Genomic DNA, 896,598 nt, shown 5'->3' with positions numbered 1-896,598 from the left:
CAGTAGCTGTCAGTCCGCTAACAAAATTTCTCGACTTCCACGATAAGCGCTCCGTGGTTCCTGTTCACGTTTACAATAAATTATTTCAATTCGTTTTTCGCGCAAGCCGAAATTCAGTAGCTGTCAGTCCGCTAACAAAATTTCTCGACTTCCACGATAAGCGCTCCGTGGTTCCTGTTCACGTTTACAATAAATTATTTCAATTCGTTTTTCGCGCAAGCCGAAATTCAGTAGCTGTCAGTCCGCTAACAAAATTTCTCGACTTCCACGATAAGCGCTCCGTGGTTCCTGTTCACGTTTACAATAAATTATTTCAATTCGTTTTTCGCGCAAGCCGAAATTCAGTAGCTGTCAGTCCGCTAACAAAATTTCTCGACTTCCACGATAAGCGCTCCGTGGTTCCTGTTCACGTTTACAATAAATTATTTCAATTCGTTTTTCGCGCAAGCCGAAATTCAGTAGCTGTCAGTCCGCTAACAAAATTTCTCGACTTCCACGATAAGCGCTCCGTGGTTCCTGTTCACGTTTACAATAAATTATTTCAATTCGTTTTTCGCGCAAGCCGAAATTCAGTAGCTGTCAGTCCGCTAACAAAATTTCTCGACTTCCACGATAAGCACTCCGTGGTTCCTGTTCACGTTTACAATAAATTATTTCAATTCGTTTTTCGCGCAAGCCGAAATTCAGTAGCTGTCAGTCCGCTAACGAAATTTCTCGACTTCCAGGATAACCGCTCCGTGGTTCCTGGTTCACGTTTACAATAAATTATTTCAATTCGTTTTTCGCGCAAGCCCATATTCGGTAGCTGTCAGTCCGCTAATAAAATTTCTCGACTTCCGGGATAAACGCTCCGTGGTTCCTGGTTCACGTTTACAATAAATTATTTCAATTCGTTTTTCGGACAACCCCAAATTCAATAGCTGTCAGTACGCTAATAAAATTTCTATAACTTTATAATCTTCTCATAATCTTTCTGGTAGATTATATCGATCAAAAAATTATATCAAACCTTACACATTATTTTTGATTTGTTCTCACGCTGAAAATATTTATTAGTATTCGGGGTATAACTCGAGGTGGTTGAAGGTGGTCGGAGGTGGACGAGGAGGAGTACGAGGAGGACGAGGATTTGTGCTGGGTGAGTAAAACACTTTCATAACATTTGATGGCAATTATAATTATATTTCATCTGAAATATTACAAACTTGTCACGTTTACAATAAATTATTTCAATTCATTTTTCGTGCAAGCACATATTCAGTAGCTATGAATAATCTTATACAATTTATTCTATTATCAATTAATTATTCAATATTCTTATAATATTTAATGGCAATTGTAATTATATTTCATCTGAAATATTACAAACTTGTCACGTTTACAATAAATTATTTCAATTCATTTTTCGTGCAAGCACATATTCAGTAGCTATGAATAATCTTGTACAATTTATTATATTATTAATTAATCGATTAAATACATTAATCCTTACACAATATTTTCGATGTCTTCCTATACTAAAAATATTCATTACTATTCCAGGTATTACCCCAGGTGGTCGGAGGTGGACGAGGAGGAGGACGAGCTGGACGAGGAGGAGGACCAGGTGGACCAGGAGGACGACGAGGTGGACGAGGAGGAGGCGGGGTGGGTCGTGGGAGAGGACCTCTCCTCTCCTCAGAGGAGAGGAGGAGGCGGGGTGGGTTGTGGGAGAGGACCTCTCCTCTCCTCAGAGGAGAGGAGGGGGAGGGGCAGGGAAGGGGGAGTGGTGGGCGGGGAGGGGGAAGGGATGGGACGGGAAGGGGCGGGGAGGGCGGCGGGGTGGGGAGGGCTGCGGGGAGGGGGAAGGGAAGGGGAGGGGTGGGTGGCGGGAGGGGGGGCGGGCGGGCGGGAGAGGGAGGGAGGGAGGGCGGGAGGGCGGGAGGGAGAGAGTGGAGGACGGATGTCGATGCGAACCCGTTGGACTTAATAGAGCAGTACACCCCCCCCCCCCCTGCGCCCACCCTCCCTCCCGCCCTCCCTCCCTCCCTCCCTCCCTCCCACCTTCCCTCCCTCCCTCTCCCGCCCGCCCGCCCCCCTCCCGCCACCCACCCCTCCCCTTCCCTTCCCCCTCCCCGCCGCCCACCCCTCCCCGCCGCCCTCCCCGCCCCTTCCCGTCCCATCCCTTCCCCCTTCCCTGCCCCTCCCCCTCCTCTCCTCTGAGGAGAGGAGAGGTCCTCTCCCACAACCCACCCCGCCTCCTCCTCTCCTCTGAGGAGAGGAGAGGTCCTCTCCCACAACCCACCCCGCCTCCTCCTCTCCTCTGAGGAGAGGAGAGGTCCTCTCCCACGACCCACCCCGCCTCCTCCTCGTCCACCTCGTCGTCCTCCTGGTCCACCTGGTCCTCCTCCTCGTCCAGCTCGTCCTCCTCCTCGTCCACCTCCGACCACCTCGGGTAATACCTGGAATAGTAATAAATATTTTTAGTATAGGAAGACATCGAAAATATTGTGTAAGGATTAATGTATTTAATCGATTAATTAATAATATAATAAATTGTACAAGATTATTCATAGCTACTGAATATGTGCTTGCACGAAAAATGAATTGAAATAATTTATTGTAAACGTGACAAGTTTGTAATATTTCAGATGAAATATAATTACAATTGCCATTAAATATTATAAGAACATTAAATAATTAATTGATAATAGAATAAATTGTATAAGATTATTCATAGCTACTGAATATGTGCTTGCACGAAAAATGAATTGAAATAATTTATTGTAAACGTGACAAGTTTGTAATATTTCAGATGAAATATAATTACAATTGCCATTAAATATTATAAGAATATTAAATAATTAATTGATAATAGAATAAATTGTATAAGATTATTCATAGCTACTGAATATGTGCTTGCACGAAAAATGAATTGAAATAATTTATTGTAAACGTGACAAGTTTGTAATATTTCAGATGAAATATAATTACAATTGCCATTAAATATTATAAGAATATTAAATAATTGATTGATAATAGAATAAATTGTATAAGATTATTCATAGCTACTGAATATGTGCTTGCACGAAAAATGAATTGAAATAATTTATTGTAAACGTGACAAGTTTGTAATATTTCAGATGAAATATAATTATAATTGCCATCAAATGTTATAAAAGTGTTTTACTCACCCAGCACAAATCCTCGTCCTCCTCGTACTCCTCCTCGTCCACCTCCGACCACCTTCAACCACCTCGAGTTATACCCCGAATACTAATAAATATTTTCAGCGTGAGAACAAATCAAAAATAATGTGTAAGGTTTGATATAATTTTTTGATCGATATAATCTACCAGAAAGATTATGAGAAGATTATAAAGTTATAGAAATTTTATTAGCGTACTGACAGCTATTGAATTTGGGGTTGTCCGAAAAACGAATTGAAATAATTTATTGTAAACGTGAACAGGAACCACGGAGCGCTTATCGTGGAAGTCGAGAAATTTTGTTAGCGGACTGACAGCTACTGAATTTCGGCTTGCGCGAAAAACGAATTGAAATAATTTATTGTAAACGTGAACAGGAACCACGGAGCGCTTATCGTGGAAGTCGAGAAATTTTGTTAGCGGACTGACAGCTACTGAATTTCGGCTTGCGCGAAAAACGAATTGAAATAATTTATTGTAAACGTGAACAGGAACCACGGAGCGCTTATCGTGGAAGTCGAGAAATTTTGTTAGCGGACTGACAGCTACTGAATTTCGGCTTGCGCGAAAAACGAATTGAAATAATTTATTGTAAACGTGAACAGGAACCACGGAGCGCTTATCGTGGAAGTCGAGAAATTTTGTTAGCGGACTGACAGCTACTGAATTTCGGCTTGCGCGAAAAACGAATTGAAATAATTTATTGTAAACGTGAACAGGAACCACGGAGCGCTTATCGTGGAAGTCGAGAAATTTTGTTAGCGGACTGACAGCTACTGAATTTCGGCTTGCGCGAAAAACGAATTGAAATAATTTATTGTAAACGTGAACAGGAACCACGGAGCGCTTATCGTGGAAGTCGAGAAATTTTGTTAGCGGACTGACAGCTACTGAATTTCGGCTTGCGCGAAAAACGAATTGAAATAATTTATTGTAAACGTGAACAGGAACCACGGAGCGCTTATCGTGGAAGTCGAGAAATTTTGTTAGCGGACTGACAGCTACTGAATTTCGGCTTGCGCGAAAAACGAATTGAAATAATTTATTGTAAACGTGAACAGGAACCACGGAGCGCTTATCGTGGAAGTCGAGAAATTTTGTTAGCGGACTGACAGCTACTGAATTTCGGCTTGCGCGAAAAACGAATTGAAATAATTTATTGTAAACGTGAACAGGAACCACGGAGCGCTTATCGTGGAAGTCGAGAAATTTTGTTAGCGGACTGACAGCTACTGAATTTCGGCTTGCGCGAAAAACGAATTGAAATAATTTATTGTAAACGTGAACAGGAACCACGGAGCGCTTATCGTGGAAGTCGAGAAATTTTGTTAGCGGACTGACAGCTACTGAATTTCGGCTTGCGCGAAAAACGAATTGAAATAATTTATTGTAAACGTGAACAGGAACCACGGAGCGCTTATCGTGGAAGTCGAGAAATTTTGTTAGCGGACTGACAGCTACTGAATTTCGGCTTGCGCGAAAAACGAATTGAAATAATTTGTTGTAAACGTGAACCAGGAACCACGGAGCGCTTATCGTGGAAGTCGAGAAATTTCATTAGCGGACTGACAGCTACTGAATTTCGGCTTGCGCGAAAAACGAATTGAAATAATTTATTGTAAACGTGAACAGGAACCACGGAGCGCTTATCGTGGAAGTCGAGAAATTTTGTTAGCGGACTGACAGCTACTGAATTTTGGCTTGCGCGAAAAACGAATTGAAATAATTTATTGTAAACGTGAACCAGGAACCACGGAGCGCTTATCGTGGAAGTCGAGAAATTTCATTAGCGGACTGACAGCTACTGAATTTCGGCTTGCGCGAAAAACGAATTGAAATAATTTATTGTAAACGTGAACAGGAACCACGGAGCGCTTATCGTGGAAGTCGAGAAATTTTGTTAGCGGACTGACAGCTACTGAATTTCGGCTTGCGCGAAAAACGAATTGAAATAATTTATTGTAAACGTGAACAGGAACCACGGAGCGCTTATCGTGGAAGTCGAGAAATTTTGTTAGCGGACTGACAGCTACTGAATTTCGGCTTGCGCGAAAAACGAATTGAAATAATTTATTGTAAACGTGAACAGGAACCACGGAGCGCTTATCGTGGAAGTCGAGAAATTTTGTTAGCGGACTGACAGCTACTGAATTTCGGCTTGCGCGAAAAACGAATTGAAATAATTTATTGTAGATCCGGGAGGTTGAGAACCCGGTACTCGAAATACGTAGCGGACCCGAAGCGCGGGATCCGAGAGGTTGAGAACCCGGTACTCGAAATTTGCGGAGCGCGACTCTCATCCGTCCGCTCTACTGCGCGGTTGTTTCCAGACTGAGGAATTCGGCTAGCTGATTTTGAATTGGTGACGTCACTTTCTGAACGTCCGACATCCAAACTATGGTTTCGAACTTTGATACTATGTATGATGATGTATGATGTACGATGTGTGATGTATGATGTATGACGATGTATGATGTACGATGTATGATGTATGATGTATGATGATATGATATGATGTATAATGATTTTAGTTTTCACATTTCATACAAGAAATACGCACGAAGATATATCCTTCAGTTAACGGGTCAGCTGATAACGCTGCCGTTCTGCGACAGTTGGATGATGAAAAATTGTGCTCGTATCTTTCAAATGTGTGTCAAAATACACTCGAAGTGTTAAGAAGCTTCGTTCTTTCTCTCCCTATCACCTGTTTAGGTCTTTAAATCACTACGCAGCGTTAAATACTGTGTCACATACGGAGCATCCATTTCATCTCGATCGAAATTAGCGCATCCGTGATGTATTACAGTTACTCTGAATATTTTTGCATCCGAACACTTTTCGAAAAACAATTCTGCTTCTCTACCCAACGTAGATACTTCACTTGCGACTAGCTAAAACAGCGTTTCTATTATATGCCTACGAAAATTCAAGATCCAGAGAGCAAATGAAAAGTTGTTGGAATAATTATGAATATTAATGTTATGGAATACATCGAGCGCGTGTCGACTAGGATCCCATTTTGAAATGAATAATTCTTCTCTTCTCATATTATGGCCGTATTATTGTAGATAACCCAGTTTGTCTTATGACAAATCATAAAATTTATTGTATGCATCACGTCCCTCACGGAAAAAAACCCTAGACCTGGGTGTCAATCCGTACCCTCAATTTTTGTCTCACGGGAATTTAGCATTATCTATGAGTTGTTTTGTTCTCTGCATCGTTATTACATTTGATCCATTATTATTCATAATCTATTTATACATTCTTCTTTTGGATACCTATACTTCAATCAAATCACTTTTTTGCTACGAATTTGGGAAGAAATTCATTTTCATTATTAATTTCATGTATCGCCGACAAGTCGGTAAGTATACACAGGCTGAGTACTGGCATGCGGTTACCATTGCGAAGACTGTTACTGGGAAGGTGAATGCAGCCAGCAGCATGTCGAAATCCGGAACCCTCTGATGTTCTGCAATAAGTTCTCAACTTTACCATTGGAACATCTCAGGGAGCGCAAGCGCACGACGACTTTCGGCTGTTACACCAAAGCCCATTAGGGCAACTGTCTTTATAGTATATATACAGTGTATGCTCTAAGCTCAAATCGCATTTGGCGATATTCTGTACTTCGGTGGTTCGCATCACTGAATTTATACTATGATTTAGTTGGCGCGTCTTAACAGGTATTGTTTCGAGAACATCAACAAACCAAGGAACGAAGAAAGCGGCTAAGTTCGATAGCAGGTTCTGGACGAAAGAGTAACGAACAGACGAATATGGCTCTAATAGTGAGCCTCCGCAATGTGAGTAATAGCATATTATGATGGTTAGTGAATTCCATTCGAATTAGGTTCCCTTTAAAAAACTTTGTGTGATTAGCGATGTTTGAGGTTAAGTGAAGTTAGAAACTCTTCGATTGAACATAGACCACTTTTAAAAGCTATAACTCTCCCCAGGCACTTCCAGGGTTAGAAAAAGCATGCATACAAAGACAAATCCACGTGACACCAGTTGCTGCAAAAGTAGTGGCAGGCAGATATCGAGTAACAACGAAGCGGGACAGGCCACTCACCTATGAGATGGCCAATCCTCCTCACTACATCGCTCACAGGAAGGGGTGGAATTCGTGGAACACTTGTACGGAACTCAGATTTAAGTTTTTATGTGGTTGCGGATTCATTTGATGCTAAATTCATACAAGCTTGAAGTTACTAGTGTGAGCGTAACGAATTATCAAAGAAACAAATAGATCATATGCTACTTTAGAATTAGTTTGCAGGAGTCGTAGGTACAAAGTGAGTATGCTTCTATTTATCGAAACAATAGCTGCAAACTAGCTATTGTTAACATGTACTTCATTGTGTCAATGGTACCAACTTCATGCTCATGAATCGTGTGTAGTAAAATGTTACCCCTGTTCAAAAAACTGTCTCTGAAACTGTCGTGGTAGACAAACGACATTGTAATAGTTTGAAAGAAAGGGACTGAGAATGTCAAACAGTAATATCAGTCTTAACAAGTCAACATTATTTCATTTGCTTCTGTATAATTGTTTTTAATTTTATTTCTTTACCTCTTCCCTCTAGCAAACATGACTGATGGTAACAGACCGGCAGAAACTTTACTTGAAGACGTCTTCATCCGTCGTTTTGTAACAGGAACATGGCATTCATTATTTGTCAGCGAAGTTATTATCAAACGCCAGCATAACATAATTAGAATTGCTGGAATCATTCGAAGAGGCATTGCTACCAGGAAGATGTATTTTCTGATTGGTTACACAGAGGAACTCCTCAGTTATTGGCTCCAATGCCCAATTAAATTAGAGCTTCAAACTGTAGATGACAGGAAAGATGTGATTTTCAAATATATTTAAATAGTATTGTGTATACGGATGAAAATTAATAGAATAAACATGTGTATATAAATGATGAAAAATGGTAAACAGTTTTGACGTTGAATTGAATCGAAATATGCCCGAACACACGTACCTTTTTCACATTGCATAGGTTTTATAAGATTCTCTCTGCAAGATAGGAAAAGCACTTTTATTTGCGTTGTTGAGAAAAATTTCCTATATAAGGTTAAATCTGTATAATTAGACAAATTTGGACAAATCGAATATCAATTGCGTATGTTTAATTTACCGTTTATTTGTTCGATAAATTGTTACATTCGATCATAACGTAAATGCAGTTCATATGCGGTAATTGCATTTATAGAAAATAAAGTACAAGTCACCCCAAAGTGGATTATGTCGACTCTAAAAACAAGTAGAGCTACTCTATTACACATGAATCCACGGATCGATCAGACAAGATCTAATCTCAATTTGTTCTTTTATGTTTTATCTATATTCTCTCTTTTACATGCCTTTACAACTCACATTGCTCAACGTTTGATCAGGTCTCGCGAATTCAGTCGGTTGTATTTTTTGTAAACGGAATTTCTTCATTTCAAGAGTACATATATGTATATGCCATCCAATAGCCAAAGTTTAACCAAAATTTTCTTTAAGTTCAAACGCAGTTTTTTTTCCTTCTAATTATGGCATAAATTTACATTCATTATTATGATTGGGTAAATAAAATTGTGTTTATTCACTCAAATTACAAGTTAGAACAAATATCCGAAAATGTTGGTAAAATACACGGTACGTTAATAGTGGCATATTCCAACCTATGTAATTCTTGTTTTAACATTATGAACAATTCATTAATTGCTACACATTAATTTTGAACTCTTGCCATGAAGAAGCAGTTAGAGATATTGAAGCGAGACCTAATTGAAGAAACAGATCCTCTACTGGCTTATAATATCAGTGAGTAATATGAATCTGGTGAAAACCGTAATTAGTTCATAAAATTATTACGAAATTGCTGTGGAACAATATGCATTCAGAAATTACTGTATTAAAATAATCGTGTTGAAAACGTTGCCCTAGTTTTAAATAATGATCATAATTCATTGAAGTAATTTTGTTGTCAAGTTAAATTTGACGAGCCATGTGATGAATCTATTCATCTATGACAAGTTTCTGAACTTATTTAAGATATCACTTTCATAATTGAAGTAACTAACAATTGATTTAAGTAAATATATCTACCTAATAATATCTAGAATAAAATGCCGTATGCACATTGAAATTGCAGTGATGTATTGGTAAGTGAAAACGAATATACTAAATAGGTTTTATTTCATTTTCAGATCTCGTACTAAAAATGTTGAAACAATTTTGCAAAATTTTCTTTTTCAGCCGTCAATATGCACTCAGTGAAACGAAAAATTTACTCACTATAAAACCACGAAAACTTTGGAACTCTCGTGAAACTGGATTTGATTGCACTTTGTCCAAATGTTTTTGATATCACCTTTATAAATGATCTGTAATTAGTAACTAAGTAAATGCTTTGATTTAAAATAAGGCATAATAAGAATTGGGGCCATGTTAATCAAAAACTTATAACTATAATATAGAGGACTATTATTCTCAGTGTACCAAGGATTCTACTATTAAATGTTGAATTATAAGATTCTCGCGTTTGTTCGGGAATCCAAAGGAGTTACAAATTATTTACAGTAGAGCGATTGTTCTTTTTGCACAAATTGTTTACCAAGAATTTCATTTTCCAGAATAAAAATATTCCCCAACAGATAAAATGAAATACATATCACTGATACCAGTAGCTAGTGCCGGATCTTAGATCCAAAATTTTGTCGACTTGTCATTGAAAGTAGAAAAGTCATAGTAGGTAACTCGCACAACATTCATGGTTGCACATGTGCATTCGAATATTCTCGTATTTATCTAAATGAGAACAGCAATTCATTGATCATCATATTTGGCTAGTATTTGCTGACACACGGTTGATGACACTTTCACAATCAGGCATATCAGCTAACCAATACCTTAAATTTGACAATGTATAAATGATGAGAAATTTTAATACGAGCATTGTTTCATTTTTAACAAACCAGTCAAACATCTCTGAAACTAGGAGCGTTAGCGAAAAAATGTTTTACATAAAATTTTCGTGATTGAAGGAGAGACATGTTATGGCATCATTTACTTCAGTAATTAATACAGAAATCACGTTTGTTTTTTTAGAACAAAAGCTGTAGCGCACATCCGGACAAATTCAAACATATACTTTTGTATATGAGTACTTTTTTACATACTTTAGTTTTCATACTTTCATCTTTCCTTTTTAACTATTATATTATGTTTCTTTTTATAATATCTTGTTTGTGGAATTGAATCGTTCATCTAAATCTGTAAAATGCCAGCTCAAAAATATGCGATATGGTGATGATGTCAGTAGAAAACATGTTCAAAATTATAACATATTTGAACTTGTTTTGACGAGGGACGCACCTTTTGTGCCAAAAAGGAAAAAAAAAACTGGATTCAAATTTCAAAAAATGGACGCTTGGCAGCTATTTCTGAGAAGTTAAAGCATTATCACTGACTGAGTCCATGATGCCATGAAACTTTGGTGTAAAATACTCATCTATACAACGATTCTGGGCTCAGAGATAAACAACTAGTCTGTCCAAAGTGGGACATTCTGTATATTGCTTTTAGCTTATTACTACACAATGCTGTACACAGATTATATTTCAAATATTATTTGAGCCAATGTAATTTATAGATATTTATTGAATAAAAACTTATGCTAAATTTCTACAACAGATTTATTTCTGAATGGATCGTTTTGTTTTACCGCAGAGACTTGTTATTATCGTAGCTAATTGTGAGACTTGAAGGTAGAGAATTTGTTACCTCAAACGAGATAAGCATACGTAAACTAACTTACTAACAAAACAGTCCCTTTCGTGACTAATAATACGTAATTTCAATTCAAAATGTAAAGATGGAATATGACTATTATCGTACCAGCAAAAAAGTAATTGAATTTGTATAGTATATCATAAATCGAATGAAGAAATGCAATTGAATCTTATTGTTGATGTTTAATTGGAAGATTTCGTTACAAAAAATCTGGGTTTTGAAGAAGAATTACTGCTGTTTAGCAACATAGCAAGCAATGAGTGTCAACGTGTCATCAAAAATTGTCAAGTGGCTCACTGATTTCCATTTAGATTTTCGGCTGTATATGATTACGACGTATACAACATCATCCGCGATTTCAGTATAAATTTAGTGCGTGTTCAATACCTGCAGCGTACCGTAAGTGATATTACTATAAAAAAACTTTCAGTTCAAACTTGTCGCTTCATTGGTGAATGCGGTAATTAATGTGCTTAATTTTCTTCATCAATTTCACTTTTTCTAATGTTAGATTTTAAATCTCGATGAAAAGGGATTACATGCGAAACAAACGAAATAAATATTGTGCGAGACCACTCCACTGGAACAAAGAATGGTACTCTTATAGATATGTATGACTCTATAATGTACTTTGGCCAACGTTAAATAATTATCGATCGCTTGAAGCAAAATCGCAATCGACCATGATGGTTCCATTTCTCACGTATATCTCAATATTATCAATAAATCATTAGAAAAGAAGACCGTATCCGAATGTAATCCCATTACATTAGAGATTAAAAGGTACTTAGTAAACTTACTTTATGTAAGGATGATCCAATATTATAATGATATAATAAGTTTTATAAGCTTGGCATAAGTGACATATATCATTCATGAAAACATTGTACATTCAATCAATTTCGTAATCCAGTCGGTTTGTACAAAATCACACTGAATCACACATCGCGCGAACATACATCGATTTTATATAAATGCTTTTTCTTTACAATTTGTTGAATTCGTCTAAAATTTCGGCAAGTTACCGTACGATATACATAATATTTATATATATATATATATATATATGTATACATGTATATATAAATATTATATTATTATATATATTACAATATAATATTTATATATAAATATATACGCGTGTGTGTGTGTTTGTGTGTGTGTGTGTGTGTGTGTGTGTGTAGTTTATGGTAAGTCTACTTATGCATATAATGATTCAGTAAAGTAAAACGACAATTGTTCACCAATTGTTGATAACTATCACTTCGTACTAAGCATTCCATTGTCTTTACAACATAAATTGAAAATCAATCGGTTTCTCAAAATGAAATGAGCCAGTAAAAATGTTTCCTTTTTATAACACATTCACAAAACTCATTGATATTATAAAAAACCGAAGGATCTAATTCAGCACGATTATGTTAAAAGTTTAAATTACTGGTTTATTATACCAGCAGTAGCTCAATTACATGTTTACCGTAATATAGCATGTATTAAAATAATTTGTGATGGAACCGTTGCAGAAATTGAAATAATACGTTACTTGTGCGCCTATAATAACACAGTGCTAAAGTTCTAAGACGACACATTGCAGTTATTGCAATTCAATACGATCTCAAGACTAATTCTGAAACGTATTATGGACTTACTCCTATTTCCAAAATGCCCGAGAGCAAATTGGTTTCTAACATAAGTATACGTACTTCTTACATGTATAATAAAAGGATTTCTGAATTAACAAAAATTTTTCAACGTAAATCAAGAGATTCGCACTGAAAATGAGTGCAAAAAATATTCAAGCAGAGGTCAATCCAATGATATCCGGCCACTCCTCGAAACTTACCGAACTATATTTCAAGTTTATACTGCAGTTAGAATAGGCAACAGTTAAGTTACACGAGTGCCTGGAACTTCAAACTTGACGAAAAAAAGGCTGGTAACAATTAGTGATGGTCGGGTTAGACAAGTTGCCGGATGTAGATGGAATGGCCCTCGTTGTTTTTTTTTAGGTCTTTTCGTAAAAACGTTTCTCTGTCTCCTCGAAATTATTCAATAATAATTGCACATTCCTAAAGAACCTTGATTGTTTGCAGGTTGTACGTTACACTTGACGTAATAATAAGAATAATAGGAATTGAGCTTTTGCACAAGCAGAATTCAGATTTCAGAAAAAAATGAAAAGTGAATACAAATATTTCACGTATGTGTGTAAAATGAAAAAAAGAGAAAAAAAACGGGGGAAGTGAAGCGAAAGAAAAAGAAAGAGATGCAGAAATGTGAAAGTAATTAGAAGATATAATTATTGTTTAGCTTAATTGCACGACTGTTATGAGTTACACTGATCTTCGTGATCTTTGTCATATGAAACACGAGTAGAATGGATAGAAAAGTTTGAATATTTTGGAAAGGAAAAATACATTTCAAATTATGACCTATGTTGAATTTGTTTGAAAAATAATTCTAATTTGTAACATGTCAAGTATCAAATTAGCATATGAAAAATGATTGGGTTTTTCCCTCTTATTTATCAGACTTAAAACAAATCAATTATATATAAATACAGAATGTCCTCCATATCTCAAGTTACTCAAACTATAATGCAATTGCCTACTTTATACAACATTTACTACAATTATTGTGTGGACACAACTAATATTTATGAGCTAATCAAAGTATTTCGCAGTTGATTTTTCTTCATCTTTGAAAAATCCATTGACAATACATAATATAATTAATATTATGTTTGTAGGTGCAACAAAATTTTGCACATTTCCACACTTGGTATATCAATTTTATTAATACATTACTTAACAATGATAATTTTTCCGTTTTCAACGCCCGTTGACAGGAGACGTGAGTTTAACGCGGTGAATAGTTATTACATTGTACAACGTGTGTGTCTGTACTGCATTTATACAATTTGCCATGTTTCTTTTGAAACTTACGTTCAACTTATGGGTATAAAATTTATTTTTTAGATATCAAACCTTTGACCTCAAACCTTCAACCTCTCTTTCTTCAATCTGTATCAAAATTGTTAGCATAGTAACAGTATAACCCGTCTAGTTTTCCCGAATAGATTATTATGGAAGAATTAAGTATTTTGTTCTATAGTTTTGAGCTCCGGTCATTATGGTACGCATTACAACTCAGTGCAATTTTATCTGTACGAACGACAAAGACCCGGATTGAATGCATAAATTGGTCCTACGAATGACAAGGGATTATAATTAATCTGTCACTATGATAATTGTCATGTAAATTTTGAATTGCCAATGCAGAGAAGAAAGGAGTAGGAATAACGAAAGCAACGCTACAGTGACCAAGGCGGTAACATCACGACGCGTCTTCGTATCAAGAAGTTATGAAGTGTATATTCTACTTCAGCAAATTCACGCGACTATTCAAAGGTATTCAACAACGCATAACTAATTCCGCTAAACAGGTTCATTTTCGGAAATCAATTTCTCTTATCTACAACATACAAATCTGTGTACTAGATTTTAACTTGCCATTCTGTTAAATCCAATGTAAGCTGAAGCGATTGAAAAGCACTGTATTTTTAGTAAACATATATACATATATAGGTATATTCAGTTGGTTAATTTGTTGAGACAACGTTTTCGTTCTAGTCGTAACACGTGGGCCCTTTGTCATGTGTCGGAGAGAATGTAAGTGAAAATAATCAAATACACATAGCATATGGTAAATATGTGGATGTTAATCTATCTAAACGTAACGTAATTGAGATTTTTTAAATTGTAAATTGGGTCACCGTCACCACTGCTAAAACTAAAAGTATACCGGTTTCTGCTGTTATAATTATTATTATTATTGTTAATAACATGATTATTATGTTTATCATTAGTAGAAAATATTAAAATCTGTAATAGCATTTAAACTGTGTCTGCAAGGTTTTTGAATTTCTGAAAACAAATCTACCAATTAAAATACTACTGTCTGTTTGCTTCTCTTGGTACGTTCGGACGTAACTAAATGATCAACGCGAAGTAGTTAGAACGGCATGCTATACAATAATTAATGGAACCCAATGATCGCTGGTGAAATGGATATCAACGAAAAATTCAGAAGCACGACGATACGACGATACGATGATACGACCGATACCCGTGGTATGTGAAAACATTATTACATTATATGATTACTTATAAATTACACTTGATACTATTATATTACCTACATTCTTACACGATAACATTATCAATTATCAATATACGTGGCCAATAAGAACAGATTTGTACTTGTACTGAAATTGTTTAAGTCAACTCCAATCACTTCGCACAGCCCGGTACAGCGTGTTTGTTATTATATTTTTTGTTCAACTTTTGTTTTATTTTTTAAAAAATACAATATCTCTCAGTGGATGGCAGCATTCACATCATAAGGTCAGCTCTGGGAGTATGTTGTAATACGATTTAGGAAGATATTGGCATGTTGCTTCTAGTAACTACTAACTCGTTAATTAAATATGTGAAATTGTTCCAATTGTTTTTTTTTTTTTGTTTTTTTTTAAACTTTTTTTTCTTTCTTTTATTTGTTTTTTTTTTTTTTATTTATGTATCGATATCACAGAGGTTTAATCGGAATTATTTGTTTTTTTTCTCACTTATCTTTTTTTGTCTTTTCATTTTTCATTTTTTTTTTTCGCATCTTTTGTAGGAAAATAGGTATCTACATATTATGATGATAATAATAGACATTACGATATCCTTAATAAGGAGAAGTTACTTATTAAAAATGCAATACCACTATACATGAGAACTAAACGCATTACAACATGACTCCGCTAGCCTGGTCGCTATAAAATATTCGTCGACGTTTGTTTTGAATGTGCGGCAATATGGAGTATATATGTATCGTTATATTTTACTATTACAAGTAGAGTAGTTGTCAACTGTGAGTTGTATTGCTAGAGCCAGAATGTAAGAGAAGGAGCGATGAGGATTTCAATTTTATTATCATTAGCGTTAGCATTATTACTATTATTATTATTATTATTAATATTATTATTGTTACTATTACTATTATCAATATTAATATTATTCATTTTTTATTATTGTTACTTGGGCCTAGATCGTAGCAGCTGCTACCTGCGTGAGATCAATCCGTTGCTTGTTCCTACTGTAGGGGTCATTTCTAGCTCCACTAGCAGCGGGAAGTGGTCTGAAATAAATTCCAATTATTGGCGACAGTCTGATGTTAGACAAAACACAGCGAGAACTTATAGATTTTGCTCGGTAGTGATTCAATGTTAAGTTATTCTTGAAAGAGTACTAAAAGTATTACGTACCAGAGGGCACATGGGGATGGGGACATCCAACAACCTTGTGCTCCCTAAACCAATCTGCACTCAACGGACCAAGGAGTCCAAGAGGTACCATGCTTTGTTTGGAGTAAAAAATGTAATCTATAATTCCCTTAAAGTCGAACCTGAAATAAGGATTTGGTGTATTTAGTATAAATATCAACAACTAATGTAACGTTTGTGTTTTGAGATTCAGTGAATACCGATTTTTTCATATTTTTTACCCATTTCACGAAACTGAAATGAACAAAGTAATCACACAATCCGCAAGAAGTATCAGAATTATAATTAAACTTACGTATAGTTTGTGTAAGGCATGATGTCTTCGCTGTAAGCAGATGCAAGCTTAAACGAGTGTGTGAACTCGTTTGGTTTATCGCAACCAGATATTTTTTGCAGACACGATTTGTAGGTAAGATCTTTGAAGTCTCTGTGGTCAGCTGGCACACGTCCGGATGTTAAAAACTCGATAACTCCTGTTTCGTTACAGCAAACAAAATGTGATAGTTTTAATAAGCGACAATCGCAGCAAGACTACTTTGCATTTCATATTAACCTAGTTTGTAGAATTTGTAGAATGTAACATAATAATCAAAAACCATATTACGTTACCTGAATCTGGAAGGGAATTGAAATCTCCGCAAAGCAGTAATTGAACGTTGGACGAATCAGGCTTATGTCCAGGTCTGAATGATTGCCCAGTTTGGTCCAGTATGGATCGCAACTCATTGCTGAGCATCATTGTTTGAATCAGCTTGACGTCACAGTATTCAGGGTCCCAATGAATGTGTGCTGTACAGACCAATATTGGCTGCTGTACGTGTGCTGGATCCGATGGCAAGCCTGTATAATAAAGTGACGGTATTAACAAAATGGTAGAACCATAACAATTTCAAAAGTAATTATACCGTACTTTGCTTTCAAATTTTTATCTAATATGTTTCCTAACAGATATTTTTAAATAATCACGCCTTTAACTGCAGATTTGGCAACTCTTCGTGTCGGTAAGTATGAGCCCAAATTTGTGACAGAAATACTCGACTGGTAGTTTTGCCATTATTAGCTGCACAGAACACCACATTCTACAAGTTCTCGAATAATGATGCTACCCTCTTTGTTTATTAACACTTGAAGTCGAATTTATTTTTATCTATAGCGTAATTCAAATTACTAGCACTAAAATTTCTGCCGACTGACCTGCATTGAAAGTAACATTATTCAGTGGGATCTATATAATAATAATATGAAAATTAAGCGCCAATAAATTATTGAAGTTGTTTTGTTTGAAAAGTGGCAAGTAACTCAAAAATAGTAATAACGGGTTACGTTAATGTTTTATTAGTTATAACTGATCTTCGCAATTGTACAGATGTTTACGCAATTTACTTATATAATCATAACTATTACAGCAAAGTATATTATTTTCAAGTTTCAACATATTTTCAAGAGCTCTGCAACTGAAAACAGTTTCGAGTATTAGGAATAAAACGACTGATTGAATGTAGCCAACATTTTTGCATTGTCATGTTAAATGATTTGTTCGTCTATGGTACACACTTATGTATATATACGTGTGTACCGACACATATTGGCTCGTAGGCAAATCATGGCCAAATCAATTATTACTTCAGCCAGTTACACAAATTCAAATCACAATTTATTACATTGTCGTGATAAATATTTACAATAAAAAAATTATTATATAGGTACGTTATTGCAGTTATAATACATTATTGATTACACACTTCAAGCCAAGGCATTTTTCTCTTCAAGCTCGTTGCTAGAAATACCTTTGACCATAATTTTTATTTCTTCATTTTATTTTCCATTCACATTTACTAAGATTTTGCTTAAAATTATAAATCGTAATAAATAGACGATTTATAATCTACAAGGACCGTTGCAATACATTGTATACTAGTATAATTATTATTTACGATCGTAAATATTGTTGTTGAATCGTGATCTTGAAACCGTGCGTCTTCGATATCCGGCCTCGATTGTTGTGTGTGTGGGCATTACTGACTATACTCAGCCCTGTGTTGTTTCCGTTTCTTGTTCCGTTTTTTTTTTTTTTTTTCCACACTCCGCCGATTCTCTTTTACTTTCATTTTCTGATTTGCTGTTTCGCTCTCTCGAATTTGGCCGACTGTTTCGACTCGCAACTCGTCGAAGAAAAAGAAATCATTCCGCGCCACGTGCCCAATTGTCTGTGATATTATTATACGCTAAGAAGAAGAGTAAATAAATAGAGAGAGAGAAAGAAAGAGAAAGAGAAAAAAAAACCAAAGACGGAGAGATATTTCGATTAAAGTTATTCTTGGATATGAAGGTCACAACTCAAAACACTTTTTATCGTGTTAACGTTTCGGCCCTGGTGGGGGCCCTCCTCAGAACAATTTTATTTAAATATCTGTCACGAACAAAATAAAATAAAATAATATACAAATAGGTTTAACAAAATAAGACATATTGGTGTAAATAATATGCAAAGGTGTTGAAGCAAGTATAAAAGAGGAATTACCTCATATGAGATGACACTTCCAATTACATAAATGCGTGTTGGTAATTGATGAAAAAATAGAACAAAAAAGGCAATAAAGACAAAAACCGAAACACACTGCGTTCGCGAAACGTAACTCCCACGAATTCATAATTATAGTTGGTTTGTTAAAATGAAATAAAATACACAGCCGTTATGGTTAGCCTATTATAATACACAGTAGCCTATTATAATACAAAGGTTCAACGCCAATAATGCTAGCTTGAGAATAATTAAAAGAGTGGTCGAAATCGATGGCATGTCTCGTCAATGCAGTATAATTATCCTCGTGTTCATGGATATTGCGTTTATGTTCGGTTATCCTGGTGTGTAGTTGTCTACTAGTTTGGCCTATGTAAGCCTTGTTGCAATGATTGCAAGGTATTTTGTAAACTACACCCGAGCGATTGCCCAGGGGTAAGGGGTCTTTACCCGAATCAAACATCGAGGATATATCATGTGCACATTTGCCCACAAATTGAATTTTGTATTTGGAGAATGTTCTGTTGAGTGACTCAAACAAACCCGCAACATATGGGATGGAAATATAGCTTTTTTGAAGGGTTTGTGTAGTAGTTGTATCGAAATTGTTGTTAGGGCTGGTAGATGAAAAGATGGAATCATATTTAAACTTTATATGTTTGTTGAGAGATATGGTTGGAGAGATATTTCTTGCGAAATAAGTTTAAGAAAAAAACTTTCAAAATTTTGAGAATGTTGATGCCGGGAGCAGCTGGCCTTGGTGCCGTTGGCGCTGTTGGCGCTCCGGGACCGGAAGAATTGGTATCGGGATTGGGTGCATTGGCCGGAGTAACGCCGCAACAAAAAGACACAACATGGACGAAGCTTGGTCAATTTATCGTTCATTTTGATGTAAATTTTTGTTCGCAACCGTAATTCAATATAAATCTTCGTTGATCTAAAAAATAACTATTAAGGTAAACACTCCGTAGAGGAGTATGCAGGGGTACGCGATCAATGGACGTTGCTTTTCTTCACAGGACATGGCTGCAAAGAGTCTGGATGCTGAGAGAGTGGCCCAAGTTACAGCAAATGCGGCTAGACCCATTCCTATCGGACCTCGCAATGTAGTGAAGATGCTCAACCCAGCCAGACCAACCACAGGTAATATACAATATCCCAAAACGGATGCAACCGATGACAGTGTTATATTCCCGGTGCTGCTCATCAGCGATTGCAAGACATACATCATTAAGCACGACGTTACGGCGAGTCCATAAACATAGCCAAAATGTGCTTTAGATCCAGCAAGCAACAAAAATGCTGCTAGTACCAAACAGAATGCAACCGGACCAGCGAGATCTGAATCTTGAAGGAGGTAGTTTGCATCATCTGTTTGTCCTCGTCTGTGAAATGGGTTCAAAACGGCCAGAGTCTTCTGGATTATGCGGTCAGGGTCTATGCCAAGTTCTTCTAAAAGCGGGGGTTCATCTTCCTCGTCGAATCCAGGCGTTCCTGAGGAAAATGGAAAAGATTGTGCAAACGTAGAAAAGTTAGACAACATTGACTTGTAATAATGCAATTAAAATAATGCAGATACTCTGAATCTAATAAGATTGTAACAATAAAAAAAATTAGTATAAATCTAATATCACATCATATGAGAAAACGTTTTGATGAATAGGAATTCTCGACCTCGTATATAATATATTATAGAGTCTTGGTGATCGGTCAATTAAGAAAACGTATTTTTAGTTAACGTTTCGACCCGGATATGGGCCTTCCTCAGAACGATTTATTTAAAAACTGTCAAAAATAACAAAAAGAATTTTATAATATAAATAATGGTACTAGAAGTAATCAGACATAAATATTGTAGATGTAATACTATTAGAGCTATTAAATATTGTTGATAGTAAGAACCTTATGATTAATTGAGATAAGGATGTTGTTTAGTGTTATTTACCTTTTGAATTAAGTAAGTGGACTAAGATGTAGTCGAATTCACAATTACAATTGGTGGAAACAGTGTTCTTTTGAGTGATGGTAGACTATGTCAATCTTCAAGTTATTTTATATGTGGGAGTTAAAAGTTGGTAGTCATTAATTACAAAGATTAAAGAACTATGTTTCTTCACAGTAAGTATCTCATTGTGTTAAGAGGTTATTGAAGAAGGTCGTTTTAGCAATGAAATTAATTCACAGGTGTCAATGAAGTGGAGGTAGGCTCTTTATAATTAAGTTCTACATGTCCAACGAAATATTCTTGGTTGAACCAAATGAGACAACAGGTGAATAACGACTGATGGGAGAAAACAACGTAATCCAGAGTGAAGGTGAACCTATTATAAACAATTCTACAGAAAAACAATAAATATTTTGTAAGAAAAGTTATGTAGAAAGTACTGTAAATGGGGACAAAATAATTTTTTGTATGTAGTTAAGGTTAAACAATATTTGTTGTGTGGGCAGAGATTAGAGGTTTGTAAATATTGCTTAAATGTTCAACGTCTTGTCTGAGATTAACCGAATTGGTATGACCTACAATGTTGCACATTTCTAATAACAGTCTTCTATAATAATTGTGTTCTTCGCAAAGGATGTTTGTGTTGTTGTAATTAAAAGTGTGTTGTTTATCAATACTATGTTTCGTTAGAGCTGTATGCCGTTCTTCAATCTCATGTATGTTGCGTTGGTGTTCCCTAATTCTAGTGTTGAGATGTCGACCCGTTTGACCTATGTAGACTTGATTGCAGTCATTGCATGGAATTTTATACACGACATTAGATCGTTTGCCTATGGGGATCTTGTCTTTGCCTGTATCAAAAACTAGTTGTAGATCTTTTGAATTTTTTCCAACAAACTTTACATTATATTTGGCGAATAAACGATTAAGTGACTCAAAGAGGCCGGCTACATATGGAATGGGGATATATGTAGTAGCAGGTCTATTGCTATCTTCAGCGGGAGCAGAGTCAATATTATGGTCAAGTATGTTGTTGATGTAGGTGCGTCTCTTATTAATTTGTTGTTGTAATAGGCCATGAGGGTAATCATTCCATCTTAGTACATTGTCCCATCCTTTGTCCTTCAAAATAGGCACCATCTTTAACCTTGTTGACAGAGCTATCAAACTAGCTAGTACAGAGTTCCACGAAAAAATCCTGTCAATCATATACAATGTACTAAGATGGAAGAAACATAGTTCTTTAATGTTTTTAATTAATGACTACCAACTTTTAACTCCCACATATAAAATAACTTGAAGATTGACATAGTCTACCGTCACTCAAAAGAACACTGTTTCCACCAATTGTAATTGTGAATTCGACTACATCTTAGTCCACTTACTTAATTCAAAAGGTAAACAACACTCAAAAAACATCCTTATCTCAATTAATCATAAGGTTCTTACTATCAACAATATTTAATAGCTCTAAGAGTATTACATCTACAATATTTATGTCTGATTACTTCTTGTACCATTATTGATATTATAAAATTCTTTTTGTTATTTTTGACAGTTTTTAAATAAATCGTTCTGAGGAGGGCCCATATCCGGGTTGAAACGTTAACTAAAAATACGTTTTCTTAATTGACCGATCACCAAGATTCTATAATAGATTACATACGAGGTCGAGAATTCCTATTCATCAATATCTATCTTTATTGTTGATAAAAATGGATTTCTGTAATTACAGTACAACAGATTTCTACCAATATTTACTATTGTGCGTTAACTATACTATACTATAAGATTTCATAAATGTTTTTCAGAAAATTTGTGAAAATCTGCTCAGCGAGCAAAATGAGCCTCTGAAAACATAATAATTGGATGAAAAATACCTTAGTTAAGTTATATTGAACGTTACAATTATAAAACCTTTTCTCAAACTATTGATATATTAGCCGTTATTCGAATTTGCTTGGTTCTAATTCCATTCCATATTAGTATGGATGTTGTTTCATTCTTGCTCGCTATCTGAACAAAATAAGTTGCTGTGCACTTTGGAATGTTCTTTTTTTCTTTTCTCACTTCAGATACATCCTTAAATAATCTTTAGATCATTTCTACATTCCATTTTGGAAAACAAGTGCATTCAAATTTGTTGGTCGTCAAAAGAGAAATGTATAATCCGTGCGCTGGGTGCTGGTAAAGTTTGAGTAAAATAGGAAAATAATTACATACCTTTGGCGAAATCATCCTGAGCGTACATGTCACCTCCATAAGCATTTTGAGTCGGATCCAAGTATGGCTTTTGATTGAAACTTGAATAATCGCCTGCTTGTTGCTCGGTGTATGTTTGAAACTCGAATTGTTGGTTAGGTTGGCCGAAGCCTCCCGATGCGTCAAAGTTATATTGTCCTTGGGGTGGTTGGGACCAGTAATCTTCCGGCCCGGCGTAGCCAGACATATTCTCACCGAAAATTTTCGCACCTTATTTCACCCAAATTTTTACACGCGCGCAAGATGAAGAGCAGAGGAATAAATTTATTGACAACACAGCGGAAATTGAGAGTTGGCACGTTGACGTATCATTAGTCTTGAGTGCTGTTATTCCCCGTTGATGCGATATACGTCAGATGACGCTAGCTCGTCTTTTGTCGATAACTTCTCATCGTTTACGTCAAAACTGTTTTACCGACAGCGATAAGTCATCGACGCTTTAAACTTTGGGCCGCAGTAATATTAGTTTTTTATTTTAAAACTAATTATTCGAATAGAAATCAAGCGTGAGTATCATGTGATAGGTGATTATTGTATGCGAAATTGATTTACATCATTCTCAAATATGAGAATCATCCTGTGTACCAGTTGAAGACGAGTATTAATTTTTTTGATAATTCCTTCGAAATTCAGGATTGATGAAACTTTTTTTTGTTAAAATCTTTGAATATATGGACCGAATGTTTGAAAATTTAAAGATAAGATAAATTTTTAGCCTCCTTCGAAAGAAGCCAACAGCGCTGACATTCACTCAGATAGCACCAATCCACGTGCAAATGCAATTTCATTTTTTACACAATCAGACTATATCTCGTTTGAAATTATATTAACATAAAAAAATCATTAAATAGAAATTACTATGGATTGTGAAAAAAGTAATGACGTTTTCTTTGTGTACGTCAATGAGATTTGAATTTGATTTTAATTTGATTCAATAAGACTCTTAAAAATGTTTCAAAATTGTGCAAAAGTTTTAATATTTCAGTGAAAAAATTCGAGGCTGTCCTACGTATACTTCACAACTATTGTGAAGTTTATAACGAACGTGGAAAGGTTATTTCACCGACACGTTAAGGCATTTTAGTTTATTAACGAAAATGCAAGTGTGGTATATTTGAATTAATGTAAGCTCGCTTTCAGTGTGTTCTTTTTTTTTTTTTGTACTTTTCCAGGGATATAAATTATGAAAACGTGATCCTTTTTTTCCACAGCTGCAGATACATATAACGCGGTTAACACCACATGTTGTAAATTGAGTATTTTAGCTCGCGCAGTAAGCCCGTTATTAGAACAGTTTCATTATCGCTGACTCGTCTCGATCGATCGTCAGTTGCAGGTTATTGAGAACATGCAGTTTTTTACCAGACCATTCGTAATACTTGAGTTTTTGGCTGGCTGCCATCAGCTCGCCGTCTTTTTTCCCTCATTTTCAACTTCACGTAGATATAACATAAAACCGAACATCTGGACTTAGCCACGTGATGTGTCATCAAAACGTAATAATCCTCCGTGCTAATCAGACGAATATTCATAACAAGACGCTCTCGGAGCTTTATGTTTTCTGCTATACAAGATTTCGGCGTCTTCCGATATTTTCTACCAAATCATACCTAGATTGAACAAATGTTAGATATCGTGGACGTACAAAATCGGTGAAAATTGGTAAATGGTGATATTGGTTGCCTATCCGTAAGTCACACGTACCGGTACGTAGCAAGACCAAGGTTTTTCTACAAAACTAATTAAACGTCAGCGTACTTTGCGCAAACTCAGCGACAAAACGGTCTCCGTACACAGGATCGCAGACTCCGTTGGTACAGTGCAGGAGGCGACTAAGCGAGATGAAGGGAGGAAGAGGGGTAAGGTGGAAAGAGAGAAATAGGGTAGAGAGGAGCTGAGCTTCTCAGAATTATTACCACCAGGTTTTTCTGTACTCGCATTGATTTTGCGTAATTGGAAGTACCAAGGCGTGGCAAATACAGCACGTATAGCGGCAGCTGAAGGTTTTCAATTTATTATCGAGGTGCTCCGAGCTACGGTATATAACATTTTAATGACAGATTTTTTTGACATAATAGATACTAGTTTTAAAACACTCGCTCGCTAAAGCTTGCTCGGGGTCGGATGCCTAGTGTAACTGGTTTTTGTGCTCGTGCGCTCGCTTACTCGTTGTCAGTGTTTTACCAGACGACATAGTTGTAGGGGAGACTGGGCCACGACGGACTTCCCAAAAAATTCTGGTATTTGCTTCACAGTATACAGAACGAACACTGTTTTTGTGCGTGTGACGCAAACCGAATCTGCCCGTAAGATTTTTTCTATATAATGTTACAAATCACGTACACACGTGCAAGTGAGTATAACGCATTGTGATTTTATGACAACAAATTTCGTGAAAAAATACCACAGAACAATCGGCTAAGTGCTGACAGATTTGAAACACTACGCACAGCAATTTCAGCTCTAATTGAACGACGTTATTGTCATGTATTCCTATTTATACAATGCCAACTACTCACTAATTGCAATTTCTTGATCCTGGTCGTTCGGTTTTTTTCCGATTCAAAATGTTATCTGAAGCATGCATATTGGTTTGATAATACAAAACATGACGTTTTCAATAATCAAACTTGTAAACTTGAAAATTAGTCCGGAAGGTCAAAAGTCATCAGGTCAAGGACCCGGAGCACAGAAACTACGGAGCGCTCGTCCTGGAACTCGAGTTGCACCAGGAAGCGGACCCGGAGCGCAAGATCCAGGAGGTACAGAACCTGGTACTCGAAATCCGCGGAGCGCGATTCTCATACGTTCGCTCTACTACGCGGTTGTTTCCAGAGTGAGGAATTCGGCTAACTGATTTTCGTCGTCAACCATTACTATAGATCGATGAAGTCATGAGAAAAAAATTTTGGGTGACGTCACTAGAAAGTGTTCAGAAGAACATCCGACATCCAAACTTTGGTTTCGAACTTTAATACTACGTATGATGATATGATATATGATGTATGATTTAATGGATATGATGCTCGCATGTACTTTCATCCCGTGTTGGTGCTGAGCGGAATCTCGATCTGAATTTTATACAGGTATAAGTTATACATCATATAAACGACCCTGCAACATTATAGATATCGGAAGACGCCATTTCGTCACAGAAAATATACAGCACTGAGAAAGTTAATTTTAGAGATTCGTTTTACTCGCATTTTTTACATCGAAAGGCGGATTCTTCTTTTTTTTTAGACATTTTTACCTCAATATTCTCTTCGGTTGCAAATTTGCAAGAAAATTTTCAGTTTCAATCTTTCGATTGGATATAAGTCGAAAACGAAAAACGATATTGACAAAATTGAAACATATTTTCTCGCCTTGAATCACAGGTTTATAAGAAAATACAAAGAAGTTATAGCTCTTTGAAATCATCAACTTGTTGCCGAATTTCAAACGGAAAGAAATTATTTTTCGACATGATGTTCAGGTTTTATTTAGTTGTGAAAAATATTCTGGAAAGTTTTGATATTCTCAAAAATCTCAAGCCCAGTAATATTACGTCCAATCACTCGTTACATTTATATCATATTTTAAATTTCAATAAAATCAAATAAAAAAATATATATTGAATTGAATTCAAGTTGACTGATTAAAATTAAAATTTGAGAAATAACAGAAGTGCAATGAGTGATCGGCCCATAACGATACTTGGCTTGAATATCATGGAAAAAAAAGGAAGACTGTTTAGGATATTTCGAGTAAGAAAATAGAACGTAACCATCATGTAAAAAAATATATGTTTTTTGTCTTGATTGAAACAAAATTGTCACTGTGAAGAAAAATAATTTCTACAAATTTTTAAATAAATCCATGATCGAAGACGAAGTAACGTGTTTTGAATTTTGTCGATATATTTTATCGTTCTCGAGTTACATCTATGCGAAATGTTATAATTGAACGGGGAAATTTTTGTGAAAATCTGTGAATTGAGTACAAATTGAGATAAAAATTTTCGAAAAATCAAAATTGTTTTTTTCAACAGGCAAATCAAAGTAAAAAATGGAGCAAATTAAAAATCATACTTGATAGTATTATCGGATTTCACTTGTAAAGGCCCCGTATTTTGTATAATACGTTCTATTTCTATTTCGCACCCTGCGCTTGCGGTGAATTCAGTACCGGCACGAGAAGTTCGAGTTCCGCCGAGGCTTCGAGGCTTCATCCGGGCGAACGAGAGTGCGGAGAACGACCGAAATGGGGGCAGCAAGCCGTTGACGACAGGGCCTCAGAGCGCGAGGGCGATAAATTACGAGGAATCAATATCGTAAATGTAGGTTTGTAAGAAAGCTTTTATCGGCTGGCACGCTTTCACGTACACACACGCATAGGCTCCCATACATACCACGTCTATTATACATATATGTATATATGTATGTAATATATATATATATATTATATGTATTATACATGTATATGAGCGTAAAAAAAAAGCGAAAGAGACGAAAATGGGTAAAAGATGGAAAACTCGAACCCGTCACACCTTTGCGCAAGGCTTCAATTTGTTTAGCTGTATGGATCAGCCTAGTCTATGAAATCGTAGAATGAAACCAATCATAAATTCTATACCAGTCAAAGTATCTGCCCTAATAATATCCTAGAAAGCCTTCGAACAAGGGTCTCTTCTATATCAGTTCAGGACTGCAAGCTAACTTCATATTGGTCACGTGGTGCTGAAGCACATTTTAACGGGCAGTAGCAATATTTTTTCACATTTTTATGTCAGCTCTTATTTACCGGACAACAAAGTAGTGACGAAAAATTATCAATCACACGTGTATTCGTACGGAGATTAAGATACAGGTTTAGTCTGTAATTGTTTTAGACAGTTGATAAGTAAACTGATAAATAGACATTCTCCACGAGAAATTTTGCACTCGGTTATTACAGGGATTCAGATTGTTGTTTGATTGATTTCGTTTGTGGGGATTCGATAGGATATCCAACGATTTTAAAAACAAAACAGGTATTACAGCTAATATATTCAACCAGGAAAAATAAGGAAGTGGCAAGAGATGAAAAAGTCATACACCGATGATCGGTGTGAAAGGAGGAAAAGTTTTCAAAAAAATTGGGTCAAAATATGAAATAAAAGCACGCGGTAAACTCAAGTCTGCTGCAAGTTTAAGGGTAGAGTTGGGTACTGGTATTTGATAAACATAATATCGCGGAAAGTCCGAATTATCGACTGAATATAAATATAAAGAAGTAAAGTACAGCCGCGACTTGAACGCCAGTTCAATATCCTCGACTTCTATATGCTGTTTTGCTACAGGCTGCAGAGGAACTTTGTAAGTAGAGCAAACTCAGTTTGCTCGGTTTTAAACGAGTTAAAATAAACATTCGCTCAAATATTAACTACGGTGATATTCGTGCTCTGTTGCAGTAAATAAGTTAATTTTAACGTTCTTTTGATGCCACGATTCAATAGCCACGGATAATACTGTTGAGCTCTGATGATGAGACATGTTGAAAGATCGATCTGAAGTTTACCATAGTAAAAGTGTCGAGGGATACATTCACAAGTTAAAATGAATACAAACATCTGGTGTCTGTTTACACGTAATTTTCAATTTCAATTTCAATTTGCATTTCGTTAAAATATAATTCCAATTTTGAAAAAAATGAATAAAATTAATTTCCCACGAATTAGGTTCTGAAAATGCAATAAAGCACTCAATGCCCAACAAGAGTATGAAACCAAATCCCAATATTTGTTCGTAAAAGCTGATATACGTACAATATTGATTAAAAAACAGTTTAATTCATTTGAAAAGGGATTGCTATGATGATGCTTGCTATGAGGAGTGTAGGTGATTGAGGCTAATAGTTCGGTCAAAATAGGTTTGAGTTAAAAATATTCGGGATATGGCTGCAGTTTTGTGTATAGGAGTTTTCGACCCTCGGTAACTCAAATCTGAAGTAATTTTTGAGCTGCATAGCCGGCGTTTCGAGAAATTTGCAAAATTTGACGTTTTTTTTGCCTTTTCCTCAAATACTGCTATCGATAGATGAAAAATGACTCGATCATCGGTGTAGAGCGGAAAATTGGACATCGAATTATGTCCTGATATGTTGGAAACGGAGTCGAATTAACAAATTAAGAAAAATGAAATTCTACTTATCGGCGGTATCTGGGAAATTTTGGTAAAATAATTTCTTTTTTTTTTTAACTCGTTAATCCAACTCAGTTTCCGACATATAAAGACATAATTCGTTGTACAATTTTCCGCTATAAACGTTGGTCAGGTCATTTTTAAACTATCGATAGCAGTTTTTGAGGAAAACGCATATGACTTCAGATTTGAGCTCCTGAGCAGCCATATCCTGAATATTTTTAATTCCGACCTATTTTGACCGGACAGTTTATTTCATATCTACAACCCTACACACGCATCGGTATACAACGTATATCTCTGATTAATCGTTTTATCGCGAAGAAAGCGACGAAAGCGACGCCCTTCGAAGTCGTGCATGCGTATAAGGGTTGAGGTGAAAAAGCGACATGGACGAAGGTCTCATCGAGTGACTCGATCTCAGATTTATTACAGTTATCCGATCTGCGTTATACGCGGGGCTTGGATGGGGGAAGAGAGAGAGAGAGGGGGGGAGGGAGAGAGAGAGGGAAGCCCGAGGGAGAAGCGAAGAAGAAGGATAGAGCCGAGGGCTGATTCTGTCCTCCTTTTCCGCTTGCGGCGTTGCATGTCGTATACAAGAGGTGCGTCCTCGTCAATTATCATCGATCGTGAGTTAATTGGCTTGAATTACAGAAATGCGTATGGTTATACGATCATTAAACTAGTACATGTATATGGACGGGTGTGAAAGTCGTTATAATCGATAAAAAATGAAACCGCAATTCCAATTCAAACGGAAATATATAAATTCTGAAATTGAAACCAATAACTCAATAACAATCACGTTATATCTTCAAATGGAACGGATTCATGTATCTAATCAAAACTCTCGCGTGCTGGGCGGCGATTCTACGTAAACTCTGATCAAAGTTACGTCACAACCTCGTAGGGTGTATTAAACGATATATGAGAGCGATTATTATAAGCTCAAGGGAACCCTGCTGGAACTCCTGAACAAGTATATTAAAAAAAAAAAAAAAAAAAAATAAGTAATATACGATCATTTTCAATTTTGTGAAAAATTTACTAATGCCATGATTTTTTGTACATTATTGATGTAACAGTTACGCAGTTTATCCATGGAAAAACTAATATTATGAATAAACTTTGACAAATGTCTTTAGAGTTATCCAGTGAAAGAAAAATTGCTCTAAAGTTTGCCTTGTTCGTGTCTCGCAGGCTTTATTTTTGCAATGGGAACATAAATTGAGATCAGAGAAAGATATGTATTAGTTTTGAATCTTCTGAAAGTTTTTGCACGAAGTAAATACCGAATCGAAATTTTTTTCATGTCTCAAAGCCGGCGAGTCTTCTTGGGTTGTACGGAAAATCGGTGTTTCGAAGTTTTAATCAGAGTCCCCTGTTTTGGAATAGAATTGGAATAACGTTTTTTTTTTCAGCTAGCAAAAAGAGGAGCCTATGAATTGTAACGTACAAGATAAGATTTGTACCGCATGAAGCATGGTCGTACATTACATAATCAGAGGAATTTACATTCGGTGTATTGAAAGTAGATGTAACACGTGGGAAGATTAGGCGGCGGGAGGAACTCTGGTTGCCGAAGGATACAGAGGAGTTTGTGAGAAATACTTGAACATGGACGAAGAAGAAAAAAAAACGAGAAGAAAACAAGAAATGGAATAAAGGAAAAAGAGACAGGAAGAGGCGGGGATAAGAAAATTTATCGCGCAGCATAGCAAAGGACGCGAGAGTCAAAGTTACTTTACTCCCGGGAACGAGAATACAGGCAGTAGATGGTGACGGATCCGACTAGTTAGCGAAGAACAACCGATTTAATGAGCGCTCAGCGGACAAAAGAACAATACCCGTTCCTAACCGTTTCTCTCTATTTTATACTTCGCCTCTGTTGCCAGCTCTTATCTTCACATCTTGAAAGCAAATAGAGCGAGGTGTACGGAAGGAAAGAAAGAAAAGAGAAGAGACGAAAAGCGGAAAGAAAATGCGGAGGCGATTCATCAGGGGTGATAATTTATTCTGCCACGACGAATTCGTGATTCCAGAGAATTTGCAAAGTCGAGAGGTAAGGCTATTACGTTGATGAAATTAAAACATTTGTAAAGTGGTTATTTTCATCGAAATTACAATCGCAGGAAACATGAGTTACCTATTGTTGGAGGAACGAGCCGTCGGCAAATATTACCGGGCGTTGAAAACTGTGATAATCCTGTTACAATCGTGAGCACAAAATGAATTTGCCCCATAAACATTCATTTTATCTCAAGACGAAGTTATAAGGTTGTAATCTCGAGTAGATTGACATTACAATTGATATCTAATTGTCTTAACTGAGATTTGAAAATTTGTTCGTTTGAATAGCACGTTATGAAATATTGTTGTTGTTTCTTATGAAATTGATATTTTTTTTAACGTTGACACACATTTTTCCCCCAACTTTGCACTCATTGTCAAGTTTCGTCGTATACTGTCTTAAGATGTGGTGAAATTACAGACGGTAACGAAATTTTTACATAGTTTACGAACACTTCGAAGGTGTATTTACCTTCTTGGATTCGAGTGGATAATGCGTACAATGAGCCGAACCGATCCTCGAGTTGGATGGATTGGTACACAAGCCTAAAGTAAAACGAAAGCGTGGATAAACTCCGAGGTGTCGGGTGAATATTGAGAAAATTGTTTGCGTGTGAACTGAGCGTGAACGTCACACTGTGAATTCTTTATTTCTGCAGCGCACTGAGGCAATAGGAAAATATGAAAAAAGAGAGAGAGAGAGAGAGAGAGAACGAGAGGGGGGTAAAGGAGGAGAGGACAAGAAATACCGAAAGTGATTTGGTACGAAGGAATGAGTGAAAAGTTTCTCAACTCGCCTCGAGGGCCAAGTAATAAGTTTTCGAGGCTTTTGTTTAAATTTGATGTTTGCTTAATCAATCAACCGGGCATCGACAAGGTTTTGTATTGTTATACGAATAATCGCGCCGTTCGAGCGACGAATAAAAGCGAAATTTGAATTGTTCATTGATTTATATTAGGGGCACAAAGAAAACAATTCTGTCGAGCTGACGCTTCGCGGATCGAGGTGAGCCACTCGAATCGAAAAATGCTGATTCTCGATTATAAAATTCTTGTGTACGAATGTACCTTCGCTTATTGGTTTCGGTATACTGGCAAGAACAATTTAACGCACAAAGCCAAGCCAGCGAGAAGAGTAGCAATGATAATCATTTAAAAACTCACCGTTATCCCAGGCTGCCTCTTTCGTTCTGAGAAGGGCTGCCAAGCCGATGTTGTCCTTCGGCATGACTCTGTTGAGCATGTTGTCCGAACCTTCGGCGTTCGCCATAGCCAATTGGTTGAATTCGACTAGGTGTTCTTTGATTAACACAAACCTGAAAACAATTGAAATATTACCGATGTATACATATTATATAATAATACATTATTGATTTATATGAACCACCATGAACCAATTTGTTTGTAAAAATACTTTTTGTACAAAATAAATCTATTTTTTCTGGAACGAACTGAAATTGAACTTTTTTGTTTTTATACTTTTACAGCGTACGCTGGGATAATTATTAGCAAAGTTTAGGGTAGGCGAATTATCGTTGATAAAGCATGGAAATACCTTTGTAGAGTAATTATTTTCCAAAAATGAAATTCACGTTAAAGTATCACTTAAGAAAAGTGCAGATGCAAGCAGATTGAGAAAGCTGGAGCGGTAAGGATTACCAAAGGAGATGTCTGATCAAAGTAAAGAACAATAGAAATGAAGGATTGACCCGGCGTGGCGAAACCGACTGTAAAACAATTGTCCAGAGAATTGGGTATTATTTTCAAAAAGTCTCCAATCGTAAAAGAAGGAGAGGAGGAGTTGAAAGAGCAAAAGAAATTAATCTGAAAACACATGACTTTTAACGTACGTAGAGTCGGAAAACTTTCCAACATGGAAGGCTACCGTGATTCTATAGTAAAAAAAATGAGGATCGGAGGATGAGATATGGGCCGAAATAAAGTAATAAAAACACTCGATTGAGCCAAGAAAATTATTGCAATTTATTGGCTCGCACGGAAAAAGCCGCCCAGGGCATAAAACCCCCTTATTATCTAGTAATAAAGTCAAGTCAAGAGTGTATGAGGTGTGAGTGTACGATCAATGGTTTTTTCTCGCATACGGAAAGCTGCCGTGAGATTCAGAGGCCTAAAGGCGTGAATCTACGGAGGTTCGATCGATTGGCGAGAACCTACTGTTTTTGATTGGGGAGGAGAGGAGAGGAACAGAGACTCAACTGAAATGATGGGAAAATGAGAATACCTAAGATGATCCGCGCCGATGTTATCGTCACAGTAGACTCGATCAGACTGAGCGTCCGAGTTTCAATTCCCGGTTACTTATCGCCACTCATCCAACGATCAGCGCCATCTTTCGCGATTAACGACGATCTACACAATCGCGTACGAAATGATAAGTTCGATCTAAACAACGTACGAGCAGATTTATAATGTCCAATAATCCGTGCTCGCTGGATATAATTCCGGCGTCACATTGAGTTTGCAATCGGTTCAACTATTTACATTGCTACGTACACGTCTAACCAAATTTCAATCAATTATTGTTAACCATCGTAGCGTGCACCCTTCGCTTTCTCATCCGTTTGTTTTTGAGGTTTCGCAGGCTCTTGTAGGTATATCAAACAAGGTGGATATGGACAGACGAGAGAACCCAATTATCTCGAGACAATGGATATACCTAATCGAGATCGGGATTGACGCAAGCCCTACATTTAACAACTAACGTCAAATTATCAACCACGTAAAACGTCATGAGCTCTATTTAAACATATTCGAATAAGAATCAGGTGAATATGTTTTATCAAAACTTATTATTTATTGGCTACCGCGCATATGAAATCAAAATTTTCTGAGCGATATCGTCAATCAAGTCTTTTTAGACCTTTTAAACTTAGGTACGAATTCACAACGTCTAATTCGACCACTTGCAACTCCACTTAAAATGGACCGGTTTCAAATATCCTTCTTTTCAACTAGAAAGAAAAAGGTACATCGGTATAAAATGCCGGAGGACCAGATTCTTTCTCGATAAAATTACCTTATTTTCAATTCGGCTGGTACGTATTCGCATCTGTGAGTTATTGAAGGGTCAGTACTGAAAGTTGAGAGTTAAGCAGTCGAAATTAAAAAGCTTCCAAAATCCATCACTAAGAAATTGAAGAAGAATTTTCGCTTCATCAAAATATTCTATTCCTATCCATAAAAAATGATGTTTTACAATTTCAGCATAGTCGCACTTTCGAACACGTACTGAACAAAGTTTCAATAATTGAGAAAACAATTGGGTATATTTCATGCCCTATTTCGCTTTAGCACAAATGTTGCAAGATTGAAGGTTCTGCGACAAATATACCAACTCAAGAATTGGCTTCTATATTCCGACCGACATGGGAATGGACTCTCTAAAATATTTACAGTCTCGTTCAGCCCGGATGAGCGGCACCAAAAGCTCGCCACCTCAGATATAATACGCCCGGGTTTATGCTGCGCTTTCGGTGCGGCAGCTCACATAAATTTAAGCAAAGAATTCTGTACCCTTAGTGAAACGACATCTGCAGCAGCTGTACCCCTAAAGGCGACCTTATTAACCATAGTTTCTAGTAACTTCCGCAAGATCGAGCCTTGGCGCTTGTAAAAACATCGCAGTGTGACATCGGTCTGGACTTTATGCGCGTTTTAAACGAAATTACCAGGTATGCATACATCTGATAGGAGAAGAAGTATCTGAAAGAGGTAAGATTTGATTGAATCTTAACTGAAATTACAAAATATTGCTAAAGGAATCCCAAACACCTTCAATAAACTTTCACTTTGTTTGTATTTTGACGACCACGGTTCTTGTGTACTTTTATTGCGTTTAACTGTGGGTGGTAACGTCTGTAGCAGATTTTGATTCTTACCCGATGAAGCACTCAAGAACTGACAAACTGCTCTGTGGAGACAGAAATTTATCGGGAAATCTCTGTGAGGTACGGTCAGCGTTTGCACGTATATTTTATTCCAGTTGCGAAAATGTGTTATTGATAGTTGGAGATTCAGTTGATTATTAATTCCACGAAGTAATTTGTTGAAAGGTCTACTGATTACTGAATGATTTAATCATGAAAAAGCCCAAGTGAAATATAAATTTAGAAATACACGGTATTATCTACATTCGTACGCTTTGACGGCTGGGAAATTCTTTTTCTGAAAAAGCTGTATCCGATGTATATTTTTTTTCATTCGCCTTGGTTACGTGGCGCTTTGATAAGGGCAATGAATAGGGGATGTTTGGCCCGCAGCGCTGCCAATCAATGAAATCCGATAATAGGTAAGCTACAACCTCTGCTCTCGATGGAATTGAGAATTTTTCGAATGGCAAAGATAGCACCGATAGAGGTAAATGGCGCATCTCATTTTACGACTACTTTGAACGCGATAAATGCGAGGAGCGGCGATGCTGAGTGCATTAAAACTGTAGCAGATCAATGTAATTTCGGACTGGCAAACTCCGCAGGTTTGCTTCACTGGTTGTCCTTCGCCAACGTTCAGAGCGTTGCGAGACGAAGGAAAGGAGATAGATAAAAAGGGATTTCGATACATCGATCATTTGGAAAACGTCGAGTCATAAACGCGGAAAATCACCGCGATAAAATGTTTTTTATTTTCTTACGGTATCCGAAGGTTGTAAAATGTACCTACCTAACCTTCTGGAGTAGCTAGATAAACGTCGTTGCTCGACATCGATCTCAAGCACCGATGCGATGCAGGGTTCACGATCTCGGAACGTGTCGACGAAAGTATATTCCTGAATTGCGCATCCACCCTCACGTATACGGTGATCGGCTTGAACCATTTTATTCAAGACCGAAGAAAATTGTTCGCCTCGGGAGGAAACGTGGACCACACTGCGGTGGTTGCATTTCGAATGACATCTATCATGCTCTTGGCATGCATAGATGAGAAATTTAAGTCACCGTATTGAAAAGGAATTCGTCACACATTTCAATGACTAAACAAGTCACCCTTTGTACAGGTGTACACGTATAATGCCACTTTAACGGAAGTGAACTACTTGAAGGTAAAACGTACTTTTACCCTCGAAATTACTCAGGCACAGTTCTGGCACACGGTTTACAATGAACTAGTAACGACATACATTTTTAGGACTTCCATTTTTCCCTAATGTCTCCAGGCTAATCTCTTCTCGAGTGAGTTGCAAAGCTTTTGTTCGGGGCTTTCATAACGCGGTGATAGGGATTGAGTGACATGGTCAACGATTATGTATCTTTGTATACAATAAAATTGTCAGTAAAATTTACAGGTGAATGTGACGATTCGTAGGGCGTTAAATTACACTAGTAATTACAGAGACTAGGTTCAACGCCCGATGAACAAGAGACTCGAACTTTACAACCGAATTTATGAAAGGGCTTGAACCGGATGAGAATGCATTAGTCAAAGCAGCCTTGAGCAATGAGGACGAAACACAAACAGTGTGACTAAATATTAAAATAAGCCACTCCGCGCGAGAGGTGTCGGTAGCGGAAGCAGTAAAAACTCAGTCGGCCGCCACAAATCACCTCGCTAAGCTAACAGCAGCTGTCATAAAAATCTAATCCGCAAGCCGTCGTAAAATAGAGGGGGGCGGATTCGCCCCTCGGCTACGACACTCTTATAACCTCTGATTCTATCTGTTGGCTAGAAGTAAAGTGGCGAGGTAGTCCCCTACTTTCCACTCTTTACATACGACCAGGTCCACCCTGCGTAGCCATCCGAATATCCTCGATAGCGTGACACGTTCCAAAAAACGATTCTGCTTGCCGTATTTCAAGCTTATCAGCTGTATAGGTACCAACCAGTGAAAAGGACTCCGTCGTCACGGAGAAGAACTCATCCCAGTAGGTATATACACCCAAATGGTGCATTCCAGGTCAACTTGACCAACGCCGTATCCTAACGGCCTCGGATTTGATTCATGTTCTTTTACAAATGATTATAAAGATTTTAGGTTTAGTAAGGATAATTTTAATCCATTCTCAATAAGGCTAAGAACTTTATTCGGACTTATTCAGATGGTTTTGGGATATATTTTATTTAGTCGAGACAGTACTGATAGATCACATCGTGGTATCGAACGAATTTTCAACAGAAATATACAAGTACATCAACTATGGACTGCATGATGCAAAAAGGGGAAGGGCTGATTGGGGTTCGACATGGTTAGGGTGAAACGTTAGTAGAGTTGGTACGGAATGCCCGATATATCTATCGACTTTTCTACACGAGCGAAGCAGGCCATTTGTGAGCCGGCACATTCCTGTTCTGTATCTTGTTATCCCGTGAGATGTTAGCTACGATATACAATAATTCCTTCAGGTATATACCCATGCAGTCAGAGTATACTTCTCCTCGTCGACGTCGTCGTTGGTTTAAACCACTCAATGCTCAGCGCCTGCCTCGAAGCCTACGTAAACTTCTGTACGGTCGTTACCATACGTATTGCGTGGATAGTCCTGGTTCATTCTCCGCCAGAAAGCCGCGTATAGTGAAACGCACGAAGTCATCCACCGTCAGTTATTCAGTACACTTGCCAGTTTGCACTCTACGAACCTTCGTCGTTCTTAGTAGCAACATAAGGATGCGCGCTAGAAGGGTCGTTGATTCATTTTTCTTTCACATTCACGTTCTACCCATTAAAGATGAAGATCGAATGAATCAGACGAAAAACAACACCAGACGATAGTTTGATGATCAAACAATTTCCCGGAATTGGAAAAATTCCAGGCTGCGTAAAAGTGGGTCAAGGTTTGATTCAAAAGGTGGAGTTTTAACGAAAGAGGGTTGAAGCTTTTCGTTTATAGCGAACCCTGTATACCAACATACTCCGCCTGGATATTCTCAACTTGGAGTTTAGGACAGGCTTATTCCTACAGAGATAGCTAGAGTGTTTCCCCTTCGATCATTTGAAGCAGGTTTCCACTTGAAGAAATGATTCAGTTTTAACATAATTGATGGAATAAATGGAACAATCAATAGGTCACAAGGGTTCAATCATATCTTAAAACGCCGGTCATTGTAATCATGTGCGAAATATGAGCGAACTGAATTACATGATGGATGCTAATTCATGATACTTCCTGAACATATTCAGACCGGTAGTTTATTTTTAACGTAGCCGAGGTGCTTCCAGTGGTTGCAAGCACGTTGCGTTAAAAAGCGGTTGTTTAATCTTGGAATAACAAGTTGGTGTGGGTTTTTTGTGGGTTGCGGTGGTTACAAGTCCCTGCCAACGATAACAGGGTGTACTATTGCGGACGGAATCTCGACCACGACCACAACCAAGACCGCAATGGGCAGGTAATAAACTCAAAATCAGCGACTAGAGACTCGATGGCGGAAATTGAACGCAAGTAACTTGACTTCGATCGAGGATTCGAGTGGAAGGGCAGAGGTTTTGTCAACCGTTGTATGAGATTGGATCGCCAGCTTAATTGAACCAAGACATTCCATTTCCATGGCCCCTGGGGAGTCCTATCGAGGGTCCTCGACTACAGGGATGAACTCTCCGACTTTTTTCTACTCGGTTATCGAGAAGGTGCTAACAGTCCTCAGACCACGGCTCATCTTGCTCTGATATTACAATGTAGCAAAAGAAATCAATAGAAGTAAACGGCGTTGCCGATTCAGACGAAAGCGATGAGAGGTGAATAGGTGGGTGGACAGAGGTCGATAACCAATTCTTCTCACTTCTCAGTGTATCTCTCAACACAGAGCAGCTGGGAGAAGTTTTTTCACAACGTTCCACTTGATTAAATGGAAAATCTGGTTCAAGTGGATTTCCTGAGTTCATCAATAGCAGAGCAGAAAAGGTTTGTTGTTTGAGATCCAAGAATTTCTACAACCAATTAGGAATCGGGCGTTCATCCCATTTCGTTGATGAATCAATCGCAAACGATCTAATGGTAACGAGTGAATGTGTAATATTATGAAACAATTCCTCGATAATTTTTTCTAACTGATATGCAACGTTACTATTTGCCGTGTAACTTTCCAGAGCATTGCCAGCACTGCATGGTCTCTGACTATTATTTAATCTTAGGTTTTCCTAAATGTTGGGATAAACGGAATTGCCATCACAGCTGTAAACAGGGTTAATCCGGAAGTGGTCGACGTGGCGCTACCTGCTGCCCCCACAACCCATCCACCCTACATATTATAACAAAGTATCCTTATGCTGGAACTCGAGATTTTGTGGGCTTGACGTAGAAGCCAAATACGGCTTGCCTTTTCTCCCTATCCCCGCTCGTCCCTTACGCCCAATCTTCGATGATGTATTACCAGGAGGATATTACTTACTAACGAGTACCATCAACGCTCCCAAAGCTCCAGTTGCGCTGCGCTAGTTTTTTAATCATTCACGTCCAACCACAGGGAAATGGAAACGAGTAACGCGGTTTGAGAACGAATGTGAAAGGCTGAACAAGCTATAGATGTCGCGTTGATTGGGCAATTTTCAAATCCAGTTATACACCATGGAGTAGTAATTGTGACGAGTAACGGAAATATATTGTACATATATAGGTATATAATGTGATAAACACATATATATTCGCTGTCAAAGCTTCACGCCAAAAAGCAATTAAACACATGATGTACTGCCAAGTTTCTCTTTTCATATCGCGCCTACTTTCGTTTGTATTTTATATAATTACGTAGTCATCGGAAGCTGACATGGAAAATCTCGTTAGAGTCGAAAATCGTGATATTTGATTGATTGTAAACTCGGAGAGGGGGAAAGTTTTTCGGGGCTTTAAATGTCGAGTAAATCGTAAGGAGTCACACAGAGAGCCATGAATAGATTCCGAATAAAGTAACGCGATCACGTAGAAGATACACTCTGCAGGTTGAAAGCTTCGAAAGGACCTAAGCCGGGTGAAGGATAAAAAGAACAAATTCACTAATCAAGAGGTAAAATAAATCGACACTTACTTGGCTGTTCGAAAAAAAATTGCGCATCCATCTACGTATTTCCGATCATTTTCCGCCATGGTCTTGGCTCTGGATTTGGGCGAAAAAATTCCATCGTAACCGTCGTGCTTTAACTCTGGTAGAAAGAAGTTGTAGAATTGATCGGTTTCTACCTCCTGTAGGCTTATTATGTCCGCTGCGTAATGACGGATCTCATCCAGGATTCCCTTTTTCCGATATTCCCAGTCCAAGGCCCAACTTGGGCAGTAGCCGTACATCTGCCTCGTTGCGTATTTGTCGCACAGTACGTTGTAACACATCACTGTGAATATACCTGAAACAAGAATCACTCGTCAGATTTGCGTTAGTTGTCAACCGTCCGTTACAGCGGAGCTCCTGCGTTTAATGTATTCTGGCGATTTATCGCCACGCATTTTTCGTTACGCAATGATAGATGGATCCTGAAAATTTTCCCCCATATAAATCGTCCTCGTTTATACACTTTTTTTTTACCAGTTCCACCGGTCAGTTACGATCGTTTTACGGTAATTCGATGTTTTAAGAGTGCAAGTGGATAAAATCCATGTCGGAACAGTACAGTGGACTACAAGGTTGAGTCAGCGATAACATTCCACGATAAAGCTGAAAGTAAAAATGAAAAGGCATCAAAGATGCAAAGCAGGAGGATCGTGAATGGGAACAACTTTTCTGAAGCACCTCTTCAAAAGTATACTTGAGGCTTGAAACTGCGAAGTTCGGGTGCTAAAGGCGAAAGCTCTTTCGTACAATTTGACCTCGAAGTACGGGTGTATCTTCGGTGAAGGTAATGCGGCCGCGGTCAGCATTGCTGGAAAATGTCTCGTGAGATTCCGTAAAACGAGTGACCATTTGCCCGTGTCGATGGTGCAATAAACTTTTGATTTTATACGAAGAGGGGTCAGCGATATCGAGCAAGGTGCCGACTCCTACAAAAGTTAGTAACACTCCGCGTGTTACTTCGGGCAACAAGATGCCAGGGGACAGAAATTAACAAAATTTGCTTTGCACAGCCGTTGGATGTCAATTGCACTCTTGGCAATTAGGATTGTGCCGCGTGCTACGTTCGAGCTAATTTGACTTCACTTCAAAGAAAATAAGGGCGACGGGTTTTTACCGAAAAATGTGCCGAGTATTCGGGGTAACACTTTTATGGTGTAGTTAGTTACGTTTCTGGCACTGACATCGGGAGCGTAATACTCACTTCAGAGAGAATGAGGCGATTACAGATCTTTGTATTGAGCGCAGCCATGCCCAAAGCTGAACGTAATAAGCCGTATAATTTGTTGAACTAAGATTAAGCGGAATACGAAAGCACGAAAGAGGGTGACGAGGGGAAACTGATGGGGATGAGGGCAAGGAGTTTAATCTCACAGAGGACTTGATACAACTTAGGTACCAGCCAGCAGCAGCCAACTATCTTAGCGCTCGAGAAGTTCGCTTCCGTTTTATCACCGTAATGAAATGCCCATTTTAGCTTTTACGACTGCTTCCCATACCGGCTATAGCTATCCGATTCTATTTCCCATTGAGGATTGCCTGACTGACATTGATTGCCTGCAGATTTAAGATGCCAATATCAACTTTGGCCAAAACAACTCTACCTTGGTAGTAATTTACGAGGTAAGTAAAAAACTACTGAATAATAATAATCTATACTGTAATGTATCGAAATAATTAAACTTTGCACGATCGTATTTCTAATACTCAACATAGGAGTAAATGAATTTATGTTTCACAAGAGTGTGGGTAGTGGAAGTGCTTGATTTAAAGGAAAAGAACAACGCTCACAAGTTCGTTTCTATTTTACGAGGAATCTGAAAATCACCTTACACCTTACGCGCAACTTTTAGAATTTGTTTTTCTACTGCTAAAGCTTTAACTTGACCCAATACCTGTCGTAAACCGAATGAAAGCGGCAGACAGTCCAACAATCGAGCAAAATGAATTATGGCCTCGAAAGACGTCGCTTTACAACGGGAAATTGCAAAGGAGGTCTGTCAGGCACAACTTTCACGGGTTTCAATAATGGTATTTCCTTTTTGAAATTGGGACCATATCATTCATTCCTGGGTGTGATTTCGTACTGCGATTTAATAACGTACACTAGAGGGTTCGAATAGGCTGGGACCATTTGATTCAGAATATTTGTAGGATGAGTTTTGATACGACAAAACGATACACTGGTAATGTTAATACTCGTTTCAGATCGACTTTGATTTCAACAACTTGCCACAGCAGTACGAGCAAATGGACAAGGTAGATCGCTTAACAGTGATTTGTCTTCCACAAAGCGTGTGGTGCTCGGATTGACCGAGGGGATCGAGGACTACCACTAGGTACTTTCGAGAGTTGCATAGTGGACGTTTAGGCTTGGGTTACGCTGGGCAGAGCAGTGAGACTGCAACTTCAATTATTCACACCTGCGGTGGTTGGTCATCTCAAACGAGAGCAATGAATACCCGCCTTGGCACTAGTTTTCGTCAGAAATGGTTTCTGAGTTACCGGTGAAGGTTTCATTGCCGCGTGCGATCGTAAAATCTTCGTTATGACGTATTAAAATAAGCGGTGCTGTGAAATTAATCCAAGTCCACAAATTGCGCGATGAAATGACCAGAACCGGTGCCGCAAAGAGACATGGCGATGAAGGTAATTCATTATGTAACCTCCACTAGGAGTTATGGAGAAACCTGCATGTATAACAAAGACTCTATAGGGCGATTGGTGGCTTCAACTTCGGTCGAGTACTCCACTGCTCAAAGGTTCACGGGCTTTAAGCTGCCGGTCACGAACCTTCATCCGTTCAGCAAGGGAATATAATTAAACGATTAATCGAACTCACCTGTCCTACAATCACCAGTCGTTGGATAGTAAAGACTGTAATAATACAGAATGTTACTTAACAAAAAAAAGCTTTTACGTTACCGGTATGTAAATTTGACTCACGAATATATAAATTCATTACCGACACATTGTGATCGACGACGAAGAGGATGAGATATCGTTGTATTCAGTGAATTCTTTTATCGGTTTATCTTTTCAATAATGTATTCCCGGTCATTCTTTCACTCGCTTCTTTCTCTTACCACTGAAATATGCATTTTACCATTTTCTAGCATTTTTTAATTTCACCAAGTTAGCGTGAGATCACCAGTATTACATCGTCCACCACGCGTGCCTCATAGTTTTCGCAACGTAACCGGTATAACGTATTAATTTCGTTCAAAAATAACAATTGATAATTTACTGACTAGTATGCTTCGCGAATTTGATAACGTGATACATTCGCGTCACTATCAACTTAACTTTGAAAGCTACTGTTAACTAACCACCTCTCTCGGTAACTGCGAAATCCAGACTGTGAAACCTTTGTCATTTCGAAGGTGAAATTTATATTAATTTAGTTAAAATTTCAAAGAGTCGAACAATTCAACAAAACAATAATCACCCAAAATTCATTAGTTTGCATTCCGGGAGTTCAGGTGCACATTACGGACCAATCGTCAGAGTCCGCTGCGGTAATCGTAAATACTTTTGTCCCTCCTTTATTTCTATTTTTCGCTCCACTCTGTCTTGGATCATTAGAACTGAAGAACTTGTAACCGACGAAAAGATTTGTTAAGATAAATTCAGTTCGAACTTGTTTTTTCTTCACAGGTTTACGTGTACTCGAGTCTTGTCGAAAGTCGATCTTTAGTGAGGCCTGATTTTGGTAACGGGTGCAGAGACTATACACTTTGAAAACTCGTCTAAAGTATTCTCCGAGACATCTCGTCTAATCTTACACGCGGGTTCCTAAAATACAGACACACGTATAATCGGCATGCAAGGAATACATCGTGCACTTTATGGCAGTTGGATGACCGCGGATAAAATCAGTTGAATGAAACTTGTTGAGTAAGGTGTGAGGACATGTGGACATTCGGAATACATTATCAACAGTGGTTCATTCTAGATCTCAGTTATGTGAGGATATCGGCGGAATAATCATCATGGAGTAAGACCTTAGACCCGAGCGTCCCATTGGTCTTGGGATTAAGGTGTGCGTGCTGGGACAAGTTCCTTCCGAGAAGATTGCCAGTGGCCGACATCAGAGAGGCAATATACGACGGCACATTGAAGGATGTGGACAACTTCACCATTCAGGATGGATCAATGAATGGGCACGCAGAGAGTGGGGGATTATTTCACCCCGGAAGCTTCAATGTGCGCTGACTAAGGCTGGCTGACTGACTGATGGACTGACTCACTGACTGAAAATATTTCCGACGCCCTCTGCGAACCTGCCGCTAGTCGATATTCATCGCGCAAAGCATCCTATTCACATCAGAGTCTCGCTCCGCTATTCATGACGCCACGAACTCTTCTTTCATCTCGCAATCTTTCCACTCTCCTGTCTGGTCACCCTCTCCACTGTCTGGCACCCCCGACACTTTAGAGGATTAGACCGTCAAACATCGATAGCTGAAAAAAGAAGAGGGATAAAAAACGAACGAACCGCAAATCCTCCCTATTCCTCCGTCTTTTTAGGGTCGACGACCAAGTGACAAAGGTTAGAAAACACTTGACGCTGCTCTTACCACCGCGCAAAATACCTTTTCTTAAAATTCATTTATCGAAGGTGCCTGTCTTTCTTGTTTGCCTTCCGATCGACGGTGGACAACAAAAGGGCGGCGACTTGGTATCCCCTGGAAACTTAAGCTCAACGTCTGTTCGAAGCGCTTCATTGGATGTCTTTGTTTCAGTTTTTCCATCGGCTATTATGAGAAAATTGGTGAAAGAACGTTGAACGAAAAACTACACGGTGCGGTGGTTCTCTACAAAGGTCAAAGACGTGCTATTTCCTCTAAACTTCCTCTTCATTTATTTCTCACTCAATGGCCTCGAGCGCCAAAGTGCCCGACCCAAATACTAAGAAGAGATAGCGTTTTATGACACTCACCAAGCTTTAACTTGAGAAATCCTAAGGCGTTAGATTCCGTTAAAATCCTCCTCGGTTTTTATTCACAACTTCCTCCATACTGTAAAAGCTACTTTTTATTGATTTATTTTGTTGGGTTTATTGAATTTCATTTTATTCTTATACCTTTAGTTCTTGTACGAGTTCGTCGACACTTTTTCCCGCTCTCATTACTTCATCGGAAAAATAAAATAACTTGAATTACAAATGACTCAATTCACTTAACCTACATTTGTAACAGCGTTTGCCAATGGTATCTAACTGTGAAGTATATATAAAGCTGCATACACAATATATCAAGGGAATACGGAAATATCCAAATTCATGTAATGAACCATTAAAAGTGTCTTGGTCGACTGATAATTATAATGAGCTTGAATCGATCGGTAGAAAATTTGATTCACGAAGAGAATAATCAGCTTAGGAAAAGGAGCACAAAAAATTTTTCCACCCTCGAAAAATAAGCGTGGTTTTCATTCGAAGAACATAGGGAGGTATAATGGAAAAGGCGTAGAAGAGTTAATACGTTTAGTACGATTCCGATCACAGTGATGTATTGTTTTTCCTCCATAAAATGGCTCATCAATTTCCTCTGCATTAATTCCGTTACTGTTCTGCAAGGCGGATCTTTTTCCCGATCGTATTAATCTTTCATCAATCTTATTTATACACCGTGAGTCAATACGAACCGTTCCAGAAAGAATTTCCCAAGACCAAAAGAACCAAAGACGTTCATTCCTATCACCGTTACAGTTAAAGGAAATATCGCCTTCGTACTTTTAGGCGAAATATATTTAACCAACCAGTCTTTAGTCTCACGCGGACGCAGAATCACCAAGTAACGGAGGTATCGTATATATTTTACCTCGTGAGGTACTGCTTGCTTCAATACCCCTGAACCTTTACGTGCTCCCTTGGGCGGTTCTGGAAAACAATAACAAGGCAAGGAATCATTCTGTGAAATGTATGGCGCAGCAGTTGAGACGGTGAAACGAGTAAGTGCAAGAGCAGGGTTGAACTTTGAATTGGCTTGACCCAGAAATTCAGCAGCTCTCTAGCTCGGTGGAGATTTGGAAGGCGGGCATTTGTGCAGAAGCTGTTTAGCATCTAAGTATATCCAACGAATTTTATGGCTGCTAATTGCAAGTAAGGAATACGGCTATCTGCAATGGGGATGATAAAAAAGGGGAGGAGCCTAAGCAGGTGAATCCCTTTCGTATGATAAGTTCACAGAATTCACTCTAATCCTCTGCATCCACCGTAAATGCGGACTATAACTGCAAGGTACTTAGCAACAGGTGGAAAAGCAATGGTACAACCGTGTTGTACATGCTTATCGAAGACCGAGGGAGGGAGGGAGGGAGAGAGAGGGAGAGAGAGAGAGAGAGACGGAGAGGCTGCAGTCTGGCTTAGCTGGCAATCTGACTTAAACGATGTTCCGGATGAGATGAGGCATATTCTAAGTTTCATTCATTGCTGCGGATGGAATTCCAGAGGTCATCGATGCTCCGACCTGCCTTAAGTCCCGGCACGAAACCAGTTCCATAAACCCAGACAAGTTACCTAATTTACGCACACGCGTTTAATACTCGCCTCCTAGGCTCCAAGTGCAGCTTGTCGGCTTCAATGGACACCTCACCAACGTATGGCTGATGTTTCTTACCCGGCAAACACTTTCCAGTACCTGAATACCCGAGCAATGCAGTATTATAAACTATAATAATTACCTGCTGCTAAGAGCAGTCAACTGCAGACGACAGAACAGCTTTCAGTCACGCTCCCGGCTCTCTGTCACTGTAGTGCATAAACTTAGGTCACGGTAATTACTGCATACCGACTTACTTCGCGAATAAGTCTTGCTAGTTGAAAACTTTTCCAAACTTTCATTGGATTATAGTTATCCATCGTGGAAAAAGATTCACTGCCTTTTGAAGTTTTTAACACTCTTGAACGTTCGTATCCTTCATCCGAATATAACGATGCGAGAGAATTTGCAAAGAGTTGGAAAGTTCTAAGGTGTAGATTTTTGTGACTTATTGTATTGTGGAAACGTGTGCACTTGTTATTTTCAAGAGCTGTTCGAATAATTTCAAACTGTTGGATCTTCAACACGAATATGGAAATCGGGAGGCAAACTGTAAAGTTCTTCGTTTCAAGAATCAGGATAAAAGTTTTGACGCACAAATTATTCGAAGAATTAAGGTTTCGGCAGATTCATACGGTTAACGTTTGATTTTGGTTAAGCTTTGCAAATATTTTCTGTCAGTTATGAAACTGTTGAGATTTTCGTGCTGTAGATGCAGTCTGCACAAAGTGAGATGGCGTGAAAAGGATGACGGTTTCAGCCTACTCTCGGGTATTAATCTATATCCTGTTACGTGACAAGAGAGAATTTATTTCGTCCATCCGTCCACGAGTGTAGTGAGAGTTATTTCGCCTGAAATGAACTTGTCCGGCGGACGCTCAAGTGGAGCTGTAAATTAACACTTCTTCCAGTTACAATTTATCGAGGCACGTTAGAGAAGAAAAATTACAACACAACCGATTAACAAGTATCTCGATATAATTAATGGGAAAATCTATAGATCTACTTCAAGGCGGTGAAACATGTAAAAATTTTAGTTAAAATCTTTTTGTTTTTTTGATACAAAAATTTCACAATTTTTGCTAAACTTTGAAGAATACTCAAATAACGGTATCCTGAAATTATTATCCGAACGAATTTCAGTTCTTGGAGAACTATTTTTTCTTGAACGCATTGAGGCTTAGCAAAGAAATCAGCGACCTCAGTCGCATGGAGAAGCTGACTTACAAAAGGTCTCTGGCATTCGCGATGCTCTTTTTTCGTGCGTACTGAATCTAGGTAACTAATCATAAGCGAACCTGCTGTGGCCCTTGATTCTCTGTTGCCAAGAATATTTATACGTAAATAATTACAAAGAAGAGAAGTTGGCCTGAGAGGAAGAAGACGAGTACTGGGTAAGTAGAGCGGAAAGGCGAGGTTGAGATGGTGGTGAAAATACGCGATTTCCATATCCGTCGAGGGGAGAAGCGTGGGTGGTGAAGATGCTGATGATAAGAAAGTGGGAGAATTGAATGACTCCGGTTTTTCATGTAGGAAAATTGCGCAAGGAAGATCGAGAGGAGAAGAAGAGGAGAGACAGACGGAGGGGAAAGAAGCAGAGGCGGTAGTTGCAAAGCACATTTAACAGCAGTTTGTTTGAGAAGTGAGCACTTACGTAGCAATATATCAGACCGGCTGCCAGAACCCCTGCGCGTATCAATGTTACCTTGGTAGTTCTCGACTGGGCTCCACTCAACCTGACTTTCCTTTCTCTCTCTCTATCTTTCTATCTCTTTATTTCTCACTTGCGCATCGTTCATTCCTCCTTCGAGGGCTCACCTCAGATTCAGCCTCCTTAGCCTGAACCTCGCACTGTCGTACGGACGAGCTAAATTAAACTTAAAGCCAGACAAACTGCGAGGCAAGGATTGAAACCAATAAATAAACGACTTTGGCATCATTCGATACTAAAATCGGCAACAGGAGCGCATGGAAGGCTATAAATTAGCCCTAACCGCCTTTCCTTCGACCCTTCCACACTTGCCGCAACATCCTTTACCTCCGTATCTACACCGGAGTCAACCTGATTCTGACACAGGTAGAGTTGAGCAGTGTCGATATTGAAAGGTGCTGCAAAACAGCTGTAAAAATATACGAAGTACCAACTTCAGGTGATTCAGACTTCAATGGGTGAAAGCAAACATTGCTGAGTCTGTAATTCGAATATCTTCACACCAATTGAGAAAAGGTAACGAATAGAAACTGGACGACCCGATTTCTATTGTGACTTACCGAGTTTCCAAGCTATGTGTCGTAAATCGCCGGCAATGTTTCTTTGAAGCTATCTCGAGAATAATACAGTTCTTCGCCATTTCTAAATTGAAGATATTTCGAACATCATAAGTGCATATAAGTCGGATGAAATTTCTTTTGGTATCTAGGAACACAAATCATTTCTGGTTATATCCTTTAACAAATTACTTGCAGGGTCAGATTTGATTTATTCAGTCTGAATTTAAAGTCATATCAGATGCATAGTTTAAAAGGAATAGACCTTAATAATATAATTTACCTCCATAATAGTGCGTTGCCAGCGATGATTAATGTTATTCGGATGATAAACGATTAGAAATATGGTTCAACTTTTTCGCTTTCAAGATATATGCTCCCTCGATAAGTAATTAATTCTGAACTTGACTAGTTCAAAATGATATTGAGAATTTACAGGCTATATAACCGGTGCCTTCCGATCACGTTCGATAATTTGCAAACAGTTAAGCTTGTAGGATTCACTGCAACGTCGAAATATCTAAGATCTTGATGCGTAAACCGTTGCGGCAATGAAGAGACTCAAGACGCAAAATGGTTCTTAGGAAGCTAGCCAGCAGCTGATAGCCATCGAACAAGCAGTTAAACCGATGGCAGAAACATTGTCCTATCATTACACTGTGTTAACATGAAATAAAAAAAACACTGAACCGAACACGGTGATAACGATACACGCGAAGCAGATGGCTCGCGGCATCTCTCTCGACAGTTCAGTTCCGCTACCAAAAGACTTCTTCCGCTCGTATATTGCGCTCTACAATAGCGTCGTATTGTAAATAATGAACGGCGTAAACTATAATGAAGTGATTTACGTCCACACCACCCTGCGCCGGGTTTACAATAGCTTCTTTTTGGCCAGTAGCGGTCGTTCTACCGCGCCATGCATACCCGCACCCATCGCCATGTGCCCGTTCCTCCCTGCCGTGCTCGTAGAGTGGCATAGTCGACGATGGCCAAGCCCGATGGACCGGCTGTGCAATAAATCTGCCCAGATGCTGCAGTGCTGTGGCGTGGCTTGGCGTGGATGACGTGGACCTTGGAGTTGAGTAACTCGCCAGGCGAAACGGAGAGCTGAGAGCATTGGTCAAGATGGAAGATATTGAGGAAGGCTACGTATCGTTAGAATGCGATACTTGCACCAAGGAAGTTAGCTGGCCAACTTTTGGATCATCGATTAGGAAATCGGTCGCAAGTTGTCTTCGCGAAGAAGGGTAACGTTTGGCACAGGTGTTGCTGGTGGCAAATCGACTAATAAAAACCAGTCGATACTGGAACGAACTTATCAGTGATGAAACTTCGCTATGACCAGTAACCAATGGTTCAGCAATTTCTCAAGGGACATGAAACACTATCGACAGTCACGATTCTTCAAACCCCAGCGTTTGTTCATAATCAGTACGAATTACCGCTCATCGATTTATGTCCGAAGAACACAGTGCAAAAAGTAATCACTTGTAGTAGGGAGTATGATGTGAGCCTGTCGTCTTATCAGTTCAATTCATGTCATCCAGCATGATTGTTGCGGGTAACGAAGGGCGTCTGCGATCGTCAAACCCACAGCGAGTGGTAAGAGGGGCTGACAGTACCTCCTTTGCGGCAATCGGATTCAGAGCCAAGATTACGCCTTGCCCTGGATGATGGCATGAACTAACTAATTGTGAGCCACAGCTTAGAGCCTTAGAATGTAGCGGAGGGGCTCTGACACTTTAATCCCAAGTGATGCAGTGTCACAGTATCTCGAAATTTACGCGTGTATATTCGAGGGTAATTGGTTCGCTGATGCTTCGGGGTGACATCCGAAGTGTTTTCGTTCCATTTCTCGGTTGGAATACTCTCTGCTATTCGGGCGTGATGACGGATCACGGGTATTTTGCACGCGTTTTGATTAGTTTATCGCTGGTGCAAAACAACGAATGACTCGGAACAGGGTTTATCGGTTTCATCAAGATTGTTGTAAAAGCGGATAGGGAGAAAATATGAATGCTTCACACGTAGATCTTTCGCTGTTCACGTGCTATGATGTACATGCTACCTTTAACGCTTCTTAAATTCTTTATCTATTCGTGTGACGTACGGCACTGAAAAAAAATTAGTACAAAATTGATTAGTCAGCCTACACTGTGTTATCCCTGTTTGATGTACGAATTGAAATTCTTCAATATTATGGATATCGTATACGATGTTTTTCGAATCAATATGTATAACAGATTTTTATTTATAAAGAATTTCAATACCTCATATCAGGATCTTATTTGCACCCAAGCGTCTTACCGCACAATATTTTTCGATGGATTTATTTACCGAAAATTCTGCCATGGATTATAATGAGATGTGTTTCGTGTCATTATGCAAACCTTATTAGTGAAATACTTTTTACGAATTCAGGACTAGTCATGTAATTTCGTTTCTTAGAATTTTTAATACTCATTTCTGACACAGTTCTGACTTTCATCTTGCGAAAGGTTTTGCGATGCTCAAAAGGGGCTCATTCAGCTGAGTTGTCATTAGGAGTGACATCAAACTCGCAGCCATTACAAATCGGCTTTCATCGTAATCATTGTTGCAAACTTTATTGTTATATCAGTCATTGTTGCTGTTAGGAATGCATTATAACGACGTCGTATCGGCTGTAATGAGTAACAACTGTCCCTGGGCGGTTATTTGCTGCGTGCGAATGTATAATGCGCTCTTCATTACGGCAATTTTGTACCAAGGACTGCCTTAATAACCCTAATAACCGTAATCAATTATTGTCGTTATAGCAGCACGCTCCATATATCGCATATATAATGTTGTGTCGTAATCCCAAAGAACGAGGATTGCGGTTTGAGGGCCGGCCTTTCCCTTTGCCACGTCCCTCCCTTTCCTCGCTCACTCTCTTTCATCTCCACCGATCTAAAAATTCTAAAAAAATCCACCTTGCAGTGTTGGCAAAACGGTGAAAAAATAAATAAAATAAAAATGTGAAATGAGGAATGTTTACGAGGCCACGCAGGCATTCAACGGCGTAATTACGAACAAGTCAGAAGACATGCTGTTAATGGTAAGGCCATACTCTGCAGCTCACCCGTAACAGAGCTTGCGTATATATACATATATATGTAGTATAAAAGAGGATCAAAGACCAGCTGTTACCCGATAACGAGGCAATTATAAACGTTTCAGAATGATTGTGAAAAAAAAGGAGGAATATTTGATAAAAAAAAAAAGAAAAAATAAGCCGGGTAAAATCGACGCGATGAGGGCATAACCCGGCGGTGTGTGCTCGTCGTGAATTTCTCAGCAGGGTAGTCGGTATGTGCCGAGCTGCGCTCTCCGGTTTTAATTTAAGAGGATTCATATTGTTGAAACAAAATCCCTAATTTCCTGTCGGGGCTGCTGTATGAACTGACAGGGATATTATTCTTTAATATCCTGTTAATCCAATCAACCAGACCGTAACGAGACGGCCACGGTGTATATATCTCTGAACCGAGTAATCCATGCGTGACATTGATTCACGTCTGCGCGAGACCGATGTCAACGTCCAGGTTCACCGCCTGTACGAGGGGGGAATCCTCTCTTGGCTAGGGCCACAGATCGTTCCTAATCCTCCGTTTCCATGACTACCACAAAGTGTTTGAAGCGGTTAATTACTTGCCCAAGCACGTGTCCTCAAGCCCTGAACAGACCGCGCCGAAATACCGATGCAGCGCATCAGCCAGTATTGGCATTCTTCGAACACTTCCCCCCTTCTTGCCTACTCGACAACCTCGACCCACTACTGGAAACGCAAAGCTTGGTAAACGATTTGCGCAAACGTCGGAGCTTTTCACGTGTTAAAATTTCACTTTCGAAGGTAATGCGGTGTAAGAAATTTTCACCGCCCAAATCCAACACTGCACGTAGTTCCATGGAGTTTTGTACTGTTTCGTTTATGGGTTAACGTATCTGGCGCGTTACTCGAGTGGTTGTTACTGACTTTGGAATCTCGGGTGCAACGGTCATCGAAATCTTTTGTAATCTTTTGTGGTTTTCGGAAATCAAATGCAATTGTGCCGAATCATTGAAGTGTCTCGAAATCTGAGAAGTCTTAGAATCCTATACATTACTTGTAAACCCCTGAAATCTCGAAATCTGGTAAGCATGAGATCGACGAGTGATTAACTCCACGATATTACTCTATACAGAATAAAACCTATTCATGTATACATTTTATATATAAAATTGAAGCGGTTTAGGGATGATCAGGGTTTGCATTAACTTAAAAAAAAAAAGACGTTAAATTTTCACATCGGCAAGATATTCCACTGAATACTCTGAGACGTTGAAAATCGAGATTAGAACTGACTGCACATTTTTGTCAATACTGAATCTGCTCTTTGATGCTTTTTATAAACAAACGGAAGTATCGATGTCCGAAAAAGTGGGAGCTATAAAACGAGGCAGCGTTTTACACGCGATTTTATTTGGTCGCGGATCAAATGAAAGGTGAACATTTCGAACGTATCAAGCGCTTTGGTAAGAAGTGCCACATCGAATCGACCGATCGTTTGAATATAGATCAATTTATCAAAGCAGTCTATTGAAACCGACCTTTCGTTTCCGCGCTTGCCGCAAGTGGACGAGCATTGCCTGATTAGTCGATCATTTGCCTGACTGATTGTTAAAATTAACTGTCAGTAAAAGCCGTGTTTGCTACAAAGATTCCTCTTCATTCCTCCAGAATGTATACAGAAAATTTGAACAATTACAAAAACGCAGATTAGTTTGGCTTCTCGACTACCGCGGATATTAGATTTGAAAGAAGAAATGTTTAAAAAATAAATCAACATAGTGTTAAACAGAATGGAATGATAAAAAGTAAAGAGGAGACAAAAATTCGACGGAAAAAAAGTCCGCGCTCTTAAAGGAGCCCATTTAGCCGAACGTCTATTGTGCTCTGGTATTTTGTGCGCGGATCTCTGGTTGGTACGTGTTGGCGGTGGCGGCCGCCGGCGTTTGTTGTTTGCTCATGGCACACAGAACGTCTCGTCGCGTTCCTTTCATATATTTATTTCCAGGAGAGATTTCATTGTGAAGATATAACAGGGAACAAATGTCTCGGTGCTATCATCGAGCGGACCATATTTCATCGAGTCTTTTGCCAGCACGTGGGTGGGTAGAAATTAATGCGCAGAGCAATCCGCATCGTGCCCGCTATACCCGGCTAACTAATTGCTTCCTTACATCGCCATGTCCGCTGTTATACTTACACAATGCGGTGATGTGAAAAATATCGATGAGACGAGACGATAACCTGATTTAAAGCGGATAAAATCGCGACAATTTTGGATCACGAGGGTACAACTTTAGGTGGAAATTCCTTTTTCTGACACCCAACAGTCACGATGCACTTACACGGTGTTTGGAAATGGTAAAGCATCTAGCTGGAGAATAAGTGTAATTTTAGGATTCTAGGTGATAAAGCCAATTTTTCATCGACGTCATAAAAAACGAATGAGCACTTTCCCGTATTACATTACCCGTGGATTATATGTCCATCACGCAGAGGTGGAAAAGTTCTGCAAGTACAATTTTACAGTGTCATCCGATGCCGAGAGAGTGGAGAAATTTAATAAATCGCTCTGCGATATAGTGAAAATGTACGAATTTATGAGCGCAAGTTACGACAAAATATAATTTCCTAGACGAGAAAATTCTTACGTTAATATAGTCCAAGCAAGAATTTTAGCTGTCAAAGCGAAAATTTTCAATGCAATAGCAAAGGTTTTGCAAACATAGCCAAGTAGAGTTCCAATGTTATTTAAACTAGCAAAATTGTAGCAATCGTAACAAATTTTTCTGTACGACTATAGTAACATTAAGATTTTCTGGTCCGGCTCAACTTTTGTCTCATTTACCGTTAAAACAACAGACATAACATTATTACATATGATTATGAATTTTCAAGTTGACCCCAAAAAATGGTTTTGTAGTATTCCATATCAGGAATCTTTGGACAATTTTAACACCGCCATTTTTGACAGTGCAAGACTACAAAATTCGCAGTCACATTTCAGATTCATGAAACTTCACAGTTTGCGTGATTTAGATGGAAGTGAAGCATTCATTTCAGCACTTCAAAAACATTTCAGACGAGTCTGACTGAGATCTTTGGCAGCTCCCTAAATCATAAGATTTCCCGTTATCAGACGGCATTCCCCGGCGTGTTTGATCGTATCTAGGTATTATATAAACGAAGGATGTGTTACTCACAGGTCGGTCGGGTCCTGTTGGGCCTTGTCAAGGGGATCCATGGTCTCTGCGGTGGATGGTTTGCCGTTACTGTAACACAACAAATATAATTTTATGCAAATTATATCCACGCGTCCGCTTGAATGTATGTGTACACGTATTTTATGTATGTTATGCGTGTGTAGTCTGTGCTACACACCCTCCGTAAGGACAGGACAAACACATGTAGATAGTACGGGCATGGGGAGGTAGGTGGGTACCCATGAATACAAAGCAGGGGATTAAAAACTTTAAGTTCAAGTAATGATAACGTTTCAACGACTTCCAATTATCCTTAACGATTTCAACCTCTGGTGAAAATTCTGAAGGTGGAAGTTGCCCGAGTTTAATTGTACGGCTCGATGAACTTTTTATTGTTTTATGATAATGCAGAAGGCTTATCAAATATCGAGTGATGAAAAAGTGATGAGGCTTTAGCTACTGCAAAGATTCATCCACGCCAATGGCTTTCTCGGTACTGAATATCCCACGCGAATCATGTGAAATGCATTGACCGTCTGACAGGCAATCATTAATTTACGAGTGGAGCGAATTTTAAATACAAAGGACGGAGTATAGCTTGCCGAATGATTGGTTGCTCACATTCTTTGTGAGGCAAACCGCTTGCAAGGAATGGGTATAAATCTTAATGCAGTGAATGCGATTATTGCAGAGATAATTAATCTGTCGGGGGAAAATCAAATCGCCAGTACGAAGGATAATTGTCGGATAATCTGATCGTTAGCGTAATGAACCAGATGATATTCTAAATATAAGTACACACATCGTATAATTTGTAACACATGATGATACTAATTTCTTGATTTCACATAAATGTTGGACGCGTTTGATTGAGACTCGATCAAAATTGGTATGTAAAATTCCAACCATTCGTTACGTCAGGAATAAAACGTGTCCAGGTCTGCATGAATTTTTATTCTGCGTGAAATCTGCAGAGACTCGGAGAGTTGGGGAGTGTAAAGCATGCGACAATCCCGTAACTGTTGGTAAAATCTCTGAACTCTGAAACGCGATTCAACTTTGACACAAATGGAGGAACATTAGCGAAGGCAAAGCAGGCGAGGAGGGAAGCGAACGGAACAGCGAGAAATGGCGGGCGTAAAGGTAATCAGAATTAACAATTCGAGGTCCCCCACTGCGAGTCGGGTGAGTCGGAGAAACAGCGTTAGGAGAAGATGGCAGAAGGGTTCGAGGTGGTAGGAAAGTGCCGGTTATACACCAGTTTGACGAAGTTCCCGGGTTGGTTTGCGTTAAACTTGTACCACGAGCCAGTTGGCTGATGTGAGCTATGCTCAATGCAGACATTCTACACCCTGTCGAGTGATTCAGACGCTTGGAGGAATGGATCTCTGGCATTGGAATAAAGGATGTCTAGAAATCCATAAGTGCTCAGTCAGTCGAACTAATGGTGTGATTCATTCTACTGAATGCGTAACGATTGAATTTAGGAACTTAATTATAACACGGTAGATTTTATCGGTGTAACTTTTCGATACTAAGGTTATAAGAATGTTACGTTTAGTAGCTCATAAAAATGTCTGTATATAAGGAATATAGCAATAACCGTGGCGATTAAATGTGGGATTCAGATACTGATGAAGACTAGAACCGTTTGTTCGAATGGTCAAGGACAGTTTTTTCGTTCCTTCGCGCACTGTTCGATAGGATCAGCGATGTCCCAATACAGGAAGATTTTTTTGCAAGTATAACGGAAGTGACAATGCCATTATTGATCTTCACTCCATGAAGGTGAAGTAATCTGAAGCTAAGTGAGCGCCTAGTTATATGCATGAATGTATGTTGGAGTTGGTAGTGAGCTACGGAACGCCACAGAGTTTCCCACAGTCGGGAAGCATTCCCCGGTAATTATTGGCGTTGTGGGCACGGTTATCGGTTCATAGAAGCGGATGCTTACTGGATCGCCTCGCCTCGCTTCATCTTACCTTGACTTTCCTTAACCGCGACCAGCTCACCTAACGTCAACTCGTGCCAAGCTCGTTGCACAGGACAACGCATAATGGTACGAGTTTTACCATCTGAATATATAATAATTGTCATCGCCGTGCGTTCGGTTACGTCGGCAGACATATCATTAGACGCATCTGCCGCTGCAACATCCAACGACATCCTAAACACGAAATAATGTCCTTACTTCGCTGGAAGTGTATGCCTTTAAATACCGAGGGTGAGACCTGAAATTACGTATAAAAGTACAGCATGGGTGCTGGTAGAACTAATGAGCGAGATAAATATGCGGCTTGTTAAGGCTTGAGCTTTATGCTGACGTAATGACCGTAGGATGCAAATGTTCCCGTCCAATCCTTAAAATGTTGAATGTGCTCTCATAAGCCTTGGACATGGGATAAAAATTCTGTTACGTTTACTGTAAGCATGGCGGGGTTATTATTGCTGCTGAAATTGCCGTCAGAATTTTAAATTGTTTGTACTTGAATGAGACTGCGACTGCAAAAAAAAAAAAAAAAAAAATACAATCACTCACACAGTACTACTGAAATGTTATAAATAGTTTTCATTTTTGCTGCAATTGCATCAACTTGCAGCGCAATAAAATTTCAGCAGAAAAATGGGAAATTAGTACGTCTAAACGGGAATGTACCTTACACGATGGTTGCAACCGATTTTACGGTACGATAAGAGATTTGGAGTTTCCGGGAGGGTTCATCTCTGCACGGTTTGGAATTGTTGAGCAGTACTCAAGCAGACGGAACACATGTTCCGAGGAAAGTTACCGAATTTCAGTGGAAATACTGCAGAGGTGAACTCACCGTAAGCTTGTTTGGAACAAAGTTTTAGAGACGTTTCTTCTTGTTTATGCTTTGTAAGTAATTTTCCAATTAAGGATGAAAGTGTTCCGCAATGTATATGTACACAGTTTTTGTATATCGGAATATGGATACTGTCACGAGAGACGTAGCCGAGCAGGATTTTAACGAATGACGAAGGATGATACGAGGAAGTAAAATAAATCAAACTAAACCCCGTGTGTATCGAGTTTCGGAACCGGGCCACGAAACGAGAACGAGGTTAATACGGAAACTAGAGATACTAGGGTGTATTTTAGGTCACGTATCTTATTTCCAACTTCTTTGCGGTCAGTAAAAGTTATCGAAGTCGGAGTGATTAATACCGTCAATATACTATAAGTGAGGATTTTTTTTTCTTATCGGGAATATCTTTGCAGTGTTATCACTCGCCAATTTTTTTTTTTCTAATTTACAGAGTAGCCTGATTCAATTTCGATTCCAGATACTGTTAAATGCACTTGATTTACAATCTCTTTAACTTTGCCTTCAGCTAGACGAAGAAACTGTCCTTTGAAAGCGGCATCATTTCAGTATCGGAGGCCAAAAGACGATGAAAAATTATTCGGAGAGTATTTGCTTCAATACCTATCAGTCCGCACAACTTGTTAGTAAGTAAATGTTTTTTTTTTTTTTTGTTCAATTCGAGCATGCAATTCTCGGCTTGAGAATTGAAATTTAAAAAAAATGTCTGAAAACATCATTTTCATTCGTATTTTGAGCATGCTTATTATCTTGGAAATGATAATTTTGATAAGTATCGCCGAAACTGTTTGTCATTTTGATTATATCATCTGGACGGATCATAACGGACATTGGTCCTGACGTCTTGAGTAGTAAATGCATACATCACTGACATGTTTTATATCACATCAAGATCCACTGTATGCTGAGACGTGAATCGTTTATGTAAAGTATACAAAACCATCGTACGAGTCTCACAATTGATCCGGTAACAGAGAAAAGATAGAGGAATAGATTCGTGCGTGATAAACAAGAGTAAGCTTTCAAGTAACGGAGGCCGGCGTGTGATAAGCACCACAAAACATCCCCGAAGCGTACATCGCACAATTTTCAGTCTCACGAGGAAACCCCGATCTGGTCGAGGCATTAGACGAGAGAAACTTCTTTCCCAAAATCCCCAGGGATCCTCTTGAAAATCCTGAAAGCTATTGACGTCGAGGAGAGGGAGAAAAAAAAGAGGAACAAGAACGTGGAAAACACGCGTGTCTCTTAAAAACTTATATCCATAAAAATGAGGTCTCATCAAGCCGATCGAAGTATTTATAGAATATTCAGTTGAAAACGCTACCCGGAGGACCAAATCGGGTCAGAGTGAGGAAATTAGAACATAATAGACGGTGTTGAAGTTGTATTTTACCAGCGTTGCAGTGAGTTGCCTTCCTGTCGAATTTCGTCGTCATTCGGGCCCTTCTGGCCTTCTTCACGAAGTTGCTGCAGGATGATTGAAGCAGTGCTGTTGCCGCATACCTCGACCCAACTCGTGAGACGGTATTTCGCCGAGATAGATTGAGTGGTTGAGTTCCTGATGAGACGACAGATTGTGCTCACTGCTGAATAATAATGCTCGAGGTTCTCCCGCGCACACATAGACCTGTACCAGAGATTAAGTTGGTAGAGCCAACACCGCGAGGCGTATGTATTGTTGGGCCGCCAAGCTATGCGTCTCTTACCTGGTACCTGCCTTGGTACAGCTCCACCATACCTGTACCTGTATTCACTTACCACCGGCTTGATGTAGCCGTCGTGGGAGGCAACTGATTTAGGTGTGCCTATTTACGGGGATGTATCTTGCATGAGGAAGGTTTTCACCTGTCAGCGCTGAGTCGAATGGAAACAAGGGTTTTGAGTCGGGTTACCTCGCAAGCAATCATGCTTAGGTATATCGCATATGTATCCGAAGTACGGAACGTCGACGGTGCCCGTTTAGCCGAACTGTTTTCGATTAGAAGACAGATTCTCGCGGCAATGATGATGCTCGTCAAATTTTTACTCGCTCTATAGCTTTACGTTGATATAAGCTTTTCGATAACCATGCAGTGACGTGTTTTTGTCACTTTAATGGATTTGGACGGGGGCGATAAAGAATTTTCTTACATTTTCAGGCTTCCGATTTACTTCGGTACCTTGCAACAGCGGCACCAAACCGATCAAAGTCATTTCAGAACGTCGTTTGACGCTACAGTCGACTTGGTTTGTATTAATAACCCTATTGCAAACGACCAGGTGAGTCTTGTTTACTTCGCTGTTGTTCTCAGACATCTATGCTACTTATTCGTTTGGCAAAGACACTGAACATTGATTTTCGCTTAAAATTTTTCGGGTGATAGTGTTTTATCTACGTTCAAGCTATTGTGAGCTTCGAGTCTCGGGAAAGCATTATGCTGATCTTCAATTCGCTTAGAAGGGTACGCATGAGTTAACATGTGAAAACGTAGGGGATTTATGGGAAGCTGTATTCCAGGAGCGAGAGGATTATTCACCCCAAAAACCACTGAAGATGCTTATGAGAGGCACTGTGGCGAAAAAATTGTGCTTTGGTAGATTCTGTTAGTACGATTACAAAAAATTTCACTTTTTGTGTGATTCAAGGTCTGATTATAGTGTTTTTCGAAGTGTTCCAAAAGTTTCACGTTGCTTTGTTTTATCCACTTCAAGTATTGATCGATCGGAATCGTGAAAACCGGATGTTGCCCGGAAGATGCGACGGACAAGGCAGTGAGTGAACCGCAATTTCTTCTAAAAAAAAAAAGAAGAATGCTCAGATGCCGATTTTTTTCATCAACTTCGATGTACTTCGATTATTATTTTACATCGCTTTCTATTGGATGAAATGATGAAAGAAAACAATATGATTGATTGTGCCGAGGTGTGAGTCCATTTCTACAATGTCCCATCAATTTTTATCACGAATTCACGGCCGCTGGTATGCCAAACACCAGGATTCTTTATACGTATGTGTCATACATATATTCATAAATATATATCGCGAAAATATAGAAAAACATTGCTTTCAGTCTGGAATTTAATTTATTGATAAATCGATTTGGCGAAGAAAATTTAGATGAGGGTGCAACAGGAATTTGTTAACGAAGCAGCTTCCCCCTGTCTCTCACACTTGCGTTCTTTCCCTCATTTTTTCTCACGTTTTTCTCTCTTTCCCTCACCGATGCTCGGGTGAACGAGCCCGTAGCGCGTAGGCAGTGAGTTTATTACGCAATTACAATCGCGACTTTAGTAGATGCGGAGACGAAAGTTACGATGGTATCACAGCTAGATACTCCAGGCACATACAAGTAAAACTTGGCCGCTTATACGGGTTTGGCAAAGGTTGTGAGGACGAAGCGTGGTGCTGCACGTCGTCTCATTAGCATGAGTTTGTTACGTAAATATAGTTGGCTGGTTAAATACGAGAATAGAACAATTACCGGTCTGTATAATAGGCACAAAACTCGCGAACGAAGCCGTCGATGAACTGAGGTGCAGGTTGAACTTGGTAGCTGGCTTTCGGCCTCGTGGTCATCGTCGAAATATATAGCGTTGAAACGATCTTTTGATGTACAGTTTCCTCCGAGTTAATTGCAGTCACCCTTATAATTGGTTACCGCCATCTGTCACTAAATAAGTAGGTTAGGTGGTTAGGAAAATTGACAATTTTCATGGAAATTTTGTCCCAGAGGGCGAGAGAACGGAATTAGAGTTGTTGCACACTTAAAAGTGTAATTGACTTCGATAATTAATTCAATTACCCTGAGGGATTTCAGTCAAACATCGGGAGTAAGCCGGAGGGAAGACACAAATCTTTCTCATTTACGAACAATAATTCCAATTAAAAAATCATTTTATACCGCATTAAAACTGTCTAATTGCTTTCTTAACACTATAAATCAAATAACGGGGGGAAAAATTTTACCTCTCGGTGTGAGAACGGACAGCATTGTTCGGTATAACTTTCCGTTACAGTTTATTGATCATACCGCTCGATTGAGGTTAAACATTTTTTACTGTGTATCTTTGTATCAGGGCTGAGCGATTGATCGATTAATCGGAAAACGACGAATCGATTAATTGAAAACACAAACAATTTATGTCTACGATTAATTGGGAATGGATTGTTCTGTTTTTAGATTTTTCTTTATATTAGACGTAAAATTGCCGGTTTTGGCGAAGGAGTCACAAAAATACACAGCATCGTGTGAAATTAAAGACTAAAGAATTAACGTTTAAGGAGAATGGCAATTGGAGAGATCATCCTAATTTAAAAAATGGTTGTTTGATCACTTTCGCACAGAAAAAAATGACTGTTGCATTTACTTCTCTGGGAATTAATGCGTTATTGTTGATAACCTTAATAAAATTTTTGTAACTGGAAACTTCCCCCATGTTAAATTTGTAAGTAAATATAACTGCATACTGAAAAAATTTTAAAACCAAGCTGTGCCAGTCTCTAACAATTTTGTCGGAGATTCTATTAAATTCAACAGCAATTTATTTCTCGTAAATGTATCCAAAATTCAATCTGAATTATCGATCGAATAAAATGAGTGAAAATTGATGTAAATTGGTTCCTTTCAAGTACGTTTCTCGTAAAATCCGCAGAAGAGAGAATGGTTTTGATTCCCATTGGTTCCCTCATTTCTGGGGGGAAAGACACTTGCCTTCTTTCGCACAAAGAGTCTTCAATTTTCGACTCATCTTTTACAGTCTGACTTGGCTAGCTTAGCGAGTATTGCAGAGATTTCTTCCCGCAAGCATAATAAATCGACAATAAATGATTTCCTGCTTCTAATTCTCGAGTAACTCGCTGCCTTTACCGCTCGGAACGTCGAAAGGTGAAGCCCTTAGGCCCTTGAAGGCGCCAGTAAGGCCGGATATTACCCAGAGGTCGACCTTTTCCTGAGTGACGATGGTGTAAATTCTTCGGTCAAGGATCGCTTTTGCGAATTCCTGAAAAGAGAAGATATTGGGTTGCGAAGAAAAGGAAGGGAGAACAAAAATGTAGTACCGAGGGTGGCGCCTGACGATATTCGTGCCAGTCTGGGGCATACTTTATCGGCTAAAAATAATGCCCGCTATACCAAAGTGTTTTACGAGTTCATCTTAAAACAGTTTGCTAGGTTGTTGAAAATTCCTTCCCACACCTCGCAGCTCCAAAAAAGTAGAGCCGCCTTTGGAAATGATTAAGCTCGCTGAAAAGTTTACTGGTTCATTTACGAGTCGAGGGAAGGGGGGGCATTGTGAGTCAAGATTACTTATACACGAGGAGGTGGTGGCCTGCAACCCTCGACCAGCTCCTTGGGAACGTAAATTACTACCACGCAACATCTATTTTCGCGCAGTTGTTGCGCAGGTGCCCCGCAAAGTGGAACTCTTTTTAATTTTCTTTTCCTCCTTATTGTTCCGTTTTCTCTCATATTTTTCATCCGATTTCAGTAAACGATTCAGTTCGGATCGTGACACCGTTTTATTTTCCTTATTTGTAACTTAAACGGAGTTACGTTTGCTTATCGAAGAGAATTATCCACGGTATAATCCGGCCCCGCGACTGCTCGGTTTTTCTGTTCGATTCGTTTTCGTCGATCTCCTTAAAAAGCGTCGTCTGTCTCCTTGTACCAGCTTCGCGGACAATCTAGGTCTCAATTCCCTTCGGACAAATGGTGCTCTGCGTTTTTTTCACAAGACAGACGTAACCCGGCCCTGACCAGTATCTCTCATTCGAAACTTTACGCACGAGTTGTAACGGAAATTAGGTATCGCTGTGAATGACTCGGGACCATCACGTAACCAATTTCAAATACTGCACTTGCTTCGTGTTAACGCGACAAAACGACTATTGTGTGGATTGTTTAACGTCTTAATTATCCTGCCTTATAAGGAAGAAAAATCGAGACTTTCGAAATGTTTCGCTTTTAACCTGACTGCGGAAACACTGGATAATCGATACGCGAGGTCAGCCGAAAACATTTTTGGTTCCGATCGCTCTTTTTGCTCCTAACTCGGGTGATTACGATTTATTTCTTATTATGAGAATTCTCTTTGACAATTCCATTGGGAGAAATATAAAAAAGAAGGTCAAATTCAAGGCGAGGTTACTATTTGCCCATTTTTTTTCGCTCCGAGAATGGAAATGTACCGAAGGGCATTATTAGACACAATATGTACCTGTTAGGTTTTTTTTTTTCATCACAGTAGCCGCAATTATATTTTTTTAAGGAAACAGCTCCAGCTTTTTTCCATAAGAAAGCCAATTTTCGTACACGAATGTGGTTCTTGAACTATTCACCGATGACTTTTGACAACTTTATTTATGTCATTATTCCTGAGTTTATAGAAGTGAAATCAAATTTTTGATATCATGTTTTTCTGTCGAATAGTGTCACATTCGATCAGTTTATGCGGAACATCGCAATAATACGAAATCAAGAAACCCAGGATAATTAATATTTTGAGAATATTATATATTATATAATATTTGTCAATAAAAACTCACTTTCAAGACGCTAAAAAAATAAGGAGCTAATGACAATCGTTGATTGATTTTTTGCAAGTTGTTTACTTGGCTTTACGTTTTTCAAAGCGAGTGATATTCCGTCCTAATAGAGTTTCGATCTCAATTTCAGAGCATCTTCGCAGAGTTGACGCGAAAATTGACTTATAAAAAATTTCCTGATAGATGTATGAAATTATAGGTATATTTTCTATTTTTTTCACCATCAAATCTATACACTTCTTAAAATTCGTAACTTTGTCATAAGATTTTTTTCAATGATTTAGATAATCGTTATATAACATCTTTTAGTTGACGTAATGTTGTTAAAAAAAACTCGTTTCGCTTCCACTGCACTTGTCAATTTATTTCTTTGCTAGATAATTAATTTTCGCGTTAGGTATAATATATGAGTTGAGCGATAAAACTGAAGTAGCAGAGCTGCAGTCGGCCGATCACTCATAAAGTTTTATAACTCTACGACGAGCTTCTTGGATTAGGTAACGCAAATCGTAAGATAAATTCTACCTATCGCAAGCCGAAAGGTACAGATTTTACTCTCTCCGCTATAACATAAATGTCAAATTATTTCTGGTAAGTAAAGATTTTCCCCTTGAACGGAAACGTCTTTCTCTCAAATCCTTCTTATTTTCTTTATTCAACTTGAAGAACTCCTCGAATTTAGTTTCGTCCTCACTTTCCGCTAGCCGAAGCGAGAGATATTGTTCGATCTGACAGAAACATTGTGCCGGCATAGTAAATAAGTAAGCTCCCAAGGATTACATCGTTGTCGTTGCGGTAAGTTAAAAAAATGTAATTTTTTTATTTTGTTCATAAAAAATGATACCACAGTTTGGAATTCCAATTATAAATTGTTCAATATCTATTTGCGATGATGTCCAGCGTGGGCAACAATGCGATTCTCAAATCCTTGGATATTTATTAATTCCGATGGCAAGAACTTACGGAAGAGAGAACGAGATGTGGCAGAGAGGAAGGAGAAAAGAGATGGGGGGGAAAAAAGGAAACTGGAATCATTTGCCGGGAAGACGACGAGATTTCTTCCTGTGTCGCCGACAGTGAGCCAGCGGTCTTGTTCATTTCCAGTGCAGGAGACAAGTCAGCCTCTGGCCAACAAGAAAGAAAAATGATATATATCCCGTCCAACTCGTATATCTCCGGCTTCTCCTCACGTTATTAACTTTCGTCGTTCGCATTACCACTAACTCATAACGATTCAGTTACGCACTCGTAAAGGTGTGCAGTAACCGAGATGCCACGTACCTACGCTATCTCGCAGGAGTAAAGAGAGATAAAGAGCGAAGACTTATTGAAATCCCAGAACACACGCATATTATGTATGTATATTTATGTATGTATATCCGGACGACGATGACTCGGAAAGAGATGCATTTCTCCCGGTAGTATTTCTTCCTCGGGGGCAATAATAGGTCGAGTTAAGTACCGGTTAGTGGCTAAATCGGAAAAGTTCAAGTCGACTCCTCGGGAAGCGGGGCGTGAGGCGGAACTCGGGGATGAGTTTTAAAGTAGGGATATGTTTTAGTTTACTTCAGATGGTAGCGAGAGAGAATGAATCTGTGAAATCTTGATAAACTCGTTTCGAACTTTGTTATTAAACCGGGGTAAACGGAGTTAATTCGAGTCTCGCTCCAGCAGCCATGCAACGTGAAGCTTTCCGAGGACTTACCAGTCATTACGCATAATGTGTAAAGCCCTGGCTGACTCGTGTCGGGGAGTCTCGAGATAGCGACTCGGGTTAGCCGTTTTCTGTAGCTTGAAAGAGGGAGGGAGGGAGAGAACCTCTCGTTCGCTAGTTTGCTGCTTGCGAGGGAATTCTCTCTTATTGTTACCACTGCTGGATAACGTTTTCTTCCCTTCGTGTAACCACGCCGGCGTTATATAATGCACGTGTGTTCCCGTATTCTGGCAACTGCTTAGAGAAACTCACACGTACCTACGAGTCGATTGACTGTCGCATCGCGCTGACAGAAGCTCGCTGAAGAAGGCTGTAATAGCTATGAAGTCCTAGCCTAAGTGAGGGAGACGGGAATTACGAACGTCAGATTCACTTTTCTATTGTCAGTACTCCGTGCTCTCAATATTGAGACATAAATAGAAATTGTCTAATTGTGTTCTCGTTAAAGACGAAAATCGTTTCTTAATTTTCTCAGACGTTTTATAAAGATGACGTTAAGAACATCGAGTTCAGATTCAGATAATCACGTACATGGTCTATTAGATGTTTTGGAACCTTTTCAAAAATACCGTTGCAAATACAGATTCTTCAGATTCCCAAAACTCCTTTTCGAACATTCCAAAGACTATCCTTATCAGTTATTTCCAGAATTCATTTTTAGTTGGCTCATTGCAAGAGATTTCATTTCGGATTAGAAATACCAGGATTGCATCCTTTTATTTTTCTATGATTCTGGTACAAAAGGTTACTGAGTTTATGGACAAGGTTTTTCTTTTTTTTTTTTTAAATTAAGATAATAATCTTCATATTACAATACCGATACTAGTTGTTAGTATTCCGCGTTGTCAAAGTATAATATAAAAATTCTAACAATAAGTTCATACGGCCGAGTATTCAATCTCCTTTTCAAAAATGCCTTTCTCAAACGGTTGGATCCCGTAGGTTCGTTAGCTGGATAAATTTTCGATGACATCCGTTACTCCTTAGAAACTGGGTATCCGGATCAAAGTTCTGAGGCATATTGTTGGAGTGTAAATTTAATGAAGCGCCGGGGGTGAGTCGTTCCTTTCAGTATTTCTCTCGGTCTATGTACCTACCGGTACACAGGGATAAGACCTGGCAGATCCGTCGAGGGTTAGGAAGAAAGGCAAGTGAATGTATTCTCCAAGGAAGCTATGCAACCCACCGACGCAATTGTCCTTTGAGATGACATTCGGGCGTACATTTACCTTGGATCCAAAGTTAGGGGCGGCTCTGATTCCACGCAAACTTCTCTTCCGCGAGATTCTTCAACCCTTGGGGCACGGGGTTAAGCTTTCTGATATTACGAATTCATGCGAGTAAATGATCTCCCTCGGTTGGCTGACTGGCATATCTCAGAGGCTGAACAAACGGGATTTCCCACACCCGCCCTCTGCCGGCGAGATAATCTCGCAACGGATGAATAAAATTACTAGCTCAGGTGAACCGAGTCCCTCAACCCCCAATGTCTCTAGGGGAGCGAGATTTTTCTTGAATTTTTTAAAACAACCCCACCACTTCGCTCCTAGCACCCACACCTGCCAACTTCGTGGCGCAACTTTGGCATTAGTATGCGGCCGGCGACCGGCTCGGATTTATAACACCGAGTATTATACTGAAATATGACGCCAAATACGATTCGCCACTATATTTCTTACTACAGTCTTACCGGCCTGCTTGCTGATACTTTTTTTGCGTTTCCATAACCGCCTTGTACGGAACGCTGAACGGATGGTCTGATACTGGCAACGAATTCGATGGTCAAACAAAAATATCGGTTTTATTGTCTTTGTCCAGAGTGTGGAAAATGGTTTTTGCTGTCGATGGTCCGATTAAATAAAACCGTCATCGGTTGACCTTTTCACCGTTTTCAGGGGAGCCCTTCTGAGAGCAATAAGTTTTATTGAACAATAGTCAGTGTTATACAATAATAAAGAAAAAATAAAAAACAAATAAGATACGGCATAAAGCTAGGAAAAAACTATGTTCTATGCAATTTGAGTGATACTCGCAATATAATACATAGGAAAAAACCTGAGCTATTTAAAACGAAAATATTTGCAGGGCGTTCTACGAATAATAACGTCGGATTTCTACTGATCAATCTCTTTTGAAACCTCTTTTCGTCCTGTTGTTCATTTATGTCTACGTTATATACTCGCGATGGGAAATTGTAAAACTTTGAGATTTTATTAAAATTTGAAGGCGATTTCGGCGTTCAGGTGGTAAAAATTTCACGAGTGATTTAGTATATCTGAGTAGATGAAAAAGAAGAAGAAATATAAATTTTATAGAGTATATTTGAGCTTTCGTGTACTTCTGCACGAAAATTATCCATCTGAACAACTCGGTTCATAAATTTTTAGAGTTCATTACCAACAATCTTCGTCCCTCTGTAATGTAATTTCAAATTATACGAGTACTTCGAAACTTTAGAAATATTTTGAAACCGTTATTCGCAATAACTATCCAAAGAGGATTGGTATTATTAACTCATAAAAAACTGAACATGTGACAAAAAATGAACCTGATTATTTTTCGAGCAATGAGTTGGATACTTATCATACCCAAAATGAAAATGGCGTGCATAATGGTTACGACGAACGAGAACAATGCTGAGTCCGGCGGAGACTAAGGGGCAAACCAATCATTACTAACCCCACATTGTGTCCACTTTGATATTAATATCGGCGAATCCAGGGTGGCCAAGATAAGCTAGAGTACAGAGTACTACGTGATGTATGAGGCAAGGAGTGGAAACTGCCGTCGCCGATTTCAATTCGGCGCCAAACGTCGGTGGTCGAGATTAAATGCCTCAATAAATAAGGAAAGAATAGCAACGGAGTTTGACGGTTTTGGATGTAGGGTTAGGATTTGGTTTCACGTTGACTTCTTAAACATGGCTTCCGTTTATTGCTCGTTATAATCAAATATGAAATTGGGGCAAGGCGGAGTGAGCTTGAAGACCGAGCCAGTACGTCGGATACACGCGGGTAACTTTTGAAATCTTATCTCTTTGATCTCAAAGAAAACCACGTGCGTGGTTGGGCACTGTTTGGGTTGAGTACGATGGAAAATACATTTCAAACAAACAAAGAGACTAAAGCGTTGGAATCGAGATCTGGAGAGCAGATTTCTTACCGCAGGCAATCCATTTTGACTCGTAACAAGAATGGCTGACCGAGAATTTCTTTCCTCAGTTTTACGAAATCCGGTTGAGTATTTCACCAACTGAAATACCTAATACATAAAATGATTAAATAAAAATATTTACAGTGAAAAAAATCAGCTCTCGTAACGGCCACTCACAAAGTCACGATCTCTCAGTGTCATTTATTTTTTTTTTAATTTCCAACCAGCTTTTCAGCTCCGCCTTGAGTCCGGAAGCGCAGTAATTACCATAGGAATTTTATTTATCCTCACTGCAGTTCCATTTTCACCTGGAATTATTAGCACTCCGCGGTCTTTCGTTTTCGTATACCGAGGGGATACGAATCGCAGAGACAATCTCAGTTTTCCACGTGTCTGAAATAAACGTGTCTAGATATTTATTCCTCCTGCAAACCATGTATTCTCATCTATTTTCTTCGGAACATTTTATATCCCAACGTGCAAAGCCGCAATATCTTAGTCCGCTTGTTTTCATCCAAGCTAACTGCATGTCTGTATCAAGTATTACGTACACGTTCAGCAGGGATGCAATATCGCAGCACGAGATACTTTTCTTTGTACTTCTTCACTTTTTTTTACTATTTTTTTTTTGCCTTTCAAACTTTCTTTAAGCCCCTAAATTCCCGGAGAAACTTACCGGGACGTTACATTCTAGTCATTTTATAAATACAGGATATCAGTGGTCTTCTGCGATCATCGTAGCTGATTAATTTCGACAGCTAGAAAAAAGGTTGTTCGCTTTTTCAGTCCGCAATGGATATGTAGTAAAAAGTAAAATGAAAACGAACCACGCAGACGTGTTGATGAATTTGTTATTTTAGCGAAAGATTGATTGCATGATTGGTGTGTTTTACGCGGCAGAATATTTCGGTCCATGCGGTGAAGTTGCGAAAGTTGTTCATTTAGGTAGCATGTACAGTATATAATACCGTGCTTGAAATGCAAATGTATTTATAACGTATATCCAAACTGCTCGCTAGGAACGAAAGTAATATTTAAAATGGAATTAACTCGGCGCGAGCTTCTTGAGCTTTGGCTGCAGCACATGCATCTTGCAGGTGAAATACAAGTAAACCATTCTGGAAAACGCCAGCGAGAATAACGAGGCACCACACTTCGGCAGTGAGCACCGAGTTGAATCAACAATTGCCGAAGATCTCCTACGGACGTTAATTATTATTCTCGCCAATAAATCGTCAGGCCATTGTTCTCGGTGTAACTAATTAGAATTCTCTGCATTTATTGTGCAAATGATTGCTATAAATGAACACGACCTGAAGTTTCATTAATTTATTCGAATGAGCTGGTAGATTTAGTGAAAATTGATCATTGGATCGTGATTTTTTTCATTCGAATCGTGTCTTATATTCTTCATTATTTATTTATTTTATTTTCATTTCAAACTGCATCCCGATTGTGGCTGTCGTTGATTAATTGAGGGAACTAATTTCAGACAGTTTATTTATTAGCGTTACGAATTCAAAGACGCTTGAGTAATCACGTTAATTCCTTTGATCCCACGGAAGGCGTGACGTTGTATAATCACCAGTCGTGAAGAACAACTAATTGAACGAAGAATGAATAAAAGAACTGTAACAAATTTATTGCTGTGTACACTTAATCTCCCCCTATTATTCGTGCGAATTGTTTGAACTGGTGTGCATTTTTGCTGTCAATATCATCGAGACGTGTGTAATAATTGGCGAGATCGACACAACCGGTTTTACTTTGATCACGTGTCAAAGTAACAAGACCATTTTTAACCTCAAGTAGAATTTCTCGAAGACTAATGCGCAGGAAATATTCAACGATTAACGAGGACGCGTCTGTTTCCTCGTACAGTTTATTTTATGTATATTGTAATATGTCAGAAGAATTATCATCGAGAGTGTTTGAAACGATACCAATTAAGATAAACCAGTTTGTGAATGGGTATGAATGACGGGACGGTTCGTCGAATGTGATACGCGTTGGGTTTAAAAAGCAATTTGAGACAGCGAACAATTTGTTAGGGTGATAAATCACGCCAAGTGGCGCGCACATTTGCATCCAAGGACTCAACCTCGACCTTTCGGCCTTTCGTCCTCCATGTTCGGGTGCGTTACACCTTTTTGTTCCATTCTCTTTCGATTACCCCTTCAGTCCGATACGACGTACGCTTGAATTCCTTCGAAATAAGTTTACCATCCTATCTTACGGCCCCACCTTGAGAAAAATCATTTGCTGCCCTTTGTATAGTTTAAGTTAGGTCAAAGAGTCTCTCTTTTTAATTAACGAACATAGTTGCGTTATCTGTAAAGGTATCCTTGTACGTGGAACATCTATGGTGGAATTTCGATCTTGTTTCACAAAGAACCAGTACGGATCAGCTTTGACAAATTATACGCAAATTCAGTCGTAATGTACCTAGAAGAAAACGATTCATCAGGAGTTTTTCATCGAATGTTTCAAGTCGATCTTTATTGAAATAATTTCAACTGTCAAACTGTCTCTCGTTATGTAACGAGAGAATATTTACGATTTTTGTTTAAAGCGTTTCTTGATAGCAACATTTTGTTTTTCAAATTGGTAATCCATTTTTCTGTGCCCAATAATTCCTGTTACCAATTGATGCAGATCTTATGATATATTGTTTTGAAATATCCTTTAAGAAAGGGCGGACACACACCTCGAAGCATGTATGTTAAATAGCACCAGCACACCGCAAGGCGCAGAGAACAACGCTTTTTTGAAATGCGGTGTTTGGCGTGCGGCTCAGAATCAGAGTTGGCGGTTGCGAATTTCACACAACATCCGTGACCTGCCTTCCATGTTTAATACACACCTTGGTGCTTGCGTGCGACGAATACGGGGCCGCGTATGTTTCGCAAACTCTTTCACCCCTCGAGAACAAAACCGCATATACTCCTTCTACTCTATTGCCTGGAATTAAACACCTCCGTTTTAGTAAGCGTCGCGTAATATTATAACAATTCACTCCGGCCTTTTCTTCGGGTACAATGTTGGCAGTTGCAGCTCAACTTCAGACTGACGATGAGGATTTGTCCCCGGTTTAGTGGTCGCGATGGTGTCGAATAACCGCTTTAATTTTCAGGGATACTCGTACAATTTCCGACTTTTAAAACGCGAGTTCCGTAGACGTTTTATTACCATGACCACGCATCGCGAAGTCTTTAAACTTGGGGTTCTTTCTTTATTCGAATCGATATGAACGGAGTCAATTCAGCGCAGCGAAGAGCGAACGATGCGTGTTTGAAATACTGGGAAACGCGGCTGGTCCCTTGGAGATACTTTGTTTCACATGACAAACGATGTCCTCTTCTTCGCTTTGAGTTTCTTATTCAGGGTAGCAGTTCAGTTTCCTTTCGCACGCTCCACCTATTTCCCGTATAAACTTTGGAGGACATTTTTTTCGCAAATAACGTTTGGCCTAAAGGAACCTGAAAGGCATCAGCGGGCCGAATCGAAATCTATTTGGTAACCAAAGTATAGATATACACATATTTTATTGGGTATGAACGAAAATTAAATCGTACGAAATCCATGATTTTCAGATGTTCAAGTTTGGCTGCAATGAAATCGATCTCATAATAATTGAAAATTGATGGTACTTGTGAAAGCCGAATGAAATGTTTGTCGAAAGTTTAACGATCAATAATGTTTCGAAGAATAACGAAATGTCTCTATCCGTTTTGTCGACGTTTTTCTACGTTTTTCATTGATTTGAAATCAGTCAAGAATGTGGACAGATGCTTATCCAGCATTATTCAAAGATGCAGCTACGAGGTATTTCGCTGTTTATAGTTGGCGACAGAAAACACGTGTGCAAAGGATAGTTTTATGCATCCGTACACTTGTGCTTGGAGCGGGAGTGTCAGGTTCTCGACATATTTCTCTCTGTTTCTGCACTCGCGACTCGTTTCATTCGCCACTCAGCACCGCAGCTCCCTTGCATTACAGCGTAACGGCAAAAGCCTTTTCTCCCCACGCGCATACCTGCATTTTTCATACTATTTTCTCATTTTTGCACTCCACCTAGATGCGCACGGCGACTCCTATTTTCCTTATAAAACCGTACCAACCAAGCAATGTTCCACCACTGCCGCAGTGCTACGGTGAATAGGGCTGCACAAAAAATTCCTGTTTCGCATTTTCGAACGATTCAAGCCCACGATTCGCGAAATGGAATTTTCAGCGTTCATTAAAGAAAATTCGCGTGACGAAGCGGCGATAATTTTGTACTTTTCAGGTGCTTCACCGACCAGCCAATTCAGATGCGAATCATTTCTGGAGCCTTCGTGCGGAACATTGACCAGCGGTCCTTGTACGAATTCGGAAAGTCGCCAGCTCTCCTCTTTTGGCCAAGGTTTGAACAGATTTGCGTACCTGGCTCCTTAACTCCTGGTTACACCAACCTTTTAGTGTCCTGTTCTCACTTTGCAGACAAGGTAAGGATCAAGTTCGATCGAAGTGGTTGAATTGTTCGTTGCAGATTATGACGTCGATTCGCGAAAAATCATTGGTCATATGTGTGCCTTTGCAGGGATTTTACACGAAGGTTACTGCGTACAAAAGGCGTTTGCTCTTCTTACGTTTTATAACGTCAAGATTTCATTATAGTCGGATGTTACTTCCGCAGATTGAGGTTTCTAATAAAAATGTGCTAAAATGATATTAGCACATTAATGTTCTTGCATACATCAGCTCCCAATTACCACGCTATCTGTTTACGTAATGATACGATAATTGATTCAAACTCACCCAATAAGGCCGCTGGAAAGCATACGAACCTTGGTCTCAATGATTTATAGGTACGAGTTTTGACCAGGTTCAAGATCGCTGAGCGCTAAATTATATAATAATCATTCAAGTATTGCGCTATAAATTCTTTTCCACAAATCTTGATATACTCACTTTTCGAACGATCAATGAAAAAGCTTGCCAGTAGATTTCTACGCCTATCGCCATCACACGCGTATATCATTGATCCATATTTTTCTTTACGTATTTCCATCCGGCTAACACGGTTTTATTTATTTTTTTTGTTCTTTTATATCGCATACAGATGGTCAACTATCGTTAATAACTTTGAAGACGTCGGGCTTAGCATTCCATTCTGGTATGCGGAGCATTTTAATGAGCGAGGCCAATTTACGCTAGGATAGATGGACGGATATGAAGTCGCCACTTTGTCTTCGAGAGTTTTCCCACAGGTGTGCTATACGCGTACAGTATCGTCCAATAGCGATCAATTATTGAACCGTGGATTTCCAAGGCGGACAACGCGGAAGTGGTATACCTATTCCGCAGAAAAAGGATAGGAAAAACTTTTCAGACGTAAAACCAACTACCTCCGGAAATTTGTCATGTAATTTAGAGATCAAGCTATGCAGACAGTGCCTAGTACATATGCGAATTCATACAAGTTTTTAATGGAACTTGTCGCTTGCAGATTCTTGTTTGCGAAGCTTTCTCATTTTTACTTGGGTTACTGTTGTGCTTCACGTGCTGTGAAAATTAACAGATACGATTTTTAGTAATACTGAAATATCGTAAAATCTGTATTTTTTTTTTAGCTTTTTAGGGCTCGGAATTTCGAAATCAAGACAAAAAAAAAAGTGAAGGATGAAAACCAGATTTAATCACGACCTTCCTTGATAACGGAGAAAAATTTCTTTTTGTGCAATTCAGAACAATTCGTGCATGTTGAAAAGTTAATAAAATACCCCACGTACACAAGGTTCAACAACCATTTTCCATTGCTTTAACAGAGGAAATGAAATGGTAAAAGTTATCATCCGGTAATATTTTCTTACGAGTGGAATGTCAGCGCAACTTCGCGTTTACCCAATGCTGAATAATTTAAAAGCCGTATCGACGTTGATCATTGAGGAGAATTTCATGGCCAGATGCCTCATCGCATTCTTGTTTGAATGTAAAGAAATTGTCGAGAAAAAATGTAAAAATAAAAAGGATAAAAAAATTATTAAAAGTAAAAAGGATGAAAAGTACTAACGACAACTTGTTGTCCCGTGCTCCTTTTGTCTACATATTCTTCAACCCTTTGATTTAATCAATTTTACCAGTGACCATGGTAGATCATTGACTTGTACAATTCCGATGATGCGAAATACCGCGCCTGTATCGGTGTGTGCCAATGTAGGAATACGCGTGAAGCGGAACGTCATCCGGTAGATTAGCCGAAAATCACTTTCAATTATCCGTTCGCTTAGGATATTGCCTCGCTCAGTGCGGAGTAATGGCTAGAGTGGCAAATCAAGCCGCAATCAGAGCCCATCGAAGCGCCAATCGCTCCGATGAAATTGGGTATTTCGATTATACGGACTCTCGTTCACTTTTGCAGTCGGCTCTGTTTGCCGTAGTTGGTCATGTTATTGCACGGATTGAGTGCTGGAATGGAATCCCACTTAGCCCATCAATAGAATGCTATGCGTGCTGTTGTGCCTATATCGAGTATCAGGTATCTGTACGGATACAATTTCTGCGAGGGTGTTTCCCACGTGTGTGTATATGTGTGTGTGTGTGCTGAGCTGCGAAGATGGGATCGATGTTCACGATCACGAGAATGATGCTTGCGTAGAATAGTTCAAAAACGATACGTCGCACGTTATTCCGTTGCGGATTAAAACCACTACGTAACTCGATTTTATTACATAGAATATATTGCTCAGCTCGGCAGATCAAACGGTACACTGTTAAAAATGATTGTGAATTTACTACACGTTTACTGTACAAAAGAGGTGTAAATTTACAAATTCAGTGCAGCAACGTAAATTGCTATACGTTTGCCTGAAATTTACAATCAAAATTTTTCATTTTACTAAAATTTATAAGAAACAACTACAAACTACAACATTTACTACAAACGAACGTATGTCAGTGGAATCAATTTTACTCTCGATCCTTTTTACCCGAATTCCGTGCAAATTTGACAATGCCTCTTCAGTTTTGCAACGTCAGAGTGATTTTGTCAATTGAATTACATTAATCGAAGTATGCTGGTAGAATTATGAAAACGAAGTTAGTAACGTTACTGTAACGATTCATGTTTAGAAGAAATCGTTTCTTCGCACCTTTAGGATGGTCTGAAATTTGGTAAACCACGATAGACAAAAAAAAACATCATCACATGTATTTTGAAAAGTCGAAATCCTTGAATGTCATTCGCAAATTACACAATAATGATTTTTTCCCCTGATGTTCCGTTGCGTTAACGTTACCAACTTCAGCCGTGTATAGAATTTCACATCATTTTCCGCGAACATGCGACAATTCTCATTTTACAGAGTGCAACCCCTGCGCTATTTTTGTGTTATCATATAAGAAATTCAACGTTGTTCGCGAGCCTCTGACTACTTGGCAAATAAAAAGAATTTTTAAAGCAAGGTAATTTTCTAATCAAAAGTTCGAGATCTTCTCAACAAATCGCTGTAAAATTTTCAAAAATAACCTCAGTCTTTTACAATTTCCAGGTTACCGAACGTGACAAAGAGCTTGGAAGACGATCTTACGTTCGATTGAAGATAAAAATAAATATGTAAAAACACAACACACGAGAATTCGTGAAAGGGATCTACCGAACAGGGCATGAGCCGGCCTTTGCCACGTGACGTCTTAATCCCCCGTGATATCGTACCAGGAAATAAACGTGTAGTTCCAATGTCCGCGCGCGTGCATGTGCGTGGGTGTATATCATCTAGGGTACCCGGGTGCAGCAGAGGAGGCGGTGGCCGGGGCGCACGCCATCGTAATCGCAGGCGGCAACGAAATACATCGACTCGAATGTAAATGGGCAAGTAGCAGTGGCGTGTCGCGGGGCCATTAAGTCTTATCGGACGGTTAATAAAATGGCTGGAAGCTCAGGTTATACCGGGCACGAAACGGCAAGATCACACTTACACGACCTCTCATAAATCCTGCGGTTCGGTTGAGTCTCGTCTCGTCTGGTCGGCTCGGGTCTATTTTGGCCTTCCGGTATGTCCGCCGGCCGCATATAGACACTGAGAGAGATTTTTAGTTCCGGTTACCGCTCAGTCCTTAACTATTTTCATTTTTTACCACAATCGAAAAATATAGTTCTAGGTAACTGTTTCAATGAGTTTTTCTAGTTACCGTAACAAATGAAATTTTTCTGAGTGCACCCTGCGGAATTCGCGGCCGGTATACGGACCAGAGGTGTAGGTGTATTACGTATCCGTGCCTCTCGAAAGCAGAGTAATATTGCGGAACAGAAGGTGCGATAAGTTCCTCTGCACTGCGCCATCGTGTCGCAGCAAACTCAAAGCCAGTGCCAACAAACGTCTGGATTTCCAAGGTATGCTCACCCGCATCAGAAGATGCAAGTTGCTGAGAACGTTCTTGAATAATAATACGCGAAATGTTAAGATGGTAGAAACATTGTTATCTGGGTAGATACCTATCTCACATCGTGTCATGTGATAACGTTTCTGGTATCAAAGGTCTTCACTTAGCCTTTGCCAGTTGTTTTAAGTACTAAGAAGTGAATACTTACGATACTGTTGGTATATCAAGTCAGATAACCTGTCGGAAGTTTCAAACAATAATTTAGGTGCTAAATTTCTTGACGATTTTTTACAGAGATGAAGAGTCTTTCATTCGAATGGTACGATTTCTTCAGAAGCTGTTATTCGCGCCAGTATTAATTGGTAATGCTACCGCACGAGATCACGAGTTCCGTCATATCTACGAAGTAAGCAAAAATGGATTGGAGTCAGCTGGTGCTGAGCTAGGAGCGTGAAGATACTGATCCATTTGTAGCCACAGTACGAAAAATGGCTTTGAATTCGCAGGGGTGTAGTTTAGAGCAGAAATTAACGTTTGATAAAAATTGTAAGATCCTCATTTTGTAAGGTATAATACTCGAAGGTAGTCTTTAAATGTTCCTTACGACATTTTAGCCGGTTCACAACTCGGAGTTTTTCCTGTTATAATACCCAACTGGAATCACTATAAGCACCGGGACTCGACTCGACTTGCACCTGATTCAAAATACCATCTGTGAAACGAGAAGATCATTATCCAAAAAAAGAAAAAAAAAAAACTTACCGAGACTTTCATCATCGCATAGACGCACTTAATTATCATAGCTTGGGAGTTTGAATGGATCGAGGGCTTGGTAACTCCTGAATATCCGCTCAAGTTTCAGCAATAAGTACTCGTCATGTACGTAACAAGTCTCGAGCTGTAATATGATTTTAATAGCAATCACACCGGGGTAAATATTAGCATATTGAATTTCATTGCAAAAACCGGACTGGTCTGTTTACTGAAGGCAAAAAGTTCGTAGCTATGGCGTCAGCGGCTGACTACTCCGGGCAGGATCAGCCAGCCAGCGTTTCGTTCATTTGGAGACGTTTTAAACGGTGATTTGCGAGCTCGCAAACCGGCGCGTCAGATGGTCTGGCATACGCTCAACGTAATCTAACGGATAGAGGTCAGTTAAGGTGAAGGTGTAACAAGGCGGAATCCCCGGGTGGTGAGCCAGCCGACTCCGAGAGAACGCGGATGTGTAAGGCTGCGAAGGATCTTGAGGTGAAAAATAATGCGGAAAGCCAACGGTCAGCCTGCACCGATCGCTTCTCTCAACTTCTGCGGAAATTATTCGCTGTTTATGCGGTTTCACAGTTGCTTGTGAAATACGAGGGGGGGAAAAAAAAAAACTTTGAGGTTAAAGCGAAATTGACCTGTTACTTTGTGATTTGTTTAAAACTTTCCTCGCAACTCGGTGTATTTACTGACCGTGAGACTCAAAATATTTCAATTGCCAATTTTTTTTTATTTTTTTTTTCACACCTACAAGCAAATAATCAACCAGACACTTACTGCAGGTAACACTTTTGCCTCTGCACTTGCGAAAGTGCAACTTGCAGGACAACCTGCAGTTACACGAATTGAAGTTCTGTAGATGCTCGATTTTTGTTCCTTCCACGTGTCGCGGAATTTAGTATCGCTATTTTCATTTGCCTTACGTTTTACATTTTCGAATTTTACAGGCTATGTAGAGACTCTCAATTTCAGACTGGAATTCAGATTGTTTTTTCTTTGATATTTGTGATTCAAAAAATTGGCGAATCGAATGTATAATATTGCGAATTGATGGAAACTCAGGTTTCCAGTATCACTGCGTAGCAAAGATTTGGATTCCGATGTAAGGTTCGTGTTGAAAAATTCCAGACTTTTGTCGATGATATTGCGGTATTAGGAGTATAAACGGGGGAAAAGAAAAAGGAGCAATATGTCGTGAAACAGTGAAGTAAATATCGAAAAATTATTCGGATATTAAAATATATTTGAGAGAATAGAGTAAGATGATTGAAATTGTAGGGATTCTTCAGAAAACGCTTGATAAATCGAATTTTTAGGGTAATCTCGAAGATGCACGACTTTGATGGGAACAAACGCAAGGATAATAACGTGCGTTATTCCTCGGGCGAATTAAGGCGAAAGAAAAAAAAAAGGAAGAGGAAAAAAGTACCTAATTTCATAAGTTAAGCAAGCTTATTAATAAATGACAGTACATAATAATGGCCCTGATCTCCGGAATGTGTACGGTAATTGAACCCGGACATGTAGGTGCGAGATATGCATTACGTCAGGTGGGTCAAGAGCTGGCAACCTCTGCAAGGTCGGGGCCAAAGAGAAAGGTTTTAAGGAGTGTACCGAATGTTTGAGCTATGCTTGCATATGGATGAAAAAAAAAAAAAAAAATTCCCGATTCAAAGCGGAGAGATTGCGTCGTTTGCTGTGGGTTGAATTCGCAGCGTGATTCGTTCACTGAAACGATTCGTACTGGGAAAAAATAAACACTGTGAAATGCTCACTTCGAATCGTCGTACCGTGAACACGATGTAGATACGGGATAGAGAACGAAAATCAAATTACTGCAGGCGGTCCAGGGTTTGCTGAATTTGAATATCCCAGTCGTTGAAAAATATCGGAAAAACTAAAGCCGTTGGGGAACTCGGCTCTCTAAACCATTTCTACCGGCATCGGAATTTCTGTGTTTTTTTGATAATAGAAAACTCGGCTGGTGATTGAGATGGAAGCGAGTGTAACAGAATGTTTTCCACGAGTAGGCTGAAAAAATGAAAATTCACCGAGAGTTGTTGTTTGTAAAAACGCACCCCAAATTTTGTCTGAAATGCGATAAAAACTGCAACCGTTACTGAATTGGTGAGCAAATGTATCTTTCAATACGTTAAATCAAGTCCAACTGATTGGAGAGCCTCAATTTTATGTCAAGTAAGAATGACGTCGCATGGGACAAAGAATCAACATCAACGAAACACATGCCTACGATTTGTTCTCCATGGTTCACCAAATCCTTTCCCTCACGATCGTTAGTCAATCGAAATGACAAATGCTGCCGCTGATGGCTGTAGAGGTAGGAATGCGTCGCGTAGTATCGAGGAACCAGTAGTTGAATATTGAAAATTTTGAATTCAAGTCGCGTCCGACGATTCGTCAGGATATTAGATAATGTATTCCGATCGTGTAATGCTGCCGGGTAGTTTACGGCGGTGTACGTAGGTCATATACAAAGAAGACGTGTGTATCCTTTGCTCCGACATGGCGGCGTGGCCTCTGGGGTGCCGTATCGGCTTCCCACAAAGGAGTCCGCGGGGCGAGCCTCTTTCGAGAAAAAGACGTAGGATACGTCTCGGTGGGTTTCCGGTCGCCCTGTGAGTTGCGATCTGCGATGTTCCGGAGTCTCGAGAAATTTTTTGCGCCTGCTACCAAACACTTCGAGTACGGTTTGATTTCCGATCGATCTGTGAACGCGTAGCTCGAGGCTCGCGTCGTTTCTCTTCCGTATCACAAATTCAGCGTCCGTGTTAAAAGACATTCTTTGTTTAGGAGAAAAATAAAACTAAACAGGAAGAAATGGGTAGTAAAAACGACAAACAACGTCCCGCCCGAAGTCCTTGCAAACAACTATAAATCATCCGGTCGTCAAGAGCCCAAGTTATTTGAGGGTTGTTTTTCCTCGTTTCGTGAACGCTCTTGACATGAACATGTATATGTACTTGAAGTTTTGATTTAAAACGGTTCCGATGGTGGAGAAATAAATCATGGCAATTTTTAGTCCTATTATTACAGTTTTGTACTGTTAAATGGCTAACCAAGTTTTATTCACGTAATAAAAATTAGTGGCAACTTAAGTTTTCCATCAATCTTGGTTGAACGAAATTTCAGGTAGCTGCTACTGCTGCCATGACTGACGTGGATTATTTAATAACGCAGTTTTATAAAGATTGTTGCATAAGTGACTCAGTTCTACAATATTTATTGGCGGAATATTACTTCTATCACGCCTAACTAGGTCAGGGACAACTGCGTGAGGTTCAAAAATGTGAAAGACCAAAAAGTCGACGGGACGGATCCCGAAAGTCAAACTAACGACAGTTGAAAACGTAGAAAAACCATAGATACGAAACCATGACTGTAGTAAAATAATAATTGAGGACGCAAAAATGTATAAATTTATACCGAATTTTTTTTTTGAGAATGGCCAAGATTGCGAAGGGCAAAATATTGAATTGCGAAAATACCGAAGAATCAAAAAGTCGACTTTTCAAATGTCAGACTCGAGCCTTTATCGAAAATCTACGACTCCGAATTTATCAATAACGACTGACCAAAGATTTGAAGGGTCGACATCTCGAAACCCGCGAAAAACAGAATGGCCAAAATGCCGAAAGGTTGGATGACGTCGGTATTGCATATATTCTCTGCAACGTCACACGCATCCGATGTTCTACCCCTAATACAGATCCTGACTTCTCTTTGTCTTGTCCTCAAATATAGAAAAGATCGAGAAAGGCAGATGGGTTTCTTTAAAAACGCCACCCTGCAAGTCGACTATTCATTCGCTTTGTCATTTCATCGATTGAACAAAGTTTACACAAGTTTCAAATTGTTTAAAAACGATATTCTTTTCATAGACAATGAACTGTCAATTATCTGACAATAATAAGCAGAGATTGAGAAGTGAGAATTTGTAATTATTTTCGAATGATTGAGTTTTCTAAGTGTTATTTCCCCAAATGCACAGCGTGCGTTGCGCGGTGGGCGCTCGAGTTCGACTGGGGTTGCTCTCCCTCGCGCGCTACTCGCTCGCGTTTCGTTTCTCTTCTGCGCATGCGCGCTGCTCGCTTACTGCTCCGCTTCCCCCCACTCCGCATACGCGGCGCACGGCTTTTCCGTACCAGCACACGTGCATGGCACGAAAGGGTTGCTCGAATTAGATGCAATACCACACATAGGCGACGGGGAGTATCTTTATTTTGACCAAGACAACAATTTATGAGTAATAATAACAAAGAACAAAATTTAATCGTGAACACTGGCAACGAAATCAAAGAAAGAAAAAATACCAAAAAACGAGGACTGGTCACGGGGTCCGCACGGTCGGTGACACTAGGCTTACAGATGAACTAATCTTCTGGTACGCTTCGCAACGGTGACGCAGTTTAAATTTGGCATTGAAAGAAAAAGGTGGAAGTAGGGCGAAATCACAGCTGTGGAAATAATAGGAAGGTGGAGAAAGAGCAATAACAAGGGGACCACTCAAGTCAGGGAGGAGAGTGGACGGCGGGATCTTTGCTTTTTTTTTTTATTTTCGTCGATAAGCACTCAACTGCCAAGAAGGAGTGAAGGGTACAAGGTAGGTAGGTACCTTCTCGACGAAGAATAACAAAGGGAGGCGGGCCACGGCAAGAAGCGAATCTCGCGAAACCATCAACTATGCAAAGTTATATATTCGAAGGAGATAGAAAAGGTTATCCTGTTTGTAATCTGGTCCCGATTATTCATTACCTCTCCCAGAATACTACGGATATATTCAACGATTCTCAACGTTTTTCATTTACTCTTGGCGTACCAGCGGATTGGATTCTCTTTGCAATTGCACGGGCGCTTCTTCTGCGGAGGCAACTTTTCCCTGCAATTAAGGCAGGCAAGTATATAAGTAGGGTGTGGTGAGCAGGGCTAAATAACCGATCTGTAACCTCGAGCGGTCCACGTTTCTTGCTAATTAATTTTATCGCCGACCTCCGGAGCACCAGTTCCATTCTGCATCTCAAGTATACAAAATCCGCTTAAATGAGTCTTGGAGATTAACGGTTATCACGCCGTACTAATTGTACAGGGACACGGAGACGCGGTGGAATTCGCACCAACCTCTCATTCGTAGGGCTCTTTTATAAACGAGGCGAATTCCGTGAGTTGCGTTTATTCGATTAAACAAACAAATTTCCAGGAATGACAGGGAGAAGAAACGACGAAAAAAGAAGGAACGAAATAACCGAAAGTAGTAAAATAAAGTAGATGGTGTGAGGCAGGATAGAAAAAAGCGGGCAAAAGAAGAAGGACGATACCCTCGAGTACTTGAGAAGTAGAATTTTTTTTACATGCAGCATTGTAGATACCTACTTGAAATTCGAGTTCGTATTTTTTCGCAAAAAAATAATCACATTGAACCCAAAATGACGGGATGAGAGGTTATTAAAGGCGCTATTGTTGTTGAAAACTTGCTTCAACCACCGTCATTCGAATACAATGGTCTAGAATGTAGTTCTTCGGCATGCATAAAACATAACTACGTCTGATTTTTTTTTACTTGGCAAACTAAGTCAGATTCCTCAATGACTTGCCTGATCAAATCTCAGGAAAAAAATTTAAAAATCACGTTTTCACTGTCAGTAAAATTAAAATTGTTGAAGTATCTCCGCGAATCTTAGAAGATATTCCAACAAATGATCGAATATCGAAGTTTCATGATCGGGGACTGGAACGAGATAACCATAGAAATGTTTATATTTACAACTACAATTTTTCGATTCTCAACTGTACGAATAGATTAAAGATGTACCAGATAAATTTCCTAGTAATCCCAGTGGCCACATGTCTCCAAAAAAATTTAACCTAATCTTGAGAATACAAAAACCAGTCACGTAATATGTACAATAGAAAGTACAAAATGAAAGCAGTCGTAAAAACCAAAGGATGCGATGCTGTTCGGTCAAGTATCGAGTGTTCCTTTCTAACGAAAGTTAGTCGCACATGTATCAATAATTCTATGTACGTAGCTCCAGTACAGATCAGATGTGAATGAGGTATGAGGTTGCAAGAACCTTTTTTATGCAAATGTGAGAAGAGGTTGGGTTGTAACTTTATCTATTTATCTCTCGATTTCCATAACTGTGCATGAATGGGAATCGGAGAGAAGTGTGAAAAGTACCGCGAAACATTCATATACAGGTATACACATGTAAAATATATTGAAACGTTTGTCCCTGGTAGACAATGAGCTCGGGAATATTTTGCACGGTAATCTGAAAGGCGAGGAAATGGAATCAGCTAGATCATCCTCTGCATCTTTCACCGTGATAGGAAGACGAAGATGACTTTCATAACACATAACACTCGACACAAGTGTTTGAATAAATAATTAGCTACATTCGTTGGACGTGCTCTCCACGCATGCGCCCACATCCTCGGATTCATTTCTCGTACCATTCAATCCGAACCCTATTATGCATTTCAATTTATTCCATTCTGTCCTCTTGGAAATCATCTAGCTATAGAAAACACGATGAACCGATTCCGTAGCGGTATCAACGAGAAACTGTTTCTGTCACTGCCAGTGTATCTTCGTATACATACTTGTATAGTTCAGGTTCCATCGACACGTGTGGATACACCTTATGCCTACTTGATATTACATTGTTACAATATACATCGGAGCCCTACCTCCGAGTCACTCGATACGCCGAGTATTATGTAGGCGGAGTGGGAATATCTTCATATTCGATATTCAAACGCGCATATATTTATACAGTCCATTCCGCCACAGCTTGACCTGCCCCCGACTTCCACTGCCTCAAATCTTCTCTTGTGGGATTTACGCTGAAGGGAGTTGTTAGAAATAGTCTTCGTGAACGTTTACATTCGACTGAGAATTGGTTGGCAGTAATTGCATTGACAAATCAAAAATTCGTAGAGTCACGCGTTTGTTATTCAAATGAAAAAGCGTATGTACTGAAAATTTTCACTACTATACACGAGGCATAGATATTTTCATGACTACCGTTCGTTTGTACAGACAAGTAGAATTGACACGGAATGCCCTATACGTAAGATCACATACTTACAAATGTACTTGCCGAACGACGATGTGAAAGTAGAGCTGGCCATAAAAATAGTTAACAAGGCACTCTAGTGCTTTTCGCATCGTTGTCCAGGCTCAATAGAAGATGGAACAAATATTGACCGGCAACGGGATGTTAAGGGATCAGAATTCAAAGCGTACAATCGCTAACTTTTCCAAAAGTGCGAGAGGACCATCGAGCAACAAATATTGAGGAGGTAGTCTTTCCGGGTAAAGGTACCCAATAATTCATGTGCCTGGCCCACTTCGCCGTCTCAAATGTACGTGATTTATTATGCTTTTTCCCGACACAAGAGGAGACTTTCCTTCGAATAAAAAAAATCATGTTCGCGATCCACGACGGAGACAACGGAGACAATCTGTATCACAGACCTGGCAAATAACGTGATCTGTTCGTATCAATATCTACTATTTCGCCAAACTTTATTTTCCAGACTTATGAAATGACAAAATGTGCGATAGATTTATATCTTGCATACATGGTGTAAGCTGATGGGTATCACTAATAATAAAAATGAGGCGACATATGGTTACGTCGCTGTAACTTCTACACCCGTTTTAACTGCTAATTTAAATTAAATTTTTTTTATCAAGAAATGAGAGGATTGAGGCACGAGAAAATGCTGTGATTGGTAAATGTTAAGGTGTGGTTTAACTCGAGCATTCTTATAAAGAACAATATCACGATTTGTTACCCGCAACAACTTGTGGAGGTATTAAAATTTCCAAATGATTGTCCACCAACCCGCATCTGATTTGCAGAGAGACATTGTAGCTAGCGATCAAAGGAAATATAAACGAGGAGTCAGACTAAAGCTTAGTCGGGAGTGGCCAGAAGACGAACTTGAGCATAGCAGGTATACGTCTCGTTATTTTAATCCGAGCCATCTGACGGACGTATTTCTACGGCGACGCTTTTCATTGTACCGAGAGTATTATACTGCTTCATATCAACGATCGGAGTTGATACCTTATTGCATTAGACTCTACCTACTGTCGCATTCACCGTAAAGAATGATTCTACCTCAACCCTGTAACTTCAGATCCAGTCTATATCACCACCAGGTAGTTGATGGCACTTGGTGTTCTCTATAACTATCCGATGTGGTTGGCATACTTGATGACGCGCATAACATGAGTCGGATACACTAATTAGATACCTTCCAAAACTCCGCGTGACTAATGACGCGTGGGTTCATGTTTGTTTCACGAGATTGCAGTAAAAATGATTAAATTCCCGTGAAAAAAAGAGCACAGAATTGACAGTGCCAGTATTCCTGAATTTATACGGACTGAACCAGTATTTTCACAGTGGGATGCTACTCATCCTGCGATGTATACTAGTTGTTCAAATCTGTGAACTCACGACCGCTATCGACTGAAGTTGCAGCGATGCCTTTTCCATATACGTTTACAAGTCATTAATATTCATAGATGTAGCACTTACTGTCAATGAGTCAAGAATAAATACGTGTCTTCGAAAGAGATGATTTTCGTCGTTTAACTTCATGAATTGGTTAATACCGTGAGGTGTTACCTGATGGAAACTTGATTGGTAAATGAGAATCAAGGTAGGCTCCCTAAACACGATTAAATTTCACGAAACTAGATGTTTTAAAGGTAAGTTAATGGTTCCTCAGCAATTCTTCCATATGTACGAACCTAAACCTGTACCTACGTTACGCCATGTTTGTAGAGACTGTGAATTCACGACAGTTTATCAGTTGCTTCGTTTTGACCCTTTGTGAAAATGTAGTATGTCGTGTATTTACACACAACGAGACATGCCGAGGTATGTATGTATATGTATACGACTCGACTTTGCAATTAACCTACATTTAACCTATACTCCGAGTGCACTGAAGCGGCATGACGGTGTCCAGCTTTCCGTTACCCTCCACACCTCCGTTTGTAGTAGCTCTTGTTCATTGCTCGCCTCGAACTCTGGTTCTTCAAAGCGTGGCTCGTTGTCTCGCTACCACACAAATGCATACGAACACGTGATCCTTATTGGCTTTATGGTATCCTCTCTCATTGATATTGAGTACAAGTTTTTGTGAGATGCTTAATAGCCACACTAAATTGAACGGTCGGTGATCATGAGGTGAGATTGGTTGCTGTACGTAGCAAGATTCGATAACAAGACTTGATCAAAACCTCGTCTTTAGGAGGTATCTAACCAAAGACTGCTGGAAATTCAACTCGGCATTATAGAAGTATCCATCCTCCGTAGAAAATCAAAAAGCCATATTCATCTCGAGAATTTCATATAACTGTGATTATTTTCGTAAATGTTTAGAAGAATGTAACTGTATTCCGCATGTCTGTTCAGAAACAATGGAATTATCGATTGAAATTTCCAAAAACAATCTACCTCTGAGTTTTTTGTAGCTTTGAAGCATCGCGTATCGGAATCGCGAAAGAATGTGAACAGCGTTGAAGTGTCATATAAGTAGGAAATTCTGCAAAGTACTGTACGGTTTTTAGAACTGGGATCATGGACTGTACAGGGTCGTTGACTTGGTCTGGACCAGTTTCATGGAGAGAGGATATCCACGATGTGCAAGAAAAAAACGTTTCAACTTCGCGACGGACAGACGGACTCGCAGTCAACCGACCTAGCTTACGCCCTGACAAACTGGTTCCAGGCGCACTGACTCGTCTTCTCAAGAGGCACCTTGCACCTTAATGCCATGCATTTGCCCCAGTTTGTCAGCAGTCGGTAATTGCGAGCGAATCCGACCGCGTCTGGCTGGTGGAATTAATTAATCGATTACTCGCCAGGAGCTGGTTATGCGCGATTATAATGATCCATCATTGCCTCGACACCAACCATGGCAATTAAAAGTTCCAGTAACTTAATTCAACCACACCGATCAAACTTTGTTATTCGCTTTAATCGTGTGATGCGAAGTAGGTGATCCAGATGTCATCAGGACTAAAATACAGCTTCGGTAACCTCATCAATCTTCGCTGTTCAATGTCTGCCTAGTCGTTAACCACTGATGCAAATGTTTAACCATGATTTTTAGGATTTAAAGTGTATCGTGAGATCGCAGAGAGCTTTTAAAAAGCTCAGGGATTTCATTTGATTTCCGAGAATATCGCTAATTGGACTGAGCAGTTTTCAAATGGGGATATAAATTCGCTCAGCCTGTTACAGACGTTGTTATAAATATATCACGTAATTTCCGTTTTGCGGATTACGTTCATCGTGCATGTATTGTAGGGTTGGGTATGAATAAAGTTTGGCAAGAAGATTTTTATTGACGAGAGTGTTCGTTCACGAATGAAACGACCAACGGGAAAAAGGAAGTGGAGTTCAGAGAGTTCAATGAGAGAAAAAAAACACTCCGTTTTCTATTCGTGAAAGTCACGAAACAAATTACACAATATATAATTGATGGACTTAAAGCACCGTGCTGCTTACGATAAGCTTATAGGACCTGAATTGGAATTCACCGTCGAACCAAGCTGTGGTTGATTATCGACAATTTAATCAATCATCAAAGTTGTCAACTGCGTGACGTAGATAATGAGACCAACGAGAGTAATGAACGAGCTCGTTTGTGTTGTTAGTACGGGAATGGGTGGTTCAAATGTGAACGGCGCAAATGCAATATCCATTAGCACACTTCCAGACGACATCTTTATTCAAAGAGATTTCATAAATTACATATTCCCCCGCCGGTGGTGAAATACATTATTCATTAATGTATTTAATATTATCACCAATCCGCGGAGGTCTGCAGTCTTGGAATTAATGGTCGGGAGTTGTTTGAATTGTATAAACGCGAGAATGACACCGAGAATAGCTATTATATACATTTGGAAGGATGTAGCGCATTGCGGAGAGAAGCTTAGGGAACCAACCGAGAGACGTAGAAAAGGCAAAGCTGGCATGGCCGAGGACGAATTCTCTCACCCTAGTATTATGTCATTTGTTTGACGTCACGGACACAGGTTCATCCATATTTTCCAAAATTATCTCAATAAAGCTGACAAGGCGAATGGTGTCGAGGGGATCGAGGTTATAATACTAAATTCAGCTACAAGCGTCCAGGCAATATACGTTCTTTGCAGAAAATCGGTTTTGTATCAAAGCAGGAAAAAGCATCGGTTGGATGATAGCATCATCACTTCTTTCGCTCCCTCCAATCCTTCAAGTCCACCAGCATGCCCGGACTTTCCGTCTTCCTGTCTTCCTGTCAACGCCGACGATATCGCATTTTGTTAAAACAATGCGAGTGATTCCACATAGGGTAAAAGACAATTTCCCGATAGCCGAGAGTGTTAGGAGTAAAAAATTCTAGAAAATATCTACTTTTTAACAATAGTTTTTTCATTACGTTCTCCTTTTCGGTTCTCCAAGCCCTAACTCTAATTTTCGGTCAAATCGCGTTCATACTCTGATCAAACTAGTCGGAAGTTCACTGCGGATGAAGCGGTTTGGTTACGAGCATCTTTTGTACAACTACCCGAGAAATCAACAATCATCTCCTGCATTGTGCAACGATGCTGTAAATAATTAGCGAAGCACATGCGATATCGTAAAATCTTTTGAACATTGGTCGAAGTGGGACAGGAATGATGTGTTTCACCTTTTCTCTGCTACTTAATGAGGTACGATCGTTTTATCCGTGTTGGAACAACATTAAACTGAATCGATATAAGACAGAATAAACTAAATCCATCAAGCGCAATTTATTTGAGTATTTTATGAATAAGAAAGTAACGATGTCCTACTTATCAAACTATGAGTATTCATATAATGTAACGGGTGGCAATGCTGACACGTTTGAACCAACAATATGAGATTAATGCTAGGCGGATATTCGGTGTAGAATGAGAGCCTGAATGACCCTGTAACCCGCAAACACCTTGGAAGTTATTTGTTCGACACGCGACACTGTGATCGAGGCTGGTAAAGTAATCTAAAGATGGGTAGGCGTATCTGCGTCGGCGGAGGACGACACGATATGGAGATCAGCACCGCTACAGAAATGCGACACGGAATAAAGCAATAATTTGCTCTTTGCACGAAAAAAATTTAATGTGCATATTATACACAAGAGCCAAAAATAATTAGGTCATTGTCGAAAATACAGAAGGCTTAGAAGTAACAATATGACGTCACCCATGCTAAGGGATATCTGTATGTTAGAAAATCAGTGACATTTAATTGCTTGTAACACCGACAATGATCTTTTTTGCAGAAAAAACAAGGCGATATAATTGTTTAGTGTTCCTCTGCGTTAAACAAATATAAAAAAATTATGATTTTTTCCATGCAAACGCCCAATTACAGAATGCAGAATTACAGGATATTAACTGGGTACATATATACGTCAAGGTCAGAATTCTTATGGGGAAGTTTATGACCAACACGCACCAGGGTCATGGAAGTAGAAACATCACGAATCGGCTGTCAGTATCTACGGTCAATGCTATGTACATTTTGTACTAATATTTTTTTAATTCATTGTACAGTCATGACAATCAATTGTTTTGAGCTAAGTCATAGATTAAGAGTCTGCTACAATTTAATTTAGACTTGCAAGATTGTAAAAATGACGTGGAATTATTGCGTGACTCGGAATAATTTGAAAGCGTTTCCGTCGGGAAAAATAATTGCGTTGGCCTACTAAGGGTGTAATGTTTATCCTCATCGTTGCGACTAACTGTTGCAAGATGAAAAGGGGAAAGGTAAGGTGAGCGAAATGAATCTACAGTCAGTTTAATTTCAATAAGCACGTCTGTGTCGTTGCTTTATTTTGTGACGAATGAAAGCCGCTTGCTGGCCAAGGGATTGAGAACAAAACATATATTTGCTTGTGTGCGAAGTATGTGCACGTGACTGTAAAATTGTGTAAGTGGACGTTAACAAGTTTCGCATTGGCATACCTACATATAATAGACATAACGTGTCGTTTTATTTTTTGTAGTCAACACTGATCACTAAGGTGGTTCTTATATGGGGTTGAATAAAAATATTCAAGATGGCGCCTGTTGAATTGGTTCCAAATGGCAAAACAAAAATTCTTTCATTTTCTTAGATTTTTATTTCAATACCCTAGTCTCCTTGTTTGAGCGGAAAGTTTCAAACTATCTCAAAAATATACTCATTCGCTATATTTTGTACTGAATTTTATTTCAAGATTATTCGTAGTCAAAAAATCCATATTTTGGAATATTCTGTGAGATTCATCTTCTTTTCAGTGAAAAATGAAAAATCATAAATGGGGTATTCCATGAGAAACGTGTGCGACATTAATTCGTGTTTTTTCAAGATGACAAATGATCAGATTAAGTAAAAAAAATAACCTGAATATTTACATGTCACCGACTGTGATATAACGTAGCGTTGACATGTGGGTTATTCCATTACAGTGCTGACTAAACGAATTCTAGTATTTTGTTTCAGAGTTTCAAAATTCTTTTTCAGATTATGTTTGATTGATAAACCGATTTTATTCAATGAAAAGACGATGAATCTCACCGAATATTCGAAGTTATTTATTATTTTTTTACCTATGAATAACTGAAATAAAATTCAGTACAAAATATAATGCATGAACATATTTTTGAATAATTTGAAATTTCCCGCTTAAACGGGGAGAATAGGGGAATGAAATAAAAATCTGAAATAATTGAGGAATTTTTTTTCACCATTTGGAATGGATTTGACAGACTCCATCATCATTTTCTTTTTTACCCCATATATGGGGTAACCGTTACGGATCACATTACGAGTCACGATTATGCATATAGGATGCTAAGAAGATCATTGAACTTATTTATAAATTTCACGTCTAATAAATGGTCGATTTGAACTGACATTTCCGCGCCGTTAAAAGGTTAATTTACGTCAACACGCGATATGTTTTATTGCCACAGGTGCATTACTTCAATTACTTCCAAACTATGTGAACCCGTTGAGTTAAACTAATACAGCGGTGAGTAGTGAGTTTTTGTAAAAAAAAATTTCATGGTGTTTAGGGTGATGTGATACCTAATTGATATATGCGAAAGAAGAGAGAAATTCTTTACCATTATTCGAACCCTCTGTGCTGATAGAATATACCAACTGACCCGTGGCAGTTAAAACGCACCGCACGTGAGTTAGAGAATGGCTGTACGAACCTGAAACATAAAAGAAATTGTACGTCAGAATACATGCAAAATTTAATTATTATCGAAGGTGAGAAATTTCGTGTCTATATAGTAATTACGCAGGTTTATTCCGAGAAATAATTATCTTATTACGCAGTTTAGGAAGGTGGGCGTAAATAAAAATTGTATCTTGCCAATTGCGTAACAACCTGAGAGACGCAGCCTGCGGTTGAATACATAAATGACAACGTGCGAGACCTCGACGGAATTCCAAAACTGAACCAAACATCTTTTTGCATACTAAGGATCGGGTAATTGCCGTTTTTACCGCAGAGGTCGAGATCTGAATTCGAGATGTTCGCGTGACGTTCGACGTAAATGAAACGAGAGTTGAAAATGAAAGTAAAGCAATAACGCCTCATCGCTCGAATTCTGTGGCTGTACGTTCGGTATGCAGGTATATCGATTAAATAAACAGCTCTGCAATCACTGACTTACCTGTAAATACGTAAACTTTTGTGGTTGCGTGAACCGTTGATCGGATGCCCTTGATTAACGCGTCAGCAGCACTGCGTGTCGAGTGCGAGCATTAAAAACTACGTAGATTTCACGTAGATTATAGTCGCGCCCATAGTGATAAATACTCGTACCGCTATTATACCTTTCCCACGGTGCAGCAGTTCCTTTTATGTATTCATTAGGATATTGCATATTCATTAACCGGAACATTTTTCTTTCGAAACTCGATCTAGAATGCTGAGAGATTCTTGAGCTACCACTTGAACTTTGCTTTAGGACGATTTCAATGATATTCAGGAATCTAGAAATTCACGCAAATATGGATATAGGTAGGTATAAGATTCCCACTCTGAGTTTCGGTACTCACCTGCAGATCAAGTTTTTGCGATAACAAATCATGGATTTATTACCGTCAGTAAATTACAACCGTGAAAGATCGTGAAAATAATTACCTCGTGACAACGAGTTGCGAAACTGAAAACAACAGCTGTACAAAAAATGTAATGTTCATAAAAGTCCCGACTCATTCTTTAATTCTGCACGATAACTAAACGCTGATTATTATCATTATTCAATTGTGTGCACAAAAATGCTCCGACTGTTAATTCTACAAAAGGTAGTCTGAACGAAGTTATTTTATCTTTCTTTCTTGTTATTTTTTCGTTTGTCTAAAGCGTGATCGCCACTCCTCGGCTGTGCCTCGTTTCTTCAGGATACCCTGTTCTGTAGATGTCTATCGTGAGCGAAAGGATGTCGGTGTAGTTAAATCGATCGAAGATCGAGGTTAGTTTCTCCAGACCGATGCCTGCGGAGTACCTTCACATGCCTATCTCAACACTGGCTCAGTTCCAATCGATTCAATGCAGGAGCAATCCGCTTAGAATTGCGTTGTGTAACCGATTGAGATGGCTGAACCGGATGGTGTGGTAGGTATACCCGTATGGTAATTGTACCCCATAGTCGAGATATACATAAGGGTGCTTATAGAGATGCTTCGAGCTTCTCACTTGTGTCTGAGTACCTTGTTCCATGCATTTTTGTTTTCTCAACCAATGTCTAAGAAATCCTAGAATCGTGAAACCGTACGAAGTGTGGTAAGATGCCGAAAAAGTACTAGAAACATTAAAGGTTTGGTATAACAGGATTGGAAATTCTTAGAAATTAATATGAACCCGGTTCACGAGAGATTTGTTCAATTTGCATAAACATTGGTTGATGTTATATCGTTGGGTTGTGAGATGTTCTTGACGGATATTCATGGATTATTAGTTAGTCAGAGGGAAGGGGGGAGGGGGAGGGGGAGGGGGGGGGGGGGAGAGAGAGAGAGCTCAGTGAACGTCCGGAAATTCGTTACAGGGTATAGTCGAGGAGGGAACATAAGAGCTAAGTGATACCCAGCCCTCAGAGGCGGATGAAACCCTGTTGGGTCTTCGCTCCCTGGCGTTGGGCACTCTCGCTTCGTTACTTGTACTGAATATTAACCATCACGCATAATTAGCACCAAATGAAATTCGATACATGGCGTAACTATCCCTTCGCCTTGTATATCATTGGTGTTAACCTTGTACTGCAAGGCAAAGAAAAGGAAAAACAGATAGAAACTGTAGTAGGTATATGTATATAGGCTCGGTTCTGCGTACAGATCCCGATACCGACATTTTACCGATATTCTTAATGGGTTTACAGCTAAGACACAAACCTTTTTTTCGGGTATGTCCCAACTCTCGTTGGTTTTGTCTATCATCGTAAATATCTTCCGTTTTACGCTCTGCGTTACCTTCGGATAGATTGTCGGAAAAAAGGGTTTGCGTCTGAGTTTCGAGGCGGCTGAAAATGTCGGTAAAATGTCGGTATCGGAATCTGTACGCAAAAGCGACCCTATACACCTACTAACTGTTCTGTGAATTTGTATTTCAAACAATTCGCAATGATCAAAGAAGAAGGGTGTGTACTCATTTCGAAGTACACTCGAGCAAGAACTTATCCTCGAAGTAATTGGTGCGTCCAGTTTACCGAAGCGTAAAATTCACATTTTTTACAAGCGCTAGTGAATCGGCTGACAAAAATTCCGCCACCTAACACGGCTCGTTTTTTTTTCCGCACGTTTTAGAGGCTGAAGGAAGTCGAGGCCGACTAGAGTATAATAGCGTTGTCGCATTCAGATCGTGCGATTAGGATCCTTGCGGGATTGGAACGTTGCGGTGTTACAAGCCCGTTTGCCATGGGAGTTGGCGCGGTCAGTTTGTAGCCGGCAAACGCAGAAAGCGTTAATTTGCATAATGCCAGAGCAATCTCTGCCTGGTACAACAATTCACAAACGACAAATGAATTCGCTTTGACTAATCGTTGAACAACGGCTGCAGCGAGTTCGCTCTTTTCCTTTCTCTTTCTCTTTCTCGGTCGACAGTCATTTCCCAATTCATGATTCAAGATCTCTCATTTATCTCTTCTCTGGTTTCGTCAAGTGGCTCATCCTCCCATCGCATCTTTTCACATTGCGAAATTGGAGAGAATCGCACAAGTGAGTAAGAATTAAATTAAATAAATAACACAGGTTTATCCTGTAATGGGCGAGAAATTAAGGAAGTCGAATTGATGTACATATAATATAAATTAAGGAGGAATGAGCTACGGTTCCAAGAAATACTATCGAAATTTGTTTGCGTGTTCTATGAACGACCAACTCATATAATTACAATTCAAAAAAATTACGGTAAAATTGCATAGGCAACAAAAGTTGAAAAATGATGTTAAGCTCTTCCGGCTGAAATGAAACTGTAAAAATGGAAAAAGACGCAAATACTTAGTGCTGGAACGGCGTAAATTGAATTTCCAAATCATTTAACGAACACCATAATGGCGGCACAGGTCAAAAAACGGATATGAGTGCAATGTTAAAATTCCTTTTACACCCTTATGACAGGAATACCTGATCTTTCGAAGGTTACGCCATTCTGGTCCACCACAGCCTTCGACGCATTGTTTTCTGTTCATAATTTTGTACTGATCGATGGTTTCCGCCGCTGAAACACGCGGCCTTTTCGCTTCGGCTATCGAACGAACTAACCGGTACTCTTAACACCGGAGAAAATCTGTGTAAGGATTCGATTTCGAAGGACGGAGAATCCTTGTCTGCGCGAGGAGTACGAAAGACGTATACACGCGTAAGTAGGCATGGTGAGAAATGAATAAAAACCATGCGATGTTTGCAGATTCAGTATCTACGTGGTATAAATACATAGTAGCGATAGGCTGCGCAGTAAATCCTCTCGGCAAGCTCCGATACGGCACTAGTCTCGTACGTAGGCAGGTAGTAAGGTGATGTACACGTGAATTCATACGGATAAGCACGATAATAATAATAATAATAATAATAACAACAACAACAATAATAATAAGAATAAGACGTGGATGTGTTTGAATAAAAGTCGTATATACCTCGGTCGCCGCCACGTGCGGTCCTCGAACCATGAATGCCCATTAATAATATCAGAGACACTCCGGCAGGGTACGGCCAACTGTAGCCTCTGGACAGTCTCGTCGTGCTATTTATTGCCACGTAATGATTATTTATTAATCTCACGCCATCAACGATATTGCTGTGCGCGCGCGAACGAGCGGCACATCTGTTGGGTCGCTTAAATTCTACGCCTGTCTTTTGCCATCGAGCACTGCCGACGACCATGAGGACAGCTACGACAACTGCGGTTCGTAGTACCCGTAGTAAAAATTCCCCATACAGGACTCGGATGAATCTCGCCTGAGGTCTTCGGTGTGATCTTTTTTCATTCCTTTATCGCATTAGAATTCACCGGCACTGTACGTCAACACCATCTTTGTATAGGTAGAGTTGAAGGAATCGTACGAGTTAGTTATTGGAACTGAATTGAATAACGATATATTTTGGAACTGATACAGTAGTATGAATTCAACGTGGTGTTGAAATTGTAGATTTTTTTTCCTCGGCAATGTATGTTTAAAGTTACGGAATGTAACGCGTTCTGTATGATATTTTTTAATATTTTAAAACCAACTACGTACGCCGGTTATGATTGGTGGGGTTTTTTTTCTTATGGGTGTGACCGAAGTTTTGGTTTATTGGAGCTAGGCTTCATTGTTAGGTAATGGGTCTGGAGTTTTTTCCAGACTTCTTCTTTTCAAGCGTGTTGCATAAGACTAGAAATTATGGGCTAGATAAACGCCAAATGTGATGTGTTTAGTATACATTAGAGCTTATTGTCAGGTTTTAAACTTTCCTTTCAGAAAGGCTAAAAACTACGGCTTGAAAACAATACTCTATACCTATGAGACACTTATCTTATCGTTAGAATATGTATATTATTAACTTATCCGTATAAGTTTATGTCAAAAACGCGACTCATGTAATCTTAAGTACGGTCTCGTATAAATACGAAATTAGTTTACACTTTGAAACATAATTCGTAGAATTTAGTTATTAGAATCGTAGAGCGAAATTTCTTGGGTGTATTAAAGTTTTATGTATCAAATGATGGTTAATCCACTTTGTTAAACCAAGAAGTTGATTGACGAGCGATTTGTTTTTCAACGCGCAAAGGCACGGGTACCCATAATTGTTAGTAGATATTGAATTATTTCTAACGATTGAAAAACCTATAGCAAACAAATCAAGTTGTATCTTGTGCAAAGTCCCAACTAGATATTTGTATAAAAAATTGCTACCACTGCAAGATTCAAACTGCATGTAACTTTATACATGAAGAAAATTGACTATAATAAAACAAATATTCAACAGACTGAAGCGGGGGGAAAAAAATTGTCATTCTTGTATGTTAATTACAACTGTACTCGACGCGGGCTCACTGGTATACAAGAGCGAATATGCAGGAATTATTATTCAAAGGCATTATAATTACGATTTCACTTTCACCGCGTGTATTCAGTATCCAGCTTAAGCCCTCGCGCTGCTTGTTAAAATACCTACCCGTCGTTTGATTGCGACAACAACGCGTAGGATGGTATTTTTGGACATTTTTTCATTCATGAATTCTTGAAGGTAATTGATGCGTAAGCTGCCCCCTCTTGACATCAAAGGAATTCGTTGATTTTAATGAATCATTTTAAATACACTGTACAAATTTATAAGTTAGTCCTTGATTGTAGAAAACCTATCAGAATATACATTTCGTATAATAGATGAAAAAAAAATAAAAATACTCGATGCAATCCGATCGTAATTCAAGTGATACTCGAACGAAGGTTTTACGCTTCCCTGACTCGGTAAATTCATTTCGCACTCAAACACAAAAAGGTATATATATATATACATAGAGTGGTAAGGGATGGAGTTTCAAAGATACGAGTCATTGTACGTATAAGACTGGAGCTTATCGCATGATGGCGGTAATTTTGATCATTGTTTTATATAAGACCTTTGATCTCGTACCTAGAAGGATTGATGATAGAAGACGGTTTTCAGGATACTTGACAAAAAAAAAAAAACAACAACAATAACATAAATTCAAACGCCGTTTGGACAAGCGGACTGTGAATGTGCAGAGGTTCAGAATAATTCACTTCACAATTATTTTCTACAAGAAGCTTGATTTCTTAGATTACACGATCGAATCAGTAAAGATATTTCAATTTTATCACAGATATTTAATTTCTGAAAAATGTGCACCTTTATAGAAATGACTCTTTCGGTGAAAATTTTACTAATTTCTCATCAGTTCACTTGCCGCAGGGTTTCTTCTGTGAAAAGCTAGAAGCTTACGTAAGTGATATCAACCCAACCAATAACGTGCACCGGAAGAGTTATTTTAAATTTCTTCAATCACGAAGAAGACGTGCAAGTAACTAAGCGGAACATTCTACTCGTCCTCTTTCACTTCCTGAGAGTCATCCCACGTTTATATGTTCGCCGCGGTATCGTTGAAACGTATTTTCTGAGACTAGGAAGAAATCGTATAAGTTGAAACGAGATAAGGAAATTGGAAGTCATGTGAGCTGGGCTCTAAATATTATCAACCTACGAAAACATACTTGTAGACTTTGCTGCTAAGATGAAAAGCGAATATTGATCCTGTAGGTTGTCTAACGTCTAGACGTTGAACATTGTAGTACAATTGTTTACGTACCTAATTCATACTCATTTCACAGAGTATTCAAAGAACATCTTCTCAGTCATAAAATGCCTTTTCCGTAAGTGTACGTATTGGGGCTCTAAGAATACTGGCAAACGTTGATCTGTGTCCAAAGGAGTGTAGAATAAGCGAACAATTCGCGTGGCAGAAATTTATACCGATCTCTGATAATTGCTTATTATTTCATTAGTCAGCATTACCCTTTTAAGGTACCCAGAAGAACGAGCAATTTCGAACCATTTCATCAACGAAATTGAAATATCAGCTGTATGACTGTTAGTAATTCGTTTTAATAAAGCAGTCTCGTTTCATTATAAAATCACCCCATGGTAGGGAGATATTTTAAACAAGTCTGTGTAGGTATGGTTGGCGTTTCGACGTTCGTGCGTCGTTACGGCGATACCTTGAGGCGCGTTACGGAACTGAGGCGCAGCGTCTTTGCGCGGGTTTGATTATGCCCTGAGCAGAAAGCCCCTTTCCTCTTGGGCGGGTACGTAAGGTGCTGGAAATTTGTCTCAAGATTTGCATATTATACAAAGGTAATGCGGCTGATACAATTTCTAGGAATCGGTACTTCGGTCCCTTTTATAACAAATTACGAGCAAAATCCCACCACCCGCGGAGCTGGTTTCATTTAAATTAACATCAAATTGGTACTGCCTTTGATACTGGCAAGTGGACTCGTTCCTTCGGTCAAGTCAGGTCAACTTGGGTCAGGTTAAGATTAACGACAGGCAGGACATTAGCTGGTTCACGATGTAGTAATATCAAAGCGTACAGTCTTCATTTGTCATTGCCAGACTGATTGACTATGAAGTCACGTTACCAGATCACTGACGGTCACTGTCAGCTAATAATCCTCGCGCGTCGTCGCTGTGCGCAGAACAAAAAATACGAAGACGTGTGCGTACGCTCAAAGAAATGTCTGTTTCGCATTTCTAAGAGACATTTGTTTATAATAGAGAACTGTGACTTGATACTATCCAACCGCGAAGAAAAATGAGAGTCAAAAATCAAGCATCCGCTATGAGACATACATCAGGCACCGTATGACACAGAGTATCTTTCGCCACGGTGGATCGTCTGTTCAGCGTTGATTGATATGCTTCTTTCACGTAATAAGAAATGTTTCTCACTTCAATGCCGAGATGTATTAGTAAATAGCAGCTGGATTATGCGGATTATTCTGGGATCGCTGGATAACTGCGAACGATTGTTTGTGGGTAAATTTTGGGTGCGTAAAATACGTTCTAATCCAACTCGAAAGGTGATTTTCGGTGAAAACAGGGTACGGCGGAATAAAAATAGTATTGATTTCTACGATGTCTCAGAGAAGAGAAGGTAGGTAAAAAGGACGTGTTTCACGTAAGCTGTGTCCGCAGTTCTGTGTTCGCTGTTGATGTCTTACAGGATGTAGTGGTTAGTGACAAGACCGTATGGTGGAATTCGATTAGCCGGAGGGTTGAAATGGTGAAAGGTAAGAAAAAGAGGGTACAAAAAGAGGGTGGGATATTAGAAAAACTCTGGAAAAGCTACGTGGGGAAAGAAGGCTGCGTTCGTATCTCTAAGCAATCCTTTCAATCCAGTTTCCTGGCTTTAATGCCGCCTCGGAGTCGCAGCCATCTAGATACTTTGGAAGGTTAAGAGTATTTCAAAGCAAAGAAGTGTTATTTTGACATTGGGATTGAATCTAAGAAGGTGGCCGATGTTGACCATCGGAATGAACAGGCTGTGCAGGACCGAATGAAAATGAATCGAATCAAATTATACCTGTATTACGACAAGCCCAGAGAGTTTATCTTGGTTGTACCTACAATCTACATATTGCATGAGCGTTGGGAATTTGATAATAAATGTGTTTGGGAAAAGGCACTGTATTTTTTATCCCTCTCGCACGTGATCTATATCTTTAATTACGCAATGAAAATGAGATCGCGTGAGTCCATTTATCAGATTTGGGTGGTGAAAGAATATGATTCAAGGTACTTCGACTTTTGACAGTTACATTGCACAGTTGCGTCCGTGAGTAATTACAGTTTTCGGCACCACGTTAGTTAATGATGAACGTCGGTAGGTACTGACAAAATTATGTTACGAGTTGTTCGGTGTGCACTTATCGTTTATCTGTCATTACATCCGACAATATTCATGCAGTGCGATGGTACGTCAGAATTATCAAAGCCACGGAGTTGAAATGTCACGACAGCGATGCTGCAGTGCTATAGACTAAAAATTTTGCCGGTTCAGCCGTGTACGAGCATTTAGTTTAATTATCGGACAATGTCCATTACGTAATCTATTAGCGGATATCTACGTTGGACAGGCGATTATTAAGTCAAGTTTTATTTTTAAACGATTGCCTCTTTGAATACTACTTCCACGATCAATGGTGTCATCTTGGCCATTTAACTCATCGGGCAATTATTTTGAAAAAAATTAATCGCTCCGTAATGGGTCGGTGAAGTGAAGAAAGAATTAATTTGCAAAAAAATTAATAAATATAAAATTAATTACAAATGGATGATTCTACAAGTAATATGAAATTGATATTCATGTTTCTGCACAAAGGATGCTGTAGTCAGTATTTATTGAGCGCATTCAATGTCACTTATTTTCACTATTATCAAAGCGTACGCATCACGGATGTGAAAATATCCCAGTTACCATAATTCTACATTCAATACCGAATCCAACTATCCAGAGAAAGCTTTATTTGATGCGAAAATAACGCTAACGTGACGAATAAAATAGTTTTTGGATAGTTTGGTTCAGCATTGCATGTAGAATCGCGCTGACTGCGATATATTCACATCAGAGATGCGTAGGTTTTAATAATCGTCAAAATGAGTGACATTTTATTTAGTCGGTGAAGGCTGACTGCAGGATCCTTTCAAGAGATATAAAACCTATATGAGACATGTACGATTAATTTTAGTTGAAATTGCTTTCGGCGTCAATGATCAAGTTTGAAGCAATCATTGAATGATTCAAAACAAAACGACTGGTCTGCTGCCGTTTTTTGTGAAAAATGAATGGGCAATAATCGAGACGAGAAATTTAAATGAAAATTCTATTGATGTTATTCAGATACATCGAATGAGTACTGATCAGAGAATGTACAGCATTGTATAACTGCGTTATTGGAGAGAAAAAACCAACCGGTCAAAGGGAATCGAATAGTTGGAGGATTTGGTCGTCACGGTAACGTGAAGCCCAGAAGCCTTCCAACTTTTGACGGTATTTTGACCGTTCGGAAATTAACCGGATAGAATTTTACGATTTCCGGTTCTCTCACGTATGTCCTGCTAATATTCTCACAGTTTATAAAGTTTCGGTACATTCAGCTTCCAATAAACGAGAAAAATTTATCTCATAAAAATAGAAAGCCAATTTTTTTAACGAGCAAACTTTGTCGCACTTCGTAGAGGCTACAAAATACAGATGACCGAAACGTATTTCGTGAAAATCAATACGAATGAAACCGCGTGGAATGATACGATCTGCTTGACGAACTTTTTAGCTGCAAAAAATCTCTCATTCAATTCGGTTACGTCAAATTTGGACTAAAAGAGATGTTCCGTCGCAAAACCCTCGCAACATTTAAAAGATAATTTACAACCACACATCTGGTTTCCAAATGTGTTCTACTAACTATCACTGGGTCCTTCAGTTTTCTATACTTACTGCTGTGTTCAACCTTCCAAGTACTTAGCTGCATTTTTTCCTACCACGTCCGTATCCTGGAAAATTTATGACCCTTCTTCTGTCTTTTCTCTACCCTCTCCCAAGCTTTCCTTCAATTTGAAATAAGTGAATTTTCCACCACCCATCAACAGAGCATTCGTCCGTAACCATTTATCAATCCACTCATATATAACAATACAGCAGTCCGAAGTTGATATCAACAATCTATCACGGTACCAACTTATTATTAAATACGTTCCTTATTATTTTTAATTATTATCAATATTAATTCAAACTCAACGAACTGTAATCCTTTCATCAGTATTACAGAAGTTCACGTGACATCCGATGCTGTCGCAAAAAACCGGCAAACGTGAAAAATGGAATTGATAACAACCAGGAAGAAAAGTTGAGAATCATTACCAACGCAGAGTTACGCAATAAAATGTATCAGTAATTATTTCTTGGTGTGAAACGCGGCAAGTTCGTTGTTAGATTGTTACCACGAAATTAATGGCACATAAGTCGCAAAGTGAAGGTGCGTCGTCATAGCGTGTGCTTCGGCACGTGGTCGAGCCGTGACCAGGTGCTTGCGGTGTGGAGGGGCCGTGCAGTGGCCGTGAGACTCACCTCAACACTGTCTCGGCAAGGGCAAGGTCATTAGATTATATAACTGGTTAGTTAGTTAACATACGTAGTTCATCGACGTTAATATACGTATATGCATTGCAGCAAGTCACGCATACTTTTGCTTTAGCAATGAAATGTGCAAATTTTGCGTTTTATCAATGCAAACTGTTTCGTCTGTAATCTTCGACACAGCTTTGAAAATTTAAACCTGAATCGAAGCGACCGGGACGCATCGCTTCGTGCTTGAATTCGCGCTTATACTCGTATTAGCGCGGCGAAACGCGTTACGTAAATCCGCTGGGTTCACGGTCCACGAACTCGTTATCAAGGTTCTGCCACTACGTTTATAATATGTACTGGTCGTTTATATACTAACACGCGTTCTACGGAGGCACGTCCGTTCACATTCCGGGCAAACGACCAGGCAGAAAACGGTTACCCATCATGTATGATACTTGTACTTTCAGCGGTTTTTAGATTTCGAATTATGCTTTACATGGGGATTGAATTTCGCAGTTTACTTTATAATACAAATCACCGTACACTTGACAGTTCCTGAACTTGATGTATTAGGAGCTACTAACAATTTTTTTGATGGTACCAATCTGTGCTTTCACATGTATTGGCAATAATTTTCAACATTGCGAAGTGACACGAAAATTTTTTAATAATTTCTCATACGTTCCGAAACAACCAACTTTATAGTGACTTTTAGTAAATCGGTCTTTGTACGAAGTCTTCGTTCCCTATAGTCTAACTTTGCAGCCGTGCGAAAGCACCTAGATCAGACCTAGTGGTAGGGATTGTAACTTGAAAATGTAAAATGTGACTTGCACCATATCTGGACACCCTGTATATAACACGCAGATACACATGCCAACGTGTACGATCGCGTTACCAGTTTATTTCTTAGTTTATGATGGAAAGCATCCGGCCAGATGAACGACGGCACGAAGCCAGTCAATAATAAAAAGGCAGGACACGTGCGGAGAATAAGGACGAGATGAGGGACGAAGCTTGACCCGTTTGCGCAACGACTCCGAGATGACGTGACAGTTCTATCCCATCCGCTGCGTGACGGAATCTGATATTTTTCGAAAAATAATCGCGCATTTCGGCGTGTCACATGAAGAATAGATTATACGCTCTTTTAAATTGTGAGGATTCGTGCAGCAGAATTACGAGGGTGCTGTAATTTCATCTGCAAACAATCTTTCCCGATTTGAACACATGCTGACGTAAATTATTCGCGAAGACGAATATGGAGTCCTCGAGTGGTTGAGGTTTGTGTCAACAAGGTGAATCAGTACTGTGAATTCATTGTACCCTGATTCGCATACACGGTAAATGTTGCATGTACGTCTCTTTATTGCATTCTCTATTGTTCCGTAGCTGTGGAGAAGAAAAAGCTTGGATTGTTATTGTTGAAGGCCTACACAGCTCATCTATTAACCGATTCGTTTCGACTCATAATTTAAATTACATCCAGATTCAACACACTCCGTACAATTGTGTTCGTCAAGATCATTCTTGTTTTTCCCGTACACGATTGGTTACGGTTTAATCACGCGTACGGTAGATCTTGTTAAACAGACATCGGTGTAGTGGATCAAATATAACGTCAATGATCAGTATTGAGAATTTCGAAGCCCAGCCTTTAAGAGTGGGACTTCAATTTCGTTGAATTGCAAATTTTGCCGTAACAAATGTAGAATGATCGGCGTCGTTTGGATAAAGAAGTGAAAGTGGAGTACGCCGCGGGAATTCACGAGGAGGAAACTCGTTAATATTCCGGAATCGAAGAAATGCCTTAATCGATGATTTCATACAAGATAAGAATTCCCATTTTGTGGACCTACAGATTTTTTACTGTGAATATTTGGAGTACGACATGACATGCCATAATAGAAGTCCATTGGTATGAAGCGACACGAAGTTGAAGCGTCTGTGGAAGTAAACGAGTCGTAGGGAAAATGGCACTTGAGAATATCAGGTTCAAGGTTGTCACGATCGGGCGAACCTCTGAGTTACCGTCTGCGAAACCATGTTATAGGATAGCAACTCGCGTTATACCGGTTTGCCAGTGACTATCTTGATCAAAGCGTCGAGGTATCGCTCGGACACCGTGCTGTGCGCCCTCAGAAGCGGCTTAATCAGCTATTGTGCGAACTACTTCCAACCAGTGGCGACCAGTCGTGGGTACAAAAGACATTCTCTCACTCCCTGTCTCGCCGTCTCTTACTATCAGCGTCTTGCAGTCTCATTTAACTCGACCGCAAACCTGGTACGTAGATCAGCATCACTATCAACAAATATTATTTCAATACTAAAGGCTGGCCTCGCAACAAAAGCACATGACTAGCATCAGACGCGATGATGCTGATCCTTTTCGCACCGTAAGAGTGTACGCAGTGAACATTGCGTCCCTGCCGTGGAACCAGGAGAATCGTGATGCAGTGATTTACCGTGAATCACTTTATTGACTCAAGCGGAACGGGAGTGTTGCATGTTGCAGAGAAATTGTAATCAGGAATCGGATGAAGGGTGAAAGGGTTTGGTGAACGTGGACAAATGGAGACGTGCAGGATTCACGTACCTAAATCTTGTACGTTGGACGAGCGCACATGGTAAGCCTTTATCCTGTTCGAAAGGGTTTAATCGCAGGATGTTTCATTGAACCAATATTTATTTCCGCGCCATACTTCATACTACATCTCGATGTTTTGTACTCCGATATGACGCACCGACCTGAACGCCATACATTTACTTCTGCGCATAAGCATACTCCGACTGCTGATGGCGATGATTCACTTAAAGCCAAGGCGAGGTTGTCTCGACCCACGAGCTTTAAGTGTCCTTACAGTAAATCTCACGGCAGTAGGAACAAACTAAAAATACTTCATGATCCTTATACCCTTATAAATATAGCGTGGGAATACTGTTTGTTACATACAAGAAGATTCCGTTTCGTTGTAGAAGTTTGAAAGAAGTTATAATCAAATTCTTACATCGTTGCAGATAAAGCCACTGAGGAATCCTGGAATGGATGGATGCCACGGTCGAATAACCATTATCGAACATGTCCACAAGACCATTAAACTATTGCTAAAAGTGAAGTGTCACCAAATTGACAATTTTTATCACGAATGACTATTAAAATTTTTTAGCTACCACTGTTCATGTTGTATATCCATGTATTGAAAATGTTTTTGCATCTGACCGTATGTATACACAAAAAAGGTCACATAGCCGTTTGTTTATCTATAAGAAAAATTAGAACTTGGTGTTGACAAGTAAAAAAACATGAGAAATTTGTGATACAATCTTGGTCCAATTTTTTTTCCTTTGTCACATTGCGAACTCGGATACATAAGTATTGTGCACAAAACGAACGAACGCAAAAATTGTAAGCAGTTAAAAAGGAAACACGGCATAATTTTTTGTACGCGTCCCATATACTGCGGGTATACTTTATATACCATAACTTTTATCGCGACAAGTAAATATAGTATGTGAGATCCCTTCAAACAGTACGAGGGGAATGTATGTGTACAAATTAAAGTAGGCAGGAATACACATATATATATATAGAACAAGATTTGCATTTGATTTATTACTTCCGGGCTTAATCTCCACCGCCACGAGGGTTCTTTTTTTCAATTTTTATCTGTTAAAAATGTAATACCGTGTACATTCTTTTCTATACGAATACGTGTATGTGAGATGCGCCATTGTGGAACAGGGTAGAACCGTACGAAGAGGGGGTCGTGCTTAACGCGTCATAGTGAAGAATGACCCGATTACTGTAACAATGCGAAAAGCCTACTTCGGTCTCTCTCTTTAGCTCCTTCACCATCCACATCTCCCTCGCTTTCTCTCTTTCTCTAGTGTACACTTTCCACTGTTTTCCCGAACGCGGAACGAGCTTTCCAACGTTTGGGACCAGCGCAGCGGCGGACTACGAAAATTATAGCCGTGCAACGGGGCTAGCAAATTACGGTAGGTATATTTTGCATAGCTTAAAACGGCTTAAGTCTTGCTACTCGCTTGTAACCGGGCTACCGTATCCCTTATGCTATGTTACCACAGCTCCTATCCCTGCAGAGGACACATTTTAAACTGGCAAAAATTCAAAAGCTGAAAATATCCGGAAGCCTAGAATTCTGGAGAGTTGGTAGGTATGCCTTTGCGAGTGCGATGTACCAGGTGAATGAGAACATTGAACGAATGCGAATTTCAACTTTCGCACTTTGACGCATGTCTTTTTGAAGGCTTGTACAAAGACATACTCGAACAACAGTTATTTTCTATGATTACTGATAAAATCTCGTGTTAGACAATTACTGTTTATCGTGAGTTTTTTCCCTGTCAACTTTGAAGGTTTTCCCCATTCCAACCCTCGAGCTCTGCGTGAAAAACTAAAATCATTTTTAGCTATTGTTCGATAATTTTCACCACCCTGTAGATCCGCATACTTAAACGCCGGTGAAATCCAGCTGGCACACAACGATCTTCTTAATTCATTCCGGAACATGGGAGAAGGGGAGAGTTTTACCCCGTTAAGGGGAATGAATATCTGCTTCAGCTCGGAAGCGCCAAGTAGTATTCTTCGAAAGTTTGTCGATTCGAATTCAATGAAAGTTATTCACAGCAGGTGGAAGCAAGGGATGGGGGGGACAAGATCCAAACTCAATTTAATTGACTTCTGATTGCCTATTGCCGCTTCATCTATCGATAAAGGATGATTGAGTTTTTCAAACTTAATTCATTTTCAATTACTAACTTTCGCCAGATAACACTCTTGCTGAATTAACACATTGTCAGTGTGATGAACGAATCTGTACCGACTCATTAATTGATCATGCCTAGACGAATCTTAAAGCAGACGAATGACTTGCAACATTAGCGGAAATCAGGTTTCTTGGATGATATGCACTCGAATTTAAAATACATCGTGAGGTAACTTTGCCTTTGGACACATGGATCTTGGACCGTACGAGGGAAAATAACCTTGGCTATGATTGATCACAAAATTCTATTCTCGGAACAACAAAGTCAGTGGCCTCAATCGGTATCTCTATCTGTGAATGTGGTGACATACAGCGCTAGGAAAATCTAGAGCTAGTTACGCATGTGCAGTGTGTCAAAGAGACTGGTAATTGTTGGTAATTGTACACAAGGACGACCCCGATTCTCGCAGAGACGTCCGTCAGTGATTAGCCTTGCCACCGTGAATTTGGTACGGCCGCGGCCGTTGTGATATCGTCCACGTCTCGGCCTTGGAAGTTGATCTTAAAATAATTGGCTTTTTCTTGCTTCACCCCGAACCATATGCCTTTCTTCGGCTGAGAGGACCATTCCAGCGTGTAAGAAAGGGCGTCACGGACGGCCAAGAAGGTCCTGTCCCTCTTGACGTTTTTCGGAATCGAATAACACTCAAGAAAGCAAGGGATATACGAAGATGGAGAAAACAACGGCTCCGAGAGACGTGTACGAATTCAGTGGCAGGCTGTGTGGCCTCCCCTCGGATGTTTCACGTGACAGAAAAAGCCTCGTAGATCCGTTGAAGTAATCGTGATTTCACCGTAGGTGGCTATACTGCATGTGCCCATGATTTACCCGACGTCCATCCACGCTCCAGTAAATGGCGCAAACGTCGAAACAAAAGAGCAACGGTACTCATTCCATCGACATGGAAGGAGTTTCTTTCACGATAATGGTTCCGCGATGACTGTGTGCCTCGAATTTTTATGCTGTCGTAATTGACTGAACCTTCATAGGTAGACTGCACCGGCACGGCGCTCGTCGACGAGCATATTGCATTGTCTTGACGAGGATACTCAACCCACGCTATGGTCTATCGATTTCCTGCATCTACATGATATTACGTGAGACCTTAGCCAATCATATTATCAGACCTAACCCATGCAAGCTGGAAATACGAAAGATGAGAGTTGATCAGAGTGATCAACCGAAAACTGATCGTGGCCAGAAAACATGTTTAAAGATTTTCAGTCAGGAAATACCAGCTATCGAGTCAATCGTCGGGCCTGGAGGCTCTGCCTGCATGGAGTTTCGGACGTGCGATACGCGATCCCTATCGAGGAACGAAGTAATACGATAGTATTGCCGAAGCGTATAATAGAATTCAACGGACCGTTGAACCTCGGATGACTATCCGAGGCACTCCTGATGACGACGGTGTTGTGCTGGAATATGGAAGCCAGCCAGCCTCCAGGGGTTGCTCGTTAGCGTCTAGCCGGCCTCGGTATGATGTACCACCTCTCTGTGCGCCCTGGTGTTCTGGATGTCCGTGCCAGTGTGGCTATACGGGCACGGAACAATGTGCCATAACTCACTACGCCTCACGTGTTCACCGATGCCAGGTTTGGCCGGACTCCCCGAGATCGTGCCGAGGACAATCGCCGTGCTGCCGGACCACACAAACGCGCGTGCCATCCTCTCCTCGCACGCTAGGAGTCAAACACACGGTCATCTCCGAGGGCGGAAAAGAAAACGTGACAGCCAGCACCACCCCAGCTACCACAAATTGCCCGTTGTTCGATGAAACAGTACCTACTCGGTTCCCCAACGTGTCTAATGACAGGTGAAGATGTGACCGGAGGTACCGGCACGTCTGAACTGATCATTTAGATGGACGTAGAAAGGATCCATGGAAGTGCGATGGAGCAACAGCTGCAGGATTAATGCCTCGAGCATGGAATATGCTTACCTGACGATGTATAAGATACCTAGGTAAGAACGTTCAGCGGTATGTGGATGTATCTACATATTCGCTGAGCTATGGGATAGACAGACTCGTAGCCGGTGGTATATTTCTTCACGTGCCGCGTGCGTGAAAGGCGTATCTACATGACGGGAGAGGATTGCGAGAGACCCAAGTCGGTAATAAGTCACGCATAAGAACCTAATGAATTAGTCCTAGGTAGCGTGTTGTACTATTGCCTCCAAGAGCCGAGCAGATATCCGCGGTGCTTTTACCATTAGTATCATTTCAGCTCTCTGGCGCTGCAGCTGCAGTTTGTCGATATTGTCAGCCTGTCGGCCTCGCCTCTTTCCTAAAGTGCCTCACAATTACCTCGAGCATCATCATGCCGGAAGGAGCACTACGCACGTATAATATTATATACCCTACACCTATACACACTGGCTGTTCGTGAAACTGGACGTTTCGCTATAAATTGTCAATTTTTTGAACGATATCTCATGAATCCTAGCACTTAGCAGCCTCCTGTAAACTTCGCCGTTCATAACTGTCTCGGTCTATTTTTCAAGTTACAAGATAAGTTGAACAATTCATGACGAAAACACGTTAGCTACACAGAAAAATTATAGGAACAGAATTTCAACGCTGAACGTAGAACGAAGTAATTCAAGTTTTTCATGCAATGTAACAGTGTGGAATAGTTCTGCGGCAAGTTTCACACAAACTTAAAATCACCATTATGAGTATATGTCTGAAACGTAATCCTGGTTCATTTCCATCGTGAGGAAGGTTTAAGAACCAAGTTATTTAATTATGAAGGCGGTGTATACGTAAGTGCATTGCACCGGGACTATAAATGTCATGTGAACTGTTACTGCTGGGCGAGGAAATCGCTCGAATGCAAATCTGTCTGACAGAAATGCACGCGAAGGCAAGCAGGGCTTTAGCGTTGAAAATATTTCATTCCAACTGACGTTATACACGATCTGTTTCACGTGGAATTAAAACCTTCCAGAGGGCGAGGGGGGGCAGGGAGAGAGAGCGAGAGAAATGAGGGGAGGGGGGTTGGTAACGATTTTCGATAAGCAAAGCTAAAAAAGAAGTCCGATATAAATCCTGACGTATTTAACGTAGTTTATACCGACGGAATATAGTAATTCGAGTAAAAAATTGTTGCTGGCAAAATTGGAAATGGCTGATTCAAATTACACGAATGGGTCACATTACCGAACTCATGTAGGTTCGCTTGGTAGTATCTGGCTTCGCGGAGGGTTCTAGCGGAGTTTTGTAGCAGCGAAAAACATCAAATCGACAAAGACGATCAAAGAAAAACTCATCCCACGGTAACCGTCACATGCTAACAATAAGTCGTTGCCTGCTGAATGGAATGGTAGAGAGAATTAGTAGTACTCTGCTTTGCCGTTGAGATTCCACAGCTTTCATCTCATCAGCCTAGCCACGTGCAACCGAGAAACAAAAATTGCAAAAAGGGAAAAAGGGAGATGGCGAAAGAGAGAGAAGAAAGAGATGCGAAAAGCGTCCGGGACTTTCATCTCAAACCTTTAATCTTTCATATTCAATTTCAGAGAGGTATTAGTTAGCGCTGACGTTAATTTTTTCTGTCAAGTTTCTCACTTTGAGTCATGTATGTAGAGTTTACGATGATGTGATGAACTGACTGGTGCAATAACGCTTATGACAGGCTTACGTACTTCTGTGTCAAAATTCAATCAAGCTGCATTCGTTTCTCACAACGTGACGACGCGTTTCCTTCGTTTAACTAATTACGACGTTATTCAAAATTCGTCAACTTTCAGCATCGCTAAATTGTGCAGATCTTCTCATCACCCTTAGGTTCTTTACATGTTCTACAAGCTGAATTGGATAGCGTTAAGTAATGTCCGTGGTCAATGGTCAAGGAAATGTAGTACACATATATATGTGGTATAATGGATCCAGTGTGCATACAGTATCAGAGACAGTAGCTTGGATAATATAGGAAAGGCCACGATTCCAAATATTTTTTTGCTTCAATTTTTACGGAGGCATTATAAGCTAGTGTGGCCGTGAGTTGTTTCTTCAACCATACCCTCGAATATATTATGTGTTCAACATTTTTCTGACTGAGTAAATCAACAAGTCTATAATAATCATTTATTACTTTGAGATTTTTGAAAGTAAACCAAAGCTTAGTTGGATGATTAGTAACTGAAAGCAGAAACCTGTCTTACTGGTATGTGAATAAATTTCAACACATTACGACTGGCCCCAGACATGCTTTACCTCTACTTGAAGAATGATTAAAGAGGTCAGTCGTCACGGTAATCTCTTCTGGGACGGTCAACGGGCCAAACTTTAGAAAATTCAATCAACGCGAGATGTCCCAATCGTTTTTTATGGAAATCGTAAAACTGCAAACGGAGAGCCAAAAGCCGAAAGGGTGTCCGATGGTGATCGTTACGGTGGATAGGTTATTGTACACCACTACTGCAGTCCCTGCTGCGCGCACGTCCGGATGGCCGAGTAACGAGGATATATCCATGTACATATGACCAGGGTATAGACGGCTGCAGATTGGTAGCGCGGTTCCAGGATTGTACGGTGCATAGTGCATGTCTGGTCCTCGCATCGCATAGGTCGTGTTGTTGGTCGTTGTTATTATTGTTGTTGGGTTTGGTCAGGTGTGTCCGATGAACGCAGTAAATCTGTGAGAGTTACGCGCGTCCATTCGCGAATAAACGCGGTGCAAGAGAGAGATTCATGGCGCAATTCAAGGGGACTTGATATTGTTAGTCAGAGGAATTATATTCCCGTAAATTCGAAGTCAACTGATGTTTGTTTGACTTTTTACCTGGTTTGAAATAGTGCTTACACATGGATCCGAGTTATTTGGATATTCCGACGTCCGAATTACTCGGATCCGTCGGTTACGAAACTTTGAATCGGGATAGTTTGAGTACCTAGTCGAATGGTTCGAGTATCCAGGTAATTTGGATATCTTTACAGACTGAGTATTGTTTGAATATCCGGATAGTGAGTATATTCCAGAATAATTTGTACACAATTTGCAAATAAATTACTTTCCCATTACAAGTATAAGAAATTTAAAAAACAGTTGTGTGTTTTTGCACACAAAGTTATATAAAATTGTAAGTTAGCTGTCAAATTTACACGGTATGTACGGCAACTCCAATTTGCTATACAGAAATTGTATTCTTGCTTTACTTCTGCATAGAAAATCTGCAGTGAATTAGCAACCATTTTCAAGAATATACATACAATAGTAGTTATAAGAAAAAGGTAGCTGTGATACTTGCAGTAGTACAACTATCTTAACAAGAACCCCGCGCGGGAATCCGAACTATTCGTATTATTGTGATGGTTTAAGTATCCAAATAAATCAAGTGCTCCAACTGTTAGAATAGTTCGGATAGTACGGATACCCGGGTACTCGAGTACTTGAACTGTCCGGATAGTCCGGATATCCGAATTCGAATCGTTGGAACCGGTGGATCCGGGTTGTTCGGACAATCCAGATACCCGAAAAAGTGGTACTTCTAGTATGCAAACACGGAATAGTTTAGTCGTGAAACTTCATGTCGGTACCTTTAAGGTTGAACCTTATCGACATCGCGGCAGAGAGCCGACCAAGTGATAGCGGAGAAGTTTCAAAACCCGGGAGTATGTGCGAAGAGAAATTAAACACGGACGATAGATAAACTATAAGTTGAGTATTCGGGAGCACATTGCGCCACAGTAATAAGAGATACTTTACTGAAATGTCATTCCAATTGGAAATACATGGAATGGTAAAAATTTTAATACCGGTTATTACTATTGTTACACGTCACTGGGCCTCCAATCGATTTTGGGAGATGGCAAAGGGTGTAAATAAATGATTAATCGGTAAGAATCTAGGCTTTCTTGACTTCACGATTATAACAAATTCCTCGCTGCGAGTTTTTGAAGAGAGGATAGTTACTTTTAAAGTTTTAAGTATAACAGAGTAACTGTATTTATATTCATATTAGGTATAAATTGTGTTGACTATTGTTGGGCATGGGCTGATTGGTGGATCCACCACGACCCTCAAGCTGAGAAGAGCACGTTGGGTCCTTTTCAAGTGGCCTGTACGAAAAATTTGTGACGCAACAACCCTAGACCCTTTGGAATTTAGTTTGTAACTTCCACATTATGTAAGGTACCGAGTACAAGCTTCTACGTTTACCTAAGCAACCGTTGCATAATTGTTCCAAACTCTTCGAGTAGGAAAGATGTTATTAAATGAAAATTCAAGCACGGAAGTCCGGGTGCGCCAATTGTTCCGAATTGATCGGAATTCATACCTAAAATAATGAATAAAAAAACCTTGGGAGAACGAAAATTGCACAAGAAAAAATTAGACACTGTTCTACCTTCGACCGTTCCAGTTGTACTGGCATCTTGACGAAAATTGACGTTATCTTATCGAAGCTTCTGTTCCGTACAACAGAAGTTCTCATATCGTCATTCAACGTAGTATTACCAACAGGAGAGATAAGAAAATACGAGAATAATTCATCCGCGTTCGCATCTGTATCCGTGTGTGCTAGAGGTTGAAGAGAGATATGATCAAGTATTCTCAGCATTTGAATTGCGAGGCATGTTTGAATGCATATATAGACACTGGAATATGGGTGCTAGGCATTAGTCCTCCAGGCTTTAACCCTGTATTCGGTCATGGGAGGGTTAATGTTTCGCTGTTAAATCCCGTGGGTTCATGGCGCTATTGGAGTTTCAAATGTGTTGTGAAATCGATACAAGCGATCCGTAAGTTGTCATACGACAGCGGGCATTGTCCACCGGGAAATCTTCAGATCCGACATTGCGTACTTTTATTGTTTCAGACGATACAATGAGAATTCTTCCACTCCACTACTATTGTAGCTCTTTAAAAAAATAATCAAGCATTTCCGATCGAACGAACAAAACGACGATCCACGTTCCCACAGCAGGGGAACGGCTCAGTCTTCCGGGGATGAAATATTTCCGTTTCCAGTTGAAAAATGATATGATGACACCGACATATTGATCAAAATAGTGAAAATGAACAGTAGCAGGGTTTTTCAATCAGCTTGTCGTCAACGTTAATAATTTTTACCCAATTGTTTACAGAGGCGAAATATCGACTCTCAGACAGTTGAATAATCGAGCATATCTTCGGGAAACGTGCTCATTTTCTTGCAAGACTGCACAAAATATGGCCAACTTGAATAGAACAAGCGTTCCAGTTATTACGAAACGATATTTATCAATGTTGATCCCGATTTATCAATCCCGTGGTTGAAAAATCATTACATGAACAAATTTCTGTATTCAAAAATATTCTTCTACAGGTTAAAAGTATCCAAATACAATGTTACAAAAACACGATCCTCATCCCTATCTATTGGTCTAATTTTTCAACCTGCAGATTGGGTGTCTCAAAAAGCTCAGTTTGAAGCTCTCAAATATCGCAGGCTTGAAAGTCGACACTTTTTGTGCACACTTGTAGTCTCCGAATATCGGCTGTAATTTCAGGCGAGACTGTGTACCCTACCTGTGTACGTATACCAGAGTCCGTAAGTAAGCTATCGTGTCGTCGAGGGTGTTCGACGTTTTCGCGTACCGAGGTGAACAGGATTAACCCATTACAGGGTACAGTGGATGAAGCTGCGGTACATTCGAGACTTCGAGGTCAGACACTTATGTCGGTATGCCCTCTACATTCGCACGCTGCACGATCGAATTAGATTGAGACTCGTGATCTCGAATACACGACCCAATACTATAACCTGTACGAGGTATTCGCGGTCGAAGAGATGTTGAGGAGTGAAAAAATCAAACCGAAAAGAAATAAATATAAGATAAATGATCGAAGTTGGATTCGGCGACAGAATAAACTAACAGCTGAAACTTCCGAACGCTGGGGCTTCGATAACGTGGTCTTGAAGAAATGAACAATCGATCATATTAGTCTGACAGCTTATACACGGAGAGACTTTTTCTAGGAATATTGTTTGAAATTACTATCAGTTTTTGTAACTTTTGTGAATAGTTCTGGGGATGTATGTGAATTTTTGAAAAAATTTCTAGGTTCTTGTAGTAAGTACCGAAGTTATTTTTTTTTTTATAAGAATGATAGTCTAGATGTTTAGGTTTACTGTTTCGCCTTTGGCTTACCCGGTGAAAATATTATCACATACTGAATGAAATTCGACATTGGACAGGTTTCGTACGATTAAAGATTTTTATAGCTCTCAATTAAGCCCTATATCAATACGATCGATACACGGAGAGCCAAAATATACGACTTCTAATATTTTCAACGCCGTTGAAATCATCAGATCGATTAAGAATTTTCGTTCTTTTCAGGCCAGACTCTTTTTGGTGTATGGATATACAATTAGTGTAAAATGTGGTTGCCAATCAAGAGAATCTCGCTGTTTTGACAAGTGGAATCGGTTCACCCTGTGAGTATATAAGTGACATTAAATGACATAGAAAGTCGTTCGCAAAATTTATGTAAACGTTAGAACTCTATTCGCAAAAGCTGAGCAGCCTTGTTTCCGAAGCTGGTATTTCAAATTTTCTATAAATTTCCGATAGCTCGTACCAGAGGCACACTGCACGATGAAGGTATAGTCAATGCTGTTGACGTGCTGTTTACACGCGGTTCAAATCTATGTGTAATTTTTCTTCTTATATGTAAGTATGTTCGCGAAATTACGATTGAGATCGATTTCTAAAAGGCAACCTCGAACAATGTGCTGAAAATTGATGTGGGTATGGTGGCAAAGTTTTTTAATAAAAATGCAGATCAGTCGGAGCTGAAACACGTCCAATAAAGCCGGCAAGCAAGTCGTATCATGTTGGTAGAGTTAGAACCCGAAAAAAATAAATAAATTAGTAAGTGATACTTGGCGGTCCTTTTTCTAGGCATCAGACATACGTGAAACGATAATGATAGAATTTGATTTATTCCTCGAGGGATTTTTCTATAAAGAACCACTTCCTGTTAGAGTAATAAAAAATTTCAGATGGTACAATGCATCTCGGAATTACTAGCAATTATTGAACTCTCTGCTACGATAGCAATATTATGTCCAAAATAATTTGAAGACTTTAATGTTATACTAAACTTACTATTAGTCGGTGATGTGAAGGGAAGATTGTGATCGTGAAACTTGGTTTATGAATGTTTCGATAGCCGCATAACCTGTGGTAATTGTCGACGTACATAATTCAACGGAGCGGGTTGAATGATTGTTGATTTTTTTTACACGTCTCACCTAACGTTAGTCACATACCCAGTGGATACAGCTGGAACTGAATTTTTCTTACCTGAAACAGAAAAAATATTTTCAGGTTAGAATACTGCTACTGTGGTCTGTCAGTGTCAGCAAATTACTTCTCAGATTTAATTAAAGAACCAGAAAAAAAAGGAGTGCATCGAAAAATTTGTCGAACAGCATGACCATTTGTCAAAGTATTAACCAAACTCTGGGAAACAATGGGCTACATAAGGTTGACCACGAGGCAGACATTGATCGAAGCAAAAGTCACTCCGTGTGTGTGAATGCAAAAATTAAGCAGCTCTCGGATATTACGCTAGCTAGACGTCGCAGTCCTTCACTATATTATAATAATTTACATAGCCTGGTCGTATATACAAGCACATGTGTTGGCGCGTATGATATACATGTATATTAAAGCGCAGCAGACCGTTTCTACTTGATATTTTTCAAATTTTTATTTTCCAAGGTTACGAGCAGTGGAACTGGTTATGTGACTTTGATTTTTATGAACGTATGTATTCACACATCGGTAGGATACGGTTTGTACAAGGAAGAGGCTACGCTCTCCTAGATATTTCGCATCTATTATACAACCAGATAGCCAGTCTTTTTTCCACCTTATTTCCCCGTTTATTCTTGTGTTTTGCTTCGTCTTCGTCATTATTTATCTAATTTCCCGACAGGAAATGCCCGTCAAGTGTCGACCCACGCCAAATTAGCGTCTACAACCGTACGGTCAACATCGCGAGAGGTGAAAAAAGTAGATACAAGCCAAAACCATGTGGATTTAACAACCATGCTTCTCACGTTTATGATGATTTTTCTTCCTACGTTACTTTATCCTCGTGGCGTATGCGATAGGTGTCCTCAATTATATAAGTTGTCAAAACAAAAAACAGGAAAAACAAAAAAAATAAAAAATGCACCAATGAAAATTTTTTGGTGTCGAGCAATGAAACTCGGACAAGTTCTATTTTCGTTTTACAATTCGATACTTGACACAATTTTGTCGACACAAGGTTAAAATTCACTTCAAAACAGTATAGATTTTATTGGAAGGTATAAGGTATAAGCTAAAACACTCAGCCAAGTATTCAGAGACAAATTTTTCAGACATTAATAATTTAACTATAATAATAAATCACATGGTAATGGATGCATAAGGCCGTGCGTGATATGACTACTGATAAATTTTTACTGCGTTGTCAAGGAATATTATAAATTGGGGAAGATTTATAATCAAATTCCGAAAATGTTGACATCTGATGGTTTTTTAAATATAATTTATTCGCTGCTGCGTCGCGAATCATTCGACGTTCAAAAATTGGCTGATCGTAACCGCATATTTATACAATCTGTTTTTTTATCTGAATAATATATAGTTTGATAATCGTTGCTGAACGAAATATGATGAATGTGATCAACCTTATTATGCGGAGTAAACTTATTGGCTATCTCCAGAAGCATTTTTTACTTCCCGACTAAATCGTGACGAGTACAAGAGTGAATAATTTTATTCCTCACACGTACACACAAGCATTGCACAATGATAATTGTACCCTTGGTTACCGTAAGGCGAGGCGTAAAAACGTTAGCTCGTCAAGATAACGGAAAACATGTTAGAAGTTATTACCGAGGGCCCGGTGCGCCTACGTAAGTATTTCAAGCTCAGAGGTCAACGTTATTGGCAAGAAATCTGATTCGCAGCGGCGAAGAAACGTGTTATTACGTAAGCGTACGTGCAAACAATCGAGCCAAGTACAAAGACACATGGCGAAGATCCGGATGAGGATCCTGAAGGAGCAGCGAAACGTGTCCTCGTTTTCATTTCGCATGGCGTTGTTATTACGCCAGGACGCAGTTGTGTAACGCGAGTTCTTCAAACGTAGCTTTCGAGAAAAAATCAGATTTCATCAAAGACAGAAGAAAGGAGGAAGAAGAACGAAACAGGAAATATGGGCGAAAAAAGTGGAAAATCTGTTTTTCGAACTTAGCTTTGGAAAAAAATTCATATTCCAGTAAGGTCCGAAGGAAAGGAGGGAGAAAATGAACGTAAAATGATGGAATTACTCTCCAGTTAATACACTATATATCGCGTTCGTGCGCATGTATGCATAACAAGGATGATCCGCCGCCGCCCCAAGCTAATTGTTCTTTCATTATAAACTCGTTCGCCGTATAACCTTCTCGTTTTGACTCGAGGGTAAATAGCAGGATATAACGAGTCGTTAACCGGTCTCGTTATTGTACAACATATGCACAGGTACCTAGATCATTACTGAACACAATGCCGCAACCACGCAAAGGTTTTCCTTGATAATTTGAATCACTATAATATCTACGGGCTTTGGCTAGCTATTGTTAATAGGGTGACGGTGAAGTTGTTATAGGCACGTGTTTGAAAAGATGAAAACATAAAAGAGACGTTCAAATTTATTGTCTCTTTTACTCTTATACTGACGGACGACACGTTGTCACGTTTATTTTTGGAATAATTTCTGTAAATTGTAACAATAGTACTGATTGGAAAAAAGCTTATTTAAAAATAGTTTTCTTATCTTAAAAATCATCTGTATTGGAAATACAATGTGTTTTTAAAAATTCTTTGGGTATTGTTAAAATTATAAGGGTCAGATTTTAATATCTCGAGTCTTGTTCCAAGTACACACAATTCTTTTCAAGGCGTTAAAGGTTCATAAAGTAACTTGATTAGTAGAACTTTTTCAGGAGTACCGAAGTAGTAAAAAATGGAATCGACATCAAATTCTAGCGGAGTTACAGATTCATCTGACCTTTTTACTCCAAAGTAATTTACTAAAAATGTAGTACTATTCCACTAGATCCCTGCAATATCATATTTACTTATCATTAATTCTATAATTTGTTTTTTTTTTTTTTGTTTTTTTTTTTGGGAAACTATCAAAATTGGCATCGTACGTACCTATAAATTTTTCTATCTGGATGTGAAACTTTTTTTATAAAAGTAGCGAAAATTAGAAAAGACATCTGTAATAAATATACTACTGGATACTTTTTATGAAATCAATTTCAGCTCGAAGAAGTGAAGTTACAGCTGAAATTACTGAGGGAAATTTACAGGAAACAAAAATCTTTGGCATGAACAGTTTCGTAGATACAAAACCATAGTTTTCACGGTATACCGATATGGAATAAAAATGCTTTTTCGATAACGTTGGATTTCAAAATACAGAAAAATTTAGTACGATGTAAAAAATGTCAATCGGAAGTTTAGAGAGAATTTCCCCAGTTTGTGGAGAAAACCGCATTATGTATTTTCGTATTCCTGTAAAGTAAACTGGTAAAATTTTCAACGGATATTCGAGGAATTTTTCAGTAAAAAGTCTAAATGAATATCGGGAGGTCGAGCAAAGTGGAAGAGAGAGAATGATTAAGCCTGCTTCGCGAAGCAAGATAAACAAAAAAATAAAAAACCAATGCGTCGGGTATTACGCATAATTTTTGAGAGACGGTGCTTGGTCCAAGACTGTAGGCAGATGTATCAAGAATTTGCGAAACGTTTAAATTCGCACTTTCATTTATTGCTCCTTGCCGTAACCATACAGAGTATCGAATGACGTGATTTATGACGATTTTGACGATTCATCAAACGTTTAATTATATTCCTGATATTTGTTTACTTTTTTTCACTACGTTTTTATACCGTCGACGAGTGGGTGATGTAATTTACAACCAGCCACACTTGAGATTTGAATTTTAATATCTCGACAAGATTTGTTCCAGCTGACATGACGTAACGTAGTAAAATTATATAAATAAAGTTTAATACGTAATCGTCGATACTGAAGATGAAATTTCCAATGGAAAATAAACAACCACGTAATTTGAGACCATCGCGCGAAGTCATGACGGGGATTTTCAATCGATACGAAACGACATCTTTCGATAATATTTATCCGTACGACCCGACGAATGCAAAACGAAAAATATTAATTTGGCGAAACGGAGTGTGGAAAAAATAGAACTGAATCCGAGCAGTTTTTTCTACTTTCATCTGTGGCCATTTACACAAAGACCCTTTAAAAATTACCAACAAAATTAGAGGAAGTGACCGAGATGTATAATTTTTATTTCTGGGGACGTGAATTAAAAGAATATAGAGATTAGATCGCAGGTTATTTATTAAGATTCTGAAACGGGGAAAAATGTCAGGAAAAAATGTAAACTTCCGCCTGCTCTTGGAAATTTATCATTTATAATTTACCTTTTTCAAAAACGTCCCAACATCTGCTCGATCCGTCGCAAGTATTCCAAATTGGAAGCCTTGGCCATAATCGGCTACTTCCCTACAGTAGCTAATCGTTGCTGTACAAACGAACCTTCCGTGAAGGTATGCGTACGAGTTATTGATCGCTGGCTTCTTTTGACGCTAGCTGATGTAGGCTGTCAAAACTACCTACGTGGGCGGCGGCGTATAGCGGAAGGTAAAATCCGACAATAGATTGTTGTTCGTGGTGACGAGAGATGAATGAGAATCGCGTTGACAACGAATATACCGAGGCTTCGTCGACGTATGGTTGACATTTTCGCACGTGCACCTGTGTGCCCATCAGCCGACGTAACTTCCGGCGTCCCTTCGCTCAACTAATGAAACAAGGCGTCCGTACCTCGCCCCAGTGCCGGACGGCCTTTTCACCTTTCACTTCAGCATTATTCAGGACCTGTCCAAAGCCGCGATATTTCGAGCCAGGCGTAGCCTTACGACCCAAACTGGGATGTAATAGGGCCGAGAACCTCGGCGAAGGGCACCGAGAAAAGGCGTCGGGCACTAAAGATCCTGTCAATTTTCAACGCAGGGGCGAAAAATTGTCTTCCCAGGGCGGATTAACCCCCAGGAAAAAATAATACCCGGGATAATCGCGTTTGCCTTGAAGAAAAACGGACATTTTGGTTGGTGTTCTGACCGTATATCCTCAAAATTACTGAAACATCTCGGATCATACGTATTTCCCACTCATGAATTTTTTTTTTTTTTTTTAGAACAAAGGAGTGTATGTAATACATTGAAGCTTTGAGAACATTTTATACATACATTCAGATAAATATCGTAATTCTTGTGTCAAGTATTTTCTCGGAAAATATGGAAGGTACCAGCTGCCAATCATTGAAGGTCACCATCAGACTGTGTACATATATTTTCCGAGGAAATACTTGAAAAAACTTATGATATTTATTTGAATATATGTATAAAATATTTTCAAAGTTTTAAAAAATTACATACGGTAGATTCCTGTGTAGCAAAAAAAAAAAAATAGAAAAATTCATGAAAATCACTAAAAATCGCATTCCTAAACCTATTTCCCCCCTCAAAGCGGTTTTATAGCCTGAGCAGCATTTGACTTGCATAATCGTATCGTAAAATTGCAAGTATACAGTGTATTTGACATAGTTTTCTGCTTTCTTAATGAGGGATGAATTTGAGCTTTAATAATCGCAACTAGGTTTTTCTCAGATTTCGCATTCGACGAACGTAATCAGCGTATGACATGGCAAAACGGTGGGTGACGAAGGTTCAATCAATCCGCGCATTATTGTTGTGAAGAAAGTAATTTTTTCGGGCTGCTTTCACCTTTTAAGAACGGTATTTCACCGATGTTGAAAAATACGTGTCAAATATTTTCGCACCCTTCGACAGGCTGTCAACTCTGATCAAGATCGTACGAAGAAGGTTTCGCGAGGCTTCGTTGTTAGTAAATCAGAAAAGAAGATACTGCGCCTCTACACAGCCTCAGCAAAAATCACGTTTGACACCATAGATTGTACCCGAATCGAAAGTTGAAGAAGAACCGGGTCATTGCACACAACGGTTTTCTGATTGCTTACAGAAGATCGGACTTGATGAAAACCATTCAAAGTTCTTTTGAACGGATTGTGTGACATCAGCACGAGTCAATTTCACGACGCAGGCGTAAGATTGTCGATTTTTATCTTCATCGATTTATCTCGAGCCTTTGTAGAATTGTCGAGAGAAATACGTGTTTGCACTACGACAGCATATTTCATTCTAGGAACGCGGCCTAACTCGTCGCTTAAATGACAAACTTATCACGTGCGAAATGTAAAACCCTCAGGCCGGTAGCTGGTGGAAAATAATGAACGGTTATTTGCGGTTCACGTAGATAAATACGCCGCTTAATACTTCAACTGTTTTGTAATTAACTAAAAGCAAATTACGCCCCGACGGTTGAAATCGATGCAAATGACTCCCCGATGCCGGCTCGTTGAGAGGCTGAAATCGACCGTTGTATCGCAGGTATTTTCAGCAGGTGTGCGTGCTTGTACGTAGATGAAAGTGCGGCCCGTGTTCAGCACCGGGAAAATGGAATAAAATGAAACAAAGCGAGGCTGTTAATGAGCCTGCCCGCCGCAAAATTCTACACTAGCCAATTCACGAATTGCTGCGCAAGCTGATAATCGCACTTCAACAAAACGAACAGCTTACACTGGTATTTAACCGAACAAAATGCATCCGATTGTGTACAACTTTTCGCAATATCGACGAATAATCGAACGGTTGAAATTACTTTGCAAATATTGTGTTAGCACAGATTCTTTTGTTATTATTATTATTATTATTATTTACACTTTGGCTTTGATATTCTATAGACTCTGCACCGAATTACATCTCTTGAAACAAAGAATTGGAACAAAAGTAAGTCTCACTTGAAGCATGACGACAAAATTTTCATATTCGTGTTTCGTGGTCTGATTAATGTTTTCACCGGATTAGTTAAATAAAAAGAATAAAATTATTGAAACAAGTTCGGAATCATTGGTCCGGAAATTTCATTCGAGTCAGTTTGGCACCTTAATGGTTAGAATAAGTTAGACGTATCCGCAACCACAACATACGGTCAACGGTCAAGTGTCGATAGTATTTCAACAAAAACTATAAAGTATAAATTGTATATATGTGAGTATAATAAATTTCTTTCAGTTGTATCGCGGGCAATAAAGTGCAGGTATCGTTGGTCCCGCGATTAGCAAAGGTCCTTTCTTTGCTCGGAAAGGTTTCGGGGTTGTCGTTTGTAGAGAATCGATTTCTTCGTTCCTCAATTTGCCCCGGGGATTGTAACAAATGCGCAGGGGTTCCCTCCCGCGGGAACGATCAAAATGTATTCACCTTCGCTTTAATCGTGGGGAAATAAAAATCCTACAGTAGTCCGTACAAAGGATCGAAAGTATAAACAGAGCGAAAAATGCCTCGGGCGTTGACTTCGGTTGACCCCGTAATGCAATTCTCTGTCTTACCACAATTCACTCTCATTTCTCGACTACGATGCTTGCCAGCTATAGCTCAGGGTATGCACTGGTATTCAAACTGTTTTGGACACGACTACTGGAGATGGAGTAAAGATCACGTCGCGTGCAAAGAAATGTTACGTCGTAGGTATTATAAATTCGGTCTAGATTGAGTTGACCATTTCACTTGTGCTTAATACACATTTTTAAAAATCTGTACTAGAAGTATTATATATATATATTTATATTTAGTTGAAGCGGTAGATAAAACCGTCAACTTTCATTGGTCTGTAAAATTTTCCAAACGATTTGATTATTATATTAAAGAAACGCGGGGCTATTCACTCATAGATCGGATGACAAGCGATTGCAATGATTTCAAGCGATTTCAAAGTAACTGCTTTCCAAAGTGTTTTGCGATTTGAACAAGTGAATACATGTGTGATTTCATGCTATTTCTAAGGATCTTATACGATTACATGCGATCTCACGATTTCAAGCAATTACAAACGATTACAAGCGATTTTTAAGTGAATTTTGTAAAGAGGTGTGCGAATTCAACAAGTTGTGGTTTTCACTTCGTATTTTTCGTTACGTATAAGTTACAAAGACAACTAAACGATGCTTTACGCGGCACACTTGGCGATCAAATGTTTTATTTCACGGGTAATCACTTTCAGGTTTCCTGAGAAAAATTGTGAATGTGACTTGTACGAAAATCAGTGATGATTATTTTACGGCTCAAGTGAAGGGGAAGGAAGGAATGGTAGCAGGGAAAATACTTTGGATGATTGTGAGACATGTTTTTCTCGCTATCGCAATCATTCTCTATCGCGCTAACCGATACGGAAACGCGTTTCATCGCTGGTATGAATTATATATGAAACATGGCGATCGTATCGGACGCGAAAAAGCGATTCGGTGAATTTATTTTCAATTGCTGATGGTTCGAACGCGCATCGACTATAATCGACTGAGTGAACATACCGACGTAATCGCAATGATCAGCCTATGAAAAATAATATATTTATATGTATATATTGACGGTATCTGCTGGCTTCGATAACAGGTCCAGAAAAGATAAGCAATAATTGGAAATGAGAAGAGTACAACGTACGACACAATCTGTCATTTCCGTAAAATTGAATTTTAGCATCGTATAAGCGATCGTTCGTGAGACTACGCGAATTTGTTTAATACTATAAGTGTAGTGCTTGACAGTGAAGCCAGGTCAAATAGAAGATCCGAAGGTTTTGATCGTTAGTCTCGTTTTCAACGAAGCTTGACGTGCAATCAACTCGACTAACGTAGTTCACAGAATCGTTATTCGTGCTTGGATTCCTGCGTCGATGCTGTTGCACCGCATCAATCTTCACCACACGAGTTCACTATACTTAATCGGGTATCAAAAAATCATGCTTTCGAAGTGTCAAGTCAGGTTGAGTATAATCACTTCACGACCACACCTCTGTGTTCGTAGTTCACCGATTTTCGGTACAAGGATACCCATCGAGTGGTTTCGAGGTATCATCGTATAAATAATAAAACCTCTTTATGCCAGAGAATAACATGTTCCGAAAACAGCTGAGTTACTTTATTTTCAGCTATTACTGAAGCATGATATCAGTGTACTGATTTGATTGGTTTTCGCGTTTCTTATATTTGAGTACCTTTTATAGCTAATTCGTTACAGAATCAATACCGAGATCAAAGTCAATCTTGTAAAAACTTATCGACAACGTGATCACATTGAGTTTTGCCAAATCAGCAGAGATAGATACTAATCTCGAGTATGCGAAAAACTCCGCGAACTTGCTCACTTTAAGATTATAAACATTAGGTAAGCAGTCTTTGAAATAATTTTCAACGGCGGAATTTTTTAGCGACAAGACGCTGACGCAAGAAAGTGTCTTCAATACCCACGAAGATGGTAATTTTTATCTCTAATTTCTAGCTCTTTGACGTTGGGCTTCGCTTAGTAGGTATCTTTTTCGAGAGACACGCGTGTGTGCATACACTCGAAAGAAGAGAATGTTTATGCTTGTATCCGCCCATGTCTCTTTGGCAGTAATGTAAAACGGATCTGCGAACGACGCCAAGAGACGTTGGAACCAGCGAGAAGAAAGTGTCGAGTACTAGGGCGGAGCGTAGGAAGTGCTGTCGGAAAATAGAGCACGAGCGAGTTCGGATAACCCGGAGTAAAACAAACTCGTATATTTTCTTCCGTATGGTCGCTTCCGCCCCATAATTTACCCTTCGACTACAGCAGCTGCTAGCCAATCACGCGGGGTGGTGCTTGCCCTGGAGGCGTATCAAGTTTCAATTTTCAAAATATATCCACCTCCCTATTTTCGGTGGAGTAAACACCCGCTGAAGCTCGTTTACAAGTGATGATGTAATTCTCACGTTTCAAATCTTCGTGTCTTCCGCTTTGTACAAGGGGCATTCCGGTACAACGTGTCGATGAAGAAATCGAAAGCTGAGATTTCAGGTTTGCTTCAGAATTTTTCATGTCGACAAATATAGCCTCGTTTGAATTTTTTTTTTGTATCATTTCTTTTCGAGATAAGATTTAATTTTTTTATATACTTTTCTGATTTTTTTTCAGGATTTAGATGATGGAACAATGGGCGTTTCAGAAATAGTCAATTAAATGCTATCTCAGATATGCGTGGTCAATAGATTGAAGAAAACAGAAATGTGGCTGCGTTTTTCGACAAGCACTTTTGTATGAAAAATTTTAGAGCAAACGTAAAATCCAAACTTTCGATCTTGATCGATACCTCGTGGAATGCTCCACGAACAAATATTCTGAATGATGGTTAAGTATTTGTGCATGGAGTTTTTTTAGATCCTTTGGCCAGTTAAATCAATCGTCCTATATTAGAGTTAAAAAGAATGAAATTTGTGTGTTCCAAGATCCATCAAATCATATCTATCTTTCCAATTCACAGATGATGAAATAATATTCATTTACGAGCTGCATCATAGCTCTAGATGATCTCATCGAATGACGTTATTATCAGTCAGTGTACAATAAGGAGTTTAATAACACGTCCCAATGAAACGTACACGTTGCTACAACGACCGAGTATAAAACTGTTTGTTCCTTGCAGCCTTGATGCATGTCCCCTGACGTATTTCTCGAGATCTGAGCTCCCTCCGTAACGCATATAAGATAAGAAAACTTGCGACGCTTACGAATATGAGACAAGGCTACCCAGTCGCTTGCCAAACACGTATCACATATACCTATACGTACATTGTACATGCCTACACACGTCGGTGTCGGTTGTCGGTGTTATTGCATTTTGCGACAACCTTAGCCAGCGCATGACGCTACTAGGTTTCACGTATAGCACGAATGGGTGGAAAATGTACGGTATGTTTGCCTCCGCGTTTACGCCCGAACAGCAAACAGTGCGTTTTATGACCCAGACAAAATAAAACGTGCCGGAGAGACGTTCGCTTCACGGTGCGAATGTCTGTCTCTCCATCGGACCTTAACGCGTAGGTACGTGGCAATCCTCTGGTCATTCTGCCCGAGTAAACGTAAAACTCGGGATCTCTCGCCTGATCTTTAGTGCATGTGCCAATAAATATCACCGAAGAAACGTGTTTGTTTCCTGACTGAGCTGGCCCGTGCCACTTATACGCAATTGAGAATGAACCCTGAACTTTTATCTGCATATCGCTAAATGCGCAGAGTATTTTTCGTATTGTTGTAGGAAATTTCTTGGAAAAAAAGTAGTCAATGTTACAGTTGATGTTAAGGTATCGGCAGAGGTGAAGCGGATGGAAATTTGGTCCAAGTAGATGTAAAATATGTTGACACAAATGTACACTAGCGGAAAAACTTTTAATTCGAATAGTCACGATGGAACAGAAGCGTTAATTAAAAACCTGAGAATTTTGAGTAGGAAAGCTAGAGCAGCTCGCAATTCTGTATGCCAATAACCACGGTGACACGTATTGATGCACCCTTTGTTGCGAAGCTGAATATCCACTTGAGAGTAGAAAACCGAGACTCTGTACAGTAAGCGTTCGAGTGGATACAAACGTTGGCACTTGTGCACACAGTTGGAAATTATTCGGATCAGGATTCCGCACTCGTCGCAAAGTGGGAAAAAGCTCTTCTTTAGTTGGATTCAAGAGCTTGATGGTAGCAACGAGTGTTCAGTTGAGATTAATTAAAGGGATTACTCGTCTACGAATAAAATGCAATCAGTCTCATTCGATTTTTCGATTTGAATAAAATTCACCGTACCAATTATTGCACTTCAAGGAGTGCGTTCACCTCTGCTTACCACGTTAAACATACACTAGTCCAGTTACACTTTATAGCAATGTACTCGGAGTTTCGGCTGTTTGCAATATCAACTTGACTCAAGCTATTGGTGGTAACCAAGGATTCAATTTCTATTACAACGAAGGCGTCGCAGTGCTACATCCTGAAATCCTGTAGGGTCGTTTGGACATGACGCTGTGAAGGTGGTTGGGAATGTAGCTCGCCACGGTCGTCTCGGATCAAAGATTTGTTCATTTAGCTAAGTGATCCGCAGTACCATCGTATCCCGTGGTCAAACTTGGTACAAACTTTGAAATTCGCTGGAAACTCGACTGCAATCGTGGTCGCGCTTTGGACTGGATTGGAGCATGGTCAGGACTGGTGCGCACTAGGGACGATTACACGGGTCATGGATTCAAGCTACTAGCACATTACTTTGATCACTTGCGCAATACCTGAACGTAATCGGTCCATATTTCCCGATTTTCTCTCACGCATTTTCACTCGTTCTATTTCAATTGATCCGTTAGCGGATATTCAAAACGGAAAAATTCACTGGCATTGGACGCAATGACCACAACTGCTATTTTCATTGAGAGGATAACTTTTCTTGCCAAAAAACGAGTCGTGCTAATCTCTGCGGAAATTGACGGGCAACAAAGTGTTCGGGTGGAAGAGTCACCCTTGCGAGATTCCCTCAGAGATCTACGTACATTCCATTGGTAGGTGCCGTTTTAGAACTGACTTTGCCAGACACGTCAATAGAGGTAGATTACATTCAGTGAACGTCTATACATCCTCTTCGTGGCAGCTCATGCGCGAACTTGATATATGATCCCAATGTATTCATGCGGGTATAACGAGATTAGCAAAGTTGACAAGGGCTCCCCCCGGAGATGCCTCTTTGAGGTGACATTCTCGGTTGAATTCAATTTTTCAGTATCCTCTAGGTTCTGGTAAAAATGCGGAATCAACTCTGAATATCAGCGAAGCAATCGCCCTGTAGAAACGAAATAATATTAGGTACGTGCGTTGACTTGAAGGGGGAATATTCACCTCATGCCTTCCTATTATTCATGATTTCAGCTGAGGATAAAATAAAACGGTACGATTAAGATTCTGCCTTTCAGTATCATTTAGGGAATGGTAAAACTGAATTTCGATCTACTTACACAGCTGATAGGTCTTCAAGCTTCGATTAAAGAATGGTCAGTTATGTTTTTCAATCCTATTAACGACTTTAGTATCGGACCAACACAAATAGTTTAGGCAAAGAAATACAGCGCCAAAGTTTGAAGTCACATATCCGCTGGAGTGCTCAATAAATATGGATTTGCCGGCGAGACTTGTATGAATAGTAAAAATGTCAACGTCACGAATATGGAGAGGTGTATAACGTCATGAAGTAAAGGATAAGAGGAAAAAGAAAAAGAATCTGCCCTTTTGAGGGTTAATGTAATTCAGTGATAATCTCGGTATGCAACTCGGACGTGATGTCGGAAACCTACGTCGTCATTGTTCGAGTATTATATTCAAATTTCATACGTGGGATGCCAGGAACGATGATGCGTCAAGCATACTAATTGCTGGACATTTTCCTCCATGGAAGTATTACTGTGCATCTCGCTGTTCATTGTATCTTGGTAAAAACAAATAAGCAAGAAAAAAGATGAAAAAAGTTTAGGGATACAATATTCACGTGCTTAAAGCGGATGGTTTATAATGACGATCGTTGCAATATGCATGTGTGTTTGTTTTGCATTTGACCAGTTGAAGGGGGTTTGAAAAAAAATATTGAAATTGCCACAGGCAACCCGAAATGATTTTCTATCCCTTTTTGGTGCTTATTCAGGAGGACTAAACGCAAATTTCACGTCCATAATGACGCTGTATCGAAAGTATTTTACTAATTCAAGTATTATTTTACTTTCCCCCTGCATTCCTATAGTTCGTAGGTATGTTTTTTTTTATATTATCAACCGCTTTTGTTTTCATAACTTTCGCTTATTTTCAACGGTCCCTTTACCTCTTAACCTGATTAAAGTCGAATACTCCTACACACTCCAGCCACTTCCCGTCATTTTTCAAGCCAATATCTTCTTAATTTTCAACTGCCGTTGAGCATCGCTGTCGTAAATACGTTCTCCCTCATTGACAACGAATTGTTAAATATTTAGTTTACCGTGACGAGCCGGATTCAAGCTCGTACATCATTTCAATCACACCAAATACATGTTTCTATTCTTTTCTGTTATTACTAAATGATACCATAGGTTGAGCCCAACTATGAATCAGGAGGGATGTCCTAATCATCGTACTCACGACGGTGTAAACATCGGGCGTGTCAGCATAATAAAAATGTCGATTAATTACTTCAAAGTTTGAATCGCCGCCTTGCAAATTACTTGCAATTAGTAGCAAGTTGGCTGGGTTAGAAGGTTGCCGCCAATGTTATGCCACGCACGACTGGTAAACCGTAATGAATGAAACCCATTAACGAAAGTTCACAAGGGTCATGTGTTGCGCAATTAATTCATAGTTTTACTAGTGAGTACAGGCTCATTTGCTCACAAGATCCCGGATCGCTGCTGGTCCGGTATCGATTCGTATCCGGTTCAAAGACGCCGTGGTACTGAAACAGCTGCAAAAATAATGGAACCCTCCCATACGGCACCAAACTGAATGTCGTTAAAGGGGCGTTTAAAATATATCTTATGACCCATTTGTCCATCTCGAAAAGACATCTTCAAGTCCTCAAGACGTTTTTGAGACAAAAAAAAAGAAAAATTTCGTTTCACGACGTTAAACGTCAAGAAACGAGCCCTCAACCATCATTTGGATCACTTTCAGCTTCGTGCCATCTGGATTCTTGCACACGGTTAGTTTGCAACCTTATTCCTGTACGATCGGAAAGACAAGGCATTTATTACGAATAATCTTCCAAGACAAACGACTTAGTTGGTACCGCCTAACTGTGATTTTTGAACACGTTCAAGAGCGACAAAACTGTTGACTTCGCACCTGTCCAAGGTCGACTCAGTGTTGCAAAACCATGGTGATGTATATAACAACACTTATTAAGGTAGATAGAGGGGCAAGAAGTAGGAAGATTTTTGTTGCGGAGTAAGGTAGGGTCTTAGGAAGAAGAGAAAGGGAAGAGTAGTAGCCGGAAAAATAGAGGCAAAAGCGGAGAGACAAGAGGAGACTAATGTATCTAATTTTAAGACAACCTGGTGGAGGTTTGAGCCTTTCGAAGGGCAAGAGGGCAGGGGACGGAAGGATGGAGCAAGACAAACGACTGGGCTCGGACGCGACTGGGATCGTAGAGGTTATAAGGTATCCATCGCACGTACGTCGGATGGGAAACCTCGGCAACTGGGTTGTTGGAGGAATTCTCTGAGTTCTGGCTTGGACGGCGCCATGGGGCGACCGAGGAGATAGACCGGGAGAAGTTCCGTGTTATTGCCGTTCCAAGGAAGTATTGCTTTTTGCGTTAACCGGACGTTTACCCGGTGCACTCAATATTGTGGAACATTCGGTCAGAGCTCGTTATAACCCTTGTGAACAGAATCTTCACGCTCTCCTTGAACACCTCATTTGTGTTTCATTCTCTCGACGTAACACACAAATTTCACGAGCGTTCAGAATAGCCACCATTTGCAGTGCGTTGTTAACAACGAGAAAACGAATCGTTGATCGAAAACGTGTCTTGCATAGTAACGTGTTCAGTATGGAAGATTCATCTCCCTGGATCGGCTTTAACTCCAAATCGGAGAGCTGGCCTGATTTTACAAGATATATAAGAACAATTTCACGTTATGTATTATAATTTTGAAAAATAACAAAATCTGTGAAATCGAAAAGTGGTGTCACTGTTGTGTTCTGATAAAAAGTCGACTAGGTTGGCGAGAATGAGTTTGGGGATATTAGAAAAACGGTGAAGATTGTGTTACTTTTGCAAAAAACTTTGGAGAGACACTATGAAAATAATAATAAAGCTTGACCGTATTTTTATATAAATTATGAAACATGCATCTGTGAACGTCAAGTTATTTCTCATCGATTCGAACGATGACAAAATGTTGAAATTTTGAATTCTAAGGTACTTACAATTACCTCCCAACTACCGATTAGATATTGGATTTTTCACCATTGTATACGTGACAAGTTAGAACATAAATAACAAGAGATACGATACACGTGAAGTATTGATCTAGGGGTTCCGATCCGCACTTGTAGAACTTTCCGCGTACGAAGTGAATAAAACTTGAACGTTACCGAAGGGAGTTGATTGAATAAATAAAACAATTTTTCAATCTCAGCAAGAAACTTCTCCAACTTATCTTGTCAATCGAACGAAATTTGACGGTAAAAACTTTGGCCATTTATATTTATGAAACAAACCACCGGCGACTTCGATTTAATATTCATCGATACGCATGCTAGACAATCTGTCGTTCGGCAGCCACGTTCGGAATAACTAATTAGACGCTCGGCGTCGTTAATAATAAGGCATTAGCCGGGCATTTGCATCGAGAAAGGGATTATAAACCTGCCGTAAGACCGGAGGGAGGATCGGAGGGAGGAGATCCAACGTTGTATCGTTGCTGGGTATGAGTGCGTGTTACGAGTGATTTATTAGCAGTCAATGAGTACGGAGGTACAAAGTACGGCGACAAACGGCTTCCGCGGGGCAAATGACTTGTATACCAGTGTAGAACTGCAAGCGTATGGGCGCTAGTGTACCGACATGTACTTTGGTACAAGGTAGGCGTGTATGGTCCTCGCAACGGACATGCAAAAACGTCCGCTGATGGTTACCAACTCGAGTAAGATGTACGGTACGTGGATGCCGGCGACGAAGAGAAGTTGGAACGGCAAGAAACCCGAGAAGGTTGTAACCACGGGGAGGGTTTTGTCGGGGCATGCTTGGTTCTTCTTGCCGTCGTCGTCTCTCGGAGATAATTTGTACCGCACTTTGGTCCCATCTTTACGGGGATGATCGTCCATTTTCTGACATAACCCAGGACAGGGTTATGCCTTATTTCTCCTGTCTTATTGCGTCGCAACTCCATACCGTAGGGGTATTTTGTCCATGTCGTTTAGTTCGATATTGATTCGATAAAATTTTAACGAAAAAAAGTTATTACAATCATCCCGGAAATGAAATTTCAAGATTTCAATAAAATTCCACATTTTAAAGTTCAGATCATCACCCCTGACCATTTCAGATCATGTTTCAAAAATTTATTATTCATATTATTTCAAGAACAGATCACCGGATATTGTTGTTAATCGGCACTACTCTTCTCAACTTGGAACTGTTGAGATTCTGCACACGATCAGTCCAGCGATTCTCAACTTATTTAAATAACAATATTAAGAAAACAACGTTACGTTTAAAAATGTCTTCGGATCCTGACACGCGTCCGAGAAGAAAATTAACATAGGCTGGCCCATCAAGGTCAGCCGGATCAATCAATTCAGTTTATTCAAAAGGGGTTGTATTACAAATGTTCACTCGCGTGGGAATAATATTCCGAATTTTCTCTGAAGAACAGCAAAGCGAAATACCGTGACAGCGTAACACAGTCTAGGAATCAGATTATTTATTAAAAAATTGAATTACGCTGTTCAAGTAGTAGGTACAACATAAATTGAGGAACAATCTTTTTTGCCTCGCTGATTATTCAGCAGCTACAATACAGTGAGTTCACTTCGGTTAAACTTGGAAGTAATCGGTTGAGACGTGGGCGACAAATGAGACGAAGAAGGCCGCTAGAATTAAATTTATCCTACAACAAGTTGCAGACGGCTATGGACTGAGTAGCGACAAACGAGTTTTAACCAACGAAGAGACTCCTCTTTGTGACTACCCACGCATAATGTAAATCGATCTATGCAGAGTTGGATCATATTTAACGAACGATTTTTTATTTCTACGAATTTTTTCAGAGTACTCATTTTAATTAATACATTATTCACGGCTGGTTATTGAATTTTTAATGATACTCAGCCCCACCTTTTCTGCAAATATAAGCTCCAGTCATTCGTTTATCTTCACCAAATTTAAGTGTCTTATACACACATATTAAGATAAAATCACATGAATGTATAACTTTGTTCGTTAACATTTTTTCTGTCATCTGATCGATAGGTAGAATTCTTACAGTAAAATGAGATTTCAATCAACTTGTTGTCGAATAACTAGAAATAAATTGTACAACTACGCGCGATACAATCGCACAAATTACCCAACGATTATCGGCACGTATCACCAGTTACAGTCTCTCTGAAAGACAAGCTAGGTAATCTATTCGGAAAAATAATGCCCGAGCTTCTGTTTGCTGTCTTGAGGAAACTGAAAAGTTTACGGCACAATGAGGAGAAATTCTAAGCCTGAAGAAGCAAAACCTACGAGAGAATAGATGTTCTTCATTCTTCAATTAGACAACTGCATCTGTATTGCAAACCGTATTTTAGTCGATTTTTGAGACTAGTTTTAAGGAAAATTTTTAGTACGAAAGGGCATCGTTATTTTCATTAAATTTAAGGAGGCTGTTATTGTTGTCGTTATTTTTTATAGCACTTCAAAGCGTTTTCGAGGTATAAGCTTGTAACGCTTTCAGCGTTTTAATGTGTGCACGTATACGGCTCACCTAAAGCGTGTAGAAAATTATTAAACGACTGTTGAAAGCAGTTCAACAACATATGGATGCTACGGCGAAGTATCTCGGTGTATATGCGTGAGCAAAATACGGTATCGTTTCAAGATTTATCGGTAAGGCTAAAGATTTCACAAATGCGATCTGGTACTCATCACCGCAAGGGTAATTGTACTAACAGCTCAAACACTCTTGAATTTATTGTACGCAAATACGTACTTAGAATTACGGGTATGAAAATTTATGGTCGAATCCCTATTACACAGAGAAGCGGTTCTGGATTTGCGTGGAAACTTTCTAGGTACCATATTTTTCAACTGACAATGAGAGAAATTTACATTTAACTATCGTGACAATTTCATGGTGGGACTCACTAGTCGTTGATACCGAACCGTATCACGAAGTGTTCGATTATGAACTTACTTTAAAATAAATACAATTTATACATACCCTTCAAATTTTTAAGTATCTATTTCAAAAACCTCAATGACCATGAATTTTATTGCAGCAGCAGAGTTCTGCATGCAGATATGATTATTTGTAAACGAATGAATGAAATGTCAAACAGAAAAAAAATGCATACGCATATTTGCAGAAAGAATAAAACAAGAATTTTTACAAATATTTGCTCATGTTTTAAAATATTTTAATCAACGCCACTTTTTTGAATTTTCTCAGATATTCCGCATTGAAAAACCGACGAAAAAATTTCAATCGATAACTTTTCAAACGGAGACTTTTCAAAGGTTGCATCATTGAAGTGGAAAAAAAGAACCAAAAGTTCACTGAAACTTCATGTAAAAACAATGCTCGGTGATCGTGGTAAGCTGCTAAACAACAGTTTCAATGCACATCGATTTCGATTAACGTACCTATCGGTCCCCTATTTTCGAACCAAATTTAGCGACGGGGCTTGTCTGTTTATTAGGTTGTTCGGTGTTCCATCAAAGGGTGTCTGCCCTCGTTTCCAGCTCATTCCCCTGCTCTTTTCCTTTCATCAGATTATCTGTTGACTCGCCCAGGCCCGCGGTCTGCAATCGCGATTGCCCCGAAAGTGTGACATGTTGGTCACATCGTCATGACCACATGTCCATGCGTTTAGTGTCCACGAATCCGTAAATCGCAGTCATTACGAAATTCTAAATTCTATTCTTGTGTTTTCGAGACCATTTTCTGTTTTATGTGCTGGACTTGCAGCAGGTTTGAGTAACCCTGTGCGTCTGGACGATTATAGGAATGGCATTGATCTTTATCACGTAGGAAATACCGGTGCCTTTATATTACGTATGAGTGAGGATTTTTTCGGCGAATTGAGAAAATACCGGAGAAATCGTGCTCGATCGAACCACCTGTGAACTGACAAATGGCGTTCGCGCATTTGGCACACCTCGGTAAAAGTAATAAGAGGGATTGTACATTTGTTATTCACCGGGCGTATCCTGATTCTGCATTCCACGTTTTGAGTCGCGCGTGCTCATCCTTACAACCGTAAGGAGTAAAACAATACCGGTAAAGCGAGGCGCCGCTCTTGCAGTTAATTCATTTAGCGTTCAAGTAAATAAGCGCTCGGACGTGTCGCTTTATTTTACATACTATACATATCTAATCTTCACAGTTTTACCAAATAGACAAATTTATCGAGCATTTTAAGGAATGTCAAACTGTGCTCAGGTAACCTCGCCTCGTTAAGCGACGGTACACAACGATGTAGAACGAAATTTTTCGTAATTGGTACCGTAAAAAAAAAAAGAAAAAAAAATAAACACTAATTTTCATTCGATCGGCAATGGAGATGATTGCACGAGGGTGAAATATTGAATTCTCTTCCCAACTTTAAAGAGAGTGCGATTTTCAGGTTTGTGCGAAACAGCGTGACTTGTAACGCGGTGCTATAAAACGCTGATGAATTAACGAGTGATCCGATTTTAAGTGAGGTTAGTGGTCGAGCCTTGGGGCTGACCGCGTTTCGCCTTAGACAGAGCTTATCCGTGAGTACCTAAGGAAGGCTGAGACGAGTTTTTTTTACCTCTCGCTTTAACTGTCTTCCAGCGAGCCATAGTGGATGGCGGTCATTCGACGAGAAGAACTTAGCCGCGTCTCGTCTCTAGTGCACTTTAGAGGCTCTCAGAATGTCCTCTCGACACACGGACTCTACTTACATACTGTACGAGTGATGCTGCTCACACAGCTCTCTTGTCTGGATGCAGGTGAAATGCACGTACCGGCAAACAGCTCGTTAAAAATCTACTTTGGCACGTAAAGTCCGCAGGTAAGAGAGAATAAATGTTGGACCCGAGGGCTGGATGAAGAGACTAACGACCTATCGAATTATCGAGGAAATGGTTCTGATTTGAAGAAGAACCATTTCCCTATATACCTGGTTCGACGTAACAACCTTCCAGCTGGAGGCAAATTATTTCTCGCTAGGTACCAGAGGCTGAAAACTGACGGCTCGGAAGTATTCAATTCACCTCGAACGGGGATCCGAGCAAAACTTCAGATCGAATTTCCACGATGAAAAACAGGAACCTCATATCACTCTGGTAACGGAAATTGACTGCTCGAGAACGATGGTATTGGTGTACTCAGGATCGACGTTCCCCGTCGATCACTCATTTTAACATAACCACCATCAACCGACGACTCCTTCACCCAACCATTGTTGTAAGTCACCGAGATAACGCAACTCACGACGTGACAACAGCATTTGTGATGGAAATTTCACCCGTGTTTCACAGGCCGGGGGTTGCATCTCTTTCTCTCCGAGTCTCTCACTCCACCTTTTGTCCGATACGAAACGAAGTTTATTATTGGTCAATGAATACCCATTCTACATTACCTTATCGGATGATTCGGTACGAACAAACGTTTTGGGATTCAATATGCGTGAAGAGATGATTTTGGTAAACATCGCTGAAAACTTCCTATAGTCTCGTTTCTGGAAACCTTTATAATTTACAATTATACGGTGTGCTTTTTATTGCTATTCAAGATTGGATTATCATCATATCACCACGGCTAGTCCAATTGTTGCTTATTTCATGTTTCGCTCGTTTAACATTGCAGTGAGAGAAACGAGTTATCGTATATTACAAATTCCATTCTCTTCTGTTTTCCATTTGTTCCACATTTCATCTCGGCAGAGACAGGCAACATCTCGACCAGATTTTCCTCCGCGATAGCCGTCGCAGTAGGTAGGTTAGCATCGCGGCCAGTCGGGAGTCCGCAGAGTCTCGGCGTAATATCATGTAAATAAGTTTACTCCAGTCGTAGTTTTGAATATTAAATCTGCGACTCGCGCGGACAGAATTGGATGACGATGAGCGATGGTTTGAATCCTATGCATATCAATCAGGTCTGGCGCGGCACAACCTGTGCGTGAGCCAATGTTCCTCGCCCACAGGTCGTTCGAACGGTGAATGTTAAAAATGACCATCAGATTGCTTTTCCGAAGTTTCACTTCCTCGACTAAGTTTTCTCGCCGAATAGATCTTCCCTTTTGGTTCCCTGCCCTGTCTCCCCAACCTTTTCGGCTTCAATGAAATATGTATTAAACCGCCTTGTTCCAATTTGGTACGAACAGAGTCCAAAAGAATTTACGGTTATGACAATTGTGATTATAAAATGGGTTGCGCTGTTTATCTCAATTATACATATTTCCATGAAAAAACAGGAAGGAACAATTGAGCTTTGAAAGCCAACCTTAAAATTAGATGGCTTCACGCCAACATCAAAGTCAGTTCGGTTTCCCATTATACCCGCCGTACGGGAATTCCTTTTCAGACTTCATAAAGCATGAAATGGCCTTAAAGACTTCGACATGACGAAGATCTGCATTACTTTTCGTCACAATAGGAATACACTTCATTCATGAAATTCCAGCATGTGTTAATTATCAGTCGGTACATACGAAACTAATCAACGTACAGAAAACTCATTTTCACATAAATTCGACTATTATTTTTTTTTTTATATATAGCCAGTCAAAGTTTGGAGTTCATGCCAATGCAGACGATCGCCTTTCACAATTTATCATCATCGTTCGATTGTTAATGCACGAAAAAACGGATATGACAATCATATGCACGAAATAAGAATATCATCGTTAACGCGTTGCCTTTATAGCCGAAAGGAAATCTTTACCATTCAAATCAAACAGTTGAATGACCCTCGTTAATGTAGAATTTTAAAAGTGTCATGCACGCAAGTTCTCGATGGTTAATGATCTATCGTCACGAGACAATTAGTTATATCGAATCTGTTTTTTTTTTTTTAATCTCCGAAAACTCTCGGTTTAAATAGGGACATTGGTAGGTACACGTAACGTCCAGCTGCTCGATGTTTAAGAGCGGCCAGTTTTTACTGCCGTCCTCATTCGTTGAATATGGTAAGACGCAAAGTGCCTTATAATTGAGGCAGGCATTGAACCGAACTTTGTACCGGCATTTTGCCAATTCATGTTCTTCATTAGGGTACATTAGAAATGAACTATGGATCGTAGTAAGTATCGAATGGATTGCAGCCTACATAAATATCCCGTCTATCCCCGTGAGCATTGACCTACACCGCAAGCCTCGGTCTTGTGAACAACTCGGAATGTCTAATGACTCGCCAGTCACTGCCAAGTTTCGGCCAGCTGTATCCTGATGCCATTATTGTTATTTCACGAAAAGGGAGTATGCGAGATGACGCGAGAGTTTTGATTAAAGGCGACTCATCAGACGAGTCAGACTTATTTCTTGGTAGGTGGAAACGGTGGACGTGAAAAAAAAAAAACGAGTGTCCACTGCGGGAAATTGTAATAATTTACCAGAGATAATTTCAGACGAAGAGGATACTGCGGGAAGGAGTTATGGTGAGATCAAAAGGTTGGATATTAGTTTAAGAGTGTCAAGGGAACGCACGAGGTGAAGGTATTTTTCAACGAAAGAGAGAAAGAAAATACGATATAGTTCCTTCCGTCGACGGCTACATTCACGCATATGCGAAATAACAGCGAAATATTCGCCCCGTCGACCCTATCTAAAATTCATACCAACGGATTCAACCTACCACCCTCCCTCCCTCCCACCCTCTCTCTCCCTCCCTCTCGCCCTCTTTTTCCCACTCGCTTTCCCGGCTGGTATTCGCCTTCGGCTATCACTATATCTCTCGATCCCAGCGTTATTAAATCACGTTTCTACGCGTCTGGTTTTAAATTTTCGCTGATCTTTTTCCCTCGCCCCGCTATCACCCAGGAGGAAAGCTTATACCTACCTATGAGAAAGCCCCGGAGTCGTTGCATGAAATCCTGGAGCAAATATAATGAGTTTGATTTAACCTGAAAGAGCACTATATGCGAGCATCAAGAGGTCACGTTTGCTTTTTGACGCCTCTTTTATATCAAGCGTTCCAATTACCCCGAAGAGGCAAATCTCTTTCCCTCCTTGGCCGAGTTCGTCCCTCGTTTATTTCTATCTTGGACAAAATTTACACACTCTCGACAGAGGGGGGAGTGCAAGTTGCGAGACGCTCGTGTGCCAAGATACGCGCGCAAAGGAGACCGAAAAACTAATGCCATCTGCGCAGTGCGGGAGCACCGTAAGTGATTCAAGTGGACAGCGACACCAAGAGGGGACTCGAAATACGTCAGGGAATGATTTACGAGACTAACAAACGACAAAAAGCATCAATTAACGGCTATTAATCGCAGCCTGGGATTCGGCCAATAATTCAATCCAAGCTTGATACATTTACGGTTCCAATTAGCAAGTCTGAATCACACGATGAAAATATATTATTCATAAACCACGGGTGAACCAGATTTCTGTGAAATATCCAACGCGGTTAAACATTTTCTGCCTGTCAATGATTACTGCGGATTTTCAAATTAGGGAACCGGTAATCGGTGATTTTGCCAAAACAGTGTCGACGTTTCCCGGTTTCTATCCTCGAGGGTTACGGTCCATGACTACAAATGCTCGGGTAAAATCACGCCGTTCGATCGGCAGTACAGTTTTACTGCAATATCGTGGCTCGTATCTTGGATGATTTCCCTGATTACGGTCGTGACCCCGTCAAGTTCGTTTAATGCTGAGCTTATACATCCCATCAGTGAGGTCTCGTCGATTTATACGCCGAAGTGTCGATCGTAATCAGTAACATTAGTCGGGCGAAATCCGACATTGGTATACCTTGAGGACGTCGAGTGCTTTCACCGTTGAAACACCGCTTGATTGTATAAATTTGTAAACGACTCACGGCGGGAGATGTGCCATTCGTTCTATGGTATTTTAATTCTCACATCAAGTTCCATCATTTAAACATATTTTTCTCTTCCGTAGTTTATAAAAATATGTGGCAAATATTTCGGTTTCAACTGAATCACAGTTGAATCAGCAATTTCCGGGTGTGATGTTACAAAAAAAAAAAAAAGAGAAAACAGTAACCGAACGAATATTTTTTTTTATTTCCTGACATATTTCTAGCGCAACTGAATTTTTCCAAGACAGACGATTCTACAGATTTTCGGCTGTTGAGTTGTTGAAACGCACAACCGCAGGAGAAAAGTGCAATAAAGAAGAAAATATACACTTCATACAGTTCGATAAAATTTAGTCTTGACGTTAATCGATCGTGAAAAGAAAAATCTTTTTATTCACATCCTGACGCGCCACGTATCCTTATTCCACAAGTTTTATTAAAATAAGAGAATTCAATTCTTAACGGAACATTTCGATTGATAAGATAATAAGAAAAACCTATACGATTTGGTCCGTCACTGAGAACTTTTGAGACTAGATAAAAGTGTTAGTGGCGACGATGGTGTTTTCATCTCTGACCGGATTGATAACATGAATAATTTGAGTACATCCATTTTTCGCGATTTCAGAGTACATAATGTAGAAAACTCAATTGAATTTCATTTTGAAATTTCAAATCAGGGTTGAAATACTCGACGTACTATAATTTTACTAATTTGTTTGTGCATCACATCATTATAGAACACTGTAAAGTTCAACAATGAACCACGCGTGCAGCTGTAACTTATGAAAATCACTTTTACGTTAACTTTTTCATCAATGAGGGGTGTGAAATTGCTGTTCAATCAGTGCAGGTACACGGGTTATTAGTAAGAATAATAATAATAATAACGATAGCAACAACAACAACAACAACAAGAACAACAAAAACAACATTAATCATAATATGTGTCGGTGAAGTCTGAATGTAATTGCGCAGGCATATAAACAATCAGTGAAGCATCGATATTTTTCAACGTTTAAGCAGTCGATCGAAATGTCGACAGCTGCTTGCCATTATTCTCGACGTTAAACGTACTTCCGTGGGTCTGGTAACGTGTGAAATCGAGCGTTGGTTCACGCCTTCAGTCATTTGCGTCGTCGATTTCGCGGTTACCGAGGCAATAGAACCACTCCAAAGTGCCTCATCAAAATGCTAGACATAATAGAAAGTCTGAAGGTTGTCTTCATTTTAAAGCCCAAGATTCTGAAATTCTTTGTTGTAGAGTAACATTTGCTATTCGACGAATATAGTGAAAAGAGTTGCTCGGAGCACCGGATTTATAAGTCGAAAACGTAATCTGTCCAATCTATTGTTTCACTTCAATCAGATGATTCGGACTTTGCTCCTCAAATTCCTGAAAAATTCTGGAAGTGAGCACGGCAGTTTTCTTCCTTTAGACAAGTGGAAATATTTTCGACTCAAAGCAATTACGTAATTCACTTTATTTCGCTCGGTCTGATAAGTATTAGTTGCCTCCGCGAATCTCTTCTTCCTATGATTATTTTTTTCGTAATGACAACAGTGTGGAAAAAATATCGTCGAGTGGAATATTGTATTTGCTTGCGCGAAAAGCTGGTTGGTTGATGTTGACGCGTTGCTTTTGTTTTTGTGAATTAATTAAAAAAGTTAAGAATGCGCATGGTCTGCTAGTCGCACAGTCATCTAACGACAGATTGAGTGAAACAGATAAATGGAATTTGCTTGTTAACTGGCAGCCTCCACGTGCGTTGCACACACAGTTATTATTGTGTTGCTATGTGCTTTTGAAGCTTCGTTACGAAACAACGTTATTACCGTACGAATCATACACGAAACCTCGTTAATAAGGGCTCTAAGGAAATGTGAGAAACAAAAAATTGTTTCAATTAAAGTGATTTTTCATGACAGTAAAAATATAAATATAGATTTTCCATAATCCATGAATGTGCAAAGCTAAGCTGCAACGGACGTTGATACCTTAAACGGATATCTTGTATTCCGAAATACAATGAACTTTTATGAAACTGAATTTTATTTTTATCTTTTCACTTGTAACAAGCAATAAAAAGTTTTGGGAGGCTCAAGTTCCTTTCGCTTGTAAAGAAATTCATTACCATACCCAGTCAAACTGAGTACTTTTGAAGATGGACTTTAATTACCCAACAAGATTCAGGTATGAAGTAGCAGAAGAGTGTCAGTTGTGAATAAAGTACCTTCGGTATGAAACTGAAATAAAATTAATGTCGACCCCGAAGCTGTTCAATTAAAGGATTGTAAAACGATGATCGTATCTTTCACTATAAATTAAGGCTGTGCGCTTAACGAGCCTTATTAATTAATCGATTAATCGGCCCTTTAAATTAATCGTGTTTTCGATCGATCAGCCGGTCGGTCAATTGGAAAAATAATTGATCCAACAACAAGTCTACGATTAATATTAATCGATTAGTCGCACAAGCCTTATGGTACAAATCATTTAATCCACCGTGTCGACGAAATTGTAAGAACAGCTGAGTTTCGTCGTGGTTGTTAACCGATCACAGACGCGCAAAACAGAACAAAGAAATCTGAAAAAACCGAATTCGCGGACAAAAATCGATCAGGCAAGAAAACCCGCGGAGTCTCTAAACCGACAAGCGAGAGTTGTCAACACTGGACTGTGAGACTGCAAATGAATTATGTATTTAGCGTACTAATATTATTCCAATCACATTCGAGTCTGTGCCAAGAGTGTCACCTTTATACGCACACGTCACGTATTATATGCGTATACTTATGACAAATGAGTTGTAATGACAGTTTAGCTCCCCGTACTACACCATAAATACGATCGTTTTGGTTCTTCGGATCCAAGTTGCAGCTACGATTGGTTGGAAAGACAATTGATTGGTCAACAAGGCGCGTTTCGCACTATCAACATATAAATATGTATGCGCACATTATTGCTACATACATTGTTACAGGAGGTTTTTATTGTCAAATCGATTGTCTGTATATACGTATACGACATCGCAGCTGGGAGGGTGGAAGTTTATTGATCGGCGATGAAGAATTGGGTCTACGGTAGAAAGTTCGGCGAATCGTGACATTATTCGGGTGAGTGAATTGTTAAGGGTTCTATCTTCTTGTTGACGGCAAACACAGACAGCGCCGAGAGGCCGCTCAGATTCACCTGGTTGATAACAGAGAAAACGACGCAATAACCGAGTAGCAAAAGGCCGCTGTTTGAACTTTGACCCTGTTGGATGAAAAACAATTTTTTTTGTTTTCCCCATCAAAAGGAAAGAAACAAAGCATCGAGTAAAATGACTCTGAACGTATTCGTTTCGGATGAAAATGTAATAACGTCTGTTTGATGCTAAGAAATATATAATTTATGGAAGCGAGATGCCTGATTTGCCTTACGATTAAAAATTCACATTTCAGTGAGACTCGCTCAGGTTTCGGCGTTGACTGAATTATGTACGACAGGAAGTAAGAAACTTTACATCTATTGCGTAACGACACACCGTGTATCTTCAAGGATAAATATAATAAAGGATAAAAATAAATTGCTGTAATTACTACCAACAATATTATATGCGCTAATGATACTTAATGAAAGAATCAAGCAATACACCTATTGTACGTGTGATGGAAATGAAGTTCAGAAAATTGGAGCAACACAAGCTGAGGTATCAACAAATTGAGATAATGTTTTATAATTAAAACGTTCAAGATTAACAACCTATGGTGTGTTTGAGCCAATTATAATGTTTGCAGAATCATTCCGTTCTCTGTTCAATTGGCTTTTCAATCCGACAACTTTTCTGAAAACCATTCAAGGAATGTTCAGTATATTAATAGATGGAGTATATAAGGATATCAAAATATATTTGTAACGTGCAAATGTAATTGTTGACGAACATCTGTTGTCCTGTACTTATGGAAATTTACTTTTATTCAGTCTAGAGATAATTAATTATGAAATTGGTTTCTGTCGATACTTGAACTTTTTTATGGTAAACAAAATAAGCCCAGAAACATCGGAAGTGTATCGAAAATATCTGAGCCTCAAGCACTTTGAACGATTTCATTGTAAAATCTTTTCTTCTATCGTTGATATTTTATCGTCAGCTTGTGTTCGAATTTGCTTAAATTCATTTCTATTGCATGGCAGAGACGTTTTTTCATTCGTGTTCACTATCCCTGGCTCAAATAACATCAGCGGATATTTTTCAAACTGTTTGCGCTTTTTTTTTCCTAATTTGTTTTAATTTCTGCAATAAAGATACCTTCTGGTAACAAAATGTGAAAACAATTGAAAACAGATTTCTTATCAACTAGTCTAATTTCTGCGATTAGCTATCGCACAAATTTCAATAAAAATTGTAGATTGGCGTATGGAAAACCAGTTTTGCAACGATTTTGCGACAAGGGTTCGAAGAGTATTGTCCTTATTTATTTACAACTCTTATTTGCGATTGGTATCGCGTACGTAAAAAATCACAGTAATCAATTTCACTTCAGTAAGGAACCTCGATTCTTACTTTTTGAAGTTTACTCGAAAACATCAGCTGTGATTGTTTCGCACACTTGCAACACCAGCGGATCTTCTGATGTAATTGCACAGCTTACATATATTTCGAAGCAAGTGTTGAAATATTTTCAAAATTATTGATAAATACCCGACTCAGAACGTCTCCATATGAAAAGTACCGTTCGTTTGCACATCGGTGTGGAAAAACGAACCGAGAAATGCGCTTACGAATAACGTAGCGGGTGCGTGCGGACGGCACAAAAACCGGCCACATGCACGTATGAGCACGACGAATAAAACAGCAGGGAATTCCCCTGTTTGCCGGATAGCCTCAGAGTCTGGTGCCGGTGTTTCACGAATAAACGAAGAGGAAACGAAGGGAGCCAGTCGGCGATGCATGCACTTTGTTGCAGTCGTTGAACCGTGGCACGGCTATCCGCAAGGCTGATAATAAAACTAAATTACGTTCTTTTCCGCAGTCGAGAATGAAAGCCGGCTTGAGGAGTCACGCCAACTATCGTGCGCGAGATATAGCTACGTAAGTGAAGTACTATCAGCGCCCTTATCGCCTTTATTTGATAAATTCATCGCTCGGTTGTTGCGTTGTTTGAAAGTAACAAGAGCGAGCAAACGAGGCTTCCGAGAAGAAAGCTCTGGATCGATACGCTAATTGCTTCCGATTGGTTCACGTGTTTGCCCTCAAAGAAACTCGCACAATGAGCTTCGGGCCTCTGTTGTGTTCCGTTCGTTTTCGAATTTGGTGGGTCGCCGACTCGGAGGCGAAGTTAATCGATGCCGACCCGATGAAGAATCGAGAACACACGGCAAACTAATGCGGCGAACGGTGAAAACGTTCCTTCGGTTGGAAAGGTCACTGGCCGACCTCGGCCGTCTGAGAAGCTCAACTTTTATGGAAACGTTTAAACATTTATGGAATTTCTGAGAAGTTTCGTACGGGCTGTTGGGTCCTTTCAACACGGTGCAACGCAACGTTACTCGGCACAGAATGCACCGTCGGTACCTGCTTCATCCGCTCACAAACACAGGCAGGCGTATTATGTGAGCACCAGAGTAAAGGTGTACCGGGCTCAACGAAAACTGAAAGCTCTAGCCGGGCAAGAGCGACTAATTTATGAAGAGGGGATGGAAATGCATGGGATTCACAAAACCCGGGACCTGCAGCCTCTGGTTAGCTCTCCAGACTCCGAGGGGAATACGAAGATTATTATTTACCACCATGAGAAAGTTTCAGGTTTCAAGTGCCGACGTTTACGAGTTTAATAATTTTTCTGAATTCTTTATTACCGCCGGCTTTACTCGCTTCGCCGTTCTCTGTCTTTCCATTAGTCTGAACGATGCCCTCAAGACTCGCCAGAAGCGAAAGTCTACTGAAAAAGTTGCAATCTGCAGTTCAACGGTGCACTCGAATATATCGTTTGGCTGATTGCTCCTTGCGAGACATGCAGATGTGACGTAGAAAAGTGAATGCGCTCAGTTTCAGTTCCTTTTTAAGTTATATCCGAGATTGGAATGAGAATGACTGTGATCGACGCGCCATGATGAGGAAAAAAGAGAAGATACACTCGGGTGCATCGGTGCATGTGAAACATACGGCTTCGACAGTCGGAGTTAATTTGATTACCACTTCAACAACTGCACGAAAAGGTGGAAACTGTTTTTTGCTAATTTGATATGTGACTATCGAACTATCGGACAAAAATTGCATCATACATTTTTCATTCGTTAGAATTTTTTGATGAAACCTTTACTGATACTCGAAAAGTGAATTTCACACTTCGGACTTTCTCGTCGATTCAACTGACACCGTCTTAGTTAGAACTTTCGACTTTATCAAAAGCAGATCTCTCTGTTTCTGCAGAAAATCTTATATTGTTAGCTCTCTTGTAGCTTATTGTTTTGCCAGTCGCCATTCGTTCACTTATGGCTTGTCGCTGTATTGTCGACATGTAGGAAGGTACGTGATCGCCAAACTGCAAGCTATTAATATCATTACACGAGCTAGCCAAGCCCGGATTCAATTACGCTGTATTGATTTCACAATGAATTTATTAACCAGCTTCGTGCACGCTCCTCAAGCTTAGCGAGCACCGCGCTGGTGGAGCTTGCGAAGTTTCGCTCTTTGTGTTTTGTTCGGTGCGTCCATAAAAGGCGTTATAAATATACACATAAAAGTACTCCAGTTCAGTAGGAAGATAAAGCACTATTTACTGCTCACTCCAGATATACAGAGTTGCATTTCAGATTGTTCCTATAAATCTTGACTTCTTTATTCAAAGCCTTAAAACATCCAAGACGATTTCAACGTTATAAGTAGTAAAGGTGGTATTGATTGAGGCGCGGTTTAGTTTCACTGATGGTAGATCACACTAGGGTACTAGGTTTATAGCTCGTGTACGGTATGCCGAAGCAATGCAGCAAGAGTGTAAGGGAGCATATTTATTGCTGTTGATTGCATTGTAAGTAAGAAAAAAAAATGCTTTTAAATTCTCAACTACGAACAAACATTTCATCGAGCAAAATATAGTTTTACTTTCATTTTCAGGGCGACATATGGTGCAGTTTTGGGAAAAATGATTTCCTAATCTGAGCTTTTAGTGCATGGGTTTTTATAGCCAGCGTAGGACAAAGTTGTATTTGCAACAAACAACTAAGGCAATGAAATCATGACAGACAATCACTCGATGTAAAATATGATACGTATTTCGAGGTATAATGCGTAAAGTATAAAAGAATCTCACCTGTCAACACGCGATTTTTTCGAATGATAAACCAAAGTACAAGCGAATCTATTTAACGAGGTTGAGGACACCGCCTTCAGTCTCTTTGCCCAGCCTGTAGCTGAATAATAGAGATAATGGAACGCCGGTGTGACAACAAAGACATATGTTCTCCTCCCGCATCCTGTTCCGTCAATAAAACACATCCATACAGGTATCATCGGCGTGCGGTTATGCGGATTTCCATCATTTCCGGACCTCGGTAATAGCCATAGACACGTGAACTTGTAGCCGAATGAACAAGCCAGAGTGTGAAGAAGATAGGCAACTCGATTCATGAGTTCGGTTGTATCGCGGGGTTACTAACAAGGTGGGTTTTTCAATCTTCCATGACGATATGTGTAGCTGAAAACAGCGCACGTGGTCCCTTCTCATCTATACATCGAAGCTGCTCGTTCGTTTCGTAACAAAGTAGATTAAGTTAAGTGGATTAGATTATGCGCCGGCAGCGTGGGCCTTCGTCTTCAGCCTTTACTTGCATCGGATTCCTTGCTATGAGCTCGATGATCTGCTTTCGAATTCAACTTGCCCGGATTTCGTTTATCGATTGTCCGCAGCTTTATCGCGATTTTATCTTTGGGGGGTATGGATATTGTTTCATCATCAACTTATCGTGGTATTTCAGAGCCTATCATCTACGCAGCGAACAAATGAGCTTCACGCGATACAAGTTTTTCATTTGCGACACGATTTTCCACGACTCGATATTGGGTGTGGCTTCTCAGAACTTTGAAACAGTATCATCGATGCGGAATTTCAGTAGTATATTAGAATTATCTTAAGAATCGTGGCATAATATGACAGAGAATAAATATAAACTAATGGTACGGCGTACGGTATGTGTATGATTTTTTATTTCATTCTAGTATTGCTTTATTCACTGAAAAGCATGATATCTTTGAAGGGTAAGCATATAAGACTTTATCGCAGGTTGTACTCTGCTTTTTATTCTTTGGCTTGAAAAAAGTCAGGTCTCTTCAAGATCCCCCAATCGGTCGCTGGTCCCGTTTACTCCATTTGTATTCGCGAGATATTTTTCGTGCCCATTGAAATCGGAATTGGTGACTGCAAATGGGCAACCGCATAAACACATGTAGAGGTAAAGGATCATTCCTTATCCAAGTATTGCGATTGTGGTGAAAATGTTTTGGGTGTTTCGTATCATCGGTCATAAGGCCAATGATTTATTGTATCAATACGCATCGCGTTGGTTTATCTTTATGCGAGTATTCCCTCTGTATCGATCCCGGGTAATGTGCATACCGATCCCAGTAGTCGAACCCGATGTCATGGGAACGGAAATAGGCGGCGGGAGGAGACGAGCCAAGTTATCCAGACTATTGTATGAGCGACGAAGAAGCAGTACATTTCCATTACTCAAGGATTTTGGTCTCGTCAATTTTTCCAACGACAGTTTGCAGCCACTCTGACCATCCAACAGTCCAAAAATTACTTCAACCCTTATCGATTTGAATAACTTGAAAAAGTTCTGGAATACTCTTTGACTATTATATCTCAAGCCAAATTAGTTGTCGTTTGCGAAATAAAATTTTAAATATGAAAGAAGAATTGATAAAACAACAAAATACCGGAAAATTGATCGTTCTACTAAAAAAATTATAATTCACTGAGTTTTTAATATTTTGAAGTGATAATTGACTGGGTAACTCTCAAGACACAGATATTTAAGGAAAAATATGGAGGTAACTGCGCGATGAAACAAGAAGTGTTTATTTGAGTGAGTAAAGTCGAATTTTTGGAAAAAGAATGAATTAACAATTTTTATCATATTTCATTATCTATCTTGGATCAAATCAGATTATTTTGGATGTTTTTCATACGGAATTTACGGTGAAGATGCCGTGAGATCATTTTGACCCCGGTGCGCAGCGTAAGGGTTGAAAATCGCATTTGCGTGTAGCCGAAGCTCTTCGTGCAAAAATTGAACTGGGTAATTTGCCGGGACCTAGCCAGAAAATCCGGTTTTTAGTCAGTTCTTGGTCAGGGATTGTGATTAAAACCCGCCCAGAATTGTCACGCTTGTCCGGCCAGATGATCATTATCAATATCAGCTGATTATTATTTAGGGAAATTTAACTAGTTAGCAATTGTTCAGACCCTGTTTAAGCATTAAAGTAAAATAATACCCAACCAGCTGTTGGCTTACACTTGGTTAGGAACTTTAACGAAACAATTGCTCAATCAGTTCCCGGTCAGCGCCCGGTTATGAAGTTGAACAGAATAATTTTACGACTAGCAACCCGCCCAGCAACCTTCTCGTGACAAGGTCAACCCGGGCAATTTTTACATAGGTCACGGTGATTAGTACTGTACGAATATAATTGGTGCTGTTATAAAAGAGAGGGACCAACTAAGTTTAAAGGTTCTGGTTACTGGTTGGAACGTTGACAGGGAATAATTAGCTGATTTTCTTTTAAAATTTCCCTTACAGCCACCTTTGGGTATCCGAATGTGATTAAAATACATCTCAAGAATATTCTACTAATTGGATCACTGGAAGAATAACATCGGCAAGTGAACCAAGAGATCGTCAAGCTGGTAATTGCTTGTAAAATGCCAAGAAATCCTGGTCGGCCAGAGAGAAAATTTCGTTTGAACCAATTCCGACGGCTTAAGATAAGATGAAGGGGCTCTTTAGGCACATTTTCACCGAAAATCCTACAGGAATTTCTGAAATAAACAAGGCAGAATTCCGCCGAACTAAATAACAGGGTAACGAGAATACAAGGTAGAAGAGAACAGAACCGTCTGCACGCTGAGAACCCATAACCGAAGCATTGCATGCAAACTACGTCTTCAATTCTCTGTCCATTGTCATGCAGAAATGAAAGGTTGCAGAACTGGATGAGGGATATGGGCGACCATTGTTCACTGGTTCTAGAATATTGGCTATGAATATTCCAGTTACGTATGCATATTGGTGATCATCCATATTTTCCCCATTTCCCACCGAACGTCCAAGTAATGCTACCCATATAAACATGCCGATTTCTCCGACCGTCGGCGGTAGAATCATAAACAAAAAGAAAAAAAAGAAAAGGTCTAGAGAACGAAAAGCTACATCAATACTTAAGCGTCAAAGTCCCACGGGGCAGGTCCCAGAATGACGAAGAGCCGATTGGCTCACAGATTCTCGATGTACTTAGAGATAAATCTTTTTCAAGGTTGGTCACGAGGTGTCTATAAGTCTGGCTAGGGATTCAGGGGAAAAGGAACGGGATTCATGAAGCTCGAGGGAATCCTCCGCTCCTCGAATCAGGCAGGGAGACTCGATCTTGATTACTTTGGCGACTGGTATACCTACCGTTCTGGTAGTGCCGTTTGCAATTGATTCTTCGAAGAGTGGATAGATCGGGCGATATATGCGGATGCATAAGGTGACGAGCGAGTCATTTTAGCGTGGAATTTCCACGGTTCGGTCGTGGAGGTAGAATTGATTTCGTAATGATCCGCGCTCCGGGCTAGCCGGCCGGTCGGCTAACCCCCAAAGTTCCTCTTGTAGACCGTGGACACGAACGGGCAACGCGATTAAACTACCACGCCTCTAACAAGCCCTCGCTTCGAACTGGAGGCACTCTTCGGCTAAGTGAATTAAACCTACTACGTGGCACAACTACTAGTTGCCGTGGAGATAAGTGGTCGATGGTAGATTTGATCAGCTGAGGAGAACAGAGGGGATCGTTTTCACGCGATGGTTTCAAGGATTCCTCGTGTACGGTACACATATTTATTCGGTTGACAGAAAACTCGACACTTGTGTTTTGTCTGTCACACGTTTATATATTCAGGTGAACTTTATCAGATTACACCTGGAAAATTTAACTGTTAATTGAATACTGACAAGATTTTCTTTCCTATGTTTTTTTTTTTTATTCGCATTTAAACGCTCTCCTCTACAACGGATCTACGAAATTTTTTTTCACGCAAGATAGTATCTCGATATTAAGTTTCCGATCGCATAAGAATACGTTGTATATGAATCGTGAAAGGTCAACACATACCAGTAAAAAATTGTTCGAAACTATTGACCGTGATATGCAAACCCAAAGAAATAGTGCAACAGCCGAAGACTTTGTTTGTTTCAAAACCTAGTTATTGGATGGTCTTACAGCGTTGACGAAAGTGCTACGTTGGAAAAATTATAGGGGTGTGTAAAAAGCGTTTGTCAAGTTGATAAAGCGTAAACAAGGCTTAAGTGTATACGTGTAGAATATAAAAAAAGAAGCCAAGTCAACTGAGAGAATATTGAGCGTGAACCACGTATAACGTGATTGGAAAATCTGACACATCCAGCATCGCATTTGTTCAGCAGAGTGAAAGCTACGTGAAAATGAAAAATACACTGGAAGTAACTATACAAGATACACGAAGACAAAGACAGATAAAATATGTTAAATGACAAGGGGAATCTGAGGAAAATTGAAAACACGCAGCAGGCTTGTCACCGTTTAAACACATTATCCACGCCGCGAGGAGAATGCGATTCTACGAAGAAATGAAAACGGTTGTGGATGGAATAGTGGTGGAAAAAAAGATGTGAATATTAGCGATAGGACGGCTGATCGCCGGAAACCATCTTCCGTTAATTAGTATCTTTAGAAGCGCGTACAAACGAATAGCTCGTAATTTTGCCAAGAGAAATTTCTCTCGAAAATTTTCTCTGCGTACTACAAAGGGAAAAGCATAGATTTTTGTAGGTTATAATTTTTGAAAACGTATTGAATTCTATTAACCTATACGTAAGCTGTAAACCCGTCGAGAGCGGAGAGCTCTTTGTCAAGTTTAATTCTATTCTGTCTATACCATTCAAGGTTTTAATAGAATTTTTAATGGAATGAAATTTCTGGAAAAAGAACGCTCTGCAATGTCTGGTACCGGGATAATAATAACGTAATCCAGGTACGTCGAGAGAGAGAGCATTGAACTTTTACGGAAATCGTGGATTTATTTTCCTGGCTGACTAGACAGTGCAGTTTCTTAAATTCACGAGTTTTCGTAAATCTGCGAGGTTCTCCAGGAACGATTCGTTGATTTGACGATGGAAAATTCACCGAGCAATTAAAACTTGAACTACGAATTACGAGTGTGTCGCTTCGGTATTTCAACCGAACCACACTCGATCACTTATGCAGGAGGTTGGTTAGCCTTATCCCGTAAAAGGCGTAGATGCAGAATACCAGCTCTGGGGAAAAATTAAACCAAGCACCGTTAAAACAAAACATCCCGTTCCGCATGGCAATGATGCGGTTTAGAAGTTGGCCGGTATGCGACTCCCGGAAAGTAACGAATCCGGTAGAAATTATGCAGGCAACGTCGAATCGGAGTAACACTTGTATTCAAGGGAGAAGAGAGAGAGAGAGAGAGCAAGCGTAACTAGTGGACTAATTAAATATTTGATGAGAACAATTTCCATGCAAATTTCGGCAGCACAGTGCTTTCCCTACATTGGAAATGCACCTGGGTATCAGGGCTGGCTGCTGAGTGGTTGCTGATTTGCATTTGAAGAAATAGAAAACGTAAATTTGCTTCTTGTTGGAAGTGTGCAGCTCCAGCTAGCCTTTCGGCTCTCCCTCTCTCTCTCTCTCTCTCTCTCTCTCTCTCTCTGTCTCTTTCTATCTCCTCCCCTTTATTTTCTACTTCCCCTCTCTTTCGCCCCGTTGGCTATCCGCAGCACCACCGCCTTGTGCTCTTTTATCCGTGGAAGATAACGCTTCGGGTGAAAGCCGCGCATCATCCTGTTTATCGAACTTGGCAATTAGATTAACCGAGATGATAGGGAGATAGCGTGGCCGTATACCCTTATAGGTACACAGCTGTACGGAGGATCGCTGCTAGATGCAATCCGTGATTATGACCATGCAAGGTTAAGAATCTACGACAGTAAGGAAGTGCACTTTGCCACCGAAGCTCGCGCCGGTCGTTTCATGTAGGTTGAAAGTCGTTGCCACGGTGGCACTTGCCAGTTCGCGAGAGCCTCCCACGTTGTACAATTCTCCTGTCAGTTAACGCGAGGTTCACGTGAACGTGGAGAGGGAATCCTTGCGGAGGTAGAGCTGGAAGATGGCACGACGCGATAGGGGACGATAGTAAGAAAAATTAATGAAAACACAGGGGCGATAGTTTTTCCCATTCGCGACAAATCAACAAGCTAACAGATTCCAAACAAATGCGGTTAAGGTATGCTCCCAAGGAAACGTTCGATATTGTCTGGCCTGTGAACGGCGCGACTTTCGCAGGCCAGACGCAGATCTGCATGCCAGATTGTCGGATACAGGTACGCTCGATAGCGATCTAGATATTGCCTCCAATCTAATCCAGTTCGGAGAATGGTAGTATATACTGTGATCAACATATCGGATAATTAGTATTCAACAACTTGTATCGCAGTCAGCAATATGCCCCGCGGATAAGGTGCAGCTTTTAGTTTTTCAAAGATATTCACACCGACGACGAAGATCGACCGTTCGGTCACCGGTTCTATCGGTGAATTTCACTACAACCGTCTTTGTTTCGATATCTATCATTACTTGCCGCAACTCTTCTTTGTACCCGATGACGATTATGATCAAAATTCAGGAAAAGGCGTGCCAGAAGAATATATTATTACGAATCGATATATATATATATTTTGACCTACGAGGGCCAAGAAGCAACCCCAAATTAGCCTGATTCCGGTTAGGTTACTTGTATTCAGGGGAGTAGGCATCGAAAAATGTCAAATTTTCTTTTTTTTTTTTGCACTTCGTGTACTACGATCGCTTCCAAACATTCTGAAGAAAGAAAAACTGAAAAATTTGCAAAATTGAGCTGAGCGGAACTGGGAAGCTTTGACGGTTGAAAATGACGTAAAAATTCAATTCGCTTTTATAAGCTACTGAAAATAAATACGCAATTCTTGTTATTTCTAAGTTGTTTGTCACATTTTTATCGATGAAAATTAGTGCTGTGTGTAAAAAAAAAGTATCGATATATTTTGTATAAAATTTTGGCCACCGTTTTTCTAATTTTCATGTTTTTTCAAAAATATTAGTTTCAATCTATAAAGGAACATCTTCTGAAGAGAATGGCACTTGAAAAGTGCCGAAAACTCTAAACCGTTCACTCGGATTGGTGGCAATAAAGGAGCAGCGCATGAGCCGCGTGGTCTTCTTTATCCACCCATATCTCCCTTAAATATTTATATTATTTAAATTGCAGCCGCTGAATCTTATAGCGAAAACTCCGATAAAAATGTTGTAAAAAAGAAAATCCATGTATGTTGTTTCAGTTGTTCGCAAATGCCATTTGAATTTTATCCCATTTTCGGTCTATTTTCCCTGCCGACTCCCCTTAACTAATCTAGGTGTGAGTACGTTAAGTAACAAGCTCCAGATTAACTACGAACAAGATGATAAGACGACACGCTTTATTGTAAACGGTATTAAGCGTTGATCATGTGAGAACAAGTCTAAATGGGACTGATTTGAAACTGTCCAAGGTTAACAAACGGTATTGTTCGTAAAAGTGAGGAACAGTTTGATTCACGATACGTTGAAGATCATCTTTTCCCCGTCCAATATCTTTTTTTGATCCCAAATTATGGGCTCTTACGCTGTCTTAATTCAATAAATTATAATACGATAGCGTTTTGAAACTCGACATCATTGAGCCCTCGATCAATGTCAACATTCCAGCGCGTGGGTTTTGACCGAAGATTACCACGTTCGAACACTTAATGCAACTTTCTATTCTATTATCATACCTCATATACGTAATCGATATCCTGATTCGCGAGATTTATAATTAGCGTTTTCCAAAGTAATCCGGCGTACGGATCCGTTCGTACCATTATACAAAAACAATGCGTTAATATATAACATACCTTCTACTCCCATCTTCTCGTCATCTTTTCCGAGTATCACAACCATCAGTTATTGAGAAAAGTAAACCGGTTTACGTTTTGCGCTTGACAGAGCAAACGTCAAAATACGTAATCCGACTCTTGGCTTCTTAAACAACTTATGAATTCACAAGGAGGTGTACATACAAGTAAGTACAGTTGCTCCAGGGTCTCTACTACCACAAAACAACCTGTTTCACAGGTATAATGCATGATTTGTTCACAGACAGAACGTAAATAAGCTATAAATTACCCAAAAAAAATTTTAATACAATGCCAAGCAATGCTTTAGAACAGAAGTTCCGATTCAGTAGCGGCACCCTCTCAGTACCACAAGTATTTACGAACTAGTCAAAAACGGAAAACAATATTCAAACTAATTTATACCCAAAGGTAATGAAATAAAGTTGCAATAATTGATCGGATATTGGTGTCATTCGAGACTGAAACGCGGTAAGCACAACTTTTTTTTAATCAAGGATAACCGAATAACTCTGGGATCCGCTTACGCGGCTAAGAGTAATCACGTTGAGTACATAACTGGATAGGATCCGAGGTGGACGGATGGCGAGAACTGGCGTAGATATGCGCGGCGTGACATTAGAATAAGCAGGAAAGTCGACCCGGTTCGTTGCGGTGGGACCGATCCGAAGTATGGGACCGAGGGCGGCAGTGACTAGTTGAAATGTCCACCTGAATAATACGGGATGCAAAGCAAGTGTGGCTGACAGATGCGTCCTGTACCGACCAACTGTCCAAAGCCTGGAACTCGTATGGCGCAGTTGTCCCGGACGCATCTGACATTAACAATTTAAATCAGAATGAATAATAGATAATGCCAACTATTCGATAGCCGTAGCCAGAGTCAGCGACGCCGTTTATTCACGTGCCCTGAAGATGCAGCGAGGGACGATCGATTTCGAACGAAATTGTTCGGTGATCGAAGAGGTTTATCGGGTGGAGAAACTTTTTTCGGTGATGACATAAGCCTGGATAGGTTCGAGGACAGGAACAAAACGCTGTTCCGGAATGATATTCAAAGCAGCAGTGAAGCCGTCGTTCGATCTTGAATACCTACCCGTTAGGTTCGTACGGAAACTCGGAGTTACGCAATTCCTTATACCGTGCCGCTCGTCTAATCTCTGAAGAATCGAACACAATGCGTCACTGGCAAAACCTGCCTCCGCTTTACCTCTACGCGACGGAATACGGTTAATATTTATGGAATCGAACACTTGGAAGACGTTTTGAAATTCGAATGGCAAACCCGACGATTTCATCTCCTGCGTCTGATCGCTTCAAAGGTAGCAAAACAAGAACGTGTCACGCTTTGGAAACCTAACTATAATGGAGCACGTTCTCGTGCCTATGTATTATAGGTTAAGCCCATAAACTATTAATCGGTTCACACCACAGTTTCACGCCGCATTATCGAGGTCATCTCAGTTGGTCGCGGGTGGCGCATTAGGCGATATTACATGAGCGAGGCCAGAGTTGAGCAAAATCGTAACACAATCAATCGCTTGGCACCAGACACTCCGCTCTCTCTCCCTCTTTCTCTTCGACTCATTGTCTACGTGAGTTTCATCTACGACCTCTGCAGCTGCAGCTACCTCTTACCTACACGCGCGTGAACCTTTCACACGTAGATAAATGATAAAAAAAAAAAAGAAAGAAAATGTAGCATTGCCTGAGCTTGACAACTGAGTCGAAGTTGGGGCTGTGAATGAAGAGTGGAAAATGTTTCAGGAGAGCTCGAAGCGTCTGTTTTGCAACAGTGCGAAAAATGTGAAAGCCTCAAAAAGAAAGAGATAAAATGAAAAGCTCTGTGTTTTTGCCTAGTCTACTTCCAGCGGAAAGAAGTTTTAATACGCTCTCAGTAACCGGTGCCTAGAGAGATTGCTTCGTAAAAATACCCGAGAAAACACTGCATCCAAGAGACGGCGGCGAAGAAATTTCTCATATCTCCATTCGGATACGCGATGAAACAACCCAGTTGTCATATTGTGTCACGCTGTGATTCCAGTCAAGGCAATTGGCAGCGAGGACGTTTGACCCGCGTACAGTGGCTGGTAGGGAGGCAGGTAGACGTTGGACGCTTACAATTTTCCCAAGTTTATGCAGAGGACTGCAGAGGAGCTGAGAGTGGAGATAAAACGGGATACCAGTCTCCGAAAATGTGAAACCCAGTGGCCTTTGAGTACCACCGGGTTCACCCCGGGTTCGTGGCTGGGTTTGGGACGGCTCTGAACGACCGACACGGGCGATGCGCCGAGTCCGATAGCGCCCGTTATCTGACTCATAAATACTCGCTTATTGCGCGGGAATTTTGTGCCACGTACTGGGATAGAATTTTAATTGAACGTGAATCAACGCGGGTAGCAAAATGACGGTCAGTGGTTTTGGTTCGAGCACCGGTAACTGGGATCAGGTTGCAATCATTCCATAGGTTGTACTGTTCAAGTATTCGCATGTTTTCCACAATTTTTCGTCATTTTATGAAAACGCCAGAACGTTAAAATTGAAACTGCGCCCATGAAAAATCTTTACGGATGAGAAATTGTTCGTTGTTTATTACCCGTCATCGTATTTTCAGATTGCATAGCTCTGAATGGCAAGATACGCAATACTAGGGGAGGATCGGCGATTGGAATTTACCCAATGAATTTTATATACATCAATGTCTGCGTTGCGGAATATCCACGCGATGTATCGTGTTTACTTTTTTCCTCCTACCCCAGACCATCCCTAATTCTTTAATGCTCGTCGAAGTGGAGTTTGAGGCCGTAGGATATAAAAGTAGAGAAGAAAAGTATAAAAGACGCAGTCTTTCGCCCCGAGGTTACACACCCCGCGGATAGAACAGAGCACAGAGTTCAAACACGTTTCTGTCGATCGCAAATTTGCATAAGCCGAACGCGAAGGCGATGGTACGCTGGGTGAAAGGTTCTACCTTATGGAATGAACACGCTTCTTGCACATTCGCACATGCGACGCTGCGGCAGCAAATCGAAACCAAGTAAATCTTGTTCGTTTCGAAACACCGAGAGGAAAATGCTTCGGGAATTTTTTGACCGAGGTCAGAGCAGTTCGTTGCATTGGTACCTACCAAGGTATACCGGAATGATTCTTCGCTATAGCAACGGTAATCTGTAAATAATAAATAAATCTTTGCCAACCGCAATAGGCTCGCTGAAGGATTTATTGCGCAACCAACGTACCTTTTACACGTTACTCCGTCGTTGAATTCGTCTCCTTGAAAAAGCGTAAAATTTTATGCAATCAAAGTCAGAGGTGTTCCGACGGTTTGATATGTCGTACTTTGCGTTCACTATTTATTATCGAATTACGAGGAGCCACAAATTAACGGCTTTGAATTTTTTTCATCTGAAACAGCAGAGCGTTATCAGTGCATAAATTGAATAAATTTTTGGAGGTCTAAAGGAGAAACGAATGTGGCTTACGGACCAGGAAGCACGTAATTGTGAATAGTTGTCGTGGAAAAATGAAAGCCGAAAAAAGTAAGTTTGAAATGCAGCACGTCGAGTTCGAAACAAGTTTTAGTCGAATCAACTTTTACGAAGAATATTCTAAGCGAGAACATAGTCCACGGTATTGTCAAGTCACCGGTTTATCACGATACTCGGTACTCCGTCAAAGTTTGATCCAGGCTAATCGTAAGCAGTTTGAGAAAGTTGAAGGCGGAAACGCGGGCGGCATTTTGATTAGAAAGTGAAGTGTTTGAAATTTGATATTGTTTCACGAGGGAAAACTTAATTCTTTGAATGATCTCTCAGGGCGGTCATCAGAGAATTTGATATCCCTACTAAATTTGTTGGTATTAATATTGTAAAAATACAACGACCCGCAGAGTAAGGATAAATTTCATCAAGGAGCCAGGAAACTGGAAAACTTTTTGACTGATGGTGAAGAAGTTTCCTGATCACCCAAAATACCCTAATCGTCAAACGAATACGACAAAGCTGAACGCGCAAGAATTTCGTTCGCTACGATGAAAATATCAAAGAATCATTGTCCAAAAAGTTGCACGTCCGAACTTAGGCTCGATTAATATGCTTCACATGTTCGTGGCTCACGTCACGTCATGAGGTTTTTTGCCAAAAAATCGGATCAATTATGATCTGGTCTGATTCGATGAAAATGGTAAAAGTTTTGATGACGGTGTTTTACCAATACGGAAGCCACAAGATCCGATTACAATCACGTATCGATAACGTCAACGCATCCCTCAAAAGTCAATTAATCGATTTTAAAACACGCATGCGACGGGATAACGACGTTATATGCCAGTACGTGCTCCGTTGGGCAGCTGTTATTTATTTTTATTCGCTTGAGCGATTTTCCATTTTACAACGAAATAACGCCAAGGCATCCACGTCATGCACAGAATTCTTTCAATCAGTGTCGTCCTGCACGGAGGTTAGCCTCGAATAGAATCTAAAGATCCTATAAAGCGATATTCATTTTGTATATAAATTGATTTTTCTACAGGGATGCGGTTCGGTGCTTGTCAAGAATCGTCTGTTAGTGATGAATTCATCTAACTCCAATATTTGTAAAGGAACCAAAACGAGTACAACTTTAAATTTTCGGCTCTCGGTTTTCAGCTGGTTATGCAATTAGTACGACCAACGTTGTTTTCAAAATTGTTGCTTACACGAACCCCTCTAATGATGATCCCGGCACGTCAAATACTGTAAGTGACCAATTCACTCTACCGAAAATTAAATGACCGTTTAATTATCAAACCACCATCGACTGATGTAATTCCCGGTTGACGAGAAAATAAAATTTTCGCTTTGTTCAGAAACAATATAACTGATCTGGACTAACAGAAGGTTCTTAAGTTAAATTTTTCAATCTCAATTTCAATACAATGAAAAACGAAACCATTGTGGCGCTTTGATCAATTTCCGTGATTTGAATAAACGGTGTTTGTCGTCGACTCAATTTCGTTCGTACCTTAAATCTTTCTCTACAGATGTGTAATTCTTTTCAAACGACCAAAAGCCGAGAGATAGATCGAAACTTGAAAATTCTTGCGGTATATATTGTTGTTGTAATTCTCTGTAATTGTCGGCTATATTGATATGAAAACGGTACTGTGGAAACTGCAAGTCCTCGCGTAGGTGTGATAATTGCACGACTAGAACCCTGACTTGTACTCGTTACAATGGTCGAGCACGAAGGTCTTCCGAGAACTTGATCAGAAAAAGATTACTGATCACTCAACTGGATGGCAAGAAGGCATGAATTGCATACGAGCAGGTTGTTTGGGTGCAAGTATCGATAGTACGTTTGCAGAACGCTGGAGAGCAAATGCTCGCAACTCCTTCCGTGCGATTTAATGAGCCGGAGAATTGAGCTAATTGATTCGAGAGTTTGTTACAGCACGACGCAACGGCGTGAGAAAATGCTCAGAATTAACAGGCTGCAGTTTTCAATTTTTTAGTAAGAAATGCTCTTAACATTATTACAGTACGAATATTTTGTTGCTACTTAATTACCAGTACGCTAGGTTTGTATAATTCCAGCAGATGTAAATAGGAGAAATTTGTAAGCGATATTATTTTTCCCGGTGAGAGTTATTCGTCACTTACCGAGTATTGTTGAATCGTTATGGAAAAGAGCAACGAAAGAGCGTTTACCTGAAAAAAAGAGAAGATTCATGTTAGTTATTAAATTACACGTTAGGCAATATAAAGATTACAACGATTATATTAATACGGTAGATGAAAACTGTTTGTTTATTATTTTTCAACCGATGAAGAACGGGTATAATTTGCAATAACGATAGAAAATACTGGCTTCCGTATTGCGAGGAAATAATGAAAAATAAAGAAGCGCCAGATATCTCAAGATTACGGTTTTAATTGCTTTCAAATGAAGATAAAAAACGAAAAAAAAAAAAAAAATAAAGGAGAGTACGAGACGGTAAAAGTTTGTGTATTCAAGAAGCATTATAAGATGATCAACGGAGGTCAAAGGATCACGCTTATTTCAAATTTCAGTCACGATAAGATAAATTGAAAATGACGAAACGGAAAGTTTGAAAAATTCGAGCGATATTGTATAAGGGGTGGGAGGTTTTCCAACTTACAGGTAATAACGTTTTCAACTCTGACGACATGAAATCATATTCGGTGGACCCGGTTTGGAGTAGTTGTACCTACCAGTCCCTGGAATACATATATTCGGAACCCTTATAAAAAGGTCCCTTGGATATTACTTCAATGCAAACTCACCCTTGCCACACCAAACGACTTTTGTTTTTGACGGGCAACTGGGTTTGACTGGGCCGAGGCAAGTTAGGACGGGTTCCTAACAAACATAAGGGACGAAACAGATAGAGAGGGGAAAAGAAGGGCGAAGAGACAAATAAGAAAGCCGGGTCCCCGTTTTCAGAAAAGATGAGGAAATGTAGATCCTCTTTTTTTTGCTATTCTCCTATACCGGGATGGTGCGAGCCTTCCTTGTATTTCACTTCGTTTTTTCCCCTGGCGGGACTTCTTTTTTTTTTTTTTTAATAATAATTCGCGCAACGCGAAGGCTAACACGCGAGTTTGGTGTAGACTTGCCTGGAACAGAAAGAGGTACCTATGCTTTCGGCTAATGGGCTCGTACCCAGGCCCAAATTAAAGGGGCACGATATCTAAGGCTGATCTACAAAAAAAGGGACCCGCAAGATGGCCCGATTGGTTGAATTTAAAAAGTCATGACAGAAAATTAAATCGACCAAGGTGAAGAAGAATATTTTTATTATAATATTTCTCTTGTGTAATTAAGTTTGGATAAAATAGTATCGTACATTCTGTATTACGATATTGAGTAATTGTGTTTCATATATTTTATTTTTGTTCGCTTTTTAACGCTGGCAAAATCGTCTTTCATATTTTCAAAATCTAAATCACGAGCGATTTCACTCTTTATGCTCGACAGAAACAAACCGTACAAAATCAGCGATTTACGATATTTTGTATACGCGTGTAACAAAGTTCTCGAACTTTATGCAAGAAATTCTTCGGAATCTGATTGCAATGAGACATTGATATTCATGCGATCCTTTATTGGTAAAGATTATGAATTCAAGTACCCGAATTTTTTAAAAATTTGTTTTTGAGAATTGAAAATTAGAAAATTTCGAGGGCCTAAGGTTGCAGCTTTTTCAGCCTTACGGTTAATTCGAGCCTGCTCGTACCTTTTCAAAAGGTCAATTTGCCGTTTCTCCCCAAAAAGTGAAACACTTCATCTCTTCAAATTGGCGCCTAACTCCGGTTTACCAAACTTGATTCTCTCTAGGGGAATACTATGACCTTAGTTTTTTTTTTCTTCACGAGGGGATAAAATTTTTTTTACAGATATCACCAGGCTGTGGAACGTTAAACTTAAAGGTAAGACAAAAAGGTTATAGAAACGACAACTAATCTTTGAGAAAAAGATACTATGGTATTTTCTCATCTATATAATATATACTACAAGTCGACTTGTAATTCATTTCAAGAAACAAAAACTGTTTTGGCTATTTAGAAACTCTGCAATAAAATCATTCGTGTAGATGGAAATTCGTACAATTTTTTTTTTTCAGCGGGGCGTAAAACGTTCGTTCAATACCAGATTTCGGGAAAATATTTCGAACGTACATACGGTGAAAGGTGACCTTTAGGGGCGGCGCATCAATAGCAATAAATTTTTTTATTTACACACGCAATATCTGGAACTGGGAAAGGTTTTAAATTACCCGGTATAATATTTCAGTGAGATTGGGGGAAATTTCACAGTTCCACAAACAGTTGCTGGTATATCAGATCGTTTATTTCTACCATACAGCAACGGGTTCTGAACCCGTGTTGAACCAACTCACCAGCATTTACTTTATGACAAATATAATCCACGCGTATTAACAATAACGAGAACAGTTCTACCGACGATAATAACTGTACGGTGTTTGCGAACATTGAAACAAATAATTACATGAAATAACTGTAAACTGTAATTGTTATGCGATGGTACAATTCCCATCTGAATCATAAGCAGACAAAAAAAAAAAAAGTGCGAGCAAATATTATAGCTTCGTAAAATCGTGTGTATTTGTTGTAGTATGCAAGATAATTTTCAAGTGGAAAGAATTTTATTACCAATTACGAAAATCAAATGTGGCAATAGATATATGAAACAATTAGCACATTTGTTTTTTATCGTTAGTCGTCAACGGCATTCGGTCACGATAATTTTATGAACAGTTTTGTTCAAGTAATATAAACGGTCGTATAAAATGCTGAAAATTTTTTTTTCCCATTTCCAAGAGCCAATTTATAAACTGAATTTAATTCCAAAGATAAGTGTACAAAGATACGCGTTGTCGGAATCAAAAATGAGATTTTACCGATCAGTTTTATAAAATTTGGATGATAAAATATCAGCCCAAACGAACGAGGTTGAAATTCTCCCATCTTCTTACTGCCTAACTAGAGAAGTAAAAAGAAAATAATAATTAAGCCGTAAATACTGATAAGAGAACAAAAAAAAAAAGAAAGAAAAACACCGAAAGTCCAGGATATGCATTATAGAGTACTTGGTCGTTCAATAAAACGCAACAGTTAGATGAGATTTGTTCGGCTATGGAATAAGCGAAAATCATCGAATTACCGTTGAAGTTTCGTGAAAAGTTTCGAACTTGTCACCAAGTCTCGTTGGATATCATCTGGCAATGAAAGGGGTGGGGGTGACGATGGAAGAATGATGGAAGATAAGAGAGAGAGAGGGAGGGAGAGAGCACAAGGGTAGAAAAAATATACAAAGACTTTGCTCCACTTCTGTATGTCTTTTTGTACTTTTCACGTACGTTATCTTATTCCTCGCACACTCTCGGCTCTTTCCCCCTGTCTCTGGGAGTCTGGATCCGGTGTAGATTAAATTTGCATGAAATAAGAAATTGGAGCGTATCGAATTTTGGATAACAAAAGCAGCTTTCGTGATGGAGTAAGAGACACGTGTGTGGCAATAAAGAAAGCACACCTTTAAATCCTGCTTTTGAAATCGATTTTCACTGTAGCCTCTGTGTTTTCCATTTGCATATTATACAATCTCGTTTCCAGTTCGGTATGCCTTTTTTCTTAAAAATTGGAATTTGTTTTATTTTTATTCTTTCGTCAGGTTTTTCTTGAATATCGAAGAGAATTACATACGTTGAAATCAAAAATTCAGCGTATATCCACGGATTTGGTAATAAGACGTTTTTGTACAAATTTGTGCCAGAAAAAAGAAAATTATATTTCTGAAATATTTTCCGTAATACTTGATAAGGTTAACCATTTTTATTGCCCGATTATCTGGAAATTTAAATTTTGCTGTTTAGTAGCAATTTCGAGTAACTTCTCATTGCTTATTATTTACTTTTCAAAATTACTGAGATGAGATAAAATGTACTGAAGTATTTCTCAAACACATCGAAAAGGTCGTTCGGATTATTTTTCTTATTTCTATAAGTACAAACCCCGAAAAATGATGTAGGTACAAAACCCTGACGATAGGTAAAAAATGCATATCCTATGCCTAACGTTGAAAAGTTTGCAAAACCGTGATTACGGCATGTTGTAAGATATTTGCAACTCATTTACAAACTCATGTACCACATAAACAAATAAAAAGAATAATTCGATACATCGAAAAAAACTTTTTTTCCCTTGTGCTGCGAAGATTTTTTTAAAGAGATTACCGTCATTTGAAAATTTGAAGTTCTGATTACACTCCGATTGAACAATGCACGTATCAATAACGATTTTTCCTTTCGATTTTTGTATTCAATTTCAGTCAAAGTAAACGTATATGCCGTGACACCTCTCAAGCTTCAAAGGGCGCCAACGACTAGCGTGTGTCATGGCGTGATAACAAAGGATAAACGCCTAGGAAGGGATGGAAATAAAATAAGATAGGGTGAGAACAGGAACAGAAGGGACGACGAGGGAAAATTAAGGAACGGCAGTCCGAGAGAAGGCGGGATTACGTTTTACGAACGAGCCACGAGGGAGATATACGAGCAATGAAAACAGCTGAGACTTTTTAATTTGTTGCCAACGATAAGATGGCGGAGCGTGTAAGGGAGACGATAGTGAGTGAGGGCGTCGCCCTGCCTCCTCCTCCCCCTCCCCCTCCCTGCCCATCGTCTCTCCATCCATTTCTCCATCTTCTTTATCCAATACCGGAACACAGACTGTATCGTAAATTTTCAACATTCTCTTAAAGCTACTTAACTAGTTGCCTCGGTAGTAAATGCGACTCACGTTGATTACGATGCGATACGATGATCATCCAGAAATGGAAGAATTCGATGAACGTGCCTGGAGCTAACGAATTATCGAAAAGTGCACAACTTCATCGTTTAAATTGCTCAAAATCCCAGATTAAGATATCGTATGCTTTTAACTTTACCGCGTATAACACTCTCATGAAATTAATTATACCGAAATCAAACGCTAATGTTAACATCAACGTTCGAAAGTGATATAATAATATGCGCAATTTTACCGGTTTTCAAGTTACGGCATTTTTTTTTTTAATCCTGGTTACCAAATCCCACGTTCGTAAGAGTTTACGACATCGATTACCATTTATATTCGATGCGATGATGAAGAAAACTCCGGAGCACGGTGTCGAATTAACACCTGGAATACATTCCAGAGTGCGGTAAGCAACGCGGGAACGATTTTAGTGCAAGGCATGATGTTTTGTACACTGATCACTGGCCGAAGTAATTCGATACTTCCTTCTCTTTGCATTGAATGACGCCGGGAAAAGGAGCAGACCGGTCGACGTAATTTGATCGTCGATTACGGAACCACACACTCAATGGGGATAAAAATTGTTTTTGCGTTTGATTTGTAAGAAGTCTTTTGCTCTTCGGCAAAAATTTTATTTCTGTCAACCATTGAAGCTTCACGACGAAGTGTCGGCGATTCAAACGTGCGAGGCATTGATAAGATAGTTTTACTTCGGTAGTACACCACAGTTATCGAAGAGCACAAAGATTTGCAACTGAAACGATGTATAGTTGAAGAGAACAAGTTATTGTAACGAATCATACGATGCAATCGGTTACGTAATTCTCTTTCCCAAAGAATATCTTCGCAACGGACAGACGATATCAACGTGCCTCGAAAATACCAACGCCAAATTGCATCGATTTTGAGAGATGACAAAAGATCATTTGATGAATATCATTGCCGTACCTTGTATTTGGGACACAATCGTTGTATTTTATACAGAATCGTGAATTTTACGAGTATGCATTTGATTTCAAATCGCTGACAATGTTATTGGAATAAGAATTCAGCGAACTCGGAATGAATTTGTGAGAATATTTGAGGTGTACATAAGCAAACATGAGAATATTTGAGGCGTACACATCCCCAGGAAAGGAGGAACCAATAAAAATCAAAACTACCCTCTCTTCTGCTTCGTTGTACATAATGTAAGCACGGCCTTAAACGAAAAAAAAAAAAAAAATGTGAAATCAATTATCCGCAGCAGCCACTATTCTTCATAAATTGTTCATTAAATTTGTCCTGGAATTTAAGCGCTCATTAAACATCGAAATATTAAGAATCCCTTGCGTTAATGCGAATAGTAAAATAGCTACCATTTATAAAAACTAGCAAGTACAATGTGTTCTTATATTTATAAACAAACCAGTGTGCTAGCTAGCCTCTCATACATACACATTACGTTCGCACGCTGAGCTTTTAAGCTAAAGACACGCGGACGGGCGTATTTTAAATGCGATAACGTGCGGGGGATGCATTTTATCGGCGAATACCGCACTTTAGATGATCGCCAGATCCGTAAGCCCTGACGCACGTTCACACACGTGTCGAGATCCCTTGTACTTACCCCTTAACGCGATGGGAAAAAAGTGATGCTCGAATTCCATAAATCATGTTTACGACGAGAGTTCCAGACTCGCTTGTGTAACGTGTATCCCTAGTCGAGGCTTGTATAGGGCTCGTCTTGCTGTATTCTGAGCCGATCGGCACCTGGTACATTAGGCAGTCAGCCATGCTTGCTGGCTGCCAACTTGCAGCGGTGCCGTCTGCACAGCTACATATTATACGTATTTATACCGATACAGGTATTCCCGAGGGACGCGTGTAGGCTGGTGGTAAACGACGAATGCCCGTTTTCACGTTGCAATAACACCGATCCGTCGGGCAGTGTGGGTAATTTCATTGGAAATATACAGGGTATTCCAAGAGCGTGTGCATCGACACTTTCAAAATAGGAGAAATTTAAAGAACGTGTACTCTCGAAACATGATACCTGCACGTTGAATCACTGTGATTGTAACTCGTTGATAAAATATACACTGAGAGAAATTTTCATTTTTTACCGCAATCTAAAAATATAATTAATAAAATGGTTACGTGTACCTCCTTTTTCGTAATTCCAACAATATTCAGTTTTTTTTAACGATACCTGTTTTACTGAATTTTTTGATAGTGTTAGCTTAACAAATAATTTTATCGCTGACATATTCGGCAAAATTTTTAGATCACTAGACTTTTTGTTAAAGAGTGCTTGCAGATTTGTAGATACATTTTTTGATAGAACAATGTGACGAAGAAGAGTTGGAAAAGGAATGAATTAACAGTCTTCCAAACGGGTTAGGGATTTCGTTTAATGGGTGAAATAATGTAGCGAGGAGTAAATTGAAGGTGGCTGAACCAACAAAGGTCGCGTTTCGATACGACGACCATGACGAGCGATTTGTGGTGAGTCGATTTTATGCCCTGAACCGTGGTGATAATCTAACATGCTATTTAGATTTCAATTTCAATTTCCACCTCGGCTGTTTTGCTCGGAAATCACTTGGAAAGGTATTTTTGTAACCCTCACGTTTCGAAAGCATTATAAACAATGCGTTGCGTGACACGGATGGATTTACTTGACGACGAGTATTAGACACGAAGCATTCGACCATCGAACAATCTTAAGAGCTCCACTATCGCCAGAGTATGGAGGGATATGAAGACATCGGAAAGTGCAAACGAAGGACAAACAGGAAAGCGGTGTGTTAACATCGAGCAAATGTTATTACCTCTTTATGCGAAATACATCGACTAAAACATGTGATTAATTAAGTGGCATGAGAAATAATTTAACTGTCATATAGAGATCTCAAGTATCTCGGTCTGCCAACCATATTACTAGACGATGATTGAGGAGCGATTTAAATTTACATTCAGAGTCGATTAACTTGGCGTCGAGTTCGTTTTTGTAGCCGCTCTTAGTTTTATTCAACAAAAAATTTATACAAGCACAACATTTTACGCGTACTCGAAGCAATTAATAAAAGCGTAGCGCACAGGCGTTAAAATGAGGCGAAACCGACGTATGAATACTTTCAATTGGTTTCAGAGAACAATTGTCAGTCTATATACGAGGGTGGAAGACTTGGCTCGAGAAGCGCCGAGTAATTAACGCAAGCCACATGACAATTGTTTCAGCACCTGCGAAATATTCATGAGACTAGTAAAAGTTGAAGTAGCGGCATTTCTGCAATGTGTTAGTTGATAAAATTATCGTTCAGCGGAGGAAAATCGTATAAATAGATATAATAATACGAGCTGATAATCAATACTAACCATTCGAAGTTTTAATATACGCGACATAAATTTTGTACATAAATAAACTCCAATGCGGTTTGTCTGTCTACTTTCAAGTATGAGTTATATTGCATAGTACATTAAAAATTTTACTATTTTCAACGCAGAGTATTCGTGTCAATACCTTGACTTTAATCAATGTAATTTATGTTTTGGAACGCTTGAGGTAGTTCAAGTTCAATGCACACACTAAATAAAAATACAGCAAAACATGGTGAGTTCCCGTACAACAAATTGTTTAATATTTCTCAGTCTCGTCTTTCTGCGATGAACTTTCCGAAAAGTGAACAAGGTGAATTAGTCACAGTTTACAAATCATTTACATATTCCTATTGGAACACAATTATTCCATCAGCATCCGCGATGTGGATGAAGAGAATTAAATTCATACTGCACGGATCAAACTGAGAGAGTCGTTTTTGATGCGGCTAATCGACATATTCCATGACGATATTCTAATGAGTTTTCGAAGCTATCTTGTTGTTTCGTACCTAAGTTACTTTGAGGAGAATAGTTTTTTTTTTTTATTTTGAAAGCATGTACTTGGCACCAAAATAACAGTAATTTGTGTTCAGAGTGGTTACATTAATAGTTTGTCTCCGGGTTTATGCTTGCGGAGTTAGAGATCCGGTTTAAGATCTCTCGACAAGAGAACCGCGGCAACACAATTAGCCTACGGCAGGGAATATCAAAAGTGTGTTTCTAGGCCGTGACGTCACATACTAATATACTAATTACACACGGACTACAGTGGCTGCCATAAGCGTCCAGTCGAAGAGTCAGGATATGTGGAAGGTGCGCATCGTACCCCAATCTTACTTTGAGCAAGCTCTATCACGCTGCCTTGACCTTCGTAAATCGCATGAGACGGTCCATTGGAAGCATTGCGGAAATTACGCATGCATTCGGTCGCGTTTTGAGAAGCAACGATGCTCTGTGAAAGTCCAACTGTGTAGACTCACAAGTAAAGATTGAGCGTATCGGGAGCTTTCTGATAATGATTTTTTTCTATTTCCAAAACAACGGTGCTTCATGCACCCTCATCAAGTGAAAGGGATGAGGAATTTAAGCGCTGAGCCTAATAATCCCGATAATTCCGAGGCTTTGAAATTCATTCATCGGACGTTATCATTTGCCACCAGCAAACGCCAGGAGCAAGTTACACTTAATCCCAACTAATCTCGCGAACAGTTCGAATGGGATGATGAATGTAGGTGATTTTCGAACGTTACAGACTACATACGCCCGGAAAAAATGGAATCACCCTGTCATATTCCTGGTCGTTCATGCTCCCGTACGGTAAGATGCGGTGGGAGGGAAACGAACCTGTGGAAGTTGGTTATCCTCCGACTGTTGTGGAGCAAAAGAGAAGGAAGAGGAAGCGGAGGAGACAGAGAATGTGAGACGAACAAAGAGAGAAGTCCGCTGACCCGTTGGCACAGTTTCTCTCCGAGTCATCACTTCGTGGTAAGCCGGACCTCTCGGGCCTTTCAAGATACACCCTACCGGTCGCGTGAGAGATCCGGAAAGGGAATCAACTCGGTTCACGGTGTATGGTAGCGTTTCGGTTCGTTAATTTTTCCTGGATAACTACGAAGAGAAAGTTTTGTATACCCTGGGAATTTTTTTTTTTTTTTTAAACCTTATTTTTCAAGCTGTATACCTACATGTTTATTCAGTGATCACGCTGGAAACTGAGAGGAGGCGTCATTGACAGTCTGTTCGTTTGATCAATGCGAATGAAAAGGAACGATTCCAAGTTTAAAACGTGCGTTAGATAAATGTGTCCTCTGAACGGTTTGTTTCAATTTTATATTCAATGAAAAATGATTCCTGTTATACTTTGTGCGTTATCATGCACAGAAAAAAAACTATAACACAGACAAAAATGCAGTTTCACGCTATAATTCGACGTGAATCCCACATCTGGTTTATAATATCAACAATATGTATATTTTTAAAGGATTACCATTTTTTTTTTTTATTTTTGCGACGATTACAATTGACAAAACGGTGCAATAGCATGAAAATTATTTTGAAATTGGTCAAATGCACTTTCATCCATTTGTTTATTCGACTGCGTGGAATATCCATCGGGGAAGCACGTTTTATTGGAAGTATTCGAGTTGAACAGCGTTATGCAGAAAGTGAAGGAACGCAGGTTTTCAGCACGCTGCACAGGACACGATATTTCAATACTTGAAAAAATAATTTAACGTAGACATAAAAAGTTCATGGGAAATTCACTTCTTTACTGCATCAGCCTAAAGATTTACTTTTCCCCAATCCCATCCCAAATATGACTTTGAACTCGAAATTCAAAGTATGTCAGCAATTTTTCCAGGAATTCATCTTTGACTAACGTTTACAGTCGCTCGTTCTCTGTTTGTATTTTCAATCATGGTTCGGTAAATGAATACTCGCAATTCATATTGACCAAAAAAACGATGCCAATATGAAAGGACAAAGTTGACTGAACGCGGTGAGACGAGCTGTTTGTCTGAAAAAACGTTGCCGTTGGCAATGTATTTTTAAGAATCGAAAGATGCGTGGAAAAATTGTACCCTTGGACGTTCTTACGACTTTTCGGTACTTCCGAGATAATAAGAATCTGCCGACCGAGAGATTTCCCTGTGGTCAGGTTCCTGTGGGACGTAAAACGTTGTTGGCGTTTCTCGCCCCTGCGGCGAGGCGGCTTGCTTCGTAACACGGTTAATCGTTAATCGTTATCGTTACGGCCAAAGGCGCGTCAAGTTGTGGTATAACGCTGAAAACGACTCAGGCTTGGCCGTGGGGTCGGAACCCGTAAAGGTACTGACGGGAATTAACTTTTAATCATAAATATTACGAGCGTGTCGCCCCGACGATAGGACGGAAATCGGGAGGATGGTTGATGATTTGCGAATAGTTTATATACTGCAGCCTCTCGTTATATGTGCTGTATCTCTGCAGAAGGAGCGTATCGTAAATTCTTTTGTTATTGTCTGTGGAGAGAGAGAGAGAGAGAGAGAGAAAGAGTAATTTCGATGAAGAAAAATAAGCCGCTAACAGAGATTGATAATTTTGCTCATGGGATATTCGCCGCATCATTGCGAGCGGTGGAAGGACGATATATTTTCTGCTGTCGTTAAATATAAGAAAACTGTAGAAGCTTGCGATTATTGAGAACCCTGTTTTTCTGTAATATACATTTATACATCAACAAGGATTTTCGCAGGCTCGATTATCGGTTACTAAAATTGGCCTCAAAGTTGAATTATATTTCAGCTGCTCTAACTGATCAATTGATTTTTTTTTTTTTTTTCACGTGATTTGATATCCAACGAGTCTCTGGAATCAATACAGAGTCGAAACAAAATTAGCTATTTTGTCTAATAGTAGCCATACTGATTTTGCGCTAAATTTCAAATCCACTCGACGAAGTTTGTAAAATGTGATTTGTTTATTTTTCGATATTACAGATATAAAATTATCGGATTTTATTTCACGCCAATTATCGTTACCGAAGAAACAATTTTTATGTTGAACAGATGATAAATATATTTCGACCTCCGAGAATTTTATCATTTGTACGAGTTTCCACGATTTGCGGATATTTTGTTTCATTATAGTTTGCTGAATTTCGAACAACCTTAAAGTTACGAAACAACAATTTTTTCTAAGAACGCACCGTTACGTTGAAATTGAAAAAATTAAACCTCATTCACAATTAGCTCCTTCATCAAGTCTTAAGTAAAGTTATCAAAATTCATTTATCCCTCAAGAGTTTTTTTTTTTTTTTATCGGAAATCAGTGTCATCGGTGGCTACTTGAGTTTTTGACAAAGCTTGATCGATCGAAATTTCAGGTAGTAACATTGGTGGAACCCATAATAGCGGTACGAGGATTTTCGCTTTCCACGACGATAAAGTCGGACCTAACCGTTATTACGTTTAACTGCCTGACACGGGCATCGTTCACAGAGAATGGGATCGTCCAGGGGTTCCTGGGGTCGAAGACCATCGAGAGTTTGACGTAAAACAATGGTTGGCTATAGTGGTATTGATTTTCAATCGAGCAGCGGCGGCTCGGGATGAATGGTCCTGGAATAGTCTGAGAAGTTGGTATATGGGGTGTCGATGATATATTCGGGTGCGAAGATGTCTAGATTATTTTCCATACGTCTTACTATTGTCACGCAGTCCTCGATGAGGGGGGGAGAGCCCAGAGTCTATACGACCGCTATAAATCTCATATCACTAGAGATTTTCATGTGACTCCGAATGACAAAAAAAAAAAAAAAATTCACTCCCATGTGAAAGATGATGAAAGTTGGCAGATACTTCCAAAACGAATCACCCGGACCGTGATTAATTACTGAAAATAAGAGGAAGAATACGGTTAGCTGCTTTCGGATCCAGTCCGCAATCACAGACGCATAACCGCTAAGGCGAATGTAAATTCGATGTGGGATAGTGTAAAGGATGCGAGGAAAATGTGCTTCAAGTGTAACATAAAAAAATTTTTCCTGGAAGATGTGCGAAGAAATGAGAAGAACTTACGTAGACGATAAAAAACGCTTCGAATTTGAAATTCCATTCCAAAGAAATTTTGTATGAATGGAATATGTACCGGAGAAACCGAGAAGTCGTGAAATGGTCGTTTGTTATATGTCTCTAGACTGTCGCAACCCACTTTCAGTGGATGTATAATATTCTCAGTATAACTCATAATGCGGCGCATACACTCGTAAGATGTATAAAAACTTACTTGCAATATCGTCCACGGTTACGACTATGTGACGTAGAAAATTCACTTTAGAGATTAAAAATTAATAGACTGATGTAATTTAAAAGATGGTGTGTAATAATTATTTGTTCAAAAGAATGTCAAATTTTTCAGCGTTCGCACTAATATTAATATCATGGTTTACTGCTTACCGTTGAACTTGAGTTTTGTAAACTACTGTAGTTTAATCAAACGTTTTTGTAACGCGAACCGTAGGCACGACGTTTAAGTACATCATCCTTGTGGATCATTTCAAAACAGCCATTTTAGTAATGCCTGAATGTGATTTCACCGATTTAGCCTTACTCAAATCTCTGTTTTAGCATAATAAAAGCCAGCAGCTTCGACACTATTATATAAGTTTAAGATGTCATAGGAATATCACGTTCTAACACGACGAACTCGGCTTGGAACGCATATCGAAGGTACGAGTGTCGCATGTATCAAGCTATGCGTGCGATTCGGATACCAATTCCATGGATGCGCGTTCACACAGTGATTGATATATGTTATTGGGTTGTATTGGCAGGAGAGAGAAACATCCACATTGGTGCCTGTTTTTGGCCCTTCGGGGAGTTGGGATTTAGGCGATAGAACAGGGTGATAGTTATAACATGACCTGGTCAGCTGCGATACGAGAGTATCAAGACGCTTGTAGAAGGAGCGCAGAAAGGATACGAAAAAACAAGATATATTTATCATGAGATGGTAGAGAGGCAGAAATAGAGGAAGAAAATGGAAGAAAGAAGAGGAAGTCTGTTCAGCGGACAAAGCATCCGACGGATCAGAAACGCCTGCCGTGAACTAGCCTGCATTTTTCTCTTTAAGAAGGGGATCCGCCTTTCCTCTAGGATACTAGCATTTATGATCGAAATCCTATGTCCGAGAAACAGTCAATGATGATAATCGAGTGGTACTATAAAGTGATTCTCAAATGGATTTTTATAGCTTGACTGTATTTAATTACTGATTCATTTTTGTCTGCGGAATTTAAGTGCCATCATTTCGTACTAAGCAAATCGCATTATAAATGCCAAATAATACACTTTTTCTATCGAGTTCTAGAGAAAGCAGAGTTATTTCCTTCCCTATGATCAGTAATTAGGCAAATTTCAATGGACTAGTTCACATGCTTAAATTTCAACTGCATCCACAAGCGAATAGAATTTATTCGAAACACAGGAAGTGCATCACCAATCAATACAGAATTCCGGGTAAACATCCTTCTGCTTCTTAATTTGCATCATCAATATCGAAGAGTTCGTTGTTCGAGGAACATTGATCTCTGCCAGGGTTTTTACATCTCGCGAACATGTGTATGAATGTAGGTATGTACGTATGCAGTATGTATGTTGAATCAACAACTCGCGTGTTATTTTATTATTTTGTTTTTTTCTTCTTCGCAGATCAGCGATCGTGGCTCACAATAAATTAGAAGCAAAGTGAAACATATTGAGTGGAAGATCGAAGATGAATCGATTAGCTCCACTGAGGGGTGAGCAAGGCTGTAAGCTGTCTTATTAATATCGTAAGATATTCTCTACCGTTGAATCGATCAGAAACTCTAGTGCCTCGCTGTCGTTCAAACTGACGCAAAGTGAAATTGATTTATGGTAGACGATTGAGTCGAAGAGCTTCACGCGCAAAGAAGAGCGTAGGCTAGAGGCTCTCTCATGTTTTTTACTTTTCTACCCACAATATCCGCGCTCGATCCCTCCGCCATCGTTTTCCGACTTTGATATGACTTGGCAAACCTGTATCATTTATTCCTCGATAGCAACTTCGCAATAAATTCAAACGAAGATCCATTATCACAACTATATCTACCCACTGTTAGAAGGGATAAGAAATTGAAAAGCTTCTGTCTAGTTTTTGCATCCTCAAATTATCGCACTGTTACCAATGAATCCACTGATTATTGTAAAATGAGACACAGACCCGTAAGCCTTGATTAATTTTCACGTAGTGGAATACTTGCCAGGTGTCCGCATGTAGCTTCCTCAAGATGTTTCAGCCTCTTCAACATCCTGAGGAAATCTATTGGTGAGGGAAAAATCGTGGGAATCTAATGTGTGATTAAGAGCGATCGTCCAGAAGATTGTGTCCGTCAGGAGAAAGATTTGTAATTTAGTGAACCAATTTTGCCAAGAACTGCTGAATTTCAGCTGAGACAGATTTGAGGTACATGACCGAGTGTCTTAACGCGTTGACGGCGGTAAGGTCAGATCTAGGTTACTCGGTCATGCCTTCCCGGTCTGGCTCACTCTTGAGTCACGCGACGACGCGCAAGCAAGCTCAAGTCATGAACAACGGCGAACTCTTCCACGAAGAGGCTCGTTTCACGCTATGTCTACCTTGAGGCGAAGGTAGGCGGGAGGGCATGGAGACCTGGTCAAACGGGCTCCTTGAAACGAAAGTGCCCACGTGATTACTGCCGAATCATTCGACCAACAGATCGGCTTCGAGTTCTGGTTTTACAGGAAATTCAATAACGTGTCCGTGATATTATCCTCGTTTAGAGAAGGTCAGGGAGCTAAATTGCGTTCGACGACTTTCTCCGATAAGCTGAGGAAAGTGCAAGCTCATATTCCACCAGTGATGACTGCTACGTGATATATTCTCAAGTTAGCTAGGTTCAAAACTTGAAGAGAGCACTCTAAAATTGTACAACTGAATAAAGGTTGCTTTTTCTTCTCAAGAATAAAATGAATAGATGTTTTCAAGAGACGTGGAATGTACGACTAATAGATAGACGAATATCCGTAAAAAATCCTATCAGGATCCGTTGGTGGATAGATTTGACGACTGAGAGAATTTTTTCGTATTTCTGAAACACCAAGTGCTGCTTAGGAAGGCAGCAGAGTTGAGGATCGTTGAACGAGACATATTTTACGATAGAGCAGAGATCTTTGAGGATAACGAGATTTGTTGGCAGCTAGAAGGCTTCGCTGGTTCTACACACATACACACACACACACACACACATACGCACGTAACTTATCCTGTATATAAAACCTCGCGGACTAAAGTTGAAGAGTGGCAATAAAGCTAGAATGGTTTCGTCTGTAGGTAAAGATAGCAATGAAAATCAAATTTCTTTCAATTTCTTCATCGTGGTGTATTTTATGTGGATATAGTGTACACGCTGAGTTTATTGCAAATTTAAAATATGGTCAAGATAGGAGTTTTACGTCGGATTCTCTCCATCGGCAACTTTTATACGTTCTTGTTGTATGCTTACGAGTCATAAAATATAGAAAAATATTCATCATTGGTATAAGAAAAAAAAAAAAAAAAATGCCGAAGTATGAAAGTAGGTATCGACGAGCATTATGAAAAATATTACCACTTCCATCGCAGCAACTGTGATACGGATTACACTTTTACCGTGACAAATAGAGAAACGAAAAAAAACTGACATGCGATCGAGTTTCAAACTTTAGTGGTACAACATAAACCTATGTCAAATTTAAAAATTTGCCGAAGCTTTACGTCTCTCGGTGAATTTTATTTTTCATTTTCTCAGTTTTCATTTCTCGTCGAAACAGCCTGCGTTGTACCGCATACATAAACGTTGATGGATGGGAGAATTTTCAGCTACAATCGGACAGTTATCGAACGTCGGGTGACTAATGACAGTAGTAAATATTTTGGAGTATCGAATATTGGATATAATATGTGAAGAAAATAGAAAACTGTAGGAAAGCGATTGAATTCGACACGAAATATATAAAATCAAGATATTTCCAACATATTGTATACAATTGCAACTTATAAGCTTACTTGACCAATTAAAGACTAAATTTTCCCGATCTATCTAGTTGTTGGTTCAGACAAGTCTGATTAGCATGAGACTGTTTCAAGTCGGAAAGTGCACATCAAATCGTTAACTAGAATAGATGACTCCGTTAAATTCTTCCGCCGAATGAATCAATTGGGTCTTGGCAAAGTTTGCCAGCCTCATTCCTCGTCGAAGGCAAGTATATATTGAATTTTAATCGCCAAGCTCACCATCGAAATTATCAAAGCATAGTTAGACCAAGGTTGATCTATCGAGAAGCAATATCTGGATATCGGTAATCCCACCAAGCCAACTGTCTTTGCAAAGGTCGATCCGCGTTGCAGTGGACATCACGAGTTTGGAGCCAATCGAAATAGGCAGGCTGATTCAAGCTTAGGTATCAATTCAGTTTTGACGGGGGACAAGAGAGGACTACAAAAACGAAAACATATGTACACATACGGAAAAACGTATCTCAACGAACATGGCTAGGGTAAGTAGGCAAACGGAGCTGCCAATGTATGTCTAGTAAGTGATTGAAACAAGCCGCCACAGCTGTGGAAGTCATCATCCCACTCAGGTCAGAGAGAATTGAACTATGTGGGCCAAGGGAAGCCGTTGAACTCTCAGTCTGGGTCTGGTTGTCCACAGTTGGTTGAAGACAGCCGCTCACTGCCTTGATGCGAACCCAGTGGGTCGCCAGACTATTTTCATCTTACACTCGGGTTGACAAATTATATTGTATTGCTTCAGAAAGATTGGTCAGTAACATAACAACTCAATAACAAGGACCCCGTGACCCTGAAGTAGATTGCAAAACAGGTACAAATTAACTATTAACGATGGGTTATACTCACGATTTATCAATCGTATAATGAGTAGGTTCAATCCATATCAGTAAGTTTCGCAGAAGTAATGTGAAACCTAGCAGGAATACTAAAATTCGATAGAATAGTGGGTCTGTAATGAAGGATGGCAGGCTTCAAAAAAAAAAAAACCTCGTCATCAGTGAATACTTTAAAGTCTGTTTTGGAACTGTAGTCTCGGTACATTTTGAATAACAGTTCAACCGAATACCTAAAATAGCTATGTGTAAAGAAATTAATATGCTGCAGTAAGTTTATAAGATGATATTTAGGTAAAAATCAAGTAATCCGAACGCAGTGGTATAAACTTGATATCATTGTAACAGAATGTACCATGTCAAACTGTGTATATATAAAATTGGACTCGGTGAAAATTGGCGCGAGCATATTTCATAACCGAAGAAAATAATTAAGTTCGTTCTCGCACGCAAGAAAAGTCTGTTAGATCCGAGTCTTTGAGATGGCATGACGTAGACCGAGCTAAGGGGAATTAAGTCGCTTCAGATCTGTTATTCGTTGGTAATGCAAGCGAAGACTTCATTTAGGGTGTATCGCTGGGCTCTTTTGTAATGTTAATACGAAGGGGATAGCTGAAGCAGGGGCAGGGGAAGAGGCGATACCAGCAGGAGATGATTAGCGATAATGCTGGGATCAGCTTTACGACGTTGGTTATAGAGGAGGGCTAACCTTACCCAACCCATACCAAAACCCCATTCCAACCCTTTGTGGTTCTTGGCCATGCTCATTTATCTCAAACAAAGGACCTCTTAACCCGATCCTGATGAAAAGTTACGTCGACCGAGTACCCTGAACTCCGTCGAGGTGACATTAACGCTACCCTCGTGACTTGAAAATACCAATGAATCGGAATTTACTCTAATAAAAGTGTTGAACACTTACCGATCATAAAATGAGATGACTTCCACCGCCTCATTTCTTCTGACTATTCTCGTAACCCTTTACTAACGGGATTACCGAAAACATGACTTTCGCTAATGGCAATCAAATCCGTGGGAAGCCAATCTCTTCTCTCAGATTCAATCAAAATTCGAATAATGAAGCTAATTGGTTTGCTTCCAATGTCATTAGCCGGCGCGTGCTGAATCTTTCCAAAAGAATTGGTACCCACGAATTTACTGGAAGAGTGAATTGCGATTCTGTAAAACAACCAGTATCGGTGATTGCATTTACACAACCTACTGCACTACGTATCCGTGTTACGAGTCATATTTGGGATTCGTACTGACTTTGGGATTTGCTGTTTTGTGCAAACCTGCACGTCCTGAGAGTAAGTATGAGCTTGTTGCACTACCTTCAGCTGCGTGTTTTAGATCAACTAGGATGAACGCGGAGATGCGCGGAATTTCTTTGAAGCACCACTACAATTATCCATGTAACGTGGAAGACGCATTGTACCATTGCGCGTGAGAGTAGTACAATATGGTGTAAACTCGGTGCTAGACTGATTTGTTTCCAACTGAAATGTACACAACGAGGAGGATAATTAGGAGCTAACAACGACTAGGTATAAAATACGACGATGCGATCTTCAGCTAGTAATTCCTTATAATCCTCACGCGGGTCGAACTTTTTACGCAAGCATCGATACAAATTAGGGGGTTTTAGTTATTTACGATATGTTTTACGGATCTCTTTCAACATACTGATAATCCCTCGTGAACGACTTGGCCGGAAATGTTCTACAATACAGTACATGGTGACCTGATAGAGAGTTCACGAGGATCATGTCGTCAGCAGATTTAACCACTAATTGCCACTGGTATGAAATGACGATCTAATAATCATTTATCTCTATTCGTGCTCATCTTAAAAGAACAAATTGACTGATTTTGTAGTGGAAAAAACAATTCACATGGTAATTTCTGATAAGTAAGTACAATGGCTCTGTATTAGAAAAAGTCAATTCAGAGTTCCAATTTTTCAAGGGTAAAATTACTGGTGTACCTAACTTTTAGTCAATAATTAGTAACATTGGCCTACGGACCGACCAGAAGGTGTAACGATAACTTTCAGTCGATAAAATCCAGTTACCAGCTGTTGTTAAAGAACATTTGCTCTCGGTAAAATGATGTTCTTGGTAACGTTTCACGATTATTATTGAATTGATATCTCATATTCCATTTGATTTCACGGAGGAACAACGTGCGGAAATTGAAAAAATCGCGAATAAAAACGGAGGAATAAAATTCACGGTTTTTAGCGTACACTGGCAATCTAAAATTTAAATTATTCGGGCATTAACGACGTACACTTAAATGAATGAAACATTAAGCGCGTTACGCGTTGTGTACAATAAAAGGTACGAAGGTGCAAGAGATAATTTTCACGAAAATACAGGAACTCGAGGCAGCGTTTTATGCGGATCATTTCGTATAATATATTGTACCTACAATCGCTTGGTGCAAAGAGCCCTCTTTGCACTCTACCGCAACTCATCCCCAGCGAAATTGAACAATTCACACGCAATTATATTCCCGTGTTTTTTATTAAACGTTGAACCTTCCAGCAAACAGCAAGCTATTAAGGCGTCGACGCATTAGAATATTTTAAAAATAATCATTCAAATTTGTAAGCAAAACTATGGCGCTTATTATGAAAAATACTCACGAGCAATGTGTAGTACAATGGTGCATTACACTTATAGAGAAATAGTTAACATACGAAGAGAGTTTGTTCACAGCTTCAATTACAGACTACAACCTTTGCATCTCGCCTGTATCGAAGTAGTTGTGAAAATAAGAGAACTCGTCGATTTTAGGATACAATTATACTTCCATCACGTTTCCCTTGTAGCTTTTCACATACATAGAATCCCATAAAGTTTCCCATATCCCTGTAAATTTTCTAAACAATTAGACACCTCGTTAAATGGAATATTTTCAGCAAGGAGGTAGACGTCTTTGCAAACTCCGATAATTAGCAAGAATGTGATGTGAATAAAGTTAATGCGATAATACCATTAAATAGTTCACGGAAAAGTAAAACTCAGATGTACGTTAATTCACCTTTCTCAATAAAATAGTTTTTCCACTCGGCAAGAACTCGAGTTTCACGAAGTCAATTTTTTTTCTACGGTCCCAATAAACTGCCAAATACCCTATAAAATTTATAGCAAAATCAAAGGTGTCGCATTGAACAAAAAAAATTATTTCTATTTTTTTTTCAACTAAAAATAATCTTTCTGCTGCCATCAAAAATATAACATATATTGAAGAAGATCCGAGAAGATAAAAAAAAAAAAAAAGTGGATCAGTTGGCGGAGACCATCTCACATATATAGGTAGGTGTTAAAAATGTTACGTATGATTTCGACTCCTTGGATAGCGTGAAGCATGGATTTGATCAAGTTTATCGAGCTCTTAAAATTCAATTAAATCAAGGTGGTGTTTTTATCGCCTAACAGGGATGGTATCTAGGGATAGCGATGAAATACCGACAATTGAGGTTAATGGTTGGGAGTTTCTCAACCGCGCTGTTGGTACAGATGGTCGGTAAGTCCAAACGCGGATTGATAAAATAAACGGAAACATTAAAGGTCCTTAATCAATTCTGGCTCGTATAAAGGCACGCCGACTATGGCCTCGTACCACACCATGCTTATGAAGTAATCGATTAGTCGCCGTATCGGTGACGTGGCCTTAATACTGGTATATGGTTCGAGAAACGACGGGGTCGTTGAAAGAAAATGGTATTGGTAATGGAAGGGGCGTATCACGGGAGCAGCCATTCCCGTAACATAAAATCAGACTCGGAGAATTCAAAGATGAAAAGCAGAGCACATTACAGTTTTCTCAATAATACGGTTATCCTAATTACGTTTAAGTACGAATATTGAGAATATTTGGTTTGTCGATATTGCAAGGTCGAGAAATTGGTGTTTCGATTTCTAAAATTCGAAACACATGTCGAAACATATACGACTGACCTTATTCGACTTAATCTTGATTTCAAAAAACAATAATATTTTCATCAATCGAATAAAAAAATTTGCAACTTTAAACTCGAAGAGCCTGAAAAATTGCAATGCATTTTTATGACTGCCACGTGAATTTTGTCGTTGCAAAGAATACTGTAAAATTTGGCAGAACAATATGTTTCATTCAGGATTTACGATACTAAATAACGTTTCACTACGAACGATGCGTGGCATAAAAGAATTGAAGAATAGGATGATACGAAGAGAGAAGAAAATTTTTCTCTCGCTGCCAAAACACCAATTTATGTACACTAAGTCGGTAGGCAGGTGCATCCACCGTTCGAAACCCTTGAAGTAAAGTTATGACCCGTATCCTGCCTTCAGGGGCGGCTTAATTTTCATGCTCCGTTGTGTCCGAAATAACAACGAATAAAAGTAACTTATAACGGAGAAACCGGAATTCCAATACCACGGTTACGTCATCGTTTCGCAAGACGACCGAGCGTTGAAAATAGAATATTGTAAACTACTTAAATTTATAATCTCATTCGTGAATGTTTATCTGCGACAGAGCAGTTAGCAGAGCAAGAACGTTTTCTTCGCGCGTATAAAAAACTCTAAAATAAACTATAAAATGAAACAGCAAAGAAAAATGCTTCCTGAATGCAAAGAAATTTCTCTCATTCTTGAAAATAAATCCAAAAGCCTGATGTTTTTTTATTTACAATTGTTGAACACGGTACAAGGTATCTTTTGTTAGGTTAGGTTACATTATTATTTATTGTGATACCCAATTGATGCAATAAAAAAACGATACTACCTACATCTGGGTATGGTAGTTTAGTCCGTCGGTCGAGTGTCTTTTGTTTTTTGACCCCCACAGATAACTGAAAATCTGGATTTGATCGGGCAATTCTGACAATGGATTCGAATTCAGCATGTCCAAAAACGTACAGGTATGTACGGTGGTCCAGTCCACCGGACAATACACTTGTTTTGTTGTCCGCCTGTGTTATATTATATACGTAAATAGTCATGTGCAAGGGGCGATTTCCCCGTTGAAAGAACGACCCCATTGACTCGCTCTAAGGTATTCCCGGGCGAAAGCGACGGGCTTGTAATAATTCAGAGATACGTGTCCCCGCGAGGCCCACATTTGCCTAAAGACAAGGAACGATAAAAACGCCCCAGGGATGAGCACTGATGGGATGAAGAGACGCAAGCGGAGAGGAAAAGAGACAGAAATGGAGGAAGAGAGGAGGTATACGCGATTGCAGTTTCGCGAGGCGCTGTTTAAGTAACACCTTTCTCGACCCTTTTCATAAAATGTTATGGCAGCACCAGGGCGCTATGGCGGACGGTGTGTTTTTATGAACTCAAACCCGGCTGCCATGCATGCCTACCAATGTGTGTTTCCCGGCAGTTGCGCGATAAGAAAGCGCAAATGGCTAATCTAATGGCCACTGTGAAACGGTAACGACAAATGGCAACAATATCTATTATTGGTAAGCCAACTCGATAAGCCATCTTCTCTTCGGGGCTTAACGACTCTTAAAACTATCGCCGAGTACTTCCCAATGTATTCATCGGGATCATTATCGTATAAACCATCAGGAATACACAGGGCGTTTAATTCCTTGTTGTATTATTGCGTCGCTTCGTTATGCGAATCGGAATGAAAGTATACACGTTACATTTTGAACAAAGTAGGTCCATATGATTGGAATCGTTACATTACTGTTCTAACGATGATACGCACAGTCGATTCCAATACTGCAACAGACTCGTAAACGACTTTACAGATTCAAAAGACTTCGAGAATCTTTCAACAACTTTGCGATGTCATAGAATTTCAAAAACTTCAAAGATGGTTGAAACCTTGATTAGAACTTACTGTACAAATATCGATAATGGTCAAGTGAGAATTGTCTTGAATTCGTAACTATTTCATTGGTTCAAATAGACGACGTAAAAATTGGGTGATGTACACCACGTGGATGCTGAACGATTCAAGGCCACTGTTATCGTCTGCTACCATCTATTTAATCTGCACTACAGTTTACACCGGTGGCCTTAAATCGGTCAGAATATACCTCAGGGGATGTACATATAGTTCTTCATTGGAAAACATCATAAACTGGACGAATGTACGTGAAGAATCCAACACCGAAATAGTTTTATATCGTTAGAACCAGTATAACGAAAAGTATGTTTTCCTGCTGACTGTATTCATAGACTAGAAAATAAATCCTATCTGAGTTTCCATTGGCGAAAACGCGGATACGATTTGCAAAGGCTGAGAAGGTATTCAGCTTCTTTAGTACCTAGACTAACCGTTTATTGAGAAGATGTGAATTGAAAATTGGAGATAAGACTTGTACCCTGAACGGCAAGAGGTTCTCTAAATAAAAAGGGTCCCAATTAGGATAAATGAGCTCATTCCACTGGCACGGTGATTCCATGGAAATCATATTGAGAAGCCACGTCACTATGCATACGTATTCACACGCTCAGGATGGAAATACGAGCATCAAACTCCTTCACCGCTGAACATATAAGTATAAGTCATTCGTTAAAAGTCATTCTAAAAACCGTCTGGCAAAGCTAAACCCGGGTTACATTTACGTCTTCGTCTCGCCGCTTGGCTGAGGCAGACACGGTAAATGTAGAAACGGTATCTCCCCCGCCTTCGCTCATCCCACCAGCCAACCTGATTTCCTGACCCAATGTCGACTCCGTCCACGCCACTGAGACGATGCTGGAGGTTTGAGCCATTCCGAGTTCAGGTCAGTAGCTTCCTCGCTACGATCTAGCTGCGGTATTGACGGATCTGTCGGTTATCTTTTGATTGGGGATACAGTGGGACCAGACTTCGCGACATTTCCATTCGATAGATTGCACAAAACCACGTACATATCCATGGAATTTTTGCAAACTGTAAATTTGTACAGTAGAACGGTTGTTTCGATACACCAAAAAATCTGTACCTACATCTTCATTTGTAAAATGCTTTCACGTACGTTTGCAAAAAACATCCCCTCAGCACGGATTTGCAGAATAGGAATGACGATTCGGCGATGAAAAAGATACACGATAAACTGTCACCGGAACCTAATCACTACACAAAACAACACAATGACAAGTATTGTCGATGCATCGCTTTGTCCATGCACAATTTTAGGAAAAATAATTTTGAAATGAATTAGAACAAAAACAGAAAAAAAAAGAAAAAAAGAACGATATTCGTAATGCTCGGTCCATCCCAACGAACAGAGTCGTCGGAGGAAAATCGAGGGTTGGTAGGTGTTCTTTGCTTTGAATGTACATACATACGACGGAGGTAGTTATTTATGGGAGCAGCAGCCGTCATCCGCGATACCCATTCTGACACACTTTTGCCTCCCTCAACCCTGAGATCGTAATTACGGGTATACGCCGGCAGGAAGTTTCAGCAGTCTGCGGTAATTGCCTTCGAGGCGTCTTCACGTGCGGTGACGGTTGGTATGCCTTGCACCCAGTGACGACGGAGACAACGAACTCTGAGCCAGCCGAGCGAAAATAGGAAGGAAGGAAGGAAGGAAGGAAGTAAGGAAGGCAGGGAGAAGAGTCGTCTCATTCGGACACAGGGAGAAGTCGGTTTACCCGTGGATACCTAACTAGAACCACGAGGGTATCGAGCCCTGGGAGGCTTTGTGCGATACTTTGTTCGCAAAGTTTTAGCAAACTTTGAACGAGGATTTGGTGCAGAATCATGGCGGGCGTTCTTCGCATCCTTCAGAAGCCACTTCCGCTGCCTTTGTCGTATACCTTGAAAGAAGCCTTGTTTATGACGTTTAAACGATGTAATAAGTAAACAGAGGACGACTCTGTGGCGTGGCTGGTGAAAATAGAGTGTGAATTATTCACTCTGGCATGGCTGCTTGTTTCGAAAGCCTTGTAAGCGCTGCCTTCGTGGACCCTGTGTTCGAGATGTTTTCAGCTTAGGAACCGCGACTCACTACCGCTGTGCATGGAAAGAGGATTTCAAAGAGCCGCGGTACTACCGGAACAGTTTCATGCATGGCTGGGTATAGTAATCGCCGACGCTCAGACATATTTAAGCCCGGTCGACCAGCAACTTCTCTCGGAAAGGGGCAAAGAGCGACAGTATATTTCAAAATAGGAAGAAGAAATGAAAAAAAAAAGAAAAAGAAAAAATGACCTCAAAGTGACTCACGTAAGATTTTGCGCGAGTTTGGTGTCGCAAATCATCGTTAGAATTAATCTTGGTAGATTCAACTCTTTGTGTTTGACACGTGTAATGTATAATTCTGAATATAAATCGTTCAACATGTTACAAAAATTTTGCAGAAATAAATGTATTTGCTCGTCATATTATTTTGAATACAAATTGAAGGAAGTAGCTTCGGATTGTCGTATAAAACAACTGTGACATTCGAATGACCGTGTTACGAAGAAAGTGACGGAAGATTACTTTTTATCCGCAGCCAAATTTACACGATAAGTCAAGAATGTTGCGGACATTTACCAATTTGTATAATTGAAAAACTTCTTGCCTTCCGCGTCCCTGTTTTTTTCTGTTTAACTCGAAACAGTTATTCTATAACAAGATGGTAACTGTTTGCGGAAAAAATGTTTCTTCAAGCAAATTAAGTGTTTTGTGGACAAAGGAGAAAGAGACTCGATACCTTGTATATACATCCACTGACAATGAGTACTGATGAAGAAAAATTCGTTGAAAGTTTCCGATAGAATTAAGAACTTGGATGAAATTTTTGTTCACTTTCTTCTTTCCGATGCTCGTTTCTCTTTCCCTTTTTCAATATAAACCGAGTTAATTAATTTTTACGACGCTTCTGTCGATTATCATAATTAGTATACGGAAGTGATTACAACTTTGTAACAGCTCGAATTTATCAACGTATCTACGGATGTGTACGATTTACACCATAAAAGAGCATGACAATTTTAGAAGAAAAGTTTCGTCAGGGATGGTAGTATAATTTGTCCAAAAAATCAGAGGAGCACCTACCTGTTTTGCATTGGAAAGATTTTACAAATTTTCAAATGCAAATGTGAGTATGAACTCAAAAGTAAATCACACGCGTGAGATGCAAAAATGCTAACATAAATATTAATGATCAAAGTCAAGTTCGAGGAATATTTCGAAAAAAAAGGAAAAAAATTGAGTGATTCGAGGTGATTGTATAACGAGTGAAAATAATTTATTGCTCATTCACTTTACGAGACACAAATAGAAGCTTGTCAGCCAGACAGGAGATGTCTCGTCTCGCTTTTAGTGACGGATAACACGGTTCATCGTTCTTATTGTTAGCCGGCGAGTATACCTGGCAATTGTCGAAATGCCATCGTGAACGGATCTACGAACATGTACGAACTTTGGCTATGTACGCCATTTGTATACGGCAGTGCTGAGTTTTGCATAGTTAGAGGTGGCCCAGAAGCAGTATCTTCGTCTCATAAATGTCATCGCCGCTCAAGTATATAGCGGAGCCATCCTCCAATTGTGTCTTACAAGCAATTGCTTTCGGCACCTCAGACCAGGAAGTAGAGACGAACGTATCATCTGTTTAACATTTCTAGCTCTAGTTGTACTCGACTGATTTCCGTGTGGTAGAAATCCAAATTCAATCTATTCACAAAGGTGCTGTTCGGTTTTTTGCTTCTACTTTTGATCAAATCATTCTGTTCTCATCGAAAGATAGGATTCAAAGAAACCCGACTAATACAATTATTATCTATACCGGGAAAGAAAATATTAGAATCCTGTTAATAATACTGTTTTCCAAATGGAACGGTGATTAGAATTTCCCCGATATGTACGTTACGACTGTGTAAAAGGCTATTTGTTTATAAATACATTTTATTACAGTTTTGATTTCGCTAAAATAATGCAACCTGCACATTTTTTACAAAACTGATCACACGGTTACTTCATCCAAATAAATGTAACCAAGATAATACATGACGATTAATTAATAAAATGTTTTTCACGCGAGTCTAGAAAATTGTAGTATCCAAAAAAGAATTGATAATGTATTACACTCGAACAGGTTAAATGGATATTATTATTCGAGAAACATTTGATATGCGGACAGCACAGCTTTGGTACGGAGAATATGTAATTTGTAACAGCGGCGTAAATTGCATCGCAAATCAAACACCACGCGTAAATTATTCAGACGCATAAATGCAAACGGAGGAGCCGAGAAACGGATAATTTTAACGGCGATTTCGCACGCGGTGGATTATTAGCGAGCTGTAAGTCTGTTGATATTTCACGATATATGAGGAAATATCCCCTATTTTATTGTTCGCCGGGCGATCAACAAACGGCGAACTGTAAATATGAATATAATTTTATACTTTTGCCTGTGAACATTAGGCGGAGTAATTCACCTAATACAGATGTAGGTGCCGATGCATGACCGCTAAATCGGAACGACAGCTAATTTCAACTTGGGAATTTGCGCAATCAGTAGAAAATCGAGCTTCTCTAACATCTCTGTAATGAACGCGCGTTTATCCACCTCGTGTATATTATTTAATATTCGCGGAAACTTTAACTTGTTTCTTTTCGTTATTATTGAAGTTTCTTACTTCGACGCTTGCTGCTGTATTTTATGCCACGGCGAAAGGAAATAAAAACAGTCGAGTATACTACCAAAGGAGTTTTTAAAAATTCAATAAACATCAAATATCGTTGCGAAAGACTTCACGTGCTGAATTCAGTAGACCGCAAATGTTCCCCAGAGGGATCTTTACTTGAACGGTGTAGAGGAAAAACCGTCTTCGAGGGAACGAAATAATATCAGAAAATATTACTTTATAAATAGTATCTGTAAAAGATATTTACGAAACCTTCAGTGAGTATCGACGATAAGCAAGATTTTACTTGAGAATTAATTTTACATCACGGCGAGTCGGGATGAAAAATATTTCAAAAAATCGTTCGATGACGTCAGAAATGGAGATTTTCGATATGATGGTTTTATTGGAATGTCTGAACAGTATCCCGGCTTGACAGGGAATAGAAGAAAAAACGTCAAGCAGTGACATCTGTTAGAATATTCTCACCGCGACTGACATAGACAAATATTTATTTCGTGGTTATACTATCAAGCTTTTCAAAGCTAGCCGAATAGTACGATGTATTTTCCACAGTTTTTGCTACTTAGAAGACAAACATTTGGTGGATTGGAAAAAAAAAAAATTTTTTTTCCTAGTATTCCAGAGTTCGGTTCGTGTGTGCAAAACGCCGATGTTGTACACGCGGATGTAGTGACTAATAATGTTGGGAACGTGAACGCGTTTATGCAAACTTAAACACGCGTGTGAAAAGTTGTATAAATCTTTCATAAACTCGCACGTGTTTTACCTCATGAAGTTCAGACATTAAACCGTCGGAGTTCGGTTAGCAAAGGTGGATGTAATTACGATACTGCAAGGTGAGCGTTCGCAAAGGATATTAAAAACAGTACAATCGTACAATCGGACAAAAAGTATTTTAATTTATGTTTTCAAAACGTGTCCAAGTCTAGCCGAGTGGTTATTATTGTACGCAGTTAATAAGGAACGGAAAGCAGTTTCATAATGAATAATTATAATGGCAAAAAGTTTATCTCACGCTGCTTCCGTCGACATGAACAACACGCCCAGAAAAATAGATTAGAAAAACTTTTAGCGTGTGAAATATTTTTTAATGACAATGAGTCAACGTACAGGAAAAATTGACCGCCAATCATCGTGCGTTACAGTTTTTACTATAAACCGTGTTGCGAGGTCAGTATTCTAAGATTACTTCCGTTTTACTAATCGCGTTTACGTTTTCGGTTTATCGAAAAGATTCGAGCAAAATTTCATCATGCCGCCTTGATTTGTTTATAAAATGGAAAATATATGTCGGCGAGAAAAAACCTTCGATCAAGAACTGAAAAATATGTTTATAAAGCTTGTGTAAAAGTTTGAGACTGGTCGCTTGAAATCTCGCTCACCGACTTTGAAAACGTAGTTTTGAGCAAAACGCGATCAAAGTTTCACAAGCACTTTCAAACGCTCCGGGGTGTCTTTGCAAATGTGCGGATAACTTCGAGAATATTTGTCAAATCGACGTGAAATTTTCTGTGCATATACTTGAATATACGTACGTTAAGAAAATGAAATTAGGAAAAAAAAAAAAACATTTTTGAAAAATTTTGACTAGGTACATCCCCTTAAAAATTTCAAATCATACTAGCTAGCCAATAACTTTTTTCTATTCTCCTCGACCGCGTCTTTTTATTAGCTGTATATGATTTATGCACGAGCGTAAGATCGGCTGCGATGCAGATACTCAGCACACTTCTATAATACGGAAGAAATGGAATGAAACAAATACTTAGCGTTTACGTAACGGCATACGGTCGTAAAGAAACATGGTAAAATATATGTTACAAGTACGGTGAGGATTTTTTTTTTTCAACGTCGAAAGAGTATCTTTTACCCAATTGTGATCGTAAACCTATAGCACCGCGGCTCTGTGATTCGGTATCGGTATCGGTTTACTAGATCATTACTTATGCCCCTGGTACAGATATAACCGTCGTACAAAGACTGTGTTTCTCGAGCCTGAGTATCCTGTTGAAATAATAGTTTGCTTAATAAGCGGAGAAGAAATTGTCCGTGTTCTTAAATTGGGAATTACAAACGTATACCCAAGCGGCTGGATTCGAATCAATTCTTTTACTTTTCACCTAGGAATTTTCATTTTGTATCCAAGGTCTAAACCGGCGTTAATCGTTCATTCGAACCTTACCTACCGCAGAATGTTATGCAACTTACAGGTGGACGAGAGAAAAAAAAGTTAGACGGAAAGAGCTCAAAGAATTGAAGAACCGCGGATGGATTGGCCTCGATTTTTTCAGACTAACCGGAAAAATACGGAAAATCCTACCTTTTCCGGGGAGCGAACGGTATAATGCAGAATTGGTTCGTTGCAACGGCTGCCTGCAGGCAGTTACCCCACTCCGACGACGTTACGATTGATTGCCACAGGCGGGAATTCGATGAAACTTTAAATTACATCGTCGAACAATTTTTCCACCTGGCGAGCCAAAACCGTGGAGCTTTCAGTTTGAAGGTACGCCAAACGAACCCTGGCACGGACAGGCGTGAGCAAACAAAGCCGGAAAATAGCCGTGGATTTTAGCGGAAACGGAATTATTTTCCGAGATAGAAGGTGGGTAGACGAGCGATATACGGTTGTTCGTAAAGCTGCGTATTTACACGCTGGTACTTGGCTACTTCATTTCCGTCAAGCCATGGCAGCGTACGGATTTACAATTTGTGGAAAAAAAGAGTATTGAAAATACTGCTTTGCAATGATTCTTCCGAATGGTATATTACAATGAAATGTGTGGAAAGGGTCTTGGAACTGTTGAGATTGTGCAACCAGTTAATGAAACTCGTAAAAGATTATATCTGAATCGTTAAATTTCATGTAGTATTTTTACAGATTCATATTTCCTCTCTACATCAAGTTGATTTTAATTATTTCAACGTGGCTATAGTAGCACGAGGCTGTTTCTTGTCGCGGATCAATCGTTCCAAGGTTGCCTGAAGAAATTTCAACAGCTTTAGGATTATTTCTCTCCTATTCGACTCGATTTTAACAATGGTGGAAGGAAGCGATTCTCGAATATTGTATAATTCACTTGAATAAAAATACAATCAACGGATTCGTATATCATAATAATAATCACATATCGTTACTTGATCTTGATTTCACAGCCGAGTGGCACGTGCACGCGAAGCTTAAAAGATGAATTAATTAACAGCAAGGCTAGTAATGGAGTTGGTACAACGGAACATGCGATAATCTACACTCTAAATCGTTATGAGATATCGAGTATACGCTGCAAAAAAATAAATAAAAAAATAAATAAATTGGGTGCTGAAATCCTGTCGGTGGGTGGAAGCCCGTATGTGTCAAAATAATGATTCATTCAATTATTCAACACCTTAGCAGGTGTCGAGTGCAAAATAAGTTAGGTTGAATCAAATTAGAATCTAAATTACGCGGGTCCGTATATGTGCTACATTTGCACCTTGTTTGACGATCGAATGTCATAAGATATCAAGTTGACGCATAACAGATGAATATAACACAAAGTGTTGAACTAATCTTAATAGGTATCGAGTTCTCTTGGACCTCCACATTTGGACAGCGAAAATCTCGCATCGACAATTGAATTCCAAAAGTATCCTTCTTTTTAGTCTCTCTGTGCCTTTGGAAAAGAGATGCCAGTCATAGGTGAAGTTAAATTGAAGTGAAATAAGACGCGTGAAGTATTCGGAGTGTTGGATTGCGACTAAAACACAGTCCGAATACATCAACACCGATCTTTCCGTAATGCGTGTATAATAAATGTGTAATAAACGGTGGCGAGAAATGTGAAAAACATGTTATACGCGATTATATTTCACCGTTGTCGGTTGGTCATGAAGAATACGAGGAGTGATTAAGAGGACGAGTAAGGTGGAAGGTCGACCAGGGTCAGTAAATGGACAACGAAGTAGCAATTCCCGGTTAAAGTTTTGCGCCTGAGTTGGCCTATTCAGCGAGGCACGTAACAGGCATAAAATGACGAGGGCAATCTCTGGATCGATCTCGTGGCATGGAAAAAGAAGGCACAGAATGGATGAAAAGATGAAATTTGCCTTAACCTACCGTGGGAGCAACCACCGCCTATTTCTCAGCCTCGCACCGACTTGCCTGTTTTGTCATCGTGCGTTATACGCGGCTGCTTTGGAAACAATGCAACGGACCTGGATCCACAACCCTTGCAATTCGCACACAAGCAGCTTCTATAACTCGCGGAACGGCGTAATTACCACCGGCAACACTTCGCGCGGTATCACCTAGAACGCTGCCTGTTCACGGGCAAAAACGAACATGGAAGAAATTCGAGCTTCGCCATTTCCGATTTCCAGACACACTGGGATGAAACTGGCGTTTCATTGGCGTGGCACATGTCCGCAAGAAACTTTCCGATCGATACGTCACTACGTCGTCGCCTGATAGCCCAAGACATCAGGTCTTTAATGTCCGGTCACAGCGGCTGAGAACATTTCCTGGGTTCTTAATACCTCATTGTTCTCAGCGATGTGAACAGATCGCGCTGCTTGTCGAAGATTATATGGCATGGGTTCGACATTCCGCAAGCTTGGTGAAAATATTTGAGGTAATATCTTATCGGAGGGGACGGTGGATTAGTTGAAGCACGTAACTAAAGTGGATTGTGTTGCCAGTGTAAAGTTCAAAGTGGTACACGAATCGAAATTTCCGAGCTTGTTTGAACCCCGCAAGCTTTTATTCCTTTGTAGTTTGGACTCAATGGAACTTCGAAGATGTCAAAAATTCTACATCGAAATCGAGCCTTGAGATCCTTACATTCCAGGCGTACTCGATAGAACCTCAATTCTAAGGAACTCCAGAAAAGAAAACCTCAAAGGATTAAGATTGCTCGGCGGGAAGTAAACGAAGCATTTTATCCTTTCCTGTTCATTGTTCGCAAGGGCTTTCAACTTTCTAAAATAAGTAATAAATCATCGTTCCGTATTTGCGAGCCGTGCCTCAACCCAGTCCTCACATTCACGTTAAAGTTCCAAACAGATTGTCGAGTAAATACGCTACTGCGTAAATTTGCAGGTAGTGTATACATGTGAATATGTGTACTTACGAGACTGAAATTGTTGAAGAGGAAACTACGAGCTCGAGGGCGCGTCGAGTACGCGAATACTTATCAGTGAAGGTTCGAAATTTCGACAGACTTAGGCGCCGGTAAAAGTATCAATACGATTTTGAGGCAAAGCAACGAAGGGTAGAGAGAGAAAATTCAGTTTGTTTTTTTTTTCCCTCCATGCGTTATTTGACGAGCCGTGAAATTTATCGTGGGTTTAAAATGGTCAAATAAAAAACAGTACTTCGACGTAACCCAGTTTTGATATATACTCGCAAGCCAGCACACATCGATTCTTGCTTTGATTACTGTCATCGTTCCGCGTTTGAGCGGTGCTTTCGCTAATACGCTGAGTTTGCACGGGATTTATTATATTTACGGGTTAAAAAATCGATAAAGAATTTAAAAAAAAAAAGAAGATAAAAAGAAAAAATTGCGTAAAAATTGAAATTAAAGGCAACGGTTTCGTTCCGTTAACCGTGAAATTGTATACCACCATTCATACATCAACCAGACGGCTTGAAATTCGAATTCTGTATAGGTCGATTGGAGGTACGCGATGTAATCGTTTACCTTAAAATTTCCACCGCACTGCCGAGAACCGCAACTTTACAACTTTATACGGTGAAATATTCAACCGAATTACGGATATTGGCTGCTGCAGAGGCACTCGTAGATATGTTCGGTCGTACAACGATTCTAAATAATTCAATTCAATCAAACGCAAGGGACCGAAAAGATTGCATCGTTGATTTCTAGGACGGAATGGTGGGTATACGTACGTTGAAATCGCCTTTAACCAAGGAAGCAAAAACTTCGGAGCTGATACACGAAGCACCGGGGAATGATTTGGAGTGGAAAGATATTACCTCGAATATTTGGAATAAAATTTTTGTGTACCTTGATGCGAGCCCGTACGTATTTTGACGGTTACATCAGAGGCCGGTCAACCTCAGTGATATAATAAGAAGAGTTCTGGGTTACAGTTAAGAACTTTATAGTTTTGAAATTTTTTGCAAGTGGTGTCACGGAGAGAATCGGTTCTTTTATTTGTGGCATGAAAATTCGCGTTAAAATTGTGATATTCAACGAATGTTAGCTAATATCATACATGCTGTATTGTGCACCGTAAAAAAAGCACGGTCAGTTATCAAAGTTCATCTGACGTCAGAGAATTCCAAAATCAGATAGCAACAAAGTTAAAATAAAACAAATCCAAGTACCCAAAACCACGCCGTATGAAATTTCACCTTGGCTGAGGTCTACGCGTTAATAACAACCCAGGGGTGGTTTCGGGTGGTTTAAATTGGCCGACTTTGCAGAGATCATAAGCTAGCGGAAGTAATATCCAAGGATGTAATTTGTAGGTCTTAGGTAGGCCGTCGTCGCCGTTTCTGCCCTAGGTAGTTCGGGGTGGTGGTGGTGGTGGTGGTAGATAGACTGGGCTGGTTGCGGGGCACATTTAGCCCCGGCTCAAGGTGTCGGTAGGATACCGAGACGCGGGGGTACGGGTGTATATTCAGTGTGGATCGCGAGTAAAGCAGATATACATCCCGGTTACAGGGTTATGAATAAACTTGCCGAGGCGGTGCGGCGATATTACATTGCGAGGGATTAGCGCTGAGTAATTCAGCGCTATCGCCGTGCGCGCGTTTTCTCATCCCCGTCGGTTCTTCGCCACTCGGCACCCTGGGCACACCTGCGCCGAAGACGTAGGGCCGGAATCGTGGGTGTCAGCACTCCGCCGGGAGCAGCGGCGTCGGGAATGGAAGGGGATGCACCGAGTCACCGGGACGCTCGGCGAAGGCGTCTTGTCTTATGGCTCTTCGACTCGCGAGGCGTCTAACCTGATCCCAGGCTTCGCCCCGAGCTTTCGACCGTAATGAGTCAACTCCGGTTTAATTAGAACAGCGGCGCAGACGTCGAGACGTGGATGCTGCTGCGCCTCGAGTCCCCCGAGCCGGTGACTGACTGGGTCTTGTCGTTTATTGCACCTCTTTCATCAGCGGCTCCCGGCATTCCGTTACCTTATCTTGAAAAAAGAAAATTATCGCCTTCGTCTCAGCCCCGGCGAAATTCCAACCCGTTTTCCTACCCGCGTGCTTTCAAGTACGAAGATCCTGTCGATCGGTGGGCTAAAATAAACGGGGTGACCATTCCGGGGGTCCAACGATCAAGTTTCGACGACGATGATTAAATATGTAACATGTCCAAGTGGGCGACGTTCGTATGTAAACTTTGAGATGAAAATAGTTGAAAATGAATAGGTCACTGCGTTGGGAGAGATAGAGAGAAAATGAGACTTTGTTTTGACAAGGGCCAGATAGGCCACCCATCCACTGGCACAATTAATCGTAACTATTCTTCCAGCTCGGAAAATATCAGACACCGTATGGATGGATACGTTGGGGCAGAGTTGGGGGATCAAGTCAACTCGTTGAGGGTTCGACGCCTGTTATGAGAGCTTTCTACCGCCAACAAATCTCTGATACGTAGGTACGTCCAATACCAATACCCTGCGTCTCGCGGGTGAAATGTTATTTCAGAAAACTATACGGCCCAGAGTTCTATATAAGATACGTTGATAGAAATTGATGTGCAAAAACTGTGCGACCGGATTATCGGAAGGCAAGGATCTGCGGAATAAAAGATTGATGAAATTCGAATTGATATGTAACGCGTCAAATTCCCTGAACATCATTAAACGAACATATTCACGCGCTATTCACGTTACTTTTAAATTTTATCCGCTTTATTCTATACCTATGATATTCCTCATTGACCGAAGCTCAAACTATCAATTATTAACGCAGTGTCGAGAGTGGATATTTTACGGCTGCAATCTGGGCGGTGATTATATAGGCGGCAAGGGCGAAAGGCAGCGGCAGGTCATCATGGTGTCTATATTGGTTATTAGTGTTATTACGCACTTGCACGCACTGCGAGTTTCTTTTTTTCTTTTCTTTTACCTTTTTTTTTTCATCTCTTCCTCTCTTTTTTACGCGCACTTGTGCGGACCCAACTTCGCGAATGGGGGCATGTATGAGGAGGCTGCAGGTACTCTTACGGCGGCCGGATGTAAGTATGTCGTACGTTTCGCATTAGATCCGCGTAATACCGGGACATGAAGCGGAAGGTGAAATCGGCCGTTTAAGAGTAAAATGCATGAAATCGTTAAAATCATGAGGTGAGCGTAAAAGCGACAAAGAAACAAGAACGCCGTGAACGTTACGAAGCTGGAAGCTTCAACAGCGTCGGGATTTGCTTCCGCGCCTTTATGGCGGGAAAGTAGATAATACAGAATCCCCTCGGCAGATCCTGAGACGCTGTTCCCTTAAAAGGTGGAAAGAGAGAGGCCGCGCTTCAGACGAGCGTTATTTCACCAGGCACATGTATCTTGCCGCAAATTTGCAAGGACTTGATTTAGCACACCGGCTGATTGGTGGATCGGAACTTGTACATTTGGCACGAGTGGTAAAGTATTGAAATTCACAAGTTTTTTTTTACTGGTCATTGTTTGTTCGTCAGGATCAAAATTCGCTACAAATGTTCAATGTTTGTATCATTATTCATGATTTGCGGCAGGAAGGAAATTAAACATGATATCATTTTAACGATGCATCGATATCGAATAAACTTCAATTGCAGATTTTTTAGTTCCTAAATGATGAAAATATAAGTACATATAATTCCTAACTGTATATGAATTACGTTAAATCAACCGACATCAAATCATGACACTCGTCTGAATAGAAAATGATTATATTCGTGAATTTATACTGACGATATAAACTGCATTACAATGATTTTCGAACATTTAAATTGACACGAACAAAAATGCACTTCTCACTAAATAAAATAAAAAAATTTAACGTTCTTAGATTCATCGTTCTTTGACGGGATATATTTGAGAAAAATAACACCCACCAAGTTTTAAGCAACAGAAAGGAAAATATCGAAACATTTTTGCTCGTCCGCAAGTTATAGTTGTTACAAATATCTACAAGTCGTCGTCACATTGCATGTTTGTTAATTTTGATTAACCATAACAATTTATTTCCCTTCAAGAGTATTCAGCAGTCAAGAAACGAGCACACCGAGAATTGAAATGTATGAAATTCGGAGCAGACAAAGCAGTGTATTCAGGAAGCTAATCAGTAACTATAACTAAAATTAATAGCTCAATTAAATGTATAACCGTTGTCATTTCGTATCCCAGTACGGCACGTCGGAGGAGGCCTACTATCCGAGCTCGTGAATCATCGGGAGTCTTAATAACCTCGCCACTAATTGAATATTGGCTATTCGGACTCGGGTTATATCTGTATAGATATATGTATACCTGCGGCTATCTTTCGACTGGCTAGCTTGCTTGTTGTCCAACGGCACAAGAAACGTCCAATCGATTCCCGTCCGGCTTGACTTAATGGTCTTGATGTAGGTGGTGCATATTTTATACGCTCTACGTACGACGTATGGTTGCATGCGGTGCATAAGTTGCGTAAGACCGCATATACGTTGCATTTACTTGCATGATGAAGCACGCGTAAATACCGTAAACCGATCGGAAATAATGCACATCTCCGTGTGACTTTCAGTCTCAACTGACCATGAGTCATAGTTTTATTTTCAACGGGACTGATATTTTTTTTTTACTCACATAAATTTTCAAACATATCTACTTCCAAAGCTGAATTCATGAATTTTCTGCTGCGCAAATGGAAGAAACTACTACACTAAAGTGTTTCTTCGGACATTAGGATTCAGCTTTTTTTGTTTTTCAAACAAGTACTTGCGTTACGTTACGTTGGGCGCAATATTTCTTGTAGATTCACGTTGTGTTCGGCAAGTCGACGCGATATTTGAGTTCCTCGCAATTCGTAAGGCTGAATTTTTTAGTCAATGATTGCAGCACTAAATTTATTTTTTACAAGTGAAAATCACGTAAATTTGATAATTGAGAGGTTGTGACAGACACGAAACAACTGGACTAGTCAATTAAACTAAAGCCTATCAATGTGTCGAATCCCTGTGATCGATTCTACGTTTATCTATGTTCAATATCTATGTGTTCATTGTCTACAGGTCGACCAAGCGAAAAATGACTGCGAACGTATTGGTTAGTGAAGTTTTGATCTCGCTTCGAGCGCTCATTTTGGTGGGTATAACAAAATTTTACTCTACGTCCGGATGGATGGAAGGATAAAATAGAAAAAAAAGAAAAAAAAAATGTCACAAGGAAGCCCTTTTCCTCGCTTGGTTTACCCGTGCGGGTTGGCGAGACTGGCGGAAACGATTTCAGCCCTGGTAAACCGAGCAAGAGACGGGCGTCTCAATCCCGCAACGAAAAACAATAAAAACATGGAAATTCAACGACCGTAAAGACCGTTTCACGTCACTTTTATGGTGGCTGAATCGATCTGTATAGTTTTTGCAGCACAGAAATGGTCTAGGAATTGAAATTGGTAATACAATCCTAGCAGGGACCTTACTAGACCTGGTACAGTATCGGATGAAGCACCCTTAACCCTCAAAAGGATCGTAATGCGCGGTGGACGAAAAGAATTAGGGAAACAAAGACACTGAAAACGCTAAATTATTAGTCACAGAGGAGAAGTTATACGAAGATTTTATCATTCATCACTCTGTTACTCGTATGCTTATTTGTCAGATCAGTAATCTGATTAAAGAATACAGGTGAAAAACTTAGGTTTACATTCTAGCCGTTCAGATCGCAGGCAAAAAAGAACATGCCAAATAAAAATGTCAAGCTATAAATGTGACATGTAAACCCATCCTTATATATACAGATACGCACCTGAAAACTTTTCGAGTTACTGGAAAATGTGAAATGCTGCAAGATCACCGTACAGATAAGGTAAGAATGAGGTGTGAGGCCTGATCATTACTAACCTGAAACAGAAAAAAGTAACCGATTAATTACATGACTCATTATTTTTGAGTTGTGAAAGACTTGTTGATTTTGCGACGAGCACAACACGTTGAAAATTTAATGCTTGTGCAACAATAGATTGACGTTAAAGCCTTATTTAAGTAAAAAAACACAGTAAACCGAACAAACTGATTTTGCATTACAGTTACCAAAAAAGGATCGACAATAGCGCAAAATGGTTAGGCGTACCTCGTTTTTCGCAATTCCAACAATATTCAAACGGTTTTCTTTAACGATACCTGTTTTACTGAATTTTTCTAGTTACTGTAACAAATGAAATTTTTCCCAGTGTAGTATAGCGGAACACGCAGCCTATATTATGCGATATTGCCTGAGCAAAGAGCATCGATCGAGCGAATATATGGCCCTTGAAGGTGGAGCGTCTAAGTCTAAGAGATAATCAAATGAAACTTGCTGTCCGGCCAAAGAAGTTTGCGATTACATTGGCTGATCGAAGCGGGGCGAAGACGGATAAGAGGACGGATAAAACGATGCCGTATCAGTTTTTCGGACCATCTCAGTAGGTACGTGAGAGAGGTGGGAACTCTTTCGGATCACCTTTTTCTTTGCTCCACAAGTAGGAGAATTCATATCGATATACTTTTTTATACATACATATATGGTACATATATATTTTATATACATGCATATGTATCTGATAAAATATGACGGTATCGAAATTCTCGCACTCATTCCTATACGTTAAAGAATTTCGGTGCGGCTCGTGCTGTAGGATTATTTCAATGAATAAAGGTCCCCACGTGAATTATGTCGCAGCTACTAGGCGGACTTTTTCACCAGTCCATGGGACGAGCGCGACACGACTGAGAAATGTAATGTGATTACCTGCCGCGTACGTATATCTTGTAACATCCGATCCCCACGTAGGTGGACGTTACTGAAGATAAACTTTTGCCCCGTGGGTTGTAGGGATGAAAAACAGTTTGTACACGTATACAATCTGACAAAATACACGTACAATCTTTCACTACGAGAAATACTGCATACCAACGAAGAGTAAATTTTATTTGTCTGAAATTCGATTAGTCAATTAGACTATTCCGCTATAAAGCAAATATGCAATCATTTTTATTGAAAATATTAAAGAGACCAGGGTAAGCATGAGTCCAAATGAATGATTTCGATGAGTTTAACGAATTTTCATCCAAATTCGTGTTTAAGATCACCTTACGAATTTTGTGTATCTCATGCAAAGTGCCAGCATTCCATAATTCGGATTCTTAAAATAAGGACGAAAATTTTTACAATCAATTTCAAGTACAATCCTTGATGTATTTTTGAACCAAGGTATGGGGTACGTTAGTGACATCCTAAGGATAAGTCACCCACCACTATTTCATTGCGCATACGTTCGTTTGTCCAAGACTCTCTATTCTGTAGGGATATCATTGACTGTACTTCTTACCCTACGTTACATCCGGGAGACCGTTGTCGGGTCTGCTTCTATTCGAGACTGAGCAACTTGATTACGTCTTGCCCAACTGGACGACCATGGGTTCCTAAGCAAGCTGTCCAGGATTGCCAGGGATACTTTTTGCTGTCAGAATGTGCAGTTTACGGCATACATGAGGCCCGCCGGAACTCGACCAACTAATTATCTTTGTAATTGAACCGTGTGCGGCCTACCACGTAACAAAAACCAGGACAAATTCCGTCGCTATTGTGCCGGTGGAAGCAGCCCGGAGTTGTTGCCGAGGATGTAAACCTTTTCTCCTCTACGGGCCTTCCTGTGTACCCTGCGTTCGTGACCATTACGCTTTTATGTCCACTACCCAGGAGCACGGTGGAAAGAAGAAAAAAAAAAAAAAAAAACAACCGACGAAGCGACACCCGTAGCTAAATTGTGTACTGGCCAAAAGAGAATGTTATAATGAAAGAAGAATGGCGCAGTGCCATTTGGCCTCGAACGGATGACTTGAATCGTGTTGGATTAAACTTAGTACGACTCTTTTTTGCAACAATATTATGACTTGGATCATTGAGACAAAGTGGTAGAAATAGTCCACTTCCGTTTGATCTTGCCAATGGTGTTGCTTTATATCGAAGAAAATGCAGCCCGCACTATTTGGTATGTAGAAACGACAATGAGCGTGGCCATGGAATACATGATATAAGGCATCCGCTACAATTATTGGCAGGTAATTTCAGCCGCGGAAAATTTCTTACGTAGATGTTTCTGCGCTCAGGAATGATTGTAACGGTTTGTTGAAACACGACGAGCTTAATCGAGCACTAGTTTCAAGAGCAACGTACCTGGTTAGAGTCATCATTGGTTAGGAGACCAATTGTCTGAAATTCCGAACTGTCGTTGGAGATTAATTGAACACTGCAGAGGCTACGACGATACTGTTCTCGGTTCTGATCGTTTCAGGTCAAGGCGAGGATTAACTACTCGATAAATTGACGCATCTTGAACGACATTATTATTTGAGTGAGGAACAACGATGTGTTACTTGGTAGCGCGGGAACCTTTCTCGAAAGAAATGGTTCCAGCGGAAAGTTCAAAATGATTTTCTCCAAACTTTGAAACAGCTGTGAAATGTTGACCGTTTCAACGTAAAGTTTATAGCTGACTTCAATTATGGCCAACCCCGAGCACGATGTATAAAATGTATTTTTGGCTTGTAGGAAATAAAATTAAATCTTTGATAAACTTATTTCATTTCCCGAGGTGACATTGTATCGTTAGCCATGCCGGTGGTTTACATTGTTGAACTAAGAAGGATGAGCTAAATTTGGTGAGATGATAGTGACGCGGAGTGGGATTGGGGAGGATTGGTCAATTTTATCGTCTAACGGATTTCCATCAAAGATTCGTTCCGTCTGGTCGTATAGGAAAGTGGTGACGAAGAGGCGAGCCAAAGAAAGAGATATCCATTATGCACGTGAAAAGTCGTGCACGTTTTATATATAGAGGCGTGTGCCGGTGTGAAATCACATGTTCCTGATGTAGGACCGAGAGGCACCCGAGGAAAAGTCCGACCAAGGGAAAATGAGATATCGTTTATTCCGACGAAGAGCTTGACGGTAACTTTTTGTGGTATAAATTGAATCCCAGCGCCAATATTCACGACTTCGATCCGTTAACCTCGCGCTTTCACGAGCAACGGATGTTGCCATGCGGTCAAGTTTTACATTCCATTATTTCTTCTCCGTCCGGATAGATTTTTTCGTACATTTAGGGAATCAGACCACAATGACCGAACATAATAACGTATCGTTGACCGTTACGAGCATTCTTGAATTCAAGAACGTGACTATACTGGAATAGTTTGAAACGCACTTGATGGTCAGTAGACTACCATACCCTCTAGCATTACAAGGATTCAATCAAAATTGCTACATATTTCAATTGAAAACTATTCGAACGTACTTTCACACGTAGTTGAAACTGCATTATACTATTCAGTCGGAGAAAATATTGCAAAACTAAGTTGTACTGACTAAAAACCAAGCGAATTAATACACTAACCGCGTGTGTAGTCAAAGTATATAGTATATTTCATTTTGCTATTTCAGTTATTCGTTTTTAATCAACAATTAATCAATATGTATTTAGTTAATTGATATAATAATTAATAATTGAATCAAAATAAGTTATTCAGCGAACGGCGTAACTTTAAGCTTTCGATTACAATAAATATCGAATTGTGCATGAGTCTTTTAAACTTTACTAGAATTCTAAAAAAAAACGGCCATTTTTTTTTTTTATTCAAGCTTAAGAGATAATTACGATTTGACTCGTAAGATTTACGAATGATAAGTATGACCATTTTAGGTAAATAAATAGACATGGCGAAATAGGGCTTCTTACGTTTCGTACGGTAATTTTTCTCACGCTGAACATGGAAAAAGCCAGGTTTGAATAAGGGAATGTGATGGCGATAGTATCGTGGATGTTCTTTCTCCCTCATCTTCTGTTTCTGGTTGTCGTATGTTGTTGACATTCAGACATACAATTTACAATTCTACATTACAACTACGCAGTTCGTTTAATTAGAGCTAAATGTTACCGTCCTGACTGGGACGAAGACCGTGTCCGAGGTTGACTTTTCGCGATTAGTTTTGATATGCGACTGGTGCCGGAGTTAAAATTTCGCAACGTCAAGGGAAAAATTAGCGAAAGACATTGTAATTTTTATAACAGAGAATAATTACAAGAATTATTCAATATTTATTCGCATTTCATTTCTTATTCTTTCACAGAACGATGGCGAATATAAGGATATTTACGGTAACTCTTAAAAAAAGTATACCATAAAACACCATTGTATTTTATCGACCGTGTCCCCATTCTGCCATCAAAAATGTCACGTTATCTTATAATATTTTTTCTCTCAGTGCACGCAAGTGCGAGTGAAAAAAAAATTCGTGTTGCTGTTCAGTTAAAATTCTTTCAATCTTGTTCAAATAAAAGCAGCGACATTCAACAGTACCGAGGTGAGAAAACAGTGGATTGTCTCAGCGTCGAAGAAAAACTACTCATTTGGTTTCGAGAGGCACGTTTATTTCGTTTCTTATCACAATAGTCTGGCGTCTGTTTTTTCAATTAATGGACGGGACGTTTCGTATGAGAATAAATCGTAGCGCAGCTGGCTCTGATCGCGTCTCCACCCCTCGCAGCCCGATCGGTGGTAGGAAAAACCAGCACGTAGGGGGAAAGAAGAGAAATAAAAATAAAAACGATATACATACACGGTGAGTTTTTCAGCAGACCTTTCACGAGAGTTTTTCAATCTACGTATATAAAGTACTGGCATGTAAGCTGTGGGTCAGATATAAAGGTAGAAAATAAAATAAAAGAAAAATCAATTAAACGTCGGCGATGTGAAGGGATGTGTATAATTTTAATTTTCAAAATTAATTCCCGAAATCGCAGCCGTTCCACCGGTTTTCACAGCCCCCTGCGGGCGTATGAATTATTCCAGAATATTCACCTACGGAAAATTAAATATTCTACATTGTCAGTATGGTGATAATTTTTAATATTCGCAAGCTTAAGGCTGCCATGAAATGATATTAATACCTGAAATGAAATGAGGAAGACAAGAAAAAAAAAAAAAATAAAAAAAAAAAAAGAGAACCATTCGTTAAATTTTTAATGCAGAAAATTTCTCCCGTCAACGTACAATACGCGCTATTACATCGCGGTATAATGTAATAGGCAGGCACGCGTTGAAATGTCGGCACGGGAATGGTTTCCGTCTGAATATAGCAGTGCTCTCACGTTTTCGCATCGTCGCACAAAGGTCCTAATGAATGCAACGTGATTCAAGAGTATCTGTATTCAGACGGAAGCCACTTCTATACATAACCACGCTTAACAAAAATGATTCCTCAAATCAGAAACATGTATATACATATATATGTATAAGTAAACGAGAAATGTTTTCACTATCTTTCTTCGAAATATTTTACCATCCATTATTTTTTTGCACCATCGAGGCGAGCAGTGTAAGTGAATTACAACTGCGGATGGTCGTCATGCTTGTTACTAAAACTTCAATGACTCGGAGAAGAGTTTCTAGTCAACTAGTCAAAAACTTTCAATGCGTTTCAAAGACGCATATTCTTGGCCACGTCTCGTCTAAATATTAAAGAAAAAAATCTGGCGTGATCTCGAAGTGGATCTTTCAAGCTTTCGTACCTCCGAAAGTCATTGCTAAGCGGCTTGGCCACCTTCGCAAGTAGTGGGCGCGAAAAGATACATCGAAGAGTTGGGTTGCTATTCAAAAAGAACACTTGCTGTAAAATTGATGGTTTTTCGTGGAAATTAGCGATTGCAGATGGTTAATGCCTTTCCATTAGAGAGTAACGCCGATCCTACTGCATGATCGCGAAACTCATCATGTCTCGACCTTAGGTCCTAAAATTTGAGTATAATACGTGCATTTCGGATAACATTAAGTGACTTGACAAAGAAGCATGAATAAAGAAGATGCATTGAGATGTATCATCGAATGTGAAACGAAATCTACAGATTGAATTCATACCCGTGAAGTTGAGTCGTTGGATACCGGAGCTTTGGTCCGTGGTCGTATTTTTTCCATGGGTAAACTAAGAGACGGACAACCAGTTGTGAGGGAACTTGAATGAATGTACATTTGCCTTCGATCACAAATAACGTGAATATCCCGAATCGGTTAAAGGATTAACGAATTGCTTATTTTATTCTTTTCAAGTATTATGTACCATACGCAACTGGATTACAAGTCGTCTCTTTGCCTTCCAAGACTATAGCACTTGGCGAACCTCAATCACCAGTGAACGATACTTCTGCCGATTCATCGTGAAAGGTAAAAAACTCAAACTGAACGTGGTAAGGCTTTTAGGTGCCTCTGCAAGTTTGTCTGTAAAAATGAGTTGTGAAAGCCGTTTTTTACCACGAGTGTTTGTTTATTTTTATCTCCGTCCATCTTCCATTAAGAGTTTATACATCGATTGGTACTATTGTTCGCCTGTCACTTCCAATTAAGTACACAAAGGGTGTAGGCACACACCTTTTTCTTTCTCTCTTTACATTATATTCCATTCAAACCAACGATTCTTTATCGTCATAAATACGACTATAACGTAACTTTAAAAACGGCAAGTAGACCACACGTTGTGTAAAGTTGTGTATATATATGAAGGGACAAGACACGCCAGCTTTGTAGAAAGAAAACTTGTTCCGTTCACAGAGTTGTACCTGTCTATCTCCTTAACGCACATTACCTTCCAAAAATTCACCACCTCAAGTACCTTCCCATAACCCTCGCAACTTTCCATCTCAAAGTGCGTTTTCCCTTAGTCTGACTTTCAAATCTTCTCCTATCACCCTGCCCTTATAGACATAGCTCTATATATTCTTTTCTTTACCTCTCCCTCATTTCTGCATCCCTGGAATTTTTTCCAATCCTAATCAGCAAGGAACTCATCTTCATACCGTACGCACGCTCTCCGCAAACTGTAACCAAATGTAACTAACTGGCTACACCGTAATTCTAATCCACATAACATCTTGTTTGTTTGTTATTAAAATATAAAGTTGTTAAACATTGCCATCACGGTTAAATTTCCACAAAAAAAAAAACATGTTATTAATTTACGTTGTCGGCCTTCGATTTAGGGACTCGACCGAACAAAACTAGACGCGACAAATCTATCGAACCCAACCGAACGTTGCCCAACATCAACTGGATACAATATCAAACTGAGGCACGTAACAATATAGATATCATGTAATTGGACGTGTCTATGTGCGGTAAAATATATCTGCGGTGTGTCCGAACGGCAAAGAGAACCACGAGGGTTGCGAAACCTCAGATATCGTATAAACCATCTTCAGGAGAGTTAGCTGAAGAGCAATAGGAAATCCATCCATTCGGTTAACAAGGCAATAAGTGTAACGAGGTCGCTGGTCCACTCGGCGATGGTCTCGTTCGGAGTTCTATGGTCTCTTCCTCGGTTAAATCTTACGCAGCTACTACGATTATGCCCATAACTCACTGACCTGGGGCGCGCGCGCACACACACACACATATATATATATATATAGACATATATAGACATAAGACGCGTGCTCCCAGTCTTCGCATGAGAACTCGCGTGCAAAAAGTAGATATTGTCTGAATATGAGTCAGGTGTATGAATTGTAATTTCGTTGGCTAGACTTATCATTTTGCCTTACTCGAGATACTCTTCTATCTCGAATAGCGCACTAAATACGTAGCACTTTATCCTGAAAAATTGATCTCCTGTAAGGTATTCCATTGTATCTGTAAAATTAAAGTCTGTGTTGACGTGCCACATAATCTTGTATTCGAGAAACTATTTTTTCATCGATTAAGCGTGATGACTACGTTTATTATTTCACCTTTGCCCCACTTCTCATTTTTGTTAATGTTACGCTCACAATGATTACTACTAATTCTTATTTCATCAGCTTGTTCTATCTTGTGGATATTCAAAAATAACAATGAACATTAATTAATACAAAGTTTTAAATCAGTCTGCTTTGTTTCGTTTTGACTACAGTTTTTACGTGAAAGTTGGCGAACTTCGTGCGTAAACCAAGCTTACGAATTTTCGACTGCTTGATTAATTTGCAAACTCGATATTTTGGATCAAAGAAATGCCTCTAGAGGTTTTTGTAGAATCCGTGATCCCAAAGTCTGATACTTTCCGTGTCAATCATGTTTTACGTCTGTTTGAACACATTTAACCGTTAACAATAAAGGAGTGAATCTGTACCCAAATTCATTCTCCAAATCCTTATCACATAATAAATAACAACCAAATCCATAACTCCCTACTGTTCCAATCGACATGCGACAGCTGTAGTTTTCATTTATTTACACGAAATCAACTGCCCTACATTAATTCGAAGAAGAGTATACATAGTAACGCTATTCGATACGAGACTTACAACCTCGTAAAATTTAAAAATCCATGTAGTGACCGACCACAAAATAATTCAATACCATGTTTTAAAACATCCGATGCTTCGCAGTGGCATAGAAAATATATGTCGTGAGAAAAACAGTTTCAAAACCTCATCGTAGCGTTTACAAATTGTTAAATCACGAAAGAGACATGCTATTGAATAGCCACCTACTGTGCAGTATAAAACTTTTTACACCTGCTGTGATCTACCTACGTGCCAAGGAGGTAAGGAAACCGTGAGGTAGATTCTGCAGTTCTTCGTCAACGTCAGCATCGCGGTTTCGCACTCAACACTTTCGAAAAATTGAGACCAGTACTTGGCGTGAATAAGTACGTTGACGGCACGTGCGTTCGACTTTTTTTTCATTTCTTTTTTTTTATTGAATCTGCGGAAAATAAGCGTGACACGACGGCCTGGAGGTATACAGAGAGTGCCAAGGAGTCGGACTCTCTTATTGCCTCGTGAATTCGCGAGTATTTACGCTCCGTGGTATCGGCTTGAAAATAATGCATGAAACCAACAAGTTGCATGGACTCGATTTGCTGTATCTAATTTGGTTCATTTACGCGGAACTGCCAGTTAATTACGTGAATTATCATCATCAGTTAGCCAGAATACTAACGATGAGAAGGTTGGACAGGAGATAAGAAATTTTTTTCAAACACATGATTGAAAATTTAGATTTTTACAGCCTGTGGAAGATTCGTAAAGTCGTATCCCATTTCCGAATAGTAAGGTAAAAGGACGCTGGCGCATGCCCACAACTAAAATTCTTATTCTTACACAACAGGGCTATCTTGGCGCATGCGCACTTTAAAAAACTTCATTTTACGCACGGACTTCACGCACCGCCAGTGATATCATTCGGTTGAGTTCAACCTGAAGTTTGCCCGTTGAGATTATGTTTCGTGAAGCCGGGCCTATGCTTCTGGACCTCTTGATTGTCCTTAACATATTTCTTTTGAAATATTACATTACATTCGTTCGCTTCGGAAATCAAAGTACTTCTCTTCACAGGTATTGGAAAAATTAGCGTGTTTACAGCGCTCGCTTAGACTCATACTGCAAACTTTACACTCGTCGGATATCGCGAACTTTTCGCACTTGTATTCCGATGCGTATAAATTAATTCAATTGAAATAGCGATCAGTTCTCAAATTATAAGCAAATCAAATCGAAATCTATACATTGCAATACGATACTTTATACAAATGCTAATATTTTTCCAAGGTAAAATGAATTTTCATTTTATTTGGCGCAAAGTTTAATCCGACTGTTTTTGCTTGGTTATGTTAAAGCAGTGAATCGACCGTACTTTATCAAAAAGTTCAATTATGTAATAAAAATGGCTCTAGCATGTGAAAATACCCAGAAGCTCCTAAGCCGATAGTGTGGGTGCGAGCAAGCGGTTGGTAAATTTATTGCGGGTTTTAAGCCATAGGAAAATTGTAGTCTCAGAACTGCAGTACCTCATGCAGAATATCGTGCGTGGGATATTTCCGTCTCAAACCGTTTGAGTCGGCGCTGTTGAATATTTCAACTTTCGCTTTGCATGATCTTTCTGCGAATTCACTCACCTCACCACATTCTAATCTTCAAACGATTTCAAGCCGTAGATATCTCGATATATATGAACGGGAGCTTAATGTTGGTGGGTAGATGTAAGGAACCTCACCGAATCGGAATAGAAGATGAGAGTGAAGGCTGGTGCATTTCTGTGAGCGTAATATTCCCTAATTTGCTTGTGGAAGGGGGATAATTTGGCTGAGCTGATCCGTAGAGCCAGTGGAGGTGATACGAAGATGGTCTGGCTGACACGTACCGTTACGTAAGCAAAGTTTGCTCAGCAGGATGACACGGGGTTCAGGGAGGACGGAGAGGGATTCACGTTGCAGCGTGATTACGAATTAGGAACGTACCGAGCGTATTTGTCCAGGAAATAGCGTCCGTGTTTGGTAGCTACGTGCAACGATCAGTGTGGGTGTGTCTACGGCTTGTGTAGTGTTATTATAACCAGCGAGCAACCGTTACAAAGCCCGTTCGTATAAACCATATATAAATGGTATTAATCGGCACAATTTGCTTCTAACAAATGCCTTCCAAGCGAATTGAATTATCTCACGGTCGATCAGAATCGATTGATTTGAACTGTATCGTCACGCGGAGCATGATCAACGATGCTCGAAGAAGTAAAACGGCAGGTTCGATTACCCAATCAGCTTCTTCCACTTCTTACAGATTATTGTTTTCCAGTGACCAACGAGAAGAATATTACATTAGAATTGTATGCTAGCGACAAAAAATATACCCGTCGAAAAAGGTCCGGCTCGATTCAACGGTACACGATGACATACGGAAGATATTTGCTTAGAACAGTGCGCAAGTTTTGAGGCTAACACATAGAGGCGTTGCGATGAATAATCCAATTCTTTTTCTACGGTGACGGGTCCTTGGATCGAGATCGTATCCTGAACAGATAGCTACGAACAGCTTATGACATATTACGTGATTCTTAATGATCAAGTACGAGTCCACATATAATTACCTCAGTTCAAATGTCTGACGAGAATTGTTGAAAAAAATACGATTAATTTACATTTTATTGAAAAATTAATTGGGGAATTCGTGGGGAACATGGAGATAACGATCAGATTCAGTTACGACTTTCAAAGAAACACATTTGTTCTGATTTCAAGAGTATATATTCTTTCGCGTGAAAATGTAATGGAGTTACTGTGACGAGTTTGACAGATGCTAACCTCACTTTTGGGACTTCGAAATAGACTAGAATGAACATTGAAGTTTTTTCCCCATCAGTATTTCTAACAAGTATAGGTTTCGACGACGCTAAATTACCATGCCAATGTACATCAAACCAGATCAGCAGACATTTTAGACGTTTATTTTCTGCTCAGCCGCACATTGACCAATTAATTCTACATTAGCAGAATTCGTCTTTGTAACAGCCGTTCGTTCGAAAAGCGAAGAAAATCGGTAGTAGATGTTACACACGCGATTGGTTACGACTTGACGAACACATTGCGAAGTCTCATACGCAATTTAGAGGTACATGTACTTCGGTTGGTAATTAGCCACGTTCGTTATCTTTTCGTTACATCTTCTTGTGCGAGAGTCTTTGAGAATGAAATGAAAATATGAAATGTGACCGATCGCGTTACCTACCTAGAAAAGAACGCTCGAATCAAGGTTCGCGTGTCGTTTCCAAAGGTCTTGAAGAGACGTTACCACTTCTGTCGGGAACTGGGTTGGTTAAGAGAGAAATGTATTTCTTCGCTACCACTATTCACATGAAGAAACAGTGAGGTGCAGAGAAAAAAAATGCAACTGTAATTGCCTCGTTTTTTGACTGGTGATTTCAACTAAACATTTCGGTACCTGTCATTGGCGCATGATGTTTTTTCTCGATTTTCGTACAAAAGAAAGGAATCAAAGATATTGGCAGAACGTGATTTATCGTTTAATGGAATCAGGGCAAACTGTAGTCACCTTCTAATTAGATGCCTGCTCTCAATATTCTTGCCCGATCGTGAGTTCTCGATTATACAGCCTACGGGCTGTGTTCGTGGATCTTTGATCGATCGGTAGAACTGCGAGGTCAGCGCGAGATGTTGTATACCCCTTGGGCAACAAGTGATGACTACATATGCTTAGGTATATCGCATATCCACTCAGTACGGTAAGAAGTGCGGATAGCCAGGCAGCTCAGCACGCAGCCAACTTTGAGCGTCTAATGATTAACATCATCTCGAAACGTGACACGGAACAGAAGCGGAACGGGAGCGGAACAAAAGGAACAGCGGGCGGATATGGCATGTCAAATTGTTCATACTAAATACAAAGGTGAAGTAGAGGACCGGCAGCTCGATTGTGTTGGAATTGGAACCCCAAGAGTCTTGTGAATTGTATGTATATGGTTTTCAGAACTTCAGTAATGAGGGTTAATTATTATAGTAATTAGGGTTAGTGATACTGAGGATATGAGAAATTATGGTTACGGATTTTTTTCAGTAAGCTATTTACCAGACCTGAAAATCTTCACAATAATGCATTAACAATCGCCAATCCGAAGATGAATGCTGTGAATTTGGAATTGAGACTTCGAATATTCTGCACTGCTGATGAGTTTTGTTTTTTCAAATTCTTACTTTCCTCGTAGGAGTTACTCAATTTCACTTTTAAAACAGTTTACGTGTCTCATTAATACAACTAATGTTGATAATAATACTTGTTAAAAATAAAGAGAAACTGTCAAGTAATAGACCAGAGTATATCTCTTCAAAATTATGTGAATTTTAAAAAACTTTTGATACAATACCCAGTGTCTACTTCGTTTTAAAAAATGTAATAAAAAATTAGCAACAAAGTCGAAAGTGATGATTGGCAACTGTGATAATCAAAATACCGTTTAATTACAACAGAATGCACGTTACTGATACAATACTTCGGGTTAAATCCATTCCGGGTACGCGACAAAACCTACGTTGCTGGAACGACTACCTTTAGGATCCGATTTATGGCTATTTCAGTGTTGCAGTGATCCATCGACCATAAGAGAGACGCACATTTGACGCACTGTTGTTGGCCAATATGATCAAATGGTTATAGCTCATGGACAGAACTCATGGCACATCACGTATTCATTGACTCAAGTATCGATCATGTATACTCGGTCAAATACACAGAGACCATATGAATAACGACGGCTGAAAATTTGGTAGTCAATCATAAAATTAACATCTACGTGATCGTTGTCATTTGTACATTCTTGATGAAGGTATGTTTGACCTAGAACGGTTTACCAATTGACCATTTTATCTCTGTTTAAAAAAATCTTCTTCAAGCTGTCACGAGGAAAACCTAATTTTAGTTGATTTTTTTTTCTGGCTGAATTGTGAAGATTGTTTGATTTGGGCAGATGTTGATTATTGAATAATACGTCTGACCCGGAAATTAAGTTGTAGGATAATGTGAAGGTCAGAAAACAAAACAAGTCTTGTTTTTCTTTATAACGTCGTCACGATTTTTAAACCAATTAATTCCGTCGGAAATGTTTTTAGCCAAAGAAACCGTACCGGAGTGAGGCTGACGGCCAAAGAATCCAGGAGAAATTTTATGTCAACCCTTACCACGTTCCGAAGATGACTCCCTGATGAAAAGCTTGGCGCTATAATGGTTTCAATATACTTGCGCCTGCGTTTTAAATGACTGTTGCGTAAACAGCGTTTGGCATAGAAACGAAGGGAGTATTTTTCGTCCACCACCACAAGATACACAAGGACCATGGGCACAAGCTGTTACTTTTTAATTATGAGAGCTGGAGCCCTAATAATGGGGTAGTTTGGCGGATGGCCCATGGGAGCATCCAGAGGCAGCCCCTGCAGTGAGATACCTTCAGGTACCTGGGTGTTCCCCGTTGTCTCCCAGGGTTGAAATATTCAGGTTGCATAAATTAACGAGGGCTGGATTCCTCGGATGAATTATTCCTCGAGGTAAAGTTACCGCCGGTTACGGAACCTGTTTCTCCTACACTTCAAATCTCATCCTTAACGTGATCCTTTCTTCTACCCCTGAGAGACTGGGGGAGTTTTTGCCACGGAATCTCTTCTACCATTCTATACACCGGTGCCTCGTTTACTCGAGGTGATAATAAGCTCCCAAGGTTCACTTTGTATACAAGTTAGTTCAGATTGATCGACGTTCGTTTGCCTTCCAAAGAAAGAACCTCCACTTAAAATGAAGCCACTGGAAATGACACAATGGGTATATACGTACGAGCGACGTTTAACTACATTAGTCAAGGCACTATAGACACTCTCCAAGCTCGCCGGAAATCGAAGCTTATCTCGTCATTCAAATGCTCTGACGCGAATCTACAATCGTCGTCTTTGCAACGGACAATATAGTTGTCAAACGATTATGACACGATACATCTCACAAACTATTCATCTGAATCTAGATTTCCCAATGTACAAGATGACTGTTCTCTTTTTTACCTTAGTAGCCCTTGTACTTAAGGGTTTGGACACTTTCGGGACACTTCAAGTTTCATTGTCAAGTACTCAGATGCCGAATGATATGCGAGGATTTCTTTCTTCGCTACAATTTTAGTTAGCTGTGGAAGCGACTGTGACCTATTTTAATCGATTTGGTTATCTGTGCTCAATCAGAGACAGCCAGATTGATGTTTCCAGAGGGATTTCGGCCGAGGCTTTATTAATATGCGGGACCTCCGCAAGCCTCGAGGCGAAGATTACTACTTACTATGTGGTCTTGAACAGCCTTGTGAGAAGCCGGCGTAAGTATCCAGGGTGTTAGATTCGCCACGGACAAGATTATCGAGTGTAGTGAGATTTGCGGCCTGAAGTGTGACGGCGAGGGCTCTGTCTAGTGCAGGATTAAGATGGCCTGCACGGTTGTTAATGGCGAACAACCGTACAGCGTTTCGTCGTGCGTGACCCCGCGTTGTAGGTATCTAGGTGGGTCATCGTGATTCTCGCTCCCGGATAATTGCTCTACTGCGAACGCGATACTCTACTCTGTCGCTCGTTCAACACAACATATTCCGCCTGCAGACGAGAAACAAGAACAAGAGGCGTTGGCTCAGAGCGAGTAGCGAAACGAAGAACGAAGACTGCCGCACCCTGAAGCCAGAACTTAGACATTGGATGTATCCAGCCGATCACACCTTACATCTTAGATGATGATAAGCATCGCGAATTACGTGCACTCTGACGCGGAACCATAATTACAACTATAAGCATCATCGTCAGAAACACTTGGGATTAGCGTTCGCTTCTAAGATTCGAATCACTCGATGAGTTCATAGTGTTGCACAAGAGAGGTGCTCATGTGTCATTATCACATGATATAATAGGCTAGCCTTAGATGTAGTAAAGGTGTCATTTCCCACTGGTAGTTAAGGAGGGAGAAGATTTGGATGATGATGCTAAGAATTAGCTAGCAAACAGCCATTCGTGGTGAGATTTCATGTCGAAGAAAAATAATATCACCCAACGCTAATACGGAAAAGAATCCTGTGATAAATTAGAATATGCGTAACCTGACACGACTTAACACTGACGGTAAACAGTTGGGAATTCGGGCTGAGAAAGAAAGTGAAGCCATTGATAGGGAGAGACACCAAATGAAAAGCTACTATGCGGATATTGAAATTTCTATCTTTGAATTCATAGATTGCATCCTAGTTTTGTAGGCAATGTAATGCATGTTTGAAAGAATGTATTGAGTTGACAGGAATGACGAATCAAAACATAAAATTGACCACACACAAGATGTGTGGAAAAAGATCAATGAAACATGTAGAGTAGATCAAACGAAATCGTTACTAATCAAACGTAGAATCCTTGATTTATTTGAAATGATAATAGTAATAATAATAATAATCATAACAACAATAACCCATGTTTCATTTACGGAATAATCTCATTTCGCATTCATTATTCCAATTAAATAATTTGCGTATCTAATCACTGATTGTCACAGTACTACTGATTAGTCAACGCCAATTATCCAATCAGGTGATCATAGCTTGAATAGATTGGAATTACAATGGTACTTGCGTAGATAGATGAATATAGATGATAAGGCAATTGTACATCCCGAGTAGTCTACATATCGAATAAAATGCACGCTGAACTTGACGATGAAATACAACGGTTGTACTCGGGAACATTTGTGGTAAAGAAGCCCCAAGTTTGATGATTTTCAATTTCTGTTTTCATTGTTCTTCTTTTTCAATGGCGTCTTGTTGAAAACAATTTACATTGGTTAAGCCAGGCTTGGTGATTATAAATTTAATTAATGCTACGCAACAGTAACGGCTCGCCGTTATTTAAACGTCAGTCGAGGCGGCTGAGTCAACCGTGGGAATCCCGAGGGATGGAGAGAACGAATTTTCCCATCCCAACTTCCATTTTGTGTCGAAAAATCTCAAACTTTAGTCTAAAGCAGTGAGGGACCTTTTCAAGCAGGGGTTAGAAATAAAATTACTTTCTGCAAACCGAAGTGAATGCAATTTCGAGGCAAAAAGATCACGAGGCGATAATCGCAAAGGGAAAGCGGTCGACCGCACCACGTGGGATTAGGCGATGACTCAACGACCCGAAGTTCCGGAAAACGAGAAATGTGGTTCGGCACCGGGTTCGGACTTGGGTCGGTGTCGTTGGACCTTGGGTATTAGGTATTAAGTGAAAATGGAGCGGACTCGGTAGAAAATGGATTCCGGTCAGACCTGTTGGGGCCACGAAGTTATAACTCAGACGTTCGAGGCGGTAAGGAAAGCCGGATGTGCCATCGAGTGGCACAAAGTGATCTTTGCTTCGAGCAGCTGGTACCGTTAGTCTATTTGCACGACGATTGCAATATCAAAGGTGCTTTTGTCAGTTCGGCGGGATATCCGTCCCGCCCACTAGCTGTATAAGAAATTTGAAATTGACTAGTCCGAATACCTGAAAGTTGAAAAAAGATGATCACGCGTGACAAATTGGTTTCCCTTCGGTGTTTGATGGATATATTTGCTCTTCAAGGCGGTAAATTCAGAGATTTTGGGTGGGAAGTGGATGGTCGTAGAATTGTTGAGAAAAAAAAAGTCGTGGAAATCTATCTTTCTCGGGATCTAAACAAAGCGACAAGGTTTTAAAGAAGTGAGCGGTAGACTCGGTGATCGATTCGAAGTCACGAGACTTCGGATATGAACAGGAAAGCGGCTTCGGCCAGACTTAGGATACCAATCCGACTGAGATTACTTATATATATATATATATATGAGTGACGATTTTTGGAAGATTGATGTTATTCTCGAGCCATTGATCGTGGGTCCACCGATGATTTTGTCTTCGCGTTAAAATTGTACTAAAATCTTGCTAAGACCTGAAGAATAGCAGAAGATATTCGAGCTAACGGATGGCTGTACATTTCTTACAGCCATGGAATGAGAAGAAAAGGGTGGAGTTGGGTGTAACGGGACGGAACGAAGAGTGAAGGCGAGTAAAGACACCCTTGCCTTCTTTACGGTTAAGACACCTCCCCTGACGGGAGAGGCTTATCACCCAGTGATTTGGTAAGTGTGCTTCGTGAGCTGTACAAATCGTCGGTAATACGTCAACAATTTTTTACACCTACTTCACCGGTATCCCTTCCACACCCCTGCCAAATCCAACGACTAGATACCTACCATTCTTCCCCCCATCTTCTATATTTCATAAGCTCCTCTCATCCTCCATCACCGCCTCGTTTTCGAAGCAGGACAACGGTCTTTGAAGAAAGACCAGCAGCATCGAACAAAGCCAAGATACGCGAACACGTATAAGTTGCTTTGAAAAACAAAAAAAGAAATCAGAGCTTACATCAAAGGCAGTGCACCGAGTGAAGATGCAAAATAGAAATGCACGTGAAAAATTCTTCTCGGGAATTGTGAGAAAGCGACTACTCGACAACAAATTGTAAAGACTCTCGGAGATGAATCAAGAGGGTGAAATTTTTTCAAAAATGTCTTAGTCGCTGAGAGGAAGGTATTCGGTTGCAAAACCCGCAACAATCACTACTACAGTAGAGTGCTGTTAAGCACACACCTGAAGATGATCAACAACAAACTACGTTCCCGCAGAGAACTCCGTATATCTCAAACCGGACATTCTTCTGGGAGCGAACGAGCGAAGTAGACGTCCGAGCAATTATTCCGTGACTCGATCTGTCAAGGAGGAATGAAATTCTAGGTGTAGGTACACAACGATCGCGGACAATACGTGTATGCGGAAATTCGCACATAGGTATAGGAAACACGTGCCCCGGCAAACTGCCGGTACTCTGTTGATCGTCAGCTGAGAGCACAAGCGGCATTAGATGCGCGGCGTGTCACAGTCGGGCATAACTGTTCAGGAGGAAGCACCGTGCACACACGCACACACACAGAAATCGCACTTGGTGTAAGCTCGTACGGCATGCTCGTATATCCGCAGGTTGGTATATGTATTGGCTGGTAATTACAGGGGGCGATTATACCGTATGAAATTGCCGCCTGGTTGATTGATGGCTTGGGAGGAGGATGGGATTCCGCCACGATTCACAGCGTGCGGCTTGGATTTGTATGGTCGCACCCTCGCCCTCACCTACAGTCACCTTCTGTTGCGCGGTAGATGGCGCGGCGGTAGCGGCGTGCGATCGGCGCAATATTGGCCATAGATCCTTACCTAGGACCATAAACCGAGTCGGATGGTATCTCCGTATCTGTGCCAGGAGTTACAGGAGTGGTTTGAACGAACTGCTACACGAGCCAGGCTCGAGATTGAATTATTTGATTGCCTGGTCGCGAACGCCTCGAGGTATACCCGTGCATTATTTATTATTAGTCGAGAATTACAAGTGGGAACGACGCCGCCACCTCCTCGTGATATCATAGTCGGAGAAGTTTGGCCTTCGAGTAATTTGCCGGGAGCTCGACTCTCTGTATTCGACCGTTTACTCTCGCCGTTATCCTTTTACTGAAATTCCGTTTGAACCCCGAAGTGTAGAGTCCCGAATTTCCTGAATACCGTTGTCGCTCAAACGAATTCAAAGAACATGCTGTGAAGAGGATCGAGAAACGAGCCAGTCTCTTTGACCGCACTGGACGTAAGAAAGAAATGCGCCACAAAACGAGATAAAAATTGGAATATTCGTACATTTCCAGGAGAGTTGAACGTTCGAGACGATACGACACAAAAGCTGGTACAATCCTACGCAATTCGTTGTATCGAACCGAAGTTGACGGAATAAGGAATGTACGCAGAAGAATGTGAATCGTTAAGGTTCGGTACAGAATATTTTCAAAAATTCAATGTAATTCATCAATTTCTTCATTTTACTACAATACGCAGCATCGTTTATAACAACGATATTGTACACGCTTCGCTTGTCTACAGAAATATGTATTTTGGAGGGTAGAGTCGAGCGATGAAGATGAACGAAATTCCCACTGTGTGATTATCGATCATTAGAAATTGAGATTTTACTTAATCCAGTTTATGAAAGAAGAAACACTTGTGCCGATTCAAGTCCAACGCAGGGTTTATCTGCTGATGAACAATTAGCTCATGACTGACTTTTCGCACGTCGTCCGTTGTATTCATCAACTTGGTAAAGTATCATCAGCAATCATCTGTGATAATTTCTGTTTACCGAATCGGTGCATTTTACGAGTTCCGAATTGCCACAATCTATACTTTGAGGTTTAAGACGATGCCTACTAAAGTTTTATCGAATGCGTGTATCATGTGGATTACAACAGCAAAAAGCAATCTCACCGTATCAAACACGGTAATTGTAAGTAGAAAATGAGCAAAAACACACTGCAGAAAGCATAAATCCTTGCCCTTTGTCTGATCCTGTTGATGGAATATAATAAGCTAATGGCTGGTGGCTGGTATGTAGTCGTTATAATTTTTGGCAGTGCACGAGCTTGAGGATCTCGTTGTTTCCGAGAATGGAAAGGATTTGAGCTACTCCGAGTTACCCTTGCGGCATGCCAAAGAAGATCTAGGGAGCTTAAAACTTTTAATTAGCAAGTCAAACCAACGAATTAATGAACAAGTTTGGGATCCGATCGAGTTAGTAATGAAAATAAAGAGCGTCAACTTTTCGCCAAGCAGAGGCCACCGTTCGTTATATTCTTACCATAATTACTTATCCGAATTGAATTTGCTCGAGATGGTTCATTCTTACGACCTTACGTTTCTCTTTTGCTTCATTTGAAAGTTTCACAATCTTCATGGCAAAACAGAGTAAGTATATTTCTAACGGTAAAACAGCCGGTGTTGTCATTAATTTTGATAATATTCAAGCGAAAATATAAGGAATTGAAAAAAAAAAAGTACATCACGATAAAACGAACTCTTCTTTCATCGACACTCCTAGTCTCGTTTCTCGAGTCGGCGTCACGTTTCCCATGAGTATTGAAAATCGACCGAGTTATCCTGTTAGACTGCACATTTGACCTGCCGCAACCGATATATACGGGTTAGTAAACGTACCCGTTTAAGAATCGGGGCGCAGATCTGAGACTAGAGATAAGTTTCCACGATATTATATCGCGATGGTGCACTGGCAGGTTGGTGCGCCGATCATTTTGCCGAGATACCAACTCAACGATAATAATTAATGCGGGATCGAATCCTATAGGAAATTCCAGCTATTGCCACGATTAATTACACATGGTGGAAATCTGAGCTGCTACAAGAATATGATAAATGTAGGTGCTCGTTTCAAACAGGCTTATTTTATGTCTGTGCAATCGGAAATTGGCAGTACCTTAATTGAGAAGCGTAGCCCAATGGTAAACCGTTCGAGAGGAAATCCGTCAGTCCATCCTGGACGTGTAAATTCGATACTGTCGGTACTTGAGTCAAATCTCTTATCAAAAGAATAACAATAAGCATTCCAGATACGAAGGGTTGAGTGCCAGAGTAGCCCAAGCCTTCGCGTAACGTTACAATTAGTTTTCCTCGTGGTGACACTGCGCGTGAAATTAATGACGTTTCTAGAAGCAATGGCCGGTATGGGAAAAAAGATCTAGGACACTCGACCAAAGGGTGCCCTGTGGCCAGCGGCAGACGGACAGACGGTCAAGTTAACGGGATGACAGCCTTCCGACTCGGTTCACTGTCGGGTCGAGCGAGGCGCCATCAGACAAGCGTACGCTAGATATGAGGGATCCATGTGACTTGGCCGAAGCTGACAATGCCACGTCTTATTCGCGGAATGACAGCCAGACGCTGTCGTCTTTCGTTCTGGAAGAACGGCACAGCTCTGGCTAGAAATAAAGTGGAGCTAATCCAAGGAGAAGAATTATTGCGGGTAATAATTTTTTTTGTCCATTTCATACTCCGTGCAGATCGTGAAACACGGAGTTCGTTTAATTCGTGTAAACTATGCAAATTCGTAATTTCATATGAATATACTATTTTGAATAAGCGATCGAATTTTTCGTATCAATGATCGATAATTCGAACACTTGAATGTTTCGTTAAGCTATCATTATTCGCATGATTGGCGCGTACAGTTTACCAGCTATGCAAAAAGGCAGTTTCTCTTTCAGCAATTATTATACATAGCTGGATATGTGAGGATTTTTATGATATTCCTTTACGGATACGATACTTCAATTTCAATCAACTAACCCAACATGGCCGATAGAAATGCTAAAACTGTTCGTGTTCTGTTTTAAAGACCTCGACTTTTAATTGTTACCGTAAGTTCAGCAAATTTTCGTTCATTTTCATTCACTCACTCATATATTATTTTGAATATTATAGTTTTTGCACACAAGATTTCATTTCGCTTGGGCGAAAGAGGTATTAAGATAAGTTCAATTAAAATTTGAGTATCGTTGAACGATGTTTGCAGAAATTAAATGACGTATCTATTAACGACGAAGCGAGTAAAGTTTATTGTGAAAAATGAACAGCACGACGATTCTGAGGGTAAGTTTCGACACCGGCGCATATAAAACTACGCTCCATTTGTCTTGGTCAGAACTTTTTATCCAATATGACTCGGGGGGAATTCTGAGGATGAAAAAAGTGCCGTACGTGTAGAGAAACGGACGGGGTTCGAAAGGAGAAAGAAAATGTGAATAAAGTTTTACCGGCTATTCGGGGCAGTGGTGTTTCAGCCCCTGCATCCTGTTTTCATAAACAGCAATTAACCCCAAGTTCACCAAACATTTGATTTCATTAGTATATTTATTTCCCAAAGGAGCGAACCGAGGCACAACCAGCCGCGTATGGATAATTAAAAAAAGTTGAGGGCAATAATTTTGAAAATTCAAACGAGTTTTCTCCGAGTAAGGGTTCGTAGCTACTTTTCTGAATGAACTTTATCCACGAATTAAAACTACTAGAATCTGTTTACCTCCCTCAGGCTTTGTTTCATTTAACTCAGTCGACGAGTAAAAAGCTCCGCGACTTTTTCCATTCTTGTTTCAATTTGAATTTTTCTTCTTCTTTTTATTTCTCTTCTCTTTTTTCGCTGTCTGAAACTTTTATTCATTCAATATCACAGGGTGAAAGAAACAACTCCGCGCATGATTAATGGCTGGAATTATAACCGATACCGCCATAGAATATCAAGCTCTAACCTCCACTGAATAAAACGACGCCATCTGTATTTCGATTGAACGAACATGATACAACATAGGATAATTTCGTAACCTTAGATCCAAAAATTCAAACCAAATATGTTCCGTAAATTTTCAACAATATAATTCATACGTGTTAAATACTTTAGGGTGATTACAAAACAACATCCCCAAATTTCATATACGATTAAAGAAAATCCTCGCTTGTTAGTTTTTACGTAGAGAAATTCTTCTTTTTTTATAGCGATACGGTTCAAATTAAAATTTTTATCAAATAATTATAACAAATTTGCAGATAATGTCTTGGCAAGTTTTAATTAAGCACAACACCGGGCAGGAGTGCCGAATGGGTCACCTTTTCGTTAGTATAACGTACCTAGCCAAAATGTATTGGTCCAAAAGCATCGGCACGTAAAGAGCCGCGTACCTACTCGCGTTACAGACGCATTTGGCTACCAACGGATCCTTAACCTCTTCACCTCTTCCCGCATCTCTTTCTCCGAAGACTCCTCTCGCCCGTTGTTGAAAATTCACGAAGCCGCAGCCTGCGTCACAGGAATATTCTCCAGCCGTTATGAAAATACGGTATAAAACCTATTCCCATGACCTTTACGAAGAAAACCAACAGGCTGCGTTGCACAAGATCGCAAGCATATCGCGCACGCATTATACCATCGTATTGCCTACCTTTCACCTTGCCGAATGAAATTTTTCGCCACATAATTTTCATTCTCAAGCATAATCGTACTTCGGAACTACTTATTCGAGGATAAGAAAATTTTTCGAACCAATTTAGGCGCGACGTTGTATCGATCATAAATTTTCACGGCATCTAAATTTCGATCATAATCAAATCTCGATCAATCTACGAAAACGAAACATCTCGCTCGGTTTTGCAAGGGTGAGCGATCGTCACATATATACGGGGGAATCGAACAGCGAAGAAAAAGATTTCGAGATAAGGGTAAAAGAAATAAAAATTACAGTCATGTATATGTATATACACGCAGACGATATTGCAGGGAAAACAGGTAAGGCTGGATATTACAGAGGGTTTGAGTAGAAATAAAATCTGCTGCCAAGATTTAATTTGCATTTATATTATAATAATTTCCAGGTACAATGGCAGAGTAATGTAGATAAATACGCGGAAATGTAGTTAACGGTTGTTTTTATTTTTCAAATTGCTTGCGGCCCTCGTCAATTATTCTTCTCATTGCTAAAATTTTATTCTTCATTGCGGATGCCCGAGCAATAAAGCAAACATTGATACCAAAAGTCTCTCTTCGTAATGTCACCGAATTTTTGTCTCGACATTTTTTTTCTCACCAATTCAAGATGGTTTTCAAAGACGATGGAACCGCGATGTCGGCAGGTATGAATTCGCGTATAGATTTTATGCGTTCGGTGTGAAATCAATAACGTCCTCCCCTCCGCTTATCCCCCCACCCCCCACCACCGGTCCATCACGTGAATAATTAAGCTCTCTTCGGCTTGGAAACTCTGTGGGAAAATTTAAAACCTTCAAGGGAGCGAAATTAATCTTTATCCGCTTTGCTCCTTTCACCTCAGAGGACTGAGAAGCACCCAGAGATTAGTTAAAGTATATTTGAACTGGTGAGAGTCAAAATGGTAAGTAGGCTGGGTAATATGAGTCAATGGGTAATCACCGTCGTTAAGATGTCTGTAAAGTTTAAATGCGTAATGAATGAACCGCGCAATATCAAGATAATATTGAAAATCCAACATAAAAATCATGTTATAATATGCATGAGTAACGGAATGATGATGAAACGATGACGTTCGACGAAATTTCATTGATTATAATTGAAAGTAAAATTATAATCAATGGTTGAATTTAGGTACCGATATTATAACACACAGAGTGATCAAAGAACGATTGCAAGGTTTTTTTTGTGACAAATGCGTTTCCTTCGCGTGAAAGAAACGAAAAGCAAAACGTTGATTTTTGAACCGCGCGAGGCAGAGAAAAAAAAAAAAAAAAACGAGAGAGAGAAATAGAGAAACTGAGGATTGGCTTTGAGGCAGATCGTATTTCTCAGCTGCACGATGAGGGAGGGGGGAGAGGGGGGCTGACTATGACGTGTGACTAAAATGGAAAATACGAAAGGGGTGAAGAACGTGGCGCTGGTGAAAATACTCTCTGCACCACGGCAATACGAGTGCTGTTCTCTGTTTAACGGTAAAGCTGCCATGCAGTTCAATAAATTGTGAATTTACTAACAAACCGCAATGTGATACGAACTATACGAATACACATGCAGGCATGGAAAATACACTCTAGCCGTGCTTATGACGTCTGGTAGAGACCAGACTGCACGGGGTTATATCGTATAAAAATACCCCCGCAAGCACGGAACAGAAAATCAACAAGACTTCAGAGAAAAAGCTTTTAAAGGAATAACACTTCAGAGCTTGGAATATATACGGGCTTGTACCTGTAAAAAGTACGTACTTCTTTTGCCCAAGCATTCATCGTTCGGGATTCGCACCCGGCATTTGTCTCCCAGCCAAGATTAAAGAAAATTTTTTTGAAACTCGAACGCGGTGAAAGAGGGAAGAAAAAAAATAAAATAAAAAATGGGGTAAAAATTGACGAGCACAAATAATTTCAACCTGTTTTCCTGTCACTTGACTCATTAGGACCGACGGTTTCTCAAGTTTATTAAAAAACAGCTGCAAGCTCATCAGAAGAGTCAGCACCCTTCTTAAAAAACACCCTGCGGCGAACAACGTTAGACTGGGATATAAGTTTCCCATTACCGTAGGTTGTGCGTCAAATTTTTTCCCCTTGTATAGTATAATAATAACGCGAAAAGAGCGGTTATATATCATAAAGTGTGACACGTTTAGTCTCTAGAGAAGATATATAAGCATTGAAAATACGGGTAGGGTGTAGTGGAAGGGTCGCTACTATATCATGAAGAGCGTGCGTGTAACGCGAATTTGCAAAATAGTAAAACATCGAGGAGTATACAGGGGGTTACAGAATTACGGGTGCTAAACATTTGTATTATTTTGTAGCATCCACCTGCCTATTTTCAAAGTAAGCATTGCCGTAAATTTACGGTGTTGTTTGCCCAAAGAAATTAACGCCCGGTTTACGTCAGACATTTCGGTCGGTGTTTCGACCGTCACTTTCATAGACGTATAAATTTTTTAACGCACAGACGTACCTGTTGAAATGTTCGATAAAGCAGGATCGAAAACTAAAATATTCAATACGCGGTGAAAATTATGTTTAGTTTACAAAAATTTACTTGTAAGAAACGGCGTTGTCTATGTTTTTGTGCCATCCAGAGCTCTTTGTGTCATGAAAGGATTTATTTAAGAAAATCAGAAACGTTAAAAAATTAAAAATAAGAAATAATGAATACTTGAAAATTAGCACGAAATATTGTTGAAATCTTTTGATCGAATAAAAACTTTTCAGTCAAAATTTTGCTGCCCGTGTTAGTTGACGCAATTATTTTCTATCATGTTACTGACTTTATCCTCAGATTTTGTTTTCAGATTATTTCGGTGAAGCAGTGGATCGTCGTTCAATACATTTTATCTGTGCATCGTGTCTTTTCCAGTCTAATTATTAAGAAATGAAACTAAACGAATAAAAATTGTCATCCAAAGTGACACTGAAAGCTTGAAAAATGTCAATTTCTCACAGTAGCTATTTTAATGAGGTATTTCAAGCAGTACGAATGATAAGTGAGGAAATATTGCTAGATCCTCTGTCAAAAAGTGGCTGAGTAATAAGATCACTCCTGTAATCGACACGGAATTTTGCATCTGATTCTAGCTACAACGAGAGAAATTTTTAGTTCCGGTTACCGCTCAGTCCTAGACTGTTTTCATTTTTTACCACCATCGAAAAATATAGTTCTAGATACAAAATGAAAATTAGTTTTGCAGCTGTTACCAGAAAGTCTGGTACCCGTTACTATTCTTTCTCATTACGATCACTGTTACTATATTTTCGCGTAACTGTAAATATATATAAATATATAACAATGAATTGACGTTAAAGCCTTATTTAACGAAAAAAGTAGAGTAAGCCTCATAAACTGATTTTGCGTTGCAATAACCAAAAAAGGATCAACAATAGCGCAAAATGGTTACGCGTACCACGTTTTTCGTAATCCCAACAATATTCAAACAGTTTTTTTAACGATACCTACTTTGCTGAATTTTTCTAGTTACCGTAACAAAATGAAATTTTTCTCAGTGTATAATTGGAGCTGGTATCGAAAATGGTGAAAATGAATAATCGAAGGCTCTGCAAAAGAGAGTGCAATCGATAAAGCTCAACTCCGGCATCCTCTTAAGACCATCGAATGTGTTGAAAAAATGTCGGGTGAAATGTAACAGTGTGAATAAAGTAGGTACGTGGTTCTGTACTATCTAAGACGTGTAAATGGCGGTTCAGGGAAAATCGATCCTCGAAGAAGACTCGGTAAGACGATATGTATACATAAGAGTTAACGCAAGGAAGTCTCTCCCGAACCTGTCAAGTTGTTCACCGGCATAGTACGAATAAAATCCGTAACAGAGAACCGTGGGTAGTGCAGCAGGAGGAAAGTTCTATAGGAGGTACCGCCTTCGTTCTTAAGTGCAATTCGTTTCTGCCGATGCAGCCTCCTTACTCACGTAACGCTCAACAGTCGATACGTTCACCAGTTTCAAGAATTACCATCGATGCGTCAAAGCCGGGGGAGTCGAATTGATTCTCAGGATTATCGAATATAATTCGAAATCAGTGAATTCGGCAGAATTTGACTCAGGGATTTCTAGATTCTAGAAAATAACGTCACTGTTCCATATCCGACATGTGATACTCATATTATTTTATATTTTTACAATTTTTTCAACGTTAATGAGACATCTATTTCATTATCTTCGATTCAATTGATTTCAGTTATTGACCCAACTTTTATTTTTGTCAATTTCGACTGGATGTCCACATCCATTTTTGATCAGCATTACACGAGAAGAGTTCAATCGAATTAGATTTGGTCCAGATTTTATTACAACTACAGGTTACCGGGAAACAAAAGAGAAATAAATTTCTTCGGGAAACTAAAAAGAAAAATAAAGTTTCAACTAAAGGAATAACGTAAAAGTGGATGTCACCTGAGTTGCCGAAGATAGAATCGCACGGCGGTAATAACGATGCAAACTGCGACGTGGGAATAAGTTACCGTGAAATTAATCGTACCCATCGCCAACAGAGTATTGTGAAAAATCACCTTTATAACAGAGAAAGCATTGCGCATAAATAATCCTCCAGCGAGCGAACTCAAGCGGTAGACATTTGTAGAGTAAAACTTTTTCCTTCGTACAACGAGATGAACTATACCACTCCATATTTTCAACTCGATTCCATATGCATGTACATATGGTTCATTCCACAGGTTTGTAATTCTAGAAAGATATTGCAACTGTGTCCGAATCAACTGGTACTGTGGAGGGTCTGAAACCTTCGAGCTTTGACGTCCCGAGTGGCAAAGGCAGGGAGTGACTTGAGAAACAGCAGAAAACCACGTATCGTCGACTAGCGATGTTGTTTGGAGAAAGAAAACTGTGCAATTTACGCTAAGGTAAGGAAGCCAATACCATGAACGATAAGTCGAAAACTGAAGACTCTTCACGCGAAAGAAGACAAGTATACTTCTTCCCCAGGAAAGAGCGAAGCGATAGGAATCAAAACTGCCCTCTCTCCTGCCTCTTTGTAAATGTAAGCAGGGTCTGAGAGCCACTCGATCCTTTAAGCTCAACAATTTCCATCCTATAGCACGAAATCATTCGTTGAATTCACGCGAATAATCGCGCGACGATTTAATAAGAGAAAAGTCGAACCCGGAGCAAGGTTGTAATTTCCTTATGTATTCTCTGAAGAAAATGAAAAAATGACAGAGAATAACGTCGAATGTATTCGAACAAGACCACGCGTTACTTAAGTCGCTAATTTTTTATTATCGCGGTTGGTATCATCACCGTAATTACAGTTGTTCGGTTATCTCGGATTCAATTTGTGCAGCTGTGTTTCAAGAATTATTTACCCCGTGAGAGAGAATTCGGACCTCGAGTCCTAATGCGGGGCTTCTGTATGCCCTTCGTCCACGGTTTTCTACCCGGCTATCCGCATTGTTAGCAGTATGCGCGGGGTTCGGTGATGAAATTACCAGTGCCGAAAATCCACTGCAGGGTTCGCGAAAGCTAGACTACTCCTGCATTATTCACAATTCCGGTCCGACGCAAAATCTGTTTTAGCACTCGTCTGCAAAAACCGACGACGATCCCCTCGCCACCCTCGCAGTCCGGAACTCCGCGTCCCTGCAATATTAGCCCTTAAACTGCTGAATTATGATCCCCTTCAGCCTTAGCAGGATCCTAAATTTACACGCAAATGCGGGATTAAAGCATCGGAAATTTTTCTTCGCCACCCTCGCTTAGCTCGAAACAAGAATTAATATAACGAGCCCACGACTATTGAAAATAAATGTGTTAACTATTCCCCGGAAAGCTTTACTCAAAAATTAATGTCGCAACAATCACGCGATGTTGGCTATCCTCGAACAAATTATATTTCAAAACAACTGACAAGATTCTACCTATTCGCAAACAATTTGCAATATTGTGATTAAAATACCGTCGCAACGACGTGATTTTCTTTTCCTTACGGTCATATAGTACTCTCACTTTTACCGACCGAGCACGCACACCCGTTTTATTCCTGTACATAAATAAACAAACGAACGTAAAAGTTCGAAATTTCGACAGTGCATTGCTTTTTGCTCGGTCGGTAAGTGTTGGAGTGTACTACGTGACCTTAACTCGAAAGTGCATTCATGGATACTTTGTTGGCCAAGTGATTACGCAACGACGAAGCAATCATATCGCCAAGATTCGCCGTAACGAGTTTGAGACAAGTGCGGCTGGCTTCCACTCTCGCTCATCTTGAAACCGGAGATTCGAGAATGGAGAAAACTTCGGTAAGCCCAAGCTCAGTTTCCAACGCAGTAAGCCACCTCGGGAGATCAAAGTTTACGACGTGAGGACCAGGGACTATCTCATAACCGCAGGATAACGAGGACGTGTTTCGTTTCATTGCAGAAGTAAACCGGTCCCACGAAACGTGACTCCGAACAAGTTTACGTTTTTTTCTGTCTTCACTTATTTCCTTTTCGTTGATTTCTTTTTTTTTTCTTACTTTATTTCTTTCGAGTTATCCTTCTCTTTTCTTTAATGAAAACAGTGCGAAGGTACCTAACAATCAACGGGAATTCATACCCGCATCTTCGCTCCGAGTAATTTTACTAAAAGCTCCCTGACTGTGCAGGCGTGAAGGACTGTTGAGCTTTCCCTTCGGTGCGCAATCATGGAAAATACGGGAACTAGATTGTACTAGAATTGGATGTTCCTTGGAAACGGGATGGAAAGAAAAAATTGAATTATTGAATTACAATAATGTTCCACGTCTCGCAATCGTTTACTTTCACTTATTACAACTGTATACTTTAAAATTTCGTGCCGTTGCGCATTATTACTTTTACAATCTACAAATATCCAGAAATTATCGTCAGTCATTAAAATGTGGTAGAATCGTCACGACGCATTTTTGGCAATAGCATTCGCGCTACGATCAAGAATTAAGTGTTTTTTACGAATTCAACTTCGATCGAAAAAGTTGCTCGAAAATGCAGCTTCAAAATAAATTCTAAATACTCACCAACCATTACAGAATGTGATAATTCGGCAGATTGATACAGAAAATGTGAGTTGGCAGCAGAGCGGCGTGGAGGGCGCTTACCTGTAACAATAAAGAACAATGATCAGGGTCAGGAATAGAGCGGCGGATTTCATTTGAAAAGGAAAAAATGTGGATAATTGTTGTGATATAATGGCCGACGGACAAGGGATTCTTTTTACGACAAACTATACTACAATGGCTTACGGAACAATTCGTTACACCACGCGACAGTAAAAATGTACGGTATGCTTCCGACGAAGAATGCGCGGTAGGACACAGACGGGGAATATATCACCGGGAATCTCTTGACGTTTGGAATTCTCCGCTCTTGCATCTAGTTCTGGTACAAATTCGCAATCACGTTGCAGCTTTGTATCAGGCAGAGAAAATCCTCAGCGAGTATTCAATCGCACTGGCGATGAAAAGAACGACTCGTATCGTCATCTTTTACCCAGAAGATGTGCTTTTTGAAATTCAGCGAATAATTATTAAACTTATGACTAAGTTTTATTGAATCGAAAGGAACGTGTCCCGTATATTTTTAATTCAAAATAAAAATCGAAAAACAAAACAGTTTTGAATCAATTGATCAATAAAAAATAAGAGAAAGATATTTCCTCAATATTTTTATTCAATACTTGGCACCTTACTACAGACAATAAACAAATCGTTGGAATTTAATCAATAAGCGGTAGGTATAAAGCCGAATATCAGAATAAAGTCGATGCTGAGTTTGGTCTGTTAAAAATTAATCGGTTTCTCTGGATATCAGAGCGATGAGTCGATATTAAATGAATTTGCTCCAATGAGGCGCCTGAAAAGAGGAACAACAGATATCTAGGATGGAAAAGAAATTATCTATGTAACTTTGTAAGAGTATATATATAGTGGGGTCTGATTTGTGAACAGAAAATCTGAAGAAATAATAGGTTTTTAAATAGGCGGAATAATGTTCAAGGACTTCTTTAGATGGGTTATCAATATTTGCAGAAGGAGTAAAGTGGAACAGGTTAGGTAAATAATCGTGAGAACGGAAATCGCGGACTTACTAAATACTTGGTAATTCTTCGGAACGAGCTGTGTTCTTTTTTTATTTGAATTTTTTTATTTTTCTTGAATTTAAAACCGTGGGATCAGAGGGATAAAAGAAACTTGAAAACCCACCTACGATTCATGTTTACCAATCGAGAGTGATTTCGCCTCTCCAGTATAATTCGAAAAATTTATCCGTTCGTTTCCTCGCATAAAAACTTGCTTCTCCGTTTACTCATCACGTTTCGAGACTTATAATAATACGACATCCGCCAAAGCTTTGCCTTGTTTTTCGCTGTGCTGAAACAGGAAAGCTGGTGTCTACTAGTAATATTTTAACCATTTATTTATTTTCATTTTAACTTTGACGAGATTTTTCAAAAATTACACATTTCTTCGTATTCAGAATTTTCACGAAACAGTCACTGCTGATGAAACGAACTTATTTCCTTCTTTGCGAAATACGATGACATAAAAACGTTGATTTTGGCATAATTATGCTACAGTATAGGCCAGTAAACCGATACAATTAAAGTGGGTTATCAAAAAGTTCCAAACCATACTCCAATTCAGGAAAGATACATTTTTCGTAGGACTAGAAATATCCCAACAATGCAAAAAACATGGCAGGTGAATCAACGATCAAAAATTCAGATCAAAAATTGCGCATATATATAATATAATTTCGTTCTCAAGACATTTTTTATCTCACTGGTACGACCGGATATTTGAACTCTCGTATAGCTTATAAAAATTCACCAGACGAAGCGTCAATTTATAAGTTGAGCCAGGGGAACAAAAAAATTGTTGTCCCTTTTTTCCGTCTCTCTTTTTCTCCTTTTATCACACTTTCTGCAGTTCAATTTGAATATGAAGCAGGGAATCGGCGTTAATTTATCTCGAGAGAGGAGAAGTAAGCATTTTCCGACATAAAAGGGTGCGGATTGGAATATCGCGACTTCTTTCTACTCGTTCCATTTTTCGATTTCATTACTTCGGTTCGATTTCACCGAGGCGAAATCATGTACGATTCGAAGAGCTTCGGATCCCCGATGGGAATAAACACAGATTTTATAATTAAGTATATAAGTCGTCCTGACTTCTACCAGTATCAAACTCCCTCATAACGTTTGAACGAAGCGAACGGTAAAAATGTAACAAAATAGTTGACAGAAAGACGAGAGAGAAGAAATAAACTCATGGAAGTTGCATAGATAATTGTATGTACTCGTTAGAAGTGATATCCATGCATGTCTACTGCAGTGATATTTCCCCAATAAGTCTTGCGGATGACATGAAAGGTATAAAGATAACTAAGTGAGTGGCAATGCGACAGTGATGGAATTTATATTCCAGATGGCATCTAGCCATTTGTTACTCAAATGCGTTAGTCGAATTACAAGACGACCGACCCACTCGCTCGCTCGAAGAACGTTTCGCCTTTTATTCTTTTCTCGTAAGATACATGCAAAGTACTCGGAGTTACGTCACCAGTTATGTTCTTAGCTAAATCTAACCAAAGACGAAGCGAGAGTAGAAAATGAAAAAAAAGGAAGACAAAGTATGAAAACATAGAGGAGAAGACAGGGCAGACCGGCTCTATTTATCACTGACAAGAATTACGTAATCGTTGACACTTTGTTGCGAAGATAGACGTTTCGATATAGATTAGACACGGCGGAGAGTCAGATTCTTGGAATTCAGAATCGTATTTTAACAGGGTCTTGCGAAGTTGGTTCACAATCCGACTCTGAATTTGGTCACGCAAAACACTCCAGCGTGACTGGGATCACATGACAGTCCGATAAAGTAAATTGATGACAAATCTCCGGGGGACGCATTCATTCGGTCTCAAATCTTACAAGTAATACCTACTCGAACGGGATATTATCCACTGTATGCTTAACCGAGATCCAAGCTTGTCATAGTAAACGAAAATTCCCCCCCTCTTTTCTCGAGAGAGCTTCTTTTGTAACGCCAGCCTCGATCAGGGTTTCCATTTGTCATAGAAAGCTGACACGCTCGTCTCTCTGCTATATTCTTTGCGGAAGAGGCGTAGTAACTCGGTTCGTCTTCAATAAGATAAACGGAACTCCCTGAAACATCCTTGTGACGAGCATTACTGCTGACCGATTTTGTCTTTTTCCGAATATCCTCGAGTTAAGTATCCCAGAAATTTGTGCTTCGGCAAAAAAGCTATCGTTCACGGAGCTTCCGATAACATTATCAGTACGCGAATGATATTACTTGGAGAGTAAACAAGTTTTACTTTCATCCTTAGGAAGCTGAACCTGGCACGTAATGGGGATCCAGTCTAGCCAGTTGATGTTATCTTTGGCACACCGCAAGAATCGACTGACTGGCAAGGCTGGAAGTTTGTACGGTTTTTACGATTTTCCGCGTTTCGAGTGTCGAGAAACAGCATTGCCACCACAACCATCTTGTATACCAACGTCCACTAAACCCAAGCATTTCAGGAAACGCGAATAACTCAATATTAGCTGATAAATGGACTGTGCATGCTTCTATTTTCGAGAAAGAAAACGACTTCGCGAACACAATCGAAGATTGTTTCGATAATGGGCATTGTAACTACTTCAGCTTGGCACTTAGAAGAATGTTTGCAAAACCGTTGAAAACAGAGCAACAAGAAGTAATTCCTTCATAATGCAGACAAGACGTTAATCCATCGGACATTTGTTTTCATAAGTCCCGTCATTACCATTTTCATTAATGACCATTGGCTCTGTAGCAACAGTTTGATGAAAAAGTTTTCGCTTTTTATGCCCTTCACTATCCGGTAGCACGATGATAGACGAGCACCTTTACGTCGAAACGGTGAGTGTAAATCTTCAAGCCCAGTTCAAGAGTTGACGCGAAATGCCACCGTCTGCAGGGCAGGAAAGGCATGAAACCTGGTGCTGCAGATATTTATCGTCCGCGTACACGCGACAAGAAAACAAGTGGAACCCTCTGCCTCGTTGCAACAAGAAAATGTCACAACAAGAGTAAGCATTTTATTATTTCCAATTTGACTCGAGAGATTGTTGTGATTGTAAAATGGTTTCGCGAGCACAGTGCAAGTTGATCGATCTAATTTACTAAAATTCGACGAATTTGAAAGAGAAAATAGCGTGATTGATTTTGAGCTCCGTCCGAAAAATTCTCCGATCCTCCGCACGATTTTCAACAGTTTGAACGACTTCCGTTGTATTCTTATGTCCACCTGATCGGCAATTTTTCCGTAAACCTCGATCCATTAGAAAAAAAGGAGCGCTGCACTGCTCAAACCGTGTGTCTAGGATAGGTACACAGAGCTCAAGTGTTGTATATGTGGCAGCTTTAATATTCGTCCCTAAACAAACATCGTGTGCGTTAATACGACATCGAATATTCATGTTTTCTAAATTTATCAAGCCTCGTTAAACACACTTGACCATTCAACGATACGCGGAAGTCTGCGGGGTGGGAATTTGGAATAAATGAAAACACGATGCGGTTGATTCGTTGATGCGATATCCGATGCTGAATTAATGAGGACGATCGCAAGTCCAGTCTAGTCTAGTGACTTTTTACATTCATCGATGATTAGGTATTGCGAATAAATTATTCAAGCTTTTCATCTTTGTGAAAACTGTACGTTTAACGTAAAGCTCAGGACTGCTCTTGGTTATATATAACCATGTTCATGACGTTGTTTTCATCTGAGACGCTAAAGAATAAAGCGGCTATATTCTTTCATCTGAGTTCGCGCGTTAACGGTGTGATATAAAGCTGTGGAAGATTCATCAGCAAGATACCCAGCAGCGAGACAATGACGAAAATATAATTTTGCGAAAGCCGTGAACGATATTATATTGGGCGACGTGAAAATTGCATCTCAACAAGGTCACAGAGCACCAGCAGGATAATCGACTTTGAGCGTCCGCCGTAAACCGAGATGGCCAAGAAGAATCTATAAAGCGGCTTCTACTTTAACAACATTACTGAAAAGATAAAGACGCTGTTTTACGCCCTCGTTGAACCTGGACTGTACGTATTTCCATTGGACAACACGATCATCACTTTTCCGATAGCTACGAAGATCGTAACGTACGACATTTTACTATGGATATTGCTTCGAAGCATAAAATACACGCAATACGCGATCATTCGATGCGGGGGCAGTAGTCGTGGTATGTCTTAATGTTGCTCTCGTAGTGAAACCGAGTGCGAAAGCTTCGCAGCCCGATCAAGCTTTGGAGAAAAATTAGCAAGATACGTAAACGAGGAAGATTTCGATGCAAAAACTGTAAGCTAGGTGACGGGATCTAATTGACATGAAAAAATAATTTACCGGTCAAGCAAGTTTTGCCGTTAATCTGTTCACATCGAGAATTTCACACCAGTATAAACAAATACTTTGCAAGTATAGCAAAATAGCCTTGTTAATTTGGCAAGCCAGTTGGTTAAACTTTCGAAATTTTAGCTGTTTAAACAGGCTCTGCTTACCGTGCCAATATTAGCACTCAAATTTGCTGATTTGGTGAATTGGAGTTGTTCTTACGTTGTGGGAATTTACGGTGTATGCACTGCGCGTTTCACCACACTCGACTAATTCCACCGCCGGTTGATCGGGCTAGTCTAGTGAGAATCGCGTGTTATTTGAATCCTGTAAAGTTGCGAAGAGATAAATCTGGGTAACCACGAAGAGCGGTGTGCCAGGCGTAAGGCTCGGATGATCGAAACCACTGCGATTCGCGAGGTCGGAATCCGGGCCTTTACAGGAAGCGTCCCTCGGGGGGTACGTTTATCCCGAAATTTTTTCCCGCTCGTTTTCACCCCTATTTGTCATTCACAAGCGTGATTATAGATCCTGGGAGCGTATGCAAATTGGAACATTACCATCGTCGAATTTATGGCCACCCTCGGATTTCTTTCTCAAAATAAAACCATATTTCCAATGTAAACGTGACTTACGATCCTTACGGGGAGGATCGCGGAGGGCGCTCTTTATTTCTTCGATGCTCTTCCGACTGTTATCCCTGATTTTCTCACCTCAACTAAGGACACGCGCTTTTGTGTAGGTGGGAAATTAGGAAACTCTACTGTATAGATTCACCTCGGGACTTTGGGATGTGACGAGTTTCACACCGCCAACTTCATCGTTTCGTGACACGTTACTGTTTGCTGTGCGTATCTGCAACGTGTAACAGAAGCGTGTCCCAACGAACGTTTAATAAAACAAACCCAAACTTGCCTGCAAGCTGTCACTGGCTTAATTCAAGTCACTCAAATTTTAAAGCCGCCTAATACACATCCTCACTTCATTTGAGTGACACCTTTAGTTAGACTAAAAGCATGATTACGGAAATGTGTGCGAACACTGCTTTACTAATTGAAGCTAGATACCTCGCATTAATCACGATATTACCGAAAAGCACAAGAAGAAATTTACACATCAAGAGATTTCAAAGCTTACGAGGTTCTACAATTGAGTTTAGTATAAAAAGCGGTGTTTCAATGCATAGCTTTATCGACAACATCTATATCGAAAAGGTTCAAATAGATTGAACAAGGCATAATTGTTCAGTATTTGTCAAGATCTTTTCACAGCTCAAAATATTTATAAAGTGGTTGGGAAGCTCGGTTAAGCGGTACAAGGCGACGCGTATTCTTTGAATCCAATTAAACGATTTCTTGAAAAGAATTTTTTCGAATCTGAATTGATTGCTCCATCAAATGATAGTTCCAACATCAGTGAAAGTTAATTACGAGGAGTTTTGTTAGGGGAAAAAATATTTCGCTTTAAATATATACGGCAATGAAAATTATACGTTAATACCATCTGTGAGTTACGTGCAAAATTCTGAAGCATATAATTGCCCTGAATTCAAAACGTTGAAACTTGGCGTGAATCCGGTAGTTGGCGGAATTTAAAAGAAATGTAGATTTCCGCCTGTGAGCCTTATGCGGACCGTCTTAAGTAGAACGAGTTTTCAAATAAAGTGTACCAAAATGGGAGTGAAATTTTTTCACAGAGCTTGCGGACCTTCCGAATGGATGTATGGATAGAATTCTGTGAGCTTCTAGCGCGAACTACGAGAAGCTTTCTGGTGAATTGTCGCTTACCATATAGTTGTACCAGGACAAAAAGCTCCTTTTTCCGTTGAACCGAGTTTTTCATTCGGAGCAGGTAACCACGGGCATGACGGTGGGGTACTCTTTAGTGCCACGAGTTTCATTTGAACGATAAATCATCATTAAAGCGGTTTACCTCCCATAAACGAGCTTAGCTTTACGACAGACACGCAAAAGACGCCGCGGCGTATTTAACGGCAGACGAACGAGTGATGAATTTTCCTAGACGCGGAGGGAAAATCACCGAGCTTCCAAACGTGTCGGATTCCTTGACCATCACGTTCCAGAAGGTAGGAAAATATCGGACGATGATTCATTCGTCCTGGCACGTTTTATATCCGCGGTTTACAACCCCTGCGAAATTGATCGTTTTGACAAGGCGCAAGTCTGCATGCTTGAAGCTTTGTAACTCCAAGTTCTGTTCCCCTACCGATTCACAGGCGTCTACAGGGTGTGCGTATTACTCTTTGAAATTTTCTTGGCGAACCTACCCGCTTTCCTCTATAACGTTAACGTGACTAGGGTGTAGAATAGCTAGCGGCCTAGGGTTGTTTTATACGTCGAACATCGTCTGGCGGGACGGGAGAAAAAGAGAGAGAGAGAGAAGAGAGAAGGAGGGAAAACGAAAAGAAGGAAAGAGGAAAAACGTACCTCTCGTTCGAGTCCTGCAAGACCGACGAATTCCCAACAGATTCACGCGCGTCATTAACACAGCCACCGGGGCGTTACGTTCCTCGACTTTGGAGTTAACGAATCTCGGCTTTTGCTGCCCATCGCTGGAATCAACGGCTTCTGGCCCAATTTTATTAACCGTTTGTTCGAATTTACCGGCTGCCGGAGTTGCTGGTGAAAAAGTTCCACCGAGGATATTTGATTAAGGAAAATATCCTTTCGACTTATAAACGATATCGTTCCCAGAGGCGGGAGAAAGAATAATTTTTTTAAACAAAAACACAAAACGTAGAAACTTTGACACGGTGTGTTGATTTCTCCTATTTTCTCAGACTATTGGGAAAATTATGTAGAAATAGTGACTTGCCGCTATTATATAAATGAAATTTGACCGTTTCTACTCGTATTTGACGTCCGCAAATTAATACAGACTCGAGAAGCCCCTTTAGATGTTTAAAACACGAGGGAAAAAAACTTGTAAGTGATCCTCCGAGATTCTGAGCAGAATTAATTAAAACTAAATAGAGTGTGCCGAGAGTTTGCAAAGTCCCTAGGGAAGTTCGTTCACTTGAGTCGATAACGAGACTGGCAACTCATAAATGACAAAGTTCTCGGCCATCCGAATTATACCTTGCGGCATGCTAAACACGGCAGACGTATTCTATTCCGAATTCTGTAAACTGAAGGTACGCTGCGCAAGCAATTCGGAATAGTAAAAGGAAGAGAAACCGAATGAAAATCAAAATTGGAATGGTAGAAAACAGGAATCAACTAGAGGGAAAAAAAAAAAAAAAAAAAAAATATAAATGAGCGCAGAAACAAAAAATGATAAAAATTTGTTAATAAATAGAAAATGAGACAGAGAAAGTGGATGAGGGTCACGGATCCCGAGACACAGCTTCCCGAGTCACTGCGAATTTCTCAAGCAAGTCCGAAAGCTCTTAAAGTAGGCTGCTTATCACGGGGCGACAATACGTTTCTCTCAAGGCGTAATACCAGACTAGTTAACCCTTACTTGAGTTAGCTAAAGTGAGTCTTAACAGCTGCTCAAGTAGCTAACCCTCGGAAAGATATGGCTCGCATTTATTGCGTGTGGCTACAGAGAAGGATATGGGTAATATGTATAAATATATATGACTATAAAAAGAAAAAAAAAAAAAAAAAGAAATTGAGCAACAGAAACAACTTCATACGAATCCGAAATTTTTAGTTTTTATGACAAGTAAAAGTTTGTATGTGTACAATATATAAATAAACGATGCGTTGACATATAAATTATGCTTCTCGATGGTTTTGAACTCTTTCTTCGACTTTGCCGGAAAAAAAGAAAACAAAATAAAATAAAGCGTTGCACGTTAAATCAGGAAACAGGAAACCATAACAGTGGCTTTGTTTTTCTGAACGGTGTTTGGCGGTGTGATCGTTCAAATAGGACTTATTGAAACCCCGAAATGTCAGTTTCCAATTCACCCTTATTTTCATAAAAAAAATTATTAAAAAAATGAAAGGAAATAATTCGCAGGTTAAGTAAAGTTTAGTGTTAATACAGAGATATTAATAATTTTAGTGGTCAAAGGCGAGAATTCGAACTACAATAGCACAAGTTTTCCAAGTATAGCCACGTGAGCGTCCTAATGTAGCAAACCAGTCCGTTAAACTCGCAAAATTCTAGCTGTTTCGACAAATTTTTTTCCTGTGTCTATATCGGCACTAAAATTTGCTGGTCCAGCGAATTATTTTTTCCCTGCAATTTTCTATTCGGTAAAATGAAAAAAACATTCCAAACTATTATACAAATGTTCACTCCACGGAGTCCAAGCCCGCTGCTTGGGTTGAGCTTATGCAGTGCCGTTTAATTTTCCAGTGCAGTAGAGAGCGGAGCAGCAGGTTACTTCAGGGGGTGCACCGGGGTAGAGGAAATATAATGATAACGAAAAACAGAAGAAAAAAGTTAAATCAAAAGATAAACGCAGCAGTATAAATGCTATTTCATTAATTGGATTCGTGAGTTAAATTGAAAAATGCATTAAGTAATATGCAAAGCCAGCTCAGCAGCTCGAGCTTCCACAGTCGCGCAGCTGAACCGTTCTAGGATTGAAAAAAAAAAAACCAGAAAAAAAACTAACACATTAATCTACACAGCGGCACATTGGTATATAGAAAAAAAAGTATTCGAACGGGACAGTTTCTTTCATCGAGTACCGTCGCAACCCTCTGGCACTAAAGTTTACAGTAAAAGCTCAACTTTCCGAGCGTAAGAAATGCATTTGGCGTATTTTGCGCACTTGACACCGGCCGGGGAACGCGGCACTCGGCAAAAAAGCTCGAAAAGTCAAAAGCTTCGGACGAAAGCTGGGCGGAGGATTCGCCGTTACAAACTCTCGGCGTTCGCCTGAATCCGCGGCACACCTACGGATGGATTGCCCTTTGCGCACACCGATGCGGGGAATGTCGATTACAGAGTTTGATACACCTTTGGGTTGATACACCTTCTTCGCAGAGTCGTTTACACTCTCGAAGCACAGCTCGTACCGCACGGACGGATTGAGCAACACCCACACTCCCTTGTATCCTTGCGAATTACCAACGGCGCATCTGACCCAGCAATAACCGCCAATTCCAGCAACCTGCTCACCTATCATTTCTACGAGGTTTCAACATTTCAGCTAAAACGCAGACTTTACAACCGACACGGAAACCGGCCCCTCGGTGTGTCTTCCGCCGAAGGCGACGTCCCGACGGGTAAGCGTTGCAAATTTGACCAACGGTAAATGCGTTTTTTTTTAACCCCTCTTCTTCCCTTTTCTCGCCAACAACGTTGATGGTCGATTCGGCGTTTACCGTGCGGCCGAGATTCTGCCGCATCTATCGACACTGCTGATTGCATCGCCTGTTCACTCACGATTGAATGACGTTTAGATGAACGACGTAATGCGTATGGTGCACCATTTCTTGTGTAATCATCGTAGAATTACAAATTCGAGCATTCCATATGGGAATAGATTGTGCAAAGATCCGTGAAACTGCGTAAGAAATTCGTCATCGTGAAATCGAAATAAAGTATAATGAAAAATCGTAATAGTTAGATCCTTCGATCGTACATAAGATCTGATTTTCACGCCGAAAACGCGATACAAATTTTGAATTCGTAAAGTAAAAAAGTCTTACGCGTTAAATTTTAACCATATTGAAGTTAGTTACGTTACCGCAACGATTCATGCTGGGGAAAAACCGTTGTGCGATATTTTTCGAACTTTTTGAAACTCGCTAAGCCGTGATAAAACAAAACAATCATACCTTGCAAATCTTACTTCCTTAAATATTATTGTCAAAATAAGAAAATAGTTGTTTTTCCCCAATGTTTCGTTACAATAACGTTACTAACTTCAGCTTCGTAAATTTGAGCGGAGTTGAATGGTTCGTTCGAATCGTCGTTTGCACAGACTGATTACAATTGTTTTCAATAATTTGCACCACTTGGCTGGAGGCTATTCGACAATGAGAAGAAAATAATTATGCCAACGGTTTGAGAAATTTGTCTTGAGAAATTGTTTAATATTACAAATATTTCACAAATGATGATTAATTCGAGAAGTTCTCTTGTCACGTCGCGAATCTCTATATACTTCGAACCCGTCCATCGCTCTGTCTCAAGTAATTGAAATTCAGACCAGGCGGCGCCATTACCGACAGAGCCCTAATTTGTTGGCATTGAACAAGTACGTGGACGACAGTAGCTGTTGAGTACCTAAATAGATATTATTTATGCATACTGTGAAGTTATTGCTCTGTGTTAATGTCCACAAGCTTGAGTAGACGAATAACTTTTTCTCGTTTCAAATACCGCGTGTTATGCCTACAAATTTGCAATTTTAACACGAGCGAAAAAAATTATTCTACACGAAAATCAATCTGCAGACGCATTTGGTACAAGTTTTTTCGTGGGAACGCAATACTGTGTTGCAAATATCAAAATTGATGAAATAGCTGTTCCAAAATTGGCAAAAAATTTTTTTTCAACAAAATCTACTTATGAATAAGCTATCTCGATTTTAATTTGGTAAATATAATGAAATAATACTTTCTTCTTGGTATTATTAAAATAATTAAGCATGCTCGGGTAGATTCAACTAAATTTCTTTCTACAGTTGACTGAATCGATTCGGTGGATAAAGATTAGTAGAATATACAAAATCGTAGGAGCTACTGATTCATTATCCCTGTCAAATAATACGTTACATTGTAAATCTACAAAAAATTTTGTTAAAGTGACAAAATACTCTCTGTATTGCGTTAAAAATTGAATCAGCCTGCCAATTCACAACGGCATATTTCTCAGTCGTTGTTCGACATAGCGCTTGATTTACCTCTGTTACATGAAATACAATAAAATGATAATTATTTCAATTACAACAATAAAGCCATCGTTTTGAAATCATCACAAAATGATTTCACTGTACAGATCTAATTTTGCAATCGTAACCGAATCTGTAGAATTGTTGCGATAAAAATTTTCTATTTCCGTCTCGTGTGCAAAATAGATTCGATTATATTTTTTGCTTTCACCGACACAACGTTCGCGGTTCGTTGTATATTAGCCCTAAAATTTTTTCACGCTGAAAAAAATCTAGTAATCGAAACTAAACATTTTTCTGTGAATGTCAGAAAAATTGTCTCGAAGCTTACCGTCAATTAGTGGCGATAATTTCCGATAGAATTTCACTCGTCATCCCAAGGGATGATATTTCTACGAAACTAGCGGTACTAGAGAAATCGGGCAGGGCGCAATTAAAATAGGTTCCGATCTCTGGTCCCCTGAACGACGGGACTCATTGAAGTAAATACTCAATTATGTACGCGCCTCCATAACGAACCCTCGCTGGGATTGCCGACGTGACAGCTCGTTAGCAGCGAAGGGATGAATATGGCGGGGTAATTATCTGCCCGTGGAAATCGTCGGCGTAATTCTGGTCACTTTGATCAGCTTGGTCAGTTGTTGGACTTTGCCCGCTTCGGTGATCGTTTTCTCAGTCGTAAATCATGCAAGCGACCGTGCGGCCAAGAGACCGCGCAAGTATTCGACCCCGAACTTATGTGATGAATTCGCATCTCGTCCCGAAGTTAGCGAGATAGATTCAAATTTTTATATTATCAAGTCTGTATACGAGCACTTTTGGTGGAGCGGTGTAAAAAACTGTTTGAAAGAATGACTATTTTTTATGGGTATTAGGATGATGAGTTTTTTTTTTCTCACTCTTACCCTCCCTCAAATGTTCGTGTTTGATGGAAACACGATCCTTCCAAAAGATGAGCTCTCCAGCTCAAGTCTATCCGATCACGCTTAAATTTTGTTTTCTCATTCATTTAGGATGGGAAAATTTCACTTTTCGTCAAAAGTTGAAGTGAAATCAACATTTTCCGACAGTGTGTGTTACTGATAACCTGGCGAACGATCCGAATTACTTATCCCTCCAGACTGTTGATACTCTCCATGGGGCCGATGTCGAGAAAACAACTCAAAACTTGTTCATTGTTATTGGTACAATTTGATACTTATGTCGATTCTCTTGCGCTCGGAAACTTGCCTAATTGGTAGAAAAATAAATTCTTTGGTTGTTGCTGAACAATAGAGAGTTTTTTCTACTTCAGCCAAGCGGAGGGGGGTGGGGGCGATTGTTGCCACGCGAAAACAAACCTGATACAAGTCGGTGGTAAACTTCTTCCTTGCTTTTCGATAAGAAAATATTTATTTGCAATATGTAAATTATTTTCTGTGTTATAAGGCCTGAATGGAAGACACGCTGTTAGAGAAATATTAGTTCCTATGTCCGATACTATTCAACATATTGTTCTTGTTTTGTAATAATTTTATTCATTATTATAACTTTTTATTCAGACGATTTGGAAATGCACGTATTTTCCAGAATAGACTTTCGGAATTCTGTTGGCTCGGAATCGATTTGATCATAGATGAATTGACACGGACTTCAAAATCTTCACGGCTGTGAAAAGTTTTTCACGTGCACGATGAAGACGAACTACCTGAACGTGGTTGGATGAAAAACAACAACAACATTTTCATATTTAAGAAATTCATATTTAAAAAAGTTAAATTACAAGCAGACTGAAAGTGAATATGGCTTCATCGTCTGAGCGAGAAAAAGGGAAAGAAGCAGAAGAATATCAGGTTCTATTACACCATGTTCGTCCCCCAAATTATAAAAGAGCGTATCGCAGAGTAATAATCTTAGAAAACAACTTGATCTATTACACAAGAAACGCCAATACTGATAATAACAATAATAGTGGTAAGAGGAAGAGAGGCTGAGAGGGAAAAATAATGCCAATCAATAACGGCGAGCCTAAAAAGCGTTTGTCGCAAAATATATGATTCTCCAGTTACGCTCCATATTTATGGGAATGGCGTGCGAAGAGGATAAAGTTGTGAATTGTGCCGCTGATGGTTGCGGTAGGTGGGTAGGTAGCTATAATATTGCACAGACGTGTAGGTGGTCTCCGGTTGGCAGGGCAGGCGTTGTGAAAAACGTAAATCTATTACCAATAACAGATTGCCGCGGTAGGCGTAACTTTCCACCGTTGATGGAGGGTGGAAAAATGTGTCGGGGCAACGGCCAGAGCGTGGGGTGTAATTATTGTAAATATAAGAAGGACCGCGGGTAACAGTGAATTATTACATCTGGACGCCTTTGTCGTGACTAGTAATGCCGCAACGGCCGCCGGATCAGCCAACCAGTAATTCATCGCTTACGCCCACCGATCTTGGGTGCACGATGCCACACATATTCACGGAGCATGAGGTTCCATGGCGAAGGTAACGAAGTTAGGAGGCGCGGAACCTAGACGAGCGAGTGAAATTAAACGGACCCCCGATTCGTCAGAGACGACGAAGTCGAGTGGCGTCATCAAGCGATCCAAAATCATGCGATCCAAAGTCATGCTACCCTGTGCTCGACCACGAGGCTTGTGTCACTGATGCGTTATTCGCGTACGTGGATCTGTTTCATTTGGCTTGAATTTAGTAAGTTTGATTACAGCCGAGGTTGTAATCGATTTGCCAAATGATTTGCAGGGGTGGAAGTTTGTGGTTAACGTGAACGATGTTTCGACTATTTCCAATCACGGAAGACTGGCGATTTTGAATTTTTCACGAGCCTAAATATACCCCAGTTTTCGAATTTCTTATGTGGTGGGATTTCGAATAGATTGACATTTTTCAACGGTTGAAAATACGAACCTTTCGATTGGATCAATTGGCGTTATAGGCATGATTAACGAATTGGAGGGAATTTTAAATTGCGAAAGAAATTTTGTTCATTACATCTAGCGATCGATTTAGAATTTATTGTGAAAGTGTAAAGAAAAAAAACTTTTGTCATGTTTTGCAGAAAATCAATAACATTTGACGTTAATTGCCTTGATGTTTTTTGGACTACTATCTAAGGCCAATTTCGATTATCGCTGCAAATAGTTTGAAGAACTCCTAAGCCTTGGAATGTACGTGATTCCATTAGCAGTCTCTTCGTGAAAAGTGTACTGGTATAAAAATTTTCGGGTATTGTATTATTTGGAAATTTAGTTTTTTGAAATTTTGAACTGCCCTCAAATTAGATATTGACGAAAATCGCGAGAAGACTTGATCATTTCCAGAGAAACTGTGAAGATAGGATTATTCACTACGCTTGTCTTTTGTTCTGTTGTTGGTTTGAAATGTATCGAATAAAAAGGTTGAGAAAATTTCGTCAAGTTATCCTAGCACTGTAAAAAAATATATAAATGCGAATGACTGTGTAAAAAGGAGGCATCAATTATGAGGCACTGAGTTGGTATATAACGGCTCGCATAGTTTCACCAAAAGTGGTAGAAAATTATTAGCACGTGACGGAGAAATGAGAAAAGATGAATTGGTACCGTTGTACATCGCGCAGTTACTCTTACTGTTTCAAGCATTGGAAGGTGGCAAAATGAAGTTGGAAGAAATGATTTCAAAAATTACGAAACATCGAATCTTGAGCTAAATTTTCCTTACCATCCAACAAACTTTCGCTGCAGGTTGTACTTGAGTGATTCCTCTGTATTGCGAACTTCAACGTCTTGAAATATCTTTTACAAAGTGATTCTGCACATATTCAACTTCCGTCTGCGTCGTCAATTGCCAACAAAGTTCTAGCGCTTTACACACTGACTCACTTAACGGTCACTTTCTACCTTCCAAATACGAGTTAGTGAACTGCAAAACGATAATTGTACGTATTGGCGATGGTTTTTATTACCACTGAGGTCAGTTCAGTATCGCAAACTTCAATCAGCTAGATCGGTGCACCGGTTGAATTAGTGAATTAAAATGACTGGCCACGACTTTGCAGTGGTGAAAAAGCTACAACTCGTTAGACTGTGTGCAAATTCCAGTCCAACCGTTGGTACAGTGCACAATTATTTTATACCATCACTGACGATACATTCGATCAGTGTATCGATTCCCTTGGTTCAAATCATTACGCATAGGAAAATCAGAACAACGAGTGATTTCGTGATCAGAAAATTTCGCGTAGTAAAAAATGTCGGCATAAGATTATTGCTCACACTAATGCTCCGTCTACAATGTGTAAGATTTAAAAATCATTCGGAAATGACGATGATTAAACCTCACATTAACCTAATGCGTATTCGTACGTGGAAAGACTGAAAGTTTAAGAGCTTAATGCCCATAGCGTACAACGCGAATGCGAATATACATCGACGTAATAACCTATGCCTTTTCCCGTTGCGCGGTACCAACCTACCAGGGATACATACTAATATGCACACTGTAATTTCATCTCCATACTAGGTTGCGAACACGTGTGACCTTATTCGCACCCTGTAGCAAAGAAGTACAAGCGTGTGTTACCTCAGTTACGTAGATCTTGGCTGAACTCAACACGGAGGAAAAACTTGGTTCAGGTAAACCTTTTGCGGCATTGTTTCGGTCGGGTGAACATGTAATTCTACTGGGAAATTCGGTGTCTTCAATCATTATTCTGAAGCCGAGAAATACCCGGCTCTGCAGCTAATGAGACTTTAGTTCTACATGCTCTTAGTGCCCTGAGTTAAACGACCGCTTGAGTGAATGGTGGAAAATTTTAGCTTGGTTTATTAGAGCCTGTTTAGCTACACTCTGAGCTTTACGATACCGACGGAGTCAATTTTTCAAATGTTTTACAATGGCTACTCAAGTGTTTAACATTTACAGCATATTTGTATCGCGGAAATAACGGCGAGAACGAACGGTATTCTACAATAAAAATAGGCATTAATCCAGGCTGAGTTATTTTTTATGTTATACGCTCTTATTGTAGTATCGCATCTGAATAATATGTGATATAAGTTTCGGAATTTTATAGTTTTTCGTTACTTCGGGACAAGAATTTAATCACAGACGAACAAGACTTTGTAACAAAATAATAAAATAAAATACGCACGAGTTTCGTATGTAAATGTTGTTTATATGCACGCGTATGATGATTTAATATTATCACGACGAAGCAAAAAATATCCGATCACTTCAGTTAACGAACTGTAACATTAAATTAGATCCGATTGGAGTAAAATAACGTGTAAAAAATGTATAAAATCAGTTTCCAATGATAAAGAAGTACAAAGGGGAAAGTGTGATTCATTTATGAAAAAACGACTTCACTCTCTTTCTCTTTAAATAAAGATGTATCCCCATGAATTTGTCGACATTTATCGATTAATTGTGAAATATAATGATTGTCCAGGGTCCAAACAATACAAGAAAAAAATGTAGTATTCGATTTCTTATTCGTAAAGTACCTATCACACAGTTTTTTGATTTCATGTTGATAAAATTGGGGTAAAAAAAATGTAACCGTTCCTGCACCCAGGTCCTCAATTCGCTATTTTATAACCCAAAAATGATCAAAAGCTCGAACGGTCGTTAACTTAGTCGGAATCAGTTTCAGTTCTGCTTGTACGGAATAAATTTGCCTTATCCAGTCAGCGAACGTCAAGTTCTGTCCAGCGCATTTTACCAGCAGCGTTTACAGCAACGTTTCGGAAAGAATATTTCGCAGCTAGATGCACAGCGAGAAATCAATATTCAAGAGAAAAAAATTAATTCTATCAAAGTTTATTAGATCCTTGAATTTCAATTTGGAGTTCACCGTGATTACGCCGTTGAATCAAAAATACCGACCATCAACCAGGTTTTGTTGCCTCGTTCCTGGCAAACGAAGAGAAACCTTTGATCTTGAACGTCGGAAGAAAAAAAAAAAAAAAAACGGTATGAAATGAAAATGAGAACCGCTCTGAGAGAGATTCGAATTTAAGTCAAAGTGCCAATTAGAAAACAAAGCACTTTAACCTGTAATTATTTTGTTGTAAATACAATTTTGGAAACTCCGTCAGCGGTAGAATATTTTTCGGGATGTTATCGTACAATTAAGGTGGAAAGATTTAAATCCGTTAGGGTTTACCCTGGGATTTAATACGGGAATTAAAGTATAACCCGACTCCTTGATTTTCTTTCGTACTCCAGATATTTCTTGCCTTTCACGAGAAATAAAAAAAAAAATTGAGTGAGCAGGAGATCGGAGGGAACGATGAAAGAAAGGAAAGAAATGCATTAACCAAATTACGGGATAAACAAAATGCGACGAGACGCGCAAAAATCTCTTTCAAATGGTAAATAAAAATATGACAAAAACGAGAAGCGTCAACCATTTTTCATTACTTTCACCGTTCGCACGAGGCTTTCTCTGTGTTCTTCACTGTCTGGCATTTTGAATAAAACGAATTTCCCGTATTTTAGGCCATCATTCGAATCGCGCGGAAAGTACAAGCATGGATGAATTATGGATTGTATGTACTGTGCGCGTCTAATTTTTGCATTGGTTAACTTGGAAAAATCATTAATCGAAACAGGGATTACTGATAATACGAGTAAAAATGATGAGCAAATATGTTTTCAGAAAATTCAAGGATTTGAATAAACAGAGATTTCCGAATGGCTGTTACTATGCCACCTAGTTCAAGCTACTTTGATATAGCACAGAGCTTTCGATAAACGATGAATAGGCTTCAATGAATCGCGTAACTTTAACTGTAAAATGTAACTCACGTAGTTGAAAAAAATTACCATCCAACGTATCAAAAACAGTAGTAAGTTTCCAGAATCAATTAGATACGCATTCGACCGAATTTAGAGATACAACGTGGATAAATTGTCGTTAAAAATACGTTCACAGTTTCAAAATGTATAGATCTATGAATAAATTCAATCAGGTTGACGGATGTTTAGGTCGAGTCTTTTGATTTAAGGGTAACGATCTATAATTGCAGGTCAATGACGGCCAATAACGAATTATATCACGGTCAAAAATGCAAATGAGGTCAACTGACACCAGTGCCAAGTATTAAATACCATGCAAGCGCTCTTTCTCAATTAAGCTCGAGATAACGATCAAGAGTATCGCGATCACGGAGCACATTGGGTGGTAAGTAACCTGCTACGCAGTGGGGAAGACGTCATACCTGTTTGCCGGAGTCCTCGCATGTCGGTAATTGCCAAAGCAGCGACGGCCAGAGTGGATGTTATCGGGTATTATTCGCCAGAATCCGGCAATTACACCATAATAAACACACACTACACCGTTCACAAGTCACAATATTCTTTCGATCTTCATCACGGTCACGGACAACGCGCGGTAGCGATCACTTTTCACTCTCGTTAACTGCGCACAAGTCCTGCAACTCCCGAATCGCGAAACTATCCGGCTGCGCTGTTATAAAATTATTATGAATTTACTGGACATTTACTGAAGTCAGGTTGCAAATTTGCAAATTCGATACAGCTACGTAAATCACGATGTAATTACAATGAAAATTTTTGATTTTATTAAAATTTACACGAAAAAGACCGAAAAAAAAGAAAAAAAAAGTGATTTGAATTTACCAAATCGTGTAATAAATTTATTGTATTTGTAAATTGGATAAACAGTAATTGTACGATTGACCGATCACCAAGATTCTATAATAGATTATATACGAGGTCGAGAATTCTTATTCATCAATTGTACGATGAATTCGCTGTGCCGTATCCGTATAAAACTTCCGCACTACGCGATTAGCAACCGACAGTATAGGTATCTGATCGTTGCTTACAATCTGCAAAGACACTGTGCTTCGAGTTAGTTTGTTTTGATACGGACAGTTACACTTTCGTTCGAGGTGATTCTGTCCGCTCGCGACAACAGCTCCGGATTGACTGATCGTGAGGACAGGGATTTACACATCGCTCGTAGATCGAATTATCAACGGTTCTGTAGATAAACAGAAGTTATATTTGTTTTCTTTTGAAGCGCAATTCACTACGTCGCACGTAGGTTTATAGATTTCATATCTTACAGACCTCGACTTCAACCCTTAACCCATTACGATGTACAATCTTGATTTACGTTTCTTACGATTTTCTCGAGATATACTGCATATCAAATCATTTTTAATCAGGCATATGAAACAGGGGTAAAATTTTCTGACAAATAGATTGCCGCTATTTGTTTTGCAGGTTTATTTTCACATTGCGAGAAAATTCCAAATTCTGAAACATCTCGAAAACATTTAAAAACCGTCCAAACTGTGTTTCTTTACTCAAATGAAGGCATTTTGAGTCGATATTTTCGTTTTAAAGCGAACGGGTTGATGTAACACGAAAAGTTGAATACGCAATTACAAAAATATTTAGCAAAGATCACGCCGAATCCTACTGCGGTCAATTTGCACGAACTTTGGTTGAAGCCATGATTCAAACGACATATGACACGAGTTTTAAATAACATTCTGCTAATTCACTGTCGAGATTTCGTTTCGTTTACATGACTTTAGATAAGGAGGAAATGTTTTTTTTTTTTATTTGTGTTCCAGAATGTATTGTTTTACAATCTAAATAATTATCAACGTTTCGATGCCTGAAAATTGACTTTTTCATGCGGTAGCTTTCAAGATATCGTCCCGAGAGTAAAATTTCACAAACATTGTACATTCCGTTTTAAATTTTGAAAACGTGAGTTAGAACCAAATATTCAAGTTCTAGACGAAGCGTTTTCGGTTCTTATTACCTATAGCGATACAAAAAAATTATTGGTTCCGATCGATAATTACTTTTTTTTTTTCTTTTCAATTCAACGAATCTCCGTTTTCAGGCCTCTAGAAACCGAAAAACAGGATTTTAGAAAGACGTCAATGATTAACTATCGACACACGAGAACGTAGAGTCAATCGGCTATGGGTTAACAAATGGTTAGCCGTCAATAAATTGTTAGTTTCAATGACCGAAGTAGAATCTCGGAAGGCACGAGCTCGTTTGGAATACGGGCGTCAATAAACTCGATACGCGATTGCTACCAATTAACTTCTCTAACAAGGATAAAAATTTACGATCCGAACACTTTCGCCGCTATATGTATGCAGAAGTCGTACCTGCGGATATCAATTTCACTTCCATATAACAGGTTGTTGGGTTCCGCGCGACATATACAACCACTCGCTATGAATTTATTAATCAACACTCAACAGAAGGTATGCTAACGATGGCCATTCAGTCATTCTTATACACAGCCGGTATCAACAAGCGAGAGTTTTAAATTCATCAATTTTAAATGGGATTTTGTATACGCGACGATAACGACTGCTTTTTTAATTACCTACGCCGGACGCGCTAACGTGTGACGTTTGAATAATTGTGGATAGAAAAAGTGGTACGAATCGGGTATAAAGTTTCGAAATTACATAAAAATAATTGAAGAGAAAAAACGTCGATGTATTACCCAATTTTATGGGTTTTATTGCCACCTTAAATATTTTCACGGTCGTATAATCGACGGATTAGGAATCGTACAACGTATTATGAATATATTTACCCAGTATAAATGTTTGAAGTTTGTGATGTGAAATAAAAACATGATAACGTACATTCGTCGATATTAGACTGTAAAATGTAGAGTAATAAGTGTGATGAAAAATTCAGTTCAAGGTTTATTGTGCAAAATTACGTAATCGAGGTAATAGATATATCGATTAGCGAATTGAAATGGATATGGCTTAGGTCAAGCAAGCATCGACGGAGTTGATTCACTAATGAGAATACCGTCGCGAAAATGGAAGAAAACGAAGAAGAGAGAAAGAGGAAAAATCGTAATTTCAGGTTAACGTCACCGAGGCGGTTCTCTAACCGTGATGAAATAAATGAATTTTTTCGCGCAAGTTCTAGCTAGTGAGATTGATTTTCAGTATTTCATTTATCTCTGAAAGACGATCGCTTTACGATCACGCGAGAATCAACAACGGGATTGATTTGCATTATAACGACAACCCAATTTCCCCAGCAACGAGTTTTTCCCTTCTTACTGTCGATTACGATTTTCTATTTCTATTTGGTCTGTTTTTCACCTTGTCTTTTTACCTTTTCATATTTTCTCGGTCGGTAATGCCAAGCTCCTTGCGTTATACGATAGTAAACGGCTTCGTCGGGGAGGTTATGAATAAAAAGCAGAGCTCATTATTTTCCGGATAACGAGATAAGCTCGGTAGAGGAGAGGCTTTGATTCCAGTTTAGTTCCATTTTCCAGTGGCTGCCGTCCCTCCTCTGTGTCCTCGTGCCACGTATAAACCGCCGAGCTTTACCCCGGCAGCCCCGTCTGTCTCCGTGGCGCAGGATGAGGTGAAGATATAAAATGTCCACCTCGTATATCTCGCACCTACGGGACCGAGCTAGCCGAGTTTTTGTCCCCTATGGTTATGAATCAAGATTAATGACGAAATTCACCATTTTCGTATGATATTCGTATAACCTGTAAAATATACCAATGAAACATTCGCCACTCGACATTTCTATCGGGGTAGGAATATTTTTTCCACCGATATAACGCGAGATAATTTACGTAAATACTCGCTTTTGCTTGAATCTATTGAATCAAGAAACACAGATACGAACGTTTTACCCATCATTATACTGAGTTAATATTTGAAGAGAAAACAAAGAATCCTTCAAATCCAACGAACTCGGGCAGTTCAAGAACTCGCTCGTTATGCAACGTAATTGCCTCTAATTTATGATGTTTTTATACTGTCAGTTTTTCGATACTAGTCTCAAGATTTTATAGAGATTCAAATTTTTTCAGACAACGATATATAATGACCATGTTTATTCCCGACTCAACCATAATGTTCTATTTCTTGACCTAAAAAGCGGGACGAGAGTGGCATATTATTTCCCCGGGAAAAGAGTAGCACTTTATTCCCGCATTTGCAGGAGATATGGCCTTACATTTACCGCAAATTAATTTTGCAGTTTTTCTAGTTTTCACTCTTTCTTTCCCATTTTGAACTACATCTCTCTGCATTATTATAAACTTTCAATAATTTTATAGTTTTCAGACTGATGGATCACACTTACACGTGGAAGGAGAACACTTTAAGTAAATAATGTGAGAAGAGTTGAGTCGGGAATAAAATCCTGTACGTAGCACAGGAATAAAAGTCGATTATACCACTGTTACATAATAAACTATGTCAAACTTACAGGCTAGTTTTATTTCCCAAGGGCACAACGCTAGTTGAACGCTCTTTGACAATTCCCGGATAATTGTCGAGGTATTTATTTGTTCCAGCAGTGTGATTGTATAGCACAGTTTAGCTAATCTCACGTATACGCATGAAAGTTTGTTTTTCTTATCAGCTCACGCGAAGGGGTAATAAAAAGCCTGATTAAATCAAAAATCTCGAGGAGCATAGGATGGGAAAAAAGCATACCGTGGAGGGGAAACGTCTTCCCCTTCATTCCATGCGCAGGGTACTCGCTTCGAGATTAGTTTGAGATAATACAAAATTAGGAGACACTTTACCAGCGTCCGTGTGACGCTGTAGTCACTTTAACGACTCTGCGTCACTAAGCCTCTTCTCTTCCTCTCCTTTGCACCCTTTGTTATGTCCTGCCTCGCCAAAAAGTATCTGTATTCTAGCTTTCTGGCACAACCGAGCATCGCTAACCTGACTTTATTGCCACTTATCTCTCGCCTTACCTCTCAGTGTTAACGGTTACAGACTGCCAACCCAGCCGCGTTGAAGAGACACATGTTTCTTGATATGACTATCATGGATCGTACTAATGGATAGACGTTGGCGAGTAGGAAAATGTACTATCGATATTTGTCATGCGGCGAGGCTTTGGGGGTCTAGAGCTTTGCTCAGTCAATGGTAATGTGTCACGTCTATCAACTCGGCAGACCAAAATTGGTCAAACAATTCGTGAGGCGTATGAAAATCAACCGTTTCAATTGACAACTAGATGCTCCTTGAATTTGCCAGTAATTCAGTTTTTAAAAATAGTCTACTCGCGTAATTGAAGTCATCAGATCACCTACGTGAAACTGTTTTTTTTTTTTTAACTATAATTCGGATAAACCCATCGAAAATATAATTAGTACATCATTTTCATATGTATCACATTTCGTGTGACAAAATTTGGTCTGCTGAGTTAACAGACGTAGCAGTCGATTGATTCATCCTTTCGAAGTGCTGTGAATATTGTTCGAACTTACAACACTGCGAATAAAAATGTAAACTTGGTGAAAATGAGCCACCGCAAAAAGTAATGGAAGAGCTTCTGAAGTTGGTAGAAGCCTTTTTCGAGTCAGGCCAATTGAATTGTGAACTTCAAACAGGAAATTAGAGAAATCCAAAGGAGCAATCAGGCATAAGATGGATCACTTGAAATGAATTTTGATAGAATTGTATTTTTCCGCTCAAGTTTTCACTGTGTAGCCATTATTACGTGCTCCCATTGAAAGTTAAATATACGGAGCATTCAGCGGTAAATCGACCGATTTTGATCTGCGACATTCTAGATTTCATTGATATTTATACAGGCGAATTTTTAATCCCGATCATTTCAAGGTCAGGATTTTTTCTATCAGCTTACGCACTTTCAAAATTTTGGATTGACGATAACTAATGTTTCATAGCATTGAAATTCATTTGAACGACTTTTGACAACATTGAAAGTGGTGGTAGTCAATATTGCTTTATTCGGCATGGAATGGCTTGTACATTTTTGTTGTTGTTTAATAAATGAATGCTGTTCTAATGTCGGTTCAGCTTTTGGATTACGTGATATTTGCATTGGATACTAATTTATTCACCAACCTCTCACCGCTTTGTTCGATAATTATTTAATCCACCGGATCAGGATAATCTATCGCGATATAAAAGCAGCAACTGAAAAAAGGCAGTTCAATAAAATCCGATAGCGCTAGTTAGAGTGTATCTGTCCCATCTTACTGCTGAAAAAGGAGATTTTAATAGCCAATTACATCACGTGTAATCCAATTGCTGAGCATCCGCACCGGACGATGAAAACCATTTTGGTCGTAAAAAGTGATGTCAGTTAGAGGGATAAGAAATTCTAGGAAGCATTCGCTTGTTTTCGAAGTAGCTATAAGGGGAATTTCATAGCTACCTGTAAGGGAAGCGGTGCAGTGGTGCGGATCGTTCAACACACTGCAATTTTTCCTGATCGTGAATTTCTTACTTCGTTGGGTATCATAGAGATTATATAGCTCGTATCTAACGTCGAGGAGAAGGAAAGGATCGAGATAATGGAGGTAGACACAAAGAAGCGCAGTTGTATTCGAGAAAATGTTTTACCCCCGGAATTGTAAAAAGACCACTCTCATATGGCACGTGATGTTGATAAATAGAATTAGACCTCTCAGCTTTCCGTGAGTAGGTATCTCTTTTGTTCGTAACCTGTTTCTTGCCGAAGTCTATCAAGTTGACAAGTTGAAATAATCGAGTTTTCTCGAGCCGGTACTCAAGGCCGTACCGAACAGGTGTGCTTAATTAATAATTCTCGGGACTCACCCGCGATCGAGCAAGTTAAATGAACTTTCAGCTTTCAGCTTTGAAGCTTCATCCTATTAATAACCACGTTTTAATCGATGGAAGTTTTTAAAAAATCTGATTAAATTCAAAGATAACGTAGAAAAGGGATACGAGAATAGCGAATGAAAAAAATAAAACACTTTTTGCCGAAGTCTTGCAACACGAGACAATAATTGAGAATCTGTTGGGTAACAAGCGCACATGAGATTGAACATCAGCGATTACGAATTCATTTCGTTTTCATTTCCAACCAGTGTATCATTTCATGTAACGGGTATTTATATCCTCTCAACTGGAAGAGTGATGTTTTATCTCATCCTTTTGTTTTTTTTGTTTTTTTAAGAAGTACTTATAAGTTAGACGAAAGTGACAAGTTATTCGACTAAAGCAAATTGTCCCCAGGTGTTTGTGATTAAAATAAATTTCTCATTATTTCCGAGTCGAGATCTCCGTTGAATAATTCGGCAAGTCAAGGTAATACGCATACATGTTTCAAATCGATAAATATAATTAGCAACTCGAATACTAGTTTCTAATCAGGTGTTGTTAATACCTCCAGCGTGTTAGAAAACTTACATGCACCAAAGTTTCGCACTGATTTCCCGTGCACTGATTTGTCGTCGAGCTCTAACTCGGTCCAAAGTTTCCACGGTGCAGCGCTGACTGCGTAGGTACAGAGTGCAGAGGTACAAGTTTAATGCAAGGGTACCCCAACGCGATGTTTAACTACTTCACGACGTGTTTATTTGCGGAATAGCTCAGGTTTATTGCTTCAATAATTGGGGTTGATTGGGCGGTCGGTGAACACCTATAACGGGAACCAATCGCAAATGGTCGTATCAGATAATTGGACCGCGCTGCGTATGGCGGATTCAAATTTCGGGATCCCGAAATCACAAGTATCGACTGGGGGTTACCACGGACCATCTGTGATCGTTAGCCGGCCAACAAGCATTGATGGACGAGTCTCGAAAATTCATTTGTGCGCTTGATGTTACATTTATAAACACAATCGCCAGATAGTTGAAAAATAAATCAATTGCGATCGAAAAATTAAACTGAAATCAAACCAACGAATAGCTTTTTGGACCGCATTTTTTTATTAGAATTTGTGACGATTTCCAGAAGCTGACTCAATCACAAAAATTCGAAAAAGCATGGTTACCGTCATGCTGGAAAGATTCGTCAACGTTCCTCGATGCATATTAGCCGAGTGTCAATATCTATTTTCGGTGTAATAAGACCGATGAGCTGATCACCGGTTGCCTCATCGACCGCCAAATATCCAGTTAACTTATTCCGACATCGAAACTGATTGCAAATATATCCAACGAGCAAATAAAGCGACATTGATTGAGTGCGTGAGCGGGGAAACGAAATGTCAGTACTCCACACAAAATGTAGGGCAATTTAGAGCAGTTCGAGCGGAGCTGGTTGAGGGTGAAAAAATAAATGAAGACAACGTTATTCCCATACGCAGGTAAGCAAACATTTTCACATCGATCATATCACACGATGCCCCCTCTTCTCGACGAGGTGAAAATAGAGAACCATCAATTTCTCACGTTGTGCGCGTACAATCAATAGAAAAATGTCTCAAGCTGTGGAAGATGAGATGAGGTATGAAAACAGCTGGTAACAAGGGAAACGCAGATAGTGTCAAGTAAAACGTTAACTATTTTGAAAGTAATCTATCAATTTGTTCCTTACATATGATTGGAAAGCCGATGCGTATGTAGTGCGGGTGAACTGTTGTCTTGACGAATATATAATGGCCGAGTAGACGGCAAAGATATTTTGAAATTTTGAAAAATATATAGCCCCTCTTCCTCGTCGGAGAGTAATCGCGTAGTGAGTGCGAAGCTGCAGTAGAAAATGAACGTTTAATCATGTTCACCGCAATCATGCTGACGCCGGCGAGTTGGGTACATTATATTAAAAAATGACGGATGGTAAGGCAAAAAAGATAACAAGTGTATGAAAGGAATCCGATCGAAGTAAAAATAAATTTAAAAAAAAAAAAAATCATATAAAAAATAGAGTGAAAAAGGAAGAAAAAAAAATATGAAAGGAGAATAAAACAAAATTTCCTCTCTGCATATCGCGGATCGCGTCGAGGCGGCTTGTATTCGCGTGCGAATGGGAAAACGCCGTGCGGAGGTAACCGACCGATATCGTAATACAGAAAATGGAAACGAACTGGGGCAAACTGTGGTGAACGAGGGAGTCTGATTGGACAGATATTTTAGCACGAAATATTGCTCGACGCTGATGACTTTTGCACGCGCACCGCAGTTGGGTTATGGCTCTGAGTCGTCGTTTCAAAGCGATATCCCGCATGTTCTGCGGATTGCTTTATACTTGGCCAACCTCGACGTTATACGAGCAGGCATGTGAGTCTTTATATGCAGGATACACTTTTGTTGGTATAAATGCAAACCTGCAGCGCGCCCTTCTCGGCGACACTTGCATTTTTAAGCCATATTGCTAGCTGCGCGTTAGTTTGGATTTTTTGAGGACTTATATGAACGAGGAAAAACGATTTGTTGACCTGCCGGAAGGAGCGGAAAAATTCGTACGTGAATGAAAATTTCACTTTTGACACACTCGCGGACGGCTAATTGACAACTACTCAGAGGTGGAGGTATTGGTGTGATAATAATGATTAAAAGGAGCTTGCGAAAAATGAGAGAGTGTACCTACGTAGCTTTTTTCGCATTGCTGTGAACCGAAATTTATAGTGCTCGTAATAGGGTCGAATGGAGATATCCACCCTCTTGCGGAGACGGGTTAGAGTTGAGATAAAGAGCTGAAAAAATTAGGGAGTTATTTTTGAATTATTTGGGGGTGAGCCGGTCGAAATTGACAATGAAATTTTTAAGGACCATCTTAATGTGTACATCAGTCTCTTTTCCGTTTCGTAGACTACGTGACTAGGTTCATCGATTATTCGATCTGCTCATAACATCATCGGCCCATCCATGGATTCACTGTAACTGGGATGAACGGAATGTGAAAACGAGCCAAGCCAGAGAGTTCATCTCCTGGGGATTCGAGATCAAAGAGCTCTGTTAGAGTTCCATGTCACATAGACGGTCGGTGAATTCCGACTGCGCGGTTTGGCGATCGGTCGGAAATCCAACCACTAAGTAAGGCTGAGACAGTGGTTAGTCAGTTACACTTTAGCCGCCTGGTTGCAGCTGAAGTGTAACTCGATGACATAGAAATAGAGGGGGGGGGGAATAGAGAGAGAGAAAGGTAAAGCCGGCGCCAGGCAGGTATCCACGGGCCGCAGAATCCGAGTGAAATTCCGAGGTCAAATTTCTCTGGCAGTCAGTGGCAAATAATCCTGCAGGATTGCTGCTGCACTGGTACCAGAGGTAGTGGCGCGAAGTAACAGTTGGTGAAGTAGTTAGCGAATATTTGCTCAGAAGTATGGAGATCGTGGGCAGACAAGAACCGAGGGAAACTTCTCGCTTGAAGCAAATTCGCTCCTCCATGTAGGAACGTATGTCCCTGTCTGGGGCGTGTAGGATCAGTGAGGTAAGGCGGTGTTGTTGAGGTTCCAATTTGGGTGAAACGCGCAAATAACAACTCAATATCCTTCCAAGTAGACCGGATTCATAGTTCACCAATTGCATCAATACGGCAGAAAAAAAAAACCAGTTTTAACGACCATGCATCTCACACTATCTAGTTCCAGTGAAAGGCATGATCTTTTGTGTTGAAAAACATTTAATACTTTGAGCAAGAATGCACTGCTTCAAATGTTTTATTTTCGTTTTATATCAAGACGAACCACCGCATGATAATGAGTCTTAAACGAAAGCAAATCTAAAGAAAATGCTATATACTCGAACCTCAATAGCATCTGAAAGTACCAGTAGTGATACTCATTATACGACGCATGGTCCGAATTGAGTATATAAAATACGAACTGATTGTAAGTCCACAGCACGAATTTTGTCAATGATTCGTTACTCTCGTGAAAAAATGTATTCTCATCGTCTCATAGATAGTGTCACCAGTAACCAAGATATGAGGAAAGTTATCATTTCATGCCTCGTGCCCTTCCGTCTTCTGCTCTCCCTTTTCAAATCCGGTAATACTTGAAAGTGATAAAATTTTTTATGTGTTTACTGCAACCAGCTAAAGATATGATGTGATTTTTTGACTGGACTGTATACAGGAGTCGGTGTGCAAGCAGAATAGTGGCTGATGTTGCATATAGTAGTTTGTATACGTACGTATCCGTGGGCAAGCACATACTCTCAACTAATGCTAGGCAAGCACTTCCGTACCTGAAACAAAAGAAGATAAATCGTATAGTACTGGCTTACGAAACGGCATCAATATTCTCTAACAAACGAACGAACGAAGAGCGCTATGAAGTGCAGTTGCACGACTCTGGGAGGGAACAATGCCTTCAATACGTTTTACAACTACCTCCCTCTCTCTTTGAGCCGCGGCAAATCGCGCGCTGGACTACATCCTGCAGCATGTTCGGTGAAATGAGAAACGATATAGAAAAAAAGTGGAAGCTGACAAAAAAGAAAAGAAGAAAGTCCTGTCTCTCCTGGACCAGACATATTTTTTAAACCTCGTAACGAAACGAGATCGAACTAAATACATAGACAATAGAGAAATCAATACCACCGCCGCTCAGCCAGTTGACAGTGTTCGTTGGAGCACAATGAATACAAACTTTTTACAACTTGAAGAGTGGAAATGATATTTCTAGAGATGCACATAGTAGAGAAATTTACGCCGAGGGAGACAATTGTTCAGAATTACATCTTGAACTTGTGTCGACAAGACCAAGAACAACTTTTCTCTGTTCCTTGTTGCGAACGCCATCCATGACATCCTCATTGTCAGATGATCGCTAAGTAACTAAGTAGTACCCGTTTGACACAAAAAATTTTATTAGCACTGTATTAATAGTCAAAAGTGTGGTTGAAATAGTTCGTAAGTTCGATAGCAACAGAGACTAACACCTTAACGAGCAATTCCAAGACCAATACCATCTGTTTCCTGAACAAATTTGTAACCTTTCCATAAGCAAGGATATATGCTCCTTTGTATTTGTGCTAAGAACGAATTGTAGGCAAAATTCTCCGGTATCATGATTTTGAAAATCTCATTTTGCAAAAGAATGTTATATATTTGGTGATCGTTACTGAGGCAGTCGCTCCGTGTTGTTCAAAGTTTGACGAGATTTGACAATTTGCTGCGAATCTTAACTGTCTACTGAATTCCATTAAAGTAGTTAGGATTGAGTCAAGTACATCTGGAAATTTCCCAGTCGGAAATTCAGACGGCATATCGAATTACACAGATTACAACTACCCCCGTAACAGGGCCACAAGGTCATCTTAGCTTCCTCTTACCAAGGGAGGTCAGCGCCCTTCCACGGTTTTCCAGTGGTCCGTGAATAGATGTATAACACAGATGACCGAGAAATCGAGCAGAATGGACAATACTCGCCCGGCCAGAGCACGGTACACTCGATGGAAGATTAGAGGAACTTGGTGTTTGCCGGTGGAACTGGACAAACTTTCGCAACCCCTTTCGGGCGAGTCTGCCATTTTGGCTATTAACACAGCAGACCTAAGCCTCCATCAGATAAAGGACTGTATATAGCTCGTAATAGTCACGTACACCCTTGTTACGCGAGTATGCCTACACTGCGGGCAAACCTTCATCTGACGTATTACGGTACCTCCTATCGTTTAGCCCAGCTGCACAGACGGGAAGGTAATTTCATGTTTTCAGAAATCCTGCGATAATCTTCTTCCCCCACGATGGGGTGTAATTACAACCACGACACGTCCCGTGAACTGAAAAATGGACCCCTTATTTTCAGAGCAGGACCGTCGGCCTTTGAAACTAGAGAAGTCCGCTGCTGTTCATGTGCAGCATGTTGACTTGAAATTAATTTTGCGTTGAATTGGCACAATTATTCAAGTATCAAGTTCAGGGGATATTGCTGACTAACTCTCGAGGTCAAACATATACGCAAGATCGACCCTGCTGGAACACGTAGTACCAGTGATAAGCAGCGAGGATTGAAAACGCGTTATTTCGGCAACGACGTTGCTGTGCCAGCCGTGTGATGATAAGAAGAACCTGCTTACTAGGATTTTTTTTTTAGTGCGACTTGTAAGCTGTGATTTATGGAGTTTGAATTCTACGTGCAGTTTTTATTCATTCATTTCTATTTGCCTTTTTGGTTCCTTTTCGGCTCTGTCAAGGCTACGGCATTTAGGTGTCCTCTTGTCTCTGACCTATTTGCGTTGAAAAATGCTTGATTCACTCGTTGACAATAAAGTTAAATTCAACAATCCGTGATCAATGTAACCAATCACGGATTGCACTCGAAAATTTCTTTTCCCTCTCTTTCCCTCGGTTTGCTCTCCCACCTTTGATTGCACATTTCTTCTAACAAAATTTGTTTCCTTATTCTGCTTACTGTAAATGATATTGTTATTTTATTATATGAGGCATGATTAGAATTTTAATTTATAATTTAGCAAAACATGTTATTCTTTTACTAGCACTCAACATGCGTATCATTTCTCCAATTGGCCTCGTCTATCTGTGAATGTAGATAATATTTTGTATCGCTTATCCTTAGAGCAATGCTCGTCTATCGTAGTAAAAATATATTTGGATTTAGTTTTAATTTAGTGCTTTTTAAGCCACTAGTACGTAACTCATGTACTTACTATTCTAGAACTGCCTATCTTTTAGCTTGTCTAAGCAATGCTTCGCTTACATCATTTTCTTACCCTCACATACCTGCCGTATCTGAGAATTTTCGCCAGAGTTTTTTTCTATCATTTCTTGTAAAATATTTGCCCCATAGTGAAACTAGGACATTAAATAAATAATCAATCAATCGATGACTTTCGCTTATTCTTCTGGGAACCTTCGAAAGCATTGTACGTTGTGTATAATTGTATCTCATGAAACAGCGAGCACTGTGTCCTCAGTTGTTAAAATGGCGGTAAAAAACGGAGGAGCGGAAAGATACGGAGTGTTAGAAGTGACATAAACTTATAAATATCTCTCCCGTTTTTGCGAGGCTATGATAAATTCGAAATGTTTCTCAGCCATTCCCGAGTACCATGTCACCAAAGGTGATTGAAATTGTGTCGGTACCGTAGACGCTGGAATATGTTCCATTGTGTTCTTCAAGGAGAGGAGGCTGCTCTTGTCTCTACAACGCCTTACAAGTATACTGGCTTTATTACACCGTTATGCTTACAATAACCGCGTTGTTATAACAAATTTAATGCCATTACCATTACCGTCGAATGCTTCGACGCTAGTATAAACAGGCAAGTATAAGTATGCACTTATCTACAGAATTCCATTCTCTTTATGGTATTATTTTCTTCGGAGCGTCGCTTTTCTGTGGGGGATTTGGTGCACGTATTTAAAATGAAATTTATCGTTGAGTAGGTAGGTTTAGGTACTTGGTGTATATTCATATTCATAACGCGCCGAGTAAATGGGATTCTCCGTCCGCCAACGACGAAACGATACGCATACGTGTATACAGTGGCAGATATCGCACTAATCATACGAACCAGCTTTCCTATCTTTGGCTTCCTTCATCTGGGTGACCAGTACCACGTTTTGCTCAACAGTAGGAACTTTATCCAAGCACTCGGGAGTTGATCGAGCTTACAGTCTCTGAAAGCCAGTTGTAACGAATCGATAATCGGAAAACGGCTTTTCAATTCGCGAATGAAGTACCCGATCTATTATCGTTCATAAAAATTTATCGCCCCTTTCACGTCCTCGATTCTTTCCTCTATTTTTTCATTCGTCGACCACAGAAGTACTACGAGTACTCTCACCACTACTGTTGGTCTCTCATTGCTACTAAAGATGAAGGGTTCCGATTGTTTCGAACCGGGATCGAACAAAATCAGGAGCTAATCACCTGTTCATGGTACGAGCACATAACCCACCGTGATTAAACAATTAGATATGGTCGTAAAATAGCCTAGTTGGGTAATTGCTGGATACTCCAGAGGTAAGGCAGGGCGCAGAAGAAGTTTACATGCATACTAAAATTATCCGTTCAATGGAGAACCGTTATGCCGGCATCACCGTCAATCAGTTATCCTTGAAAAATCTGGAACGATCGATAATTCACTCGCTCTATGGTAAACACTGCAGATCGTTTATACCTTATGGTTACGTACATACGTGCGATTTGTTCGCCGTTGGCTGAATAGTGATTACAATATTCTTCGTTATTCGGATCTTGTATTTCAGCAGAAGTTTCTAACCTATATTTATTAGTCAATGATATCGTGTTGGGCTATTGATTATTAACTTGCAATACTGTCTACGTTTCCGATTTTCCTAGGGTGACGGTAATCGGTAGAAATTAATATTTCAGACATCGAAACACTGATTGCTAGGCATTGTTGCGATGCCGTTTTAGAAATAAGTGTAGAACTTGGGGTAATTTATACATACCAGTTAGTGATTATCAGCTATTATAGAAGATTTTATGTTCGTTATAAGGTCCTCGACCTCACAGAATCACGGATGGCATTCCAGTACTGTTGCGTTTGAAAATTATGTCATGTTCTTAATGAGTATCGACCAGGTACTCCACGTGGTTAAAATACTTACAAGCAGGTTCTTGCGCACTGCTAGATAAGGATAAATAAATAAGGTGGAAAAAAAATTTCAATGATGATTTTCGTTCTGCTTGGTATTTCGAAGCATTTGTTCAGGATTTTTGAAGTGTTTCGATAATTTCTTGTCACAGTTAGTTCTTTCAATGACGTCGCTGATAATCATTTACAATTTTTATTGAAATAGTTCTCCTTTTCTATCAAGGTTACCTTTCTGTTTCTAGTGATTTGTGTTATTCAATTCAATGTATAGGCATCAGTCCGTCGCATTGCTTTGGTAATTTGGGTTGAAAGGTTTCCAAACCCCGACGTATTAATTTGATCGTAATGTGCTCAGCTCGCGAGATGCTTTGTATCAACGGTCTGCGGTCAGTTGCTGGATGATATTTACATCTTGCCGAAATTATGCTGAAATGTGTGTTTGCAATGAGGTGATTTCAAGCTGCTTTGACGACTCAGGTCGAAATACGAGGTTCGAATTGTTGTACAGTGCGGGTTTGGCATCCCTGGCTTTTGCCGAAGACCCAGAATGCTCTGCATAACGCAGAATTCTACAGGATGAATCTACTCGACCTTTGGTGCCTGGCGGTTTGGATGAATTCCAAGGGGAAAACCAGGAAAGTTCCAACGTCAGCAAAGATATGTAGCCGATACTTCACCAGCTCTGAATTCACTTCCGCTGCTTGAGACAAAAGCAGTAATTTAGTTACACCTTATCTAGTTGCGCTTCAACTCCGATCGCGATATTCTTTCTTCAGGGTAATAACTTTAAGTGTTCATGAAACAATGCAAGAATTCGGAAATACAATTGCGGTTCTGTCTGGAATGCAACACATAAAATGTGTATTTTATTTTAAAGTGATGAACATATACTCGGCGTAGTCGGTGTATTCCATTTAATCGATAATGGATTTTTTAGAGAGAAAAAAATCCCTTCACCTCTAACCGCAAGAGTAACTTTACAACCATCCTATCTGGTATGTAATAAATAGTTCTGGGTCGGCATGGGATCGATATCCAGTTCTGAGGTAGAAACGAAAAACGACAAATGAATCGGAAACTATCAAAAGAAACCGAAATGAAACCGAGGCACTTAGTGTGTTCGTTAAACCTTGTTAAAATCGGCTAAAGTTATATCCGGTAATCAGTGGCACAGCAGAACGTTCGGCCCGAAAGAAGATCGCTCGTAGAGAAAATGCTGACTTTGACCAAGAATCGTGAACGACACCCGCCTCTCTCTTTTACGGGATGAGTTCCGTAGGTGGTGGAGCTGAGCACACACCAGAGAGGATGGATTTAATTGAAGGGCGGAAAACGCGATTGAGAAGGCCAGGAGGAGACGAGCAGGTCATTCGTCGAGGAGAGTTTCGTGCGACACGTTCGTAGCGAAGAATCAATTCCTGTTATTCCGTCTCCATAAGAGTTCATCAATTTTTTTTTCACCTCTCTCTTTCCCATTGGTCAAAAGCTGTATTCAAATTCCGCTGATCAAGCAGGCGGGAAAGCCTCGGAAACGGACAGACGCAGCGATCGATCCGGGTCGGCGGGTTTGTCTGGATAATAATCAGAGTGCATCCCGCGTGCACGCTGGGTGACGTAATTACATCAGGGCGAAGCATCGCAAACGACGAAGCAGGCGGGGCACGTGGGTAAACCTGGAGCCGGAGGATGAGGTTGATGGAAAAGTCAGTCGGTAGGTAGTGGTGGTGGCTTTGCCAGACGCGTCGTGATGCTTCCCATATCGTATCCAATATATTTCCTAGATAGGATATCGCTTCGTTGAACACCGCGTAACGGGACAAATGCAACGGTAGGGAACCGCGGAGAGCTTTGCCTTTTCGAACCGAACCGCCGCGCCACGCCGCAGCACCTCAAGCAGCAGCCCTGCGGTTTCCGCACCTAGCAATCGACCTACACGGCTCCATGTATTTATACTATGTTTAGTCGCTAACTCGTTATTACCCAGCCTCGAACACATCCCGTGTGGAAATTTGTTTGGCAAGTATCGGACGAGAAGGTTGGGGCCGGGATAGGAAACGATTATGTCTTCCACAATAACATGTCCATATTGTGGTGTTCGATCAAGGTTTCAACCTGTTTTGAACCTAGGGCCTGGCTGAATTTACATTTTCTCATAGGAAAAGAAGAAGGCGGATTCGCTGAGCTACAGCAGAAAAGGTGATAAAACGGAGGGCGAGTTGACAATACCTGGGAATGGAGCGTGGAGCGGATAGATTGTAGCGAGACTATTCATCAGAAAGCGTGAGCGGAGTAAAAGCAGGTATCCTGGCCGGGCGAGGTTGGCGTGGGAGGCGAGCACGTGTCCTGGGCATCATTAGCGCCGGCCCAGACAAGGGCCAGGGCCTTGTTTCACCAAGTGTGCCACGGTAGTGGCTTGGCTTGCCCGTGCGAACGAACGGTTGCCGCCACTTCCTGCATAAACCCGATATCTTCAGATGTCTGAACAATGCGGTTGCACCACGTATGCCTACGTATTATATCAGACGAGTAGTTCGAGACGGGAGAGAGAGGGCGTGGCTTTCTCGAGAGTTGGTTCATCGCGACTAATCACGGTGAGAATCATGCGTATAAAAGCGAATGAAGTTATATTCAGCATGGATGTAGCACTTTGGAGACGAGGACGAATTTAATTTCGATCAATCCGTGAAACAATGACCAGCTCGAACACTGGAACAGATTCTCTACGATAATTTCAAGTGTGACGGATGAAAACTACGTTCTCGAAAAAGACGAAGTACAAGATTAGATAAGTTTTGTGAGAACATGCTGGGAATTTTCTCACTAACTGGCAACATTTTCAGTGATGAATCTACGAGGCAGTTGACTCGGCGATCGTCGTATCTTCACCTCTCGAGAACCACGACTACATTTCATGACCCACGCGCGTTTATTTACGGTGAAATTAGCAACTATGTTGTATTTCAGGAGACCTCGGACTAACAGGATTCGTTATACCGTGCAGTGCAGCTTGAGGGTAGATTGAGGAGAGTAACGTATGCGACGTTGCCGATGTATTTTTTCAAGTAGAAAGCACCGAGTTTCTGACGCCCACTTCGAGCCGTACGAACGCCTGAAGTTCTCCTCAAGCGGACTTCTTCCGCCTACATCTCGGAGGGAATCATCGCCGTCTGGTCTCGCGTTACCAATTATTTTGCACGGCAAACACCCACAAGGGTGTTCCTACTCCGAGGGCGAACTTACGAACCGTGAGGATCCGGTTAATAGGATGAGATGGCGAGGGGGAGGTCCGACTAAAGCGGAGCAATTTTGTTCGCCCATTACAGCGTCCTAAAACACAACACTAGCCAGAGACTTCTTCGCCAATTTACCCTCTTCTTTCGAGTCTCGTCTTGGTCAGTAAGGTGCAAAACGCCTTGTTTGTACATCACCTTTCCACCGCGGAAAGCAGACCGTATCAACTTCAGGGGATCTTGGAATTCTTGGAGGGTAGGGTTCATAACGACAAGGTAAAATAGTTACTATATTCAAATAGCGGATATTCAGACTGCTGGTTCGTTGTTTGGGATTAAGATGACTGGTAAGACGTGGAGAAGGGGGTTATATTCGTAGGCCGCGAAAAAACTTATAATTGTTAGAAAAGCTCGTGCAGTTGTCAGTTAAGAAATAGCTTCATGCTGAATTTAAGCTCCAAAAATGTGTTCATTTAAGTTTAAAATTAGTTATATTAAAGTGTTTAACTGTAGATGGTTGGTCCATGAAAGGGGGAAAAATGAATCGTATCAAATATATTTCAACATAACTTTTATGTAGATGCGTATACCTAAACAGTAAGCTATAGCTATCGAGCTGTTCAACAGCTGGAGTTTGCTTTCTGGAATAATAAACGCTTGATGTGAGAAATACAGAAAGCATTTCATGCGTTAAAAATATAATTCCCTGGAAACGGGGCCAAGACAGAAATAATACTTTCATAATTAAATATTTTGCCAGGTGCAGAATTGCCACATCGATTTCGCTGTAAAAGATTAAATTTTTTCCTTAGAAACAGAAGAGAAAAGAGAAGAAAATTTTACCGTGGATTATGATCAACAAATATCCAAGATTTGAGCTTTGGCAAATGTAACATCGTAGATTCAAAATGACACCAAAAACAGCACTGTAAGTGCTCGGCATCGTTGACCGTGTATTAGAAAAAAAAAAAACACTTTTACGTCACGAAGTTGTATAATTGACACAAATGAACTAAGTTGGCTATCCAATCGCTCGGAAACGTGGCAAACATTGCTGAAAATCAAGTTGGTTTTTCACTGGAGGCCCGAAACTCGAAGTAATTGAACGTAACGACGGGACTTCTTCAATTCATCGCAAACAATGGGAATTTGAAGTGGCCGCCACGGTACAGGAGTTATGCTACCAATTAATTCCTTTCTCTTTGACGCCGGTTTGTATTTGAAACAAGTGACCGTCTCGTTGACCTCCAGAACAATGTCAAAGTGGACTTTCGTTTTCAGACTTTGAAACAAGGTAGCTGTTCGTTGATTTTGTATAATCGTTTTAATTGATCAATAATTACTCCGGCAGAGATTATCAGTAAATGTTTATAAAAGACAATAGACACTGAATTTGAATGAAAGTTGAGAAAACGAGTTTCGTAAAAATTAATATTCTTACGAGACAAAGTCAATAAGACACGAAGCCAGTATATTATAGTTTCAAACCGAATAGAAAACCGTTTTCAAGTGCGAAGAAATCATTGAAACTACCAGCTTGAAAAATTCACTTGGTTTTGAATAACCTTAAATGTTCAGCGGCAAGGCTCGGTCGAAAAGACGTCACAACAAAACAAACCGAGGTTTACAAATTTCCTACAAATTGATGAATGAGTTTTAAAGTTGCTTTTGCTCGATTCAACTATCCACGAGAAGAAAGCAGCTCACGTACTTGTGGTTGATGTTCACGAAATTTATATAGATAAAATAAATGGATGGCGCAAACCGACGATCGAAGATTCTTAGTACATCAACGTTGAGAATGAAGGTCTAGTAAAATCGTTGAACGAGAATCGGAAAGTCAAATGCACTTGATAAGAATATAAAATTAGGCAAGAGGTATAAAACGCTCAGTTTTAGCTCCAGCTATCATTTTTCTGGTAATCAGAAAAATGTTCAATAATTCCTAAGGTGCTACCTCGCCGCCCTTCCGTTTCTGTCTTGTACATTTGTGGGTATATTAGCACCATCGCAAACAATGGGATTATTGATAACTCACACCCCGTCACCTCTGAAAATGGGTGATCCCGACGGATGTGAATACCCTCACAAATACGGTAGCAGACATTTCGGCTGGGCTTACGGTTTGATTGACATACACGCGAATAATGTTTCTCCCCACGTTGACATGCTTGATCCTCTCAATCTCTTCGACACCGCGTCAACTTGCAATTATTTACAGAACCGCCACGTTCGCGATCGCATGCGCGCAGCCTGTATCTTTAACCCTCCTTTCGGTTTGCTAGTTTTTCACCATTCTCCTTCCCTATTTTCTGTCAAATAATAGCGTTCGGTACAACTACTGGCATAAATATTAGTCGTGACATTTGCATTCACCGTATCAACCCCATCGAAAAGTCTGACTGAATAGATAACTGCAGAGGCGAAACGCATTAAGTCCAATGGTTTCCTGTCCAGGATACCCGACTCCTATTGCTAGTTAACAGAGAAAGAAACAATGACAACGAAGGATACAAATTCGAGTCAATCACTGAAAAAGATCTGTATACATTTTGGGGTAACAATGTAAGTTTTTTTTATTTTTATTTTTTTGTATTACGTAAATGTAGACGTTATTGCGGAATGGAGAGTATTTTGCAGGTAACGTGAAAGAAAGAACCTGCCGTTTATTTGTTTGTATAAAACAGGAGCGGAAATCCGGTTCTAGCTGTAATATTTGCTGTTTAACACGGTATCGGCACGTGATCTCACGGTTATTACGATATTGCCGTTATACGATTCGAAGAGTACCAAATCGACCATTTAACAAAAACTCCATAAAACATATTCACATTGTTTGGATACATGAAATATCAAGCTATATTTCGAACTTTATTTTCAAAGCAACGAATGAAGCTTTAGTAAATGGTGATTGACTTATATGGTGCTTTATGATTTTTACAGAGGAAAAAAAAAATGATTTCGACTTTTTAAATATTCACGTCACACGCGCAAAAGTTGAGTTCGTAAGGATCACAAATTAGCAGCTTCGTTCACTTAGTTAAAAATTTGTATTCAATAGACTTGAATTTTTCATTCTTCAAGGGTCGGATATAATTCTCTACTGCAGCACTGATAATTTGTTGAGAATTATAGTATCTTACATCATCCGTCAGTCATTTAGAAACACGGATCTATTCAAACTGAAGAACAGCGAGACGCAATGTATGCAAATCACGCTAGTGACAAATAACGTTCAACACTGAGCAAGACGTTGGTCGAGTGTTTCCGTTATACTTAATGAATCTGCTCGCAATTAGTTATTAAAAAGCAGTTGTGATATCTGGGAATCATTTGCTGAGCGAGACGTTTTATGTTTCTATTTTTTTAATTTGAATTCTTTTATTATCTCCTTTCTATAGGGGAATAACCGCAGAATATCCTCTAGCTTGTTTAATAAAAATAACGAGTATTAAAACATCGTTACGTTTGGCGAGAATTGCTAACACGAAAAACGAAACCGCGTAGGATAAAAGAGAAAAGTTGGCCAGATATAAGCGGGATATTTTTCTCTCATATCACAGGTGGAAAACAGACGAGTAGAGAAAAAATATCCAGTTGATTTCGACAGGCGCGTATTTGTCTCGAAATAAGTATTCGCTAAGTCACCAACATAGCGTCAAGCAGGCTGAGAATAATTGAAAAATAACTCGGGGGTAATGGTGTTGTTTTATTTTCTGCGAAAACGAATGTGCCATCGAAATAAGAAAAGAGCGAAAAAAAGAGGACACGAGAAGGTAAAAACGGTGAAACGGTACATCACTTCTTGTGATACGAGTAGACAATTCAATCTGTGGTTAATGCTATTGTCAACGGTATTCTAGAATCTATTGGTGGATCTCTAAATTATATAGATTCACGTTGTGATGCACGAGAAGAAAGGTATAACGAACATAATGAAGTATACATGCATATATGCATATATATAAGTTTTGAAGTGTAATATTTTGTTGGAAGAACCAATAGATGTCCACAGAGTTTTACCATCGGGGAAAGTGAATCGGATTGATTCTCCGATAATTTGAACGCCAGTTTCATGAACATCAGTCACAGGGTGAATTGTAATTTGTAAAGGGTAACGTGGGCGATAGGCAGCCCCCGTAGGGGTGGCAAACGGGGCCGGCTGTTGATTTTATTGATTGTAAAGAGCTTTTTGGAAGGCCTGATGGAAAAGCTCTTTGTTTCCGAGGTTATTTCATTTGTAACGGTATATTCGGAGTATCGAGAGCAACCATAAATCCTGATCAATGTCGAGGGTACCGGATCGACACTGACAATGAACTGATAATCCCTACAACGAATAGGAATGACAAAACCGAGCGGCGATGCCGGAGATAACATCAATTCATTCGCTCATATTTATCATTGCACTAGCTGTCGCGAATGCGTAGAATATCAACCTCGCCCGGCATTAAATACCAAACGCATTTTTTACCAAGTCACCGTGACACTGACAATAACGATCGCATGCTTGCAAGCACGCGAGCAATTCTATCTCTGAATTCCCCAAGTCAGTATCCGGTGTTCGATTGGTGATTGCAATGCCGATTAATTAGTCGTGCTACGATAGAAATGACGGTGGGTAGCTGACCCGCCTTGGAATACTTGCGATGATTTCATCTGTGGAATCTGAGAGGTCAGAGTTCCGACACGAGTTGGTTAGTCGGATATTAATGCGGTGAATATGGGGGAATGCCGCGAACGAGAATAATTGCAAGTATTTTAATAACGACAGAAGTTTTGCAATGTAAACATTGCGAATATTTCCCTCCCGAGTTGATGCGGTAAACGCGAACTCAATTATTTTCCGACCACAGTTATTCTCACGGCACCTCTTTTTCATTCGCGTCTGAAACCAAAATATATGTTTCGCACAAAATGCGAAACCGGCACGACAGAGAAAACTACAAATGTAGGTATCTGGTAGATTTCGAGGTCTTACAGGAATGTTAAATATGCGTTGAAAATATTTCTTCACTGTTCGCGGTGTAGCTTTGCCGCTGATTAATAGTTCCACGAATAGCGGAACTTCTCAGCATTCCGCCGCAAAATATAAAACCTCACAGTTTGGCTGAAATCTATTAAGTGATAAAATTTTACTGTTCGGTATATCTGAAAAATTGAAATCATGCATTAAATTAAAAACGCTTCGCTATACAGCCGCAAAAGAACTTCACTTGATACAACAAAGCTCTTGGCTGTCGAAAACATTCGTTAGAATAATCGTGTGAAAATTTAATGAATGTAACTTTTCCACTGAACTGTCTGTTAGGGAATAACAAAGAAGCGTGTGGAGTTGCTATCGGTGTTCAGAAGCAAAGTTTTCTCAAACACTGCACGTATAGACCCTGGGGCTACGGTGCCTGAAGAAAAAAAAAGTCAAGTCTAAGGCAGCTTTGCAAACTTGGCCAATTTTGCGGAGGTTTAAAGAAAAGAGTATGATAGATCGGCGTCGACGGTTGCAAAGAATCAACCACGGACACAGGGATTGAGTTTCTTGCCTCGGGATTACTTGTGTGTGTAATATTATACAAAAATGTAATTCAGCACCGAAAGCAGACCGAGGCGCGAACAGGACACTGAATAAAAAAAAAATCGGAATAAAAATTCTTAACTTCTTTGATCGACAGTTATTGATTACACAGTTGATTTAATGCCAGAAGACACTTGAACCAGCGTAATTCTTCCCAACTTAAATGATCGCAAGTCGCTTGAACACATCAAAGAAAAAAGGAGAATATCATTCTTGCTAAAAAATTTTGCTTTCGACGGATAAATACGTGAAAAATACCGTTAATGCCCGACAAGAACAGAAAGCGAAGAGTCTGGACTAACGAGGTTTACCAACAGAAGCAGGGTCGTAGTCAAAGTAAGTACAGTGATCTGAGCGAAAGAAGAGGACAGCTGTGTGGCTCCGTTTCTTAACTGTGTTTTGACAAATCTAACTAGCAGAACAACCCTGCGTTCGAATAACTGTGAACACCGACGGATTTGACTAGAATAATTCACGGTAAGTTATCGAGGTGAGCATTAGATTTACCGGTTGACTATCCGATGCATTGACACCCGGAAAGAGGATCTGGACGACAATGCCCGCCCACCGTGATTGGCGACTTGTTGGAAGTCCGGCGGTGAGAATAAGATACGAAGTACCTAGAGAGGCGACTACAGGGGATGATTTCGCGAAAGCTACAAGTGAAATGATGCCTCAATGGCTGCTCAATGGTATCGAGATGTGTCTTCTTTCCTAGGCGCACGTGTTTCTGATGACGGAAATACGAGCTGCACGTTTTCACTCCGGGGCACGAGGAAAGTGGCTAACGGTAAGCTTTCCGCTACAAGATGACAAAGATCTTCCGCTTCGACGTGTTGTGCCAAATTAGTGCAGCTACGAACAACCAGCTCCTCTTCTTTCTTGCTTCTGTTTCTTTCGATACGCTAACTCACATTTTATTTTATCGACAGGCAATTTTAGACATCGGTTTTGTATCCCGTTTCTCTGCCTTGTTAGGCGTTCATTGGAGAATAGTTTTGTTTGAAACTTTTATTCCATTCTCAATATGTGTCCAAGTTTTCGATAAATTCAATTGCGATGCAGGATCCGAAGCTCGGCAGTTTTCCGTGACACTGATATCAATCGAGAACTTAACAAAAGCTCTTGGAATAAATCAATTTGGTAAACGATGCAAAGCGTTGAGAGGTTGACGCGAGATGAGAGAAGGAATAAGGAGAAAAAAAATGGCGCGCATCTTGCCGGTCCAGACTAATTACCTACGTGCCGTTCATCCCCCCTTAGCCATCTTCACGTTACTGCCTCTACATGTTTCACTTCTGACACGTCGATTATTTTTCTCAGTAGGTAAGAATTCCTTTCTACAGTAGCAATGTAGCGAAATGAAGGAGAGCAAGCCCGGCGTGTTGAACTTACGATGTAATTTTGACGGTATAAGCGAAAATTTTATGCCCCTCGAAATGTCCCTCCTAATTTTCTTCCCTCAGAAGACACGTATTAAAGCCTCTTGAGCCGAGTTCTACGACGTCTCTCGAATTCCGTCCAGCTTATTCAGGAGTTTCTTCGCTCTGACAAATATTAGCGTGTGCAGAGTAAAAAGAAAACCATGGACTCGAGGATTTGCGACTGGGCACAAAGCGTCGTCGGAGATGAGCGAGTGAGTCACAGGTCGACTTTCTACGCAGCATCTATAACTACGACTTGATATAAATTGATCGAATTAATTAACGGGTCTCATTAAGCAGTAAAGTCAAGTTGCCGAAGCCTTGCGGATAAAGGAAGCAGATGGGTGCATAGCACGAGAACGAGAGGACGACGTCTGGGTTTGCCTGGGGACTGAGTGGAGTGAGTGGGGTGGTGGGCGGAGAATGGAATGAGAATCTAACGAGCAGATACACCAATTAAAACTGAGGTACATAATTAAATGACCAAACTGGGCTGAGGTTAATGTAATTACAACAAAATAACGCTGTGCGTTGACCAGTTTCATTAGTAGACGCTTGCTAATGACGCTAACGAACAACAGTAATTGTCAACCGCTTATATCATTGAGATGAATAACCGCTACCCTCTGTTTCAATCAGGTCGGGGTAGTCAGCTTCGGTGCTTTCTACTTCACCACACGAGGTACGAGATTCCTGACGAATGAAAGGAACGGAAAGACACGATCCCAACACAAGATACGAGAATCCGGTTGAGCTTGGAGAATTTCCTATCAAAAGTAAGCAGTAAAATATATATATATATATATATCACGAGTAGCGTAGACATTTTTAATAAATTTTATCGAGATGAGCTTCCAGATATACACGGGAAAGTTCATAAAAGGCAATATACTAAGAGCGGACGGACGGAAAATTGAGATCGTGGAATCGGGAGCGGGGGTTCTAAAAAGTAGGAAGCCATTACAGCTCTCGCGAAGGAAGCGTAAATTATATTTTCCCGTAAACGCTGACCATAAATACTGATAATAAACGAATGTGATGAATCTAGGCTCTAATTTATCGGAGCTCGGGTTAGGCTTGCAGTCACCCCTCATCCCTTCTTCGTGAACTACCCAGAGCTTTCGAGCTATCCCTGGATGTTATTTATCGCGTATAAAAAATTACTCGAACTGCGTCAAGTAGGTGAACGAGAAAACTTTCGGACCTGCTGCGGATAGCATGTAGATGAGCGGTATCGGAATTTGGTGGGTATGTACCATATACCTAGCGGAAGCGGTTGACTACGAGGTGAATATATTTAGTCCAAGCGGTATTTCATACCGTTGGAGCTATACAACCTTTGACTGGTTGCGGAAATTGTGTATTATAATCGTATGTCTGGTATAGAAATATTCCAAATTCTACAATTTTGAAATGATTAACATAAGAACCAAACTGTAATTGAATAAAAATAAAAAGAGGCGGGGCTTTGCTGATTTTTGAAAACAAGTTTTCAAATTAAAAAAATATGTTACGTTAACAGTCGATTTTTAAATCACCTTAATATGATTCACAAGAAGAAGTTTTAACAACATTCTCAAATTTGATTTTCTCCTAGACACTTTATAACGCGTTGTCTCGTAACAGTGTAAAAAAACGCGGTAAGAACTATTTTGTTACGATACACACATCTTGTTCGATACAGCAGAGTACTGGAATAATATTTTTACACATTTGCTCAAAATTTAACGCATCTTTACGGCTACATAAGCATTTTCAAGTTAAGATTTGAATTGTGTTTAAATTGTATTTACCACGCTCGGAAGAAATGTTTAGAAATACTATCGAAAATTTTTTTTTTTTCAAATTTGTTGTCGTACAACATAACTGTTCGAGTATAAGCTATGATTTTCCGAATATTTGTTCATCAAGTTTGTTGTATAGGAGATACAACAGTTTAATAACTATAGTTATCACACCGAACATAATCGGCGCAGGCAGCAGCGGGTAGATTCGTGAATTCATTAGCAAAGTCCGATCGGACAGAATGTTACACATAATGGTAGCGAACGAGCTGAGTATCTCTTGGCTGTTTGCCTGCTATTGCCAAATTAATTTATCTGACAAATACTCGAGGTTCCCTATCTGCGATTACGCTCGATGATTTCTGACCTCGGGAGCGCCGTTACTGCGAGTAGCCCGATACCCCACAAATTTCAATTAGCTACCAGGGAGATGGGAGGACCACTTGGTCCTTTGGCGGGACACCCAAAGGCGTCGCGACACACAGTCGACCAACTATGTTATTATCCGCCTATCGGGCGAGTCGTATACTGCAATTTACTGTAACCCACATACTCCTCCGGGAATATTTGTTTGTATCGTTTAGTATTTGAACTGCGGTTTGCGTTTCAAATATATCTAGATGTGTATTTTCACGGATGTTGAGCATATTGACTCATTTACATTGAATAAATCGCAGATTAAGAGACAAGATTATTTTTTTACATTGAGTCGCGGCGTCACGATTCACAGAATCATTTATTTTCGAAATAACAGTTTCGCGATCATTACGTATTGTACGGTAGGAAAAAGGCACTAGATTATTATTATTCGGATTAAATTTTTCTATTCCCCTTTACAAGCTCTAGACAAATGCAAAATATTGTTTTTCAGTGGCAATGTAGGACATTTTGAAAAAAGTATACTGGAAGAAATTCTTTTTTTCTTAATTCTCACTTAATTTTCAATCTACACCATTTTGCCACGGACTCTACGTAAAATGTCGAAAAGCGAGGGTTGGCTGTGCAAGTGTGGGCGTCGCGAAAGAGAAGAAGGCTCTTCTTAATATTCGCCTGAAAGGCCGTCCATTGACTTTTGAACGTAAGCATCAAAGGAATGCCTTTACGGTATTACAGTGACACGTAAAAAGAGCGGAGGAATCTAAAAAAACAAGCTTGTCTGAAAGTAAGATAATACTTGTTCGTTGGCAATAAATTCAGGTATTCCGCTTATCGCAAGTTCGTTTAAAAGACGAGCCAGTTGGAACAGTGTCACGGTATCACCGTGGCATCTGGGGGATGGGAAAAGGGAGGAAGGATCACGATAAAAACGAAAAGGAGCTAAACTTTCGAAATAACCGAGGGGTAAGATAAATATGTAAAACCATGCATTGCTCTCGAAGGAGTTTTAACGAAAGTTTAACCGCGTAGGTGAGGGTCGTTCCGTGGTACCTTAAACTCCGTTTCTCTTCTCCGATGTTTAACTTACTCTTCAAATGAATAGAGAATCGACAAAATTATAATAAATATTCTACTTTAATCACTAGCTTCCCTCCTCACGTATAAAGTTGGGGTTCGTAACGTTGACGTAAAGATGAATTTTAAAGAGAAATCCGCATTTCACTACATACACACAAGTATCGTTTCATTTTCAGCAAACCGTAGTGAATAGAACGTTTGCCCATTTAGCAAACTCAACTCTCAACTTTCCGCTGTTTTTTCGGAAAGAACAAAAAAAAAAAAATATTAGGGAAATTATTATAATTACCTCGAAAGTAGAAGGTTGAGATTCAACTAAGAGGTTTCAAGGTCTAAGATACCATTTCCGATCATTTTCGAATGAAAGCCGGGATGTGTGTGCGTGCGTGTGATCAATATTTTATGGGTTATTTGGTTTTTAATTTTTATTTGAACAACAATATGAATAATCAGCTTGAAAAACATTCCAGCGAAAAGTTTGTGAGCTAACGCCATAAAGGGCAACCAAATTAACCATTTGTTAACGATGTTTTCTCATGACATACTTGTCTTTCCCATTGTGGAACATTGTAGCTACACTACTGATTACACTTGCAATACGTCTGACCGTTATGGGTTATGCCTACGCTCAGATGCCTGTACTGGCTCAAGAAAAGCAATTAATTATGAAACTGCGTCAGTTGCAGTGATTCTCTGGATGCTTTGAATTCCGTGAAATAAAGGTAATATCTCTATTATACGGTAATTAAATTCTGTGAAGCTTTTAACAGTGTTCTCGAGGATTAAAAAAGAAAATAACTGATGGCGAATGTATGTGGAATGTAATCAATTCCAAACGAGCAATTTGTTTTTTTTTTTATTTCTCAAAATTTTACGATAAGACAAAAATGATTTCATAACGTGAATTGATTGACGTGATTGATATATACATATGTATATATATACAGTGTAGCTACTGAAATATGGCAATTCGAATTGTAATACAATTAGATTAGGAAAAGTTGGGCAAAGGTCTACGGTATAAGTTGGATGAAACAAACTGTACCGCATGGAGCGTGAAGCGATGTTAGCCAACTTCGAATTTATCTCCATTTTCTCCATCCAGTGGGAGTAGAGAAATATAAACAATGGCTGCAATTAAACTGTTGCCGCAAGTTAATTAAGATGGGTTGTTGGAGCATCGGTGCCAGTGGAAAGACGATATAATTAGCCATTTGAAACTTTTAACAAAACGTTCATATCAGATTCATTCGTTTAGCCGCTCAATCCATTCTGGCCAAGTGCTACTTACTAACTATACACCGATCCTCCCACTGTCAGTCAACCGTCGACTCCGCATCTGTTCCCAGTTAAGCCTTCGAGCACATCAGAGAACAAGGGAGACGGACTCAGAGGCGGACAGAGAAATGCTTCAAGCTCGACACTACAAATTTAATTATATCTTCTGTTGCCTATTAAGATAATGGTCCGAGCGCTGTATACAGGCGTAGAACTAGCACCGTTGTTACCTCGTGAACTAGATACTATGTCTGAACGTAGAAAAGTAGGTCTGCAGTGTCGGTACCGCCACGGTATCCCGCGAACGTAACGGCTTCAAATAATTAACTCAAGGGTATACGCCGGAAGGAAGAATGAGAAAGAAAGAGCATAAGGAAACATTTATTATAATTATATCGTTAATGATTCAGTATTATGGAAGCTACATATACTGCCCCACATAAAATACGAATGTGCCTTTGTATACTTCGTGCTAAAGGTCTACTGGAGGGATTCTTCTAAAGTATCGTGTAATCAACCACAAGAAAATGACTGCACTTTATTGGCACTACTGCAGATGTACTCAATTGCATACTCGTAGATCATACGAACTAACTGTGCAGGAGATTGAACGGTGATTCTGTACTACCTTTAATCTATTTCAAATGTTAAAACAGTGGTTGGACATCCAGATATATACATCCAGTTGGGTATATGAGTAGAAAGTGAGGTGACGACATCCTGAAAAATGTCCTGGTATGAGGTTCCTCCAGAACCGTGTCTGTGATGAATCTAGTTAATAAGGCTCGAACAGCATCCGCTTGAACTAGGATTTGTCAAGTCGTAAATGTAAACAAGGTTACGCAGCAATCTGATATTTCTAAGAAAAACTGGTGATTTTCAAATTTAACGATTTATGGAATATATAATGACATGATGGATCGATTCATGAGCTGCTTCTTCATGTTGGGACGTGACACATAGAGGTTGGGTATTAGTGAGGTAAGTATGGCTCAGGTGACGGCCAAAGAGCCGGGGAGAGAAGTGGTTAATTGGAGAACTCAGGCTACTGAGCTCAGCACACTCGCGGGCCGTTAATTACGTTCACATCAAATAAAGTCAAGTAATTAAGCGCAGCGTCTCGAAACAAATGGGCACTTCCGGCCAGAAGCACCGACTCTGTGTTTTATTACGTATGAAAACAATGATTGTGGTGACAGTGATTTTCACCGCCGGAGTGTCGATGCTCCATTTCAGAATGATTTGGAGGCCATTGATTCGGTAAAATATTGTATATAGTAAAATGACGTGTGAACCTCAACCCGTGTAAAATATACGAGTGTCACAGATGCGTACCGCATCCCTATTATTGTCCGTTATGATCGCAGCTGTGTAAATGTGCCACGAAGGAAGCCACAGCCACCCACTGAGAAGCCGTTAGGGTTTTGGAAAGGTCCGAATCGCCATTATTCCCCCAAACGCGCATCGACTATTACGTGTGCTCGATCATTACGTGGTCATTACGCGTGGTAGGAGCAATCGGTCGCTACTGAGTGTAATGCGCTAAAACGGACGGGGCCAGGGGTGCTAACGAAAATCCATTGAACACAAAACGAGTCACGTAAGCATGGGTAACCTTTGCCACATGCAAATACGCGGCGCCATTGTAAGATGAAAGCGAATTTCCTTGATGTTGATCGCTTGCTATCGGATGCTCATGTCTCGTCGATATTCATTCTGATGGAATCAGCTGCACGCGAAGGTCAAGGCGACGTCTTTTACGTCGATGTAATTGGAATGGAAAATGTCGATGGATAAAATTTCCCCACCGTCATTCGCTGACGCGGTGCTTTAAAGTTAGAGAGAGTACTTTATAGTAGAGAGTAATTTATTGCGATATCGTTATTCGTCGCAAGATGTTACTGGGAATGACAAATCAATCAACCGATTTTAAGAAGAGGTTCTCGATGTGAATTAAAAGAGAAATGTATCGAAGTTATTTCAACTCCTGACTCGTAGCATAGGGTTGACTGCATTCCAAACAAAATTTTCTCCCAAAAGAGGGATGGTTTGTGTTTTATAAGTGAGAGATAACTGTTTGAAATGATGAAAACAAGCGTTTTTCCACCGTTTTTTGATCGCTACAAAATTGATAACGTTCGTTAATAGTCGGATCAAATCCATCAAGGGGTGGTGAAAGTGAGTCAGAAAGGGACAAAATAAGCTAGGGGGGAAAACCATGTGCCGCAGAAATGATATCTGTAATATCTGTAAATTCCCATTACTCGCTAAATCTGCGAGTGACACGGTGAAATGGAGGGCGAAGAGTAAGAGCGAGACTCCCTTCTCTGATCGAAACTTAAACAAGATGAAATTTTTGTCAAATCCCTCTGAAAGTCGAGCGAGCAAAGTAATTTGTAAGGATACCATAACTCTGAAGGAACATAAATACCACCGGGTGAGGTATAAATATGCGAAAGACCAAAAAGTCGACGGGACGAAATCCCAAAAATCAAACTACCGACAGTTCAAAACGTAGAAATACCATAAATACAAAAATGTAACTTGTAGAAAACTAAAAATTGAGAACGCAAGAATATATAAATAAATTCACACAGACATTTTTTATTATTTTTTACGAAATGGCCAATATTACGACGAGTCATATATTGAATTATTAAAATATCAAACAAGCATTCGGGAAAACAGTTATTCTACTGGATAATCTATCGAAAATCCCAACTTCGGTACGCTGATAATTCGTTGGTTGAAAAAACGTATCTCAAAAATTTCGGGTTTTCGTCCCGTCGACGTTTGGTCTCTCGGAATTTCGATCCCCACTCCCGCGACCGGCATCGAAGTTACCAGACTTGCATGGTACTTCGCAACCGAAGACAGTCTCTTCAACGCGTCTAGTCGTTGACGGTCCTTTTTGGGCGCATTTCTATCCCACTTGCTCAAGTTTCGTCGTTTGCTGAAGTGGACAGAGAGTAGCCATTGCGCAGGCACGCGCACAAGGAGGAACAGTGTCGAGCACGAGGTCTGGCACCTCTTCGGTGAAAGAGGAATCGTCAAAGACGAACCGAGAGAGATACTTGTGCAAAGTAGGCGTACACGGCCTGTAGTAGGGCGGTTGATGGGTGTCTGGCGGGTCATTTCACTGTTACGGGGCACGTATAACGCGGAATCCCTCGTGTCTCCCTGTTGGAGAACCTCCTCATCGGGAACTCCCAGGTGAGCACGTACGCCCAACTAGAAAAATTCTTCACTCGAGCGTACCTTCGGAGGTGCAGGACGAAAATTGTCTCGTTAGCAGCAGTTCGCCCCGTAGTTTGCAGAACCGCAAGAGAGTCGGGTGGACCTCTTCGCCCGGGAGACTCCTCAGCAGCGTTGTGTTCCATTTATAGTTTCACCAGCCAGTCGGACGGTAGGACGGTTCAATCGTCAGGAGTTAACTGCTGCTCGAATGGTCTGAATTTTATGGCGGGTCTTCGAGCTGGATAAGAGTTCACCGGTAACGGTAGGCCCAAATTCACCGAATGAACGGGATTCCGTTTTTAAGACGCAAACTCATTTGCATATTCTATCCGCGTAGCGCCGTTTGTTATGAATGGTAAAAATAAAAATAAAAAATAAAAAATTAATCGTACCTTCCGCGTTGAAAATAAAAATAACGGATGAAAATGTTTTTAATTTATATAAAGCGCTGTACAAATTCGAGCGTAGGACGGTTCGCTGTTCGGAGTTTCTTAATCTATGCCATTCGTAGAATGGAGCAATTCAGAAAACTGCCAAACTAACGGCGTCTGTACGGTTGGGAAAGTTTGTATGTTCGCCCTGGGCTTGACTGACTGAATGATTTTCTCGTAACTGAATAAGTTCGCATCAGGATACAAGCGACCTCAGTTGACAAATAATTTCAAACGAGAGCGAGTTGCAGCGCGAACATTAGGGAACAAAGTATCATATCACATTCACCTGATGAGTTGAATCTTGCGCCAAGTTGACGCGATGCAAGACGTTATTCAGGTGAATTAAGAACTTCAATCTCAGACAGGTATACAGACATTTTCCTCATCCATAGCAGCTTGACTTCTGGTTTTCCGAATAATTCAACGTTGAATTAACAATGCATTTCATTTACGACAGGGAAACGTTTGATAGTGCTTCATATACGTATACAAATACTATTTGCCAGAATGCTAAAGTATACACAAAATAAGGAACTCGAAGGCTGCCCGTCTTCATTAGTAACACTTAGGCGAAGGGCACAAAAAGCTTGAATGAAAGAAACTCCAGTTAACCTACATACATTACATTCGCCGTTATGCACAAGGAGAAAGAAAAAAGTAATCGTGCCAACAAAGCGCTGACGCATATATGCTTGAGAAAAGGCAGATCAGGGCGACGTAGTTGGAAGAGATGTTTTCGAATTCAGGTTGTGCGATCAGGAAATTGATGTAAAGCATCTGGCTCAAACTACTAGATATTCAGCAGATCATCGATTACGGTGTCACTTTTCGAGGCCGAGCGTGACGTACAATCAAAAGGTATCCAAGGTTTGATCATATCACCCGACATCGACTGATCGAATGCTTTCTATAAAGTATAATACGGTGATTGCGCGAATGCGTTTCATCTATTTTTGTCGAAATAATTTCGTATACGAGAGTTATATACCGAAGGTAATCTGTATATGTGTAAGTACGAACAAGGACAGGGTGTCGGAGGATATCGTAGAGCGACGCGTCACGAGAACGAGCAAACTGAGGGGATGGAAGTTTAGATGCTATCCTGAAATCAACGGTTGACGTTGCTGGAGAGCTTCTGCAGATTAACAAGCCTGGCGGTGTGAATGTGAGGGGTGCGGGGAGAAGAAGCTGTGAGCCAGGAAAGAATCGGTTGGTTTCATTCCATTCCGTTGGTAACCAGCAACCATTAATTGCCCCCAAACGATTCAATTCGATCGAAGAGGACTTTGACGAACTATAGGTTTGAACGGTTTTTATCATCGTTCCTCGTGCAACGGAAACGGAGTTTCAGAAATTGCAAGCTCAGTACGGCTGATACGAATGTGATCGTAACAAAGAGTTCTTCTTGAGATTGCATGATTCGGTAGTAAGTGATAAGTTTTCAACTATGCGTCGGTGTACCTTGTTGCTTTTGAATTGTATATTGGCACATGTAATGTAAAAGGTCAACTGATTAATAAAAATTCAATTTCAATGCTGTGATTGTTTGCTCTTGTAATTCAATTTACAGGTTATAACAGCGGATTACCATCTAGTTTTGCCTTGCAGAGTATCATATTGCCAAACATTTTTCTAGAATTGTGAATTGGCCATCGAAATCTGCCAACAAAAAGGTTCCGAAGTTGTCTTATCAAACTATACCCAACGCTTTCAAAGTTATGGCCTAGCTGTAAAAGAGTGGCGTGTCCAACTTCGGTTTATTTAGAAAAATACCAGCGGTCGCGCGATATCGTTAGGGGCGGAAACGAGCGATTTGAAATGATCAAATAATTCGTTACAATTAGGCGTGCTCCAGAAACATTTCCGTCCTTAACCGAATGCCGTTCTGCTACAGTTACACGAAAGACTGACTCCATCCGGCTCAAACTTGCCCCAAATTTCGAAACCCGGCTCATTAGCGACACGCACGTGCACAGAAGAAAGAGGGAACTTTCCAAGCGCTCAAGGACCGCGAATCGATCGAAGAAACGAAACTGGCAACAAGGTCATCTGTTCGCCAGCTCCAACGACGACAAATGCTAATTCCGCTGCAGCTATTAGGACATGACGAACCACCTCAAACGTTGCCCAGTTAATAGATGTGTGAGTGTGAGCACTTCTCTAAGGCCTCGAGGCAAGGGACACGCATGAAATGAAATGAAACAGCGAAGGTGGCTTCGGAAACATTCCGGAATTCTGATAGCGGAGGTTTGCATCGGCGTCCAAATGACCGTGGACACACGGCGTGAGCCTGCCTATGCTAAAACCGGATTATAGTATCGTCCCGAAGCTCTGGAATACCCGCCGGGCACTATTACCCTGGTCGTTGGTTCCTGGTTCTTGGGGGAGAGGAACAGCGTTCTGATTCGAGCTAAGATAAGAGTAGATATAAGGCATGTTCCTTCGATTGGATTATGGCTAAGCGCGGTATCTTTTCGAAAAAGTGACAAAAAATTAATCGGAACAACGGAATTCATCTGCAGATTACTTGGTCAATGTTTCTACAATTTTTACGCGGGAAAAGAAAGCCGTCGAAGAATTCTGTACGAGAATGTGATTTTTTCGCATCGATGTGCACGACGATATTAACCCTAATTGGTCATTTAGGGTGAATATCACTCTACACGTTTTTCAAACTCTTCGTAGAGTCCTGTATATTATATAGCTGTATCTGCTTAACTTTGCCGACGTTTTACGATATTTAAACAATCAATTTTGATTGGGAAAACTGAGAGAACTTTTTCTACGATCCTCAAGCAATACCCAGATATTTTTTTAAAGAATTTTAGAGTTCATCGTTGAAGCAGGATAGCACTTTTTTGAAGCTGGGGTGAATTTCATCCTATCTGACCGTTATGCGATTCTACCGAAGTGTGCCCAATTAGGGTTACGTATCTTCTTGTTATTTGGTCAAATTTTTGGACTTGGCACTAGCAACACAACAAAGAAGGCAATACATATGCACAGCGGTACGATCGTGAGGGGTGGTCGAGACCTGAAGTGAGTTGAAAAAAAGCGGCCGTCCACCTTTCCGCCAGCCCTCAGCTCTCTGGGTTCAGGTTCCAGTGGGCGAGCCAAGGGCTGCATTTACGTAAGAATCTACTTTGTTTTCCATGTACATCGATATCTTTAAAATAATCATTACAGTCCTGGGGAAAATTTTCGCTGAAGCTGAGTATATGCTCGTTTTTTGAGAACGACACTGCACCCTGGGGAAGAGCAGAAGACGGGCATGCTTGGGCGATTTCATTTTTGACTAGGTCATTATAAGTGGATTAAATTGAGAGATGGTCGTCTCCTCAAGATAATGGGATTACTATAGCCGCGGATAAATTAAATCACTTCTGTTCATCAACGTTTAATAGATTGAAAATGTAAAAAGTTTCTTGCTTTGACGTTTTATTCATATTCTCCGTGATCAGTTAATTTACGACAAACGCCTTACGCACCCGGTGCAATTTAATGTCCTCAACTGGCGGTAACAATTCCATTCGTGAACAAACATTTACAATCATTTCTGTATTGAGCTTCGGTTGATAACAACGTTTATGTGCAGGAAATTTATGCCACGAGTGTAGGCTTCGAGATAACGAGTTCTTACCCAGGAAAGCGACACTTCCAATCAACCAGAAGTGGAAGATAAAATACCGTTAAGAATTACCGCGGCTTTGCACATTTTTCTCGTCACTTGTTGCGACTTTTCAACCAATTACAGTGACGGAATGCTTCGAGCATTTTCAGACTAGCTGCATTACAATGACTTTTTACATTCACATTGTATTCTACCGAATTTACAAAAAGTTTCGATCGATCAAGGTTGATCGAAAACTCGCAGTCTACACTGATACTGAGTTCTGATAATTACTATTGAATAAATGGTTCGGTGCAATGACATGACCATTTCACGTTACCCCAAAGTTAACGAGTTCACATTTATCTCACTGGAATCTGGCGTTGGTGATAACTTGACTCTTCAGTCAAGTTTGATCGATGCGTCGCATCTAAACACCAAAGTTGAATGAATTTACTTAGTTGTTTCTGATCCCAGCTACGCATTCTGGAAATCAACCGCCTTTCCAAACTCTCCGGTTAACACGGATCAACATTTCTTACGTTGAAGGGGGTAAAGATACGATCCTGTTTTCTCAGCCGGAAAATTAACACAGAAAGAGAGTAAGAAAATTTGACTTTCTAGTATCGTGTTGCTTTTTTGGAGTTGGGTTAATTCTCGGCTTCCTCAATAGCCAAGGAGGGTAAAATCTCTGAAAATGCGAGGAAAAGACATTGCGTGTCGACAGATTATGTGTGTCCCGACACTGCGCTCATATTTATTTATGAACAAACGCGTCGCCGGCGACGAGTCCTGGTTAGTATTGCACGACACTTGTCAAAATCTACTCCAAAACCATCGGCTTTGTTTCATATTTTCAATAGATTTATCATCAGGTTTCCAACGTCTTCGCGATATCAGATAATAGTTGGTAGGATAGTAGATAGTTGAGAAGCGACATGTTTCGTCGTGTGAACAATACGATGGTAAAATTTGTACTGTAATTTTCTTAGAAAAAACACAAACCTACTTTTTGACTTTATTATGAATAATATTATTCATTGAAAAATATTGAAAATCGTTTGTTCTATGAAGCTTTATTACAAGTTCAACTTTCAAGCAAATAAAAAATCATAGAGTTTCACCGATGTGTCCCCTTGACCTGATTCCATCGCTGACTCGATCTGATCCTACCTTTGTCAGACTTTGTCTTTCATTATAAGGACAGGTTTACAGGTACTCTGTGATCATCGAGAGTTCTCTTTTTTCCTAGCGAAGAAGCGCGTGGACAGATGGACAGCCAGACAGATGGATAGACAGACAGACTGGCGGACAGGTGCCTGGAAGTGCCTTCAGGTAATGAACTTCAGCGCAAGTGAACTAGATAGGCAGTTGTTACTTGGCAGAGTGCCAGAGAGAAGCAATCCGGTCTTTGTTATTCTGCCTGGTATCTGACCGCTGTTATGTTTGATGAATAAATTGTGAAAACAGATGCATTTGTACGAATATATCCATACGTAAGGTGTTCGGTGATAATATTATCAGGATGTTATTCACAAAAAAGATCTATCACTGCGGTAAAATCGACGTAATTTTAACGAAATTGGTAAGGAAAGAATTTTACTGACATAAAAAATTGTAAATCAGCAACGACTTTGCAGTACCTATGATAAGCTCTGAAAGAATGTGAAGCTAGATTTCTGGAGTGGCACTGAATTTTACTACTTTTGAAAATTGTCAGCCGACAAAATGGAAAATGATTTATTCTGTTTTATTTGCCTCGGAAATAATTTGTCATTAGCGAATTGTAAACGATTGGCTCGTTAATTGATCTCGTTAGTCAGGTTTTGACAATTTCATACAACTAGTAATTGTAGGTAATGGTTTTGTTTTTGTTCTTTGTAGGTTTCAACTGTTCTATCATTCATGTATTTATACTAAGGCTGACAATGGATAATAATTGGTTTCCGCCATAGTTGTCAGACAGAACTGGTGAGGTATTATAGTCGAAGTTACCGTACATGCATAATCACAAGGTGACCTTACGGCGAGTATAATACCTATACGTAAAACCGCAAGGGAAGTGTTTTTAGCGCCGAGAATGTCGCGTTTAAAGGTCAAATTTAATAGAGGCGAATAACTCCTGACCGAGTGATTGACATTTGAGAAAAAAATTACATACGAGTCAAGGTTAGATGATTTTATACACGAGCTGGATAATTTCTTCGTGGAAGGCTTGACGGGGAGTATAACATCAATTTAGTCATGTTTCTCAACGTTCGTAATTAGCGTAATTACGGGGATCACAGATTGACTCTCATATGTGCCTGAAACAGCCAGGGTTTGCATTAGCCTAGTTTCCAGTTTCACTCGCTCTAGTTTAAACGCTCAAAGGTATTAATCCCGCTCTTTGCCGACGATTATTGGATAACTTACCATGAACGAGGCGCTTGCCTCTCGAAATTTGAAAGCTTAGCGCTTCGATAAGATATTTGATATACCCAGCAATCGATAAAATTCGAGATTCTATCTCGTAAAAGCTCAGTCACTGTGACGTAAGGGATCGCTTTCATATATTTAGCAGTTTGATTTTTCTCGGTATTCAGCTTGGAAATTATTCGTATGGAATGCTACAAAAATTAACGTCGCGTGCATCTAAATGTTCCGCGTTACCTGATAATGCAGATTTTCTGAATACAAATCGAGCTATATTTAACTTTGAAATTCATGAAATTGATATTATATTGAATTATCGCGGTGTACATGAGTGTAGAATTTATCATTCACAAAACTTTAAGTAAATTTCAAATTGCACTCGTTGAGCATAAAATTCTACATTTTTTTGATTCGTCGCTATATTTTTAATTGTAGCCATTGGCATGCGTACGCATAAAGATCGACAATTTCGTTTCAGAAATAGGTAATCCCGACTTGCCAAAATGCAATCATAGTTCCATATCGACTTCAATTCTATTTTGGGCATAGTAAGTATTCATTTATCGAGAGAAAAGATGAAGGGTCTCGTTTTCAAAGGATAGGAAAAATCTTCATGGTGAGTTGTAGAATCGTAATGATAAACACAATGGTGATATAATATTGTTGTGTCTCATGTTTCTGATGTATAGTATAAAAGATATACTTTGATACCTTATGGTGTCCTTTAAAATTGGAACAAACTTTTCAAGCAGGGCGATGGTACCTATGGTTGTATCGAATCTCTATAAATCTAAATTCAAAGCAGTGTTATTGCATTTACTGCGAGATATTGAATTTCATTACAGTATGACTTGAAAATTATGCTGATCGCGAGTGAATATTCATACAAATGATAATAAGCTTTATGAAACTGACTATATATGAATAAGTTTTATGAAATTAAGATCAGCTAATTAATAGCATGATTATCATGGTTAATAATACGTTATACGGCGATTGCAATTTTAATTTCACAATTTAACTTCTTACGTTTTTTCAATAAAATACAACTTTGATATTGTTCCATTGTTGCGCCAAAGCGATTGAATATCGGAAAAACAGTTTCAGGTATATGATTTAGATTATAATGATACATAGAAAATCAGGCCACAAGAAGTTGCATAAGTTCAACAAGATTTTCGTGAAAATATATTTCCGCGTGCAAAGTAAATCAGTGAAATCCATAAAACGATGAGGCGAAATACCGTACACAACTTTTTTCGGCATGTAACTTTTGTTCGAGGTTTGTAACAGGTATGGCTTACACGGAATCACAGAATAGTCTTAGAAGTTTAATCCGAATCGATGCTCGGATGTATTGAACCGGTTGAAATTAATGTATAAAACGTCCCTGAGTTCGTTGTGGAGAAAAATTGGAGTTGGCTGGAGCAGGCAAGTGACCTTTGACACCCAACGAGATTTTCGCTCGTAGTTCTCACCGGCTCAGGGTTATCAGTGAAATTTATACTAGCCACCTTTGCATCTTTGCCCGCATATGCAGGCAGGTAGATATTGTCCGGAGTTTACTGGTGGCTCTTACTCAGCCTAAGGCCACCGCAGGGCGTTACGGCTTACCGAACTTGCCCACCACGGCTGGAAACCTAGAATGAACCACTCTCCGCTGTCCGTTAGCAATTATCCGCATTACCTCTGCCACCGAGTTTCACGCGCAGTTCAATCTAGCTTCGAAGACACATCGCTCATGCCTATCGTCGTTCTGCTTTTAAAATCAGCACAGCGAAAAAAACAAAACGCAGAAGGGAAATGATAAGTGGCTGTTTGGTGTAGGAACCGTATCGAGGACATGAGTTTCAAGCGGAAGAATTCGCGTTCGGAGATGCGGGAAAAACACCCTCATTACGGTGGTCGTTAATTTCCCACGTAAACTTGCCGCCCATGGAATCGATAGGTAATGACGAAAAAACCGTCTGAATTATTTCAGATTTTCAGCTTGATTGGAAAATGTGGCAGGATCGATTTGACAAATGAAAAGCGAGGAGTGACCACTTTGAAACCTGTCAATGGCATACAAGTTGTAACGTTTATACCAGAGATGAGCATTTTATGTAAGACAAATATAATCTGTTTAACGTTTTAATGTGATAAGAATACCATCAAATGCACATGTTTGCTCAAAATGTTTCGTTTTTTTTGTTATTCAGAACTTTTCCTCTCTTTCTGATCAAATAAAGTGAATTAAGCAACAGTTTTCGTCTCTTTAACTCGAAAATTGAGACATTTTTTTTTTCTTTTGTACATCGTGAAATATTTTTCAATTCAGGATTGAAAATAATTTTGAATAATTATTGAATTTAAAGTATTGAAAAACAGAATGTTTACAAGGAGAGTCAAAGCTAAAGCGTAGCGAATATTAATTCCGCGTGTTGATCTTCATGCCAGAAAGTGGAAGCATGCAGGGGATTGTCTGATGTTTAGCCATGGATCAGTGGGAATAAACAAGCCATGGCCCCACCCGTATTTATTGTTGGCTAACCTCACATAGACGTGGTGTACCATGGCAAGCAATTAACGTGAGAAACTCCGGGTACAGATAAGCGGGGAAGTTTCTCTGCCGGAAATCTCTCGGTACATTAAGGTGCGTATATGTATGTATAGTGAAAGCTTGATAACTCGCTCCTCCCTAACTCGCCATCTAGGTAGCTCTACCGTCACATGTGTATCGCGTTAAATGTAAGGACACTTACGAACAAGGAATGGCATCGGATTGTGTAACCCATCCGAAGTATTCAACTCAGTTGAAGATAAAAACAGACAAGCATCAAAAATGAACTAGCACTGTTCCGATCATCAGGAATACTTGTTTCACTTTTCATGACTCGAAGTTTACTCCAAATCTTGGTAATTGTAATTGTCAGGTGGACAAAAACTGGATATTTCTACTCGCAATCAGACGCGTAGAGTAGCGAACTCTCTATAATGATTTGATATCGGGCGTTTTACAACCTTATCCGTATCTTGTTGTGGTGCAACGAATCGCCGAAATAGGTTCGACGTAAGGGTTGGTACATCGGGACACAAATCCAAACTTACGGAGGTTTCGGGGCTTCGATAACTGGCGAAACATGCTTGAGACCAACTTGCTCTGATTTCAAGTGTTCCTAATCTGCGTTCAACTTCCCTAATTTATACCGCGTTAAAGCTATTAGCGCCGAAATGGGTGCCGCGCCTACCAAACCACCACCTTGACAAAGTTAATTTCGTCCTCCGCGCTCCTCGCTACGTTTATCTTTGCGAGAGGTGAAACGCAGTGCGACTTGTCGAACCGTCGCGACTTTATCCCCCAGGCGAGAAGAAGTGCGGTCGTTGACATAAAAGTAAAGCTGCAAAACCGGGACGCGCTCTCACCTGAGATAACATGGATCGGGAATCATACCACTGACGAAATGAGGATTGCTTTTGTTCTCCATACCTGAAACAAAGAAACGGAAGTACGTTAGGTGTGTGCCTCAGAGCCGACGGAGTGCGGAGTTCTAATGATACTGAATTGGCGGGAAATTTTCCGTTGTGTCATGATAGATGTCGTAAACCCTAATGGCAGATGTACGCATCGCACGATAATTTGTCAATGCATTGCTATACCCATCAATTGCTTTCTTTATCTCTCTTTCTCACGCTCTATACTCGTTGCGTCATTTCCGATGAAGACATTTGTGTTCAAACGACTAGACCATTGAATTGTACCTAATATTAAATTTCATCACTTGCACAGCTAATCGTTAAGTGATTGTTTAATGGCGGGTAGACGTTTTAGAATCGCTGCATCATATTTTTATCGACGGGAGAAAAGTAATGGAGGAATGGAATCCTTGGTTCAAGAGTTCATCGGACTTCATGAAGCCGTTCTCAGGATCAGGACTCCGTACTAAAGTTGTCAATGTTTCACCGCTTTACGGAATTCCATTAATCACCTCAAAATTATCAACCCAAGGTAGAATCGGCGTGCAATCTCGGTAAATGCCGGTACACTAAAGCTGCAGAGTGTGGGCTAATGGAGTGAATTTCATCAACACTTTTGAGCCCTTCCAAGTCTTTTGTTAACGTTGATACAAGATAGTTCATCGCGTGCGAGTGTAATCTGTTTGTACTGATTGCATCTCGGTGAAACCCCAATTTCGCAGCCCGTACCTTAAAGTATCCGTTTCCCGAACGCTTCCTCAAAAGGTAATTCGGATGGAAAGGATTTAAAAAAAATACGTAGATAGGCAATTTCCACAAACAGAGGTGAATATTATCTCATGAATTTCAAATTTGAAGCGCGTTTTATTCACCCACCGAATGCTCGCTCATCCTGACGATTCAAAATTAGAATCACATCACCGAAATGATGATAAAAGTGTCAGTATTGAACATTGCCGGTGGGTGTATGTAAATACCTACCTCTTCGCATATAACTGAATTCCCGAGTTGCTTGCATCCATGGAATTGTCTAACAATATTTCGACCTCCCCGTACGCCATGAAAAACAACGTCAATATTTATTGAAGTGAAGAAGGAGATATTTAATAATCTCAGCCGACTCACGGCTTGTAGTAATTGAACTCGCGGATAGAAAGAAAATCGTAAATACGTAACGCCCGCGGTCTGCGGCACCATTTCTTCTAATAGTTTCTCACGATACTTCTGACAGCGTTTCCTGTTCAGTTATTCACCAGCAAACAATACGCAATGTTTTAACAGGCTCCGAAATACGTATCTCAACCTATTCCTCTGAATTGGATGGGTTAAGTTGCCCTCGTCTGTGCAACTTCAACTAACACATTTACAGACGTATATGATTCAGGAATTGCAGAAGGAGGATTTGTATTGCTTTCGTAAAAAGATGGAGAAAGAACCATGGAATCAAATAACTTTGCGTATGAGAATTGACTTTTAATCGAGCTAAAGCGTATTCAACGAATGCCTATATCGTGCTTTTTTTTAAATAATACCAATAAACGAAACAATCTGTATCCCCATACTATTTTCAATCAGGTCGATTTGCCTCACCGACACGTGGCACAACCCCCTGCAGGTTATTGCATAATATGTGAATAAATCATAGCATTCGTTGCATTGAATCACGTATTCAAATGCGTCCCTACTTATTTATAAGTCTGGTATATACCACTCGGTTGTAATTACACTTACATTAGCTTATAATAGATATGAAAGAACAGAAACGGGTACGAAGCTGTCTAACTTTGAACTCATATTATATATCTGTTTTTAACCTACGTAAGTATTCTTCGCCACTCGCCTGGGTTCCTAAGAACGCGTGAATGAATGGCGATTAACCGTGATGCAGACATGGTCCGTGATCAATTATTCAAAGAGAAGTACGGATCTTGGTCGGACAGACGGTGTAATTATAGGCACGCTGCAAGTGCTGAATGTAAGGTTGTCACTGGTCAGGTGAAAAGAAGCACCGTGAGTCAGAAGTAGCAGGTAGAAAATACGTACTCCGTACATTTCTTCATTTCCTCCATACGTGTATAGCAGGTATATCGGAATGCCATTTGACCCGTGGCTTTGAATCAGCATCCGAAAGAGGTCAGAGGTCCCACCTTGGATATGCTTCTTCGTGCCACGGCGTCAGTGGAGTAAAAGATTCACGTCGTGTGATACCGGGGCTTTCGAGTATCACGCAAAAGGCGACATGCGAGAAATGCGACGACGACTGCATGGTTCCGTCTCTTATTCAAACCCCATAGCCGGATGTGCCCGAGGTTTGTATATAGCCACTAAACTATCTCCCAATATCCTACCAAGCCAAGATTCTCGGAAATATCTTCGGATAAAAGGACAAAGGAATGCAGACCGAACTCCCCTAAAGGACCGAACGGGAGTAGCTATACAAACTGGCCTGTCGACTATCTACCACTATTCCAGATAGTAAGAAGCGTCCCAATCGACCAAACTATAGAGGTAGATAAGCGATACGGCAAATTGCAATTGAAGATTCTGCACAAACGATAAACGACCACTCGCTATTCTTTTTGCAGGTTTGACCGAGATGTACTTTTTTTCATTCCCAGAGTTCTTTGTGAATTGTAGTCAATGAAGTCAGGTAAGAAATTGAAGCTACGTTGTCTGTGAGTAAGTTGAGATTGCCGATAACACAGAAGGCGCACACATGTTTGTGCATTGTTCACAGTGCAACCGTAACCGTACCTGCGAATATTGCTTTGAAATAATGACAGCCAGTCGGACACCACGCGACATACGACCGTGTGGAAGTACTGTGCAGTTAATATTCACCTGATGAACGGAAATACTCAAACAATAGCGAAACGCAAATGCAGAGTTGAATTTCATTTGCACGAATGGGAACTATGCGCACGCAAAGATAGCTTCACGATTATAAACGTAACGAATTCGCAAAATGTGTACATTGTGATACATGAGAGTTCGGGAATCATTATCTAACCTAAGAGTTTGAAATTCGAGCCAATGTATTCTTTCGGAGTCCTTAAGGTTCCTTTTTCCTTTATAAAAGTAACAGATCAAAGATCTTTTTATTTAAAGCTTTTTTCGTTACAATTTTAAAGGATAAATTGCTAAATATTTCAAAATTGGGGATAACCAGCGGCGGATTTCTGGAAACCCATTGCAATCGAGGTGAAACAAAAAAGAGATTACTTTAAATATTCACGGCTTCTTCGAACTATAAAGTTAATTAACGAAGGTAGGTGTTTTATAAAAAGCAGACGCCACGGAAATGAATAAATGAAAGTCATTGAAGTTGCGGATATAGTCTACGTGATTAGCATTAGCGCAGCAGAAAGCAAAAGTTATTCCCTGAGCTTCGCGAAATAAACAGAATTGTTCGACGACGATTTGCTTCATACCAACAATATTAATTATGCATAAGTAAATTTTTAAAAATTTTCTTTCTAGATTTGATTAATTTATTCACCCAACTCAGTTTTATTATAATCAATTTCGTCGTTGCGGTGAGTGGGCGCTGAATGTTCGGCCGATCATTTTCCGGGGCTTGACTAGACTGACTATGACTACTTGCTGCATTCTCAACAACAACGGCATTATTTTCTAGTACATTCCTCAGTTGAGCACACGCGGCATTCAGAAATCTGGACAAATCTCTTTCAATCTATAAGATTGATTTAAACCATTTTTTCATCCGATTGCATAATTGCGTCGTTGTTACGATGCGGGTGCATTTTCAAGTCGAAATTTCACGCCAACGTTTATTTGAATAGCAATTATTTTTCCCAATCGCGAAACTTGACTAGAAGTTACACACGCAGCTGCGAGATATTGCGAAATTTCGAGGTACGACAGTCCCCGATATAATCGCGAGCCTAGTCTACCATGCCATTGGACAGTGAAGCTTTTGAAGCCACCGCTGAAGTAAATGGTTGTTTGGTTTGGTTTCCATTAACCACCAACCACCACAGAGCGTAGCTGCGCGCGATATTCACTTAATAAGAATTATTGCACCGCACAAAGGTCAAAGTAAGCAATTAATTAACTACTCACTATTCATCACCGCGTTCAGTTTGAGGTGCTTAAATATATTCGATAAACGCTCTGTAAGTAGCCATATACGGAGCATCAAACGTGATTCCTATGAGAGAGCTTTCACTATATACGCAATAAAAGGTTGTTCCACGCTTATTTTATGTCAGTCGAAATGAAAAGTTTCAAGAGCCGAGCCAGTTGTATTAGCAACTGAGATTTTTCTACACGACGCATGCGAGGATTATCATCATCGCTACTTGTTTTCCTAAGTTGAGAGGAGGCTGCTTACACGCAATCGTCGCACCGTTTGAAACTCGAGCTAATTATAATATCAATAGTACATCAGACTAATTAAGGGGGTCCTCTAGTTTCTCGGGTCGAAAAAATCGATTTTTTTTTTTTTTCATAAATCACATCTACAACATGTGTAGAAAATGTGTGCCAAAGGATTTTTCGATATTCGAAGTGGTTCACAAGTTACAGCCCTGGAACGGAGCAGGAGCGCGCGCCGGGCTGCTCCGAAAGCCGAGCGGCGCTGACCATTGTATTGATATCCCTAAATCTAACTGCTACCTGAACCTTTTGTGAATTAGGCCCGAGTAAAGGGGAGCCGAGACCATTGACAGACGCTTTCGAATATTGACTAAGACGCCGTGAAGTTTTAGTTCAGTTTTGCTGTGGCACTTGCGAAGCGTACTATATTTTCTCTTGCGAGTCGCACGTAGCTGATTTTTTGAAAATAATTTTCAAAATGTTCAAGAAAGGAAGTAGAGACGCCCCGGCTCGTTACGATCGACCTAAAAAGCGAAAATTCGCAGGCAACCGACACACTTTTGAACAAGACAAGTCGTTTACATCGGCGTCAGCGACGAAACTTCGTCAAAATAAAAATTTTGAAGTGAGCGTTGAACAGACTGTTTTGTATTGTATTTTGAATTTTGTGAGTGTATTTTCAACCATTTCTTCGGCTGTTATTTGTAAAGAGTGCAAAAGTAAAATTTCTATGGCGTGCAAGTGTGAGAAAGAAAAGAAATAGATTCATGCCCAAAAATCTGGACTTTTGCTCCGAAGCACCTCCATTCTGGGCCAAAAGTGGTTGAAATCGCCACGTTTCTCGCTGTCATAATCTTCAACGAAGGATTCGAACCTATCCTGAAGACCTTGGAAACCATGGGAGTGAAAATCGGCCCACAAGCTAAAGGATATGTTGAACAGCGTGATAGCTCTCGGATCGACCGTTCAGAAAGGCGCACGAGCGATGTTGTAAAACAGGCCCGAATCGCGAAAAGAGAAGACAGAGCAGCTCTGCGTGACTTCGAAGAAGAAGAGGAAGGCCTATTGTATGGTCCAGGCATAGCAGATTGACGGTAAGATGGAATTTTTAGTATAAATCACATGCGCGAACTTTCAAACGCGTTTTTCTCGAAACACCATTTTTGGAAACGGTAACCACGATATTTCAGAAACTATTGCACCGATCTTGTTCAAATTTATACAGCATCTTTAATATGTTATAAGCCAGCGATTGAACTAGAATTATCATGATTGCTTCGATAGTTTTTTTCGTACGAGCGAAAAACTTAAGAAAAAATGAGTAAAAAATAGAATGTAATTTTCAAAAGTGTATAAAAATGTCAATTTTTGTAATTTAAAATTCACTCTAGTTCAATCGCTAGTCTTGAATATGAAGATTAAAATGCCGTTTGGTTTTTTGATTTCAGATAAGCAGAACAGCCGCAATCTTGGTTACCGTCAAGCACCTCTTCTACTTGATGTCTTCCTGTCGGCCACTATAGCTGCTATTCTATTATATATTTTGACTTTAAAAAATTTGTAAAGCTCATTTAAATGTTGATAAAGATTATGCAAAAACAATGAGATTGATTATTTCGATGCTTTGCCCGTAAAAAATTGTTGAAAAAGCCATAAAAAAACAGCCGAGAAACTAGAGGACCCCCTTAACGTCACGTGTCTCCGCCTTCTGCGATCCTGCAGGCTTAGAGTATGCGGTATAGGTATGCCGGTACCTGTGCACACGTCCAACAACTCGGTATTGCAACGCAAATTCAAGATTAATTACCTCGTCTTTTGGTCGACGTTACGCGCCGCGTCATGTTCAGCCAAGCAGCAAACACTGTTCAGTCGTCATCGAATCAGAGGGTCAGATAAGGTGAGGCCCATCGTTTACATCGAGCGTGATCCGACTGGAGATCAAGTCTATCGTTCTATTCGTCACTTTTCTCTGAACCCCCTCACGTCAAGGGGCGCTTTCACCTATGAGTGCAAACATGTGTGTAAATGCATACACATGCACGCGGGTGTCCAAACATCGGAGCGTAAAGTCAGTCGGAGAACCGAGGGGTGTGCGAACTGCCAATCTGTCGGGTGTATTATTATAACTACCCACTACCATCACCGGTACACAATATCGAGGCATCGAAGCCCGGGATACTCTGTTTAGCTTTGACGCGGAATTTCACAGACTCGCGAATGCAGAGGCATGGAGCGACATGAAGGGACCTAATTCGAGATATATACTGATAGGGCTTACACCGAATATGCACTGGTATGGCCGATGTGGCCATTAGTATGGTCGTGACTGGGGCTTATACAGGTATGTACGATACGTACATGGACGTCCGCGAGGTAATATGACGAGCAACGGCGGACCAGGCGGGGTATAACTAATTCGCGGGATGGAAGTTTGTCAGCGGGTGATTATCAGGGTGTTTATAACGTGCGAGAGAATCTATACCGCACGAAACACTCGGGGGATTGGGAAATCAAACCGAAATAGCGTATTCCATCTGACTCGTGTTTCCAATAGAGAATTAGAACGGTAAGGCGGGAGCGTTACGGTGAGTGATTGAACAAATGATGGTAGGCACGCTCTGCAATCAAATGGATCAGAGAGCGATACAGATCCATTAACCACTTTCCCCAAAAGCCCGCAGACTCTCCAAGCTGTTTGATCGCGAACTGACTGACATCGGATGGTGAAGCCTAGTGGATTGAGGTGGAACACTTACCAGCAATAGCAAAAACCAGCGGAAACTTTCATAAAGGAGGTTTGTTACCTGGAGCACAGTTTTAAAGTAGTAGGATCTCGGGTGTAACAATAGATCGAATCATTTTGGGCAAAAGAAAATCAGACTTTACAGGGTTTTTGCTTAATTTCATGACTCGAAATTCTTCATTTTTATTCTGGTATCACAAAGCCAGAAAAAAAAACATAATGGATCACAAATCACGTTTTTTTTCTCATATTGTTCTTTACTTTCACGAGGTAGTTTCGCTTTTGATGATGAGAATACAGCAAAGAAAGCCAAGGAAATCCCTTCGAGGGTTCCTGTGGCAGAATGTGTAAAAGCCACTTGGCAGAGCATATTTATTGAAAAATATTCAATAGATCCATTGATACGATGAACGCAACACTGCTGATTCTATCTCAAATTTCCTCTACACCGATCGGAATTGTCGTCATTCGAAGTGGCGTTAGACAGTGGAGTTGAATTTACTGGGCCACACCGCTCCACGGTTTTCAACCATAGCAGAATATAATGCTCATGTAAATGCGTCCCAGGTAACTGTACTATTATTTACATTTTGCTTTGCATGGTTTAATATTTAAATTAGTATTCAACACTCGGTCTCGGTGCAGATGATCGCCGTGCTCCGTAGTGGTAGGGGTACATCATTCGGTACAGTCGCTCCTACACCCAACAACCCGCCCAGTTTCCTTACATAATGAATACTTTGACTCGACGCGTGGGAGAAAAGTCAAACCGTAATCAGCAGGTATCGAAACGGTTCATATTCAAGTGAGTGGGATCGCCGTTAAGGAGCTCAGAATTTCGGGGTACGGATTGTAAATACATAAATGATATTCAAAACAGTTTCTTGTATCAGTATAATAAAACATTAACAAGTCTGATGAATTCATTATCTGTCTTGGAGCGAACACATTCGCGATATGATGCATGCTTCCAATTTCACCGTAACTGGGGCGGCAATACGTGAATCCAGGTTTATCGCATGGTTGAAGTTCTATTCGGCGTGGAAACGGTATGTTTGAAACGTGATTATGAAATTTGCATAATTATACAGGAACGGAGCTAATGAATGTGGGTGTCCAAGCCATTCTTTTGTATCGTGCTTCAAACGTTGATAATTTTACGCGGATTATTTCACACTGATACTAATATTTCACAAACGAAACGGCAAGTGCTTTATACAGTGATTCGTTCGGTTTCTCAATTCCGCGAGTCAACCGAGGCACGTCACGAAGGTGTGAGCAAGGTAGACGCCAACTGTACCTATATTTTCTTGATATAGAAGTCAGAGAGTGAGCGGAAAACGTGGCTCACTTCGAAAGACGTCCCATTAATTCTCGTTTCTCGCGGTCGCGTAAATTAATTTATTCCACGACTCACCTCGATATTTTACTCCTCGACTTCTCCCCAACTAATTGATTTACGCTTTCGTGCCTGTAGCCACCCGGTGTTAAAAATATTGCCAGTTAAATTTCTCCCGCTTACAACAAAAAAAAAATAAATAAATAAATATATATATTTTCCCGGCCGCACAAACCGCCAATTGACAGGAACTCCTTTAAAACACACGGTCCTCAACAAAATCCTCGTTTGAGATGCAAACTGATTTGTCCCCTCACTCGCTCGCACCCGCTGATCACCTCGATACTGCATAGGGTCATGGAAAAGTGTGCCAACTGCGGTAGAGTCTCGCCTCGCTACGCACGGCGTAACGTTCGCGGAAGCTCTGCAATGCCGTGACGAACGGAATAAAGGCTCTCTCTGTAAGCCGGCATAAGAAGGTAAGCCCCGGTTATCACTAATAATAAATTACCATTACTTACAGGACATTTATTGGCCTCGCGCGCCTCCGGTTCTTCGCGATCGGATTGTTAAGCGTTCGCTGGCACGCAGAGTTTACCCCGAGGATAAAGCTATGCCTCTCAGGATTTTATCAACGGGTGTTTAACGCTGTAGCCTGTATATGCCTAGCCAAGATTGAAAGAAGCTGCATGTGCCGGCGACCGATATTGGTATGACAAAGACTTTTTACCCTGATATAACGGAATGCGCTATTAAAACGAGGAGAGATGGACTATGGAACTGATTACAACACGATCAAGGTCTTGGCGAGTCCTCGACAGCCTCGTTCAGTCTGATAAAATAAATAAAAATAAGATAAAAACTAAGAAAATAGTGAACGGCTGATCTCCACGAGTTATACATTTACGTACGTGTTCGCTCATGAATATCAGTATAGATATCTAAATGTTCCCTGACCCCCGATGATGTTGAAAAAGCGTCTTCATTGATCAGAAACATAACTGGGTGACAAACAATAAAAATAGTCCAAGAAGAGGAGATGGAAAAACTGCTGTATCACATTCGTACGATGGAAGCGATTGGTATAATAGCTGTGAGCAGTGACACGGTGTTTCATATGGGCATTTAAACCTCTCGGTGTTCAACGCACGCAATAAGGTAGGACTGGGAGCTCGTGATGCCTGACAATAAACGGAAGAAATTTGTTCGCAAAGAAAGTTAAGTTCCAACTTCTCGTTGGTCTTTGCAAGATTATTTATTATAACGACTCTCGAAGCAGAGGCTAAGTTTCGTTGGCTTCTGGAAATTGTTGTTTTTGTATCGTTTTTAAAAGTTACTACACAGGGTACAGTATAGCGGTATGCTCGAGCAGTTCGACGATCTCGTGACCTGGAAACAACGGAGGAGTCTGCGAATAATTTGATAAAAGTAGATGAACGCCATTGAGATTCAAGGTAAAGCAACCAGCTTGTATATGACTTTTCCTACCACGTCTGAGTGCAGTACAAAAGAATGGCTCCTGGCAACCGTGACTTTATCAAATTCAGTTTATTACGAGTAAAACTATGAAAGTAAAGACTAAAGATGATTAGATGACCCAGCTGCAGACACGGTTAGTAAATATCGTAATGAAACGATAATGAATTGTGGAAAACAGAATGGCCAAATACGAAGTAAGGAATGAGGAAAAGGTATGAAAAAAGAAATCTCGCAGACTTGACGAGTCGAAACTACACGAACATGAAGATATAGTCTTGAGGTAACCAAGAGAGGAGATTGAAGGAGAGGGCACGACGATGACGTTATTCGGTCGCATGCGGTTCTTTGGAAACCTCGGCATGAAAAATGTACATTCACTTGAACTTTGCCCTCAGGGAAATCGGCGAATGCGGCCACAGCTTTTGCCACGCACAGAGAGTTGTCACGCGAACGTCGTACGGAATCCTCACTCCGACGACGACGACGACTTTTCTTTACCGTACACACGTTCTTTATTGCGTCATGCAAATGGCTTAAAGGATTTCACCTCATTTTGCTTGTTACACGAATAAAACGTGACTTGAAATTCAACAAAAGTAAAAGAAGTTCCAATTATATAGAAAGGTACACAAGATTCACCCTCTTCGGTATGTAAATGGGTGTGTAAATTATAATCCTATAATAATATTAGGCGAGGTAGCAATTTTGCTGGTTTTACTCGAGTTGAGCCTTGTGCCGTTTCTAGAGATTTGAGGCGAAGCCTGTAGAGCTCCGGGCGACGTAAATCACGTTTTGTAGGGTCGCAGAGAAAAGCCTTCCCATCTTGGCGTAAAACAAATACCGTAGAGAAATCCTCGATAAGACAAACGAGGGGGATTTCAAACCGTTGTGATTTCGTATTCACAAATCAGAAATTTAACGGCTACGTGATCTTTGGCCCAGGTGAGCTATCCCGATCTAATCAAACTTTAGGAAGCTGCACTGAATCGGATACCCGGGTATAGACCTATAGGTGGACCGAGGGGGTGGAGAGTCACCGGCTAAGTTGCTACCAGGAGATCAACTTAACGACTCAAAACTAGAAGGTCGGATAAAATATCGCCTCGAGTTCTCAGGTATTCGCTGATATAAAGGAGACTTGGGCAAATGGAACCGTTCAAATACTTCGAGCTAAACGTGATATACAATCTTGAGAGGATTTCAGCGACAATTTTACTCGCTAAATTTACTACATATTCTTAGACATAAATTCTCAAGTTTGCTTAAGTTAAGTTACTATGGTATATATACTATGGTGGTGATATTGATTGAATCAATTCATCTTATTCTGGCTTGTAATAGGGACACTATTTTAAACATGGTTACAAACAATACAAGGAAAACATTTTACGGTATAATTTCAAATTTGAAATTTTCAATTGTACTTTTCTGTAGGAGAGTTTTTTTCTTTTCTTTTTATGAATATTGTTGAAGCTGAATTGATGAGTCTCGAATCTTTCTTTGTATACCAGTATTCGTGTTCCTTCACTTAAATTGGGTCTGTGCGTTCCGTGGCGTAGTTTTTTGTGTTCTTGTAAGTATGGTTCCTCTATATCATGGCCATAAAAAGCTGACAGTAGATAATGCATTTACAGAAATTTTAGAATTCTAGAGTATGCAAGAAATATCTTTACAAAAGCCACATACACAAGCTGCCTATTACGTCCCTATTTACAATTCCTAGTATACCATAGTATACCTATGTTTGAAACTTCGGTGATGATTCTTTTCGTCCGTGAGTCCGTTATTTGCTTGACCTTATTTCGAAATTTTATTCGTGTTTTTCCAATCACTATATACCTTACAGCCTCGTCATTCTTATAAAAGAGGCCGATGTTCGAACCGTGAAAAAATATATCGGATGAAGGGAATGATCGGATAAATCGATGATTAGATTACTCGCAAAAAGCCAATCGATTGGAAATATGTATTGAGCACAAATTACACAGAAGGCAGTCGGACATGGACATGTGATGTTCAATAGCCAGTGACTCGGATCGCAGAAATCACTACTTGTCTCACACTACACAGTCGTTTCCGACTCAAACGCGGACTATTCAAGTACCCAGGAGCTGGCTTCGAGCGCTCCTGTCATCGATAAAGTGGTCGTTGCCTGTCTCGAGCATTTCGAGTTGTTTGGACGGGTGATCAAGAACTGCTTTCATAGATTAATTAAGCCGAGCCGGCATGTAGAAAGGATTATAAGACTGAGTGTAACCGTAAAGTCACGTCAATCGGTTCAAGATCGAACGCGCCACGAGCAGAGAAGGAATCAATCGACGTGGAAATCCAATTTACCATTCATCATTTGATTTTCATCTCATTTGCGGGAAAACCATGAAAAGTCCTTCGTCCGTCATGATGCGGTCTACTTTCGCGCTAGTGTTGAATTACAACCATTATAAATAGAGTAGGTAGTATGGTTCAAGTATAAAGAACTGTTTGAAAGTAACTGTTGGGTTACCTACTAAAACGAAGTGGACATGCGACAGCGTCGAATCATTGTGTTCCGCTGGTGATTTACAGCTCTAGTTTATTTCGTTAGATTCGGCACAAGGCGCCATTGTGTTCAAGTACCCGTGTCAGATGCCGGAATGCCCGAACACCGGTAATCATCAGAGGCGTTTCTTCGTTGATTTTTGATTCGTTATCTTCCAAGGATTTGCGACTGCATTGAAGATCAGGTATTCCTGGTTGAGGGGCAGGCAGGGGGCATTGGATTTAATAGTCGGCATAACTACTCAGTTAGCGAATAACAAGGACGATGTTTGTTTCATTGCTAATTACGCCGTGAACGTTTTATGTGTAACGGGAGACCGTCCGACCGTTTCTGATCACTCCTGCGTCCCAGAAACCGTTTCACCGTATTTCTTTCCACTGTGCCTCACCTCGTACTCTCGGTACTCTGTTATCGGCGTTCGCATTACTCGACAGTCCGTTTGCCTGGTGTGGCCTCACGAACAGTATTTACATTTTGAGCCATATCTTTATGGCCCAGTGAATATGACCACAACACGAATTTTCGATCCGACATCTTTTCGGACACAAGAAAAGGAAATGAACGATAAGCAAAAAACTATCTTCGTAGAAGATGAAAAAATGGTTCAGATGAAGATGGATCACTGAGAGGGGAGATGAAATGAGAGAGGAGGAGAGAGAAAAGGCTGCTCGTAGTGAACCCCGAGACCTCCTTTACGTACGGGTTGTCAATATCGGACGTCGTAAAAGCTCCAACGATCTCGTGCACTTCTGGCCATTGGAATGAGGAGTCTTTTGAAAGAGACCTCGCACTGTGTCCCGTAGTATCCCAGTGAGTCCCAATGGCCAAAGTCCATTCGATCGCGAGGAAACAGCTTTGTACCGGCGTGCAAATACTCAATTGCCGGTCAATTTATACTCCGGAAAAAGGAGAATACTTTGCCATGTTGACGTTTCAGGATACGGCACTTTGGCTTCGATAAGTGAAATTGGAAATACGATCCAGTTGAGCGCCCGCTCACGGTCTATTTCGCGTTTTCTTATATACATATACCCTTCGCACAAGGCAAAGAAGACTTTGATGACTGTCGGAAAAATTTTGCGGGAAGCACATCAAGTAAGGTAAAAGATGGACTTTTTCAGGGCGCCGATAACTGTTAAAAACGGGCAGTTGCGGTTTTCTTCGATAATTACTTCTCGTTGGCAGACGCGGTAATTATACCGTGGGTGCACGAGAGAGCGCGGATTACGTCGAGTTTAACCATTCGGAAAAAAATTCGCGAACATGAACACAAATGCGAGTTCGTTATTGACGCGATCCAAGGTCCAAAGTACTGCGACGCAGTGTGAAAAAAATTCTACCCATCTGAATTGAAAAAAAACCGAATCATCTTCAATGAACTTTCTAACATATGTGTATATAAAAGTTAGATGGCGGAGTCAAAAATAGAGATAGCTAAATTTCCCAAGCGGTATTTTAAAGGGGACAAATTCACCCTCATTTTGCTTTTTTATCAAATTATTAACAATTTTTTTTTTGGACCCACTACGCATTTTTGATTAAAGACCTCGAAAAATAAATGCTTTTCTTATCACAAAAAGCATGGCTTTCTAGGGGTGGATAAATGTGGAGGAGAAAAAATGGATAAGTTTTTTTTTTAATATTTCGCACTAATTTGAGGGGCCGACTATCGAAATTCGATTTAACTATCCTGAAGGACAGGTCTACTGTATAGTCTGTTGCATGTACGTAAAACGTAAATAGCAATACGAGCAAGTATTATTGTTCGCGAAGGTATGTTAGGGGCCTAAGCATTCACTGTGTGTATGAGATTACTATATTTTCGTTTCAGAAATAGTGTCTAAATCTATGAATAAACACAAAGTTAAAATTACAGCGTTTTCGAAATGAGCGTCAAAGACCGCATAAAAGCTTATCTTGTGAACAGTGGTTCTGGATTCGAAGTATAAGTGTAAAGCTCCTGCAGCAATGGCGTGTCGGAACGATAAAATAAACTTTCCCTATAAAAGGATTCCCGCAAATACATACCTACCCCCTTTCTGGCTCATCGGATACAAAAGTAAAGTAAAGCGACGGAGAAGAAGAGACTGGGTCGAAGGAAACACAGGAAAGCAAGTTTTGGAGAGTAATGGAACCGTGTGAAGGGGGAAGAAGAGTCTCTGTGGTAGAAAGCGTGGCAGTGGTGGTGACCCCTGGTTTAAACTTTCATGGCTTTATTACACCTAAGAATTTTACCACCGTTCGATATCCCGGCACCAAGCTGCATGACCGCGTTGTGTTCGACGTCCTGCAACGACATCGAAACGCCTCTCCACCCCAAAAATATTGCCGTGGAATATCAAAGAGGTGGTCCGAGCATCTGGAAAGAAGAAGTGATAGAAATCGATATTCGCCTTTGCCAGGAAAAGACGAGCCTTTTTCCCGACGTGCTCTACATTCGAGACGGAAGCCATCAACTTATCCAGCGGAGACGTTACGGCTCTTCAAATCGCACACATCCATATATGCACTAACATTATATACGACACTGACATCCGCACACATATTTACAACTCAAAGCACAAGATAGGCGCCGATATATAAGTACGGCTCAGCACGTCAACGCGTTCGCGATTCAGAAGAAGAAGAAGAAGAATCCATACATGACCCCATCCGTTTCACAACGTGAACGTTGGAGGAAAGTGAATGTTGGTATTGTATTGAGTGAGATGCGAAGAGTGGAAAAAATTCATCTTGCCGATCGATTATCTCAGAGACCAAAGCCACTCCAGGCTATCCGGGAATTCTTGTCTGTCAAGGGCTAGAAGTGCAAGAACGTGATAAAATAGCTCTTAACATCAATGGGACTGCATTGGCGAAGCAAAAAAAAGCAACAATGATGGCTGGGATGAGGTTGCCGATCAAGGGCCAACATATTTTAAGAATAAGCGGATGGTTTAATTGCTCGTCAAGGAGTAGAGCAGTGACAGTTTCGGGATAGGTATGAGGGGGCGGAAGATTTTGGAGAGCCTTAAAATGCAAGCCCCGGCTTCTTACTTGGTTATGCTGTCAGGTCTGGGGTGGTTCTTTCTGTGGAAAACCTTTTAAAAAGAAAGTACTCGAGTGGCGTTTCGTAAGCTCGTACTTCGCGCCCCAGGAACCTTGAGTGAAAACGGTGTTATCAACCATTGGTAGCAGACAACCTGCGTTTTATGGGGTTTAAACGAAAAGCGGCCGTCACCCGCTACCCGTGTCACCTGTTACCGTTCGGCGTTCCCACGTTTCATTTACTCCGTACTATACAACGCACCTACCAAGATTCATTCGGCTCAAGAATCGATGGACACGCGTCATCGCTTATCCGCCCGATCAAACTGTGAAAGCTTGCCAACAACGCAACTTTGGCTTTCAAATACAAAACGATAGAAGCTCGAAGGATTCGTGCAGGATACAGATCGACGTTTCAACCATTACTCACGCCAGTGACCTAACTCCGAACGAATTAGAAACGTTTCGATTTCCAGTGACATTTATTCAATAAGATTCAAACGTAAGCCGTTTCCGTAAAACACTGGACCGATGCAGGAAAGTGGGAAGAAGCATACATAAAATTTTTCGACTGTATGAATATAATTTCTCGTAGTCTGTGGCTTTAACCCTAGTCACTGACATGAGGTCCGGTTGACCCCATAACCGACTTCCACTTACAGTTTCAACTCATCGTGCTTGAATCAGGGTTGTTTGTGCAAGTGAAATGAAGAATGATTGAAAAAACTTTGAGGTCTCAGAGATCCCATGTATGTATTGCATATTGTTTCACTTTTTTTGCTTCAAGAATTTCTCCCACACCTCCATAGTTTTTTGCTAAAACTGAGATTAGAGTCTATTTCTGAATTGTTAACTTTTGTCTCAGTCATGGTGTGTACAGTAACAACGTTCCGAAGTTGACTGGGGTTTGAGTAACCCCACGTAAGTAATGTGGAAGTTTCCATAGGTGTAAGTGACTAGGGTTAATATTGAATCACCAGATGCGGTACAACTTGAAGCGTCGTGTCAAAACCTCAGAATCCGTATGTTTGCTGATGATGATTTCGATCGAAACCTTCAGGGAATCGACCGTATTATTTAGTATGTGCATAAGTGTCGTGTGGTAAATGAGAAAAATAAATTCATCCAAGTTCAAGTTAACTTTGGTTAGTGAAAAACTGAATCTAGTACGATGGTAAAAAAGTATCTCTAATTGCTTAATATTTGTCATCAAATATCGAGAATAGTCTGAAATTTTAAAAAGGGGAATGTAGCTCTACATGGCGAGACCACGTTTTTTCACAAAGAAACTGTACTTATTCAAATTATTCATTTAAAAAAAATTTTTGAATTTACATAAAGACGTCGCGAAAATTTGTTCTAGTCACTCTGAATTGAATTGAAATTGAATAAACAAGAAGAGTTGCGTAAAGCGGCAACCATGTTTTCGAACACAAAATATCGCTCACGTTATCCGCTCGTCAGAGTTGTAATGTAGCAAAAAATTGACGTGACCAACGCCATTATACGACAGCTTCCGTCGATGTGTTTGTAAAAGCAGATTATCAACAAGGTAGTCAGCGAACCGGAGGATGGTAAAGTGCAGTCCGGTCGTTTGATGCACGATACGTAGAAGACACTGGAAGTGTTTTCTTCGTTTTTCTTTCGACAGACGGGAGGAGAGCCACGGGTGAGCGGCACTATTTCGTACCTGGACCTATACCTATACCTACACCTAAACGAGAGAGCAAGCGAGCAGCCTCCTAACTCAACCTTCATAAATCTCGGCAAGCAGGAACTCTGAATTCCAACTTCTAATGGCAAAGTTATTCTAAGTTTGGTAATACATATTTACGCCGGCCCGCAACGCGCGAGCCTCACTCTATGCAGGGAAATGGATTATACTACCAGATTCTCTTGGCCAATGGGTCCATCCGATTACCCAGAGGATAGTAATCGAAGTATGTGGGGATACCTTGATCGCCGTAAAAATTACGAAGTCATCGGTATGGGCCCACTTCTCCCAAACCTGTGATTTATGTTTCTTTGCCTAATATCGAAACTCGCAAACTTGGTTCACAGAAGTTTCATAGAAAGATGTGGGAAGTTTTGAAACAATCCTGTATTATCTTACAGATTCTATAAAATCGATTCTTTGACAGTTTCCACGTTCAGGGCGTTGAAACTTTTTTTTAACTCACAGAAATAACCTCGTGTTAAATGACGAGATTATATACTCACTAGATGCGAATTGCAATTAAGTGCAGGTGTGGTTAAAATTTAAGATCCCATTATGGCATTGGATTTTCGAGTATCGGAAATACGGTTTTGCCCAGAGCGTTGGCATAGCCAGAACTTCCAATAACGAGAGAGTTTCGAACGGAGCAGGAAACATGAGTCAAGATTTTCATTGTTACGATTTAGCGGCGCATTTTTCCTCTTCGCGGAAGGAAAATGCTGCAATATTACAGAGTTCAAGTTGGTACGATAATTTGACGACAAATAAACAGACGAGTCCACGTTGAAAGTATTGCACAAACCTCTTCGCTGCATCAATGCTGACAGTTCTAAGCGACTGTAGCTGTTATGGAAGACAGGCAAGAGAATCACGTCTTCAACCGGTTGAGAAACTTATAATTATATGTAGAAAATAACAAGCCTAACATTTCGGTAAAAACATTAACGAAAGGCTCGAGGCCTAGTATTGAAGAATGGTGGAATTTTTGTGCTAGAACTACAGTACTTTACAAACAATTACAGATTCAACAGAGTACGATTGTAAAATGGTAAGAAATCGGCGAGGCAATTTCCATGACCCGGAAATGATTCAACAGGTAAACCTACAGTAATTGCAACAAGACGTAACCGATGAATAATAAACGTCATGTTACATAGAGAACGAAAAATGAATATGAATACAAAACTCGTTAATAAGCGGGCATCGTTTTAGTCATTATGCTGATTAAAGTGAAGGGATATTTCAGGCTGCAGTCATAGTTATATCATTCTATTCGCCATTTACCTTGCACCTTTTCTTTATTCGCTAAAATTTTATGCCGAATAAAATTCTGGTACCATCACAGTTGCTTTGTAATTTTGCGATGCGAACGGGTTCGCAAATTTCATCTGTCTACGAGTATCGTGCGTATAATATATTAATTTCATACATCCGCCGAGAGTTCTGGGCTAGCATGGGAACAAACGGTACGTGGTTGCGGGTCTCAAGTGAAAGTGAACGCGGGATGAGTAGCATTCCCGTAACTCGCAAATAGGATCAAGGCACAGAAACGGTGTCAGTGACTTTGTTCAGAGTAACTACGTACAGATGGCCTAACTAGACGGCCATTGAGTATCATTTTTTACGTGTTTACAACGCAAACCTGCTTTTTGAATTTCGCTATTTCAGGCGAAACTTCACCACTTGTTCGTAATATTGGTCACTGTTTGTTGCCAATTATATGCATTACAGCAGCACATGATTTTGACGACAGAAAATGCGGTTTATCCAATTAGCGGAAGAAGACAATTTTTTATCGAATAAATTGAGTAGTATCTCTAACGCACACCAGCACAGTTTCACGTCGATGCAGATTTTGTTCAATGTTTCTGTAGCAATGCTAGTCATTACTTGGGTCACGTATGATGCGGCGCAGAAATAACGAGATCCTGGGTGACGGACTGCAGTAACGAAATAAATCAGCTGTAGTCTGGGTGTTGAAGGAAACAAGCATATTCAATAATCTTGTATAATCAAGGTGATATTTCAACTAACGTGATATTGAGACGAGATGGAACCTAAGGTGTGAGTGAAAAAGGTAGCTTCAACTGTATAGCAGGTCACTTTGGAAATTAACTGTACAGTTGACACGGTATGCATTACCACACAAGTTAGCAAAAACGACAGAATTCAAAGGGCACGTTAATTATATCCTTGCTTTGTGCAAGTGTAAAAACTGAAATAATTCAGACTAATCTGATGCTGTCGGTCGGGAAAATTGGACAACTTCCGGATTCATAGTTCAAACAGCTATTGTAAGAGCTTTTTATAAAGGATTGAAGGCTTTTTTTTTCATAGAGTAATGTTGAAAGTGACCATTTCAAGAAAGAATCCGATCGTGTTTCCGAAGTTATCCAATGCGTTGGCCATCATTGTTACAGGACAGCTTTCGTGGCAGTTGAAAATCCAGTATGATGATGAAATATTCACAATCGCCAACGGCATTGGCCTGATTTCATCGAGATAATGGCCGTGCGCAGTATGTCTACACCCCCAAACAAGGAAGTAAAATATCAAGCGGTGAATGGCTGCGAATGGCGGCGGGTATTATTCGGTTCATGCGCACGGGTAGCTGTGAATCTGACGAGACTTTTCTTGCTTCGTTTCGTCCTTCTCCCTGACTCCTTTTTTTCCTCATTTTTCTTTCCCGAGATTAATGGCTCTCCCGAATTACCACAGCGGGAGAAAGGCTCCTGAGTTAATAGCTTCTATCATTTGGCGTGACCTTTCTACGCGCATACATATTCATTTATAATACTAACAGTAAGTGGATTAGGTGAATATTATCCAAGCGTTTAGTGCACATGAGACATAACTGAAGGGCTCGGAGATACCATGTAAAAATATCTAGGGGATATAGGTACAAGTACGAAACGGAGATGTTATGGACCCGCGACGATCAACGGTAAAACTCGTTACCTCGCAATCTAATGAGCATTTCAAACTCGACTCAATTTTTTCGTGAACGTATACTACCGACAGTAACTGACGGAATCAGGTTGGAAAAGGTTACTAGGGCGGAATGACAAGTCAAAAGTAGTTGCGACCCGGCATCCGTTTCATCCCTCATTTAATTGATCACGCATGTATATCTGTTTGTTTTTTTTCACGACATTGGATATTTTCTATATTCAAGTGCGACGCAACGTTTAATTTCATTTCGTTCTTCACCCTTGTTCAAAAAAACTACCATCGGTTTTCGGACATAACGAATCCACGTCTATCTAGGTTTGGAATAGTTTGTTTGTTGGTTTGTTCCTGCTTTGCCGAACTTTACTTCCGAGTAAAATATTACTCGAGGATGTGTTTTCCGGGTAGCCAGCACCATTGTCATTCCATTCGTAGAGCTCCACGCTACATACACACGGAGTCAAATATTCCTACTGTAGGATCCTCCTCGGGAGTGCTTCGGCGGCTACTCGTTTGCTCGTATGCATAAAACATTCTTACGCTTGAAATAGAAACATTTACTGCGAAGCGATCAGAGTTCACGTACCCACTACACATCTCACGCTACTGTTCTCAGATCTTTCTCAGATCTAGTTCACTCCGGCATTCACGGTACATAATTTTCAACATCGGACTTAAATACTTACATGATGCCATTTCCATAGGGTTTGTTACCAGGTACGTTGACTCGTTTCGAAAAATTAGAAAAGTCTGTTTTTCATTTGATAATCAACTTGCGAGTCATTCATGTAATTTCATATTATGAATAAAACCTAGAAAGCTTGCTCCTGGATAGATTTTTTTCACTTTAACAATAAGAAAACTTAGATAAATCAATGATACAGTGTAGCCACCGTACAGTTAAGAAAATGAAATTTAGAATAATTTATCAAAAGATCTAGGCTAGAAAGTATACAATGAAAACGAGAAAATTTGCCTCAATATATTAACAAAAACGTTATTTTGTAACGATTATTTGAGGTTGCATGCCGATTTCAGGGGGTTACTTGTTACACAACATCAAGTTATAGCATAAACACCAAAGTCTCATTAATTTCACTGAAATAAATTGAATTGCAGAGGCGAAGTGAAACAATCAACTTAAATTAAGCCTGTAATGAAGTATTTGATGAAAAAGCGACCCGCAAGCCTCATGTCCAAATCCATGAGATGATAACCCCCCATCCCGTGCGTGCGCAAGACTGAGTATTCAAATGAGATCCCAAATTATTTATCCGTTGGTCAGTAAGATTAGAAGCAGGCACGATAGACTGATTGTGGCGTTTCGCTGGAGGGAGAAGCCTTTTTCACTACTAATGGACACGGCAGCGAGCCGGAAAAGCTAATCTCACTCTCGAAAGCGGCTTATCGCGTCGTGCGCTGGTACAAGCGTACAGACGCGTGATAATGGCCCCCTCTCTTTGGAGTTTTGCTCGAGAATAGCGATATAAAGCGTCAAAGTAGGGTTGCCAGAGTAGAGCTAGAAAATACGACCGATTGCTGCTCGGATACCGTGCGTGCAGAAGTATACTGGCTGGGCGATATTGAAATTCCTGAGTAAATATTATCAGCAACCCCCACTGTTTTCCGGCGGTAACGAGGATCGTCATTACCCGTCGCTTCTGAATAAGGGTAGCCAGAGCCTCCTTCACTGGCGATGTCTGCCAGATTTTTAATCGGCTTATGCGAAACGTGTCGGATCTCATCGGGTTAATTGAGTTCGGCTAACGAAATCTGTACCTTCGCGCACTTTCCCAAAAACTTCGACTGAAAGGTAGACTGTCAAAAATTTTGACGCATAGTTGGAAATTTGTATCGTTAAAAATTTACAGTTTCGTCAACAAATTTTATGATAAACTTAACTCTCATTTTAGTTTCATTCGCTATGTATCGTCGTTAATTTAACCAAACTCTGTTGGTCAAAATGAAGCGTTGAAGGATAATACAATAATCGTACAACTAACTATATAAATAGTCAAAATATTGACTATTCATAGATGTTCAACTCGACTGTTCGTCATCGTTGAAAGCACATCACATAAATAGTGATTTGTAGAAACATTTTTCCAAAATCTACTTAAAGTTCGAAGTCCGTGGAGCGTGGAGCTACCTATTTCCAAACAGTGCAGTAAAACGACGTTGGCGCATGCGCACAATTGAAATACTATATTTTGCACACTGGGGCTTTCTTTGGCACATGCGCTCTTTCGAATAACTCAATTTTATGCCCTGTATCATCAAGCATAAGTTACTTAACCCAAATTTTACGCACTGTCAGTGGAATTTTCGTTGCTTCTCAAATCAAACTTTCCTTCACAGGTGTTGAAAAAAATTACACGTGTCACATGTGCGACTGGGCGATATCAGACTTGAGTGATTACAGCGTTTGCCTTGATCGTTGCGTGCTGCGTTCAAAGTAGTACTCGAACGATTGCAACTTTCGCCGTCGCGTCGGCTCGTGCCATCAACCTCACACTCGTTGAAAATAGCTCATTTTCCGCACTAGTAATACAGCATAATACTATTATGGTTCGGGCACGTTAATCACGCTTCATCTGACTGCTAAAATCTGTAATCAAGATTTCAGACGTACGTATTATGTGAAACCGTAAATTTAATTCCAATCATTTCGCCTTTATTGTTGCATTTACCATAAATCTAGCGCAGCTACTAATGTTTCTTTATTTGCGATATCTTGTAATCATACTAGTAGCGTTGAACGTCACGATACAAACGCTTGTATTGACAGTAATATTTATTGAGGAAAATTAGATAGTTGAACAGCTACAATAAAGGGGCTGTAAAATTGCCTGATTTTCAAACAGTTAGGTTGGCATGGTAGTTGAAGCGTGTGACTAGCAATGCGAGTGTCCCGGGTTCAAATCGCTCCAAGTGCAGCAGTATTTCATAGATTGAGGATACGTGTTTTATTGATCGACGGTGAACAATAAGTTGTTCGGAACATAATGCGTATCCGGTATATCGCATATCAAGTAAAATTACACGCCATTAACGGTGAAAACTTTTTTTTTCTTGCATATGGTAACAGTAACTACAACGTTCCACTTATGGTTCAGGCATAGCTTCGATCACCATGTTCCCATTTTTCGAGTTACTATATTTTACAATGGAATTCTACATTGTGACGCCTGCTGTACAAATATTGCCAGTCGGTACAGATTTTTTTTTTCAGGTAAACTAGACATCACTTCACAGGTGTAGATATACTGTAAAATAATATTGTCACTGCCGCTGCCATGTAGAAGAATTAAAAGTGGCTTTGGCAACTGTGCGAGGAACACGGAAACCCATGGAATTCCCATAAAAATTCCCACAGGAACATTTCATAAAAATTCCCAACATTCCATGCAGCTCACACAGATATTCCCCATAACGATTCCGAAACCTCATAAAAATACCCAAGTGTCACAGAATGTTTATTTCTGAGAAGAATTGGATTAATGGAAATTTCCTAATAATGATCAAATGAGAACTGGCAATTCCTCGCAGTTCTTTGTCGTAAAAGTTTTTTTGCGACGCCTCAGGTCTGTATATATATCTACATATTTTTTTTTTTTTTTTTGAGACGGGGTGAAACAAGTACCTATCCTGTATTTTGAGTGTTACTGGTTCTTGAAACGACGTGCACGTCCCGCTCGTCCATTTGACTCAAATTTTCAGACCCAAGCTATACACATGACTGAAATACGATTTGAATATGCGACAGGATGACGGTAGTGTCGGCAGAAAACTACGACGGGACAAGCAGGTTGATTATTCAGAGACACGCGTTCGCTAAATTTAGACGTCCCGAGCTTTGCAGAGCAAAACCCCTCGCAAGAAATTCTCGTTCAAATAGATCTGTTGATTCATTCAGCGACCTATTTATTTTATTCAACAGAGCCCGAGAGCACGCTCCGACGATGTACGAGTCGAGATGTCATTAAATCGAACTTCTGGAAATCGATCAGTCAAATTGCAAGGCTTTAGTGGAGCGGAAAACCGTTTTAACGTTTCCCGATATGCACGGATATTCTACCTTCGTATCACCGCGCGGCTTAGAGTTTTGTTCGTATCTCTACACAATATATGGTGGAATTGAGAGAAAATTTTTGAAATATAAACTACCAAAAGCTCGTCTTATTTTACCAATAATCGTTAGCCAAAATAATTTCTTCAAAACTTCCTCATGGATTGGATCGTTATGGTAGGTCGTTTCGAAACTTTTATAGCTTGAATGACGTCAATTTTCAGGCATCTTAATTTCTGAATTACGTTAATTGGAGCAGTTCTTGATAATACAGTGGGACCTTCCTTGTACGAAATAATGAGGCTACTTTTCGGGTAATTGATCTATCGGCAGGAACTCCGTGATGTTATTTTATTTCCAGGCAAACCAAGGATATGGCCGTGAGTTTACGCCTTCAGCTACACCTAATTGGGCGGGGATTTCAGGTAAGAGAACTTTGAGTAAGGGAGTTTCATTTGAATACGAAACCGAACAAATCGTAATTTTCTTCAAAACTTGAAGAAAACATTTTATTTGCTGAAAAAATGTCGGTGAAATCGTAATTTGCAACAGACGCAGATGATGATTGTTGTTGTGCAGAATCGACAGTTTCATGAACAGGTAATTTATGCCTCGTAAGTCTAATTTGCAAGTAACTTTGCGCTGGAGAAACAACCGATGCTTAATTTCTTCGCATACTGAAGAAAAAAGTTTTAAGGCAGCTCCAACTTTCATTTCAAGTAAAACCAATTAGTCCGGTGTGAAACCTTCTTGAAATTGAATGTTGGGTATTTCTACCTTGGAAGCTTTTATTTTTTCTTTTTAACCTGTGACCTAAATCCCAATATTTGGAGTCCCCGGAAAATCATACTCTCGCGATAGCACAAAATTTGGCCAAAACATTTTTCTCGCAGAGATCCCACAGTCAAATATACGAGGATAAACTTTGTTGCGGCACGTGTTCGTGTTACAATAATACGGGACGCTCTTGCATGCGAGTAAACGTGCGCAAGCACTTACGGAAAAACGTGCGAAAGATGCACGGGGCAGTTACAAAGTGTTTGCACAGAGGGGAACCGCAGAGGCTGCGTAAAACTCGGTGTGAACGTGAGGAAATATGCATTCGTTCAGATAGACACGCGGTTGGAACCTGGCGAACTTGAGAGGGGTAACTAAATTGAATGGGCAGATGTACCGGTACCTACAGCTGGGAACTGTTCGGCGAACCGTATAATTGGAAGAAACGAGAAGCCATTACTTTTGTAACAACTTGTAAGAGCAGTGATCTAACGTCTACTTCCCTACCTGTCAGCAATAATTTGAACCCAGCACCGCTCGGCCTATCTCCGCGGCTTTCGAGCAGCAAAATGTATCCGCCGAAGCGGTATACGGAGATCGGATTACCCATCTTTTAACGTTCGCATATAATACAACGTATTAATTTTTATCGTCTTCTCGCGCCGGGGAAACACCGAACCCTCGGCTGCTGCAGCTCGGCTATCCGAGATACCACGGGAACAAAGATAAACAAGTTTGACTCTTGAACCCGGAAGTTGTAACGCCTCTTCGATTCATTCGACCTGCGCTTATCTACGATACCTGGATAGTGGTACGTATAATGCGAAAACAATAGGGTGAATTGCCGGATTCAAAAAAAAAGTTTCTTACTACTAAATCAATTCGTTTCTTATTATTGAAGTATCGTTGGAACGTCGAAGGAATACATCCTTGGTAATATTAAAAAATTTTCGATAGGTGCAGGAACTTTAAAAAATCTTAAACGCATTCTTTCGGAACTTTGAGGTGCTTCCTGCTTCCAAAGGTATAGACAATTGTTATCAAAGCTAGAGCATGAAAGATGTGAAAATAGAGAGGAAACTGTGTCCTCGAAACAATTAGATAATTATCACATTGGAAGGTAAATTGTTTTTTTCCGATAGTTCAATTTGAAGCAAGCTAACGAAGAACGAGTTTAAGTAAGAGACGAAAGGTAAGCAAGGAAACAAAATGTCCAGACCACAGATTCTGCTAAAAGTTCTAGGCGTTAATTGGGGCATTCCACTCGTTAAACTGCTACTATAAACAATTTTAATCGAGGTGAAGAACGATCTAATTGATAAAACTGCACATAAAAAGCTCTATATTTTGGGGCAAGGAAACACCCCCGAAGTTTCGGCAGAATCCGTGATCCGGAAATCTGATACTCTCCTTTCATACTATTCGAAGCTTGGGTGTTGAAAAGCTCTTAACTCAAATTCCAAGAGAGCCCTATTTTCTGATATTCACACAAGAAAGATGTAATCTCGACATGGTTTTTACGTTCTTGGATAATGATTGATCATCTCGAGCAATATACCGGTAGCTAGGATTTTAACTTGTCGTTCGGGATAATCGTATACGGTCGATGGAAGTTGGTCTATTTTAGGGTGGGAGGAATGAGTAACCAACTTTTTCTTGAACCAGCGCTGCATCGCGCCTGAGTTTGTAACAGTTGAAATTGCTTTTCAGTTTTCCATAATTCATGCCAATCTCACCTAAACCGACGCAACGGCATCAATATCGCAAGGAAGTAAGCGGGAATAAAATATAAAAATAGGGATATAGGTATTTACAGGAAAATGTTCAGCACGCCCTGAAGTTTTTCTCATATTACACAAGAATTCTGAATAACTAACAATGAGTAAAAATAAAAGTTGAAAGAAATTATGGGAAATGCGACGGCTTTTGATACGGCGGCGTGGACCGGGGACGATACGGACGATTCACGGAGGCGTGGAAAAGGTACGGAGCCACCTCTTCCAATCTCTAAGGATGGGTATAATAACGCGCCGGTGAACTGTGTAGCCAGTAAAGTAAAACGTTGGCATCATACAAGATTGCAATTAAGCGTGACGGCGCCGGATTTATGAAAACAGCTGGCCTCGATGCGAAGCCCGACACTTCGATCGAGAGACCTTTCGCAGGAAGGAAGAAGAAAGGCTTCGAGCCACCATGACGTCATATCTAACAACTATTCGCCCCTTGAATTATCTCACGATAGACGTTACAGCCACTGGCTGCCTGCCTCCAGTCGATCCATAAACAATCGTGGAACTTGTGGAATTATTCTTCCGTTATCGTCGTATAGAGTGTGGAAATCGGTACAACAATTTGAAATTTTTTTCCAGAATCCGAAACTAAAAATTTTCTGCCTTGAAGACGTTACTACTCGTAATTTCACAGGAAATCATTTGAAGTTTGAATGAAATCACGTGAATTCGTGAAAATTTGGAAGGTACGTATGACGCTTTAACATTTTTATGACTCGGTTTTTATTTATTATTTTTCATTTTTTTTTTTGAGCACGCCAAACAAAACGTACAAGACGAAATTCAGCCAACCCGAGTTTCAGAGACGTTGAGAAAAGATCTGAAGTGAAGCGCCGAAGCTCAAATAGCGGTGAGTCGAGTCGGAGTGATGGGACAAAACATCTTCGAGGAGGGGTGGGAGGCGATAAGTATTCGTAATGCATATTCAATAGCCTGCACAGCCAGAGACACTTCAGCATGAAAAGAAGCGCGATCGAGCCGAGTCGAATTTATGCCCGTCGCTAATTGCGCTGTCTGACAAACTTCCCGGACCGATATCTTTTATCCCATCGGATTCGTTAGTCATCTCCCGCCGTTCAATCCCCCGGAGATATACCACCTGAGTACTTATACAGTCAGATATCAACACTAATCAGATTACAACCGCAGACGATCTGATATAACGGACACAAGCGTCGTAGCGTTACTCAACGCTTGTCGAGATTGGAAACACCTGGAGACTTTGGTTATGGTGGTGCGATTCCGACCACTTCAGACAGATTTTGCAGCTCAGAGTTTCATGTGTTAAAAGCAACTTGAATAACCTTGTTTTAGAATATTTTTTCTTCTTCGTTAGTTGTCCAGTGACTTACAAAGCGTCAGTGGAAATCACTATCGACTCGACTCAAGTATTTTAAATTTATTTCCGTATTCTGAGGTCAGAGGCAAGGTTCAACTTAGAACAATTCCTCTGAGGTGAAACAATTGTATTCTAGCCAGAGAAGTCGGTGAAATTCCTCAACAATTATCTACCGTAATTCGTGTCTACACATGCAAAGACGCACATCATCTGGTAAACAAATAGTCAATTGGACATTGTAGAATCGTCAAATGGCGCTATACGAATAGTGAAATGAACTATTAGCATACTTAAAATTTTCACTAAATTCCAACAGCTCGTCTGAGATTTGATAAACCGCGATGAAAAAAAAAAAAAAAAAAAAACAATATTCTCATATTTTTAAAAGCCAACTTCTTGAAGGTAACTCAGATATCGCACAGTGACGATTTTTGCCCCGATGTTTCGTTGCGTTAACTTTATCAACTTCAGCCTCGTAGTTTCGCCGATTGATCGTGATAGGTATTATTCACGACAAGACTTCGCGGCATGCTCGCAGTCGATAAACGACTTTCCTAATAAAGTCTGCGTACTTTTATTCGGAGAAGCGAAACCCAGGGAGGAGTGGCTTTGCCAGGTCTACCAATACCTATATAAGGATCGGAAATTAACTCGACTCTGGTAGGAAAGCCAGAAAGCATTCGGCACTCTCACTAGCGTAGCTGGTACCGCCCATTTAACCATCTAATGCTGAGTCGAACGAAGGGGGACCGATAAATCGTTGTACGGGGGTTAAGAGGGTGCAAAAAGTCAAGGTTGGTATTTTTAACTCGCTCCATCCTGATCCGAGCCATTCAGCCTCTCCCATCTCGCGTTCGCTGTCTCTTAATATCTCGGAGCCGTTAGCTGCCCCTCGTGCTTATCCCGCGATTCCGCAGGCTAAGGATTTGCGTCGATCCCCGCCTACCGTACCAACAAAACTTACCCCGTGACACGTAATGCGCCCTTCAACGCAAATCCGAACGACTTTAACAACGTGCCACGAGCCGACGTGCTTTTTACTCGGAAAAAAACTTTCGCCTCAACGCTTGGAAATTTTTATTCCATTCAATTCGCAAAGCGAGTCAAACGATCCCTCTGTGAAAAAGTGGTAAATCTTTGTGTTAAAGGCTGCGGCAGTGAGTGAAAATTAAAAGTAAGAGGGTGAACGAGCGTTTCCACAGCAGCTATCGCTCCTTGTGAATTTCGCAGCCCACCCGTCAAAATTGACCTCGAAACGCGAGGCAAGAGGTCATAAAACCCGATTAAAAAACTTTCCCATGTCCCGGTAATAATAATAAAAAGTATATGTTAAAAAATATATTTTGGAATCCAGACGAGGTGAAGTTAAAGTTCTTGGTTACGGAATTCAGAGGCGTAAGTAATCCAGTAGCTTCGAAGCGTCCACTCGCGGTGTGGGTAAAACACATGGTGCAATCTTCTCATCGCTGAACTATTTTTCGACAATCGAGATTCAACACTAAACGTTTTTCATTGCTACGGTTTTGTTTGCAATTGAAGAATAAAAAAAAAAAATGATAAATGTGACCGATAAGTTTGAAAACATAAAAACCACTAATCAATACCTACGTTGTGTCAGTGAGATTTACACGATTGACCGAAAGAGTTACTAATTGAACAATGAAACGAGATAGTGATTTTGGATCATCAGAAAATATCGAATAATACCCTGATGAAAATCGAGCGTACGGAAAATCAAAGAAACCGTAAGAGAAGTTGCATAGAAAAAAATTGTACATTACTTGCAAAATTATTCCTGCCAATTAAAGTTGCCTCATTTTTTCTCGACACTCCGTTATCAATAGGGTACTAAAAAGCAATTGTTTTCATTACAACAGTCATCATAAAATAAAAGCAAAACGAGTATACTCACGATAGCGTTTAAACATTTTTACAATAAAAGGAAATCATCTCAAGAGTTGTAAGAAAATATATTGCAAGTGACTGTATGAAAAAAGGAATAGCGTTTCTTCCCGGTTAATCTGGGCCTGCATAGGTAGTCAGGTCGGTTGGTGGTGTGGCCTGCAGATAAAGAGAGGAGCAGTGGCGACGTAATGCGGAAAGGGTTATTACGATCTGCAGTAAAGATAGAGACGACGGGTAGTGTAAGGACGTCTCGGAGCTACCACAGCGTCGCGTCGTGGGAGCAGACAGCATCCGAACGACGAAGAAGAAGGAGGAGGAGGGAGTTCGCGACCGCAGAATCGTGACGCGAACTCATCAGGCGTGCGAAAATCTGCAAGCAGAAGCCGCGAGGCTTGATCTCGTCGTTTTATGTAGCCGGCCGGTGGCGAATGGGCGCGAGGATCAGAGCGGCACTCTTCTTCTTCCTGGGCTTGGCGGTCCACTCATCTCGCGACAATCGTAAAACCCGAGGTTGGCGGTAGGAATCGCGTCCTTTCGTGCGTCCCTTTGTCGGTGAGAAAGCATTTGGAAAGCATCTCTGTTATCTGGCGGGAAAACGTCGGTTCGTATCCGTGAAGACGGCTATCGGCGCATGTGTTTCAGTCAGGTGCTGGCACGGGCAGGTGAACCTCGAGAACTTCGAGAAGAAGGACGTCGGGAGGACGCGATGGAACGATCCAGGGTTTACTACCGAATAAAATGTTCACCGCTACCGCAGAACGGTGCTTCGGAGCATATTGCCGCAGCATCTTTCGCGTACCATACAGCGGGGATCGTAAACATCAAAAGTGTTATAATTAATTTTTAACTTAACCGTCCGCCGAGTTTTTTTTGCACGAGTGTATGTAACCCGACGCACGGTAGAATTCTTAATATCTGTACAGTGCTTATGAATGTTTCACGACAACTTTTCACCCTTCGTATTATACTTTCGTCCTGTGAACACATCTGGGAAAACTCCTCACCGAAAAAGATTACAAAAATACGACTCTCCGCTCTTGCCTTCTTTGCCACTTTCGCGTTTTTTTACGTATACTTCTGTTTTTGCGACCCGTGGCAACCATAGAAAGTGAAACATGAAATTTACAGAATTTTGCAAGGACAATTTGATATCAGAGTTGCTGAAGTATAATTTTTGCAGATTAATACAATTTGCTCGTGTGTAGTGTACTGAAAAATAACATCCTTTTTTTCAAACAAAGTTAACATTCTTAGATATCAATTCGTCACTTATAGTGTTGAAGTAATAGGACGTGAACTATGCGCGAAATCATAATCATCACAGTTAAGATAACGCCAGGTTCAACAATCTAAAAAACATTCGTTACCTTTAGATCTTGATGGGCTGAATTTGCATTTTCAATGATTCAAATTGATTTAAAATTATTTAACGTATTCAGCAGGTGTTCATAATGTCATAATAATATTTCTTTCGTTTAAAAATTAAAACAAACCTTTCTCCCCCTCATCGCCGTCCGTATAAATTTTTGTAGTGTGAAGAAGATTTTTTTCACTTTTGAAAATTGTCGGCCCAAACAGTCAAACATACTCTCACCTCGCGAGGATTCTATAAAAGAGTTGAAACGAGGTGACGATCATTCGAAGAAAGTGGAAAAGCGAAGGAGGAACAAGCAAGCCGATGTCCACGCCTGTGTCTATGATCGGCGATAAAGTAGACTCTTCGAATCCAGGGATTGGAAGCCGGATGATTTGGGAGCGTTCTCCGTCTCCAGAGAGGAACTAGACTCTAGAATCGAAGGCTGATCCGGGTGGATTGACCCTGGTGTCGGAATCCTTTCGGGGTGAATATAGGCATCGTCGCTGAGGTATATCGCAACCCTCAGGACCCGGGAGCCAGCGGTGCGAGAGCGCCTTGTCGAAGAAACTAGAGAACAGGCGTTGTTCGCAGCCAGAGGGCAACTTGATTTCTCTCGGGGCGGGAATGGCCCTCCGGTATCCTCGTGCTCCTCGTCCTCGCCGCCATTGCACCCCCGACCTCCTCCTCTGCTTCGGAATCTTTCGTTCCACTGCTCTATGGCCTCGGCGCGAGTACCCATGAGAGCCATTCCAGCGTAGATGTAAACCAATTTATCCTCCGCGACAAACTCGCGTTGCTTATTTTTCACAATTCTGACTTAACCTGAATACACAATTTGAATCTCAACTCGGAACTTTCGAGTCGATAGACCCGCTTCGGCAACGCTTCGCAGAACTAATTGGTCTCATGTTTTGTTGAGAATCTAATGAAACTATCGGAGAAAAGAAATTTGTCAATATTTTTAACGATCCAGTCGCTAAGCCTCGAGCTTATTTTGTGCGTTAACGTCATACAGGATGAATCGGTGCAAACGCCGAGAGTATGAGGAGCTTTTTTGATGAGTAGAAGCTGCTCCGTAGCCAATAGGACGAGTGATTTGACAGACCTCGTTAAAGCAGCTTCAACTTTGATATTCAAGTCGATCTTTCCTTCTATTCTCAATTCAATATCAATCAATCCGTTGTATTTAGGCTTCGAGCGTTGACGAAATATATTACATCTCGTTAATACTAACCATCGGTGTATAATTATCAAAACAATTAACTCACTTATACTGGTTACATACAGATATTGCCCGCATGTGACGCTACACATGGTGAGAGTGTCTTTTCATTTTATTTAGCTACGACTAAAAAGAAACTCTGTGGGTCCGGACAGCAGTAGAAACAAAATTCGGTTTGATTTTTATCACATAAATCTTGCATCATTATTTGTGACACCCGGACACGACAGGGCGATAACGTGTAAACTACTGGTGCAAAGCTAGGGTTGACTTAACTTTCGATTCTAGGTACTCTTAAATAATACACAAACGTTTTTAACAGTGCACGGAGTGATAACTCTGAATTGTCCTAATGAGTATGCGTTAAACTTGACATGATTTGATTCGGTTGGAGAAATTTGAATATCTACGTTTCTGGGTACTTTTTCATTCCTTCTATTCAACAAATTTTACATATCCAGTAACACTAGTTAGCTAACGTATAATTTTGTGGGCGAATGTTTGAATAAATGTCAGGAAAATGGGCTATTTTTTGAGACGAAACATTGAATTGCAAGACTGCACTTTCAACCAGACCTTTAACTTGAGAAGTTCTACCCATATTCGTTTCGATAATAAGAAGAAAGTTGCACAATACCAGCTGTCGCAGAAAACGATGATTTTTTTATAATGCTAATTGGATACGGATTAGGATCAAGTAGCTTGATGAAACACTGCAAAATAGGGCGAATCCCTGATGCCTCAATCGAAAAAATTCTCACAACCTGTGGCGCAAAAACCGATCTTCAAATACGGGGAATAAAATAATCATATATTTTCTTTATGTGCATGAATATTCATTTTTCGTTACAGATTTCCGTTAAAACCGTATGAGTTGGCGCATGAAATTGGATCTCGTGTAATGACCGGGGGTTAAAAAATGCGAACGAGGCGCACGAGATACGGGCAAGCTGGAGGCGCGTGCAATAACACCGTTGCACTCACCGCTGCTTGTATCTTCGGAGCGGAATCTCATTTCAAAGAATCATGTACAAGTACCTGTAGGTGTACCTATATCAGGCAGAGGTGTAAGCCGGGAGGATAGCGCTTCATGAACCTGCGGACAACAGGTGGCCGCCTGTCGCTATCCTCCGGACTACCAGATCTATTTGAGATAAGGAAACACGGAGGAGAGTTAATAAATCAAATGTAAAAAATCCTCGCCAGCTCTGCAGGCGACGTTAAAGCCGGATGGAAAATTGCTCGAGCAGCTAACGCTGTAACATGATGGTTGGACTTTAATACGATCGCTGGGGAACGATTGAGTCGATACTCCATTGTTGCCGAGGGACACATTTTTCATTGCTTTGGTTATATCGGTGATTGCATCGGCTATAAGAGCGAACGAATCACTTAGGAAGATGCGGTGTGGCTTAACTCGTGCGTCTATTCCTCGGAGTACAATTCCGATGAAAATTAAATCGACAAGAAACTGACATTGTTGTGCAAATTTTAAGCGAACGCGGTGATCGTTTCCTGGAGGTCAAGGCACGAAAGGGAAATAAGTTGGACGTTACCTGGGCAGGAAAAAGGAGATACAGACATGAGTGTGACAATGATTTTATCAAAAGAAAGCACTAATTGTAAGCGCAAATTTTACACTGACGTTCATTGCTTGCTAATAATAATTCAGGAACCCAGGCAACGTGTGAATTTTTCGATCCAGTCCTTTGTTGTTACGTTTTATATCTTTTTTTTATGCGATGTATACATAGCGATGTGAAATACGTGGGGCGAACAGATACATAGATAATAATATTGAGTAGAAAGTGGCGGAGAAATCGAGAAATAAAAAAATTCCAACTTCAATTCCTGGCTTCCGCGTTTTAACATTTACCTTTTCACCCTCGAACTTTATTACTCCTCCAGCTCGACGAGGGGTCGAATATAAGCTTCGAAGATGGAGGCGCGAGAGGACTTTCTTCTTCAAGATCCTCCACGTCTCCAACCCCCGCTCATTTTCACCCACTGGCATTTCTCGCGGCTCCCGGAAGACCGAGAAATTATCGAACTTCGGAACTCCGAAAGATAAAAAGCGCCTTAACGATAGACTCGTTATTCCGTAACTATTATCGATATAAAAAAAAAAATAATAATTTATTCAACTCGGTAACTAAATATCGGGCGAAGATGGAGCGGTAGAGAGAAACTAGAGGACAGGTGTAACCCGAGCGGAGTTAGGTGAGGCAGCGATTAGGTAACGAGTTACGTGGCCGTCTATCTCAGCCCAACCCAATCCCATGCGAAGTCAACCCAGCCGAAGGCAACTCAACCTGACCTAACATAACCTGAGTCAACCTTACCTAATCTAATAGCTCGAACGTGCGTAGAGCTGGAAACGTTACGTAATCACTACTGCTGTCGTTCTTGGCAACGATAATGAATATTACAGCGAGGAAACACAGTTGCAGCTCGTGTGTACGATACACCCGCAGCTTAAATTAGGGATGTTTCGGCACTGAGAAGAATTTTTAGTTCCGGTTACCTCGTTACCATAGTCCTTGACTATTTTCATTTTTTATCACGATCGAAAAACATTGTTCTAGGTACGAAATGAAAATTAGTTTTCTAGCTGTTACCAAAAAGTCTAGCATCCGTTACTATTCTTTCTCATTACGATCACTGTTGCTATATTTTCTTGTAACTTGCGGTAATTTAATGCCTGTGCAACGATAAACTGACGTTAAAGCCTTATTTAACTAAAAAAAAGTAGAGTAAACCGAACAAAATGATTTTGCGTTGCAATTACCAAAAAAGGATCGACAATAGCGCAAAATGGTTACGCGTACCTCGTTTTTCGTAATTCCAACAATATTCACACACTTTTTTTTTAACGATACCTGTTTTAGTGAAATTTACTAGTCACTGTAACAAATGAAATTTTCCCAGTGGGCGGACTGCAGTGACAGGTTTAAGAATGGGATTAGACGAGAGAATCACATTGTTCTTGATGTCGATGGAACGATTTTTTTCTCTTGTCAACGGTGTAACGAATTTAGTCGAAAATTTAAATTAAAACCTATGTTTGTAGAGCGAATACATGTATGATGTATTTTTTTTTTTTTTTTTACTTCCACACGCAAGAGGCAACATTTTGTTGGGCTGAGGATAATATTCAAGTTATACACCGATCCATTGCATTGGCTCAATGTACGACATACCGGGAAATGGGTTTGGATAAAATTTCCAAACTCAAATCAGCAAAAATACGGCATTCACTCGCAGAGTCGGTTGATTAATCAACCCAACTGAACCGCGAAACGATGTAGGCATAATTTTTCGCGTACTTCCATTCCCTGGCTTAACCATGAAAGGGTGAACCCTACTCTTTCTCTCTACTGATTCGTGTACTCGTACAGATGAAACGAAAACACTCGATAAATTGGCCGCGCAGCTTATAAGCTGGGCGAGTGAGTATTTTCGTTGGTGAAAAGCTCGGAAATTTTTTATTGATCGTAAAACGAATCCCTTGCGTCACTTTTTAATTAGCCGGTCGACGATCATAAGGAGCCCGCGATTCCGCCTTCTTTTTCTCCTCCTTTTGTTCGCCGTTTTTTAGTGGAAAAGGATTTACGATTCGCACCGGGCGGTTTAATCGGCGTGAAACGGAACAGCGGGCACGGGGTTTCCAAAGTTGTTGAACCAGTGAATTTAAAAGGAAAGCTTCGGGTCGGGGGTGGGTATTACGCGAGGCGAAAGGCATCGACGGGAGAAAAGAAGAGAGGAAGAGGGAGCCGGGCGTCGATTAAAAGAGATACGACCACCTCCGCCTTATTTCCAACCATTCGCTTCGCCGGTAGCTGATGGGTTGGGTGTATGAGACTGCACAAAGCGTGGACAATTTAAGAAACATTCGAGGGGTAACCACTCGTGAAATAGTTGGGACAGTCGACTTTGAAATGGTTTGAAATACTTGTGAAATGCTTTTGAAATAGTACGAAATGCTTGTGAAATACGTGATGTTTGGGACATGAATGCTGTTGAATAGTTACCCCCTTGGAAATATTTCTGTGAAATTTTATCGTTGATAAGGCAATTACTATGCAGTAATCACATTGACGGTATGCGATACTTCGCCGAAAGATAAACGTTTACCTTTCCATCGGTGGATTTCCTCTCAAGCATCTAGGATCCTCTACAAAATTCTTGTCTTCGGTAGTGTTATAACAACATTGAAGAAAAACATCACATTGGTCTCTCAACTCGTCCGCAGATAAACGGAGGTCTGATCAAGTGGAAAGATGGAAGAAGAGAAAGAGTAAAACTGGGAATCGATGAAAGAAAACAGAAAAGTGCTATACTGAATTACTTCGGATGGGAAAACAACCAGTTTTACGACGGATAAAAATTTCCTCAAATCGCGCTTTCGTTCCAGTCAAATTTGACGAAAAAAAAGTAATACAATAAAAGTAAAAGTAATTTTTAAGGACAACATTTTTTTGTATGGAAAGATAGGGAGGAGAGGGTTAAAAGTTTTTAAACCATTATTGTCAGTTAAATTTCTCTAGTTCGTACGACTTGGGACACTATCGACATTCCATCTTTGTAAAAATGAGGAAGAAATCTTTCCTAATTTGTACGTAATTGGGATAATTTACATTTCTACCTTTCGCAACTGCCGATCAAAAGTATTTCTTGCTCGATACCTGAGCGTCGTTTGTGAAGACCTCTTTGTTTCCTCGTGAGAAAACCCCGGCTTGTCTGTCACAAAGGAATCATTTCATGAGTCCGGAATTATATTACAGCCTGATCCAGATAAACCTGCAGCAAGCGATATAGCATACCAGCACAACCGACCCCTCTTCGTTTATAAATCACTGAGCTGGCAATACATAATAGATCGACTCTTCTTTTCCTTCGGGATTCCGCCTCCCTCGTGCCACACTCACTCCTCTCAAATCTGGTAACCATCCCGTCAGTTGTAAGCCGTTTTTCTTCCCGCTGAAGCACGTCGACCAGCGTTTGATGTCTGGAGAGGTCCAAAGGGGATCTCAGAATCCGCTGCATCCACGCTGCTATACGCGTATAGCTAACGCCGGTATGTGGGGCATTCCACGATGTTACGATCAAGATCGAGAATTCATGTTTCCGATTAATTCCAATTTTTATCCGGCGAAAGTAATGGCCGAAAAACAGAGCCCTGATTTTTTTCGAATTTCTTCAATAATTCGTACCTATATTAGATATTGATATTTCGAGAGCGTTTGATTTACATGCCCGAGGGTAATTATATCGATAACACTTTTTCGGAGTAGGAATGACTTTGATTGCGGTATTCGACAAGTTCAAAGAACATTCGCGACTGTAACTTGAACATACTGATAAGCAATTTTCATTGCAATCCCTGTGATTTCTACCTACTTCAAAAAAAAAAAATAAAAACGATGTCCATACAAATACCGTTGCGCGTGTAAATCGAATAGGTTTTTTCTTCCCCATGTAGATTCTCAGGTTTCCAAAAGTGTAGTGATCCAAAATTGTATTTCATTAACACTGAATAATTACTGGTCAATCCGAGCCGTATTGCTTTCATAAATTTTCGCGCAAACAGTCTCGACAATGAATTCAAACAACACGCAAATTGCTGGGAATGAAATCAGATGATGATAAGGTCCAGTAAAATACGCGAAAAGTTTATGGTAGTTCGATTTACAGTACCCTATTTTTTTTTTTATCAGGATGAAGCTAGTAACGTTACCGTAACGATGCATGTGTAATAAAAATCGCTACTCCGCATCTCTCGGAATGTACGAGATTTGGTCCACCATTATAAAAAAGCATATTCAATTTTGAAAAACCAACTCCGTGAAAGTCATTTTTAAATTGTTCAATAATGTTGATTTTCTAGCCTGAGGTTTCGTTACGTTTAACGCGACTAACTTCAGACTTGATTGTTTTTTAGAACACCATAGAAAACACAGTGAGATACGGGATTGGCGAAGCGACAACGTGATTGCAGAAATGGGTCAAGCCAATTACAGCTCTGGAAACGCGCGTAGGCACGGAGGAACTGTTGGCGTGTTGTCAGAGCGGCGGTCTCTGCGGAAAATTTAGATACGGACGGGGGCACGCAATCCGATAACACCAACGCCCACAGTTGGCTACCCTGTAAATTCGCTTTCGGAGACCGCACGTGAAAAATAGCTCTCGGCAAATGCGATGTTTGTTTATTTCGAAAATAGTCTCGTCGTTATTCGACTGTATATGGGTGATTGGGAGCCAAGCCCCTGACCTCTCAGATCTGGTCGGCGATTTTTCGTATCATTCTCCTAACGCTAAATAGCAGTAACAATTTTTTACAGATTTTCTTTCAAACACCTTTGAGCGCTTTTTTTTTTTTTTTTGTTCAACATCTCGACGGCAGTGATTGAAACGTCTGAAAAGATTCCCAAGAATTTTGTGTCGGATATAAAAAAATTTGCATTCAACCTGTTTCACGGGTTTTTGAACAAAAATAAGTGGTAAAAGGTGTGAGAAGAATGATACAAAAAAATTGCAGACCAGATCCAAGAGGTCGAGGGTCAGACTCGGGTCGAATTGATATGAAATGCCGTATATATAACCGTTATTGGTACGTTTGGATGGGAGTCACGGTTTTGTTGAACGATTTTCACGGTAAAATTGTTGTTTCCGAAAGCACCTCGCATGATCTTTCACCTCGAATCTGTCGCAACGAGTATACAGAATTATGCAAATTATTTATGCTGCAATTGTGTTGCGTCATGTAGAATGAATTTTGGATACCCATTGTTCAAAAAATGCCATGAATTTCGAAATTCCCGACGTGACGCTTCGGAAGTTCAGGATAAAAAATCGTCAATTTGAAGATCAAATTCTCATAATAATTGCACGAGATATGGTAGATGAGGTGCTTTTTGCAAATGATCATTTACATAATCATATCATAGGTAAATATATAGAAAATTTCTAATCTACTAAAGGCTTTGAAACGAACTTTGATAGAAGGTGAGGCAGCCAACTTATCATACGGGTCTGTTGCCGTATCAGATGCTGAATTATTCACGAAAGATTGCATCAACATCATTTCCGATTATATTCCAAACCTCTCTCATTTGAACCATAAACCAAATGGAATCGAAATTCAGATGCGAATCATAAATCACAATAAAGCCAAAAGATATTGCGTAAACATTACGTATTTACATGTAAAGATGGCGCGAAATCCTGATATATAAATAATATATGAAACGTGCTTCAAATCCCTTATCAAATGTTCATTTCACAGATACTCGTAACGTAAATTCAAGTTCTCGACGCTTCGTAGTAACGTTCAAAATTACAAGTTAACGGGTATATAAAAATCTTTCGATCCAAAGTCATGAGACGCGACTTTTACCAATTATAACATAAGTTTACCAGTTATTAACACGTTTAGACCCAATTATTGAACTTTAAATTATCCAAAATTATAAATTTTGGCACCAATTATGAATTTCTCAATCACACACTGAGAGAAATTTTCATTTCCGGTTACCGCTCAGTCCTTAACTGTTTTCACTTTTTACCACAATCGAAAAATATAGTTCTAGGTACAAAATGAAATTTTTCTCATTGCGGTAGAAATTTATTTTTCGGTAATTTGAAAACCAAGGATCAAACAGATACAACCAAAAAAGGTCAATAATCGGGACACTCACCTTACGTACAATTCTGATCGGAGGTATTATTTTGTCACTCCGATTGCCGTTTCTGGGCGAGTAAGCCAGAAATCGACGAATGTTCCGAACGCTCCAAGATCGCTAATTGATTTACGACCAATTACTACGCGTTGTAACCCTGCAGTGCAGCTGCGGGATTATGCTCCGATCAATTTACGCTGATACAGAATCAAATCTGGGCCTCTAGACGCAACAACGAACTCAGCTGCGGCTCCGGCGAGATCCTTTGGCGGTAATCCTATGATCCCGAGGGACACCTGCTGACCTAGCCTCGGGCCTGGCGGCGGTCGAGCGATTGTCACGCGATACGATGTCTTCCCGCCGTCGTCTCGGTCTGCGAGCGAGGGTTATAAATGTCACCTACCGATAAGTATCGGTATAGGCACCGTAGTGGCTTATTGGTACCCACCACATCGGACGAACGAACGACCTTTCGATATAGCTGCTACTTTCAATGTGATTCTAAATTGCCTTATCAATCACGCGACCCACACCCTCTACTTTCGGATTTATTTCACTGTTCGGGCGTCGAGGCTCATTCTCATGAAAAATTGAACCCAGCTCATTTTGTCTGCTTAAACGAACAGCCAACGTTTCTCCGAGTTGTTCATAGCTGGCGTTAATCTGACGATAGATACTTTGCGTGGAATAAGTTTCACGTTTATAATCGAGGCAACGCTGCTTCTATTGCTCCGCACGACGCTTTAGCGGTATGAGGGTATTTAACCCTCAATGTGAACACTGGGTTTTTTAGAGCACAGTCGTTATCGAAATATCAATTTTTATAAACGATACTTCCAAACTTTTGGGTCTACCAACTTTCGGATAATGTATGTCAACGCTTTAAGAAACTCTGATTTATTGAAAGACCCACTACACTTCGACAAAGTTTACCGACAAAAGATGTAAGAAACAAGTGTTCACACGAAGGGTTAATTGGGGATTATTCGTCGAGTAGAATTTTAGAAAAACCTAACTATGTAATATCTACAAGTTGAATATAACAATTTTGGTTACAAGATTATAGTATTATTATTCGTAGTAGTTTATAAATTTGCATCGTTGTAGTAGTGATGTTGATACTGTCTATTGGTTTCCTTGTTGAATTTTTCAGAGTTCGAAATAGTTGCTTATTAGATATATCGATAATTAGTTGACTTGATAGTTAGTTGGGTTTAGATATTTGAGTGATGCTTGAAATAGTTAGGTAGTTGTTATTGGTTTGAGATCTTGACGGGAACTGACATTTTTGTGACAATGGAAGATAGAATTTGGAAGAGTTTAGGAAGATGTGGAGAATGTAGGAGTTTGCTGATTCGTCGATTTTTCGTATTACGCGATTATAGTGATTGGTGGGAATTTATAATTGTTCAAGAATTTATACCGGAAGTATTGATTGCAGGAGTAGAAAATTCGTAAATAGAAGGGAAGTGGGAGCATGCAAGTATTTTTTAAAGTTAAAGTGGATAATAAAATAGGAAATAACGCTGGAAGTACAGCACTATGCTTCGACGAATCGGTCATTGTTTGATATTATTTTATCGTTTAGGGTCACAATTCAGGACGGTTTTATCTCGCCAGAAGTGGAGCTTTTGCCTGTTATTGACCTGGCTTGATATCTACTTTCCATGGAAATCTTAGCCGTGTGAAAATGTATAGATCAAACTATAGATTAAAAAAGAGACTAATTATATTAATGAAATTGCGTTGATACGCAGAACTGCTTTATTCTTTGCGCGGAAGACAACACCGTTGTAGAGCACTAATTAAAAAATCGAGATAACGTTAGAGTATCGGGAAATTCGGAAAGAAGTGTTACTCGTTCTATCCAGCCAACCGATCGATATTCATCGCAGAATTACAATGCTTGTTATACAAGTCCAGGAACTTGATGAACTTTGTCACAAAGTAACGCCAATACCAAAGTGAAAGTCATTCAACACTTCTATCGTATACTAATTTGTTGAAACAGAATTTAAGATTCTTGGTAAAATAAATATTCATTTGATAAAATGAGAAAGTTTTCCCGATGTACTCGTCTGATGTGATAAATAATTGATTTCTTCTTTGCTCGAACAGAGTTGTGGGGAAAAATACAGTAGTAAGTACGAAGATACCTTCGCGAGTTTATCTTGGTACGAGAGATTTGCAAAGTTTCCAGACCGGCAGTTTCCCTCGATATATGTATAATACTCATACACCGTACAGGAACACGGTGCCTTACCTTGCCTTGCCTACAACACGCACAGTTTGTACAAGTTTTCAAAAGTTATCCACTTGTGTGAGTCTCGCGTTTGAATTTTGGACGTGTGATACTCGGAGAACTTCCAAACGCGGAACACTCTCTTCTGGGCAATAATTTTCACTTTCGAGTATACTCGAGTATGGGGTGATACATCGAGTCCCTGCAGTTCCAGCCTTGCAGCGACGCCGTGAAAGAAGAGCTTGGAGAACGCGGGCATGAAGAAACTACACCATAAATATACGTATGGTCGGAACTTGAACGGGAACATTCTCTGGGCCTGCGGTCCGATGCAGCTTGGTGGATTATCGGGCCCATTACGCGTAGAGCTGGCCGTGTGAATTTATTCGAATTCCCAGCGTAAGATCGAACTTCTCGTTTTCTGTCGGTCTGATTTCTAACGACTTCCAGCACCGGGGAGAGTCGGTTGGCTGACTTGGAGGAGGGAAAACCCTGGATACGTGACCTTTTAAACTCAGCTGCTGTCGCTTTCGCTGTACGTGCGTTTCTCACGCTTAGTCCACGCATCCGCGGTTACCGAAGGATCGATTCGACGCAATTCGCCCACCCTTCGGTCCCTTTCTCTCTTCCTCCTTCATTCCTTCCTTCCTTGCTCGCTTGCTTCACTTGTTGCACGTCAAGGGGGGGCTTTCGCATTACGCAAGATACGATCTGACGCGATTCGCCGACGGTCTGACCGACTGTTAACACCGCCTGCTAACGCCCGGAGTTCGTCACCTGTCGACTACTTCCGGTTCACACTAAACCTTGTCGTTAACAACTCCACGGGCAAATTGCACTACATTGACGGACGCAGTTTGGGAGATAATTAACACTTTCGTTGAAATACGTTGCGAGAAAGATTTTCATCATCATCGTCAAAGAACACGTTTGCACCAACCTAAACTTACTTGTACATTTTATGTCTAGCAGAAATTGAAGCATGTTGAAATCTGACAATGAATAGCTTGTATTCTCGCTTAAATAATCGCATGGCTTACCAATTACCCAAATCCATACTTAACTGGGTGAATATTTCATGGTAAGATTCGATGATTTACCGAGGCATGACATTCATGCATGTTCTACAAGAGTTTTGCAATCCTTGACTGTTTCTGAGATATTTTAAAGATTATTTATGCTAGCCTTGAGCCGATAAATGATGATCCACAAAAGAACTGTCGTTTAGATTACGTACCGTTTGTATGACTTCCGAAACTGATATATGACTTGGGAACGCGATGAATATTGAAAATTCGTATTTGTCGAATTCAAATCACTATGCAGTTCTGTACTGATGGAAAATATTGTCGGAACAGCGTTACATGGCATAGCTGAATAGACTCGATAAATGGCTACCGAATTGATCGCTGAGCGAGACCATTTTTATAACAATTGCTGTTTTGAGTTTCACCTGTCCTTAACACTATTGCCGAAGTCAATAATACGTTTATTTATTGGCAAGTACTACTTGATACATTATTTTCTTGCAAGATCAACTTGAGGTGAGCTTCTCGGAAGTTAATTGAACAAGAGATCGATATCAGGTTAATGTTGGATGTTTAACGGATGTTTAATGGATGATTCAGAATTGATGAATTTTTTATTATCGCGATAAGAGTAACGACGCGCAATTCAGTAGAGAGCGAATATAGCAGACATAGTTGCGATTCATCTGGGTGCAAAATTGCTTCATGAAAAATGGCAGCGAGAGTTGAAATATTCAAATGAATTGCTGAGCGAACTTGCATCACAGAAACAGCGATAAACGAAAAATGAAATGCAAAAGCATTCCCTCGGACGTGCAGGGTATAAAGCTTTTATTTCCTGTAATGAAATCTAACGAAGCGCAATGAAAAATTTCACTGTCGGATTTAAGTTTACGGTGTAAAATCTAATTTCGAAGCAAAACTACGATAAAATATGCTATATTCTGTTTCACCTTGTGCAAAGAAAAGAAATACGGATATATTGTAATCGGATTAAAATGTACTTAAAAATTTCTCACTACCGAAGTTTCTAAACTGCTGACTTTTCCTAAACGAGAAATATAGGGTACGAAATATGAAGTCGTTCATTCGAAGAATAAAAATGCAATGTCATGAAAATACGAGCGGCTGAATTATGAATTTAATGAAAACTCAACGTGTGAAATTAATCAAACAATTTCCTTTGCATGTTTGTAATTTATCATTTCCTGATACTTGAGATGAGTTTAATATATAGCAATGCGCACGCAAGCCAGGAGTAAATATTCTCAGTACATGTTATACCTGAATATTCAAACACGAGGCTGCAATACACTGTGAAAAATATTCGGCTGTGGACTTGAATAAAATACGATTTGGCATCAGTTTAACACTATCTGGTGCTGTTTAACAAAAATTTTTTCGTATGTATGAGTACATAAAAAAATACGCATAGTGGATTTTATAAATCGAAAAGAAACGATAATTTATTGGTAAAACCTCTAGTTGCAACAAATAAATTTTTTAGCATAGAATTTTGCATTCGTCACTTTTTTAAGATATTTGACTACGATCATAGATCTCGTCGATGTCGATACTTATAGGTATACATTAACGTTGAAATCTCGTAGGTTCATCGATAAGTAAAAAATGTTAATTGTGTAAAAATTAACTCAAACTCTGCAGGTTGTTAATGAATTTGAAACATAATTTCTCGACACATTATTCTAATTCAACGACTTGAAACATTACACAAATGGCAATTTGTCGAGAGGACTATGGATAAGCTTACAATTAGCTAATATGAGTAAACAGCCGTGTACGCTCACCTGTGTACCTGCAACAACTTTCACCCAGGATTATTACGCGCGCTTCGGAATGTTACTACCGCAACACGGAGTTCGGTGCCGAGGTAAGGTAACCTTTACGCGATACGGTAGGTATACGGTGTCTACTTGTATTCGTTCGCACGCGATACGCCCACCCACCTAAGGTGAAAAAGTGCTTCTCCAATTTGCAATTACCTTTCCTTCGATCGACGGACGCTGGCAAAGAAGAAGCGGTCGATTCGACAGCAGTTCGTACATGGAAATAACGGAGAACCTCAAATTAGCGACGCGGTATTAAAAGAATAACCGTAAATTATAAGACTATTCGTTAATAAATTCATAAAATACACAGAAGCTTGAGCATATTTTTTTTATTTTCGTACGTGACTTTGAAGTGATATTTTCATAACGTAGTAATATTACGATCGATTATTTGACGTCGAAATAACGAAAAAACACCTTTTTGTTTCAGTTGCAAGAAGAAAAAAAAAAAAAACTAGTTTCCAGAAGGTGACTGAGTTCTCACATAGCATGGTAGACGTAGATTTAAATCTAGAGCCTGAATACTCGAAATTGTGAATTTGTGATTATTGTTCAATCAGTTATTCAACATTTTCATAAAAAGGAATATTTAACGAGCGCTGATTGTTTGAACGATTTTCTGCAGATAATTGAACAGCGTGAAAATGATTATTGTAAATGATGAGTTTGCGCCTTAGAATTACTGGATGAGTGAGATTAAAAAAAGGAGGAGAGAATTGCAGTTTCGTGCGGTTGAGAAAATCCTCGAATTATACTTAAAGAACTTGGAGAGCTGGTAAAGTTTTAATTAACCAGACGAATCCTACTGCGCCCGGCATTCTTCGTTGCATCATTTATTCCGGGTTGGAGATAACGGGGAAAGTAAGATAAGTGAAAATAAGTAAATGAAAAATGAATGAAAACGGAGGAGGTATACGGAGTAATGGTGATTGTTTCTCCTCACCTCGTTGGGGGGTAAAGTTGAATTATTTATAAACTCTCTTCGGTCTGTTGAGTCAACTCTGCACACCACACTCACCGACCTGTGTAGATACTCAAGTTTTTTTAACAGCGTGAAAATACAGAAACTCACCCACGTAGGTACACGCGATGGACAAACACCCAAAGGCTAAACACGTCGCAGGGAAGAAATAGAATTTCCTTAACAGCCTGGATTGAAAATATTTTTTCCTAACCAAAGGCGACACACACATACACACATCGTCGCTTATTCTTATCCAATTCAGTCTCACGAATAAAATTGGAAATAATTTGTGTTTCGTTAAATAATGACTTTTTTTTAAGTTGATTTTACATACAGAATTTATGACAATTGTTTCCTAACATGCGGTGAATAGTGAATTCAATAGACGTGTTCGTATGACAAATTGTCATACGCAAGCTTTTAAGTAGAGCTTATGGAACGTTGAAAAAAAAAAAACAACAAAATAAGAAAATGGTTAGATTATAATATCTTTCGCGACTGGGAGCATTTTTTCTATTCCGCCTTTTTCCCTGTGTCTTTTCCATTTCTTTTCTTATTTTACACTGACAACCCAAGTAATTTGTAGCCAAGGGGTTTTACCCGGTGCGTGATAATAGCCTGTAAATTCCTGAAATTGAATTTCATAAGACCGCGAACTCGGTCACCGACGTTGTTATACTTTTATGCGATAAGAAAATCTTTCAAGCCCGCAATACTCGAATGAATTCCTCATAACGCTACACATAGCTATTGTAACAGCAATAATGATAACAATATTTTTCGCACGGTAGATAAATAATATGTAAGGAAACAGAATTTGCTCTTTTTGATGAAAAGAGAAAGAAAAAAGAGAGAGAGAGAGAGAGTGAAAGGAAAAATCGTATATCACAAAATGATTAGATTCGTCAATTAGTTCGTACCATATACCGTAAGGGCTGAAACAGATGAAAGGAAAACGAAACGGAACAATAATTAATCACACTCAAATTAGTAGCAATATTGATATTTAATTAGTCATGAATCGAGGTACAAGATATGTGAGATGACTCGAAATTGAATCTTCGATGGTATAAAGACTCGCTATTTTTGATGAAAAATTTAAGAAGAGGAATAATTGATTCTGCGTTAGTTACGCCTATTAATCGTGTCCCTATTACGAGAAACTTTTTATGCTTACAATCTGGAGCAACTCTAACAATCACAAATTGCTAATCTTCGATGGTATTGAGAAGACGTTGAACGGATTGATAAGCACGGAAGCGTTGTAGAAGAGATAAAGCAAAGAGGATGAAAAAAGGTAAGAAAATGAAGGAGTGAATATATAAAAGGCATGCCTACCATCCGAGCCGCGTCAGCGCTCTGCATACCAGATGCCCCATCGCTTCGATATACCGGTTATTATAAATGTTTGTTGTATCGATATCAAATTACCCACGTGCTTCGAAGCCCAGCACCGTGAGTGGATAAGCTTTACTTATTTATTTTCACACACGTTACTTTTTTCCCCCCAGCGTTTCGTTCGTTTTTCGTCTTTCTCGTTGTTGTTTTTCATTTGTTCCTTTCTTTTTTCCACTCGGCGTAACAGATGATATAACGTCCACGAGGAGAAGGGACAAGGAAAGAATATAGCTATTCCCCTCGGAGGCCACTGGCATTTTATTTTTCTCTCCTTCTCGTTTCGTTCTTCTTCGTGTCTTGTAGTTACTTTGTCGCGAGCAACCAAGCGGAATGAAAATACCTCTGGAGAGTTGAAGCGACGAGCGATGAAGGAAAACAAACAAGAAAATGAAAAGGGGAAATAATTTTTTTTTCTTTTCTTTTTTTTTTTAACCGATGGCTAATTGATCGAGCGGAATATTTTCGCGATTTTGAAACCTTTAACCGATCTTTAAAGAACACTGGAAGTCCGAAGAGTAAGATGAACCACCTCCCGAGGCGTAATGTCTAAGAGTGATAATGAGAGAATGGATTCGGGAAGTAGTTGAAAAATGAAAACAAACACGGGAGATTCGACGCGGCTGCATGAAGAGTGCTTGAAACGCTTCGACCCAAGAAAAGAAAGTCGGCCAAGAGAACTACCAGGATCTAGGAATACGAGTATTTCTCCTGCACGCGTCGCGTCGTCGCGTCGTCGAGAAGAAGAAGAAGAAGAAGAAGAATGGTGAAGCGGATGGGCGGAGAGAGGGACAGACGCGAGAAAGAACTGCAGCGGTAGGTGGGCAAGTGTATTTAGCTTTCCTTATGCCATAAATCAATATTTGAATAAGCCAAACAGTTATATAGAAAGGAGGCGACCCGACTTCATGGCTACTGCCGCTACTGCTGCCAGTGCACCATGCGGCGTGGCTAAGGAAGAGGGCATTCTACCGTGACGTCTATCCGCAAAAGCTGCGCAAAACTCTCGAGAGTTTCAAAGCTCGCTTGAGGAGCCCACGACTTCCGTGTCGGGTCGTAGCTACGGAGTTTCCAACTTCCAGAATTCAAATTCCCAAGATTCGCCGTCGAACTTGCCCATGTTGGCTTACAGTTACCAGCGTCTTCTTATTCTTGTATGAGCTTACAGAGGATATGATCCCAGGATCGAATTTAAATTGTCTGGATTCAAGAAGCGATACATCGAACTCACACGTGCGCGATGCCTTCCACGATAAAACCGATCAATTTGGTTATGCCGATGTAACCGTTTTGTTCATTTAGCTATCTGAAATTCTGTTCACTTCGCGAAACATGTGATACAACCAAACCGAATTCAGTTGGTTCTGCAGGATGAAGGCACTTTGTTGTATGAATTTTAGTACCACATTTGCAATACTCTTGTCACTCAGAACCTCTGATTGAAAAGGCAAGATTGATGTTACACGCGTTAGGGTGGTGGTTATATGAAAGCTAAACGGATTTTTATCAAGCCACCCTCGAATCGGTTTCAAATTCATAAAAACAAGCCCACATGTGCGATTCCTTCTACTATGGAGCTGATCAATTTGGTCATACTGATGGAACCGTTTTGTTAATTAGGGTTGCAGAAATTCAGTTCACTTTGCGAAACATTTGATACAAACAAACCAAATTCTGTTGGTTCTGCCGGATGATGGTACTTTGTTGTACAATTTTTAATACCGCATTCGATACTCTTGTCACTCGGAACTTTTGATTGAGAAAACAAGATTGATGCTACACACGTTAAAGTGGTGGTTATTTGAGGCCTAAACGGATTTTTATGAAGCTGCCCCTCCAATCGGTTAAGAATGAATAAAAACACGCCTTGTGGTTATTTGAATTTATATTTCGCACAACTTTACTAATATCTGACCGAAGCTTAACGCTTGCAGTCATCAAGCAAGATTGACTTACTATCATATATTTTGGAAAGCCCCGAAATTCGGATGTGAAACTTTGAGAAGAAGTGAATAACACGCCTTTGGATCACAGGTTAACTTGGAAATGAGGTTGATCGTAGTTGAATGCAAATATTTTTCAACCTCGCGGCGACGTGGTGAAAATCAGTTTTTCAACTACATGAGCATCCTCTATCAATTTTTTGAATTTTCAGATGAAAAATGACAGGTTCATTCTTCTGTACTTTCTGGCAAGAGAAAAAATCTTGAAGATCGATGAACGCGTTCAGATTTTAATCAGGTTTTAAATTGGGCCGGTTTTTTCGAGCCACGCTGAGCCGATGTTTTTGGTCATGATATTTTGTTTCCCATCGGTCGATCAGTTGCTGTTCCGATAGTTTTTCTTGGTCAGCGAGCCTTAATGCAAATCAGATCAATTAATAATAGTCCTCATTAAATACCTGACGCAACTTCTACACCTTTAGCGGACGGTTCAGTTTCGAGTGATTAATTTTTTACTTCTCGTTCCACGGACCGACAGGTTCATCGGAAATTCAGGAGAAATTCTGCTCCGAGATACGTAATTACATAACGACTTACGGCGGTGCGGCAGTCTTAAATTAATTTCTCTCTGATCGTGTTCTGGCACCGTCCAATACGGAAGGCCCGCTGTCCGGATCCCGATGAAGGGGGTCCGCCTCTATTCGGTACACAATATTGCAAGAATTCCGGAAATTTGTAATCTACCCTGTCGACGCCAGATGAATATTAATGGCTGCTGAGTTAACGTTGATCGGCTGCGGCGGCGAGACTTTATATGATGGGTATAAACGCTTCGCTGAAGACCAACGAAATTCAACAGCAATCGAGATGTTTTCGAAGATAAAACACGCTATCCGAGGATACGAGCCCAAGCATTTTAATGCTGATCGACTGTCATGAATTAAAATACAGCCGACGTACATCCGAAATCGGACTTTGCTCTCAAACTTGATATTTTAGGCAGTGGACTTTGAACAAATGATCGATAAACTTCTAGCGCGTCGCTATAACATTTCGTGTCCATGTTGTTTCTATGCGAATGAAAATAATATCTCACGAATTTATTCACGTTTTTTACATGTAATTTAATTCACTCGTCCTTTCAATTTTACACTTTCTTTTATGAAAAATTGAAAAACGATTCGGTAACTTATCATCTCAGGTACCGATTGCTGTTCAGTAAACGCGTAGGCGACCCAAATATTACAGTAAAAGCTTAGGGTGGTCGTTAATTTCATTAAAACACTTTTCACATGTCAGATTTATTTTGGTACTCTTTCCAATCAAAAGCTAAAAATCTGAAATAATTCAGACCACATTTTTTCGTCATTATTTTCACCCATTTCAGGGGTGGTAAGCATGTGTCGGAAATTAACGACTGCCCTATAAAAATCGAAAAAATGCACATATGACGTCTTTTGCACTTACGTATCGTTGTTTAAACATCATAAAACCAGGACATTTTTTTTTGTTTTCCTGTATGCAAGGAATTACCAGTGACGTTATTTACGTCGTCGTTTTTCACGAAACTGTCTGGCTAGTCTACAATCGCATCATCTAATCATAATTCTCTGAATCTGTGGAAAAATTGAATCTACATCCTAGTCGTACTATTCGTTCCATAAATATAACTTACAATTCTTTCCCAGCTGAGGCTGCCGACTCCGTTTCGGTCGAGTCTTTCATTTCACTGCTCCATTCCATACTCTAAGTTATCGCGGCAAAAAGAACGGATGAAAGGGGATAGTCGAGAGTAACTGATCTACCGAGTCTGAATTGCTTGGATTTTCACCCTGCCGAATTACCTGATCGCTATCCATTGTAAAAGAAGGACAAAGAAGCTGAGGTTTTTGCTCGCGTTTGCGTGCACTACATTAGCTCCATTCTACCTCTGTTTAGAGCCTAATCTCAGGAGCTCTTAATCTCCCGATCTAATTCCAACTTTTCGATTTTAGTGATATAAACGTTGCAGAGGCACGTGATGATGACTTCAAATGGATGTAGGGCAACCTGATTAGTAATCAGGGAGCTTTATCCAGATTTAGCGGTAGCGAACTGAGCACCAGATGGTTGTGACCTGAAGACTCAAAGGAACTTGAAGCTAAATGCCAATAACGATGTAGGCAAAAATTGGAGATCCATAAGGTAGGTAAAGAATTCCTGAACAATACTCTGAACGACGCGAAGTGAGGGAAAAAAGAAAACTGCAGCGAGGGTGTTCTTGCGCAGCGCAGAGTTGACTCGATATCCAGCGACGGAGAAGTACGCCATGAGATTCAGGGTCACGGGCACGGGCCTCTATATTCGGATCGCAGAACGGCAATTTAGTAGACTACGAATGCTCTACTCCAAGTCGTAGATTTCTTCTCGCGTGGCCAAGGCCAAAGCAAACCAATTGAATTGGTCGCGGCGTCGTCGCAGAAGAGTGAAGGTAACTACTCACTCTCGACAGCAAAGGCTTACGTGTACGAATCCTCGCCAGAAGAGAGATAATGGATCAAAATGCCAGAGTAAATGTTTAGCGAAATTTATCCGCGATCAGATCACCAAATCACACTCGGTAAATTTTTTAAGAACGTTTTGGGCTTTGAATTGAGATGCACACAGTCCGGTAAAAGGATTCAAAAGTGGATCGAGGGCTGAATAGACCGGGACGGAAACTGGAGCTGGAATCCTGATGAAAAGAAGCCACGCCGAGAGTGAGGTCCCCTTGGGAATATATTAAATACCTGATTTCCGGCAAAAATTACGCATCCCTAAGCCGTCACGTACCTCGGTTTAAAACTTGGCCTATGAGTATGAAAAAAGGATCTCAGTTCGCGTGACTCGAATGGCGAGATCCTCGTTCATTCTCCAATATTCACGATATCGCATGGGTATGTGTCCGTCGGTTATTCTCACCTACATGCGATACGTAAAGCCCTGCTATAGCCGGAGATGAAAGCGTCGATCAGCAGTGGGCGTTACGGAAGTCCGACCCACCCTGGATACCGAATTCACAACGTCAGCGCGAAATCGAGTGAACAACGGAATTCTATGCTGCAACACGAAGTTTGGACGTGGTTCTTGAATCACACGGGGTTACTAATCACGATTCGAAATGAAATATCACGTCCTCGAAGCAACGGATGGAACGTGAAGTTTGACGGCGAGGGAAAAATGAGTGTAAATCTTATTACGGTAATTGGGATCATTATATCAAGAGCAAAATTAATGCAGTATATCTGAATTTCAATGTTAAATTGGACCAGATACGCGGATCTCACCTTGCGAAGGAAACGACGCGACGCGACGGCCGCGGTGCATTTTTAACGGTGAAACTTTAATATCACCAAACTCACCTTCTCTAATCTTCATCATTTGCATTTCATTTATGCACCAAGGATAGGCGAGAGGTCTGCAGAGGAAAGATGAACCGAGATATGGTCGTCCATCGCTGGGACTTATACTTAAAACATCTTACGCTAATTCAAGAGTACTATTTTTCCTTCTCTTTTAACTTTGTTACAAAGTGTGAGTGTCTGAGACGGCGGAAATTCGAGCTAAAATATTTGCTGTAATTTGCATCAGACTCGTGTGACGCTCGTTTTCCAAGGAGCGTGGCATAATGTTTTCTCATTATCCAAAACTTCTTACGGGATACTTTCACGTGATAATATTGCTCAGGCCCGAAGGAAGTCCCATTAAAGGTACGAGCTTGCAGAAATCATCCGTACTATATGGAGATAGTTTCCAGCCAAACTGTGCTGAAAAATTAGCTAAATTTCCTGAACTGGTGCACTACGTAAAATCTAGTCACAGTTTTACAGTTCCCAAGCTCGCTGATAACTGTGATAACAGATGAATGACTTATTCCCTGGACGGATTATTTATTATTTTTAAAAATCACGAGAATCCGTTGTGCAATTATTAAAAAAGATTCGTTCTGTTGATAATAATTGATACCAATGTTTGATATTCTTCTACCAATACGAGATGCTTAGTGAAAGTTAGCAGGCTGAGCGACCGACGGCGCGTGCAGAAAATAATTGAACTCTAATAATGGATCAGATCGTAACGCAGCAATATTCTTGTCTGCAAGACACGGCAACGAACTTACTCGAAACGAGGTATGAGCTGTCAGTCTTCCGCGTAAAGTGGCAAATTGAGGTTATGTTGTTACGATAACTCGTAGCAGCCATCAGTTATCGGTGAGTTAACAATAAAAGTTTACCAAATCTTCTCGAATCACTGCATCAATTATTTGATATCCGCTTGTCCCAAGTAAGATCGCTGTGCCTGCGTAACCTTCATTGGATACGTTTAACAGCTGAAGCTTAAGGTGGCCAGCCTGCACGATGAGAAGGCGACAGAATTTCGCGCACGCGCCGTCAGTCACTCAATCCGCTAACTTTCACCATTTCCTCTCGGAATGTGTAAATTCATATAATATTATACCTAAAAATATACAATACGTACTCAAGCACTGGTTTGTGATTTTCCTCCCACGCGTCATTGGACACACGAAGAAATACAGAAATAAGATGCTTTATCGGGAGTTGCTTACCTGAAACAAACCAAAGAACACAAAAAATAAGTTATCAGTTTTTATGGTACACAAATAAAATTTGAATCGATCAATTTGGCATGTTGAAAAATTCAGTGCCGTAACAGTTTTCTCGACGACGCACGAGCAACACGACCGCAATATCGGACAGAAGTGCATACATTGTCTAACTGCACCAATAATCTGAGCAAAGTATCGCAATTTTGACGATATAATACAGCGGCGGTGCTGCGACCCGGAGATCACTGCAAGAGTCTTGATGAAACCGGGCGTTGTTCGCGACAAAAAGGCCAAAACGACAGCGCGTTCTAGAAGTATATACGAAATAGTATTAGCGAGGTGATTTTTCTAGCTGAAACTTAATACGTACTTTATGACGGTACATCATGGCACTACCGACCAGCAAGCATATTTTAAGTATTCTTATGTATAGTAAGATGTGAATAAAAAATTATCGTTTTCTGTACTGTAGGGGTCGACTGCTTTCTGTCTACAACAGTGGGACATAAATGTTGAGTATAGTTGAGGAATTTTAAGCTGTCGGTAACACCAATAAAAATTTCAAGCACGTGGGGTTTGTCCTGAGCTTTGACTGGAGTGTTATATATATACAAGTCAATGGGAAATAAGATTATGGGAGAAATAAATTCTGGAAATCTTTATTAATCGTTGTCAGTGTCGCGCTATTCCTTCAACTTAGATTCAAATGTGTGTTACCAGCGTAAGCGATTCAGATATAAAGTATCTGAGATACAGCATAATTTTGATGATTATTATCATAAAAAAATAAAGATTAGTTGTTAGAGCTGTGTGTTTCGCGACGATCGGCTGTTCGTTGAATTCATAGTGAAAAAAGCAACGCTGATCTCAGGTACCCACGCAATCATAACCGAATAGAAATATCTGTGGGGTCTGTTATAAGAGGGAGCTGCGTCGCGGGTCGTGCAAATAGACAAGCCGATTCTCGTCAGACATTTCCAGCTCACTTTACCACCCGATAAGGTGTCACTCTCACCCTCTGACTGCATGGAACGAGAAGACTTGGAAAATTCTACGCATCAAGGTCTTTGAGTGTACCCCAGACACTTGTCAATTATTATTGAACGGAGGAAAAATGGGAGTTTTGAACCATTAAAATTGGCACCATCTTCCATCATTGTGACGTGGAAATCGAATCGAATTCGAATCATGGTTTTTTCATACTGAATGATTCACTTTCGCGATTGAAATTTTACTTGTGTCACGGATTCGAGAATATTATTATTTCATCATAAATGCGATTCTGGAATTGTCTTTGTACAAGTTTTTTTGAAAATTAGTCATTTATTTACGAAGCGAATGCTGCAGGTATAGATTGTTTCGTCAACTTTCATCCTTGGTATGTAACGTACAGGTTAGAATATCTGACTTATGGGACACGAATAATAAAAGGCTAAGACTGTTATACGTATCATCGTCTTCGACTTCCTATGGATTAAAAAAAGGAACATTTGAAGACATGTTTTCTTGCGAGTCTCAAGAGACCAGTTCCCCAGATGCACAAACTATTATTATTAACTGCTTTCCACCACTAATTACTGACTGTGATTACTTGGCGATAGGTCAAGCCCTTTGTATTATAATGGGAAAGTTCTTGGTGTCCGATGTAATGGAAAACTTGGGTCGCGCACTTGAGTGACCTTGTACGCCAATACTTTTCATGGTCAGACTATTACTTGCAGCGTGCTTAAGGGGTTAGGTGGGTTTCAAAAGCTCAAAATAGGTACATTTTTATGAATTTTTTTTTACTTAATCAACAGAATATTTCATTCCATCAATTTAACACATAAAAGATACATATTTTATAAGTAGTTTGTGAAATTTTCATTGAAAAATATTGAAAATTAAGGCGTGGACACGTCGTCTGCTATGACACCTCAAAAAAAAGTTCTCTCGGCGTAGTCAGGATAACTCATGACAGATTCATCTGAAATGCAAAAACCAAAAATTTTCTGTTAGTAGATGTTTAAAACTCGTACTTGGACGAAGGAAAAAAAAAAAAAACAAAAATTACATTTTTGGCGGCGTTGAAAACAAAAAACCCTTATTTTGAGTAAAATTTGCACCCTTCATGGCCTTGAAAAATTACTTGGAATAGAAAAAAAAAAAATTCCTTCGTTCAAGTACGAGATAATGTTATTTTGAAGAAGTGTGCAAGATTTGAAAGAGATCGGTTCATAAGTTTTCGAGAAATCGTGACTACCGATTTCAAAAATGTAGTTTCGAGAAAAACGCGATTGAAGATTTACATTCAAATAACATGTAAATAATCGTACTTACACCATATAATGATGCAAACCCATGTTTTTTCCACGTGCCATCACTTGACACGGTAACATCTGTCGTATCTTCAACATTATTTTCATCACACGTTAATTTTTTTTCTTGATTTGCAGCAGACAACAAAATTGATTCGGCAACAGTTATAACGCACTCATGTATTTTATCAACATAAAAATTGTACGTTGATGCATTCAAGAATGAGGAACTTATATCCATCAAACCACAGAATTTTTTACATCCGGCAAGTCCTAAGCCTAATATTCGCATCACAAAAATAAATGAACAATAGCTAAGCAGCTGCCTCGATGTATCTGCCTCCATATACCTGCGTCACGCTCGGTTATAGCCTGATGGGTGAAACATCCAAAGGCTATATCTCTTAGAATATGACTCGGATCGTTTTAAAATTTTAAAGGAATATTCTCAACATATTCAATTATAAGATGAGCAAAAAAAAAAAAATTCGATTTTTTGAAATTTTGAAACCCACCTAACCCCTTAAGCGTTAGTACAAGGCAGACTTTCGGCTTTAATCGTCGGTCATAATGTTGCTAATTACCAAGGTTTTGACGTCCCATTATACTCGCGATTCCCGATGCTTCAATGGAAATCAGTTAAATGCTGCGATAAGCTGCAGCTTTATCACGCGAAACAATTTTCAATTTCAAACGCGTTTACAGCGGTAATTACTCGTTGTGTGGTAAGGCCATTCGCCGTGATTTCCACTCGTTTACTAGGTAGCTGAAATTGCAGGCCTTGGGAGGCAAAACTAAATCTTATATCCATTGTTGTAAGGTATTCTACGTAGGCATTTAAGTGAGTATAAAACATCTGTTTCTATTATAAATTTCTGCATGCGCTATCTGCTCCGACTCTGGCATCTGTAAATGACTCGAGACTGAGTATTAATCAAGTTGAATGACACAGTACAGAATAAAACATCACACACAGAGTTTTTTATTCACCCTCTTTAGTGTCAAATAGCAGAGATTAGGGTGAGTATGAAAAGTTCCAGTTCACCGGAGCCGTACAGCCATTCGATAATATTCCGATACTCATTTATCAACTCGTATAACATTCCTCATGGCTTTCTCGCGATCAATATTAATTCAAAAAAAAAAAAATGTTCTGATGTTTGCCGAAAAACTCACTCACGTTGTATGATCGCAAACTCAAGTTATTGGAAATGTATCCACGATTTAAACAACGAAAATTGATACAAGTTTCGACCTATACATTTTCTTCGAAGTGACTGATATTTACAAGATCAAACGCATTCTACAATAAACTGAAGTATCATTGCTTGCTGGTGATGGGCCAAGATTTGTCAAACTCTTCGAAAATTTGGGAAAATAACTGTTCTTGTATTTCTCCCGATTACTCACAAGTTTAGGCACGTTAGTAGGCTGACAACGTAAGCTGCCTATCCTAATACAACCTGTGCTCGGAACCCTTTGAACATACGTGACTGAAGAGCAGCGTGAAGAAAAGAGAGACGCTAATATGAATCGTGTGGTTCGTGTCATGAGCGTGCATACTAGGAAATGGTCAAACGCCTGGCGGAGTGCCGATATGATCCGAGAAGCACGCGCAGCAGGTCTGTCAGTGGTTAGGACCGTACTCGCAAATTACTCGATGAACTAGCTCGAGGACTATGTAAAAAAAGAAGTTTCTCAGTCCCTGCCGACTTCCGGTCTACGTGAGGGTCGTGTCAAGTCGACGCCATCGCCGATGTCTCATTTATCACGATGACTAACGGTCTCAAAGCTCAACGGATCCCGGTCAGCCAACTGTCAACAACTTATAAAATGTTGTTGATTTCTGGAATTATAAATTTTATGAAGAGCCGAAAAACTGTGAAAGTGGTAAAAACTTTTTACACCACAATTGGTGGGGGAGAATTTCCATTCATAAATTCGAGCTACAGCTTTGGTGTCTGGGCAAGTGGAACTTCGTGTTTACCTTGAATAAATTGAAGAAGAGAGAGCTTGCGTAATCTCCGCTGTACCGCATATTTTTGAGAAACTTTGCACGTGCGTTACGTAGCAGAAGCTTGAAACCACAGCGATTACGTGTCGCCAAAAGTTTGACGGGTGCTGTACGAGCTGAGCTGGATTGCAGCACTTCGAGGAACTACTGCAATAACAGACTGAACTGCCTCATACTACCAGCAGCTGGAATTTAATCAGAGAACTCGGTAGAAGTTTCATTTCATTCAAATCTGTACGTACCTATATCGGTAAGCTTCGTTTAACAAATTTGAACTTTTCTTGGAATCCGTTATCGTTACGCGTAAAATGCTGATACAGCCAAGTTAACGATGAGTTTGCTTCGTAGGACTGGAGCCCAGAGTCACGGTTACTGTGCTTTGGCATTCTACGTCGTAGTTTCGAACAAGAAGATATAAAAACAAGTCAAATTAGATGAAGAGCTAGTTAAACTAGTTGCCCGAAATGCTGATGGCTAATAACCTCGTCGGATGATGCCTGGCTAACTGGCTGTGACATCAGCCTTCTAATCCAGTCAAGTCAAGCGAAAGAGAACTGTGAGCAGAAGTTGAACTTGGGTTTCATCTTGATTTTGAGCACGAGAATCGTTTACCTAAGCACCAACACAAAAAACGTAAGAATGTTCTAATCGTATGGTACGGCGGTGAAAAGCAAAAGACTTTTTAGAAATTGCAGATTCATTCTGAAGCTTGACCTGAGACGATGACTTAATAAGCAAAGTTGAATCACGATAAATCGTGGAGTTCATCCTGGTTCACGACACTGTGAGATAAATTAATGGGTTTGCCATGCATTTCGCACATTCAGGGTGCATGAGGTCGGTTCCTCGAGTCGTTGGAGTAATTAATTATACTGTTATTATGACGATCTCGGTATAATAGCAATCTCAACCGTACTAAGTAACAAATCTAACAAAGTGGTATGAGTGAAATTACAGTAATCGCGATTTTACAGTCGAGGCAAATGGTACACGAGCAAAGAAAAGAGCGTTATTCCATGACGATCAATCATCTTCTACTTGATTCCAAACAGTTGATTCCTTGCTGGAATACTTGTTTTCAACTTCACTTGGGCGGAATTATCATATACGTTATCAAAATGTTCCACAATTTCCCAAAAGACTTCATCGGAAGATTTGACTCAGGTAGAAAGACTTTTCATCGAAAATGAACTCTTATGGCGACTCTCCATCGGTTTTTAGTCAAGTCCCTAAACGTTAAACCCATTTGTAACAATAGTTGAAATCGTAATTGTGGAGTCGATTGGACACACTGACCACCATTAAACGCTATTTCAAATATCGTTGAAACAAAATCGAGGTTAATCCAAAATAATCAAAACGACTATACAAGAGTGAAACTTTTACAAAACTCTGCATCTACATTCGATCCTTTCGTAGTGTTAAATTGTCGCCCTGCATATTACATACACATGTGATGTCTAGTTTTAACTTATCCAAGCTCTAATTATAAATTGAAACTAGCCCTTACCTACGTTCGCGTGATCCGTAAGAGTGCGGGTTTTGCAATCATTAAATTAGTCGAGGTACTTTCTGGGTTGAACTCAGTTCAGTACTTAATGTGGCGCAGGTATTGTAAAATTGTTCCTACCTTTAGTTACGACGAACAAATATGTATAAAAGTGTCGTCGACAACTCTGCAGCCAGTGGCCAAAGTATACAAGGATATACCATTTTGGTTCCGAAACGGGAGTACAGTTTAGGATTGTGAAAAGTTTATGCAAAATTTAAACGAATCCAGTGACAATTTCTTGAATTTTAATTAATGATTTTCTAAAAAACGAAAAGCCATATCGTGCATACATTGTACGAAGTTTGTAACTTGTACATATAATTTAGAGACTACAGCGATAGTTTTTGAGCTTAGTAGTAACCAATAACAACAATTTTGTGAAAGTCGTTTTATAAACATGCTTTTACAAACCATAATTATAGCTCAAAAACAAATATTACTGAAATGGTCAAGTTCTATCGATATGATAATTTTTCAGAAAACGAATACTAATTTTTCAACGAACCTACCTTACTTCAATTATAGTCATGTGATGTATGCGAGGTGGTAAATGATGCGAGACAGAACACGCATGGGTGATTCGAGTGTTTTATTTGTCGGAGTGTAAATAAATGACTGCTCGTGTCGTCTCAGTTTCGTCACGAGTTATGGCACGTACAAAAGTGCTGGTAAAAGTGCTGCTCGAACCGAGATAAATACACTTCTAAAAAGAAGATGCCAAAGCGGATGTTTACAAATCTCTGGACAAGGGATACATTGTGCACTGGACACTGAACGCGTTAATCAACGTATAAAACGAAAAGTAGACAAGAGTCTTCAAGCCGGTCTTGAATCTCAGGCGCTATCTTTTCCATAAGATTCCTTCTTTTTATGTTCAAATTGCCTTCCACTACGTTCGTAACAAAGCTTACTTACATCGGCCATTCTGTGTGCCCAGAATTTATGCGGAACATCTGATTGTTACGGTATTAAAATACACAACACTCTCACTGAAGAGGTGGAAAAGGTACATGAATCAAGGTGCAAAAAAACATAAGTTAAATGGGTGAGACGACTGTGAGCCATACCTCTTCTTCAATTTAATATTCGTATCTGGATATTGTCAATTGCACAGAAGTGGCGTAATTTGACGGCTCACAATCAAGTTTTAAATTGAATGTGAAATTTTTTTTCTACACTACCAGGATGGCTCTAGAATTATATCAAATTTTCATTAGAATTAATGCGACGGAACGAGGTTTCCGAAGAACACCGAATTTCGACGTGAAACTCACTGAGCACAATCAATCTAAACGGACAGAAAAATCCTAGATTTGTAAAACTTCATTGCTGTTTGAAACTTCACCTCAATTGAGAAAGTTTGAATTTTCACTACCATGCAGAAATTTCCCTTAAAATCCAAATTTATAACTTACAAATGCGTTTGAATACGTATCATATTGCATTGTATACTGAGAAAATGAGATACAACCTAAGTAATCTTAAAAAATCGTCAATATTGTGGCTAAGTAATCCAATATTACCGCTATGAAATGCATTGTTGCCTTTCTTCGACGATACAATAATCGGTAACCCATGATATTGAGGAACCCACGCAATTTTGTCTAATTAAAAGCTTAAAAATATAGCATTCATAAAAACTTGTGCAGGTCTCTATAATTTTTAATTATTCATGATTAAACTGGCATGAAAAGGCTGGGAAAATAATTCACATAGAAACGCAGTGACGATGAAACCCTAGGGAGTCTAAAGGACGCAGGAGTTACTTACCACATTGATGTAGTCAACGTTACATCTAAAGCAGTAGGAATGAGTTACCTTCTTAGACCGCGAGTAGTTCACAGCCCTGCACAGGGTTGTGTGGACCTGGTAGTAACCATCCAGCTGGGCGTAGTCTGCAGTAGCTTGTTGTCCTAAGTTCCCTGGATCCATGCTACCACAGGGACTTCAGTGCCCATTAGTACGCGACGCACCGTTGTCTGGTCGTCCGAGCCCGCACGCCAAGTTAATTCCACGTATGTCGATCACATACATGGATGCATAATAGGGGTTGCGGTCTGTCACGCAAAGGTGTCATCAGCGGATATACCTTTTCCGCCTTTCGATGTATCAGGAAAATTGTTGAAATAAAAGTTACGTGGTTTCGGGAATTCTTCGACGCAATTTCCAACGGACGAAATTTCGTTATGATTACCTACGGTACACTCGACTTATTGGGTTGCGACCGATTCAGAGGCATTCGTTTTAACTCGAGCACGAAATCCAATGAGAACCGTTTGACACGCCGGTAGCGCGCGCACTGGCACTGCGTAATGTCTGACCCACTGGAGATGTTGACGCACGATTTTACCGACCGGTTTACCGACGAGTCAGGCGGTTCTCATTGGGTTTCGCATTCGAGCTGAATACAATACGCATGCCTCTGAAATGGTCAAAATCCAACACGCTAAGTGTACGAATATAAAGCGTTATGGACGATCAGTGAGTTCGGTAATTCCTCATTTTTAGCGGATGTTAGGATAAGAGATAAGGGGACCTTGACGATCTAAGTGAACAATACTCAAGCTATTCTGTACAAAAAATGTAATCCATATATTCAGACATTAACGGCGAATAGCGTGAAAACGCTGATTCCAAATCGACTGTAAGCTGAAATTTATTTGTAAGCGAGTTACCTCCGTACTCAAATTTATTTCACGTGATGCTTCCAATTCTTAGGTAACCTTGAAATTATTTTCAAAATATCATTGATAGACTATATCTCGAAAACTTTATCAGTCGCCATTTTTTGAGGAGGACGGTGATAGGTGTATAACGTAGGTAAAAGAAATGTAATGATTAAAAATTTTAAAATACACATCATTCAACTTGAACTGAATAATAGTAGAGTTGAACTCCGAAATACAAGCTTTGATGTAATTCAACTAAGAAAACTTGGGTGGTTTATAATTTTTCGGTAGTTGATGTTTAAATTTCGAAAAAAAAACGTCTAATTTGAACCATAGCCTCAATGGCTGAAATATTTCTGAAACCCAATAATTTCTAAAAGATATTCCAAACATTTTACTATCAGTTTTCAAACCTGACAGAGGTAACAGTACTGTTGTCACGAATTGGACTTTCATTGGCGATAATTTTACTACCTTCAAAGAATTTTTTCAGAATAGAATTCGTATTTCAATGCTTCACGATAAAAATCTGAAAACAACAACGATACAGTTGATCCATGTACTGACATAGAGACCTTAAGCAATCACTGCACCAAAATTTTAGCCAACGGGCAAAACTGAGTTTCCACTCTTGTTTCACGCTATTTTATGTTCTTTGTGCGGCAACAGCTGGCACGACGTGAAAATTTCAGTTAATTCAGTCCAGCTCCCCCAATGTTAAAATGAAATCAAAGATATCAATTAAAAAACATTAATTCGATTCCGTATTTGTGAATTTTACGTTGTTTATTTTAGTTTCGTCGATGTTTTTTTGTTCAGAAATCTGTTTTCATTCAATTATTTCCAATGAGTTTACAGTTGAGTGAATTGTATTTTTCATGTCTTTTGATATTTATTCTTTTTGATTATAGTAAGGTATGCGGGCGTCAAACGAGGCCGAACTGTTACATCAACATTAAGCCACAAGATAAATGCGCTCATAATTACTCAGTGACAGTCGAATGGTTGAATATCGATTGTAGGCAGTAATCTACGTAAGCAGCTATACCTATATTCCGTGATGAGTATGAAAGTGAAAAGAGCTTCAATAGAAGAAATGTATTCCTGGCCAAATCCAACGTTCAAGGTCAACACCGTTCATTTTACGACTAATTGCATGTCGCAGTGGGCGCATCAAGGTTCCAACGAACCAGAGGTAAAAAAGAAAAAGAGAGAAAAAAAAAACAACAACAGTGCATGAAAATAATATCAAAAAAACATGGAAATAGAATGGTGAAAACAGGAAATGCTTCAGGCGCACGACGTCGCATGTAAAGCTTATAGCCAGGACGAAGAACTTCCGGTAATTTTAAACTGCACGTGACACCGAGTGGAGAGCTGCCTGCGTTATGCCTGTTTACGAAGCAGCGTATACACAGGGGGGATCGTGGTAGCACCGACACCAACACCGAGCTGCTGGAAGGGGCTTCTTCAATTTTCTCTGTCGCCAGGGGAAATAGGTTTCTCGCAGGTGGGTGGAGAGCTTCTTCGGTAAGATATTATACGCGGTTTATTCTCCCAGTTCCGTCATCCTCGTCGCGAGCGAAAACGACAGACATCCAGACAAACACGCAGACCTTGAGCACTGGGTCGAGGCGCTAGACTTGCATTAGAAAAATTGTAATCCACTCCGTCTGATTTGTTCTGGAAATTTCATCCTCGACTCGTACCACGAGATATCGTACCTACATGTCCAGAAAGTTTTTCTCACTTCGATGATCTACACTCTGCGCAGGAAAGAGAACGAGCAATTTCAGACTTAAGGGACCACACTGCACGGTGAATGATATTTCACATTCTTACCTCTCTAGTTTATTGTTCGTTTATACGTGAACTTTTGCGTTCGTGGATTCACGGGGGCTTGAAAATTACCTAAACATTGATTTGGAAATGTTGGAAATGTACAAAAGTGAATACATATTTGAAGATACATGCACGAAATCCAAGAGCGTGAACGGTTGTGCAGCAAAACCTGGAAACAATTATACCCTTGAGTTACGATAAAGGCGTTGGTTAGAATCGAGTTCAAAGGTCTGATATTTCCACGAGCATCTGATACTATGGGGCATTCCATGACATCTTGATCAAGATTCTACGTCGATGTCTCAGATTGGTTTTATGATTTTTTTTTTTATGAACGTACATGACGCAAAACGCAATCCCAATTTTATCCAGAATTTTTGGACTCAGCATTTCAGTATCTGAAATGTGATTAAAAAACCTAAAACAAAAACTCCCTCTTTCTAAAATCTGAAAATATTCAGAAAAATCTTATGAAATGTAACAAAATTTTTTACACTAATTAGAAGATGGAGATTTCACAACTTCAAAAGATAAATAAGAAAAATGAAAAAAACAATATTATTATTATTAAATAATTAACGTTTTTGTGTTCATTCTTATGCCGAAAATTCAATCGAATAATAGTAATTTTTATTTTACTTATTCATCTTTTGAAGTTATGAAATCTCAATCTTCTAATACATGTCAAATTTTTTTTTTTACTGTTCATAAGATTTCTTAAAATTTTCTCTAATTTTAGAAAGTTTGGATTTTTGTATCAAGTTTTTAAATCATACTTCAGATGTGCTGGGTCAAAAATTTCTGAAAAAAACTGCGACTCCATTTTTCGTCACGTACTTTCATATAAAAAATTACAAAGCCAATGTGAGACATCGACGTAGAATCTTGATCGTGATGTCATGCAATGCCCGTATACATATTGCATGTAGTTGTCAAAAAATGACATCAAGTAGAAATTTTGTGACCTTTGACCGCGAACTTCCGAATTCGATGGATTTCGATGCACCTTTGTAGTTTAGGTGCAATTTGCACTTACGTTTAGTTTATTCACCTTCCCGCCACGTCCGCAGGCAATTTCGTTAATGCCGCGTGTCTGTAGTTTGGTTCAGCGCAGGGAGAAGTAGGGACACGGCAAAATTAGTGGCATATTGGATTTGATGGGCTAATAAAAGCAGCGCGTTATTCCCCCTTTCCGAGCATCGCCCCATTTCGTTCCACACGCGTTTCTAGCCAACACGCCTTAACGCCCGCCACAATACGGTGTAATTGAATTATGGAAACGCGGTTTTTCACCCATCCACCAGCCACCCTCGCACATACCCTCCGGCTAACTCAAACCCCACCCACCAGTTTTTCCTTCGCTCATGCCTAAAGAACGAAGAGACGGGAAACCTTGGCTGCCAAACCCGCGTTACGAGGCAGATTCGATTGACGGCGCCAAAGATCGTCCAGCCACCAGCTGTGGCGTAAATGACCTTTTCAGCCCCAAGCTTCTGCTGTAGCAGAAGTGCCGCGTATCACATTATACCTGTGTATCGATACATTATCGGGTATACCTGCTAGGATCAATTCGCCCTGGAGCATCGCTTCAGAGACCAGCCAGTTTGCGAAATTGTTAGGAACTACACAGTTCAGTGGCGGTGAGAACTAAGATGGCACCGGAAGGATCACGGCTGTCTGAACAAGGCTCCAGAGGATGCGCTTGGATCACGAAATCCAGTGAAGAACGAACGACTTGACCGAAAGAGTGTATTTCATTGTTGCCTCTATACGATACGTAGACTCTCCAGGATGAACAATTTTCTGCCGATATGGTAAACCGATTGCCCGACTCTGTCCTTATTGGGATTGGAAGTTGAAGAGATTTTCTGTAGTGCAGTGGATACTCGTCAGATAGTAAAATACAAAAATACTAACGCATCACACGTATTTGCAGATTGTGGGAATGAAATATTGGATTGACGAAAGGAAAGTTGGTCTTCTTCCGTATTTTATGTACATAAATAAATAAATAGTCGTATAAAGTTTGTTGGAGTGAAGTGAGTACCAATAACGAAGTTGCCGAGTTGTTCCGTGAACTCCGAGTGTATCGGGTTTGCCTAACGCCAGAACAAAGAGAAGCGCACTCCAGTCGAGACGCGAGAGCTTAATCGACGGGGCTACTCGAACTTCCGGTACCACCAAAAGTTGAGGACGAAACGGCGAGACCGGTAGTTGAACGAGACAAATAATTAATAAACGGAACCAGAGGCTTTACCACCCTCGAGGATACTCGAAGAAGCCTGTAGACAGACGGGAGAAATTGCCGGCTGACGTGAATGTCGGTCGATATGTAATTCCGGTAGGGTTGTGAATAGGTCTCGAAGCTCCTGGGATCCTGAAAGCTCAGCGATCTTCTCTGGCAAAGGCATGTTTCAATTACTCAGGACTTGCATCTCCTGACGCTGCCGGACTCACTGCGATACTGACACCGTCGAATGATTAATCAAGGTACAAGTCAGGTGTCGCATCCTCGATGCCTGACGCCTCTGAATATTATACTCATTTTGCATCATCTAGTCAATTTCATGGATGCATATACACTTTTCGTATGCTTACAACCTTTATAATTTCATTTTGAATCGCTCTTACATTTCAATCCTAGTCTCCGTATGCGTTGCACGCATACGGTCTTTATTTTTACCATTTAGACGTTTTTGGGAAACGCACTAATTCTTTTTATGTCAATCCTAATCCAAACGGATTCACACTGGAACTCGTGTTTATAGAGAAACGCGGATGTGAAGGTCACTGGCCGCTGTTTCTGTTTTCGATGAAAATAAATCAAAGCTATGGGCTTTGGAATGTCTGTTTTCTCAACAGAATCAAGCAGAGCTTAAGATGTATGTAACTTTGCTAATAACTAAGATGTGTTTGCAAGTCAGTTTCGACCAGCATAGTTTACGATAGGTAAATTTTTAAAAATTTGCGATTAGAAAGTTGTTAAAATCGCGAAGTCAAGGAAGCCTGGTTCCTTGCAGTTAACAAGTTTGAAGTTTGTAGTGTCGACGTGACGATGCACGGTTTGACTAAACCGTTACTTCGAAATTTTAACAAAGATTCGAGAAATCGTAGTTTGCGTAGAAATTGGTTTTTGGAAACTGAACTCATTTGAATTCACTTTAAAATTGCCAGACGTTGATTCCGTTATCATTTGGTATTTCATTACAAGAATGGTACCAACGTCAACCTCGTCGCAGGTAAAGATCTACGCCCTTCGCCATCTTTCAAAAAGGCTCGAAGTTGCAGAGACGTGCGATATAATTCGATGATATTCTACGCAACGGTATGAAAATAGGTAAATTGGAAAATTACTACAGATGCTTTATTCTAGTCAGCTGGAATGACACTTTTCGCCCCGAAACTGTTTGACGAAACAATTGTGCTCGACATAACAAATAGATATCCATACCAGAAACACGTGGAGGAATATAATTAATCATTCCGCTGCTTGCCCAGCTCAGCACAACGATTGCGTAGATACTGTGCCACGGACGAAAGAAAAGATCGATACCACCGAGTTCGATCAGCAAGGATCGACGCGGCGCAGAGCAATACGAATTATTGATACCCAGGTTGCCGCGGTCGAGGGTTCCGCCTGTATTTCACGGCACGTAGATGGAAACAAGCGCGAGCAATCTCGTCGTCGAAACCGCGGCATCGATTTTGGGAATTAATCTTTAACCAACACGTCGTGTCGCGAAACGTGGATTAAATTATCGATCAGAATTGCATATAGCACGTGAAAGCCTGTGAGGTATAACAAATACGGGATACAAATGCCTTTGAAACGTCGATGAAATGGTCTCTTGAGGTTGCAATTGACGAAATGGAGCGACAATTCACCAAGAAGCGAGCCGTCCAAGTCCTTAGAAAAAGAAAAACCACCCCCCGACTTTACGTTGTGTAAATATATATATTTACGGGTACAAAGCACTGAGATTTTTCAGCAACTTGTATCTCTAATTCCAGCTGAACGTCGATGGTAGGCCAAAAAATACAGACTTGAATGTGCCAAAGAAGCACTTCTTTAACATTCTTCGTTGAAGAGAAAATACAAGAGAAAAAAAGAACAGTTCTAACGCGAAAGATCAAAATACTTTTAGAAATAATAATATTGTTGCAGTTTCACGCGGAGCTTGATGTTTAATTATGAAATTTACAAGGTTTCAAGAAAGCATGAATTTTCTTATATTTCACTCTTCTTTTAAACATCCAGGTTCAAATTTATCAATTTACGTGAAACGAATCACTGCTATTCGACTGGTAGACTTCTCGCATTATTCATTTGATCAATACAAAAGAATGCGACAAAGCTTATTAACAACTCGTGATATCATTAGTACGAATTGTAAAAGTATTGTCACGATATATTTCCAAGAAAATTTAAAATTTCTAATGACATTCAGTAAGCGGTACAATACGGCGTCAAATTTATTCGCAAGCTGGAAAATAGTGATTACTATTCAAGTAGGTGTTTCGTTACTTCAACGTAACGATTAACAACATTTTTTGTGTCATCGTACAGAAGTAGAAGATTATACAAATTCGTCTATCAACATACGAGAAAGTTCTATTTTCAACTCTTTACTGATGCTTGAACTAATAATAAAAATCAGGATTATTTCCGTGTCATCTGTTCCTGGTCGCATATTTAACCATACGTACACATTCACGATACAGGTTTTGAATCAAGAACAGATCAGAGATAAGAGCGAAGGTGAAAATGTTTTCACCTTCAAGTATTTGCTAATTAAACGGCGCAACAATATCGAGATATCATCATGTGACACGGTACGGCATACCGAATGAGGGGGGTGAATTTTTGAGGCAGCTGCGCGTCGTTCAAATTCATCCATTATTCTATCGAAGATCAAAATTCTCAGTGGAAACTGGGGAGCCAAACGTCCTGGGTGACATTTCCAGCCTTTAAAATATTCACGGAAAGGAGTGGAAAGCTCCGCGAAGGTTAACGCATGCATATTATATGGGAGACATGCAAACTCGACCATCGAATTATTTAACTTGGCTGGGCGGGTTGGGAGTTTTGGATTTTGGGTTTGCGAGGGTCGCTTTGGGGTTGGAACAGAGAACTCGGCGCACCATCGGCTCACGCTCTCGACGTAACGACGCAAAGGTTCGACTTCCTCCACCTCCACCTCCGCCTCCTCTTCTTCTTCTTCTTCTTCTTCTTCTTCTTCATCCTCTTTCGAGCTCGCGTCTCTGTATCTTTCGCCCATCGTTTGGACGCGATAAATTTTGTATTCCCAGCACGAGACACACGCGAGGATATCCAACCTGCCCAGCCTGCAGTTGGGAGATACATGTTCGGTCGCCGAAGAGCAGAAGTACCGCAGGCAAGATTAATCTCTACTCCACTCGCTCTTGGACGGCTCGAAGCCGAGTCAATGCCCACTGTAAAGTGGCTGCTCTTATTCAACCGAACCCAGTTGGATCTGCTGTTTCCACCAAACGGCGAAAGACCGAAACTGACCTCTTTCACAAAAATTCAGTTTCGATTAGTCGTATGTATATTTTTGGTCAAACGAAAGAAAAATGTAGAAGATTCCAGAGAAAAAATTATCCGTCGGCGTCCTGCGTCCGTTCCCTTTTTTCTTTTCTCTGTTCTGTTTTTTCCTTTTGTTGAGAATATGGCACAGTTTCACCTAGATCAGGAAATGGAGTCCTGGTTTATTTTCAATTGGTGACTCCGAGTCACCAAGGCGATGGAAGTGAACTTGTGAAAGATAAGACGTTTACAAATTAATTGTACGATATATCCCGCAGCTTATATTCGAAGGCGAAACGATTTTTTCTCTGTAGTCCGTTAGTCACATTGGACAATCCCGCTTTGAAGAGTTAGAAAATAAGAAAAGAAACGAATATGAAAAATAAAGTTAGAGTATTTTAGGAGTGTTCCAAAAAGTTTCGATCAGTCTCTGACCCTTACCCCTTTCGAATCACGAATTGATCTTCACTAACAAAGTTCCTAATTAATACAGGAAATACCGCTGAATTTTTTCAGATTTTTTTAGCCTTAATTTGGGAGTCATGCTTTTTCCTAAACCCTGATTCCCGTGCAAACAGTGCAGATATTCGTGATCACTAAAATTAACATAATTTTTTTAACTTTATAGGCACGAATCAGAAACGTAGAACCAAAAATTTTTCAAACGTGTCCATTCGATCGTCCGAACCTACGAATATCATACCTACATTGGAGGATATTTCTTAGTTATCGTAGAATTGAAAAACTTGAGATTTAAGAAACGATGCACGTCGAATCTCTCTATTCCTTTTTTTTTTTTCACGTATATAACAGAGTGGAAAAATCAAATCGTATTCCCGGTGTCCACGTTTTAGCAATAAGATTTCCACCCTGGATTTCGAGGCTTTCAGCCTTAGCTATTAATGAATTCAGACCTCGGATTTGTCGAAGAGGAGAAGGGAATGAAGACTAAGAATGGCGACATCCTCCTGCGTACGGAATTCCAAGAGGGAAATGCGCCAGAAGCCTTCACCAACCACGCATTCAAACGGCGTTTTAATCACTCACGTGCCCACGGATTGCCCGTTCAATTGTATCCTACGGTAGAAGCCACCGCACGGGCATTGCTAAGGCCTGGCACGTGTCAGGCTTCGTGTTAGCAACTGTCAACGGAGCTACGCTTGTTTCGTTGTACGGAAACTCCCGAGAGATCCTCCAATGATTATTATTATACGGAGCAGGTCCGCCGATAAATTATATTCATACTTCACTACTCGGTAGCGCGGCGTCAATACCAATATCAAATCCCGAAAACCGCTTGAGGAACTTCCCATTCTCTAATCCAGGACTTTGTTAAATCGATTGCGAATTTTGGACGGAACAATCGCGCGGCATTTGATATAACGGCAGTTTACGTTCCTATTTGGAATATTTTACGGACATTTAATATGTTTAACCTTAGCTCTGCACACCTCGAAATAATTCAATACGACGGTATTCGCACGGGATGGATGCCATCCCAGCATTAAAACTGTTTCTACATCACACTTTTTCACGCGATGCTGTATAGAAAATTAACAATATTTTTGAACCTTTGGTTGATAAGAACCGTTGTCAATTTGTATGATGTATTGATGTAGAAATATTTTTAACGCTTGGGTGGCATTCAAGTTATTTTTTTCATTTTTAGTTGCTGAACAAAATATTCTCAAGTCAATTATACAACGAAATCCGAATCTTATGTCGCCGTTATTGCCCAGGATTTCTATGTTGAGAGCAATTGTATTTATGGAAAATGTTTGGCGGTGGTCGTACCGGAGTGTAAATTCAAATTATCAAACATTTCGTAAACAGTGCAACGTACGAATAAAATGGTTAAAACTTTTTATACTGTTTTCCGGGCTGGATTTCGGTTGATTATTATTTATGTACGAAACAACCAAAATTTCTAATAACGATTTACCTGAAGTGAACGCGGAGTTTTCCTCTATTAGTTTTCTTCTCTTTTTAACCGTACGATGCACCGTTTAGGAGATGCGTATTTAATGAACCGTGTTTTTCAACATGGCAGTGGACACAAGAAACCATTTGCCGTGCCAATTTGAAGGCCACCCCCAAACATCTACCAAAAATAAAACTGCTTTAGCTATAGAATTGTGCAGTGAAAAAGTACGTGGTTTTTGAAATAGTACCTATCCGTAAGACAGGTAGCACAAATAGAGATAAGTTCCGGTAAGCTGAAAACGGGGATTTGCAAGGTATCGTAAAATAAGCAACCCGCCATAGCCGTTCGCCGACTTAAAGCCACCTCGGACTAATTTAATCTTCGAAATGCCCAGAAGCGGGTCAGATACTCTCTAGAGGTTTCCCCAAGACCTCGGGGTGGGTAGCAGGGCTAAACTTTGAAACCGTCATTAAAATTGCATGGAAAACTATACCTCCAGAACTTGGCTTCCCTCTGACTTAATTCAATCTCTGTTCCGTTACACGCGATGCTACTCTCTTCGGATAGCATAACACATACTTACGCATACACGTATGAGAGCTAGTATTATATGCAAGGCGAAATGTATAATTGGCAAGAGAAAAGCGCTCGTGCGCCAATGTTTCGTTGTTCGAGTTCTCCGGCGTTGTGAAAATCAATTCTCTTCAAGGCTGATTGTGAATGAAATGGTTGGAGAACTCTCAATTGCAATTCGGGCCGGATCACTCCAAGTTCAAATGTTCACGGTCAACATGCCGTCTTATTGGGAACTACTTTCATTCCGTCAACGAAACTCTGTTACATTATTTAGAAGTGTCGCACGTTCCAGATGAATTGTGTCAATTTGGTGCGAGTTGTCGGTACTTATAATACCTTAGCCAATTTTCAAAATTTATAATTACGAAGAAAAGATGTAAATAAATTTCCCAACAGGGTTCGAACAAGGAAGAATAAACGACGTTGTAGCAAAATAATACGTTGTAATTCTGAGTCGTGCACTAGCTGGTGACATGTTCCCTCCTCGACAAATACTGAACGACTGACTATGCGCCGTGCTAGCGCAGCTTCGACTGTCACGCTGACACTTTAGCGCTGAATGAGTGCAACAACGGAGTTCAATTTCTTCCAAAGGGCTGAACAGGTAAGGTAGTATGGAGCCATCGATGAGAAAAAGAATCAAACATTCTAGCCTTATATCTGCGGATTGCACGGTTTGAGATTACAGTGGATGCGTAATGACCGCTCCGCGAAGTCAGGCGAAGCTTCTAGTGTAGTGCTTTTTTAAAGCGAGAAAAAAAAATGTAGCAGCAAGGTGACGGGAAAAAAAGGAAAATGATCGAAGAGGAACGGCCGGCAAAGAGATAGTTCCCAATATAACGCAAGAGTCGGGCATCCAATTAGATTTAATTGAGTGCGGACAAGAATTGGAACAGATTATTTCAACGTTATCCATCAACCGGCTCCGGACACGCGGCTCTGCGGGCTTCGCCATGCGTGCCGAGTACTCGCAGATTACTAAATCAAGTTTGAATATGGCGCTTCGCGATCGAATGGAAATGTTTCGTTTCCTATCGAACGAGAAGCGTATACCTACTCGCGGGAAGGGCGATTAATTATCGAGATATTACGCTTCAGACGCGCGCCGGTAGTTAGCGTGTGCATTGATGCAATACTGCGGTCTATCGACTCGGATCACGTCACAATGTCCGTTTGTTCATGTTGTGCAGTCAGCATTCCCCGTGTCACTGCAACACGGCAATCGCTGCTGCCGCGGCTGCTGCAGGTTCGACGATCAAAATCACACCGCCAAGGACTGGACGACTACCTTGAAGGTGGTTTTTTCATCTCTCCGGCTGTAGCCTTCCAGTTTCATACATTTTTAGACTTATTCTTTGGTTTTTTCCGATAGTAATGCAGCTGTGTCGATTGTCAAACAATTAGACTAAGTTGACATTTTTCAAACTTCTCGAGATTTGTCTATTCTGGATGTATGATCAGCTATTTGTTCAATTGATACACGCGTGTTGTTTTTGACGTCAAGGAAACTCGAAAAACCTCGAGTAACGAGTTGGAAGTGACGGGGTACCCATAGTATCACTGATATTCCAAACTATTTTGGTCGAAATGACATTTCATCCGTCGATAAAGCGTCTTAAAATATTTTTTTCCCCACTAGTATGCATTAATTGTATTTAGTATCATCTTAGATATAGATCCAAAATCGTGGAAATTATTTTTATCTGAAATGTTTTCAAAAAAATATTGTAATACAAGAGTATGAAATAATGATATGAAAATTTTGATAATTCATTTCAACGTATTTGTGATACGTTTTGTTAATTAAAACTTCTTTAGACCAATTAGTGTTATAATTTCATACAGGTAATCATCAGATTGAAAAATGGAAAGCAAATTACATTCGACGTTTTATCGGAATAGCTTTTGGACGAACTTCAAATTTTTATGATCAAGCTCCTGACGCAGGAAAGCTGTTGAACTGAAACCAACTTTCAACGTTATTCGAATCAACATAACACAATTAATTCAAACTGTGAGGAAAATACTCGTTTTATGAAACTTCATGAGAAGATTAAAATCCATATAGATCGGAAAAGCTCGGAGTATCATTGACGCGTCATCTTGAAACTGGAACCAAGGTATACTTTCATTGATGTTGAATTCGAACTCGGTTTAGCGCATGCGTGTCGAACAAATAAAAATGCACGAACACTTTCGATTGTAGAGCATGATTTGTTGTTCCAAAATGAAAAATAAATTTTCTTCCATCAAGCTACGACTTCGATATCATCGCATCACTTTGAGAAGTCTGCGAAAAAAGTGTAAATAAAAATTGCTTCGATTTCCAGAAACAGTAGGTAAAATAATAATCCCCTTCAACCCTTCGCAACTTATACATCAATAACGCGATTGCGAATTTCTCCTAAAGCTGGATGGCGCGTTGAGCCCTGTTTGATACTCAACAGCCATGTAATCTCTCTTATCCACCTCGTGTACATACGCAACACGTCAATCAAGTTTAGTTGTTGACACGCAAGGGTTAGACGCGCTACTTTGCGTAACACGATTCGCGCGCGAACGACCCGCCGAAATCCTTAACAAGATTTTCATTACGCATGCGTGCGTTAACGAAATAGACCAACACAACTATTCGAGGAATTCATTCTGTTTGAAGCAAAATAGGAAAATCGTCGCGACGATGTGAATTAATTCCACGCCAGTTACTGCATGGTGTATTTGAAAATTGCTCGTACCAACGCCGATGAAATCGTTCCGCGAAAATTCATCCAATTTCACAATAAATTTGCGTCACTTGTTTGAAATTACAGTTATGAAAAACTGCAGTAGCGGAATTGGCATGTCAATTACAATGGAATTCAACGCGCGACGGATTATTTTTTCGAATAGAGTTATATTTCTAGTTTGAACCACAATTTTCAAAAAAACTTGTTAATTTTCCATCAAAAACACCGAGTAAAAAAAAATTTCGAATAAATAGTTCAATAGTTCTTGCAGTTATGGGTGTTGGAAAAACGGTTAGTTTTTTAGATACATACCTACATCGCTATTGCAATGAAAAACAATTTCGAGCAATTTGACAAGCTAGTCGGAAAATGCGAGTGAGCAAAAACTCCACGACTCAGCGAGTGAATGTTACATAAAAAGAAGAGGTAAAACCGCCATTTCAGCCATGCCGGTCCGTCTGTATCGACGAACCTGAGGCTGAGGTGAAACTGATATTAAATTATCGGTCGGTATTGATCGTCGATAATCACCTGTACAGGAATGGTGCCGCGGGGGATTCAGTTCGGCAGGAGCAGGTTCGGGAGGCGAGAGGGGAGGAGAGGTGATAAAGTCTGTTTGCGAACGGAGGGCTCATCCGACCGGATGCAGAGAGATACGGAGGAGCTTCTAATTAGAGGGAAATGGCAGTTTGCACACCCACTGCTGCCAAACTCTCTGCAGACTGGTTTACGGAAATTCGCTGATCCGCATGTTTCGGCTCGTTTGTACATTTGACAATAAACGTAACGATTTCACGGGGACGAAGCTTCGTTGACCTTACTTCGGCGATTGTTTAGTAATTTTTACGAACAGTTGTCTAAGTCCTAAAATTTTCTGCAGTATCGCGAAAGGGGTTTCCTCTAAAAGTCATTGTCGATTTTGTCAGAAAAGCGTGCAAAGCATTTGAACCTTGCGAGGAATTGCGAGTGGAAAGAAACAGTATTTTCGGAATAATCGTGTTCTCGGGTGTACGAAATTTGAAAGCGGCTAAAGAACTTCTTCCGGTTCGTCGAAATTCTAAAGTATTCTTTTTCCGGTTGGATTGACTGCAATCGATTCGACTACAACACGAACACTTCCGCAGATTCACCAGTTTGTAACAAAGTTCAGTGAAATTGATGCGCTTTCTTCGTTTTGCTTCTTTAATCGCTTTTTCGAGAAATCATAGAAACTTGCGCCTGCCAGGTCATTTTTATCAAATGAATAAGAAAGTGCGAACCATGAAAAATTTTGAAAAGTAACTGAAGGTTGTATCTTTACACACGTTTGAAAACGATAAAGGGCACGTCCAACTTATATTCAAGCGTTTTCATACACTGAGAAAAATTTAATTTGTTATAGTAACTAGAAAAATTCAGTAAAACAAGCATTGTTAAAAAAACTGTTTGAATATTGTTGGAATTACGAAAAACGAGGTACGCCTAACCATTTTGCGCTATTGTCGATCCTTTATTGTTTATTGCAACGCAAAATCAGTTTGTTCGGTTTACTAAATTTTTTTACTTCAATAAGGCTTTAACATCAATTTATTGTTGCACAAGCGTTAAATTTTCGCAACAGTTACAAGAAAATATAGTAACAGTGATCGTAATGAAAAAGAATAGTAACGAATACTAGAGTTTCCGGTAACAGCTAGAAAACTAATTTTCATTTTCTACCTAGAACAATATTTTTCGACCGTGGTAAAAAATGAAAATAGTCAAGAACTGAGCGGTAACCGGAAATAAAAATTTCTCTCAATGTGTTTTCCATAAATCTGAACACTTCCAGGTCAATCGGAGATCGGTAATCGTTCAACCTAAGTAATTGAGAGTCGCTTCCGACGTTCACCGCACTGAAGAGAGAATCTTTACCGCTGCACGTAAGCGTGTACACTACCTTGCCTCGAATCACGGCTGGCATCAATTGCCGTACGGTAAGTGCGAAGCCGGAGCTAATCCAAAGTGTAACTAATTAGCCTCCAGGTAGCAATGTGCACCGGGTGCATTCGGAGTGATTGGACCGATGCCAGGGCAGGAAATGCTCGTATCGTTTCACGGCGACACGAGCTACGACGCGTCCGCTTATCAACAGGGTGTAGGAATGTCGATTGCTTCCGATAAATAAGAGAGTGCGTAAAATTGTAAAATTTGTTTCAACATACCGATAAAGCTATTTATATTTTTGGTGACTGAAACTCGTGACTAGTTATCAAAATTCTACAAGTTTTGAAATGCGAGAACCTCAACGAAAGTTGAACCGAGTTTTTCTGCTCCATCACTGAATTTTTTTTCCCTCAATCTTGAGCAGGCTAGCGACAATGTTACTTCAATAAAATTCTCTGAAATTTCCCGTCAAAAAATTCAGAATTCCTTGACCTTTTTCCACGAAACTCGGATAATACTGCGTAGCTTTTATGATAAAAAGCTCTGGAAATTGTGCACCTTCGACATATAAACTTGTATTCAATACATATAGTGTTGCTTCTTTTTACACGAATAATTAAAAATCGAACATTACCATTTTCGAAAGTTAGTTTACAATCAGGGATGCAAATAGTCCTCGTCTACATATAACGACACCGAACTTTGAGAAGCTTCGAGAGTATTTATACTTGAAAAAAATCACTGAAACTCAATAATATATTCGGTTCAGGAAAGTCACTAAAACTCTGGCTCGACTTTATGTCTTTCAATGCAAAGTACAAAAAGCTGAGCTTCGCGTCACCTCGCTCTTTACGTAAGCTTGATGTAAGATTCTGATTTCATTTGTGAAGGGATTTCCAGTAAATGAAACGTTTCCTCATCCGGAATTCCTTCATCGTATAGAGCCAATCGAATTCCGATTCGATGGAACGCGAGCAAAGTGATTGCCAAGCGGTCCATAAAAAGTCAGTGCATACTATTGAGAATGTTCAATGTATACGGACTGAACAGGCTGATCTACTTCAGTTCAAGTTTTGCCTTTCAAAAAAGCGCATCCCGCCTTTGAACAAGCCCACTGATATTTATTACAGGTAGCGATAATCGAAAACCCGGAATCCCAGTTGCATCGTCGTCAAATTCAAAGCCAATTCCAATACCTGGGATTGAAAGTTGGTTTAGTCAGTGCGGTAAAATGCACGAAATGAACAGAGTCGAATTAATCGAGGATTGGTAGAATAAACGAAATATGAAATCACTTCGTCATCCAGCGATTGCAATACTGGCCATTATCACGATCAAACTAATCGCTGAAGCGTTCCGATATTGTTAAAAAATTGCAATTACCGACAAGTTCGACTGCTGAATAAGTGAAAAGGCAGCAGGTGAATAGAAGGTAGTGTAAAATCATAGAAGCCTGGCCATCGCGGTTCGGCCAAATTGTACAAGAGTTCAAATTTCCTCTCTTACGATGATTAGCGGAGGTCACGGATACCATCGAGTCCTCAATAATACCGTCAATTTGTCGAAATCGACGATGTTCTCCGCTCAATTATATACGGACGCAAGTGGACGGACAAAATTACGTATTTGAGATAATCAATCATACCGTCCATGGGTAACGCGTGTACGTTACGCAATTCACAACGAGGCAGGCACCCTGGGTGGCACATGAAACACAGACCGATGGGCCCCAAGGTGGGGACGTTAGGTGAGAGAGGAGTCGAGGAGATATAGGTGCACGATGGGTTACGAAACGGCAAATGGGCGCTAAGTGAATTACATCCATGTACGAGTGTACAAAGCTCCGTTGTACTGCGGCTCGTAGTTGGTAAGTGTTTACGTAAAATTCACTTTGCCTATTATGCGGGGCTCAAGTGTTAACCGGGCGGTGCGTCTTTTTGCATAAATATGTTTATACACGCATACATATTAATGCCTACGTACAGAGTAGCATAAGCGTGTTAGATACGTGTGATAACAAACTCGTCGTTATACCAACAGTCGTATCTATACAAGTCGTAAACGCTTTTACCCTGAAGCTGCCATGGTCTACGCTCGCTAATACGTTGATAAAAAGAAATGTTGCCACGACTCTGGAAACGGGGTAAATTTGAGCAGACACGTCTGACGGCCTTTGCTGTTTTTAAATGTCAATCTTTCTCTTCAATTTTCGAATTACTACTCAAGGAATAAAGTAACGTGGACTATTTTTCAACATACACTTGAAGGCTACTAACTATTTCACTGTGAAATGTTGTACTAGATTAAGAATTGAAGACACAAAAAAGCGTATCTAAATGTGTTTTTCGTCGAATAATCCTGTACGGTGAACTCGTTAGATTTTTTTGCTTTGGGAACGCTGAGGGAAAAGTTTTCTGGGAATCGACAAGTTGGAGAACGTCTCCATGGAAAAATTAGGTGACCACTCGCTGTATGCTAATAAAATACACTCCCGAGAAGAAACGTGTATAAGGATAACATTGGTGTACGGGGAAAATCAACTCAAAAGGAATTACGTAAAATTCACGGACATTGTGAAATTTAGGAATATCAATAATATGCGCGCATTAAACATAAATGTTTGAACAGCACGTTTAGGGACGTGAATAATGTTTCAAATTTCGAAAATGATGACATGCATAGAAAATGATTTAAAACCAAGAAAAAAGAATCCTCAACTATTAAAAATGTATGAAAATCTATTTTTCCATAAATTCTGCGTAAAGCAGCCGTACAGAAAATTCTTCGCTTCGATCCAGCGGTAGGAGAATGAGACACGTATGTATGTAAAATTTTAATTTCAATTTCGATACAAGTGTCGATGTTGGCGTTGTAACCCAGATCCCTGAACTCGTTAAAAAGAGAAAGAAAAAAAGGTATACGAGAGATTTCGAGAAGGCGACATACCCAGGATTCGTGCCGTAAGAACGAGATTAGAAGAAGCTACGTCGTCCCCGATGGTTGCCTGAATAATTAAGTTGTAATCGCAGCGAGCCAGACCCGAGCGCGCCTCGGTGTTCGCGGTTAATCGCAAAAGCGCAAAGATAAAGACAAGGTAATGAGATACGCGACCTTTGCTTACTTACACCAATACATGCGAATATTATATGTGGACATACATAATAACGATATAGATAGGCAGTACCTATATGCACACTGCGACCCAGTTTGGCCGACCCGATGACAGTGCTAAGGTAAGTCATTTCCTTGTCGGCCGATATAGCGATGCGTCATAGAGCTGAATAGAAATACTTGAATATATCACACTGGACTTTATCAGACTTTTTATAGATATGTTTCTAGGCCAGGTCAAGAGTGTCTTGAATTACTGTGTGAAAAATGACACACCACCTAAACTTAGGCTTTCGGTTGTTATTTATATTTGATGATCGATTCATATTTAAGTAAGGACCATTCTGTACTGCATTGTCGTAACGATTTGTTCCACTAGGCTATATGCTATATACAGGGAAAAAAGTTTGCCAGGAGTACAGCAATTGCTGGCATTTCCACTACGCCTTCCGGTTGAATATATTGCTATACGGATAGTAGAAATGGTAATTGATCTATTGTAGGTATTTGTTTTGAAGTACCAGCTACGCAGAGAGAAATTTTTAGTTCCGGTTACCGCTCAGTTCTCAACTATTTTCATTTTTTACCACAATCGAAAAGTTTAGTTCTAGGTACAAAATGAAAATTAGTTTTCTAGCTCTTACCAGAAAGTCTAGTATCCGTTACTATTCCTTCTCATAACGATCACTGTTACTATATTTTCTTGTAACTGTGGCGAAAATTTAATGCTTGTGCAACAATAGAATGACGTTAAAGCCTTATTTAACTAAAAAAGTACAGTAAACCGAACGAACTGATTTTGCGTTGCAAATGCCAAAAAAGGATCGACAATAGCGCAAAATGGTTACGCGGACCACGTTTTTCGTAATTCCAACAATATTCGAACAGTTTTTTTAAAGATACCTGTGTTACTGAATTTTTCTAGTTATTATGCCAAATGAAGTTTTTCTCAGTGTAGATTTTACTATTCTGCATAAAATGTATCGTTTAATTTTATCCACAATTTGCGAGGGTGATTCGACCAATGAAGAATGATCACTAACATTCATTTAATGTCGCCATAACTTATCGCTGTAATGACGAAGTATAAATCGATGCCCCGCATATAACGAGCAGTTCGTAAGCCTAGTCCTTACATATCAACGTACATACATGCAACAGTCCTAAATACACTGCAGTGAGAATAAGTGGACTCGCACAACGTCCAGTCGGTTCCTTTATAACAGGTCGCGTGAAGCGATATCGTTACATTAGCATTCAATCGATCCGGTATATAATCCGACTGCAAATACAATTGTGGATGGAGAAACAGCGAGTGCTTCTAGTCCATCAGAGTGAACTGGACGGGAGAATGGCGAGCGTCTACGTTATGACGAAAAGTAATAAAGGCCGTTACACCAGCCCTTCTAGCAAACATACCGGACCCTGACAGTATTGAAGTCGGTAAACTTGAAGCTATAAAGCATCGAAACAAGATTCGTTAATTTACTATTTTGGAGAGATTTCGAGAAAGTTCAGTCTGTGAAATATTAGTAAGTTTTACTTGAATTATAGCTTACTGAATTTCAAACAATCCTGAAGCTGCGAAGTAACGTTTTTTCTTGAATACAGATCGTTATATTAACGTTACGAGTTTCAACCTCGTGTCCGATGCATCGATAAAGAATCTAAAACAATTATTTCAAAATTTGCAACTTGTTCAGGAATCCAGGATGTCTAGTGTCGGTGAAATATCAAATCCCCTGACATTTCCCCGTTTCCCAGACTTCTTTTAAAAATCAAATCTTTTCTCTCGCTTCCGGTTCCTACCGCAGCAATATATATCTTTCCATTTACCAACTTTCTTCAAAAACACCGACTTAACCTAGCATTAGATGACCAAAACTTCCAAAAAACTCAACTCCCTCATTCTTCCAAATTCCGCGACTTTGCGTGGCGTGCTGAGGAATGAGATCTCTGAATTGCCGAAGGCCAGGCCTTCCAGGTAGCCAAGGCAAAGGCGGTCTCCCTTTCTTTGAAGAAAGGAGTGGTCATGATCGACGTAAGTTTGAGGCCACCTTGTAGCGAGCGAAGATGACTATGCGAATCGAATGGAAAGGCCAGAGAAGTGCAAGAAATCGACGGGTATATTAACGATGATAATTAAAAGTAGAATATTTCACGATTTTACGGGGCACCCTGCTGCGAGCCGATCGTCGATCGTATTCGGCGCCTAAATTTTCATCATGGTGAAAATAAAGGTGTAAAGCGTAGAGACTGAAGGAGCATAAATTTGCAGATCCAATTTCTCTGCGATCTTCGTATCAATTTCGGCCGTCGGTGGCGGACAAAAAAATTTATACGTACTCCAACTCGGAGCAGCTCTAAATACAGTTTGTTCAGTGTCATTATTTATTTTGGCAGACTCACATTTTCGTCTAGCTATCCCATGGCATCGGATATGATTTTCCCAATAAATAATATCCCAGTAATTTGGAATGTACTCGGGCACCCACCTGTTTTTCAATGTTAATGAAAAATTCTGGCGCGTACTATGGAAATATTCTTTACACACCGAAGTAATGAGACAGCTCGAATTTAATCTTACTACTTAACTTCGCTCTAAACACGGCTGGCGTAATAAAACCGCGTTAAGATAAAAATTCCCTTGGGATAGTAGAGTCCCTGAGAAGTTTTACAATTCCGTTTCTAGAACGAATATACACATACGTGTATATGTATGTATATATGTGTGTGTGTTAGTCTGACCGAAGGATTGTTGTGTTTAATAGGGCAGCCCTGAGGGCCGAAACTTGCATTAAAATCCACACACAAATGCAGGACGCGGCACGGTTTCGACTTGAATAAAACACGAATCAATGCGTGCTGGCAGTTTTATGTGGTGGCCAGATGACTCATTTTTACAACCATGTAAGGTGCTACACGTAAATGGAATTGAAGGTTAAACGTCAAATTTAACCGCGTCCGTTTCATTCCGTATATTCAAACAGAACCAAACGTGTCGAATTTTTTTGTAGAAGGAAAAAAAAAAGGTAACCTCTAGTCCCGAAAAAGAGAAAATGATTAAATAATTGGATAAGCAACGGCTGGCACTCGCTACCACAGCTACAAACCTCGCAGGGCTTACACAATGCGGCCTAGTGCGAAATCGGAGATATTGCATCAGCGATTCGGATGGAGTAATAATAGCCGCGATTCTCTGCAACCGCGGCTCACCGTCGTATTAATATTTCATATCAGCAACTTACGCCGATCCGGAAACTCGACGGGTACCATCGTACGGTGTACAGGGTGAACCGATACACGCTTCGAGAGTGGAAGGAGCTTCGTTTATCAAAAGACACCGTAAACGACGTTGAAACACGATGAGTATTGACATAGAAGTGAAATTCGAGTGCAGGTTCGGTATCGGCAGCGTATCAAATGTTTATATATATATATATATTGGTGTGCATGATTTCGGTGAAAACTGTTGAAACTGAAACGCGTCTGGGTCGATACAAAAGTCAGTAATTCAGACGTGTCTCTTGCGAAACCTTTTGACGTCTGAAGAAAGTTATGTTTAAGAACAGATTCGACATTGCTGGGTATTACTCGACGGGTTGCTCACTCGCGAATTTGGTGCCACGACGATTTCCAAAAGGAATCGATGAGATGAGACCCCTGACTTTGTGTGATTTCTGCTGATTCCAACGATTACGAGTGATTTCTAAATTTCAGAAATCATTGATTTTTAGACTGCCAGGAAATGAACAATGATTAATTATTATAGATGAACAATAATTGATTTACGAATAGGGATACGTGGGGTATTCAATAAATAGTATAGATTATTAAAGAAATTAGAATAATTTTTTTACTCTCTCATAAACATTTTCGTAAACACTCAAACTTTTTTCACTTATAATAGGAGATGACATCGAGAATGCATCTATATACACAGAAGTTGAATAAATGCTTGCTTGCTTGGACAAGGGATGAGTGATTCCCAGCGGTTTCCGAAATCGTGAGATTTTTTTGTGATTCCCGATGATTTCCACGAGGGAAATAGAAATCATGCGATTCGAGCGATTTCCAGCGACTTTTAGCGATTACCTGTCTGAATTCGGATGAAATGGTTCAATGGTTTCTTAAGTGAGCAATCCCTGGGTATTACGTGTTTGTATCATTATCATCAGAGTAGCTAACTGTGTTACATCCAAGACGCTAGCTTGAAGCGTCAGAGAAAAAATGGACGTTCTTTTATTTACGATGTTAATAACATCGTCGATGTTTCAAGTCGATCAGGCTGATAACTCTTCTGATTGGCTGCGTGGCAATACGGATTGATTATACTTATGTTCCTCTTATCCTTAAATATTCTACCGACTCACCCTTTATATCTACACGACGCAATAAAGTGGAATAACAGGAAAAAGGCCAAAGAAGACGAGGGAAAGATCTAGAGCTCGGGAAACGGAAGAGAAAGAAATAGCAAAGAGACAGCTGAGCTCCGGGCTACCTTGCCGCGACAGTTTGCGCCTGAGTACAGGAAAAGCAAACAGCGTGAGATAATAGGCGATGATTATTATACTCACACCTTGACTGCAGAAACCATTCCTGAGCTGCCACGCTCGCCCTGCGTTAAAACCGCTTACCTGAAACAACAGAAGATAATGACATTAGTTACCCGACTTTTCCGTCGAAGATAATATAATTGCTCGGAACGAGATTAATCGTAAATAAAATGTGTTGGGTATGTATACAGCCGCCGGAAGTCCTAAGAAAAGGGGAGAAGGTGAAGGGGGGAAAATAAAGGGCCCTGCAACTGAGATACAAGAGGCTCTGTAAGGTGAAAGCGGGTCAAGATGTTTCTGAAAGGATCCTGAAATGAACTTGACCCGGAAAAAAAAAAAAAAAAAACCTTCAAGTGCCATTATCGGCGGGATGTGATCTCGACAGATCTGAAGGGGGAGAGGAGGGAAGGAGGGAAAGAGGGAGGAGGGGGTCCAGGATTAGGACAATAGGGCCAGGACAGCAAAGCGAAGGGATATGGCTGGTCGCGCAAACTGCGGCGTTCTTCGGATGGACCGGACCATCCATCTTCGTTGGAAAGCAGCAACTTGTTTCTCGCTTGTTTGTCTCCGAAGATGGATAACCACCCCGGACTCCCGTTATTATCATAGTTTCATAGCGCTGCTGTCTTCTCGGACAAGCGAGGTGCACGTCTGTTATTTCGCCAAATTGTTGGCTCCCGTATTTCATTTTATCACCGCTGTTTCAGGCTATCCATTGATAGAGAGGTACCTACGTTACTCGAGTAATATCGTTTCACGAAATTGACTCGAATTATACTTTGCATCGTTAATTAAAGTATCGTTAAGATTCATTCTGTGTACTATCGCTAATGATTTACAAACGTTTCTACAGCGAACAAGTGTCTGTCGTAATAAAGTCAAAAGCTTTGATGTTCAACGGACATTATCGGTATTCCCGTATTTATTGAATATTACGACTTTAATAATAAACGAGAATGATATTCTAACCTATCCTAGCTGGAACAGAATAACTTGACAGAATTTTGTTGCACGAAATACTGCGACGATATTGTTCAGGATACCCTGCAGCAATATATTATTCTATCGAGCGGATACTATTTAATTATCCTATAACAGGCAATCGATACGTATAAGAGTTGTGGCTTGGGTAAGAAATTTCTTGTTCCTCTTTTCCAAACGTTATTGCAATAACTTTTTAATTTTCGTTCAACATCAGTTGTGCAATGAAATAAAACACCAACAATCATACAACGATATAAATATCGATGATATCAAAGGTTCTTCAAAACGTAACTTTACAAGGCTTTCCCACGAAAGCATTACAGCACGTATTTTCTACGCACCAAGAAAATGTGGGAAAAAAAATTTCCAAGTTTTCGACTTGATCGAGAAAATGGTCATAGAATTTGGTGTGAAAAAATATGCTTTCACCATCTGCGAAACATCCAGTCATCGGGCGACGACAAATCATTTATATATATATATGTACATACAAAATATATTCCAACGCATTGAAACGAGGAACAACCTGTTCATTTCTCGCAATCGAGTTCAAAGGCGTTACTCGACTTGCGACAGAAGCAATCGAGGAGAGAAAATTGTGGCCAGCTGCTGATCGCTGCAGGTATGACGAGCGTAGGCAGAGAATGCCTTCGGTTATACAACCTACGGAAGTGCTCGAGGTTTTGGGCCGAAACGTGTTTCGCGGGTTGGCGAATCTGTGCCACCAGCTGGTCGGAACCGGTTCGGACACCCGGCGTCAGTGTGCTGCCTGCAGTGCCAATGCGCGTGCGATCAGAATTTCACCGATGCAGGACACACGTGGAGAATATGCTTTAACGAAGAATGAGTCTCTCTGCCCCGCTACGTTACGTAACAAGTCGTTTGCTTATCAGTCGCGAAGGCGGCGGAGGTGCAAACGACGTCGATGACGGGTACCGCGAACTGCGAACGGCATCTAAAGTACGGGAGCTTGGGAACCGGAAACAAGGCACCGCGATGGAACTGCGGTGCATTAGTCTATAATTAACCTCGGAGTTTCGTCAAAGTTGCAGGAGCAAAACGTGGGACGTGAAGTAGGTGGCGTTAACTTATCTCTATTACATTCTTTTCATGCAAATATTGAAGCAATTTGTAATAGAAAAACGCTATTTAGATGCATGCATATTTTCTCGGACCTAATAAGTGTCTCAAGAAGTACCGGACTGCGGTTTTTTTCATTTGTTAAGTCATGGTGAAATGTTTTACCGCTACAGTTTTTGAATTTTACAGGAATTTATAATTGGCCGGAATATTATTACAGACTTCAACGATTGTTGATATTTCTGCGCATGTTTGAATAAAAACAAAAAAACTAATGGTATTAACAAATGGGTAGATAATTTAATAATAATGATCGTTTAAAAGTAACAATTTTTTTTACATTTGTTACTTTTCACCGAGTCAATTTACGCCTAAATTATGCTTGAATTAATACATCCATTACTTCTTTTGAGAATGTAACACTGTTTGCTTATCGAGGTTAGTTTTAGTGGAACGAGTCATTTCCTATTCGGACCGGCGCACAGAGAGTGGCTTCTAATCGGGTCAAACCGAGTGATTTGGTGGTGGCCAAAAATGGTTCTGGGTCCGATAAAAGTTCGAAATGTTCGCGTTAAATTTCAAGAACGGCGGGTTTCCGATGCCCGTGGGATCTTTGTTAGCCATCGGAGATTGAGAGCAGGTGCAGGTAAAGTTTCGGCCAAGTTTCTTCGAGATGCCCTAATAATCTTCGACCCTAGTAGATAATGGCCTATCTTTAGCCTCTTGGCTTCGCCGCCATCCATTTCCTACCTACGTACGGGTTAATCTTGTTCTCGGACTTTTAACGAGATCAATTAGAGAAATTCAGCGGACCGCCATTTTTGCGTCTCCTATCATTTTCGAACTTTCTCTACGTCTCGGGGACTTTTCGAATCAAATGGGCATAATGGTACGCTGTATTCAGAAAAACTACCAAAAAGCTGCGTCATTTTTTGAGCTCTTTCTTGTTCTTAAAACTTTCACTTCGATGGATATACTGACGAATTGTGAGTAAAACATACGATTTTATATTGCAAAGAATTCTCCATTGAGATGATATAGAAGGTATGTTTTATCGTTACATAATTCAGAACGACTGGATGATTTAAAATCCCGTATGAGTTTTAGAATTTTTTTTTTTTCAAGATATAATTTACAAGGGAAACTATGTTTTCAGCATCCTGAATTTGTAATTATGTTCGTTAGAAAAAAAAACAGACAAAAATAGGATCGGAAACAACGTAACGCATGATTCGAATGACATAAAAACTTGGTCTGCATTACATGTCCACTTTATATGTATACATGCGTAATATTAACACAATTGTTCATTATTCACTTTTTGCACAAATTTTTTTTCAGGTGTAAAAACTGAATGACAAGCATTTATAATTAATTATTATTCGTACCTATATGTGAAACGGATATGAGGGAAACTATCTATGTAAAACACGTTTATCGACCACGAAAACCTCGACCCACTTGGTCTAGTCAAATTAGATACCGAACTCATTGTCAGCAGTAAGTCTTTACAGATTGCGGCCAGCATTAATAGCTCTAATCAGTTTTCGCACCTATAAGCGGGATTTATTTCGCTCTAAAAAAGAACTGGGGACAATTGATTATTCAAATTTTCGTGAATAGAAAACGTACCATTTTTAATTTTTCTCGTATATTCAGAAAACTAACATAAGCAAGATAGAGCTACGAACCGTTATACCGTTTTCGTATACTTGACAAAAATTCTCGACAAAAACAAGCTTAGAAGCATTTGCGTCAAGTCAACATTTAAGACTTTTTTGCATCCACGCTTCGTCGAAATTCGGATTTCATTTCACCCATCATCCGCACACTAGAGACGACAAATTTTTTTAAGGTTACCGATTCCTAGGTTCTTCCTACTTCGTATGACAAACGTTAATTACGCAATTAATGCGAAAAGTTATGCAAACTTTAGCACATCACTATACTTTCCATAAAATGGTATCTTCTTTTTGAAATCGGGTGTTATCACCAACGGGTAATTCAGAAATTGCTGGGTATGAGCATAATATGATGGTTCAAAGAAGTAGAATGTTAAGTCACGTTTAGTGACGTCACTGGAAATGTGCGGAAAGTTACCTGAAAAATTTCTTTCCTACACTGTTCGAAAATGAGGTACTTTACGGATGCTTCGCAAGTTTCGTAAATTTAATTTTCTCTAATGTAATTTTCGAAGTAGACGTTTCAAAAATGTCTAATTTGGCTGAACTATGGCATTGAGGAATCACAGTAATCAAACCATAATCGAAAAAGAATTCTATATTATTTTCATCAGGTACGTCGACTGTTTGAGAGACACTGGCAGAACTGGAGTAGGCAATTGGGTCTTGGATAGAGATCGTTACTCACGAAGTTACAAAGTGGAGGGGTCGCGTTTACGCGGTTAGGAAAGGGAGTAAAAAACACAGGAAGGAGGAAGATAACCAACCGAAAATACGACGAAGACCTCAGCCTATCTGATATAATAACGTTCCCCGCTGTGCACTTGGAGTACACATTGTAGGTACGCAGCCACAATACTTAACCAGGTTTTACTGCTTGTTTTTCTCAAGGTGAGCTTCAAAGAGGCTGGGTTAGGGGTTAGGTGAGGTGAGATAAGGTAAGTTTAGGTCAGGTTAGGTCAGGTGTAAAGGTGTTCGAGATTGCTCGGAAATGGGTCGGAAATCGCTCCTCAATATCGACGCAGACGAAACTCTTCAGGGTCCGGAGAAATACAGCGTTACTGTGAAGTAGCTAAACTTGGACGCCATTCTAAACCTGCGTATTACATGCATCTCATGTCTTTGAAATGATGTTACGAAATATTTGTAGAAGAAAGACACTAGTACCAAGTAAACAGTTGGTATCTGGATGCTGTAAGAGGAATCTTACATAAATCATACGTGAAGTGCACGACATACTCCATCTTTGAAAAATTTTCTCGGTTTCGAGGATTCAAATATACAACGTCGAAACAAGACGATCAGACCCGGAAATACCGGTTATTCAAGGTCAGCGAAAAAAGCACGGATTTTAAAAATTTTCACTGTTCAAAGTAACCTTGATGCCGAAACTCACTTCGACGTGATGGTGAATCGATACTCTAGAAATATGATCCATAGATCTACGTGACCCTTGGCTGATAAATATCAAGGACAATGCAACGCCATAAAGAGATGAGTGAAGAATTGAAATGTATAAAGTATCTTCGAAACGGCAGTAACTATAAATAGTAATATCCAATCATGAGACAGATCTACGCATTGTTGTTCAGGCATACTCAAAGGTTTACGTAGCCTATATGTATATCAGTTCTACCTTACATATGGAGATACTTTAGTGGCTCTACATTGGACTCGAGACGAATGGGTTTTCGTTCGTACAGGGGGGGGCAACGAAGCCAAAAAAAAAAATAGTGCTCCTTAACAGTGATGCCGGTGAAAGCATACCGAAATGATGGCACTGAGTCACGTACGGATATACTCGAGTTTCGACGTGAAGCGACGCGCTACACGTAGCGATTCGTCGTAAGGCGATGTGTATAAACATTATTGCTGCAAAGAAAGCGTTCTCAAACTATTGGCGCAATACAAACGTCACGCACGAACGATCAGCGAGCTACGATCCACCTACGTACGGTTTGCGAATATTCCAAGTGAATAAAGTCTCTGCAGGCGTTCCCTCGCCACCGAGCTTTACCGTGTTTTTCAGTCTTTGTTCTTCTATATATTCTCTTTCTTTATTTCTTCTGTCAAGAACAATTCACGTGTGACCGAAAAACTGCAATCATCTGGATCCAACCTGTGGCAAGATCTTCTAAGAGCTTTTTGTAGATGAAAGAATTACGACAAGTACTAAATCACAATTCAAACTTCACGCACAACCAAGGAACACATTCTGAAGTTAATTAGAAGTTCTTTTTTCAACACGTCCATGAAACAGGCCTTTTTTTCGCATGCAACGCGAATGGAAAATCGCTAATTTCGAGCGTGGACTTCATTACTCCTTCCCAGGGAGGTAATATCCATTATTTCTCAAGGGAGGCAATAAGCAATAAAATAAAACGAAATGATTTTGTTTGTCAGTCGTTGTTCTTATGATTAGTTCATATAACTGAAATCATTTAAGAAACGTCATTATGTTATAATGCCCTAAATGCAAGAAATGCGGGTTATACATGCGCTTGTTGAAAAAAGCACAGCGTGCAACAGAGGGGGAGGGCAATTACTACTAACCCCCCTCCCCCAATGCTACACAATAAACTATGCTATGTCTACATCCCGACAGAATGACGGACAAACTTGATAAGGTTTGGGGAAATTCACCAATTCGTTAATTCTAGAAGGTAGGCAAAGTTGAGACTGCGCATGAATGACTTCCTGACAGCTTACGGGTACCAAGTACGCTAAATCGATGCGACTTCTTTTCCCTGACTCGGCTTGACATTGTCATTCTTAGATGAAACAGTTAACTCTCGAGGTCAGGTGGCAAGTACGGTTTGGAGCCTTTTTAACGATTTTTACACTGTAAAGATCGGGCGGAGGAGCTACGCGACCGACAAAGGCTTGCTCAAAGAAAAACTCGAGAACGTGCTCAAGTGGACATATCCTCCTAATTGCACTGAATTGATAGGTGTTGTACGCACCTTTGATGATTCAAGAGTACTTGGTACTTCATAACGCTTTGGTCGTTGACTGAAAATAACTAAAGGCAATTACCCATAGGAAAATTTTTGTGACGCTCGGCGGGCCTGTGGGCCCACACGCGAAGCTATAAAAGGTTCTTGCAATTACCAGACCCTTCTCCACGAGCAACCGTATTAAACAAGCCGACTGCTCATGCAATCCTGTCAGACACGCAAAACCATATGAGCGTGACCGTCTTCGACAATTATCTGTCAACACTTTCAAGTATTTGAGGGCCCATAGTCTGACCCACCAACAAAAAATGAACATGGAATGAAAATAATCTAATTAATCTGCGATCATTTTTGACACCGGTATTAGCAACTCTGTTGAAAGAAAAATATATTGATACGATTTTCTCCATCGACCGGTACTCCAACATCCCTTAAGTGGCGATGAAGGAGGACTTGACCTCAGGTTTAATTATGGGGAACAATAACCATAAATTTACTTGAGTCCAGTCATAGTAGGCCGACAAAATATCAATAGCGTTGGTTAACAATCAAATCAAGTGACAGCCAGTTATGAATAGGCCCTCCTCCAGGAACTAATATTACTGTTCGCATGAAAGCAAAACATTTTTTCATACGAATATGTGCATACAGTATATTATCAAACGTTGTGAAAGAAAAACTGACCTATATTTAAAAATAGGTCACACGTAGACCCGCAGTTTTCCTCGCGTCAAATATCAGAAATCAGTGTAAGTAAGGCCATCACAGAACAGGCAACGTAGCTGCCAAGTACAAGAAATAAAACCGGAGTTTGTACGTACTCCAAACAAAACCGCCACAGCGGGGTTGAAATTTAACTGACATGAAAATTAATATCAACGTTACTGAGCAGGTATACGACTTAAACATGGGAACTAACCTTGGAAACCTGTTTTACAAATTTGAAAAAAAACGCATTATAAAGCAAGTCATCGTGGTAATAGATAATATCCCTTAAGTGGGTAAAAGATTGTGTGTTATGCTCACACGAAGAGCTTGCAGCGACAACGGAATGTCACAGTGATATATTTTTCGAATTTTGGTTCGCATGTTGAAAGTAACGCAACTTATACTTCTATCTCAGAAACATTTCCCACGCTGCGTATCCGAATAATTTCGAAAAGAGGATAGCGAGTATTGGTTTCCATTACGAGGGTCGAGGGATGAAAGCTGAGAAAATGCGACGTTTAGGGAGAAAGCGAGGCACGGCGACATTTTTTTTTATACGCGTTAGAATGAAATCGTTCGCAGTTATATAAGGGCTTCGCTCTTCCCCCAGTTCTATCGATGTTGCAATCACCTCAGCACGTTCATGCGAATGGAGAAACATCGAGACGTTGAGCATATTTAAAGGAGAAAGAGGGGGCGGGAAAGGAAGGGAAAGAGAGTGCTGATGATAACCTTGGTCATTATTGTTACTATTATTGAGAATAAAGACCAGAGATGAGAAAAAAAGGAAATGAAGAATGCGAGTGGTGGGTGAATGCCAACCTATTCACTTACAATACCACGACACTGCGAACTCGACAAATTCGCGTTTGGCGATTGGAATTATGAAGTATGAACGAGCACATCCTCTTCTAACGTGCGGAGTACTTCGCACGTCCAATTAATACGTATTTCTACCGGTACCGTAACCACGATTAAAGAACTCTCGGAACGCCATGCCAATTATACTGGTCGCGCAACTCTTGATTTTATAATTCACCGGAGGTAGTATTTCCTCTCCCTTAAATATTGTGTGTACGAAAATTCGACAAACTATCGATTAAAATAGATGTTCAATATCGATTGTGTTGAACTCTGTCAGAAAAGATTTGCAATAGTTTACACGGAGGCAGAAAATCCATTTGCAATGGGCGACTTGATGCGACAAGAAATCGATGACGGCACTCACTTTCCGTAACTATTAGTTGTCAGGTGTTTGTGTATAAGTCTCGTTATTGAACGGAGAAAAGACGCGCCTGTGTAGAAACCACTCGGGTTTGACGCGTGTAATTCGATGTCTCCGCTGGGAATGCCGTCAGAGTATATCATCAGATTTCACCTAGCCATTTGAATGCATGGAGGGCTATTAATTCCGTATAAGGATGAAACTATGCCGACATGCAATAGTCCGTGCTGCAATTGTTTATATCAGTTTATCAGTCAATCCCGGTATCGTCATTCAAATAAACAAACATCGATCGTTATAAATCGAGAGAAGATGAGAAATTAATTGAATGTACCAACAACAACTGCAGTCGACCGGATCCAAGCACAGTTAAGTCATTGCAAAAGAATGAAAGGTGTTGTTTTTTCGTACGATGGTGAACGCAGCAAATATCCATCCTGTAGTTATTGTTAGTTGAAACCTGTGTTACCACACTCTTGTCTACGCGAGACGCACGTTGTCGTCGCAGGCCTATCGTCAGAAGCGGTACCTAAGAGTGGTGTAGGGTGAAAACAGGATGTACCGGAACCCTTCGATGAATTATTCAGACCTGTAGTGCAGGTGCCTCGATGCGGCTATGATGCTCCGGCAGAGAGTGCACTGTGTACCTATAATTTGCCAACATCATCCTGGCACGCAGGGTCAAGTGCTCCCGGTTCAATCAATGTGTCTTGAGCTGAGCCGAGTTGGGCTTGTGTCGAGTTGCGTGCTCATGACCGACCCCTGGTCTCACACCACTCCCGACCACCTTGTCCTGCTCTCGACCAAGATGCAAATCACTCAATTACAACGAAGCCTACGGCATGGATTCGCCAGAAACTACCGTCCCGTCATCTCATATGTCATCAGCCCTAGGAATTGCCGTCAACTTGCAAATTCTCGCGGGATGCTGTGATTTTTTTAGTAGCTGCAACTAGCTGTCCGTGGGTTATCCACTTAAAATCGTCCGACGGGCGAGGTGATTGAATGAAAACAGGAAAGTAAAGTGCATCGGAGTACTTCTTGCCGTTTAAAAGATTAGAGAAAAACGAGAATTATTCAACTATATTCCTTCAATCAGTGACTGACAACCTTATCGCCATCGAATTTCAAAAGAATAAGGAATCTCACCAGATTAAAAAGTAAACTATACTCGATTACGCGTTACATTAAACAGGTAAAATTCAGCAACACAAGAAAAAGAATGGAGAAAAACGTTCGACCATTGACTTACAGGCATAGAATTCAACCTGTGGCGACTATGTCTTCACATACGCCTATGCCATACACTTAGGTTGCAAATATCTTTATGTCCATTCTATTGCTTTCGCTATTTTCCATACTTTTCGACTTTTCCTATCCTGCGGTACCTGGAAGGGTAGCCTTAGGCAAGCGTCACAGGGTCATATAAAATCTGGCGACCAACTGGCGAACCAGGTTTTTTCCAGGTTCCGTTTTCCTGACTTGTTTAGCGTTCTTTTCAAAAACCTTTTCTATCCTTTTCTAATATTGCTTTCTGGCACGTATGTACCTAACTACCTACTTGCATACGATGCCGGAGTGTCCAGCCAACGTTCGTGCAGAGCAGTCGACCAGTCCACTCGATCTGAGTACTCGACCTCTCACATCATAGCTCAAATTTCTGTACATACTCTTGTAAATAAATCGCCTACCAGCTCCTACAAATCTGCGTCGTTATTTAGATTCACCCGCACAATCACCACAAACCCAATCAATATCTAAAACGATAGAACAGCATTTGAAGGGACAGTCCCACCTTCGGTTTCATCTAAACGACGCGACGGTCTGTGAGGCAGACGCAAAAGTAGCCAGGATTACAATCGCATGGATATAGCGTCGTAAAGCTATACACAATCGCGGTAAGGACTGCAGAAGCTATGTAGTAGAGGGTGGTACTAAATTACTATAGAACCGAGATTGCCAGCTTCCGGAATGGTTGGTGTTGCAGGGTAAACTCGCCAACGCGGTTCAGTTCGAAGTTGGTTAGGGCACACGCCACCCAGTGATCTATCTCTCGCCCGCAATCTCTCAAGCAACAATTAGGACCCGCTGTTCTTATCTCGTCGGCCACCAAGTCTGCCTGGAATTCTAACAAGCTAAAAGAAATACTAAAGCGCAATCACCAAACTTGTGTTTTGACAACGAAATAACGCCGGTTTCTGATTCTTAGCCAAAACTTTGGCAATAATTCACGTCCCAATATGTTTGGAAAAAAAAAACATACATAAATCCCTTTCCGATGTTCTTAAGAAATATCAATCAATTCGGTTTCATCGATTATTGTAATGAACCAGTACAATGTTTTCGGGATTGGACGGACAACCTAATTTTACGCAACCTGTTATCAAATCAAGAAAGTGTTCATGAAGTAACAATCTGTACGAGTTTCTGATCACAACGTGAATTGAGCCATGAGACAAGAGATGAGAACAATCGATAAGTATTTCAGAATGGTTGAAGCTTTCCATATAGTGCATTTCTACTATCATGTACTAGGACCTATGATATAAGCAGCACGAGATTATTTCTGTTTCTACCAAGGTTGACGATTTGTTAGAGAAAATTTTTTTTTTATTTTCAATCAACAAGAATACAAGTATCCTGGCTGGATTAGCATCAGTATAGAGATCATACTGTTAATATCCAACTTGGTGGAATGTACGTAGTTCCGTTGGCACAGGGTCGGTCCGTGGGACCCGAAGGACCGGGGAGCGATTAGTCAGCCGGTTTGTTTTCATTGAAATGAATGGTTGTTTCAGGTCTGAATTCAACTCTGGAACGCGAGTAGGTAATTGCAGGTTGGCGAAGGCGTGCCCTACTTAACAAGCGACAAACCTCGGGGCCCGTGACCTATGCCCTGCGAAGCCCAAAGGTACCACCACACCCATTCACCACCCACCAATTCGACGGGATGATATAAATGTGCCCCCCTCGCAACTCGCACGTTGCACCAGACTGTCGCCAAACAATGAAACAATTACGGTGCGTGAAAGCGGCATCCATTGTCTTCTCCCTGATACGAGACGGATGAATTTCCGCTACGGTACCAAGGGGAGTAGAACCGCCACGTATTCCCTCGCTTTCACGTGCTTCCAGGTAACTACTTGGCGACTTCTTCCGTTTCGTTCTCCTTCTCGATCCTTGTATCTTTACGCCACTTTCACCCCGCTTCATGACTCGTCGCGCATCAAAGCTCCCAAGTCTTCAACGCGTCAAATTTGCAGGATTTCTTAGCCCACCGACAAAATGTAAAAGTTTAACAAAAAAAAAATAATAATGTCAATTCATTCCACTCAAAATTCACACAAAAATTCATTATTTTCGCAAGTCAAACTGCAGAGATGACGACAGCGAGAGTCTGACGAGGACGGAATAGAATTGTTAATAATACTAGAAATTTGAAAGATTAGAGAATCGAATTGACGGAATATATTGATACGCCTGAAAATGAAACGTTACAAATTTTTGAGGCGACTTTCAAACTTAGTGACCAGCTGACTGTGGAATTCCTTTTGCAGTTGACTCATTGAAAAAAAATACTCGAATGCATTTTTACAGCGCGATTATCGTTTCGGGAATTGTATCGGATGCCTGTGCCGAGATGTGTCGCAGTTTGGTCACTTCTTAGTGAACTAATTCAACAATGATAATTTCAAACTTGAATATTTGGTCGTTCAGGACCGGATATGACGCATGCCAGGTTATTGAGTATACCTACCTATTCATATCACAGGCTGTAAAGTGGTGAGGCCACGAAGTGAAACTAAATTCTCCGACACTGATAACGATGGGTTGAAAGAGTTAGACGAGCAAACAAGGGAGTGGTATCTATTCACGTCACAGGGGTTCAGATTAGCGGAAAAAATCGAAACATTGACTTATCGGTTACGTTGTATATTCTCAAAGTAAACATTGACGTAGTCTGTATTTGTTATGTATTTAAGATAAGATTATCAGGCGAAGTACAACAATAATTCTCCTTCGTATACTTTTGATCATTCTTGGAAGAATCTTTACGATATCGAATCCAGTGATTTTTAACAAGCAAATCGGTTTTATTGCCAATATCAGTGCTCAGGTTTTAGAAGAACAGAAACAAGCCAGGTTCTGTCAATAACGTTTCATCGTCTGTGATTATATAACGAACACGAGAGTTTAGTACGCTTCGATCACGTTGGAATGACAAAATCTACTTATTTCATAGAGAAGATAGTATCTTGGTAGAGAACCGAGTATCCTTCCGTTCGACAAAAAAGATCGACAAGTGACTTTCCATCCTTATGATGTTTTTCTTCGACTGACGAGCTCTTTCCGAAGTGTTTTTTCACGCCAACTTATCACGTTACCGTGTTAGAAGTTTTCGTTAAAATCTACTCTCATACCGACACACTTTTTATAAGGACTTCGCAGTCTGTCTACGGCGGAAATGTTTCTTTTCCATTTACAACGGTATAACAGTACACAATACTCGTATAATGCATTTTGATTCAAGCCAAGCAGGTTGAATATTCCGCATAAAACAAGACCATTAATACTCAGTACTTGAAACACTGCGTTCGAAACTAGTTCCAAAAATTATTGATAAGAAACTGATTATATACACATCGCGACTTTTACTTTTTCCACAACTTTTTATCCCTGCAACAGGACGAACGTAACGCTTTACGATAGTTGGAACGGCGATAATATTACAAATGTTGACGAGAATGGAGAATCGATCAGACGGCGTAATAATTAGTCCTTCCGTCACGTCGAACTCAAATTCCGATATACACTGGCAGCTTCACAGGTAGCCACGGATCGAAAAGCCGGGTGCGCAGCAACGACGATGCTTGACTGCGAGTAAAACGAATGTTCCCTCAATCAACGGGTATAATACTGATGGAGGAAATTAATTATTTTCCACGCCACGAAAAGTGATTATCAGGACATTAATTAATACGGGTTCGATAATTGGAATATGTTCGGCCAGACTGTTACACAAACACAACACACGCGCGCGCGAATTCCTGGTCGGTCCTTTCAGCTTTTCGCAATCAATACAGTCACCGTAGATTGACAACGCGGACGCCTGATATACATTTTACAATGGAAATGCTGGATGATATTATTTGCATAATTTGTCAGGTATATAGCGGGATTGTTAGAAAATTTTACATTATAAATTCACTGATGAATTTACGGATATGTAAAATAGATATTTACTGGAACACTAGCATACGATTATATATAAATATATATATATTTGGAACATATTTCAGGTGATGACATAAGTAAATTAAATGAAGGTAGTATGGAAGGAAGAGGAAAATATCATGCTACTTTTTGAATTTTATGAAGCTGACAACTTCGACAATGTGTTTTTAGAAACAATCGTTTTTTCATAACTTTCAGATTTACTGAAATTCAGTAAGCCGTTAAAATGCACAAAATCGTACTATTTTTAAAATTTGAACTTTATTACAACTACTATGATATTACTAATATTTTCTTGCTTTCCAAACTCACCTTTAAATTATCTTCCATCACGCTAACATAATTAACTTCAAAATTGTTCAAATTTGCACTATTGAATTGTAAAATATATTATTCGTAAACAGAATACGAATGCAGTTCAGCCCCCGTAAATTTTAATGATACTATAAAATAATCATTGGGATGATTGATTCCTGACTTGCATATACTCGAGTCTCGCTTTCCAGATAACATTGTAGAAGTACTAATTTGAAAATGTTACAATTAACGTACAGAGTTGTTCACACGACATTGCGTGACGTTTTCAATAACGTTGCTTTTTCCAACATTCGAGGCATCATTTACCGAGAGGGTATGATGAGATTATCTCCTCGTTTGCCGTCTATTTGATTACCTACGTAACTGAAGAAATAAATAAATAAATGGAACAAAAACCAGGAGAAAAAACTTAAGTAATAAATAGGACGTCAGAGAATGAATTACTTTGATACAGCGGCTGGTGCGCGGCACAATTCTTATGGGTGGTGAAACAAGTTACAGGTAGAGGTATTCGCCAGGAACGACGAACGACGAGCGTGCATTTCAACTTCAACCCGTTTGCGCCAAGTGCATATGGCACAAGGTACAGCATAGATATGTACATATTTTACTTCTCATTTGAATACTCGCTACGAGGACCGGTCTCCGCCCTATTTATTGATTGCCTTTCGACGTTTTATGACGCAACTACTGATAGGATTTGACTCCGACGTACGTACCGCGTATCGACCTACCCACACTTGAAGCTTGGCTCACACTCGCTTCTACACATGTCCGAACATATCAGGGATAATGCCGTGTCAACTTGGGCGCCGCTTCTAAGCTCTGAACTCTTGGTCAAGGCTTAAAAATCACGCCATTTGATAAATCGAGGTCATCCTTTATCGAGGCAGGGTAGTGAAAAAATATCATGATAAAGATACTTTATGTGTAGGGTAAAAAAAAAAGAGCGGTACAGACAGGACGCGAGCTTGTTCTTTACATTTTTATAAAGACGTATGTTCCAAATTGTTGCAAAAGTTCCAAGGCGTTGATTATTGTTGTGTGTTTTGGGTTCCAAGAGAATTCTTAACATATATATTATCGGCGATGCCAAGCGTTGTTAACGTCGGAACAGAAATATTTCGATGACATTTATGACATAAGGGATCGACATCAAATTTTGATGAACGCCATCGTGGCAAACCAATCCACTCACAGTACCGCTATCCCTTGTATAAATTTCGACCGACGTTGCTACATTTTACGAGCCCACAAACGCAAACGTAGCATGTTCACGCATCCAGCGATGCGTATCGTTAGTTTGATGTTTTTTAGATTAAAATACGGTGCAAAATTGCAAACAGTTGAATATAACGAGTTAAATATACTGTTGCAAAACGACAATTTGACTCGAAAATAGTTACATCAGTTTGAAAAATGATTCATGCATTTTTTCAGAAAATATAGGCATGCGTTACGAAGCTTTTTATTGGAATCCAACTACTATGGATAAACTTGAGAGTTTGGATAGAGTGACGCCGGTACAGTGAAAGTCATATGCTATTGAAAGACGTGCAAATTTTTAATCTCTATCAAAAGCTTTTATGATAATAGTCGAGTTTGATTTCATTATCGATTCATTGATTCTTCCGAACACGTGTACGAAACGTTAACCACATAGTAAGCTTGTAGGTTAGCTGAACAAGTCTTCTTCGGATGTTTTAAATCACGGTCAGAAGATTTGTATATGTAACCTAAAACAGTCGATCCGTTACAATCAACTACAGTTACATGTGAAAATTGAAAAGCTATTCGACGTGAATTAAAATGCCAATTGTAGAGTATACGATTTGAGTGCCTACAGCTCCAGAGCACGTTGCACAAGTGAAATGAAAAAAAAAAAGAATTATCAATTGAAAAGTAAAAAAAGAAGCATTACAACCAGCCCTGAAAGTGAGAAAATTTGAAAGCATCTCGCGTAGTTGGTTAGACATGTCCGCAACACCTCGGTTCTACTAATTATTCGGCTTTAGTTCAGACCAAGTTTCTCGCCTCTTCCCCGTTTCCACTCCTCTGAACTTCTCGTCTCCTCGTCTTCTCATCGTCTTCTCCTCGACGCCCCGTCTCGGTGTCGCATGCCACGGTCGCGAGCAGCAAGAAGGCCAACCGTCGACGACGACCCCAAAGAATTCTGGTAAATCCGAAGTTTCACCTCTGACTGTAGAAGATATTCGATACCGCTGAATGGGGTAAAAGTATTTCGAAAGTATTTAGAACCATTGCTATGTGGAATATACGAAATCGAGACTATGATGAGGTTTCTACGCAGTATGTAGCTACGACTCGAAGCATTCGAAGTCAAGTTTTGGATTTTGGGTATTGGACCAAACTTTTCGAACTTCGTTCAGCCTCGGCGGGTAATTAAAGAGACGCCAAGAAAACGTGCCGTCCTCCATTCGAGCCAAACTCTCTCTTCGTCTTCAACGTCGGAATTGAGAATCGTTCGACTCGCGCGAGCTGGTTGCAGCCTCGTTTTTTCTACCAATGAGCCAGTTTTTGCTCGATCAATACCGTCGCAGGATTACTGGCTATAAAACATCCGGTTGACACGCCACTTTTTGCGCCCGTCGGCACTGTGCTCGCTGTTGTTGTCGTGACGCCACCCGCAGCCTCCGATGGCAGATGCTCCCGTACAAGTTCTAACAAGTAAAGCATAATGTCAACTTCGCGCTTTTCCCAGCGCTGACAGCCCGAAGGCTTTCGAGGTACGAGAATAACCTTTAACCTTCAGAGGGCCGGCATTTTTCCCTTGAAATTCGATATTTTTCAGAGGTATTATTTGTGTATATAAATAGTCAGCACGTCCGGTGGAGTTTCCGAGTTATCTGTTGACTCCGAAAAGAGCCAGGCTGGCTCTCTAAAGATTGAATCAGAAACCGGTAGCAATAGTCATGTACGTATGTAATAATATTACAACTGCGCAAAGGGTTTTGCAGTGGTCTTTTTTAAATCGTCCTTAAACTTTCGACAGATGCCTGAAAGAATATTAGGTATGTGTTTTTGACGGGAGTGTGCGTGACGTTTTAGTGAAATTTCGAAGTAGGTATTTCGTGAACTTTATAAATTATGGAATACGAATACACAGTGCGTCTTTACCATTCCCTAACGATTCTGAAATAGGATTTCAATCTTCTGGTACGACGAAAGCGTCGCAAAGCGAGACGTGAAAAGCGAGACAGTTTTCAATGCAGTTCAAAAGCGGTCGTCTAAGAAATGCCTCAACACAACAGGAAAACGTGGAAAGGAGATACTCAGAACTTCTACAAAGGAACTCTCCGCATTCAGCTAAGAAATTTTTGTCGCATTATAGGTGCGCAAAATATAAAAGTGGACAGTAATTGAAGTAATCGGTATAGCCGAGGCCAGGACTTGGAATCCAGGTATAGATGAAATATCTTTGGAAGCAAAATACTTTTCATCGTACTGGTTGATAATCAAGTACTCTTTTGATATCAAAAGCAATGGATATATAATACGCAATTTCAGTAATACGTAGCACAATCGTCGACGGCAGACGACAAAGAAACAGATCCGTACAGATCCAAGCATTGCTAGTAGTAATTTCGTGTCCCTGAATCGTGTGAAAGTTTTCCTTTTAAAAGTAGGAGTTCCTGGACATGTGCATGATATCAAACTAATCACGATTTCAGTGCACAGCATTGCCCATGACTAAGTAAAACTGTGAGAATCTCAATAGCTGGTGGATGATCGTAAACTCAGACTGAATATTCTCATGCTGCGAACGCCAACACTGCACCGACGGTAATTTCTTTGGTGTGATAAAAGTGGAACACTGTATTCACCGGAGTTGCTAAACTACCTCTAAACTTCCACCGAGACTGTTGACGGCATCAAAAGCACGCGGTACCGTCTAGAGTTTCATTATAGGTTACGTCTATTTGTGTCAATTGGGTTGGCAGCTGCCTCGCACAATAGGTCAACGCACTGGATCCCTTCTCCAGGAATATTGAACGAGAAGACGTCAGACACAGAGTCCCGGGCAAGTCGGCCTTGCCGTCACTTTGCGAGCTACGTGTGCAAAACTAGGGGATGAGTGAAGCGATGGTTGGCCGAATGGATAGGCTTGTGAAAGGGAGGAAAGACTCTAGAGCTTTTTAAGGAGCTTGGGAGTCTTCAAAGCGTGGATCCGCGCAACGACACACCGACTGAAGAATTTACAGATCCACGAGCTGCTGAACGCAGATGCGAAAGAGGGTGAAGTTAGTGACGTTAACATAACCAACCGTCAAAGAAAAGTTCCTTGTTGTCAAATTTTAGAACGACTTTCAGGAAGTTGGCTTTCAAAATTTTTAGTATGTTTTGTTTACTACGGTTTACTAAATTTCGGATAATCCTGAAGTTACCGAGTAACGATGTTTCCTAAACATGCATTGTTACAGTAACGTTACCAACTTCAACTTTGTTCACCATAGATTCGAGTCCATCAGTGTGAACATGCGCAAGCCTCCTTCCTATATTCCACGATTATGATACGAACGCACAACTCTGTGCCAAGAAACAAACGCTTAAAAAGGCTCCACGAACAAAACGGAAGTATTCAATTTCTCCTCTTGATTGTTATGGGCGAGCGTTTAACGGGATCCGTCATCATCTGGCATTCCACGTGCTTCTCTGTAACGTCCCATTACTTTTTAATGCGAGAACAAAAATTTACGGCGTTTGACACAATCACGTGAGGGATATATGCGATAGATATACGCCTATAAGATGCGATTGTGAACTGTAAACCATTTCAGAGGAAAAAAGGATCGTTACCATGACTTAGAACGCGATAATGTATGCGTGCTTCAATGATAAACGTTTGACGAAAAACGTTTTTTCAAGGCAATATGTCTGAGTATAACAAAAATTTAATCAAGTATATAGTAGGAGATACACAAATGCACTTGTTTCTTAAGGTTAATTGATTGGACTGTTTTCGATCAAATACTGTTATCCAGGAGCCTATTTACAGATTAGATTTCCAAAACATTCGTGCTGCCTGAATAAAAATTAAGAGTAATGAGGAATGTCGATCGACGATGAGCTGAAGCCTGCATGCAGGGTAAGTTTCCCACGCGAAACTTGTCGGTTCTCTATTAGACTGCAAATCTCACTACATCAACGCGGTTATCTCATAGTCATAAACTTTGGTAGCGTACAACGCTTAGGGTTAGCGTAATTTCCAAGAGTGAGCGAGGCTCGGAACTTGAAAAAAACAATCACGAAGCGCTAAGAATGAGTAAAAGAAAGGTGAGAAAACTATGAAAATACGAGGGTTTCTAGATTGACCATTAAAATCGACCAACGCACCACGCGTATGTGTACACGTTACTTGTAAATACCACCTGAACTAAGCGCATTGAGCGTGGTAAGAAGAGGCGAGGAACACGAGTAAGGCGTAAATGTGCATTGCCAGGAATAGAGGGCTCAGAACTCGACGCGCCGACTCTCAGTTTGTCCAACTAACACCACCGAGCGGTGTTTGAATACGTAAGTAGGCATTAACAAGTTTTAGGGTCACTAAATAATCATGAATAATGCAGCAAGATTCTTGCTGAAGATAGCCCAGTAATTGAAACGGAACAACATTTACTTCATCCGCGTATAGAGTAATTCCCTGTATGTTTCGTTCGGTTTAGGAAATAATCTGTTGCATGTAGTAGAACACTATGTGGGTTCAAAAATGACGACGAAAGATCATCGTGATGTTTCGCTACGCAATAAGAAATGAAAATTAAGGTCACAGTCGAGTTGACTTAAAGCCCCACAGATTTTCGGTTACTTCCGTTTTTCATTGCGAAACAGACCTGTTCGTGTCAGGTGACTTCAACAGTTTGTAAACTTGTGCCAACTCGATACGAGGTTTCAGACGATAGTGTAAGAATGTGTGTTCCGTGTATACAATATATGAATGTGAATAAAATAGATGGAGCCATTCCCTTTCACCGCTTAGGTACCTGTTACGTTCTGAGAACTGGATTATATCCAATGAAAACGCGTGCTAGGTTGTATGAAAATATTTCATTGAACAAACGTCATGAACAAAGGAATTTGTAGTGGCATTGAGAACACGAATTTTAGTATTGCACTATTAACTTGAGTTCTCACGAAGCTAAATACAGTCAAGTAAGATTAGAACGTGAAGTCATATGAGTTGACTTCAACTCGTTTCAAGTCTTTTGAATTCGTCGAGCCGATTCTAGTCTCCAAACCAGATCGAGAGATCGGATAAGACTGTGCTGCTTGTTTTTTGACTAAACTAAGAGTACGGAAAAAAATACCAAAAAGTTATTAAAGAAATGTAACAACAGACCTCCGAAGTATCGCGGCAGTCTCTCTATAATTGTGTAACAGCTCGTCCTGTGAGTGCGTTATGCATTATTACTTGTTACATTTGTCGTCGGTTGTCGTGGTCTTGAGGTTTTTGATATTCTAGCTACACTAGCAATTACGGAAGAGGTCGAGACCCGAGTGAGCTCTGTGACGCTACGGAGTTTGCGTCCAGAACTATGTAATATATGCCCATAGCGTGCCTAATCTACAATTATGTCAGACCGTGGATGGTAGTATTTTCATTTTCTGTACCGGAGTTATTGTACACAAAGAAACCTGTACATATTTTACCAAAAGTATTACGTAATCTTTGGTTGGTACTATTACACGACCGACAATTTTGTCAAGATCATTTTACTTATCCAAGGGCGTCCCTTGTTCTCTCGAAACGAAAACTATTCAAGGACAAATGATATACACATGGTGAACATTGATTCAGAGACGAGTAGTTTTTCGACCGAGTCGATTACGTTGGTAACGCAGATTAGGCTGAAAAATTAGCCGTTTCTGAATTAATGTCCACACGTGTACATTGGAGTGCCTCACGAATTCATTATATCAAATGAAGTAGGTACGGATTATGAAAAACACTGTCGTGATGATTACGTTATTTCCATATAAAATACACTTTTCAACCCATGGTGGACAGTTGGTTCATTCATGGACTGTTTCAAGGACACGATACGAGTTGCAAGCTTGCAATATAAATTCTCAGCGAGCATTTGACTAACAACTGAAGCGGAAGCAGCATGCAACGCGGGAAGGTCATAGGTTGCAAGAAACAATGACCTTCAGTAACGCCACTAGCGTTCGCAAGCTGTGTATCCATTGCGAAATCGCGTGTATTTGTATAATGTAGCGTGATCTAGAAAGCTGCATTTATGCATTCTCAAATTTTCTCTGATACAATATAATTACGTGATGATAATCGTTGCTCAGTTATCGAATCAATGCCAGCACCGCTATGCTAGAAAACACATTTAAGGGATATGTTCTTGATTAGGGCAACCCTCTGAAGAGTACACGTTAGTGGAAGTCAACAGTTTTCTTGAATTGCGACTTAAATATCGAGCAAAATATAAACTGAATCTGAAAAATGGAGCTCGAAACCAAAATTTTCAGCTTCAACGTCGTTTTTGCCTCAGCTTTTTGATCTGAATCTTACGCAAAGTTACAGCGCGCAGCGTTTCAAAGTTGAACATATTTCGGTCAACAACGGGGCGAGGGGGTATTAATTTTTTCCGCGAGTGTATCATCATCAAGAGTATCTTGCGTTTAATCAACGTTTCCGATAGCGCTGTGGACAGGCTGGTAATTCAACTTGGTTGTTGGCTTTGCGATAGATATTTCGTTAAGCATCTACTACAGACCTCCCCTTACCCACCTTCGATCTATTAGAAAGTTTCAAGAGTCAGAGGCACGTGATTGAAATTCCATTCGCGTGTCGTTGTAGGCGGCAGATCGTTGTACGCCAGTACCGTAGTTACTACCTTTAGTATAATATACGAGAGACCAGATACACGTCCACTGCTTCTCAGTGAACCTGTATCCCTGTAGTGCCTGTCTCGCAGCCAGCTGCTCCCGCAAACTCGCAAAAGTGTGACTCGAGAGTAGGGATTGAGCGTGCAAAACACCTTGGAGCCGTCTCAGTTACGCCGGTGGTAAGATATCCGTGAACTTTGATAAGCTGCTCTTAAGATTCAAGCTAAGGTACCCGAAGGGGAAAAACGTGTTTCCAGAGTAGTAAAAACACCGAGTGTCAGGTTATTGGCATTAATGAAATACTGGTACAACGAACTTTATCGCGACATATTAATCCCACTACATTTTCAGGGTAACACACAGTATCGAACAAGCTGAGTCAACGCGTTCATCGTTCGTTCAACGAACATACTTCTCTGCATACACGCAGGAGGCGTGAAAGTAGCGGTGAATTGATTAAACTTGCACGGTTTAATGAATCGTTGCCATCTTGACGATCAATTTGCGAACGAGGATTCACCTTCGTCTAGGTTTACCTTGCTCGTACGCCAATAATCTAGAAATATAACGGTACAACTGCCATACCCCGCAGGTATACTTAGGTACTTTCTTTTCAGGCTTCCTGACTCGGTAGTCACATCAAAATTGCAGTCGTTGTTGCTGTACGAGCGAACACAGACATGCACGATCATGAGCAGGTATATTTGAAGTACGCAAGGCGCAGCCGATAGCCCAAGGGGCAGTTTTGTCCTCGAATAACGTGCCGTCCCTCCCAGGTAGACGCTCACCTCGATATTCCTGGAGTACACCACGTGTATTGTGTATGTAGGACGACTCGATCGGATTTAATTATTAACGCCTGGGTTTGTGCTCTACGTATGGATGGCGGTTCGTTATTACCGCTCGTAAGTGATCAGCGCTATAATTACGTGTCGTAAATCAATGAGGGGGAGGAGGGGGAGAGAGAGCTGATTGAAAAGTCCCGATAAATCAAAGGGCCAGAGAGCGTACGCTGCCGGCTTCTGGCTGCTGTTGCTGCTACCGTTGACCGATGGCATTAGTACGACATTTCGACGTGGAAATTTGTATGACAAGAATCGCATGAACCGGTTATAGGCAGCCAACTGGGCATGTCTCGAACCTTGGTGACTGTGTTGTTTTATTGTTACACAGAGCAACCCTGTATAAACAAACTTTGCGTGGAATCTGCTGCATTACTTTTTTTGTACTGTAAAAAACACGTAGTGTGAAAATTCTTTCGGAAAGGTACGAAGAAGGTTTAGGCGATGATCGAAATCAATTGTGGATTCCAGAGTAAAAGAAAAGATGGATTCAACTGAGGTGAAATTTCTTTTAAAATGACTTGTGAATTTTCTTGGATATGACGATTTTTCACAGCCTTCAAGAAAAACAATATCGTTGCTATGGTAGCAATGGATTGTTTTTTGGTTGGTGTGCGGTTCTCAAATTATGTTGCAACGTCGCCTCAAGGTGTTTATGCGTGACCGGTCTGCGAGATGACGAAAAGTTAGAGCAAACGAGATATCTATATGTAACGCACTACCAGTCAATAAATGTTGTTTCAATAGTAACCAGGCTACTTATTCAATATGAACTAACACAACAATTAGCAATGCGAATATATTTTTTTCATCTAAATAATCTTATTTCCAATACACAATTATACATCCCTAACGTAACTTATCAGGTGTTAAATGAACTTTCACAATAATAATAACTTCTGTCAAGTTCACACTCTTATCGGTACGACCAAAAGTAGCAAAATCGATTCCTGAGAGATATCAAGATGGAAATACGCGGGGACTCTCAAGCTCAGTAGTAATATTTCACGAGGTTGAAGTTAGTAACGTTACCGTAACGAAACATTGAGAAAAATGCCTATTTTTTATTTTTACAATGATTTTGAAGAAACAAAGATTTCCAAATATGATCATATGATGTTTTGTTTTATTATGGTTTGCGGAATTTCAAAAAGTTCCAAAATCAAGAAATAATGGTTTTTTCCTCAGCATGAATCATTACGATGACTTTACTAACTTCGACATGATAATATTTCGGAAGGGTACAATTTTAATCAATGTACGGACTACTGAATAATAAGTAAGCTTTTTTTTTAATCATGATAATAGCAAATTCCTTGAAGTTTTATCAAGGCTTTAGTCATATGTTTGCCCATGATCGGCCATGTGAACTATGGTAATTTATATATTCTGATTTCAATACGTTCTCAGAATTGAGTCCCTCAATATAATTGTGCTACTTAAATAGTCCTTCGTTACAGCTCCAACAGAATTTTCGTACGAGAGAATGATATTTCATAGGAAGAGAGAGAGAGAGAGATGGTAAAGAAGAATTCTACCAAAACGGGTAAAAGCTCAGCGTTAGATAGGCCTTTCCGATTTTCGTTCATGTGATTGAGTTTGAGGAACTGAGAGAAAACAGCACAATAAGCTCGACTTCGGCTGCCTGCTTCTCTTGCTGCTGAATATCATGATACGCCTGATAGCGGAAGGCTTCCGCAATGATTTTATTCAACTTAAAATCAGGATAACGGTAATTGAGATCGAGGCTAAGGTTAAGGTTGAAACGCACAGTGCGAGTTTGGGCGCTCATTGTAATGCATGGAACTCGTGGGGCGGTGATTGCGGGCTTCATCCAATTGATCGAGTTGGTATATCACAAAGGGATTTCATCACGACGTCACTCGGTTACGGACAACTAGCGATCTTATCTCTCTTCAATCGGGTTTTGGAGTTTAAATAGCAGCGTCCTACCAGACCAACAATGGTTAGAAACTCAAACGGTCGACTCTGCGTCCAGAGAAGCATGTATTTTTGCGCAACCACGGCCAGGCGAGCTCAAGTATAGACATAAACGGGATGAATTATTGCGAAAGGATCACGGCAGACACGACCATTGAGAATGAGAACTAGCCCACCAATTATCCTTACAATTACCAGTAACTGAACACTGAACGTCGAACGAACTGTGCACAGAGACGAAACCAAATTCACCTTCTTTTGTGTGATAGCCATAGTCATAATGATGCACAGTAATCCAATTATTTTTGACAGTCGGCATCTGGTTTCGGAAAATTTCGAAACCTGTAACCCAAATCTTGCAAATCTATACCGATTACTAACGAACGAGTTCGGATTACAGAAATGAAAAATTTCCAAAATAGTTGTAACGTTCAAGTTACGATTTAGATTGTAGTCTATTACGGGTGGTAATTGCAACAGAAATGAATCGTTCCTGATGGTGTGGCAGAAAAATCAAGCTGCTTTGTAATATGATTGCTTTGAAATCAAGGGCGTGTTGGCTTGTTGAAATCGCAAACTACTTTTGAAAACAGTCACTGTAAAGTCGCTTGAAATCACGGATAATCCCGTGAAATCGCGTGAAATTATTTGAAATCACGCGTGATCGATTAAAATCACGTAAAATCTATTGAAATCGCATAATATCGTACATTTATTTACTTCTTGAAATCGTAAACTACTTTGGAAAGCAGTCACTTTCGAGTGGCTTGGAATCCCTTGAAATTGCTTATCGCTCGATCTATGAGTGAATACCACTTCGTTTCAAATGTACAAGACCCTGCTTCTAGATTTGCAGCAGACTGATTGTGAAACGAAAGACGGAAATCACTCGAGTAAATCTATCGGAGGCTCGAGCAAAACTTTCTTACTATAGAAGGCAGAAATTTTCAAAATGACCACATAGTCGGTGTATTATATTTTTCATGCGTCCAATTGTGCGACAACCGTTGTGTTCCAGGCTCTTACGTACATTGACATAGTTTTCTGCAATATAACAGTGCGATTAGATTCGCGTAAAATTTTCATAGTCTCTAAATTACATACCAATACGTATGTCTGCAACGATGTCACGATGAACATACATGCCAGGTGAATGAATAAATGATCGAAAAGTGAAGACGCGAAATTTGACCAATGTTTCGAAGGAGGCATCCGTGCAAAGCGCCTCGCGGAGTCGGCATTTATGACACGGTACATAATTAATGTTAGTAGGTTTGAATAATGCAGACGGCTCACGCGGGAGCAATTCATCCGGACGTCGGTACGCGTGTCATTGTATGGCCTAATAAAGTAGGTAAAGCAATTACCTTTGCCAGCGACGAAGACTCGCCGCGACTCGTTGGCCGTGAACATCCAATGAGTACACACGTTATAAATGTACGTGTCCGTTTATGTAGAACGCCGCGTATAGAGAGGGGGGCGCTAACTCCCACCTGGCTATCGATGGCGATACTGTTCGAGCGGCTTTCTGCCCATTTACAATACATGTGTGCTAATTCTCAATCGCAGGTTGAATTCTCTCGCCCTATTTTTCGATTAATTCAGGTATGCCTCGTCGCAAACGAGTACAAGCTTTGAAAAACCTGTAGCGAATAATTGGGTTGCAAGAATAACATCGATATGTAGAAACGCGATAAGATAACCGGCTAAAATCAACCCTAGAACGGTGAAGTTATATATTTTTTTATTTTTTTTACCTATTTTAGTAACGGGGGTGAAAAAATCCCCCAATCTCGTAATTTCCATCTCTCGGGTACATCATATCGTTAAGGGTCCTACGGAGTATCATTTTCTTCATTTTTTGAATAAAGAATCACGTGGGTGAAAAAACTTTTTACGTAAGTTTCAAAAAAGTGTGAATTATGGTCGGTGTCTCAAGTCGAAAACGTAAGCTGTTCTCTTGTAGCGGAAAAATTAAATCCACGTTGGGTGTTTTGTCAACCCCCGTTACCGTCCTAGTGTTAATATGAAAAAACTGATTAGAGGTGATAAAATGACATGAAGAAACCTGATTTATACGGTATTGTCGAGCCGTCGGGACAAGTCGACGCTTCGACCAATTATAAATAGAAATTAAATACGAGGTAGTTGGCAGATCCGTCAGTGTCCCGATTCGTCGTTTGGTGCACGGTTCATTTGAAAATAATGTCGTTGTTCACAAGCATGGTGAGTGAATCATAATTATCCGCCGTATAACAAGCAAAAACAAACATAAAACACATGTGATTAGAACTCGAACTGTTTTTTATATCTTATATTAGGCACCGCTGCATGCCTAACATAAAAGTTAATTGTTTCACAGAATTGTTGAAGAGAAAAAAAAATATTGTAAACTTTATAGTGCGACCGGTATCACGCGGATGACGACATACGTTTATTATCCTCAGAAAAATTCACGCGACAAAATTTCTGTTGTAAGCAATTCTTACTGGAGGGACTGCCACGTTTTTTATCTTTTTTCTTTTTTTCTTTGCTGATGTTACTCTAGTTTTTTTCACCGCGACTTTTCGATTTAGTAAATTGGACTATCGATCTAGCAGCTGACAGGATTGCAGCAGTACTTAATCATATTAGAAATTATTCGTAGAATCTTTAACTTATAACATAGAACGGAAGATCGCCGTGATCTAAAACATTGAAAATCTGTTTTTACTACGTTGGTAAAAAAGTGTCTACTTAATGACTATGATCAGAACGTTTTATTTTCAATTACCAACTTCTGCTTCAGTGGAATGCTACGCATATTTCAATGAGATGGCGCTTAAAAAATCGCGGGAAAATTAAAAATAATCTGAATCTCTCTAACTCCACATCGGCATTAGAATGAAAATAGCCAACGCAGAGACGCGGCAGCAGTAAACTAAGTAACAAAGACCTCGGAGGCGGGCATAGTTGCATGTGTGGAAATTGAAGCGTGGAATTGCTCAAGCAGAAGTTACAGAGGTAAATGAAAGCAAGGAGAATGTCCTCACGAGGTTAGCTACGCTCCATTAATTTTATTACAAACGAGTCATGCGTGCAAGCTCTCTTCATCTCAATCGATACCGAAGAGCTGTTGTTCTTACGGTTGTGTGGAACCGCCAATACATAGTTATACAAGCCCATTGTTTATATTTCGTTGAAAAACGAAAATGAAACCGTAGCCATCGGCGTAGTTGCCAGTTTTCAGAAAGACTTCCATTTTTTTTTTTTTCTTCTCTTTCTTACAGATCCATTGATGACGACTCGTTTCATTCTTCAGCACAATCATGAACACTCTCTCTCTCCAAAGTTGAACAAAACTTTGCCTACGGAAGTTCTGACAGTGAGTAAACGTCTCCCGTCGTCTCACCGACTAGTGCTGAAGCTTTTCGAATAGTTTTCAGCTACTTCCACCGCAGAAAGTACCCGGTTACTTCCGACGGAGTGACGTGGAACTATTTATCCTGCAAAATTTCAGTTCACCGACAATAAGTAGACTCGATCAATTAGTATGACGAAGCTGACACTTCTTTCGCTAGTTGAGTCCAAATACAAGAAAATCATTTGGCAGATTGATCAGGAAATAGCGATTTTTGCCTGAATCTAATCGACGTTACCATGCTGATATTTCAACAGCTCAATTCAACCTTCATTTGCATTTTCATAATATCGTTATGTAGTCGGTTAGCAGTTGACGGAAGTCTTTCGTACATAGATCAGTCAAGGGTTTTTTTTGTTTTCGAGTGTACCTACAATAATATCATTCGTCATGAGGACGGCATTGAGTTGTCGGAAAACATACTACCTATGATACGGGGCGTTGTGAAAGAGACATGGGTTTAGAAATGATTCGAAGGTTCATTCCTAATCGCAGTCCGTTCGTCACAGCAGAAATTACGTACAGCGAGCAAGAGCGTACGAATGAATACTTTCAGAGACTCGGGCATGCGTGTGAAATGCTCGCGAAATGCGTGTAAATCGTGTAATCTGAAAGTGACGTATCAACGGCAATCGGTAGGGGCGCGCTTGTTTGCAGGCAAAAAGCGGGGCGGACTGATTAATGGCCGGCGATGTCCATTATTCATCACATTAACCTGTAGCAAGTCATGAAAACGTGTCGTTTTGCATCAAGTGTGGAATCAATCGCTCTCCGGCGCACACGCGGCCGGCATTGCCTAATACAGACTGCGTTAAATGAACATGGGATGCAGGTTTGAGGTCGTGAATATACAGAGTGCCGACAACGCGAGCAGCATATAATAATATCCTCGTACATGGACCACACAAAGTTTTTGTCCGTATTGACAGTACGATTTTCTGCCGCGTACGTGAATGACGTTGTAGGGAACTTTGAATTTGTTGGTTTACTTAGTTGGAATGTTAATTAACAACCGTGATTGCAAGGAATTGACCGAAACAGTACATCAGTAGGACTGTAGTGCACGTTTGAGTTTATGCTATTTACTATTTTCAACGATGATAAAAATGACGAGTTCATCTGTTTCTTAACAGAATAAGTTCTCGTTGGTATCCTTTTATCGCTAGTATCAATGCAACGCTACGTGAAAGCTTTCAATCGCGGAGTAAGAAATGTCAAAATAGGCTGTAAATATACCTGTTTCTGTAAAGAATTTGCCGACGATTATAATTGTGGAATCCAAGTGAGTCGACATTTCGTAAACAGGATCACTGGTTTGTCTGATATACAATAAATTACCAATCAAGCGGTTCCAATTGTGTTTCGTGTTTCTTTTTGGTTTACCGAAAAAATTAATCTTTCCTTTCCTATAAATTATGCAGACTTGAATGTAGGTCACAGATTTTCCCGAACACGACTACGTATGTGTAATTGAAAACATTTGACAAATCGAACCGTAGGCTGTACTGTAAAGCATCGCGATATTCCATGCCAAGGGAGGAAAAATCTCGTAACCGTGTATACATGTATATATTTTGTCCACACTGCATTATTCAAAAGGCAGAGTGTGCCCGAATAATATCATTCAGCGACAGTGATAAATGGCTGCTTGATATACATATATATATTCATTCATACGCACGCTATTTCTTATCAGGAGACGATATCGCAAACCGAATTGACAAAGAAACCTGTGGCTTTCCACAAAAACGAATTTTTCTTTTTTACCAACGCAGGTTACATTTTGCGTTTCACTTTAAAACAACTTGTCGACTATTCGGATTCTAGAATATAGCCAAAGAATTTTGACATCACCGCGTCGCATTCGACCTGCATTAAGCGATAATAACGTCAAGTGAATTCTGCTGTGCACCTTTTGTTTCCGTGACAAACTGCCCGAGTGAAAAACCGCTTTGCACCGGGAATGCCGACCGTAACGTCAGCGCCGTGACGTGAGCTGCAGAAACGCGAATAGAGTGTAGAGATGGAAACAATGAAAGAGCGAGCAGCGAGCAAAGAAAGCGTCGAGCGATGACTGGCTCGCGTATTACGGTGTCGGCACCAGGTTCTTGCATAACCAACAATCGGTGAAGGAAAACAGCTGTTAAGGTGGTTAGTTGACGTTGAGGAGTCTTGTCGTTACTGGGATACATCGGGAACTTGTAAGGATATCGTCGGAGTATCCGAGTTGACGGAATCAGATTACGCACTTCACCTAAACTAATTACACCTGTACACTATATGTTCCAGGTGGGAACCAACTGCACGATCGCTGCATGATATACAGATTCTAGGTAAGTTCGTGGAAATCGGTATTCTCGATGGAGTTATGGATAATTTGATATCACGTATAAGCGCATAGTAAATTACGGAATACATCCCTCACAAGTACAGTGTACAGAGTGAGGGTGTCAAACGTCCATTAAATATCAAATTCCCTGATATTTCCCGATTTTCCAGGACTCATTTCAAACTAACTTCTTAGTCTGAAAGGTTCATTCTTCTAATTTCTGGAATAAAATTTTTCGCATTTTACTCATGTTTCAAATCGTTGCGGTTTTTATTGGCCCACCCTGTATATTGCTGCTACTTGGTGTAGAGTTAAATTAATCCAGACGACTTTCAGCGGTAAGATCAAAGATTATTTACGACTTGTACAATCCAAATTACACCGCAACGATCTTTTGGCATTTTCATATCTTTATCTGGACTCTGGCTGGTGCTGAATTCCTTTCATACTTCCACCGCAATGTAACCCAAGGTAATCTATCCAAACCAGACAAAATTTAAGTGCATATAAAGAAGATACCCTCGATCTTCCCGAAAATCGTATAAAAACTAGTCGAAAATGTATTCGTCAGTTGAAAATGCCCACGCTAAATATTCAAGGTCTCTCGTCCAAGTCCGTCAAAGCCCCGATGGTTATCAGTGACCCGGTGGCAAGACCATCGCTGGTAGTTATCAGGACCGAGCAGAGACCATCGAGCAAAGTCCTGTGTCAACATTGAATTCGAGAAGTCATACAGACACACATGCCGATCTCCGTGTCCGAATCCACCCCACCCGGAGGCTGTATGAATAATTCAAAGAGGATGAACTGGGCTCGATTTGAGCGAAGCGCTCCGGCGTCTCAGGATTCGATTGATTTCGCGGCGAATATCCGCAGCGGCCGGTTCTGAATATAACTCGTTCACGAATATATATCAGAGATGAATACGATGATACGCGTTTGGATCGCGGAAAGATTACCAGACGCGATAAGACGAGGCGGCGGCACGCGAGTCGCATCCCAGGAGAAGCTGTTACCTACTTATAAATGTATGTAGGTAGGCTTCTACCTGCTCACTCAACTCGCACGTACGAACGAACGAACGAACGCCGAGGTGCATTTGAACGCGTGAGCGAGGTTGATCACCGGATACACAATCCAGTTTACAGATTAATCCTATAATTAACTGGTTGAGCGCCTACTCGAGTAGTTTTACTACTCGTTGCGTCGAGGTGGGTAGGAGCCACGCCAAGAACCTGGGTCGTGTGGAGCCCTGTTTGCTCTTCCGCTGGGCGTAAGTCGTCTTGTCGGGACGAGGCGAAAGGGCGCCCACGCACAAACCACCCTCATTAGTATGGCTAGTTTGCGGCGTCCGAAACGCGATTTCATTACCTCGATGATATTCCGGATCCGCTATCGTGCGGCATCAGTCCGAATCTCGTCGTTCGTTCGAAAATACCCAGCAACTTTTTTCACGTTTAAATAATAATCTGCTCGCTGATGATTGGATTTTGTTTCAGGCAAATGTCATTTACCGATTTAGGGTGATTAGTTGTGTGGTTAATTGGCTAGCTTCCAAAATTTTAATTTTTGTGTTTTCCAACTATTTCGAATTAATATTCTGGATAGGTTTTTTGCAGTAAGGATAGTTATCGAAGTATAATATCGACAGTGTTGCGGTATAATATCCCATTAGCCATTAACATTTTTGCAGATCACTGATGTGATTACTAAAATATTTATTCAGCCAGATAAAGCCAAAATGACCGTATGTATTATAGACGGTCATTTATACTTTATTTATACGTGTCTGGTTTGGTTCCTTGCAATTTTTAACCGGTTATTCGAAACGAATTTATGTTTAATTACGTATTGCGAAAGATAAGAATGTAAGTGGAACTTTAGAATCAAAAAGTAGACGGCAATTCATAGATTGCCTTTCACGAATGGCTTTAAATCCCTTAAACAACAGACAGGAATATTGTATACTTTTGTATCCGGTTCCTGCATTTTCAATTTCCTGCCCCAGAGATGCGGATACTGTACCTCATATAGTCGACTTTATGACGCTACAAGATAATCGGTTATTAGCAAAAAGTTGAATAAACTTGTTCACATACTGAACTTGTAAGCCGCTTGAGTAAAACAGCATCTTTCAAAATCCTAAGCTCAATATATAATATTAAATTGACAAAATTTGTAGAACTCATAGTTTTTTCGTTTTGTTTAAAAAGAATAAAAATATTACTAAAACTGACTACTTACCAGCACCTCCAGTGACCTAACATCTCGATTGAATTGATTGCTTACCTGAAAATAAATAATTCACTTTCAACCCCTGCAATTTGTGCACAGCGGTAACATATTTTCACATTCAAGTGTAAGCCGAATACACGATGAATCGAATATCAGGAACTAAATTGGTTACTACAATCTCATGGATGATAAAACCCCAAACGCCAAGTAAAATCTGTCCACCCTATACAGACTATGGTGTGCTTCCTTTCAGAAAACGAATCAAGAAAGATTCACAAAATAATAATTAACAATTCATAGATCGCATGATCTATTTACTTGGAAAGCAAGCGGCAATGTGACAATCAATCAAGACATGCTTACAGTATTCTATATTTCTTGAACGAAGCGTCTACTCCTCGTCTGCTTTGAAATACGGTTGAATTCACGTTATGCGATTGGAAAATTCACGACCACAACTTCTGAGAGAAAGCGTAAATGCTAAGCCTCGAAGCTGTCTTGAAATTATATATCAAGATGATTTTAACGTCTTAAATTACAAAACAAGAATCACATAAAATTTTCACTTCTAGCGAATAGTTACCCGGAATCAAGAGGATAGCAGTTGTAAAAAGCCGGCTCGGCATTACGCAAAACTGTAAAAACAATGAAATAGCAACGTCTCTGTAACCGGCGGTGCATGGACTGCGTCCATTTCTCATGAAATAATACTATTACCCAATGTAACCTTAATCGTTTTCGCTAAGGTCGTCGTTCCATCGTCGCCACGACGTATAGCAAGACCAGACGCAAAAGTACGTTCGTTACGCAACTTGTAACATTAAATTAACAAGCAGTATAAGTACGGAAAAAATATTCACGCAAAGATGCACGATGTTTGGCCAGTCCATAATTCAAGATAACGTGAGTATAGTGACAACGGAAGTGAAATGAAACAAATTTTCGCATCAATCGGGAATAGACCTTAATCAAAAACATAAAATAACAGTAAATTCCCGATTCATACTAAAAAATTATATACAAATTTTTCCCGGAATAGCTCGTTTTGAATTAGCACGAGTCAAGCTGGGTAATAAGAAGGCACAATCGAGCCGAGGATACAGGACTGCATCTGAAATGGGTTTGTTATAATTATGACCACATTGCGTTGATTAACCCATGCGAATAGAGAGAGTAAAGCACGGTGCACAACAACGTTTGCAAATTAGTTAGAAATTGCGTAGGCGGATATGTAGGCAGGCATTGCTGTACCTGCAGGTGCTCGTGGTGTACACGCACACACACACATATATACTGTACACACTCTAATTGTCAAAGCCAGACTACCCAGCTGGTATAACAGCCGCTACGGTTCCCAGCTGACAGTAAACTACCAGCACCAAACGTACCCAGTGCTTGCGCCCCGAGAGAGTGACTGCTGGCACCGTAATTGTTACAACGTCGGGGGGCTCATCTTTTTCTACCTTTTTGGCGAACAATTTAGTCAGTGACTTCCAACACCGGGATTCTCTAAAGTTCCCCCCCCCGCCGTAGCGTTTGCGTTACTTTTCGGTGTAACGCTGTGCGAAATTTTCGAAAATATATTTATACGACACCAAGGAATGAAAATCAGACCAACGGGTTGAACTCGAGTTGTAAACTCTTCGCCCTTTGCCGAACCCATGACGGGAGATCTCGGATCAGCATTCGTCGTTTTACAAGGCGTAACGTCGCCGATGCGTAACATCTACAGAGAAATTGATTTCACCTCTCGTCTGAATGAATATTATTAAAGTGGCGCAAATACTGCTGAACTGCTTTCCTTGCAACAAGGAAAAGATACCTCGACGGCGTACCAACGATGGGGTGGATACAGTTTACAATTCAGATATATCTGATAAGATGCAATTGTAAACGCGGGTTAGCAAAAAAAAAAAAAAATGAGAAATACAAAACAGCAGCACCAGACAAAATACATTGAGAAACAGCATCGCGTTGCTAGCCTACAAATAGCAAGCCAAAGTATTCTCTCATTGCCTTGCGATAAAGCCAAGAGAAGTTCAATGCTCAGGATTTTCAAGAAATGGGATTGTCTTTCTTTTAAGAGCGATAAGTGTATTGGTAAACAAATAAAGGTAGACGTAATGACCATTATTCCATAATGAGAACTATCGTAAGCTTTAAACAAGTACTATCTTAGCAAAGTAAGGAATCTATCTCTGAAATCTCTTAAGAATTTAAAATGAAAATAGTAATGCTATTGCGATACACTTCGCTTTCCCTGAAGTGTAAAATTCACTTTTCGTGCCTATGTGTCGGACAGCAAAAGCGATGAAACATTCCAAAAATGTGGTCAGTGGCTTGTGATATTTTCAAAAATGATGTCAGTTTTTGAGCGGCAGTCAACCCAAAGAAATCACTTTAGAAAGTATGCTCATCTGTTCAAATTTTCCCCGATATCTTGAAACGGATTAAGTATACTGAATTTCTCGGATTCTTATATTTCTCTGACAGCGAAACACTCTGCTTGTCGTCAACCTTTCACGGTTCCCTGGCATGGCAAACATTCGCAAATGTAACACACATGCAGAAGGCGATTGTAAAGAACCGCTACCATGTATGGGAAAAGTCATATTCAGGCAAACATGGATTCAGGTACCAATACTGGATGAGATGTTCAACACACGCACATATGCTGTGCCAGTGATGAATATCACTAAAAGATGTCTACAAGGAATTAGCTATATCTGTAATTCACGTGTCGTACTGTTGAATAGTTCTGAGTAACCACAAGATTAACAATAACCGTTTCGTGTATCTTCTTGGCAAGTTAAAAAACTCAAAAACGATTCATCTCATTTAACTACATAAAAGATGTTTCTGTGACTCGAGAAGAATTCGCAACGATCCTTCAGAGCTTCAGGTGCGAAAGCAGTATTTTTCTACTCATGTACACTTGAATAGCAGCTTTTCTTCGAGCGTTGTCGTTTTGAAACGTCAACGACTGTTACGTATTTCATTTCATACCATCTCGGGTCTCAGATTTTTACCAAAATATAAAAGCAGCCATACGGTTACGGAGTAATTTCAATCCTCGAATGTAATTCCGTCAGGAGCTCGCAATTATGAGTTGAAAAATCAAAGAAGAAGGTAGACAGCCAAAGACGAGCGTATTAAAATTATTTTGCAGCCAAGCTGACAACGAGTGACAATCGCCTGCTGTTTCTACATCCCGGGTAAGAGTGGAGACTTGAAATTAAAAATAGAATGGCCGCGAGTCAGCTGTGTACACGAGCATAAAAACCTGGGAAACGATTCGAGCATAATTTCTTTGAATTATCAGCTCCTCGCTTGTTGAACAGAACAAATTCTATGACTGTCAAGCTTTTGTGATAGTTTTCAGCAGGAAGTTCCCAGAACGTTTCTGGTGCTTTGTTCAGCGGTAGAAAACGATCCCCGATGTTACCTCTTGTCGCAAGTACGCGCGCATATCCATTCCAGTCACATGCGTGTATAAACATGGCACGCAGGTGAAACCAACGTTTTAAGTATCAAACGAGGCTCTACTTACACAGTTATCATCGTTTGATACACTAATCGGCAGGGCTCGTTAGCCTGCAGGTTGCATTACTGCAATATACGGGTACAAGTAACAGATCAACAACCTGACATCACAAGAGAATATACAAAATACACAGCGCGTTTTACTCAGTTTTCAAGTTAAATTAAGTTTCTATGATTTTATTGGATCAAATGATGGAAGTAAACACGAATTTGATCTGCAAATGTTGTTTATACCGTAAATCTCTCTTGAAATCGGCTTTACCAAGCCACGTGGTCACCGCCTGCACCAACACACGCGCAACTTTCACATGCAACGCTTAAAATCAGTTCAAGTAAAATTTATGCATGTATTGATCATACTACTAATACCCCTGCAGTTTCGGAAAGCTGAACAATCTGATATGGATACATACATAATTATTATTTTTCACTGACTAAAAATACACACTCACTAATTGATTACGTAAAAATGTTTGTAACGGCAAGCCAGTCTCGATTTCAACGCAACGGTGCCGAATTTCACAGTACCAGCTGTAAATTTTGAAATTCTGTAAATATGGTGATTTTAACAAAATGGCCAGGTAATAAACGAAAGCGAATGAACATCGGGTGCATATAAGTATTATTGCACCGCTTTCCAATTTAGTAATCAGGTCAGCATAATCGAGCCAATTTATTGAGCCCAATATCCCGACTAACATAAAGAAGTAGATGATTTAACGGCTACTTTATGACTGAAAGTTTCAAGTAAACTTCTTCGTAACTCCTATTTACCTTCTGGTTTAAAATATGTTCCCAACTTATTTCGTTGATCTTTTCGCATCGTGTTAAATTTATATCTGCGGTTGCAAGAAAGAAAAAAAAAAAAACAATTGTTGCAGTAAATTACCAAAGGTCATTTTCAATATTATGGAAAGAACGATATTTTGTAACATAGACTCAATATTCAAATCTAAGCACAGCTATGGCTGTGTAAAAGTATTCAAATAGTCCTTAATTACCGCAGAGGCATTAGTAAAGTACAGGTTAGGTTGTCAGTGGTATCTGAAAATTTAAAAACATACTGACTACTCAATCAGTTAACGGTGCGACGTTTGATCGGAGCCAAGGTAACATTGAGCTTGATGCTGATAAATTAAATCACTTCGAGGCAAAGTTGAATGAATCGTTTATGATAGGTGTTCGTGTGGAATGGGTAAAGACAGGTTAATAAAGAAACGCATATGAAAAAAGCCCGTTGAAGTTGTATAGATTTATCTTTTCTTTATTTCAGTGTATTTCATTTTATACTGGCTGAGAGAAGGATCTAGACGGTAAAGTAAGTAGAAAACACGAATGTAAAACAGTAACGAATAATTTCACCAACAGCAGGTGGCAGTCTATCTCTCTCTCTCTCGGTCGCGAGAGTACGTGACAAAACGTGGAACGCGTGTTTCTAGATCGCAGATACAAATTGGCATTGTTGGACCATCGTCGAAGTCGGGTGTTCAACGTCGCAGTCCGAATTCGTCCGGGGTCCGTTACTACGTGACTCGTCGAGCCCCAGACTTTCCGCTTCAAAACTCCAGTTACCATAATCGTATTTTGCTACACCATCGCATCGGCCAGCGCGAGGTTTCGCTTCAGAGAAGACATCGTATACTTAACCAAAGAGAGTGAAAGTGCAGACGTTACGTGAGCTCACTTATTCAGAAGCATGAGGTACAATATATGAATGGGAAGTGAAAAATATAAAAGTGACTGTCCGACGCACGAAATAAGGATTGATATCAGCGGAGGTAGCTGAGTTTTCGAAAGGATTATCCGTATTTTGAAGCAGACGCCCAGGCCTCTCTTAGCAAATATATAATACATAATAATAACTGGGACGAGAGCAGCTTGAAGTATTCATTCCGCAGTATCGATTGGACAAAATGTTCCAGGTTTGAAAGAAAATTCTCTCGTCACTCTCGCCCGAGCTGATAAATGAGATCCAAGGCCAAGTTAAAAATGCGATCATTGCGTTGGTGGAATTATTCAACATACGGGAAATGAATCTACCCTATATAAACACACACGTATATTCTAATAAATATATGAATTCATAAACGGGCATCGCTGTCCGTACATATACATATTTCACTTAACCTCTATACATGCTTAACGTTAGTAACATGATTTTCGGTACAACGAATAGAGATTGCAGACACATGTCTTCTCTATACACAAATTTTTACGATTTAGGCTATTTCAACATTCCTTAACACATACCGGTTCAAATATTTCACTCATTGCCACACGTACACGTAAATGGATATAGCCTGACGCTTTACATCCACTACATCCACAGTCGCTGTTCACAAATCGCCGAGAATTCAAGCGACACGTTCTTCCGCACCTTTTTGATAATCCAATCTCAAACCTTGTTAAATAACGAAGTTCGTACATGCATTCGTATGCAAAAGCTATGTTGACCCGCAGGAGTTCATTCGCGACACATTCGCACCAACGCTAAATCCACACTCGCGTACGTTATGCGCTAAATAAATACTTGTTATCCGCAATACACAATCAACTTGATGCTGCAGACTCGGTCGGTAAATGACGTTAATTAGCGGTACAGTTTAGACTAGGAGCGATATGTGGTCGTGATTGCAGGCCGATGAAATCCGATTCCAACCGAGAGGTGGTGTGGCGGATAATTATGCCGGGGTGGAAATCGACCGAACGGGTGATTCAATTATTCGTCTATGAAGTAAGTAGCGCACAGATTTAGTACAGAGCACGGGTCACTGCGAACGAGGTGAACAATTTGGATACAAATCAGGGCGTGAAGCGTACGAGAGTAGCAATTTGGATTTCATGTAATAAGTTCAAAATTCACATATTTTGTTACTGTAACTTGTGACGAATGGCTCGTTGCTTGGCTCGTTTTAGGAAACGTCGTCGTTTCACCCGTGACATGTTGTTCGCCTCGAGATACGCTGGTACGATAGCAGATGTTGTTGGGATTGCAAGATAGAGTGAATACTTCACCAATAACCAAAAAATGAGAAATGGTTCAGGTCGAAGGATATGAAGCGAATGAAACGCAACAGGACTCCAGGGTAGCGTTCAGTGGCGTAAAGACGCAACCAAAAAGACCATCGGCTTATAAAAATGTCAATGACGCTATAAGAATTAATGAACTGGAATAAATAGCGTAACAAGAGATCGGTGGGTTTCGATCGAGGGGCGGTGATGGTAAGAAAAGAGAGAAACTCCCTATAACGACAAGATCAACGACGCGAGATGAAATTTCGTTCGGTTTCCCAGAGATTGCTGGATACGGTCTTAACCGTGGATACATTCGCTCAAGACTGTATTCGTGGAAACGACGAGAAATAGATTATGAATGAAAAAATAATCGCAATCGTGGCGCAGAATTAAAGAGCGGTGAGAATAGGCGGATCAATGACACATGCGGAAGGCTTGAAAGTTGGGTAACACCGAGCAAAGCTGGAACAGGGTCGTTCTCAGTTTCTACGATACAGCAAGTTAGTCGACGAGATGGCTTCCTCCGGCGTTTCCACAAGTCCTTTCGCCGTGAACGAAGGCAAACCCATTTATAACCCACACGTAAAACCATTATCCTTACCCAAACACCGCGTCGACCCCTCTGCCCCCTTGTTCTTCACAAGCCCTCCCTCCCTTGCACACAGAGGCAGACAGGCAGAGACATACTCACGCGCAATCACACAGCATACATATACAGATCTACATAATGTTTCGTTAGCGTTTTATCTTTTAGTTATTCGACATTTTTTTTTTTTCCTTTCTTTTATGCACATATAGACATTGTCGAACGATCAACGAGATCACTTAGTTAGTATCAAGGGGTGTTGATACGTCCCGAATAACGGATGCATTATCCGCAATTTCTCTTTGTTCTCAACTAAACGTAATACACGCACTGAAATAAAATTTCAACTCGCGATTTACACAAGCACGGCACGTACGGGTTACGTTCCCGGAAAAGCCGCTTTCCATCTTCTTCCCTTCCGATCGCGCGGTGCGTAAAGGTGTCCCATTGATCATCACCGCATGATATTGGAGACTCCGAATGCGGTACACAGGCAAATACTTGTTCTATGGACGGTCGTTTGGGAAGCAACCGAATCCAATACAATTCGGAGTAAGTGACGAGAACAAGTTCTTTGTCCTGGTCTATTCTGTAAATTAGACGTTCATTGTTTTCTCTTTTTTTGTCTCTCATCTCCTTGCTAAGAAAAACAATGAGTGATTCCATGCCTGCATATCGCATCTCGCGACGTGGCTGACACATCGGTCATTAGCACGACAAGTGGGACTCGTTTCCTTTCCTTTCCCTTCACTTCCATCTCTCGCCTCCGCTTCTTCAACGACTGACTGACCGACCGACCTGAAGAGGTGGATACATACGCTGCCGGCTTATAGTCAGTGCACACAAGCAGTGGGGCTCATTGGGTCGGTAATCTCACACACGTTGCTGTTTCAGCATGAAAAACAACAATGAGGAGGATCGTAAGCTAGAGGATAGTATAGCTCGTCGCACTTTGCTATTTACGGTATCGTGCATACGTTACGTTACTATCGCACACTCTTCTTCGTCCCGGTGTACGTAATCAGGGAGTACGTAGGCAGACTGGCAGGTAGGTACTCGACGTAAACGAGATACGTGACTCGTTTGTAATCAGCTCACGTACTCGCACCGTTACGAGTTCCGTCTCTCTCTCTTTCTCCGCGCCTCAACTTTTTCTTTTTTGTTTTCTCCCGCTTTTACGTTCCCGCAGTCGTTTTGTGGATTATTCATTTCAATCATCGCCCGACGTCGTAATCGCGCGACGTAGACGATAACGCGATAGGACAGTTCGGACACGGTGATAAAACGACGCAACGAACTTTTTGTGGTTCACCCGAACGGCGAGGGGCTTGCACGAGGCAAAAAACTCTCGTCAATCGCTTCGATCACGATCATCACTCACTAACTGAGTCCACCACTGGTCACTCACTCCTCGGCCTGTAGGAGCGTGCGGAAGTCCTGCTGCAGCTTGGACTCGTGGTAGCTCCAAATGTCGCTCAGATCCTCGTCCGGGAAGGTGAACCCCGATTTGCAGTCATCGGGGACAGCCGTAGGGGGAGACGAGGAGTAGAACTTGATCTCGATATCGCGATGACCATTCAGCGAGGTCACAATCTCAGTCGACACCTCGAGTCCCTGGGACGTCCCGGGAGACGGAGCGGCGTTCCCGGTGCTCCAGCCCCTCCAAGAGGTCGCGTGTTTCGTCCGACTCGTCTCAGCAGGAGGTGCCCTGTCACCGATGACCCCGACACTTCGATTTGGGGTTATCTCGTCGCTGAAGAAACTTGTCGGATCGCTCCAGCTTCTCCTCAAAGCGGCGTTCTCTCGCTCGTGGTAGAACGTCGATATCGAAGCCGACTCCTCGGGATACTCGTGCGCTTTTTCCACCTGCCCGTTGATCCCCTGCGACAAGAACAACGGCACGGAGGAGAAGTGAGGACTGTTGTAGTCTGTCGGCGGCGGCGGCGTCAAATACGGCGAGTATCCGTTCTGGTCGACGTCCCAGATCAGACCCGAGGGATCGCAGTAGCGGCACTGGCACGATCCCGGCCCGTCAAAGACACCCTCTTTGCACCCCGTAACCTCGTTGACCCCGTCAACCACGTGGACGAACTGGTGACCCGTGTTCCTGTAGAACCTCGCCTCGCCGCCGGGTTGCTGAACGCGGCCGGACGGGACGGCGAGGACGTTTCGGTTGTTGTCGAGAACCTTGACGTGGTGCCGGTGGTATCGTTGCCTCGTGTCAACGATCTCCTGATTCGAATGGGGCCGCCCGGAAGAGTAACTTTCTCTGCTCGACGGCGGTCGACGATTACCACCAGGCGGCGGCGTCCGGTGGGATTCGAATCTCTCGTAGCAGACGGGCACGTAGGGCTTGAGCGTGACTATGCTAGACGTCTCGGAGACGCCCCCAGCTGGGAGCTCCTCGGATTTCGAAATCTCCGTCGTCACGTTCGGTGGTTTCCGATCCTTCTTTCTACGCTTCCTCGGCTTTATTATCCTCGGCAAACTGTTCTCCGAATTGTTCGATCCCGAACTCTCGTCGCTCGCGATACTCAGCGAGTCTATATTCGCCACGTTTCCTCCGTTCATCTCCTTACCGGATGACCCTTGACTCAAATTACCCGCCTTCTTCAACGGGTCTCCGCTACGCTGAAAACGCGGCGGTGCGCATCGCGATCCGTTCCCAAAATTCGTGTTGCTCCCTGCGACGTTGTTGTTGCTGCTGCAGTTGTTGTTGTTGTTGTTGTTGTTGTTGTTGCTGCTGTTGTTGTTGTTGTTGTTGTTGCCGTTGTTATTATTAATTGTCCCAACGTTACCGTTGTGTAATTTTCCCCAGGCGTTGAATCGACCCGACAAAATTAGCGGGGCCCCTTGAGTATGAATAGCGAGTCGTGAAAGTGGGTTTCGTTGATGCGGGTTTCCTTGGTCAGTCTCACTGATTAATTGTTGCTGCTGCTGTTGCTGCTGCTGCTGCTGCTGCTGCTGCTGCTGCTGCTGTTGTTGTTGTTGTTGTTGTTGTTGTTGTTGTTGTTGTTGTTGTTGTAGTTGTTGTTGTTGCTGTTGTTGTTGTTGTTGTTGGGCGAGGGTGGGTGACAAGCGGTGGTTATTCCTCCGGGGAGAAGTTGTCATAGATATGAGGGGAGTGCCGGCCCAGCCACCCTGGGGAGAATACTGGACCTGAGACTGATCGGTGGGGTTTGATGAGCCGAACGTTTGTTGGGAGTAGCGAGGTTTGCCTCGACAAATTTGTTCCTGCTGCTTCTTGACACTCTTGTGAAGGGCAGGTCGAGCACTAGACGATATCAAACAGCTTCCGATGTAACGTTCCACCTCCAGGGCGCCCTGGGAGGTCGGGCTCATCTTACCCTCAAGATTACCGTGCCAATCTATGATTACGCCGTGATATTAAACGCGCGAAAACACCACTTTAACTCACACCAACGGTCTTCATAACGCCCGGATTTTAACACCGGTAAATGATTTATAAAAAAAAAAAAGGAAACGAAATAAGTTGCAAATGGAATCGCGATAAGATTCAAGATGAGCCCAAGTTACATGGCGCTCATTTCATGCAAGATCTTCGCTTATCCCATTTTATTCGTCAAATATTATAAACCACAAATGGTTCATTCCGGCCGCGGGATTTACTGCGCTCTATTTAACTGGGTCAACGAGAATCTGGTTCCACCTCGTTTTCACCGATTCAATCGTCGAGCTTTCGGCGGCGCCTCTGCCTCTCTCTCTCTCTTCTTTCGTCTCGCGATTCACAAGGTGCAATTTCGGATTTTGTTAGATCCCGTCTATAGCGGTGAGGATCAAGAACCAGACTGAGACCAGGTCGAGAACCGACCCAGTGACTGTCGAGGATGCCGAACGCTTTGAAACCTCCGCGAAACGACCTTGCGCAATGGCGTCCCGAACAACACTGAGGTTGGGAGAGTCGCGCGCGCCGACACCGTCTCTCTGCCCCGGGTATGAAGCCACCCCCACCATGGCACTGCCACCGCCACCTCCACATCGGCGCGTTTCAAATGCTCCCCACCAGCCAACCGACTTCGACTGCCGCCAAGCGCTACAAACTTTACTCTATGCAATGTACCTATAACACGGTCTTCTCTCCTTACCACCACAATTTACCGAGATTACGGTGTACCCGCGTGCGGGATACGCACGCACGTAGTTCGCTTGCGGGCATTTGTTCGGGTAGGCCCAAAAATTGTTAAGGCCCCGATTGGATTTGCTCTGGCATCACTTGCGATAACATTGTAGCAAACCATTTTCGTTGTCTGATCCCGGGTCTTATTGGATGTTAATTGCATTTCCGTGATGAGCTGATGTGACAGTAGTTAGGATTTTGGTGATCTAGGTATTTGACAGCCTTCTCAGACACCGGTCGAGCACTTTAGCAGATAAAGCTCGTAAAATATTCAAGTCGAGGCTGCAGGGCATAGGCGGGGGTGTAGGTGGGTCCTGCTTGTGTACCTACGCGTCGCAATGCAAAAAGTTACTCGCAGACAGAATAACAGCAATACTCTTTTCGTACAAAAATAAGTCTTACTGAAACCAAATGGCGGACCATAACACGAAATAGCGTGCGTACGGAGCTGAACGGGGGTATAATTTATTGCGGCTCGTTATAAAAGTTGAACTTCGTTGTTGAGTAAGTGTAAAAATAAAGTTTCAATTTATAGCCATTGCAAGAAGATATATATATACATATTCGTTTCGTCTTGAAAAATGAAAGTTACTTTACTCTTTTATGCATACATATATGTGTAAGGGTTCTATAAACTTCAGTGTTCAGAACGAAACGAAAATTTGTCAGATACAGCATCAAACGAATCAAAATCCATACTTACGAACAATACTGCAAGCATTTTTGAAATACTGCTGTCGCGTTACACCGATATGAAATAATCTACGAGTATTGAAGTAAACGAAATTTGGTGAAGATAATTACGCAGGAAACAAAACTTTCATAAAGTAGCAAAGTCATAATTGGAAAAGAAAGAATCCAATTTTACGTTATGAAGTACAGTTTTTTTCTTTAAACTTTAAAACTTTCTCAGGAAATGCATACTTCCCAGAAATTTTTCGGATTAGGTTTTCGGGTTTCTGATCAATCATCAGGAGTTGCTGGAATTCTAGTGGGAATCCTACCCAGTTTCATAGAAATTTGACATGGTTTATCGTGAAAAGCATCACAATGCCACTCGCACGTTAACACTTTTTTCTAATCGGGGCCTAGTATCAAATTGGATCAATCGATAGGGCAGCGTTTTCAGATTAATATGAAAAGATAATTTCATCGTAATCCAAGGCCTTTCAGAGAAGACCGTCAAGTTTCAGTGGTTCCGTTTATAATTATGTAGAAGATACAAAAAAAGTTCATTCGAAATACACATTAAACAACTCAGAGAAAACCCTAGTTCATAAAATTGAGCAGTTCAGTTACGCGCATGCGCAAACATTGTTCAACAGCCCTGTTTAGAAATATGGCATACTTTACGCACGCCTCACAGGCTTCGAAGAACAAACTTTCCAAGCAGGTATTGGAAAAATGAATTTTTTACTCGCAGACCTTAAATAATATTTTCCAAGCACTGCAAAGTTTCATGATGGTTTGTAATTCTAGAATCGGTAGCAATTTAGTTATGAATTATTGAGTCTGAACACAGTTGGAGTGGAGTATAAGCTAGACTTGGAAGTTCGAGCGAACACTCAAATCGATTCGAGTATCTTCGTGTCTGACATGAGCCAGAGGGCATGATCAAGGGTGGAAATAAAACGGCCTTCCCTTTTTCGGACCTCTTTCTTACGCGATTAACGGAGCATTCAGCCTTTGTCGCTGATTATCTCGCTCGATTCCCCAACTTGTTCTTAATTGGTGCCCTTTCATTATCTTTTATCGTTCAGCATTACTCACTCAACCAGCGTCGCTGGGCACTGCTGTTCGGAGTTAAATTACAACACTAAATTCGGTCGTATTTAACTTGACGCAATTTGCTGAGGTCCGTAGGAACTTTGCCTATTTCTCATTTAACAAGAAAATCTTAGCGTCTCACGTCTGTCTCGAATATCTTAAGCTCGCTTAGTTCCAACTACCCGTAATAGCTGAAAAATCAGCCAATTTTACCCAATTGTACAATTCTGTAGCATGATTTTCAACATGAAAAAAACAATGGGTTGAAATTTCGTAAAGATTTGTATCAAAAGTGCAAGCGCGTAATATTTGTAAGAAGAATCGTAAATTCTCGAAATCTCCGTTAAGCCTAAGATGAAGAGCTAATCGTGCAAACGAAAATTTTCTACAAATTTAGTACATTAATGAGAAAAACGGAAAAATTAACAGTGATTGATGACCCCTTTAAATCCTTTTCGATTGTTTGAAGTACAGGGAATCAATAAATCTATTTTGATACAACCACCCAATGGCTTACAGCAACTCGCAAAATCTTATTACGGTAGCGAGCAATTCTCTGCGCCGCGGCTGCAAATTAAAGGCTTTGTTAAACGAGCGATTACTTCTTCTTTCAACTTGCGAAGCACCCAAGGAACTTGATTATCTCTAATCGGCACGACAAACATGAGTCACCCGACCGTCAGTGCCATCTCTACTGTTTATTCATCGCCCATCGTTATGGCAGCTATTGACGCATCAGCTTTTATTCCCTCCGTCTTTATGTGCCAACTTTTCTAAACCTGAAAAAATGAAGAAAAACAAATAGGTAATTAAAACGAGACCGGCGGCCAACGTCCAAGACTCTATGCGTCGTCGGTAATCGATATACCGTACCAAGTACGTAACATATACAATCTAGAACCAGTGGGTAAAATGTTCTCCTGATAACGCATGTTTCATTCTTTCCGCGTCATTTCCTTGGCTTGGAATAGATTTCACGATGACAAAGCGGACGCACAGCAGCTTGAGTTCGGCGATAGTTTCTTCACCGCTATGAATCCAATCCTACACCACTTGCACACGTCTATCAAGTGCAAACTTTTGTTGTTCGTATAAAATTTGCAATGTATAGTCCGATGGGTGATTTATTTGCACGATTAATTTATTTTTCACGTGTTTCTCGCCAGTTTTTAATAAATGTCTAACAAGTCGAGATAACGGCTAATATTTTTAATGATTATTAGAAATAAAAAAGTCGTAGCAGCTTTGTGTTATCCACAAATGTAACGTGCTACAAGATCGTATATGCATCAGTTAGACTTTCCGTAAATTATTTTTGTGAACCGAATAAGGTGAACCGATCTTTAAAGTTAACGGTAGAGAATTTCATTGGAAAATCCTGACCACAGATAAAATGTACGTGTAATTGAAAACAAGTAAGCAAAGAGAGTCGGTTATAAAAATTGTGCAATGAGAAACCCTAACGACCTGGCCGAACATATTCCATATAGATGTTGGATGTTTTTACTCTGATCATGATTTTTCCTCGCATCATCGCACGACGAGACTTGGGGTATACATTGACTGAATCACCTGCACCCCCATCCGCAAGCATGGTCGAATGGCTCTCGCGTGTCAGGGAATCCACCCGCTTCGCTCATGCTTGTTAACAGAAATGTTCCCGGTATCGCTTCGAGAGTTTCTCAAGTTTATTGAGTTGAATCGGGGAAGAGGAAGCTCCACTGGATTCGCGCAAGAAGGAAAAAGTATCGTATACCTTGTAAATCATTTCTCAACTCGCAAATATTTCACAAACACGACAAAGTATTAGTCTCGCTTGGGGGAAAGTAGAAGCTGCCGACAACAAAAGAGGTCGAGTAAATGACTGGTACGGTGCATAATTGTACGGTGATCGATTGTTTTTTATTTAGTTTTTCTATACGTGTTTTAAATCGAGAATATACGGAGCAGTTCAACATTTAAACAATTTTCCATCATTGTTCTATAAATATTGCGAGGCAATGGAAAACAATCTATAAATATTTCGAAACTCAATCTCCAAATAAGAATAATAATGTTACACATCGACATTTTCAACAGGACGATTTTGCAGTAAAAAAATCCAAAAAAATTTCACAACTCCAATTTGTTCATAATTTCCGGAGTCAACATGACGTGAAAATCGGATAAAACTGACAAATCCCGCCCCCGTCAATTTCCAGTGTCCAAGTAAAGGTAGAGAGTTGATATTTGGTCGAACTTGGTTTCTTACGAAAAGGGAAAGTTCGGCGTAAAGCAATTCCAATTCGGCTGAAAGGCATATTTCACAGGCAAACCCAGCTAGGCCCTTTCATTTCGTTCAAATTTTCATGTGGTCGCAATTAATACCCGGCAAAATACGCCTAGAATACATCTAGGTGCACAAAGTTATCAGTACGATTACCACGATTTAGACTTGGTTAATTCAATCATCGTTAAGCTCCGTGACGACTCTCAAACGATCTATTCCGCAGATATAACAAAGCACGTTTATAACCACGAGATCAACGCCAGCTTAAATAATTACCCTCTCATATCAAGGATAACGAATGGTAGAAAGGAACAACGAGTGTCGTATACCGATGCAAATTGCTAAGATTTCGCGTGCCGGCGAACAATTTTCAAGTCTCAGCTCCCTCCCGGGGCGATAATTCGTTACATAAAAATGTCCGGCCGAAATAGAAGGGTGTAAAATGAGCGCAACCGCCGCAGGCAAGTTCAGCCCCATCTGGCCGACACCGGCACTGTTCTTTAGTGTGATTTATGACCGTTTTCTCACCTAAGGCATTCGCTTCAACCAGCTCGGCGCTGGCGCAAGTTACGCGGCCTCGTCTAAGCCCCCGGTCCAATATAGAACGCCAAAGCTCTCTAATCTGTTGGTGTAATCAGAATTTGGCATTACGCCTCACTGCGAGCGAGCGCTGCGGTGTTCGTTCTTCTTGTACCGTAACACACCCTGCGATCCCCCGCCCCTGCACGTATTATACAACCCTCTATATACCGCCGGTAATGTATAGGTACACGGCCCGTAACTTCTGATCAACGTTTCTATCGAATTCCACGTTGAATCGCATCGCGCTTTGCACCACGTACCCGCTCGATCCTTGCCCTGCATACAGATGTACCCACCATGCTGACACAGACGTCAGAGCTGGAAGAGGGAATTTATTCGGAGCTTAAAGCTTTCAAAAAACTGAGAAATGTGACTCAAAAGTGACAGGTCGGAATTCATTGTTGCACAGTAATTAAACGACCAGGGTTCATTCATCTCGTCAGAATTAGCCATGTTTCAATTATGTCGCTATGTACGGGTTTTCCATGTTTTTCACGTCTGTTTTCCTATTACAAAAATTTAACGCTGTACCTACGCGATATTTGGTAAATGAATAAAAATTGAGTAATAACTCTGATTTATGAATTTATTGTTCTTTTAAGCGAACGATTATGATGCGGAACAAAAAAATAAAAATACTGTAATACTTGACAAACAAAATCTTGTTTAGTAGATACCGCGGGGGAAAAAAATTGAGCAACCAAATTTTTTACGCACGAAATTCAATTACAACAGAGGACGTGATTTCAATGTGAAAAGAAAAATGTGACAAAATGTGACTCCGTTAAAAAAAGTGACTAACAATGCAAAAAGTCACTGCTTAACAGCTGCTTTCTTTTCGGCTGATCGTCAGTAGTATCAACATCGGTATCACTTTCAGTATTTACTGATATCCTCGATAGTCTTGGAAACCTTAAACCAATCTAAAACAAACTAACAACATTTAAAGCAGGAGAAACTGGGAAAGAATAAACACAAGCACAGAGAAGCAAAGGAAAGCAAGGTAAAAGTATAGAGACGGGTCATTTTGCATAAGATAAAACTAAAAATAAAATTAAATAAAAATAACTACGCAACTAAAAATTCAAAGTAAGTCGTAAATAATTAGAACATACATTGGACAAAAAGGAAAAGCAAGCTCAAACCCGTCGCGCATTCTCAGCGGCTAACAGGTGATTAAAAACATCCTATTTTTAGCCCTCCAAAGAATCGGACTCCCTCAACTCGGTTGGAAGGGATTCACATAAACGCAACTCTTCAACCGTGAACGATCGTCGAAACGATTCAATTGCAAACCGGGGAGTGACAAAATTGCTCACACGGAGCCTGGTCATGTCACGAACTGCAGGTCCACGATCCGTAAAAAAGCTTTCGAGGTAACCTGGACCCCCAGATCGAAAAATTATGAAAAGCAAAGTGCCCAGAAGATAAAGCCTGCGATCCCAAACAGAAAGCCAGCCAAGTCCTCGACGACAAGGCGTGTTACGCTCCCTGTTTGCCAGACCGCGGACAAAACGAACGCATGAATTGCAAAGGCGCTGTAATCGTAATCAATGTCGTATCGTATCATTTTGATTTCAAGTCAGATGTCGAAAATGTGGAAGGCACATGATAATCGAAATTCGTTCTCCCCTCGAATTTGTAATCCTCTATCTTTAATAATTTCTAGTACATACGATATTCTTCCCAGTAAAAAACCTAATTCACCAAACGGAGGTACCTGTACAATAATTCAATCACGAAATGCGTATAGTTGTCGAATGCAACCCAGCATACGTGGTGTCTTATTTTTCTCAGATCAAACAAATGGCTATTATTATGCTATTATTACGAAAAAAAACCGCGTTGCCGGTTTCAGATCCGTTTAATTTTACAGGCTATATAAATTACAGAAATTGCAGAGTGGATAAGCCAAGCCAAAAAATCGCAATGCTTTTCCGTGCGACGCGCGACGAGTGAAGAAGAAGAACTGCGAATGCGGGGAAACTCCTGAGAACCGATCCGAGCTATGCAATTAATTACTAATCCTCAATTGTTAAATACGAATGGCGGAGCAGATAAAGTATGAAAAGCGTTGGTAGCGATTATTGTTTATATAAATGTATAATATTGAAATATGTGTTGAAATTTATAATGTTATCATTTGCTTGTGATATTTAGACGTGACGCCATTATATATGCACGATTTCTAGATCAATTTCACATATTTCTCGTTTTTCTTTCTCCATTCTCTTCCATCGTCGGTTTTTGTTTGCGACGCTGATCGTTCCGGGGAAGCTTTCAACGTCCCACGATCGAAACGGATCGTCACTAGCACATGGACTTTGATTCGGCAAGGTCAAGGGTAGGTACGCAGATGTTTGAAAGTCGCGCCCACTCCCCGAATGTCTGGTGAGTGAAAAAAAATTTGCACAACATAACATGAGCAAGTTTCCTTTTTCAGAACTAGGAGACCAAGTTCACCGACACTCGGTAATTGATCGTTTAAGGTCAGCTCGCACCGACCCATTCGCTCAGCGTCACGCGACAGACTAGAATAAGCACGTGACTTCACTACGACATCGGTGCTTAAGGAATAAAAAAATTTCCTCGAGACCCACGCGGGTTCCGTAATAACTGAAAGGAACATCAATGAAAAGTAAATAATAAATTAATCATTCCTCCGGAGTAAAAAAAAAAGTCTGACGAAAGACTCTTTTCAAAAGCAACGCGAGGTTCCGCATAATAAATTTCATTTCGAAGAAGTTTCGTAGGATTTTGACCCTGACTTTTATTAAACCGGAGCTACAATTCCGAAAGTTCAGATGCTGAACTATACGATAATTGCAGTGAATAAATAAACCGTGAATTGTTCCTTTTTTTCACGACTGACAATGAACGCAAATTACATGGTTATAACTGATCCAACGTATCTGTGTGTACACTGAGAAAAAGTTTTAGTTGCGGTTACCGCTCAGTCTTTAACTATTTTCATTTTTTACCAAAATCGAAAAATACAGTTCTCAGTACAAAATGAAAATTAGTTTTCTAGCTGCTACCGGAAAGTCTAGTATCCGTTACTATTCCTTCTCATTACGATCACTGTTGCTATATTTTCTTGTAACAGTTGCGAAAATTTAATGCTTGTGCAACAATAAATTGACGTTAAAGCCTTAATTTAACTAAAAAGGTAGAGTAAACCTCACAAACTGATTTTACGTTGCAATCACCAAAAAAGGATCGACAATAGCGCAAAATGCTTACGCGTACCTCGTTTTTCGTAATCCCAACAATATTCAAACAGTTTTATTAACGATACCTATTTTACTCAATTTTTCTAGCTACTGTAACAAATGAAATTTTTCTCAGTGTAGGTCCGCCAAGTAGTGACGTGGTTCATACAAATTGAGAAAGTTTACTCCAATCCACGTTACATACCTAACCACTCGTCGATCCTCAACGACTTGCGCAATTAGACTCAACCGACACACAGAGTGCACTCGAGTATTGTTATGCGTGTCGAATCCTGAGTACACATTGTCCGACAAGGTAGACTGTCGCGAATTGAAAAGTGAATAAAGATAGTCATAAATTTGCTGAGGCAACAGACCTGAAACGTGGAATTGCTATTCAGAACCCGATGACCACGACAAGAATTAGCGAACAATTGAGCTTGAGGTACGAGGGGAAATAGGGGTTGACAACCCTTTCGGAATATCTGTAATTATACACGGACTCAGAATATATTTGTCTGGACAACTTGTGTACTTTAGAAAAAACTAAACGTGACGAATCGAGTGTTTTCTTGCTTTCTGACAATGAGTCGTCATTCGCTTCGCAAAGTCGATAGTTGTGGTAATTATGATTCGTATTTGTTGGGTTGAAGGCAATTTGTCAGATTTAGCTGAACGATTATCTTGAAGCGAATCGTTCTTTTGACTACATACATTCCAAAAGTTCACCAGATGTTTTCTCTGTTCAGAAATAATGTTGATTGAATATACGAAAACATTATTTACGCTATTTCACTGCGTTTAAATATTCGCGATGATATTGTGCTACGTGAACTTCCGTCGCAAAACTTTCCACCGCGTCACGCTTTAGGACATTTTGTACAACTTGTGTAACTGAGTGAAGCAAGAAATACTCGTGTAAGCTAACTTTAAGAATGGATTCACACCCCGTGTGATAAAATCGATATGGAAATGATACTGTGATTGTTTTTGATGCATATCGTAATAACGGATAGCCAAAAATAGTGAAAGAATTTTTCTAAGCTAATAATATTTACGTAGAGTGCTGACAACAAACAAATTTTCGCAAAACCTTTATATACAGAGAGTTTTTACGAGCAGGATAAACTTGAGTCTGATTTTTGAGGCCATAAAAAAAATCTGCAGCGCATTGAACGCATTTACGCGGAACTTCTGAAGACAGCCAGTGAAAGGCATGATATTGTAACAAGTTATACTGTTGCCATGATGGTAAAACGACAGAAAATCACCTCTCAATCAGATAAAATTAATTTGCTATAAGCTACACAGCAAGTAATATGTCAAATCTGAGATGATTTGTACATTCTTTTGTTGTTTCATACGAGTTCGAGATGAAAGCTTTTTTTATGCGCAGGCTTGTTCAATGAATAGTAAAATAAAATACTGCAGAGTAGAGAGAATTTTTTTTTTTATCGTTAAACAAAACAGGTTCAGCTCTAAGTGCGGTTCAATCGCGACGTGTATTTCTACAGAAATTGAACAAGAATAATTAAAATAATCAAATCTCTAAGAAGTTAACATCGATTATTTCATTTTTGTCCCCTTGTTATTTCGCTCAATTTGTCCCACGTAGGTATCTCGTCGCCTGAGTTTTACAACTGTTGAAAATTCACCCGAGCACGTGAAACAGGCTCGTTGCATTCTCGTTTTTTCGCTGATCCAGGCAATTGGAATAATTATCGTCAGCCACCGTTTCCAACCTCGCAAAAAGCACGCGAGCTCAAAATTTATTGTTTACTCCAACAGGATGATCATGCTTCGTTCCACCGCAGGATTATGCGACGTTATATCAGGTTTAAACCTTGCTTTGGCCCCAAGTTTCGAAGCACTGGTTGCATCGTCGAAACTTGTTAGACTAAACCCCAACGTACAGGTAAGTATCCGCTTATAGGGATAACGAGTTTACAGCTGCAGAGCAAGTAATCGTAATTAAATAGGGGTTCGTTTTCACTCGAACAAACTTCGCACTGACAGGACTTCCAGACTTCCGGGACAAAGCGGCAATAAGCATTTCTCTCCTGTATTGGTCTGGCAGAGCTTTTCAGCCCCAGGCATCGGTTACTGCACGCGTTCACGGAGCGTATCTTGAGATTTCACAACAAGGTTGCCCTAATGCTCCCGAGACGATAACTTCCCGGATACGTTGTGCTTGAATCGCATTGATTTCTCTCCTAGCGACAATATTTCATTATTAATCTTGGATCAAACCAGATTATTTTAACTATTTTTCGTATAGAATTTGCGGTGAAGATGCCGTGGGGTCATTTTGACCCCGGTGTGTTAGCGTGACGGTTAATCAAACAGCACGAAGTTTTTAAAATCTCTAGCATTCGGTAAATTAAACTCTGATTCTGGTAAAGTCAAGCAATCCTAACTTTCCTCGACGTTAGTTTCTCATTCAATGTATGAATTCCGTTCAGATTTCCGGCTGATAAGCGGCTTTGAAACTCGTACCATATTTCGTCGGTCATCTTTTCCACCAAGATTACTTCTCAGATGGCAATTTGATGGCCGACCGCCAAAGACTTTAGCCCAATAAGAAGCGGTCGTATGTGACTACGTCTACGTTTAGAGGATATTGGCTGGCAACTGACAGCCGACAATTATACCGCGTGGCGAACGAAAATAGCGGATCATCCTATGGAGACCAGGAACGAGAGAGGCTGTTCATCTCCTGTAGAAATATGCCTGATCCGAAATCAGAAGTCAGCCAGTGTCCTCGAACTGGGTGAAATCCGCTTGCTGATGATGACTACCCAGGTACCCTCTCTTCGATTTCGTACCCATTACGTTTGGAGCGGCCATTACTGAGATAAAAATAAATCGAGGATGTAAATACGAGCCTAGACAACGGCCTCGTGACCCAAATCCAAGCGTAAGGTCTTTGTTAAACTTACAATTCTGTAGCTTCAACTGCGAATCGCGGATTTTGCGATGAAAAAATTTTTTTTTTACCATTATTGAGTCAAAAAATGTATGCGCTTAAAACAAATGAAATACTGATTCTAAGTAATGTTTTAAAAAATCATGATCCATTATATTCAGATTGAAGAAGCTTTTATACATTTTCAGTGGAATAAAATTTAGTCACTCGGATTTCTTTTTACTTGGTAGTCTATCAAATTGATGTGACAAGTGACGGCAATATGTCTTGCTTCTCGGTAAGACATTGAGAAAAGAATTACAGAACGTTTGTAAGAGTGTGACGTTTGTATAAGAATTCATAATTCGATTAATGAGGATTCAGAAAGTTTATCGAGTTGTGCTGTTCTAAAAGTTGTCCTCTCAACATTGGCGATTTGAATGAAAAAATATTGAAAAAAATTTATAGCAAAAACAATATGTGATCGAATTGACTCTATTCATTCTGTAATAATTATCCCGAGAAATTTCCCAAAGGGATATTCTGCGAAATAAGCTGGTTTCGAAATCCCAAAAAACATAATGTACATTACTCGTTTGAGTATTTGAATTCTCACAAAGGTAAAAAAAATCTAACGGAAATTTGCGGCGGCATTAATTTTGACCTGGGGGACGAAATTTTTGAAAAATCTATTCCTGGTGAAATGTTCATATCGCATAACATACTTACCAAATATATCGTGTACTAGAAACAAGCTCTAGAAATACTTGACTAAAATGTGACCAGTTTCCACGCTCAATTTCCCAGTTCAAGGGTTTCGGAAGTTTGCATTACACTCCTAGTCTGCAGAACTTGGCAGTTATCCTGCGAATTAGCCGGCTAGAAATAGGAGAAATCGAGTAGCGTTTGGGCAGCACCAAAATTAAATTCCTGCAAGGGACGGCTTGCCAAATTTTACAAAGAGTCCTCTTCAACGAGTATAATAGTTTTTTCGTCCAAACTGTACGAGAAATTTTTCAGACGTCTCGCACCCCTTTTTAACCTGATATCCTTTTGCGCGTAATCAATTTTCCGAAAAAGGTTCGACATGTCCTGTTTCTAAATTGCTAAAAGTGATTCAAAATACGGGTTTTTTATACGTATTTATATTCGTCGCAATAATTGTACCTTACAGCTTGGTGCATTTCGCCAATAAATGTTGAGAAACGTTTCAAGTTTTATAAAAATATACAAGAGCTGGATATAGAAGTTCTTCGCGAGAGTCTGAGGTAATCGCTTTCAACGGGGTCTTTCAACGGAATCGCTCTTTTCACGGCACTTAATCCGAAGAGCACGGAGCTACGACGACGGGAGAATAAGAGAGCAAGCAGGCGAGAACGAAGTATAGGTATAAAGTATGAAGAAGAGAAAGGTAGAGGAAGAGGAACGAGAGAGGAGCAAAGCGGGGAAAAGGAAAGAAGCTGGATATACGAGGCTAAATAATTCAAGGACGAGGAAATTAAAACGCCGTTCACTTCCCATCCTCGGACCAAATGATATTTCCCGGTAATGACTTCGTGAATTATTGATCCTGAAATTGATATTACAGCTAGCAAAGTCTAAAATCTACTACGGAAAACACGTCTTAGCGATCTTGGAGTGTTTTTGATCTAACGTCGTGCCTGGTTTTCGACGGACTGATCTAGGATTATTGAAAATATGAGAAAAGCGGAAAAATGAAATATCTCAGAACAGTCATGTTTTTCTACTCTGCTATAATAGCACGTGAAGTGCGTCACAAAAGTATATCAAGCTACCGCAAACGAGTGAAATAAAATTGAAATATATTGTAAAACTGTGTGAAAACTTGAAAATTCAATCATTTTTATGTCCCTGCAGAATAAAGTTATTACAAAATTTAATAAAAAGACTTTAAAACTGTCAATCTCGCACGAATGGCAAATATTTGTGTAATATTGGCTTGACTTTTTTCAAATACAACATCGATTCAAACGTAATTACTTTTCAATTACATGCATTTGACATTTGCCAACGGTATCAGGTTTGCATCAAATATTCTTGTTAATATCTGTTAGTTAAAATCTGAATTTCATTTTACGCACAGCGATTCAATTCGCATGAGCGAACCGAAAGCGCCAACGGAATAATATCAATTCTACATATTCTAAATAGATTCATTCCGAATCATGCCAGATAACATAGTAATGAGGCAGAAAAAACGTTTCCATTACGAATCAAATGGTTATATTGAATCGTAAGTCACTCGCACGTGAAACTAAAAGTATCCTTCACCTCGTGTGACAACCCAACATAATTGACGATTTTCACATTACGGGTTAAAAAACGGGATTGCTCTAGCATATCGACGTAGAAACTTGCGACATGAATTCTCCATTCAAACTAGCAGCTTTCGGGTCGTTCACCCCGAATCCCCGAACCGCCAGCAAAAAGATTTGGAGATAGCCTGCAGTGCCAGACCAAAACCCAGACCTCCTCGATTCGAGGCCGAGCTAAAAGTGAGCCCTGCAGTATTGTTCGCTCGTAAAGTTTACGGAAGCAGCCTGGGCAATATCCGAATGGTTCTGGCGAAATTGCAATACGGTGATATTGGGCTGCCTGCGGCTGAGTCTGATCGCAGCATCCACCTGACTAGGGGATCCGTTTGTCCCCCGTGGCGGTACAGGACCTTGGATTGCAAACGAGACCCAGACAATAGCAGAAATCCGGCGGAATCTCTGCACGGTCGTTCCTCTACGCCATGACGAAAACGCGCATGCACCTCGTCCGGAGCCGTAGGGTGGTTGGCTAACGCGTCCAATGCGTTATGGGCTATCAAATAATAGTAGCTGAGCACATAGTGGATATGGCGCGCGGTACCTGCAGCGTCATTGATTTTAACTGGGCAAGGGAGGCAGTTTACTCGCACGATAAAGGTCGTAAAGAATATAATTATAGTACGTTGGACGAAACTTGTGCCAACGTTCACCGAGGGGCCAGCAGTGGTTGTGAAGATGAAGGGGGGGAGAGGGGGAGTTGAGCTTAACGATACCCAATAATATGATGTCCTTCGGTCCAGCCAGTTGGGAGATATTACTTTTGGCCAACTAGCTCGCCTGCACTAGACATCCTTATGGTCCAACGTTACCAAAAATGTCCGCACCTAACGTCAACCAATACGACCGTACAAATAACGACCTTTTTCATTGAGAATTCAGACAGCGCAGCGTCGTTGTTACGGAAAAAGAATTGATTTGAAATAAAAAGAGAATACAAAAAAAAAAAAAAACAATCCTGACACGTGAACTTTTGTCCCGTGTCCTGTTAATTATTCACGTTACGAAAGCAATCAACGCGAGACGTTGTACGGGCGTCGATATAAACCCAGTCGTCTTTCAATTCGCCGGTCTCGTCTTGGAAATTAATTACCTCGCCAGTTGATAATCCTCACAAGAATATGCGTGCGGTTGTCATCTCAAGTAAAGTACACCGAGCACAAAGCTCATTTTATATCCGTTGAGAAAAAACGCGGTAATTAAGTGTCAGCCGAGTTTGAGAGATGACGGAAATTCATGGTGATTAAGACGCGAGGGAACGGCTATTGGAGCTTAATTTTATTTGTGCACGGTTTTTTTTTTTTTTTTTTTTTTTTTTTTTGTTTTTTCCTTTCAAGACTTAAATTTACTCATCCCTGGCCGTCGTGGAGACGGCGGATGCGCAGAACAGCTTGGTGAACTCGTGCGTGATGATGAAGAGGGTACAACCTCGGCACCTTCACGGCCATAGCCGAGACCACCGAGTATTTTGTTAACCGAGCAGTCTTCCAACGACAATAATACGTACCAATTGAAAGCCGAGAGACTAGCGGAAGAGCCATGATGGGAGTTCACTTGGCAAAAGCGAGAAGATTCGAACCACGAGAAGTTTGGAGTTTTGAACTTGTTCCTTAGATCCCTGATAATAATAATGTACGTTGGAACGTGAATAGCACGGCAATTGGGAAATGGTGAAAAAGAATCAAACGATAATCGTGGTGGAGAACGGTTTTATTTTCGCAGGTTTTGCTAATTCCCGCAAGCGGGGTGAGAAGACATTATCGATGAAATTCCTTTCAAACGCCGGAGAGACAGAATTTTTATGTCCTTTGAAACAAAAAAAAAATGAGACTCACGCGAAGTGAAAAAAGTAGAAGACAGTGGATTCCTGTACGAACTCATCTCCAGCCCGGCGGATCTGACAACGACTTTCCGGGGTTCCTGATGGGATTGTGCCACCTGTGTCCGGTCTACATCTTTCGACTACCGTTCCCTATTACCTTATTCTCGTATCCCGGTCAGGAAGCTCCTTTCGGGCATCCATCATCCCAGATGAGAGTATGTAGGAGGCTAAGCTTATTGTTGGTTGGTAAAGAATACGTCCAGTAATCTGGCGGTGCATCAATCTTATTCACGAAGTAAATCGACGGCAACAAGTGTAGTGAATATCGGTATGGAAGTATGGTTAAGTAGGTACATTTACGCGATCTCGATACCCGTTCGACTTGATTGTCATCAGGTATAAAAATAAGAGTATTCTAACAAAATTTCAGAACAGTTTGAGATGTCGCTCTTGTCGGGCACAAGAAAAAAACATGCACAGTGTGTCGGTGAGTTTTACCCATTTGAGTTTCGTGTTTCACTGGAATCGCTGCTGGTTCAAAGGTGAACGGCATTGCTTTCAGTTTCAGCGGAGTTTGTAAAGCCTACCGTTGTGTCAAGCGGATTACCGGTTAGTCGTCATAACAGAAAAGTATGAGTAAGAATAGTGGTCTTAAATTTTAGTTTGAGACAAACTGTCCTATTATTTTTTTAAGGTAATTGTTGCGACTACGGTGATACAATATGTGTATGCCGCAATATCCCCACGGCAAAAAATGACCTCATGAATAATATGGCAGCCTAGTTTTACACACGCCATCATCACAGTCCTGACGAGGATATGTATATCATATACCTACACATACCGCTTTTTGGACCTGATGTATCATTATTTTAATTTATAACAATGAATAATCCGATTAATTTACCGAATCACCGTGTAATGAATAACTGTAAAATGGAAGAGGTAACTTTTTTGCTATCCCTGAAAAAGCGTTAATTAATTTCGAAGGTCAGAGTTGACTACCCTGGTAATAATTTTTGTACAACGATCGTTACAACGTACCAATTCAAATGTACGACAGCCGCCTTGAGTGAGTGGTGTTGAAAAAAGGTAACGATGAAAAAATCGTGAGAATACCTTTTTGTTGTAGGAGTGGAAAGAATTAATGAATGGTATATACGGGACTCTTCGAAGCAGGCTTCCTCGGTACCACAAAAAGGCGAACAAAATTGTTGGAGTTCCATGGCTAACGACCAACCGCGGAATACGCACGCTTCTCTGATTGTACGGACAATCTCGGATCTCCGGTCCAGTTACCCACTTTGAAATAATTGTAGGCGCTCGCTACACAGCGGCGATTCAGACTCACGTCCTGTAATTGAAAAGTGAAACTTGCCGACGTCGTGTGGCAGCTACGTAAGTACGTCGATCGTCGAGTTTTAGTCGGACGAAAACCAAAACCTGCCCCGTCCACGTTAAAGAAAGTGTCGATCAAAAGCAGCCAAGTACATTCCTAAGTAAACCTCGAACGAAACCTACGTGCCTCTATACTTGTAAGTCTTGCCCCAGTTTTCACGACATTCACAACGCCAAGCTCAAGACCGGTAGAACCTCGTTTCTAATTTCACGTCCAGAAGTGGAAGAGAACAGGTGCTTTCAGGATCACCGCTGGCGGAGACAAATCATTTTCTGAGATTGCTCCCAATATCGAAAGTTGCCCGCGATAACGTTTGACACTGGTCGCGCTGCAACGAGGAACTTCGAAGATAAGAAATGAGGTATGATGACTCTTCCAGTCAACCGGACGGTGAAACGAGAGAGGAAAGAGAAATGCTCTAGAGGGTCTGAGTGAGTCACGGAAGAAATAGAAGAGTACGGAAGAGTTTATTTCCCATACCCAGTGCGGAAATAGATGAAAGAAGGAAAGAGAATCGCGAAAGTCCAAGACTGTAAGAGTGAGAGGAGGTGTTGATTTGAAATCTGGTGCAAGGTGCGGTCGAAGCGCACCGAAGGATCTGGGTAATTCAAACTTCCCGAAGCCATAGCTCTTTGGCTAAATACTTGCGTATTAACAATTCATTGATTACAGAGGACGAAAATTTTGGTAGCTGCGAGAAGACGGCGAAGAAGGAGGTAATCGAGCAGCTGGTAATGCGAACGAAGCCAATAAATCACCTGGCAGCCACCCTGAAGCGACTGACAGCGTTCATATCCTCCTCCCCCGCACGTCCCAATCTGTTCATCTCGGGCGTCACGGCGGCCATCGAGCGTAACTCTATTACTTTCGCCAATCCAAGGACCAGACAGCGGAAGAGTTCTGCGCATTTTGCGAAGACTGGTTTCTAGCCAGCAGGTTCTACGTTGACGGCGAGCAATCAAACCACAGAGCACAAGGGACGTAGGGTGGTCTCCCTGTGGCTGCGACACGGAAACTAATCAGTCGCCGGGTCGCCGGATCTGGAGGAATCGTAATTTGCAACCAATTTACAGGAAGAAGAAGAAGAATAAGAAGAAGAAGAAGAAAAAGAAGAAGATGAGATGATAAAAAGAAAGAAGGAAAAAGAAAACACAACGAAAGGAAGAATACGCGTCTAAATACCAAACTCGTCGCATTGCGGGGGCTACAAAATAATTCAGCCGGAAATAATATCTGTCTCCTTCGGACGCTATGAGGAGGAGAATCAGTTCCGATATATTGTTGTTGTGGCGAAACCCATTCCCAATCTACCGTTGCTAGATTAAGCAATTTCATTAAACCTGTAGAAGAAAGAGGATTCGCAAAGATGAGGGGGAAAAGTTCCACAATTTGTAACTTATAAACTAGTGCAAACAGATTATATACCGACGGGTATTGCCTGCTCCGTTACCAGACGGTTACTATCGTACGCGACGTTGTACTTCTACTACATTTAGTTCTAGGAAGGGTATATTCAAGCTGATTAGCATAAACTTGAACGTCGAATATCTTGTAGATTTTTACCCGAGTATGATAACGGTGAAAAAAAAAATGCTGGTCTAGTTGAAAAGTAGTAGTATTTCGAGGAACTAGAAATCTGTATTGAATCGAAATATCATTCGGGTTCAAGTCTGAAACGTTTCAAGTATCAAGTGAAATTGATTTCCGCAAATTTAATTAGGGCAAAAATCCATGATTGCAATAAAAATATCAGCTTGTAAAACGATTCAATTTTTTCACGTTGAATTATTTAATTTAATTTTAATTTTCTCATCCATGTTTTGCAAATTTTCTACAAGCAGAGCAGCAAGCTCCAGAAGCACGAGCCCAGAAGCAGAACTGCAGCTTCTGCAGTATACTGATCTCTCGAGTCTTTCCGCTCGGATTTAATTACCTGACTCGGTACAGGGCGGAAAGATTAAGTACAGCGGTATTATTACTCCATAAACAGTATACACACTGCTACGCCAGGTTGACTGCATCCTTTGGCGCAGTGAACGCAGCCGAGCGCAGGATAAAACGAGCGTGACGGTGAATGCCTACACCGAGGTGTTGTAGAATAGTTCTACTTACTCTACTTACCGGGCAACCTTTCCCAAGCGTCGCTAATTCTTGGTTCAAATGAGACGCCGGACTTACCTGTAACAGAAAAAGGAAATCATAAAAAAATAAGAACAAATGAATCAAAAGAATCAAGTTTAATGATACCGAAGAAAATTGTTTCCGTTGGATTTTATCATCTCCTATTCCTCCGGATTTAGTCGATTTGTATCCAGCGGATACTCAGCGTCATCGGAGTGACCCAAAATGGTTTTTGCAAGTGAGATCGCATCTAGACTGGAGTCAAACTAGATGTCTCATTTTTGTACCGTTTAAAGAAAAAAAAATGAAAGCGATCAGAATCACCTTTGCGATTATTTTATTGCGAAATATTTCAATGCAACCAAGAAAATGAGAAAAATATATTTAGCAGATGGAAAATAATTACTCATTAGGTCTAATTTCAGTTTTTCAATCACCGCGCGACCGCATATGACGCAATATTCTAGTTAACAACATTCACTTGTTTCAACCATCAAACTACAACTCCGATCTACCGCTCGTTCTGATATCTAGCAGCATAGATATAAGTATTGTAGCATCGAGGAGTTTCGCCTACTTGCGAAAAGTGAGAAAATAAGTTTTTCTGTCAAACACGCGATTGCAATATTATTCTCTGCTCGCTGATGAGTTGAATAATGCGGTTTAGCAGCCAGGCGTAAAACTGTTGGCAGAATGATAACGTATTCGAAGTATAATTGTTCCTATTTCGCAACTCTTTCAAACGCGTACGACGTTCACAGCCAGCGTATTTCCAAGGATGATCATTCTCCAGGGAATGTAAGAACTCCGAAGCGACACGATCGAGCGTCGCGAGGCTGTTGGTGAAGAGAAATGAAAAAGACGGGACCGAGACTGGCGAGACATTAAGAGAAACTCGCGAGTGTTAATTAGCGAGGACAATGCACCGCGAATAAATTAAGCTACGCCTGAGAAATGTCCCCCGCAGGTGCATGGTCCTTTGGAAAAGGAAAACAACGGAATACTTATGCGGCCGACCTCGGAGGTTACGTGAAATAATTCGTGCGCGTGTATGGGACATTCTTTGATAAATTTACCCGTTCTTCGATTTCTTTTACGAATTACGTAACGCGTTATAAGCCAATTCGCGAATCAAACACACGCGGAAATCTCTGCAATTTTCTTTGATAATCTCAGATTATAGATATTTCGATCAGAAAATGTTTCGTTTTCGTACTTTCGCACAGTGCGGTTAAAATATGAAAAAATTGGCTGAATGTGAAAGTAGAAAAACTGGACTTGCTTCGAAATACTCTCAAAGCAGTGCATAAATTTTATTGTAGAAACGTGATTGAATCTTGGCTCAACTTTTCTCTTCTCAAAACTTGAAAGATTCGAGGCCATCGTGAAATTTGGTACGAGTTCAGATCATATCAAAAACGAATGAATGTTGCAAAAGTTTGTACATAAGCACATGTAATTAGAGAAAAATGTTTTGATTGCAGATTTAATTGTTGATATTTATTTATTTCAATGTATTTTTTCTGAATCAGCTGGATCTTCGACTAAGTGCGACAGAGAGACGACTTTTCGTGGGATTAAAAAATTTTCAGCAACATTTACGGGAATGCCACACATAACAATAATGATATATCGTAACTCAAATTACATTAAAATACATTTTGAGAAAAAAAAATAAATAAATAAATAAATAAAACGAAAAAAGAAGGCAACCGTTACGTGAAAAAAAAAGTCTGACTTATCGCAAGATTTATGCTAATAAACTGCGTTTCGAGAGAAAGAAATTGAAGATAGTGCGGATCGGATATCCGTTAAGTTTGCACGGAACGCATCATATAAAAGCGAAGGAATTCAAGAAGCAATGAAAAAATTTGCAATGCGGCGGACGCGCGTCGAGGCGTACGTGGCCAGTTTTCGGAATTTGATCCGGGTGCAACCAGCTTTTGGTGACGAGATCAGACGTGTGGTGAGCACTAGGTATCACGAATCGACGCGACGGTTTGCAAACTCAGACAGTCTCGTTTTCTTCAAACACGAACTGCCTCGCCGTTACACCCTTCCTGGCTTCACGGGGTAGTAAGAAGTAAAGCAGAGAAGAAATTCCCGCCGATTCTAGAGGCGTTGAAAAATGAAAAAGTGCTAACCTCGTCTCCCACTCGGAAGAAAAAGTGAGAGAGAGAAAAAGAGAGAGAAGTTTATTGATCATAGACTAAGGAAATTACCAGCGTGGGGATCCATGATAGTACAAGCAGTTTACAATAATACAAACAGCTTGGCCAAAACCATCGGATGTCCATGATTTTATGTGGAAAGGATGGAAAATAAAGAAAAACATAACAGTGATCACAGAAATAAGAACGAAAGTGAAAAAGGACAATGATAATCAGAAAACGTAGTACAATTAAAATGTTTCAGGATCTATAAAAGTGTTGAAAGAGTAAAGACAATGAAAAATAAACAAATGAATAAAAGTATGTAAATATGTACATTATTACAGTGATGTTGAGGAGACAGAGAGAAAAGTATTTTACATTTCTCAATTTTTCAGGGTCACGTTCCCAGCGTTAAAACAACAACAAAAAATTACCCAAAATAAAAAGCACTACGCGATGCTACGGTGTCTTTAATATTGCATGGAAATATTTTATCTCACTGTACAGCCGAGTATCTAATTGAAAAGTCAAAATTTGGGTACCGCAGTGACTTTCTTCCACAAAATTATTTCTCTGTTTTTTTTTTTTTTTTTTTTTTACGTACACAAATATCGCTTGCTTTTTACTGCTACGTGAAAGACTAATTGTCTGTGAATCGGCGCTTTCATATTTGATATCGGCAAAAGAAAAAATCTACCTTTAAACAGAATTTACATACATCACTTTTACGCACCGTCACTGTAATCAAGTGTAATCAGATTTTTCAATTTTCCATGAAACGACTGTTAGAATAGAATCAAAAGCTAATGTTATAACATGACTAAATTTTTCTTAAAAATCTGTCAAATAAATGTCTCAACCGTTGCTGTGGACAATGAACTTGACCGTTTTATAAGTAAAATGAAAAAGTTCAAACTTACGGAAATATCTTGACTGTCGTCCACCAATAAAGAAGTTTTGCATAAAGGAAGAGACATCAAGGACAAAAAAGTAAAGAGTATCGTCAGAGATGGTCATAACTTGATCCGTGACATATCCTAGACCATGTACGCAGAGAGAATCGTACAGCTTTGAACTGCAGATAAGCGGAAAGAGAGCATGTGCAGCATGGGAGAGAAGGAGCGAAAGGATAAGGAGAAGTACCAACCTAGCGTATGACCAAGTTATTTATGTCTTCCGAGATACGTACGCAGGAATGAAAGGACCGAGGAGCGTGTTCGGTTTGCAAATACCGGAATGTTTCGTGCATCCTTGAGGGTAATATACGCGAGGCGCAATGCCAACTACTGTCAGACGACTGACCCTTCCAAATCCAAGTCGGGACTCGCTGGTATCGATTCTACATTCCTTTGCTGTTCGGCTCCTGACCCATACCAGAAAACTCATTCTCGCAATCAGCGAGGATGTTTATTTCAAGCTCATTAAATATTTGACCAGGTACTATAGCGGACGAACTATTAAAACAGCACCGTTTGAAAATCGGAGATTTTTGGAGGCTACAAATCAACAAGGCACTTCACTTTGAAACTGATTTTTCTTTTCAATTATTTCTTTTTTTTTAGTCATTTCAAAAGCGTTCTTAGCGTTGCGAGATTCATTAGGACTAAAACATGATTTCTCACAGATCAATTGATGTGTACACTAAAGAGAAAAATATGGCAGATGCATGATTGTGTGGAACCTCAGTCGTCATTTATGATTTGATTTACTCAAACATGATAATTATCTCACTTAACTGCTCAACTTACCCTTAAATAAAAGTTGAGGACAAGCTTCACCACTTTTTTTTTAGTTCAATGAATCACATTTTAAACTTCTGCAAGCTTGTGAAAAAGACGAACGATGTATAGTGAAAAATTAATCTAGAAGAGGGTACCAATTCCATATTCGTTTTGTTGCGAGTGATGCCTTACAAGAAATTCACGAAAGCGTCGATGAAGTATATTCTGGCTGAACAATCTTGTTCCAGATTCTTTCTATTATGGCCTGAAAAAGTGAAAACACTTTTTTACGTTTTTGATAGGCTCGCCGTTATAGTATACGATACCGAAATTAACAAAAGTGTTGCGAAATCTATCCTTTATCGGACAGCCAGAAGCACATATCTACTTTAAGGCCTCAAAATTTCAAATCACCTCCACAATAAGCAAGACTATTATTCCCGTAAATCTAGTTTAAAGTTTCACAACGTGTTTATTTTTGTTACAGAAGTTAGGATGAAAAGCTTGCTGATACGTGTCTAGATCAAATCGTTGGCTATGCTCAAGATAAGCTGACGATGAAACTTAATTTTCGATGTAATTTCAACTCGAGAAACGTATTCGGAAAAGTTATCGCGCACCCTTGCTTCTTATTCGTTCAAGCGCCGCTGAGTTCATGGATGGTTAAATATTTCCCCATTAATATAATTACTCTCAAAACTCCCGAGATGAAAATGGTCGCGATATACGGCATATATATCCTCATCACAGTCTGCCGCAGATAGTGACAGAGCAAAAACCTGTCTCGCCAAGATAGATACGACATTTTATCGGAAACAGAGCAGGTATATATACCAACGATTGAGTCTTGATCTGAAGATGAATGCTGAACAACTGCAGTCACAAATCTGCAGGGCAACTTAATTGATGTCGGAGCAAGTGATCGCGGCAAAGCAATGATCAATCACGTAAAAACTTGACGCTAATGTACTCATCGGTTACACCCAGATGTGTACCGTGATTCAATCAACATCGAGCACCATCTGCGAAGCGTTCATTTCCACTTCTGTAACCTCGAAACATCAGAAGTATTGCATGACTGACAAAAGCTTAGCAAAACAGTACAGAATGTAGCCCTTCGCTCGACGTTTAAACTTGCTCTTTCCCGTCACATTCACCTTCCATATTTCATCTACGCGTATATGAAAAGTCGCGATGCTGCGGGGCAGATTTGCAGGTTTGTAGGATAACGCTTCGATCTCATTCGGAACAGTGTCGCAGCTGATCAGAATATGTCGATTTTCGTAGGCGGATCAAGAATGAAGTCGCTACTTCTTTGGAACGAGTATATCCATAATGGCACGTTATCCAGACATCTGGCTTGCTCTCATTTTCACGTTAGGTTTCCCTCTCGTCGACCACAATTGTTGGTAACCTGACTCAGCGAACCCTTGACAGAATTTAGGAGGTAAATCTGGTACACGAGATACCCTCTCGGTCTCCGACTTATGTCGGTCAACGAAATTCGTATGGCAGCTCTATTGGTACTCTTCTGAATTCGGACATTCCCTTGACTCGACTTCCTCCAATTTGATTTTACCTTGCACAGGATGATGACATCGGAGGTAGGTTACACAATTCTTGAGCCACGTGGTTGTTAACGAGAGAACAGAGAACTCGGTCGCGACAATTAGGATGGAGGCAAAGATAATTACATCGAGTTTTGCGATATGAAGACTTGAAAAGTGAAACACTCGTGTACAAGACGTGGATGATAAACACCAAACGGGCCCTACAAGTAGTCGGGCCTGCACGTACAGTAATTCCTGATTTCGAGCATCATGCAACGGAGTTCACTTGACGTTAGACGCATTTTATCCAGATCTAAAACTATAGAACTATGAAAATGAAAACGATATTACGTAAGGCAAAATAGTTCTCAGCCGAAATGCTTTATTTTCTATAAAGTATATTACATTTTATTAGTCAGCAAATAAATGTAATGATGTTTCCTAATAATGGGTTTAGGTTTTTACGATCTACTGACCACGAACGCCATTTCACCAGTCTTCGACTATTAAGATACACCAATTCTGATAATCGGGTTACTCACGCGATATAAATCTAGCAAAACCCAGCGACTTCTTGTTGCGTTAAAGAAGTAATATTAGCTTTACGAAAGGGGATTAATTATAAGAAACAGGCTCACAGAACGGGGGCAAAGGTAAGGCTATGGAATAAGTCTAGGAAGTAATTTCTGAATCGAATTGTATAACAGGTAACGCATAAATTTGATCTAAAGATAAAGAAAGAGGGAGATAGGTTAAGAGAGAAAGAACAACAACGGAAAGCGACAAAAACAAAAAAAAAATAATGAACAAATGCGTACAGTAAGATCCAAAATAGAAATCGTCGCAGCTGAAGAAAATATGGAAACCCAGTGAAAAGCGCAAGAAAAAGAAAAGGAACGAACGTAGCAGAGCTCGTTTCCTTTTGTCTGGCACAGTTGCGTTGTTAGAAAGATGAAACGTAGGTTACTTCAAGATCCGCTGGATCTTCAATTCAACCAACGACAAACGGAGTTATACAACTTACACAAGTAGAAAAGGGTATAGCACAGAGGGGGGTAGAGCTCTTATAGAAATTGCACCCGCTAGATGCAAATAGGTCCCAGGTGAAAAGTTTATATCCTGGTTAGAAATGAGATGGTTTTGCCGTATGGTTAGTAACAAAGCTTGAAGAACAGCCGAGTCGTCGAGTCGCCTCGATCTTTGAAGAAATAAAACCAAAAACGAAGAGATCAACAAAACGTATAAAGGATGGAGCAAGGAACCCGTGAATTTCTTGAATTCTGAAAAAAACTACCCTCCGGATCCAGACAGTTTGTGGCCCATGTACCAAGTAGCAAATAACGATTTTTCAATGTGTCTAAATTTCCTATAAAAAGTGATTCGGATGTACGATATACCAGATTAAAAGCAGCTGTTATAGTTTTCTGCAGATCGTAGCGGGTCGAGTAGTTTCTCTCACCATTGAACAGACCATGCACTAGACTTTGAAGGTTCGGAATAGTTGTTTCAAAATTCTGATCGCTGAACAACGGGAGTTTATTTGTACTAGGTATATGTCTCCGAAAATAAGAAATAGGAGTTGCAGCCGAGTAAAGTCCGCCAGTCTTTCGAGTCCATCGATTTGAAGAGGCGACTGATGATTCAACCCAATTTTCGTCGAAACAGGGAATGTCGAATGCAGAACAAACAAGAGGTCGCCGTTCATACGCAGGGACGTGGAACCCGTACGGATATATATGATGATACTAACAGGCGGAGCTACAAGTAGATGCACTTTGTGTACACATGCATTACTAGGCAGGGATACGCCTCTGGCATACAAGTACAAATATCGTCGCTGACAATGAGATGATTTATGTACACTCTGCAACTGTGTCCCGTATACAGTTACGCTTTCGTCCCCGAACTATGCCGCATGCGATGTGCACGGAAAGATAAAATCATACGTACCGACTTTAAATCTTTCTTTCCACATATTTATGCTCTTTGGTATAGAGACAGTCGTGACTGTAGATTGAACAAGCATCGTCTAATCTAGAAATGATTTACACGCTGAAGCATATTAAATTTTCACAAACACTCGTTACTTCATCATTTCAATGCATGTGACTCTTGAACAAGTGACTATGTGGAAATGATGGGGTATTGATCGACTAATCGATAACAAAATTTCGGGTAACAGTAACAACAGAGATGACAAATGGTTCGTATGTTCGATAAAAAGCAGGGTTTCAGAGTTTGGACGACCTAATAGTAAGGATGCGGAAGGCTGAGATGAAACTAGCCAGCTGGTGCGGTAAAGACTGGGGAAAATAATGCGGAAAAGTGCAGGCTCGCCCCTGCGTCGAGGCTAAGGGTTGCGTCGCACCATAAACGCATGCCGGATGTGTCGAGGTTTTCGGTTGGCAGATGGAGGCCTGGATACTTTGGAAAAAGGAAACTTTACGTTACAGTAAAGACATTTTGCAGAAAAAGGAAATGGCATTTCAATAATTTTCGTCGTGATCGTTGGCTTATTGGTGGCAAATGGTCGCCACAGATTGAAGTAATTTTTAAAAAACTAGTATTTAGAGTGAAAATTCAACAAGATATCTTCGGTACGGTAGACGGAAAAAGGATTTCATGTGTTTACTAATAATGTGGAAAGTGAGCGAACGACCCTGTTTCCAATCCGGTGGCGCAGATTCCTCGGTCAATTTTTGTCCGATCGATTCGAAATTTTCACACAATTTTGAAACTTGTTTATCGATTCGAAATTATGACAAGATTTTTAAATCTCAATCTCAAAACTTTGAAAAAAAATTTTTTTAACAATTTTGGTAAAGTAAATTTTCTGTTCATAATCGCATAACATTTGAGCAACGAGCTTGTACCCGAATAGGTATTTTTGAGTCTAAGAATTTTTTCTTTCTTTTACAAGTTGGACAGTGATGTCAGGAGATGCGCTACCGCATCTTCTTAAGAAAAAAAAAAAAAACTCCTAAAAATAGATATGATTTCAGACGGTCCAGCCCCCCTCCACGCCTTATAATAACGTTACTTTCCGATCATAACCTGATCAGAAAACAACTAGACTTTAACGGAACAGATATTCTAGGACTTCTAATAAAATATTCTACAAATATTAGAAAGGATAAAGAAATATGAGAAATAAATGTGAAATATTCAATTCAGTGATACGATTCTTTGCAAGTAGAACCGTATTTGGCACGGAATCGCACATAAGTTTGTAATACACATTCTCGAGAAATTCTGTTATCCGTATAGTTCGTCCCGACAAAAGGCAGAGATGCAACCTACACTCGAAACAGAATTACCAGGTAGCAAACCACGGTAAAAGCTAAAAAAATCCGTAGGCGTGACTCGAGCTAAAATTCCAGCGAAAAGTATTTGGCAGAACGGAGTGTAGGACGGTACGTGCAATCCAACGTCACGTGCGCATCACGAGTAGGTAACAATGAATGAAAAGCCATCACGTATCCGCCTTGAATTCCGATTTACTATGTATGGGAGCGTGTGTAACGAGGATCAGGCAGATTGAAGGTAAGAAGATGCGAATCGAGCGAATACATTGAAATCCTTGCGTCTACATTGACGATGATCAAACCCCGGGGAGCCATTTACACCGATGTCTACAAATCTGGAAATATTCGCGAATGTGCTTGCGGATAAGGGAAGATGAGAGATGAAAATCGAAGAGACGAAAAAACCACCTCGATCTCTTCTATCTTGCGTAACGGTTGGGGATTGCGCCAAGCCAATCCTACGCGAACGCATCTCGGTTCCGATATCTTCAAGCGTATACCGAATATTACCATATCGATACGAATGGGACGACGAAGGGGGAATACGGTTGCGGGTTTGAGGGGGGGGGGGCTGAGAAGGATGAGCGACGCGGTTTACGTAGGCGGCGTCACTTCTCAACAATCGTAATGTAAAGGCCAAGCCTCGGATGTCGGACGTGAAATAGCACCTGTGAACATCCGAACAAACAAACAAGTAGCGGATCAAATTTGTAGAAATGACGCAATTACGACCGAGTGCATAATTATTCGTGATATTTATAACATTCTCACGGAATTTAAAAAATTGACGTTCCAACTCCACCCAGTCGTCTGCCAATATACGAAACAGAAAAATGGAGTACAATTGGAACGAATAACATCAGATCTCACATTAGGTACTTTACCGTCGTCACCAGCGATAGCAAACTTTGAAAAATACAGTAAAGCACTAATGACTCCCAAATGGCGGGATATTGGATTTTATTATTCTGCGAAGGTGTAGTTTTCTTTTTTTCTTCAAACATTCGAAATATTTCCAACAGGTTGATGATTCCACCTCAGACATCGACAACTATATTTCAGGGTCTGAGTCATCAGGAGTGCTGAAACGTTTTTAGAACTACGGATGACAGGTTTGAAAAACTCCTTAATGACGAACGACATTGGGAACTGCTTGTGAGTAATAAACAATTTTGATAATCAATAAATATTATACGTCAAAGAGATATGAAAGGATTTTTTCAACATACTGTAATTTAAAATCAGAAAGTGAAAAGCTACGAATTTTACATTCAGGGTCGGTTATTCACTCGTGGCTTGTTATAATACATCCATGTATGTGTGTGTGTATAAATATGAAGAGTTCAAACATTACCAAGCAACCCGTCTCAAGTAGCAATTCGAGCGCGTGTCTAATGTGTCCAGCCATGTTTACGACATGCTATAAAATGCAAGCGAATCACTCATCAGACTTGAAACTTCATACCTTTTTTAGTCCCATACCTACTTCAAGTGTGTACAACACGTTTTTTCCATATAATAACAGCTTGATCGTAAAAATCGCATACCCAACACTTTAGCCACAGGGTTTTTATGCTTATGTTGAAAAGGTGTTACTGATTGGCAAATACGCGAATGACGTCGTCGAGCAAGCTCTTGCTACTATCGTTTCGTTGTTTCGTGTTCCGCCAGTTGGTGTATAATTTTTTTTTTTTTATTTTTTTATTTTTTTTTTTATGCCTTGGTATAAAGGACAGTCAACGAGTTATTCGATTATACTACCGTTTTTATTTCCACAGCTGCGGATCAAGCTAACAAAGTAGGCTTGTGACTAACGGACAGTGCAATTTACTCTGTCCGGTCAAATCTGTAGCATTTACTCAGAAGCACAAGTCGTATACCCCAGATTTATTCAATACTCCTCGTCTTTTTCTGGGAAAACGGCAAGTCTATGCTAAACACCAGTGAATTTAGCTAACAGCGCGTGGAAAATGGCCGCCTCGATCACGAGGCCAGATCGAGTGATGTTCTACGAACCAAGGAGTCACGAATTCAAGAACCCTTGAGAGAGAAGTAATCCTCTTTCGAAGGACAAATTTCGTAAGTTACATAGCGAAATGTATCAAATTTTATGTGCGGAGCGAATAAAGTGACCAAGTTTTACTCGTGTAAGACACAAGAGCATACGAAATCGCGGAGTGTAGCAGGAGAAAAGGTGGAACGAACCGAAGGTATACCCAAGCTGAAACTGGGCAAGGATCGGATATCAATTTGCATAATCCAAGTGGCAATCATCACTGCGTGCATTTGCGGATAGAAACTGCATTATTCTATCATCCTTGCGGTTACCCACAAAATATACAAATCCAAAGAATTATTCGCTGAGAAACAGTTGGAACTCTTGGTCCATCCTTCCGCACTAAACGTCATGGCTCGTCAAAAGAGACCAGATGTAAAAGCCACTGCGAGACGAATAGAGAGTGGTAATGAATGCGTCGAATCATTTCGGACGAAAACGGAATGACCTAAATACACTGGCAAGTCTGTCCATCCACGATAGGTTGGAAAGGATGCGACAAGGTCACTTAATATTTTTGTGGGCCCGTTCCTTCCGAGCGAGGAACTCCTTACCAATATTTCGGTACCTTCGAGTGAAGCCGCGTCAGCGAAACGTTCCTCCCTGATGTCTCCGCCCTTTCCGGGTGCTAGGCTATTCAGGAACCGGGCTTAGAGGCGGCTTGCGTTGTATTATGTAAGCGAGTATCAGCTTTTCCCTCCTTCGAGCGTGCAGTTGGAAAGGAATAGACTCAAGCTTCGAAGCAACGGATTTCAGGCTCTCTGACTCGTAACTTTGACCTGTTCTTTGTGACGAGTAATTGATTTATTCCGGGAGCATGGCAGAGATCAATCGCGGCTCTGTCAAGGATCCGACGATATTTGACGCGATATTTGGTTGCCAAGTCGATGAAGGTTGAGTCAAGCGGATCGAAAGAGGAAAAAGATACCGAATGGCGAAGAAGAAGCTGTGTGAAACTCTTGACACGGATAAACTATGCAGATGGAATTACTTTCTAATTCACGACTGACTCCTCCGAGACGAGTTACTGACGGAATTAGCTCCTCTCTATGGATCTCGCCCCCCCTCTTCATTTCTCAGTGAAAACTGTGACAACGATGTTATAACGGTAATGCGTTGCGCTCCATATATCAATTTACAGCCTCGATACCAAAGCAAAGATCGGCTGAGAAGGGCGGGTGAAAAACTGCCCTGCAACGCGATCTGGCGACCCGGTGATCGGGATCGATGCCACCGGAACCCCGGAATTGGGTCAAGTGCGGCTAGGAGATGATCTTGGGGACCTTTTTGACTCGGGTATGATTCGCTGACCCCCAATGGTTAGCGAAACAACAACCGTGAAAGGACTGAAGAAAGGCAAAGACTCGGGTCATTCCGCTAAGTATCGTGTGCGATGATTGATGGATGTTAACAGTGGATACGATGATCAACTCGTAGATACAATCACTCACTAATATACGTAACGTATTACTGATGCAGTAATCACGTATCTTTGCATCTATGAAAGATTTTACTTTACATGTAGGTATGTGTTTATGTTGAAGTTCCACGCGAGATCTTTCTAGATCTCAAAATATGACGCTTACAAATGATGTCTATAATTTCTTATATCTCACAAGTTCGGATGTACAGGTGTAACCATCGACTATATGTTCTGATCAAGCTATCGACTTTCCCTGAAACAGCACGTCCTGGAGTAAAAACGATCGGATCACTATTCTTCTGAATTCAATTACCTTGAGCGTGAAATTATTGGGGTTATGACCGTTGTTCCGCAACTATAGTCTACCGACTATGCCAATGCAGTAAGTAAATTGATTGGGATATCCTGAAATTTTATAAGAAATTACTCAGAAGAAAGTCTTCTTGAAGCCAGAAAAAATAGCGAGTTTGTGTGCACGGAGCAAATGTTTCTCCAATATTAAGACTGACAAATTTTGTTGAATTATTTTGTACGTATTTCGGTGATGAGAATTCTTCGATGAAATCTAACGCAGACAACGTAACGTGTTCAAAAAATAAAAAAGAATTGGAAAATTAAATAAGTGGATTTTGCAACTTTGAAATAATATTTCAAATAGTATTTTCTTTTTAACTCACCTTAATCTTAGACCAACCAATTAGAAAAATGAGAAATTAAATTCACGAACATGTTCAAATATTTAGTCATGTTATCGTAGATTCATGTTTCGTTTCAGAAATTCGTCATTGAAAAAATCATTATAAATCATAGAAAAATTAATCAGACATCTCACGTTGGATCGGAATTTAATATATTCGTCTTTCCGTCTAGTTTCTTTTTGTCCTATCATCAAGACGAAGATAATGGCGTATTCTTGACATCTTGAATAAATTCGATGTAGCTTTGAATTATTTTAAATATTTTTTTTATTTTGGTCCAAAATTGTTCGAATGGAAACCAACATTTTATATGTTTCGATTGATATTTTTTAGGACAATCCGTTTATCAGAAAAAGACCATTTGCATGTCGTACGGCCGTAATTTTTCTTCTTCTTCTCAAACAGATGAATCGAAAGCGACAAGTACGAAAAAAGAACCGTTTTGTTACATAGTTTTACGTTGGAAAAAATCTCAATAGCAAATGACTGATCAAAATTTGTTTGCCTCTAGCAAGAATCACCCTCGCATGTATATAATATTCGTAATAAACCGTGAAACTATGTGTCTCGAGTGCGTCGGAGCCACAAATATTTGGACGATGGTAAATGATGCAAAATTCCACCACGGAATGAATATGTTGGCTATGCTTGGAATACATGTAATATCGTCGAGGGGGTGGAGTTCCCCCGGGATTTGCGAGTTAGGGTCGGGTACCAGCGGGCTACAAACTGCGGCATCCCCTTTCGCATGGCGTGGCGTTTGAAACCACTATCACCGACTGGCACAGCGCATGGCAGCGCAAAGGTGAAGGAGGCCAAACAAGCCCCCCTGGTTTCCAGCGACACAGGCACATGGTCGAACAATCCAGAAATCCCGGCGTCTGGGCGCGATAATTTTTTTTAGAGCATTAGGCATCGGTCAGCTGACTATTTCCCAAAGGCCATAATTTCATAGCCGACTTAATTGGAGAACCAACCGACGTCTGCAGAATCAGCGGCTTAGAGGTTCACGGTGTAAGCCCCTCGACAAAACGCTTTGTGGGCAAACTTGAGAGACGCCGTTCAACCGCTGACATCGCGCGCTTTTACAATCGAGTCCTTGTGTAGGTTAAGGGTTAGGACCTGTCATTCGAGCTCTTCGAGACTTCCGAAGCCCTTTGGCGTTCTCAAGTTTCAGATGAACGTTCGCAGCCCGTCTGGCACAGCCTGGCAAACTTTGGTACATCCAGCGCAAAAAGAAGGACCAAGTGTTCGTGCGCACATCGAGGATAGAGCTTTTTCACAATATTGAAAGCCTCGGAGTAAAAATCCGACTCAGAAGCACGAAGCATACATTGTCATTATACGGTGAGAATTGAGCGGAATTTAATCAAGTTTGTTTTACCATTTATACAACCGCGTTGAGTGTTTTCTTGAGCCATTCCGTTTGATGCTAAAGGTTGTGTGACGATAGAAGAGGAAAAGAAAAGTAAAATATAATCACATTCAAAAGTACTTAACGAGGAAAAAGCGAGAGACTGAAGGAAAGCCAACGAGTAAGTGATGACCGAAGAAAGTGGCCGTAAAGCTTGGTGAAATTAAGTTTGTGCTCAAATGGAATAATTAGCTCGGTCCTGCGTAGGAAACCGGAGCTGGAAGTGCGGATGACAAAGTGTGGCAAAAGATCGAGCCGAAAGGGCGACTTCCGCACTCTGTACTCTTGGAAGGAGAGGATATTACATCGCTAGGTTCGAGGAAAAGTCTCTCACCTCCGAGACGCGCTACCCAATCTCAATATTTCATTCGTCAACGAAGAGTAGGCACGTTTAATTTCCCCGCCTACGTAGCAGTTAAAACTGATTAATCCACGAGCCCGGCAGTGGCTGAAGCCTGATAATTCGGTAAGCATTTGCTGAGCGCAGCGAATCGATGCTGCTAATGATCTTAAAATATTAATGGACGCGGGGTCAACAACGCGTTTTCCGAGGGTAAATCATGAGGGGTGAGAGCCGCCATCCGAAAATTGGCCAAAGTTTGAAACGCTCAAAAAGGAACTACCCACTTTGCTCATTACCGCCCAGCCTCTCCCGAAGTAAGTGAAAACTTTTGGAGATCATGTGAAAAGTTTGCCTTCCAACAAGTAAGTCCCGCATCTCCGAAGGGGCGGCCTTTTATCCGGCGCGAGTCGCTCGACTCTACATAGCCTAGGTACACGGTTACAAGTATAACTAGGTACGCGCATGCGCAGAGGCTCCTTGCCTCGTTTCACGTTTTTTGCCATTTTCCTCCTCGATTACAAGCTCGCGGATGCAAACCGCCCCGGGAGAAAAGACAACATAGTTTCCATCTCAGCGTTCTATCGTCTATCTTGAAAATAGGATAGTTAGATGTTCCTCGGAGGAGTCCGATGAAACTTGACAGGGTGAACGCTCTTCGGGGTCCCGGTGATGCACGGCAATTGTCCCGCAGGCGGGATAAGTTTACGACGTCGCGTCGATCGGGAACTTCTCTAAGTACCGAATCGTCGCCGAATCAGATTCGCGCAACGCTCGGTTTGTGAGCGATCACCGGTCCTGCTTCCGTTAGTTTCATGCGTTTGTCGACACGCGAGGTAGCCGTGATTTTTATATCCGATAAGCCGGGAGCCGATCGGCAATGAGATCAGTGTCCCGGCGTTCCTGATTTCCTCCCTCCCGACAAGGAGGGTGGCTCTACGTGACCCGCGGTACAGAGTGGCTTTTATGTCCTTTGTGCTTTTAGTAATTTCATTCACGAGCCAGAAGTTGTTTGCGTATCTCCTGATTGAGGCTGCCGCTGTCGCTTCGCTTCTTATCTGCATTCAGCCCCCCCCCCCCTTCAGACTGAAAGAAATTTAAATAAGAAAAGATCGAAAAAAACGGATCAGCAAAATGTTTGTTGTACGGGTTAGTCACGAAGCGAATCTATTCAAAGAATCCTTTCGCATTTTCTGCAAGATGGGTAATTTAAATTTAGTGTTCGGGATCGTTATAATGTCTATGATATCTTCGTGAAATTAACGTTATCTAGTTTAATTGCGAGTTCGTAATTTGTGTCATCTTCGCCTTATCACATCGCACTTTTTTTAAACCATACGAAGCACAAAATATTGAAACACCGGTCTCGCAATGATCATAAAATGAAGAAGGAGTTCAAACGTCGGATGATACGCTGTGGGTCAGAGTCACGTATAAGCAGTCGATTACTACGCGAATGAGTTCTCACCTAGGTGAAAGTACATATTGAAAGTCAACACTTGTTCGCTTATTAATTTACACCGAATAGCGACAGAGAGCAAAAATTTCCCCGAGAAGAGGTAACTCGATATAAAAATTGGATTATAAAGTTGGCACTATTGAAGAAAACGGAGAAGAATGTTGCGAGGGACAGGTGAATGACCTACAGCAAGATAAGGACGTGGCTGCAGAGGTCGGAAATGCCACAGATTTGTTTGTTTTTTCCCCCTTTTCATCAACTTTATTTCCAACGTACCCACTCGAGTAATTTCTACCGAAAGATAAAAAGTGGTGCTGCGCTTCTCAACGGACAAAAACATATTTCAAACTATGCCGCGAAAATAACTTGTTCGTATCTTTCAGGATAGTAAATAATTGAGATGAAAAATGTGAATTTTGTTTTTAATACTTTCGCTTTCAGTTAAATTACGATAAAAATTAATATTCAGTCGTTAATGATGGTCAGATACGCTTGCGCAAACGTAGCTAATTCAACAATCGATATTAAGATATCGATGTCATTGAATCAATTCGAATTTTGAACAGCTTAACGAAATATCCCACAATCGACGACTGTAAAGGACTATCTATCTATAAGATGAGATGGTTGATCCGGGAATTGCCGGCGTAAACACAGGAAGTGCTGACCGAGATAGTTAACCGTAAGCACCTTTCTATAGTTTATTATCGCCTCCCATCTATCTGTGAAAGTTATAATCGCACTCCGAGCGCGGCCTCGGCAGACGAAAGGTCGGGGTCTGAAAGTTCACGATCATAACTTCAACTTCTTTCCATCGCTTGATTTGCTCGGTGTAAAATATGAACGTAGTTATATAGTGTATAAAAACATGCAAAAGAAAACAGAGCCGTAGGCTGTTGCGGATTTGGGGTTTTGTAAGGAGTGTTTAAAATACGAATTTTCAAAGTCTCTACAGGCAGTAGAGACATTTAGTATTATTACTTTCTAAATAACACGCTAGTGAAACTGAGAAGGTTCGATAATTCAGCGAAGAAATTATGACTGTAAAATTTATACAAGGTTGAAATAAATTATTTTATTTATAGGTTAGGTACTGAAACGACGCGTACTTGAAGACGTGCAACGGAGAGAGGGAGACATATTTATGTACCTTATATCCGAAGTTTTGATCAATCGAACTTGATAGAAAACTCGAATTGTCACTGAGACCGGGGTTTCAATAATTAATGTTCGTTGTGTAATTGAAATCTGACGAGTTTGAAACGATGAACTTCAACCCGGTGATCTATTCATTTATGAATCGAACTCAACCGAGAGCGAGACATGATAATATAGAACAAAATTCAGTTAATCTGACTGTTGAAGGGTGAAAGATAAGTAAATTGACGTTTAAAAATATCATATATTCAAAATTGCTACTCGAGCAATAAATGTGAAACTAATTTCTTGCCACCCGTAAAACTTGGGTGGTTGCGGTATAACTAAGTTTTTTCTCGTTCAACTTATTACAAAAACACTACGAACTTCAATCTTATGATCAAGGAACTTTCCGTACCGCAAGAGAGCACGAGAAATCGATAAACTTATGAAATTACAAATCGATGCAGTCAAGACTAATCGAACCGTCCGGCTTTCGACTGGAACTGCAAAACAATTTCTCGACCAGCTTGCATCTTCGTCTTATTTGTCAAAGGAATCAAGATAACGACGATTAATGGAGAGAAATTCAAGACAACCAAGAGGTAAAAACTTACAGATATACACAAGTATATATTCACAGTCAGTTGCTACGTTTAAACTTATCACCGTTCGTGTCTACTACTCTTCAAGTAAATTGTTTGATGTGAATAACAACCTGTTAGCTGCTTTATATGTATAATGTAAAGTAGGTATATGAACTAGAGCTTATACGTGGAACCGAGCTATTCGGATATTTAGATATCTAAATTACTCGGATTCGTCAGTTATGAAACTTCAAATCCGTACATTTCGAGTAAACGAATGGTTCGAGTATCCCGGTAATTCGGATATCCCGATAGACTGAATATCCGGATAGTTATTATATCCAAGACAATTTGTACAAAACTAGCAAATAAATTACTTTCGCACCGCGAGTTAAGAAATTAAAAAAAAAAAATTGTGTATTTATGCGACAAAGTTTCATAAGATTGTAAGTCAACTGTCGAATTCACACGGAATATATGGAAATTCCACTTTGCTGTACAGAAATTGTAATCTTGCTCCATTTCTGCGTATAAAATCTGTAGTGTGAATTGGCAAAAATTGTCAAGAATATGTACACAATAGTAGTTATAACTAACGCGTAGCTGTGATACCTGTAGTACAACTATCTCAACACGAACCGTATTCCCTATATAGTTCGCGTAGTTTAAGTATCCAATTCGAGTACTCGAACTATCCGGATAATCCGAATACCCGAAGAAAAAGTGCTAGCTCGAGTGTGAACGTCGACGAGTCTTAGGCGGGTGAAAAAAATGAAAACCACGAAAATCCAAGATTCTGATGTATCGGTTTGCTCGGTGAGCAGTTATATTTTATTTTCCAATAAAAATGCCGGGTCGAATATTCTTGTTAGCCACTCGGGCCACGTGTTCAAATATCTACTCGTATGGCAAATGCATCATCTCGGATGATCCCGCGGGTAGCAATTTCTGAGCATCCGACAAACCGTCGGAATATAAGCTCGTGAAAAGGTTCGTAAAGTTCCGAGAGATTTCGAGTGCTTCCTGCTGCCAGGAGCGATATTTCATAAGTTTAGAAATGCTTGGATATTCAGGCGCCCGCTGACTCTCAGACTCGCGATATTTAAAAACGAGGAAAAGCCTGACGGCCGAGAATCCGCGCACAAAAATTTCTAATGTTCGACTTCAAGATTTTCTCTACATTTAGATAAATGTTTAGATACCATTTCATTGCTACGTATAACGTATTTTGACAAACTTTAGATATTAAGTTTTGAAAGATCAAATTTTTCATCTAAATATTGCTCGTTTGAGTCTGTACGAAAATGTCGATAAAATGAATAACTGTGGAGCAAATTTCGAAATACTACGTTTACTCGCAAGATTGTTGACACAAATCTTAGTAATACCACTCAAATATCAAGGACACCAAACTACCGCTGACCAGTGTAATCGACCAATCCAAGTTTGGGAAACACTGCAGCTGAAACCGAAGCGTAGTGATTTTTACCAGACTCTGATGTCTCAAAAAACGTCAAACAAAAAACAAAAGCTTGCCCCATGCGATGTGCATATTCCAGACAAAACAAAAATCCTCCAACGAGATATTTGTGCATATATAACCAGGGCTAGATGTCATCGAAAGATCCAATCTCATGTAACCCACATAGAAAGGTAACGAAGCAGAAATACATAGAAAGAAGTCTGATGCGAGAATATCACGGTTAGTGGGCCAATCATTGGGGAAAGTAGGTTCTTTGCTTCCTTCCTTCCCTCCCCCGCAATCCTCCTTCGACGCTTCTCCTCTCCCGGAGACGTCGCGTCCTCCTTTTATTGTCACGGAAGAAAAAGAGGCTGGATCGTCGATCGAGGATCATCGACGATATCTTTGGCCATGACTGGAATGGAATCATTCGCCCGACTGTATCTCGACCACCGGTGGTTACAGTATAGAACCTGATCGAAGCGTTCCGGCTGGATTTGACACGCGAAATTATCGGCCGTGATACAAGCGATTGTCACGCAGAGTATTTTTCTCATGTGTTCCGAAGACAACGTATTTTTAGGGATCTTGAAACATTCTTAGGACTACAGTTGGCCGTGAGAACAGTCAGTTTGTTGAATCTTCTGTCTGCGGATCAAAGTTCAGACTGGCGGTTACATCGAATTATCGAAATTCCGAATGCTCAAAACTGTGAATAGACCGAAGTGTCGATGACGAAAAATGCATAAATGAAGATTCTTGACGTTCAGATTTTTCACTATTTAGAATTTCGAACATTCAGAATTTTACATTCGCATTTTTTATCGTTGAATGTAGCCGTCAGTCTGAACTTTGATCATTTGGAACTTGGACTCGCACTCAATCTCCCAATTGCAAATTTCTCCAGGAGAAATCGTTGAATTCAAGTTTCAGAATTTCGAAGTAATGATTTAGCAGAATTTGGTATAGCTATACTCATATTCTTAAAAGCATCAAGCCGAATAACCATGTTAAAAATGCCACAGAAGTTTTTTTACGGACAGTTGCAGGAGAATACTATTCCTCAATGGATAAAAATTTCCACAGATTTCAATCCGTTACAGCTTTTAATTACCACTTCGTGTTAAATTTCGTATTTTTTTATCCAAATTTTTTTCCTGTATCGGTAAAAGCTGTTACATTGGAAATTTTGTTGAATAAAGAAGTGATAAAAATTTTCTCTGTAATCAATTTGAATCGTATTAGAATGCTTCGAACTAATGAATCGCTTCTACCTCCTTTTCTCTCACTCGTTAATAAGGACCAGTAGACACTGCCAATCGAACCGATTAAGAGTAGCATTGATCGTTTTAAAGGCGGCTAGAAATTTCTGAGAACCATCTCATCGGCTGAAAGTGGCACTTTATTGCACAAACTCACCGGCCCCAAGTTTGGCATCTTCTCTAAAGCCTTGGGTCTCAATCCTGATAATGCTACCGTGATATGTCGTAAACCGATTCTGACTTGCGCAGTAGAATAACACTTAAAAATACTTTGTTAGGACAATTATTCGACAGCAGATATTCACGAATTTACGCTGGTTCACATGATACACCATGTAAATCACCGTGGTTCAATTTTTCTATTTAAATAATTATGTATCTTCTACTCCCCCCACTAATAATATAATTAATTCTGTGCTTTTAAAATAACCGATTTATTCTATAGGTAATGTTTCTTCGTATATTTTATTAGAATTGATCGAAATAAGAATTCCACGTGAATTGCCACGTACGGTACTAGGATCGTGTACTGATCGCACATTTTGAATGAAGAACTGCGGTATTTTCATAGAAACAATCACTATTTGTAACGAAAAACGGCCAGCAATTTGGTCCAACGAAGATTCGATATCCGGTGTCATATCTATTATCTCACGACTTAACATGCAATAGTACGCTGATAAACAAGCAATCAAGTATCATCGATTCACAAAAGTATTATAAAGATTGAACAAATTTTATCGTCACAATTACGGCAGTTGCCGGACAGGCATCAAATAATTCAAAGGAAGATAATCAATCAGCTATTCGCCTAGCTCCGATCAACGCTGCAAAATGCAAAAACAAATAACGAGGCTCCGGTTTGAAATTTAAGGTATCGCGAAATGGGAATGAAAATAAAAAACGATGCATGCACCTCTAGTGTATTCTGTACCCAATACACGTCGATGCTCATCGTCAGCTATGCAAAACCTTGGGTATTCAACCGAGAATTATCAATGTAAAAAGAGAAAATATTTCCCTGATTTTACTTCCATTCCCGACTTCTTCGGCACATTATGCATTTTATTCTCAATCCATTCGACATCGCCGTTCTATGGAAGTTAAAATTTTTCGCTTGGGTAATAATCGCTTCGGTAAAATCGAAGCGTATGGCGACGGCAATAATCAGAACAATCGAAATGGTAACATAGTAATGATAATAAAATCAGAACAGAAGAAAAAAAAAAACAACAGCGCGGCCAAAATCAATACTGCCGACGAGGCGTAAGATCTTTAGAAATCAGGTAATCGGTATTCCGATCGGTGAAACGGAGGTGACTGAAGAGTTCAGAGAGGATGAAATCCGGTGGCTGCCCTACCTAATCCGGAAATGAGTCGGCAGAAAGATGAGACGTCTGAAGTGACGACAAGTATATATATATATATATATATATATATTATCGAGTATACATATATATATAAAAATATATATATAAATATGATCGGCCCCAATCGAGACGACGACGATCGAACCAAGATTACCGGAAGTAGTTCAAGTAATGACTTGTTCTATATAAACTCGTCCGCTTGCATAGCCACCGCCACCATTATCGACTGCACTTCATCCGTTCTGCGCGTCTGTCATACATAAACGGAGAACCGCAAATTGAGAATAATATGCTGCCCATATATGTACGTACACAGACTCCATATTCGCGGCTGCAGAGTTGGAGAGTTCAGTCGAGGTTGACAGGATTAGTAGGTAATGAGTGTAATTATACTAATAGTGACAGGTGTTTAGTTTGACAAATTGAAAAGATTAAACCTACTTGTCTATTCGAGAAGACTAAGACTGTGGATTAAAAAAAGCACCAATGATACAAAGGTGTCAGACTTTATTATTCGTCATTAAGTAAATTCTATTGTAAAAACGATTTTCAAAGAGAGGAATTCCGTTATACAGTTCTATGCATCAGGTTTTTCATTCGCCCAAAGAAATCATAAACCGAAAACACGAATTTCAAACAGAATTGGCGGCATCGATCTGCCGATCACACGTGACAGTGGAACATTAAACGTAGAGTGAGTGGATAACTATGTAAAGAACGTGTGCTTGTCGAGCGTTGATTTTTAACAATTCCTAAGTCAAAACGGCGAGAAAAAAGGTTCGATATCTAGAACACTTGTACCCTGCAAATACATGCCGGCCTCGTACTCAAACAATACGAAGAATCTTCGCTCGATCGGAACGCGATAAATTCAAGGTACTGTGAAGTGCTGGGCGTCGATCGATTCTCCGCAGCGATTTACAAGTTTTCTCAACTTTCTCAATAAACGAATACCAATAAACCCGAACTGCGTATAGCAGTCATGGCATGGCAGATGCGATGCACATCCGCATTGATGAGTCAGCGGCACCGCAATTTACTGTTTGGGATATTATAAAGTAAGTCCGCGACGGGCGAACAGTAATGTTGAAAAGCGTAATTAACGGTTGTACGGCGGTTGAAAAACGCCAGGTGCCAAGTGCCTCGGCCTAGTATCTATTTTTCGGATGAGCATTCGCGAGAGCTTCGCTCGCTACACATAATTAGAACCGCCACAGTGGCAGGGTATACCTATAGGTATAGGCGAATTGGTGAACGGATAAATAATCAAAGACCGAGTGAAGTAGCCTGCGTAGAGAAAGGCAGGCAGTAAGCCGGCATCGAGTGGAGAGAGGATCGGGAGAAAGAGCAATTTATTATACTTTAGAAGGTACACGGAAACCCTTCACCTACGTGTGCAGCTAAATATTGATGTATGGAACAACATTGGGCTGAAAATGTTGGGGCGATGAAAAAGAAATGAAGATTTGTGAACGGAAGAATACGGGTTCGTTAAGCTGCCAACAGAATTTGACGATTGTGCTTATTTCAAAACGACCGAATGGGAAACAACAGATGAAAACAGTGAATAAAATTTAGAAAACTAAAACTAACAAATTCATTCGAGTTACATTTAAACGGGCAGCAGCTGAAAAAATTTATGAAATTGAGAAACATAGCTGGGGGAATATGAGAGATTGTACAATAAAAGTATAATCGAAGGATGATGAAAAAAAGTAAATTGAACTGTGTATCACACTAGACCGAAATTGTTTGCGTAATGAAAGCTTCTGTAAATATAACATTAGGTTTACACTCCCTTTACAAATTCATGCATTTCGAACATCAACCGAGCAAACTCTTGACGTATTTTTCATCATGGCACACAATGGCCGTACGATGTTTCCACTGACGGAGTTCAACAATGACGTCAAAGCTATTCACGTTCAGGTACGATAGATATCCACTCTTTCCGACTGGATAAGGATAAGGTATACGCGTCGCAACGACGGTGTTTGATCAAACTCAATTTCTGAAGTGCGTTGATCGCGTTCGTCAGTAGCAGTTTGGACATGTCACCGCGAACTCGCGTACAGGACATCGTCGAACGTAATGGATTGACAGTGGCAATTATGTTTGGGATTTACAGGGCGGACATCCATTAGCGCAAAAAAGTTTGTCTACCATCCTACTCAGACCCTGGGTGAATCCCTTATCTAAAAACATCCCTGCCTCTCCATGATGCACGTCCCCCAAGCACTACTGCTCGACTGTATTCATCCCACCGCTCCAACTAAACCTACCTACACCTTCCAACAACACCAGGTGTGTCGAATGTGTTGAAGGTGCCTAATTCTTAAAACTGGACAACCCTTTAACATGACTGGCAGAATTAAAAAGTCCAACAATATTCATACGGATGCATAAAGACTCGTACAAACATGGTTTCGTCCTGCATGATGATAGTTCGCTATTAAAACAAACCCTTTCGCCCTTTTCTCAATGGAATTGAAACTAAATTCGATGAGGGTGAATCTGATTCTATATCGTACAACGTTTATGATTTTTCAACTTTCTCATCTTTTCTTCTGGTTCGAGATAGCGGGTGATATTCTGTAAAAGTGCTCTACGCACTGGGATTGTAAGGATGTGGAATGGTTAAAGATGAATTAGTCTTAATAATTGTCGAATTGAATGTATCTTCGAATTTGTTTTCAGTATGTGGTTATTTAACGTATAACACGTTGAATCATGTGTACTGTCGAAAAGATATGAAGTTTGAAGTGTATTCGGTTGGAGGGAATTACACGAAAAATGCAATGGAAGTGGACTTTAATGAGACGACTATTTAGAACATTTTCGATAGATTATGGGTATAAAAAGGGTAGAAGGAAATGGTACGGCCGAGAATTACATTGAACTGAACTTTAAGACCATGTCTGACCTTGAAAGTCTGTCAGTTAATGCAAAGGCTGATTTTTTCAACAGTTTCAAACCGATATCTAGAAACATCTAGACCACTTTGCCCCGCTCACATCTCGTAACTCATCAAGTTGAGGCCAAACCTGTGTGATCCCGTACTTGCTGATGCAATTTTAATTTACATTCCGAAAGAAAAAATATACCGTTCCATTGAAATAAGACCAAGTTGACTTTTACCTGTCGTCAACGACTCCACTTTTAACATATTATAAGTGATACGGTAGAATTCTTTCCCCCGTAGGACCCCAAAGAATTTATACTTCAAATTTTCTCGTATCGCACTTTGCTTCTAAGATGTCAGTCTAGTGCAATTAAAGAAATTGCACTGTACACTACGAGGACAAGAAGACTATACGATTCGATATGAAGAATAGATATTTGGTAATAAGAATCTGATTGACACGCCGGACGTAACACCTTTCTTATAATACTTACGTAACACCATAGAAATTTGCTTCGTCAAAGTGGTCAGTCTAACTCCGAGTATCTGAGATTTTGAGACGAATGATTCAATTTTTTGTGCGGTATCATTGACCTAGGTGATGTAACGCTGGGTAGAGAATACGGTGAAGTGTAATCAAATTTGAATAATGTGGTCATCGAAAAATCTGGTAAACGCTACTATTCGCAATTATTCAGCAAAGGTGTGAATGGTATTAAAAAACGCCCACTTTGTCAGTTCGAACATAGTGGACCTAAAACTATTTATTTCTGCGAAGACAGATCTATTGAAAAAAACTGTTATCCCATTACCATAAAATAACGACACATGTTCTAATCATATGTAATTCATATTTGACACGCATTAATATTTGAGCGGATCAGTACGAATAAACTTTCAATTTGTAATAGATTTTCAAAAATTGTAGTCAATTGTTTATTTCCACACAGTATTTGAGCATATTTTGTGGACTATAATTTGATAGGCAATCATCAGATTGCAAATTAAATATTAATTTGCGATTTTTTTGCTACCATTCAAATTTGTGACGAAAGTATCTGTGTCGCAAGAAGCTTCCTAATAAACACTAAGTTTTAACGTTCCATATTTCAACTGACACCTAGGAATATACTGAATACAATCGTACTTGTTTCATATTGTTACGATACTTGCTTCGTGAAACTTTATTGACATTAAGCAAAATTCCACGTTAATTGAAATAGCTTGGAATTTCACCGATGGGTTCTCTTAAATGACCATGCTGTGTGTAACAGAAAAAACATTATTGCAGATTATACAAAATAGATGATAAATTAAGGGCCTCTGGTATCTTAATTATTTAAATGGGTGTTTCAGACTTAAAAATTCTGTAACGACCTTGAAATATGCTCGAACTTAGTCACCGTTTATTATGTTGAATATTCTTTTATTTTTTTAACTTTTTATTTTTTAAACTTTTCCGACCCCTCTCTCGGGAAGTTTCAACTTTTATCACATCTTTTCGCTTCTTTTTTTTTTTTTTTCACGCGGAAAATCTCCAGTTTCGAATCATTCTAATCTGTGTTGTAACGAATTTATCGTCGTACAATACGATGTCCGCGATAAGGCGTGTCAAAGGTCCTTTCCGTTTCATAATTATTTATCGAGGACTATATATGAGGACTAAAAAGTGACTAAAAAAAGACGTCGCTCTGAAGTGGCTTCACAGTCAGGGTCGCGGAAACCTGGAGGACGTGCAAGTTTCTGCCTGGTTAATAATCGCGGTGTGGCCTTTCCCGATGAACCAAAAATTCCGAATTCTTTCTCACCGCATAGCAATCAAAGCGTGCTAAGTATGGGATATGGTACTGTGGACATAGATGGGTATCATAATGGATGCTCGGTCGCGATGCGCAGTATGAATTTGCAAGAAGTCAACAAAACCCAAACAATTTTCGCTGGCTAAATGTAAAAAGAAGAAGAATGAATAGGAAAAAACCTGGCAGCTCACGTTTCAGCCTGACATTTGCATCGTCTTTCGGACGCCTGACATCATCGAATTCCGCATTACGTCTGAGAGCTGGTTCAGCCTTATACGTCGCTCGGCTGTCTCTGCCTACTTCTCCCCCGCATTGAATTTATTATACGAGGACAAAAAACAGCTGCGACGATGCTGAATGAGAGCCAGACTTGTATAACGACGTCCGTTCAACGTTTATACGCGTCGAAGATTCTCGCTAAAATATATAAGGGGTATCCCGCCAGTTTTTGGTAAAAATTTCGACGCGAGAAAATAAATTTCCTTGTAACTTTGACAGTTCGTTGCATGGTTCTACTCACGAACAACCTCCAAGTTGTAAAACTCTACCGTGCCTGACTTTGAAGGGGCGTAAAGTGCCCCATTTCCGAACAGTGCGGTAAAACCACGTCAGCGCATGCGCACAACTGGAAAGCTCCATTTTACACGTTGCGGCTTTCTTTGATGCATGCGTATTTTGTAACGGCTTAATTTTATGCACTCCATCATTTAGCGTAAGTTACCTAACTCTAATCTTATCCGATGTCAGTGGCACCTTATATACTCTTCAAATGAAACTTTTCTTCAAGGGTGTTGGAAAAAATGACTCGTATGATTACAGCACACGCCTCTTTGCCGTACGCCACAAACTTCACGCTCAACGGAAATCACGCACTTTCCGCATTTTGTAACACGATACATTATTTCTCGTAGTAAAACCTCAGGTCTTTGCGTTAAAGATTTCTTTTCTCTAATTTTAGCAAACAAAGAATCTGAACGTGAATGTCTTGTTAAAAAAAAAAAAAAAAAAACACATCAATCTCTCAATATTCCATAAAGTCAAAAAAAATAAACATCTTACTAAACTCATCGTCGTACGTAGATGTGTACATTGAGAGAAAATTCGTTGAATCAACTAAAGGTGCGGTCACGGGCGGCGAAATAAATATTTATTTGTGTCAATTCGAGATCTGTTGGTCCAAGAAAATGTTTAATTGGACTATTTAAGACGACGAAACATTTTGTTGGATCAACGGATCTTGAATTGACACAAATGAATATTCATTTCACTTCCCGTGACTGCACACTTAGTTGATTCAACGATTTTTTCTCTCAGCTTACAAATTTGTTTTCATAATGTCAATGCCCCGATACCTGGTTTCAGCTCCCCTCAACTTTTGTTAAAATAAAAAGCGATTTACTTCGAGTGACGGTCGTGACTCTTAAAAATTTTAATTCCATAAAATTCAACCGGTTTTCACGGTTGCCAGCACCGCCGAATAAAAAAATTGATGAATTTTATATTTGCGCAGACCTCCCAAAGAAATCACGAAATCCGACGTCGTTAATCCAACTTTCAAGACTAAAACGTAGATAACCTCAAACAAGGCAAATATCAAGAAGTCGGAAGTCAAAACAAAATTAGCCGGTAATTTATACGCAAATTTCTACTTCCATAAGTCGACCAAAATCATTTCATTATTTCTCTGTATGGAAATACAAGGACGTGTGTCGATGGAATTCTAGAACCTGTTGTTCCTTCAGAAAAGAATCTCGCGCCTCGCAACTTTCTCGGAACAAGACGCAATTTTGTCATCTTCGTTTGCGCAAAATAGAAAGTGAAATTTTTCATCCGCATCGAAAACTCCAAAAATTATCCGATTAAATAAAACAGTAAAAATAAAAAACGGTAATAGATTATTTTCTCGACCAAAGGTCCTCGATAAATTGATAGCTTCGAGATGATTTACAACTTGACAAACGGTCAAAATTAATACGGAATAAAATTTTTGTGCTGAGAAATTGTGCTAGCAATTAATATGATTCTACGCATATGATATCGAAAGATGACGATCAAAATTCAGATACTTTAAAACGTCGACAAGAAAGGTTCTATGAATTATGTGCTATTTTATACGTGAAAATAAAAGAAAACGACGAGTTCAAAAAAGTTTATAATAACAGAACGATAAAGTTGAAGATGGTTTGAGATATTATTTACAAAAGAACATCGACGTTTGCGAAATTTTTACTTTTCAATTACGTACAGCTAAAGATACTGCCACGTATATTTTTTGTGTGTTTTGCTGAATATATTCGCATTCAACACTGGATTGACCACAATCTTGGTCTGAATGAGCGAAAATATATTTGCTAGTTGTATATGTACATAAATTTTAATTAATGATTATAAAATAGAATAATTCATTTCAGTTTCCGTATAATAGCCGTAAAAGTTACAATAGTACCTACAGTTTTATTATTGCTTACGTGATAAATTGCAATTGCGTTGTAAAAAAATATTAGCAATTTGTGCCATTACGTTAATATTTTCTGTTAAATGATAAACGAATCTGTGATTTATTTTCCATCAATAAAAATATAATTATTGTTGCGATCACAGAAAAAAAAAGCGAAATTGCAGCAAAACTCATATAACTAGTTCTGCATCTTTGAACACTTATTTCATATTTGTCGTTCGTCGTAGCATACAAGACATCTGTTTATAGACTCGATGAAAATGATCTCAGGAATTAGAGTACCAGAATTTAACGAAAACTGTGCAGCCTCAAAGATACGAAAATAATTCGTGTCCAACTACAGATCTACAAACAATTCTTTAGCCTGACTCGAAGCTTCGCACAGTTTGCGGAAGAAAAATAAGTCATCAAATACTCAGACAATGAGTGGCGCCATATTAATTAACATACGTGCGCATCCATAATTCGCAAGGAGTACGAAAATCTTAAAGTAAACGATGTACAACTTCATCAGCAAACAAATTATGGCCAAAAGTTGGACGTTTAAGAAATACGAATGGTAAACACGATTTTTACATGACAACAACACATAACGTACTCAACATCCTTAATGGTGAAACACAGTTTGAGAGTGGTTCCTAATAACCATTTCGAACTTTAAATACCAAGATGGAAGTAAATTTAATTTAACACCAACTTACTCGAAAATTGACGAAGCACTAATTTCCTGCAAGAGATTTCATTTTATGTAACTCGGAGTATCCGTGTTATAACTAACGATGATAAATTCTCAATGAAGAAGAGAAAATCATGTCCAATTCAATGTCATCTCGTCCATGGTAAAAAATAAATCGCTCATTTATTATCCCGGATATAAACAAGACTATAAATCATGAGTGAACTATACATTATTTACTCTGGAATCACGATGCGTGATCAATCGCATCGAATTCCAATTCACAATCAAATAAACGATTTACTTGAACAAAGTGACACGCCCGGTATAAAATTGGTTAAAATATCAACAGTGCAAATTTGAGATGATATTATACAGGAAAGTTACTTGTAAAAATATTATCCAGACTGCGTGTAATCACAGCGTATGATCTTTTATGGAAAACCTTGAGCGAAAATTTCTTTTATCGGCTATTTCATGACTATCGAAAGTTTTAGAGTGAGAGAAGAGAACATTTAAGAATTAGGGCCTCCGGCTACAAATTTTTCTCTCGGTATTACATAATCAGTGTTGTACAGACCTGTGATTCAAAGCTATTACATAATGAGAAATTGCAATTTTAATTGGAATTGAAATTGCTTCGAATGATAAATTACATTTCGAATTGATTTCAAATTTATCTAACTACAGAACCGAAATCTCATCAATTTAAAGAAATAAAATCCCTCATTAGATTTGAGTAATCAGAAATGTATTTTATAGCAGCAAGAAATGTCAATTACATCTGGCAATTGTATTGTAACTACGTGGATAATAAATGTAAACTGTGATTTCACTTTGTAATTATATAAGGAATTTGAGTATTACGTACCATCAATATATTATGTGATTTGATAAAATAGTAACTACAATTTTAATTTGTAATCAGAAAAAGATATCCCAATTACAATTTTGATCTGTGATTAGATTAAATTTAAATAAAAATGACTGTTGTAAGTGGTGATTGCTTTGTTTTATAAATTTCAAATTACGTTTGTCATTTTTAATTTAAATGCATTCAATTACTTACTATTACATTTAAAAATAATTGTCTAATAAGTTCTTACAATCAGGTGATATTTCATGAATTTCAGTGAACTTTTACAACTTGCGGTAAGAAAAATGTGTACAACCTTTCCTGTAGATAAGTATAAACAATTTTTCAGGTTTTATATAAGCATATTACTCTAACGAAAAAATTCATGGTCGAAAATCTCCCCATAAAATAAACGATTTTTTGTAACTTCTCAAGTTTACGGGAGTTTATTCACCTCAACGTCAACTAAATTATTGGGGTAGATTTTTACTTGAACAAGAGTCATCAAAAATTTGAAAAGTCTTTTCAGTTCAGACAACATCGATCGGATTCGTTGATAATTAAAACATCATCTTACTAAAATTCATTGATTTCACGATCTTAAATGTTGATCCCGTCTGGCTGCATGATTGATTCGAATACCCGCCAAATGTCTACAAAACATTGCAACGACCGTAATAAAACGACCAGGAAATCATGAGTTATCTGAAATTTTAAATCTCTGTATGCATCTTAGCGACAAAATCCCTGCCGGCAACCTAAAATTGATTATAATTTTCTGGGTCAAAGTCGACGATATTTCTTTTTAATTGGCTAACGAAATGAGACCGACCCCGTTTTCTTGCCAACGATAAACTAAAGTCGTTCGCAGAGAGTAAGGGTGGAAAATACAGGGAATAAAGTATACAAGCGAGAAAGAGAGTGAGAGAGAGAGAGAGAGAGAGAGAGAGAGAGAGAAAGAGTGGAAAAGGAAGAGGGGTTTGAGAGCGAAGACACTTAATGCAAAATTAAGAAAGATAAGAAGTCGCGCCCAATTTAGCACCAAGACGTTCCGTGAAAGACGCGACGGCGAAGTAGCTACGCGGAAAAATGATGGTGTCGTAGAAGGTGAAAAAACTGAATAAAAATTTAATTGTCATTAGAAAACCTCGGGCCTTCGTCGCAGAGTTCCGTATACTCTGGTTCGTTCAACTCGCGAGATTAAAAAATAAAACGACTTGCGTCGCGGTCGTAAAGATTGGTGTTACAACCGGGACATGCTTTTGCTACACGGAAAAAGAACCGAGCATCGAACGAATGATAACAGAGAGAAAAAGAGCGGAGAGGAATACTTTTCGTTGGACATAAATTATTTACATCGCAGCGTGGAAGTCACTCTATTGCATCCGAGCGTCCGTCGCCTGAATAATTTAATTTGATCGGGAGAACTTGAATGGATTGAATATTAAAAAGCAGCAAAGTTATATCGTTGGCAGTGCCGTATAATACATAAAAACGGAATTTTTACAGCGGCGTTAGGAATGTGAAAGCGACAGTTATTATTACGAACAGGTAGGTAAAGTTCAGGCAACTCTGTGAGGTCCGGAACTCAGCCGGCGTTGTTGAACCTTTACCGATAAAACAACGGGTTGATTAAATTTTTGCAGATTGCGATATTGATTAAGCAAACCGACACGGCTTGAATTTAACAAATTGAGTAAATACGAATTCGGTCAAGTTTCATGGATATATTTCAATTTTATTCTAAAGATGCTGAAACGGAAAATACAAAACAGTATTTCGTGATTAATTTTTGTTTGTTTTAGTCTGAAAAATTAAGTTCTACCGAAAATAATTACAACGACGTTGAATCTGTATAATTTTTCCCATTTGTCAAAGTCAGCCGATACCAGTTTCCTTGAAATTAGAAAAAAAAAAGTTGGTAAATTATTTCCCCCTGAGTATGAAGTTTACTTTCATCGTCCTTCAACCCTCATCCCTCGTAGCTGAGTCCTGAATTTAAAATACAACCTGAAACAACATCATCAACAAAAAGAACCGAGTTCCTTCAACTTTCTTTCCTCTCGACTAATTAGACCCAACTCGCAACTAGGCGAGCAAGTTTCCAGAGTTCAGCGTCACTTATCGATTCCCAACAATTTTCAAAGATACCAACCTGCAATAGCTAAACTCGTAGCCATTCGTATTATAACGAAATTAGGCGAAAGAAAATTCAAGTATATGACCCGTCAAATCACGTCATTTATCACTGAAAGAACGATTACCTGGAAGTAAATGATTTCCAGTAGATCGAAAAAAATTCCTGAGGAAAGAACAGAATCTAGGAATCAAAAAATATCAAATTAAAATACTCAGTTACATCCTACATGGTGGAACATAACTGAATTTTTGAATACGGTTTCAATGACTCTGAATCGGTGTCAAATATTATTTTAACACAAATATTACGTACTGTCTGAGAATGTAGATAATTTTCTTTTGTAACATTTACGATGTTATATTGCATGTTTTTAGCACATATATATAATACAGTGACTGTAAGCCATGAAACGCACATTCAATTCTACTACAACGGGATACCAGAATTACGTATTTAAGTAACCGCACGAACACAGCAACACCGATAATTTATACATTCATCAGTAATTAGTTTCATTTTCCCGAGCTCAGAAAGAAAACCAATTTCGGCTTCCATCGGGACTTTATCCAACTTACAGAGCCAACGATAAGAGTGTGAGAATGGAGTGTTTATATATGTATAGGTATACCTCTTGACGTCGACTTTACTTGGCACTGCGATCGGTAAATGCAAATAAATACAAAAAAAAACACAAATTCTGTCGTCGTCAAAGTGATCGGGCGTAAAATCTATTCAAAAAAGAAATCTGCTAAAACAGCCGCGAGCTGGAAGCAAGAAGACTGAGACAACCAACGCTAGACGAAGTTTATAGAGAATCCAGCCTGCCTGCATCAGCTAAAGCGACTACGGTACCTAGCCGCGCTTTCCTTATTTGCGCAATGAAATTGAACAGCAACGAAATTCCCGTTCGTTGTTTATTCAACAACCTGTATACCTAGATACATACCCAGCTATAGAGAGACTGCAGCCGAACTTAGCTCCGAGTACTACGAAGTTCCGCCCGTCCCTCCCGCACTGCGGAGCTGATCGTACAACTTTTCGAGAAGGCAGGAGAACTCGGAAATTGCCAAGTTCGGCAAACCTAATTGAACGGAACGAATGACCCATATTGACAAGCGTATTGTAACTCCGGCATGTAAGATATCTGTCGATGGTTATACGGTGGGGGCGTACGAGAATGCAAAAGACCAAAAAGTCAACGGGACGAAATCCCGAAACTCAAATTACCGTGGGTTAAAAACGTAGAAAGAGCATAAATATACGCACTGAGGAACATTTCATTTGTTATAGTAACTAGAAAAATTGAGTAAAACAGGTATCGTTGAAAAAAACTGTTCGAATATTGTTGGAATTAGGAAAAACGAGGTACGCCTAACCATTTTGCGTTATTGTCGATCCTTTTTTGGTAATTGCAACGCAAAATCAGTTTCTGAGGTTTGCTCTACTTTTTTAGTTAAACAAGGCTTTAACGTCAATTTATTGTTACAAAAGCGTTAAATTTTCGCAACAGTTACAAAAAATATAGTAACAGTGATCCCAATGAGAAAGAATAGTAACGGATACTAGACTTTCTGGTAACAGTTACAAAACTAATTTTCATTTTCTATCTAAAACTATATTTTTCGATTGTGGTAAAAAATGAAAATAGTTAAGGACTGAACGGTAACCGGAACTAAAAAATTCTCTCAGTGCGACAAGTTGTCTTGTAGAAAAATAAACGTTGAGAAGGCAAAAAGTATAAACAGTTTTATATCAATATGTTTTTTTTTTTTTTTTTCACAATGGGCAAGACTACGAAGGGCAAAATATTGAATTGCGAAAATACCGAACAGTCGAACAGTTGACTTTTCATATGTTTTCATTCTGGTCCTTCTGCATCTTGCAGATCACAATTTTGCTTTCTCCGAAATTTGATTATCGACAGATAATTTTGTTGTTTTCTTTTTTGCTGTCCGAGGCACTGGTCGCTGACAATTTTTAATTTCGATACTTTCATTATTCTATAGCTTCAAATTCTGTGATTTGTTCATTCGGAATGCAGACTGTTCTGAAAATACTAGTACGAATAAAAGAGCGTTCGGTTAAACGGACTTTCGGAAAAACAGTGATTCGACTGTGTGATTTATAAAAAATCTCAATTTCGGTACGCCGATCGTTCGTTATTTTAAAATTGATATCTCGAAAATTTCGGGCGTTCGACCAGTCGACTTTTTGGTCTTTTAAGATTAGGATACTCGCCACCCCTGGAATTGATAGATAATTACAAAAATGGAGTCTCAATTATTACAGATTTTGAGCTTGATTGGAAAGCGTGCCGATATCAATAAATACCGAAATGTTTCAATATTCGGTTAATTTCTCGCACCTCGTACTCGCACGTATGTTGGCCAAGGTTCGCGAACACGTGGGGAAAAAAATAAGAATGTTTTAGGCGGTAAGGAACAAGGGATTTGCACAATTGTACAATTATCGCGAGAAGAACTTGGTGCTTTCTGATTATTATCGCACGAATTAACGAGGGAATATCGCGTTTCGAGGACACTGCGACGAAGTATAAACAGCATGTGCTCTTCTCTCCATCTTGTAATAACTGTACAATTATAACCTACTCTGCACCGAACTGAAAATAAGACGCGTGTGAATTCGAAAGCGTGTATTTGAACGCTGCTAGCTCCTGAAGAGCCTTTCTCATTTTTCACATTCACCGAGCTCTTACCGAGGTTGCACTATTCCTTACTTTTTGTTACTGCGGGCAGTATCCTAAGGCGAAATGTCACGTAACTTCGTCATCAGTTCAACGAGAAACGTAGTTCTCGAAAAATAGTATATTGTTCTTGTCAATGCGGAAGCAAGTCTCATCGCAGTCATATTTGCTTTAAGAATCACTCATGGAGATACGGGTATGCATATTCAATCGGTAATACGAAAGGTTCATTCGCATCCTTCGACAAACTATATAATTCAACACATAGTTTCGATGCAAAGAAAATTTATGTTGGACGTTTAAAAAACAATCAAGATTCTCTCACGAGATTCCCCGATAGATCTATACGATCCGGATTACTGGATGATGTACGATTCTTAAGGGGTAAATTCTAGTCTAGAGTTTACCATTCATTGTTTACAGTCTTTCTGTTGACGCTTAAAGAACTTGCAAAAAAGAATTGTTGTTCAAAGACAAATGAAAATTTAAAATGTCATGCGCCTCTGAATATGGCCGGAAAAAAAAGGTTGAGCCGATTGACATGATTCCAATGCTTCCACTCGTCCGAAATAGAAATAAAACCAACTTTTCCAATCAATAAGAACGTCAGTATGGCCGAAACCAAAGATAAAAAAAAACTTTTAACGTCAGCTCTGAAGAAAAGTTGACTTTTCGAGCAATTCTTTCAGTTTTTAACTATATATTTATATATATATACTGAAGATCCATACCAAATTTGAAGTCAACCGATTGAATAGAATTCGACTTTACTTCGACCAGGTTGAAAAATGTAGTTTCGAGATAAACGCGTTTAAAGCTTTGACTTCGGTTTTGACGTTGATTTCTGCCTCAAATGAAATGGGAATTTGTCTTACCCTTAATCAGTGATTTCTGGAGCATAACATAGAAGACCTTCCGCCGCATTCGGAGCTTCCTCGTAGGCTAATCTTTCTAGCCATGGACTCGGCTCTATAATTGATGTGCACACCGTGCATTGTTTTACTGTGCTCATAACTTTCTCAATTTCTGGAAATTCGACCTCGGCGTTGGGCCAAAATATTCAATCTTTTCAAATTTCTAAGCCAAAATACCCCTTCAAGGTAGGAGTAGAAATGATCCGATCTAGGATGCATTGATACGTTGATTGGGCAGAAAAGTCTTTTTGCAGTTAAGATCAAATTGAGAAGATTGCGTAAACGTCGATGGTTCGAAATCAGTGTTGAAGCTCAATGGCGGGGGTATTGGTAGCTCCGAAGTTGGCGATGGTAACTTTGAGAAGTCAGGAGAACCAATTGTCTCGCAACATTACTACCACTGATAGTATATGTGCGGTGGCCATTGACGACGTTGTAGTCTATAGAATCTCAAACTCGGATGACATTATTCGGTTCCGTTACGGAAGAGGTTCGGCGATAGGGAAAGCGCTGGATATTTAGTGTCAAGTTGCAGCCAGATATACAGAATATTGAACATGCGAGAGTTGTATGAAGTGATGCAGGACCTCTAACACGCGTTATATTACATCTGGATTCTACTGATGAACAGACGCGCTAATTGTGGATGCACTCGTGCAATAAGCAATCATAGAAAAACTTCACTCGAGACATTTAGTTGAGAAAAGAGCATGATAATACTGACGTTTCAACTCGACGTTAATGGACATTGAGCGAATTTAAGCGGGAATTTTAAGTGGGGAATGTTTTTCTGCTGCTTGACGTGGGTAAGCGGCTTTGGAACACGAAATGAGTATACGAGTAAACTTTTAATTATAAACACATTCTGAACTTTTATGTTTATATAAGCTTTGAACAAACCTTTCTGGGATATTATTTTCCCTATTAAAATCACATCACCACACTATAGTCTCACATGAGTTTCCAATACCCGTCAAACCAATACTCAGAAGAATCACCTGCCGAAAAGTTGAGTCCATAAAAAAAATAAAAAATTGGTACGAACCACGGACTTACACTGGCACGCAAAATGTCAATTTTGGCGAGTCATTTTCTCGAAGATGTATCGCTATATTGAATCAGGGTTTAAGCAATTTGAAAGAGCTTAAAAAACTTTAAGAGTTACTTTGTAATTAAAAAAAAAAATTAATTTACAAAATTTTGGGACAGTTTTTTTGTTCTCCTGAAAAATCGCAATGACGAAATTTACACCGTATTTCCCGACCACCCTTCAAATGTCCTCTAATACACGTAGGGCGTCACGCTAATATGGCGCAAGTCCGACAATAGTAACGAGTCTGGAGGAAACTGGACGGAGTATTTCCACGCGATTTATTCCGCTGTCGATTGTACCGGAGGCTACACAGCAAAGCCCAAAATTGGAGGGCCACATCTGGGCCAAACCGAGTCGAGATGAAACGACTCGATTAAAGGACCAGGCCTAAGGATTAACGGTCACTTGTGCCAGCTGAATTCGGCTTCCGTTAGTGCGGGTGCCGAGTGCCCGCGAATCCGGTTTCGGGTTCCTTGCCTCTTCCAACGTGAACTGCAGCAGTGTGAACGTCGCGCGAGTGGATGATCGATATCGAGGTAGCGGTATAAAAAATGAGACTCATTCCCGACTTAACAAACGTTGAAGGAATGTTGGAATTCGGACGGTTGAAAAAAATTGGTGTTGATTGGGCCGAAGACGCGATTTATCTTCTTCCTTTTTTTGATCCCCTTGATAAATATGGACACCCGTCTGTACCGGCCAAACTCGAGTCGCATTCCTTTTTCGCGTAAGAAACGCTCGATCGAGCACAATCTCACCGGCATTCGGGTCAGGCCTGTCATCGTATGTTTCTACGACGCGTATCACGGAACCCCCCAGGGTTCCGGGCAAAAAGAGTGTTGCACGAACGGAGTGGAATGGTGAAAAAGTGAGGGATAGGCAGGAAGAAGAGGGAAGCCTGATCCTCGAGCTAATGAATTCGTTACACCGAGGTGAATGTAGTGGTTTGGAAAAAGGGAGCGATTGATTCCACAGAGGGTGCCCCACTTCACCCCAAAGACCGTATTACCATTGCCGAGGGTATGAATATGGTGAGGTTTTCGAATAACGAAAGCCGGATTTCGACTGCGGCGAACGAGCACTTCAAACACTCAACGCACATGGTTTTCTCAGTCCGAAACCCATCTTAAAACGAGATGTCTTGAGCATCCACTCACTGAGATTTTACGTTATACGCTTCTTTAGCTTAACAGAGCAGGATATCGGCCCGAGTGCTGCATCCTGACACGAGGATCGATCGGCCGAGAAGTATAAGAGTCGGGGGACAATGTTAATCTCGTTTCTACGCGTCCTCTGGATCTTGGAAAAACAGTTTTCACGAAGTCAAATCAGAGTGATTATAGCGATAAGCATTGTCAAGTGTTTCAACGCATGTTTCTTGTGACTAGGTATCGTTCGACAGAGAAAAATACGGCCTCGAACATTCTAATATGGTTGGCAATAATTGTCCCGTTCGACGTAATGAGGTTCGTAACTACAATTTGTATGTACATATTCAAACGGTCGACTTGCAGACGGCTTTCTACTTCCGGAAACGACAACCGCCAGAGGATACATACCGAGTTTACAACTCATAAGACTAGCGATTTAGCGATCGGTTCGATGTCATTAGGTCGTGAATTGTGTTTGTCGGATGGTTAAATTTTCACCGACACGATCAGGGTGCACCGATGCGAAACGACGTTTCGACGGCGAAGCGCGGCAGCTCCACAAACGCAAAGAACAAAGGGGCGATTCAATGGTCAGGCGAAACAGCGATCGTGCTAGATAAAGGCTGAGAAGGAGCAATTTGATACACGGTAGAAGCGTGCGTGAGGTAGACGATTCGGTAACTCAATCAATCGCTGCACGTCGGACCGTTTCACGTTCGTCTGGTATTAACAGCGCGTACGGAAAAATGAAACCGCGGCAGCCGGTCGTCTAGAACGAAAGTTTCCTAGCCCAGGCCAAGCGGCTCGCACGTTAGAAAGTGAGGCTTGCCGACTGGGCTGGAAGGAGGACTTCTTCGTGGGTCAGGTCACGGAGCCACGGCAATTCTCAACGTATAACTGGTCCGCCAAGACAGCGAAAAGAGAGCGAGCACGGGATGGAAGAGAATCGGGCACAATGCTACAACATACACTGGGTATTCAGATATTCACCTACTGTTCTCAAAGGCCACGCAGGTCCCGGGAGAACAATACACCTGGTAGCACTTCGTGCCACAACCTATCCTAGCCACCCACAAAGTTATGCGCGTTATGTCCACGGGGGTCCAAGTCTAGACACCGACACCGAGTTAAGAACCAAGCCCCTGTATTCAGGGGGCAAAGCAGAGGGATGCGAGAGAATTAACTCCGTAACAACCGAGACGGAAACTTGGCGTCATCGCACGAGAACGCTCGATCAAGCAGTGATGACGAGGAGACTTTTGTCTACGAAGACAACCCTTACGACATTCCTGCAATTTCATCGCAGCAGCTTAGTTTAGTGTCAGAGGACGTTTAGAATTATAAAATTGATCACGGTTGTACAGTTGTTAGAATCTAAATTCGAATTGTAGCGAAGTGCAGGGTACAAAGGAAGCTCAAATCTCAAACTGTACGTATGTATCGAGTATTCGGACTTCGTACAGCATCAGATCAGATTATATTGTATATACGCTAACTTGGGATGATTGTCGTTGGTGGGCAGTTCATCTTTCAGCTTCCATTGCACAGAAAAAGCAAATAGAGGCTTTTGGTCTATCAATTCAGGAGTGTGTATTACAAATTAACACCTTGACGCTAACAATCTTCGCCGAATTGTAGAGGGTGTTGCGTGGTTCTTCCAAGTACGGAGTACGCACACGTCTTTACGATAAATATTTACAAGAGACACGTGATGTTCGTTACACAGCAGATTTCATTCACTGGAATTCCACGTAATATTCTAGGACTTGAAATGTTTTGTGGTATCTTGATCTTCGTTACGTAATTTTGGACGTTACGGGATAGTTCTGTCAAATTTTAAGTACATTTAGAGAATCCTGAAATATCTAGGAAGCCAGTTCGACCACTTTTACTTCGACTGCTGCCAACTGAAAGAGGCAACATCGCATAGAATTCTGAATCTAACCTCATTAAATTCCAAGAGAACTGCACGGTACAATTGCGTGATAAAACTGTCATACGAAGCGAGTTTTGTCACGATGCACGTTCACCAGAAATCTAATACCATACGTGTACAAATGTACATGAACCTTTCTCTTTCAACTATAATAGGTCACGTTTACCAAGGATCCCTGGGATATTATTTGTTACATTGAACTACCGGCTCACTACTTTAAAAGAACTCCAGCTACCTGCGGACTATTCGATGAACTTTTCAAGGTTCTAATTTACTTGCCGTTATTCTGACTGAGTGGTTGAAACATATTTAAAAATTCACTGAGATTGATAACGTGTGAAATTTCATACAAGCGAGACGGAGGTAAACTAAAGCGGGTCAAAAATTCAACGAGAAACTGTATTTTCACTTAATAAGTGGATAAGTGCTAATGTTATATATAATTCAACTGCAGAAATAGAAAAATTTCATTCGAACAACCGTAAAGTACTCTTTTCCCAAGTGCCTCACTCTGTTCTCTTCACTCCACGATCATTTCCGCAGAAAATTTCGGAGTGAAAAAACTACAAATACGAATACAAAACTGCAAAACATTCATATATAATTTGCAAACTACCTCGATAGCTGCAGGAAAAGTTTACAGTTTTCGATTCTATTTTAAATTTATTACTTTACGGTTTCACTCCGTAACTATGTCAAAAGTATAAACTGTCGAAGTAGTTGGAAAAAAAAATACCCCATAACACGAAGGAAGTCTGATGCGTACAGTGAGGTATAACTGGTCAACTTTTAGCATAGTGCGAATCGCGCACTGAGAATAATTTCATTTGTTACAGTAACTAGAAAAATTCAGTAAAACAGGTATCTTTAAAGAAACTGTTTAAATATTGGTAGGATTACGAAAAACGAGGTACGCGTAACCATTTTGCGCTATTGTCGATCCTTTTTTGGTAATTGCAAGGCAAAATCAGTTTGTTCGGTTTACTCTACTTTTTTAGTTAAATAAGGCTTTAACGTCAATTTATTGTTGCACAAGCATTAAATTTTCGCAACCATTACAAGAAAATATAGTAACGGTAATCGTAATGAGAAAGAATAGTAACGGATACTAGACTTTCCGGTAACAGCTAGAAAGCTAATTTTCATCTTGTACCTAGAACTAAACTTTTCGATTGTGGTAAAAAATGAAAATAGTTAAAGACTGAGCGGTAACCGGAACTAAAAATTTCTCTCAGTCCATAGCTCATATCGAGGAAAAGTCCTGCCCGGAGTAACGAATAATGTAAATGATGCCAGTCGAGGCGTGACTTTCTCTCGTGCAATTTCCTTCATCCCTCCCCGAACATAACGCGGTTAAAGTGGATCAGGCTGATTATTTTTAGAGACGATTCCACCGCCCGCGCAACAGCGTTTACCGCGGCTAACCGGTTCGACGCTAATGTTTTCCTTCATTCGGTCGTCCCAATGGCGCACAGCTTTCTCCTGGGCCTGGCTCATGTCGGTCGGTGATCGGGGTCACGTCCGGTCTGACCCAGATCTGGCTGTCAGGACCGACGCACTCCCGCCGCCTCCACGGGTCATGGACCTCCCCAGTTTTCGTTTCCCTTCTCTCGCGTTGTTTTACCCTCTTTCCGATCATGTCACGCCAACGGAGCAAAGTCCTGCTTCGATATACGACAATGACCACGATCATCGCCTTCGCCAAACTCTGCGTCTCGTTGCAATCGACGGTCGCAAGATATCCAGCGTCAATGGCGTATCGAATTCCCAGAGATCTCCCGGTTTTCCATACGAAATTAGACATTTTTCTAGGAATCATTTTTTTGTTTCGTACAAATTAGTCAACGATTAGACACGCGATGTCTCCATCGTAAGTTAAAATAGTCCGATTTTTCTTTCAGTTCAGTTTTGCTTAAACTCAATTACCAAATATAGAATCACTTATCATGCTCCTACGTGTAGAACTTCGAAAAAAAACACATAACTTTGGTTGGTAATTGAACAAAATGCAGCCTTGTCAAAAAGGTAATTGAACGAAAATCATTTATGCAAAATATTCTACACCGAAAATTGAGTATCTGCGAGTACATCAATGTCATTTTCAAGTATAACTACCCGCCTCATTGGACACTCATTGGTTCCCTGACGAAATCCAATCAACGAATATGATTGAAAATAGCAAAATATTCGTCATCAACAAGATATATTTGTAACTGGAGTGTAAACATTGAAAATGGACAGGAGATGAATGAATTTTTGACATAGTTGAGATTGACACGAAGTAACAATCTAACAATTTGGGCGAAATTTACTTGATTAACCCTTTGAGTCATAGTAGTGAGTATTCTTACCACCCGTTTTACATCCATTTTTTGAATATTTAGAGAACTTTTCAACACATTTTTTTGGGTTTTTTTGCTATTTATAATAGTATACTAATAAATTTCATTACTCGCGTAATTATTGCGATATAATGTAACTTGTTATTGTTGGAAACAAATTGAGTGAAAAAAATCGTGAAAACTGAAGGAATGATTCATTTCAAATTCAATAGAATCCGGAGAAAAAACTCTGTCCAGGGGTTTTTGGGATCGCCAATTACGAATGTGAAATCAAGTTCTGAAATTTCAGTATGACGAATCCAATCAGCGACCCTGAAAACCCCTGCATTGAGTTTTCTGACCATATTCCATCATATTTGAAATTTTCATCCGCGATATTGGATGCGCCATTTTGAGTTTTTGAAATCTGATCAGCGAGCCCAAAAGCCACAGAATACTATCTCGTTATAAAAGTTGACTCGGCACAATAATGTGTGACTCAAAGGGTTAAGTCGTCTCTGCGCCATTCAAATCATGGGATAGCAATGGGCTACCGAATTGTGTAATTTATGAATTGCGAGACTAATCCTACGGTAAATAAACGACGACGCACAGGTAAGGCTGTATTATACTGCTCAGGTAACACACATAAATCGTTCGAAGTTTGGAACGCAGCACAAGGGTGGTATCGCCGAAAATTTCAACTGCTTTTGAAATACGATGATATTATTCCGGCCGCGTGATGTATATCCAGTTAAGTATAACGAAGAAGAATACCGCAGGGCGCATATAAATTCGCTACCGCTGGTGTGTTAAAAACTATAATGCGATCTTTGCGAAGCCTGCATAGTACGCCTGCTGAAGAACAAAACTTTCGTCAAACGAATTCGACCCTTTAACGAAGCTGCGGTAGTGCAAAGTGCGTGACGAGAAGACGAGCTGAATCCAAATGGAAAATCCGACCTGATGTTGGAGCGCCTTCTTCTTCTTCAATGTAACGCAAGGGGCCTACCTGTTTAGATAACGGAATTTACGACGGCGTTGAGAGATGATACTCACTGAATTAGGCATGCTTTATACATTCTAGGCATACAAACTGTACTCTTGCGTTAACAGAGGGTGCATGGAATGCGAAGACGACGAATAATGAGTTTCGGTAATCAGTCGACGCAGGAAAGTACTAATTTGGGTTTCGTGGCTGATAAGCCTGTTGAACGTACGAAACGTCGAATAATCCGTAAAGCAACAACGATAACGAAGCTTTAGCACTGGGAGAAAAATTTTTCTGTTACAGTGGAAAGAAATCGAACGCTTGTGACTACGAATTTGAAACGAGAATTCAACCGGATAATTACCGGAACCAAAAGTGCTGGCTAAAACTGACTTTTTATAATCACCGGCTGTGGTCTCTTCCGTCGCTCTTAGGCATCATTAAAGAAACGGATGAAATGAATCGGAAACATGATATTGTTAAAAGAAAATAAACCGTGTAATGAAACTTGACAAGACTCTTCGACTTTCCCTCGAGCCCATCTGCCAGCCTATTATGCAGATATGGTTTGGCGAGAAAAGTTCACCCGTATCCCAAGAGCTGCGGGAAATTTTTATAACGACGAACAACATGCCCGGCCGCATACTTATTACAGAACGGATGTACGTAAGATAGTTGAAGTCTCGAAGCGAGATTCGAGGATAAATTGCACAAGAGACGATGACGAGGAGGAACCTGAGAAACAGTTTCTCTGTACGAAGAGCCTGAGTTATCGGAGATGAGGGGCGCCCACGGATGAATATCGAATGGTTAAAAGTCAGCCCAACAATGGATAGGCGGGGTAGGAAATATTTTTTTCGATTAATTTAGCTTCGTTCCTGTTCATTTTCATTCAATTTTTTCATCTCCTCTCTATCCGCAGGGTATCCGAAGGAACATCGGTTGCATTGTTTGAGAAAAATTGAGGTACGCAATACCGACCACCACCTAGTCCTAGTGGTGGATACGATGTAATATGCTGGATCAGCAATGCCGCGGCAATCGGGTAACGGGTAAAAATCCAGAAAACACAATGGATGGGGGTTGGGATGGGGTTAGTCGCCTAGAGCTCCACCCAAAGCTGTTGTGTCTGCCAAGAGTAGGTACGACACACCCATTTGACCTCGATGTAAAAGAGATTAGATTATGTATGAACCAATGTGCTCCAAGCGAACCGACGTATCTGCAGCAATGCTGCACCATGCTAGGCGTCGTTGTTTCTGAACCAAGAAAGCAGCCCTTACTCTTCTTCTTTTTCTTCTTTCACGATCAATTGGATATACATATACAGGGTGTCTACTGCAATCGAGAATTTATATTCCAGGACATGGTGGCGACAGTTTTGGTCAAATAAAATTCCCTGACTTATCCCTTCGGAAAATTCAGAATTCCCCGAACTTTGTGCGTGTGGAAATTGCACAATACCATTTCCGAAAAATAGCTTGGCTAAATTTACAAAGCCTTGTTGAAGTTTGAAAAGATTTTATGAAAAAAAGTACTTCTTTCCCTGTAGACCATCGCGATTCCTTGACTATTCCCGGTTTTCCCGGTCGGTAGCCACTCGGCAGGATTATTCGGAGACAGCTTACAGGACAATAAATTGATGAATTCTAGGGCCTCAATTTCGTATTCCTGATGAATTATTAATGATGGGACAAATTGGTTAACTGTTGGATCACAAAATTTATACAGCAGTTTATATACAGAGTGAATTGCTAAGGACTGCATGGTCCGTCGTCTGCTAAAATTTAAAGCATTCAAGGCCACGTATTACAAATCGAATGTCGTAGTTTTCAATCAAAAATGCATTTCGTCAATTTTTCCAGGACTTAAAGAGCAATTCTTGTTTTTCCGGATAGTTCTAGAATTTAAGGATATTTGGAGAGCAGTAGAAATAACATCCTATGTGTCTTATTAATAGCTCTTTTTTACACCGGTGACGTTCCAAGTCCAGCAAAGGATCGCGTAAGTAGAACCGGAAACGACGAGAAGATGCTTTTCTTTACGAATAAATTTACTAATAGTGAATATCGCGGGATTTTTCTGCTCGATTAGATGCAGAAGCCAATCTTACGCTATAAATAAATTAGCTATAACCTGCATTCACTGAACTCTTTACAAACTATCGCCGAGGTATATTTTTTTTACCGAAGACACGTTGGATACTGCAGAGCTTTTGAATAAGCTGCACCTAAAAGAAGGTTATAAGGTGAATCGGCAGGTATAAGCTGGACTCATAATTACCAATTGATAACGCATAGCTATCGATGTAATGATGCAGCACATATAACTCGTAACAAATGCATACAACTCACCTAGAAAAATCAAGTTTTCAATGCAACTAAATTTTTTAATTGTGTATGAAGATACTGAAAATTCGGCAACAGTAAATCTTTTCATTTCAGATATATGTATATGGAGAAGCTACATAAATTCCATAAACGAAATATAAATTTGTGGGGATAAAAAAATTCATCGGTTCAAGCGAACATTTACACATAGAGAAAAATAATTCACTGGACTAGCAGGTTTTACAATTAGTGTTAATATTAAAACAGCAAGAAACTTTATTTACAACAGGTAGAATCTTTCAAATTCGAAAGCTCACTTGGCTACACTTGAAAAATTTTTACCACTGCATTGAAAGTTCTTGCTGTCTTTGTATTAACACTTGAAATTGCTGGAGTCTAGCGAATTATTTGTTTCTATGCAACTAGAATTTCGTTGTTTATAGAACCTCTATCTTCATTCAAAGAAAATTGTCTATCATCCACCGTTTACAAGATTTCGCTTAATATTCTGCTAGGAAAAACGTATTTTTCTTGTGGCAATTTTCCCTCCGACCGCGAAACCGACCACAACGTTCGCCCTCAACCCAGCCCATTTTTCAATTAGTTTTACCAATGTTTGAAACTTTCTTCTTTTTTTTTATTTTGTTCATTCAATTTTAATCAATTTTACTGTACGAGTTTATATAGCCTTGTACTAAAATAAAACTTTGTACATATTACCTTTCATCTCACATGATAGCCAATTATACGTGTCATCTAAATACTGTACGAAAACTAAATCGATATCAATGTAAACGAATAGTGTTAAAATTAGAATGAATTCAAATCCAAGTTATATGCTACGTACGCCCGTCGAAATTACGATGACCTGATTTTTAAGCGTACATCATTGTCAGTGTATTTGTAATAAATCTGGAACGATAAATATAACTGAGACGAAAACGTACTCGAGCCAAGTAAATGATTAATTGACTATTAGCAAGTGAATATCTATACTTAAATCGACAAGAATATATTTGGATTGATGAGGATCTGTACTAAGAATATATATTACAAGCAATTGGTTACTTGTATCAAATACGTTTTTCGTAGTGAATTTTATCTACCGATTTCTAAATAATGTAATCGATTTTGAAATTTGATTGATATTTTGCAAGTAAAAAAAAGAGAAAATCAGATACAAACAGAAAATATTTGATCCGCAACAGATTTTACGTTTAAAAATTATATCTGACGTGTTCAAAAGATAATTTCATTCCGACATTCAAAGAATATTTTGAAAATAATGTTCGCGAATCCTTTCAAATTTCAAACACTATGAGATACATGGTACGTGAATAACTATGAGAACCAGAACTAAGTCGTACGATGAATACAAGTTCGGACTTTGTCAAACTCATTCACTTAATTTATTGGCTATCAGGAAATGACAGAAGTCACACGAAAAAAACTAAAAATTATAAAGCTTCGTTACAACATTATCCGATTTGAATCAGTTTTCATTACTCATTAGAAAAGGAGTCTCCATCGTATCAACGGAGGAAATTTGGCGGCAATATCTTTTTGATAGAGGCATTCACAGAATAGAACGATTCTTAGACTAAAAGTGGAATACATTCGCCAACCAATTTTGATTAATCCTCTGTTCATATTATGGTGGTTTTTTGTCCGAAGAGTTGGAGATTCTAGAAATTGAAATCAGACTGACAATCAGCTTGTAACCTTATAACCTTTGCTGAATATACTATTGGCAATTCGTTCATTTCTATGTTCCTCTTGTTATTTAACAATGACCGATTAAGTAAAATGAGTTTCTGAAAGCCCAACAGTGCATTCATATCGATGATAGCTTATTAAGCTTGAAGTTGGTAACTTAAACGTAATGATGCATTATTAGTTTGTTTTTTCAAATCATTATATCGCAGCTTCAGGTTTGTCCAAGATTCACTAAACCATAGTGAAACAAACCATACTCCTGTTTTGCAAAATTAACTCTTTCGATCATTCTGAACTTTGTAATCAACTCAAGTGAACCTAGCTTCGACTAACAATCAGTTTTGTGGAAGTGATCGAACCGTCTGTAATCACAATACTTTGCAGAGGTCAAGCCAGGCACTTACCTTGTAAGTTGTCCAGCATGTAAGATAGCAGCTTGTGAGTCCCTGATGGTTCCCCGTAGAGAGCCAACACCTCCTTGTTCAGCGGATTTCCATGAAGACCAAGCACTTGTAACTGGAACAACTTCCCGAGTTCGTAAGGTAACACGCGAAGGTAGTTTTGATTCAATAACAACTCCCTGCAACAGAGAAATTCGGTCGACCAATTAAACTGGTGTAATTTTATCAACATATTTTTATTCTCAACAATCAATTATCCAAATAATACAGCGAACTGCATCTGAAATGTATCTATGGTAAGTAATAAGGCCTCAGACTTGCAAAATAAAGGTAAAAAAGTCAATTGCCAACTTGCATAAAATATACTATACATAAAAATGACAGAAGCAATTTTTTAAATCAGCATACTTGAGGTAGATGAGATCCCCCAACTCAGCAGGCAGACTACGCAGTTTGTTGCTGCTTAAATCTAACAATCGCAGATTCGCAAGACGGCCAATTTCAGAAGGTATCCTCTGGAGACTGTTGTCGTTGAGATACAGCGCCGTCAGGTGTGTCAGCTGCCAAACATTTGGACTGAGATTTCTAATACTGCCTGTTATCTCCAACTCCGGCCAATAAGATTTCTTCCCAGAGTTTGCATCCTCAGTGGACATGATAGTGTGCGTACGACGTGGGTTAGCATTCTCATACTTATCTTTGTGATTGCGGGACATCCTAAATCCTTTAAAGAGAAAAAAAGAATTGAAATTATATTACAAATTTATTTTTTATAATCGATGTATCATATCATCACTATTTTACTATTTTATGTGTAAATAATAACTTGTACCATTGAACAACACCGTATTATAATCAGCAAAATTATAAAAAAAATTTCACCAAATTGATTAACTCCTTTTAATTTGATAGCAAATGGCTGCACTGCAAACAATAATCGTTGACCACTTGAATTGGAATTTTAACAACAGATCAAAGATGCAACTGGCCTATAAGCTTCGGTACTGAACAGGCACTACATATTACGTCTCGCAATCAGAATTTCCATACATCAAATTGAAAGAAGTATTATTAACAAGTGAAGCAATTTACACATGGTTGCTGAAGCATTAGCTACACGTTAGATTATTTGAAGAGTTAATTTGGTTGTGTGAGTAGGAATTGGTATTAAATGAGAGAGAGAAATTCATGACATGGCAAAAGGTAAGTGCCGCATAAGCAACTCTAGTTTACAACAACGGTGATCGTGTAGTCTAGTAAGAAACAATAAATCAAAGTCCTCATTTATCAAACACTAAACTTGTAAGTCTGACGAAATATGGCCAGAAGAAATGGAACTTCTCCGCTCTGCAGGCGAAATTTTTACGTAAATCTATAATGACGAAATATGGGGACAATTAATTGAATGACCGGACTCGAAGCTATTACGATCACACAAACAGCTATCGCGTTTCTATGTTAGATATCGACTTGGTTGCATCAAAATAAATTTGGTGAACACGACGTTAGAGTGTTCGTAACGTTAATGCAAAGAAGATTTATGAAAAATGATTATTTTGTACATTTAAATTGACTTCGCAGTACGTCAGTTTGAGAAATATTAACTTAATTTGCTCGATAATTACAGTTGACAGAATTGCAGACAATCCGATGAGAATTGAATTCAACTTGAAATATTGTAAAAATCAAGAGACTCATTTAAATTATATTAATCAAGAAATCACTTTTTAATGCATCTTAAAAATGTAAGGCAGTCTTGGTGATATTTTATACTCCTACTGTTCATAACACTTATTTAGCTGGAATACGACGCATTAGTTGAATATTAACAAATCGGTACAAATAATCTGTCTCACAGTAGATCAAAGTTTTGTTGTACTTGTTCGATTAGCGAAGTCTTTGATATATTGACCCACTACTTTTACTCCAGAATATAAAAATTGATATGATCATTGATTAGATGTCGATCATGCAAATTCATAAAATTTTATGCAAAGGAAACAAAATAAGTTTACTTCGCCAACAATGAACAAGCTACAAACCCGAAAACTGTAAAAAAACGTATCGCGTATGGAAAATAGATCCATCGAAGACTCGAATTGACAAGTAAAAGAAACGACAGCTGTTTGCGTCTCCTAAGCCTTACACCGTCTCGGCTGTGTGGAAACGAGTAACGATTTAAATCAAGAACTTCTTTGGGACACCGAGCGAGAGGTTATGGCTTTGTAAATAAGCCTCATTTTTGCCACGTTGGACTAACCTAGTGTGGCAGGCGACGGAGAGGAGTTTAGTGTTTTAGGTTATTTTGACAGGAAGGAAGATCGGAGTGTCTGTTTGTAGCACGAGACATTCGACGCAGGACAAGGCGACGGGCAGAGCCATTCGACGATATGTCGTCTGTATTTGTCTGGGTTAATTCCTCGTGTCATATCGTTCAGGGATAATGCGGTGGACGAGGATGAGGATGCGACTTCTTTGGGAGCAACTAGAACCTGAATCCATAACCTATCATCAATGAGTTGCATGTATTAACCTGTTTTCTTCCGTATATTAACCATGTGAATATATCCGGGTCAACGAGCGCTCGTTAACCGCGACGCACGGGGGCGGCGAGCCTTCCACCAAAATCCGGACGATTTTCCAAGCGGAATTCCTATTTCTTTGAAGCAAGGCTCCGTGCACCCTCGGGACGACAGCCGACAGCGTTATGCGGACTTTCTGGGTTTTTTGGGGTCGGAGGAGGTTCGTAAGCGGTTATAAGTGCTCGGATTATCATTACCCACCTTCATCTACCTCTCAACACGCACTAGAAACACGGGGAGTTTATTCCAAGTCAAATATATCGCGTAAACAAAACTACCTTGACATACACAATATCCTCCATTTATCAACTGCACCCGATCAGACATTTTCGAACGCCACCATTGGCTCGGCGGTTCTCCGAACTTTCACGAGCCAGCCGAATTTTACACATAAAGGTACGGTCGGTACAGTCCCGCTATTGGAAAGAGAAGGCAGATACAAACTGACTTTTTTTCTCTCTTTAATGACGCATGCGCGGTACCGTAACCATCGCAGCATCGCAGCTGACCCAGCTGACTTAAATTAAACCACAGAGGTATAAAGTTAGAGGAGAGAAGAGTCTAAACTAACTTGAAAGAGAATAAAAGTCGTGTACCTTTCTGTTTCTACTAGCGTATGCGCAGTGGTGCGCTTTCAAATGTGGGGCTAGACATACCAGCGGCTACCTGTAAGGGTGCGTTTCGAAATATACTTTTAGTACTGCAATTACTAGCAACATTACATTGAGTCTATTTGTATCTCTCTGACTCACATGTACCCTTAGAGCATATGTATATCTTATTCTCTGATGACTGCGGCCACAGTTTTAGCAACGGCGAGGTTGACGACATGGGTAGCTACCTCCAGTAGTATATGTTCTAGGCATGGCATGTACCCAAATTCCGGTACTTGTATTTTATGAAACAATCAACTATAGTTACAAAAATCGATCATATATAAAAGCTGATTAGTTAAATTATATATAATGATACAAAAGCTTTATCTAAACAGACAAATGAAGCCAAATAGCACCAATATGAATTTGTTCCGTTCCGTTGTTCCATGCAATTTCGGTACACGGAACGGCAGAGTTTTTCAAGACTCGGAACGCTCGGAACGGACTGGGAAATCCACTAGATTTTGTCTAGGTTTCGTGATCGGAAAAATTATGCTTGGCCTGACGTCGCATGTTATGGCAATGCCCTAAACATTTGATCGTATTGTGCGTAGCTTATCACCACGCCGTTGAGACCACACAAATATATAGAGTAGAACGTAAGTAGCTGTGTAAGCGTCCCGTGAACAGATTCGAATTGATTCTTAAGCTACCCCCCCCCCCCCCCCCCCGTACCACAATGTGAAAAGCGACAGAGACGGCGAGAGAATTATTATCTTCCGTCCTTCAGAGAACCGATTTAACTCTCTTCTGAGCGCCGTGCGGCATCAGTTGTCTCCGAGCAATCGGAGCGAAGTCGCGTGCTCTCAGTATCGGTTCAACATTCAGACCGCGTTGTTAAGGTGGTATTACGTTGTTCGATCAGTGTATTTCCACCGTACTCATCTGTGAATAATACACGAGGAGTAGCGTGTAGCCTAAAGGAAAACCAAGTTACTGAAATAAATACATCCTGCGATCGTTGAACGTGAATTTCGTGTCGCGAATTTTCATTGTTTTGTGCAACTTCCTGTAAACCTGAGATGCTTCAAGAAATACTACATGTAAAAGTGTGGAGCAGCCCTGAATCCAGGTAACGATAGGTACTCATTTTAATTATTATTGATTGATAATTCGAGGTCGTACATTCGAAGCCGAACATTTTTTATAGCGTGCAATGCATAAATATCAAACTAGACAACAGTAATGATTCATTTGAGAACTGAAAAGCCAATTTGCTAAATTAATTCGGGCCTCCTTTTTCATTCTACCGTGCAAGTATTGGCGATTCAGGTATTGGCGAATTCGATTCTCGACTCTCCGCGTCGGGTGTCGTTTGTTATTGTTTGTGCGGCCGACCTTCGGCAAGTGCGTAGTTGCATCGTTGGCAAGTTCAACTCACAATCAGTCCTTTTAGGCAACCAGCTACGACGCGAAAAGTGCAAACGGACTTGGGAATCGAGTGTAATTATAACGCTGTAGAATTTTAGATATTTCTAATATTCTGAAAAAACGGGCCCTGCGAAAGGTGAGCTTCGTTTGACAATGAGTTCGTATCTCGGATTTCGGTTCGCGGATCGTGTCTCACGCTTGGACATACATGCGTTTGTAGAATGCAATTGTGACGTGTTTATCATTGAGTGGATCATTTAGGCGTCATTATTTTTGTATAAAAATAAAGTTTCGGTACGTTAACCGAATACGGTAGTATTATTGTTCACTCATGTGTAGTCGTTTCGTTACAATGCGTATATAGCGTGACGACTCGTACGTCGTACCTTTTGAAACAAGTAACAATCCTTGGTGCGCGTTCATCAGAATAGCGCTTTTTTGGTCGATTGGTCGTTTAAAAGGTTTAAAAATCAGAAGAAGCGAAAATACTTTTTCTTATGTTATTCTTATGGGAATTAAAAAAAATGCGATAAGGACTATCTTAATATTAATATTAAGGGCTCATTTTTTCACAGTAATTTTTTACATCCAAACGAAACTTTTGAGCCTGTTTGGGAGAAAAAAAAAATTTTTATTTTTTTTTTGAACCACCCTAATGTTCAATGAGTAATATTCTGTTATATTCTTATCGCAGTGTAAAAAGTGCGACGCTTCACCATTCGACTTGATTGTGAGATGCTACGCGACTACTACATTCCAAGTGTGGAGCAACCTCAAGGAGGTAAGAATACTCATTTTAATAACCGTTTGATTGTTCAAGGTGGTACATTTGAAGCATAATTTTAACCCTTGCGTAATCTGTAAATAACGGTGATAATTAATTCGAGAACTGACAATGCAGCTTTATACATAAATTAATTCGGGCCTCCTTTTTTGGTTTTCCAGATTTAAGCAGAGACATCCGAGCAACTTCTCCATTACTCGGCAACGTCGGTGAGTTTGCACGTATTTAGGTTACGGGTTTTTCCCTGGTATTCCCCTGTCACGTGGCGTGGCGGTAACAATTGTTACACAAATCTTCGATTTCTTAGCTGCATGGATAGGCTCATTCGCGATCGCAACGTGCTTGACTTTTGGTCGAATAATTTTCGTTTCGCAATTTAATTAACTGTAGCTTACTTGAAGTTACAAATCTTACACGTTGCTAAAAGTGGAATGAGCATCGCGACAGGTACCCATCGCTTACTCGGCACTCGCGAGATCGAATTGTGTTTCGCACTGATGTAATAATCTACGTTTGAATTTACCGACGATGTCGTTTAAACGGTGGGTTCACCTGAGGTTTGAACGTATTCAAATATTCACGTTATTGTAATATCGATAAAATTCCAAAGTCTGGCATAACGTAACGTAATCAAATTGCATCTTATGTTATACGTCATTTTCAATATTCTAACATTCAACAAGTACCGATCAAATGCTTTTTTTTCTTAGCTCGCTTAGAAAAATGCTAATTGGCATGCAGGATGTTTTTAATCAATTTTACAAAAGGTTGATGTACCGATAGTCTGCCAACATTTGCTAAAATGATACATACGATATTAGGGTTGGTGGGAAGCAACCGCGATACTGTATTCTGAGTAGGCAGACTACGATACAAAAACATTTTGCTCCCAACAGGTAAACAACGAAAATGTAAGTCAGTGACCACGGTGCGAATGACGAAGAATGACGTGTGTTGGAAAGAATGTAGAATCGTTTAGATCGAATATAGGTAACCGGGTAGGTAGGCGAACGTTTTGGGATCCGTCGCGGGGTTTGTGCGTGTGTGTGTGAATCTCTCTTTTCCGTTGGGTGGCTTCGTTGGGAAACAGGCGAGGGTAGGAAGGTCGCGATGTACCGTGATGTTACTAACTTTTGTAATCCACAGCGTCAAACGATCACAGAAATTTTCCCAAAAGACTCCGTATTCGAGTCTCTCGAGTATTTCAAAGCATTTGAATATAAACGAAATTGAATTTTCCATTTCTTGTCACTCTGCAACAATTTTTCAATCGTTATTCAGTTCAATTATTTAGTCATTACCGATCGTTATTCCATTCAATTGATCTCTGTGATCGTCCGAATGGGCAAAACGCATCTCTGGACCATCTATCGCGTTCCGTGGTACGCTAGATGGGGAGAGATGCTGAGCTCGAAGACGTCGCGTCGAAGAGGACCGCCGACCGTCACGCCACACAATAATGCATGCCCTCCAACCTCCCTCCCGAACTTGACCCGCATCTCGGAAGAACAATCCGCATCGCGACGTGTCGGATTCGAAAAGACGCGGATGCGGATTGGGTTTCTGCAGAATTTTGCGACAAGTTCTAGATATTTAAGGTATTTTGACAGGTAAATCGGTCGCGCCCTTTGGCGCGTGTAAATTAATCACGGGAATCGGACGCGCCTTTTGCGCGATTATCAATAATCAGGGTGGCGACAAACCGGGAAAACCGGAAGTAGTCGGAAAATTTTGTCTATCGGGAAAAGTCAAGGAATTATGACGAACCATTGGAAAAAATGTACTATTCTATAAATTGTTTTCAAACTTCAGCCGTGTTTTGCAAATTCAGCCAAGCTAACTGCCGGTAATAGAATTGTACAATTTCTAATTATTCGTGTGAGACGAAGCAATATTATTTGCGTTTTTTAGATCCAAATTAATATATTCAAGATGTACATTGTACAACTTCTGGAGCTGTGAGATCGTAAAAGCTGCTCAACAATATTCACGTTTCGTGGGAAAACGTCAGGGAGTTCTGAATTTTTTTACGGGAAATTTCAGGGAATTTTATTTGAGCACAATCGGCGCCATCCTGCAAATGATCCAACGATCCAGTGTTCGAGGGATCGGTGGGATCCGGTAATCGACTCCATCCAGTGGTTAAGGTGTCCAAGGTGATCCCAGTGATCGAGTGATCGAGTGATTAGTCCGGGAGGTAACGACAGATTTCGTTGCACAATTTTCACGAGCTTCATTTTTTTTGTCCGAGTTATCCGTGTTACATACAATAGAGTAGCACGACCGTCTTCCAACGCGCCCCCACGACGGGGGGTTACACGAAGGTTAGATTTACAGCAAAAAATGAGGAAAAAAATGTATGGCGGAATACGCGAAACTTATCGTAGGCATTAATTAAAACGTAAGAAGCTTAGAAAATGTCATGTTCCGCCTGAATTCCACGACACAACTCGTCTTCCAGCCGCATAAGTGAGGGAAAAAAAATATTTGAAAAATGTATACCCTCAACGATAAAATTGATTACAACGCTTCTTTTTATAGTAACAAACGCGAACGTAACAGTCCTGTATCTATGAGGTACAATAGGAAAGTTCGAAAAAGGGCCTCTTTTATATTTCGCTCTTCTCCTAGATTCTTCCACTCTTTAACAAAAAAATAGCTAAAGGGCTGGGCTGAAAAAAATTTTCTAACCTTCTTCTACCCGCTCAAGGACGTTGAAATTTCGAAAAGGACTATTTTCGGAAATTTCAAACTGAGATGTCCTTAAATCTTTCTGTGGCTATGTTTCGCATGACGAAACAATACTTTTCATAAAATCTTCAATTTCATCTCAACATACGCCTGAAGCTTTATACTTTCATTTCTGCATTATAATTATGTAGATAACCATATAATACCTACATTCACAAAATGGAGCTCATATGAATTTTGTGAGGCGCCGGCGAATTTCGTATTCAGCCTGGCAGTGCTATCAACTTAATTTGTGGCCAAAAAATTTCAAACGCGAAACAGCCGGTTTTCCAAGCGAACCTCGAAATAGCCGATTTTTGAAGCCTAACTTGAGGTAACCGGTTTTTTAAACCTGACTCGAGATAGCCGGGTTTTCAAACCTGACTCGAGATACCCGGTTATCCTTCTCAACCTTCGAATATTCTGTAAGCTGTTTATGTTTCAATTAATGCGTACGATAAGTTTCACGTATTCGGCAATACGTTTTTCTTTTTTAAATTTATTTTTCCGGAATTGTAACCCCGCTGCAACCCCGCGCCGTGAGGGTGATTTGAAAGACGTTCGTATTAATATTGTATGTTACACATTTAACTTAAAAAAGATGAAGCTTGCGGAAATGACCCGCAAATTTTTGACGCTGCCTCCGGGACTAATCGAGTGATCGAGTGATCCAGTGGCCCAAAAATGGATGATCCGGTGACCCGAGTGATCTGAGTTTCGATTCGAGTGAGCCAGTTGAATCGAGTGATCCAGTGATCTAGTGATCGAGCAGGGTGGTGAGAGACTTTTAAAACAGGAAAAATTCGGGGAGATATGATCGACCATCGGGAGAAACGTACGTTTTTTTCTAAAAATCGTTTTCAATCTTCAGCTATGATTCGTGAATTCAGTTGAGTCAACTTTCGGAAATGGCATCGTTCAATTTCTGATTACTAGTGTGAAACGAAGCAATACTACGTGTTTTTCAGATCAAAATTTATATTTTCAAGGTGCACAACTTCTGGTTTTTTTTTTTTTTGTGTCGTAAAAACTGCCCATCATTACCCAAGTTTCATCGGTAAACATCGGGGAATCCTAAATTTTTTTCACGGTAAAAGCCAGGGAAAAGTGAGGAAAAAGTCGAAGCATTGACTTGAGCAAAATTGTCGCCACCCTGATAATGCGAATCGAACGATCGCGCTTTTTGCATAGCACGGTAATAAAAATCGCAGAGTGTGTAGTGATAGTGAAGAATCTTGACGTAAGTATTTATGAAATATATCTGAAATATACAGAAACACTCGTTTAACTGATCGTATTATTTTCTGTTTCAGTCTTCGACTGAAGCTGGCGCGAACACATGTCACGAAAATTATTCTCCTACTACGTGACTGTACGAAAACGGGCCAAGTATCAGCTCAACGATTTCTGTTACGTTGTATTACGTAATTGAAGGTGAATTTCGTGTCCCGAGTTTTCATTGTTTTGTGCAACTTCCTGTAAACCTGAGATGCTTCAAGAACTACTACATGTGAAAGTGTGGAGCAGCCCAGAGTCCAGGTAACGATACTTAGTTTAATTATTGATTGATAATTCTAGGTCGTACATTCGAAGTCGAACTTTTGTTATAGCGTGCAATGCATGAATATGAAACTATACAACAGTAATAATTAATCTGAGAACTGATAAACCAAAAAGATGCAGATGTGGATTTGGTTTCTAAAGAATTTTATAGGACAAGTCCTAGATAATACAAATTTTTTGACAGTTCAATCTGTCGCGCCTTATTGCGCGTAGATTAATAACTGTAATCAAACACTGTTTCTTACGCGTCGATTTTGCAAGCAGTGTATAACAAACCCCAGATAATACAAATTTTTTGACAGTTTATCTGTCGCGCCTTATTGCGTATAATTGCGAGAACTGGACGCAGCCTTTTGCGCGTAAATTAATAACGGGAATTGGACACGTTTTTTACGCTTAGATTTTGCAAACAGTATGTAAACGAGTTACGTACTCTCGATGTGCTGATCTTTCTGTTCTTCGGTCAATTTTTTTACGAATAATAAAGTTTTCAAGTTCCATTGCAGCTTCTGCGCGTGGACTTGATACTTTTTAGTTATGAGAGGAAGCGCGGCATTTGAAAGCCAGCGCTCAAAGCGCTGGTACTAAAATCTCGGTAGTGTATAGTGATAGTGGAGAATCTTGGCGTAAGTATTTATGAAATATATCTGAAATGTATAGAAACACTCGTTTAACTGATCGTATTATTTTCTGTTTCAGGGCAACAAAACCAATTTTTTAACAAATGCACTGAGAACCATGGAATGGTCAGTCGAAAAAGATATTCACTTTAATAACTCAAAGCACAAAGATATGTCGATTCCAAAAATTTATAATGTTTTTTATTCATCTATACAATTAATAATCGAAGCAACGAATATTAAAGCGAATATCATGTTGGACTCCACCCTTTTTTTTGACAGTGTATGGACTTATGTGATTGTGCTATCCATATCTTCGTCTGTTTCAGGTGATAAGACTTTGCTTGTTTCAGATAATCGTCCCTTTATCCGACCTAGCTAATCGAACCTTTATCTGTTTCTGTTAATAAAACCTTTTGTCTGTTTCAGCCAATCAAGCTTTTTGTTTGTTTCAGCCAATCAAATTTTTTGTCCGTTTCGCTAATCAAACCTTTTGTCTGTTTCAGTCAATCAAACTTTTTATCTGTTTCAGCTAATCAAACCTTTTGTCTGTTTCAGCTAATAATTTCAGTTTTGCAGTCGATAAAAGTTGTTACAATAAAACACGATATTTGCATACCAAATGAGCACGTCATCCGTGACAAACGAGAAAGAACTAAGAAACGTAGCTCATTCAAAACCAGCTATGTACTAAAAATGACAAAACGAACAATGATCAAATATTGTACGTTCGAGATACGGGTGATCCGTCTAAAAGACTCATTGTACAAGATGGAATACAGTAAGAAATTAACTCCCAAGTTCGCTTTCAATCTATATTGTAGAATGTTATTTAAAAAGTTGTATGATAAATTTATATACCTGCCTGATTTTTATATCACTTAACTGAATCCACTGTTAATAGTTTTTTCAAAAAATTATTACATTCACGTCCATAAAAAGAAAGGCAACTAATATGATAACTTATTGCATTTTATAATATTATTAATTGATTTTAGACTCAATTAAAAAGTACAAGAGAAATGTTTTGTCACGCAGTATACGTATAAATTTATTACTCTTGACAGAAAGGAAGTGATCGGTAATAGCTAATGGTGAGGCCCCCTAGCTGGGGGCCTATTCTCGAACTCATGCGATAATTATCGCATGTGAGAATCATCGCGTAGCCCAAACTGCATACAATGCAATCTTGTTACTCCTGGAGTTTTTCTACTTCGGCCTTTTCTTCCCGATTTTTTTTTTTTTTTTTACAACCGTACGACTGCGTATTCACGAATAAAAATACAAAGACAGTAGTCTTATATTCTTTTTTTCTTACTACAGGTCGGGCACTTTAGCTGGATTTTCACGGGCAGTAAAATATTGCGGCAGCGGGCAGTGCGAATGCTGCGACAGCGAAAAACTGTTTCAAAATGCGTCAAAATGTGTCGGTAGTGGCAGTAAAAAGCTGACCGACAAGCGGCAGTCTGTCGGGCTGCGCCTTATAGAATAGAAATGGGCAGCTACTGCTGCCGAAACATTTCCATGAGCAGTTCTTCGCTGTCGCAGCGCCGCGCTGCTTGCTGCCGCGGCATTTTGCTGCCCGTGAAAATCCAGCCTCAGCCGCCTTCCGTACTCTATCCCAGTTATACGTCTATGATTTACCAGCGTACACAGCAGCTCCTTCCAAGATGGCCGCTGCCCCCGGAGGTAAACCTGATCACACATGACACTGTTTCTTCCTTCAAATCGCTTGTTCTAATGCTGGATATCTCTCGATGAAAATCCTGAAATACAGCTCTTCAATTATGTGCGTACCCGACGTTCTGGCATTTGTCATGCCTGAAATTTGACGATTTACTTTGCTAACCTCACAATTCATCAGTTGATGAAATCAATTTAGAAGTAACCGTATTTAAAATTTACGTACCCAGAGGTTTGGTGAGAAAATAGAGATTTCTCAACTTATTGCAATGTCTATCAATGTTACTATTAATGGCAACAATGTACTGCTGGAAATGCCGGAAGGTTGTGTACGTTCAACTACCGTTTCGATCGGTTGACCGCAAATGCATACAAGTATTCATGCACTCACTTAAATGAAATCCTGTAATGAAGTTGCTTTTTTCAGGACGACTCTTTACCAGTATTTGCACTGCATATGTGAGAGGAGTCACAGGATGTTTGACAACGCCAAGCATATCGTTTCAAATGCGTGGATATGCGGCACGGCCAGGAACGCGGGAGAAAGCACGTAAAGCCAAGGCGAAGCTGGAGGTAAAAAAAGCCTCCAACGCCATTCCTCCTCATATGCGAAAGTCAATTAAGTAAGACTCGATGTATCGATTGTTACGCTATGTTGATGTCCTTAGTTGAACCTTTTTATTTAGTTGGAAAGTGGCACAGTAAAAGCTTTGATTTTATTCACCAAAGCTTGTGTCAATTATAGAGAAAACAGGATGATCGTTTTTCCCTATGACATTTATTAATCTGTCACCTCCTGTAAGCTATACTTGCTTTCCAAAGTAATGTACACAGCGCGTAATTCAGAAATTTTTGTGCTTATTTCAAACATTCTTCCATTTCATCCATTTTCCAACCAACTAAAAATACTCAGATGGAATGAATTTTCGAATACTCAAATATTTCAAAATCGAAATATCAAAGAAAAGAAACTTTTTTTCATTTCAACTCTTTGTTTCATACTTATTGTCTCAACAATTAAAACGTCTGATTGATTTTAACTTAATTCAAACTGTCTAAAATTCTCTTTGTCAACTCTTAATAATAAAACATGTTTTACCCTGAAACAGAGGACCTCTTCGTAGCAGGCGAATACCAGACATGAATAAAATGCCAGCAGCAGATGATGTCTGGGTGGCCAAATATCACTTGATGCGATTATATTCTTTTAACGAAGCGGTACAGTGCCACAAAGAGACACATCACCCAACTGTTTTGGATTCTCTTGACTCAACACTTATGGCCCATTTAGAGCTTAACATGAAGGTACCTCAATTTTGTTCTGAACAATATTGGCGGAAGAGTATTTTTCAGTTTAAATTCTGCTCTCATAAATTGTGAAACCAGTCTGGTTATTTCACTATATTTGAGATAAAAATAACCATTGAACCTAAGTTATTCAAAAAAGTCTTGACCGAACACAAACAAGCCACGATTTATCCATATTTATTTCCTACAATTAGAAAAAGGTAATACTAAAATTCTTAGCACCCAGTAAGGGGAAATTAATTTTACATCACCTTGCTGAGCAAGAATTTATTCACTTTTTTGGTACCAATTTCAGGCTACAAAAAAGAATAAATTCATTGAAAAGTTCAACGGCACCATTGGTATGCCATATCCATTTCAACAGGAAGAGGACAGAACTGTACTTGCTTTATGCAAGGGGGATGCTATTCAACAAGAGGCTACTAAAGCTGGAGCTACATTAGTTGGTGGGGGTGAAATAATTAAACAGATTCTGGTAAGATACAATCACCAAATGCCTATAATATCGACAAATTGATACTTTAATTACATCGGCTGCATTTGTTTCCAAAGGCAAAATTTTTATGTAGGTCTTCTGCAACCTTGATATATTAACAAAAACCAAGAAGTTGCACCCACGTTCTGGAATATATATTACTTCAACTGTTACTAAAAAATTTTAGTTCCTTCAAGACCGCTGCAAGATCGCTACAAACTCAATGTAATTTGTGAATCACGTCGCGAATTCAGTTTTTAATTTTACTCTTATGTCAACGATTTTCCGAAAATAACTGCTGACAATTGTTTACTGTACCCTGTTTTGTACTTATCAAATTGCCGTTCGTCTGCTAAAAATACTGATCGCACTGTTGCTCCTATCTATTTCAAGGCTGGAACCATTTTTTTGAAAGATTACACCATGCTGGTTGCCCATCCAAATATTCTCCCTGAGCTAACGGCTCTAAGAGGTTTACTAAAAAAAAGGTTTCCAAATGTAAGGGATGGTAAGTTATTGATTTTGCCCCAAAAAAATAATTTCAGGTCATTTTACATTCTAAGTTATTGCGAGAATACCACTTGCTTGATTAACTACAAAAGATTTCGCAAACCTTGCAATAGTTTGAATGATCAGTGAATTTCTTAAAATTGGCAAAATTGAAATTATCAAATACTCAATGAAATAGTATTTATTAACTCCATTTCTCGAATAGACAATGCGTTGCAGCTTACGAATTATTTTGTATAATTACGAAAACGTCACCCAAATAGAGTTGTAAATTGCTTAGTAAAATTGCGAAAACCATGAAACGTCAGAAAATTTTCAAACATCAAATAATGACTCCACAAATTTAATAATTTTTTTTAATGAACTCATTCCAGGCAATCTGAATCCAGACATCGCGGTTGCTGTGCATAAATTCAAACAAGGAATAATGTACAGTGCAGTGAAAGACGACCTAGAATTGGACTTCGGGACGATAGATACCCCCATTGGAACAGTAAGAAATGACCATTTTGGTTTGATTTCATTTTCGCAATTTCACTATTTGCTGAGAATGCGTCTGTCAATTGCAATCGTGGCACCAACATTTTGTATAGTTTCAACACAATCAAATGCCTTCGAAAAATCTATAAGTTATTAGTATTTATTTATGCAGGCAATTAGTAAAGGAGCAGTACAAATTAATTATTCTCATGGTCTTTCGAAAAAGGTTGAAACTTCACAAAAAGAAGAAGATAATTAACAAATGGCTTACAAATTTTCAACACTTTTACAATATGCATTACATAAGTTTAGCGGGGGTAAATGCTTTCAAAGAAAAAGAGTTTGGTAAAATTTAATTTTCTGTATAATTTTAAGACTGTGATAGACATGTATTAAATTTTTCTTGTAAGTACAAAAATCGAGAACGTGCTTGTTCTATTTTATATGGAGCGTTTCATAAACTTATTTAATAGAATCAATGTAATCCTATAAAATCTGACCCGTGTGAGGTTGATTCTTCCAGTATAAAAAACATCATTTGAGAGGTCAAGAACCTGAAGCGTTTCGTGAAATATAACATGAATAAAGCAGATATCCATACACATTGAGTCATACATAACCACAGTATAAGCAGCACATCACCAAATCAAAGTAGCAGTGACTTCATTTATTGTGAAGATATGTGGTAAATATTAGGAGAAACTTTCCGGTAACGTTTCTCGATCAAAAAGTTACTTCTTCGCGTTTCTCAGAGTAATTACCCACTATCAACGTTGTTATTATAATAGTAGACGCATAATGTAATATCTGTAGTAGTTACAGTGATATTTGCGTAATCATTCTTGCTGAAACTATTTTCAGCTGGAAATGGATACGAAGCATCTGGAAGAGAACTTTTCGGCGCTTGTGAATGACATCGAAACCAGGAACCCCGCACCCGCTCACTCTTTAATTACAAAGTAAACAAGGATTTACTTTATCGATACTGGTTCTTCGTCCTCAAGAAGTTCGAGGGTATTTGGTACTTTCTTAATACTATTTTTCAAATCTGATCCTTCTTACTAATTTCAGAGCTTTTCTCATCTGTCCACCATATCCGGAAAGATTTAAAGTAGACTTTGGACAATACGTCATCAAGTCAACTGTCGATAACACCGCTGAAGAGTCTGATGACGAGGAGTCCAATACCGCAACTGCATCGAATTAATAATTTAGCCGAGGGCTTTCGTTTGTAGATAAAGAATAAAAAATAAAAAATAATAAAATTGTTATTAGAATATCGCAGTGACTTGTCTCATTTTCCGTAGTGGTTAGTTTTGGTAAAACCTTCTTGTGATGCCTGCTTGAACCGTTACTCATCGCCTTTGGAAACTTCCATAAAGGCAACGTATTTTGCGAGAATTTCAAAATTACAGCATTGAAACTTTGACTGACGAATGCGCGCAGCTGTGATGCGACTTTTTCTTACATCAAAACTTGAGTGATAACGTAGATGAACATCTTTTCAATTTTTCGGTAGTGGAATCGTTCCGGTACAGTTTTTTCTATCATCAACCATCGCATTTAAAGTGTTGAGAATAAAATGTACGTTTCAATCAAATTCCACCGCGTAAAGGGTTTTCCGCAAATTATTTGTTCGCAAAAACACATGAAAAAAAAACTTGGTATAAGTACCGATTTATGAGTAAATTAAAAAAAAAACCTGATCTTACAACGGAAAAACGTTCTGTAACCTGTTCCCGAAATTCATTTCAAACTAACGACAGAAATTCAATTTGCATTTGACAATGGAACTTTCAGTTCAAACCTCGAGTACAATTCCGTTAAATTATAAATTTTGAGTGCACATTGCTGTCAAAGACTGTACTATCAGCCACATTGTTTTGGCTCACATAAAAATATGAAACTAGTGGATTTTTAGATTACTCGATGTTTTCCTTTTTTTTTTCTTTACGCGCAACGACACTTTGTATTAAAATTTACCACGCAATACCGAGGCCAGCAACAATGAATTAAAAATCACTCAAATAATCATTAGGAGACATAGTTGTCAGACTTACCTATTTTTACAACATAGCATATTTTATCGAACACAAACTATTTTCATAGAATATTATAAAGCCACAGACATGAAGTGCTGTGATTGATTGTACTAATTTCTGAAGAGTTTGTCTTCTATAATTTTAAAGTTCTTAAAACTAATACACACACACACGCGTATATACACGGTGTAAGTCCTACCGTGCAAGCTTCATGTGCTACACAGAGGTAACGTTGCAATCGCGCATTTCTATCAGAAATTTAATATCTCAGTCAAAAATAATCATAGATCCAGATTAATAGTAGGATTTCAAAGGAAATACTCTAATCTTTGAGACGCGACCTCAAAAATTCTTCAACGATAATTCGTTCGTCTGTTATGCTTGATCAAAGTTTTTCGAGCACTTTCATGTTCAACGGTCAATAACTCGACAAAAATCGTGCATTGTTGATTGTGCGTTAAAAAAACAAAGTAGGTCTCTTTACCCTAATTCTAATTACAGACGTGTAATTTTTTTATATACTGAAAAAAAAATGTTCTCTAGGCTGTGCGGTTGATTTTCGATTGCTAAAAGATAGCCGACAAACGGCTATGTTGAAAAATACGTACCAGAGCCAGAAAAATCGGCGAGTATTTTCTGAAAAAGCAGAGTGAAGGTAAATTTGTTTTCTTTAGAACGCCGCTGGGAAAATTTGACTACCTTTATTTTTGAGTCCGCTATCTAACTTTCAATGCGGCAAGAAATTTCGACCGATGTACACAAACTTTTGGCCGGCAGTGTATCTAAAAAATGTCTCACTTCTTATCCTTTCGCGCAATTCGAGAAATACTCGTCATCTTCAAACGAGAATCCCTTATTATTCTCGTTATCGTGCCAAAATATTTTTACGACCCGACCGCATCATCCACTTGGCTTATAAAGTCACGCCGAACCGGTTACTCTAGATAGGGTCAATGTTTAATTGCATAAAAACGGAGAGACGACTAATTGCTAATTACGCCAGTCTTCTAACGCAATTAACAATAAACGAGGGCCGGCGAAGCTTCGCAAGATCAACGTCGCTATCACGTTTCGGGCTGGACTACGAAAATCTTTTCATTCATAAGACGAGCGCGTCTTCTTTTCGAATATGTATCTCTTTGAAAGCTCTGTCAGATCTCAAAGACCCGCCTTATTCAAAACTTTCGGCTGGGCTTTCAATGAATGGAAAATATATCGCTTATCGTTGTTATATCCCCCACAAGCTCAGAATCAGACTAGTGATGAGAACAAAAATGTTTACTTTCTTCGCCGTTATTATTTTTACTAACAAACGTAAACGCTATGTAATTATTTCATGTTATAAAAATATTTATTCTCCATAGTTGTTTTTTTTTTTTTTTTTACCAAGAAAGCTCAATATCCTAAAGTAATTTGCATCGCCATCATTATTCGCAATATATTATATCCGGAAAAATTTAACATGTTTTGTGGATAAACAGAGTTTTAAAATACGATTATTTGTTATTATCAAATTATTTCAGCTGTCAGTAACGTACATAATAATACCTTTGCATGTTTGAAAATCATTTCAGTCTCACTGTTATTATATTTATTTTTCTTGATTTCGACTGTTTTAGAAGAATTGTGTGTCTTAGTAAATTATGCGCAAAATTTTTTTACGTCAGTTGATGTGGGCAGTGATCTACCAGAACGATAGATTACAAAACGATCGACAGATCCGATATAGAATCGTAGACTGAATGTTTAAAAAATTCTTAGAAAATGCAGTTTTCGTCATAGCGAATGACCACAGAAAATTAGATTCTTACGAGCTCGCGTGACTTTGAACAAATACTGTACTTTTCACTGTAGAAAATCATAGAAAGATTCGACACATCTATCGTATAGAAGCATTTGGCAAAAGATGTACAGAGAAAAAAGTGATTTATAAATATGTGGGGAAAAAAATTTAAAAAGTACAACAGCCGTAAACTTCTGCATATATCTGTAAAATCCAGCTTTCAACTTTTTCGTATCGATGACAAAAAATGATGTCAATTTGCCATTTTTCGATACCACTAGTTTCTTTTTCTAATCACTAGGGGCGTCATTGGTAGTCTAAATCCAGAGTTTCGACCAGATTCTGAAGTAGCTTCAGCCGCCATAATGGAATTTATGTGGGATTTTCATTTTTTCGAATTACTCACCCATTTTCGATTCTATTAAAATGGTCACAGCTAGACTTGCAGGAAATTTCATTCACTACAACTCTGGTCGCAACATTTTTTTGCCTACGGTCAAAATTTCCCGACTTAAACAATAAATTCAGGACGATTGTCGAAGCTATTGAAGATATTTGGTCGAAATTTTGTATTTTTACTATTAATGATCCCCCTTTCCCAACGTTTAGAAATATCGAATAGTGGTATCGAAAAATTGCAATTTTAGGTGCTCTTTTTTGTACATAGCGACTGGGCTACTATTTACGGAAACGATAATTAAACGCATGGTGGTAAGACAGGGAGATGCGTACGTGAAAGGCTGAGCGCAAAGCGGCGCAAAGAGGCGCAAAGAGGCGCAAAGAGGCGAGGAGAGAGGGGGAGGGGACCTTCCACTGGGACTTTGCGTCGTCGGCTAATGTAAGAAAGAGGTACAAGAGAAGGGAGGCTATCCGTTGGAAAGGAAAGGAAAGGAAAGGCAAGGAAGGGGACCCCGATCGGCCCCGACGGCACTTTGGCGTCTACCTGAGCGCCGAGCACTCAGTCCGAGTCCGCCAGGTTTAAAATCCAACGCGCGGTGCGGCCGAGTTGCCTGTTGATCGCTGTCAAAACACTTGTGTCAACAGCCCCTGTTGTTGTACTACGGAATTGATAAGGCGCGAGGAGACGCCTCGTATTCACGGGTGAACTCGAAGACCTCGACAACAAACGCCGAGTTATCGTTGTGCCGATCCGATATTAGGGTCACGTGTCCGTTGCCCCAGTGACACGCGGTACATTCGCCGATTTGCTCCGCTTCGCCTCGAGCGAATCGCTACTCGCGCGATCCTTTTCTTGTGCATGTGTCGTGCGGTGCTGTGCGGGGTGAATACCTACCTACGAAACGGATTTATCAGTATCCTAGTCTTTAGAGCGCACGAATCTATCGGTCTATGCGGTAAAAATACCTTGTCAGTTCTCTATCTTTTTTTTTTTTTTTTTTTATACTCCGCGTCGTTCCTAAAAGTGAGAAATTTCATCAACGCCACCGTGTGCCCGTTACTGTGACTGTGATCATTGTGACATGCCGATCTGTTGACTTACCTCACACCTCATCCTCCAAAGCGGATATGCAGATACTTTGCTACTGGAACGGATACTGACTTTCGCCGATCATGGTACGTCTTTTACTCCGTCGAGATCCATGGGTATAGATATAAATTATAAAGTTCACGAGGAAATATCTTCGTTTGATCTTCCCTGATCGCGTCCTGTTAGTCTACGTACAACGTTTTGAGTCTACGATGACACTGTCATCGAGTCTATCACACATGGCTGTAGCTCAACAGAGTCTTGAGACAAATGTTGAAATTCTTTACGCCCTGACGCATCGAATAATGAATATAGGCAGTAAGGTCTATCGATTCTACTTCTGCATTCTAGAGCCATGTATTTCTGTTGACTCACGTTGACTAACTGAAGAGGAAAATGATCGATAGCAGAAATGGTATGAGGATGAAGCTAGTAACGTTACCGTAACAGTGGATGTTTAGGAGTAATAATCGTCTCAAATTTGATGAACCATGATAAACAAAACATACTCATATTTTTAAAAGCCAAGCCCTTGAAAATCGTTCAGGAATTTCACAGTAATGATATTATCCCTGATGATTCGTTACGTTAATCTTATTAACTTCAGCCTCGTGAAATGGTAAGAAGTAAAATTTTCAACGCTGCTTTCACATTGGAGTTAAGAATGCAATTACCTATTAATTAGAACACGGATGGTAAATTGGCTTCGAATGGGGCCGGGGAAATTGCGGATTATTCAGATTGCCATCAACAAACCTGTGAATATTGTAAACATCAGTTGCGAAAATATAATGACGCAGGTGAAAAATCATCAGCTATGGGGATCAAACGTAGGTGAGAAAACTAAGGGCATAGGTACGAAGAGATCAGAGACCTACAGATAGTAAGTACACTACGGGTTTGTTGCACACACACCTGCGGAAAGTTTATTAGCTCCTTCCGGAGTCCAACTTCCGGTCTAGCCCTGCGAGTGGATCGAAAAGAGATCATATCGGTTCGTTGATTAATATTTGCAACCGGTTAGAATCCCTCAACTCCAATGATTTCAATGAGATTATGACGTTGTCGACATCCCAGGTTAGAGCCAATAAATAATCGAATATGTAATTCATGCAAAAATACAGTGTTGAACGAGCAAACATCATAAGAAATAAAATCGGACGATTCCCAGATACTAACAAACTTAGAACTCTATTTTATTTCTGAAAATGTATTACACATTCCGTTTTTGATCTGCTAAAAGCTTTTTAATCGGAGGTAGAATACGTTAGCGAGTTGACATTCTTGACATTGACATATTAAGGCTTGAAATTCAACTTGAAAATCGAACCGTAAGAAATATTGTTCGTTTAATATAAAATGCACTTCAGAGCTTTCGTGAACAAAAGAAGTGAGCAAGTGATACGGATATAAAAATATTTAGACATTGCAATCTCTAAGTCACTTGATGTTCACGGGTAAAAAACGAGGGAAAATATGTTCTGATGAAGTAATTTAATTAAACTATTTGTTTCTCAAACTACATCTTAAGTTCAAGTCGCAATCTCTCGAAAAATGTTGAAAACGTACATTTCTGTTTCCAAATTCAATTAACCGTCAAACTGGATGCGGCTGATCTTTTTGTGGTTGACGCGGAATTCTGGGGCAAAAAATCTATAAGAATCACTTAGATTCATTTGAAATGACTGTAAAAAGTCTGCTTGGTCGAACTGTAAAATTGGTGATTCGCTGCAGTCTAATTCTCTTGCAACAGAAGAGCAGAATCATAACCGAAGGTCAAATTGCTGGTTTTACGGATTTCCGATCCGGGCTCATGAATCATGAATCGATGGGTTTTTCAACGCTTCTACATTCTTGGCTTTTTAGATTTCAATATTGCTTCAGATGCCACACCGCATTGCAAACAAACAAGCGCGATACTTGCTAGAAAATTAATTTAAAAAATATAACGCGTTAATCTAACTGAACATACATTGTGAGTCAAAAACCAATCTTTTCTCGTACTTATTGTTAGTAAAATGCAAAATACACGTGATTGCCTAATCCCTTATCGCGTGCGGTGAGGTAATAATTCTATTTTTTTCTGACTCTTTTGCGAGCTGAAATTGCCTGCAGCTACGCACTAGAGCGAACACTTTTCAATATACGTACTACGGATTTACTCAATAGCGAAGACCGCGTAATATGCCGTGGAAGAAAGTTACTTCACAGCTTCCGCGTTTTACCCTTTCAATCACGCAATTCAGTTACCTGAGAATGCAAAAAAACAAAAATTCGGGATTTTCCAATAGAACATTAAAAAAAAGGAGAAGAAAAAAGATTGCCACTGCGAATGAAAGGGTTGAGAGTAGTCTTCCGTTCGTTCAATTGCGACACAAATTAATTGCATCAAGAAGTAGACTTTGATACTAGACAAATTTGAAGGATTCGACTCAGGCTTGTCGTTGGCTGTCAGTTTTTCTGTCTAATGCAAGACTTGCATTTCGACATGAACGCCATGTTGATTAGACTGGATGCTTGTGGGGCCCCGCTTGCACTAGTCCTAAGTCCATGCCTAGAAGAAGTAAAGTAAATTCGGAGAGTTTAGAGCTGGAAGAAAACCGGCTCGAGTAGCGCACGCGTCGCCCGAGTCTTGCACGCGTGTTTCCAAGCCGGTGTTTTTTCATCGCCAACGCCATCTTCGATAGAAACCTGACCGCCCTGCATCACCGGATGCACCTACGTTATACTCTCCCTCTTATATGTACCTGCGAACCCTCAACGGAAATTTCCGAAATACCGAAACTGCCGAAACGAACCCCGGATGGCCCTTCAGATCGGAAAGATTAAGGTCATGTATTATTCCTACCCTTACCTACTGAGTACCTTTGTTCATTTAATATATGAAGAAAAAGGGGTGGGTTTACTCAGTCGGTAAGGGTAGGAATACTACATGATCTTAATTGAGACAGCTCTGGATATACGGCGTCTCAAAATGTCCCGGGCTGCTTATCCAAGACTCTGTATACAGACCTTGCAGTGAGGCGTCACGTTACTTTGATGTAACTCGATCGGGGAAAAAAGTCAACACCACCTATACTCAATTTGCAACCATAGTTTCATTCAATTTTAAAACTGTTAAAAATTTTTGTACCACATTTTCTAGCCATGAAATACTTGGTATTCTGTCCAACATTGCCATGGACATTTCTGACAATAAGAGTGTTTCATTTTTACCCATGCATTAGAGTGACAATAGCAGTCACATGAATTCATAATGGGGAAATTAGATCGTATCGAAGTTAGTAACACTATCGCAACGATTCATGCTGAGGCAAAACCGTATTTCGCGATTTTGGAATTGTTTGAAATTCAGTGAACCGTAATAAAACAAAATATACTCATCCATACCGCAGCGTTTTACCAAATGAGATTTTATTATGGTACAAAATTTCCCCTCTCCACTTCGATGGAAATGTTTATTACATGTGGACCACTAGAAACTAATCAATCGAAGCTTTGCCGCTGAGCTTTAGCTTATAGAATGAATGCCCGTTACGATTTGTACCGCAGTATAATAGAGGATTCCAGCAACGTTTACAAAATAATTTCTCGTTTTATTAAGATTCGATTTTAATAGAAACGTTTCTGTCGACAGATTCGTGATCGGTGTTAAACAAAAAACGTGTACCACACATTGACTCTAATATACGCAGCCCGGTTTGCGTTACCAAAGATTGATCCATTTCTGTCGGGTACAGTGTAATCAGATTTTTTTATTGAGACGTTTAAAATACCCGATTACTTCGGGCCATATATTTGAGATAATCTTGATACACGTATAGTGTAATATAACGACATGTGTAATACAGGCACATAAATCGCCGTCACACGAGATCGATCTCCGGTAATTTGCGACCGATTTATCTAGAGTCCAAAAGTCCCCCATACGTACGTTTGATTCACGCGTAATAGCTGGGAGCACAACAGTGCAGGGCATTTGGTAGATCCGTGGCGAAGCGATGCAGGGTATTATCAGATCAGCTCGCTTCATCTTCTCCGAAGCCACCTGTTTGCCCGAAGAATACGCTTGAGGCGCGTAGCAGGTCGCGGATCGATCGATCCCTCTGCATATGAATACCGATCGACACAGTAATAGGAATTGATGATCGCCAATTGTTGCCCGGCGGCGCAATTGGGATGGAAGAAACAGTTTTTCCTAAAGAACTTTTCCAAATATTTTGTATTTTTTGAATTTAGCGGATATTTTACTACATCTTCGAATACTTTGATATCGTTTGTGTATGAATCACGAGAATCCAGAATATTGTAACCCCATACAATACCCGGTATGGTATCTACGATATTGGCTATTGATCAATGAAAGGGTCTCGCTTATCGTGAATCGAGCAAACTAGTATCATGCTCGTGACAAATAGTTTTCTGATGTTGAAAACATGCTGTTGACAAATTGCCTGTTTATGTTCAACATTAAATGTATTCGTTGCAAGCTGAAAACTGTTTATTGATGTGTAAGATATAAGACAAGTGTATAAGACTGTAATTTACTCTTTGGCGGGAGTGAACTGTGAAATTTTTTTTAATGGTTAGATCCTTTTTATCCCATAGTTTGATCTAACCACCGAAATAACTAGAAACGCGCGGAATTTTTAAGAGCATAAGTACGTCTTCCAGTTTCAGAGTTCCACCTCTAGTTGATCCTCATCCTTCTGAGAAATCCGTAGCCATGCGCTGTGTAATACGAAAACTTGGAAATCATGCAGGAAACACGAAGCGCTTCCCTCATCGATAACAACCGATATCCCGAAACCTGTGTAGATCTTTCCACTTTTGCTTATTAACGCGTCACGAGGAGCTGCCAACCTAGGCATATTGTGCATTGCGTCGCGTCGTGTTGGCTCACGGACTGCAGCCTTTCCAGGTTTGCGTATATTGTACACTTGGCTGCAGTGATTCTGAGATGGTTGATCTTTTCGACGAGTTCGTTATGTTGGCAATGCAGATTCAACGTGCAGCGCCACCATCGGCCAGTTCCGAAATAGGCTCAATCTTGAAAACATAACACTACCTATGGCCGTCGAATTATGTATTTTTGGCTTGGATTCGATAACATAACATAACCCATGACCCCTGATGTTTTTTTCATTTTTGGGATGGATTCGATAACATGATATAACATAACTCATGACCGTCGAATTTTATATCTTTGGATTGGATTCGATAACATAATAAAACATAACTCATGACCGTGGAATTTTGTATTTTCGGGCTGGATTCGATAACCTAACATAACCCGTGATCGTTTATGTTTTTTTCATTTTTGGGTTGGATTCGACGGTCCTGTGTAACGTAATGTTCACAAAGATTCAGTCTGTTCCGCAGATGGCCGGCGGTGGCACTGCGGGCCGATTCTACATTGCCAACGTAACCGAATCGTCGGAAAAATCAGTCGATTCAGAATCACCACAGCTAAATGTACCTTCAACTGTAATATATTAAAAAAAAGATATATATAATCAGGTAAATCCGAGAGACCGATGCGTATTCGAAGCCTCTTGCGATACGCCGATGAATCGTTGACGCAGAATTTAGCGCCCGCAAGTACTGTTACACGATTCGTGGTGAAGAGTGGCACGCCGGTGAAGAGCCGAAAGGAGGCCATCGGCGACCTGGCCGTCAGAGCCGTGGCATCACCGTTATGTTTGCGCCCACGGCGTCTCCCCTTTACTCTCCTCCGGTAGTATAGTCACCACGTGTTGCACCTTGCTGATAATTACTCCCGCGTACAGTGATCGCCCTGGTGGAATCCGTCCCATTGAAATTGAACTGAAGTCACACTTAGATTTCACTTCGATTACACTTATTGTCTAATTTCACGGTGTTGTTGAGAATTTTCTATATACTGTATTTTCACTATAATTAAAAGCATACCAAAGACTCACCGAAAAATCACTGAAATCAAAATTTCCGACTCCGTCACTAGAATAACACGGAAATAGAAAAGATTTCTTACTCCACTGAAATGACGCTGAATTTTAATTTCATACTTATAACCGAAATCATACTTGAAATCTACTGAAATTAAATAATACGGAAATATTTTATAAAAAAGAAACCTATTAGTGATGTTTTTTTGCTGATACCAGAGTGAATTTTCCCAATGTAATTATAGTAAAACCGCAGTGCAAAAATTTCACAGCTACATCGAAGAATTGAGTGGAATTTTAGTGATTATCTAGAATGTTACTCTAATATCACTGCTTTTAGGATCCACTGAAAAAACATTCTGATAATACGGTGGGACCGAATCGGCTAGAGCGTTTGTATCGTCGGGTTGCATCGACCTGGATCTCATTCATTAGCCAAGAGTAATTTGCGAGCATAGCACGATCAGTCTCGCGTCCAAGCATAACTTCAGCAGCGTGAATCTATTCTTGGACTCAAATATCTGCAGTTGTGATATTTTCAGCTTACCGTAGCTGAAAATTTGCCTGGAGTCAGCAAAGAAACGTTTGTAAAATGTAGTGCTGGCAAAATCAATCGCTGTTGGTATTATATACCCTGTTTGCAGTTTCGTTTTTGCTTTGGAGCGATTATTTCCGACGCTCACCAGTTATCGATTGCCATTTTACACCGAGCGAATCGACCGTGAGCGAATAGTCAGGCGGTGAGTTCATTTTCGCGGAAAGCCTTAAATACCACAGAATCCAGTTTGCGAAATCCACTTTTAAGTGAATGAATTTATTGCAAGAGGTTTAATCTTAAGAATATTCAGACGACGTATGCGATTATTGTGGTGAACAAGGTTTGAAATCGAAAGTAAATTGCAGAATGCTGTTTTAACAAATGAACAAACTGATATTGAATCATGTTTAAAATTGTTCGTTACTCGCGTATTCGTCAAAATAAACGATAGCCTACTCAATTAGTTGTGAATAATATAATTGTTTAATACACGCTTTATCACTTGAAAAATTACGCATAATGCGTGTATAAAGGGTGTGGTAAATTTTTAATTACCAATCGATGCACAGCTACTTGAGTTCTCATCGTCGTCGTTTATCCATGCTTCCGTTTTCCAAGAAGACGATTATTCTTCCAAACTTTAACAGATGCAGGTTTATATATTCCTCTCCTCGCACGACGCTTCTTTGACCATATCGTACGGCTTGGAAATCACATACTTAACAGAACGCGAATCACATCTAAATTTAACTTTTCGAACCGAAGAAAAGATCTGAAAATAAAAACCTTCTTTTCTTCTTTCGTTTAAAGAGTTCTGAGAGAATGGTTAGCAAGGATCAGTTAGTAATTGATACGCGTCCGGCACAGTATGCGCTGGTGAGTTATTTTTTCGCAGCTCACAAGCTTACGAGAATGGGAGAACATATCCTCGAAAGGATAAAATAACATTGAAACAACTTACAATAATTTATAACTATTTCGAACACTTGACTATTTTATCAGTGTAAATAAAATTTATACCATGCATATGAGAGACAAATTTCAATTACAGATATTCAATCCTAGTCACGTTCATTGGGTAAATAAGTGAAAAATTTCAAATCCGAACATTGAATTCCAGTCACGTTCATTGGGTAAATAAATTAAAAATCCGCTAAGATCATCCACCCAAATTAATTTATAAGTACCTATAATGCTAGAACATGTTGATTGCGAGAAGACTAAAAGCTAAGAGCTTCTCTGACAACCACATGGATCCCTACACTGCGTAGCGTTCTAAGAAGCGAATGAGATCTGAGATCATTGATTCTCCACTCGTTGTTAGTACAGTTCAAATCATTTTCAAACAATGTGGTACAGAAGATACACGACATTGCTCGGTAAGGATAAAACTTGACACAGTTTTCTTTGTTCGATTGTAATAATTACGTGTCATGCCCAATACGATTCGCATCTTAAAAATCATCCATACCTGCATATGTCCATAAATTAACGCAACCATTAATTATACGACAAACGATCTCCTAACTGGTTGCTCACGTAAGAAAGCTCGTCGTAATCTAGCCAGAAATGGGTGTGATGAAGCTAACGAAAAGCAAAATATCACCCGGGAATAATGCCGTATAAATTCACGGAGGTACCGTTACATCGAGAAACCAATTTGACCATAGCCAGCACCTTCTCGGCCTGAGGAATGTAACACGTGGCACCGTTTCCTGTTCGCCCTGTTCATCGGGTTGAAAAGATCTCACTGAGGTTCAAACAGTTGTCTTAGTTTTTGCTGTAAAAACGAATATTGATTACAAACAAAAACGATTCTCCGTAATGTGAAAATCCAAGAAATAATTTGTAAATGAAATACGAATAACGTTACTCTAATCACTCGCCACGCGATTCTGCTATAATCAGAAATTATCCCGCTGGCCAAGAAGCCAAAGCAACGTCATCGTCGAGCTCAACTCTTCAGAGTCTTTCGACTCCTCTGACAGCTGGGGAATACCGGGTAGAAACACGCAAAAACTCACTTACCTGTTACCATTAAGGAGATCCAAGCCGAGACTGCGAACTGGTATAGCTTAACGCGGGTACTGAACAAGTCAGGGCTATCTAGGTGCCCACGAGGGAAAATCGTGAGAAGCCTTGCGACAGAAAAGATTTGTCGCTGTTTGAGCCAAAGATCCTTTGTGCGACACGGACAAAGATTTTTGAAATTTTTTTTTTTTTTTTGTCAACTGGAATTTGAGAATTCTTAGTGACATGGTGAAAAGTTTTTTTCCGTTTGCCTGGCTCCATTTTTTTTTTTTTTTTCTCTTTTTTTCACTTTTGGAACAGAAATCTTTGTTGCTTCCCTCCCGCATCAGTCATGCCGTGAGCCGCACAAACGTCGGTGATGCAGATATATATATATATATATATATATTCGAACGTGTGTCAATACTGGAAACGTGACATCGCTTATGCTGGAGAGCTCGGGCTTTGCGTGGAATCCGAACGAGTACCGAAGGCACGATGGGCCTCATTATAGTCTTTGCAACCCGCCACCATGGCGAGGGGTTTGTTAACAAGGAGCTGGAATTCTCGTGACGGATACAGAGAAATGGCATCTCTTTGAATTCCATTGCTAAGCATTAAGGCTATTCCGTAGGATACTATCCTGAATCGACAAAGATTCCGGGGGTTATTGTACGGAAGGAGAGAGATGGATAGAAGGGTAGATGGATAGATGGATACATGGATGGATGGATAGATGGGTAGAATTTTTAAAGTCATCGGACAAATCCGCTCAGCCAAATTAAGGGAAGCTCTAAGATCTACAGACGTGACATTAAACAAGGCAAGTCAACAATAATAACAAATTGAAAGTAATGTAACAATAAGTCAAAAGTAATTTAGCACTGAGACAGGAGGACAGGAGTTCAAAGAGGACATATTATGAATTTAAATCCACGACTAATGAACATACTTATAATGATAGTAATGTAGGATAATATTAATATATAATAATAATATTGAAGGATAGAGAGAGAGCGAGAGAGGGAGTATGCTTACGTATTTTCAAACTCAGCAACAAAATTGTCAACATTGAAAGAGTGAAGAACCGTTATAATTAATACCGAAAATGCTGCCATTATCACATCATTGAGAATCCCCTGGAAAATCGTATCGTAGTACCCTTAAGAAAGATCGAGAAATTTCCTATTCGTCGTGGAAAATCCATGACAAGGCCTATCCCCAATCGACTAAAATTAAAAGCTTGTAACGATCGGTACAACTATTTTACAAATGTCTTACTACCTAACTGAATTGAAAACTGAATTAAAACTGCACAATTTTGACGTTGAGGATGTTAAATAGCAATGTTATTGCAGTGCAATATCACATTTTGAATTTTGTTGACAATATTCTTTTGACTAGTGTCTCACAAATTATGACATGCAAGTGAATTAATTAAAGTTTTTCAGGCATTTGATTTGTTACTTCTATAATTAAATATTTACAGAATATCAAATAATAGTAAAATCTATCAGGCTGCACGCATGCCATGATAAAAAAGAATAAAAATCGAAAAACTGCGATTTTTTATACCTACAGCTTGCACGTCTACCTTGTAAAGTTTTTTCGAGCGATAAAGAAGTTGCGTAAGAAATAAATTTTTTTTGCTCTGCCCACACGGGTTTGACCGTAAAGTAGTATGTTGTTAAGCTATAAAGTACTCTGAGAATTGTTATATGCACTAATAACAACCGACTCAAAATCAGGTTTACGACAGATAATTGGTTTCACATTTACGCAAGACGTACGACGACTGAAAAAAGACTGAGAAAAATTGAAACAAAATTAAGGTTCCACACTCGAAAGACCAAAGTTGACGAAGACGTTTTCGGAACGAATGCGAAGGCTGCATCTAAACTCCAATTATACCTGTTGACATTCACTTTTTTAAACGGCGATAATTTTCTTTTCGACATTTTCGACGAAAGTGCTGACGTACCGCCTGTTATTTTTTAACGGTTACGACATCCTGAATGTGAAGTTCTACGGGCATTTACCCGTATTAAATTGCGCTGTATTACAATTTCGTAATACGTCGATCTTTGTTCTTTTGCAGACACATTCTGAACGGTCTATTTTGGAAATAGAGCGTAGTATCGTTTCGCATGAATATACCGCACAACTTGTATTATAATATCTTATGTCGATATGTGAATGGCACTCCAGCCGGTTTTTGGACCGATTTACAGTTAGTTGTACGTCTGACATTAGGCGCCTGCGTGTCTCTTGGTCCGAATGTTCCTCCCAGGCTTTGACGCGATCGTAGAAGACTGCGAAGCTTGGTGGTTAGGCCGAATGAAAGACGAATTAAAAAATACTTTACTCGAGCGAAAACAACGCAAGGGTCAATTACCCCATCTAAGTTCTTGACCATGAAATATACGATAACCAAAAAATACAACGCTCGAAGCAAATGATCAGAAATTGAATTTTTAGGACCGTGTCATTATAATTTCCCGCAGCTTATCGAATTTTCTATGCGAATAAGAAAGAATGAACTGATTCTGAACGGACTCGTGATTCTGATCGACTAGAAAAAAAATTATTCAATTTTTCAATCTATATATTATTGTAAGTTTAACAGACTTTTGACGCTTGCATGATTTAAATCCAAAATTTTTAATCATAAAATTAATTTTTATTTAAAATTAACGTGCTGGTGTATAATAATTGTAAATTTGCAAGGTGAAAACTGCGCGTATCGGGTAAAACTTTCGAAACAGTAATACTCGTTCGCCATGCTCCCTGAATATCAGTCGCGTACGAGATACGCGAGCGAGAAATAAAAGCGGGACTCAGGTAGCCAGGTGCATAGCATTCTTGGGAAAGTAGCAGAGGCTGCGATCGAGTGGGAGGAAAACGTCAGGCTGATCGGCACACGCAATCGGATATATATTATTATATACCGGTATCTGATATATTTGAATCAAGGTTTCGAAGACAACCAACTTCAAAAATATCTTATCAATATTATTATTCGGTGAATAAAATGACGATAAAATGGTAGAGTGTCAGAAATGGTAGGATGGAAAAAAACAGAAAAGTTCATTATACTAGATTATATATTAATGGTTCTCAAAATCCATAAGTTACATCACCGCCGATAACCATTCTACCTGTAATATCGTAACGAACTAGGCGTTGGATGCGGAATAAAACACGAGTTCGTTGAGTGTAAGGAAATGATTCAACAGGCACAACTAAATTAAGCAGTCCAAAAATGCTTTTCAGGCGTTTCTTGTCAGAAACAAGACCGTTTTTATGACAATGCTGGTTGACAGAGCAACCTTATTCATTTTATCATATACGAAAGCTCTTACGTGACTTATCTATGATGGGTACTAGATCAGAAAAGGAGGGAAAAACGTGTGATTTCACCCTTTGTATCGATACAGAATTGAAGTGAACTCGGTTTACAACTGCTCTTGGGAGTTTTATTGTACAGTGAAACTGATGGAGTCGTCCTTCTCCCCGGTCTCTCTTCTTCTTCTCCTGATCTCTCTTTTTTTTTTTGCCCTCGACAAAAAGTCGAGCAAAATATTTTTCACTCTCCGTATCTTATCTGATATGACTCACAAGCAGACAGCTTTCGTTTGCAACAGGTTGCTGACTTCCTTCGAACCGGGGTGTCGACAAACTTTACCCTGTACCTGAAAACGGCGTGGCGCATTACTTCTACGGATCACGGTCTGCGTCTGCAGAACCTCCCAGATTACCCTGATTTACATTCTACCAAACTCTTCGAGTGCTTTTCAAATATTGATTCGAAATACACCCGCGGTCTTCGCCAGCTGAAAATATTCGCTTTATAATGATCAGGGAAATGCTCATAAAATCTTTTATGGATTCGATATTGATATCCAGATTCAGTAAGGTAGAAGAGAGCTATTTTCACGCTTACGGGCCTTCGTGCGATCGTACTTATTTGCATGCAATATGCAGAAGGAATTTTATCGCTTAGAACGTAACATGAGAATATCGACTCGTGGATTCTTTGGCGACTTCGACAGTTTGTTATAAATGTCGAGCTAGCGAAATCTTCCAACTCCAGCATCCGAATGGTTTGTCACAAAACATGCCCGACATCTCAGAATATGACTAGATGTCTTTGAATTCGATTTTCACACTGAAAATAAACGAAGTGTTATCAGAAAGTTCATAGTTTTTCACGGAAACAACGCTGTTTCGGAATATCCTAATCATTCAAACCTTGCAAGAAATGCGATCAGAGAAACCAGATTGAGGAAGCATCAAAATCCGTCATCCAAGTTTCAGCTTTTAGATGTTTTACCGATAATAATTTGAGCAGTTTTTCACACTAGCTGCATTCTCCGTTCGTATTTGCCACCCAGCCAAAAACTTACGATTAGGAAAAGGTGAACCAGGAAAGCATCTAGGGACAACAGCGACCGAAGAAAGCTCTTCGCTTCGCCCATGTGTAACAAACGCAATGGGTATTGCGGGTGAGATGGTGCCCCTAAACGAAGCGATTGAAACAGACTTAGATAAGCGTGGAACAAGCGTGCAGTTAGCCATTCCCGAAGCAGTAAACAACCGGTTAATGACACCGTCACGTACACCTGTACTCTTTAATCGTCCGAGATGACCACCGGCTGGTAAGTCCCCGTGGCTAATGTCCTAGGGGTCGTGTCCGATTCGAGGTGTGGTACATCATCGGTGCATGTTCGGTGGGCATCGTTTGAATATTAAACGTTCTCGAGGAACGTCCGCGCCGGCGAGGGAGAGAGGAAGAGAGATGGAAAAAGGAAGATGTCAGCGTTTATCTATGCATGTACGTAACCGTAGGAAACCTAAAAGCGACGCTTTCATTCTTACAGTATAATTCGAGAACCGGTTGACCCCAGGATATGCTGGAAGGCAATTAAAACATCTTGATTTACGTTGCACTACTCGAACCTGGGAAGTCGTGTTGGGATTCGATACATGTTTTTACGTTTGGTAACGGTGCGCACATGTCAGCTTAGCGTAAGACTATCGTTCTTGATGATGTTTGAATAAAAAAACGCACCTAGTCGAGGTTCGTGTAGATGGAAGAAACGATTTTAATATTCTTGACAAATGTTTCGGCACAAGGTGCGGCTAATAAGTTGCAAGGCTTGCGAGGAGTAATCAACATTGGTTTGGTTATTACGTAGTCTTTTTTTTTCTTCTACCGATCGTTCTATGTTTGTAGAAGACTACAAATCAACTCTTTACACTGTAATATTTCAGTGTATTGTATAAGTTTCACGGTCATCGGGCACTTCTTTTTCTCGTAAGAATTACAGCTTGTAGAAGACCGTGGCTACGTTGGCGTTTGAACGTTATTGAAATTCCGAAAAATTTGATACTTGATTCCATGTCAGGTGACACAAAATTTTTTTAATGAAATAGTTACTATTCGACTTTGGAAACAAATGGCTTCGTGGAATTCACACTAATAATATTGCTCCGCATATTTGAAAAAAAAATCGTGTTTCTGTCGGTGAGATAATTCTGTCCGTCCTTATCTTATGAGAAGAAAATGTCTACGAGGTAGAAGCGAGTGAAGTTAATGCATCGAAATATTATTTTTTTAAATTATTATTAAGCAGCATTAGCATTGATTTCATAGGGGTTGAATTTTGCGAAATATAACTGTTCTGCTTTACCATGGTTTTAATTATACTCCAGATAATCTTTGAGTAGTGAATAAACAAACTTGCTAAAAATGCATCGTCACATTGTCGTTACGAACTTCAACCTCACGATTTTTTCGTATTTTTGTGTTCCGAAGAACAAAATTCGGTACTTTGAAAGTTGAAAGACGACACGTTTTTTCATTAAAACAATAGGATTTCTTGCAAAATTCGTTTTATCATCTTGCTCATCTGCTGGCAGGTCTCTGGAAAGTTGCGGCACGCTCGTGCGCCGTTTGTTCATCAACAATTGGGTACACTATACGATTACTCTTATGTCATCTGAGTTAGGCATTCAAGTTTCCGATTGTGAAGACTTTCTCATGCAGCAGGCTTTCGTAGGAGAAATTCTGAAGACAAGTGTCTTGTAATACTTCCCGGAAGAAGCTACGGTACCTACGGTAAGGTGAGAAATGTGAAAATGTTCGTGAGATTATTTTTTTGCCATTCTTACCTCGAGCACAACACGCGGGGGAGAAAAATAGAGATTTACGAAATCTAGAGAAGCATGTCGATTCTTACTCAAAAAATATAAAATTTCATTCAAAATAAGAAAATTATACATTCTACTATCGCTATCAGTATACAGAATATGGATTTCGTACTGCCAACTAGGTCGTAATTTAAATCATTTTCAACAACGATTCAAGTATTCTTTCTATAAATTCAGTATACCAACAACCATCTATCGATCGATCGAATTATTTCGACCAACATTCGGTTATCACTCAGAGTGATACACATTTATTTAAAATGACTATTGTTCGACAGAAACTCCCATGAAATTTCGTGACAACATAATATGTAAGGTAGTTGGATCAACTAGTCCGATAGTGACAACACCTGTACGCATGCAAAACGTATATCATCCATAGTAGAAAATAGTCAACTTGACTGTGCAGAACAGTGAGAACCTATTCTTACATTTCAAATTCCTACTATAATTGAATAGTTATATATCGGACATTGCTTCTCACAGTGCCATGTGAAAACAATTCTTCATGCTTCCAACTAGTAAAAACGTTATTTTGCTTATTGCAAAATGTGGATTGTCAATAGTTAACTCGCCAATTCATTACAATGGGTATCGCATTCCTCTGATATTCTGCAGGTATAAAGAATCTCGGGGACTATTCAATTTTCTTCGGCCTGTGAAGATTCCGGGTCCCAATAATACGAAACCCAGTCGAAAGAACCGGTCGGCAACAAGGGTATCAAGATTTCTGTTGCGATTAACGGCCGAGAGACCTTCGGTAACAGAGTCATTTTCGCAGTTGGTAGAGTATTGTAATGTACAGCGCGGGAATGCTCGCCTTGAAATTCACGATTCTTGGACTGGATTATATATCGGGCTTAACAGGCGGTCTAACCTCACGGTCCGGTCCCTCACATGAGGCCGGGACCGCTAGTCAAGTTTCGCGGGTGAGCGGGAACAAGTCAACCTTGAAGCGAAACAGACACGTGTTAATTTTAAGATGACATTTCCGCGATAAAGGAATAAATTCATCGGTCGTTTGACCCACGGGAATTCAAACCCTTACTTGGTAATTCGTCTAACAATAAGTCAGTCGGCTGCTTCTTCTAGATTTTTTGTTTCTCTCCGTTCATAAAATCCGATAAAACTCAAATTTTTCAAATTTTAAACTTTGCTTTTACAAGGAAAACCTTGGAAACACTCGCATTCTTGAACATCGATTCAGTACTCAATTTTTCAGAATGATATTATTAACCGAAGAACCAAGTCTAATATTACTTTCACCGATGACATTCTAGAATTAAATCGTACACCATTTTGCCTTGAAGAAATGCTCAAATTCTCGATCAGGAAACAAACGTTTCGTAACTGCGTTTCAAAACGTATTTTCAAAATGTCATACAACCAGTTGCTTATCCACATACACGGACAGTGGCCTTCTCCTTTGTCTGTAAGCTCGGCAGGCACGTATGCAAATTCGAAACATGAATGTTGAAATACATTCAGGGGCTTGGCTTGGGAGGAGCAGTGCACCTGCGACTTTAGGACGAGATGAAGAGTACAGGCGAACATGCAACAGATCCACCGAGCATCTGCATGGCCTGCATATAACGGGGCTCAAAAGACCCACTCGGGTACTTACGCAGAGGTACTCGACACTTACGTGGTTGGCGATGTCGCAAGTCCACAGCCCCAGGGCACCTGCTATTGTCGTCTTACCTGTCCGTGCCTCGTTGCGTCAACTGGACTGATGTCGTAACTTCTGCAGAAACTCGTATCCCCGCTGATTGTGCAGGTTCATCTTGCAAACGACGAGTGTCAGGGTTCCTGAATGTTATACGAGTTCTCCATTCCTTGGCGAAGTTTTCCTGTCATCTACATAGTGTACTACGATCAACGGTCTGATTATCTTACGCGTGGAAAGAAGAATGTACTGTGATTATAGATCATAGAATTCGCGTGATTGTGATGTATTCGAGATACTGGTGTTACATTTTACTCGGTTAATCCGTCGAGTAATCAGTTGATTCTTCTTCAAAAACCAAATTGAACACAAACGAAACGTGAGTAAAATAAATCACACTACTTTCAACGTAAATACTTGATACCTTATACACCACTAGAACTGGAAAATTCTAAAAAATATTCTTCCGACAATTAGTGTTAAATTCAGCACAACTGCAAGACTTTAAAAAAATGTATGAATTTAAAAATCTCGAACGTACTTCGAGTACCTCCAGATTATTGAAACCGATTTGCGTGACTTTGAATGAAAAAAAAAATATTGAAAACTTGAAGACGACACTTCGAAAGACGTACCTTGAACGATTGCCAAAGACTTCAAAAGGCTTAATACGACCCCGAGTGTATTAAAAATATTTTTTTATCACATATGCTACTGTGATCCTCAATAATCTGGATCTAGAAATAGCCGTCGTGGACCAGCATCATGACTGCCATGTTAGGGACTTAAGATTGTGCACTTGGGCAGAATTGAGAAGTAACCGAGCTTGCTTTGTTGAAGATCCAGATCCGAATCGAGATATGACTCATGAAATCGCCCAGAGGGAAACGTAAGCCCCTGCCTAGCCTCTGCGACTCGGTCGAGGACTCTTAGCAGCGACAGGTGGTCTGGTTAGAAGTGGTACAAGTTTAAAAATTGTAGGTTCGAGCCTACAACGTAATTAGCACTTGCGCTTCTCACACTTGTTAGCATTCCTTATTATATTTCTCCAATATTACTTGCGATAAGAAATTATCTCCGCATTTGCCTCTCTTCTGTGATCTCTTTTGTATGGTTCAGAACCGAAAACTGAACGTTCTTGTGCGTATTGACCTTGATCGTAGCCGATTCCGTTACAGACATTACAAAGATCGTTGTTTCAAGACGTTGAAAGAATATCCTTAACACGGTTCGTATGAAAGGTACTGCAATATAATATTCGAAAGGGGTAAAATTTAACGTCAGTTGTTTCAACGACAAGTTTTTCAAACATTGTCCCACCGCGTAATGATGACTGGAAGACTTGATCGTCTCACAATCAGAAATAACTCTAGGAAAGTGAATATACTGTTTTGTAACTAACTACACACTATCCACCATATTCATTATTTTTCCGTTATCGGGCTGATCAAGCAATTAAATTTTGAAAGTTGTCAGCGGATTTGATATGGTAACGTATACCGTTACTGCGCCGATGTCCATACTGTCTTCAATATCTACTACCGTGTATAATTGTGCATCCAGGTAGGTGTGAGAATGCGACGAAGGGGCCAATCGCCCGAAGCAATTGTATGAAATCGTTTAACCATGACAGTCATATTCGTATATACGAGTATGTATATACCGACGTTTTTGAGGCTTTCGAGGTGGGTGTACGCGTTGAAGGCCTGTTGAGTAGTATCGCGAGACTTCGGTACAGGAACCGTTGATAAGGAAAGTTGATACGCATTGAAAGTCTGATGTCAGATATAAGATGTATTCAGATACAAAAGATTACTTTTGTCGACAGAAATAATTAACTCAGGCCTGCCATACACCAATGATAGAAAGCGTTATGTCATCTCTCTTTATATTCCTGCTATTTATCTTGTTTGCTGCTGTATGGTAAATCGTATTAGAATAACTTGATGCATGTATAAAAGCTTGCGGTGATGTGTCTACGGAAATCAAGGAAACGCGCGTAAATCTTATGAAAGCCGTAGACGTTAGTTGCAATAGAACACGGATGTCCCGATGCTATTTGCGTTCTGAATCAGCAGAATCAATGAAGCGAAAACTCGTCCATCCTAGACCATCCAGTCCACATGCCAATTACAAACGCACGTCGATCGTAAACTTGGAATTTTATCGCCCGTTGCAATGAACATTCATCTCGCTCGACTTGCGTTCCGGCAATTCCGTGAATATTGCATACGGCAGCCAAAATCGATATGAAAACTGTCAAAAATCTTTACCACAGCGGTCAATCTTGAACTCGGTTCACGAACTTTTTCCAGGCCAATTTCCTTGTTACGATCCATAGCTTTTATTTCAATGGGCAATATTCAATAGTCCTTCTAAATAATTCGGCTCAATATGGTAGTGTACGTGTTTGTAGAACCGCATCAGTCAAAATAGCATTTGTTGGGGAAATCTCAGTAATACCTAACAATCCCTGATCCGAGAGAAAATATTATGTGGAAGCTGTAACTAATCCGAACCGAGACCTGAACGTTCTTCAAGCATTTTCGTACAGACATTTATACAAACTGTTGCGATAGTAGAGGATGGAAGTTCAGGAAGTAGAAGTGGTTGAATAGTCATTCACTCACACACAGAAAGAAGTCAATAACACTTGAGAGATTGAAGCCACGAGAACTGTACGATGGGCAAGGCCAACATTTGTGCCCGTGCTAACAAGGGTCCGGATAAGGTCATCCACTATACGTTACCAGAGTTTGCCCTGCAGACAATTCGAAATTTCTCGAAGAAGCCGTTTTTAATGACTGAACTGGAAACGTCTTCCAATGCCATACTCGAATTCAAAAATTTGACAAAAGCGTGTCAAAGAAAGCCTTCAACCAAAAAACAGTACGCGAGAAGAAAAAAGATTATAGCTAGAGAATTTCAGTAAATTGAAAAAGAAAGAAGACGGGATAATGATGTTGATGGCAATAGCGTGGCGAAAGTTTTCGCTTAGATCCAACCAAGTGAAAGCAGTTTCTGATTGAATTTACGTTTTTATCATTCTTACACGATCCATGGCTTGGACAAGTATTGCAAATTGTCACATTAAAATATATACCTCTGACGTGTTTGCACTTTGGCATATTTACCGTTCGCATACACATCGTTACCACTGCTGTTTACCATTCTGTGCAAATTAAATTATTTAAATTCCACTTATATTTACGCCTGATTTCTGTAATCAATTTTGTGTTGGCTAGAAAGTCGTTTGAAGTATCTTAATGGATAGACAGTATCTACAGCCAATCTTGAAGTCATGAATTGCCCACAGAACTGTTATGCCATAGTTTGTGTACCTGTACACCTCGACAAATTTTTAGAGATTGTCATCAATTGTGATGTATGCAGTACACTTTCATTACGAAATTCATGTTGGTGTGGCATATAAAAGAAACAACAAATTACGCAGCACATGTACTAACTCATTTTGAGATCCATGATTTTATTTTCATGACAACCTTCAAGCGAATGGTAAATACATTTGTTTAGTTGATAGTATGGATAAACGAGTGTTCCTTGACACGAATCGACGTGTTCATTGGCTTTATCATTAACTCTGTCACTCAGGTCCCATTATAAGTAAGCTTTTATTTCAAGCAGAACTGAAACGATATATGGGTACTTTGTTTTTAAAAATTTATTTTCTCTTCCTCATAAATGCTTTGATTTGATATTAAAAGAATTACACTGATCAGCGTATTTTGACTATCGAAGAAGAAATCGCGAAGATGAGCTATTTTTAGACCCGTTAAACTAACATGGTCCCTTAAATAACATCGAATCGTATCCCATAATGCAGATATTTTCTCAAATCTATCCACACTTCATTTAATTATTGTTATAAATCTGAAATCATAGTGTAACATAATGTATTGTACACATAAATGGCCCCATAGTATCCAGCTTAGTATATCGAACAAGCGGTGGTTATGGGAAATTAAACGTTCGGAGCAATGGATTTTTTATCACAACTCAGCATCCTCTTGGCTGACTGGGATGTAAAGGTACGATTTACCGGGTTAGCATTAAATTTAAATTAAGAAATGATTTTTGAATGTTTCTTTGATTAAAAAGCCTCACCCGGTAACATACAAAGTGAAGGCTTAGCTCGGTGAGATTTTCTAAAAGTCTTGTGATAGAAACTTCTCGCCGTATAAACTTTTGAACATTTAATTTACGGAAAAGTATGATTCATTGTCGAGCAGACTAAGAACAGTCATCTGTCTGATTCATCTGTCCCATTAGCGCGCGGTGAAACGACTTTCGTCTGCAATTAGTGTAATGAAATAATTTATTTTGTATCCAATTCAATTCTTGTACTTTTCTAACTACTCAGAAGCCATATACGCATACAACCGGGGTACGCGAACTGCCATTTGATGAACGCCTACAGTTGTTAATTACTCGGATAGCAATTTTTGTGATCAAACGCGCTGGTGGCGTTCAATAACACAGCATTAAAACACCAAGTTCTCATTTTAGTGCAGCGTAAATCAATCATTGAACTTTACTGCTTGGCTTCGAGCTTCTTGCCACTTATTGTCAGCCTCATGCCTAGTGGCCTGGTGCTTGTCACCAGACCACTGCACCAAGTTATAATACCGGCTCGCTCCTTCGCCTCTTTACCGTAGTTACACACTTACTTTAACCCTATGGTCCGCCTATAAATGTCAGCTGCAGGTTTTCGCCCTGCTTTACCGTGGGCGACTTAACTTATGCATATAATATGCATAATTAACAGGAATCGTTATGCCTGGCCGTTGGCCACATGCGCTTATAAATATAAATATCTATTTCAGTTGAATATCATTCTTCAGAATAGGATTGTACTGGCGCTGAACGATCCGTCGAGGATTAGTTTTGACAGTTCTTATGAAATACTGCAACTTATTAATCCACTTGGGTCAATGACAATGCACCTCATCCTGTTCGTAGTGCATGAGCGATGAATTTCTAGCTAAAACGTTTGCCAAACTGTACCTCGTACTTCAATGGAATTGCATTCAGAATCAGTTAATGCCACTTTGATATTCAGACTCGGCGAAAGGATGAATGATTTTCTAATTAAGAATGGATGAGATTTGTGGTGACGTTTGGAATACTTTATTCGCAATAATTGGACAGAATACAAGGTGTAAAATAATTACTGTGCATGAAACGCTAATACCGGGAGCCTTTATCCTCCGGCAATAAGAAATGAATAGTCACGTTGCCATGAGGAGTTTTAACAATTTCGCGATGACGAATTAGCTGCGTGGCCGTCAGTCCATATATCAATGTAGGAATTCCTGAAAGAGATAAATTTCTGATGGTCACTGCCAGGGTAACATCCGGGGTAACTGGTCTGGATTTTACAAGTATGCTTAATTACCAAGGTTGATTATCTTGATGATCATGAAAAGGGTGTTGTCGGCACTGAGATCCTCCTTAGCTCTCTTTGTGCAGTGATACTTTAGGTAGGGATAACAACCTGTCCTCAAAACGTGATAATTGCTTTTTCCAACGGGCCAGTTGAAATGGGACATACCTCGTTGATCGTTTACCACATCAGCGTACTTCACAAAGTACGAAGTCCAAGGTGGTTCCTCAGTTTGTAGTAAGTAGCTGGTCAAAACCTACGTGAAAGCACACGAATGATCAAATAGAGTGCGACCCATAACAGAAGGGTTATGAATCGGAGGTCGCTAATTTCATCCGTTAACTTTTGCCAAAACTCACAACTGCATCTAAAAGCAAATCATCATAAAAGTACACCGTGACGTCGGAAACATGAGGAAAAAATGTCAGAAACTTTCCACGTGCATTATTCTTTCACGAACTTCAGAAAGAAAAAACGAACTTTTATATCTGGTGTGACTTGCAAATTTCCAACGGATTGTGCTATTCTATGATATTAATTATTGAACCGAATTTTTTCATCATCATTCTAGTATCAATATCTAGCTGTGCCTACCAACTGTGTAATAAAATTGCCTAACAATACCTCTATAAGTGATTAAATTAATACATTTTCTTGGTGAAACTGTCCATTCATTTTTATATGGATATAGTTATTAAAAAGTGAGACTGCGTGCGGGAAACATTATCAGCAAACATAGTCTTCAAGTTCTCTGCTACACGATAAGTACATAGGATATTGGTAACGGTATCTTGGGATCGATTGAAATGGATACTAACAATTTCCTCAATGGTTCCGTAATCATCCAGAACGAATTGATAATCAGTCGCGAACATCTCCAGAAGCCATCACTGATGCTCAAAACGATGCACTGCTAACAATGCTCACGCGTGACGAATGAGCAATTTTTTTTTAAAGATTGACTTCTTATTTTTCTGTTAACTTCAGTTGAATGGTTTCTTCACATATGACTATCCTGACTGCTTATTTTTATCATGAACTGTTAAGCGTGTATTTTTTTTCTGCAATTACTTGTGCTTAAATTGGTACGATGCAAGATACGATATAAATAGCGTTACAACGATAATTTCCATCCCGTACGATTCCTGTTATTTAAAAACAGGATACATGATCCTGCTTGCTACATATACAAGACATTAGACGTGGTATAACTCACCTCCGAAGCCAAGGGCTTATCGCCGTTGCGTATTTTCCGGGTTGGTAAAACTATCAAAGAGCGAATCCAGCTGCCTCCCGGCGCCATTTAGTAACCGGATGTCGATTCTTGTCAGTAAATCCTCGACGCTGAACGTCCCTGAGGCAATGCTGCTGCACGTCAGGACATTGAAAAATATCTTCCAAGAATAGAAGGTGGTCAGGTATCTTCTTTGCTTCTGCGTAATTCTATGGTATGATAGCCGTGCGAAGTATTACCGGCAACAGAAATTTCGCATGGTAGAGGTCAACGAAGGAAGAAAGTTTCGTACTTATATGGTGAAAGGTTTCCAAATGAATCGTTAAGTACAAATTTTACACTGCAGTGTGACACATAGCGATTTCTAGAATCTTCACTCGACTATCTGTTTTCTATTTTGTATAATCTTTGGCTATAGGTGATTAGTCCAATGTTTTAAAAATTATCGAATTTGTCAAAGCCCTTTCAATTCTCGACTTGTTTATTCACATTTGAACTGTGTATGATAAATTATTCGAGGTGAAACTAACTGCACCACGTTGCGAATCCAAGGCGTAGATTAAGACTATGGAACTATCTGGTAATATTGTCAGTTCATTGGGTGTTTAAAGCGCAGCTATGTTGTCAATAGCCTTGTTTGAAAATAATGAATGTTGATTTTCGTCAAGTGATAGCCACCTTCGGTCTGAGTCAAACTAGATTCGCTGGTATCTTCAGTTATGTATTGCAGCATCTCACTTTTTTATTCCGAGTTCCTAAACAGTAGCACTTCTTTTTATATCATGGAATAAGAATCCACGTCCAATTTTGAAGTGCATCACTACATGAATAAATAAAACCTATCATCTCTGTAACCGGTCGATTGAAACGATTACAAACAGTAAACAACTAAGACATTAGAGTGGCTGGTATCTATTAATAGGAATGACTTCTGGACATTATCACCTTCATACAGCTCTCTTCTGCATGATCAGGAGTCAACAACCATCGATGGTCCAGAGTGGGAACGCAATTAGGATCGTGTGCCATGGGTACAGGCATGTAGACTTGTGCTACTGCTGCCACTCTGCACTATCGTAGGAAGCCATTTCACCGGGTGTCTAGTTGGCCGGGGAGGGTGATATCCATTAACACTTGATACCTGCAGGTGATATTACTATTCGCGAAGTGTAGTCCGCGGACCATGTAACGACCCTAGATCAACATAACTTGGGATACCATTTGACTACGGGATCTGTAATTCCGAGGGTAAAAGTTTGCTGTCATTACATCGTTCGTGGAGCAGGTCCTAAGGTCAGAATCGCTAACGCTCTGGTCAGACAACTCGAAAAAACTAAAATGATTCAAAAATATGCTATTAAATATTGGACATTTATAGAACGATTATCAAGTCTCCTGTGCATCATAACGCTGGGTCGCTGTGTTGCATGGCCGACTACTCACTTGAGTTTCAGAATGTAAAAAAAATGTGCTAAGATGGAGTGATTTTGGAACAGGCAGTGATAGCAAGAAGTCAAGTTTAAGTTGAAGATCGATAGACCTAAATAAATATAGAGATTGCTGATGCTAAACGCCACATGGCACTCGTAACCCCAAGCGTAGATGACTTTTACATGTATCATATTCACATTTTTCATTTGAAAGCAACATGTTTTTACCCATTCTGATCAACCTGGGTATATACTCAGCCAATGCATAAGATGTGGAAAGTAGTAGGCTTTCATAATAAGGGGTTGATTTATTGACAAATTTGTTAGAAAGGAGATCCTCAAGAACTGAAAGTGTTCGCATCGTTTTCTATTACGGTCAAATATCTCTGGTGAAATCGATAATTTCTTTCTTATGATTTTTAACTTCATACAAAAATGCCATTCACATACAGCAGTCACGAAAAAATTATCACAGATAAAGGATTGAGTGTTTTGTAGATGATCCCGCTAGGTCAAAAGTACTTTCGGTGTGCTTATTACAGCATATAGTAGTAGTAGAACAGCTACGTCATATAAGCATGGTAAATAAAGATTTCGATATTAGACTTGATCTTTAGACCTTGCAAACAATGCATGTTTTACTGTGAAAAGAGATGTACAACGTGAATATAAAATTATTCCAAGTGCGGTTGAAAAGGTTGAAAAGGAACTATGGTTTTCTCATACCGTTAGTAGATATTTGTTCGGAAGTGCCAGAAGCTCACGTAAATCGTATAAAAATTACGCTTATACTTCACGGATGAAAAAAGCTTAATTGTTTCAAGAGTAGTCGGTCATACACTGGACTCAGGTCCCTTTGTGAAATATTTGGCTTCTCGTATCATTTGGTACCCTGCACTTCGTGGGATAAGACTACCAAGACTGCATAAGATGAACGCCAAAACAACCTGGTCCATTGACCGAATGACTTTTAGCTAAGGTGAACGAATATAGGTGTAAGTGTCACAGCCTATCGGCGAGTCAACCCATTCACTACGTGGGTACAATGCTAAGCAAAAATAAGAAGTAGAGCTGCATTTAAGTCATGCAACAAGCATGAACATTCTCGTTTAATTGAATTCAAGGTAATTACTTTTTGATTCGACTGGTTTTTCATTTCATGTCACTGCCCGACCCTACATTATACGCTGTACGACATTATTTCGGAACGTGAATTTCTACTCGTGACTATACCTCTTCCATCGTCCATGCAAGACACACGTACAGCTCTGACACGACGCAACATCTGCTGGACTGTAGAGCCCGCGTCGGTCGTGTCGGTCCACCTGCGACGAGTGAACGCCACGAGGACGCCATGTGACTAGAGCCATGAAACTACTACTAGGTTGGAATGTTTGACCAGCCACCGGAGTATTTGCGTTGTACTCTGGGTACGTATCGACGATGTGTAGAGACGTCGGGAGAGGATTACGATACTGATACATGTACCAGAGGCTGCTCTACTCACAATGCTTAGCGTTTGCTGGACTCAGGACTGGGCGTTATCAACGGTAGCTCTTCGCGCCGTCCGTTACTTAGCCGCGCTGATCGGCGCATGCGCAGACCGTCAGACCCCCACTCTCCTCGGTGGGGTCGTCAGAATCGTGGACTTACAGAGTGGTGTGCGTGCGCACGGATGCAGGCGCATTAGGCAAGCTACTCGCACACATCCGCGAGAACGCAGAATGAAATTAACACCGCCACCACGTCGGCCGTGGCTGTCGGTCGGGTTCAGCGGAACTGGACACGTCGAGTAGTAGAAAGGAAGACTGCACGGAACGGGCGAGCAGACGAGCTGGAGTGGAGAGCGAGAAAAAAGAAAGAGAGAGAGAGAGAGAGAGAGAGAGAATGAGAGGGGGGAGGCAGACTGTATACTTGACCCGGAGTCTTGGCGTTGCGCGTTGCCGGAACTGACGTCACGGTACTCGCGTGCGTACTGGCGCCGATGCGCGCACGCGCATACTTGTAGCTGTGCAGCGTAAGGCGGTTACTAGAAAATATTAGGATCACGTCTTACATTAGAATGAAGCTGAAAACTTGAGATTAATAATACAAGTTCAATTTAATTTTTAAGACATCGAATTTATTCTTGATTGAGCTCGTTATACGGTTTCCTTATCGTTCGAAGATTGAATCGTACCTAATTTTATTACGTAACCTCGTCACTCTACGAAAGTCACAAAGTCTGTTCTGACATATGCTAAAATTTTAACTAGGTCATCGATCTAGTAAGAAAAAAGAAAAGTAAACGAAGACTAATTTTTAATATGGCGTTGTAAGGGAGAATCGCACTTAAAAGCTTTTATTCGCAAAATAAACGTATTTCTGACAGACTTTGTTGGAAAAAACTAACAGTATATCCTATAATGGTTGATGGTATTTCAACTAATTTTTCTTTAACAATGAGGTTAGGATGCTCATAGTGAAAAAATCTTCAAATCGTAACGTACCAAGTGATAAATAATGTCCATATAAGTAGTTATTTATGTAAATAATACACTTCACAAATTTTATTTTTACAATCCGATTATCATTAATTAAGAGAATATTATATTCGTATTCAACCACTCGAATAGCCGAATGCGAGTTTTCGGATTACGCATTAAGAGATCGTAATAAAATGAATTTGCCGTTTGGCGTTCAACAATTTACAACTAATGAGATGAGATTTCCATGAAAATTAAAATCTTAAAAATTTCGCTTACTCTGTTGATAAAGTAATGAGAAAAAGTAGCGCTTTTTAGGTTCTAACTAATGTAAGTAACAATTGGGTTTTTCTGTATTTCGACTTATAAGCTTTAAAAATTCTGGGAAATAGACTTTCGCATCCTTGATAATTCGTTATATTGTAACGCTTCCACACTCTTGATCTGTCTACTTTTTTATCCTCACTCTGTTTTGAATAATATTAGAAAGAGTTGTCAATTGAAAATTTCCTCTACTTCTATCGGTGTTAACTATGATTTTGAACCGAAGCATCGGTGGAGTGATAAAGTTTTACCATACAAACTATTCGCAGTGAATAGGGTACGATCAGTCGACTACTGCACAAGCTTTCGCCTAGTCAGCACATTGACATTTATCAGAAATCTGGGACAAGACTTGTTCAACTAACACTGACTAAACTTGGTAGACGTGTCACGGCATTGAAGGAATATCAATTACATACACTCGTTCTTCCTGCATGTACACGACAATTTTCAATACACTCGTCGAGAAGTTACACATTTATTTCAGTTATTCACAGTTATCATTTAACCATAGATATTAGCTGAAAATCTTTTTTTCTTAACTCAATATTACATGCTAGAGAAATTGCCGGTTCACTAAGAAACGGAGAAAACTATGACGCGAAAATGGGCATTATCGAAGCGTATAAAAATAGGTACAATGAAGACAAATCAGGCAACGGAAAATCATCTGTTGCTGATATTGGGTCCGAAAAGGACATAACGACCTGAAAGTCGGCTAATGTTCACTTTACCATTTACACAGTAAGATAGTCCAACATATTAGTTTCAAAGATTTTCGGTAAGTCAAGGTTGATAATTGACGAAAGGACTGTACCGTCAAACTAGCCATTTCACGGAACAGAATAAATTTATTGATGAGGTAGGGTAAATAGACCAGTAAATAAATGCTCATGAAATGGAACCAGTGAATAAACAATTATGTCAAAATCACTATGTAACAGATACTTTGTTCATTTATTGATCGCTTTTCATTCACCGGTATAGTGACTTTATCTCATGGTCACGTGCAATGTCCGAAGTGGCAAAAATCGCAATTTGTATTAGGACTCCTCAATTAAATAACTTAAAAAAGGAAACACAGATCCTTATTTTATGGAACGCGGGGTGTTTGTAAGTCAGTACGGCGTAAGCTTGGCCACCACTGCATTCTTTCAGTGGCCAGCCATTGCGAGACTCAACATGCTCCAAATCTCTCGAAACTGTACAGTGAATACAGATATAAATTTCACAGAAATTCTTTGGCCTGAAGATGAATCGACGAAAGCGAAATTGCAATTGAACCGTGACCTCGAGGTTTACTAGCGATTGACCGGATATCGGCAAATTGCTAGGTGTCGACGGTGTCCGCGGTCAGGTATGAACTTCGACCCCGATAAGAATGCCTTCTGATTTTCCCGCGTGATATATTCACGCCGTTTGCCGCGTCAATACAATATGCACGCTATCCTTGAATTCTCACGAGCTAGAAGCTGAGGCAGGTGCATTACTCCGATAAGGCTGGGTCATGTCGTTGGCCAGAGGCCAGGGATTCGGTGGAGCGATTAGCACATTCTGCAGCCTCGCACTGGTCAACGGGGAATATCTCCATTAGCTGTTTCGCGACGCACTGCTGCTCGCGCAGAAATGATTTAAACGCTGTGATCCACGGTTGTATATTGCCAATGCGTTCGACCATCAACTCCAACCATGACTGCAGCTGGTAAACCATGAAACTGTGTTGGAGATCTAGAGAGTGACGTTTGTCCGACTGTTTAGATTCCCCGATTCGGAATTATGCAGTCGCAAACAAACTCTTGTGCTTCGATTTGCACGGTAGCCACACCGTGGATAAATAATATTCGCTGATCCAATGAAAAACTTTCAATGTGTGCCCTCATCAATACATTTTTCGAGTAGGTACAGGACGTGCGGAAAAAATTTTCCGTGACCGTCGACAAGCGTGAAACTATGTAGCTACGTTAACGGAATAATTTTGCAACTCTTGCATGAAATGTGCTTGCTCGCATGGCAAATATATCGACTCTTATTTTGTTGGAGAATAGAATGCTCATTGTGTTCTGTACGGAACACGGTAGGTGTAGATTGATCGTAATCTGAGAATCGATTCCAATCCTGAAAACCGTACCCTGGAATAAACGTACCCATTAAGATTTGCACTAGAGTTCTTTTGGTGACCGTGAAAAATTCTGCAATGATGGAGTTACAATGCTTCAGCGATTTCCGGGACTGTATGACCACTGCCAATGCCACCCATAGGGTGTCGAAGTTGACGAATGAAAATAGAAACTGGTACAACTGATGGATGATGTCGAAATTACTATTAGGTACTGCGTTTCTTGGAATAGAAATAGGATCATATGCAGTTCATGTACATACTCTACGATTTTCGGGTAAACTATCAATATACCTGCGTAAAATCTAAACAATCAGGAGCTGATTCAATTTCCACTTTAAGATGATGAAACCTATCTGTCTCGGCTTTCATATACTATTATACAGTAACCGCTGGAAAACCAAATTCCGTTCGATAAAAATGGAAACACCTGAAGTGTAGTTTTCGGCGTAAAATATTATCTGCTTGTTCGCTGGCGTTAGTATTATCTGCCAGGAGATATTTTCTACGGTGGACCGATTGAAATCAGACACCTCTTATATGTTCGTACAATCAAGCAATCACGCTCTCCTGACTTTTAGAAATCTGGGCTTGAGAACAAAATGCAGCCAGGCGTGATGTGGTTTGCCGATTAAATGAACTCGCCACCTCGAGTGGTATGTATACGATATGCATATTAAACGCGAACGGAATAACGTGTGCAAAATTCTGCAGAACGATTCATGTATCTTCTTAACAATAATGTTATGCTCGTGCCAATTCCTATTTTTTCATGAACAATTTTTTACCGGTCTCTTCATTATCTCTGTGAGTTTTATAATTAGCAACAGACGTCCTTTAATTCGCTAAAATAAAAAAAATTCAAATTTATTCCCACGTTAACCCTCAAATTTGGGGCCGAATTCGCATCTCCAACTTGAGAATCAACCACAACTTGAAAGGGGGTTAGTATAGTATAGTTGAGGTTAACCCCAACTCAAGGGTCAACTCTCGAGTCGAGGGTGCCAATTCTCCCTGAACATTGAGGGTTAACCCTGGAATTAAAGGTTTAATCTCCAAATCGAAAATCTACCATGAAATTCAGGGTTCTAAATTGAATTGAGGGTACCTACACTTTTGGTTGGAGGATCCCCTTCGGTTATGGAAGTCCTATGCCCTATGTTATAATAATTTCAAATCTAGGAAGTATTTAAAAGTGAAGCTTCGACGGTGTATATACTCGTACTAAGATACCACCAATTATTGACTGCTACGTACGGTTATCCCGAATAGCGTACGTTCGACACTAAAATCATGAGCATTTTCTAGAGCACATTGTGTAACAGAATCACATAAACACAGAGTGCGCAAAACATTCATTTTTTTTTTACAAAAAATCCACTGTCTAGAAACCATCAAAATTGATTATGGCTAACATTGGTTTCGTTGATCGATCGATTAAAAAATTATACACCTCGTACTCGGTTGCGACGCCCTGTAACATACCAAGAGGTAAACAAAATTATAAATGGTTAGGGCCGTAACAGGTCGAGATGGCCTGGATTCTCCCACGTACCACGTCTAGTTCCCTCGATATTATATGTAGGTGCAAGCCGTCTCGTTTCGTCTTGCCTAGTTCTTTGTAACTGAAATGATTTCTTCATGCGTATTCATTTCTTATTTTTCGTTTCGTCGAACAATGCTATTATACCGATTGTCTAATTGCATCTGTGTAGCCTTTTCATTACCATCTGTTGGTCTGTTGGGTGGAGCATTGTAGGCTTACAAGACCTTCCGCACTTGCATATTCATGATCTTTTTTCCACATCGCAATCAATGATTAGTTAACGGCCGTTGTATTGCTTTGTGAAAAAAAATTAGGTACCTTGAAATGAGATTCATTCGAACAAATACGTAGTCTTTATACAAACTGTGACATGCAGAAGATTATAGAATTGTAGCTGACAATGAAAGTTTTTCCGGCTCCCTTATGCTGACGGTTTATTATCTATCTCTCACTATCTCCTTGTTAGCACCTGTATTTCAAGAAGTATCTTTACTGTCATTTAACCGCGACTGAAATTTTAACGATATCAGAAAATCATTCGAATAACATATATGTACATTATACAGTCATGTTTTTGGAGTTACGAACAGAAGCTTGGATCATCACACTGAAATGAGACGTTCTATTTCGACACGTTGCAGTTAAATTTTTTTTTTAAACCAATCGAAACTCTAGTTTGTTAGTTTAAGATCGTTGCTGTGAGTTGCTGTGTTGCTGTCAAGTAAGATTTCGAAAATACTTTGCCATACTCGGGCCTTTGATATTTCTTGCTTTTGCCCAGTCAAATATCTCTTCAACAAGTACGAGGGTGTATTTACAATCATCTTGGATCACAGTACCGGTAAAAACTACTTCAATCACCGCCGGATATACTTTGCATAACTGTAAGATGTGCGTAACCGTTTTAAAAGACTCTGTTCGAATGACGCAATCGAACATACGTGTGAATTTTATACGTACAATGTAGTTAGACATCTGGTCAGATGTGACGTAGATGTAGGAATTCGGTACATTCTGGTTACTGTAATTATGCCTGTATGTATACGTATATTACGGCTAAGCATGCCGATTATTTCTGGAAAAGCGAAAAGTTTCTTAATTGGTCAAGTTTTTATCGTTCCTCCTCGCTGCTGTGCTGCTTCTTCCGTGCAGCTCTGTGCAAATAGTCGTGGGGATAAGAATGCATAAAATTAATTACCTAGATATGACCCTGTTCGTACAAACAGGTAGATTTAAGTTAATCTATGAGTAGAACACGACTAGATTCCAGCAGCAGTAGAAAGATAATGTCCTCTATTTGGACCAGACTGAAACTAAATTTCAAACTTTTTTATGTTTCAGGTAAGTTTGGTGGCACGCATTATATGCATTCACGATCAGCTTACAAGCAGATAGCGTTGCTATACAATTGAGGATCTTGGAAGATGCAGCGCATAAAAAACAGTGTGACGTCATAATTCGAGGGTGAATTTGCTGTATGAATTTATTGACGTAATTTTTAGTGTCTCGATCATGCATACAACTGAGTTCTAATTTCTTCTAGCACTTCTAGCGTACTCAACAGAAACAATAATTCCGGGAAAACCGTGCGATCAAAAATGGGTGAAAAAAATCAAAGTAATTCGCTTTTGCAAGATAGTATTGAGATCGTCTCGTGTAAGAATTTATTGGGCATCGTTACTGTCACAATTGTCGCAAAAATTGAGTAATGGCATCGTAATCTCTGTTCGATTCGACATTTGTATATTTGTTGTAAAAAAAGCGAGTTTCTACCGATCACACGTCGTATCAATTTCCATGAATTTATGATTTTTACGTTCAATCAAAATTTACAAAAAATATAAAAAATAAATATAAAACAACACCCGACGCATAAAACGATGAATTTATTCCCAGCTTACTGGACGTATGCCTCGGAAATACATAAATACATCTAAGACTCCTTGAATCGCGACGTTGATGCGGCGCTTGAGGCTCGGCAAGGATGCTTGAGTATCGGATGGGCGATAGGGTGCTGCGACGTATAATAAACCGCACCACCGCAGGTTACCTCTCGGTTATTTTGATACGCGCGTACGATTTGCGGAGATAAATTACGTAACGGATCTCGTTGGCACGAACCTGCTCCTTCGTTATGCATAATTTACAATCGCCCAGCCATCCAGGATTTTTATACACACATGCAGCAGCCCGCGCCTCCATTCGTTGCACCGACGACTAGCATTCTGGTCGTGCATATGCCGCCTAGACCGTGTAACGGGACGGACATCGCACGGTGCACCAGGTTGTCGATGTCCGCACGCACACGCTCGTGTTCTGTTCAAAACTTGTGCGTATCCCGTATTAATTTTATGCGCGAGTAGCGGAGGAAATTATTACACGAACAAGCCTAACTGGTTTGTACATTTTGTTTAGTCCTGTGTTAATCCTGTAGTGCATACATTTTTCCTTTCGTGCGATTCGCTTGAAATGTTGCATACCCGGGCTTTTGCGGTCGCTGATTATACGTCTGAACTCGAAATTTGAACATTCAAAATAATTGGTTCAATATCGCGGATGTAAATTCAAAAAGTTATTTGATTTTGATAAAACGTTATGTTACATGGTTTTTAGGTTCAATAATTACGAAAGCGAATGCGAATTTTGAAAATTCAAAATGGCGGATCCAATATTATATAGTAAAATTTTTCGGTGTGTATTAAGTATTAAGTTTGTGTAAAAATTGGCATTCATAATCACATGGTAGATTAGCAGAAAATGATTATTTCGTGAAAAAGTACGAATTCCAACGATCTGTTGACATGTGCTATATTTGCAATTATTAAATAAATGAGTTTTATATTTTTTCTAGATTTAGAAATATTTCAGGGACCATGTGGATCCAAAAAAGTAGTTTAATAAATAAAAAGCTGCGAAACAAAGGTGGGACGCTGAGCGTCCCGGTGTGAATCAGAGGGTTGATACACTTATAGGTGGCAGTAATAAACCACGCTTACTTTAAAACTGCGGAAACTCTGCGGGCAGGTCGCTTTACGCGTACACAATTCTAGACTAAATCTGATAATCAGTAGCTACTGTTTTCTACGTAACAAAATTGAATGCCTTGACGAGTAAACAGTTTAATTTTTAGAAGACTAAAATTCTGGATATTGAAGAATGGAGGGTTCGGTTGTCGTAAAACAAGCAGTTGTATTGTAAACATTTTTAGATGATTTAGAGAATCAAATCATGCCACGAGATGTATGCCGAATGTTTTTATCAATTTTATACCGACCAGATAAATCTGATTTCCCAAAAATGCAGACCAAAAATCATTACTCTGATTCGAAACGTAACCATATTTACTGCGAACGAAGGTATGAAGCTGAAAATTTGAAGCTGCCTAGACTGCGACGGGATTTTCCCCCAATTCCGATATTTTCGAGCTCGCTTTCGCGTTTTACACCCGCATCGATAACGCAGGAAAAACGGGAAAGAGAAAGGATAACATGACGTAATCCGATAGCTGTTGTTCATCGATAAAAAAGGGACGATAGGAAAAGGAAATCTTTTTCGCTAACTGCGGTGTATTTCGCGCTGTGCGGTTAGCGTTGTGGTCTTAACTCTCACTGCAGCCTCCTCCGAAGCATATTAAGCGCAGAAGGCATCGTGTAATCTTTCTCGAGCATCTTTTCTGTGCCCAGTTCCAGCTTTCATTTTGTCGTTTTTCTCTTGGGCGAGATAATCCGTCGGAACTTCTTTCGGTTGCAAATATTATCGTAGAATCCTTGAGTCTTGATAGTTACATAGACATTTGTCGAGAGACGAGAATTGCTGCAAAAGGTAATTTATGTTCAATCGAATTGTGAATTCTTATAGCATTAACTGTTTGAAAGATTTTTCCGATACCTGCTTGGAAAGTAGAATTTTCGAAGCCTGTGGAGCGTGCGCAAAGTGCTCCATTTCCGAACAGTGCGGCAAAATGACGTTGGCGCATGCGCGCAACTGCGGTGCTCGGTTTTACACACCAGAGCTTTCTTTTGCACATGCGCACATTCGAACAATTCATTTTTACGCTCTGTGTCATTGAGCGTAAGTTACCTTAGCCCAATTTTACCCGACGTTAGTGGTTCCTTCGTTGCTTTTCAAGTCAGTCTTTCCTTCGCAGCTGTTGCTAAAAAAAGCGTGTGATATCATCATGCACTCGTCGGAAATAACCCACTTTCCATAGTTATAATACAAGATATCATCTTTTAGTTTATAGGTAACCCATAATTGATCGGTTATGTGCAATTTTGTATGTAGATTCATTTCGGATTTTATTAAAGGCGGAGAAAATCGTACGACGTTTCAAAAACGCTTTTTCAGAAAACAATGATTATTGCATGTTCATGTTTCATATATTTCTCACTTGTTTACCGACTGCTAGAAATTATATTGCATGAATAACGTTGATAAATGGTTTGTGTGGTATCTTAATGTTTTCAATATAACCCATGGTTAGAGATTTACCGTATCTTCAAAATAGTTCATTTTAAAACTAAATACGATAAAAAAATCTCGATTTGATTCGAAGTTCGAGTTGTTCGACCAATTTCTTTCGAAAATACGATATTATTTATCAAAATTTCATCCTCGTTTGACAAATCAAGCTATCCGTTACGATACAATACTAGTCAGTTGACCAGGTAGATAAAATTACTCGATTTCAATTCAATGACAGTAAAAAAAAAAAAAACCGAATATCATCTTGTTATATTTTGTCGTTTCAAGCTGAAATATCTATATCCGTAAGATTAGATTTTCCACCGCGTGATATTAGACAAATATTGATATTATATGTGCGCAAAGTTCTAAAAGTACTTCGTACGAATTTGAAAGCTAAAACTCTCATCTGTTTTAGTATGACAAAATAAAATTTACGTTTAAAGCAATTGATTCACCACCTGCGTGCAGAATATGTGTTCCGTAACCAGGGGAAAAAGTCAGGATTACGTTCGCTGAATTTGATTTTTGCGATAAGTCCTTGGCCATTTTAATAATACACGTACAAACACCTACTTGCAGCTTGTTTTTCGGTGGTGTGGGTCGATTGGCAACTGAAAGGCCAAAGATCGTCAGTCTGTCAAATTGTCTATACTGAGGCTTATTCGGCAGTAGCGTACCTACGTATTCGAGAGGTGAAAGGATTTTTATTGGTGACGATAAAAACCTGTGAATAAAGGCCCGAGCAGCATATAAACGGAGGAAGTTTGCTGGATTTAGCCGCATCGTGGAATCGTAGAATTCAAAGAAGCCAAAGTTTCCTTTTTAATTCATCGCAGGTACCAACAGGAACCATCGTGTTTTTTTCTCTTTCTCTACCAACTTTGACAAACTTGTTTCCACACTCATTGTCGATGTTTTAGCCAGAAAATAGATAATAATGTTGATAAAAGTCTTGGAAGCGATATTTGCAAGGATGTTTCTGTTATTTTTAACTGCCTACGTACAACGTCAATACGGAATATAATATCGAGTCATTTTAGGGAGAGACTGAACTCGTCGTTTCAATTGGTTCGAGTCTGCAACTAATGATGAATTTACTGTTGTAAAGACACATTTTAGTACTCGGTGACTGAAATATATTTTGTTATGAAAAGTTTCCATCATTTTTACTACAGCTAAAAAACATATTTAATTTTTACTTTAGAATACGAGCAACAGAGGTTGTTTGGTGATTTCGAAGTACATAACGTTTCGCTAGTGTCACCAACATCATGATCTTATCAGAGTCCCGTACCTGCCATTTATTTCAACGTATAAAATTAGTAAAGGGATATTCAAATTTATTCACACAATTATATAATTTATAACTGGACCAACTTTCCAACGGAAAGAACTTTTCTCACTCCTATGCCCTTTTCCCTTACACTTTTTTAAAACATCAGAGAATTTTCCAAAGTTATTCCTAGTCTACTACTGCTACTAGTTTTTGTTCACCAATTTTCTCAAATTCAAATGAACGTAACGCAGGTCAGTTTATCTAATAACGCATTAACATGTGGGTAGGTATAATAACACAGGTCAGCAAGAACACACTTGTTTTTTAGTTTATATTTAAATGAGTAAATTTTGATTCTACACATCGAATAATAACCAACATCTTCATTTATTACTTATAAGGTTTGCTTTTGTCTTTTTTACGTTGATAAATAACACTGGTCAACACGATTTTTGAATCTAGATTGTAGGTGTCAAGATTTCACTTCTTCCAGGTAGCTAACAGAATAAAACGATATATTTATTAGATAAAGTTTGCTTTTCTATAAATCAGAACGACATATCAGATTCTTAAAAAAATTACCTATTTTCTCAAACATTTACTGTGTAAATAAAAGTGATTCGAAAGTTTGTTGAATTGTTACAAATAAATGTTTGAGCAAATGGGTAATTTTCTTAAAAATCTGACATATCGTTCCGATTTCTACACAAACAAACTTTATTTAAAAAAACTATTTATTCTTCTATTAGTTACGCGGAAGAAATCAAAATTTGACGTCTAGAAACCAGACTCAAAATCCGCGTTGACCGGTGTAATAATTTTTGCATTGATTATGCTATAGAAATCGGTTCGAACACTCGGTAAATTTTTGTGCAACCACCGTGACGAAAGAAAGTCATGATTAAATGTTATCCGATATTTCAATCCAGCGATCGCTCATTGAATCCTGCTCGACACTTGGCACGTGTGCAGACCTGCATGTTCATGCTGCTCGTATCTCGAACATCGCGTCTCTCGACTCCGCCCCTTTTACTCCCAGGGGTAAATGATAAGGCAAAATCATTTATGAACAGCTCTCAGTATACGGTGAGGTGCAATGGATATTCGTTACGTAGGGTTCAATCACTCGAATGCTGGAAATTTTGTCCCTTTAGGCTTTTTTATTTAACTTCTGAAATTTCGAAAGGCTTTGAGAATGTCAGAAATGGACTGCGAACAGTTTGTAAATTTTCGATCCAACCGCCAATTGCTGTTATGCCTTAGAGTATGCTTCTCTGTTCGTTCTGAATTTTGCAATCCATACCGATAATCGTAAAGATAGTTGAATAGATTTTGAGATTGTTTGCTTCTAACACTTGCGAGATTTCGATTCAGAATGTGAAAGCAAGGCTCCTTGAGTTCGACGATTTCCGGTAGTAAACGATCCTGTTTCTTTCTTCTTCTTTTTTAAAACTGTGTACAAATATGTATGGAAATATAAGCGTCAAGCTATCGGTAAGATTCTCTAAAAGTTGCACCACTTTCATCTTACAAGAATTTTGAATAAAACGAGTGCAAATAATGTGAAAAACTCTGATCGCGAAACATGTATCAGAAACTTGAGTAAAGCTCAACTTTGATTAAGACTTCGTAGAGATGCTGAATTATTAAATTTCAGTTTCTCAGTTGAAGCATTTTCACCTAAAACTTGTATTTCTTACTGAGAGTGCCGACATTTATAAATTTCAAACATGTGTTTGCATCTGGTGAAAAAGTTCTTGACTATAATACGATGGTCATGGCACACGGTAAGCTGTAATTCAACTCGTCGTTTTTGCCAACCAATTCTGTGTGGCATATGCAACCTTTCAATTTAATACGCGGTAACAGTTTTGCTAGCAGATGAAGGGGCGGATCGAGTAAAAACCGACCTCTGAGCGTGTCGAATCGCTCTGGGACTTCTGCAGGTGAATTGTAGCTGCAAATAGCATGCTGTGAATCGAATGGTGACAGAACCGAGGAAAATTTTACCGCGGTGTGAAGAATCGGATTGTGGCAGAAAGGGATTCCATAGCCACACGGGAGATTTACACATTTAATCGACCTGACTCACCTGACTGCGATTCAAACGTTGTAGAATCTTTTTTTTTTTTTGTTCAACTTATTAGAGGATGTATGATTTTTTGCAGATCTTTATTTGAAAAGGTTTTGATCTTAGCAGTCGATAAAATGTATGAAAAAGTATAACTCAAAAACTGCAGCTTGGATGAAAGAATGAAAACAAAATAATTGTTCCGGGAAATGTTTCAGTTTTCAGAGAAATCCTGAAGTCGTAATATTCAAAAAAAAATATATTGAGACCGTTGAAAAATAATAGCAGATATTCAGAAACACTTCGTTTTTTAGATTCCTCGATAACCATACATTTTTTCTCGCTCGTGATTTTTGGAAATACTCGTGTATTAGACTAGAACAATACGTGTAAAAAAAAAAGACACTAATCACTAAGAATGAATCAACTTTTACGGTCTAACTGACTTTATTTTTACCTGTACCGCGAGAAATCACGAACCGAAAATTGCTGGGGTCGTGACTTGAATGCCTTCCTGTAGAAAAACGATGAAATCGATCGAGTGAATGTGGAGTGTCGAATTCGGGGAATAAATTGGAGTAATCAATTCATGCTCCGATTCCGCATTTCGTAACCGTTATCATTTCTAATGGAACGATGTCTGCAGTTCCAACGATCCAAAGATCCGCGCAACTGTACATGTTAATTGAAATTTTCCGAGCCACTCGTGTGTATCGACCGGGTAAACAGCTCACCGACCTTACAATCATCACCCCGTCGTTTGCGACGTTCGCGGAATGAATAACGATGCGAAATTAAACGCACTAAGCAGCTGACCGTAGAATCACGCAATTACACTTAGACTGAGAGAATTTTTTAGTTCTTGTTACCGCTCAGTCCTTAACTGTTTTCATTTTTTACCACAATCGAAAAATATAGTTCTAGGTAGAAAAGGAAAATTAGTTTTCTAGCTGTTACCGGAAAGTCTAGTATCCGTTACTATTCTTTCTCATTGGGATCGCTGTTGCTATATTTTCTCGTAACTGTTGCGAAAATTTAATGCTTGTGCAACGATAAATTGACGTTAAAGCCTTATTTAACTAAAAAAGTAGAGCAAACCGAAGAAACTGATTTTCCGTTGCAATTACCGGAAAAGGATCGACAATAGCGCAAAATGGTTAGGCGTGCCTCGTTTTTCGTAATTCCAACAATATTCAAACAGTTTTTTTAACGATACCTCTTTTACTGAATTTTTCCAGTTACTGTAACAAATGAAATTTTTCTCAGTGTAGGCACGGGTATTTACCAAGGAATTCGCGAAGCGGAGGGATACCCAGTATTGAAAATCGGTCTCCCGGCCGATTTGAAAGTTTCACGAAACCGTTTTTCTCGAAGCCTCGGAGGTTGTGTGAATTATGTCACGAAACGCGGTTGGCGTTTGCCATTACCAAGCCTTTTACGTGCGTACATTTACGCAGTCTGCACTGTTGAGTTGACTATGAATAAGATTCCACCGCGATCCTGGATCGGTAGAAATATTTCCACAATGTCTTGTAACAGCCCAAGTAGTCTTACAGCACTGCAGAAATTGCTGCGGATCTCTTCGATGAATCCTGAGAGGTAATTTCAACGTAACTATTTTCAAGGTTTTTTCCTTTCCTTTTCTTCCAAGCAATCACGTCTAATTTGCGGCTCCGGACTACGTGATGTACGCGTTAGATAATAAATCGATCAATCTCCCGTTCCCGTTTTCACCGCCTATTCCAGTAGACGTGAAGGGAAAAATCTTCACGTATGCCAGCTGGCTTCTGCGAGTCAGCAACTCGGCAGCTCGGTTATGTACATGCCTGCAGATAAGTGCAATGGATGGCTGTGTGAATCATTGTTTCAAATTAAGCAATGCTGCGAACATTTTCCAGATTTTTGTCGGATTTTTAAGCCGTGTTTCCACTAATACTTTACATGCATATCGATTGTCACGAGTCGCTTTTTGATTTATGAGATTTTTTTCCCCTTTTTTGGACAACAGCGATTAGATTCAAGAGAAAATATATTCTTTCCAATCCACGTTACGTAGCACTGGATGGAAAAATATATTAACTAATTTTTCTTTATAAATATTGGAGTTTCTGTTGATGGGATTCGCTGCAGTTCTTCTCCCTTTATCAATTACATTGTGAATTGTTACAGTAAATTATGAGTCAATTTTGAAGAGTTTTCCAGATTGAGTTCAACGAATGAAATATCTCTCTCTGGCACTGTAAAAAAATCACTTCAAGTATGGTGGAAGATGCAATTTGACTCTGGTAATAACTTCCGTTCCTGTGGGATTTTCGTTATTTCAATTTACGATAGTTAAAGGAAGATCCACATTATGATCAGTTTTCGATTTTTTGGTGAATAGCAAGCTAAAAGGTAGAGAAATGAAAAATTCTAGCTATATTTTGCTAAACTCTTGAAATTTCTTTATGAATTTCAGTGAAGTGTTGGGAGTTTTTGAAAATAAGTTACAAGTTTCAAATGAACGTTTAGGGCGGTTTTCAGTTCGTTGACCCTCAATATTACAATTTTATGAATGTTGTCGGAAATTCACGATCTCTTGACTATCGTTGTGATTACATAATTACGCGAGAACGATATTAATGCGTGTCATAATCTTTTTGGAATCCTTTGTTTAAATACAAAACTTTCGCACTGCCTAAAACTCACTTGACCTCTCGTCATATTTAAAAAATACGATTTACACAATACATGGAATTAACGATGTACTGTGAAAAATGAAGAGATGACAGATCTCCATTGCAGTTTTTCGTTCACCTTCCAGCGTAATAAAAGATGCGTAAAATACTTTATACGTACACAGAGGTGGTAATTTGATAGCAAACAAAACAGGTGCCTACTGAGTCATAAAATTCTTTGTATCCCCACATCGTGTTTGCTTTTTACTTGCTGACGTGGACAGCTATTTATGCGTGTATTGTAAATGTATTTTGGTACGCATACGTACTGTATGCCTACCTGCTAATACCGGGCGTGAAGTAGGAGGTAGAGTGTATCGGGAAGCGTAATACGATCCGTGATCGAAAGAATGGGACCCAGTCTGATCCATGGAAGCCGGTTGGGTTTCTCCATTAAACGAGAGAAAGTTATTAATAAAAATGACGTCGCAATTTCTGCAATATTTTCAACCGTGGATACCGATACTCGTTTCTTCGTTTATACATTCAACGTGTACGTAATAATATGCAGTGCACAACGTTCGAACAGCAACATCCAATTGGTCGCCTCGTCAAACTTTCAATGCGGCAGTTAGGTTGGCACGAATTTATAAATAATTGCCGGCGATTAATTCTCAGGGTCAGCGAAACCGATTGAACAGCTACCCAAATTAAGTTGGACGCGAATTGAAACGGCAAATTTTTTAACGAGTTTGTTTCAAGGATTTAACGCTGGTATATGGACGACGTTTATTGATCGTAATATGATCGCTTCACAACGATTTTTAACAAAAATTATCCGACGGGTTTGAGGCACTCTTTGAAAATCACGAACGTGTCAAATTAACTCGTAACGTACGAAGCCTATTACGCAAGAAACGTGATCTCATTGTCAGCAGCGATCGCAACTCAAGATCGAAGCTTCGACTAGATCGTGGCGTTCGAAAGTATATCGAGGACAACTGCGAAGAGAACTTTGATTCGATTTTTTTTGATACTTTTATTTTTCTATTTTTTTTTTTTCATTTCCTCTGTCCTACTCCTTCTCTTTTCACAACTAAATACCGGTTGAAAAGGAATTATAAATGCCAAAGGTGAAAATATTACGTGGAAGTACTTCGGTTGCAGAAAGAAGTTTTATATGAAAATAACGTTAAAACTCACAATACTGTTCCTGATTCAATGCGTTTTTTGTTCCTACCGCCCGTATTTCACATTTCTTGTGTAACTACGACGCTTCGAATTCGTGAACAACATTTTAAATGAATTGTACTCGGAAATGACCTGACAAAGCGTCAATTAAATCCAGAAGTATTGTGCTCGATACAATATTTTATATCTTTAAGATAAAGGTTCGGTGCACTTTTTAAAAGGTTCATGATTTTTTTTTCTTTGGAGTCACTTGCGATTTTTTCACATACATGAAAAACTTACTATCTCAAAAATTGTGCATAAGCTCGACGATATCTTCATTCTCTCGAGAGATAGAATTTGTGAAACTGTTCTAGAGCCTTAGTTGAGGATCCTTGGCGTTCAGGAGGAAAACAAAAAAAAAAAAAACCAATTAACCCTCTAGCACCGCTATTTCTCATAGCTACAAAGTCCAACGAACCTTCGCCTTAATCGTATTAGGTGCAGAGTGCGAAATGTTCGGTGTCATGCCGTGTTTTGATCATGCTTTTGAGACACAGTCGTCAAGATTACAGAGTTGCAGCAATCAGTTGCTCTTCCACGGGAACCACGTGACTTAATTATTATGTGAGCCATGTACCTGCGCGATCAACCTGTTCTACATTAGCATTAATCAATTCCTGTCACATACGAGTTCTCAAGATACACAAAGGCAGCGTTTTTTGTCTAAGTCGAGTTTTTCAAGATGTTGTTTTGTCACCCTGTATCAACTCTACATATACACACACAACACGGAAGGTTATAAAAAAACAAAACTACGGAAGCATCAACCGCGCTATCATCCTAAAATGATAATTCCACCGTACTACATGAGTCATAGTGGGTGGTCCCTCGCTCGAAGTGACGGACGAATGTTGAGCGTAATGTGTGTCGAAGCAGTTTCGCGAGTTCAAACAAACGAGCTGAGATCAAGTTTGCTTGACTGCCCGGCTGGAGATGCTGCACTTGAGGCGTGCTTTATTCAAATCGTTTCCACGAAATTAAACCTTACCCCTGTTTCAGACTCGAATGAACGTACACTGCACCAACACCGAAATCTCAGAGACTCGCGTAGCAAAGTAGAAGAATTTTCTTTTGATAATTTATGAGCTACAGGGATGTGGCTATAATGTACTCTACTCTTCTACTCTCTCTATATCGTTGAAATTTCTATCCGGCTGTACTTACATATCGCGATCATCCACGAACAGTATGCATCTTTCAGTATGAACTCGCTCCAAATGGTCTTTGAGTAAATCGAGGAAACCTTAACAACGAATAGAGACGGTGCTACCGCTCTAAATATGGTCACTTTGACTATTATTAGCCACGACGATGCTTCAAGTTCAGGTTAAAGAACTACGACTAACCGTGATTCTATTCAACAAATAGTCATCCAAGTTCTCTTAATTTGGAATACTATAGACATAGGTTTCAAGTCTTATAGAGTCCGGAGGTTGCTTTATAGTGAATGGTTGGAGGTGGGGAAGTCTTAAATGGAAAACTGGTAAGTCGCGTTGAAGATAAAAAGACCAACGGAAAATTTTTGAAAAACTATGAATTTGGATCATCCATAAGCTTCTACTGCATCAGGTTTTTCAAATTACTCGTTACTTAATAACAATGACACAAGTACCTACTGTAACATATCATCGCAAGTACTAAAAAGTCTTTCGTTGAAAACATTGAATACTTCGAAACATGTAACACAATATAACATACTTATGATTTAAACGTTCTCGGACGGTGCTGCTCGACCAACTGAATAACTGATTCTATGATCGTGGCACCTCGACCAGTCTTCACGGAGCAGAAATTATTATTAGTGACAGTTGAACTCTTGACCGGACGCGGTTCACCGCCAAAATTATTCCGAACGTGTTTGTACGGCTTTATTTAAAAAGAAAAGAACCAGCGAAAGAGCGTGTGTACTCTTCTCAAGATTCAACCGGTTCGGAAGAAAAGCTACTCGTCCGGATGAAGGGGCAGAGGAGCGAAACCGTGAGCCAACATTACGACCGTTTCACGTGACCACAGCGACGGTAAAATCGACACTATCTCTTAAGATCTCGGGACTTCTTGCGCCTGTAACGGCAATCCATGCAGCTATAGAGGTACTTAACGATCTGAGAAGACGGGTAAAAAATCCACGTTCAGTTCAATCACTCGCTTCTTTGTTTTCCATGGTCGCGTGGCACTGAATTCCAACCACATCATTATTGTCTTGCTACGATTCTGCGAGCAGTGAGACCCATGAATGATGTCAAATTGTAACATTAACGGATATTTCGATGGTAATGGAGCCATGGAGGATATAGATATCGTGTCTTGGCTCAAGATGTTCTACGCCGTAAGAGAAATTCAGACTTGCACTCTCTCTTGAAAATTGAGTTATCGGAGCTGCAACCGCGTTGAAAGAAGGCTACTTATTAAGAGCAATCTTCATCGACCTACAGCCACGTGAAAGTGGATTCTGCCGCAGTTGCATTAAACTCCTTCGATTAATTTTGCTCAAGTGAGAACTGTTGTGGGCCAAGAGATTTGCGTTATGCGATGAAAGTTTTAAATTACGTACATGCGTGCATCGCGTTTGAGTGAACGATTACGTTCATAGATAAAAATGCGTTGGATTAGCTTGGGCTACGGTAGGAAAGATATTAAATAGTTATGACTTGGAGGAACTTGTGTTCATCTGCATCAATGTAATGACGTGCTGCTGTACCTACTCCATGAACATTGTAGCTCATTGCACTTCGATGAATCGAAATTTCAGTACCACAGGAGACCAATAAAAATGATAAGACAAAGGATGTAGCGTCGCAAAATCTCCAATTTTAACACCGAAAATTTTACCTCTATACACGAGGGAAGTTTATTACGTACCACGCTATTCAAGACCTTGAAGTTTCTGATGTGATCGAACCATAAACTCGAATTATACGGCTAGCTCAAAGTCTAGAAGACTTTAAACAAGTCCATCGTTAATTTGGGTGATCTTAATGCCGCCAGCCGGAGAATTTCACGTCGGTATGCGTTTCGAAACCGTGAAACAATAACAAATTAAATGTTTTACTTTTTTTTTTACAGTTATTCAAATCATTCAAAAAGCACGTGACCAATAAAACCTAAAATGAAGTCAGTTCTATACTTAGAAAAGCTGCGCCGTTTCAGAATGGAATCGGAAAAATCCCTTTGAGAAGGGGAGTTACATTGAAATGGGAAGTTACAATAATCACTCTAAAAATGAAACGATAAGCTTTTGCTGGATTTCGACATTTCAAGGTTTTCAGAATTACCTTCGACGTGCCTTTGCGGATGGACGTCTGGGTGTCTTTGGGGAGTTCAAGGGATGTCTGATCGAGCAATCGAAAAATGAAAATCTGACGTTGTCACTGAAGCATGAAATGAAATTTATTTGCAATTGGATTTTCTTCCACTAGAAGCTTGTCATTCCTACCCGTGATTGAAATTATTTGGGAAACAGGACTAGAGGCCATGTTTAAATTCTTTCAAGATGACCGCTGATGACAGTTCTTCATTTCAATCATCATCTCACAATTCAGCAACTCACACACGTTATAAGTTGTGTCAGCTAGAGGTCAATTATCAGTCAGTGATTGCTTTGCCTGATAATACCTTAAGGTATGATTTAAAGTTCACATGAGCTGACTAGAAATTATATGAGTGGATGATAAATAGACTTATCTAGGACGTATTGTATAAATTATCATCCCATTACGGACTTCGTTCATGCCATCATCGCTCCCAAACGTCAAATATTGTTAACCAAAAACTTTGCGTCTTAAGCAAAGTTAATCCTGTGTGCATTGCCTATACATAGATTTACCATACATTTGCCATGAACACATTATACGACTAGCACCACCAGAAGCAGCAATCCATTTTTTTTTTCTACCGGCAAGCCAGTCTACTCAACGCTGAAAAAATGCTAAAAACATCCTTCAGAGAGAAATCATTAGTAAAGCGAAGCCGTACCAGTTGGGTTAGGTCGTGCCAAGGTAGATACGGCTGTGTATCATCGGCATGCGCGCCTGCTAGTACGTCATTAAAAGTGCGGGCAGCTCTGATGTCCGGTGTGTAACGATTTGCGCGATCCATAAATCGATCTCTTAATTGCTCTCCTCTCGGGCTCCAGGAAAACGACATAGAAGATTGTCGGTTGGTTAAAAAGCACTTGCCATAGACCCTGTTAACTGGCAGCTAACACCAGTCCCTATTCGATCTTGTGTATGTTACAAGTATCCGTCTGAAAAGTCTTGCCCGAATAAATTCCATCGGATGCTACAATTATTTCGGTCAAACTTTACTGTACGATAGAGATTAAAGGCTTATCCAACCACCCCAAGGGCAAGATATGAATTCACTACTACTTTTGATCAAATTTCACGGTGCATTGTTCTACAACCACAACATTTCTGTCTGATAAGGAACCGATGCTGATATTGATACCGATACTCTTGGTAGATTGAACTGATGAAACGAGTCATAATGCTCAATGACTCAGTGTCCAAGCTTCGGGGTAACCTTAAAACGCTTGACAGAGTCTGATTGTTATTTTTCCAGTTTCCACCATTCGATGAGGCACATAATATTATGCAAAGAACTTAAGTCTGCAATTTTTTATTTACCCACTGGTTAGCGTTATGATCCAATCCACCGGCCAATGACTCTTGTGTGGGCTCCGCGTTGCAAAATATCTGCACGAGTGACGACATAGCTTGTAACGGAGAGCACGAAGAAAAGAAAGATGAAAAAGTAGTCCCTCAATGGTGCTACCGCAATGAATGCTGGAGTAAGTAGTTACTGACGAGGTACTGACCAGCATACGTTAGTTCATCTCCTCCGCGTTTATTAGAGTCAATGTTCAAAAGACTTCTACGCTGTCTAGATGCCCGAGGTAATGCCCATGTGCCAATAACTTCGTCGTTGGTTCCACACCTCGAGAGCCAACTTCTTGGTGAGTCGTTTTCGAAACCACCTTCTCTTAGCGATGAGTGATCTCGTTTTTTCATAGACATTTTAAACGCTCTTAACTCCAATCCAAGTTTTTCGATGATGCGAAAATTACAAGCTTATAGTTTCTACAAGATATTGACTATTGCTTGCAAACACTATTGATAGACCACCGTGCGTACTAAAGAGAAAACCGTCGTTCACCATTAGTGAAAGACAAACCAAGGAGGAACAGACAATGCAGTTTACCAGAGCTCGAAGATCTCATGGGCAAAAATATTTGGTGGACAATGCATAATGGCTTGTACAAGTAATGCAACTGGTTATTGTTGAGTACATGTGTGTTGTTCATTTTTCGGTCTCTCAACGCTGAAGTAGTAAGCTCACATCATGAATCACCTTAAGGCGTTTGTCGTGCCTGGCGAACCGTGCAAGATACGTACTCTCTTCGTTGTAACGATATCAAATCGTCACGTTTCCCTTAACTTTGCAGTACTTTATTGCGCGTAGATCCTATTAGCGGTGCTTTGCGCGTTTTAAGCGATGTGACGACGGTAACGTTCGATTCAAAATGTATCCTGTGAGCGTAATTCTTCCAGTCTCGAATCTTAGATAGAAAAATTCTTTCCAAGTTTACTTAATTAGAGGTTCTCAACAAACTCTCCCTATCATAATTCTAAAAGTTTTGTTGCAGTCATGCTCGAACTACACATCAAGATATCTAATGCCACAATCTTCCGAGAAGATTGGTCGTTGAACGGTTATTTAAACTCAAGTCCTGTTCTGGTAAAATACTTGAAAGATTACGATACGAGAAGATACGTTTACTAAAGTGAACCTAAGCTGGAGGCAAAAGAGCAGAAGGCTGAAATACCACTTTCGTTGTTGTATCGGTCATTACTTACTCGGAGTTATTTTTAATGACCAAAGAGAATAGCTCATAGAAAAGCCACGGACGGTAATCAAAGCTCGTGCTTCACAGAACTACACTGTACGGATAATAACGTGCGGTAAGTTCCAAATGTGCAGTATAAGATGCGTTTTACTCGATTCCCACGATATACTTATTATTTTAACCATTATCATTTACTGCTGCAGTGGAAACCGGCGTGCATACGAGCACGAGGTATACTCTTGTACAAACAACAGAATCCCTCGGAGGTCAGCCAAGAGGCTAGACTTTGTATTATGCACTTGTACCAGGCTGTGAACGCCTGTTGCGGGAACTCCTATTCACACGTAACATAGCGACTTGTTGTGATAAACCTCATACAAGCGGCAAGAACTTCCGTAGGTTCGAAGTAGGTACGCGAGTTTCTGGTATGAGCATCGGGCATGCCAACACTAGTTGGTTTTATCCACGTTTACACCCATGGTAAGTAGGGTGTTTCACTTGGTGCGAGTTGCTACTTCTCACATTACTTCACCAAGGTGTAAAACACAAAGCTTACATTCGTTAACACTTGCACCAAACATACATTGAAATTGGTTTGTTATCTCAGATCTCGCTGTGCCGCAATCGCGATTATCGCCGCCAAGTGTACCAAATGATATATAGACGAGTCATAATTGCATAATTGTAAAGTTACAAGGCAGTTCACTTTTTCGCTTAACCGCTAAGATTCTGTAAAAACAGATTTCTTTTCTTTTTTTTTGGACCAACATTTGATTTTTTACAAAGTTAACGTCATTCTTGCTATTAGGATTCACGTATTATACTTCAAATAGTGTAATATTTTACCTAAAAAATAACTGTATGTTAATGAACGATGTAACCCATGAAAGATTTTTTTCATGTGAAAAGAGTAATATTACTTTAAATTCTTGCTACGCTTTTTGAAGCGACAATTTTTAGAATGATTTGCGGTTCGGTTTATTTTCACGGCGAACGTATTAATCTACACAAATTTTATACGCGCATAAGAGAGATTGTGGATATTTTTGGTTGGATAAATGAATCCAATTCCAACGCGAATAATTAAATGTCTAGCTAATTAATAGTAATAAACCTTTATGTCGAATTCTAGGAAAATGCTTGTCGTATGAAATGACTATACTTGAAATAACTATGAGCAAAAAATTATCATCTCGGCAGATTTTGTGCCCCCATGCTTACGTTTCTAACGGTATCATCTTTACCTTCGGCAACTTAATCTGAACACCTGGTATGATTTTTTGTGTGACTGTCTTTCATTCAGAAACATAGCCAATTGTCAAATCTGTAATAAAGACAACCGATGGCCTCCCTGTTTTACAGTACGGCTTTTCGTCCTTGGTTTTCTGCAAGTTTTCATTTTTACGAAAATTTAATGAGTCAGTAGTGGGATGTATAAAATCTATGAAATTCATTTCGCTCAATTGATTAAACATTCGAAGTATTCAGCGGTCCGACGCATTACATAACAATCACATCGACCACTTATTCATTCATTCGATTTCAGTCGCGTAAATGGAAATTTGTTTAGCTTTAATTCATGGTGAAGCATTATGAGTATATTAAATATTGCTCAGTTTCCAAGCGTTGATATTAAACCGCAACGTAATTTAAATATGTTGACTGTGCTGATGCAGTTTCAAATTTTACGCTTGCTAATGAATTGGATACTGAATCACTTTCAAAAGTATCTCAACAGTCGAAACGTTAATATCAGCCCGGATTTTTCTCAGCTGAGTTGATTATTTCTCGTTTTTGTTGAAAATGAAAATATGGTGCTATTATAATTGCGACGTATAAGTAAATTCGAACTTTGATAAAATGCATGGAAAGAATGGAAGGGAGGAAGTCAGATTGTGTAATGTACGTGCAGAGCCTGCAGAGGTAGGTGGTGTCCGCTTCCAAGGTTAACCACCTTCTATTTGCATTGTATTTTAGAGAACCTTTTGTGCAGCTGTTGCTGCTCGTGGTTCTGGTGTTGACTGTACCCTCAAACCGCAGCTTACTGCCCATATGAACGCGCGTAAAAGCAGGCCGCTATATTCGAATGTGCTAATTTAGCGAGGATTTATACGGAATACTGTCGCAGTACGAAGTCCACGTTTGTTTTTTCTCACCTTTCATACGAGGAATCTGAAGAATTTTAGCTCGCGATACGTGCAGTAGTTGGACATTTCTTCGAGTTGGCGTGCTTTGCATTTGGATACTTTACTTACTGGTTTTATCCAAACTACCGCTAAGAAGTTTTCTCACGGTGTTTATGGGGTTAAATAGTAACAGTACAGGGAAATCCGGCATATTGTCACTCGGTGCGAATAAAGGTTTTCTTATACATATATTGCACCTCAAAAAACTTTCGTAAAGATGTAATGTTTTCGACAAAGTTAAATATTTCAACATCGTCTTAAAGATCTCCTTTGGTTCTTGGTCATTATATAATATGTTTGAATTCTTTAAAAGTTTGTGAAATTTCACACGACTTGTAACAATATCAACCGAATCAGTTAATTCTTTTCATATTTACATGCCTGAATAAAGTTGAAAAGTTATCGTTTTAAAAACGATATGTTAGGGGGAACATTAAGTATAATTATACCAGCTGTGGACATTTTTTCATGGCTAAATCCTAAAATGAGGGCCTCTTCAAATATGCCAAAGAATGACATATTATATTTTCGAATAATCTAGAATTTCATCCCATAGAAGTCTACGTGATTTCATATGCTTGGCATAATATCTACTTATCGATTCTCATCTGACGATAAATATTTCGAACAGGCAGCGTGATCTGAAACTGCAAGCAAAATATTAAAAAACGAAGAGGATAAAATCGATTCTGTGAAATCAACGTTTGCCAAAAAAAAATATGTAACATGATTGTTCCAGTGCGATTTAACGGTGGAAATGGTAAAAGTGATAAAATGGTGTTGGAAGCATATCCTACAGTAAATTCTCACATCCTTTACAAGGTGTCCTTTTACTCCAACCAGCCGGCTCGCGTATTTATTCCGAAAGCTATCCAATTAAATTTAACGCGGGTTCGAACATCCCCGTATTAGCAGCGAACAAATTCTTGAACAACTCTTATTCTGCTCACCTGCAGTGCGTGCAGCGTATAAGTACAAGCGACTAGCAATCAGGTGTGGCATCCGATCCGACGGCGTGAGGCAATAATCTGGTGTTGCACATATTTCTCGCGCGTTCATGCAGTCCTCATTTCCATCCGAGCGATCCTACGATGCTTGTTCCGCACGGTGAAACGGAGCCCTACGTCGGGACATCCAGGGTTAGAAATCCTCATTAATGTCCAGTCGCAGCTGATACCGAGCCTTTTCCATTCCCACTCAACATATATCAATGGTCAGCCATTTGCACGGTCTTTAAGCCGTGGACCGAAAGGCCTCGCCCAGAAACTCAAGAAGTTATTTACTCTGCGAGGAGCATCGCGCAAAACGATGAACACAACTTCCCTTGAGCCTCGAGCATTTGACGGTGATCAGTAACGTGACCGTCAACGAATACGCAGACTGATGCATGTACGGGGTCCATGAAGGACAGCATCGCGGTGAAGAGTGGCGAAGATCCGCTAAAAGCAATCTCGTCCTTGAGGAGACGAAAATTTGCTAAGGAAACGTGCGGAAAGAACCGTGAGAAATTGTTATGTAGTGACGATCCCACGTACTGCTCCACTCTTCGTCTTGCATCTTTCAGGTACTTTATATGTATAAATAATGCCAACGCGATGTAGGTGAGTCGCATTTTTATTCGAGGTTCAGCAAAGAGGTGAATGATTTGACAAGTTTACCAGTTTCTTGAAATTATTGTGGAAATCTAATAATCAAGCGTTTACAATGTCAAATATCTTATCAATGATTGGTCAAATGAATATCAAGAAATCTGTCGAGGAGCTTGGGAGAGGGAAAGATTTTGCACGTTTCAAAGCACTCGGTTTACACAATCCCTTCAGTAATTGGCGGGGCTTCCGTTGAATAAGAATTTACGGTCATTGTTCTGTGTTTCGGAGTTTCTCATTCAATTTAGACGAATGTTACACAAGTTATATACCAGGAGGGCAACTTTGACATTCCATTGTAGAGTAAATAAATAACTACGACTGTACCAATGTTAAGAAAATTAGCATTTTTCCGGTAAAACTTTGTCGAAAGCTATGTAAATAATTAATTTGTTAACAAGCCCGACACATGTCGGGAAAAGAATTTTTAATCTCAATAGTTCCGAACCTGAAATCCTCCGATGGTTCCAGATTTAGCCCTATGTTAATCGCAGTCCAGGGTGAATGGATTTGAAAAAGATTCTCAAGTTTGTCAGAACTTTCCATAGTACTTTGAAAAAGACCCTCAACTTCAGCCAACGCTCCATCATAAACTCAGTGCCAGAAATTTCGAGAGGCAGTCCCGTTACATTGTATCAATTTTTATTTGATATCAGAGTATCAGGAGTCTGAAGTTCGACTCCAAGATTGTAGAAATCAGTTTCCTGGAAAATTGAATACAACTCTCTTTGACGTTTCTCTGTCAAGTACGGACTTATCGCTTCGTCGAAGCAGTTCTACAGTTTGAAAATTCAAGTGTATACCCTATACACTGAGTTCTAAAATTGTTCGGAATAAATTATTATCCGTTCACGAGACCGAATTCAGGGAATTTGAATATCTTGAATTTCATTTCCTGACCATCTGTCTTCGGGCTTAGTGTGAGACAGCGAAGGTGCAACAGGGTGCGCGCTACTCGGGATTCGGAAATTGAGAGGGTCAAACTTACAATTAAACAGGTTTCGGTAGTATTATATATTCCAGACCACAATCAAGGGAACCAAGCATTGTTGAATTTTTGAGAAAAATACTACTCTAATCTTGTTTCTGGGTGACTCTCTCTCCGATTGTCACGACCGTTTTGACCTTCAAAAATCAAAAAATAATTGTTGCAGCAGGAACCCCACGTACTACGATGTCGCGTGCTTTCGTTATACCTGAACTATAAGGTTAAGATTATTTGTTATCCGTTTCACGTTAAATATTTGTGTACCATGATTTTTCGGGAGTGTCCCGGAATTGATATCTTGATTCAAAAAACTGTCAACACAAAATAAACGAGCATTCAGTTATCCATCATTTGAGTATGTATGTACACAATAGGGTGTTTTAGAAAAAAATTATTTACGATTTTCCACCGTGGCAACGGATACTAGACTTTCCTGTAACAGCTAGAAAACTAATTTTCATTTTCTACCTAGAACTATATTTCGATTGTAGTAAAAAATTAAAATAGTTAAGAACTGAGCGGTAACTGGAACTAAAAATTTCCCTCAGTGCGGAGAATTTGTCAATCAGTCTCCAAAATTATCGCCTACGTTCGATTGTAAAATCTTGAAAACAAGCTCGCTTGGATCAGTGAACTACAGGCACTCGGGTCTCTGGATAAAATATTAGAGTGTACTTCTTCAGCGTGGGAAACACTCGATAACCGAATATTTTACCCAACATTGGACGATGCCTGACCTCAGCACATGGCGTTACTCTGTCATTTTCCCTGACATATTCACGCATGTTCCTTCATAACACCTCGGGACGAGAGCAGAACCACGAATGCGCATGTTTCTGATCGTGAGCTGTGGGCGCGACGACGCGTTTCTCAATAACTTTGGTAACAGGTGTGCTGCTCCATGGTTGTTGCGGTGCTATGGCCACGGATCAAGTGTCCGAGGCCCCGCCGACCTACGCGTCAAATATTATCATTGCGTGGGCAAACCTTCAAGTGTTTTCAGTCTTCCACTTGACTCTGTTGCAGTGGGCTTGCACTAGTCGTAAGCCTATCTCCTGTTTTGGTGCTCTGGGAAACGTGCACAGACTATATCCTGCAACAAATTAACCGGCTGACCGGTACGAGTTCTTCCACTTTTCATGCCAAGACTGGTAGCCACATACGACCGACCAAATTACATCGAAATTTGTACCTGGGGGTTTTTTTTTTATCCCTGACGTCGTGTCGGAACTTATTTTTTGAATTTGCATCCTGAGGGTTAAAATAGGGGTGAGTCGAGGTAAATTTTCAGCCGCGTTATGAATCTTGTTGTCATATTTGAATTCGATATTTGGTGTACCTATAGATGCTTCAATTCTGATGACGGATTCATCATCAGCGATCCCAATAATCCACAAGTAACAAGTTTCTAAAGACTTATCCGACTACTTGATTTTTTTGTACAACGTTGCTGAGGCCTAGTCGTAATTACCGGTATTTGAAGCCGACATTTTAAATCCCTCATATTAAATTTTTCAATTTTGTTTTCAAATTTGGATTTAGTGATCCCCAAAACGTTAATGTACCAATTTTCGTCCAAATCCATCAAGAAATATCAGAGTTATTCAAAAATGTCAACCGGTTAAAATGAAGTTGAGATTTGATTCTGGTTCAAAAACGATTCTTATAGATCCAGTGTCTCGAATATTTGGAATTGGTAAATCCGTTTCCGTTTACAGTGGAATCTGCAACGTGACAAGAATCTTTCAATGCCAATCATCTTATTGTTAGATATGAGAAAACCAGAAAAGAGCTGCCTGAAATCGTTACAAAAACTGATTCCAAACGGTTGACCGTCTTTTTTGTGTGATTGTTTCAAGTTTTTTCTTCACCATCCTTCAGAGTGTTTCAAAAATATGTGGCAGTTATTTTTTTCGAGTAGGAAACGGAAAAATTGTCAATTAAAAATGTTGGCAGTATGTTTTTCGGGAAAATTTGTCACTTTTTGATTAAAATGAAAAACACAAGATTATCGTTCAGTACAGTCGATTGATGAAAATGATGCATAAATTTTCAGCTTAACGGAATATCTGTAACAAATCGTTTATAACATTGAGAAAAAAAATATTACTCTTTCTCTCTCAGGACTATCAACGTGCAAAAAGGAAGAAATAATACATCTGGTACATTTATCCGAACGATTCTTTTTACACTGAGTTCTCTGTACCTACTAAACACATTGAAACGAAAGGCTTCAAACTAGACCGGGTGTAACGAAGCGAAGACTAATTGCGCTATCCAGATGCTACGTAGTCTAACTTGTCGATTATCATTCTCGTTATCGCTATTATAATTGCCAATTCTCTATGAGTCTGTAGCAGAGTGTATTCAAGTAATGCAGAAAGTACGTCGTGCCGTTAGTTTGTTCGCTCGTAAGTCCTTTGATTTTTATTGTTCTCGTTAATCTTTTTCTTCGCCTTTTCCTCGTTTATATCCTCGTCTGTTTGTTGGCCGCATGACGGCATTAAACCAAGCCGCACCTTTTCTCCGTGAAATCGATTATTGTTACGGAATACCCATTTTCTTCGTTCACTCCGGACTGTTCTTCGACTTTTATTTTTCATTTTTATCGATTCGTGCGCTTTCTCCTGTGCATTTATGCTTTCCTCAACGCATTATTATCTTTATATTCCATCACATATTTTTCCTTTCCTTTTCGGTTTAACGGTTAAATCCCACCGGTTTTACACTCGTTATATGTGATATTCTTGCAATAGTATAGAAGCATATATATTTTGTGATTCTTCCCAGAATCGTAAGCCAGTCCGATTCACTAGCACACGTCGTTTTAAATGAAAAGAGGCTTAACCGTATTTCACACGAAAGTTTTTGATCGATTAATTGGTCTCGTTCTGGTACAAAATCTGAAAGTATCTTCACGTAAGTATTCGTTCGTAAGATCTGTAAATTAAATTCACCTAAAGGTGTTGCTCCGTTAGAAAGTAACCTACAACTTGTTCGCGAAAAGTGTTGATATTTAAAGCTATATGAAGTACCTAAGCTTTAATTTCTGTCAGTTGAGTAACGGGTAGATTGAGTTCTCCTTGCAGAATCTATCGAGTCGTAGGAGTCTAAGATTTATATTTCTCAAGTGAGTTTAATTTATAGAAGTGGCGATTTTTTTCAAAACTTGGAGTCTCTCTTGAAGCATAGATTTGGAATCTTGAGATGATTTAGTCTTGATATCTCAGGCAAATTGTTTAATACACTCACTCATGTATATTTCACTCGATCCCTGGGAGATGGATCCAGAAAATGGATCCTTAATATTTCAGGTATCAGGTTCTTCCGTTCATTGACAAACCACTCAGCTCGTACTAACTTCCGACAATGGGCACGTGTGTGTGTGTGTGTGTGTTCCGTCTTCTTTCGAATTGAAGCTTTTTGCTTCGAGGAATTGCTTTTCGATGAGCAGTCTCACATTTGTAACCACACATGCTTACGCAGGTCTTTCGCCCAAGTCCGAGTCGAGGTATGCAAATGGCCGTGCGAAGCAGAGTAAAGCAATTGGCGTTAGACTCGTACTTACCGGTTCACCCTGAAACTACCTGTATTTAATTATCACGGCGGGCCGAGACTCGAGTTGTGCACAGCATAACGATGTGGAGGTAGAGTTGGTAAAATCAACTCTACCTACTGCGACTCAAGTGAGGTGATCGTAATCTATACGCACTCCTCGGACACTCGTTGTGCGAGTGTCACTCCCCGAGAATAACATTTTAACACATACCTACCCCGGGACTGCTAATTTCTCGCGTATGAAATGCCCGCTGCATGTAGACAAGCATGCTTGTAACTGTGTACAAATTATTTATACGCACCGGTATATCCTGCGTTGCGAAGCAAATCGCGACAAGCGGATGACGTAGCTGAAGGTGTGTCGTTCAATTTATTGTGTACCCTGATAGAATATTAAGTACTACAAAAGGAGAAATAATCTTTGGCATTTGAGAGATGCTTGAGTTTGTACGGGCGTTGACCACGCATTGTTGATAGCTTTAACAATAATGACGACGCGGCTGGAAATTAGACCCGTATGTTTTTTTTGCTTTGAATACTTTGTACTTAGCCCTGACGTTGTGTACGACACTGGTGTCACACTGGAGACAGTGGAGAACCCGTGTCAAAAATCATTGCGTATAAACGGAGATGTCAATTTAAATGACTTGAAAAATTTCTGGGATACTCTTTAACTATCATATTTCAAGGCGAAGCAGTTATCCTTAACTGAAATTTGGATGTAAAAAAATGATTCGTAAAACAACAATATACCGGAAAATGGTTAATTCTACTCGAAAAATCATGACTGACTAAAGTTCAAATATTTTGAATTTAAAGTTGACTAAGAACTCTCAAAACACTGATAGTTGAGAGAAAAAAATATAGTGATACTTGGCGATAAAAAAAAGGTATTTATTCGAGCTAGTGAAGTTGATTTTTGGAAAAAAGAATGAATTACCGATTTTTACGATATTCCATTACTTATGGTGGATAAAATGAAATTATTCTGAATGTTTTTCATGCGGAATTTAGGGTGAACATGCCGTATATTTATGGTTTTTCCAATCTGATCAATGGTTAAAAATAACTTTTCCTCAACCCCGTGACCTTGATTGCTAGGAGATCATAACGCCTAGCATTCTTTACTGATTTCTCGACTGAGATTGGCGATAAAAGTTTCGTGCGTTTTTTCTGTGAGTCAAATTTGGTACTTGGCGGCTTTACGTACGTTCTAAATATTTTTCATTCAGATAAGAATTAACTTCGAGTCGTTCAAATTGTTTGCGGCATGCTTTTAGATTCCTGTAAAAAAGTGACCCTAGTCAGACTTCTTCACTGCGATTGTTTATAATCTTATATCAACTTTTTCAAAGACTTCTTAGACAAGCTTATATAGTCTTCCAATTATCAACATGGAAAGGTCGTAGATTCTCTCTCATAAATTCAACCTACCCAACACATGAACCCATTTCCATATCCGACCGAAAGAGAAATTTATTTACTCGTCGCTTATTTTCAACCACCAAAATGTCGTCGCAAAGTTTTTTCTTCGCGTGTCATTCGACTTCCTCAAATTTCTCCATTGTTTACCAAATGTCGGCGAAACCGGTCACATAAACACCTTTCTAGCCGCGCTTCGAATTATCCAACAACAACGATTCATCCCGCTGAAATGGAACCGACAGTCAAGTCTCCAAAGGAATTACAACTCGAAGTTGATGCTGTGTATAATTATTATGCTTGTGTAGGCAGACCTGTGTTAAATTTAATGTCGCTCGACGAGACGACGTGCCTACAGGCACCTAGAGAAACGCATAGCCGCAGCTGAACTGCACTGGATCGTGCCAGGATGCTGACCTTTGTTTATGAATGACGAGTTTCCACGCGCAAACCCACTCTTCAAAGTACTACTTTCTAACGAGTGTGTTGAATTTAAAAAAAAAAAAAACAAAAAAACAAAGACGTGCCTACTGTAACACGTCCGAGCCCACACTGTCCCTGCACCCCATTAATCTGCAACGAATTACATCTGCTCAACACTTGCAACGCGCGTTCTCTTCTCAACCATGACGTTTAGTTGGGAAATTAGAGCAGTTAATCTATTCGTCCGCAACGTGCACGTGCGTTCGCCCACCGCAACGTGCATACTGCGATAATCGCATCAGGGACGTGTATGGGGAAGCATGCCAAGACCCATGATATAATCGATAGTTGATCACAGAATATATCAGCAATTCCCGGAACACGTTCTTACTTGATGTGAAGAATCCTCATGACCTCAGGGTTTGTACGTGGGAAGAAATCTTGGCTAAATGTAGGTCGATCGAAGAAACGTCAATTGTTTGTTAACGTTTCGGCCATTAGGGTGGGCCCTCATCTGGACATGTATTTATTTATCTAAACATCTGGTAGAAATTCAGACCATGACTGGTGAAGATTCAAATGTTTACGCCTCACGCATCGCCGATAACACTTGACTAACAAAAGCGGAGTCTAGTCATCCACCAACATGTTAAACAGTAAAACTTATGTACCTACATTAAGTCATAGTCATTGCCAAATTTAAACCACAGTCGATACATTGTGGAATCTTGAGATACTACGCATGGAATTTTCCTTTAATTATAGCACGTCGTAACTTCTGGTTTTGCTTTCATATTTTCGTAGTATTTTTAATATCGAACAGAAAGTGAAATATTATGGGAATCTAACGTCACACTAGTTAGTCCAAGGTTTCTACATGTCTGGAATTTCCTAACGATGTTTTCGCGGCGGGTTTCCTAAAGTCATTATATTTTCAACAAAATTTGGGAAATTGATTTAGAGAGCTCTAATACATCGTAGAATAATGTTTTTCTTGTTAAATTCATTTACACCAGTATCTCATGACATGATAATGCAGACGTCTTTACTCGCCATGTTACAACTCCAATCTAAAGAATAGTCTATATTTGATATTTAGTCTAGAAAAAAAGACTGGATTTGAACAATTGCATCATCCACGAAGTAATCGTGTTCTGTACTGAACTATACCAGCGTCATGGTACATCGTTTATTTCCACGTTTTCTGCGGACTTGTTTTCCACGGTAATCACTGTCCGTAGTCATTATTATAGTGATTGGTGCTGCGTGACTGACGTAACCCCGCAAGCTAGGATTTAGTCTTCAGATTACGAGTAGAATCAACCGTACAGTTCGTTTTCCAAGGTTTTGTAAGAAATGATTGTTTTCTGTTTCAGGTACGTTATTCCAGTTCGCCTTTTGCCACGACATAGCTTGACCCTCCTAACGTGTAAGTGTATAACTGAATTCATTTGAGATCAAAATTGGAATGTCGAAAAACTGGTAATATCAGTTTTGGAAGTGTTCTATAACGTAAAATAAAGCCTTTCGAAGCTATGAAATTCAAACGAGTAGATTCAAAACTCGGCGGCGCGATTGAAATTCCTAAATTGCCTAATTTCGAATTATTTGGTGACCCAATTGGAAGTGAAGAAATCAAACTTTCAACAAACAACAAAGCTTCGAATGGTCGGAATAACGACGGTTCAAGGTTCCGAAATGTAAGCTACCGAAAATTCAAGTTACGATAGAGCAAAGTTCCCAAAAGTGCAATATACTCACATAGCGTAGTTTACTGAACGAGTGAGTGTAAGTAATCAGAAATTCCGAAAATCGGAATGACCAGGATTCCGAAGGTAAAAATATCAAAAATTCAAAACAAAAAAGATTAACGTGGTGAAATTTCACCAAGCCAGAAATTCACAGAACTGAGAATCTTCGATCATTCGGAATTTCGTTGATTCAGATTTTGAATTTTCGTATTTCCGCACTTTCGGAACTTATCAAATTTGGCATTTGAATCCCACCCCAAAATTCGCAATCAGTAAACGCAGGCATCAGATTCGACGAACACGAAGCAAGTTGTCAAAGTAAACAGGCACGGAAAATGCTGGGATGTTCGATGTTTATCCCAGATGGTTCTTTGATCATAGTACCGATCCTATTTTCACCGTTCTCTGCATGAGATATACGTGCTTGATATTATATTAATCCGTATGGGTCCGCAGAGTTGGACTGTTCGGATACCATTTGTGCGTTATTTACAATGGAACCTACGTAAATTTCAATCCCTACGAGCGTCTGCAGGTACGAGATTTTACTGGTACAATTCCGACGACTGGGCCAAAACCTCGGCTACTGCCGTGACTTTTATTCGATGTATCATGGCTCCCCCTTTTCGTATAAAATTTACTGCTTGCCCCCCTGCAGGAGTCGTAGACTCTCGCGTATATAAGGAACAAATTACGTACGTAGTTGTGGTATTTCTAGATACAACTCCAATAAAATGCATTTCCCCAGGGGTCTTTTATTTCCCGTTCAACGTATCCGTCGTAAGAAACGGAACCGGCTTTTTGGCTGCAGCTGGTAACCGTCACGACCGCATGTCGATTACATCGTGCATAAACGCATCTAAACTCTAGCGGTGGAGAATAGTGTCGATTTTCATGTGAGACGATCACGTCTGATTTCGACTAACGATCGGGAAGTTCGGATCAATTCTTTGTCATCTTCAGGCCTAGACGTGGTTCTCCAACATGGCTTCTTTCCGTACAAGTACAAGCCATTGTTGTATGGCGGGGTCAAGATTATTCAAAAACGTATCGCTTACCTACTTGATGTAGATGGTTTCACGTTAGAACGTCTGATCGTTTCGCGTATGCTTAGAATTTTGAGAGAGTTTCTTCCACGTCGTGATATGAACCTTTTTTAAAACGCCTTCACGGTGTAGTTTTAACCCGTGCCTAGTACTCAAACGTTTGCACTTGTCTATCTCACGCGTATTTTCATTCGAAAATCATGTCTGTGACAAGATAATTGGCTTACGATGTATTCCGGTAAGCATAATTACGAGTAGACGCGTTGAATAACCTCGTTTGCGGGCTGCGGGATCACCGCTTTTTGCTTTTACACTTTACATAGAGTAAATGACTCGACGACGGCACGCCTTAAAACGTGTTTTATTACGACGAAAAAAAATTATACCCGAGAAAATTGAGCTCTCATTTCACTTTCTACGCGCGGCTTGCGCGGTGACAAATAATTATCAGCCCTTTTATCATGTACGTTAATAATATGAATTAAACCAGCCTCGAGCCAGTTTACTCGTTCATTTTCACTCAGGCTAACGACAAGCCGGTATTTCAAACAACGCCTGCATCGTTGTTAGAGAATCGATGATGCAGTACTTAATCAAAAGTTTTTCGCGGAGTATTCAATCGCTATGCCATTTAGAACGAAATTCAAATTCAGTAGACCAGGCACGAAGTTTCACGGTAATCGATGAAATGTCATAGAACCTATCAGGGGTAATTTCCTAACACGACTGCATCAATGATTCGTGATTTTGTCGCTACCATTTCGAGAAACAAATTGGCAGCAGCAATGACCATCAAACAGTTATAGATGTCAAGGCTGCCGTGACCAGGACACCGGATTTCGAGTTCTCGTTACTGGTGCTCGAGTAATCATTTCGGCCACGGAGTTCGCGTGAACGATCAGCAATAGCTTCTGCAAAGCGTTCGCTCGAAGCGATGACCAACGATGCGAGCTCGAGTGCACATGTGACGTGGGCCGGTGCACAATTGAAGTCGTGTAGTTGGCGAAGCCCCGAAACCATCTGCAGTATCTGCAGCTGGGTGCTGAACTGCGTTGAGCCGGTCTGCTCAATTGCTCGCAGCGTAATGCTTGCGGTGCTAATTGCTATTTTAATCAATGCCGGACTGGCTATTACTAATACAGTGTCATGTACGATTAATATCACTGGCTGAAACCACCGAATACAATCCCGCGATGAGTGATGCATGACCGAGGATTAGGTAATTAGAGAGCTGGTGTGGAGGGTGTGAAAAACCAGTGAACGAAGCGAGAGGAATAGCAAATACAAATGGTATTGATTATCACAGTGTCGAAATGAAATTAAATCGAAATGACGATGTATTTTCCCTTTATCGAAAAGAATACCGTACCCTAATTCTTTTCTTACATATTTGCTTTCAATCACACTATTGAAATTAAACATTAATGCGGAATTAAAGAGAGAGGATGAGCCGTCGTTTGAACATTTTTTTTGTAAGACACTTTGGCAGCGCTGATTACAAATTTGAACTTGCAATAACAAAACGAAGTGTGAAGTTTGTAATTTTTAAGTGGACATTTGAATTCACAATCGCAACAGAATCTATGGTATTGTTGTGCCAATCCTTTTCTTAGATATTACTCAAACATTTTGTTTTCTGCGCACTGTAAAATCAACTAAACTTCTTGGTTGTAGAAAAATAATATTTGGTCGGTTGTTCGTTAACTTTGAAATTCCGACCTGTTCTTTTGATTCTGAGTCCGCAGTATTACGCAGTATTGTAGTTATTGATGCCCGCACAAAAGGAAACGATCAGAATCAGTGCAGGTAATAAGAGTTGAATTCCAAAAACGCAAAAGAAAATCAAACAGAGTCTAGCGAGTTAAACTTTTGTCCTTTACCGTTGTATAAAATCTCGTGACCTTATATCTGCATGCGGTAGATGCCATCGCAAAAGTGCAGTCTGCAAGTTTGAATGTATTCATGTAAATGCATACGGATGAGAGCGAAGATTCTGCACTAGATGCGGGGATCTCACTCGACGTAGGAGAAAACAAAAAAGAATTGTTTGCTCAAACTCACGCTGAAATTGGCACAAAATTTAAATTCATTTTACAACAACTATTCGTGTTCCTTGTCTGCAAGGCGATCTCACCCCGAAGTGCAACTTTCATGCGTTGCGTCCTTGAATTTTTATTAACTACTTGATTTATAACTGGAGTGACTGGATTTTATTGTTCCCTTGTTCACGGCAAGGACTTCTGCACCTTAAATCTATAGAAATCCGTTCACATCAGATTGCATAACTCGAATCTCATATACGCTACATATCGCGCAGATAAACAAAATACGCGTCGCTTGGTTTTTAGTCTACTACAACGTATTATAAAAAGAAATCAAATCGTAGAGATCGACCTGGAATACCTTCCTTGTGAGTAGTGACAGCAAACCAGCAAGTAGGTACTCAATCAACCAGTGGATCGAAGCTTGTACTGTGATGATACAGAGTGAAGTACAATTAACTGTAGAAGAGCTACAAGCAGCTATAGTATGTGTCCCAATTACGACCAGTATAAACAGCTTGATACTTTATAAACGGGATCTGCACAAGTGCTTCCTATATACTTGCAGTACACAGATTTTGCTTACGGTGTCGATGTATTACCTTAGAGAAATATTTCACACTTCCCAAAGTAATTGGCGTTATTTCGTGTTTAAGAGGATACTTAACTGAGATCTAACAGCAATGTGGAAGTGCTGGATTCACCTACAATTATTCAAAATGAAGTCAAGTAACGGTGGTGGTTGTTTCTTAAGGACTTTATTAATTAATGTTTTGTTCTTCGGTAACCAACGTTGAAATCAGTTGAACGGTTAGTTTAAACTTGGGATCCCAACAATTGGTACTGCTCTACCTTTTGCTACAGTCAATGTGCAAAGTATTGTAACCCCACAAGTTCGTTGTGCCGTTATCGGGCGTCCTTTACCGTGGAAGAGGGCATAGTGGAATGTTTCCAAGAACATATAATATAACTTCGCGCGAGATATTACGGTCATTTTTCTCTCCACTTTAGACAACATCAATAACGTTGAGAGCTCGCACTTTCTACCCATTATCTGAGAAAAACAGAGATACGACCCGGGCTCCCGTCGTAGTTTTAAAACGCTCTTTTACGGGGAAAGACGTTTAAAACAATAAATAAAGTGAAGTTGTAAACTAGACATGTCACGCACGTCGTGCCGTAAGATAGGTAGGTGCGTCTTCACATTCTTGCTGGATCTGGTCGGCCGGAAACTCACAAAACTGTTCATATTTCTCTGGAAACACCTGTATTGTACTGAACTACAAGCAGGTTCGATGTTTTATGCAACATGCATTGGAAACTTTTTGCAAAATCCTTAAATTTGTGCGTAACTGGATCTTGCATCGTTTAATTGTTACGGATGTAAACCGTTCGTCGTCCGTTCACTTCTCCAAAGTTTCCGTTTCCGCTATCCACTGGAAACGGTTCTCATGATAACGGAATCGGATGGTTTCACAAGACTTAATGGCGATGACACATTTGCACCTTTGCAACGCGTCCGCGTACTTTTTATCCCTAAGCCGTGTTAACAGAAGAAGATGCAGAAGTCTGTAATCCCTGTGTGCTTTCATCTTGAAAAAACAATTAACAGAAGTGGTTTCATCGTTTGCACAGAATTCACACACTTCAGGATGTACTTTCACGTGTGTATTACTATGCGATACGTTTATCGGTGAACCGCAATTGACGCAGTGACGTAACATTTTTCTTTACATTGAAATTTATTGTTACAATAGAATTCTTACGTTGCAAAATTGTCGACGAACGAAACAGCAGCTGCACGTATGTGTATAATATTCTTCTTTTGTGTTCAATAAATTGCTTCCGCTTGTGTTTTTCTCTTACGCGGCCATTGGACAAAAGCATCGCATTGTCTTCGACCAAACCACAGCCGCAATTTCGTCCAACTTGTTCTTCGATAAGAACGCCGACGCTGAATGCGTCAATTGACGCGTCTTCCACGCTGAATTCACCGTGTCAAAGTTTCGTAAAACTAAATACATGATCAACGTGTATCAAGCTTGCCGCAAATTTGCACAGAATGTCTCGGAAAGGTAAGATTTAACCGTAACTGACAACGTAAGGTTTGGGAAAACGTAGTGCCAGGCTGTGGAGCCTGTTTTGTAAGACAGCGTGACTCGGTGTATATTTTTCGGTTATACCGTGAGATCTTGCACCTTCAGCGTTGGCCTGGATTGGTTTGCGTGCCAATACCACATTCCACGATTGACCTGGTGCAGGTGCGATTTGCTCGACTTCTTAACGTAGCATACGAAGTAAAATCTCATGCATGCCAAACGCAGACCGAAGTGAATTTCCTTGTTGCCAGTCATTTCATTGGACGGATACGTACGAGTGAGCAAACTTTTCGTTGTGCCGAAATGCGGGAATATCTTTATTAATTAATAATGTTTACTTTTCGATCATTGGGTCTTCACTTTTGATATTTTTGACAAGCGTGTAGATTTCAAGTTTCGCGTCAACTGTGGTATTCATTTGCATTGATAAAGCCACAGATCACCTTATATTTTTGCGTCTAACTGAAACTACTAAAAAGCTCGGAAATTATTCAAAGATTTCTACTTATTTTTTACGGTCTTCCCCAAGAAACACACCAATGTTATTATGACATAATGCTGGTTACGAGTACTTACCGTTACTGCAGTTCAGTCTTTGAGTGGTCTATAATTTCCAAATGCAACAACTAGTCTCGAACCTTTTCAAATGATCTACAATATAATTGTAATTGAATAAACGGAATTGTGTTTCCCAGTAGTCTCACCTTTTCCTAAATTTATGAATGTTTTTTGTCCACATCACATCCGGTCATAGTCCCAGGTTCGCATATGGTTACTTCATATATTATACTTCTTATCAGTTTTATCATCGCATCCAGTTTTAGGATGTAACCTTGTATTTGTAATCTTGTCAATTTTATTTAAGACTGTCGAAGTCATAATTGATAAGGTGCCATTTCGTTAGGAAGGGCTGTACGGTTCCGTCTAACACGCGGAGTAAAATCGTATCAAAAATCCCAAGCGAACAAAAATTGGAAATGCTTCAACGATCGTCGTGACAAATATTCAAATTCGATTCATAGGAGGATGTGCATTTGTTCAACACAAAACAAATTTTTTTAAAACATTTTGATACGTAACAAAAAAAAAGCATTCCAAAGATGAAAGAATTTCTCTTTCGGGTTGTCAATAGGATTTTTTGTCAATGAAAACTTCGTCAATTGCGTATCTCACACCGCTGCTGAATGCAATGCCACCTTGCAACCAGATTCTTGATAGCACTAGATTTCTTTCTACAAGAAGTACGAATCATCCAGGCATGAAAATGTCCACTTCATTAGTGGAGCATTTTTTTATCTACGATACTTGTCCGTACCGTGACCGCGAAGAACGATCAAAAATAATAAAGTGTTGCAGGTATCTAGCGGGCTGATTTTTATAGCATATGAAAAATTCAATAAAACACTAAGAACTAATTTCCCCGTTAAATGTTGTGATAAATTCGTTATGTCGCTTGTTGCATCTGCTCCAATGCCAATTGGTTCCAACGACACCGGTTTAAAAGCATGTAATGCATAAATAGACTCCTCGGTATTTCCATATCAACATCAGTTAACATGACATCGCTTGGATGTTATCACGCGGAGTTACTGCTATTAAGTGTATCACAGGTACTAAGATTGCACAGCACATATTTGCTGTGTACATGAAAATCGCGCAAAGCTCTTCAAAGCTAGAAACCCTATCCAGTTTGCCAACCAAATACGTAGATTTGTTCTTCGGCTGAAAAATCTTGTTGGTACTCTAGATTGCAATAACGAAAAGTCAAACGAATCAAAAATTTGATTTTAAGATGTTGTCCAATTTCACGTGGAAAGCCCCGTACAATATACATCGATTTTGCCAAGAGTTTCCATCGCACAGTGAATACAATTACCCTGACACGTCAACTGATATCATGAGCAATGGCTGCCTGCGCATTGTTAACATTCATCGCACTGTCTCGTGGCTGAGCTCGGTTTTTCGTTATTTTGCACGCGATCGTTTTATTTCTTGGGATTCCGACACGTTTCGATCAATCTCGAATTCCGCCAGGCCGTTCACTGCGACTCATTGGCCACTGCCGTCCGGTAGAGCACTTTCACCATTATCGATACCGCAGGAGTCACGACTTTGTTCTGCTTTCTCACTCAAGTACCTCTCAATATTTGCCTCGCCTCGATCTGTCGGGCCCTCTTATCACCAGCGGACGACCAGATGACGAAGTGCACAATAATAGCCGCATGCGAAACAGGAACAAATTCTCTCCAACCTCGGTCCTGCCAATCGTAAAATCGATTGTTTTTCATTCTGGACACTCGCGACGCATCTGGAAACCTTTCCAGCCACATATTGCAGCCAATGCACGAAAATCATCCCTTGGCGCCATGAATCATGTCCGGAATCGCATTCCGTCGTCGGGCGCATAAACCATTCGAGACTTGCACAATGTTCGCGAGTACGTTGCGCCGCACTTCAACTACTCTACGCGTACTACGTTTCTGTTCCTGTATATACGTACAGAATTACGTACGTGAATGCCAATACTGCCGTTTCCATCACGGCACACTGAGCACGAGTCCGCAAGTTATCTGTATATCATTGACTTCCGCGGTTCGTGGGCTCTTTTATTTATTACCGTTGCATGAATAATATCATGCAACGTCAATGATCGGTATTTCATCGCGGCGTAAAACGAGCATGTACACGCGTACCATTTGCCAATGTAGGAGTAAATTTAAGCTCTCACGGATGCCTTGCTTGTCAGGGAGTTTCTTTTTTGTCATTTGTGCCTAACGGACTTTTGTGCGTGCAGAAGTTTTTCATGTGAAGATGCGATACGTAGTCGTTATTACACAAAGTTAGCGAGTCATATTTTAAAAGCCACGTTTATACCGTAGCGCAACTGGTTATGAAAACACAATCATTGATCAAGCCAAGCATGACTAGTCACATCTTGTTCGACTATGATACTTACGGCAAATAAAAACTATCGTGTACCATTGAAGAACTGCTTAAACTCCGAGGCTCCTGACAGTACTTGAAGGTATTTTTGAGGTATCGATTACTGTACAAAGAATCCGGTTGCGTATTATACTCGAATAATGTGAACGGTTAGTTCGTTGGATACTTAAAAGAAAAAGTACGTGCGCCACAACACGTGAAGCGTAAAATCGTTACAAGACTCTGAAATCGAAACTTTCGAGTAACGTTACGTGCATAACTTTCCTGTGAATTCCTCGCGAGAAGTTACGAGCCGTTGAAGACCTTCGAAAGAGGAAAACCTTTCGCTAACATTGTGTGTATTCCATTAGCTCGATATATGATGGACGAAAAATATTTCGCATTCAAAATGCAACGTTAAATGGCTTGAATCAAGAACGGGGTGAGGTCAGTGATCCGTGCAACTCGTAGGAAATCTTAAAAGCCATTATTTACGGTACCTATTATGAGTTGCATTAGCAGATTAAGTTATGGCGTACTGTGAAATAGCTTAGGGATCTTTTGTCGGTAGCAGTCTCGCTAAATGCGTCGTAAAGCGATCTACTTATACGGCAACTTACTCAATTGTACTTACTTATAAATTCCTTTGGTATAATTCTAAGCGGTGAAATTTGGGAAACTGGAATAGAAACGAGACAATGCTTGGAAAAATCAGTGAATACAAACTTGGTGTTGTAATTCTGTAATCCTGTGAAACTTTAACAAAGAAGGTCTAAAAACATGGTGAATTTTGGCGAAAGCGTGATAGATGTTCGACTTATCACGAAATGCAATCTCATTCAATGTCAAGAGAACATTTACATGGAGTTGAAAATTACATGAAATATCGAAATAGACGTCGAGTGATGAAACATGGACCATGCTTCTGTAGGATGAGTTCATAAATTTTAAATTTGGTTAATAGTCTAATGCTGGATGAGTTATTCCTTGTGTTGCAAAACTCAAGACGTCACTCGTTCCTCATCATTCACCCATTGAAGCAGGTTTCTTTGGAATCACAGTGAAGTTTATACACATCTTTGATCTTACAGGTTACATTTTAGAAAATAACGGCAAGGTTTGGTTAATTTTTGTATCACCTCAGTTTGTTTTCATTTATAGTTTCACGCAGTTAGAATCGTGAGATCCAACAGTTCTCAATCTGTTCTAACAATGCAGTCTGATTTCGTTTAGTAATGGCAATAATGCGTTTGTTCAGTTTCATTTTTATCGCACATTGTTAGCCGGTATAATTTCAACTAATTATTTTTAGCTTTTAAGAACTATTAAGCCAATGGAAAATGCGAAAAAGATTTCTATTACTACACATATAAAAAGTGTTTGAAATTCACGGGAACTAAATGATTATATAATACAAAAAAATCAGATCTTTCATACTTTGTGGGATTTAGTGTAAAGCTTGAAAAATATTCTTTTATCGTATCCTCGTCATGATTACTCTAAACTACAGTACAGATGTTTCATCACAGTCGCCTAATCGTTTCCGCATTCCTACTCGATAATGCTGTACAAATCGTCCGTAAGTATATACATTATGTGCCAATATACCTATGGATATATTTTGCACTGCATCTGGCTTGCAAACTGCGAGTGGAAAAATTTCTTCAAGAAGGATGTGTAAAAGTCGAGTAATTTCGGAGTTGAAGTTCGCAACGCGAGGTAAGGAAATATTGAAAAAATCATTACTTTGCGACTTCATAAATTACTTTGATGGAGTTGCATTTGCGAAATATAAGCGTAATTACCTTCGCCTACGGTTTATCGCATTAACCTGCGCTATTCTCAAATTACTGTTTTATTCGAAATAACTATTTTTCGGGGATATCTATCGTTATTTTAATGTTACGAATACTTCAGTTCCACGAGTAGATAACTGAATTTTTCAATTTGCGAGGACCTTCGCAGTCGTAACTGGGATAAGTTTCACTTACGCTTGAATGATCCATGATTGGATTGAAAAAGCACAGCATATTTACAAAGTGATTGATTAAACTTCATTGTATCTGTACCATCCTGTAAGTCTGTTACACCATACCTACCATTTGACGGTAGGATAATACTGTAAGAAGAGTGATACTCATTAATCAGGACGTCAAATAAACGTGCTGCTCTCCGAATATGTTCAGCCTAATATTACCATGCGAGATTTTAATGCTACATATTCGTCAGCTTATTAGCCACTTGAAAAACAGTTTCTTAATCTAAATTTCAGACATTAAACTTTTTCGGGTTTGAATTATCGGGGATAATTCTCACCGGCTAGACTGGACATTACAGAGCCTCTTATATATCCGTGATTATTGCCCGTAGAGAACTGAAGGGGCGAGACTTGATAAACAAATCCTCTCAATGCTGCTAAAATCTTATCGATACATGGATCATCGGCTGCCGTTTTCTTGGGTAGCGTTTCACCGCGGACCACAAAGTGATTGCTCACCTATATCGACCCGCTTTAGAACGAGCAATAAATAGCCCGAATAAGGTGAGTTTACTGAGATAGTGAACGGCGTTGCTACGATAAAAAACCACCGTTTTTCCGACTCCCAGGCGTTAGTTAGACTATAAACGAAAACGGATAACCGCGGTATTAGTTTTAACCTAACATTCAGACTTCTTGTCCGTTATTTGTTCCACGAACTTTCGCGAGAACAGTTCTTGCGTGATTTGTTAACCGCATGTCAGCAGCCAGTGTCGAATGGCTCGTCCACCTCAGTACCAAACGTTGAAATCAAATGCAAATCTCCATCTGTGTAGGATATTTTTGACTGCGATCGGAACGTTCGTTCATCGCAACAAGCGCGTTATTTGCAAATCTTCACGATTGGATGCATCCAACGAACGATCCAGCGATGATGAAAACGAGATACGTATTGCAACATTGCAAAGATATCGCTGGCCTGTTTTGTGGAACGAGGTTCACGTACGTTACACCGTTGCACCATGCCGGGATAAAAATGAGTAACGGCAAGCGAATCGCTCGCAACCTGCAGTTGGACAGGTGCATCTCTACGCGAGAGCATCTCAACCGTTTTCGAATCGGTCGGTGCACCGCTCGTTCTATTATCTCCTCCTACGGTCCGCAATCCAAGGCAGTATTGTATGCAACTGCCGTGATGGTCACGGCTGACTGCGAAGCGCACGGGTTGGGCAAGATACGGTAATGCAGACTGGACAAGGTAACGTGAGGTGAGCCAGAGTAAGACAAGCCTGATCGCGTTCACGATGCCCACGAATGATCTCCGAGACCTCCTCTCCGTAAACCACGCGACACGCTGCGCCAGTTTCAGCATCACTCTTTCCTCTGTTCGAACCAGCCAGTTGCTCGTTCGTTACATGCGATATCATTTTTCCTCTCTTCATTCTCCCCTTCGCCTCTCACGGGGTTCGGCATCTTGGTTCCGCCCTCTGACCAATATTCTGTAATTACCATCCGCGTACCTTCGGCAAATGGGCACATAAGTCACGTCAAAGGCTGCTTGGTCTCACGCCAAAGTTAGATGACCACCGCACCACCATAGGGGATGTGGCCGACTATGACGTGAGTAAGGTGTCTGTGTATTCAGCCACTCCGACCAACTCGTGTTCGCGCTAGTTCCCACGCCAATTTTCTACTTCATAATTGCCTTCTTCGTTTATAATATACCCTAATTTAGCAAATAGCTGTTTTGGCTGCTCGGGATTCTTCGTTCATCGCGATTTGGCACGTATAGCGAACCGTGAATATCGAAGTTGGCAAAACCAGAATAATTGCGTTTTCGTTTCCGTACAATTTCCCTGGAAAAGCACCGATGCGCGCGTGTTGTTCGTTGCAGGACAGTTCCTACGCAAAGGGTAACGAAGTCTGCTGAGATTGGCGATAATCAAGGCACAACTCTTTTCCGGTTGCTAATTACCAATTATTGTCCAGAGTGCATAAAACTTAAGAGCTTCGGGAGAAATAGGTACAAGTATAATCTAGACATGTTCTACGTATCGCCGCGGCGTGCAGCTTGCTCGGCGAAGGACTGAATCGGCTTCCGGCTCAGATAACGTGCGGCTCACGCCCCGAGATATATGCCAACTTTAAAGATTAATAAGGCAGATTATGTAGAAAGTGAAGTAATTCACCATTGTGGCCTACGACGTCGCGGGAATGCCGTGTCTACGAACTGTGGCCGAGCTGGGAACCGACCAAACTACCGCAGACTGCTTGCTGTGCCAATTCTGAATTACAGTATCCGGCAGTTTGAGTGGCTTCGCAGTGCATGCTAGCTAATTGCGAATTATCAAGTGTTAAAGATGGCCTGGCATTGTATTGCTAATTTCCCAATTTCTTTTCGAATTCGCGATTTCCTTTGGTCGGTTGATTGAGATGATCCCTTATTGCATTAAATTTGACTGTTTCAACGATCATAGAAGTTCATTAATGTTAAGTTTGCAGATCATTCGTGTGAAAGGATATCATAGAAAATCATTTTTCGTTTAACCATAACTATGCCTAATAAAAAAAAGGTATTACATATAATCGGATGAATCTGATATAAATGACAGATACAATATGTGAAGTGTTTTTATTATGATTGGAGCATCAATACCGAAATTTCGTCATACTGAATTAGCTTCCTACTCGGAGACTTTCCTCACAGCGTAATAGAGGAGCCAATTTAATGATCTGAAAACAACTTTAACCGTGTTTTTGGATCCCTACCGCCTCAAAGCGCGGAAACACGGTGGTAAAAGCAACTGATTTTTCCCATCACCGATCACGATGCTGCGATTATATTAGCGAGATCGACTCCTTGTTGACTTCAGTGGGTTATTCTTGCATACCTGTGATAGCCAATCGCTACCCGTCAATCAGCCGACGAAGTGAAACCTCCATTATTTGCATGCGTGGGTTACGTGACTATTAAAATTATTCACTCTGATCGAGAACGTCCGACTCTGGTATTTATGTTCCACTGAATACTTTTTTGAACATAAACTATCAATTTCAGCCCACCTTTTTTATTCTGGCTCTGTTCAAGAAATTGTTTAAAATTAATTAACGTTTATAAATCGACTTGTCAGTATTTTTCTTTTCTTCCAACCGAACGTTTCTCAGTCCCGTATACCTTTTTTAATAACCAAATGAACTGAACAACAACTAGCTAACAATTGGAGAATCCTTGGATTGCAATGAAGTATATTAAACATGTTCACTCATCACTCTTCGCGCTCTATGCTATATAATTTAATTTGCGATAAGGTAATAAGTAGCTATTACAGCACGTTGTCAATTTTTCTAACAATATTAGTGTAACCGCTAACGTGTTCTTCGATATTTGTCCCCACGAGATGAATTGTTCAATTATCGCCACATCAATGACGGTTGGCTTTGATGACGAAAGACACTTTGGCCAGTAAAAAAAGATGAAATTACACGCAAAGAAAACACTTGCCAATGACGCTGATTTGCTTGAACCTATTTCCAGCTGATCTCGCAAATTTTCCAAGAACCAACCAGTCACGGTCAGAGGTTCTTAGTTTTACTTTTACTTGCACTTGACATTGGTCAACGACAAAGTCTTTAAAAAGGGTTCCTACAACTCGTGTATCACAGCTTCCGAAAGCACCTTAAATGTTGGTATCGGAGACTTCAAACACAACGTAACCTGCTTCATGCTAATAGGTAAGACTAGATCACAGCGAGCAAAAACGAACAAAGTCAACTGATCACGAGATCATGGATCAGAGGTGACGACCCTTCAGCGGTAGCTGTCACTTTCTTCTACCTCGCGTGACCCGAGCTCCAACTTATCTCAGTCTAGTGAATATATAGGTATATCTATAACTGCAGTCGGAACCTCGAGCTCGAGCTCAACCTTCATTGCCTGTATCTGCGCCGTCGCGTCGTCCGCTAGATCTCATAAATTATGCTGTTATAATGTCTCTTTCGACAGGCAACCAAGGAACGGATAATACATAGTTGTATTTTCGCGCTATAGATACGAGTACCATTGATGATGGTAAACTGTGCAACATCTTTTTTTTTTCTCAAACGCGATAGCTGTTCACTATGCGAGCACGTTTCAGGCTAGAATTGTCTTTTCTTATTTCACCCGTCATTTAACGATCTTACCGTTCTCTTACAACAGCCTACTGAAAGTATACCGAGATGCAAAGTGGGCCATTGTTGCCAATTACGAGATTCAAATTAGATTCTCATTGCGTCCTAGTTGTGGCAGGTAGTGGGAAAACAGTCGAATCGTATACCTGGCTAATTGCACGATGCAGCGTAATAACGGGTAAGGATTAACGAATCGTATGACGTCACTGCATCTTCCGGAGTTTTTGTTCAGGGGCCATTGTCGGTTAACAATCGCGGGAATTATTTCGAGCTGAAAACGCATTCCATTCATCTTCACTTTTTTCAATTAAGCTCTCGCTTTACCGACTAACGGCACGGTATATTTTTAACCTCTTGTTTTTTGTTCTTGTATCTACCTATAGAACCTACCTAAAAGACTTTGTAACTGAGATCAAACGTTCGATCCAACAATTGAATAGTGGTTATCAGTTTCTGCTTCATCATTATGAATTGTTAATTCTGATGATAAATTGCCATTTTTACTCAAACGGCCCTCTCACTTAATCAACTACTAGATACGAATTATGGCAGGCGATCGTTACATGCAATATACCTATATTGTATCGGCAACGTTATTATGATGAAAATAAGGAGGCTGCTCGCTGAAATTTTCTACATGTGCTCTTACTGTAGAATCAGGCTTACGTCACTGATTTTAGTTAATACATCATCTAGTGAAGATCGGAGTATCAGAAATTTTGTGTAATGGTTCAAATTTCATTGAGATAAAGTGAATTAGGTTACGGTATGAACATTCCACCTAATCATTTGTTCCACATGTTGCCAGGATGTAGTTAATACTGTATCATGTTGTCATGCTACTTATTACTTGCCATGTGACGGTTAATTTATTTGTCCTTGTGCAGAAGATGACAAAAGCAAATGGAACGGTTCGTATTGTTTTATGAAATGAGTACCTAAATCGTTTCTCCCACCAGCACGCCGTTCCAAAGCCTATCTAACAATGCTGAAATTTTATTGCATGAAAGAACTATGTAAATAAATTAACATGATGTATTTACAATACATCAAGTAAGACGCACCAAGAGTCGCTCTTCAATACTCGAGTTCCGACAAAGAATTTTCTTTTCCTTTTTCATCCTTCTCTCTCAATTATCCTGTGTATTTTGTTTCGAAAAAAAAAACGATCAATCCAAATTCATGCAACTGAAATTGAATCGTATATCCGTGTAACGAAACTCAATTTTTTTTACTCTCATTACCACTTTGTAATTGGGTAAAAATTCTTTATAGTGACAATATCTGCTAATTTGAGACTGACACCTCTAAAACAGATATTATATTCAAGAAAAAAAAGAGGATAAAAAAAAAAATACGCGTCAATGCGATGTCAATAATTCGAAAGTGGACGCTTCATCGTCTACCAGAAAAACATTGACGTTAATTACGACTGCGGATGTATGACGCAAGAAATATGAGACCTCTGCACAGTTCTACTTGGGGTAATTACTCGTGTGTGAGTATAATAGCATTGTTACAGTAACGAGTGTGAAGGATATCCAGAAAAAACGTAATCGCTATTGCAGTATCTGCATGTGCCATAAAAGTCAAATACGCGCCTGTTCCTCATTACGGTGGTGCACGAGCTGATTAGAAAGCAGCGTACGATCTACAACTCTAAGGCAACAGTGCTCACCTATTGGCCTATCTAACTCCCCCATTAAAGTTATAACTGTCTGCCCATGTACGATTCCGCTTCTAATTGACCCTCAACCGCCGATGCGGGTAATCAGAGCCACAGTCACTTTAAAGTTGCCGGTGCATAGCTGAATGCTTTTCATTAAGGTGTCGAGGCCACGCGCGTGCTCGTCAAGTCAACACTTGCTGCGCCAGTGGAGAAAGCATCTGCACCAGTTAATTACCAACTGCAGTCCCGTTTCTGTTGCATTTCCTCTACTCGACCGAAGCCTCTCGCTCGAATTGCATAACGGGACGTGCAGTCCCAATAGGCACCGGTGGTATCTGCGGTAGTGGTCGGTGATGAGATTTGGTCTCACTCGACGGGCTAACTATAGATCAGTTCACGTTTGTACACTGATTTTTAACGAATTTGAGAGGTTTAACAGAGTTAGATCATCGATTTTAATCAGTTCTATTTGTATGTATCGTACATTTAATGTTCAAATATGGCTTGGTTCCGTGATTCCAATTTTGACTTTGAAAAAATTCAAAGTTTCAATATGATTTCGAAAAACTTTAGGGAATAGCGCAATGTCTAAAGTTTGTAGATCATTTTCATTGCATCGTCTTTAAAAATCTTCAATGACCCTTGAAGATTTCACAGGATTTCGAGCAAATCAATTTGCAATATTTCACGTAACCAAGTTTAAACGGCTGAACAAGTCTCAGATATAATTAGTCTCAGATAAAAAACAGTCAAACAAGTCTCAGATAAAAAAAAGTGGATGAGATGGAGAGTACTTTCAGTCTTTACGTGACACGGTATACAGCCATACAAATTGTGTGTAGCTTTTTATCTCGAGCCGAGTACCACGTGACGAAAAGACCACTAAAAAGCGGATTTTTCTGGCGCCATGATAGTTTCTGGGAACCAATGCGCGAAAAGCACAGAAGTAAACGTCCGAACTTTCAGTGGCAGCTGCCGCGGTTGCAAAAGAGTGAGGATCCATTGTATGGTGATGAGAACCAGATGGCTTTCGGCTCTTCTTGCTGAGAGATTTACAGGACCTCCGATAAGATAACATTGTTTTCAACTTCACTCTTAGTAACGCTAAACGAGATCCAGGAGATCGGACTCGGCCTGCACATCCCACACTCGAATCTCTTGACTATACCATCCTGGCTTATTACGTTAGTTTGCTGTAAATTGTACCATGGAGCTTTATCAGCGACATTAGCATGCAGGTAACGCCATCGGAGGCTGATGTTGCTGATTCGCAAACTACAGATTGCTTTCTGCTTTCTTTCTTTTTGTTTAATAGCGGCTGAATTCGTGTCCATTGTGACATTTGTAGCTGGTAGCTGGTGGGCCAAAACACCATACATATAGGTATACGTAATTCGAAGAGGATTTTTTCCGTTATGCCTCAATGATAAAAACTTGGATTCTCACAAATCACCCCAGCAAATGAATATTAACTGTTCAAAAAGTTAATAGTGTTCATTAATTATGGACGTTTGGCCAGATGTTTATGGATGCTCCGTTACGTTTGAAATATACTGATTTATGGACAAAAAAAAATTGATTTCTAATGTATATTGATGCTGACCATACGAGCTCTTCCTCTAATTCTGCAGCACCCATATATTTTTGCGGCAAAAATATAAAATCGATTATCAGCTATACAAGCATCAAATAAGTACCCAAGCTATCCACAAATGGTTAATTGAATAATCACCAACGCATAAAATTCAATGCAGATTTCAACCCTGCCAAAGAGCTACTCGTTCCTTCAATAGTGGTTAAAATTTTAATTTCCCAGTTAGCAGCGGACACGCAGCTTGGTTTTCTAGTTCCCGCAAGTTATGTACGGTTTTGAAATAATGACCATTGTAAGTAATAGTTGTTACTTCGCTGAATATTGTAGATCGCATTCTGCCAATGACTGCTGCACCCCTTCAGCCTATATTAGTTATCACGCTCAAGCAAAGCGAACGGGCAATTATGGTAGTATCTACTTATTGGGTGATCGGAATGCTGCCGCCTCCTCTTATTCTTACTCATAGAATTTCAAATCGCTGTACATGTAATAACATCAACTATACTACAGAATCTATTTCCTTCGTAGGTAGAGAGAATCAACGGTATATGAACTTGCGTGCTCTTCACTTTTCAATCAATAACTCCACCGAGCTACTGTCGTTCTATTTTTTCCATGAATATTCACCATTATCATGGCGGACAAGATAAGAACGTAGTTCATTCAGTGGTAGTCTATCAAAATCCGGGTCCTATTTCACTTACGAGATCATCCTATTCTATGTTATTGGAGCCCGTTTAAATTACTTCGATCTTTGTGCTGTTTACACTTACAAGCTTTTGAATTCAGTCCAGTAATTTTCGAACAATACTTATTTCGTAGGAAACAACAAGTGCTAATGATCTACGTGGATGCATATGAGTATCGATGATTTCTTCTGTCAAGCAACTGCATCCTCGGATAATCTGACTTAAAATTTTAACGTCTGGTTACATAATTCTCGCATTTCACTGTATCTACTCGAAACTTGTCAACCTACTGAATGCCTGAGTAACTGCAGAGGCATAAAGACATTCACTTTCAAATGTTTGCAACAGGTGACACTACAGGTTTTTCAACTTGATAAACTGGCTCGTGCATTTCGTCTTTTTCTTGGTCGTTCTTTTTTACCTGTGTGTTACGTACAATCGACGATCACGTGTCTCGGGACTCGGGATTAGTTGTATAACGAATATTAAACAGCTGCAGAATAATTTGATCTACATACCTATAATATGATACGCATTTAGTCAGCCTTAACTAACTACCGATTTAACACGTTTCGTAATCACGGGTCAATTGGTCTCGTGAAGTACCTGTTATAATTAGTATCAAAAAACACAGCGTCATCTATCATTCTTCGATCATGAAATTACGATACTGAATTTTCTCGTCATAAAATTTTATTACAGGTGCAACAAATAATTGGTACATAAATCATCGTCCAGGTTTACTCTCAGGTTCCCGTCACGATTTTCCTGGCCAAGTTATATGCGTTAGCGTAAAAATTTAACATAAATTTGGTCAGGTTTTGCAAGGAAACGGGTATATTGTGTGCAAACGAGTTATGGAAATATATGTGTATGGATGCCAGATATGTGCATAAACGTACGCACAGCTACACGACCCTGAGCTTTGGCTTAGACATTCACTACGTCCAACATGTAATGATTTATCTCTTGTTTCAGGCTCGGGCAATGATCTGGTGGTTGTGTGGGTTCCTGGTCGCAGTTCAATTGCCACCGGGTGTAATTTCCAAGGCTGGTGAGTTTCGCACTTTATACATACGTGATGCTAACATGCACATCCATTCCAACATGAATCCTTTCACGCGATGGGCATATCGTGATATATGCCACCAGATTAAGAGCAAATTATGGTCATTGACAGCGTTCCTGATAATCGTAACCTGCAAAATGTTCAATTTGAATTGAAATAAACTGGGCACTTGGTGAGAGAAGGAATATTTCGAAACACGGTGCTTATGGTTATAAAAACTTGAATACATTACCAGTCCGTTCATACCTTGACAGCTATTTTTGATGAGTTCAAATTTAGTATGACGTTTCCCTTAAAATCTACAACCACAGTTCAGCATACCTGTAATGTTGAATCCAGCAATTCTCGTAGATCAAACAATACGTCAGAGATTTTATTTAGCAGCGTAGGACCACATTTTATAAGTCTGAGCTACTACACCGATCGTTTCACGTGAGCTAGATTCTTATCGACAGATGTCATCGCAACGCAGATTGCGAGTCGGTTACTTTGTACCTTATGCTACCGGCTACCTGCAACGTCTCTGCAGGTCTTACTTCGACGTGCTTGCAAGTGAACCGTAAATCCAACAAGTATTTCCAGCTATTCTAGTGTTCCTCGCTGAGCTTTTCTTTCCCGTCAACTGCCGCTCTAGCAGGTAGCTCTGTTATGCAAGATGCCACAATTTCCGTGGGAAGAAGTCGCGAGGTAAAAAATCCAGTTCTCTAACACCACGACCATTGCAGTAGACCGGCCACATATGAGACGGGAACGTATAAACCCTTTATCGAGCACATCGGTTAGCGTGAAAACTACAGCATAGAACCGTGACGGCATAAATATCATAGATTGATTGTAGTTTTTACTGCTCACGAGTACCTTATACCAGCAGAATGTGGTTCTTCGATGAAGAACATCTGATATTGCAAACGAATTTGTTTTCTCCGATGTTGGATGAAGATGAAGTTAGAATAACGTTAATGTAACGATGCAGGTTCAAGAAAAATCGTTACTTTGCACCTTCGGGGTTTTCTGAAATTTAATAAACCGTTGTAAATAAAACATACTCACAGTTTCAAAAGCAAGTCTTCTTGAGAGTCATTCTGAAACTGCTCAATAATAATTTTTTCCCCGAGATTTTGTTACGTGAACGTTACTGACGACAGCCTCCTGATGCTGCTTGTATTTTTACGTACTTTGTTCGGAGATTAGCAGTATAAACATGCATAAAGGAAAATGAAGAAGGAACTGGTTGTCTTACGGATCTGGCAAATAAGTCAGAATATGAACATAGATTTTTCTTGCTTCGAAACCTGAAGCAATTGTTTTAATGTCATAACTGGAGTGACGAGTTTTGGAATAATAAGGTTTAAATTTTACTTGACAATGAAATGAACGCATAGAACACCTACTATTCCAATGTTATGTTTAGAAATTTTTCGATCATGCTTGATATTGAGAAATGTAACATTCAACACCCCATTTGGAACCTTCGTTAATGATCAGAATTTCTGGTAACATTTCAATTTTTCACGATGTCAGATTGTTCGGTAAAACTGAACATAAGCATTTGATCTCCAATCTCGGGAATCACTGTTGTGGTATTGAGAAGCCAATTCAAAAACAAAGATATAGTGATAAAGAAAAACAAACAGTGCTTTGTAATCACTTATGAACGAAGTTAAACGAAGTTTGACTTTTTGTTATTCAATTTTAGAAGCCTCAACATGAAAAATCTTCTCTTCTTAGACCTGATAAAGCCACAACGGGACGACTCGTTTTTTCGATCGATTCGTAGTTGAAGTATCATCCGGTACACAAGTTTAAAGTCTATTAAAATTGATCGAAAGCGCGAGCCCAGTTCACAAACGATCTCGCAGCTAAGGAGTACGGTGAAAATAACTACGAAACTTCGACAATCCCGTTACCAATATCTTTTTTTTAGGAAAGGATACGCAGAAAGGCTTAATCAAAATTGTGCAATAGTTTCAAAACAAAGCAGGAATAGGCGGTGATTATGAATAGCTTAATTTGCATTGATATGCTTGACACTTGCAACAATAGATGGGTAAGCCCGAACAAAAATACACCGTATGAATATAATCGCGTGAGTGAAGGTGCGGTAATGCGAAGCGTTTACCTCTTGACAAAGGTTATCGTAGTTACTGCCCGCTAACAGAATATGGCAAGGATGCGCCTTTCTCCACCTAGCTCTATGCGATGACATTTGCATTCCAATACCCACTGACAGCTCCCCATCTCGTATCGAGATTCGCAATGAAGTTACAACGCGTGCATATCCTGACATGAACTTTGCATCCGATTAGGGCATTAATACAGATTCCAGTATGATGCTTACTTTTTAGAAGAACATCGATCTGCTTCGTCCAACACACATTTTTATTGCCGTAGCAAATAACCTCCAATTACGCTCCACAAATTCTAAGCAATGGTCGTGAAATCTTGAAAAATTGAGAGAACATTGTCGGTATAAGACTAGTACAGGATAGTAAAACAAATCTGTAATCGATGTTCCAATGGCGATGGGGCGGTAAAAAAAGTGCCGAATGATCAAAGTTTTGTACAGAAAAATGGTCGTCCGACAACAATCGAGTGTTCTAGATTTCTGCTCAACTGGCGTACTCTATAACGAGCTGCAGAATGGAGAAAGAAAATAGCGCAATTGACCTAGCTGGGTCATGTAACGACCAGTAAACTATGGTTTATAAACTTCAATACTCTGATATTAGTTTGAAAATAACTAACCTAGCACATTTTAGTAAACTATTCGATACGTTGGTATACTAAAATGACTCTATACTTTCTTTTTCAGGCTTATGCGAGGTTGAGACGGGCCAGTCGAATATCATCCTTGACATCGAGGAGAGCAGAGGAAATGGTGAGTCACTCATATCTATCACGATCAGGTATCAATCTGTTTACATCTTTCGATCTATCAACTTCAACAAATTCTTTAACTTGATACTCATAACTGACAGTCATAGGAGATGACGCGGCGCGTTGGCAGTCTGATCACCTACGCGTTTATCGTTAGGGTTGGAATGGTTTACCAACTGGTTTACGTCGGCTGTTGGCCATTAGTAATTACTTTATACTTTATGCTTTACTATAACACGTTAGCCACACGTATCTAAAAAACGGTTGCTTACTCCAACGACCAATGAGGTGTAGTAAACGTGCGGCTGTATATTCCTCATCAATGTATGCGATCAAAAAAGGGCTATAACGGTAAGGGTACTATGAAAAATTCAAGCGTAAATCACCAGGAACAAAAGATTTATAATTTAACTACCGCCTGCATTACTAAACTAGTATGAGAGTAGCTTGCTCGGTAAGCGAAGATGAAGAAATCAAGTATGTGTTGCTGCTTTAGTCGACACCTCTAAACTTCCTTGATCAGTACAAGTTCAATTTGTTAAATATAATAATTTCTACACGTCGTTTATAATCTGAATAGTTTAACTTTTTAATTTTTCATATTATTCGCAGTCTCCAAAAGAAAAATAGACAGTGTAATGTAACCTGACGCTTCAACAATTGAACCAGCAATTCAAAAGACAAGTAAACTCTATGAGTGAACTTCTCTACGAAAGTAATCATACTCTGATGTGAAAGTCCCGAACTTCTTACCTTTTTGGCACATGGTTCGGTACAATAGGCTGCAGGTTGAATGGTGCACGCTACTTTGAGACTAGCAGAGTTAAATGGGCAGCGTTCAAAATTGATTAACCAATAAATCGCCCAAAGACAGAAAAACCGTCCAAAACTAGAAAAGAGCGTGAGAGCTGAAGTCCATGTTATGAGCGCAGGCGTAGGTGGTGATTAGGTAATGACTAGCTGAAATTTCTCCTGCAGTCAGTGACACACGGTAATTAAGATGCTTTCAATCAGGGAACAGAACGCACCTAGTGCCTGTTAAACTGACGTTGAGTCTTACGTCAAAGATTTGAGGTGAATGTGTGCCCAAATGAAAACGTCTCATCATCAGGATCACTTAACCAAACAAATACGAATGTGAGCAATCATGTTTACGGAAGCGGACGATATTGACATCTATGTATAGTTAATAATTGATGACGAGCTTTCGGTTGCATTCGACTATTGTAGAGAAGATCGTGATTTATAACTCATGAGTTCAAAGTTTTATTTATATTTGATGGGCAGGATTGTAAGCAAAGCATAGCAAACGATCACTTCTCGTTTGAAAAATCACTTCGTTCAACAATTTCCGATACGTTTATATTAAATTACAAAAATTCTAAGCTTTGTATTTATCCTGAGAATTTCACCAACTTTCAACAGAAATTCTCTCGATGTACTAACAATTCATAACCGGCATTGATCGACATAGAACGATGCACAAGACGATGTGTAACGACGTGCATTCGGTATCGTCGACTGGCTATTAATCAAGCGGAATAAATATAATCATGGATTATTATCATTGGTGTTTTCCAAAGTAAAAGCGAAGAAGTCCCTGAAAATGTAGTGTTCGTTCAATAATATCTATTCCCAACAAAATATCTCCAGTTCTTATCAGTTCCTACTGCACCATGAACAAGTAGCAATCATTATTTGTGTGACAACGTTTTGGCAAAGGTACAACTAGGTCGTGGAAGATAGGAAGGAACGAATCGAAAGATTGAAATTTAGATGGGGGCTCAAAGATGGGCTTGCATTATTTAAACTAGGTTGGGAAATAGCGCAAAAAACTAGTCACATTCAATTCAGGGTAGTATTACCTAGGATATTATTTTAACAATAAAAAGTAATCACCGAGGTAAAAATCGTTCCAGGTCTCGACCAAGAGACAGTTCCGGCGGAACTTCCGGTTTCCGGCGACCCTTCCACCGAGACCACGCTGGAGCTGATATTCCCTGGCAGGCAGCCAATCTTTACTCTGGTTGGTAAAAGGCTGAAACTTTTGGAACCCCTCGACAGAGATGCGGAGAATCTTTCGCACGTCGTTTTTCAGGTGAGCACTGCACAACGCCACCTTTGGCAAAAAGAGTCGGAAATCTTCTGTATTTTATAATTGAGGAAATCCTAATTGAATGATTTCGAATTTTCCTTACCATGCTATTAAAAACTCCCAACTTATCCAGGCGTTCCTTCATCTACACAACTTCAATTCAAACTTAAGCAACATAAACGTTGTTTCACAGATGAATTAAGTTTTAGACAAGCGTTCCTTCTTCAAATTATTTAGCATCGCTAGTCGGCTTACCAGCCTGTATACCCTGATTGCCCTTTCGAGTGTCAGAAGAAAAATGTCATACCGAAGACAAGTGTACAACTGACACGTGATTAATTTTGTGTTTCTGTTCTTATGTTTTGTTTTCTTCCGCCAGCTAACGTGTACGGTAAAGTCAACAAACAAGAAACGAACCATTCCCATAATCGTCAGAGTGTCTGACATCAACGACAATGCGCCAAAGTTCATCAATACGCCATACGAGACTACAGTGCCCGAGGTAAGTTGACCCATAATGAATACCTTTATACCCACTTTTTTCCCGCGGATATCAAACACGCCGAAAAAGTTCAATCACAGCTTCTAAAAACGTCTCTAGCATTGAAAGAAGGGAATCAATGCTTCCGCGCGCGTTGTTTTCATTGCGACTGATTTAAAGAGTAATAACGAGACGTATCCACGGCCCTCCGTTGATAGTTGAATACACCCGAATGGCCCTATTAGTCAGTCGCCCACGACGTGCAGGCACTTCCCAATGAGGTGCATTATACGTATAGTTGGGCGTCTGTGAAGAATTTCTCCGATGTTTTTCCCGCGTGATAAAATGCGCTAGAGTTTTCGTGATAGAGAATAAATCGCGATAAGCATACATGCAGTCAGAGAGAAACGTGTAACGTGGGCAGTTGACTTCCTCCGGATCTATCGGATTCAATTTAATTCTATATACTTGGGGTTGTATTGGAATCGAAAGTATCGTCTTACACGTTGACTCACTATCAGATTAGCACATCGCGCAGGTTATTAGAAGCCAATTTGAACCATGAGTCAGACTCCACTCATCGATTAGTTCACCCCATTCTTTCGTGCTTGTGAACGAGTAAAAGTACAGTATTGCGTGGTTGGAAATTGCCTGACAGTTGGCACGGTGTGAATCAGTTTGTCTGAAACTGCAGTGTGCTTAATGTTTTTTGACTAATTAGTGGATTGCATCTCCGTTTTTACAATCTACGGATAGATAGTGCTCAATTTTTACCATCCCACTCGTAGCACAATGATGAGAAATTTTGTTTGAGGCCAGCATTGAGTAATTCAATTTTATTTGTTAACCACATCTAGTACAATTAATCACGTCACTCATTGCCGTTTTTTCTCTGCAAATAAATCTGAATATCACCTTCGAGACATGAGGATACCAAATCTCACGCGCCACTCAACCTCGGAGAAAAAATCACCCATTTCAAAATACAGTTACAAATGCAGAGGGCCATTATCAGAGAACATTTTTCACGAGCAGACCATGAGTCTGTTACTACAATGCGTAGTATACTAGGTGAAAACTCGCTTGTCAGTAGCAGGTCGCGTGCACAGTGCAATTGCTGAATTCAATCATCAGTGATTGCTTCTTCTGATTCTCAGCTGACCCCTGTTGGCTCGACGATCTTCAAGAACATCATGGCACAAGACGCAGATGCTGGTGTCAACGGACTCGTCGAGTATTCGATAGCCCCTGGCGACGGGACGGGTATTGGAAACAGTAACGGAGTTGGCCGGGACCGAATCACCACTGCCGACGGGTACGGTTATTTCAGCATCAACTTACCTCATCAGGGACAAGTCACCGTCAACCGGACACTCGACTACGAGAAGACCCAGCGTTACCTCGTCACCGTCGTCGCTTCGGTGAGTACATCACTGATCCATCATCGAGAACCGAGATCATGACGGTTCCTTTCCATAATACTAGGCCATCCGGTGCACCAACCGGTTCGTGAAAAAACCTCGTTTCGAAAGAGATTACGGGACGGTGAAAAACCATGACTCTGGGCACCGATTTAGTTTGTAAGAAGATAGGATGGTCGTATATGTCCGGCGGTGGTCAGTCGTGTGGGCCGAACCCCTCGAAGTGACTCAGACGGAGTCCGCGCCAGCGATTGCAAGCCATATTCGCGCATTTGCATATCTACTCGACTCTCTTCGCTCTCTTCTGGTCGTTCACTCACGCCTGCACTGGGCAAGGCTAGTCTTTGATGGCTGTTCGCCGACTATACGAGGCGAGCAATATTCTCTCTTGCAGGTGCATCTTAAATATAATTGAAGTCTCGGTACGTACCTGCGTAGCCGTGCTCAGTGACGTATGTAATATGAACCAGCCCATGCCATTATAAGACATCGTGATTGGCAATTCTATTATACACTGAAAAATCCTCGTTTGCTGTTGATGCTCTTCTTCATGGTAATGTTCAATGTATACCATCCCTGACCCGTTATTTCATTGAACCATTACGCCAGGCCTAACTTCTCCTCGTTCTAACACCTGTCACATTGCAGAACAACAATAAAAATTGGGATCAGGTGGAATGAATCTTTTTCTCAATTACGCAGCCTCGGTGTCTCGTAATGAGGAGATCCTAGTATCGAGTCACCATATTCTTCTTCAGTAACAATCCGTCGGCTCTTCGTCGAAATTCGAGTCGCACTGAGACGTGTGATGAGAATATGGTATAACTACTTTGGTCGATGCATTTGCGTATACGCATAACTATCGTGTCGCGGGGCCCTATCAACAAAGAACAAAGAGCCGTCAGGGTTGGGTTTAAGTATCTAGGCAGTGGGTAGGCAGTGTTTCTTACACAATACGCTGTCTGCGTTACGTGCCGTAGTGCAGCGTTTGCTTGCTCGGCTAGGTGAGACAGTCGCCGTTTTGCATCGGTCACCGTTCGACGCGGATACCATTTTCACTGTGTTTGTTATCGCGTGTGCTTCAACAAGTTCCCAGAACTGGCGTTCAATCGGATCAAGCGCGACTCCAAGTGAATGTTGTTTGAGACTCGATGTCGTGATGAGCTTTTCGGCCTTGCTTTTATCCGCTGAAAGACTTCTTCGCAATCTGATCCAAGAGCTTTTGCTCACTCTTCCGGGATGCTGGGCCCAATGACGAGTATCTCGACGAGGAGATGTTGGGTGCTGCGACGCCTCCAGGTGGTTATCAGCAAAGCCGGAAATGCGCGTGCTTTCCCGATCGTCGACGAGTTTGTCTCGACCCGGGTTTGCATGCTTCGATAAGATCAGGGATCGGGATTACCGTGTAATATCACCCGGCCCACACACCCTCGTATTTCATTGCTCGCGTCTCCCGAAGCTCCAAGTGTCTCTCTCGATGCGTGCTTGCAGCTGAATCTAGCGGTGTTTTATCTTACCTGGCGTCCCTCTGACAACGCGGAAGAAATTCAACTGTAATCAGTAATCGGTAACCGGGAATAGTTAATCGGTAATGACCGCCCTGCGACACGCTCATGCCGTGGTCTACACATATCGGCGTCCTCTCCCTTCTTAACGTTCTCCGTCCAGCAGTGCAGCTTGCAGAGCCAGCAGTCACAAACACTACTCAGGAGCCTCTGGGTAGTTCGCTTGGTTTTCATATTTTTTATCATATACTAGTGTTGAGTATTCTTTTCAACAGACCCAAGGAGAAGGTTCAGTATCTCAGAACAACCAATAATCATTAAAGATAATGCGAAGTGTTTCTTCTACTGTTTTTAAATTGAACTCGAACCTGGTTGTAAAAAGTCTTTACCATATTCACCTGCTATTCTCTTATTTTTCAAGTTGTTTTTGCAGGCACAGAAAATGCTAACTTAGAAAACGCAGAAAACCGCAAGGAAGTTAGGAGAACGGTTGGAAGGTACAGAATTTATAATGAACGTTCCGTAATATTGGAAATGATAGTTTGACCATTCCAGTGTGGTGCCTATAATTGGTCTCTGGCATAACTCGGCAATAGACACTATTCGTATTATGATCTGCAAAATATTTTACGCCAAATTAGATAAATTATTGTAAAACTATCTCGAAGTATTGTTTTTAAGAAACAATTTCTCAGACTTCATACGCACAAAACCTTATTTATCAAAAGAAAGAAGTGAATGTTTGTATCTACGATACCTATAAACAAATTAAATAATGTAAAAATTTATGATTCGTAACATTTCCTCAATTACTGTCTTTCTGGCATTTCTTAGAACTGTAAAAATTAGACACAGCATGTGCCAGCTTGAAGTAAAACTTGAATCTAATTTCGATCAAAATCCCAAGTTAATTTGCAAAAACGTACTAAACATACGCTTTCGGAATTTCAAACTAAAAACTTATAAGGCACGGTAGAGCATTTTTACAGCTAGATTAGCATTCTATGTCCGTGTACTTGCTGACAGCATGTAATTTCCTATGCTATCATTTGCAATAAATACTTTCATTATTCTGCACAGTCATTTAAAAATTGCGAATTTTTGACCAAGTGCGTCCCATCAGGTTGTAGATCATCTCTGTAATTAAAAAATCTTAGTTTACTAGTATCACTGGATTCGCATCTCGAACTTCCAACTTCTTAAATAGTTAGTTCACAATAAATGCGAAAAAATATGTCACTCCGCGCACATTTACCAAGATTAAAATTCTAAGACCTTCTTTACATTTCAACAGCTGAGAATTATCTCAGTGCAAGAGTGAACGCAATTTCGGCGTTGCATCGCATTTACATCGCTCGATATTTCCATATCCGTGAAACAAGTCGTCCATTCGGAAGTCGCAACTCTCTTCACTTACGTGGAAAAAACTATATTCATATATTATTCAATGATATATATATATATCGTCACGATTGACATGCAACGTTTGATAATAATAAGTCTACGTGTCTCTTAAAAATAAAAACTTCACGAACTTTCAAATGTCTGTCAGAGCTCGATGAAGTTTACACTGATAAGCGAATACAAGTGTCCTATAACTACCGCGCAAGCTAACAATGAAGCTTTTTAATTGGGTGAAAGTGTTGTTCGGCCTCGGGACCGTGTGTGCCAGCTCTGTTCCCGGCTACAGCAGCAGCTTCCCGACGACGGTGAGTGCCTCTTTGGAATGTAGACTACGCCCTATTTGATACCTGCTATTGGCTGCCCGTAAACATGCAATGTCGTAACGTTTGTTACATAGCAAACAGACAATACTCGAGACTTGTCCTTTGCCATCAATCTATTCTTGACTCTGGTTTCATCTTCGCTACTTTTTAAACATTTCCAATATGGTTGATCAATCTTGTATTAAGCCTGATATCAAGCCTTGAGTCTACACTTGACCAAAGTACTTCTTCCGAGTATACAGCTCAAGATTCTGTCAATATTCGATCGAGAACATTGAAATAGGAAAGCAATCATCATTCACTCCATCTGTATACTGGCCATCTAATTCAGTTCGAGCTTTATTAGGCTCTACGTATTAAAAGAACTTGCTGTAAGGTGATACCCATGCACCTTGAACACATGTTTTCTCCAGTTTGAGCCAGTGACTATGTCCGAGCCGAACTCTGATGTGAGATATATACGGCATTGTCTCTATAAATTTTTTGTCCTCAATTCATGATAACGCCGAACGATTGGATTTTAGTTTTTGAATATTTTTATTACCTCTGACCGTACCACTACGAACTAAAGTGTGTACGTATTCTAGACTGAATACCTTAAAACTATAATTCCAGTTTCCGTTATCGAGGCAAGTTACTCGTACGCCAAGGTCCCAATCCTGATAAGCTTGGAGCGGTTCACGCCGCGCAATACGCGTGTATGTGTTTCAAGAATAGATAATTTAAACATAGACGTAGCTAACGAACCAGAACGAAACCGACTGTTTTCCTCAGGGATTACGAATAGCAACTCCATAGTTTGAACGATTTTCTACAACTTTTGTCATGAAAGCCAGTCCTCGCGGATGAAATATTACTCGGCAATAAGCCACTGAGCGTCACGCCCTTCAAATATTTGCGCTTTATTCGCGATCGCAAAACCTCCCTCTCGTTCTTCTTCAGTCATTATTCATTTTTCCGTATCGATTTAGCCATTTATGGTGACAAAATTCGTTTCTGAAATGTTCCGTGAAAACCTTCGCGAAATCCACATAGTGATTCAAAGAATTCTGAACTATAGTTTTTGATACTCGAAAAAATCACATCAGTTTCGTTTCATTCGTTTCTCTTATGGTCTGTTATCCTCTTCGAAAGGTGATTGCTGAATCCAAAGTTCGATATTGCGGAATAAGAAAATATACTCACATCTGATAATTTGATAAGATGAGAGAGACTTTATCCAGGTCTGAGTTTCAATCTATTTTTCCGCAAATAAAGATTGACCCAGATATTATTTAGTATGTGTACCAGCTGCACGGATAGGTGCAGGAAATATACGGGAATATCTACTCTACCAGAAATACACAGAGAATTTTCCATTTCTGTTATATGCGTTCCGAACAGTAAAATGTAGGCCAAGGGTATTGGATATTATCTAGGCGTTTCTACACTAGAATTGACATCCAGTTTAAATTGAATTCTTCACATATCACATTTCATAGTTACACAATATCTTCGAAAACGGTGCACCAGAAAAAGAAACTATGCGTCTTCTGATGCTTACACCAATAATTCATTGGCAAGAGTAGCTAATAAATATTCATTCTGAAAGAGGCCTTTGAATAACGTACAATTTGGTGTTATATTGCAAAATACAACTACTGCTTTTGGTTCACTACATTCAGTTTAGAAGCAATGATGGAATGAATAACTATGCCGTAGGGAAATTAATACGAAAAAAATCCAGTTATAAACTTTAAGGAATAGAGGTGGAAAAGCTTACTTACTAGTACCTAAATTAAGTGGCGACTATTATTACACGTAATTCATAGAGATAGGTGATTGACATGTTGTTTGATTTTTATCGGCTTAACATTGAATTTGGACTGACGATCTGGGCAGCATGTTAGTCAAGATAATAACCGCACTATTTTTATAGTAAAGTAATAAACTGATCGATTCGTCAATGCATTAATCACAATGAATCGGCAAAACTCCTCATCCTCCTCCATAATTATTGATACTAATCTAGTCCTGTCTTCTATCGCTTCTTAGAGTGAAAATAGAATTATTCAAATACTCATTACCAAACAAGTGCCAAATCAGTAATTTTTTTGACTTAAATCTTATGCCGCTGAGATAACAAATTGGGAACTTGACGTCTCCCAATCTAAAAATTAAACCGAGGTCTATAATAATTATCTCTTAGAATGTAAGGATATTTTTCCATGAGGTATTCAATATTGACGCGTTGTTGTGTGATGGGTGGCACGTAACAAGAATCAGCATTAAGTTTAACAACGATACTAATCCAGCCTAACACCGCGCAGGAACAAAATGTTTAGATTGTTGGTACGAAGCTGCAGGACTTATAATTAAATGATCTGGTGTGTAATGGGATTAAATCGGCTCTTAGATCAGTCAGCTGTCTAGCTGCCAGTTCTCCTTCTTTATAAAAAATATGTTTTTGTAGTGGTGGCCGCAGTCTTTTGCAGATATTCTATAGAGTTGGATCAAATTTATCTTAACATACTTTCTCTGGTTCTTAACCGTCTTATCACTTGTCACCGCGGTATAACTTACAATATTTTGCCATTGGCTTGCAATATGAATGCCGTTGGTTGACATGCTTTGTACAAAAGCCAACCGTAGAACTTGGTGAGCAAAGTAATTTGAGACGCCACGAGATACGGCAAGGACTTCCGATGAAATAGCAGGCCTTTCACCTTTTCATGCTTTCCTCTCTGCTCACCGCGAGAGGAAAGCCTTCAAATTCTAAGAAATCATTTCATCTCAATTGTTTTTGTGGAATATAGGATCTAAGATACGACGCGATTCTGCATAAAACCCCATACTTGTCTCATTGTTTTCAAGACCTTATTGTTATTTCTCTGTCGCATTAAATACTCAAAGCTGATACGTGACGTGCGGTGACAGTATAAAATCTTGAGGTTTCGAGAAATGGGAACAGTCCTTATTCTTGAAGCCGACGTAATAGACATACTCGATAAAGTCTCTTGCGGTCCACCGATCTCGGCTACAGAGTAAATTCGAGTTATTTCAAATGGATGTTGGTCAGGCTTCTTTAAACGAGTTTCAACAGTTCGGGTGAAGCCAAATCACTGGACGCACAGTGAAATAACAGCATTTATGTAACTGCCTGACCTTTATCCCTATGCTTGATTAACCGATATATAATTACTGGTTCAAAGATTTGTCGAGTATTTAATCATTTCACACTAGAAGGCTTTCAATTAAAGAATACTGATTTTAAATTACCTTAGTAATTATAAAACGGGGATCAATTTGAGGTCACCATAGTGGGTAGTAGTGTACACGATAATTCAGTTGGCTTCCATGGAAAGGTAAGTTTGCTGTTGGAAGCAAATTCAATCATACTGGTAACAACTAATTAAGTAATATACGTACATTTTCATCCTAGCATCTTCAATATACATCTTCCGTGCTTTGTCTCGCAGAAAGTCAGCTAAGCGTTAATATTGCACTGCAGAACTGAGTAGGAATGTATCGCATGTATCACCTAACTAATAGATATGGAAATCATGAACAGATATTAGATTTATTTTTGTACTGTTACACTGGTCGATGAAACGATAGATTGAACGTGCAAAAAAATTATCAATGTTACAGGATCGAGCAAGGAACGGCTCGCAAAGATTTTCTTCGACCACCACGCTAACGGTGAACATTAAAGATGACGACGACCAGGATCCGTCCTTCATCTACCAAGGCTGCATGCTGTCCGATGGTGCTTGCATCAATCCCGAATACTCTGCATCCGTAAGTCACCATTTACTGCCGTGCATACCTTGAAATCCAAAGCAGGCAATTCTGATGTCTCTAACTTAACGCAGGTGTCGAGTGGGATTCTTTCCGGGATTCTCAACATTTCGCCAGAGAAGATTCAAGCCGTAGATATGGACAGCATTAACGCACCGATTCACTACTCATTTCTCAGCGGGAATCCACCTAATTACGGAGAATTTTTTGAAATCAATCGAAATACGGGTGCCGTGAAGCAAATCAAGGCAGTTGACACTACGGTCACAAAGAAATTCGACATCATCATCAAGGTGTGTTCCACTAGTCATTACATTCGAATTAATTTCACGCGTTGTCGAATCAAGTGAGAAAATTTAAAAAAATGCACAAATCTTCATTAATAGGCTGTCGAGGTGTCTGAGGCTTCGAGATCTGCGACAGCGAAGCTGACTATCACGGTCAAGCCCGTGGATAGCAATCCTCCGGCGATCACAGCCTCCTCCGTAGAAGGTTTCGTCGACGAGAATGCCCCTGTGGGAACTAAAGTAATCGACCAGAATGGGAACCCCATAGTACTCAATGTTTCCGATGCAGACCTGGTAAGTGTACCCCAAAGGTGTTGGATATCCTGAGCCGAGTAAGTGCGGATAATTTAGTTTCGATGTCACTTCGCGTTGGTCTTACGTCGAGTCGATTATGATCGTTTGTCTTATTATCGTTAATTTTGACTGCAGCGAGTGTTTTACTCTTCACCTTGTGCATGTGATGAGGTAACAGGTTGTCTCTGACCTTGATCAATGCAAAAATCTGACCAGTAAGAGAAATAGTACTTTTTCCCGTTAATAACATTCTCATGCACATGGTATCAGTATCTCATTTAAAATCTAGAACCTGGCACTCCACACTAACGACGCTTAGTCATAAAAGAACCCCTCGTACGCTAACTTGGTCGGACTCCACGTCTCCAGATGCATCCAAGCTTATACTTCGAATTTCTTTGTGCAGTCTACTGAATTTAAAGCGAATGTTGGACACACTGAAACGGAATAAAGCCTTGATCCTATTTTCTATTCGTACAATGATGTTTCTTTCGTAATCCCTTCAAGGAAGACTCTAGGGGGAGTTTCAATACATCAGGTATATATCGGGTCAGTTGTTACGACGGCTGTCTTAGTTTGGCGGCTTATGCGTCGGCAGCCTGTGAAGGAATGTGCCATACTTGTCGAATTTCATTCTGCCAAGAAACTCACCTTGAAATATTTCAGAGTCCGGAGGATCCCCAGCCCACCTACACGTTTGAACTGACGACAAACTTCTTCGCGATCGACTCGTCCGGAGTGCTCGTTGTCAACGAGGAGAACCTAGACCGCGACCCGCCAAGTCCTGGACGGTTTCGATTTCAGGTTGTGGCCAGAGAAAAATCCGGCATCGCCGCTTCGTCGCCCTTGTCATTCGTGGTAACCCTTAACGACGTTAATGATAATGCTCCTGTTCTTCCAATGACGGCACCGATCACCGTACAGGCGGGTGAAACGAAGCGAAAAGTTATCAAGGTGAGACATTCATGCCATTTTAGTTTTATTTGCCTTGCATTTGCAAAGTAATTTTTGCACGCGTTTTAAGATCCTCCTGAAAAATGTGGACTTCTCGAGCATCGTGATCTTCGAGAATGTACAGGTACCTCCGTATCTTGAAATCGTCACGACAAAAATCCGTTATTATAGTTCTTACGTTTGAATTGAACTTTAAAATGAAAATTGTCGAATGGATTTCTTATGTCATTGAAATCTGGTTGGTCAGCAAAGATTTGAAAGCCAAAACCAAAATGACACGCCGAAATCTTCGAAAGTCGGACAGTATATCAGTCTTACAGTAGAAAATACTTCAAATGTAAAAGATGCATTTTCTTGAGGACGAATAGCTTTCACCACTGAACAAACAACCCTGATTTATACGAAATCATATGCACGATATATTCGACCTGTCTTTGTAGAACAAAAAACCAATAGAGGATGGCTTTCATGTATTTGTCAGGTATATTAGAATTTTTACTAATCGACCCTGTTTTATTTGATGACTGAATTGATTAAAAAAAAATGTGCCTAATCATTGAATAGAAATGTTTTCATCACCTGATGGATTTACTTAAATGGATATTTAATCGGAGAATATATAAGCACACAAAATTTCTAAGATATGGAAATCGAATCTGGCAACAAAAATGTAGCTTGTAGATGCGAAATTTCGCTTTTCATCAGGTGAACTGTGAATTTCAACTCAAAAGTAAACATTTATATCAGCTTTATGAATTTTGAAAGTATAGTTTTTTTATTAAGAGCTTCGAAAAATAAATGAATTTTACTTTGGCCACGCTATAATTAAAAGTTTTGGATAAAAATTTAAGAACTTCAGAATCGCGACTTAATGGAACTGATTGTGTGAACCGAGATGTCCGCTACTCGATGTAGGGTAGAATTACCGTTTTTGACCACTGCACCATCTTAACCATTTTTGACAAATGTTTTATTTATCACTGATACTATGAATTTATTTCTAATATTACAATATTCTCAATCCAAATATTGAACTAATTATAAAACATTTCTCAACAGTGAATTTATAACGAAACATTTTAACATTCCATTGGAAAATAATTCTTACAATGATTGAAGTTAACTATACATTTTCGTACTACTTTCTGTTTACATTAACATCGATCTGACTACAGATTGATCGATCAACAGCCACATATACGGTATTAAGGTGGCCAAAAATGGTACACCTACCCAAGCTTATCCCGATCGTACCAAATCTTTGTTTCCTTCTAAATAAATGAATACGATTTGCCACGATTACGAAAACAGGTGGAAGCCACCGACAATGACGAGGGTGAAAATGCTGAGATAACCTACAGTATCTATCACGTATCGAACAACGGGATACAGAAGTTCAAGATCGACTCAAAGTCAGGGGTCATAGAGTCCGTAGGCAAACTGAATGCTGGCGAACAGTACAGTATCACGGTCCAGGCTACCGACAACGGTGGAAAGTTTACACAGACCATTGTTGAGGTGAATGTTATCCCGGGACCGAATACCAGGAGTCCTGTCTTCCAGCAGCCAGTCTACGAGGTCCAGGTCAGCGAAGGTGCTTCAATAAACTCTACCGTTGCCACAATCACCGTAAGTATTCGTCCACGTATTTCGAAAAACACGTTCAACATTTTGTCCCAGCTCCTTATCGCTATTTTCGGCAATATTTTCCAGGCCATTGATCCAGAAAACGATCCTGTCTCGTATGCCATTCTCTCTGGGAATGACTTGCGCCAATTTGCGATCGGCGACAAGTCCGGAGTCATAACAGTCATAAGGAAACTTGACAGAGAGGATCTTACGCGTTATCAACTGGTGAGCGACCGTCTTTGCATCCCGGAATACATTCGTCTTCTATGCCAGTATTTTGTATCATTTAAATTTGCAGCTGATCAAAGCGGAGGACACTGGTGGACTGTCGAGCACGGCAACGGTGAATATCAAAGTGACTGACATAAACGACAAGAATCCTGAGTTTGAGAACTTGCCTTACGAGTTTACGGTCAAAGAAGGTGAAGCTAGGAAGCTGATTGGCCGCGTACATGCCTCCGACGCCGATGAAGGCATCAATGCTGAAGTCACTTATTTCGCCCCTGACGATATTCCATTTACCGTAGACCCTGAAACCGGCGACGTTCTGACTAAAATTGCTCTCGATTACGAGCAAAACCACGTAAGTTCTGTCTCCTTATCGCAACCTTTTCTTAGTAGCGCAAATTTCCTTAATACATGTTAAAAGTATTTTAACCACCAAAACTTGCACCTGCTCCAATCAATGCCGTTCATTTCTTGATGAACGCATATGGTTTTAATTTGTCCATCGTGTAACAACAACAGCATTGGTCAACTACCAAGGCACCAACACTCTATTATTGCAAAATTCACGAACCTTTGTTCTGCAAGTATGAAAGATGCATTTTTTTCTGAATTGTAAAAATCACAACAAGACGTCGACTTTCAGGAATATAAATTTGTGGTGACGGCCAGAGACGGAGCTCCGGATCCTCGTCTTGCTACAGCCACGGTGACGGTCCGAGTCATAGATGTTGAGGACGAGGTTCCCATCTTCCACCAGAGTAGCTACGAAGCCCGAGTTAAAGAGAATGTACCCGACTACATGGTCACCCAAGTGATGGTAATTAGTTTCATCTATGGAAGCACTGTTGACTGTCTAACCCGGTATGCAGGCTCTTGGGTCCTTTTGTTTTGAAAAAGAATGATTAAACCCTGATTCGGTCCTGTGCGATTTAAGCGGGTTTATTAGGGTGGTCAAATACAATTCTGGGAGCTGAGTAAGTTGATGTAAGAAAATTTGGAATCAGAGTAAGCGATATAAGTTTCGAATAATTGTTATTCTTTTTTTTTTTTTTTTGGTTTCCCCAAGAAATGGTTTCGGATTACATGTATTAATGACAATCGGACACAGTTTTCCCTTCAACACTTCAACCCACGAAGTAGGAGTTCGTATTGTAAAACCGAATATTGCTTCAAGTGTTCGGAATATCTCATTTCCCAGAATCCAATTTGGTCAACAGCCTCAAAACTGACCTCATAAATATGGTTTGTTGCAGTGCAATTCAAATTTCCGAACTGATTCGGTTCGCAATTAGTAACTAATTCGCGTAAAAATGATAAACATCAAATCTTACGCCAATTTGCTAAAAAGGAAAGAGTCTAGTACTCATTTGGTACTTCAATTGGTAGAGTAATCAAGGTGAACAGAATCAGTTTTGAAATCAAGATATTTAGAAATTTCATTGGTCACCTTTGTTGGACACTTTTGACATCGATAGTACATTGTCGCCTCGTTCACTTTCATCCACACATTTTCCGGATACATGTTCAAACTATTAGATCCCATATGACCATAAAACCTGTTATCGTGATGAACATTCTGTTTCGGATATTCTTGTGTTGGGATAGTTTTGCAAAAAGTCATAGGTGTTACTGAACCGCGTTGCGGGGCCGTTGAATGTGCGGTAACGTAAGAGATGAAAAAAAGGTTCACCCACTGCGAGGAACGTTGAACCGTTGCTCGTATTATATATGCATGGTAATTTGAAGCTGATGCGATTTTTTCCAGGCCGATGATCCGGATACTAAGAAACAGGTTACCTACGTTATCAAGCAAGGAGATACGGATCTTTTCAGTATAGACCCGAAGACCGGGATCATTAAAACGGTTAGAGGTCTAGACTACGAACGAGACAACCAGCACATCCTTCTTGTGGGAACAGCCGAAAACACCAATGATCTACCCGGAGCTACGACCAGAGTCATCGTCAATGTTTTGGTAAGTGAATTCAATCCAGACTCAAACTCAGAACGGGCTTCATCCTTCTCTCAAAATTCAAAACGCACCCTTTCATCTTCGCTAATCTTTATCTGCAGGATATGAACGACATCCCTCCGGTCTTTACCTCAATACCGCGTCCCATCACGCTGGACGACGATGCTCCTATAGGAACAACGGTCATCAATCTTGTTGCTACGGACTCCGACGGTACTGCTCCAGGAAACCAGGTATGACGATGATGGCTTGTTACACACATATAGAGCAGTCCACGGCAACTCAGTACATTTCTGACTCCTACCCACCGGTGATCTTGTTTTCGAGTTAGGATTTTATACTTGCATTTAACACTATGAACAATCGGCACGTTCCAATTTCTCACACCTTTCCGATAGTTTATCGGATTAATAACTAATTTATCGCTGAACTATGATAGTTTCCTTAGGAGATCTACAATGTCACTATTCGGTCAGCGTTACTCAGTCGGGAGTTTCGTACGTCCAAACTTGATTAAGAGGCAATTTGCTTTTAGGTGCGCTACGAGATAATTGGTCGAGGTATTGCGAACAAGTACTTTCTCGTAGACCCCGACACCGGAGTGCTCAGAGTTCGCGATGATCTGCGCAAGGAGACGAACTCCGAGTACCAGGTAATATGTTCGACCGGACGAAGTTATTCCGAAGTACGAAACAGAGAATTCAACGATTGACTAACTAATATATTCTCGTTTCACCAGGTCGACGTTAAGGCCCATGACCTTGGCGAACCTCAGCTGTCCTCGGTTACGACGGTGCGCATCTCGGTGCGACACGTCGCCACTGTGCCACCTGAGATTGGCTTGGGTTTCGCCGAGGATTCGTACACGGTAGAAATCCCCGAAGACGCAACTGATAACACTTTGATAAAAACTCTGACGATCATCAACAACCATGCCCACGACACTCCGCCGCTCAAGTGCGCCATCTATAGTGGCAATGACGACGGATTATTCGATGCCAATATCACGGAGGAACGAAACTGTGCCTTAAAACTTAAGAGAGGAGCGCTTGACTACGAAACCACGGAATCGTATCGCATCAAAATCAAACTCGAATCACTGTCTGGTCTTGTCAACGCCGACCGGAACGTAACCACGGTGAGTGCATTTCAAAGCCACGAAGTTAGATAGTCACCGGAGTTTGTGGAATGATATTTAGCACATTGTCGAGTCGGAAAGGTTGATGGGGTTTTTATCAAGGATTCCATGAACGCCAATTTTGTTGGAAGTGTGATCCGGTATTGTCAAGAAATTTCCGATTTTAGAGGCAAGCGGACATACCGTTCGTCCAAGATCAGATATTTCATTTGATTTGTTCACAACTTGCCGTTTCTCTGTTTCCAGATATATAAGGAAGTTATTGTAATCACTTCGAAAATGAAAGGTTGAGTTTTCACTAGATCTCGACGTTTAAAGATCTAGAGAATCACCTCCGATCACACCTGAGTGCGCGTATGTATGCTTGGATGTATGTGATCAAGTTTTTTGTTCGACGACATCTCGAGAACCAGTAACTGGATTTCCATGATTTCGATCTCAATCGTCGCGGCTTTTCTTAGAAACTTAGAAGTGCTTAGATTTTGGCTTTAATCAGTTCGGTACTTTTGAATTATTTAGATAGCAAAATTCCAAACAGTAAAACAAAAGTGATGATATCTTGAGGATAAATGAACTGATTCGTATGAAAATTGGTATCGCAAGGTTTGTTTAGGTCGCTGATCACGAATCTAGAGTCAGATTTGAAAAATTAAAATTTGGCGTATTCAGTACACCAAAAAAAATTTAAAACATTTGGATTTTGATGAAAATTGGTAATTGAAGGTTTTTTGGGTCGCTGCTCATGAATCTGAGGTCAAATGTGCGAAATCCAAAATAGCGAAGAAAAAAATCTAAAAATATTCGGATTTTAGTAGAAATTAGTGGATCGAGGTTCTTTGGATCCCCGACAACGAATCCAAGGTTAGCCTCCTAAAATTTGTAATGGTGTATCCATTACAGTGATTCAAAATAAAAAATAACCGTCATATTTCAGTGTGATATGGTACCTGACAGCTTTTGAATCGTTAATGACGGATCTGAATTTGTAGATCGAAATTCGAATTGGATATTATTATTTGTTTTCTGTGAACTTGGAATCTGCGGTGTGAAAACGGGAAGTTCGAGGGCTGGCTCACGGTTAGCTTAAAGCCGCTCGTTTCCTTAGCAGTCAAACGCTTACAATCTACAAAAATGTTGGAAATTTTGTAATTTCTACTTTTACCCAAGAATTCACAGCATTCATACAACCCATTACTTGAATTGTTGCAGGTTAAGATCCAGGTACTCGACGTAAACGATAACAAGCCAAACTTCGTCTTCCCAGAAGAAGGTAAAGCGTTGACGAAGGGCAGATATTTCGCGGCTATTCCAAGGACAGCGCAATTCTCGTCGACAGTTGTTCAGGTGAAGGCACAGGACAAGGACAATGGAAAGTACGGAAAGCTTGAGTACAGGATACTGAAGGGACGTGGTTCTGACTACTTTGCGATAGACGGCTTTTCCGGCATCATCCGGACGGCAAGCACCTTCGACAACGTCGACAACTCGGAACTGCCATTCAAATTCAACGTCCAAGTCAGGGACAATCCGAACTCAACAACAGATTCGAACGCCATTGAGGCACCGGTGATAGTAAATTTGATTGGACGTGAAAACCTCCTGGTTCTCGTCGTCGAGGATGCGTCAGCCGATATGCTGCAGAAGGAAGTGCCCAAGATCGCGTCAGTCATCGAGGAAAAGACCGGACTCCTAGTCGGTGTTGAAAGAGTAGCCGTCCGGCATTCAATCACCAAGAATGGCACCGTTGAGACCATTCCAGGGGACTCGAATTTCTATTTCTACGTGATCGACCCCGTCACCGAGAAAATCCTCGAAGGAAACAGCTCGCAGATGCAAAGGCAAGTCTCTTCGCAACCGTTTCATCGATCGAATGATCGGAAATTCAAAGTCAGCTTCAGTGAGATATCGTAAAAAATAATATCACCTGGTTTTTGAATTACTGTAGCCAAAGCTACAAAGTGGTTTTTTGGTTTTTCCATCACTAAACATTTTCACTGATTTTTGTCCTAGAGTTCACTCAATTCGTTTGGTGAGCGGGCAAATTTATTCGTGGGAGTGAAATATCTGTTCAGAGAATTCCGAGTGGCTGCTTAAGTAGCAATGTGTAATTCATTTCACGGAATGCATAATATCCCGGGATAATTATAACGTACATTATTTTGTGATACAACTGCCCAGGCAGCTGCGAACACAGCTGTGCAAACACAGTGTATACTAATTTTGTTATTTCGCGTATTGTTTTTTTTTTTTGTTCTCATTTGGCCTTTTCACCCGAATTTTTCACAGTTACTTGAAATTTCCGTATGAAATAGTCGTGTGGCTTTGTGGCTTTACTTACGTTGTAAATTTTTTTTCAGAGTACTTTTGAACAAGCCTGCCATATCCAGCATCACCTTTGACGTGTCCACCCTGATCCACGCAACTGCCACCAATATCCACGTGCCCGTGTCGCTACCTGAACCCGTCGTCAAGCAGACCACCATTGCATTCAGCGGCGAAGTCTTTCCTTATGCTCTGATTGTCATCGCTTGCGTTATTCTTGTCCTAGGGATCGCTGGGATCATTTATATTTGCGTGTCCTGGTCGAGGTGAGTGGGTGTATTTTATCTTTCGTAAATTTCAACGATCATATGTAACTTCTACTGATTGACGGTTTCCAACTGGCCCGGATGAAAAACTCAAAATTTGATTAAAAAATCTCAATCCGCGGACGTTGGAAATTTTTTTTTTTTCAAATTCACCACTAACTTAAAAATTCAGGATTAGATGCGGAAACTCTGGAATTATTTGGAACAAAATTTGCTGGTAAATTCTTAGGTTCACTGCAAATTTCTCTCAGCTATTATGGTTTGATAATGTTTTCCAAATAATTCCAAAAACTTTGAACCCACAGGATTTTACGGAGTCTCAGCGATTGAGTGTTAATCACAATATCAAAAAATTTGTCATGTGAGCTGCATAAGGTATTTTTTATGTATATAATTGTCAAGGTGAAGATAATGATGTAGATTAAAATAGTTGCACGCTAGCGAATTTCATTCCAATAGCGAGAATTTATACCGTATACATTTTTTGTAAATATCACAGTAATTATTCAATCAAGCTGAGCCGTAGGATTTACACTATAAAACAGACTACTATAATGGATAGCAATTAATGAAATCAATAAATGAATAGATAAAATTCAAATTTAGATCCAAGTGTTCATCCTAAACACTTGAGATAAAGTTTAATTTCGTGAATTCTGGTGCGTTGTGAAATTCAATAATTCCATGAAAGCCGTTGGAATCATTCGAGCGACGCTTCTTTCGGCTCGCTTTACAATGGGAAAATATCTGATTATTCAGACAGCTGAGAAGAGCCCGAGATTGAAATCCAAACAGTTACATCTTTCGTTTCTTCTACTGTTAAACCCTCGTGCAAACAGATTTCATATTATTGACGCTCACCAGAATTTTCTGCTACCGCACGTACGGAATAATGTTTCTAAAATCTCGGGAACGTTATTCTAAGGTTTCAGTCGAGTGGTTAAACAAATTTGGTGGAAAATTGGTGTCTCGATTCGAAATGGCGAACAAATCAAATGGCTCAACGAGTAAGCTCATGTAGACAAACGAAGTTTCTCACTTTTCGAAATTACTGTCGTGAAAAAACAGAATCAGAATAAAAAGGTGAATACTACATCCTGCTGGAAAAGAATCATAAAATCTGATTGAAAAAAAAAAAAAATTGCGTGAAGAAACGATGAGTATGTGTCACTGAAATTCCTAAAAATTACTAGTGGCAGTTTATTCGAACTGAGCTGATAGAGTCAGGAATTCATGGTAATTAAAACTCGTAAACTTTAATGCGTGATCGAAATTGGAAAACATGTTCAATCTTATAAATTCATTATTTCAGAATTTTCATAAAATTTCTGATTGAATATATATGTATGTCAATCGTAATATCGGAATGAAGTTTGACCATCATCCGTTCTGACGGATGTATTGTGAGAATTATCTTATAAATTAATTGTTGAATTATGCAACGCTTATGTTTTCTCGTAAGCAGTCGTATCAGAAAATTATCGCGTCCCTCGGAAACTTTCATCCATTCTTAAATTCTCTTTAAAAAAAGATTAAATTACTATGAAATTTTAGGACTCTTTTTCAGCAGGGCAGGCTTGATAGAAGAAGAATAATACGATCTACATGGAGAGACTTTTGGAATCGTTTCATACATTTCTTACAACTTATGTTATTCGAAATACTGATTTTTAAACTTATTTTTGAAAATTTGTTATTTATCCCTATCACTTTTTTACACTCTCAATTTTCCATTGGTCAATCGTTATACTGTTTCAAAAAGTACAATACCAACTCTTCTTCTTCAAGATTATAATAATTCATGTAGAAATACTACGATTTATTATTGTAGAAATTACTATTTCAGTACCTCAATTATCCCTAAATTCGTACATTTCATTGTAATTATGGATAAGCAATAAAAAGCAAACAATTGTACCAAAAGTCTCCCCACGTAGAGCTACGGAAAGATTCATGCGAAGATCACCTGACGAAGATCTCAGGTGCTCAGAGGGTTCGTTAATTTCATCAACTTACGTGACCTATTCGTATTTCTTTGGAATGGAGTCAGATCATGTCTCCAGTTGTTCGTAATTCACGTGTATTAGATGCATTCTCACAGCGATTGTCACGGATTCATGCAACGTGAGACTATTACGCAACGAAACACGGTCGAGCGGGGTGATGTACAAAGTGACGATGCGACGCGTCTGAAATGCGAATTCTTATCGCGCGTGTCACAGCCAAAACTTCCTCAAAGCGATTGAAAAACTTGTTAAGAAAGCCAAATTTTAGGGTTGCAATAGATGAAGAGGAAATTTTCGATAAATACTTTTGTATATTAAAATATCGGAAATTTGCATAAAAATTGAGAAAAAGTTACGAAAAATAATTACGTTGCTAAAATCAAGCAATATAACGGTATAAGAGGAGTTCAGAGAATCTAAAACAAAAGAACAATTAAGGCATTCGTCCGAATTACTGATTATCTCTCGATATATTCAGTTAATTATTATTCGTGAAACGTGGGAAATCACGATCTTCTGTTCAGCAGACTTTAATACATTAATTTACATCGATAATCCCACATCTTACAATTGGAAAGGAAAATAATCAGTCATTGAAGCGTATCTTCGCTGAACAGTATTTTCAGAGACAGTCACACAAAAAATTATAAAGTCAATTCGAGGACAATGAAGTTTTTTAAAAGAAAGCTTAGGGATGTACGTTTCAAAGGATCAACAGGATTTATAAAAACAGAAGGTTGTGAGGTTTACATGTTACACATAGAATAACAATACGGTTCAGAACATCCTGAAACTGTTTAGGACGAACAAAAAAAGGTATGCGAAAAAACAAAAAGAATTTCGCCGAAAATCGTGGAACGCCAAAATTCGAAAATTATGTGTGAATATCTCCCAATTTACCTAATTCTCCCATTTCCAAAATATCTCCCATTTTTACGTTCGGAATCCTGGTTATTTCTAATTTTCGGTTTTTCTGATATTTTACATTCGCTAGTTGATTAAACCACGCTGTGTGAGTATAGTTTAATTTTCAGAACTTTAATTTTCGAAACTTTGATTTCTTGTAACTTGAATGATCGGAATCATGCATTTTGGAACTTTGAGCCGTCGGGTTTCCGACCATTCGAAACTTTGATGTTTCGTAAAAGTTTGATTTTCTTACTTGAAGTTTCACCACCAAATAATCCGAAATTAGGCTCTTGCGGAACTTTTAAAATTCGGAACTTGAACCCCGTCCCATTCACGCAAATTACTCAGTAGGTACGTACTCACATTACATGAGTAAATGTATCTAAAAAAACAGTCATATTGCAGATCCGTGCACGCTGCACTCACAAAATTATTCGTATTACTGAAAATTACTAAACGTTCAAAGAACTTGCGGCGCACAGTTAAAATAGTACCTTGTAACTGCCCGAATAGCGAATTGTCAAGTGCAGTAGGAAAATATCGTTTTCAATTTTCTCCCACGGACGCTGCTGGCCTCAATTTCATTAAAGTTTTTCTCGAGCCCGAGCCTGCTTGCGTTGCCATATCCGGGCTCAGGGTCATCGCAATTCTTGGCTTAACATGTACTGAATGTCGGACTCGATTAAGCAATTAGGAGTAACACTAAATTCAATGGAGTACGCGCCGACAGTTTGACTCTCCCAGCTTTTCGCTCAATTACACTTACAGAGCTACCGTGTTTGAATTCAAGCAGATTGCGAGTGGATGGCTGATTCAGATAACGGGAATAGGCATTGTTATCTGTAGAATTTCAGCACTCTGCTGACCCCGAATGTCATGGTGGACTGGCCAGAAAATTTCATTTGACTTAGCAGCGTCTTCTCTGTTATCAAATTTTGTTCCGTAGTTAAAGATGTCGAATCCAAACGATCGATACTAAAAGGTTGAAACTTTTCAGCAACGTGACCAGTGTTGATGCCTGATCAAAGAACAGCTGGCACCCATTGGAACTGGAAAGAAAACAATTATAGGTTTTCGATTCAGGCCAAAAATGTTCAATTCAGGCCCATCAACGACTATTTGAAAAATGTTTGATGTGATTTTTTAGGTACAAAGCCTACAAGGAGCGCATGCAAAGGATGTACGTAGTGCCAAGGTACGATCCTGTCTACGTAGAGCCTAATCTCAAGGAGTACGAAACTCAGGTATTGCAAATGAGTGTACCGGTCGATGACAACGACAGCTATAACGATCTACAGCTTGATTTCAGCAACAAAAATCATGCTTTCAGTCTCGACAACGTAAGCTACATAACAAAGGACCATGGAGGTAGTACCGGTGAGTTCACACGTAGTTATTTCATTTGTTTTTTTGTCGTGCCATAGCCGGAAATGTTAGTTAAACGGACCAGAAACAGAAGGGGAGAGGGAGACAGAGAGATAATGCTTTTTATTAAGCGCTTTGGGAATGCTCCCTTACAGCGCGACAGTGTAATACATTGGTAGCAAAATATTATATATGAAACGTAGTACGGAGCTCCTTTAGAATTAGAATTAAAATAGAATAATATAAAATAAAATCGTCTTAAATAAAGTAAAATAGGATAAAATAAAGTGAAATAAAATAGAATAAAATGAAGTAAGGTATAATTAGATAAAAATGAAATGGGTGCATGTGTCCTGGAGGTAAAAATATATAGATCAACTAATGTCATTAAAAACTCAGGGAAAACAATTTTACAATTTCCAGATGTAATCTACGCGTCCGAGGCCAAAAGGCCTGACCTCATTTCAGGGAGAGAGAGAAAGAGAGAGAGTGAGAAGTGTCAGTCATGGCAAATCATCGAATACACGTTATTTTTTGATATAGGCAATATTTCAGATTTTCAACGATTGCAGAATGTTCAATTACTCTTCCAAGGCCCAAATCTTCGCGATTATCCAGTTATTCAGTAGGATAAAATTCTGTCATTAGGCATCAAAAGCCATTTCACGCACCTATAGATACGATGATTTACTCGACACCAGAGCTTCCAAAAGAGTCCATTTACAAAACTTTGATCACTATCTCTTCCATCATTTTCATTACAACAACTGACGATTTCAATTCTTTCATCATTTGTGGTGTTTTTCTACTGGAATAGTTAATCTCCGAAAAGTAGCATTCATTTTGCTTGGATACACCTTGATTAACCGGGGTCATACCTTTTAAAATCCTGAGTGCATCAGACTTTTTTTTATGTGCGTGTGATTCTGAACTATCACAATTATATCGCACCGGCGAAAGATCTACGATCATTCTTTATATTTGTGTTATTGAAGTCAGATGATTGCGAAAGTATATATTCAAATATGAACAACGTTTGAAATATAAAAAATATTTGACAATAAAATCTTTGATCTTATTGGTATATACCTCTTCATATATATCGCAGTACCGAATTTTTACCTCTGTGAATAATTAATCAAGTAATCCTGATCATCCCTGTATAAAAACAAGATTGTATCACTGATAAAATATCAAGTAGAAAAATTTTTCTCTTCTGTCCTGTAGGCCAACAGAGTCCGGTGAGTTCGGAGGCAGCAACAACAGCGCGAGCATCTAGCATAGCTGGAAACCACGGCGAATCAAACGCCCAGTCCTTGCGTCGCAATACCCTTGGAAGAAAAAATGTGAACCTGAATAACATGAACAATATGAACAATATGAACACACTGAATAGTCACAGTAACCTGAGCCACGACACGCCGGTGCTCAACCCGCTTTACAGCCACGGCGACGATCTGCTCAACCCGAGTTCGTCGAACGACAACGTGACGTTTAGGGAAAGAAAGGACTATTCCCACTTGGGATTCACATACCTGGGCGACCAGAGTCCCGTAGAAACTACGACGGAGTTGTAGTAAGCCATAGGAATGAAAATCCCAGGGGGAAAACGGCCACAACCGGATGATATACAGGCTGGTTCCGTTTCGCGTGCAGGGAGGAAACGTGGCGAAACCAAGAAGATTCGCTTTGGTCGTATCGAGTTACTTGGGAATCGGAAAGATTGCCGCAAAGTGGGCACGTTGTGAAAAGATTCGCTATATTCGATGACAATTGACGAAAGACAACACCGAAGAACGTGTTTTCAGAGTGTGAGTTAATATTTACTGATTCGAGCGGTGTTGGATTGACATCATTGGAATGGACATTTTTTTTGGCAGTGTGACACTCGTTAAATCGTGAAGTGGATTATCTGGACGGATAAATAAATTGGACGGAACTTGAGTGTCGCAGATAATATGGACGTACAACGATGTCGTCATCGCGATAATACTTATGACTGTAAAGTGTACTTAACTACTATTATACGTTTTTTATCCACTAAATAGTAAAGAAAGTATGCACTTGTGTAATATACACAGCTGCGGATTATGTTTTTGTTTGTTGCTATTTTATTATCGAAGATATTGTAAAAATAATTAATCGAGTAATTGTTTATACAGCGAATGTGTGTATGCTGATGTGCGGCGGAAATATTTTTTTTTATTGTTATTAGTCTTTATCTGTATAATAATAACGCATTACTAACGAGAGGTTACAAGTGAGACGATAAATCGTATTAGTTTAGTACTTAACTGAAACCGATATTCTATACTATTCATGCAACAAATACGTATATTTCATTGATATATTATTAGGAACGGTAATATTGAATCACAATGATTGCTCGGATATGTAATTCGAAAAATTCTTTACTCACAATTATGGTATCCATCAGTAGTCAATAACCGTCCATTAGGTTAGGAGTTAAGTTATAGGTATACATCATTACATGTGTACAATGAAAGTAAGTGAAATCGTTACGCAGTAATCGAACGCTTTGAAGATTATAACTGCTGGCCTGGTAATGTAATATGTATCTGGGGCTTTTCACGAAAACTGGGCCAACTCCAAACCTCCGTTTTTTTATCCCTCCAGGGATTTGTTACACTATGTAAGATTATCGTGACTGACTTCTTTCAAGAACTTTCGTGTGCCCCGTTCCTGAGTCCCCAAGATTCAAAATTTGGCTTTTTACGATATCCAAAATTCAACCAAGTGCATGGAATACTATGAAATATGTCAAAAAATTTCAAAATGTCTGTATGAACTGAATCATTGTTAGCTTCATTCGTGCGTCAAGTTTTATTATTAGTATCATTTTTTTTTTAATATTCATCGCAAATTCATCTTAAGCAGCTCACCTTCAACTCTTGCGAGAATTATATTCTTCTCTTTTTTTAACAGTGCAAGTGAAACTGGTGTGTATCTGATATTAATGAATATTAGTAAGCTCGCGTGTAGGCATATATAAGTCATCGAAATTGTGTAATATTTGTCAAAAGTTTTTTATGTGCCTTTTGAAATCGATAGTTCTCTAGTCATGACTGATCGATTTTCAATGAAAAAAATGGAATCTAAAACGACGCGGTACGCATTTTCATTGCATCATGTGTACGCAGGAATTTGAGGTTCGATAGAATGAGCTAACGAGTAATATTTCATCTTCGTTTCGGCGTGCCTAATTATCACTAGTTCTCTAAGTTCTTTTCAGGATTCACACTGAAAATAATGCGCAGCAATGTCAAATATTTCAAATCACTTTCGCTTGTAAAATTTCACAAAACAGCGTTAATTGGAAAAAAATGTCCAAATTGTACTGCTCTCGAGTTTTAGCAAGTTTGATATCGATTATTTGAATAATCTAAACTTTTGAATCTTGACATCTTCCGGCACGAACTTTCATTGAAAGAAAAAATAAGTAATACACTTGACATTACTGAACGCGATTTTGGGCTCAAATTGAAAAACCGAGAACTCTCAAACTCATTAATGCGAGCACGAGCTGCGGTCAGCTTTATGCAAGCTGCGTAATAGTCGAAATATCGCCGTTGAATTTTATCAGATGTAGGTCGATAGCATAATATTATATTTAATTAAACGAAACGGAGAAATTATTGTAAAAATTTGTTGATAATTATTAATAAAAAATCATTATATTTACCTAAATGATGAACGTTCAAAATTAGGTAATCGTCCTACGGGTCGTCTAAAGTGGAGCATCACTCGGTAACTTTACATCCTGTTCCCACGGTTAAATGAAGAGGTGACATTTAGCAAACAAAAAAGATCTACCATTCGCGTGGTTGAATCTTAGCTCTCAACATATTTCAGCCATGAGTACTGTGCTATTTGTTGTGATACGAATCGTCGTAACTTGCAAATTAAATTCAAACTTCTGACTGTAGATGATAGCCAACTTGAAGTGTATTTTCTTGTCTTTCGGTTTTCGTTAAAATATAACTAATATTTTTGCGCGGTATATAATTTGTAATGTGTACAAATCACCGATTTCTACTTTTTAACCTCGCTCACTCGTTCGGTTACCATTATTGCTTGAAATGATCTATGCCCATTTTCGCGTGAACATAAATTCACACATAATCCCGGTGAGTTCCTCCGACTTTTACAATTTTATATCAGTCTTAAGATCGTTGACAGCACCTGTCAGTTATCGAGGACTAATAATAACGTCACTCGTCGACCATAATAACGTCAAGAATATTTCAGTCACGATTTCACCTCTGACAAAAAGCTGAAAAGTCTGAACCTAAAACTGAATAAAACAGAAGCAATGTGAGAGTATAATTTGAAATCAATGAGAGAAAAAAGGTACTCAGAAACATAAACGAGTGGTACATGGAAAAAATGATGAATTGATAGACTAAATCGAAGTAAAAGAAAAAATCATAGCACGTGACGATTGAGTGACGGCTACCGCTTACAGCAAACCGCCGTCGCGCCGCTCGGGTAAATATACACGGAGGGAAAGGAATTCTTGAACGAACAAAATAGATTTTGTTGAAGTCCGTATTCACTTCAATCCAGCATCCCTCATTTCTTCCAAACACGATGAGTTCGATTCAATAATTTCGATTTAGTTAGTTCGTCGAAATGATTTAGTAAAGCCAATTCCTTGATTCAACAAAAGCCTTTCTTCAAGACAAAAGTATTTTGTTTTGAATTAGGTAAGTACCGCGTTCGCCTCATTTGACTAATCCATTGAATTGCATCAAACGAATATCACTTGACTCCACATAATCTTTTCCCTCCTTGTAAACGGAAAAATTATTATACGATCGATGGAAAGGGTGGTACGGAGAGTGATTGGCAGGGGTTAGCGCGGTCGCCTAGATGCGACGTGGGGATTGAGACTCGCGAGGACCTTCGGGCATAGTCATCCCTGCGCGGATGCAGGGTGGAGGAGAAAAGCGGCTCTCAGAGATGAAATGAGGGCGTCGGCGCCGCGCGCCGGGATTTCGTCGACGCAGCCGCGTCTGGACCACCGTGGCGTAGAACTCCGTTCACCATAGTCCGCAAACAACTGGCCAGATGACATCCGCTTCGAAGCGCAGTTTACCGCTGGACATTAACGAGCTAGTGCAACGGTGATGACGGCCGTCCCGTTCTTCGTCGGCTGCATCGTGTTCGGTACGTGAAATACGAGAGTGTCTTAGGAGTAAGTCTGAGTCTGGTTAGACTACTTGGAACATCAACGGCCATTGAGGTCTCGCGAGCTTGCACGAAACCCCGGAAGCCCAAGACAGGTCGTCGTCTATCTGGAGAAGTATTTGCGCGTTAGTCAGACTTTGCGACTAGATTATTGCAGGTGAACCCTTGGATCTCAGGTTTAGCAAATCAGGACAAGGTGCTTCAGCTAAAGTCAACCACCTGTGAACCGAGTGAGCTTGGCGTCTGGCCAAGATCAGGGAAATGTGTACTGGCTTGGGCGTGTGACTGAATTTTGGAGAATTAGTATTGACAATGGGGATGACTTGGTATTGGCTAACGGTGAACGTGAGGTTTTGGGATACACGCTTTTCGGTTGGTACACGCGGTGCTTGTAAGTGTTTTCTCCCGAGCACAAGAACAGAATTCTAGTAACGATCGATATACTTTATTTCGTAATGAATGAATCGCGAAGGAATTGACACGTGAGAGTTTTTTTATTTAACGTTTCGCTTTGGCGATTCGCGTTATTAGCAATGTTTGCAAACAATAAACTCTGTGCGGTACTTAGATAAAGAATTCGTAGTACCCAATACTTATAAAAATGCGTAGCATCTACTGAGAAATTGTATAAAAAGTTATAGGACATTGTTTCATTGCGATGGTTTGAGGGATACGAAAGGAGGTTAGACGTTTTGTATTGACGCATACATTGTGTGATTAATAAACGAGTCGAGTCTAAAACAAGATATCCACGGTTCAGTCACATCGGTCTCTGGTACCTGAAATTCTTACAGAAATCACCATCTTCCACAATTGTAAAACAGCTTTGTTTTATATATGAGGTGGAACGTTGGAAGGTTCCAAGTAATGCAAATGCAGAGAAGAATATCGTGGTTGTTTGAGCTTATCTTAGATTCTGCCGTGGGCTGCTTATTATAACGCTGCGAGGATCAATTGTTAACACTGGAGGTTCTGCAGTGTCTGTTTGTCCTATTTTCTTCCAGCTTAAAGGTGTCATTTTTGTACCTCATACTTTTTGAAATCTAACTAGCCTTCGGTAAATCAGTAACCCATTCAAGTGTGCAAAACTTTTGTTTGAGAGTTTGTTGCAAACTTGTCACGCGTAATTCCAGTAAGTTCATCTCTGTACGCCGACTATAATGCACTTAATCACAAAATTATTGACCCTAGAACGATAAGCTATAATATCAGAATCTATGTTTCAAATCAGTTGTTTATAATATTTATTTACTAATGTATCCTCAGTAATTTGTAAATGTGGATAATTAATAATGCGAACAATGCCACTTCAGTGTATCTTTGATTTAGTTCAATTTTTAATACTGCCGTATAAATTTTGTCACAGAAGAAGGTTGCGGCTAGTTTTTTAGTGCGGAAATATCACGCCAAGAAATTTTAAAAACCGTAACTATCATTCTCAAATTGCAGTGGTATAAGAAAAATAGTGCGTGGATGAAATATTGACAATCGGTTTTACCCAAATATAGCAGTCGTTGTCTTGATCTGTTTCAACAAATTCACCACGTGAATCGTGTTAATAACAATAATCGCCACGTTTGTAAGAAGTATTCATAGTATTAACCCCAAGAGTACACACTCGAGTTTCACAGGCCCGTTCAAATTCTTATCACCTGCTACCACGGGATCCGTAACGTTACAGAAGCAGCCCTATCACGTGAAAAAAAACTGGTCTGTTGCCTAAAATTTCCGCCACAAAAAACTTCGGTTGTCGCTCCGCTGCGAAACTCTGCATATCGAAAGACAACAAAGTGTCTCTCAGATCCCGAATGTTTCGTACGTAAAGATGGAAAATCGTATCGTCATATTTTTTCCCTTAAAATATTGTAAGATCCTTAGAGAAGAGCTCATCTCGTCGTTCAAAATTCATCTATTATTCGTTAGATGTTGTAAGATTCTTGTTATTCGTGGTCGAATAAATCTCGCGTACGAAGTCAGAGGGGTTCGTAAATATTAATAATTTCAATTTAGCCGGGGATTTTACCCATTTTCAAATTCGTAAATCAGATACACTTATCCCCTTGGTCCTTCTGGAATTCGACCAATCCCGAAAATATAGCTCTGTAAACAACTCGTGCAAAATAACAAGGTCGCTTTCTACCCCAGGGATCAACCTGTTGGTTATATTCACACCGTAATTCAATTACAAAATATTCGAATTGAATATGAAACCGAAGTATGTTCAAATATACATGCTCCACTTAGTTTGTATATGATGTAGGCATATTACAAGTTTCAACTCTGATATATATCTAATATACTCTTTGATGTCGGTGAGTGACTCTCCGCTCTATGCTTAGTCAATTACGAAAATATTTCCTACGACCATTAACGAGCCGAACTACATGATCTGCTTTACTGAAAACACGCCTAAATTTCGGTAATGGATGATAAAAAAATCTATTTTATTATTATACTGCCATTACTTTTCCTACCTCTTCATTAATTTATATTTTATAGTGCCGAAAAGAATTTTCTGAGTTAGAAACTCATAGCTACTTAGTACACGATAAAATATTTTTGTTAGTAATAAACGTCACAAATGTATTTTAGGCAGAGATTAAATGACCAGCAAAAACAATCCGGTATTTAGATATAGTTGATTTTATAAATTCTAACCCTGCGAAAATAGACGTGTTTAAACTAGAAATGATTTTTTTTTTTATTTTGCTAATGCCGAACAGATCAGCCTTATTTATGGGTACATATTATGATAAATTCTTGCTGGCAATATTTTTGGGAATTTATTTTGGCGGGAAAATGAACAGAGTAATTTGGCAGATGGTTTTCACCCTCGCGAGAATGAAGAAAAACACACATATAAATATACCTATACTCGTAAGCCATGCTATAGGGACATGATGCCTATTATCCTGATTAGAAAAGTTGGGATAATTAGCTTTTTGACTAATGTACTTAAATGAGAGTAAATTTGGGATGCAGGTTCGATAAAGAGTAATTGATAGGGAATTATTTGATACTTTTTATTTGTTCTATTTCGAGATATTCGCAAATCGGGTATTTATGAAATTAACACAAGGGTAGATTACGATGATTCCTTAAAAAATGCGAAAGTAAAAATATCGAAATTGTAAACAATCGCTTGGATGTCGATGTTTCATTTAAAACCGCTTCACAATGTTGCAAAATCTATAGATTCGTTGAATTTCGTTAGAATTTGCTGTTGACTAAAAAGCGACTATTTCAGTGAATTTATGCAGAACAGTTTTCCCATTGAAATAAGTCATCGTGAAGAGTAATCAAACAAATTCACCAGACGTTTAACTATTTTAAAGCGTTCAAAATGCATTACCTGTTCTTGACTTTGTAAGAAAAACATCGTAGCTTACGATTACTTAAATTTGATGATTTCCAAATGATAGATCATGATCAAATTAACGAAAAGGTATTAAATTAATCAATGTAAAATGTAAGAAATACACAATTACCGTAGGCAGTGTTTCCTTTAAAAAATGAAAATTCTGTATCCCAACAGGTGAAGTTATTATAATGACTTCGATAGTGAAAAGTTGAGTTTTCACTAGATCTTTCCCTTCTATTGTGTAAAAAATCACCTTCGATTATTTTCGAATGAACTTTTGGGTGGGTGGGTGTGTTATATTTGACCATGTTCTATGAGCTCAAAAACCACCCGAATAAGAAGTTCGTAAACTGACCCATCCAGGTTAGCCAAATTATCCGCTTGGTTGTTCGAGTCCCACATAAGCTGGTATAACACTTTTGTCACTAATTTTAAAATACGCTAATTTCCAATAGTTACTGAAATATTTCAGCGGAAATCATTGATTACAAAGTATGCCGGTTAGTAATTAACGCACTGCGACTCTTACAACAAGAAACAGATTGTTTTGTCAGTGTCATATTGACCACTGGATAAATTATTATAGTTGTCCGTAACATTAACAGCTTTATATTTGCAGATTGATGACTGGATTTCTACAGAGAAATACACGGCATGAAGTATCTAAAAGTCGCCTTGTTCATGTTCAACCTTTTAATATGGGTAATTATTCAAGTTTACAATAATGTTTTGACAATGTGTCAAATTTTCTATATCGTCGTGCTCAAATTTAGAAAAATCTTTCAGAAATTTTTTTCAGCTGTTGTAAGGCTACGAGGTTTATCTCAACTTACTGTAACTGTCTTTCAGCGCTCTCTCGTGCTATAGAACTTGTGATAAATATCGAATTATCTGGTCACGTATCACAAAAATGCATCAGATACATGATAATAATGAGTTGAACGTGTCAGAGTCCGAATGGGAAATTGTTTCAATTCGACGTGACGTTGTAATCAAGTTTGCTAATTGGTTTGCGTTGATCGATACGTTCAATTAATTGTTCAGATTCATTGGACGTTACTGAATATTCTCTCTCGGTAGTAAACATTCCAGTAACAGGTCACCGTCCGAAAAAACTAGCGTATTAAATCTTCGAGGAATCCTAAATTCCTACAATAAATATTTCAAAATCAATGGTATCTTACGGAAACATTGGAAGAGAAGAACAATGTCCTAGAGGCACTGCGAACAAATTACAGAGTATTACAAAAAACAAAAAATTATCATTAATCTACTCCGCTGAATAGTAAACTTTTCCTAACCGCAGCATGTCTAGCAATTAAGTTAACGAATTACTTCATTCGCACTGTTCGCGCGTGTACCAGTAACCCTGGAAGTTAATTATACATATTATAACCGTCTGTACTTTTTGTATTTTAGTTTGCTGGCTGTACGGTCCTCGTAATGGGTGCCTGGCTCTTGCTGGAACCAAGCAAGGGCCATCTCTTGAACCTTTTCGTCCCTGATGTGACGCCGCACGAGACCATTCATTTGGTTGCTTACAGTCTTCTTGGTCTTGGCATTACCGTCCTCACGGTTGGCTTCTGCGGATGTCGTGCTGCATTTCACGGCAATCAATGCATACTGGCAATCGTAAGTGATTGGTATAATCATTCAAACAGCGGTACGGACAATTTCGAACACGCTATTCTTAATTTGCTTAATGGAAATGTTTCTTTGACCGAGTGGAATTGCACGTTTATCCTGTGAATACCTATGTAATGACACTTGGACAATTTACTATGACTCTCATTTACGTTACCTTGTTTTTATTTTGAGCATCGTAGGTTGTTGGAAGATTGCTTCGTCGATCTTACGGACATCAAGAATCTGTTGACTCAAAATTATTGTCCGACCTTAAAGTGGAGGGAACATAGTAACATTTTTCGTAACGTGACAACAGATTGAGATTTTCTTTCATTTTTCTTTGAAACTGTAGATTTTCAGTCGATTATAATAACAACGTCCCCTAAGAAACTGCTCATCCGAAAGACGATCAAATCGTCAGTCTGGTAATTCTGAAATTTTCCGTAGTACATGAGCATGCTGATCGCTCTGATAGTGACGGAACTGGTGACAGCTGCGGTGGGTGGACTGATGATATTTCGCGTGCTTTCCGGACTGGAGAAGAGGCTTGGCGAACGCCTTTCTGACCATTACGGTTACAACTCAAGCAGCGACATCTCGTTCAGTCGCAGTCTCGACTTTGCACAGTATAAGGTAATCGCGCAGCTTCCACGTCGTTACGGAAAGTTAATCACCCATTACACAAGCTCGATAGTTCTGCCTTAATTAGGCTATCCTAGGGTTTGGCAAATTATATCTTTAGTGCAGCAATGCAGTGTTGCCATTCAATTTCCGGACCAAGAGCAAAGTACTATTGCAAAGAGCAGCAATCATACATCATACATCATACATCATACATAGTATTAAAGTTAGTAAACCAAAGTCTGGATGTTCGGATGTTCAGAAAGTGACGTCACCCAAATTTTTTTTTTCTCTTGACGTCATCGATCTATAGTAATCGTCTACGACCAAAATCAGCTAGCCGAATTCCTCAGTCTAGAAACAACCGCGCGGTAGAGCGGACGTATGAGAATCGCGCTCCGCAGATTTCGAGTAACGGGTTCTATACCTCCTGGATCCTGGGCTCCGGGTCCGCTTCCTGATGCAACTCGAGTTCCAAAACAAGCGCTCCGTAGTTTCTGCGCTTCAGGTCCGCTACCTGGTGAATTTTGACATCCAGGAAAAGCGCTCCGTAGTTTTGGTTGTCCAGGTTCTTGACCTGGTGACTTTTGACCTTCCGGACTAATTTTCAAGTTTACAAGTTCGTTTATGTTTCGTCCTATTAAACCAATACGCACGCTTCAGATAATATTTCAATTCGGAAAAAAAACCGAACGACCAGGATCAAGAAATTGTAATTGGTGAGTGGTTGGCATTGTATACATAGGAATTTATGACACTACCGTCGTTCGATTAGAGCTAAAATTGCTGTGCGTCGTGTTTCAAATCTGTCAACACTTAGCGGATTATTCTGTGGTATTTTTTGACGAAATTTATTGTCATATTGATTTGTAACATTATATAGAAAAAATCTTACGGGCAGATTCGGTTTGCGTCACATGCACAAAGACGGTGTTCGTTCTGTATACTGTGAAGCAAATACCAGAATTTTTTGGGGGGTCATCGTACCCCAGTCTCTCCTACAACTATGTCATCTGGTAAAACACTGACAACGAGTAAGCGAGCGCAGGAGCACAAAAACCAGTCACACTAGGTATCCGACCCCGAGCGAGCTTTAGCAAGCGAGAGTTTTAAAACTAATACTATTTTTAAATGACGTATCAATTCATTATTTTCAGAAGGTTACCTTTGTATAACACTATTATGTACAACTTTGTAAACTGGAACCTGTTTAACTGTTCATATTGCAACTTACGTAGTATAGTGAATATCAGTTTGATCAAATGTTCAATTAAGGCCGTCTATTAGTGGTTGTATTGTTCATTTATTAACCATCGATTAATCCACTACAATTAATGTCCATTTGTAAACCGTTATACATTTACATACTGACTTGACTCACCGTTGATTTTTTGCAGTTTAATTGCTGTGGAATCCACAGTGACGAAGACTACAATGACACAGCATGGTGGAAGTATATCCAAGAAACTCGAGGCAAACGACAACAAGTCCCTTTGACGTGTTGTGTGCTGAACATCGAGGTACGTTCAAGGGTTAATCATTTTTTACATTGTACCAGGGTTAAAGTCGAGGGCAAGTCTCTTTGACGTCTTGTGTACTTAGGAACATCGAGGTACGTTTAAGGGTTGATGATTTGTCACTTTGTACCAGGGGTACACAGCTCGATAAATATCCCAGTCGTTATAATCAAACAAGGTGATGAAGCTCGGGATAAACAAAAACTGTTATTTAGACTATATTAACGTTGAAATCACCTACGCTTTGTGCTATTGACGTAGAAAGTAATTACTAACAAGTACTCGATGCTCGTCCTCGACTCCTATTTCAGAGCAGTGCTTCACTGTACGTTTGTAAATATACGGACGAGTTTAATTTTGATCGTGAGCCATTAATCGAAAAATTTTTAATCTGTTTAGCCTGAAAACGCTGGGAGTCCGATCAGCGTCGTATCCAGAGTGTTTCACAGAAACGTGAGTCGAAGTAAATTTAACAACTATCTCGATCAGCCATTCGTCAATCTATCTAGTTGCATCTTTATCTATGTTGAACAATGTAACTAATTGCTCTGATTTTGCTTCCAAATCTGTCAGGATGACGAACCGTGGGTTCATCCTCAACCAAAAGACGAGCTATCCTGTCAAATTCCAGATCCAGAAGGTCATGCCAACTACAGACATAAAGAGGTAATTTTCAGTGTTACTCATACCGTGCCTGAAAATTAAATTATCGAACAGAGAGCAAGTCTCTCGTCAATAATATAATTAACTGGGCGTAATAGCTCTGTAGAAAAACGAATGTGAAAGTATCAGGGTAGCATCTGCCTTAGCTTTCCACAAGAATTTCATTTTCTAAATGCTTAATTCCATTATTATCACGTGGACGTGAATATCTGTACATATCCTTCATTATAACTGCATGTGAATATGCATGTATCTAAGTTGGGAATCTAATATGTGTTCTCATGTATGCCAGATGACTAGATCTCCTATAGGTATAAGTTTCTCATCTTCGAGATCTACATTGCTTAAAGAGTTCAAAATTGACTTTCCATACAGGGCTGCCTTAACAAGATTATCACCTGGCTTCAAGTCGAAAGCTTCACCCTTGTGTTCCTGGCCATGGCCATGGCCGGTATTCAAGTAAGTACCTGTAATGACGTTAAGGCTTTTTATGCAGTCCAACGAAGAGATTATCCATTCCACTATATGATTCTAATACCCAGATCTTAATGAAATCGCATAATACATTTCAGTAATGAGTCGAACTTCAAGTTTTTCATAATTGTACGATACAAACAAACGTTCCATTTTATTCCGATGTGTCTGTTTTTGATTATCGCTGCGCTATTCGTTGAAAACTGCAGTTCTTTGATCCTTTTGTAATGCTCAATTTCAAGCACGTCGTGCAAACAGGATCTCTCCACGCGATTATCACTGTTCTTATCTTCATATGTTTCAGACATTCGGTATCATCACCTCTGCCTTTCTCTGTCGCACTCTCAGAGATATGGATATAGATTGAATGCGACTTAACAGCCGACCGTTGCCCGTTCTTAGCGTCAAAAATCTGACGGAGTAGACCAGATAAATCAGCTTGCATAAAAACCTAGTCAGAAGAGTGTCTCGTGCGACGATAACGCGTCTCGAGGCAGGCAAAACCTATGTTTGTTGCTATTATTCCATACGTCGACCGAACGAACGAATTACGTCCTTGTGCTATTCGAGTATGTCGACAAGTCGTTGAACGTTACTTCAATCGATGATAAGAAATTCTTGTACGCAGCGTTGACGCAGCGATTAGCTAGAATGGTCAATGCCACGGTCTTGTATACAGGCCCGGCAACTCTGGTGGTGGGGAACGTATCGCCTGATTATGAAGGGTAGAGGTAAGTAAAAAGAATCTCAAATTGGTTTTAACTGAAAAAGTGTCCACCATAAAGCCAGAAATAATGGTTCAATAAGTCGCCAGAATGGCGTTCATAAGCAATAATACTTCAATCTGATTGGCGCTTTGTAGAATTTTTTCTACAGCAACGTCATCTTAATTTCACTCTATTTTATGGACACTTTATGTACACTGAGGTAGTCTTGGACAGTTTTTGAGACGCCCCCAGCATCGAAAATTGAGCGGAGTTTCCGAACCTGTATACGAGGCTTGTTATCAAATAATGAATATTACGTGAACCGCAGATTTAAATTCGACTAGTGTTGTTCTTGCTGTTAGTACAGTCACAAAGTATTAGCACCTAAATGTGAAATGGGAGAAAAACAAACAATACGAAACAATTGTTGAAACCGCATTCGGAGCTTCATTTTATTATATCCTAGCTGATCACGACTCGGAATTGTTTATAGGTCCACGCGTGAATGCGGCACGCATTATAATGTAAACGTCTTCTGTTTGTGACGTAATTCAACTTCTAAATATTTTTAATTAAAACGCATGTGGCCTTGTTGCACTTAAGGATTGATCATTACGCATTGGAGTGTACAATTCATTTAACTGATAATTAACTGATCTCTGAATTTTTACGCCAGGGAGAAATTTATTCTTCTACTATTTGACATAATCTTATTAACTCACACGTATGATCCCAATCAGAAAATTGTTAATTCGTACGGTGCATACTACAAGCTCGAAGATTGAACATCAAACAAGCTATTCGAGGAATATTACATTCACGTTCTTCGCAAAGTGGAATTCAACACTTGAAAATTCGTGCTGAAATTAATCACTGTGAATTTTGATCAAGAAATCTCAGTCCGTCACCCTCAAACAATTTTACTGATGATTTTCACGGAGTAATTAACTTCCGAGTTCACGTACACAACATCTGGTTCTAATCAAATTACCGCACGATACGTGGAAAAGAGTTTAATTTCCGAATATGACTGCATGCAGGCAAATCTGCTTGGACTTCTGCTTGCCGTGTGGTACGTAAACGATGTCAGAACCAAGCATGGAAAATTACCTTGATTGTAAGTTGAATTTTCAATTGGGAAGAATTCCACCCATGCAGAATGTAAGAAATGGTACTATTGTATAGAGTCAATTGTAAATCTTGAACCGAAGGCATAAGTCCAATGTGACTTCGTCGATAAGTGGTACATAAGTAATAGTTGTAGGATATACCGTGGTTTTACGAAGAGTGCGAATTGTGTCAGTCACACGTCTGTATTAACGTTACATTCATCTGAGCTATCTCTATACATCGATCCGGATGAAATCGGTATTCGTCTGGTGATGTTTGTATATTTTTTTGATACTTAGTTTGCGTCTATGTTTAACTTCATAAAAACCTGGGTCAAAGTGACCTATTCTTGGAACATCGATTCCGATGCAACTACAAGGTATAAAATTTGGAATGCAATTAAAGAATGTTTAATATCCATTCAGTACAAATAAACCGTGTCACCCAGAAATCTATCCGTGCCATCAATGACCGAAAATATTATACTTCAAGCAATGATTATTTTACCACACCGATACGTGAGATTTTTAGCCGCTTTTTCCATAATGAACACTCGTCAATATATCGTGGTTGAATCGCCGCTTAAACGTATGTATTTACCGTATTTATATAACCGCTTATAAATGTTACAAGCAATTGCTCTGAACGAAGTGAGGAAATACTACTTCGGTTTGAAGTTATCTGTCCATGTAAAGAGTGTAATTGTATCCAAATTGAAAATGTCCTGAGAGAAGTTGTAAGTATACCCGCATCAGGCTATGTTGAATAATATTATACAAATCTCTATTGTATGTATACAAGTTATATATTTACGGTGAATCCGTTACATACCGTGTAAGAAATTGTTTGTACATAGGTATATTAAGTGAAAAGATATACTAAGTATATGTTTGTTAGTCGTCACGAGAGATGCTAAATAATTATCGACGTGAAAATATGACTGTGTTGTATACGTACCGAGATGAAAATGTGAAAACTAGTTGACTGAGTGAACGACTGCGCATGTGCAAGATACATAATTCATATCTATTGGTCGCAGAAATGATGCCGCGGAAATATTTTCGTCTGCAAGGCAGGCCAGCCAACTTGTTTTTATTTGATTATATTGTTGTTATGACTCGTAGCAGTTGCCAAATAGTCATAATTCATCGCTTTGTTAACAATGAAAGTTTGCCAAGTTTTCTCGAATCACTGATCCATTATTCGAAATTTCGTTATTTTAAAAAAAATTCGCAATGCCTGTATAACCTCTGTGTACCGCGCTTAACAGCTGAAGTTTGGGGTGGCCAACCTGCGTGAGAAGACAACAAGGCGCACGCGCACTCGGTCACTTAGTTTGCTAACCTTACCATTTCCTCTCGGTATATACCTGCTGCACTCGAGGAGTTCCAAAAAACCTGTCATTTCAGAAAAAGTTATTTTTAATAACTCGTGTCACGTATGATATAAATAGCATTACAGTCTCATATATTTTCGAAAATTGTTTCATCATTTTATGCAATGGAATGACGTGTAAGAGAGAAAAAAAATACACACTTGAAGGATAATAAATTTAGTATATGTATGTTACAAAATATTCACAGATTTCGAAATCTCTAAAAATATGAAACTAGTAATTTGACTTCTGCTCACTTATAATTCTTCACGTGCGATTACGCATGTCATCGGTTTCCTTGATCGAAGAAAGCTAATTGTGCTAACAGTACTGCATTCTACTCATGTAAGTAAATACTTCGATCGTTGAGCTTTTGCACGGGCCGTGAGTTCAGAAGAATCGGACCGTCCAGTGAACACAGCTTTCGGAATTTCGCGACCTGAAAAGCATCCGCAACTAGGTTGTTATGCAACTTTCATAAAATGTTACAATCTTATTGAATTAATGTTTGAGATTATACTATATTTTCAAGAACATGGACTGATAATGCTGCCTGTACCAGAAACAACACAAATTAAGTTGTTTAATCATTGCAAAAATATCTACTGATATGCATTTTACTTGATAACGTGAGAAACAAAAAAAAAAAACACCCGAAAGTAATGACATTCAAGTCAGTGATAATTGAACACCTAATAGCAGTGTATGATCAATGACTTTTCACGATACCTTAATGAAAACAAAATTGAATCAATTGATTGACTCGCTTTATAATATACGACAGCGGCAATGTTATTGAGTTATAATTATTTGTAATTTTCAATAACGCTGGAGAAGATAGCCTAAAACTCGGCGTTGAAGTGTTTTTTTTTTTTTTTCATACTTCAAACCAGAATAGTATAATGATTGACTAGCAGTCACTTATGTTAGTGATAGTTATATTTGTTCAGTGCCCCACCAAAGATCTTATAACGAGAATATCCTTGGGATTTCAGATAACAAGCGTCACAATTCCTAAAGCCTGATATCAAACTAACTTGGCTTGATGAGATTGCGATTGGTTCTGGTTGAATTATCCAAGTGACGATTTCGCTGCACGGTGGCTGCGTCAAAGAGCCGTTGTAGGTATAGTAATTCTTTTCGAACGGTGGAAACATCCATTCAAGAGGAAATGGGGGAATGTAAGCCTTTGCGCCGGGTTGACTGACTCGCCATAAGTTGGTAACGATGTGGTCCAAATAGGGATTTTCCACGTTGGTGATCTGTTCAAAAATAAAAATGCACCACCACAAGACATGTCAATGCAAGACGGCCTCCTCGTCACTGTACGAAAAAAGTTTGGATCCCGCGGCTCACCTGGAAAAAGAACGAAATGATCATCACACCGTCCTTCGCTCCTAGTACGATAGCGTCAAGGGGAGAGTTGAAGCCTCGCTTGACGTGGATCATCTGTAATTCCATAGGGTAACGGACGTAGTCGAGAGTGTGTTCGCTGCCCTCGACATCCGACGGACCCCAGTGGAACATCATAGAGTAAAAATCGTAGCAGCCGTTGAGCGGACCTCCCTGAATGGAAGGCCTTGAAGATCGAGTCCAGAAGGCGCAAACCAACACTATTCGTATTTAGATGAAACAGAAAAAATGATTCGCAAATTGAATTGTGGCATTTGATATCGAGTGGAAGTCATAATGGCTCGAGATCCAGTTCAGCATTTTTGGGAACGATTCATTCCGAGCGAATGTAGGTTCAGTTACGATTTAATGGACAGTTAACGACTCACTCGGGAAAATTGAATCAACCGTCCGGTAACGTACCGTTATTGCCGTCATTGGCCATCGTCATAGACACTGGCTGGATGCTGTATCCTCTCCACTTGAGAGGTTCGCTCGGTTGAACGACACATGCCGAGCGTGTGACAATGTTGACGGGGGATTGAGAGCTTCCGCCACTCTCCGGGTAAGAGAGTTTCCAAGTATGAGGTCCGTTGTGGTCCGCATATCCGAATATGAAAACTGGCGAGTGTTGGCAATCCAACGGCGCGAAAAGCTGGGTCCAGTCCAGAATTTCCGTCAGGAGCAAGGCTGCAAGGAGATTTAAGTGGATAATCACGGGGCTACAATAAATGCCATGTCAAGGGAATTGATGACAGTTACTGGCAGCCAGTTTTTTGTTAGGTACTATTCCCCAATAATACGATGTCATCCGTCAGTGATAAGATCGAAAGCGAATATGCGGCAGGAAATCTTATCTCTAACGGACAAATTTGCTGTCAGTGAGACCTCACGAGTACCGATTGATTTCTAACCAAGAAAAGGCTTTCGGCATTGCGGATCATGCCAAAAATTTTCGGGCCGCAAAACTCCTCGGTTACAAATACTCGTTGATGGTCAATTTTCATTTCACAGTATAAACATGTCTCGGTCGTACCTATGAGCAGGACGCTGCCACACACGACCAAAAATTCTGGTAGTGAAATGTCAAACATTTTGATGAACCTGAGAGTACAGAATGGGATTTGGTTTATCGCGGAACATGGGGAACAGAATTCGTCACGCCAATTTCTTCGTTATATTGACACCAGCCTCCAGATTACTTGGAAATTTTATTTCTCATTCATTTATTTATTTTTCACACGTGTACAAAAATTCTTGAAAATATTTTTGTGTTAAATCAATTACTATAGAGAGACAAAACAGTGGGATTGACGCTGGCTTGTTCCGTGTGTACAAAAACATCAAGCTGACAACTCCGTGCATTGAACAATCGATAAATTCGAGTTAGGCAACCGTGCAGAATAGATAGAAGTTATCATCCAGTACAGATACCGACAATCGATTGAAAACCCAGTCCCTCGCAATCAAACACGTGAGTTACGGTCACGATTGCACGTGGAAATGTTATTCAATTCGTATAAGAAAATATTTCCAATGAAGAGCGAAGAGTAGTCTACTTTTCTTAATCGCGAATTTCCTCACACTAAATGAATATCACTTATTTGCCTGGTATGATTATTCTGGTACATCAACGAATTTTTCTGGCAAGATTGTTTGCACCAATTTGTTCTCGTCGTCGATCGTTAACATCATACACACGCAGAATTCAAGCGACTAGTCGTATTTATTCCCGAAATGTCACTGGTCTAGTATTCCTGAAAAGTACCTGATAAATTTCTAGCTATCACGACTTTAAAATGCAGTACAAGTTAAATTACTGCTATTACATAAGAGCTCAATTTTGTTAGCCACCACCCATCATCACTAATGATGAAAAAGAGGTAGCTGAAGGCGCTTTTTGCAATCTTACGCCCTCTTCATTACCCAATAATGTTACATTACATCAGTGACACCTGCAACCACGTAGATTATTGCGTCTTTTAGGTAAAGTAAAATCTTGTTACTTTATACATATAACCTTTAAAATGTTCAAGTATGTAACTTATGAAACAAGGTAATTTTGGTACAGATGTATGTGCATAAATGCCTTGACCTTCCAGCTAACTTGTTTTCAGTCCGAAACAAAATGCAACTTCGATTCTATACGAATTATGTGACGCTCCATCTCATTTTGTTATGTCAGCTGCATCACCAGTCATTGACATACGGTTGCGATAGAATTGAACGCGCATTTTGTTTGGGAACGAAATCAAGTTAGCCGGAAGGTTAAGGCTTTTATGCATTTTACTGTACAGTAATGTTCATCAATGTATTCCCAATGGCTCACTATTTATTTGGAATAAAAACTGGAACGAGTTTCCGTGCTATTTAAATTTTATGTGCCAATGACTAGCGAGGCAAATGACGGGAGAAACAAATGATACGTTGATCATAGACACGTGAAATTTATATATAAAGAAAACTCGTTTCAGGTTTGATTCCAAAAAAATAGTGATTCATTGGGATTCTATTGATAAACATTACTGTGCAGTACTACTACATGATCTTAATTCAAGATGATGCGAATTGACAGCAGACAATGAATAAGGCTTTAAATAAAACGCATGACAGAGGCAAAAATGCGTCAGCAACGTAATTCCAGATTCAAAGCGAAATACGAACATCAAGAAAAGTATTATTTTATCCAGCGGTAATGAAAATAAATTTATTCCTGTTATAGTATTATATATGCACGGGATCCTTATAAACCCCACTGAAAATCGTTTTTTTATAGTGACATTTTGCGCGTAATAATTTATTCATCGAAATCTAAAAATCACATGAACTCTCGTACCATATAATTGCACTTTCGTACATTACAGATACAAGCGTTTTGCACGGGGCTTTTACGAAAGTGTTTTATGTGATCGATCATTTGCGAGTAAAGCCGGGACGATACTTCATACCTAGGATTTTCAACTACACCGCATGCAACCTGCGATTAATGCTAATTAAAAATCTATCAACGTCTCGCTAATTAGTTGTGCAACGTGTGTTGAATATACTTGTTCGTAATACTATGTAAGTGAATTATTATTGTAGCATTCAAAGCGAATTGAAAAGGCTGCAGTAGTTATGTGCTGATTTCGGTAAATGAGGGAAATGCAGATTCAGTTGCAGGTTGTATCTGTTTTCTAAGAAAAATCAGTTTTTTTCTGTAGTAATATAAAACTGGTTTTTATTTATCGATTCTTCACACCTGGTGATGTTTAAACCGAAATAAACATTTAACTATTCTCGACAAAATATTTTGGGTTTCGAAAGGTTTCTATTTCATCGCGGATGACAAACAAAACGTCGATGGGAAATCATTTTAACAGAAGTATTTATTCGAAAAATGCCTGACTAGTTTCGAGTTTTAAAACTGTCACTAACTAAAATTACAAATATTCTTATTTCTTACCAACGAAACTTTTGTCAATTTTTCTGTGTTCGTGCGATCGACGTTGCTGTTACAAAGACTCCAAAACCATTTTGCTTTGAAACATTAATTTATTTATTCCTACATAAGCACAATTCATTCCTGTAGATAATCTGTGAAGTGAAACGAACGTCAGAAGGCCTGAAATACGAACTTAAAACATGTATTTATATGTATAAACAGTGACGTAGTTCATACACCAGAATTTGTTTATGAATGAGATTACTATTCAAGCCTCATAAATCCACTTGAGACAAAACCAGTTGTAATATCTAATTCTGAGGGTATCTAGTGTTCGCCATTTAATTAATTCCCTGATTGTTCATTTTCTGATAGGTAATAAATAATGGTTCACTTATCTCCTATCAAAATCACTTAACACGCAGCTATACTTGACAGCAGTAGCGTAGCACCCGAGTTCTAGGTTCACGTACATATTACATGACTAGTTTCACCGGATTGTGATTAAATCCATAAAAAACAACAAAAAAAAAAATCCTTCACGGGACTACTTTCAAGCTGCAAGAAACTTCGTTTTCTTAAACGATATACGCAAATGGGTGCAATCGGGTTAGAAGCTGAAATGTTTTCATAATATTCATTTGCAAATGAATAATGCGAATGACTATTTATTACGCTTAGCATTAAGTGAAGATTATCAGGACAACACGTGAAATATTTGCGACCCGATAACAATCTGCAATGAGATATCGAAGCGAAACTGCCGACGCAGCTGTCAACCTATCGCGCACATGGATTACCAAAGAATTTTCACATAAATAATGATCGACAATCAGTTAATAAAGGTGACTATAAGTATGAGTCGTCGTCACGTGCGGCATCAGTCGCGAGATTTTCATTTGTAATTCAGATTGATTCGAACGCAAAAGTGAGAGTGCTGAAACCACATCGGTAACCACATAATTAACAGGTCAGTTATGATTTCGCTAATAATTGGTCAAGGATGTTGTGCATAGAAAATGTGCATCAATCAAGTTCTAGCAGTGAAACGACGTACAGAAACATCCAGACAGTTTTAACGGACGGGCTGTAAATAAAAATCACTTTCTTGTGATCCAGTAGGGATAACGTAGAAGTGACTGATGACCTGTTACAGTTGTTTCTCGTGTTTTTTTCTGTAGGTAATCAATAGCGCGAAAGAAAGTTCATCACGATGCCTGGAAATCAGACTCGCGCTTTACGTCGTCGTTCCATGCGACGCCAGGCTAGCCTTCGGAACATCGCAAGCACCGAGTGTTGCAAATTGTCTTGCCGAGCAGGTCAGTATCTTTATGGAAAAAAAAGAAAATCCAAGGAAATTATTCTTCGAAAGTACGATTAATTCAACCTTTCGTAAATACGTGAATTACAGGCCTCCGTTCATCTAAAGCCATCAAAAATGGAGCCATGCAATTAAAAAACGACGGAACGATCTGCACACATATCAAAGGTATCATTATCTTTTATTATTCAGCCGATACATGGCGTGCTTGAATATAATCGAGCAGGAATTAAGTGTGTAAAAGTGTGAATATTGGTTACGATTTTGAAAAATCATTACTTTTTTTTAGCAGGGCAGTTGTAAAAATATTTTTGTTATTACAGTACAGCTGCTTATGAATCGCAAAATCAACGTCAGGAAAATAATCGAGAAAAACAGAAATAATATTGAGATAAAAAAATTTACCTCACATTGAATGTATTTTTTGAATAATTTTCAAACCGATTTTTTTATCAATATCTGTATCATCATACATACGACCGTAAAAATACTTTTGTGACTTATTAGTTAAATGACGTTTATTTCGATATTCTCAAAGGAAAGATTTTCAAATTGAAACATCTGTATTATATATAATAAATATATGACAAAGTACTTTCAAATCACTGTACTCAACACATATCGTTTTAGGACCTACTGGTCAGTCTCCCGTTGATTTGGCACCTACTGAAGTGGTACGTAACGAGGAGTTTCCACCACTTAAAATGACAGGACACTGGACTCCACTTGGAAGCGCTTTCATGTACAACACGGGAAACACAGGTGAGACCCAAATGGAGTCAACTTTGGTATGGCAATTGAGAACCGGGTTGTCTTGTGCCCCTCTTTCTCTCTCTCTCTCTTTTTCTCCCTGCGAACATATGATTGACTGCTTTCCTCCGATCTAACAGCGTTTTACTCAGTTTTCTTTTTTTTTTCGCAATCTCGGAACAGCCGAGATTAGGATGAGCCTCGACCGACCGCCTGCCATTTTGTCCGGAGGACCTCTGAAGGACGAGTACGAATTCGCACAGTTGCACTTTCACTGGGGAGCCAGTAACTGTCATGGTGCTGAACACTCTCTCAACGGAAAATTGTAAGCATTAAATAAATACATAAGATTTCAAAATTGGGTCGAGCTTCAAGTTCAAAAGTAAATTCTGGTCACGAAGCAATTTATTATAGTTCATACATGCATTTACCAATCATGGAATGGTCAAGTAGAGTACCAAGAATATTTAATTAATTTTGAACATTATTTTACATTATCGAAGCCCGAACGTTTCTTGTAAATATTTGATTTCGTTATTCTTTGCTTGTTGTTTTTCTCTGTCATTTCAGGAATTTTTTAGCACTTCGTGCTTCTTAACGTAGTAGTTCCTTAAATTTGTGAATACAACTATAACTACTCTCTTATACATACCTATATACAAAATGACATTTAACAAATGTGGCTCTTAAAATATGTCAGGTTCTCGATGGAAGCACACGCGGTGCATTTCAACAAAAGATATGAGACTTTTGAAAACTGCTTGGACAAGCGTGACGGTGTTGTTGTTGTTGGCTACTTTCTGCAAGTTGTAGGCGATGACAGAACTGAGGATCATCCCCAATTCGCAAAAGTTACGGACCACCTCCATCACGTAGTAGAGCCTAACACGAAGGCAGAACTTCCGCATGGTTAGTAAATTTCGCATTATGCAGGATTAGGAACTCGAAAGTAAAGCCAGCAGATCGCCATGATTCGATGACTATTATTACAAAAATAATTGCAGACGCTTTAGCCTGGATGAAGAAGGGTCGGTGTCTCTGTAGTGGGTACTACACGTATCACGGCTCTCTGACCACACCACCCTACAACGAATGTGTAACGTGGATCCTGTTCCCGGACCCAATAAGGATCACGAAAAGACAGGCCGAGCTTTTCCGCAACATGAAGTCCCACTCGGGAGGCTGCATTACCGCCAACTTCCGCCCTGTTCAAGGCCTAAACGGAAGGGAAATATTTTTTGGAAGTTAATCCTCGAAGCACGATGTTCATTTACATTTAAAACCTTTGTATTTATTTATGACTAGCAAATAGCCATATATGTATCCTCAGTATTCTACCAAGTAGAGTTTACCGCAGTTTTTCTATACTATGTATAAGCTATAATTATGAATTATTTTAAGTTATACCTGTTATCGAGGGAATGAAGTAAAATAAAGAACGTATCTCGATTAACATCGACACGCTAAGCTCGCGTTGATGATCGATCGGGAAACGCCAAGGTTACCATCATCGTTGTGATGTGCGAACTATTATCAGTTGTTTGATCTGCACATATGATGGATCTTCTGTTCATTGAGATAGCTGCACGATCAGATGCAGTGTCATACGCCGACCAAAGTCAACTCAATTATCCAACAGGATATATTACACGCGTAATTTACCAGCAAACTCGTTTCGTCGAGTGGGCGATGGTCAATCGATATCTGAAAGGACCTGAACGAAATTCACGTGTTAACCGTCATTTGCATTTTACCTTTTTGAAATTTAACCGGTGTGAAATTTCACTGAAAAAAATACAGCAAAATAGTACCTTGGAATCAGAATCACTAGACAACCAAATATGAATAATCAACCCAGTAAGTTGATTATGACACAGCGGTGATTTGTGGTAAATATTAATTAAGTGTTATTCACTGTTACACCGAAGGTAGGAAACAGTTAGGTCAGTCCCCCATAAATCTGGATGAAGAGAATGTCATCGGGATCCAGCTCCCACCGTTAATCATGAGCGGACATTGGAGCCAAGATGGCTACACCACGCTCGTTAACACGGGATCAACTGGTAAATACTTTTATAACCGGTTGACGAAGTTATTTTCACTTGCAAAAAAATCCCTTCGATCATCATTGCGGCACAATGCCCTTCACCAAATCAAACCCTGATCATTTCATCATCCTACATAGCACGTATCACCCTTGGGGGTGAGAGAATTCCAGCAACCATTCGCGGCGGGCCTTTCGGAGGCGACGTATATCAACTCGACGAAGTCACATTTCGTTGGGGTTCGGCGGACTGCATGGGAGCTGAGCACACGTTAAACGGCACGTGGTTCACAATGGAAGCCCAAGCCCTTCACTGGAATTTGCGATATGGTGCTTTGGAGAAGTGTTGGGACAAGCGAGATGGCCTTGCCATTTGTGCCTATTTTCTTCAGGTTTATCAGCTACCAGCCTGGGAGGAGAATCCCCTCTTCAGCAAAATCACTGACAACTTGGACAAGGTCATTCAGCCCGGAATATCCGCGAAGATAACTCCAAGTATCTGTACAACTTTTTCAAATATACGTGTGTTTTTTTTAATCCCTCCTTCTCCACTTTCCTACGTCAAAACAGACTAACACAAATCTGTCCTAGTACTAATATTACCATTGTACTATAAACACTACGAATTCACTACTGCGATTTCGTATGATCAGAGCCATTTCTTTATTTCTACCTGAGGAAAACGTGTTGTAGTGTTTTCATTCATAACTTCGTACAGAATGGGACTCTTAAAGCTCATTATCGCGTTTGAGATACGTGGACTTGGATATTTGGAGATGTGTATACAACAACATCGAAATCTCATTTATCTTATTATTTTATCAAATATAATTATCAAATCACGCTTGCTCTTTCTTAGGTTTACCAAGTCAAACTTTTCTGCACATCTAGATTCGTTGTGCTGGATGAGGCAGGCCTGCCAGACACCGGGATACTACACGTATCAAGGCTCGATCACAACGTCTCCGTATCACGAGTGCGTCACTTGGATAATTTTTCCGGAACCTGTAAGGATATCGGAACATCAGGCAAGGATGTTCCGTAGTTTACGGAATAAATATGGCAGCTGCATACGCGAAAACCATCGGCCCGTTCAACACCTCAACGGACGAACAGTTTACTATGCTAGTTGATATGGAACAGGCTATTCCACTACAGAAAAATAAATTAGGCCTTGATTAGTTTCTTCTGAGCACTAAATGTTAGCCGACCACGGGAAGTTAATCATCGACTTATTGCCAGTGTAATTATACCTTGGAAGATCGCGGGAACACACATACGATCTGAAATTTTGCAAAGAGTTCAAAAATATGTAGCGGTTGTGTAATCGGCGGTTGTTTGACCTCATATAATTCACTGCGATTGAGGTGAAATTTTTTCGTGTTACGAACTGGAGCAAATACATTTTATTACACTTCTACCTCCATCAGAATAATTCACTTGATACAATGGTTAAGATAATATTGATAAAAACAGCAATTACGTATGTATGGTGGATTTTTTATTCTCAACCTTCGTACGTACGTTTAACCTAACTGTTTTGGTCTATGGATACGTGAATGTGAGTCGGAAATCGAAGGTCCTCGCATGACTTACATTCATTCAATAATGATGCCTGATTGCGGTTTTTGCAAATACTTTCTGAACGACTGTAATCAATGAATTATTTCAGTTCTGAAGTACATACCTATTATAATTATTATTCCATATCGAATCATGTTCTGATGTTCGCAAATTGTAGTTATGATGAATAAAAGTTGTACCCAAACTCGTATTGAGTTGTCAATAGCATTTAGTTTATTTCATTATAGAATAAACGATAAGCGTGTTGACTACTATTCCATATTTTATTCTGCTTACCGAAATGAGAGCTGACCGCATCAGAATATCGAAAAAACCGACTGAGGGACGATTTTGAAAATCGGAGTATACGTAAGATTGGGCATGGGACATTGCAGATCAGGTGTCAACTTTTTATTAGCGTCAAACAAAATAGTAAGCATGCAATTATTATACCTATACATCGGTCGTAGGGAGCCAAGCTAAAATATAGATTCCGAGACAGCTGGAATACCGATTTCAGTTCCTCCAGCAACAAAACGTGACCGATGTAATTTGAAACCGTTCAGTGAGTACTAAAGTATTTACTCCACACTTCGATGTTGACTGATATTAAACTAAAGCCTGGATGAGCATAGATAGTAAATACCTGATATTTGCTGAACACGTTTTTCTGGCCTCTTCTCTCAATTTGCTTTTTCCTTTACTTTTACCTAGTCGGAGACCTTTCCTTCAGGTTGTACTTGGAAGACGTCAAGCTCTGCGCCAAACTGAATTTTTACACCTTGTTTGAGACCTACTTTTAGGCAAAAACAGTGAGGATTTTGGATACTCTCCATTTGGATTTTCGATAAAAATTAGACGATTCTGAATACTACTGGAATGAATTATTTGATAAACTACTCCATCATAATTTTTCTGAAGAAATCGATTGAGCGTAGTCCCATCACGCTGCAATTAACACATCGGAAGTTACAGCCTAACAACAATGAATTTTGTTCCTCATTTTTCTGCGAATGATCCTACGCTCTTTTCCTTGTGTTTTCTCGGTTCCTCGGGGTCCGATTGGTTAGGAAAGGGTCACAAGAATCAAAAATTTAAGACCGATAGTTTTTTTGGCGAAAACATAGGCGTGAAGGTGGGGCTAACCTCCTGTTTTTATCATTGACCGAAGAAGATGAAGACAGTTGCCCTAACGGGCATTGGTGTGACAAGCGTTGATCGCTCCGTGAGATGTTCCAACGGTAGAGTTGAGAACTTATTGCAGAACATCAGAGAGTTACCGATTTCTACATGATGCTGGCTGCATTCACCTTCCAAGTAACACAGTCTTCGCAATGGTGAGCCCAAGCCAGTACTTAGCCGGTGTGTACTCATCGAGTTTAGGCGTTACCGAGTTGTCGGCGATTCAAGAAATCAATTATGAGAATATACTTCTTCCGAAATTCGTAGCAATACAGTGATTTAATTGAAGTATAGGTACCCGAGAGAAGAATGTACACGCAGATCATAAATAATAATAAATCAGATGTAATAATGATGCAGAGACCAAAAAATATATGTACGTATATGCGGTCCATGTACGATATTAATATGTCGACCCGTTTACGATTAATACGTGATGCATTCTATAAATTTTATAATTTTCCAGGAGACAAACTAGATTATCTACAATAATACGTCGATGATATGAAAATAAAAGAATTATTCATTTCGAAATGGGATTTTATTCGACACGCGCTCGATGTATTCCATAACATTAATATTCATAATTATTCCAACAACATTTGCTCTGTCGATCTTGAATTTTCGCAGCCGTAGAATCGAAAGGCTGTTTTAGCTAGTCGCGAGTGAAGTATCTACGTTGGGTAGAGAAACACAATTGTTTTTCGAAAAGTGTTCGTATGGAAAAAAATTCAGAGTAACTGCAATGTATCACGGATGCGCTGATTTTGATCCAGATGAAATGGATGCTCCGTATATGAGACAGTATTTAATGCAGTGTCCTGATTTGAAGAACTGAAAAGGTGATAGGGAGAAAAAGAACGAAGCTTCTTAACACTTCGAGTGTATTTTAACACACATTTGACAGATACGAGCAAAATTTTTCATCATCCGACTGTCGCAGAACGGCAGCGTTGTCAGCCGACCCGTTAACTGAAGGATATATCTTCAGTCAACGGCTGACCATCGAAGGGCCTGGCCGCTTGAGTCTGGAATCGGCAGGAGAGATAAAGTGCGTATTTCTTGTATAAAATGTGAAAACTGAACTCATTATACATCATATCATATCATCGTACATCATACATTATACATCATACATTATATCATATCATCACACATCACACATCATACACCGTACATCATACATCATACATCATACATCATCATACCTAGTATTACAGTTCGAAACCAAAGTTTGAATTTTCGGATGTTCGGGAACTGACGTCACCAATTCAAAATCAGCTGGCCGAATTCCTCAGTCTGGAAACAACCGCGCAGTAGAGCGGACGGATGAGAGTCGCGCTCCGCAAATTTCGAGTACGGGTTCTCAACCTCCCGGATCCCGCGCTTCGGGTCCGCTACGTATTTCGAGTACCGGGTTCTCAACCTCCCGGATCTACAATAAATTATTTCAATTCGTTTTTCGCGCAAGCCAAAATTCAGTAGCTGTCGGTCCGCTTATAAAATTTCTCGACTTCCAGGATAAGCGCTCCGTGGTTCCTGGTTCACGTTTACAATAAATTATTTCAATTCGGTTTTCGCGCAAGCCGAAATTCAGTAGCTGTCAGTCCGCTAATAAAATTTCTCGACTTCCAGGATAAGCGCTCCGTGGTTCCTGGTTCACGTTTACAATAAATTATTTCAATTCGTTTTTCGCGCAAGCCAAAATTCAGTAGCTGTCGGTCCGCTAATAAAATTTCTCGACTTCCGGGATAAGCGCTCCGTGGTTCCTGGTTCACGTTTACAATAAATTATTTCAATTCGTTTTTCGCGCAAGCCAAAATTCAGTAGCTGTCGGTCCGCTAATAAAATTTCTCGACTTCCAGGATAAGCGCTCCGTGGTTCCTGGTTCACGTTTACAATAAATTATTTCAATTCGTTTTTCGCGCAAGCCAAAATTCAGTAGCTGTCGGTCCGCTAATAAAATTTCTCGACTTCCAGGATAAGCGCTCCGTGGTTCCTGGTTCACGTTTACAATAAATTATTTCAATTCGTTTTTCGCGCAAGCCAAAATTCAGTAGCTGTCGGTCCGCTAATAAAATTTCTCGACTTCCAGGATAAGCGCTCCGTGGTTCCTGGTTCACGTTTACAATAAATTATTTCAATTCGTTTTTCGCGCAAGCCAAAATTCAGTAGCTGTCGGTCCGCTAATAAAATTTCTCGACTTCCAGGATAAGCGCTCCGTGGTTCCTGGTTCACGTTTACAATAAATTATTTCAATTCGTTTTTCGCGCAAGCCAAAATTCAGTAGCTGTCGGTCCGCTAATAAAATTTCTCGACTTCCAGGATAAGCGCTCCGTGGTTCCTGGTTCACGTTTACAATAAATTATTTCAATTCGTTTTTCGCGCAAGCCAAAATTCAGTAGCTGTCGGTCCGCTAATAAAATTTCTCGACTTCCAGGATAAGCGCTCCGTGGTTCCTGGTTCACGTTTACAATAAATTATTTCAATTCGTTTTTCGCGCAAGCCGAAATTCAGTAGCTGTCAGTATGCTAATAAAATTTCTATAACTTTATAATCTTCTCATAATCTTTCTTGTAGATTATATCGATAAAAAAATTATATCAAACCTTACACATTATTTTTGATTTGTTCTTACGCTGAAAATATTTATCAGTATTCGGGGTATAACTCGAGGTGGATGAAGGTGGGCGGAGGTGGACGAGGAGGAGGACGAGGAGGACGAGGATTTGTGCTGGGTGAGTAAAACACTTTTATAATATTTGACGGCAATTATAATTATATTTCATCTGAAATATTACAAACTTGTCACGTTTACAATAAATTATTTCAATTCATTTTTCGTGCAAGCACATATTCAGTAGCTATGAATAATCTTATACAATTTATTATATTTTTAATTAATTAATTAACATTCTTATAATATTTAATGGCAATTGTAATTATATTTCATCTGAAATATTACAAACTTGTCACGTTTACAATAAATTATTTCAATTCATTTTTCGTGCAAGCACATATTCAGTAGCTATGAATAATCTTATACGATTTATTATATTAATAATTAATTCATTAATATTCTTATAATGTTCAATGGCAATTGTAATTATATTTCATCTGAAATATTACAAACTTGTCACGTTTACAATAAATTATTTCAATTCATTCTTCGTGCAAGCACATATTCAGTAGCTATGAATAATCTTGTACAATTTATTATATTATTAATTGAATGATTAAATACATTAATCCTTACACAATATTTTTGATGTCTTCCTATACTAAAAATATTCATTACTATTCCAGGTATTACCCGAGGTGGTCGGAGGTGGACGAGGAGGAGGACCAGCTGGACGAGGAGGAGGACCAGGTGGACGAGGAGGAGGACGAGGTGGACGAGGAGGAGGCGGGGTGGGTCGTGGGAGAGGACCTCTCCTCTCCTCAGAGGAGAGGAGGGGGAGGGGCAGGGAAGGGGGAGTGGTGGGCGGGGAGGGGGAAGGGATGGGAAGGGGAGGGGAGGGTTGGGGGCGGGAGGGAGGGAGGGTTGGGGGGGCGGGAGGGAGGGAGGGTGGGTGGGGGGGGAGGGAGGGAGGGAGGGCGGGAGGGCGGGAGGGAGAGAGTGGAGGACGGATGTCGATGCGAGCCAGTTAGAGTTAATAGAGCAGTACACCCCCCCCCCCCTCCTGCACCCACCCGCCCACCCTCCCTCCCTCCCTCCCAGCCTCCCACCCTCCCTCCCTCCCACCCACCCGCCCGCCCCCCTCCCGCCACCCTCCCCTCCCCATCCCTTCCCCTCTCCCTCCCCTCCCACCTCTCCCCCTTCCCTGCCCCTCCCCCTCCTCTCCTCTGAGGAGAGGAGAGGTCCTCTCCCACGACCCACCCCGCCTCCTCCTCGGCCACCTCGTCCTCCTCCTGGTCCACCTCGACCTCCTCCTCGTCCACCTCCGACCACCTCCAACCACCGCCAACCACCGCCGGCCATCTCGAGTTATACCTGGAATAGTAATGAATATTTTTAGTATAAGAACACATCGAAAATATTGTGTAAGAATTAATGTAATTGATTAATTAATTGATAATATAATAACTTGTATAAGCTTATTCATAGCCACTGAATATGTGCTTGCGCGAGAAATGAATTGAAATAATTTATTGTAAACATGTCTAGTTTGAAATATTTTAGATAAAATATAATTACAATTGCCATCAAATATTATAAAAGTGTTTTACTCACCCAGCACAAATCCTTGTCCTCCTCGTCCTCCTCCTCGTCCACCTTCGACCACCTTCAACCACCTCAGGTTATACCTTGAATAGTAATAAATATTTTCAGTATAAGAACACATCGAAAATATTGTGTAAGAATCAATATAAGTAATTAATTAATTAATAGTAGACCACATTTCACTAGCGCATTTAAAGCTACTGAATTTGTGCTTGCGCGAAAAACGAATTGAAATAATTTATTGTAAACGTGAACCAGGAACCACGGAGCGCTTATCCTGGAAGTCGAGAAATCTTATTACCGGACCGACAGCTACTGAATTTTGGCTTGCGCGAAAAACGAATTGAAATAATTTATTGTAAACGTGAACCAGAAACCACGGAGCGCTTATCCTGGAAGTCGAGAAATTTTATTAGCGGACCGACAGCTACTGAATTTCGGCTTGCGCGAAAAACGAATTGAAATAGTTTATTGTAAACGTGAACCAGGAACCACGGAGCGCTTATCCTGGAAGTCGAGAAATCTTATTAGCGGACCGACAGCTACTGAATTTCGGCTTGCGCGAAAAACGAATTGAAATAATTTATTGTAAACGTGAACCAGGAACCACGGAGCGCTTATCCTGGAAGTCGAGAAATCTTATTAGCGGACCGACAGCTACTGAATTTTGGCTTGCGCGAAAAACGAATTGAAATAATTTATTGTAAACGTGAACCAGGAACCACGGAGCGCTTATCCTGGAAGTCGAGAAATTTTATTAGCGGACCGACAGCTACTGAATTTCGGCTTGCGCGAAAAACGAATTGAAATAATTTATTGTAAACGTGAACCAGGAACCACGGAGCGCTTATCCTGGAAGTCGAGAAATCTTATTAGCGGACCGACAGCTACTGAATTTCGGCTTGCGCGAAAAACGAATTGAAATAATTTATTGTAAACGTGAACCAGGAACCACGGAGCGCTTATCCTGGAAGTCGAGAAATTTTATTAGCGGACCGACAGCTACTGAATTTTGGCTTGCGCGAAAAACGAATTGAAATAATTTATTGTAAACGTGAACCAGGAACCACGGAGCGCTTATCCTGGAAGTCGAGAAATTTTATTAGCGGACCGACAGCTACTGAATTTTGGCTTGCGCGAAAAACGAATTGAAATAATTTATTGTAAACGTGAACCAGGAACCACGGAGCGCTTATCCTGGAAGTCGAGAAATTTTATTAGCGGACTGACAGCTACTGAATTTTGGCTTGCGCGAAAAACGAATTGAAATAATTTATTGTAAACGTGAACCAGGAACCACGGAGCGCTTATCCTGGAAGTCGAGAAATTTTATTAGCGGACCGACAGCTACTGAATTTCGGCTTGCGCGAAAAACGAATTGAAATAATTTATTGTAAACGTGAACCAGGAACCACGGAGCGCTTATCCCGGAAGTCGAGAAATTTTATTAGCGGACCGACAGCTACTGAATTTTGGCTTGCGCGAAAAACGAATTGAAATAATTTATTGTAAACGTGAACCAGGAACCACGGAGCGCTTATCCTGGAAGTCGAGAAATTTTATTAGCGGACCGACAGCTACTGAATTTTGGCTTGCGCGAAAAACGAATTGAAATAATTTATTGTAAACGTGAACCAGGAACCACGGAGCGCTTATCCTGGAAGTCGAGAAATTTTATAAGCGGACCGACAGCTACTGAATTTTGGCTTGCGCGAAAAACGAATTGAAATAATTTATTGTAGATCCGGGAGGTTGAGAACCCGGTACTCGAAATACGTAGCGGACCCGAAGCGCGGGATCCGGGAGGTTGAGAACCCGTACTCGAAATTTGCGGAGCGCGACTCTCATCCGTCCGCTCTACTGCGCGGTTGTTTCCAGACTGAGGAATTCGGCCAGCTGATTTTGAATTGGTGACGTCAGTTCCCGAACATCCGAAAATTCAAACTTTGGTTTCGAACTGTAATACTAGGTATGATGATGTATGATGTATGATGTATGATGTATGGTGTATGATGTGTGATGTGTGATGATATGATATAATGTATGATGTATAATGTATGATGTACGATGATATGATATGATGTATAATGAGTTCAGTTTTCACATTTTATACAAGAAATACGCACTTTATTTCTCCTGCCGATTCCAGACTCAAGCGGCCAGGCCCTTCGATGGTCAGCCGTTGACTGAAGATATATCCTTCAGTTAACGGGTCGGCTGACAACGCTGCCGTTCTGCGACAGTCGGATGATGAAAAATTTTGCTCGTATCTGTCAAATGTGTGTTAAAATACACTCGAAGTGTTAAGAAGCTTCGTTCTTTTTCTCCCTATCACCTTTTCAGTTCTTCAAATCAGGACACTGCATTAAATACTGTCTCATATACGGAGCATCCATTTCATCTGGATCAAAATCAGCGCATCCGTGATACATTGCAGTTACTCTGAATTTTTTTCCCTACGAACACTTTTCGAAAAACAATTGTGTTTCTCTACCCAACGTAGATACTTCACTCGCGACTAGCTAAAACAGCCTTTCGATTCTACGGCTGCGAAAATTCAAGATCGACAGAGCAAATGTTGTTGGAATAATTATGAATATTAATGTTATGGAATACATCGAGCGCGTGTCGAATAAAATCCTATTTCGAAATGAATAATTCTTCTATTTATTATATTACCAGTTATAATAATTATTATTAATTCTTATATTACCAGTAATGGACCACTTACAAAATATAAGCTGATAAACTTAGTGGGAAGTTACTTTTAAATTCAGTCTGCATGTAATTGATATTCTGTGCACAATTTTTACTGTCAAAAATGTGTGTAGTCTTTCGTATTATCGTGAAGTTATCGATATAATGGCAAAAGACTAAATCATTATGTGCACGAAGTTGTCTAGCTGGTGACACATTGTATTGACAGCTCAGCCTATAGAATATTAATAGAATGTTCAGAATAAGTCGAAGTGAGTAATATTCAATGAAATATAATTGGTAATAGAAAGCTTTCAATGAAATCGAATTCCAGTGCATCAATGAATAAATAAACTTGAATCTACTACACCATTATCCGAAAACGTGCCGAAATCTTGATTCAGTCCCAACGTAAATTTTGGAATAATGCAATGCACTTTTTGAGAATTCAAACACGAATACACCATGCAATTGTACAAAATCATTAAAATCACTGTCGGCATAATTGTTTGAAACAGAGGCACTTAGCTTGGTGGAGGACTACTGTTTCTGCTGCAGTGAATACTTCACCTACCATGGATCCAGCACTAGTTTTCCATTTTCTGAGAACGTAACTTGTCTGATATTCCCGATTCCAATCCAAATTAGCAAGAGGCAAATAGAAGCGTTCCGACATATCCATGGAACAGGAAAATGTCGCCTCACGTCGAATACCGGGCACATACAACTCTTAGGTGATAGAAAAATGTATATTGTCAAGAAGAGATACGAACCAACTGACAATGACGACTCTTAAAGGAAGACGATCAGAGCATCGGCCGCAAATAATTCCAACGGAATTTATTTGAATTCGTTCAGAAAAACATGTAAGAATGCATGAAAAGCTTAACGTTTTTTTTCCATCTCCTCAATATCAAAGAGATAAGAACCAAAAGTCGTAGTTGTATAAATTTTTCAATAACAATAGAATATCTGTTGTTGCCTGACTGTGATGTGGTCAAAAATATATATTCAGTAATAAGAGATGGATTAATTAAATTATTACAGCGTCATCGCTCACTCTGGTAAATTTTCGACTATTTTGGATAAAATATGAATCGTCCACACGCATAGCATATGCAAAGAGTCTGCGATTTGGAATAATGGAGAATATTCTTACATTTGTGAGAGTATAATTCAGATTCTTGTCGTTTTTGAGAGGGTTTCTATATTGCATATTTCTCAGGTAAGATCTCCAAACGCTACTTTGCAACTTGCGGCATCATGGTACATGGGAAACACACGGTGCACGGAAAAAGATGCAATCGGTTGTTATCCCTTCCTCTTTTATTCAGCCAATTACAGTAATACACTTGTAAAGCATGATTTAACAGAGACGAAATACGTGGGTGTTTCCAAGGTTTCGATACTTTGTCTTGCACCTTTTTCAATAAGTTTATAATTTTGTGATTCACTGAGAGTCGCAGGATTATTAGATTTATACCATTATGCATTATACATATACCCGCAAACGCTTGATGATAATTAGGATTGAGAAAAATTGATCACTGCGAATTAAAGGGCTTAATTTTCTTTTCTTGTCATTTCTTTTTTACTCAAAAATATATATGTATATATTTATTAAATATCGTAATATTTAAATAATAACATAGTTATTCATCATATAATACATTTACGACAATTGTTCATCATTTACAAATGAAAATAGATGTGTCTTTCACTTCGTTTTCTCTTATTTTTGGTATTGTAATACCTCAGCTAACAGATATCTATCAATTCACAAGTTATACATACAAAGCATACGCAGTCAAAATGATTCCTGTATTCAGTTGTAATTTGATTATGCCTAAAAATTTTCGGCTTGAACGGTATTGTTAGGACTTGTAAGATTGATTATTACCTTTATTTGATCGAACTTCTAATTCTCGATCGAAGAGGATGAGAAAGAAATATAATATAAGACAGATATTAATAAAAGTGGTAATAAATAAGGTCGCCACGTAACAATTTAGGTTTTCTTTCACGTAGATAGTTATGATATTTGTGCTATTTTTCTCTGCCAACATCCATGTATCACGTAGAATCAAATGTTATTAGTATCATGCATTCAAAAATATAAAGTTAAAGTATTCCGTGTACCGCGATTATCTCATTGTACAGTAAAACGCAGTCTCTGTGGAGTAATTCAGATATCAACAATATTAACGAAAATAGATATCAGGTATCAGAGAAAAAAATTACACCATCACACTATCAAAGACTTGCGATTCACTATTAATTAAAGAACTTTTCGAACACGGTACCACAGAGTTTGGCATGTTAAATGACGGTATACAATATTTAAGTCGTACAATGTATCCTAAGTAAATCCTTACAATTTGTTTTGCTACCTTCACGAAATGGTACATCTCGTATTAATGTAATAATTAAAAGTAACAAAATATAGTAAAACAAATTATTTTTTAATATATACACATAACACTGCAGTGTAACAGAGATACACAATATACATACAGCGATATAACTTTTATTTATTTTATTATATACATAGATATAATAAACTTTTCAATCCTTGAATGCTAAATATACATATCATATATATTTTTTTTTATATTTTTATTTTTATTATATATATATATATATATATAATTAATGTCATTTCTGTTTTGTATGACCTAAAGCTTCCTTTGTTTTGTTTTGTTTTGTTAGTTTCTTTTTTTTTCTTGTCGTTCGTCCACTTTTCATAATGTTTTTTTCTTGTTTACCTCACAAAGTAAAAATGTATCATTACACTCACGACTCCCATTCCTTTATGATTTCACCCTGTAGCGACGATGTGTGTACATGAGCGTGGAAGAAATATGCAACTTGGAAATGTTACATGTCCTTTATCATTATTGGAAATTCTGAATTCGCGGCTCAGGGTAATGCACTCGGCATAAAAATGACACTAGCAATAAAAAAAAAAAAAAAAGCAAATGAATAAATGACGAAATGAAAAGAAAAGTACCAAAGACAGAGAAAATTAATTCGACAATGGTATTCAATTATTCAGACAATTCCTCTTTCCTCTTCCGCTTGATACACACCATAAAACATTTAATTCCATGGACCATCTTACATAACGTAAATTACGTTTGCCTGTCATCTCCGCAAGGATATCTCGATGATTTGATTGATTGTTACATTGAATAATAACCCCAATGTTGCGTTCAATGAATCATTGGACAGAGCGGGACACGAACATGCATATTAATTATTGGTGCCTAACTCGTTAAATAAACAGTAAAATTTTCGGTATATGATATTAAAAATATTTTTCTTCCAATTCATTCTTTTTCTCTCTTTAAATAATAGACTTTCTAGGAAAAAGTGGTTTGTTTGGACAGATTTTATTCGTATCATCAATAATGTACGAAAATTTTAAACCAATATCTATAAAAATGATATACGAATAATTTTGAAATAAGCAAGAAAAAAAAAAAATGCTCGTCTACTCGCGGACTGCAGAAAGAGCAAATACATCGCGAGCCTGCGTATATTTGTAGTTCATTGAGAGAAAAAGAAAAAACCTAAAGAAGAAAAAGAGGGAAAAAAAATCAATAAAGGAAACACACACTGACTAAGAAATGAAAACAAAAAATGTCACATTACAAAGAATTAAAATAGAATAAATAATAACGGTACAAACTAAATTATTATCACGCAGGAAACTCACGAAACTTCTAAACACCCACATTCTGTAATGGCGATGGACGAACTTTAACTGAACAATCTCGTTAGTACAAAAATGGCGATTTACGAAATGTACCGACGGATGGGTAATGGCGAAGGGAAATTTGGGATAATTAAAATATCTGGTTGAAATGACAGATCGGTTGAACTTGAATGATTCTGTAATGAAAAATTTATTTTCAGTTTTTATTTATCGAACTAAAAAAAAAAAACAAGAATGAGCAATTACATCCGCTAGACGCGATTGGCTCACCGAAAGTTCGTCATATCGTAAATGTTCGCTACATTAGATTTTTTCCTCGGGTCAGAAAAAATTCTCTTCGATTTTTAAACTCGTTTTCATCATCTTAAAACTGTTCATATCAACTGGCGATACCTGAACCGGTCTACATCTGACTGAAGATGAATTCAACGAAACCATATTAATAAGTTTTCTCAATCGAACGAATCGTCTGTTTCGTTATTTTGTCAGATTGAGAACCTCCTTTGACTCGACTCCACGGGAGTCTGGGTTCCTGGCTTAACCATATACATATATATATCTACACTTAACTTTACTTATTACAGATACTCTTAAGATTTTATACAAATATATTTTGATACTTTATCAGCGATATAATTTTCACATCTCTTCAAGCATTGGGCCAATCGGCAATCCTCGGAAGATTAGGCAACGAATAAATCGAAGTGACAGACAAATATTTTCTCCATATTTATGTGTACACTAAAGATTCAAACTATTTACAAGCCAAAATACCCATATGGTATTAATAAGACCAGTATCGCGTTTACTCTGACAGTTCAGATCAAAATTAAGTGGTACTGGTAAAGAAGGCAATCAACGTTCAAAAAATATCCATTCATCTAACCAGTTTTGATACTTGAGTGCCTCACTATATTCCTTGAATCGCAAAAATACGTATACGCTTCCATTTTTTTGTAGAAAACGAAGTGGCCATACGCCAAATATTTTCCAAAGTGACACTCCAAGGTGGTGACTACGGTTAAAACTAAAAAATATCTCCGAAAAAGGCGATTGAGACGCTTCCCGTGTTTCAATTTTCAAAAATAAGATTTTTCGTAAAAATTGTAATTTTAATGTTGACAAATTCATGTCTTCGCAAATTTACGCTGTAATCAAGCATTTCAAATGTCAGTATATACTCGAACGGATTTTATGCAGTCTGTAATTTTGGACGCAAATGAAAACTTAAGAATTTATATTACAATAGACGCGTATGCGTTTTTACATTAAAATGATCTGATGACTCTAACCTTGCTTACCTATATCGTGAGTAAAAAGTATCAGTACACCCCTGAACGTCTACCAATACATACCGAATTTTCTTCTCGTAAAAAGAAAAAGTATTTTGGTTTCTCTCACGACAGGATGTCTAGCGATAGGGCGGATCGAAATTCCAGGTTTTTCAGACCAGAATTAACCCATTTTTTACGATCAGTACATGCACGGTGCTTCGTCATTCTCGAAAATGTCAGAAAAATATTTTGCCTGATTCAACCATCATTTTGTATTAAATCGCACCCGATTGAACGTCGTGAAAATGCGGATTTGACAAAATTACAAAAAAAAAGAAGAAACGAAAAGAAAATATGGAAACGACACCGGCATAGCAAGAAAGAAAAAAGATTTGAAGATCTTTACAAGATTCCCTGAGATTTGCCCTGAAATTGTCATTTGTGTAACAAAATCGTTTATGTACAATAATAATAATATTAATAATAATAATAATAATAACAACAACAAGAAAAACAACAATAATAATAATGAAAACGCCTAAATATCCGCAAGTTTTCTAGGTCGCTGGACATCCCATTGAGAGAACAAATATAAGAAAATTCAGTAATTTAAATTTGATCAATTTGGCTGACGAATAAGTATCCTAACAATCGTCTTGGCTTCCGTATTTATTTTTTCCTTCTTTCTTCATCAATCTTCTTGTCTATTTTAATCCCCCGAAAGCGTATCTCTGTCCCGCAGCCGTATTCACTATACTTATTATTAAACCACTTAACAAACTACTGGGCCTTTTGATGGGTGATGATAGCTCCTTCTCGTTCCTCCTGGGGTTGATCCTTGTCCCCCCATCCCCAAACCTCGTGGCTGCCATCCCCCGTCCTCTCTACTCGTTTTCTGACCATGTCGGTCGAAACGCTCTTCAAATCGTAGGCCCAACCGATTTTAGCAAAGAAATCGATGAACGCCGTCGTCAGATTGCATCTGTAGTTACCAAGCTCCGCCGTTTTGTAATCCCACGGAAACACGTGGTGGTAGTTGTGCCATCCTTCACCCAGGGCGACGAACGCCACTCCCCCATTCTCCGAGGGGTTTATGAACCTGCAAGAAATTCATCTTCGTTCTTACTTCATTCCCGAATTGCCTTAAATTTATTACACTTCATGCGTCATAAAATTGGGATTGTATTGGGATTGTCACTTTGCGATGCGTCACCTGACGGGAAAAAATCAAACTAATGCAATCAGGCTGACAGCTGACCGTTGACCGTATTTCTTTTCGCGTGTGGATGGTTGTACAGGAATATTATCGATTACGTTTCATTAGCTTATTCGAATTGAGTAGTTTTAAACCCCAAAAATTACGATTTGCCTTCATTAGAATAAAAACTTGGGTTACGAGGTGATAAAATGGCGCTGAAAACCAGTTTCCGATGTCTCGAGGAAATTTTAGAATTCACGTTATACAGGCTATCCCATTTCAAATAGGACGATCAATTATATTGGAAAAAATAGGTTTCAGGGTAAAATTATTTAGATGAAACTTGTTCGGTTTTTAGAGAGACGTGAAACGGAGCTACCGATAAACTTTTTCAGTAGCTAAATTGTGATACGCCATCTTGCGACGTTCTCTAAACTCGACAACTTTTGTCAAATACATTTTTCTCTGGAACCTATTTTTCCCCGAAATATATCGTCATTTCACTTGACAAAACTTGAGTTATCTCGAATAATTTCACTCACTTGTCATAGGGTTTGCTGCCGAATAGATGGGCCGCTGAATTGACGAGCCACGTTGCGTTCAGGGTTACGACGTACCTCAGAACGGCTGGTATGAGATAAGCGTTGCTCCACGTTTCGTCCCAGCAGAAGACAGGAATTACCGTTGGCAGGATGAAACATATCAGCGGCATGATAAACATGTAGTACCTGTAAAACACAAAGAATTAATAGTAAGCCTTTGCAGTAACCTCGCCAAAATGCTTATTGCTAAAAAATACAAATTAGTTGATTCGCTAATCCAACGCCTAGTCTCATGTAAGTAAACGGATAATTTTCACGTGATATTTATTCCAATTTAGGCAATCAATCGTATCTCATCACCGCGTTCGAGCCATTTTACTCTCCCTTATATCTCTTTTTCATATAAATGATGAGAACAAATCGCTCGATTGTTGTATTTCGACCAATTAAAACACATATGCGTATATAATTTATGAAACAGGATACGTTCTCCCTGTTTTTACTAGTTTCTGTAATTTTAAATCTATAAAAGTCAAAATTGTTTGCAAGTGGGTAACAAGTTTGGTAAAGAATGCAGCAGACCTGGTTATACAGACGCATGAAAGGTAAGAAAAAGTACGATATTTCTATTTTCGATTGCATTATACAAGCTATTCGTTGTCAATAAAATTTCGACAAAATTTTCATTCGGGTGGAAGAAAAAACTTTATACAACTTCGTTTGTGGTTCATTCCGGTTAGTTGCCGCTTTCCGTTGCTATTTGATCCACTTACTTTCTCTGGAAGGCAAGTATGGGGTCGCTCTCAAGGTCACTGAGGTCGATACCTTTGCCCTTTTGCTTAACGTCCGGATGTTTTCGGCACAATAACCATCCAACGTGAGCGAAGAAAAATCCCCTTTTCGCATTATGCGGATCAGCGTCTGTTTCGCTGTATTTGTGATGCACTCTGTGATCTCGAGCCCAATCTAAGACCGCGTCCTGCGAAAAAAACAAGAAAATAAATTAGCATCTGTGATAGTCGACCGAAATTTTGGATATTTTGTAATTTTTCGCTGTTCCCTTGATTATAGTTGCAAGGCAGGAAATTTGCTCTTCTATAACGTTCGAACATTTTTTGAGACTGCTGATATAATGTCTGATATGTGGTCAACTTGACGAAAATCAAGATACTTTTCCAAGAACGAGGAAAAGTTTCATTTTCATAGTTAACGGAAAATTATAGTGAAATATGTATTGTCGCAGTAGAGATTTAGGTATGGTTTGAATTACAAGCAAATGTGACTCGAGTAATTTCGTCAATCTTATGATAATTATCAAAACTGCACTTTCTGATAATTACGGTGCAAAATCTTTTTAACTTACTACATATTTGCCACCAAGATCAAAGTATCGCAACAGTCACAACTAACATATATAGTCGAAATGAGTACAGCCAAAGAAATAATAAAATACTAAATTTTCTGGTTACAGCTACTGCTGGGTAAAATGCTTCGATGGATCCATTTAAAACGAAAAATGAAAAATGCTTTCAAAATCATAATTTAAATAGGTAAATATAAATGGTTTATTTGAGAACATTTAAAATGTTAGATGGCATTTACAGTTTAAATGCCTATTTTAGATGAAACCATTTCAAACATTACCCAGCAGTAGTTGCAGCAAGAAAAGTAATTTTCATTCTGTAACCTCATACAGAACTAAATATAATTATATTTAGCAGTCATAATGTAGAGAGACGAATATAAGTTGTTGGTAACGTCAAATATAAATTTTTCTCAATAAAATGCCTGTAAAGATTCAATCTGAAAATACTACGTTTCGATATTACTTCTGTTCGGTAATTTAATGGCTAGACGTAATTTTCCGAATTATAAATATTTTTGTCCATCCCGAATTCTTACAGTAGAGTTAAAAATTACTGTGCAGAAAACGAGGAAAATATTTATACATACAGCATTGAAAGTATATAGAGTATCTACTAGCTGACCCGTCCTGACTTATCGAAGATAGACAATCCAAGTTAAATGTACATTATTTTCACGCACGATAAAGCAGTCAAGCAGTGCTTTTCCTTCCGACTTAATTTGACAAATATGGAAAATTCGAAGTAAAAACTTATTTTTATGAAAATTATTTATACCTTATATTACTAGGGAATAGTTTAGCATTTTATGAGTAAAATAATTGTTAAAATCGGTACGGCAGTTCCAGAGATTACGCCCTACATATAAACAAAGAAATTTTACCTCTTTATAATACTATTATTTATTATGTATATTGGTATTAGTATTAGTATATCAGTATAGTATAGAATTATAGATATGGATTAGTGTAAAGTATGATTATATCCATCCGATGTCTATCTCTATGAATTTGAGTGAACTAGTAAGTAAGAAAAAAATACTCGTGGTTGTTCATGGGATACGGATTGAGTGAAGCCACACGTGGCTGCGTGTCGATGTATGTATAATTAAATTACAAGTAGAGGAGATTCTGCGACACAGCAAGTGCGAACGGTGCGGAAAAGCAATTCGATTAATTGCCTCCAACAAGGCTGTAGCAAATTGGAAAACGTGTATATCAGGCATTCCACACCAAACCGACCTATGTAAGAGCCTTAACATTGAAGATTTTTTTTATTTTAATATGGTGTAGAGTGTATAAAAAAACGTCTTTTGCCGGGCTCTAGATTTTTTGGGACACGGGTTTGATTTTTACCGTTCCCGAAAATAAGGAAACCCAATTTTCAAACGAATAGCCCCAATCGATTGGCTTGAAATTTTTCTCGTGGATTCTTTGTTGAAGAACGAAAATTTTGAGACCAAGATGGAAGTGGTCAAGCTTTTGGTTTGGGCGCTACTGGCGAAACAAGTAATTGAAAGGTAAGAAAAAACGTATAAGCTATAATTGCGTATTTTTGAAATCTATATTTAATTCGACTTTTCTCACTTTTTAATTATCTACTCGTTTCGCCTGTAGCTTCTGAGCTAAAAGCTTTCACACTTCCGTTGCGATCTCAAAGTTTTCGTTACCTAACAAAGAGTTCATGAGAAAAATTTAAAGCCAATCAATTGAGGCTATACATTCGAAAAGTGGGTTTTTGTGTTTTTGGGAGCAGTAAAGATCAAAAAAATTGTCAAAGTATCTAAAACTCGGTGAAAAATGATTTTTTTATACACTTTACACGATACTTAAAAGTAAGTAAAATCAGTAATGGTGATTTTCAGACGTAGGTTGGTTTGAGGTGGAATGCCTCATACGTAGGCACTCTCATTACTTATCTCTTTCCTTCTTTTCTCTATTTTCTATTCATTTCTTTTCATTAACAGTAATTATTGTATGATAATGAGAGTTTGATAATCTGCAAACAATCAATTACCTCAACAAACTTTGCCCTATATATCAGTATTGCGTCAATATAAGCGGTAATTAACACATTTTTTTGCTCGCCAGTATAATGTAAAAAAAAGGACGCTAAGAAATAAAAATCGAAGAAAATTACGCATAACGTGTTAAATGATGAAAAACAAAACAAAAAAACAATACACCACAAGGAATACGAATCAATGGTGAAGTAAATAATATATATTTATCATCCTGTTTAACCTACTGTAAATAAAAACGGTCTCATTCGAATTTGAAACGTCCAGTTCACGACACGGTACAAGAAAAAGTAATTAGCTAATTAGTTGTTGAATGAATACGGTTACGCAACACTTCATACGACGCACGTCAGAACGAAGTTAAAGATACGTTCGACGTAGAACTGAGTATTTTTTGCAAACGAAAAAGAGAGAAAGATGTGAAGACATTTAAAATAAGAACAAAGAAAAAAAAAACACAAGGAAAGGTGTGCCCTGTATAAACGTCTCAGGGCTCAAGATTCGGTTGAATCGTTGAAGGAGAAACAGACCTCAAACTCACGTTGCGTAACTGAACATTTACCATATAAAGATACAAAAAGGAATAGTCGTAGAGAGATAGATAGATGGAATCAAGATGGACCTGAACGGTTATCTAAACTGCAATAAAAGATGAAAAGAAGACAAAGCGGTAACTGAAAATTTCATGAGATTATTAAAGCGTCGTGTTAATTTACTCCTGCAACTTATCGCATCAACGATAATGATAATTAGCGCAAAAAACAATAACAAGTCAAGTCGTACGACTTACCTGAAACGCCAGCGTGTTGAAGGTGGTGAGCAGTAGCCTTAGTTGCCATTTGGCTTTGTAGGATTTATGGGCCCAAAGTCTGTGTGCACCAGCCGTAATACCCAGACCGGATAGCTGGTAAAGGAAAAATGCTGAAACATATAAAGCAGAAGAAATGTGATTACAATAATTTCACGTGAAACGAACCAGCGAATCATCAAGAGCGTTACAAGATAAGAGAAAAATTGTTCACTTCGTAAGATTAAAAATTCAAACAGTTCGTAAAATCAAGTTAGGTTGTTAATTTAATATAATTACATCGATTCGATGCGAGCACTGAAAATTATGATAGCGATAGAATTGGAAAAGAAATTTACATCATAGATTTTTTTACCCGTGAATAACATTGAAATAAAATTCAGTACAAAATATAATGAATAATCATATTTTTGAATACTCTGAAACGTTTCGCTTAAACAGGGAGAATAGGGAGAGTGAAAAAGAAATCTGAAAAAATTAGGGAATTTTTTTTTCACCATTTGATGGGAGCGAAGTCGAGATGGTTTGCTAATATTTCTCACAAAAATCAAATTTTTCCTCGCATTTTTTAGTACGATTTTAATGACAAATATTTGCGCGTAAATGTCTTTCTCCGATTGAAAAATCAAAGAAATTATACGATGTCTATGATGCAGGTGATGATCTACATCAATGCGCATTGTAATGGGAAGCCACGTGCTACGGAAATGTCTAATGAATGGACATTTTACTATTCATCAACCATTTCATGGTATGTGAAAAATATATGCAAGCCTGATGAATATTGTAATCCATGCACGATGTACGGAACGCGGCCTCGATTGCGTAAGAAATTCACATGGTTGCCTTTCTTTCCGTTCACGTTTATTATTTCTTCGCACGTATTGAATACAATTATGCACACATAATTCGTCTATTTTTTCAATTCTCATATAACCTAACCCATCCTAACCCAAGAACCTGAATTTAACTCCAACTGCAAATCAGGTTTCGCAAAACCGTTACGCTAACCCGATTGTTATAAGAACTCTGATTCACTTTTGAATGAGACGCGCTTTGCGGCAAAATAAAAAAAAATATGCTAGGAAAATAATCACAGGTGATCGAATGACCCATAGGTCTTTCCGACGTACATTAATATAGTCAACCCCCACCTTTATTTTCCGATCCAAGGCTGTTCTTGGCATATAATTTCAAGAGTTTGCTGTAGACTGTCGTACGTAATCGCAGATTTGAGAAAGCAGAATTTAGAACACTTCCGAACGGTACACTGAGAGGCATTTTTAGTTCCGGTTTCCGCTCAGTTCTTGACTATTTACATTTTTTACCACAGTCGAAAAATATTGTTCTAGGTACAAGATGAAAATTAGTACCGCGAGCTTTTTGCGTCACTAATCACGACCCTAAGGTTAGATTTGCAAAATTGAAATTTGGAATATTGAATAGGCTGAAAAGAAACTAAAAACATTTCAATTTTTATGAAAATTGGTACTCATCGGTTTGTTGGGTGTCTGATCACGAATCTGAAGTCAGCTTACGAAATCAAAAATGCCGATCCAATATGGTAGAAAAAAATATAAAAATATTCCGATTCTGGTAGGAACTGGTAGGCGGACATTTTTTGGGTCACTGATAACAAATCCAAGGTCAGACTTAAAAAATTTCTGATACTGGATCCATTACAGCAGTTCAAAATAAATCAAAAAATCGTCACATTTTCACGTAATACGGTATCCGAGGGCGTTAAATGCGTTAATCACGAATCTGAATTTTTAATTCGAAATTCGAATTGCAAATTATATTCTTTTCCGTCTCTATAAACTTGGAAATTTCACCACGTTTCACCATATTTAGATGAATTTTTCCAATATTCAGTATTTCACACGCATTGTTTCGGACGTCTGCCAATAAGGAATGAACAAGAGAATGGGAGGCGTATACCTATTCACGCCAAACGATCAGAAGTACATTGACGAAAGGAAAACAATCGTTTAATTAACATCAATCATGCGATTTAAGTGATCCAAGTGACTGCGAAAGTGACGTTTGTCAATGATGAATCAACAGTAAGCGGTGCTGTTAACGGACTCTGGAATAATAATAGGAGCCTGTAAAACGCACCGGATTAAGATACTTGCGTCTGAGCCGCAAACAACAACGTGAATATACGCTCGCACACACGAGTCGCCGAAGGCGTAGAAAGTACTTACAATAAACGGCAATTGGCGAACATGCAAATTGAATACCCGCCAAGGTCGGCCCTGTAACTAGACCCAAAATCTGGGCTCGATTTCAGCCTCCACAATAAAACCAAGTCAAACTTTCCTCAATTTCTGCATCGAATTTCCTAAACTGTATTGGAAGTTTTGTTCCGATACGGAACAGTAACTTCAATTTACAAACACAATAAATTCACTGTACAATTTAATAAATTCAAATTGCGTTTTTGTATTTTTCTTATAAATTTTAAAATTTATTGAATGAAAAAATTTTATCTCAAATTTAAGGCAAATACATAGTAATTTACGTCGCTACAACGGTTTTGTGAATTTTCAGCCTGATTTCATAAATTGACAACTGTTTTGTACAGTAAATATGTAGTAAATTTAAAATCATTATTTATCACGATCAATCGACAACGAATTTCGACGCCATCGTGAATTTAACGCAAGACGTGAGGGTGAAAAGGTTTCCAGAGAGTTGCATACGTAAATCAACGTTTGTCGTTTAAAAAACGGGACGGAATTGAACTACGGAAGATAAAAAGTACTCCGATGAAGCGTAATACGTAAGTGCTTCAATCTCTGGTCCCTCGAAAACCAAACACACACGGTTTTCAATTGATCACAACGGATGGCGTACTGAAAATTACGTCACGACCGAACAGAAATCGGGCATCTAAACTCCACGATTCCCGGCAATGGTCTCGGTCTTGGGTTTGGCAATCAGGAAAATGGATCACGACATTTTGAAACGAGCACAATCCATGTTTATGGGATTAGAGATCATCAGAGAATATGTGTACAGTTTCAGAGTGATAGTACCGAAGTAAGTTCAAAATACTGAACAGAACTTTGAAAGACATCGCTTTGCTCGATTTGATAAAAAAAAGAATAAAAAATAAACAATAATTAGTTTGATATTATTCGAAAAGACTTCAAGGGTGAGATCAACGGCCCAAAAAAGCTTTATGAAGACGGAGTTGAAGTGACCCGGTTCAAACAGGTTCAGCAAATGGTTTTGTCATGGTTTAAAATAATCTAACGTGTTCTAATGTTCCCTTCCTGGATAAGATTTTCGAAAAATTTGAAGCTTGAAAAAAAAACTGTGGGACGTGTTTGGATGAAAAAAACAACACGTAGTAAACGATTTCCTGACTTTCCGTTAAAATCCCAGACATTTCCCTGACTATTCCATGATTTCAGAGTTCCATGACATTTCCAGCTTTTCCAGAATTTTCTGGCCAGTGGCCATCCTGTTATTGACTCTATGTTCGGTTCAAATTCAATTCAAATATAATGTACAAAAAAGTCAGTTTACCCCGACGAAAAAAAGTAAACTTGTTACCTCAAAAAATGATTTCTGATTCCTATGATAGAAAACTGATGTTTTCAGTTCTTTCCACGAACAAATTAAAAATCCCCTGTCAATTCGAGATTTTCCAAATTTTCCAGATGTGTGGGCAGTGCTTTACTAGTTAATAATTATAATTAATAGATTGATTTAAAAAAAAAACCTACCGAATATCGTAGTTGTTAATTTGGCAGAGGTGAAAATACGGTAGAAGCCGTGGAGAGCGGTGAGGTGGAGGTAGACAAATATGATTACATTTCGCCAGACGATTTGTCTGACGTACTGTGGCTTCTCTTTTTGGATTTCTGGCGCCACGATCGTCGTGTCTTCCACCGTCTCGCCCTCGAAAAGCACCCCCGTTGGTGCACTCGTTATGTTCGGCGACATCCTTACTCTAGTTCTGTAACCCAAGACCAAAAACATAATGAATTTCTCGATAGGAAAAAATTTATTCTAACCATTATCATCGTCACTTAGACCATTCCATCTTACGACTATCGCAATTGAAACGATTTATTTCGGGCATCGCCTGCAGCCGGTAGAAAAAAAAATATCGAACGAATGGACAAGTTACAGTTTTATTTTTTATTGCCAAAAAATCTGTTTCTTTTTTCAAGTTTGTCAAGTTTTGAAAATTTAAACGCTTTCAAGTTGATTCGTACTGTCGCACATTTTAAATGATCCGGAATAATCAAATTTCAGATATCAGTGAAAGTAAGCGGTAAAGAATAATAAATTTTCTTGGGAACTTGGACAGAATTGATCAGATTCAATTTATCAAAATTTGCAACGTTTCGTTGGTTTTATTTATTTTCCAACTTCATCAGGCAAGCTGTAACAGATGTACATAAGCTTTAAAATTAAGTTGCATAAAACAATAGACATGATACATGTAAGTTACAAATTCAGAAATAATAAACTAAACAAAATTACAAAATATTTACTTTTGAGGTTAAATCATCGTTAAAATCCTCTGGTCCATAACATCAAGTCAAAAATATGTTTAAATAAGAGAAAAATGAGAAAAATGCAAAGAGAAATAAAACTGCAGGGTAGAATTATGTCTGGAATTACGTGGAGCAAAAATTTTCTCGAAATTGCCGTCAATTTGAATAACGTAAAATTATTGGCTTTCGAAATTTTCTAGATTACCCGCATAAAACCAATTTGCATTATCTAATGAGAAAATAATTGTTCGAGACCAGTTTTCATGCTTAAGTAAATACAGAATATTAAGCAGGAATCGTATCGTCATGAATAAAATTAAATGTCGAGCGATAAGTTAGGAAAAACAATTTGCATGATAGGTGAGTCATTATCGTGAACAAAAATTTGACCCTATTCCACACTTCCTTAATAAAATTCACCGCCTCGTTCATGCCAGCTTTTAAAATTTGTTCCAACTTGAACAAATTACGTAGTCATATTTACAAATAATTATACATCACATTTATATACAACCTACGGAATATATTCCTAAATTCTTTCGTGCCGGTAATAAATTACGTAACATGATTTCGCACATAATACACGACGCTTGTAGCACGTGAAAGATATGTCTATAATTAACTTCTCGCTCAACTATTTCTAGTGAAAAAAGAGAGCAAGGGAAATTACACAGGCCTGCGAAATATAACTTTTAATTTCCCCTCAAAACAGCGATATTTTTTTTTTTCATTAATAATTTATTTTTATTCAACAAATGCGTGTGTATAGATTTTTTAACAATTTTTATTAAAAAATAAAATAAAAAATAATGAATATAAAACTGAATATTTAGTTATAAAATGAACAGCGTTAGTTTTGATCAAAACTTAAATGACTAGATGAATCAGAAATACTTGTGATATGTTTTTCTAATTTCTTCAATACTCCTGTTCAATCATTTTCTCTTGTACTTACGTAACTCTAAATATGCTCAGAATCGCCATAAAGAACACATACAAATTAACACAGAAATTGGAAGTGATCTTTAGCAGTACTAAGAAGTAGAAAAAACAATTTCTCAGAAAATTCACGTGATAGAATGTTTTTAATTTTTTTTTTTTTATATGTATAATCGTACCTGATACCTACCGAAATTACTATTCAGTTTTGACGGAGGAAAACCATCGCAGGCCTGTGATATTATACTTCAGATAAATATCGCGGTACGCATGTGTATATGTGTATATGAGTGAGTGAGACAAATTTTGTTTCTGCGCCGATATTTCGAGAATGAATAAACGGATTTATAAGAATTTATTATCAGTCGACACGGTTGTTTTCAATTTATAGCTGTTTGTTACTTCGGATACTATGAATCCGCAAGTTTTTGAGTTCTTAATAACGAAATAAGAATGAAGACATTTCTTTTAAACTTGAAACCCGTCCAACTTAACGACTTTTGAATAAAAAAATTCAATTATCATGATTTAAGATGTTCAAACTATGTAATTAAGCAAACGTCTTCAAAAATCTTTAAATATTACACATGAATTCATAGAGTAAAACCTTAATTAGCCAGCTGCGTTTTAACCAAGATAAAAATCAACCAGACTTGCGTCGAAATTATTCATTTATGAAATTGCCGCAAAGACTTCTCTACGGAAATTCATGTAACCGTCGATATATTGAATACGTGAGTATACATGCATGTATGCTAAACGAATTGGTAGTCACGCAACCACGCAAGCCGTCAGTTCAAACTTATAAATAACACTTTTTTATTAAAACGATACTCTTATACATACTTATACGCAATTGATTGAAAAAAAAAAAATCCATACATCGTAGAGATCGATATAGAAGGCTCGACAAGAAACTGATGAGAAATCTATTGCTAATATTTTGAAATTTTTATAAAAAAAAATTGTCAAGAGGACGCAACTTGAATTATGTTCAACTCGCGTGATTTTTTTACGAGATAGCAGATGAAAACACGATCTGTATAAATTTGCTGAAAAAAAGTAAAATTTTTTCTGCCGTTTCGTTAAATTTTTTATTTCGTACGTTAGTACTTATGTAGAGGAAACATTACATACGGATTGCCATCACGATATAATTATCGAAACTTGTATTCTGTCACGTGTTCGTTTCATTTTACATCAACATCAATCCGTGTCGTTTGTAAAATGTGTTTTTTTTTTTTGTCATATATTTTTTTCAAAGTTTTGCATTATCATTCATTACACATTCGGGTTTAACGAAATTTCAACAATGACCGCTTAATGTATACTTTAAATACATATTCCGGACTGTGCGATATTGAGGTGGATTCATTATCGAATTAACATCGTATATGTTGCATAACTGAGTATGTGGAAAGCGCATAATCTGGCCGTTGAAACAGTGTAAATAGTGTAAAGAAATATTGAAAACAAGATCACTATTTTGAAAATGTAGAAGGACTTCGAATGAGTGCAATTTCGAAAACATCTAAATATAAGCTTCTCTTTTTAAAAATACATATTACTCAATTTCAGACAATTATTCTACAGTGGCGTGTTAATGATTTTTTCTAAAACCGAATCGCTGCGTTAACGTTACGAACTTTAAACTCGTAAAAGATTAAACTTCAAGAAAAGGACCGCACGACGAAAGTTCCAAAGGCTAGGTTTTGTAGTCGAATAAAGTTTTTTTCATTCGTCATGCTGGAATGATTTGAAATTCACGCACTCGTGTCCGTGCAGAAACGAACTAGTGGAAAAAAAGGTAGAGGTCGGTACATAATCCTAAATGTTTGCACGGCAAAAGTGCCAACTGTTCGAACATAAGCTTGAAACAATCGTAAAAAGCTTTTCAAGCATTGAAGTAATCCCGTTCCAATAAAAACATATGGAGGACAGTTTTTACTTAATCAGACTTGTTTTAAAAGACATTTAACCCATAATTACTTATCTACTTCACTGATCTTGTGTTTTCTCCACATTTTCATACTCTGTATATACATAATTTTTTAAGCAATTTTTTTTTTAGGAACGGATAGTGAATCAACTTTTTCTCAATTCGCCAATTAGGCACTTTGAAATGTACGTTTTTCAGAAAACTAAGCATTTTTTTTCTCTCTCGTTTAGAAAGCTTAGTCTGCTGAATATGGCATTCTTCTCATTTTCTACATGCAAAATTTCCTATTATTTGTAGTAAAGATGTGAGCTGTATGTTGCAGATTCGTTAGTTCAATCCTTTGCCATTGGCATCAGGGCCAAAAAATAATCCAGTAGAAGATAAAATCGCGAAATAAAAACCGCACTGGCTTTGAAGAATAATTTCAATGTCAATTAGATAAAGCGAATCAGATGGCAAGAACTTTGATAGATGAGAAAAATATCTAATTGTTTCAAATTTCAGCAGCCGAAAAGCTTTTGTTGTGTTGTACGAATGGAACAAATGTTTTAAAAAAAAAATTTGCTGCAATGACACTTACAATAAATTCTAGCGTAAAAATACAAAAGTATCAAGAAAAAATGTATTATCCTCTACTTGTAAGTGGTTGGAGACTGTAAGATATAAAATAGAACGAACTTGAAGCTCGGAACTTTATAAAACTTTATAGTTCGATCATTTTACACGACTACACGACTAATCGTCACTATTCGATACAACGGCTGTGAAAAATTGAGTATTGATGTGATTGAATCTCTATTTTCTTTCAGTTTATCCAAATGAACCGATGCGTATCTGACTTGTGCATTGATTAGAATATTTCTCTGTTATCCGACTAATTTCATCACCACACAGAATCTACGCTATAAGCCATCTTCAGATTCGCATATGGCCCATTGCAGTTGATCAAGCAAACTCTTCATCACGATCCTCACACTTTTAGGATAAAGTAAAACCGGCTCCGCGTGGGTCGAGTTAATCGTCCTCCTCCGGAAGCTCTCCTAATTTTTTAAACGATAACATCATGCACTTCGGAGTATCAAAAAGCCCAGAAATCTAGATCAGATCGACTCGTCATCGCCGATTTATTCCTTGTCGAATATTTTCACGTAATCTGTTAATTCGATGGAAAAATCCGTAGCGAATTTTCCAGAAGCATCGAAAATAGGTGGAGCGATAACCGGTCACTGTCCGAGGGAAAATCCGAGGCTATCACACGTTATGGATAAAAATTTTTCTCCAGGATTAAAAACATGAGACTATCTGTTAATTTTTTATTTATTTTTTCTTTGTTGTTTCTTTTTTTTTACAGTTAATGAGAAAGCCTGAAAAAGACTCGCGGTTTCGTGCACTCTTGGAACTTTGCCGCAATCGTGCTAAACGAAAAATTTCTCCCACGAACATTCACGCACTGGTTCTCTATTCGTCTTTACCTACTTAAAAATACGAGTACTTCCGGTTCGCGATATCGTAATTATTCACCTGACGATAAATCTGAATAGCCTACATGCTGATGGAAAAAACATCGAGGCTTGTTTCGTCGTGGCTGAGCTACGTCCGCCTATCGACTGTCGACTAAGCTCTGAGGACGCTCTGCCTTCAAGCGGCGCAAGCTCAGCTTACTCGATGCGCCGGGACGCCGGGCGTCGGTGTCTGTGACGTTTACCATTCTCGTCCTATTTGTGGCCGGTTTGTTCTGGACCAATTTGAACGGTCCGTTTACCGCAATCAGCTGATCCAAGGTTGTTGCACCGTATTTCCGAGGCTTTGCCACCTTGCTTTGCGTTGCGAGTAGTCGGTAAGAATGACCAAAAATAATCGATTATGTTTTCCCGATTAATCCACTGTAATCGATTGATTTCTCCCGCAATCGATTTTTGTTTTTTACTCCCACGAACGACGCAATACTAAATAAAGTTATATGATTAGAGTGTCAATTATTATTATTGCCCTATTTTATTTGATATGATAAGTGCAAGATAAATGAATATTTTTACCTGAAATTGACCCAAGTCACGAAGACGGGGCAATTAGATTACTTTGATTTACTGAAAATCATGTGGGTGCATGAAGTTGCAAATATCGTAAAAAGTGAATTGTTACACAAAGAAGTCGCCGCAAGCCTTTGACAGCTGATCGTTAGAATACACGATCATTTATCCCTTTCTCAGCTACAATAACAAAAACCGTTGATTCTCGATTATCGTATTTCCTAAATAATCTACACTTGAAAATAAAAAAAAAAACTTTGCATATTTTAATCAAAAACTTTATAAATTTCTTTTTATTCTTTCAAACAGCAGGTAAGACACCAAACAAATGGGCTCCTCAAAGTCGGTATTATCAACGACGCAAAAATTGACAGTTTGCTATCGTCGTTGACCATCGGCAAATAAATTAACGCATGTTCGTTATCTCTCATCACACAATTACGTACGATTCATTTGAAAATATGTAAAATAAAGTGTTGCAAGTGATTACGATTTTCAAAAGCACAAAATATTTCATCACACGCCAACGACAACTTAGATCGATCTAACGATTAAACGACAAACACTATTTTTTTTTTTTCTTGTATTTCGTTTAATCGTCATGGCCACATTTCTTTCCGAGGCGAAACCCAACCGTACTGTTCGATTCGTCCGTTAGAATATTATTATACAGGTATTCGATCCCGTTCATCCATAACGTTTCTCGTTTATATCTGGAGCAACTTTTTAAACGACGAATAGTGAGAACAAGCTGTGACTAGGCTCGCAACATTCAAAACGATGTACAATGAATCGGTAAAAACATGGCACAGGTGATTTAGTAACGTATACTACGGTTTCGTAGTTTTTATGGCACAAACGAAACTTTTCTAACGAGTGGAAATTTGACAACCTCATAACAAAGCGTGCAGATTAATTACGTGAGATCGTTAAGTTACTTGATTAGGTTCATTATTATGGTTCGGATGAGGAATAAAGCAACGCCTGATAATTCATACTTGTATGAGTTTAGTGGAAAAAGGTTGGATTTTCATTCCCGTATCGGTTTAATTATTATGATCAACGGTTCGAGTGTTTGATATAAAATATCATTTCTATGATCTCCACTGTTACTTTTCGCACCGGTCTCCTTGGTTTAACGTCTGCCATGTAAAACCAATTTACCTAGATGGTGAAGTGAAAGCGAGTTTCAAGAGTTAGGCACATTTACACCTTACAGTCACTTATCTCGGGCTTGAAGAGAAAAAAGAAAAAAAAAAAAAAACGAGTTCCCGTTGCTTCCGGCAGTGGACAACAATGAGGCGGACACTCACTGATCGTCGTGTCATACGAATTGAAGTTGTTCCGAGTCGAGTGGATGCGGAAATGAACTAATTCGTGATCGAAGAATAAGGGTTGCTATTCCAGGATTAAATGCCAACTTGGAATTTCATTTAAATAACAAAAAAAAAAAAAACAGAACAATTTCCTACTTCATCGGGATAAAGAACGCAATAATCTTTTGTCTCGACTTTATAGTTTATACAGCCATTCCGAAAGATTTATTATTAAGACAGTATCGCAAAGAAATGAGTGAAATTTAAAAAGATGATGAAGTTGCATTATATCACAAGAATCTTTCACCAGCATAAGATGGAAAAGAACTCAAAGCTGGAAAAACGATTAAGGAGAACTAAATTCTCAACAAATTTAGATCGGTTTTCCATTATCCAAATCCAGAAAAATTTTGTCATTCATCCGATTTGATGGATCAGAAATAATTTCGTTTGTAAATTAATACTCTACAAATTCGTGGAAATGAATTTTTATAATAATGTTCATAAGTATTTCTAGATAAAGAATGAGATATCTGTAGACGATTTAGCCCACAACGTTTTTATCAACGACTTTTTTCGTCATTTATAAAAAACTCGTACGTACAGATATAAGGCGTAAACTAAAATTTTCCAAATCATATCAGGTTTCTGGTGTTAAACAAGAGATGGAATACTCTATAAAAGCTTAAAAACCTTCAATTACCCGCTTTTTTATACTTTTCATTACTATGCGTTAACGAGAGATCGTTCTGGTCGAATTTAAACCGCTTCTACTCAGTCAGAGCCTGTGTCGTTTTTGTCGTCTTATCGTTTTTGGTATCGACTGTACACCCGATCCATCGTCGAGGTTCGTCCATTGTCTCGAACTGTTTTCCCACCCCACGAAAGCCCCCCTCGAGCATTAAACATCTCGGTGACAACGATCCGCGAAGGGGCGAAGTGCCAGGCATCACGATACAGTCGTTACGTGAAAAAAAGAACGCCTGAAATTACAGTTTATCAATACCACCGTTTCCTTTTTCTAATAAACGCTTTGGTGATCTAAATCCCGAATTTCGATGAAACTTTTCAATACCTTCAGATCGACAAATATCGATCTTAGGCAAAGAATTGTCAAGACCAAAGTTGTAAAGAATTAAAATTTCCACAAGTTTAGTTACGACAATTATCGGTCAGAAGTTGAAAACTCCCGAGTTATTTCACAACGACAAATTTCCCTATAAATTCAAGATGACGGCCGAAGCTACCGCAGAATCTATAAGTCGAAATTCTGTATTCAGGCTACCAGTTCCCCCACCCTTCCCCACCTGCGCCGCTCGGCCAACAATTAGAAAGATAAAACAGTGGGTACAGAAAAATTTCAATTTCAAATCGCATCCCAACTGTACCGCGATGTTTGGATAGAGGTAAACGGCCGGCTTGCTCCGCCGATAACCCTCGTCGTCGGTCGTATAAACATAGACGAAACGCGTTACGCCGCGACCTTGACATTGGCCTTGATCGTGACACACCGCCGCAGGGCAATGAGCCACGATTTTCGACAACAGTATCTTCCGCGGCTTGCGCAGTCGTCTAGTAGACCTAGACGGGCGCCGATGCGTCTCTCTTCCTCCTTCCTTCGCCCCCCCTTGTCGCCACAATTCCACTCTTCGAGCATTTTCAGCAACGCCGGTTGATCAGCCGATAATAACAATTGCGTACGATTCCGAGTCACGCAGCACGCAGTCGCAAAGTTTCGCATCGCGCGGAAAATGAGTCAGAAGAGATACTCCGTCGGTCAAGGAGAACGTCAGATAAACTGATACACCGGCGGATTGGAGGGCGCCGGTGGGAGGGGGGGGGGGGGGGGGGGGGGGAGGACCCCACCGAGATTCGTGTAGTATGCGGGTTTTTTATTCTTATCGCGTAACGTCACGTATATAATATCGGAATTCGTAGTAACAACCTCTTTCTTTCTTTCTTTATCTTTATCGCCGCGCGGAAGATCCTCACAGCTGTTTCATAACCTATTACGTACGATGCACATTCGAAGAGCGTGCACGCTCGATGACTTACCGCGGCGGCGTTACCAGCTCCTTGGATCGGACGATTCTGGAGTAAAATGTATTCGAAACGTCGAATACGTAAATTTATAGTCATCGATGCAAAATATCGAATTTTAAATTGTTTGTGTTACAGAGCGTTGTTGTATATTTTACAATGAAAAGTTCAGTTGCTGTTGCGTATATTTCACGAAGAGTAAGATTTTTATAACCATACGGGATACGGGAAAATCCGGGATGTGCAATTGCGGAGTCTTGTTATGAATGAATTTGTAACGTTTCTCAGTAATTATGAGTATCAAGCCAGGATTAACTCTCTAATTTTGTAGAATGAGATGATTAATTACGCGATGGTTAATAGTAGTCGAAGCTTGCGAAGAATTCGATTTGTAGAATCCAATGGTAATTAAATAGAAATCGTTCATAAATCACATATTTTTTGTTTCTTCTACTTGCTTCTAACTATACTTTTCCGGCTTTTCCGGCTCGGAAATTGAAAAGGAAAAAACTCAGGAAAAAACTCGAACAGTCATATATAACGCTGAGACTCTCAGTGGACTGTTTTTTTTTGTCAAGTCCTAGGCAAACAGAGACAACCTTAGAGTTATCTCTCTCTAAATCTAATCTAATCTAATCTTAAAAAAAGAAAATTGGTAAATATTCAGTTGCTCTGTGACAAGCTGTATAATATGGGATTTTCTGCGTCGGCTTGTAATTGGTTTTGCTCATATCTGAAGGGTCGGACTCAGGTAGTGGTGTCCCCCCCTCAGGCGAGTGTTCTCAACCCCTAGGTAGAAGTACGGGTGTGCCGCAAGGTTCCATTTTGGGCCGGCTACTCTTTTCGTTGTTCATCAACGACATCGGTTCTGTACTGAAGCATTGTTCGTACCATCTATACGCTGACGACTTCTGCATTTCATGGTTCTTTCAGCGACTTTCCGGATATCATTCGACGCGTTAATGAGGACTTGACTAATGTTGCTAACTGGGCGCGATCCAATTCACTTCTCATTAATACTGCGAAAACCGGTGCAATTTGGTTTGGCTCGGGCAGCTTTATCAAAAGGCTCTCCCCAGTCGTTGCACCTGACATCCTGCTTAGCAACACCGTTGTACACGTCAGCGAGACGCTGAAGATTTTGGGTGTTACACTTGACTCTGCGTTAACTTTTCGAGCTGAATGCGGCGTAATTAGAAGAAAGTGTACGGCTGCTCTTTATCGTCTTCGTCGATGCGGGCATTCCCTAACACTTTCATGTAAACTTACTCTGGTTAGAGCACTCATAATGCCCTACTTTGATTATTGTGCAGGACTATATGTTTCGATCTCAGGTGAGCTTGCAACGAAGCTTGGTAGAAGCATGAATGCCGCTGTACGGTTTGTGACGGGTGTCCATAAAAGCAGCCACATTTCTCCCGCATACATACAGCTGAACCTGTACCATACGCTTATAGGATTGAGTACCTAGCTATGTTCTTCCTGGCATCCGTCTTGCGTACTGGCCAACCTTCGTATCTCGCAAATAGATGCAGGTTTAGGGCCCCGGATCGTCCTGGAATGAAGCGCGCGACGCATCTTGATCTTGTAATTTCTAAAGCAAGTCTGAATTATTTGCGTGATTCGCTTTTTGTCTCGTGCGCCGAAAAGTGGAACAAACTCCCGATCTGCGTTAGGAACATGTACGAACGCCCTTGCTTTAGGCAGCATCTGTTTGCCCATTTGTTTAGTAAATTTAAATGTGATGAAGGGTTGTAAGTAACACCATTGGTGTGTAGCCTAGGCTAGTTATTAGTCACTAATTTTGTTTGCGCCCTTCTTTGTTATTTTTTCTCTTTTTTTATTATACTAATACTTGCTTTGTTTTCTTTTTGTATACTTCATTAGTCTGAATAATAATAAGATTGTTATAATATTAAGCTTTGTATAATGCGATATAATGCGAGTAGATTTTATCTACTACCATATGTAAATAATCACCTTGATATGTATATTTTGCATAATGCTTAGGCTATACGGGAACTCTAGTTATTGACTTCTGGATCCCTAGCCTCTAATAAATGTAATCTAATCTAATCTAATCTCTCTCTCTCTCTCCCAAATTTCGCACGGAAAAAAATGAATTCGACCAAGCAGCAGTTGTCAATGAATATATAATTTGCATTGCTCGAAAATGGAGTAAGTAAGAAAATAAGAAAGAAAAAGAAAGTACAATTCAAAAATTTGAGAAAACTTTTTGAATACTGCATACAAAAAAAAAAGAAAAAGTCCGTGTTCTTATGCCAATTCTATCAATTGCAACAAAGGACCAGTTTCGAACCCGATCCGATGCAGGCAAACCGATTTTTCTAAAAATTTCCACTACAACAGTGACTCCGTTAAGTAATCAAAGCACTAAAACAATCGAAATTGCTATTTCATTTTCCAAATATATATATATATATAATAGCAAATAGACCCCTTTGTAACGAGACATGACCAAGGTCACCCAAATCGATCTCCACAAACAAAGGAAATAACATCCTAAATGTAACCAGAATAAGAGAACAGCTTTCTTCGGCTATACCTACACACACACAGACGCACATATATATATATATATACTGTGCACGTGATCCGTTACTTTTTATTCGCAATAAGTAACCCGTTACAGCGCGAGGCGCACGCACGAAAGATGAGGAGGGGGGGGGGGGAGGTAGAGCGAAGCTGGTGAGCGTCAGCTGAGCGGCGAGGGCCAATGGGGAGGGCCGCACGTCATGCTACGAATCGCGCCACCTGCCACTCGCGAATCCCTGTTTTGTAACCGGAAAACGGCGTTCATTTATTTTACCCCTACCGCCATCGGACGGATGGGTGACATTTTACCAGGGAACCCTGGACGCGGTCTGTCTTACGACCGCGCAACACTTCCTACGCAACATTGACCCGTAATCTATACGTTACTCGTATCGTGTATTATATTTTGATACATTGATACGTATACATGGGTATTATATATATATATACGTGACGTATCGCACGTGGAAAGAATGGAAAAGATAAGCAGCTCGTTTTTCCTTCAAGTTTAAACGTTTCTTCCTTTTTCGTGGAGAGTATAGTCTATTCGTTCTACTTCAATCAGTTGCGTTAGTTATGTGGAACGCGTGCATTTTTTTGGAAAAAATTTCGGATGTACGTGTTACATGGAATATTAGGATATAGCGAAAAAAAAATGTCGCTGAAGTATAGGGCCCATTCCATATCGAATCGCCGGTAATCTACAACTCTGACCAGTCTACGTTTCACTGTATTTTTTTAATAATAATCCTCAACCTAAGGAGTACAATAAAAAAATTTTGAATAACTTTTTTTTGTCCTGAGTTTAATAATTTCAACATACGCTTAACGGTTAGTGAAGTGACCGTTGTTTCTTTTTGGTGCCAAAAAATAAATTGGCTACAAAATAAAATTTTATAACTAGTATTGCAGTTAATCTCAAGATATGAAGAGTATAATAAATATACGTCTTATTGTTACTTTATCTCAATTATATAGACTCTAGCTCAGCCGATCCCGGGACTCGCTTACGGTTTAAACTACCACGAAACCGAATGCATTTCTACATCAGCATCCCGCTGGAATTCAGTAGCGAATAAATGACCCCGTATGTATTTTCTGTCGTTTCCGCTGTATCTCCGATCCGCTACTTTATCGTACAAGGTTGACGAACGACAAGCTTGAAAATTTAGGACACCAATTGCAAGTAAAACGTGTGTAATAACACACATGTATGTAAGACGTTCTACCTACCGGGAGAATCTCTTGAAACTTGAAAATCAACCGCGCATGCGCCAAATAATTCAGTCTCATTGGTCGGCGAAATCTTCCCGCATCGATATTCTTGTCCGCAATGCAGGCGGGCCAACCTGCACAAAATGTGTATGTTTGAATTTTCCAAGTGCATAAGCATTAAATTCCGAACGTTCTTTAAAGAATCAACTCTCCGACCCAATAACAAATGCTTCCCAAACGTTTTCGAGTCACTACCTCAATTATTTAAGATTCTAACCTCGAAAATTCGTATCAACTACATCGCCGCCAGATACAGTTAACAGATGAAACTCGGGATGGCCAGCCGGCACGAACAGCCGATAAAACTCGCGCATGCGCGGTTGATTTTCAAGTTTCAAGAGATTATCTTAGTATATGTTGAATGACATCGATGTATATAGCTAGACTCAGGGCTACAGCTCTTAGCTAAATGTCGAATGAGTAAAATATTTTCTTAACGATTCTTATCTTGCTATTAATTCACTGGCGCATAGGGCACAGAACTTTCTTAATTACCTACTTTTCGTGTGGATGTATCGAACATTACATAATACATGCATGTACACCAATGTGAACTTGACCAACGTCCATGACATTCAACCAATTCATTTTTAATTATATTCTTCGTGGAAAAAATCTGAACAATTCGTATTTTTACAGACTTTTATCTCAAACAGTTTACGTCATTCCGATCTTTCGATACCTACTTCAGGTTTGCACTAATCAACGTAGATATAGAATTTCTTTTTGATAATAAATTACCCCCTTCATATACTATTACTTTTTGTTACCTAAGAATATGTTCTATTTTTCGTACCTCAAAACCTTATAATAGTATCAATATTTTCGGTCACATTTTTAATCAAATTTCAAGTCGTTCAATTCTTGCACTATCTAGATTAGGTGAATCTTTACAAGCGAGAATTTCTCACCATGCGATTGGTTACCGTTTTTTATTATCGATGAAACGTAGGATTGGACATTATCCTCATAAAATAGAACTTAAGTAGATAAAGATGAGTGCTACGCGTGACAATGAACAATACATGTGCACATGTGAGCACCCCAGAATATAACGAACTTGTCCGTCAATCCGAAAGTGAGTTTTCTACGATGTCGTGAACTGAGCGTCGCGATGATCGGCGCCTTGGGCGTCAAGGTCAACTAAGGTCGCCTTGAGAGCTTAACCACCCGAGTCCAGCGGTCTCATCGATTTAAATTCTACAGTAAATATCCGCAAAAAAAACGCGATAGGATGATATAAGACAAGGCAACACGTTTGAAAAATCCGCAAAAGTAAAGTTAATAACGTCAAACGTAACGAAACTTTGATATTAAAAAATCGTTATTTTGCAATTTGAGGATTATTTTAAGGAGTTAAGTTGTCGGGATGTTCAGTATATTTAAAACGAACACGCGCCCGCAGTAAGTAAACGAAATTTTCTACTTCATTGATACTCCAATGAAACTCGTTCGTTTTCTTCAACTTTTTTTCATACTTCTCGACAACGGTAAGTTAACAAAGTTCTTACACGCAAAATCCAGTCAATTTTCTCGTTGATAAAAATGATGTCTGTGCAGATAAAAACTAGTATAAAAAGCAAGGGAAAGTTGACTCAAATTTGGAACCGCTTGGTGACTCTGCAGTCAGCATCTTGTTTCGATGCGAAACTTGAGTTGTTAATCGGACCGATTTCGAACAACGTCTTAAAACAGATATAAAAGAAACTAAATACTACGCGTGATTAAACCTATTTTTACTATTTTATATTGTGTAAAAACACGCTGTAAACAGAAAATACACTTGTGCTCACGCCGAATGTTGAAGTCATGACAGCAACGAAAACAGCAAAGAGAATGTACTACGAATTGAAATTTTTCAAATATTTAGCATAATTGCATTTTATTTAGACACTTTTGCAGACAATAGTAGATATATTGTGTGACGAAGAGGTAAACTCGGTCTATTCGGGCCGAGGGTGAGTTTGCAATATGAGTCGTAGGCGAGTCGAAGACGAATATCGCAAATACGCAAGGCGAAAAGACCGTTGCCTCCTTGTTGCACACGATTTTTCATATAACAAGAGTCTGTTAAGCGTTTTTTCACGATACCCGAAGTTGAGGTTAGGGTCGCGTGATGTCAGATTTGTTCGCGACAGCGCATGCGCGCAGTACAGAAAAGTCCACTTTCATCTCCTACAACTTGAAAGTGGTATTTTCAGTGCTCCGCGCAGTCGCAGACTCGCTCTATCGTGACAGAAACGGATACTTTGCGTACGGAAAACACACGTGAAAACATATTATTAATGTATTTCATTCATAACACCACAGCCGCCTAGCGGTGGATACAATTTGACAAAAATTGTGTCTGGGAATTAAAGAATACCGTGCAATCTTTTCGCAAATTTTTTTTTCAAAACAAAAAAGTTCGCGTTTACTTTTGGAATTTAAAAATTAAAGAAGACCGTATGCGTGAGATAGAGGCAAATGCATTAGGCACCTCCAACCTAGTCCAACGACCTTGTTGATTCTGTTACAAGGCGTTCGCAAGCATATATGCGCGTAATGGACCTGCACATAATACATTATGCACAGCTCGTACCTTTAATTTCCGAAGGTTAATTAACCCCTGACTGCCTATTGTCTGCCGGGATTATATAGAGGTATAAATAGCGGCGGCATTGCACAAAGTATGTAAACGATCCTAGAAGACATTAGTGACGGACCTCGGTTCGCACAGCCTCATTTTTTATTTTTTTTTTTTTTTTACTCCACCACAATACACGGCCAACTAAGCGACTAAACGACTAGCGATTTCGGTGACTCGTTACTGTCGTTCATACCTCTGGCGGTATAAACACGTCAAACATGTTTTGGTAACTCCGATTAGTACGAAGTGCACGTAGTACCTTGAACCCGTATGACTATCAGCGTTTTATAGACAGAAATCGTTGCGAAATGTGCGCAATGTGCCGTATCTTGGACGAATCTTGGGCAACTCGTAATTTTCAAATTATGCGTGTTCACGGGATTTTCACTTAATTAGGTGTCAGTTGAGTGCCGCCGATGTAATTATGTGTCAGGCTTAGAAATAAGAACAAAACAATACTTTCGAACATGTTGTCCAGATGCTGAATTTTTTTTCAGTTATTGTCATTCATTCGCAATTTCATTAGGAAACGTAACCATCGTCTTAAACTATAGATTTTTATAATTGTTTGCGAAATAATAGCACCTCTAAGATCACGTGGCGTATTCGAAAATAACTTTTTTTCCTTGAATTGGATAATTAGACGAAGGATGTTTAGAATATATATGAAATGTTTTGTTATGAAATTATTGTATACATTTGAATAAAACATTCCAGTCAGTGTTCAGTAAACATCAAGCAACAAGACTTTTCGTGTGGAAATTTTTTCAAAATCTAACTTGACCAAATCGATGTTTTCCCAATATTATAAGACGATCTATCGGCGTCAGGATTGTATAATTATCTACTCACGAAAATTGATGTGACCCATCTTTCCTATAAAGTTCTTAACCAAACTCACAGTTTTCGCACAATTTTTCCGAATCACATGTCTTGACTGTTTACCAGACTTATAATGACCTATTCGTTACCAAAAGTTCAGAGAAAAGTAGTATTTTACCAGCTAGTATATCTATAGTATAATTTACACATACTTATTCCAAAACATTCAAAGACATGACGAGAAAACAAACAAAAAAATCTTTGCTCCGCAGTAAATCTATATGCGAACGACCAATTTTTAAAGAACCTTGTGCATGGGTGAAAATAAAAACGGAAGACGACAACGGAGATAATTAAAACGCAGCATGCAATACTTATAATTTCACAAATTCTGTTATTATTTTTATACACATATATAAATTCAAACGTGCAGCGTGCGGTAACGATTACTAAAAGCTTTCGAGTCATTTCCAGGTCGCGATTGATTGCGATGCATGAATACAGTATTCGAACTAGACGAAGAATAACAAGTGGCAAAAAAAAAAACATTATGAAAAATGGTAAAATCATAAATAAATTGGAATAAATCGGTTTAAAACTTGATCCGATCACATGCAGTTGAGGAGGCACTTATACCCTGCATACATGACTGGCATTATACTCTGATACCAATACAAATAATTACCACCCGTCACCGCATCGTAATCTCAGCATTAAATAATCCAACTTTTGTTAAAACTCGCTCTCCACACCGTGCGAAGTACCGTCATTCACTGGTGCCTATAAAAATATGCAAAATTTTAATGAAGCAGGAGTTGTCGCAAGATTCCCAGCAGAAAATAAGCCCGCGCTTTTTTGAATTTGGCGCGCACAGTGGTTCTCACGTGCTACGGAGATTTCGGGTCGTGGGGTGGTTGAATTACGTCCAAATAAATTTTTAAGGGGCGTAAATTTTTTTGTAAGAAGTACAAAATGATTAAAAAATAACTAGATCACGATATAAACTTTTCAAGAACATGAAAAAAAAAAAAAAACAAGACCAAAAATTCTTGTTCGCAAAAATAGCCACAAGTTACAATCACACTGTACGTAAGCGTGTTATTGAAATGAAAAATAGAAACTACCGTATAAAGAAAACATCGGAAGCAGGTGGTGTGCTTCATAATTCCCATATTGAAATATTTATATGGAGACTGCACTTACTTTGATCACAGTAATCGCATTTAACTGCACAGCACGAGACCCGTCCACGTGCTCTGCGCTCTATTACGTCACTGACTGAGGCACCTTGGTAGGTAATTCCAGTGGTCATGCAAGCGTGTCGCGAGATTCAAGACCGGGGGTTAAGCACCTCTCGTCAAGAATAAAAAACGAAAACTAAACCTACCAGTCACGAAAAACGAATTCTGCATTTGACAAAGCTTCCAATGCCTCTATAATCTAATAACGAAAGTCAGCCTTTCGTCCCTTCAAGTCACACATTTTTTCCACTCGGTATTTTGGCATGAATTTTGTTACTCGGGGGTTTTCAGAGTCGCTGATCACAAGTCTGAAGTTGGAATTTGATAATATCTAAATCAAAGATGGCGTGTCCAATATGGAGGATGAAAAATTGAAAAAAATAAATAAATTTTGAAAATCCGATGATTCCGGCCGAATTTTGTTACTCGGAGGTTTTTTGGGTTATACGAAGTAACAAAGATCACTTGAAGATGTAAATAAACTGTGATAGGGTTGGGAAATGGAAATTTTTGAAATCTAGTCATCCGATATGGAGTGAAAAAAAGGAGTCAACCGTTTAGCACAAGCTTTTGGTTTAACGATGGGAGAAAAAAATTTGAAAATCGGTTTCTGGAAACTTGGAAGGAACTTAAAAATTAATTAAAAGTCGGTAACGTTACTGTAACGATGCAGGTTTCGGAAAAATCGTTACTTCGTAGCTTTAGAATTGTCCGAAATTTACATCAGCCATGATAAACGAAACATACTTATATTTTGAAAATCCAACTCCTGGAAAGTGGTTCTAAAATTCTTCAACTATGATTTTTCTTCCCGATGTTACGCTACGCTAAAGTTACTAACTTCAGGCTCTTAGTTTACGAACGTTTTGTATACATATAATAATAATAATAATAATAATAATAATAATAATAATAATAATAATATACACGCATAACAAGATCTCCGGAAATGTTCGGAGAGAGTAAGTCGGATAATATACGCGCCTATAATCACCAAGTGTACAAGATCTTGAATTACACAGGGAAAATACGTAACAGGTTTTCCCCTCAGTAGAGTGTAATAATACAACTCATTTGCAACGGAGACGATAATTTGGGAATTAGTTGACGGAAGCTGTAAAGTTGCTTCGCGTTACCACACACAACGTTGCATAACCGCGACAAGGTAAGAAGTTGTTGCAAACCGCAAGATTTCGCGAACTGCGGGTAATGGCCCTGAATAAAATAGAACGGATCCCGTAGCAGCCGTATTTGAAAGGATGAGAAAATAGCCAGTAGTCGGAGATGTTATTTAACCGTTGGAGCCTTTTCTTCCCCGTCGTAGTAAAAAATCGAGAAAAACCTGAATGATTTTTTGAAGTTTCGTCAAAATGAAGCTAAAAATCATAATATGTATGTATATATATATACTAGGGTGGCCGTTAAAAAAAAGTTAACGCTCCAAGTTGAAATATTTTAAGTTGGCCTTAAAAAATGAATATCCTCAAAGTTTCCATACAACGATTTTCATGAAAAATACATCGTTGCGAGCTTCAACCTTGTGTAAAAACATCCTTTTGATACAGGCGTTGTGTCACGATTTCGTGCAATTTCACTCATCTCTAAGAGTCAAGGCCCTTATAGTGAAACGCTGCAGAAATAATCGTTAGAGATCGTTATTCGTTGTTGCCTCACGCTACTGGAATTTAACATATATTATACCGCTGACCCGAAATTGGAGGATTTATTGTTAATTTAAGTTCAGTTCAAAATAGCAAAAAAAAAAAAATATTTAATTTTCGGGAATTGCCAAAAAAATTTTCAAAGGGCGAAATACTCAATCACTTTCTTTCGAAGCGAAGCGCAAAGAAGTAATGCAACTTTATTCAGGGATTAATGCCATGTCTCAGAAAATAATTGCCAAGCATTTCACTTTCTGAAAATTTTGAAAAATTATATGATTCTTTTTACGTTTTGAATTTGTCTTCAATCCCACTATCAGCCGGTTAGATCTAATCAAAATGCTTATCCCCTGTCTAAAATCACGAAGTACTCGAGTAATTTCAACAGTTTATTTCGCAATTCACAAGTCAAGCCATACCAGCATTATCTTTTCCCCCACGAAACCCTCCACGTTTTGTGTCAAGCATTTTTTTGTATCGCTCATAATTTTCGAGCTGTTCCCCTGGGGCTATTAAAAAGTCCACCCCATAGGAACACTAAATTTTATTGACATGCATTTTTTAGCATTCGCTAATATCTCCTGTGTTGGCATTTTTACCTTCCGAGACTGCCTACAACTGAAATTATACGGAGATTTTAATTAACGACTACTTTGACAATCTCCAATAATTAACAGGAAATTATTTTTTCAGATTTGGTATTTAATTTTTCAATTTCTACACGCTTCTCAGCATCTTCCGAATTTCTCGGAAAGACTCTTTGGTCAATAAATTCTCACTGTCATTTACAGGAAACATTTAATACCATTTTTCTTTTAATTGACGCCTGCTGCAAGACCAAAGATTTTACCGTCTTCTCTGTTATTTCGTACAGCTTATAATCTGATTGCGAGTCGACGTTCATCCGACCAATTATTAGTGATTGTTTTCTGTGTGTTCGAAGTTGCGTTATCCTAGCATTCTAAACGACGGCAATTATTAAATCACCGTATCAGTATAATTACGATAATTACACGAGTTAACTGAAGCACTGAGGAATAATGATTAATAATGACCTTAGATATTTATTTAGATTGGAATGAATTTTTTTTTTAAACAGAAGATTGTGGATACAATGTCAAAATTTTGATTTTTCTCTCGCAATTTCCCAAACGGCTACGATTTCATTTCCAATACAGCACGCATTCTCGCTCGTGTTTTCATTACAGACGTTTATTATTCCACCTTTACCGTTGCAATTCAAACCGAAACTAACGCATTTAAATAATTAGTTATACTTGAGGATACAAGTTACATATCAGCCCGAATACTTATATGTAGCTAAATATGTGGAGGAATGAATGTCCTTTCTAAAAGAAAAACTAAACCAACAAGTTTCCTTTTCTACTCTTATTTTTTATTTTTAGCTTTATAACTGCATAATAGTCGCTTAATTTCATACTTTCGCATCAGGCAAGAATATTTTTGTTCACACATAATTATTATTCGTATCGTGCGTAAAAATATTATACGGAAGGTTCATTTGATAAAGAAGGTAATTACCGACATTACCATAGCATAATATAAGTTGCGCAAGTAATTTGTATCATCGAAAATAATAATGAAAGTAAGCCGGCGATAAAATGACAAGAAAAATAAAAAAGAAACGGACGTTTTCTACATAGCACAAGAGTGACTGTAAATTGAAGAGGAGAAATTCGACGATTTTGAAATTGCGTTCTACCTCATCTTGATAAAAGAAGAAAAGAAAGGCTAGAAGTAAATATGCACACACGAAAATGAAGATCGTGAACAAGGAAAAAAAAACATGTAGAACATTGAAAAAAAAAAAAAAACAGACTTCTACATAAGGCGAAAGTATAAAATCCAGCTTAGAGTTGTACGATACTTCTGAAAGATGTGAAAGTATTTAGCTAATCTCGAAATAGATTTTTATCAGTATGTTTAATTGCGGGACTCAGAAACAACTCGATAGATATGAAAAGAGAGAAGTCTTATTTTGCTGATATTGCTGGAATGACATTTATTTACAGAGATCGATGACCAAATAAAATTATTCCTCCGCCCTCGTCAATTTTCGAATAGATTCACAATTTAAAAGATATTTTTTTACATCGAGTCAACAGCGAAGTAGTGAAAAAATAGATCTTGACACGATAACGCCAAATTTTCGAATCACGACCTTTGCGGTCTTCTCTCTTTCTCCTCCTTTCAATACCATGAACTTTACTCAAATTTGTACTTCACCATAATTTGAGTGTAATTATGATTTTTTCAAGGAAAACCAATTCCTGCAGTGTGTTGAATTTTCGAATTCAACAAACATTGTACCGCAATTAGTAACTTTCGGCGGAACAGCTTCGTTGACAATTCAAAATTAGCGATATTGGATACGCAAAACAAGCGTTTGCAGTCGTGAAAATTCACTTGTAAAGTTGTTTGCGAATTTTTATACGAAATTCCAGAATTACAATGATGCGAATATCTGTAAACGCGTATCAAACGTACACATTATCACAACGTATATCGAACAATACCAATTTTCGAAGATTTGCAGTCCGTTAAACCGAAAGTATGTACGAATATCAAGAAAAAATATCTGTCGATTAATTCGACAACGTATATAAAGTAGTACAAAAGAGGTATAGATGAATTTCACGATACGCTTGCGTCTCTGCTCTATAAATCAACTTCAAAGCTGCAGATATTTCGTAAGAAGCACACATTCGTTCGCGAATTTCATAACCATCGATTGGCCTCGTATTACAAGATATTTTCTAATCCTTACATCAAATTTATACATGGACGTAACGTACCGATCTCACCCGATGTAAACTATCAATTTTTCTTCAAATTTCTTGTCTATTTTTCAATGACTGAATAATCAACTATTACAAAATAATAATTTCACTTGCGACAAAACGTTTATCCATCGTATTCATCGTACACCGAGTTCGTCATTCGCATTTATTTTCAAATCAACGGAACGACTTCTCGGTAATGAAAAATACAGGGTACCAACCCCCAAGATTTTAATTTTTTCCCACAACGGTTTATCCGTCAGTCCAAAAATGGTGAAAAACTTCAATCAGCGTAGCGTGTTCAAACAGAACCAACGCATGATGTACGAAAATCAACGTTTACGAATCAACGAATATCAACGTTCTAAGAAACAATAAAACAATGTAAATTCGGTCATGTTGAAAAGATTTTCCGATATCTTCGATGCTAGACAAAAATACAACAACGAGTCGCCGCGATCACGCGGCGATAAAAACCTAGACGCGTGACAAAGAAAAAAACAAAAGAAAAAATAACCTCTACTCTCAAAACAACAATATGATCAAAATGTAGATAGACATTTTACAGACCTGTAAGGTAGAATTTCAATCTGGTAATCCACTTATTGCCGATGAGTAAGTCATAGGCGATTTCAACGAGGACTACACTCTCTTACGGACCTTACAACAAAACAACCAGTACCACACCAGCTCCTGATTTCCACTGACAGCGCGAACTCGACAGCCGGCAGACTGACGGGTCCGTGACCACGCGGCCCGGTTATATCGAGTAGAGATCCGCGAGTTCGCGAACGACGCCACATCGCGGATTTGCCACCAAACTCTCGCCGGCGAGCCTCGGTGCTCGGATGATAATCTGTGTCGCCGGATGATCCGTGCGACTTGCCCCTCTCCCCCAACTCCCACCCGGGCGCTCGCTGGTTCCACCCAAGATACCCCTAAAAATTCCCCAAATAATCCCCGAGGGTGCGTTCGGAAATTAGCTGACGGCGGTAAAAACTCCCTAGGACAGAGGCAGATCTAATCACGAACTCGGCAGCGCGAAAGAGATAAAGGATCGCGGTTAAAGCACCGTGGGGTTAATATCGGAACGAAAAAAATTTGCAAAAGGCGCTCTGTTGTCATTATTGTTGTTTTATTTATATCTATTATTATTTTTATTATTATTACATATAGTTTCAAATCGTAATTGTCATACCAATAATCGATATATTTCACCGAGTAATCTTGAATTACGTTACGGTTTTCGTTATACTGCATTTAATAACGCCGGCAGGAGAATTTTCATAAATTGTTTCCTTCGGAGATTGATAAAGTTTCAGTTTTTTGCTGTACGATAGAATAATTTCGGACTACCAGCTCTGCTTTTTGATTAGGTTACTTTCTCGGTGATTTTTGCATTTTTTTTTTTTTTTTTGACGTAACGCGTTCAGTGAGCAGGAGACCTAAGACGGTGAATGTTCAAAATTCTAAACAACGAACATTATCATACGGAAATATGGTGGAAGTCAACAAGCTTAAAGCGTGAATACCAAATTTAAAATAACAAAAATAGCGTCTATATAAAATCCAAGCGAAAACAACTGTCTATTTAAAATCTACAATAATTGTATGTACATTGCAAACGAAGAAGCACGGAAGAAGAATAAACGGTTGCGTGTTGATTCGTAAATTGGTTTAATCCTGGTGAAAATTTAAACTACTACGAGTTTTGACAGAAATTGGAACATTTCGCATTGTTTCTTACAGAATTGTCAACATGCATAGTTTTTCGAAAGGAATTGTGAATTTTCGTTAAAATTTGTAGTAGCTTGTAGATTGCTGAAAATATACAAATTTTCATGAGAATCTATAAGTTTTTTTGTTTGAGAACGATTTTTTATAAAAATTCGTAGAAATCGTTTTCACCTCGGGAATTGACCCGAGCTGTCGCCGGTTTTGACGATCCCCTAATATAAATGGTTACCTCGAGGACATTTAAAATGTTAAATGCAAAATGCCATTTACATTTCAAATGCCTGTTTTAAATGAAACCTTTTCAAATATTACCCAGCAGTGTTTATAATTCATGCGAACGAAAGATGACCGATCTTGGGAAACTAGTCTTGCATTTATATTCACAAATTTCCCGGCATCGGTAACGGTTCAGTTTCAAAATATGTTATCCCGCAAACGTTAATTGAAAAAAAAATCATTGCATTTCCTGGCCATGTTCCTTTCAAAAGTGAAATATTAGTTTGACAGAAGAATGTCGTGGTTCCCTGAAACTTTGTAACATCGATTGGTCGATATCGGAAAAAAGTACGTTAAAGACGATTTTTTAGCAAAGTCTGAGATCTAATTTTTGCACTTTTGCGTGGAGATTTATCGATAATAAACCCTTGCATTCACAGCTCTGATTTCGCATTCAGCATTATAGCTTTATTCATATCGATTCAATACCAACGATAAGTCACGACTGTGGCATAGGAATAGCTAGTGCATGACCTTTACCCTGCATAAAACCAGTAACTCAATGATTGGCAATGAATACGTGACACATTGAATTTCAAAATCATACTTGACAATACAAGTTTCACTGTACGTAAATACAGAAAGATGTTCCCACAATCTGTATTATGTGTTAAATTGGCAATGATAAAGTTGAAGATATTACAAATGATAAAAAGAATTTAAAAATACGGTATTTGAGCATAATTTTTCAACTACGCGTAACGCCTTGAACGCTCGTTTACGGCAACCAGGTAAAAAATGTTCTATCAATTTTATGCAAATGAATTTATCATCCACTTCGCAAAGTGCAGAAATTAAAAGCAACTTCATTCAATTCAAATGAAGTGCGCTTATAATTTTACATATTATACAACTTATAATACCAATGAAATGACGAAGCGAGTAATTTCTCTCAAATGATCGATTCTTTCTAAAACGTGATTGAAACAAGTGATTCCCTGCGTCGATTCCTTCTTCTAGTCTGTTATAACAGCTGGTGAACACTTCTGATGCAACAGACGGTTCTCGCGTGTTGGAAGCAAATCGACCGTATTAACTCGGTTAACATAATGCTCCCTGTTCATTATTTCGTACACCGATGCCATATTGTCGATAAAAATGATTATCAAACAGGTCGTTATTGAAGCAGGAGAAACGATTTATCTACAAATGGATATAAACTCATCTCAAAATCAACGCATTTGCATTAAAAAATGCTCCCGCTTAAACCATAATGTTTATCAACATAGATTCGCACATTACGTGTTAAAAAAGTTATTCCTTAATTTTTTTCAATTCACAGCCGTGTTTATTTTCTATAAATAAATGATTATACAGGTCAACAGTGAGTCTGAGTCTGGATACTAGATATAAAATTTTCATTTCTTCCACGTAACTGATAGAAGAAGAAAAAAATAGTTTTATTAGATAAAGTTCGCTTTTGAATGACAATTAAACGTACTCCAGTTTCGCTTTCAAATCACTTTTGTTCAAAAGTAATAATTAATCACAAATCAGAAAAAAAAAATTTCAGCGTTTATATTTAGATTAATAACTTTTCATTCTATACATCGAATAACTAAAATCTTAATTTATCACTTATAAAAAAAAATATTTGACCCGTATTATTGATTGCGATTTTCTTACATCCAGAATTTGGGTCTATTGTCTCTATATATAATGAAATCACGAATCACAGTTTTTTTTAACACGTATTGGCCTTTGTACTATACTATCGGAATCTTGCCAAGGAGAAATACAGATGTACGTATATTCCTGTACATCTGCATGTAAATAGGTATGTAAAGTAATATAGTAAGATGTAATAACAGTAATAATAAATATATGTACACGTGATTACACTGTATACAACTACAATATTGTACGTATTATTTACAGATGTATTCGGAGACGTGCACTCCTCGTGATAGAACATCGCTACTCCAAGCGCGAGAATATGTAAAAATAAGTCCGAACGCGTGCAGACTGACAATAAATTGTATGTACGACGGATGGCTTAATACTTCCTAACCATGAACTGCACTATGTTATATAATAAATAAATGAAGTAGGACTTGTTTTGCTCCATGCACATGCGTCACTACCAGGTATTAATTTTCCATATTATGTTAATACACCGTAGAAATCTGAATAAATGTGGTTCAAATTACTAGGCGAACTGTTCACTGCGCAATCGTTATTAAATCGTTGATTACACGCGGTTAATTCACTATCCGGATGACCAAAAAACGTTTGAAATACGCATTAGCAAGAGCAAATTGTTCTGAATTGCTTGTATTTATTTTTTCAGTGTGTCAATATACAACAAGCAATGTGATTTATTTAAAATCGTATAATGCTACGAGTAGTTTTAGACGAATTTAGAATTAGATATATGTAACGAATTTAGATATATGTAAGTTTATCCAATAACCTGGTTAAATGTTGACGTGTAACTGAGCATGAATTCAAACTAAGGGAAGTAACTTATTGCTAGCAGTGAAAGATTGTAATAGACTAAAATTGTAATCATCGAATAGCGGGGCTGACCGAGGGTGTAAGTGCAATCCAGTAAAGAAATATATTGCTAAGCGAAGACTCGATGAAAATTAACGTTTTTTTGTCTCAAAAATGCATGCACTAAGGCTATGCAGTAGGAACAGAATCCGAGAAGATGGGTGGCAGGAGTTGAAGAAAACACGTTTGGCGATGACTCGAACGTCATACGCTGGGAAATTTCGAGTTGCCTATTTTTTTCTCTCGGGTGCTACTTTACCAGGCATGGTTACTTCTCTTACACTGAGAAGCATTTCATTTGTATAGTAACTAGAAAAATTCAGTAAACCACGTATCGTTAAAAAACCTGTTTGAATATTGTTGGAATTACGAAAAACGAGGTACGCCTAACCATTTTGCGCTATTGTCGATCCTTTTTTGGTAATTGCAACGCAAAATCAGTTTCTTCGGTTTACTCTACTTTTTTAGTTAAACAAGGCCTTAACGTCAATTTATTGTTGCACAAGCATTAAATTTTCGCAACAGTTACAAGAAAATATAGTAACTGATTGTAATGAGAAAGAATAGTAACGAATACTAGACTTTCTGGTAACAACTACAAAACTAATTTCCATTGTGTACCTAGAACTATGTTTTTCGATTGTGGTAAAAAATGAAAATAGTTAAGAACTGAGCTGTAACCGGAACAAAAAAATTCTCTCGGTGTAACAATCAATGATCTCTCTTCATGGCACTGGCAAACCCGAAGAGTCAGATCTACAATGGGACTGCAACACCTCACGTTGTGGGAAATTCCATGATTTAGTGAAACGGTTATAAAATATGTATTCAGCGTATGTGGAAATAAACAATAATTAATAAACATGTAGTACAGTAATTTTTACTGCGCTTTAGGCAGTTGACCCTACAAGTGTTGAATAAAGCATAATTTTTAGAAAAAGCGTAGTGATTTTGATCAATTGTGCGTTAAGTGCTAGTGCCTCGTTACATCAAAGATAGAAAAAGAGGAAATAGAATTTTAAATAAAGAAAATCTACATTTATCTAAGACAGTAGTACTACTACTTTCCGCACCATCGCACCAACACACATACGTAAATAATTTATATGGGCACTCACTTCGTTCGCGTCGGTTGTTGCTAAAAAGAATAGAATTAAAATAAAAAAAAAAAAAAAAAACTGAAAAATCAATAATCCGTGACGCAACTAACACCAGCGATGTTGTATAAGTAACAACAATGCTAACGTCAAGAATACCAATCGCAACAGTTAAACTGGCAAAGATAATAAAAAGAAAAAACAACGAAACGAAATTTGCATAATGCCGATAATGATAAGAGTGCAAATAAGTAACGTATAATTACATATACATATATACTTTAATGGAACGACCGATCGTCAACACGGAGCGGCTTAAACGTTTGACATTGTCAGACTCGATCGCGAATCAAAGGAGAGCACGGGATCGACACGACGACGTTTCGGGGAGAAATAGACTCGATAGAAAAGGATTTGAGCGGTTCGCGGGCAAGGAAAAACGGTGCGCATGGTCACGTGCGCATCAGGCGATGCTCGGCCAAACGGCCGTACGACCAAATCCACTGCTCGATTCCCGGTGGCGTGATACTTCCCCCCCCCCCCCCTTCCTCCCGCCGACTCGCCCATCCGACGCCGCTGCCGCTGTCCTGCTCGTGTACCAACCTAACCGCAAGAAATTTGGCGAATCCTCTCATTCCCTCTCTCTCTCTATCTCGCCCTCTTGCCCTCGCTGTTTTAATCTTTCTGTCCCTCGTTATTATCGTTCTCAATATGCTGACCACCTGCGATTGCCGAATGATTTGTTTGCTCGAAGTTAGCAATCGTGGTATGTTTTTGAAATTCGGGTTATTTTCATGTCTGAACTTGCGATAGCGGTAGCCGGTCATGACAAAAAATAATCGTTTATTATTTTCCCGGTTAATCGAATGTAATGGATTATTTTTTTTAAATTCAATGAATAACGATTCACGATCGGTTTTTTGTTTTTTACTGACATGAACGACGCGGTACAATATCAATTTATGTCTTATTTACTAAGTATCTGTTTGATGTAATAAGTGAAGGATAAATGAATATTTTTACCCGAAATTGAAATATATTTTGAATGAAACTATAAATTGTAAAAAAAAAAAACAAAAAACTTTCCCTCTGTTAAAACTCCGTATTAAAATTTACGAAATTTCGGTTTCGAATTCATGTTCAAAAAAATACGAACTAATCGATTGATCGATTCATTTTTACCGATTCAATCGAGTCGTGTTCGATTATTTTTTCAGACTCGATTAATCGATGCATCGATTATTTTTAGCTTATTGTCAGTGGCCATCGCTACCGGTCATCAATGCAGATGAATGTCTTGAGATTCATTCGCTCTCCTCTTACTGAAATACGATTTTAGGAACAGTTACTCTGTGTATTTTGATTTGTATTCAGTATTTTGGAAGACTTCGAAATATTAAATTCGCAATTTTTCGGAACTCAAGAATGAATAATTTTGTCTATCGCAAACACACCTATAAAGCCTTATTCCGACCTGGAGATCAAAATTGTTCGTCGTAAAACACTAATGCAAATAAGATATTCCTGAAGAAGAAATGTAAATTATTTGATACGAAAAAAAAACAACCAAAAACATTTTTCTCCGATTTTTTCAAAGCTGTCCTGCATTTTTCAATAAATCTCATCGATGTCTCTACAAATTTTTTCTCCGCGAAAATATCCGTTTCTCGAAAATCGTTTTGTCTGTACTTCGACCCTTTTGTGCAGTTACGCAACGAAGAATTTCATCATGGAAACTAATTTTTTACACGTTTATCGTTAGCAATTGTTAAATGAAGAGATTCTGGATTGTCATGATACCCCAGAAAATGTCGTTTTTAATTGTTAAATTGTGTGGTACTATAGGTGTAATCGCAATTTCTGACAAACTCTGTGACCATAAAAACTAACAATTTTATAATTAGATGGCTTTATTCTTCTACTTCGTTATTTTAAAAAAATTATACACTGCATAATATAAAGATAAGAATAAAAATCGAAAGGTTCGCTGTAAGCGGTGATGTAAAAAAATTCAACAACAGGACCCTAGGAATTAGATATAAAAATAAAACAATATTCTAAACTACTTGATATTAAAGTGCGGGCACATAAAATTTACATCGTAACGAAGCAGTGCAGTGCTTACGTAATTTCAATCGACGATATCATCTGTTTAATTTTATCAACATACAAAATCTTGTATTCTTTGCGCGTGGATATACGAAAGATCTACATTATGTATCTGTCGTTGAGTTTGATTTCATATTCACACAGCAAAAATAAGCTAACAATTTTCTATTAATCTGCATTGCAAAATGCCAATCATCAATGACACCGTAAAACGCGTATGTTTGTGGAATTGAGTAAACGATTACATCCACCCATCGATTTGTGCAGAGCCAGCGGGTGAAATTACTGACAAATATGTACATACCAATCGCACATTGTTATAATTTGGATATTTTTTATTACTAATCAAAATTCCCCTACTCGGACTGCTTCGAAAAATTGAATCATTCGTAAAGACTTTTATTGTAATCGTTACATCATCTTCCCCCACTGTTAGAGTATTTTAAACTACAAAAAATTGCATGCGTCTTAGGATTCTTACGTCCACGGTTATGTCTGGAAAAAATTGCAGTCATAAAAGTCAAACGTTATGTAATAATCATGTAGAAGGAAATATATCTCCATATTCCTGAATACATTTCAAGAAATCAACTATATATTTAATTTATCGGAGAGCCATTCACGCAACCTGCGACGTAGTAATATACTTTTTCCAAAGCACCAAAAAATATCATTGACGATAAACATTAAATCACGGCCATTGTATAAAATTAAATAAAACTAAGCGGTGTAGCTATATGATTTTAATTATACTCATTCCGAGGTACTTTCTTGACTGCTTGAACAGTGTATAAGGAGTGTTTTCATGTATTGCTTGGTAGCAGGAACGATTCGGTGCATATTCTATCTTGTCTTTGCGGATTTATTTGTTACTTTTAAAAAAATAAGTGTAGAATCTACAGTAACGATACGGTAAACGAATAATGATAACATTTTTTTTTCATCACACGTGCATGAAACGTAGGGCAATTTCATCTCAGTGTCCCGCAAAACTACCGTGCAAAGCTCTACCAATTTTCATTCGCTTGTTATAAAAACTATCGTGTGTGACTCGGGCCAAAAGTTGGCGCAAAGATCACACTCGTCGCAATCGCCAACTTCCATTTCTTGTCACACAATATACTATTTCCAACGTATTCTTGAAAAGTAGGATTATCGAAGCCTATGGAGCGTGCGTAAAGTGCCCCGTTTCTGAACAGTGCGGTAAAACGACGCTACATAGTGCATGCGCAAAACTGAAATTCTCAATTTTACACACCAGGGTTTACACGAGTCGATGAATCTCGAATGCAAATTCCATTGTTCTGAAGAATCAGGTCAAATTAAGGTTTAAATGATTAAGGATTAGCGGATTTTCATACCCTAATGTACATAATAACATATCCAAATAGTAGCCAAATCGGAATTTCAACCCTGTACAACAGCTACAACTTTTTAATACTCACGTCTTTTTATGTATGATCTGTAGTTTTCAAGTTATGATTAATTGAATCTCGATTTACTTACATATGTTATTGACCGCTAACATCTTCAAATAAAAATCTATAGAAAATTACACATGCTTTTAGCAACTAACGAAAACATTTCACTAAGTTTGAAAGGATTTTTACAGGGTTTGGTTTTCCGTCGGGTCGATTTCACATGGAATGCCTCATGTAGAAGCTGGAAATGACTGTTAATTGTGATGCAAATTGAAACACTGCCTCTTCTCGCATAGGTGTGAAGTCTATTATACTATGCAAGGGACACGGAGATCACAAGAATTTACGTACATCCTAGAAGAAAGACTTTGAACTATAGAGTTAGAAAAATCAAGAAAACAGTAGAACTCTGACAGATATCAGCTTACTCTTAGAAAATGACAGTTAAGAGAATGCTTCGCTCAGTCTTCATCTACCACATACTTTGACTATTAGAAAATAGGCCAGCTAAATTAGACGTCGAAACTGGGAAATAAATCTTCGCAAGTTATGTTAAGTAATACGTTAAGTAATAGAGATTCATTTCGATCCGAAACAAAGTCAGGTAATAATTAATTATCAGAATTTTTTTAAGAAAAAAAGCGACTCATTGTGCAGGGCTTCAAATTATACGTTATGCATTTCTTGCAGTTTCTTGATTCCAAGTCTTGAAAATATCCGATTTCCTCGCTTTAAGAAAACAGCCCTCAAAATTTTTTTCAGGTACTGAAGATGAAAGCAGAAATTCTCGAAAATACACCCATTGTCTGAATGCTTGTGAGAATAAACTTGACATTCCCGATATTTTACACATTTCGTTATTTATTTGTTTGCTGTGTGGATAAAAAAAAATTAATTTTCGGAGAGATGTCACTCTTTAATAAAGTTGTGAGGTCTCAGAACCCGATTGATATGAATGTGCAAAAGAATGAGCTGAAAAATTTGTTCGTAGTACGGATGTTGATTTTTTTTATTGACATGCCAAGTCAGGCCAAATTTGACACATTATTATTCTTCATAAAATTGTAACATTCCTACACTGAAATTCAAGTATTTTATGTATCATTATTCACTTCTAATTAGTGATTACAATGTCGATTCGAGCACTTTGGGTCATTTTTGTTCGATTGTTAATAATTTCGAGGAAAGGTATTGACTCGGAAATGATGATTTTTCATATAAGAATAGCGGAAGGTAGGCGATATTTGAAAAAGTGCAGCTTGGACACAATACGTAAAATTGAGTTCTTCAAAAGTGTGCTGGCTGCCAAGAAAAGCCCTAGTGTATAAAATATAGCATGTCAATTGTGCGCATGCTCAACATTATATTACTTGACTGTTCAGAAATGGGAAAATTTACACAGGCTCGAAAGGTCTCCAAAATCAAAATTTCCAAGCAGGTGTAGAAAAAACTCATTTTCATCTTCTACCCAAATTATTTCCACGTTCGTCGAAATGTTCGTTCAAAGACACCACTGTATTTTCATACAAGTTTTCGCGACATGACGTCAAGGCTGCAAAGTCATAGAACCTAGGGACTATTGAGATCGATAAAATGGAAGAAAAAATTTTTCGCTTGAGGATGGCTTGGAAAATTTCAAAAGAATCGTATCTTTCTTTAATAATAATTATTATTATTAATATAACAATGATAATAGTAACCACGAACACCTGTTATACCCGACAGTGTACGCAGTCCTCTGCGTAAGCCGTTCGGCTTGCGTGGTGCAAGGAAGAGGATGGATTACTAACCATCAATATGCGTCTACAGCCGTCTTAAGATCTTCCATAGAAACACCCGCATTCGCACAAGGGACAAGGAAAACTGCAGAACATCATACCCAGAGTTGTAGCTGGACCGAGATGAAACTTCGGTTTGCCGATTTGGCGCCTAAACGACGTGAATCGATTTAAAATTTTTACGAGTGTGATTAGGTCCTCATCGACACGCGAGGGTTTGAAACCACTCTATGCAGGATACTACTGTGGTCGGTTATTGACGTGACATCAATTTGGACTTTAGTCATTAATGATATATCAGGTAAAGACGTCAGTAAGTGAGCTCTAGCATCATGCCGAAAACCACAAACCTGCTGTAAATGAATACACGAATGAAATGATTTTACAGCAAGTGTACTGTAGAGACGTTCGTTCACTGATCAGTGATCAATCGCTCAGGTTTCATTCTTCTCGTATGATACAATTATCATAATATTATGATAAGAAAATACTCACATTTCAATATTCGTTAGCAGTAGACAACCCATGGTGATGTAGAAAAGCGTTGGGCAATTAGTGAATGCTGAAAATAATTTCAGCGAAAGTAGATACTTGCAATTTTAGGGGGATAATACAACCCGCACAAAAAAAAAAAAAAAATTGTGCAAGATTCTCGATTTTTCCAAAAAAAAAAAACTTTTTATTTCAAAACAAATGAAAACTTGACACTTAAATAAATTGATACCGTTCCAAGAACTTAGATTTTCTCTTTTACTTCTCGTTTTTCCGAAAAACAAAAAATCATGGGATATTTTTTTGGAACCAATTCCCTCATCTCCCATGGAAGAAACATTTATTGGACTGGATACATTTCGAAGCATGTTACCAACGATTTTTTTTCTAAGCTGGGTTTGAGTGATACTTGTTCGCAAAGAGATTGGTATTGGATAACAGTTGTTTCGAACATTTAAAATTGCCTGCTACCGTAAGTAACTAGTCCGTTTATGTGAAATTCTCATACACTCGGAAGTGGAATAGTTGGAACAGGATGGTGTAATCTAAATGAAATAAAATCGTCTGCAGGGATATGCTTCAAAATGTATAAATCCGAGAAATGCAACGAAACGAAGCTACCGATTTTTATCGACGTATCAGGGAAAGTTTCGGACAAAAATGGTGTAAACCTTTTTTTCGCAAACGTTTCTAGTTACTTTAACAAATGAAATTTTTCTCAGCGTAGATAACAAAGAATCCAAACAACCCCCCTTCCGAAGCTTATATCTAAAAAATTACTGATTTTACGGACTTGTGTCCATGAGAACCTTTGGATCAGGTGTACGAAAATCAAGGCAATTCGATCGGGAGCCAATTTCAATAAGGATTCGGCGGGGTTCTTCAGCAAATAGTGTATCCTTGCAACGCGCTGTAACGTACTATAAGAGAGGAGTAAAATTATAATAAAATCGGCGAGGATAATGGTCTGATCGAGATGGCCTCGAATACCCCACCCGAACTGCTCCGCGACGAGTAACCAAGTAAATCTAGTCGAAACCGTATCGAAACTTGTAAAAAATTCAATACGTATTATGGGAGATCGTATAACGATTCAAGCCACCGAACCAGAAACTGTTGCGTGACTCGAAGAGCGTGCACAGCCGCATGATAGGGGTCTAAAGTTCGCGAAAATAGATGACGCGATCTGACCGGGTGCGTAGTATCTTGTCCGAGTGAGTACATCGTACGTGTTTAACTTTAATTTGAGACATCGATTCGCGTGGTGAGGAGTGCAGGGTTTCAGCTAACGTGGACCCCGTCATCGGGTGATCACGGCCACGTGGCTCTGCCGTGTCTCATCCTCAGGATATCCTCGCATACTTTCATAAGTATGTACATGTACGCTGCGTGACGTTAGTTGAATCGAATTGAGTGTACTTGCATCATAGTTTATACAGCAATGGTACTGCTTCGTCATGCACCGTTCCGGTTACACTTTTTTTTTTTTTTTTTTTTTTATTCCTGAGGTCTGAAAATGTTGAATCGCAGCGAGAAGAATCGACGAATAGATTTGGTCATAGAAAGTCACCGAAAGTATCCGAGTTTTTCTGTGGGCATGTGTTCTCCGAAATTGGTAATTCGTTTACTAAAAAAAGAATTCATTTACTTGACAAATATAAATATTCATATCTCTGGTGTGAGTAAAATCACCGATTTCAAAAAGGTCTCAAAATTCGCGTCTTCGGTTAAAGAATATTCCCGAATTTCAAATGAATAAAATTTTTTTTAAATCGGAGGGATTTGATTGGAAGTAGAATGCAATTAAGATGAAAATTCTGAAATTGACATGTGAATAATTAGACTGTGTTGGTTGGCGTTGTTTTCCCGCATGCGTAACCCACAATTTTATCCTATTCTTTTCCCCTGAAAACTTGAGAAAACCGTTATCATTCGTCAGAGAATTTTTTCCTGCACCAGAAGAGTGAGATTTTGAAGTTTCGTGAGAAATAACTACACGTTAGTCACAACGTATTTACGAATCTACTAAAAATTAGGCGTTTTGAGTTGATAAACTTTTTTTCTGCAGTTACAGACTAAATTACGTTTTCATAGTAATTAGTATAATATCCATGTTCTTATCACGACACCAAAGCTTAATCAAACCATGGTGACTTTTTGCGTTTTTCCTAAATGTAAACACCAAGAAAATACTAGATGTAACGACTTATCGTTAGCCCATCAGAGAAGTACACCGTACGACATATGCGGTGCTGAGTATTACCAGCGAAATTATAGGGACATTATTTCATTTGTAACCGACGAAATACTCGGATCCTCAGGGTAATCGGCTAGTGGTAAATACTCTACGGTACAAAGTCCATCACGTGGTACTACGACTATGAGTAGTGCGTGCATTACTCACCGGATAAACCAGTACAGTATATTTTCTCCCAAAATCCTTGTTTCGATCAGCGTGTTTGATGAATTCCCAAGATCTGTGTTTCGGTAGGTTCGTGTTTTTCAAATTTTGGAAAAAAAATTTCACTCTTCATGTTATATGTTTTCGGTAGAAGAAAACATTTATTCAGTAAGAGTCTTCGAAATTTTTTTCTACCAATCAACGTAATATGAGGTGATGAAAGACGGTGAGTTGGATGTATGCTTTTGGGCAGAAGCGTTTGAAAAAATTATTCTGAACAGGTGGTCCAAAAAAAAAAATCGAATTTTTTTTTTTGATCTTGCATGAAAATAGGTGATTTTAACAAGTTTCGAAATGATCACTAAAAATCAGCTCGTATGAAAAATTTTAAGACGTCGGTCAAGATTTTAAAAAAATTCCGAAATGATAACAATTGAATTTCTTTTTTTAATTTTTTTTTCTCGTCACGTTATGTAAATATTCTGAAAATGTCAACTGGATATATCAATTTGTAGAGGTCGCTCAAGATTTTGTCAAATTTTCAAAATCTTGAGCAATCTCTTAAAATCATTTAATCGAGCTGATTTTTGATGACCATTTTTAAAACATGTCAAAGTAACGTATTTTTATACGAGATCGAAAAAAAATACTCGATCTTTTTTTGGGTCACACAGTGAAATCCGAAAATTGATTGGGATATCCTGGCCAATATAGAGTCTAGAGCCAGTCCATTAACCATTTGCCTGCCATTTGTTATCAAACAGGGTCCTGACAAGATTTAGTGGTGGGGTTTGACAGGGATGACACAGCTAGGCGCCGAAAAGGGCGAGTGGTACACATCTCGCTGAGCATCTTAATCAAGCCAAGCCTAACAATTCAGCGTCTAAATTGGGCCCAGATAAAATTTCTAGACGATTGTTATTTTATTTTATTTTTATTGTTTTTTTTTTTGTATCCAAGCGTGTTACGTCTTTTCGGCAGCTAGTCAGATGAGTTTTTCGGGGCTTCGGGCACTTCTTTACCGCCAAAACGGCTTCTTACGCAAAAATTGCAAAGGAGTTTAACTAAAAAAACTAAAAAAATTGGCTCACGCTCTTATGGCTGTGAGGAGATGACCGAAATTTGGAATGATCGGTCCGATGTCTTCCCGATCCTAGAAGGACGTGACCCTCATTCTTTTAAATCTTGTGGGTTACATCTTTTCGGAAGGATTCTAGCGAAAATAATAGATATGTGTTAAGCATTTCTGGCAGAAGACGGTTTTAGTTTGGCATGTGGAGAGTAATCGAAATTTATCACAGGACAAGGAAAACTTGTGACCATAGTCGAAAAAGGTACGACAAAATACGAATTGGGAAATATCACTGCTTACATTCAACACCAAGATTTGTATATTTTGCACGTTATTTAAGATTTCTACTTTGGAGTCCGTTGTATTCAAAAATCGGCGAAAGGCATTCAGCAGCTTGATTTTCTGTTAAGTTTTAAACATTTCTGGCTGGAATACTTCGATCATTGCTAAGTCGATGGTTATTATTGTGCCAAAAAAACAAAACAATTTTTTTTCATCAAACGCGCATCAAAATTTCGGTAAAGCATCTCAACTAGAATGTCTCGGCCAAATATGAGCTTTTAACATTGAAATTTAGAGGTGCCTATTATATTTTTTCCATTTTCCAATTAAATAGCAAGTAAAAAAATATCTTCGATGCGCGTTTCAAAAAGAAAATGTCGTTTTTTTAGCACACCCTAATGTATTCATACACTCGATGCGCCGGAATGTCCTATCCTATTTCGAATGTGTCCCCGCAGAACTCTGTATCTTTCATGATTCTCAAGATATTGCAAAAAGAAAAGAAAAAAAGAGTTTGCGTAACGTCAAAACCCGCAAATTTTCGATTGATTATACTCGTGAATTCTATCAAAAGCTTGTGTAAAATACTTTGCACTGCTTTGTTTAGGGTTAAAACAAACATTTTCTCCAAGTATCCTCAGTATCGGAAAACCATTGCATCGTTAATATATCACTGACAATAAGAAGGAGTATGTATAATATTTCTGATTTTAATTGAAAACAAGTTTTAACTAACGACGTTTCCGATAGCGTCATACACGAGCTGTGGAAACCAATAACCACTGCAAACTGAATCGTAAGATTTAAGACAGTGTCTACAAATAGTCTTTCAACTCGAAGCATGTCGTACATAATTCTCACCGATTTCGGTGTCTTCAATATCATTTAGAAGGCGTTTTCTCTTCTTTTTCTCTGATTTAACCGACTGGCATAGCATTAACTTTGTGGAAAGAAAAAATGGAAAATTTCCATATGTAGCGCACGAGTGATCGTCCGACATACATATATGTTAGACGCAGGCGAATGATGTAACGCGATTTTGTATCTCACGGCATGCGATGTATAACGTGAACGATAACTGCCGCGGTCGTTTGCATAGTTGCAGAAATGTTTCTGGAAAAATAACTTAGCGATATCAGTGTCATTGCCTATCGAGCTACGTCAATTGGACGACAATAACGAGTCCTTACGTATACATATTTATTCTAATACGTTGGTTAGCCGAATGAATCACTGTCAGGTTACACGAGAAACTAAAACTGAGCAAACAGAGCAAAGTAAGTTGTACGTTGTTTTCTTATCGAATAACAATATTTTTTGCAGAGGTTAACAAGATGATGAGCAAGTATGGGTGATTCTCACTGAATAATTATCTTGCATCGAGAGGAAAAACATAGGTATTAACTTTGATTAACATATATGTCGACCATGACAACGGGTCGGAGTTGTCGTTGCGTTCCTCTATTATGCTGAAGAGTTGCTGTTACAAAAAAAGGAACGAATATCGATCATCGAGAGAAGCTTCGACCGGATCGACGTGTCTTTCTAAAATTGAATATTGAAACTCTCAAAGTTCTTCTTGTGAAATAAAAGGCTCAATATCCGTTCCACACGCGAAACGCGTCAGCGAATTTTTATAGAAAATCAAAATAAAAATCCGATGGAGTTAATACGAACAATCCGAGGTCCTTCTGTTGATTCTCATCAACAAATTACGCTTCCTGAATTTAATCCAGAGGAAGGAAATGTTAATGCTCAAGCTTATACCTATATAAAAACTCAATTTACTGTTATAGGTGTTAAATATATTTAGCACGTTATTAGAATATCATAATCTACACGCTGATGTACAAAAACGGAAGAAAAAAAAACAGCTAGAACTATGCTCGTGCGTCAGTGGTAGGATAATAATAGTCATAACACGTATTCGGTAAGAATAAATTGTATTTTATTAAGGAAAATTGAAGTCCTCGCTTAGCTAATGGCTCGCAGGCCGTCCCCCTTCCGGTCCCCCTCTTATAAAATAAAAACTCGCTCCTTCTCGTTACAAGATATGTATACTTGCCTCTCTTCAATTACCAAACCGAGGAAGAAACAAATATATTTGCGGTAAACGCAGAAATTTAATGTATCTGCCAAATACGTAGCTCTTGGAATGATGTTTCGATATCACTAGACGAAAAGCGAGGTTTGACTTCACGAAGCGTACGTGCGGGGAGGTCGTGCTTGGTATTTTTCCTGATTTCACGGTATTATTATTATTATAACAAGATTGGCGATAAATTTTTTATTTTAATGTAATTTTGGTACTCGGCGATTTTTTTTACATTACTAATATTTTTGACTCGGATCGCATTCGCCTGGGTAGCCCAACAGAGATTTTTACCTAGAATCAAGCCAAGGTTGCGGCCAGTTTGAGTGTATTGCAGAGGAAGCCCGTCGAGACAAACCGGAAAGAGTAATCTAAGATCATGCCTTGAAAAGAGATTGCCGATACAAAGGACCGTGGCGTGAGAGTTGGACGCAATGTGCCAAGTACTGCTTTCACGTTCTAATTTACCAGAACAATAGCATTAACAAACTTGCCAGAGGTGAACCGAAAGTAAATCTGAAGATCATCGGCGTGGACCAGTTGGTATCCAGTGTTTCAGGACAAATGAAATGTCGTATATAAAAAGAGGGAGAAGAGGAGTGAACCGAGAACAAAACCCTCCGACACCTTCGAATCAAGGGAGGCTTAAGCGGACAACTGTTGATTTAACAAAGAGACTGCCTGCATTCTACCCTGTAGATAGGAGGCACAATCCAGCGGAAAGCGCGTTGAGGAGAACCGATTTTGTAAAGTTTAGTAAGCTCCGTGGCATGCGGAATAATTCCGAAAGCTTTGCTGTGGTCAAAGAGGACCAGAATGTGTTCCGTCTTCGATAATCAATTCCACGACGAACATCAGGCGACACAAGGCTGTTTGGGTGCCAAAACCACGGCGAAAGCCAGACTGATGGGGGTCAAGCGAGCCATCCTCCTCTGGTATGGTAAATATTTTTTTCAAGACTACGGGCTCAAACACCTTGGAGAGGAAGTGAAGATCGGAGATGGGCCACACTGGTCGAGGAAGGTAGAGACAGCTTCACTTTTCCCAAGAGGGTGACACGCCAAGAGGCTTCCATGGCTCAGGATCGCCGGGACTAAAAGTTTGATGAAACGTACCTCAATCGTATTGTTTTAGTAATATGAAATTTTTGTGTAAAGACAAATTGAGCTCGTTTTAATTCACGTTTTGCTGAGTCCGGAGTTCAATGATTGAAGCAGGTGGACTTCGACAAAATCTATTCTCTTGGTGCGAGAAAGCATACGCGCGTATAATTGCCATTCGTTTTACAGAGGGTTAGGGTCTTGATATTACAGATTTCAAAGAATGCCGCAAATTATGGAAACTGACGAAATGAGAGATATATTACAGCTTCGAAACTCTATGGAGATTGGTTCATAACAATATGAACAATTGGCTGAAAAACAAAAAGAAATTTTCCATATTATTTTTAACAGAATAATTAATAAGAACAATGAGAATTAACCACATCGTTTTTAGATTGGCATCCCCGGTGCTTACTGTGAAACTTTCGTTTTTACATGACTCTATTTCATTAAATAAAAAATCAAAATGTATGTTCCATAACTTTTTCTGGAATTGTGGCAACCGACAGTGACATATGAATTAGTTACATAGAAACGGTAACTGCGATTGAAGCTCGTATTAATGTTCGTATAATATGCGTTATTTTCTGATCGAGTAAAAGAGAGCAGTAAAAAATCGAACGAACTTGACCTTGCAAACGATGTATAACGCAAAGGCGTTGCCTCGTGGTAGATCACTAACAATTTATCTTCATAAGAACTTCCAGTAAATTCATAACGATAGTATTATACATTATACATGTCGATACTGTATGCAATACGAATTGTGAACTGCATTACAACGAACCGAACGATTAGAGAAATATGATAAGAGTGGTATTATACAATATATCAGCAATTATGATAATAATGATAATACGGTCAATAATAATGCAATTTATCAATCGAGATGTGTGTATGCGGAGGATATTACTGAATCAAATAAAATATCATCCGAAGTAGCTGATTTATCTAACTGCTGATCCTAGCAAATCTTGGATTCTTTGCAGATCAGTTATTCCATTTTCTATTTCCCGCCCCTTTTTTTTTTTAAACTTTAAGTCACAGCGGCAGCATGTTTGGTTACTGATTTGCTTATAAGTACAGAAAATACATAATCGTATAAAATGATGAATGTATGATACCAATTATACCCGAAGTCAGCTTCTTAAAAAATACTTCGTAATATTATATGCAGCAGATAATTGATCCTTTATGGTGTGCATAAAATCTGGAAATAAATGTATGTGTTTTTTTTTAGTTTTAAAGATCATCCACTTGTTACATTATCAATTTGGTACGCACGAATATATTTTTTTCCCGAAATCATCGCTAACTCGTGTATTGCAATCTTCTTTGTACAACTTGCTGACTCAAAGCTGAATTCAAACATGCGTTTCGTAATGTGCAACTTTATCGCTTATCGGTGAACATGCCTGGAAGAGTTTAGTTATAGTAAAAAAAAAAAAACTTTTAAACAACAATAATTAATAAGAAAGAAAGATGAGTTGCAACGTTCTCAGGATACGCGGATGTCATAATTTAATTTATGCTATGTATCTATCAGTGTGGCAATTGAAAAGCTACATTTTGTAAGTGTATTTATGAGTAAGTTAAAAAGAGTGTTGATAAAAATGAAGCTGCAGCTATGTAAGAATAATTTTGACGCTCAGTATACTGCTGTGTCAGATAGGCGAACTCCGTTAGACGGTCAGTTAATTATACCTTCAAGTCATTCCTAGGCCACGTGAAACTAGCTATTTTTCTAACGCTCAAGTTTGACAAATTGATATTCATTCTTATTTCATTTTCATGAAAACTTTCTTTGCAGTCAACTGCAGTGAATAATCTATCACGATTCACAGACTGTCAAAATGTATAAATGAATGTGCAAAATAAGTTCCTTTTCATTAAAAATTTATTTATAGTCGTATCTGTTTTTTTTCACAATTTCGTTTTTTCACAAATTTAGATTTCGTTTCAATTTAATTTAACTTTAATTTATCACAGATTCGCTTTTTCTATCACAAACGTTCATTTTGAACCCAAACGTTTCTTCGTACTTAAATAGCGTTGAACGGTACGATCAAATTCAATCACGTTTTCCGACGGTTGCATTTTCCATTTTTGCCAATCTGATTGCACAGGCTTAAAGTTTAATGAATTAATTACAAAAAGTATCTCCACTTTTTCTATCGAAAAGTTTATAGCTGCCGAGATAATCAAAGCAGAATATTTCCTATATGCAGTCGACGGGTCGTGGCAGAGTTGTGCAGACGAGGGTTTAAATTAAATCAAAAATATTTTCGGAACTTTACTACTTCAGAAACAATTTAAGCATCGTCAATATATAATTACAATTACACTTGTTATGAAAATTTATTGCAGAATATATAATTTTCACGTTACGCATATTTTCTGTACAATGCGAGGTGCCTAAAGTGATTTAGTTTAAAAGTGCTCAAAGAATCACAAAACAGTTTCCTCGGCAACGGTTGTAATTCGAAAAAATCGGTAAAAAAAAAAAAACAAAACAAAACTTAAATCGACTTCAATTGAGTATACGTGTACAAAGATGTAATAAAAATGAAAGCGATTATTACTTATCACAAGTGAAGCAATCTGGATATTCTTAGTTGGAATTAAAACCATTGAAATGTGATCAGTACTCGATAACCTCGGACAGTTTATGTCAGGTTGCAGTTTCCGATAACCGGAGGACCAATAACCACGTGGTGAACACGTGAGCGATTTTCAAAATTGCATTACGACGTGACACGTGCTTAACACGATAACGCCTCAATTCCACCTAACATGTCTTAACCACTGCTTTCGGTGCACTGTCCTAGTGCGAGGTCCAAGCCGGAGGAGTTCATAAACCGCTGCAGGGTGTGGAAAGTTTAGCAGACCTTGACTTGACCGCGATTTCTGCACGGGTAGAAGAATTATTGTCAATTCGCATTACGGAATCACGTATGGATGAACGCGTAACAACGTGTGAGGAAATTGATACACGTAGTTAGAAGGCTTTGGGTCACGTGGTATAATGAGTCTACACTGGCACGTGTTTTTTCTTTTCTTTTCCTTTTTTCTACCTCTACTATCTATTTGGCGCAAGGCTCTACCGACAAGGAAGGCATCCCAGATCTATCTCTCCGAATTCATTTCTTTTGCGATGTGTTACGGTAGACTGAAAACGAAGCGAGTTTATTTTCTTTTTTTTTATCTTTGGGAGTTTCTTTTTTGTTTTTTTTTTCTAACTGCGTAAAATTAGATTTTCATTTCTCGTTGTGGGAAAACTTGTCCAGTTGGATTGTCAGATCCCCCCTTGCCTTGCCTTACTTTGGAGGGTGGTTTCACCCCCATAACGTGTTTATTGACGGGTAAAAAGAAATAATGAATTAAGTATATCCATCATGCACTTGGCAGCTGCGCTTGACGCGAAATCGCAACTATGTGGGAATTGGCAACGAAGAGACGGTTTGACATTCTACGTTACATAGGATCATGCAGCGTAGTGTAGGGAACGTGAATTCAAAAAATTCATAACACGATGCGACCGAGTATATTCATGAATATTCGGGTGATTTAACGTCCGGCACTTTGACTTTTCTTGCCGTGCGTATTACGACCTGGGGTTTGTTAAAGCCTTGCACATCATAATTTATGGCCGAATGCATCTCATCGTCTTCTTTTCAATAGCTTTAATTGGGTAGTAAGGTTTCAAATTTTTTCAAACTTCAACATTGAATAGCGTACAGCTATTCCAAATTTTGTTACTTCTTATTTCGAGGAGTAAGGCTGAAAGTGTATTACGCGAATGAAGTTTACTGTTAGATCAGCGCGTAAATCGAGTCGTACGGTATTTCAAAATTCATTCAAAATTACATGCAGATCGTACCGTTTCATGGGAGGTGGATCACTTTGTTTTTAAGAACCGCTACCGATTTTGACCAGGACCGGGTATTTTGTAACACTCATATTTATGAGAAAACAAAATTAAAATTTCAAAAATGCAGCACCAATCAATATCTAAGGCTGCTATACATTGCCAATCAATAATTTAATTGAATCGGAAATTGGGTATTTGGTGATTCATTAATCTATAGATAAAAAGTCTGTATTAAAGACACTAATTATATTAAATTTCATTAATAATAATGCTGAAGTTATTAATAAGTATATTCAAAAAAATTGCCCAATAATTCGTTGGAAAACTTTACTTTCCTTTTCATGAATAGAATTCGTGATTTCTTTTGAACACGTATGAATCTCTAAAGAACTTGCTTTTGTTTTAATCCTTGGAAATTGATGAGTAGTCGCAAATTCTACACGTCATTTCGCAAAATGATTTCATACTAAAGTGGATTTAAAAATTTTCGGGCTCAATGAACGACCAGTTATATTGTTTTGTGTGAAACCGTTCGTTCGATCCTCATCAAACTTATGCGTTTTAATTGGAAAAAAAATTCGACTTAGTGTTACAGAATTGATACTAATTACATTCCTAATTTGCTATTGAAGTTTATCTAATTATAGTATGCAAGGTTTAGTAACTTTCTCTGCGATTTCGTTACATTTTGTACAAAATTATTTTCGATTTGCTTTTATCTTCGTTCGAAATTCTCAGGGTTAAACGAAGTGAAATTTTAAATCGTCGAATGTTCAAAGAGAAAGCAAAATACGACGACGAAGTGTTGAAAAATCACGCATCGTGCAAAGTTCACGCATATTATGTCCCCCAATGAAGATAATTATTGTTCACCTTTAGTCGTAAAAATCTATTCGTTGAAAATCTCGGTTCCAGCCACGCAAAGCATGATTATATATTTAATGTGTTCAAATTTCTGTCTCGAGCAGCTTAAACTTAATTATCAGCAGTGTGCCAAAATTGCAGGAATGTGGTATTTTTTTATTTCCATACTTTTATAACTTATGAATTAACAATTAGATGCGATTCCGTACATACCATGACAATGTTGGAGCGTTAGCACATTCGATCCATGTATGTACTTGTAAGTTCAATTTTCGCGTATCATAATACGCGCATTTATGACTAGCAATAGTTTTACCCATGGGAAAATAGATATAAAAATAACAGTAACAGAATATATCAGTATCGCCAAGTGAATATAACGATATACACGATAATTACCGACGTAATCTCTAGAATTTTGATGTCGTTATTCTTATCTGTATCAGCGCCGATCGAAAATAAATACACAACAAATTTAAACAGATTCTGCGCTGCAAGTTCAACAACCTACTGTTTGTAGGCCGAGAAAAAAATCAAAACGTGATACTTTTTAGGTATGAATGCGAAAACTTGATTTGAGGGTAAATTCGGTGACGCTGGATTGAACTCTTACTAAAGCGATATGCAACCAAAGAATCCGACATATATACAAATTTAATATTATTCCACTTTTTAAAATCCCCCCACCAATATAAATGGTTTTTCGTTTTTTCCCTCCCTTACTTTTGAAGGTACAAATACACGCTTAACATATTTTTTTGATAAAGTTATTAGGTCACGAATAAAACGGTTTAACCCCTTTTTTTTATAACGATCTCGAGGCTCGATTGCAAAATTATCATAACCATTCCATTCAGCGTCACCGAATTACCCTTGGATCAAGTTCTCGGATTTGCAACTAAAAAGTACTAACTTTCATCCTTTTTTACTTGATTATTGCGCCGAATTAAGTGCCTGCCTGGGACTTCAACGTAGTGCAAAAATCCAAATCTGTAACAAGATAAAAATCCGAGCGTTTTTTATTTCCACTGCTCTTCCGGTTCGGGAGCCTCGCGCCATGCGTGGTGCGAACCGTCCCCGTGCTTTTCTGCGACTTTCCTCACAAGCGCAGCTGAGGGCTGCTTAAGGTCGTAGGCCCATCCAATTTTGGCGAACATGTCGATAAGGAAAGTCGTCACGTTGAAAGTGTAATTGCCGAGTTCGGCCGCCTTGTAATCCCATGGAAACACGTGATGGTAGTTATGCCACCCTTCTCCCATTGCCACTATGGCTACACTCAAATTTTCCACCGGCGATATGCCGCTGTAAAATTAAAACATTTCCGTCACCTCCTGCCAGTCGCGAAATTACGAAATGAAGATGTGAATATCGCTGGACTAAAAAATAATTTCAACGTTTCAGATTTTTCAGAGTTTATTCATTGCGACTGCATGGTCTGTCGTCTGCTAAAATTTAATGCGCATGCGCTACAAACATGCGATGACAATGAATAAAGTTAGCAAAAACTTTGCAGCAAGTCGTATTCGGTTAATTGACGTGTCAACACATATTAATTTTATTTATCACTAAGATTATCAAAGTTAAAGTTAACAGTTATTCATTTTTCGAGATTCATTCATCAAATTTCTGTATGGAACTTCTCACACTGCATTAGAAGTTTTATCCGGATACGGAACAGTGAATTCGCCGTACATTTACTGTGTATTCAATTTACAAACAAAATAAATTTACTAAAAAATTTAGTGAAATCAAATTACTTTTTTGTGTTTTTCCTATAAATTTTAGTAAAATCAAAAATTTTCATCGTCAATTTCAAACAAATGCATAGCAATCTACGTTGCTGCGCTGATTGTAAATTTACACCTCTTTTGTACAGTAAATGTATAGTAAATTCACAATCATTTTTAACAGTGTACATCGCGATAAATTGTCGACGTTGAAGGTTGGTCATCCTGGCAAACTGCCGTTCTCGGATTGTGGCGCGTGCGCATTAAATTTTAGCAGACGACGGACCGTTTGGTCGTTAGGAATTTCAGTTTGTGCGTAATTTCCTTCCTCTGGTTCTGTTAGGTTGTATCGGATTTTTTACGGTAATACCTCGCTCCTCCGAATCGATGTAAGATTTTAAAAGAACACGAAGAGAGAAAACAAATGATCGAATGGAACTCGGATTGAGATATTAATTATCACGACTCACCTGTCGTAAGGCTTTGTTCCCCACATATGAGCTGCACTGTTTACCAACCAGGTAAAATTAAGACCCGCTATGTAGCGTATGAAGATCTGGCTCATTATGGAGATGTACCAGGTCTCATTCCAAAAATAGACCGGCACCACTATCGGAATAACGAAACAGAACAGGAGCTTCATTTGCCAAAAATACCTGAAAAATTAATTGATCAGGAAATTTGTTCACACGATGTGTTCGTCGAATTTTGATAAATTTTTGATTGTGCGTACGTGAAATTTTTTACCAATTTCGTTTCTAGTTTGAATTTCTCGTAAATGAAAATTTTAATGCTAAATAAAGTATTAGCAGCTGTTCGACAATTTTATGCAAAACGTAAAATGTGTGTTCTCATAAGAATTGAAATACTTTTTCTTCTTTCAATCTTAATTTTCAAATTAAAATCCTTAATCTCATTAATTGTTGTTTTGTTATGATTTGTTGTGCCTCTCAATAGGAATTGAGTCAGATACCGAATCTCGGTTGTTAATGTATTCAATTAATTTGATTATCGATAACCTCCAACGCTTTGGTTCACCCTTTTTCCAATCTGTTACCCTTGATTTTATTGCAATTGCTTCACACCGTAAATTCTTCTTATTAAGAGCTTAATTCAAATGAAACGCTTTCTTGCTGGTGAAATCAATTTTACGTTAGTAAGCTAAAACTGACTCAAGAAGTGTCAATTCGCAAAGAACATGAGAAAAAGTTCAGTCCGCAGGCATATTGCTATAGTGTGCTTCGGAGAAAACGAACGCGATTTTATAAAATATGCACTACTTGCCACATCGCAGAAGATAGTGGTAAAAGAAACTTGTTGCATAAATTTTAATACAGAGTTTGCCATTATATTTGCGGGTAGAATTTGATTGAATTCTCAAATTGTACGACGGTTAGCATGAGTTATTGATTAAAATAAATTATCGTCACGTTAAAAACAAAAGCGAAAAAGTACATCGTTATGTATTCGTAATTATTGGACTGATTAAAAAAGTTTTTATCGCGAATTGATTAGCACACATTTGCACGGTACAAACATGTATTCGCTTCGTGCTGCTGATTACGTATACAGTGAAGTAACTTGTGCAGCATACGATAAAATGCTTATAAATCTGTGTATATCTATTCTACAACCGTGAACTGATAGGTAGGACGATAAATTATTTCCTCACTGATTCAAGAATAATTCCATCAGGTCGATATAAATTCGTATATTCTCAAATTCGGTGACGAACAAATTTTGGTATCTAGCATTTTCAATCTCAACGTCGAAATTCCGACAAACTTACGCAGCGTGTTCATGCGTGTATTGCAGGCACGACTTGTATTGATTAAATAAAAAATCGAACTTTTCCACAAGGCTGAAAAAAAAGGGAAAGCCGAACGATTCTCTGCAGCACGAGAGTCCAAAGTTTACAGTAATATCATAAAAGTATAAACTTGATGACACACGTAACAGTTTTTCTTTGTTAAACTTTGCGAACAAGAGTGCGAATTCTATTGCTCGATTTAGCGCTGCTACATCTTTCGCAATAGCGTTAGTAATAATGCAAGCAACGTTTTCATCCGACTTGTTTTTTCTTTCATCTCACAATTTAATCAGTTGCACCGGAAGCATTGAGTAACGATTCTAGGCTGTTCAGCTTTGTACTCACCTCTGGTGAAATTGGACTATCGGATCGGAAAGAACGTCGGTCATATCTACTTGACGCCCTCGACGTATCACTTCCGGATGTTTTCTCATCATAAGCCACCCCACATGAGCGAAGAAGAACCCTCTGTTACTATTATGTGGATCTGCGTCAGTTTCCGTGTATTTGTGGTGGACCCGATGGTCACGCACCCAGTCGTAAATCGTATTCTGTTTCGAAAAGAAAAGAGACATACTCATACCTCGTTCTCACAAGAAACATTCAGTCTTGTTCAAGAAACAATTGTTTAGTTTAAAAAAAATGAACGGCTTAAATGTCATTATGATATTTTCAAGGATACGTTTATCAATTTCAATAGTATTACTATGGAAATAGAAGCGTCATTATATCGAAGAGATGCAAAACTGTTAGTAGCAAAGGTAGCTATGTTACGGCTGTAAATGTTGTCAACGATCTGCCAAATGAATTTAAAACGTTAAGTAATAACATAAACGAAAAATAAAATAAAGTCATGGATTTTGGAGAATCTCTAATTATAAGTTTTGTTATATTGTTAGAGTGTATTACTTGAAAGATATTGATTAAAAAATTATAACTGTATATTCATGATAACTTCTATCGTTATATTTTGGAGCTTGGTCTTCTTTCAAAACTTTTATTCCATTAGTCTTAAGACTTACATCAGACTTGCGAACAAGTAACTAAGTTTACCTCTGTATGGGTCTCCATTTTATCTTTTGTATTTGAAAGTATAAACAAACTGATGAAATAAATAAATGAATGAACACGCAGATGAACCTTTTTGATAAATAATTCATCGAATTTTTACACTCAACGTAAAAGTATCTCGAAATACATATCGGGAAGATTTCTGGAAGAACAGGCGTATGACCAGTGCATTGTATGCATAAATAATTTAGGATTGTTGGGGACTCTCATATTTGTGCGTCTCCTACTTTTATAAATTTGCCAACTATACGCCACACCGATGATTGCATTTCAACGAGGTAAAGAATCATAAAATTACAGTTGGAACAGAAAAATTCTAACACAACTTAAAGTCTATAAACTTTTTTTCGTGTGCACACACTTTTTCCGTTAAATAAAATAATTGATTTATTTTACACGGGCTGTCAAATAAATATTATGTTCCGTAAAAGAATGAATCCAATTAGATGAATCGAAATTTCTTTTTTGTTCCAAAGAAATGATTTCATTGAACTGCGTAAGGTTTGATCGGAAGTGGTCCATTTCATGAAATTTTCCACTCTGAAGTGTAAAAAATACAGATTCAAACGTCCGAGCAGTTGAATTTCGCTGACTTTGTGTCATTACGCAGTTTTACGAGCTTCGGTTTTTGTTTAAATAAAAAAAAGAAAAAAAAGAAAAAGAAAACAATGTATCCCAAAGTATTTTTGGTTTCTTCGCTTCGTGCGCTGCATGTAAAATTTTTTAATGCAAAGACTCGATTGCAATAATTACCCAATTTTTTTACCCGATACCTCGATGACGGTTCGATGGTTTGTTTGTAAAAATTTGTCAATCATACGTTTCCACGTGGTGATATGTACCTTTTTTTTTTTTGAAACGTATTCAGAACGTAGGCGAACCTGTATTTTCCGCTTGTAAAATTCTACCAAGATATTGCATCAGCCGAGATCACATTCTCGAAGAATTGACCACTCGTCATACACATGCGCGGATAATTCTAGTCATACGTTGATTACGCAATAACATATAACGTCTCATAATCAACCAGAACATAGAATCACGCGACTTTCTGAGTCCGATATCCGTACTGTAATAATTTTTGTGTTATAATTTTTAGTTACCGCGATTAGGATCGCGCGATGTTTGTTTATTCGTTCGATATACTTATCGCGAGCCTACAGCTAAATTTGTTTACCTGACCAGCGATGGAATAGCATATTATAAGGATGACACGAAGAGGCCACTTTGCTTTGTAGGAACGATGACTCCAGAGACGATGAACGCCACCGGTCACTCCAAATCCACTCGACATCCCGATTAAAAGTCCTTGAATAAATAGAAACAGGTTGTAATAATTGTCATCGGGGAATGATGTATGGGAAATAAATGTCGAGTGGTGAGGGATTTCCTTATTCGGTGGAAGCGTCGTGCCGCCCTACACGGGTTAATTAACAATAAGATGGCTGAATTTTGGGAACAGGTGAGCCATTCGGTTCCACCCCTAAGTTCGGGGCTGTTGAATCACCCCCTGGATGTATTCGGAAGACAAGGAATTTTCCCTGACTCAATTTCTACCGTCGTTGAACAAAGCATACGACTCGAATCGCGTCTTTCGAATTCGCGTCTGCAATTTGTCACTGTCATAATATTATTACGCTTGCATTTACTTGTCGAATAACCTGTCGAGCTTTTCACGTTAATCAAATCGCTTCGTTGTAAGCTCCTGCAAAGCTTATCGTTTATGCATACTCATTGTCAGGAAGTAGTTCGTTCTGATTGGCCAAGATTTGGTCGAATAAATAAATTCTTTTTGTACTGTATTGTTGGCAAACAATGGTTTTCTAACTTTATGGGACGTTTCAGACCAGATCGATAATTTTCGCAATGCTGCTCGTTATAAATGACGCAGCGCGTGAAATAAAATCCAGAGAGAAATTTAAAAAATCTACAACGAAGAAAGCTTCGGTCGGACAAGTAGAAGTGGCGTATATATTTTAGCAGTTGTCAACACGATGCAGAAAAACTGCTTTAAATTGTTAATCGTCAAGTGCGATCGCATAAAAATTAAAATTGTATAAACCACATTTGAATATAAATCAAATAAGATTTTTTCAAACTCATAAGACACAATTTTTCAAAAATTTTATTATTGTAATAACTGGCTAAGCCAGATAAAATATAGTTGCGTTCTTAGCTACTTTTCTCTGCATATACAGTTATCTGGTCGATAATATGTCTATTTTATTTCCTAATTTCACTTTCAAGTATAAATTCTAATTATCGCGAATTCAACTCGTAAAAATAATTTTTACGTACGTACGTTGTAAATATTTATTGCAAAAAGAAACGAGAATAGCTTGATAATTTATTTCTATTCGAATGGTGAACGATTTCACTGTCATCGGTAGATTTAACTCCGTAACTGAATATTAATCGGACTTGGACTTACCCCAAAATAAAGTAAGTTTTCTGCATTGAAATGGAATTGTGTAGGCCATGTACATCCCGATTAAATGCAACACGGCGATGCTGACGATATTCGGCCAGATCAGAGTTGTTTCAAACCCAAACGGTCCCTCGGACGATTTCTTAGGGTTCTTATTAATGGCCGGATTTTTTTTCGCAATCACGATATTGTCTTGTTTGCATCCTGCCACCCTTTGAAACTCCACCCCCAAGGCAGTTGAATCGTTCACAATATTTGGCGGCATTATTTCCCAGCTGTAAATACAAAGTTTCAAAAAGTTATTACAGAATTGTGCCAATAATTAAAAAAATACATCACTTACTTTAGTTTTCGAGGTGCACCATAATTTAGGACTCTACCCATTCGTAGATGTGAAAAATAAATAACTTCAGTCTTTACCAATTATAACCGTCAAAAATATGCTTTAACAGTATATTGTGTAACAAGTGCGGAAAGAAACGCTATTTTTTCAAACACCCGTGAATGAAAGTTTGGTTTCAGAAGCACCGAAGTACTCTTAACGGTACAATGCGCAAAGGCGTGTTATTTAAAAATGCGCATGCGCCAAAACAAAGCCCTAGTCTGTAAATTAGATTATTTTGGTTGGGCGCGTGCGTTAACGTTGTTTTATCGCGTTCTTCGGAAATGACTCACACTCCACAGGGTTCCAAAACCGAAATGTTCAAGCAGATTCATTCTCTGTGTTATTCGAAAAACTGTGTAATTGTAACAAAATTTTTTTGGAAAACACCAATTTTAGGCACGATTTAAACCAATATCTAGAAACATACAGAAAAAGATTTTTTGATGAAACTTTACTGACGAATAAAAAAGGTTGGAGTTTTAGTTTCATATTCCCTTAAATTGAAAATTTTATTTCCAGATCAGCAATATTTTGAAAATTTTTAATTTTTCTCCACTTTTGCGGGCTCACCTACGATTGTACTTGTAACTAACACAAAACTGTCTCAACTCTCAAGTTATGTTTCGAGTTATCGGACTATTACACCAGCTACACAGTTGTGAAAAAAATAATCTCAGGCTCCGTCAAAAATTTTCTTAGACCTTACAGAGCGATGAAACTCCTCAAGTCATCCTGCAGGTGCTGCTTACAGCATTTTTCAATCCATCTGCAGACACATTTCTCTAAAAACATTGTTTTGGTGCAAAAGTTTTTGATTTACGGGAATGGAGTTGCAAAACTTGACTTAAACACAGGTTCCAAAGAAAAATGCTTCTAATTACGTCGACAGAATGAGAGCATTGTATTCCTAGTGTAACGAAAATTTGACAAAACTAAATTGAATTTTCATCATTTTCCAAACGAGCAAAGTACGTATTTCATTTAACAAGTTACCAAACGCATTGTACAACTTGTGTTCTCATTCGTCAATGACTTTCATTATCGACTCTACTCGTAGTTTGATATCGTTTTCGGATACAGTTTTTATATAGTCTAAGAAAGCATAAGTTTATTTTTAAATCTCTGTAATTACATCGATGCTTGAACGATTCTTCGAACATCTGTGAAGATAAGCAGAAACCGTGTCTCAAACGATTAATGGATAACCTATGTATCAATGAACGGAACGAGAACGAATTTAAATGTGCCCAATTAAAAGTAAATTAACGATATCGTTTTTTGACGAAAATATGGCGTCTAAATTTTACGTTCACGAGATGGATGAAAACTGGGGATGTTTTGTTTAAATTCACAGAATTATTACTAATTTTCTCTTATTGCTCATGGCTCACGTTAACAAATTTCACTCAAGTGACATCGGCGGAACTTTTCAAGCTTGAAGCTAAGCAGCTTCATTAAAGGACGGTCCGTCCTGAGCATTGAAAAGCGAGATTTTTTTTGAAAATGAAAAGAATAAAAAAAAACTTTGACGCATGAAGTTTCGCGAATTCGAATGTTTCCCAATTACTCACATACCAAGACGTACCTTGCGCAATCCATGTAACGTGATGCCGTTTTACATCAACGTCCAAGTTTTAATGCATTAATTTCAAATTCCGAACACGAAAATGGAGGGATTAAAAAGAAAAACACAAGCAGTGACACTTTGGAAGTCGGATTTCAAACTGACGATCGGCAATCGTATTGCCCGTTGCCCCAATTTCAATTCACCTTGTATTCGCACGCTGACGATTGACCAACATTGAAAATAAAAATTGATGGCTTTGCACATTACTCTTCAAATATAAACAATATGTCATCAAGTGCTGATATTATGTTCAGGTAGCTCAACACAGGCACGTGGCATAACACTTGTCCGACAGAATTGTATGGAGGTTTGCGGAGAGATGGTAGAAAGGTCACATTTCTATATCTATATAGACAAGTATGTTTCTGACATTGCATCATTGTATCAGTTTTTCAGTCGTTAAAAAGCGAATGCAGTTATAACATACGTATACTAATTAGAACAATTAATAATGTGCACATCGGTTGTCGTGGCTACATAATGCAAAATGCCTGGTAACAAGGTCGTTCTTTAATAGCCTGAAACAATTTTCAGAGAATTTGCCAAATGAGTCATGAAAATGAAATGTAATGTGATTTTTCTCTTCAAGGCTTACTTCGACTATGGAAATTCCGGCATTTCACCAAATATTTTCAAGAGTGTGAGTCACAGAGTGTCGATATAATTGATACCTCGATTTATAATTATGAAATGAAATAGGCAGCTATTATACTGTTAGACCATCGCTCTGAAATATCCCACCGTATCGTATTATACTATCGATCCAAGTAGATAATCAAATTGATAATGTACGTGTAAAGGCCATCCTCGTCCGTTGCGACATCTGTGTTTGTAATTTGCTGTGGTGGATCTACACCGTCTATTAACCCAGAGAAATTGGTTTCAAAAAAGCCATTTGAATGAAATAAACGCCAGGTTTTCTTGTAGAAAATCATGAATAAACATGACGAGAAATTAAGGAACTATATTTCAACAGATCGACATTTTTTTTAAAGCTACAGGCTTAAAAAATATTAATTTTCAGGTAAACACGTAACTGTAATTGCCGTGACATTTCTGCTGCAAAAAAAGAGTGTAGGCAACATTTTTTACATATTTAATATACCTTATTTTTCATGCCGACTATTTTTATCACGGAACCAGGTATACCCGACAACCAATTATTCCAACACCTGTTTCGAAAGTGCGATTTTCGAAACCCATGGAGAGTGCGGAAAGTGACCCATTTCCGAACAGTGCAGTAAAACGTCATTTACGCATGTTGATAAAAAATTAAGTATTCGAACAAAAAGTGTCACAAGCATTCCGAATCTTCCACGTCTCCGATTACATTATGAAATAATGGACCACACAAAAATTTCAAAAATATGCAATTCTCAGAATTTCTATTCCATTTTCACAGAATTTCGTGCGTGGCATTCAATTTACATAATTCTTAATTTGTTCGAAATTACCATAGAACATTATACCAATATTGCTGATAAAAAGCGATAATTGTACGAAGCTAAAGACAATATGCATCATGAATGTTGTGGTGGAAAATGCAAACGGTAATTAGTGAAAAAAGCCACGCAATCGAATGAAAAATACTACGTTAACCGACCGTGGAACAATAATCGTCGTTTATGTGTGTAATAATTACAATTCCATTGCAAACTTCCCGCGGGAGCAGTCCTCGATAACGTCAACAGACGTGACAGATCCGTACGAACGATATCATATAATTCTCGGTCATTCGGGACCCGTAATGTTTCTAGATTCACATCTCCGACTTGCAACACCATCGAGCAAGTCTCACCACGAGAAAATATCCACTTTCTTACTTTATTTCGCGAGTGCCGGTTGGCAAGATAAACTCTATGGGCATACGATTTTTTATTATTTACCCAAGCTTTTGAAGCTTTCGTTACAACTTCGTTACACGTACCGCAATCCTTCTTCCGTGGTGGATTCGAATGGTTAGTCTTTACCTGATTGTGAGCAGAATCGGTTGTCGAGACGACAATAGGCTGATGGTAATATTTGATTGATTCACCATGTCCAATTTTTGGGCCAGGATCGAAAATTTAGGCGTTTGAAATATCATCGCTTGACGATGAGATCGTTAGGTAATTCTGCACTGATATACATCGGTATGGAAAAAAAAGAAAGCAACTCGAGTAATAATAACTAGAAAGCCAATCGCATACTCGGAAAATCTCACGTCAGAATTTGAGCTACAATGAACGAATGCTCATGTCGATTTCGACGTCGACGCGTATACCTCCAAATATCAAAGTGCTTGTAGCTCAAATGCGAAAAAGAGAATGGCAGCCCTATTCTATACGCAATTCTGAACAAAAACACATCAACACGTTTTCCTTAGACGCGGAAATGAAGAAATGTGATCGATTCTACGAAATCGCAATAGTAAATTCACAGACTTCGTGCCAATTATTTATATCCGCGTCAAATGTAAATGTGTTTGAGTTTTTTTGTTCAGAATTGCGAATATAACGAGGCTGTAAAGCCGTTTTTCGCTTTTGAGATACGTGGACTTGGATCCTTGGAGATATAAACGACACCAGAATCATTGGGAATCGAAAGATGATTTTATTTTGACGAAATGCCCGCTTTCAAACAGTGTCAATAGATCATTTTAAACAGTGTTCTGACATTACGCGCGGGTGATACACTGATTTGGAGTTTATCATCGGGCCGGTAATCGTCCGTTATTCGAGAATCTTGGGAAAATCGTATCCTCGAGTAAACAAAAAAGGCGATGAGCGAGACTCGATGGCTATCGGCAAGTCGCTCTCCCCTTTTCTGCACGCGATGTCCGTAGTTCTTGGCGAAGAAGAGCCTGGCTCCTCATTATTTAATAACCGGGTGTCACAAGGGTTGAAAAGTAACTGACGTGGCATTTGAAAGAGTTCGATTTTCGATTCAAGACTCCTGGAATGGGAAATGATGGATTACAGTCTAACGGCGCGGTGATGATACTTACTTCGACTTGATATCCGGTACTGTTGCTTCGACCAAACGTAACCCGGGCTTGTCACAAACTGGCGTTAGTTTTACCCTTTCAACAAGAAAGTACGAGGCGGACTTCGTTTGGCTGCGTTCAGGTGTCGCACGAAGAGTTCGTGGACTTCTGATGCTTGCTAATGGATATTTATCAAAATTGTACTATCCACTGATTACAGGTGACCGTGAACGATGAAGGGAAAGGAATGGCTCGACCTGGCACTCTTGTTGGTGTTCAGCGTTGCAAGAGCTACGTCTCAGTGCGTTTCGCCATCGCCTCTTGGCCTCCAGCTAATGGTGGAGTACGCGAGGTGGAGATCCCTGGACCAGCTCGTCATCTTCGACAACTTGATACCCAAGAGTGAGTTTGACGAAGCGCAAGCGAATATCGCTCATTGCCGCAATTCTACTTGCGTTTAATAACTATCGCCTTATTTCCCGTCGTTTCTAATTACTGCCTGGCCCGTTATCGATTTTATTAGCGAAATGCAACACGCCTACTTAACGCCACGGACGAACGTGAACGCCGAGCGTGATATCTAACATCTACCCTAATGAGGTAGCAGTAATTACGAGTCAATTTGGAGCAAGGTGTAACGTGCGTAATATACGCTACTTTGGGTATCTCGTTCGATTATAGTTCGTTCCTACTTCCTACCTCATTAACGGTAACGGAATTCCTTTTTTCCACTGAAAATATTCGGGGACCGCCAATAAAACGGAACCTCGTTCTTGCGTGTAACATCCCGACGGCGCAATTCTTGTCTTATTTGTTTATTTTTTAAATTTTATTCAGATGCATTTATCCACGTATTTGTTATATTATTAAAAAAAAAAGAAAAATACTAACCTGACGGCTTAATCATCAATAATTTGTTACAAAATATCAATTTTATTCGGTTTTCAAAATCTGATGCGCAGTTTGGCCATCATTTTTCTTGCTGCTAAAATTTTAAGCCTCGGTTTGTGAGCCACAGCGAACACCGCGTGTGTAAACGTGTAATTTCGAAGAAACTAACTTTATACCCGGTCTCCTTGTACTTGTCGGTACGATGTAAATAGTATATTGTGCAACGAGTTTTTCACAATTAAAATATAAAATTAGGCAATTTTTAACGCCTGTTGAAAATGAACAAGAGACGCTGTTTCTCAATAAAATACTCGTGCTGTGGGAAATAACGAACAATTTCTCCACTAGTGGCAAAATATTTGTCCACTATTGGGCAAAAACTGTTTTTACCCACTAGTAGAGAAATGATTCGCTATTATCTAACGCGCACGTCATTCATTTAGAAATATCGTACGTCGTTCATTTTCAGCAGGCGGGAAAAATCGCCTATTTTTACGTTTGAGTTATGAAAAAGTTATTTCTAAATACACGCTCCAGGCAGATAAATTCTATGTTACGTTTCCGAAAGTTGGGCTCGTGAATGAGTTCCAAAACTTTATTAGCGAAAAATTAAAGAGGAACGACAGCAAAAGACAAAATATGAACAAACCTATGAAGAATATTCTATGAAAAATTAAAAAAACTTTGACCTGGCAGTTGGCAAATAGCAAAATGAGCATTATAATCAGCATAAATAAGAATTTTCTATTTATAAAATTGTAGAAATTTGACATTGCATTTCTTTTTTTTTTTTTCTCTCTTCTGGAGTAACAGCGTTTTACATAGTTTACCCTTCAACTCCGATAATTAAGTGACATATTTTCATTGTTTATTTGAAAAACTTTTGCGGCAACAACGAAAGTTTCTCATTGCGTATGTAAACTTGCGACTAAGTGTCATGTTGTGGCAACTTGAACAATAACGACGACATAAAAACAATAATGAATGTTTTTTACATGCGGAAATGAAAGCCTTTCACGTCCGTACGTAGGTGCTCGCAAAGTATACCGTCACTACCCAAATGGTAAATACGGATATCGTGTGTCGAAATGTCTAGCGAGAAACCTAATGCATGCCAGATTAATTTGTAGGACCATGAATCACGGTGAATTCCTTCGTTGAATGAAAATGTCACTTTTGTCAAATTGTCGTTTCTTCTTTCTTGCGCAGTTCGACACTTGACTAATTGACTGCCAACATTTTCACACGAAGAGCGACTTGTAGGACTTGCCATTTTTCGATCGAATTGAAATATATTCCTCGTGCAATTAAGCCAACTTTGACAGACTTTACAAATAATTCGATCCTTTGCCTAAAATTTTTCGTAACGTTTTTTTGGCGTATTGACCTTCACCGGGTATCCCAAAAATGTTTGTTGTGCGTGTAATTCTCCGACCACAATCAACCGGTATACGCGTAACGGGTCCTCTTATAGCCAGAAGTGAAACTAAGCTATCCTTACGTTTATCTGAAACACTTATCACTACGGAAATAGAAAGCATGTATACCCACTACTTGTATATAATAATAATAATAATAATAATAACAATAATATATCGGGTTATAATACGTGGAAATGTCCTACGGGCAATGGATAAACCCGCCTGTATTCATGCAATTTGGGGTAAATTTTAACAACAATGAACTATGCCTTGAAAATAGCGAGGAGTCAGCCAATCGAGGCCAATGAAATGTAATCTCGATGGGTAAAATCTATTCTCAGTTGCCGAGAAGTAAGCAAACTTCGGTAAATTTACATTGCATAATTTATTCGCAAAACATTTCCACGAAACATTACAAATACGTAGATAAACACAAATAATTTAACATACAAGTTGAAAGAAAATCAAAGCACTTTCGAAATGCTGATCGCTACAGTCCGGAGCTAAATAAGCTTACTTCCGACGTACTGATTCCTTGAAAATATAACTCGTAACGCACATTGACAGAGAAAAAACAAAATTTCTCTCCGAGTTTACATTCAAATAAATAAATTTTAATTCTATACATCGAATAACAACCAAAATCTTCATTTATTACTTATGAAGTTTGCTTTTGTTTTTTTTTTTTTTTTTTACGTTGACAAATAACACCGGTCAACACAGATTTTGAGTCTGATTTTTAGATGTCAAATTTTGATTTGTTCCACGTAAGTGATGAAATAAAAAATAGTTTTAAGTTTATTTGATGCTTATTTAGAATAAATGTTTGGGAAAATAGGTAATTTTTCGTAAAATCCGAAATATCGTTCCGAAATATACTAAAACCACTTTTTCTTTTATCAGTTATGTGGAAGAGATCAAAATTTCACATCTAAAACCGTCCGAAAATTCGCGTTGACCGGTGAAATCATTATCACGCCGATTCAGCAATCACCACTGTACAAGCAGCTTGTAACGTGGCCTTGGATAATGCACCGAAGGCAAAATGCGGTATTCGCAAAAGCGCTCAAGTGGCCATTGCATTCTCTTTGAGTGCTCGCGGTGTGATTATTGAAACAGAAAAAAAAGAGGTACAGAAATCAATCATTGGATGGTTCACCACGTTACAACGTCCTCCTCACACCGGCAAATTAATGGCACCGATTAAGCGGATATCATGTGACAGTGATAGTTGATGAGGTCGGGAGTAATGGATAGGTCTATCAATTATCTGAATGCGTTGAGTAATCTCACCCAATCTTGTGTGGTACAAGTCGTTACACGTTTAGGACAGTGGTGGCAAATTTAATTTAATGCCGATTCAACGGTACCATATTTTATAGAATTCCACGTCACTTTGGTCCGAACACGTGTCGTAAAAAACTAAGTTTTGTAATCGTGTGACACAATATTTTAACACTAAAATTAACGACGTTACACAACACTGGAAGGGGTTTTTCATAATCAATACCGGTAATGATCTATATGAAATAGCAGTTTTACGCTAATTAATTCTGTAATTTCCAAGATTCTCGATAATTGAGCGAAGAAAGGCATTCTTTTAAGACCTAGTCTTTTACGAGCTAGGTCTTAAGCGCGAGGAACAACAAAGCAGACGATTTTTTTCACTCGCACTCACTTTGTTTCATAAGAAAATGTCACTCGTCTTCTAAATACAATTTGTATATTGTTAGAAATCATCTCACTCTTTCACCGACGAATTCATTGCGTTTTTTCACGTTGACGTCAAAGACTTTTCATATCGATAAAACTACGGCTGATATATATATATATATATATATATATATATATATATATATATAATGCATGTTCACGCAATGCGAGCCTGTGATAAACTGAGGGACTCGTAAGGATAGCTATGGATACTAATAACGCTATTCGGGGTTAGTTTCACTCAAGACATCGTTGTCAAATTCGAAAGCACACCGAATGACGAAACACCTGCGGTTTTTAGTAGTGATAAATTAAGTGTTTTATATTGAATAACGATGAAACGGTATTGCGAAGAAACAAGCAACGCAACTCGTCAGATTAAACCTTTCAGTCACAGTGGGATGCTGAGCGTTCTACCTCAAAAATTTCAAAACAGTTTATTGACAACTTCAAATGATCTCCGTTACTTCGTATAATCCCAAATATCTCGAGTAAGAAGTTTCTGCTTTTTCGGCTTTAAATTCGCCGTAATGGATCCACTATCTTGGATTTAGAGGTGATCAAATTCTGACTTTAGATTCGTTATCAGCGACCCCGAAAACCCTCCGAGTAATAAAATTCAGGCCAAAATATTGAGCTGACAAACTTGGGACTGAAAGGGTTAATCACACGCGCGAATGTCGTTTCATCGTTGAGGAGGAGGAATATCTGCATACATCCTTCGATGATCTTTACCATCAAAAGTATCTCTACGAGAGAAAGGAATCGTTATCAGGTAATGACGATCCACAACACCCAATGAATATGGATGTTCGCATCACGACGAACAACGAAGAACAATTACTCAATATTTCGGATCAGGGATGTCAAGGTGATCGAGCAGATTCATAAACCGTAAATTTGGTCGGAAATTTTTAAAACAGAATGCGCAACAGTGACTATATTCGCGTAAAATGACACGTCGCGTAAGTCGCGTAATGACGAAGACTGAGATGCGAAGACACCTTTTAATCGAAAACTGTTTCAAAAATTTTTAATTATTCATCGCCCACCTCTAAGACGAATCCTGTTTTACCAAAAACTGCATTCGAAGAAATGCGAATATGTCCGGTTTACTCCAGTTCAAGCAGGGGGTTCAGTGCGGGAGAAAATGAAGAGACAGGCACAGTCCTTTTCCACTTGAGCCGAATTCCACGACTGGTCCTAGTCGAAAGTCACTGCCCGATTTTCCGATTTTTAAATTCGGCACAGTCTCGGAGATAGAGACGGGAATCCTTGCCTCCCTCCCTTGGCCTCAGCCACTAACAACAAGAAAGAAAGAAGTAAATTTCCGGGTCATCGAGTCGTAGTTAACGCTGAGAAACAAAAACAATTCCTCGAATCAGTCTTGATATTGTTTTGATTTTTCTTCGGCTTATCTATTACACTCTATGACTGGAAGAATTTTTCATCAATTCTACGCGGAGTGACAGTTTCAATGTTTATACGATACACGGATCTACTTCTTTCGTAAGAGTGATAGAATTACTTTCAAATTCTCAAGATTCCTTTCTCGCATTTGGAAAGTGGTGAAAAATCCTTTCAAAGCAAGTAAAAGTAAATCATTTCACCGAATCTAAAGGTCACCGTCGGAAAAACACTTTTCTCGGCTTACAATTGGTACGTACACACGACTTAGCTACCTTGGGGATAATTGCATCGGAACCAGAGTCGGTCATTTGTTTCATCCAACAGCTCACGTGACATTTGTTACGAAGCCGTTCAAAGGATGCGTGACGAGAGAACATTAAACGTAAACTCGGGTCAAAAAAGTTGGCGAAACAATAAATTATAAAACATGGAGTTGAAAGATGTAACCGAAGGTAACCCAAGTGATTTTGGGTAACAGAGTGTCTCCATGATTCGTGAAGTATAATAATTCAAAAACTGCGAATTTCATCCGAAACGGCTCAATTATGAGGAGCCTATTTCGGAGACCGTAGAATCATTTTACAATAATAAAAACATTCAATTGAGAATATGAGAACTATCCCATATTTCCTTAGTTGATAAGTAAAAAAAGAAAACAACATACAGATAAACTCATTACTGAAACATAAAATACATTGCCGCATTCGGCAAAATCAGCGTTATGCGTTTGGTATGAAAAAATGAATGCAAAACGTCAGCCATCCAAAGTTGTCGATAGTCAACTTTTTTTGCCTTTTTTTTTGTTTTTGGTGTGAAAACTAACATATTTCCCATGCTCGTGTGATCCCGTTTTAATTACATCTAACTTAATTCACTTCAATTTCGTCGTTAAAAACTTCAATGTTTCACAAAACGTATTTACGTATACTTCGACACTCTTTTGTTAGACTGTACGTTTTATGAACCTGAACGCTTTACTCGTTTGTATGTACATGTGAAAAATATTTCTATATCAACATTTTGGCTCTTTTACTTCCGAATGTCTGAACCTTGAGGACTTCGCCGGATTACTGTAATTTTAATGCGAATTGCAGGAATAATGGTATAAATTATTCTGCATTACGCAAAAGATGTCAGTCCTGAGTGTTCCAGGCGTGTAATATAATATTGATTCTGATCACCAGTTTTTGCCAATATTAAAATGAGTTAAGGTTTTGTTGTCTGTTCGTATACAAGGGGTGATGTCTGGAACTGCTGAACCGATTTTAAAAATTATTTCACTAATAGAAAGCTGAACTATCCCTGAGTAACACAAGATATAAATTATGTTGATAAAAATAAGTTTTTGTTTGATTTCTCAATAATTGTAATTTAAGCTGGAAGAAAAAGCACTGCTTGACTGCTTTAACCGCATGCGCGAACCAAATGGTTGGATATACGTGAAAATAACGTACTATAAAAATATTAGTCATCGGTAACTCTAAAAAAAGTCGACCCGTGCGAAGCCAGAGGGGTCAGCTAGTCTTATATGTGAACCATTAACGATGATTTATAATTCTTATCTATTTTTAATGGATTCGTTTTGATCGGAGAAAGCAATCATGCAAAACTCCGAAGTCTTTGTATTAGATTGATTCAGATTGGAGTGTTATTTTTTATTTCGTTAGAAGAAAGTTTAAACTAGTTTTAATCGAACAAGAAATTCTCCTGCGGTGGGTATAGGATTTTTAACACAATTTAAAAGGGCGCATATTTAATAATAATAATAAATCTAACTTTTTGTGCGGATGCAACCAAAAACCTGATATTAACAAACCAAAACTTCTCGTATTTTTTGTACAAGCTGGTGGACGAATATGATGAAAGGGTTGACCAAAGAACAAATTATCGTGAAAGGATTTCTAAAAATTTTGAGAGCTGTAGAAACGACGCGATCTCGAAATTTTCAATTGATAACTTTTCAAAAATTGATTTCACCAAAACCATCTACACAACCTCAATTTCGTCTTGATTAGTTTACCGCACCGCAGTTCAAAGTTTGCGAAAAAATATCTTATTTGCAAGCACATAAAAACCAGATCACGACGGCAGGGATTCAAATATAACTACAATTCATATTAATTGTACGTTGCAAAAACACGATGCACATAAAATCACTGGAATCACTTTGCGAGTAATTTAAAGTGTTAAATGACATCAATTCATGTGATTAGGGACTTGTTTTTCTACTAATCAATGGTCGGTGAGTTTGGTGTTAGAATTTTTTGGCTTGTTCATTCAGTTTTATTTCTCTGTCAAAAATGCCCGTTCAAAAATATCTTGTTGTTGAAAAATTGTAATATCGCAACTGTGCAAAATGTTTTTTCTAGAAATTGCTAAATGAATGAGTTTCATGTGTTTCCAACTTTTGTTGGTTACTTGAATACGACTTGGGGTTAAATATTTTGGTTCTAATGTCAAAGTATACTACTGAAGCTGTTGTTTGAATCAATTGAAAATATCCTTGTCACATGGGTCATAAAAAATTATACAATTTCTATTCACGATACTTTATGAATAGGTTTGGGAGATAATACGAGTCGAAAAGTGCAATTTTTGTAAAAAAAACGTCATTTTTCGATTCAAATATACCGAAATTGTAACGTGGTGGAAAAAAATGCCAAAACACGATGCTAATTCACCAAATCGTTCGTTTACCAATTTCTCGGAAAAAAAGTTTGCAGAGCTGTGATTATTTGTTGAAGTACTCAAGGAAAATAAGGCGTAAGGCAGAAATTAAGGTAAACGAGACCGTTGATTGTGATTTGCAAGTTAATTATCATAGGCTGACCATTTCCAAAGTTGTACAAGTAAGATACAGGCGAAATAACATTCATGAGTTAGCATATTAGCGCTGCTTACGTTAGCCGCTGATTAATGCCTTTCAGGCTTATTCGTAGGCGTGACTCGAATAGAATCCGGTATAATCTCAAGTTTATAATTAGTAATTATTTGTTGAGAAACGTTTGAATTATGCGGCATCGATTGCACGTCCGCACACTTTCATTTTGACGAATTTTTGTCAGCAGTTAATATTTTTACGGTTAACAAATAATCACTGATTTGGTTTCAAGTACGATGAAAATTATCACCCATTAATCGCTTCGGCAATTACTGTGATCGTCATTAAACTCTTACACTGGAAAGGAACCGGTAGATGTCGACACACCTCAAGGGTTCGTTCTCTTCAATTTCAACCGATTGCGGTACAAAGATTTGCCATGGGCGTCAATTGTGGCGGATGTGATGAAAATACAACAATGGCTAGCTGTTGCACCTCCCCGAGGCTTACGCCGGCGAGAAAACAACTTAATTAGGTATAAACTTATTGTTAGAGGCCTGTATCATTTTATGGAATATCCTATTGGAAACAGTTTCTGTAAGAGTTAAGTTCTTCGTATGCTAAGATATTTGTCGTAAAATTATTATGATTTATTTACAAGATTTCGCCTTTCGTTTTTACCCAAAAGCTCCGAAATACATTCCGAAAGGTTAATTCAAAAGGAATACTAGAATTCGAACAACGTAGAAAACGTAGTTATTGAAATTTATGCATGTTCATTCTCTTACACCGAAATATCGAAGACGTTGATACTCCTGATAGTAAAATTAATGGTGCTTTGCTTACGTGGATTTACTTGACGAGATGTAAGATCAAGATATTCGATCGGCAACTTGGGCGTGTAACTATTTCGATATTGATTAGGTATCAGAATTCACATTTTTTACTGCGGTATTTTTACTTCCCATCACCTATGGTGGTGTAAGAAAAGTATAGGTTTCGGTCGAAAATTACTTTTTCATATTCCAATGAATCTTTACGTTTTCGGTCCTTTAGTACCCGAAAAACAGGATTTTATCATGTTCCATTTTATTTCTTGAACGTATAGTTAGTTAAAAAAATAAAAAATTTCTCGCAATGGTTTCGAAAAGGCTGAGTGAAAAAAATCTGAATTTTACATGAATATTCATTCAGCTCTTTGAACGTAATATGCTTCTGTCGAAAGAAATTCAAGCTTACAATTTCGGACAAACTCTCGCGATAATCTCGGAGACGATACGGTGAAACAATACATAATTTACACGACTTTACGGTCAAATACTGAGCGTGAAAAATCGCTATACCCTGTTTTTTTTTTTACTGTATAGTTTTATCGGAAAAAATGTATAAAACTTGTCCTATGCAAAGACTCCAACACAGTTCATTCGATGTTTATAGAAAATATTGTACAAATTGCTATAAAACGAATAAAATCATGCAACAAGTCACAAGTTCATCAAAAATAACGAAACCATTTTTGAAAAACGAGAATTTCAACGACGAAAGATTTTAATCATACTTGATGGTAGTTCCAATAATCGAATTGGTTTTAATGGGTTGACAAATGCTATGAAAAATACTACTTTTATTGTTTCGTTTCAGTACTTCATACTTCAGTACTTCATTCCAATTGTATGAATCCGTGACTCTGATCCTCTCGGATTTTGCTACATTTTTTTTCTATGATTCTTCCAAACAGCCATTATTTTATTGCGTTTTTTTTTAAAGAAAAAACCGCCATTCTTTTGGAAAACGTAAAGATTTTCAAAATTCCGTGATTATATGTAGAAGATTTTAATATACTGACTAATTTTTTATTCGTGCAAACAGAATGTCAGCGACTTTATGCCCGATCATTGATGTCCTGCTGCAGCGAGAAAGGGATGAAAATATCGATACATACAACGCTCGACGAACACCTCACAGATATTTTGCCGCAAGTATTTTTGATCCGAAGACACCGCGTTGGGACGGTAATTTTTACGGACGGGCTAAACCTGACATCGCCCGACAATATCCTGCTGTTGGTAATAAATATTCACTTTTCATATATTCATATTGTTGAATAAAAAAATTTATACGCTTTTATATCAAGACATACGAAAATTTAATTGATTAGCATTAGTTACGATCTGAAATTTCATCGACCTATTTTTTTTTCTTTTTTTTTTTTAACGAGGGGCAAGACTTACATCATACGTGACTAATATCTATGAAACTAGTTTGTAACTTTTACCTCATACGTGTAACCTTGGAAATTTATAGCGGTAGGTCTGGGAAAAGAACCTCGTATCAAGGCTGTATTGAGAAAAATATTTACCAATTTTTTTGTTTATTGATACATTTTAGACGTCACAGAGACGATAATTCACATTTCGCGAACGATGAGATGTAATTTTGAAAAAGTAACCTTTCTTTCAAGACAATTTTCATACGAAAATATTTACTCGTGTACTATTTCAAGATACTAAAGTTTTTTCAAAAAAAAAAAAAATTCCAATTGTTTTTTACTCGAAATGTCACTAACTTTTCGTAAGCCATAAGATGGTTTTCATCGACAATATTGACAGCGATTTTACAAACCGAGTGTGGAATGTATGCAAAATTTTCTTTTTTCCATCGCAACTTTTCAAAGCAAGACAGTAAAGACACCAAAATAATTGTCCGGAGACAAATGTTTTGCAAAATTATACGTTGCAGAATATTACATGTCTACCTGTAGCTGTTATTATTTTAGAATTAACGACAATGTCGACTTGCTGAAGTTGCAAATTCATATTACCACCAAATTTGAAATCTCGTTTTAATTTTCTACAGATAAGGATAGGTTCTTCAAAGACTCAATTTTTCAATTTAACCAAAACACCTTCAGTATTATTTCCTCGTTGGTATTGTTTTTACTCAAAACAGAGCGATTATCTATCTAAAATGACGTATCTTTACTAATTTAATACTAGGTACCTATGTTTCGCAATTTGCACTGATTGTGAATGCTGCCTAATGTCGTATGTAAATTGTCAAATTAGTTGCGTATATCGCTTAAATTAGAAACTCCAGACAGCACGCAACATTGGTTCCTAGAATGTTGCTGGCGATTATACACGAGAGTGCGAATAAATGATTGTAAAATTTGATTTAACGTTACGTTGCAACTCAGGCCTCGCAGAAGCAACTCTTCAATTACTACATCTCATGGCTGATAGTGGCAACAAAACGCAACGACGCGATAATTGACACCCTTCTCCGTGTTCTCAACATCGGTATCGACAGCGACCTCATTGTCGCGACTTCACCTCTCTCTACATCCCAGGCTCTAAACGTGACAAATCAATATCTGAACAGGTAATTGAGAGTAAATATTGTGCCAGTGAAAAAAAAAAAATAAATAAAATTTCTCATCAACTTCTCGTCCCAATGTAAATTTTTTCAATATTTGCACAGGACGTGCACTGGACTGCAAAGATATGCGAAAGACTATCGAGCGCCAAAAATGCGGCGTACTAAAAACCGCGAAAATTCAACGTACAACCTGGATTATGTTGTCCAGGAAAATAAGACTGTTTCTTTCTACTTGTGCCACGTCTACAAGATAAGAAACTCGGAGAATTCGAGCCTTGTAATCGACCCTCTGGGATCGTGGAATCCCGGCACCTACACGCTCAGGCTACCGGTCAGCGTAGAGCTGAGAAACAATTTTCACGGCTTTCCGTTACTCGTTGGAATTTTGAACTCCAGCAGCGAAGTACAGCCCGATAACATTGACGAGGAAGAGATGGACGACATCCTGCCCCTCTTGGACATCATGGCTTTCGTTGTCAGCGGCATTAATGCCAGGTACCTGTGACTGCGTTGGGTACTTACTTCCTTCGATACCCTCACACGTGTGAAGGAACTTTGCACCTACGTTGAGCCACTGTTGAGTGCTGAAAAATAATTCGCTCTAGCTTTAAAATCATCGGTACAGCGAGTATGGATGATTGTTGTGCTCGTTTGCGAGATTGGATGAGCCTTGTTGTCAGTGGTTTAACAGATTTTCGTAAACTAGTATAATATAACTGGCTACCTGATAACTGTGCTCCCATGTATCGAACACTGAGAGAAATTTTTAGTTCCGGTTATCGCTCAATCCTTGGCTATAACAATAGTCGAACAGTTTTTTTAACGATACCCGTTTTACTGAATTTTTCTAGTTACTGTAACAAATGAAATTCTTCTCAGTGTGGTATTTTTTTTTGGAAACGCTTTAAAGACTAATAAAACGCATAAAAAATTGAAACTAATAAAGTTATGCAGCGAGGATGTCGATTTTCTGAAAGTGGATTGTTCAAATTGTTGATTATCGAAGTGAGAGAAATAACAATAATAATTTTTGGTAGTCACGCCCTTAAGCAATTATTGTGATAGATAATTTTTTTCAATTTTCATCAAGAGCAAAAAATCCTATCTGTGTCCTATACGACCTTTTGTTTTTGGTTGATTGATTCAGCCTAGAAAAAGTGGTAAGAATTATTTTTGGCCGATACGGCTTTATGGAATTAATCGACGTAGGATTTTATGATCGAATCAGTGGCAGAAGGTCGTATCTACCGGTCCATAACTTTGTCTCTTGTTTAAACTATTATTCGATGTCGACGTTTCTGACCATTGTTTCACGTTTTGAGTCTAGATACGATCAAAAAAAAAAAATAGGCTCTCTTGTCTTCTTCAACAACAAAAGGTCGTCAGATGACGCTATGACTTTATGCCGTTAGACATGCAATGAAGAGTAATACGTCACTATCCATCGAAAATATTATTCGCGTTTATTTTCCGATTGAAGACTGCATTTTTGAGATAAAACAATCGTGTGAGAACTCATTGATCAAGTCGAAGGTACTGAGAGGAAATATTGCTAAAATTAGTTGGAAAATTAACCTAGTGTGTCCAATTTACGGAGTGCTAGTCGAGGATGTCAAAGCCCACGACGTAAAGGATCTGGAATATCGATCCTACCGAGCGCTGATCCTGGACTTCAAAACCCACCTCGTAGAGGACCTGAAGCGCTAGTCCTGGTCGTCAAAATCCACCTTGTAGAGGACCTGGAACGCCGAACCTACAAAGCGCTTGTCCTGGGGGTACCATGTAGAGGACCGACAGCGTTCAGCGTGCGGAGCGCGAGTCCTGGACGTCGAGATGCACCACGCAGAGGACCTGAAGCTCTAGTCGTGGAAGTCGAGATCCACTAGGTAGAGGACCTGGAACGCAGAAACTACGGAGTGCTAGTCTTGGAAGTTATGACTCACCTGGTGAACGACGTGGACAGCCAGAACTACGAGGCGCTAGTCTTGGAAGTCGAGATCCACCAGGTAAAGGATTTGGAGCGCAGGAAATACGAGGTATTATTCCTGGGAGTTAAGACTCACCAGGTAAAGGACCTGGACATCTAAAACTATGGAGCACTAGTCCTGGAAGTTACGACTCACCTGGTGAATAACCTGAACAGGCAGAACTACGGAGCGTTAGTCCTCGAAGCCGAGTTTCACCAAGTAGTATACCTTGAGCGCAGAAACTACGGAGCGCTCGTCCCTGAAGTTGAGTTTCTCCAGGTAGCGGACCTGGAGCATAAAAACTACGGAGCACTTGTCCTGGAAGTTGAGTTTCACCAGGTAGCGGACCTGGAGCATAAAAACTACGCAGCACTTGTCTTGGAAGTCGAGTTTCACCAGGTAGCAGACCTGGAGCGCAGGAACCACGGAGCGCTTGTCCTGGAAGTCAAGTTGCACCAGGTAGCGCAGCCGGAGCGAAGGATCCAGGAGGTAGAGAACCGGGTACTCGAAATCTGCGGAGCGCGATTCTCATACGTCCGCTCTACCGCGCGGTTGTTTCCAGACTGAGGAATTCGACTAGCTGATTTTCGTCTATTAGATATAGATCGATGTCGTCAGGAGAAAAAAAAATTGTGACGTCACTTTCTGAACATCCGAAAATCCGGACTTTAATACTATGTATGATGTTAAAATTCTCAGCTCTTCACGTAATTTTGAACTCAAAGATAGTCTATTTATCAATTCATTCAGCAGGGATTTGATAAATATCTTGACTATACTGCATGCATGAAGACCACTCGTTCCAAGTAGATGAGAGCTTTGAAAACAGTGTGTGATTGGAGTGATTGCAATATATCTTTAATAACGACGACTGGCTAGATGTTTCAAGTAGCTTCAAAATTGCTGTTCTTCACAATTGAAAAACCGTCTGTCAAGTGTGTAATGAATTTTGGTTTATTGATTATAAGTCAAATTATAAAAGAAAGGGAAATAAATAGACAATTACGAGAAATAGTTGTTGACGATCAAGGATTTGAGTTAATTTCACACACTTTATGATTTCCTGACACTTCCATACACAACTCTCTCCTTCTAAAGTCGTAGGCTTACTAATTTGCCGATTTGCTGATCCGCTGATCCGCTGATCCGTTCGAACTTCGGTTCTTACTTTCGTCTATCAAAATATACACATCGTCACAAGTGTAATGTTTATATGCTCAACCCGAGACATGTCAAGGACAGAATATAATTTGAAAGACTTCAGTTGCTTGTCGAAATGAACCGATAAGCGTAACAATGCGTATCTCAATTATTAGAAAGTACATTAGTTATAGTATACAATACCCAATTTTCCATTTTACAACTCAATTTGAATAAACATTTTACATTTTTCGTTTAAAATAGAATTTCGGAACGCGTTTACATTTGTCTATTTAAATGATATTTTACAAGCATATTCCATTTTCTATTTTAAATGCAATTGGGCAATTCCACTTACCACGTAGAACGCAATTTGAATTTTGAAACCTCGTGTTCAGATTTGAAATCTACGACCAAAAAAAACTTTCAATCGTTGATATTCACTGGATTCCGACTAGTCTAAATAGCTAATCGCTTTCCAAAGACCACTTTCAATCACTTTCTCAATTAATGAAAACGAGAAAATATATATTCCATCCTGAAAAAATACGTATTCTACAGTTTCGAATGGAAATTGAGGTAATATTTTTGTTGCAATTTTGAAAAATGCCAAAATAGAGGGAAAAAAATGTACACGTTCAAATTGTTAGTGGAATTGCACATTTATGAAATCACTTCACTCAGCCCCGATTCCGACTAATTGATCGATTATAATTAGCATAGAGCTGGTGCCCCATGATAAACTTGGAACCGTGGTGAACAAAGCTTGGAGTCATCTTCTTGGCGATGTCGTTTCTGGAGTCGTTGACATAGGACTGGGAAACATAAACGTGAACGACGAACGTCAGCGAGGCATGAGCTTCACGCATCCCATCATTCAGTCAATGTTTGTATATTCTGTGAAACGTTATGATTGTCATTTCCGCAAGGCAAGCATTTGAACGATCGCGAAGTCTAAGGTTGTCTTACAACATGGCGGAGATAATTGATTCACTTTCTCCGAATTACCTTCGTATGCTGAAAATATGAAACTGTGCATCAGGAGTAATGTCCATACAAAGAAAGGATTTGCCAAATCTACCAAACATGGCGAACTAAATGTTTTTTTTCCGATTCAATGAAAGAGTTATAGATATTTGATTCAACAAAAAAATAGCTATAACGACAACTTGTGTTATCAAGTGAAACCACATTTACTTTAATGAACAAAACATTGCTTTTTCCATGTTTGGTGAATTCGACAATTTTTTTTTATAAGTAGTTGAGTAAAATGTAGATAGTTCAAAGTTACTTTAGGCTGTCTTACACAGTAAGAATTCAATAAATGACTAGTAATCGTTAATTGTCAAGGATGACTGATCTTACTATCAAAGATTTGAACTCCCTGTCGCATTTCATGTGACTTGTCCACTCTGCATAACTAACGTTTTGCAGGAGAAACATTTACTTCCATCCCCCGGAATCTGGTTCCATGAGAGATATCTTTTTACAACCGTTCAACAATCGACTGCTCGGATGCGTCGCTGTTACCTGCATCCTAATGGTGCTAGCAATGACGGCAATAAATTACGCAGGGAAACTCGCTCTCAGCGATGAAACAGAAACCCGTACTGGATTGGGTGAAGCAGGATTATGGTGCATCGGCATCATGTGCATGCAAGGTTCGCTCCAAATTTGCACTTTTATACCAATACGCGTATGGTCATAGACAGTAGGCAATTTGGAAATTGGATGAGTTGAGTTCCTTTCTCAAACTTTCGACACCTGAGTCAGCCAAATTTTAACAATCCGGTGCTAGAAAGCAAATTAACTCTACGTGCTTGCCAAAGCAAACCAACTCGCACGCACCAAAAAACATATCCTGCACAGAAATCACGGACTATTTACAGGGTCACCTTGGAGTCCCCGAAGTCCATCTGGAAAGATAGCGCTTTTAAGCTGCCTGATATTTGCACTCGTTATTTACAACGCGTACGCCGGTTTCATCACGTCAATACTTTCGGTCCAAGCTGTGGGAATCAAGTCATTGGCGGACCTTCTTTTCAACAACTACAAACTCGGGTACAGTGGAAACGACGACGAGTATATACGGGTGAGACTTGCGTTTGACACATATCTAAAATTCCGTGGAGACCCGAAATTTTATGCTGCATCGGTTAAAGAATTTGTCATCTTCCTCGATAAGATAATTGAGCATTTAAACCGAAACTGTGGGATATAATTTTGGCTTTCCATTGGCTGCAAACCCGTTGACTCCATTGAATCGATGTCTCTGCTTAAACAGAATGCAAACGACAGTAATCTGCGTGAGCTGTACATCAAGGCTTTCAATGGTCGCGAGGCTGGGGTAGACACCACTTCCGGTCTGCAAAAAGCTGCGAAAGGTGGTTACGGATTTTTCGTAAGTGCAAGATTGGCTCGGCGGGCTCTCCGCACGACTCTTCTTCACAATCGATGCTCCCTCAAGGAGCTTGTAATTCCCCAGACCTTCACAGTCGTCGCTTTACCAATGGCCCACACCTGTCCCTACAAGAAGATCATCACTCATAGGTGAGCGAATAGCACGCGAATTACCCGCGAGTATGCGCTTCACTGTAGGTGCCACTTCATCGACTTCTTTCACGTCAATAAAACCGTCTACGAAGCTCTTAGTCCGCCATTCGCTGTCAGTTGAATGTATTTCTTGAGAATTTCTGAGTGCTGTCAATAATCATAATTTTGAATACAGCATTCAACTATACAGCCTCGGTGTTGAAAAAGTAAACGATTTTATGAACTTTGAAAAACTTGTCTCGCATGAATCGGACTTCCAAGATTGTACCGTGCATTATTTCTGTCTAACGCAAGCGTTTGATGAAAATTTATACAAATCCGGATAGTAAACTAGTCGAGATGTCGACTAGCCGGCGTAATGCCGACAAATGAAAATGATCTGTGTTATTGCTGGAGATGGCAACAAGTGGGCAAAACGGTGACTACTTTCCAGAGATCTCGTAATGACTGTCAACAAGCCAACTGGGTCGAAAACTGGGTCAATCGTATTTCAACGAATGCCCGCAAAAATGTCAAGAACAAGATAACGCCGAAACAAAATTTGGGTTTCGTATAGAACTGGGCACAATGAATGTGATACAGGATAATAAACCGTTGTAATTCTTGCAACTTTATGGTTTTGCTTGATTTTATTTTTTTTTTTTTTTTTTTTTTACTGACGAAAAGTCAATCTGCAGTTACTGATTTTACACTATTGACTGTGAATTGATGACCTAGCTTACATTCGTTAACTTATGGTCAACGTGTAGTAAAATATCGGCTTCAAATACACCGTCTTTATCAGTCTCCGACAAGTTGACATGTCGGAATCATTTTTCTATACTATCAGATTATAAATTTTGTAATATGCACGAGATCACAATGCGCGCTTGCTGGTTCATTGTTGGTTGAAATGTACTCTGGTTTTATTCAAGCGTGACGAGCCTTTGTTTTAAATTTTCATTTCAAATGTTAATAAGTACATTTCTTACAGTAGATCGAAATAGTTGTGACACATTTTTAATAATTTGTTCGAAGTAACTGTTGCGATTGCTACAGGCAAAATTGACTTTCAGTGTTTTTGCTGGAAGATCTTAGCATGGGTGACGTCATAACTATATTGTTTCCAATCTGTTGCATAAACTGTAATTTTTGTGCAATTCGCAATAGAAAAAATTCCATTCAATTATTTTTTAGTACATTTTTCGAATGTACGGTAAAAATAAAAAGGATTTGGCCCAAGTTTGGCCGCTGAAGATTATTAAAAATTGAAAACGGACCATTATTAAAGTTTTTTTCTATCTATTTTAGAAAAAAAAAACGTTTCAAGTAAAAGCTGCGTGTCCTACTGACCACTACGAAAAAAGTATGATACAAAAATCACGTGTTATAGTGGGTTTAGCTGCAATGGCAAAAAAAAAAAACAAAAAGAAACGAAACTACCAGCGTTTGGTTTATTGCACGTAAATCAGTGAATTAATAACAAACAGTCTCGGAATTCATTCTAAGTATAGAAGAATCTTATCCCGAAATAATCATGCAAAATTTACAATTAGCAATAATAAGCAATCTACGAAAATCCGCCCTTTTTCTATAGACATCCACTTTACACTGAGAAAAGTTTCATTTGTCATAGTAACCAGAAAAGTTCAGTAAACCAGGTATCGTTAAAAAAATTGTTTGAATATTGTTGGAATTACAAAAAACGAGGTACGCGTAACCATTTTGCGCTGTTCTGGATCCTTTTTTGGTAATTGCAACACAAAATCAGTTTGTTCGGTTTACTTTACGTTTTTTAGTTAAACAAGGCTTCAACATCAATTTATTGTTGCACAAGCATTAAATTTTCGCAACAGTTACAAGAAAATGTAGCAACAGTGATCCCAATGAGAAAGAATGGTAACGGATACCAGACTTTCCGGTAACAGCTAGAAAACTAATTTTCATTTTGTACCTAGAACTACATTTTTCGATTGTGGTTTAAAATGAAAGCGGTAAACGGAATTAAAAATTTCTCTCAGTGTACGTATACAAAAATATTCAGACCTAAGTCACGCTTGAATAGAACTTAGAATTCGCTCAAACTCCTGTATATTTCGAAACTAATTTTGCAGCATAATGCGAATTAGCGAGGTCGGAGTGTTGAGCCGAATAAGCGAGAGGATGCTGCCGAGAATGCCGCAGTGCGAGGCCCCGACAACCTTCCACAGCGCTCGTCTGGCCGACGTTTACTCCGCATTTGTCATCCTCGTTACCGGGGTGATAACTGCCCTTGCTCTAGGAATATTCGAACGAGTTTGGAGCCAGCGAAAATCGGTTCGAGAAAAACTCACCCGAGCGATCCACGTTCACCGGCGAGAAGGTCACGGCCACGGCCACGGCCAAGCGAACGACGCGGTATCGACCTCTCGGAAGAAGGTCAAGGAAGATTACCTTGAGGATTCGGAAAACGTGCTCTCTCAGGAACTTGGGCGACGTGTTTTCACCTCGAGTGCTGCTGTCGGATCACCGAGAATCGGTTTACAGGGAACAAGCGCCGGGGGCGATTTTTCCATCGCAGGGAGACTTCGGAGCCGCGGGTTATTCCCGACTCCGGGTATCCTCGGATCGTCAGATTTTTCAGGCCTGAAATTATCATCGCCAAGAAGACGGAGCAACGTTGCATTGTCCCCTGTGGACGATCAGGTTTCCGGCAGCAACGAGAATCCGGAACCTATTATTCCCTTCCACGTTTAATGACTCGTGAATCAAAATCTGAACGCAACTTTGTGAAAATTAAATATCTCTGAATGCATAAAATAGACTCTAAAATTATGGTTTATTCGAGACAAGAATTACATATAATTCGCAATCAGCGTACGCGCTTACCAGACTATAACATCACTTAAAGAATCGATGCGTACATCTCGACAGTCTACGATACAATCGGTCGTCAACATTTTATTTCAACCATGACTCGCATTTTCGCAAAGAAACTATCGGTTTTCGTCACCTCGGGTCGAGAAACATTGGGGATGCATTTGCAGTCGCGAAAAAAGCCTTCTTCTCCTCTAAAGTAGACACGGTATTGTAAATGACTTGCTTCTTTGTTGTTTACATTTTTATTTCTAATCGTCGCATCGATTTTAAGCAATTTGGTGTACCTGCAAAGAATTGTGGCCAAGTCCGGTGAACGTCGATCAAATCCGCTCCACCTCTGCCATTCTTTGTACAAGTTTAGAGGCCCGTATGCAAATAGATACGCGTTGCATTTAGATTTCAAACTTTATTTTGAAAATACGATTTAATTAGTAACTAGCAGTTATTAAACTTATTGTCCTATGAAGGCAGTCCCATCGTTCAAATATTCTAACAATCAAACACAGGTTGAACTTCTCATCGATCGATACATACGATAGATTTTGATAACACCATGTTTGTAACGATGAGTGGAAATTTTTCGTTTGGAGAATTAAGTAACTCCGCTAACATTGTAAAATTACTTTTGAAGTTAACGAATTTTCAGAAGTGCAAATAGCTCTATTAGTATGTTTTTGACAAATGCCGCGAGGTAAAATTTTCTACACTGATTTATCGATGGTGTGAAAGTTAAGATAATCATAATAAAAGTTGCGATAATGTTGTTGAGAATTAATCTCAGATTTATCGTGCATAAATTTTTAAAATGATCTACAAATCGGTTGTAATCGATTGATAGAATTTAGAAATGTCTGCAAACATTACAGATATAGAAACATAGTCTACAATTTACTATTTTCTACATTCAGCGACATACCTATATATCTGAAGTACTTTTTCGACGATTAGATCCTTTTATAAGTGGCAAAGAAAAAAAAACCTTAAAAAAAATTACAGTTCTCTTGTCTACCAATTGATTTTTACAAAACCGCTTCCTTTTTGCAAGTTCTATAACGTTCAGAAGGCGCTTCGATTCCATGAGAAATGAAATATTGAACATGATAGGAATCAATTAATTCTCAGCACTTCGGGGGGTTCCAATAAGAGTTTTAATGGAACGTCAAATGAATCGTCTCGATCCAAACGTAAGCGAAAAGTTTCGACAATTTATAAATTCTTTTTGAATGAAAAATAAAGTCGTGCAAATCATAGTTGGAAGTCGTGAAAACATATCCAGAACTCTAAGCAAAACTTATGAACCCTTTAAAAACCGTCATTTCAAAACTTTGTGTTTTTCGGAATCTTAACACAACTTTTCTTTCGTCCGCATTGAAAAAAACTCGCAAAAAATTAGTGATTTACCGAAAATAAGGAGCTGCTGTTTTTTTTTAACTCGTTTTTTTTCCAATTCTCAACGTCCAAAGTACGGCATAGAACTATAATATCACAGGTATAGATCTATAGAACTGTTTGAATAATTTCCAGAATATTCTAAGCAAATGAAGCTTTCTAAAACTGAGCACATCCTGAAGTTGACACTCCATGTTTTGAAAATGATTCCTCGAACCCTGATCAGCTGAAATTGTTATTCAAAATTACGATAGACTCTATTACCCTGAGGTAATTCCTGAACTACTCAGAAATCAATATTACCGAAAATGGGGTGCCAATTTCACAGAAGGAATATGAAGATAAATGTTTCAATTTTAAAAAATTCTGTAGTAAAACGTTGTGTGGAAATAAATTGTGTAGAAAAATATTCTCCAGAAAATTATTCTCTGTAACAATTCTCATGTCAAATAAATCATGCAGGATTATTTCCATAGCAAATCTAGATTTTTCTTCTGTAGAACTGCAATACGTACGTAGAACAATATTTTTGTAAAGAATTTACGCTGTCGAATTGATTTCCATAGAATCAACCCTCATCCCATTAATTATTACAGATTTCAAAAACAAAAAAAATAGAACGCGCTACGCTCGGTTTTAGTTGCTTTTTTCATATCCAAGAAAATATTAGATTTTTTGATTGCATACCATCCGTGTGGCCGTCACAACTCACTGATCACCGACTCGTGGAGTGACCTGTGACAGCGGATCTTTGTAAAAATTGCTCTACTGGCTACAACTTTCAATAATATCAATTGCAATTTGAATGACTTGTCGTTATAATTAAGTATAATAGAACCGTTGGATGTAAATAAACTGTACGCAACATTTGCCAAGAAAAAGAATCTAGAATTCGTGCATCTTTTAGGGAGGGTCAAGGTGATGTGACCCCTTAAATAATGATATATGCAGACAGAAATGGAAGAAAATTAATTCTAGCCATACTTTTTCTCCCAAAGACCATCGGCGGTTGATACAACCAGGGTAGCGCCTGGAATCCGATCGCAGATGTAACGCTTACCGTAAATTTCTCGCAAGCTGTAACTAATTTTAAGATGCAATATGTAAATATGCATTCATATCACTGCGAAGTAAAATAGCCGATGAATGATCTGGCGTTAAGGGGGAATTCGCGATGAAAGTGCGAAAGGAACTATTGGTAGAAAAAAGAAAAACTCGGTATAGAGGGAATTCCATGTTAAATCGTACGAAAAAATGAGATTTTTTCCGTGACCACTTTTCAGGTTTTCGCCGTTTTACTCTCACTTGAAATTCGTATCGAAAGCATCAAATCTGGATTTATTCAGATTTTCCTGTCGAGGCATTTTCTTACCACAGCTAGTCGAAAAATGAGCTTTTGATGATCTCTCATTTTTTCAAGTTAACAGAGCTTGAAATCCAGATGACGTACGGAAAAAGTTTCTGTACACGAGTTTCGCATCTTTGTATGAAATTTAGAGAAAAATAATTTTGTGCGATTCTTCGTGCCCCGTTAAATTATAGTTTTGATGAAAAATCTTCGATAATCTTCTATAAGAAAATCAGTGCCCTAATCGAATTGGCTGAAATTTTTACACAGCATGACTTTGTCAATACCAAAGATTGTCTGCAAGTTTCGTAGTGCACTGTGTGAATATTTGTCAATATATTTTCTGAACCACTGCACCACTAATTATGAAATTTTCAAAAACCTTTCCCATTGAAGAAGGCACGCTACCTATAAATTGTAGCCCATTCGATTAGGGCACTTCTCAGTTACGATCAATTTTCGCGCATTTTGTATCAAAACTACACTGAAACGGGTTATAAAAAATCCGAAAAAGTACTCTCGAGAAGTTCACGAGAGAACCTAAACTTTCTGTGAACGAAACTTTTTCATATGTCGTCCAAGTTTTAAGCTACGTAGGTGCGAAAAATCTAAACATTGTTGAAATCAATTTATTGGATGAGTTGTCGTGAAGAAATCATGTGTGGAAAAAATCTGAAAAAATTCAAAGTTCATCTTTTTAATTTGTAGTTTCATTGTGTGAAAGGGCAATCAGATTAAAATGGGTCAGGGAAACCGACCTCTCGATTTGACATAGAGTACCCCGTATATAGATATTACATATTTGCCTGAGTATTGTAAATCTTACTGTCTAAATGCCTGATCGCATGTTGCTTTCAATAGAGAAGACGCCTGGCTATCGTTAAGCCAATGATCCGGCTGCATCGTGTCGTGAGTATCGATCAATGTATGATTAATCTAAAATGAGCGTATGAAAGTATATATCGTATTGTACACATTTGTATTTATCATTGCAAATACAACAAATAACACAAAGCTTATTTGGCACCCAATACCAAACTTGCGAAACTCTGCGAATTGTTTGTTTACTCATTGTTTTGCCTTTTATATTATTTGATACTCTTGAGTTTCCCATCAACTTATTGTCACAACCTTCAATCGACTGACCTGTTCCGCCACTGCGAGACACAAACCGCAGCGAATGCATGCTGATGAAAAGCGCACGTCGACAGGAGCACAAGAGGAAGGCGCAGGGAGGTAGGAAATTTTTTGGACTATTCCAAAGTTTGTCGAACCACAGTTGCAATGTGGATCGATCAAATCCTCCTTAGAGTCGGTCAATGGGTTGTAAAAATTCTGCTCTTTCCCGGTGTTGGTTAGCTTATTTTTACGTCGTTTACCGAATGCATTTACTTGCGGTAATATTAAACTAATTATAATAAGAGTCGTCAAAAGTAAATTGTACATGATTATTAAATAAATTATTAAAAAATGACCATCAGTTGAGGTTATTTCTTTCAAAATATAATAAAAGAACATTACACTCATCACAAAATTAATATATAAATTCCAGCTAGAAACAGGTCTGAAGTTAGCTGAATTACAATCTTTCCTCGTTCTTTTGGTTATTGTATTTCCGAATTCCGGGCAAGCGGCTGTTCTCATTATCTTTTTTCACCATGTTTGAATTTGAATCTCAACTATTTCTTTTCATTCATTTCAGTTGGTTGAAAAGTGCAAGCGAATATCGAATACTTTGATTTCGAATAAGGCCATCCTTTGAATCCAAATGCTTCTAGAACATTTAGGGTCTTTATCAGTTATATCAGTTATATGTATTTTTAAAGCTATTAGGACGGATAACCATCCAAACTGGTCTATCAACATCGGCAAACGATCTATGAACGATAAAAAAAACAGTTGAAAATGACGCCTCATTGAAATTCCCCAGGCCATTTTTAAAAATTATTCTTCGTAAATGAACAGAAAACCGGTAGACGTCAGAAGTAGTCTGGTATTTACCACCAAACGATCAACAAGCGATTAAAAAAAAGTTCAATTCAATCCGGCAGGTGAAGGGACAACAAGTAGAGGTAATAGCTCATCGCTCCTATAATCGGGAAAAGCATGTACTCAATAGAGATCGGTGTTCTACAATCTAGTCATCCATACGTCGTGTTCGCTCTTCTTCCCACTGCTGACATTATCCTTATGCTAACATTGCCTGTGTTCTGACATTAGCACTCAATCCTGTCAACAAACTTTTATCTCTTCTGCGCTGCGGAGTTCGTTAGTAGCTCTGCTTCTGTTCTAGGGAGTTTTTATCATTGCTAGCTAATTTCGGAACGCGCCGTACACATTTGGAACGCGGAAGACTCAAGACGGCGCGTTTATCACAGCACAGCTGAGCACAACACGTGGTTGGAATTTGTCACGCAGCAATCAGTTTTAAAATGGTAAATACAGTCTCTGTGATTTTTTATTGATAGCGTGAGAGTTTGTGATAACACTAACAATTGCTCCATGTTCTTAATTTCTGATTCCAGTCGATGTCAATGAAGAAAGTCCTAGCCTCTGCAAAGAAGGTTATGCATCCGAACAGTCGAAAGTCGATAGCGATAACGAAAAAGACAAAAAGGTAATTCCGCAGTCTCAAAACAGTTTATTCTGCTTATTACTTTTACCACTTCTTTCTCCACGTTTTCAACCGCTGGCACTATAACTAATTGTGGGATAAAAATACTAACTGAGACGAGACTGTTTCGTTGCGCAGAATAACAAACAGGGAGAAACTGAAACTTGGAAATGCCATGAAGCAGAATTTAATTGGTGAAAAAATGCTGTGGATACAGGAAAACATGTTGCCTGACGTCTGCCCCTATACTCCACAACTCGCCGATGAGTTGGTAAAAAAGTTTGTACCGTAATTTAAATCTTAAATTATCTGTGTAAAGTTAGAAGCTCCTGCTTTACAATACTCATGATTTTTCATAGGTACATGGCCCGTAACGATGAAGAATTGGAGCAGATAAGTATCAAGCATTCGATCGGTGGCAGAAAAAACAGGCAGCACGCTAGCAGGGAGGACATATTACGCATGACTAAGAAGAATGAGGAGGCGGAGTACGATACATGTGGAATAGGTGAAACTTGATGCATTTCTATGGATGTTGTCCAGTAGAGTCAATGATGGAGAGAAATTGAATTTCAATTTATTGTAGCTTTATGTACTGAATTTTTCTTAATCACTCATGTCAGCCTTTCATCCCAAAACTGAATTGCCTCAGTTAGACTATTCTACCGACTATATTCTTATAGCTTTTAGAGTCTTCTCCTCGAAGTTCTACCATCTAGTACTTTCGTTTCCAACAATGAAAAGGATAGTTTGTGATTTTGTTGTATAGAACGTATTATTATTACCCTAGAACGCTACACTGGGTGTCTGCTACGCAGAGCTATTTCCTTGCCCGCATTGTATATCTGACGAGTTTTCAAGCAGTACGATTTACTTATAACAAAAAATAGTGTAAATCGGTTTTTTTAAACAGGTATTTCTATTGATTTGATGAAAACTCTGTATTCGAAGTATTCGAAAATCTTTATTACAGATGAAATGGCATATACTTAAAAGAACACAGGTGGCACACACCTATGTGTACCATTAGTGATCAGATTTGGAAATGTACCTTTCTGGAGTTAAGTTTGTATTTGTAAGTTTCAGCCAAACTGATTGTTTCGTTACCAATTTTAGAAATACCGGACATATTCAACCCAGCGCAGTGTGAAATGCTTCGAAAATGGGACGGCGAGCTCAGGTATTTGCCAAATTTTAAATTCACAAGGTTTGGTAAAAATCATTTGCTGAAAGCCATGCGCCATAGCGTGAAACCAGCCAAAAAATCTGTGACAAAGTCTGGTGACGAGACTCTTGACAAATTGATGGCAGAAACACATGGTAAAGATAGTACAGACGACAAGGTAACGAGTAGTAGAAGTGGTACAAGCGACGCATATAGCGAAAAAGACAAACCTTGTTTTATGGAAGTTGAATAAATATTTTAGTAACCATTTCACCTTATTTTGTTTTCTGTACCCGAAGTTTCGATCGATCAAGCTTGAGCAAAAATACAAATTTCCACTTCTGAGTTCTACCGTCAAGTTGTTGCTCGATCTCAAGGAGCAAGTAAAATATAATTGCAATTTCCGTGTAAGAAATGGTGAAATTGTGCATGAACGTTGCGCTATTGAAAAACTTGACGATCAAGCTTAATCGAATTTTTTTCGTGAATCTTACATATTAATCATATATACTGTTCAGTCATTTTTTTGCAATCTGTAATATGTTTCCGAATTTCTTGCATTTCAACTTCAAGAGAAATGTGAAAGCATATTGGGATAGAAAAGATAAGTTTTAGATTCATTATCTGAACAGATTTTAATAATTATTATGTAACATTGTTCACTTATTGAAGGTAGTTCTGTCGAAATAAAAATAATTGTGTTTACAATGTTACGAATTCCTGATGACGGGAATTCCGTTATCATAGTCAACCTGAAGATTACTGTATAAATAATTCCCGTGTGTTATGGGATAAATTACGGTCTTTCAAAACTAAGCATCACTTCTTTCGAGAGAAACGATAGAAATTAAAGTTTTTATAAAATTGTTTGGTACAGATGGATGTAGAAGGTTCAAAAATATGCAAAAGTTTGAAAATCGGAATATTTCTCTTCTTTGTTATAGTTAACCTACAAATCAGCTCCAATGTAAGTCTACTGCTGGCAAGGGGAGCCGACGGGCCTGGCCGAAATTATAGTGTTCTACCATACCGCCGCGATTTAACGCTGGGATCCCGTAAGACGGGTCAGCAAGTGCCGAACAATAGAATTACCCGCGAAACCACTCAGCCTGCTCAACCAGAGGAAATATTAGCCACGGCTGAACGTGCTCACGTCTATATCTTCGGTCAACGCTTTTAGGCGCAAGCTATACCATCGAAAACTGCAATACCATTAAACGAAGCTGCCCGTGCAAACGCGCAGGCATTCATCAATCGCTGTTGTAAAGATGTTGCTTACCCGAAACATTATTAACCTATTTTATCACGCATACACGGCTTAACGCCAGTCTGGTACGATAGATGGCGACACGCGAGGCGACTCAGCTTTTCAGGACTGTCCAAGGCCAGAAAGGCCCCGTGATTCTTCGAGGCGTAGGAATTCACGAAGGAAAACATCGAGAGCGGCGTGCACGAGCGTCCGAGCACGGCCCAAGGGTGTAATGTGTGCTATGGTGCCACGAGTAAACAACAAAAGCGCCCTCGAATCATCACGCAAGTGTAATTACTAACGAGTGACGTAACGGCGGGTGTCGCAGCGTTGAATCATCGACGGTGTTCTGCTGCCAAATTCGGCGCGAATCTCGGAGACGTTGACAATTTCACCTCCGGTAAGTGCAATCCGAGGTTATATCCCTCGCGTTTGTTATCTCTCGAACAACTGCAACTCGACCGCTCGCTTCGTGCGTCGGTCAAAACGGTACGTAATCGCTGCGCTTTGTTTTGCGTTACGTAGCGTCGAGGCGACGCCTTCGACCAATAGCAAACAACAGCGCACGTGTCGCTCTTGTTAATGAACTTGGCCTTTCGATTATTCGTCATTGAGTACGCTTACGAAATCAAGCGAATTATTCGTAGGCGTTAGGCGCAGCATCTGCTCATTAATGTCGTCTCTCGTCCTCGTCTTGACAGGTTCGTCCGAACGGTCGAATAGCTCCGACAAGAGCGATCAATGTTAAGCACAATTTATTGTTATTTGTTAAATACAGATACGTGGAATTCACGTTGTGCCCAGAGATTCGGGAACTCTGCATCAAGCACACCGATTTTAACAGAGAGGTCAAGAGCGGTTGATGCCACCGTTGTACATTAATATTCGTGTTTTTTTCTAGTCTCATTGTTTTAACTTTCTTCAACACCAAATACTCGCTATATTTCGACAAGACCTTCGATAGCTCAGTTGGTAGAGCGGTGGACTGTAGTTGGCTGAGTTACGACTCGAAATGAGAGACATCCATAGGTCGCTGGTTCAAATCCGGCTCGAAGGATTAAAAATTTTTGTTTGTTTCTTTTTTTTTCCGGTGGATTCTTCACTCTTTCTCCGTGAAGTATTGTTTCTTCTTTTAATCGTGTAACTGTTATTTATCAAGCTGACAAATGAGACGTATGACGAGGTTGAAGTTGGTAATGTTATCGTACGGAAATATTGGGAAAAATCACTATTTCCTTCGTTTTACAATGATTTTGAGGGAACTAAGATTGCAAAATATGAATACGTTTTGTTTTATAACGGCTTACTGAATTTCAAACAGTTCCAAAATTGCGAAATTACGGTTTCTCCTCAGCATGAATCGTTACCGTAACGTCATTCACTCCATATATATATGATGACGTATGGCTCATATTGTTTACGTAGAGAAAGACTAAGAATTTACGAAAATTAACGTGTAAGCATGTTCATTACTTTATAACTTTGTTTATATAATAGTTTCAAGTAGATGCTCGATTTTTTGTCATTACTACTAACCGCGATACCATGTTATCTATGGACTTGTCCTTTGCTGCATTTTGAAAGAGCTATGTGCCGAGAAAATCGGGGATAAAATTCCCTCCGGTTAAAAAGTATGCCTGGAGGTTTTAACTCGAGACGCTAAGTTCCCGGGAGTCGGTAGGTATACATCACTGTTCGTAAATATTTTATCGATACTTGAGTACACCGGATTCAGTCGACAGACCTGCTTCGACCTATTTGTTGTATTCCATTGTCCTTTTATTATACATCAGTCTCAGAGCAGATCGCTAAAGCATTCCCAGGTTTAAACCCTCCTCATACAGATATGCAACATTTATATAAGTAGCACTTTCGCGTTGTATCATCGTGAAGTATTTCCATTCCAATGAATACATTTCATTTTTCAGGACATTCAAACTTAGCTTTTTTTTACTCGAGTGAAAATTAAATACAGGCATTCTTTTTCATATTTTTAAAGCGCAGGAATAAAAGATGAAAATTTATCATCTTCGACATTCACCGCAAAGATTTTCACTGTGAAAAATGGATATGCAAATTGACTAATTACTAATTCAATTTGCGGAATAGCTTATCAGAAACAATGAATTCTGTATTATCTTTGTAGTCGAAACCTGTGTGCTTTTTCCCAGAGTAAGTGTGTGTTTTGTACGTCATAGTTGAACATGAAATTAACTTCATTCGACCTATCCCATTCTTTACTCGGATATCGACCCAACACGATAATTTTGCACATGATATAATAGCAGACATAATGATTAGACTATCTGTTTGATTTTGCTTCTGGAACTTACTTTAGCGTCAAATCGGCTAAAATCCACCTTTCGATTTTCCGCGCCGCTGAATCGAAAAGTGCCATTTCATTTCATTTTATATTTTTCATTCTTTCGCTATGACGCTTTTCTAAGGAATGATATGACGCGTCTTTTTTTTATAGCAGGCTGGCTTGCATTAGAGATTAAAACATTTGTCAAAAATTTAAAGAAATCAAGTTCCGTCGCCAATAAGTTGCTCTAAAAATGTGATAATCAGACATTACGAACTTCGACATTTTGATTGCCGCAATTTTCAAAAAAATCATGTATTGCTGGCTTCACAGGAATTACCTGGCGTGATGATTACTAAATAAGTAAGTGTGAGCAGAGCTGAACAAAACATTCGAGAACAAAAAACAATCCCAATGATAATAATAATAATAACAATAATAATAAAAAAGAGGTCGAGAAAACAGCGACGAGTAAAAAAGAAAAACATACAGCGCCCCCCTCCAAGTATGACGAAAGGATTCATAATTTTGTTCGTTCCTATCGCTAATGCGATCCGTAGTAATGGAAGCTCGCAAAGTGGAACCGATATTTCTTACAAGATATTGTACTGTATAATATTCTTATCTATGCTTGCTCTCGCTTACTCCGCGATGTATGCAGTATAGGGTTTAAGTTTATGTTCCCTATGCTGTGGTTCAAAAAACATCGAAATATTGTGAGAAATAAATGTTGACAAGATAACATATCATTTTCAGCCTTGGTCTTTGTTTTTTCTCGTCTTCTCGAAAGCGTATCGACGAACGGTTTTCGGTGATTTTGCTCTCGATCGGTGCGATTTTTTCTAACTTAGGACTGATTATCCTTTCAGTGAAATCGGCTATCCTGTTCCACATTTATTAGCGAAAATGTAAATTTTTCTGTTTCACAATAACTCAATACTTTTGTGAAATATTCTTATTATCGCAAAACGATGGGCGTATTGAAAACGAAAATAAGGCGCTGTGACAACTGGCGGCAAAACGATGCGTTACTTGAAGCGATACTTAGTTTTAAAAGATATTTTTTACCGTACATCGATTCCTTGCGAAGTAACGAAAGCCTTACAGTTTGCACAGAGTTTTCCGTAATTTTGTATTTGCGTAATTGACTCTAAACAATTTACCGACAGCACAGTTCTTCCCCGATATCTCACAAATAATTTAAAATGTTTGTTGCATCAGGTTGTTTACTAAAATCAGGATCCCAAATTCCCTCAGGATTCCCGGGTTTTTCAATAATTATGACAAATAATTATGCAGCAAAGAAAAAAGTTTGTCTCTATTTTGGAAAAAAAAAAATGTCTTTCGGGCAGTTGCGGGCCTTTTTAATTCCTGTCTTTGATTCGACAACAGGGTTTCATGTAACGCGAAAGGTATTGCGAATTCAATACTCGCGTAAAGAGGTGGCGAAACAGACTCGCAAATTCGGAAACATGAATTGCAACACGGTGCAACTAGTATTAAGTAAAATTACAAAGTATCAAAAACTAACCAGTAGCGGCACGCCCGCGTACCTGTAACTCGATGTACGCTCGATTACACCCGTTTTCACGAATACTACGGTACATAGCTCGTAATATTCCGGGGAAATGACGTATTGGCTAATATATGTATTCCGGTATTCCGGGGTTGTAGCTGCGTTTTCTGGTATCAAAATAACCAACGTGGAATAACGAAGCTGCGGAACAGGCTATAAGCGTATCGAATATCGTATTATTATATATTATGCCGGCATCGTGTTCATTGTCGGTTTTGTACGCGTGCACCGGCGGTCGTTCTCATATCTACAATTCATGTATTCACATACGTACGTGTGTGTAACGCGCGTTAAACTATCGTGTCTGGATTATATATTCCTGCATGTGCGTCGACGTTGGTTACGTATAATTTTCAAATTGTTCCCTCAGTTCGAACATTGTCCTCCGTGATTGATGTCCTACCTGCAGCCTGTACTCCGGTACCAATAAATCCATCGTCGAAGTCAACGCGTAAACATAGGTAGAGTCATAATTATCCTGTTTGTTACCACCGCCCTTAAAATGGAGATGCGCGTTACGGCTAATGATTCAAGCCGGTCGAGTGGCTAATTATCATTTATGAAAAAAAATTTATTTCACGTACGTAAATGATGTCTGGGCGAAAATATGTGATACCTAAATAATACGGGTGTTTCGTTGACCTCTGCCATTCAAATGTGTGATAAAGTTTATCGGTTGTTGGTTGCGTTGCAGGAACGAGTCAGAGCTTTGCTAGAAATTATACCTGACGTTTCTTATCGGATGGCTGAAAAAAAATTCACTTGAAATATATTGGAGTCGTATGATTCACGAGTTTTTTTTTACTGACGTTCCTTTTTGTACTTCGATTTAAAAACAATGAACTACCGCAAATATTTTACTAATCGTTTGTTTCGGTCAATTCAATTTGACAAGGTTGAAATTATTTAACGAAAAATCTACTTTGTTAATTTTAAACAATAATTTGGGTTTCAACTGCAATGGAGTTGAACGTGGCAACGAATCCACGACTCGATGAGACACTGATTACGCCGAAGTTCATCGTTATAATTTTACTACGTATAACCGTTATAACGGCTTAATCGCCAGTTTCGTTACTCTCGCGAAATCTCCCAGCGTCGTTCAATTTGCATGATAATAAGAATTTCGCATATTGGTCAGGTAAATATTAGGTGGTGAGTATGCTTGTACCTGACTCCGTGTCATAACCCACTGCGTGGCTTACGTTACTCCACTTTATTGTGCAATTGAAATATTGCTACGTTCCTAGATTTCATTAGCCTCGTTACTCGTTGACGCGTGAACTTCTGGTGAAAACTAGAAAATAGTATATGCATGGGTCTATCTATCTATCAACGTCCTAGTGTCAATATTTCGTCAGGTGTCAGAGGTTGCGATTCCAAAAAGATTGCAATCGTCCTACAGGAAATAGTATATTGTGTGAAAGTGCGGAAGATGTAGTTCGGTTCCTGGTGCAAGCCACGCTCGTTCAACTATCGCCTATACACAGGTATCACACATTATATTTTTTGTGTACCGAGACAATTTTTTCAATATGAATAGTGTTACTTTAATCTATATATTCCGTTACGGTTCGGACTATCGTGGAAGGTAAATCACAAGTCGGGTTAAGCCGTATAGAAAAGACAAAGGTCCCAAATTTGGCAAGATAATTCTGCCATGCGCTGAAGGGACTACGACCCTGAACAATAATGAAATATCTAACAATGACTAAAGGAGTGAAAAGTCTTACGAGACTTTCACAATTATTGTCGATCTGCAAGCTAACTGAAATCTCAACGCGGAACCTTTTGCTCAAACGATACCGTTCGACTAATAGCAAGAAGTTTATCAATTCCAACATAATTTTCAGGGTATTTTATCGATTTTGTCACAGACACTATACTTCAATGCTGAATTTATATGTCTTTCCATTAAGCCGGTGAAACTAAGCTAGATAATTTATTTATCCTGATGTACCGTAATCACTGTTTGTACTGACAAATGTATGAAATATACATAATCAAACAGATACTTTGGTCATCTAGCTAAGCTTTATTTTTTGAAAAGCAAAGTAATTCCATTAAAAAAATTCTAGATTTTCTACTCGACGCTCACACCGTGAATGGGAGGATGTGAATAAGTTTTCGGCTTATTATTCTCGTAAGATAAATGAGTATTATTTACATCTCAACAAGTTTTCCAAGCTGTCACAGAGTCGAGTGCACCAGGGGGACGTTCTACCAGTTTTCAGCCACCTCTGCAGCAGCAGTAAATGGGTGAAAGTTTCGCGAAAGTTGTGTTTTTCACCTTAATCTGTGTGCTATGTTTTCTGTTCTCCTTTGTCGATGTCGCATCTGACAAAATTTATAAAAACTTGCGTCGAAAGACAGTGACGATGATATAATGTGCCTACCAGGGTGTTCACAGAAAAAAAAAATTTTTTTACTCAAACGCTCGTCAAAATTTCGGTACAGCACCGCAAACAGAATATTCTAGCCAAATATGAGTATTTAACATTCATATTTAGAGGTACCAATTATATTTTTTCCATTTTCCGTTCAAATAACACGTAAATGAAAAGAAACAATAAAAAATAAGAAAGAACTCTGTATACACTGAGAAAAATTTCATTTGTTACAGTAACTAGAAAAATTCAGTAAAACAGGTATCGTTAATAAAAATTTTTTGGTAATTGCAACGCAAAATCAGTTTCTTCGGTTTACTCTACTTTTTTAGCTAAACAAGGCTTTAACATGAATTTATTGTTGCACAAGCATTAAATTTTCGCAACAGTTACAAGAAAATATATTAAGAGTGATGATAATGAGAAAGAATAGTAACGGATACTAGACGTTCCGGTAACAGCTAGAAAGCTAATTTTCATTTTCTACCTAGAACTCTGTTTTTCGATTGTGGTAAAATATGAAAATAGTCAAGGACTGAGCGGTAACCGGAACTAAAAATTTCTCTCAGTGTAACATAGAGAGGAAATACGCACCTAAGAGACAGCGATCATCTAGGTGTATACACCGACAAAGGCAGCATGAATCTTTTCATTCGGATCCCGCTCCGTTTCCTATTTGACGAACAAAATGACATCGCGCAACGACCGTCGTAAATAGCGCCGGCATAAGCTGGGTCAAAGGTCGTAAGTGTACATATCATAAACCCCTGACGTTATTACCTCGTGTTACCCGACCGTTTGCACCCGCTACCGGGTATGCTGCCTGTCTCTGAAATATAGCAGGAACTTCCGCGCGAAGGAAGGAGATCCGCGTATCCGTCATAATTATACTGACCGGAACACTTGCGCATGTAAAGTTGTTGCTGAGGAAAATAGAATCAGCCTTTGAACCACGAAAAAGATTCGATGCGCTTTTGATGCTAAAATTGCCGACGGAAATTTTATCTATTAAGGGAATCCGTAAAGCTGAATTCTTAATAATTTGTAAAACTCTCACAGGTAGCCACATTTTAATTTTTTTCTGACATACTCTTGGTCCTCGGGATCTGCAAAAATTCATGTTTGTTGTCGATGGTTTGCGATTCATAACCTGTAATTTTTAATAATACATAGAAGTAATATTTCAATATCAAATAACAACAATGGAAAATAAGTATTTTTGGAGTTTTTGTGTCCGATTGAAATTTTTCGATTCATTTTATTCGAAAGACTTGTTATTTTCGTATCGATGAGAAAACTGTTTCACAATCGTTAGCCTGAGTTATTAACAAATAGAAGAAAATAAGACATTTTTTGATTTTTCTAACAGAATTCCGTCGTATCAATAAAATAGTATAGCTGTAGTGTAGAAATTCTATCAATTTTTCAATCGGATTTTCGAAAATATTAGAAATGAATAATTGAATTTTATAATTTTTATGCGCTTCTTGAAATTCCTGAACTTCGCGTAGTTTCCAGTATTCGTTTTCTAATCTACAAAACTTTTGTGGTAAATGGGAAACACTTGCGTAGTAAATCTCATTCTATTATATAGTCGAATGGAACTTTCGAAGAAACTCGAGAACTTTTATCGCTATTTGCATTCCGTGACTGGTTGTATGGAAAATGAGCAAGACAAGACTACACAGAGGGTTCAGCATATCATAGCATCTTTTTATGTTTAATATTATACCTGTATGAATAACAATTTCTTCCTATAACACAGTTTTTAAAGGTAAACTCGATTTTTTTACGAAAATTGTAACTCTTCATTGATTGACCATTTTTACAAAAATTAGCCTAATTTTACCTTTTGCATCACTAAGTTTTTCAATAATTAGCAAATCATTCTTCAGTTAACGACTATTTTTCAAAAAATTAACAATCGACTTTCCAATAAGTTATATTATGAAATAATTTATTTTTTCTTAACCGATTGACGAATTTTCTGAAAAAGATAGATTTATTAGAAGCAATTTATCACTCATCATGTGGTTTTAAATTGAATAATTTCAATTATAGATTTTCGAAATATTGAAAATCATCAATATGCAAATATTATTATTAATTTATTCATAACTATATACTCAACTAATATCGATTTTAAAAATAATTTCAATTCTGTCAAACTATGTTTGCAACTTGATAAACAATTAATAATATGTAAACAAAATATCTCTGAAATTAATCACTTTGCCGATTTCTGAATTATAAAGAGGTCGTATGATTACTGAAGATGCTAAATTAGCAAATTATTCTGAGAGTATTTTTGGGACACAATTACGTGTTCGAACGTTCACGGAAACTAACTACAATCAACTAAACAATGAGAAACTTGGTGTTTCCAAAAATTCACTAAAATTTCTCTCTCGATTTTTCCTAGATTTTGTGCTATTGTCAATTTTTCCATCATTCGAGTCAATTGAATTATGTATCATTTCGAGTAATGGAAATCTGAAAATCTGAAAATTAACACATGGCAGAATCACTTCCAAACTTTAGTAGATTCTCCGAAACGTGGACTTTTGAACTCTCCGGTAAAGAGCTTGTTGATGTAAAGTAATTTTGATTGACGCTTTTCTAAACCCTCCAACTTGTTCCGTCAAAGAGACACACCGATTTTTCGAGTTCGGGGGTAGAGCATATAATTCGCACGGGCGATATATCTAGAGCCTTTAATTATAGAGTAATTTCGACGCCTCTCGAAGCTCTCTAACTTGTTTCATCAAACAGTTAGACCGATATGTCGAGATCGGGGGTGGTTCTCCCCTTGGGGGTGAGGCATTTATTTCGCACGGGCAGTGTACCGAGAGCCTTTAATTTCACAGTAATTTTAACGCCTCTCGAAACTCTCTTAACTTGTTCAGTCAAAGAGTTACACCGATTTCTCGTTTACGGGAGTTCTCGCCCTGCAGGGGTGACTTTCAAAAAATTTTTCATTCTTGGATTCGTGGAACCTTTAATGAGCTTTTAATTCTGGCCCGAACGGTTTTTCGACATTTCTTTTTGATCCCGTTATTTTTGGTGTGGTGGTTCCAGATTTATCTCGAGGTGGCACCAAAACAGGTTTTCTTTTTGTTTTTTTTAATGTGGAGCAATTAATTCGAAGTTATGCCATTTAATGGGCCTTTTATTCTGGCTTCAATTCTTTTTCAAATTTCTTTTCCTTCCCGTTGTTTTTTGGCGTGACGGTTCCATGTTTCTCTTCTCAAGGTGACACCGCCATAGTTTTTTCATCTTTACCTTGGAACATTTACGTCGAAAGTAGAACATTTAATTATCGTTTAATTAGCTCTCAATTATCTTATAGGAAACATGTCGATTTTCGAATGTGGTGGCTCCGGCTTGATATAGCTACTGTTTTGAGTTGATCAACCGCAGCGAAAATCTGCGTCATACGAAATGCTACTGTAAATTCTACGCACCGACGATTGTAGATTCAATGATTCATGGCAAATGATTTATCCTCGACTGTGTGTCTGAATCCTAGATTATACGGCCCACAATCCGACTGATGTCCTGCGGTGGTTGGTTCAGGAAAAATTTCGAACCAACAGCAGAAGTTTGTCGTTGTTTTGTCCGACGTACTTTCCTTGGAAGCAAGACTTGATGCTTGCCAGTGAATTGATCGTCTTTTTACCAGAAAAAAGAATTGAGGGAATAAAAAAATTGGCAAATTTGTTTGTGCGAATTATGAGCTTCTTATGAGCTTATCACTGGTGTAAAACAAAATGCTGCAAATGTGTAACCTTTATACTGTTCTAAGAGCTATGGTTTCACATCAAGCGAAAAACAATTCCCAATCTAATCTTAACTCTTATTAAATTAAAATCTTGGGCCAAAAGTAACACATAAATAGCATTTCAGTCTTGTCACAAATCTTTGTAATTTTCATGTGATGGGGGCGTTAACTATAATAATATCTTATAAGACTGGAATTCGTTAGTTGATTGAGCAAGTGAAACGAATTTGTTAGGCAAGTTATTCTTTTAAAAGTTCATTACATGTACAAATTTGAAAATTGTCAGTCAACATTTGGAGAATTATTTTTTTTGAAAGAACGAAAACAGTCGATCATGATCATTCGATACTTGTTATTTTAATATTTAAAAAATTTTGATGTTCAGTCTTGGGTAATTCATGTGCCGCTACATCAAGTCAGATATATTTTTTTAAACGGGTCTCTCAACTATTCACGATATTTGAATGATGGACATGCCGTTAGACTCGCGATATTGATCGCGGGGAGATGAATTCGCTCGAGCTAATATTCTTTGCTGTATTCTACAATTTTTCATGTACGTACAAATTGTTAAGAGGTGTTTACAATTAGCTTCGATAAAAATTGACGTAGGAACGCTACGACCTAGCTGAAGTTTTCCGAATTCATTTCGGAGTTGGAGTTGTAATTATCATCCTTCCGGGGTTGTGTGATTATGATTATTTTGCGTGGCAGTAATTAATTATTACTATTGACAAAGATTTTCAATTAACGGGTGAATATGCTGCCTACCCTTTTCTTTTCTTTTTTTTTTTCTTCTCTCCGCAGTTTGAACTTTGTTTTTGCTTCTTTGATTTACTTCCTCGCAACGCGAGAAAACGGAGAATCTGTTATTTCACGCGACACTCAACATTGCACAAAGAAAAAACTCGACGAATCTCGTCGGGCTGAAAACAACCCGCCAACACTCGTCGATTTGTTTTTATACTTGAACGAAGATGTGAAAGAAGAAAAACTTCTTCCTGCAACAAAACGCTTATCCCGTCAGGCCAAGTTGAAATTTCTGTATTAAAAAGCTCATTCTGCCGAGGCTTATCGTGGAAATGAATGATGAGAACGAATTGAAAAGCAATCAGGATGTGAAGAATGCAACAGAAATTTTGCAGCCGCATAAATTTGACCCAGAATTTAATACAATTCACCTCGCATTAAGTAAGCGATTTTTCCTTTGCCTGATGCGACTCGAGTGAACTTTGAACCCTCGTTATAAATTTCGACTTCAGACTGTTTACTTAATAAAGGCTGCAGCTGAATGTGTTCCGTCGCAAAGAAAATCCCGATGCTAATTAGGTACTAAAAAAACACAAGAAAAAACATTCAACCACCTTGAATTTACACCAAGAAATGACGGGTGTATGAAAATTTTCATACATCACGTACATTGTTAAGGTGTTGACGAATTTTTTTCTGGAACGCCCCCCAAATCAAGTTCACATAATTCAAAAACAATTACTTAATTTTTTCAGACTCTTATCTCAACTCTTTCCCCATTTAAAGTTTAAAATACCCTTGTCTTGGACGTATTCTCGGTATATATTTTATTGCAAGGGTGATAATGTTGAAAAAAAGCTGCGAGGTTTAGCGAGCATTAATCTGAGAAAAAAATTCACAACTGAACTACTTTCAACAATTCGACTATCCGACTCGTATTGAAAAGGAAATTTCTTGTATGCCATAATGTTGAATCAACATTTATTCCAAAGTGCTAAATCCGCCTACTGTATAACTAATAAAAAATAATATACTAACTGCACTTTTGATGAAAAAAGTTGTAACGGAATTGAATTTTCCCGGTTCATCACCGTAATTGTTGAAGTTAATTTGTTCCGGTCTCCGTGTACCAAGCTAAGAATCACACCGGGAATCTAAATTCCTCTACAATGAAAGATTCTGAGGGACGCAGTGTCACGATACAAGCCGAACCCGGCCGATTTCAAGCTGCAAACGCTCTCCATGTTTCACTTCAGAGTGCGAAGTATGCGTATACCTATACATGAGAGGAATTTCATAATATATATACATACCTGCGGCGTGGATTATGGCGGTAGGTGAATTCTTCCAATTTTTACGATTTCCTTATTTTTCCCCCTCTTGCTGTGGAATTTTTGAGGAAAACATTCGGTAAAAATCTCAAATGATTGATCGATACGCTTTATAGTAATGTGCTCGAGGTAATGCGTAAAAAAAAAAAAAAAAATGAAAGTAAAATATTTCCAGAGGAATGGAATCTTCGTCGATTAATGGCACAAAGCTCCGAAGTATTTTTATGCGCATGTAGGTGAACCTACGTTATGAAATATTTAGCGGTACGTTTGCAAAAAGAATTTCCTTGGCTCACTTTTTCATCACACGCATTTCGGAATTTGGACATCCAAGCTACGGCGTATTCGATAAATTGAGGAATGTGAGCTTATGTTTTGATGCTTTAAACTTTTTCGAGTTCTGAGCTTCGATTCCGTCGATAGGTGAACTTTTGGAATAATTTTTTTCCCCGAGGTCTTCTGACGTACCTACTTTCGATCCGTAACACGTCCCACTGCATCACCCGGAAGCCGGGTAGCCGGCACTGGTTGAAATCCTTTGAATTTTTCAATTTCGAGAACTTGGTGCAATCCTGTGCTTTCTGGGGTCTGAAGCTCTATTGGATTCCCCTGGAGAGCTGACGGTACAGATCCTCGCCAAAGCGCCAAGATCGTAGTAGACGGTACACCGACCAACCCTGCAACCAGTCACTAAGAGCAGCGTCGTGATCCGTCCTTTCGATGACGAGGAAACTCACTTTCCACAGTCCTCGCAGTCTCTGTACACTGAGGAAAATTTCATTCGTTACAGTAACTAGAAAAATGCAACGTCAATTTATCGTTGCGCAAGCATTAAATTTTCGCAACTGTTACAAGAAAATATAGTAAGAGTGATCGTAATGAGAAAGAATAGTAACGGATACCAGACTTTCTGGTAACGGCTAGAAAACTAATTTTCATTTTATACCTAGAACTATATTTTTCTGTGGTTGTAAAAAATGAAAATATTTAAGGACTGATCGGTAACGGGAACTCAAAATTTCTCTCAGTGTACGAACCTCGACTCGTACTTGTATTAGAATTTATCTTTGCGAGGCGCTTTCGATTTTTCCTTTATTTCCGCTGTATCTTGATACACCTCTGTATTATATACATTCCGGATGCTCCACTAGAATGCATTTGCATTGAGATGACTTCGTTGCTGCGACGTTTCCTTCAACAGTATAAACTTTTCCAACTTCGGTATGCTCGGCTTGGAAGGTTCCGTTCTCTTATTCGCTGATGCCAGGAACCACGCACTCACAAACGTACTCGCGCACTTCCTCCGAGCTTGCGAAGCTTCGGACTCTCGGTAAACGAGCGGTTAAACCAGGAAGGCAACCCCCGTAAAACCGGGAAAGTTACCACCTTTTCAGCTTCACTGATATAGGTCTTTCTTCCACTTTCTCATAACACGAAACTAACTGTTTTCGCAATTTTCTCCGATCAATTTTCTGTGACGAAAACTCCTTCTCTGCTATAATATTTTCTATGGTCGTGATACTATAAAGACTTCCAATCGCCTATCTCGAGTATTAACGTGACGTATGTAAAAACGAATTGAATAGTTTTGTTAACAAGGTACGTTAACAGGTTGCAGTCGAGGCCAATTCAGTCGGACGGAAAATGATTGGCAGCCAATTACGTTTTTTCTGCAACAACTGAACACTGGCGAAAATTTAAATTTTGGCAGTAACGAACTTCAGCGGTAAAAGCTGTCGGGTGATGTTGGGACGGTTTGTGTTTGGGCGGAAAGCTCATCGCTGTAGGCTCCAGCTTTCAGAGCTAATTAAATGGGATTATAATCCCTGTGACACGAGTAGAGTTACAGCAAAAGACAGGCTGCAGGTATTGCAAATTGTAATCCGACTATGACGCGTAGAGCTGATAGATCCGTGAAATCCGGAGTGTTTTGTCAGGATGCGTACCTAGTTATAAATAATATCTTGGCTAATCGCAACTGGTTTTCAGAACTTGGATATTGGTTGCGATTTCATCGGGATGGAAAACGTCATTTCAATTCCAGAATACGCTCGCCGGGTGTTACGAAGGAGTCGAGAGTTCAGCTTGTGAAACTTTTATAGATATATTCTTCGAAGAGTGCCGAGGCATTGAACTAAATGTACGAATTTCACCGGTGATGGGGTTTAATGGACGAGCGGAAATTGGCTCGAAATTTCGTTACATACTTAATTTGACGCGGTGAAAATTTAACCCTTTCCAATAACTCCACGGAGAGACTATTTTCGTAACGACATTCCGTTGATTATAATCAGCGTACTTCATAATTTTCACACATTGAACAGAAAAAGTTTCCAACCACTGTGAAAAAAAATGTCGCCGATTCCTCACATATTTTGCACGGATCCTCAATCGAAGCTATTATCGTACAAAGACAGCGATCAAAACTTCCTGAAAATGGGAAAGGCTATGGTAGATATATGATGTTAAAAATATATAATAATATATGTCGGAACAATATTAAAATGTTAAGTTGATAGGTGTAAACGACGCTAATTCGGTGCACAATGTTCCACCATCATCTATCTACCCACTACATTTTGCAATGTTTTGTTCACTTTTAGCCTGCAAGTTTCTGTGTTCGCGGCTGAGGATTGTTCAAATGAAAAACTAGCGGTGTCCATCATGGGTAGTCACCGATCTGCCAATTCTGTTTTCCTAGCAGCGACGGTCAATAATTACTTTTCAGCGACTGTGACGAAAACAGACTCTGATTGTGAGCGCGATGTCGCGCCGCATTAGCCGCATACACATGCGATTCCTTTGAACTACGTCCTGTATACCTACCAAGCAGTTATCGGACACCAAACACTGCACCCCCTAAACTCCGCTAGATTCTCTATTAATCATGCCTAATTCTATCCAATAAATAACAGGATATTAGTAATGCAATTTATTGCATATTGCCACTACGCAATCCCTACCAACGCTTCGTATGTGCTTTACATCCCGAATGTAGTCAGATTTCATTTGATTTAACTGCAGTGCAGGCCTCGAACAAAAATGTTTGTGTAAAGTGATATATTCTCGTTGCTTCGTCAAGAGGTTAAGCCCTTTTTTTCGCATTTGCGATACGTGGACTTGGATATTTGGAGATATCACCATTGGTCTCGTCATGCAAACCTTATACTGTGTTTTTAATCCAACGTCTTGTGTACACTTTCCAAAGTTGCGCAGGATGAGGTTTGTTGATAGTTGTTTCAATAGTATAAATTCTGTTTGGTAAATTGAACTTTCACATCGATTCGCGATTGGACCAGCTGCCGGCTGTTTACCGCTAAAAGAGTCGACTGCAGCGAACGTTGGTGTGCGGTTATCGTACCTGTGTACCTGCATCCACATACGTGTGCTTCACGTGTAGATCGCGGGTTCCTCGCGCCCAGTCTGCATCAGGGCAAGACTGTAAACCAGCTCTCGTAAGCTGGTGGAAAATTGAGTAAATCCCCTGATTTATGGCAATGCTTAAAAAGAGAACCTGTCCTGCCATGTAGCAGGCGAATACCGTGAACCATGTTAGTTACAATTAAGCTTCGGTAGTTACGTTCCTGTTACAGCTGCAAGGTTGCGTTCGTTAGTCGTGATTCAATGCTGTCTATTTTCAACTCGTACTTTATCTTGTCATCCGAATTTAGAGTGTCGCATGTGTGTTGATCACCAACTGAGAAAAGTTTCATTTGTTACAGTAACCAGAAAAATTCAGTAAAACAGGTATCGCTAAAAAAAATTGTCTGAATATTGTTGGAATTACGAAAAACGAGGTACGCCTAACCATTTTACGCTAGCGTCGATCCTTTTTTGGTAATTGCAACGCAAAATGTTGCAAGCGGTAACCGGAACTAAAAATTTCTTTCAGTTTTTGAATGCTTCATTCGCCGACATTAATTTATGCGTATAGCTTCCTGCCTTCCTGTATTTTTCAGGACTTCCTATTATCAACCGTTGCTCGGTACCAAACTCGTTTCACATTTGAAAGTTTCCCCCGGAAGATGTTCAATTTCACATTTCAGACTTTGTACTTTCGGTATATATGTTTTTCTTTCTCCTCTTTTTCCACCTTTTTTTAGGCACTTTCCTAGACGTACGAAGTATACCAGCGGTAAACTTATGCATTTGCTTTTATCAATTTTTTTTTGGTGACTTTTGACGTGTTTTTTCAGCCCATCGTCCCAAGTCGATACAAGCTCCGATTCGATTTCCGTGCGGAGCTTTGTCTGCCTTACTGCTTGATCTGAGATAATTCGATGGGAATGTTTGAGTTAGCCGGTGATCCACTTCAACACGGTTGATAGTAAAAACATTAATATTCTTTTCTTATATAACTCATCCAAATTAGATTGTGGAATAAAAGCTTCGGGTTGTGGTAACTTTTGCATATCATCCCGCAATTTCGAACGGCCATTTGCGGAAGTTGACTAAAGTCGATACTCGCGATCACGGCTCGGAACTGTGGAAGGTTACATCACTAGGATTACGACAGGCAAATGTACTGTGGTTGCGTTAAGTCGAATCGACCGTCGTGGAATCTCGATTTTGCTCCGTCATAATCACACTTCACAGTCAATGAGCGACCGGTTTCAAATCGTACCTTGTTCCTTATACGCAGTTTTAATGTCTCTAACCCTCTTGATTTTGCGTTGCAATCACCAAAAAAGGATCGACAACAGCGCTAAAATGGATACGCGTACCTCGTTTTTCGTAATTCCAACAATATTCTAACAGTTTTTTTTTTTTTTTGACGATTCCTGTTTTACTGAATTTTTCTAGTTACCATAACAAATGAAATTTTTCTCAGTGCAATCAGACCGATGTCCTCGATCACGTCGTGTATTCGTATTTGCGCATACACCTTTTACGCGTTACAGCGTTACACCAAATCCACGGCATGTCAGAATTGACCGGAATCAATTAATCCTAATTGCATTACGGTTTGAGGTCAGGTGGTCTTCCGTGATGTCTGTTCGCCGTATGGCGAAAGGGATGACACACGTGTGCAGGCCGGGCAGTTCCAGTTTGTCGCGAAACTGTAGAACACGTGAGCAATACGCAATCTGTCATTCCGTAGGCAGGGGGAAATTCACGGCGATGGTTGCGGCCGTTTGGCCCTTGCGTTATACGAGTATGTATAGGACGCGGACGGATTGGCAACGCTGGCTAGACTCGGAAATCGGGATTCTCCACTCGTAACGACGGCTCAATCTAATTATGTTTAAGCGCTAAATTCCGGAAACTCCAATTTCCGAGAGATGATACCGATTTGATTAAACCGATCCACCTACGGAAACTCACTCAATATTATATAGATACGTATTATGTAGATACGCGAAAGATACAACAAATTTGGATATATTGAGAGAGTTAAAAATGGTATTCATAGTCATCGTCGTCTGATATTTTTTTATTTTCAAATTTATTCCGAAATGTTATTCTTGCACATTTTCTGAGATACTAGACACCGGACTTTGCACACGATTAAAAGTCATCGTGAAGAAGGCACCCAGTGATTGCAGTGGATAATTTCTAGCTAATCGCGACTTATGAGGAAAACCATTAAAAACGTCTGCGATGGAAGTGCATCTTTTGAATTAGCAATGATTATGACATTTTCAATGCTTTGTTACGCAAGTCTTACGTTCCAAACTTGTCCTACACAGAAACGGTTTCAAGGAACGTTACCGACCGTCCAGGTATAAATTCAAAAAAACGGTGGTGCGGCATAGATTCGGCGGAAGTATACATTTCGAGCAATCACGTAAGAACTACATCGAAAACGAGCCACACCAATCGCCTGTGAGCAGACAATCCAAACCACAACTCATAGGAAACTACTGAATTGTCCTTTGGGATGCCTGCTGATAGGCTGGTGGTGTGATTTGGTTTCCATGTAGCCTCCCTGTGGATGTCGCGAAGCTCATTTCGTAACCACGGTCGTATATAAGGTCGCGCAACACCGACTGTGGGGATGGGTTCCTTATATCCAGTCGATCATGCTTCACATGTTGTCCACTGGACACGTGGTGCTTTGATCTTGGAAGACACAGCGATCCTCCAGAGAGTAATTGAAAAAAGCGTCCAAGTCTTCTATTGCTCGATGCAAAGTTGATCAAAACTGGAAGCGCGAGAGGGAGAGAAAACGGTACATGAATAGAAGAATACAGGAAAAGGAAAATCGGAGACTAGTTTTTGTTTGTCTATCTTTTCTCGCATCAACGGTGTTCTACGTTTTCGCTTTAGGTCAACATGGCGGCTGATTTTCTTATCACTCCCTAGAGGATCACTAGGAAGACAGTGATCGTGGGTAGGAGCCAATGGAGTAGAACGTTTTACTCCACCGTGTTACTCCACTCTTTGTCAAGATCGCAGTGCTTCGCGGTTAGCGGTTGATCGAGGAAGCGTATCTGTGAACTGTAAGGGACCCACCTCCAGGGTATGGACACTTAATACTCCCCTCCATTCGTCATTCGTAAAGTTTGGACCAAAGCGATAACACAGCAACGGGAAAAAAGCATGGAAAATGAATTTGTTTTTTTATTTTTTTTTTTTGCGGCATTCTTGATCTCAAGTGGCGCCTTTTGGTGCCGTCTTTTAAAATAATATTATTCACGGATCGAATAACACAGATCGAAAAATTAGTACCTGTAACCCATAGCATCATTGCTGTATCAGCATTTGAGAATGACGCTATAAAAGTAATTCATAAATTGTTCGGCAGAGGTCGCCACAGATACTGAATTACCAACTACCTCAGTGATAATACAAAATGTTCTATAATATCTTTAGTGGAAATCTCATTATTATGTCGACTACAGTTTCGTCCAAGCCGACGAATAATTCGTCCGTGAAATTGTGGAGCGTCCATCCCTTGCCCACCTCTCACCACCAGAATTTCGCAACTTGCACCCATATACGACCATGTTTCTAACACTCCGTAGTTCACAAGTCCTTGTACGTACAGTAACGTTCGTTAATGCCTCCCCTTTTCAGCGCTACCCAGTTTTCGGTTCTATATAAAAAAATGCGAGTTCGATACTATGCGAATTATGTGAAAATGAGCGGTGATACAGCCAACGTGAGAGACTCGGAGTCAATTGTCACATAACTCGTATAGAATTGAACTCGGACTTTGTTTCGGAAGGTGATGAATGTTGCTGTAATCGCAACGTCGCGTTCCGTCTAAAGGTTTGCTCTTTGCTCTGTTCGACGGTGCAGCTACGACGCGTCACCTTACCGTTTACCACATGGGAACAGATGTTACCGTCAGCCCGGTAAACGGGCCTGCATTCGGTATAAATTAACATGCATGAATGCGAGGACGGAGCAGTGGCATGAAAACCGAAGAGTCAAGGGACGTGCAACGCAGCGTTGCTACGGCATGTCGTCCAAGAGCCACGGTCCAACGGCGGCTCGTGTTAAATTTTGTCACAGGATTCGCGCCGCGGTAACCCTTTGCGAAAATCCTTTGACAATAATTTTACCTCCTTGTTGAGCCGTTGCCTTCGCCCAAGTGCTACTTGCACGCATACGAGGCCCGCGCTTCTTGCCATCCATACGTTTTCACGCTTCACTGATGCAGACCTCGTCACTCGATAAAACTGAGAGTGCTTTTTGACCATTCGAAGACGCCAGGTAGACACGATTTTCATGTCCTAGTTATTACGTCGTTCCTTGCTTTTGTACACGTCGTGGTAACGATATTTAACCGAAAATTACACCTGCCGTATAATGGAGATGCAATGGAGGATTCCAGGGAGTTTACCGAATACTTGGAATTTTATTATCATGTTGATATTACGGTAAAGGAAGACTAGAAACACACATATTTTTGAAATTTTCTCTAGGCTTCCATCATTAGGTTTAAAAACTTGAAATCATAAGTAGTCGTTTATTTTTTGGTCATCGTTTCTATACTAGTTATAAACCGCGTATCACGAATTTACTCCTTACTTTATCTACGGTAATATTTATTAATGCCTCAACCTTCCAGCTAACTTGATTTTCGTTCAAAATAAAATACGAGTTCGATTCTATACGAATTATGTGATAATGACTCCCAGTCTCTCGCCTCGGCTGCATCGCTAGTCATTGTCTCATAATTAATATAGAATCGAAAATGCATTTTGCTTCGGACCGAAAACAAGCTAGCCGAAATGTTGAACCATTAATAAATATTACTGTAAATCATCGTTTCCACTCTGAACATACTCGCATTCGTTCTGGTTTTTTGTTTTGTTTTTTTTTTTTTCTTAAACAGCTGATGTTTTTCATCGCATTCCTTAAAATTCAAAGTTCGTACACTTTTCAAGCGAGATAGAAAATGTTTACCAAAATTTAGGTAGTACTTCTGGATTTTATTGTTTATTCTTTCAAGAAACTATGTGATAAAATTTTATTTTAACTTCCAAGTGAATTGTTTTATATACAACATTCATCAAGAATTAACAATTTAACTGAATTTAGGGAAAAAATTATGCGCGCCGTTGACTTTCCGTATACTAGATATAATTCTCGCACTCATTCGCATGGAAGGTGGAAAAAAACTCCGATGCCTTTTGGGCAACGGTTCAAAGAAGGTGTCGTTGTACGATGAAAAATTTTCAGGAATTGAAATAGATTACATAGTTGGCAAGTAATTTCGAAACATTCATAGTAAGAAACAAGTCGAGAGAACATGATACGAAAAAAATGGAAATGCGTATATAAATTTCGGGGTTGAATGCGGCACGAGAAAAGGACAGAAATGTCGAGAAGAACTGAGAGAGAGGGAGAGAGAGTGTCTGAGGTATAAGTGGTAAAATGACGGAGGTCATCGATTTTTAAGATTACCGTAAAAAATGAGGGGGAAAAGAAATATCGAGTATACCTTTCGAGTTCGGGAAGTTCTAACGGTAGGTAATCACACGGAAAATTCGTGTCAATTTATTCCACGTCAGCGTTTCGATTCTCCTATCTTGAGCTATTCAGTCACCAGACGGATAAACGACACTCATTTCTTTTTTTTTTACTTCTTTTTCTTCTGACTTTCTTCTCTTAAAAACTAATTTTCATTTTGTACCTAGAACTGTATTTTTCGATTGTGGTAAAAAATGAAAATAGTTAAGGACTGAGCGGTAACCGGAACTAAACATTTCCCTCGGCGTAAGTGGAAAATGTTATAAAAAATCGTGCAATAACGAAATCGAAATTTTTATTATACGGGATTTTTGCAGCAACTATTGGATATCGAACGGTGCGATAGTAATAATTTCAAATCTTATTTATTACATCTAAGATTTAATGAAAAATACGAATATGAAAGTGTGTTGAAATTTTGAAGCCAATTCAACGGTGCTTTTCACTCATAGTGACACATTCAGGGTATTTTTTTTTTCTCTCTATATTTGGACGGTGTATTTTACAGAACAGTCGCCGGAGTTCTTTCCAATTCTTATTCCCAGCAAAACACGACAGTCAGAAAATTTCTCAAAGAAATTTTCCATTATGATCGTGTTTCAACGTCATCAAGTAGGCATATTTTTTTACTTCAAGAGAAATATGACACACTTCCATGAACTTTCGCGAGTAATATGATTATTATATAGATGCTGAATGCTGATATATTTCTCGATTACTTACGATTTCATAATATTCATTTTTGTCCAGTTGGCCGAGATTATCGTCTATGTATAATGGAAGGTGACCGGGTTAGTGGAATCTTTGATGATGCTACGGATGCGCAATGCTATGATGTGCGTTAGCATTTCAAATCCTGTGACACAATTTTAAAAAGCCTCGTTGAAGAATTAGTTCTGCCTGCCTCGAAATTCTTTCGCCGATATTTTTGTGTGCACCGCAGTTTTATTATATAGTCGAGTCCATCTCGATTTTTGGGCTTTTGTTGTTTCGTGAATTATGAGGTACATTTCGAAGTAGGGTTCAATGGATTAACGCAGTTCACGCGTCTGATTGATCTCCTCAAAAGTTCGTTTTTTTATGTTTTACCACTGTCCCGAGATATTGCATTGAAAATTTCAATCGCATACTTCGCAAAAACTGATTCAACTTTCAATATCTGCGCTATTCTAATTGTAAGTGATTATAGTTTCGTTTTAATCTTCCGTTAAACCTTTTGGAAAGTTACGTCGTTCAAAAATACAACGCAAGCACGTCTCCAGTTAACTTCGTGCGTGCTTAGAAAATGAATTCCTCTTGCCACCCTCAAACAACGCCCCTCTCTACAGTACTAATTTATAATAATCGCGTGCAGTGGGTAAATATAAAAAAATCGCAGAATAAGTTGTAGATAATGAAAAACAAAAGTATTACAATTGATTAGAACATCTAATTTAGGTTCATTGCACGTGTAGGTACCTACCGAATTACTCCGCGTATTAGCCGGTAATTATTTTTCCATGGATTATAATTCTTAATTAAAACTCATCGGATGAGAGCTAATGTAAGTGTAAACGAGAAAAAACAAAAAAAAAAATAAGATACAATAAAAAAAATTGGAAAACGAATGAAAAAAAGAAAAATTTTAAATCGCTTTACATTCCTGCGGATTGAGGCGTGTGATTTGGAATCAACTTTAATTAGATCAGATTCATATAGCTGTCGGAACAAATTGCCTCGACGTGGTCTCAGTGCAGGAGTAAAAATTTACCGCTGGTGCTGCTGGGTGATTGTCACGTGGGATATAGCGAGTTAAAATTTTTTTTTTTTTTTCCAGGCAATGTAATATATGGGATACGCGGTGGTTGAGAACTGAAAAATACAACTTCAGCGGAGCGTGCAAAAGCCGCGAGAAAATAAGAACGCAACGGAGGAAAATATATGGGAGTGTGGTATTCGAGGTTGAAAGGGAGGGAAATAAACGACGCTGATAAAATAGTAATAACATTCGTTAACACCTCATTAATTCTCATTCTCCTCTCACTCCATGAAACAAAGAGAAGTATACGAGGGTGGTAAGATGGCCTCGATTCGTATTAACCGGGAGTAAACCGATTTCAGAGACTATCTTCCGGCTTCTTATCTATAAGATTTTATGCACCTCGTGACCTCCCTTACTTCGATCACACTCCGCTTTTCACTTCACCGAGGAAAATCGCTAATTTCTTCTAATTTCTACTAACCTCTAGTTGTCTCTCGGCCGTAACTCCTTTCTCTTCAGCTCTCCAATCTGCGGTTCTTGATTCGATTCAACTTTCGTATTCGTCTCTGCGGATGATCACGACAAATTACAGTATTTATTCTCAGCCCGTTTCGATCCACGCGATCATGAGCTACGTGCCTTAAATAAATTATATACCAATTACAAAAAAAAAAAGAAAAACTCATTTTTCGTCCATCGTCTTACAATCAGGCACTCGTTGCGAGAGAAATGACAACGTGACACTGAGGAAATGAAATATACGAGGCTCTCGATGAAGTAAATTTTAAGTCCGATCAACCGTAAAGACACGTCGCAGATATTGCTTATTTAAAATTTTTATACCTCTCGATGAAATGTCGGAAATCTAGATTTTTTCCGGAATCAAGCAATTCGTCTTGCTGTTAAATTGCAATGCTCAGGTTAGTCGAACTTTGAATTAACGACAAGAAGGCCTTCTTCCGGGGTTCGCGGAGCCCTGCGGTAAGTGAGAATTTTAAGTTCACAGCATCACACTCGTTGTACAAGATTTAACTCTGCGTCGGTTCGTGTGCTTGACAAACGCAAGGCACATATTCCTACGCACGCAGCTGGCGCCGGCTAGATTTTAATTAAAAGTAGAAAAAGTGAAGCTTTGCTCTGCCCGCACAAGATCTTTCCACGTGTCCGAGTGAGTGACTTTGTGACCCGTTTCTATAAATGAAACGTTCAAATTTTTTAGCTACATGCAGGGAAGTGTATGAAAATTTAAGCGACCGTGAACTCTCTCGTTTCAAATGACCTGCGATTTACAACATTTCAGTTTATTTGTTTATCCATTTTTTTTCTGCCAAATAGGTCGGTATTCCCTTTTCACTCCGGGGAGTAAAACCGTAATTATTTTCCAACGAAATCAAAGAAACTAAACTTTGATTTGCATCTTTCAGTTTATTTGTTACACTCCAAAAAATATATTGAAATTATTTCCCGATTATCCGAATTAATCATTCTCCCCCTGGTTTCCTGGATTATTTTCACAATTATTTCGCGATACAATTAATTGCGTACCTAATTTTTCTCCACAATTTCGTAGTCTCGTATAATTATTTCATACAATCCATATTTCATGGTATCAATTCGTCTAATTCGTGCAGCAGCCTGCCTGTTGACGGACCAAAAACTCGAGTTCGGTTAGCTTTCATTTTTACTCTCATGCATATTTTCAGTGAGTCTTATCGAGCGTGGAATCCCTGCAATCTTCACGAATATAAGTTTTTTCCAAGTTTGGAAACTGCGGTATTGTAAATAGAAAAAAAGAAAACTAGATCGTTGAAACACAGATTTCTGTGCACAATAATCGTATAAAGTCGTACGGCGACGCGATGCATATCCAGAAAAGCCAGTTTCCGCATATCGACGCTTAGGATGCGGTATAGCAATAAATACATATATGCATGATATATATTCTTATGGATATTCTTCACTATCCCACCAATCGTCCGATCGCTACGGCCCGAGGCATCATTATTCATTGTAGCTTTGAAATCGTTCAATCAAATACACTTTCACGTATATTCGCATAAACGAAATATTTGCGTGCAAAATCCCGTTTTGCATTTTTCTCCGATGACTGTTTTTCCAAAGCGTATATACCGCCGGTGGCCAAAGTACAGTTCTCGATATAACCCAAATGCTTGCAAAACAAATCTATTGACAATGAGAAATTGCTATTGGTCGAACTGTAGCAAAAACTAGACAACCGTTCCAATGTACAGTTTTGAAAAGCTTTCAACTGCAGAGTTTTCGTGATATCAACATTCAAGCTCCGTGGTTCTGCTGAACAGGGATTAGAATTCCATCGATGATCCATTGGCTAATGAATTCACTTCGTATGCTTTATTCACTCCAGTTCATCTCCTCAACATATTACATTGACAATTACTGATCTTTAGATTATTTCTATTTTCTGTCATGATTTGTGGAGGTGTGAAAAAATAACGTTCCTCTTATTGTTAGTCCGGTAGCAGGATGCGAAAAAAAAGCCCTTGGCGTGCAAAAGGTCCGGTTGTTCTGATTTTCGGATATGCGTTGAAGTTCGGGGCTTTCATAAAAATTCTGTAAAAGCGTGGGAATAGAGTTGAAGGAACGTTAGGTCTGGAGGGCGTAACAAGTCAAGGAAATTTTTAGTAAACTTAAGAAAAAATGATTTGAATTTGACCTGTGACGCGATTTTTTTAACTCAGGAAAATTACTTCTCTCAGTGTATGTTTGCGTCAGGAATAAATTGCAATCAATACTGAACTATTCATACGTCATCTTCTTGTAATGAGGATTTAAGTAGACAAGAACTCTGCCTTGTGCTGGTGTCGAAACGAGTTGGCAATGCCTAGATGATCAACAGCTTGTGTAATAACACTTCATATGTAATTAATAACCATAACTCATGTGAAATCACTTCAGAACGGAGTATTTTGGGAATTTTCACAATTTCAATTCAACTTCGCAGCGCTGCGGCTCGGTATATAACATAGATTGAAAATATTTTGTGTGAAAATTGTGGAAAGTTGCATAGATAGAAGATTTATATTAGCTACTTTTATCTTGGGACTCATCGTTAAAAAGAAGAGAGAAAAACCGTTCATAGTGCCTTTTTTCCAGAATGGCGTACATTTTCGAAAGTGCTCTCGAGGTCAAGAACTTGCAGTTTCCGTCAGGTCCCCGAATTTCAAAACATATACAAAAAATCAGACCTACCAAATCTTTTGTGCACCAAAACTACCCTGCTGCTAGACTATTTTGAAAATCATAGAAAAAAAAGCGATCGAATGACGATGCGGCTTGTTTAAGAACCGATTGTCTTTGGAGAAACATGAAATAATATTGTCGATGGATTCAGTCAAGCTCTAGAAACATTCACCGAAGAAAGTTTATACGGGATAAGTAAGACGATAAAAAGATTCCCCTCTTGTCATACTTTACGTTCCAATTTTGATTGTTCAGTGGATATGACGACAACAGAAACACATGTATGAATGGTGCTTGTAGTGAAGAATAATAGAATATGAAGAAATAAATGACTGTTTAAATAAGTGAAATGGGTTTAATTTTGATTTCAGTGCTCGGGCCGTAGTCGAGTATGGAGTTTTAAGAAGATAGTTCAGCGAGCCGTGAGAAAAAAAAAGAGAGAGAGAGAGAGAGAGAGAGAGAGAGCTCTTGGAAAAGTTACGTATTTTATAAAGCTCATGCTCAAATTGGTGAAAAGTTAGGTCCTGTAAAAGTGTCGAATATATATACATATATATATATACATATATATATAGGGAGAGAGAGAGTGAGAGAGACACCCTTCGTCATGTGCACGAACGAAAACAACCGAAATCACTCCCTGCGTTCGATCAACAACACTCATAGCTCCTTCGTAAGGTTTGTGAATACAACCTCGCGAAATGTTGGCGTTTACTGGATCGATTATCAAGGTCAGGCGGTACAGTACAAGGTCTTGTCCTACAACGACCACCTCGACGTCAACACCTTCGAGACACATCCATGGATATTTGTCGACGAAGAGACGAGAGACAGGTGAGAGATTCCTCTCCAGCACGTAAAAACATCACTATGCCCATATGCCTCCTTCACCTTTCGATCATGCTACATCGAATTTTGAAACCACACTTTGCTTTTGGCGGTATTTGCAATGACGAATTGGGTTCTGAAGGGCAGACGATCCGCAGGAAGTTCGATGTTCTTTCTCGAAGTACCGACTCCGAAGAGCCTCATTCACGCTTCCAACTCACTTCTTTCATTGCTGATCACTCGACTCTTGGTAGATTCATATCAGTCATCAGTTCCACTGATCATATTCTGTTCACATCTCGCTCGAATCTCCTACTTTTTCACGAAACGCCTGTTTTCCGTATCGTTTTTGTGTCAGCATACAGTAGATTAGGTATATTCCTCTCAAACACACGGTTATTGGTGTATTATACCTGTATGTGTAAAGTAAGAGTGAAAAAGGGGTGAATCTTTGAATCTCGTGGTTTTAGATTCAGAGTAAATGCCAAAGACGTCTTTTACCCGGAACCCTGGTTCGCCAAGTACAGGGGGATGCGACGCGAGGAGCTGCCGCCGAGGATCGAGAGGACCTTTGTGAGGATAACCCTGCCCATGTACTCGTTGAGAGACATAGCTTTGCGTGCCATAAAAAAGCTCTTGCGGCTCGATCACCACGCCTTTCTCCTCGAGATTCCACGTAGTCTACAGTTCGAGCTGGCTTCCATGAACCCTCGGAAACATGACCCGGCAGATCTTTAGCCTAATTCAGTTAATCGTTGATCTTTGATATTTTTCCTTTTCTCTTTCGCGGGTTTCTTATTTGGTACACGAACCTGGAAAAAGTAGGATTACTGAATCTTGTAACAAATCTGAAAAATGACGTGTTTCACGGTGTCACGGCACAACTACAGCGGACTCTTCGTAATTTCTTGCACAACAATTTTCTCGTTTGGCCCGCCTTTTCCTCACGGGCATCACCATACGCGTCGTGCAAACGCTTATCTCATCGGAGTCAGGTAACGCTCTCTAACTTACCGATTCTTAGGAAACTTATGGAGAGTCTATATCGATTTTAACTCGACGCATATCGATGCTCTTAGATTAGAAGTGCCCGCGTTATTATCTGCAGATAATTTCATCACATTGTATCGCGACACAAATTAATTGGATCTGACACATTAACTTTTTGTCATGTCGGAAAGAGGGTTTCACTTGATATTTAAAAATAAGAACTTTGATTGCAAAATGCGCACGGTTGACAGTACAGGAATAGTATATTACGATACAAGTGCGCGAAGTACGTGATTCTTGTACGAGTGTAACTTGTCGGTCAAGCGATGCATGCAAGGGTGACAAAAAACTAGGGCGAGGTTCATATAGACGCGCACGTGTGTAGTATACTAATTTTTGTAAAACCTGTAGTGGGAAGTTCGACTGAAGAAAATTGAAAACGTGGTAAAACGGTACTAACCTAACCTGAACGTCGGCACGTTGTTGCAACACAGCGGACGCGATCGTGGTCACGATTCTTCACGACCGATGGCGCTAGTTTAGCTCTGAAAACTGTGTCGTAATGAACATTACCTAACAGTCTTGGAACTGTTGGGGAATCGGCCGCTTCGCGTACCCTCTTTGGCGCGAGAATTCGACCTTTCCATACAGGTGTTACGAAATAGTATATTGCCACACGGTTCAGAAATGGAACACTTTCCGCACGCTAAACATGCGTCGAAAATCGAAAGTTCCGTATAGATGGTACAAAAAATATTCCAGGGTAACACCTTCGAATTCGTTCATCGTGACAAATCAGGATAGGTGGTTTTTTTTTTTTCCCATGTAAAAGTAGAATTTCCTATCGAGTTTACTTCTTATTTCGATATAACGAGGAAACATGGCTAACCGAAAGCTATCTGGGAGTTCATATGATTTTCGACATGGAAAACCTTGGAAGGTGAGTTATTGGACACTCAAGTTGTGTGCATATTTTCATTTACTTAAGATAGTTCGGAGCAGTTCCTCACATCGATCTTAGTTAAAGTTATAGTCGAACCTCGTTCGTGGCTGGTATGGCTTTAGAAAGATATCATTATTTCTATAAGTATTATCATTATTATAGTAAATACAAATCATTATGTACGAACAAAGTTTAATAAAAAAAAAAAAATTAAATCGCAAACGGGTATTTTCCGACAACTGGTGAGGTCAAAGTCGTATGACAAATATAAAACTTGTGAAATTTACTTAATTCGTAAGATCTTGAAATTATATGAAATTTTTGGACGTTGCGTATGGAAACGCCAAATTTTTATATCATTATGAAAAAAGAATCTAAATTAATCTTTAACCAAGCTATAATAATGACATTCCAAAACAAAATCTCAAATATGACTAATATTACAGGTATAAAGTTTACTGATAGCTTTAACGAAATTAAAGTTGTCATTTTATTATTATTATTTTTTTTTTTTAAACTATAATTCTGAAAAGTCACAGAAAAAAAATGTATCGAGCGTGATTTACAATGTATATTAAAGTTTATTTATAGGCTTTGCATGTGTAATGTATAACGATAATAGTGTATTTTTGAAAAGGTACCATTGTATGCCTTGGCGGCTGTGTAGTGTCTACGTGTATAATATAGTATACAATAAATCTAAGCATTTGTTAACTACCTGGCGTCTTCTATGCGAACGTCATCTCCCTCATCAAAATTGATCGTAAGTAAAAATACTTCAATGGATCCCTCGTTAATTTTGAGTAACTCGACGTATTCCCAAGTTTCTTTAAGCGACTTTGAAAAAAGACCAGCTCTGCCTGTAAAGAACATAAATAGTGAGGAAATTTACATTCGCCAAGAAAAGTAATATTTTATCATCTTCGAACGTTCTAAGGGTACAAGGATTATTCTAACACGAATTAAAAAACTGCTATCCGGAAAATCGAGCCATTGATGTATCGGTTAACGTGACTTTATTCAGATCACTTCGGTGCACACTTCAAATAAAATTCTTCGAGTGTTCGGAACGTGAAGGGTCATAAAAATTCGGTGTTTATCGCGTCTATTACGTCTGGAATATATATCGACACACACGGTCACACCCTCGTCGCCGGCGTCGATGTCCTATTGTCCTCCTCCGTACGAATTTCTGTTTAAAAACGTCCCTCGTTCAATCTTTCACCTCGACTACACCCAGACGTGCTTCTAAAGATAATGACGATCGAGCCAAGGGAAACGCTTTCATATCCAGTGACCTTCGCGACAGCGACGCGGAAAGAATTGTCAATCCAGTATACAGCGAATATGTCGCCATGATAATTGAGTAGAGGAAAATTATGGCACATTTTTTGCCACGTCGCAGTAGTTGTTTAGGTTTCATGTGAATTATTTCACATTTTTAAGACCAACGCAATCGGGGATGTATTTCTTTTTTTTCTAAATGGATAAATTCCAAAAAATAGGTATTTTGTAGTACCGGGAGATCAGAGGAAACAAGGTTGAAGCAAAAATTCGGAAAAGCTAGTTGATCAAAAATATGATTCTGGTGAAAGAGTCGTGAAAAATGGTACAAATGCGGCAAGTAGGTGATTCCCGATGAGTGTGAAGTTTGCAGCATGAGCTTTGCGGCGAGTGCTATAATCGCACGAGTCAGATTTCACCCATCTGCACGTACGACATACGCAATTTTTCTCATACCTATAACGAAAAGTTTAATTTGAAAAGAAAGGAAAGTGCCGCTATCGGCGCGTAAAGTCGAAGTTAGGTAACTTACGTTCGATGGTACAGTGCGTAAAATTGAGTTGAAAAAAAGCCCTAGTGTGTAAAATATAGTATTTAAATTGTGCGAATGCGCCAACGTTGTTTTACCGCACTGTTCAGAAATGGGGCAATTTACCCACACTCACCACGATTATAAAAATCTAACTTTCCAGATGCTGGAAACAAAGTTTTTATCGATCTTGAGTGCGGAAAGTGTTACGCGTGGACCCTCATCTCCTGACATCGTCTGGTTCACGATTTTGACAGACACTTCCGAAGCGGCTAATGAACACCTGGTTTGGGTTTTTCGCTTAGTTAAAGTGCCAAAGCACACCTGTGAGCTTCACTTCCGTTAGCTGTAATCATAGCTTTATCTACTATACCCAACCCAACGAAAGAACGAACTCACTTTGCGCATCGTCAATAAGTCAATTCTCTGGTTAGATAGGGTATAGTATGGACGAGGCTACTGACCCATAGTCGAGTTTCAACGAATGATGTACTACAAAACATGTCGATGTAATACATGACAAAGATGATGATTGAAACATGGTACTCAATACCCAGATAAGACGAATGACAGATTATAAGACATGACAAGTAATTGAAAGATAAGAAAATTCTGGAAAATAATAACGTTAGGCAAATGTTAGGTGGTTCAAGGAGTTTGGATCGGGGAATCGGTAGGTGATCTGAAACTTGGTCGTCGCTTTTTACTGGCTTGCCACCAAGAAGGCTAGCATGCAATTTAAAGCCGTTTAAATGCTTCTGTCTCCAGTCAGTGGACTGTCGAATCCTCGTACGCTTCAGTGGCAAGATGCGAACGAACCAAAGTGCAGGGACCTTAGTCAGAACTTTCCTCAACCGCCTCCTCGACGTGGACTAATTTATTCCCGCGGCTTAGGCTTTCCTCTCAGATCGGCAAAGCCAGCCTCCCAAAGTGTCACTTGATTTTGGGAGAGTGGCCATTAGACAACCGTGTTTTTTCACCATTGGTATAGTATTATTGAACCCGGTAGCTGGTTTCAACCACTTTCCGACTCATCTGCCAAATGTTTGCAATCCGACCCGCAAGGCAAGAATCTGCCGATGCGGCAGTACGATCGTTCTGTCGCCCGTGGCCGTTTCATGTCGAAATGACAGGCTCGTTCGTAACAAGAGCTTACTATCAGTGAAGCAACTTACGGCTAAACGTGTATTGCAAATTTTTTAAAGCGCTAGACTTTTTTGTATTCACAGGTACGATGTACGAAGTTAGAAGAAGAATTGCATCTCCGAAACGCAAGTGCATTTGGCATTCGATCGTCTCAAGATTTACCTAGAAGGGGTGAAGTGAAATAAAATGTCAAACGATCAAAGAAACAAGTTGTTCGGTCCGCTGCGACGTTCAAAGCCGCTTAGGTACGTTGAACGATTAAACATTTAAGCAACAATTAATTCATGCAGCTCCTGGGACTTGTCATTATTGTTACCTTACATTGGACGATGCTCTGTTTTCGCAGCTTGTCGTGTCTGCAGGCACGAGGCACGACTCGAGGCTCTGTAATTTCGCAGTTACCAATTAATTAGTATGGTAATTAGAAGCGAGTTGAGCGTTGCCGTCTCCTGGCTACGGTAGATAGTCGGGAAGGTTCTTCTCCATTTCGGCGTATGCTTGGCACTACGCAAACATGTGTGTAGCGGAGCGTCGTTTGAGTAGTGAAAATCCGAGCGAACGTACCACGAATTAATAATAATTTGTTCACGACCTCGATTCCATCAACAAGCCAGCTTATAATAGCCTACCGGAATCGATACAATTCAAAAAATCACAGACCGTGACTACGTTTCTTTTTCTTGTGGTTTTATTCGTCAATCTTGTGACGATAAGCGAAACGTGGTGAGTCGTGTACACATCTGTGTTCTCGAAATGTGTGTTGAAAATATGTATAATCTGTCAAACGAGGCAGTGCTACGAACATATAGACGCGGGTTATCAGCGTAAAGCTTTTGCTTGAAAAAATCAAATCGACAATTTCTGACAGGACCTTGATATAGCCAGAGAAAGTGCAATTTCTCAATAGTCAGAATAAAGTCATTCATGTACAATCACTACTTTAATATCATTCTATTCGTCTGAGTAGTGAGTACCCATCACAATTTTGCAACAGGTTGCGAAAAATTCACTTTTCTACGGTGTCCTTTGAAAATGGACCGACATTTTGGTGCCTGTTTCTTATAACAGATACGAAACTTAAATCAAAATGAAGTTTGGAAACCTTTTGTGTTTTTTTTTTTTTTTTGATCCTGGCTGTAGAGTCGTTTGAGTCAGAGATTATTGTACTGAGTCAACTTTGATAATAAGATAGTAAACTGTGCTTTTTGGGATCGCTGATTATGAATATAAAATCAGATTTCAAAAATTCAAGACGGCGGGTTCAATATGGGGCAAGAAAATTTTTAATTTAAACAAATCCGTTCAAATAACTCTATGCAATGGTTTTTAGGGAAGCTGATTAAAAATCAGAAATCAAACTACCAAAATTCGTGATGGCGGAACCAATATGGCGGATCCAGTATACCTTAAATTTCAAGTCCCTTCTGAAAACCTATGTACAATTTTTGTGACTAGTGGCAGAATGACTTATTCTGTTCACAATTTTATGTAATATCGTAAAGTGTTGAACGAGTTTCGTATTCCTCCGTACGTTCTCTTGCCAATAATTCAAAATGATTACTTACGAATGCGTTTTGAACACGTCGACCTACTGCTGTAATCACGTTCTTATACTCGCTATTTGCAATGCTGTCCAGTGTGCGAAATTTGTCTGAACCACGAATGAAAAATTCCGTACTCGTTTTATTTATTGAAATTTTTGAGAAATTTTAACACTCAGGATTCCGAGTGGAATATTCACAGTAGATTTCAAAATATGCTGCGAAACCGCTCAAAAAGAATTCGTTGTGCAAGGTTCGCTCGAAATTTAAATAACTGTATAATCTGAACCGGGAATTCCTACAATTTTGACTGAGGACCGCAAGCCTTGACGGAGGTTCGCGGTGGTTTTCTCATTGTCAGATCACAAACGCCGGGAAGCCAGATTACGGAAATGAAATTTCGCCCGCTGAAAATTCGTCCGGAACAGGCGCAAAATGCTCACGCGTCCCATGACAATCTCACTTTCCGGTACAGGACAAAATGCGCGAGAAAAGCAATTTAAAACAAATCCGAGATGTAATTATGGAACGAGTACGGTAGTTTTCCATCAAAAATAGAAAGGGTATTAGAGAACTATTAAACGAACACCTTGCATTATGTTCACCCCAATATTACTCTATCGGAACTCACCAATATCGGACAATCACATATTTATGGTCAATATTGCGTAGAACAAAGTAGAACTTTCGGTCTTGCGTTAATCAGTTACTATTCTGCTATCGACGGGTTACGTGAGAACGGAATCGTCCGTTGCGTGGAAATTTGACGGTCTCAGCGTTAGTTTGTGCGACCGGATATTACAGTTGTTGCGTATTAGTTGTTTATCTTATTTTCTTTTCGCTCTAGTTCTTGTTTTACTTTTTTCTCGCCGGGTGGCCGCCGCAGCTGCCGCGCTTGAACTTTGCTCCAAAGTTTCGCCCGAACTACCCCGAGCAATAATTAATTGTTTCGTGTTTCGGAGGAAGGCCAATGGTGCTCCGCGCCTAAGTAAGTAGTTCATCTATCCGACAGACGGAGCCGATAATATACGCGTGTAGCTCTACCCGCGCAAACACATCTGCCTCAATGAATCCCTTGCATACCATCTCGCTCTGCGAAAGTGTGGAACGGTTGTTGCGCACCACTTTCCAAAATTAATGGAGTACGAAGTTGGAAATGACGGATGGCACTGACGCAGGATAAATATCGTATTCCGAGGGTGAGATTTTCCATTTCGTCCAATAGTACCTGTCACTTGAATACACGGATTTTCACTCGCAAGGTGGCCTTTCAAACAGCAAGAAATATGATACTAACCTATTGGTCGTTTCACCTTTGAATATTTTCATAGCTTATTCGAATGATGTTCATATCACAGCCTACATATCTCACTTCACGATTCGTTCGGAATTCTATATTGGAACATTGAGAGAAATTTTTAGTTCCGGTTACCGCTCAGTCCTTAACTATTTTCATTTTTTACCACAATCGGAAAATATGGTTCTTGGTACAAAATGAAAATTAGTTTTCTAGCTGTTACCAGAAAGTCTAGCATCCGTTGCTATTCTTTCTCATCACGATCACTGTTACTATATTTTCTTGTAACTGTTGCGAAAATTTAACGCTTGTGCGACAATAAATTGACGTTAAAGCCTTGTTTAACTAAACAAGTAGAGTAAACCGAAGAAACTGATTTTGCGTTGCAGTTACCAAAAAAGGATCGGCAATAGCGCAAAATGTTTAGGCGTACCTCGTTTTTCGTAATTCCAACAATATTCAAACATTTTTTTAACGATACATGTTTTACTGAATTTTTTTAGTTACTGTAACAAATGAAATTTTTCTCAGCGCAGAAACGTAGTATTAATTTGAACGTTTTACGAACGTCCTGAAAGACGTACTTCCAGATACGAATCTCTTTCGTGTCTCTTCTGTAATATATAGAATAAAATAAGCCTTGATTTAATTGCACAGTTATTTTGTCAATCAACTATTCATGTTCAAAAATTACGTATAATTTTGTTTAAAATCATAATTTACTCAGTTAGCAATTAATGTGTACCCTCGAAAAAACTTCTTCGATATTATTTTAACGTTAAAAGTACGACGTTACGTGCTCAATGATAAACAGGCGCTGATGAAATTGGGAATGATCTTACTTGGCAATGAAGTCTAGTAAAAACCCTAACGACAAACCCTTCGTGTCAAATATTTTGAAGAGCATAATTCAGTTTCCGACATCTAAAATTATTTGAAATATTTTCGACACATGAAATTGAAGACCGTAGCCTCAACCTGATTGACGATTTTAATAAATGATATCGTTATTTCGCAAATTGCACACTGATTTGCAACTTGCCGCAGTCTTTCAGTATAACCCTGAATTTGGAAAACAATAATATTACAAACTCGAACATCGTGTTGAGACATAAAGATTTTTCAAAAGGTAAAATACCATGAATCACTCACGACGATAAAAAAAATTCATGGCTTTCAACGGTTTCTTGGATCCGTTGTGTCGGAAACGCCCGTAAAGCGTGAGCAGCAAATTGTTGAACAAATAGAAGTTGTTTTCCTTACCGAGCGGACGTCAGCCTGGGTAATGTTTAAAAACATCGAAACAGATTGCTCCGCCGCAAGAGTGGTTATGTTTATTTGTATTATAATGTAAACATGGAATGCATATTTAATATTTTATAACACAGAGAATTTTGATGGACAGTATTTAGCCGTTTTCGTACCCAGCAGATATGCAATTGCGTTGCACAATTTCATACTTTCGCCGCTTTATTCGAATTTGCATAGAGATTGAGAAGGCCTCGCGATCCAACCAACTCGTGGATTCGGGAACCGTAAAAACCATGCAACGGCACTGGGGTAATTTGCAAACGAATGCAAATCAGTCCAAGTCTTTGCCGGAGAAGCTAACCGACAGAATCCCCGAGTATTACATTTCCGCAGTTACACGTGCTACTCGTTCTTTTTCGTTTTCCATTTGCTTTCGGTCTCTCCTCCCTTTCTGCGAACACTGGGATTTTTTTTATCCTTTACAATTACGTATTTATACTGCGGAGCGGTGAACAAAAACACTCACTTCAACACGTTAACCATCGCGTTTTTCTACACCGTGATTAATTTATTTGGAAAAAAATTCTCCGAACTTCCGAATCAATGGTAACTCGAAGCCCGCTGAAGATTTTTCTCTAGAAATCCGTTAACTTTGTCATATCACGGATCACAAACAATCAAAGCTAACGAGAACTTGAATATTTTTTTTAGCGATCGTAGTGAAAATGCATCCTTTACGATGTAAAAACGCTTGAGATTTTGCCGCAGCACTGTACGTTGCATTGGTAGGAAGAGCAATCTACCGAATAACAAGCAGATCCTTGCAACCGAGATTCAGGATCCATCGAAAGGGGGAACCATTGAAGAGAGATCCATTTTAGCAAAACGGTTGCCTTTATCTCGATCACTTTGAACCGTGGATCTGAATCCCAAATTTCCGCACAACATATGCATACAAATAAGAAAAATAATGTCAATTTCGAATTCTACTCCATAATCCGATTTCCACAGGAGTGTTCAAATCGTCGGTGGAAGTAATTTTTCATTATTTTACAAAGAATCCATAAAGTTCACAGTATCCCTTGGTCCCTCCGTTTCCGATCCAGGCACCTCCTTCTTCCTCGCTACGTATATCGCTACAAGGAGATTTGCAAGTAGAGTGGATTCGAGTTGAATAAACTTTAAGCGAAAACGAGAAGAAGTAACGAAAAGAAACAAGCGAAACAAAGTTTAATTCCACGGAGTTGTAAAGACAGTGTTTCTTCAATCAGACCTCTGCCTTTTGTCTTCCTCCGGGTTCATCAATTCCCAAGTAAGAGGAATTTATTGAGAGGTCTGCACTCTTTCAGGATCCACTCCGCGTCTCTGCATTCTCCTCTCGCTCCAGGAAAGGTTCAATTTTTTTTTCTTTCTTTTTTTTTCGGAATAATCTTCGCTGTACAAGACATATGGAAGCTCCATTGCTGCAGTAAAAGCTTTGCCTCAGCCCTTCACCTTCTTAATGTTGGGGTACCGTGGCAATTTTCATTCAAACATCGTGTAAAATTGCAAGGTAAAATAAAAAAACTTCTGGACTGCAAGCAATCCCATTCAAATACCGTGATAGCTAGAAACCCAAAAGAAAAAAAAATGCATTCGTGTAGGCTCGATCAATTTCCAAAGGTCAACCTGTGCCCCCAAAGTGATCTTTCCATTCCCTCCAAGACCCATCAAAACGAAAAAAAATAAATGTACGAATATGGAATACAGATATCTGCGATGATTGAGAAAATCTTACTAAAAAACTTGGAAATGATTCGACAACGACGAGTTTCCAACCGCGTAACTTTCTTCGGCCTTTCTTACAATCTTCTTCCTAGACTCTTATTTTTAGCATCGTCAATCCCCATTGCGAACAGCGTGGCAAAAGTAAGCCAGGAATTTCCTGGTATTGTAATCAGCGTAGAGGAAGATGTGCATAACCCATCTGTCGATCTACAGTTCACAGCGGTGTGCAAACGAATTCATCAACATTTATTATACGGCTGCCGCTGTAGATTCACATCTGATTTCGTATCGCGCCACCTAACCAAGAGACCAGAGTTTTCGTCAGCGAGGCGTGCCGGCTCAACCGAATCGTCATCGTATTGTTCACGTAGGGAAATGTGAGCAAATAGACGGTTGGAACCACCGCGAAACTTCGACTCGCGTAAACACCACCCGGCGTTGCCTATGTATAACAAACCATCTAGACGTAGGTTATACGTGGGGCAACTACTACCCCGTGTGTGTAAACACCTGCGAAAGCGCACAATGCGTTCTGCTTCAAATTGCATCTGCCGGACGTTCTGAAAGCTCACGCGGGAATTTGCTCAGCTTTGTAAATTGTAACCGTGTAGAGGTTTTTTTTTGTTTTTTTGTTTCCTTTTCTTCTGAGGAACGACGTCGTCTTTTTACACATGGGAAATCCCGTGCGAATGTAACCAACGTCCGACCATCGCTATTTTTTGATTTTGTTGAAAACATTCTCTGCAAAATTTTCATCTTTGAAAGAGTGCCCGGAATTTTTCCAGAGTTTTTGTTCAGGTGGTCAATTATTTATAGATATTGAGAGTGATTAAAATACTCGAAACAGTACATTGTGTAACAAGGGAATAAAGTCTACTTTTATTCCTGTGTTACATGTAGGACTTTATTTCCGACTTAGCTGTGGCTGCAGTATTTATTGGAAAATTGGGACTTTTAAATTGGGCTCATACTACCCGCTGGTTTGGATTTGCAAATGCGTTTTAGGGAAAAATATGCCACTTTCGTTCTGTATTTGAGGTCGAAAAAGTTAACTTTACGGTTGAGTCGGGAATCAACTGTATTTCTTTACTAAACATTTTAAGGTCGGACCCGTGATGAGCGGATTTTTTTCTGGTTTTTTTCTTTTTTTCTTTTCTTAGCATTTGTAATTTTTTTATCAACTAAAACATCGTTTACACCGTCTGAAAATTCCCTAAAAAATTTTAAAATTTCTAGTTCCCACTTGGAACATTTTCACATCGGTTTCATTTTAAAGTTGATAAAAAAAAACGTTGAATATGCCGAAAAGATAAACAAAAATTTGCAGACTCATTCAAACAATGTTTTCGTTGACCAAAAAAATTGGAAGTGCTGAAGCAAATGGAGAAAAATTGGCCCATAATAGGCCAGGTATTGAAATGTTTAGAATAAAAATTACTGTTTCTGAGAATATTTGAAAATTTTAAAAGAGGTCCTTTTTAAAATCACTCTAAATATTTATAAATAATTGAGCAGTTGAATGAAAAATCTGAAAAAATTCAGGGTACAGTTTCAGATTTGGGACAATAGCAGAAACAATTTTAAACAAGGTTAGAAATGACGAGGAACAGACGTTGGTCGTGTTCTAAACATTTTACCGAAAAAGAAAAAAAACGTCGGCAAAAGTCGGTGAAATTTTGGGGAAAAAATATACCTACCTACTTCTTGACACCGTATCGGTGCCGATTAGTCGCTATGCTAATCGGAGTCGCCGCGTCTTTTATGGTTCGTAACGGTTGCGGCGAGGCTGTGAGATCCGATCCTCGATGGAACAAGCGATAATTTATTCCTTCAGGGGCAAGAATAGACGCGGGGGTCGTAAACGATGTGAACACTGCATAAAGCATCCACGCATCCCTGCTCGGCTGAGAAATGAGATTAACGCGGTCACAGGTGGCGGCGAGATGCCACGAAATTGTGATCCTGACTCAGGATTACTCGAACCGTCGCGACGCCGGAACAACGGTTGCGTCGTGTCTCTTTCTTTCGCCTTTTTATAGTCACACCTCTCCTAATTATACCAATTCGATTAACCGCTATTGCCCAGATCGATATTCGGATCGGACAATGGCGGCTTGATTGTCATCCGCAGTTTTCGTTTAAATACAAGAGAATCTAATTAAACGGGGGACAGATGATACGAATGGCCAGTGGACAGCCGTTGGTTATAAATCTTGTGAAAAATGACACGCGACCATTTAAAGACGTATCGGGCGTACAGTCAGGTCCAAAATGGCGCGAAAATAGTCACAAATGGTTAAATAAAGGTTCGAAACCGCGATCGATAATTTAGTTGAACTTGATTCGGAAAGGTCCAGAAATAACATCAAAATACTAAACTTATAAAAACATTCCAACTTCCGATTATTAACAACATCGGAGAAATCACGCTATTGTTCAATTATTTCGGTGAAAAATTCGGAGAATTCATCCGATTCTAATAAAAAAAAAATACCCTTGTTATCATATAATATGAAATCTCTGCAATTTGTACGTGATACATTTTTTCCCCAACTCGTCAGCCGTAACGAAACCATATGTAAAATCATTATAAATTATAATAAGATTCTTCCAGTTGCAATTCGATATTTTTCGAAATTCGAAACTAAAAATGCGCTTTTTCATCGCCTCGTGATCGATTATGAATACTTTGTGTGTCTGAAATATGTACCAATTACTCTAATTAAGCAAAAATTTGTATTATATTCTTGATCAGAACCACTCTAAATGACTGTCAGAATTTTCTCCAATAATTCATTCGGTTCCGTCAGCCAAGATTTAGTAATTTTAACTAATTATTCAGTCTCATTATTCGAAATTTACATCAATTCTAACAAAATATTATCTTACTTGACCCGATCATTTTTTTATTCGAATGATATGAGACTACAACGAAGAAAACAGTTGCTTCAATGAACGATTGAAACACTACACTGAACTGAATGTTCAGTTAGTTGTAACCAGCTGCGATTCTTTCAATTAAATATTTAGTTTCGTCAACTGAGATTTTTCGAAACAAACAGAACACGATCCTTGCTTGGTCAAACATTCGTTGGATATTCAAATCGATCAAATGATTTTTCAATAAATACGTGACAGGAGTCGTGGAACTAATTGTTTTTTCGTATCAACATCGTTCTATTTAATTCAAATGGTTATTCATACGAAAGTCTTTTTTTTTTTTTATTTTTCATTCAGTCCACGCGACTCAGAGATTGTTGTGTCGACCCGATATTAACTTCGCCACCCTCAACCGCCGCATATGGTCGATTAAAACGAACATTTCAGTTTTTTTCATTCGGTTCAACGATTCTTTTACTCTTGGTGTAATCGAACTCGAGCGAAAGATTTTTAACCATTGTTATATGACTTTTCGACCCGACTGTAAATTCCATTTATTCTCGTAATCGAACATCGCTTGGATCACGTATCGAAACCTTCAGCGACGCTCACACCAAATTCCGGAATTGCCAAGGTTTTGCTTCAGACGTTATCGCTGTCGTCGCAGTTGCAGACGTGAAACTGTCGAGTGAAACGTTGAGTGAATATCTTGAAACGCGCATGAATAATTTATGGTGACGTGCTCGATGCCTCAATGTCGATAGCTGAACGTTCGGGGAAACGTTTCGGTTAACGTAATCCGACGTAACGCGGCACGGTACAATCAGTAAATATTGAACGTTTGCTCTATCCTGTTTCCTGCACTCTTGGCTCAGACTCTCGTGACTCGCCAATAGATTCTCGCTAACGAGCCAATCGTCTAATCGAACGTGTCTCTCGGCAGTTTTCCATTTGATTCGTTCATGTGAAATCCGCCGCGTATAATTTGGGTATTTGCATGGGTGCATTTTGTTTTAATTTTTTAATTTTTTTTTTTTTTTTTAAAAAAGTATCGCCCATTGAAAAAGCAAATTTTTTTAAAGAACTTTGGAGACACAAGTCGGAGACATATTTTCACGAAATTCTAAACATGTTCAGAGGTGAAATTAACGCGAAAGTTACTTTAGTCGAAAAATATTGTGATCAGTTTTACGAAACGGTGACAATTGAGCTTAGGTGGTGGATTTGAAGATCGGTTGATCTGGTTTCCCACAAAAATTAACGTTCACTTTGCGTGTACTCGAAGACCACACGCAGGTTTCGAATTTTACAAGACTGTAGTTCGGAATATTATTCACGTACACAGCCGATCGTTGAATGTAACAATATTACTTGAACAACAAATTTCGAAGACGCCCCAGTTCTTTTAAAATACTCCCCCTTCTTTGTACAAGTCGCTTTAGCTCCTCTCGACGGACTCGATTACTTTACGTCCGTTGCGGCTTGGAAAGAAGTGGTGGGAGGCTAATATCTGTAAGATGAAAATGATCGGTAAACTTTAGTTGCGGAATTGGGGGATCCGCGATATCATCGCGTCCCGGTGTTCTCAAAAAGATATTACAGTCCTTTCCAATCGCAACTGTACCCAAAAATATTGTCTATATATCCTACGACTTACTGAATTTTCAATATTCTGGGATGAAAATTGAGTGAATAACTTTGAAGACACGAAGTGATAAAAAAGAAAAGAAAAAATATAGAGATACTGCGCGATAAAAGAAGGGTATACGTATATTTGACTTAGTGAGGTTGAATTTTTCGGAAAAAGAATGAAACAACGATTTTCACTATGTTTTATCATTTATCTTGAATGAAAAGAGATACATACATTCGATGTTTTTCCCTTGGCATTTACGGTAAAAATGCCGTGGGATCACTTTAAACCCCATTTGCAGTCCAAGGGTGAAAAGCGTCGAAACGCGGTGAATAATGATCGTCTTTCAGACGGGATAAATAAGTTGGAGATGAATTGGATCAATTGTCGAATACGTGCGGCAATCGGCGAGCGTCAGCCCTCGTAACTTTGAAAGTAATACAATCGAATTGGCCAGTTTACGTGTTGTACAACATCAACTACCCCGTTCAACACGCGCGCGCCACTTCTTGACGTGTTTAAATTTGATTTAACCATCGACCTCGGCACAAATCAAATTATCTATATAGGGGAGTATTCCCAGTGGTTGAGCGTTACTCCCCTCGATGAAATTGATGCGATTTCCGACGAGCATCAAGCCTCGCTTCAATCCCCACGGTCTGCAAAATTTTATATGCATGTTCGCACCTTTCTAATTTGAAACGACCACCATACGTCGGGTTGATTCATTTTTTTTTTTTCTTCTTGTTTTTGAAAATTTCACGTATTCGGATAAAAACTTGGCACACTTATGCAGTTATTATTTTTCTACTTGACGTTGGAACTCGGGAGGTTTGTCACCTTGAAATTCTTGCTGCTCAAATATGAGGCGTCACGAAAAATCCTGTATTGTCTATAATTGTTAGGTATTCTTTTTGTTAATCGTTTCTCATAATTTGCCCAAAATTTGTTATTAATCAAGAATATGATTCAAGACTTGCACGTTTGTAACGCGTTAGGTTGGGGAAATATTCTTAGCCAAAATCATGAAAAAATATCCTTCAAAGCCAATCTGCACTAATTGTAATAATAATAAAATTCACCCCCTCAAATATTCGTCAAGCCGATGAAAATATAATTTATAGATAATAACGTATCACATTCGTTCGAATTGTGCAAGAGAATAATGAACGAATGAGGTCGAAATGGTATGGCATTGATATAACGAATGCTGTGAATACTGTAATGCGAAGCCGTGATAAACTTGGACATAAATACAGAGAGGTTTCAGCGGAAGAAAATATTGAAGAATTATAGATCGTCTCTCGTGAGAAGAAACCTCGACGCTCCTATGCGACAAGAAATATTGGAATAATATGCGAATCCATAGCAAATCGTGTTACAAACACGTTCCGTGGACCAAAAGTGTGAATAACGGTGCGTGTCTCTGTTCACCGTTTTTCTGGTTTTGAACCAGCGATTTTCACATTACATAGAAATCACTTCTCCAGAGCAAAAGAGAAAAAAAAAAAAAACCAACGCATAATCTTATACCTGACAAAACTAATGCGCTAGTACGATTCAAATAAACAAGGTAACGGAATCCGATTTGTTTCCACAATAATTTTCGTAATCCATGGTGATAAATAATTAAAATATCGAACGTCCTCTGAATAAGCTGCTCTAGGAGAGAATCTATGTGAAAATGAACGGACGTAATTCGCGTTGATTTTTGGAAAAGTCTTCAAGTTGAAAAAACGCCAAACGAATCGGGTTTTTTTTACCTACACATCCGAGGCTGATTCACAGGGTAACGAACCTTTCGACGTAGACTCGAACGTACATCGTTGAATCTGAGACGCTGCTGTAAGACACACCCCGTGTATTATGTACGAGTACATTATCCGTACGCGTTCAGAATAGCTGAGTGCACGAAATACGCGGGTCTAATTATATTGTCGGCTACGGTGTATCATTGCGTGTATCTTATTTCGCGAATGCGCTACACGAACTTCTACTCGTAGATACAATGCCTGTTCTGCCTTACACCGTTACGTACATTCAGCCGTTGCTTGCACGCCTCGCAATATCGTCATTCTGCACTTGGGAGTTGGTTCGCAGGTTAACGACGAGTCAAAGAATCCGCTCTATTCGCAAAGATATATTTCGACTACTTTTCCCGCTCCGCGTTGCGTCATCTTTCGCTTCTGAACGCGAATCGAGGCCAGACGAGATTCGTTCCTCAGATCCATAAAAACGACACTTATCGCTATGCTTTCGATCGTATCCGCTTCTGTGTGATACAACGTACCTAATTCCTCCCCCGGGTTCTCGGACGCAACGCTTACGCATAAAATTTTTTATTATACACAATTATCGATATCCCTGATATTTGAGGGACGAAAAGTTTGCTAACACTGCCAATCCTGGCTCAGTACCGATGTGCGAATACGGGGATCAGGCTGAAGTTGGGAACGTTGATACAACGAACCATGGAGTAAAAAATCGTCAGTGTTCCGCAATTTTAAAATGAATTCCAAAGAGTTGGATTTTCGGATTAATAGTGTATTTTGTTTATAATGATTTGTTGAATGATTTTTCTTAAACACGCATCGTTACAGTAACGAATGTCGTTTACCAACACCAAATCATCGCTGTCCCATATCCTAGGCATTTCCTGCACTGAGAAAAATCTCATTTTTTACAGTAACTAGAAAAATTCAGTAGAACAGGTATCGTTAAAAAAACAGTTTGAATATTGTTGGAATTACGAAAAACGAGGTATTTTCCATCCTTTTTTGGTAATTGGACCTTTGAAATTTCCGAATTGTTGGAAATCTGAATACCGGAGCCACAAGTTTCCGAACTGAAAGAGAATTCAGTCTTAATTCACCTCAAATAACCGGAAAGATATTATTATTGTGATCAACGTGCTGAAATGCTAATTTAACTAGGGCGGTTACGCTATTCCTGAACTACGAAACTTAACCGAGCGCTTCAAATTTATGAAACTCATGCAAATACCAACCGGTGTTGCACAAAGATCCCGCACAGACTGCGATTTAACGAGTGCCTGAATCCTCGTTTCATTCTCATTATCGTAGCGTATAACAGGTGAATGTAGGCAGTGCAAGTAAACAAAAGAAAAATTTTATCCTTGTCTGCAAGTCTTGTTTATTTCAAGCTGAGTTATTCGTTTTTGTCAAATCTTTTCCCACTGTTAGGCTGTTTTATTGCTCAAATTTACGCGAAGTTCCAGACTTCCTGGTAAATTTGCGACTTGTATAATCACGCATGTACCACTGAACGTAGAAATCGCGATGTTTGTTCACCTTGTAGATACAATTTTGTAACAATTGTTTCCACGGATGCTCAACTCCTAAATCTTATGAATATGCATGTAGGCACCGAAAGACTTCTTGTTACTTCTTGAGGTGAATATACATTTGTGTAGCAAAAAAAAGTCTTTCTCGGAATATGTAGAATATAAACCGTAATTCAGATTCCTAATCAGCAACCCAAAAAACTTATAGTTTGTGTAAAGGGGTAACTACTTTCTCGCAAATGAATTATTCCTTCAATTTTTACAATTTTTGTTCAATCAATTTGTTTCTAACAATAATAATATACATCATATCGCAATTTAATAATTACTTTCGAGTATTGGAAACCTATTGTTATACTATCAGAAACAGGAAAAACCCGTAAAGAAATATGTGGAAAAATTCTCTGAATATACGAGAAATGCATATAAAATTGGCGGTAAAAATACTTACCATTATGAGTCAAGGGTGTAAGGTATTGAAGCATTAATTGTTTTCCTTCGAAAAAAGGAAAATATTTCCACTTTACATAATTCTTACCTTTTCAATCGAACGCCTGACACAGAACTGTCGATTGTTATTGTTCACGTGGAGGGCAAAGCTTTTCCGGAAAATAATTCCACTGCGATAAAATCTGTATTTTTCAAATTTGTCAAGAAAAAAAACTTACCCCAGCTCTCAAATAGTGGTCTTTCACAAATTTTTTCATGACATAATCGGTATCCTAATCCAATAACAGTTGACAATCGGGCAAAACGATTTTATGAAAATCTGCTTCAAGGAAACAGCACCAATTATGGAAAACGTACAAAACCCGTAGCCAATAAAAAAAGGTGAAAATTAAGAAGAATTGCTATAAAGTACAGCACTGAGAAAAATTTCATTTGTTACAGTAACTAGAAAAATTAAGTAAAACAGGTATCGTTAAAAAAACTGTTTGAATATTGTTGGAATTAGGAAAAACGAGGTACGCGTAACCATTTTGCGCTATCGTCGATCCTTTTTTGATAATTGCAACGCAAAATCAATTTGTTCGGTTCACTCTGTTTTTTTAGTTAAATAAGGCTTCAACGTCAATTTATCGTTAAATTTTCGCAACAGTTACAAGAAAATATAGCAACAACGATCGTAATGAGAAGGAATAGCAACGGATACCAGACTTTCCGGTAACAGCTATAAAACTAATTTTCGTTTTCTACCTAGAACTATATTTTCCGATTTTGGTAAAAAATGAAAATAGTCAAGAACCGAGCGGTAAGCGGAATTAAAAATTTCCCTCAGCGAGGGATATAAGGCGTAAAATCAAAGAAGGACGGAGATCAGTGGTTGGCAGGGGCAACTCGAATCGAGGTTAGTGGGGGCAGCCCGCGATTCGCTCGAGAAAAGCAACAGCAGAAGCAGAATCAGAAGCAGAAGCAGAAGCAGCAGCCACCCGTAACGGAAATCCGGGACGTCCGCGGACCGACTGCGTTCGCAATCGATAACGGCGTTTCAGAGGCTTCGTCTACGTTTGCGTTTCGTCTGGTTTCAAGCGAGAATCGAACCGTTTTCATTTCCGGTTAGGAAAATCTCTGATGGACAATGGGCGCCTAGTCGCCCTTTCCGGTCGTCAGCGCTTTGCTGGTCTACCGGAATGCGAGCAGTCGTTACACGTGGAACATCGAACTTTCAATTAGCCAGCATCGTCTGCACCCATCTCTCACTTCTGCATTTTTTCCTCTTTTTGCCGTTGGGAGGAAAAGTTCCTCAAGTTTTTGCTTCATTTTTTTTTTTTCTCCAAAGTATCCGCGTCTGTTTTAATCCGCTAGAATCGAACGAACTTATCGCTATAGTCTGAACGAATCGGCTAATTAACATTCCTCTGATAATCAGTTGGCTTAACGAAGATGTCCGTTTTGACACATCCTTTCAACGACTGAAGGACGGTTGTCCGTCATTCGCACGAATCAGGTACTATTTTATACGGTTCCATCTGGCAATATCATGTGCTTGAAGTTCGGAGAAATGTATCAGAGAAAAATGGGAACACCCGAATCATTCCAGGCTTGTAAAGTCGTAGAAAAACTGTACTGAGAGAAATTTTTAGTTCCAGTTACAAAATGAAAATTAGTTTTTTAGCTGTTACCGGAAAGTCTAGTATCCGTTACTATTCTTTCTCATTACGATCATTGTTGCTATATTTTCTTGTAACTGTTGCGAAAATTTAATACTTGCGCAACGATAAATTGACGTTGAAGCCTTGTTTAACTAAAAAAGTAGAGTAAATCTAACAAACTGATTTTGCGTTGCAATTGCCAAAAAAGGATCGACGATAGCGCAAAATGTTTCGGCGTACCTCGTTTTTCGTAATTCCAACAATATTCGAACTGTTTTTGTAACGATACCTGTTTTACTGAATTTTTCTAGTTACTGTAACAAATGAGACATTTTTATTTTCAGAATTAATTAACTATATTCTGTGTCATTTCCTATACCTTCAATAACAATTCAAGTAACAGAAGTTTGTGCTCATATTTCGTTGTGTTTCGATGCCACGATCTTCAACTTCGTGAAACTTGATATCAGGAATCTCCGAGCCCTAATAATTCAGAATTGAATCACACGGATCTAATATTGTTAATTATCCTCCGATAAATTTAGATATCTGTGGTGTGACGATCGTATTTCTACGAATGCTGGCAATATTCCCCGAGTTAATAATTTATTGCGATTCGGAGTGACTTCTACAACAAAAAATTCCAAGAGCACATCCAGAAGAATTATTTGCTCGAACGTGAACCTGCCAGACAGTTTATTTACCCGTCGAGTGTCACTCGACCCTCCACGCGTCCACTTTCTCTTATATTGCTGGCCAGATTTTGCTGCAAATGGAATACAAGGGTTCGGTAAATGCACGGTTCAGCCGTTGAAAATCGTCAAATGTTACCATGAAGTTTGAGTGACCAACATTTCTTCCACCGACATTCGTATTCAATTCGTTTGCTATTTTTCCACTCTTTTTTACGACTTCCAAATTTCATTTCATCGCAAACCCGTGGCTAAATTTTACCGAATTATCTTTACTCTGAATCAGTCCTAATCCTTTCTTCCCTAGTTCCATAATCCCAATTCCATCCGTGCTTCTGTTAATATTTTACTCAAATTTTCACTAATTTTCCATGCTACGATAACTCGTCCACTTGAAGTTGAGGATGTGTTCTGTCACCGGTTCTACAGCAAAGCACGAGCCCCGTTTCTCGCTAAGGATGGAAAGTAAGATACACAGGGCTTGTTTATGTTTACGCTTGTCTCTCCTGTTTAAGCCCTAAACTCTTGATTCCTGCCTCCTTTATTATGAGTTAGGAGCCTCGCCTCGAAGAAGTGCCTCGAGTAGATATACCTAACGCTACGTTTTTTTTCTCTGTGCTTTGAGCCAAGGATCAGGAAGCCTTCCACGCTCCCTCTTCGCCTGCTGCAATTCGAAAAAGCTGAGAAATTTAATATCCTGGTCATTTGACGCAGGGAATTCTCTTCAAACCTGCGGATACTCGGTCGACGTTGTTTTAAAATAAAATATATATTTTTCTCGTTCAAAAATTAGTTTCAACTTTTCGTGACAATAATACTCCAACATCAGCTGTTTGACAATTTTTTTTTACCGAGCCTCAGGCACGTGAAGATAGAACTTTCATTTAAAACGCGCGAAATTTTCAGAAAGATCAGTATCGATGGTTTTATCTTTGTTCGAATTAAAGTAACGACTCGATCCAAGTGTGAATAGGTGTCTTCCACTAACAGCGACCTCAGAGATATAAATGGGAAGTAATTCGAGTTAGTATCGATTTCCGAGACATCCGCCACGCTGCACACTGCAACTTCATTTTCACGCCCTCGCAAACACCAGGAAATTAATCCTGCATCACCAGGTGAAATTTAACCCGTGTGACTCCGGCTACTTCAAAGTATTACTATAATCTGTACGTAATCGTTTAGCAACGAAGAAAACGTAATCGAATCTCACAATTGTGCCGGAATCTGAAGGTACAGGGGTGATCGGGACGAAGATCGTTATTCGAATGTAAATTTTTTACTACCTACTTGACTGTAATAGTAAAAAAAAAGTACTCCCACTTCTGAGCTGTGAAAATAAAATCTCACTCAATTTTTGTTACCTGCCTCACTTTTGCTCCGGCTTGTGATATGAATAAGTAATCAATTTCATTTTGTCAAATAGTTTTTACCTCGAGCATTCGGAAATAATTTTTTCTGTAAATTTTGCTTCATCTCATTCGTTGTCAAGATTAATTACAAGTGGATTATCTTTTGGATTGTCCGGTGGTAGGTGGGTGGTGGAATTTGTTTCCACATATAAATTTTCATGTAGATGTTGGGAATACAAATGTCGATTTTCTTATTTCTCTAAAACTGTCGCCAGCTTTCGGCAATCAATCAATGCACAGAACATATACCTTTTTTTGTATCACTGAATTTTGGAACAAGGTTATAATTCCGGAAATAGTTCAACCGTCTTACTGATTCTGCGTTCTACCGATTCATCAACTTTAACCCTTTGGGTAACACATTATTGCGCTGAGCCAACTTTTGTACGAATTTGATTACGAATCTGAAATCAGATTCTGAGAATTCAATGTAGCGGATCCAATATGGCGGACGAAAATGTCAAACTCAATAAAATCCGGTCGAAAAACTCTATTGAGAGGTTTTCGGGATCGCTGATTAGATTCGCCATTTTGAATTTTCAATATCTGATTTCAGATTCGTAATCAGCGACCCTGAAAACCTTTGCACAGAGTTTTTGCTTCGGTTCTGATCGAATTTGACCGCCAGCGAGTATGTACGATATTACGATTCCATTTTAGCATTTCCCAACAGACTGACAAGCAGCATCGGGGAAATTTAATTGATACTCAAGTACTTGCGATACCACGCGGCTCGACACAGCACATTATATCCGTAGATGTGCCTACATACATACCTTAGAGTGGTGGTAGAAAACCGTAATAGTCGATTGATAGCGGTACAAAAATATCGAATTTTCAAAGACGCGAAGATCTAATTCGTAGAATTATAAAAATGTCGAAAATTCAAGCACAGAAAATTGAAAATACGGTAGATCGAAGTACAGAAGGACAAAATATAAAAAGGTCGAAACATAGAACGGCAAAATCTGCATATGATTCTAAGTATTATATTATTCAGACAAGTTACGACGATTCTACATTTTGTCATTCTATATTCTGATGTTTCTATTTTTCTACTTCTTTACACTTCGAGTTTCTTCATTTTTTAATTCTACAAATCTGATTTTCGCTTTACAAAAATTCGAAATTATGGCTCTCGGATTTCTTGATCGTTCTATATTTTTTTTAATGCTATTCCCGACTCGACTGTAATATTAACTATTTTACCTGAAAAGTGGGACGAAAGTAGCATATTATTCCTTTTTAACGCAATTTGCGGGAATAATCTTCGTTTTTATTCCCTTATAACATAATCTAGTATAATCACTTTACGTACCGAAGCTCAAATGAAAATTGACGAACGTTCATTTCATCATTTACGAGCTCGACATTGACTAATGTCTCTGAATTGAGCCGAAGAACTTTGCTCGTTTACAAACCGGTAAGAAAATCACAGGGAATTTGTATGAATTATACGATAAAGACACTGAGATTGTTGCATCGTAGATACAACAAGTACTCGAATTTTAAGTAAAAATGTGCGAGTTTCGCACAGCGGAAAAACTTGATCGAATCAAGATGTTGTGCATCATGCGAATAGTTCTTTTTCCAGTTGAGTCCCTTGGGCAAAATGTAAATTAAAAGTGAAAAAAAAAAAACAATTCAAAGCAGGGATCATCTTTTAGCAGTTACGATTAACGGTGAAAAAAGTTCAACGTATAGCCTCGTCGAATAGACGCAAAAAAGCTCAACTTCTTTACAGCCCGCACCGCCGTAGATATTCTTGCTTGATACACGATAAGTCGATTAGCATAATCGATTCATTGCTTTGCAAGTATCCATGCCGAGCATCTAGCGAATCTTTTTTTTGTTCGCCGTCATTACCGAACGAGCTTGGATGTTTCTTTTTTTTTTGCGGAAATTGGCGAATGCGCAAAGTTTGTTTTACTCAACTATTCTGAACTTTTCATTCGTAAAAAACGAATAAACGAAGCACGTGTTACGATATTTGCGCGATACACGAAAATTGCCTGATTCAAAAATATTGTGCCAAAACGCTGTTTCCATTACTCCAGTATTCCAGGGTTTGCCGACTCGCATCGGCTGCCTCGTCTTTACTTTTGAAAACTTTCTTGCATAAATAAACGCAGCTAAATTGCTGAAGACACAGCTCAGAATGGTAATCGCAAGCTGTGCATTTATTAAACGCTCCTTGCGTAAATTAAACATGATAATTATTAGCATACTTAATTCGAATACGACAGTCTGAAGATCGTGTTTAAATTGTTCGTCGCACTCCATCCGGACAGGTTATCCACTTTAAACGACTCTATTATCTTTCGGTATTCGATTGCAGTAATTTTCTGCTAGTTTTTTCGTTCTGACAAGGAATATCCCCAAATCCGACTTTGAGATGAAACGATCTAAAGAAATTGCACGAATCTAGGAAATATCTCGACTTTATTGAGGAAATTTTAATTTCATCTTTAGTAAATATGCTTTTAAAAAGGTTCTTCTTCGTTATTTCAATTTCCCTGTAGAGAGTACATTTTACGAATCACTGACGATGATTTTTGATGTTATTCGTTCGGCTTGCTGTAGCATAGCAATAATCACCGTCTCGTTGAAAAATATAAAAAAGAAAAATGATTTGCAGCTCATATTTAAGTATGTTACATGGAGACATAGATTATAGAATATGATCCGTCCAGATTAAATGTATTATAAGCCAAAAAATTAAGTATGCCAAGTGCCGTCTTTCATACAACGAATGGGTATTAAGTTAAGTTAAAAAAATATTAGCTAATGCAGTAATTGGACGTATTTCATTGTTATTGAGCAGGAGACGTGCAGATATAAAGTAAACTGCAGCTGTTGCGAATTTTCTATGGAGCTTTAAATACTGAGAAAATAATTTGAATCTTGTAGAGTGGGATAAAAAGAACACCACGTTACTTCGAAAATCAACTATGTAATACTGTAATACTGTATACGTATATTGAAACCCTTGTATGAAAAATAGAGTCGTCAAAGTACGAGCCCAAAGACTTTGTCTCGTTAACAATTACAGTCGAATCAATAGAAATTTCTGCGGTACGTTAGTTGAAGAATTTTGTTCAATGTAGATAATCCCAAGTTTTACATTCCTTCCGGAGACTGTGCGAACATATCCTGTACGAGAAGTACTGTCCTGGTTCGAGCAAGAATTTCAGAAGTTTGGATTATCAGCAAAAGCCCCCCTCAAGATCGGAGGTTGATGAGGAAACGAAAACTTGAAAGGGGTTAAACTTGTTAACTCGACAGAATTAAAGTTTTCTGTACAAGCAAAAGTACGCTCTGCGAGCTGTATTGATATGGCACCAAAAATCTTTGCAACTCTCAACTTTTCCCGTTACGTTGAGAAAAATTTCATTTGTTGTAGTAACTAGAAAAATTGAGTATAACAGGTATCGTTAAAAAAACTGTTTGAATATTGTTGGAGTTACGAAAAACGAGGTACGCGTAATCATTTTGCGCTATCGTCGATCCTTTTTTGGCAATTGCAACGCAAAATCAGTTTGTGAGGTTAAATTAGTGAGCATTAAATTTTCGCAACAGTTACAAGAAAATATAGTAACAGTGATCGGAATGAGAAAGAATAGTAACGGATACTAAACTTTCCGGTAACTGCTAAAAAACTAATTTACATTTTACACCTAGAACTATATTTTTCGATTGTGGTAAAAAATGAAAATAGTTAAGGACTGAGCGGTAAACGGAACTAAAAATTTCTCTCAGTGTAGTTTTCTCAGCTTACGATGATAACTCACACCTTTTATCGTGCGATGATTTGTATTGACTCGTTGAAACATTGTCCGTACGATGATGCTGCGATGTAGCGCACGGTTTAAACTGTAACGATATGTCCTATAATCAGTGTACATTACGCTAATTGACCCGATAGTGACGTGGGTAATTAATCACAACCAATTAGTGCAACTTCACAATCGTTATGTGCGCAAAGCGTGTCTATAAGCGTCACTGAAGCCTCTGGTAATTCACGGAATTTCAAAAATCAAATGGCCTGTCACATACTTGATTCACTCCCGGGTTCAAATTCTTGGAGATAACCGGTTGATCCAAGCAACCATTGCAGATAGGGGTAAAAATCCTGAAAGATCAAAAAGTGGGCTGGTCGAAAACCCGAAGTTTTTGAGATAGGAATTTTAAAATAAGGAATGATCAGTGTAACGAAATTGGGATTTTCGATAAATTATCCAGTGGAATAACTGTTTTCCCGAAAGTTCATTTAATCAAGCTCTCTTTTATCCCAACAAGTAATTTAATTACAGTCTGCATTCCGAATGAATAAAACATAGACTGTGAATACATAGAAGAATGAAAGTTCCAAAATAAAAAATTGTGAGCTGCTAATACTTCGACCTGCCAATATTCCAAAAACATTATTCGTTGAAAATCAAGGTTCAGATGGGCCGAAATTTTGATCCGCAAAATGCCGAAGGACCAGAATTCCGAACGGACGAAATACGGAATCTCCATAAAATTTGGGATTCATAAAATTCGTTAACTCGATGCTAATTTTATCAAGATTATCTGTGTCATCAGAGAAAAAAAACGAATTCGAAAAGGGCACGAGTCTGACATTTCAAAAGGCAACTTTTTGACTGTTCGGTATTTTCGCAATTCAATATTTTTCCCTTCGTAATCTTGCCTATTCTTAAGAAAAAAAAAAAATTGGGTACAAATTTATTTATACATTTTTGCGTTCTCAATTTTTAATTTTCTACAAGACAACTTTTCGTATTTATGGTCTTTCTACTTTTTTAACTTTCGATAATTTGACTTTCGAGATTTCGAGTCCCGTTGACTTTTCAATCGTTCGAATTTTTGTACCCAACTCGCTTTTAGATCGAAGGCCGGAAATCAATTACCTCATTACGCACACTCGATGAAGTGCGACTATGCGTCAGTGATGACTGCAGGAATAGTGGGGCGATAATATAAAGTTAGAAGAACGCGTATTAAATAAACTTCAGATACAGGTCCTTTGAAGTTCTCATTCCGTGAAAATGTTTAAATCTCACCTAAATAAATATTGTACATTTCGAAGCTTGCAAATATAGGTATTGTAAAGATGCAACACGACGAGATCTTTAATGTTAGTTTGAAAAATGTGATATTTGTCATTCGAAAGTGGTTAATTTCCAAGTAAATTTCGGAAATCACTCAGAAAATGAAACTCACAATCAAGCCAATTGAGAAACTTCAGTCGAAGCATCGTTGCTGGTTCGTACGATTCATCATAATTTTCATTCATTTCACGAATCTTGGATCAAGAGACAAGCTCTGCTAAATGCCACGTCAATTACTCTTCAGCTCTAATAATGCCTTGTCATTAATTTTCAGGAATAACCTTCCGTGCTCCAAATCTTTACGTATATCAAGAGGTGAGTGGCTCATGGATAGTCACAGGATGCATTCAATATCTTTATTCTCATTCCACTTGTAATCTTTTCTCTTTCGTTGTATCTGTTAAAATTCCTGGCCAAGGCTTCTAAGGAATGTACGATTAGACGTCGCGTGGTATTTTCAGTAATCGGCTATGTGTGAGGCAATAGATAAGGTGTCAAACCGAAAGCGAGTCTATACCGTGACATACGGTTCACTGATCACCATTTCACATGGATTGTAATGGTGAGAAAAATGTAACAAAAAAAGTGTAACAGGTATCGATAAAAAAACTGTTTGAATATTGTTAGAATTACGAAAAACGAGGTACGCGTAATCATTTTGCGGTATTGCCGATCCTTTTTTGGTAATTGCAACGCAAAATCAATTTGTGAGGTTTGCTTTACTTTTTTAGTTAAATAAAGTTTTAACGTCAATTTATCGTTGTAAAAGCATTGAATTTTCGCAACAGTTACAAGAATATATATTAACAGTGATCGTAATGAGAAGGAATAGTAACGGATACCAGACTTTCCGGTAACAGCTAGAAAACTAATTTTAATTTTATACCTAGAACTATACTTTTCGATTGTGGTAAAAAATGATAATAGTTAAGGACTGAGCGGTAACCGGAACTAAAACTTTCTCTCAGTGCAGCTTCACTCAGGATGTTAACCTGTTAACCAGTTGTTGATGACCCCAGCCGAAAATTGCTTGCTGTAACGAAGCAATTCTACATTTTGACTTGAATTTTTTCGGCTATTCACTCAAGTGTGTTTTGCAAGATAAAAAAGGTCGCAGCAACAATTTTGTAATTTTAAGTTAGTAATATACAAGTCATATTTTCAATCTGTCAAGTCACGACAATCTCGATTGAAAACCCTTCAATCACGGATGAGCCCAAGCTGCCAGCTAATCGTAAATGTTAACACGAGACAAAACTCTGTGATATTATTTCAAAGCGACACCGAATCCGTTATTGGTTTTACATTTGCAATGCATGTTTCATTTCATGATTTTCCGAATTATCGATTTTTCATCTCTGTTCAAATATGACGCTGTACAATGTGATTATTACGAACTTATTAATGAACGAATTGTCCAAATTTAAAATCAATCATACGTATGGTTGTTAGGGTATCAATTGAGCTTTGTTATAACAATGGACCCGGTTCAATACTTGAACAGGTTCGCGTTGATGGCGAATCGGGAACTCACTAATGAAAAAGCTACCTTTTGATGAAAATGAAGGACCTCGGTGTTACAACGACAGCACTGAAAGCCACGTTTCGGTGAATTATCCTTTTTTGCCCGCAGTAAGCGGATCCTCGTGAATCTCGTCAATTTTGCACATCCTTATCGACACATCCGTACAACGTTGGTTTGAGTTCCAATGTTCCAACTGCCGCAAGAACAATCTATCAACATACACACATCCATGTGCACATATCACAGTGCACGGAGTTCACTGAACTAATGCAGAGTTCACTAACACCATCGCCTTGCGCAGAAATAAATTAGAACCATGAACATGAATCATGTTATACGTGAACCATTTCCAGAACCACCACCTCTACAAGAAACAACACATTAACATCTCTGTAACGCGTCGGCGTGACCACGATTGACTCACGATCGTTTTTAGGCGACCCTTAAGGAGATACGTGATCGAAACTTTATGATCTTTTAATTTGCTCGAAGTTTAAACCCATAACGAAGCTTCATAGAACAAGTGGTCTTCACTTTGCTTCAATCAATGTGCCATACGTGTCCAGATATTATTCAAACGGAAGTAAAGAAGTAGGGGATTTTTTTTTCTTTTTGGTGAAGTTGCTTGCAGTACAATTTTTGTCAATAAAGTTTCAAAAAAATGTGCCAATAATTCGCGATTCAATATTCATTTCAATTCATAAAAGTTTATTAAGCGAATTATTGACACAATTAGGTGGTAAATTATTGAATCGCAATTTCCGCAGCAACTTTCGTTCCTTGCGCTTCTTTGACAAATAGAAAATTTTACCAAATTTTTACGACAAGTGTAGTGCTGCGGGGAGCTTTTTGATAAACACCATTTTTTGATGTTATTTCAATCGAATTCTTTTAGGAAGATTCATTACGAGTTTAAGTTTCAAGTAAATCGAAGAGTCATGCAGTTTCACTGATGCATCCCCATAAAAATACTTTCTTAAACACTCGATCTTCTACTTCTTGATTCTTACAATTAGACTTAATTTTCTTCAATCTTCATTTATCAGTTTGAATTTTTCATAAATTCATGCCAAATTCATCCGTAGCTCATTTTATACAATTTCAATATAATTTAAAACCCTGGTATTAGAATTGATGGTAGTTTTCTACTCAAATTTAAGGCATGAGAGTTAGAGATAACATAAATGGTTTAAGAATTCTAAGGATTAGCAAAGTTCCGGACTTCACAGAACTGCATTATCAATCGATGTTATACTTTTGTTCACGATAATAATTACTAACTTTGATTTCTCAACTTCTTGTGCAACTTGTAATCTCTTTCGTTAATCCGTTATCCATCGTCGAAGTGATCATCGATATCTTGAATTGTTTTCTACGTCGCATCCATACTTCATAAAAGTATCGTAGTCATACATTATAAATCATTTTTATTTTTATTTGCAATTGAGATAAAAAAAAGTTGTTTTCACTGCTTTTTTTAAAATTGAAAATCGTATTCTTATCGAGTACTTCATGGATGTCTGTGTTAAAATAACTATTATATTCGAAAACATGAGATTTTTCACATCATCAATCGGGAATTGTTAGTTTGAAAAGAGTTATTATTCGTTCTGGTTACTATCAATATTTTTAGTCAACTTTTCTACTTGTTTATATTACATACTCGGAAAATAAATCAGAAAAACAATACCTATCTATTATGAAACGAAGCACTAGTTGAGTTATTATCTATCACGGAACCGCAGCTACTGCACCGGAAAATTGCGAACCAAATGTGTACCGCGATATTGCCAAAGTTGCAAGTACCCGAATACTATAGGATACCGTATAATCAATTACTTGAAACGTTGGCTGACTGTATTATAAAATAATCGTGATATTTTCTCTTGATGTAATAACATTCGCATAAACTTTCATCATTTTAACCAAAAATTATTCATATTTTTCTTCAATATTTATACCTTTCTTCATTTCTTCGTCCGTTCTTTTTTTTTCCTACACCGTTTTTTTTTTTGATACAACTTTCATAAAAGCTTAAAATGAGTAATATGCTTCAGCGTTGAATCCTCAATATCAATTTCAAAACGGTATCCTTCCATGATCAATAAGAAACGGTACTGGACAACAAAGGTTCAGAAAAAATGTTTGTATGTGAGGCATTCCACCCGAAACCGACTCACGTCCTGACCTTCGCCATCGGCGACTTTATTCTCTTTTCAGCATGATGTAGAGTGTACAAAAAATCATCTTTTACCGAGTTATAGATTTTTTGAACCACTTTACTGCTCCCAAAGTCACGAAAACACAATTTTATAATAAATAACTCCAAACGATTGGCTTCAAGTGTTTCTCGTGCATTTCTGATTGAAAAAAAAAAATTATGAGATCAAATGGAAGTCGGCAGGCTTTTGGTGTAAAAGCTACAGGCGAAACGAGTAATTGAAAAGTGAGAAAAATCGAATTAAATGTAGATTTGAAAAATACAAATTTATGTTCTATTCGTTTTCTGTCTCTTTTCAATTACTTGGTTCGCCTGTAACTTCTAAATGAAAAACTTGCCTACTACCATCTTGGTCCCAAAAATTTTATTTTTCAACAAAGAATTCACGAGAAAAATTTAAATTCAATCAATTAGGGTGTTATCGTATTTTTTTGAGCTGGAAAAATCAAACCCGTGGTCCAAAGAATTTTAAACTCGGTCAAAGATGATTTATTTGTACACTCTACACCGTACTTAAGTATAAATAAAATCGCTGAAGGATTCGGTCAGACGTAGGTTGGTTTGTGGCGGAATACCTCATATATTTTTAAAGGATTTGAGATAATTTCTAACGACAAATCACGGGATTCCAAGAGACACCATATAAATTCAACGATTTTTTTAGAATTTAAAAATCTTACGTGGCTTCGTATTACGAAACTTCGTGCAGTTTAAAATTATTTCGAAAGAGTTTGTGTATTTTCAGAAGATTTCAAAGAATTTTAGAAAAATTCAAGGGATTTTGAAAAATTTGTCGAGGGTGAGCACCGGAATTCGAATGTAATTAAGCGGTTACACGGGTTCTGAAGGGCAAAAAGGAAACATGTTTTCTGTATTTAATTTTTTTTTTTTTTCAACATAATTAAAAAAGTCACTTCATTCAAACTTTAAGCATGTAAAAGAAAATATTTTATAAAATTTTCATAGACGTAGATATCTCCCCGGTAGACAGGATACCTCGTGATACCTTTATTTGAAATTAAAAAATCAAAATTTACTTTTAGTAGATGATTATAGCTTGTCCTTGAACGAAGGATTCTTTTTTTGTGATCACAACCTATTTTACAGGGCAATACATGGTCTAGATTTTACCGAAAATCGTACTGTTTTGCATACAACTCGATCAAAACTTCAAATTACATTTTAGTTTCAAAATCCTTCGTTCAAGGACAAGCTATAATCGTCTACTAAACGAAAAATTTTGATTTCTTGATTTCATACAAAGCTACAATGGATACTTGTTTCACCGAAGACCAGTTCTGAACAGCTGAATTTTCAAAATGTTCGTAAGATAATTTTACAAAATGTCGTTCAAATAATTCTTTCTTCTTTTACACGTTCAAAAATTTGAATAAAATATAAAATTTTCTTATATTTTTGAAAAATTGGAGAAAATATGTTGTATTTTTTTTTTTTTGTTTTTTTTTGTTGCCCTTCAAAACCCCTCGCTCCGCACGAAATTCGACCCTTTTAGCAACCCAATATACGGAATGCCACTTTAATCCTCCGTTCCGACTGTATTTCAATTCTCTGAAACGACCACTTCGCGCACCGAGGCCTGGAAAAAAAAGGTCGAGAAACTGTGTTGCCAGCGGGTGCACGGGGTCAGATCAGGCTGCGCGACCATTGCCAATGCAAAACGTGGTAACCCAGCCGCTCTGGCTCTTACGATGAGTTTGATTGCGCGTCGCGGCGCGCGCCTACGCGTTCGGCGGGCTATGCGAGCTTTTGCTCGGCTCCCGGCGAGCCCTCGGTCGCAGTCATCTGCGACAGCTCGGTCTGTTCGTACTTCGTGCGGTGCGGTATCCGTCTCCCCTCTCTCTCTCTCTCTTTAACTCTCTCTCGCTCTCTCAAACTCTCTCGCGATTAATGTAACGCGCCGCCTAACAAGTGTCAACAAAGTGTCACCACCTCGCGTCTAACGTCGAGCTTTGAATCGGGACTCCAAACTCGGTGGAGAGCCCAGGCCGAGCTTTCGAAGCTTGCTCGGAGTGCCGTGAAGTTCAGCCGAGAAAAAGCTCCGCGTCACGCGCGCCTTTCGGTAGTGAGATAACACCTACCACGTGTTCCCTGTTACAGTTCCGTTTGTCAGGATCACTGCGCCGCTTTCCCACGCGTGACTCAACGCTCGTTGCAGGCTGACCACGGGCTGTGACTACTTGCAACTCGGAAAGGTAAGACGAGATACGGCAGCATCGTTATTGTCGCCGCTGGTGTTCACCTTCTCTCGCATGTTTAATGTTGGCCTACTGTGCGGTGGTCGTAGATTTTTTTTTTTTTTTTTTTTTTTTTTTGCGTGGGTCGTAAACACGAGCCGCATTCGATGGCTCGATGGCTTGTGTGTGTTTAATAAACATGTTTCATTCAAGGAGTGTCGATCGTGCTATTCAACCGCTGGAGATCGTTTCGTTTTTCTCTTCAACGAGTCGCGATTTTTTCACCCTTGCTCACGAGTTTTGGACTAATTCATCCACCGTGATTAGCGAAACGATTTCTTGTGCGGAGTGGTGAGTCGGGTTGAAACTGGTAACGTTATCGTAACGAAACATTGGGGCGAGATCGCTATTTTCTTATTTTTACGATGATTTTGAAGGAAATAAGATTGCAAAATATAAGTGTGTTTTGTTTTGTTACGGGTTAATGAATTTTAAAGAGTTGCTAAATTGCGAAACAACGGTTTTTACTCAGCACGAATCGTTACGACAACGTTACTAATGTCACCGTGATGGTGTGAGTGGGTTTAGTTGAATCCGATATTTATAGTTTCTCAAAATCGCCTGAAAATTGATAACGAATATAATAAATCGTATAAAGATACTGTAACTGTTTCAAGAAAATTGGAGAATCTCTTTTGAAGTGATGACAACTTATGACATGTTGCGCTTGTACTCCTATGAAATAATCGACCTCCTGTGACCCTGCGATACAACGTAAACGAGTATTCTAAATTCGATATAATAAATCTCAAAAATAACTTCTCATACGATCGCAAGTGATTCGCATTCATATTCGTTCGACCACAGTCGAAATTTCGAGACGCTTCAAGCGTCGAAGTTTCAAATCAACGAGGTTAAAGATAGTAACGTTATTGTAACGAAACATTGGTGAAAAGATGACTATTTTCTTAATTTTAAATGATTTTTAGTCAACTACGATTTCGGAACATGAGAATGTAAGTGTGTTTTGTTTTATTACGGCTTACTGAATTCCGGACAATTTCAAAATCGCAGAGTAACGGTTTTTCCTCACACTCAGAGAAGTTTTTAGTTCCGGTTACTGCTCAGTCCTTGACTATTTTCATTTTTTACCACAATCGAAAAAAATAGTTCTAGGTAGAAAATGAAAATTAGTTTTCTAGCTGTTACCAGAAAGTCTATTATCCGTTACTATTCTTTCTCATTACGATCACTGTTGCTATATTTTCTTGTAACCGTTGCGAAAATTTAATGCTTGTGCAACAATAAATTGACGTTAAAGCCTTATTTAACTAAAAAAGTAGAGTAAACCTCAGAGACTGATTTTGCGTTACAATTACCAAAAAAGGATCGACAATAGCGCAAAATGATTACGCGTACCTCGTTTTTCGTGATTCCAACAATATTCAAACAGTTTTTTTTAACGATACCTGTTTTACTAAATTTTTCTAGTTACTGTAACAAATGAAATTTTTCTCAGTGCAGCATAAATCGTTGCGATAACCTTACAAACGTCAATACGATCCAAATCATCGAATCCTAGAGATTTCGAGCATTGCACACGTGCGAACCGGTACTTGACGTATATTTATGCCTGGCAGAAAGAGAGAGAGAGAGAGAGAGAGGTAGAGAGAGAGAGAGAAAGCTGGGTGCACGTGTTTCGCAGGCAATCAGTCACCAGTCAAGTCAGACTTGTCGCGCTGAGAGTTGCGGCGTCTAAGCTGATTGTGAGTGAGCTTTCAGAGTCCGGGCAGAGCTTTACATTTTTACAGCACGTCGCTTCAGCAGCCCCACACGTACGTACTCGCGAAATTCCAGCGGAAATTGTCATGTCTTTAAAGTGATCGGTTAGTGTTCAGTCGAAAATATTGACAAAGTACGCGCGGATTGAGGAGCGCAGTGGAATCATTGCGAGAACTTGGTGTTTAGAATCGTCGAAAAGGAAGTCAGGCTGAAGTTGGTAACGTCAGCGTTACGAAATCTCAGAAGAAAAAATTCAACTTTATTTGAAAATTTAAAAATGACTTTGAAGAAATTGGCTTTTCAAAATTACAGTGTATTTATTTTTTTGTTTGTAACGGTTGACTATATCCATAAATATCCCGAAGATGCGAAGTAGCGATTTTTCTTAAACACGCATCGTTACAGTAACGTTACTAACTTCATCCTCCATAAAAGGGCCGGATTAGTGATTTGCCGTATTATTCGGGAAACTCGTCTTATTGGTGATAAATCGTTGTTACCATATAGCGATGAATGATGAATAACTTGAAACTTTTTGAAGTTTGTCATATTTCAATAGATTGTATAGACTTTCTAAATTCTATTGAAAAGAAGCTTCAGTACTCGAACGACGAACAAATTTATTCACAAGAGTTTCGTGCTTTCACGATCGACAAATTTCTTGACTCACTGTCAAACTAAACGTCACCAATTACCAATGATCGATAAACCGAAACCAGGGTCATCAATTCCGACACTTTTTCATATTCCACCGCTTCTTTCTGACCGTATGAGAACTTTTTTTTTTTTTTTGTTTCAATAACTACAGAGTGTTTTGTTTTTTGTTTTTTTTTACTCCTGTTTCGATTTTAAACTTTCCGCTGCTTATTCGTAAAAAAAAAAAAAGAACAAGGGAAGTTATTATAATCACCCTCAAATCGAAAAGTCGGGTTTTTACGATATCTCGACGTTTCAAATCCTACAGAATCACCTCCGAGCATTGTCCTCGATTTTTCCAAATTTCCCTCTCCGGATATCTGGAGAACAATCGAACGGATCTGAGTATAATTTTCCTCAATTGACGAGGCTTTTCTTCACTCAAAATTTGTGGAATTTCCAGTTTCACTCGATTGTTTATGAATGATTTGAAAATTTCACTGAAAGTTCTCTTACACGTAACACGAATACACTCGTGGCAACCGTAGCGCCTGGGATTGAATCCCATCTGCGCGCGAAGTTTGAATAGATACGTCTTCTTTGAATGCATTCGTAGTTTTAAGCAGTATAACCAACCGAGAATTTGTCCTTAGCATCGCCGGACTTCAACTTGAAATGCGAAGTCTTACAAGTTAAAACGTTATCACACGATTGCTTTCAACGGTAAAAGGTTCATTTGGTTTGATAGAACAAGCAAGTTATAGCATGTTTGGAATGGTTCATCTTCAGTGTTCGGATAAGGTCAATTTTATCATCTGAAAAATTTCTCTCCCATCGCGTGGAATTCAGGCTTTCAAAGATAGGCTTCTCCCTCTTACCGTCTGCCTCTCTTAGAATTTGTATGAACAAACCTTCGGACACTCTGAACTGCCAACCGCACGCCACGTGGATCCACTTGCGACTGTTGTGAGAAACCCCCGGGTCAGCCCACCACTTCGTTTCAGTCAAGTTCACGCAGCCGCGATGTACTGCAAGTACTTATTGTTAATGGAGTGAAGTTAGTAACGTTATCGTAACGAAACATAATGGAAAAAATGGTTATTGTACTATTTTAGACCAACTTTGAAGGAGCTGATTTTTCAAAATATGAACATGTTTTCTTTGTTATAACTTACTAGCTGAATTTCAGCAAATCCCGAGGGTTCAATTAACCATTTCTTCTGCACACGCATCGTTAAATCAACGTTACCAACTTCAACCTCATTAATATGTCGTCTCAGAGAGCTCTGAACAGCTTCTAAAATCTCGGACTTAGGCATCTCATCACGTATATTCCATCAGGAATCTTGGATTGTATTCTCAGTTATGATACCACTTGAACCGACTCGTGTCCTCAATCGTCTTGAATCACTGTCAATACCTACATACCTTTTACGCCTACGTGTGAATGCGATGTATATGGCGACGAGGTTGAATTATTATAGGCACACGTGGAGACGGAATTAAGCCGCGGGTCGCGCAAACTGGTGAAAAGGGCAGCGGCGTAATTTAAGCAATTGTTAAACTTGCGCCCTGCCCTTATATTCATAGACACGATACGAGGTACCCAAAGGAACAATTGGCTTGACTCGATCGTCAACTGTCTCGTGATCTACCAATGCCTATTTCTCGTAAGGGAATTTCAGTTGACAAAATCAAGCTTATGTTGATTATACGCACTCATTGTATTATATCACAAAGCTTTTGTTTAATCGATCGCATGTATTTTGTTGAACATTGTACTCTCTTGGAACAAGCATATCTTGGTTCACTCAAAATCCGTGCATTCATCTCGACGATTTCAGATTCATTCAAGTCTCTTCAAAACCGCGTGCGATGATTTACATATAATTTGGAAATTTTTGTTTTCATCGGTTGATGGTTGAGAATAAGTCATTGAGAACTTCACGTATGTGTCGGACATTACAAATGATGTAAAATTACGCATATAATATAAATATACTGACATTCGTTTCAATCGAATACACGGTTAATTTTTCGGTGAGTTTTCAGACATCATGAAACTAAACTTACAGCTCACCTCATCCGGCACAAATACCTAACTTTTGATTAAAGCTCAGCGAGCTTTTACTCGTATTTACTTAACTTGATGCCCTGGTTCTGCAAATTGTTGTCTTGCAAATTATTCGTATGTGACAAAGTTCACAGAGTGGGAAGAACAATTTTATCGAATTCGTGTCAATTCACGAGATTCTATTCAAGTCAAATTCATTTTGGTTCATGTCTTGCGCTAGTTTTTGCGAATTTTCAATCATACATTACGATTCAATGATGATTTAAATTCATAAATTTATATTTTCAAGTAAATTACATTTAGGGTATTAACTTTGCTTAACGTGAAAACTAACAACATCTAATATACTACATGTAGAAGTGAGTGCACGCATGTTCAAGAATTTTGACTCCATTAGTAGAAGAGGATCATTAGCATAAAAGTCGAATCAGTGGAGTAGGAAAAAGCTTGGCTTAATATTCAAATTACGTGCCTTATTGGGTCGTGAGATGACAAGTTGATAAACAGGGATAAGTGTTTGTAGTAAAAATAAGAAAAGAAAACCTCCTTTAACGGGTAAATAGTTCTACGGCTGGTGCCTACGATTAGCACCCAGTTTCATTGTTCGACACAAATTTCGTGGATTAAATTACGGTAGCACTTTCTTCTACATAATCACGAATCGAAGTAAAATGCATCCCTCAAATAATACCTACCTACATCCATAAGCCAATCCTGCTTGAATGTAATTTCTGTGAGCATTTTACCCGAAACCTGGAGATGCATTTGTATAGGGTATTCCACGCTAACTCAGCCAGTGTAAGTCTTGTTTCTCATGATTTTTCTTATTCTTTTAGGTTTTTATCTGTACACAATTTTTTTTACCGAATTTGTCGCGTAGAACAACTATTTCCGAATAATTTCAATTGCTAGTGAACTGAATTCGATTATTGTCAATAATATGACGAATCCTGGTTTTCACATTCATCCCCAAAAATAAAATGGTAGCTACGGAAAATTTGAACATTTAGTCCACTTTTTCCATCTTGTGTAGCAAGTATACAGATAAATTTAAACAGTCGTCATTGAAAAGTTGAAAGTCGCTTTGATAATATTGACATGGAATCACCGAAATTATCCTCAAAGTGCAGCAAAATCTGAACAAACAATCAATCATTTGTACGAAGTACAAATGGATTCAAGAAAAAAGTTTGTGCGTGAAAAATTTAACCAATACCTCTTTACGTAAGTATTTAACCTAATTGATAAAAAGTTAAACAAGCTCGATGATTTACTGAAATGCAATGAAAAAAATTCGCATTCAAAGTGACAGAATCTTGAAAAACTGCAGAAAAATTGACGGAGATTCCTAGATTTATCGGTCAAAACTTGATTAGAAAAAAAAAAAATAAATAAAAACAAAAATGTAAAAATTATCCAAAAACTTATAAATCCAATCCGATATAAAGCTCTACGTTCAGCTTCGCACGTCAGTCGAATCCGTGTGAAATATCCCATTCGTATGTATACTCCGTACATACCGTGGACTTTTGATGGTACAAAAACCCTGAGGTATCGTTTTTCAAGCTTGCAGCTGTTCTCCGGGCAGCAGGCTCGTAAACTGTGGGGTAACTCGTTAAAATCGCGGAATCGAGACGGAATTCGATAAGATCTGAACAGAGAGAGAGCGAGTGAGAGGGGGGTGGGGGGAGGGGTGGGAAGTGATTTGGTATCGTTGGTAAAAGCGTGGCGTAGAGGATCCTCGGTCGGTACGGCAGGCGTTAAAAGCTCTCCCTCGAATTATGGGTCTGCAACGATGATCGCAGCAGCGAATTCGTATCACGCATACTTATTTCACACCCGCGTGTAGATCCGACAACGTCTTGCTTCTTTTTCCGTAGATCCATTTTCCATTGTCAGCGGTTATAATGGTCAGGATAATTTGTCCTAAAGCATTTTGGCGCCATACCGCGTTGCAGTCACAGAGCTTTTTCATCCAGCTCGTTGCAAGCTGTGCTTGACACCGTTAGCTTCGCATAACTTGTCACGTTCCTGTATAATATATTCATTGCAAGCGCGATTATATCGTTCCCTGGTAAAATGAATCCGATCAACAGATTTAAGCCAACTTGTGGTTTATAACCACGTATAGAGTCAGCTTTATGCTTTAGAACTTTGCATCCACTGATTGCTCGCCCATGGTTTTATCTCTGCGTGAAAACTCGTTGTACGGATTATTAAAAATGTTTTTCCGTCGTTTTTTATTCTCTTTACGTATCGAGTATTAGTTGAGACAACGAAAAGATACACGTGTCAGCTACACTAATTAAAAAAATTTAGTCGTATATGAATCTATCAACGAAACTGATTCGAAATTTCACAAGCATTAAATTTTCACAATAGTTACAAGAAAATATAGCAACAGTGATCGTAATGAGAAAGAATAGTAACGGATACCAGACTTTCCGGTAACAGCTAGAAAACTAATTTTCATTTTCTACCTTGAACTATATTTTTCGATTGTGGTAAAAAATGAATATGGTTAAGGACTGAGCGGTAACGGGAATTGAAAATTGCTCTCAGCGATGCATGTATAAATACGTCTACAGTTATTGCGAATTTTGGCACTGTTGTACAAATTTTGCAGTAGGTCGAAACAACCACCCCTATAGCTACATAGTGACGCAAATAGGACTTCTGTCAAAGTTTCACTCTCCACCGAAGGGGATTCAACCTCTATAGTATTCGAACAATAGGATTTAGTTCGAAACAACCTGATAGAATTGGCTTATAAATTGGCGTCCATCTGAGTGAAATATATCGACAGTTTCCAAAGTCATTCGATGAATATTGTATCGCCGAAGAATACCAGTTCCAAGTGAAAACTGCAAAGCTGCCGGTTCGTTTCCCGGAGTACTTTTTGCCAACTCCGCAAATCCATTACAGCGTTTGACCATTGTTTTTTATTTATTTATTCATTTTTTTTTTTTTTTTTCACCACAGGGTCATTTTGCAGTATGTATATACAATTTTGTACCTACCGGAAATTCGACTAACTTGTTGAGGGAACTAACGAAAAATAAAAAATAAATAAAAAACAATTTATTTCAGCATAGATTATATGTTGCAAACGATCAAACTGTTCGAATATTGAATATAAAACTGAACGGTCTATAGTGACAAAAATTTTGTACGGCAAAAATTAAAATCGCGTTCAGTTATTGCACAAGTTGGAAAATAGAACTGAATGAGCAATCGAGTTGAGATCTATGAAAAATTGGGTTAAAGATGGAAAATCGCCATTTGAGTAGAAAAAAGTTTGGCTTAATTGGTGGCGACTGATTTATACGTCAATGCTTATTCTCTGGTAACCACTGACTTTTATAATTCTTCGTTTAGTGTCTTAAAAACTCTCCAAGTCCGAAATCGACATCAATTGCATCATTGATCAATCTCGTACTTCGTCGTATTTATTCTTTCCATACATACTTTTTGTCGGACTGTACCAAAACCTTACCAAACGGCCCCAACGTCGTCGGCAACTGTTGACTCAAGCTACAGGCTCAAGCTAAAAGGTTCCCGGTAAATCTCTGCGGGGTCTACTTTCGATCTCGATGTCATAAATCGCCAGACTCTCCGGTGTCGGTAATCGATACAACGTAATTCACGCGTAACAAAAAAATAAATAATACCGTAAATAAAAACAAGACTCGGCACAGTGCTCATTGAAAAATATAATCCGTGATCGAAAAAATTAGAAGACTGAATTTGGACGGGTTGTGTTCAAATGTTATTAAAATTAAGAACCAGTATGAAATGTTGCAGTCGAGTTTATGTTCGGAATAGAGAAATTATCGAGAATATTATGAAAATTCCAAAGGGGGATGTGCGATAACATAAAGTGGAAATAAAAAATACAACAATCCAGTGTGTATTTTTAATGCACGTTTGAATTGAAATTATTTAAAAATTTACACAGCCTTGTCCGTAAGGCATATGAACTTTTTTGTTGCGCGAGTTCATTAAATTCAACGATTCGCCATAAATTTTATTGTCAGTCATTGTCAGGATGGCCGGGGAAGAGAAGCATATTTCACGTTTGGTGCCGTTGACGGGTTGACCCGATTCAATCGTTGCCCAGTTATTTACGAGGTTGCTTTATTCGAAAAGAATCGTAAAAAAAAAGCTGTAAACCACGAACGCGGCTGCAGCCTGCGATCTACTCGAGGCAAGGATTACTTACGATAATTTGATTCTAGTTGGGATTACCGAAACGACACGGTGATTTCGTGATGCAATTTTTAAGATTTACGCCGTGCTGGTGCTTCGTCCAATTATACATAGATTTATTCTCGGTATCCTCGAGTACATTTAAAAGCCTTCAAAGATGTGTTTGAATTTGCAAAACAACGTCAATTGTATCGTGCTGAACAATGACGTCAACAATTTTCTCTCACTAACAATCCTATCGTACTAACGAGGATGAAGTTCGTAACGTTACTGTAAAAATCGCTACTGCGCATCTTTAGGAATGTCCGAGGTTTATTCAACCATTATAAAAAAAATATATATATAATTTACTTTTGAAAAGCCAACTCCTTGAAAGTCATTTTCAAATTGCCCAATAATATTGGTTGTTTTAGTCTGAGGTTATAATTTTTAGGATTGTTCTGAATAATGAAATCTCTTCGAACTTTGGTTAATGATAGAACTTATGATTGTGCTTGCGGATTGACTAAAAAAATACCCGAATATTGATGATAAAATAGAAAAAATTTCTGATTCAGATGTAGCAACGTATCGTAACCTTGAATCGAGTGAAAAGTATCTGCAAATATTGTTAATTTTTCGAAGTCTACTAATTCTGAGCCAACCCACCAGCACAATCATAAGCCCCATTATTTGCCAAAGTCTCTAGAGATTTTATTGCTTACGAAAATGAAAAATTGTTGAATAAAATTTGCTGTATTTAACGGATCTCCGATGTCCCATTAATATTGGCAGAAGTATTGAAGATGTTTTTTCCATCTGTAATAAAATAGTGGTAATAATTTGTAGTAACCTGGGATTTGATCAGAGGAGGTAGATATTTTTGAATACACATATGAACACTTCGATACAAACTTTAATACAGCAGGAAATTTCGAATAAGAAATGACGATTCGAAAGAAAATTTGTAATACAAATTTCAAAATTTATCTTAACGAGCAACGAAATTTCGTATTATAAGAACATCGAATAGACAAAAAGTTTAACGCCACTTACGTCTGCTAACGGATGTGGTAAACTCGAAAACTCATAAGCTGCGAACGGAGAGAAATACGAAACGATAGATCAGGTGACAAATTTCGTCATCCCATGGGACAACCCGGGCAGTTTCGATGACAGCGAGGAAACCGAAAAGACCCATCCATCTATACCCATAAGAACCATCCATTATTCCAATGTCGTCAGTCGCTTGGGCCTGCAAACTGTGACACCGAGTTGAGGGCATTGATAGATCGTACACCTAAAATAAATAATCATTTGATCCAACTAAAGAATTGCCTGGCTATTAGCAAGTACCTAAGTGATAAATGTAACCGGATAAATTGTCATTCACTTGATGGAAAAAACGCTCATTCGCGAATGTTACACGACGCATATTTCAATAAATGATAATGTATATATATATATATCGATCCCAATAATAGTCGACGCTCGAACTTTTTTATCAGCTTTTGTAAAACAAAAAGTCAAGGATCCGGATATATGGGAGGGGGGTAAACACCAACACTCTTTCCAATATTCCTTTCTTTTTTATCGAAAATATTTCGAACAAACTGCCAAACCGATTCTATTCGCTGTTCAAATTTCGAAAAAAAACAACGATTCGTTGAAAATCCGACAGAATTTTTATAATATTCATCAACTTCCGGTTATAAAATCGCGGCAGTCGAAAATTCAAAAAAATACTCTCGGTGTAGTTCGCCACTTCGAAATTAGTTTTAGTGGAAAAATCTCTCCTGTTGAAACATTTAACGAACTAAACTGAGCGTGAACTATTTTAATGAGGACTCGGAACGTTACATCATTCACTCGTGCACGTTGCAAAAAAGCTACTACTTCTTCTATCATCCGGCTACTTGTTCCTCAGCCTGTAAGGAATTATTTTAAATATGATAAATCTTGGATTTATTCAAAATAGAAAAAAAAAATCCTCAAACTTCGGCGCTGAATAATATTAATTTTTTTGTTTTGTTTCCAATGAATTATTTATTCGCTACTCGGAACAAATTTATTCCCGGCGCGAATATCTCAGTTTTCAATTTTCACTTGTTAACTATTATTATTATTATTATTATCATCATCATCATCATCATCATTATTATTATTATCGACACAGTTTATTTTTTGTTTTTTTTTTACTTCTTCATTTCGAAGGCATGCAATTACAGAGTGAATAATGTCTCGTGTAAAGCCAGACGATTTTGCATCAAATAATAATTTCGTTAGACTTCAGATCGGTGTTTGAACCGCAACGAGCTAGACGTCCTCCACCCACCGAAGTGGAAAGTTAACTTCGGTACAATTTCCCTGCTGCAAGTGTACATCCATTATTGTCCAATAGTTACAACCGCAGGCTTTGTGCAGCCATTCATATATTCCTACATTTGGCTAACTGCAACTTTGTCTCGCTGTATTCGCTGGTCTCACTTTTGTCAGATGTATTCAGAATAGAAATGAAGTGTAAAAAGTCAATGATGTTCCATTGTAGATAATTCTGAAAATCACTGCCAGGCTGTTCATTTAATATGTTTGAATTGTTTGTGTTAATATCAATACGTTTCTGTAGAATTTAATTTTCACACACTTTGGCGATGAATAATATTGATGTATTGATTCCGAGATTCTTTTAATATTCTGGAAAAGTCAAATGTAAAATAAACTTGAAACACTTGTTGTCGATTTGATAAGAGGAGAATGTTCAACGCGCGAAATCTTTAGTTATCACTCAACTTAATTTACTTTTGATGAAAATCGTACGTATATCTCAACCAAGGAAAAATATGTTTCTCTGTTTTTGACTTGAATAACTGATTTTGAATCGTGAGAAATATTTTTAAAAGCAATTCAAAAAGACCGTGACGACACCGTCGTACTTATATATCGTTGATAATTAACGTCGCGTGAGTAAAAATGAAAAAAAATGAAAAAAAAAAAAAAAAAATGGAAACGAGCAAAGCACGCAGCGTGGTAAAAAGTGCGCGGAATGCCCTGTACACGCATTATTCGATCATTTTTCTCCAAGAAACATGATTATGACCGACGATTCATTCTCCGACGTTGGATCTGATACTCGGCTGCTGGCACTCGTTCTCTTCCCCGGTGAAAAATTTCTTATCGTTTCCACACCCTCGGCGGCATGCAGAGCAACCGCACGCTTAGCGAGATATATCCAACTGTCTCTTCCTGTGCGATAAGCCCACGCCGATACAGAGATACCGAGATGGAGTGAGGCTTACAAATGCGATTTTGAAAACCGGATCCGAGCGTTTAGCTCCGTGCGATGTGAGGAAAAACTTGGACCCGGGATCAATTGCAACTATAGTAAAAGGAATGGGAAGAAATCCGACAATCACGGGTAGAGGGTGGAGGGTGGAGGGTAGACTGCAAGCTCGAGAGCTTTTGCACCCTCCTCCTCCTCCTCCTCCCCCCTTGGCTGTCTTTTGTTTTAAGGCACATTTACCTTTCCCCACTATCGCGGTAACCCCTCGACGGTGTAAAGGGCGAAGAGATGAGGGCAGCGCGAAAAGGGAGACTCGCGATTTATAGGGTGAATAACACCCGGCATATACGCGTGATGTACGTGCACGCTGATTCTTAGTCCTGCCAAAATAGGTCTGAATTGCAAAATATTCGGTATACGATTGGGGTTTTGTTTTTGGGGATTTTCGATCCGCGGAAACTCAAATCCGAAGTAATTTTTGAGCCGCGTAACCGGCGTTTCGAGAAAACATCGAAATTTGAGGTTTTTTTCCGTTTTTATCGAAAACTGATGTAGGTAGATGAAAAATGACTCGATCATCGTGTAGAGCGGAAAATTCTACATCGAATTATATTCTCGTATGTCGGAATCACGCAGTCGGATTAACAAATTAAAAAAAAAGAAATTATTTCACCAAAATTCCCCAGATTCCGTCGATAAGTAGAATTTCATTTTTCTTAATTTGTTAATCCAATTCCGTTTTCCGACATACGAGGACATGATTCGGTGTAGAATTTTTCGCTCTATTGAGTTTTTGCGAAATTTTGCTGTTTTATCGAAACGCCGGCTGTGCGACTCAAAAATGACTTGAGATTTGAGTTCCCGAGGGTCGAAAACCGAATAGTTTTGATTTAGATCAAATTTTATCTGGCTTTTCTTCCTCGGCGACGTGGTTGATTTCATTCGGGGAGTTCGTACTTTGAATCCACGTTTGGCAAGCAGTTTCTCATCGAACGCGTCTCCCATTTTCTCATATCACAGCAGGACTCACCTCGGCTTCGAGTCGCCCACTCTTCATCGTTGCCAGAAAAATATGTGTTCGAGAGTCTCTCTCCCCTTTCTCGGTAGGTAGGGAGAGTGAGTGAGTGAGGGAGGTCGGGGCCTTCGGGCTATCTGGGAACAATAATTGAGAGATTCACCAGCAAGATAAACATTTCCTAAATCTTTTCCCAAAATCTTCACCCACCTTTCTCGCTCTGTATTCACCCCGAACAACTCTCAACTTCCAGATATCCCAACCCCCCAAAACGAGGGAATTACTTTCTCTCTTGCGTTTAGCTGCAAAGATCATACTTTGTGTGCTATATTCGTAATTTGACGAGATTTTTTTTTTTTCCTTCTACATTTCCACATTACGCTGTAGAGGCACCGCAATGTTCGATTAGTGATTTATTTACGAGTAGACCCTTGTTACTACCGTAAAGTTCACGGTAGCTGTGCTTACAAACTTTACGTATGGGAAACTTGAAAGTACAAGATCAAAGGTCGTGGCATATAATATTGAACGACGGTAAAATTCGATGGAAAATTGTAATTTCACAAATTTATTTGCTATAGTTCAAAGTCCTGAGTTGATACTAAATATTGATGTTAATTTAGATTTCTCGTGGCTCGTGGCTCGTCCGGTCGTTTGTAAGCAACTGAAGCGTTTCCTGAAGAGAAATTCCCCCTTTGGCCAAAGATTGAAAGGGGAGGACACCTTCTTTTTTAGAAATTAGGGTGGGCTGTGAATCGTCAACGTTCCTACTCATACGACTCGTACATGAGCCGCAGACTCAGCAAGGCACTTGAAAACTACGGGTACTCAGAATTACGGGGTTCACGTCTACGGGGTAACTCGTCCCTTCATGTCCATTGTTCTCAAGGGCTAGAAACTTTCCAACACCATCAATAAATCAAACCCTGGCATTCGGTCACTTTCTTACACCGGTATGCCTATATTTTACATTCACGCTTAAGTCCTGAACAATACTCTGGAAATAAAATTGAACGAAATTTTTTAAGATTTCATCTGTTATAGTAACTAGAAAAATTGAGTAAAAAATTTATAGTTGCATACTTGTTAATTTGTTATATTGTTGCCAAATGGAGGGGAAAGAAAAAAAATTCACCGAGACTGCAATCTTCGCTTTCTTAACTGCCCTGAAGTTGCCGCTTATAGATATACACTGTTCATACACCCGCCTGCATTCTCGACCAAGTTTTCCCTGCAGTACGGCGAAATTGTTATACCGTAGATTCGAGATCGATCGATGCACCCACGACCAAAAGTTCATTTTCAAGTTCTCAGATGAACTTGCTAAGCTTTCAGAGCCCCGAGTGATTGTTTCGCTAAAACAAATGACGGGGGGTGAATGAAGATTGAAAAGTTTTATCGACGTTTTTCATGTCATTTTATTACAGTATTACATCTATGATGGAGGTTAATTCTGCCTCTAAATGAGGCATTATTTTCCTCGACCCTTTGAATGCTTTTAATCCTTTGGCGGATTATTGCACCTTAAGTTAGAAGAAGAAACTACATTGTTTCATTTGCTGATCTTTAAACCATTGCGTGATATATGCGTGAAAAGTTTGTTTTCGTCTATTTTTTTTCTGGTCAGAAAATAGCTTTAACATTGTCAATCCAAAATCAAGCGTATTTTTATCGAAAATCTGAAAAAATTAAAGCACGTCTTTTCGAATAGAATCATGATATTGCAGAGTCTGTAAAAAATATTCAACACACAAAAGTAGATCACTTGACAAAAAAAGCTTTCAGTCATAGGCGTCTGTACCTTTATTAAAGCGCGGCAACGAATTCGCAAAACGCTCTTTTACGTTCGCAATTTGTCGAATTTGTCATTATTTCTTTTTCCATCAGCGCAAAATGCCGGACCGTAACTGCGGGTTACGCTTTAAATCCACAGGATTTTGTAGGATATGTCGGGACAGACAAATTGATCAGTGTAAACCGACGCGACGCGACGCCGACGGCCCAGGTTGATATAATAAACAGTTTGGTGATCCGAACGCCTGAACGATACTTCTTTTTTTCCAATCCGCTTGATCGACTTCCGTTAAGCCAACGGAGTCTATCAGCTGATCTCTGCACGGTGCTTGGATATATTTCCACAAGCTCGAAAAGCCTTCTTTCCCATTTCTTCCTAATCCGCATGAAGAAAAAAGTTACTGTTCTGCTTTCCGTTAAAGCTGTAACAAAAACGATATTGCGGTGATAACCGCATAATATTCAATGGCTATAAGCAATATCAGTTTCATCGTTACGTTTCTTTTGAGCCATTCTCCTATCCTTTGGCTATCGTTATAACCGTCGATTTCATTATGCAGTTACAATTACACAGCAGTCAAAAGTAAGCGATAACGTTAGAAAATAGAACAATGCTCGCGAACGTGAAAAATACTCGTTAGTCTTATTGAAAATTAAGTCGATTCGTATCGTTGATTCAGATGCTTGTATGAAATAAAAATAATCACGGTATTTTCTTTTTTTCAACACCTGCCTAGAAAGTTCGATTTTCGAATCCTGTCAACGGTGCGCAAAGTGCTCCATATCCGAACAGTACGGTAAAACAAGATTGGCTCATGCGCGCAATTAAAACGCTCGATTTTACACACTAGGGTTTTCTTTGGCGCATGCGCGCTTTCGAATGTCTCAATTTTATGCGATGTTGTCATCTGGCGTAAGTTATCTAACTCCGAATTCACGCGCTGTCTGTGAAACTTTCGTTGCTTCTCAAAACAAACTATCCTTCACAGGTGTTGCAAAAAAATAGCACGTGTCACCCGTGCGGATGGGCGATATCTGACTCGTGTGATTACAACACTCACCTTGGTTCATGCTGCAAACCTCACACTCATCGGGAATCTCCTACTTTCCACCCTCGTAACACAATATACTATTTTAATACAAACTGTGCCACCGTCAGTTTTACCACGATAATGTCAGCAGTTATCAACCGCATTATAACTGATTCAGGGAGCCCATTTTTTCCATCGTCGAATTCACAATTCCGTTCTAAACTTTTGAATCACAGTTAACGATATTCTGCTCCCAGTTATCTGGATACGGTCTTCTATCGTACAAAAGTATCGATTCATTTATATCTACCGCAGACTTATTCTCACCCAAAAATATCATCACATAGATGAATAAATGTTGTCGCGATCGTTTACAAAAGTGCAAAAATACCAATCTCTGGAACTTGAACATTTTCTTTTTTGGTTTTTTTTTTTTGCTATCACCTTCGCATTTGCAATAATCATAATAACTACGAATCTACGACAAAACTCTCGCCACGCACGTGACAGACCAAGATATCACCAACCTTACATGCATATAATACGGATAACAAACTGGACGCGGAGAATCGAGCTGGTGAAAATAGGTTCCGGTCCGAGCCTCACAATCAGTGTGCACTTAACCCCACGGATATCAGCTAATAACCGACCATCCTGTGTCTCATGCACCGTGCCTACAACGCGGTTGTATTTATATAGGTGCTGCAACTGACACCACGCGACGTTCGTTGGATTCCATTGTATTCCGGATTCGAGTAGGGCAAGCACTCGTTCCGTTTCGCTTCCATTGCTGACAATTTCTCTTTATCCTTTTTTTTTCTTTTTCTTTCTTTTTGTATTTTTTTGTATTTATTAGCTTTTCATTTTCCCTCTTCCCATTTTCATTTCATTTTAATCCGTTTTTTCCTTCTCTTTAATTTTTTTTTGTTTTTTTCATATTTATTTTTATTTTTCATTTCTCTTTCCCTCTTTACACGCGCATACTTACTTTGCCGTTTCGCTCCTGCTGCATCCTCCACCGCGTGTTCGGTATGCGTGAAATTTTTTTTATTCATTTATTCATTTTATTTATTTTTTTATTCCGCACAGTGCGGCGCGACATTGTGTAGAATTGTGAACTTGTACAACGAAGCGACGGCGGCGTTCATCTTCTCTGCAGCTAATCACAGCGTGCAGAATGTGAGAGGCTAATTAGTGGCGCTCGCTATCGACAAACTGGTAATGAAAAAAAAAAAAAAAAAACAAACAAAAAAAAAACAAATCGAGGGAGAAACGGGGGAAGAGAGAGAGGGAAAAATAACAATCAGAAATCTCTTGAGCGCAGTATTATATGCAACATACCATGCGTGTGCAAAACAGGTTCCACCGCGAAGTAATTGGCTCGTCGCTGCGTAAAATTTCCGCAATGTCAAACGCGTACAACAAATGAAGCTCGTATAACTGTGGAGGAATGGAGCGGATCGGGATTTGCGTCAGTAGAAGTTATGACGTCGTTTTACACGCTGCGTTGACATCTGCGTCGGTGGATGCAACGAATCGTTAATTTTTTTATTTTTTATTTACTTAAATTATAGTTACGCGTCCTCCGTTATTTAATTAATTTGTTTCTGCTGCTTGATTAAGTAAGACACTACAACTACCCGTCCCATTCTCTCATATAAAGCGAGGGCTCAGAAGTTGGGTTGTCGACGGTACGAAAGTCCCGAAAAGTTGTGAATTTCGCCGCAAAAAAACAGTTTTTTTTTTCAATCCTCGAGCATTGTTTATAAGATACTTTTTAACTGTGGAAAATTTGTATCTCGATACGATGATCAGTTATAGGGTAAATTTACTTTCAGTCAAAGTTTAAAACTGATTCAACCTACGCGGTATATCGTCAATAACGTTGATTGAACATTGTTGCATTTCACTGCATGATTGCAGCAATTAGATCCGCATTGTTCAGCCAGTTTTATCAGGCAATTGATCAATGATCATTATTATTGATTTGTCTTTAGAGAGTGAGAAACGATACCGTCTCGATTGTTGATTTATAATGGTTCAAACGTCGTGGATCTCGAATGAAAATTAGGTTACTTTTCTACATAGTAACACGTGTCAAAAAAACCACACATTTTTTTGATGATTTTCGGGATATGAGACACTCTCCTGAATTCATCTGCGAGTGAGCGATGCGCCTTCGAGATTTCAACCCTTTCCGTTCATTCCCTTGCTTGATACAGAAAGAAGGGTGACATTGCTCGGTCGGTAAAGGTAGGACTGCTACGTAACCTTAAAATGAAAACGAATATTCGTGTAAGGTAGCTGAAATTTTACCTACCTTTGTCAATTCTGATTTTTGTAAATCGTGAAATATGCGTAAAGAATAATTACGCAGAAAAATTTCAAGTCACCAGTGTAGCAGTGTACTTAGCGTAGGTATCTTTGATCAGGAAAACAGTGTTTCAACCTTTAAAATTCGTTCATAGAATACACTGCTGGACAAGGCAGGGGCCGGACAAGATTGATTTAGTAGCGACAAAGTGGGCCAAGAGTGGCCATAAGCTGTGCGGTAACGATGGTTTGGATTTTTCATGCAAATAACTTACCGTCACTGTGAACGTTACGAATGTTATGAATAAACTTTACATCGAAACGATTGTCTGACATGCGAAACTCTTTTGCGACACTGTGGGGAAGTGACAAACGGCTGGAAAGACTGCCTTTCTAAATCTAGCACATCACGTGTTCATTTGAACAGAAAATTTTTTTTACCTACAATCTGACAACGGATTACTTTCAGCAATTTACTACTGCTACAATGCCTCGTCAACTGGATGCGATTCGGATTTCTGCACCGGCTTTAGCTTGTTATTCTCTGCCTAATTATCCTTGAGGAAACAAACGTTCCAGAACGTCCATTCAGTTTACAGGTTTGAATTAGAATCTCATTCGAAATTAAGTCTACTTTCGTTTTAGGCGCACAACTTAAAAGTCGTATCCTTGGTATTCGGCGTGTTTCAAACCCAACTTTTATATTCACACTTTGTTAAAATGCGGCAGCAGCGATTTATCATCTTTTTCAAAGTTCAGGATACCACAGCTGTTTCTGTGAAAGATGTTTTTTATCGCCAGATGCACAGTGGAAGTTGAAACAGAGTAGTTGAAAACTGTTTTAAACTCGTGAAATCTCGTTTGCAATCATAGACTTAATTTAATCGAAATTACGAAGCTATAATTGAATATTCTAGGACATTTATGAAGAATGCTTGGACATTTGTTTTTTCTAAACAAAGCTACAGTTCATTGATCTCCAAAATGAATATTTTTACTCAACTGTACCGACTGTTTCAAGTTTGAACCCGCGATTGATGTATAACCAATTGGCCAATTAAGATTTTTCGATTTGTCACAAGTTCAAATCTCACGATTGGAATTACTGTCAATTACTTGTATTTCAGAAACTCGTACATCCGTATAATAACTATTCTTCTCAATCCTATAATCTTCAATCTTTCTTTGTGTAAATTCAATATTTAAACCCAATTTGATAAGTGGAATGCATCGAAGACATTGGTTCGAATCAGATATTATTTTATGGCGAAAAACCGTACGAATTACATATCGATGCCTATAAACATAGGAAATCTAATAATACTAATCTCGATTATTGAAAACAACTTTCAAAACTGGCATGTGGGTGTAAGCACAGCAAGTCACCGCACTAAGTGTAGAAATGATGAGATACGGCGTGGAAGATATTTCACATTTTGTTTGACATCTCGTTCTATCGTTGTCTCTCTATCTTGCGGGGTAATGACCGACAATTTATCGCATCTCTTCCCTAGGACGCTAATCACTAAACCACCGAGTTCTCTCTTCCGGTTGTACGACAAGCGTCCTTTTATATACCAATAAAAGGTATCCACCGAGCATAGACTCGAGGAAAAAATCCAATTCCAAAGTTACAATTACACCGCGGAACGAAAGCCATGCTATCTCTTATCCAGGACTTGAGTCGCGTAACGCGAACGTTTGTCAAGTGAAAATCTCATTCACGAGCAGCCTAAAATTTTAAAAGCACGAGAATAGGAGATAATAAACATTTCCCTCATGCGTATTTACACGAGTGAAAAATATTATGCGTCAAGCAACCAAAACGTCCAAATGGTAGACAGTTTACTTTTTATGTATGAGTGTAAACGTCGGACGCCAGTAACTGAGGTCTGAAATTCTCTCCAAGCCTCAACGTGATCCCATATATTATTTAGTCGCAAAAAAGCGTTTCTTCAACTTATACGCGTAGCGGCGAGTTATAATGTAGGTAGACCTATACTCACTCACGTCGTAAATTATTGTGTTTCTGGCAGCGGTGAGTTTGGAATTTTTTTTTTTTTTTTACACATATAAGCTCTTAAAGTCGTCCGATTGCATCAAGCCCAGACATCACCGAGGATAGATCTTCATCTGACAATGAGGAAGGTCTGAAAATAACTAATACTTACTTGAATAAAGGTGTCTTAATCGATTATCCGTTCTTTTTGATATCCGAGAGCAAAGTAAAATTTGGAAATCCAAGGCTGGTGCTGTCGACAGAATCTTTGACAAAGTAGGATGAAGAATGAAGACATCTATTTACTGCTGGTGTTCGTTGAAGCATGGAAATAAATTAAATCTATCAAGAACCTGCAAATTACGTTTTGTTAATTGCAGTTGTAATATTTGCACGTGCGGAATTCTAGAACACTCGAGTTTTCCCCCATTTCAATCAGCTCGAACTTCGGCAATAAGCAGAATATTGAAACCGCGAACGTACGAATAGCTGGTAAATTAGTGAGCTAATTGTAAACAGTACTTTAGCTTATATTTCAATAACTCGGTCATCACGCCGCTGGGCTTTAAAAATTCCACATTTCAGATTAATCGTGAGATTTAACTTACGAGATCTTACCCGCAATAAAAGACGCACATTTATATGTTACACAGCGGAAAAAGATCCGTACGAGAATCAAGCTTGTGTATAATAATTTAATCGTACAACCAAAAAATATAATCATACCGTAGTAAACGTGAATGTATCGTATATATATATATATATATATATATATATATATATATATATGTAACGAAAGGAGGAAATAGATTGCGATAACACATGGACCTGCTGGCAAGTTCTCGAAGCATGCCGGCAAGTCAGTGTGTAAGAGAAGATTCTGGATGACCCCAAGGCGGTCAACCAGGGCCGGCTAAGTATGTGAAATTTTCTGAGACGTGGAGTGCTGGTGCACTGGGAGAAATTCTTAGTTCCGGTTATCGCTCAGTCCTTAACTATTATCATTTTTTATCACAATCGAAAAATATAGTTCTAGGTAGAAAATGAAAATTAGTTTTCTAGCTGTCACCGGAAAGTCTGGTATCCGTTGCTATTCTTTCTCATTGCGATCACTGTTGCTATATTTTCTTGTAGCTGTTGCGAAAATTTAATGCTTGCGCAAAAATAAATTGACGTCAAAGCCTTGTTTAACTAAAAAAGTAGAGCAAACCTCGCAAACTGATTTTGCGTTGCAATTACCAAAAAAGGATCGACAAAAGCGCAAAATGGTTACGCGTATCTCGTTTTTCGTAATTCCAACAAGAATCAAACAGTTTTCTTAACGAAACCTGTTTTACTGAATTTTTCTATTTACTGTAACAAATGAAATTTTTCTCAGTATAGATATCACGCGGAAAGGAGTTCAATGACCAGAGACGTGTGGAAATCATTATTTTCTAACACTGTTTTTAAACAGATAATTAGAGTGTTTTGATTGTTCGACTTTCGAAGTAGGTAAGCAATTCCACAACTTTTGGATCTACCGGCCATCGCCGGCACTCGAGGCTCTTTTAACCATTCGTGTCGCATCGATGGTTACCCTGTAGCGTAACGGCATAGATCGCCAGCTTATCGAGGAAGTTTATCATTGTTCATTAGGTTGGCGCCTGCCGACGTAAAGTGGGGTCATGATGTTCAAGAGAGTAGAGCGAATGTCCCAGGGAACGAGGAGCGAATTAGATTGCTCTTGAATTGATTCGAGTTCCGCGTGAGGAACGCGCTCCTTTTCAGCAAATTCTATAACGTCTGGGAGAGTCCCGAGTGCAGGAGTTGAACGAGGACCGAGTCACGTAGGCCAAAGTGGTTGGAGCGTCCTGCATACTTGAATGTCGAATAAATTTTTTTAGAAAAAGCAGAAAAGGAAAGGAGGAAGATAGAGGAATAATCTAAGCAAAACAAACATCGTTGCGAAAGTGTGCGGAGGCAATGAAACGACATAAAATGAAAATCAAAATGATCGTAAGGCCGGGTTGCAGCATTCTCACATGAATACGAAGCAGGTGCATTTTGTGAATTCCGCAGCGCGATGCGTGCTTCTTGCTTCAATTTTGCCACAGAATTAAGTACGTGCAAAAGGCTCCTTCATCGATTCGAACACTTTTCATTTGGATTTCAAGACTGTCTCGTCTTGCTGCTCTCGATTTTACTTATGAATGTGACAGGGAAAGTGTAACAAAGAGACGAAATATTTTCGAGTATTATACTACGTTCATATGGGCACAGATTCTTAGATGACAAAAGATAGTATATTGTGTTACAAGTGCGGAAAGCACGGAAAGTGGCCGATTACCGATGAGTGTCAAGATTTGAGCGCGAGCCGCCAAGCAGAGTTCCGCGTTCACACGAATACGAGTGTAGCGATCGTACGAGTCAGGTTTTGCCCATCGTTACGTGCAGCACACGCTAGGTTTTACAACACCTGTGAAGGAAAGCTTGATTAGCGAAGCGACGAATGCGCTACTGTTAAATTCTGTTATTCGTGCGTGGCCCTAGTGTGTAAAATAGAGCATTTGAGTTGTGCGCATGCGCCAACGTCGTTTTACCGCACTGCTCAGAAATGGAGCACTTTGCGCACACGCTCCACAGGTTTCGAAAATCGACGATTCCTATCAAGTGTTGGAAAAAAGTTATTACCATTATGCGCATATAATTTTTCCCATTCGGTTAATCCTGTGACAAATACGCAATATATTTACAGTCATATCCGTAAAGAAATAACTTTGAATTTCCAGTTTTATTGTTCTACCTGTTTTTTGAACAACTACTATCGTAAGCCAATCGAATTTTTGTCCTACAATGAATTCGACTAACACGTCTTCGAATATTCGTCAGAGTCTATAATTAAATCAGATACAGTTTGATTTTTGCAAAAGGCGTTAAAAAATTCTGTAAAAATCATGAAAAACGTTTGCCGAACAGTGAATAAAAACGCGCTACATTTTTTACTTTTCTATTATTTGCGAAAACGAATGTTCAGTGAGACGTTAGATAAGGAGAAAATTGAAGGTCCCGTAGGACGCAGATCGGTTTCACGAATCTCGTCGTATGATTTTCTATCTTATGCGCAGATTGAGAATTGCACTGAAGCATGTAAAGCAAGCTTTTCCAGCGAACGACCGCGGCGGGGCGACGCCAGAGCCTGAGATACCTTATAGTTTCTCAGCATCCTCGAAAGTTGGCAAACTCGGTTTCAACCCCCCTTGAAATACCAATGCTCGATGTACACCCGGTCGGATTAAATCCGTGACAATCTCAAGAAATGAAATAAGTTTCAACAAAGCTCGTGACACGCGGGACGTTTGTTAAAATAGGTAATTTCTCGTCTCGCGCGATGAGGAAAAGACGTTGAAAAATTCTACGAGTTACGTACCTACTCCGATGGTATTTGTATATTCTCTGGAGCAAGTATTTGTTCGAATGTTGCAAGCCTTGATGTTGATCATTTTTGAGATAACGAATGTTCTGGTGGTGATGCGACATGATACGATTCGATGTTGTCAATTCTGTATTTGAGCGTCACGTCGATTGATTTGATAAGTTTGGCATCGATCTCGGCCAGTGTACTTTATACGCGCAACCCGCATGACGTTCGACGCAATACTTCTACAGGAAAGAGAATCTATCTCTGTTCACAACGAGACACGACGTGAAGATTTATAATTTAAAATTCTCAACAAATGGTGCAGTATGTTAAAAACAAGACGGACCACTTTCCCATACTCTAATATTTTATGAAAGGTAACGTAAAGTGGCAACAACAGGGTATTCAACAAAAACAGAAATGATTAAACTCAGATTCAGAAATTTGTTGTTGCATTCAATTTGGGTGAATTTGTTTTCAACAATATTCCCTAAACGTTTAGCAAATATTTTGTACAAACAAATTTCTTCATTTTTTATAAAACGTCGTATTATTAACAATTTTAGAAGGGTCCATTATTATGTATGTTTTTGTTGTATTAACGTACTCGTAGCGTAACTTTGGTCAGAATTTACCGTTTTTTCTTGGTCAATGAATTTGCTATTAATCGATCGAGATGATTTTTCTATTTTTTTTTTTCAAATATAAAATCATCATAGCGTATAGAAATGTTTACATAAAATATGCTGTGTTAATGAAAACATATAATTTCCATTTTTACAGAATAATTTCAGATAATTTGTAGAGAATTTATCCACAAAACTGCGTCCTAATCACTCAAAATTGGATGAACGATATGATTTTAACTTTCAAACGACGGAGCAATAATTCAATTATTCTGAAGTTATTGTAAAATACCGAACTGTTTAAAATGAAATTCGTGGTTTACATGGTAAAACTCGACTCGATCATCCTTCGGTTTCACTTTTTAAATCTTGATCTTACCACCTCATTTATTTTCAACTTGTATTATATTATTTCAGAGAATCGTATTTTACGCTTTTGACTTTTCGTAAAAACCGAAACATCTGCAATATTTGGAAAACTCCGATTCAGTTCGTCTTCAGAGATTATAACTACTTTCAAAGATACTCCCACGCGTATCTTTTCATACTTTCGTGTAAGAAGTGTATAAAACTCTCTTCGCGAAATCCATTTCTTTTATTTCAATCACAAATTACACCAATTTTCAGTCTCTCTTACGAATTACTCTGCAGTGTGATACATATAAAAGTTGGATGAGCGTTTTATTTAAATCATTATTAACAACGAAATGGTAGGTGTGCATTTCGGAGTCACTCATAACTGAGATACCGTAAATATTAAATTGAGATGTTTATGAGGCATTCCACGCGCGATCGACCTCGTAAGAATCCCTAACCCCTCAGAACTGGTCCAAACTTTATGAAACGCACTCAATAATTGACAATTTTATGCGTGTTTTTTCGTAAATTTTTATTCGAATACGATTAGACCATAGAAGCTGACGAAATATAATTCCAAAATCGGCAATATGTCGAAGTTTCAACTACAACTTTATGGAAGAAGAAAAACTTGATACATTTTCCAGAGTTCTTGTTTATTTTTAAGGGAGATCCTCAGAAACTGCAAAAAAAAAAAAAAATAAAACACTTTTCGTGCACGTTCTCAGTCCTTACCTGAAAAGAACAAAAAAAAAAAAATTGTTTCAAGTTGTTTTATGTCAAAAAGTAGATTTTGAAGTCCACCCTGAAGTTTTTAGAGTTGGACGAATATATTATCATAATCGAAACAGTGTTAATATTTCAGTTATAGAATATATTCAGTGTATTTGGAATCTCTGGAATATTTATGCCGGTTCGTTGTTAGTAATTATCTACATTTTGGTCCACTGTAAAATTCGTGGATATATTTCAAAATGTCCAATTTTTACCAAAATTAAATTAGAAGAGTTAATGTTTTTTACTTTTTTTTTTTACACATTCAGGAAAATCGAAATTTCTGGAATATTTATACCAATTTAATTAAGATCCCATATTCATCCTATTCTAGAAATTTCAGGATACATTCCAAAATATTTGTTTTGTGACTTCTTGAAAAAACGAAAACAACTTATGTTTTGGGCCTTTGCATGTATGGGCAGAACGTATAAAAGAAACGTGTTCTTTCGCAGTTCCCGATCATCTGTCTCAAAATAAATTTCACGTTAAAAAACATGAGACTTTTTTTACACGAAAACAAACATCAGGTCGTGTCTTTTTCCAATGAGAAGAAGTACTGAAAATTCGAGGTCAAAGTTTCGATTCGGAAACGTGATAAAATTAATCAACGTGTTTCTCAGGTGTGCTAAGTTCTAAAAATTACGGGATTTTTATATCACAGCCGACACTATGACAAATCGAAATTGCAGCTAGATCGAAATTTTTATCCCAAAACGCTGCCCGAAATTTATTGGATCGTTCCGTGTTGTATATTAATTTTTCATTTAATTATTTTCCCTGCAAAACTCAGATTCCGCGTAAAACACAAATGAACAATCAGAATGTCAGTCTTTTGCGTGTATTCTTGAGGATAGAACCCGACTTGACGCAAATGATGGCGAGATTGAAGTGGATAAAATCCAGAAAACGACAAATAAGAATGATGGAATACGAAGCAGGCTTTATGCCGGGCAGATGGTTGGAAGAAAATTTCCTCTCGCATACGGTGGCGGAATTATTCTTGGCTCGGGATATTGTACAGTCTTTAGAAAGCGATCGAGGAATATCCGTCGAGTTTTAATGACGGTATAAGGTGGGTATATACATATACTCGTATACACACACATATATATATTTATATACATATATATATTTATATACATGTAGAACTTACAAGTTTCTTCTTGATAAAAAGATCGGATGGATGGACGGATGGATACAGTAGAGGTTCCTTTCTGTTATTCAACTGCCGTTAAAAAAGTAACACTTAAACTGTGAGAAAGGGCGCCTGCAGCGATGGCGCTTCATTCTAGCAAGTAGGTATAATGATAATAACGAACCAAATGGTAACCCTCTTAATCGCGACTTTCAGGGTATAATTAGTGCAGAAAGGGAAGTAATGAAAAAAAATATGAAATTAAAAAGTTTGCCAACTTACCGCGGAGGAAGCTTTGAGGATGATTGCTTGGACGGGAGCGGGAGTTGAAGTTTCGAATTTGGAAAGTCCGGAAGCGTCTAATTACGAATTATTTGGTGGCGAGGCCTAAAGTATAGAAATCAAACTTTGAAGAAATAACAACGTGTCAAGAAAAATCAAGTTACGATAGAGCCAAGTTCCAAAAAATAAAATTTTGATGGAGTAAAATTCCCAAATTTAAAACATGCTCGTTGCTCAGACAGCGCAGCTTACTCAACGAGTGGTGGTAAAAAATCAGAAAAACTGAAAATCGGAATGACCAGGATTCCGAACGTAAAAATATTGAAAATCCGAAACGAAGAAAGATCCAAATCGTGAAATTTCACCAAGCCAGAAACTTACAGAACTAAGAATCTTCGATCATTCGTTATTGATGTGTTTCATATTTTTTATTTTTCTTATCTTTGCCGTTTCGGAACTTTGAGCGTCGGGTTTCGGACCATTCAAGACTTTGACGTTTCGCCAAAGTTTGATTTCTTTACTTCAAGCTTCGCGACTAAAAAATTCACAGTCTGGCGCTTTCGGAACTTTTCCAAATTCGGAATTTCAACCACGCCCTTTTTCGACTCGTATCAGCTCACCGAATCCTGCAACTTGGATGCCTCGAATCCATTTCTGCGAAAATCACCAGAACATTATCTCTCCTGGGTAAACTTCTTTTTTATATCCTTCTTTCCTCCAACATACTCAACTCTCTTCCGCTGAGCCATAAGCATTAAATCGTACAACTTCGGCCTTCTCTATTTTCGTTCGCACAATAGCTCACAGGGTAGGAAGGGGTTATATGTAGGTATAGGTAATTCAAACCTCGCGTCGTACAGTGCAACTCGATTGCTATGAATTGAAACGTTAGTTGTGAAGCGCGACGGCGTTTGGCACGATTTGTGGCCAATTTTCCTCCACAGCTATCGACAATCACGAGATATTCGCACCGTTTTATCTCGCGCTCGTAATTTACGGTGGATTCCAGATCGATCTCGCTCCAAATAGTCCCTTATTCGAGTTAAACATTCGGATTAATGGGGCAGTTAAATCTCGTTATCATCGAAGGCACGTCCGATCTCTTTTCCCATGTGTATGGAATTGGTCGTGATTTTTTCTCAATTCCACGTTTCTGCTTTATACCCGCGGTACTTTGAAGTGCAATTTTTTTTCACCAAGCAATGTATTTTGAAAAGAAAAATAAAATAAAAAACGGAAAGAAAAAGACATTGAAAGATAAAAGAAGAGGGAATGAAAAGAAGGTCTCGAAAAATAATTATGACTTTTTTTCGTTGAAAATGAAATGTTTGCTTAAGGGGTTGACTTCTTTCAAGTTGATTTTCGGCTGGCATGACGCCGGATATGCTTTCAGCAGCTGGTCTTTCATCTTTCTTGATTCAACGAAATTTCTTTACTCCTCGGTCTCTTCTCCCTCCCTGCTATACGATTCCTGCTTTTGATTAATTCATTTAAAACGAAGTCCAAAAGGACAAAGATTAATTACTGATTCTCATTCGCGTTGTATGTTATTATTCTATGCATAACTACCCTACACCTCCAAGGTACGATTTGTTGAAACACTTTGAGATTTCCTGACGCGCAGAAAAACAGAGAGGAATATATTATAAGGCGTAATAAATCATTCGCGCGCCTGCAGGACATTCCGTGAGATAATCAATAACCATCCCTATACACAAACCCACACACCGTGACTGTAGATTGGACTTTGCTCGGTTCGGATGCAGTTTATGGGTGAAATTTTGTTTATTAGGCTGATTCGCGATCGTCGTAATTTTTCATTCAATCGTGAATGCGCGTATTTCACTTGATCAAAGTTCAAGTATAACAGAAAAAAGAAAACCATTCGTATTGTGAATTTTAATATCACCAGATTTCGTTATACTCTTTTCTGCCTCCGTTTCTCTTCTTGATTCGAAAAAACGTGGTTGCGAAAACTCGGCTAGCAAGTTGGGGAAAAATGAAAATGCAACGAAGTGTTTGCAACGTGGTTTCCTTCGATCCATCCTGGAGCCAGGACTCCGCGTTGACACTCTTCCTGCTTCCTTCGTAATCGATAAACACAGGTCTTCCATGCGTTTTCCGCGTAAGGGTTAGCCCACCCTCCCTCTCGTCGAATCCAGCCAAGCCCCCCGTGTTCCGCTTCTACTGCTCTCATCGTATTTCGAAAGGACCTAGCAGAGACCAGAAGGTCTTCGATACGCGAGGGGCTTTCAAAAGTTACATGTGCATGTAACGGGGAATTCCATGCGAATCCGACAACGTTTGACCCTCGCCATTTTGTATCAATTTTTTTCTGGAATTTTATCAACTCTGAAACGTAGCCTGAATTTTTTCACGTTATTTATTCAATTGGTTAGTCATTTTTAAACATTGAGAGGAATTTTGAAAAGAACCCTTTTCAATGTTCTCAAAAAATTCTCAAAAACTGCATCTTCTTTTTTAAACGTTTCAAGAAACGTTTCATTGTTTTTCAACGGTCGAAATGACGTAATTAAAAGTAGAAAAGGAAATTGGATAATGTTAAATCTTTATATAAATATATAATATATATATATATATAACAGTCGAGTATAGATTATCATTCTTTCGATCCGATTTCGAAATCCATCGAAATCCGTTACTTTTGAGTACTTACCATCACTTTTTGATACAGGAGATAGAAGTGCTGATCATGTATGAAATTATATATTAATTCGTTCTCCGAAAATTGATCATCGCAAAGTACAAACGAGTGAAAATACGCCAACGACTTATGTACGTTACTTAGAGTAGCGTTAATCAAGCGTTAAACCACCTCAGTCAAATTAACCTCCCCTTCCAATTAGCGGGATCAGCCTCAATGTTGCAACACCGATTTTCTCCTCGTAGACGACGTATGTACATGTGTATATATATATGTATATATATATATACATATATACTCTATACATACCTGCATGTACGCTGGATGTAATAATCAATGATTCGCCTTTGTGGGTAGTACAAGATAAAAACATTCACAAAATTATACCGAATAATTGGAACGGGTTTTGATATTTGTTCTCTTTATTTTTTCCCACATTCGCAGAGTCATTTTGTAGACGTGAAATTTGTTTATTTTTTTTTCGAACTCTTGAGGTCGTGCGGAAAAAAGTGACAGCCGTTGATTACCTACCTTCGTAAATGGAATTCATTATCGACGAAATCTCAAGCTATTAGCGGTGAAACTCCGCCGAAATTCTAGCGCAATTTTATCTTGTTTACCTGTTTATTACAATATTTGCGCTATGCACGTAGGTGTACGTGTTTAATTCACTAAAAGCTTGAAATTGTTTGCTTGCGATTAATCGCCGAATTTCATGTCGGTCGAGGTCTTAGGTACACCCTATTCACGCGGTGTAATATTTTACGGGATGAAATTTATGATCGAAGGCTCGAGCACCCCGGGAAAGTAGCTTATTTACATGACGGAATGGAAAAAAAAAAATTGACAATATTTTTTAAAACAACATCGTTACGAGTTAGTCAGTATTCCATCATTCCGGTAGACAATTTACACTAGATATACGTTTCGTATACGGGGTGAAAGGAATTCTTTGACCAATAAAATAGATTTTGTTGGAGTCCGTATTCATTTCAATCCAGTATCCGTTATTTGTTTCAAATACAATGACTTCAATTCAACAATTTCGATTTGGTTAGTTTGTCAAAATGATTTTGTCAGGCCAATTCCTTGATTCAACAAAAGCTTTTCTTGCCGCGATCGAGTGAACCTTTTCTCGTGTTTCCGAAATTGAGTAAACTAAATATTATTTCATTTGAAGTTTATGTATTGTTCCTCCAAGTCGCACGTTCGTTGACAGAAACAATTAGGTACTTCGGATAAAATAAGTACATGAATATAGCCAACAAAAAATTTACATCGATCGAATGCGAGACTGCCGATCTAACCGGAGCTTGTTTGGCCTAACTGGTTGAATCAGTTGCAATAATGCTTTCACACATGCTTTGAAACAAGTAGAGAATGTATTTATCATAAACGGCAACTAGGTGGCGAACTTAATCGGTACGGAAGTAGCTTCAGAAATAATTATAAAACCGAGCTGGGAAGAAAGATATACGAACAATGTAAGATAAATCATTTGAAGAATAAATTTTGTGCTTTTAAATAACTCTAATGTTCGGTCAATGCAAAAGATTGTTGTAATAACAAATTTCATTACTTGTTCCAACCATTGAAGTCTCTTGACTTAACAAATCATGAATTAAAATAAGCTAAATTTCTTCTGATACAGAAATTTCATACTTTTAAACAAAACAATTGAGGTACATTCAATCAAATTTTTTAGTCACTTCAATCATGAGTTACTTGATACGAAATTCGTATTATCGCAAGGAACTCACGCCGTATTATCTTGAATAAATTTCTAGTTGAATTTACAAGAAGATATTCAGTATTTTGATAATACCACGAAGAAAGTATTATTTCATTAAATTGACGGAATTGAAATCGAGATTTCGTATTTATAAGTATATTTAATTGATCATTGAAATTAGTTTTGTAGCTGTTACCAGAAAGTCTAGTATCCGTTACTATTCTTTCTCATTACGATCACTCTTACTATATTTTCTTGTAACCGTTGCGAAAATTTAACGCTTGCGCAACAATAAATTGACGTTAAAGCCTTATTTAAATAAAAAATTACAGTAAACCTCAGAAACTGATTTTGCGTTACAATTACCAAAAAAGGATCGGCAATAGCGCAAAATGTTTAGGCGTACCTCGTTTTTCGTAATTCCAACAATATCGAACAATCTTTTTAACCATACCTGTTTTACCGAATTCTTCTAGTTACCGTAACAAATGAAATTTTTCTCAGTGTGGATGTGGTTGCTTTGTCGATTTTTTTCTAAATACAGTACAAACTGTGTAATAATCTGCATTTTTTTTTAACAAGTATGCCCGACGAGTCAGATGATTCGTGAAATTTACAGATGTAACACATAACTCGTGAACGAATATCAAATGTACATCCTTTGCATTCACAATCAGTCCAGGTGAGAATAGTTGGATTTATTTCGGGCCGTCGGTCGTTTCATTTGTTATGTCAGAATCACCGTGTAATTTTCAATGGTGCAATGTAATGGTGAGCTTCCAACAGTCAGCGCTGACTTATTGATAACTAAGGTTTTTTTTCAGGGCGAACCAGTCAAGGTTTTTTCTTCTCAGAATCTATTGGGTTAATCGTAAAGTTGGAAATGGCATAAAAGATGCATTTCATCAAGACGTGCCTTATACATCGTCCGTAGGGTGTTCTCCTCATTTTCTTTATTCCTTCTGTACCCCCGTAACCTCGTTGCTTGCAAGAATAATGAAGGGGAAAAAGTTCGAGCGGCGGAGCCTTTCTTCTTCGTCACAATCAGCTTCACGCTCGGAATTCTGATCACTTGCGTTTTCCTTATACAGCCACTGTTGCTTTCGGGACTGCACTTAATATATTTTAACCACAAGAATATTCATTCAAATTCGATATGCCCAGGTATGGATACTTTGTCCTAATGGAACTCGGCCAGGTTTAATGACCTCGCCATTTTTAATACGGTAGATACTTTTTTACTTGATATTATCACGCGTGTAAAACTTTCTACGTTTTTTTAATCCTCATCCAAACATTTTTAAATCATGAATATTCAAAGTTTTTCACAGCCCCGCTTTTAGAATATTCGAAAAATTGTGAAAAATTTCATTTCTCGTATCAATCATTTCAAGTCCCGTCTCACGATGGATTAATGCGTTCCAGATATTTTCGAAGCACTTTTAAAATTTATACGTATGGAATTGAATGTTCAAACGTTTTTGAAAATACTGAGTAAATTCTTATTTTCGGTTCTACCATGATTTTTAATCAAATCTTCCGTAAATACGATAACAACTTATAATAAATTTTAACATGTTATCTTTACGGAAACAGATAACGAGACTAAATTAACTTATGCCATTCATTCAGAGACTGAGTAAAAAAGATAATTTCTTTTCACCGCCTATTACACGTACTACACGTTTATGAACATAATTGCGAACATTATCACGAAGCGTGGAAAAGCGACAAAATTTCCTTTGTTCTCTCACTTCACAACCCATACCACAAATTTAGTTCGTGCTTAAACATGTACAATAAATGCCAAATAATACCAAATACCTATCTAGCGGAGTTTAAAGTTAACTCATAATTTATAAATACTTATTAACTCAACGTAAAGAAAACAATTCTCTTCAAAAGACCCTTTAATTTTCAAAATTTGGCGTGCGTATTAGAATAGCTCGTTATTCGATTTCGAAACAAAAATTTTCTCAACATTAAACCACATGAAACGCTTTTGCGTTTTTCTTATTCAATTTTTGAACTTAGTTAATCCAGCAACATCCGATGGCTCAGGAAATCTGTCAAGCGCGCGGGGATTAAACAACGATTCGGATCGACCAATTTGAAACGTCTGTGAATTGCAAACCAAAATTTACCCGCGAGAAATGAAAAACGTCTGTTTAGGATTGTCTGAAATTTAGTAAACGACGAGAAAAACAAGAGATAGTGATATTTTTCAAAGCCAACTCCTCGGAAGTCATTTCTAAAATTATACGCAACAACGATCTTCCCACAATTTTCATCCCGACGTATCGTTACGTTAACGTTACCAACTTCATCCCCACCAGATTTTCACGAGGATTGCATCGGCGGTCTACGGGACGATAGTTCTGGGACACCCTGTATATAACTCTATGTAACTACCGGCTCGATTTGCGAGGAGTTGAAAATGTTCTTCGCGTTCTAATCGGGAGTTGTTTGATCTCTCGGCGGCCCAGAGATAAGAAATATGGAGCTGAAAAAGGTTCGGATGGTCGGATACTTGTCTGGCTGATCGCTTACGCTCTGTTTTACGGGCGATTTAGCACGACGGTTTTCGCAACTGATCTCCTGCACTATAGCCGGGCGAAACGTTGGACGTCCAGCCGAAGATAAATGGGAATGACTTGCAGAGGCGGATCGGATCGAAGGGTCATTCGACGGACGATCGGGGGACGATGATGCCTTTGGCCAAAATTTAAAGGCTTCCGGACTGGTGGAAGCCCCGCGCCTCAAGATGGGATTCCGGCTCCTTCTTATTCCCCGTTATCCTCGAGGGGTAATCCTTCTTACGGGGGAAGGACACCGTAATTGCTTCAGAGTTGGAAGCCATCGTCTGCTCAAACTTTCAGTCAAGTTAATTAACATAACTGCCAACAAATTATGACGCACAGCTTCGCGGCAACTACCAACGTTATAAAGCCATTAAAGGGGCCACCAAAAACCTGGATTTTCATCTCGTCGCCTCAACCTGCCTCCAGCCATCCCTCAATTTTAACTCACGCGCTCCTGTCAATTTCTCCCCGAGAAATTGCTTAATCATTCCGGATTACGAGATCGATTCTCCACTGTCGCTAACATCGTAATGTTTTTGTGCTCCTCGACACCTCTGAAAAGCTTTTTATATCTTTATTACTTGAAGCCAATCTGAATGTTTGTAAAAATTTTAATCCAACTTGTCGATCAAATATTTTTTCGTTACCACGACATCTTCAAAGTTTTGAAAAAATATATTACACCTAGAGAGTGGATGTAATCGTACAGTTTGTGGCCGCCGTACCATCTTTGGCCACACTTGTGGAATCTTTTACTCGATGCTGATACTGTAACATACATGTATACCATACGATTATTGAATTCGTTACAAAAACGTGCCCTGCAGATAATATTAAACGGGACGGGACTTCGATAGTCGGTTGCTTGAAAAGCAATTTTAATAACGATCATATCTGATTCAAGAGTTTTCTACCATTTGTGGCCAAATCCTTATTTTGATGCGATTGATGTGGACACAAATGGATCAATGAATGGCCACTGTGTGTCTACCCTACTTGCGTAGATGATATTGACAATTTTCCTTGACACGAAGTTGAAGTGAAATTCAAAGTTTAAAACTTTGCAAAGTTGATTTACAGCTTTCCTTCGCACAGTTCAAGCTTATACAAACTTCCTTCAATTTATTGGCCAAAGAAACATATTTCGTTGAGGTAAAATTTGATATCAATATTGTTAGTTTTCAATTGTACGAAAAATCGATTAATAAATCATGATCAATAAGATGTCACGATTCCGTGAAACTTTCAAAAATTATATCACCTACCGTTTAACAATGACGCGACCTGTTTAAATATTCGAAAATAAATAGCTGCGACGATGCTTGACGTTGCCTTTGATATGATGACAGTTTCAAAGAAATTTTATTACGGTAATCTCGATGGCCCAATAAATTTCCTTGTTCAAGATCAGCTCGATATTCCAATCACAAAAACTTTTGCAGGTCTGAAATTTTCGAGTTTCGCTTCGGCGGCGACGAACCAAACTCCAAAGCACTAATTTCTCAGCGTTATACTTCTACTTCCTTCTCTTAAAACATTGGCATTTTTTTTTTTTTAAGCGACTCCGCGAACTCGCCGATCCTCGGAACCTTGGCAATATGGCAAAAAGTGGGTAATCAATCATGACGATGTTCACGAGCCAACGGAACGTGTCGAAAGAGCCGCGGATTAAGACACTTTTTTCTTGCGTGGCGTATGTTATACGTACCGAAATTCGAGATATATATTTATGCGCATAATGTCCGTACCGTTGAAAGACCGTTGGAATGAAAATTTTTAATTGCAACTTCAAACTAACACTGAAAGTATTGAGTTTTACAGAAGATGATTACGTTAATGCTGTATTATGGTTTACTGGATTTCAGAGATTTCTCAGGTGACGAAATGACAAGTTTTTCTAAAATTACCTCGAGTATCAAGTACCTTCTGAAAAACGATGTACAATTTTTGTAACTAGTCACAGAATAACTCACTCTGTTCATAATTTTATGTAATATCGTAAAGTGTTGAAGGATTTTCGTGTCCTCCGTACGTTCCCTTGCCAATAATATAAAATGATTACTTACGACTGCGTGTTGAACACGTCGACCTACTGCTGTAATCACGTTCTTATACTCGCTATTTGCAATGCTGTTCCGTGTGAGAAATTTGTCTGAACCACGCACGAAAAATTCCGTACTCACGTTATTTATTGGAATTTTTGAGAAATTTTAACACTCAGGATTCCGAGTGGAATATTCACAGTAGATTTCAAAATATGCTGCGAAACCGCTCGAAAAGAATTCGTTGTGCAAGGTTCGCTCGAAATTTAAATAACTGTATAATCTGAACCGGGAATTCCTACAATTTTGACTGAGGACCGCAAGCCTTGACGGAGGTTCGCGGTGGTTTTCTCATTGTCAGATCACAAACGCCGGGAAACCAGATTACGGAAATGAAATTTCGCCCGCTGAAAATTCGTCCGGAACAGGCGCAAAATGCTCACGCGTCCCATGACAATCTCACTTTCCGGTACAGGACAAAATGCGCGAGAAAAGCAATTTAAAGCAAATCCGAGATGTAATTATGGAACGAGTACGGTAGTTTTCCATCAAAAATAGAAAGGGTATTAGAGAACTATTAAACGAACACCTTGCATTATGTTCACCCCAATATTAACTCAATTGGAACTTATTAAAAAGCTGATTCCGTCTTCAAGCCGGGCTCACTATGAATTCGCTTCCATTGAACACTGACGAATCGAATTGGCTTCTGATTTCATTTTATCACGGTTAAAAATCGCTTTTGCATAACTGCGGAATCGTATGAAGTACGGTATATCCTAACAAAGTGATGCAAATTTCTCCCAAGATAATTCCAAAATTGTAAAATAGTAATTTATCTTCCATGATTCGTCGCCTTAACATTACGAATTGCAAACTCGTGACATACCTTGAACCTTGAAGCTTGGAAATGATCACGTTCGGCGAACAGAATCGAATTTCATGGAAATTCGAATCGCAAACGTTTGGAGATCTTACCCAAAAAAGCAACCCACAGCTTAAACTGATCTCCCTCAAAGTATTATCCTATTTTATCACTCTCCTCTCCTCCATCGAACGCTGCAGAATATAACAGATAAAAGTCCTAAACAATCAATTTTATCTTGATTATTTAATGACGAATAGTTAACGCAGATGACCTTATTCAGTGTCTACCACACGAAAACCCATCTACTACGTAAAATAAGTTACATCTCTCGATCATTTCGATCTATTCTTCAATTCTTCGCCCTTTGCAATCGAATCCTTCGATTTCTTGTCCCAACGTTTGCTCGACTTCTCGGATCTCTGCAAACATAATTTTTTACCCCAAGTTATGTTTTTCTCGGCTCAGATCGCGCCCATAAGTCATCGTTCAGTCGCGTCTCCGCTTCAGCGATATTTCAAAAAAAATTTTTCACCAGTAACGAAGGCATATGCTTTATTTCGAAACGCAAAGCTCGATCTTTCGAGCAGCAGCAGGTGCTGTTTGTACCTGCGACAGAGAACGTCGACGGAGACAATGGCGACGAACAGACGGCGGGGGATGAAGCGAAACGTAGAGAACGGAGGCAAGACGCCAACTAGGAGAAGGGTCTCACAGTTTCCGAGTCGCACCACCCAGGGTTAGGTTATCGGTTTTACGTCAGGCTCAGGCTCGTATACGAAAGGTGTAAAAGTGCAACCTCCGACTCTTGTTTGCTCCCCGACCAAAGATAAATTCTCTCATTTGCCAAGCGTCGAAGGAAGCCGTTTTACCCATTTTTTAATCCCTTATTTATATAATAAAAGCTGAATTCTCGACTGCTCGGATTTTCACTATTTTTTAAGACAATTTATTCGCACCATTGCGTTTTTACCGTAATCTCCATTCGTTGATACTGCGGTAGAAAATGTTTTACTGTTTTTTGAAATTGCTTCCCGATAACAATCGACACTCGTATAATGTATTATTACAGATACGTGATGAAGGGAGATGATCTGCAAAACATTAGCCCCACTTCATTCGCCTATAAAAAAGAATTCTACTTATCTGAGCATAGCAGTTCAGACTTTGTTTAATCGAAAAATGAAAAGCACTTTTGACGTCAAAATCCAAGCTTAAAAAAAAAAAAACGGCGACGGGGTGGCTTTTATCTGTCTCAAATTCGTCGTTTGACGAAAGAAAATGGCCATTTTCCTGCAGGTTTCTCAGAACAAAAATTCATCCTCAGTTTTTCCCTCGAACGTTACGAACCTTCTTCCTCTCAAATTTTTCTCGCCACAGATGAATTTTTGTAGGTTTTTCAACTACCGCCATGAAAAGTTTGATATTTCTCATTAATTGTTAACTTTTTCACATCGCAAAGCTTTGCATGTTTATTTTTAATTTTCTTCTCGCACAAATAACGGGCGATAAATACGTTTGAATTGAATTTAGAATGAAATCAGAAGTCATTGAAATTGATGATACATGATTGTGAGTCTTGAATTTCAATTTGGTAGGTTATCTCGACAGAAGCATAACCATCAATATATTTTACAGGTTAACGCAGGAAATGTTTTAAACGCAGTTTAACGAACTTGTAATTGTTTGTTTTAATTCAGATCTTATCATATCGGTGACTGGAATCCGCGTAGCATAATAAGTTGTAATATTTATGATCTCCTAGCTGCTTCTTCTTCTTCTTCCTCAGAACACAGAATTACCAATTCACATTTGCTACCGTACAGCAGTTGAAAGTAATGCTTTGCGTTAAACGTCAAATGAATTATTTATACACGAAGCATCCTTACCTTGGTGGCAAACCTCGGAGCTTGTGTTTACAAACCTCACCAAGTCTAGAAAATTTCACCAAACTTCCTCAAACTGTATGGATTTTTCTGCTCTACATGTAACACGTGAGACGAAGTTACGTCAATTTTTTTCACGTCTATCGAGGTTGTACTTTATCCACAATGTGCAGTCTGCTTGGTCAAAGATACGAAACTGAAAATATTGTAGCAGAGAACGTTTCGGAAAATGAAACCAAAGCCTATTGCGTCGAGCTTAGTTGAAACAAAAATGTCGCATTTACCACAAGGGTTTGAACTGTGGAAGTCCAGGCACACAAACGTCAAGAAAATCCGGAAATGTTGTTCTAAAGAAGTTTTAAAAAACGTGACAACTAACAAACTTGCATACATACGTATAAATAAACAAAAAAAAATCCCGCTGCTCTCCTCCTTTTCTTTTTTACATTTCTCAAATCCATAAAAATCATTATTTCTTTAGAGACTTTTTAGTACCGATGACACGTCGGATTCGGTTGCCGCCTACTCCATTATTGAACCCTGTTCAAAAAGCCGCTCCCTTAAGAATGGCATAATTCTTCGATTGGGAGGTTCTTTCAATCTCTTCCGCATGTCCTCCGGCGTTTCATTTTCAACGGGCGTGGCATCCAGGAACGAAAGAGACGACGCTATTCCTCAAACAGTCAGAGGACATTCTGGGCCGGGTTATAATTTGGCTCTTGCTCCTCTACCCGGTTACTACAGTCAAAGAGCGACTGCCGCAACAGATACACAGAAGCCTTTTGTCCCCAACGAGACCGCACGAAGTGCAATCCTCTGCTTTCGTGTCTCTCTCTCTCTCTCTCTCTCTCTCTCTCTCTCTCTCTCTCTCTCTCTCTCTCTCTCTCTCTCTCTCTCTCTCTCTCTCTCTCTCTCTCTCTCTCTCTCTCTCTCTCTCTCTCTCTCTCTCTCTCTCTCTCTCTCTCTCTCTCTCTCTTAGTTTTATTTTTTCGTCTTTCCGTTTACCTGCAGGCTTATTGCTTCGTTTACTCCGATTTTCGTGCTGCAGCCCCATTCTTAGACGATATTCGCACGTATGAGGTGTTCCCTCGTTAGACCAAGCTGACTGGATATGGTATTCTGGCAGGCATCGTACAATCTACACGATTAAATTTGACACTGGTACAAATTAGTCTGCATTCATTTCCACGGCTACCATACCGAGCTCTGAATTGCCTCCCATATACTAATGACAAAAAACCCGTCGGCAGCTGGAAAAAGCGCTACCGATGAATTATCGGCCCTCGTTATGCAGCAGGTACCATTTCTCTTTTGACATCGCGGAACGAACTCTGTTATTTTCTACATAAAAAATAAAACGCACATTTGGTTCTTGTAATTTCACCTATATACACTTTTTTCACATTCAACCGTGGTGAAAACATTCGCCAAAGTTTCGATTTCGCTATTACGTATTTTGTACTTCGTTTGGAATACCATCGCGGAGAATTTAATGCAAGTGTCTTCAGACTCGTCGAAAAATTGTTTATTGTGTGGTACTCTTCCATTTAATCACAGCTTACGAGCAAAACTCCGCCAACGGCGATCCGAGCCCGGTATTCTAGTTACGAACCCGAATACTCACAGTCAGCTACCAAATTTCAAAACTTTTTAACGAACCACGCAGGTCGTGCACGACAACCGCTTCTATAACTCAACCTGCGTCTCCAACCACAGGAAAGGTGGGATCCTGCCGGGTACTGACTGTTGCAGCTGGCTGCAGCACGTTCCATTTCAAAATAACTAACAAGCACACCAGTGTAATTAGAACGTTGAAGAGGAGACGCGTATCGTTGCAGTCCACCGATTGATACAAATTTAATATGTAACACACAGCAAACCGGCCGAATGTGCCTTACCGTATGCGATTGCAGCAAATAGGCATATGCATCCGGCATGCACTTTTTATATAAAGTATCTACCGTGTTAAATAAATATACGTCTCTGATTTATTAAACTCCGATCGTTGGATATTGAATATGCTCGACAATGTTTGCGGTCGCATTTTCTTTTTGCTCTATGAGCATGTAAGTCAAGTTTTCTGCGAAAATAGAACACGAAACATGACGGAAATAGCAAATCCAGTGATGCACTATCAATTATCTTTCATTTTTCGCTCAACGATAATGAAATTTATTTACTATTAAGCTGGTATAAGAAGTAACATATTTCTTACCTTAAGATACGTGATATTACACTAGCGCGTTCAACTGCGGGAAGTTTATGAAAGTTGTTTGTGAAACAGGTGCATTTTACTTAATATTTTCATATACATATACCTTTATATATATATATATATATATATATAATATAATATATATATATACACTCTTTGACGCTGCCCTTAATGGTACTTCCGGGGCATAATAAACGTTATCGCTTCGTCTCCTTTTCTTTTTCCTCTTTTTCTTCAACTTCTCTGTTTCCCTGACGGGGGAAGAAATATATTGGCTCCATTCCAACATCTAGTGAAACTGAGATGGTTTTATATTACCACACGTGGCTCTCACCGGTGACCTGTGCCGCGAGCATAGGCCAGCAAATTGAAATCAGAAGAAAAATAATGGCTGGGAAAAGGCGAGGTTTTGTAAAGAGGCGGATAAATGAAAGTGCAATTGCGCAGAGCAATTGACGACATTTGATGGCGATTAATAACACCAATCCAACTGAGTGAATCCAGGTTTAAAAGAACACTGGTAGATACGCGGTGGATGTAACCAGAGTTCAACGTATGGACGTGGCTAAAGTAACGTGACATCGGCAAAGGCAATGCGCTGCGGACAATTTTGGGTAAATGAAAATAGACTACAAACTGTTTAGCTTTCAATTGGCAACATTGTGCTCATGTAGAATCAAAAGCCGAATGAAACAAGCTTTTTATTATTAAATACGATCGATCTCTTGCCGAGCAATTACAATTTCATTTCCGCGTCAATCTTTCCTACGTCATTTTGTGAAACAACGAATAATCATCTCGCATGGTTTGTAAAACATAACGTCAAAATTGATTTTTTTTTTTTCTTCCAAATAATCACTCTGTATTCAGTTTCATTTTCGATGTCATGAAAAAGGAATCGTTTTCCAGGCACCAATTTTGTCCCGATAAAAAAACAAGCGAAGTCGTTGCAAGTTCGCAAGTATTCGAGCAGAAACTTGAGAGATCAGTTTTAAGGAAGAACCGCACCGATTGAGAACAACTGTCGATTCTCTAGTTCTCGAATCTTGTAAATCTGATAATAACTTGACTTTTTTATTCGTTTCCGGGGCAGCTAGAATAACGTCCCGCCTTCTTTGAGGAATGAGACAGGGAAAGTAAGCGATACGTGAAAATTGCATGAATTTTTTACTGGTAGTGAAACCGTTTTGAAAACATTAGTCTAATAGTCTAGTAAGAATAAAAAAGTTTAACACGTAATAACGAAATAAGACGAGTCTGAAGGAGATCACTAAAAAGTTATATTCTCCATTGCCCCACGAGTATTTTCTGCGACTTGCGGTCGGTGTCTTGCAATATTTTGGCTCTTAATACCCATGTCACACTGTATACTGGTACTGCAGCACTCGAATCAGCGAATGGCCTTTTGTCACGGAAAATCCAACGGACGTGGGTAGCTGTATTACATTATGTTGCGCGAAACCACCTTCCACTCAACGCGTAGCTGACTTACAGGCTCAAGCTTTGCGTATGTTTGACACAAAAACCTTAGCCGAATGTTTAATTGCAGATGAATATTCCCACTGAAGATTTTGAAATTTAGAGTCCAGACCTTATCTTGTATGCAATACCAGAGGTCCTGAGATGCACTGTTAAACATTCGTGCGTAAAATTGCATTTAATCGTAAACACGTTTTTTCCTTTTTTCCCCATCACCTCTTTCATTACCTTTTCGTTCTTATAAGGTACATGCGGACATGTAACTTGTAATCACGCTACCGTCACGCGACGCGAAACGCGTGCAATTTATTTTTCCTTTATTCTTTTCTTGGCATTATTTGGAAGCTTCGAAATCGTCGCGTTTCCATGGCTTGTAATTACCTGCAGGGGTATCGGCTCGACTAGATACTAGATTATTCGAAAATTCGGTAGTATGCAAATCAACGATGCACTATTATGTATTGTATTAGAAGGGTGGAAAGTAGGCGATTTCCGACGAGTCTGAAATTTGCAGCGCGATACAAGGCGAGCTCTCTAATTACATTAGTTCCTAGATATCGCCCGTCCACACCTATGAACACACGCTATATTTTGTAAGAGCAGCGAAGGCAAGTTTGCTTTCATAATTAAAGAGGTTCGGTTGACCGCCCGTCAAATTGGGGTTAGTAAACTTACGCTCAGTGAGGCTGTGCGTAAAATTGAAATATTGGAAAGAGCGCATGCGCAAAAAAAAACCCTAGTGCGGAAAATATAACGTTTAAATTTTACGCATGCGCCAACCTTGTTTTACCGCACTGCTCGGAAATGGGACAGTTTACGCGTGCTCTTGCACAGACTTCGAAAATTGAAGTCTCTAAGTAGGTGTTGCATAATATATAATATATATATATATATATATATATATATATATGTACATTATACATATATACTATTGCTCAAATGCAAAGAGTGATGGAAAATACATCTAAAACATAAACTTCATGATTTTTATTAGCATATTTTGCATTGTCGGTCATCGAATTGTACGTTTTACATATACGAAGCATCATGCAATGCCGTATAAAAAATTTGCACCAACGCTTCGTCGTTCTGACTGTATTACATGCATAAAAAATCGGCTACATCATAAATTTTTATGCATCGATACCTGCAATATGCAGAGCCATGTAACGCATATCACGTGGCATAATACCGGAGGAACGGCGCTTTGCGTGTCACTTGATTTATGCGAAGGTCCCTCAGCATTTACGCACCCGGTAAATTGAAGTCCTTTGACCTTTCTCCCTGGGGAATTGAGCAACGCCTAGAGCCACCATGCGACCTAGGCATTATAGATTTTAGAAAGATGGACCTGCATCGATGTAATTCACAAACCCCCGACCTGATTCGTAATATCTGCGTTTAGTTTGTTGTTGCTGGTGCTCTGGAGGAATGTTGCGTTGCAACCTGAGCGCAATCAGTGTATGAGTGTCATTCAAGACGTTCTTTTTTTTTTATTTTCTTTTTCAGATTTCACTTGGGAACAAAAAAAACAACACCGAAATTCAGATTCCAAATGGGAAAAAAAATATTTTATATTTGACATCTCATGTGATGAATAGATGGACAGCACATGTTTGGAGTCAAATCTACAAAAATTTTGATAGATCCACTTAAGTACATTGTAACTCTTGCTATTGGTTTTTTAAATCTTGTTACAATTGCTGTAGATTCGACTCGAAAAAAATGCTGACCTTACGTTTACCAGAGAGGATGTAAAATGTAAATATTTTTTTTTTCAATGCGTGTTTATCTGCAACTGAAAGCTAATTAAAAAAACCTACATACATTCTAGCTCGCAGAAAAGTATTTTGAAATTGTTTAACTGTATGCAAGGAATATGTTATAAGAATATTCTGTACACAAATATCAGTTGACGTTTCCCATGAGATTTATGTTAGGGCAAGTTCTATGAGCCAGAGAAAATATGATCGTTCTGCGAATTAATCAAGATTCCATTATGTTTCGAGAGATAATTGATGATGGCGGATAGACGTGGGATCCGCGAATTAGCGATAAAAAATTACTGAAACGAGTGAACTGGATCGGGGTATTCTATGAACTGACAAAACTTGATGAAAACGCTACTCCAATTTATTCGAGATATCGATCATGTGCCGGAACGCGAGTTCAGTTCGTAAGTGAGGCTTTACAGATCGTTTGAAATACGTGGACTTCGATATTTCGAAATACATACGTCACGTTGAAATCGATCAGGACACACCCTTAATTTGAACTTAGCAACTTCACCACTTTTTGGAAACACGTTGGTTTACTTTCGTTTGAAAATACTCAATTTTTCTCTTCGTTTGATCCGAAAAAGACGACTAATAACTCTGGTCAAAATTATACGCCAACTTCAAGACGTGGATCATACATTTAACATCAAAATTTTTTCGAGAATTAACTCCTCGAGTCTACGAGAAGGGTGCAATTTAGGCACCGGCATAGTTCCGCTGATTGTAACGTGTCTGACTGGGATTTGACTTGGCGTATCTGCCGACTATAACGCCAGCCTCTCTACGTTTATGGCACGCTGATCGGATCGAAAATTCTGAGAAGCTTTTCCGAAAGCTTCGACCGAACACTTGCAAGAAACTAATGACGAAGTTTGAAGGATAGGTATTTTCTCTTCCTCGAGATATTCTACCTCTAAGAGAATTGCTTCTGCGGTTTGAGTTCTCCGAACAATTCTTGAAGTACAATATCCAGAGAATCGGTACCAACAATGCCATCCCCACAGCGTCACAATTGTACATACATATCGAAACAGTGTCGTGACAGATTAATGGCACAGCAAGAAACTCGGTGAAATCCGAACGATGAATAAAAAACTCTCCTTGCCAGTACGAAAAATAAAAACGAAAATCAATTGTCACACCAAGGTTTGACAAATAAAACCGAACTGGACTTGGGATATTGGGTATAGTGTAAGGGAATGAAAACTAAGAAAAACGCGCAATAATTAACTGGTATCAGTTCTAAACTTTTCGTTTTAACAAGACTTTATAATCAATTAAAGAAAGCCTTTAAAAAACCCATTTATTACCTGACATACCAACCGTAGGTATAGTAGGTCTAAATTGGGTCTATTATAAAAATAGACTCGGGACTAATACAGCCAAATTTGGACCGCGAATCCAGAATAAAAGACACGTATCCAAATGCAGATAATTTTCCTAACATCGAACCCGTGAGATATGAAAGACCTCGATAATTGAAGAAACAACTGATTTAGGCCTTTTCGGGGTTTAAAGGCAACCCAAAATGAAAGATGCATATGTGAGAGCAAACAATTGTTCTGATAACAAATCTGCTACAAAAAAGGAGGTATCTATTGGAAGTAACATCGGTTTCGTCTTTACGGGGCCAATAAAATGGGACTAGAGCCGTTATATAATCCTTCCATCTGATTCCTCGTCGGAAATCTTCAACATTTTTTCTCATGCAGTAATTTTTTATAAAACTATTTTCAGTTGAAAAGATATTTAGAGGTTCCATGTTTTTTAATACACCCATTATATTTATTTCATGTACCTACAGGGTACGTTGCGTTAAGTTAGGTGTAGGTTACCGCATAATTTTTCCCCTCCTTTCTTTGTTGTTATTTTGTAATCAGTGTACAACCACCCGGTCAGATAACGATAAGCGCGCGGGTCAACCCGTGTCCTAACATTTTTACACTCAATTAAAACGTGGGTTCTGTTTTCAAGTGATATCTCACAGAGAAAAATGTTGAATTTCAGGGCCGAGATTTTTTTCACGTCAACCTTGATTACGGTTCATTTTTACATGCAAATTATAGGAGTATTTTGGTTTTGATAATATTTTGCGGCGTGAAGATCATCTGCCTATGAAACGGCTTATCCTTATTGAGAGATATCGGCAAACCTTTCCAACGTATTCGGAAAGATGGATTTGTTTGGTGAAATTATTATCGTGCAAGTTTGTTTGAAAAACTCTGAAAGTGCAACAATAAATTGACGTTAACGAAACATGAACCGGTCTTCTTGTTTCAGAACCAAACACAGGATGGATCGAATATTCTTTGTCGTCTTGACAATCGGTGCAATTTCTTTACCCGTGAGTCGCGGGGAGCTTTATACGGCCTTGGCTGACATGGAGGAACTCTTGGAGACCGAATCGGTCCTAATTGATACCTTGCACGGATTTATTCACGCACAAGAAGAACGACTAGCCACTCTCAAAAGGTAGGCGTTTGTACTCGTAATGTCCCACGTGTGTACCGTATACGATGGCGTCGTAAAAAAAAAAGAAATTATCGTTAAAATTTCATGTCAAATATTTCACAATTTTCTCTATTTCTTTATCGGTACTCATCATATTCTAGTCTGCAAATCTGATATCCTAAGACAATTAAGAGGAAGGTTCGGTGCATTTTCTAGCTATGAAAAATATCAATCCTAGAGCATGGTGGCCACAAATTTTTGGAAAAAAATGCCGTGAAATTTCCAGGCTGTCCAGGCCCTGAAATCTAGTTTTCCCCGACATTTTCCCAGTTCTAGCAAGTTACTAAAACCTAAAGCGTTCCGTTTATTAACTTCATATTCGGTTGAAATTCAATTCGAATTGAAGGAAAATATAATGTAGATACAACAAAATCGGTTTAAACCAACTTGTTTTCTCGACGAAAAAAAGTGAGCTTGTTACCTCAAAAAATCATTTCTCATTCCTATGATCGAAAACTGATATGCTCGATTTTTTCTATGACCAAATTAAGAATCCCCTGACAATTTCAGGTTTTCCATATTTTTCATATGTGTGGCCACCCTGTAAGAGACACTTTTTTCATGTAAAATTTTGAAAATTGGAACCTTCCACTTAACAAAGATTGATATTCGAATCATTCGAATTACTATTGTTCTATTTCATGGTTTTAATAAAGAAAATGAAAATTGTAGCAAAAATTTCATAAGATCCTTTGGCCGTAACGGGTTGAGAAAGTTCATCAGTTGGAAATCAATACTTTTTCGTAATTTTATTATTCATATAAAAAATATAGTCATATTATTCGTAAGACAATTCCTTACATTCTCACTACGACAATTTCTTCTTCCTTGTATTTCTAGGAGATAAAAATTTGATAGAAATCTACGTGTGACCATATTATAATAAAGCTACGAAAAAAGAAATGATTTTACATATTTTGACAACAGTCACATTTTTTAGTAACTTTTGGTCCAGCAAGTCTACTCCAAGTAAGATCTTGAAGATCCAACCGATAAAAATAAATTTAATTAAAATCACTTCATAGTTTTGACAATTGTTGCATTTTTGACTTTTAAAATTCGTTCAATCACTTGCGATGGATTTGTTTCTGCAAAAATTTGTACCTCGTGCCGAGAATTGTTGGTAGACAAAGGTTGACGTAACGAAACATTGAAAAAAATCACTATTTCCCAACTTTAGAAAGATGTACAAGCTGTTGGATGTTTGCAAGGTATATAAGTATGTTTTCCATCGTTACGGTTTAGTCAATATCAGGTAAACCTAGAATTATGGATTAACGATTCTTCCGAACAATATATCGTTACGTTGACATTAGAAAAATCAACCTCGTACAGGTAAGTGGTAAGAAAACTAAAATACTCCAAGTAAACGGCAGTTCCGCGGTGGAAAAACAAATATAAAATATTCATCGTTTTCAGTAATAATAAAAGAAAAAAAAATACTACCCCAATAATTTTGCATGTGTATTAAAATTTACAAAAATTCAAATGTCCGTTTCCGGGTTCCGATGACAAGATTTCTACCGATTTCGGGGATCTGGTGAAACCTAATTCAGGACCTAATTTCTGTGTACGAAATGCCGAAATAATATGGCTAACTATTGAGCCATTTAAAGACTTCTCGATCAATTTTGATCGATAGAAACTTCAAGTACATCAAAATGTACAATTCATCTCGCCAGTCATAAATCAGCCACACAAAAGTTCGTATATCGAACACCTACCTGGATGAATCTGAATTTCAGCCGAATCCCAAAATACAATAAAAGTATTCGAGGGATCGGTACGATACGGGAATCTTCTAAGCGGATGTCTGCTTAGATATATGTGTGTTGTTTTTTTTTTTTTTTTAATTTCCCGCGGTTCGACTGACAGAAGGAAACGATCAGGGTAAATGTCTGGGTATAATAACATGGATGTCGAACACAGTGAGTTGAAAATAAAATGAAAGAAACTATAAAATCATGATTGCGGAATCATCTGATAAAAGTTATTTTGTAATTCTGACGACATATGCATTTTTATTTATTAAACAAATATCATTCATATGTACAATCATTCATGAAACATACAATTATGTATAATTATTATGTATTTTAAACCATCTGCGAATCTGATACGGTACTTGATTTTCTTTTTTTTTTTACATACATAGACGAGATGAGATCATTATCTCGTTAAGTTCATTCTTTCCGAGACTACAACTACTTGTATTTTTTTTTTTTTTTTGCTTTTTGCAATCATTTCTCTTTTTTCAATTTTTTATTATTCATTTTTCAATCAGCTTTTCCATTTTTTTTTTTTTTTTTTTTTTCCGCATCGAAACAATGTTTCGTCGAGGTTTTTTTTTATTTTTTTAAATTTTCTTTTTTCAATTTTTATTGTGGTTTTTTGCTTTTTCTTTTAATTTTTTAAATTTTTATGTTTTTTTATATTTTTATTTTTATTTTTCTTTTTTTTTTAGTATTTTTAAATTTTTCTCCGTCGACTGATGTCTTCGAAACAACGAACTAAAAAACGTCGACAACGGGGATTAATTCACTGACATAAGCTACCTTGGTGCCCTTTTATCGAGACCGACATCACGTGCAATCCTCAATTCTTGCTTTCTCCCCTTGAAACTCTCCATCTAACTCTCTTCTTTTTTCTCTAACATTATATAATTATGCTTCAGCAATAAAGTTTAATTCGTGTATACATTTCGATTAATGCACCTACGTTAAAAAAAAACAAACAAAACTAAATACTGAAGAAAGCAGTTGAGTGTATATCTGTATGTGTGCGGTGCATAACTTGGGTATGCATGTGAAGAAAAAAAGGTGATGCAGAAAAAGAACGGAAAGAAACGAATAAAAAAAAAAAAAAAAAATCATTAATGCAAGGACTTGAATGTGAGTTTGCGACGGAATTGAGAGGTTCCTGCAGTGTGAAAGAAGAAATAAAGGTTGAAGTGTGTGTGACAATACATACAGCGAGTGGCGCGTGGTTTTTTTTTTTTCATTTTTATTTTTATTTATTTTTTTTTTTATTGTAATTTTCTTATGTAAATTTTTTTTTATTTTTTTTTTTATTTTGTTTATTTTTTTTCATTTTTTTCATTTTTCAAGTTTTTGTCTCTGATCTACATATGTATATTAGGATAAAACGTTTTAAAAGTAAAGTTAAAAAAAAAAAATATTGTTCAAATTTTATTTCCCATTTTAAAAAACAGTCCCCTAGGAGACGAAGAGATTTTCCTATATTATATCATTTTTATACATATTTACAGAATATTGAAAGTATATAGGGTCAGATAGTAGGTATCGTTGATAACAGTAAGTTATACCTAGTTATTGATTTTCTCTAAAAAAAAAAAAAAGAAGAAAAAAGAAAAGAAAAGAAAAGAAAAAAAAGTTTTTGTCCAGTTGCCGGTTTTTCCTAATTTAGATTTTCTCATTTCCTTCTTTGTTTTTCTGTTGTACGTAGAAAAAGTATAAATTTTGTATTTTTGAAATATAATTTATACATATATACAGGAAATTAAAAATCATTCCAAATCCAATCGATCGTCTGTTTCCTGAACTCAACAATTTGTTGAGTATTGGCATTGAAGGCTGAATTATTGCAAATGGAGAATAGAAAAGAAAAGGTAAGGGAAAAAAAAAATTAGTGAAAAAAAAATTTGAATCGCATGTTTGCTATCACGTTACAATACGTTAACGTCGACAGTGACTCGGGATGAAGAAGAGGGATAAACGAAGAAAAAAAAAAAAAAAAACAAAAATCAAGCCAAAATGTCAAACGCTCAAAAACTTGCACAATCGACGTTCAATTGACAAGTGCAACTACGGTTTATAATATAGATTTTTATTTTATTGTTATTCACTTCATTATATTTTATTTGTCATCTATTTTTGTATTAGGTCTAACGACGAATTTTTCTTAGTCGTTGGTTGCGTATTATTTGAGTTACAATAAATCACTGGATATGGTACCGGTATAGGTACATACTCTACTTGATAACGAGGCTGCGGACTCCTCGGTATAAATTCTTTAGCTAAAGGATTCAAAGGTGCCGATTGCGGTGTTTGCGGTAAATTGTCAACGTATCTTCTGAGAGTGCCATAATCTATACCGTACAATGTTGCCACGGTAAAAAACTTTTCCCAAACTCTTTGGCAAGATCCTATGGTCAGCAGTGCCACAGGATCTCCTATTATGGCTACGAGACACTTCGCCCGAGTGATAGAAGTGTTCAAGAGTCTTGGGTTACTCAAGAAACCGAAATCTCTAATATTCACATCGGTTGAATACTGACAACTATTACGCGTCCTAACGGTGCTTATGAATACAGCTCGAAACTGTTTTCCCTGTACATTCATAACTCGCTCCACTGAAATATCAAATAGCTTACGTTTACGCAACTCCATACGGATCCTTGATACCTGCTCTGCGTAATGCGCTACAACCCCTATTGCCCCTTCTCCGTAAGGTCCCCACTGCTCCGTTGGCCAGCAACTCTTCAATTCCGCTATTCGATCCGTCACCTCAAACGCCTCCGCGTCGTTGTAAAATCCAGTCGAATGCATTCCCTGGGGCAGAAATAGATATTACGGGTTTATAATTGAAGTAGAAACATTGCGTCGTATTCGTGTCATCGCCCATTTGCGCATATTTAAAACCAGCTCATTCTCTGTTCACTATGTCACTTCGTTTTACCGTATAGGGCTGAAAAATAACACTTTTTCGACGTACCTGAACATCTTGGCCTTGAACACTGAAGAATGTTAGAGGGTTGAAAATGGGGTGTGCCAAGTGTTTCCCGCATCCAACGACCTGGCCAGCATAGAAAAGCTCAGAAGTTAGTCCGATGATCGTCGAGTGAGCCCTGTAGTTTTGACAGAGTAAAATTTTGCAAGGGAAGATCGGCGGATAGAGATTGCAAATCCTTTCCAGCAGACTCAGTCCCAGTCCTCGCTCGTTGGCAAGATCGCTGTACAACTCGGGCGCCAATTGCATTTGATCTCCAGCCAATATCAAACGAGTTGTACTTCGAGCCAGTGTCAGGGCAGTCAGTGCCTCGCATTCCATTGCTTGCGCAGCCTCGTCCACTATTATGTGCGTCAGGCCGCAGTCCAGACTTGCCAGACAGCTAGAGGTTGCAAGCGTGGCGATAATCAAACCGCATCTGAGAACATCGTCCTTCGTGGGCTCTCGAAACCGGCCATTTTCATCCATCAGACAATATTCCTGCACTACTGGGTGTACCTGTACCAGTCAATCGTTTCCCCCTTAGATAAAGAATAAAACGACTCGAGATTTTCAAAAGAGGTTTGATTATTAGAATGCGTTTCAAAGTCAGGAGAGTAGAAGCGAATGTCCATCTCGATCGTGAATAGAAAATTCCGAAACATCTTGAGTGGCGGAAGAAGATATTTGATATTGAAATTAGCAAACGATAGAAAGTAAGATTACGGATTGCATACCGTGTTTCTAAATCGTCCTTTGTAGTAGATTCGAAGAGGTTTCATCCTGATGTCCAGTGTCTCCTTGTACCAAGCGTCAAAGAAGTCCTTAACATATAAATCCGCGGCACTGTTGCTGTGCGTGCAAAGCAATACCTTGTGTTCAGGGCCCTTGTTCAAAATCATGCGTATTCCTTGGGCCAGTGTATAAGTTTTACCAGTTCCAAAGGGTCCGACAAGCAGAATCGGCGGTAGGATGATGTTAATGGGGGCAATCATAGCCATGACGGCTTGCTTCTGCTTGACGTTTAATTTCTGGTCAAACTGAGCGCTCCAGTACTCTTTTGAGTCCCAGGGTATGACGGTGTCCTCCGATACGGTCGGAAAAATCAGGCTGGTATCGATAACACGATCTATGGATCTGTGCCACTCGCAATAGGGCAATCGATTTAGCTGGAACTGTACTTGAACCGTAACATCCGTGTCTGGCTGAAGATGAAGCGTTTCTATGCAATGCTTTGACAGTCTCAAGTAAATTATTCGATTGCATTTGTCTTCGATGTGCGCTTCAAAGACTGTCTGCGGCTGGTTGTCACTTCTCTCCCAATCAACTGGCTTGAATAACACTCTATTGCAACCCCTAAGCACCAATCGGCCGCTTTTCGAATCCTCGGATATCTCTCGGCCAAGCGGCAGCTATGGAAACAACGTATGAATATTGAAACATCTTCCACAGAGTTCCAAGTTACAATTTCAAACCATTTTTATATTGGGCAAGTTTAACAGTTGCGTTAGCCAATGAGCAATCTTTGAATTTTTCTGCTACTATTGTGTCTCTCCAAACTCAAGATTTAATATGAATTTCTCCAATCCTTGGATCAAGAATCAAAGTTTGAGGTATGTGGGTATACTGGAAAATCGTTTTCAAAAACATGTCACGTTCTTCATGCTTAAAGCAATAGATTGAAGATATAAAGTTGCAGTTCGTAATATTAACATTTCGCACTATCAAATAGCTAATAATATTTCACTCGCTTCTTACAAATTGATCGGTAAAATCCAGTATTGGTTTATAGCGACTCAAGTTTCGATCAAGCTGGATCGATTAATCGATTGGACCTTCGGGTACATATAGACCAAGTAAAATTTACTTTGTTCGAGTCATAATCTATCGTTTACTTAATTTCTTATAATTTGAAAATATTACGGAGTAGCATATTAAAAATAATTTCTTGTTATTTCAACATTCCAAAGTCACCTCCTCATAGTCAATATTTCACTTTACTTCTAACAGCTTATTTTCTATTAACGCTTCTCTATAACACTGTATCATACATCAACAATGTGTCAAAAAAAAAAAAATAATACTCAAGAAATAACAAGAAAACTTGTACTATCGATAGTAATAACTATTTTTTCTTGTTATCAATATCTGTGATTTTATTTATTCGATATCAGTGCGACTCGCACATCAATTTGATCATCATAAATATAAGTTTTTATATAAAATTTTCTATCATTTTACGTGATTTCTAAGAACATAATTTACAACAACTATTAGATTGTGTCAGATACACTAATCCCAAGATGTCTCTTTAATGAAAACTTCTTTATTTATTTGAGTATTTTTAACTTCTTGTTAAAACTTTTTTAATGTATTGATAATCAATATGCTCAGAATGAAAAAACTGAAAGTAATGTGCAATTAATTAAATGCACATGAATGAACTGATGACGACGACGAATGAACTGATTGTGAAATTGTACACATTTCGACTTTCAACATCATTCTCCTCAACGCTGGAGTGATTCATTTTCTGAGTAAGTTAGAAAAGGAATTTCGAACTTTGTTTGTTCTTCAACATCTCAGCTGCAGTTAGTATGCTGTGAATCCTTAGAAAAAAGTAATATTGAAGTAAGTAACATTGATGTTACAATGCATCGAAACAAGAACAATTGATTTACAATTGTTTAACGATTTTCGAATAGTTTACTTTCAATAATATACGTAAATTTTGCTTTAAGTATGCATTACTGAATTGCAGTTAATCCTGCAAAGTAACGGATTTTGTGTTAAAAATGCATCCTTACATTAACATTACAAACTTCAACCTTATGAAAAAGAATGTACCTGAAGTTCGAATGGAAACATTTACGTGAAAATTGACATGCTCATTTCTGAGTTTTAATATAAATATTCTCTCGATTTCAGGGAATGAGTGAACCCCAATTAGCATTTTGTGTCCGTGAAATGGTGTAATTATGGCTAAATATTGTATTAATACACAATTTCGTTTATCACTGTGAGACTTTTTAAATAAGACAGATCAAAATTCCAAACACATGAAAAAGAAACATATTTACACATGCAATATAATAATCAATTATTTGTTCTTGAAACTGATTTCCAATGCTGTTTTCTGGCCTATCAGCGACAAAAATAATACCTGCAATTTGACAAACAAATAACAAGTACGTGCGTTCCATCTCTTGGTAATATTTGAAACTCATGTCGAATACCTGAGCAAAGAGTTCACCGGATGGAGCGTATTTAGCAGTAGTGGCGCAGTCGGCATCAGGGGCGACGATGTAATACTGGCAGAGTCTTAGCTGGGTGACGATGTTGTACCTAGCGACTTGTTCGTGTCTGGCCAGTTCCTCAATGGAGACAAGCTCGTGCATGCGCCCACGATAGTTTGTGGGGGTGAGAGATTCTTCGGTAAGCGTGTCGTGGGTGAGATAGAAGTTGGTTTCGTCAGGGAAGGGATAGGCCTTGGTCAGGTTTACCTCCTTTATGTCTTTGGCTGGGACAAAGGGGGATTCGAAGGCGATAATCTGGGAGTTGCTTTTAGTCCACTTGCGCATGTTCTGGCTAAGAATTATCCGCCTGGCTTCCTCGATGCGCGGCACGTCTGCGATCGGTATGCAATCTACTGAAATCTGCTTAGCAAGAACCGGATAGCCACCGAATCCGAATATAACCGTCTGTCTGTACGTGCCGTAGCGGTCTGTCTTGAATCCTATGGTTATCTTGTAGCGGTTGGTGCTCGAGTAGTTGAGATCCAGGCCTGGCAGCGCAGCTGAGGCCTTAAACCACTCCTGCCCGTTGCATAAACCGCTGTTACCACTGGCGCTCTTCACAGATAAAATGGTAAAGTGCTCCCGGTGGTTGTCGAGCATCAGCGAAACGTTCTCCAGGGACTTGCCTATCGTCAGCACCTCAAACGTCCAGACATGCTGGGTGCACTTGGAGCAAAATCTCAGGTTCAGATTACCGTCGACGAAAACGACGACGTTGTCGACCGCGTCGGACATCACCGATTCCGGATTGTCCGAGGTGAACCATCGCGTCTCGACGAGTTTCGAAAAGTTTGGCAATATATTCTGGACGAACATAACCTCGTCGCACTTGCTCGGTGAACAAATCATCGCGTGTATTTCAGCCGTTTTCGTCTAAATAGCTAGCCTACATCAATAATCTAGGAGATTATTTATTACTCAAGTTCAACCCGTCCGCGATATCGGCTTTTTATTTCATCCTTTCAACTGATATATTGCCGTAATGTACCGTTTTATTTATACGTAAACAATAATACATGTTATCCGGCTGACAATTACGCGGCGACTGACCTTTTCTAGAGTGGAAACCTCCACGCAAAAGCCCGTGCGCATCACTCACCGCGACATCTGCCGCATCTCTCTTATACTCGATCGATTCGACCGGGGTGGAGTCGACGGACAGAAGCTCTGATCGTCTCGGCCGACGGCGTACCTACAGCGGCTATTGTCGTTGCTTCGCGCCGTGCCAAATCGCAATCCCACGCACTTTTCTCGAGACAGGGGGCTTGTTACGGCTTTTCACTTTTCACATTTCTGATTGACTGAACTTTGCAAACCAATCGGAATGCTTGGATGGTGGGAAATGGGAAAAACCTGTAAGACCTGGGAACCCTGAAAAACCGTAATAATCCCCCAGATTTCGGTTTGCGCCCCGTTAAACACTGACACCACGTCGTCGTTGCTCATTTTGACCATTCTGCTCGTTTGTTCGTCATTTCTGAAAAATTTTTTGAACAATTCCTACTTTTTTTCGTTACATGCTTATTTCTCTATGTCTTGAGTTTAAATAAAATATGCAGCCTGAAAAAAACGCTCCCAAGACTGTTATTTCAGGATTATGTCAGTTCTTGGATGTTTCGTGCATAAGGATTTGATGAATTAACATAAGAGAGTTTTCACAGCGTCGCGTATCGTTTCAACACAGGTTTAATAGCGCGCGGAAGTTACAATAATCTTCTCAATCAATTAGAAGCTTACATTAGATGCAGCATGCTCTGATTAGTCAACTCGCCAAAAGCACTATTTGATGGCGTCTCACGCTTGGTGATTTTGGTAAGTTGACCAATCAGAATATGCTGCACTAAGTTGTTTGCTACATATGAAAATCCAGCGTTACCCTAAATAAGAATGACTATTACTAACGCCAATTTTTTAAAGTTGTTCAAACTTGCGTTTTCAAATATGCCGCTAACTTATTCTAGCCTTTGGCCTATCACAGTTACTTTCCATTTCCATATCAAGTATTGATTCAAGTGAAACTTTTGATGTGTTTCTGAAATTGATTAAACTAAATATTATTTCATTTGAAGTTTCTGCATTGTCCCGTCAAATCCCATGTTCTTTGACAGAAACAATTAGGTACTTCAAATAAAATATATATGAATCCAGACAACAAAAAGTTTACGTCGATTGAATGCTATACTTTGTATGAGTATACTAGTACTATAAACAGCCACTAGGTAATAAACTTTCTTGCTACTTTTCAGTGATAGTTAACAAAGTGTAATACCAAGTTTTCGATCATCGGAATTGATAATGACGACAATATTAAACAAAAGCTCTTGTCACAAGTTCAATTTATACTTCTGTATATACAACAATAAGTTTTCGGGTCTTACCCAATAAATAACTGGTAAACTTATACGATTTCAAGTCAAGATAATTATAAATGATTATCATACGAAGAATACGATCTGTGCGCTGTATCTTAGGATTAGTTCTTCTGGTTAGTACCAGTGGCTGAGAATCACTCGTAAAGTCGTATTGACAATTCCGAGTGCCATGTTTTACACTGTACTTGAATCTAAAAGGTTAAATCAAGCAACACCAATCTTTCTGCAATTGTGATCTAAAAAAATGTGTGTGCTCAGTGTGTCGTATTTTCGAAACCCCCGAGGATCAACTGGGTACAGTTGCATTAATGATTGACGATCCTATCAGCACCTGGGTATATTTCGGTCTCAGTAGGTCGGCATTTAATTACCCATGCCAATTAAATTGCAATAGATAATACGACAGCTGATGTGTTGTATACCAGCTTTTAAGGATCATTGCGAAAGTCTTATGCATTAAATCAATACGTCAATATTTGACCAGGAATATTGCAGTGTAAGATTTACCTGGAGTCTCCTGAGCGACCTGAGCCCAGATATAAATCAAGGTACCAATTATATGGTTCAAGTATCATTATAAGAATTTGTGTTAAATATTTTTGTTGCGGTTTTGAAATGTTGTAAAATCAAATAGACTGAAAGATTTGGCTTCCTTTCGCTTCCCAATAAATTACTGTTATAATTTTAATTTATATTTCTTTTGTCGTTTTGTGTTTGGTTTTAGTGTTCCCAATCCTCTGCCCTACGCTTTCCTCTCCAAATGCCGAGAAAGCTAAACTGTCGTCTGTTTTGCGTTTTCAATGTGGTATTATCGTATTTCTGTTTGTTCCATTCCTTTTGTTCATTTAGACTGTGGCAGTCTTCCACTTGGCGCCTTGATATCACGTATGTGCTGATATTTGCTGGCGTTTGCGTTTGGGTCTCGGGATCCTCGAGAGACTCGGGTCGACGTAACAATAATTATGAATTTTCCTAATGCAGCATTTTGAACTAACATTTCTAGCTATAAACCTGTAGCTTTGGATTCCTGAAATCTGTCTTTGGTATAATTACCTTGAGTGAAGAAGTACGTAGAAAACGCTTCTGTGCTTGAAACAAACGAGATTCTCCTTATTTCGAGGTCATGTAATAGTAACATAACATAACATAAGTGAAGTAAACAAAAAAAATAAGGAATAACAGACTGGCTCTAGTGGCCTGCATGGAGTTAACACTTCTTGCTTCTCGTTCTATGCAATTAAGTAGGATTAACTAGTGCGAATGCTATTCGAGCGAAGTCTTTTTAACAAACTTTTAACTTCGTCCAATACCAATTGCAATTTCTTACACTCAAGGACGTTAATATTATCGCTAACGACTTCCGACACGAATGGAACGCTGTATTAGATGATTAAAAGTTGGATTCGCTTTATCGTCTTTTCCAAACATTTGTCGTGTTAGCGACACGAATGAATGCAATTAGCTGAGACGGAGTTCACTGCGTACTGGTACATTTTTTTCAAATCTTCCACCATTTACCGAAATTGAATTTGTTCGTTATATGAAGGAAAAACCCTATTTTAACTATTTATCTCGTAAATCAATGAATTTTTTAAAATTCATAGACCCATAACAATAACACTAAGAACCAGAAAAATTACAATGGTGACAACGATAACAGTGGCAACGACAACTCAATGATAATATCAACAACAATAATAAAGTCGGAAACATCATAATGAACTCACGAAGAAAAGAAACGACAAAAAAAATTACCAACATTTGAGCTACTGTAGATAAACGGAAGCTTTCAGCCAAAAAGACCAGCATCGATTTGCGATTTCACGGACGATATAATAATGCCCATTAATTCAACGAGGGTCTTTCAGTTATAGGGGTGTAAGCGACGCGACGCGTCGCCCCGAGTTCCATTACTATTTCGGTAGAATTGAACGTTTTGTGAAATCAAACGAATGGACGGTCAGAAAATGGCTTCCTGGACGTATATAGAGGCACGTGCAGTGCACAAATAAAGCGCGTTCACCTGCTGAGGAAATTCGATTTTCGAAGCTTACGAAGCGCGTGTAAAGGTTCCCATTTCCGCACAGTGTGGTAAAATAACGTTAGCGCGTGCGCACTTCCGAATAACTCAGTTTTACGCACTGCGTCATTGAGTGTAAGTTTCCTAACCCAAATTTTAAATACTCCCTTTGCTTCTTATAAATAAAACTCTTACAGGTGTTACACAAATGAGCGTGTGTCTCACACGTGCAAATATCCGATAATATCCGACTGTAGCTTTACACTAATCGAAAAGTGGGCGATGGAAAATACAGTACTTTGCTGCGGATTGAAATGATACATTACATAACGGTGAGAAAGAAAAACTGCAGTGATAGCAACAACAATTTACGCTTGCTGGCGGAAACTCCATCGGTCGTATAGAATAAAGTAAAAATTTTAGGCTAAATTTGTTCGGTAGTTTCAACTAAGTCTATGTCATTGTATGCGAAAATCAAATTTTTCAATTATACGAGAAATGCGAAATGCGTGAAAATGTTTGAACGAAATTACGTAATCGTAAACTATTCTTGGCAAAGTTCTATATCGGGCCCCCCTATCGCGTGAACATGATTGCTTTCACTTTAAATAATTAATAATTGATTCGAAGTAGAATAGAAGAAAAAGGGGTATGAGTTACTGGTCCGATAATTTACGTTTAATCGACTAAATTATCACGCAAAATGCATGGTCTACCAGAAATATGATTGCTTTGAGTATGAATAAACTCACAACCAATTCAAATATTTATTTTTGATTAAAATGTATTTTTTACTTCATGCACAATTAGTTATAAAAAATTTCAGGTTACAACAAAATTGACAATTAAACTTACAATTAGTTCATTGTCGCATTTCTTCTTCTCTGTAATGTTACAATTCAGTTGACGGGATGGATGGTCAAGCGTGTACAATTCGAAAATTAAGCTTTTCGGACACCCTGAAAAACCCTTTTGAAATTTTTGAAAGTTCAAAACTTACGACAAAATTACGTGTACTTGCGACAAGTAGAGACCCACCGAAAACCGAATTTTTAAAATATTATTATTGGCGTTATCGTTGTTGTTATCAGTAGACGTTCAATTGTTACATATTCCATTTTAGTGGTTAGTAGAACCGATTAATTGATTTCAGATTAGTTCTTTGTCGTGCCCTACATAGGTCCGCCAGAAATTGAACAGTTGCACGATTTGCGACCGGTTTGATAGCCAGGTTCGGGCCGCTTTTAGTCGCAAAGCGAAGAGCCCTTTCCCTGAATTCCGAGCTTCCGTTTCACTCTATTTCCGCCTTTCACCATACCATCCCGCGATCCTAATGGTTCGGCTAATGTAAGTGGCGAATGCGACAGGATCCCACACCCCGCCAACTAGTTCTCGACTTTCACGTTCCTGCAGAGTTACCCTCCTCTCGGATGCAAATTCCGGACCTTTCATACGCGTGACCCTTCGATGCTAATTTTACCAAGTATCCTTCTAGCTCAAAGGACTCGAAGTCGGCGGGACCTGACCCATTCGGTTTCAGTACCGTTCGCCAGCTAACGGGCGTCACCAACTCTTCCAAAGAAACCTGATTTTCGTACCAAATTTTCCGAGGAATCGAACTTTCATTTTACTAACTAGTTGCTTTTTTTTCTTTTTTTTTTTTTTTGCTTTTGTCTTTTACCACTGTCCTGAGCTTCCGTCTTTCACAACAAAAGAGTAACCGACTCTATTAGAGATGATTGGAAAAATGGTAAGAATCCTCATAAAACAATTTCCACGCCAAAAGTTTCATGTATTTTAAAATCCGAGTAAAAAAAGTACTCTTAAGTTTGCAAAATTTTAACAGACGAAACTCTGCGGTAAGGTTGTAAATAATAAACGGTGGACACTTAAATTTCTGGGAGCAGGAATTTGTTGATGATTGGAAAATCGGACAAATAGTGCAGAGCACATTTTATTTTTTCTTTTGTTGAGGATTAACGTGTGAAATACAGAGATGAAGAAAAAGCGATACTAGATAGGTGGGCTAAAAAGTTTAGCGTTTTTGAAATAGGCACGATTTGATGATCGCGTTTCTAGTCCTAAATAATTCAGTTTAGTTTGTTGGATGTTCGAGTGGGAGAGAGAAACAGATACGAGCTAAATTGAAAGAGAATGGTCGTATCCCAAATTTTACAAGAAACGGTGCAAAATTTTGAGAGTTGCAAATTTTTTCTGGAAGGTCGAGCTACCACCATTTCGTAATCGGAAGATGACAGATATTCAACAAAACTGTGTGGGATCTTCGTCGAATATTTGTTTTCTTCCCTAAATTTTTATCGAATCGATTCGGTTGTTTACTCGAAATTCAAGATACACGTAACCGGAAATAATAGAAGTTTCAAAAGTTTCGTTACACTTCTTAACCGTATACATCGTGTCTCACTATAATTTCGTCCAAGTCGGTCAACCTATTTCTTTGTAATTTACGATGCATGACATAATTGTTGAAAAGTTGAAGAATTGATCATCCAGTAACCGGAAGCGGTAAAAGCTTGTGAAGTTTCATCCAAATCTATGAAACCATCTTCCCGGAATTCAGGATACAACATTTTCTGCGGTGCGCAAACACACACATGACGATAAATGTAGTAGCAGATAAATGTTTTTTTTTTTTTTTTTGCCTGCTGTAGTTTTTCGCGATCACAAATTCAATAGGCACTACGTGTTACGATCGTGCCTAAGAATAAAAATGACGGAATCAAAATTCCGGGCAGATTCGCGAGTAAAATTGGCGAGTGGGGAAGTACCTGATAAAATGTGAAATGCAGCAAAAAAGTAATTGAACAGACTGTTTCTGTGAAAGTATTTTCCTCGTGCTCGCACAGCTATGCACATACCTATAATACGCGCGAATTAACCGCGGGAATCTCATTGCTGTAAAAAATGTTGGAATCGTATTTAACCGGCGGCGAAAGTTAGTTACGTAACTTTTAACCCATTGCTATACCAGGAGGTGGCAGAAATATTTGGCGGTCTACATGGTATAGGTAGAAAGTGAAGATGGGCTAAAACTGTGAAAACTGCGAAACAGTCAAGCTTATAATTATCTTTTCGCTGTAAGCTCTTGCCAATATATTACACTTTTGACGAAGAGCAAGGAGTTCAAATTTTTTTTTTTTTTTCCGAACGTGATTATTATTGAATTCCATGAAATCAAAAATTTATGTCGCGATCGTTTAAGAACCGATAAAAATTGATCACTCATCTTTACAGGATAACGATTATCTCAAACCATTTCCGAAGGATCTACGTTTCTTTTTATTTTATTTTTTTCAAGTCTTGAGACTGACTGTTTTTACAATAACAGTGGTTCATGTAGCAACCCAGCAATGCATCTATTTTTGACATGCACTTATCTTCAAGGGTTCATTTCCTTCTTTAAATGGAGGCTACCTTCGTTACATCAGATACATAAAGTTCGTTAGAATGTCGCTCTCAAGCCAGCTATCAGACGATCATCAAGTCACTTTCACGAACTAGGGCTGTACTGTCTTCTTATAGAACCCCGTATAGCTGGTTAAACCCCCATCGACTCTCAACGGGATGTGCACACGCATCATCAGTAAAGAATGACTCTGGCCCCTTGGTTTTTTGCATCGTTCTGTCCGACGGACACTATCACTAGGGGTATATAAGCTCGTTAGAAGTCCTCCAGAACTTGGTGTAAGAACAGCTTCGAGGTTTCACGCTTATATTTGGGGCCTCAATAATAGGGACGTTTTAATTGCGTTGAATTGCCTGCCAGGAATGATTTCAATGAGAAGATATCGTGAAGATCCATGGCGATTCCCACCAAGTTTGATGCTGAGAAACGGAAAGGGATGAAAGGAGGCATAACAAATGAAGAAAATATAGGAAATTGAAATTCACCGTAATCATACATCATACATCATACATCATACGTAGTATTAAAGTTCGAAACCAAACCTTAGATGTTCGGATGTTCAGAAAGTGACGTCACAATTTTTTTTTCTCCTGACGTCATCGATCTATATAGACGAAAATCAGCTAGCCAAATCTGCCGAATTCCTCAGTCTGGAAACAACCGCGCGGCAGAACGGACGTATGAGAGTCGCGCTACGCAAATTTCGAGTACCGGATTCTCTACCTCCTGGATCCTCCGCTCCGGGTCCGTTTCCTGCTGCAACTCGACTTCCAGGACACGCGCTCCGTGGTTTTGGATGTCCAGGTCCTTGAACTGGTGGCTTTAGACTTTCAGGACTAATTTTCAAGTTCACAAGTTTGATTATTGAAAACGTCAAGTTTTGTACCATCAAACCAATATGCATGCTTCAGATGACATTTCGATTCGGAAAAAAAACCGAACGACCAGGATCAAGGAATTGTAATTGGTGAGTGGTTGGCATAGTATACATAGGAATACATGACAATAACGTCGTTCAATTAGAGCCAAAATTGTTGTGCGTCGTGTTTTAAATCTGTTAGCACTTAGCCGATTGTTCTGTGGTATTTTTTGACGAAACTTATTGTCATAAAATAACAGTACGTTATACTTACATGCACGTGTATACGTCATTTGTAACATTGTATAGGAAAAATCTTACGGGTAGATTCGGTTCGCGTCACATGCACAAAGACAGTGTTCGTTCTGTATACTGCGAAGCAAATACCAGAATTTTTTGGCGAGTCCATCGTGCCCCAGTCTCTCCTACAACTATGTCATATGGTAAAACACTGACAACGAGTAAGCGATCGCACGAGCACAGAAACCAGTTACACTAGGCTAGTTATAATTAAAATAACAACAAGATCGTGAGCTCGTGACCTCTCGGTGCCACGAGCGAGACATCATCTCGGCAAGGAGATCTCGTTTGGCAATTGAAGCAAAGGTCCATGATGAGGCACCAATGTACATACATGTATACGTGTACGTACGAGATGTACGATTTACGATAGGCTACGAAAACTCGAGGGTAGAAATAGAAGTGGCACTAAAATAGGGTTCACGACAACATTGGACTAGTTGGTAGAATTGCCGAGATACAGGCCGCAAAAGGAGAGATTTATTCGACAGATAAGGTCAATCGGCACAACTGCCGACGCCTGGCGCCGCCGCCAAGCGTCCCCGTACCTATAATGCGCATAATATACGTTGATAACATTTTCAGGGTAGACAATGGGAGAATCAAGTATTTATCATTCACAGCAAAGTTTCGTTTACTGCGTGTTGTGCACGGAAATTAAAGTCTGGGGAATATCAAGTTGTGCCGTTACAGGTACGAAAAAATTTATCGCTCTGGTCAACGGTCAAAAGTCAACTTTGAAAAATAGGGAAACACTAGATACGGCCAAGTAATGTGATTTGTTATACAGAAATTAAGTAACAATTTTCGACTTATTTGAGGAATTTGACTTTCTTGTCTGTTCTTAAGTGGATGCTACTAGTCAGTTTTTATTGTCTAAGTGAAATTGTTACCCATTATGAGTATTATTACTAGTATTAGTCCAGAGAGTATCATATTATCGGAGATTGAAAATATATTACAGAAAGAATGATGAAAAATACAAAAAAAGCCACCTTCCACTCTGGGTCTTGGGTAAAAATATTTCACTTCGAGAACGGAATGTTTTATACAATGTCTTGTTTGAAAAAAACCGATTCGGGTGTTTTTAAGATGGTTTTAAAAATTCATAGGCTAAGGACGAGTGATTGAAAAAATTTGAGAATTTTTGGGGGGCGTTCATGGGTCGTATTAACATGGGAAACATCCGTTATAAAATTGAAAAATTTCAGGGAGAATGTTTACTAAGTTCACGCGAAAAGCCCTATAGATGTATGTAGATATGCATATAGATTTAAATAGCTATTGCTGAAACAGACTCGAGAGAAAAGTTTTTTTCCTTTCGAACGATGACTACGGACGAATTTTTATGCTTCGAAAATACTTTTATAATCATTCTTAGGCCGGAAAATTTTCCCAGCGGGATTTGAATTTTCATCTGAAAAAATAATAAAAACCTGCAAGAACTCATTACTCAACCTAAGCAGCTCTTCGCCGCAAAAAAGCTCTTTCGTTCTTGTACCTCTTACGGCACAACGACTGTATTATCTCGTGAATACGGTACAGGGAAGGAAACCATTATGCTTTATCGGCCATACCACTCCTATTAATGATAGGCATCCTATTTTTTACGAAGAATCATCGCATGTTGCCCTTTCGGGATCCCGATAACTTTGAGAACTGCCGAGCATTCTAAACTTAATTCATATCAGCGTTCATAATAGGTCACAAATTCCGTCACAAGCTCTGTACAAACATTTAGAATTGTAGGTAACTTTCAATCTGTATTTTCAGCACGCATATTGTATAAGTAGTTTCTGTCAATCTCTGTGAAGTGTAGTTGATTGTTTGCGCGCAATCTTTTTTTGTTACAATTATTTTACATTGTCTTACACCTCTCTGTTCCCAGGATTCGAAACAGCGTATAAAACTTTTGAAATCGTTATCACTTTAATCTATTTCTTAAAAATATTTCTTTGATACATTAAAGATAAGTTCTACGTTGAATTATGTACATAAAATTTTTGCAAACTTTCATCCCATCCGGAAAGTTTAAGTAGCAAAAGATGATTGTCTTCTTATCTACGGACGATTTTATTTTAAAAAGAATGTCAATTATTAAACGAATAAGCAAATCCTAATGTTGGTAATATAGTCATGCAATTCAGGCTACAACAATGCAAGATAATAATACGAAGACCGCGAGCAGCTTTTGCTGTCACTTAAATTATTTTAAATACCTCCTGGATTCTCTACAGCCCTCGTCCTCCAGTAAACTTCTTCATGTGGGATGTACGGCAAGATAGCTCGAGGGCTGGGAGCAAAAAATCTGGGTAGCTAAAATTACACCTTTAATTAACGCAACCCTTTTGCTCAGTTGTCTCTGCCGCGTAACTATTCGCAATTCCCATTAGTTACTCCAGGCAGCCTGAAAGCTCTTTGTCCCAAGCTTCCGTCACGCTTTTCACACACGGGTAAAAACCAAATCTCTATCAAGTGATTCTTCTCTCGCTCAAACCGCGGTATTAGATACAGGTGTGTGGGTTGGATGCCTTGAAGGTGTATCGAGGTGAGCAAAGATCGTTGTCGAATAGATTTTCCAGTTATTACAGGCATCAGTTTGAGCAGCGGAGCGATACCTGCCGCATAATTTCTTTCCCCGTCCTAAATTTGCAGAACTCTCGAACCCAACCAGTTTCGGATATAAATAGGGTGTCTGTGCGCGAACGAACCAACGCAAGGCGGTATTGTATTACAATTTCAACACCGTGAAATCACCTCTAATTAAATTTTCTAATCAAATCTGATACAAGAAATCTCAAGCTGCTAGTCTCAAGAATTCAGAATGACGCGTTTCAAATTTATGCGAAAAATTCTTCGAGGCCACCGCCCACTTTTGTAAGGATATTCAGCATTGAATTTCGTTCATATTTTCTACTATTCATCGATTGTAAGCTGAAGCCAGCCATCAGTTCACATCATTGTTCGAAATAATGGAAATGATAATTTCTAAACATTTCTTGATCATCCAATGCGCCATATGGCGAGAACGGTCCTTGATAATCGTGTATCATTTGTAGATTTGTTTCCCAAGATTACGAGTTCGATAACATTTCTCATCTCACTATTTTGTGAAAAATTAATTTTTACATGACATCGGACCGTGGCTACCTCAGAAATACAAAATGTAGTACCTTCGACTAGATGAAAAAAAACGTAGCCTACATAAAACGCTAAAAAATTCTGATTTGAAATTACAGGTTTAACTGTGTAACGGTCACCCCGTATAAAATACTCGAGTGAAAAAATGGCCCCACCCGAAAGCATGGGTTGGTATGCAGTGGTAACCAACTGCGATAAGTGTGCAAAAGCAGTTTGTTTCCTCGGTAACTTATAGCGATTTTTCAGAGTCTAGAAGTGAATGTGGATTGGAAACCGAAACTAAATATTGGCTTTTGCCAGCAGTGCAACCCTTTCTATCCACCAATGCACTGCGCATATACAGACAGAGTTTATCCACACACGTGCAATTTGACGTAAACATACTAAACGTAAAATAAAAAGACAAACTTTTGTACGTGGCAAACTGAAATATTCACCTAGCTGCAAGAGGAGTTCGAGGATTCGGTTCTTGGAAATTAACATAACCAGTGCACATAACCAGTGCTTTATGACATAAAATTTGGCAAACGTCCATTGCCACAGGCCATTATTGACCCATCTGATTATTAAGTTAGAATCCAATGTTTATCGCGAACTCAACCTGAGAATGTGTAAAAAATGAAGAAGTGTGCTGAATAGCACTACAGTTTGGACGAGCGTTACTTGAAACCATATGTAATACCAGAGAGGTATGGTAAGGCGAGGGGGTGAACGACCGCTATAGATCACCTAGAGGTTAGTAAAGGGACGGAATGTATCATAATACTACGATGTATGTGTGAATGAAGCTGAATGAAGCCAAGTACGCTAATCTCGCGCACACTACGGCGAGTGGTCGACAAGACAATACGGTCTAAAGTTCTCAAAATCCCCGCGAGAGCAAGCGAGAGGAGAATACGGAGAAGAATCCAAAACCAGATCAGTATTAGTCGAAACTCGGAAGAGAAAACACGTGAGTCTTGTTGACAGTAGCTCGTTACGTGTGCGAGAGTGAATCAGTGAACAGTGTGAACGTCGGGCTATCAACTCGACGAATCGAGGCTCATAATGATCGATTTGATTACTAAATGACGTTGGATCGTGTTTCTAATGTACCAGTGATCGAGTAATTAGATGCGAGAGCACATCCGAGAAGACCGGTTGGGGATTCTCGCGCTGGCCTTATTCCCGGGGCCTCGTGGTTGAGGTTTTGACCCGGGGTGGTTGACACGTTGGGAAACCAGCGTGGTTATTACAGTCCGCGGATCAAGAACACTTTTCCAAATATCGTTGCAGTCAATACGTTTTTTTTTTTTTTCTTTTTCTTTGAATTTGGACAAGGTGGGCCTATTAACACAGTTCACACGCGCAGTGAAATTGTCCCGGAGTAGATAAATCCGGCCACGGTACGGAAAGATCGTTTAACACACCCTTAAAACTTCATCTCACTCTCTCTTTTCCCAAGAATAATTATTACGTACTACCGCAGCTTCGGGGTAATATTGCTGCGCGGAAAGCTTCCTCGCCACTTTCGTAACGCAATTTCAATTAATTTAGCCGTTAATTGACGACAGAGTTAATTATGAGTCGATGACCCTGCAACTCAGCGAAGCTCTTTGCCTCTTGCGTCGACGTCACGGTGCCATATTTCTTGCCATGCTAGTTCCACGTTCGAACTTTTTGTGTTCGCTGGATGAGCTTATACACGTTTTTTCAAAATAGAAGGAACACTGTCTCTGAACTCACTCGCGATTATTGCGTGATACTTTTACACACCATCGTTGATTTTAAACGATGCATACCGGGGGTCTTCGACGTCTAGTCTGATGTAGATATCTTCGACTCGTCGCTGTTATCACCGAGTCACAGTCGACCGAAGGAATTGGCACTTTCTGTGATGGGATTTGTAAAGCATGGTAACGAGACATAAAACACTACCAAGCAGCAATGTGAATGTTCCTATGAATTAACGACATCGGTTGATCTGAATGTTACTACTCGTGGCCCTACAAACGAACGCTATGGTCTCCATGCGGCTTATCGTCATGCCACCATCGATTATGGGGTAAATGCTGTTGGACCAGTAGCCGAAGTCACCTTAGAGCGTCTGCCTTGAACAAGCCCAAATCTGTTTACGCTGAGTCTAAGGTAACTGACATAAAAACTAATAATTTATATTCAGAAAATTAAAATCTCGAAAATATCTTTGTAGCAAGGGTGGTCAAACCAGTTGAGTGACATTGTTCGAAATGCAAGTAATTTACAGTCTTACAATCAGCAATTTTTGTGTCTCTTTCATGTCAACATTTTTTAAATCATTTTCGTCAGCTATTCTGGCGCTCTACAGAAAAATAAAAACGAAACATACCCGCGATACCGGGACGAATGTACGGGATGTTTTGCATGAAAGTACATAGGTACACGCAACAATGGCTTACAACCCGCGAGCCAGTCGTTTTATAATACGCCCACACATGTGTAAACACATACCGGTCAGTAAGCTTTTTAATTAAATTTCACATCTCGTCCTAAACAAATTTTACCGCGTAAGCATTTCACTGCCCGTTTCAAATTGAACTCCGTACTGCAAAGTAATTTTCTCACCTCGAATGCGAGTTCTGTGAGCGTGTCCACATATTAAATGTCCATTATATCTGAGTATGCAGATACAGTAGTATCATAACATGCAGAAAATCTCAAAATACGTCTGCAAAATTCAAATTTTCCATCACTTCGAATCTCTCGCGGTTATGTTTTTACCCTTAAAAGTTTTTTTTCTTTTTTTTTTTTTTAACGAGTCCTAAAAATCCAACCTGAAAAAAATAAATGGATTCGAATCGCAATTCGATACAGTTAGTTATTTATACATATAGGGTTTTATAGTTACATGTACGGCAACCGAATGTTATATCTACTCGTTGCGATCGCAAATGCGAGCTGTTATACGCGCTAACGGTAGGACGAAGGGCAAAATGATAAACGAAAAATGGAATAGAAGTAAAAAAATAAACAGCAAAAGAGGAAACTAAAATCGATAGGAATAGAGGCTTGTGATTAAAACGTCTCGCTTCAGTGACGACAGCCGTAAACAACTCAATTCTGCACGAAATTAATGTGTTCGTCAGCTGATGAGCGGCATGGGGGCGGGAGAAATTTTTCTCTTCATTGCATTTGGCATGAAACTCGATATCCGCTATAACGTCTCTGGGGGGGCACAATTTATTTGCTGGCTCTACACGTAGGGTAGTATTCCTTAATTTGGAAAATATTTCTCGTTTAAGCACATGGGGCTTGAAAGCTCGACGTAGCGTGTTCGAGTACGCTAACGTCATGAAAATATCTTAGGATTTGTTCATGCTCGCAGCAGCAGCAGCAGCAGATATCTTTTTTTTACTAACAAAGACAATCATCACGTAACGATTCCCTGCCAAGGCCAAATCTGCAAATCACAATTCTCCAAGAAGCTTGAGTTACGCGTATTCGCTCCTCCCTTTCACCGAAAACGTATCCAAAGCTCATTGTTCATTATTATACAATATGCATATAGATAAGCGATAGCTGCCTGCTATTCAAAGCATTCGGTATCTGTACAGAAGACTTCTCGGAAATGGTAGATATAAACAATGCTGTTAATTATACCTCTGGAGTATGAAATATTGTTGAGCGTTTTGCGGGGAGAAACGGGGAAAGTTGACAGAAACAAGTTTTCAATCTCTTCGCATCGGATTGCAGATTTTAATTGCTCGGAAAAAGTGGTTATAGGTATGAAATTTTTTCAAACGGGGTATTTTCCGTATTTGGTATGCAGCAAATGTATGGGATACATTACAGATCGATGAGTATCGGACGGATACATGATATGTATACATACATACATAGACAGCGAGTAAAGAGGCGTTATGAAAAATCGTTCACGGCCATCATCTCTCGGGTTTTATTACAAGAAAAAAAAATAAGTAAAAATAGGTATGGACCGTTATTGGATTCTCCAATAAAAGGGAAGGTATCATCGCGATTCATGGCCTTATACTCGTAAATCCTCCTATCCTTGATCCGTGAAAGCTGCAGAATCTGTATATTATATATATTCGGCCTGAGCCAGTCTTCCGAGCACTTCATTTTTCATTTAGCCCGATCATCTCCTCAAAACCCTTAATGTACTGGATGAAAATCCCATGCTGCGTTCCCCCGTATTATTCGATCGAGTCAAACCCTTGTGTACCTGCTACCCTGTTTTATCTCCCGAAATTAACATAAAAATTGGACAACATTTGCGATGAAAACCATGCCGTTAAGTTCCTTAATTCAAGATCGGCGTTTAAAGGTGTATGGGATGTATAGTCAGGTTAAAAATGTGTCGAATAAAAAACGTCACAGAAAGAAAATTGATCAGGGCAGTGAAGCTGAGCGAATTTAATCTCATTCAAGAAAGTCTCTGTGATCTAGAAAAAAAAAAGACGTTTTGACACCGACTGATCTTGTTTGTAAATTAACTCCCTAGAAATTGTTTGAGTTTGATTTTTTCATGACCTTGTAAGTTGGAAAAAAATTCTGCACGTATACAATCGTAACAATTTACAGATGCTGAACTTTAGATGAGATGAGAAATACGTTATTGCTAAACAAAATTTAACTTGGACGATATGCGGTGAATTCATTTACGAATAAAATCAAGTATGGTTCATTAAAATCAGACGAGCAATGTGGATCTTTTAGTTAAAAAATAGTATAGAATAATGAGATTTCTATTATATCGTTGAAATAACAAGTTTAACTGGATTAGTTTCAGTGACGCTATTTAAAGTTCTGCTTGGTTACGTTTTTGTTTCAACGCTTTTTCAACCTGACTGTACGTTTCATCGGACAGATGCTGATCGTGAGTTATCTTGAAATAAAAAGCGCTATCGAGGATAATATGAGACCTCCGAGTCACGGATTCTGCAAGAACTTATACGGATGTTTCTTTGGCCCAAAATATGGAAATTCTGATGCGTAGTGCCATCTATACCAGGTTCTTCTTTACTCGATTTACAGTAGAACAGATTGTCGATGACTCGCAATTTGTACTTCACTATAGCTCTGAAATAATGATGTATCCGTGTACACTTAAATCTATAAGATCCCGTCATCGAAACTTCAACGGAGGCCAACGAAAATTAATACATACATAAAGTAAAAATACCTAACAGGTTTTATTTATTATAGAATTTCACTCATCAAACTGCCGATATTATCAATTTTATTCGCAGTGAAGAGAAAAAAACTACGTACGTAGGCTTCGTGTTTTAGATCAAGGAAAGGATCTTAGAAGTTTGAGCGGAATCCATGTCCCAGAGGTCTGATACTCTCCATCAGTCAAAAATTTGGAACATCATCTGACGCTTGGGAAACTTATATTTAGCGTAATATTTTATATTTGACAAAATTTTTTACTCACATAAACAATTTCTGTGATACGCACATTATTACGGCTGAAAGAATCGTCTGAATAGTCTCGAAACTTTCTACTTAGAATGCACTTATATTTAGATACCTACTTTTCTCAGCGTAAAAGCTGGAATATCTTTGAAATGATCCTTGAGCTTTCTAGTTAGCATATATCTGAAAATTGAGGAGTGCATTTTCCGTCACGTTGCGCCAATCGAATACCGCGTCAAAAACTATGAAAAACGAAAGCCCGTTACCTCGTTTTATTCGCAGATATAGCTAATTGGAAATCTTGCAATTACAGAAATGTCGAGGATTACGCGCGAGAACATGAGGAGGCGTCGAGGAACATCCAGCAGTACTTGTCGAATCCAATAAACGCTTATCTTCTGGTGAAGCGTTTGACAACCGACTGGAAACGGATCGAAGAACTAATCACCGAAGACGTCGGAAAGGCTTTCGTCAGTAACATAACGAATTCGAGGAACGACCTGAAGTTCCCTACAGACGAGGATCTCAACGGAGCTGCGGTCGCGCTTATGAGGCTTCAGGACACGTACAAGTTGGACACTGCCCACGTTGCCAGGGGGGTCCTTAACGGAGTTCAGTACAGCACTGGTCTCAGCGGTGAGTTAATTACCAATTACCAAAAGCGAACGATTATTTTTTCCCAATTAATCGAGTATAATCGATTATTTTTACTCAATTACTCAATTTCTTTATCGTGTTTCGCAGCCGGGGACTGTTTCGAACTAGGCAGGCAGTCGTACAACAATGCTGACTATTACCACACGGTGTTATGGATGCAGGAAGCCATGGACCGTCTCCAGGAAGAGCACAATAGAACTACGACCACGAAACCCGACATTTTGGAGTATCTCGCATTTTCGACCTACATGCAAGGTAAAACGGGCGGAAATTCGCTCTCTGTCATTTTGCTTTATTTGAAACGATATAGGGAAGGGTTCTAGTTGGAAGAACTGGAAAGCTTTTGAGATAAAGATAGTTGAACGAATAAAAAGTATAGCGAAAAACATCACTTTTAAATGTATAAAATAACAAAACGGCATGACGTAAATTACCTAGATAACATCCAACGTTAAGGATAATCGCGATTTTGTAAAGTACAAGTTTTCGCTGACACAAGAAAAAATGAACTGTAATTTTTTTCGGTTCTGACGCGCACAAGTTTCCTCCACGTCATCCCGATCTGCATGAAACATCCCACGACTCCGTGCATCATGTGTGTTCTCTAGTTATTTTATTGCGAGGAGCAATCATCGTGACGATAAACTATCTTTCATCCACTAGGAAACGTCGCCCGCGCACTCAGCATGACTAACGAACTTCTTGAACTAGTACCGACCCATCAGCGTGCTCTAGGTAATCGCGCGTACTATCAAGAGGAAATGCAGAAAAAAATTACCCAGCAAAGACGGAAGCGCGGCGAAGACGGCCAGGAAGAAGCGATTCCAGCTGATCAGGTGAATGAAGGAAACATTTTTTACTTGCAACAACAATCAATTTTCAGCTCCTTCTATTCTGTTTCACTTCGGAAAATTACCCACGTTACTGTTAACCGTCAAGTAGCACGTATACATAAGTTCGAATAAAAATGTATCCAAATTTGTAACTTTCATAGTGATTGAAAAGTGAGCTTTTATTATTACCAGATCTACCTAAACGTTTCTGTACTTTTTTCTGTCCTTTTTCATTTTATATGAAGACATTTTTAGATTACATCAGAATTTTTTTTAAATTACATGTATGCAAAATTTTCATACTCTACGTGTTGCGTCACAAAACATATCAAATACATCGTTTCAAGTCAATTTCAATTGACGTATGGCTGAAAATTGATGACTTGCAGCGTGAGAGGATTTTGGAAATGCATTATTTCTATTCAGGTTGATAGAGAATGTACTCGTAAACTTTTTGAATGTTATTGCGTAATAGGCTATGAATTTGGTCTGTGAAATTACTTACTAACCATGCCTCGTAGAGTGGGCGAGAAAATTTTAAAGTGATCCAAGCAATTAGTCGGGAGTTGGCGGTATGTTCTTGACATTCAATCAACGAACTCTTGACGAAAAGACTTGAGAAAACGTCCACCTTCTTATTCCGCGTTTTCTTATTACCAGTCTCATTATCAATTGGTACTGGAAAAGGTTTCAGGTTTCTCATTACCGTTTCTCATTATCACAATTTTCTTTCCTAAAATTTTTCTCAGATTTCTCGAAGATAGGCATAATTTTTGTGCAATACCGCGCGGTAACTTCTTATTTCCACGCAGTGGTCGTAATTGAAACTAGGCAAAAATTGTCTCAAAAAGTTAAAAATTTCGAAAATCTTTGACATTACGTGTTTTAAATATGAAGCGAACTGAATAAAGTAAATCTGATCCTTTGAAGAATTAAAATTTTTTGGAAAAATCCAATAATTTTCCGATTTGTGACATTCCAAAATTTCTGAGGCTCTACTTCAAACCCATTTTTATAAAAAATGGCGTTGCCTCGTGTTTAAAAATACTTCGATTAACATTACTTCTTAGTCTCAGAAACAACACCGTGCACAAAATGTAGACATTTTTCGATCGGCATAAGGTATCATCAAATCTATGTATTAATGACAGTAAAACAAATCAATTCACATATCGGCAACAGTAAGAGTGCCCAGGGTATAAATGGAATTCAAGGATTGAATTCTCATGATACGATAAATAGGATTTTCCCTGTCAGATTTTTCGGCGATTACAAATGCGACATTAATAGATAATGAGAATTTGCTGTGAAAAGAAGTTTTTCTCTCTGCGGGCTCTATTTTTCATATTATTCATTTGAAATACATTAATTTTTAAATCGATCGTCTAGATTTGTCGATTCCCAATAAGAGATTGACTTTTATTAAATAATGCACCTGCATTTTTTCCGTTCACAATTATATTTGAAAACAAAGCTAAGAAAAGTTTGATAGTTAGATTATTCTTTTCCGACAGGAACTTCCAAATTTTAACATGTTGGTTCGTAAAAGATACCATAACTGAAAATCGGGCACGATTTGACTTTTACGATTTTCACTCTTCAGCCCTTCACTGTAGCTGAGAAGAAGATCAAAACATGGGAAGAGTTGACGGAAAGGGAGCGGTACGAAATGCTGTGTCGTGGAGAGGTGACGCTACCAGCCGACGTCCAGAAAAATTTGAAATGTCGTTACGTGGAACGGGGAATCCCCTTCCTCAAGATCGCGCCGTTCAAGGAAGAAGAAGCTTACTTGGATCCTAGAATCGTGATATATCACGACGTAATTTATGACGAAGAAATTGACACTGTGAAGAGGATGGCTCAGCCGAGAGTAAGTCGTAATAAGAATTAATCGACGCATAGCCTGGAATAGAATGGAGAATTTCAGTCAATGTAGTTTAAATTTCTCAATGAGAAATAAACCTGCGTCGCTTTTGTTCTTAGTTTAAAAGAGCAACTGTCCAAAACTACAAAACTGGTGAAGTTGAAATTGCGCATTATCGTATCAGCAAAAGTGCCTGGCTCCAGGAATACGAACATCCACACGTAAAGGCTGTCAGTAGGCGAGTGGAGGACCTGACAAGCTTGACTGTCGATACTGCGGAAGAGCTGCAAGTAGTCAACTATGGAATTGGTGGACATTACGAGCCCCACTTTGACTTTGCAAGGGTGAATAATATCTTTTTTCTTTGGTCACTGCATCTTTTCCGCGCATTGTACAATTATCAAATACATGAAAATGTAATAAAAGCCCTCTAAGGCGTCGAGCTCTAAAAATTAGAAGAAATGCTTACTAATGAATACATAATAATATTAGCGTACATCCAGTATTGTACTCTTCCATGCCCGATTTGTTAAAAACTTGAGCGTTTCATTACCCCTGAAATCGTAAAGCACTATTATTAAAAAAAAAACCTTATTTATATTACATCCGAAGCGAGAAGAAAAAAATGCTTTCAAAAGTCTTGGAACTGGAAATCGAATCGCAACGGTCCTTTACTATGTAAGTTAATTTGGATTCACTCTATTCTACTTCTATTATATTTAAGGTCGAAGTTAAGAGACTTAATCTGCAAACTAGTACGACTTGTTAATATTATTACTAATACATCATTGATAATCACTCATTGTTATTCATTATTCACACATTCCAGATGAGTGATGTGGAACAAGGCGGTGGTACTGTTTTTACAAAAATCAATCTTGCTCTTTGGCCACGAAAGGGTAGCGCTGCATTTTGGTTCAACTTGAAGCCAAATGGCGAAGGAGATTACAGAACGAGACACGCTGCATGTCCAGTTTTGACCGGCTCTAAGTGGGGTGAGTATCTGTTATGAGGAGAATTAACCATTCAAATATGATTAAAGCGATTGAGATACATTTCAAATGCGCGAAATGGACAATTCATAAGCCGAATACAGTAGTCTCAAAGGTGTAGGTGTAGGATTTGAAAGTGTAAAAATAATAGATAATAGATTCCAATATAGAGAAAGATCATAGTCAGTCTGCGCAATTTCAGTTAATTTCATTACAGGTCTTGAGAAAAGATTATCTTAACTTTTGTTACGTATGTTCCTTAATTTCAGTGGCGAATAAATGGCTCCACGAGAGAGGACAAGAATTCCTACACCCCTGTAACTTGGAGAATCAGACACCAGATCCTGACAGCGGGCTTTACTAAATGCTCACAATCAACCCGTTTCGTACACCTTGCTGTTTCTTGGTGAAAATATTGACATATGAGAAAGTCCTTGACGCTTAACTAAACTGCCAGGTATTCGTCAGCAGATTTTAAACAAACGCTAAAAGAATTGGATTTAAAATTTAAATCAGTCTCTCAAAGTAAGAACGTCCACCATACCGTGTAATGAGGGGTTTTTGATAACTATAAAAATGAGATCAAATATTTCGATGATGCAGTTAATTTAGGTTCTAGGTCAAACTTACAATCCGTATAGTGGAAAAATGTTGATCTATACGCGCCAAAGCTGCCTTGGCACAAAGGACGCTGTCTTTCATCCTTTCAATGGTCTTATCAATTTCTCATTCTTTGTAGTTAAGTATATTACACACATCAGCTGTGCCCTCTTGCAGAATCAGTTTCCATTTTTTAGCTTTTGATTAACGCATGACGAGACTGCACTTTGCATTTATCAGGTGGGAGTGATGAACTGTTATTTACCATTTCATAAAATTAAGAAGGGTTTTATATTGATATTATTAGATGATATTATATATAATATAATTAGTAGCAATATATTATAAATTATACTAATTAACAAGTACAACTTGTTGTGCCATTGTTATTGGCAGTGTGTGGCAAAAATAACTGCATATGGGCTCAAACGTAAAACATTTACAATTATTTTCACTAATCAAATTTGATCAGAACTGAACCATTCGTAAATTTGGTTCTCCTAATATTCTTTAGAATCGTTTGATAGTTTATTTAACTATCTTACTGCAATCAGCTACGTAAGCAATATACTTTGTTCTGAGACTTAGTAGCCACTCTCACAGTTGGCATAAAGTTTCACGCTGTTATTCAAATTGTGCTAGCTGCCGTAACTAAATAAATTACTCGAAATAATTGCACATTGCAGTATTTTTTGACTTAGAAAGTAATTTTGTTCCATACGCGAAATGTTACTAACTGGTGATCATTACCGGTCTATTAGTTAACTTAATTATCCAATGAATTTCTCGATAGCTCGGGATAAATGTTTATCTCAGTGAGGAAAAATAATATCAATTCGAAGCAGAAATGCAAAGAATCGATAGCAGCAGAGCCTGTGCGAAAATTTAAATATAAAGCAGTTATAGAAATTACTCGACTAAGAATTCATGAAATGAAACTGAAGCTGTAAGACTTTGCGAGAAGTTGCTAACACATTGTTATCTTTAAAGGAATGACAGTTAAGATACCGTAAATAGTAACAAATGCAAAATAAATAATATTATATAGTTGAATATTACACTAGATAATGGTCACATAGCATATTTTAAAATGTAAATCAATTTACAATAAACTACAATCGATATTATACATGTATTATTACACATACCGATATACATTAATTACACATAAGTATAAATATTGCAGTCTAATATATTATTAATGTTGTTCAAAAATATGCTGCAATATAATATAATGCGTAATATCGGTTTAAATAATTTAGATCATGATATCATCATTATTAATATTGATTAACTGATTTTCGGAATATCGCACAATAGCAAATAAACATTTTCAAAAATTAGAATACCAACTAGCGGTTGGAGTGTGTTTTCATTAATTCCTCTAACAATAAAATGAAGATGCATATTAAGTATAACTCGTGTTTGTAATACAATTACAAAAGGTCTCTCAATTATTTTAGGTGTAATTGTGCTGACATCATTCAATAAGACCTTTTTGTTGAAAAATCTCGAACAATGTTGCATATGTAACCAAAGGCTTATGGATTATATAAATAACTATTTTACCGCAAAGTGAACAAATTCGACTAAGATTATTCATAATTGGATGACTCTGGAAATATTCATATAATGAAATTGTCAATAGTTAAGTCGTTATTAATAAAATAACATCGGTTAGGGAATGAAAGTGACGTCGCCCTTCACAATTGTATTTTGGACTCGAATTCAGTTCTGCATGTGCGAAATCGTTTATTGGTCTTTCGTTCGTGTTCAATAGCGCTCATCCAACCCTTGACAGTCTCCTGATTATCTGTAAAAATAAAAGAAATATGTAGAAACAAAAAATGAAATCATGTGTAACTAGACGCTACTTTTGACCGTTTTCCAGTCCTAGCGGATCTAACTTATGGATGCTCCTCACTATAACCATAAATTGCATTAAAACTTCATTTTCTGTACGGGTGATCGTGTAATGATCGTTGATGGATTTTTTACGGGATTGTGTTACCAAACACTCGCAAACAATCAACAAACATTTCACGAACGTAAAAGTGAATTTTACTGTGATTCATTTTAACGAGGAGCTGTCGTAAGTTAGACGTGCTGGGATTGAACCGATAGATTGAACAAACTCCCGGAACTATTGCCAAACTAGAGTCGTTTTATTTACTTATTTTTTGGGCGGGCTCGGGGAGAGGGCTGTTTTTCAAGTTTTACAGGTCAATCGGGAACTATTAAAGGTTAGAGAAGCGCTAAATAACGCTAACAAACGACGAACAAACGATTCCGCACAAGCAGAACTCAAATCGGTCCCAAAATACAACTATCGGGCTAATGTCACTTGAATTCCCTAACCGATCTTGTTTTATTAATAACTACTACGCTATTGACTATCTGACACCGGAAGCACACCATGAAACACTAACGACCAACAAATGGTTGAAAAAAAATAAATTCGTTCGGGTATGAATGAGAGACTAAGTAAAGGGACAGCGATTGGTCGGGTGAATCTCTATCTCTTTCTTTTCAGGAGCGAAACGATAAGATAGAGGATACAATTAATCAATACCTCATTCTCTCCTTGTCTAACTCGTTGACTGAAGAATATAAAGGCGGATAGACCCTGGGTAAGTTTTTGTGATCAGTTTTTGGTAGACAAGTGGACCCAGGTGGGCCTGGGAGCGGAGGAGGGTTCCGCTCTATCGACTCTACCTAACGGGCTCGCACCGACATTCGTAGCAGTCAAAGTAGTGTCGGTATGGAGGCTTAAGATTGAGTCGGTTCAAAGTGGTACTCACTTTGTAGGACTTCTTGTCGATTGCGACTGAGAAATATCGATCAACTCGATCATGCCCGTGAGAAAACGCGTAACCGCGTCCACGGCCAACCTCCGCAACGACCTCCGAGCACCTCCAACCACCATCAACCACCACCTCCAACCTCCGACTACCTTCGGCCTCCTCATCTACCTCGACATCGGCCACCTCCTCCTCACTGCCCCGCGGCATCTTCGTCGTCGTCGTCCTCATCGACTACCGCCGATCACTTCCAGCCGCCACCAAACACTTCCTACCCCCTCCAACCACCTCCAAACACCACCGGTCACCTTCTGCCACCTCCTACCACCCCCTGCCACCTCCTGCCATTTTCGAACACCTCCAACCACCTCCAACCACCTCCGACCACCTCCGAACACCTTGGTCCTCTTCGTCCCCCTGCTCCGCCGTGTAATCTCTAACATTAATATTCATAATTATTCCAACAACTTTTCATTTGCTCTCTCGATCTTGAATTTTCATAGGCATAGAATCGAAACGCTGTTTTAGCTGGTCGCAGGTGAAGTATCTGCGTTGGGTGGAGGAGCAGAATTGTTTTTCGTAAAGTATTCGGATGGAAAAAAATTCAGAGTAACTGTAATACATCACGGATGCGCTAATTTTGATTAAGATTAAATGGATTCTCCGTACATGAGACAGTATTTAACGCAGCGTAGTGATTTAAAGACCTAAGAAGGTGACAGGAAGAGAAGGAACGAGGCTTCTTAACACTTCGAGTGTATTTTAACACACATTTGAAAGGTACGAGCAAAATTTTTCATCATCCAACTGTCGCAGAACGGCAGCGTTATCAGCTGAGCCGTTAACTGAAGGATATATCTTCAGTCAACGGCTGACCATCGAAGGGCCTGGCCGCTTGAGTCTGGAATCGGCAGGACAGATAAAGTGTGTATTTCTTGTACGAAATGTGAAAACTAAAATCATTATACATCATATCATATTATCATACATCATACATCGTACATCGTACATCATACATCATACATCATACATCATACATCATCATACCTAGTATTACAGTTCGAAACCAAAGTTTGAATTTTCGGATGTTCGGAAAGTGACGTCACCAATTCAAAATCAGCTAGCCGAATTCCTCAGTCTGGAAACAACCGCGCAGTAGAGCGGACGGATAAGAGTCGCGCTCCGCAAATTTCGAGTACGGGTTCTCAAACTCCCGGATCCCGCGCTTCGGGTCCGCTACGTATTTCGAGTACCGGGTTCTCAACCTCCCGGATCTACAATAAATTATTTCAATTCGTTTTTCGCGCAAGCCGAAATTCAGTAGCTGTCAGTCCGCTAATAAAATTTCTCGACTTCCAGGATAAGCGCTCCGTGGTTCCGGGTTCACGTTTACAATAAATTATTTCAATTCGTTTTTCGCGCAAGCCGAAATTCAGTAGCTGTCAGTCCGCTAATAAAATTTCTCGACTTCCAGGATAAGCGCTCCGTGGTTCCGGGTTCACGTTTACAATAAATTATTTCAATTCGTTTTTCGCGCAAGCCGAAATTCAGTAGCTGTCAGTCCGCTAATAAAATTTCTCGACTTCCAGGATAAGCGCTCCGTGGTTCCGGGTTCACGTTTACAATAAATTATTTCAATTCGTTTTTCGCGCAAGCCGAAATTCAGTAGCTGTCAGTCCGCTAATAAAATTTCTCGACTTCCAGGATAAGCGCTCCGTGGTTCCGGGTTCACGTTTACAATAAATTATTTCAATTCGTTTTTCGCGCAAGCCGAAATTCACTAGCTGTCAGTCCGCTAATAAAATTTCTCGACTTCCAGGATAAGCGCTCCGTGGTTCCGGGTTCACGTTTACAATAAATTATTTCAATTCGTTTTTCGCGCAAGCCGAAATTCACTAGCTGTCAGTCCGCTAATAAAATTTTTCGACTTCCAGGATAAGCGCTCCGTGGTTCCGGGTTCACGTTTACAATAAATTATTTCAATTCGTTTTTCGCGCAAGCCGAAATTCACTAGCTGTCAGTCCGCTAATAAAATTTCTCGACTTCCAGGATAAGCGCTCCGTGGTTCCGGGTTCACGTTTACAATAAATTATTTCAATTCGTTTTTCGCGCAAGCCGAAATTCACTAGCTGTCAGTCCGCTAATAAAATTTTTCGACTTCCAGGATAAGCGCTCCGTGGTTCCGGGTTCACGTTTACAATAAATTATTTCAATTCGTTTTTCGCGCAAGCCGAAATTCACTAGCTGTCAGTCCGCTAATAAAATTTCTCGACTTCCAGGATGAGCGCTCCGTGGTTCCGGGTTCACGTTTACAATAAATTATTTCAATTCGTTTTTCGCGCAAGCCGAAATTCACTAGCTGTCAGTCCGCTAATAAAATTTCTCGACTTCCAGGATAAGCGCTCCGTGGTTCCTGGTTCACGTTTACAATAAATTATTTCAATTCGTTTTTCGCGCAAGCCGAAATTCACTAGCTGTCAGTCCGCTAATAAAATTTCTATAACTTTATAATCTTCTCATAATCTTTCTGGTAGATTATATCGATAAAAAAATTATATCAAACCTTACACATTATTTTCGATTTGTTCTCACGCTGAAAATATTTATTAGTATTCGGGGTATAACTCGAGGTGGTTGAAGGTGGTCGGAGGTGGACGAGGAGGAGGACGAGGAGGACGAGGATTTGTGCTGGGTGAGTAAAACACTTTTATAATATTTGATGGCAATTGTAATTACATTTCATCTGAAATATTACAAACTTGTCACGTTAACAATAAATTATTTCAATTCATTTTCCGTGCAATCACATATTCAGTAGCTATGAATAATCTTTTACAATTTATTATATTATTAATTAATTAATTAATATTCTTATAATATTTAATGGCAATTGTAATTATATTTCATCTGAAATATTACAAACTTGTCACGTTTACAATAAATTATTTCAATTCATTTTCCGTGCAATCACATATTCAGTAGCTATGAATAATCTTTTACAATTTATTATATTATTAATTAATTGATTAAATACATTAATCCTTACACAATATTTTCGATGTCTTCATATACTAAAAATATTCATTACTATTCCAGGTATTACCCGAGGTGGTCGGAGGTGGACGAGGAGGAGGACGAGCTGGACGAGGAGGAGGACCAGGTGGACGAGGAGGAGGCGGGGTGGGTCGTGGGAGAGGACCTCTCCTCTCCTCAGAGGAGAGGAGGGGGAGGGGCAGGGAAAAGGGAGAGGTGGGCGGGGAGGGGGAAGGGGTGGGAAGGGAAGGGGAGGGGGAAGGGATGGGAAGGGACGGGGAGGGGGAAGGGAAGGGAAGGGAAGGGAAGGGGA

At 39.2% G+C, this 896,598-nt stretch overlaps 17 protein-coding genes, 2 long non-coding RNA genes and 1 other non-coding gene across 46 annotated transcripts; 12 read left to right on the top strand and 8 right to left on the bottom strand.

Moving 5' to 3' along the window:
• The first annotated feature begins 6,760 nt into the window (after nt 1-6,760).
• Nucleotides 6,761-8,850, top strand: LOC124187794 (28S ribosomal protein S24, mitochondrial). The gene is made up of 3 exons (XM_046579973.1): nt 6,761-7,000; nt 7,154-7,334; nt 7,784-8,850. The coding sequence occupies exons 1-3, from the start codon at nt 6,974-6,976 to the stop codon at nt 8,071-8,073; spliced, it is 498 nt and encodes a 165-aa protein (XP_046435929.1). The 5' UTR covers nt 6,761-6,973; the 3' UTR covers nt 8,074-8,850.
• A 6,724-nt stretch (nt 8,851-15,574) lies between these two features.
• Nucleotides 15,575-493,812, bottom strand: LOC124187792 (CCR4-NOT transcription complex subunit 6-like). Of its 5 annotated transcripts, none has more exons than XM_046579966.1 (11): nt 493,429-493,812; nt 491,304-491,619; nt 490,899-491,074; nt 92,896-92,988; nt 55,355-55,423; nt 40,251-40,563; nt 32,445-32,596; nt 16,928-17,158; nt 16,614-16,791; nt 16,301-16,440; nt 15,575-16,173 (listed from the first exon to the last, which is right to left on the bottom strand). In XM_046579966.1, exons 1-11 carry the CDS (start codon nt 493,451-493,453, stop codon nt 16,097-16,099), a joined length of 1,770 nt encoding a protein of 589 aa, XP_046435922.1. In that variant the 5' UTR covers nt 493,454-493,812; the 3' UTR covers nt 15,575-16,096. The 5 variants fall into 5 exon arrangements, with proteins under 5 accessions (XP_046435922.1, XP_046435923.1, XP_046435924.1 ...); XM_046579967.1 differs by having other exon boundaries at nt 493,679-493,803; XM_046579968.1 differs by lacking the exon at nt 92,896-92,988 and having other exon boundaries at nt 493,429-493,811.
• On the bottom strand, nt 19,700-23,386 carry LOC124187793 (protein YIPF5). Its single transcript, XM_046579971.1, has 2 exons — nt 23,008-23,386; nt 19,700-20,333 (listed from the first exon to the last, which is right to left on the bottom strand). The coding sequence occupies exons 1-2, from the start codon at nt 23,231-23,233 to the stop codon at nt 19,777-19,779; spliced, it is 783 nt and encodes a 260-aa protein (XP_046435927.1). The 5' UTR covers nt 23,234-23,386; the 3' UTR covers nt 19,700-19,776.
• On the top strand, nt 27,137-32,458 carry LOC124187795. Its single transcript, XR_006872189.1, has 3 exons — nt 27,137-27,367; nt 30,632-31,427; nt 31,702-32,458. It is a non-coding gene; the product is annotated as an uncharacterized LOC124187795 (long non-coding RNA).
• Nucleotides 402,146-402,977, top strand: LOC124187796. Its single transcript, XR_006872190.1, has 3 exons — nt 402,146-402,310; nt 402,483-402,674; nt 402,749-402,977. It is a non-coding gene; the product is annotated as an uncharacterized LOC124187796 (long non-coding RNA).
• LOC124187791 (transcription factor mef2A-like) lies at nt 417,659-423,953 on the bottom strand. The gene has a single exon (XM_046579965.1). The coding sequence runs from the start codon at nt 423,362-423,364 to the stop codon at nt 421,427-421,429; it is 1,938 nt and encodes a 645-aa protein (XP_046435921.1). The 5' UTR covers nt 423,365-423,953; the 3' UTR covers nt 417,659-421,426.
• A 9,013-nt stretch (nt 493,813-502,825) lies between the features above and the next one.
• Nucleotides 502,826-506,934, top strand: LOC124174379 (50S ribosomal protein L1). 2 transcript variants are annotated; one of them, XM_046553491.1, is made up of 8 exons: nt 502,826-502,890; nt 503,312-503,457; nt 503,994-504,189; nt 504,488-504,667; nt 505,061-505,175; nt 505,552-505,670; nt 506,519-506,616; nt 506,729-506,934. In XM_046553491.1, exons 2-8 carry the CDS (start codon nt 503,402-503,404, stop codon nt 506,862-506,864), a joined length of 900 nt encoding a protein of 299 aa, XP_046409447.1. In that variant the 5' UTR covers nt 502,826-502,890; nt 503,312-503,401; the 3' UTR covers nt 506,865-506,934. The 2 variants fall into 2 exon arrangements, with proteins under 2 accessions (XP_046409447.1, XP_046409439.1); XM_046553483.1 differs by having other exon boundaries at nt 502,832-502,890; nt 503,312-503,507.
• Nucleotides 506,935-510,431: 3,497 nt separating this feature from the next.
• On the top strand, nt 510,432-621,609 carry LOC124174359 (cadherin-99C). Of its 6 annotated transcripts, none has more exons than XM_046553461.1 (23): nt 510,432-511,057; nt 590,555-590,630; nt 593,458-593,523; nt 595,442-595,620; nt 595,997-596,119; nt 597,256-597,519; nt 604,382-604,531; nt 604,606-604,824; nt 604,918-605,112; nt 605,779-606,066; nt 607,378-607,695; nt 607,780-607,920; nt 607,994-608,278; nt 608,567-608,740; nt 609,689-609,898; nt 609,997-610,128; nt 610,431-610,547; nt 610,635-611,033; nt 612,243-612,871; nt 613,391-613,621; nt 617,684-617,876; nt 617,961-618,076; nt 618,325-618,343. In XM_046553461.1, coding segments are annotated over exons 1-23 (4,509 nt in total). In that variant the 5' UTR covers nt 510,432-511,054; the 3' UTR covers nt 618,326-618,343. The 6 variants fall into 6 exon arrangements, with proteins under 6 accessions (XP_046409417.1, XP_046409379.1, XP_046409407.1 ...); XM_046553432.1 differs by lacking the exons at nt 510,432-511,057; nt 617,961-618,076; nt 618,325-618,343 and adding exons at nt 527,475-527,704; nt 570,993-571,045; nt 619,129-621,609 and having other exon boundaries at nt 617,684-617,913; XM_046553423.1 differs by lacking the exons at nt 617,961-618,076; nt 618,325-618,343 and adding an exon at nt 619,129-621,609 and having other exon boundaries at nt 617,684-617,913.
• On the bottom strand, nt 532,461-537,325 carry LOC124174390 (uncharacterized protein C15orf61). 3 transcript variants are annotated; one of them, XM_046553515.1, is made up of 5 exons: nt 536,901-537,325; nt 536,627-536,819; nt 533,946-534,172; nt 532,742-532,985; nt 532,461-532,658 (listed from the first exon to the last, which is right to left on the bottom strand). In XM_046553515.1, the coding sequence occupies exons 3-5, from the start codon at nt 534,030-534,032 to the stop codon at nt 532,531-532,533; spliced, it is 459 nt and encodes a 152-aa protein (XP_046409471.1). In that variant the 5' UTR covers nt 534,033-534,172; nt 536,627-536,819; nt 536,901-537,325; the 3' UTR covers nt 532,461-532,530. The 3 variants fall into 3 exon arrangements, with proteins under 3 accessions (XP_046409471.1, XP_046409461.1, XP_046409481.1); XM_046553505.1 differs by lacking the exon at nt 536,627-536,819; XM_046553525.1 differs by lacking the exons at nt 536,627-536,819; nt 536,901-537,325 and adding an exon at nt 534,909-536,613.
• A 1,263-nt stretch (nt 621,610-622,872) lies between the features above and the next one.
• On the top strand, nt 622,873-633,611 carry LOC124188095 (tetraspanin-11-like). The gene is made up of 9 exons (XM_046580454.1): nt 622,873-623,091; nt 627,093-627,175; nt 627,893-628,105; nt 628,547-628,732; nt 630,118-630,240; nt 630,637-630,690; nt 630,811-630,903; nt 631,276-631,359; nt 631,679-633,611. The coding sequence occupies exons 2-9, from the start codon at nt 627,128-627,130 to the stop codon at nt 631,739-631,741; spliced, it is 864 nt and encodes a 287-aa protein (XP_046436410.1). The 5' UTR covers nt 622,873-623,091; nt 627,093-627,127; the 3' UTR covers nt 631,742-633,611.
• A 1,153-nt stretch (nt 633,612-634,764) lies between these two features.
• Nucleotides 634,765-637,052, bottom strand: LOC124181102 (carbonic anhydrase 3-like). The gene is made up of 5 exons (XM_046567321.1): nt 636,995-637,052; nt 636,382-636,648; nt 635,923-636,179; nt 635,604-635,828; nt 634,765-635,005 (listed from the first exon to the last, which is right to left on the bottom strand). The coding sequence occupies exons 1-5, from the start codon at nt 637,050-637,052 to the stop codon at nt 634,904-634,906; spliced, it is 909 nt and encodes a 302-aa protein (XP_046423277.1). The 3' UTR covers nt 634,765-634,903.
• LOC124188094 (carbonic anhydrase 1-like) lies at nt 636,739-642,882 on the top strand. The gene is made up of 7 exons (XM_046580453.1): nt 636,739-640,352; nt 640,564-640,701; nt 640,794-640,871; nt 641,334-641,465; nt 641,637-641,778; nt 642,154-642,362; nt 642,458-642,882. Exons 2-7 carry the CDS (start codon nt 640,596-640,598, stop codon nt 642,700-642,702), a joined length of 912 nt encoding a protein of 303 aa, XP_046436409.1. The 5' UTR covers nt 636,739-640,352; nt 640,564-640,595; the 3' UTR covers nt 642,703-642,882.
• Nucleotides 642,883-643,079: 197 nt separating this feature from the next.
• LOC124188096 (carbonic anhydrase 3-like) lies at nt 643,080-645,163 on the top strand. Its single transcript, XM_046580455.1, has 4 exons — nt 643,080-643,310; nt 643,382-643,516; nt 643,639-643,992; nt 644,389-645,163. The coding sequence occupies exons 1-4, from the start codon at nt 643,295-643,297 to the stop codon at nt 644,628-644,630; spliced, it is 747 nt and encodes a 248-aa protein (XP_046436411.1). The 5' UTR covers nt 643,080-643,294; the 3' UTR covers nt 644,631-645,163.
• A 9,309-nt stretch (nt 645,164-654,472) lies between these two features.
• LOC124188092 (acyl-CoA Delta-9 desaturase-like) lies at nt 654,473-701,313 on the bottom strand. 3 transcript variants are annotated; one of them, XM_046580451.1, is made up of 6 exons: nt 701,267-701,313; nt 667,829-668,061; nt 664,071-664,201; nt 660,670-660,875; nt 659,897-660,082; nt 654,473-659,255 (listed from the first exon to the last, which is right to left on the bottom strand). In XM_046580451.1, the coding sequence occupies exons 1-6, from the start codon at nt 701,296-701,298 to the stop codon at nt 658,937-658,939; spliced, it is 1,107 nt and encodes a 368-aa protein (XP_046436407.1). In that variant the 5' UTR covers nt 701,299-701,313; the 3' UTR covers nt 654,473-658,936. The 3 variants fall into 3 exon arrangements, with proteins under 3 accessions (XP_046436407.1, XP_046436408.1, XP_046436406.1); XM_046580452.1 differs by lacking the exon at nt 701,267-701,313 and adding an exon at nt 690,428-690,598; XM_046580450.1 differs by lacking the exon at nt 701,267-701,313 and adding an exon at nt 673,008-673,101.
• Nucleotides 701,314-713,083: 11,770 nt separating this feature from the next.
• LOC124188194 (acyl-CoA Delta-9 desaturase-like) lies at nt 713,084-738,848 on the bottom strand. 7 transcript variants are annotated; one of them, XM_046580764.1, is made up of 7 exons: nt 725,219-725,353; nt 724,983-725,139; nt 719,988-720,259; nt 718,734-718,864; nt 716,831-717,036; nt 715,146-715,331; nt 713,084-714,250 (listed from the first exon to the last, which is right to left on the bottom strand). In XM_046580764.1, exons 3-7 carry the CDS (start codon nt 720,247-720,249, stop codon nt 713,968-713,970), a joined length of 1,068 nt encoding a protein of 355 aa, XP_046436720.1. In that variant the 5' UTR covers nt 720,250-720,259; nt 724,983-725,139; nt 725,219-725,353; the 3' UTR covers nt 713,084-713,967. The 7 variants fall into 7 exon arrangements, with proteins under 7 accessions (XP_046436720.1, XP_046436721.1, XP_046436719.1 ...); XM_046580765.1 differs by lacking the exons at nt 724,983-725,139; nt 725,219-725,353 and adding an exon at nt 738,719-738,848; XM_046580763.1 differs by lacking the exon at nt 725,219-725,353 and having other exon boundaries at nt 724,983-725,181.
• LOC124188179 (glutamate receptor ionotropic, delta-2-like) lies at nt 725,178-744,986 on the top strand. 3 transcript variants are annotated; one of them, XM_046580706.1, is made up of 9 exons: nt 725,178-725,363; nt 735,087-735,283; nt 736,414-736,598; nt 736,698-737,090; nt 740,421-740,588; nt 741,137-741,363; nt 741,592-741,794; nt 741,987-742,252; nt 744,364-744,986. In XM_046580706.1, the coding sequence occupies exons 1-9, from the start codon at nt 725,195-725,197 to the stop codon at nt 744,968-744,970; spliced, it is 2,415 nt and encodes an 804-aa protein (XP_046436662.1). In that variant the 5' UTR covers nt 725,178-725,194; the 3' UTR covers nt 744,971-744,986. The 3 variants fall into 3 exon arrangements, with proteins under 3 accessions (XP_046436662.1, XP_046436661.1, XP_046436663.1); XM_046580705.1 differs by having other exon boundaries at nt 744,349-744,986; XM_046580707.1 differs by lacking the exon at nt 725,178-725,363 and adding an exon at nt 729,816-729,857 and having other exon boundaries at nt 744,349-744,986.
• Nucleotides 744,987-750,023: 5,037 nt separating this feature from the next.
• LOC124188198 (translation machinery-associated protein 16) lies at nt 750,024-751,877 on the top strand. Its single transcript, XM_046580772.1, has 5 exons — nt 750,024-750,265; nt 750,356-750,447; nt 750,583-750,723; nt 750,804-750,952; nt 751,561-751,877. The coding sequence occupies exons 1-5, from the start codon at nt 750,263-750,265 to the stop codon at nt 751,860-751,862; spliced, it is 687 nt and encodes a 228-aa protein (XP_046436728.1). The 5' UTR covers nt 750,024-750,262; the 3' UTR covers nt 751,863-751,877.
• A 1,021-nt stretch (nt 751,878-752,898) lies between these two features.
• On the top strand, nt 752,899-891,855 carry LOC124188186 (prolyl 4-hydroxylase subunit alpha-1). Of its 5 annotated transcripts, XM_046580744.1 has the most exons (11): nt 752,903-753,258; nt 779,248-779,710; nt 859,735-859,926; nt 885,819-886,141; nt 886,250-886,417; nt 886,826-886,998; nt 888,599-888,865; nt 888,979-889,203; nt 889,472-889,537; nt 889,689-889,854; nt 890,121-891,851. In XM_046580744.1, exons 2-11 carry the CDS (start codon nt 779,484-779,486, stop codon nt 890,213-890,215), a joined length of 1,902 nt encoding a protein of 633 aa, XP_046436700.1. In that variant the 5' UTR covers nt 752,903-753,258; nt 779,248-779,483; the 3' UTR covers nt 890,216-891,851. The 5 variants fall into 5 exon arrangements, with proteins under 5 accessions (XP_046436701.1, XP_046436700.1, XP_046436703.1 ...); XM_046580745.1 differs by lacking the exon at nt 889,472-889,537 and having other exon boundaries at nt 752,899-753,258; nt 890,121-891,855; XM_046580747.1 differs by lacking the exon at nt 779,248-779,710 and having other exon boundaries at nt 752,910-753,258; nt 890,121-891,847.
• Nucleotides 753,813-753,915, top strand: Trnay-gua. Its single transcript has 2 exons — nt 753,813-753,849; nt 753,880-753,915. It is a non-coding gene; the product is annotated as a tRNA-Tyr (tRNA).
• Nucleotides 863,086-869,021, bottom strand: LOC124188177 (probable helicase with zinc finger domain). The gene is made up of 4 exons (XM_046580703.1): nt 867,930-869,021; nt 865,431-866,105; nt 864,700-865,212; nt 863,086-864,536 (listed from the first exon to the last, which is right to left on the bottom strand). The coding sequence occupies exons 1-4, from the start codon at nt 868,836-868,838 to the stop codon at nt 863,853-863,855; spliced, it is 2,781 nt and encodes a 926-aa protein (XP_046436659.1). The 5' UTR covers nt 868,839-869,021; the 3' UTR covers nt 863,086-863,852.
• Nucleotides 891,856-896,598: the final 4,743 nt, after the last annotated feature.

The sequence above is a fragment of the Neodiprion fabricii genome, chromosome 1 (assembly GCF_021155785.1).
Source record: "Neodiprion fabricii isolate iyNeoFabr1 chromosome 1, iyNeoFabr1.1, whole genome shotgun sequence".
In the NCBI taxonomy this organism is placed as follows: Eukaryota; Metazoa; Arthropoda; class Insecta; order Hymenoptera; family Diprionidae; genus Neodiprion; species Neodiprion fabricii.
This window is presented reverse-complemented; position numbering and strand designations above follow the sequence as displayed.

What these genes read in the sequence shown, in the direction of transcription:
- LOC124187791 (XM_046579965.1), bottom strand. Translation starts at nt 423,364, where the DNA reads ATGAGCCCGACCTCCCAGGGCGCCCTGGAGGTGGAACGTTACATCGGA.
- LOC124187792 (XM_046579966.1), bottom strand. Translation starts at nt 493,453, where the DNA reads ATGGTTAATATACGGAAGAAAACAG. An exon ending in CACAGAGGGTTCGAATAATG is followed by an intron (nt 55,424 to 92,895) that starts GTAAAGAATTTC and finishes GTTGTGTTACAG; the next exon opens with TAACGGCAAACCATCCACCG. An exon ending in AGAGGCAGCCTGGGATAACG is followed by an intron (nt 17,159 to 32,444) that starts GTGAGTTTTTAA and finishes TTTATTATACAG; the next exon opens with GCTTGCCATCGGATCCAGCA.
- LOC124188095 (XM_046580454.1), top strand. Translation starts at nt 627,128, where the DNA reads ATGAAGTATCTAAAAGTCGCCTTGTTCATGTTCAACCTTTTAATATGG. An exon ending in ATCAATGCATACTGGCAATC is followed by an intron (nt 628,106 to 628,546) that starts GTAAGTGATTGG and finishes AATTTTCCGTAG; the next exon opens with TACATGAGCATGCTGATCGC. An exon ending in GTTGTGTGCTGAACATCGAG is followed by an intron (nt 630,241 to 630,636) that starts GTACGTTCAAGG and finishes TAATCTGTTTAG; the next exon opens with CCTGAAAACGCTGGGAGTCC.
- LOC124174359 (XM_046553423.1), top strand. An exon ending in ATGTTTCCGATGCAGACCTG is followed by an intron (nt 605,113 to 605,778) that starts GTAAGTGTACCC and finishes GAAATATTTCAG; the next exon opens with AGTCCGGAGGATCCCCAGCC. An exon ending in ATCTTACGCGTTATCAACTG is followed by an intron (nt 607,921 to 607,993) that starts GTGAGCGACCGT and finishes TTAAATTTGCAG; the next exon opens with CTGATCAAAGCGGAGGACAC.
- LOC124188198 (XM_046580772.1), top strand. An exon ending in GCCGATGAGTTGGTAAAAAA is followed by an intron (nt 750,724 to 750,803) that starts GTTTGTACCGTA and finishes GATTTTTCATAG; the next exon opens with GTACATGGCCCGTAACGATG. An exon ending in GTACGATACATGTGGAATAG is followed by an intron (nt 750,953 to 751,560) that starts GTGAAACTTGAT and finishes TACCAATTTTAG; the next exon opens with AAATACCGGACATATTCAAC.
- LOC124174390 (XM_046553515.1), bottom strand. Translation starts at nt 534,032, where the DNA reads ATGGCGCCGGGAGGCAGCTGGATTCGCTCTTTGATAGTTTTACCAACC. An exon ending in ATAAGCCCTTGGCTTCGGAG is followed by an intron (nt 532,986 to 533,945) that starts GTGAGTTATACC and finishes GCTTTCACGTAG; the next exon opens with GTTTTGACCAGCTACTTACT. An exon ending in CATCAAGATAATCAACCTTG is followed by an intron (nt 532,659 to 532,741) that starts GTAATTAAGCAT and finishes TATCTCTTTCAG; the next exon opens with GAATTCCTACATTGATATAT.
- LOC124188096 (XM_046580455.1), top strand. An exon ending in CGTTAACACGGGATCAACTG is followed by an intron (nt 643,517 to 643,638) that starts GTAAATACTTTT and finishes CATCCTACATAG; the next exon opens with CACGTATCACCCTTGGGGGT. An exon ending in ATCCGCGAAGATAACTCCAA is followed by an intron (nt 643,993 to 644,388) that starts GTATCTGTACAA and finishes CTGCACATCTAG; the next exon opens with ATTCGTTGTGCTGGATGAGG.
- LOC124174379 (XM_046553483.1), top strand. An exon ending in ATTTAGAGCTTAACATGAAG is followed by an intron (nt 504,190 to 504,487) that starts GTACCTCAATTT and finishes TACCAATTTCAG; the next exon opens with GCTACAAAAAAGAATAAATT. An exon ending in TAGATACCCCCATTGGAACA is followed by an intron (nt 505,671 to 506,518) that starts GTAAGAAATGAC and finishes AACTATTTTCAG; the next exon opens with CTGGAAATGGATACGAAGCA.
- LOC124187793 (XM_046579971.1), bottom strand. Translation starts at nt 23,233, where the DNA reads ATGTCTGGCTACGCCGGGCCGGAAGATTACTGGTCCCAACCACCCCAA. An exon ending in TCAGGATGATTTCGCCAAAG is followed by an intron (nt 20,334 to 23,007) that starts GTATGTAATTAT and finishes CATTTTCCTCAG; the next exon opens with GAACGCCTGGATTCGACGAG.
- LOC124188094 (XM_046580453.1), top strand. Translation starts at nt 640,596, where the DNA reads ATGCCTGGAAATCAGACTCGCGCTTTACGTCGTCGTTCCATGCGACGC. An exon ending in CACTCTCTCAACGGAAAATT is followed by an intron (nt 641,779 to 642,153) that starts GTAAGCATTAAA and finishes AAAATATGTCAG; the next exon opens with GTTCTCGATGGAAGCACACG. An exon ending in GAAGGCAGAACTTCCGCATG is followed by an intron (nt 642,363 to 642,457) that starts GTTAGTAAATTT and finishes AAATAATTGCAG; the next exon opens with ACGCTTTAGCCTGGATGAAG.
- LOC124188177 (XM_046580703.1), bottom strand. Translation starts at nt 868,838, where the DNA reads ATGATTTGTTCACCGAGCAAGTGCGACGAGGTTATGTTCGTCCAGAAT. An exon ending in AAGGACGATTTAGAAACACG is followed by an intron (nt 865,213 to 865,430) that starts GTATGCAATCCG and finishes TGACTGGTACAG; the next exon opens with GTACACCCAGTAGTGCAGGA. An exon ending in TTCAAGGCCAAGATGTTCAG is followed by an intron (nt 864,537 to 864,699) that starts GTACGTCGAAAA and finishes TTTCTGCCCCAG; the next exon opens with GGAATGCATTCGACTGGATT.
- LOC124188092 (XM_046580450.1), bottom strand. Translation starts at nt 673,051, where the DNA reads ATGTTTTTTCCATCAGCATGTAGGCTATTCAGATTTATCGTCAG. An exon ending in TCAACACGCTGGCGTTTCAG is followed by an intron (nt 660,876 to 664,070) that starts GTAAGTCGTACG and finishes TTTTTTTCGCAG; the next exon opens with GACGCGGTCTTAGATTGGGC. An exon ending in ATACTTGCCTTCCAGAGAAA is followed by an intron (nt 660,083 to 660,669) that starts GTAAGTGGATCA and finishes TGTGTTTTACAG; the next exon opens with GTACTACATGTTTATCATGC.
- LOC124181102 (XM_046567321.1), bottom strand. Translation starts at nt 637,052, where the DNA reads ATGTTTGACATTTCACTACCAGAATTTTTGGTCGTGTGTGGCAGCGTC. An exon ending in GGCCAATGACGGCAATAACG is followed by an intron (nt 636,180 to 636,381) that starts GTACGTTACCGG and finishes AAATACGAATAG; the next exon opens with TGTTGGTTTGCGCCTTCTGG. An exon ending in TCGCAATCTCATCAAGCCAA is followed by an intron (nt 635,006 to 635,603) that starts GTTAGTTTGATA and finishes GATGCTTTTCAG; the next exon opens with GTCGCGAAATTCCGAAAGCT.
- LOC124188179 (XM_046580705.1), top strand. Translation starts at nt 725,195, where the DNA reads ATGAAGGGAAAGGAATGGCTCGACCTGGCACTCTTGTTGGTGTTCAGC. An exon ending in CGACAACTTGATACCCAAGA is followed by an intron (nt 725,364 to 735,086) that starts GTGAGTTTGACG and finishes TCGTGCAAACAG; the next exon opens with AATGTCAGCGACTTTATGCC. An exon ending in ACGACGACGAGTATATACGG is followed by an intron (nt 741,795 to 741,986) that starts GTGAGACTTGCG and finishes CTGCTTAAACAG; the next exon opens with AATGCAAACGACAGTAATCT.
- LOC124188194 (XM_046580761.1), bottom strand. Translation starts at nt 720,368, where the DNA reads ATGGGTAGAGTCCTAAATTATGGTGCACCTCGAAAACTAAA. An exon ending in GCTATTCCATCGCTGGTCAG is followed by an intron (nt 717,037 to 718,733) that starts GTAAACAAATTT and finishes TTTTCGAAACAG; the next exon opens with AATACGATTTACGACTGGGT. An exon ending in GGAACAAAGCCTTACGACAG is followed by an intron (nt 714,251 to 715,145) that starts GTGAGTCGTGAT and finishes TTAATTTTACAG; the next exon opens with CGGCATATCGCCGGTGGAAA.
- LOC124188186 (XM_046580744.1), top strand. Translation starts at nt 779,484, where the DNA reads ATGTGCACGAACGAAAACAACCGAAATCACTCCCTGCGTTCGATCAAC. An exon ending in AAGCGATTCCAGCTGATCAG is followed by an intron (nt 886,999 to 888,598) that starts GTGAATGAAGGA and finishes TTCACTCTTCAG; the next exon opens with CCCTTCACTGTAGCTGAGAA. An exon ending in TCGCAACGGTCCTTTACTAT is followed by an intron (nt 889,538 to 889,688) that starts GTAAGTTAATTT and finishes CACACATTCCAG; the next exon opens with ATGAGTGATGTGGAACAAGG.
- LOC124187794 (XM_046579973.1), top strand. Translation starts at nt 6,974, where the DNA reads ATGGCTCTAATAGTGAGCCTCCGCAAT. An exon ending in TAATAGTGAGCCTCCGCAAT is followed by an intron (nt 7,001 to 7,153) that starts GTGAGTAATAGC and finishes AACTCTCCCCAG; the next exon opens with GCACTTCCAGGGTTAGAAAA. An exon ending in GTGGAATTCGTGGAACACTT is followed by an intron (nt 7,335 to 7,783) that starts GTACGGAACTCA and finishes TCTTCCCTCTAG; the next exon opens with CAAACATGACTGATGGTAAC.